Below are 1074427 nucleotides of genomic sequence, written 5' to 3'. Positions count from 1 at the left end.
TTTGCTCAAATATCAATAGCTTCAATTTGAGTTTTCTGTTATTTTAAATGTAAATAGTTTTAACCGATACACCCAATAATACTTATGTCTGAGTGTGAATGGACTAATTAACCTGTCAGCTTCCCATTCTACATTTAGGAGTTTATGAAGCTAAAACTGAAAGTTGCTAACTTCCAGGGATAAAATCTAGTGGTGGCTCCTCTGAGAAAAATGTCTTGGTTGAACCCAAGGGAAGGGGCCTAGTCTACAGTGGAGGAAAATAAGGATCCAAACAGCTTGTATGTAATCCCTTCCTTGGCACCACTTCACATTACCATTGCATCCCCATTAAGCTTACTTCTTCAGATGATTTTAGCACCTAAGCCAGTTAGAATTAAGATGCAGTGTTTATACCAGTTATGGTTTTTACTTGCCAAGAATAGTACCCACTCTAGTTAATTCAAGATATATATGTACATAAAAATTTCTAGAGTCCTGATTTTTGCAACTATTCACAAAACTGTAGTTACTACTTATGACTTCCTGTCTTCCCGTATCCGTTACATATTCCTTTTATTTTATGACAGTACCTCAACTAGTTGGGGCCCTTTATCCAGTACTGTGACCCTGGATAAATCTACACTGCTGAATAAGACATATTCACTAGTTATGATATATATATATTACTCACTATGCTGTTGGCCCATATTTATTTGGACTGACTCGAAGTGGGATGGGATAAAATTTAGGGTCCTGTTCTTTCTCTGTGAGCTTGGAACTGTCACACTACTTTTCTGTATGGAAAGAAGCGGTGACTGCCTCAGTGTTGTAATGCTTAGTTTAATGCATTTTATTCTTAGGAAAAACAACGGGAACACGCACAAAATACATTGAATACCCCGGTTCAGTAATACTCGCCTATGAGCTACCTCTTGCCTATTGCCACTAGGTGACAGTCTTTGCAAATATTTTATCTGACATGACGATCTTTCTGTTACAGACATTAAATTCTGTTGGTAGATATGGTTACTATTCTAGTTTCAGGCAGAAGATAAGCCAAATGCACATATTTATTAGCACCTATACTCTCAGTCTTTTGAGATCATAGTTATTCCTCATCTGGATCATTCTTCTCCTCCTACTTAGTTTACTCCATGCTATAGAGTGAATTGTGTCCCCTACAAGTTCATATGTTGAAGTCCTAACCCTCAGTATGACTGTATTTGGAGATAGGGTCTTTAGGAGGTAATTATGATGAAATGAGGTCCTAGGGGTGGGGCCCTAATCCCATAGAATTGGTGTTCTCTTATGAGGAGAGGAAGAGAAAGAGATGTCTCTTTCACTCTCTTTGTACCACAGAAAAAGGGCCATGTGAGAGAAGCATCTGCAGGCCAAGAAGAGAGCCCTCACTGGGAAATGAGTGGGCCAGCACCTTGATCTTGGACTTCCTAGCCTCCAGAACTGTGACAAATAAATTCTCTGTTGTTTAAGTATTTCATTATTGCAACCCAAGCAGACTAAGAAACACCATCTCATCCTTTTCACTAGAGAAGCCCTATGACTAATAGTTAAGAATACAATACATGTTCTAGACTCAGCATCTGGGTTTAACTGCAGGCTCTGTTACTTCCTCTGGTTGCCTTTAACAAACTATTTAGCCTCTCTAAGCCTCAGTTTCCTGGAGTACAAAATGGGATAATCAGAGTATCTAATTCAGTAGTTTGTTGTATGGTTTAAGTGAGCTAATACTTTTTAAACCTTTAGCATAATGTCAGTAAATAGTAGCTGTTATTATTAAGAGCATTGTCTCAGCTCAAATGTCACTCCATCTGGGACCCCTTTTCTGAATCCTTAGCCTAGGGCATGTCCTCTGTGTACAGTCATATCAACTTGTGCTTATCCTTTGGAACAATTATAATAGTTTGTGGAAATTTGTATAATTTATGTCTGCTTCCCTCACTAAAACTTAAGCTCTTTAGGATGGAAAAGGCCAATGTGTGTTTTGCTCACTGTGGTTTCTCCCAGCAAGTGCTTGGGACATGCTAGATGCTAAAGTCAAGTTTGACGAATGAATGAAAAATGCAGTTCATTGATTTAAATGGGGAATCTATAAACTCTCTTTGAAACATCAAAGTCAAGTAACTTGTAAAAAAAATACTATTCTTAATCCTCAATGAAAAATGCTAAAAATTTATTAATCAGTTTACATGAAACAAATTACATGTCACAGAGACAGTACACTGAATAAATAGTTTGGGGTACTTGATACCCTCTGAGATTTTTATTGCTTCATTCACCTGTGATTATTTGTGTCCCTCATTTGAACCAATATTTCTTCATTCAGAATTTATGTATTGATATAATTTCTGTAATTCAAGCATTTTAAATTGTACCAGGGAACTTGGTATATAAAATAACCCTATTGGAGAGGCCTGCAAAGCGAAGACTCCTTGGCTAAAGTAAATGTTCACTTTTGTATAAATACAAACTTCATGTATTAAGTTATCTTAAAGGAAGAGCCACCCTCGATGAGCTTAAAGTTTTAAAACTCATGTTTTCCTAATATATTTTATTATGTCTTGGACAGGTTTATCTGTTTCCTGCACAACAAATCTGGCACATAGTCATCCTATTAATTTTCCAAAAATAGAAAATATTAAAAAGAGTGGACATTTCCAGTAATCCTTAAAGTCCTTTGATTATGTAATAATCAGCTATGTAAGAACACTCAAAAGCACAGTAATAAGAAATGTTAGTTATGTGTATTTAAAAGATAATTTTATGTTTTCAAAGTTCTCTCAAAATATGAGACATGAGAAAGTGTTTTGCAGGCTTTATATACCTTCTGCAGACAGTAAAATCTCCCTTTTTTCCTATCATGGTGATAAAACTTTAGGCAGCTCTGATATTAGATGTGATCCTTTCTTTGTTTTAATCATTGTTTTACCATTTACTTGCCTCTTATTATCAGGCAAGATGCTCAGACTCTGGCTTCATCACAAGTGAACCCCATCTACTCCCCCATGATGCACTGCATGCTGGCAGTATTTGGCTACTTTTGATAAATTGGTTAGTCTTGTGAAATACTTCCCTAAGCTCGAGTTCTGGAACTCATCAGGTGTCCTCTCTGACAGTCATGTCTTCCCTTGGCTCTCAGATTACCCCACCAGCTGGGGTAAGGCCCATATCCTCCCACAAAGCATGCTTCTTTGGAATTCAGGTCTGTTGGCTTTTGGCACTAAAAAGCAATGCTCTTGCACTTTCTGTCAGATCAGGGCTGAATAATCTCTTGGGGGTGAGTAACCTTTTAAATGTTGGAAGACTAACAGTTTCAGGGATCAGTGTGAGCTTAGCAATTTGTAAGAAAGATCAGAGGAATACATGTCCCTTTTGACCATATTTGAATATAGCAAGACCCAGATTATTTCTTTTTCCTTTTTGCAAATTAGTCTGGAGGTTGGCATCACACTCTTCCCTCCATGCCAATCCATCAGTTTGTACCTAGAGCAAATCTTTATGTACAGAAGAAGTATGGCTTCTGAATCACACTGGCACTTAATCATTATTATTATATATGACTGAAGCCAGGGAGTTACGAAAGGGTCTTGGGCGACTGTCCTCCTTCCACCTATAAAACTCCTGGCAAAGGGATTAACAGGCATCCTATAAACAGGCAGAGTTAAGCTCTTGAAAACAGCATACTATTCGTAGGGTTTAAATCTCCCAGCCAACATGGGAAAAAAAGGTTGAAAAAAATAACATCTAATTTATTCTTAAATATGGTTGGAAGGCTTGATTTCATTCCTACTCCCACAAAAGTAATTAGTACTGCTTCCATCCTAAGATATAGAGGTATATAAGTTTCAAAGAGTGGTCTCCAAACTTTGTTGTACATTAAAACAACTGAGAAGCTTTTATAACTCCTTATGCCTAGTCTGTACCCAACACTAATGGAATTGAAATGCCTAGGAGTGTGTTGGGCATCAGTGGGTTTTGAAGATCCCCAGGGAGAATGCAACATGCGGTAAAGTTTGGGAACCTGGGTTAAAACAGTCACACTCCCTGCCACACTTCAGCTTTTCTCCATTGCTTCTTTAGCTCAATCTTTCTCAATCTGACTCTCATTAGAATCACAAGACATCTTAAAATATTCCACTCTGATCCATTTGGTCTAGGGCAGGGTGTAAACATGAGAACTGTTTAGCTGTTCTCCCAGTGACTAATGTACAGCCATGGTGGAGAATCACTGGGCTAGCTGATCATATAAAAAGGTAGGATAAGGTGGGTCCTTTAGCCTTTTTCTTGCAGTTAAGAGCTTTCTGCATTTACAAATTCCTATTCACTAGCTTTGTTGAATGAATATTCTTCTTCAATTCACCAGGCTCTAAAGTCCAACCATTTTCCTGAATCCGTTGGTAGTAGATTACCCGATAAAATACAGGATAGACAGTTAAATTTTATTTCAGCTGAACAGTGAATAATTTTTTAGTACAAGTATGTTCATGTGGTATTTGGGATGTATAATAAAAAAGATTTACTGTCTTCTGAAATTCTAATTTAACTGGTGTCCTGTATTTTTATTTGCTACATCTAGCAGTGTTAATTGGTGGGAGAGCATGGCGAATTCTTGGAAAAATTAGCAGCTGAATTTGGGGAGAGTTCCATCATTTTAATCTTCAAGGTTTATGGCCTTTTAGCTCTTATCCCTTCTAGTTGAAGAAGTGGTAGATAAAAAGGCATGAGCAATTTGGGAATTAAAAACTATTTAAGATCCCCCACTGAGCCAGGAAGACCCACATTTCCCTTTTACTTAGAGTGTCTTGGGTGTTCAGCAGGGGAGGAATATAGGAGTGGTGGGGTGTTATTGTGCAACAAGATAGAATATAGAAAGAGGTGAGGACCTGAATATTGAGTATATGCTTTGGTTGAAGGAACTTAGTTCTTCACTCTCAAAAGGATTGCCATTTTGAGCCTTTTCTATGACTTTCAAGTACTTCAGACTTGCTTTTTTCTTTTTCTTTCTCTTTTTTCTTTTTGCATCTTATTTCTTTTTAATCTACCTGAATATCAGATGCTTGCTGCTTTGGCTGGAGGTGAGATAGTTTCCTGGTGAAACTCTTCTCATAGCTTACTGAGTCTGAACTGATGGAAAGTTCAGAAGTCCCTGGCAATCTTGCAAGAACCCCGTAATCTCAAGAGGCTTCCCAAGCAGTCTGGATGCCTTTCAGTGTCATCCTCTAGGACCTTTCACCACTAGCTGATTTCTGAAATTTCCTTCCTCCCCACCATCCCCCAATAGGCCTTGAACTGTAAATAAAAGTCATGGGTGGGTGTATTTCTTGGCCAGTAGCAGGCTCTACACGAAGTGAGGAGTGAGATTTCATGAGAATTCCCAGAAAGCAGGTGTTATAATGACTTTACCAAATTTGAGCCTGACATTTTGATGAACAACTCTTGAGCACCCCTCATAATTTCCTCCGTGGAGGAGATAGGCCAACAAGTAATATGTCAAATCCTCCTTTGCCAGTCCAAGTTTACTAATGGAAGGAGGTGAAACAGGTGAAGCACATTAACTTTTAACCTGTTAACAATGATTTTTTTCACTAAGCATTTGATGTTTAAAAGGGAAATGCATGCTGGCAGAAAGGAGACAAAAGACAAAGGGTGATAGGAAGGGGCTGAAAGCTGGCCTTCATCATGGAAATATATTTGCAAGCCAGCTGGGCCCACTTTGTGCAGATGTTTTATAGGAATGAGAGGGAGGGGCAAGTGTTCTAATGTTAGACACATCAGCAAAGCAGTGGAATATTTCTTTGCATAATGCCCCTTTCTTGTGGTTGGAGGTAAGGGAGGGGGTGGGGTTCAGAGGCTTTGGGATAATTTTATTGTTCAAATTGAATTCAAGTAAATTGCATGCATTGATGATAAGACTTTTTCCCAAGTATATTTAAAAGAGATTAATTTACATTTTAGGATACTAACTCTGTTAAACTAAAAAGCTGAAAACCAAAGAGCTGATGTCCAATCATCATCGCTATTTTATTCATAGGTGAGAAAACACATAGCTGTTTGGAGGAAATACTTGCAAAATGGATCTCCTTAGGTTTAAATATTGAGCATCTTTTAGGGCAATGCAGAGGAAGCTCTCTCTTCCCCAGATGGTTGGCTTGGTCTTCACTTTTTGCCTGAATGCTCCAGTAGCATGTCTATACAGCATGCATTCCAGAATATGGAGGGAGTCCATTTTTCTATATAAGCTGGAGGTTTGCAAATTGGTGGCCCACAGTTGTACTGTTTGGCCCACACAGTTCAGGGGAAAAAAACCCCAAAAACAAAAAGCAACTTTGAGCCAAAATTAGAAACTTGGAAATTTACACACACACACACACACACACACACACACACACACACACACACACACACACACATCTGGATTGCTAGCTTTTCTTGAAAAATCAGAAGATTTGGCTATGCTATGCTCACATTCCTCCTACCAACAATCTGGTGGGTCTTTGTCTTTTTCTGGGCACACATTTTCCAATTCTCCACAGCTCCTGTCACTCTAGCATTGGGTTTATTCATTCAGTGAAATGGGACAGATACAAGGAGACGTTTATACTACCTGTTTGTACGGTTCCTATAGGCATTTGAGTTTGCCATCCATGATATGAGGCAAGACTAGATGATACCGTTGCTCCAGTGTCCTCCAAGCTTATTCTCTGATTCTTCTCTTTTCTACAAATGGAGTTCTTAATATTGTTACAGATTAACCGATACTTTGCTTGAGGAAAGAACTTGACTGTACTGCAGTTTTTGTTTTTGTTTTTTAACATCTTTATTGGAGTATAATTGCTTTACAATGGTGTGTTAGATTCTGCTGTATAACAAAGTGATTTATCTATATGTATACATATACCCCTCCCTCTTGCGTCTCCCTCCCACCCTCCCTATCCCATCCCTCTAAGTGGTCACAAAGCACCGAGCTGATCTCCCTGTGCTATGCGGCAGCTTCCCACTAGCTATCTAATTTACATTTGGTAGTGTATATATGTCCATGCTACTCTCTCACTTCGTCCCAGCTTACCCTTCCCCCTCCCTGTGTCCTCAAGTCCATTCTCTACATCTGCGTCTTTATTCCTGTCCTGCCCCTAGGTTCATCAGAACTATTTTTTTCTTTTAGATTCCATATATATGTGTTAGCATACGGTATTTCTTTTTCTCTTTCTGACTTACTTCACTCTGTAGGACAGACTCTAGGTCCATCCACCTCACTACAAATAACACTTTCGTTTCTTTTTATGGCTGAGTAGTATTCCATTGTATATATGTGCCACATCTTCTTTATCCATTCATCTGTTGATGGACAGGTTGCTTACATGTCCTGGCTATTGTAAATAGTGCTGCAATGACCATTGTGGTACATGAATCTTTTTGAATTATGGTTTTCTCAGCGTATATGCCCAGTACTGGGATTGCTGGGTCATATGGTAGTTCAATTTTTAGTTTTTTAAGAAACCTCCATACTGTTCTCCATAGTGGCTGTATCAATTTACATTCCCACCAACAGTGCAAGAGGGTTCCCTTTTCTCCACACTCTCTCCAGCATTTATTGTCTGTAGACCTTTTGATGGTGGCCATTCTGACTGGTGTGAGGTGATATCTCATTGTAATTTTGATTTGCATTTCTCTAATGATTAGTGATGTTGAGCATCCTTTCATGTATTTGTTGGCAATCTGTATATCTTCTCTGGAGAAAAGTCTATTTAGGTCTTCTGCCCATTTTTGGATTGGGTTGTTTGTTTTGTTGATATTGAGCTGCATGAGCTGTTTGTATATTTTGGAGATTAATCCTTTGTCCATTGTTTCATTTGCAAACATTTTCTCCCATTCTGAGGGTTGTCTTTTCGTCTTGTTTATGGTTTCCTTTGCTGTGCAAGAGCTTTTAAGTTTCATTAGATCCCACTTGTTTATTTTTGTTTTTATTTCCATTTCTCTAGGAGGTGGGTCAAAAAGGATCTTGCTGTGATTTATGTCAAAGAGTGTTCTTTCTATGTTTTCCTCTAAGAGTTTGATAGTGTCTGGCCTTACATTTAGGTCTTTAATCCATTTTGAGTTTATTTTTGTGTATGGTGTTAGGGAGTGTTCTAATTTCATTCTTCTCCATGTAGCTGTCCAGTTTTCCTAGCACCACTTATTGAACAGGCTATCTTTTCTCCATTGTATATTCTTACCTCCTTTATCAAAGATAACGTGACCATATGTGCGTGAGTTTATCTCTGGGCTTTCTCTCCAGTTCCATTGAGCTGCATTTCTGTTTTTGTGCCAGTACCATACTGTCTTGATTACTGTAGCTTTGTAGTATAGTCTGAAGTCAGGGAGCCTGATTCCTCCAGCTCTGTTTTTCTTTCTCAAGATTTCTTTGGCTATTTGGGGTCTTCTGTGTTCCCATACAAATTGTGAAATTTTTTTTCTACTTCTGTGAAAAATGCCATTGGTAGTTTGATAGGGGTTGCAATGAATCTGTAGATTGCTTTGGGTTGTAGAGTCATTTTCACAATATTGATTCTTCCAATCCAAGAACATGGTATATCTCTCCATCTGTTTCTATCATCTTTAATTTCTTTCATCAGTGTCTTATAGTTTTCTGAGTACAGATCTTTTGTCTCCATAGGTAGATTTATTCCTAGGTATTTTATTCTTTTTGTTGCAGTGGTAAATCGCAGTGTTTCCTTAATTTCTCTTTCAGATTTTTCATCATTAGTGTGTAGGAATGCAAGAGATTTCTGTGCATTCATTTTGTATCCTGCTACTTTACCAAATTCATTGATTAGCTCTAGCAGTTTTCTGGTAGCATCTTTAGGATTCGCTATGTATAGTATCATGTCATCTGAAACAGTGACAACTTTACTTCTTCTTTTATGATTTGGATTCCTTTTATTTCTTTTTCTTCTCTGATTGCTGTGGCTAACACTTCCAAAACTATGTAGAATAATAGTGGTGAGAGCAGGCAACCTTGTCTTGTTCCTGATCTTAGTGGGAATGGTTTCAGTTTTTCACTATTGAGAATGATGTTGGCTGTGGGATTGTCATATATGGCCTTTATTATGTTGAAGTAAGTTCCCTCTGTGCCTACTTTCTGGAGGGTTTTTATCATAAATGGATGTTGAATTTTGTTGAAAGCTTTTTCTGCATCTATTGAGATGAGCATATGTTTTTTATTCTTCAAATTGTTAGTATGGTGTATCACATTGATTGACTTTTGTATATTGAAGGATCCTTGCATTCCTGGGATTAAGCCCACTCGATCATGGTTTATGATCCATTTAATGTGCTTCTGGATTCTGTTTGCTAGTATTTTGTTGAGGAATTTCTCAACTATGTTCATCAGTGATATTGGCCTGTAGTTTTCTTTTTTTGTGACATCTTTGTCTGGTTTTGTTATCAGGGTGATAGTGGCCTCATAGAATGAATTTGGGAGTATTTCGTCTTCTCTATTTTGGAAGAGTTTGAGAGGGATAGGTGTTAGCTCTTCTCTAAATGTTTAATAGAATTTGCCTGTGAAGCCATCTGGTTCTGAGCTCTTGTTTGTAGGAAGATTTTCAACACAGTTTCGATTTCAATGCTTGTGATAGACTGTTTATATTGTTTGTTTCTTCCTGGTTCAGTCTCAGAAGGTTGTGCTTTTCTAAGAATTTGTACATTTTTTCCAGGTTGTACATTTTATTGGCATATATTGCTTGTAGTAGTCTCTCATAATCCTTTGTATTTCTGCAGTGTCAGTTGTTACTTCTCCTTTTTCATTTCTGATTCTGTTGATATGAGACTTCTCCCTTTTGTTCTTGATGAGTCTGGCTAATTGTCTATCAATTTTGTTTTTCTTCTCAAAGAACCAGCTTTTAGTTTACTGATCTTTGCTCTCATTTCCTTCATTTATTTTTCATTTATTTCTGATCTTTATGATTTCTTTCCTTCTGCTAACTTTCGGGTTTTTTTGTTCTTTCTCTAATTGCATTAGGTGTACAATTAGGTTGTTTATTTGAGATTTTTCTTGTTTGTTGAGGTAGGATTGTATTGCTATAAACTTCCCTCTTAGAACTGTTTTTGCTGCATCCCATAGGTTTTGGGCTGTTGTGTTTTCATTGTCATTTGTTTATAGGTATTTTTTGATTTCCTCTTTGATTTCTTCAGTGATCTCCTGGTTATTAAGTAGTGTATTGTTTAGCCTCCAAGTGTTTGTATTTTTTACAGTTTTTTTTCCTGTAACTGAGATCTAGTCTTATAGTGCTGTGGTCAGAAATGATACTTGACACGACTTCAATTTTCTTAAATTTACCAAAGCTTGATTTGTGACCCAAGATGTGATCTATCCTGGAGAGTGTTCCATGAGCATTTGAAGAGAAAGTGTACTCTGCTGTTTTTGGATGAAATGTCCTATAAATATCAATTAAATTCATCTTGTTTAATGTGTCATTTAAAGCTTGTTTTGCCTTATTTATTTTCATTTTGGTTGATCTGTCCATTGGTGAAAGTGGGGTGTTAAAGTTCCCTACTGTGATTGTGTTACTGTCAGTTTCCTCTTTTATGGCTGTTTGCATTTGCCTTATGTATTGAGGTGCTCCTATGTTGAGTGCATAAATATTTACAATTGTTATATCTTCTTCTTGGATTGATCCCTTGATCATTATGTAGTGTCCTTCTTTGTCTCTTGTAATAGTCTTTGCTTTAAAGTCTATTTTGTCTGATATGAGAATTGCTACTCCAGCTTCTTTTGACTTCCATTTGCATGGAATATCTTTCTCCATCTCCTCACTTTCAGTCTCTAGGTCTGAGGCTTTCAGTGTCTGAGACTTTTAGTCTCTCACTTTCAGTGTCTCTAAGCCTGAAGTGGGTCTCTTGTAGACAGCATATATATGGGTCTTGTTTTTGTATCCATTCAGCCAGTCTTTGTCTTCTGGTTGGAGCATTTAATCCATTTACATTTAAGGTAATTATCGATATGTATGTTCCTATTACCATTTCCTTAATTGTTTTGTGTTTGTTATTGTAGGTCTTTTCCTTCTCTTGTGTTTCCTGCCTAGAGAAGTTCCTTTAGCATTTGTTGTAAAGCTGGTTTGGTGGTGCTAAATTATCTTAACTTTTGCTTGTCTGTAAAGGTTTTACTTTCTCCATCAAATCTGAATGAGATCCTTGCTGGGTAGAGTCTTCTTGGTTGTAGGATTTTCCCTTTTATCACTTTAAATATGTCCTGCCATTCCCTTTTGGCTTGCAGAGTTTCTGCTGAAAGATCAGCTGTGAAGCTTATGGAGATTCCCTTGTATGTTATTTGTTGCTTTCCCCTTACTGCTTTTAATATTTTTTCTTTGTATTTAATTTTTGATAGTTTGATTAATATGTGCCTTGGCATGTTTCTCCTTGGATTTATCCTGTATGAGACTCTGCGCTTCCTGGACTTGATTGACTATTTCCTCTCCCATATTAGGGAAGTTTTCAACTATAATCCCTTCAAATATTTTCTCAGTCCCTTTCTTTTTCTCTTCTTCTTCTGGGACCCCTATAATTCAAATGTTGGTGAGTTTAATGTTTTCCTAGAGGTCTCTAAGACTGTCCTCCATTCTTTTTTCTTTATTCTGCTCTGTGGTAGTTATTTCCACTATTTTACCTTCCAGGTCACTTATCTGTTCTTCTGCCTCAGTTATTCTGCTATTGATTCCTTGTAGAGAATTTTTTATTTCATTTATTGTGTTGTTTATCATTGTTTGTTTGCTCTTCAGTCCTTCCAGGTCCTTGTTAAACGTTTCTTGTATTTTCTCCATTCTATTTCCAAGATTTTGGATCATCTTTACTATCATTACTCTGAATTCTTTTTCAGGTAGACTGCCTATTTCCTCTTCATTTGTTTGGTCTGGTGGGTTTTTACCTTGCTCCTTCATCTGCTGCATATTTCTCTGTCTTCTCATTTTGCTTAACTTACTGTTTTGGGGGTCTCCTTTTTGCAGGCTGCACATTCATAGTTTGCATTGTTTTTGGTGCCTGCCTCCAGTGGGTAACGGTTGTTCCATGGGTTGTGTAGGCTTCCTGGTGGAGGGGACTGGTGCCTGTGTTCTGGTGGATGAGGCTGGATCTTGTCTTTCTGGTGGGCAGGACCGCATATGGTGGTGTGTTTTGGGGTGTCTGTGAACTTATTATGATTTTAGTCAGCCTCTGTGCCAATGGGTGGGCTTGTGTTCCTGTCTTGCTGGTTGTTTGGCATGGGGTGTCCAGCCCTGGAACTTGCTGGTCGTTGAGTGGAGCTGAGTCTTAGGGTTGAAATGGAGATCTCTGGGGGAGCCTTGCCATTTGATATTATGAGGGACCAGGAGGTCTCTGGTGGACCAGTGTCCTAAACTTGGCTCTCCTGCTTCAGAGGCTCAGGCCTGATGCCTGGCCAGAGCACCAAGACCGTTTTAGCCACACAGGTCTCAGCGGACATTTTCCTGGAGTCTTCCTGTCTGAAGTGTTCAGAAGGGCTACTGAAGGAGGCTGGGGTGGCAGGATGCTGGGGCAGCTTCCTCTGCTCAGGTATTCCTCCAACAAGGCTGCTGCCAACCACCATGCCTTTCTACTCTGTGTTTCTCCAAATATGAGATCACCCAGCTGAGAGGAAAAAAGGCTGTACTGCAGTTTTAAACGTCATTTCTGCCCTATCTCAATTTAGTCTTCTTAGAGTGTGAATGAATTTGTGACTAACAGAATAACTCTTAAGTTGACTTTCTTCTTTGGCTGTGTTTTCACTGATGGAGCATTAAAGTGATCATCTGGTTGAACTCATCTATGAATAGAAAACAGAAAGTAGTAATTTGCCTATCAGAGGTGGTTGCTTGCACAAGTCAGATCTAGCAAAGAAATGCTCAACTGTTGATTCTGATCACCTAATTCAGAAAACTTTAATGCAAGAAAGGACTTTAGGGATAAAATTCAACCCCTTCATTTTACAGATAAAAAACTGAACTTGAGGACTTCCCTGGTGGCGCAGTGGTTGAGAGTCCACCTGCCGATGCAGGGGACACGGGTTCGTGCCCCGGTCCGGGAAGATCCCACATGCCGCGGAGCGGCTGGGCCCGTGAGCCATGGCCACTGAGCCTGCGCGTCCGAAGACTGTGCTCCGCAATGGGAGAGGCTGCAACAGTGAGAGGCCCACGTACCACAAAAAAAAAAAAAAACAAACAAAAAAAACTGAACTTGAGAGAGGTTAAGCAACCTTTTCTTTTTTGGGGGGGAGGGTGAGCCTCTGTTTCTTCTCAAGAGTTTTGAATCACCCCTTCCCACTCCCCTCTACCCACTCCCTGGTGCATTTGAGACTAACATCTGTTAACATCTGATCCCCAGAGTGTGGGTGGTAGTGAAGAGAAGCACTCCTTTTTGTCCTGTGCACCTCTTTCTTGCTTTTTCATTTAGCTAAGACCTAGCTAGAATTCTTGATGAGACAAATCTGCTATGAGCCTTTTTCTCAAAGAGCCCCTTTTGTGCACTAGGCGCTCACTGTCTTCTATTTAGGGAAGAAGAGTAAAGTTGTCCCTTATATCAACAATACAAAATCTCAGCTGGGTAATTACAGGAAATACTCGGAGTTTTCAAGTAGAGTTACCACAGGTTTGGCTTAAAGCAACCTATTCTTAATCACACTATATTCTGGCAGAGCTGAGACCCAAACCCATTTCTTTTGATTTTAATCAAGGCCAGTGTTATTTATATTATCCTTAATTGACTCTAAAATTATATAGATAGTTTCAGGTTTATTTCTCAATTTTCATTGTTGCTTACTGTTTACTGCAGTAAGCATTATTTACAACAAAAATTATAAGAACATTGCCGTAACTATATATTTATAAAGATCAGAATCATGTATGATGCAATGATAACTCATTTCACAGGTACTTATCTTAAAAATATGAAGATAACCTTTAATAATGAAAAATTTATAATTCATATTTTAATTAAAAGGCTTCCAAACAACAGGAAATGCTACCAGTCGTTGTCTTTGCATGACTTTAGGTGGTTTCTCCCATTTCTTTTCTTCCTTATCTGTGTTCCAAATTTTCCATACTGAATCTGTATTACTTTTATAATTGTTAGAATTTTTAAACAGTTATATAAAAGTAACAAAAGCAAATCCACTCTGATAAAGACGTGAAGCATTTATGTGAAATTAAAATGTTCTCACACCTCATTCATTCCTATGAGTGGAATGTAAAGACCGTTTCCTGTGACTCAAATACGTACCCAAAGAGAAAGGATTTGACACTTTCCCACAGTGAAAGAAAAATGTCTGGTGGCCGTGATTGCAAGGGACGTGCTGAAGACTGCGACCTAGGGCGCGTTACGGGCTGATTAACACCGACGTTAAAATTAAAAATCCAGCAGTTCCAGCTCCTTCATTATGATCCCCTCACAGTATCTGACTAATCGACTTAGGCCAGTCTTCTGGGATGGACTTTTATTTTCTCAGAAATTATGAAAGCTGAGAAGAATTTGAATTTTGATTTACCTTTGTCTAGTGTTAGGCAACTTAAAGGAAAGCACCCGACCCCTCTCCCAAAGGCTACTGCAACAGCTGCGTGGTTACCAGGGGAAGAGTTTACTTGGAAGGAGAGAGGATGTACTTCTTTATAAGTAATCTGTTTTTACTACTCCTGTTTCTGGGAAACCTGATACATACAATGCACCTATGAGTATTGGAGGTCAAGTTCCGACTGTGTTTTCATTAAATATTTGACAGTGTTATGTGTTACTGTAATTGATTGAGTTTGCGACCTGGGTGATTAAGGGGCCTATCTGTAAGGAGCTTGCCTCTCTGTCTCTCTTCTCTGCCCTCCTCTCTATTTTGAAAATATTAAGTTTTAAAATATGGTTCACTCTACTTTCTCATGCCCCTTAATCTCAGTATTTCGATTTCTTAGGAAGGTGAAGAAGCATCAGAGAACATTGCATAGCTCAGTGTCGATGAATCAATCAATTAATGCCCTCAGTCCTTTAATGTCCTTTCTGCAAAGCTGGGGTGCTTGGGGGAATACTGTTGACAAGTAGATCCAATGTTTTGTGTCTGTGAGTCAAGCACTATTTTATTTACTTTCCCTTCATTTTGGAAGGGACACAAGCCCATTTACAGAAAGATATTTTAGGACCGCAGAGAAACAATTTTAATTCTGAATCTCAATAAAATATTCCATAAACTTTTTGTATCAGCAGTTCACTCTTAGAGGGACCACTCTCTTTTTAAAATTGTGTTATGTTTCTAGATAAGTCATGACCTCTTTTAACTTCTAAATCAGCATGAAAACACACACACACACACACACACACACACACACACACACACACACACACACACACACACACACACACACACACACCCTACCTCTCCTTAATCTGCATCTGTATACTTTCCTGTTACAGCTGGTATGTGGCACTCCTGCTGCTGATGGAGTTGGAAGATCCCTTCAGGCAAGGCCCAGTGACATTTTACATGGCAGTAGGTATGAAATGCCCTCCCTCCTGTTTCCCCACTAAGTATTTTGGTAAATTATACTTTCTCACTTCCTCAGAGCCGGGAGTAATAAACCATGGCTTCAGGCTGAGTAGCTGAGGCTCTGACACACAGACAGGGGAGTGCTTAAAAGTGACAAAGAGCACCTCAGTTTAGAAGGAAGGGTAATTCAAAAATCCCAGGCTGCTCCATGCACTTCTCAGGTCATTCCTGGAAACAAACTTTCATAGTCAAAATCCCCCTCACTCACAAGTCTTTTTGCTTCTCACCCTGTGATGGTGCAGGTGTAAACTAAAGGACATTTACAGGTGAGGATGTTGGTGAAGAAAATTCCAAAGGGGAACTTTACCACAAGTTTTGGCTTCTTTTAAAAGTCTTTAAAAATAACTTTTCTAATAGTCGTTGGTTTAAAATGCCAGTTAAGTGGCGAATGAGTAGACTTTTCCTCTTTATAGTTTAAAGCACTTAAGGTGCATTATATTTCTTAGTAGAAGATATAGAAAACCCAGTGGGAAATAGGTTGTGCAATTGAGTCATATCCCTGATTGAGTATGGGGTATTAATTGTCAATACAATGTGCAAATTTAGGAGGACAGGCAATGGACTGAAAGAACATGACGAGGGAAGCACCCAGCTCCAAAAGTCCCAGCCTGCCACCGTAGAATGGGTAAGTCCTGCCACTGGAGAAAGGCAAACCTTGATTGTAATCTCAGCTTTACTTCTTCGTTAGGGAGTGGTCTAAGAGTGGAGGCTTTGGAGCCACACTTCATGGATCCATATTCTGCTTTCTCTGCTTATTCTGTGACACTGGGCGACCTCTTGGTGTTTCTCATCTCAGAATGGAGATAATAGTACCACCTGGTGCATAGTGTTTGCTGATTAAGGGGGTATGATATGCAATGTGATTGGACAGGTGCTGCCATGTTGTATGTCTTTAATAAATATTAGCCATCATTGCTAAATGTGTCACCTTTGCAAAGGCCAGTCATGTGACTGGTCCCTATCTCAATGTTCCCATATATGAGTGAAGAAGAGAATTATTATAAGGATTAATTGAGAGCATGTGTTTTGTTAATTTAATTTTAACCTTTTTAATTTGAAAAATTTTAAACACACACAAAAATAGAGACTATTGTGACTTCAGTTTCCAGTTGCAAATGTAAGGAGCTTAGAAGTCACACTCTATCCTAACAACAAGTAAAAAGCTGAACAAACTGAAAAATTAGCAGCTCTTCTTGGATCTGTAAAAAGAGGGTAAGCCATAGGACAAACTGTTGCCTCCAAGATTGGAGAGACAAACAGGTGAATGCATGGAGGCACAGCTTTTTGGAGCAGAGACTCACAAGCAAGTCTGTAACTGATGAATTGCTGGAGGCTCAGTGTGGACAAGTCTGAGAGTTAAAAACTCCCAGGGGACCCAGGAATGGGGGGCGGGAACCAAAATATTTTGAGATTTATCGCCAGGAGCTCAACCAGGTTCCCATAGTAAATATCAGAGAAAAATCCCCTCATGCTTCCAGTGGCAGGGGAGAGAGGAACCATTTTGAAATATGCCAGAGCACTGTTCTTCTTTAACAAGGCCTGCCCTCAGGAGAAACTAGTTAACCAAAGCCTAACCAGCACCTAACCTGCTGAGATATTATCAGAGCCTAACTAACCTGGATGAGAAATACTCAACTCCAGCCTACTCTGGCCACTTTGTCCCACCCAAGTGGGGAGAAAAAAATGCAGAAACATTTGTCAAGTTTACAGTGCAGAGACATAAGCTCACTAAAAGACTGAAACGTGATCATAGGACTATAGTGCATTTCCCCTCCCCTCACACCTCACCACCATATTACAAAAGGCCTATTTACAGCAGTATCTTTTACCTGGTATATCATGTCTGGCTGTCAGGAAAAAATTACAAGGCATACTAAAAGTAAAAGAAACAAAAAACAGACCTAACAATTTGAAGAGACAGAGCAAGCATCAGAATCAGACATGGTAGGGATGTTGGAATTATCAGACTGGGACTTGAAAACAGCTATCATTAATATGCTAAGTTTCATGGATAAAGTAGATGGCATGCAAGAACAGATGGCCAATGTAAACAGAGAGATGGAAATCCAAAGAAAGAAACAAAAAGAAATTTAAACTAGTGAAAGTACAGTGGACCCTTGAACAATATGGGTTTGAACTGTGAGGATTCACTTATACATGGAATCTTTTAAATACATATATGCTACAGTACTACATGATCTGAGGTTGGTTGAATCCAGGGATGTGGAACTGTGGATATAGAAGGCCGACTGTAAAGTTTTACACAGATTTTCGACTGCACTAGGGGTGGGTGCCCCAAGTCCCGCATTGTTCAAGCATCAACTGTAGCCCCACATGCCCATCATCTAGTTTTTTTTTTAATGTTTTTAAAATTTTTATTTTATTTATTTATTTTTGGCTTTGTTGGGTCTTCGTTGCTGCACGCAGGCTTTCTCTAGTTGCGGCGAGCAGGGGGTACTCTTCGTTGTGGTGCGTGGGCTTCTCATTGCGATGGCTTCTCTTGTTGCAGAGCACAGGCTCTAGGCACATGGGCTTCAGTAGTTGTGGCTCGTCGGCCCTAGAGTACAGGCTCAGTAGTTGTGGCACGTGGGCTTAGTTGCTCCGCGACGTGTGGGATCTTCCTGGACCAGGGATCAAACCTGTGTCCCCTGTGTTGACAGGCAGATTCTTATCCACTGCACCACTAGGGAAGCCCCATCATCAAGTTTTAACAATGATTATTTTTTGTTTCAACTATTGCCCCATCAATTTTTTCTAAGACTTTTTGACAAATTACAGACATCATATTTTAACCGTAAGTTCTTCAGTATGCAGGTGCAGTAGATTGTTTGCAAGATGGGTGGGTGTAATAATTCTGTGTGCAACCTCTTTGTAAGGTGACATTATGGCTCCTCCCATTAGGAGGTGGAGCCTGTTCCTGGTTTTGTGACATCCCTTGACTAATGAATGTGGCAAAAGTGATGTTTTGTGGGATTCCAAACCCACACCTTGTAATTCCTAGATAAAAGAATTGTTCAGATGAGCCCAGTCCAAGTTGCTGACCTTATAAAATTTTAAGTAAATAACACCACTAAGTTTGGGGTGGTTTATTATGCAGCTATAGATACCTAACACAATGACATGTTTTTTAAATTGCCTAACACAGGTCTTCATACATAACAAACATTGATTTTACCATCCTGATCAGGAGACTGAACTTACAAGGCATGAAACATTTTATAACTCTGAGGAAGAATGTCAGTGTGTTAGGGTCAGTGTGGAGATAGTATTTCATGATATTCATTCGAACTCTGAGCCTTCTGTGGCTGAACTGGATATTCCAGCTTAAGATCCAAGGAATGTTGATCCTTGATCCAAGCTTTATTGGTTCATGGTCTCTTTTGAGAATCTGATAGAACTTTTCCATAGAAAAAAAATGTGTGGGTACACAGCACCCCCCTGCTACACACACACACGCACACACGCACACACACACACACACACACACACACACACACACACACACACACAAATAAAAGTTTGTTTACATCAGTCAACGTATGGATACAGTTGAGAAACTCTGACCTTGGGTGAGCAGAGCCAATCCCCGGGCTGCATAGTTAACTCTGACTGCCAAAGAATCTGTGTATGACTATTTGCCAGGTATTTGTTTCCATTGCTATTGCTGTTGCAGCTACTGATGAATGAGGAGGAACTGTTGGTATGGGTTTCTGGATAGATTTCAGGTTTAGAGTATGAAAACTTCTTGACCAGTGCTTGGTTTAACCAGATTTGTTTCAAAGCCTTTCTAAGCTTTAAGCACATTCTTCCTACTCCCAGGCCAGACCTTCCTTTAGCCTGAGCTCTGTCAGACAGAATGTTCTAGAACTTGACAGCTCCTCAGCAGAAACTCAGCAGCTGCCCTTTAGCATGCTGTTGGCACTGTACAATGTGCCGGATGCTTCCAAATGACTTGGCTGTGTTTGTAAGAATCCCCTAGGGAGGGCTTTTAAAAGATTCAGCTATTCAGTCTTTATCTTTAGAGACTTTCATCATTAGTATGGAAATTGAACTCCAGAATCAAGTCTCTCAGCTCTCCAAATGATGCTGAGGCAAGTGGCCCTAGGAAAGGGTTTTGAAAAAGCTGCCTTAAGTGACTTACATTCCCTCTAAAGATGTACAACAGGAACACTTACTAAAACAGTAGAGTTTCATCCTTTGTCTCTGGCAATTTGGGACAAATCAAAATATAATCAAAATTTTAAAAATTATCCAATAGAGGAACTTCCCTGGTGGTGCAGTGGATAGGACTCTGTGCTCCCGATGCAGGGGACCTGGGTTCGATCCCTGGTCAGGGAACTCGATCCCACATGCATGCTGCAACTAAGAGTTTGCATGCCACAACTAAGGAGCCTGTGAGCCACAGCTAAGGAGCCCGCCTGCTGCAACTAAGACCCAGCACAACCAAATAAGTAAGTATTTTTTAAAAATAATCCAATAGATAATTTAATAACTCATTCTCATTCAAAATAATTTTCCTCCTGTTTTTGTTCCCCATCTTTTCACTATGTCCCTTTTTATAGGTTTTTCTGAGATACACATCTCACAAAGGCTGAAAATTTCTTCTGACTAGATATTTCTTTCAAACTGAGAAAATTTGGTAGCATTCATTGAGAATGTAAAAAGAAATGTTTGGAGAATCATCAGACTCAATTTCTTCACTGGAGTCTTTAATTTAAAGAGCATATAGGCCAACCAACACCTGCAACAAAAAATCAGTTAAGCCTTGAAGGATACAATCAAGTAATTCATTAAACAAACAAACAAAAGGAACATGAATGGTTAAAAATATTTTTGAGTTTTAAACTTTTTTACTGATCAAAGAAATACAAATTTAAAGAGTGATGAAATTTTTCCCTGACCAGTTTGGCAAAAATTAATATTCAGCATTGGAAATGGTATGGAAAAACAGGCAGTTTTGTGCACAGAAAACAGGTACTCCTACATGGCCTGGAACAAGTTTTCTGAAGGGCAGCTTGGAAATTAGTGTCAAAATTTTAAATGTGGATACCATTTGGCCCAGCAGTTACATTTGATGGAATGTACCCTTAGAAAATTATTGGACATGTGTCCAAAGATGTATTTCAAGGATATTAATGGATGGGCCATTTATAAAATCAAATATTTTAAAACAACATATCTACCAATTCAGGATGATGAAATTAGTTGACACATTTCCATACATTAAAAACAACTGACATTTACTGAGCACTTACTATTTGCCTAATGCTGTGCTAAGTTCATTATAGGCATTAACTAATTTAATTTTCACAACAATCCTCTGTGTAGATAGTATTATTGTCTCATTTTAAAGATGAGGAAAGTGAGGCACAAAGAGTTCGAGTTACTTGCATGAGGTTATGCATTGGGTAAGTGGTAGAGTTGGGGGTGACACCCAGGCAGTCTGGCCTGAGTCTGTACTCTTAACCCCTACATGTGGAAAGTAACACAACAACTATGTGGAAAGAAGACAAGGATATATTCAGTAGAGGAAAGTAGATTTCAGAAGAAGCTGGCATAGTAACAGAAAGAATGGAGTGAGGAAGGAAGAATATAGGTAGAATGCTTAGAAAAAAATTTGAAAGGGCGTATACCAAATTTATTATATCAGGAGTCACTTTTAAGTGACTTTCACTTTCTTTTTTATAATGCCTTACAATCTGAGATTCCTGTTCAATTAGCTTGTATTTCCTTTACAGTTAGAAAAGGCAGGTTTAAAAAATTGACCAACTTTTAGCCATAATCTGTTTTGATAAATGTTGAGGCATTCCTGTTTGACTCAAATGGTATTGGTTTTCCCGGCTAATGTTTTCTACAAGGCAGCCCCTTCCTAAATTTCAATTATTCAATAGTTTAATGTTTGTTCCATATCTATATTTTAGTGGAACCCTTGTTATTACTATCCTGGGAGCTGTAATTAAGGAGATATGTAGGGAAATGAAGGTGTTATATTAAAATAATTATAATAGACACGGGCACTTGGCTGGCCCAAAAGCCGTCAAAGGGGTCTCCACCCTGCAGGCTGGAGATGCTGGATACTCACTTTTGCAGACACCTTTGCACCTAGAGTTGGCCGTGTGACACACGAGACCAATGGGGCTGGCTGCTGCATGAGCTTCTATCAAAAGCTTTGTTTTTCTGGTAGAAAGATCCAACCTAACTGGCACTGCTCCCCTGTCTCCCGAGCTGTTCAACTAGTTGTGAGGGTCTGTTTTTTGCAGTTGTAGCAGCCATTTTGTGAACTTGAGGATACAAGTGAGGGAAAGATCAAGAGAGAGTCTTACTGTAACAGATGGTGCTGGTGAACCAAACCCAGTGGAAGCCTACCTCCAGACCTCTTGCTTTGTGGGAAAAAGAACACCTTATTTGTTTAAGCCACTGTTGACTCTTGTTTTAGTTGCACCAAGCATATTCCCAATGGACACAGTGCTCAGAATGCTCAGGTATTATTCTTTCTTGCATTAAAAAATGTTTTCTATCTTACCTTGCATAAAAATATTTTTGAATCATTTTAGTGGAATCCTAAAAGATGAAAATTAGAACTAAAATTAGAACCTACTTAGAATTAGAGATCATCTGGTTAAATTTCTTCTTTTTACATACAGAAAAATAATATTTGGGGAGGGTAAATGATTAGCATAAGGTTATGTGACTAGTGGTTAATTTTTAAAATCGTTTTTAGAACTTTGCATGGTGACACTTTCTGATGGCTGTTTCTGTTGACTGTTAAGTCATAAGTCATAAGGTATATGAAGTACAAGATGATAGACTGTGACCATCCTACAGCATCTCAATAGATAAACTGCCTGACAAGAACTATGTCTGCTTTTTGCCCTGAGCTTGGGAACTGCTGGCTGATGAATTCACAGAAGATATGAATGGAAGAATGCTTGCCTGGTGTGTTAGTAGCTGTTCTTCATCATAGGCACTTAAATAGTCATTTTGTTGGATGATTTTGGTCACTGATAGAGGCTGAGATGTGCAAGCCTATGGCAGCCAGCACAGCAATGAACTCATTATTTTTGTCTGAAAGGTCAGCACAGCCTCTGCTGGAACATCTTTTTGGGATTTCTGTATCACTCACAGCTAATGGGTCTGGACTTGCCACTTGTATTTCCAAAGTGGATTCCAGTGGTATAATATCATTTTAGAGTGAAGCTTAAAAAGGAAGAAGGGGGACCCTGAGGTCATAATATAGAAGCCTACCCGCAAGATGTTTATTCTAATAAATGCATTTGAATGTGTACCAAGGAGATCTTTTCCTCCTGGCCAAGCCATAAAATGACCCTAAAAAATCAGAAGACAGAGCTGTATCCTAAACACTTGTGAGTCAGCTCTCAGCCAAAAGTCACCTCCAGTGGAACATTCCCCAATCCCTCAATCTGAGGCAGACCCACAGCCTCTCTAAGGTATCTCACTCCATTTTAGTTTCTTCTAGGCACTTATCACCATCTGACCATTATTTTGTTTATTTTGTTCCTTGTTTGATGTCTCTCTCCCCTTTCTATTTTTTTTTTCACATCTTTATTGGAGTATAATTGCTTTACAATGTTGTGTTAGTTTCTGCTGTACAACAAAGTGAATCAGCTATAGGTATGCATATATCCCCCTATCCCCTCCCTTTTGCATCTCCCTCCCACCCTCCCTATCCCACCCCTCTAGGTGGTCACAGAGCACCAAGCTGATCTCCTTGTGCTATGCAGCAGCTTCCACTAGCCATCCATTTTACATTTGGTAGTGTACCAAATTTGGTACACTACACTGACCACTGACTACACTCTCACTTCGTCCCAGCTTCCCCTTCCGCCCTGTGTCCTCAAATCCGTTCTCTACATCTGTGTCTTTATTCCTGCCCTGCCACTAGGTTCATCAGTACCGCTTTTAAAATTTCCATATATATGCATTAGCATACAGTATTTGTTTTTCTCTTTCTGACTTACTTCACCTTGTATGACAGACTCTAGGTTCAACCACCTCACTGCGAATAACTCAATTTCATTCCTTTTTATGGCTGAGTAATATTCCATTGTATATATGTGCCACATCTTCTTTATCCATTCGTCTGTTGATAGGCATTTAGGTTGCTCTCTCCCCTTTCTAACTAGCATGTTAGATTAGAGGCAGCAGGACTCAATCTGTCTTGTTCACCATGGCATACTCAGCAAAGATGCCAGGTTCCAGAGTAGGAGTTCGATAAATATTTGTGGAATGAATGATGCTCTGACTACTCTGGCTGCTTAGTCAAGTCAATAAATTGTCTTTTACGGGTGAGATGGAAGATGATTCTCTCTTTTCAGTTTTGGTGATGGTATTGATTTATGTGTTAGCCAAGCACTTGTGCACCTCAGTCCAAAGAGTCAATGTAAATATGTGGAAAGAAATAATTGGAGCAATTAGAACTAGCACGTGCCTTAGTCACAATAAAATGCATATTTGTGTGTGTGTGTGTGTGTACACATATAGGTCAGGTTTATATAACTTGGTTTTGCCTGAGTGGCCAATGCTCTGGGTTAGAGAGGAAAAGATAAAATTTTTTAAATTGTGCCAGAATTATACAGATATTTTCACATTTCACTACCTAATATCTTATACAGATATTTTCACAACCTTCAACTGATCCTGTGCTCTAGGCATACAGACACATTGTTCTGAGACCCCAATATAAAAAGCATTGAAACCAGACCAGCACTAACCTTGCTCAGAAAACCTGCAGGGAGCTTGATTGAAAGGAAACCTAGGCATCTGCAAGCACTACATAACAAGAGCAAGAGCTTGACACTGTGCCTAAGAAAGAAGAGCCTGTAGAGAGCCCTGACGCGCCCCACCCACCCTCGGGATGGAAAGTGTGTGGGATGTGGTGTAGCAAGGGTATTATTCAGCTCCGAAGAGCAGCTGAGCTGCCAGCAGACTGAGATTTCAGAGTAAGATGAATGTTAATTGCAGATGTCAAGATCAGAGTTTGCTTTTTCTGCAAATTCCATGGGGTCTCTAAGCAACTTGATCTTTGAATTCCCAAGGTACTAAAATCCGCAGTGAAGAGATTATTATCTTAATGTCGCAAGAATCCCCACCTTGAGTGCTGCCAAGTAAAAATCTAGCTTAATGACACAGACTACAAGGACTATTTCTGGGTTTTTTTTTTAGAGGGCTGACATTTAAAACACAATTTAAGTTGATAATTGTAACTATAAACTTCCAAAATTCGATGAGTATACAAAGTGCCTTGCCTGAGCTTAGAGAAACAACTGTGATCACTAAAATCGGATTTTGATTTTAGAAAGCTTTTCCACATGCTACTTTTAAAAAGTATTTGTCACTTTAAAAGTGTTTGTCATTTTAACAGAGAAGCACTTCCCCGAAGAGGAATTGGCTGCTGGAAGGCAAAAAGCCGAGTCCTCATATTTTATATTCATAAATGTGAAGTCACCTTCTGTTCTCTTCTTGCCCCAGTCCATTAATACTGATTGCAGAGGATCCTTGGGAACAGAAACCAGATTAAATGACCAGTGTCCAAGGTTTGGAATAAGTCAGGAACATCCAGGCGGTATCTGTTTGTTATGCTGCTGTTGTGGGTGTATAGAATCTCAGGCCACGGAAACACAGGTGTAGAAGAAATGTAACACTGCTTTTTTTTTTAAGCACTGACCCTCATCTCAATGTTAAGTCCCCATTAAACTGAGTGACATAAAACATAAAATTAGTCATTTGTGGGTAAACTCAGTTTTTCCAGGTTTAAAATCAGTAAGTTAAGACTTTCTTTCTCCATCTTCTTCTTGGAGTGGCAGATAGCATTTGGCATCAGGGAGATGAGCCCACTGCTGCTGATTTACAGATCCCTCTGAAGCACTAGAAATGATGCAAAGCTTAGCTGCTGTGCTCTGCCTTAGGTAACATAGCTGTCTTAAGCCCTCTTGGCCCTCAACACTCCACACAGCCCTCTTTACCTTATTCCTCCAAGCAAGTCTACTACCTCCCAGGAATCCAGGTGGGAAGTGGGGTAGAAGTTCCCTATGTTATCACATCTGAGCATTTTATCATTTTCCCTTTCGCAATGAACACCCCTTTGCTGACAGCCCCTGATCAGCATCTCACTATTTTGCTCTGCTTTCTGATTCCATCTCTCTTCTCCCATCTCAAAAAGCATGTTAATTTTGAAAACCTCAACCTTCGGGAAAGTTGTAAGACTAATATTATGAATATCTGTGCACATTTTATCTAGACACATCAACGGTTACCTTTTTGTCTCATTTTGCTTTATCTCTCTCTCTCTCTCTCCACACACACACACACACACTCTCTCTCTCTCTCTCTCTCTCTCTCTCTCTCTCTCTCTCTCTCTCTCTCTCTCACACACACACACACACACACACACACACACACACACACACTGTTTTCCCCTGAATCATTGAAGAGTTAGTTGCCTACATGATACCATTTAACCCTGAATTACCATGTATCTCCCAAGAACAGGCATTGTTCTACTTTACCACATTTGGAAATTTGATATTGACACAATGCTTTTACTTATGTTTCTAATACACATCTATATCCCCAAATTTCCAGTCATCACAGCAGTGTCTTTTATAGATGTTTTTCCCTCTCTAATTCAGGATCCAATTCAGTATCACTAACTGCATTTAGTCATCATGGATCTTTACTCTCCTTTGATTGAGAATATCAGCTCAGAGAATTGTTATCTCATTTGAGTACATGGAGAGAGAGGAGGTGAAAGTAGGGAGGGGAAATTTCACTTTGCTCTTTAGGCATAGACCTTGGTTTCGTTTTGTTTTGTTTTTTAACATCTTTATTGGAGTATAATTGCTTTACAATGGCGTGTTAGTTTCTGCTTTAATAACAAAGTGAATAAGCTATACATATACCTATATCCCCATACCTCTTCCCTCTTGTGTCTCCCTCCCTCCTACCCTCCCTATAGACCTTGGTTTTTAAAGTTCAAAAGTCAAGAGATCAATTCTTTTGTCACTGTTTGCATCTTTGCTCATGTATGCCTATCCTGTGGGCAGTCAATGCCAGCAAAGGAAGGCTGGAGGAGGATAAACCATGCTAGTTAATATTACACTTCACATTATTATCCTGCCTCAGCGTTATTACAGAAAAATGGATTTTTGTCTCCCATTAAAGTGCATTTTTTCCTTGAGAATTTCTGATAGTGCCCCAGTGTCATCTTGTTCTCCCTTATGGAACTCAGTCTTAGAGGATGATGTTCCTCCCTCTCACCTCTCTATCTCTCTCTCTCTTTCACTCTGTCTCCCCTGATTCCTTTCTACTGTTGTATTATTGCAGTTGATGTCATAGAGCAAATATTTCGGAGGGTCATTTTGGACACTGACTAAATTTTGAAGGACAATCATGTGGATCAGATATGAAATCGGTGATGTTGCAGATGAACATTCGCAGGACCCTGTAACAAAGTGAATTACTTTCACACAGGCTTCCTGAATAGCTAAAAGCATCAGTAGCAGCCTCAAGTTCAGTGTAGCAGGTTAAGACTGTCTTTGCATTCTGATAGTCTCTGAAACTGTCTTTTGGAGGATGAGCTCAGTTTATTCATTAGAGCTGATAACTCGTGAACTTTAAATCAGTTGCAGATTTTCAACATGACAACCTTGCTACTTCTGAGAGGTTGACATCATAAAGCCAACAACTTTATGACAGTGAACTCAGGGCCTTTTGTGCTGTTCTAGGCAGTATTTTATTTGACATCAGGGAGATGTTGTATAAATACTTCACTGATGGAAACACAGAAGAGTAGTTATTCTTGTTCAAATAATAGCGTAAACAGTTGAGCTCAGGTTCTGGGATTTACTCAACTAACCCTCAAAACATGCTTTGCTGCTGCTGGGATGTGCAGGAAAAAGAAAAAGAAAAGAATCTTTCTTTGAAAGATAAGTCACAGACTGGGAAAAAAGTTCACTATGCATCTACAATATATGATAAAGGAATTGTATCAGAATATGTAAAGAACTCATACTTCAATAATAAGGCAAACAATCCAATTTAAAATGGGCAAAAGATGCAGACACTTTGGCTAATAAGCAGACAAAAAGGTGCTCAATAACATCAGTCGTTAGTGAAATGTAAACCATAATGAGATACCACTTCACAACCACTAGAATGAATAAAGTTAAAAAGACCGCTAATACCAAGTATTAACAAACCAAATGTCCATAAACATGCAAATACATTAGTATGTCTGTATAACAGGATACTACTCAGAAAAACAGTAAAAAGTAATGAGGTAACAACATGGATAAATCTCAAAATAGTTATACTGAGTGAAAAAAGACAGGCAGAGAAGCGTGTACATATTGTATGATTCCTTTCATATAAAATTTTAGAAAATGCAAAGTTACCTGTAGAGACAGAAAGCATAACAGTAGATGCCTGAAGATGGGGCTGTATGTGGGGTCGTGGACTACACAGGGACATGAAGGACCTTTGGGGATGAGGCATGTGTTCAGTATCTTGACTGTGGTGATGGTTTCACAGTTTTATAGATATGTCAAAACTCATCAAATTGTACACATTAAATATGTGCAGTTTATTGTATGTCACTTATACCTCAATAAAACTGGTTTATAAAAAAAGCACAGATTGGGAGAAAATATTTGCAATATGTAAAACTAAAAAAGGACTAATATCCAAAATATTAAAAATAAAAAAGTTTTCACAGATCAATAAGGGGGGAAAAAAGGCAACCCAATAGGAAAATGGGCAAATATCTCTAATGGGTTATATATATCTGAGCACAGTAGCACAAAAGTAATAAGGCAGGATGAAAGTAAATGGTTTTACAATATTCTAACATCCTTGAGTTTCTTGGGATGTGGCAAAAGTACTCATTTATATTAGATTTAAATACAGTAAGAATGAATATTGTAATTTTCAGGAAAACCACTGTAACATAAAAATATATGACTGACAAGATAATAGAAAAGGGAAATGTAATAAATACCTTTTTTTTATGCTTCCCAGCCCAAAAGGTCTGAGTTTAAATCTTTCCTATCCTTTCCTATCCTGGTTCACTGTTCAAAAAGGACCAATTTGTGGATTGTTCAGATTTCTTACTTTTTGGTTTTTCTTTTTTCTAGTTTGGGCTAAGAATTTTGTGTGTATGTGTATATAACATTTGTTTTTTATTTTTTGCTGCTGCTGTTTATTACTATTGCTGTTTCTGTTGTTATTACTATGACCAATTATTTGCCCTATGCTAGAGGGAAAATAACGAAGGAAAATTTAATCTGCTACTTACCCAAAGCCCATGTAAAATACTTAGCTGAGGAGTTTGAAACTCATAATTTAAATGCATGATGCATGTTTTCTGTAGTTTTATCTGTGTTGTCACAGCATCCTTTTCAAGTAGATAACTGAGAGTTGCTGTATTTTGCTTTCAAATTTGTTACAGGGACAAAGATAGATTCCCATCCCACTTAGATGCTTTAGCTGCTTAATGCAGGCTCCTGCCCTTTAGCCCCATGCTCATTAGTTTACCTAGTCCTTTTCCTTCTCAGGCAGGCCTGGGGAATGCCAGAGAGTCAGGTGAGAGATTTAAGTTTGTAGACTTAAATCTACAGTATCTCCACAAAGTAAATTATTACTGTTTTATCAAGTTAATATTTATATATATTTATTCACATATTTGCTTTTGCTATTTATTACTTCCTGGATCTCTGGTGCTTCAATCTGGGATCATTTTCCTTCCACTTGAATAACTTACTTTATTATTTCTTTTATGATGAGTCTGCTGCTGACAAATTCCCTCAATATTTGTTTATATGAAAATGTCTTTATTTTGCCTTCATTTTTAAAGAATGTTTTTTGTTGGGCATTGAATTATATATTAAGTTATTTTCTTTCAGTGTTTTCCAGGTATACTTCCATTGTCTACTGACTTCCATCATTTATATTGTCAGCATCATTTTTGTCTCCTTTGTTACTAATGCATCTTTTTTCTTTATCTACTTTTCTCTTCTTTTTATTTTGAAAAAATTCAAAACAATAGAAAACTTGAAAAAAATAATACAGTGAAACCTATATTTTACCAATAAAGACCAATTTTTAGCATTTTCCACATTTATCTTCTCTCTCTGCCCATATATTTAGAGAGAGAGAGAGAGATAAAACACACACAACACTCATACACACACATATGTATGGGTATGGCTGTGTGTTAGATCTTTAGGAATATACTGCAGATGACTCCATTGTTAAAGTTTGGATTTGTAGGTTGGGTTTCCTGGAAAGCTGACTCTGAGTACCCTGAGACAGAATTTGTTATATGGGGTGCTTATTATAGGGTTCCCTTGTAATCAAGACCTGTGAAAGAGAGGGGAAAGAGGCAGAAGTAGGAAGAATGATGGCCTGAAACACACTATTTTGCCAATACTGGATGTGCAAATCAAAACTTTTTAAGGCTAGGGAAGGAGTCCCTAGCCTTAACTCTGGGGAAGGAGTCTTTATTTTCCAAGTGTCCCTTGCCTTACAGTTACAGAGTTGCTTAGGGAAGCAAAAATTATCGTAGAATTAAAATATTCAATGTAATATTCAGTAATGAGCTGACCATTTATAATATTTGTCTTCACTCAAAAATCTATTCCTCTTGGTACCTAATGAAACTTAAAAGCTTTTGCACAGCAAAGGAAACCATAAACAAGATGAAAAGATAACTCTCAAAATGGGAGAAAATATTTGCAAATGAATCAACAGACAAAGGATTAATCTCCAAAATATACAAACAACTCATGCAGCTCAATATCAGAAAAACAACCCAATCCAAAAGTGGGCAGAAGACCTAAACAGATATTTCTCCAGAGAAGACATACAGATGGCCAAAAGGCACATGAAAATGTGCTCAACATCACTGATCATTAGAGAAATGCAAATCAAAACTACCATGAGGTATCACCTCACACCAGTGAGAATGGGCATCATCAGAAAATCTAGAAACAGTAAATGCTGGAGAGGGTGTGGAGAAAAGGGAACCTCTTGTACTGTTGGTGGGAATGTAAATTGATACAGCCACTATGGAGAACAGTATGGAGGTTCCTTTAAAAACTAAAAATAGAATTACCATATGACCCAGCAATCCCAGTACTGGGCATATACGCTGAGAAAACCATAATTCAAAAAGACTCATGCACCCCAATGTTCATTGCAGCACTATTTCCAATAGCCAGGTCATGCAAGCAACCTAAATGTCCATTGACAGACGAATGGATAAAGATATGGTACATATATACAATGGAATATTACTCAGCCATAAAAAGGAATGAAATTGGGTCATTTGTAGAGACGTGGATGGACCTAGAGATTGTCATACAGATTGAAGTAAGTCAGAAAGAAAAACAAATATTGTATATTAACACATATTTGTGGAATCTAGAAAAATGGTACAGATGAATCAGTTTGCGAGACAGAAATAGAGACACAGATGTAGAGAACAAACATATGGACACCAAGGAGGGAAAGGGGATTGGAATGAACTGGGAGATTGGGATTAACATATATACACTAATATGTGTAAAATAGATAACTAATGAGAACCTGCTGTGTAGCACAAGGAAGTCTACTTCACTTCGCTGTACAGTAGAAACTAACACAACATTGTAAAACAATTATACCCCAATTAAAAAAAAAATTAAATTAAAAAAATCTGTTCCTCTTAAAAGAAGAATCTGTGTATCCTAATGCATTTTACCAACTGCTCTGTCAGTTTCTTTGGATTGAGAGATTCTAATGCTGGGCAGGAATCCTAATATGGGTCTCCACTCAGGGTCTCATGAGACTGAAATTACAGTATTAGCTGAGGCCATGATCTCATCTGAGGCCTGGAGTCTTCTTTCAAACTCACTCATTGGCAGGATTGTTTCTTGTGATTATAGGACTATTATCTGCATTTATATAATCCCTATAGGATAATTCCTACTTTCTTGCTCATTGTCAGCAGAAACAGGTCTCAGCTCCTAGAGGGTACCCTCAGGTACTGCCCGCTCCTTAGGCAGTTCACAAGTGGCTGTTTGCTTCTTCAAGGCCAACAGGAGAATCTCACTCCAGTCTGCTATGACAGAGTCTCATATAACATAACATAATTACAGGAGTGACTATCCCACCATTGTTACAGTCCCAGCAGGCAGGAATCTTAGGGTCTGAGAATTCTGTCTACCTCAGCACGGTTTAATGACATTGATGAAAATGACGTTTGGAGAATTGCTTGATTCCCAGATCATTGATAAATGAGTAGACCTGTTAACAAATGAAAACAAAACAGACAAAAATGGTAGTATTTCAAGAGGGAATGATTTGGCTATCAGGGAATTAAGAGATGTCCTTGGAAAAAGTTGTTAAATACCCTAGATATTTTTACCAAAAAAAAAAAAAAAAACCAGCTCAGATAATCAGCCTTGAAATAAAGGGTATTATATTAGACTCCTAAAATTTGTTAGAGAAATTTTGTGTCTCTAAACATAATGAGAAGTGATTCATTCTTTGTCCTAATAATTAGAAGGTAGTTATTACTTACATTTTGTAAGTTATAAAAATAAAAATGAAGGCAATTTCATTTAAAAATTTTAATTTTGTAAGGTAAATCCCTAATCACATTTATCCCTCACTATTTACTATGAAATATTATTCCCCATTTTTAGTTGATTTACTTTATGTGGCCTTCTTCTGGGCTCAATTTCCCTTGGATAATGAAGGCCTGCACTTGAAAAATGCATCACGGTTGGGGAGATGATGAAGTTCGGTGTATGACCTTAAGGGTGTTATGCTAAGTGAAATAAATCAGAAGGAGAAATACAAATACCATATAATTTCACTCATAAGTGGAATCTAAAAAATACCATTGCCATCTAATGGTTAGCTATCACTCAAAGATGCTATGCATTTAAGAGGACTAAACTATAATTTTTAATATCTACAGATATTAGCTCAGCTAGTTAGACTGCCTGTGAAACTATTCATTGAGCCATGGTCTTAGTTATGTCCAGGGATGATATTCAGAATTATTTACAAACAAGGAGGCATGGGTGCTGACCAGTCAGAATGAATGTCTTCCATAGATGACTGGTAGGGCCATACTGGGGCATTTCAAGCAAATAATACAACCCTGTTTTGGATATTTCATTTCATTCTGGGTCAGTTGTCATACTGCATTTCTAACCCAGCTTACTTTATAAATGATTATGCTGATATCACACTAGCCAAAGGAAGAGGATGAATTCCTCTCAAACTATTTGAGAGTGTAAAGCTTAGTACTCAAGCATTTTAAAAGACTCATGAAAACTCCCCCTTTCTCTCCCCTCACAAATCTCTCTCTCTCTCTCTCTCTCTTTTATTTATTTTATTTTATTTTATATTTTTTGGTCAGGACAACATTCCCAAAGGGAAGAGTGAATAGCTAGGAAGAGGGTGGGACTTTTGTTCAGTCTGCATTCTGGAAGACTATACTTGGGATACATTAGACTTAAACTCCAGATGTTAAAAATCAATGGTTTAAATCAATCAAATTATTATTATTTTTTTCTTTAAAATGGGGGTGGAGAGAGAAAGAAGTCTATACTGTGTAGTCCAAGACACTGGCTTTGTATAGTACCGGCTGCTAAGAAGCAGGCCCTTTGACTTTGAGGATGTTGTCAATGTAATGTAAGACTAAGGCCAGGCCTAAGGATTATACAATTAATGGCCCTAAAAGTGAATGCGTCCTTCAGTTTTTTGCACTAGCCACCTACTTGTCTTATTCTAGTCTGTCCTTGTGCTAGAGCAGTTCCCTTTTCCTTGGAAGTTCAGATTGCTAAAACACTGCGAACATTCACTTGTTCAAAATTGTTTTCACTATTCTTGTTGCTCCTTTACTTGTCTACTTATTATATTTTCAAAAGTATATATATTTAGAAGTACATAAGTATTACATAAATTTGTGTTTTTAAAACAACTCCTCAAGTGCAGAATTCAGAGGAAGAAAGTGAAGATCTCCTTTCAGGTCCTTTTTTTTTTTTTTAACATGCTTTAGAAATTCTCTTTATTATTTTTAGTGATATACAGTTTCAAAATATGATTAAACATTTACATGTCAGAGAATTCAAAATGACATTTCATTGCCTAGTCATATCTCAAGCACCATATTTCTCATAAACTTTAATATATATGTAAAACATTTAATATATTTATATGTACACATTTACAGTAGCTGGGGGAATCCTTCATTTTTATTTTTATTTATTTTTTAAATTTTTATTGGAGTATAGTTACTTTACAGTGTTGTGTTAGTTTCTGCTGTACAGCAAAGTGGATCAGCTATACGTATACACATATCCCCTCGTTTTTTGGATTTCCTTCCCACTTAGGTCACCACAGAGCATTGAGTCTAGTTCCCTGTGCTATACAGTAGGTTCTCATTAGTTATCTATTTTATTCATTGTATCAATAGTGTATATATATCAATCCATACAATCTGATTCCTTCTCTAGAGATAGTTGTTATCGTCTGGTCCTTTCATGCTTTCTTCTATGCATTTATATACACACAGATGTGCATTTGCCTGTATACACTAAAAAGTTAATAGAATCATCCTTTACATATTGTTCTGTAACCTTTTTTTTTCATCTCACAGTGTACTTTGCAGAGTTTTCTATGGCAGGAGCTAAAGCTGGATTCTATTCTTTTATTTTTATTTTTTTGTCTATTATATTTTATTATATAAATCTCAAGTGTACAATATTACAGCTCAACATACAGAGTGATCACCACACAAGTCTGGTTACCATAGATCACCATACAGTTGACCGCTTTCACCCATTTCACCCACCCCCTATCCCTCTTCCCCTCTGGTAACCACTAATCTGTTCTCTGTATCTATGAGTTTGTTTTTATTTTATTTTGTTTATTGCTTGGTTTTGTTGTTGTTGAGATATTTTTTAGATTCCACATATGAGTGAAATTATATGGTATTTGTATTTCTCCTTCTGACTTATTTCACTTAGCATGATACCCTTAAGGTCTATTCATCTTGTCACAGATAGCAGGGTTTTATTCATTTTATAGCTGGGTAGTATTCCACTATGTATGTATACTACATTTTCTTTATCCATTTATCCATTGATGGATACTTAGGTTGTTTCCATATCTTGGCTATTGTAAGTAATGCTGCAATGAACATAGGAGTGCATATATCTTTTCGACTTGGCATTTTTGTGTTCTTTGGGTAAATGCCAAGAAGTGGAATAGCTAGGTCATATGGTAGCGCTAGTCTTGATTTTTTGAGGAATCTCCATACTGTTTTCCACAGTGGCTGCACCAATTTACAGTCCCACTAACAGTGTTAGGAGGGTTCCCTTTTCTCCATATCCTTTCCAACATTTGTTATTCCTTATCTTTTCAATAATAGCCATTCTAACAGGTATAAGGTGATAGCTTATTGAGGTTTTGATTTGCTTTTCCCTGATAGTTAATGATGTTGGACATCTTTTCATGTGCCTGTTGGCTATCTGTATGTCTTCTTTGGAAAAATGTTTATTCAGATCCTCTGCCCAGTTTTGAATTGTTGTTTTATTTTTTTGTTGCTGTTGTTGAGTTGTATAAGTTTTTTCTATATTTGGGGTATTAACCCCTTATTGGATATGTGACATGCAAATATCTTCCTCCCATTCAATAGGTTGCCTTTTCATTTTGATGATGGTTTCCTTTATTGTGCAGAAGTCTTTTAGTTTGTAGTAGTCCTGTTTGTTTATTTTTGCTTTTGTTTCCCTTGCCTATGGAGTTAGATCCACAAAAACATCACTAAGGCCGATGTCAGTGAGATTATCACTTTTTTAAAGAATTTTATTGCTTTTGGTCTTACATTCAAGTCTTTAATCCATTTTGAGTTAATTTTTTGTATCATGTGAGATTGTGCTCTAGTTTCATTCTTTTGTATGCGGCTGTCCAGTTTTCCTATCACCACTTATTGAAGAGGCTGTCCTTGCTATCCATTGTATGTTTTTTGCTCCTTTGTCATAGATTAATTGTCCTTATATGTGTGGGTTTATTTCTGGGGTCTCAATTTTGTTCCATTGATCTGTGTTTGTTTTTATATCAGTACCATAGCTTTTTGATTACTATAGCTTTGTAATATAATTTGAAATCAGGGTATGTGATACCTCCAGCTTTGTTCTTTTTGATCCTATTATTTTTAAATACTACATAATCATGTGTTAAAAATAAGAATCAGACTAACATGAATTGAGTACGTGCTGTGTGCCAGATAATGTTCTGGCTCTTTAGAGTGGTATCACACTTAATTCTTACAATAGCCCTACAAAGATGGAAATTTTCATCTTCTTTTTACCATTGGGGGATACTGAGTCACCGAGAAGCTAAGCAATTTGGCCAAGGTCACATAGTTGGTAGGCAGTGGAGCTATGAACCCAAGTACTCTGGTTCTGGAGACCATGTTCCAATCATTACACTTTGCTCCTAGTATAAATATATCATACTTTGATGAAAAATCAGAAAGTGAAATTAAGGAAACACTCCCATTTACCATTGCAACAAAAAGAATAAAATACCCAGGAATAAACCTACCTAAGGAGACAAAAAACTTGTATGCAGAAAACTATAAGACACTGATGAAATAAATTAAAGATGATACAAATAGATGAAGAAATATACCGTGTTCTTGGATTGGAAGGATCAACATTGTGAAAATGACTGTACTACCCAAAGCAATCTACAGATTCAATGCAGTCTTCATCAAACTACCACTGGCATTTTTCACAGAACTAGAACAAAAAAATTCACAATTTGTACAGAAACATAAAAGACCCCGAGTAGCCAAAGCAATCTTGAGAAAGAAAAACAGAGCTGGAGGAATCAGGCTCCCAGACTTCAGACTATACTACAAAGCTAAAGTAATCAAGACAGTATGGTACTGGCACAAAAACAGAAATATAGATCAATGGAACAGGATAGAAAGCCCAAAGATAAACCCACATACATATGGTCACCTTATTTTTGATAAAGGAGGCAAGAATATACAATGGAGAAAAGACAGCCTCTTCAATAAGTGGTGCTGGGAAAACTGGACAGCTACTTGGAAAAGAATGAAATTGGAATACTCCCTAACACCATACACAAAAATAAACTCAAAATGGATTAAAGACTTAAATGTAAGGCCAGAAACTATCAAACTCTTAGAGGAAAACATAGGCAGAACACTCTATGACATAAATCACAGCAAGATCCTTTTTGACCTACCTCTTAGAGAAATGGAAATAAAAACAAAAATAAACAAATGGGACCTAATGAAACTTAAAAGCTTTTGCACAGCAAAGGAAACCATAAACAAGACCAAAAGACAACCCTCAGAATGGGAGAATATATTTGCAAATGAAGCAACCGACAAAGGATTAATCTCCAAAATTTACAAGCAGGTCATGCAGCTCAGTATCAAAAAAACAAACAACCCAATCCAAAAATGTGCAGAAGACCTAAATAGACATTTCTCCAAAGAAGATATACAGATTGCCAACAAACACATGAAAGAATGCTCAACATCATTAATCATTAGAGAAATGCAAATCAAAACTACAATGAGATATCATCTTACACCAGTCAGACTGGCCATCATCAAAAAAATCTAGAAACAATAAATGCTGGAGAGGGTGTGGAGAAAAGGGAACTCTCTTGCACTGTTGATAGGAATGTAAATTGATATAGCCACTATGGAGAACAGTATGGAGGTTCCTTAAAAAACTTAAAATAGAACTACCATACAACCCAGCAATCCTACTATTGGACATATACCCTGAGAAAACCATAATTCAAAAAGAGTCTTGTACCACAATGTTCACTGCAGCTCTATTTACAATAGCCAGGACATGGAAGCAACCTAAGTGTCCATTGACAGATGAATGGATAAAGAAGATGTGGCACATATATACAATGGAATATTACTCAGCCATAAAAAGAAATGAAATTGAGTTATTTGTAGTGAGGTGGATGGACCTGTAGTGAGGTAGATGGTCTGTCCTACAGAGTGAAGTAAGTCCGAAAGAGAAAAACAAATACCGTATGCTAACACATATATATGGAATCTAAAACAACAAATACATAAATAAAAATGGTCATGAAGGACCTAGGGGCAAGACGGGAATAAAGACGCAGACCTACTAGAGAATGGACTTGAGACACGGGGAGGGGGAAGGGTAAACTGGGACAAAGTGAGAAAGTGGCATGGACATATATACACTACCAAATGTAAAACTGATAGCTAGTGGGAAGCAGCCGCATAGCACAGGGAGATCAGCTAGGTGCTCTGTGAACACCTAGAGTGGTGGGAATGGGAGTGTGGGAGGGAGGGAGTTGCAAGAGGGAAGAGATGTGGAGATATAGGTATATGTATAGCTGATTCACTTTGTTATAAAGCAGATACTAACACACCATTGTAAAGCAATTATACTCCAATAAAGATGTTTAAAAAATTAAATAAATAAATATATCATACTTTGTTATGATTAACATTGCCCTACTCATGGACATTTAGGATGCTCCAATATTAGATTAGTATAAATGATATTGCATTCAAAAATCCCTGTTTAGATGTCTTTGTGTCCCCGTGCAAATGTATCTGTATCATAGAGCCCTAAAGTTATACTCTCTGGGTCAAAAGCCATGCACGTTATAAAGTATGATAGTTCAGGTAAGAAGAGACCACTGTATTTGGTTAATTATTGACCCTGATCGTGATCAAATTCAGAGCAAGATATGACAGGGAAGTCTGCAGGATTTGAGAAATGTCTGAGCTCTCAAGCCCAGTTTATCCTTTTATACCATGATCTCATCCTTCGCTTCACAAACCCTCCAAAACTCCTCCTCTTATCTGTCTCAAGGAGAAGTTGCATAGTCCTCATCTGCCTCAAATTCCAGTTTAGTTCATTTGCGTTTGACTTGTCTCATAATGATGCAGTCAGCATGCAGAGGAGGTCCAATTGCCTAGGGGACTGTAAGTGGAGATCAGAGTTCCATGTCATTGGGATCTCCTCAGGTCTTTTTTTGTTGTTTTGGACTCTAACAGTGCTCTTGGTTATGCATATTCTTATGGTCACAAAAATATAAACATCTTCTCTGCCTTTTTAAATTTAAAGGTCTCATCAGCCTATATTCTTTTTTTTCTCTAAATATTCTAATTCACCTTTTACTTTTCTTTACTAATCTTGTTATCTTTCTCACCTCCACTATAGCACATTCACTTTCTGAACAATATTGATCACTCAATACAGATGTCATTTGTTCAAGGTCACATGTTTATGTTAAGTGTCTCATTTAGACGGGTACCTTAACTGGGTCCAGAGAGCTGGAATTTCTAAGTAGTCAGGTATCTTTGCCTTGATTTACTGGAAATGCAAGCAAGGGTTCACTTCTGAGTACCCTTGAGCATAGAGTGAGCAGAGGATATGATACAGAGAGTATAGGATCGTATTTAATATGAACCCTTCTTTCTCTTGGGAACTACGTGAGAGGTCCACACACAGATAAGCAAAGAAGGACATTTTTATAAGGGCTCTACTCTGATTATTTTCAGAGAAGACAGTATTTGAGCTTATAGGTTGTGTTTTTTGGTAGAATTGTATGCTGCTTTCCTGACAGGTACTCTTTCTGCTTATACCTCAACACAATCTGTGCTCTATTAGGCTTTTAATAAATAGTAGATTTTGCATTTTATTCCTTGTACCTCAGGTAAACTGATGGTAGAAAGTCTAAATATTGTGTTTAAGAGAATTCAGTTAGAAGCCTCCCTTTTTTTATGTATGCTCTACAACTCCCTCAGTCAGATACACACTTCTTTAAAAATTTTATTTCTCAATTGCCCGTTTATGTAATGACCTTTCTCATTCTCTGTGAAGGCAGGCATTAATACAAAAGTCTTATCTCTGAGTTAAAGTCAATTCCTGAAAGATAACTTTGACCTCTTTCCAGATTCTTGTGAGACTCTCCCTTGAAATTCTTCCCCATCCATGTGAGCTGGGGGACCAAGAGGGCAAGTCTTTCCCCCTTAAGGGGGAGTCTGCTAGTGAGCTGTTTAGTAAAGTGAGCTGCAGTCAAACGTGAGCCTCGGTGGAGATGGAGCTAATGGAATTGAGGGGTCTCCTGAAAACAGTGCCTTCTGTTATCACCAGATCTGCCAAAGCAGAATAAGCCACAAAAGCATTTCGAGTTCTGGAGCATTTCCCAGATTTACTCCATCTCACGTGGTCTTTTTTTTTTTTTTTTTTTTTGGTAGGAGAATGCCCAAGGTTAAATAAACAAACACAGAGGCAGACTTGCTGTGGACAATAAACTAGAGAGGATAATTGAACATTTTTCCATTTATTGATTATTAGATTTGAGATGTGCAATCTGTTTCCTATTAAAATCTAATGATCTAGAAAACATTTTTTGAAAAAAAAAACACTAAACACTAATAAATAAGTTTCTGTCTTCATTGAAATATCTACCTTATACTATCTTAGCCAAGCAGCCACTGTTAGGCCAGATTAATTGAAAAAGGTGAATTATGTACATCCCCTAGTTTCCTATTTAAGTTTCAGACTTGGTCCTTTTTCTCTGATAATTAAAACATTATCATTAAGAGGCTGGACTTGAAATTGTTTCCATCTGATTGCTGAGAGCTCCCATTTTCCACAGGAATGAGAAAGTATCCCGATAAAAGGTAAGATCATGATTATCATCATCCTCTTTGTCATCATGACAGTGCTTTCTTCCTGAGAAAAAGACCATTTTGAGGTTGTAAGCATCTATGAATTTTCATAGCTCTGCCTTTCAGTTTCCATATATATATTTTTTAAATGCATGGGAGTTTCCGTAGGAGAGGTTAACTCTACTTATCCTTTTGATGTGATAGGTAAGCTGACTTTGTGGGAACAGATTTCTTTTATACTCCATAGTCATAAAAATATCATATCCCCATTTCTCTGTGGGATATGATCACATAGAAGGAAGCCACAACAAATCTCTTACCATATAGACATTATGAGCTATACTAATCACATTCATGACTCACTATTAGTATCCTGCTGCCCCGTCAAGCTCAATCAAAGAGATGTCAGAATAATTCTAACTACAGCTACCACTGAGATTTCCTTTGAACTCACGGTTGCATATTTATGAGTAAATACATTGTTTTTGTTGTGTTGCCTCTGGAAAATATTATTAAATAGGGAAGGAGCTTGTGTAGGCCAAATTCCTTCAAGCAGGAGAACATATTCAATGACTGTGAATTCTGAATTGGTAGTATATTTCAGGCTAAAATCCATCTAAACAGAGATGAAAAGATTTCTATTCCCATTTTTATGATGGAGTTATTGAAAGAGGAGAAGTTAAAGCATATATGGAGGCTCTACTTTTTTTTTTTTTAGATTGTCTATGCTAGAATGAGATTGACTTCCCAAGCCACAAATAAAAGTCACCTTCAGTTTCCTGCAGCATGTCACTGAGAATGAAGCACCATTCTGATCTTGAGGCAGCTCAGTTGCTGCCCTGACATTTTGTTGATCCCAGGCTCCCTAAAGCAACTGCTGGCTGGGACTCCTCCTTGAGTAGCCTAATCCCCTGGGCCCACAACTGAAGAGCCTTCCCAGCTCTAAATATTGCCTCTGCCTGGAACCCTGTTCAGACAATCTTTACTGCCCTCCTGGATACCTGTAGATGTTAATTCAACCTGGATCTAGGCTGAGTTTTCCATACCCTTTGGAGCCCCAAATATTGAACTTCTTGCCTTGGGAATCAGGTCTAGAACTGCTCAATGTTTAATACCCCCGGTCCCAGTCCTTTTTGTTCCCAGTTTCCTTCTCAGCCCATCAGCTCTGGCCTTTAGCAGATAGCACCAGAATTGTGACAGGCATGTGCTCAGGAAAGGAAAATTGCAAACAAACTTGAATCTGTGGTCTCAACAACTAGGTAGGCAAATCTACTTCTAAAATCTATCAAAATAAATCTAAGGGTTTTAAGTTTCATTTTCTGTTTACAGTTTTATATATTTTATATATTATGCACCTTTCTATTTACATTGATAATTGAGAACTGATTAGATTTCCAGATGCATTATAGTATGTGATTAAATTATAAGCCACTGGGTGTCACTCTTAAACTGTGCAAATGTGGCTGCAGAAGAGAGTTTTTCAAAAGTGAATTGAACATGGAGAGTTAGAGATCTCACCAGGGATAGAAACCATTTGAACTGTTTGCATAGGTACATTTACAGTGTCAGTGAACGACGGCAGAGTTTGCCCTTAGGTTCCTGTATATTTTCTCTAGACTTATTTTTCAGTGGCAGTTAAACGGGACTGATTATTGGAGAAAATCCCCTCAGCACTAAAAGGACAAAAAGACGTTCATGTATCCATTCAATATGTACATTAATCATACGCTAAAAGTAAGATATTGGGCTAATGAACTATGGGATTACAAGAAAAGGTGAATTTGCATCATGCATACATTTAACTTATTGGAATGCAACTGTGATAAAAGAAAATTCTTCCTGTTACTCCACTCAATGAATTTGTGCCTCAGATTAATTTTTCCGACTGCCTATCAACCTTAAGCCCAGGCTTTTACCTTCTGCTCTGAGACACTGGGGCTGGGACTATGCAAACTGCATTCTCCAGACTTCTTTGCTGGCTGGCTTCTGGTTAGGTTCTGCTGACTGGAGGCATTGGCAGGAGATTAGAAGTTGATAAGAAAGCGGGAGGAATATTCTTGTTTTCAATTCTAGTCAGCTTCCCTTCATTGGTAGCATTCATGTAGGACTCCAGCCTCCAGCTTATCTCAGCATATCTAGCATCAGTTCTACTGCGGCCCCTTCCAGAGGTGCCAGTAGCAACTGTGCCATACTTCCTCTTAGAACTCCTATCAGAGGCCGAATAGCAATCATGTGTTGTCCCCATCAGAGGTCCCAGCACCAGCTGAGCAGTGACACCTTGGGGGTCTGAGCATCTGTTCTGTGGAGACACTCCCTGCAAGCTCTCAGGTTCTGGCAACACCATTTCTGCTCTTTTACACCTCCAGCGCAAAGAGTGGTAGCTGCTTTGCAAGCTACTAATACCAGGGTTACCTTAGCAACCTTTCCCCCTCTTTCTGCCTTCTGATCCTCTGTAACTGATCCCCTGTATTAAATCATCTCTCTCTGAAACACCTAGCATGGCTTCTGTTTTCCTAATAGGGTCCAGACTACAGTGACCATGAGATGAGAGACATGAATGTTCTCTTTCTTCATTATCAGATTTTGTGTGCTTCTCCTGGTTGAGAAATCTTGTAACACTGAATGAGAGTCTAGTGTTTATATTTCTCAAATAATATGGGTCCTAATTACAAGCCAACTGGTGGTCAACCAACAAACAGTAGAATGTAAGGTTTCATACAAATAAAGGATGTAGTGATACACTCCAAAACCAGAGGAAACTTGGCCATGTTGTACTTAATGAAAAATGATCTCCAAGTTGCCCTTTTCTAAGAGATTTCCAAGGATGGTTTGACTATATAGTATTTTTGCCTTTCATGTTGACTTTAAAACCAGAACCTTTCATAACACGTGTCTCCATAGTTGAGTAGGACAGCTGTTCTTGCCTTAAGGAGCTTACAAACTAGTAGAAGAAATAGGCATGTAAAAACAGAGAAAACCATAATTTGAAAAGATACATGCACCCCAGTGTTCACTGCAGCACTATATACAATAGCCAGGACATGGAAGCATGGCCAACAACAGAGGAATGGATAAAGAAGATTTGGTACACATATACAATGGAATATTACTCAACCATAAAAAAGAACAGAATAATGCCATTTGCAGCAACATGGATGGACCTAGAGATTGTCATACTGAGTGAAGTAAGTCAGACAGAAAGGCAAGTATCATATGATGTCGCTTATATGTGGAATCTAAAAAAAAGAGGGTACAAATGAACTTATCCACAAAACAGAAATAGAGTTACAGATGTGGAAAACAAACTTATGGTTACCAGGGGATAAAGCGGTGCACGGGAAGGATAAATTGGGAGATTGGGATTGCCATATACACACTACTGCATATAAAATAGATAACTAATAAAGACCTATTGTACAGCACAGGGAACTCTACTTAATACTCTGTAATGGCCCATGTGGGAAAAGAATCTTAAAAAGAGTGGATATATGTGTATGGATAACTGAATCACTTTGCTATACACCTGAAACTAATACAACATTGTAAATCAACTATACTCCAATAAAAATCTTAAAAAGAGACAATACATGGCAATGTTTGATAGAAGGACATGCCCATTTGTCACCTGTTAGACTTCATGAAATAGGTTGGAAGAGTAGAGGGAGAACGGGGAACATGATGCACAGATTCTTCTAGAGATTTCATTCACTCCCTTGCTTAGAGCAGGAAATTATTATGGTTATTGTTATTACTATTTCAGTTTTAAAGACCTATTGGAAGAAGATGCTTACCCTGTCATGGAGTTTTGCTTAGTATATTACCTTTTCTTTTCCTGATATATTTCAGTGCTCTTTTATTTTACTTTTCTCAGCGACAGTGGAGGACATCTGATTCCTTCTTCAAGGCCCCTCAGTTATACACTTTTTAAAGGTTTAATAGACCACTGTTAATTCTTTGTTTTATGCCATTAGAGTTTCTTTTTCAGTTTGTTTCTCTGATTTTTTTTTTCCCTAGAAAACACGTGATTATATTTCCTGGTTCCCATTTCTATCAGCCCCCATCCTTCGTGTCTCACTTCTGGAGCTGATGAAATAATCATTGCCCTTTCAGCACAGAATACCAGGTTTAGAAAGACAAGAAAAGAAATCTTCCAGCTATAGTGCTGGGACCATCAGTCCATGGGAGCTTTTGAACCTCAATACGTTTCATCCTCTTACCAGGTCATTTATCTTTGAAAGTGGTGACATACTAGGGTGAAAGATGACCTAATGATGAGGGACATCTTCACAAGTTATCATTTGAAGAAGTGGTTTTTGAAGAATAAGGAGGAGATGTGGGAGGGGGATTAGCAGTGAACTCTTTTCTTCAACTACTAAATCTTTTGGGATTCAGCACTTTTTCAAAATATATTTGCCTAAAAGTCTTTAGGAATTTGTTTAAAGGAGAGGAGCAAGAGGAAAAGAGAGGGGTTTGAAGCTGAAAAGAGAATATTTGTTGCTTTTTTTCCCTCACATTATGAGTTTATTTGAACAGTTTTTGTCTTGCCAAGTGACTTAGTTTGAGGGATTTTTCCCTAGTTTTGAATAATGATGGGAGTGTAGTACAAATTTTCCCTGAAAATGCCCCTCCTATTTCTTTGAACTATATCAAAGCACACACCATGCATAATTCTGTGCATTTATTTCCTCTTTTTATGGCAACTCATTCCAGATGAATGTGACAACCTGAGACGTACTAATACAATGGAAGTAATAAACTTATTTAAAATGGGTTTTACTTTACCTTAAAACAAAATATCTGTGTAACTATAACTTCCTGAGTAGAATGTAAAGCTTTTTACAAACGAAGGCCCTAATGAGATACTGATATGTTTTGAATATTGGTCCATGAGATTGTTAAAAGAGCTTGGCAACCTTACAACATTACGTTATAGACAGACTTCTGCATGGAGTAATACAATTCATATACACCTTAATGGGAACCTCCTGGCTCTGACTCACAGCAAGAAATGAAGCCAAACACTCCAGTCTGTAGTACTTGTTCAAGTTCCTGGATTTAAATCTGGAGTCATACTTTGTATTTATTTTCTGAAGTGAAGGATATCAGAGTGGCCAGGATTCCAGGTAGGAAATACTAATGGATAGTTAGGAGGCACTTACCTTTCAAAAAAATCAATGTCAAATATTTTCAGAACGTTAAGCCAGAATAGACTTTATTTTCAAAAAGAAAAGACATAGGCAAGAGCCCACAGAGAGAAAGCGAGTGGAGGAATTTAGCTTTATCTAGAAGTCACCCAAACAGGATATGTGAAGAGGAATAAAGCTAGGTTCCAGATAGGAAAAAATAATTAATGGAGCTAAATCTTAGCCTAAAAGAATTTCAAACTTGCAGTCAATTAAATAAAAATGTCAAACCAACTGTTATTATCATTTGTGTTAGACAACTGGTCGATTGACTTGTCATTTTGCTATCTTATGAAATGAAATTGGGAATAAGTATAATGTTAGTCATATCTGTGTAACGTGATTAAATTGCTTCAGGACAATCAAATTAATGTGTTTTACTGCCCCCACAACTGATTGTGTTAAAAGTAATTTGATCCACAGTGATGAAGCAAAATTCAGGTTTTGAGATGGACCTCCATGGTTGGTTCAACTAAGGTTATTTTAGTTGTGAAAACACAGCCTCAGTCTCTGTGAGGTAAGCAATACAGGTGGTTGGGGCAATTCTCCAAGTACTCTAATTCAGAGAAAACATTGGCTTTTCTGGAAGTTACCTGGCTCATTTGACATGTATTTTGCTTGAACTAGTTCAATAATTTTTCCAAACGTCTACTTTGCTTTTGCCAGAGAGAGACAACCCTGCAATGTCTATAAACAAAATATAAGCTAGAGATGGAGGATTTTCTTTGCTATAGGGCTTAAATAGGGTTATTCTGAGCTGCAGTCTCATCTAAAATTAGGAAAAAGATTGTTGAACTAGGTCTATGTTGCACTGGAAGTGTGCGGAATGAAATAACAGAGATCTGTAGATGTTCTAGGTTAGAAACCAGAATGCCACAACACTTAGCTTTACAGTTACACTTACAGATACAGGTTTCTCAACACCAGTGTTTTTCAAAATATTTATTAATCATTCTTTCCAATACTCAGGATTCTGCTAACTGAGAAAAAGTCGATATTGTATAGAGAAGGATATCTGTAAGCTTATAGTAGGAAATTACAAACTTACATGCCAGGACAAGATGGCTAAGTTAAATGCCTGAGCGTGAGATGGTATTGAGCGGCAGGGACTGTGGCAAATTGGAGCATTCATGCCCCATCTAAAAAGGTGGCATCCATTCCTCAGCTTCAGCCAGTGCATACAATGTGCAGTATGGTCCCAGTCTTGCCAGACCTTCCATTTTTCAACAAAAGTCAGAAACCTGGATCTTTATATGAAATTTCCCCATGTTTATATATTGGCAACCTCTTGGAGTTTGTGGGACCCAATTAATAACACCCCCTCTCTTCTCTTGAATTCACTGCCAGTTGAGAAATGACACAGGAGTAAGACAGCCAGAGATCAAGATGTCAACATTATTACTGATAAAGTTGATGGAAGAACAAGGCTAAAATCTGTAATCAAATGTATTTTCTAATTACCACTCTCCTCAGAAGAAAACTTGGGTATGCAGAACTGCCTTGTCAGGGGAGAAAGGGTGAAAAAAAGAGGGATGATAGTGCTCTCAGATAGTTAATAGAGTAACTCTACCCAATTAAGAAATGAGGACCAATGACCGTCAGGCCAAACCTCCTACCCATCAGGGAGAGAGCTCAGAGACAACTAGAGTGGAAGTCCCCCCTGCTGCCACTGTCACACACACATGAAAATATAAGGTAGAAGGCCAGGGAATGGAAGTTCCGCCATGGTAACAATTCGTTCATTTTCGAAAATTCTGTGCAAGGCAAACATAACTAGACTCAGCCCACAGATACCCAATTTGCAACCTCTGGTTTGTACTTACTCTGTTTTTAAATTTGTCAGTTAGTTGCAATTTTTAGGACTAAAATTTTGCAGTAATATTACTGTAGGCATAAATACTAAAAATAAAATTTTCTTCACTTTTACGGAAATGCGGCGTATCAGAATACTTTTTGATGGTTTTATGCAATAATTTAATACTTGTGTCTTCTTCCATAGACCAGATTTTTCCAAAAATGTGTGTCGGGAAATAGATTTCAGTTGATGTCCAGCCCTGTACTCTTTATTTATGTAACCCCACAAAGAAAGCCAGGATTCAAGGTTCACAGTCCCAGTTCTGACTTCACGTTTCTCTCCCACTTCCGCTTTAATTTCATATCTACTAAGACTGTTACCTACCTTCCAATTTCTGTCCTTGACTCACCCTTCCTTCTATTTTAACATCTGAAGTCATTTTCCTGGTGACTGTTTTGACTTCCCCATGATTCTGGTTCCTCCTCCCCTGCCCATTTCCAGCCATGCTCCCTCGAGGTGCTTTGAGTAAACACTCCACTAGTTCCAACACCAGAGATCCCCGACACCGTGTGGTTCTCCCATTACGCTTGCTCCAGACCCTTCAACAGGAAATAGCATTCATAGTTTTTCCATTCTTGGTGGTTCTGGAAATGTTTATTAAATAAATTTTGAAATGAGTGGACCATTGGCTGGGGCAACAATATTTGTCATAACAGGTTCACTCTTGTTATAATGGTTTGGCATTGTAAATGGGTATTTTATTGAGCAGAGAAAGAAAACAAAGTCATCCTTGTTGGAAATATCTTTAAGAAAAGATATTTCCTAATTGTGACCAAGTCTCAAGAAGTGTTTTTAAAATCTAGCCTCCATTTTTGTAAAATTCCTTTCTTAGAGTCATAACTGACTTTTAAAAGTCTTCAATTTCATTGTAGTGGTGGTCTGGGCATTTTGGATATGTAGACCTAATTTACTGCTTACCCTTTGGTGTGTTTTTGATTATTCAAGAGCTGCTTTTTTAGGCAAATGACACCCACATATCAAAAGATGACCCTTTCTTTGCATACTATTCCTGGAATTTCCTCATCTGGAGCTTTTTCCCACTAGTGTTCAAGGGAGATCTAGAGGGTCAGAGTGCTTTGAAGGGGGTGCTAAACAGGATGCTGGAATCCATGCCTGGTGTTGTCCTTTTTTGTTCTAAGATGACCCTGTTGGATAGATTTGCTATCTATGTGTGAGGGCATGGGGAAAAATCTTAACTCTGGCGTCGCAGTCTGTTCAACTGTGGGTCTTGAACTTCTCTGCCAGCACAACCAGGCAGGGAAGTTAATCTCCACCAAGGCAGGTGAATGTCCAGAAGACTTGGCCCTGCCAGCCATGAGCTATGCGTGAGTCAGGCTGGAAGCCATAGGTTCTAACTGGGGTGAACCCTAGGCATGCAGCATCTACCAAATCTCGGTTACCAAATGACTTCCATTTATTAAGTACCTACTATGGTTTTGTAACTGTACTACATGTTTTTCATATATTCTCTCAATTTAATCCTTGACACATCCATGAGATAGGGACCCTCACAGATGAAGAAACTCGGGCTCAGTATGGTTAAAGACATACACAAGGTCACACAGCTGGTTAGTAGCAGAGCTAGGATTGTAATCTGGGTATCTGATCCAGTGCCCGTCAAACACTGCCCATTGGTCTGAACCTACAATTTTGCTTTTACCTAGGCATTCTGTTCAGCATTCTAGTTTTCCATGTGGCAGGGAACCATGGCATTCACCTAGCTTTTAATAAACTCTCCCCAGGTGGATTTAGTGCTGCCATCTATGGGGTGTCCCTGAATATATCTTTGCCCTGAACTCTTAGAGACTGTCTTAGTTTGCTAGGATTGTCATAACAAAATACCACAGACGGGGTGGCTTAAACAACAGAAATTTATATTTTCCACAGTTCTGGAGTCTAGAAGGCCAAGATCAAGGTGTTGCAGGTTTGGTTTCTTCTGAGGCCTCTCTCCTTGGCTTGCAGATGGCTGTCTTCTTGCTGTGTTCTCTCACATGGTCCTTTTTCTCTGTGTGCATGTCCTTGGTGTCTCTCTGTGTGTCCTAATCTCCTCTTCTAATTAGGACACTCATCAAATTGGATTCAAGCCCACTCTACCAGCTTCATTTTAACTTAATTACCATTTTAAAGGTCCTGTCTCCAAATGCAGGCACTTTCTGAAGTACTGGGGGTTAGGGCTTCAACGTAGGAATTTGGAAGGTGACACAATTCAGCCCATAACAGGGATTGAGAGCCTGCTGTCCATGAACTGATTACTGAGGTCCTCAGTAGTATATCTGACTTCTCTTGGCTCTCACCCCTGGGCCTGCTGGAACACACAGCCATAGGAAGGGACCCCTTAGAATGTGAAGCCAACTAGAAATTGAAACCTTAGTTTTTGTACCCCATTGCCCCATATCCTGATTTCTGCCCCTTCCCTGCTGGTCACAGGGAGAGAGAGAGAGAGAGAGACACCTCAAAACACCTGTTGCTGGGCCCATGACTGAAAAGACTGATGCTTAAGGCCATTCTCTTAACATGGAAATTGTTCTGTGGGCTCCAGTTATATTGCAGATTAAATAAATAAATATATATATATGTTTATTTGAGGCTCTTCATATTTACCTTAAGGCCACTTTTTGATCTTTACACCGTAAAATACCCTGATCTCTCAAGCAGACACCTTTATAGATGATGAGCATTGAAAGTATGTTTTGGGAGATCCTAGCAGTAGAATGTAGCAGTTATACACACAAGCTCTGGGTTCAGATTGCCCGGGTTAGTATTTGAGCCCCATCTTACTACTAAGTGACCTTGGGCAGGTTTCTTGACCTCTTTATGTCACATTTTCCATATGTAAAGGGGCAAAAATAATAACACCTACTTAATGGATTTGTTAGAATTAAATGAGTTAAACATATAATGAAGTTATAATGTCTGGCCTATAGTATGTAATCAAACATTTTAGATCTAATTTTTATTATTAGTGTGTGGGTTTATAGAATTATCTTTATCCTTTAGTGTTATTTTATCCTGGGTAATTTTTATGAAATGCACATATGTGTATCATTTATGGCATTTTTTTAAAGTCTACAAAAGATAAAAATTCAACCCAAACTGGCTTACACATGGAAAAGAATTTATTGGCTCTTGTAAATCAAGTAATTCAAAGACATACCAGCCTCAGATATGACTTGATCCAGGGCTCAAATGATGTCTCCCGAATTTACTTTTTCTCTGTACATTTCTCAGTTATGTTGCCTTAATGTTGTCTCCATTCTTGGTGGCTTCCTTCTCATGCTTGAAAAATAACTGTCATCAGCTCTTGGAACTGCGTGCTTCTACATTGAAATCCAGTGAAAAAGAGTGAGCATCTTTATCCTAGCATTTCCAAAAATCATTCTGGGGTCCACTCTGATGGGACTGTATCAGCCCATTTGCTCATCTTTGATTGGATTATTGGTACCATCAGGATGCAGGACTTTGGCCAGGTCTGGGTCATTCATCCCATTCTTGAGTTAAATGTAGAGTCAACTCCACTAGAAGTACATGGATTGAAGGTGGGGAAATTAGGATATAGCTACCAGAAGAAAGATAAAAAGATGACAGACAGCAAAATAATAGATGTTAATAGCATGAATACTTTTAAATTTGGAGGACTTTGAGTGTAACTATGGGGACTCTAGTACAGACCACAATTCAGTGCAAACTCATTATGTTGGATGACTAATTATGTCTAGCATTATATAAAAGACCACACTAATGCAATTGAGATAAAGGATCTACTAAATGAGCCAAGTAGACATATGTTAACATACACAATGTTGGGGTATGAAAAATTTCCTTTCACATTTTGGTTTCTAAGAATGGAGAAGAGCTCTTTGACTCCTCTTTTTCATGATAGCCACTTTCCTCCACCTGCAAAAAGGGGCCACTTTGGGCAGAGTCACTACGTGATTTAAAAGTTCATCTCTTCTCCTTTGGGGTGGTATATTGTCTTGGTCCTGCTACACTGGCTGGAAGAAAGTCCAGACATCTCTCTTTGGATGCTTCTTTACCACTAGATCCCAAGAATTCCCAGTTCAGGCATACGTACTGAAGACTTTGTAGAGATAAGCACTCACATTTGTCGGGCTTTGTTGAGACAGAATAGCCTTTCTACTTGGCTACTAGTCCATTTAAACCTGCCTCACATGGCTACAGGAGCTCTCTATGGATTTGAGCCCAGCGTGCTTGAATTCTGCTTTGGTGTTTGAGGGTCAAATCCCCTGTATTTTGCCTCCTTTGTTTAATATCTCCCTTGGAAACATTATAAAAGAAGTAGTGGTGTACCCAAGGCAAGAATTCAAGTAGTGCTAGGGCCCCTGACTAAAATGCCATCATAATATCTTTACACCACCACTTAATTGCACCTAATTATACATTGCAAACAAAACTTTTGATAACATTTAGATATAATATCATTGCCTCTAAACTCCAGAATTAAAGTTCCAAAGAATGAATAAAAGGGAAATCAAAGGCTCACTATATTGCTCACTCACTTGAAGAATATAGATCAGTAGTCTGAGCTGGGCTGTCAAAACCCCTTGTTAAGAACAAAGGAATCTGGCTCAGAGAACCAAACTTGAGTAAAACATCTTAATGGAACCAACTGTTTACTAATATGATTTCCACGGGAGGAATCTGGCCCTAACTCAAAATTTTTTTTAAAATACAAACTAATCTACTAAGGGGATTTGTTTTCTTAACCCAAAGCCTGAAAATCATTTCTGTGAATTACACCACTGTATACAGGGTGACTGTTGTGCATTCTCCCTTGTTAGGAGAAAGAATGGAAAATATCAAATCTTGTCAAATGAAGCAAAGGAAAAAAATTAGTCTTTCATTTGTAGGAGAGAAAATAACACTCTAGAGATTCAAGTGCCTGCTTTGTATTACTACACAGTCTCTAATTGAGCCCTCCTTCAAAAATCCAACTTCACAACTTATGTCTTAGAAGTTCCCTCTAATTTAAAGTACTCAACAATTTAGCAGCTGAGAATGTCCCCTTCTGAGCTGGAAGGACTAACGATCAAAAAGAAATATGTGAGATATAGAGATATTTAACTTCTCTCATGCGAGTTCAGTGATTTAGAGGGATTGATATGCCAGTTTTTCCTTATTTTAATGACCTTTCCCGCATGTGGCCTCCCCGATTCCCGTAATAACACTTTGTTTATACAGATAATTTTCTCTCCAGCAGGAGCTCTTACATGCTTTAATAACCTTTTCTCATAAATCAACTCAGAACACTGTGAAGTTTGATGAGGTACAGGGGCTAGGAAGGGTTCTCTCAAGCCTGCCAACTGAGTCTCTGATTGCTCCACTGCCCCCTCCTGCATCTCCAAGTGGGCTGATGTTGGTGTAGGGACCTGGGGGCAGGGCTTGATTGGGCTGGAAGGTCACCCCATAGTAGCCGAGGAGTGAGTGCCAACTCTGGGAGAAACAAGAGTGTTTGAGAAGGTCCCATGCGAAGAAACCAAAATCTGAATTTTTATCCAGATGGAGTAAGACTTGGGTCAGAGATTCTTGTGTTGGGCTTTGGTTATCTCTTAGGAATGCCATACATTTTATTGACCCAAGCCTCCATTTAGAAATGAAAAAATATCTCCACTGGATGATTGAAGTGAAGTAGCCTGAGACGGAAACGGCTCAAATTGGCATAGATACAAAAGAAAAAATAATGGATGATATTATTGAGATTACCCAAAGAAGGGCTTCAGGAACAGTCTGATCCAGGTTATCAAATGATATTAAGCAGCTCTTTCTTTTTCTAATCTCCTGGCTTTGGTTCCCACTAGACATTCTCAGCCAAGGTTTTTACACATAGTGAGAAAAATGGCATTTAGTAAGCTCCTAATCTTATCTTAATAACTTCGGATCCAAAGGAAGAGAGAGAACTCCTTTCTCTTGGTATGTCTGTATCAAACTTCAAGGAGTATACTGACACTGGGATTGACAATCCCAACAGAAACACATGGAATGTGTATGTGGATGGGTTTTCCTAAAGAGTCAGAGAAGGGAAATACAAAAATCTGCTAGATTGACCCATCCCTGTCAGCTCTACACTTCTCTTTCTTATAACCTGCCCCCCCCCATACATATACACACATGCATGTATGCACACACAAGCACACACACAGAATGTTGTTACCGGCCTGGCTAAAATATTCTGAAAGGACACTTCATATAGTAAAAATAAAAATACATAAATATGGCATAACCAACATATTACACTTCGTGAAGGTTTCATTGTAATACAACAAACAATTACCAAATGCCACCACTTACCTTGTCTTTTTTATTTCACAACACTTATTTTTTTCTAACATCTTTTTTAGAGTATAATTGCTTTACATTGTTGTGTTAGTTGCTGCTGTATAACAAAGTGAATCAGCTATACGTATACATATATCACCATATCCCCTCCCACTTGCGTCTCCCTCCCACCCTCCCTATCCCATCCCTCTAAGTGGTCACAAAGCACCGAGCTGATCTCCCTGTGCTATGCAGCAGCTTCCCACTAGCTATCTAATTTACATTTGGTAGTGTATATATGTCCATGCTACTCTCTCACTTCGTTCCAGCTTACCCTTCCCCCTCCCTGTGTCCTCAAGTCCATTCTCTACATCTGCGTCTTTATTCCTGTCCTGCCCCTAGGTTCATCAGAACTACTTTTTCTTTTAGATTCCATATATATGTGTTAGCATACAGTATTTGTTTTACTCTTTCTGACTGACTTCACTCTGTATGACAGTCTCTAGGTCCATCCACCTCACTACAAATAACTCAATATCATTTCTTTTTATGGCTGAGTAATATTCCATGTATATATGTGCCACATCTTCTTTATCCACTCATCTGTCGATGGAAACTTAGGTTGCTTCCATGTCCCAGCTATTGTAAATAGAGCTACAATGAACATTGTGGTACGTGACTCTTTTTGAATTATGGTTTTCTCAGGGTATATGCCCAGTAGTGGGATTGCTCTGTCATATGGTAGTTCTATTTTTTAGTTTTTTAAGGGCCCTCCATACTGTTCTCCATAGTGGCTGTATCAATTTACATTCCCACCGACAGTGCAAGAGGGTTCCCTTTTCTCCACACCCTCTCCAGCATTTATTGTTTGTAGACCTTTTGATGATGCCCATTCTGACCGGTGTGAGGTGATACCTCATTGTAGTTTTGATTTGCATTTCTCTAATGATTAGTGATGTTGAGCATCCTTTCACGTGTTTGTTGGCAATCTTTATATCTTCTTTGGAGAAATGTCTATTTAGGTCTTCTGCCCATTGTTCGATTGGGTTTTTGTTTTATTGATATTGAGCTGCATGAGCTGCTTGTAAATTTTGGAGATTAATCCTTTGTCAGTTGCTTCGTTGGCAAATATTTTCTCCCGTTCTGAGGGTTGTCTTTTGGTCTTGTTTATAGTTTCCTTTGCTGTGCAAAAGCTTTTAAGTTTCATTACATCCCATTTGTTTATTTTTTTTTTTTAATTTCCATTTCTCTAGGAGGTGGGTCAAAAAAGATCTTGCTGTGATTTATGTCATAGAGTGTTCTGCCTATGTTTTCCTCTAAGAGTTTGATAGTGTCTGGCCTTACATTTAAGTCTTTAATCCATTTTGAGTTTATTTCTGTGTATGGTGTTAGGGAGTGTTCTAATTTCATTCTTTTACATGTTGCTGTCCAGTTTTCCCAGCACCACTTATTGAAGAGACTGTCTTTTCTCCATTGTATATCCTTGCCTCCTTCTTCATAGACTAGTTGACCTTAGGTACATGGGCTTATCTCTGTATTTTCTATCCTGTTCCATTGATCTATATTTCTGTTTTTGTGCCAGTACCACACTGTCTTGATTACTGTAGCCTTGTAGTATAGTCTGAAGTCAGGGAGCCAGATTCCTCCAGCTCTGTTTTTCTTTTTCAAGATTGCTTTGGCTATTCAGGGTCTTTTGTGTTTCCATACAGATTGTGAAAAAATTTTTTTTCTATTTCTGTGAAAAATGCCAGTGGTAGTTTGATAGGGATTGCACTGAATCTGTAGATTGCTTTGGGTAGTGTAGTCATTTTCACAATGTTGATTCTTCCAAACCAAGAACATGGTACATCTCTCCATCTATTTGTATCATCTTTAATTTATTTCATCAGTGTGTTATAGTTTTCTGCATACAGGTCTTTTGTCTCCTTAGGTAAGTTTATTCCTAGATATTTTATTCTTTTGTTGCAATGGTAAATGGGTGTGTTTTCTTAAATTCACCCTCAGATATTTCATCAGCGTATAAGAATGCCAGAGATTTCTGTACATTAATTTTGTATCCTGCTACTTTACCAAATTCATTGATTAGATCTAGTAGTTTTCTGGTAGCATCTTCAGGATTCTCTATGTATAGTATCATGTCATATGCACACAGTGACAACTTTACTTCTTCTTTTCCAATTTGGATTCCTTTTATTCCTTTTTCTTCTCTGATTGCTGTGGCTAAAACTTTCAAAACTATGTTGAATAATAGTGGTGAGAGTGGGCAACCTTGTCTTGTTCCTGATCCTAGTGGAAATGGTTTCAGTTTTTCACCCTTGAGGACGATGTTGGCTGTGGGTTTGCTATATGTGACCTTTATTATGTTGAGGAAAGTTCCCTCTACACCTACTTTCTGGAGGGTTTTTATCATAAATGGGTGTTGAATTTTGTCAGAAGCTTTCTCTGCATCTATTGAGATGATCATATGGTTTTTCTCCTTCCATTTGTTAATATGGTGTATCACAGTGATTGATTTCCATATATTGAAGAATCCTTGCATTCCTGGGATACACCCCACTTGATCATGGTATATGATCCTTTTAATGTGCTGTTGGATTCTGTTTGCTAGTACTTTGTTGAGGATTTTTGCATCTATGTTCATCAGTGATATTAGCCTGTAGATTTCTTTCTTTGTGACATCTTTGTCTGGTTTTGGTATCAGGGTGATGGTGGCCTCATAGAATGAGTTTGGGAGTGTTCCTCCCTCTGCTATATTTTGGAAGGGTTTGAGAAGGATCGGTGTTAGCTATCCTTGATAGAATTCGCCTGTGAAGCCATCTGGTCCTGGGCTTCTGTTTGTTGGAAGATTTTTAATCACAGTTTCAATTTCAGTTCTTGTGATTGGTCTGTTCATATTTTCTATTTCTTCCTGGTTCAGTCTCGGCAGCTTGTGCATTTCTAAGAATTTGTCCATTTCTTCCATGTTGTCCATTTTAGTGCCATATAGTTACTTGTAATAATCTCTCATGCTTCTTTGTATTTCTTCAGTGTCAGTTGTTACTTCTTCTTTTTCATTTCTAATTCTATTTTTTGAGTCTTCTCCTTTTTTTCTTGATGTGTCTGGCTAATTATTTATCAATTTTGTTTATCTTCTCAAAGAACCAGCTTTTAGTTTTATTGATCTTTGCTATCGTTTCCTTCATTTCTTTTTCATTTATTTCTGATCTCATCTTTATGATTTCTTTCCTTCTGCTAACTGGCGTTTTTTTGTTCTTCTTTCTCTAATTGCTTTAGGTATAAGGTTAGGTTGTTTATTGAGATGTTTCTTGTTTCTTAAGGTAGGATTGTATTGCTATAAACTTCCCTTTTAGAACTGCTTTTGCTGCATCCCAAAGGTTTTGGGTCACAGTGTTTTCATTGTTGTTTGTTTCTAGGTATTTTTTGATTTCTTCTTTGATTTCTTCAGTGATCTCCTGATTATTAAGTAGTGTGTTGTTTAGCCTCCATGCGTTTGTATTTTTTACAGATTTTTTTTCTGTAATTGATATCTAGTCTCATAGCATTGTGATCAGAAATGATACTTGACATATTTTCAATTTTCTTAAATTTACCAAAGCTTGATTTGTGACCCAAGACATGATCTATCCTGGAGAATGTTCCATGAGCACTTGAGAAGAATGTGTATTCTGTTGTTTTTGATGGAATGTCCTATAAATATCAATTAAGTCCATCTTGTGTAATGTATCATTTAAAGCTTGTGTTTCCTTATTTATTTTCATTTTAGATGATCTGTCCATTGGTGAAAGTGGGGTGTTAAAGTCCCCTACTATGATTGTGTTCCTGTCAATTTCCCCTTTTATTTCCCCTTGCCTTATGTATTGAGGTGCTCCTATGTTATGTTGGATGCATAAATATTTACAATTGTTATATCTTCTTCTTGGATTGATCCCTTGATCATTATGTAGTGTCCTTCTTTGTCTCTTGTAATAGTGGTTTTTTAAAAAAATCTATTTTGTCTGATATGAGAATTGCTACTCCAGCTTTCTTTTGATTTCCATTTACATGGAATATCTTTTTCCATCCCCTCACTTTCAGTCTGTATGTGTCCCTAGGTCTGAAGTGGGTCTCTTGTGGACAGCATATATACCAGTCTTGTTTTTGTATCCATTCAGCCAGTCTGTGTCTTCTGGTTGGAGCATTTAATCCATTTACATTTAAGGTAATTATTGATATGTATGTTCCTATTACTATTTTCTTAATTGTTTTGGGTTTGTTATTGTAGGTCTTTTCCTTCTCTTGTGTTTCCTGCCTAGAGAAGTGCTTTTAGCATTTGTTGTAAAGCTGGTTTGGTGGTGCTGAATTCTCTTAGGTTTTGCTTGTCTGTAAAGGTTTTAATTTCTCCATCAAATCTGAATGAGATCCTTGCTGGGTAGAGTAATATTGGTTGTAGGTTTTTCTCCTTCATCACTTTAAATATGTCTTGCCACTCCCTTCTGGCTTGCAGAGTTTCTGCTGAAAGATCAGTTGTTAACCTCATGGGGATTTCCTGTGTGTTATTTGTTGTTTTTCCCATGCTGCTTTTAATCTTTTAATGTTTTTTCCTTCTATTTAATTTTTGATAGTTTGATTAATATGTGTCCTGGCGTGTTTCTCCTTGGTTTTATACTGTATGGGACTCTCTGTGCTTCCTGGACTTGATTAACTATTTCCTTTCCCATATTAGGGAAGTTTTCAACTATAATCTCTTCAAATATTTTCTCAGTCCCTTTCTTTTTCTCTTCTTCTTCTGGGACCCCTATAATTTGAATGTTGGTGCGTTTAATGTTGTCCCAGAGGTCTCTGAGACTGTCCTCAATTCTTTTTTCTTTATTCTGTTCTGTGGTAATTATTTCCTCTATTTTATCTTCCCAGTCACTTATCCATTCTTCTGCCTCAGTTTTTCTGCTATTGATTCCTTCTAGAGAATTTTTAATTTCATTTATTGTGATGTTCATCATTGTTTGTTTGCTCTTTAGTTCTTCTAGGCCCTTGTTAAACGTTTTTTGTATTTTCTCCATTCTATTTCCAAGATTCTGGATCATCTTTACTATTATTACTCTGAATTCTTTTTCAGGTAGACTGCTTATTTCCTCTTCATTTGTTTGGTCTGGTGGGTTTTTACCTTGCTCCTTCATCTGCTGCATATTTCTCTGTCTTCTTAGTTTACTTAACTTACTGTTTTTGGGGTCTCCTTTTCACAGGCTGCAGGTTCATAGTTCCTGTTGTTTTTGGTGTCTGCCCCCAGTGGGTGAGGTTGGTTCCCTGGGTTGTGTAGGCCTCCTGGTTAAGGGGACTGGTGCCTGTGTTCTGGTGGATGAGGCTGGATCTTGTCTTTCTGGTGAGCAGTACCACATCCGGTGGTGTGTTTTGTGGTATCTGTGAACTTAGTATGATTTTAGGCAGCTTCTTTGCTAATGGGTCGTGTTGTATTCCTGTCTTGCTAGTTGTTTGGCATGGGGTGTCCAGCACTGGAACTTGCTGGTCGTTGAGTGGAGCTGGGTGTTAGCGTTGAGACAGAGATCTCTGGGAGAGTTCTCGCTGATTGATATTACGTGGGGCCAGGAGGTCTCTGGTGGAGCAATGTCCTGAACTCGGCTCTCCCCCCTCAGAGGCTCATGCCTGAACCCTGGCCAGAGCACCAAGACCCTGTCAGCCACATGGCCAAGAACACTTCATTCATATCCCAGGTCTCTCCCATGGAATCCTCGCAGAATACCACTGGACACACAGCCTGAAGCCTCAGACATCCTTGCCAGCCACGAGCTGGGCAATATCCTCCCCACAACACTATTTTACCTAACAAAAATATGTACCAGATGCTATTCTGAATATTTTACAAATATTAACTAACTTAATCCTTATAAGAACCTTTGAGGTGCATACTATTGTTTATCCAATTTTAGGGACTTCCAGATTGGTAAACTGAGGCAGAGTGACTGAGGCATTTATACAAAGGTAGTAGGAGTCACAGGCAAGGTTTGAATCCAGGTTAGTCTGGAAAAGATTCCTTGGGAAAGAATCTAAATATATTAAATGCACTATTGCCTGCTTATTAGCCTTTGTCCTATTGAAGCTATTCCATTAATGTCTGCTATGTCCTTTTCTTGAACAAGAATTCAAGCAGGCACCTGTCTTATGTTCTCCATTGCTGAGCAATCTCCTCACTTAGTACATATAGCAGAGTTGGCATTGCTCTTGCCCCAGACAGACCACAGATATACCATACAAAGAATCTGACACATAGTGGACTTTCAATATGGGTTTACTTATTCTACCTTTTCTCTAGTTTTGTTTCAGCTAATATTTACTTGGCTATTTTCTTTTTTTTTTCATTTTTCAGTTTTATTCTTGGTAAATGAGATCATTGTATCCCATCCTGAATTTTGGGATGAATCAGGAATAGTTTTGTATCCATGATCCATGGTATCAATGACTACTTATTCAGACAGATAATCCAGCAATTGAAGTCTCGTTCCAGTCCTGGAGTCCTACCAACCCCCAACCCTACCACAAAAGACTAAACCATACTGGGTTGAATACGATTCCCCCCAAAATTGATATCTACCTGGACTCTCAGAATGTGACCTTCTTTGAAAATAGGGTCTTTGCCAATGTAATTAGTTAAGATGAGTTCATACTGGATTAGAGGGGGCCCTAAATCCATGTCCTTATAAGGGACATGTCCTTATAAATCCATGTCCTTATAAGGGAGCCTCACATGGAGGAAAGACGGCCATGTGAAAACAGAGGAAGAATTTGGAGTGATGCAGATACAACCAAAAAAATACACCAAGAATTGCCAGCAACTACCAGAAACTAGAAGAGACAAGGAAGGGTTCTTCTCCAGAGCGCCCACATGCTCAGCACCCCCCATTATCAACATCCTCCCCAGAGGAGTACATTTGTTATGTTGATGAACCTACATTGACACATCATTATCACCCAAAGTCCATAGTTTACATTAGGGTTCACTCTCAGTGTTGTATATTCTGTGGGTTTGGACCATTGCATAATGACATGTATCCACCTTTATAGTGTCATACAGAATACTTTCACTATCCTAAACATCCTCTATACTCCATTTATTCATCCCTCTACCCTGTCTCCACCTCTTGCCGCTGATGTTTCACTGTCTTCATAGTTTCGCCTTTTCCAATATGTCATATAATTGGAATCAAGGGTATGCAGCCTTTTCAGATTGGCTTCTTTCACTTAGTAACATGCATTTAAGTTTCCTCCATGTCTTTTCATGGCTTGATATCTCATTTCTTTTTATCCCTGAATAATATTACATTGTCTGAATGTACCACAGTTTATGTATCCATTCCCCAACTAAGGGACATCTTGGTTGCTTCCAAGTTTGGGCAATTATGAATAAATCTGCTATAAACATCTGTGTGCAAGTTTTCATGTGGACATAAGTTTTCAACTTCTTTGGGCAAATACCAAGGAGTTCCAAAGGCATATTTTTTAACATGAGGAGATATCCGGGGGCTGGCTGTTCCTGTTGGTTAATTCCATGGTTCAAGGCTATGGCATCTTAACTGGCCCACAGGCATTTTCTACCCACTTGGTGAACTGGTGATGTGAGCCATCGTGGCCATGGAATGGCAACAATTCCAGAGGTCACATGAAGAGATGAGGATATGTAATGAGGAAAAGTAAGATGATTCCTCCAGCATACCTTTTATTAGGGAGTAAAACCTTCATAGAATCCCAACAGATTCCCCTTAGGTCTTATGGGCCAGAATTAGGGTACACAAAAACGCTTTAGCTGGGAGAGAGGTTGAAAGTGAGCACCTAATATTTGTAGCCTCTCACAGCAAGAGCAGTCACTACCAGCTACCTTCACCTGACAAGCCTTCTCCAATCTGAGCCTCAGTTTCCTCATCTGTTTCCTCCCTGTTAAGTGGGGATAGTAACAAGTATTCCTGCAGGAGTTTTGCAACAACTAAATGAGGTAGGAGGTAAAAGATGCTCAGCATGGTGTGAGGCACTTACTGAACATTCTGTAAAAGCAGACTTACCCTCCTGTTACCTGGCTGCTTGTTCAGGGGGACTGCCTACTCTACACAACCAGGAAGCTGCTCTTGGTTGACTGAGATGTATCTAAGTCAGAGCTCCAAACTCCTGCTCTAGCTCATGAATGATCCATTTACATGGCCCCTTTTGGGGAGCACTGTCACTTATGGTATATTATTTAGTCACAAAGCCTCTGTGAGGAAGCCATTTTCACCTTTTTCCAAATGTGGGAATTGAAGCACTGAGAAGGAAAGATTTGCGATCCCTGCCTCCAAAGAGTTTATCAAGATGGCTTTTCAGTCCAGAGCTGTGGGAACCATTCCTCCTTTTAGAATGAATCTACAGATCTTGCCAGGAATAATGTAGACACCCATTCTGTGGTAACAAGGCTTCCTGCTCAAGTCTCATCCAGTGAATTTTTCTTGAATATTCCTGGAAGAAATGTTTCTGCAGACAGTTGCAAATGTATTCATCTACAGCCTAAGGACATCATATTTCTATCCCTGCATTTTGATTTTGATATCTATTCCTGAGCCTTTTTCATCCACACAAAGGACCAGCTTTGAATCCCTTTTGCTTCTGCTTAATGCACTAGCATATTGGAAGCATGGAGGAGAAAATGAGGCTGCTGGATCTGAGGCAATGAGTAATGCAGGATGTGTGCTGAGGTACAGCCCAGGGCAGGCCCCGGGACAGGCTTCTCAGCTTGTTTCTAGGGCCATCTGGGCATGTTTGTGCTACAGCCTGGTGGCGTGTTGGGAGAATTTCTCTTCTGAAGAACTAGGGATAGCAGCCTTCTCTTTCTTTTATTTTACCTTATGTGTGATTCATATATCCCTCTTGGAATGGGCTGTTCACATACTTCTTTACCGTAGTGTATCAGAATACAAAGAATATTCCTATTGGTTAAGTGAGAGGTAAATTACCAATTTGCCTTGGCTTCAAAACATCCCTCTGAATTTTTCAGTTCTCTAAGGCACTAGTTTCCTCTCCCTCCCTTTCCCATGATAGTGTAGCCTTGCCTTTTGGGAAATATTGTCTTTCCCTCTTAACCATAGAGACTGTTGTAATGCAGTGTTTCTCAAACCTGAGTAAAGATATTAACATCTTGAAAAACTTATTAGATGCAGTCTCTCTGTGTGTGTTTGTGGGTGCGTGTGTATGCACACATGTGTGATGAGTTAGAAGGTAGGTAACTATCTTCTTCTCTAGGACAATGAGAATCTCTCATTTATCTGCAAAAAGCTGAAGTCCTTAGAGTGTGAGCAGAAGCATTCTCTTGCCATTTTTTTATGGAGCCGCCCATGTGCCTCTCTGCAGTTAGTGCGCAAAAGACTGCTACACGTCTCTGGCTATGCTTGGAAGGGGACAGAGAGGCTAGAGGTGGAGGGGCCCAAGTTTGTGCAAAGCTTCCCATGTCTGCTCTGTGGAACTTGGAGCCCAGCCAGCTGCCTGTAGAATCTGCAGGAAGTGTTATCAAGAAGGTAGCTATTGACAAGTGAAGATCAAACTGGTATTAAGGGTAGTAATTGGTATTCCCCTTGTACATGGCATGGTGGGGTTATCTGGTGAGCTGTCAGGCCCCTCCTTTCATTTGATGAAAATGCAAACAATGTCACACAAGAAGTCAAATCAAGAAGGGCTCTCAAAGCATTTTGAGAAACAGTGGAGACAAAACAACAAATAAAAACAAAGCATTTCCTTTTCAGATAACCATATGAAAACTGCTGGAAAAGCAGGAAACATCCTGACTAGGAATAAAGATTTTCCTCAGGACTGGGTCCTGGTCCCTACCCTGATACTCATCCAAAAATCATGGGCAGGTCACTTAACCTCACTTAACAGAGTTAACTGTTTTGGTGGAATCACAGGATTGACTGCAGGGACATGTTGCTATGTGTGCTGGGGCAAGCTGGGATTGGGGAAGGGTGGGAGCGAGCTTTGTAGTTTGTTTTGCAAGTTGGAAGATCTTTTCTACTCTAACACTTGATACATTTGCACACGTATGTATCTCTGTGTTGCATTTTAACCACAGCGTAGTTACTCCAAAGAAGCAGCTGATTTTGGAATACTGGGCTTATGTGGCTCATTTTAAAGAATCTGAAAAGAATTATTCTTCTTTACAAAATAATCATTTGTGGGGGAAGGTCAAACCTCAAATTTCTCTCAGTTCTTCTTCCAAGGAAGAGACCCTTCAAAGATGAACATGATTTCAAAATTTCTATACTTCTAAATAGGTGCCAAAAATTTAATCTAATCATTTCTCAGACTCAACAAACATGGTTCTCTGCACAGGAGATAAACTTTGATGCTCAGTAGATGGAGATGGGGTGGGGTTGGGAGAGGGTGGTGATCAGGGCTCTGAAACCTATAAGCTCTGCATTTCCCCTCAATCTGCCTCTGCCATCACTTCTCCCACCCGCTCCAACCTATGACAAATGAATGCTGCGACTTTGCTATGAAATTATGTTGACATCAACCCCATTGACTTCTAAGAGTTAGAAATTAGCATTTAAAAAATGTTTAACCTGGGCTTCCCTGGTGGCGCAGTGGTTGAGAGTCTGCCTGCCAATGCAGGGGACACGGATTTGTGCCCCGGTCCGGGAAGATCCCACGTGCCGCGGAGCGGCTGGGCCCGTGAGCCATGGCCGCTGAGCCTGCGCGTCCGGAGCCTGTGCTCCACAATGGGAGAGGCCACAACAGTGAGAGGCCCGCGTACCACAAAAGACAAACAAACAAACAAACAAAAATGTTTAACCTAAATATGTGATACAATCACAAAAGCCATACTTTAACCTAGAACTAATCCAAATTGCTTTGCTATTAATGACACAGATAAAACCACTTTTTCATGTCTGTTCCGACAGCAAATAATACGTTGCCTAGTTCAGAAATAGAGTGTATGAATAATCCCCAAGATCAAAAATACTTCACCTCCAGTATTTGCTGTTATGAGCAATGCTACTGTGAACATTCTTACATGTGTCTTCTGGTGCAAGTGTGCAAGAGAGAGGAATTGGCTTAGAGAGGAATTGCTGGGAAGTAGTACATGCATTTGTTCAATCTTATAAAATAGTGTCCAATTGTTTTCCAAAGTGCTTATAATAATTTACACTACTACTAACAGTTCAGGTTGCTCCAAATCCTCACTGATATTTGGTATTATCAGACCAATCAGTCTTTGTCAAACACCCATCTACCTGTTGAAGCAATAATATGGTGAAATAAGTCACAAAAGATGACATCAGGTATACATTTATATAAAGTTCATTTAAAAAGACAAAATGAAACAATATATTGTTTAGGAACACATGCAGAAAACATTTTTTTATAGAGTGAATGATCAGTGAATGATCTAAAACTCATAATGGCTACTTTAGGGAGTGGCGGGAAGGTGGGGGATAGGATTGGACTGGAGTACGTGGGTGTTGGTAATGTTCTAGCTTTACTTTTATGCTTTGTAACTTACATATGTTTTATATATATTCTTTTGTTTATAATCACTATTTCATAATAATATAAAAATTGAAAAGACTTTCCCCCCATCTGGAGTTGGGACACCGGAAATGACTCAGAGGTTTAACAATGCAACTAAGAAAAGGTTCAGAGGCAGAAAATGAAGGAGCAGAGAAACAGCACTGAAAAGACATGTGAGACAACTCACATTGGACATTAGCACTTCTGAATTTGAGTCTTGACTCTGCCACTTATTGAGCGTGTGGCTTTGGGAAAGTGATTTAACCACTCAGTATTCCTTTCTCCCTCTCTGTAAAATAGGGCTAATGAAGAACATGCATTTCTTAAGTTGCTGGAAGGACCAAATGAGAGAAAATGCAAGTGAACCCCTTCCTCTAGAGCCGAAACCTTTCAATATTTTAGTATTTGTTTTCATAGAAACTCTTGTTGGAGCTTGGAGCTTTAGAGAAAAGGATGAGTAAATTTGCATTTGGAGCTTAAGCACATTTAGAAGGGAAGCATTTGAAATTCTTTTTCCCAGACACCCAAAAGCATTGAAATCCATCCAGATGGGTTGGAGTTGGTCTTTGCCAAGTTCCTGGGGCAGGAATGCATCATTATACCCTGAAATAAAAGCATTCTGGTGGTACATTGAGATGGCACCAGTGGGAGGTTTGTCAGAAGGGTCTGTGAGGTGACACACACATCTTGGTGTCAGGCCACAGTTCTAGAACACGGATGGTGGGCATGAGTCTAAATAGGCCAGAATTAGACCACCACTATTACCTTGTGTCAGTGATTTGCAACAGCTGCCATTGCAGCAAAGCAACCAGGAGACTCAGCCCCGGCCACATTTCTTCACACTGCTGGCATTCCCTTGAATGTTGACCTGGGCCCTGGGTTGACCTGGGCCCTGGGTTTGGTGTGCACAGCAGCAACAAGTAGGGCCTGGAGACATTCCCAAGTCTGTGGCCCTTTTGAGGTACCTTTGTTCTACTTGCTTAATTTTTAAAAAGGAACAAAGTATTATAAATGAATTGACCTTAACTTCTTTCTGCTTACCCATTCCAGCCCACTTTTTTCTTGTTCTTCCTACCCCTTAGAGGCAACTAATATCACGGTTTTAGGGGCATCTTCCTCCTGTATGTTTTGATACCTTTACCATACTTGATATATCTATAGACAATATATAGGTTGTGTTCTTTGTTTTTTTAATCAACATAAATGGAATCATTAGAATGGCTAGGACTCCAATGGGTAGTCTTCTAGTTCCACAGACATCTGTGGTGAACAGGTATTACTTTGGCAGTGGCTGGGAGACCCCAGTCTCAATGTGAGTTCTCAGGTGAGACTGAGCAGGTCTGAATCTTAGAGCATGCATGGTGAGCAAGCACCCCTGGATTTGTCCTTCTCTGATATAGCAAAGGAAAGGAAACCTGTGTGAGGAAAGACAGAGTTCCCCTGCCAAGCTTGGTCATGGGAGGTCTGAGTGTTTGCTGTACTTTGGACTCTGACTGAATGGGGAGAAATCATTATTCAGAACCCAACCTGTAAAACCAGACACTCCAATTAAAAGTATGTTCACACTGATTACCTCTGAAGAATCTGCAGTATGTAGGCTGCCATCAGTTGAAAATGGGTTCTGCTTTGTGATCTGCCAGCAGGGAACATACCTGTGTCTTCACCTTGCTTAGATCTCATGGGATGGAAGAGGAACTCTTTTTTTTTTTTTTTTTTTTTTTGCGGTACGCGGGCCTCTCACTGTTGTGGCCTCTCCCGTTGCCGAGCGCAGGCTCAGCGGCCATGGCTCACCGGCCCAGCTGCTCCGTGGCACGCGGGATCTTCCCGGACCAGGGCACGAACCCGTGTCCCCTGCATCGGCAGGCGGACTCTCAACCACTGCGCCACCAGGGAAGCCCCGAGGAACTCTTTTTGGATGCTCACCAGATAATCCAGGACCTAAAGTGATGGGTTTAAGTCTTCTAATTTCATTTAGAGTTTTGGGGAGGTTCATTTAAATTATGTTTACATAATTTTAATCAGATAATATAACAAACACCCTTATTCCTACAGTAAAATATTAATAATTGCCAACATTTGTTCTACATGCTTCATTTTTTAAAAAGGAACACAATATTATAAATGGTTTAAGTTCTTTTTGCTTACCCATTCTAGCCCACTTTTTTCTTGTTCTTCCTACCCCTTAGAGGCAACTAATATCACAGTTTTGGTGGCATCTTCCTCCTTTATGTTTTGATACCTTTATCATACTTGATATATCTATAGACAATATATAGGCTGTGTTCTTTGTTTTTTAATCAACATAAATTGCATCATCTGTACATATTTTTCTGAAATTTCCTTTCACACGTTTTATTTTTGAGATCTATCTATGTGGATGCATATAGAGCTAGATAATGCAGTACCATTGTGGCATAATAGGAATTCCACCATATAAATATTCCATAATACAACTATACAATGTTTTATTTATCTGTTCTTCTACCAGTGGATATTTAGATTTTTTTAAATATTCACAATTATAAACAAGGCTGTAATGAACATCCTCTTAAAGGATATTCTTAGCATGTTTTACCAGCTAGACCTTCCTACTTTACAGGAGTACATGGGTCATTGTAGCATTAACATTAAAATCAAGGGCAACCAGCTGCTTCTGTGATCACACTGTGGTTTGTTGGGGCCAGTTTGTTTTGTTTTGCAAAAGGCAATTGTTAAAATTTCATGAATTTTGTGAGGCAGTTGTTCAAAAACATTCATTATGAAAAATAAAATTCTATAAATTTATAATAAAATAAAATTATGTTTTAAGATAATACTCAAAACTCATCACTTCCTAATTATTTTACACCTTATAATTATCAATGCTCTTGAGATTATCTATGTATATTATTTCTGTGTGGTGGAACTACTGTAAGGGTGCGTGACTGTACATCTCCTCTCAACTCTGCACTGTATTGTTAGCTTGAAATCAGCCACAGAAGGCATATTTGCACTACAGAAATCAGCAATGCTACAAAATCAAAGCGTGATTTATTGTTTTGTTGACTATACAGGCTAAGAGTTGGCAAACTCTTTGTATAAAGACCCAGATAGTAAATATTTCAGGCTTTGTTACTGTTGCTTCTCTTCTTCCTCCTCCTTTTTCTCCTCCTCCTTTACTTCCTCTTTATTTTCTTCCTCCTCTTCCCCCTCCTCCTACCTTCTTCGTTATGGCCCTTTAAAAATGGGGGGAAAAAAAGAAAGAGTTAATGAGCTTTACAAAAATAGGAGCCCGTGAGCTGTAGTTTGCTAATCCCTGGTCTAGTTGTAAGAAAGTGATAGGGAAAATGTTAATAATGCAGATTTAACTTAAGAGTGTATTGTGTATTTAGTTCTTTTTACGTTGTGAATAGCAGAAGAAAATTGATGAAATATTTTTCCAGTGTTTGAAAACTATTATCTGAGTTAACAAAGAAGTTACTCACGTCCTTTACAGACAAATGAAGTTTTGACATATTTCTCATTATTTATTTCACTTTCATCTTACTCATTAATGTAAGTGAAAATATCAACCAACATTCATCAGGGACTACACCTGGAAATCTAGATGTTAAAGATTCATCAGCACCACTGGATCACACCCATTAAATTATGAAGAAAAGAAGCACTCATTCATCTAATTCAGACAACTTATTACACTTAATTACCTCTTCTCTCTTACACATGTACATATACCCACCCTACTCATATAGTTAACACACTTCTTCTTTCTTATGTATTGCCTTCCAATTTTTCACTTAAAATTATTTAAATTACTGGTATTATTAATATGATGAATATTGTCATCACTACTTTACATTCTGACTCCCTGCCAGTCTGTGAACTACTCAAGGGCAGGGACCCTGTTGCAGTTATTCTCTCCGTGCCTCAGAGTTCTCGTCTGAGAAGTAAGCTTAGTAATAATAACTACCACCTAGGGTTGCTATAAGGATTAAACAAGATAATATAGTGAAGCACCTGAAGTGGTGCTTGTCCTACCATAAGCATTTAATAACTGTTAGCTATGATAACCATAGTTCCTATTGGTGTTAGTTTTATCCTCATCATCCACAATACCATGGCAGCTTCAAATCCCAGAACACTTCCTAGCCCATGGCAGGCACACTGCAAATGTAAAATTCATGAATGTGACCTCTTTTTAGCAATCAAAAAAAAAAAAAAAAATCAGACTATTTAATTTGCTTCTAATGTATCTAGGACAAGATGCTGGATGATGTGTAATATTACACATCTTAATATTAAGATGTGTAAAACATAAACATAATTCCTTTCTTTAAAGAGTTAACAATCTAATCGGGAAGACTGACCACCCCAAACAGTACGGGGAAAGTGCCAGTAGAATGGAACAGGCTCTGAGTGCCAGAGGAGTAAGAGGGCAGGGAATCCATTATTTTCTGCGATGATCAGGCAAGTCTTAGGGGTGAGGTGGGTCATGGGCTGAGCTGTTTCTGAGGGGCAAAATTTCCTTTTTATGGGCTATCTAATACCACAAATTAATGTAGATCCTTAAAAAAGAATATCTCTGCCTCTTTTTCTTTTTAATCATCCTCTTCTTTCTATGAAATGTCCTCAGTCTCTCTCTTGTGTCTCTAAAAAAACATTTCACATCTGGAACACTAAAAGCAAACTCTTCTGTATGAACAGCTCTGTGCATCCTTGCAGACAATGGACGGTTTCCATACCTAAAAGCATTTGCAAATTCCTAACAACCAAAAACAGTATTCCCACAGCCCATGAATTGCTGCAGCAAAACCACTGCAGGAATATTCCACTTTTGTGTTAAAATTCTCAGTATCTGACAGGGACATCTGCTGCGAGAGGGCCTGACCTCCATCTTTTTTTTTTTTTTTTTTAAACATCTTTTTTGGAATATAATTGCTTTACAATGGTGTGTTAGTTTCTGTTGTATAATAAAGTGAATCAGCTATACGTATACATATATCCCCATATCTCATCCCTCTTGCGTCTCCCTCCCACCGTCCCTATTCCACCCATCTAGGTGCTGACCTCCATCTTGATGGGGCTCACCCATAAAGCCATCCTATGGGTGAGCCAGGCTCCCTCAGAAATGACCTCACCTGGCTCCACAGGTCTTTTCTCTCCATGTCTATTGTGATGTTTCTGATTACTAGGTGCTATAGGGCTCTTATTACAAACTTAGAAAGAGTTTGAAGAGGAAGCATGATTCCAAGAGTGGTCTTGCAACATTTGTTAGCCTGCCAAAAAAGGCTACATGTTCGACCGGTTGTGATTCCGGTACTGCAAAGTCGAGCTGGTCTCATGCAGTATCTTTCTTTCTCTTTTCCTATTGGGTTTTCTGAGGGGGTAATTAAATTCACTCTTCTGACCTCTGAGTTCTAAGCCTTTCGAGAAATAGTTATCCAAGTTATATAGGGCTCAAACTATCCATATCATAATTGACAAAGTTGTAAAAAAAATGTGACTTGACAGTGCCTAGTGAGTGTTCTATTTTTTACCCCCAAGTCTTTACCTTGGGATGAACTTGGAGAAAGTGGATCTGACCAGCAGACACTCCTCCAGCCAGCCATGTGGATGGATATGGCCATCCTCACATCCTGCTGAGGTCAGAGGACTGAAAAGGAGGCATGAAGAATGGACCCAGGTGAACAGGGATTTCAAATCACTACCCTGCCCAATAGCTATTGGTAAACACTTGATGCCAGAGTCTAATCGCCTCATCAAGCAGATAAATCACTCCTCCTCACAGGGGAGAACCAGAAAGAAGTAGAGAGGAGGGTAGAAGTCTCCCACTTTTCCCCCACATCCAGTACTTCTGAGAAGGGAATATTCCTATTTGGGGGGCAAGATTTTGGGGAGAGGAAAAGATGGCTTCACTGTATGACACACAGAGAGGAACACCTCACTTACCAAACAAACTGCTGACCAATCACTATGGAGCTCCATATAGTGGCAAATTGTCAGTGGCTTAGCAGAAAGGTCTCTCCTCTTCCCTCCCCTCTCCTCCTATTCTCCCTCCCCTTTTTCTTTTCTTTTCTCTTTCCTTTCCTTGCTTTATCCATTTTCCCCTTTCATTTTTCCTTTCTATTTTTCTTTCAAGAAGTATTTATTGAGTGCTTAGTGTATGCTGGTGATAGAATGATGAACAAGACCAATATAACCCTCACTTTCAAGGAACTTACATTCCAGTGGGCAAGGCTGTTAAAAATATAAGTACCTAAGCAAATAGTAATTATGAGTCATGGTAAATGATATGAAGGAATCAAATAAATATCTGAGATAGAGAATAATGGGAGGTATTTAGGCATTTATTAGATTGCTTATTAGGTCTCTGTGGGAAGGTCTCCTTGGAGACATGCATTTAAACTGAGTCCTGAGGGTAAGAAGTCAGATATGAGAAGGGAGTGGAAAGCATGGGATAAAAGGGTGGTGAAGACCTTTTCCTAGGCTACTTATAGGTTTGGTTTTTTGTGGAGGCCAGAGAAAGCAGCCTGCACCAAAGAGCTGGTCTGTTGGTTTCCTCTCTGTAGTTGGTAGTGGCTTCCTGGAGTGTTGTGTTGGAAAGGATTTTGAGGTTCTTAAGGGCTCAGTAGTAAAGAGGACCATGGAAAATTGGTTGTATCTATCATGGGAGTAGGAGGGGCTCCAGGGCCATATTTATTCTTCCTATTATAGAGGGTTTTTCCAGTGGTCTGATGTCTAAGAGGTGACCTGGGACGACTATGGGATGATGTACTTCCCCATTACTTCCCTTAAAACCAACTTTTCCATTCCAAGCCTTTCACAGCAGAAGATTCAATAACTCATTCAGAAACCATGTAGCCAATGAGCTGCAGGGTTGAAGGTACCTGACCCCACCTTAATTTATTTTTTCAAAATTATTCTGTAGCTCTCCCATGTGTCACTTGCAGCAGTTGAACAAACTCCTGGAGAGAAGAAAGATGAGGAGTGGACCCCCCCAATCCTGTTTTCCCATTTTAGAACTTTCTTGTGACCCTCCCATACAGAAAGTTAGATGGATGGTTTCTGTGAGGCTGGAGAGATACAGAGAATTGATTTGGAATTGCAGGAACTACTATCTCTTAAATGGGATTTGCCTCATTCAGTAAATACCCATAAAACCTCAACTCACATGGAATACATGCAAACCCACACACTCAACAAGCCATTTGGATTTGTGTTTCCCAGAGTGTGATATGCCTACCAATGGTAGGACATGAGAAAATGTTAGGTGGTGCAAGGACTTTTTAATCTTAATAATAGTTTTAATGTGTATTTGAAAAACATTGATTTATTATTTATATAAGAGATCAAATTACCTCTTACAATAAATCTATTTTGGTAAGCCGAGTTGATTTTTAAATATTAAGGGGGTAATTGTATAGATGGTATGTGAATATAGCAAAGGTCTTATGATGTTACATACACAAGTAGGTGAAATTTGGGAAACACCAATTTAGAGTTTGTCATAGGTTCAGCTGTGTTCCCTTCAAATTCATATGTTGAAGTCTTAATGCCTCATACCTCAGAGTGTAACCCTATTTGGAGATAGGGTCTTTTATTAAGCGTGGGTCCTAACCCAGTATGACTGATGTCTTTACAAAATGGAAACATTTGGACACAGAGACAGACATGCATGGAGGGAAGACCATGTGAAGAGACATAGAAGACAGCCATCTACTAACAAGGAGGGAGGCCTAAAACAGATCCTTCTCTCACAGCCCTCAGAAAGAACCAGCCCTACCCAGATAACACCTTGATTTTGAACTTCTCTAGCCTCCAGATCTATGAGATAATAAATTTCTATTGTTTAGGCCATCCAGTTTATGGTACTTTGTTACAGTAGCCCTCGCAAAGTAATACAGAATTTATTTTAATATGCTTGAAACTAATTGCCTCCTGGATAATGTTGACATCTTAGAAATATAGGCTTCTAAAGGGTGGGAGCCTTTAAGTGCCTGTAATGCCCACTGGCAGATGCAGAAGATGGATTAATAAATTCTGTTTTCACAGACTTTAAGTGTGAGGAAAAGGCAAGATATTTATCAATATTCAAGTCATCTAGTGGAAATAGCACTGGTCTTAGAGTCCAAAGACCTAGACTCAAGTTCTTATTCTGCCACAGACTGAGGGACTTTGAACAAGTTCCTTCACTAGTGGGATCCTGTGGTCCTCATTCAGTTTTTCCATTTTCTCACTTCAAGACTCCATGTTTAGAAATTATATGTCTCTAAGAGTTCCAAAATGTCAGTCATCTCCACAGCTGGAGAAAGGGAGAGTCAGGGCAGGGCTCATGGGACATGTGAAGCAGTTTGACTAGCTGTCTGGACAGACAACCTCAATGTTTAAACTTGACTGAACATCTGTTAATCATCTAAGATGCTCCTGATGCTATGCCAGGCTGCAGGTAGTCACCTGGGGCCTGACCACCAAAGACGCTGTGATCGTGGCAACTCAGGGGCTATAAGACAGTGAATTAGTGAATGGTAAAGAATCTATCTATAGTCTACCTAGAATCTAGATCCTAAATGATACTGGGAATTTGATTAGGGTACTAGCTCTGTTCTACCATGAATAAAGCTCAATTTTCCTTCTAATTGGCAGGATTCCAGATCCAAAAACCCTCATCACCAACTGTTTAGTCTGGCTATAAGAAAGTGGTTAAATTTTCTTCTCAAAAAGTAAGTTATCTAAATTGGAAAAAGCATCTCTTCTTTTAGTTTTTACTCAAGTAGAGGCCCCTTCTCCAGCCACTCCCGACCAAGTAAGGGCACTTATTCTGACATTGAAGCTTGTCTCCTAGTATGTGGTTGTTCTCTCTCCCTTGAATTTTGGAGAACTTGGAGTGAAAATAAGAAGGGAATTTGAAGATCAATCCAATGAAGTGAAATTAATCAATCAAATCATATCAGTCAAATAAAGGCAGTGTGTAGCATGCTGTCCTGTTGGCCCTGTCTTGGGGAACAAGACTCAGACAAAGACTTCAGCTGGGCTGGTTTAGGTTACCTTCCATCTTCCTATACAGTGATGGTTCCTGAAGCAGCAGGGGAAAACTGAATCTTTAGATGGGAAATACATTGCTCACCCTCAGCAATGTATTTAGCTGGCTTCAAATGAGAGGGAAGGTGCTCTGGGGAGGATGAAGAGGGTACTAACGCTGTTCTTCCAGTCCCTTCTCCAATACCACAATGTCAACAACAACAATAAATATTTTCTGAGACTGTGTTAGGCTTTGGGGATCTACCAATTAGCAAATGCAGCCATGGCCCCTACCCTCTTGGAACCTACCATCTAGTGGGACAGGAGGGGAGCCTGATGTTTTCAGAGCACTAGATATGCTAGTACTTTACATGGATTATCTCATTAAATACTCCCAACAACCCTCTTGTTGCTATTATGATATTTGTTCCGCTTGTTGGAAACCTGAGGGTGTAAACGGTTTAGCTTTGTCTACAGTCATGTGTCTTAGACGTGGTGATGGTGGCATTTGATTTCAGTCACTCAGGTGGAAGACAGTCCACCTATCCATCCCGTTCCCCCATTTCCAAATGCAGCCCCATAAACAAAGTTATAGATCTTACCTCCAGCCTGTCTACATGTGCATTGGCACCCTGGGAACCAGAACACATCCCTGGCTGGGCTTTGGCTTACTCACCCATATCTCACTCTCCCCTTAGACCCTGGAGTTCAGTTCGGCATTCTTATTTTTAACTCAGCTCTGTTTCTCCCAAAGCTTAATTGCAGAATGTTACTTCAGTTCTGCAATCCATTTTGCTTCCATCTCTCTTCTGACCCCTTCATTCCTTCATTCTCATAGTAACAAACAGTTTGATGAGGAGGTTGTACCTGATCCTGGGCTGGTATTTCTTCCAGATTTTGGTTCTGTATTTGAGGTTTGGGGATGCCAATTATCCTTGTTTTTTTTTTTTTTTTAACCAGTGGCAAACAGAAGGAACTTGAGGAAGATCAAATTCCAGGATCAGCTTATAAACCCCCAAATTGGGGCTGCTGGAACTCTGTACTGGAATATACAGGTTGATCTTGATGTTATAACAGAGCACCACACTCCTTCCTCTTCCCCATACCCCAAGTTTAAACTCTAGGGTCTGCACAGCTGATGTTTAGCCAGCCAGTTACCTGGAGGGCTGTAGATGGTAACTGGCAAGACAGAGCACTGAGGAGGGAGCTGCGTCTCTAGGTTTTCCCTTGGAGGCAGAGCCACAGCCTGACCTGACATGCTTTCTGCCTGAGAGGGAGCACGAAGTGCAGCTCAGCCCACTTGCTGGCAGGTGGGCTGCAGTGAGAGTGGGTGGAGCCTGTTTTCTACCTTTGTAGCAGAGTGTCTCCATGCACGAGATACAGGACATGACCTTCCCGGGAATTCACTGGACAGGGAGGTGGTGACCACATTAGTGGGTGGAGAGATGAGAAGAATTGTTGGTGGGAGTCCCTCCTTTTCTGAAAGAATGAAGGTAAGAGGAATAAGCACTTCCTTCAGACGTCTGACACATGATCTCTCCAGGTAGTAGACTACAGAAGTCTTCTTTATGGGTAGAAATAAGAGCCAGAGAAACACTTAGTGCTGGAAGAGGCAAACTCTTTCATGTTGCAGATGAGAAAACTGAGAACCTCGGTGACTTGCCCAAGGGTACACATCTGCTCAGGAACCCAGAAGTCCTGACTCCCAACCCAGTGCCCCTCTGTTCATTGTTCATTGATTCAGGCTGGAATTCGGAGGCTTCTCCCTGAGAATATCCACAAACCGGCAAACAGTTTTCAGCTCGCTCGCAATAGTGTCATATAATAGCTGAGGTCTCTTTGTTCAAGAGCTTTGATCAAGTGTCCTTAGGCAGTACATGGCTTATCCCATTCCGGATTCAATCGGCTTTGTCTGTTAACTGTCACCCTCTTGCCAGCAGCATCTGTTCTACACCAGGAACCTTGAGGGCAAGCTCGGAAAATCAGTCATTCTAGTAGGTGCCCTGTCACTCTACATCAGATGGGACCAGGGAGAGATGTTTCATAAACCATTTCCTTATCCTCACCCCCTTTGGGAATTTTTATTTGAATTTCTACTTATTACACAAATAATAATATAGGAACTCTAAGGAAAAGATGGTTCTTTCATCCACAGAGGAACACGGGCGGAGCACAGGCTTTGGTGTGAGAGGGTTGTATACAAATTCTAGGTCTGCCACTCTATCGACTTGACGCTAAACAACTGACTTAATAACTCTTTTTTTTAACATCTTTATTGGAGTATAATTGCTTTACAATGGTGTGTTATAGTTTCTGCTTTACAACAAAGTGAATCAGTTATACATATGTTCCCATATCTCTTCCCTCCTGTGTCTCCCTCCCTCCCACCCTCCCTATCCCACCCATCTAGGTGGTCACAAACCACCGAGGTGATCTCCCTGTGCCATGCGGCTGCTTCCCACCAGCTATCCACCCTACGTTTGGTAGTGTATATATGCCCATGCCACTCTCTCACTTGGTCACAGCTTACCCTTCCCCATCCCCATATCCTCAAGTCCATGCTCTAGTAGGTCTGTGTTTTATTCCTGTCCTACCCCTAGTCTCTTCATGACATTTTTTTTCTTAGATTCCATATATATGTGTTAGCATACGGTATGTGTTTTTCTTCTTCTGATTTACTTCATGCTGTATGACAGACTCTAGGTCCATCCACCTCATTACAAATAATTCAGTTTCATTTCTTTTTATGGCTGAGTAATATTCCATTGTATATATGTGCCACATCTTCTTTATCCATTCATCTGTTGATGGACACTTAGGTTGCTTCCATGTCCTGGCTATTGTAAATAGAGCTGCAATGAACATTTTGGTACATGATTCTTTTTGAATTATGGTTTTTTCAGGGTATATGCCCAGTAGTGGGATTGCTGGGTCGTATGGTAGTTCTATTTGTAGTTTTTTTGGGAACCTCCATATTGTTCTCCATAGTGGCTGTATCAATTTACATACCCACCAGCAGTGAAAGAGGGTTCCCTTTTCTCCACACCCTCTCCAGCATTTATTGTTTCTAGATTTTTTGATGATGGCCATTCTGACCGGTGTGAGATGATATCTCTTTGTAGTTTTGATTTGCATTTCTCTAATGATTAATGATGTTGAGCATTCTTTTATGTGTTTGTTGGCAATCTGTATATCTTCTTTGGAGAAATGTCTATTTAGGTCTTCTGCCCATTTTTGGATTGGGTTGGTTTTTTGTTGTTGTTATTGAGCTGCATGAGTTGCTTATAAATTTTGTCAGTTGCTTTATTTGCAACTATTTTCTCCCATTCTGAGGGTTGTCTTTTGGTCTTGTTTATGGTATCCTTTGCTGTGCAAAAGCTTTTAAGTTTCATTAGGTCCCATTTGTTTATTTTTGTTTTTATTTCCATTTCTCTAGGAGATGTGTCAAAAAGGATCTTGCTGTGATTTATGTCATAGAGTATTCTGCCTATGTTTTCCTCTAAGAGTTTGATAGTGTCTGGCCTTACATTTAGGTCTTTAACCCATTTTGAGTTTATTTTTGTGTATGGTGTTAGGGAGTGTTCTAATTTCATACTTTTACATGTGCCTATCCAGTTTTCCCAGCACCACTTATTGAAGAGGCTGTCTTTTCTCCACTATATATTCTTGCCTCCTTTATCAAAGATAAGGTGACCATATGTGTGTGGGTTTATCTCTGGGCTTTCTTTCCTGTTCCATTGATCTATATTTCTGTTCTTGTGCCAGTACCACACTGTCTTGATTACTGTAGCCTTGTAGTATAGACTGAAGTCAGGGAGCCTGATTCCTCCAGCTCCACTTTTCGTTCTCAACATTGCTTTGGATATTTGGGATCTTTTGTGTTTCCATTTTTTGTTCTAGTTCTGTAAAAAATGCCAGTGGTAATTTGATAGGGATTGCATTGAATCTGTAGTTGCTTTGGGTAGTAGAGTCATTTTCACAATGTTGATTCTTCCAATCCAAGAACATGGTATATCTCTCCATCTATTTGTATCATCTTTAATTTCTTTCATCAGTGTCTTATAGTTTTCTGCATACAAGTCTTTTGTCTCCTTAGGTAGGTTTATTCCTAGATATTTTATTCTTTTTGTTGCAATGGTAAATGGGAGTGTTTTCTTAATTGTACTCTCAGATTTTTCATCATTAGTGTATAAGAATGCCAGAGATTTCTGTGCATTAATTTTGTATCCTGCTACTTTTCCAAATTCATTGATTAGCTCTAGTAGTTTTCTGGTAGCATCCTTAGGATTCTTTATGTATAGTATCATGTCATCTGCAAACAGTGACAGCTTTACTTCTTCTTTTCTGATTTGGATTCCTTTTATTTCTTTTTTTTCTCTGACTGCTGTGGCTAGAACGTCCAAAACTATGTTGAATAAGAGTGGTGAGAGTGGGCAACCTTGTCTTGTTCCTGATCTTAGTGGAAATGGTTTCAGTTTTTCACCATTGAGAACAATGCTGGCTGTGGGTTTGTCATATATGGCCTTTATTATGTTGAGGAAAGTTCCCTCTATGCCTACTTTCTTCAGGGTTTTTATTATAAATGGGTGTTGAAGTTTGTCAAAAGCTTTCTCTGCATCTATTGAGATGATCATATGGTTTTTCTCCTTCAGTTTGTTGATATGGTGTATCACGTTGATTGATTTGCGTATATTGAAGAATCCTTGCATTCCTGGAATAAACCCCACTTGATCATGCTGTATGATCTTTTTAATGTGCTGTTGGATTCTGTTTGCTAGTATTCTGTTGAGGATTTTTGCATCTATGTTCATCAGTGATATTGGCCTGTAGTTTTCTTTCTTTGTGACGTCTTTGTCTGGTTTTGGTATCAGGGTGATGGTGGCCTCATAGAATGAGTTTCGGAGTGTTCCTCCCTCTGCTATCTTTTGGAAGACTTTGAGAAGGATAGGTGTTAGCTCTTCTCTAAATGTTTGATAGAATTCGCCTGTGAAGCCATCTGGTCCTGGGCTTTTGTTTATTGGAAGATTTTTAATCACAGTTTCAATTTCAGTGCTTGTGATTGGTCTGTTCATATTTTCTCTTTCTTCCTGGTTCAGTTTCGGCAGGTTGTGCATTTCTAGGAATTTGTCCATTTCTTGCAGATTGTCCACTTTATTGGCATACAGTTGCTTGTAGTAATCTGTAATAATCTTTTGTATTTCTGCAGTGTCAGTTGTTACATCTCCTTTTTCATTTCTAATTCTATTGATTTGAGTCTTCTCCCTTTTTTTCTTGATGAGTCTGGCTAATGGTTTATCAATTTTATTTATCTTCTCAAAGAACCAGCTTTTACTTTTATTGATCTTTGCTATTGTTTCCTTCATTTCTTTTTCATTTATTTCTGATCTGATCTTTATGATTTCTTTCCTTCTGCTAAATTTGGGGGTTTTTTGTTCTTCTTTCTCTAATTGCTTTAGGTGCAAAGTTAGGTTGTTTATTCGAGATGTTTCCTGTTTCTTAAGGTATGATTGTTTTGCTATAAACTTCCCTCTTAGAACTGCTTTTGCTGTATCCCATAGGTTTTGGGTCATCATGTCTCCATTTTCATTTGTTTCCAAGTATTTTTTGATTTCCTCTTTGATTTCTTCAGTGATCACTTCGTTATTAAGTAGTATATTGTTTAGCCTCCATGTGTTTGTATTTTTTACAGATCTTTTCCTGTAATTGATATCTAGTCTTATAGCATTGTAGTCGGAAAAGATACTTGATACAATTTCAGTTTTCTTAAATTTGCCAAGGCTAGATTTGTGACCCAGTGTATGATCTATCCTGGAAAATGTTCCATGAGCACTTGAGAAAAATGTGTATTCTTTTGTTTTGCGGTGGAATGTCCTATAAATTTCAATTAAGTCCATCTTGTGTAATGTATCATTTAAAGCTTGTGTTTCCTTATTTATTTTTATTTTGGATGATCTGTCCATTGGTGAAAGTGGGGTGTTAAACTCCCCTACTATGATTGTGTTACTGTCAATTTCCCCTTTTATGGCTGTTAGTATTTGCCTTATATATTGAGGTGCTCCTGTGTTGGGTGCGTAAATATTTACAATTGTTATATCTTCTTCATGGATCAATCCCTTGATCATTATGTAGTGTCCTTCTTTGTCTCTTATAATGGTTTTTATTTTAAAGTCTATTTTGTCTGATATGAGAATTGCTACTCTAGCTTTTTTCTGATTTCCATTTGCATGGAATATCTTTTTCCATCCCATCACTTTCAGTCTGTATGTGTCTGTAGGTCTGAAGTGGGTCTCTTGTAGACAGCATATATATGGGTCTTGTTTTTGTGTCCATTCAGCCAGTCTGTTTCTTTTGGTGGGAGCATTTAATCCATTTACATTTAAGGTAATTATCGATATGTATGTTCCTATTACCATTTACTTAATTGTTTCGGGTTGTTCTTTTAGGTCTTTTCCTTCTCTTGTGTTTCTTGCCTAGAGAAGTTCCTTTAGCATTTGTTGTAAAGCTGGTTTGGTGGTGCTGAACTCTCTCAGCTTTTGCTTGTCTGTAAAGGTTTTCATTTCTCCGTCAAATGTGAATGAGATCCTTGCTGGGTAGAGTAATCTTGGTTGTAGGTTTTTTTCCTTCATCACTTTAAATATGTCCTGCCACTCTCTTCTGGCTTGAACGGTTTCTGCTGAAAGATCAGATGTTAACCTTATGGGGATTCCCTTGTGTGTTATTTGTTGTTTTTCCCTTGCTGCTTTTAATATGTTTTCTTTGTATTTAATTTATGACAGTTTGATTATTATGTGTCTTGGCATGTTTTTCCTTTGGTTTATCCTGTATGGGACTCTCTGTGCTTCCTGGACTTGATTGACTATTTCCTTTCCTATATTAGGGAAGTTTTCAACTATAATCTCTTGAAATATTTTCTCAGTCTCTTTCTTTTTCTCTGCTTCTTCTGGGACCCCTATAATTCGAATGTTGGTGCGTTTAATGTTGTCCCAGAGGTCTCTGAGACTGTCCTCAGTTCTTTTCATTCTTTTTTCTTTATTCTGTTCTGCAGTAGTTATTTCCACTATTTTATCTTCCAGGTCACTTATTCGTCCTTCTGCCTCAGTTATTCTGCTATTGATCCCATCTAGAGTATTTTTCATTTCATTTATTGTGTTGCTCATCATTGCTTGCTTCCTCTTTATTTCTTCTACGTCCTTGTTAACTGTTTCTTGCAATTTGTCTATTCTATTTCCAAGATTTTGAATCATCTTTACTATCATTATTCTGAATTCTTTTTCAGGTAGACTGCCTATTTCCTCTTCATTTGTTAGGTCTGGTGTGTTTTTATCTTGCTCCTTCATGTGCTGTGTGTTTTTCTGTCTTCTCATTTTGCTTATCTTACTGTGTTTGGGGTCTCCTTTTGCAGGCTGCAGGTTCGTAGTTCCTGTTGTTTTTGGTGGCTGTCCCCAGTGGCTAAGGTTGGTTCAGTGGGTTGAGTAGGTTTCCTGGTTGGGGGGACTGGTGCCTCTGTTCTGGTGGATGAGGCTGGATCTTGTCTTTCTGGTGGGCAGGTCCACGTCTGGTGGTGTGTTTGGTGATGTTGGTAGCCTTATTATGATTTTAGGCAGCCTCTCTGCTAATGGATGGGGCTGTAGACCTGTCTTGCTCTTTGTTGGGCATAGGGTGTCCAGCACTGTTCGTTGCTGGTCCTTGAGTGAAGCTTGGTCTTGGTGTTGAGATGGAGATCTCTGGGAAATTTTCGCCGTTTGATAGTGCGTGGAGCTGGGAGTTCTCTTGTGGACCAGTGTCCTGAGGTTGGTTCTCCCACCTCAGAGACACAGCCCTGATGCCTGGCTGGAGTGCCAAGGGCCTTTAATCCACACGGCTCAAAATAAAAGGGAGAAAAAATATAAAGGAAAGAAAGGAAGGAAGGAAGGAAAGAAGGAGGGAGGGAGGGAGGGAAGTAAGGAAGAAAGAAAGGAAGGGAGAAAGGAAGAAGGGAAGAAATGAAGGAAGGAAGCAAGGAAGGAAGGAGGAGAGGAAGAAAAGGAGGAAGGTAGAGAGGAAGGAAGGGAGGAAGAAAGGGAGGGAGGAAGGAAGGGAGGAAGGAAGGGAGGACGGAAGGAAGAAAGGAAGGACGGAGGGAAGAAAGGAAGGAAGAAAGGAAGAAAGAAAGGGAGAAGACAAAATAAAGTAGGAGAAAATACAGTTATTAAAATAAAAAATAATTATTAAGAAGAAAAATTTCTATTAAAAAAAAAAAGGGTCAGTCTAACCCTAGGACAAATGGTGCAAGCAAAGCTATACGGACAGAATCTCACACAGCAGCACACACATACACACTCACATAAAGAAAAAAGGGGAAAATAATAGTGTATCTTGCTCCCCAAGTCCACCTCCTCAACTTGGGATATTTCGCTGTCTATTCAGGTTTTCCACAGATGCAGGGCACTTCAAGTTGATTGTGGAGCTTTAATCCGCTGCTTCTGAGGTTGCTGGGAAAGACTTCCCCCTCTCCTCTTTGTTCGCACAGCTCCTGGGGTTCAGCTTTGGACTTGGCCCCGCCTCTGCATGTAGGTTGTCCGAGGGCATCTGCCCTTCGCTCAGACCGGACGGGGTTAAAGGAGCAGCTGATTCGAGGGCTCTGGCACAGGCCAGGGGGAGGGAGGGGCACGGATGCGGGGCGAGCCTGCGACATCAGAGGCCGGCGTGACGCTGCACCTGCCTGAGGCACGCCACGCGTTCTCCTGGGGAAGCTGTCCCTGGATCCCGGGACCCCGGCAGTGGCGGGCTGCATGGGTTCCCACAAGGGGTGGTGTGGAGAGTGACCTGTGCTCGCACACAGGCCTGTTGGTGGCGGCAGCAGCAACACTAGCATCCCACACCCGTCTCTGCTGTCCATGTCGACAGCCGTGGCTCGCACCCGTTTCTGGAGCTCCTTTACGTGGTGCCCTTAATCCCCTCTCCTCGCGCCCCAGGAAGCAAAGAGGCAAGAAAAAGTCTCCTGTCTCTTCAGCAGCTCCGCACCCGTTTCTGGAGCTCCTTCACGCGGTGCGCTTAATCCCCTCTCCTCTCGCACCAGGAGACAAAGAGGCAAGAAAAAGTCTCTTGTCTCTTCGGCAGCTCTGCGCCCGTTTCTGGAGCTCCTTTAAGCGGCGCGCTTAAACCCCTCTCCTCGTGCACCAGGAAGCAAAGAGGGAAGAAAAGGTCTCTTGCCTCTTTGGCAGCTCCAGACTTCAACTGGACTCCCTCCTGGCCAGCCGTGGTGCACTAACCCCTTCAGGCTGTTTTCACTCTGCCAACTCCAGACCTTTCCCTGGGACTGAAGCCCGAGCTTTAGCTCCCAGCCACGCCCGGCCCGGCGGGTGAGCAGACAAGCCTCTCAGGCTGGTGAGTGCCGGTCGGCACCGATCCTCTGCGGGAATCTCTCCGCTTTGCCCTCCGCACCCTGTTGCTGCGCTCTCCTCCATGGCTCCGGATCTTCCCCCTCCACCACCCGCAGTCTCAGCCCGCGAAGGAGCTTCTAGTGTGTGGGAATCTTTCCTCCTTCACGGCTCCCTCCCACTGGTGCAGGTCCCGTCCCTATTCTTTGTCTCTGTATGTTCTTTTTTCTTTTGCCCTACCCAGGTACGTGGGGAGTTTCTTGCCTTTTGAGAGGTCTGAGGTCTTCTGCCAGCATTCGGTGGGTGTTCTATAGGAGAAGTTCCACGTGTAGATGTATTTCTGAGGTATCTGTGAGGAGGAATGTGATCTCCACGTCTTACTGTTCCGCCATCTTCTCACCTCTCTCTCTGCATCTATTGAGATGATCATATGGTTTTTCTCCTTCAGTTTGTTGATATGGTGTATCATGTTGATTGATTTGCATATATTGAAGAATCCTTGCATTCCTGAAGTAAACCCCACTTGATCACGGTGTATGATCCTTTTAATGTGCTGTTGGATTCTGTTTGCTAGTATTTTGTTGAGGATTTTTGCATCTATGTTCATCAGTGATATTGGCCTGTAGTTTTCTTTCTTTGTGACGTCTTTGTCTGGTTTTGGTATCAGGGTGATGGTGGCCTCATAGAATGAGTTTGGGAGTGTTCCTCCCTCTGCTATTTTTTGGAAGAGTTTGAGAAGGATAGGTGTTAGCTCTTCTCTAAATGTTTGATAGAATTCTCCTGTGAAGCCATCTGGTTCTGAGCTCTTGTTTGTTGGAAGATTTTTAATCACAGTTTCAACTTAAATGCTTGTGATAGACTGTTTATATTGTCTTTTTCCTCCTGGTTCAACCTTTTTCAACCTTCTCGGAAGGTTGTGCTTTTCTAAGAATTTGTCTGTTTTTTCCAGGTTGTACATTTTATTGGCATATATTGCTTGTAGTCTCTCATAATCCTTTGTATTTCTGCAGTGTCGATTGTTACTTCTCCTTTTTCATTTCTGATTCTGTTGATTTGAGACTTCTCCCTTTTGTTCTTGATGAGTCTGGCTAATCATCCTTCAATTTTGTTTATCTTCTCAAAGAACCAGCTTTTAGTTTACTGATCTTTGTTATCATTTCCTTCATTTCTTTTTCTTTTATTTCTGATCTCATCTTTATGATTTCTTTCCTTCTGCTAACTTTGGGGTTTTTTTGTTCTTCTTTAATTGCTTTAGGTGTAAGTTTAGGTTGTTTATTTGAGATTTTTCTTGTTTGTTGAGGTAGGATTGTATTGCTATAAACTTCCCTCTTAGAACTGCTTTTGCTGCATCCCATAGGTTTTGGGTCATCGTGTCTCCATTGTCACTTGTTTCTAAGTATTTTTTGATTTCCTCTTTGATTTCTTCAGTGATCACTTTGTTGACTTAATAACTCTTAACCACAGTTTCCCCATGTATAAGTGGGACTAATAAAAGCTTCCCGTGTGTGTGTCTGTGTGTATGTTTGTGTGTATTAAAAGAATAATGTATATAAGGTCCCACATATATAAGTTTAATAAGTTTTAATTCTCTCCCACTCTACTTCCTCAGTATAACGATTTTTAATTTGTTGTGCTTCTTTCAAGTTCTTGTCCAAATGCAGGTATATGTTCACATAGTGTAGATGTACTTTTGCTTTATACATTTTTTTAGCTACCATTATACCATCATCTGTCTTTCTCTGCTACTGTTAGTTTGGATCACATGAAAGTGCTGATATTCAACTATTTTGAGCTAGATAGAGCAATTTCATGTATCCCATGTAATACAGAGTTTTCAGAATCATCATTGTAATAGAATGAATAATTTTCTATTGAGTTGATATACCATGATTTATATAAGGACTCCCCATTGTTGACCATTTTTATTGTTTCTTATTTTTTTCCTATTAAAAAGCTTTATAATAAAAATCTTCATGTATATAGATTATTTTCCTTTTTTGAATTATTTTCTTGGGATAAATTTCCAGAGGTAGCTCCAATTTTATTTTGAGTCCCAATGAACTGTATCAATTTTGCCCATATTTGTCACTTCTGTGATCTGTTCCTTAGGTGTGGCTAGGATTGAAATGTGTTGGCAGAACCAACTCAGAAAACAATGAGAATTCTAGAAACCAGCACCTGGTATTTGTCAGGGCTGAGGAAGAGGGGCAAAGAACAATGATACAGCAGGAATTCTTCTCTGGAGGCCTGGTCAATCTCAGCAAGAAATAAAAAAACAAAAAAATTTCATTCATTGTGAGCTGTCAAGGAAGTCAGAAAAAAAAATGCACAAAAAGGAGAACTTTGGAAGCCACTTCAATGTCCATCAGTAGGAGGATGAATAAGTAACATGTAACATGGTTCTTTGATGAACTATCATAAGCAATTTAAAATGAACTAAATCTGTGTATAGCTGTATGAAAATTCTCAAAAAAGAGTTAATGAAGAAAAGCAAAGTATAGTACTGTATAGTATACTATTTATGTCAACTTTAAAATCATGCATGACCGTGCTTTGCATTTTTATGGATACTAACATATGCATTTAAAATTATTAAAAACAGGTGGGAGGGGCAGAGTCAGGATGGCAGTGTGGGAAGATGTGGACTTCACGTATCCCCACAACTAGGACGCCTGACCAATGCTGGTGGGGGACCTTGACGCCCGAGGAGGTGGGAGGAACCCCCAAGTGACTGGATAGGACGTTGGGGGATTGAGGTGTGGGGAGAAGTGGAAGCCAGACAGGACCAGCGCCACTGAGGGGAGACTGGGAGCAGGGAGAGGTTCTTATGCCTGGAGGGACCCTCAGGGTCTTGGATCAGGGGGGAGCTTGCCTAGCATTTCCCCTGCCCAGTCAGCCAGGGAAGCCTGCCTGGCTCTCCTGCTGGGTCTTACGCCCTCAAAGGCTCCCTCCAGCCCGCATAGGTCCTGGAGGTGTAGGACGGAAGCCAGGGAAGAATAGGAGGGGCAGGCAGGAGGGGCTGTCCAGGACCGGAGGAGCAGGGGAGGAGCAGAGGGCATTTGCCCCACCCACTCGGGCCCACAAAGCCTGCTGGGCTCCCAGGCCTGCTCCCCTGCCCTCTGAGATCAGAGGCATGTCTGGGCCCCTTCTGTTGAGTTGAGCCTAAGCCCCACCACCCAACCCGCCAGGGCCTTTTCCAGCCCTGTGGGTCCTAAGCATAGGTCCTGCCCACTGCCTAACCCCCACCCCTGCTTAAGCCCCAGCCACCACAGCCAAGGCCTTTTCCACCTTTTTTTTTTTTTTTTTTTTTTTTTTTTACTATTGTGGTTCTGTTTTACCTTCCAGCTATTGTTTCATCTATATTGTTATTTTTATATTCTTTTTAGCATACCTGTTAGTTTCCTAGTCTAATTTTATTTTTTACTCTTTGTTATTGTTCTGCTCCTTTTTTTCTTTTTTTTTTTTCTTTTTTGCCACCCCATGTGGCTTGCAGGATCTTGGTTCAAGAGCTGGGGGTCAGGCCAAAGTTCCTGTAGTGGGAGCTCCAAGTCCAAACCACTGGATTAACAGAGAACCTCAGACCCCAGGGAATATTCACTGGAGTGAGGTCTTCTGGAGGCCCTCAACTCGGCACCAAGACCCAGCTCTACCCAACAGCCTACAAGGTCCAGTGTTGGAAGCCTCTGGCCGAACAACCAGTAAGACAAAAACACAGTCCCACCCATCAAAAAAAAAAAAAAAAGCCAAAAAATATGTCACACATGAAGAAGCAAGGTAAAAACCTACAAGACCAAATAAATGAAGAGTAAAGAGGCAATCTACCTGAAAAAGAATTCAGAGTAATGATAGTAAAGATGATCCAGAATCTTGGAAATAGAATGGAGGCACAGACTGAGGAAATACAAGAAATGTTTAACAAAGATCTAGAAGAACTAAAGAACAAACAAAGAGATGAACAACACAATAACTGAAATGAAAAATACACTAGAAGGAATCAATAACAGAATAACTGAGGCAGAAGAACTAATAAGTGACCTGGAAGACAGAATGGTGGAAATAACTGCCAATGAGCAGAATAAAGAAAAAAGAATGAAAAGAATTGAAGACAATCTCAGAGACCTCTGGGACAACACTAAATGCACCAACATTTGAATTATAGGGGTCCCAGAAGATGGAGAGAAAAAGAAAGGGTCTGAGAAAATATTTGAAGAGATTATAGTTGAAAACTTCCTAACATGGGAAAGGAAATAGTCACCCAAGTCCAGGAAGCACAGAGAGTCCCATAGAGGATAAACCCTAGGAGAAACACACCAAGACACATATTAATCAAACTAACAAAAATTAAATTCAAAGAAAAAATATTGAAAGCAGCAAGGGAAAAGCAAAAAATAATGTACAAAGGAATCCCCATAAGATTATCAGCTGATTTTTCAGCAGAAACTCTGCAGGCCAGCAAGGATCTCATTCAGATTCGATGGAGAAATCAAAAGCTTTTCAGACAAGCAAAAGCTAAGAGAATTCAGTGCCACGAAACCAGCTTTACAACAAATGCTAAAGGCACTCTAGGCGGGAAACACAAGAGAAGAGAAAGACCCACAAAAACAAACCCAAAACAATTAAGAAAATGTTAATAGGAACATACATATTAATAATAAACTTGAATGTAAATGGGTTAAATGCCCCAACCAAAAGACACAGACTGGTTGAATGGATACAAAAACAAGATCCATATATATGCTGTCTAAAAGAGACCCACTTCAGACCTAGGGACACATACAGACTGAAAGTGAATGGATGGAAAAAAATATTCCATGCAAATAGAAATCAAAAAAAAGCTGGAAATCTCTGGTATTCCTATACACTAACAATGAAAAATCAGAAAGAGAAATTAAGGAAACAATCCCATTTACCATTGCAACAAAAAGAATAAAATACCTAGGAATGAACCTACCTAAAGAGGGGAAAAACTTGTAGTCAGAAAACTATAAAACACTGATGAAAGAAATCAAAGATGCCATAAACAGGTGGAGAAATAGACCATGTTCTTGGATTGGAATAATCAGTATTGTGAAAATGACTGTACTGCCCAAAGCAATCTACAGATTCATTGCAATCCCTTTCAAACTACCAATGGCATTCTTCACAGAATTAGAAGAAAAAAATTCACATTTTGTATGGAAACACAAAAGACCCCAAATTGCCAAAGCAATCTTGAGAAAGACAAATGGAGCTGGAGGAATCAGGCTCCCGGACTTCAAACTATACTACAGAGCTACAGTAATCAAGACAGTATGGTACTGGCACAAAAACAGAAATATAGATCAGTGGTACAGGATAGAAAACCCAGAGATAAACCCATGCACATAGGGTCATCTAATTTATGACAAAGGAGACAAGAACATATAATGGAGAAAAGACAGCCTCTTCATTAAGTGGTGCTGGGAAAACTGGACAGCTACATGTAAAAGAATGAAATTAGGACACTCCCTAACACCATACACAAAAATAAACTCCACATGGATTAAAGAACTAAATATAAGACTGGACACTATAAAACTCTTAGAGGAAAACATAGGAAAAACACTCTGTGACATAAACCACAGTAAGATCTTTTTTGATCCACCTCCTAGAGTAAAGAAAATAAAAACAAAAATAAACAAATGGGACCTAATGAAACTTAAAAGCTTTTGCACAGCAAAGGAAACCATAAATAAGATGAAAAGACAACTCAGAATGGGAGAAAATATTTGCAAATGAAACAACAGACAAAGGATTCATCTCCAAAATATACAGACAGCTCATGGAGCTCAATATAAAAAAAACAAACAACCCAATTAAAAACAGGTGGAAGACCTAAATAAACATTTCACCAAAGAGGACATACAGATGGCCAAGAGACACATGAAAAGATGCTCAACATCACTAATTATTAGAGAAATGCAAATCAAAACTACAATGAGGTATCACCTCACACCAGTCAGAATGGCCATCATCAAAAAATCTATAAAACAATAAATGCTGGAGAGAATGTGGAGAAAAGGGAACCCTCTTGCAATGTTGGTGGGGATGTAAATTGGTACAGCCACTATGGAGAAGAGTATGGAGGTTCCTTAAAAAACTAAAAATAGAACTTCCATACGACCCAGCAATCCCACTACTGGGCATATACCCTGAGAAAACCATAATTCAAAAAGAGACCTGTACCACAATGTTCATTGCAGCTCTATTTACAATAGCCAGGACATGGAAACAACCTAAGTGTCCACTGACAGGTGAATGGATAAAGATGTGGCACATATATACAATGGAATGTTACTCAGCCATAAAGAGAAATGAAATTGAGTTATTTGTAGTGAGGTGGATGGACCTAGAGTCTGTCATACAGAGTAAAGTAAGTCAGAAAGAGAAAAACAGGGCGTCCCTGGTGACACAGTGGTTGAGAGTCTGTCTGCCGATGCAGGGGACACGGGTTCATGCCCCAGTCCGGGAAGATCCCACATGCCACAGAGTGGCTGGCCCGTGAGCCATGGCCGCTGAGCCTGCGCATAAGGAGCCTGTGCTCCGCCACGGGAGAGGCCACAACAGTGAGAGGCCCGTGTACCACAAAAAAAAAAAAAAAGAGAGAGAGAAAAACAAATACCATATGCTAATGCACATATATGGCATCTAAAGAAAATGGTACTGATGAACTTAGTGCCAGGGCAGGAATAAATACGAAGACATAGAGAATGGACTTGAGAACAAGGGGGTGGGTAGGGGAAGCTGGGGCAAAGTGAGAGTAGCATCGACATACATACACTACCGAATGTAAAATAGTTGGCTGGTGGGAATCAGCAGCATAGCACAGGGAGATCAGCTCTGTGCTTTGTGACGACCTAGAGGGATGGGATAGCGAGGGTGGGAGGGAAGCTCAAGAGGGAGGGGATATGGGGATATATGTATGCATATGACTGATTCAGTTTGTTGTACCACAGAAACTAACACAGCATTGTGAAGCAGTTATACTCCAATAAAGATGTATAAAAAATAAAATAGAAATGAACTGGAAAGATGCACATTAAAATCATGACTTTGACTATGGAAAGTAGCAAAAGAGACAAATTTGAGTTATACCTATAATTTTTTTTAATTAAAAAAAACAGAAGAAAATATAGCAAAAAATTAACAATAGTGAATTCTGGGAAGGGGACACCTAAATGTTTGTTTCATTATTCTTGGTTCTTTTCTGTATTTGTTAAATTTCTCATATCATCACCATCATTATCATAATAACTAAAGATGTAAATATGAGAAGTGGTAGTGTCAGGGGTGATGGATTGGGGGAAGGGCCACCCAAGTGAAAACCCTCAGCTCTTCAAGGTGGTCGTGAATCAGCAGATTAGTTCAGACTGTCTCCTTGCTACCCTTTGCTAAGTCAGTTTTCCTCACGCTAGGACAAGCTCTACCTTGTTGTTGGCTTTGTGACATTTCCAAGTGTTTGGTCACCTGGTGTTTCCGGGAAAGGCTGAAACTTCAAGGCTGTCCTGTCAGTTTGGGCTAGAATGGATCCAATGAAAGCTGAATCTCCAGAGAGGCCCTTCACTTGAGATTGTAGAAAATGTCTTGTGGAACAGTTACTTATTTAATTCCAGAGCAAGTGCTGATGATTTGGACACTGAATTGTTGTGGTCCAGTAAATAAACAGTTTTGGATTGTTTCTTTCTGATAAGTGGAACAAGAAACTGCAAGGAAGAGAGGAGTTATAAAGGACTAGATTTTTGATCTACAAATGAACATGCTTAAAGTCAGGTCAGGCATGTAGGGCATAATAGCCAGAGAACAGAATAATCCCAGGCAGAGCTGAGTGTCAAGCACAGAGACTGAAATGAGGTCAACAGTTCATGCTGTCATGTTACCTAACACAGTGGTGAATACTGTGGTGGTATACCACCAGAGTCTACCTTTAGGACCAAGCCAAGGAGTGTTGGCTCCTGACAGCTCACAGCTGCATCCCTCTCCAGGAATTGCCAAGAACTGTTTCTTTGCTCAAAGTTATTACCCTTCCCCAAGTCCCGTACACATTCAAAGAATGGTCTAAGTGAATGTACAAAGACCTGGCCCCTTTGCTTCAACTGGGATAATTTAAGCCATCCCAGTTCCAGAGCTCTCCATGAAATTGACCGAAGATTCTCTTACAGATACAGCACAGTTCAAACTCTTACTTCTTCCTCTGCCCAATCCTCATCCTTTGCCCCTTGTTCCTCATACCCCAGAGGTGTTAATCCCAAGAGTAGTAACTTCCTGAGTACAAATCTCAGGGTCGCAAAACAACAACAATAAAAACCTCAGCATCTCATGGTTTATTTTCCAGGGAACCTTATCTATAACCTACCGACCTTGAAATCTACCTTTTTTCATATGCTTTACTTGTCTTCATTTGGATAGTTCAATAAATTAGTCTTGTAAATTGACCTTTCTGATTCCTGTCATCCCTAGTAGTTAATCAACTACTGTGCTTGCAAGAAGAGTCAGATGTAAGTCCTGATCTGGAGGAACTTACTGTCCAGGTTGAAAACTAAGATCTCAATTTAAAAGTTAGCTAACCTCTCTCCAGTTGAAATAACAATATAAAATTCTAGCCGAAGGAATACTACAAATTTTCTTGCTTGGTGAATGGAACACGTGTTCTGTGAGCACAAGAGAGAGAAAATGTGGTGGTTAAGGAAGTTAGTGAAGGCAATGGAAAGTTAGCAAAAAATTTAACAGAATTAGAAAATTGACAAAGAACCAGAAAGTTCACAGATAAATTATACACAAATATAATAATTATTAGATGGTTAAGGAGAGAATGGAAGTAAATTTATATTGGAGTTTAGATTGATAGAAGCATGAGAGAAAGGCCTAGCTAGAAGAATTGTGAGAAAAAGAAGGGGAAAAGTATACAGTTGACCCTTGAACAACTCTGGGCTTAGGGGCAATGGCCCTCTCTGTGCAGTCAGAAATCTGCATATAACTTATAGTTGGCCTTCTGTATATGCAGTTCCTCTGTATCCACAGTTCTGCATTCTTGGATTCAACCAACCTCGGATTGTGTAGTACTGTTGAAAAAATCCAAATATTGAGTGGACCCACGCAGTTCAGACTATACTGGGAGATGACTAGGCTGGAAGACACAACCAAACGCAATTTAGAGTCAGATTGTGAAGAGTGTTGAGAATCAGGCTAAGAAGCTTGGTTTTACCTTGAAAACAATGGGTTGGAGTTGAGGTTGAGGTGGACACTGAGGCTTAGGAAAAGGGTAGAGACAAGAAGGCAGTAGTGTCGAAAGCAAGTTGAGCTCATGTGGATTGTGTAAGCTCTGCTGGAAAGGAAAAACTCAGAGGCAGCCTGAGGCTTGTGCAGAGTTCTACCTTTAAGCTATAAGGCAGAGAATAAGGATGATGGCAAGCCCACTTCCTGGACTAATCACTGAAAAATAATACAGATGTTCAGTGCAGCTTATGTCACAGTAGTTCCCACCTCTCTGATTTTGATGCTGTTCCCTTAGTAACCTCCTTCTCCATCTGCTTGTCCATATCCTGCTGGTTCAACATGGCCCAGGGTAAGTCATGCCTCCTCCATGAAATCTTGTCTGGCCCCTTCAGTCCACAGTGACCTCTCATTTCTTTGAACTACTACCATCTTTCACACCAAACTATTTCATTATTTGTTCTAAATTTAGCCTAAGTTAGCACTATCTTACAAGTTACTGTTGAAGCTTATAATAATTATATCTACACAAGTACTAGGAACCAACTGTGTACCACTGTGTTATCTGATTTCCTGATTCTTAAGTAGTTGGTGGATTTCTCTTTTTCGCCATCATCCCTACAATGTTATTTTCATCTACCTTTTCCTCTTCTGATTAAAGACCAGTGTTTAGCACTATAATAGTGATAATTAAAATTCATTACTATATGCCAAATGCTATTCTAAGTGTTTTGCATTTATAATTCTCTAACCCTCACAGCAATCCTGAGAGGTAAGTCTTGTCAATATCCCCATTTTACTGATAGGGAAATTGAGGCACAAGAGGTTGAATAACTTGCTCAGATTTACACAGCTAGTGAGCAGGAGAGTCACAGAGTTCTAAACTAGGCAACCTGACTCTACTACCCACCCACTTAATCTGTACCATATTCAGTAAGGAACCCAAAGAAGGGGTTGGTCAATGTATGAGTGAATGAAGAGTGGACTGGGCAAATGATATGCTCAGGTCTCATAATACAGTCAGAGATAGGTCCTTAGGGAAGTTATTCTCTGACTATTTCCAAGGGAAGAAACTTTGCTAGTGATCTCAGGTATTCCCAAAGTGAATTTAATGTGTGTATAGGATGTTACTGACCTCTGAGGTTCTGCCCAATTCTTAAACATTAAGAGACTGTAAAACCCTCTTTCACGGGCTTCCCTGGTGGCACAGTGGTTAAGAATCCGCCTGCCAATGCAGGGGACACGGGTTCGAGACCTGGTCTGGGAAGATCCCACATGCCGCAGAGCAACTAAGCCCGTGCACCACAACTACTGAGCCTGCGCTCTAGAGCCCGCGAGCCACAACTACTGAGCCCACATGCCACAACTACTGAAGCCCATGTGCCTAGAGCCCGTGCTCCACAAGAGAAGCCACCACAATGAGAAGCCCGCGCACTGCAACGAAGACCCAATGCAGCCAAAAGTTAATTAATTATTTAATTAAAAACCCTCTTTCACAAAGTGTATTAAGACTTTAGGAATTTCTACAAAGCATGTTTGATTGACTTAGAGGTATACTTAAAATAAAGGCGCTGAACAAGTCACAAACCCTTTTAAGTATAGTTCATCTTAATCTGTAGCTTCAAATGCTCATATACCTCTCCAGATATCAGATAGACCTGCAGGGTTTGGGATTCCTCTGGGGTTCAGTTAACTGAAAAAGACTGAAGAAAATGCACAGCCAGGCGTGTTTATCATCAACACTCATCATTGTTTCCCACTTTCCTCTTCCTTATCAGAAGTCAAAGGCAGCAGGAAAGATATGTGGCTATCAGGGTTATCACTTGTTGCCAGGTGAAAAAGCACAGCTGAGTTAGCTTTAGCATGATGGCTCCTCTGTTGAAATTCAGGATCTCTTATCTTTGCTTCCACTTCTCCTGTCTAGACACTTGACAATGATTTGCAGGAAATTGAGGCACTTACCCTAGTGAGAAGTCAGGGCTAAAACATTTCTAAATATAGTGTGTGTATGTGTGTGTGTGTGTGTGTGTGTGTAATGAAAGTTAATGTTAATTCAAAAGGAAAACATCAGTGTTTTTTTCTGTCTCTGGGAATGGGATTAGCTGACCGTTACTTAGGCAGAGCTGTGTGACTTTACACATTTTAGTTTTCTGGGCTGGTAAGCTTGTCCTATTATGTAGGGCACAAAACACCAGCCTTTCTTCTCTGACACAAGGAAATTGGAGAATATAAGATTCTTGTATTCAACATTTTCTTTTATTTGCTTTTTATTTTGTTTTTCTTATAAATATAGGATAATAATTTTATTCTCTCAACAGCTAGTATTAGAACTTTTTATAATGAAACATTGGCTGTTGTTGAGAAAATGCACTGATAAATTTACTTCAGAGTCTCAGGGCCTTGGTATTATCATCTAGCATCCAGGTTTTTCTAGGGGGAGAGACGATTTTGCTGCTAAATAGGGGAGAGGGAATTTGGGATGTGGCTTTCCTGGGGGCATCCAGAGTGGGTGAACCTTTATCGTGAATGCTGTTAGGGAAGCAAAAGAGAGATGACTTCCAAAGTTATCAATTCTAGTAAAAAAGTGAGGGAGAATAAAAAGGGCTAAAGACAAGTTTTAAGACATTCTCTGCAGAATAATTAAGGTTAACCACTTCCCACCTCACCCCTCATCTCTCCCATGAAATCTTCTAATTTCTTTGGGGGAAGAGGAGGTAAGTTGTATGTCCACATTGGTGACCAAAATGTTTTCATGGATTCAAGAGTCAGAGCTTAGGAGGAAAGACATTGTCTGGATCACATTTTAGGGCTATTTAAATTATTAATTTTTGCACAACACTCCCAACTGGCTGAGGAGTTGATCTGATTCAGTTAAGATAGCTAACTCAGTCAAAAGGCTATTACTCAACATTATCTTTCATTGTACAATATATTTAGGAGGAAAGAATTAAGGAAGAGCCAGCCATTTGTAAAAAGCCAACTACATATGGTAAATTCCGTATAAGCTTTTATCTTCTACAGATTGGTAGGTGTGTTAGTTTGCTAGGGCTGCCATGACAAATACCATAAACTGAATGGCTTAAACAATAGAAATTTATTTTCTCACAGTTCTGTAGGCTAGTCCAATATCAAGGTGTCAGCAAGGGTGATTTCATTCTGAGGTTTCTCTCCTTGGCTTGTAGATGGATGCCTTCTCCCTCTTCTTCACAAGGTCTTTTCTCAATCAGTGCTTCTGTATTCCAATCTCCTCTTCAATCTCCTCCAACCCTGTTGGATTAGAGCCCACTCATATGGCCTCATTTTATCTTAATTACCTCTTTAAGGGCCTATTTCTAGATACAGTCGCATTCTGAGGTACTGGGGGTTAGGGCTTGAACATATGAATTTTGAGGGGATACAGTTCAGCCAACAGTAAGGCTCCTGCAGTTTGGAGAAATTCCTACACACATGCACACACATTTACCCACATACCCCCTATCTCTGAAGATGCACATGTTTTTAGCTGCTACACAAAAACACACATGCATCTTAGTGAAATTTGAGGGAGTTCTGCCATTGCTGGAGGCATGGTGGTAGGGATATGCAGTAAATTCTACCTAATACAGCATTATGTTGCCCACCAGGAATGTTTCCTGCCCTGCAGCACTCTTTACAATCACACTGGTGCTTCTTTCCCCACGTCGGTAAACTCCAAATGGTTTTACTTTAAGTCATGCTGTACTTGTGAAACTCAGACCTTGACTTTGTCTCCTGAAAGAGCCAATGCTTTTTAGTTTGTGAACACTCAGATCCTGGCTTTCTTTAGCACTTCTACAATTGCTCAAGCAGAACACTTCTTCTAGTATTTACCAAGGAACGGTAGCTCTAAATATCTCCAGTGTGCCCACCTTTTTTGAGAAACCCATCAGCTTTGAATGTGTCTAAGGATGTTCCCTATCCAGCTGGGGATGAAGAAGTTAGCTATAGGGTCAGAGTCCAGCTTTCATTCAGGTGTCACCTCCCTTGGTGGCCATGTGCTTGAAGAAATGGGGGTGCCTCCACTCCAGAGGAGCTTGTGTGAGTCATGATTTGTTTAAGATAATTGTGATAATTTCTATTCCTCTTCAGTGATTAGTTTGAGCATGGAACCTTGGAGAAAGTCTGCTCAGTGGCTTCTGGGAAGAAGAGTATATGGGAGACAACACCCTTCTTTATTACTGGTTGTCATTTTGTTCACTTTGATATTTGGCATTGTTGCAGCTATCTCATGTCCATGAAGTGTCTTTATCTATCTCAATACACTGGTATCTTATCTTATAGAAGTGTTGAGATAATCAACTGAGTTGAAATGCTTGTAAAACATTTAGAACTGTCTAGAACATGATAGGCATTCAACAAGTATTATTATTATAAATGTGAGGAACATATTATCCGCCATGCTGAAGATAGCAGAGCCCCTACTATGATGATATTGCTGAGATGCTGAACTACTCTAACCCTAACTCTGCTACCTACCACTGGGCATCTTATTTTGTGAGATAGTCCGTACCCTCCTTATTATTGAGGATACTTTTAGTTGGGACTTAGGTTACTTGCAACAAAAATCATCCTTACTGAATACAGATCAATACACTCTTCTGAGTGGAGGCATGGCACGCAGTGCCAGAAGCTTCTATTGTTTCCATTGCTACTAAATGTGCTTGGGAAATTAGTCATTTGTTAAAGGGTTAACTATGCTTCATAATCAAAGGCAATACTTTTCATCTTCCAAGTTATTCATGTCAGGTACTCAGGGATTTCAAAAGCAATAGACCTTGTATTTCTTGGAGGCAGTAATATTGTAATGAAAAGGGCTTAGAATTTGTAGTTTCAAATACTTGAGCTTGAAAGTAACCAATGTGCCACTTACTGGTTCTGTGACCCTGGGCAATTTGCTTAATATGTATGTGTTTGAGTTTTTTTTATCTGTAGGGTGGAAATAAATAATCTTCATGTCCCATGGTTACAGAGAGTAGTGAATAAAATTACACATGCAGTAATAATGCTGAAGTTTTTCTCTGTGCCACCATGCACTGTGTTAAAACATAGACATGTTTTCTCCCATTCATGAATCTGTGTAAAACTGTATTTAACAATTCATCAAAGCAGAGTGTCATTTTACTCACATATTTAAACTACCCTGAATGAAGATCTTGACATTAGGGCTCTTGAGCATTGGAGTGATACTAGTTATGTATGAGCCTCTTCATAGTTTTTGCCATTTGTGAAACATTTGAAAATGGACATTTGATTTTCAATAATGTGCTGAGAGAAATGATGAAAATTCCCTGTGACTTGACACAAAAGCCTTAAAATGTTCTCTCTCATTTCACTTTGTCAGAAAAGCACTTACTTGATTTCAGTGTCCTTGAGAATATTCCCAACCAAAATGCTATGGATCAGAACAATTTGCATTGAATAGAGCCCTAAACAGGCTAAAGGAATGCTTGCCAAACACAACTCATCTGGGAAAAATGTGTGTCAAGTCAGGCTCTCTGTTGGATACCCAAATAACTGGTGTGTTCTGCATTCAGATGAAGTGAGTGAAGATGTTTCCATTATGTTGGTCATTATTCCTCAAGATACTTATAAAAAGAGTGCTGATTTCATGTTCTTCTCTTTAGGCAGAGAACAGTATGCTTCTTTTATATGCTCATAATGATGTTTACTTTTTATGACTTAATTGCCAGAAATCCCAGAGTTAAAATTTTGTGTTTAATAGCAGTACATAGCTTTAGGCAAGGGTTCTGGTCAAATTATATTCCCCTTCTCCACCATTATAAGGTTCTTGATCCAGTGTCTTTCTTAAAATGGTCAGCATATACTTTATAGTATGGTAGGTTCAAATCTTCTTCTGGAAGTAAATATCTGTTCATTGATTTAGTCACACAACAATGCAACAGATATTTATGGGTGTTCATTACATACTAGGCACTGTGCTATTTGCAGAGAAATCAGAGGCAAATAAGACCCTTTGCCTCTGTTCCCATGATTCTCATAACCCACTGGGAATGATAGATATTAAATAATTTTACCGGTGATTTTTTAAAATTACTAAAATGGAGAATAAATGGTCCTATGAGAACATGAAATGGAAAGTGCAGGAATACATGGTCCTCACATGCATATTCTGTAAAAAAGGCTTCTTAACACTCCATGAATCTGAGTTGCAGATATCACAGGCTTTTTGGCTGATCTGTATAGACAGGCTGAAGGAGATGCTTTAGACATAAAGAATTGGGTCTTTATTATTATTTGTCATTAAAAAAATCCATCCATATTTAGCTCATGATTATCATCAACAAATATAATCTTCAAAATCCCAAAGCCATAATATATACTCTGAAAGAATTTACTTGGCATACATTTTCTCAACATCTGGGTTCTGTTGTCATTATCACTTTTCCCTCTATCTCTGCTGATAACAGAGAGTGAACTGTAAGTTCCCAGAGGAGGGTTCTACTTCTTTCTGCATTGTTTTGCAACATCTAATGCACCCAGTATGCAAGCCTGTTTTAAATAGACATTTTGATTATTTTATTTTGAGATAATTTTTCTTGGCCACTACATCTTTGGAAACTTGGTGGGCAGAATTCACAGCCAAGTGTGTATATTGACAGATGCATATGGAAAGTGTCCAAGAATTTAGAAATGTAAAATATCAGAGTTGGAAGGACTGAAGACATTATCAAGGCCTACTTATTTCCACATTTGTAGATGGATGGGGAAACTGTGACCAGATAGCAGAAGTGATATACTTAAGTGATATATCTCTCAAGATACTTCTTATATATCTTATTCATGGTAGGTTCATCATCACTTGTGATAATTTTTACTCTAATTGCTAAATTGACAAAGGGGCAGCTGAGAGTGGGGAAATGCAATGAGGGGCAAAGGCATTCGAATAATATTAGGCTATCTAAGAAAGTTGCATTTGACTGCAATATTTAACTTCTTTTAAGAGTAGTTTCTTTCTTGTATCCATATATAAATCAGCATGCAATAGATTGAGTACAAATGTGAAAACTGGAGGTTTGTACCAGGAAATATGTATCTAGGAAAAGCCCAAGAAATCACTTTATTCATGTTTTGGTTTCATCTGGATACACATGGTTAGAGCACAATTTATGTGGAGAAAATAAAATGTGACATTGTTCATTTTGAGGAAGGATGTGCCCTCCAAATCCAAGGCAGTGAACTGATTATTTCTTTTTCAAACAAAACGTATTTAGTCCAACTGAGGAAACTGCTATTTCTCCCTACCCTTTCTAAAATTGTTGTTTAAATGTAACCTAATGGGAAATTTTATTGTTTTGCATGAAGAACTTCTGTGGCCTTTTCGCTAACAGGAAGTCAATGTCATGAAGTGTTTGCATCTTTCAGAACCTGCTCTAAAACAACTTAAGCTTCTGAAGCACGGTGGCTCTCTAAGATGTCCTTACAGGTAGTTTTGTTATTTTTTAGTTGCAAGGAAAAAATATAGGCCACCATGATAGGAAATTTGCTCCAGGCTGTTTGTTTTGATAGAAGTTTTAGAGCAATGATTCTCAATGCTGGCTGAATATTTGAATAATGTGGGGAGCCTTAAAAATAATAGAAGTTTACAGGCATTCTGATTTATTTAGTCATGAGTAGGGTTAGAATTACAGTGCACATCTTGTGCATGTCTTAGCTTCTCTTAATCTCCTCCAACTTTCTGAAGGCTCTTGCCTCTCTGACCATGTTCCACTACTTTATCTTTGCTAGACCCTTGCTGAACACCCCTCTACCCCCACCACCTCCATCTCTTCAACTCCCACCTCCCCTGCCCTGGATGGAGCTCAAGCTAAAACCCCAACAGGCAAGAATCTCATGACCCACATGCTGAGCTCCAGCTATTCCAAGTCTTCTCTCTTTTTATGTAGATATGGATAAAATGCCATACCTCAGGGCATAGGATATGATTTCTTGAGAGTAGCCATGGGCTGGATGATGCAGGGCATGATGCAGGAGAGGCAGCTCACCATGAGGAAAATCTTGGCTAATGAGAAATCAGAGACAGGAGGGATCTGGGTTCCTGCTCTTTCTCTCTTTTGTGGACTGCTCTGAGGTGTGGCTGCTCCTTACATATCTGGAGAAGTCCTGTTGAGTAATTGCTCTTTCTGGTCAGTACTTTTTGTGAAGTGTGGGCATCAAAGAAATACTGCATAACATTACTTTGCATCTCTTTGCCCACTTTTCTTATCTCTTCACCTTCACTGTCCTGTGCTTGCATCACCCAAATAAAGTGTCAGCATTTTAATCCTTGCATCAGGCTCTGCTTCCTACAGAGCCTGAGTTGAGACAATTTTTTTTTAAATTCCCCAAGTAATTCTACCACATAGCCAGAATTGAAAAACACTTCCTCTGAGAAAGACCTGAACTCTCCTCTCTTCAAGAGATTATGTACAAAGGAATATAGTTTTTCTTAATGTTCCTTTTTATTAAATTTCAAAACAAGTGTAGAATAAAATTTAAAACTCTTTGCCATCCCTTTTTCTCACTATTCCCTACCCACTCTCTTTCTCAGAGTCCCAGCATTAATACTGTAAACAGTTTGATGTGCTGCCTTGTAGAAGGGTATTTCACATATAGACAGAGTTCCAAGGTTCTTTTATTTTTTGCATGAACATGATCATCTATCCGTATTGTAATCGTTTTTGTCATTTAACAGTATCTCTCAGAGATTGTCATAATACAAAGAAATTCTTTATTCTTTTGAGTTGTGGTATAGTATTTCTTTTTTTAAAATTTTTATTTTATTTTATTTTTTTATTTTAGACTGCATTCGGTCTTCGTTGCTGTGCATGGGCTTTCTTTAGTTGCAGTGAGCGAGGGCTACTCTTCATCACAGTGTGTGAGCTTCTCATTGTGGTGGCTTCTCTTGTTGCAGAGCACAGGCTCTAGGTACACAGGCTTCAGTAGATGTGGCTCGTGGGCTTCAGTAGTTGTGGCTCATGGGCTCTAGAGCACAGGCTCAGTAGTTGTGGCTCACAGGCTTAGTTTATCTGCGGCATGTGGGATCTTCCCAGACCAGGGCTCAAACCTGTGTCCCCTGCATTGACAGGCGGATTCTTAAACACTGAGCCACCAGAGAAACCTGTGGTATAGTATTTTATAATGTGGGTATATGGAATAATTTTCCCTTACCCTTACTAATAAGAATTAAGATTATCTGTAACTTTTTGACATTAAAAAATAATGCTGAATTGAGCATCCTTGAATGTATATCTTTGTGCACATGTGAATGTAATTCTCAAGAACAGATAACTAGAACTGGAATTGCTGGGTTGAAAAGCATAGTTACAGTAAATTTTGATAGATGCTTCCAAAATGCCTGTTAAAAATTTCTACCAAGAATATATGAGAATTACTGTTTTTTCATACTTTTGTCAACACTGGCTATTATCAGTTTTAAAAAAATTGTTAATTTAGGCAGTTAATGATATCCCATGTTTGTATTAATTTATTAAATATCATGTTTTAATCTTTATTTTAAGCCTGTTTTGGCCTTCCTTCCCCAGTTTGGAGATTTTTATTAAATTTTATTAGAACAGAATGTGAGTAAAGTGTGGTTGCTGAGAAGTTGGACTGTTCTTTACAACAATAGTCTTCTAAGGCAAGTCTAATTACTTCACACTGTCTGTAACATTGGGTCTTGGAATTTGGAGGGCTGAGCCATCCCAGCCTCCTGTCTGAGAGGAACCAGACCTGGGCACCAGACAAGATGATTGAAAAGGCTTTCTATTATTTGGGTTGCTGGAACAGGGCTTCACACTTGCCTGGCCTACTCTCCAAATCCCCTGTTAAGTTTAACTCCACACAGCCAGTTCGAACAGAGGCAGAGCTTGCTGAGAACTTCCCCAAAGGCAGAAAAACATGCCAGGGAGTCTGCATCCAGAGAAGCTGTGCCAAGATTTCCCTGGCAAACAAGCTTTAGGCAAAGCCGAAGTTGGTTTGCCAATGCAAAATAGCTTGGCTTCTCAGTATGATTGGACCATGGTTGTAACATGGATAGGGAATGTGTGGTGAACATGAGGCTATGACCAGATGTGGGCTGCAGACCCCAAACTAGTCCTGTATCTTTACTTTTTGTATAGATAACCAATAATTTTGTTCATTATCTTTCTCTAGGGGGAAAAAGAGTCATGGTCCCTATTATTGAGATGCCCCTATTGTGATAAAGAGGCATGCTCCTTGTTCTTAAAATCTCCCAAAGCTACTGAGAAAATAGGTGTTGTTATGTCTAGTTGAAATTTATAATATGATTGACAAGATGAAACATCTTCACATAAAGTGACTCAAGAACACTTAAAAAAGCAATGTATAATGAATTTGGTATAAGTACTTTAGCACAGAAGGGAGCAATATAAGTAGTTAATTTGGACACAGTTTTAAGAGGCAATCTTTAGCATTTTGGAGCCTAGAAAGTTGGCTTCCTTCCATTCTTTCCACTTAATTTTCCATGCTTGCTTATCCCTGGTATCTACTTCACAGTGACAAGAGATGGAAAGTCAGCTAATACCCCAGACTGGCTCTGCTTCCCAATCCATTGTTTCAGAGAGAAGGACCAGGTCCCGTTCAGCATGATAGCTTTTAGCTTAGACTATTTATCTTCCCTGCCTCTGACAGATCCCCTTATCTGTAGGATTCAATTTAATTCAGCCTCTTTATTGAGAAGCTCTTTAGTGTCAAGGAGCTATATGATGAATGCTACAGGGAGATTTAAATACTAGTTGATAAGAGCACATCAGAGGGGTTATTTATTTTGTATATGTTGAGTTCATGCAACTTATGGGACATCTAGAAAAAGATAACCAGTAAGCCATTGGGTAGATAGATCTAGAAATTAAGAGAATGGACTGAGATGATGACGGTAAATATGGGATTCAGCAACATGTGGTTTACTTGAAACTTTGGGATGAGATCCCCCAGAGAGAGAAGGATGAGGGTGAAGAACAATTGTATGGAAAATATCCAGTTTTAAAGAGAGAATAGCAGCAAAGCTAGTGAAAAACCAAGGAAGCACAACCTTATCAAAATGTTACAATCAGGGACTTCCATGTTTACTTAATGTAGAGTAAAAGTGACCAGATTCACCCTTCCACCTGAAAAAAAACCATCACCAACAACAAAACAGAAAAATATTATAAAACAACAGTTTTCAAGATATTGGACATAAAGCAGAAAAAAACAGTGATGCACATGGGATAGGAATAAATGAGGTAAGCCCTAAAATTGCCCCAGCTACTGCCCTGAGAGAATTTCTAGGTTGTAGCACAGAAGCAACACTGCCAGTGTCTGGGACTCTGTGAGTTGAAGAGATGAAGTAGAGAGTCTGGGGAGACCAAGGTAGCTAGGGTTCACAGGAAAGAACACTGGAATGAGAGAACTGCACAGAAGGAGAACTTCAGAAATCTGAAGATGGTGCTCCTCAAATATTCAGCTGAGTGCTGATTAGTGCATGCATGTGAGAAGACTATCCAAAACCAAGGAAAGAATCACCTGAAATTAATAAAGGAACACTCCCTAAGACATATATATGGGGCAAGGATTAATGCTTCTTCTTGCCAGCTAGAGTGGAAGAATTTTAATATCTTAATTGGATATCAGGAAGAATACTTGAAAGGGTTCTACTTTAGTAGCATGGTAAAATTAACTCTAGAGTAAATTCACCTAACAAAACTTACAGCCAAGACCAAAGGATCAAACTCTCTTCAAGTAACTTAACATGTCACAGAACAAAGCTCAAGAATATTTATAGAAATACAAAAATATCCAATGGCCAACAATGTAAGATATACAACATCTTATATTCAACCAAAATAACCAGCTAATCAGTTGAAACTGTTTCAGAAATAAAAAAGATGATAACAGTAGTAGACAAAGATATTAAAACACTGTTATAACTCTATTCCATATACTCAAAAATCTAGAGGGAAGATTGAAAATATGAATTAGTCATGAAAGATGTAAAAACAGAGCCAACTCAAACTTTTAGAGATGAAAACTATAGTGTTTGAGATGAAAATACAATGAATGGGATTAATACCAGATTAGATATTGCAAAAGAAAATACTGGTGAACTTGACTACATAGAAATGATCCAAAATGAAACACAACAAAGAATTTTAAAAATATGTATATATCAGTGAGTTGTAGGAAAAATACAAGCAGCCTAACATACATGTAGTTTAAGTCCCTAAGAGAGGTGGAGAGAACATTTTATATATATATATATATATTTTTTTAATTTATTTTATTTTAATTAATTTATTTTTTGGCTGCGTTGGGTCTTCGTTGATGTGTGCAGGATTTCTCTAGTTGTTGTGAGTGGGGGCTACGCTTCATTGCAGTGAGCAGGCTTCTCATTGCGGTGGCTTCTCTTGTTGCAGAGCACAGGCTCTAGGCACACGGGCTTCAGCAGTTATGGCTTGAGGGCTCTGGAGCGCAGGCTCAGTAGTTGTGGCACACAGGCTTAGTTGCTCTGCGGCATGTGGGATCTTCCTGGACCAGGTCTCAAACCCATGTCCCCTGCATTGGCAGGTGGATTCTTAACCACTGCACCACCAGGGAAGCCCCAACATTTTTTAAAAGAATTACAAATTTTTCCAATTTTGATTAAAATTTTCCAATTTTGATAAAAACTACAAACCCACAGATCACAAACCTTAATTAACCCCAAGCACAAAAAATTCAGAAAACTGCATTATGACACTTCATAATGAAATTGCTCAAAACTAATGATAAAATACCAAAAGTAGATAGAGAAACAAAAGCACATTACATACAAAGAAACAAAGATATGGATGACAGCAGATTTCTCATTAGAAGCAATTCAATCATGAAGGCAGTGGAACAACATCTCTAAGTACTGAGAGAAAAAAAAAAACTATAAAGACAGAATTGTATACCCAGTGAAAATATCTTTCAAACTAAAGATGAAATAAAGGCATTTTCATATATACAAAAACTGAGTGAACTCATCACCAGAATATTTGCACCACAAAAAAAGTTAAATTAATGTTGAAATCCTTTACACAGAATGAAAATGATTCTAGATGGAAATTTCTACACAAAGGCATGAAGAGCACCAGATATAGTAACTATATGGGTGCATGTATACAATTTTTCTTATTAAGTAAATGTTTCTAAAAGAAAGTTGATTGCTTAAACAATAATAATATTAATGTAGTCTGGGCTTTATTTCATAGGTATAGGTAAAATGCATGACAAAAATAGAAAAAAGCCTGAAAGGACAGAAATGAAGTATAGTATTATAAGCTCTTACACATAAAGTGTTATATCATCACTTGAAGCAAGAGTTTAATAATTTGCACTGTATATTATAAACCTAAAGCAACCAATAAAATAAAAAAGAGTTATAGCTAATAAGCCAATCAAGAAGATAAAATGAAATCATAAAAATAACTAATGCAAAACAGCACAGAAAAAGAGGTAAAAGAGAATGACAAGAAAAGGAGACATATAAAATAAGTAGCAAGCTGATAGACTTAAGCCTAAACATATCAAAAATCACATTAAATGTAAATAGTCTAAACACCCCCTTTAAAAGTCAGAGATTTTCAGGTTCAATAAAAAACAACTACATGTTGTCTACAAAAAACACAGTTTAAATATAAAGACAAAAATAGATTAAAGGTTAAAGGTTGGGAAAGATATATTATGCTGACTCTAATCAAAAGCTACTTGAGGGCTTCCCTGGTGGCGCGGTGGTTGAGAGTCTGCCTGCCGATGCAGGGGACATGGGTTCGAGCCCCGCTCCGGGAAGATCCCGCATGACACGGAGCAGTTGGGCCCGTGAGCCATGGCCGCTGAGCCTGTGCATCCGGAGCCTATGCTCCGCAATGGGAGAGGCCACAACAGTGAGAGGCCCGTGTACCGCAAAAGATTAAAAAAAGCTACTTGAGTGAGTATATTCATCTCAGGCAAAGTAGCATTCAGAGAAAACAGTTTTACCAGAGATAAAAAGGTTATTTTATGGTGATAAAGGGTCCAATTTACTTCAAGGACATAACAATCCTAAATAAATAAAGCCCCTAATAACAGAACTTTAAAATACATGAAGAAAAACTGATAGAACTACAAAGAGAAATAGAAAAAAAATTATGCTGAGAGAAATAACTCCATCTCAGTGATTGGTAGAACAAGCAGAGAGAAAGCCGAAGAGTATGTAGTAGACTTGGACAATCCTATTAACAAACTTATCCTGACATTTTAAAAACACTCCACCCAACAACAGTAAAATGCACATGCTTTTCAAGTGTACACAGAACATTTATCAAGATAAACCATATTCTAAGCCATAAAACAAGTTTCAGTAAATTTAACAGGATTAAAGTCATGCAAAGTATGTTCTCTGACCACAGTGAAATTAAATTAGAAATCAATCATGGAAAGATGTATAGAAAATCCCCAAATATTTAGAAACTAAATAATACTCTTCTAAAAAACCTCTGAGACAAAGAAGAAATAAAAAGAGAAATTAGAAAGTATTTTGAACTGTATGAAAATAAAAACACACCATATCAGCATTTGTGGAATGTTGCTAGAGAGGTACTTAGGAGAAATACTATAGCAAGAGATGACTGTTGTAGAAAAGAAAAAAAGGTCTCAAATCAATGCATTCATCTTCCTCCATAAGAAACTTGAGAAAGAAGAGCAAATTAAAACCAAACTCAGTATAGAAAGGAAATAATAAAGGCTAAAGCATAAATCAATGAGATATAAAACAAACAAACAGAGAAAATCAATGAAATAAAAGCTGGTTCTTTGAGATCATTAAAATTGATCAAGTGTATCCAAACTGCTGAGGAAAAAAGAGAGAACACACACATTACCAAAATAAGGAACCACTGGGGTAATATCACTACAGATTCTACAGATATTAAAAGAATAATAAGGGAGATGTTATGAACAACTTTATCCTATAAATTGAACAACTTAGATATATTGCATGAATTTTCTTGAAAGCTACAACTACCAAAGCTCATTCAAGAAGAAATAGATAGGCTGAATACCTTAAGTCTCTTTAAGAAATTGAATTTATAATTAAAAATCTTTCCACAAAGAAGCCATCAGACTCAGATGGTTTCACTGGTGAATTCCACCTAACATTTGAGGAAGAAATAATACCAATTCTACATAAACTCTTCAAGAAAAATGAATAGGAGGAAATACGTTCCTACTGATTCTTCGGTGTCAGCATTACCTTGATCCCAAAGTAAGACATTATAAGAAAAGAAAGCTACTACTGGATAAATTTGATTTCATCAACATTATAAAACTTCTGCTTTTTGAAAGATACTGCTAAGAGAATGAAACGACAAGGCACAGATTGGTAGAAAATATTTGCAAAGCATATGTTTGATGAACTACATGTATTCAGAATTTATAAAGAGCTCTAATAACTCAATTAGAAGAAAACAATCAACGCAATTACAAAATGGGTAAAGATTTGAAATGACATGTCATCAAAGAAGGTACTCAATTTGCAAGTAAGCACATGAAAATATGCTCAATATTATTAGTAATTAAAGAAATGCAAATTAAACCCATAATTATATACCATTAAATACTTATTAGAAAGACTGAAATTAATAAGGGTGACTACTGAGTGCTGGTGAGGATGTGGAGGAACTGGAACTCTCACACACTCTTGTTGGGTTTGTAAAATGTTACAGTCACTTCAGAAAAACATGGGGTATGTTGTTAAAACTTTAAACATGCACCTAGCATATTATCCAGTCACACAATTCTTAGGTTTTTACCAAAGAGAAAAGGAAGTATATGCCCATTTAAAGTTTTGTACATGAATGTTCATAGCAGATTTATTTGTAATAGCCCCAAACTGGAAATAACCCAAAAGTTCATCAACAGGTGAATGGATAAACAAATTGTGATATATACATGCAATGGAATACTACTTAGAAATAAATGGGAATAAACTATTGATGCCAGCAACAATGTGGATATATTTCAGAGTAATTATGCTGAGTAAAAGAAGCCAAACCAAATCTAAAGTAACTTGTATGTTTCCATTTATATATTATTCCTGAAAATGCAAACTAATCTGTAATAATGGAAAGCAGATCAATGGTTACTGGGGGTGGGGGTGAGATCAGGAGGGCAAGAAAGCAGGATTGCAGTGGAACATGAAGAAATATTTGGGGGTGATAGATACACTTTGTTTTTTTCTTTTTTTTTTTTGTGGTATGCGGGCCTCTCACTGTTGTGGCCTCTCCCGTTGCGGAGCACAAGCTCCGGATGCACAGGATCAGCAGCCATGGTTCACGGGCCCAGCCGCTCCACGGGGCATGAACCCGTGTCCCCTGCATCAGCAGGTGGACTCTCGACCACTGTGCCACCAGGGAAGCCCTACACTTACTCTTTTGATTGAGGTGAGAGTTTCATGGGTGAAAACTTATCAGATTGTAAGTGTATACTTTATTAATTATGTTTAGTTTGTTGTACATCAATTAAACCTCAATAAAGCAGTTTTTAAAAAATCCTCTAATCACTTTCTTTATTGTCATAGATGAAATTCATGTCCCAGGTGTAATATTGAATGAAGAAACCATTAAGGGGCATTACAATTCTATGTGCTTGTTCTCTCACCACTGCCACAAACCAAAATACCCAAGTTATCTTTACTGTAATGTCTGAAATATCTTCAAGGGGTAAGAAAGCCAGTGCACCAACCTAGATAAGGCTTACAGTATCCAGGGATAATTTGTGATTCCCCATCAGATCTGCTACATGGGGTGTGCCTCCTTTCTGTGTGTGGTGGAGGTAACTTGAGTATAAAATAGTGAGCAAGGTGAGGCATCGATTCCCAGCCTGCCTCCAGCTGGCTGCCATGAAAACCTGGAACATCTGCGTGTGCTCCTGGAAACTCCATCTAGGGCAAAGCCAGGCAGCTGGGCATGCTCAGTAGCTGGGGGAGGTTTGCGTGGAGAGTTGAAAGCTTTGACTTAGCCTTCCACCCCCTCCTGCTGACCCCCTCCCTTGCCCCTACCCTGCCCATAGTAGTTGCCCGGCATGCTCCCAGTGAGATGTGGAACATGGCACTCCGAGCGATGTAGCAGCCAAGGAGGAGAAGTGGGTGAGGCACAGCCGCTGCACTGACAGCCAGCAACCAGACCATTACAAAGCTTTGAGCTAACTGAAAGAAAGAGTGCTTACAACCCACGGAACCAACCTTAGCTACTGGGGGCAGACTCAAAAAACAGCGGAATTATGAATGTGCAGCCTGCGGAAAGGAGATCCCAAACACAGTAAGTTAAGCAAAATGAGAAGACAGAGAAATATGCAGCACATGAAGCAGCAAGGTAGAAAGCCACCAGACCAAACAAATGAAGAGGAAACAGGCAGTCTACCTGAAAAAGAATTCAGAGTAATGATAGTAAAGATGATCCAAAATCTTGGAACTAGACTGGAGACAATACAAGAAATGTTTAACAAGGACCTAGAAGAACAAAAGAGCAAACAAACCACGATAACACCATCTATTGTGAACACCACAATAAATGAAATGAAAAATTCTGTAGAAGGAATCAAGAGCAGAATAACTGAGGCAGAAGAACGGATAAGTGACCTGGAAGATAAAATAGTGGAAATAACTACTGCAGAGCAGAATAAAGAAAAAAGAATGAAAAGAATTGAGGACCGTCTCAGAGACCTCTGGGACAACATTAAATTCACCAACATTCGAATTATAATGGTCCCAGAAGAAGAAGAGAAACAGAAAGGGACTGAGAAAATATTTGAAGAGATTATGTTTTAAACGTCCCTAATATGGGAAAGGAAATAGTCAATCAAGTCCAGGAAGTGCAGAGAGTCCCATAAAGGATAAATCCAAGGACACACGCCAAGGCACATATTAATCAAACTATCAAAATTTAAATACAAAGAAAAATATATTAAAAGCAGCAAGGGAAAAGCAACAAATAACATACAAGGGAATCCCCATAAGGTTAACATCTGATCTTTCAGCAGAAACTCTGCAAGCCAGAAGGGAGTGGCAGGACATATTTAAAGTGATTAAAGGGAAAAACCTAAACCAAGATTACTCTACCCAGCAAGGACCTCATTCAGATTTGACAGAGAAATTAAAACCTTTACAGACAAGCAAAAGCTAAGAGAATTCAGCACCACCAAACCAGCTTTACAACAAATGCTAAAGGAACTTCTCTAGGCAGGAAACACAAGAGAAGGAAAAGACCTACAATAACAAACCCAAAACAATTAAGAAAATAGTAATAGGAACATACTTATCGATAACTATCTTAAATGTAAGTGGATGAAATGCTCCAACCAAAAGACATAGACTAGCTGAATGGATACAAAAACAAGACCCATATATATGCTGTCTACAAGAGACCCACTTCAGACCTACAGACACATACAGACTGAAAGTGAGGGGATGGAAAAAGATATTCCATGCAAATGGAAATCAAAAGAAAGCTGGCGTAGCAATTCTCATATCAGACAAAATGGACTTCAAAATAAAGACTATTACAAGAGACAAAGAAGGACACTACATAATGATCAAGGGATGAATCCATGAGGAAGATATAACATTTGTAAATATTTATGCACCAAACATAGGAGCACCTCAATACATAAGGCAAATGCTAACAGCCATAAAAGGGGAAATTGACAGTAAGACAATCATAGCAGGGGACTTTTAACACCCGACTTTCACCAATGGACAGATCATCCAAAATGAAAATAAATAAGGAAACACAAGCTTTAAATGATACATTAAACAAGATGGACTTAATTGATATTTATAGGATATTCCATCCAAAAACAACAGAATACACTTTCTTCTCATGTGCTCATGGAACATTTTCCAGGATAGATCATATCTTGGGTCACAAATCAAGCCTTGGTAAATTTAAGAAAATTGAAATCAAATCAAGTATTTTTTCCAACCACAACACTATAAGACTAGATATCAATTACAGGAAAAAATCTGTAAAAAATGCAAACACAAGGATGTTAAACAATACACTACTAAATAACCAAGAAATCACTGAAGAAATAAAAAAATACCTAGAAACAAATGACAATGAAAACAGGACAACCTAAAACTTATGGGATGCAGCAAAAGCAGTTCCAATAGGGAAGTTTATAACAATACAATCCTACCTCAACAAACAAGAAAAATCTCAAATAAACAACCTAACCTTACACTTAGAGCAATTAGGGAAAGAAGAACAAAAAACGCCCAAAGCTAGCAGGTGGAAAGAAATCATAAAGATCAGATCAGAAATAAATGAAAAAGAAATGAAAGAAACAATAGCAAACACAATAAAACTAAAAGATGGTTCTTTGAGAAGATAAACAAAATTAATAAACCTTTAGCCAGACTCATCAAGAAAAAAAGGAAGAAGATTCAAATCAGTAGAATTAGAAATGAAAAAGGAGAAGTAACAACTGACACTGCAGAAATACAAAGGATCCTTAGAGATTACTACAAGCAACTGTATGCCAATAAAATGGACAAGCTGGAAGAAATGGACAAATTCTTAGAAAAGCACAACCTTCTGAGACTGAACCAGGAAAAAATAGAAAATATAAACAGACCAATCACAAGCACTGAAATTGATACTGATTAAAAATCTTCCAACAAACAAAAGCCCAGGACCAGATGGCTTCACAGGTGAATTCTATGAAACATTTAGAGAAGAGCTAATGCCTATCCTCAAACTCTTCCAAAATATAGCAGAAGAAGGAGCACTTCCAAACTCATTCTACGAGGCCACCATCACCCTGATACCAAAACCAGACAAAGATGTCACAAAGAAAGAATACTACAGGCCAATATCACTGATGAACATAGATGCAAAAATCCTCAACAGAATACTAACAGACAGAATCCAACAGCACATTAAAAGGGTCATACACCATGATCAAGTGGGGTTTATCCCAGGCATGCAAGGATTCTTCAGTATACGAAAATCTATCAATGTGATACACCATATTAACAAATTGAAGGAGAAAAAGCATATAATCATCTCAATAACTACAGAAAAAGCTTTTGACAAAATTCAACACTGATTTATGATAAAACCCTCCAGAAAGTAGGCATAGAGGGAACTTACCTCAACATAATAAAGGCCATATATGGCAAACCCACAGCCAACATTATTCTCAATGGTGAAAAACTGAAACCATTTCCTCTAAGATCAGGAACAAGACAAGGTTGTCCACTCTCACCACTCTTATTCAACATAGTTTTGGAAGTTTAACCGCAGCAATCAGAGAAGAAAAAGAAATAAAATGAATCCAAATCAGAAAAGAAGTAAAGCTGTCACTGTTTGCAGATGACATGATACCATACATAGAGAATCCTAAAGATGCTACCAGAAAACTACTAGAGCTAATCAAGGAATTTGGTAAAGTTGCAGGATACAAAATTAATACACAGAAATCTCTTGCATTCCTATATGCTAATGATGAAAAATCTGAAAGTGAAATTAAGGAAACACTCCCATTTACCATTGCAACAAAAAGATTAAAATACCTAGGAATAAACCTACCTAAGGAGACAAAAGACCTGTTTGCAAAAACTATAAGACACTGATGAAAGAAATTAAAGATGATAAAAACAGTTGGAGAAATATACCATGTTCTTGGATTGGAAGAATCAATATTGTGAAAATGACTGTACTACCCAAAGCAATTTATGATTCAATGCAATCCCTATCAAACTACCAATGACATTTTTTACAGAACTAGAACAAAAAAATCTTAAAATTTGTATGGAGACACCAAAGACTCCAAATAGCCAAAGCAGTCTTGAGGGAAAAAAACGAAGCTGGAGGAATCAGACTCCCTGACTTCAGACTGTACTACAAAGCTATAGTAATCAAGACAGTATGGTACTGGCACAAAAACAGAAATATAGATCAATGGAACAGGATAGAAAGCCCACCTTTAAGATGGTCACCTTATCTTTGATAAAGGAGGCAAGAATATACAATGGAGAAAAGACAGTCTGTTCAATAAGTAGTGCTGGGAAAACTGGACAGCTACTTGGAAAAGAATGAAATTAGAACACTCCCTAACACCATACACAAAAATAAACTCAAAATGGATTAAAGACCTAAATGTAAGGCCAGACACTATCAAACTCTTAGAGGAAAACATAGGCAGAACACTCTATGACATAAATCACAGCAAGATCCTTTTTGACCCATCTCCTAGAGAAATGGAAATAAAAACAAAAATAAACAAATGGGACCTAATGAAACTTAAAAGCTTTTGCACAGCTAAGGATACCATAAACAAGACGAAAAGACAACCCTCAGAATGGGAGAAAATATTTGTTTGCAAATGAAGCAAATGACAAAGGATTCGTCTCCAAAATGTACAAGCAGCTCATGCAGCTCAATATCAAAAAAAGAAGCAACCCAATCCAAAAATAGGCAGATGACCTAAATAGACATTTCTCCAAGGAAGATATACAGATTGCAAACAAACATGTGAAAGGATGCTCAACATCACTAATCATTAGAGAAATGCAAATGAAAACTACAATGAGGTATCACCTCACACCAGTCAGAATGGCCATCATCAAAAACTCTACAAACAATAAATGCTGGAGAGGGTGTGGAGAAATGGGAACCCTCTTGCACTGTTGGTGGGAATGTAAATTGATACAGCCACTATGAAGAACAGTATGGAGGTTCCTTATAACACTAAAAATAGAACTACCATATGACAGAGCAATCCCACTACTGGGCATATGCCCTGAGAAAACCATAATTCAAAAAGAGTCATGTACCACAATGTTCATTGCAGCTCTATTTACAATAGCCAGGACATGGAAGCAACCTAAGTGTCCATCGACAGATGAGTGGATAAAGAAGATGTGGCACATAGATACAATGAAATATTACTCAGCCATAAAAAGAAATGAAATTGAGTTATTTGTAATGAGGTGGATGGACCTAGAGTCTGTCATACAGAGTGAAGTAAGTCAGAAAGAGAAAAACAAATACCATCTGCTAACACATATATATGGAATCTTTAAAAAAAAAAAAGGTTCTGAAGAACTTAGGGACAGGACAGGAATAAAGACGCAGACGTAGAGAATGGACTTGAGGGCACAGGGACGGGGAAGGGTAAGATGGGACGAAGTAAGGGAGTGGCATGGGCATATATACACTACCAAATGTAAAATACTTAGCTAGTGGGAAGGAAGCAGCCACATAGCACAGGGAGATCAGCTTGGTGCTTTGTGACCACCTAGAGGGGTGGGATGGGGTTTGTGGGAGGGAGATTCAAGAGGGAGGAGATATGGGGATATATATATATGTATAGCTGATTCACTTTATTATAAAGCAGAAACTAACACACCATTGTAAAGCAATTATACTCCAGTAAAGATTAAAAAAAAAAAATAGGTTCCCAACTTTGCCATTAACTAGCTGTGTGACATCAGACAAATCACTTTCCCTCCCTGTTCTTTATTCAGTTTTAAAATAAAGTTCTAGAGTGCTCTGTCTGGCTCCAAGGTTAGGTTTTTAACATGCCCTACCATCATACAGAGATTTTTTGATACTGTTTCCAACATGTGGAGGACTAATTTCATCAGTTATCTTTCTATAACATGATTCAACATTTAGGTGGACTAACTGCTTGCTATAGCCACCTCCTGGAGCCTTGCAGTGAACATTAGCAAGGGCTCTTGGGTGTCCTGCAGAGAAAAAACTGAATTTAATTTTGTTTTTGCTCTGTCTTCCTATGTTTTGACCACAGAATGATATGTTTAACTGAACACCTGATAAATAGCTCATGATTTGGGGAGTATTGATGTCACAGATTGTCTTCTAAAGAGCAAGAATTAATGGGGGGAAGGTGCTCTTAGAGAAGTGCTGTACTAACCCTCTGAGACCCGGAAATGGAGAAGTTGAAAGGGATGTGCATGAGAGTGACCAAGGATGTGGAAAGGAGCAGCTGGAGGGTGATGAAAATGAGTAGTAATTCGGAGTGGGCTGAAGGGGAAGGAGGGGCAAGTGACTTCCTTTGGAATGTATATTCTTAGACCCTCAGAGTTGCCTCCATACTCTCCCTACCATCCCCAGCTCCTTGTGGAGCCACTGCAAAGTAGGTTTCTGCACATCCATCAGTCTGCATATTCTGCTTGGCTTTGGATGTCTCTAATTGGATTATTAGCAGTTGGGAGTCTTTCTATTGACTTGGCTTAGTATCTCCTACTGTGTACAGAAGAAGGAGGTTTGATGGGAGAGTTTCAGTAGGTACAAAGTTCCTCCGAGGCTGGACCTCCCCATTCAGGGCCCAGTTTTATGATATTTGAGGGAGTTCAGGTCATTTCAATCATTTTTAGTAGCAAAACTAGCTTTGTTGTTTTTTTCTGTACATAAATTTACAAATACTTAAAAAGATAAGATACTACATAAATATTTGAAGAAAAAAGTAAAGAGAACTGACTTTTACTGCCTGTGATAACCACTGTCAATTTGATAACCACCTACCATTTGTCATTTTATATATAAATATATATATGCATCCACAGTTGCATAAATGGGATCATAATTTGTTGTAGGCAGTGCCCTCAAAGATATCCACATCCTAATCTCCAGAACCTGTGAAGATGTTACATTACATGGCAAATGGGAATGAAAATAGCAGGTGTATCTAAGGTTGTTAATCAGCTGACCTTAAAATAGGAAGATTATTTTGGATTATTCAGATGGGCCCAACATAGTTACAGGGGTCCTTCAGTGTGGACAGTGGGGGCAGAAGAGTCAGTGTGTCAAAGTGATGTGATGTGAGAAAGACTCCACCAAGTCATTGCTGACTTTGGAGATGGAGAAAGGGGCCACCAGCCAAGGAATGTGGGTGGCCCCTAAAGACTGGAAAAGCATGTAAAACTAATGCATGCTGTAAATACTGTTATTATGAAAGATACTTCCCCCCCTAAGTTTCTCAACCCTCCTTTCCTTGTCTCTACATCCCCATCACACAAAACAGTTTTAATGACATGATATGTGTTGGGTTGGCCAAAAGCTTCGTTGGTTTTTTTCTGTAAGACGGCTCTAGTAGCTCTTAGTTGTCTTTAACTTCATTTGAAACAATTTTGTTAGATTGTATATGACAGCTGTCAAGTCAGTGTGCTTTTGAAAAAGAGACATCAAAATTGGTGAATTTTTGTATAGCCATTTTAATATTGAAGATGGAAGAAAAAAAGCAAGATTTTTGACATATTATGCTTTATTATTTCACGAAAAGTTAAAATGCAACTGAAATGCAAAAAAAGCTGTGTGCAGTGTATGGAGAAGGTGCTGTGACTGATCGAACGTGTCAAAAGTGGTTTGCGAAGTTTCATGCTAGAGATTTCTCGCTGGACGATGCTCCATGGTTGCGTAGACCAGTTGAAGTTGATAGAGATCAAATTGAGACACTAATTGAGAACAATCAACATTATACCACGTGGGACATAGCCGACATACTCAAAATATCCAAATCAAGTGCTGAAAATCATTTGCACCAGCTTGGTTATGTGAATCGCTTTGATGTTTGGGTTCCACATAAGTTAAGCAAATAAAATCTTCTTGACCGTATTTCCACATGTGATTCTCTATGTAAATGTAATGAAAACGTTCCGTTTTTAAAACAAATTGTAACGGGCAATGAAAATTGGATACTGTACAATAATATGGAACGGAAGAGATAGTGGGGCAAGTGAAATGAACCACCACCAGCCACACCAAATAAAGGTCTTCATCCAAAGAAGGTGATGTTGTGTATATGGTGTGATTGGAAGGGAGTCCTCTATTATGAGCTCCTCCGGAAAACCAAATGATTAATTCCAACAAATATTCCCAATTAGACCAACTGAAAGCAGCACTCCACGAAAATTAGTCCTGGCTGTTGTCTTTTCTGTCCCTTCCTGCTGGACGAGTCCTAGTCCTCCCCCTGGCATAAGACTGGATGGCATTTTGAGTCAAGCTGTCTCTTGGAAGCTGAAGCTATTATGAGAGGCTGGGTAGGGAGGGTGGGACAACTGGCATTCAGCTGAGTGGGAAGATGAGGAACAGCTTGCCAGCTGCTCAAGAGAGTGTTTGCAAAGTATGTGAAAGATAAAAGAAAAATCGTGAAAAGAGTGTGTGTGTATGTGTGTTTGTGTAACTGAGTGTGTCCATATAACATTCAGTTTATTTATTTATTTTAATTTACTTATTTATTTTTGGCTGCATTGGGTCTTCGTTGCCACGTGCGAGCTTTCTCTAGTTGTGGCGAGCGGGAGCTACTCTTCGTTGTGGTGCGCGGGCTTCTCATTGTGGTGGCTTCTCTTGTTGCAGAGCACTGGCTCTAGGCACGTGGGCTTCAGTAGTTGTGGCACACGAACTCAGTAGTTGCGGTTCATGGACTGTAGAGCTCAGGCTCAGTAGTTGTAACACATGGGCTTAGTTGCTCCGTGGCATGTGGGGTCTTCCAGACCAGGGCTTGAACCTGTGTCCCCTGCATTGGCAGGCGGATTCTTAACCACAGCGCCACCAGGGAAGCCACAGTTTATTTATTTAAAATGCTTTGTTCTTTAACAGCCAGACTCTTCTGTCTTCTTAATGTTTCTAGAACCCATGCTCTCTTCCTTGAGATATCCTCCTATACAAGTCTAGAGAAGAGACTAAAGGCCTGGGAGCCCCAAACCTTCCACAGATGATGGGTGGCCTCTCTCTCTCTGAGGCCTCCATCATGCCATTTAAAACCTGTCAATGCTTACAGTACCTCTGTGTCCATGACGTATCCTTGCCTCTTTCTCATTTATGCACCTCAGGTGGGTAATTTAAGCTGTTTTGTAGGTAGGTCCCAGTGACTTGCTCATTTCAGGTTTACTTCAGCTACCAGTCCTAATGATGAAACAGATACTGCTTATGAGCCCCTATTATGTGTGTAGACTGTGGAGTCAGACACCTTGACTTCAAATACTGGTCCTTCTAGCTGCTAACTTGGAGGTGTCTCTTAAATGCTTTGGGTTTCAGATTTCTCACCTGGAGAATGGAGCTAAAAAGTAGTACCCAATACCATAGAGATTTTCAGAGCAGTCGGTGTAGATAATAAATGGAAAGGGTGTAAAATGGCACCTAACACGCAGCAAACACTCAACAAATGTTAGCTATTGATACTAATCCTCATAACCTTCTTGAGAAGGGTATATTATCTGCATTTTAGAAATGAGGAAACAGTTTCAGGGAACAAAATAATAACTGGCTCTGGATCACACAGATTCTGAGGAATGGAGCCAGAACTCATACTCTTCCCTTCAAATGGCAAAGCTACATCATGTTAAAGGGACACCTCCTTACGAAGTTCATGAGCATTTGGGAAGGCAAATTCCTGCCTATAGACTGAGCAAATTATGTAATGCCTCAGAAGCTGTTTCCTCATCTGTGTGAAGTGAATAATACTATTCTTGCATAACAATTATTATGATGGTTAAATGAGATAACGCTGTGGAAGTAGTAAATATTCATTTTTTTTTTTTTAGCCTCCTTTCTTACTTTTAACTGGAAGCAGAACACAACAGGATGGAAAAGGCTGTGCTGTCACACCCACTGTATATGACCTTGTCAATCGCTGAATGTTATTGGGATCCCATTTCCTCATTTTAAAATGTAGGCAATGATGTGTCATTTGATGTCCTCACATGATTATTGTTAAGGACACATGAAAGATGAAGGAAAAAATAAAATCAAGATGAATAACATGCTTATAAAAACCCAGGGATTTTTACTGATGTCAGACCCAACTTGATTGCTCTTCTTGGGTACTTTCCTGCTTGTTAGTAGCAAGGCATCATGGAGGGCTAAACTTGGCATCTACATGCCAGTTCAAAACTTAGCTCTAGGACCTTGGCAAGTCACATCTCTTTTCTGGACTTACATTTCCTTCTCTGTGAAACTGGAACCATTACCCCTGCCCTGCCTACCAAAAGATTTGTCATGAAAATCAGGTGAAATCATGGATGTGAAAGAGTTTTACAAACTGTGTGATGTCATGTAAACTGTCCAGTACCCAGAACAGGGAGTCATCCTATGCATTTATGTTATATGAACTAGAAAGCCTCTGGTTTTCCTTCTTACCCTGAGAACTTTACAAACCCTGCCCCATTCCCTGCTCTCTTAGTTTCTCCATCACTTCTATCCCCAGCTTCAAGATAGCACACCATTCCGCTAGCTTTGTTTGTCTTGATTGGATGGCCAAAGGCAAGTTGACTGGTGACATTGAGACTGACCTGGTGACTGGTGGTTTCAGACTGTTAGATGCTCAGCCAGGGACAGTCAGAGGTGAACAAAGCAAGGAAAGCTTGGGATAACGGCGGCCTGATTCCAAGGCTGAGGGATAGGGATTTCTGTCCAGAAATTATAGTCAAAATATTTAACAACCTGTAGACAGGAAAATCGGGCCATGCCACCTTGGTAATGGAGCAGGTCCCAAGAGCCCCCTGCAGTATCAGGTGATACCCTTGGGTTGCTGGGTGGTGTGGAGGTCTTGGTCACAGGAAGTGTGGTGGTGGAGCACGCAGGAGACTGGGAGCAATGGATATTAACCAAGCAGTTTGCAAGTCTTTCAGTATTTTCAGTGTAATATAACTATTTCAGTGCTGCCTTAGCTGAGACTATAAGCTTCTTCCCCAGGTATAACAAACATGAACCTTATATTTAGAATCTCTAAAGAGTTGGGCAGTGTGTCTGGAGCTGCTTCCTCCTTTTCCTCCTCCTTCACTTTTTGCCCTCTCCCCTCCCTATTCATCTCCATCTCCTCCTCTACCTCTCTCCCTCCTCCCCTTCTTCATAGCTACTTTTAACACAATATGAAAGAAAAACCAAAACATATGGAAAAAAGATGAATGCATTCCTACACATTTGGAATCCTGGTCAGATTTTGGCCCTCTCCCTTCTCAGTCATTATATTAAACCTTAAAAAAAAAACAAAACTGTTTATAATTCAGCCACAGGGTTAAGTAAACAATTGATTCAAACAGGAACAAGACCCCTCCTTTTCTCCCCCAGCCTTCCTCTTAGGGCAAGACTTGAAGGTTTTCTTTCTAGAAAGGGATTTGTAGCTGCCACAAAGAATAATGGGGGACCCAAAGAGATGATTAATTAGGTCTGGTGTCCAGACCAGGATGCAATAAAGAACATTCCTGGAAAAAATTCAAACATTTTTACATGAAAAAAGTTGAATTTAAACTATTTTTGTAACACAAGCTGTTTGTTGTTGTTGTTTTTCCCAAGATGAGAGTATCTGATTTGAGATTTAAAAGGCCACCCAAAGAAATTCCAGGGAGTGTGGCACCTGGACCAGTCTGTTTGAATCCCTGCTCTACCACTTACTAGCTGTGTGAACTTGGCAAATAACTTAATCCCTGCTCCTCAGTTTTCTCATGTGAAAAATGTGAAAGAGGAAAGAGTTCCTATGTCCAGGCTGGTGTGAAGGTTAAATGAGATCATTCACTAGCATGCTTAGAGCATTGGATTAACATGTAGTAATTGCTCAATAAATATTTGTATTAGTCAAGGTTCTCCAGGGAAATAAAACAAAAAGGGTGTGTGTGTGTGTGTGTGTGTGTGTGTGTGTGTGTGTGTGTGTGTGTGTGGTGAGAGAGAGAGAGATATTATGGAGGCTGAGAAGTCCCATGATCTGCCATCTACAAGCTGGAGACCCAGAAAACCAGTAGTGTAATTCCAGTCTGTGTCTGAAGCCCTAAGAACCAGGGGAGCTGATGGTGTAAATCCTAGTCCAAGGACAGGAGAAGACTACCGTCCCAGCTATTACACGGTGTCACTTCCACTGCATTGCACGCATCAAATTAGCCATAAAGTCTTGCCCAATTTCAAGGGGAGGGAAAATAGATTCCACTTCTTCTTCTTCTTTTTTTTTTTTTTTTTTTTTTTTGTGGTACATGGGCCTCTCACTGTTGTGGCCTCTCCTGTTGTGGAGCACAGGCTCCGGACGCACAGGCTCAGCGGCCATGGCTCACGGGCCCAGCCGCTCCGTGGCATGTGGGATCTTCCCGGACCGGGGCACGAACCCGTGTCCCCTGCATCGGCAGGTGGACTCTCAACCACTGCGCCACCAGGGAAGCCCTAGATTCCACCTCTTAGTGGGGAGTGACAAAGTTCTGGAAGAGCATGTGAGACCTGAGATATTGCTGTAGCCATTTTTTTGAAGTCATGACCTTCTATGGTTTATAAACTCTTAAGTTCCCAGCAAGGGAGAGACCATCACATGCTTGCAACTTCCAGATTAACTGCTAATTGAAGTGGCTCTGGGGCCTCTTGAGTTAATACTCTGAATGTAGCCCTGTCCTTTTAAGGTTTCTCCCAATTGTTTTTCTCTGGCAAGAAAGTTAAGACCTACAGCAGAGAATCCTTTCACATGTTCCCTGTCTTACTTCAGGCTACAAACCTTCCACAATAAATTCTGCCCTTAAAAGTTAAAAGATTCAACTAAGCACATCTTCTGCCTTTTTTATTAAAGTGTATTGATTCCCCCCCCCCCTTCACTCCCAACTTTTGGATCCCAAGGTCCTGCCAAGTTGATGACATGGAGCAACATGTTTCCTTAGGACTTCTTACAGGAAAGCAGATCAGACTGGGGACCTGAATTAGTATCCCAAGTAAGAAAAGCAGTTGACCTTCTTGTAAGGAACATTCATCTCTACCCATTTATGGGCTTAGGTCTCTACTCAGAGACATTCCACATAAATATTTTAACCTGGTGATGGTGATGACATGTTCTATTTTTCTCTTCCACAAGAGTAAAAGGTTCTGTCGTAGGGGTCAGTTGATGTATGTTACTGTCTTTGGTACTCAAACTGCTAAAGATTGGGAACTAAAATTATTTTGTAGTAGATTTGAATGAGATATTTCACTCTTTCTTTCCTGTTCTTAAATTAGCTTCCTCTAGTTTCACTCCATCTGCAGAGAAGTCAGGAAATTTTAATGTAGTCATGACTGTGGTGGTGGTGGCAGGTCTTGGGGGTGAGTTGGGATGAGGAGGATACTTTCCTCTTCTCAGGGTTGTACATCTTGTCTAGAATGTTGGGTTGTGGCTTCCTGTGTTCAGTCCATTGTTATTGCCATTGATATGCTCACTATCCAGGCTGAAGGATCAACAATTACCCAAGGGAAGCTCTTCTTCCCAAGACAGGAGCAGGAGTATAAGAGCAAGTTGAGTGGAAACCCAAGAGGCCTCTTAAGGCCTTAGATCAGAGATTTGCACTGTCCTGTCCCTTTTACAGAATTCTTTTATTCAAGCAATTCTCATTTCCAAGCCCAGATTCAAGGGCAGGGAGGTGTACTTTTCCTGCAGAGAGGCATGGCATGGGTGTGAATGTAGAAAGGGGTGAATAACAGAGGCCAACAATTCAGTCAATCACAGTTCCCCTTCCCTTTTTTTTTTTTTCTGCCTGTAATTTATTTGTTGAAGAAACCAAATAATTTGTCCTGTGGAATTTCCCACATTCTGGATTTTTCTGATTGCATACCCATAGTAGCATTTGACATGTCTCTGTTCTTTGCATTTCCTTAAATTGGTAGTTAGATCTGGACGCTTGATCTGATGTAACATTTTACAAGGATCCTTTATAGGTAGTGATGTGTACTTTTATCAGGACGAACAAACATCCCTCTGTCTCTCTTTTTGTGTTGTTAGTGGCCACCATTGATCATTGCCTGGATTCATTATTTAGGTAGGGATTTGCCAAAGGATTTATTTATTTCTTTCTTCATTTATTACTGGGAATCCTTCTACAAAGAAGAACTTTCCTTCATCAACTGTTTGTTATCTGAGGTACAGATCCTACAGGAAATCAGGCTAACTGCTTGATTCTTTCCTTTATTTACCTTTATTTTCCTTTATTTATTTATTTATTTATTATTTATTCTTTTCCTTTATTTTCCTTTATTCTTTCCTTTATTTATTTATTTCCTTTATTTATTCTTTCCTTTATTTATTTATTTATTTATTTATTTATTTACCAGTTTTCAGAGTATATTGTGTTTTCCCAGCAAGCTCCAAAGATGACATTGAGTATTGTTTCTAGTGTCTTACAAACTCATGGAATTTAATATATTTGAAGCATTTAGTTCCTTGGTATAGTATTATTCATGTCAAGCCTCATATTGCCCCATTTTAGCCAAGAGAAGCCTCTTGGAGCTGATTCTTGGCCTTCTGATTTGCTCTGACAGTGTCCTTGCTTCCAGGTGTGATAAGACTGTTGTTATTCTGTAGGTTCCCAAGTTACTCAGCTGCATTTGGGTGCTGAATTGAAGATGGGCATCAGGCTGTTTGGAATAGTGCTTATGCTAGTCTATTAAGAGGAAGGCAGAGGGACTGAATGAGGAAATGGGCGTTTGATGGCTAAGACTGTGTTTGTTGACTAGGCTCCAAGAAAGTGGGCGGTCCATACTGAGAGTAGTTTGGGGATTTCAGGACTCTGACATTCCTGTTTACCCCTTTGTTGGTCTGATTCCCCACAGATCTATGACCCAGCGTTCTCTAGGAGCCTTTGGCCAGGCCATTAAATTCATGTAACAGTAACTAATGAGCATAATGGATTCATCTCAGGACAAGGCTTTCTCTGAACAACAAAACATAGCCTTTGGGACCCGGGGCACAGCTTCATTTTGTAGCTGTCTGCCTGCTTGTTCAGATAACCATTTACAGATCAGCCCCTCAGTCTTGGGTTTTGAACAGCTGGTAGCAATTTTCCTACACTAAATGACTGCTAATTATCCTATACACCACACTTAATTCATGCCTTGTTGGCTGAGTTGTGAGTTCACCTACTCATTGTAATTACTCCTTATCCTCATCCTTTTTTACCACCCCCTTCTCTCTTATCCCACTTTGCATTTCCAACACCACAATACAGAGAGGTAGATCCAGCTGAGCAGAAGTTTCATAGTACTAGCAAGTTTCAGTTGATCAGGCAATGAACTCTGGTTCTCTGCAGCAGACAGAGAAAATGCTGAGAAATGAAAGCTCCAAGGAGGAATTGTCATCCCAGCATCATATTGAGCTAGAAAGCATCACAACCAGGAGGCTGACACCCTGAGATCCATTAGTGCTTTCACGGTCAGGCCATCCATGTGCCTTTGATTATATCATTTAATTTAATATCTCAGTCTCAGTTTTTTTCATCTTTAGAATGGGGATAGTAGTTCTTTCCCTGGCCACCTCACAGGCTAAAGTGGAATATGTATATTAGTGGTATTGACCTATTAAGTATTAAAGCTGACAGTTTAGGTTTCGTGAAGTATTACTGCATCCTCACAGTAAATGGTAAGGGGAAGAAACTCTTCCAGGCATGTGAATAATAATCTGTAATTTTAGAGACTTTTCCCACACATTATCCTACTGAGTCCTCATAACGAATGTTGAGATGGATTAGACAACTGGAATTATCCCCGTTATGGGTTGAATTATGTGCCTCCAAAAGATATGTTGAAGTCCTAGCCCACAGCACCTCAGAGTATGAACTTCTTTGGAAATAGGGCTGTTGCAGATGTCATTAGTTAAGGTGATCTCATACTGTAGTGGGTGGATCCTTAATCCAACGTGACTGCTGTCCTTATAAGAAGAGGAAGAAGAAGCACACAGGGAGAACGCCTTGTGACAACACAGTCAGAGACTGGAGTGATGCAGCTACGGGCCAAGGAATACCAAGGACTGACAGCCACCACCAGAAGCTAGGAAGAGGCAGGGAAGAATTTTCCCCTACAGACTTCAGATGGAAAATGGACCTGCTATCGTTCTGATATTGGATTTCTATCCTCCAGAGTTGAGAGAGAATAAATTTCTGTTGTTTTGAGCCACCTGGTTTGTGATACATTCTTATGGAAGCCTTAGGAAACTACTACAAGCCCCATATTTCTGACCAGTATGCTGAGATTCAAAAAAAAATCTAAGCAGCATATATTTGCCAAGTGCCTACTAAGCACCAGGTAGTCTTTTAGATCCTGGTTGTATAGCTCTAAACCAAACAAAGTTAAAATTATGCTCTAGGGTGCATAGCTTGTTAAAGACAAATACTGTGATGAGACTCAGGTTTCCCGGCTTCCAGATAAGCATTTCTGTTTTGGTTTATTTCAATTACATCCTCCTAAGTAAAGAGTGACTCTAATACTGGCAATGCTTATACTGCCCGTGAATGTGCTTGGATTTTTTTCCCTATTCTCTAGGGAGCTCAGGAGCTTACCTCTTTACTAGCAAACTTACATTATACTTCCTAAAGACACATTACATGTACTATTATAATCCTCTCTAGCCCTGAGGATGCTTTTTTCCCTTGGCCCTGAATTTGGAATAAAATAATCTGATGCAAGAATAGCTGTTTATGATAGAGTACTTCTGCAGAGAGGAGGGAAAGGGGAATTCCAGATTGCCACAACATTTCTAGTTGAGGAATTGGGTTTTTAAAATGCTGTGAAGGGTTGAGAGTCACTGGTTAAGGGACTTGTGCAGAAAAGTTGCTCTGGAGCACCTGAACTCATTCCTCCATGTATAGGGAAAAACAGAAGAGGGTAGAGTGGGCCTGACTATAGCCCTGCCATGGAAAGAACAAATTCAGCTCCTCAGCTCCCTGGTGATGGGGCTAAGGGACTTGGTGCTTTCACCACTTAAGGGAAAGAAAAGGTAAAATAAGTGTGTACAGGAACGTTACTCCATAAATAAAACCAACCACGGCAATAGCCTTGAAAGACTTATTTCAAGACCTCATTTCCCTCCCACCTTGACATTTTAATGGGGTCAGCAGCTTGAGCTTCATTGTAATGGAAACCAGAAGACAATCTCCAAAAGTGAAAGGCTACAGTGGAGGCTGGGTAGACTTTGTGTCTAAATGTGTCAGCTCTGTCCTCAGCAAATGGCAATGTTGCCTGACAGGCAATTAGTGCTGTTCCTAATTGCTTCCATCAAACCTGGCTGTTTGAAATACCTAGAGCCCCATACTAAGCCACGCCTCAGCCAACACTGTTTTCTTGGCTTTGGTTAATGCTTTATTTTTGGCATGCTGGTTTCTGTCTGGCAATCAAGTTCATTCTGACCTGTTAAACTTTCTGAAGACCCTCTCTGATCAAAGCCAGGAGACAACTAGGTTCTGTCTTAAGTGGAAGGCTGGCAAAGCGGACTATCTCCTGTTCAACTTGTCAGTTCAAGGGGAGAAGATGAAAGCTCTAGTTAGGACTCTGCCCACAGCTATACAGTCCATGGTAGACCTGCCTGACAGTGGCATTTTCTTGAACATGTAGAAATGAATATCTGTGTGGGGAGCTCTGAGCACCCATGAGAAAGGATGAATAGGCTTACATTTTAAAGTAAGTTCTGATAGCTTGCTATATAGGAAGCATAATTTTTTCTTAATCTAAAATGTTTCCAACATGATTAAATTAGAATTCTTGATATTTCCGTCCACCAGTATCCCCAGCTCAGTAAAGGCTACAACAACACAGAGAACTAGGAGTCATTTTTTGGGTTTTCCATGTTCCTCATTCCTCTATTACTTTTCCTTATCCCCTTTTCCTTTCTTCATCACACTCCTGGACATATAGCTGGAGAAAACTCTAATTCAAAAATATATATATATATTATATATATGTGTGTGTGTGTATATATATATATATATATATATATATATATGAATCACTTTGCTGTACACCTGAAGCTAACACAACTTTGTACATCAACTATGCTTCAATAAAAAATAAAAAGAGTGGATTTCATTGTGTGTGAATATGCCACAATAAACCTGAATTTTTTTAAAATGTCCAAAAAAATGTAAAAAATGCTCCAATCTTAGTGATTGTCTGTATTTGGCTGATGCAGACCTCTGGTCTTTGTGAACAGCTATATGCCTAGGGAATTTGTTTAGAACAGTCAATGGCAATTGTTTAACCTCACAGATGCCTGTGGTGGCAATATCAGTTGAAGCTAACAAGGGACTGACAGCCAAAAATCTTTAAAGACAAAATTGTGGAATGAGCTGTCCATAGGGGAATTTTAAAAGCTATGACAGGGACTTCCCTCGTGGCACGGTGGTTAAGAGTCCGCCTGCCAATGCAGGGGACATGGGTTCGATCCCTGGTCCAGGAAGATCCCACATGCCACGGAGCAACTAAGCCCATGTGCCACCACAGCTACTGAGCCTGTGCTCTAGAGCCTGCGAGCCACAATATGGAGCCCGTGTGCCACACTGCTGAAGGCCACATGCCTAGAGCCTGTGCTCCGCAACAAGAGAAGCCACCACAATGAGAAGCCTATGCACCACAACGAAGAGTAGCCGCTGCTCGCCACAACTAGAGAAAGCCTGCAGGTAGCAATGAAATCCCAATGCAGCCAATAAATCAATAAATCAATTTATTTAAAAAAAAAGCTATGACATATTCCTGGGAATCTAGAAGGCCATGCATATGTGAAGGGCAGTACACATGCCCAGGAAAGACATGAGAAGACCCTAATCACACATCTGTCTGACCCTGATGATCTGCACAATTAGTATGTGAAGGCTAAGGCAGAGTTGTCAACTGCCTGTTGGAGTGTTGACAGAATGCCCCAACAAACACATAGAACCTCTGGTGAAGGCTGAGAGACATATTATTTCAAGGCATTTAAGGAAATCTCTGTCCAATCATTAGCTGAACACTAAGGTAACCAAGTAGAGACTTCAGTGGTCCCACACAATAAAGAATACAGACTTCACAGAATTAATTCCGAAATGTCACTAAGTGAACAGCAACAATGAGAAACCCTGGGAGGAGAGTAGTATCTGATTTCCAGAGTTGTTACATATCTTATTTTAAGTGTTCAGTTTTCCACAAAATTATAATATATGCAAAGAAACAGAAAAGTACAGCTCATATACAAGAAAAAAAGAAGTCAATACAAACTGTCCCTGAGGAATCTCAGACATTGGGCTTACTGGATAAATACCTTAAAGCAGCTACTCTAAAAAGTTCAAAGAAATAAAAGGAGCTGTGTAAAAAGTAAAGTATAAAAATGATATTTCCAAAATAAAGAATATCCATATAGAGGCAGAAATTAATTTTAAAAATAAAAATTCTGGAGTTGAAAAATAAAATAACTTAAATGAAAAATTCACTAGAGGAGCTCAAGAGCATATTTCAGCCAGCAAAAGAAGGAATCAGCAAGCTTGAAGATACATCAATTGAGGTTAACTATTTTGAGGAACAGAAAGGAAAAAGAATGAAGAAAAATGAACAGAGCCTCAGAATCTTGTATCAAACCTACCAATATACAGGAGAAAGAAAAAGGGGAAGAAAGAATATTTGAATAAACAATAGCCAAAATCTCAAATTTGGTGAAAACCATTAATCTACATATTCAAGATGCTCAACGAATCCAAGTAGGGAAACCTCAAAGAGATATACACCTAAATATAGCGTAGTGAAACTGTTGAAAGACAAAATCTTGAAAGTAGCAAGAGAAAAACAACCAATCATGTTCTAGGGATCTTTAGTAATAATGAAAACTGATTTCTCTTCAGAATTTGGAGGCCAGAAAGCAGTGAGATGACATATTCAAAGTGCCAAAACAAAGACTATCTATTAGGAATTCTATAACCAGAAAATTATCCTTCAGTAACAAAGGAGAAATTAAATAATTCTCAGAAAAATAAAAACAGAATTTATTACTAGCAGACCTGCCCTACAATAAATACTAAAGGAAGTCCTTCAGGCTGAAATAAAAGCACACTAGACAGTAAACCGAATTCACAAGATTTAGAGAGGTCCAGTAATGGTAACTACATAGTTACCATTTACATAGATAAATATTATATAAAAGAAAATATAAATATATTTTTGTTTGTAACTCTTTTTTTCTATTATCTGATTTCAAAAACACTGCATAAAGCAATAATTATAAAACTATTGATGTGCTTATAATGTGTAAACATGTAATTTGTATGGCAATAATAGCATGAAGAAGGGGAAAGGAATTTTATTTATTTGAGCAGTTTTTTTCATATACTATTGAAAATAAGTTGGTATTCATCTGAACTAAATGGTTTTAAGTTAAGATGCCAGGGCAGGGCTTCCCTGGTGGTGCAGTGGTTGAGAATCTGCCTGCCAGTGCAGGGGACACAGGTTTGAACCCTGGTCTGGGAAGATCCCACATGCTGTGGAGCAGCTGGGCCCGTGAGCCACAACTACTGAGCCTGCGCTCCGCAACAAGAGAGGCTGCGATAGTGAGAGACCCGCACACCGCGATGAAGAGTGGCCCCCGCTCGCCGCAACTAGAGAAAGCCCACGCACAGAAACAGACCCCAAACAGCCAAAAATAAATAAATAAATTAATCAATCAATCAATTAATTAATTTTCTTAAAAAGATGCCAGGGCAACCACTAAGACTAACTTAAAAAAATTAAGGATGAAATCAGCCGCCCGGTGAAGATGCCACTGGACCTGTCGGAGGAGCACAAGGAGCACCTGGCCTTCCTGCCCCAAGTGGACAGCACGGTGGTCTCTGAGTTGGGGCGAATCGTGGTGGAGTTCCCGAGGTGAGGTTAGAACCCCAAGATCTACGAAGGCTCTGTGAGAAAGCTCAGCATGAGTAGTGACCCTGTCCAACATGGTGTGGAAGAATTAATATACCTCCTCACTGAAAGTTCAAAGCTTATGGTTTCTGAACTGGATTTCCAAGACTGTTTTTGTTCTGGGATTCTCTGAAGAATTGAACAAACTGTTGCTTCAGCTTTATCTGGACAACAGAAAGGAGATTAGAACTATCCTGAGTGAATCAACACCAGACCTCCCCAGTTACCACAGCCCTTGAATGGCGACTAGATGTACAGCTTGCAAGCAGAAGCCTCAGGCAACAGATTAAACCAACAATGACTATAAAGCTATACCTTTATAGAATGGAGATCATAACACCCAAGTTATGCAGACACACCCAGCCTCCCTGCTCCATTTGGTTCAGCAATTGGAGCAAGCCTTGAAGGAGATAAAAACAGACCAGCATAGGAGAGCTGTGCGCAATATAAAGTAGTCCCAGTTTTAAGGTTTTCTTCCCTTTGAATCGCTTGTGAATTGATGATATGTAGCAGTTACTTTTCAAAATTCTTTTGATAGTGATAAATACATAGAGATTCATAAAATTTCTTTTCCTGTGTCAAGAAATTGAGGTCATGATAAAAGGCTAAGTAAAGTTCCTTTCCTGGTGCTAAATATCTTCAGCTTCTTGACAATTAAGATGTATTTTGGGGATTCCCTGGTATCCAGTGGTTAGGACTCAGCACTTTCACTGCGATGGCTGGGGTTCAGTCCCTGGTTGGGGAACTAAGATCCTGCAAGCCTCGCAGCATGGCCAAAAAAAAATTAAAAAGATGTATTTTCTATTTTAAATGTGTAAATAGGATTGAATCAACTGGAAGTGAATATGTACTGTTCAAATCCTCTGTATATATAAATGACTGTCCTTTTTTAGATACTTCTTTTGACTACTTGACTTTATTATTTTCCTTCTTATTGACCTAAATTTGAAAATAAAATTCACAATGTAATACTATTACTATTCTGAATATTTCTAGACAGCTTATTGTTTTTGACCTTTAAAGGCACCACATGATGTTAATAGCCACAGAATAGTTGGAAGTGAATGTTAATTTTTTTTAGTGCTATATCATTTAGGCAGTTCATACATTTTTCTTTGCATGTGAATATAATAAGTACTTACTATGTTGCTTAAGTTTAAGTTGCCATGGCTAATAAATAGTACACAAATTTGTGTGAAAATATTGCATTTTATCAAGGACTGCCTTTTTTCCTGTTAACCAAAGCATCTGAGAGATACACAGTAGAAATTCCCTGGCGGTCCAGTGGTTAGGACTTGGCACTTTCACTGGCAGGGCTCAGGCTCAATCCCTGGTTGGGGAACTATGATCCCACAAGCTGCGCAACGCAGCTAAAAAAGAAGAAAAGTGGCACACTGTTATTTATATTTATAAACAATGGAGGCAGGCATAATGTAATCAATTCTTAATTATCTAGTTTATAAATCATTATTTTAATAATTTTGTTTGAATAAAGTACAAAGAGGGCAAAGAGAGACCATTCCAAATAAATATCCCTTCTTCCTTATAAAGTTGAAAAAATATATATATATATACAAATATATATTGTAGTTTCTCAAACGTCAGTTTGGGCTATTGATTTAAGATCTTTTTTTTTTTTTTTTTTTTTTTTTGTGTGTGTGTGGTACGCGGGCCTCTCACTGTTGTGGCCTCTCCTGTTGCAGAGCACCGGCTCTGGACACACAGGCTCAGTGGCCATGGCTCTCGGACCCAGCCGCTCCACGGCATGTGGGATCTTCCCGGACCGGGGCACGAACTCGTGTCCCCTGCATTGGCAGGTGGATTCTCAACCACTGCGCCACCAGGGAAGCCCCCTAAGATCTTTTTTAATATAAGGAGTTACAGGTAAAATTTCTATCTAAGTACTGCTTTCACTTCATCCTGTAAATTTTGGGATGCTGTGTTTTCATTTTCATTAATCTCATAGTCGTGTGTGTGTGTGTGTGTGTATGTCAAAGGAATTAAAATGGTATACTAGCAAATATCTATTTTACACAAAAGAAGGAAATAACAGAGGACTAGAGGAACGAAAAAGATATAAAATGTATAGAAAACAAATAGCAAAATGAACTAAACACTCTAATCAAGAGGCAGAGATTGGCAAATGGATTTTATAAAACATTGTCCAACTGTATTCTGTCTAAAAGAGACATACTTAGCTTCAAATACATAAATAGATTGAAAAAAATGATATAAAAAGAGATACCATGCAAAGAATAACCAAAGATAACTGGGGATGGGGATGGGGGGGACGACTATCCTAAAATGAGACAAAATAGGCTTTAAGACAAGAAATGTCATAGAAACAGAGAAGGAGATATTTTAATGACAAAGGTGTCAATCCATAAGGGAAAAGACATAAAAATTACAAACATATCACCTAACAACAGAGCTGAAAATACATGACGCAAAAACTGACAGAAGTGGAAAGAGAAATAGACACTTGAACAATAATAATTGGAGATTTCAATACCCTACATTCAATAATAGCTAGAACAACCATATAGAAAATCAAAGGAAATAGAAGATTTGAATAACACTATAAGCCAACTACACACTTAACATATTTATAGAACACTCAACAGCTGTGGAACAGACATTCTTCTAAAGCACACATGAAGCATCCTCTAGGATAAACCATACTTTAAGCCACAAAACAAGCCAAAAAAATGTTAGAAGAGGGCTTCCCTGGTGGCGCAGTGTTTGAGAGTCCGCCTGCCAATGCAGGGGACACGGGTTCGTGCCCCGGTCCGGGAAGATCCCACGTGCCGCGGAGCAGCTGGGCCCGTGAGCCATGGCTGCTGAGCCTGTGCATCCAGAGCCTGTGCTCCGCAACGGGAGAGGCCCACATACCGAAAAAAAAAAAAAAATAAATAAAAAATTAGAAGGCTTTAAAACATACAAAGTATGTTCTCAAACCATGATAGATTGAAATTAATAACAGAAGGAAATTTGGGGAATTAACAAATATGTGGAAATTATACAACATGCTCTTAAAATAGACAATGGGTCAGAGAAGAAATCGCAAGAGAAAAAAAAAGACTGAGATTAATGAAAATGAAAACAGCATTCTAAAACTTATGGGATAAAGCAAAAGTAGTGCTTAGATAGAAATTTTACAATTTCTTATATTAAAAAAGATCTTAAATCAATAGCCTAAACTGCCACTTTGAGAAACTACAAAAATACAGCAAACTAAACCCAAAGCTAGCAGAAGGAAGAAAATAATTCAGATGAGTGTGGAAGGTAGTGAAAAAAACATTAGAAAACAATAGAAAAAAACTACATGAAACCATAAGTTGATTCTTTGAAAAATCAATAAAGTTGACAAACTTTTAGCCAGACTCAACAAGAAAAACAAAAGAAGGACTCAGATTACTCAACTCAGGAGAGAAAGAGAGGATATCACTACTGAACTTACAGAAATAAAAAGTATTATAAGGGAATAGTATGAACTATTGTATGCTAACAAAATGGATAACACAGGAAAAATGGACAAATTCCTAGAAAGACACAAACTACCAAAACTGACTCAAGAAGAAATAGACAATCTGAACAGACCTATAATAAGTAAATAGAATGAATTAGTAATAAAAATAAAAACTCTCACAAAGAGAAACCCAGGCCCAGATGGCTTCACTATTGAAATCTACCAGATGTCTAAAAAAGAATACTAATCCTTTGCAAACTCTTAGAAAAAAATAGAACAAGAGGGAACACTGCCTAATATATTCTATGAAACCAGTATTACTCTGATACCAAAACCAGACAAAGGCATCACAAGAAAACCACAGACCAATATCCCTTATGAATATAAATGCAAAAATCCTTAACAAAATACTAGCAAGCTGAATCTAAGCAACATATTTAAAGGATTATACAACCATGACCAAGTGAGACTTGTCCCAAGAATGCAAATACAAAATTGAATCAACATAGTAAAGTCAGTCAATGTAATACATCATATTAAGGGAATAAATAACAAAAAACATATGGTAATACTATTGACTCCAAAAAGCCATTGACAAAATACTATATACCCTTTTATGATAAAAATACCTAACAAAGTAGCAATCAAAGGTAATTTCTTCAACTTGATAAAGGACATCTGTAAAATACACACTTCTAAATCATACCTAATAGTGAGAGACTTAAAACTTTACCCCTAAGGTAGTGCACAAGAGAAATATGCCCACTCTTTCCACTTCTATTCAACACTGTTATAGGAATTCTAGCCAAGGCAATTAGGAAAAAAAAAAAAAAAAAGACACACATACTACAGAACTAGTAAATGAGTTCAGCAAGGTTGTAGGTATGAGATCAGTATATGAAAATCAATTGTATTTCTATACACTGATGAACAATCCAAAATGAAATGTTTAAAATTCCATTTCCAATAGCATCAAAAAGAATAAAATAGTTAACAAAAGACATGCAAAACATATATACTGAAAAGCACAAAACATTGTCGAAAGAAATTGAAGAAGACATAAATAAAAGGGAAATCATCCTATTTTCTTGGTTTGCAAGACTTAAACGTGGCAGTACTCCCCAAATTAATCTTCAGATTCAACACTATTTCTATCAAAATTTCGGTTGGCTTCCTTTCAGAAATTGAAAAGCCGAGCCTAAAATTCTTGTGGAAGTATAAGAGAACCAGGATAAGCAAAATTATCTTGAAAAAGAAGAACAAAGTGGGAGACGCACACTTCTCAATTTCAAAACTTACTACAAATCTATAGTAATCTAGACCATGTGGTACTGGCATAAGATTGACATATAGGTAATGGAACAGAATTGAGAATCCAAAAATAAACTCTCACGTTTATCGTCAACTGATTTTTGATAATGGTGCCAAGACCATTCAATGGGAAAAGAATAATCTTTTCAACAAATGGTGTTGGGGCAACTAGATAACTTTATGCAAAAGATGAAGTAGGACCTTTTTCTCACACAACATACAAAAATTAATTCAAGTGGATCATAGGCCTAAATGTAAGAGCTAAAACAATAAAACTCTTACAAGAAAATACAGGAGTAAATCTTTGTGACCTTAGGTTAGACAAAGCCTTACTAGATATAACACCAAAAGCACAAGGGACAAAAGAAAAAATAGGACTTCATCAAAATTAAAAACTTCTGTGCTTCGAAGAATACCATCAAGAAAGTGAAAAGACAACTTCCAGAATGAAGAGAAATATTTGCAAATTATATATCCAATAAAAGATTTGTATCTAGAAAATACAAAGAACTCTTCCAACTCAAAAATAAAAAGACAGATAACCCAATTAAAAATGGGCAAGGGCTTCCCTGGTGGCGCAGTGGTTTGAGAGTTCGCCTGCCGATGCAGGAGACACGGGTTCGTGCCCCGGTCTGGGAAGATCCCACATGCCGCGGAGCGGCTGGGCCCGTGAGCCATGGCCGCTGAGCCTGTGCGTCCGGAGCCTGTGCTCCACAACAGTGAGAGGCCTGCATGCCGCAAAAAATAATAATAAATAAATAAATAAAATAAAATAATAAAAATGGGCAAAAAGTTTGAATGGGCATGTTTTTCAAAGGAGATGTAAAAATGTCCAAGAAGTACTTGGAAAGATCCTCAAATCATTAGTCATTATGAAAATGCAAATCAGAATCACGAGATATTCCTCTCTTCCACTCAGATGGCTAAAAAAAAGACAAACTGACAGATGTTGTCAAGGACGTGGAGGTGAACCATATATTGCTGGTGGGATTGTAAAATTGTTTAGTCATTTTGGAAAAATGGTCCAGCAATTCCTTGAAAAGTTAAGCATAGAGTTACCACAGGACTCAATAATTCCATTCTGAGTCATATGCCCAAGAGAAATGACAATAATGTCCACACAAAAACTTTTATATAAAGGTTTATAGTAGCACTTTTCATAATAGACAAAGAGTGAAAACAACCCAAGTGTCCATCAACAGATGAATGTAGTAGTATATCCATAGAATGCAGTATTCAGCCATAAAAAGAAACAAAGTACCGATACATGCTAAAACATGAATGAACACTGAAAACTTTATCCTAAGTGAAAGAAACCAGACACAAAAGGCCACATATTATATGTTTTCATTTATGTGAAATATATAGGCAAATCCACAGAGAAGGTAGATCAGTAGTTGCCAGGGTCTGGGGGTAAGAGAGAATGGGGAGTGGGGTTTCTTTTTGAGGTAATGAAAATATTCTAAAATTAGATAGTGGTGATGGCTGCACAACTCTGTGAACACACTGAAAACTACTAAACAGTACACTTTAAAAAGGATGAATTTTATAGTACATGGATTATATCTCAATAAAGCTATTAGTTTTTAAATGTAAATTGAGTAATTCCAATCTATTTTCTTTTTTAAAAAAATAAATTTATTTATTAATTTTATTTTTGGCTGCATTGGGTCTTCTCTGCTGTGCACGGGCTTTCTCTAGTTGCAGCGATTGGGGGCTACTCTTCGTCTCCATGCGCGGGCTTCTCATTGCGGGGGCTTCTCTTGTTGCGGAGCATGGGCTGTAGGCACGCGGGCTTCAGTTGTTGTGGCTCGTGGGCTCTGGAGCCCAGGCTCAGTAGTTGTGGCACACGGGCTTAGTTGCTCCACGGCATGTGGGATCTTCCCGGACCAGGGCTCGAACCCTGCACTGGCAGGCGGATTCTTAACCACTGTGCTACCAGGGAAGTCCCCAGATCTATTTCGTAAGCTATTCAACACCTTCTTCTCATTCTTAAAGTCCAAAACTTGCCCATGGTCTACACTGTCCTGCCCATGCTTCTGAGCTGTCTTGTTCCACCTGTCCCTCTCAGTGTGCTCCAGTCACCCTGACCTGCAATCTGTTATTTGAACACATCTAGCTCTTTTCTATTGCAGAGTCCTGGCATTTGCTCTTTCTTCTGCCTGGAATGCCCTTCCCTGTTTTGCTCATGGCTTTCTCCACCTCATTCTTTCTCTGTCTAAAAGTAATTGTTTCCCATTCTGTACTCTTTATCATATAATGTTGTTTATTTTCTTTATACACTTATAATCCCAAATTGAGATTATCTTATTTATCTATGTATTTATTTGTATATTTGTTTATTGACACCTCAGGCACATCCCCCTAGCATTAGGATATAGCTTTTTCAGGGAGTACCTTTTCTGGCTTGTTCTTCACATATCTCTAATTTTGAGGGAAAAAATGTTTGTCCAGTAGTTGGTGCTCAGTATGTTTCTTGAACAAATGAATACATTCTCAATTATAATGACAGGTCTGACTCCAAACTTCTCACAAACAGTACATTCGACACAAGGGCCCTCTAAAAGGCAGACTTCAGAAATGGTTCCTGAGCAATCAGATGGGCAGTCATGCTTTTCTTCTTAGTGGGATCCGGGAACTCAGAGGTTCTGGCCTCTTGTCTTGATTAGGCATTTCATCCATTGAGCCCTACATTCAGATACTCTTTCAGACAGTACGAATACAAAGGTGTGGAGGCTGCCCTTGAGGAGCTCACGTTCTAGGGAAGGGAACAGACCCAAACAATTGTAAAATAATGCAATAAATGCTACTAGAATGTCACAGGGTGCTAGGGAAATACGGAGTTGAAGGGGTTGATTTTTGGTCGTAGGAAGATGGTGTTAGGGGAAGACTTCACTGAAAAGGTTGAATCTGTGTTTGGCTCCACTGAGATAAGGGCTCTAGACCAGTGATTTTCAAACTGCAGATGGAGGTGGGATGGTAGGGAAGGTGATTTTGCCCCACAGGGCATATTTGGCAATATCTAGAGACATTTTTATTGTCACAACTGGAGGCAGGGAGAGATACTATTGGCATCTAGCAGGCAGAGACTAGGGATGCTGCTATACATCCTACAATGCACAGGGCAGCCCCAACAAAGAATTATCTTGCCCAAAATGCCAATAGTGCTGAGGGCAAGAAACCCTCATTAAGACGATAGTTATCAATTGCTGCTAAAACTGTTAGGTGAGAGGCTGATAGGTAATTTTAGAATGGATGGATCAGGCTGACTACACCGATCATTCTTACCACAAAAAAAGAGAGATAACCAGTCTTTCTTTGTACCCCCTTGTAGTATATGAAATATTCTCACTGAAAGATCAAATCTGAACCTGACCAAGCCTCTAGAGCAGCACTGGCTATGTGAACTATGTAAGCGACTTATGTAATTAAAATTTTTCTAGTTGCCACATTAATAAATAAAAAGGAATAGGTAGAAATTAATTTAATAATATATTTTATTCAGCCCCAATATAAACAAGGTGCTGTTATTTCAACATATAATCAATATAAACATAATTAATGAAATATTTTACTTTTTTGTACTGTTTTGGGAATCTGGTGTGTATTTTACACTTACAGAACATCTCCATTCAGACTAACCACATTTCAGGTGCTCAACAGGCACGTGGCGAGTGGCTGCTGTTTTGGACAGAGCAGCGGTAGAGTTACACACCAATTTGTAGGACAACTGGAGAACAGAGGACTATGTTACACACAGCCCAAGGATGCAACCACAAAAGGTCCAGAATACGGGAAACTCTTTAGGACAATGATCTGGTTTCTATCACTAAAAAGAGTTGCAAGAAAAAGGCAAGGGGAAGTTGGGTGGGGGGAAGTGTTATTGATTTAAAATGACTTATGAAATATACCAATCAGATGGATTATGTGGATCTTGTTTGGATCCTGATTTGAACAAAATGACTGTAAAAAAATATGTTTTGAACACTAGCCATTTTACTATATTTAAAGAATTATTAATTTTGTTTAAGTGTGATACTGGTATTGTGATTATAGTATTGTGGTTATACTAAAAATCAGACTATTGTGATTATAGTCGAAATCAGACTCCTTTTAAAGGCACATAGTGAAATATTTACAGATAAAATAAAACAATGTCTGTGACTTGCCTTACAATAATCCACTGGGGAGGAAGCAATGGGTGTGAGCATAGAAGAAACAAGGTTGGCCGTGAGTTGATAATTCTTGAAAGTGGGTGATGGGTGCATGAGTGGTCACTATACCATTCTCTTTACTTATGTAAATATTTTTTTTAAAATAAAGATTTAAGTAATGATTTTTAAAATGAGCTTGGTTTTGGCAAATATTGCCTGTGGATACGTTTTGCTCTGCTGGGTCCATGGCATGCATGTGCCTCTGCCACTTGATAGGGCTTTCCAGAGGGGATGCCTGTCTTCTCCCCTGTTCTTCTACAGCCACCACCTATGGGTGGCACTTTCCAGGAGAGTTGGTGGTTGTGTTACTTATTCTCATTTAGGAATCCTATGTTTTTCAGAAATAAGGCATTCTGGAGATTTTGTATATTCTACCATTGAGATAAGAGCAGCAATTGAAAGTTGGCATAAATGTTTATGTCAGGAACAAAAATAAAAGGTAGAAACAGAGAGAGAATGCTTATATCCCTAACCTTCTGAGACACCATTCCCCTGTTGGACACAGGAGTGGGTTTTTTCCCCTAAAAATTTTACCCATAGGGTATGATTTTAGGTGGTACAAAAGTCAGAACTCTTCAACTTTAAAATATAATTATTTTATCTGTAATAAAATAAAAAATGAGCACATCAAATTGATAATTTTATGAATGTTATCGATTGGGGCAGGAGGAAAAAGTATAAAACAGTAAGTCAGCTTAAACAAAAATATTAAGTAGAAAATAGTAAAGATGGGACACGGATATGGCATGAGCTCCAAAGATGACTCACAAATTGGTGAATTTTGGGAAATGCTGGAAATAGAGATTTTCTTCTCCTAAAAAAAAAAAAAAAGACATATGGAGAGACAAGCACATAAAACATCTCAGGCTGAGAGATCATTTTAATCAAGTGATTTTCATTATGAGTGACATATTAATTAATATTAATCTCTCTGTCTTGTGCCAAGACATATTTTCCCATATCCTATGTCTCCTAGGGCACATATCTGGTGGGAAAATATAATGAGAGAAAGGATGGTGGCTTTTGTTTTAGGGACTACATGTGTTAGGTAAAAAATTCTGAGTCGTGGGGAGAGACCTGTACTATATGACAGACACTCAGCCAGTCCCTTTACTCTTCTTGCCTCACCATCATTCCCAGGCCCCTACATGACCTGGTCCCTGCTCCTCCCCAACTTCACCTCGTAAGCTTCCGTTTCATGGGCAGCTTTCTGTTCTCTAGCATGCGAAACTTGTTCTCTCCCAGAGCCTGTGCACCCCCACTGCCTGCCTTCCCAAAGATCTTTGCTTGGCCAGTTTCTTGTCACTTAATCTCAGCTCCACTATTGCCTCCTCTCCAGCTCTGCCTGTTGAAAGAACCACTTCTCCAATCACTCTTTATCACATTATCCTATTTTTGTCTTCTTCATAGAAACTAAGACTCCCTGAAATTATGCTCTTTGTTTGCTTGCTCCATAAAAGAGGAGGCTTGTCTGTTTTGTTCTCAATATTTCCCCATCGAGTTGAATAGTGCCTGGCATGTGGAAGGAGCTTGGCAAATATTTGTTGAATGAATACATGAATTAGATAAGCTGGGTTTTGGACTAGATCATCTCTGAGGGTCTCCTTCCAGCTATGAAGTACTATGATTTTCAGGATCCATCACAAAAGCATTTGTCTTTCCAATGGAGAGCTTTTCTCCACAAATCGGCCAAGATGGGATTTCCCAGGGCTTAACTGAAATGGTGAGTAAGCAAGCCGAGTGAAACAGATGCCTTTCGGGTGCCGACATATCTTCCTCTGAGTTTAACAACAAAGCAAAAAGCAATCATCATAATCAGTAAGAAGGTGGATGAGACAGTAACTAGGTCTTTTGCCAAATTGCCTTTGTGGATGTCAGAGCCAGCTTCTCTGAAAACAGCCCTTTATTTAAAACATTACTCCAAGCAGAGCTTGCCCCCCACGCCACCCCTTTTTCTCTTACTTGGACTCTCCTATTTGTCACATATGTGTTCAGTTGCTCTCTTAACATCAGTTTGGGTAACCCTGATGCCAGGGAGATATGAGAGTGAGCCATTAGGTGTGTGAAGGTCTGATGAAAGTAACATTAACACATCACCATTTGCCTTGGCAGGAGCTCGGGCCAAGAGCAGAAGTCCTCTTGATGTGTCAAATCATAGATAAACACAAGTTTGAAAAACATTTGTGATATAACTGCAAATAAATGCTGGTAACTGGCAGGGTGCTCCATTTACAAATAGTTCCTGTCAACCAAACAGTCAGAGGATAAACTTGAATGCAACTGACTTCCCAAACATTTGAAAGCCCTTTACTAGCAAGGTTCTGAGGCTGCAAGTATAAAACAGAATAATAATTAAGGCTTAAAATGCCATCCAGCCAACAGCTAAGCTGCACAGGGCTATGCCTTGAGATCTGGGGTTTATCATGATGACTCAGCGTCTGATTCCTTGGGCCCCATCCATCTTTTGAAGTCTCTCTGAGTTGTCCACACCCCTGCTTTTGGTTTGGGTTGGCTTGTCCTCTTCAGGTCCCCAGTCTGAGAAGCATGACCGTGGGAACTGACTGGAACAGTTGATACTTAAGAAGAAGGGGTGGTGCATTTCTTCCCTAGTAGGGAGCTTCAGGCCTTGATAAAGCAGCTGTGTCATGCAGGGGCAAAGTCAACAGAGACACTTGCCTGTGTGTGAGGCTGTTTGGTGATGGTGGTAATGGTAGGAGGAGAAATGGGGTATACCTCCTTCTGCTTATTGGTCACTGTGAGCTTTCATCCATCCATCCATCTATCCATGAGTTAAGAAATATGCATTGAGTTCTTCTGACGTGCCAAGAACTGTACTAGACACCAGAGTACATTGGTAAGACAAACTTTGGTGCTGGTCTCTGATCTCTATGATACAGGAAAGCTCTGAAAAGGGCAGCCGGAGGTTTGAGTTCAGGTCTGCATTGACACACTCTGTTGTGTGCTCTCTCGGGAGCTTCCAATCCACCGCTTGATCAGGCAGTAAATGGATGAATCAGGCAGAGCTGGGACCACGTCACTCTGGAAATTTCATGCCCCACGCACAGTGGATGGTGAGCCCCAGCTCTGGTGAAGCGTTGTTCTGCTGGAAGACAGCACAGTTTTTCAGATTTTCAAGACCAGCAGGAAATCCTGACCTTTAAGATGCAAAATCCCCCCATTTAAAATACTAGTGACTTGGTGTTATAAAACATTGGTCAGGGCAAAATTAAACAAAATCCAGTTTGCAGCCTCTTAGGGAGTGTCCTTCTCAGTTTGTTCATCAGTAAGAGAGAAGTCCTAAATCGGTGGAATCTGATGGTCTATGTGGTGACTTACAGGCTGCTGTTGGAGCAGGAGGGAGGCTGTCCTGGCAGGGTGCTGGTCCCCACCCAATTCCAGCCAGTGGAGTGCTGTTTCTGCTGGCATTCCCAGATGTCATTTGAGTTTTCCTTTTCCCCTTAGATCCAGGTTAAATTGCCTAAAATCCACCAATTCCAAGGTACAAGCCCTGCCCAAGCTTCGGTGAGTTCCTGGAAGTGGGGGCCTCCTCTATCTCCCAGGCTGCTGCATCACCCCTTGAAATTGTACTGTGCCCAGTTGTGGAATTTGACTCTTTCTTTGAATTCCATCAGAAGCTAACTCAATCACCCTAAATATTTATAGACTTTACAGAAGACATTTTTGGTAGGGGTGTGGGCAGGGTTCGGGAAACAGAAAAAGGTTTATTTTGCAAAAACGCAAATTAATTTCATATGGAAGAGCAGACATTATTATTTTTAAGATGCCATTTCACCTATTCCCTGCCTGCTCATGTTTGCTAGTTGTAGCATCTGGGTAAATTACCTAGCCTTTCTGTGCTTCAGTTTCTCATATTTAAAATGAGGACTATAGTGATATCTACTCACAGGATTGATTTGAGGGTGAAATGAGTTAATATAACTAAAACAATTACAACAGGGCCAGGTACGATAGATAGATAGATAGATAGATAGATAGATAGATAGATAGATAGATAGATAGATAGATAGATAGATGATAGATAGATAGAGGGAGAGAAAAGGAAGAAAGGAAGGAAGGGAGGGAGGGAGGGAGGAAGGAAAGAAGGAGAAGGGAAGGGATAGATAGATAGATAGATGATAGATAGAGGGAGAGAAAAGGAAGAAAGGAAGGAAAGGAGGGAGGGAGGAAGGAAGGAAGGAAGGAGAAGGGAAGGGAAGGGAAGGAAGGAAGAAAGGGAAAGAAAATTAAGCTATTATTATTTTAATTTCTGGTTCCTCTCACTCCCTTCTCCATTGTTTTTGCTCCTCACTTACCTTTCCTCCTCCCATTCAGGAACAGAAACAAAAACTTGCACATGACCCTCCTCTGTTCTCAACCGGAATAGGTTGTCTTCTTTCTCCTCTGAGGTCCTGGCTCCTGCTGATGTCATATCCCAAGTATGTTAACCAAGTTGTTTTCCAAACAATAATAGTTTCTTCCCTAATAGGGATTAGGATGTCAAATGTCAAGACAATATTTTCTCAACTTGTTATGTTTATATATACACACAAAGGGTTCCATAGCTTATAAACAAGTATTAAAAATACTGGCCAGGTCTTCAGGGTGTTTTCAGCCTCTTAAATTCTGTGATTCTGGGGAAATAAAGTTTCTTGGCAGTGTGAGATGCCTTAGTCCATGTCTTCTAGTGATAGATCAGGGGAGAGTACATATTGGGGCACCCAGCCTAGCCAGGTCTCCTCCAGGCACATTCCCATGAGCTTGGAGATACTGTTGGCCCTTTTCTAAAGAATCAAGGGGGCTGAAGTGCCAGAAGACTAGAACCTAGCACAATATTCAGATAACATGCTTTTCCCCTCAAAGAAAATCATTTTATCCCATAGCTCTCAGAATATTTCTAGCCTCTTCACCCCACCCCATCTCAGGAAAATTCAGTCATACAGATGATATAGATGATATAGATACTTTCTCTCAATGAAGAGAAAGTATTATTATAGAGTTTCTCGATCTTACTTTATGTATTAGTGTTGGCTTATAGCTACACAAGAAATTTAAAAATCCCCAAAGGTCATTGTCTTCTCATTCTCCAATAAAGCCAGTTATCATATGTGTGTGTGTGTGTGTGTGTGTGTGTGTGTGTGTATGCTTTATAATTTTTCAAAAATTTATTTATTTATTTATTTATTTATTTATTTTTGGCTGCATTGGGTCTTTGTTGCTGTGCGCGGGCTTTCTCTAGTTGCAGCGAGCAGGGGCTACTCTTTGTTATGGTCACGGGCTTCTCATTGCACTGGCTTTTCTTATTGCAGAGCACGAGCTCTAGGCGCGCAGGCTTCAGTAGTTGTGGCACTCGGGCTCTAGAGCCCAGGCTCAGTAGTTGTGTCACGCGGGTTTAGTTGCTCCGCGGCATGTGGGATCTTCCTGGACCAGGGCTCCAACCCATGTCCCCTGCATTGGCAGGCTGAGTCTTAACCACTGTGCCACCAGGGAAGCCTCTGTATGCTTTATGATTTTTATGAACCATATTTCTGTTAGAATATTCATAGAAAATAACACTGAAAATAAAAACCTCCAAATTCTATCTTGGTTTCAAATCTGCCTGATGAGTCCTTCTCTCCTTGCCACTCTGGCCTAGATAAGAGACTGAGAGTCTGATTTTTAAGCTATTGGTTGCTGTCCTTGGCAATTGTCAGAGTGAGGAGTTGATTTTGGAAGCATTATAATAGAAATGGTCTATTGTAGGTTCAGGAAATAGATACTGACAACATTAGAGGAACAGGAAAGGCGTGTTCTACAATCCATTTCATACAGGTGTGTCATGGAAAGAACATAACCGACTTGGCTTTGAGTTTCAACTCTGACACTCACTGGCTTTGTGATCTTGGTCAAATAAAATTAACCTGTCTGAGCCTAGATTCTTCTTCTGTAATATGGAGTGATAGCATGGGGGCACTGAGCTACAGATGTGACTAGAAATGGCAACCTGGCCACATTTATACCCACAACCTAGCAAGAACATCTAGAATACCAGTTATGGATGTAGACTGCTTAACCTACAGTAAGTTTCAAATACATTTAAAATCCCTTCATCTCTTTCCCATTTATTTGGGTGACAGAGCCCATATATCTTGTTTAGAACTAATCATTTTTGCTTTGATGATTGAATTTTATTCAGGAGTTCATAGAATTTAATAGTTGAAAGAGACTTTAAATGATCAGGTTACCCAACTCTTCCAGTGGGATTAAAGAAGCTTGTAGATTCAATCAGTATAAAATAAACCATTTAAGGAAAAAAGAAAACTGACACATCTGATTCAAAAGGAGTTGATGTCTTCAGGCACCTGATCGGGGCTAATTATAATACTTGGGTAATACATCTTTGGCACGAGCTTCCTGGCAGTGAAGGCAAAGTGGAAACATGTTGGGTTACTTACTTTTGGTTTTGTGACAATGGAAAGCATACACATTTTTTCTGTGCAAACTTTTTCCTGGAACCAAACTTAGACATTTATCACATGAATCATTGTATAAAGGACACTGTGGGACAGAATGGACAGTACATCCCTCCATGGGTTCTTACAAAATGTCTAGTTTTTCATCTGAATGTTCTAATCTTGAACATTTATGAAGTAAACATTGCATAGTAACTAGGAACCCCCTTTCCGATACACTGAGAGAGTCTGAAATAAACCAAAAAAGGAATCACTTATGCTGCCCTCCTCACCACTAATCTCTGGAGAAAAATTTTGGAGGCAGTTATATTCAGATATTATCTAAAGGCATTCATCATCATCATCATTATCATTTAACTACATTTTGTCAAGCACAAGTACATTTCATAAGTGTAAGCACGTTAATTAAGACTTAGTAAGATTAAATAACTCTTCCGAGCTCACACAGATCATCCTGGTTTCTAACTACATTTGATTGATTGTGTTTCCTCAAAGCACTGGGTTGAGGAGGATTCTGAGGCCACATTGGATAACAGTAGGAACAAGTGCCATAACCAGTTCATGATGTTTGTGTGTGATAGGGCAGTGAAACTCACCAGCCATGCATTTGCCATCATCGTGGGATTACATTTACCTGCTAGCAAAGCAAATTTCATGACAGTAATTAGCAGATAAATGTGTTGCCTGTAATTCCTCTACACTTGTTAATGGAAACATCCCAGGATGACTATTTTTCATTACACACCACTTGGAACTTCAGGATTCCCAGCAGCTGATATATGCACGCAAGAACAAAACCAACCAAGTGAAAATCCCAATCTCACCCACCCCCCTAACGAACCCAAGACTATAATGCAAATTAGAGTTTTTAATATGAATTAAATGTCTACATAAGTCAATTTACAAATACATTAACTGTTTTAAAATCTTACTTGTAGCTAATGACTGGGTTTTGTTGTTGTTATATTTAACTAAGTAATATAATCGACTCAGAGTTACAAATTTTGAGGCTGTCTGTGTGACACTTTGGATGATTCAGCAATTGCAGACTGTATGAAGCGTAGTGAGTCTGTATCCTGAAGGGCTGTGGTCCCTCAAGATTAAACCTTTATTCCAAGGATGTATGAGACAGTGGATCGCCTCAAGGTGGGCTGCTGCTGCTTTTGCCTGCCCAGCCTCTCTGCGTCTGGTAATAGAAGCATCTCTTCCTCCATCTCAGAGCATGAGGTTCTGGTAGAGCTGACTCCACCTCCTGGGGTAGGCATGTATTCACGCTGGCACCACGTTCCCCCAACTAGTGATTGATGCAGAGGTAGGTACACGTTACCAAGTCAGACCAATTAAGCCCCACTTAGGACTTTGACAGGAGCAAGAAGGTAAAGACACTCACTGTCATTGAGTTGCTAGGCTAGTAGAATAAACGCCAATAGCTGTAGGTGGACATACTCCCTGAGAATTAATCTAGCCCCCAAGAAAGTACTAGTGGTGAATGGAGAAAGAGGGATTCAAAGCTTTGAGTTTGTTCACAGAGTTGTGCATCCATCACCACAGTCAATTTTAGAACATTTTTATTACCTAGAAAAGACATCCCACTCCCCTTATAGCCATCATCCGGAACCCTTTCATGTGCTTCCCCCACAGGCCTAGGCAACCACTAGTATACTTTTTCTCTCTGTCCATATTTGCCTATTCTGGACATTTCGTATCAATGGAATCACACAGTATGTGGTCCTTAGGTCTCCTTTAATTAACCTTCATAGCTCCCTTTACTTCTTACAGCCCTTATTAGCATTAAAAAATTTAATATGTGTAATCATTTGTTTAATGTCTGTCTCTCAAGGCATGTACTTCATGTATTTTATTCACCCTTGTACCCTCAGTATCTACCCTAATGTCTGTGCGCCACAGAATAGACAAAATAATATTTACTCAATGAATGGATGGATTGATGAATGGATGGCTGAGTGAATAAATTAGATACATACCCTGCTGTCACCATCAAAATACATTCAGAAATACTAGTCTACTTAACACAGTGAAAGAAGTTGATCTGGTTAACTTCAATACCAGTTCCCCATGTTGGGAAGAAAGAGAAACAAATACCAACCTATTTAGCAAGAGAGAGTGTGGTTACACATGCAGATGTGTAATATTTGTAAATGAGAAGTGGATTGTTTATGTCTAGGAGTGGAGAAGGGAGAGATTTGGTAAGCTGGAGCTAAGTTAAACTAAACTATTTATTACGCTAACTAAGCCACAGCGTGGCCACTGCCAACTGATCACAACTGCTGTTCCTTTTTATTTTCTTAAAGGCCTCAGTCTCTGCAAGATATGCTCTGAGTAATAGGAATGAAAGTCCTAATGCTCAGAATTTGCTCATGACATCCTTGACCGTTTAGGGCCTTATTCCATGAGTGTTTAGGTCTGGTTGTTTGCTGTCTGTGCCTGAACCACACAGGGAAAGAATGGGATCTGAGAGAAGTCAGACTCATGCCTTGTCACTTGGGCAAGCAGCTTGTGGAGTGGGAAACACATGTCCCCGCTTGGATGGCTTCTGTACTCTGGGACTTGGAAAAGCTGTTGCTGAAAACACTGAACAAAATAAACTACAGAAGATAGAAGGAATGCAGGAAAAGTCATGAAAAAACAAATTAGTGATTCATAAAGATTATAGTCTAATGGCTACAAGATTTTCCTGGCTTTGATTTGGACTTTTTCAAGAAACCAGTGGCAGTAGAGGCTCCCTTGGTGGTTGGACATGAGAGGGGATTTTCTAGAAATAATGAGTTTCTGTTTGGGTTTTTTGTTTTATTTTTAATAAAGCAAATATTGTTTTTATTCCCTTACTTCTCCACTGAAGAAATAAAATCTTTAAGTAATCCCAGCTTCCGGATTCCGACGGCATAAAGAATACACACAAACAGATTATTTCAGAGATGGGGCCTTTTTTTTGTCATTCATGAGCATTTCAAAAATTACATAAGGGTTGGCTAATGCAAAATGTGGCATCAGCTAGTGCAGAGAGATGTGTGTGTGTGTGTGTGTGTGTATTTTTTTGCTTCCTCTCTCATGCCTAGCAAATGCTTGATTAGAAATGCAGTGAGATTAATTTATTGAATGAATGTCTCTATCTGTGATGATTCACAAGATTATAATTGATTTTTTTAAAAAAGATCCAAGTTTCAAACAACGAACTAACCAGGGCTACTTTGGATAAATTCTGACCAGTAGGATATTTAATAATATATTGTTTGGAGTATGTACTCCAAGAATTACTATACAAAGGTCAATGTCCAGCTCAACTTTGCCCAGCAAAGGGACATACACACACCTATCTAATGTGATAAATAGAAGGAGCTTTGCAGTGTTTCACTTCACCTGCCTGTCCCCCAACCAAATATTTCCCACTTGTTTAACTTTTGCTGTTAAATTCACCATTCATTCCTCATTTCTCTAGATAATTCAGTACCTTCTAAATTCTTCTGATGGTAAAAATCACCTGGGATGCCTGTTAAAATCACAGATTCTAGGTCCCACCAATGGAAACAGACTCTTAAGACGAATCTCTCTTTTTAATAAATGCCCTAGGTGATTCTATTTTTTTGTGAGGTTCTTATTAGTTATCCATTTTATACATATTAGTGTACATTTGTCAATCCCAATCTCCCAGTTCATCACACCACCCCCCCCCACCACTTTCCCCCCTTGATGTCCACACGTTTGTTCTCTATGTCGGTGTCTCAGTTTCTGCCCTACAAACTGGTTCATCTGTACCATTTTTCTAGTTTCCACATATGTACATTACTATACAATATTGTTTTTCTCTTTCTGACTTACTTCACTATGTATGACAGTCTCTAGATCCATCCACCTCTCTACAAATGACCCAATTTCATTCCTTTTTATGGCTGAGTAATATTCCATTGTATATATGTACCACATCTTCTTTATCCAGTCATCTGTCGATGGGCATTTAGGTTGCTTCCATGACCTGGCTATTGTAAATAGGGCTGCAGTGAACATTGGGGTGCATGTGTCTTTTTGAACTATGGCTTTCTCTGGGTATATGCCCAGTAGTGGGATTGCTGGGTCATATGGTAATTCTATTCTTATGTTTTTAGGAACCTCCATACTATTCTCCATAGTGGCTGTATCAATTTATATTCCCACCAGCAGTGCAAGAGGGCTCCCTTTTCTCCACACCCTCTCCAGCATTTGTTGTTTGTAAATTTTCTAATGATGCCCATTCTAACTGGTGTAAGGTGATACCTCATTGTAGTTTTGATTTGCATTTCTCTAATAATTAGTGATGTTGAGCAGCTTTTCATGTGCTTCTTGGTCATCTGTATGTCTTCTTTGGAGAAATGTCTGTTTAGGTCTTCTGCCCATTTTTGGATTGGGTTGTTTGTTTTTTTAATATTGAGCTTCATGAGCTGTTTATATATTTTGGAGATTAATCCTTTGTGCATTGATTTGTTTGCAAATATTTTCTCCCATTCTGAGGGTGGTCTTTTCATCTTGTTTGTAGTTCCCTTTGCTTTGCAAAAGCTTTTAAGTTTCATTAGGTCCCATTCGTTTATTTTTGTTTTATTTCCTTTACTTTAGGAGGTGGATCAAAAAAGATCTTGCTGTGATTTATGTCAAAGAGTGTTCTTCCTATGTTGTCCTCTAAGAGTTTTATAGTGTCCAGTCTTACATTTAGGTCTCTAATCCATTTTGAGTTTATTTTTGTGTATAGTGTTATGGAGTGTTCTAATTTCATTCTTTTACATGTAGCTGTCCAGTTTTCCCAGCACTACTTATGGAAGAGACTGTCTTTTCTCCATTGTATATTCTTGCCTCCTTTGTCATAGATTAGTTGACGATAGGTACGTGGGTTTATCTTTGGGCTTTCTATCCTGTTCCATTGATCTATATTTCTGTTTTTGTGCCAGTACCATACTGTCTTGATTACTGTAGCTTTGTAGTACAGTCTGAAGTCAGGGAGTCTGATTCCTCCAGCTCTGTTTTTTTCCCTCAAGACTACTTTGGCTATTCGGGGTCTTTGGTGTCTGCATACAAATTTTAAGATTTTTTGTTCTAGTTCTGTGAAAACTGCCATTGGTAATTTGATAGGGTTTGCATTGAATCTGTAGATTGTTTTAGGTGGTATAGTCATTTTCACAATATTGATTCTTCCTTTCCAAGAACATGGTATATCTCTCCATCTGTTTGTATCATTAATTTCTTTCATCAGTGTCTTATAGTCTTCTGCATACAGGTCTTTTGTCTCCGTGCATAGGTTTATTCCTAGATATTTTATTCTTTTTGTTGCAGTGGTAAACGGGAGTGATTCCTTAATTTCTCTTTCAGATTTTTTATCATTACTGTATAGGAATGCAAGAGATTTCTGTGCATTAATTTTGTGTCCTGCAACTTTACCAAATTCATTGATAAGCTCTAGTAGTTTTCTGGTGGCATCTTTAGGATTTTCTATGTAAAGTATCATGTCATCTGCAAACAGCGACAGTTTTACTTCTTTTCCAATTTGTGTTCCTTTTATTTCTTTTTCTTCTCTGATTGCCATGGCTAGGACTTCCAAAACTATGTTGAATGATAGTGGCAAGAGTGCACATCTTTGTCTTGTTCCTGATCTTAGAGGAAATGCTTTCAGTTTTTCACCATTGAGAATGATGTTTGCTCTGGGTTTTGTCATATATGGCCTTTATTATGTTGAGGTAGGTTCCCTCTATGCCCACTTTTTGGAGAGTTTTTTCATAAATGGGCATTGAATTTCTCAAAATCTTTTTCTGCATCTATTGAGATGATCATATGGTTTTTTTTCTTCAGTTTGCTAACATGGTGTATCACATTGATTGATTTGTGTATATTGGAGAATCCTTGCATCCCTGGGATAAATCTCACTTGATCATGGTGTATGATCCTTTTAATGTGTTGTTGGATTCTGTTTGCTAGTATTTTGCTGAGGATTTTTGCATCTATATTAATCAGTGATGTAGGTCTGTAATTTTCTTTTTTTGTAGTATCTTTGTCTGGTTTTGGTATCAGGGTGATGGTGGCATCATAGAATGAGTTTGAGAGTGTTCCTTCCTCTGCAATTTTTTGGAAGAGTTTGAGAAGGATGGGTGTTAGCTCTTCTCTAAATGTTTGATAGAATTCACCTGTGAAGCCATCTGGTCCTGGGCTTTTTTTGGTGGAAGATTTTTTAATCCCAGTTTCAATTTCATTACTTGTGATTGGTCTGTTCATATTTTCTATTTCTTCCTGGTTCAGTCTTGGAAGGTTATACCTTTCTAAGAATTTGTCCATTTCTTCCAGGTTGTCCCATTTTATTGGCATAGAGTTGCTTGTAGTAGTCTCTTAGGACGCTTTGTATTTCTGCGGTGTCTGTTGTAACTTCTCCTTTTTCATTTCTAATTGTATGGTTTGAGTCCTCTCCTTCTTTTCTTGATGAGTCTGACTAATGGTTTATCAATTTTGTTTATCTTCTCAAAGAAACAGCTTTTAGTTTTACTGATCTTTGCTATTGTTTTCTTTGTTTCTATTTCATTTATTTCTTATCTGATCTTTATGATTTCTTTCCTTCTACTAACTTTGGGTTTGTTTGTTCTTCTTCCTCTAGTTCCTTTAGGTGTAAGGTTAGATTGTTTATTTGAGATTTTTCTTGTTTCTTGAGGTAGGCTTGTATTGCTATAAACTTCCCTCTTAGAACTGCTTTTGCTGCATCCCATAGGTTTTGGATCATTGTGTTTTTGTTGTCATTTGCCTCTAGGTATTTTTTGATTTCCTCTTTGATTCCTTCAGTGATCTCTTGATTATTTAGTAACATATTTTTTAGCCTCCATGTGTTTGTGTTTTTTACATTTTTTTCCCCTGTAATTGATTTCTATTCTCATAGTGTTGTGGTCAGAAAAGATGCTTGGTATGATTTCAACTTTCTTAAATTTACTGAGGCTTGATTTGTGACCCAACGTGTGATCTATCCTGGAGAATGTTCCATGCACACTTGAGAAGAAAGTGTAATCTGCTTGTTTTGGATGGAATGTCCTATAATGTCAATTAAATCCATCTGGTCTATTGTGTCACTTAAAGCTTGTGTTTTCTTATTAATTTTCTGTTTGGATGATCTATCCATTGGTGTAAGTGAGGTGTTACAAGTCCCCCACTATTATTGTGTTACTGTCGATTTCCTCTTTTATAGCTGCTAGCAGTTGCCTTATGTATTGAAGTGCTCCTGTGTTGGGTGCATATATATTTATAATTGTTATATCTTCTTCTTGGATTGATCCCTTAATCATTATGTAGTGTCCTTGTCTCTTGTAACATTCTTTATTTTAAAGTCTATTTTATCTGATATGAGTATTGCTGCTCCAGCTTTCTTTTGATTTCCATTGCATGGAATATCTTTTTCCATCCCCTCCCTTTCAGTCTATATGTGTCCCTAGGTCTGAAGTGTGTCTCTTCTAGATATTGCATATATGGGTCTTCTTTTTGTAGCCATTCAATGAGTCTGTGTCTTTTGGTTGGAGCATTTAATCCATTCATGATTAAGGTAATTATCGATATATATATTCCTATTACCATTTTCTTAATTGTCATGGGTTTGTTTTTGTAGGTCCTTTTCTTCTCTTGTGTCTCCCACTTAGAGAAGTTCCTTTAGCATTTGTTGTAGAGCAGTTCAGTGGTGCAGAATTCTCTTAGCTTTTGCTTGTCTGTAAAGCTTTTGATTTCTCCGTCGAATCTGAATGATATCCTTGATGGGTAGGGAATCTTGGTTGTAGGTTCTTCCCTTTCATCACTTTAAATATGTCATGCCACTCCCTTCTGACTTGTAGAGTTTCTGCTGAGAAATCATCTGTTAACCTTATGGGAGTTCCCTTGTATGTTATTTGTCATTTTTCCCTTGTTGCTTTCAATAATTTTTCTTTGTCTTTAATTTTTGCCAATTTGATTACTATGTGTCTCGGTGTGTTTCTCCTTGGGTTTATCCTGCCTGGGACTCTCTGCACTTCCTGGACTTGGGTGGCTATTTCCTTTCCCATGTTAGGGAAGTTTTCGACTATAATCTCTTCAAATATTTTCTCAGGTCCTTTCTCTCGTCTTCTCCTGGGACCCCTACAATGTGAATGTTGTTGCATTTAATGATGTCCCAGAGGTCTCTTAGGCTGTCTTCATTTCTTTTCATTCTTTTTTCTTTATTCCATTCCGCAGTAGTGAATTCCACCATTTTGTCCTCCAGGTCACTTATCCCTTCTTCTGCCTCAGTTATTCTGCTATTGATTCTTTCTAGTGTATTTTTCATTTCAGTTACTGTATTGTTCATCTCTGTTTGTTTGTTCTTTAATTCTTCTAGGTGTTTGTTCTTTAATTCTTCTAGGTCTTTGTTAAACATTTCTTGCATCTTCTCAACCTTTGCCTCCATTCTTTTTCTGAGGTCCTGGATCATCTTCACTATCGTTATTCTGAATTCTTTTTCTGGAAGGTTGCCTATCTCCACTTCATTTAGTTGTTTTTCGGGGGTTTTATCTCATTCCTTCATCTGGTAAATAACCCTCTGCGTTTTTATCTTGTCTATCTTTCTGTGAATATGGTTTTTGTTCCACAGGCTTCAAGATTGTAGTTCTTCTTGCTTCTGCTGTCTGCCCTCTCAGTATATTCTTAATATGTTATGCATGTAGGCAGTACTGTTCCTCAGTACAAGTACTGCTGTTAGGAGTCATTGCAGGAAACTTCTTTAATCAATAAGGGTCTGCTAGTGTTTGAGGGTTTCCTACAGAGGCGGGGGTGGCTGTGTCTCACTGCAGGGACAAGGACACTGGCAGCAGAAGTTCTGGGAGGTACTCCTTGCCATGAGCCCTCCCAGAATCCACCTTTAGCTCCACCAAAGAGCTGGGTAGGCTCCAGTTCTGCCATAGGTGATTGCTATGGTCAGAGAAATTTAGGAAAAATGGGGCTAATGATAATTTTTCAGTTTCACGTTATGATAATAAAGCACTTTCATGAAACTCTTTCATGAGATCCTCATCATGAGTGTGTGACAAAAATATTATTATTCCCATTTTACATAAAAGGAAACTGAGCCTCTAAAAGGTAAAGTAGACTGATTAAGGTCATTTGGGGCAAGATCTTGACTTCAGACCATGTGGCTTTTAATCCAGGTCCTCCCCACCAAGACCAACTGCCTTCTAGGAGCTGGTAGTAATGATAATGGCATTGGTACCAAGACAGTCTTGTTTGAACAAAAAAAGGACAGAAGGGAATTATGTAGGGGCTCTGAGAGCACCCAAATCTCCTTGAAGAAAGAGAAATCCTTTAATAGTTGAGGATGAGAGAAGAGAGTAGGTGAATAAAGTCATGGAAATGTGAGTATCAGTCTATTGTTGATTAATGAGAAGCTATTGTAAATAGCTAGAGCCTAAGAGTTTTGTAAAGTCTCTTCCACAGGACATGGTTCTGCAAGATACTCCATGGAAAGTGAAACAGGAGGGAGGGGGGCAGGGCACAACTTTTAAAAGAATGACATAGCCATAGGACATGACATGAACTAATTAGAATGCAATAGGTCCAAGATGGTGGACAAGTCAACTTCCACTACACCTTGAGCTTCAGTATACGCTCATTGTAACACATCAGCAAGCTAAATGACATACCCACAGGTGCCAAGACAGTTCCAAGGCCAACCATAAAAGTCAAAAAGTGGACAGTGGCCCAATTTCTGGAAATCCCCTTCCCTTCCCCAAAATAGCTGGAATACTCCTCCCACTCAGCCTATGAAATTACCCACTCCTATAAAAACTGACAACCCTATACCCTGGTGCCACTGTTGCCTTCTAAGATGGCCCACACTCTGTCTGTGGAGTGTTTATCTCTAAATAAATCCACTTCTTACCTATCACTTTGTCTCTCACTGAATTCTTTCTGTGATGAGACATTAAGAACCTGAGCTTCATTAAGTCCTGAGACCAGGTGTGTGATCTCAGTTAAAAGACCATGGGTTCAAGTCCCAATCTGGGTTTTGGCTTGGTTTGAGTCCTAGTGCGTGGGTTCAAGTCCCAATCTGAGTTACGTGGTTTCAAAAGGGAGTTCTTTACTCAAATAAATTTGGAAAATGTGGTGAACTTTACTCTGGTGAATAGATTCCCAAAGCACATCTGTATGTTAAAGTCTCTGAGAAGTTCTGATGCAAAGAAATTTAATTAAAACTTTAAACATGCAATAGCCAAACTTATTTGACCATGGAATTCTCCCCCCATTTTTCTATAAACATCTGTCTGAACACATTTTGGAAAACGCTGGCCTAAGACATAGATTTAGAGTTGAGACTATATCCATCGGGGTGTTTAATACTGCAGTTACACCCAAATAAGAGATTCTGTTCTTTTTCTTTTTTCTTCCTTTCTTTGTTTTTTTTTTTTTCTCTATTGTGTCTTTGTTTATTCTAGAGAGAGAAAAATAGACAGACAGATACTACCCATAAAATAAGCAACTGAGTATTCCTTGCACTGAAGTTTGTTGATTCTCTCTTGTTACTAACACAAAGCAAGTGTGTGGCAAGAGAACCAAGCCGGAGATGAGCAAGCCCTGGAATGTGGAAACCCGGTCTGCCTGGAGGCCCTGGCCCTTTCCAGGCATCTGGATTGGAGGCCCAGCTTGTCTTCTTTTCTGCCCTTGCTAATCTGCCTTTCTGGAGATGAGACACTCTAAAGATGTTGCCTCACTGACATGCTTCCTGCTCTTGTGTGTTTAACCAGGTTGATTCAGAGGGACTCTTCATTCCAGGGCCATCTTGGGCCCCACGACTATCCAAAACAAGGTCCAGGTGACCTCCAGTCAGAGAGAATAGCAGCAGAAGCATAACTAGGCAGGCTCGCCAACCCCATCAGTCTTCCCAAGACGAACACCACTCTGGCAAGAATGGGAATGCTATCTGCTTATGGTTATGATTCTGTTTGTTGGGGCCTGATGGCACCCAGAGGTGCCTCCTCAGTTTGAATGGGTAGTTGGGTGGAGATGGGTGTGGTATACAATAGTCCAGATGGTTGGATGAGACTCAAAAAGAGGGTGTGGGGTTAGGGAGGAATGATCTTCCTTCTTTGTTCTTTTTTTTAACTTAGTCTTTGAGCAAGGAGATAACTTATTTCAGTTGCTTTTGTTTATCTGCTTCAGAGGGGATTGATTTCTCAATAGTGTGAATTTTGCTTTATTGTTCAAATGGGCCCTGACCTTGACCAGTCCTAGGTCTGACACAGCAAAGTGACAATTGGAGGAGGGTGGGGTGAAGAAGTTTTGTTTGGAAGGACAGTGTTTAAAATGAATTTGTATGCATTCTCAAAGAAAGGTTTATCACCATCTCAATGCCTCCAGTGGTTTGCTGATGAATATTTAATGACCAGCTCTCCAAAAATTATTAAGGTGTGCATATGTATGTGTATATACACATAGAAATTTGTTATACATTTTACTGATATAAAGGATGTGTAACATAAAACTTATAAATAGTAATGTTATACAATATTCTTTATTATCAATTTCATATACCAATTGATTCTCACAGGATTGTTTCATTGATTTTTATCAAACTGTCTTACCCATAGCCAACCTATGGTTACAATGACAAACAAGTTTAGCTCCAACATGAATATTTGTTGATATTTTTGTTTATTTTAACATGTAAGATGAAAGCGAAACAATGAAGATACGTGTCTAGGGTTGCCAGATTTAACAAATAAAAATACGGAAGGCTCAGTTAAATTTGAATTTTAGATAAACAAATACAATTTTAGTATAAGTATGTTCTGAACAATATTTCAGATATACTTATGCTAAAAATATTCTTGTTGATTTGAAATTCATATTTAACTGGGCATCCTGTATTTTGTCTAGCATTGAAAAACTTCACTTGTTCTTCAGTGACATGAGCGATTTCTTTGCTGAATCACATACTAGGTTTTGAATACTAGAAGGCTGTTTCCTCAATTTTTTGTGCTGTTCGCTATGTAGCAGTTGTAAACATCACAATTTCATTTTATCATCATGAATGACATTTCTGCCATCATTTTCTTCAGTCTAGAAAATCAACAAAACAATAAACCAAGCCCTGATTTGTAGCATTTGCTAATTTCTGTATTGTCTAAACTCCCACCATAGCCAGTTTCAACCTGCCAACTTGACATCACTGAATAAAAAATTGGGAAGAGATATACAGGAACACACAGTGTAGCATTTCCATGATACAGAAACAATAGTCACAAACAACCTCAAAAGCATAAATAAGAGCACCATTTAGTAAAATAATTAGGAAGTAATGACTTTTGAGTGTTATTACCTTTGTTTTTAATGTAGTTTATGTAGTGGTAAGTTGATAAAAGCTTTGTTTAACCTGGCTCATAAAAGTCCTGACAATATAACAACTGGCTCTTGCAAGCTGGTAACACCACTTCCAGCACATTATTGAAACTGTCAATATCATCCTACATCCAGCTTATTTTATTTATTTACAAAATCTGCTTGACTCCCAGAAGTGTTTGAGTTTGTGACCTTTGTTACGTTGTTGGGGAGATTTGAAAGGAAAAAAATGATGCAGCCCTTCTCTAGGGAGCTGTAAGCTGCTCAAAGGGAGTAATGAACATTTATTGAGCATCTTCTCTATTTGAGACACTGCTCTCTTCTACAGATTTAAAATTACAACTTTATAAGACCCTATGCTATATGAAAGCCAGAAAAGTAGAGGGCATGTGCACTCTAAACATAAAAATGTCACTAACGTTGTAAGGCAGAAAGTTAAGAGATGAAATCAGAATTCCTACCATGGTTGCAATATTGTTGATTATCTATACCCATAATTAAGGATTGGAAGGGATTGTGTATAAATAATTGCTCCTTTAGGGCAGTGGTCTTAAGGGGTGATGCATTTTCTTCTATATTGTCCTTTGATGTTTTTGTGAAGATTTTCTGGAAGATAAGCACTAAAGTCTACAATTCAGACAACAAATGCATTAAATTCATCAAAGGGGCTTTCCTCTGTGCTGGGACAGCTTTTATGGCACACGTGGAGCATAAGCTAGGCCTTGAAGAATGGGAGGGATTTAGATAAGTAGGGAAAGCATTCCAGGCAGGGCAAATGGCATAAGTAAAGGGTTAGAGATAGGTATTTTGAAGGAACAATAAATAAAATAGTCTGGCTGGAGAAAGTTCATTCGGATTTATATGTATATGTGAAAACTGTATAAAACCGGGCCCTGCAAAGTCTACTCTTGGCATGGAATCAAATTTGAAGAACTAATAGTTGGAAAAATTGAAACTAATTTAAATCTTTACTACAGCTTCTTAAGAAAACACAAAAGCTGGAGGACTTCTGCCCGTCATCACCAATTTTTCCCTCCTCTTAAGTTCCCATCTCTTCTGGTAAATTACTTCTCCACTCCACTGATTACCTCAATCTTCCCATTGAGTCTCAGGACAGGGTTGGGTGGCAACCAAAATTTTCCTTAGCAGTGGGGGAGGGGAATAGGCTATGTACTAATGCAAAGGCATATTTTGTCTGACACATCTAACAATAATATGGCTATAAAGCTATATATAACAATTGCATCAGTAAGTAATTTCTCTACACTTCTTTTTTTCCAACTCTGCAATATTAAATTGTGTTCATTTCTTGATTTCTGTGTGTGTTCTCTCTTATGCTAGGTCTTTGTGCTTGATTGTCTATCTTCATATAATATTTATTCCCTCTATCTTTTACCTTTTCAATTTTTGTTAATCCTGAAGGATTCAGTTGAGAAGTAACTTTACCCAGAAGCCTTCCTTGAGCACACAAACTGGGTTAGTCGCATCTCCCCCCATGAACCCATAGTACTGGGTCCTTCCTCCTGTTTTAACACTTATTACTACATTATCTTATAATGACCTGACTTACCTGTCTTGTCCCCACTGGACTGGGAAAAATTTGAAGACAAGCTCTAGATCTTATTTGGTGTGTGGTACATACATTTATATATCTGTATTTGTATATATATGTTTACATGTTTATATATGTATATGTTTTATATATGATTTTATATATAATATTATATTGATAAATATATTTCTTATGTGTGTATATTCATACATATTTATTTAGTTATTGTTCTCCTTTTATTTGTTTTGGATAAATTAATCCATTTACTGACAACTTCTATGTGACAGGTACTGTATTAAGCAATTTGCAAACGTATCTCTTTTCCTGCTTTGACCAACCATATAAAGTAGGAGTTACCTTTAATTCTCAAATGAGAAATCTAGGACTCAAGGAGGTGTAATGGTTGCCCAAGGACATACCACCAGGAAATGGCAGCAACGAAATTTGAACCCAAGGCTGTGTGTGTGACATAGGCCCATGTGTACGCCAAGGCATAAAAAAATCCATTAGGGAGTCTGCTTTCAGTGGGGTGAGTGGAGAGGACGTGTCACCGGACAGGAAGGTGGAGACCATTTGGGACTGTCAGCCAGGCCCTTGGTTGGCCATAGGGAGAGGAGTCTGTGCCAGCTAACTGCTGCTGATTGAAATAAATAGTGAGAAGAGGAGAGTGGAGAACGGATACAAGCACACATTCGTCACCTGTAGTTAAGGAACTCTTGTTTATAGACTCCTTTGCTTCCTTATAAGACATTTGATTATAAACAGCATTTCTTTTCAGTAATGATCTCCTGCCCTCCTTCAAAGGACCATGAATGAACCTGTGTGGTGGTCCTCCTAGGTGACAAGCACATGTTCTCTTTTGAAACTTAAAACAATCATATAAAGTTGTATGAGTTTCCTGTAGCTGCTGTAACAAAGTACCACAAATGTAGTGGGTTAAAAAAACACAAATTTATCTTTATGTCTGTAGGTCAGAAGTCCAACAGGGTCTCAGGGGACTGAAATCAAGAGGTCGATAGGGATGCACTCCTTTCTGGAGGCTCTAGGGGAGAATCTGCTGCATTGTCTTTTCTGCTTTCTAGTGACAGCCTACATTCCTTGGTTTATAAAGCCCCTACTGCACCTTCAAAGCCAACAATAGTGGTTCAAGTCCTCATGCTGCTATCTTTGGCATACTTCCATTGCTACACTGTCTCAGACAACAGCCAAGAAAATTTCTCTGCTTTTAAGGATTCATATGATTAGACTGACCGTCCTCCTCCAAGAACCCCCCCACCCCCACCCCCACCGATAACGCAGGATAATCTCTTCCTCTCAAGGTCTTTAACCTTAATCACATCTGCAAAGTCCCTTTTGTCACGTAAGGTAACATATTCACAGGTTCTGGGGACTGAAGCATTGGACATATTTGGGGGCCATTAAAATGCTCACCACAGTATACACAAGTAACCTCATTCTACAGACGAGGAAACTAAGACTCAGAGAAGTGAAGTGACTTTCCCAAGTCTCACATCTGGTAAGTGAAATCTCTGGGATTTAGACTTGGGTCTCTGACTCAGAAGTGCTCATTCTTTCTGGGACAGCAAGCTGCCTTCTCAAACATTTTTGTGCTGGTCATAAAACTGGGCAGCAGTGTTGGATAGGTGGCAATTTGTAGAATGGAATGAATGGATGCCTTTCTAACTTGGAGCTGGGAAGCATCCTTGAATTATGAGAAAATAGAGACCCCTTAATGATCAAAAGGGTACTGTTGCATTTTATCCCAGGTGTCTTTTTATATTATCCCAGCACAAGTTACACTGGATGTAATCACTACCACACATTAGATGGTGGGTTAGGGCACATGTATTAGTCTACTTGGGCTGCCATAACAAGATGCCACAGACTGGGGGGCATAAACATCAGATTTACTTTCTCCTATTTCTGGAGGCTTGATGTCTCAGATCAAGGTGTTGCCAGGACTGGTTTCTGGCGAGGACTCTCTTCATGGCTTGTAGATGGCTTCCTTCTTGCTATGTCCTCAAGTGGCCATTCCTCTGTGTGTGGAGAGGGAGAGCATGCTCTAGTGTCTCTTCCTCTTCTTATAAGGACACCAGTCCTATCGGATTAGGGTTCCATCCTTATGACCTCATTTAAACTTATTACCTCATTAATAGCCCTCTTTTCAAATACAGTCACACTGGGGTTAGGGCTTCAATATATAAATTTGGGGGGATGACACAATACAGTCTATAACAGCACATAAGAGGTGCTCAGTAAATATTAGCTAAATGAATGATTGAATTAATTTATGAATGAATTCCTTTTGTTGGACAAATATTATATACCAGATATTTACTAGAACTTCAACACGTGTTGTTCTTTTTTTAAAAATTATTGCCCACGTTTATTATTTATTTATTTTTAACATCTTTATTGGAGGATAATTGCTTTACAATGGTGTGTTAGTTTCTACTTTATAACAAAGTGAATCAGCTATACATATACATATATCCCCATATCTCCTCCCTCTTGCGTCTCCCTCCCACCCTCCCTATCCCACCCCTCTAGGTGGTCACAAAGCACTGAGCTGATCTTCCTGTGCTATGCAACTGCTTCCCACTAGCTATCTGTTTTACATTTGGTAGTGTGTATATGTCCATGCCACTCTCTTACTTCGTCCCAGCTTACCCTTCCCCCTCCCCGTGTCCTCAAGTCCATTCTCTATGTCTGCATCTTTATTCCTGTTCTGCCCCTAGGTTCTTCAGAACCTTTTTATTTTTTAGATTCCGTATATATGTGTTAGCAGACAGTATTTATTTTTCTCTTTCTGACTTCACTCTGTATAACAGTCTCTAAGTCCATCCACCTCACTAACAAATTACTCAATTTTGTTTCTTTTTATGGCTGAGTAATATTCCATTGTATATATGTGCCACATCTTCTTTATCCATTCATCTGTCAATGGACACTTAGGTTGCTTCCATGTCCTGGCTATTGTAAATAGGGCTGCAATGAATATTGTGGTACATGACTCTTTTTGAATTATGGTTTTCTCAGGTTATATGCCCAGTAGTGGGATTGCTGGGTCGTATGTTAGTTCTGTTTTTAGTTTTTTAAGGACCTTGCATACTGTTCTCCATAGTGGCTGTAACAATTCACATTCCCACCAACAGTGCAAAAGGTTTCTCTTTTCTCCACACCCTCTCTAGCATTTATTGTTTCTAGATTTTTTGATGACGGCCATTCTGACCAGTGTGAGGTGATACCTCACTGTAGTTTTGATTTGCATTTCTCTAATGACTAGTGATGTTGAGCATCCTTTCATGTGTTTGTTGGCAATCTGTATATCTTCTTTGTGTGTTTTTCTTTTAATCCTTAGAACAATTCTGTGGTATAAGTATTATTATCTGCTTCTCTAGACCTTGGTATGTTGATCTGTAATCCAAGATAGTCTCTTAGTTTCCTTTCAACTTTAAGAGTCTGTGATCCTATTAATGGCCTGCTGTGGGCCATTCAAGGCCATTGTCTTCTGACACCTCAGACCAGAGGTCATTACTGTCAAGAGTCTTGGCTTCTATTAATCAAGGCTTGTAGGTTATTTCCCTTAATCCTGTGTGTAGATAAGCCTTCTGTGAGAGGTATAATAATAGTCTCTGTGTCAGTGTTTTCATTGGTTTAGAGGTCAGTAGAAGGGCTGGGAATATTCCCCTGGATCACATTACCTAAAGAGCTTGTGATGGAGCAGGCCTCTTTGAGCAGAGAAGAGCACCATATGTGCCCCTACAGAGCACCAGCCCCCTCAAGTGCTTGCTCTGCATTGACTCCATCTATTATGTTCCAGATGCCAAGACTATAGAGATTACCTTTAAGATGTTTCTGTTCCAGCCAGGTAGACATACATGTAAGTCAGCAAGTGCAATCCAGTATGCCAAATGCTATATTAAATTGAAGGGCGGGCTTCCCTGGTGGCTCAGTGGTTGAGAGTCCGCCTGCCGATGCAGGGGACATGGGTTCATGCCCCGGTCCGGGAAGATCCCACATGCCGCAGAGTGGCTAGGCCCGTGAGCCATGGCCGCTGAGACTGCGCGTCCGGAGTCTGTGCTCCGCAACGGGAGAGGCCACAACAGGGAGAGGCCCGTGTACAGCAAAAAATATATAAAAATAAAAAATAAAAAAATAAAATAAAAATAAATTGAAGGGCAAGGGCTATAAGAGTAAAAAAAAAGGGGACATCTAAATGGTGGGAGAGTGGGAGGCTTCCTAGGGATGAGTATGCAAAGATGAGAAGTATTCAGCCAAGGAAAGAAAGTAGAAGAAGGAAGAAAGGGTGCTTGAATTATAGCTGTGCCATTCCTGTGCATGTACATTCATAACAAGAAATATGTATCAAGGTTCTTCAAAATGCATATAACTCTTTATCCAATAATTCCACTCCTAAGAATTTATCCTAAGGAAGTTACCAGACATGCACATAAAGATATATGTGCACAGATGTTCATTGCTGCATGATTTATAATAATAAAAGAATTAGAAATAACCTAAACGTTTATAGTGAATTGGATAAATGAATCCATATGATGATATAATGTAACCATTAAAAGCCATATTTAATGAGGGGAAAGAGCTCAAACTGTATCAAGTGGGGAAAAAGTAGTTTAAAATATGATCCCAATATTGTTAAAATTGTATATAGAATAGTACAAAATGCATATCAGTTATATAAGTTCTGCATGAAGAAAAAGATTGGAATGAAATACATCAAAATGGTCACTGGATAGTAGAAATATTGATTAAAATTTTTTTCTTTTTGTTTGTATTCTTCCAAATTTCTATAGAAGCATTCATTATGCTTATAATTTTAGTGCCAATTTAACCCCTCAAAATGGCAAAGTGTCATTTTTGCCACTCACACATCCTTTAGCACCCTGTCAGTGCTATATTCTCCTTGTGCTGGGGCCTGCATTTCTGTGTCTGTCTCTACCAGAGTCAGTGCACCTGTCTACAAGAGAACCAGGAGTACAAGTTACACGATGACATTTCAATTTCAATGCCCTAAGTTTTCTTCTTCTGTGTCCTTTCTCACCCTCTTCTCTGTCCCTTTTCTGCAGCAGGGTCCCATTCTGCCTAAGTGCCCCTCCTGATCAAACCCTACTCCTAGGGAATAAAATACGTACATTTATTGAGCACTATGTGCCAGGCACTGTTTTGACCATTTTACAGGGATTGACCTGATTAAACCCCACAACACTCTATGAGGTAGATATTACTGTAACTTCCATTTACTGATGGGAACACTGAGGCCCTTCAAGGGAAGTTCAAGAACAGGCCAAGTTCACATAATTAGTAAGTGCTGCAGCCTGGATTTGAGTGCAAGCAGTCTCTGTAAACACGACAGACTCCCAAAGAAAAGTTGAAACATAACCAGGAGCAGAACGTTTCCCAGAAAGATGTGCATTTTAGCAGAAGACCACATTCTCAGCTGGCTTAGGACAATGCAATGGGACTGGGGTGGAGAAGTTAAAGTTTAGGGGGTGTTGGGCCTCCCATTCCAATAAGATTCTCAGGGTTTTCTATAGACCTGTTGACATGTGGATCTTATGTTCCTGTTTCTTTGAAGTTTACTCTGGGCAAAAAGCCCTGGGAACAGTGAAGAATAAAGGGGGCTCCTGCATGGAGTGGAGGGGGTGTGCCTGTAGAAAGGGCAAAGAGAGCTGTGTTCCATGTTTCTGCGATTTCAGGAACCCGCTTTATTGTTTTAACTCATGTCAGGAGGGTAAAACAAAATCTGTAAATGGTTATATGCAGAAAAAAGTTAGCTTGCAAAAGGGCTTGGCTAGAGCTTTTAGCAGGCTGAGAACCCTGGATGGACAGGTTCCCGTGTGAACAGTTCTGAAGGGGTCCCTCAGTGAGCCAAACCCTTTCCACTGGGGTCAGCGTGGGCTGCAGAGGCAGAGGCGTGGGCCTGATGGTGAAGGTAGCTCTCTGACATGCATAAGCTGAGGTTTCAGGGAGCTCCAGCTCATTGGTATTCACCAGGTTGGCCCAGTCCAAGGTGACCTTTTGCGTTTGTGCCAGTGTGTTCCATCCGGCCCAAAGTGCTTGGTGGTTTATGCAGCCTTCCAAGGGAATTCTTTGGCCTGCCTGAAAAGGAAATCAATTGTTAGAGGCCCAGGCTTCCGACCAGGAGATTTCTTTTAAGCTTTAATATAGGTAGACTAAAGACGAGCTAATAGCTGCAGTAATATTAATAATACCCAGTTCACATTCACATGTATTCACCCAGGGGCGAAAAGAAGCATTTTAAAGCCTACATGGAGGTGCTCGGCCTTTTGTCTTTGTCACAGGGACACACTGCTTTATCAAGTATCTTGGTTTCCTCTCCATGTTTGCTCTGCACCTTGAGTCAGTAGGACAAGATGAGTATGACCCAGAAGCCTCGTCCTGTTCCTGACAGAAGGCATGAGTCATCCACTGTAGTACAGAGGCCACAAACCCATTCTAACAATTTTCAAAGGGGGAAACAAAAGGATGATTCTAGTGAATACTTATGGACCTATTTTCCCACCTATGACTAGAAAAAAGGCAGTTAGGTTGAGGAAAAAGGAGGGAGACCCAACCGTGTGCGACTGATGAATACAGCAGACTCCATTCACCAGCAGATCCAAATGACAGCTAAGAGCACCCACTTACCTTCGTCACTGACAGCCAGTGGGGATGACCAACCATCAGCCAGATGGTCCCTAATAATCAAGTAATGGTTGTGTGGGCTTAAGACTGTGCTCAGCCCCCAACCAACCACCCCATGCAGACAGCCCTCATTTAAGTTCTCATGCATCCTTGAATGGCCTCTGCATTCCCAGAGGCCATGGACTGGCATGAGAGGGAAGCTTCTGCATCTCACCAAGGTGGAACTAGATATAACCAAACCAAGAACTCTTTTTTTTCCAGTTTTATTGAGAAATAATGGATATACATCACTGTGTAAGTTTAAGGTATACAGCATGATGGTTTGGTTACATATATTATGAAATCATTACAACAATAGGTTTAGTTAACATCTATCATCTCAACAATAGAAAGAAAAGAAAAAATTTCTCCTTGTGATAACTCTTAGGATCTACTTTCTTCCTACAGCTTTCCTATATATATCATTTAGTAATGTTAACTATAGTCATCATGTTGTACATTACATCCCTAGTACTTATTTATCTTATAACTGGAAGTTTCTCCCTTTTGACCACCTTCCTCCTCCCCCACCCCCCATTCCACCACTTACAAGCCTGATCTCTTTTTCTATAACTTTGGTAGGTTTTTTTTTATTCTGCATGTAAGTGAGATCATACAGTATTTGTCTTTCTCTGTCTGACTTATTTCACTTAGTATGATATCTTCAAGGTCCATCCATGTTGTCACAAATGGTAGGATTTCCTCACTTCTTATGCCTGAATAATATTCCATTGTATATGTATATACCACAACTTCTGTACCATTCACCCATTGATGTATACCTAGATTGTTTCCATGTCTTGGCTATTATAAATAATGCTGCTGTGAACATGGAGGTGCATATATCTTTCTAAGTTTGTGTTTTTGTTTCCTTTGGATATATTCCCCAAAGTAGAATTGTTGGATATTATGGTAGCTCTATTTTTAATTTTTTGTAGAACTTCCATACTGTTTTCCTCAGTAGCTGCACCAATTTATAATCCCACCAACAGTACAAAAATGTTCTCTTTTCTCCACATCCATGCCAGCATGAGTTATCTCTTATCTTTTTGATGATGGCCATTCTAACAGGCATGAGGTGATATCTAATTGTAGTTTTAATATGCATTTCCCTAATGACTAGTGATCTTGAGCATCTTTTCATGTACCCATTGGCCATTCGTATATCTTCTTTGGAGAAATATCTATTCCAAATTTGGAATTCTTATTGAATTTGGGGCAGAAAAATTCACAGTCAGGTGTGTGTGTGTGTGTGTGTGTGTGTGTGTGTGTGTGTGTGTGTCCCTTCTGTTATCTTTCCTGTCTCAGTTACAAGGAGTAGTTGGAAGAGTTCCAAGCAGGGTATAGAAACCTCAGATTGGGTGCTGACTTACAAGGAACCTTGGGGTAAGTTCTTCCAGCTCCCTCTCTGCGTATCAGCTGCTTCAGGTAAAAATATCAGACCAAGTGATATCTATCAGATCTGAAGTTAAATCACCTGCTATCCCCAATTACTAGCATATAGCCTTGGTCAGACTGACCTTTGCCTCTTTGAAATTCAGTTCCTCATCTATACATTGGAGATTGAAATACTTCAGAGAATAAAATAACACATACAAAAAACAGTCATTTTCAACATTGGCTATGTATTGATATCATCTGGGGAGCTTTAAGAAACACTGATGCCTCGGTCCCACCTCCAAAAATATAATTTAAATGGTCTGCCGTGTTGCTTCCAGGTTATTCTAACGTGCAGTCAAAACTGAGAACACGTAATATAAAAGGGATAGCACTTTTTCTGGCCCCCAAATATGCATTTGATAAGTGGAAGTTCTTAGATAATGCCTTCCCAAGAATGTTCCTCACGGTAGAAACTTCAGGCTAGGTGAAGAGATCTTTGGTTTTTTGTAGCAACTATTTTTTTTCAGGACAAATATAGCCAAATTTGTCCATGGTAGAGGGGCTCAGATGTAATCTTATCTTTTCAAATCCTTTAAAAAATAAGCAACACTTTTTTTCAATGTAGAAAATTTGGAAACCACAGAAAATTATCAAGAATTCCAACAACCATCAAGAAGGCCAACAACCATTAATGATAATGTTCCTTCTAGCTTTTTTTTTTCTGCATCATGCTTGAATTCAACAGTTAACTTAATCAACAGGTATTTGTTACTGTTTATTACATATCTGTGATGTACCAAGCATTGTTTTGGGTGCTAAACTAGTTTATCACAGTGAACAAGATAAACTAGAATATAATTTTGCATTCTACTTTTCCCATTTGACATTTTATTTTGAGTGTATTTTCCCACCATTTAAAATATTCTTCCAAATCCGTGGTTTTTAGAGACAAGATCATAATCGATATCATGTTCATACCATGATATGATTGATGTTGGACATTTAGATTATTTCTTATAACTGTACAGATCTTGAATATGAATTTTAAGATTTTTAAATGCAGAAATTTTAAAACATTATTCCTGCACCTCAGCTGGCTGTCTACTTCTATCTTCTGCTGAAGTAGGGGTAAAATTCAGCCACTTCTACAAAGCATGCTCTCCCCAATATCCACATGGCTCCCTCCCTGTTGCCTTCAGATCTTCACTCAAGTTTCACCTTTGGAGTGAGGCCTCTCTCTGGCACTCCCTATCCATATCTCTGCTTTATTTAACTCCATAGCACTTGTGTCATACTGGATATCTTATTTTTTGAATTTTGATTATTACTGGTGCTTGTCTACTTGAACATAAACTCCACACGAGCAGAGATCGTTTTTCAGTTCTGTTTCCCCGGATTGGAGATTTGCTGCATACGTAGCATTTGTCACAGACCATCCCCAACGGAGATGGGGTGGAGGTACTGGGAGAAGAAGGCCTGTGTGGCAGAAGCCTACAGAGCCATAGTGTCCAAGCTCAGAAGAAGGTAAGAGCAAACTCTTCTACATCTCACCACTCTTGTCCTGGGACATAGAATTAGAAGAAGCCATTCTCCAATGCCTTGCTCTGGGGAGCTGAGAGCTAAATTTTCTCTATCAGCATTGGAGCCTCTCTTCAGAATGTTTGACCCTGAGATTGTCCACAGTGATTGATGCAGCTCAATATCCATGGTTATAAGTAACTCCCAAGAATTAAACAGCCCTGGGCAGATACAAAGGCCTGGGCTCAAGATGTCAGCTGTTTGCAGGAAATGTTCACTATCTGCCAAATAAAGGCCTTTGTATTTTTAGCAGATGGGTCCCTGGGAAGGGTGCAAGATGCCTGTAGCCCGGGTGAAAGGATGACTTGTGTTCCCTGTGCCTGAGTCACGCCTCCTCGGGGGACCCTCTGTTATTCACGCTCAGAATGGCAGACAGATCAATGAAATCCATTCGCAATCCCTAAGCCTTGTTAAGCTATAGCTATGGCTCAACCTAGGACTGAGTCACTGAGTGAAATGGTCTAAGGGCAGAAAAAGGGCAGGGAAGGTAACCAGTAGTTATGATGTGTCTGCCAGAGCCAGGATCTGATTTATTTGTTTATTACTTGTTTGTAAAATATAACTCAAGGTAAATAATATACTCACATGGTTTTAAAAAATCAAATAATGTAAAGGACTTAGAGTTGAAAGTCTCCCTTCCATGGCTATAAATCAGCACTCCAGTCTCCTAGCTTTCACCACCCAAAGGTAACCACTCTTACTAGTTTTTTGTGCATTCTTTTCAGAAATGTGTATGTGTGTGTGTGCATGTTTATACAAATGGCAGTGTTCTATATCTGATTTTCTGCACCTTGCTTTTTTTCTTAATTTATATTAGCAAGTGTTCCATGACAGATCAAATTTATCTTAATTTTTAAGTGTTTCATCATAATCTATTATTTGACTGAACTATAATTCCTTTAACCAACTCCCTATTGATGGAGTTTAGATGTTTTCAATCTCTACTATTACAGAAATTGCCATGGATTATATATGTTAATAATCTTTTTTCCTGATTACTAAGAAATATTTGCTTATCTGTATAGAGAACTAAAGAAATAGAGAAAAACAAAGAGTACAATAACATTCACCTAGAGATAGCCATCATTAATACTTCACTGTGCTTCCTTTGTCTTTCTTCTTTGTACCTTAATTTTATATTAAGTTGTACAGTACAATTTTTTGTCCTTCACTTAACTTTTCCTTGATATGTGCCTGTTCCCATGTCATTAAAACACTCTTCAAAAAGCAACATTTTAAAGCATTAGAGAATTAGCCATCATATGATACTTTGATTTATTTAACCATTACCCTGCTGTTGGATAATCTGGTTATTTGGTTTTTTGTTTATATATACAGTGATTGCATCAACATACACTTTTGTTCATAATCTTTGTCTAAGTTTCTACTTCCTAAGAGAAGGTTACACGAAGAAGAGAGTGAACTTCCTTTTAGAGACTTAATGCACATTTTCACAACTTGCTTTCTAGAGAATCTGTGCTGATTTACACTGCTACCGGGATGCCTGCAAGTGTCCATCTCACGTAACTCTTACCAGTGTTGCGTGGTAGTTACTAGGGTTGCTAACAAATAGGTCCATTCTCCTCCTTCCAGGCATAACGTCAAATTGTACTTCCCTACTGCCTTAAAGTTAGAAGCGGCTGTGTGACTTGCTGTGGTCACTGACATGCAAGTAGAATTGACATGTGTCACTTCCAGATGGATGCTTACAAGGCAGTGAGTGTGAAATCACTGGTTTTTTCCCCTGCCTCTGCAACATTCTGATGGTGGAGGTACAAATACCTGCCTGGGTCTCTGAGAGACGAGATGCGGAGCAAAGCTCCCAGGCAGCCCTCACTGGATATAGCACATGAATGAGAAATAAACCTTTGTTTTTAAAGATGATGGTTTTTATAGGGTTCATCAGGAGAAATAAGCCTTAATGCCCTAAGACATCTGTTGTATGTAATGAACTATCTTGTCTCCTGTACATCTAAACGGTACTAGTTAAGTACCATCCAAGAGAGAACTGAGAAAACTGTCAGAGTAAACCCACCTACCCTTGTTGCTATAGAAATTGTTTCTGGCAACCTAACTCTAAGCCAGTCATCATGTGGTCTTATCTCGTACATAGGAATTGGTTCAAGAATGGGCAAATGACTCAGTTTGGGCTCGTGAAATGTGCTAAGTTTGCTGGGTGCATCTGGAAAAGAGCATTCTTTTCTGACTGAGATACCAGAAGCGAACTCTTCTTTCTTCTAAATACTGTCATGTCTGGCTGTAAGACCCAAGACTGCTGCAGCCTTCCCATGATAGGCCATCATGTGGAAGAAGGCGGGACCCAGAGCCACAGATCTGCTCAGGCCTCACTTGATCACTGCCATACCTTTGGACTTGTTTGGTTACACTAGTGAGCTTTCAGTTACTTGCAGCTTAACATGTGCTAAGTGATATTTTTAAAAACATTGCTTTAGGTGTGGCTTCTCCCAATCACCCCTTTTCCTACTTAACCACCCTCTTCCATCCCAAGGTGGCAATAAGATCAGGGCAGCCTGCTTCTTGCCTCTCCCCTGCCTTCCTCTTCTCTCTTGCTCCATCCTCTTCTGGCAAACCTCCTATTCCAGTGACCTGTATAGAAGAGGAATCTTAAGTAATAGTTTAGACTAACTGTGAATTTAGCTCTGCACACAGCCCAGCCCTTCCCTGGGGAAGCCAGTGTAGATGCCCTAGGCTGTTCCAGAAAATTGCTCTTTGGGTACTTCTTCTTGGTTTACTTGACAAGTTCAGAGTAGTGAGCATTTTCAAGTAGAATACAGAGAGCTCCACTAGAATATTTGCCACTAAAATGCAGAGATTGAGTAAGTGGGCTGATACATACTCAATGGGAAGAAGTAGAGGACAACCGTGTCTTCTTTCAGATATACTGACCCATGCTCTGCTCTTTTCTACCCTTGCTTGGGCCTGGGAGACTGACCTCTATGCACTGCACCACACAGGCCCTCTTGCCTTCTGGCTTCCAGATTGGTTTGGCCAATGGGAGGCAAGGAAATTGAAGAGAGACTATGAGGTACGGGTATTCTTCTGTCCTTCCTCACTGAAGTTCTGGCAAGGCTGGTATTCCTTTAGGACCATAGCTCCTACCAAGTGTCCTTCTTCCACAGGCTTTCAGTGGGATCTGGTAACTCTTTTTATTTCTTTGCTTCTGCAGGCCAGGGGTGGTAATGGCTCCCCAATATTGATATTTCTACTCTGGGTGCTTTGTCAGACCTTATGCATTTTTCCCTAAACCATGTCTATGCTTCCATAAATAGAATAATTAAACTTCTTCAGTTAAAACCTTTGAATGTGCATCTGTTTCCTGTCATGACCCTGACAGTTACAATAATTGACATTTATTGTGCTCTTACTATGTACCAGACATGAGTGCTACACACCTATCATTTATTGCCTAGTGTATCCTTTCCATGGTTTTATTCCTGTTCTACATATGGTGAAATTGAGACTAGAGGAGTTTAAGTAACTGACTTTAAAAAGTAACCCTACAGGGCTTCCCTGGTGGTGCAGTGGTTGAGAGTCTGCCTGCCGATGCAGGGGACACGGGTTCGTGCCCTGGTCCGGGAAGATCCCACATGCCACGGAGCGGCTGGGCCCGTGAGCCATGGCCGCTGAGCCTGCGCGTCCCGAGCCTGTGCTCCACAACGGGAGAGGCCACAACAGTGAGAGGCCCACGTACCGCAAAAAAAAAAAAAAAAAAAAAAAGTAACCCTACAACACTGGTAGTAAATGGTGAAGCTGGTTTGAGACCATGTCATTCTGACTCCAAGTTTTGTAGTTGATCTACTTCATTCCTCAATTGTCACTAATCCCATTGGATGTCAAGAGCAGGAGTCACAAGCAGATGTCTTTCAGATAGAACCTGACAGATGACTTTAGTTTGATTTTTCCAGGTTTGAAAAACTGGAGAATTTCACAGAAATCTAGATTCCTGGCTTCTACTGACAAACCAGATCTGGAAGCAATGAAATTGCATTGTTGTGTGGAAATAATTGTTTGAAATCAAATATCAGCTTCTTCCTTTAGATAGTGTATGAGACCTCTAGTCTCCACAGCCCCCACCCCCTATTGTCTTGCAACTGGATCACTCTGCTCATGTCTGTTACCCATCCAGCTTCTAGAGGAATTGGATTTGTGCACCCTGATCTTGAATCTCAATGTGGTATTATGCTTTAGCCAGACAAAGGATGCCTCACTAGAATGTAAGCTCCTCAAAGGCAGGGACTGTTGTCTTTTTTCTTAAATGTTTCTCTAGGACTTAGAACAGTGTCTAGAGATTTCTAGACTTGCAATAAATATTTGTGAATGAATGAATGATGTCTTTGTGTGGCTTGCTGGTGGCTTGCTGAAAATGTTGGGTGGATCTGCAATCCAGTAGTGGGCTCTCAGTAGCAACAATAGCCAAGAAAATTCCTCTGATTGAGAAATATATGCAGAATCATCTCATACTGAATCTTTTTCCTTGTCTTGTTTCACACTACACAGGTTCCAGCTCTGCCCCCTGCCGAACTTGGGCTTAGCGATAGATGCCCTAAATGTTGCAGACTCCACTTCTCTTACCTTCCATTTCCTACCCACTGGAACATTCTACGCCATTACCCTGAGACCCCTGTGAGTATAAATAAACCCATAAGGTGTCTGGATCAGAGACAATTTTCAATGTCTCTTAGCAGCTCTTTCTTCTCTCCTTCCGTAGTGATATTCTACCATCCAAGATACCTGCTTTACATTCAGCGCTCCAGATGTTTTGGGTGGATTCTTGGCAAAGAAAGGGCGTTTGGGCGTAGATGAAAGGTGTTAGGAATAACTGGGCTTGGAAATCATTGGGCTGCTGCATTAGTGGAGATAGGATTTGTTGGATCCAGAGAAAGGGGTGGAGGAGATCTTGGAGACTTTCTCCTCCTCTACATGGATCCATGTGGAGCCTAGAAGAGGTGAATGTCATCCTCCTGGCTCTGCTGTGACTCCACCATGGGGAGGGGAGTCAGACACATTGGAGCAGTGAATCCACTGAGTGGATCCTCAGTGTGACTTGCACAAAACATTTTCCCTGACCGGAAGTAGGGGTGCTCATTCCTCAGCAACTGCTGGTGGAAGTAAGTTTTGCTGTAATATAATGGAAACTTTCTGTCAATAATCCATAGCCTTGCTTGGGAGGAAGTGAGCCTCCAGTCACTAGAGGTTCTCAGAGCTGCATACTGAGGAATGGAGTCAGAGTTTGCCAGGAGAATAACAGCCCTCCACAGGCACATGCTGCATATCTGTTTTCTCTTTTCATCCTGACCCTGTTTTATAGAGAAGCTGAGGCTCAGAGAGTTTCAATGACTTGCCTAAAGACATAGAAACCCTAAGTAAGGGAGTCAGAATTTGAACCCAGAACTCCAAAATTCCCTGCTCTTGGTGACAGTATTTGCTATAGGGAAGTTGGAAAGGTCCTCTGGGAAGAGAAGCAGTGTGCTCAAGACAATGCTCAGGACAAAGCTGTGAAAGGATAGAACATTGAAGCAAGTAGGGAGATTCAGCTGGAGACCAGACTGCAAATGGCACCAGGGATACCTGTCATGGGGAGAGGGGCCAGCTTTTTATTTTTAGACAACTTTTATTATATTTTTAGAAATGAGAGGAACAAATATAAAAGCTGTTCTTGGGTATTGCAGTAAAGAAGCAGAAAGATTTTAAGATCTAGACAATGAATAAGGAGCTCATGTTCACTTAACATTTTCACCACTTAATCTTTAAATCTTCCCTTGCTCGCCCACACTCTGCAGCCAGGGCCAAAGAGGCCTTGGCTCCTCTTACCCAGAAACTGGAGCCGCTTCTGTGGTGAGCCACAGCTCCCCGGAGCCTGGCCTCTGATGAGGGTTAGTGACGTCATCTATGGCTCATTTCAGATGGAGAATTCCCCGAGGACCTCACCATCAATATGTCTCTTGCCCCGGTCTCCTTCCCATCCAGGAAATATATCCATTCCCTGAGTTTTATGTGCTGCTCTAATAGTTCAGCTTGCCACCAAGCTTGACATCCCTTCTTACTCTCATCTACCCCCTACCTCTCACCCCATTTCATCAAACCCCAGCTCAAGTATGATGAACTTCAGATCATTTCAGCAATTGAAATGCCCAAAGTTGGGACAGTCTTTTTCCATTCGTCCTCTTTGGCTTCTTCAGTAATTGAGGAAGAGAGATGGGGGCTCCATGGTAAACCCTCTCTGCCCACCTCTTTTTAAGGACAGCAGATGCTCTTTTATATGTGTTAGATTTTGAGCTTCTGCGTGTCAAGTATTTTCAAACTGAGACTGAAAGAGTTCAAAACTGACCTCCTTACAGAACATGTCCACAGAGATGGTAGCAGTGCTTGGGAAACTATCTGATTGTACCACATTTCTGCATCTTCATTTCCCTCCTGTTCTTCCTTTTCTGGGCAAAGCTGTATGAGACCCATCTGGCAGGGCAAACGGGAGCCGTAATGTGAGCTCATGGAAGGAGCATGAATAATGGTCACTTCTTGGCCCCACTTTCATTCCTGAAAAGGTGGATGGAGGCGAATTATCATGCGTATCATTATATCAGTATTTTATTTCCTCCCTGCTCCCAGCTACGCTTCCAGCTTTGATCTCTCTGCCTCAGGCACAAGCTGGACAGGTGACTTTCGCGATGCAAATCAAGACCACCTGGCTCTCTGTCCAGGCTTTTACTTCCTACCTAAGGAGGAGGCTGGTAGAGAATGCCGTCACCCTGGTCCCTGATCACCTGCTGCTTCTCTGTAACCTTGGGCAAGGAGTCTGTGGAAGGGCTTCTGTTTTCGGTGTGTAGAAAAGTAGTATGACTCATAGAGATAATCATTAAACTATCTGAATTACAATAATTTACACTATACAGAGCATTAAAGGGGCTAGGGAGGAAAGGGCACCTTGTTGAGGAGATTTTATCTATTTACTTATTTTTACTCAAATATAGGGTTAGTAGCTGAGTTAAAGCAAGACCAAGGGCATTGAGACATAATAGATTGTCCCACCTGTCTTATATTGGTGGCTTCTTTTATTGAATCTGATAAAAGCTATGCACCCTCCCCCATTCCCTAAATGTTTGTATTTTTGATGGCCCCTCTCATACTATCTGCCGTTGATGCTTAGCCATGAGTCTGGGATAGGGAAGAAGGACTTGACATAGAGGAGGTGGGAGGTCTGGAACCACCTTTCCCTAAGGGAAGGGCAGTTTGATCAAGAAGGGAAGGTAAAAGCAATTACCAACCTTTTCAGTCCTGGGGCATGTGGGGAGAAACAGAAACTGAAGGAGGAGAGCAAAGGCAAGACATGAATGTTGCCATCTCTTGATCAAGAATTTGATGATTAATGTTTGGGTGATGGGGATTCAATTCTATCCTACTTCACATTTAAGATTCTGTGAGTAGATCTATTTGCCTTTATTAACTTGAATAAATTTAGGTTAACAAACAAAAATTGCTACATTGTCTTTATATTTCTCATTATATTGAAGAGTTGTGAAAACCTTGTTAGCACAAGTATTTATCCATGGACTAGCTTCTGGAAGTCTCTGTACTAAACTCTCACTAGGTATCTATTTTAGTCTCATTCCAGTTGGATTGTAGTTTGTTTGTTTGCTTAGATTATAAGGAAAACAGATCTCAAGCTGCTTCGGATTAAAAAAAAAATGTTATTTTGGAGATAAATGTGGCTCTGCTGAGGACTAGAAATCTTAGACACCAAATCAGCCCTGGGAGCCAGTACCTCTCTTGGAGACTGTACTTCCCATTTGTCCATCTGTCTTTTCCCTATGGACCTTCTGGTTATCTATTGCTGTACAGTAAACCACTCCCAGACTTAGTGGCTCAAAATGACAATTATCATTATATGTCATAGTTCTGTGAGTTGACCATACTCTTCAATCATATGACAGCTGGAGCTAGAATGACCTAAATGCTCAGCTGGGCTGGACTTCCAAAATGGCTCACTCACATGGGTGGTACTTGATGCTGGCTACTGATACTAGCAGTGCAGTTGAGGCTGTTGACTAGAGTAACTATATGTGGCCTCCCCATGTGCCTGGCATTTCTTTTTTCATGGCATCTGGGTTTTCTAATAACATCTCAAGAGCCAGCATTCCAAGAGACCCAGGTGGAAGCTTCAAGGCTTTAAATGGCCTATCCTTAGAAACCACACTCTGTCACGTCTACCATATTTGACTGGTTGCAGGGTCAGGCTAGATTCAAGGGAAGAAGAGTACAAAAGAGCATGAATACCAAGATGACTGGTTGCCTGAGAGGGCCATATTTAGAGACCAGGTACCATAGGATCATTCATTTGCTTACCCATAGTTTATGCTTCCTCATAACTTTAGTTTGCTTATGATCCATCCTGACTGCTGCTCCTGGCCTCTCTAGAGTTTTTTCCATGACAACCTTTTAAGTTCCTGTCCCCAGTATTACTGGCTTAATCATCCAGTTCACAAATTTCAAATTCTTGATGGAGCACTCTGTCTGGCCTATAGTTTTACTGGACAGCCTACGGATTGCTAGTTCAGCTCCTGTACTATCAGTTAAGTCCAGATTTGGGTGGATCCCAGTGGCACTAAACATAGCAACCCAGGCTTGCCTTCTCATTAGGGTTATGTGTGTGACAGTCACTCTAGAAGACATGACTTGTACAAATTGTTTTTGCCTTGCCTTTTCCCATGGAATTTAATAATTAAGTAGTATCACTATAAAGGGACCAATAATCTGGAGAGGTCAGTTCCAGATCCTTTGTCTTATGTCCGACATCCAGTTTGGAGCTCTTAAATTCTTCCACGTAATTCTATTAGGACAGCCTCTATGAATCTGAGGCATTTAACCTTGACCTTTGTTGTTGTCTATGACTCAGAGAATACACCTGTGTCTTAGCACTTGAAAAGAACATGTGGCCCTCACTAATTCAATGGATAGGTCATTAGATGAAAAAATCAGTAAAGAAAGATTGGCCTTAAATGACACATTACTCCAATGGACTTAATAGATATATATAACATTCCATCCAAAAGCAGCAGAATACACATTCTTCTCAAGTGCACATAGAACATTCTCCAGGATAGATTATATGCTAAGTCACAAAACAAGTCTCAAAAAATTAAGAAGATTGAAATCATGTCAAGCAAGTTTTCCAACCACAGTGACATGGAGCTAGAAAGAAAACTGGAAAAATAACAAATATGTGGAGATTAAACAACATGCTACTGGACAACCAATGGGTCAATGAAGAAATCAAGAGAAATTTTAAAATACCTTGAGACAAATGAAAATGGAAATACAACATACCAGAATCTATAAGATGCAGCAGAAGCAGTTTTAGGAGGGAAGATTATAGACATACTGGCCTACTTCAAGAAACCAGAAAACTCAAATAAACAATCTAACTTTACACCTAAAGGAACTAGAAAAAGGAGAACAAATGAGATCCAAAGGTAGTTGAAGGAAGGAAATTATAAAGATGAGAGTGGAAATAAATGAAGTAGGACTAAAAGACAATAGATCAATGAAACTACTAGCTGGTTCTTTGAAAAGAGAAACAAAATTGATAAACCTTTAACTAGACTCACTAAGAGAAAATAAGAGAGGGCTCAAATAAAAAATGAATGAGGAGAAATTACAACTGATACCAATTAATAAAAAGTATAATAAGAGATTACTATGAACAATTATATACCAACAAATTGGACAGCCTAGAAGAAATGGATAAATTTCTAGAAATGTACAATCTTATAAGACTAAATCAGTGAAGAAATAGAAACTGAATAAATTGATCACTAGTAAGGAGATTGAATCAGTAATTTTTCAAACTCCCAACAAAGAGAAGTCCAGGACCAGATGGCTTCACTGGTGAATTCTACTAAACATTCAAAGATTTAATACCTGTCCTTCTCAAACCATTCCAAATAATTGAAGAGGAGGGAACATTCCCAAACTCATTTTTGTGAGCCCAGCATTACCCTCATACCAAAACCAGACAAGGACACCACACAAAAAGAAAATTGTGGGTCAATATCCCTAATGAACATAGATGCAAAAATCCTCAACAAAATACTAGCAAACTGAATTCAGCAATTAATTAAATGGATCATACACTATGATCAAGTGGGATTTACTCCAGTGATGGAAGGATGGTTCAATATCTGCAAATCAATCAACATGACATACCATGTTAACAAAATGAAGACTATAAATTATATGATCATTTTAATAGATGCGGAAAATTATTTGACAAAATTTAACACCCATTTATGATAAAAATTCTTAATAAAGTGGGAATAGATGGAATGTACCTCAACATAATAAAGGCCATATACTACAAGCCTACAGCTAACGTCACACTCAATGACAAAAAGCTTAAAGCATTTCCCTTAAGATCAGGAATAAAAAATGGATGGCCACTCTCACCACTTTCATTCAACAAAGTACTGGATGTCCTAGTCAGAACAATTAGGCAGGGAAAGGAAATAAAAGACATCCGAATTGGAAAGGAGTAAAACTGTCACAATTTGCAGTTGACATGATTTTATATATAGAAAACCCTAAACACTCCACAAAAAAACTGACAGAACTGATAAAAAATAATTCAGTAAAGTTGCAGGGTAAAAATCAACATATAAAAATCTGTTGTATTTTTTAAACACTAACAATGAGCTATCAGAAAGAGAAATTAAAAAGCCAGTATCATTTACAATTTCATAAAAAAGAACAAAATGCCTAGGTATAAATTTAATGAAGGAGATGAAAAACCTATACACTGAAAATGAAAAGGCATTGATGAAAGAAATTGAAGACCCAAATAAATGGAAAGACATGCAATGCTCATGGATTGGAAGAATTAGTATTGTAAAAGTGTCTGTGCCCAAAGCAATCTACAGGTTCAGTGCTATCTCTATCAGAATTCCAATGGCAATTTTCACAGAAATAGAACAAACAATTCTAAAGTTTGTATGGAACAACAAAAGATCCAGCAAGCAAAGTAGTCCTGGGAAAGAAGAACAAAGCTGGAGGCATCATGTGCCCAGATTGCAAACTATGTTACAAAGTTAGAATAATCAAAACAGTATTGTATTGGCATAAAAACAGACACATAGGTCAATGGAACAGAGTAGAGAGCCCAGAAATAAACCCGCACATATATGGCTAACTAATTTTTAACAAAGGAGGCAAGAATATACAGTGGGAAAAGGACAGTCTCTTCAATAAATGGTATTGGAAAAACTGGTCAGCTATGTGCAAAAGAATGAAACTGGACCACTGTGTTACACCATACACAAAAATTAACTCAGAATGAATTAAAGGCTTGAATGTAAGACCAGAAACTATAAAACTTCTAGAAGAAACCATAATCAGTAAGCTCCTTGATGTCTCACTTGACTGTATTTTTTGGATGTGACTCCAAAAGCAATGGCAACCAAAGATAAAGTAAATGGGACTACCTCAAACTAAAAAGTTTCAAAACAGCAAAGGAAACAATCAACAAAATTTAAAAGTATCCTACAGAATGAGAGAAGATACTTTCAAATCATATATCTGATAAGGGATTAATATACAAAAAATATAAAGAGCACACATAGCTCAATAACAAAAAACCAAATAACACATTTAAGAAATGGGCAGGGACCTGAATAAACATTTTTCCAGAGGAAACATACAGATGGCCACCAGGCATGTGAAAAGATGTTCAACCTCACTAATCATAGGGAAATGAAAATCAAAACCACAATGAGATGTCACCCCACACCTGTCAAAGTGGCTGTTATCAAAAGGACAAGAAATAACAAGTGTTGGCAAGGATGTGGAGAAAAGGGAACCCTTGTACACTGTCAATGGGACTGTAAATTGGTGCAACCACTATGGAAAACAGTACGGAGATTCCTCAAAAAAAATTTTTTTAAAGGAACTACCATATGATTCAGCAATTCCACTTCTGAATCTATTTGAAGAAATTCTAAGTATTTATTGGAAGAAAATGAAAACTCTAATTTGAAAAGAAATATGAACCCCTATGTTCATTGCAGCATTATTTTTAATAACCAAGACATGGGAACAATCTAAGTGTCCATCAATGGATGAATGGATAAAGAAGATGTGTACGTATATACAATGGAATACTACTCAGCCGTAAAAAAGCAATCTTGCCATTTGTGACAACATGGATGGATTTCCAATGTATTATGCTAAGTGAGACAAGTCAGAGAAAGACAGATACCATATGATTTCACTTATATGTGGAATCTAAAAAAATAAAATGAATAAACAAAACAAAGCTCATAGATACAGAGAACAGATTGGTGGTTGCCAGAGGGGAGATGGTTTGGGAGGTGGGCAAAATGGGTGAAGGGAATCAAGAGGTACAAACTTATGTTATAAAATTAACAACTCATTGGGAGGTAATGTGCTGCATGGTAACTACAGTCAATAATATTGTAGTACAAATTTACAAGTTGCTCTCATCACAAGAAGAAAATTCTGTAACTTTGTATGGTGACTTATGGTAACTAGACTCATTGTGATGATCATTTTGCAGCATATACAAATGTTGAATCATTATGTTGTACACCTGAAACCAATGGAATGTTGTATGTCAATCATACTTCAATTTAAAAGAAAAAGAGCATGTGGTCATGAATTCAGAACCCCTCATTTTAGAGATGAGGACATGGAGACTTCAAAGTGTTTTGATTAAAAACAAGTACATAAAGACAGAGACAGATGAAACTCACTTCCCAAGACCCCAAATTCAGCACTCCCCAGTGCGCCATGATGCTTCCCTGGGAGGAAAAGGCAACTCAGAGGCCAGCAAAAGTGAACACACAGAACACAAAAGATAACAGGAGGGGCCATTTTGACACCACCAAGGTGTCAGTGCCATTCAGACAGAAAACACTGCTCACTTTCTCACACTTAGCAACTAGGTTTCTACTCCTTGGTTAGCCACTGGCATTTTCAGGTTCAACTGACTTTCACTCTAAACTGATATGCTGGTTTTGCTCAGCATGAATCTCTACCCATCCAAGTGACCAGCATTGGCTCAGAATCTCCCATTCCCACCCTTGCTTCTCAAAGGGAAAGGGTCAGCATCTTGGCACATCTTTAAAGCCATTTTCATATGCTTCTGTAGGGTCCCTGGGGAGCTTGATAATATTCTGGGCTCAGTGACTTCAGCCCATATAAACTCATGGAGTATTTACTTATATGGGATTTTTCAACCCCACTCTCCAATCTGGGCTGATGAATTAGGCAAAATGCCTTGAATTTATCCTGGGAAAAATGAAATGGATTCTGCAGAGTGGTATTGGTTGAAAAACAGTTCTCTATATGGAAAGTAGAAGAGCGCTGGAGAATCACCATCCTTGAAAGTTTTTAAGATAAAAACAACAATTCTTACAGTTTAGAGACAAATTGGGTGATGGGAGGAGCAAGATTTCTCAGGGTTCTTTCCAGGTGCAGCTCTTAGGAAATAGTATTTTTTTTTTTAACATAGTAAAGAAAAGGAAGATACTATATTTCCCAACTTGGGATTTTTTTTTAGGTCCTTGAGGTAGAGCTGTGACATTAAAGTGGGTCTGCTTCTGGGCCTACTTAGGCAAAATTGTGAATTCAACTAATCTACTCCATCATTGCTTTAGGCACATTTTCACTCCCATTAAGGAAACTCTTTTCTCGCCCTTCAAGTGGAATGCCATCCCTTTACTCTGTTATCAAAACCTGCTAAATGTCAAGTATAACCTAATGTATATTGAGTGCTGTTCATTGTCTAATACAGTAATTAACCTAAGAGAGGGACTTCTCTGGTATTTCCAAAATTATTATTACAGGCAGAAGATCTTCTCTTCCACTTTATTTATACATTGACCCTGGACCTCTTTGTTTAGAATAGTATTGTGGAAATAGCACAGTCTTTGGAGCCAAACAGACCCTGGGTAACCTTGAGCAGTTATTGCTTCTTGAGCCTCAGTTTTCTCCTTCACAAAACAATAACTATTAGAGTAACCTCTGTGAAATTGTCATTTTAGTATCTCTACCTAATATCTCTCAGGGTTGTCATGAGTTTTAAATGAGATAGTGTGTGCAAAGTGTGTAGCACATGGCTGGTCTCAAGTCAGAAGCTCTTCCAGTGTTAGTTCATTCCTCTTGCTTATTTTGTCTATTTCAGTGCCATGACAATGGTATTACATTTTGTTTCTAAAAATGAGAAACAGGCCCCACCCATTTTCCAGGGGAAATCCTTATATCTTTCACTTGTTTGTGGTTCTCATGTTGAAACATCACTCATCTAAGTAACAGAGAGCTACTGAGCTGATAGGGTTTCCTTATATCCAGAACTTTCTTATGGAAACTTCTGCTACCCACCCCCTCCCCCCTTTTTAAAATGTATTTTTCCTCCAGAATATGCTCTGCCCCAGAAACAGGCTATTTCCGCTACGTATGTTCCAGAAATCCCTTGTAATGAACCATCCAAATCTATTTGTCCTGCTGCTACTATAATTGCCTATATCTTATTATAACTTAATATGTAACAGATTTTTTTGGTGAGGCCAGAAGCAACTGAGCATTCACGAAAATGCAGATGCTAAAGGTTGTTGAGGAGCCAGTGAACCCACTAACTGGATAAAGGGGGCGTGGTGTGGGAATTTAACTAAATTGGCATTTGCTCTAGCTGCTGAAAATATTAATCAGAAAATGAATTACACACAAAAAAGTAAAAGACTGGGGGAGGGCGACATCATGAAAAATGCCATTGGTGCCATTCTTTCTGGCACTGATGAGAAAGTGCCTTTTCCACACCTTTTTCCACAAGGTGTGGGTCATCTGTCCAGTGAGCTCTGCCTACAGCTTGTTTGGGCAGAGATCACAAAGAAAGGCGCTTAGAAAGCTGTGAGTTGGGAGGAGGAGTGTGAGATTCTTGATTTGGGGACCAGATGCATCTCTTGGCAGTTCTTGATACAAACATAAAGATAAAATATGTGTCTGAAAAAAAAGAAAGAAGAAAAAAGCCAATTCTCCCCCTTCTAAAGAAACACTCCTCCCAACAAGAGATGAGCTGAACATCTGTATCCATTCAAGCAATAATGCTTAAACAATTGTCAAATTTGAGAGGGGGTGAATGAGGGTTTTGAACCAGGCATTTAAATACATTCCATAACCCAGGAGCCATAAAGAAGGCATTGCCCTCCCTAGGCTTGCAAACAAGAGTGGAGGACGGCAAACACAGACGGGGGCTCTTGCGTTTGGTTTAAGAACTGCTCTCATAGGTTTGTGTAACTGCTTTGAGTGGCCTGGACAGTAGTTCCCCTAGAGACCATTGCCCCATTGCCAGTGGGGACAGCTGGGTCTTGCAGGAAACTCTGGGCTAATGGACTTAGCTGAAGAGCCTGGAAGGCAGAGGAATCTAATTATTTACTCAGAAGGCAAAAGGCCTCGGAGTTTTCTCCTCAGTCTTAGCCATTTGGGTTTTGGCTTCCAGAAGAGCCTTTCTGGTCAATGGGATGCTTCAGTTCAAGGGTAACCTTGCTTCAAGACAACCTATTACATGAAAATGAGAACATACAAATGAGCAACATTCTTGCTATTTTGTACTGGTTGCTTTTTAATTTTTTTTATCAGTTGTGAAAACTCTGATGACCAGTGCTCATCTGTGACAAAATGCGCTGCCCTACACAAGCCACTGCTGAATGGGGCACACTTTTCGATAGCCTGTGATGTCCAGATCTTTGGCCCCCTCCCCTGATCTTTCCTTACCCATGTAGAAAGAAAGCAGAGCCAGGAACTAGGATGAGAGGAGCTGCTTTCCTTGGCTTCTTTCAGTTCACCCACAATAGTCTCTGTTAATTTCCTAGGCCTGCTGTAACAAAGTACCACAGAATGGGTGGCTTAAAACAATAGAAAATTATTGTCTCAAAGTTCTTGAGGCCAAAAGTCCAAAATTAAGCTGTTGACAGGACCATACTCCCTCTGAAGCCTTTGGGGAAAAACCCTTCCTTTCCTCTTCCTAGCTTCTGTTGGTTCCTGGAAGTCCTTGGCATTCCGTGGCTTGCCTCCATCTTTACATGGCCATTTTCCCTCTGTGTTTTTCTCTGTGTCTCTGTGCTACTCTCCTTTCTCTTATAAAGATACCAATCACTGGACTAGGGACCACCCTAATCCAGTATGACCTCATCTTAACTTGATTACATCTGCAAAACTATTTCCAACTAAGGTTACATTCACAGGTACTGGGAGTTGAGACTTAAGCATATCTCTTTGGGGGACACAATTCAACCTACCACAGTCTTTATTGAAAGAAATGGTATTATTAGGTATATTGTTTCCATTTGCGTTCATATACCATATCAACCTGGATTTTAAACAATGTCCATGACAGAAGCAAAAATTGAATGTTTGAGCTCTAATTTGTGTCCTGCTGGTGAATGTATATTCCTAACTTGACCACACTTGTACCAAAATAAATTACATGCAAAATAACACCATAAATTAAAATGTATCATATAATTTTTCAACATTTAAAAGAGTTCAAAATATCTATTTAAAAGTCAGCACACTACTGCCAACTGTTTCTTAATTCATTGTGAGATTATAGCTTTCTTACATTTTGCTGTTCAAATGTACCTCCTATTATGAAGTAATGATGATTCTAAATGGTGTTTATTTTAAAGTTTTAAATCATATCCTAACTTGGCACACTAAAATGTTGACAATCCTGTCAATACCTAAATATTCTAGGCCATTCCAAAAGTATGGGAATCATTGTAATAGGAGATGCCTATTTTCATTCCTTGTGCCTAAAGGGTTTCCTTTATGAAAATAATCTCTTATATAGAGGCCATCACTAGTTCTATAAAATTTGGGGTTTTCTTGTTATTGTTGTTGTCCATAAAATTTACTATTCATCTAGGGATGGGGTGGGAATTTGGAGATAAACCCAGGACTGACCACAGTGAATCAGAAATTGAAGATCTTTAAAATGTGGTTGACAATATATATGGAAAGTTAATTCTGGTTTACAAAAATTCTCACATTCCTGGCTTTTCAGAGGCCCATCTTCTATATCAAACACACTGTGTCATTTTCAAATTGTGGTGCTGATGCCTGAAGGCATGGCAGTGATTCAGTATCTGTCTGCAAAAACCCAAGTGCTACAAGGTCCAGCTAAGTGATTGGAGCATCTCTCCCTATTGGTCATGAGTTTGGAAGGCCCAGCTTTGCCATAGTCTTAAGTGGTTCAAGAAATTAGCAGGTCACACATAAGATAGCAGAGTGAATCATTAGTTGAAAACATGGATTTCTAGATATTTTTATGTGAGAAACTAGTTCAGACATACACATTTCAGAAGCAGGAACAGCTTCTCATAATGTGAAGGAAGCAAGCATTAGACCTGGTAATTAGGCAAGATTGACTCTGGATATCATCACTTAACCTTATCAAAGCTCTTCAGAGCTCTCAAGAGAAGTTGATTAATTATTGATAGTCATGATATGAGGAAATCCCACTGGATTATGGTTACTTAGTGACAGAAATCAAAGCTGAGGAATGACTTAATAAAGTCTGTCCTAGGACCTGTAGAGAGGAAATGGATTCCCATTGCCTTGGGGGGACAACTGGAAGAACTTCCTGTCAGGAACTTGGAGGAGGAGTTTTCAAGTGCAATTGTGATGTCATTTCCTCAGAGATCTTTTGGGTACAGATGAAGTGACACATGTCTGAGATGGGTAGACAAGTTCTCCCCTGAAGGAGCAGGGGAGTATCTTCAAGCTGTATCCTATTGTAATGGCAGGCTCAAAGTTCCTCTTTCTGTCTTCTTCCCTGGTCCCCATTATGTGTTTCTGTGAGTACAAGGAATGAGGACTTGTCTCTCTCACCAGGATTCTCTCTCTCAAGCTGTGTTCACAGACAGAGTAGGAACACTTATGTGTAGATATATCCTTCCTCGCCTGTACACAACCCAGAGTCACTTTTAACTTTGGTGAATGATCCTTTCTAGAATAGCTTATTCTTAAATGGAGTAGGCTTGTTTGGGGCATCCAAAACTGAGGAAAGGCCCTTGTATGGAGAAGGGAATTTCACTCCTCTCCTTTCACAACTCTGCTTAAGTCCAGAGGGGAAGAAACTATCTATCTCCCAGTCTCCACATACATACTATATCCTTCCCAAGGCAGTGCTGCTAACTCGATTGGTTGAACAAAGAACATTCACTGGGCCACCTACTAGTGGGTGAGTTACTGTATCAGGTCCCAGGTATGGTCTTCCTTCTGTTTCTGCCTCCTTATGCTACTCTCAGAGGGTTTTGCTCTCTTTAGGCAGGCTGGTCATCCCCGGCTACACAGATTGTGGGATTGATACATTCAGGGTCTGCTGTGCCGACCTAGCCATATCTATTAAAGGAGGAAGTAGACTAAGCCACATTTTCTGGCATCGTTTACCAGATTTGTCCCAAATCAAAGGAGAGAAAGGGAATGGAAAATGAGAAGTAGGTAGCTTGGGAGTACTTCCCGACACTCCACCCACAGCTTTGCAATTAGTTCCTTTGTAAATAAATCCTCCTCAGTGAGTGTGCCCCTGGGGCCCTGACTGATGGAATAACCCTTGTATAAAAGTCAGTGTTAGAAGAAGACTGATTTTTGTACATTATATTACTGATTACTTTTCAAAGGAGATCTGCCTTGAAAGTTGACTTTTCTTGTATTAGAAGCTCCAGAATTCCTCACATTTCTCCCAGTCATCTCCCTTGGATTATTGAATGATGGACACGTTAGTTCCTTGAGTGGGAATGTTGGTATTCTAGAGAAGCCATTCTTCAGTCTCCCCGCTTAACTTTGGGAGCACTTGGGAAATAGATACAGCGGGCATAGAGGAATCAAAATTTCAACTGTATTGCCTATTGAGAATGGGCTTCCCCCTTTCTACCTAAAATTAGATTTATGTGTCCACCCACATGCAAGGAGGCCAAGCCCCATTCAGATGAGTCTACCTTCCCAGGACTTCAGGAGGAGCAGTGAATGCTCATATGCTCTGTGGGCAGGTCCCAGAGAGTCAACCCAGCAGAGGCCTAGCCCTACAAGTTCTGTTCTGTTCATCTCACAAGTCAATCCATTCCTTCCTCCTTGGCAATGTGTAGAGAGGGACCTAAAAGGAAGGGAAGCTGTTGTCTTTCAAATATTTTGGAAAAGGGAGAAGTTTCTATTTTATGGAAAAGGGGAAGATTTACAGAGAGGATTTCTTCTACACAGAAACAATCTTCTAGAATCAAAACCTTTATCCAGGTTGACTGTAGATTGGCAATTGTGTGACTTTTCTGGTGTTTTTAAATGAAAGCTTTCTCCCCAGTCCAGTCCCCATATGGTGGGGGAGAGAAGGAGGACATATCCTGCCCTGGATTGCTGTCACATTCCTATTCCTTGGACATTTCTTGAATAAATCTAGTAGTATTATCTCTCACTAAGAATGAGTGAATGAATGAAGTCCTCTTTAATTCAACAAACTTTATTGAGGCACAGGGTTATTAAGCAACTTGTCCAAGGTAACACGGTAAATAGCAGAGCTGGGATTTGAACTCAAGCAGTTTGACTAATGGCCTGAGCTGCTGATTGATACAAACATACTATAATAGAGGTAAGCAAGGGTAACCCTGGTATGCAGAGGAAGCATTCCCAACCAAGGCCATGGAGGTTCATGAGATTCTTTCATGGGAACTCAGGGGTCATAACCTGTTTCTACGGTCTTTGGAGTCAGCAGGAGAAGGTTGCCATGGAGAGCAGAACTTTCCATCATCTCAGTGCAAGGTCCAGGGAAGTTGGAGTCTTCTCTGAGACCCACTTGGCCTTGTCTTCACTCCCTTCCCTTCTGGAGATGGGCCCAGGGACAGAGCCAGAGGAAGCAAGCTCTTCTACCTTCAAAACATCCCCAGGGGCTAAGTCAATGTCCCTCTGTTACGAGTCCATAAAGGGATCCTCTTTTTTTGTCAGCCTTTGTCACAAAGAATGAGTTCATAAGTGATTCTAGCTGCTTCCTGCCTAATGACAAATTTGTGGGCGTCTCCCTGCTGCAGTCAAGTGTGGGCTTTGTCCGATTAGGTCAGCTCATACACTTGTAAGAGCACTCTGAAGAGTCTCCCATTGTTCCAAGATGCTTTGGAAATGTGTTGGGAATCCTATGAGGAATTTCATTCAAATTCCCCCATGGATGGTAGGGTAAATGCTCTCAGTGCTGATACCCACAAAGTGACAGATGTGGTAAGCATCTTTGTTAGATCTCTGTTGGCTCCCAGCTCAGCTTCCTGGCATCCCTGCAGGCCAAGGCTGTTGATTATCTCCAGGACACACTTTCTGTTCTCACACTTTCCCTTAACACTGAGGTGAAAAGAGTAAGATTCAAAGTCTGGGAGCGCAGGACTTGCGCCGTCTTGTCTCTACTTATATTGACTGTGGGACCTTGTAAAACAACCCATAGGATTGGTGGCAGCGTCAGTCAATGAGCTAAGGCAGGCTTTCCTCAGTTTACCCATATTGTTGGCTCCCATTAAGCAATAGCTACTATTATCACTCTTGTTGTTATGGTTATTAACAAGAAAGGGTGTGTAAATATCCTGAATTGAAGAGACAGCTTTATTTTCTGGAATTCACTGAAGTCTGCCTTCCCCACTCTCATTCCTTCGTGGCTGTAAGACAAGCATATATGTTACCAGGCTACTGGGGGCCCAGGTAGAAATGGGTGCTTTTGGTGTCAGCTCTATATCCCCCCAATATTGTTGTTTTTTTTTTTTTATTCGGAGTTTAGTAAGTCATTTTCGGTGCTATTTCTAATTATTTTCAAAAGCTAAAGAAGATCCCTGTCTGATTTGTAGAGCAGTTCAGCTGCCACTGATGTGACCACTTGAGGTCTAGTTTGCTAGGACTGCATAATCTTATCTCTGTTCACTCTATTCATGCCCAGCGTGACTTTACACACCTGTCTTTGGTTCATTTCTACAAGGAAGAATTGCTTCACAAGTACAGATCCCCATTTGCAGAGCCATTCACACGTCTCTCTTCTAACATCTTTGGTGTCCTATGAGAAGCAGAAAAGAAAGACCCTTCAAGTTGGGTTACCTCTATTTTCAGCTAGAATGCTGACATCCTGAAGGACAGTGTAACCTAGTGGCCAAATGTATGCTTCACTATCCAGGTTTTCTCAAACACCAGCAGTATGAATTCTCCAACCACAGGCCCTTATCTGTAAATGGGAATGATAATAATAATTTCTACTTTGTAAGATTTTTATAGGATTTAAAGGAAGCAATTAACAGTAAAGAGCTTGGTGCAGCACCTAACTCTTAGTAATCCTCAGTAAGTGGAATATTAGTATTAGGCTTAACAATTGGAATTGGGATTAGAATTAGGATAAATATTATTATTAGTACTCCATGTCTTTGCATATTCCATGCCTCTGTCTGATTGGCCCTTCCCCTGTCTTCTTTGTAGCTACTAAATCATTCTTCAAAATCCAGTTCAAATACCATCTCTTCTAGGATACCTCCCCTAGTCTCCCAAGTAGAATGTATCCATCCTCCTAGCATCTTTTAATCTTTCTCCACTGTAATACTGATCCCTCTAAATGGCATTCGTGTATTAATGTGGCTGTCTCTCCTGCTAGGCTGCTTCCTGAGAGTGGGCACTGGTTCTGGGTCCCGTCTGCACCAACTATCAGTTCTGCAGAACCTGACAGAGCTGGCCCTTCTTAAATGCTCTATAATTTGAAAAGAACTGCAGAGGCTGTTTTAAGAGACGAGCAGACCCAGACGTGCCCAGGGGTCTGATGACTAAAAGTAATTCAGGATGTAATCCTCCAACCCACCTGCACTGTGCGACTTCCGGACAGTGTTTCTTTTCACAGGAGCTAGGCCAACTGTGCTCAGTTCGGGGCACATTGAGGAAGCTTCTGAAAATGACACCACGTCTTTGTCTGCCCAGAAAGACAGGAACTAGTGAGTGATTCTGGCTTGTCATGCTGTCAGATGCAGTGAAGACACTGCGACACGTGACAGGCAGTGTGGAAAGGAGGCATGTCCCTTTTAAGTCGTTGGCATTGCTTTATTTATTTACTTTATAGGAAGGAGAATTGAGTGCTTCATGCCAGCCCTGCTTCTACCCTTTTATTCATGAAGGGCTCCGTTCTTCTTGGTATTTATTGCTATGAGTCACTTCTCTGTGCACCAGATGGAAGATGCAGAAGCTTCTGGCTCCTGTGAAGAAACGTGGTTTAGGGTGGGAGATCAGGCTGAGAGTGGGGAGGGGGAAGGAAGCTGGGCTGGGGACATGTAGATTTGTTTTCAGATTGCATTAAGCTCCCAGTCTCTTCCCTCTAGTCCCACAAGGTTTGATCAGTTCTCTAGAGATAGTTGCTCTCATGTGTTTTCCCTCTTGCTCTTTGAGCCCATCTGCACGTTTGTAGGAGAAACTTGATTCCTACGGGCTCATTCATTAAACTCATTACGCTGTTTTTTAATGAGAACAATTTTGTAACTGGGAATCCTTCAAAATTTACTCCTGGCAGCTGTGATTTCCTGTTTGTGAACTTGGGCACTCAGGTCTGAGATGGTGGTTCTTCAGGCCTCTTGTTCCAAAACTGTGATCTACCTTCATTCCAGAGAGGGTCAGAGAGGCAGTGTCTCCCGAATACCAGAGGCAGCACTGGCACCATATCTGTCCTTCTAGTTAGGATGACCACATCCATCTAGGCCTGGAGGCTTTCAGAACCCCAAAAGCCATGGTCTTTTGGAGTTAGTACAGGTTATGTCACTTCCATGAAGTGTGTTCCAGTAGTTGGGCTGGACATTATCTCTTCCTTGGTTTGATTCTCTTTCTACCTCCTTATGTCACTGTTTTTATTTTATTTTATTTTATTTTATTTTATTACAGATATAACTGATGTCCTTTACTATAGGATGACTAACTTGTAGATAGTGCTTGAGAGCCCAAGTTTTGGGGTCAAGGACACCAGGGATGTCTTGAGTTGATAGGCATCCCACCTTGGAAAGCTCAAAATCTCTGCACCTTGATTTCCTATCTTCACTTAAAACCTCTTTTAAAACTGAGTGTTTGTGAAGCAGCCAGAGAATATGTATAAACCATAAATATACAGTTTAATGAATTTTTATAAAGTGGATGCCCCCAGGTCATACTGATCAGGGCACAATATAGAACTTTATCAGGACCTTAGAAGTCCTCTCTGTGCCCTTTTCTCATAACACTTTATTCCTCTCACCTAAATATAACTACAATTATATGGTGATATAGTGATTAATCATATGAGATAACTTCTTTGCATTTCTTTAGATTTACCATGTAAATACCATGTAAATATCCTGGTTTGAATGTTGTTAAAATGGAAATCTGTAGTATGTATTCTTTTCTGCATGAGCTCTTTTCCTCAGTATTATGTTTGTGTGATTCAGTCACCTTGTTATACTTAGCTGTAGTTCACTCATGTTTATTATTGTCTAATATTCCATGGTGTGAATATACTACAGTTTATATAGCCATTCTACTTGTGATGGACATTTGGATTATTCCCAGTTTGGGGCCATGACTGCATTGCTTCTATTAATCTTCTTATCCATGTCTTGTGGAGCATATATGCATGCATCACAGAATTGCTGGATCACAGGCATGCATTATCTTCAAATTTAGTGGATAATACAAAGTGTTTCCAAAGTGTTCCAATTTATATTTTCCATCACTTTCCATCTTCACCAGCACTTGATATTGTCCATCTTTTTAGTTTTAGCCATTTGGCTAGGTGTGTGATAATATTTTATCTTGGTTTTAATTTGCCTTTTCTTGATTATTGATAGGTTGTATACCTTTCCATATGTTTATGGACTATTTGGATTTTTCTCTTTTGCAAAGGACCTGTTAGAGTCTCCTTTATTTTCCTTTTCTTTTTTACTTTTCTTTCCTTGCCTGTTTTTCTGCTGGGTTGCCTGTCTTATTTTTATCCATTTATGAGAATTTTTTGTATGTCCTGGGTATAAGCCCTTTGCGAGTTATATGTTTTGCTAATATCTATTCACACTCTGTGTGGAAATACCTTTTCATTTGCTTAATGGTACATTTTAAGGAAATGAAGTCCTTAGTATTAATGTGGTCAAATTTATCAACCTAGTGCTTTTTATGTCACATTTAAGAATTTTTATCTCAAACCAGTTATAAAGATAATCTCCTCTATTATAATCTAAAATATTATTGTTTGCTTTTCATATTTAGGTCTATAATCCACATAGAATTGATTTTTTTGTTTATGGTGTTGAGTCAAATTCATTTTTCCCCATATGCATACCTAATTATCCCAGCAATATTTATTGAAAAGGCCATCCTTTCCCTACTTCTCTGCAATGACATTTTTAGCATAAATCAAATGTCCATTTATTGTATAGATCTGCTTCTTTATGAGTCATCAGCCTATTTGTCTAACTTGGTACTATTACACATTGCCTTAATTACTGTAACTTTATAATAAATCTTAATATCCAATCGAGCAAGTCTTTCCACCTGACTTTCCTTCTTTAATTTGTCTTTGCTATTCTTGTACATTTGCATTTCTATTTATATTTTTAAATCATATTGAAAAATTCCATAGAAGAGATTTTGGGAATTTTTAAGGCAAAAATCAATCTGGAGAGAATTGAACACTTTTGTGATAATGAGTGTCCTAATTCACGGTCAATATATCTCCATCTATTTTGTACTTAAAATTTTTTTTAAATTACATTTTGTTGTATTCTATGAGGAGGTTTTGCAGATTATGTTGGATTCATTCCTAGGAATTTGATTTTTTGACCCTATTATAAAATACATAAAATTTATTTTCCAACTGCCACTTGAATTTAGAAATGCAATTTGTTTTTATATATCAATCTTGTTCATTTTACTTTGCTTAGTCATTTCATTTAGATTATTCCTATGTTTACCACTTTAATTGTTCCTTGTTTCTTCCTGCACCTCATTTTTCTTCTGTCTGAGGAGCATTCTTTAGTATTTTCCGTAGTGCAGATCCACTGGCAGCAAATTCTATCAGTTTTTCTTGGTCTGAAAATGACTGTATTTAATATTCATTTTTTTCCAGTTTGTTTGAATCAGGACCCTAATAAAGTCTATACATGGTAATTACTTAATAAGATTTTAAATTATTATAAACTGTAGTTTTCTCTCCATCTCTTCTTTTTTCTTACAACTTATTTTTTGAAGCTATCATCATTTGTCCATAAACTTAGCTTTGCTGATAACATCTCTGGAGTGTCACTTAACATGTTCCTCTCTCCCTGTATTTTCACAAATTGGTAGTTAAGGGACTTATTAGTCATTAAATTGCAGGTTCAATTATTTGGCAAGATTATTCAGACATGGTATTGAGTCCTTTCATCAGGAGGCACATAATATCTGTTTGCTTCTTTTTTTTCTGATGGCAAAAGTTATTGGTCAACTCTAATCATATTAAGTCAATAAAACATATTACCTCAGACGACTTATTTCGGTTGTCTGAAGCCTCTCATCTAGTACTTTCTTTGAAAAGTACTAATGATAATAATATTCTTACGTGTTCATGGTTTGTTTGTGTTTTTATCCTTGAAAGATAGTTTGACTGAATAAATAATCAACTCACAGTCCCCTCCATGGGAATTTTATATATGTTACAGCATTGTCTTCTAGCATAAAGTATAGCTATTGCTAAGTCAGATGATGATAATAATTTTTTTCTTTGTAAGTAACTTGGTAATTTTGTCTGGATATCCAAAGGAATTTTTCTATTTCTGTAAAGTTCTATTGTTTTTCTAGAATATATTTGGTATTGGTTGTTCTGATTTGATTTATTAAGCTGAGCAGTATGCCCTTTCAATATGTACTTTGATGTCTTCTTTTTTTTTCAGTTTCCACAAAGTTTTCTTGAATTATAGTTAAACATTTTCTTCCTATTGCTCTGATTTACTATTTTTAAAGAAATTATGACTATACATTCATGGAATTTTGCCTATTTTCTCTCAAATAATGTTAGTCTTTTCATTTCAGTTTTACTTTTATTTTTTCTCCTTTTCACCTTCTAGTTTTCTTAAGGCATTATTTATTTTGTTTACTTTTGTGTTCCTTTTAGTTTAATCTTCATTTCTGAAATTCATTTGCCTTCCTTTTCTTTCTCATTCTTTCCTAAATTCCATCACTTCATTTCTGAGTTTTAAAATTTCTGTTGTATGCTATTCTTTTATATATTTGTTGATTTTCTTAAAAGCTTCTAGCTTCATTTGATGTATTTTAGGTTACAATCTTTATCTGTGCACGTGTCTTTCTGGTGTAACTTCAGCTCCTGGGGGGATGTTATTCTGCTCTTCATTTTCTTTTTTTCTCAACATAACTTCAAATGGTTAATGTTCAAGGTTCTTTTTGGTTTCTTTTATTTACATGTGAAATTAATGTTTCTGAACTTTTAGGAAGGAAGGTGAATAGTTTTTCTAGCTTTACTCCTCCTTCCTTGTTTTTGTAAAGTGTTAAAGAAAAATAGGGCCTTGTATTTTATGAGACCTCCTGACTCTTGCCCCTTCTCCACATTTATCTGGCTTTTTTTCCCCCTACTGATTCTATCCTACTCAATTTAAATTCTGTTTCCAACCATTACACTCCATTGTGGGTTTTCATCCTGGAAGGAAACTTGAGCTTGTTAGTTTTGAGAATGTGTAGGGTCCTGGCTGCTCCAGTCATTCAAATGTTACCACAGATCCTTTGCCCTCAATTATAAATTGTAATATGAAAAATTCCTCTCAATTTGAACTCCCCAGTCTCACATGTTTTAGAGAATAACCATCGAGGATTTTGTGGTTCTCATTTTAGGAGAATCAAATGCCCTGTTGTTTCCCTCTGCTCTTTCTCACATACTTGCTGACGTCACATGTGCCTAGTAGCTCTTCATCTGAATCATTTATGTTTGGGTAGGTGGGGATACTTTAATCTCTATTTTTGTTGTAGATACTGTTTTTTGTCTCTTAGTTTTTCAAACTTAGTTACTCTGTGTATTTTTTATGGGGTGAATCAAGAGTCTGTAAAACAACCATTTCCACCACAACAGCTGTCTTCCTAGAATTCCTGTCTCAGTTTTATTCTTGAAGAATATTTTTGTTGGATATAATTTCTATGATGACAATTGCTTACTTAAAGCAAATAAAAGGCTGCCATTCCACTCTCTGCTGGCTTCCACTGTTGCTATTGAACGTCATCTGTCACTCTTATTATTACTCCTTTGAAGGTTATTTGTGTTTTCCTTTGGCTACTTTATAGAATGCTTCCTTTTTAAAATTTTCAATATAATTTCAATATGATGTGTTTAGGTGTGGATTTATTTTTATATTATGCTTGGAATTTTTTAGGTTATCCCAAATCTGTGGATCAGTATTTTCATCAATTTTGGACCATTCTCAGCCATTATCTCTTTTTTCCTATTTTTTCTTTTCTTCTTCCAATTCCTCTCCAGGAGGAATGTTAGACTTCCTTGTTATGTCCTCTACTCTGTTTTGTATACATTTTTCTCCCCATGATATTTTCTGAATAGTTTCTTCTGTCCTTTCTTTCAGTTTACCTATCCTCTCTTCAACTCTCTTAATAAGCTATTGAATCCAACCAGCTGGTACCTTTTTAAATTCTAGAATTTCTAATTATTTTCTAAATCCTCAAAGTTAGCTTTAATACTTTCCAGTTCTTTGCTGAAAATATTAAGTTCAACTTTTCTATTTATGAAAATAGTAAGCTAATTGTTTTCACAGTCTGTGCTTAGAATTTCCACTATTTGGAGCACTTGTGGTCTAAGTTGTTTATAATGATTTTCTTTTATGTTGTCTTGTCTTCTCTTGTCCTGGTTACTGTTGACTGTGTGCTGGCTACTGTATGTGAAAATAAATTTGCAAAAATAATGTGATGACTATCATGCTATTATCTTTCTCCAGAGAAGATTCTCATTTCCTTTTTGCAGGTGTCTGGGGTTACTAGCAACATAGGATCATCTGAATCTAATTTTAGGGGTTGAAATTTTTCTGGGCCACCCAGATGAATTAAAACTATTCCATGTGAATGTGATTTCATCATTATTTCTGGGGTCTAGTCCTTCCAGGTTCTGGTCCTTAGTGTAGCGTGTTTTCTTAGGACCCCTAAGTTTGGCAAGCCAATTGAATTTCAATTTTTGTCTGCCTAAACCTGTATAATGCTGTAAAAAGTGCTGCTTAGCTTTTCATCCACTTCTGCTGCATTAGTAAATGTCCTCTGGGCTAAAGGGGAACCAAATGCAGGCTCACTTTTCTGAATATCTGTTTTCTCTCAGATTTTTGCCTAGTAATTCCACTCTAACTTGATTGTTGTGTGATGCTTTTAGGGGAAGATGCTTTACATATTTCTTCTAGAATTTTAAAATTTGTCCTCATCAGGAAGATCAGTCTGAACTACCTAATCCAGCATTACCCAAGACTTTATTGTTTCACCTATAGCATCCATAAACACTGATCATATGGTATTGTTGTGAGACCCAGATGATATATGAATATATTATTTAGCAAAATATATAAAATCAATTAAAATAGCTATTATTTTTATTATGTTATTGGTAAGGACTATGTCTTACTAATTGTTACACCTGTACAGCAACTATTGAATCTCTCTGTAGGGAGGGGAAATAATCATATAATTCACATGCCATTGAGAACTTCAAGGTATGTAAAGGAAAAGAAAATATTTTTCCAGTCAAGGCTTATCTCTGTGGCTAAGATAATCAGAAGAGGGTGGGCAGAAATCGTTAAAAGAATGATTAGAACCCATTCCTGCTTCTTAAACGGTTCAAGCAATTATCCATTGATTATGGAAAGGATATCGGTTAGTACTTTTTATCTTGTTTGTGGTTTATCTTCCGTATCTTGCTGGAAAATGAGCCCCATTGGCTTTTCTAGTCTTTACCCACTTAATATTCTTTAAGATTATGTGGTCTGTAGGAGAGGCAACACAGCGCATTAATTTCTTAAAAGATGGAATGAACAAAAGTTCATGAAGCCTGTGGGGTAATTTAATTTCCTCCTCTGATATCTTTTTGCTGAGAGTTCACTATTGGCAGGAGTGACTGTAAAGTTTACTGACACTTGAAATGAAATGATATGAGTTTGAAGATTCAGTTTCCTGTCCTCCCATATCCCATGGCTCTAATGACTTTTGTTTTCCTGTTCAAGAGAAATAAAGGGCACCAAGCTCCCTTCACTGCTCATCTTGCCCCACTCTATGTGAGACCAAGGCATTCAGAAAGTAGCAGATCTGTGTTCCACTTTCAGATCCACTAGTGAAAGCTGTGCAATGACTGTAATAAAATTGTTATTATAACCACTGACATGAATTACTAAAGCACTTTGCATGTTTTAACTCACTGTGATCATCACAAGAACTCTAAGCATTGAATATTATTACTACACTCATGAAGCATGGATGAAAGGAGAGTTTAATTAATCATCCATAGTCATATATTGAGTAAGTTCTTACTAACCTTTCTGACTTTGTATTTTTCACATGTAATTAGCCTTGTTGGTTTGATTGGGTAAGGGAATTAATATAACATGCCTGGCATATGGTAGGCACTCAATATTGTTAGTTGCTTATATAGGCAGACACATTTCCTAGAACTGTAGAATCCACTGAATTGTTTTTTCCTTGGATGGATTATCTTGATCATTATTGTATCTCAATACCTAACACAGTGCCAGGTACAGTATTGGCGCCCAATAAGTATTGTTAAAATGTAAGTATGCAAATCTTAGAGTTAAAAAAGGATTTTAGAAGTCACCTAATTCAACCTGACTCATTAAAGGAATCCTTTTTTAGGGAACCTCCAAAGAGGGAAGGCAACTAATTCACCATTTTAACAAGGCCATCCTCTCTATTGTTGAAAAAGTCTTATTCTTAGGAATTTTTTCCTTTATATTAAGGCAAATGATCTATAAATTTAGGGTATTGACTCTGATTCTGCCATCTGGAAGTGCATGGAATACCTTTGTTTTTGTTTTTGTCTTATTTTGCTTGAGTCCTCCTTCAGATATTGCACTACAGCTCAGAGATCCACTTGGTACCTTCCATTTCAAGCCAGATATGCCTAGTAACTTCCATCATCCCTCATATAAACCAGATGTCAATTCAGGACAGTCTGTCCTTTGAGATTTAAATAAAATTGGCTAGAGCCTCCCATCCCACATCCTGTGGGAAATCTGAGGCCCAACCCAAGGTTTCTGTGAATTCCTAGGGATTTATTTTCTTAAGGTGACCTCTGGCTTTGAGTTCTTAATTCCACAGAACTCTGTCTCATTTATGTTTCTTTGCCTTGGATTTCCTCAATTCTGTACCTGACCATGATCTTGACATGAATTCATCCTCTTGAACCCCTAAACTACACACATGTAACATTTGGGTGCATGACAGAGTTTATTGATGGTGATAATAGAGGCAATTTCCCCTGCCGAACATAATCAATTTGCAAATAAATATTTGACAATATATTTCTTCAAATCTCTTATCCATTATGCCACCAGGAATTTATTATTTGCCCCCCTCTTCCTTGAACTGTGTCTTCTAGTATATTGCCGTTGCTCCCTCTCCTCATTACTTTCCCCACTTCTGACTCTTTTTTTCTAACAATATTCAAATTCCTGCACATTACTTATACAGAGCTCTCTCCTTCCAAGTTATGCCCATAGGTTCTTATCTGCCACACCAAAGCTATTTATCAAAAAATGTTTCTAAACAACAAAATTATCTTCCCAAAAGGGTCCCTGCTACATACTTATGACACAATTTCAACTCTTCTTCTGTCTCCTAGATATCCTCATTAAACAAGCTTTACTTGTTAATATCTCTCCTGGAATAGAGCTCCCCGATGGAACATGATGAGGTCTGAGAAAATAGCTTTAGTAATGTAAAAACTGTATCTGATAGAATTTCAGAATGTTGTCTAGTAGGGCCTGCATGTAATATAAATGCCAGACGTGAATAACATGGTGTCTGTTATTTCTTCTCCCTCAAGGTGTTTCAGCCAGCTAAAGATTTAATTTACATATGTTTGCACCAGTAGAATCCTTAGCCATTACTCCAGCAAATATTCTGCACCAGGGATGGGATGTAGACACCCTGGCACATGACTCCTATTCTGAATGATGAACATGTTTTTTTTAATATGCATGTACCTTGGGACAGTTCTATTAAATGCCGCATGCGTACTTTTTAATCTACATTTGATTGCTTATGGATGTCAGGATGTGATTTGGACTTTTTAAAGCATAAGAAAGCAATCAGAGTGATCCAGAGTGATAATAACAACTTGGGAAAGCCCCGATTTGGGTCCACCAGTCATTATTTCTGTAGACAGTTTAGGAGTTCCCTAGAATGCTAAGTTGAAGTTGCATTCATAATTGATGTCTTGAAGGGCAGAGGAACCTGGGATTCTTTCAGTTATAATAGTGTCTGTTTCCTAAGTACTTACTTTGGGCCAGGTACTATGCTAAATGCATTGTATCTATTATCTCATTTCCTCCTCCCTAAAACCCTAGACTATAGGTAACTTTATTCTCCCCATTTTATTGATGAGGAAACTAAGGTATAGAGAGACAAAGCAGTGTGCTCAAGGAGGCACAGCTAAGGAGCAGGAGAGTGAGTTCCCAACTCAGTTTGGCTGGAAAGCCAGTGTCTATAACCACTACACCGACCTCCAACCCCTCCTACACAGAGAAGCTGGAGAAAAGAGAACAGCTGGAATATTCCTGTTTCTTTTTTTTTTTTTTTTTTTTTTTTTTTTTTGCCAGGTGCCTCAACAGCCTCCTTTTCAGTCTCTAACATACCATTATTGGCAAATCTAAACCAGGTGGCTGGTCAATTTTTTTTAAAGGGATCCTAGAGAAATTGCTTCTTTTTCCTTTGTGGGAGCCAGAGCTGCACAAGAAGTAATGGGAGAGTTCACTAAATTTTAAAGAAGAGAGAGGCAATGGCTCAGACGGGGCATGAAGAGGTTACCAGGGAGATGCAGGGGTTGACAGCTATCAGAGATGAACTGGCCCCATCATGGTCTCTGTAGAAATGTCAGTCCCTTTCAGAGAGGATTATTTTGCAACTGGATTAAAGTGTCTCAGGAGATGAACCTCATTAAATAGAACCAATGAGTTGAAAGCGTGTAATTAAACTAAACCATTTTTGTTCTTCTTAATGCCTTAAATACCTATTTATGTGGAAGCCTGAACATGATATAGCTTCCTCAGGCAAAAGATAGTGGGAGCCATGGAGTTACAGTAGTAAGAATTCTCTGGACGATTAAGAGCCTTCATATTTCCTCAAAGGCTGAGCTTGCCTTCCAGAAATTTCTACTCCTACTTCACAGAAAACAGACACACACAGAGTCTAGAATATCAGAATCAGAGACACTTCTTAGGTCACCTACTTCATTGATTCACTTGATTGATTGATGGATTCATCCAACATTTATTAAGTGCCTACTGTGTATCAGGCACTAGGAATGTGGGAGTGAATAAGGCATATTCCTGGCCTCAAGGAATCTACACTCTAGTAGGAAACACAGCAAGCTTCTTTTAGTGTTCTGCAGAGATCCATTCTGGGTCCCTTTTCTTTCCTTTTGTTTCCACTGTATAGTCTCACCTAGGTGAGCTTGGCCGTTCTCATAAATTCACACCATTTCTATGAAGGTGATTCTCAAAAATACATCACCTGACCAGTTCTCTTTTTGGAGTTTCACACCCTTATACCTAACTATCTGTGTGTTTTCTCAACTTAAATGAAACATGAATCTCAAAATTCATATGACCGTAACTTAACTTTCAATTGTCCTCCAAAATCCTTCTCCAGCCTCTCCCATCTTGGTAGTAAGTGGACCCATATTCCACCCAGAAGCCCATATGAGAAGAAACCTGGGAGTCACAGAAAGCTCCCCATTCCTCTTACCTCCCATGTCCGATGAATCCATAAGCCAGATCCCTGCTACTTTCAAAACTCATCTCAGACGATGTCTCTACACTCTTCTTCCACTTCCTTACTCTGAACATCCATCATCTTTCACAGAAACTACTACAATAGCCTCCTAACTAATCCCCTTGCTTCCATTCTTATCCATCCCCAACCTATTCTTCATACAGCAGCCAGAGTGGTCTTCTTAAAGTATAAATGGGACTGTCCATATTCAGCATAAATTAGCATAATGGTTACAATGTTCTACAAGGCTTCTCAGTTGTAGTCATTGCCTACCTCCAACCTCTTCCTAGAAATCTCATCTCCTACAGGTCTGGTTTGGCTTGATATTAGGTTGAAGTGGGGTAGAATATGCAAGAAATTCTGAAGCCCTTATAATAATAGCTACCAAGTGCCCAGCCCTGTACTAAATGGTTTACTTAGAGAATTTATAATCCCAAACATACTCTCCTGCAAGAGAGGCATTAATATACCCATTTTACAGATGAAGAGATCTAGATGCAGCCTGGGCTCCAAGAAGTTTTAAAAGGTACCTCAAGTGATTCTAACTTGCAGTCAGGATTGAGAAACTGTAATAGTTTGGTTGGAAGGAGGCCACCTTGTTCAAGCTGAGATGATCCTCTTGGACTGTTTCTCCCTTCATAAGTCCACTGGCCAGGCAGGTAACCTCAGCACCTGGTTGACTGGAGTCTGATGGGGAGCCCATGTTGCTCCCCGGATGGTGTTCTTGGACAAGAGAGTACATTGAGAGGCGAACATGATAAAGAGGGTTTCTAGAGGCTGTTTGGTTACATAGGATCATGTGAACGACAGTTTCAGATCTCCTCCAAAAATTCATTTCATGCTGAGCAGCCTCTAAGGAAATGTAATCCACATCTCTCTTCATGAAATCCTGAGGCAATTTCTTTTCAAGAAGGAGATGAATTGTTCCTGAAGGCTGAATATCCATCCATCTCTAGGGGCTTCAGTGGCAGCAACTTTGCAAGCCTGCTTAAGTTCTTCAGGGAGTTTGGGGATAGGATGAGATGTTAAAGATAGGGGTTGCCTGGGGGAAGGACATATTAATAAGTTCTCTGGCTTTCCTCTATGAAAAAAGGAAACCTTTCCTTTCCTCAACTGAACTGCCCCTTGTGCAGACTTCAGATGATCCTTCAGCAGGTTAAACTGGCAGTTAAAACATACTACTTTTCATTAAAAAAATAAGAATAGTAGTCAGTGTTTACAGTCTGCTAGTCTTAGTCTGTAGTGTAAAGATTACCTTGACAATGGGTACCTTCCTCCTCCTTATCATCATCACATCATCACTGAGTACTGTTACCAACATCAAAATAATTTACTCTCTTCATAATGGTAGAGCTATATGATTAGGAGCCTGAACTCTGGAGCTTGATTCTCTGGCTCCTAAGAGTCTGCCCCTTATTGATGGAATACTTTAGGCAAGTTAATTTGCCTCAATTTCTTTATCTATGAAATGGGCACCTTAATTCATCTCACTCTAATTTGTTTTTTAACATCTTTATTGGAGTATCATTGCTTTACAATGGTGTGTTAGTTGCTGCTGTATAACAAAGTGAATTAGCTATACATATACATATATCCCCATATCCCCTCCCTCTTGCATCTCCCTCCCACCCTCCCTATCCCACCCCTCTAGGTGGACACAAAGCACCGAGCTGATCTCCCCATGGGATACAGCTGCTTCCCACTAGCTATCTATTTTACATTTGGTAGTGTATATATGTCCATGCCACTCTCACTTCATCCCAGCTTCCCCTTCCCCTTCCCCATGTCCTCAAGCCCATTCTCTACGTCTGCATGTTTATTCCTGTCCTGCCTCTAGGTTCATCAGAACCTTTTTTTTTTTTTAGATTCCATATATATGTGTTAGAATATGGTATTTGTTTTTCTCTTTCTGACTTACTTCACTCTGTATGACAGACTCTAGGTCCATCCACCTCACTACAAATAACTCAATTTTGTTTCTTTTAATGGCTGAGTAATATTCCATTGTATATATGTGCCACATCTTCTTTATCCATTCATCTGTTGATGGACACTTAGGTTACTTCCATGTCCTGGCTATTGTAAATAGTGCTGCAATGAATATTGTGGTACATGACTCTTTTTGAATTATGGTTTTCCCAGGGTATATGCACAGTAGTGGGATTGCTGGGTCGTATGGTAGTTCTATTTTTAGTTTTTTAAGGAACCTCCATAGTGTTCTCCATAATGACTGTATCAATCTACATTCCCACCAACAGTGCAAAAGGTTTCCCTTTTCTCCACACCCTCTCCAGCATTTATTGTTTGTAGCTTTTTGATGATGGCTATTGTGACTGGTGTGAGGTGATACCTCATTGTAGTTTTGATTTGCATTTCTCTAATGATTAATGATGTTGAGCATTCTTTCATGTGTTTGTTGGCAATCTGTATATCTTCTTTGGAGAAATGTCTATTTAGGTCTTCTGCCCATTGTTGATTGGGTTGTTTGTTTTTTTGATATTGCATCTCACTCTAATTTATTGGGATTTAAATAATAATATGTGTGAATTACATTAGTTCCCAACACTTAGTAAATATTGTATATCTGTTTTAAAGTATCATAAAATACAGCCCAAAACCAAGGAGATTAACTGCCAGCTTGTCAAACTCCCATGAGGAGTACAGGAGAATGTTCAGTCTTTGAGTTTGGTGGTATTTCCCATCTTATACACATCCTATTATGAGGTAGAGAGTAGAGAAGACTTCTCTGTGCTATTCTTTCCATCTTTCAGCTCATTGAGGCCTGGGGTACTAGCTATAGGGTCATGGGGCTCTCCCTGTAGCAACCCCCAGTGTCAGCAGAGACACCTCACGTCCCTTCTTGGATGCTTCATCTCTCTGCTCTCACACTTTCTTAATCCTTTCAGATCCTTTGTTTTCACCATACTCCACTCCTTACCCCCGACCAAGGCACTACCTAATCATTTGCTCAGACCAGCACAATTTATCATTTATCCACCTCTCTTGCTTCCAACACTGCTTAAAGGTAGGAGGTTAGATCTTGAGAATAGTGGTGGGAAGGCAAGAAGATGCCCTCATTGTGGTTTGGCCACAGATTGAGTCTCTTAATGATAATCAGACCTTTCATTCTATCAATATTAAATCCTTAACTGCTGTCTTTTATTATTTGGTATGGTGCTAAAAGTCCTTCTCTATCATTTATTTTCTTGGCTTATTATGTGCCAGCTTCCATGGTAGTATATTTGTCTCACTACAAAATTATAAGTAATAACTGCTATTTGTGGAGCACTATACCATGTGCCATATACTATCTATATTGACACTGTGTATACTAAGATCCCTCAAAAGTAGACAGGTGTTATTATTACAGTTTAGAGTCAAAGACATTAAGGATAGAGGGATTCCTTCCTCCATGTGATGCTGCTTTTCAAGACATTAAAAGGTGAGTCACTTCAAGAACCACAGGCACCAAAATGATTAAAGACTGCTTTAACCACATTTTTACCTCTATTCTTTGAAATACCACAGTGAAGCATTTATTATCTTTCCCATTTTGCAAATAGGGAAACCAAATTTCAGAGGATTTAAAGGGCATGCCCTAGGTAACACAGCTACTACAAAGTTAGGACCAAAAACCAAGGTTCCTGACTTGAATCCCACATCCTGCCCACAATTCCAGTCGTTGTCATTACTTGGTGGCTTTCCTTAGTACAAAATAGGAGTCTGGCCTGCGTAGGTGATCATCATATATCTGTTGAATGGATGAATGAAAAAGTGAAGGCTGTCTTTAGTCCTTTCTGCATCTCTTTTCTGTGTACCCTCTAGATGGCTAATCTTGGTTGATACTCAGGAATTTCCTATCCTGAAGCCCCCAGGCAGTTTCCTGTTCCCCAAGTCCATAAGAACATAGCCATCTTTTATCCCATTATTTCTAGGTTATTAAGAACATAACTTATAAAAACAGTTAACATTTATTAAGTATGTACTATGCATTAGGTACTTAATTATCATATTAAATACTTATAGCAAAATTAAGGGTTTAGGATTATTATCTCTATTTACATATGAAAAAAACAAGACCTTAAAAATGACATAATTTACAGAACTAGAAAGTGTGTGATCTGGTATTCTATCCCAGATTTATCTGACTCCTAAAGTTGAAGGTCATACTTGCTGAACTCTCCTGCCTCCATGCAGTGCTGGCAATGACTGCCAAGAGTTTGTTTTTCTACCCATCCCTCCCAAGTGACACTAGCATTTTAATAAGGTCTTTCAATACTTCAGCCCAACAGTTCTCAAAGTGAAGTCCATGGGCCTCTGGGGTCCCTAAGAGCCTTTCATCAGGTCTGCAAAGTCAAACTATGTTCATAATAATACTAAGATGTTATCTGCCATTGTCACAGAGTTAATATTTGCATTGATGGTGCAAAAGCAACTGTGGATGTAACTGCTGGCCCTTTAGAACAAATTGAGGCAGTGATGCCCATTGTCATTGCCTTCTTCAATACCACACACTCACAGGAAAAACAAAAAGGAAGTTTTTTAAAGAATATTTATGATGGGGACTTCCCTGGTGGCATAGTGGTTAAGAATCCACCTGACAATGAAGGGGACACAGGTTCGAGCCCTGGTCTAGGAAGATCCCACATGCCACGGAGCAACTAAGCCCATGCGCCACAACTACTGAGCCTGCACTCTAGAGCCTTCGAGCCACAACTGCTGAGCCCACGTGCCACAACTACTGAGCCCGCGCACCACAACTGCTGAAGACTGTGCTCCTAGAGCCCATGCTCTGCAACAAGAGAAGCCACTGCAATGAGAAGCCTGCACACTGCAACGAAGAATAGCCCCTGCTCGCCGCAACTAGAGAAAGCCCCTGCACAGCAATGAAGACCCAACGCAGCCAAAAATAAATAAATAAATTTTTTTAAAAAGAAAAATTTTTTTAAAAATAATATTTTGATGAAGCAGTAAGTATTGTTACTTTATTAAAATCTCAGCTGTTGAGTACACGTATTTGTAGTATTTTCTGTGACAAAATTGGAAGCACCCATAAAACACTTTTGCTGCATACCAAATTCTCAAGTAAAAGCACTCCTGTGATTGTTTGAGCTGTGAACTGAACTAGCCACTTTTTCCATGGAACACCATTTTTTCTTGAAAAAATGACTGAGAGACAAACTGGTTATTCAGACTTGAGTATTTGGCAGCCATTTTCTCAAAACTGAGCAAAGTGAGTCTGTCACTTCAAGGGAAACAACTGACAGTGCCCGATGTCAATGATAAAATTTGAGCTTTCAAGTGAAAATTAGAATTCTGAAAAATTTTGATTTGCCACCATGGGCTTGACAGGTTCCCAATACTTCAAGATTTTTCTGATAAGAGCAGTGGAGATATTAATAGATGTGGGAATTTTTTTATATTGTCTAATGAAATGTATTAACATTTGGAAGATCTGTATAACTCAGTGAATCAATGCTTTCTAAATGATTAATGTATGATATTACAAAACCATGCATGGGTAAAAGATGTAGTCAAAGTGCAGGACAGAACAGTGGATTTTAATGTAAGAGTATGAAAGGTTCATTGATATGGAGTTAGGTTCTACACTGAAACTAACCTGTTTTGGTGTGGTAATAAAGGAATCATGGGCTTCCCTGGTGGCGCAGTGGTTGAGAGTCCGCCTGCTGATGCAGGGGACACGGGTTCGTGCCCCGGTCCGGGAAGATCCCACATGCCGCAGGGTGGCTGGACCCGTGAGCCATGGCTGCTGAGCCTGAGCGTCCGGAGCCTGTGCTCTGCAATGGGAGAGGCCACGACAGTGAGAGGCCCGCATACCGCAAAAAAAAAAAAAAAAAAAAACAGCAATCACTATAGTCATCTAAAAGGGCTGTTGAAATACTCCTCTCTTTCCTAATTACATACTGTGTGAGGTGGGATTTTCTTCATAACCTTCAACCCAAACAACATATCACAACAGATTGAAAGCAGAAGCAGATCTTAGAATACAGCTGCCTTCTATTAAGCCAGACATTAAAGAGATTTTCAAAAATGTAAAGCAGTGACATTCTTCTCACAAAATATTTTTGTTTTGGAAAATATTTTTTAAAGAAAACACTTGCATTGACATATAATAGTTTATTGTTATTTTAAATGAATTACGTTCATGAATTAATTAATTATTTTAAAAATTTCTCAGTTAATTTCAAATATGATAAATTTGGAAAGGTATAAATCACATAAGCAAAAGTTCTTTGGGACCCTAAATTATTTTTAAGAGTGTAAATGGGACTTGAGACCAAAATGTTTGAGAACCTCTGCTTTAACCCAGGGGTGTTTCTGATAAACTAGTGGGGTAGTCATTGAACAAGAGGACTTTTTATCTTCCCTCCAAAAACCGAGTGGATAATCTATGCATGTTCTTCTGAGAACATTTCGTCCCAGGGAACCCCCAGTGAAGACTTGGGTTACATACTCTCCCTACAATACCATTTCACAGCACCAGTTAAAACTGTGCTCAGACATAAGCTCAGTGTGGCATGCATTCAATTCAGATTTTTTCGTGGATCATGACCTTTAAACTATAGGAGTTGGCAAGGGAAGGGAATTTCTACAAAGTACCACTGGGAGGGTATCTTTCACCCCCAAAGTGAATCTTAGTCCGAGAACACTTCTTGGCTGGATCTGAGAGTCTGTATTCAATTAATCACCTCTTCAGACACTTGAGTGGACAGCCCTTGAGGCAGGAAGGGAGAGGCCTGGGAGGCAGAGCAGAATAAACATCTTAATCCAAATCAAGACTAAGGCCAGCTGTCCAGGCCGTTCTTGTGGCCACAGCTCCCAGGGCTGCTGCCCACGGCTGCCCCTACTTTATTCCGCTGCCCCCTTGAAGGTGCCTCCTTCTCTCTCCTTCCCACGCAAGCAGCCAGTCCAGTGCATGAATTTGTGGGTTGGACTCTAATTACTAGCTATGCTTGGAAGCCCTCCTCTCTCTAATTCAGCCTTGACACAAATAGCTAGAAAGTTCACTTGCAAAGCCACAACTCCCACAGCAATGCACTGAGGGGTCCCCTTCCTGAGAGCAGACTTCTATTCCATTCAAATCAACATCTACTTACCAGCACCTATTTGGTGTTTAGCACACCCCGTGAAGAATTCATCTGAAAAACAAATTTGGTACAATCATAAAGGCTTGGATTATCCAGGCATCTCAGTCTACAGGTCTACCCTCACACAGGGACCACCAGCCTCTCCTTGGACCACTTCATTAATGAAGAGCTGACTGCCTCTTGAAGCATTTGCGGAGAGCTTTCGTTGGTAGAAAATTCTTTGGACTTCTCTGAGAGAGGCAGCATAGCACAGTGGTTAGGGTTAGGGTTAGGTTCTAATCCCATCTCTGTCACTTATGATCTTGAGCAAGTTACTTTATCTATGCCTCAGTTTCCTTATCTGTAACAAGGCAATAACAATAACCATTGCAAACCATTATTTTATGAAAATAAATTGTGCTTGTAAAATGTATTGCCCAGGTCCCAGCACAAAATAAGTGCTTATTAAGCCAGTTCCACCATGTCGTCACCTTTGGTCTTTAGTAAATTTGGTATCTTCAGGTTCTCTTGTAACTGAAGTAATACCTACAACATAGAGTTGTGAGGATGCATCCCTGCTTAAGAACGTACTAGTTTTAGGACCTTGGGCAAGTTATTTGCATTTTTCTAAACTTGAATTTTTTAAATCTGTAAAATAAAGGTAGTAGTGCTTGCTACTTAAAGGGCTTTTGTGAGAAATAAAGTATATAAGATACATTTTAGCTCTGTGCTCGGTAAATGGTACACTTCATTATCATTCACTTCCATTCATTTGCCTTCAGAGATGTCTGCCTTTCAAGGTCTTTGGCTCACTTTTTGGATCTATACAAAGTCAAATCTTTCTTCCATTTATATTCTTCATTATAATGTCTCCCATAGGTTTTCTTTCCCCTAGTGTAAACAGACTTTCCCAGTATCTCCAAAGCATTTTTTGAATAAGGTTTTGAACACCTTTCAACATCCTTGGAATGTTTTCCAACTTGCCTTCCGTTTGTCAAGGTTTTTTTCAAAATATGATGTTCAAATTTAAATGTGCAACTCCACGTGCAAGTTGACCATCCCAAAACACTTTGAAACCATCATCTTCATTGTTTATGATAAGTTCCTTTGAATGCAGCAAAAAATTAAGTGGTAGACTGGCCATATTGTTGATTCATACCAAGCTTGTAATCAACTTAAATCAGGAAGTTGTTTTCACATTTGCTGCTGTTAAACCATGTTTCTCCAGTTCCATACTGATGAAGTTTAATTTTTTGATTATAAATATTGAAGTTTAATTTTTTGATTATAAATATAGGATTTTTTCTTGATCTCTGGTAAAATTGGTCTTATTATTTTGACCTATTCCTTTTATCTATTTCAATAAATTTCAATTTATATATCCAGCATATTAACTGCTTGTTACAGTAATTACAGATTTAATCAGAATGCCCTTTATTTATTTAAGTTAATTAAATTGTTGAAGAGAATAGGTCAAATCAGAGCTCTGTGAGGTAAAAAGCAGCCCACCCCCATCCAGGTAGATTTTGATCAACATTATGGAGGTCTGTCAATCAAATGTCTGTAAACTCTCCACACTGTAATGCCATCTAGCTCATAGTTTTTTTGCCATTTCACATAGTCTGTGCCTGCAAAATGAGGAAATTAGAAGGTTATCTCACTCCCCATGCCATATAGGAGAACGAGTATAGCAAAGAAGAGGGATCAAACCTTTGTCTTTAACATACTTGTTGGGTGTCTCATAGAAAATTACTTAAACCTACTTTCGATTCTCTCATATGCAAAAAAGACGACACTAATATGTTCCTCAGTGTTTACTGAGAGAATTAAGAATGGCGATAATTGGAATAAATTCTCCATAAAATGCAGATATTGTTGTATTTCACTAACTGGACTGGGACACAGATTGCCTTTTATTCTTGTACATATTTAAAGATACTATACAGATGAAGAAAGAAGGCTCAGAGAAGTAGCACCAAGATTCAAACTAGTATCTGCCTTGCTAGAAAATCCATCATCTTTCCACAATGCCATGGTACTTCACCGAGATAACATGTGAAAGGTGCTTTGTATTATAAAACCCTGGGTTGATATGAATTGTTATTATGATTTAGTTTACCAGTTAGAAATTCTACTGGAAAAAAAATAGGTTCATTTGGCATAATTTGTCCTCAGGGAACTCAAGTGGCTTCCAGGTGACTATAAATTCACCTTTTTATGTATACAGTACTCACAAATCACCCTTAAACTTTTCTTTTTGCTAGTTTCTTAAATTTTAGGGACAGTAGGTTCTTAAATTCTAGAATCATCCCTTCATTCTTAAAAAAAGCAAAACATTTATCCTCCTCCAGGTTTCTGGCACTTCTCCCATTGAGAAGCATGTCATGATTTTTGTTAGGCTTTTTTGCCTACATAATGCTACATGAAACTGAAAGAAAGTAGACAATAGGTAACATATTACACAAAATGTAGTCAGATATTAAAATGAATGACAGACATAGAGAAATGTCCTAAGTGGTCAAGAAGTGATTAGTGTGGGCTGCAGGTAATCAGCAAAAGCCCCCTGGTAAGGATGTAACCCTAAACTCCAATAGACTGGTCCTTGATTTTGGAATTCTCCATAATCAAGCAAGGGGACATTCACTGTGCTCCTTGGAGATTCCAAGACTCTGTTCTCACTCTCCTTTGCCTTCCTGGTCTTCTTCTGTCTGCACTGGTACCCAGCAGCAGTGCTGACTCTCAGAGCTGTCTGGTTCATGCCTGTTGGGCTTTGGTCCATGAACTGAAATGCACTGAGCTAATCTATCCAAGGAGCCTGTGGGGACTCCTATGGCGACTGAGGTTCAGAGGCATAGTCATTGCCCAGAATGTCTGATAAATGGAGCTGCAACAAGCCAAGGCACTTTTGCCTAAAGACTTAACTACAGGTTTTCAATTTATTTATATTACAAATGTATACTGAACACTTAACTCTGTGCTGGAGATGAAAAGTCAAGCTAAACATGTACCCTAGGATGTTTCTCACAGAAGGTGAAAAGTCAACTTCTTAGCTGAGTTTTGAGGAGCCACTAGCTATTAGGTGGATGAAAAGGGTGAAAGGACACCAGATAGTGGAAACAGCTGAGGGAAAGCAAGCAGAGACGCATGAAATAACTTGTCAAATTTGGGAAACTGCAAATGCTTCTGGATGACTAGACAATACATTGACTGTGAGGGAGTGATGGGGACAAAGCTGGAGAAGTGGCCAGGAGCCAGATGGTGACAAACTTTGTTGCTGAGACATGGAGTTTGAACTCTTTACCCCAAAAGCTACAGTGGCCTATTGAAGGAATTTAATCGCAGAGGGAAATGATTATAACTGTGTTTTAGAAAGATGGCTCTTATGAGAGGTGTGGAAGATAAATGGGGAAAAAAACATCTGAAACCCAGAGAGCCCAGTTAGGAGGCTAAGGCAGTAATCAAGGTTAGAAGCAATGGATAGTGACTAAAGCAGTGCCCATTAGTGGGGACAAATGCAAATGATATTAAAGGAGGCTGAATTAGAGTCCTTGGTGACTAGATGAATGAGATGGAAAGAAAGGGATTTAGTACAGGGAAGAGTCTAGGGAAATTCACACATTCTTTATATGCTTCACTGCATTCATTATGGTTCCTTTCATGGAGGTAGGGCAAGCTTGGGGGGTAAGATGAAGAGTTCAATCTTTGACATGTTAAGATTTGGGATTTCTAAGGGGATATTTTAGTTGGTAGATTTATATGAGTCTGAAGTTCATTTGATGGAAGGGAGGAGAGGGAGATTCATCAATGTATAAAAATGGTGGTTTGAAGTCATGGGTAGACATGGGAGGAGGAGATACCAATAGCCAATATTTTGGAATATACACCCATACACTTCTCTAAGAACCCTCCTTCACCTGACCCACAGGTGGACATGTTTGTACTGTGTGAATTTGCCATACTGTCCTAATGGTCATAGCTAATTGGCCCAAACTGGACTAATCAGAAGATATCAGCCAGGCAATCTGACATTGAAACATCCTTGCACAGTAGCTCTGTAAATTGTTTGGCTGTAGAAATGTCAAGTTGAGGCCATCTGTGAAAAACCCACAGTTAATATGATACTTAGTTGTGAAAGGATCAGTGCTTTCCCATAAGACTAAGAACAAGGGCAGAATGTCTGCTTTTGTCACTTCGATTCAAATTGTACTAGAAGTTCTAGCTAGCACGATTAGGCAAGAAAATTAAAAGATATTTAAACTGTAAAGGAAGAAATAAAACTATCACTATTTGCAGATGATAAGATCGTCTGTATAGAAAATCCTACAGGATTCACTAAAAACCTATTAGAATAATAAACAAGTTCAGTAAGGGTGTAGGATGCATGATCAATATATAAAAATCAATTGTATTTCTACACACTAGCAATGAACAATCTGAAAATTAAATCAAGAAAACAATTCCATTTATATTAGCATCAAAAAGAATAAAATACTTAAGAATTTAACCAAAATATAAAACTTACAGCCTGAAAACTATACAACATTGATGAAAGAAATTAAAGACTCAGATAAATGGAAAGAGATACCATGTTCATGAATCAGAAGGTTTACTTAATAATTGTTGATAGCAATATGCCCCAAATTGAATGACAGATTCAATGCAATCACTATTAAAATCCCAGTTTTCATCTTTTCAGAAATTGACAAGCTGATTCTAAAATTCATATGGAAGTGCAAGAGAATAAGAATAGCCAGAACAATCTTGAAAAAGAGCAATGTTAGTGGACTCACACTTTCTCATTAAAAAACTTAGTACAAAGCTACATTAATCAAGATACTGAGGTACCAGAATAAGGACAGAGATATAACTCAGTGGAATAGAATTGAGAGTCACAGGATAAAACTTACATTTATGGTCAATTGATTTTCAGCAAGGACTTTGGAATTTAGATCATAAAGAAAAATCTTTACCTCCTGATTCCACTATACAAAACTGACTGAAAGAACTGAGCAGCTTCTGTTTTTGTTTTTGTTTCTTTGGACAGGGAGGGTGGTGGGGAATGTGAGGGTAAGATGAAGCTGAAGGGGGCCAGCTGGACCCACTTAATTTTCACAGCTTTAATATAGCCCATTCTAGAAAAGACTTAAAGTCTTGCCCACATGTAAAACAGTCCATGAAAATTAGAACACACAGTAATAAGGGAAAGAGGAAAGAAGACACTAATTACAACTACAATGATGATGGCAATAGCCAAAATTTATATAATATTTACTAAATGCCGGGCATATTTCTAAATGTTTTTAAATTTATTAATTCATTTAGTACTCAAAAAACACAAAAATCATAAGTATCATTATTATTCTCATTATACAGATGAGAAAACTGAAGTACCAAGAGTTTATATAAACCTAAAATCAGAGAGTTAGAAGTGTTAAGACAGAGATTCTTAATGCTGATTGCACTTAGGAATCATCTCAAGCGGGCTTCCCTGGTGGCGCAGTGGTTGAGAGTCCGCCTGCCGATGCAGGGGACACCGGTTCGTGCCCCAGTCCGGGAAGATCCCACATGCCGCGGAGCAGCTGGGCCCATGAGCCATGGCCGCTGAGCCTGTGCGTCCGGAGCCTGTGCTCCACAACGGGAGAGGCCGTAACAGTGAGAGGCCCGTGTACCGCAGAAAAAAAAAAAAAAAAAAAAAAAAACCCTAAACAAAGAATCATCTCAAGGGTTTGTACAACATTCAGTGCTCAGCCCATACCTCAGACCAATTAAATCAGACTCTACAGTGGGTTTTTTAATTTCCCCAGGTGATTCCAATGTTCAGCCAAGGATAAGAACCATTATATTAGGGTGCAATTCTTAGTGACCATGGTAAGAGGCCTGCTCACCTAATCATACAGCATCTTCTGAGTTTGAAGACAGTGATTTTCAGAAGGAAGTCTCAAGAAGAATCACATGAGAACTTACAAATGAAAATTCACAGGCCCAGGTCCAGACCTTGGATCAGACAGAAACTCTTGGATGGGACCCAGCCATCTGTGTTTTAACCACCCTACAAGATAATTCGGATGCTTGCATGAGTTTGAGAACACTAATACAAAGATTAGGACATGTTTCTCTTCTTCCCTTGTACCATGGCTTAGGAATATGGAGGTCTGGATTTAGTGCAAAGCTTTGCAAATATTTATCCACTGGCAAGTATTTGTGCCCGTGAAATACTCAGATTCTTCATTTGTTAAGTGAGGGAAAAGAACAGAAAATCTCTAAGATGTCTTCTAACGTTAAATCCCTGCATTTTCATAATTATTTCCTAATTTTCAGAACTGATTCAAGTTCTGTCATGGAAGAAGATTTTCTGAAACCATAAACAAAGACATTCTAATTTCCACACATGAGAAGTCAATATAGCAAAGTGATTAAAAACATGGACTCCTGGTTGTATCTACGTTTGATTCCCATAAATCGATACAGCCACTCTGGACAACAGTATGGATGATCCTTAAAAAACTTAAAAATAGAACTACCATATGACCCAGCATCCCACTACTGGACATATACCTTGAGAAAAGCATACTTTTTTTTTAACATCTTTATTGGAGTATAATTGCTTTAAAATGGTGTGTTAGTTTCTGCTTTATAACAAAGTGAATCAGCAATACATATACATATATCCCCATATCTCTTCCCTCTTGCGTCTCCCTCCCTCCCACCCTCCCTATCCCACTCCTCTAGGTGGTCACAAAGCACTGAGCTGATTTCTCTGTGCTATGTGGCTGCTTCCCACTAGCTATCTATTTTACATTTGGTAATGTATATAAGTCCATGCCACTCTCTCACTTCATCCCAGCTTACCCTTCCCCCTCCCAATGGCCTCAAGTCCATTCTCTACATCTGCGTCTTTATTCCTGTCCTGCCGCTAGGTTCTTCATAATCTTTTTTTTTTTTTCTGGATTCCATATATATGTGTTAGCGTATGGTATTTGTTGTTCTCTTTCTGACTTACTTCACTCTGTGTGACAGACTCTAGGTCCATCCACCTCACTACAAATAACTCAATTTTCTTTCTTTTAATGGCTGAGTAATATTCCATTGTATATATGTGTCACATCTTCTTTATCCATTCATCTGTCGATGGACAATTAGGTTGCTTCCATATCCTGGCTATTGTAAATAGTGCTGCAATGAACATTGTGGTACATGAATCTTTTTGAATTATGGTTTCCTCAGGGTATATGACCAGTAGTGGGATTGCTGGATTGTATGGTAGTTCTGCTTTTAGTGTTTTAAGGAACCCCCATACTGTTCTTCATAATGACTGTATCAATCCACATTCCCACCAACAGTGCAAGAGGGTTCCCATTTCTCCACACCCTCTTCAGCATTTATTGTTTGTAGATTTTTTGATGATGGCTATTGTGACTGGTGTGAGGTGATACTTCATTGTAGTTTTGATTTGCATTTCTCTAATGATTAGTGATGTTGAGCATCTTTTCATATGTTTGTTGGCACTCTGTATATCTCCTTTGGAGAAATGTCTATTTAGATCTTCTGCTCATTTATGCATTGAGGTTTCTGTTTTTTTGATTTTGAGCTGCATGAACTGTTTGTATATTTTGGAGAGTAATCCTTTGTCAGTTGCTTCATTTTCAAATATTTTCTCCCATTCTGAGGGTTGCCTTTTCATCTTGTTTATGTTTTCCTTTGCTGTGCCAAAGCTTCTAAGTTTCATTAGGTCCCATTTGTTTATTTTTGTTTTTATTTCCATTTCTCTAGGAGGTGGTTCAAAAAGGAGCTTGCTGTGATTTATGTCATAGAGTGTTCTACCTATGTTTTCCTCTAAGACTTTGATAGTGTCTGCCTTACATGTAGGTCTCTAACCCATTTTGAGTTTATTTTTGTGTATGGTGTTAGGGAGTGTTCTAATTTCATACTTTTACATATACCTGTTCAGTTTTCGCAGCACCACTTATTGAAGAGCCTGTCTTTTCTCCACTGTATATTCTTGCCTCCTTTATCAAAGTTAAGGTGACCATATGTGTGTGGGTTTATCTCTGGGCTTTCTATCCTATTCCATTGATCTATATTTCTGTTTTTGTGCCAGTACCATACTGTCTTGATTACTGTAGCTTTGTAGTATAGTCTGAAGTCCAGCAGCCTGATTCCTCCAGCTCCGTTTTTCTTTCTCAAGATTGCTTTGACTATTCAGGGTCTTTTGTGTTTCCATACAAATTGTGAAATTTTTTGTTCTAGTTCTGTGAAAAACGTCATTGGTAGTTTGCTAGGGGTTGCATTGAATCTGTAGATTGCTTTGGGTAATATAATCATTTTCACAATGTTGATTCTTACAATCCAAGAACATGGTATATCTCTCCATCTGTTAGTATCATCTTTAATTTCTTTCACCAGTGTCTTATAGTTTTCTGCATACAAGTCTTTTGTCTCCGTAGGTAGGTTTATTCCTAGATATTTTATTCTTTTTGTTGCAATGGTAAATGGGAGTGTTTCCTTAATTTCTCTTTCAGAGTTTTCCTCATTAGTGTATAGGAATGCAAGAGATTTCTGTGCATTAATTTTGTATCCTGCAACTTTACCAAATTCATTGACTAGCTCTAGTAGTTTTCTGTAGAATCCTTAGGATTCTCAATGTATAGTATCATGTCATCTGCAAACAGTGACAGCTTTGCTTCTTCTTTTCTGATTTGGATTCCTTTTATTTCTTTTTCATCTCTTACTGCTGTGGCTAAAACTTCCAAAACTATGTTGAATAATAGTGGTGAGAGTGGACAACCTTGTCTTGTTCGTGATCTTAGAGGAAATGGTTTCAGTTTTTCACATTGGGAACGATGTTGGCTGTGGATTTCCCATATATGGCCTTTATTATGTTGAGGTAAGTTCCCTCTGCCTACTTTCTGGAGGGTTTTTTTTAATCATAAATGGGTGTTGAATTTTGTTGAAAGCTTTTTCTCCTTCTATTGAGATGATCATATGGTTTTTCTCCTTCAATCTGTTAATATGGTGTATCACAGTGATTGATTTGCATATATTGAAGAATCCTTGCATTCCTGGAATAAACCCCACTAGATCATGGTGTATGATCCTTTTAATGTGCTGCTAGATTCTGTTTGCTAGTATTTTGTTGAGGATTTTTGCATCTGTTTCATCACTGATATTGGCCTGTAGTTTTCTTTCTCTGTGACATGTTCATCTGGTTTTGGTATCAGGGTGATGGTGGCCTGGTAGAATGAGTTTGGGAGTTTTCCTCCCTCTGCTATATTTTGGAAAAGTTTGAGAAGGATAGGTGTTAGCTCTTCTCTAAATGTTTGATAGAATTCGCCTGTGAAGCCATCTGGTCCCGTGCTTTTGTTTGTTGGAAGATTTTTAATCACAGTCTCAATTTAGTGCTTGTGACTGGTTGGTTTATATTTTCTATTTCATCCTGGTTCAGTCTCGGAAGGCTGTGCTTATCTAAGAATTTGTCCATTTCTTCCAGCTTATGCATTTTATTGACATATAGTTGCTTGTAATAATCTCTCATGATCCTTTGTATTTCTGCAGTGTCAGTTGCTACTTTTCCTTTTTCATTTCTAATTCTATTGATTTGAGTCTTCTCCCTTTTTTTCATGATGAATCTGGCTAATGGTTTATCAATTTTATTTATCTTCTCAAAGAACCAGCTTTTAGTTTCATTGATCTTTGCTACTGTTTCCTTCCTTTCTTTTTCATTTAATTCTGATTTGATCTTTATGATTTCTTTCCTTCTGCTAACTCTGGGTTTTTTGTTTTTTTTTTTTTTTCTTTCTCTAATTGCTTTAGGTGTAAGGTTAGGTTGTTTATTTGAGATTTTTCTTGTTTGTTGAGGTAGGATTGTATTGCTATAAACTTCCCTTTTAGAACTGCTTTTGCTGCATCCCATAGGTTTTGGGCCATTGTGTTTTCATTGTCATTTGTTTCTAGGTACTTTTTGATTTCCTCTTTGATTTCTTCAGTGATCTCTTGATTATTTAGTAGTGTATTATTTAGCCTCCTTGTGTTTGTATTGTTTACAGATTTTTTTCCTGTAATTGATATCTAGTCTTATAGCGTTGTGGTCGGAAAAGATACTTGATACAATTTCAATTTTCTTAAATTTACCAAGGCTTGATTTGTGACCCAAGATATGATCTATCCTGGAAAATGTTCCATGAGCACTTGAGAAGAAAGTGTATTCTGTTGTTTTTGGATGGAATATCCTCTAAATATCAATTAAGTCCATCTTGTGTAATGTATCATTTAAAGCTTATGTTTCCTTATTTATTTTCATTTTGGATGATCTGTCCATTGATGAAAGTGGGGTGGTAAAGTCTCCTACTAGGATTGTGTTACTGTCGATTTCCCCTTTTATGGGTGTTAGCATTTGCCTTAAGTATTGAGGTGCTCCTATGTTGGATGCATAAATATTTACAATTGTTATATCTTCTTCTTGGATTGATCCCTTGATCATTATGTAGTGGCCTTCTTTGTCTCTTGTAATAGTCTTTATTTTAAAGTCTATTTTATGTGATATGAGAATTGCTACTCCAGCTTTGTTTGATTTCCATTTGCATGGAATGTCTTTTTCCATCCCCTCACTTTCAGGCTGTATGTGTCCCTAGGTCTGAAGTGGGTCTCTTGTAGACAGCATATGTACAGGTCTTGTTTTTGTATTCATTCAGCCAGTCTATGTCTTTTTGTTGGAGCATATAATCCATTTACATTTAAGTTAATTATCAATATATATGTTCCTATTACCATTTCCTTAATTGTTTTGTGTTTGTTATTGTAGGTCTTTTCCTTCTCTTGTGTTTCCTGCCTAGAAAAGTTCCTTTAGCATTTGTTGTAAAGCTGGTTTGGTGATGCTGAATTCTCTTAGCTTTTGCTTGTCTGTAAAGGTTTTAATCTCTCGATCGAATCTGAATGAGATCCTTGCTGAGTAGAGTCATCTTGGTTGTAGGTTTTTCCCTTTCATCACTTTAAATATGTCCTGCCACTCCCTTCTGGCTTGCAGAGTTTCCACTGAAAGATCAGCTGTTAACCTTACGTGGATTCTCTTGTATGTTATTTGTTGTTTTTCCCTTGTTGCTTTTAATAATTTTTCTTTGTGTTTAATTTTTGATAGTTTGATTATTATGTGTCTTGGCATGTTTCTTTTGGATTTATGCTGTATGGGACTCTCTATGTTTCCTGGACTTTACTGACTATTTCCTTTCCCATATTAGGGAAGTTTTCAACTATGATCTCTTCAAATATTTTCTCAGTCCCTTTCTTTTTCTCTTCTTATTCTGGGACCCCTATAATTCAAATGTTGGTGTGTTTAATGTTGTCCCAGAGGTCTCTGAGACTGTCCTCAATTCTTTTCATTCTTTTTTCTTTATTCTGCTCTGTGGTAGTTATTTCCACTATTTTATCTTCCAGGTCACTTATCTGTTCTTCTGCCTCAGTTATTCTATTGATTCCTTCTAGAGAATTTTAAATTTCATTTATTGTGTTCATCATTGTTGGTTTGCTCTTCAGTTCTTCTAGGTCCTTTTTAAACGTTTCTTGTATTTTCTCTGTTGTATTTCTAAGATTTTGGGTCATCTTTACTATCATCACTCTGAATTCTTTTTCAGGTAAACTGCGTATTTCCTCTTCATTTTTTTGATCTGGTGGGTTTTTATCTTGCCCCTTCATCTGTTGTGTGCTTCTCTGTCTTCTCATTTTGCTTAACTTACTGTGTTTGGGGTCTCCTTTTCCCAGGCTGCAGGCTCGTAGTTCCCATTGTTTTTGGTGTCTGCCCCCAGTGGCTAAGGTTGGTTCAGTGGGTTGTGTAGGCTTCCTGTTGGCAGGGACTGGTGCCTGTATTCTGGTGAATGAGGCTGGATTTTGTCTTTCTGGTGGGCAGGACCACTTCCGGTGGTGTGTTATGGGGTGTCTGTGACCTTATTATGATTTTAGGAAGCCTCTCTGCTAATGGGTTGGATTGTGTTCCTGCCTTGCTAGTTGTTTGGCACAGGGTGTCCAGCACTGCAGCTTGCTGGTTGTTGAGTGGAGCTGGGTCGTAGTGTTGAGATGGAGATCTCTGGGACAGCTTTCACTATTTGATATTACATGGAGCTGGGAGGTCTCTGGTGGACCAATGTCCTGAACTCAGCTCTCCCACTTCAGAGGCACAGGCCTAACACCCGGCCAGAGCACGAAGACCTTGTCAGCCACATGGCTCAGAAGAAAAGGGAGAAAAGATGAAAGAAAGACACAAAAAAAATGAAAGAAAACAGAAAAAAAGGAAAGAAAAGAAAGCTATTAAAATAAAAAATTTTTAAAGTTATTAAAAATTAAAAAATTTAAAAGTAATAAAAAGAAAGAAGAGCACAACCAAACCAAGAAACAAATCCACCAATGATAACAAGCGCTAAAAACTATACTAAAAAACAAAGCAAAACAAAACAACAATGGACAGACAGAACCCTAGGACAAATGGTGAAAGCAAAGCTCTAAAGACAAAATCACACAAAGAAGCATACACATACACACTCACAAAAAGAGAAAAAGAAAAAAAAAAAAAATATATATATATATAAAGGAGGAGAGCAACCAAATCAATAAACAAATCTACCAATGATAAAAAAAACTCTAATTACTAAACTAAGATAAACATAAAGCCAGAAACAAATTAGATGTAGGAAGCAAACCCCAAGTCTCCAGTTGCTCTCAAAGTCCACCGCCTCAATTTTGGGATGATTCGTTGTCTATTCAGGTATTCCAGAGATTCAGGGTACATCAAGTTGATTGTGGAGATTTAATCTGCTGCTCCTGAGGCTGCTGGGAGAAATTTCCCTTTCTCTTCTTTGTTGGCACAGCTCCTGGGGTTCAGCTTTGGATTTGGCCCTGCTTCTGCATTTAGGTCACCTGAGGGTATCTGTTCTTCGCTCAGACAGGACAGGATTAAAATAGCAGCTGATTAGGGGGCTCTGGCTCACTCAAGCTGGGGGGAGGGAGCAATACGGTATGCGGGGCGAGCCTGCGACGGCAGAGGCCAACATGAAGTTGCAACAGCCGGAGGCACGCTGTGTGTTCTCCCAGGGAAGCTGTCCCTGGATCACAGGACCCTGTCTGAGGTGGGCTGCACAGGGTCCTGGGAGGGGAGGTGTGGATAGTGGCCTATGCTTGCACACAGGCTTCTTGGTGGCTGCAGCAGCACCTTTAGCATTTCACGCCCGTCTCTGGTGTCTGTGCTGATAGCTGCGGCTCGCACCCATCTTGAGCTCGTTTAGGTGGTGCTCTGAATCCCCTCTCCTTGCGCACCCTGAAACAATGGTCTCTTGCCTCTTAGGCAGTTCCAGACTTTTTCCCGGACTGCCTCCTGGCTAGCTGTGGCGCACTAGCCCCTTCAGGCTGTGTTCACGCCGCCAGTCCTCTCCCTGGGATCTAAGCTCCCAAGCCCGAGCCTCAGCTCCCAGCCCCTGCCCGCCCCTGCGGGTGAGCTGACAAGCCTCTCAGGCTGGTGAGTGCTGGTCGGCACTGATCCTCTGTGTGGGAATCTCTCTGCTTTGCCCTCCACACTCTTGTTGCTGTGCTCTCCTCCGTGGCTCTGAAGCTACCTGCCTGCCACTCCCCGTCTCCACCAGTGAAGGGGCTTCCTAGTGTGTGGAAACTTTTCCTCCTTCACAGCTCCCTCCCACAGGTGCTGGTCCTGTCCCTATTCTTTTGTCTCTGTTTTTTCTTTTTTCTTTTGCCCTACCGAGGTAGGTGGGGAGTTTCTTGCCTTTGGGGAAGTCTGAGGTCTTCTGCCAGTGTTCAGTAGGTGTTCTGTAGGAGTTGTTCCATATGTAGATGTGTTTCTGATGTATCTGTGGGGAGGAAAGTGATCTCCACATCTTACTCCTCCACTATCTTGAAGGTCTCTTGAGAAGACCATAATTTGAAAAGAGTCATGTACCACAATGTTCATTGCAGCACTATTTACAACAGCCAGGACATGGAAGCAACCTCAGTGTCCTTTGACCGATGAATGGATAAAGAAGATGTGGCACATATATACAATGGAATATTACTCAGCCATAAAAAGAAACAAAATTGAGTTATTTGTTGTGAGGTAGATGGACCTAGAGTCTGTCTTACAGAGTGAAGTAAGTCAGAAAGAGAAAAACAAATACCATATGCTAACACATATATATGGACTCTAAAAAAAAAAAAAATGGTCTGATGAACCTAGGGGCAGGACAGGAATAGAGATGCAGACGTAGAGAATGGACTTGAGGACACGGGGGAAGGGAGAAGGGTAAGCTGGGATGAAGTGAGAAAGTAGCATTGATGTATATACACTACTAAATGTAAAATAGATAGCTTGTGGGAAGTAGCTGCATACCAAAGGGAGATCAGCTCAGTGCTTTGTGTCTACCTAGAGGCGTGAGATAGGGAGGGTGGGAGTGAGGTGCAAGAGGGAGGGGTTATGGGTATATATGTATACATATAGATGATTCACTTTGTTATATAGCAGAAGCTAACACAACATTGTGAAGCAATTATATTCCAATAAAGATGTTAAAAATTTTTTTTTAAATAAGTTTGATTCCCACTTCTGTCTCTTCCTATCTGATCTTAGAAGAGTATTTTTAATCTATGTGGGCCTCAGTCTTCATTATAAAATTGGACTTATATTCATACCTACTTGATCGGCTTATAGGGAGGTTTAAAAAACATGCTTATAAAACAGAACATCAACTCAGGCACACAGTGAGCTCTCAAGAAATGAAAGCTCTAATAATAATTAGTAGTAGTATTCTTCTACACTGGATATTGCATGAAATTTGAATTTCAGTCTTGCCCCCATTTCCAGGCACACCTCAAGGGCAGGTATGAAAAGAGAAAGCTTGGGAAATTAGGAGAGAAAATGGCTATAGAGGACAAGGGGCTGTGAGTAAAGGTCACATAAAAGGAATGAAGTCCTAGCATCACTACATCTTAAAGCAGGTAGAGACAGGGACCTTAACTTCTAGGTCAACCCTCCATCCCTGTGGAGGTGGGGAAAGGGGCCAGGTTGGGGCAGAGTCTTGGCCTTGGGCCAGCAATTTATTAAACATTAATGGATGGGGTCCTGTGAATGCTTGGAACTGGGGTTAGCCACCCCCCCAGAGGGCTTCAACTTTCAGACAGACTGTCCTCTGTTGATTCAGAGGGGAAAGAAATGCCAATGTAGGAGGGCAGATTTTGGATGAAGGAAGCCTGACTTCTCAGCCATCAAAACCAAATGTTATATGTCCTCTCAGTTCACCAGGATGGCTCCTGAAAGTAATGTCTCTTGCACACTGTCAAGTGTTTCACCCACAGGAAATTTATATGTCAGATACTGACAAAATTCATCACCTCTGCTACAAAATTCCTCATCCCTTTCCTGTGCCAAATACTAATTTTTAAAACACACATGAGATGAAGGCAAAGGAGAGAGGAGGATGCAGAATGGAATTAAGGTTGAGAAAATAATACTTGCAGGGCTGCAGGGAGCCTGGAGTATTCTTGGTTACGAGAAAGCAGAATGGGGTGCTGGTACCTGAGGCCAGAGGCACGAGAAGGAATTGTCAGGTGTGGAAAGCAGATGTGGGAGAGTGTTGAGAACAAGTTTTACTCTCTTAATTTCATGTATTGCTGCCCCCCTCGTCTGTGATCATCTTCTACTCTCTCAGAAGCAGAGGAGGATGGGAAGTGAAAGATACTACATCACGGGAGTAATACAATTCTGTAGTAGTTTTCTGGGGCTGCAGAAACAGCCCCAGAAAATCCAAAATCCAAAATCAAGGTGTTGGCAGGGTTGGTACCTTCCAAGGGCTGAGGGAGAATTGGTTCCGTGTTTTTCCTAGCTTCTTGGCAGCCTCAGGCATTCCTTGGCTTGGAGAAGATGTTCCCCCTGTGTCTTTCCATCACTTCCCTCTGCACATGTCTGTCTCCATGTCCAAATATTCTCTTTTCATAAAGACTCAGCCATATTGGATTAGGGCCCACCCTAATGACCTCATCTTAACTTGATCCCCTGCAAAGAGCCTATTTCCAAATAAGGTCACATCCACAGATACTGGAGGTTAGGACTTTATCTTTGCAGGGGACCACATTTCAATCCAAAACACAGTCCATGCTTTGCTCCCATATCTGGTTAACATGGGACCTACAGAAAGTTTCCTTGGTCACTAGGCATCTCGAGCCTTCAGTTTTCTGTCTCTAATCAGGGCTGTGTGGCTTCTAGGCACATTCCCTACTGCCTTTCACCTGGGGAAGTGTAGGGGGTCCTATAGCTCACTGGCAGGCCCTCTTTCCAGCAGAGGAAAGCCTCAAAGTCCCTTGCAGAAAGAAGATGTGGATCTGGGAGGAACCTCAGGGATCACATAGTCATTTTACAGAGGAGTGTACTGGGACCCAAAAAGTCATTCTTGTTCAGGTGCATGGCAGAACCAGTTGCAGACTTAGTTTCTCATTTGAAGTCTGGCACTCTCCCCACTCTACTTATGACCAACTCAGTATTGGATTAGGCATTATAAGAGAGTCAAAGGAAGTATAATATTTCATAAAGTTAAAGATGTACATTATTTCACGTTTTAAATCTTCAGAATAGAGATGCTGTTTTTAATTACTGGCATGTTTTCTCTTTTTTAGTGGAATGCAGTGGTGAACATACATCTTTTTGGTGTCTTAAATTCAATAAAATATGGTTTAAGAAATGGCCCCATCCTTCCAGGTATCTCCGCTCTAGCTGGGGAGATGATATTTTATTACTTGATGTTACAATAAGCAGTATAAGACCGAATATAATTGACAAGTTCACACTAACAGCTTTGGCTATAGAAAAAATAAAATTGAATTGACTGAAAATTCAAAACTCACCATGTCCCTACCACTCCTTTTCTAAACCCTTCCAATGGCTTTCTCTAGCTTTTAGGATAAAGGCAAAATTCCTTTCACGGGGCCCAAGGCTTAGCATGTCCTAAGTTTCCATCCTCACCTTGCACCACACTGCTTCACTCTCTCCCCAGTGGTCCTTTTATTCCATCATATTGCCAAGCCCCTTCCTAGCACTGGAATTTCCCCCATGCTGTTTCCTCTTCCTGGAGTGCCTTCCTTCCATTTTTCAACAAGGTAACTCTTACTCCCTCCTCTGATTTCCTTAAAGGGTCACTTCTTTGGAGAAACCTTCCCTAATTTCCTTATCAGGTCAAATTGGTTCCTTATATGCCCTCAGAACAACAAGTATATTTCCCTGTAGCCCATGCCATAGACACAGAAATTTATACATTTGTTTCATCATTTGAGTAATACCAGTTTTCCCCATTAAACTTGAAGCTCCTCAAAGATGGATTCTTGTCTGTTTTTCTCATGATTGTATCCCAGGACCTAGCATAGATCCTGATACAAAGATGATGCTAATAAATATTTGTTGATGGATGAATGAATGAATGATGAATCTGTACATGTTTATAGAAAATGTATTTAATGGTGACTGTATGACTTGACCTTCATCTTGAAAACTGGCAGGCAGTAAGCTTAGAGAATAGCACAGTCGTTGGGTCACACAAACATAAAGTAAAATCCCAGTTCTACCTTCAATGGAATTATTGAGATCATTAAATTAAATAATATATAAAGCACTTGTGCAGTGTCTGGAATTGTAGATAACAATAAATCGTAGCCATTATTGTTAGTATTTATGCTCATCTCTAGTGGGCTGTTTGGGGTAAGGGTCATGCCAGATTCAGTATTTTTGTACATTCTCAATGCCGTCTACTTGCCATGTGTCCATAAATGTCCATTGACTGAATGCACTAATTAAGGTTAAAGAAATGTTTCTGAGGGCAAGTACAGGTATGATTGAGTTTGCTTGGTACCCAGATCCACATCTAAATAATAACTGTAAAAGTTGCCTCCACGTTTTTCAAGAAATTGTCTATGAACGGTAGGGAATTATTCAGAACGTTAGGGAACGTTAATCTTCCTCTCAGTGCAGATGTTCCTCATGCAGCATCTGTGATTCAGCAGCATTTTCAGGTTTGTCACCAGTCCATGGCTTTGAGGGGGAATGGAATCCCTAAAACAAGTCATGGAGAGAGGGGCTCATCAATGCCACTGGCTTGCGAGTTTCCTCTGTTGTCCCCAGAGCTGTTTACAAGTTCTTGGTTCCTAGCTACTTCATCTGGCTTTCATTTTCGATTACAATTATCATAATATAGAAAGTTTGACACGTGTTTAAGAATCAATCTCTTTTCTTTCATTATGTCTAGGTTTTGGTGAGTCTTTTAAATCTGTGAAACGCAGCATTTTTTTCAGCATAAAACATTTTAATCTATTTTTACCTTTGATCATTGCTTCTAGTTCCCTTCTATAACACTACTCGTCTGTTTATTGGGTGTCTGTTCTGTTATCTCTAATTCTCCTATTATGTGTTTATAGCTTTGATCTTTTTTTTAATTAACTTTTTATTTTGAGCTCATCGTAGGTCCAGATACATTGTAGCCTCCTTGTAAGAAATAATACAGACATATCCCATGTATTTTTTATTCAGTTTTCTTCCACAGTAATATCTTACAAAAATATAGTATAGTGTCATAAACAGGATATTGACATTTATACATCACCAGTCTTATTCAGATTTCCCCAGATTTACTTGTACTCATTTGTGTGTGTGTGTGTGTATGTACTTAATTTTATGCTGATTTATTACATGTGTTGGTTTATTTTCCACCATCACAGTCAAAACACAAAACAGGTCCATCATGACAAAGATCCCTCATGTTGCCCTTCCTGCCCCACTTCTTTCTTTGTTCTTTTTTCTCTGCATTAATTTTACATTTGTCTACCACATTACTGATTTGATTTTCTGTAATATTAATCCTGTCCTGTACTGCCTCCAGTATAAATGGTAATTCAACAGTCATACTTTGTTTCCTCAAAATCCATTTAAAAAAATCTTACCCATATCTCTTGCTTTGTTATTCTCTTTTCTCCTTGTAGCTGTTTTCACATGCACAGAAAATTGTGTAGGAGCCTAGAGAATCATCTAATCCAGGGAGGCAAATTCTTGGCCAATATGTTGACACACCTTCTCTCCATTGGCAGACAGTGCTGGTCAAATACTGCTAATGGATTGCAGTACTCCAGGCAAAACCAATGAATCAATTGGATATGCCCTACAAAAACAAATCTGTTCGCCATTTCCCAATCCTTCATTTTACAGATAGAAAAACCAAGGACAAATAGAAGTCTGTATCAAATTGTACAGGTAGGTTAGTGGTAGAATTGGGAATAGATCCATGTCTAAAAACAATGAAAGGAAAACCAATGTCATTTGCATTCTCATAGTTCCAAGTCTTTTCTTGGTCTCAGGGGTGTTTTGCATCTGTGCTGGATGTTTGGTACTTTGAGAAGGAAAAGACCTTTTGGAAAGATCTGCTGATAAGCTATTTTTCAAAAGAATTCTCTGCCTGAAGATTCTCCTGCCTAAAGTAGAGAGGAGAAGGAAAGACAGAGGATCCCACCTCTCAAGCATTATTTATGTTATTTGAGACTCTTCCCTCCGCATTTCTCTTCAGCTAGTCAAATAATGCTTTAAAAGCAAGTAGGATTCAGTCTGGCTGTATGTGACTAAAAATACAAAATAGCACTTTTAAGAATGGATAATGGAGGACAATTTGCAATCTCAAACACAAAGCACGCTACTGTGTATTGTAGACCTCACTTCAGAAGAGAGGCAGTGTTACCTAGTAGTTAGGGCCATAGATGCTGGGTCTAGCTTCTGAAGCTTATATCCAGCACTTATTAGTTGGGTCACCTTGAGCAAGTTACTTAACCTATTTGTGCCTTAGCTTCTTCATCTGTAAAATGGGGTTTATAACATAAGTACCTACTTTATAGCACTGTAGTAAAAATTAAATAAGTCAACGCATACAGAGTACTTGGAAGGAAGGGTTCCGGCATATGGCAAGTGATATATAGGTGTGTGCAATGGTCATTTCCACCATGTCCGGACATAATGTACATACTTATCTTATGAAGTAGATACTATTTTTCCCAGGAAGGAAGCAAAAACTCAGGAAGTTACATAACAAAAACAAATAAGTACTAATTTTGAATAGAAAAGGGAAGGCTAATATTTCCAGCCTGGGTACATCACGGAATGCTTCTTGTAAGAGCAGGCAGACGAATACAGATGGAGGGAAGGAAAGCATTAAAACATAAATAGATGGAAGAAAGAGCCAAGCATGCCATAACCTGGGTGTCAGATTTCCTGAGGGAAGATACCAGATGCACAAGACCTAGACCAGCAATGCCATTCCATTCCTTACCCATTTTTTGGGCATCAGTTAAATACAAACCGTGATGTAATTATGATGAGAAACAATAAGACAATAAAAATATATAATCCGAGCCTCAAATGTGAAGACCATGAATCTTCTAGCAGAGAAGTGGGAGGTGGAGATTTGTCATCTTCGTGCCCTTTCATTGTATTATTTTCTAAAAAATTCCTGAGCCTTGAGCAGGTGAAATTTTCCAGAGATAATATTTTGAGGTCCATTCCTCTGTTGCTGAAAATGTCATCAGAGCTTGTCCTCTCAGTGATAGCTTCAGAATAGGGGTTGCAAACTCAAATGTCCAGAGGGGCCAAAAAGGTACAGTAAACCAACGAAGCCTTCTGAGTACGACAGCAGAGGCTCCAGAATGTAAATGTTAGGGTGGGGACCATCGAAACCTGAGGAGCACACAACCCATATACAGGGCACCCACTCTTCACTTGTAGTGGGTTATTGCAGATCTTTCAAATCATTGAGAGAATCCAGAAATCCAGAATTTAATGTGAAATCTCCTTATTTTTTCATATTTCATCAAATATTATAAACAAAACTAGGTATACCAAACAAAACATGTTTGAGTGTCATTTTTGGCTCTTGGCAACCAGCTGGATCTCAAGAATGACAAACAGTGGGTGCCGTTGTCTTTCCAGCTCTCTGAAAACACCCAAAGTTCCTGCTTCAAACCCCCTACCCCCCACGTACCCTGCTCTATCCCTTCACTTCCACTGGCTCCCAGACAACAAACGGGACAATATGAACCTCGAGTCTCACTGCCAAGGTATTGCTGCTGAGGTTTTCAAGTTTCAAGTCCCTGGTTTGGAGTGAGTCATCTCAAATTCAATTAGTGGAGAGTTCCTCTGAGCTCTGCCACGATTGGCAGAGGGGAAATGACTCAGACAGTGGAGCATGCAGTGCCTAATGGGTCCAGCATGTGAGGGCTTTTGAGATTGCTGGGTATGGCGCTCATGGTGCCCAAGGGGAGCACAGAGGAGGGCTAGAGGTTGCAACACGTGCTCAGCTAAATTCACTGCTGGCTCTTTTGGACTAAAATCAATTTGAGATGTTTGCATCTGACCTCAAACATAAAGTAGGCCTGGCACCTTAAAGAGATGTGTTATTACAGGCTCTGGACTCCTTCCCCAGCCTGTTTCCTTCTGCCTCCTCAAACTGTGCACTTTGCACTCTGGCATCGCCAAACGCTCTGCAGTGCCTTCAACCCCCATTCTTGCCTCTGTGCCTTTGTTTCCCTGGAATGCCTTTTGCCTTTATGTGCCTCTTGCACACACCTAGTTGTGCCTTAAAACCCAAATCAGACATCATTTATTTGGGGAAATTACCACGAATCCTCCTCCTTTGGAGTTAACCCCTTGCTTTTTCTTTGTACATCTATAACTTGAACTTACTGGGGCTGGGGCACTTTTCATACTGTATGAAAGCTATTAGCTTATCTACCTGTCTGCCTGATTAAGGGGAGGTCCTTGAAGTCAGGAATTTATAATATTCCTTGTTATATTTGACAGTGCCTTGTACATGGACAGGCAATCAGTAGGGTTTACAGAACTGTATTGAATTGAAATATCACACATTTCTGAAGTGACCACAACATGACCTACCTCAATCCTACGGACCAGACCTAAAGCATCATTAACCCAGGCTCTGCCACCTGAGGCCTTCTGAGTTCTCTGTGGGCCTGAGTGGAGGGGTTAGGGCAGGAAAAGCAGGAACACACAGATAATCGAAAAGTCAATGATTTCATTCTAGCACTGTTATTCCCTCAAATTCAGTAAACGTTCATTGAGTAAATACTCTGCTAGGCACTTGGGATATAGCAATCAGTAAGAGGAACTTGTTCCCTGCTATTCTAAAGCTTATATTGTATGTGGTAGGGGAGGAGAAATAAATTAGTAAATATAAACAAGAGAATACCAGGTAATGTGAAGCACAGTGAAGAAAATCACACAGGATGATGTAACAGAGATGGATGAGGTGGGTGGGATTTCAGATAGAGTGGCAGGATTGGTCCTTCTAGGAAAGGAGTATTTACGCTGAGTCCTAAATGATGAGGAGTCAGCAACGATAAGATATGAGGAAGGAAACAGCATTCCCATGGAGGAAACAATGACTGGAAATGCTCAGAGCTAGGAAAGAACTTGGTGTGTTCCAGAAAGAAAGAAGTCCAGAGTGGCTGGAGCAGAAAGGGCAAGAAATAAAACGTAAGATACAGTCAGGCGCCAGACCATTAAGGGCCTTGTAAGACCACTATAAGGAATCTGATTTTTGTTTTTCATGTGATGGGAAACCAATAGAGGAATTTATCCAACTTTCATGCTGTGACTTTCCTCCAGCTGAGATGGATTGTCCCATAGAAAAGGGGGAGAAATTATAGAATGGAGTAACTGAGGCTGAGATTGAACACTAGATGGCCCTTCGTTTAAGAACCCAACTTCAGATGGAAAGGCCTTTTATTAGTAGTATTGAGGTCAAGGCCTTGGTAGTACTATTAGGATCTCATAGACTCAATGAGGTGCAGTATTGTTGAAAATATTAAACAAACTCAATGAGAAATGTCCTTCCTGATGAATAAAGTAATTGTTGTGGTACTACATACCTCTTTTGCCTATACAATCTAGTAGAACATTGCTTCTCAAATCTTAACATGCATGCAGAACACCTGCAGATCATGTTAAAATGCAGGTTCTGATTTGGTAGATTTGGGTTGCTGCATTTCCAATACTCTCCCAGGTAACATGGAAGCATCATGTAGTCAAGTCATGTAGCCTAAAGGCTACGTTTTGAGAAGCCAGAACTAAGGCCCCTGTGAGCAGGATGCAGCCAAGATCCCTCAGCTGCCTTCAGCTCACCTGTTCAGATTCAATCCCCTTGATTCCAGAGCTGGAGTGACCTCGTATAAAGAGAGATATAAGATAAAAGGGGACCAGGAACAATGTGACACCCTACCGAGGCTCATGGAACCCTGAATTAAGCAGATAGATCATGTCAATCAAAGTTCTATATATGTTGAGTGGTCACTCCAGACGCCCCCCTGAGGCCACCAGAGCTGTTTGTTCCAGAATCTTTTGGAAGACGGAAGGCAATCTGATATCAAACCCGAGCACTGAGCACCCAGGGCTGGCCAGTGGGGCAAGCTGACCCTGAGAGAATGGCACTCCATTTCTGTCTCTTAGAAACACCAGGCTTCCCTAGCCTGCTTCTTTAAGGAAGGCTCTCTCTTTGCATTGCTTCAAAGTCTTGCACAGGATATTAGCCACTTCCTTCTCTGTAATTCATCCTTCCACTTTGCCATCTGGAATATTTCTCTTTTACAAGTGCCTAAATTGTTACAGTTTGAGGCAGTTGAATCCTAAATTTGCCATTTGGAATAATTTATTGTTTTTAATGCTTTCTTCCCCAAATTCAGATTCTGTGGTTTGAAACAGACTCCAGCCAGGATTTCTCCTTCCTAGTTGGACATCTGGTGGTCTGCCTTTTCCAGGTCTTCTCTGGGTTTATTTTTCAGCCTTCCCTGAGTGACTATCAGAGAGCTTCTTCAGATCTCTACGCCCACCGCATTGCTTAGTTTTCCCCATCACATCACTGTCCTGAATACCTTGGTAGGATCCCATATGGTGGGAACTAAGACAGAGTTCGCAGGGACTAGTAGGCTGTGATTTCAATTGCAACACAAAGGCCTTGCTGTCCCGAAAACATCTTCCTACTAATACCCCAAATCCTACCTTTAAAAACCCTTTGGGGTGCTCGCTTCGGCAGCACATATACTAAAAACCCTTTGGGTTACTGGTCACATCAACAATAGAGGTGGAAGTAAGCACAGGTAAACAATGAAATAGGGGGAAGGGGCCTCTCAATTGTTTAGCATGTACTGTGTGTCACACCCTAAACTGAGAGAGTAGGTTATATCCTCCCTACTCTACAGATGAAGAAACCAAGACACAGAATATCTTTCTCAAGGTATCCTGAGTAATAGAGTAGTGTGGTCAAGACTTGAACAAGATCTGACTCAAAGCCCATGTGCTTGTCATTATTTGATACTATCAGTTTAGTACTGGAATGGTAGATGAGGAATAGGACACCAGATGGAGGATGAAAACCAGGTTCTGGGGGTATTCAAGGGTGGGATAATTGAGCACAATGAAGCCAGGAGGCAGAATGGGCACAGAATTTCCAGAACAGGGAACCAGCTACTAGACAGAAGCTCTGCATTAAATTCACCTTGGCATTAATGCAAGATTTTATGAGCTTATTTATGGCAAGAGCCCACTTCCCATTTGGCTACCTTGAAGCTTGCAAGTAAAAGTGAATGGCAATAAACTGCTTTATGGAAATTCTGAGTAGGAGTGAGGCAAGATTAGTTCACCCCTGGAACCTCATCCATGATTCTCTTTGAAGAGGTGCTTTTAGGTAACAATACCCTTGTGGTTCTCAATGCGTGGGAGCTGTGGAATAGTTAGTCTACTTGGGCGCCATCCAAGACCAACTGAGTTGGGTTTCTAGCTGTGGGGCCCTGGCATCTATGCTCCCTGAAGCTATCCAGGGCTGATGAGCAGCCAGGGTTGAAACCATGGCCCCAGGATATATGAGCTTACTATTTTTCCTTGCCCTGAGAAGGAGGACAGAGCTATTGAAAAAACCCTGCACAATTCTAGATGGCAGAGGAAGTGGGAAAAGATTTCTGGTGCTGAAGTTTGGAAAACTGAATTTTTCTCATTTGGAAGGAGAAAAAGACAAGTTTTAGCTATTTCACAGTTTTGCCAAAGGACCCAGAGATTCCCTTTAGCCCATGTTTTGGTGAATCTAACTTCCAGTGTCTAACCTTCATGGAGTCAAGGTCAGGATTGACGTTGGTAGTATCTGACACCCACTTTATTTTTTAAAAAAAAATTTTAATTTTTTTAGTTGGAGTATAGTTGATTTATAATGTTGTGTTAGTTTCTACTGTACCACCAAGCGAATCAGCCATACATACATATATATATCCACTCTCTTCTACACTCCATTCCCATATCGGTCATTACAGAGCACCAAATAGAGTTCCCTGTGCTATACAGTAGGTTCTTATTAGTTATCTTTTATATATAGTAGTGTGTGTATGTCAATCGCGATATCTCAGTTTATCCCCCCATTCTCCTTTGTAACCATAAGTTTGTTTTCTACATCTGTGACTCAATTTCTGTTTTGTAAATAGGTTCACTTGTACCATTTTTTTAGATTCACATATAAGTGATATCATATGATATTTGTCTTTGTCTGACTTACTTCACCCAGTATGACAACCTCTAAGTCCATCCATGTTACTGCAAATGGAATTATTTCATTCTTTTTTATGGTTGAGTAATATTCCAGTGTATATATGTACCACAACTTCTTTATCCATTCCTCCATTGATAGGCATTTAGATTGCTTCCATGTCCTAACTATTTTAAGTAGTGCTGCAATGAACATTGGGGTGCATGTATCCTTTCAAATGTGATTTTCTCCAGATACATGCCCAGGAGTGGGATTGCTGGATCATATGGTAGATCTATTTTTAGTTTTTTAAGGAATCTCCATACTGTTCTCCATAGTGGCTGTACCAATTTACATTCCCACCAACAGTATAGGAGGTTCCCTTTTCTCCACACCCTCTCCAGCATTTATTGTTTGTAGACTTTTTGATGATGGCCATTCTAACTGGTGTGAGGTGCTACCTCATTGTAGTTTTGATTTGCATTTATCTAATAATTAGTGATGTTGAACATCTTTTCATGTGCCTCTTGGCCATCTGTATGTCTTCTTTGAGAAATGACTATTAAGATCTTCAGCCCATTTTTTGATTGGGTTATTTGTTTTTTTTGTATTGAGTTGCATGAGCTGTTTGTATATTTTGGAGATTAATCCATTGTTGGTTGCTTCATTTGCAAATATTCTCTCCCATTCTATGGGTTTTCTTTTCGTTTTGTTGATGGTTTCCTTTACTGTGCAAAAGCTTTTAAGTTTAATTAGGTCCTGTTTGTTTACTTTTGTTTTTATTTTCATTACTCTCAGAAGTGGATCAAAAAAGATCTTGCTGTGATTTATGTCAGAGATGTTCTGCCTATGTTTTCCTCCAAGCGTTTTATAGTATCTGGTCTTACATTTAGGTCTTTAATCCATTTTGAGTTTATTTTTGTGTATGGTGTTAGAGAATGTTCTGATTTCATTCTTTTACATGTAGCTGTCCAGTTTTCCCAGCACCACTTATTGAAGAGACTGTCTTTTCTCCATTGTATATTCTTGCCCCCTTTGTCATAAATTAGGTGACCATAGGTGCATGGGTTTATCTCTGGACTTTCTATCCTGTTCAATTGATTTATATTTCTGTTTTTGTGCCTGTACCGTACTGTTTTGATGACAGTAGCTTTGCAGTATAGTCTGAAGTCAGGGAACCTGATTCCTCCAGGTCCGTTTTTCTTTCTCAAGATTGCCTTGGCTATTAGGTTTCTTTTGTGTTTCTATACAAATTGTAAAATGTTTTGTTCTAATTCTGTGAAAAACGCTACTGGTAATTTGATAGGGATTGCATTGAGTCTGTAGATTACTTTGGGTAGTATAGTCATTTTCACAATATTGATTCTTCCAATCCAAGAACATGTTATATCTCTCCACCTATTTGCGTCATCTATGATTTCTTTCATCAGTATCTTATAGTTTTCTGAGTACAGGTCTTTTGCCTCCTTAGGTAGGTTTATTCCTAGGTATTTTATTCTTTTTGATGTGATGGTAAATGGGATTGTTTCCTTAATTTCTCTTTCTGATCTTTTGTTGTTAGTGTATAGGAATGCAAGAGATTTCTGCTTACACCCACCTTAAAAGCTCAGTTTTAAAACTCACTGCACCACTGGGTCTGCTATTTGTCTGAAGTACTGGCAACCAGGGAAAATGGTGCTTTGTTGATTTTAGACCCAGGGAATCTAAAAGATAGGGTGGTTATTTGTCCTTACTAAGGTGGCTTACTAAGTCATTGGGGAGCCAGAGCTAGGTTTCTGTCCTGCCAGAGCTGTCTTCTTTAACTGGAGCAGCATTTAAGATGCTTCTAGAATGTTATGAGAAATATAGTCATCCCTATATAAAATTAACAACAGGGGATGTTGAAGGGGGACAGTCTGTGTGCCCACCTCAATCTATCCTCATAATGGCTGCCAGAGGATCCATAGGGCATCATGGTTACTGTTCCAACTTTTTAGCAAGTATCTCTCTTCCTGGAATTGCTGCTTGACCCTAGGAAAATGAACTATGTTCTACTGAATCAGAAATAAACTGTAAAAGATGATGGAAACTTCAGAGAAAGATGATTGCAGCTAGCATTTACCCTTTCCTGACTTGTCATGGGTCTATTTCTTGGGATTTATTACAACTCAGAAGAGAAGAAATGGACTAGACCTGCTATATCTAAATAAGCTCTTTGCCTAGGAGAAGGTATGGCCATGAGACAAAACATAAAAGCCCCATAGAGCTGCACTAGGCTTTTAGAAGGACACTGGGCAGGAAATGAAAATATCTTTCCCATCTCACATGAGTATACCTAATTGGTAGGATATAATCCAAAAGTAGAACCCTAGCTGCAAGGAAGTCTGAGAAGTATAGTTTTTGTTCCCAACCTTTCTAAATAGAAGGATATTAAAAGGAGGTTTAGGGAACCAAAGTATTGACCACAACAAGAATTTTCCAATTTTTATACCATAGAATAGCAAGATGTAGCTAGATTTTGGTTTGGTTTTGTTTTGTTTTTAAGAGATTTTGTTCTCAAATGAATTTGAATCATGTTGGCAAAACAAAGTTAAACATGATTCTTCCCTGCATTATATCTCAGAGTTGTTAATATCCAAACATGCACCCCAGTTCTTCATATTTTGAGGACCATGAATTGGGTAAACACTTATCTAAGTGCATTTTGCAGATGAAGAAATTGGGGTCCAGAGAGATTAAATAAGATGCCTAATGTTGAATAGCCCGTAATTAGCAAAGTCTGAACCCAGAATCCATGCCACTTGAATAGTTGGGAGTGTTCTTTCTGCTAAGAGGGAATGAAAGGTGGGTAATGGAGGCAGGTAAGCAAGAGAGTAGAAAGATGAAACTGATGGGAAGGTGAGAAGGGCTAGAAATGCAGAGGAGGGCTATGCATCTATGTCTCCCCCAGTTATTGAGAGTAGAAAATACAAAAACACTCTTCATGTATCTTGACCCAGAGACAGAATGAATTCATTAAAGAGCTTGAAACCCTGAACCCACATCTCAATCCCTTTCCACATGTGCCTGGAATATGTCGGTTCTTTGGCCTCGAGGAAAAACTGGTTCTGTGGAACATGCCTTCTTTATAAATAGAACCAGAGTCCAGTGGTTTCTAAATAGTCAGGAGACAGTCTGTCTTCTGGTGTCAGCTATTTATTTGTATTTCCGTTTCATAAAATGCATCTTCTCTGGTTCTAGGCTTTGCCCCATTAGACGGCTGCCCCCACACATGTTGCACAGATTCCTCGGCCTCTTGACTCAAACCCCCGGGAGTGGGGACAGTGGGCACTTTGCCCTCTGGCCCCTGCCAAGGTTGGCACTGTGGCAAGGATGTTTATGTTTGTTGAGGAGTTAGAAGGACTTTGGACTTTGATAATAATTCCTCCTTTCGATGGTGCATGTAGGGGCAAGAGGAAAAAGAAAAATACCTTTCTCAGCTGCTATGTCTCAGTGGCCACATCACTTTCTCTCAACCAACCTGCATACTTGTTAATTCTTTTCAACAGAATTTTTGGTGTGTCCATTCTTTCTGGTTTAGGTAATTCTTGTCACTCATCCAAAATGCAGAAAGAAAAAAGTAATTCTGAAGTGACACTTTAGGCTAAACATACCAAGCCTTTATGGAAAGCCTGCTGGGCAATCTGGTTGACATTATGGGTGTGGATTCTCTATGTCCACTCCTGCCTTTCTTTCTTTCACACACAGTCTCTGCTTCAGGTAACAGATGCAAATTTCAATCAGCAATCATCAAGGCTGAAAAGGGCTTAAGCGTCCCCAGTAATATAGCATTTCCTTTTCTGATAGACTTACCTTGATTTTTACATGAACCATGTTGGAAATGGGGAACTCAGTACTTTTTGGAGCAACTCATACTATAGATAGCTGTTTATCTCTATTAGTCAAGCCATGTTTGGTTGCAACTAATAGAAAAACCGACTCAAACTGGCTTAAACCCCACCTCATCACCCCCCCAAAAAAGGTAATTTAATGATCACCCAAAGAACAGATAAGGAATAGACCCATTTATTACTATTGCTGGATCCAGGAGCTAAAACAATATCATCAGGACCCAACTTCTCTCTCTCCACCTCTCAGTACTTCTTCTTCTATGCAGCTTCACCCTCTGGCAGATTTCTCTCAACCAAGATGCCCCCAGATTCCAGAGACTGACATCCTCACGGCTCCAGGTCAGCAGAGAGATTCTATCTTCTCACTGCTCAACCAAGTCCTAAGATGAGTCTCACTGGCCCAAGTTTAACCATGTCCACACTCCTGAACCATTCACTGGCCAGAACCTGTTCATTAACTAATTGCCAAGGCCTGGTTCATGGGTACATTTCTGGAGCAAGGAATAAGATGCTATTACCAGAATGAAGGGCAATAGATGCTGATCAGGACAAAATACTCTCAGTTACTTTCTGTTTATTCATCTTCATTTATTCATTCATTCATTTTGCAGAGTCATACTGGGGACTTGTTGTGAGCTAGAAACTAGGGATAAAATCCTGGAAAACTTCAAGTTGATGCAACCCGGGAGTCATCAATCCTATGCTGAATTCCTTCACTGCCACCCCCTCGGCAGAGTTAGGTACCCCTCCTGACGCTCCTGCTCTTCTCAGTAAGTACCCTGACTACACCACACACAATTCAGGGCTATACTGATGTCTCCTCCTCTTCTGCCCTAATTTTTTTTGAGCTCCTGTGGGACAGGTATTGTGTCTTACTAATCTTGGCCTCCCCAGATACCAACAGCAGGCACAGACAAAGCACTCAAAAGCCTTTGTTGAATAAATATATGAGTGATAAGTTATTTATTTATTTAGTGAATTAACACACATGTTCCTAGTCCTCGGGGATTTTGCAAACTATCAGGGGGAAATAAATCCATAAGTAACTAATTGGAATACAAAGTGATTCATGGGACAACAGCCATATGAGCAAAGGACTGGGAAGCACAATGGAAGGTGATTTGTAACAGAATTTTGTTTGTTTGTTTGTTTTCCCGTACGCGGGCCTCTCACTGTTGTGGCCTCTCCCATTGCGGAGCGCGGGCTCCGGACGCGCGGGCTCAGTGGCCGTGGCTCACGGGCCCAGCCACTCCGCGGCACGTGGGATCTTCCCAGACCGGGGCGCGAACCCGCGTCCCCTGCATCGGCAGGCGGACTCTCAACCGCTGCGCCACCGGGGAAGCCCTGTAACAGAATTATTGAAATTGAAATGATTGTTCCTCCTGTAGACTTTTTCCCAGCAGGTATTTTTCATGTCTACTTCCATCTTGGCATCTTCTGCTTTCAGGACCAGGAGTAACACATTTGTGACCTTGAGACTGCACACAGGCCACATGCAGCAGGGAGTCTTCTCCAACCCCAACAATTGGTGAGCACTTTCTTGCTTCAGGTGCAGAAGAGGGTAGTTGACCAGTGAATCAAAGAAGCATCCGTTGGAGCAGGAAGACTTGGATCTACCTAATGGAGCTGAAAAAGGTCTACACAAATAGCACCTAGTCTTTCTCAAAACCCCAAGGTCAAATAGAAGATGACCTGCTCCTCCCCATTTCCTGACTTATATTTCAGGCAGTTTCTTGTTGTGTTTTTGCTTTATTTTTACATTAAAGTAACTTCGAGGATTTATATTGATCTGATTTTACATGGAAATAAATGGGAATAGAAAGAAAAGTTTTCCAGCGCAATTTCTCTGACTTTCTGCCCCTTCACCTCCCATCAACACCCTGGTCAGACTGAGACGTGGACATGTCAGGTGAGTAATTTGGGGCCTTTTAACACTACTATTCTTTACATGTCTATTCAACATTTAGTAGGAATGGAAAAATAATAAAAATTAAATGCTTTTTTAATGTTGAAAATAAAGATTTATATTCCATGTACATATTGCATGTGATTTTCTGAACTAGACAGTTTCTTGAGAGGCATATTAAACCCTTTAAATGAAGACATTCTAATAAATCATCTCCGGGAAAGACCACATGCAGCATCGTGAATTTTTCAGTTTCAGAATTTCAACAGGCTGGGTTTTTACAGGGAACTCTCAGGGGGCCAGTCTCAAAGTTAGTGGTGAGGCCTCATATATACCATGTAAATTGTACATACTTGCCGCAAAAATATCAACAGAGATAGGCTGGCAGCAGTACCCAGTGTTTAATTGCAACCAAACTAATTTACGTCTCGCCAGCTTTGTCAGCAATCATGTGTGGAGACCTGAGTTAACTAGCTCCCTACTGTAGTTTTATTGCGGTGACATTTCAGTGTCGCCTATTGATTGGTGCTCTGGACAGCTGCCTAGTGGCTCACCCATTAATCTGGCCTGTGTCATCCTCAGCCTGGGCTATGGAATGGACTCAGCCTGCAGTACCACATTATGTCTATGAAATGCCCTCCGGAGAGCCTGAGGGCTGTCTGGCCAGGGGAAGACCAGGGAGAGGGGAGTGTTGGGGAGGTGGATGAGCGGTGCTGTGCTGGTCACGCACACGAGGGTGAAGGGCCGCTGTGGCGGGAAGGCACCGCGTTTTCTCCGATCTGAGAGGAAAATCTTCAGAGCAGAGAAGGAAGGGAGGGGTGGTGGTTTTCAACCAGGGGAAGCTTTGCCATTCCCCCAGCCCCACCCCCAGAACAGCTGGCAATGTCTAGAGACAGTTTCGGTTGTCACAACCTGGGAGGGGGTGTGGGTGAGTGCTACTGGCATCTGGTGGGTGGCGGCTGGAGATGCTGCTAAACATCCCGTAATGCACAGAACAGACCCCACAACGGAGAATTATCTAGTCCAAAATGTCCATAGTGCCGAAGTTGAGAAACCTCATTAGAGCCAGACTTAAATCTAGTCTTGGGTGAGAGTAACGTATGGGTTGCTTTTTTTTTCCTTTCTAGGATGAAGGCTTTCCGGCAAGGTCCCCGTTGTGCTCTCCTTCACCCTCGGTCTGCATCCCTCTCGTGTGAGTCCTGCAGCTCCCGGAGTCTGTTCCACACCCTCACTCCATGTTGGTGGAGGACCAGCATGGCCATAAGCTGGGTGGGAATGGAAGGCAGAGAGCTGTGATCCAAGACTCTCCCCATCTTCCCTGGCTGGGTGTCTCACTTGTACACTGAGGCATTCACAGGCAGGGAAACCCCTACAGACTAAGAGGGAGGCTGGGCTCAAGAAATGGTGGGACCAGATTTTGGCAGAGGAGGGAAAGCTTCCAGGAAAGGGACTCCTCATTAACTGCTGCGTGGGAGAGGGAATGCTTGTGTGCCTATGTTCCATTTGTCTAAATATTGTTTCCATGAGGCCAGAGACCTTACCCTTTGTTCGGCCTATCCATAAATGCATAACAAACCACCCCTAAATTAAGTGGCCTCAAGCAATTTATTAGTATCTCTCATAGTTCTTCAGTTGCCTGGGCTCATCCGGGTGCTTCTCACTTGGACTTCTCACACGTGGTTATAGTCAGATGGTGGCTGGGGCTACGGTCATCTGAAGCCTTGACTGGCCTTGATGTCCAAGACAGCTCACTCACCTGGGTTGATTTATTTCTGGCTCTCTGCTTATAGCTCAGCTGTGGCTGCACCTGGAGCATGTACGCCTGGCCTCTCCACATGGCTTGGACTTCTTAAAGCATGGCAGTGGGCTCCTCAGAGGGAGCATCTGAAGAGAAAGCTACAAAGCCTATTGTGATACAGCTGCAGAAACTCCAGATTTCAGTTGGTTAAAGCAAATGCACTGAGGCCAGCCCAGATTCAAGGTGAGGGACATTGCGTGACTCCTCTTGATGTGAAGAGTAGTGTGTCTCTCTCTACACACAGAGAGAACAGGACTGAAGGTTTCTGTCTTTGACTGTTTACCACTCCCTACTCTTTGATGCCTTGAACTCTACCTCCCAACCCCAATACTCCACACAAGAGAGCCTGGCAGAATGCTATGCCAAGTGGGTGAGAGGCAGTAGGGGGTAATGGTTAAGACCCTAGATGCTTAGGGGTGGGGAGACCTGCGTTTGAATCTGGGCTTTTCCATTTACCAGCTGTGGATCTTGGGCAAGCTGTTTAATCTGTGTGAGGCTCGGTTGGCTCATTTATAAAAAATGATTTTATACACACGCACACATACACACACACACATACACACACACGCTTCCACGTGTGGTTGTGGGACTTAAATGTTGCCCAGCATAGAGTAAGAATTCAATAATTGTTCACTCTTAGAAATAAAGGTGAAAAGAAGCCATGCTTTGCTTCTCCAGAACCCCTTGTTTATCCTGATCCAGCCATAGAGGTGAGCTGAGCTCTACAGCTCTACAGTGCCGCTGATGTTCAGGTCTCCCCAGCAAGAAGATCATGGAGCCAAGAAACTACAGTCAGGAAGGTAAAGTCAAAGTTCTGGGAGTGGGTATTGCCACAGTGACCCTTGGGCACCTTCGAGAAGAAAGGAATTTGTCCTGGAGAACAAAAGTGAAGGGTGAGGGTCTGATCCAGGCAGAGAGTGTTGACAGAGGCAGTGCGGTGGAGGGGCTGGGGGAAAACTCTGCCTCTGGCTTAGATTCCTTCTATTTTCTGAGCCTCAATTACCTCACAGCAATGGATGGATGTGATCTGAAGACTGCAGAGTTCCTGCTAGTCTTGGCCAAGCCCTTCCATGTTAGGAATCTCTAAATGTGTCCACTCCTCCCCATCAACTCGGTTACCACTCTGGCTTAGGCTACTGTTATTATTTATGGATGCCTCTTTACAGGTGCCCTCGCTCTTAATTTTTGCCCATTGGTCCTCTACAGAGCAATCAGAAATCTGTTTTGTAACAAAAATATGATCATGTCACTCACACGCTAAAAGCCTGCAGGACTGGTTATTCTCCATTTTTCCCTCTCTCTGCTTTTTTATACCTGGTTGTGAGGGGAGGCTGATCTCAATGGATTTCTTTGGCTTTCTGTCTTCTGTGGGCATGCAGCCAATGAAGGATCCAGTAGGAGACTGGAGGGCAAGAGGCAGGAGCATTTGAAGTATGTCTTCCTACCGGAGTGCTACAGTTCTCTTGTTGTCTGTGACTTTCCATGACCACAGCTCCTGCAGGGCGGCTCTCCTTCCCCGCTCCAGCTCTCACTGTTTCCTCCCTTGCCTCTTCAAGCCTAGAAATGATCATGGCTTCTCCATGTTGCTTTGCTTGGCTGCCTCAACATCCTTCCATGGTTCCTTTAACTCCACCCACACCCATTTAAATAATTCCTTCTGTAAGTTATCCCCAATATTTCACTTAAGTATGGTTCAAGGAAACCAGCAGTTTCCTCCTGAGACCCCAATAGCTGTAGCTTCCAGTGGCTTCCTGTGAGTCTCAGGATAGAGCACAAGCTCCTCTTCACACGGCCCTGAAAGCCCTGCTAGATTTGAACCCCGTTCGCCTCTCAGTCCCACTGTGCTGTTTGTCTCCCTCTCTGCATCCAGTGCCCAGGCTTTAACTCAGTTCTTACAATGCTCATCCCACCTGTAGCCTTTGAATGTGCCTTTATGTCTTCTTGGAAATCTCGTCCTAATGCCCCCTCTTCCCTTGCAGAGTTAACTCCACTTTACCTTCAGCTCAAATGCTGCTTTCTTAGGAAAATTGCCATGAATCATTAGATTAGGCATTTTGTTAGTTCTTTAAATTTCCTTCATACCTGGGATCACAGTTTATGCAATAATTTGATCAGCCTGTCTCCCCTACTAGACTATAAGAGTCAGGGGATCGAACTCATAGACACAGAAAGTAGAAAAGTGGTTGCCAGGGGTTGGTGGAGGAAATAGAGTTGGTAAAAGGGTACAAACTTTTAGCTATAAGATAAATAAGGCCTGCAGAGCTAATGTATAATGTGACAATAGTTGATAACACCATATTGTATCATTTGAAATTTGCTAAGAGAGTAGAACTCCCTCTCCAAAAAGATGGGGGATAAATGTGTGAGGTGATGGATGTGTTAATTTAATTAATTAATTAGTTAAATCCCCCCCCATAGGGGGAATCCTTTCACAAGGTATATGTATATCAAATCATCACATTGTAGATTTTAAATATCTTACAGTTTTATTTGTTCATTTTACCTCAGTAAAGCTAGGGGAGGGGGAAAGAGGCAGGGGAGCAGGTACCATGTCAATTTTGGTTCACCTGTATATACTCAGTATGCCCTCAGTGGTGCCCTAGTACATTGCAGATCCTCCATAAAGCATTTTTGAATCAGTGCATATAATCCAAAATCCCAAATCTTTTTGCTGGAGGTTAGGAAAAATGGGTTGGTATTTCCAAGGTCATTTTAAGAAATTAGAGGCTGTAATAAGGGTTTGGGTCACCAGATTTCATACAACTGAAATTGCCCCTCTGCACCTTCAATTCCTTTTGGATATTTTTAGAAACCCTGTGCCCAAACAAGGAAAATGTATACCCACCCCCAATACTACCACATGTGTGGTATGCCACAGAGCAGAAAAACAATCAGAAATGTACTTGATGAAGGAGAAAACAGCTGAACGTGAGTCTTGGAGAGGCTAGCCCAACAGCTGTTTGCATTAAAAATGATTGCTTTATATTTATGGCAGACAGGCAACAATAAGCAGTTTATCTCCTATAATCTAACACAAATGACTTGAGAAAATATTCCTAATAGATAGTTCAGCTGAGTGTCCCATGGTGTTAGGAAACCCAGCAGGGAACACTCAGAATTGGCCTTCGTTGATCTGACAAATGTTCACTGACTGCCTGCATGTTAAAGCATTTCTCTGCACAATTTTATATTCCTCCACTTAAGGAGATGCTGCAAAAGATTCACCAGACTCTGAGTACAGACCCCACCAGATACACAGCCCCCAAAGTTCCCACTGGCTTCTTAGAAACAAAGCCCTCCTCCCTGGGCTGCCAGGGAAAATGAAGCGTGACCTTGTAAAATATCAGTTTCTGGCTTTTTTTCCCTCTAATTGTGGGGATGTTATCATGGCAGTAGAAAAATATCGTTTTCCACACTCTATTTTGGAAAACGATATCCATCTGTGGGAATGCTGAGCAGGCATGATTGCTGTGGCCAGGCATGGTATCAGGCTGACAGGCTTGGCAAGAGTTTGGTTTCTGTTAGGGGTCAACTGCAAGAAAGGAAGTAGGTTCTAGGGGAATTCGTGTTCTCCGTGCCCTTTCCTCTGGCCCTGTTTCCAATGCCTGGGGCCTTCTTGCTGCTCAGTGATGCCCACTTGAGCCTGGAACACCATTTTAGTTTCCTTTATTGTTCACATGTATCCCTAACTAGACTGCATGCTTCTCAAGATCAAGTCTGTGCCTCAGACCTCTTTTGTCTCTCCTGGACCCCATTAGGACAATTCTTTCTAGTAGAAAGCATCTACTTCCTGCTAGAAAGTAGTAGTTTCTTCAACTAGAAAGAACACCACCTCCCACCCGACCACAGGTAATGTCACATGTCACTACTTTCACCAGTCCCCCCAACCCGTGTTAAATTGGTCTGACGTTTGCCCCCATCTCTCTTTCCCCTTAATAGTTAAGAACTTAAGATCCACCATCAGCGAATTAGGGGCCAGCGTTTCTGGCTCTCTCACAGTGGTGTGACCTTTGGGGAGTTATTTAACCTCTCAGAGCCTCAGTTTTCCTATCTGCAGAACATGGGTATCAATGATACCTACTTTGCAGGGATGTGGTAAAGACTGAGCATGATGTGTGTAAATGCATTCATGTTTGCACAGTGCCTGAATATAGTCAGCACTCAATCAGTGTCAGCTTCTTGTAACATTTGAATGTTTGTGTCCCCTCAGAATTCATATGTTGAAATCCTAATGCCCAATGTGTGGTATTAGGAGGTGGGGCCTTTGTGAGGACCTTATCACGGATGGGATTAATGCTACTGTAAAAGAGGTTTCACAGAGTTCCCTTGCCCTATTCACCATGTGAGGACACAGCAAGAAAGTGACAGCTATGAACCAGGAAGAGGGCCCTGACCAGGACGTAACCATGCTGGTGCCTTGAACTTGGATGTCCAAGTCTCTAGAACTGTGAGAGAAAATTTCTGTTTATACGCTACACAGTCTGTGGTACTTTGTTACAGCAGCAGAATGGATTTAGACCTTTTCTTCCTTCTCCCCACTTCCTCCTTCTTCTTCTTTTTATGAAGGTGACGTCATCTTGGTTTACAAATACTCATAGAATGTAAAAAATGTAGATGCTTTCTACTAGAAAGGATAGTCCTAATGAGGTTTAAGAGAGACAGAGAGGTAGGTCTGAGACATGGACCTAATCTTGAGGAACATGCAGTCCAGTTAATGATAAATGTGTCCAATTGAAGAACCAACAATAAAAGACAGTAAGCTCTAAGGTCAAGCTCCATGGGCTTGGGAAATCTTATCTGAGAATCAGGGCCTTCAAGCTCTCAGAAAAGTTAGCAGGAAAAGGATAAGTATGCTGAATTGGAAAATGACTTGACATCAGTAAAGATCTTCAGGTAAGAAATAGAATAGCAAGTGCAAAGGACAACAAACAGACCATATGTCTGAAGCATCCCGTATATGTTTGGAGAGTAATGGAACATATGGCTAGAAGAAACCTTTGCTCCAGGAGCCATAGCCCCATGGGTGTTTTTACACATGAACTAGGGTCTCTTCAAAGTCACAGGGTAAACATATCTCTTCCTAGAGCTTCAACATACTTGAAAACTAAATTTCAAATGCATCATTTGTTCATTAAAATAAATCCAGATAAAATGTGGAGTAGACTGAAAAATTCACACGAAAACTTGTGATAAGGAATGAGAATTTGCGTTTTAGTAGGCTGCTTAGAGCTGTGATGCAGACATTATGGAAAACCTTCCGTTAGAGCACTTGGTGGCCAAAGTTTGAGATTCACAACTAAACTAGAGAAGTGTTCCTGGTGATAGAAATTGCATGGGACCAGGAAGGTCAGAAGCAAAGAAAATGGTTAAATGTTAGATACCAAATCCCTTTTTCTAATTTTGTCTATAGAGAGAATGAGTTTTCAAGAGAAGGCAGCCTTGCACAGCTAAGGCTCTCCAACTCTCTTTAAATAACAACCAAGAGATAGCTCATATGTGGTGTGGCTCTAATACAAATTGTTCCCCTGCTTGTGTGATGCTCTCTCAAAATTACATGTTACACGTTGTGATAGAAACCTTGTGCAATGGTTCTGATAGCTTATAAGTTTTTCATGTCAGATAAAAAGCTTCCTATCCAGTGATCCTGACTCTTAGCACCATTTCTAGTCTGTGGAAGGCTTGTAGGAAGTCTTTCCCTGGCTGCTGGTGAGTCGTTGCCCAAATTATGATTTTCGTTAGGCCTCCAGCCTTTTAAGCTCTCACTCTGGTGGCATCAGGTGAAATGGCTCCAGGAGTCTAGGGTGACCAGTGTACTCTGGGTCCTACTGACAGCCAGGACTCCCGCAGACACAGTCGGTGAGAAAAATCAATTCAGCTTCAGGAGCAGTGTCTACATGGGTCCCAGGGAACATGGAAATGTCACCTACTCATATGGTGTCCACGACACACTGCAGGAAGGTGGAAAAGCATGAACAAGACATGTTAGCATACAGACCCCAGAAATCTCAACCAAGTAGGGTTTTCTTAGGACTCTAAGGAAGGTTTCCAAGCCACAGACTGGAAGAAAACACTTACAATTCACAGAGCTGACAAAGGATTATATCCAGAAAATATAAAACTTCCTCATAAATCAATAGAGGAAAGACGAAATCACAGTAGAAAAATGAATACTTCACAGAAGAAACCTGAAAAGCCAATAATTGTGAAAAAAAGGTCAACCTCACGATAATCTTGTAACTGCAAATTAAAACTGCAATGAGATAACGTTTTACATCTATCATATGGAAAAAAATTAAAAGATCTAGCAAAACCAAGTTTTGACTTAGATATTGAAAAGCCAACATCATGTTTACTATCAGAATGCTTATGACTATAAATTGGCATAACCATTTAGGAGAGTAATTTATCAATACTTAATAAAGTTAAAGATATCCAAATCCTATGGCCCGATAATTCCATAACAGGTATATAGCCCAAATACACTTCCATGAAAATGTACAAAGAATATTCATGCAGCAATAATTTATAAATAGGGAAGAATTGGAAACAACCTGAATTATTTTCATAATAGAAAAATGGAAAACTGTTGAGTTTTTGAGGTTTTGTTTAAAGTGGAATACTGCACAACAATTAAAATGAATGAACTTGATCTTTACGTTTACTGAGAAACAACAAGTTGCAGTGAATAACCACAATATGATGCCATTACTATAAATTTTAAACCACAGGTCAATACTATAGACTATTTTTAGACACACAGTAAAAGGGAAGGATACAAGACATCTTCAGAATACCAGTTACCTCTGGGGAAGAGAGTTGGGAAATGAGATTGGGAAGGGAACAAGAAAGGCTTTAACTGAATGTTCTGTGGCTCAGAGCAGTCAGCAATTTCCCATGAGAGGTAAAATCCCCAAGCCTTTGCTTGGGTGAGTGTGAATCTAAATTTACACTACTTTCATGACGTAAAAGTCTCCAACTGAGAAGCTGATGTTTAAAAAAAGCAGTCCTGGACTGATGAATCCCCTGCAGCACTTGGCAGAAATGCTTTCATGACTTGGGGCACACATGACTGACTACCACATTCATAAATCCCTACTGCTGATCAGCTCACAAACAACAATTATAAAATACACGAGGAAGTAGTCCATCATGAAGGAGAGTCAGCAGACACCACTAACTGGAGAATGAGGCTTCCAAGGACTGGATATTATAGAACATTCCTAAGGAAGCTAAATAATAAGAAGCTCCCATTCCCATTGAAGTGGGCCCTCACAACATCTACACAGTGCCATTTCAGACCAATGACTGATGGCCATCTCCCTTTCCCCCCTGAATGGATGTGTTTACTGAAATTATCCTGCTGGTATTCTACCGTTGTGTTGGAAAAGGGGAAGATATTTATCCTTTTGGTTCACAGGCCTCAAGACAAAGAGGAACCATGTCTGGACCTGATGGGGTTTGAACTGGATGAAATGACCAAGTGGGCCTTTGAGTTGCTTCCCTTGGGGAAGGGGAGGGCTTGAATATGTTCTACAACTGGGAATAAGGGAGAAAAATAATATATGGTGATTAAAAAGCAGAGACATTTACTGCTTACCAAATATTCATATGCTCCCTTACAATTTCCAGGCCACTTGCAGTTAGGCAGGACCAATGGACTATGTCTAGGCAATGGACTCTAAGTGGAAGTGACACAGGTCACACCTGGACTGAAGCATGCAAGAAAAGGCATGAAATCTCCTGCTCTTTCTTTTCCTTCCTCAGTGACAGTGGCAGCCGCATCTTGAGATAGTTTAGCCACTAGATGGAAACAGCTGGATTGCTAGATCACTGCTTGGAAGGCAGCTGCAGACTTTGCATGAGAGAAAAAAGCTTTATATGTTAAGCCAAAACTCATGTTGTGTGTGACATTTATACACAAATAGACACACACACACAGCTCATTGCAAAGAAGATCTCATACAAAAATCAAAACTACACAGGGAAGCAATCCACTATGAGGGGAATGGCAGACATAACCCAGGAATTATTGACCCAAAAGTTTGAAATAATGGAACTGTATGATAGAGCCAATATTAAAAAGTACATTTTGAATATTTGAAGTTCCATTTACAGAAATATAGGGTGCCATTTGGGAAACTTAAAAAAAAACTATTTAAAAAGAAATGAGCAGGTCTTTTAAAAATGAGAAGCATTGCATTTCAAATTGAAAAATCAATAAAAGACACACACACCTCACACATATTTACTCATTTAATGACAAAGGTGAAACTGAAATGCAGTGGGAAGTGAAGTGTTTTTTTCAACAAATTAATCTTTTATCAATTGGATATCCATATGAGAAAACTGAATTTTGATTTATACCTCACATTATAGAAAAATTCCAGATGTATTATAAATATAAATATGAAAATATAGTTTCTAAATGAAAACTGAAAACATTGAAAAATATTTTTAGGCAAAGATTTCTTAAATAGAATAACCATAAAATACTAACAATAGAAGACATTTGGACTATGTTAGAATTAAGAATTTATGTTTGTCAAAAGACACCACTATGAAAGTGAAAAGGCAAGCCATAGAGTGGGAAAACATATTTACAGTATGTATACCTGACAAAGGATTGCTATCCATAATATCTGAGGAACTCTTACAGATTAACAATAAAGACATGAACCCAATAGAAAGATAGGCAAAAGACACAAGTAAGCACTTCAGAAAAGAAGCTATCCAAAAGCCAGTTAGAACTGAAAAAGATGCTCAACATTAATTAGCCATTAGGGAAATACAAATTGAAACTTAAGTGAAATACCAATACAATGCCACCAAAATGAATAAAATGAAAAAACAATGTGGCAATGATATCAAGCAACTAGAACTTTCCTCCACTGCTGTGGGAGTGTAAATTAATAACCACTTTGAAAAACTTATATAGTAAAATAAAACTGGACATATGCATACCCTAAGTGGTAGGCAAAATATGGCTCCCCAAAGACGTCCATGTCCTAATCTCAAGAACTTGTAAATATGTTATGTTACGGGGCAAAGAGGAATTAAATTTGTAGATGGAATTAAGGTTACAAATCACCTGACCTTAAAATAGGGAGATTATCTGGGTGCACCCACTGTAATCACAAGGGTCCTTAAAATTGGAAGAGGAAATCATAAGAGAGAACCAGATGAAAGAGTGAGAAGGATTTGGATCAAAGTTACTGGAGGAAGGCACTTGAGCCAAAGGAAGCAGGTGGCCTCTAGAAACTAGAAAAGGCAAGGAAATGGATTATCTCCCAGAACCTCCAGAAAGAAAGGCAGCCCTGCCAATCTGTCAGTGAGATTCATGTTGGATTTCTGACATACAGAACTGTAAGTTATTAAATTTCTATTGTCTTAAGCCACTAAGTTTGTGGCAGTTTGTCGCAGCATCAAGAGAAAACGAATCTATCCTATGACTCAGCAATCCTACTGCTAGATATATATCCAACAGAAAGGCAGAGATATGTACAAGAATGTTCATACCGTCTTATTCATATTGTCTCAACTAGGAAATTACCCACATGTACGTAAATAGATCATGTGTAATGTCTTAATACAACGGGATACTAAACCACAGTTTTTGTGGGGTTTTTTTGCCACACCACACAGCATGTGGGATCTTAGTTCCCTGACCAGGGATGGAAACCGTGTCCCCTGCAGTGGCAGCACAGAGTCTTAACCACTGGACCACCAGGGAAGTCCTAAACCACAATGATAAATGAATGCTACACACAACAATATGATGGGTCTCACAAACATAATGTTGAGTAAAAGAAGCCAAAAGATTTCAGATTGAAAATTCCATCTATAGTAAGTTCAAGATTAGTAAAACTAATCTACTATGGTGTTAGAATCAGAATTGTGGTTTTGCCTTGGCAGGGGATCCGGTGACTGAGAAGCGATGCAAAGGGGGTCTACGGGGTGCTGGCAATACTTAATTTCTTGATCTGGGTGGCGGTTTCACAGTGTGTTTGGTTTGTGAAAATTATTTGAGTTGACATTTATGATTTATGCACATTTGTATGTGTATGCTATATTACAATAAATCATTTAACTTTAGAAGGCAGTGGATTGGTTAAAAACCAGATCAGACACAACTGAGGTGAGAATTGAAAATTGGGAAGAAAACCTGAAGAAATTTTCCAGAATGCCACTAGAGGATAATAAGATGAAAAACATAAAAAAGAATGTGAGAATGAGGAGGGTCAAATTTATCTATAATAGATGCTACATAAAGAGAGAGTATAGAGAAGAGGAGATGAAACATTCAAAGAGATAATGCTAAAAATTGTCCAGACCTAATAAAAGATATTACTCCTCAGATTTAGAAAGCAGGATAAATAAAAATGAAAATAAATACATCTCTTGATATAGTGCAGTTAAGCTAAAAAATACTGTTATCATAACAACAATAAAGGATAAAAGGCAGTGGAATAATAATTTCAAAGTGCTGAAGAAGAAACAGAAGTCAGCCTAGATTTTTCTTTTTTACTTAGGTATATGAAGTATGGTTTACATCAGGCAAAATTCTCTTTTTACTCTATGGTTCTATGAGATTTGACAAATGTATACAGTCATGCAATCTCTACTATGGTCAAGATATAGAATGGTTCCATCACACAAAAAATTCCCTCATGCCCCATTATGGGCAAGCCTGCTCCCACCCCAGTCCATGGCAACCACTGATCTGCTTTCTGTCCCTATGTTTTTTATTTTCCAGAATATCATATAAATGGAATCATAGAGAATGTAGCCTTTTCAAACAGACTAACTTCGCTCAGTATAATGTATTTGAGATTCATCAAAGCTGTTGTATGTATCTATAGTTCATTTATTATTGCTGAGTAGTATTCCATTGAATAAATGCAATACAATTAATTTTCCTAACCACCAGTAGAAGGGCATTTGGGTTGTTTTCAGTGTTTGGCATTTATGAATAAAGTTGCTGCAAACATCTGCATACAAAGTTTTGTGTGAACAGATCCTTTCATTTCTTTGAGGTAAATACCTAGGAATGGGACTGCTGGATCACATATGGCAAGTGTATATTTAACTGTATGAGGAAATTAATGGTTTTCTAAAGTGGCTGTACTATTTTGCATTAATACTAGCAACATGTGAGAGTTCTAGTTGCTCCACACCCTCACCAGCACTTTGTAATATCCCTTTTCTTCCCTTCTAATCTGTGTGTAATGATATTTTGTTGCCATTTTAATTTGTATCCTTTCATGTGCTTATTTTCCATTGATGTACTTCTTTGGTTAAAAGTTTAAATCTTTGCCCTTTTAGTTGGGATTTTGGCCTTCTATTTTAATTGTTTTAACTGTAATTTGAAGAACAGAAATTTTTATTTAAGTGAAACTAATTTATGATTTTTTCTTTTATACATGGTGTGCTTGGTGTCATACCTAAGAAATATTTGCCTAATCTGAGATCAAAAACTTTTTTCATATGTTTTCTTCTAGGAGTGCATATCCTAAAGGTTTGCATTTAGGTCTATATGCATTTTGAATTCATTGTTGTCTCTGGTACAAGTTATGGGCTCAGGGTTTTTGGTTTTGATTTTTTTATATAGGTTATCCAAAATTATTCCACTGCAGTGTGTTGAAAAGACCATCTTTCTGTATTGCATTGCCTTCACACCTTTGCTGAAACCAACTGACTAACTGTGTATGGATCTATTTCTGGACACTATTCTATACCATTGATCTATGTGTCTATTTTTTCACCACATTGTCTTAATTACTATAGCTTACTATTACTATAGTAATAATTACTATAGCTTATTACTAAGTTTTGAAATCAGGTAGTATATGTTCTCCAACTTTGTAGTTATTTTTTGAAATTTTTTTGACTATTTTAGTTTCTTTGCCTTTACATATAAATTTTAGATGCAACTTGTCAATTTCTATGAGAATGTGGTTGAAATTATGTTAAGTCTATATGTCAGTTTTGGGAAGGATTGCTATCTTTGAATAGTGCATCTATCAATGTATAACTCTAATGTATCCATTTATTTTAAGTCTTAAAATTGTTTTTGCAATATTTTGTTGTTCTAGCATACAGATATTGCACAGATTTTGTTAGATGTATACTATTTATTTCATGCTTTTTGGTGATATTGTAAATTACACTATTATTTAAAATTCCATTTTTTTCATTGCTAGTATATAGAAAGATAATAGATTTTTAGATCCTTTATCCTGCTACATGTTACTGCTAGTAGATTTTTGGAGATTCTTTGAGATTTTGTATACAAAAATCATGTTATCTGTGAATATAGACAGTTTTATTTCTTTTTTTTAATGTGAAAGCTGTTTTTCTTGCTTTATTTCACTGGCTAGAACCTCTAATAGGATGTTAAATAGGAGTCATGAGAGTGAATAGCCTCACTTTATTCTTGAGAAAGCATTCATTCTTTTAGTAATAATACATTTTAAAAACTACAACTAACATCGTATTTTTTGGCAAAAGACAAATATTAGCAGTATAAACCAGCATCTCAGCATCTATTGGGTATACTATGTAAATGGCACCACACTAAGCCCTTTGCCTGTATCACAGAATTTAATTTTTTTACAACAGCCTTATGTTACAGATACTACCAGTATCCTTTTTTTAATGGGTAAGGAAAATGAAACTCCTTTTCATTAAGTAACTTTCTCTAGGTCACACAGCTAGCAAATGGAAAGACTGGGTCTCTAATCCAAGTCTGATTGATTCTGAAGCCACGCTATGAGGGACGACCCTGCTTGCTTCCCTGAGTTCAAGGCTCTTCTCACTAAGGTTAAGCACAGTCGCATGGGTTTAAAATGTTTTCAGTCTCTCATTCTAGTCACCATAAGATATTTTATTGCTTACACCCACTCCATGGACAACCTTCTCACATAACTATGTTCAGAGATTAATGGACAATATTGGTGTAATAAGCTCTTTCCTGTGTACATGATATACCTTCAAGGATCTACCTTCAAGAATCACAAAGCCTAAACCCAGAGTTAAAAATGTGAAGATGTTTCCCCAAGGCACATTTGGGAAGAGAGCAGAGGTTTCTAAGAGTCCTTTGAAATACATGTCTATTATCTTTTTAAAGATTTATTTCAATAAGTGGTTTCCTTCAAGCATATGAGTAACTTATATTAGCACAGGCTTAGTGGAAAAGCTTGTGTTTTGGAATCAGACAGACCCACTTCTATAACCTACCTTGTGAACTTAGGCAATTTGCTTATCAGTTCACTCATTCAATGACACTGTTTTGAACACTTCCTACATGCCATGCTGTCTTCTTAGCCCTGGGTTACATAACTAATCAAAATAAAGGGCCCTCTCTTCAGGAAGCTCACATTCTAGCACAGGAGATAGTCAATAACTTATAAACATGAAAAGCAAATGACTTATATGGTACAAAAATACGTAAGTGCTCAGCAAAAAAGGAAAAATAGAGCAGGGTAAGGATGAGTCAGGAGAACATGTTGGAGGCGGAGGTAGAGATTGCTGTATTAAGTAACATGGTCAGTGCAGGACTCATTGATTAGTCAGATATGAGCAAAGCCTTGAAGGAGATGAGAGGGTGAGGCAAGTGGATATCTAAGGGAAGTTTGCTCCAGGCTGAGGGAAAATCTGGAGACAGGTAAGGCAGAAGGGTGCCTAGCATAGTCAATGAACAGAAAGGAAGCCAGTGGGGCTGCAGTGGGGTGAACGAAGTGGGGGAATGATAAGGAAGGAGGTCATGGATGTCATGGGGGGGGGTGTCAGACCATGTAGAGCTTAAGACATTGGAAGGACTTTGGCTTTGAGTGGAATGAGGAGTCACTGGAATGTTGTAGGCAGCAACGATCAGAAACAGCCCAATTAAGGGACTAGTGCAGTAGTCACAGAAAAATGGCACTATGGCTTGGAGAAGGGCTGTGGAGTGGTGAGACGTGGCCAGAATCTGAACGTATTTTGAACATGGAACTAACAGGATTTGCTGACGTATTGGATGTGGGAGCTAAAAGGGAAAGGAGCCAGGGATGATTCCAGAGTTTGGGGGCTGAGAGACTGGAAGGATGCAGTCTCCATCTGCTGAGATGGGGAAGGAGGCAAACAGAAAGTTTTTAGGGGAAAGACTAGGAATTCAGTTTTGAATTTTCTAAGTTTGAGGTTTCCATTAAACATCCAAGGGGAACTGTTAGATAGGCAGTCAGATGTACACATCTGGAGTCTGGCATAAAGATATAAATTTAAGAGCCATCGGTGTACAGATGGTGTTTAACATCTTGAAATCAGACGAGATCACTGAAGAATTAGCAAAGATAAAGAAGGGAAGAGATTCAAATACTGAGTCCTGAAGCATTTAAACATGGAGGGATTGGAGAGAAGAGGAATAAGCAGAGGACACCGAAGCAGTTTATTCAGCAAGGGAAGAAGAAAAGCAACAGAGTGTAGGGGAAGACAGTATTAAGAGAGAGTGAGCAACTGTGTGAAATAGGTCAAGACAAGGGCTTAGAAGCGACCATTGATTCAGCAACACGTGGAGCTAATTGTTGACCTTGGCAAGGGGCTTTTAGTGGAGTGATGGAGGAGGAGCCCTGGTGGCTGCCTACAGAGAAAACTTTTGTTCAAGCTGGAGCACAGTTGGCGATGGATGCTGAAGTGAAGTCAAGAAGAATTTTCTTCTCTTTTTTAATGGAAGAGAATACAGCACATTTTTATGCTGAAGGGAAAGACCAGAAGATAAGTTTAATTACATAGAAAAGAGAGGAAAGATTGCTAGAATGATCATGGAAGAGAAGGGAATGGGATCTGGTGTACAGGTGGAAGGGCTTAGCTTTAGATGGGAACATGGATAGTTCACACATAGGTAAGAAGGCAAAGAAAAGTCTATGGATGGAAACTGTAGAAGGTGGCTAGCTGTGGTGATAGGATCTAGAGAAGTAGACGAGCTCTTGTGATTGCTTCAGTTTTCTCAGTGATGTAGTAGCCAAGTTCAGAGACAGAGACTAGGGGAGAAGTGGAGGGGGAAAAGGCGAAGGAAGAAAGGGAGTGGGAGAGAGAGAAGAAGAGAGGCTCTTTTGGTGGCTTGAGGAGAAAGAGGATGTGGAAGTCACATATATCTTTGAGCCTCAGTTATATTGGGGACAAGAATTTATAAATTGCACAGATTTTGTGAGGGTCGGCAATAATGTATCAAAAGCCAATGTTCAAAATCTCCTAGTTGCCATCATCAGGCCTACACATCAGCTTGTGTATCTGCTTCTCTCTCAGGCTCTCAATTCTCTAACAATAAGCATCATGTGGTACTTTTTTCTTTGTATGCTGCCTAGAAAAGTATGAACTCAATTCAATATCTTAATTTTTTAATCATAAGAAATTAGAACCAAAAATTACAAATAGAGAAAGGAAATAAATCACTCATCATGCTACCAGTTCTCCTTGGTGTTTTACTTTTTCATGCTGACTTTTATTCCAATCTCAGAGTTAGGTATCACATATACAGCCAATATTATATATTGTTGTTTTTCATTTAACATTATGTATTAAGCATTTTCCATAATGTTAATCTTCAAAACCATCATTTCAATGGGTGCATATTTTTTCATGTGTCCATTCATATAAATGAACGTATTATATTTTACACAATTTTAATTGGATGTTTAAATTGCTTCAAATATGTTATTAAAATTTACTGTTATGAATGTCTTTGGGTGTATTTGAGCATAATTGGTGCATTCATAATAAAGCTATCTACCATTTAATGACTGATTACCAGTTATGGAGCTCTGTGCTAGTGATTTTTCATACATCTCATTTGATGATCTTAACGGCAGAAAAAGTAATTTTTATATTTATATACTTTAGTATATATAAAAGTTTTAAAATTATATAAAAACAACACTCTTGAGCTGACTCATCATCCTTGCTAGATGTTAATATATAGCCATATTTGTTTCAGAATTTTCTAAAGAAATAAAATATCACAGATAGAGTTGAAGCTCCTTATCCCATTGCCTTCCCTTCTTCCCCATAGACTAATATCCAGAAGGTAATATTTACATAGCTATTGATTTCCTAATTAATTTGTTCACATGAATTTTTCCATGAGGAACATATGACATTTGAATTGCAGTATTGACTTTGCTTGTTTCAAGTTTTATGTAAATGACATAATACTTCATATATTTTTGAGCTTCATTTTCCACTTGTGTTTTAAAAGTATATTTATGTTGATATGTAATGATTTCGTTGATTTAAATAGCTGCATATTTTCCACTGTATATATAATCTCTATTTATTATCCACTATTTTTTTTTTTTTTTTGCGGTACGCGGACCTCTCACTGTTGTGGCCTCTCCCGTTGCGGGGCACAGGCTACGGACGCGCAGGCTCAGCGGCCATGGCTCACGGGCCCAGCCGCTCCGCAGCATGTGGGATCTTCCCAGACCGGGTCACGAACCCGCGTCCCCTGCATCAGCAGGCGGACGCTCAACCACTGCGCCACCAGGGAAGCCCTATTATCCACTATTTTGGTAGACACTTAGGGTTTCCCAATAATTTGCACTTCCAAGCAATGCTCTAATTAGCATCTTTTCCCATGTATGCCCTTAGATTTGGAATTGCTGTGTTCTTTAGCACGTGTATCTAGATGTGAAATTAATTAGTCTAGAATGGTGTTTGGGAATCTGTATAGTTTAAAGGCTCCCCAGGGCTTTTGGTGTGTAGCTGGGGCTGAGAACTGCTGCTCTAGATTTTATCCTTTTCACGTACAGTTAAATTATCACCCACCTCTTCACTTTATAAATGTTGAACTAGATGTGTAAAATCCTGATTCCTGAGCGTGCTGCCTTGGTGTTCTAGGGCTGAGAGATCTCAAGAGCGGCTGTGGATATCTATGGATATGGTATCTGAGAAGAGAGATCTCAAGGTAGACTGGTCACTAGATGACACCTTTGCAATTCATTTGCCACTTCTGTCTATGCTTTTACCTGTGGAAGGGAAGAATCAAAACACAAGACAAACAAGCTCAGCTAGGACTGGGAAGGCAAATGATTCTTAACTTACCTATCAGTGGTAATCAGTTGCTGAAAGCTGCCTCAGCAGAACAATGAGAATGATTGTAAAGCCACCCAAGGCCACTGTGGTGACGATTGCTATGACTGATTAGTGATGTCTGCCATGGGTTGGCTATAAGTAAGTGGTCAAACAGGCGAGGTGCATGATTACCAACCAGGATTTGCCTATCAGCAGTCATCCAGGAAAAGCAGCTGTCTGGTGAGTAACCCTGTTATAATTAAAGAGAAGATCTAAAGGTTGTCAGTGGCTTGATTAAGAGGAAAATTTTGCCAAGTATTTCTTTTTGAGGTCTCATTTCTTTCACTCTTTTCAAAAATTTGACCTAGGGGCTTCCCTGGTGGCTCAGTGGTTAAGAATCCGCCTGCCGATGCAGGGGACACGGGTTCGAGCCCTGGTCTGGGAGGATCCCACATGCCGCGGAGCAACTAGGCCCTTGAGCCATAACTACTGAGCCTGCGCGTCTGGAGCTTGTGCTCCGCAACAGGAGAGGCCGCGATAGTGAGAGGCCCGCGCACCGCAATGAAGAGCGGCCCCGGCTTGCCACAACTAGAGAAAGCCCTCGCACAGAAACGAAGATCCAACACAACCAAAAGTAAAGTAAAATAAATAAATAAATAAATAAAAGAAATGCATTTCCATTTTTTTTTAAAAAAAGAAGCTTCAAGCTTCATGTTTAAAAAAAATTTTTTTTGACCTAAATTAATTCCTGTGCCAATATGTCCTGGCTGATAGGCAAGGTGAGCTCTTGAGCCTTGTCAGCCAGGGAAAGAATGTGGGTTTTGGAGTCAGACCTGTGCTGGAGCCCAGATGTGCCATTCATAGGCTATATGGCCAGGGCAAAGCCATTGAGATGCTCTGTGCCTCGATTCCTCATTGTAAAATGGGGACCATACCTGTGTCACTGAGAGATGTGAGGATTAGTTGTAAGTATTTAGCACTGACCTGGGCCCAATTGCTAATTAATGGTAATGTTGCTACATTATTATTATTATTGTTGTTATGATTATTATTAAAAAGCAAAATAATGATAATGGTGGTGCAGTCTGCAGACAGGTCTGGTTTAGAAAATTCAGCTCTAAAAAAAAAAAAAACATTCAGCTCTAGGTAGGTTTAGAGAATTTGTCCCCAATTGAAATAAAAGACTAGAAATTGGTTTCCGTACGGTTGACTACATCAGGACAGTGGAGGAGAAAGTTTGTGAAGGCCGTAGACACTAAGGGTGAGCAACGAGAATTACTGCTGGAGTTGTAATAGGAGGTAAACACAGGCTGAGTTCTGGGGCCAAGTGAAGGAATAACCCCACTTCCACAAGAAACAAAAGGGAAGAAACCCAAAATGGATCCAGTTACTCTGGATGTAATTATGTCAGCTATGAAAATACATTTACAATTCCCACTGCTCTATGTCAGAACCCTGAACCCCCCTAGGCTCTGAGAAATAACTAGCAACATTTTTGAGAATTCTTCCCATTGCAAACTGAGAAAAGAGGACAGGGTGTGAATTCGAAAAGCAAATTGTCCTCATCAAGGTCTGGAGTCTGGAGTGTATGCTTGGAACCTGAAAAAATGGACTCTTTCTGCCTCTTTTATTAAATGTCATATACTTTAAGTATTGCACAAGTGATCAGTACATATGGAGCATGATAATAGATGCTCGTCATGAATGTATTTTGCCTTTGTTTACCAGTGATATAAAATGGCAAATGATAATCAAAGGAATGACTTAGAAATCAGGGCCAGAAGAATATTTCCATGGAAAAGGATCATTTTTAAGGAAAAAAATAACAGTGGCCATAATTTTATAGATGAAGAAACTGAGGCATAAGCGAAATTTGGGGGAGGGTGTCAGATTTTTTGAGATATTTATAGATGATAAAATTTTACCTAAGAGTGTAGTATGAAGAGCTTTGAAAAATGTATATAGTTTTGTAACCAAAACCATAATTAAGATGTAGAACATTTCCATCACTGCAAAAAGTTTCCTTGTGTCTTTCTGTAGTCAGTTATCTTCCCCCACAGCCAGTCCCTAGAAACCAATGATCAATCTGGTTTTGGATCTGCTTTCTGACATTTTATATAAAATGTCACATAAGTGTAATTATATGTAGAGTATATAGGTTTTGTAACTTCTTTCACTAATATAATGCTTCTAAAATTCATCCATTTTGTTGCCTGTATCAATGCTTTATTTTATTACTAAGTTGTATTCCATTACATTAATATACCACAAATTGGTTATCCATTCAAGCAGTTGATAAACTTCTGAGTTGCTTCTATTTTTTGATTATCATAAATAAAGCTTCTATAAACATCTGTAAACAGGTTTTTGTAGACATAGGTTTTTACTTTTCTTGGTTAAACTACCAAGAGTGGGGTTTATGGGTCACGTAGTAAGTGAATGTGTAGCATTACTAGAAACTGCCAAAGACCTGACCATTTAACCTTCCCATCACTGATGTGTACGAGGCCTCCAGGTTCCCCACATTCTCAATGGCACTTTTTAATTTTAGTCATTCTAATGAGTGTGTAGTGGTTTCTCACTATGATTTTAATTTGCAGTTTTCCTGATGACTAATGATGTTTAGTTTCTTTTCACATGTTTATTGCCATCTATATGTCTTCTTTGGTAAAGCGTCTATTCAAGCTTTTACCTGTTTTTTTATTAGTTTCCTTGTCTTAGTGAATTTTGAGAGATTTTTTTTTTTTAATTCTGGGCACAAAGCCATTATCAGATATATGTCACTTGTCTTTAATTTTCTTAACAATATCTTTCAAAGAACAGATGCTTTGAATTTTGATTTAGTTCAACTTATCATTTTTTTCTCTTATGGTCTGTGCTTTCTGTGACTTATCTGAGAAATCTTTGCCTAACTCAAGATCAAAAAGATTTTCTCCTACATCTTCTAGAAGTTTTTACACATGTAACACTGACATTTAGATACAGACTATTTCAAGTTAATTTTGTATATGGCGCAGAAAAAAGGTCAAGGTTATTTACTTATTTAGCATATAAATGGCCAATTGTTCCAGCACCCATTGCTGAAAAGATTATCTTTTATCCATTGACTTACCCTGGCACTTTGGCTGAAAATCAATAACCATATATATGTGGGTCTGTTTCTGAACTCTTGATTCTATTCCCTTGATCTATGTCTCTCTTTTAGTCAATACCACACAGTCTTGATTACTGTATCTTTATAGTAAGTCTTCAAACGGGTAATGCGAATCCTCCAACTTTGCTATTCTTATTCAAAATTACCTATTTTGGTGATTTTAGTTCCTTTGCTTTTCTATATAAATTTTAGAATTTCCCTGTCAATTTCTACCTCCAAAAATCATGCTGGGATTTTTATTGGGATTGCACTGAATGTATAAATCAATTGGAGGTGAATTGACATCTTAATAGTCAATTTTCCAACCTATGAGCACAGTTATATCTATCCATTTATAAGGCCCTCTTGGTTTCTTTCATCAACATTTTGTTATTGTGAGCATTTACGTCTTTTGCCTCTAAGCATTTCATATTTTTAATGATATTGTAAATGGTACTGTTTTTGTTATTTCGATTTCCAGTTATTCTTTTCCAGTATCTAAGAAAACAATTGATTTTCATATATTGACCATATATCCTGCAACCATATTAAACACACTTATTGGTAGATTATTTGGGAGTGCCTATCTAGACAGTCATGTTGTCTATGAATAGAGGTTTATTTTTTCCTTTCAAGTCTCCATGCCTTTTTTACTTTTTCTCATATAATTAATTGGCTAGGACCTCCAGTGTGGTGTTGAAATGAGCAGTGAGATCAAATATCATTGCCTAGTTCATAATTTTAAGAGAAAGCATTTATTCTTTTATCATTCTCTCTATGTATAAAGATATTAGCTGTTAAGATTTTTGTAGATGTCCTTCAACAGGTTGAGGATGTTTCCTTTTTCCCCTAGTTTCTTGAGAATTTTTTTCATGAATAGACGTGAAATTTTGTCCAGTGCGTTTTCTGCATCTGTCAGATGATCATCTGCTCTTTCTTTTTTACTGTTACTTTAGTAAATGACATCGCTTAATCTTCAAGTGTTGAACTAACTTTCCATATTTGGGATAGACTCCTCTTGGTCATGATGTATTATCCTTTCTGTTTATTATGGAATTTCATTTTCTAATATTTTGTTAAAGCTTTTTGAGTTAATTTTTATGAGGGAAATTGGTATATAATTTTTATTTTTTTTAATAATGTCTTTGGCTTTGGTACTGGGGTAATTCTGATCTCATTAATGGTTGGAAAGTGTTCTCGCCTTTTCTGTTTTCTGGAAGAGTTTGTGTAGAATTGGTCATACTTGCCAGTGAAATCATCTAAACTGGACTCTTTTTGTGGGAAAGTTTTTAAACTATGAATTTAATTTTTTAGTAGATGTAGGGTTAGTTAGGTTATTTATTTTTTCTTGAGTGAGCTTTTGTAGTTTTTGTCTTCCAAGGAATTTGTCCATTCCATCTAAGTTATCAAAAGTTTGGCATAAAGCTTCCCATAATATTATTTTATTATACTTTTCATGATAGTTGGCTTTATAGGGGTAAATTAAATAGGGTGTCCCCTATTTAATTCTCAATATTGATCATTTATGTCTTCTCTCTTTCTTTCATTATTATTCTGGCTAGAATTTTTTTAATTTATTTATCTTTTCAAAGAAGCAATATTGATTTCATTGCTTTTCTCTATTGCATTCCTGTTTCAGTTTTAGTAATTTCTATTCTTCAGTATTTCCTTCCTTCTGTTTACTTTGGATTTGAAATGCTCTTTTTTATCTAATTTATTAAGGTGGAAGCTTAGGTTATTGTTTTCAACCTTCCTTCCCTTCTAATATGTGTGTTTAATGCCAAAATGTCCCCTATGAACACTGCTTTAGCTTCATTCCATAAATGTTTATATGTTTTATTATATTTTCATTCAGTTAAAGTATTTTCTAATTTCTCTTGTGATTTCTTCTTTGACACGATCTACTTAGAAGAGTGATGTTTAGTTCTCAAATTTTTTGATGATTTTTCACATATCCTTCTGTCTTTGATTTTTAGTTTAATTCTATTGTGACCAAGAATATTTTTATATCATTTGAATCCTTTTAAAATTATTGAACCTTGCTTTATGGTCCAGACTGTGATTTATCTTGGTGAATGTTCCAAGTTGAAAATAATGTGTATTCTGCTATTGTTGTGTGGAGAATTCTCTAAACATCAATTAAACTTATTTGGTTGCTAGTGTTTTTCAAGACTCTTATACACATATCCTTAAGTAACTTCTCAGATAGGAGTCTGCTTGTTTTATTTTTAGCACAACTGAGATAGGAGTGTTAATACTTACAACTATAGTTATGGATTGGTCTATTTCTTCTTTTAGTTCTACTAGTTTCCATTTTTATGTATTTTGAAACTCTGTTGTTAGGTGCATCCACATTTAGGATTGTTATGTCCTTTGATGAATTGACCCATTTTTCAAGATAAAATTTTGCCTCTTTATCCAGGGAAATAATGATTAGATTAAAATCTACTTTATCTGATATTAGTATAGGCACTCTAACTTTCTTTGATCAGTATATTCATGCTGTATTCTTTTCAATTCTTTTAACTTTAACCTCCTTGTGTCTTTATATTTAAAGTGGATTTCCTGTAGACAGCGTCCAGTTGGGTCTTACATTTTTTAATCCAATCTGACAAATCTCTGGCTTTAATTGGATTGTTTAGACCATTTATATGTAAAGTAGTTACTGCTATATGGGATTAAATCTACCAAGTTGGTATTTGTTCTCTATTTGTCCCATCTCTTCGTTCTTTGCTTTTTTCCTATTTTCTTACCTTATTTTAGATGCAGTGGGAATTGTTTTTTATTTCATTTTATTTCCCCTATTGGCTTTTAGCTCTATGTCTTTGTTTTACTTCTTGATGGTTTCCCTAGGGTTTAAAACATGTATTTTTAATTTATCTTAGTCTATCTTCAAGTAATATGATACCACTCTACCTATAACCTTTGAACAGTATACTTTTATTATCTTCCTCCTGTCCTTTGTGCTATTATTTTCATATACTTTATTTCTACATATGTTATAAACCCCTTGGTACATTGTTATTATTTTACTTTAAGCAATTTTCTTTTTTAGCTGCTTTATTGAGGCATAATTTACATACAATAAAAATCACCCATTTTAAATCCAGTTTGAAGAGTTTCAATAAATTTATAGTCGTGTACTTATTACCACAATCCAGCCTTAGAACACTTCCTTCACCTCAAGAATTCCCTGTTAGCCATCAATTCCCGCAGCCCAGCCCACCCCACCCCCAGCCTCAGGAAACCACTGGTCTGCTTTCTGTATCTATGGTTTTTGTTTTCCTTATATTTAATGTAAATGGAATCATACAATATGTAGTCTTGTCTTTGTATCTTGCTTCCTACACTTAACATGTTTTTGAATTTTGTATACATCATTGCTTATATCAGGAGATTGTTTGAATTTATTTTAATTGATTAGTAGGATTCCATTGTATGGATTTATTATTTTTAGTTTTTTATCCAATCATCAGTTGATAGACATATAGATGGTTTCAATTTTTGGTGGTTATGAATAATACTGCTATACAGGTTTTTCTGTAGACACATGTTTTCCTTTTTCTTTGGTAGGCATTTAGGAGTAAAATTACTCAGTCATATGATAAGTATATGTTTAATTTTTAAGAAGCTGCCAAACTGTTTTCCAAAGCAGTTGTAGCATTTTTACTCCTACTATCAATGAATTGGGGTCCCAGTTTCTCCAAATCCTCATCAATGCTTAGTAATTTCACTCCTTTTGATATTGGCCATTCTAGTGGCTGTATAGTGGTAGCTTGTGATTTTAATTTGCATTTCTTTATGACTAATGATTTTTAGCATCTTTCGATGTGTCTACTTGTTATTTGTATCTCTTTCTACATTTTGAGGAAATGTATCTTAAGGTCTTTTGCTTAGTTTTAATTTGGCTGTTTGTCTTTTAATTATGAAGTTGTAAGACTTAAAATAATCCTAGATGCAAGACCTTTTGCTGGATCTTACCTGCTGTTAATCCCTTCCAGTGCATTTTCATTTTAGATATTGTATTTTACAGCTCTGAAAGTTCTATTTGATTCTTTCTATATCTTCCATTTTTCCCTGCCTCCTAAATATATCAAGTATGTTTATAAGAGCTATTTTAACATTATCATCTGTTAATTATATCATCTCTACCATTTCTGGGTCTGTTTCTATTGATTTTACTTTTTTCTCTTTTATAAATCATATTTTCAGGCTTCTTTGTGTTCCTGGTGACTTTTTATCTAATGGCAGTCTTTATGAAATTTACATTGTTGGGTGCTCATGTTGTATATGTTTTTTTAAGAGTATGGAACTTTGTTCTATCTCACAATTAAGTTATATGGAAATAGTTGAATCCTTTTGAGATTTGTTTTTAAGCTTTTCTTAGGTACACCCACTTTGTAGCGCCTTTGGCTCTACTACAAACGCAATAATACTCTTCTGAGGTTTCTACCCAATGGCCTATGTATTATGAGGGACTTTCAGTATGGCTGGTGGAAACCCTTAATTTCCAGTCCTGTGTGAACTCTGGAAATTAGGGTCATTCTACTGCTCTCTGGTGGTTCTTTCCCCAGCCTCATGTAGTTTTCTTTCACAAATACTCAGCCAGAGACTCAGAGGAACCTCTCTGTAGGTTTTAGAATCTGGAACTCTCTTTTGTTCAGCTCCCACTTTTCAGGTATGCAGTCTCACAACTCTAGACTCATTGGCGTCTCCAATCTCTGTCTCTTCAACTTAGAGAGAATGCTGTGCTTCAACCTGGAAATTACCTCTAGGCTGTAAGAGCAAAATTTTACAGCTCACTTCATTTCTTTCTTATTTCAGGGAGCACAGTCATGTACTTTTTATTTTCCAAAGTTTAAAATCCATCTTTTTCATACATCGTGTCCAGTTTTCTATGTGTTTAAGAAGGGAAGGGAAATCCAGTTCCTGGTACTGCATCGTAGCCAGAAACTTTAGATGAGAAGAAGGACATGATCTTACATATATTTTAACATTTTGAGGCTGATGGGCTAAAAGTAGATTGTAGAAAGTAGAGAGTGATAGAGGCAAGGAATTAGGAGGCTATTACCATAATCCAGGCCAGAAGTGACAATCACTTGCAGTAACAGTAGACATGAAACAAAAATAGTAGAATTCTGGACTTGAAGAAAAAATAAACAGGATTTGCTGATTGTTTGGATGTTGAATATAAAAGGAAGACAGAAGTGAAGGATGAATTTTGGCTTAAGTAACCAGAAGAATGGGGAGGTCAGTTTCAGTAGAACCGTTGGGAAGAAATTCTGAAAGGGGTGGATTGAAGAAAGAATGGTAAAAGAGGATTCCGACACAATGAAGATAGATAGCTCTCTCAAGGAGTTTAGACAATCACATGCCATCTCTCAAGGGACTCACAATCTAGTTGGGGAAGAATGGAGAAGTATAAAGAGATACTTACATTAGTGTAAGGTGTGCAATAATAGATTTCTACAGCCACAGATCAAATGAAGAAATCTCTAATATAGTGAGGTGTTTAAAAAGGAAGTATGAAATGTTTCACAGAGGTGGTGATGCTTGAGCTGCATGGTGAAGGACTAGGAAAATTCCCCCAGAGGGAGGAGGTGGGCAAGGGCATTGCAGAAAGAGGGAAGAGCATGGGATACTGTGACAGATGGCAAACACCTCAACACATTCAGGAAACGTTAATTCTCCATGGCTCAGCCTAAGGTGGAAATGGGGATTTGTGAAGAAATGAAGCAAGAGTTTCATGAAGAAATGAAGCAAAATGTTAGCTGATAAAGACCCTTCTTTACCATGTATACACTTTGGACTTTATTCTGTAAGTAATGGAAATGCTTCTAAGCTCTGGAATGTGACTGGAGGAATTGAACAGGAAAGCCGATTAAAGGGCCTGGGTAAGAAGCTATTGAGGCTGAACAAAGCCAAGGAGATGGAGCATTGGTGGGTAGGATCTCACAAAGTTTAAAGTTGAGAAATCAAGAGGTCTTGGCGAGCTGATGAATGGAGAGGGTTAAGAGTTAGAAAAGGGAGGAGTTAAAGATGGCATTTAGGTTTTTGGCCTGGCCATCTGAGGAGATGGTGATGCCATTAGCTAAACTTGGGAAAATAGAAATTTGTACAATAAAATATTTTACATGCCCTCCTCAGGACTGAATATTCACTCTGTGAGGTGGTGGTACCAAGGGTAGGTTAGAAGGGCTTTAATCTCCTACCCTGATGGTCCTTATCAAGTCCCCTCCCACCTACCAGCTGCATCGAAAATCTTGAAAGCTGTAGGAAAATATCATGCTGCCTATATAAGATAGCTTTAATACAATTCCCTTAACTAGTTTGCTTTTTATCAGCCCCCATATACAAATACCTCTGGAACTGCAATAGATTCTATGTCAAGTCAGATTAATCCAAAAGTTTCGGCTTCTCTTCATATCATTTACAAATGATAGGGGTAATACCACTCATTGCTGTACCTTGCACAGACGGGGGTCAATGTGATGGTGAGGGAGAAATAATTCTGACCTTCCCAGAACAGGTGTCCCTCATGCTCTAGGATCTAGCCATAGTGCCCTTCTTTACGTTCCTCTAACTGGTCAAGCCATATTGTAGGGCCTTTACACGTGCTATTTTGTCTCTTGGAATATGACCCACCCCACTCCATACCTTATTATATCCTAGCTAGATTCTTCTTTTCTTTTGAGTCTCCTTCCCTAACCACTTTTTGGAAACTTTGTTAGCCTCAATTGGTCTTTATCATATCACCCTATTAATTCCCTTCCAACACCTTGTAATTTGTAATTATCTATTTCCTTATTTAATTGATTGTTTTGCATCTGTTGCCTATACAAAAGTTTATGAGAGTGGCGATCATGTTTACTTTGTCTTCACTATAACATGTATAATATTACCTGTACCTAGAAAGAACTCCATAAAGATATGTTAAGTGAATAAGAAATAAAGAGCAGATAATGAAGATTATTATTAAAAAGCATTTCATCAATGAACCAATAGGAGAAAGTATTATTTTAGGATGGGAAGAAGTCCCTGTTGTCTCTGAAATCATAACACACAGGTAGTAGCTTTCCCTAAGATTGGTCCTGTGTGATTGCACAAACATAATTGCCGAGATTGCACTGATGTATCAGCCTGGGTAATTAATGTTAATGGATATAATAAACAACCCCAAAATCTCAGTGGGGGTTTAGGTTTTTCTCATGTTACAGACTGTTTGACCACTGCCTTCTATGTTATAATTCAGGCATTCCAGTGTCTTTTTGTGGCTCTACTACTCTCTTAGTGACACTTTGGGATCCTTCACTGGATCCCCTCTATTTATCCAGCCAACAGTCAAAGAGGGAAGTCTTGCCTGGTTATGTAAGAGATTTCAAAGACCAAGTCTGGAAGTGGTATGCATCACTTCTGCACACACTCTGTTGGTCAGAATGAGGCACATGCCCCCCATGTAACTGCAAAGGAAGCTGGGAAATGTAGTTTTCCTGTGTGCCCAGGAAAAGAAACTGGATCTGTGAGCATGGAGCCAGCCTCTGCTACAACAGGGGACTTCAACTGGTTACCATGAGGATTATAGAGTTAATGTATGCAAAATACTCAGAATAGTACCCAGCACATCAGGGACATCCATAATTCCAGGGAAATTGCGAGAGGAGTTTCTCTGAGTTTGCACTAATTACTGCTTGCTAAACAAGGCTGATACTCTAAAAGTTTCTGTCAAAACCAACAGCTGGCTGGAGGGTTTTGTGAGCCCCAGTGCCCAAGGAAGCCAGCCGAAGATGCAGATGCCACCACCAAGTCTGTGTGGCACATCCTCGTGCTTTGTTTAATTTGGTTCCCTGGGTGGGAGAAGTTTTATAAGCAGGTGTTCTGGTTAATTAGGTGATTAATACTCCTCAAATTAGAGAGCCATTTCCCCAGTGACAGTTCTTGTTTTGCTCAAATATGAGACAAATCTTCATTGTATAGTTTGGAGAGGCACGTGATTGCATTCACCTGTCTGCCAGGCCTCTCAGGTCATCACTCTGGCTGACCCCGCATCTGGCTGAGTCACCATCTAGATGGACCAGTTTAGGGAAACAACAGCTCCCCAGATCATCTGGCCTCCTCTCAGGCCAGGGCAAAGTTGATCTGGTGGTACATTAATGGTTCCCTTCTGGGAATTTCAATCTGTATCATCTCTCAAGGTCAGAGTCATCGTCTCTACACAGAGCCCTCCAACTTCCACGGCAAGGTGACCAAGCCACCTCCAAGGGCAAATCAGGCATCAAAGCTCTTTCTCTCAAATTCACTCTCAGATCAATAGAAATCTGCCCCCAAATTCTCATATACCACATTCCCAAAGCCCTCTCCCTAAACCCATACACCATTCATTCTATTCCTGCCTCCTTGCCTTTGCTTCCCTCAATGCAAAGACCCTTTTCCCTCCCATTGATTTCATCAAATCTATGCATCCTTCAAAAGCCAAATGGTATTCCTCAGCCCTTCTAATTCAGCTTGAAGTGATTTCTTCCACTGTAGAATTTTCATAGCAATTACTATATGACCCACGTCAATTAGCATTTAATTATATGCCATGTCTTTTCTCTTCTTTCATGTATCCTAATTTTGTCTTCCTAATTGGATTGTTGGCAGCTGTGGGCTGTGTTTTCTCCTGGGCATATATGAAAGTCCCAATAAATGGTTGTTTGATTGCTTCAGTTAAGCTAGATGCCACTTACACTTCTGGAAAATGGTTCAAATCCATTCCATTGTAGCAGCTTGAGCCACACAGCTGAAAATATGACCAGTCACTCATGTTCCTCACATGTCCCAGCTTTATAATCACAGAGGGACTGGATGTCTTTCTCCAGTTCCAGTTAGAAAAATCCTAGGGAAGACTCTGATTTGCTCATTTAGGTCATGTGCTGAACCCCAAAAAAATCAGTCTTGAGGGAAATAAGATTATATAAGAACAAGAAAGTTCTGAACCACAATCACAATGGTTGGAATAAAGAGTGACAGTTGTCCACGACAGGTGTACCTGGATTTTTGAAGGTTCTGTTTCTTTATCTTCTCCAAGATAGATTATTTTAAAATTAGATCTTCATTCATCAAATATTTATCTAGTCAGAGTGGATCCTGCTCCTTGGGGAGGCTCAATAGATTAACTATCAGTAAACCTTTATTGTTCATTCTTTCTCAGAGGAGACACAAAGAAGACTTTGCATTGAAAAACATGGTCTGATTGATGGTACCTTTCCCTCAAACCTGTTCTCCAGAAAGGACCTAAAATTCACATACATGCGTTGTTCTCTCTCCCAGGAGCATTTAATAGGGATCACAGTCTTAATCTCAAATTGGAGTTTTCATCGTCTCTCCTTCCCCTCCCTTTTCAACTACTCCTTAGAGATGTGCTTTACTGGCTCAGTGAGTAGTGTGTTAGTTTCAGGGTCCCTGGTTGGAAATGGATGACACAACTCAAAGGAGTAATTGAAGCAAGTTTAATAAGGGGACTATTTAGAAAGATGAGGCAAAGGTTAAGGAATCAACAAGGGATGGGGACTGCCAGGTTTAGCATAACAGGAAGCTGTTCTTACTCCTACCCCCAAAGAGGCAAAGGGATGGGACTAGGAATTGGAGGACAGGTCTAGAGGACATGAATTACGACCTTCAGTCGAGGAAGGCAGCCACTGCCAAACTGAAGCCCTTGTGGAGGAAGCCCTGGCCTCCCTTCTCCAGCTCTGGGATATTCTGCTAGTTCCCCACATGACCAGACCCAAGGAAGTGCAGGTGATACAGTCTGTTAAGGTCAGCCTCCTTGGGAATAGAGCCTGGTGACAGTAGGCAGAGAGTGATCTGGGCAATCCATTAGAGAATGACCAGCATAAATGCTAAGTTTCAGTGGGGTAGGAGAAAACATATCATAATGAGAGAGAATGTATATAGTTAGCAAAAAACCCTCCCAGAAATTCTGAAAGAATGTAACCTCTTTCTCCTCCAAAGATCAAGCAATGTTGATCAAAGTAAAACTACAACAAGAGACTATCAAATATGCTAGCTGATTGGGAAGATCATTCATTCATGCATTTGTTCATTTATTCATTCATCAAATGTCAAAGATTTATTTGTACCTCTAGGCATCAAGCATGCAAAAATGGATTAGATGTCTCTGAATGTTTGAAAAATTTTGTAATAAAGTGTTGTAACAAATGGATTATATATGGTGACTGCCCTAGAGAATCTAATAGTCTGGCCCAGCATGTTTTCCTAGAGAAATTGACAGCTAAACTGGCTCTGGGGGAGCCAGATAGGAAAGAACAGGAAAGGATGTTACAGGAGGGATGTTGAGTGGGTGTGGGAGAGTGGTGGGAGATGAGGTGGCAATGACAGAATCTATTTCAAAGTTCAAGACTGCACTGTCAGATCTGCATTTTAGAAAGGTCCCTTGATCGTCAGAGCAAAAGATGGATTGGTAGAGCAAAACAAACAAAGTTAGAGAATTAACGTGGGGACCAATGTGAACAACGGCCATGTATGAAAACAGGATCTGAACAATGGCCGGAGGACCAAAGATGAAGAGGGGACATATTCAGAAGGTAATCATGGGGAAGAATTAACAGGACTCAGGAACTGAATGGCTGTGGTGTGAAGCAGAGGAAAGATGCTTCAGTGCTGTTTTGCCTCCCCTTACTTTTCTTAGCTAATAGCTCCCCGATTTTCCTTTGAGAGCACCACTCCTACCTGCCCTGCTGAGTGTAGTTTGCAAAGAACTGTCACCCATGGGGTCTTGTCTTTTCTGGCCAAGAGGGTGATCATGTGATGTAAGCAGGCCAAGCAGTCTTTTCCTCCTAGGTACCTGGAAATCTTAGGCTTGGCACCTAGTTCCTGCCCTGGTTCTTGTCTTTCTTGAAACCTCCCTCTTCATTTTTTTCCTTAAATTTTTTGTGCCACCCAAAAGCCTGCTTAAAAAGTCATATATATTTTTTAAACTTCAATTAGTTAGTTATTGCTGCAACCAGAAAACCTCAAGTGATTACAGCGGCCATGTGAATGGTGGTGCCTTACACCGAGAGACAAAAAACAGGTAAAGTCTGAGGTGGCTCTTCCTGGGGGAGTGGGTGGGTAGTTTGCTTCTGAGACGTCTATGGAAAAGTAAAGGGAACATTTTTCTTTAATTTGGAAAAAAATCCAAAAATCCCAGGAGACTTGTGTAGAACTCTGAAACTCATACCACAGCGTATAAAAGCCATCTCTGGAACTTAGACATAAAAAGGCCTACCCAATAGCCTGACCTCATAAGGACTTAGACTTCTCTAGGGAGAGTAATTCTTCCATGGGGAGGCCGACACATTCTGTAGATTCCTTGGAATCAGTGAAGGGCGGGCAGTGAATGGAGCTCCATTCTAGGCATGGGGAGCCCTGGGTTCTGGCTCTGGCTCTCTCATTGATCAGCTGACTGTGACTTTGCACCAGTGCCCTCCCCTCTCTGAGACTTAGTTTCCATGTTATTAAATACAAGGGTTGAATTTTATTGGGGGTTCTTCAAAAATCCCAAGAGTATTAAGTTTACACGTAAAAGGGCCAGCGATACTGGGAAACTGAATTAAACAAACTTTAAGCCACTTTCTTTATTTTAGGACTCTTAAATACACTTATCTGTGATGCAGTCACCAGGAGAGGTGAAAGTGAACAGCATTTCTTACTCTATTTTTGCCCAAGGAAGCTTTTCCCCACCCCATGAAGAAACATTGGAACTAGTCATCATCAGAAGACACTTGCAGAGATGCTGGATTAGGTGATGTCTAAGGTTGTTCCAGCCCAAACACTCCATGATTCTGGGCTTCCAGTGTCCTGTGCACCTCCTGTTTCTTCCATTTGCTCCTTCCTTGGGTCGATTGACTCTGGGCTCTGTTCTAAGGTGGCTCTCCCAGGGAAAAGCAAACTTGAATGCCTGTGAAGTCACTTAAAGATCTAGTCAGGTTCATGAATCCCCCTCCCAGCATCTTAAATGGAAAACAACCCACATCACCCCAACACACACACACATACACACACATATACTGTGCTTACAGCCCAGACCCAGGCCCAGCCTGAAGGGATTGCAAAACATGCTGTAGTGTGCATTTGGGAAAACAAAGAAAACCCTACTCCTTTCTGCCCCAGACAGCCTGAGACGCTTGTGTGCCCTTGGGCCTCTGCCCAGTTCTCTCATCTGCCTCAGTCCTGGTACTAAATTGGTTCAAGGTTTGGAGGAAAGCTTCAGAGGCAAGGATGTTTAGAGTTCTTAAATGCTGAAGTCACCCCTAGACCCTCTATGACCACCAGAGGGCGATGACAATAGCATCTGTACTGAAAGCTGCTCCCAAGAATAACAGCAGTAAATTGCACCTAATGTGTTTATGAATAATGGAGGGGCTGAAGTGTGTGCATGTGTGTGTACGTACAGTTGGGTGCCTGCAGCTAAAACTTTGAAGATCTGCTAAGTACAATAAAATAAAATCTGCACCTCTACTATATATTCACAGGATGTGGTCCAAGCAGTTCAAAGTTCCCTTGAAGGAAAATGAAGTAGAAGGAATCAGAATAGCATTTATGTGAAAGAAAAGGGAAGAACTCTCAGGAGTGTAGTTGTTGACGACACGGGGTGTGTGAGTGTGTGTGTGAGCGTGCATGTGCACATGTGTTATATGTGATCGAGTGTGAATGTATATGAGTGTGTAAGCATGTTTGTGTACAAGTGGGTATGTGTGATGGTGTGTGTGTGTGTGTGTACAGGGCTCATTCAGATTTTTCCAGTGTGAGCAGACCTCAAGGACGTCTGGGCAATACTTCCTCCAGTTCCTGCCCTCTCCCTCCAAACAAACAAACAGAATCATTCCTACAAGTATTTATGGACCCTCTAACACACGCCCCTCCCCACAGCATCTGGAAAAGCTCAGACCTGGCCAATTTTGAGCGGCCACTGGAAGGGGAAGGCATTGGGGGCAGAAGGATGCCTTGCATGCAAATGACTCTTTTGAAAAAAACACTTTCTCTTCTTTGATGCTCCGAACAGCCCAGTGAGGTGGGCCCAGACAGGGCTGTGGCCTCCTTGTTTTGAGGAAATCAAAGCTCAGTGGTGACACGATTGACCCAGAGTCACCTTGTCAGAAGGCAGAAGCTCAAGGACTAGGAACATGGCATCGTCAATCCAGGGGTCCAAGGCCCTGCCATCCCTACTTTTAGAGCACAGCAGGCATTGGGGTTGGGCAAAGAAGGACAGGCCTATGGGTAGGGTTTACCAGCAGCGACCTGAACCACTCAGATGACCATTTTCTGTGACATTTGTGACCGCGGAGTGCAGTAATGTCAATAGAGTAAGTCCTTCGGGAAGAAGTGGATCTTGGCCAAGATGAGGTAGGATCTTTGTAGATGAGGTAGCTTGATGGGCTTTGATGGGCTGTGAAGTGAAACATGGGTGAATGAGAGGGCCGCAGTTTGGGGTCCCTCGAGGCTGTGACCAGGCAAGTCACTTCACTTCTCTGAACTTTGAGTTTTTATCTTTAAGGTCGGGGTACTCAAATGCCCCCTTGCGGGACGGTGCTGGGACAGAAGGAGAGAATACTGAGTGGCATGCCCAGCTCAGGGCCACCAGCCTGATCAGTCCTTGGCTCCCGAGAGTGAGTAAGCCTCAATTCTGGGGCCCTGCTGGCCGAGCTCCCTCCTCCGCTGCCTCCTCCCTTCGAGCTCTCGGTTGCTCCAGCAAAGTTCCCAACTTAGTCGACATGACGCGCGGCGCAGCCAATGGGAGGCGGAGCTGGCGTTTTTGGGGGGCGGGAGGGGTGGGCCCCACGTCTCCGGTGTCTGCCCGGCTCAGTGAATGGAGAGAGCGAGCGCCGGCCAGCTCACCCGGTCGCCCCGTGCCTCAGCCGCCGCCACCGCCGCCGCGCTCCCGAGCCCAGCCCCAAGCCGAACCTCCCGGGGCGCCGTGCCTCACTGCGCTCACCCCAGGTCCCCAACCCGGCCCGCGCCCCGGGCCGCGGGCCAGCGGGGCCAGGGGGCGCTCGGCACCTGGGCACTCCGAGCGATGCGCAGCGGGGCAGCGTCGGCCCCGCCGATGGAGCTGCTGCTGCCGCCGCCGCCGCCCGGCGCGCCCCGCTCCGCCCGCGCCCCGTGCGCCTGAGCGCCGAGCTCGCTCCTCCTCCGCGCCAACTCAGCCGCCCGCTCCCCAGGCCGGCCGTGCTCCCAGCGCACCTCCGTGGGCTCCACGCGTCTTGCCCCGCCGAGGCAACCTCCTCCGGGCGCGGGCCCCTGCACACTATGGCCCCCGGGCGGACGGAGGAAGGCGCCGCGGTGCGCGCCCGCCTGGTGCTGGCCTTCGCGCTGGCGAGTGTTCTGAGCGGCCCCCCCGCTGCCGCCTGCCCCACCAAGTGTACCTGCTCCGCCGCCAGCGTGGACTGCCACGGGCTGGGCCTCCGGGCGGTTCCCCGGGGCATCCCCCGCAACGCCGAGCGCCTGTGAGTACCCCCGCCCCGCCCTGCCTCACCCGGGCCACCCACCTGGGTCCCACAGAGGGGGCCCCCCGGCTCCAGATCCTTCCTTCTCCTTGGCCGCGCTAGTTGCAGTCTCTGCCTTCACCCTCTCCTGCATCGGATCCTTCAGTCTCTGAGCTGGGGGTCTGTGGCTTTGGGCAGGTCTGGGGAGAGAGGTCTCGAGGACCCCTGTGATGAGCAAAGAGCAGTGTCTCTCCAGGGGTGAGGGTTCCAGACGCAGGGCCAGCTGACAGTTTCCAAGGAGAATGCTGGCAGGAGGCAAGGAGAGATGACACTGCAGACAGAGAGGTCTTAGGGTGAGGGTAAGGGGTCCGCGCTCATTAAAGAGGGGGCGAAGCAGAAAGCTGAATGGTGATGGGGAGTCAGGGCACGGAGACAGGAGAGAAGGCCTGAGAGACTGTGACCGGCTTGGAGATCAGAATGGGCCAGCCGCTCTCTGGCTGCCCTTGCGAGGAAAGTTGAGAGTGTGTCTGAAGGTCTAACTTCTGAGGAACCGAACCAATTCAGAGTGGGTGCTTTCAAAACCCGCCCTGCCTGGAGTGCGGCCTCGGAGATGCCAAGTTGCAGCCCCGGTGAATTTTTTATGGCTCGGTTATAAATGCCTCCCCAAACGGGCCTGAGAATGGAAATGCTGACAGCCCTTTAAATGAGACCCAGCGTTATAATCTTACAAACCGCACTCAGCCTCGGATCCTGGGCTTGGCAGCAAGAGGAGAGGCGCTTGGAGAGTGGGGTGGATTGACCCTCGTTTTAACCCCAATTGTGCAACCAAATATTTACTTTTCATATGTCAACGTTTTGGAAACATTTATCATTTTGATCCTCGGACCAATTTCAAAACTTGGACTCTGGGGTGGGCTCTTCCTAGCCTGCAGTTGGGGAGTGGGGAAGGAGGGAGACATGGTAGAGGGGGTTGGAACTGGACTGGGAACACAGCCCAGAAGTGGGTGAGGGTTTGCTCTAGCTGGTAGATTTCGGCATGCCTTGCTCTCCCGCTGCCACCTTCTGCACATGTCTTAGAGTAGGTGCACGGGTTTTCAAGATTCTGCCTTCTTGACTTTAGTCTGGAGGAGAGTGGGCCAGACACTAAGATGTATTGTCCTAGAGTGTGTTATTCCTGTTAATCACCTCCTGTCACTCCACTTCTCTTCCGCTTACTTTTTATGTGTCCCTGAGCGGAGACTCAGTAGAACTGCCTTCCTTTTTCCTGGAGCTTTCTTTTAGCTCAAGACATTTTTTTTCAAGTGCTGTGATTATTCTACGGGGTTGAACCAAACAATTCTTGAGGGTTAGAGGTGAACCTTCATGAATATGAGTAGAAAACGAGGCTCGGAAATGTGAAATGACTTGTCTAAGGTCACACAGCAAGGTGATGGCAATAAAAGGGCAGAATCCATGTTTCTACAGCTTAACTCAGACATTATACTCTACCATGCCAGTGAAAAACTGGTTTTAGTGGTATTTTTGGAAACCTGTAACTTATAAGCTAAATTCCCCTCCCTCCTCAACACCAGGGCCAGCCACATGAGTTAGTGAAATAATAACTGTAGCTAATGTTTAATGAATGCTTTCTGTGCCTCAGTTTGTTTACATGTGTTATCTTATTGAATCTCTACAATGATCATTAGTTACAAAGGTAATGCTTATTATTCCACTTTACAGTTAAGCCTTTTTGTCATTTGTTCAAGGTCATGTAGTAGCTAGTTAAGTGTTTGAACTCGAGCACGTCTGGCTCCTAAGTCCATGCCCCCTACCATGCTGCTGGACATCCTTGGAACAAGGTTGGTTCATCTTGGGCCAAGATCTATAAGTAGACAGTCCTGGGAGGGTTCTCCGTGGGCTGGAGTCTTAAAGTAGGCAGCAGTTGCTGCTGCTTCAGGTACACCCTGCAAACATTTGACTTGCCTTGACATTAGCTCTCCTTTTGGGGTCTTGAGTCTACTTCTCTTTGATATTCAAAATCATGTTGCATGTTTGAGACAGCAAGGAGAGTGGGCCCCTCTCCTTCTAGCATGTAGGAGGTCTTCAAAAGCTGCAGGCACAGCATTGCAGCCAGCATGCCACCGTGCTGCCTCTCCCAGGAGACCCAGGCAGCTGGGGGCTGCCCATCTGCTCTATAATTGAAGAGACTGGGTAGACACTGGAGTCCTGGGCGTTCCCATGGGCCCCCTGCTGTCATGGCCACCGGCAGGCATTGGTGAAGTAGGAGGTGCTTTGGAATATCTGAGTCTCCTCTGCCTTGGTTCCGGTCACTGATGTCTCTTTGGTTGGGGTGCGTTGGGGTGATGCGGCTGGCTTCTCATTCTAGTCTCTTCCCTCCCCAGGAGAGGGGGCAGCCTTTACAAGCAGGCTGGGTCAGGGTTACTGCAGGGATTAGGTGCAGCCTCCCAAGAGCCCCAAACTCCTTCATCACCCCACACCCTGTCTCAGTCAGCTCACCTGTAACATTTCAGTTTTGCAAACTCTTGTGGGGCGGTGGCATTTCTGAGCTATGCTAAGGATTTCTTTAGGGAGGAATTTTTTCATTCATTCCTCCCTTCATTCATTCAACAAACATGACTTGAGCGTCCACTGCATTCCAGTAACTGTATATAAAATCATGGCATATACAGAAGAAAACCAGCAATCCAACCTAAAGAATGTAAGCAAACGACGGAAGAAGGAACTTTCCTTTAGTGAGCCTTTAAACTTCTCAGGGCTCATTTTTTTCACGTGGCTGAGTTTTGTCAGCACTGCCATTGGATGCTCGGCACCTTCCTAAGATCCATTTTCTGATCTCAAATGTTTATGTTGTGTTTTATAACAAAGAGGAAACATTTTCTCCCTTCTCTGTTCCTGCTGTTCTGTCTCCCAAAGAGGCTTTTATGAAGAGGTGTGTGTGTGGGGGGAGGGATTGTTGCTCTGGTAGTGTTGACTTCTGAGGCCTTGTCCACCCGTGGCACGCCATTAAAGCAAACGTCCATGAGGATAATGTGGTCACCATTTGGACTTTGCTTCAGGCCTGGAATGGCCTGTTAAATTGTTCATAATTAAGCTGGTATCAGAGCTAGGGGTCTGTGTTCTAGCATATTCTCCATAATGTCAGCACATCACACAGAGAAACTCTCTGTTGTTTATCAACTACCGACAATTTTTTTTTTTCCCTCAATGGGGAGGTGACACCCACAAGAAAGCTAAATAAACGCAGAGGAGAATTCAGTGTAATTTATTATCCATGGAGCAAAGATAGAGGATGAGGGGAGAGGAAGTGAATGGTGGTGCCTGAAACAAAACATTTACCATGGAGCACAGAGTAAACAGATGTTGCATTTACCCTTCTGAGTACAAAAGGAGCCCACAGATGTAATTCTTCTCCAACCACAATCTCGGCCTGGAAAAAGAGGAGACAGATGAAAATGAACTCTCACGCAGGGCCCCTTTGCCTCGTCCTGCCTAAAGGCAGGCAGAGGCCTACTTCTCACCCGCAGCGAGGTGGTGGCCTGAACAGTGGGGTGGGGCAAGAGTGGACATCTTTGGTTTTTCACTTGGCTCTGGAACATGCTGGAGACTGCTGTATTTAAATAAACATTTCCTGTTTGCGAAGGAATACGGGCTAAAGGCTGAAACGTGAGAATGTGGTAACTTAATTTTCTCCATCACTCCAGATGACAGCAAGCTTTGCCGGTGGTTGGGTCCAATAAAAACCAACACCGTGTCATAGGCTTTCCCTTACTTGACCACAGAGGTCCTGAGGTCAAGTGGGAGACTTTCCAAGATGCTCAACAGCCAAGCCCTGCATCCTGGTACTCCCAGCCCTCGGGGCTAGCTCAGAGGACCAGGGGCAAGCTGGTGGATCATGGGGCCTCTCTTGACCAACCATGGGGATGTGGCCTTTCCCGGAAGCAGTGTTCTCCTGCCGAGCCTACTGGCCTGGACGTGAGCAGCTGAACATATCCACCTCCAGTGTGCTGTGCAACACTGAATAGATTGCTTTACCTCTCTGGGCCTCATTTTCCTAAAAGTAGAATTCTAGTATAGTCTGTGGTTTTTTTGTGTATAGTCTGTAGTTCACTGGTGAACTGTCAGGGGCCTCTTCCCCATAGCATAGAACAGCGCCTGGCACATAGTACGTTTTCAACAAGTATGTGTTGAATAAATTAATGATGAATCTCAAAAGTACAAGTCTTTCTTTAGTTCTTACAAGTGAAAGCTGGGCAGTTATAGATCTGCATTTTTTTATGTATGGCTAAGGGCCACTTATTAGTAACCTATTATATGAGTTATTAAGGGTTTCTAAAATTTGTTTTTCATGAACTAAAATTACTGCCTTACTAGAGTTACCAAGGACTCATAATGAGTGATCCAGTCTGGAGTCTGGTTGCCAGACGTTGCTTAGCAACCTTGCAAAACTCCTACTGTGCACATGCCCATGAAAAGAGCTAGAAATCCTGAACACTTAAACCATAGGACTTTCTAATCAGGAGCTCATCAGTATTATCCTGCACTCTCTGTGGTTTTGTTTGTTTGTTTGTTTGTTTGTTTTCTGCGGTACGCGGGCCTCTCACCGGCTGCGGCCCCTCCCACCACGGAGCACAGGCTCTGGACGCACAGGCCCACCGGCCACAGCCCACGGGCCCAGCCGCTCCGCGGGCACGTGGTATCCTCCCAGACCGGGACACGAACTCGTGTCCCCTGCATCGGCAGGCAGACTCTCAACCACTGCGCCACCAGGGAAGCCCTCTCTGTGGTTTTTGATTGCTGCTCTGCTTGTATTAATCGATGTATTTGTAGGTTCACTATTAAGTTTTGCTTTTGCCATGAGCTGGGCCTTGTTTATTTTGGCATTTTTGCCACTTTGTTATTTTGTTTCTCCCCAGTTCTGTTCGTTGTCACTGAGTGCTTTCTCCCCTGGAAAGTGAGAACAGTGGGTCCGAGAGCTGTGGGATCTTTTGCACTGAGTGGGTCGTGCAAGAAGGTTTCAGAAAGCCCCATGCCTTCTGGTTCAGGCCTGGGCTCTGGAGATAAGACAGCTCTGGTTTAAATTCTGGCTCTGTTACATCTTTGCTGTTGCACCTGGGGCGAGTCACTCCACTCCTCTGGGCTGCGGTCTGTTTAATCCCTTTGTACCATATTTCCATGCCTGTAATAGGGGGATGATAATTGCACTGGCCCTGCGGAAATGCTGTGAATGTGGCCCGAGGCAAGCCATGTGATGCACTCAGCACAATGCCGGGTTCCTTGCTTTTCCACCTACCATTGGTTACTTGTAAAGGGCGGAGAGTAAATGGTCCTCTGGGGGGCGATTACATGAAATAATGCACAGGAAGTGCTTAACACAGTACCTGGCACATAGGCTTCCACAAACTCTTAATGATAGTGACCACAGCTGTTACTTCCACTTCTTCATCTCGGGCCCCATCCAGCTGGAAGTTTGGAGATGCCCACTTGACGTGTGCCTGTCGAGGCAAGTTCCTTGCCTGCACGTAGGCTCTGCCCAGTCTCCCTGTGCCTGGTTGCCTCCCTCTCCTCCCCAGCTAAGCCCAGGTTGGCCCAGGTTCCATAAAACGGGGATTACGGTTGAAGTGGTTTATATCTTTTCCATGGGCATGCTGCTTTGTGGTATATTTAAATATGGAATGCATTTTATTTATTTATTTTGGGGGGTCAGATTTTCATGGGGAATTTTTGGCCCTGACATTTTTTTTTTTTCAATGCTCATTCCTTCCGTCTTTCCCTAAATACCTCCTTTTACTGATTTCCCGTGTCTGCCTCTGTTACTGCTTTTACTTGAAACAGCTGTATTTACTAGCATGCTCCACCCTCATTATGTAAGGTGGTCTTAACCCTTTTTAGAACTGCTGGAAAAACAAAAAAAAAAAATTACAAGGTATGGTTTTTCCTGAGAGGTTTTCTGAACCACCACTCATTCTGGATACAGTAGATCAGAGGGTGCCCTGCTGTGGTTTCTGGTGTTGCATTTTCAAGGCTCTCCATTGTTTGCGATTCTCCAGCCTTAAATTTAAATCCATCTTACTCAGGTGGGAAGAACTCATAATAGGAATCCTCTGCTTGGAGACCTAGATTGTTATTTTGTAACTACTGCCAGTGCTGGTCTGCCAAAGGCTATGCTTTCCTTCTCACTCTCTGTGGTCTTCGTTGGTCTGTTGCTAGCACCATGTTTGATACAGCCATTCTCTGGGAAACACTGTCACCAGTGTGTGATTAAAAATGCTCAATTTACCGTTTAACTAGCTGGGTGACCTCAGTTTCCTCATTTATAAAATGGAAATAATAATAATACCCCTTCATAGGATGCTATGAGTATTGAATATATAGACTACCTGAATCATAAATATTCCTATCATTTTGATTACCATAATTCTTGCTGGCTGTAGTCTTCCTTCCATAGCATGCTCAAGATAAAACCTGATTTGGAAAAATACTGATTTTCAAGGTTGAAGGGGGTGGTCCTCTTGTCCAAGTTCCAACCATGTACAAGGTTGATCTTCCACCAGCACGATTTTGGAGAAAGTGGTCATTCTCTTTGGTTTGATTACATTTCGTGGTGAGGCACTCAGTTCTTCCTAGGGCAATTTATTCCATTTTTAAGAGCAGTTCTAAGAAGAAATTTTTCTTCGTTTGGGGGTTGAACTTATCTCCCATTACTTGTTATTACATAGAGCAAGCAGAATCCTTTTCCCAAATGATAGGATTTCAAATGTCTTATTGCTCTTGCATTTCTCACCACCCACTTACCCAAGTCTTCTCTTTTCTTCCATAAACTTTTATAATCACCTCAACTATTCTGTGCTGTTAGACTTTGAGACAAGCACTCTCCCCATTCCTAGTTATGTTCCTCTAAATAGATTCCAATTCTCTTTGCCTTTTATTAGTTCGGATGAGACCTTCCACTGTCTTGTTATCTTACCTGCATGCTAAAGGGACCTCTTCACTTTGGACAGCCACCGCCCCTGCCTTGGCTCATTTTGACCCAGCTGTTCACTGCATCCCCGGTGTCTCCCCAACCCTCCCTGCTGTTGATCCTGTTTTCCCCCCATCCCAGATTTGTGCACTTGACCTTTTGGCATCTAAGTGCAACACTTTGCATTTATCCTAATTAAATTTTGGCAAATAGTTTCATTTCATCAGCTTTTCAGGAACATTTCTATTTTGATTTTCCCTTCTAGCATAATAACCACTCCTCTCCTCATTTCCTCTGCAGTTTTAGTGAGCTTGCCCTACAGATCTTTTTCCAGGTTGTCAGTATAATCAACAAGAGTTCTCTCTGCTTTTTTCCAAGTCTTTCCGTGGTCTGGGGTGTGGATTACATAAATACATTGTCCTGGTCTTTCCTGCTGGGGTAGATTAAAATGTTGAGGTCTTATTAGCCTGTAGCATCTTCTTTCCCTGGGGTTCTGTTCATATTTTGTCTGGAATGATTCCCTATTAATGTTTAATTCCCCTGTTTGTTGAATTTTCTCTAAACTCTTGGTTTCTTGTAGCCTTTTCCTTCATGACTTTTGCTTCATCCTTGTTCTGTCAGGCTGGTGCCAGAAGCCCCATCAGCATGGGATGTGGGGTGGGGTGTGTGTGTGTGTGTGTGTGTGTGTTGATGTGTATATGTGTGTTATTCTCTCCTGTAAAATATTTTAGCCTGAAAAATTGGGCCCTTCTTTCAGCAGCATGGCTCAGCTGAGAAGCCCGAGTTTCTCAAAGTGATTTCCTTTGCCATCTGGGGCGCCCACGGGCACAGTGCTCATTTACTTGACTAGTGCTTGGAATGAATGTGATGGAGGATGAAGCAGAGAGGGCTGAGGCACTCCCGACATCTTTGTAAATAATAACAACCACAATCACCACCACCATGACAGCTCCCATTTATGGAGCCCTTCTTTGCTCCTGACGCTTTTCTCACCCTTTATATGCATGGACTCAATCTTCGGACAATCATGGGAGACAGGAACTCATTGTGTCCCCATTTTACAGATAAGGAAACAAAGTCAGAGAGGTGAAGTAACTTCCTCAGGTGGGAGAAGTGGAGCCAGGGTTTATCCAGGCAGGCTGGTCTCTGGTCTGTGCTCCAACCACTGGTCATTGCATTCCTCCCCCAGGTTAAGTCAGCCTCCCTTACCTGTCTTCTAAACCCAATTCTCAAAGAACAACCAGAAGAAAAAAAAACAGCAATGATATCCAGTCGAATCAGGGAGAACGTTCTCTGTTTGATGGAAGGCATCCCAAGAGAGGTGCCAAGGCTATGTTCTGGACACCTGGCAAAGGAGCCATCCTGTCCAGCTTGGGGAAGTAGGTGACATTCGAATTGGAGCTTGAGGGTGAATAGGGTTCCCATGGGTAGAAGTGGAAACGTGGTTTCGATTCGCAGAAGTTCACGGTTGCATGGAACCTAAGAGGGCCTGAGCCCCATTTAAAATGACAGGAGCTGCGCTTAAGGCAGTTTTATCTAACAGGGGAGTTTAGGGCTGAATTCAGTCTTAGGAAGAATATCACCATAGTTATGTGGCTAATTCTTATGATTTTTTTATTTTGGATTTGAGGGGATCAACTCTCCAAGAACAGTTCTGATGAGTCTTCTTGACCAATATATTCCCCCACGAGTATCTGCCTAGCTTTTGCCAGGGATCGCCTTCCTTTTCAGTCAGTTGTACTACTTGCCTTCTTTCAGCCATGACCTCCGGGCTCCTGCCACCCTGAAATCGGGTCCTGCTGGTGCAGGATGCATATCAGATGCATCCTGGCTGGACTAAATGTGACTTCACTTTTCACGGTCTTATCACTGCTTGTGTGGGCTCAGACTTCTCTTCTCTTGTCCAAAAATGCCAGTCTGAGTTCCTGACCCCTGATTCATTCTGCGCTTCGGCAGCAGTGTGCATTCTCATTCCTGAAAGTCTGCCAGCACGTTTAACCACCCACCTTGACTCCCTCTTGAGTTTTTCAGCCTCCCTAGTTACTCTCTGCTACCTAGCATACCCACTCTTTGCTCCCCTGCCCTCTCAATTAGTGTATAGCCTGGCTCGGGTCTGTCTGCATAGTGTGTCCATGGTTCTCTTCTAATCTGAGGTTTATGGGCTTGACCATGGACTTGTGCATCTTGTGTGTATCCCTCCTGGAGCCTGAGCGGCTCCTGGCCCCTGCCTTGACCCTTCCAGATTGGCTTCTTGCCCGATCCTGCCTTCTGTGTAGCTCTCCATTGCCTAGTACTGAATTTGGACTTTGACCATCTAAGCTTTAATTCCTGAGATTGGATTTTCGTAGGATCTTTGTAGCCTGGACCTTCATTGGAGACTGGAGACTCCCAATCCATGGCTGTGTCCGGAAAACAACTTCAGACTTCATCTTCATGGCCACCTGAAGCCTTTTATGATGGCCAGGGTGGTGTGTAGAGGTCCTCTGGGGCTGGACCCTGTGAGTGATGAATTACATACACCATGCTCTTAAACTCCCTGCAGCCCAAGCAGAGAATAGAGCAGATTCTTCTGTGATCGAAAAGCTCAGCAATGATTTCATTGGAGAGCTGTCCTGCTCAGAAATGTGTTACAAAAGTTTCTGGACCATCTATCACTTTCCTGATATTCTTTTTCTCCTCTGCATCTGCCAAGCTCTAGAACGTAGGTAGAAAGTGTTTTATACATTGGGTTTCGAAGGGGTCTGGATGGGAAACCAGTGGAGAGTACGGTGTGATATAACCTTTAATGAGGAAAAAGACCTAAGTGGAATCCTGGTTTCCATCCATTTTTTTTTAACTGCAGGAATTTATAGGAGTATCTTTCTGAATCTTAATCATCTCATCTGTAACCTTTAGAATGGTGGGAATAACACTTCTCTCACAGATCTGATGCAAGGTTTAACTGAGATCAGATGTCTGCAAATGTCTCCTAAATCTAGTGCCGTGGGAATACCTTACTGATTCCACCCACAATATCTAAATCCTGCATCTGAAAGATGATCAGGGTTCATCTTAGAATCTTATATTTACAGGTGAGGAAACTCAGCGGACTCAAAGGCCTTGCTCAGCGTCACCCATGTTTTTGAACTTTTACCGGGGTTTTCCTTTTCATTTATCAAGATGCATCTTTTACAAACGCACACATAGCCTCACACCAGTGTCGGCAATACAAATGGGTGGAGTTGAGAGGACTTTTTGCCTTAGTAATTAATAAGTGGCAGTTTCCAAGAACGTAGAACCAGGGGCTTCCCTGGTGGCACAGTGGTTAAGAATCTGCCTGCCAGTGCAGGGGACACGGGTTCGAGCCCTGGTCTGGGAGGATCCCACGTGCCGCGGAGCAACTAAGCCTGCGTGCCACAGCTACTGAAGCCCGCACGCCTAGAGCCCGTGCTCCGCAACAAGAGAAGCCACCGCAGTGAGAAGCCCACACACCACAACGAAGAGTAGCCCCCGCTAGCTGCAACTAGAGAAAGCCCGCACGCAGCAACGAAGACCCAATGCAGCTAAAAATAAATAAATAAAATAAATTTATTGAAAAAAAAAAGAAAGTAGAACCAAATAAGGGGCTCTGTGAAGGATGCAGTCATTTAAAAGAGCTATTTGTTGAGTGCCTACAATGATGACTAAGGCAAGTGAAATGTCCTCATCACTGGAACAGCTCAAAATAATGTGGAAATCAATCTGGGCCATCCTTTCCCACCAAGTGACTGACAAGACGAAGGCCACCACGCTAGGTTCAGAGAGGACATTTATGGGGTGTTGGGGGAAATGAAGGATGGGACACCAAGCCCTCAGGAACCGCTGATGAAAGCAAGCCCCACTCATCCCTTTTAGTGGGTATAAACATGTAGAAAAACTCACACATCATAAAAAAAAAAAAAAAAAAAAAACAGTACAAGTAGAATAAAAAAAAAAAACTCATGGGGAAAATATTAATCTGAGAACAATTGTATCCGAGAAAGAATTCCAGTATGCCTCCGCAGCTAGCTGGCAAACAGCACAAGTTCTGCATTTTATTAGAGTCCTAACTGCGTAGAACACTGACCTTATTTGAGAAGCATTTCATAAACACTGACGCACAGCGCAGCAGTATTTGAGGCCATGAAGAGATACAGGGCCTCCTTTGGGAGGCCAGCTTCCCCTTCTGGGCTATTCCAGCTGTAACCAGACCACTGGACATTGTTTCCCTGTGGTGCTCATTCACTCATTCTTCTCTCTTAGGTTTAACAAAGCAGGTAGGAGATTTCCCAGGGGAAAATGAGGGAGGGGGCTTTGGACGGAAATTGGCTCTTTGGGCAGGTTTGCCTAGGCGTAGGGAAGGTGATAGGAAAGACTCAGCTTTGAGGGGAAGGGTCTGAGAACTTTCATTTGGCCCAGTTTCTTTTTGGAGATCTCGTCTTGTGCCTGGAGATGTGTGCTGTGCATGTGTGTAGGAGGGTGGCTCCTGGGTGGCATTCACCTGATCCTCCGGAAGGGAAAACCTGGGGCTCGCAGTAGCCCTAAGAAATGCATGCACTATATCTCCTCCTGCTAGAAGTTGGCACCTTTCTTTCCATCTGCTGCCAGCTTACAAGTCCTGAATTTCTGCCATGGAACTCGGTTCTGTCCCTCCCTCTCTCGTTTCCTTCCCTAGCCGAGAGGGTTTCAGGCTTTTGCAGTATCTCTGGAGATCATCTGGTCTACCCACTCCCCACTGCTCTCAACCCACCTGGACAGAGAAATGTCTTAGAGCTGTGGTTGGTGGGGGCCTCAGCTTTGTGGCAAGAGCTGCCCTCATGAGAAGTTTGTCCTGCTTTCATTTCAGCCTTGATCACAGCATTTGGGCCTCGATAACGATCACTCAGAGCCGTAGGAGGCCTCTGCCAATCAGGGAAACTAGGGAGACGCAAGAGGGACCAAATCTAGTACAAACAGTAAGGAATAATGTGAAACCAAAGGAGAGGCACCAAATGGGTGACTTGGGATTTCAGAGCCTATCCTGAGGGCTCCAAGCACCAAGGTAGCTTGATTACAGTCTAGAAAGGGAAAATCTCAGATCAAAAAGACAGCTGGGAAACAGGACTAGAGCAGAAATCCAAAATGGGAAGGCCAGTCACTTCATGGGAGTTTTTAACAGACTCTAGTGCCCCGCCTTCTAATTACTTCATACCACAAGATGGTAACCAATCTGCTCTGTTTACTCTGTTTAGGCGTACCTTTTAATACTTTCTGAAACATTTCCCATAAGCTTCTTCCTGCCACGTGCCCTCTTCGTGTGCTCTAGAAATTTTGCAAAGACCTAAATCTCCTCTGGGTTCTTTCCCGACTGGAGCTGCATGCTGATTCGAGCCATATTCAGCCAGGAAGCTCTCTTTCCGTTTTTAAAACAAGAAACATCTCCTTCTGAGAAGACTGCACTACAGTTTTCTTTGTGTTGCTAACGAACAAAGAGGCCCCACTGCAAAACAGCATTTCATGAGCCGAGTGGGGCTGAGGGCACCTCTTGCCAAATGTGACTGTGTGTAGTTGTGTGGGCGTGTGGCGGGGAAATGGCTTTGTCAAGAGGAGGGCCGAGGGAGGCAGCTCTGGGGAATTTTTAGTAACTGCAGCATGGTATAGTAGAAAGAATGTTTGCCTGGGAATTTGGAGACCTGGCTGTACCTCTGACATACCGTGTGACCTTGGACAAGTCACTTGACCTCTCTGGGCCTCAGTTTCCTCGTCTTATAAGGGGATGAAGGGAGTAGACTGGACAATCTCCAAGGATCATGTTAGCCCTATGCATCTTTACTTCTAGGGGCTGGGATTTGGGGTTTAGACTGGAGCCAATATCCAACCAACCCAAGGGACATTCTAGAGGCAGCAGAGAGGCCAGGACAGCTGCTTCAGGGAGTGGCTGGTCCTTGATTAAGGCTCAAATAATTAGCTCAGTTCCACAGTAAGCCTTCTGAAATTAAGAAAGAAAAAGATGTTTAGTTTCAAAAATAGCATGTTTCTTAAGACTGATTGGATTTGGGCTTTGTAGACTTTCTGCAAAGACAGAATTTCCCTTCCTCTGTAGCAGAGCAAGTTTACAGTATTGATGCTGGAATTAGTGTGATTTGGGCTTGAATACCATCACTAGCTAAGCAATCCTGGGCATGTTCTTTAACAATCACCTGCTTCCTTGGGCTGCTGGAGGATCAAATGAGGTGATACATGTCAAGCTTAGAGGACAGTGCCTGGCATTAAATATCCACTCAAAAAGCCATTATTCTGATTACCTATTACTGATTAACAAACCACCCCAAAACTTAGTGTTGTAAAGCAATGGCCATTTTATTATGCTACATGATGCTTTGGGTCAGGGTTTAAGACATGGTTCAGTAGGGTGGCTTTTGTCTGCTCCCAGATGTATGATATGAGGCATCATCTAGAAAATGAGAATGACTGCAGGAGACTTGAATGGGTGGCTACTAGAATCATCTGCAGGCTGTTCACTCATATGTCTGGCAGCCAGGTGGTTTGACTCGAAGGCTGGGCTCCATTGGGGGTGTTGACCAGAGTGCCCACATGTGACCTCTCTATGTGGTTTGAGCTTCCTTGAAGCATGGCAGCCTGAGAGTGACCTAACATCTTACATGGAGGCTCAGAGCTCTAAGAATGGTTGTGTCAGTATACAACCCAGAAGTTGCCTGCCTTTTTATGAACTGGTCTTAGAAGTAACATAGTATTCCTTCTGCTGTATTCTATTGCTCTAAGCAACACAAGCTAGCCCAGGTTAAAGTGTAGGAACCACTTCTCCAAGGAAGAAATCCCAAAGAATTTGTGGCCATGTTTAAAAGACTCTACAGCCATGTAATTATCATGGTTATTTTCTATACTGTGTAACTAATCTCCTAACTAGATTAAAAGCTTCTTGAGGGCAGGAGCTATGTTCCTCTATGGGCTTTGTACAATGCTTGTGAAAATCAAACTAAGTCAACACATTTTAAAAAATCAAATTGAATTAGATAGGCAGGAGGTTTGCTGGAAAGTCCCTAAGCTTTAAAGCCAGAGAGATTTGGATTTAAAAAAATCTGTATTCAAAATGTGTCCTTTGGCAAGTTTCTTGTCTTTCTAGACTCAGTTTCCTCATCTAAAAACAATGGAGACAGTAATACCTATTTCAAGGATTGTTGCAAGAATTAGCAAAATGCCCAACACATGGTTGAGGCTCATGAACATTGTGAGGCATCCTGGAGTCGTGCAAGCACACAGATGCTCAAGCTGACGGATCTGGTTTCAGATCCATCGCTTATTGTCATGTGTCAACAGACCAGTCCTTTCATTGTTTGGAGTCTTAGGAGCCTCGTCTATAAAATGGGTGTAGTATAATAGTAAGTACCTTTTCGGGTTATTGTGAAGTTAAGTAATGTGTCATCTAAAGCTACTAGCTCAGTCCCTGACTCTTAGTAGGGACTTAATACATAGTACCTGGGGCTTCCCTGGTGGTGCAGTGGTTGAGAGTCCGCCTGACAATGCAGGGGACACGGGTTCGTGCCCCGGTCCGGGAAGATCCCACATGCCGCGGAGCAGCTGGGCCTGTGAGCCATGGCCACTGAGCCTGCGCATCCGGAGCCTGTGCTCCGCAACGGGAGAGGCCACAGCGGTGAGAGGCCCGCGTACCGCCAAAAAAAAAAAAGTACATAGTACCTGTATGAGTAACCACAGTTAACAATTATAGCTCTCTTGTTTGTGTATTGATTCATCCATGAATGTATGCATTGAACAATTAAATATTTAATTGTAATTATATATTTAATTACACAGTAGCCTCATTTTTCAAGTCCCTGCATACTAGGGTCTGTAGATGCCTAGATCTGGGAAGAAAGCTCACAGGATAGAGAACTGGCCCTTTGTCAAGGAGCCAGCTTGGGAGAGCGCTCTGTTTGAACACATCTGCAATTGAACTGTAATGGCCCCTGTTCACTTTTGACCCCAGAGCGCCCTCGGCTTCGTTGATTTCTTTTTTCCTTTGGGACTATCCTCTTCCTCACTGCTGTGTAACTACAGGCAAACATGCTAACTCTTACCTGTGTCTGTTTTTGTTTTTGCTTTTTTTGAAAAGTGTTGTTTTCCTGGTTCAAAGTTGACAAAGCTCTACCAGCCTTGTCTGTGTGGTGCCAGGCCAGGACACCAGGTCTCATTTTTCCAGGTAGTTTCTGGGACCTGAGCTCTGTTAGGAGCTTCTCCTTTTCTTCCCTAAGATCTCCTAAAATCCTTAAAAAAAGAAAGTCTAGATAATCTGATAAAATCAATTGACCGTGTTCTTAGAAAAATGCACAAACTCACAATATTTTGCAAATGATTTGGAGGCCATTCTTGGCCACTTTTCCGATGGCAACTTTCTTCTGAATGACCCTATCTGTTTCAATGATTTTGATTACAGGGGCTTCCGGGTTTTTGCTGAGCTCTGCTTGAAGTTCATAGTGTACCTGTGAGACTGTCTTACGTCTTCTTGCTTACTTGCATAAGTCTCTCCATTCCCTCCGTCATAGTAGACGTGTTGTGGCTGCCCAGGATTCAGTCTTGCTTCCTAGAGGAATATTATCTTTTGCACTCACAGGATACAGTCTGGTGGATTTGCAATCAGGGACCTTGCCTTCTCCTAGTCAAGGGATGAGCTCATGACCCAAGTCAGGTCTGTCTGGTGCTTCCTCCCTGGAACTGGAATCTGAACCAGAGGGACAAGGAGATTGGACACGGTGGCTTGCCAGATCATCTAAGTGCTTGTGCAGGGACCAGACATGCCTGCTTTCCTTTTTCCCAGACCTGTTTTTAAGATTCCCATTGAATCCAGAAGATGCTGATCGCCTTCTAGTGAATTCCCTTTTGCTCAAGTTCACAAACTTACAACCAAATAACTCTCACTGAGAAAGCCACAGAGAGCAAACTTCTGGGAGAAAGTGGCATAATGAGAAAGGTCATGCCTGGCATTTGGAGAAAGGCAGACCCTGGTCTGAATCACAGTTTTATCATTTACCAGCTGGGTGCCCTTAGGTAGGTTCACTTTGCTCTTAGGATGTCAGCATCATTGTAAAATAATGATAATGAGTCCTGAAATCCTGATTCTCAAACTTGGTTGCATGTTGGAATTACCTGGGGAGATTTTAAAATTACTGATGCTTGGGTCCCATCCCCAGTGATTCTGATTTAATGATTTTGAGGTGCTTCCCAGACGTTGTGATTTTGTAAAGCTCCCAGGTATTTCTGATGTGCAGCAGTATGTGAGAAAACTGACCTAAAGAAAAGTTCCCAATTATAGAGAATATTAAATAAGTTATATAAAACACTTAGCATTATGTAGGAATTGATAAAAGTCACTCTCCTTTCCCTTCCCCTCTTAAGGTGAACTAGAATTGCTTGCTTTTGCTTCTAGCACAGTTTTCTTTGTTTGGAGTAGTCATAGCAATGCATGACAACCACGGTGTAATAACCCAGATTATTTTTACCATTTGAGGTGAAGGCCGATTGTAAATGTAGCTGGAATTATAGAATACACAAAAATGTGATTACTTTTACATCCATAAAATAACTAGGGCGAGTTCAACAATGCTTTGTGAGAACATTCTATGGAATAACTGCTTTAATGGGTAGACAGAATTGATTTATAATTACTATGACAACAGTAAAATGGAGTGATGTCTTCCCGAGGGACCTGGACCAGCACCCAAGAGGATCCTCTCCCAGGTCTGCCCTGCAACCTGCTGAGTGACCTTGCCTCAAGCAGCTTCTCTCTCAAGTTCTCAGTTTCCCCAGATCCTACTTTCCAATTGGTGCAGCTTCAGCAGTATCTTTGAAGGAAATATGTTGATGTGACAGTTGTTAAGACAATGATGAAAAAGTTCTATAGGAAGCACAGTGAAAGCAGGGCTTTGAGACTCTTAGAGGAGATAATTATCTGTATATCTGCTCGTTTTCCCAACTGCCATCCCTCTTTCCCTGTACCCCATAGCCTTTCCTGTATCTTGCCATGTAGGAACCTATCCACACCTCTGTCTTAATAAAGTCTTTTCTGCAAAGGAGATGCAAAGGGAAACTTCCGCCTGCACAGGGTTTTTCTCCCTCAGTACTATTGACATTTTCAGCGGGATGTTTTATTGTCGTTGTGGGCTGTCCTACTCATTTTACGATATTTAGCAGCATCCCTGACCCCTAGCCACTAGATTCCAGTAGCACCCTTCCCTAGTCTGACAACCAAAAAAAACGTCTCCAGACATTGCCAGATGTCCCCTGGGGGACAGAATCACCTCTGGTTGAGAACCACTGTCCTACCTAATCTCAGTGAAGTGCATTTCAATTAATAAAGCAGCATCAATATGTATGCACAATGGTTAACCTCTGTATTACCCTCAGGGATTTTCTCAGACGTCCATGAGCCTTATGTCCATTGCCACCGATGGGGGTTCTGAGTTACAAAGAAGTTAACTGCAATAATAATAATAACAACCACGGCTACCATTTGTCGAGTGTTTATTATGTGTTATGTGCATAGCTAAGTGCTTGATATATTATTACATCGTCTCAATTAATACTTACATTGAGAGAATTTGCAAACTGGTGGCCAGTGGGCCAAAACCAACCCTCCAAAGTGTTGTGCTTGGCTCACATGGTATTGACTCACATATTGGTGCTTTATTGTTTTTTGCTTTTTTTAGTGTCAGTTTCTTGCCAACATTTTAAGATTCGTGAATTCATATAAAACTCCATTTCTAGCTTCTTTTTTAAAAAATTGGAAATTTTGGCAACACGGGTTCAGCTTGGCTCTATGGCAGTGGTTGACTAGTGTTTAGATGAGGCATGTCTCCATTTCACCACAGTCCCCACCACTCCCTGTTGTGACTCCAACCCTGAGACTGTGTGTCAGCTGCCATTTGTCATAATGTTATTTTTCTTTTGCCCAGCCCAACTTCCCTCATTGATATCAGCTGCCAGGCTCCTCTAGGCTGTCGCATTCGTGGCTCTTTCCTTACACTACACCACACTGTGTGGCATATATTACCATTCTCATTTTAAAGGTGGGAAAACTGAGGCTCAACCAAAAGAAAGCTCTTGTCCAAATTCATACAACAAATAAGCAGAAGAGCTGAGAGTGGAATCTAAGCCTTCCTATCTCGCCAGCATCGCCCTGCCTGGAATCACAAAGTAGCCACCGCTAGAGTCTCCCTGCATCCTGGGATGCTCCAGCCGGATCTTCTGCATCTTAGGGTTTCCTTTGGAGAACCAAATCTCAGTGTCCTTTTGATCACCAGGAAACCCACATGTCACTGGGACGGGAAGAGTGTCCTCTGAGTGTAGCTCTCAAGCTGCGTTTTTCCTGCGTCTGTGCCACTCTTTGGTCTGCGTCCAAAAGCTGCTCACACACTCCCACGTAGCTGTGGGACCAGCTGGTGTGTGTGCTTCTGCCTGAGACGAGGCTGCTTGCCTGTGGGGAGGATGTGATTGCTTTAGGAAATTAAGTGGGAGTGATTAATTAGGAAATGTACTGAGGACTCTGGAAAGAAATAGCAGAAAAGGAAAAAAAAATTGGAACCCTAAATACAGAAAGCTTCTAGCCACATGGCTAAGGAGACTGCATTCAGTGGAACTGAAAACATTTGATAGTGGTTTGTTTGTTTGTGTGTCTTTGCTGCGGTTGCTTTGATATACAAGGATGCTGGGAAGAACCATAACATCAGCTGATCCAACCTCTCCTTTCACCGAATGGCAAATGAAGGCTCAGAGAGACTACCAGGAGAAGCTAACAGCTTAGAAAGAACAGGGCTTGGGACTCAGAAAGACCTGCGTTTGAATTGCTGATGCGTTCTTGCAGGATGTGTAAACCCGCGCAAGTCTCTGTGCAATCAAGGTAGCATTGACTATTGCCAAGGGCTGTAGCAAGGCATCAGTGAACAAAAGCAGGCACAATGACGGCTGATCGGTACTGTGTGCCAGGCACCGTTCTAGCGCATGGCCTGTGTTCTCTTACTTTTATACAAGAGTCCTGTGGAGTTGGTACTATTATTAGCTCATGGTGTAGATGAAGAACAAAGGCACTGAGGGGATACATCATTTATTCGATGTCCCAAAGCTAGTAAGTGGTAGAGCCAAGCATCCAGTGTAGTCCGAGTCAGGAATCCACGTTCGCAACCATTAAGCACTCTGCCTCTGATGCATATGATGTAATGTATAGATACCATTATATAACCAGTAAACAATATAAGACATTTATGTATGCTATAACTTATATAATAAATTAATTAAATTATATGCTAAAGTAATGACTGTATACATAATTTATATATAAAATGTATTCTACTAGGTTGAACCCTATGGAATTGTCATTTTTGTTGGTAGGAAAGGTTGACAGTAGTAATCTCACAGAATTCATCCTCATATGTGCTATACCAGTCACAGAAATTTCTCCTTCTCTCACCTTCTTCAGCAAGTTCCTAACTCTGAACCTCAGTCTCCTCCTCCACAAAATGGGGCTAATCTCCTTCACAAGTGGTGCTGCTATACCGTGTCAGTCAGACAATGTGTGTGGAAAGCATCTAGCATAGTGCTCAATAAGTAAGATCCATTGTTACTACCTAATTACAGCCGTGGCCCCCCACACACCTGTAGGGTCCTGCTCTTTAGTACTCTCCTTCTTCCACACCCAGCGGCTTGGCTTTTAGCTTGCAGATCTTCATATGCAATAAAAATTTCAGGTTGGGGGCTTCCCTGGTGGCGCAGTGGTTGAGAGTCTGCCTGCTGATGCAGGGGACCCGTGTCCCGGTCCGGGAAGATCCCACATGCCGTGGAGCGGCTGGGCCCGTGAGTCATGGCCGCTGAGCCTGCGCATCCGGAGCCTGTGCTCCACAACGGAAGAGGCCACAACAGTGAGAAGCCCGCGTACCGCCAAAAAAAAAAAAAAAAAAAATTTCAGGTTATAGGTGAAGTATTGGGCCCAGGAGCTGTATTTTTATTCCACAGGACTTTGATATTTTCAGTATGCTTCAGTCAAATACAAAGCTTCCTGTGAGGCCAGGCTGAACACTGTTGCCTTCATGCACGTAAGAACTAAGGGGCTGGGGCTTCCCTGGTGGCGCAGTGGTTGAGGGTCCACCTGCCGATGCAGGGGCCAAGGGTTCGTGCCCCGGTCCGGGAGGATCCCACATGTCGTGGAGCGGCTGGGCCCGTGAGCCATGGCCGCTGAGCCTGCGCGTCCGGAGCCTGTGCTCCGCAACGGGAGAGGCCACAGCAGTGAGAGGCCCGCGTACCGCAAAAAAAAAAAAAAAGAATTAAAGAATTAAGGGGCTGCCAGCATGAAATACAACCCTGCCCAGCCTCATAGCTCATTCCTTCTGTGTTGGCTCTCAGGTCCTCATGGGACAGCCCCTCTTGCTGTTCTTCCTGAATTTTCGGCTTGTCAGTCAACCTTCTCTTTGGAAACTCTACCCAACTCCAGTCCAATACAATGAAAGTTCCTTCTGACCTCGTAAGGTTCTAGGTCTTTGCAGAAGAGCTGTGGTGATGGCCCTGCTCTCTCCCCAAACCCCTTGCCAAGATGAGCTTGGAGAGATTGGTGGACCAAGCAGAGAAGAAACAAGGCTGAATTCCTCATCTTCAATCCTGGCAGTGCCTCTGGATGGGTGGTATTAGCAGTCCTTCCAGTCAGTCTGGAAAATCATTAGGAGACTACGTCTGCCCTCATCCTGGAGGGAGCACCTTCTGTTTCCCCAGGGATCTTGGGGATCAGAGGAAGTGCCTGAGGGGGTGGGGTTGTTTGGGTTTGTGCACTAATACTGGAGCTTCATAGTAATAATAAAAGCTGACTTTGAGACCTCACGTTGCGGCAGGCACTGTGCAAAGTGTTTCTTACTGTTTTATTTAATCCTTACAAGAATAAGATTAGGTCTGAATTGAGGCACAGAGGATAGTTTGCCATGTTGATACATATGCCAGTGGTAGAGCCATAATTCAGGCCAGTCTGAACCATAGCTTTGATTTCTTAACCACCCCGCTCTATAGCTTAGAGTCTTGTTACTTTTGAGTTTCCACCAAGTGGGCTCCCCTGATTCTAAAGCAGCAGGTTTTACTAATTCCTAGACGTGGGAAAAAATTGCAGAAAGATGGTGTTGATGGTCCCTGAATTAAAGCTCTGAGATACTTGTGGTCTCAATTGCTGCCTGGGTCTCCTTGTGGAGCTGGACTTCCTTGTGCCAGTTCCAAATTCCATCAAAGGAAGAGTTGTACAGGTTCAAGGGAGTGAACACAGTACTATTGCTAGGAGAGCCCATTCATTCATTCACTCATTCATTCAACAAAGCTGTGCTGAGTGCACCCATGTGCGCCTGTGAAGTTCCGGTGAACAAACCGTTTCTTATCTCGCCAGATTTCTCTTGCAAAAAACAACTGACTATGATGGTTATAATCGAAACAATAAAACCAAAGCCAAGAACTCAGAAATTAAGTATTGGCAAGGATGTGGAGAAATGAGAATGCAATGTAAAATGGTGCACCCTCTGTGTAAAGCGGTACGGTGATTCCTCAAAAAGTTAAGCACAGAGCTGCCATATGATCTAGCAATTCCACTTACTTTTGAGGAAGTTTATACTCAAAAAGAAGTGAAAGCAGGGACTCAAACAGGTACTTGTATGTCAGTATTGCAGCATTATTCACAATAGCCAAAAGGTGGAAATAACCCAAGTGTCCATCAACAGATGAGATATGTACATACAATGGAATGTTATTCAGCCTTAAAAAGGAATGGAGTTCTGATACATGCTACGACCAGGGTGAGCCTTGAAAACATTGTGTTAAGCAAAATAAGTCAGACATGAAAGGACAAATATCATGTGATTCCACTTATGTGAAATGTCCAGAATAGGCAAACTTATAGAGACAGAAAGTAGATTAGAGGTTATTAGAGGCTAGTGGGAGTGGAGAATAGGGAGTTAGTGCTTAGTGGGTACAGAATGTCTGTTTGGGTTGACGAAAAAATTTGGAAATAATGGTGATGATGGTTGTGCAACATTGTAAGTGTACTTAGTGCCACTGGACTATGTACTTAACAATGGTTAAAATGGTAAATTTCGTATATATTTTACTGCAATTTAATGAAAATAATCTCATCACAAGAGGAAAGAAAAAGTCTGCTTTGTAAAGGAGTAACATCTTATAGAAATCCCTTTCTTAGTCCCCTCAGCACCCAGGGCATTATGCCTTACATAGGGCCTGACATATAGTAGATGCATATGTCTTTTTTTGCTGAACCAAACTGGGAACAGACTAATTCCATTTGTAGTCAGAAATGGCAGTGAGGCTGTTGAGTGTAAATTTTACTGCCATGGCAACTGTGGAACACCAAGATGATACATACGAAAATGCAGCGGTATTTTTGGCGGGTGGGGTCAGCTGAAGGTAACATGGCCCATTGCAGGTAAAATGTAAGGTTTGAAGGAGCGTGAATTGTTAGTAATTGTTATAAAAATTCAGAATCCCAACCAGGCTGTGTCCTCTTTGTTGTGGTTGAGAGCATCCAGGCAGCTCTTTGGACCAAAGGGGGTAAGAGGATGAAGTTGGTATTGGACTCCAGGAATCTTTGCTAGAAGCTCTCAAGGAATGACAGTAGGCGAACCATACTTCTCTCCATTCGTTCATGGCACAGTTTGAATACTCAGGAAGAGCCTTTGTGGGTCTAAGGATCTCCTTGACCCTTAGCAGAGTCACAGCTGGTATCTGGGGGAAGAAGAAAGAAGACCATAATTTGACATTTAAGGAAATAAACCTGGGAGGAGATAAAAGGGATTTGTCTTCCTGTGTTGTTTCATAGGCTGGAAGGATTCTTTTAGAAGGAAATGGTTTCTAAAAGCTGCTGTGAATTGTGTGTTGCGGTCAGTTGTTCTCCCTTGTGTTCAGGCTTAGGTAACCATTTTTGGATTGGGAAGGAAAGTCTTTGCCTCCCCTCCCCTCTAACACCCCTCCCCCCCACCAACACACACAGATACACAGACATGCAGTATACAAACAATCATTGTTAGCAAGCCGGGAGTGGTCTTAGAATCCAAGAGCCTGATGTCCTGCAGGGTCCACCATCCTGTCCTCAGCCCACCTATGACTTCCCTCTTCCAGACTCAGAGTTCTGAGCCCTGTCCCCTTCTGATGTGTTGTATGACACAGTGGCACCCTGAAAGAGCCTAGCCCTCTGACACTGCCACTGGGTGAATCCCATTTGGAAAGGTCTTTAGGCAGCCTCTGGGCGAAGTCTGGGGATGATTTCATGGTAATACAAAGTCCATGGAGTTTGGAATTAGGGCTAAATTGAATCCTGGCTTTGATACATGATAGTCGTATAACTTTGATAAGTCACTAAACTTCAGTTTCCTCATCTGCAAAATGGGCACAGTGATACCTATGGCCCAGGGTTCATGTGTACAGCTTCTGTACATGAGAAGCACCTGCACACTACCCGCAAGTAGGCAGCTGCCCAATCCTTGGCAGTTATTGCTGTTATGAGGAAACCTACAGCCATTTTGTGTCATTTGGATCTGGCAGTAGAGTGTACAACTGTTGGTCCGCTTGACAAATCCCAGGCAGCCATAATTTAGCAGAGGTCACGGCAGCACCCAGCTGTGTGCCATGATACAAAGAGCTAATGTTTAGAGGTCAGTCGCTGTATTTAAAGCACCAAGCTGGGCTTCCCTGGTGGCGCAGTGGTTGAGAATCCGCCTGCCGATGCAGGGGACACGGGTTCGTGCCCCGGTCCGGGAAGATCCCACATGCCGCTGAGCGGCTGGGCCCGTGAGCCATGGCCGCTGAGCCTGGGCGTCTGGAGCCTGTGCTCCGCAATGGGAGAGGCCACAACAGTGAGAGGCCCGTAAAAAAATAAAATAAAAATAAAGCACCAAGCTGCTTTATACACATTATCATGTTCCATTCTCACCCCAACTCTGTAATGTTGGTACTATTATTATACCCATTTTTTGAAGAGAAAACTGAGGTTTACTGAGGTTAAATGACTCACCCAAGACCACTCAACCAGTAAGTACTTGAACCCAGACATCTGACTCCAGAGCCCAAGTGCATAACCAACACACAAGCTGCTGGGGCACAGAAGCCTTCCTTGGGGTCACTTTGGAAGGTGAGCCAGGGAGATGCTGGTCTCAAGGTCTGCCATGTGTTCTGACCACTCACTTGTCCTATCTTGAACATCTCCCCATTTGCCCATTGAATGGAGTCCCCATTCTTTGTTGCTTTTCCAAGCTTGCCAAACTCAGTCCCCATCAATCATGCATTAATTAGTTCATTCTTTCATTTATTCCATCAGCATTCATTTTGCTGACCAGCTCCTTTGTATCATGACTGCTGGTGCTGGAGATCCTTTACTGAGTACTTACTAGGCCCCAGGCACTGTCCTGGTGACTTTCACACATTGTCCAATGTCATCTTCATGCAACTCTATATGGTAGACCTTGTTACCACTTGCTGCTTATTACTGCTTCACAGTTGATGAAACAAAGGCCCTAAGGAGGTTAAAGTTGTTGCTTAAGGTTTCCAGATTATGTCAGAGCCAGGATTCAAATCCTTCAAGGCCTTCATCAGCTCTAGACCCAAAAAGATGTCTTTCCTTTTCCTACTCCTATAGCATTAATTAGTCTTCTAGTTGAACAGGCATCAGAATCACCTGGAGGGCTTGTTAAAACACAGATTGATGGGCCTCGCCTCCGGAGCTTCTGATTCAGTAGGTTGGGATGAAGCCCGAGAATGTGCGTTTCTAACAAGTCCCCAGATGACGCTGATGTTCCTAGTTGGGGGACCCCACTTTGGGAACCACTGCTCTAGTCCAGATTCTTTCAGGACAGGGATCCTGTCTTTGTTTTTCCTCTAGCATTACACAGTGCCTGGTACAAAGTCACTGCTTGGTATGTATTTGTTATTTTGAATTGTTCACTCGCACTTTCATTTTTCCTTTATATACCATGTTGTGTTTTTTTTTTTCTAAATGTGCAGGTTCTTAGGCTTTGCCATTTAGGATTTAAATGCCCAGGGATCAGGAATTTCACCTTATACTTTTTAGCACCTTTCGCAGAACCTTGCACACACCGGGTGTTTGGTAAATGTTGGCTGGTTGGTTGGTAATTCAGAGACCAACCTCATTAAGACCCAAATTGCAAGCCAATTGAACTCTGGGAGTGTAACTCTTGAAACAATCTCTAGATCCCTAGAAGAGGGCCTAGTATATTGTTGGTGCTTAGTAGTGTTTGTTGAATGAATATCACCAGTCTCTGTGGCTTTGTGGCCAATAGCCTGAGGGTCTGCCTGCTACCTTGAGCTCAGTTCCAGCTTGGGAGCTCAGCCTCAAAGCATAGGTTGGTGGATGGAATTTTCCAGGGCTTTCAGTTCACCTACAGCAATGATTCTAAACCCTAGCTGCACACTGGAATCTGGGGTGCTTTAAAATAATATGTATGCCTGATACCTACCGCTAGAGATTCTGATTTCATTGCTCTGAAGCGTGGCCTGGGAAGCAAGACTTGTAACGCTCCCCCAGGTGATTCTAATATGCAGCCATTGTTGGGAACCCTGACCTAGAGCACTTGGCTGCCTGGCTTTCTCTGGGGCATTACAGAGGGCTATGCATGTACCTGCTTATGGGTGCACATGTGTGTAGAGAAGGGTGAGGCCAGACATTCCTTATTGAGTGGTGCAGAGTGGGCATCTCTGACTCTAGGATGAGGGTGCAGAGATTGGAAATCAAGCCTTGGTTTTGTAAAAGCTTGGCGAGGCCAGGAGGGTCCTTGAGGGCATCGAGCATGCCTGCTTCCCTTTCCTGGGGCCGCCTTTGGCTGACTGCTGGTCGCCATGTTCCTTGGCCAAGGGGGCTCTGTTTCAAGGCTGAGGGCAGGAGGTGGTGGGCTGAATGCAGGTGGTATGGCTATTGGAAGGCCCTTTTGTTCCCTCGGTTCAGAAGGGGCCGTCCTCCCCGGGGCTGAGGTGGGGGGCTTAGCGTTTGGCATTGTGTGCATTGCGCTGAGTTTATTCTTGGGTTTCTTGGTGGAAATGCACACGGCTACTTGAGCCCCACGCGCTGGCTGAGAGCAATGGGAAAGGTCATGCCTGGGCCCCAACCCCAGCAGGTTGCTTGACTCAGCACAATCCTGGTGTAATTAGGCATGACAAGAAGGAAAAGGGGAAAGGGCTGGTGCTTATTGGCGTGCACTCAGCCCGCGTCCCCAGGGACCAGGGGATTCAGAAGTGCCAGCTGTTCTCAATTTTATTGGAGCCAAGGTTTGGCTCACCTACAGCCATCTCCATCAGTTTGTCCCTGAGCCGCTGGGGTACGCTTCGGTAGCCCGGCAGGATCAAGTCTCCCGGAATGATGGTTGGGTGAGTAATTCTCATTCCCTTTCCTTCCTTTTTCTCTCCTCACGTGGTCTCAGAAGCTGTGTGTTGGAGACGCCATCACATCACTACATTCAAATCACCCGCTGTTGTTTGAGAGGTAGACTTGAGTAATCCGGAGTTTTTACACTAGGTAGGAAAGCATTTAGTCGTTATGGGGTCTGGAAGCAAATCCAATGACCTCCTTGGGCCAGGGAGATTATATAAATGGGTAAGTTGGGCTGCCTGTGAAGCCACAGGGAGTGATGGGGGCTAATACGGGCCGTAAGTGAACTGGAGAGCTCATGCCCAACCAAAAGTCATTTTTAATTTTAATTTATTTTTATTTTTTAACATCTTTATTGGAGTATAATTGTTTTACAGTGGTATGTTAGTTGCTGCTGTATAACAAAGAGAATCAGCTATACGTATACATATATCCCCATGTCTCTTCCCTCCTGCGTCTCCCTCCCTCCCACCCTCCCTATCTCACCCCTCTAGGTGGTCACAAAGCACCGAGCTGATCTCCCTGTGTTATGCGGCAGCTTCCCACTAGCTACCTATTTTACATTTGGTAGTGTATATATGTCCATGCCACTCTCTCACTTCGTCCCAGCTTACCCTTCCCCCCTCCATGTCCTCAAGTCCATTCGCTACATCTGCATCAAAAGGGCGTTTTTGTTTTGTTTTGTTTTGTTTTGTTTTGTTTTGTGGTACGCGGGCCTCTCACTGCTGTGGCCTCTCCCGTTGCAGAGCGCAGGCTCCAAACGCGCAGGCCGAGAGGCCATGGCTCACGGGCCCAGCCGCTCCGTGGCACGTGGGATCTTCCTGGACCGGGGCACGAACCCGTGTCTCCTGCATCGGCAGGTGGACTCCCAACCACTGCGCCACCAGGGAAGCCCCAAAAGGGCGTTTTTAAAAAACTCTCACTGCCAAGCAAACAGAACAGGGTCTGTACAATGGGACTTAGAGGTGGGCAGCCAGTGTCACACCTTCTTCTAGCCACTTACGGTGTGAACACTCAGCTGAAGGGCCCCAGGTTCCCTCATGTCTGTGTGAGGATCTGGAAACCCAAAGCCCAGGATGGACTCATGATTCTGGAGATGTTCTCTTCTGGAGCTGGCTTCATCTGCAGAGGCTGCTTAAGGAGCCCATGCTGACTGAGCATCTGGGGAAGCCTGCAGAATGCAACTAGCCAAGTCGGGAACTGACCTGGGCCAGTGGGTTAGTGTGGAGGCTTCTGAAGAGGCTTCAGATGGGACCAGGGAAGAAACTGCGGTGACTCTGCCCTCTAAGTATGACTGGAAGGCTCATCTGTCCCTTTAGGAACAGGAGGAGCAAGACACAGAGCGGGGGGTTCCTGATTGCTCTCGTCTGTGCTTCCTCCAGCTTAGACAGAGAATGTTGACTTGGAGAGCTTGGTGGGCTTCTGCCCTGTTTCCCACCCAGTTTCCTTCTGGTTTCCCTCTGTCCTCCCCTGCCTGCTTTCACCAACACTGTGCTCATTTGCCCACCACCAGACTCAGACCCAGATCCCCGAGGGGGCGGCCCTGGAAGCTTTGCCTGTGGTCTCAGCTTCCCGAGCTGTACCTCGTGTGCCATAAAATCTATGGAAAGGTCGCTATAGATCGAAAGGCCTGTATCAGGCTCAGAGATCTTTCTTACAAGAGACTGACGAAGAAACACAGACCTGAGCTCATGGAATTAGAGGGGCAAATCCTTTTCTCTGGGGTCTGAAGCCCTCCATAACTTCCAAGCCTTTCTCGCTTCTTATGTAGTGCTGGTTTTAGCTTCCTTATCCAGATATATGGGACTCTCCCATTGTTGTTTTCTTCTTATTTGTCCATCCATGTACTTGTGTTTTCCACGGAGAGTGGGTTGCAGTGAGAGGGTTCCTGCAAAGTCCCTTGCCTCCCTTCTTAGAATAGTCTACCCCCTTGAAGCACCTCATGTACCGACACCATGGCCCCAAGCCACGTCACAGTGAACAAACCACAGACTGAAATTGCAGCCGTTCAGGAGAGAGGAGTCTTTAATTTGGGCTTAAAATAGCCCATAGCCCGAGAGTTTGAGGGATGAGAAGCAAGGTGTCATAGCAGGAATGGGTGTTGGGGACCCGCCCCAGGATGACTGAGCAGGGGCTGTGGGCTGGGAGAAAGACAGGCATAGAGGTTGGGAGTCTGGGCTGGAGGCCCCTGCAGCTCATTTGACGTTGTCTTCTTGGGCGTCTTTCATAATGGAAGAGTGAACGATGTGGCAGTGAAAATACATGGGACCTGCCTACTCCGTCTGGAATGGAGTATTTTCTCCCCCTCTTTCTCAAAACTCTGTGCAGGCATCGTTATAATATTCGCTATAATCGGGACCACCATGTTGCTGAACTCTTGGGTCACTGTGCACATTATATGTTCCAGGGGTGCCATTCTAACTGTATAGTCTTGAACAACTCCCCCTGGAGTTGTGTAAGACATGGAACTGGTAATAATAAGAGCAAAGAGATATTGAGCACCTCTGGGCTAGACATTGTTCTAGCCTCTTGACATGAATAAACTTGCTTAATTCTCAACACAACCCAAGGAGGAGGACACTGTGATTAGCTCCATTCTACAGACAAGGAAGTGGAGGCGCCGACAGTTTAAGTTACTTCTCCAGAGTCATGTTGCTATAGGTCAGTGTACCAAGTACAGAGTAAGTGTCACTGCCCACACTTAACCATTAACCATTATGCATCACCTTCCGTGTTAATAGTTTGTGGTTTTTATTCTTGTTCTTGTGATTACTGTCTGTCTGAGTTTGGGCTGCTATCATAAAATACCACAGACTGGGTGGCTTAAACAACATTGATGTCTCATAGTTGTGGAGGCTAGAAATCCAAGATCAAAGTGCCAGCGTGGTGAGGGCTCTCTTCCTGGCTTGCAGATGGACACCTTCTCTCTCTGTCCTCCCATAGTGGAGAGAGTGCTCTGGTGTCTCTTCCTTTTCTTCTTTTTTTTTTTTGGCTGTGTAGGGTCTTCGTTGCTGTGCCAGGGCTTTCTCTAGTTGTGGCGAGGGGGGACTACTCTTCATTGCGGTGCGCGGGTTTTCATTGCAGTGGCTTCTCTTGTTGAGGAGCACAGACTCTAGGTGCACGGGCTTCAGTAGTTGTGGCTCACGGGCTTAGTTGCTCCATGGCACATGGGATCTTCCCAGCCAAGGGATCGAACCTGCATCCCCTGCACTGGCAGGCGGTTTCTTAACCCCTGTGCCACCAGGGAAGTCCCTCTTCCTCTCCTTCTAAGGGCACTAATCCCATCATGGGGCTCCACCTGTGTGACCTCATCTAAACCTATTTACCTCCCAAACGCCCCACCTCCAAATACCATCACACTGGGGGCTAGGGCTTCAACATATGAATTTTTTTTTTGAGAGGCAAAAACATTCAATCATAACACTGCCACTTCCTTGTTTTCGACCCTACTGGACTATATAAGTTCCTAGATCAGAGGTCAGCAAACATTTTCTGTAAAGGACCACATAGTAAATATTTAGGCTCTGGGGACCATACAGTCCCAGATGCAACTATACTCAACTGCCCGTATAGTGCGAGAACAGCCATAGACCATCTATAAACAGATGAGCAGGCTGTGTTCCAGGAAAACTATATTTATGGGTTCTGAAATTTGAATTTCATATAATTTTTATGTCATGAAATATTATTTTTCTGATTTTTTTCAACTACTTAAAAATATAAAAGCCATTCTTAGCTCATGGGCCGTAACAAAAACAGGTTGAAGGCTCCATTTGGCCTGTGGGACATCCGTCCTAGAGGGCAGGGACGTGGAGGGTTACGGATTGATTTTAGCCTGTGCCTCCCCAGGATCTCTCTCAGTCCTGACTCTGTCTCCATACGCAAATAATGATTGAATGAATTACTCCATAGTAAGCTCTCCCAGGTACGCTCGATGACTCAGGGATACTGCTGATTTTCAGAGCATGAGTGAAAAGTTTCTGAAAGCAAGGGATGGAAATGCAGTCATTGTCACAATGGCCAAGAAGAGGGCAGGAGCCTCTGTTCATCGATGTTTGTAGGAGAGTGAAGAGAATTTTTTTTCTACATAAAGTGGAGGGATTTATTCTTTGCAAAGAGACCTAAAGAGCATGGTGTGTAATAGGAAACAGATTTTCCCCGAAGATAAATGGAATGTCCCCACCTCCCAAACTGAGAAGAGGATTGTTTCCTCTTTACAAAGGAAACAAATTAGATTCTCAAGGGAATAATCAGAGAAGTTTTTAAAATTGTCATAATAATAAGCAAGATATGGTTTCATGAATGATGAAAGGGAGGTTTGCCTTCCTTGGGTCTGGATGTGCAGGACTGGTTGGAGGACCAGATCGGCCCTTCTCAATCCCTGCCTAATGCCTGCCCGTTGGCATTTTATCAGCACCAGATGGGGGTGAGTGGCTCCTGCCCGCATGGGCGTTGGTGGGCCCATCCGGGGCCCAGTGTCTCACTCATTCCCCTTCCTTTCCAGCTCCTCTTCAGCATGCTACTAAAGTAGGTCCTCTCTCCGCAGTCAAGCTTGCAATGGCTGCAGTTCATTCTGGCCCATGGGAGAGGGCATTACGGTTGGGAGACTTCCCTCAGCAAAGGCATGGTGCTTGGAATGAGCCTGGTGGGTGAGGGGGACCTTCCTGGATGGATTGGCTATTTGGGCTACACTTCCAGGCAGCCAGCTACAAGGCTGAGGCCTCTCATCTTGGTGGAGGTAGAGAACCTTGATGGATTGAGGGACCATGTGCCATGTATCTGGATGAAAGTCAAATCAGCTTTGTGTTTGGCCAAATGCTGCTGGGTACGGATGCTGAGAGTTGGTATACATCTAAGATTGGCTGGGAGAGGGGGGAAACTGCGTCCATTTGATCTGAAAGCCTTAACTCCTCAGTTATTTGCTGGGTTCTGGAGTCGTGGACAGGACTCCCATCCAGCCCTTGCTCTCCAGTTGCTTGTAATAAAGTAGACAGATTCTGTTCCTTCAATTCCCTGAGAGATACAGGAACAAGGAACCCCCAACAATCCAGCTCTGTCCTCCAGTCTTGTTACACTGTAGATAATACTTAGAAGACGTTAACTGAGGGCAAGTTACTTAGCCTCCCAGGACCTGTTTCCTGTGAAATGGGGTTAATGATAGTATCTACCTCATAGGATTGCTGTGAGGACTCAAAGGAGATGAGTAGTGCCTGATACATGGTGAGATCTCAGTGCACGGTAAAACTGTATTATTGTTGTTGTTACTTTCTAGCAAAAATAATTTCCTACATTTGCACAACTCGTTTTTAATTTATAAAGTCCTCTCTCTTACAGTACCTCATTTAATTGTCTCAAAAGCCCTCTGAGGTTCAGCAAGTGCTATTAACCCATTTTGCAGATGAGAAGACTGGCTTTGCCCAAACTTCCCAATGTGGAGCTACATTATGGAACCAGGTTGTGAGCCCCGGAGCTGCAGCTCCTGGTCTGGTTGTCCTCAGTGACTGTGTGTCATTCTGCCTTCTCGCAGGGGTCTGGGGCCGTGTCAGCCCTGTGGGTGGTGCTCGGGTAGGGAACAAGTGTTCTCTGTTCTTAAGGAGCTGAGAGTCTAGTAGAAATTTGAAGAGCCCCGTCTAGGAAGTAGAGAGTCCACCTACAAGTGGAAGCCACTTTTGCTGTCTCCAGCAAGAGAGGGTAGGCCAGAAATCCACTGACCAGGAGTCTCATACGGCGCCATCAGATGACACCCAGAATTTTCTTGTGCTGAACCTGCAAAGACCTGTTTCTGATTTCCTGCGTGTCACTCAGCGAATCCCCTCCATGTGTGAAATGAGCAACGGAGCCAACTCTCTGGTGGATCACGTTAGGTCCAGGTTGCATCACAATCCCCCTCCCCCCCGCCACCACTCCTCCTTCACAACAGACCTTAACATTATTCCATGATTACTTCGCGTCATCCTTCCCAAATGTGCATCAAATTAAAGAGTTATTAGGGCATGGCAGGACATGTTTATGGGGAAGAGTTTCCTTTAAAGTCACAGCTCGGCCTGAACTCACTTTATTAGTGTTTATCCAAAGTATGTAGTCTGTTCCAGTGCAATCCATGTTTATATTCGTGGAGCAATCACTGCATTCCTTGGGCTGCTCCTTCCTGTTTTCTTAAAGCGATTACTGAACCTATATTAAAAGTGAATCGTGTGTGTATTCCGTAGCCGGTCGGGCTTGGAGACGTGCATCGTTCAGAGAATGACACTTAACCACGACGCGTCCTGCAAATAACATAGACTTTGAAGTGGTCAGTGGCCCAAGTGGACGAGAAGGGGGGGCTCCTTCAGAGCAAAACCGTGGTGGGCAGCCAGGCCCCCTTGTGAGCGCTTCCTTTGTCTTCCACCTCTGTCGTGGGTATTTTGTGGCTGTAGCGAGTATGAACATTCTGTTGGTTTGCTCAGGATACTCCCAGCTTTTTTCCATTATCTTGATATTATTGTTAATGGCGTCCCCTTTGATTCACAAAAGCATTCGCGTTTGTATGATAAACTATATGGTCACTCTGGCTCTAACTGGTGTCCACCTTCACTGCTATGGGTGAAATATGGACATCCACTTTGGATCTCAAGATGCTTTATGGAAGGATGATGCGTCTGGGTGGACTAGGAAAATCAGGGGAAGACCAGGTGCCTCTTCTAGGTTAGTTAAACACGAAGGTCCCCCCCCCGCCCCGCCCTTTCTACATCTTACCTGTGCTCACATTTTACATGCATAATAATCATCAAATTGATGGTCATGGTTACTTACTGAGTACTTACTATGTCACCAGCCCTGTGGTAGAATCACTTTAGCATCTCATTTAATCCTAGGAGCGGGGTACTACTGGTATTATATCCATTTTACAGATGAGGCAACAGAAGCTTAGGGGTGGGTTAAGTAGCTAACCTGAAATCACATTGCTCTCTGGTAAGGTTTGAGCCCAGACTGTTTGATTCCAGGGCCTGATTTCTTAAGCATTAGGCTCTGGAGCAGGGATCTCAAACTCACATGCCGGTAGGGAACGGGCAGGCGACATTAGGTGAGGGAAGCCGATGAATGGGACTGATGAATCCCAGAGCAAAATGGGCTGTTTGTTGCCTCTTAGCTCCAGTTTCCGGTGGCCGTGAAGGCCTAGGGTTCTCACATCACCTGATGTGGGGGAGATAAACCAGAATTGCAGATCTGTATGAAATGCTCCCAAACTGGCAGTTGAGTTACAAATGTTAAAGTCATGCCGAGGACCAGACTAAACATCTCTGTGGGCCAGAATTGGCCCATGGGCTATCCATTTGCAACTTCTACTCTACTGTCTCCAGCAAAGAGCTGGATATGCCCCAGGTGTGCCTCTTCCTGCTGGGGGATGAAGCTGAACAGAGCAAGGCAGGGGTCTCCTGCTGCAAGGAGAGGAAGAGTGGAGCCTCCTTCCCACAGGCCCTCACTTCCACCGAATCCTCCACCGCATACGAGCATCCAGGCTGCCCCCTCTGTCTGGCCCGCTCTCCTCCCTGCAGGTAGCTGTCTGCACGGCGCTGGCTGCAAACTTTTGCAGGTGTAAAATTATATATGCAAGAGTGTTGCCAAGCCAGACATTTAGCCCAGGGAGGCTTAGTTCCCAAACAACTGAGGTAGTGTGAAGCTAGTTTTTTTAAATCGAATTCAGTCCTTTCTCTCCCGACTGCCTGTCTGTGTTTTCAAACTTGTATGTGGTTATGTAACTGATGAGAATGAAGTATAAAAGTCACAGAATAATTGAATGATACCTCCTGTTGTGCTAGTCGGGAGAGGTAAGGCAGGAGGTAAGAACTCTGATGGCTGATCCGCGGGGACACACTACTGTCTGTGACCTGGTGGGATGGTAATTTGACAGTTCTTGAACACATACTGTTTTCTCTCTTCCATCGGGGAAGATGCATGGATGACATTAGGTCCCTTGGGGCTGGGAGAGGAAGCAAAGAAAGAAAGACACCCATTAGGACAGGGCAGTCTGAGCAGCTCCTGAGAACTGTCCTTGGACTCTTCAAGGAATGTTTTCCTTTGGCCAGATTTCCAGAGTCTTGAATGGCTTTAGTTCTGCTGGTCACTTTAGCTATGCGGAGAGTCTAATTTCAACTGAACCACTTTTTTCAGTGTTTCTTTTTTTCCAGAGGGAAGAGGGGGTGTATTAGAAATACAGAATTACTGTACTAATACTAATACTAATGAGCAAAATGTGAAATGGTTAAAAAACAAAACAAAACTCTTCACCCCAGGATCCAAAGAAAACTAGCGTACATTTCTCTGAGCGTCTCCAAGGGGCCTCATTTCACTCAAGGTGTCTTGGGGGGAAGGTGGGGGGAGTAGAGTCTGTGGTCTTGGCTCCCAGGGAGCTTCATGCTCCTTTGGGAGAGGAGGCAAACACACAGGAAACAGGCAGCAACATACGAGGTGGAAGGAAATGTGACGAAAGATCAGAATGAATTGTGCAGAGGCTAAGTGATGCAGAAGTTCAGGGCAGGGACAGATCAGCGCAGGATGGAAAGGCTGGGAGCCCTGCAGAGAGCAGGGGTGGGAGGCTTCACCAAGCCTGGGATGAGGGTGTATTGGTTTCCTGGAGCTGCTGTAACAAAACGCCACAGACTGGGTGGCTTCAAACGACAGAAATATATTCTGTCACAGTTGTGCAGGCGAAAGTCTGAAATTGAGGAATTGGTAGGGCTGTGCTTGCTCTGAAGTCTGTAGTGGGAGTCCTTCCTTGCCTCTTCCCAGCTTCGGGGGGTGGCTGGCGATCCTTGGTGGTCCTTGGCTTGCAGCTGCATCACTCCAGTCTCTGCCTCTGTCATCACATGTCTTCTCTGTGTGTCTCTGTCTCTTCATCTTCTAAGGACTCCAGTCATATTGGACTAGGGCCCACCCTAATGGCCTCTTATAACATGATTACATCAGCAAAGACCCTATTTCCAAATAAAATCATGTTCACAAGTACCGGGAGTTAGGACTTCAACGTATCTTTTGGGGGAACACAGTTCAACCCATAACAGAACAGTACGATTTGGATGAGGGGAGAACGTTGAGGGCTTTCGGGGCCAGCAAATAGCAGGGACATAGGTGTTGATGGAGTGCCTAGTACAGTTCCTGATCTGATGAGTGCTCAGTAAATGTCTATGGACTGAAAGAAGTAAGAATTAACAAACTTATGGTTGCCAGGGGTGAAAGCAGGGCGGGGTGGGGGCTGGGGGTGGGAGGGGGAGGGATAAATTGGGAGATTGAAATTGATGTATACACACCACTGTATATAAGATAGATAGCTAATAAGGACCTACTGTAGAGCACAGGGAACTCTACTTAATACTCTGTAATGGCCTATATGGCAAAAGAATCTAAAAAAGAGTGGATATATGTATACGAACTGATTCATTTTGCTGTACAGCAGAAACTAACACAACATTGTAAATCAACTATACTCCAATAAAAGTTAAAAAACAAAGGAAAAGAATTAAACGAGGCAGGCCAAAAACAGCCATGAGAGACCCACCTGCTGCTGTGCTCTTGCACTGGGAGAGAAGCTGGCATTTGGGGGAGATTAATCTGGTTGTAGGGAGCAGGTTTGATGTCAGGGAAAGAGGCTGAGGGTGGTTAAGTCATTTCGCCGCTTGAGCCCCGCTGTGGTTCTGATTGGTGAAGACCTGAAGTCTGCCCCGTGAGTGTTCCACGGTCTGGGTGCGACCTGCCTCCATATCCCGTGTGGGGCCGTTCCAATCCAGTCACTTGGACCTCCTTTCTGTTGCTTAGGCCCTTCAAGTGCTTTCTCTATTCAGAAAGTTTTTGTGTTTCTGTTCCTCCACTTGGAAATGTCTGCCTTCAGCCTGTCCCCTCATCTGGCTCCTCCTTTTTGTTTGAGTCTTGGACCAAATCTCTCGCACTAACAGAGGCCCCTCCTGGCCACCTTTGCTAACGCTCCTGCTTCTTCCCACCCCACCTTTCTTCTCGTCACCTCACCCTGGCATGATTTCCTGGTTATTTCCTTGTGGCCTGTAGTTCTGCCGTCTATGTGTGGTTGCCTGTGTCCCGCTGTATTAGCTTTCGCTGACTGCTCAACAGTCTTACCACAAACTTGGCAGCTTTAAACAACTCCCATTTATTACCCCACAGTGAGCTGGGGGCCTCTGCTTCACGGTCTCAAAAAGCGGTAATTCAGCTGTTGCTTGGGGCTGTCGTCTCACCTGAAGGCTCAGCTGGGGATGGATCCACTTCCAAACTCTTGAGGTTCTTGGCAGAAGTCAGCCCCTGGCAGCCCGTTAGAACTGGGGGCTTCAGGTTCTTGTGGGTTGTCCTCAGGTTCTCCTTGGCTGTGTGGAGGCTGCCCTCAGTTCCTTGCCTGATTGGCCTTCCTGACATGCTCACTTCATCACAGGTAGCAAGGGAAAGGGTCCCCTAGCAAGGCAGGCACTCCAGTCATAAGTAATGGAACCACAGCGGTGACCTCCTGTCCCCTTGGTGGTATTACGTCAGCGGGAAGCAAGCCATCAGGTCCTGCCCACGCTCAAGGAGAGGGGATTACACAAAGGTGCTAACACCAGGGAGTAGGGATCTGGAGGCTGCCCGAGAAGTTGTGTGCCACACTCTCCAAGAGAATAAAAGTGACAAGAGGGGCCATGGCGGGAATCACAGAGTTCCTGAAAGGAATCTTTGGGGTGTTGTGCAATACCCTAGCCACAAGCACGGTGCCAGGTTCAGAGTAGGTGTTTAATAAAGGCATGCTGTAGGAAGAAAGGAAGGATGCAAGGGAAGGAGGGCGGGGGAGGGAGGAAGTAACGAAGGAAGGAGGGAGAGAAGGGATGTCCCGCTTTCCCCTGCAACATGCCAAAAGTCACAGCTCAACAGATCTGCTTGTGGTTATCCTGAGGCAATGCCTCCGGGTTTTTATACATGCTGTATCTTTTATTGAAATCCTTTTTGCTCCCCCTCACATATTCCCATGCCAACCAACCTGGCTATGACCAAGTCATTCTTGAGGTCTCAATTAAAATGTTACTTTTTCCGAGAAGCCTCTCCTGACCCTGAAAACCAGATAACTCAGTACTCCTTCCTCTGTACTCTCCCATAAGCTTTTTCTTTTTTCATCGGAGTATAATTGCTTTACAATGATGTGTTAGTTTCTGCTGTACAACGAAGTGAATCGGCTGTACGTATACATATATCCCCTCCCTCTTAGAACTCCTTCCCATCATTCCCGCCCCCCGCACCCCCCGATCCTGCCCATCTAGGTCAGCACAGAGCACCGAGCTGAGCTCCCTGTGCTATACCACAGGTTCCCACTAGCTATCGGTTTTACACATGGGTAGTGTATTTATGTCAAACCTAATCTCCCAATTCATCCCACCCTCTCCTACCTGTCCTGTGTTTGTTTATACCTCTGGCACAGTCTAGAGCAGGAGTCTGCACACTATAGCCTCCAGGCCAAATCCAACCTTCGTCCTGTTTTGTAAATAAAGTTTTGTTGCAGCATGGCCACACCCATTAGATTGTGTATTGTCTGTGGCCACTTTCATGCTAGGAAGCAAAGTCAAATGTTGCAATAGAAAATATGGCCAGCAGAATCTAACTTATTATCTGGCCCTTTAAAGAAAATGTTTATGAGCCCCTAGTGTAGGATGCTTACCACAGTCTGTGGTATTTGACCCTTTATTTATTTCTTCCTCACTAAATTCTTGAGTTCCTTAAGGACACAGACGTCGCCAGTTTACCCCTGGTTCCCAGCATTTGGTCCAGGACCTGAAACTTAATGGTCAAGGTATGTTTGTTGAATGAATGAATGAGTGAGTGATGAATCTGTCAGAAATAGAAAACAGGTGGAAAAACTCAAATTAGGGTTATTTGAGGAGGGTCAATTTACAAGGGGCTATTTCAGAGGTGTGGATGTGGCTCAGGGAACCAGGACTCAGTCTTCTCAGGACTAAAGGAGATGGAGCTGTTACCATCCCTAAACCAGAAGAGAGGAGAGGAGGCCAAGTGTTCTGGGGCAGGAAGCGGTCAGTCATGAGGAGGAGCCGTGACCTTTGGTGGCAACACTGGCTAACCTGGGTGACCTCTCAGGGTGGCAACCAGGAGAGTGAATGCCCTTCCTCCCTCTTCTCCCTTCCTCCCAGCTCCTGCTCAACTCAAAGAGAAGAACAGGGCCCAGGAGCCAGCCTTGCAATGTGGTCCATTCAGGTCAGCCTCCCAGCGTGGAGAAAGGTGAATAACTGCAACTGAGGCCACAGCCCCCTTGCCAACTTCTTCTGGTTTGGTTGGAACCTCTTCTTCGCTGGTGATAAACAAGGGGTTAGGCTAGGCAAGAGACATCTTAATTCGGGCCCCTCCTACCCTTTCCCGAGCCGGATTCCCCAAATCGGGCGATGCGATCTTGATGTGAGTGCATCATACCCTCTGAAGGCTTGTTCGGGAGCTTGCTGCCCTCCCCCTCCTCAGACCCGCCACTTCTCTGTGACCCCTGCGCGGCCCCTGCTGTCACCCCCTCCCCATCACTTCCTTCCCATCCGCTCCAGGGGGTCTTCTCTCTGAGTTCCTTCTGTGACGTCTCTCTCAGATCTCTGACTGCCCACTCCCCACCGACTGTAGACCACATCTCTTTAACATTTAATTTTGCATGTTCTTACATCGTTCTCTAAGTATCTCATAAATCTTAGTCCATCTCCTCAACTAGACTGCAAGCTCTCTGACAGTAAGAACCAAGCCATAATTTTTAAGCCCACTTGGCCTGGGCCCCCAAATATGAGAATTGTAGATCTCAAAATGGTCAGGACTTTATGGGTCATGAATCCAGCCTCCTATCTGTCGCAAGGGCCCCCTAGGCATCCTGCCCAACATGAGTCAACTACTAATCTCCGCTTGTATACCCCTGCATGAGGGACTGCTGTGTTGTAGGGCAGCCCTTACAAGTTCACCATATGTTGAGACCTTATCTTCTTTCCTGAAACCCAGAAGGCAGCGCTCTGTATACACTGGTCATACAGAGGGCAGGTGGTCTTAAAGTCTGATCCGAACTGATGGTGTATTCTCTAACTCTGTATGTTTCACCATCACAGATAAACATCTTCTGTGAAGCCAGTGCTAATCTATCCGCTGCATCCTCTCCCTACCAGTTGTTGGCTGTGGGTGAAAATTAACCACTCCAAATGCTGTTTAGAAAGCACTTCCTCACATACTTTACCTCATCGCAATGAGCCTCATAGCAATCCCATAGATCTGGTATTTTTGGTCATACTTCATAAAAGTTTCATCAACAATACCAACAACTGGGGCTCAATAAAGTTAAGTGACTTTCTCAAAGTCACATAGCTAAGAAGTGAGAAAGTAGAGACTCAAATCCACATCTTCTGAGTTTATAGTTGAAGCCCTTTTCTCCAACCCCATGCTGCCTCATTGCGGGTTGTTTTTTGCTCCTCGCGCCTCCTGAATGTGCCACGGCCAAAAAAAATTTTGCACGGATGCCACATAATGAATCAAAAGAAGGATAAATATACACGTGCCAAGATAAGGACAGTGATCTGCCCTAGAACATTTTTGTTTCATTTTTTCCAATGTTGTTCTGAATTGCACTTCCTCCCCACCCCACCAAAGGTGTCAAACAGATGTGGAAATACCGCAGAGCTCCAAGTCACAGCATTGGTTTATGATTCACTGATTGGGATGGGGAAAAATAATGCAGGAGTTTACCATGGTGAAGCCTGTTTATGAAAGCAGTGTGGTAGATGATGAGGAACATGGTAGAAACCAGACATGGGCAAAAACAGCAAGAAAGCACTTTCCCCTGGAGGTTGCAGACGGGCTCGGCGCTTGTACGGGCCCAGATCTCACAAGGGAGATGGGATAAAAAATGCATCAACTTGGCTGGAGTGGGGAGCAGCAAAGCCACTAGGAGTATCCCTACCACATGATAGCAAATTCTATTCTGTTCTGTTCTATGCTATTTATTTATTCATTCATTTTTCTGGCAGTCATTGGTTACCCTGATGTAGTAGAATATGCTTAGACCCTAGCTGGAGATGGGCAGCATGATGTGATGGTTAAAAACATGACCTCTGCATTCAAAGAGCTTGGGTTCAAATCCCAGCCTTGCCACTTACTGCTTGTATGACCTCGTGGCAGTTTGACTTACCGATAAAATCTTCTAAGCTAGGGTGCTTCCTCATGTGAAAAATGGGATAATCTAGGTACCTACTGCATATGATTGGTGACCAGATTAGAGAGAATAAACATAAAGTTTTTGGTACAGTGCCTGGTGCATAGTTTGGACCCAGCAAATATCAGCTCTTTTTAAGGCTGATCTTCAGTATTTTCTATCTGTTGAAGGAAGGTAGTAATACTTACCTTTCAGAACTATTGCAAAGAGAAGGAAAAGAAAAAGGTTAGAAAGCTCCTGACTCAAAGATACTGCATTCATCAATGTAGAGTGCTATAACAAATAGTCTCCAAATTTCAGTGACTTAAGAGTTATTTCTGGAACATGTCTGAGGCTAATATGGGTAAATGGGGAGACAGGGGAGGAAGACCTCTGTTGCATGCAGTCATTCAAGGACTCAGGCTCTTTCTGTCTTCCATCCTTGGAGTCCTCCACTGGATCTATTGAATCTAGCCCAAGATGAGGGAGAAGAAAGAATATGTAGGATTGGGCAGGAAGTTTTATGGAACAGGCCTGAAGGTGGCATATATTACTTGTGCTCATGTAATAATGATGAAAACTCAGTCACGTGGTTGCACCTCCCTGCAAGGGAAGCTGGGAAATGTGGTCTATCTCTGTGTACTGGACAGAAGGAAAATGGTGCGGTGGACAACTTGCCAGTCTCTGCCCCAGTGTTCAATGCATGGCAACCATATTTTGTGAATACTAATATAATACCATGGTGATTCCCATGGCATCCTAAGCCCCACTTAGAGGGATGGGCAACCCTAATCCTGCAGTCTCTTCTTCTCAGAGCCTGAGAGAAGGGCCGGTTCTCACCTCATCCCCACAGTGACATGTGCCCCTCTGAGCCATCCTTGGCCCCTCTGAGTCATTGTTGGCCATAATGACAGGACTGAGGGTCTCCAGAGTGGCAGGCAAGCCTCAGAAAGGACGTGCCATTGAGAGTCATATGAATGGAGTTCCATTGTTAATGGTAAATTGACTATTCAGACATTAAATATTTCTCTTTCATCTCTCTATTGTTGCAAAACGAATCACTCCAAAACTTAACGGCTTAAAGATACGCACTTGCTTTAGTATTGTCTCTCATGGTTTCTGTGGGCAGGAAGTCAAGAGTGGTTCAGCTGGGTGATCTGGCTCAGAATTTCTCATAAGTCACAGTCAGATGGTAGCTGGGGCTGGAATCTCAAAGGCGTCTGCACTCATACACCTGACCTCTAGGCTGTGAAGACTCAAACAGCCAGGACTGGACCAGATAGGGCTCCTCAGGTCTCTCCCTCTCTCCCTCTCTCCCTCTCTCCCTCTCTCCTTCTCTCCTCCTTTCTCCCTCTCTCCCTCTCTCCCTCTCTCCCTCTCTCCCTCTCCCTCTCTCCCTCTCTCCCTCTCCCTACTATTGGGGACTTCAGGTCTTCTGACCTCACATGGCAGCTCAGGGTTCCAGTACAAGTGCTCTGAGAAGCAGCCAGGCAGTCACTTATTGCCTCTTCTAATCTAGCCTCTGAAGTTCTTCAGCATCGCTTTAGCCAGAATCCTGTTTGTCCAAGCAGTCACAAAGGCCTGCTCAGGCTCAACGGAAAGGGGCAGAGACTCCACCTCTTGAGGACAGGTGTGTCAAAGAAACTGTTTGTAGACATGTTTTATTGATGAAACGGCCCCATTTCCCCACCCTACCCCCGATCTAGACGCTGTAATGGCTTTCCCGTCTAGCATCACCCCAGATGGGATCATTTGTGCCCGAGGATGGTTCAGAACTCATACTGGGCTAAAGTAGACTGATTTCTTCAAAGGACAGAGCTGAAGGCTGAGAAATCTGGCTAAGGAGCCTGGCCTGGGATGATGGGTCTGGGGAAGGGATGGACACATGAGGTGGTGCAACCTCTTCTCAGTGTCAGTTTCCTTAGTTCCCATTTTCAGCCAAGCAGGTTGGCAATCCAGGCTCTGTCCTCACCAAACCAAGGCCTGCAAGCAGGAGAGGGTTATGTAAAGCATGGAAGCTCAGAGAACTTAAGTCAGTTACTCAAATTCACACAGCTAGGCGTGGGGAGCGGGACAGAGATTTGAACCCTGACCTGTGTCACCCAAAACCCATATATTCCCTGGCCTCCCTGGCAGTGTGCGCGTTGGGCAGGGGAGGCGGTGGGGTTTGGGGCAGACAGACAACAGAGCTCTCTCCCTACCCTCTCTCTGTAGCCAGATACCAGGGAAACAGGTGTCCTAGACACCCTGCACTGGAGAGGCTGCAGCACTCTTAGCTCTGGCACTCAACTAATTATGGTAACGGTAGCTGCCATGATTACTCAACGAGTGCCTGATAAGCACTGTGTATGCGTCATCATCTCATTTAACCCTCGTAAAAACTCTTGAGGTCAAGATTGTCACCGTCATTTAGAGGGTGTTGGAGAAACTGAGATTTGGAGATGAAGCGAACTGCCCCTAAGTCACTCAGTAGGTGGCAGGGCAGGCATTCAAACTCATGGCTGCTTCCCTCTGAAGCTCAGCCTCCCAGACACTGACACTGTGCCTGAGACAACCCCGCGGTCCCCACCTGAACCCATGCCTCCAAGTCCTCGGCATTTCAGCGGCACACTTTGTGCCCCTTCATAAATAAATATTAATCGAAAATATCAGTGCCGCAGCCGCTAACGCAAGCGGCTGAGTTGCCACGCTGTGTCCTGGTGATTAAACCCTTAGTTGCATTGTCATATTTTCAGTTGTCAGGGTCCCCAAACATCCGTCCCAGTTGAGATGGGGGCTAAGAAGGAACTCGGGGTGATGATGAGCACACACAGATTCCTGTCTGTGTGCTGGTGTCCACTCCTTGCGTGAACAGCTTTCATTATTTCCCTGTGTGAGTCTTGCTCTCCTTTACCAGCCCTCAGCTTAGTCTGAGAAGTCTAAATGCTGCCTCTCTCCATCACAGGCTGGTTAAGAAACAACTTTGATTGTTACTGTATTTTTAAAAATTTTTTTTAATTTTTGGGGAGTTTGGGATTTACATATTCACACTACTGTATTTATTTATTTTTTTAACATCTTTTTTGGAGTGTAATTGCTTTACAATGGTGTGTTAGTTTCTGCTGTATAACAAAGTGAATCAGCTATACATATACATATATCCCCTACTGTATTTAAAATAGATAACCAACAAGGACCTACTGTATAGCACAAGGAACTCTGCTCGATATTCTGTAATAACCTAAATGATTGTTACTTTAGATAGAGGAAAACTGGATGAGGAAGGGAGGTGGTTCCCCGGGGAGGGGGCTCCAGGACTCACTTGATTTTTATTTCAGTATGACTTGAAATCAAGAGAGTAATCCCTCCTCCAGTTTGATTTTTCTTTATACAGAGTGCTAGAATCTGAAAATTGTTTCCCTTTTCATTGTCTGCAACTTGAGAACTCACAGGTCTTTCTGAGGCATAATAACAGGATGGCAACTTTAGGACCTGAGTAGGAGAACCAAAGAAGTAGTGAACGTATGGATGGGGATCCGTCATTGGGAAAATGGCCTTTTACTACCTCAATGTTCTGGCAGGAAGCAAAGTTAAACTCCAACTAGGCCAAAACCTTGAAAAGTTTTCTGATAAAGAAGACATGGTAAATAGGAATTAATTGTTCAGCCTCCATTATTAAAAACTATAACATATTATTCATGGTCCTTTTTTTTTTTTTTTTTTGGTGGTACGAGGGCTTCTCACTGCTGTGGCCTTTCCTGTTGGGAGCACAGGCTCCGGACGCGCAGGCTCAGCGGCCATGGCTCACGGGCCCAGCCGCTCCGCAGCATGTGGGATCTTTCCGGACCGGGGCACGAACCTGTGTCTCCTGCATCGGCAGGTGGACTCTCAACAACTGCGCCACCAGGGAAGCCCCATGGTCCTTTTTAAAAACATTTTTTTTTTGTATCCCGTCTTCGTAGATAGCTTTAGTGAACACAGTATTTATACGATTGTTCACAAGTTCTTTCTTGACTTTGGTTTTCTACCATCCAAGGTGCCTCCTCCTGTACACCAACGCTACCATAATGCTTTGAGCTCTTCCGTGGCAAATTCTTCTCTTTGGGGCCATTTTCAGGAGCTTCAGCCTACAAATTGGGGCAGGAGTAATCCATGAAGCTGTCTTTACCTGTTGTATGAGATTACTCTTGCCAGGCACGTGTTCTACTATGTTGGGCTATGGAGTTAAATGAGATATGGTCTTTGCCCTCAGAGGGTTTGCAGATTAGCTGGAAAATAGACAAATACCTAGGTGGGTACCAAAGTCAGTCAAGATTCCTTTGGTTTCAGGTGATAGAAAATTCAGCTCAAACTGATTTAGGACAAAATATAAGGGAGATGGGATAGATTGGCTCACATAATCTCAAAATACAGAGGTTTCTAGCATCAGGCATGGGTGGATCCAGCTACTTATAGCATAGCACCAGAACCAGTCTCTTTTCATCTCCTGACTCTGGGAATTCTCTCTTCATGGTAGCTAGATAGCTTCTGGCAACTCCAGTGGAGTGAAAGCTATTGGGAATTTGAGTCATGTATGTACTCCTGAAACAATTACTGTGGTCACAGGGAGTGAAGATGCTTATAAGCCTGGCCTAGATCAGGTGCCCATCTCCAGAGTTGGGGAGAGGGGTCAGCCCCACTTGTATGATATGATCCAAGAGTTGGGGGAGGGGGGCTCCCAAAGAAAAATTTATTATCTGAAGAAGGGGCAAGAGAAGCCAGGCAGCTAAACACACCAGGGCTCTACTGTGTACGTAGTGGCTAGCTTATTCCATACAGTGTCCTTCGGGTTGGTTGGGCATGCTCTAGGGAATATCAGTAATCATTGGAATTGCCTTCTCCTTAACAAGCAATGTCCCTCCAGCTTAAGCCAGTCTGGGTTAAATAGACCATAAGTGTAACCTGCAAAACTCTGACCCAAATTTGTTCTCCATTGCAGTGACCTGGACAGAAATAACATCACCAGAATCACCAAGACCGATTTCTCTGGACTCAAGAACCTCCGAGTCTTGTAAGTAACGCGTGGCTCTCCAATGCATTTTCACTCTCAGCTCTTCAACCTTGTGAAAATGTCCCATTGCCCTGACATCACACCTCCAAGCACTGGACAACAAGAATTCGCCCTTCTGCAGCAGAAAGCCCTTCATTAGTACATCTAGGTTTCCTTCCCCAGCTGTCTCATTCTGTGTCTCCATGCTGTAGGCTGGGTTAGACCAATGGAAGAAGTCAGTTCCAGTGACAGGGAACACAGAAGGTTATACACAGATAAATCAACATGCCCAGCTTCTAGGATGACAGCAGGGTCAGGTTGACTAACCATGCTTCCCTTCCATAGAGATGATAATTTCTCCCCCAGCCTGTGAATTAAAAGAGCAATCAGGACAAAAGTTATTTATCTTGTTGCTTAATGGAGAGGAGGGGAGGAAGGAGGGAGACAGTCAGACAGGGTCAGAGCCCTTGCTGAACACTTGCAGCTGTGCAGACAGGTAGCAAAATTTGAGAGGGGCATTGGTGCAGTAGGGGAGCAAGAAATATCAGGTTTCATTGCTAAATATTAAACAATTTCATCCATCCCTAAATCTGAGCGATAAGAAGCTACCCAAATTCTTGTCCACAGACGAGTCTCAGACATTCAGAGGTACAAGAGAGGAGGAATTGGACCCTCTTTCCTTTACTCAGAAGGTGATTTTGACCCATAAATGTGGCTCCAGACCTGGAGTACAGCCTCGGCAATCTGGCTACTGCCTTGGTGTTTGTCGTGTCCTGGAATCTTGGCTGGCAGGTTTTTACTAGAAGTAGCAGCTAAAGTCTTGGTATCTAAAGCCACCTCCTTCTTTTTACTCATAGCCTGTTATAATACAGTGAGTTGTATTCTGGGGACTGGAAATATTAGGTTCTGGTCCTGACTTAGAATTAACTGCCCATGTGACCTTGTACCCTGTTGTACTCCTTTGGGCCTTACTTTTCTCATCTGTAAAATAGGGAATGAGTAGTATATTAGTTTTCTAGGGCTACTGTAACTTTGTACCACAGACTGGGGGGCTTAGACAACAGAAATTTATCATGTCACATTCCCAAAGTCCAAAATCAAGGTGTTGGCAGGGGAAGGATCTGGTCCAGTCCTCTATTCTAGCTTCTGGTGGCCTCGGGGATTTCTTGGCTTTAAGAAAGCTGTCTCTGGGTCTCTCTGCATTGTCTTCCTTCTACGCGTGTCTGTCTCTGTGTCCAAATTTTCCCTTTTTATAAGGACACCAGTCATATTGGATTAGGATCCATCCTAATGGCCTCATTTAAACTTGATTACTTAGTAAAGACCCTGTCTCCAAATAAAGTCACTTTTTGTTATATTGGGAGTTAGGGCTTCAATATATGAATTTGGGGGGGCATGCAGTTTGACCCATAACAAGTATTTAGAAGTCCTTCTAACCCTAATAGTTACACATGCAATGCTTTATGATTTTGACACTTTCACAAACAATGTGTTTATTCTCACTGAAACCTGTGGAACATTACTTGTGTCTCATTGTTTTCCTGATTGAGAAGTAGATGGTCATGATGATGGCGATAACTGATGTATATATGGTACCTTCCACAGACCAAGCTCTGTTATACAGCTGTTAACCCTTATCTGCCCAGAGGAAACAGGCACAGATAGGTTAAGTGGTCCCAACTCCACATAGCAGGGAACTGAAGGAGGAGGACTCAGAAGCCAGAATGTGTGCTTTCTAACCTCAATGCAGTGCCCCTGTTCATTTGTGTTATAGGAAGTTTAGAAAACCAGGAAGGTGATAGTCTAGGAATTTTGTAAGTGCAGCGTGATATGCAAGTGGCTGACCGGAGTTTCCCTGAGCAACAGGGTGTGGGACTGCTAGGATCTGAGTGCAGGGCCTCCAGCTAGCACATGCTCTCCCCTCGATGTGGTCTCTGGTCTTTGGCCAGTGCACCCCGCCTCCCACCATCCCTGGAGGGAAGACCCTACCCTCTGCCAAGTCTTTCTTTTGCCCCAAGCAGTCATGCGTCTGTCAAATGACTGGCAGCTCCGACAAGTGTGTGTGGATCAGAATGGAGATTGGGATAAAGGTGGGGGATTTTCATGGCTCACTTTTACGGTGATTTTTATTAAAGAGTTATAGGCAGGGGCTTCCCTGGTGGCGCAGTGGTTGAGAGTCCGCCTGCCGATGCAGGGGACACGGGTTCGTGCCCCGGTCCGGGAAGATCCCACGTGCCGCAGAGCGGCTGGGCCCGTGAGCCATGGCCGCTGAGCCTGCGCTTCCGGAGCCTGTGCTCCACAACGGGAGAGGCCACAGCAGTGAGAGGCCCACGTACTGTAAAAAGAAAAAAAAAAAAAAAAAAAGGAAAAAGATATAGGCAGTAAACTGATTCCAGGTCACTTACCAACTTAAAGAACCAACACTTAACTTCTCTATTTTTTTCCATTTTTTCCCCCAAGAATCTGTGAGAAATTTCCTTTCATACAAGTCAGAAATTTCACCTAATGCTTCATTTTTCTAACAAAGTCAAAAACAACCCTTTGATTTTCTTACCATTATATCAGAAAGACTAATAAAAATTCCAATTTCCATATCTGCTCTCTGCAAACAGAAAGTTTAAAATAATCACAGAAGATCATATTAATATCCTCTGGATGGTCTACAACATTCCTTTGACTAGGGTTTATCTTTTCAGTTAATTGGTACATTCTTCTTATTTTGATAAGCAGTGCTGAAACCCTCCCCCTCCCCTCACTTCATAGACTCTATTAATATACTGTGTTTCATGATCTTCCTTAGCAACTCAAAGACAATCCCATTCAAGTGGCCCTTTATTAGTGTGAAAGAATTTGCTACGTGGGGTAGCCGAAATGCTTTCTAACTGACACCAATAAAATATCCAGACATTTAAACCACATTTTCCCTCAGTCTGTTCTTTTTAGCTGAGTAACCTAGACAACTATCTTTTTGAAAAGCTTTCATCACACCTCGGCGTATTCCCTGTATCTGTTTCTTATTTACAATTTATAGTGAAACCAGAAAAGACTCAGTCATCTTGAATAACTTGAGCCTGCCACCCATTTCCATGCAGAACTGTTAATACGGTGCAGGTGAATGGGCGAAAGCAAATAAAATGGAGATTGGGGAACTTCGGCTTCATCCAGAGGTTTTCCCCAAAGAAAGTACATTCAGGGGGAAGATATAAGAATTGCTTATATCAATTTTTTCTTCCAAGGGGCAGGAATAGGAAAAGGTCTCTTCTGGTGGTATCAATTATATTCCCTTTCTTAGCAGTCTGTTGCAAGAACTCTTGCAAGTATGCCCACAATGTGGGAACCAGCTTTATCCCAAATGGGGTTAATAAAAGAGTTAAACTCCACCCCAGCCATCATCACATGGGGGCAATTTCCGATTCTGATCCAGTGTTAAAAGTAAAAAAATAATAATGCCGAAAGAACTGAAAATGAGCACAGTCTGTGTCCCTCTAACTCAGAACAGATTCAAGCCGTAGTCAGCCCTTCTGGGTGTCCAGCCCCTCCTGGATCCCCGGGTCTCCTGCATCTGCTCAGTAAAATGAGAGTGGTAGCGATGGTTTTAGCACAAACTCCTGAATTGCATCGCAGCCTAGAAGTCTGGATGGGAAGTTCACAGCTCATTCACCTCTGAGCCTCAGGGACCAGCGGGAGGGAGTGGTTACCTGAGTCCAGCAAAGGAAGGACTGCCTGTTAGCACCTGGGGTCTTAGGTGGAGGAATGCAGTCCACCTGCAGTGACTTGGCAGGGAGGGAGCTGGGAATAAATCCCACCCTCTCATCTCCTGCTGGTGACTCCCTTTGGCTGAACCCAATAGGAAACCAGAGTCAAGGAAGCTTCTTGGTGAAGCCGGTAAAAGTTAGCCTCCCAGGGCTTGACCAAAGAGGAGGAGGGGCAGGTATCAACCATCCCTTCTACTCCCCTTTCTGAAAGAAGCTGGTAGTGTTAGATTAGTTAGGACAGAACTAAGAGATTCCTCGTGGGAGGTTGGAGTTAGACTCCTTCAGAAACCCTGAGGGAATGTGACACTAAGCCACCCTAGTGTTGCTCCTTGTAACAATTGGGAAGTAATGACAGCAAGCTCTGCGATGGATTGATTGATAGGAAAAACCCAGCTGAACAAACCCCCAGTCACAAATATTGAACTGGTTCCCTGTTTAGCAAGATGTGCTAGTGTGAGTCTACTAGCATTCCAAGGCCCTCCTTGCCATATGGCAGGATGGAAAAAGGAAGAAAAGGGAAGGAAAAGAATATTTATTAAGCCTCTGATTGTACTCCAGATCCTGGGCTAGATAATTTATATACTTTATTCCACTTTTATTCTTACAAGGACTTATGAAATGTTTTATTTGTGCTGTTTTACAGATGAGGAAACTGAGTCTCTGAGAGGTTGGCTAGATAGTTCAGAAGCACACCATGAGCTAGTAAGAAATCAGAAAAGGGATTCTCAACCAAATTTGATAGGCACACCAGATTGCGAGTTAGGTCCACCCTCACTAGCTGTGTGACTTCATACAAATAATTTCTCCTTGGGCAAGTCTCTTAACCTCTGTTCCTGGGAGCCCATGTATGTTTTTTTTTTTTTTTTGTGGTACGCGGGCCTCTCACTGTTGTGGCCTCTCCCGTTGCGGAGCACAGGCTCCGGACGCGCAGGCTCAGCGGCCATGGCTCACGGGCCCAGCCGCTCCGCGGCATGTGGGGTCTTCCCAGACCGGGGCACGAACCCGTGTCCCCTGCATCGGCAGGCAGACTCTCAACCACTGCGCCACCAGGGAAGCCCCCCATGTATGTTAAGTGAGGAGCCTATATGAGACCAGCCTACAGGGACCAGAAGGAACATAAATGTGTGAATCAGAGTGGATGAGGACTCTGGCCTCATCCAATGTTGTTGATATTTGGAAATATGAGAGCTGATTTTGGAGTTTCTTCTGTGGGGTGTGCATGTGTGTATAATATCCCGATTTTTTAAAATGTTTGCAACAAATTCTCAAAAATATAAGATATCGTTGAGCCCATACAAGATACCCCCATCGCTCTGATAGTCAGAAACCTCATGTGTCCTGGACTAGCCTTTCCCTTGATGTAAAATCAGTATGTGCTGTGGTCCAGCGTCCTCTTTAGTGTTTTATTCATTCACTAAGTCTATGAAGTGGCTGCTGTGCGGGGCACCTGTGTTAGGGCTGGGACTGTGACGACAGACAGAAGACCTTACCCTCTTGGTCCTTGGGCACAGTGGGGAAGATGAACTTGAAACTAAACACAAGGGCCTGAGTGTTAAGCCTAAGAAGTGCAGGAGGTTATGAGATATCTCAGAGGTGGAGGGCTGACATGCAAGGAGTCACTCTGAAGTGAAGGCCAAGCTTCCTCAAGGCTACTCTTCCTTCCTCTGCTTTTCCATCAGGTGCCTCGGGGCGCCTGTCCTCCCGCCTGATCCAGAGGAACCCACAGCCATTCTAAACTCCACCTACCGAAGAAACATCCTTCAGTCACAGCTGCATCCTGGCTAAGTCCCATTCAGCCACCAGGGTCAGCCCTGGATGGAAACTATGCAGCCTCACTCCTTCTCTTTCCTACTGTTCAGCTAATCCATTTTAAGCTGCCATTTTTTTTTTTGTTTTTCAAACTTAGGGAAACAAATGTTTCATTGTCTGCTCAATTCTTAGGATATGCCACATGCATGAATCAAACTTGTAATCGTCTGCTTGGAGGACTTCGGAGGTCAGCAGAGCCTGTGGCTAGGAGGACTTAGCTTTTGTGCCAATCACCTTCACGTTGGGAGCAGCCAGGCCCTGGGCTTGTGGAGTTTCCGGCACAGGCAGGCACCCAACAGTAGCTTCAGCCTTTCTACGAGGTGACCCAGAGACAGAGTGAGCCGAGAAGGCCCTTTTCAATGAAGTATTTTTGAATCCTTGGAGGAGGGAGCTCCGAGGGAAGAGATGCTGAATATATGTGTGGTTTTTATAAGAAGCAGCTTTTACCTCTTCTTTTTCTGTGCAACATCCTGCAGTGCTTGGGAGGGTATTTGCTGAGAACATTCTTAAAATAGAGGCTTGGAAACCAATCTGTCAGGTAGAAGTATGCAGGCGGTGAAACCCTGGTTACCGTGACACCAAGCTGGGATGTGAATTGTCTTGTCCCCCCAGACTGATCCTGGCTGAGGGGGCCCATCCGAGGGTCGAGGGAGGGGACTGAGTGACCATGCCTGCACGGCCTGCAGCCTAGTACAAGGATCCTTGAGGCCCGCTTGTCCTTGACCATTGCTGCCTTTGTGGTTCCAGGCATCTGGAAGACAACCAGGTCAGTGTCATCGAGAGAGGCGCCTTCCAGGATCTGAAGCAGCTGGAGCGATTGTAAGTACAGCACAACCTCCTTTCTTGAAGAGCCTTATTTGTTTGTAAATTGGCTTCGTTGTGGCCTTGCTAAGAAAAAAAAAAAAGGTTCCAATGTTTAATAAAATGTTTGCTATTATATTTAAAGCACATTAGATGCATGCTAAAGAGACACTGAAACCCATTTAAACATATTTTCTTTAAAAGATGCTAGAATTGGCATCTGGGGCTTTTTTTCTGCTTCCCAGCCTTGAGCTCTGTCTTGGTAGCTGTACGCGGGGCTTGTTCCTGCCCAAGCCTCAGCCTTCCCTTCTGTGGGGCAAGAAGGACCTCAGTTAGCTATCCCTGTCATGGAAACTAGCATCAGAAACTCCCTATTCCTATACATGGGTAGCAGGCTCCGTCCTCAGGCCTTCTCCTCTGGGCCCCCTCTGCCCCATTCTCATGGGAGAAGAAGGACAGGCGGGTAGGCGAGGCCTTCGGTGTGCCTGTATCTTCTCTGAGTGAGCATCAGCCTGTGTCAGGAAGCCCACATATTTCCATGAGAGAATGCATTGCCAGTGGTTTAAAAATAGGCCACTGTTCTGACTCTGACAGAGGGAGAGAGCAAAAGGGGTGGGGATGGGAGATGGATGGAGCCTCCATTCGTTTTGTTGATTAATGCTTTTGCAGAAAACTCTCGGGTCACTGTGATGAGGAAGGCTGCTCAGATAGTTAAGTGGGCAGCTTCCCCTTTCCTCGGTTAATCACATCTGGCAGCTCATAACATCTGGATATTTGCTTTCTGCCCTTTGAGAGGGGATTGTCCCTGAGAGCACTTAGTCATGCTGGTGGGCGGCTCTTTCCATGCTTCCTTCTGTATCCTGGTTGACCTGATATGTCAGCCTCCTTCTCCTGCATTCGGGGGACAGGCCTACACCAGCTCTCTGCTCCTCCAGCTTAAGGATCTTCCCATTTTTACCTGTCCTGTTTCCAAATCTCATCTACAGAGATAGGCTTGGGTGAGGTCTAGGACTCTCCACCAACTTGTGAGCTTTGTAATCTGCCATCTTTTCCCTTGGAGTCATCCCATCTGGGGCAACCTGAGAAGGGGAAGGGATATTACCCAGCAAAATCCTTTACTCTCCGCTCTGTGTTGTGAACTGTCTCATTCATTGCTCTCCTTCTGGGTCAAAGGTCAGCATATGTTCTGTTGTTGGTCTGAAAAGATGACTTTAATTTCTTATAAGGGAAAATAGATAAAAATAATGAATGTTGCCTCTGTCTATACTTTTAAGTTTCTTAAAATGTTAACTCTTCTCCTTATTTAGACCCAGGGAAAAAAAATAAAAGTACTTGTTGACCCTGCTTCCTTTGTATGAAATACTCAACATTTACGTGGAAGAATAAATACAAAATCCTTTGTGAGAAGGCCACTTCTTGCTTAGTCTTCTGATTAGAAGTATAAATAAATTCCCAATTCATTAATTTCATGGTTGTTGGGAAATAACTAATTGAGTACCTTGGACATGCTGGGAACTATGCCAGTATATTATATGCTATCTGTTATGTCATCCCCACAAAATTCCTGTGAGGTGTGATTACCCTCATTTTGCAGATGAAGAAACAGAGGCTGAGGGAGATGAAGCCAAAGAATTGTCAGTGGGGGGAGCCAAGATTCAAAGCCACATCTGTCTGACATCAAAGCCCACATCCTTTCGTATTTCTCTGCTGCAAGCATTAGATGAAGTGTGATCTTTAGCAATGGCCCTGCAAATAGCCTCTCACATACCCATTGAACTCCAGGGAATATCAGTGGAATAGTCTAGCAAAAGGCGCTTTTCTCTGGCTTGGTCAACATGGCTGAAATACCTTGCACGTCTGAGGGACTGAGAGATTATACTTGTCGGGTAAACCTGGCTGTTTCTCTGCTTTGGTGTATTAAGAGGGTAATGCTAGCTGCTGTACTAGATAAACCCTCAAATCTCATAGCTTAACAGGGTGGAAGTTTACTTCTTATTCATATAAAACCCAATAAGGGCATTCCTGGTTGCTGGACCTCTCTCCTCCAAGGGGAGACTTCGGGACATGGGCCCCTTCCACTCCTCGGCTCTGCCGTCTTTAAATCTTGGCTTCCAAGGTACCAGTGTTTGTCGGCATCAAGCTAGTGGAAGGGAAAACAGCAGGAAGGATTGTACATGGGAGGTTTTCATGGGAAAGACCTGGAAGGACTACATGTTACTTCTACCGTTACATGCCTTGGGGTGGAACTCAGTCATGTGGCCACAGTAAACTGCAGGGGAGGCTAGGAAAGTAGTCGAGCTATATGCTCTGGAAGTAGAGGAAGCAGGCTTAGTGAACAGCTAGCCAGTTTCTGACTTACATTGCAAGTGAGCTGAGAAGTATTTAGGAAGAAGAATGGAAGCATAGGTAGCTGGACTAGTATGTACAGCTGGACAGGCTCTCTCATGTAAGGCCTTTCAGTGTCGGTGTGTGTGATGTGATCCTGACTAGTGTTTATCTGGTTTTGGTTATCCAGTCTGCTCTCAGACAGAGGACTATAGACGGGGAAAATACAATGTATTTGCTATTAACAATGGAAGAGGTAGAGGACTGATTGTGCCATCACCCCTGGCTCTCACTACTGGCTTACTTTACCTGTGTCTCTATATTTGGTAGTAAATTAATCTGATTGATCATACTCTGAAAGAGGCTGGAAATCGTATCATTTCTGTAATGTTTATTTTCATTTGGAATGGTCATTACAGGTGTAATCTCTTGAGGCTTACAGGGAAAAGGGAGAGAATCCTGTCCTTCAGGTCTCTACTCAGGAATTCTCTATTCCTCCGTGAAAGGACCTCTACTCCAGGCTGAGTAAGGTGCCCCTTTCCTCATGACAACACATGGTGGTCCATATCATAGCACTTATGCCATATTTTAATTCCCTGTTTGCCTGATTGTCTCTCCACAGAACTATGAGTATTTGGAGATGAGCAATTATGTTCCATTTAACTGTTAATCTCTAAGTCTTGCACAAAGCATGATAGTAAGCACTTGTAGAATATTTATCAAATACTTAGGTTTTTGTTCTATACCAGTGGTTCTGAACTGGGACCAGTTTTCCCCACCAGAGGACCGTTGGCAATGTCTGGAGACATTTTTCGTTGTCAAAACTGTATGATGTTAATAGCACGTATTGAGTAGAAGTCAGGAATGTGTCTAAACATCCTACAATGTACAGAACAGCTCCTACAACAAAGAATTACCCAGTCCAAAATATCAGTAGTGTCGAGGTTGAGAAACTCTGCTCTTTCCCTGTTATGTGTCAGATGCCATCTTAGTCACAACATAGGCCATCTCATTTAATCCATGTAACATTATGAAGTTAGAATGATCATGTCCCTGATGTGACAAAATATAAATTTCAAAGCATTGGCTAAATATGCCTACTCTAAATCTAATTTACCTCGAGCTCACTTCTGATTTCCAGGAAGTGAACAGGATAGAGGAGCAAGATAAATAAAACCAGGAGGAAACAAGCGAATCCTGTAGCTGGGACATTCTGCAAGATAACTGCCTTGGTCTCTTTAAAAAGTCAGTGTTACGAAGGAGGTGGGACTTGACTGTTCTATATTGAAAGAAGCTTAGGATAGAAACAGTAGCACAAAACTTGGAAAGGTCAATGGAGTTTGTGTTTGAAGATCTTTGAATTATGCAGAAAGTGATAATAGTGCTAATGTTTATTGCCTTGTTAAATCAAAGATTCTTTTTGTAATCTGTAAGATAGCTTTTGAAAAGAATAGTTAAAAAAAATATAACCTAATAGAGGGAGAAATGACATAGAATGATACCAAAAAATGTTATTAATTCAAATAAGGGAACATAGAATAAAATGAGACAAAGAAAACAAATAGTAAGATGATGTATTTAAATAAAAATATATCCTAATTATTTTGTATGAAAATGATTAATACTTTAATTAAAAGACAGATTGCCAGGGTGGATTAAAAAATAAAAAATAATTATGTGATTCTTTCAAAAGATGAACATTAAGCGTAAGGAGAGGGAAAAGCTGAAAGTAAAAGGATAGAAAATGATACCATGAAAACACTAACCAATAGAAGGTTGGTGTGGTTGTATTAACACAGATAAAAGACTTCAAAACAAGAAACATTAATGGAGATAAAGAGGGATATTTCATAATGATAAAGGAGTAAATATACCAGGAAGGTACAGCAAATCTATGTTTGTATGTACTATTATGTATAGTATGTATGTATGTATGTATTATGTGTGTATGTGTTATGTGTAGTATATATTAAAAACATTCTGAAAATACAGAAAACAAATATTGAACAGAACTAAATGGATAAATAGACAAGTTCATACTCGTTTAAAATATGGTTCTTATAGTTGATGAACAAGCAGACAAAATTGTTAGTAACAATATAGAATATTTTAATGACAGTGTTTGCAAACCTGACCTAAGTGAAACAAAGAGAACGATGCAACCAACAAGTGTAGAATAAACATTCTTTTCAAGTGCATACAGAACTTTTATCAAATACTGATCTAGAAATCAGGTCTCAACAAATATCAAAGGATTAAAATCATAAGGAGTATTTTCTCTGATCACAGTAGAAATACAGAAATCAACAAAAAGCAGTAAGTGGAAATTTTCAAAATATTTGGAAATTGATATTCTTCTAAATAACCTTTGAATCAAAGAACATTTCACTGTCGAAATTGGAAGATACATTTTTCAGAATGTTAATAAACACACAATATATCACAAAGTGTGGATTGCAGTCAAAGCCATGCCCACAGGAAAATGTATAGACTTTAAGAATATTATTTGATTTATGTAGAATATATATTTAAAATGAAGTAAGGCTAAAATCTTTATTAAAATACCCATCATAAGAAGCTAGAGAAAGAATAACAAAGTAGAAGAGAGAAAACCAATAATACCAGAAGTATGTGAAATAGAAAAACTCTAAAAAACCAAACTTTCATTCTTGAAAAAATTATAAAAACCAGCAGGACTTATTAGTAAACTAAAAAGAAAGAAGACTAAATTACTGACATAAAGGGTAAAAGGGGGGACATAACTATGGATTTTACAAAGATTAAAATGATAGTAAGAGCAGATTTTGAAGAACTTTATTTCAATGATTTTAGAGATTAAGTGAAATTAAAAACTGAAACAAGGAGTAGAAAGTATGTATACTCCTAAATCTAATTAAACCTTTAATTAAAATATTTCACTAAGAACTTTCTAAGCTCAGATGGCTTTGCCAGTAAATTGCACCAAAGTTTTAAGAAATAAATAGTATCAATTTACCATAAACTCATTCTATTTAAAAAAAAGACTTTTGTCATTTGGATAGCATAACCTTTATAGCAAAACCCAACAAGGCATTTCAAGAGAAAATATCAACCAACATATTTCATGAATATTTATATGAATTTCCTAACAAAATATTAGCAAAGTCACTTTGGCAATACCTGAAAAGGATATATTACAACCAAATTTGGCTTATTCAAGGAAGGCAAGGTTGGTTAAACATTTGAAAATCTCCCCTCTCAAATAAAAACATGCTGAACAACTAGGATAGCAAAACCAAAGAAACACAGCATCTACAATAAAGCTAGTTGACAGAGTATCCCAGTAAATGCCTGCCTCCCGAGTATAAGTGGATGGGGGGTGAAGGGGGTGCAGCTGATGGTTATAAGACTGTTGCATTGTCTCATCTGTGTGGAAGAAAGCAGAGGGAAGTCCTTGAGAACAGGAGATTGATAAAATTACCAACACATACTCACTGGAAAACACAGTGGTCAAACTGAGAAAAGCCGCCAAATCAGAAGGGAGTTTGATTACATCTAGTTCATGGTGAGAACAAAGGAATCATGATGTGTTAATGACTGATAGTACTTGGAGTATTCTGGGTCCTATAAATTCTTCAAACTAACAAAAACAAGGCTCTTTTCCAAAGAAAGGCCTAACGTTGATAAGAAAATTTGGGGACTAGTCAATCAGAACAGGTACAGTAGTAGAAATGAAAAGAAACCTTCTCGATGAAAGTGCTAGAAATCACCAGAAGAGGCAGATCTTAGAAAATACAAGGCCATGTTTTTAATTAGTTTAACAACAACAAACAACCCCAAGAATGAGCTCTCTAGACTCTTAAAGCTAAAAAAGCTATCACTTCCCACCCCTACCTCATAAGACTAAAGGAAATTTCTTTCATTTAAGAAATAAACAACCGAGACTTCCCTGGTGGCGCAGCGGTTAAGAATCCGCCTGCCAATGCAGGGGACACGGGTTCGAGCCCTGGTCTGGGAAGATCCCACATGCCGCGGAGCAACAGAGCCCCTGCGCCACAACTACTGAAGCCCGCACATCTAGAGCCTGTGCTCCGCAACAAGAGAAGCCGCTGCAATGAGAAACCCGTGCACCACATAGAAGAGTAGCCCCTGCTCGCTGCAACTAGAGAAAGCCCACGCGCAGCAATGAGGACCGAACACAGCCTAAAATAAATAAATTTATTTTTTTAAAAAAGAAAAGAAATAAGCAACCGAGAGGATTATGATTGAAGCTCATACAAAAATTTTTATAAGAAAAATGAAGAATAAGAAACATAATAATCTCCATAGAAGTAATGAAAACATGTAAGAAAGAGGTACACACAAAACAGATGAAAACTATAATAGATGGTTCAAAACTAGCTACACAAATTTAAGACTTTATAAACTCTAAAAGAACAACATAAATCTGAATTTTAAAAACTCAGAAATTAGATGATTAGAGAAGAGTAGGATTTGAAAGGAAGGGCAGAGGACTCAAACGATTTAGAAATAAAAGAATTCATTTCAAAGTAAGTACTGCCAATACTGAAGAAGAGCAAACTTGGAAGAATTACACTATCCAATTTCAAGACTTACTATAAAGCTACAGTAATCAAGACAGTATGGTACTTATGAAATATTTATATTAGACATATACATTAATGGAACAGAATACATAGCCTAGAAATAGACCCATTCGAAAATAGTCAGCTGATTTTTGACAAAGGAGCAAAGACAACTCAATGGAGAAAGAATAGTCTTTTCAACAAATGGTGCTGGGACAATTGGATGATTATATACAGAACACTGAACCTACACAAACCTTACATCTTATGCAACATTTAATTCAAAATGGATCATACTGAATGGATAAAGAAGATGTGGCACATATATACAATGGAATATTACTCAGCCATAAAAAGAAATGAAACTGAGTTATTTGTAATGAGGTGGATAGACCTGGAGTCTGTCATACAGAGTGAAGTAAGTCAGAAGGAGAAAAACAAATATCATATGCTAACACGTATATATGGAATCTAAGAAAAAAAATATGTCATGAAGAGACTAGGGGTGGGACGGGAATAAAACACAGACCTACTAGAGCATGGACTTGAGGATATGGGGAGGGAGAAGGGTAAGCTGTGACGAAGTGAGAGAGTGGCATGGACATATATACACTGCCAAATGTAAAATAGATAGCTAGTGGGAAGCAGCTGCATAGCACAGGGAGATCAGCTCGGTGTTTTGTGACCACCTAGAGGGGTGGGATAGGGAGAGTGGGAGGGAGGGAGACCCAAGAGGGAAGACATATGGGAACATATGTATATATATAACTGATTCACTTTGTTGTAAAGCAGAAACTAACACACCATTGTAAAACAGTTATACTCCAATAAAGATGTTTAAAAAAAAAAAGGATCGGGCTTCCCTGGTGGCGCAGTGGTTGAGAATCCGCCTGCCGATGCAGGAGACACGGGTTCGTGCCCTGGTCCGGGAAGATCCCACATGCCGCGGAGCAACTAAGCCCGTGAGCCATGGCCGCTAGGCCTGCGCGTCCGGAGCCTGTGCTACGCAACGGGAGAGGCCACAACAGTGAGAGGCCCGCATACCGCAAAAAAAAAAAAAAAGGATCATAGACCTAAATGTAAAACTCTGAAACGCCTAGAAGAAGACATAAGAGAAAAAATCTACATGACTTGGGTTTGAGGATGAGTTTTTGATATAAAAAGCATGATCCATGTAAAAAAAAAAAGTTGATCAATTGAACTATTTTTTTTTGAACTTTTTTAAAATTAAAAATTTCTGCTCTGCAAAGGTCACTGTTAGGAAAATGAAGAGACAAGTCACAGACTGGAAGAAAATTTTTGCAAAACATATATCTGGTAAAGGACTTGTATAAAGAATATACAAAGAACTTTCAAAACACAGCATTCAGAAAACAAACATTCCTACCCACAAAAAAGAAAGAAATGAGCAAAAGATTTGAAGAGGCACAACACCAAAGAAGATATACAGTTGGCAGATAAGCATATAAGGACATCCTGAACATCATTTTCCATTAGGGTAATGCAAATTAGGCAACAGTAAGGTACAGTAAGGCACATCTACTAGAATGGCTACAGTATTAAAAACTGACAATACTAATTGCTGTTCAGGAGGTAGAGTAACTGGAACTCTCAGTTATTGCTGATGGTAATGCAAAATGGTACAGCCACTTTGGAGGACAGTTTAGCAGTTTCTTACAAAGCGAAACATAATTGTATCTTATAATCCAGATCAGTGGTTGCTAGGGGTTTAGGGAAGAGGAGGGGATGGAGGGTCAAATAGGTGAAGCATGGGAGAGGGGGTCGCTGAGAATGGTGAAGCTATACTGTGTGATATTGAAATGGTGATGCACAACATATGCATTGATCAAACCCATAAAATTTGACAGCACAATGAGTGAACCTTAATGCATGCAAATTAAAAATATCATTTAGGAAATTGGAGGATCCCACGATGGAATGCACGATGTGATGAATGTGTGAATCAACCTCACTGAAGGTGATGGGGAAAAAGGTGCTGACCAAAGTAGACTTGAAATGACTGGAGTCTATGAGACTAAAGTCAAAAGGAATAGCACATAAGAACTGTACTCTGGTTGACAGAGTTGTTTCCCACAGAGGTATGGGTTAACAATTCTGAAATCACTACACATGTATATTGGAATTCAACACTGGAAAGACAAGCAGTGTTGTCACAGACTAGCAATGGGGAAAGCTATAATGACCCATGTGGTAATGGATTAGAGTTAGACACCAGTATGAACAAATGTTTAACCTAATATAGATACTTTCACTTAATACAGGTGGACATATACATAGAAATATTTATTGATATGTGAATATACATAGGTTTTTATACAAGCAAATATTTTCTTGCGCTGTTAGTGAGAGGGCCTAGAAGCAACCCAGATTTGGGCTTCTAATCAGTTCTTCAATAAAAAGAAACTAAGATGTCTTGGAAAAATGGGATGATTCTAGAATGGGGGCATGAGATAAATTGTGCCAGAAAGGAAGTGCTCAAAACAACAACAACACTACAATTATAGGGAAATGTCAAAAGGCCATAGGAGCCAACTGAAAGAGCTCCTAATGGCCAAAGCTGAAACAATTTGAGCAACAAAATAAATGAGTATCAGATTACAACCAAAGTATAAAACAAATATCCATGAGTTCATATTAATATAAATAAATGATTGAATAAATAAATAAATAAATGGGGACAGGAGAAATCACCCATCCAGAAGAATTCTAAGGAATTTATATAGATTTTCTGCCCTCAAGAAGGTAGAGCATAACTCTTCACTCCTTATGTGTGGGCTTTGCATAGTGACCGCCTTCAAAAGAGTATGAGAAAGGGAGGGTGGGGAATAGTAACTTTATAGTGGAGAAATATGACACACACTCCCTCAGCCAGCTGATCAAGGTCTATATCAGAAGTGATAAGTCATGTCGATAGTATGTATCTTTGATATGATGTAGTGAACATAGCAGTTCCCATCTGGGATCTTCATCTCAAAAACCTATCACCCCAGTCTAATGAGAAAAACATCAGACAAATCTCAATCAGGGCTGTTTCTAAAAAACATGTGAATAGTCCTCAATACTATCAAGGTCATCAAAAGCAAGACAAGTCAGAAACGGTCACGGTCAAAAAGAGCATAAGGAGATGTGACAACTAAATGTAGTGAGGCATCCTGGATTGTATCCTAAAACAGAAAAAAGTCATAGGTAAAAATTAATGGACTCTTAATGAAGTATTAAGTTTCATTATAACAGTGTATCAATATTAGTTCATTATGGCAAATGTACTATATTAATGTAAGATGTCAAGAATAGGGGAAATTGGGCATGAGGTATATGAGATCACTCTGTACTATCTTCCCAACTTTTATGTAAATCTAAATTAATATAAAACATTAGGTTTTAAAAAGTGGACTGTGCCAAACTCTGCTTGAATTACAGATTCAAGAGCAAAATAAATGCTATTGGTTTACAGCAAAAACGCATTCATGCATACTCACCTAGATGGAACTCAAGAACAGATAAATGTAATGGATAATGCTTTAAGAGAAATGGATTATAGAGATGTGGATGGTCCTAGAGACTGTCATACAGCATGAACTAAGTCAGAAAGAGAAAAACAAATGTCATATATTAACGCATATTTGTGGAAACTAGAAAAATGGTACAGATGAACTTGTTTGCAAGGCAGAAATAGAGACATAGATGTAGAGAACAAACATATGGACACCAAGGGGGGAAAGCGGGGGGTTGGGGGTGGGATGAACTGGGAGACTGGGATTGTCATATATACACTAATATGTATAAAATATATAACTAATGAGAACCTGTTGTATAGCACAGGGAACTCCACTTCACTGTATAGTAGAAACTAACACAAAGTTGTAAAACAACTGTACCCCAATTAAAGAAAAAAAGAGAAATGGAAAATGGAAAGGAGTATTTTTAGTATTTTTTTAAAATCAGTAAGAAACGAATAGGGAAGTAAAAAGGATTTAAGAGAAAGTGGTAGATATGGAAGTCAGTCAAAGAAGTTCTAATATACTTATAATATGAATCTCTGAGGAAGAAAACTAAAGCAGTGGAACAAAACTAATAGTAATGAAAATCTTTTGAAATAAAAGATGATTTGAAGGTACATACTGAAAGGACAACTGAACGCCTGGAAAAATAGACCAGGTTCAAAACTAAATATTCTAATAAAAGCATTTTGTATTTGAAAGAGAAAAAAAATCCTTACGCATTCAATGGATTAGACACTTACAATGGAAAAGAAGATCAGATTGCTAGCATATTTTTGACACCAAAGCCAGAATACAATTGAATAATTTTTTAAGGAAATAAATTGTGAAGCAGAGATTTTATAAAATGTGAACCAGAGCCCTACATATATTCAAAAGTAATGACTACAGAAAAACTATTATGAGCATTCAGGAACTCAGACATCATGGTTTTCATGGATCCCTTCTTAAGGAATCTCCCAGAGAACACGTTTCATACAACTGGAGAGGTATTGGCATTAAGGACAGATATGATCTGCACTTCCCAAACACCTGGAAGTTAGGTGGAGTCTTGTGACTGAATCTTGGACTTCCATGGAATGAGATTGGAAGTGCTGTGTTCTCCATGGTCCTCCATCCTTGCTCTCTTTCCCCATGGTGGCTAAATCGACAGGACTCTAAGAACTTAAAGGGTGTAGAGACACAAAGTGAAAGGATTCTAAGCCCCTGCTGACGTGCATGTGGCTCTGACATGAACAAGAAATAAATTTCTATTATTTCAAAAATAACAATGTATTTCATCCCATTAACAGAATAGATGAGAAGTCATTTCATCTCCATAGATGTAGAAAAAAATATCTAATGAAATTCAACACTAATTCATGATTTTAAAGTATTTAAAATGCTAAGAATAAAATGGAACTTTTTTACTAAAAAACCTAAATCATAACATTGTTAATGGTGAAATATTTAAAACATTCCTCTTGAGAGACACCTGTCATGACTCCCATTCAACATTGTATTGGAAATCCTGGTCCTGGCCATGATTTAAAAAAAAAAAAAAGAAGAAGAAGAAGAAGGAAGGATGGAAGAAAAGAGAAAGAACAGGTATAAGGATTAGAGTGGAAGAAACATCAATGTCCATATTTGCAGATGACATGATTAAATACATGGAAAATGCAAAATAATCTACAGATGAACTCTCAGGATTCCTAAGTGAATTCCTCAGGTCACTGGACACAATGTACCAAAAAAAAATCAGTAACTTCTATATACTAACAAATAATCAGGAAATTTTAAAAAATGATGTGTGTTAACAGCATCGAAAAACATCAACTGCCCAGGAATAAATCTAATGAAAGATGTGCGAGGCCTTAACACAGAAAACAGCAAACATCACTGGAAAAATGAAAGCTGACTCAAATATATAGAGCAATACATTATGTTCATGGATTGGAAAACTCAGTATCTCAGGGATGTCAGTTCTCTCCCAATTGATATACAGATTCAGGGCAGTCCTAATGCTAACAGGTTGTTGTGGAAATTGTGAAAATGATTCTAAAGTTTGTATGGAAATGCAGTTGGCCAAGAAGAGTCAAGACAGATTGAAGACCCAGGTAACAGAAGGACACTTGATTTGTAACAAAGATGACACTGTGAAACAGCTTGGAATGGATGATCTGCCTAATAAATTGTGATAGAATAATTGGATATGGAAAATGAATTGTCTTGCCCCCTGGCTCATACCATTCACAAAATCAGTTTCAGATGAATTGTAGATTTACACATGAAAGATGAAGTAATAACACTTCTAGAATATAACATAGAATATCTTCATGGCTTTGCGGTAGTTGGTATTTCTTAAGCAGGATACAGAAGGCATTAACTTTACCGGAAAAAAAATAGGTAACTTGGACTACATTAAAATAAATAACTTTTGTTCATCAAAATACATCACTAATTGAGTGAAAAAGCATGCCAGAGTGGCCAAAGATATTGGCAGTGCATGTAACTGACAAAGAGCTTATATTGAGAATATATAAAGAACTTCTGCAAATCAATAAGAAAAAGAAAAATGACCCAGTAGAAAAATGGTTAAGAGTTTCCAACTGGTACTTCAAAAAAAAGAGGATGTCCAAACGGCCAGTGGTCATATGAAAAGATGCTCAGTGTGTCATCAGTCTTCAGAGAAACGTAAAACCACAATGACATACACCGCACACTCATCAGAAAAGCATAAGAAAACTCACATGTGTTGATGATGATGTGAAACAAACTACATTCATCATATACTGCTGTGGGACTCATTGATACAGTTACTCCAGAAAACTCTTCAGCAGTGTCAACTAGAGCAGAGCATACACATACCCCATGACCCAGCAATCCCACTCCTGGATTTACATCCCACAAAAGACATACACAATAATATTCATGGAAGCACTATTTGTAATAGCCCCAAACTGGAAACAAACCAAATGCTCACCAGCATGAGAAAAAAATCAACTGTGGTATATTCATAGCATGGAGAATGGAAACAACACATAAAAACTACTGCTACATGTGACACCATGAGAAATCTCAGAAACAGAATGAGCAACAAAAGTAGGACATAAAAGAGTAGAAATTACATGATTCCATTTATATGATCTTCAAGACAGGCCAAAGCAATCTGTGGTATTAAAAGTCAGGATAGGGCTTCCCTGGTGGCGCAGTGGTTGAGAATCCGCCTGCCGATGCAGGGGACACGGGTTCGTGCCCCGGCCCGGGAAGATCCCACATGCCGCGGAGCGGCTGGGCCCGTGAGCCATGGACGCTGAGCCTGCGCGTCCGGAGCCTGCGCTCCGCAACGGGAGAGACCACAACAGTGAGAGGCCCGCGTACCACCAAAAAAAAAAAAAAAAAAAGTCAGGATAGTATTTATCTTTGGAGGATTGTAAACGGAAGGGGACTTAGGTTTCTGAGGTGTATCATCCTCTGTTTCTAGATCTGGGTAGAGGTTTTGTGGATCTGTTCATTGGGTGAAAATGCTTCAAGCCATACAATTTTGATTTGTGCATTTTTTTGTATATGCGTTACACTAAAAAAATTATTTATTTTAAAAAGAGATTTTAGAGACAGATGTGTGAGAAACAACTTCACTACATGGCTCTTAATTGAAGCCTGGTTTGAAGAAATGAATGTATAAAATAAATTCTGGGGAGAAATGGAGAAATCTGAAAGTGGACTGGGTATCAGATGTTGTTAGGGAATTATTAATTTTGCCAAGTATGACAATGGTACTCTAGTTAAAGAAGAGAATCTCCTTAATTTTGGGGAGGGATGTATGCTGAAGTATTTAGGGATCCAGTGTCCTGATGTTGATAATTTACTTTAAAATGGTTCCGTAAAGAAAACAAACAAACAAAGAAAACCAAATAGAGCAAAATGAAAACAATTGTTGAATTTAAATGGTGCTCATATGAACGTTCAAATTACACTTTTCCTTTTCTGTGTTTTTGAACGTTTTATTGATAAAGAAAATTTCTAATGCATTTTTTTAAATGATCATATCCTTTTCACAGAGGACAAAAAACTGAAGCTCAGAAAGTTAAAGTAACTTGCCATGCTGAGATTTGAATCCAGGACTATCCTGAATTTAAGAGTTAGGAAAAGAAACCATGACCGTCACAAGCTGGAAGGAGATTGAGATATTGTATTATTCAATTTCCTCATTTTGCAGCCAAGAAAACAGGCTAGAGAACAATTTGACTTCCATGAAATGTTAATGCAGCATGCAGTGTTTGAAGTGTTGAGTTGCCTTGGTATTAGCTTGGTTTTTCCAAAGAGCAGAACACAATGGTATCCTTAGCTCTAACCCAGAGTTCACACTTACAATTTAGTTAGATATGAAGTAAATAATTAGGTTATATGATATATTTAAATGCATACGTATAGCAAATATATATGTGTGTGTGTGTATTTAAATTGCTGCAAGAGTTATTTTGTTCCTGGTAGATAGAGCCTTGCTTGTCCCACCATCATTAACATGTGTTATGTCCCTTAAGTTTATCATTTACAGGCCATATACCCTCCAACAGCCCATGAATGTGGCTTTTTCTTCATTCGGCCTCATTTATATCAACATCAAAGCCTGAGCATGGTTATTAACTCAGAATTATGGACAGGGTTTTCTTTGTGAAATGTATCGCCTACGGTGTCAGCACTTAATTTACTCTAAGTCCTTGAAAAAAAAAAAAAAAAACCCCAGTGTCTGTGAGGGTATAAGCTGCCAACACCAGAAAGACCACTGTTGACAGATTTTTGATTGGTTTACATTATTATTCCTTATTCAAAACAAAAGAAAACAAAAAAATCTTCTGTCTTGGAATATTTTCTCCATTGGTTCCTTAAGAATTACAAGGCAGACTGAAGGGAAGCTATAAAACTAAGGAAGTTTTAGATAGGACTTCCCTGGTGGCGCAGCGGTGAAGAATCCGCCTGCCAATGCAGGGGACACGGGTTCGAGCCCTGGTCCGGGAAGATCCCACATGCCGCAGAGCAACTAAGCCGGTGCACCATAGCTACTGAGCCTGCGCTCTAGAGCCCGTGCTCTGCAGCAAGAAAAGCCACTGCAATGAGAAGCCCGTGCATAACAGCGAAGAGTAGCCCCAGCTCGCTACAACCAAAGAAAGCCCATGCAGCAGCAACAAAGACCCAACGCAGCCAAAAATAAAATTAATTAATTAATTTTTTTAAATTACTTTAAAAAATACCCCCCAAATGAAGGAAGTATTAGGGGGAAAAAAAGGCTGGAGAAGATTTTCAAGGCCATCAGAAGGCCCAGTCAGGACTGTCAGCCTTCAGTTGTCAGCCAGCCCTGCTTGATTCCCTCCACCAAGCTCACTTTTCTCTGCTTGTATTTTTTTTTTTTTTTTTTTTTTTTTTTTTGCGGTATGCGGGCCTCTCACTGTTGTGGCCTCTCCCGTTGCGGAGCACAGGCTCCAGACACGCAGGCCTAGCGGCCATGGCTCACGGGCTTAGTTGCTCCGCGGCATGTGGGATCTTCCCGGACCAGGGCACGAACCCGTGTCTCCTGCATCGGCAGGCGGATTCTCAACCACTGCGCCACCAGGGAAGCCCTCTCTGCTTGTATTAAAAGGTCTAAGGCAGAAGAGGTTGTTGGAAGAGTTAGGCCTAAACACTTCAAACTGCCATATAGTGGAAGATGGGGCTAGCTCCGTGGAGCACAAAACTCAGGAATATAGGGTTGGTGGTGGCGGAAATTTAAGTAGCTACATAGGAAGAAAGTATAGCAGAGCAGTAAGGAAGCTGAGCTCTGGCCTGCTGGCTCACATTTATACACTGTTTGACACTGGACAAATTAATGAACCTCTTTGAGCCTTAGATGCCTCATTTATAAAACATCTGTGTATTTGCCTCATAGGGCTGTTGACAAAAACTAAATAGCATGCACTCAAAGAATTTAGGATCGTATCTGGCTTGTCATAAGTGCTCATAAGCATTTCACTTCAGTCTCTTAAGCAGGACTTAAAAAAAAAAAAAACGACTGTTTATGTGGTCCTGGGGAATCTCTAAGACAGAGATTTTCATGCTTCCTTTCAGCAACTTCTTCCCCCACCCACCCCACTGCAGCCCACCCACCTCCAGAGGGGGCCTGCCCTCAAGGAGCTTACAGTCCACTAGCAAGGCAAGCGTGTAAACTTGTATCTTTTCAACATGGCGAATATTGAAGTTTCAAGAGTACAGAGGAAGTGACTGCCTCTCCTGGGGAGCTCAGGGAAAGCTTTACCCAGGAGGCATCATTTGAACCGAGTCTTGAAGATCAAATAGGAGTATAAATCATGACCACCAGTTTAGCAAAGAATGATGCATATGGGGTCATTCAGGATGCATTATCTGCTCTCTGCATTTTCCACAGGCCTTTCGATCTGCTAATTTAGTTAGAGTGAATCTGTGGTGGACACTTCACCTAATGATTACAAGATGAAGAGCATGGACCCTAGAGTTAGGATAGACCTGGCTTTGAACCTGTAGCCATCTTCTCATTTCACTTACCAGCTATGAGGCCTTGGGAAAGTTTCTTAAGAGCTCCAAGTACCATCTGTTAAGTAGAGAGAATCATTGTTGAGTAGAGTTGCCTTTTAAACAAAGGCTTGGGCTTCCCTGGTGGCACAGTGGTTGAGAGTCTGCCTGCCGATGCAGGGGACGCGGGTTCGTGCCCCGGTCTGGGAGGATCCCACGTGCCACGGAGCGGCTGGGCCCGTGAGCCATGGCCGCTGAGCCTGCGCGTCCGGAGCCTGTGCCCCGCAACGGGAGAGGCCGCAGCAGTGAGAGGCCCGCGTACCACAAACAAACAAATAAACAAAGGCTTGTTTTTGAAGTTGGCATGAAAGGTAAAAATGGAAAATATTCAAAATTATTAACAGTTGTCTCTCTCATAAACAAGACGTGTAGGGACCATTTTGTACCGAGAAGTACCATTGACCTCTGGAATCCCCACCAACGAAAATGCTGACCATGAGCAGCCCATGAGGACTGAGAAGTTGCGGGGAGAGCAGGTGCACATCTCTCACCCGAGGTCATTTGGAGGCGCATGTTCATTGAGAATGGCTGCTAGGAGGACCCTCTGCACCGTATATTTTTCACCTTATTCTTCTTTAATTTTTTCTGAGTGCCTGCACTTTGGTTCAGTCACAGGTTAACTGCATACATGGCGTGACTCAATTAACCCACTTCACCAGAGTGTCATCAGATTATCTATGTGTGAAGTGTTTCACACAGTGATTGGCACAGTTGTCACAGTATCTTCAGCCATCTCCTGGACCATCCTTCTCCTCACCATCATCATAAGCCAAGAGTGACGAATTAGGAAGGAGAGCAATTTCTTTGACCAAGTGAACGAAATGACTGCATTTTCACTCACTGGCTCTTTTCCATCCTGAGGTCATACACCCCAAGTCAAAAACATACCAAATCTCCTTCCTGTCCTTGTTCTGTCATCACAAGTTGTTGAAGCATGTTTTTTCATCTGAAAAACGAGCTTAATGGTATTTTCTGTCTGATAGGAGTGAGGGCTTGTCAGAAAGTGTGTATCTGCTAAAGCACTCTAAAAAGGCAAACAGTCAAAACAATGCTAATTATCATCTTTTTTTCTATAATACTGTCCTTGTGGGGGTACAGCCACATCACCAGTTTAGAATTGTGCCCAGTTCTTCCCCTGAATGCCTTAAAAATCAAAAGAACCAATACTTTAGTTTCGTTTGTTGTATTCTCTTTCTTTACATCCATATTGTTCGGCTAGAATTTTTTTTTTTTAAATCTGAAGGATCAATTTTCTCATTTCGAAGTGTAACAAGGAGAATTGCTCTAAGCCTGGGAATATGTTAGCCAAGTTTTGAATCTCAAAATGCTAACGTCTCCCTCTGTCTTTCTCTCTTTGTTTGTGTGTGCGTGCACGCGCGTGCATGTGTGTGTGTGTGTGTGTGTGTGTGTGTGTGTGTGTGTGTGTGTGTGTGTGTGGCTTTTCCAAGATGTGGAGGTTTTGAATAAAAATGGTAATTGACCTTTAACGAGAGAGCTGAGAGAATGGCTTCTGTATATTATATGGCTGTGAGCTGGATTTTAAATGTTTGATTAAGTTATTAGAATGTTTTTGCTTTGGCATAATGTACTATAAATTTACAATTGCTGGCCAAAGCAGTTAGTCAGTGGAGAAGAATAAATTGTTTTGAGAGGTTCTTCAAAACCTGGATTTTATTCTCTTGGAAAGACAGGGTTTTAAATAAATCATGTAACACAAGTGAGAACTTCCATCCTTTTCTTTTCTTTTCACTGTACACGGGCCTGTCACTGCGGTGGCCTCTCCCGTTGCGGAGCACGGGCTCCGGACACACAGGCTCAGCGGCCATGGGTCACAGGCCCAGCCACTCCGGGGCATGTGGGATCTTCCCGGACCGGGGCACGAACCCGTGTCCCCTGCATCGGCAGGCGGACTCTCAACCACTGAGCCACCAGGGAAGCCCTCCTTTTCTTTTCTTTTTAAATTTATGTTTTGAGTGTGCTAGTTTACTTTTAGTGGCCCAAAGACCAAACAGCACAAAACAGGCACACATTAAATATATGTTGTTAAAGAATTTATCTATGAGATGTGAGTATTGTAAGGAGATTGATACCCTAAACAAATATATTTAAAAAAAAAAAAATTGTCCCAGGACACCTTTGCTTTACGGTGCTTCGAATGGTTAGAGATCCTCGTCAGCTGCACCCATGTCATTCCTTAGAGAGTTTCTGTTTGGCAGTCCTTACTCCCTGTCACCCAGTGGTTTCGCTCCCTGACAGCTTTTTTGTTTTCAGAGCATGTTCTCCTGGTCCTGTCATTTAGGAAATCTCTCTTAAATGGCCACTCCCCTCTCTTGGGGGCTCTCCCTGCCTCTTGGCCTCAGACCCTCTCCCTGAGATTCTTCCAGCTGTTTCCTCAAAGCCCCACTGCCTCCTCTCAGCACAGCTAGGCTCTTCTCCCAGGAGCACCTAAATAAATAAAATGTAATTAAATGTATAGGATTGGTTCTTGTACTGCTGTATTTATCTGTGTACACACCAGAGAACTTTCTACTGTACAGTGTACAAATATACCATCCATACTTGATTAAGTAGGGCAATTGTGGTCATTTCTGGGAAAGTATACCATCAGATTCTTCATTGGGAACCTGGGCATGTACTATGACATTGTTTCTATGGGATCAAATGAGACAACGTTGGAACTGCAGCCCTTTGCAGAAGATTGTAGAGTGCTACCCAAGTTGTACTGCTAAAATGACAATTTTCGATTTTTGTTGGAGATGAGTGATTAGGCTGTGTCCTCAGGCTACCTCGCTGGGAATTGCGGGGTTCTCCACTGGCCAGCTGTGCAGCCTTACGCAAGTGCCTGAACCTCTCATCTGTAAAAGAGGGTAATAGAGTTACCTACCTGCGTTGTTGAGAGGATTAAACGAAATAATGCGTGTCTTGTGTCAAAACAAAGTAAGTGCTTAATACATGTGAACTGTTAATTACATCATCATCATTATGATCAGATTGAAGTGACATACTTTAGTTATAGAATCTCTTGGAAGAATGGAAGCAAGTGTACACACGAGGATGGATGGTTCGGCTCTTCCCTCATGCACGAGTGCTCACATATATGCGTGTGTCTCGTGTGTGCTGATGCCTATCCAGAGACAGCCACCCCCATCTCCTACGCCTGACACTCCAGCTCCCCGGTGGTCTCCATGCCTCCCATTTACCTGTGATCTTGCAGACCTGCTATTGCCCGGGTCCCACCCTTTCCTAAGCTGGTCCCCACTTCCTACAGGGTGGAGGCTGTAGTGACAGGACTAAGGATGCAGAGCCCAGGGATGTGAGGAGTTCAGATAACGTCCCTGCCACTCCTCCGGTCTTAGTATCCAGCTCATGTTAAAGTGCCCCTTCCAGCCTTCACTTTGTATGATAACAGAGAGAATTTAGGCTTGGATCTTAGCGAAAAATGAAGATGAATCTTGCTTGAAGCTTTGAGTATCCCAAGACCCACAACTATTACCACCTCTATAGGTTGTGACAAAGTGAGAAAAGGGACCGAGGAGAATGACTGGCCTTAACCTCGCCTGTAGAATAATGGATAGTACTAACGTTTATTAAACACCTACTCAGGCAGACACAGTGCTTGGGGCTTTCCAGATATTGTCTGCATCCTCTGAGCTAGCCTGCGGGGCAGGGGTTATTGTCAGCATTTTACAGATGAGGACACAGAATCTCAAGGAAGGTGAATCACTTGCTTTCCATCCCACAGAGCAGGGACTGGTGCATGAACCAAAGCTTAAACCAAAGCAAGTGCTCCAGGTCTCCATGGGTTTTGGGTTTTGTACTGGGGACTGAGTAGGTGAGAAGCAGTGATAAGGCTGCTTCCTTTTCCGTCCCATGTAGGGGGGAAAGGGTAGGAAGAAGATGGAGGCCGAGGAGGAGTCCATCCTGCCTCCTAAAGGCATATCTAGGTGGCTGATTGTCTCCCGCACAGCCCACCATTCAGCTTCTCTCTCTAGTCCCCCCCGCATCCCCCAAGAGCTCTGGGGTTTGCCCAGCTCTGTACCTCTGGAGCTCCCGTCGCCCAGCTAGAAGTGGTTAGCAGGTGCGGGTGGGGATTCCACATGCACACCGCTGTACCGGGGGGGTGGCGGGGACTGCAAGGGGCAATGCAGAGCAGTGAGGGGCGTGGGCAGGCGCTGCCTCTAACTGTGGCTTCTCTCTTCTCCCCTTGTCTCCATCCCCACTGCCACTGAACTCACCCATGCCATCAGCATCTCTTGCTTGAAGGAACACAGACCTCTGGTCTTACCTGTCTATCTCCACTCAGGCCCCAGGGAAAGTGTTCACAGTGGATCAAGCTCGAGTGAGCTTCTCAAATACAGACCCTGCTTAAAATCCTTCCTTGGCTTCCTTTGACTCTTCAAATCAACTTCGGTTTCCCCATCGCGACCCTCAGGGCTGTGGGGTCTGGCCCCCCTCCCCCGCTCCCTTGCTCCTCCTCCTCTCCCCTCCTCACCTAGTAACCACCGTTCACCTTTCAGCTCCCAGCAGCGAGGTCACTTACTCAGAGAGGCCTTCTGTGCCCCTCCAGGTTGTTAAATTCCTCTCCTACACATTCTTACAGGGTTCTGACCCTTTGCTCATGTCTGTCCGTATTTATGATTTTGTTAGCGATGCTGGGTTGGTGTTGCCTCCCTCATTAGACGGAAAGCACGTGTTTGCACTCAGCGTCGCTGGCACCTGACATCGTGCCTGGGCAGAGCCTGTGCTGGGTAACATCGGTCGTGTGAGTGAGCGGTGTGACTTCTGTGCTTTGGAAACCCGGGTCGGATGCTGATAGAGGTGTGGCCAGACTGAGGCTCCTGTGGTTACCCCAGCCGTTTCCCTTCCACCTCCAGCTGGATAGGCTCTGCTGGGCCCTCCTCCACCCCACCCGCAGTGAGAATGACAGACCTCTAGAACTTCCTGTATTTACCTGTTACAGTCTTTCCCATGTGAGTCCATACACTTATCCCAGTGAGGAGCCTGCTTGTGAAGCACCTCTTCTAGAACTGCCTTCGCCTCTCCCCTGGCAGTGATGGAAAACCCTGCACGTAGTAGGTATTCTGGGAACATTTGTTGAATGCTCAGCAGCATGTTACTTTGAATATTCATTCTTCTTAGCAGGAATTTTTAAAATTGAGATTCGATTTATGTGAAATAAAATATATGCATTCTGAGTGTTATATTACTTGTTAGAGTAATTGTGCATCTCATTAAAAAAAAATAGAGCCATGTGAAGTAATTATAGTACATCGGTAAGCTGGACAATTTCCTATCTTAGTAATTTTTTATATACTATCTAATTTCTATAGTGATATCCCATTATGCATCTTGCATTCATATATTTCCTTAATTTTTTTTTTTTTTTTTTTGGCCGTGCCGTGCAGCACGCAGGATCTTAGTTCCCCGACCAGGGATTGAACCCGTGCCCCCTACAGTGGAAGCGCAGAGTCCTAACCACTGGACCGCCAGGGAATCCCCGTACATTTCCCTATTTAATGTTTACTGTTGTAACCCTACGGAGTAATTATTATTATCCTCCCATTTTACCAGGGAGAAAACTGGGGTCCAGAGAGATTAAGTGATTTAACCAAGGTCTCAGTGCTATGAGAAGTAGAGGCAAGATTAGAAAGCAGCTCTCTTGGGCTTCCCTGGTGGCGCAGTGGTTGGGAGTCTGCCTGCCGATGCGGGGGACACGGGTTCGTGCCCCGGTCCGGGAGGATCCCACATGCCGCAGAGCGGCTGGGCCCGTGAGCCGTGGCCGCTGAGCCTGAGCGTCCGGAGCCTGTGCTCCGCAACGGGAGAGGCCACAACAGTGAGGCCCGCATACCACAAAAAAAAAAAAAAAAAAAAAAAAAAAAGAAAGAAAGCAGCTCTCATTGGCTCCAAAGTGGCTATCTCGCCATTGCCTGCTCCTGTGCATCTTTTTAAATCCTTAGTAACAGCAAGACGCCCACTTGTTCTGTGTACCTGGTAAACAGGCTCTGGAGGTAGCGCCAAAGGTGGAGGACCCATCTCTTAGCCTTCCCTGTTCTCTGCAGCCTCCCCCTTCCCTCCTAAATATCCCTGCAGATGGCCTGGGAGACACATACGCAGGCATTGCTACAGAAACGAATCTCTGAGTCAGCCCTGGAAAAAAAAGAAATCTCTTTGTTGGTTTTATTTTTCTTGGTTGATTTATTTGACAAGGACCCGTTCTGTACATCATTTTGGAATTTCAGAATCTTTTTTTATCTCCAAAGTTCTCTCTTAAAAAGCTGAAGAAGAAATAAAAGAGAGGCTATGTATGCTACTCCCTGTGCAATGCTTTCTAAACCCTGAACTCTGCCTTTTTACTTTAGTTTCTGACCCTGAGATCACACAAGTTGCAGAATAGGGGCTGAGCAGAGCTAAATCCCATCAGGTAGGAGTACGATTTGCACTAATCCCTAAAGACACGTCTTCATCACGTTGTTTGACTTGGCAGGACACCTACGTTGCTAAACCCCACAGAGGAAGAGCACAGGAATTATTCACTCTCCAATGGGGTTTCTCTGCTGAGATTAGGTGTTACAACCAGCCAGTGAAGAGAAATGTTCCCAGCTCTGGCTGGCTGCAGATTCAATTACTGTTGGGTTCTTTACCTGGAGGTCCAAGAGGCTCCACTCCGAGGCCTTCAGCAGAGATTCCAGGCCAGGGTTCCTGGGGTCACCGTGTCGGCAGCAAGTCCATTTACCAGAAGCATCCCTCATCCTGGCACATGGCATGTTAGATGCAGTCAAAAGAGGCACCAGGCTTCCCTGGGAACTTTCTCCACTTTAACATGTGTTTCAGCTATGGGAAAAGCACAGGCGGGGGGGGGGGGGGGGGGGGAAGAAAACCTCAGGCTGAATTTACAGTTGCCTTTAATAACCCATGCAACTAAATTTATTAGGTCACCATGCCCCTTTGAACTGTGGTATGGAATTTTCCATGCGCAGTTAGTCCTGTTTCTCCGGTGAGAAGGAGACCTTCCCATGCAGGTTTGCTGGTGTCTTTGTTGAGTGAACACCCATGCCTTGGCCGTTTTGGTTAAGAACCAGCTTTGATAAAGAGTAGGCTGGGGGAGGGCTTTCCTGGTGGCGCAGTGGTTGAGAGTCCGCCTGCCAATGCAGTGGACGTGGGTTCGTGCCCCGGTCCGGGAGGATCCCACATGCCACAGAGCAGCTGGGCCCGTGAGCCATGGCCGCTGAGCCTGCACGTCCAGAGCCTGTGCTCCGCAACGGGAGAGGCCACAACAGTGAGAGGCCTGCGTACCACAAAAAAAAAAAAGAGTACAGTAGGCTGGGGGATTTCACCATGGCCCTTGATGCTTATAGATGGCTGAAGCACTGACATCCACCCATGTGGATTGCCATGCATATACCAGCTCTACATGAGGAGCCTGAATCTGCAGACATTCTTCCTCCTAGAGACACTTAAAGTTCTGCATCATTGTTTGCAAGCTTCACTTTTCTGAGTGCTTTCTCTTTTTGCTAAGAATAACTTATGGCATAACTTTGTCAGTTTCCTTAGACCCTTCTAATTGAACCAAGAAGTTCAGGGCTAAGATGTTTTCTTCAGTAGCTTCCAGGTCTCAGGGCCTAGGAATCAGGGAAATAATTTGATTCTGGAATGTTTTCTTTTTCAACACAATCCTGACAAGTTTGGTTAAATGGCACCTGAGATCAATTCAAATCAGCAAATTGATATTGAGCACTTATTGTGTGCAGGAGTCCTTGCTAGGAATGGTGGAAAATAAGAGTTCAAGACACAGTGGAGTCTCTTGACTTCTGAGTGATTATTTTCCTTCCAAGAGTACCAAGGTATGACAGTCATAACATTTTAATTTTCATGGATTTTTTGTGATGTATATTAGGTAAATAGCTCTTCAAATGCATGTCCTTATGGGTATTTTTGCTTAGAATGAGAACGAAGCAGGCAGTTAAGTAAAATTAAAAAGGTGAGTTAACTTACAGAAATATATTAATTAAATAATAATAGAGATCATACCTAGAAATGGTAACAAGGTGGTATGTGGATGATTAGAATCTCAAAAGCCAATATCCTAGATGGACTTAAACACACATCCCTAAGGAAGCAAGTCAGTTTATTATTCAGGGAGGTAAGCCAAGGGCCTTTGAGTGTTTGACAATACCTGGTCATTAGCGCGCAGCTGAGCCGTGATGGACTTTTAATGAAACTGCTGTCACACACGTCCTTGTGTACTTCCCACTGTCCATACAATGCTAACATTGAGATGGAGACCACTCCCCGCAACCTTGACAATCTGGATGTGGAGGAGTTTGGGTGGGAAAAAATAAGCTCCCTGTTAGACTTTGCACGTCCCACTCTGCATTGGCGTTGAGAGGGGGATGGATGCTGGGGACCTGGCAAAAGGCAGACACAGCACCAAGAGCTGATGGCTAGATGTCAGAGGAGGGAGGGACAGAGGAAAAGGATGTCTTGAGGCATGGGGGCTGCTGTTCTGATGGACTACTGACAGCCCATCCCTTGCCACAGAAGCAGCAAAGAAACCCAACCCATGTGCCCTCTGAGGAGCTTTAAAAAAAACCCGTTCAGATGTGTAAGACTGTTGAATGCAGGGAATAGACTAACATCTTCTTGGCATCTCTGCGGTGACTAATGTGTGGGCTCCCTGATTTTGCTCTGAACTAAGTGGTCTTTATGTTGCAGTTCTGGCAGCCCCGAACAGTGATACACTGTGTCCACGATTCCCCCAGTTTAATGACAGCCTATTGAATGGGAAGAAGTAGTGCGTAAACAAAGCAGCCCAGCCGGAGGGGAAGCATTTGTGTTCTGAGCCACGTGTGCTCTGAGTCAGTCATGCGATTTTCTTCAGTCGTCGAGAGCCGGGATTGTGAACCCTGATAGTACGTAGGTTCACTTTACACTTGCAGTTCCAAAGAGCTCCCGTTTGATTTCACAAGGAAATCACAGAAGCATCTTTGCCTGATAGAGAAAGTGAGTTCTTGTGTCCTGATCCCTTGCAGTGACTGGAGTGGGGCCGCCTGGGTTTGGGATATCAGGAGTCGGCACAAGACATCACACTCTAAGGAAAAGCCTGAGGGCATTTCTTGGGCAAAGTCCTTGGTCCCAGGAAACCAGATCTGTTGATTAATAGAAAGACTGGGAGCAGAGCGGGAAGTAGAGGCCTGGTGCAGGGTCAGATGCCAGAAGGGCTGGTATAGAAGAAAGCAGCTGTGGGTGACAGGATTGAGTTGGATGTGCAGGGTGCTGGCTCTTCCTCATTGTCGACACTGCTTTGTGCTTTGGGGGAAAAGTTTGGTTTGAAGAACGAGTTTCGAGAATGACCATATTTTTCTCACCAAAGCCATGTTTTATTGTTATAATTGACTATTGTTGAAATTGAAAGTGGCAGGGACTACATAGTCATTGTACAGAATTATTAAGGATTAAAAGTCAGTAAAATGTGTGTCACTGCTTTACCTGATTTCCTGGTTCCCCTTCCCAAATGTAGCCATTGTCTTGTTTCTTTTATTTTTTTTTTCTTTTCTGCCGTACGCGGGCCTCTCACTGTTGTGGCCTCTCCCGTTGCGGAGCACAGGCTCCGGAGGCGCAGGCTCAGCGGCCATGGCTCACGGGCCCAGCCGCTCCGCGGCATGTGGGATCTTCCCGGCCCGGGTCACGAACCCGCGTCCCCTGCATTGACAGGCGGACTCTCAACCACTGCGCCACCAGGGGAGCCCTGTCTTCTTTCTTTTATATGCTTCCAGACATTATACTTATACAAATTTATAAAAGTGTGTGTGTGTGTGTGTGTGTGTGTGTGGAGAGAGAGAGAGAGAGAGAGAGAGAGAGAGAGAGAGAGAGAGAGAGAGAGGGAGAGAGAGGGAGAGAGAGAGAGAGAGAGAGAGAGAGGGAGGGAAAGAGAGAGACCTCATACACCAGTCAGGGCTTTATCCATAGATGGAGAAGATAATTCTTTATTTGGTGTGGTTGAAGGAAGCCAGAAGGTCCCATAGCCAAAAAATCATCCCCAAGCCTGCCATAGATCCAAGATCATTTTTTAACCATTTGAAAGTTATTCTTTTTTTTTTTTTTTTTTTTTTTCGGTATGCGGGCCCCTCACTGCTGTGGCCTCTCCCGTTGCGGAGCACAGGCTCCAGACGCGCAGGCTCAGCGGCCATGGCTCACGGGCCCAGCCGCTCCGCGGCACGTGGGATCCTCCCGGACCGGGGCACGAACCCGTGTCCCCTGCATCGGCAGGCGGACTCTCAAACACTGCGCCACCAGGGAAGCCCAGAAAGTTATTCTTTAGATTAAAAAAAAAAAAAACTATTACGATTATTTTTAGTGCAGTTCTAGGTTCAAAGCAAAATTGAGGGGAAAGTATAGAGATTTTCCCGTATGCTCTCTGCCCCCAGGTATGTGTAGCCTCCCCCATTATCAACATCCCCATAGAGCCGTGTGGGCTCCCAAGGACAGGACCAGGGCTGAATGAGAAAGCCATGAGGCAACAGGAGCCAAGGGCTAGAGCGATGCCAAGTCTGAGGAGGGGAGCCAGAAGACTATGGAAGCTCTAGGGTCCAGGACAGGAGCCTGGGCTCATTCTGATTGGCTGTCTGGTGTGCGAGCGAGCAGATGGTGGTCCAAGAGGCAGGCACGGAGCAGAGATCACAGCCTCCGTGTTTGCCTCTTTGTCTGTCTCAGTGCTCACAGAGATAGCGGGTCTCTGCAACTAGAGACTTCTTGACAACTCGAGGTCTCAAAAGGCTAGAGAGCAACAGAGGAAGAGCCACTCAGTGAATGCTCACCTATAATTGTGTACCTTTGTGACAGATGCCTGTCTCTGTGCTGCTTCTGTGATAAGCTGCTTCTGTGATTCCACATTTGAATCTCCTTGTTGCAGAAGTGTCCCAGAAAGTATCACCACTTGCTTGTAGCTGAGGCGAGTAAGATGAAAAGCCCTCTCCCGGGCGGGGTCTGGAATCCATCCCTCCCAAGGTGGGGCAGCCCCTTGACGCATGCCTCAGGCAGCCTACCCTTGCCACCTCTGGGCAGTACAGATAGCTCCCAGCCATGCAGGATGGACAGACAGCAGGAGAGCAAATGCCCAGTTAAGGCACAGATGAGGGGAGAGGCCCATTCTGCACCCCAAGGGGAATCCTAGTTCTGCCACTTACTAATGGTGTGTTAAGTTATATAACAAGTAACTGAAGTTCTCCAAGCCTCAGTATTTTGGTTTGGGGTTTTTAAATTTTTTTTTGAAGTATAGTTGATGTACAATGTTGTGTCAGTCTCTGCTGTACAGCAAAGTGACTCAGTTATACATGTATATACATTATTTTTTAAATATTTTATTCCATTATGGTTTATCCCAGGAGATAGGATACAGTTCCCTGTGTTATACAGAAGAACCTCATTGTTTATCCATTCCAAATGTAATAGTTTGCATCTATCAACCTGAGCCTCAGTTTTATCACCTGTAAAATGAGATTAATAATGGTCTGTACCTTATAGGGTTATATCCAGGTTTTAATTAATAAAACCTATAAAGCTTTTAGCACACTGCTGGTAAACACTCCAGAAAGGTTAGGTAGTGTTGCTCTGTTCTTCTGGAACCTTATATTCTGTGTCTGTTGTCAGCTTGTGGTCTGGGCTGGACTGGGTCAGTCCAACCTGTGGTCTTTCTGTTCCTTTTGGCCATAAACCCCTGTTGGGCAGGGCTTGAGGTTGACCTGATTCCCATCTGCCTGTGTCCTCGGGGAATGTGTCTTCCAGTGGCCCTAGTGTGTTTGCTGATCTAATCAGGAGAGGAATTCAGGGCCCATTCCTATGTTTATGTTGGCTCTGGGCCTAGTCTTGTCTATCTTGACATTCAAGAAGATGGGCCTGATCTGGTTCAAGTACTCTGCAGGGTGGAGCCTCCCCAGCACTTGAAGTGATAAATAAATGCATCTGGGGAGGGTGGCTGGGTTGCTGGTAGGTTCATATTAGCTTTACCAATTCAGTCCTTGGAGAACATCTTGTTATCTAAAGAGTGGCCAACTGCACCATCATTCTGCCTCCTGTCTTGGGCACCGAGGTTGTTTTTTTTCATATTTAGTTATTTATGTATTTATTATTTATTTGGTTGTGTCAGGTCTTAGTTGTGGCAGGCAGGCTCCTTAGTTGTGGCTCACAGGCTCCTTATTTGCAGCTCTCTGACTTCTTAGTTGCGGCACACAGGCTCCTTAGTTGCGGCATGTAAACTCTTAGTAGCGGCATGCATGTGGGATCTAGTTCCTGGATCAGGGATCGAACCTGGGCCCCCTGCATTGGGAGCGCGGAGTCTTAACCACTGCGCCACCAGGGAAATCCCTAGGGCACTGAGTTTTTAATGACTGCTGCTGTCATTAATTGGGCACTTACAAGTTATAAGCTCTGTGCTAACCACTTCCATATGCATATTCTTCGGTCAGCCTCAGAACCACTCGACGAGTCAGCTTGATTGTTTTCCCTTTGCCTAGATGAGGACATGGAGGCTTGGGGATGTTAAATCACTTGCCTTAAGGTCACAGATCTAGTAAGTGCAGAACCAGAACTTAGGCCGTCTGCCTGCAGAGCTCTAAGCGTGCAGACCTTAGTGTTCTCACAAGTCACTGGAGATGTGGCTGACAGGCAGAGGCGGGTTCCACAGATCTGGGGCCTGGCCTGAGATGCTGCATTTCTCACAAGCTCCCAGGTGATGCTGATGCTGCTTTGAGTGACATGGCATCAAACCAGGAGTCCACACAGCTTGATGTGTTGTCTTGTTTGTTTTGCTGGGCCTAAGGGTTGACCTCATGCACCGTTGCCTGGCAGCTGTTGGCTCACCACTCATGGCAAAGGTGGTGTCCACGTGGGGCTCTCAGCAAGTGAGGCGCTAAGCCCTGTGAGGCTTTGGGGGATATACGTGATGAGGCAGTTGTCCCGCTCTTAGAAATTAAGCAGGATAGCTCCTCTCCCTTCTGTCTTAAATCCGTCCTACTTGACTGAGAGAGAGGGCGCCTCTGCACCCCTGGATGTGTCTATTTTCCTAGTCTCTGCTGGGTTCCTGGGTCTGGGGTCCAAGGGAAGTCACCTGAACCTCTGTTTTGAACCCAAACCTCTTTATCTTCCTGTGCTCCCCGTCTCTGATCATGGTCTCATTTAGCCTTTCATTCTCCCCAGGATAAATCCTTTCAGGAGTCTTTGATTCCTTCTTTAGCCCCAGCTTTCCTCTGGCTGTCAAGTCCCAAACTGATGCAACCTGTGTAATACTGCTGACATCTGTGCCTTCCAAAACTGAGGGAAAGGGACAAGGCCCTGGTCACCTCTTCATAACATAAGTAAGCCATTATTTATTTGATAGCTGACATGTGGAAGTAAATTATTTTTTGGACTGCGCCCTGTGGCTTGTGTGATCTTAGTTCCCTGACCCGGGATCGATCCCACGCCCTCGGCAGTGAAAGTGCAGAGTCCTAACCGCTGGACCGCCAGGGAATCCCCGATAGCCGATATGTGAACTATCTACTTCATTAAGCTCTTACCACTATCCAGTGAAGGTGCTATTATTATTGCTGTTAGTCTGATAATGTGTACAAGCATTAAGAGACTCACTCCAGGTCACCCAGAAAGTAAGTTTGGCTCTAGGACTGAACTCAGAAAGTCTGACTTAACACTCTCACTCCTAACCCTTTTGCAATACTGCAGTACTGCGACGCTCTCCTTTTTCTCCATCTCCGCTACAGCAAGAGGCATCACCGTCAAACACATTTGATCATTTATTCATTCGACAACTACCTATTAGGCCTCTAGTGTGTTCCAGCAGTGAAGTGAAGTGCTGGTAATACAGTGGAGAGTGAGATAGCCATATTCCCTACGTGTATGGAGCATCATGTCAGTAATCACACAATTGCTACTTGTTAGCCACGTGACTTTTATCAGGTTATTTAACCCCTATGACTCATTTGAACCTCAGTTTTCACAGCTATAAACAGGGATCATTATGGTACCTACCCCATAGGGATGCTGCAAATATCAAATGGGGTCATGTATGCAGCACTTAGCCCTGGCAGATAGTAGATGGAAAATAATCTTACCTGAAATTGCATATGAATTGAATCCAGGTTCCTCAGCATGCCATTCCAAGACCTTCATTCCAAACACCCATGAATCATTGCTGTGCCCCAGGCATGACACGCTTCTGCTGATTCCATGACCCTATTCGATTGCTATTTTTTTTTAACATTTTTATTGGAGGATAACTGTTTTACAATGGTGTGTTAGTTTCTGCTTTACAACAAAGTGAATCAGTTATACATATACATATGTTCCCATATCTCTTCCCTCTTGAGTCTCCTTCCCTCCCACCTCCCTATCCCGCCCCTCTAGGTGGTCACAAAGCACTGAGCTGATCTCCGTGTGCCATGCAACTGCTTTCCACTAGCTATCCACCCTACATTTGGTAGTGTATATATGTCCATGCCACTCTCACTTCGTCACAGCTTATCCTTCCCCCTCCCCATATCCTCAAGTCCTTGCTCTAGTAGGTCTGTGTTTTATTCCCGTCCTACCCCTAGTCTCTTCATGACATTTTTTTTTCTTAGATTCCATATATATGTGTTAGCATACGGTATGTGTTTTTCTACTTCTGACTTACTTCACTCTGTATGACAGACTCCAGGTCCATCCACCTCACTACAAATAACTCAATTTCATTTCTTTTTATGGCTGAGTAATATTCCATTGTATATATGTGCCACATCTTCTTTATCCATTCATCTGTTGATGGACACTTAGGTTGCTTCCACGTCCTGGCTATTGTAAATAGTGCTGCAGTGAACATTTGGGTACATGACTCTTTTTGAATTATGGTTTCCTCAGGGTATATGCCCAGTAGTGGGATTGCTGGGTCGTATGGTAGTTCTATTTGTAGTTTTTTAAGGAACCTCCATACTGTTCTCCATAGTGGCTGTATCAATTTACATTCCCACCAGCAGTGAAAGTGTTCTCTTTTCTCCACACCCTCTCCAGCATTTATTGTTTCTAGAGTTTTTGATGATGGCCAATCTGACCGGTGTGAGATGATATCTCATTGTACTTTTGATTTGCATTTCTCTAATGATTAGTGATGTTGAGCCTCCTTTCATGTGTTTGTTGGCAATCTGTATATCTTCTTTGGAGAAATGTCTATTTAGATCTTCTGCCCATTTTTGGATTCAGTTGTTTTTTTGTTATTGAGCTGCATGAGTTGCTTATAAATTTTGGAGATTAATCCTTTGTCAGTTGCTTCATTTGCAACTATTTTCTCCCATTCTGAGGGTTGTCTTTTGGTCTTGTTTATGGTGTCCTTTGCTGTGCCAAAGCTTTTAAGTTTCATTAGGTCCCATTTGTTTATTTTTGCTTTTATTTCCATTTCTCTAGGAGGTGGGTCAAAAAGGATCTTGCTATGATTTATGTCATAGAGTGTTCTGCCTATGTTTTCCTCTAAGACTTTGATAGTGTCTGCCTTACATGTAGGTCTCTAACCCATTTTGAGTTTATTTTTGTGTATGGTGTTAGGGAGTGTTCTAATTTCATACTTTTACATATACCTGTTCAGTTTTCCCAGCACCACTTGTCTTTTCTCCATTGTATATTCTTGCCTCCTTTATCAAAGTTAAGGTGACTTTATGTGTGTGGGTTTATCTCTGGGCTTTCTATTCTGTTCCATTGATCTGTATTTCTGTTTTTGTGCCAGTACCATACTGTCTTGATTACTGTAGCTTTGTAGTATAGTCTGAAGTCAGGGAGCCTGATTCCTCCAGCTCCATTTTTCGTTCTCAAGATTGCTTTGGCTATTCGGGGTCTTTTGTGTTTCCATACAAATAGTGAAATTTTTTGTTCTAGTTTTGTAAAAAATGCCAGTGGTAGTTTGATAGGGATAGCATTGAATCTGTAGATTGCTTTGGGTAGTAGAGTCATTTTCACATTGTTGATTCTTCCAATCCAAGAACATGGTATATCTCTCCATCTATTTGTATCATCTTTAATTTCTTTCATCAGTGACTTATAATTTTCTGCATACACGTCTTTTGTCTCCTTAGGTAGGTTTATTCCTAGATATTTTATTCTTTTTGTTGCAGTGGTAAATGGGAGTGTTTTCTTAATTTCACTCTCAGATTTTTCATCATTAGTGTATAACAATGCCAGAGATTTCTGTGTATTAATTTTGTACTTTACCAAATTCATTGATTAGCTCTAATAGTTTTCTGGTAGCATCCTTAGGATTCTCTATGTATAGTATCATGTCATCTGCAAACAGTGACAGCTTTACTTCTTCTTTTCTGATTTGGATTCCTTTTATTTCTTTTTCTTCTCTGATTGCTGTGGCTAGAACTTCCAAAACTATGTTGAATAAGAGTGGTGAGAGTGGGCAACCTTGTCTGGTTCCTGATCTTAGTGGAAATGGTTTTAGTTTTTCACCATTGAGGATGATGTTGGCTGTGGGTTTGTCATATATGGCCTTTCTTATGTTGAGGAAAGTTCCCTCTATGCCTACTTTCTGGAGGGTTTTTATCATAAATGGGTGTTGAATTTTGTCAGAAGCTTTCTCTGCATCTATTGAGATGATCATATGGTTTTTCTCCTTCAGTTTGTTGATATGGTGTATCACGTTGATTGCTCTGCATATATTGAAGGATCCTTGCATTCCTGGAATAAGCCCCACTTGATCATGGTGTATGATCCTTTTAATGTGCTGTTGGATTCTGTTTGCTAGTATTTTGTTGAGGATTTTTGCATCTATGTTCATCAGTGATATTGGCCTGTAGTTTTCTTTCTTTGTGACGTCTTTGTCTGGTTTTGGTATCAGGGTGATGGTGGCCTCATAGAATGAGTTTGGGAGTATTCCTCCCTCTGCTATCTTTTGGAAGACTTTGAGAAGGATAGGTGTTAGCTCTTCTCTAAATGTTTGACAGAATTCTCCTGTGAAGCCATCTGGCCCTGGGCTTTTGTTTGTTGGAAGATTTTAAATCACAGTTTCAATTTCAGTGCTTGTGATTGGTCTGTTCATATTTTCTATTTCATCCTGATTCAGTCTCGGCAGGTTGTGCATTTCTAAGAATTTGTCCATTTCTTGCAGGTTGTCCATTTTATTGGCATACAGTTGCTTGTAGTAATCTCTAATAACCTTTTGTATTTCTGCAGTGTCAGTTGTTACGTCTCCTTTTTCATTTCTAAGTCTATTGATTTGAGTCTTCTCCCTTTTTTTCTTGATGAGTCTGGCTAATGGTTTATCAATTTTGTTTATCTTGTCAAAGAACCAGCTTTTAGTTTTATTGATCTTTGCTGTTGTTTCCTTCATTTCTTTTTCATTTATTTCTGATCTGATCTTTATGATTTCTTTCGTTCTGCTAAATGTGGGTTTTTTTTTGTTGTTGTTGTTCTTTCTCTAATTGCTTTAGGTGCAAAGTTAGGTTGTTTATTCGAGATGTTTCCTGTTTCTTAAGGTAGGATTGTATTTCTATAAACTTCCCTCTTAGAACTGCTTTTGCTGCATCTCATAGGTTTTGGGTTGTCGTGTCTCCATTGTCATTTGTTTCTAAGTATTTTTTGATTTCCTCTTTGATTTATTCAGTGATCACTTTGTTATTAAGTAGTGTATTGTTTAGCCTCCATGTGTTTGTATTTTTTACAGATCTTTTTCTGTAATTGATATCTAGTCTCTTAGCGTTGTGGTCAGAAAAGATACTTGATACGATTTCTATTTTCTTAAATTTACCAAGGCTAGATTTGTGACCCAAGATATGATCTATCCTGGAGAATGTTTCATGAGCACTTGAGAAAACTGTATATTCTGTTGTTTTTGGATGGAATGTCCTATAAATATCAGTTAAGTCCATCTTATTTAATGTATCGTTTAGAACTTGTGTTTCCTTATTTATTTTCATTTTGGATGATCTGTCCATTGGTGAAAGTGGGGTGTTAAAGTCCCCTGCTCTTATTCTGTTACTGTCGATTTCCCCTTTTATGGCTGTTAGTATTTGCCTTATGTATTGAGGTGCTCCTGTGTTGGGTGCATAAATATTTAGAATTGTTATATCTTCTTCATGGATCGATCCCTTGATCATTATGTAGTGTCCTTCTTTTTCTCTTGTAATACTTTTTATTTTAAAGTCTATTTTGTCTGATATGAGAATTGCTACTCCAGCTTTCTTCTGATTTCCATTTGCATGGAATATCTTTTTCCATCCCCTCACTTTCAGTCTGTAAGTGTCCCTAGGTCTGAAGTGGGTCTCTTGTAGACAGCATATATACGGGTCTTATTTTTGTATCCATTCAGCCAGTCTGTGTCTTTTGGTGGGAGCATTTAATCCATTTACATTTAAGGTAATTATCGATATGTATGTTCCTATTACCATTTAGTTAATTGTTTTGTGTTTGTTCTTGTAGGTCTTTTCCTTCTCTTGTGTTTCTTGCCTAGAGAAGTTCCTTTAGCATTTGTTGTAAAGGTGGTTTGGTGGTGCTGAGCTCTCTCAGCTTTTGCTTGTCTGTAAAGGTTTTAATTTCTCCGTCAAATGTGAATGAGATCCTTGCTGGGTAGAGTAATCTTGGTTGTAGGTTTTTTTCCTTCATCACTTTAAATATGTCCTGCCACTCCCTTCTGGCTTGCACAGTTTCTGCTGAAAGATCAGATGTTAACCTTATGGGGATTCCCTTGTGTGTTATTTGTTGTTTTTCCCTTGCTGCTTTTAATATGTTTTCTTTGTATTTAATTTTTGACAGTTTGATTAATATGTATCTTGGCGTGTTTCTCCTTGGATTTATCCTGTATGGGACTCTCTGTGCTTCCTGGACTTGATTGACTATTTCCTCTCCTATATTAGTGAAGTTTTCAACTATAATCTCTTCAAATATTTTCTCAGTCCCTTTCTTTTTCTCTTCTTCTTCTGGGGCCCCTATAATTCGAATGTTGGTGCATTTAATGTTGTTCCAGAGGTCTCTGAGACTGTCCTCAGTTCTTTTCATTCTTTTTTCTTCTGCTCTGCAGTAGTTATTTCCACTATTTTATCTTCCAGTTCACTTATCCGTTCTTCTGCCTCAGTTATTCTGCTATTGATCCGATCTAGAGTATTTTTAATTTCATTTATTGTGTTGCTTATCATTGCTTGCTTCCTCTTTATTTCTTCTTGGTCATTGTTAAATGTTTCTTGCAATTTGTCTATTCTATTTCCAAGATTTGGATCATCTTTACTATCATCATTCTGAATTCTTTTTCAGGTAGACTGCTTATTTCCTCTTCATTTGTTAGGTCTGGTGTGTTTTTATCTTGCTCCTTCATCTGCTGTGTATTTTTCTGTCTTCTCATTTTGCTTATCTTACTGTGTTTGGGGTCTCCTTTTTGCAGGCTGCAGGTTCGTAGTTCCTGTTGTTTTTGGTGACTGTTTCCAGTGGCTAAGGTTGTTTCAGTGGGTTGAGTAGGTTTCCTGGTTGAGGGGACTAGTGCCTGTGTTCTGGTGGATGAGGCTGGATCTTGTCTTTCTGATGGGCAGGTCCACGTCTGGTAGTGTGTTTTGGGTTGTCGGTAGCCTTATGATTTTAGGCAGCCTCTCTGCTGATGGATGGGGCTGTAGTCCTGTCTTGCTCTTTGTTGGGCATAGGGTGTCCAGCACTGTTTGTTGCTGGTCCTTGAGTGAAGCTGGGTCTTGGTGTTGAGATGGAGATCTCTGGGAGATTTTTGCCATTTGATATTGCGTGGAGCTGGGAGGTCTCTTGTGGACCAGTGTCCTGAAGTTGTTCTCCCACCTCAGAGACACAGCCCTGATGCCTGGCTGGAGTACCAAGAGCCTTTAATCCACCCGGTTCAGAATAAAAGGGAGAAAAAATAGAAAGGAAAGGAAGAAAGGAAGGAAGGAAGAAAGGGAGAAAGGAAGAAATAAAGAAGATAAAATAAAGTAGGATAAAATAAAGTTATTAAAATAAAAAAATAATTATTAAGAAGAAAAATTTTATTAAAAACCAAAAAAAAAACCGGTTCGGTCAGAACCCTAGGACAAATGGTGAAAGCAAAGCTATACAGACAAAATCTCACACAGCAGCACACACATACACACTCACAAAAAGAGAAAAACGGGAAAATAATTATATATCTTGCTCCCAAAGTTCATCTCCTCAACTTGGGATGATTTGCTGTTTATTCAGGTATTCCACAGATGTAGGGCACTTCAAGTTGACTGTGCAGCTTTAATCCGCTGCTTCTCAGGCTGCTGGGAGAGACCTCCCACTCTCCTCTTTGTTCACACAGCTCCTGGGGTTCAGCTTTGGACTTGGCCCCGCCTCTGCGCGTAGGTCGTCTGAGGGCGTCTGCTCTTCGCTCAGACAGGACGGGGTTAAAGGAGCAGCTGATTCGGGGGCTCTGGCTCAGGCCGGAGGGAGGGTGGGGCATGGATGCGGGGCGAGCCTGCGACGACAGAGGCCGGCGTGACGCTGCACCGGCCCGAGGCGCACTGCGTGTTTTCCGGGGGAAGCTGTCCCTGGATCACCGGGCTCTGGCAGTGGCGGGCTGCACAGGCTCCCGGGAGGGGAGGTGTGGAGAGTGACCTGTGCTTGCACACAGGCCTCTTGGTGGCGGCAGCAGCAGCCCTAGTGTCGCACGCCCGTCTCTGGTGTCCACGCCAACAGCCGACAGCTGCAGCTCGCGCCCGTTTCTGGAGCTCCTTTACGCGGCGCGCTTATTCCCCTCTCCTCTCGCACCAGGAGACAAAGAAGCAAGAAAAAGTCTCTAGTCTCTTCGGCAGCTCCGCGCCCATCTCTGGAGCTCCTTTAAGCAGCGCATTTAAACCCCTCTCCTCGTGCACCAGGAAGCAAAGAGGGAAGAAAAAGTGTCTTGCCTCTTCGGCAGGTCCAGACTTTTTCCCGGACTCCCTCCCAGCTAGCTGTTGCGCACTAGCCCCCTTCAGGCAGTGTTCACGCCGCCCACCCCAGTCCTCTCCCTGGGATCTGACCAAAGCCCGAGCCTCAGCTCCCAGCCCCCGCACTTCCCGGCAGGTGAGCAGACAAGCCTCTTGGGCTGGTGAGTGCCGGTCGGCACCGATCCTCTGCGGGAATCTCTCCGCTTTGCCCTCCACACCCCTGTTGCTGTGCTCTCTTCCGTGGCTCTGAAGCTTCCCCCCTCTGCCACCGGCAGTCTCCGCCCATGAAGGGGCTTCTAGTGTGTGGGAATTTTTCCTCCTTCACAGCTGCCTTCCACTAGTGCAGGTCCCATCCCTATTCTTTTGTCTCTGTTTATTCTTTTTTCTTTTGCCCTACCCTGGTACGTGGGGTGTTTCTTGCCTTTTGAGAGGTCTGAGGTCTTCTCCCAGTGTTCAGTGGGTGTTCTATAGGAGCAGTTCCATGTGTAGATGTATTTCTGATGTATCTGTTAGGAGGAAGGTGATCTCTGCGTCTTACTCTTCCGCCATCTTCTCTCCCCTCTCGAGTGCTATTTTCTTTTGCTGTTTATAACACCCTGTCTCTTCTCCACTGTCAAACTCCTACCCACTCTTCCAAGACCAACACACAAGTTGCCCTTTCCACTAAGCCTTCACCAGTCTCACCTGTAAGAGCAGCTTTCAGTTCCACAGTACCCTTGTCCTCTGCGCTCCCACGTAGCACTGTATCATGCTGCCTTGTGTTCTAGTTTAGAAGCCCGTCTCCTTTGCTCAGTCATAAGGTTCCTCACTCCTTCAGCAAACACTTCATGAGTGCTCACTCTCTGATAGGCACTGTGCTCCCTATGCGATGTGCAAGGGAGGTAATAGCTGTCATGGGGCCTGCTTTCACAGAGCATTCCGTCTAACACAGCACTGTCCAACAGAACATTCTGCAGTCACGGAGATGTTCCATTTCTGTGGTGTCCAGCATGGTAGCCATTAGCCACTATTACCGTATGTTAATGCTACCGAGCCCTTAACATGTCACTAATGTAGCTGAGCAACTGAATTTTTTTTTTAATTGAAGTATATTTGGTTTACAGTGTTGTGTTAGTTTCAGGTGTGCAGCACAGTGATTCAGTTTTATATATATATATGTGTGTGTGTATATATATATATATATGACTATATATAAATATTCTTTTTCAGAATATATGTATACTTTTTCAGATTCTTTTCCCTTATGGGTTATTATACAATATTGAGTATAGTCCCTGTGCTATACAGAAGGTCCTTGTTGGTTATCTATTTTATATATAGTAGTGTGTATCAGTTAATCTCAAACTCCTAATATAACCTAATTTATCCCTCCCCTCCTTTACCCTTTTGGTAACCGTAAGTTTGTTTTCTGTGTCTGTGGGTCTGTTTCTATTTTATAAATAAGTTCATTTGTATCTTTTTTAAAAATTCCTGAATTTTAAATTTTGCTTAATTTTAATTAATTTTAATGTAAATAGCCACATGTGGCTAGTGGACACTGCATTACACAGTGCAGGTAGTAGAAGAGAGCTGTTAATCAAAATCACCAAAAAATCAATGGAAAACTGCAGTTGTAATAAGTACTGGCATGTAGGAGTACATGGTTGCATAAAGGCGTAGTGGGGGGATCTGACCTAGCCTGGTGGTGCTGGTGGTCAGCGAAGGCTTTCCTGACATAGTCATGATTGAGCAAAATCTGAAGCTACTCAAAAGAATGTAGGCAGCATGAAGGGCACACATGCAGATGAGCAAGCTGCATGTGCAAATGGTCTGTGGTAGAAAAGAGCATGGCCTATGGGAAGATCTCTGAGAGTCCAGGAGCAAACACCATTCTTCCCTCTTCCTTGAAATCTCCAAAGCACTTAGCACCATGTTCTGCACATGGTAGGCACTGAATTAAACTTCGGGTTTGGATGTGTGATGTCAACGCCTCAGTTCCTATGCAACCTCACCCATTTCTTCCTCAGAAATGCCCCAGCTGGGACTTCCCTGGTGGCGCAGTGGTTAAGAGTCCACTTGCCAATGCAGGGGGCATGGGTTCGATCCCTGGTCCGGGAAGACCCCATATGCTATGGAACAGCTGGGCCCATGTGCTACAACTACTGAGCCTGTGCTCCAGAGCCCACGAGCCACAACTACTGAGCCCGCATGCCACAACTACTGAAGGCTGTGCACCTAGAGCCCATGCTCTACAACAAAGAGAAGCCACCGCAATAGGAAGCCCACACACCGCAATGAAGAGTAGCCCCCGAGTAGCCCCCGCTCGCCACAACTAGAGAAAGCCAGTGCGCAGCAACGAAGGCCCAGTGCAGCCATAAATGAATAAATAAATAAATATTTTTTTTAAAAAAAGAAAAGAAATACTCCAGCGGGAGAGCCAGGAAACAGGGCTCCCGTTCCATCTCTGCTCTGGAGGTTCCAGTCAGTAAGGGCCCTTGTCTTTTTGTCTCAAGAACCTTCTTTACCATATATATGGCTGGTAACCTCCCATCTCTCAGTATTGTAGGAAATACTCTTGTTGTACTTTGGAAGAGATGTGGCTGTAGGTATAGGGACTGGAATCCCAGTAGAATCTGTGTATTTTGTCATTTGTTCTTTCATTCAACAAACACTTGTGAGTACCTACTAAAAGCAGATACTCTGCTAGGTGTCGAGGATGCAGTAAAGTACAAAAGAGATAATGCCCCTGACCTCACGGAACCTGTATTGTGGTGGGGACCCCCAGGTACCCCAGGCTGTAGCAGCCAGGGCCACCAGCTCTTCGTGGAACCTGCAGTGTTTGAGGCAATGTGTCATGTTCTCCTGGATCACTGCACAACTCAAATATAATCCCCAAACCCAGTCATCCTACACTGCGGTCCCAAATGCCTCGGCCATGGGGTTGAGCCCTGAGATTGCCAAGCACTTTGGCTATGGACTACTGGGAACTTCATGTAATTTGTTATATATTCTCCCCAGGAACTCTGCCCTGCGTCCATGTGGGGAGTGTGTGAAATCCTCAGACTCATCATCTTTTAAGAAGAAGAAACAAATAACTCCTTGTTTACACCCCAGCTTTCGGTCCCAATACCAAGTCCTTATTCACACCCTTGGCTCATGAAAGAGCTTAAACAAAGTTTAGTTCCCCAAGTCTGGGGGAAGGGTGGAAAGTCTAATTTTTTTTTTAACCTACTTGAGGTCTTGTCCAAACGAGTTGTCACCAAAAAATGAAAGCCAGATGTTTTTTTAGTGAGAAATAAATATGTGGCCAAGCTGCAGATTGAACCTGAGGTCTCCCTGGATGATTTCCACGTGTGTCGGTAGCTGGACTCCCAGGTATCAGCGGCTCACATTCTTTCTCTTGTCTCAGCCGAGGTGCAGCGCGCACAGATGGCTAATGAGCAATTAACATCTGAGCTGCACATCCCGCCACGGAGACACCCATCGCCTCATAAGTCAGATTCAAACCAGAGCTGTGAGCTGCCGGTGGGGGCTGCTGAGTTCAGGGTAAAAGGCAGAGACCCATGTCTGGAAAAGGGGGGAAAAAGACAAATTCAGACTGAAAGTGCTCCTTCCTCCAGCTTCTCCACGAGGGATCTGCTTTTGTTGGGAGCCCTTAAATCCTCACGGGGAACATACTTCAGATAACCATCGAGGAATTACAGATGAAATCAGGGCCAGCCGCGGAGCAAAGAGCTGCCCTTTGGGGTTTAACATTACATCGTGTTCTTCCCCAAGTCTGATTCAATGGTGAGCTTTTCAGCCGAAGAAAATGTTTTCGGTAATTGGCCGAATCTCCATAGGAAGACCACTGAGCTTGCTACTGCTTCTATCAGAGCATTGCTCATCACTTGGATTCTTCTCACACTTTTCAAGTTCTAGATACAATCCGTTGTGCATTGGCCTTTGAAACATGTCATGCTGGTATTAGAACTTCCTTGGAGGGCAGAAAAAAGGTGAGAGAGGGAAAAAGTGATAGAATGGAGCTCAAAGGGTCAGTGGGGCCCAGAGCAGAGACGAACCCTTAGGAAATAGGGAAGCAGCATCAGACTGTAGATGGTGAGTGAGGGAATTAGAGGTTCAGGCAAGCAGGTGATCAGAATTAGGGATGTCCAACCCCAGGCTGGGTGCATGGCACATGGGCAGAGCCAGCCAAAGAGATACCTGGATTCAGGTGAACCACAAACACTCAGGCCAACCAAGGGGCTAGATTACAGGTACCGAGAGAGGGTCTCTAGGGAAAGAGGGGTCTGCCAAAGGCAAGACAGGGCCCCATCTTTGAGGAACCTCTCTGAGGTTTCCTCCTATGTAAATTGAAGGTAATAGTTCATAGCTTATAGGGTTATTTTGAGGATAAAATAGATTAATCATTATAAAGTGTTTAAATGACTGGCACTCAATACATTTGGTTATTATTTCCAGGCAAGAGTTTAGACATGAGGGAACCAGAAAAGACAGTCCTAAAACATGAGTATAAACATGAGTATAGGGGCTTCCCTGGTGGCGCAGTGGTTGAGAATCCGCCTGCCGATGCAGGAGACACGGGTTCGTGCCCTGGTCCGGGAAGATCCCACATGCCGCGGAGCAACTAAGCCCGTGAGCCATGGCCGCCAGGCCTGTGCTCCGCAACGGGAGAGGCCACAACAGTGAGAGAGGCCTGCGTACCGCAAAAAAAAAAAAAAAAAAAAAACATGAGTATATTACTGGATATAAGTTTTTCAAACTAGTTTAGCTTGTCCTTTGAAATGTACTATTTATTCATTCACTTTCTTTTTTTTCTTAGTTATTTTTTAAACTTTTAAAAACATCTTTATTGGAGTATAATTGCTTTACAATGGTGTATTAGTTTCTGCTTTACAACAAAGCGAATCAGTTATACATATACATATGTTCCCATATCTCTTGCTTCTTGCGTCTCCCTCCCTCCCACCCTCCCTATCCCACCCCTCTAGGTGGTCACAAAGCACTGAGCTCACTTTCATTCAACCGTTCCTTCTTCAGTCAAGAAATATTTGAGCGCTTCTGATGTGTAAGGCACCATTCTAGGCCCAGGGATACAGTGACAACTTAGAGTAGAGGTTGGCAAACTGTGGCCCCATGGGCCAAATCTGGCTCAATGCCTGTTTTTGTAAATAAAGCTTTATTGGAGCACAGTCATGCCCATTCATTTGTGTATTGTTTATGGCTGCTTTCATGCTATAGCGGTAGAATTGAGTAGCTGTGACAGGCAGCATAGAGTCTGCAAAGCCCAAAGTAATTATCATCTGGCTCTTTATAGAAAACATTTGCTGAGCCTGATCTAGAGAGACCTTTCAGCGGGTCCTCAACTCTCTTGAAAGAGGCAAGTCAATAGGAAATTGCAATATAATAAAATAATTTCAGGGGATCATGTATGTAGAAAAGAGGGTCAGACAGCCTTCGTAGAAGAGATGCCCTCTCAGCTGAGACCTGAAGGCTGAATAGGAGTTAATGAAGTAGAGGAGAAGGGAAGATTGTTCCAGATAGAGGGAACAACATTAGCAAAGGCTCAGAGGTAAGAGAGAGCAGGGTATGTTCAGGAGCCAAACAAAATTCATCCTGACTGGAGGGACAAAGGAGAGGTGACATAGAGCTTCACAGGTAGGAGGAAGTTTTGATGATTTTCTGAGGGCAGTAGAGAGCTATTAAAGAATTGTCAGCAGGGAAAGAACATAATTAGCCTTGTATTATAGGGAGCTCAGTCCACCTGGAATATGGATGCTGGATTTAAGAGCTGAGTGGAGGGTGAGGATCAAGACTGGGGTCAAGAAAGGCCAGTGGGGAGCCCATTTCAGTAATTCAGGGGCGAGCATGGTAGCCTGAACTATGGGGTAGCAGTGGAGTTAGGAGAAGAGAGCAGTTTGCAGACGTATTTAAGAGGCAGTGCTAACAGCACAATAGCGATTGATTGCACATGGCGAGTGTCAAGTGAAGAGGAGGAAAGCATGGAAGAGGGTCACTCCCTGAGAAGGGGACCACATGGGCAAGAGCAAGTTTGGGTTGGAGGGAGATGACCGTGTCCATGTTGGACATGCCTGTGGGACGCCCATGGGGGGATAAGTTTCACAGTTCAGTTTCTACTCTTCCCTTTTTTGGCCCAAGATTGATTTTATAGCAGACCCTATTCACCCCCATCTGTACGCACCTGATGGTCAGTGCACCCCAGGGGTGTCCAGCCACACCCCTGTGCCTCCCTCTCCTTCCCCAAGTGACACGCTTCTACTGCCCCCGTGCCAGGAAATTAACACTCGCCAGCAGCATCCCTCAACTACTAACCGAATCGGTCTGTGAACACCCAACTCCCTCGCTTTCCTCCCGGGATGATTCTGAGGGTGTGTTTTGCACTGTCCCCCACAGCTGCCCCACAGGACTGAGCTCCAGATGTCCCCCCACCCCCACCCCACGTAGCCTCCTAAATAAACCTCTCATAGTGGAACCCTTCTTTCAAAGTCCGCTTCCGGGGCAAGCCAACTAAGACAACGATGAGACGTTTATTTAACCAAACATTATTGGACGCCTGTTGTATACCAGGCATTGAGATGAGCCAGAGGCCCTCAGGCCCTGGGTCTCACCCTCTCTCTTCCGCCTCCTCCTCACCATGGAAACTTTCAGCCCGTTTCACCTCCTTTCTAGCCTACACCTCAATTCCAGAGTCACCATCAGGACTCAGTTCTCATCACAGCCCTTTCCAGCTTAAAAACCCACAATGGCTTTTCTCATGACCAAAAAGCAAGCTTCAAGCTCCCTAAATGGCCCTTGTGGAGCCCTTGACCAAGCCAGAGCAGTGCTCCCAGCAGACTTGGCTGCGATTCCTTCTCCTCCCTGTGTATACTGGGACCCAGCCTTCCCAGAGCACTGGGATGGGCATACGCCGGGGTGAAGAGCATGGGCTTTGGAGCCAGAAGCCTGGCTCTGCTAGCCAGTGTCAATGCCAGTGTGACCTTGGGCGGGCTATTTCACCACCCTGTGCCTTAGTTACCACATCTGTGAATGGCATATCAGTGCCTCCTCTGCAGAGCCACTGTGAGGATTAGATGAGATAATGCATAGAAAGCACATAGAACAGTGGCTGGGCACGCCATCAGGGCTAGAATTATCGGCAGTTTTGGAGAGCACACAGCAGCTGCCTGTGTTGTGCCCTGCTTGGATAATATCCCCCGTTTGGTCCATTTAAGAAACCCCTTCAAGACCCCACTCAAGTATTAACTTCTCAGTGCAGTTTTCCCTTACCAGCAATTCACGCCCAACCTAAGAAATAATTGCCCTCCATTTTTCAGTTCCATGATACTTTACATCTATTTTTTGTACTAACACTGTATTATGGTTCACTGAGCGTGTGTGTGTGTGTGTGTGTGTGTGTGTGTGTGTGTGTGTGTGTGTGTGTGTGGAGTCTTTTCAGAGCATCCCGTGCCATTCATTCCACTGCTTTAAGACAGGAGCCGAAGATGTTAGCCACTTGGATATCCGAAGGAAGTGTTTTCTAGGAAGAAGAAAGCAAGAAAAGGCTCAAGGGAGGGTGTACCCTGATGTGGCCCACGAGTAGCAGGGAGGCCATGTGGCTGGAGCACAGTGAGCACGTGGGAGAGTGGAAGGAGGTCGAGGCTGAGGGGTAAAGGGGGGGAGGTGGACAGACCATGTGTGGATGGTGGCCCATCACAAGGACATTCACTTTCGCTCTGAGTGATATGGGAGCCACTGGAGGGTTTGAGCAAAGGAATGCCTTGATTAATGAGGGTTTTGGAAGGATCGCTCTAGCTGCTAGTGGAGTATAGGGTGTCGGGGAGCCGGGGTAGAACCAGAAGACTGGTTGGGAGACTACTGCAAATCTGAATGCACTTCCTCCTCCTCTGTATTTGTCAGTTTTCCCTTCTGTCCTACCAGCCCTAGCATCTCAGTGGCTTGCCAAAAATAAACATTTATTCTCCTCACTGATGGGTCATGGTTTGGCCAGCTTTGGCTGATTGCAGCCGAGCTCAGCTGAGCTCAGCAGGGCTTGGATTCGGGCTGCAAATGGGGTCCAGGGTCTTTCCTGTGACTTCGCATTCTCCTTGGCTTAGTGGCTCCCACAGGCATATTTTTCTCATGGCAGATGGAAGAAGAGATGAGGTCCAGCCAGGTCACAGAAGCACATTTAAAGCCTCTGCTCACATCACACCCACCAACCTTCTGTTGGCCAAATCAGTGTACATGGCCAAGCCCGACGTCAGGGGGGCAAAGGAAGTATATACACTGCCCACTTGAATGGGAGATCCTGCGAAGACACACGGCCAAAGCCTGGGATGCATGATTCTATAGTGCAGCGGGAGAGAAGAAATTAGAAACAAGAAACCAATGTACCACATCCTCTCTATTGCAATTACCCTCATCCAGTGTCTGCAAGTGTTGCCTGTTATCTTTCTATTTCTTTCATCCATTCCTAACTCTGGTCCCCTTCGACTCACATACTGCCTCACACAATGGTCTCCTTCATAGAATCTCCCCGCCATCAACTCTTGTTTCTCCCTGACAGTGCATCCTGCATGCTTCCACCTGAGTTTTCCTCCTACAGTGTTTCTTTCTTCACACTGATCCTGCTCGAGAAGCTTCAGTGACCAGCCGTTTAGCAACACAGGGTTCCTCAAGTGCCAGTCATTTCTGTAGCCTCTTCATAGTTTTGGTCAATCTGTAAAACACCTGTATTTTTTTTAAAGATTTTTTTTTTTTTTTAATGTGGACCATTTTAAAAGTCTTTATTGAATTTGGTACAATATTGCTTCTTTTTTTTTTTTTTTTTTGCGGTATGTGGGCCTCTCACTGTTGTGGCCTCTCCCGTTGTGGAGCACAGGCTCCGGACGCGCAGGCTCAGCGGCCATGGCTCACGGGCTCAGTTGCTCCGCGGCATGTGGGATCTTCCCGGACCAGGGCACGAACCCGTGTCTCCTGCATCAGCAGGCGGATTCTCAACCACTGAGCCACCAGGGAAGCCCTGCTTCTGTTTTATGTTTTGGTTTTTTGGTGGCAAGGCATGTGGGATGTTAGCTCCCCAACCAGGGATCAAACCTGCACCCCCTGCATTGGAAGGTGAAGTCTTAACCACCAGACTACCAGGGACATCTCCACCTGTATTATTATTCTTTAATATTTTCTTTCATTTAACTTTAAGTCAACTTACTGTTTTTTTCTTAGCCTCATCTTAAATCATAGTGACCACGAGAAAACTACATTTTTCTAAAAACATCAAAATACATTGTGATTAAAAGACACCTGCTTGTGCATTTACCCTCTGAAGTCACTAGAGGTATGGTGATCGCTTTCAGGAACCCACTTGCCTCCTACACAGCTTCATCCCATCTGTCCTGTCTAACCTTCACTCTCATCTTTGCATATTTCTGTTGCTGGGGTCATCATGGTCTCTTCCTTGTCTGTGCACCTGTCGCGGAAGAGTGTTAGCCCTTAGCCTTGGTCAGACTGCCCTCGGAGCCTGGAAGACCCTAGCTCTTTCTCTCTGCCTGTCTATCCTTCAAGATTCGTGCCTCTTCCATGAACCCCCTCCCCCCCCAGTTAGCTGACTCTCACTTCCTGCTTTGCTTACAGTCTAGGCCCATCACCCAGAGTCCCAGCTCAAGCTTTTCTCATCGTTTCACGCGTGTACTGATCTCACCCGCTTGGCTCACAAGTGCCCCAAGCCTCGCATGGCTTGTGCCAGCCCAGTCTCTTTCCATCCAGCCCTCAGGGATTCTTCATCCTGCACTCTGCATATTGAAACAGGTGCTGTTTCCGTGGTGCCCCATCGCAGTCTTTGACTGTGTCCTCTCGGCCCTTTCTCTGTCTTTCATCCCCTGGTTCATTCCTCCTTCTCTTTCTTTTTTTTTTTTTTTTGTGGTATGCGGGCCTCTCACTGTTGTGGCCTCTCCCGTTGCGGGGCACAGGCTCCGGATGCGCAGGCTCAGTGGCCATGGCTCACGGGCCCAGCCGCTCCGCGGCATGTGGGATCCTCCCGGACCGGGGCACGAACCCGTATCCCCTGCATCGCCAGGCGGATTCTCAACCACTGCGCCACCAGGGAAGCCCCCTCCTTCTCTTTCGAGATGCTAATCAAATATTGCCCCCTCTGTGAAGCCACAAAGTCTCCTCCCACAACTTGCTGTATGTCCTTCTCTCTCAGCGTATGTCACATGTGCCCGTGGTCACCAGTGCACTTATCTCCCTTCCCCACTAGCCTGACTGTAAGCTCCTACAGGAGTGGATCTGTGTCCCAGAGCATGACATAGACTAGGCACTTAGTAAACATTGAATTTCTCAATCAATTTGAATTTGAATTAAAGTGACTTGAACTTTGCTGTTTCAACGGGACTGGGCATTCTTTGAAGGCAGAGATCTTGCCTTCTCTCTTTTTCCTCCCTCATGTTGCTTGCCCCAGGTAGGCAAACAGTAGGTGCTTATTAAGACTGCAGCAAGATGAGTTTCGTAGGAAACACAGGAGGTGGCTATGGTTGACAATGAAAATTGGCGCCAATTAAGATAGCTTAGCAATTCTAAGCTCTTTTAGGCCTAAGCTGATTTTGAACACCAAATTCATCATGATTTTGATAACTGAAGGCAAATGGGGCCGTGTTGGAGCCCTTTGCCTTTGCTCGTGATTGAAAGGAAAGATGCAATTCATATTAGGTACCTAGTCCTGTCTATTCTGTATCAGCTGTGCATCTGGAGATGGTGTTAAATTCTTTTCAGGATGAAACTGGTATTGTGTGTGTGTGCATGTGTGTGTGCGTGTGTGTGTGTAAAACAGAGAAAAAGATAGCTAGTAGTCCAGATGCCAACACACCTGGAATCTATTTGTGAGGATCACTGGTTCAGTCCACAGCTTGGACCTTTCATTTATTTCTCACTAAGTGAACATCTGGGATTCAGTTTGAGACACCAATGAGTTTGGATGGGATCTCAAAGCCGTGGTTGAGTTGAGGGACTGCTCGCCCGAGGTGGGAGTGAAAGAGGTGAGCAGGGACTCTTAAGCTATTCTGCAGACTTCAGTTCAAATGCAATAGCCAGAGCATTGAGAAACCCTTCCCAGGCTGGAAAAGCATTAAAAAAAAAAAAGCGGGGATGGGGTGGGGGGAGGATAACCAAAGGAGATTCAGTCAGATCAAAGCAATAATGTGATCTGGAAAGTGCCCCCTTTCTCCTTTTACCCTGTTCCCTCTCCACCCCATAGTGCTAAAAATGTCCAGGTATCTTCCTTTGCTAGGAAAAAAAAAAGAAGAAAAAAAAAATTGGACCTTGACCGGAAAGGAAATGCTATGAGAAAGTAAAATTCTAATTAGTTATAGATGAGAATTGGTCACAGATAATTACTTGACATTCCTTGGCTCATGCCTGGGAGGGCTTAAAAGATCTTTTTTTTTGTTGCTAGGTATGTAGACATATATCTAGATAACTAGATAAACACAGAGAGAAGCTCACCATCATTAACAGATCTTGCAGAGCGCAAGTGTTTAGAACAGAAATGAAAGGGAAATTTGTCATTCACAAGCCAGGAATGTTTGAACCGTTCACTGTCAGTCCTCTTTTTTCTGTTCTTTCTTTCCTTTTTTTTTTTTTTTTTTTTTTTACTTCGAACTTTATAAAAGTTCAATGGGTTCAAACAGGATCAGTTTAAACAGTACCCTTCCAGAAAATTTGTGCTGAGTTGCACCTGCCCTTGGTGACATCTACCGACCAGAGTATTTCTCCTTCAATTTGCATCTGTCATGGAGACCCAGATGAAGGGCCTAGAATAATCCAGAGAGAACATGGAAAATCTATGGTGAGCTGTGCTCATGCCATCCTATTTAGAACCAGCTTTGCTGCATTGTTTTGAGGATTTTTAGGGTGGAGGGGAAATCCCATAGCTACCTAAAGTATTTTTCTCTTAATTCCTAGTAGAAATGACTCAACATTAACTCAAGGCTGCTCAAGGCATGCTTAATGTCTTGGAGGAGCATGTTTTTAGAGAACAACACTAACTTCTAAGGAATTCTCAATCCTCCTTCCCTACCCAACACAGCTCTCCCATATTTATTCCCAGGCAGCACAAACAAGAGAGAGTTAGCCTTTGGGGGCCTTCTGCCTTTTTTTTTTTTTTTTTAGCACCTTTGTTTTACTAATATAGAAACCTTACTCTGATGCCCCACCTGGTGTAGGGCCCCTTACCCTTACTCTGGCTTCACTTGGTTCTGAAACTGCCCTTGCTTGCCCCTCACCCCACTGTACAATTCAGATGGCGTAGGCCTCGGCCTCCTTATTCTCAGGACCCTCTTTCAAGCACTGTGGCAAAAGTGTTTAATTTATGCTATTGTGATTGCAGCCCTCCTGTTACCTGGTTGCAACACTCTGGAAGGTCTCTAACAGGCTACTCAGGTTTTAATAACCAGAAGTGAAGTGGCCAGTACAGGGGTGTTGCAGCAGTTGCATAGCAACTTTTTTTTTTTTAAACATCTTTATTGGAGTATAATTGCTTTACAATGGTGTGTTAGTTTCTGCTTTACAACAAAGTGAATCAGTTAGACATATACATATGTCCCCATATCTCTTCCCTCTTGCATCTCCCTCCCTGCCACCCTCCCTATCCCACCCCTCTAGGTGGTCACAAAGCACCGCTGATTTCCCTGTGCTATGTGGCTGCTTCCCACTAGCTATATCTATTTTACGTTTGGTAGTGTATATATGTCCACGCCACTCTCTCACTTTGTCACAGTTTACCATAGCAACTTTATAGTACTTTAAGTTTTCCACCAATTTGACCATCTTCATCTCCTTTGCTCCTCAGTAATTCCGTGAAGTAGGTATCACTCACTCATTCATTCATCCATTCAACCAACCAACTAAACAACTAGCAAATATTTATTGAGCACCTCTTAGTTGCTAGAAACTATTCTAAGCTCTGAGTTGCAGTGAAAAAAAGAGACAAAGACCCTCTTCTGGGGGTACTTCATCTTAGAATGGATATTCTACTTGAGATCATTATTCCCATTTTCACATGAAGAAACCAAGAAAAAGAGAGAGGTTAAACCTAAAGGACACAGAGCTTATTTAGAGCTGGATTTAGAATCTAAGTATCCTAACCAGCTTCCAGAATAAGAGTAGAATAAGGATCTTAGGACTCATCTCATCCAACCAACTGATTCTGCTGATACAGAAAACCAAGCCGCAGAGAGGGGCTGTGGTTCACACAGTCACACAGCTTTGGGGGGCAGAGCTAGGACCATAGCCCAGCTTCCCAAGTCCCAGCCCTGGGGCCCTGTCCATGAGTGCATGGACCCTGCAGTGGCCTAAGATCCACTGGATCTGCCACCTTGTCACTGTCACTCTGTCTTAGTCCATTCAGTCTGCTATAACAAAGCACCACAGACCGGGTAGCTTATTAGCAACAGAGATTTGTTTCTTACAGTTCTGGAGGCTGGAAGGCTGAGATCGTGGTCATGCTCTGGTTCTTCCGGGTTGCAGATTGCCAACATCTTGCTGTGTCCTCACATGGTAGAAGGGGCAAGGGATCTCTCTGGAGCCTCTTTTATAAATGCACTAATCCCATTCATGAAGCCTCTGCCCTCATATCCTAATCAGCTCTCCAAGGCCTCACCTCCTAATGCCATCATCTTGGGGGTTAGGATCTCAGCATATGAATCTGGGCGAGAGGAGGACACCAGCACTGAGACCATAATGACCTCCCTTACTTCCTTAACCAACAGATCTCATGACTCATCTTCCTAAGTACTGTAAGCACATTCTCTCAACTGCCTTGCCCAGTCTTGCCTTCCACAGACTCTTAGTACTAGACCTGCCATACACTGTCCCCTAACCTCCGCCTTCTCTGTTCTTGCCACAGATGATCTGTCTTTGGCCCTGTCAAAGGCCACTGCCATCACTTGTGCACTGGAATCTCCTCTGTCACCTATTCAGGAGTCTCACCCTAAACATTTTCTCCTCATCCCCTGCATCATTGATTTACCAGATCAGTCTCATCAGCATAGGAGCATGTTGCAATTTGCCTCATCCTAAAAAATAAAAACAAAACCTTTCTTCACCCCATTTACCCTGCTGTCAACCCATTTTCTGATCCCCTGTATAGCGAAGTCCCTCCAAATTACTATTCTCCCTTGACTTTTGTCTTCCCACTCTTTCTTGAATCTCTCCAGTTAATAGCTGATGCCTAACTCTGTACCAAGCTGTTCTTTCTAAGTCACCATGTTGCTCAGTTTTGTGTTGTCCTCATCTTTCTCTACCTCTTGGCTGCATTTGCCCAACCAGTCCCTCCCTCCCCTTCTCCCTCCTTGGAACCCCATTTTCACTTGGCTTCTGCAATTCCACCTTCTTTTGCTTCTCCTCCTACCACACTCTACCATTTCCTCCTCTCTCTGGTCTCTAATGGATGGTGCAGCCCAGGATTCAGTCCTAAATCCTCTTCCCTTCTTTTCTTCATTTCTCATCGTGACTGTGGTTCCTGTATTTAAATACCATCTACATCTCCATTTTGGTCTTATCCCTGAAGCCCAGATTTGCATATCCAATCGTCTATTGGGTATCTCCACATGGATATTTATGGGCATATCAAATTTAACATGTCCAATTTGACCCCTCGCCAAACGTGCTCCGCCCACAGTCTTCCTCCAGCTCAGGTAACAACAGATCCACACTTTCAGATGCACACGCCAAAACCTCAGCATCATCCTTCATTCTCCTCTCTCACGCTTTACCTCCAATCCATCAGCAAATCCAGTCTGCTCCACCTTCAAAATATTTTCATCTTCACACCTCTGCAGCTACCACCTTGGTAGCAGGGAAAAGAGTTCCCAGAGAAGGGAGGAGCATGTGCAGAAACCCTGAGGAAGGACTGGGGTATCTCTGAAGGAATAATGGCAGGATTCTTGAGTCTGGGGAGTCGCCTGCCCTATTGGTACCGTTATGAAATAGGGTTGAAGCAATCGCTATGGGGATCTGAGTTTTGGCCACTGCCAAGCAGTCTGGCTGTCTGGAATGGATCTGGCCAGCTCTAAGGGATGTACATGATTCTGTTAATTGCACGTGTGTTACGTCTGCAATGTATGTTGTGTGTGTGTCTGTGTGTGTGTGTTCATATGCGTGCGTAAGTATGCATTTTTTTTCCCACTCCAGACCTCTTTTCCTGGACTCTGAGCCATCAGTGTACTAATGTAGTTCCATGTCCAATCTGCTGGGGGATCCCCAGAAACCCCTGCTCATGACTTTAGTCCTAGATGAAGCAGCCTTTTGGTTCACAGACCTTTGGGGTTCCTTGTGTTGTTCTAGGCAAACATGACTTAGGCTTTATGGGTTGGTCACCACGGAACAAGATGACCCTCTGAGCCCTTGGCTCCTTCTCTGCAGAGCCAGGACTCCTGCCCTTCTTCCCCCCACCCTCTTTTCTTCTCCTGAAATCAGGGTCTTCTGGAGACAGGGATATTTGGGCACATGGCAGCAGCTGGGACAGGGGTCAAAGGCAAGGCGGGCTCAGGCCACCGATGTGCTCTGCTTTATCCCTAACAACCGTGTAATTGGAGGAAAATTGGCCCAATGTGAGGTGCCGGAAAGTTCAAAAAGGGTCGTTTCAGGGCCTTTGTGCCTGTTTTCTTTTCATGCTAGAGTGTTGAGTTGGAGCCCAGTAAGATCCTGGGCAAGCTCCAGAGCCCTCTAGAACTGGACAGGTATCTCGGGACAGAGTCACCTACCAGGGCAGGCAGGGGCTGAAAATGCCCTTGGGGAACATCTGAATAAACAGACCTTTTAGGTCTGAGAGGGGAAGAAGGATAAATGCTGTTAAGAGATGGCTCAGGATTCCTGCCCCCTGGCCTGGGGGCAGTGATTTCCTGGGACCCTCAGAGCCTTCTTCTGAAACCAGAGGGGCAGGATCATTAAACAGTCTTTGGACAGTAAGGCCAAGGAAGCACAGGGTCAGTTTCCTAGTCTGCTTTGACTCAGTTTCTCCAGCTATAAAATGAATAAATACTCTTATTACTGGCCTCCCTCTTAGGATTGTTGGGAGGCCTCCTGGTCAACCAAGCACCAAAGAGTTAAGGAAGCAGAATGGTGAAGCGGTTCAAAGTTCAGGTTTTGGTGTCAAAGAGACTTCTGTCCAAACCTTATTTATCAGCTGCCTGACTTTAGACAGGTTTCGTAACCTCTCTGAGCCTCAGTTTCCTTGTGTAACATAATGACATTAGCAACGTTGCTTTCAGGATGAGATGAGATAATGCATATAAAGCACCTCCCACGGCAGTTAGCCCACTGTAAGTGCCTTGCATTGATAGAAAAAAAGGAAGAAAGAACAACAAGATCAAAGAGATCATTATTATTGCTTTGATTCTAAAGCGAGTTGGTTATTACGATAGTTCTCGCCAAATAGTCAAGTGTCCCTGTAGATTTCCGAGCTTCCTTTGCAGTTAGGTTTGGCCATGTGACTAGTTCTGGCCAGTAGACTGAGAGTAGATATGATATGAGTCATTGTGAGGTCAAGGAAATTAAGAGCTGGTGTGGCTCCTCCCCCCCTCTCATCCCCAACACACTGACCTTGGGGGCCACATGTTCTCTATGGCAGCGCTCTCCAACCTTGCTGGCACCAGGGACCGGTTTCATGGAAGATAGTTTTTCCATGGACGTGGGGGAGGGGGGAGGATGGTTCGGACGGTAATGTGAGCGATGGGGAGCGACAGATGAAGCTTCGCTGGCTCACCTGCCGCTCACCTCCTGCTGTGCGGCCTGGTTCCTAACAGGCTGTTGGACTGGTACTGGTCCAGGGCCAGGGGTTGGGGACCCTTGAGCAACTATGGCATCTTAGAGATGGAGCCAAGCCTTTATGTGAGTGTGGAGTCTGTGTCCACTGTGTTAACCCAGTGAGATTTTGGAGTTCCTTTGTTACTGCTAATAGCCTTGCTGGCCGATACAGTCATCTATGAAGGAGAAATACATCTCCCCTATTCCTGACCCCCTGGGGCATCTAGGGATAATGATAATGATAATAACAGTGGCTGTAACAGCTACCATTTATTGAGCCTTTGAGAAATACTGCAAAGCCCATCACAGATGTTAAACTATTCAGGTATCTCACGAGGTTCATGTTTTGCTATTACATAATAATTGTGTTCCTAAAGTAAACTTTATTTTTTTAAAGGGTTCTCTTAAAAGCTTCAGTGAGGAAAAAATCTTCTTAGGGCAAGAGTTTTAGACTATGACAACAAAGTTATTTCTCTTACAGAAATGTCAAAAGTAAAGGGTTTTCATTGCTATTAGGACATTCTGAAGTTATAAACTACAAATAACAGATTTTCAAAACCGACATACGCCAACCTAAAGGTCATTGAGCAAATGCTGAATTCCATGGAAGACAAGATTCAGGTCATCTTGCTTCCAGACCATCAAAATAAACTGTGACTTGGTCCAGAAGTGGTAGTAAAAAGGAAGCCCCATTAGATCTCAATAAAGTCGCTACCCTCCCCTGCCCCTGCAAAAACAAAACAAAACAAAAAACCCTAAAAATACATTATAAAAAAAAAAGAAAAGGAAATCCCAATGGCAAAGAACAGCCAGTCACCCACTAAAGTGGCCCGTGGGTGTTGAAGCTGGAGGCCAATAGGCTTTCCTCTGATACACGCAGGGATCCTTTCTGATCATGACAGTGGTGTGAAACAACAACCAGCACAAATTGAGTTCCTTGCTGAACTAATCAGGTTACATCCAATTTGCATTATGAAAATTTGCATAGCAGGAAAAAGCCTGAATCTGATTTGTCTGGCAGATGAGGAAACCAAGAAAATATGAGGCCATCAGTGGCTACAGTGAGCAACTACGGAAACAACCCCTATTCAAGGTTCTCTGCTTTTTTGACTCTGCTCAACTCAGAGTTCCCCTGATGTATAGTGACATCTGCATATCCTCATGAATGAGGGTCCCACCTCTGAGCTGGGATTCGAGGCCTCTGAGTTTGGTTCTGCCCTTCTCTTGGCGTCTGCCAGGACGTCTTAGGCCTGTCCATCCCTCCACTTGGGGAAGGCCTGGAGCTTCCGCTCTGAATAGCAAAGCCACTTTGGTCCTTGTTGGGGTTTCTGAAAATACCAGTAGACCTGGAAGGTGTCTAGGCTGCCTAGGAAAGTGCCTGGAGAAGGGGATTCACTTGATTTCATTACTAGAGCAAACAGTCCTGGTGGCCTTTGGGAATTAGCACATTTTGACTTCCTCCCTCCCTCAGGCCTTCGCTGGCCAGCTGAACATTCCACACCTCCCTGAGAAAGGGGAAGCACTTTGAGTGGGTGCTGGGGCCTGTTGCTGACTAAGCGTGCCTCCTTCCGGCCTGGAGGAGGGGATGAACTGGCCCCATCCTTTCTTGCCTTGCTGCCCAGTAGGTCAGTAGTGAGGCAGGTGAGTCTGGAAGCCGAGTCTTCAAGAAGATTTTGGAGGATGCAGACAGATTCAAGCAACTGGGCCCTCTGGGAGCTCTGTTCACCTGCAAACAGGATGGCTCCCCTCACCCAGCGGAGGAAGGCTATTGCTTTTTCAGGCTATTGCTCCCCTAATTGGCCATTCCCACCTTATGATTTACTCATGAAATTCAACAGGCCCTTACTGAAGGCCCCCTTGCATGCCTGGGGCTGTGTCAGCTCACAATGGGTCACTGAGTAGATATTAGACCTATTTCCCACTCTCAAGGACCTTCAGAACTTAACGGAAAGACGAGACCCACACGTGTGAGGTAATAAATCACAACAGTCTGTAATGAGGGCTAAATTAAATACCATCATTATCCATGGTAGTTAAGAGCCCAGGTTTGGCATTAGGTCTCTGGGTTCAAATCCCACCACCATCATTTTGGTTGAGTTTGATTTTGGGCAAATGCCTTAACCTTCTTAGACCTCTGTTTCCTTATTATAGGTTGACCAAGGGTACTAGCCTCAAACACTTCTGTGGGGAATTAAATGAGCTGGCACATGTGAAGCGCCTTGTACAGTGCCTGACTCATGGTCTTAGGGTTATTACCAGCTACTGCTACTAGTTGTCAAAATATATTTGAGGCACCCCAGTAGTTTAGAAATCCTGAATCTAAACACACTTCCTTCTGCATAATGGTCCTCTCGTCTCTACGATTTCTTTCAGCACTGATTGGTCATTTTGACTGATCAGCTTCCCAAGCTGGAGCCCCTGGGGCCTTCATATACATTTAATCACAAAACCCTGTTGATTAGACCTCACGTCTATGTCCTCCACTCCAATATGACTCTTACCCTTAACTGGGTCCTCACACAGCCACACTGATTACTCAGGAGCCCTCTTAACTGCTCACCTTGCTTTTGATTTCACCCTCTTCCAAACAAGCCTTACTACTACTCAAGAGAACTTGTTAAAATCCAAAACAGATGATCATTTCCTTGCTCAGACTCTTTCTGTGGTTCCCCCTGACTCTCAGTAAACAGCCAAGCCCAAATCCTTGATCATGACCCACAAGGGCCCTCATTGATATGACCCCTGCCTAGCTCTAGAGCTTCATCGCTTGTGTTTCTCAAGTCACCTCCAAGTCCCAACAATGCAGCCCTGTACCCCAAATTCTCCTCAGTCTCCTGGTCCTCCATGACGATGCACATACACCTCTCAAAGTCTAGAACCCTTTGTCCCTATCTCCTGAAGAGTCAAAATTATGCTTACAAAAACAAAAACCCTCCAAACCACTTTGTTTGGAAAGCCTTCCTTTCCCAGGTCTGGGTTAGCTGCCCCTCCTCTGTGCTCCCACAGCAGCTTTGCTTACAAGATCATGCTGCAGATTTTTGTTTTCGTGTCTATCTCCTTCACTAGCATGTGACCTTCTTCATCTACATCTTATTCATACAGGTGCAGGAAGGGACTGTATATTATTCATCTCTGTATGTTCATATTGAAAAATGACTAGGAAGGTGGATGGATAAATGGACAAACGGGTAGATGGATGGATAGGTGAATGGTTGGATAGAATAGTGGATAGATGGATGGAAGGACGGATGGACAGACAAATGGGTAGAGGGTGGATTTATGAATGGATAATGGATAAATGAAGGAATTCGATAAAGTGGCAAAAACCTCTAATTAGGTCTTGCGGCCATCAGTGGTACTGCAGAGACAAGGCTCTCTTTCTTGGAGCTTCACAGTTCAGGCCGAAAAGCAGAATGACCTTGCAACTAGCAGCCAGTGGGTTTTTTTGACCTGGATGCTCCCTGTTGTTCCAGCAGGAAGGCTGTGAGAAGGAATGTTGATCCTAGAGGGAGAGAGGACACCCAGGTGGGCTTTATCCCATCATTGACCCAGCCTATAGCCTTTCAGCCGACCTCCTCAGGTCTGCCCTCATACGGGTCCCATTCAGTCCTTTTCTTCATCCAGGCATCATGGATTTATTTCCAGCTTGAACTATGGCAGATTTCTGCCTCTGATTCCAGGGTGACAGAGCAGCAGATGGCCTGAGCACGGAGGATGCCTTGACCAATAGCCGCTGCGTGCAGCCCAGCGCTTACCCGCTCCTCTGTCGGGAAAACAGCACGTTTCACTCTGTTCATTCTCCTGTTCAGGAGCTGCTCTTAGAGCAGCCACATGAGAAGTTCACCTTATGCAGCTTGGAGCCTTTCTCAGCTCTTCGAGGAAGACCTTTCAGGCCGACTTGGTTCGCTAAATAAACACAAATAAGTCCTGGAATGGAATGAACTAGAAATGAAATGTCGTGTCGAGCTCCTCTTGATACAAAGAACCAGCATGCGGCCCACCCAAGCCAAAGTGGAAAGACCCTGAGGCTTTTGGGAGAAGACCCCAGCTCAGCCACCCTGGAATCCTCATTCAGGGTTTATGAAGCAGCAGGCAGCACACAACTGACTAAATTTGGTTGTGTTTTTATTTTTGTCCAGCCACAAATACCGGCAAAGAACTGAAAACGATTCCTTCCCTTCCTGGAGCCTCGGAGCCAAGCTGGTTTTATTTTTAGCTTCAACCCTGGTTTTGAGCTTTTAGGACACTCAATACCCTCCCCACTGCGGGCAGCGGTGGGCCGATTTCAGGACTTTTGCGTAAACTGGAGCATTGGTTGTCTGAGTGTAACTCTCACCAGGCTTTGTGCAGCTGTGGCAATAGAGGGTGGTTCCAGACAGACCCACCTAGAGACCCACTTCTACTCTTGGGGACTCCAAGAGCATCCTTTTCAGGGAGGGAAATGTACTCAGGGTGGATGGTTGTCTGGGCTGGGGCAGCGGAGTTGGCAACCCTGGATGAAAGGAAGCAGAGGCAAAAAGAAGACTAGGGAGGGGAGAAAAGAAGGGGAAGGCAGCTGTCACAGACTGAAAGCCTTCGAGGAACACAGTAGTTCAGAACCAGGCTCTGGAGGCAGACCGCCTGGGTCTACATCCTGCCTCCGCCACTTCCTGTCACAGTGGCCTTGCAGAATGGGCTCAACGGCTCCAGGGGTCGCTGTCTTCATCTGTGAGATGCGGGTAATTATGACACCAGCCTCTGAGCTGCGCTGCCTGAGATCCTATCCCTGTAGCACGCGGCATAATGTCTGACACGCATTTGTGCCGCAGCTCATTTCAGGTATTATTGCCATGCTCTCATTGCAGTGCTAGACACTTACACATACAGTGTGTCATTAAAACTTACTGTAGGGCTTCCCTGGTGGCGCAGTGGTTGAGAGTCCGCCTGCCGATGCAGGGGACACGGGTTCGTGCCCCGGTCCGGGAGGATCCCGCATGCCGCGGGGGGGGCTGGGCCCGTGAGCCGTGGCCGCTGAGCCTGCGCGTCTGGAGCCTGTGCTCCGCAACGGGAGAGGCCACAACAGTGAGAGGCCCGCGTACTGAAGAAAAAAAAAAAAAACTTACTGTAACTCACTGAATAGGGTTATTAGGCAGATGGAAAACGGAGGCTCAAGGAGCTAGGTAACTTCCCCGAGGTCCCATGGCGAGAGCATGATAGAGCCAGACCTGAACCCAGCGTGACCAACCCCAGAGTCATAGCACCACTCCTTCTCTGGGACCAGTGCTTCCCCGTGTTAGAAGGGGGCTTATCACTGGCTCTATGAGAACTGCTCTAGACAAGGAGCTAGGCTCTCCCTCCCCATCCTCTCCTCTGGGCTCCCCCCTTTCTTCCCACTTTGGTGACAGGAGCACACAAAGAGCAGATACTGGGAGTGATCAGAAGACCACTGGTCAAATCCATAGAGACAGAAGATAGAATGGTGGCTGCCAGGGACGAGGAGAGAGGCCCTGGGGTGGTGGTGGTTAATGGGTAGAGCGTTTCAGATTTGCAAGATGAAAAAAGCTCTGGACATCTGCCGCACAGCAGTGAGAATATGCTTAACACTACAGAACTGGACACTTAAAAATGGTGAAGATGGTCAATTTCATGTTAGGGCTTTCCTTTTAACCACAATTAAACACACGGAAACAAAACAGAACAAGCACGGGCAATCAGGTTGCCGTCTCGGTGGGGCAGAGAATTTGAGCTCATCTTGTCCAACTTGCCAGCCTTTTCTCAGGCTTCCTTCCAGTCAGGAGTGTCACCAACAGCTCCGCTGGTCCACCCCTGCCCCACACCACGTGAGCCCCTTCAGGGCTGAGCTGCACACTTGTGCCCTTTCAGACTTCCTTCTAGTCCCCTGTCCCTCTGAAGTTTCTGTCCTTCAACCTGGAACAAAAAGGGGAAAATAGCAATCACCCCGACCCCCAGGGGATCATGTCTGCATGATGCGGTGGAGGAAGTGTGGGCTTTGGGGCAGACGCTGGGAAGAAGCTCACCTTTTCTTCTCTTCAGTTCGCTTAGCTCTAAGATGGGATAATACATTTTTGCCATGTAGCCAGCTATGCACAGTTTAAGTGGAGAAGTTCAGCCGGGCTATAAACGGCTCTTCTGCACGAGGAGATTCTGGAGAGTGAGATTCTGAGGATTCTGGGGACAGGAGATTTGGGGACACTGGTTTGGGCTTCCCTGATTAGGCTGCGTAAAGATGCTTGGACAGAGAGGCCTGGGAATGAGCACCGGGCAGGCTCTCCCTCTTGGCCTCACACCCCCGGGAGAGCAGGCTTCACGGGGACCACAGCAACTTACGGTCCCTTGGAAACTCAGATGGCCTTCTTTTCTGTGGGCATCAGCATGGACCGTTCTCAGGAGAGAGTCTGGCTCTGTTGCCACCACCCAACGTGGGACACCTCTCCTGGGCTGAGTTTTACCTCCGGGTCCACACACCTAGACGGTGATCCCTGACCCAGGGCCGACTTTGCCATTAGGCACAGCAGGGACAGCACCCAGGGCCGACAGGACTTTTTAGGGACCCATGAAAATGGTTTAATTTCTTTTAAAATTAGAGGAAAGGAATGAGTGTTCAGGTCAAAGTAACTGTTATATAATATTAATACATGTGTTTTTATACCAACACAGTTATAAAATACAATATTTAATTTTTTTTAAATAGGGGAGGGGGCCCACAAAAGCAAAAATGCCCAGGGCCCATGGCAGTCATAACGCAGCCCAGCTCTGGTCTGAAAAGCCAGGCTGTCAGGGATTCCATTTGGCCCTTTAACCCCTGGTGATCTGTCGCACCCTCTTCTCTGTTCCTAGAAGGACTGCTATCTGTCCCACCGCTCCTCACCACTGAGGATCTGGAATATTCTCTCTGGTATTTGGTTTATTTTTAGGGACCCATTTCACATGCCCATTCCATCACTTGGCAATAGCTAGCTACCACAGGCACATGTTGAGAAAAGTTCAAAAGCCTGCCTGAGGTTCGTGGGAAAGAATGTCATCATCAGTTAGTGATGCCTCTCCGAGGCTGGTGAAGGGGGGGTGTGGCAGCAAGCATGTTGTGTTCCTGCTTCCCACTGACCTTTGCCTTCTTATCCCCAACTTGACTCCCAGCTCCGCGAGTTAAGAGTATGCCTTACACGTGCTGAGCATCCCACGTTGAAAGATCGAGAAGCCTCTTAATACCTGTTGATCGATTGACCACAGGGGTGTCTGTAAATACTCCTGATCCCGTTTCATGTCCCCTTGACATCTTTTCATTCTTTTTTTCCCCCTTCAGGCGCCTGAACAAGAATAAACTCCAGGTCCTCCCGGAACTGCTTTTCCAGAGCAACCCGAAGCTCACCAGACTGTGAGTAGAATGGAGTTGTGTTCCCTACCTGGTGTCTTGCCCGGCTTTGCTGACGCCGAGGATGCGGTTGCCTTAGCGTGGGGAGCCCTGAGCCGTGTGGACCTTGGCAGCGAGTCCGCGCACGTGGGCGCTTGGAGCCAGGCTTCCGCGTGCTGGGTCCTCACACTCCCCTCCAGCCCGCCTTTCGTGCGCCCGTCCTTCCCAGATCATCCGCTTAAGTGGCCGGTGAGGGCTGTGGACCTGTGGTAGTGCATCTCTCCTTTGCACGGAGGGAGGAAGCTCTTCCTTTTAACCTGGGTCTGAATTAACCTCAGGGAAATGCCCTGAGGGTAGGCTTGGAGGTGAATTGATTCACACAAGACTGCCAGTGGTCTGGGAGGAGGGCAGTGGTTTGGCTGAAGCATTTCAACCTCACCTCCTTGCTGGCTAGAAGGATTCCTGCCCTTTGCCTGCTTCCTACCGCTGCCAGTCCAGGAACCCTGGGTCTGGAGATCTGTGATTTTGTGGGAAAAGAAAGAAACACTTTGAATTTTGCTTTGTCTTCAGAATGGTCCAGGGTATGATGGGGGGTGGGGGGAGACTTGCAGATTCTCTGTGTATTTATTCAGCGTGAGAGTCTGGATAGTGAAGAGCTGGAGATGCACGTCGCGATGGAGATTGTGATTCGTAGATTGGGGTTATTAGGCAAGTGCTAATTACTGACAGTGAACAACTCCATGACTCTGAACCTGAAAGTCCTAACGGCAGTAACTAGTGCACATTATCGGGTGGATTGGTTGCCCAAGGCTTGACTTTCTGGCTGGAGCCACAAGTGTCCGAATGCTTAGCAGTCAGGCAGTGAGATTTACGGCCTGGCTGGGAGGACTCTAACCTTACCAGGGAGGCTGCAAAGTGGTAGCCACCCTTCTTATTTCCAATGGCTGTGTTTAATACCTCCGTGTGCAGTCCGCCGATGCATGTAGATAAATTGGGAAATATGAAAGGCATGTTTGCATGTGCACTTAACAATGAGTTCTGAATTAGGAATCTGTGTCTGTCTCTGTACACACACACAGAGCCTATATACATAAATATACTTTCAAGGGCACTTGGCTGCAACAAGAACGGACTGGGGTGGGCTGGGGTTTCAAGGGTACCGCGGCCTTGCTTGCCTTCTCTGGGACACACCTGTACTTTGTCACGGTCTCCTCTTGCTGGAACTCCCTTTCTCCCGCTCAGTCCACCGGCCTGACTGTGCTGAATGAGGGAAAGAGCACGCCCTTCCACTCTTCTGCTCTGAATCCACCCTGATGGACGCGAGGGTGCATGAGGTGCTGTTGCTAGGCTGAATGAGCAACAGCAAGTGGGCAGACGGGGAAACCATTCTGGTTTTTAACTTCCTCTTCCCTGTACAGTTCTTTCCTTAAATGCTCACCTAATAGCCATCTCTCCACCCAGCATTACCTTGTGCTTTTCAACCTGCTTTTAACTCAATCACTCAGACTGTATGCTGTTCATCTGGAATCTCAGCGTCACTTTCAAGGCAAGTAAAAGGTGCCTATGGGACTGGGGCTGCCGGGCAGCTTTGAGCGGGTAGGTCTGAGAGTTCCAGTTGCTGCAGGAGGTCAGGGGGGCTGATTATTGCTCCCCAGGGCCATCAGGGGAGGCCCATTTTAGGCAGGGCTGGTCTTGATCCAGGCAGAGGAAGAGTTTCAGGCCGTGATAACAGGTCTCTGCCATGCCAGGCCCAGGCAGGTAGCACAGGGGCATGGGAAAGTCCAGTGTCCTAAAGGCCACTTTCTAACTGAAAGAGGTCGGGAGAGCCACTTTCTCTTCTGTGCCTAAATGTCTTCATCAGTAAATGGGAGATGCCCCATCTTCCCTTCTACCCACTTCACCAAGGAGCTGTACGTATCCGATGAGATTATGGTGGGCACGCATAGCTATTGTTACTCCTACAATTCCCATCTTCACAACTTGTTTCTAATCTCCTTTCACTGGGAGACATGAAGAAACCAGGAGCTGCCGTGGGCCCTGAGATCTGTTACACGGGGCTTTTGCCCTCAAGCCAGAGAGCTGCAGCTGGGAAGGCAGGCAGGACGTTTGGCTCATTTTGGTTTCTGTCCCTCTCCAGGTCCCCAGCCAGGCCCAATGTGACACATAGGCACTCAGGAATGGGTGGATGAATAAATGAATGATACAGGCCTCAGGGTATGAACCATGTTCTGAGGGAACTTTGAATCTTTTATCCACCATTCCTTCATTCACTCATTCGTTCGTTCGTTCATTCATTCATTCAATAAGCTTTTCGCAGGTGCTTGTTCCAGCCTGGCCTCTGTGCTGGGTGTTAAACTGCAGATGTGAAGGTTGCCCAGTTCTCTATGTGCCCCATCATGACACATTCTGAATGGCTGTCAAAGAGCTGAGAGCTAAATACATACTTTTTTTCATTGAAGCAGCTCTGTTAACCCAGGTTTGGGCTATAATCAGCAATCCCTTTTTCTCTCTGGGCTTGACCTTTGATTTTTCTTAATGACCCTATTTTGTCTTTGTCTTATTTTGTCAGCCACTCCAGGGCCTTTTTGGAAGTAAGCAGGGTGCAAATTAGAAATCAATAAATGTGCAATCATGAGTGTATATACATATGCCACTGGCTCTGTTTTAAAAGAGCACTACATCTCAATAGACGCAGTGAGCCGTTTTCCAGGGGATGCTGAATGGGGCTCCTGGGTGGCTGTCTCCTCCACAGTCGACCCGGCCACGTGGTTTAAACAGCAATTCTGACGCACCTTTTCTTATTAGATCTATAGACAAAGACTGCTTAATATTCAATGATTATCTGCAAAATACCTTTTGGAAAGGCTATGGTCATATAATAAGACATGTAGTGATGGGAAAGGGAAACAATATTTATTGAGAAGCTATTATATATATATGATTATAATATTATCACTAGCTAGTAAGTGGCACAGATGTGACAAATTAGTTTAACTCAGAGGGGAAATATGTTAGTTAATGTGCATGGGAAGGCCATTGGTAGTTATGGTTGGCTTTAAGAACAGCTGGATCCAGGGGCATGGTGGTGTCATCGGGACTTCATCTCACTCCCTCCAGCCCTAGAAAGAGTGCACAGGATGGCAGGCAAAAGCAGAAGACTCTGAGGGCAGTAACCTAGCAACCAGGGTGGAGAGGGTGTCCTCGACAACAGTCCTGCAGAAAAGAACTGAGGGTCAATTGCTTACCTTGGTCGCACGTCCAGCTCTGAGCAGATGCTGTTGCTGGTGAGATGGTGTCCTCTGATTGACCAAGTTTGGGCCATGCATCCATCACAATTGTTTGCAGATGAGGGTGTGCAGGGCCTGGGAATGGGTTTCCCAACGGGAAGAGTAATTCTGTTATCAGAGGACAGGGGAAGACATACTAGACTTGAACACAGCAGACATCTACAAGTTTATTGAGCATCTAGTCTGTTCGGTTCCCTGTGCTTTCATTGAATGGTTTGGATCCTCACTATGACACTTCAAGATAATAACAATAGCAAACACATTGAGTGTCGGGTGCTCTTCTGAGCACTTTACATAGAACTTGTTTGATACTCCTAATGATGCTATGGGGTAGGCACTATGAGTACTATTCTGTAGATGTGGAACCGAGGCTCAAAGAGGTCAGAGAACTTGCCCAGCATCATACAGTTACTCAGTGACAGAACCAGGAATCAAATGTGGGTAATCTGACTCCGAAGCCTGTGCTTTTTTTCTACTACAATGAACTCCCTGCCTCAGTACTCCCATTTTACAGATGAGGAAACTAAGGCCCAGAGTTTAAATTACTTGTCCGTATATCCCGCATTTCTAAGCAGCAGCACTGGGCACTCTGCTTCAGTACTCAGATTTAGCCTTCACACCAATCCTGCAAAGAGAATCATTGTTAAATCTACTTCTACCTCTGCTCGCCACAACTAGAGAAAGCCCTTGCGCAGCAGCGAAGACCCAACGCAGCCAAAAATAAATAAATGAAATAAGTAAGTCTATTAAAAGAAAAAAAATCTACTTCTAAAGCTTAGAAGTGTTATCTGACTTACCCATAGTTGTATAGCCAGGACACAACAGAATGGGGAAAGAAATGCTTGTGTGTTGCTGCAAAGTACCTCTGTTTTCTACCGTGCCACACTGCTATGCCAACTATTGTGGAGAGCTGAAGTCATGCTACAAAGGATTGGTGATAGACCTGTCATACATCCAAGTGCTTCTGTCAGGCCTTGGCTGGTTACCCCGCCCCACCCCCTTAGATGCAGCACCATCTGATTCATTGGTGCATGTGTATAGTAGTGATGTATCTACCCTCTTACTTCTGTCCTTTAGCGCATAGAGCACGAGCCATAGAATCCTAGAGCTCAGAAGTGCCCTGAGGCTTAGGTAATACCACTGTGGTCTGTAAAACACCCAGCAAGGGCCTGCTTTGGGCACTCAATAAATATTAGCTCACTCCAGTCCTGATGTATATTATAAGATTTTCAAGGGTCAGGGCTGTACTTCAGCTCTTTCTAGGTTTCCAATCACTCTTGACTGAGCACAGGAGATGGCGGTGAAGTGAAAAGGTTAAGGGACTGCCAGTTACTTGCTGTGAGACCATGGGCGCATTATTTACCCTCTCTGGGTCTCAGGTTCTTCATCAGTAAAGTAGACAATAATAGAACCACCTTCTCCAGGTTGTTGTGAGGTAAATGGAAATAGCCCAGGGACAACCTTTAGCATTGACTATAGCCCATAGTAAAGTGCTCAGTGTGAGATGGCTATGGTTAACTTTTGCTGGATGACTGATAGGAATGGTGCATATGCTGGGGCTTTGGCATCTCTGGTGTAAACATTTCAGCACCTCTCAAACGAGTTCAGCCTCCAAAATAAATGAGGGTTGAGGGAGCACTGCACCGGGAGTAGCAAGATCCTGATCGTCAAACTGGCTCTGCCACCCGCAAGCTGTGTGACCTTAGGCATGTTACTTCGTCTCTCTGGGCCTCATCTAGAGAGGTTGGGATGAAGCATGGTCTGTTACATGGTCTGTAAGTTATTAATTTCTCCTTTTCGGCCTCTCCTTCAGGCTGTCTCTTTTACGTACACATGGGGGAAGGAGGGAAGGATTTCTGGTGATTTGGAAGTTAAGTGGTTAATGTTGCCAGAAATTCCTTAGAAGAAGCAAAAGACAAGATGAAAACAGTAATTAAAAGCTGTCTGCCTTGCACCAGATTAGGGAGCTTTGAAGGGGGTGAGAGGCACACAGTGGTTCACAACTGTTGTTTTTAAAAATTTGACTTTGCCGTGTGAGGGTGAGCAGACCGCTGCGGTCCTTCTGGTCCACGTCTCCTGGATTCATGTCCAAAGAGTCCGTTACATATTTGGTAGTGGTTTAAAGCCTGTTGCTGAAGAAGCAGTTGTGCTAGCAGCAGGACGGAGGCCCCCAATTATTCTTCACACAGTCTTACGAGGTATTTGGCAGATTTAAAACGTGCCACTGGGGTTAAACCGCTGTCACTCACTTGGGTCAGTGGAGTTGCAAGAGACTTGGGAAGTTAATCCCAGGGCAGCTGAAAACAACATGAAATGTGACCAGCCAACTTAGCCCCAAGTCACTGGGCCTGGCTACTTCCCTCCCAAAGAGTTGTGAGACCTCAGTTTCCAAGGAACTTCCTTGCAATGAGTGGGCCATCCCCTGAACTCTCATTTCTGCTAGCTTGTACCTCTCCTTCGTATTTACCATTTTCTGCCCTTATCACCCAGCCATGTGTATCCATGCCCTGTATCCCCAAAGAAGCCAGAAGCTGCATTCAGCAAGGTGATCTAATGTTTCTTTGAGGTAACCCAATATTAGAGCAAAGAGCAGGGACTTTGGAACTGTCCAGACCTGGATTTGGATCCTACCCTCTGGTGACTGACCCTGGGCAAGTGACCTCAACTTTCTCAGTCTCTGGTTGGTTAGCAATACAATAGGGATAATCATCATAGTTCCTGTCGTAGTTTGCTGGGGCTGTGATAAAGAAGTACCTCAGACCGGACGGCTTAAACAACAGAAATTTGTTTCCTCACAGTCTGCGGCCTGGAAGTTTCAGGTCAAGGTTCTGGCAGGATTGATTTCCTGAGGGCTGTCTCCTTGTCTTGCAGGTGGTGGTCTTCTTGTTGCCTCTTGACACGTTTGTCCTTCTCTTCACGCTCACCTCTGGTGTCCTGTCCTCTTCTCATAAGGACACCAGTCATGTTGGCTTAGGCCCCACCCTAGTGGCCACATTTAACTTAGTCACCTCTTTCAAGACCCAATCTCCAACTACAATTACATTCTGAAGGACTGGGGGCAAGGGCTTCAACTTACGAATGAACACATTAGCACATAATAGTTCCCAAGCGTGCATTGCATATTTACTGTGGGTCAAGTGCTCTGCGAACTGCTTTTAGATAGATTCTCTTCCTCAATCTCAGGCTTGGGAGGTTAGATACTACATTAGCCCCATTTTACAGATAAACACACCGAGTCCTGGAGATTTAGACAGCTTGCCCAAGGTCAGAGAGCCAGTCACTGAGAGAGCTAAACTTCAAACCCGGGCTTGCCTGACTACAGAGCCCACATCCTTACCACAATTTCCATACTTATGAGAAGTCAGTAACTAAAGGGCCAGCACCGCCTCGTAGAAGCTCAGTTAGTGCTCTAGTTCCTTTATCTCTTGGAAGCCCTGAATGAGACCAGATCTTTTGAATGATTGGAACCCTGTACCTCTAGGTCGTACCTTCTGCTACTTGGAGCTCCTTTTTTTTTTTTTTTGAGTTACGCGGGCCTCTCACCGCTGTGACCTCTCCCGTTGTGGAGCACAGGCTCCGGACGCGCAGGCTCAGCGGCCATGGCTCACGGGCCCAGCCGCTCCGCGGCATGTGGGATCTTCCCGGACCGGGGCACGAACCCGCGTCCCCTGCATCGGCAGGCGTACTCTCAACCACTGCGCCGCCAGGGAAGCCCTTGGAGCTCCTTTTGTAGCCACCTTAGTCTTCCAATTCTGCACTAACTTTTATTTATTTTTAAAGTCTTTATTTAATTTGTTACAGTATTGCTTCTGTTTTTTTTTTTCCTTTTAAATGTATTTATTTATTTTTGGCTGTGTTGGGTCTTCATTGCTGTGCGCGGGCTTTCTCTGGTTGCTGCGAGCGGGGGCTACTCTTCATTGCAGTGTACGGGCTTCTCATTGTGGTGGCTTCTCTTGTTGCGGAGCACAGGCTCTTGGCATGTGGGCTTCATTAGTTGTGGCTCGCCGGCTCTAGCGCGCAGGCTCAGTAGTTGTGGCGCACGGGCTTAGTCGCTCCGTGGCACGTGGGATCTTCCCGGACCAGCGATCGAACCCGTGTCCACTGCATCGGCAGGCGGACTCTCAACCACTGCGCCACCAGGGAAGCCCCTGCACTAACTTTTAAAACATAACTACTTGCAATATGTGTCTCCATAAAACTCTGTATTGATGTGAGACGATGCTATGAAAGTGAAAAATCAGTGGAGAAAACAAAAACCGTACTATTCAGTGTTCCAGCTGAGTTGTCATCTGATGTGGTGAAATGATCATAGGACCATGGGAAAACCAATGCATCAGGACGATGGGGGCTTCAGAGACTACCTGCCTGCTTGCCTGCCTGGAGCTGGATCCCAGAGACCTGTCCCCACCTCTGGTCTGGGCTGGAGCAGCCTTCAGAGGCCAGGGGACGGATGGTGAGGCCAGCCTCACCATCGCAGACGTGGGGTCGCTTATTCCAGGGGCACGGCTGCCTAAAGCTCATGGAAAAAGTCCCTGCAAACTGGAGCTCCATTTCCTTCTCCAACATTTCCCCAGTCACCAAGCACTGCGGTGAGGCCAGCCTTCCGTATGCTTTATGGCAGGCTTCATCACCTGCATGCTTCATCATGTGCTTGAAGATGGGTTTAGCTTTAATCTGTGTGTGGACAGATAATGGATTACAGCGGGTGCCCTGTCACTCTTGGGGTTTCTGTTTTGTGTGAGTTGCACTCTCTGTAGTACCTGAAGCCGGAGCGAAGAAAGAAGGCAGGCAGGGAAGGTTTCTGTGCTTCTCTTCTCCACTGAGCCTTTATCCAGCTGAGCACAGAAGCCTGTTGCCGTATTCACGGAGTTGATTATAAGGCTAATACTTTGAATTGCCATATGGACTCATACTATAGCATTTCAGAGCTAGGAATAAAAGTTATCTGGGCCAGTGTTTTTCAACCTTTACTGTGCATCTGAACACCTGGGAATCTGGTTAAAATGTGGACTCTGGTTCTGCAGGTCTGGGGTGGGACCTAAGAGTCTGCATTTCTGCAGGACCACACTTTGCAGAGCAAGGATCCAGACTACAGTGGTTCTCAGACTCAGCATACAGAAAAACGAATCCCTTGAGGTTCTAATTAAAATGCTGATTCCCAGACTATGTCCCCAAGAACTCTAGTTTCATTAGATCTGGAATGGACGTAGGGATTTGACTCTGTAAGTAGGTACCCTAGGTGATTTTGGTGTATGTCACCCATGGGGCATATTTTGGGAAACACTGATCTAGTACAACCCCTGTTATTTTATAGATTTGGGATCAGAGGAGGAACCAAACATTTCATGAGCACCTACTGTGTGCTGCACACCTTATGCATTTGCCATCTTCTATGGTCCTCCTTCAAGGTAGGTATGTTTATGCCCATTACACAGATGATGAAACTGAGGGTTGAGGAGCTTTACCTAACTCACCAGGAGTAAACCCAGGTCTTTCTGACCCCCAATTCTGTATATTTTTCTGCTTTATAATGTGCTGCTTGTGCTGAAATACAACTTGAAAAAGAAGGTTGGGCAGACGGGAGAATAAGAGAAAAATCATGGACCTCTATAGCTTTCAAGGTTCAGTATTTGTACTTTTATGCTCATATGAGTGTATATGAACATGTGCTCATATCTGAGATCTAGGATATTAAGATTTGAAACATTAAAAGAGAAAAATTTATAGACTTAAATGCATGTTTGCAAGTAGACTTTTCTAAGTTCCCTACAATTTATGAAAGGTAGAGTGAGGTTTTACATCTTCAAATTCTTTAGCCCTTTGGGCCAGCAGCAGAATTTTCTAAAGTGATCAGGCAGTACTTGTACTTGAGAACATTCTGCCAGCTTGGAAAGTTTTTATTTTTTTTTTAAGAAAGAAAGAAAACCAAGCTGTGACTTTACAATGCTTTGGAATTACAGAATATGCTTGTAATTTTTACAATTCTACACAGACTTCTTTGCCACATCTGGTTGATATTACTGGCAGGGATATATGGGGGAATAAACCATGGGCTGGAATGTGAAACATCCCACAAAATGAGTTTCTTATAGGTTGCTGTATAAAACATTTGGAGTCTCCCTCTCTTTGGAAGGGTGGCTTAAGTGATTTCATGGATTTAGTATTTTCTTTGGTTTGAAGGTAAAGGTTTTTGCTGGTCTCTTTGGTGGGGATTCCAAGACGGTTTTCCGAGGACGTATGGAAAGGGTTAACGTTGGAGAGTCAGGCCACACGGATCAGGGTGGAAAAAGCCACGCTTGCAGGAAGTCAGACCAACGTTTGGTGAAAAACACTGGACACTGGTGATGATGGTGAAGCCCGGGTGCCAACTGAATTGCTACAGAAGAAGGAAAAATGTAGGGAGAAAGGGTTATATGTGTAAGGGCTTCAGGAGACCTCCTGAATCTTAGCTCAGCTGGTTCATGAAACAGCTGATGGCAAGAAGAACTCAAGTCCTTGCAAAGCCAAAAGCCTTGGTACATCTGTGCATTCTGTGTCCCAGATATGAAAACAGTGAGTTGGGAAAATGGAAAAATAAAACACACACCCAGGCTGGTACCTGGCATGTGGTCAATCCCCTACTGGGGACATTCTTGCCCAATTCCCAGGTGGAGAACTGTGTGACCAGGGGCAGTTCAAGCATCCGTTGAACACCTGCTGCGTGTGTGTGTGTCACTGCCATATGCTGGTTATTGGGATGCTGAGTCCAGAACGCAGACGTATCTAATCTCAGCCCAGAGGGTGTGAGTGTGGGCTTCTCGCCACCTGGCTCCTTCTCACACTTCCTTGTCCGGGACCCACCTGCAGAGCTGGAACCTTTCTGCAGAAGAGCATGTGCTGTTCTCAGCACCCTGTGGCACGCGGTGGAGTTGGCCAGCCTCGGCCGGGCCGTGCGGACATCACCAAGGGTGCTCAGGTAGAGACCGTGCTGTCCGTTGGCAACAGAGTCCTTTGCTGAAGATGAGAACCAGAGGCCAGCCTTCACCCACACCCTGGGGATCCGCATTCTCCTTATCTGGAGTTAGAAACTGTCAGGGGAATTGAAAATGTCAGGGAAATGCCACACTGCACGTAGGAAAATATCAGCCTTTTGAGGTGGGCAGACCCCAAACGCACATTCTTCAATTGCCTGAATGATGCTACTGTACCCGCATCTCATAATCTTGAAATATTTGTTCTTGAATCACATTCAGCATCAACAGAAACCTTTCTAAAGGGCCTAATCATCTCTCATTTTCAGCCAACATTTGGGAATCTCTCCAGGGGACAAAGAGCATTTTAATTCGATGTCCTAAATTCTAGCATAATTTCAAATCACACACGTACACAAAAGTCTGTAACTTTGGCTTTCTTCTGGCTGTCCTGTGGGCTCAGTATCCTGGATTCTGAGCGTTACTTTCCATTTGTAAGGTTTGCAGTCCATTTACGAAGTCCTGGAGACTGAAGCTTGTAATGAACGTGTTGACACGGTATTAACAACAGCAAAACTATGATAACACAATCCTGTCCAAACCAAATAGAAATGGAGAAGTTTAAGTAAATTTCACGCTCCTTGCCTGAATGTGGTGTGCTGGGCCTGAGTTTTTGATTCATGGTTTAGAAGAATATTTTAATGTTTTATTCATTATGTTCCTTTCTCCCCATCATTCCTTCTCTAATTCTCCTCACCCTGCTTATGGTGATGTAGCCTGCTTGGAAGTCTGGACCTCTCTTGATTGGTGCTGCCTGTTGTGTAGCCAAAAATCCTCCCCGTGGTTGGCTAAGTGGAGTATTCAGCTATGGAACTGATAGTTTGGCCTCTCATTGGCATGTCTAGGGCTCTGGACTCAAATTTCTCATCAGTGAGTCAGCTTTTGATTGAAATATACACAGAGTCATGCCAACTTTTCTCCCAGTGAAAAGCGTCTTGACTTTGGGAGGTCAGAATGCTCTGTCTAGGGGAGAAAACTGCATTTCCAAGAGGGTGAAAGGGTAGCTGAGGACTGATCCCCTCCGTGTCAATATCATTGAATTTGGGATTTAGGAAACTCTAAGCCATAGATCAAGATGCTCAGAGAGACCTAACTTTAATGATTTTTTAAAAAATGAAAATCAGTGGTAGCAATATAGAAAGTAAGCCTGAATCACCAATGTTATTAATATCACGGCTCCAATCATCTCCTTCCTGTGTCTCCACATCTCCTCCTCTATTCCGCCTTTTGTTTCAAAAGCATGTGCACATACACATAACATACCGCACACAAACACATAAAGCCTTCTCTCTACATGAGAATCCCAGACAGATAAATGAAGATCCCTTCCAGGCTGTGGAATGAAAGCACAGATATAATTTCACTTTAGTGCAAGATACTGACTTTTAAATTAGCTTAAATTATTGAGCAACACTGTGAGGAGATATCAGAGGTCAGAAAAGTGGCAGCGGTGGTGGAACAGGAGACACTTTGTCTCCTTGGCTCATATAATTGGTGTTTTTGGTGCACAGAGGTGGTAGTGGCAGCTCTGTGTCAGAGACAGTAAATTATTAGTGTAAATGTTTTCTGGTCTGAAGAGAGAGCTCCTCTTTTCCCTGGAAGAGATGTGCATGGGTCAGGCTTCTACCCAAGACCTGAAGAGACTTTCATTCCATTTTACAACACAAAACAGAGCTTTGTCGACTACCAGCTCCCAAGGGCTCGGCCACTGAGCAAAATTATCTTAGGAAATAATTGTTATGGTTTCCACTGCTAATGGCGCTCTCTGCAGATCCTCTTGCCCTGTGCATGGCACTTCCTTTATTTAAGTGCGAGTGAAGGATGGGAGATCATTAGGCCTAATGAGGCCGGAAAAGCAGCAGCAGGGAAAGACCAGTTGCCCAGGGAGTACCCTACTGCCAGTTTTTCCCCACATGGAGAGTCACTGATAGGAGTGGTGAGGCGACTGCACAGAGTTTGTCACCATGCATTATCAGTTGTCTACCACCTGCCGCCATCACCCTGGTACATGCCACCATCCTTTCTCCATGAGAAGACTGCAAGGACCTCCCCACTAAATCTTCCTGCTTCTACTCATGTTCGTTCATTATCCGTCATCCATCCAGCAGCCGCCATGTTTGTTTTGAGACAAATCAGATCTCCTCGTTCTCCCAGTTAAACCTCCCAGTGACTTCACATGGTCCTAAGAATAAACCCAAGCTCCCACGTTATACAGTCTGGCCCCACCATTCTTCCTAGTGCCATCCTAGGCCACGCTGCCCACATTCACCATGCTGCAGCCTCCTGGGCCTTCTTTCTGATGCTCCAACACTCCCATCCCTTTCTCGACTTGTGGCCTTGGCCTTGCTGTTCCTTCTCCCGGTACACGCTGACCCCAGATGTTGGCATGGCCAGGTCCTTCCTGAAATTCAGGTCCTGGCTCAAACATCACTCCCTCAGAGAGCCTTTCCTGATCACCCTACCTACAGTAACATCCCTTCCTTCTCAGTCACTGTCTATAACGTGACCCAGCTTTATTTTCTTCATAGCACTTATCACTACCCGAGATTCTTTTGCTCATTTATTTGTTTACTTTCTGCTCACGCATCCCCCCAGGAGATTTTAAGCTTCCTGAGAGCAGGGATTTTGTCTATCTTATTGACTCTATAATTGTCTACCACTGTATCTAGCACATAGTGGGTACTTGGTAAGTATTCTATAAAAGAGTAAATGAGGGAAAGAACTTGGTCTCTCCACAATCCGCTTTTTACTCTCAATATATGGTCAAAGGCAGCTTCTGCTTTAAACCAGCACTTTCTCCTCATTGCCCTGAAAAGGCCCCAAATGATATTTAATAGGACGTGTGTGCATATATGCACACACAGTCATACACACGTGCACGCACACTCAACAAGCACACACACAAGAGTGAAGATAAAACTAACACATTGGACTTCTTCCTGCGGTTTCTAGCCTCTAGTTATTTCACTCTTTTTTTTTTTTTTTTTTTTTTTTTTGCGGTATGCGGGCCTCTCACTGTTGTGGCCTCTCCCGTTGCGGAGCACAGGCTCCGGACGCGCAGGCCCAGCGGCCATGGCTCACGGGCTTAGTTGCTCCGCGGCACGTGGGATCTTCCCGGACCGGGGCACGAACCCGTGTCTCCTGCATCGGCAGGCGGATTCTCAACCACTGCGCCACCAGGGAAACCCTATTTCACTCTTTGCAAGACAAATTACTTGGGTTTAAAAAGTAGAAGGACCCTGCCCTGGGGTCCTGAGAGGGCCTTCATGGAATGAGCCCATCCACACACAGGTGGGCCACGCAGCATGGAGGTGAGCTGACTTCAAGGGCTACTGGGGTGGGATTTCAAACTCCCACCAAAGAGAGAGAAACAGCCCATGCTGGGGTCCTCCACTAGCAGATGTGAGCCAGTGTCTGAGACTGAGTTAGGAAGGGAATGTTATTTTTTGACACTTTTTTCAAAGACCTGGGAATAATATTCTGTGATACAATGAAATGAAAAGATAAACTGTGTTTGTTTCATCTCCAGGCCTCATTGATTGTTTTACTTCTAATGGGCATTGAAAGGAGTTGTCTGGCTATTGGAAGGCTCAGCTCAGTGAAGGCTTTCCAAAAAAGAGACCTGTGGGGACTCAAACAAAAACCAAATCTTAGTCTGGAAAAAAAAAAAAAAAAAAAAAAAGAATAGATTACACTAATTTACTGGGCATTGACCTAAACCTCCAAATTATTTTTTTTCTTGATCTGCGATCTAAACCAGAGGTTTTTTGAAAGACATCTGGTGAATTAGTCCAAACCTGAAGTCAACCATGTCTTCTAAAATAATTGAACCAGAACCACACTGGAACATCAAAATATTAATGTTTCCAAATGGACTCTCTCTGGGTCTCTGGCCGGCGTAGCTATAGCACCAACCTACTGTTTGTTCCTCTTCTCCCCCTCCCAGCCCTCTTCCCCTACCTGTCACTTCTCCTTTCTGCAAACCTGGCATCAATCAGCAATGGGTGATCACTGCTGCTGCCCTGGGAATGCAGACCTTCGAGACTCGCTTTACTGCTGCTGTGATCAGGAGAGATGCTACTGTTCAGAGTGGCTTGACCCACTCACCACCTTTAATTCCATGTCATGAGGAAAAGAGAAGGGGTCTTTTCATTAGATGAGTGGGAGAAAGGGAAGATAGGGTGGAGAGAAAGGAAGAAACCCTAGAATAAGGAAGAGAGGGAGGGAGAAAAAAAGAACAACAATCACCGAAAAGTAAACATGGAACAGAGATGGTAAAGATACAGTGAAGGAGCGAGCAAAGAAAGAAAATAAGAATCTTTGGGGGAAAATGTATCTTAGGGTTTATTTTCATCTTTTTCTGGTTCTTCCTGAGGCAGCTGGAAGAATTTCTGATCACACATGTGCCTCTCCATTCTGTACCAAGCTCTGTGTCAACTCTTGTCTCTACAGCAACCCCTCAGGAGGCAAGAACATCATCTTCATAGAATCCCAGAGCTTTTAGAATTTCTAGAACTATGCCTTTCTTTCACAGTTGGACCCAAAAATACGTTCTTACCTTTGCCATGATTTCTCAGTAAGTGGCAAAGAAGAAAAACCATGGAAGAAAGATCACTAGCTTACAAGGGATTAAGGGTTGGTGTTTCCAGGGGTCAGGCTGCCTGGGGTAGCGGTTTCTCTTTTAAGAAAAAGGATATTCTTTTGAAAGAGGTGATATTGGTGATGGATTTGCTCATCCAAGTAAGGATGAGCAATTCTTACCTGTGAAAGTGTTGTTGCGAGTTCTGTGTGGTTATTGTCATGACATACTTGAGGAAGGGGATTGAAGGAACCCACCTCACTTGAGAGCCATTCCTCGAAAAGAATCAACAAAATAGGCAACCGAAAGGAAGGCGTAGAGGCCGACCCCTAAGGTTTCCATCCTGCTGTTGGAGGAATGGCGGTACCATCAGAGGGAAGTGAAGAGGAAGTCTTCTTGGAATGTGGTGATGGGGACTGCTTCCCAGAGCTTGCAGCCCTCCCAGGGACAGCCAGCCTGGTGCATCTGAATTTCCATCTCCTAGGAATTTCAGAAGTTAAAAAGGCCAGAGTCAACTTGGTATCAACTTCAGCAACATTTTTTTTTTCCCCCGTTTCAGGTAGTTACCTCTCTGAGGACACATCTTTATAAGGAGCCTGTTCATTGAAGAAAAAAGACCCCAGCCTGTTACCTATAACCCCGCAGCCACTGAGGAACTGACCGGGTTTTCCTAGTGGGCAGGGTCACAGCACCCTGCTTACCTGTCATAGATAACCATTTACCTGCAGCTAATTAGCCAGACTTCAGCACAGAGTCCCCACTTGCTATGCTAATGATGGCGGCCCTCCCCTCCCAAGAAGTGCTGATTTCCCAGCTCAGCATGAGGGGCTTCAATAACCTCTCTTTCCAGTGATATAATTTGATTCCTCCGTAGGAGGCTGCTCTGGTCCTAGCTCACTTAGCACTAAATCTCTCGCTAGATACTCTCATTACTTAATCTTTTCAGGCCCCAGACCAGCCCGGGCCTCTTATTTATCTATCTGGGGTCCTGTTTACTTCCCTGTTGTAAATTACTTCTGGCTCCTGGCAGTCTGATCGCTGCAGTGATAGACTAATAGCTCCGAGCTACCGCATTTGCCTTGTGTGATGAAGCAAATAATATGCTTAACTTATGGGAGAGAAGTCGCCCCCTGTTTATTTCAGGGGGGGGAAATATCACTCAGGGGAAAGAGCCAAATCATTTACCTAATGGCTGCTGGTGTAATTACGGACAGGATTATGTGAAACAAATTGCCATGCCCATAAATCTAAACCTCCAGTGTCTCAAAGGCAGAGAGGGAATTTGGGCAGCTGGCATGGGCTCTGACTCTCTGACAGGTGGGTTTCTGAGAGGGTGCTGGCAGAAAGAGGATGTTGGCATGCTGGTTTGCTTGGCAAGGAAGATGCTGTTCTCCAGCCCCAAACTCTAAACAGCTAAGGCCAGGGTGGGCAAACCACAGCCTGCAGGCCCATCCAGCCCACTGCCACCTGCTATTGTAAATAAAGTTTTATTGGAACAGAGCCACAGCCACTCATTTTCATACTGTCTGTGGCCCTAATGTGTGCTATAGTGGCAGAGGGGCCTAGTTCTTGGCAGAGACTCTGTGGCCCCCCCAAAGCCAAAAATATTTATAGTGTGGCCTTTACAGAAAAAGTTTGCTAATCCTTGCTTTGCCAGAAGAACTTCCAGACAAATATTGTATACGGAGATGGAGAGATTAATTTGGATCACTCCCCTTAACTTTCTTTTTTCAAACAATTCAATCCCATTGGATGGCAACTAGGATAGTCATCACTCGCTCTTCAGTGCTTCTGCCTCTCCTCATGTGGCTTCTCTCAACAATTGTGTGGCTTAGTAGGGATTATGAACCCATTTGACAGAAGAGAAAACTGAGACTCTGAAAAGTGAAGTGTTTTGCCCAAGGTCATTCAGTAAGGAATTCGCAGAACCGGGATTCAGACCTTGCCTGTCTAGCTCCAAATTCTGTCTTCTTTCAGCTAAGCCTCATTGCCTCCCAACAAAAAAGAAGGATGAAGGCATTGGCAGTGGGGGAGGATTTATCTCGGCCTTGCCTCGCTCTGCAGAAGGGCTGTTGAAAGGGAACACGTGAGCAGCCAAGTCACAAGACACACCAAAGCTCAAGGAGAAGTGAGGTGGTCTTGTTTCCTTCCATCCACACTCACTGTGGGGTGGCTGGCAGAGCAGAACCAAGACTGCTTTATCATGTCGGGAAAAACATAACAATTGTTTGTCAGGCAGCGAGAAAAAAACAAAGAGAAGAAGCCCTGGGTGATAGAAAGCTTATTTCACGGCCTGTGTTGCCTGTGCAATGCTGACTGCCAGAGAGAGAGCATGGTCCATATGTCCTCCTCATGGGGGAGGTGGACGCCACCAGCTCTGCTGCAGCCAGGGTAGAAGAAGAGCCTTGGCTCTTGTACCTTCTGGGAGAAGTTCTTTCCGCTTTGGGGCAGCCTGGAGCCAGACCCAGATGCCCTGCACTTCTGCAATGGGTGTGGGAAAAGCGGTTATGTCCAAAGGCCTGCAGGCATTACCAGTGTGCCTGGTGCAGCTGTAGAAATCTCAGGTTGAAAACAGGAGCAAAAGTACCTCTTGCAAAATAGTTTTTGGCCTCTGAATCTAAAAAGGCAAGAGGGTATAGTGGAAATAATAGTAAATAACACAGCCATGTCACAGCAGCTATCATCTGTTAAGTGTTTACAAAGCATCAGGCATTGTTCTAAACCTTATCATCTTCATGATCTCATTTAATCTTCATAATCATCTTGTGAGGTGGGTCTAACTATTCCCTTTTATTGAAGAGGAAATGGAGCTCAGCGATGATAAATAATTTGCTCAAGCTAATGTGTCATTGGTGGAGCTGAGAACCCAATCTGTCTGACCGTGTACTAGGGGTGGGAGGTAGGGGAACCACAGGCGTGGCCAAATGATCGTAGACCAGCTCTGCCAGGCGGGCACATGATTTGTCTTTTCTGAGCCTCAGAGTCCAAAGTTTGAAGGGATATGACAGCCAGGGTTGTGAAGACAATCAAAGGTGATGGTGTATTTTCAGCGTAAACCTATTGTCTGACTCATAGTAAGAGCTCAGTGGGCCCCTCCCCATTTTCTTCTCTCTTTCCATGGCAATAAGACACCAAACCCAAGCTTTTCTATCACTACCATCATTGTCTACGATGTCCTGCTGAGCTCTGCAGGGAGTGGGCTACACAGACCCAACCTCTCCCTTTGAGGCATTTTCTGTCTAAGATGGTATATATTATATTTATCCATGTATCAGTGGATGTACATTAATGGACCATGCGGCCAGGGAGAGAGGACATCCCACCAAATGGGAATGGAGCAAAAGGCATTTGCATCACATGCATGCCAAGGGGAGTTGCATTTTGGAGGAAAACTTTTTTGCAATTCATTCATCTTTGCTGAGCTTCTACTCTGGGGAATAGAAAGCAGAGAGAGATTTGGAAATATGCAGGTGGGACAGGTAAGGGCCAGCTGTCACTTCTCTTTTGATCAAGCTGTAAAGGTTCTTGGTTCAGTCTCCTCCTCTCCTGGAGTTGGCATGGATTGTGATGTACTGATGAGTTGGCCTTCTGTAGAAGGCTTTGAAACACAGAAAATTAATGTTGTTTGGTGTTGTACTATGTTCTGGGCAAGTTCTTTCTCCAGCATCTTTATTTTTTTCCTTCCAACCCTGTGAGGTGGGTATTAGTCATCTCCATTTGCATTGAGGGAAAGGGTTTTAAGAACTTATGGTCTCAGAGTTAAGAAGAGATGGAAGCAAGATCAGAACCCACTTCTTTCCAATTCTGGAGCTCATGATACACTACACATCAAATGATCTGTCGTCATACTGTGAGGAGGAGATATTCTCTTCCCTTCTTCCTGATGACATCCCAACTGTCTCCAAAGACTTCTAGAAATGATTCCAGGGACTGTGTGTGGCTTCTTGGGGTCTGACCACTTCCACCCTAGAGGCACCTGGCTTTTTAGGACTCTCAAGATTACCACTGACAGAAATGTGAAGCAAAGTAGAATAAGGAAAAACAAACAAGTGTCAATGCTGAGAACACAAAGCCACGATGTAGGGTTGGTGTTAAAGGTCACCAGGACCCAGACCCGAAGCCCACTTGGTGTCTGCCACGCTCTAAATGTCATCTCATATCTCTCTGCCTGGTAGCTTCGTCCCTCATGTCCCCTTGTGATGCCCTGGCAGACTGGCACCATATGCTTACAGCTTTGTGACCAGAGAGCAAAGAGTCTTCCCTGGTGTTCATCCCAGAAGATTCTCAGGGCAGGACTCCCATTAGGCCTAGCTAGAGACATGTGCCCTTCCCTGGACCAATCATTGTGGCCAGAGGCTAGGGCCTATGATTTGCTCAGTCTGGGCCACATACTGGAAAAGAGCGGGATGGGTTCTAGGCATCCAGAGACTAGAGCCAATATGCCTCAGCCAGGAGAAGCTCTGATTACAAGGCATGCCGAAGATCGCAGCCAGCCTTCTGTCCAGAATGGTAGGCTGCTTCAAGACAACAGTCATGCCTAGAATGCCTTGCAGTTTCATAGTTTCATTCCCGGGTCCTCCCTAACATAGGGAAAACTTCTCTGCAGCTATTCCCAGAAAGATCCAAGGGAGCTAAAAAAAAAAAAAAAAAAAGCTTGAGGAGACATCAAGGCTGCTGTAGGATGAGTGAGCATTTGAATTCATAGGCTGAGAAAATAATGTGGAAAAGGGATGCAAAGTCAGGACAGCCATGCCTTTGTTTCCAGATCTAAGAGGCAGCATCCTTGAAGCTTGGCAGGACTTTAGGAGAACAAAGGAGACTTTATGGAATTCTGGATTTCACCTCTGCCTCCCTCTCTGGCTCTTACTCCTGCCATGTCTTTGTTCACTCCTTTCAATCCTGCTGTAGCTAGCCTTTAGCAGTTCAGAAATTCACCATGATTTGTTTTCTCTGCATCTTTATGCCTTCTTATTCATACCTGGAAGGCATTTCTCACATCCTATTGTCTAAGTAAATTTCACTTTTTAAAACTCATCTCTCATCTCTCCTCCTCCAGGAAGCCCTCCCTGATGATGCTAGTCTTATTTATTAGAAAGACTGCCTCTGGGTCCTGCCATTTGAGCATCAACCATGCCAACTCTGAGGCTGATATTTTGTCTGCCTTTCCCACCACACTATGAGCTACTTGTGAGTGGGGAATTATATTTCTATTTTTTATTAGCAGGGTTTAGTACAGTGCTAAACTATTTTTTTAATGGAAAAACTGAATAAATGGTGTCTTAACTCAGGCTGCTATAACAAAATCCAATAGATCAGTGTCTTAAATGATAGACATTTATTTCTCACAGTTCTGGAAGCTAGGAAGAATGAGATCAAGGTGTCAGCATGGTTGGGTTCTGGTGAGAACTCTTCCTGGCTTGCAGAAGGCCATCTTCATGAGGTGTCCTTACATGGGAAGAGAGATAGAGAGAGAAATCGGGGGAGAACAGGAGAGAGGGAGAGATGGAGAGAGAGAGAGTGCTTTCTGTTCTCTTCTTACGAGGGCAGGGCACTAATCCCAACTCGAGGACCACCCACCATGACCTCATCTAAACCTAATTACCTCCCAAAGGCCCCACCTCCAACCAAATACCATTACATTGGAGATTAGGACTTCAACATATGAATTTTGAGGGGGACACAGACATTAAGTCCATAGCAAATGGGAAGTAGGGCCAGAGAGCAGCTATTGATTTTATGGAACTCATACCTCAGAGGTATTTGAGGTAGAGGATCTGAACATCAGCTTCAAATCTAGATGAACATTTCCCAAATGTGTGCCATCTTAATATATGTTCAGAAAAAAGTATCCTCATCATATATGTCTGGGAAATATTGTGCTAAAGGAAATATGGAAAGATTTTTGATTGTAGGACTGCTCAGAACCTTTACAGTGTTAATATGCATTGGAAATTTCCAAGAGGTGAAAATTAGTACACAGGTAGTTCCCAAAATATTTTTTGACTATGGAATCTGTGTTCATGGCACATTTGGTGGGACCTGGGTTTTATAGGACTGGTGTTGAGAAAATGTGAGGTTAGGACTTTGTAAAAATTAGGTTAATTCATAGGTGAAAGGGCCATAAAAGGACTCTGAAAGAACTATCTGAGAGTAATTCAGTGTTTCCCCTGGGAACCTTTTAATCAAAATGGATCAAAGATTGGTCAGTCCAGGTTCATGATTCTGAAGCCCCATTTAATTGTAGTCTCAACTTGGCCCTTGAGAGCCTTCTTATTATTGGTCCTGATGCAGTGGCAGGGTCCCTCTCTGGGCACTTCCTCCCGCTGAGGTCAAGAAGCATTTCAGAGGCTTTCTGAAAATCCCACCTCTTTCTCAAAGCTTTCCCTGATCTGCTAAAGGAAAGGTGGCATTTCCCCTCCATGCCTACCCTGTCTGCACTTGCTGGTCCTCTCCCTCTCTCTCCTCGCCCACCACCTTCAACACTTCCCCTTTGACTCTATCTGTGGGTGATTCCTTTGGCCCCAAGAGCAGAGAATAGCTGCAGGCCACTTAGGCATTCTGGGTGGGTTGTTGGGATCCAGATCCCTGCCTGAATCCAACATCCCCACCCAACCCCACCACTTTCCCTCCAGGGGTGGGCTGAATTCTTCCCAGCTGAGTCTGATGAGATGGATGCCTACAGATATTCAGCAGTTTCTTCAGAGCAATGAATATGCATGCCTTCACTTGGTGGGCTGCATTCCAGCCTGGGGACAGGGACCTTTCTCCATTCTGCCTCTCTGTTCCTCAGGACTGTGGCCTGACCCTTGTACCTCCTGTGAGGACCCCATCACAGGAGGGGGTACAGGATCAGGACCCCATCATCATCTGAGGACCCTCTTAGAAAATCTCTTTTCTGAGGCTTCAGATCAAGGGAGTGCTACGCCAGCCTCAGGGCTGCTGCCACCCCTGGCATCTTGGTGTTGGACACCTGCAGAAGCCCACAGGCACCAAGAAAACCTGCAACTCACACTCATGCTTTCCCCTGCCCTTACACCCACACGCTTCTTTGACCCCTTCCTACCTCCCTGCTTTTGCTCATGCCCATTTCCCCTGTCTGGGATGCCCTGCCTTCTCTTCCAAGACCTTTCCAAATCTAGAGACAGTGGCTTAAGAGTGAGTTCTAAGGTAGAAGATTATCGCGAACGTTAAAAGAAGCAATCTTTTATAAAGCATTTAGCACACGGCCTGATGTCCAGTAAATGTCAGTTGCTTTTATCTAGTCCTTAAGCCTCAAATCCTCCCCATTCAGGGAAGACTCCGTGGCAGCCTCGGCCCACGTCAGTCTCCCCAGTTCCTCAGCACGACCATCAGAACCACATGGAGGAGACGGTTAGTGATATTTTGGGCATTGTTCTGAGGACTGCTCTTCATCTCTGGTGTTATTGAACAGGACACTTTCTCTGTTTCTGCCTCTTTCTCTCAACCGCATGGTTGATGATCATGTTGTCTGCTGGGGTATGTGGCACAGAGTAGCTGGTTGATTTACTCATTTGGTTAATCGAGCCACCTGATTGGCTAAAAAAAAAAAAAAAACCTCAAGGATTTGGAAAAATCACCCTCATTCTTCCCTTGCAACCACTCTTTCATTTAAAGGGACTGCAAAATGGCACCCCCACAGGTTGACTCCTGCCCACAGATGTATTGTGTTTGGCCTGCATAATTTGAAAAAAAATGAGTTGCCTATAATTAAAAATTGGGAGATTTCATATTAAGTATCCAGATTACTTATTCCTGACCCCGGAGTGGGAGCTCTGGCAGCTGCACTGGGCCCCGATTCCCACATAGTAAGTCTTCAGAGCGGAGTTTGGGTGCCCTTTTCAAGGAGCACGCTTTCTCCAATGTGCAGAAATTCCCATCACTCTCACTGCCCCATGTTGGCCCTGCTCAATTATTTTCATAAACTTTGCAGTCTTATATTTGGGGACCAGACCTTCTTCATTGCCCAGCAGCAGTCACAGAAGAGGTGACTGAGGCCCACAAGGCCAGGGCCACCGATTGGTCGGTGATGGTGGAGACCATCGAGGGGGGCTGGCCATCAGGCTGCTTCTTCACGCCCCTGGATGGAGAGTGGGCCCCCAGCAGGGCTCCTTTTCCCTTTGTTGGGCTTGGAAATTGTTGAAGGCTCTACTGGACCTTTATCTGATGGTTTCCACATCCCTTTCGCCCCTGAGAGGTGGGCAGAGCAGACATCATGATCTCCATCCGTAGAATAGGATGCCCAGCAAAGTGGAGGTCCTCAGATGCTCTTCTTGGGGGTGGGGAGGCATCATGAGCCTTTCAAGCGCAGGTGTCCTGGTAGTCTGTGGACTTTCACATCACGTCTGCCACCTCCGGTCCACAAGGCCAAATCCTGTCATGTGGGTGCGGTCAGGGAGCACAGAGAGAATCCCAGCTCGGCAGCCCTCCAGGAAGCCCTTGGCCTGCGTGTACGTTCCCTCTCTGAGGAAGGGCACGCCTGAGCTGCCTGCCCCACATCACAGGCTTCCTTCCATCCAGGAGGAGGGCTGGACTCAGTCTCCAGGGCTAGTCCATGCGGCCTCCAGTGTCACACGGTCAGGATAGGCCTTGAAGCTCCTCTGCCTGGTGGGGCTTTGCAAATAGGGGGTTTAGAGAAACGGCTAGGTCTGTTTTTAATCAAAACGGTTACTTCATTTCATCCCAGCATCCCTTGGTCAGGGCCCTGTTTTTGTGGTGACACGGCTTCTCTCTCAAGTTTTAGGTGCCTCTGTCTCCGCATCTTAGTGCTGCTGTTGCTAGCAAGTATTGGGGGAGTGCTAATGACCGCCCGAACCGGCCAGCAGTTCTCTGACAGGGAGCAATTTGTGGTAGGGAGAGACTTCCATTGCCAGGGATGCCCTCTCTAATTTTCTGCATCGTGAAACCTTCTTCCATTCTCTCTCATTTGACCTCTCTAGGCTCCCCGCGCTCAGGACCTTCTCATGGAAAGGTTTGGGAGAAGCCAGCTAATTTATTTTCCCGAGTTATGTCATTGAAAACTGACTCCGTTATTTCTTCCAGGAAAATGCGTGTTTTCATATGCTTCGTGTGTAGACATCCCATAAAATGATATATTAATCTGGAAGGGCCCTTTGAGATCTCCTAGCTTAGCCATGGCAAATTGATTACATCTTGAATGCCAACCGTGATTAGATAAACGGTGCCCCCAGGGTAATATGTTGAAAAGGATTCTGAGGCCCATCCAAGCTCAGGAAGGCGCCCTGGGATATATGATGCTCCGTTGGCATGGACCCAGGACAGCGACCGGCAGGACATTTCCTAGGTACAGCTACCCCTGATGAAGTTCATGCTCTCCACTTTACAGGCGAGGAAACTGTGCCCGGAAACCAGAGGCAACTAGGGTTCTGCTAGCCCTTACAACAGTCCTGAGTCGGAAAAGGAGCCCCGCTCTGAGCTGACAGTGCTGCAGAGTCACGGGATTTGGGATGAATCTTAAGTGAATGACTTGTAAGAGGGTCCCCCAATGCCATGGTGGAGCAGGGGCGGCGTAGAGCTGCACGGCCGCCTGACCCTCTGTCCCAGCAAGGTCTCTGGCCAGTGGCCACATCCCAGGGTCCAGGGAGCTTCTATGCAATTTGCCTCCCGTTTCTATTTCCCATTATTCCTCCTGAGGATGAAGGCAGGTCAGACACTGGCCATCGGCTGTTAGGAGCATCCGTATAGGTGCTTCCATCCTTAAAGGCTAGAAGGGGAGTCTGTATAACTGAGTGGTTTGAGACTAAGAGCCAGACAGACCTGGGTTTGAATCCTGACTTTGCCACTTTGGGCTCCTTGCCCAAGTTCCTTTCTTTGCCAGAGTTTCACTTTTGTTTTCTTTCGTGTGGAAGTAATGATACTAACACCTACTTCGTAGAGCTGTGGTAAAAATTAAATGAGATGATGCCTGTAAAGCTTCCAGCACAGTGCACAGCATTTAATTAACACTGTCTCAGCAAATGTTTGCTATTTTTACCATCTGCCTCCGTGGAGCACATTTTCCCCTGTCAAAAGTCTCCAAGGCAGAGAATTTACCAGATTATCGAGCAGTCCCAGGGCTCTGAGACTCTGCAGTCTTAGAACAATAGAAAACAAGATGGTCACATACTTATACTTTTCTAAAAAGTTATTTTTCACCTAATTAAAAATGATTTAGGTGAACAGTTTTGGAAATAAGTACTAAGGCACAAGTTTCGTAAGACACGTAGCCTCCTCTCTGGAAACTGTTTTCATTACTGTGAGGTTGTAGAAGGGGGCTGACCCGTGCTCAGAATGAGTGGCCCAGGAGGATGTGAGGGATTTGGATTCTGTTGACCTACGAGACGGAAGTGCTTGGAAAGATGGCAAGGGGCTCCCACGGGATATTCCCTCATTACTGCCCGTCTTCATTGCCAGAAACCTCAACAGAACATTAAAGTTCAGACCCTCATCGTGGAGAGGTTAGGAAGTTCTCAGGTAGTGTTCCAAGAGAGCTGTGTGTTCTCCCCCTCCCCACCCCACCCAGGCCAGAGCACTTTCCAGAGTCCAGCCAACCTCTGCCCCTCCCCCCATCACTCATCTCCCCTTAGTGCTGCCCAAGGGTAGGTGACGTCCCGGATGCTAGGCCACAGGTGGGATGAGGAGAAGGACCAGTGCCAGCAGCTGGCCTGCCTGGATCTGAATCCCCTGCTACTGACCTCAGGCAGATTATTTAACCTCTTAGGGTCTCAACTTTGTCACCTGTGAAATGGGCATGCTGAGAGTACCTAATTCACAGGATTGCTGTGGGCATGAAATGAGTTAATGCATGTAAGTGTGTAGAACAGAACCTGGAACCAAGTAAGCATTCCCTTCGTGTTGGCCTGTATCATTGTTCTTGACACAAGGGGGTCGGGGGAAAGGGAGGTAGGAAAGTCACTTTGGAGAAGACTGCAGATTCTCTAAGTGATTTGGAGACATACACAGACTTTCCTGGATAGGAAGTGTCATTTTTCTCATTTCTACCATTCCTGAGTTTCTCTCACCTGAACTTTCAGTGCTGGTTGTTGAAATAAAGCGGAAACTGGAAAAGATGAGACCTGTAGCATCAGGGAAGGAGATATTGGGCTGGGGGTTAGAGGGAGGCATAGAAATAACATTTATGGAGCACCTAGCATGTTTCCAGCCCTTGGTTTAGTGTTTACTGCCAGCAGGGGTGAACTGACTTGACCAAGATCCCACAGCTACGTTGTAATAAGGTCTCACTGGGCTTCAGACTGAGCTGTGTGTGGCTCTAGGACCCAGGCTAGTTCTGCCACCTTATATCCCTGCCCTGTTGCTCAAGAAGATCTCCTGCCAACAATAATACTGCTATCGTGTACCTTGATGTGTCCACTGCTAAATGAAGCATCTGAGCATGAATACACTGAGTGAATCATTTACCAGGCAGCAGTTTTCTCATTAAGAACATGTGTCAGCAAATGAGTCTGTATCTCAGCATGAACAAGTCCTTTGGGGGAGTCATTGGTCTCCATGGAAAAGCAAGCTAGACACAAAAGCAGTGACCCCAGAAGAGGAGGAGAAGGAGGAGGAAGAGGATAAAAAATGGTAGTGTTAGTGCAGACGCAAAGCTTAGATCAAAAGGTGAAAGAATATAGAGCGTGGTTTCTGGAGTCCAAACCTGGCTTTGATCTTTACTATGTGACCTTGGGCAAATTACTTAACCCCCCTGTGCCTCAGTTTCTTTATCTGTGAGACAGGCATGATGACGCTAATACCACCGACCTCAAGAAAACAAACTTATGGTTACCAAAGGGGAGAAAGGGAAGAGATAAATTAGGGGTATGGAATTAACAAATACATACTACTATATATAAAATAGATAAACAACAAGGTCCTACTGTATAGCACTATATTCAATACCTTGTAATAATCTATAATAGAAAAGAATCTGAAAAAGAATATATATGTATTTGTATATATTATTTACAAATATATATATATTTCATTAGGTTGACAAATGTCCATTGAACACCCACTCTGAGCTAGACACTCAGTCTCTGTTCTGTTCCAGGTGCTGGGGAGGTAGCTGGGAATGAAACAGAGCAAAATGTGAGCCCTCAGGGGGCTCATATTCTAGTGAGGGATGCACAAGATAAACAAGTTTAACAAATAAAACAACTGGTCCGCTGGATAATGATACATGCTAAGGAGAACAATTACACAGCCAAGATGCCTGCGGGTGGCAAGGTGAATGTTAAATAAGGTGGCCAGAGGAGCCCTTGCTGGGAAGGTGACATTGGAGTAGTGACTGGAAGAAGGTGAGAGAGAGCCATGTGGATGTCTGGGGGAAGAGCACCAGTGATTGAGTGAATGAATGAGTGAATGGATGGGGTTGTGTGGATGAAATGTAATCTTAACATGCGTAAAGCACTTAGAGTAGTGCCTCACACATAGTGTGTGCTCAATAAATGTCAGCTATTTTTATATTTAGCAGACGAAGCAGTGAAGCTGCTGCCACACCCCCTATTTGTGGCTTTCGGAAACGCCGTTTTCAAGGTGTGCAAGGAGGAAGGCCACAGAACTTCCTCTGATCTGGTGGCAGACACTGTGCAATAGGACCTCTCTGGACTCAAACTAAGACTCATCGCACATACGTGAATCATAATAATGTTCCCTTGTACGTGTAGCCCTTTGGAGGTTTTTCATGCTTTTACATATTTTGCATTACTTATTCCTTCCAACAGCCCTGTGGGGTAGGTAAGGCAGGTGCTCCCGGCTGCCCGTCTAGCTTAGAAAGGGTAAAGGGATCTAGTGTTTCTTGAGCAGTTACTATGTGCCAGGTGTTCTGCAATTGCTTTTTTTTTTTTTTTTTTTTTTTTTTGCGGTACGCGGGCCTCTCACCGCCGCGGCCTCTCCCTTTGCGGAGCACAGGCTCCGGACGCGCAGGCCCAGCGGCCATGGCTCACGGGCCCAGCCGCTCCGCGGCACGTGGGATCCTCCCGGACCGGGGCACGAACCCGCGTCCCCTGCATCGGCAGGCGGGCTCCCAACCACTGCGCCACCAGGGAAGCCCTCTGCAATTGCTTTGCATTGGCATGTTGCCTCCCGTCATCGTCCCTCAGGCCCAGGAGGACGTTAGTTGTCACTACCGTTAGAGGTGGGAAAACCACGGTGCAGCTGGCTCTGTGACTGGCCCTGAGAGGCACAACAGGGAGTGCCCTGTGGGACTGACCCCTAGGTGTCCTGTGGTGCAGCATCATTGAGGCTTGCCTGACCCCCACCTTGGTCCGCGTGTGAGGGCTTGGGGGTGCCAGTTTGGGGTGACCAAGCGTGCATGAGAAACCAGGGGACAGGGTCTGTGGTCGGCTTGCAGTTAAGCGAAGTAGAAAGCAACCCGGTGCGACAGGCACAGATCTGCTAATCCTGATCGTAGGAATGCCAGGGATAAAAGTGGCCTTGGGCTCAGAGAACAATAGCTCCACATACCAGCAGGAAAGGGCACGGTCACTGCCCCCAACCCAGACAACTGCTCTTGATCTAGCAGAGCCAGGGCCTGGAGGGTCTGCCTGGGTACAGCCCAGGAAAAGGCTAACTCGCAAGAGATGAGAGCACAGCCCAGAGAAAAAAGGGGAAAATGCAGAAGCCAGGTTTGCCCCCAGTGGCATACACTTTGGGGTGAGTAATGTAGCAGACAATCAGTCCCTTCACCATCCCACCCAGAGTGGAAGCACACCCTGAAGCCACAGAGGTCGTTTGTACTAAAACAATCAAGCAGAAGGGAACCACAGACTCTGCTGTTTCTTCGGGAAAAGATTCTGCGGTGCTGAGCCCCCACCCCCAGCTTCTAGAGTGGGACCTTGGGAAGCAAATTTTTCTCCAAGGGAAGTCCATGAGCAGGAAATATTTCAGATCACATTTTCCCTCCCATTGACTTGTGTTTACTGGTCTTGGTGGGGAGTCTGAGGGTGGTACTTAGAGGGCCTTCGAGGGAAATTCTAAAACAATAGACTAGACTTTCAAAAATGTGGTCCTGTTGAGATATCTTGGGTTGCCTTACCCTGGCTTTGAAAAGGAGGAGCCAAAACATCTTGATTTGCTAAAATCCTCCCGGAACATAAATCACTGGGCTGAGAGGGTTGGAGGGTGTTGGGTGCTGTCCGAGCTCATCCTGAGATGGGCCCAGTGCCTATCTCCCATGGTCTTTCGGTTACACTCTGCTCTCCGCCCCCGAGCTGCTCTCACTGGGCCCACAAGCCCCACCTCTGCCCAGGCCCCAGAGGAACTAACTGGGCACAAGTCTGAGGAGTTTGCCTCAGGGAGTTTGATAGGGAAACTAGCCTGCAAGTCACAAGATTGGGAGGGGATAGGAGTGAATATGCCACCCATCCTTCTGTGGTCCAGGAGATCGTTCCTGGACATCTTTAGTATTTCCATGTATGCCCCAGGCAGAGGTGAAATGAAGCTTCCAGACTTTTTGCCACTGCTCTGAGCTAATAGCCCACGCTGCCTGTCTAATCACTTTTATGAAGGCTTAGGCCTCCAGAATAGCGAGGAAATGTAGAAGAATCGGAATTTCCATTTTTTTCAGTTACTTTTCTCAGCATGTAAGTTATATTTTAGATGTTCCTCCAGAGAATGTTCAGATTAAAAGGAGCAGCCATAGGGATATCCGCAGACCTCTTCCTAAACCCCTGGTGATTAAACAAGGCCTGGCTCGGAAAGCCTGTGTCTGGGGCCGTGATACCCTGGGATCTTGAGTACAATTTGGGTTTCCTGTGTTTGAGTCTGCACACTCAAGGTGAAAGTCATGCAAGTAAGAGTGATTTGGCCTACTGACTCTTGGCCTGGTATGCCTTTTAATTTCCCTTTTTAATAATCAATGACACCATTTCCTTCTTTTCCCTTGTGTTCGTCTGTGAGATTTTCACCCTGCCTGAAATCAAGCTCAAGTCCCCGTTCTCTGTAAGTCTTCCTCCCTCAGTGCCATCCCCCCGCCACACCTTACCTTTCTGTCATGATTTGGCAATGAAACACGTATCATCTGGTGACAGATCTTAACGACCCCAGCCATTTAGTAACTGAGCCGTGTAGTATGTGCCAGGCACCATACAAGACGGTTGCCTTAATTTCATTTCATCCTTTGAGCAGCCCCACGAGGAGGGTAGGGAAGCCGGACACAGCAAAGTCACGTGACTTCATTGAAGTCCCAGCTCGTGAGAATGGAGGCCAGGATTTGCACCCTGCTCTGTTTGACTGCCCGCAACCTCTGAATGCTGATGCTTTTGACTCCTAGTGTGGTCTATGCTATTGGCTAACTTCGTGCACATGTTTCTCTGAGCTTGGTAATTAGGGGAGTATCTGCAGGCAGGAAGCTCACATTTCTTTGTGTCCTCATGGCATCTAGCACAACACTTTGCACAGAGAAGACCTGTGTTTTCGTGTGTTGTTTAAGAGGTGTGTACAGCTTGTGTTCCCTTTGTACCAATTACCAGGTGATGGAAAACAAGGGAGACCCTGCTCCTGCTGTGAGGGGAACGTGGTGATGGTGCATCTTAACCTTCTGGTATCATGCCCTCCCGGAGGACTGGTTGGAGCATCTTTGGACCCACCCCTAGAGATCCTGAGTCAGGAGGAGGTCTGGGTGGGACCCGATAATTTGCATTTCTACCAAACTCCTAGGTGGTCTGGGACCTTGCTTCTAAGAACCACTGTCATAACAAGAAGTACAACCCAAGTTCAAGTCCTAGCTCTGCCACTTACTGTCTGACCACAGGCAAGTTTCTACAACTCTGTGACATCCAATGGAGTTTTCTCTAAAGAGAGGATAATAACCTCATCAAGCTGTTATGAAAATGAATATCACATATACGTGTAGTATTTCTTTACTAAAAGCAGACATGACTCTTCCTATCCTTTACAAATGTGCATTCATTTAATACCCATGACAAGCCTAGGATGTGGCCCTCATTTTCTTCATTGTCCAGAGAGGTGACTGAGGCCCAGAGACTTGCCCAAGGTCCCCTAGCTACTAAGTCTGAGGAGCTGGGCTGTAACCCCGCCAGCCTGGCTCCAGAATCCATGCACTCAGTGCTACGCAGTGTACAGTACCTGCCCTGTGGTTGGCAGACATTCCTTCCCGTTCCCAGGTAGGCTAAGACTGAGCCCTCCAAAAGGGCAGAGAGACTGGTTTTATGATTTGTAGGCATATTAACCAGAAATGACAAAGAAAAGACAACTGTTTTATGACCACAGCTTGAAAATCACACACTTGACCTCCCTCCTTGATATCAGTTTGGTCAGTCGGGAGTGGCTGTTTCTCTTTAAACTTCCCTGGCACCGAGGTTTATCATTGCTCAAGGGAGTGGGGGGTGCTTGAAAGAAGCCTTATGGGCTGAAGGAGTGTAGGAGGTGGGTTGCGGGTCAGTAATAAAAGTGGAGAGAGGTTTACAGCTCCCCCGCTGAGGGCCTCAGGAGTCTGGCCAGTGGGCGGGTGCACAGGCGCGGCCTAAGGAAGGGGCAGTGATGGACAGGGTGGGAGGGGAGCAAATAGTTTCAGCCTGGCTGGGTAACTGAAGCCGAGAGGGCAAGGAGTGGGAGAATTCCAGCTATGTCATGGGAAATGGCTATGGCCAGGGCTCTGATTAGCAGCCGACCACAAATCCCCTGGGACCCAGCCAGGGGTCAGGAGACTGGGGCACTGATGGGATGCCAAATCGTTGCTGTATTTTATTGTCAAAGAAGAAGGAGGCGATTTTGACTGTTATCCCTGGATGTGAGTGCTGGCACTACCAGGAGCCGAGAGCTGGGTGGGGACGTGGGAGTGAGAGGGAAGCTAGAAAAATCCACTTTTCATTCCAGGGAACATAGAGGAAAGACTAAGCCATGCTGCTGGGGCTTGGCATGATCTCAAAGCATTTTTGGCCACCATCTCTGAAGCATTTCTGCCCTTTCTTCTCCTCTCTGCAAGGTGAGACATCAGAGTCTCTATTGCCATGTTAGAGACATAAAAGGGAAAATCTGAGCAGAATCCTCAAAGTGTAGATGGGATGGAACAGTGGGGCTTCTGGGAGAACTGACTTCACCGGTGAACCCCTGTAGTCTGCTTGTTTGACATCTTAGGCTTGGAGCTGAGCAATGAGATATGGAAAAATCAACTTTCAGAGTAAATGAACTCAGTGCCATAATGGGGATCCCTGGAGGAACTAGGTTTGTGTCACTTGATTCATTCCCCTGACTTATCTCAAGGCCTGGCACCATTAAGCCCTTAAAAGTGTTTGTTGAATGAATGAGGGCTGATTGATTAATAGATTGATTACGTCCAAGAGGATAATGGATTCAAAAAGAATCTCAGTCAGCATTTCAGAAATGCCTGATGAATACAAGCTTTCTCTGAGCTCATCATGGTTTTGTGTGATTATGGAAGGAAGCCTTTCAGCCAAGCCTCTTTTGGGGGGAGGAGGTTTCACAGTACACTCTTGAGGTTAACAGTGCAAGCCCTAGAGTTAGACTAAACAAGTTTGCACTGGGCAGATGAGATGTGTGACCTTGGGCAAGTTGCTTAACTTCTCTGAGGAGTAGTTTAATCAGCATTATAAAATAAGGGAAAGAGTAAGTAGTACCTTCCTCTAAAGTTCATTAGAATAATCTTTGTGAAGGGCTTGGCACAGTGTTAGACCCATACTAGCTCTCAGTAAGTATAACTCTTTGGTATCGGTGAGGATTATGTTCAGCTGCAAGGAATAGAAAACCATGCAGTAACAGGGTTTAAACAGAGTAGAGATTTCTTTTTCTCTAAACTAAGAATCCACGGAGGGGAAGTCCAGAGTTGGCACAGCAGCTCTGCTCTAACAAGTATTCAGAGAGCCAGTTGCTCTAGCTTTTTCGTCCATTATCCCTATGTTGTGGCCTTTCCCTAATAGTCTTAAGTTGGTGTGGCAGCCATAGCATACATTTTCCAAGAAGCAGAATGGAGGAAAACCCAAGAAGGCAAAGGGACATGTGACAGCTGCCTTTTAAGAAAAGTAGCCACATAACAATTTTTCACACATCACATTAGCATATAGTTGAATCATGCTTCTTTAAAAAATCCATAAATCTCTGTCTTTTAATTGGTATATTTAGACCATTTACATTTAGTGTAATTATTGGTATGTTAAGTCTGCCATTTTATGGTTTTTTTTCTGTTTGTTCTGGGTTTTGTTTCTGTTTTCTTTTTCCCTGAGTCTTCCTGTGGGTTACACAATCATTTTAAAAGAATTCCATTTTGATTCATTTATAGTGTTTTTCAAATGTCTCTTTAGGATGGCATTTTTAGTAGTTACTCTAGGTATTATGTTATATGTACTTCCCACATTCTTCTCACTGGTTTTGACAATTTACCAGTTTGAGTGAAGTATATAAACCTTAACTCCATTTATATCCCTTTACTCTCCACAATTTAAAATATAATTGTCTTAAATATTTCCTCTCTGTACATTAAGAACCACACCAGGCAGTATTATAATTTTTGCTTCAACCACAAGCATAATTTAGAAAACTGAAGAGAAGGAAATAAATTTACTCATATTTTTACCTTCCCCATTTTTCTTTCTCTTTTCTGATGTTGATTTCTATTTAGAGAATTTCTTTTAGCCAATTTTTAGGCTACTGATGACAAATTCTCTTTGTTGTCTCTCATCTGAAAATGTTTTGATTTTCCCTTCATTCTGAAAGATGTTTTTGCTGTATAGAATTTGGGGTCAATAGTGCTTTTTTTTTTCAGCCCTTGAAAAAATTTATTCCATTTCCTTTTGGACTTCATGGTTTCTGATGAGAAATCTGCTGTCATTTGAATTGTTTTTCCCTATAGGTAAGGTGGTGTTTCTTGCTCACTGCTTTCAAGGTTTTTTTGTTTGTTCGTTTTGTTTTGTTTTTAGTTTTCAGAATTTTGACTGTGATGCGCAGGTTTCTTTGGGTTTATCCTGTTTGAGTCTGCTCACCTTCTTGAATCTGTGGGTTTATGTCTTTTTCCAAATTTGGGATGTTTTCAGCTGTTATTTCCTCAAGTACAGCCCTGTTGTCTTTTCTTCTTTGGGGTCTCCCAATGACACAAATGTTAGATCTCTGAGGCACTGTCCATTTCTTTTCAGTGTATTTTCTCTCTGTTGTTCAGATTAAGTCATTTCTACTGGCCTATCCTCAAGCTTACTTAGTCTTTCCTCTGTTCATTCCATTCTGCTGTGGAGACTACCCATTGAGTTTTAAATTTTTTTTTTTTTTTTTTTTTTTTTTTGTGGTACGCAGGCCTCTCACCGTTGTGGCCTCTCCTGTTGCGGAGCACAGGCTCCGGACGCGCAGGCTCAGCGGCCATGGCTCAAGGGCCTAGCTGCTCCGCGGCATGTGGGATCTTCCCAGACCGGGGCACGAACCCGTGTCCCCTGCATCGGCAGGCGGACTCTCAACCACTGCGCCACCAAGGAAGCCCTTAAAATTTTGATTATTGTATTTTTCAGTTCTGAAATTTCCATTAGCTTCTTCTTTCATCTTCAATCTCTTTGCTGAGACTTTCTAGGTTTGCATTTGTACCAAGCATATTCTTTATTGCTCATAGAAGCATTTTTATGATGGCTGCTTGAAAAATCCACATCAGTGTTGGCACCTTTTGATTGTCATTTCAAATTTAAGTTGTGGCTTTCCTTGTTCATGGTACAACAGGTAGTTTTTCTATTGAAACTGAACATTTGGGGTATTATGTAATGGAACTCTGGATCTTGTTTAAGACTTCTGGGCTTCCCTGGTGGTGCAGTGGTTGAGAGTCCACCTGTGGATGCGGGGGACCCGGGTTCGTGCCCTGGTCCGGGAAGATCCCACATGCCGCAGAGCAGCTGGGCCCATGAGCCATGGCTGCTGAGCCTGCGCATCCGGAGCCTGTGCTCCGCAAAGGGAGAGGCCACAATGGGGAGAGGCCTGCGTACCAAAAAAAAAAAAGACTTCTGTTTTATCTGGCTCCTGACCATACTGTGACAGTGGAAGGGGGTAACATTGCCTTGTTACTGCCAGAGGGGGTGGAAGTCCTGATTCGTTATTGATACCTGGGGGAGAGGGCTCCTTGTTATGGCTGGATAGAAGTGGGAATTCCACTCCCCCAGGCCTCTGTTGATACCACCTGGCTGGGAGAGCAGGAGTAACTTGTTACTGCTCCCCACATGGCTTCACCAACACCACAGGGGGGTAAAGTTGGCCTCATTATCTCTGGGCAGTGGTGAAAGTGCAGACCTTCCCTAGGACTTCCCTGACACCACCCCAGTGGTCAGCATTAGGAAGAGCCATCTTGTTACCCGTCATCAGGTGAGTCTAGAAGACCAGGCCCCCCACGTGATCTCCACTGACATTGTGGAGAGGGATTTCATTACCATTCAGCAGAGATAACTTGGCCTTCTCTGATACTACCTCAGCAAGGAGTTGGGGTGCCTTGTCAGGCTGATGTGGGCAGAAGTCTAGGTTCCTCACTCAGCCAGTGCTGGTGGAGACGAAGACACAGACGTGGCTAGAGTAGAGCAGTAATTGTCTAGAAGTTTTCTGCTTGCTAGGCTGCCTCTTTTCTACTCCTTTGACTAGGGTAGCAGACTTTTTTGGTCTGTGCCCATTGATATCTTGGGGTTGCTGGCTTTACCAGTACCAGGTTTGGGATAGGGGAGGTCAAAAGAAAACCCAAGGAACTCACCATCATGTCATTCCTTGGGTTCCAGATCCCTAGCCAGACTGCCTTTCTTCTCCCCACCTTTTAGAGTCTCCTGATATTTGTTTCGTATTACATTGAGGGCTTTCATTTGAACTCAGTGGTAGAAATAAGGAAAACGATCTACTCCACCTTCCCAGAAGTGGAAGTCCACTAAGATGGCTTTTTAAGCATCTCATCAGGGACCTCAGTCGTTCTGGCAACACCGATCTGAGCCAGTTGACATGAGCCATGGTTTCTTCATTTATAAATCCACCTCTAAATCCCCTAGCGATCATTCTTAAAGATTTTGCCTGGTGCCCATTAGAAAAGTGATGGAAGATGCTTTCCACTGAACTCATAATGGAAAGCTGCCCTCAAGGAGAGGAAACAGCCCAGGGCAGAACAGAGAAGGCGTACAGTTGGGCCTTTCCACCTCCACAGCCTGGGGATGCCCCTCCTCCTGCTGATCCCAGGACCAGGCTGCTGGGACAGGAAGACTGTTGACAGGCTGAGCAGGACACTTGTCAGAGAAGCCTTTGGGGGTGGGAATCAATCAGGGTGTCCTCAGTTCAGGTCTTAAGGGCCATTAAATGAGATGTCGCCTGGTCTGTGTGTGTGTGCATACATACACGTGTGCTTTATGGCTGTCTGCAGGACAGCTGTCTTAGAGGAAACCATGGTTTCAAAGTGTTCCCTTTACCGTCATGTTGATTACTCACTCTTTGCGAGGAGGGAATGAGCTGGGATGAGAGTCATTGTTTCTCTCTTTAGCAGTCAGAAGAATGAACTGGGCAGCTTATAATAATAAGCCTGCCATTTCCCAGAGTGTTTCCTGAAGCTTCTATAGGCTAGTAAATTTTAAAGTGCTGTGGCCAAAAACATTTGAGAAATTCTAGGTTAAAATAACTGAAATACATTTCTTTCTTGTGGGACTTCTAAGAACATTTAATGTGCTGACGTACATTGTAAAATCTGCAGTGTTTCCCACATTTACCCAGTCATGGATCCATTTTATGATGGAGCATTGCTGGAGACTGGTGTCCTGGGGAGACATCTTATGAGAAGTGCTGCTTTAGACAAGGTTCAGCATTTCACAACTTTGAAGAGAAAATGGTCCTTCTAACCAAGGTGCACAAGCAAACTTTCTCCCTATCTGTGCCCACCTCTGTGCCTTCAAAAAAGGCAGCCCCGGGCTTCCCTGGTGGCACAGTGGTTGAGAGTCCGCCTGCCGAGGCAGGGGACATGGGTTCGTGCCCCGGTCCGGGAAGATCCCACATGCCGCGGAGCGGCTGGGCCCGTGAGCCATGGCCGCTGAGCCTGTGTGTCCGGAGCCTGTGCTCCGCAACGGGAGAGGCCACAACAGTGAGAGGCCCACATACTACCAAAAAAAAAAAAAAAAAAGGCAGCCCCAACTTGCATCTGTCACTTGGGGAATTGGGGAGTGATATCTTAGTCAGATCCATGTCCCCTGTAAACCCTTATTTAAAGGAAAGGAAAAGTCCCAAGACTCTGCCTTAGGTTTCTTCCAAAGAGTCAGGTCCCGCAGGTTACACAGTGGTGCAGGCTCATTCCTCTGCTGTGCAGACCAAGGTTTATATTCTCTTCTTACCTTCTCTCAGTTGTAGCCCTGTATCCACATTAGAATTCAGATCTCTGCTCATTTAGGGACCATTTGCTCCTGTGATTTGATTTTACCTAGGACAAAAGGTTTATACTTTTAGCGGCTTGTGGGGCATTGGGGTTTTCAATAAATTATTTCAGATCCAAATTGTTCGTGATGTGGCATCATGTAAATGTGACTTGAGCCAGGAGTACGGCTCTGATGCTATCAGTTGCAGACGCCGAGGTGTTGACAGTGCTTGGAACAGTCTCGCTTTGTCTGAGTAGGAATGCAACCTCCGAAAGCTGACCTCGTTGATAGGGAAGACTCGAGCACATTGTCCTTTTGTCGAGGCAAATATGTGGATGTGCTTTGTAAACTGGTCCTTATCTGACTCACAGACACAGGGCTGATCAGCTCAAACACCAGCCGCTGACACTAGGCTACTAAAAACTGCAGCTGCTTGTTTTAGTTACTTTAACCAGGTCTTGGTGAAGCTGGTAGGTCAAACGTTTTTAGTTTCTCAACCTGTTTGATTCTTAGAGCTGATCCTCTGTTAAGGTTTCTAAGTAAAGCATTCTTTCGGCCGTGAGATATGGCCAAAAGATGGCTTGGTGTGGGATTGCTTTGAAGGTTAATTTGGAAAAGCCTTGATGAGCTTACATGTTCAAAAGGAACGTTTCCACAAATCATGCTCATTTTCTCTAATCCTCATTTTCATTTTGCTCCAGATTTCAAGATAAATTTTAGAATTCCTGAATGTCAACACCACATAATTAACACAATACTGTTTTTTTAAAATAAATTTATTTATCTTATTTATTTTTGGCTCTGTTGGGTCTTTGTTGCTGCACGCGGGCTTTATCTAGTTGCAGCAAGCAGGGGCTACTCTTCCTTGCAGTGCGTGGGCTTCTCATTTTGGTGGCTTCTCTTGCTGTGGAGCACGGGCTCCAGGTGCGTGGGCTTCAGCAGTTGTGGCACATGGGCTCAGTAGTTGTGGCTTGCGGGCTCTAGAGTGCAGGCTTAGTAGTTGTGGTGCACAGGCTTAGTTGCTCCGCGGCATGTGGGATCTTCCCAGATCAGGGCTTGAACCTGTGTCTCCTGCATTGGCAGGTGGATTTTTAACCGCTGTGCCACCAGGGAAGCCCGCTACTGTTTATTTTGCACTTAAAAGTTACCCAGCACCATGCTATCCTTTATAACCACTATCAGTTTTAACTCCCTCGACAACTCTATAAGGCTATCTTGACTTGACAGTGAGGAAAGTAAAGCACAGGGTGACTGAGGAACACGTTCAAGGTTGCCCAGCCAGCGATGCTCTGGAGCTGGGATTTGAAGCCAGCAGTCTACCCCTGGAGGCTGTGCGTTCTCTCTCACCTGGACGTGACCTCACTCCCAGCAGTGAGATGAGACAGGCAGGCAGGGGCTGGACCTAGCACCCTAGGACTCTGCAGAAGGGGCAGAGTTGGGCTCAGCTGAGCTGGAGGTGATGGCAGGAGGCAGACCCTAGGAAGTGGAGAGTATGGCCGTGTAGGTAACGTAGGTAATGCCAAAGAGCTGTCGGCATGGGGAGGTAATTAGGAGTGATGGGAACAGAACTCAGTGATGGAGAATCAGGAGTCAGTGTTCCCCAGGGATCTGGAAAGGCTGGCAGCATCGGGGGCCCTTGTCAAGGTTTCAGCTGGGTGGGTAGAGTTTAGAGGTAACACCTGCAAGTGAAGAGACTCTGGTGCAACATAGTTCACCTTGATAGGCTCAGGCCAAAGGAAAACGTCTGGAACAAATAACCAGAAGCAGAGTCCAAGGTGGAGACCAAAGGCAAAAGGTGAGCTAAAAGGCCAGGTTTAGAGCCAGAGTCAATGCTGTGTTGATGATGGGGCAGAGATCCCAAGATCCTCTCTGCCCACGTGATAATTAACTCCTAGTATTGATTCAGGACCAGCCCCCAGGCAGAGTGCAAGCAGGCTGTGCCAGACACAGAGCCTGTCCTGGAGCCAAGGAGAAAACCCAGGCCTGGGCGTTTCCAAAAAAATTTTTTAAAAATGCCAAGTATCTGAATGTTGTCTGACAGTCTGTTAGTGGAGATAGGAAAACAGCAGGGGGGTTGCAATACCACCTAGCCACTCGCTCAAATGAAACACTGTCTCTGCCACAGTTTACAGGATACAGTATCTGTTGAGAGAATGGGCCTTCTGCAAAGGGACCTGTAAACTGCCCAATATAATTTCCATTGCTTTGTGAAGTCTGGAAGCTGGATGTAAGGTTTTTGGACTTCAGGGGTCGTTCAGGGAGAGGAAAATCGTTGTTTGTCCATTTGCCAAAGACTGGAAACGTGCTCTGAGTCACAGTGGGGTCAGGGGGTCCTCCTCTCTTCTGGGCCCATGTGGAGCAAGGGGTGCGCCATGGACTTGAATTGAAGCAACTTGTCAGTCTTCAGCTGTAAGTTCAGGAACCCAGCCCACATGAGGAAAAAATGATGTCTTATCCACACACACGCCATAGGAGTTGTGAACTGGATTAAAATCAGAGCAGCGAAGGCTGTGGGACCTCAGAGCCTTCTGAAGATATTTTTAGAATGCTTTTAACCTGAAAAAGGGAAAGTGCCACCTTTATGGAGTCCATGAGCTGTGAGTGGCTCATAGCTAAAGCAGGCTAATACCTAATTGGGGGAAGCACCCTAGCTGCTCCCTGGGGTTAGAGGAGGAGTCCCTGTTGTTAAGGTCTGGGACTGTGACATGCAGGGAATGGCTGTAATCACAGCACAACCCCCTCCACCCGTTTAGCCTGGGACTGGGACACTGACAGTATCAGGGTAGGAGATCATTACTCCCTGTGTTTGTGAATGTGGTTTACAAAACACATGGACAGAGTTGATGTCACTGGCAGCACTGGATCCACTGGTCAAGCCTAGTGCCTCCCTAGTCTTCTGATGAGGATCTCGAGGTTCATGTCCTATGTCCTCACAGCTCGGCAGGAGACCCTCAGCCCCTACACTCAGCACGTGAGGCCAAAAAGTGATGTCTAGTCAAAATGACCCTGAAAAATAACACAAATCACCCCCAACCCCAAGAGCTGTGTCCACCCAGTTTACCCTCCAACGTTGGGGAAGAGATCAGTTGCTTGAGTGGAGTGCCAGCTGAAGTAGCTGACTTGCGTTTTGAGGACACGTTTTATGAAAAAGGAGAGCTTCTTAGTTCTCAGCCTGCTGAGATGCACACCCAGGAGCGTGGAGGAGCTGAGACACCTGACGGAGCGGCAGGTTTGAGTCTCCCCTTCCACGCTCCCGCCTCCGGGGGCATTGCCCTCTGAGCGGTGGGACAGGTAGCTGTTTCAGCTGTTGACTTCCCCTCTCTTCTTCTTCTTTGAAACAAATGCACATACTTGAATTTGCCCAATTGACATGAACGTGCGCTGGAAATGTGCTGTAGGTTACAGAGCAGGCATTCCAGCCAAGGCCCCCGACTTCAAACCTGGGCCTCTTTATACCTCCATCCCAGGGCCTTCCACAGTCTGATGTTACTGTTGTGTGCTGACATTTCAGTAATGACGATGGCGACGACAAGTATTGAGGTCTCACCTCGCGCTAAGTGTTGTATATGTTTTTATCTTCTTTGCTCTTCCAGCAACACCCTGAGAGAGGCTCTGATTATCCGCATTTTGTAGAAAGGAGAACCAAGGCACAGAAAGATTGAACATGGTCACTAAGCTTGAAAGCACCAGGGGTGGGTTTTGAACCCAGACCTGGGCAGCTCCCAAGTCCATACCCTTAACCACCTTGCTCTTTGGCCTCTTTCTCATCTTCTTCCTGACCACGTGCCCACAAGCCCTTTGGAGGTATCAGGATCAGATGTGAGTACCTTACCCTGGGCTCTCTGGCTTGCTCTTAATTGGGACCTGCAAGAAGTTAGTAGCAAATGACCTTGTCATCTGACTAAATAAAGTTCCTGAGAAGTATGACACTGATGCCAAGTGAAATCCGGGCCAGCCCCCCTTCTGCCCGTGCTAAAAACATTCCTCAGATACAGCACGCTCTATTCTCTGTAGAGGAAGCTCATTTGGGTCCTGACAGGAGGGCTGTCCCAGCATTCATTTTCCTCCCACCAAAGCTGTTATTCCAGACTGACTTTTAAAGCGAGATAGCTCTTTGGAGTGAGTGCTGCACCTTCAGTGGAACTGGGCCTTTAGAACCGGGCCCCATAATGCAGTGGAGGGAGCTCAGGGAAGTCTCAGAAATGAGGGCAGGAGGTTTGATCCCAATAAAGGGAGAAGCAGGGCCATGCACAGCGGAGGGAACACACTCCCAGGCAGGGAAGGCTGCAAATTGTGGATTTAATGAAATGGCCACCTACTGTGCTGAGAGGGCTGGCCGTGGGCAGGCCAGGAGCCTCTGGCTTAATGGGAAGCAGCGGGTGGGGGAGTGGGGAACGGGGGGGGGGGGGATTGCTGATTCCGTTAAAAACATTGATCCCGGTGTCTCTTACACTTAGCTTTTCTCCCTCACGCCCTGCCCTATTCCTGGCCTGCCACCTGCCTCCCAAGTCCCAAGTTCTGTTGCTGGGGTTTCTTCTACTGCTGGACCCCTCACATCCAGAAGTCCAGCTGCAAAATGCTTACGGGTCCTCTCTCTAGGGGGAAATAAAGGTTTGAGTTTTGCTTTCTCCAAACTACTGGGGACTCGATTTCAGTAGATGTTTCCAGCATCTCTGGCATGAGTTCAAATTGTTGATTCCCAAAGCCACGTACAAAGGGAGTCCTTCAAGAATGACAGGTAATTTACAGAGTGATATCTGGAAGCTGCTCTACATCCCTATGTCCTTTGGAGATGGGTAGCTAGGACCACTCTTATTCAGATGGGAACTCTTGTTCAAGGTCTTGTTCAGGGTCACATTGCTTTAGTAATGCCCAAGAGCAGAAGCCAGGTTATCTGATTCCCAGGCCGGACCTCTCACCTTCTATATCCTGGTACCTCCTTAAGACAAAGAGGTGACAGTGTACTCCACCCCAAATCCTTACATCCCTATGTGACGTGACATAGGTGTGTGTAGGTGAGAAAAAGTGTGTGTATGAGAGAGAGAGAGAATGAGGGGTGTGTGTGTGTGTACATGTATGTGTGTTCATCAAGTGGATGGGAAATTGTTCCTTGATCCCAGCCTGGAACAGAGACCATTTTTCTTTCCTTATTTAGACCACTGTTTAGACCCAAATGTCATCTGCTAGTCCCTGAGACCCTGCACAGCCTCACAGCTTTATCTTACTTTATATTTAACCTCATTAGCCATTTGCAGGCTTGCCTGGGCCAGATCATAGGGGCAGGCACACAAGGCAAGGGGCCCTGATGTTTATCTCAGCTGTGGAGTGTCTGGTGTAGTGAGTAACTTCGAGAGCTTGAATATAACAGGATATGAGGGGAGAAATCAGAAAAGCCCATACTAATTTGCAGAAGACTTTAAAAAACAGAAACCAATTATTTGTTTATTTGTTGCTTGTATAAGGAATATTTGCAATATCTAATTGCAAATCAAAATGTAATGGAGAAGAGCCTGGTTTTGGTGTCTTAAGTGCTAGGGTTGGAATTCCACTCACTGGCTGCGGGATTCTGGGTAAGTTTCTTTCTCTCTCAGAGCCTCAATTTTGTCATCTGTAAAACAGGAATGTAAAACAAGGATGAAATGAGATGCTCAGTTAAAGTACTTGGCACTGTCCCTGGCATACAGAAAAGTCAACTAAAGTAGGGAGTCCTGTCCAGCATGCCGTGGCCGTCCAGTGCCTGGTGGTATTCCTGTGCCTACAGCTCAGATTCCTATTGAAGTGGGATCATCTGACCTTGATGATTCCTGACTCAGGAGGAAAGAATCTGTCGGAATTTAATTGTTAAAGGAGTACCCCAAGACCTTCCTAGTTTGGTATACCATTGCATAACCAGATTTTTAAGATCGTCTTACATTATTTGTGCCCCTGGTCTTTCAAGTTGTGCAGTATCAGACAATTTGCCCCACTTCACTTTTATGGGCACAAGCAAAAATAGTTAAAATAGTAGCCCCTTTCAGGTCCCAGTTTCTTGGATTCCCTGGGCTTGTGCTGATAGCCACTAGAGGGTGCACCAGAGGTCTCTGGAGTCTGGGTCTTCTACTGATCGACTGAAAAGCCAAAAGTCAATCGTTGTAGAAACCCTCATTAGGGAAAAGCCAGACTGCAGTGCAGATGATGGGAACAGAATTTTGGAGCTGGAATTAATAAAGGAGTCTTACCACATGATGAAAAAAAAGCCTGTGTTGTGTTCCTTTGTGAGGTTAGGCTATCTTTTTCTAACAAGAGCGTTTACAATGATTTTACCCCCAAACAATCATTGAGTACAAAATGCCCTTCTCTAAGCAATCAAATAAAATGTGTTAGTATCATTTCCTCTTAATTTGTCATGCAATTAGCGTGTGATTGGAATTTCCCAGGCTATGTTTCTTCTGTTTTAGGAGGCTAGGTGGCTGGTGGTTGTGAACTTCAGAGTCAGAGAGATCTGGCTTCAAATCCCAGCTTCCTCCACCTACCAGCTGTTTTAGCTTTTGGCAGATCGTGTAACCTCTCTGACCCTCAGTTTTCTCCTCTATAAAATGGGAATGCTGATATTCCTTCAAAGGACTTCTGTGAATAGTAGATATGCAGTGAGTACAGTGTCTGGGATTATAGTAGCTTTTCAATAAATGGCAGATATTATGATTATTTTGATTTTTTCAATGCCACTGTCAGTCACAAACATCATTGATCTACCTTGGAGAGCAACTTAGGACTTCCAGGATGTAATTAAACGTGTCAGTTCCACTCCATCACGATTTAAACTTGATCCATCCTGTTTCCTTGTTAAGCGTTTATTAGACTATTTAATAAATAAGTATTTTATATAGGATGCCTGTGCCAAGTCACAATTAGTGACGATTTGTATACAATGCATAACAGAGGTCGGGAACTGTTTATGCAAGATGACAGCAGCCACCGAACCACATGCAAAGAAAATACTATGCCTTCTCGGCCATTCCTAACAATTCAACTCAAGGTGTTGCATTTAATTACTCTCTAGAAGGTTTAAACTCAGACTTATTAAGAGCATTGTTTTGTGAAGGCAAACAAACAGCTCTGCTAGCGGTAGGCAGCAAACATGTTTATTCCAAATAGTTAATTAAATTGTGTCAGTTCCTGCCCTGGAGCTTTCAAGCTATTCTGTTTTTCTACCCATGTGGACATTTTGTCATCGTTCATTTTTATTTCCTCTCCGGCCTTTTAAAAAGAGAAGCCGAGCAGCAGCCCAAGCATGTGTGTAGTTGGAACATTTTGCAGAGTTAAATTGGTTAAATACGGGCCCGGCGCTGGCTGCTGGGGCCGCCTCCATTTTTCAAAACCCACTGGGGTTTTCCAGCAACATCAAAACGTACCTGAATGATCCCGACCCTGAACGTGAGCAGCAATAGTGGACCAGAGCTTAGAAGGCTCTAGAAGTCCCTGGACCTTGGAGCTGCGTGGAAGCAGCAATGGAGACCAGACAATGGGTGCAAGGAGATCTGATGGTTGGCTTCCAAAGCTGCGGACCCAAATCTCTTCTTGTTTCACTGTGACCTACAGAAATAGACAGGGATGTATCAGCTTAGGATCTTTCTCCAGAAGTACAGGGGCTTCCTTTTGGCTTCAGGAATGCAGGGTGCCAGCCCTGTGGGGGGCAGGGAGGACATGGAGGGAGGCAGAGGGAAAGGTGCACAGCTCTGCTTGCCCGGGCTGCAGTGGGTGGTGACTCAGTGTCAGGAAGACTTCAGTGCATAGACACCCAAGGCCCAGGGACACTACACGTGGCACAGGCTGGACTAGACACCATCCATGAAGAAGCAGGCTCCACGTCTCTCCATACTCCCACCCTGGCACCCCCAAAGGCGCCAGGTTAGAAAGTACAAAGGTTAGAAAGAAAGGTGCAGAGGGCAGGTTCTCTCAAACGTGTCTGTCCACACATAGATACATACTTGCACACGAGCATCAGACATGGTTCCATCCCCAAGGAACTATAATCCAGTGTGACAGATAATGCCAATGGCCATGGACTGAGCACTGACTCTGAGCCAGGCACCAGGTTCAGTGGTTCCCCTGTGTTAACTGCAAACAACTCTCTGAGGTAGGCACAGTCATTATCCCCATTTTCCAGACAAGGAAACTGAGGCACAAAGAAGCTAAGCAGCTTGCCTAAGTTCCCAGAGCTAGTAAGTGGCAGCTCAGGGATTCTGCTGCACAAAAAGATAATGTTCTAGTAGCATGCATTAAAAAAACAAGTTAAGGGCTTCCCTGGTGGTGCAGTGGTTGCGAGTCCACCTGCCGATCCAGGGGACACGGGTTCGTGCCCTGGTCCGGGAGGATCCCACATGCCACGGAGCAGCTGGGCCCATGAGCCATGGCCGCTGAGCCTGCGTGTCCGGAGCCTGTGCTCCGCAACGGGAGAGGCCACAACAGTGAGAGGCCCGCGTACCGCAAAAACAAACAAACAAACAAACAAACAAAGAACAACAACAAAAAAGTTTTAAAATCAGTAAACAAAATACATATATATTTATGTGTATCAATACATATATTTATATCTAAATACCAGCTTGGCAGATTTATGTGAAATTTGAATAAAACTCAGGACTATTAGCTGTTTCAAGGAGGAAGAAGTCTCCATGAGCTGGGTCTTTGGCAAAGGTGGCGTAAGACGGGGGTGCACTACTTGGGTTTGGAAGAACTTACAAATGTGGAGACGAGCTGGAAGAGCATCCCTCTCGGAGGAAGTTGTGCAGGTGTCTGGGGAGACAGGAGGAGCTGGGGTGATCTGAGATGGGTGGCAGAGGAGGGTATGTGAAGGGCAGGAGTATGGCTGGGGCCAGCTGGCTCGTGGAGGGCCTTGAACGTCAAGCCACTGTCACCAAACCAGGGGAAATGAAATGATGAAAGCCCTGCGGTTGGTGGAAGCCTGATGGGCGCCAGGCTCCCTCAGGGCCGTAGATCCCCTTGTCCTAAAGATGGAAGCTGCCATTAGCTGGCAGGCCCGTGGGCCAACCACTGTGTCATTGTTATTTTACAGTGCCACCAGCCTGTGCTTGAGAGGGAATTCACGTTTTGCGGTTGGGAGCAAATGCCTGGGTTTGTGTTCTGGTTGTGCCATTTCGCTGTGTGCCTTTGGAAAAGTGACTCAGTCTCTCTGTGCCTGAGTCTTTTCTGTGCTGTAGAATGGAGGTGCGGTACATGCTGGTGCAGCTGTTGTACGAATCAAAGTGGCTGGCATGCAGGAGGTCCTCAGTTAAGTGTTAGCTGGTACTGTTTCTGTTTTTATCATTCTCATCTTCAGCTTGGAGACCCGAGCACTATTCCACAGCCCAGAGGACGCCAGGGGCAGACCATCTAAGAGTATGCAGGTTTATCCCTGTCTCTCTGCTTCTCAGCTGTCTAATCAAGGGCATTAATTCTGCTAAAGGGTGACAGGGAGCCCAACCAATGTGACCTGGCCTCTTGGCTATGAAGCACTTTGTGGCTGCCTTACTACAAGGCTAATAACGCACATGTGCTTCCTTTTACATGGAGAGACGCCCCGAGTGGAGGTCCTCAGGCTCTGCCTGCAGCTGTGGGCTTCTCCAGCACCTGCACATTCCTACCTTAGGAGCAGTATGGCAGGGGAGAGGCCGGCATGCAGTGCCATGGCTTTCCTGGGAAGGCCACTTATCCTCAGCGGACCTTAGTGGGCATTGAGCAATGATAAAATTTATTTCCTCTTGAGTGCAGAAGACAGGAAGCTCCAAATTGGACTCTAATTAACTCTGAAGGAACAATGGGTTTCTCCAGAGCCTGGCAGTTCCAGTCGGGTCTAGGGAGGTGTCACACAGCCTTGGAAAATAATTACCACCGTAATGATGACGCCTCCAAAGTCGGGCTTCTGACAATACACCTCGAACAAAATGTGTGTTTCTCCTTCCTCATAAGGTTCGCTGCCCTTAATTGCTACCCTGCTTCATTAAGGGGCAATTAATTTGGTGACTGGGTTTTAAAAGGAGGTAATTATAAGTCGAGGACAAAAGCCGTGGTTAAACATAATCAGCTGGATGTAAAAGGTGCTCCCTGGCAGATTCAGGAGGAGAGAGGGAAGGAGCTTGTGTTCCAGGCAGGCGACCTTTTCTTTCTTGGTTTTCTCTTTTCCCAGTTCACAACTGCTCTTACAGGGTCGGGTGTGTGATGAGCCCATCTTTTTCTGCCCAGGTTACAAGACTTGGCATCTCATGGGTCTTTGCTTTTGAGGTCTTGGCCAGTGGACCTTCTCCTGCCATTGAAGTCAGCCAGAACGCCAGGGCCAAGCTCAGTTGGCAGGGGCCCTTGGGTGATGGGCGTGGCTTCCCAAAGAGACCAGACCCCCCCCTCCACTGTTCAGATTTTACATGTTAGGGGCACTTTTAATTCCAGTGTCATCCTGGACACACATTCATTCGTTCACTCATCTTCTATCAAACGTTTGTTGAGAGCATTCTAGACACTGCGCTAGACTCTTGGGATGCAATGGTGAGCACAGGCATGTCCCATGCCTTCAGGAGTTTATAGTCAGATGGACCAGCTGGATGTTAGTGAAACAAAAACCCAAATACATCATGAGAAGCACTGAAACATGCCATGCAAGAAAAGGGTGCTATGGGACCATAAACTGGGGGCATGAAAGTGGTCAGGGAAGAGGACCCCAAGAAATGGACTTTGACCTGAGATCAGAAACAGAGGAACTCAGGTTAGCAGCCCATGTAGGAGGGAGGGAGTATCTTGGTCCCAGCAGGAGCAGGTATGAGGGCTCTGAGCCAAAGGCAAGGGAGACACCTTTAAAGAACAGAAAATAGAGAATTCCCTGGCTGTCCAGCAGTTAGGACTCTGTGCTTTCACTGCCAAGGGCCCGGGTTCAATCCCTGGTAGGGGAACTAAGATCCTAACAGCCATGCAATACAGCCAAAAAAAAAAAAAAAACCAAAAACAAAAATAGAAAATACAGTCAGTGGACTAGAACACAGAGGTGCATGTCACACGTAACAGACAGAGGCTGCCCAGGATGGACCTCAGTTTTCCCATACAAAAAACCAACAAAAGCCCTTAGCAAGCTGTAAACTCTCAGTAAATAGTAACAATAACAACATTATTATTACTGAATGGCTCAGTACAATGTCTGACAGCTAGTAGGTGCTCTGTAAATGATGTAGTTACTAAGAGTAGTATTGATAAGGATGCTTTAGGGTAAAGAGGCACAGACACAACTTACACAAAAATGAGGACTTACTAGCTTTTAGGTTGCATCCCCTTTTCCTCTCTGTATCTTTCTGCATTTCAGCTTCATTTTCCCTGTGACAAATGGGCTTTCTTCTTATCTTTTTCTTCTTTTCCCAAGACTTTATTACAAAGATTTCCCATATACCCCTTCCCCTACACACGCCTAGCTCCCCCCAGGATCAACATTCCCCACCGGAGCCGGGCATTTGTTAAAAGCGATGAAACTACATTGACACGTCACAATCACTCAAAGCCCGTAGTTTAGATTACACCACTCTCGGTGGTGCATATTCTATGGGTTTGGACAAACACACAATGACATGCGTCTATCATTGTAGTATCATACAGAGTATTTTCACTGTAGGTGGGCTTTCTTCATATAGCAGAAAGATGGTCTCTAGAAGCTCCAAAGACCTGGAAAGGGATGATCAACCTGGAAAGGGATGTCCTCTCCCAGCTCCAACTTGCACGGCTCCCAAAGCGGACTCTCATTGGCTCTGCTTGCCACACACGCCCATCGTATGGACTAACGACAGCAGCCCAGGATCTGACCTGGGGTGACTGGCGGCCCCCCACCGTATGGTTGAGGGCTGGGAGTCGGGACGTGGGAGCAGGTTCTCCCAGAGAGGGTGGGGTAGTTTAGCAGAGACACCCCCTTATTAGGGCCCATGCCCAGAGTGTAGCACAGGCTCGAGTCCGGGGTGCTCTTTATCACATGAGGATTAGCGCTCTGTCATTTGACTCAGGACCTAGACATTTCATGAGTCCCGGTTTACACTCAGTCTTGGAGCTAATGAACTGCTTTGCCATTTCTCTCTGTCTCTGGGCTGAATCCAGTGGGCAGTGACCCAACGCCCAAGTGATTTGTGCGCCTGAAGGAGGAGAGGAGAGACTGATTATGGATCAGCAATTACTCTGCCCATGCCTGGCAGGGCCTCATCTTTATTTATAGCTGGCTGAGCCTCCCAGAGCCTAGTTTTTGCCCTTGAGTGACTAGTACACTGCAGTTTTAGTTCATAAAACACTGTTTGTTTATAATCCTTAACAGATTCCATTTTATTAAAAGAGAAGTCTCCGTCCAGAGTATAAATAAAGTTAACTGGTTAAGTTTTAGTTTACATTCACAGTGAATATGCAATGGATGGGCACACACCACAGAATTATGCACACTCATGACCTGACTTTATTAAAAACATGGTTAAAAGTCTCTGTGGTCCAGACAAAACCTTTTCCAAGGGAAAGAGCGTTGGGGTGGAGGAGTTTAAGATTTTTAACTCAGCTTTGTGGTGGTGGATTGTTCTTTTTTTAAAGTTTCTTTTTGTTTTTGTTTGTTTATTTGACATTATAGCAGGCATAATGTCTTTGGGTACAGTTCTGTGATTGAGGGGATGGAATTGAAGTAGACCTAGGTCTGTTTCTGTTTGAGAGAATATGTGTGTGTGTGTGTGTGTGTGAGAGAGAGAGAGAGAGAGAGAGACAGAGACAGAGAGACAGAAAGAGACAGAGAGACAGAAAGAGACAGACAATGTGCAACTCAAGGGAATAGTGAAGGCTTCTTGGAGTAGGTGGCACTGAGCTGAGTCTTTAAGGATGGGTCAGATTCTGAGCAATTCAAGAGCAAACAGGAAGGAAAAAACATGAGTCAAATTCATGGCGAGGGCTTCCCTGGTGGCGCGGTGGTTGGGAGTCCGCCTGCCGATGCAGGGGTCGCGGGTTCGTGCCCCAGTCCGGGAAGATCCCACATGCCGCGGAGCGGCTGGGCCCGTGAGCCATGGCCGCTGAGCCTGCGCGTCCGGAGCCTGTGCTCCACGACGGAGAGGCCACAACAATGAGAGGCCCGCGTACTGAAAAAAAAAAAAAAAAAAAAAAAAAAAAAAAGTTCATGGTGAAGGGGAAAAATTGGTGTTGCAAGAGGATCAGTTTGCAGAAGGCATGAAGATGACACAAGGGAGATTAGACAGATTCAAGGACTGGATGCCGCTGGAGGACGGTGGCCTGGTGCAAAGAGTTTTATACTTGACTTAGAAGGCAGTGGGGAACCACTGAGTTTTTGCCTCAGGGAGAAGCATGGTTCACCTTGCCTTTTATATGATTCTTCCAGCTAGTGCCACCCCTCAGAAATGATCTCTCCTCTTTTAACCAGCATCTTCCCTGAACCCTGGAAGCACAGCCCCCATCTCTCTCCTGATTTCCCTCACCCTTCTTCCCTTCCTTCTGGTCGCTGCGGGTCCAGGTGGAGGTGGTCTCTGTGTGAAGGTTTGCTCTTGGAAGGAAGGAAGGGGGAACTTCAGGGTCTCTGTGGAATGAATGGGCTCTGAATTTCTTACCAAAGACCTTCTAGTGCTTCAGGCGTTTCTAAGTAAACTTTGGTGCCTAGTGGATGGAACAGTTCTTCAGGGTCTTCCTCTAGCAGCCTTGCAAAGGGGAAGAGAAGTCCAGGAGTGAAGGCAGAGTTTTTCACGGCAGTAAAACTCCAGGAGATGCCAGGGATGTCCTTCCTGCAGCCTTCCTCCCTCCCTCCCTTTCTTCCTTTCTTCCTTTCTTCCAATGAATGTATTTATTAAGCTCCTATTATGTACTTGGCATTTTGCATGGAGTGGCCCACTTTCTCCTTGGAGAGACCCAGAAGGGTTTCTTGGGGGAAAAAAAGATCGCAGCCTGAAGCATCGTCACTATCCTTATACATATAGAAAGGTGTGGCAAGTGACAGGCATGTTTGTTGAGACTCCCCCTCTGCCCATGGCCAACGACACAAACAGATCACAAAACACTATTTCATAGAGCCTGGAAGATGCTTCAGAATCATTCTTGACACAGTGCTCCAGGCAGCAACTTCCAGTGAGCAAGAGCGGGCTCCTAGGTCAGCTTGGTGCTCTGTGACCACCTAGAGGCGTGGGATAGGGAGGGTAGGAGGGAGGGAGACGCAAGAGGGAGGGGATATGGGGATATATGTATACGTAGAGCTGATTCACTTTGTTATACAGCAGAAACTAACGCACCATTGCAAAGCAATTGTACTCCAATAAAGATGTTAAAAAAAAAAAAGACTGGGCTCCTAGGATTTTTCCTGCATGTCTGACGTCCTTAGTGAATACCAGCTGGGCATGCCCGACTTTCTTCCCACGTGATTGTCTGGCATGCCCAGAGGCGCCTGCACACTCCACCCCATCTGCTTCGCCCTCTCCTCATCTCTCCACCCGCCCAGCCCTTCCCATGCTCACTCAAAGGTGAGAAGACACACTGGCCACCACTGGAAACTGGCGGTGGTGTTTGGCGGTGGTGGGGCGGCAGGGGTTACATGAGTTACATGCTGCAGGAGTTGGAAGCCTGGGTCCTATTCCGGGCTTGTCATTTGCTGGCTGGGACCTCGGGCAGACCTACCTGCCTGGGTCTTGGTCTTCTCATCATTGAAACAAGAGTTTGGGTGAAGTCATATCCCTTCTGGCTCTGGCATTTTGGGATCCAACTCATGAACGATTTCCCTTTTAAATCTAAGAAACGAAGTTCCAGTTTGACCTTTAATGGTGGAGGAAATAACAAGGGAAGGAGGTAAAACAGGTTTCTGGGTTTTGTTACTGCATGTATATCAATATAAATAAGAGCCCTGTGATCCGTAACCAAGCAGAACTCCACACGGGGTCTCCACGCAGACCTTCGGCAACATTATCACATCTCTCAAGCTCCTTGTTTCCTGATGCCTGCTCCTGGCCTAATCTGCACATCCCTGAAGCCTGCAGGAGGAGGTGATGGCAGTCCCCAGAGGGAGCCCTTTCTGAACAGACTGTGGCTCCATCTCCAGCCTGCCTGTGCCGCCTTCCCATCAACGGTGGGGGACTGCTCTCAGCATCTCCTGGTCTCTTGCCCCCAGCCAGCCCTGGCTCAAGGGCCCTGTGGGGAGGTGGCAGTGGGCCAGCTGCCCCCTCCCTGCTGAGTCATGCTCGCTGCGCTCACAGTGTTTGAGCTGTGGTTAATAGATCAATATTTGCTCGGGAGGGTGTTTGGCACAGAGCAGGTCCCCTGGCACAGAGCAGGACGCCAGCAGATAGATGGCCTCTCTCGCAAGACTCTTCCTTGTTTTGGCAGGGATGGTGGGGGTGGTGCCTGGCCGCTGACGAGAGGCAGGGGAGAAGGAGCCCCGCTTTTCCCATGAGCGCTTCAGTCTCATAACTTGACTCCGTATGGTGTTGTCAGTGCCTCACACGGTTCCCGTCCCTCTCTGTTTCCCGACATATTTCACTCACCTCCCCCTCTGCTAGAATTCTGGTCCTTATACCCACATTTCTTTCCACCACTGGACTCGAAGCCCCTGGGGCTCAGGCTGCGCTCAGAGGAGTGGAGCTTAGAAGCTGAGAGTGTAGGCCCGGAATCGGGCCGCCTGGGCTGAATCCTGCGCGCTTGCTGGTGAAACGCACACCTGGGCGAGCTCCACATCTCTCACGGTCTCAGATATCCCTCTGGGAAGTGAAGAGGAGGAGGATGGAAGAGCTGTAAGGGTTAGAAAAGCAGTTAGCGAAACACCTTGTGCATAGTGAGTGTTCCCCAAACTCGGACCTTGTTAATCATTGTTTTTCAGTCAATATCTGGTGATTCTTGGATTCTTCGTCCTGCCCTCAGCTTCTTGAGGACAGGGATTGAACCTTCTATTTCTTCTGCGGTTCTTCTGTCTCTCTTCTAACAGTGCCATGCTGGGTACACAGGAAAGGTCCTACAACTTTGGGGTTGTAATCGAAGTGCCCTACGTCAAAGGCAGGAGCATCCAGGGAGTAACCACAAACACCAGGCACAAAACTTGTGCCTGGACAGGGCTATCCAGTGAAAACTGAGAGGGGAACCTTCTGTCTGTGATCTCTCCGGGAGGCGGATTTAAAGAAGACTCAGGCCTGATGGCTAGGGCACGTATTCCCTCCAGGAAGGGCTAGGACAGTGGGGGCGAGATGTAGGCAGCGGTTCTCAACTGTATCAATGGAACAATGAGAAGTTTGCTGCTTGTCACGCGACTGATGCTTCCAAACGGTTACTTTAAAAATTAGAACAGGGACTTCCCTGGTGGCGCAGTGGTTAAGAACCCACCTGCCAATACAGGGGACCAGGCCTGATCCGTGGTCCGGGAAGATCCCACATGCCACGGAGCAACTAAGCCCGTGCGCCGCAGCTACTGAGCAGGCGCTCTAGAGCCCGCAAGCCACAACTACTGAGCCTGCACGCCACAGCAACTGAAACCTACGTGCCTAGAGCCTGTACACCGCAACGCAGAGTAGCCCCCGCTCGCTGCAACTAGAGAAAGCCCGCAGGCAGCAACAAAGACCCAACACAGCCAAAAATAAATAAATAAATTTATTTTTTAAAAAATTAGAACAATTTCCCCCGTAACTATGTTACTTTAGGTCATTTCCATTCTGAAGCACTTTAGGGACTGTGTAATAGCTGGGATACCAGGCATTTGGCATACCCCTGCGTGTGTCCTTGCGAGTGTGTCGTGCACAAGGGCATTAGATAGGAAATGTGGTGCCACAGCGAGGGGAAGAGGCCACTCCTGCAGTTCCACGGGACAAGACTAAGTCACAGGGCCAGGGGTCAGGAAAGCGCAGCCACAATATGGGAACTTATTATGTGCCAGGCTCTGACCTAAGCATTTTACGTGCATGATCTCATTTAATCTTTGCAGCAATTTGGTAAGGCAGGTGTCTTGGGTCACGACGCTCCAGAGGAGGAAATCCTGAGCTAGGGATTCTTTTGCAAGTGATTTGATGAGGATGTGCTCAAGGAGAGAACTTTGAAGCAGGATGGGATGGGGGGCAAGCCAAGCAAAGCTGTGGCTGCAGGAAGCATCCAGCCTCAGCCTGATCCCACGGGCAGTGCTGGCATGTGAATGGCATCCGAGGCCTCCTCTCACTTGAGGCAAGGGGGCTGTCTTCTCATGTCAGTCATGAGCTGTAGCTCACTCCTCCCAGAGAGGGTGGGACATAACTTCCCCTGCATTTCTGGGGGAGCCACTCCCAAATTCCAAGGACAGCTTGGAGCTAATAGCAGCCGAGGCTTACAGCCGCTGGGGGACAGGAAAGAGAAACAGGGTGGGGCCCAAACAGCATTTGCTACTGTAGGTATAATTAATAGGCCCATTTTCCAGATGAGGAAACTGAGGCCTAGAGTATTTATGTAATTGGCCCCCAGCTCTGTGGGGGCAGGATTTAAACCCAGGCATCTATCTCCAGAGTCTGTGGTCTTGCATGACTTAAACTCTCTTCCCTGATAACTCATGTGTCCCAATCAAGGGCCAGGTAGGAACCAGTAAACCAGACAGAGGTGAGACATGGGCTCAGGAGGCCTGGAGAGAAGGTTAGAGGTCATGAGAGGAGCCCAAGGGGCAACACCAGACTTTAGGCCCCTGTAGTGTGACCAACTCATCCTGCTTTGCCTAAGACTCTCCCAGTTTGGGCACTGAAAGTCCCACATCCTGGGAAACCCCTCAGTCCCAGGCAAATCGGGACAGCTGGTCAGCGTAGCCTCCTGGATGGGAACAAGGTAAGGATGTGAGGGGCTTTATTTATGGTGCCATGGGGTGCCAGTGAGGCAGTTTAAAGGCAATCAGAGCTGTCATTCCCCAGGGCTCCTGCTTCAGCTAGGGGCTGATTAGGGCACGGGGGTGAGGGCGTGAGGGGGAGTAAGCCAGGAAAAGGAGGGTATCCCAGCCAGGAGCTGAGCAGAGAGGGTGGTCTGAGATCCAGGGTGGGCTAATGAGAGGAGAGACTTGGCTGGATCAGAGAAGGGGAGGGGAGTAAGTTACCAGTCCCCTGAGGCCTCCTCTGGGAGCTTGCCAGAAATAGATACCCCTCTCCTGTCTCCTGTTTTGAAGCAGGCTGTTTTGCAATGTGTGTGTGTGTGTGTGTGTGTGTGTGTGTGAGAGAGAGAGAGAGAGAGAGAGAAGAGCAAGCGAGCGCAAGGGAGAAAGAGGGAAGGAGGATGCACATTTGAATTAATCCAATGAGTAAGTGTCGTCCTGTTAAGTTCCTATCCATCGGTGGGACTGGGTGAGGTGAAATAGGCTTATGTACTTTTGAAAGGCCCAATCATCTGAGTCTGAGTTATCTGCAGACTTGACAAGAGAAGCTCTCAGGAAGCCAGGAGCCACGAAACTCATGAATAATCATGGCCTTTGGTGAAGCTTTCTGGGTAACAGGCAAATGGGTGTTTGGGATCTGAGGTGCAACAGCCTAAAAGCAAAAGCGAGTCCTGGGTCCCCAGGATTGAGTGTTAGGCTGTAATGTCTCAACTCTCATATATATGTATGTAATCCCTGTAATATAGGTATATAAATGCATATGTAGGTACGTATATATGTACACATGTATGCCTGTGTATATAAACATACATATACATGCATGCATGGGCATATACACATGCTCACAACCCACACACCTCCTTCTAACCAGAAAAATACCCTGGCCCATTCTCCAGATGGGAAACCGCAGCCAAAGCCCAGACTCGGGGGTAAGGCTTATTTTTAGGAGTTGAAATGAGGGGCCAAGGGTCACCAAGTTTAACCTCCAAAATGGTCAGATTAGCGATCCGCCCCCATCCACAGCATTGTTGACACATGGTCCAGTCGCACCCATGGTTGGACTGCCGCTTCCTGCCACCTCAGGAGTAAAGGTGGTCATGTGATCATCCAGGGCCATAGGACAGTTAGAGCAAAGTTCTAGCCACCACTCCTCCAGTCTGGCCAGAGCAGAGGAGCAGAGGGTAGACGGGGCTCGGTGGTGTGGGTTCTGGAGGGGATGCTGGGAAAAGCAGCAAGCCCCTGCAAGAGGTGATGCCCACTGACCCCTTTTGTTTAGAAGTGTTTCAGTTCACCACTGCTATTTCCATCTCCTATTTCATGCTGTTTTCTCTAACATTTCCTATCAGGGTAGACGCCTGAGCGGTCTGCCACATTGGGGAAATGCTCTGGGGAAAGGATTCCCCTCCCCAGGACTGGGTTCTGACTGTGACGTCCAGCTCAGCTCCTCCCCAAGTGGTAGGAAAATGGAGAATCAACTTTATTTCTCGTTCTCCTTGTCTGGCCTTCTGGCCCATTTCCTTTTGTTCGGGAGACTTTCCTGAGAGGAGCAGGGTTGAGAAAGGCATTTGTTTTTCCCTGTTGGGGACACAGAAGACCGCACTGGTGAGGTGGTCAAAGGCAGGACTGACCGGGCCATGCTTTCCCATGGACTAAGGCCGTTGCCTCGAGTCTCTTCACAGCCACCGGCAGCAAAGAGAGCTTCTGTCTCATTTAGAAAGACCCTCCCAGCCCACCTGAGGTGAAGGCCAAGGCTGGGAGCCCGTGTAGGGATCTCAGAGCTTGTTTAGTCCAGCCCTTTCCCAGCTTCCAGTGCTTTGAAGACTCTGATATTTCTTGTCTGTGCCCCACAGGAAGAGCTATGTATAGTCTGTACCATGACCCAGTAAACAAATGCATGTAAACATGCATTTAAACATATAAACATGGGAAGAAGTGTGCCGTGAAACAAAACTTTCCTTCTGGAGTCACTGGTGGTGAGGGCAAGTATTGTTTCTATGTTTCTGGTGGTTTCTACGCTATTTCTTGTTTTGAAAGTATCAGGGCTAACCGTAGTTGACAATTGGTCTCATGCTGCCAGGAACAGATAACCACACACAGGTTGAAAGAACACTGATGTAGCCCACACCCTCATTTTGCAGAGGAGAAGACAGGCACACAGTGGAAGGGACATGACTTACCCAGGATCACACATCATCTGGATAGATTTATTGAACAGCTACTATGTGCGATGAACTGCCCGAAGCACTCGTGGTATTGTGGAGAGCAAAACTGATGTGATCCCTGCCCTCCAGAGGCTTAGAGCCTCATGGGGGAGGTAGACTTGAAGCAAAAACACAGAGCAGTGTATAAAATTATAGTACAAAATGGGATCAGTGCTATGGGGGAAGCAAGCCAAGAGCTCCAGGGGAGACCAGCTGGAGGGGCTGGGAGGGCCAGGGTCTACTTTTTACAGGGTGGACAGAAGAGGTCTCCCTGAAGATGCCAAATTTAAGAGAATTAGGGAATTCTGGAGGGATGGGAGAGGGGGAGGGCAGGAGATGGCAGAGTGGAGGACGTGTGTTTTGAGCAAAGGGAGAGGCAAGTATGAAGACCTTGGGTCAAAGAAGAATTGAACTTGAACTAAAAGAAAGCCAGTGTAGCTGGAACACAGTGATGGGGAGAGAGAGGCCCGAGATGTTCATAAAGAGACACAGGAGCTCACTCCTAAAGGCGGACTTTATTCTAAGTGGGAGCCACTGAAAGACCTTAAAGCAGGTTTGTGACATGATCAGATGTATGGCTTTCAAATATCCCCTGGGCTACTCTGTGGAGAAGAGATCGGAGGGGGCAAGTGTGGAAGAGAAAGATGAGTGGGTTTTTGTCTACAGAGTCTCCACAGGGGAGCCAAAGGCTCTGCTTTTGCAGTAGCCCAGAGCTTTGCACACTCAGAAAGACTGCGTCATTAATGAAACATTTGCATCTTAGGAAATGATAAAACAGGCTGCTTCATGTAAAAATTAAGTAACTCAATTTGTTTTAACAGCTTGTGCTCTAGTACAGCAATGTGTTTGGCATATAGACGGGACTCCATCTGAACGGTAATTATGCCACGGTAATTATTTTACTGCATTGTGTACATCTGACATTTAATTACGGGAAAGTGTGTGAGGGTAGATTTTCTTCCTCTCTCTGCCTGCCTGACAGGTAGTTTTGTTTCCCGTACCTCTTTTCCACCTACATTGTCTTTATGCCAACTTGTCATCTGCGACGAAATCGTGTTTCCATGACAGCTTAGCTCAGCCATGTTGCCAGCAACTTGCAGACAATCACCAAAATAAACAGTTGACACAGATGTCATTCTCACACTCCCGTTCTGCCTCTCCCTCCCCCTCGATCTAGCTCCTACTATAGAGATTGTATGGGGTTTTTTTCCTCCCACTTTGAGAAAGGAAAGTGATCCCTGTCAACCTTGAGCATCCTTTGATATGTTGGCACGTCTCTTGGTGGCTTCTCTGGTGACCTCTGCCCTTCTCCTTGGAGACGGCTGGCGAGCTGACTCCCTTGGTCCCGTGTATAGATGACGCAGCTCAGCAGCTGTGGGTGGTAGACAAACAGGCTCCAACTTTACCTTCACGGGAGGGTGGGGAAAGTGGGCTCACCACTCAAGATTCCAAGGCTGTGGACCAAGGCTGCGGTGTGTTCTTTGGAGGGTGCCATTGACAAGGTCATCAGAGCCGGGTCAGGCCGAGTGCCTGGCCAAGCCTGCAGAGATGGGCCTGAGGGCTGGGGGCTGGGGAAGAGCAGAAATGCAAAATCTCTGCTGCGATAAGGGGAGGAAAAGGAAGACGAGAGGCATATGAGCACCTCCTGCTGGTCTGTCATCTTGACTGGTGTGTCTGTAATGGCCTCTCCGTGAACAGGAGAGGGCTGTCTGTGTCACTCTGCTGGAGGGACGTAGTTGAAAAGAGAAAAGAAGTTGTGAGAGCAGAACAAGAAAGAAAGGAATGGCTTGAAAATGAAAGCAACCAGAACACCAAAAGGGATTTTTTGAAAATGTGCCTTTTGACAAGACTCTGTATCTCAGCATATAGCAAAGGCACATGGAAACACACACAACAACCCTGCTACGGGTATAAAGTTAACGTCCCAGGGGATTAGAGATCACGGGAGCCCTCCCAACGCTAGAGCAGGAACCATTCCTCCCTCTGTGTCCATTATATTTCTTTGTATACCTGGGATCAGCCAAGAAATTTGGTGCACCTTAGGGAAATAAAGGTTAGACCTAAAGCCCCTTGGCTTGGTACAGAATGTACTCTTTCAGGAGAACTGGTTGCTGCTCAGTTCAAGCAGTCTTTGATTTGGATCTTTCCAGCTTCCCTTTTGCTATTTCGGACCCAGAGCTGCAAACCCTCTGGCCAGGAATTTGCATAAGTCAGCGCTCCCTGGGAGTGCTAGGCGAGCTTCTGTTAGCTCACAAGATGATTATTGGTGGCACAGGGACCAATATATAGTTTTTTACTTTAATAGCTATGTATTCATTTTAGTGTGCATTAAAATATGTATAAGCTGCACATCAAACCAGTGTTTTAATGGATATAATAAAGTTTCTTGTATAAATATAGGTTTGGCATGCCTTCTTTTTTTCTCTCTCCCAGGCTTTTTTACTCACTTTACATATGTGCTTAAAACTTTCTCCTTTTAGGCACCCCATCCTCAATAACCCCATCTCCCCTCTTTAACCCTCTTTGTCCTGCTTCTTCATTTCTGGTCCTCCCCTGTTTCCTCTTCCTTTATCTTTCCTCTTCCTGTTATCATCCACAGGCATTCCTTAGAGCTGGGCATGTGGGGGACATCAATCAGGAACGTACATGTTCAGCTGTGGTGACAGAAAAGTCCTGCTGTGGCTTAAAGAAATGGGGGCTTTTGAGTTCTGAAGGAGGCAGAATAGAGCTGATGCAGCTGTTCTGGATGACGTCAAAGTCCCGGGCTCCTTCTCTCTCGTCCTGGGCCTCTATCCTTCCATCTACACAGAAGTGATGCCCTCCTTCCCTATAGACTATGTTCTGTATTTAGGAAGTGAAACCCTTTCACTCACATCACGTTGGCCAGAACTGTTTCCCGTAGGTGTACCTGGCTGCAAGGGGAGTGGAGAAAGAGCATGTTTTACCTGTATAGTCTCAACAGTAGAGGAAGGCAAGGGAGGACTGGAATATGGATGGTTTGGGGGTAACTAAGCCAGAACCAGCCAAGGGGAAGGACAGTAAGAAGTGTAGACAGTGATCTCTGTCATCGTGTTCTCCGAGGTGAGAAAGTAGGTATTAAAAGTGAACCTTATTTTTAAAAAAAAAAGTGTACCTTATAATTTTATGTAAGTTGATATATTACTATAAACTTGTAGAATTGGAAAAGAATTTAGAGATCATTTGGGCCTGGTCCATATTTTAACAGATGAAGAAACTAAGTCTGAGATGAAGGGGATTCTTCAAGCCTCAGCCAGAAAAAAAACCCCTTCTCAGCAGACCCTACTAGTCCAGTGGTTCACCTTTGGAGTAAGCATCAGAATCACCAGCAGGGCCTTTTAGAATGCCTATTGCTGGGCCCCATCCCCAGAGGTCAGGATTCAGTAGGTCTGAGGTGGGGGGGGTCTGAGAATTTGCATTTTTACCAAGTTCCCAGGTGATGTGGACGCTGCTGGTCCAGGAACCCCACTTTGAGAAGCACTCTGCCAACCAATTGCAAGCATGCAATTTACAACCAGTAGTCCCATGACAGACTTTCCTAAATTATGCTATTTTAATCTGCGCTTCCTTGTGCGTTCTTTAGCAACCAAATAGCGTAGTCGCAGACAATGAATGTGACTAACGGGCCAGCTAACCTCAATCTTGGAATTGTCAGTGGTCACGTTTTTTGGGAGGCAGTCTCTTTGCTCCTATGACTTGGCCGTGCCTCAAAAAGGATGAACAGTGGCCCGTCCTCAGTCATTCTGCCCTTTCCCTGAGATGACCACTACCACACACTTAGTGAACCTTTCTGGTCTGTGTTTCTCCATTTTTTTCACCATGTAAATCAGTAGTATCTATGAACTGAACATGGCAACCTTTTGTATATTTTCAAACGTTTTACGTAAGTAGTATCATCCCATATATATTGTTCTGTAACTTACATTTTTTTGTTCAACAATATGTTGAACTCTAGTCCTGGTGATACATCTCAGTCTAATTTATTTATTTTAACTGCTTCATGGTGTTCTGTTTTCATATAACATAATGCATTTGTCTTTCCCCTGTGTTTCAAGTTATTTTCAATAGGATGAATGAGCTTTGATCTTGCTATGAATACCAATAGTATATTGAAGTGGGATGCCATTTTGAATTCTTTTCATACATTCACTCATATAACACATATTTGTCAGGTAGCTACTTTCTGCTAGGCACTGTTTTAGGCACCAGGGATTTAGCAGGGAATGAACTCCCTTCCTCCCTCATGATGCTTACTTCCAATGATACTTGCTACAAGTCTCTCAAACAGGTGCTGTTATTCACATTTTACAGATGAGGAAACTGAAATTCTCTGAATTTAAGTGACTCATCCTGGTTCCCATTGAAAAGAGCAGGGAGTTTTGAATCAAATCATCTCATTCCAATTCCAAAATGCTAATTTCACTGGAATTTCTGGTGAGTCTAATATCAGTGAGACTAATAACAGTTACCATTCCTCATCTTAATCTTCTTTGGAGGCCTTGATTCTTTTAAAAATAAAGTTTTTAATTTTTGAATAATTTTAGATTTACAGAAAAGTTTCAAAGATAGTACAGAGAATATCTATACACCCCTAATCCAGTTTCCCTCATTATTAACATATTACCATGGTATGCTTGTCAAAACTAAGAAACTGACATTTGTCTGTTACTGTTAATCAAACTCCAAACTTTATTTGGACGTCACCAGTTTTCCCATTAATGTCCTTCCTGTTCCAAGATCCTATCCAGGGCACCACATTGCATTAAGTCATCATCTCAAGTTTCCTCTGATACAACAGCTTCTCAATCTTTCCTTGTTTTTCATGACCTTGACCATCAGTGTACTGAGGCCTTGATTTAGTGTAGTTTATCACAAATGTCCAAATGAGGTGGTATCAAGGATTTAGAGAGCCGTAACCAACTCACCTGAGAGGGTTTGAGGCATCCTAGCAGCGGAGTAAAGTTGTCATTTCAGCACATCAGAAAGGGACATCTTTTTTTTTTTTTTTTTTAACATCTTTATTTGAGTATAACTGTTTTACAATAGTGTGTTAGTTTCTCCTTTACAACAAAGTGAATCAGTTATACAGATACATATGTTCCCATATCTCTTCCCTCTTGCGTCACCCTCCCTCCCACCCTCCCCATCCCACCCCTCTAGGTGGTCACAAAGCACAGAGGTGATCTCCCTGTGCTATGCGGCAGCTTCCCACTAGCTATCTAATTTACATTTCAAAAAGAGTCATGTACCAAAATGTTTATTGCAGCTCTATTTACGATAGCCAGGACATGGAAGCCACCTAAGTGTCCATCAACAGATGAATGGATAAAGAAGATGTGGCACATATATACAATGGAATATTACTCAGCCATAAAAAGAAATGAAACTGAGTTATTTGTAATGAGGTGGATAGACCTGGAGTCTGTCATACAGAGTGAAGTAAGTCAGAAGGAGAAAAACAAAAACAGAAAGAAAGGGACATCTTTTTGACAATACTGCCTGGGTGCTGTCCTGGTGCAGGGACACTGGGAAACAGTGGAGTGACACATTTTCTTGAGGCTGGAAGGGCCAAATGCTTGCTGAGTATGGCAGCTGATAGATTTTGGTGACCAAGCAGCTTATTGAGGAATTATAACCTCCTACCCACCAATGTCCAATTCCAATTCCAATTCCAAGTGTCTTGTGACGACAATGTGATGCTGTTCCATTTCCCTCAGTGCTGCCTTTTCCTGTGAATATCTGTGTCTCTCAAATGTCAGTCCTTATTTCTGATGGCTCCAAATGAAAGCCCTTCTTCAGTGACAAAGGGATAAGAGTGAGCTTCCTGTGCCCGGATTCTGTAATGCAGTCACAAGAGAGAATTTAATAATTACATTTGCCACACCTACTGTCCGTGCTGGCTAGCAACATGGAGGTAACAGGGAACTCTTTGAAGCAATATCCAAATTATTATCTTTATATATATTTTTATATATTAATATAAGATATTATTATCTTTATCTATTATAACTATTATCCAAAGTTATTAGGCTGCAGAATGGAAGAGCCAAAACAGGGTCAATTCTTAGAGGCAGATGCTTTCTTAGAAGGTCAATGTTCGGGATACTTTTTGTTTTAAAATTAAATCTTGTTTTATATATTTATTTAAAATTTACTTTATTTTAAAATATATTTAAAGTATACATACATAAAATTATGTTTACTTTCATCCCCCATTATAAAATAAATGATAAATGTTCACTGTAAAAATTTTAGAAATTTTTCAGAAAATAGCACCTAAAAATAATTTATTCATCCTCCACTTCCCAAAGATAATTATTGTTGATATTTTACCTGTCTCCTACATATTTATGCTTTTTGCCTCAGAACATGTTATATATACTTTATAATATTTTTATACAATCCCATCATAATAAGCATTCTACCTGTTTCTTTTAAGTAACTAGCAAATAAATATCTAATAATTTCTTATCTAAGTAATCTTTATTTCACATAATCATTCTATGATACATTTGGTTAATTTTCACGCGGAGAGAAGTATTTTTTAAAGTAGGGCTTTCCTCCCCTTATATATTAGATTATTTCTATAAAATAGAATCCTGGAAGTGGAGTTATTGAGTTATTATAAACATTTTTTAAGTTTTTGATACATTTTGGGGTAGGAGCGACCCCATCTTATTAGAGCTCTGTAGAAACCAAGTAATATTGCTGTATGTCCTAACTGTGTCCTATGTCACTGCTTGCTCTCTGGACTTAAACTTTGACTTAGCCAGGACAACTCAAGTCCTGATGCATTCATTCATTCATTCATCATTCATTTATTCATTCACTCACTGATATAAGTCTAGATGTCACTCATTCTACCAGGTGCTGAGGAGAAGATGCTAAACAAAACTAGAGCTCCTGTTCTCATGTCCAAAACAGCATCTGGCTCAGGAAGACCCTGATTTGGCTGAGAAAAAAGTTAGATAGACCCTTTTTGAAAGCATCTCTTTCAGCACAGGATTGATGGTTTAATGCTGACTCTTTACTTCCTGTTTTGTTTTTCTAACTAAGCTCTTCTGATTCTAGAGAAAGATGGCCTCTCCACATCCGATTTGAGAGACATTTGATTTGAGCCCAGGAGACAAAACTACAGCATTTTCTCTGTGCATGGGCAAACCATCTTGGTTAGAAGGCTGATGTTCATAGGCCTTGCTGCTACTGCCTTCTTTTTAATAATTGAAATGCACTTTGAAGACTTCTGACAATGGAAAGTGCAGTCTGGAGGGTTTCTCCAATGATTTTAAGGACGGTGCCTGTTTTACTATCCTCTGCATTGGAAAGTAAAGCCCCTGATTTTATGACTCTACCCTCCTGATCCTCTTCATTGGTCATCTTAACCTCATACACAGGGTTTTCGTTAGGCTTTTTCCTTTTTTTAATTTTTTTGATGATGACTGGGTGTAAGAGGTACCAACTTAAAATGGCCTCCCAGTAGGATTGGAGGAACAAATGTCCGTCTCTCAGCAGCTTGTGACTGAGGCCAACAGGAGTAACTCACAGCTAGCTCGGATGATGGAGCCACAGTCAGTTGTCTGGGGAACGTTTTGTCTAAATCACTTGAATCACTGAAGCCAGTACAGACTTTTCATTGTAATTATGTGGATCATGAAGTCCTGTGCCTCTCAGTGGGTCTCAGTAAAGTGACTGATGGATCACGGGGTCGTGTGGTTAAGTTGAGGAGAAAAATCTGGGCAAGGAAGGGCAAGGCTTGAGGCAGTCGCCATCTGTGGCCGACCTCCAGCAAATGCTGTGTCCTTCTGTCACCTGAAGACTCTGTCTCATCAGGGCCTGCCTCCCCGGCCTCGTTAGAGGAAAGATGCAGACACACTGGCAGCTTCATGCATCTCCAGCTTTGCCCCTTGCCGCCTGGTACCTAGAGTGGTTGATATCACTGTGTCAAGAGAGCAGAGCCTGTGTCTGTGAGCAGAGCTGCCATGGAGAGCTTGTGCTCCACATAAACCGTGATGTCATTGGTGAGGGTCAGCCTGGCCCAGGCTCTGTTCCTCATGATATCACCATTCAAGTCCCTTGGCTCTGAATCTCAGTTGTTTCTCTTATGTTAACTTTTTGTTGTTGTTAACTGGTAATAAGAGAGGAAAGAGGCCCTGAAGATTATTGAATACTTTAGCAATGTCATGGTGTTCCCCGGATGAGGTCTTGCATCTTGCATCTCTCTCCCTCCCTCCCTCCCTCTCCACCTCCCTCTTCTTGTGTCCTTCCTCCACTCTCCTGACTCTGTCTCTTTTATCTGTATACATTTGCTTTTTAATTTTTCAGAGTACCTGTCACTTCAGAACCTAAATAGGATGTCCAAGGTGAATGATTTTTTACATAAAAATGTATCACAGGATCTTCCATGAGAAGATATTCCTATAAGGTGCTTTGAGGTCAAACAGTGTGCATTGGAGTGCTGGAATCTAGCATGGCCTCTGGTACCAGTCTCCCCCTGGTAAATGTAGTGTCTCCCGGTGTAATTTCTCTCTGTGGGTCCCCATGCAAACATGTGGTCATGAGATGAGCTCAAAGGCAAGCTCACCAAAATGAAGTCCCCGAGGGTTCTGGGGACTCTGGGCCCCCAGCTGATGTGCTCTTCCAACAGCCAGGCTAGAAGCCTATTTCATCTCTTAGCAAACTGGTTTCATCTCTACCTGAGGAAAGATAAAGAACTTTGCTCAGGAAATGTGAGCCTTGGTTCCCAGGCCTTGTTCCTCTCAAGCTGATGGACAGGTATGGAAGGAATGCATTTGTTGGCAGGAATTCGATGGTGCCCGGGGAACAAATGGAAGTCACGTTCTTACCCGTCCTCTCTCTGCTTTGGGGGAAAAAAACCATGGTGGAGGGGGCCGCTCTGCAGGGAGAGGGGTGCAGAACAAGCGATCTCAGTTTCTGCAAGCTGCTGCTTGTCAATGGATTCCAACAATGGCATCTGACTCGGTGAGCACGGAAGCCAGGAAAATGGTGGAGGCGAAGTGACCAGTGGGAGGCAAGGGAAGCCTTCACTACAAGTCAGGAGCAAGCTTGCCCTGGATATATTCTCCCAAAGAAGGGCATTGCCCAGTCCACACTGTTAGTCAGACACAGCTCCATCCTCATTGTGATGCTTGGTGTTCCTTTTGCTTCTGTTTCTAGCCAGAAGGCTTTTCATGGCAAGCAGGTGGCTAAGACAGGAATTAAGAGAACTAGTTAATCTGAAGTTCCGACCACAGGATGGGCCAAATGCATTACAGTTCAAGAGAATGCCGCATTGCTGTTGTAAGTGATACCAGGGATATATCTTATCTCACTTGCAAAGATGGGCAGAATATAACAGGCAAAAACCAAAAGGCCATAAACAGTATGCAGAGTACATGTCCATGTTGGTATTCTTTAGATATATGCATTTGAAAAAGGAGAGTGGAAAGGAATACACCAAAGATTTAAATAGTCATCATTTCTCAGGGTATTGCTACTGGTACTTATTTTTCTTTTGAGGTTTTCCTGTTTTCCAAACGTTTTTCTTTCCTCTGATGAGTCACAATCACTCTAGTTCTAGCAATTTCTACTATGTTCATATTCCATATCTACAATTATACTTTCCTCTAGGGTTGCTCTGTACAATGGGATAGATTGTGCATTGCACCAGCACTGGTTTAGAAGGGGTGAGTGGTGTCAGAAATCCATCTCTTGAACTACTTGCAAAACCATCCCTGGGCTGTGCTTTCCCAAAGGAAAGGGAGCCTTTTTCTGTAATTTATCTGCCCGGAAGAGGTGTCCTTTTTGAGTTCGTACAGTGACGGATTTTCTTGTAGCAACTCTGCTTCTGTGTGTGTGTGTGTGTGTGTGTGTGTGTGTGTGTGTGTGTGTGTGTGCTTGTGTGCATTGTTAATCATTTTAGCCATCTCATATAACTACCATATTGTATGATAAAAGGGAATTCTTTCCCAGTCTAATTGTAACAGGATTCTTTATACTCAGGTTCAGATTTTAGAAATGGCTTTCTATAAGGGTAGGTGTTCAAGGGTTATTCAGAAGGACCAGTTTCTTTGGGCCTTGCTATTATCCACCTATGTGCTTAAATTCATATTTCCTGGGATGAGAATGGGTTGGGAGAGGAGCAAGAATATTTGACTTTGAAATGTCAGTAATAGACACTGACATTGAAAGACCCAAGTAACCCTCGGATGCCAATAGGTTGCAGGTAGCCCTCGTTGTTCTAGGAGGTGGTGATGGTGTCACCAGTGACCTAAAATAAAGGGACACCATGACCATGTGGCTATGCTCTAGGGTGGAAGATGGTCAAATTCTTTCATCCTCCTTTCAATCGACATCTCTTTGTATGGTATGGTCTCACCTTTGTTACATACAGTAGCGTGAGATATCCAATAGGCATGAAATACTGGAACCAAATAGTTCTTTCCTCGAGTCAGAGGAAAGCTGGAATGAGCCAGGAGGATGCTGGGTACCAGAGCCCAAGGCTTTGATAATGCACATGCAAAAAGGCAGGCATGTTCCAGAACTAGCTTCCCTGACCCCAGAGACTGGGGCAGTCTTGTTTTAATTTCAGGGTTGGCATATTGACAGTTTTATGAGCCACCAAACAGTCCTTCCAAGTTCCCCTCCTGAGAGCGTGGTCTGAGACCTTGCCTTGTGCAGTCTAAGTGTGTAATGACATCTGACTGTGCTCCCACTGATCCTGTGACCGCCTTTACTTTGGGTTCTAGCTCAGAGCACCCTCCTATCTGGAAACACCTAAACATAGGCCTTAGTGAGGTGGAATTGAGCAGCAGCATTATCTGCAGGGCAGTCTGGGGCCGAGCTGGTCAGCTCCACACTCTCAGCTCAGTGAAAAGCAACAAGAAGTCACCTCAGCATTTTGGGGGATGGTAAAAGGAGTTACCATTTGGTAAGCAGAGAGAGTGTCCCCGGGCGGCTTATGAGCAGCCCCTCGAATTCTCTGAGAAGTCAGTAGAATTGGAGTATCAGGTGGTGACTTAGGGGAGAGGGAAAAGCACTGAACTAGGAATCTGAGCAGCTCCTGGATAACCTCAGGAACATCATTGTCCTTGATATGACCAGTCCGTCACTAGGGGCCCTTGCTGCTGTAAAACCCCACGGTTTGTGAACAGAACCACCAGCTAAGGATGCCTGAAAGAAAAATCACTCACAAGGAAAAGCCTTCCGATCAGAAAGAAGTGTTTATTGTTTTTCCCCTCTCTCCTTCTCTTTGCAGAATAAATGTCTCTAATATTTATAGACAGTGGGGTTTTTTTTTAATATTAATGATGAGGTTGTGTTCACCTCACAGAATAACCTCCAAAGGTAAATACAGAGCACCGAGGAACATTGAGATGAGTGATCCCGTGAACACTGGCAAACTATGAACGCCAAGCTCTTTCAGTTCTGAAGGTTGGACACGGACAGGATAGGACAGCTTTAGTGTCAGTCAGCAGTTGGTGTAGCCAGGCCATCGGGGGTCGTGGGAGAGTCAGGTTCGAGGCACAGACACACCAGACACATGTCTGCAAGGGTGGGGGGGTGGGGGGGGTATGTTTTTGCATTACTGCTGTCGATGAGTCTAAAGTTATATAGAGTATGCCACTCTAGAACTTGGACTTAATCTTGCTCTCTCAAATGAAATCAAGTAGAGATTAAGTCAGTTTCCAGCTGTCATCAGAAAGGTGTAGGTTTTAGAATGCCTGAAGTTAATTCTGAGCCACTGTGGTTAAGAGATGTGGCTCCAGTGAAGAGTCTTCAAGAACACGCCTTTAGAGTTTGACAGATCTGGATTACAGTCCTGGCTCTACCACTTAGTAGCTGTAAATTTGGGCAAGTTAATACCTCTCTAACTTCAGCTTCCTTATTGCAATATGGGGGGAAATAACAGTATGTTGCATATAGTGAGGAGTTATGAGAAGTAAGAGATCTCATGGTAAATTCCCAAGAAATGGAACCTAGAATTATGAGAGAAGATCCTATATCAGTCCTGAGACCAAAACACTAGGGTCAAACCCAGCAGCACTAAAACAGGCAGAGGGGACTAGCTTGATGCTGGGTTGTGAGTGGTAGGTCAGAGGCAGGTAAACTGAGACCATAGTGGAAAAAGACCAGTGGGAAGCTAAGCACAGGTAGATGCAGCTCTGGGGGTGGGCACAGAGCAGGTATGCGTGCAAGGTAGGAAAAGTCTTGGATCACGTGTATGAGTTTCTTACTGCTGCTGTAACAAATTATTATAACTGTAGTGGCATAAAGCAACACAGATTTATCCTCTGACGGTTCTGGAGGACAGTAGTCTGAAATGGATTTCACTGGGCCGAAAAGAAGGCATTGTAGGGCCATACTCCTTCTGGAGGCTCTAGGGGAGAACCCATTTCCTTGCTCTTTCCATGCTCTAGAGGCTGCCTGCAACCCTTGGCTCATGGCACCTTCCTCCATGTTCAAAGCAGCAGCATAGTATTTAAATCTCACTCTCTGTTTCTGTCGTCACATTGCCTTCTCTCTCCTCCTGGGTCCGGGTGGAACCCTGGTGAGTGGTACTAGATAGAAATCACTTACCTCCCACAGGATTTCTCCAAAGCACGTGTTCCCAGAGCAACTATATGAAGAAGATGGACAAGGCTAGAAAATTATGTCCCTGTTGCTTCTCCGTCTTATGTCTTAACGCCATTATCCCCAAGCTGAGCACTCTTGACTTTATTATATCTGTGATCAGTTACGTTTCTTGAAAGATCAAATTAAGTCTAATTTTAAATGGGAAGAAAGGTAAGACTCTCTTTACCTTCCTACTTAAAAAGATATCCTTCTTGGTTCTGTTCTGTTCCTGCACATGCAGTAGGGTTTTAAATAGCCAGATCCAAGGCTGGATTTGGAAGCTGAGAAGTGGTGCAAATATGAAGAGTTTTATGGTGAAAATGGATTTTATTGGCCTCCCATCAGTTAGCTGATTTTTTTTTCTTTAAATACTATGAGAAACAAATGTTTTGATAAGGTTGTCTTTGGTGTGGTTTCAAGAATTTACATAATTAAGAGCTATTTTTACTTGGCAATGCTGCAAGAAAACCAAGTCAGATGAACAAGAAAATTACTTAATTAGCAACTCAGGTGAGTGCCCACTCTTGAGAAAGTGGATGTTAAGATTGGAAGGGGGCTTCCCTGGTGGCGCAGTCGTTGAGAGTCCGCCTGCCAATGCAGGGGACGCGGGTTCGTGCCCTGGTCCGTGAAGATCCCACGTGCAGCTGGGCCCGTGAGCCGTGGCCGCTGAGCCTGCGCGTCCAGAGCCTGTGCTCCGCAACGGGAGAGGCCACAACAGTAGAGCCCCAAGTACTGCAAAAAGAAAAAAAAAAAAAAAAAAAAAAGATCGGAAGGAGGACAGGAGACCCGCACAGGCAGCACACCCCGGGTGTCAGCCAAAGACAAATCCCCCCATCCCTTTCCTGCTGCCCCTGCATGAGTATTGCTGACTGTACACCTGAAATGGGATTTGAATGGGCTCCGACTGCTGCTGCTGCCCACCTGTTGGAGAGAACATCAATGTCAAGGAAAAATGATCGTGTCTTTGGTTCCCTCCAGTTCTCGTGAAATAAACATCACCTGGTAACTCCTTTGAGATTGATTAGTCACTATTTCATTCCCATGGGTCCTCCCAGCTGGGTTAATAATTATTCTAAACAATGGCAGCATTAATCAGCATGATAACAGTTTCTAGTCATTAACAGCATAACCAGATTTTATGCCAATTGCAGGACCCTTTATCAAACCATCATGAAGACTGGAAAAACATTCTATGGTGGATGCTATTTCCTAAGAGAGCCACATGTGCTCATAGGGAAAATGTTCCTATGTGAGATTCAGTCTGGATAGTTTCCAAGGGTCATCTGCAAGGCAAGGCAAGGGTGAACAAGGCTGAGGTGGTGCAATTCAAGACCTTTGCTCTGAGTCCGTCAGTGTCTTTGACATCCATATATATTGGCTTTGACGCTTTAAATAACTACATAGGCATTCCAAGTATCATGGTTTTGGATCTGGACAGACTTGGGTTCAAATATGAGCTTCAGTACTAACTGGTCATGGGAGCTCGGGAAATTTTAACAGAGGAGTAAATACAATAATCTATGCAGAATCGTTTAACATGGTGCCTGGTACAGAGTAAATGCTCATAAACGATAGTTTAAAACCTGAGACCACTGAAATTGCTTTGAAAAATTCATAAATCCCCAGTCTGTTTTCTGGGACTTTAGCACCATGGAGTATATTCTGAGAGGCAGAAACAATCCAAAAAATGTCATAAATGCTGTCAGGTGAAAAGGTGGCTAGTGTTCCCTACTCTCAGAGTGAGTCACTATCAGAGTAGCAGGTTTGCACATAAACAGGTTTCTTCAGGTGCCAAATGACACACCTACCCCTTTTAGCAACTGTTAAGTTTCATATCCTAGTGATGGCCAAGGTCCTAAGCCCCCCAGACCTATATATTGTTCAGATTCCTGGGTCATCTCTTCTCTAGAGATCCAGAGCAGACCACTTGGGAGACCACATCTTATACCTTTAACTTAAAGCATAGATGGAACCCTGCTCCTTGACCCTTTTCTGCTGGGTTGACAGCCTGATTTGGCCTGGTTAGGATTTCAAGAAGTGCAGGACAAAACCACTAATTGCAAATTTTCTTTCTGCTTCTTGATCTCACCCAGTCTCTCAAAGCCTATTTCAAAGGTTCAGGGAACCCTCAAAGACTGAAGGGGAGCATTCAAGCCAGAGGCCACTCGAGGCACTGTCACAGGAGAGGCAAACTCAAAAACCCATGCATGGGGCTTCCCTGGTGGCACAGTGGTTGAGAATCCGCCTGCCGATGCAGGGGACACGGGTTCGTGCCCCGGTCCGGGAAGATCCCACATGCCACGGAGTTGCTGGGCCCGTGAGCCATGGCCGCTGAGCCTGCGTGTCCGGAGCCTATGCTCCACAACGGGAGAGGCCACAACAGTGAGAGGGCCGCGTACCGCAAAAAAAAAAACAAAAACCATGCATGGTCTGAGTGCCATCTGTCAAACGCTCATTCCCCCAGCCCACAAATGTCTTCCTTTAAGACTTTACTGAATGTATCACACAAACTAATACAAATTATTTGGGAAATGAACTCTCTGTTATACACATATATTGGAAAGGTACACATTTCAAAAATATTAAAGTGGAAAGCATACACTGTAGAATCAAAGACCTACAACATCATTCTGGGCCCATACCAGAGCATCTTTTCTTTGTTATGCCAACTCATACTTAGAAGACACGCTGGAATGTTTTCAAGTGCCATTTCAAGGGCCAAGAAAGAGAGGCCAGAGCTTTCAAATCTGTGTTAGATCTATTTCTGAATTCACTGGCAATATTCAGAGCTCACCTTGCATAGGAGAACGAGAGAATTCTCTTGAGAATAGAGATCTTTGGGTGCCATGGAATAGCATTCATCAGACATCTCCAGGGAATGGGAACCCTTACCTTGGCTGCGAGTTGGGTAAAAGTTTCTAAACAAACAGAATCCTGGCTCACACCACCCATCAGTGCCTAGAAGTCCTCCGTTCCTCCTTCCCACATCAAATTCGAGGTGAAGTTCGGGTTGGCAGCAGCTTGGCTCTGCCATCATGTCTAAATTTTACTGCTTCTGGCCCGAATTTGCTTTTCCTGGCAGACTTGAGCCAAGTCCCAATGAAACATATCCATGGCTTTCAAAATGATGGGCAAAATAGGGCTGGCAAGACATGTGGGGGTAGAGGAGGGAGGGGTGTGGGGGAGAAAAGGGAGAGTAATTGCTGTGAATAGCCCAGTGATGGGGATCTATATCCAGGAAGTAATTTCACGAGATCTCTGCTCTCCCACTTCCGGTTTGGCTCTCCCAGCGCTGGGCACCGAGCCGCAGTTTTATAGACTGTAAGTCCATTGTGAAGTTCTGTATCCTGGCAGTTTGTAGTGTTTATCTTTATGGGTGACCCAGGACCATGCAGGCACACACGTGTTTGTCCATGCCTTCCCCTGCACGACAGTCCCTCCCAGCCTTTCACGGAAGCCATGCTCCTCCAGGACCCAGGGAAGCCTCTGATTGGCTGAGTGTCTCTGGCTGAGGGTCCCCCAACCCATCCCAGATGTTGTGGGCATGAAGGAAGCCTTGAGGATGCATCCCCCCCCCCGAAGAGTTATGTACATCTAAAGGGCTGCGAGGACTTTGAGGCCAACCCAGGGAAACCTCAACCAATCAGTGACCCCTTGCTTTTTTATTAGATTCCCTATAAACAGCTAGGCCGTGATTGCCGTGGGAATGGGAGGACAGGAGGCCGTTTCATGCTTGAGGACTCTTCTCCAGCGCGGGTGCCAAGCAGTTGGAGCCTCTTCTCATAATCTAGGCTTGATTAGCCTGGCTCTCCCTCCGACCTCAACCTTTTGTTGAGGGGAAGAACTATTTGTGGCCAAAAGAAATGTAATTAACACAGAGAGTAAGTACATGAACTAGCCTCTTATCAGTGATGATAATAGGCCCGGTTACCTGTATTTTTCCAGTCAGCCATCATGTTCTGTCAGCATGGCCTTTATAATTCCCCCTCCATTCCGTTCTCATGTCTCAGGCTTCTAGCCTTTCCCTCCTCACATCCATCCTGAACGACACAATGGCGTTGTTCATCCTGAAGCGATATCTTGGCACCTGGCCCCTACACATTCAATAGCTCCCTATTTCCCCAGAGTAAAGTCCTAACTTTATATCTGACATCCAGATCCCTACACAGCCTGGTCTCAAGTCTCAACCCATCTTATGGCCGCATGTCCCACACTAATCCTGTGGAAACCAGACCCGAGAGCCCTTGGCCCCTGAGACATATCCCTGCTCAGAATGACCTCCCTTGACTGTACTGCCCTGCAATGATGCTCCATGCAAATCCTCATCCGTCACAGAGCATCCCTGATAGCCCCAACCCCAGGTTTGTCTGTCTGTCTCTCTGTCTCTCTACTCTTTTAGCACCTGCAGGCTGGGAGCTTATTTCTCACCACTTTATAGGACCCCTGCCCTAAGTGTGGAGACTGCTTTCTGCAGAGACCAATGTGCCTGCTGTGCTGGGTGGACCTTGTCCAGAGTGGAGGTGGGCACTGGACCGAGTCAGGAGGGTTGAGGCTTGAGTCCCACCGTAGTGTGCGATCCTGGGCAAGTTCATTTTTCTCTCTGGTCCGGTGTCCTCATTTGCAAAGTGGGAAGTGACAACTCATTTGACAGAAATAGCTGTAATGATTAAATTCAATATTCTGGATTAGGCACTTGGCATGGTACTGAATGCACTATTATTATTATTATTCTCATAATCATTAAATAAGCATGTACTGATGAACAGAGTTCTGGTGGTGAAATCCAGGGCCTTTCTGTAGGAGTGAACATTTGGCTCAGTCTGTGTGTGGAACCCCTGGTCTGCTTCTGTAAATCTGAGTAAGTCTCTCAGTTTCCTCCTGTGTAAATAGGGGAGATCAGGAGTACTCACCTCCCAGGGTTGTAAGAATTAAGTATGATGATGGATGTAAAATGCCTGCCCTTCAGAAAGGCTCAGTAGATGAGAAACCCCTGGGATTCAGAGGATCACAGTGGGAAAAGGTCAGGAATTCTGGCCCTTGTCATGCCTCAGGCTTGCCTTGTTGGGCCTGTTTCCCTGGTCCCCACCTTGAGTCTAGTTGGGGTGGGAGAGAGAAGCTTCCTTTGGGCTCTGACTTTACGTAAGTCTGTTCTTCTGCCCCACCCCTACCCTTTGTCCGTTCAGTCCAGACCAGAGCTGGGGCAGCTTTGGGATTTGGAGACAGTTTTGTGTTCCTAACTTAGGAAAGTGGGGCCCGTCAAGTGGCTGAGGTGGATGGATCACCTGTTTGGCCCCAGGCAGCTCCTCAGACCCAGCAAATGCCTCCCCGTGAACACCCCTAGAAATACACACCCTGGGCTGTGCGATCCAACACACATAGATTAGCACCCCTCCTCCCCAGCCCTGCCCCCTCCATTTCATCAGCTTGATCCTAGGGTGGATAGTGTTTCTCTAACTGCCTAATTGGGAGAATTTAGCTGGAAAATTGCCATCACGTTCTCTTTTAAAGGGTGCCAGCAGCTGGAGGCTGCCAGCTGTAAAGTCAGTGGGTAATCCCAGTTTTGCTGCCATGGATCCAGGGAGCACCCTTCTTTCCTCAGCCTACTTACCGACTGGTTAGAGCAGACCACTGGCTTTCAGAGAAAAGAACATCAGAGAGCAGGACAGAGGTGGCCAAGGACACTGCTGCAAGCACTGATGCGTTTCCCTTCTTTCCCGCATGCCCCATTGGGAATGAACTGCAATGAACTGGAATGTCCACCTGGGCACCTTGGCCTTGATGTGCAGTGGTTAGCTCCATGGATTTCCACCATGACAAGCATGAGTCTAGACTGGGTCTGGGGGTTGTCTGGGAAAAGGAAAATGTAATTGCCAAGCCTTATTCCTAAGTTTGAAAGAGAGACAGTGCAGAGCAGTGTTTTGGAGTGTGGACCCTGGGGCCAGACTCCTTGCTTAGGTTCAAATCTAGGCTCTGCTGCTTGCTGGGCATGTTACCAAATCTCCGTATTTTTCATCTGTAAAACATGGATGATAATACTAGCACCTGTCTCTGCTCCACCCATGGAGGGACCTAGGCTGGTGGTGGCTCTGCCATCTTTCACACGTGGCACCCAGGATCTTCCTTCAAGGTGGATGTCTGTCCCACAGAAAGGGAGATGCATGAAGGGTTGGGTGGGGGAGGTTTTGATGGGCCAGGCTTAGAAGGGGGATGTCACATTCCATGCTCTAGAATGCAGTCCTGTGGGCCCAGCCTAAGTGGGCTGGGGTAGGTAGTTAGCTGGTGCTTAAGAGCTTAAATGATGTTGCACTGCCACCCAGCCTCTGCCACACAGAGAAGCCTTCTTAGTAACAGCAGGTATTTATTGAGTACTTGCCAGGTGTCAGGTGCTGATCTAAGTGCTTTGCATGTATTAACTTAATGACTCAAAATGACATGATGATACTAAGTGTATATTATGTATCAGTGAGAGTCTTGGGAGGAACCCAATGGAACCCTCAAAGGGACAGTTAAAGAGAGTTGAAGGATATCTGCATACTCATATTCATTGTAGCATTTTCCACAATAGCCAAAAGGTAGAAGCCACCCAAACGTCTATCAACAGATGCATGGATACCAAAATGTGTTATATACATACAATAGAGTATTACTCACCTTTTTTTTTTTTTTTTTCGTGGTACGCGGGCCTCTCACTGTTGTGGCCTCTCCCTTTGCGGAGCACAGGCTCCGGGTCCACGGCTCACGGGCCTAGCCGCTCTGGGGCATCTTCCCAGACCGGGGCATGAACCCATGTCCCCTGCATCGGCAGGCGGACTCTCAACCACTGCGCCACCAGGGAAGCCCTCTCATCTTTTAAAAGGAAGGAAATTCTGACACATGCAACAACATAGATTAACCTTAAGGATAAACCTTAAGGATAATTACGCTAAATAAACCAGTCACAAAAAGACAAATACTGTATGATTCCACTTACATGAGGTACCTTGAGTAGAAAATTTAGAGACAGAAAGTAGAGGGGTGGTCGCCAGGGACTGGAGGGCAGGGGAATACTTGTTTAATGGGTGTAGAGTTTCAGTTTTACAAGATGAAAAGAGTTCTGGAGATGGGTGGTGGTGATAGTTGCACAACAGTGCGACCATATTTAAGGCCACTCATCTGTACACTTAAAAATGGTTAAAATGGTAAATTTTATGTTATGTGAATTTGACCACAATTAAAAATAATTTTTAAAGAGGGTTTAAGGAAAGGGATATTTACAAAGATTTAGATGGGTTATAAATGCCAATGAGCAATGAGGTTCAGCACAGAAGAAGTAGCAACCACAGGAAGCTAATCCACCCACAGGCCTGAGGGGTGAGTGAAAGCAGCAGTGACCAGAACGACGTGAGAGCAGTAGCCATGGGGAAAGGGCCACCCAACAGGAGCTGTGGCTTTAGGTATAGGAACTCAGCACTGCCAAACCAGAGCCCAGCAGATGGGAGCCAGGGGATAAGTACCCTGACCTCTGTCCTGATGCCCATGATTCCCTTGGCCACACCAGCTGGAATCGGAGGGCCAGGGAAGCTGATGATGTCCTCCATTGCGTTAGCCTCCCCAGGGCTCAGAGAAAGGCAGAGGGTTGGGTGGGTCGACCAGAAAAGATTCGGCACAGCTACCATTGCTCCCACTCTACAGATGAGAACACTGAGGTAAAGTAGCTCACACAAGTAGTGAATGCAAAGCAGGCTTTGAACCCCAGAGTCTCCTGAGGGAGAGGACAGAAACTAAAATGTGATGCAGGTCAACAGTGTGCCCAGCCCTGTGCTTTCTCTTCCTCAAATGAGTGAGGAAACAGAGACTCAGAGAACTTAATTCAGTAACTAGCCCAAGGTCAGGCAGCTAATAAGGAGCAAATCCAGGATTTCAGACTCCAAAGCCGGGCTCTTTCCACCAACTGCAGGGACCTTCAGCCAGGCAGTCACTCACTGTCACCACCATTATCTCTGGCATCAGGACGCGGTCACTGAGCAAGGGCTGCATTGTGTCTTGTGTCTGGACAAAGGGAGCTACTGTGCACAGACCCCGTGCCTCTCCCACCCCCACTGAGCCTTCAGGCCAAGGCACCAACTTTATAACAAGCCACACTAAGCACAGACACAAAACGCCATCCGCCCCCGGGAGCAGACCCCAGGATGCTAGAGCTGAAAGGGACGTTCGAAAGCATCTGTCGACCCCCTCATTTTTCCTGGGCCAGAATGACCCACTAGTCCAGTGTGAATTCGGCTCAACAGTTCAGCATTCGCGGAGCACCTCGCTGGTGTCCAGTCTGAACTAGACATGGCGGAGACCCAAGACGCAGACTTGGTATGTCACATGCCATCCCCTTCTTTTCATCTGCACCACCATCACCTAGACCCAGAGTCCAAAACATGACCCGGCCTGCTGCCTGTTTTAGGAAATCAGGTGTTACACAGTCAGGCCCATTTGCTTACCTGCTGCCTGTGGGCTGCTTTCACATTATAACAGCTAGGTTGAGTAGTTTCTATAGGGACAGTTAGGCCCTAAAGACCAGAATGTTTACTACCTGGCCCTTTGCAGAAAAAGCATGCCGACTCCTGACCTAAAGCAAGGGTCTTAGTTTGCTGGGACTGCCCTAAACAAAGTCCCACAAATTGGGTGGCTTAAAATAACAGAAATCTATTGTTTCACAGCTGGAGGCCAGAAATCCAAGATGACAGGGTCACAGGGCTGGTTCCTTCTGCGGGTTGGGAGGGAGAACTCTTCCCGGCCTCTCCCCTAGCTTCTGGTAGCCTCACACATTCCTTGGCTTGTAGACGGTGTTCTCCCTGTGTCTTCATGTCGTCTTCCCTCTGTGTGTGTCTTTCTCTATGTTCACATTTTCTCTTTGGGGCCGTTGTACTGGATTTGGGCCCATCCTCATGACCTCATCTTTTTTTTTTTTTTTTTTTTTTTGCGGTATGTGGGCCTCTCACTGTTGTGGCCTCTCCCGTTGCGGAGCACAGGCTCCGGATGCACAGGCTCAGCGGCCATGGCTCACGGGCTTAGTTGCTCCGCGGCATGTGGGATCTTCCCGGACCGGGGCACGAACCTGTGTCTCCTGCATCGGCAGGCAGATTCTCAACCACTGCGCCACCAGGGAAGCCCCATGACCTCATCTTAACTTGATCGTCTGCAAAGATCCCGTTTCCAAATAAGGTCACATTCACAGGTACTGGGGGTTAGGATTTGGATGGTGGGGCACACAGTTCAGCCCATAACACCAAGCAACATGATTTCTCACCTGGACTGTACAATAGCTTCCTACCTGGTTTCCTCACAGCCATTTTTGCACGGTACCCCACCCCATCCTCAAACCCCTACCCTACACCGACTGTCCACATCTCAGATGAATCATTTCAGTTTACATCAGATTATGTCACTGTTGTGTTTGAAACCCTCCGATGCACAACCAGTGGGTCAAGGCTGGACTCTAACATAGTGTGCAATGTGCTGCGGGGTCTGCCCCGGGGACCTTACTGCTTCCTTGTACCCCACGCGCCTTCGCCCTGTCTCTGCTGCAGCCTCACTGGTCTTCCTTCAGTTGTTCAAACTTGCTGAGCATCCTTCCCCTACAGGACCTTTATATAAACTGTCCCTCCGCTTAAGCCATTCTTCATCTCACCTCTGCCTGTCTGACTCTTATTTGTGCTTCATAGAGCCTCCTAAGCGTACCTTTCTCAGGAATCCTTCCCTGACCTCATTCACTAAGTCACATCACCCGTTATTGGCTTTACAGCACCATCCTGGTGCTTATCCAAAACCTTACTGCTCTGGGAGAGTGTGTGATTCTGGGATTGATGTCTCTCTGTCATTAGATCAGATACTCCATGAGATAAGAACATGATCCCTTTGCTGCTGCTGTTGTTTGCCTCTGTATCCTGGCAGCGAGCTCACTGCCTGGCCCCCTGTGAGCTCTGCCAGAGGTAAGGAGAAGCGAGGAAAGAGAATGGAAAGACAGACAGGGCCTCTCCCCTTGAGGGGCTCAGTGAGTGAAATCAATGTGCAAATATAAAAAACAATATAGTGCCAAGCGTGTTATTATAGAGCACACATCCATGCTTTGTAGCGGCACAGATGAGAGACTCCTGAGGTGAGAGCAGAGTGAGAATCGGGAAGGCTTCCTGGAGGAAGTGGTGCCGAAACTTAGTCTCATGAGAGTCCCTTAGTCCCACCTTTCCAGATAGAGAAACAGCGTAATTAAGTCCTGGTAGCTGTATTGCTTTTCTATTCTTGTGTAGCAAATTACTACACACTTACTGATTCAAAACAGCACTTGCTGTCTCACAGTTTATGGGGTCAGCAGTCTGGGCAGAGCTCAGCTGGGGCCTCTTCTCAGCATCTCACAGGGCTGCAGTCAAGCTGTTGGTTGGACTGCATTTTCATCTGGAGGCCTGACTGGGCAAGAGTCCGCTTCCAAGCTCTTGCCGGTTGTTGGCAAAATTCATTTTTTTGGTGACTGTATGACTGAAGGTCCTGCTTTTTGCTGGCTGTTGGCTAGAGGCCACCCCCGTGTCCTAGAGTCCTCCGGCGGTTCCTCCCATGGGGGCCTTCTCAACGTGTGTGACTTCACACCAGTGAGGAGAACCTCTCTCCAGTCCACTGAGATGGAGTCTTGTGTAACTGAATGTAATCACAGGGGTGCAACCCATCACTTTTGCTCTATAACATACAGTAAGCAAGGGAGGGAATCCTGCCTGCTTGGCTCTATGATTTAACTGAATCAAGGGATGACACTCCATCGCCTCTTTCTTGTCCTGTTGGATAGAAGCAAGTCACAGGTCCCACCCTCCAGAGGAGGAGATCACACAGACATGGAGCCCAGTTGTTGGAGAATCATCAGGGGTCACTCCAGCGTTTGTCTACCACAGACCCCCGAAGAAGTATCATGTGAGGATGCAAACCATCCCCTCTCTCACTCAGAGCACTCACTCTCTGCCAGGCACCATTCTTGGTGCTGGGAACACAGCAGAGGACAAGACAGACCAGCCATCTTCCTGGAGCTTCTGCACTCAGAGCAGCTGGAGAGTGGACCGTGAGAGGGGAGGCGGCTTTCCCTGGGGTGGTCTTTGGGCATCTTCCCTCTGACAGCCTGCCATGTAGAGGGCCTTCCTTCTCAAAAGCTTCTCCATCCTTGGGAATTCCCTGTGGTCCAGTGGTTAGGACTCAGTGCTTTCACTGCTGAGGGCCCAGGTTCGATCCCTGGTTGGTGAACTAAGATCCCACAAGCTGAGTGGCTCTGCCAAAAAAAAAAAAAAGAAGCTCCTCCATCTCCCCAGAGCATTAGGCAGGATCATTGGCCAGCCATGGGTTTAGCCATCCCTCGGACCTCAGGGGTTACGATGCCCCCATCATCCCCAGCAGCTGAAGCTGCCATTTCTCACTCTTACAATAACTGAGTCAAGCCCTCCACGGCCTTATGCCCTCCTTCTGCCTCTACCACTTCCACCCCATCTCCTTCCCTAACCTCGAGAACCATCTCTCTGAAGAATCCCTCCGGACTTCAGACCAGTGGTAGGATGCCTCCGTTTGGTCTGTGGTGCAGTTGGTCCTCGGAGCGTGCTGTACCAGCTGCCTCTGCGTCTGCCAAAAATCTGTTCTCACGTGTAGCGATGCCAGCATCCAAGTGTCAGGGTGGGGACTTGGATCCAGGTCGCCTGACCAGGAGGCCACCCTTCTCTTCCAGAGCACTTTCCTGTCTGGATGGAAAGCCCCAGTCCTTGCCTTCCATCCGGAGAACTTTTGACCTTTCACTTATTCCACAAGTGTTCGTTGAGTGCCTGCTCGGTGCCAGACCCTGTACTGGGTGCCCTGGGATGAAAACACCCTTGGTGAGCTTACGGTCTAGTGGGGGAGACAGGTGTGGACTGAACACACATAAGCGGAGATGGCATGTGATTCCGTCTGTAATCAATGTCAAGAGTGAGCGGAACACGGTGATAGGAGAGCCCATGGGGGCAGCATCTGAGCTGGTGGGCGAGGTCAGGGAAGGCACCCCTGCTTCGAGGTTTCTTGAGCTGAAATCAGGAGGACGAAGAAGTTAGTCAAGCCAAGGCATGAGAAGCAGCAGTTAGAACAGTAATCCAGGCAGAGGGTGTAATGTGGGCAAAGGTCCTGAAGTGGGAGAAAGTTTGGAGGAACTCACAAGGCGAGTTGGGTTGGAGAGCAGAGAGCCAGGTAGTTGTTTGTGCTCAGTCTGAAGTCAGACAGCCAGACCCAAATAGAGGGGGTGCAAAGGCCCCGAGCCCTCCTCATTCCCAGGCTCTCTGTGATCCCCACACGCCAGGCCTCGCATTCTTCATTCCGAAGAGCGCGGCCATGCCCGTTCCCTGGGGCTCTCACCCCTTGGGAGAGGTTATCGCCATGCAGAGATCCAGCCAATCCTCTTACCACGTTCGAGGCACACAGCTTAGAATAATAACATTTTTTCCAAGCCTTCAGAAGTGTCAGACCCCCATCTACTTGGAATGAGAGACCAGTGTCTCAGCTCTGAGCACCCTGGAAGTATGCAGGCCACAGCTCTTAGGAAATTAAAGGCAACAAGTGCATGTGGGTTTGTAAAGGGGGAGAGGGAAGCTTGATTTTCTACCCTGTTTGCCCCCTGCTCCCACCCCAACGTCTTTGGGTTTGGAAGTAAAATCTTGGGCTGGGGTGGGTGGGCTGTGACGGCAGGGTTGATCTCTGAAAGAAGAGAACGGGAGACAGACTCCCTCACCTTCTCCACTAGCTGCAAGGAGCATTTGGGCCGTCGTCAGGAGGCAAGGGCTGTGCGCCCTGCTTAACACTCCTTAGGAGCAAACTAAGGCCTGGCTGAAGTGGCTGCAAGGACGCCCAGCGGAGGGTGGGCAGCCCTGGATGAGGAGGCCCACAGGTGCTGCCTTCTCTGATACTCTTGGCAGCATCTCACCTGCTCCCGCAGTTCACCTCAAGATGCCCGTGACCTTGGAAGGCCCAGAGAAGCTGGGTTTGGCTAAAGGTTCTGGAGACTGCTAGGTGCAGGGCACTACCGTCTCCCCAGCTCTCTCTTTGGAGGGTTTATCTGCAAAAGCTGAAGGACTTCTGCTTCTTTTGAAGTTCTGTACAGGGGTGGGTATATTTTGACATAAGTGTTTTGACACCGGGTCATTTTGACATGACCTAGAAATCAGGCCAGCAGATTGTGAGCGCATGTCGTGATACCTTAGCTGCTGCAGAAAGGTAGGGAGGGGGTGACAGGACATGCGCAGGAGCATCGGGGTTGGGGGAAGCTCAGGGCTGAGACAAAGAATGAGGAGGTCAGAGATAGTAAAGAATCAGGGATAAGATGCTGGTTGCACTCAATCCCGGCAGTATGTAAAACAGTGTTTTGAGTGTTGATACAACAATTGTGACATTGCAGTGACTGCCAAGATGGTCATATCAGAAAGACCCACTTTGCATTGGTGATGCTGAGGAAGGGTCCATTTGACAGAAATCTTCATGGAGTTCCCCCATCCCTCCTCCCCTTTCACACCCTTGGCCTAGACCCTCAGCATCCCATCACTTGTGATATTGCAGCAGTCCCAGCACTGGTCATTCTGTGGTCTGCCCTCCATGTTGTAGCCGGAGGGATTTTTTTCTGAAACACATCTGTTTAAAAGAGGATCCTTGGGGAAGGGCAAGCTGGGACGAAGTGAGAGAGTGGCATGGACGTATATACACTACCAAATGTAAAATAGATAGCTAGTGGGAAGCAGCCACATAGCACAGGGAGATCAGCTCTGTGCTTTGTGACCACCTAGAGGGGTGGGATAGGGCCGGTGGGAGGGAGACGCAAGAGGGAAGGGATATGAGGATATATGTATACATATAGCCGATTCACTTTGTTGTAAAGCAGAAACTAACGCACCATTGTAAAGCAATTATACTCCAATAAAGACGTTTAAAATAAATAGATAAATAAATAAAAATAAATAAAAGAGGATCCTTGGCTTCTGCACCCTGTTACAAACCCAAGGCCACTGGCCCTCATTTTGGAATCCTGTTCTTTCTACCTCCCTCTGCTCTGGAGCATGCTAGTTGATCCAAGAATAGCCTTTGATGGCATTTTCTGGTGGATGAGTCTTATCTTCCGCAGCCTGAGCCCCCTGAGGCTGCCTTCTGCCTCTGGGAGGTGTCCCCAAACTTCAGTAACAGCGTGCCTTTGTGGGAGGTCAGGAGAAGAGTTTTCTCAACACAGTTGAGTACGGCCCTCTTGCATTACTTTGCCTGAAATCGCTTTTCCATGAGGACCAAGATGGGGCGAGAAGTTGTTCCTTGGGTATTTCCTTGGTTTAAAAGGAAAAAGAAAAAGCCTTCTCAATCTGTGTGATCATGTACATACACGTGCACGAGAATCGTTAATGTTTCTTTACAGAGAGGTTAAATTTATGTGCAGTTTAACCAAACGATGTGTCTCCAGAGGGGAGAAAACCACCCCCCACCCCCATTAAATAGTATTTGTAATGCATGGAAAAAGAAAAGAAACCTTGAACTCCACGAGCGTGAGAAAACAAAGGGGAAATCGAAATTGTGGATCTGCCAGAAACCTGCCACTCAAAGAGCCCACAGATCACAGGGAAACAAAGAGAAATGGAAAGATTCGGTATTAAAAATCCATTCTTCCCTGAAACTGTGCCAGCATCTATAAAACAATTACTTGTGATCATACTTGAGGCTTTTTGGAGACACTAATTCTTCTCTTGACATTAAAAAGTCTTGTGCATGTTGCTTTCAAAATGTTGTACCCGGTCAAGAAGGGCACACATTGGAAGCACAGACGCAGAGTACTGGGCTGACTTCTGTGATTTTCTTCCCTTTCTCCCCTGGGAGTTTTCCTTGGAGCTGCTGATTTTTGACCACCGCACCGAGGTGGGCTGTCCTTGTCGGGCTCCCAGATGGCTCCTGGTTGCCAGGAGACCAGGCAAAGGGGGAAGTGGATGGTTCCCTGAAGTGCCCCTGCCAAAATATGAGAAAAACTCACTGGGGCTCCTGACCAGGAGAAGGTGATACGTATCCGAGCGTGGCCCAGGGTGGAATGAATGTGCGCATTCAGTGACTGCTGCGAAAGCGGCCCACGGGTCCATGCATCCGTGTGAAGTTGCGTTCAATGGGCCTTCGATTTAAGGTTAAATAGGGCCCTTGTGAAATCGGGTGGTTAGTTTTAAAGCCTTTTCATTTTGACAGGTGAAAACCTCATCAGAATCACCCTAGGCGAGATGTCAGGAAAAATATACCAGAGGAAATTAGGCCATTTGATGGAGCTGAGCATGTGCTGCCTCTTCCCGGGCGTTTCTGCACAGACTTATTTATTCCTCGTGCATCTTTGAGGGGTGGAGCCCAGGGAAGGAGAGGCGAGAAGAAAAATAGGTGAATTAAGTGAAAAGCATGTTGTGGACCAGTTTAATCAGGGCTAATATATCAGGCCCCGTATTGTTTTTGGAACTGGATTCGGGAGTAATAGGATCCATGACAAGTTGTAGCCAGCCCTGCTAACGAGTGACTGTGGCAGTTCACAGACCAATCTTGAGAAAGCCAAACACAGAGCACCAAGTGGCAGGTCCACTCTGGTGGGAGGGGTGGGACGCACGGCCAGCTTACTGTGTCCTGTGTCCCGCTGACCTTCCTGCCGTGAGAGACACAGGCTGGGAGCCGAGGCTTCTGGGTGGTGTGGCCTGCTCCATGCCTGTGTAGGCCTGCCCCTGCCAGGAGGGGGGGACATGGGTGGGAGTGGGCTGCCAGGTCATCCTTGCAGAAAGCTCCCGTAGTGCAGGCTGGAAGTGATTCCATCCAAGCCTAGAAAAGGGGCCGACCCTCTCATCTCCCAGTCACAGCATGGGGGCTCCGGGGAAGGGGCTTTGAGGTGTGTAATTTAATCCCTGCATTTTTTCAAATGGAAGAGGAGTGGCCCAGAATGGGAAAGTGGGTCTCACTCTCCATATATGCTCCTGGCCCTGGCCCGGGGAAAACTCAGGATACTGGCAGCCACTTGCTTTCAGAACTTGCCAAGCAGAGTTGACCTTCCTTGTGCTGGGGACCACAGGGTTGCATGTCCTCAGGTTGGTTTTCCTCATAGTCTCTGCAGATCACCTGAGCCAGGGCTACAGTTCCAGGGCCATTGCTGGGAGGAAGGGGCCACACCTCCACCTCCAATAGAACAGGTTTAGTTTGTTTTACATAACGTGCTGGGAAAAAAAATTCTACTCGAGTTCAAATGCGGCCTTCTCTATTTAGGAGCTGTGTGACTTTAAATATATTATCCAACCTTCTGTTTGCCCCCCAGTTTCTACCTCTGTGAAAGGGCAAGAAGGATAATAGTACTTATTTCTAATAAATTAGATTTACAGGATTGCTATGGAGATTCAATGAGTTAATGTATACAAAAGCACTATGAATAGGACCTGGACATAATAATCACACAGAAATGTTACTGCTGCTATTTATTTATCATGGTCATTATCATGTTAGAGTGGTGGAGAAGATTCAGTTTGAAGAAAAAGGGGGGTTTTCTGAGGGATAAAGTATGTTTGAAAGTCACTGATTTGGAACAGAAGTGGCCTGTTATGGTTAATTTTATTTATCAACTTGACTGGGCTATGAGGTGCTCAGATGTTTGGTCAGACATTACTCTGGGTGTTTCTGTGAGGGTGTTTTAGGATGAGAATAACATTTAAATCAGTAGACTGAGTGAAGCAGATTACCCTTCCTAATGTGATGAGCCTCATCCAATCAACTGAAGGCTTGAATAGGACAAAAAGGCTGACCCCACCCCGAGTAAGAGAGAATTTTCTTTCCTGATGCCCTTCTAACTGGGATATTGGCTCTTCCTGAGTCTGTAGTGGTCTACTGGCCTTTAAGTGGGACATCAGCTCTGCAAATTCTGGACTTGGCAGCCTCCATATAATAAATCTCTCTTTATATATATGTATGTATGTATGTTATATATGTTTAATTTACACACACACACACAATTGGTTCTATTTCTCTGGAGAACCCAATGTATGACCTATGGGCCAAATTTGGCTCTCAGCAGTATGTGTTCATCTGTGAAGGCATGTGTGTATGTATGTATGATTGTCTACATGTTTCCATGTTAAAAATAACCCAAATATCCAGGTTCTTTGAAAAATAAGCAGTAGTTTAAAATTGGCTGGAGGTGATTTAAACTGTCCCCATCAGACAGACAGGGCATGTGATCCCTCGTTCTCACCTCCCACCCAGATACACATAGTCCCTTTTATATCCAGCTCCACATAGTCCATGGAGAAAATTTTTGAGGGATACTGGGAGAGTTGGCTGCCCTTCAGAATACAGGATTCATTGGGAGTAGCACGTGCAAAGGCCCTGAGGTAAGGGAAGCAGAATTAGATTTAGAGAACAGTTTGCCATAGCTGGAGCATATGATGACACTCAGGTTGAGGCCAGAGAGGTAAGGAGAGGCAGGATCATCAGGATCAATTTTCTTGAAAATGATTCAAGACCCTTGAGGGGTTTTTAGCAAAGAAATGACAGAAGTATTTCCATTTTAGGAGGATCACTCAGCTGTATTGTGGAGAATGAAAGGTGTAGGCAAGGTGACCAGGGAGGTCTCTGTGGCAGATGTCTGGAAGTCTAAGATTTCCATTCTAGTAGTTAAAGCTTGGATTCCTACCATACTGTGTATGTACGGGATAAGAATTCAATCTCTTATCACACTTCAATGTGAATGAGTTCAGAGACCTTCCCCAAGAGCAAGTTTCTGTGATACTAGAACATTGGAAACAAGGTTCACCTGCCTCACGATTTTGCCCAGGTCCTATCCTGTGAAGAGAGACCATTCAAGAGCTCAGTAACATTTACTGATCTTGGGTGGGACATTTATTGGCTCTTTTTCTGGACTAAACATTGTACAGCGAACCCAAGGTCTCATTGCCCCCTGATGCTCTTGTTCGTGCTTTCTTCTTGGAAGGTGAAAACTAGTTTTTCATTGCTCCCTAAGACTGATAAAGTGAAAACAGTAATTTCAGACATCCATGGGACTTGGGATGAGAGTGAATGCTGGATACTAACTTTTCCTCTGTCAAAACAAACAGAAATCAGAACCAGTTAGCCAGGATGAGGCGCTAAGAGAAGGGTTTTCATTGTCAACTTTCACTCTGGCTCCCATGCTGGGCTATTTGTTTTGAAAACAGGAGGACATTTGGAGAGGCAGCAACTAGCATTTTCTTGCCTGCCGGCTTTGTTGATAAATGGAATTTCCTTGTATCAGCTTGTCATCTGTCAGTGACCATGGAGAAGGCTGATGAGTCAGCCTAATTCTAAACCTGGAGGCATCCCTGGCCCATTGGTGAGGACGGAGGCACCTGGAATTAGCCACAGGAGCACTGGAAAATGGAATGACTCAGTGTCTGCTCCAGCCTTTCCCTCCACCACGGGCTCAGGAATGGAAGCTCTGAATCAAATGGTCACGATGCAGGTGATAGATCGCGATTTTGGTGTCTTTGTTTCCCTCCTCTCCCCACCCTCAGTGTCTGAAGGAATGACCCAGCATCTAAAGGGACCTCACACATCATTTGTTGAACTACCATTATTCTCCTCTGCCCACGAGAGATCATGGCCTCACCTTCCTGACTCTCTTACACCGTGGAGCACCTTACCTGCTTTCCTGTACAAAGCGCTTTCTTCCCAGTCTTTGTGCCCACAGCAGCCCTGTGAGGTGGAATCATATCAAGCAGAGGCAGCAGATTTGTGACACCTTCACCGGGCTGTGGGGAGCAGGCCCCGAGCTTTCGTGCTGCTAGGAGGAGCAGACATCTGAGATCTGACCTCAGAGCCCTGTGCTCTGGCCTTCTCCTGCCTGCCCAGGTGTGAGACCCTCCCACCCCCTGGAATGTGGCTGTGCTGGAGATGTAATCAGCAGAATTCCTCTGACTTCTCAAGAAATGCCCCTCTGGGAGGGAGAAATACAAACAGGTTAGGAAAATGTGACTCCTGCTTCTTGGGCCTGAACAATTGCCCCACTGTAGTGACCCCGTGCAGCAAAGTAAAAGTCTAGGATTTCCAATGACATCTTTGTCAGAAGCCATCCACACGTAACTCTCATATCGTGTGGTGCATTTGTAGGTGGGTATGTCAACTTCATCCACTTTCGTGGCTGTGCTCGTTTTCTGAGCTGTTTTGTGTCTACCAAGTTGTATGCCATGTCTCCCCTTCTGGAGTGATCAGAGCTGTAAATCTCTAGAACTAGAGCCATGTGATGTGTGGAAAAATAGATGGTGAATCCACTGATAGACGGAATCCTCCCTGCCTACCAGCATTTATTCAGATCTGGTTTACTGTCATAAAAATAGTCTCCGCTGAGTCTCTGGGCTTAGGGGAAAAAAAGCTCCTGCATCTGCTATGAATGGATTCACACTCAGGCCAAAAATGTGCTGCAGATTGTGCCTGCTTATTGACTGCATTGTGTAGGGTGTGTGTGCGCGCCCATGGGCACATGGACGTGGTTTGGGCAGGGGGTGCCCCAGTTAAAGAAGATGAAGTTCTTTCTGTAGAAGGAAAGATACTTGGTCACTTGGCTCCTTGGGAAGGGAAGTTCTTTCCGGAGTAACTTGTGACCCATTAATGAACCCCAAGTCGTGAAACACCAAGGGTGAGAAGAAAACAGCTCTCCAAAATAAATAAAACCACGCTGGGCCCAGTGATAACCATCAGGAAGGTATGGGCAGCCGGCCCAGACTGAGTTTTCCTTTGCTCTGGGCATCCCTCTGACAGGTTTCCCCCAAACTGAGAGTAAGCATTTGTCAAGTATATTAAATTTTTTTTTAAAGGAAGAAAACATTTTGCATGGCTCCCGGTTCAGGCCCCTTGGGAGTTTCCCACTTATGTTTTTAACAGCTCAGTCCTTGGCAGGGCTTGGCTTTCCAGTTGGCATGAAACAGAGTGGAAAATGCACTTGATCCTCTGAGTCGTGCCTGGGGATCTGGGTTTAGAGCTAACAAAGGGCAGATGAAATAAGGAGGAGGAGCATTGGGGGACCTCTGGGGGCTCCAGAGCAAGCTGTAAAACCCCAGGGTCAACTGGCAGCATGCCTGTTAATGCCACCTCCCCTGACCACTTCCCCCGAGAACCCCTGATGGACAGCCTGCCCAGGACTGCTAAGATCACATCCTCCCAAAACCAGTCTTCCTGTAGCATCAACATCTCCCCGGTCGTCTGCCCCTGATAGTCTTAATAGGTCCCCAAACTGTCCCTAAGCGATGAAAGCATATTCGGTAAATACAGTGTTAAAAGGGTATATGCATTTAACAAGGCAATTCTTTTTTCCCTTCTCTCACCCTTCCTTCCTTCCTTCCTTTTCTGCCTCCTTCCTTCCTTCCCTTCCTTTTTCTCCCTTCTCCCCTCCCCTCGCTCCCTCCCTTCCTTCCTCCTACCCACCCATCCATTTATCCATCCATCCTCCTTTCATATTAGCGGGTGAAGCACAAGCCAGCTTTATTGACACTCCACAAACTTACTGGACCAAGTAGGGAAGATAAGTGAGGATCTCCATTCAAAGAAAAAAGTTAAGAGTTACAGAGTCTCAGCCCTGTAGGCAGGGTGTGGTACACACTGCTGGGAGGGCATTGGACAGATGTCCAGCCACATTGGGTCCTAACATAAGGAATCTTAACCTAAGGCTCATGGATGGCACTCAGGAGCTCTCTGAAATGACCTGACGTTGGAGGCCAAAAGAATGTACATATTCCTAGGAAAATGGTCCACCAAAACCATCAGATTCCTAGTTGTCAGAACCACCTGGGACTTAAATTACCAATTAGCTGTTTTGACTTGTCCTCCCTCTACATCTTCTCCCTTTAAGAGTAGGAAGATATAGTGGTTTAGTAGTTAAAAACATGAGCTCTGGAGTCATGCCGCTTGAATAGGAAGGCCAGCTCTAACCGTTACCAGCTTTGTGACCTTAAAGAGTTAGTAGTTAATATTACTGAGCTTGGATTAAATGAGATAATCCAGGCAAAGCATGCAGCAATGGGCATAGCACATCCAAGAGGCTCAATTAATGTTAGTAACTGTTGGCGCGTCGGTGTGGTAGCCTAGAAACACCCCTAAAATACCACCAATGTTATGTGCTCTAAACCAAAGGACAGCAAACTATGCACGTGGGCCAAATCTGGCTGGTTTTGTAACTAAAGTTTTATTAGGACATGGCCACAGCTATTCATTTATGTATTGTCTGTGACCTCTTTCAAACCACAAGTGCAGAGTTGAGTATTGTGATGAGGACCGTATGGCTTGCAAAGCCTAAAATATTTACTTCTGGCCCTTTACAAAAAAGCCGTTGCTACCCACTGCTCTAAACAATTAGAAAACAATAAATAATATATAATCTACCCTAGAGAAACACACAAGTGCTCAAGCAGGCATAGACAAAGATGTTTGTAACATCGTTATTTTACTCTCAAATAGCTGGAAACAATCTGAATGTCAATCAGAAGAGAAATGCTGTACTCACACTATGGCAGATAAAAAGAATGCGTTCTGTCTTTATTGAGTAATGTGGAAAAATCTCCAGTAGGGATTGTTGAGCGAAAAAAAGCAAAGATGTTACCATTTGTGTAAAACATGCAAAACGTACTGTATGTTTTCTACCAGTTCATATATAAATATACAAATGCATGGAAACGACTCTGGAAAAATATGCAACACACATATAATTGTACTTACTTTTGAGGAGGAATAGAGCTTGCAGGTTTTTGTCAATAGAGACTTCAGGCCCATCTGTAATGCTTCTACATTATGGCCAGGAGAATTCATTCATGTGTTTCTTGTTTAATTAAGATTGATTGAAAAAGCATTGTATATAAACTGTAAGACACATGGGCAGAACATTGAGGGATGGGTGTGATTCCAGTAGTGGAATGATGGGGGAAGAACACGATGCCAGGCAAGAGGGACCACAGAGCAAAACAGTGGGGGCTGGAAAGGCACCGCTGTCACTGGGCTGTGGCAACAGTGACTGATGTGGCCCCGTGAAAGTCAGGAGAAGGTGAGGGTGGCAGAAGGGAAACAGACAATTAGCACAGGGGGGCAATGCCATTTATCACAGTAGATGTCATAAAGGGGAATTAAAGTGTTACACCTGATGCCACAGCGGGCCCCTCCTGAGAGAGGGAGCAGGTGGGAAGGTCATGCCTACTTACAAGGAGGCTGGACAGAGCCCTGGGATCCATCTGGCCTGTCAGACTAGGAGGTAGCAGTTGCTCTTCTCAATTCGTCCCCCCTTTTAATGTTTTAATTTCTTCAGACTATGTTCTAGCAGGAGGGGACCAGAGAATGTGTTCTATTTCTCAGGGCTTCATAAAACTTGACTGGGCAGGGCTTCCCTGGTGGTGCAGTGGTTGAGAGTCCGCCTGCCGATGCAGGGGACACGGGTTCGTGCCCCGGTCCGGGAGGATCCCACATGCCGCGGAGCGGGTGGGCCCGTGAGCCATGGCCGCTGAGCCTGCGCGTCCGGAGCCTGTGCTCCGCAACGGGGGAGGCCACAACAGTGAGAGGCCCGCGTACCGCAAAAAAATAAATAAATAAATAAATAAAATTTAAAAAACTGACTGGGCAATTGGATTTGGTTGTTAACATTAGGATTTTTTTTAAATGCCTGTTCTGAAACAGTTGCAAAGAATGTGCACCTGCCAGTCAGATGTGGTTTGGGGCCAGATGACTCTGCATTCATAGTGTTAACATTAGGAAATGCACCCAGCTGGAGAAGAATTTAAATGAGCTTCCTAGGATGAGCAGTAGTTACACAATAGACAAGAAGAAACTGAGTAGGTGGCCAGATTTATGGCTCTTGTTTAAGACAAGGGTGTGCCCTGGCTAGGAGTGCTGGGCGGAAACAGGAAGTAGGGCAGGGAAATAAAGTTTCAAAGCCACAGAGATGATCCTTAGACTTCATCTCTGGGATTAGGGATTAGGGCAGCAGTCATTCCTTGCTGGCTGCCTCCACCCTGTGGTGGTCCCTGTGGTGTTAGATGGAACCAGTGGGTGATTCCCAGGCAAGGGTCAGTGAGCAAGCTGCTTTTGTAAAGAATCAGATCGTCAATATTTTAGGATTTTAGGATTTGTGGTCTTTGTCCCAGTTCTGCCGTTGTGACCACAAAGCAGTCACAGGTGGTACATAGAAGAATGAGGATGGTTGTATTCTAATAAAGCTTTATTTATAAAGACAGCGTCAAGCTAGATTTGTCCCATGAGCCACAGTTTGCTAACCTCTGTTCTAAAGCAAAGATTCTACACCTTGGGGTGTTGACCCTGTTCTTTCCCCAGATTTGCAGTATGCTGGGAGCTGGTTGAGGACAGCGGCTTTGAATTCTGGCCCAAAGCCTTTATTAGATCTGTGACTGGAAAAAGGGTGTTACCTCTTGAGGCTTAGTGTCCGCATCTTATAAAAACAGGAATAATGCCCACCTCATTGGGCTCTTTTGACTATTGTTAGATTAATGAATGGAGGAAGGTTAGCGTAGTCGTTAAGAATATAGAATGCAGATTTCCTGGACTCCAGTCATGGCTCCAGCATTTATTAGCTGTGTGATCTTGGCCCAGGTTCTTTATATTTCTATTCTTCAGTTTCATCATCTGTAAAATGGGATTCATAAGGATACCTACTTCATAGTATGTTAGGACTGTGATGTGAGTTGACAGATAGGAGGAGCTTAGAGTAGGTCTGGGAAAATAGTACTACTGGTAGTAAGCGCTAGTCATTGCTTCTATTATAAGCACTTTGTTTTAAATAGTAATAGATTTTCACCAGCCTTAAAAATTAATAAATGAAAGCTAATTTAAGGCTATCCTCAGGATAAGGTCTCCCTTATTCACTTGCACTGCAGTTTTTAATTTTTCTTTTGAGAGGAGGAGAAACAAATGAAGCATCAGCTTTTAATCAACTGCCTGTCTTATATCTGGCACAGCCCATGGGGAAGCAACTAAATTCTACTAATAATATGTTAATTGTAAAAGAAGAAAAAACATGAGTTACTCTACTGTAAGGCTTTAATTCTCATAAACTGGGGAAGTAGGGAGGGTGGGAGGCGAGTGCCTCCAGTGAAATCTGAGAATAGTTAACTGAATGAGCCACTGGACCCACACAGCACAATCTAGCCCTGGGCCAGTCAGCCTCTACTCCTCACCCCATCCAGCCTGAGCCATAGGTTCAAGTGGACAGGTGACTCGAGTTTACCCAGGATTTTGCTGGACCTTCTGGGAAAGTAAGTCTTTTTTTTTTTTTTTTTTTCCTACTGGCCTTGCTAAGCTGGTAGGATACAAGCCTGGAAGAGCCAGAGACCATTACCTGAGCAGAACCTGCCCAAGAATGAGGCCAGGAAAGAGGAAAGCAAGAGAGACATTCTTGACATTACTTACCTCACCAGATCCAGCTGTACCTGGATCCTCTTCACCCCCATACATCACAGTTATAAATAAATCCCCATTGTTCTTAAACCAGTTTCTGTTACTTGTACTTCAAAGAGGCCTGACAAATATATCCAACCTATTATGCCGTGACAGAAAATAAAAATTTGAAAATCATTTTCCAGGACTCTGTTCTGGATCAAACAGGGCGCGCTTTTCTCACTTCCTCCAACCACTTAGAAATAAACCACTAGGACTTCCCTGGTGGCGCAATGGTTAAGGATCCACCTGCCAATGCTGGGGACAGGGGTTCGAGCCCTGGTCCGGGAAGATCCCACATGCCGCAGAGCACCTAGGCCCGTGAGCCACAACTACTGAGCCTGTGCTCTAGAGCCTGCAAGCCACAGCTACTGAGCCCACGTGCCACAACTACTGAGCCTGTGTGCCTAGAGCCCCTGCTCCACAACAAAGAGTAGCCCCCGCTCACCACAACTAGAGAAAGCCCATGCACAGCAATGAAGACCCAACGCAGCCAAAAGTAAAATAAATTTAATTAATTAATTAATTTTTAAAAAAAGAAGAAGAAACCAGTAGACACTCTGAATCAGGCCAGATTAATAGTACTAAGGAACAGAAGTCAACACTGGCTAAAGTAAACAGCAGATTGATTTAGAGAAAATAAATCAGGGGAATCTCAGCATTGCAAGAGGTCTGAAGAACTGGGGCTCAGGACGGAGCAGGGAGCAAGAGAAGTTGATGCACCAGCACCACAAAGAGCTGGATTGAGAAAAGGCTACTGCCACTGCAATAGTGGATGCTGTCCTGGATGCAGACAGCCTTGTCCTGGCACTGCTGCCCCCAAAATGGAGTGTGCTACCTCCCCTGCAAGAATTCTATGTGCTGACTGACACTGCTTCTTCATGAAAAGTTCGGAGTCAAAAATCCCAGGCAGGTGCATCTGATTGGCTCAGCCTATGTCACATGCCTGCATCCAGCTGCAAAGGAGGCTGGGAAAGTGATCTGGCCGTTTTGACTTCTTGGGTGGGAGGCGGACTGCACCTCCCCCTGAGACTTTGGGCAGCAGAAAACAGTGGAATGGAATGGAGTAGAGTAAAATGGAGTAGAGTAGAAGTAAGTGAAACAAAATGGCAGATGTCCACTACGGTCCATCTTCCCTTTCCTAGAAATGCAGCCACCCTGCATGGGCACCTGCTCATCATCCTTGGCCCTTAGCAACTGCCACAGCTTACCTCCTGTCCTTTGTGGGTCAACCAGAACCCTCGACCTGAGCAACCCTGCCTACCTCTGAGTCACTTCCCTGGGCCACTCGGTGATTTCCCTGGGACACATCACCTCCCTGGGCAGGAAGTCCTTCATCTGTCTCAGGCTACCTGTGAGCACAATCTAAAGCCACCCACAGCACTGAGCGATGACTAATTATCAGGCCGGTCCAGCCTCCCCGCAAGGCTTTGCACATGTCTGCTCTGCCCTGTGGGCAGAAGGCGAGTTGGGCAGGGAGCAGCGCCAAGGAGGCCACAGGACCCATCAAGCCTGCCCCCCTTGTCCTTTCCCTGTTGTCTCCCTGGAAACTAATCCCATCCCTCTTGATGACTGCACAGCGAGGCGGCTTGCTCCAGTGATTGTCAAGGTAGCTTATCCCCTCGTTAATTAACTACTCAGAAAAACGCTGTACGACACTGTGCTGTTTGGCTTCCAGCTTGTCAACACAGGGGACTCTGGTGGAACTTTGCCCTGGCCCAGGGCTGTGAGCTGGATGACTCAGAGAAAAGCTGCATGGAAGAGGAGCGTTCTTCCCCCGTGGCTCACCGGCACTTTCAGGGACCATGGGTTGGATAGGTAGGAAGAGTGGGACCACAGCTGCCATTGGGAGTCTGTTTCCTGCCACCTGAAGCAGAGAGTATTCCTTGCAGGGCCTTGGGAGGTGGGAGCTGGATTACAGGCTAGAGAGACCTGCAGTGTAGAGTCTGGCGAAGTTGCTAGCAATATTAGAATGAGCCAAACCTCTTGGTTTGGGCAATAGTGTCCTAAATAAGAGATCAAAGATCCGATGTGGCTTCAACCTGAGCTTAATTCCATAATATGTACTTGGCATCCATCATATGCCAGTCACTGTACAGAGAACTGGAGAAATAACCACTCAAGACATAGTCCTTTCCTCAAGGAGGTCAGTCTAGTAGGACAGATAAGACAGTGGAATAGGCCACTTCAGTGCAAAGGGACAGTGGGCCGTGGGGGTAAGCAGGGGATGCTGTTATGGGAACACAATCAAGGGGCACTGTGTTAGTTTCCTGTAGCTGCTATAACAAATAAAATGTAGCTTAAAACAGTAGAAATGTATTCTCTCATAGTCCTGGAGGCCTGAAGTCTGAAATCAAGGTGTTGGTAGGACTGCACTCCCTCTGGAGGCTCCAGGAGAGAATTTGTTCCATGTCTCTCCAGCTTCTGTTGGCTACCTGCATTCCTTGGCTTGCAGCTGATTCATTTCCATCTCTGCCCCCATCTTGTCTTCACATCACCTTGTCTTCATATCACCTTGTCTTCTGTATGTCTGTCTTCTTCTACCTCTCTTATAAGGATACTTATGATGGCTTTTAGGGTCCATCTAGAACATCCAGGATAAGCTCCTCCTCTTAAGATCCTTAACTTAATCACATCTTTTGAAACATAAGGTAAGGTTGTCATATAAGGTAATATTCAGAGGTTCTGGGGATTAGGAAATGAGTATATTTGGCGGGGGGCATTTTTTCAGCTGACCAAGCCCCCTAATCCAGCCTAGGATGGGAGCAAGAAAGAGTTCCTAGAGGAATTAAGGACCACTGGTCTTAGGACTGTTTGCATTTGGACCCATTTCCCTCCCTGCTCTGCTCTGTGTCTCAGGGGGGCCAAGCCCTGACGGCTGTGGTTCCCATGCTCCTGTGTCAACTGGCCTCCATCTGAATCCTACCAAGGAGAGTCATTCATGGGAGATGTGCGAGCAGCAGACTGGGAAGGAGAATCGGGGTAATTTCTTCTTCTTTGCCTCCTTTTTTGTGTAACAGCTTCTCTGGTAGTGTCTGTGTATCCTTGGCAGTTGCATCTCCTACCAGTTGGGTCCCTGAGCTCTGGTAACATCACCTGCTCCCTTTGTACCTCCAGCCTAGGCTTGAGAACAGCTTCCACTGTTGCTATGGGATAGCTCAGCATCCACTGTTGGGCTCTCAGCTCCTCTGTCACCTGCACAGCCAAGTGCCCTGCATTAAATTCCCTCTGTAGGAAGTACTTAAAGTGTTTTCAGTTTTCTTGGTAGGCCCCTGACCAATACCAAGTCCAAGCTGAGATTTAAAGGACGACTGACTACTCTAGAATGAGGACCTTTGTGCCAAGAGCTACAGTGGTGAGCCAGCTGGCCAGATACTGCCTCTTTGAAACCCTCAGTTGAATGGAAAAGATAGACACTAATCAACGCACCATCCAAATAATGATTATGAACAACGGTCAATGTATGAAGTGGAAGTAAGAGAGCTTTAGAAAAATACAGCGATGGGGCATCCAGTCCAGGATGGAGGGTTATGAGGGCTCCCTGTGGAGTGACGTTTGAACTAAGATCTGAGAGTGGCGTTAGGAGGTGACCCAGCTGAGACATGCCAGAGAGCGGGAGAGGCATATGCACACGTCCTGATGCAGGAGGGAGCTCTCGGGGGCCTGAAAGAAGATCAGTGTGACTAGAGCACCAACAGCCCGAGTAAAACGCTTCACCAGGAGGGCAGAAAGGAAAGACAGAAGGTGGATCCATGCAGGGCCTTGTGGGATTTGGGTTCAGGAAAAGGAGTTAATGGTCTTGTGTCCTTGGGGCAGAAGGGAATATAGTCTGGGCTGGCAGCTACCTAAGGTAGGTCTTAGCTGAGCCACAGGAGGTCAGGGACACATGCCACCCCACTCCCCGAATCTAGCTGTGGGGTTTGAGCAGCCATATTTCTTCCCAAGTAACGAGGTAGCACATACTGGACGCAGAGGCCGTGGGAAACAACCTCAAGATTCAGACGCCGGGAAGAAGTCTTTAGAACTTTCCAGCTACAGAGGGGCCTGTCACCTCCCCAGAAGCCCTTGAACTCAATGATGGATAGCCAGAGTGAAGGATGGAAAAGATTCTGGCTGTGCCTGAGAAGGGATCCTAAGGTTCCTTAGCACTTACGTGCAGGCCGGGAGTCCGGGGCTGGCCATCTGAGAATCCTAGGCATGTTTCCTTAAAACACAGTTTCCGGGCTTCCCTGGTGGCGCAGTGGTTGAGAGTCCGCCTGCCGATGCAGGAGACACGGGTTCGTGCCCCGGTCCGGGAAGATCCCACATGCCGCGGAGCAACTGAGCCCGTGAGCCATGGCCGCTGAGCCTGCGCGTCCGGAGCCTGTGCTCCGCAACAGGAGAGGCCACAACAGTGAGAGGCCCGCATACCACAAAAAAAAACAAACAAACAAAAAAAAAAAAACACAGTTTCCTTGGCCCTACCTCTGGGGATTTAGTTTCAGTATTTCTGAGAAAGGGCCTGGCATCTACAGTATTCAAAGCTCCCCGGAGATTTTTATGCACAGCCAGGTTTAGCAGCCAGTGCTTACACTCTGATCCTTACAGGGACCCCTTGTTTGTGGTGCGATTCTCTCTGCCTCCCTCACTCCTGAGCTGCTTGCAGATTCCTGCTTCAGAAATGCTGGGTTGACGCTGTGATCCTCTTGGGGTTGGCTGTTCCAGTGCCCATTGCTCTGGGTGTTGTTATTGTTGCTGTGGTGACAGCAAAGGACAGCTATTTTAAGAAAAAACATTGACAGGGAAATAGGGGGCAACGTTGATCTCAGCATTTTGCAAACTCCCTGCTGGACCCTTTGTAGCACACGTTGTGTCTTCAGAAACTTCTGAAGCGCTCTGTAGCTCCTGGTTAAGATGAGAACAACTTAGGAGGAAGAACAGGCTTCTCTCACTCATCAGTAGCAGAAAGCCGCCCCCCCCCACACACATACACACACACATGCGCGCGTGCACACACACACACGCACAGTAGGAGATTTGGTTGCTTAGTTCCCACCTTATCTAAAGCCGTTGTCCTTTGTTAGAGAATCTGGGGAGTATCTGCCTTGAAAACAGCAGTGGGGACCATCTACAGATGTAGAGAGGCCTGGATGTTGGCATCTGAGGACACTCCTGCCCTCTTGCTTTTGTTTGTCCCACCTTCCTGGAAGCCAGGGATGCCCCCCACCCCTCCTTGTAAGTGGCCTGGAAAGCCAGGATGGATGGTAGGAGAATAAAAAGAATGCGGGAGAAACTGGGGAGATGCAAACACACTTTTAGAACTTGAATAGTGGCTCTGGATTCTTGAATTCTGATCCTAGCTCTTTGCCCTCCTGCGAGTCATTTCTGCTTTGTTTATGTGTAAAATGGGGTGGCTGACCTATGCCTGTGTAACCTCTAAGCTCTCTAAAAATAAAAGGTGTCTGTGCTCCTTGGCCTTGGTCATTCTCTCAAGAGAATAAAAATCCATTATACAGGATTCTCGTGCTTCTGAAGGACACCTCCTGGCTAAGAGTGGAAACACGGTGGGTTTTAGAGGAGGGTTGGAGTTTTTGCTGAGGTAAGTGACTATACCTCAAAGCAAGGCCTCTGACAAGTGATTTCGGGGGCACCCATGGAATTCAGGTTGGTGCCGATGCTGACTCCCTGGGCTTCGGGCTGGTGCTCTGTGGCTGGGTCAGCTGGAGATCAAAGATGCCAACACTGGACCAACTTTGAAAGAACAGGGGCGAGATGGTGCTGCTTGGCAGTGCCCATGTCATGAGTGCCTGCGGCCTGAACGTGCTCTCTATCCAGCCGAGAAAATCACAGAAGAAATTTTTATGAACTCACAGACCTTTCATTATTCCAGAAACCAGGGAGAGGACGGATCAGCATTAGGGCTGGGGAAAGCATTGCATCCCACTGGCTGGTCTCTTTAACGCTGTGATCAGTCTTGCTGAGCTGGGCAGGCAGTGTTGGTTTGGGTGTTGACACCAGACAGTGGTGATTCACAGCAGTAACGTCCTGCTCGTTTCCGTTTCATTAATTTTCATTAAGGCTTAAACAGCCATGCATGTGGCCTGGATTTGGGGAATTTAGGTGTATCTGGAAAATTAAAAGTCCTTTCAGTTTTGCAGGTTATCTCTGAGAAAGACCAGAGAGAAAAACTCTTTCCCCCTCCGACCCCCGCTCTTTTACTGCTGTGTTAGTTGAAGTGATTTCAGTGGGATTAATTGACTGTCGGAATGATTTGCATTTTATTGCCTAGATCTGCTCATTGGGTCAGAAGATGTCATAAAAGCAGAAGCCCAAGGTTGTAGACAACCTCAGAGACAGCAGGCCGCTCCACAAGGAAATTGGACTGGCCGTTCTCATTATATATAACTCAGTGGTGTAATAAGCCACATATGTTTCCAGCTGACCTGCTCTGGCTCTAAGAGTCAGGTTTTGTGTTTTTCCAGGACCCAGGGAAGCAAGTAAGCCTGAGAAGAAGGAGAGGTGCAGAATTTAAGAAAGCAAGCAACCTGGGATCTAGATAAGTTTGGACTTGGATGGCAACCCAGTAAGAATTTTCTCTGAAGCCTGGGTAGAAATCTATTCTACCTATCAGTGCTGTTGAACTTGTAAAAAGTTTATAGCTGTTAAGTCCTTGTTGTCTATAGAGGAGATTATATGCTCCTGCTGGGAAAAGCAGGTAACAGGAATGGGTGAATTTGGTCAGGTGGCCAGTGGAGGGAACTGGGCCACTCTGGCCCGTAGGGAGCCTTTGTGTGAATTAGGAAAAGGGGCCCCTTCCTCCCCACGGAAGCCAACTGGGCCCGCTTTGATTCCAGACACACAGCCCACCCATCCAAATGCAGTGACCCACCCACCTGAAAGGGGCTCACTCAAGGCAACGTTTGTCAGGCAAGAGTGTGGACCCAGCTGGCTAACACCTTCTGATTTTCGTTTTTAAAGGAAACTGGAAATCGAATTTTTGTGTGTGAAATATCTTGATTTTAAAATGTCAGCCAGGGACTTCCCTGGAGGTCTAGTGGTTAAGACTTCGCCCGCCGATGCAGGGGATGTGGATTTGATGCAGGGGATGTGGGTTTGATCCCTGGTCGGGGAGCTAAGATCCCACATGCCTCCTGGCCAAAACACCAAAACATAAAGCAGAAGCAACACTGTAACAGATTCAATAAAGACTTTAAAAATGGTCCACATCAAAAAAAAAAAAAAAATCTTAAAAAAAAATAAAAATAAAAATGTAAGGCACATTTTTTGCTTCTCCTACATAGTGTTAGAGTGAAGCAACAAGGCATAGGTGAGGGATGGATTGGGCTCCAAGTTTGCGGACTCTGATAATATATTGTAGATGAGTTACTCATATACCACCTCTGCTCCTATACACACACACGCACGCGCGCACATGCGTGCGTGCACGTGCAAAACAAAACACTTGAGGGTCTCGAATTCTTCTCTTTTGATTCTTATACCAAAATGGGCACACTTTTGAAAAGAACAAATGCCAGGCTTGAGCACATTGAGACTGGTAATGGAGAGACTGTTCTCCAAGAGAAGAGAGTAAAATCCCAAGGAGATGCAGGAAGAGATGGGGTTTATTCAGTGAGTCAAGCAGAGTTAACAAGAGGGACAGTTCTGCTCCAGGTGGATATTTTCTGTAGCCTATAATGAGTTTCCCCTTTTTAATTGCCAGGCAGACTAGAAGGATTCCAGGTCTCCCCCTGGGCCCTTAAAAATTGGGAAGGGGAAGGAGGAAATCCTGGCGGGTGGCTGGCACACCAGCTCCCTGGTGGACAGAGCTCTGAGCAATGCTGTGTGCTTCCCATAGGCCTGCGAGGGCGGACTCCAGCCCTGACAGTGTTTGGTCCTCCCCGCTGAGCCCAGATTGAGTACATAGAGATGGCTAATTAAACTCTGGACTGACAAACAGGCTGGAGAGGCTCCCCTTTGAAGAGCAGATCACAGGGACAATTTCCTGTTTGCCAGTTTGCAACCCCAGATCTCATCAGTTTGGGATTGTGTTGAGTTTAACTAAGGCATGTTGATGGCATTTAACACTTTTGCTGAAAGTTCTAATCATGGATTGGTGGGTGATCTCTTTTCGCCCCCTGCATTTCATCTTCAGGTGTGTGTGCTTTGGGGGCAGGGGGTGGGTGTTAGTTAGATCGGTCAAGCTTTCAGGGTCCAGTAAACCCAGAGACTCTCTTCATATGAATCTGTTCTCTTAAAGGAACAGATATGTGTCTTTCTGCCCGTAAATGGATATATTCCCACGTGTGTCCAGATTGCCATATGCATTTGATAGGTAAATGTAAATACACATAATATAAATGGAGGTAGAATCTACAACGAAGTTAGTTTGGTTTGGGGCATTTGTGTGTTCCGTTCCCCCTCTGAGGTGACTAGGTGGTTCCCAAATAGCATCGAAAGACAGTGCGTGCAAGGGAATCCAATTCCGGTTTTGGATAAGTTAGGTCACATATGGTAGTCATTCAATAAAGATCAGATTATCTGATTCTGCAATCACTTCATGTTCTTTGGAGCTGTAAGAGAAATGGATGAGTTCAAATTGTGGATTTGCCCTGCTTTGAACTGCCGGGAGCACATTTATCAATGACCTGTGAATGGTGTTACTGAAGCTAGGAAGGAGCAGGGATAAACTTAGCCAAAAGGAGTAGGAACCTGCATACAGTTGCTGATGAAGTTACCAGACTGAGGCAAATGAGAACCCGTGGGTCTTACAGGAAAAAAAGTGTTAAGTAACATCATTTCTATCATTTCTTCACTTTTCTCCAGGGTTCCAGGATATTCTGAATCAATGAAATGGCAAATTGTGGTGCAGACTCTTAGCCCTGGTGCAGTCATTTCTCCATTCTTCACGTGATTTTGTCTCACACACACACACACATACACACACACACACTCACACACACACACACACACACACAGACTTTTCTAAAACCCTGGGCACTGGGGTCAGAAAAGCAGAATACAGACCATCAACAGACATATCCAACCCTGAGTACACAGTGTGATAGAGGAGGCTTGCGTATTGTTGGTTTTTTTTTTTTAAATAAGTTGTCTTGTTCTCTTTTGGAAATAGGTGAGGCATACAGTATTTTTAAAATATCATCATTATCCTAACACGATCTGTGGCCAAAAGTTCAAACTACAAGTTCCGGAGCATAATATACAAGCCCTGTGTCTCAGTGTCTGTGCGCTTCCTTGTGAGGATAGGGGAAAATAGAAAAAGAGCTAGAAAAGTTTGAGAGTTTTCAACCTAACCATAGAAAGCAGTGGTTGGTTTAGTGTAGACTTCAACTCATGGACCAGTTCGCTGGAAAGACCACAGGCTGTAGAGTTCCAGCAAAGGACACTTACTGTGTTACTTTGTGCAAATCCTGATGCCTCTCTGAGCGATGCCTTCCTCATCTGCAAAATGTGTTAAGAATAAGGACCTTACAGAGGGTTGTTCACATTAGAAGAGAAATCGAATATACGTTACCTTGTATAATACTCATTAAGTGTGTTACAGTGTGGGGAGCTCTGGAGTCAGACTGACCTGGGTTCTAATGTTGGCTCTACAACTCTCCAGCTGTGTGGCCTTGGGCAAATCACTTGGCCCCTCTGAGCTTCTGTTTTCTCAGCTGAAAATCTGTGCTGAGTACGTGTGTTATTATGAGGAGTGAGACAGTGTCCATAAAAGAGCCCAGTGCAGGGTCTGGCCTAGAATGAATTTTTGGTAAATTTGGAGTGTTCTTAGCTGCTTTGAATATAATTCCTTCCCATGTCCACCACTGCTGCCCCTCCACTAGCTATGTGCTGAGTGGAAGAGCTTCTAGTGGCTTCTGGGACATTCCCAGAGCAGATCTCTCAGTTCTGCATGCCCCTCTCCTCAGAGGCCCTGATGGGAGAGAGTTCTGAAGCCTCCAGTCGCTCCAAAACATGCCATAAAAACCCCAGGAGGAAAGAGCCCATTAGCACCTGCACATTTGGGGACCCGTGTCAACAAAATAGCCTGGAGCTTCCTGCCGAAACCCGAGGGCATGGCAGGTTTACTGAGGCCCTTCATTAAGATGAATTATGAATCCATGGGTCTCTCTGGCTCAATTTGGCCCAGGCTGGGAGGCGGAGGCCCAGCAGGCCCCCTGCCTGCACAGCATAAAACCCTCTTCCTCTCCTCCCCTCCCAGACTCCTTTCCACCCAGCCCGTGCACCCCCTGCCCTTGTTTAATGAAAGAGAAAGGCATGGACCCCTCCAGGGAGTCCCCAGAGCTAGAGGTAGAGTGCAACCTGAGAAAATTATTTTCTTATAAGTGGCAGGCACCTGGCTGACCAGGCCTGGCCCGGCCCTCGGTGACTTGTGCAGAGCCCTCTCCCGTCCTCCCCCACTTCTCCAGGCCTTTTCCAAGTCCACACAGCCAGGAGGGAAGGGAGCACAGAGCTAGCTGTGCATTCGTTCCTATCCTAAGCCACAGGTCAGAGGTTATCCTGTCAGCTCCTCCAGGGTGCCTGGCTTTTGATGTTTTTGTTTTCTTTTTTTCTTTAAAGCCACGAAATATGATAAATTGTTGTTCCGAGAAGACAAGCGCAAGTGCTTTCTAGAGCAGCGGTTCTTAAACGTTCATGGGCTTGCGCATCGCCCAGCAATCTGGGCATAGCAGGGAAAGCTGAAAGCACCACGGTGACATTTGAGGACAGCCAGCTGGGGACTCTGAGGGCTCATCTACAGCACGATGGATGGTGGTTAGACACTACAAAGGTCTCCTTGCCTGACTGCAGAGTTGGCTGTGTGGTGGAGTGGCCCATGGGTTGGGGAAGGGGGAAGTTTATGAAAAACAGCCTCCCCAGAGGTGTTTCACCAAAATAAAGAGGCAACTAACATTCACTGAGTGCCTACCATGGGCTTCAGAGCTTTCGCCGGGGAGTAATAACAGATGTGCCTGTACAGGTCTGGGAACCAGACAGCCTGGGATCAAATCCTAGCTCCATCACCTACTGACGAGATGTTGGGCAAGTTGTGTCCTGTCTCCCAGCACCGGGCTCCTTACCTTTACCATGGGCGTGATGATACTACCTACCCCACAGAATGATTTCACTGTGGGTTAAATGAGATACTATATGTAAAAGCACTTGAGCACAGTGTTTGGCATATAAATGATCAACAAATATTCGGTTCTCTCATCATCCTCATCCTCAATATCATCAGCATTTTCTCATGGGGCCCAGAAGCTGGGCATCCCGTCTCTGACCCTGTTGTCTCCACCCGGTCAGTGGGAGTCTTCCTTTCTGTTGAAAGAATTGAAATTCTCTCTGCCAGAGACCCGGGATGAGAAGTAAAGCTTCTTTGTTTAGCAAGAGGCTGTGAAATCTGAAAACAAAACAGCTGAAAGGAGGCAGGTGCATAGTGACACGCCCCACCCTTTCATTCTCTCATTTACACAACCACCTGGGCAAACCCTGGCCTGAAAGCCTTGGGCCCCTTGAAGTATGTTCGCTCCCAGATGGAAAAAAGGAATTCATCAGTGAGTCATTGCCTTGGGATACAGTGGGATGAGCGCCAAGCATCTGCTTTTCTGTCTCTCTCCCCACCTCTGTCTCTCTTGCTCTCTCGCTCTGTCTTTTTTTTTTTTTTTCTTTCCTGTTTAAGGAGTTAAAGATGAAGGCTGATTCTGGGAAGCTATGATTTTTCTCATATCCCCCAGAATTCTGTGCCATTAGAAAACTTGAAATCTGGGGTCAAAAAGAAGGACTCTGGGTTTGAACTGTGACACTGAGGAGGCTGATTAATTTTTCCAATCCTCAATTTCTTTATCTTTTGAAAAAAATGATAATGGGAGTATCTACTAGACAGTAAGTGACTTGAGGTCAGGGACTGTGTCCTTTTTGAAACTTATTTCACTCTGAGTGTCTAGTGTGATATTTGCCACCCTGTTAGTGTTCAGTAAGTATTTGAATGAATGCAAGCCACTTGCCTACTGAGTTGTTGAAATTGTTTACTGAGATAAGGTGTGTGAAAGCCATTAGCTCAGTTATGTCCATTGTATGCTTATGTTTTCTTTTCTCATTTTAGACGTGCTCCTTAGAGAAAGAGGAAGGATAAAGAAAGGAAAGTGATGGGAAGGGGATGCTGGAGAATAAGTATAGAAGGAAAGGGAGAGATGGTGGAAAGGAAGAGCTCTGGATTTGCAGGAGGCCGGCCTTGTCTTACACCCTAGGTCTGAGATTTCCACTTGGCTGTATGCTCTGAGTCTAGGTTCCTTGTCTGTAAGATAGGAATGAAAACATTCATTTACTGGTGGTGTGTCTCCAAGGAGACATACATTCATGAAAGTAGGCAGCCCCCAGAGTTCCTGGTGTGCCTTGGGTACAAAATGGCATGAAATCTGAAGGTGGAGAGGAAAAGAGAAGCAAAGAAACTAGAAAGAAGCGGAACGTGAAGCAGGGGTAGCAAAAGGAGGGAAAAGGAGGAGTTTGGAGTTTCTGTCTTAAAATCTAGTCCTTTCCTGCTGTGTCTGGCCAGTAAGGGTTGGACTCAGGCCTGAGAAGTCATTGCACTTGGACATCACCTTAATGCTAAACCTTCTCTTTCGTAACCTGATATGACTCAGGTGAAGCAGTGGGTGGTTGGGATCCAGAGAGAGTGATGTATGCATGGGATACATTCCCTGGGGGCAAAGCGAAGCACAGTGAACGTGGGACCCCAGACCACATCCCTAGAAAGTAAAATGATGTTTCCCGGATTCTGCAACTTACAGGCAGCTGTCTTGATCCTGTGTGAGTTGGAGGCTGCCGTTGTCAGTTGGCCTAGCCAGCCAGGCAGCACACTGGCCGTGTGTCCAAAGAGACACAGTGTGAAAAAAGTATTCCTCGAAATATTGCTATTTTTAAAAATAAGATTTAGGGCTTCCCTGGTGGCGCAGTGGTTGAGAGTCCACCTGCCGATGAAGGGGACATGGGTTCGTGCCCCAGACCAGGAGGATCCCATGTGCTGCGGGGTGGCTGGGCCCGTGAGCCATGGCCTCTGAGCCTGCGCGTCCGGAGCCTGTGCTCCGCAACGGGAGAGGCCACAGCAGGGAGAGGCCCGCATACCGCCAAAAAAAAAAAAAAAAAAAAAAATTTAATATTTTTATAATGCCATTTTCTTTTCTAGTAGTTAAGGAAGTTGTGGGCATTCATTCTGAAAATTTGGGAAAACGTAGAAAAGAATACTGTTAAGCCCATCAGGAGATAATCCACCCTTGACTTTTTGATGTATATACCTGCACATGCCTTTCTTTTTGATGAGGGTGGTGTAAAATTGGAGTATTTTTTAATTATTTTCTAAGTACTTAGATAGTTTTCCCAAGACCCATCAGTTCAATTTATTTCATTGACTGTATATCAGATCCTGTACTCAGTGAAGTGAACTAGATTCTATTTCTGATTAGCTTTTCTCAAGTCCCTGAAATCAAAAAGAATATTCTTGGGAAATGTAAATGCTATATTCTACAATCTATTCTTGAATATCCAAAGACTGGAATTTCCAAGGATTGAGTTCTACTATGTCCCTTCTCCTAGCCTCACGAGACAAATTTCTTCTGCCCTCTCTCCCCTCTTAGAGGAGTATGAAAGCAGGAAAAACCTGATTTTTGACTGTTTCTTTCCTGGATGTGTTCTATGAAAAGAGGTTTTAGCAAGCTGGAGAGAGAGGTGCGGAGAGAGGGTAAATGAGGAAGAAAAGGAGGTAGGAGAAAGAGAGAGATGGTAAAGACAGTGGAAGCAGGAGGGCAGAGAAATGAGAGGGACTCATGGCAGTGCTTTCCTGCAGTGTGGGACCTGCAGTATCGTTCGTTTGCTAATATTCATTGATGCCCACCAAAGGCCAGCCCTGGGGTAATAATCACAGCCCCCTGAGCAAACCCTGGCTGTAATATATGGTCTCTTTGATCTCTCTTAAGTCTAAAAAGGACCCTCAATCCCCTTGGCCTTTGAATAGCACTCTTCATATACTAATGGAGAAACTCAATTTATCTTCCGTCCTGTAATCCCCTTTCAACTCCTTACAGCCAGGGTCAGACCATCCCAGCACCAAGGCCAGCACCAGGCCTGTCCTCTCCTGAATGAGACCTCCCCTGAGGGTCTTGCCCTTGTTGGTGGGCCTCCTGCAGAGGTGGGCTCTCTCCCAGAGCTAAATGGGACTCAGCTTTGGTAAGGAGCCTTCCTGGGGTACCTCTTACCACACGGCAGGTGCACAAAGAGGGGGTGGAGCTATCACCCCACCTCAAGATCCTGATACCTTTCTCCTCACTCCTCTGGTGGGATTTGTTGAATTAAAGCCCCCAGAGACAGATTAGATAGATAGATCAATTGATCGATCCATAGAGAGGAAGGGAGGGAAGGATGCATCTTGTAGTAGCAGACTGATTGATTGACTCATCCATTCATTCAAGAAATGTTTATTGAAAAAAGAAGATAAATCTGTGAGTGATGGAGGCATTAATTAACTAGATGGGGGGAATCTTTTTACAATGTATATGTGCATCAAATCACAATTACACCTTAAATATCTGACAGTTTTATTTGTCTATACCTCGATAAAGTTGACAAAATAAAGTAATTCATTTAGAAAAAATATGGTTATGGAATACCTACTCCAATTATGCATGATGGCCCTGAGAAAACTCAGGTAAACCAAACAGACAATTCCTTGGTCCCACTGAGGCTTCGGAGACTACAACCATACAGACAGACTGAAAGTAAAACAGAAACATCAAGTTCTAATAGGTACTATGCAGAGAACAAACTTGGAGGAGGTGGTTAGGAGTGGGGAGAACCCTGTTTAGGAGGGTGTGCTGGTCAGAGAAGGCCTCCAAGGTGAAAGGAAGGTGGTGACATTCAAACTAAGTTCTAATTTCGTGCTTCTCACACTTTCACCCGGACAGGATCCCCTGGGGAATCTTAAAAATGCAGATTCCAATGCAGAAGGGCTGAGTGGGGCTGAGACTCTGCATTTCTGACAGCCCCCCAGGGGATGCTAACATCATGCTTTGATGTGAGCTGGACCACATTTTGAGTAGCCTGGTTCTAAATGCCAATGAGGGAAGAGCCTGCCCCACCTAGGAGGGTGCTTTAGACCTTGTGGAATGAGAGCACCCCAGGCAAGGAAATAGCAGTGGAACAGCAGGCAAGCACCTAGCTTGGCCTGTTAGGAGCATCAAAAGCAGACGGGCATGGCTGGAGAAAGTACCAGATGAGATCCCAGAGAGAGTCAGGAAAGAGCAGATCATGTAGGGCTTTGCATGAAAGGCAGTGGAAACTGAAAAGAATACTGCCATGAATAGTTTTTCCCTTGATGGTTCTGTCTGTACACAGGAAACCGAGTCTTTCCTGTGCTTCCGTCTAGAATGTTTCTGGGCATGAACCAAGCTCAGTCAACCTATCACAAATTGTTGTGGGAGTCTGCAAAGAAAGCTTTCATAGAGCCCACCCTAGCATAGCTAGAATTTAAGCAAACACTTTCCTCGCTCTGGAGTTGTAGAAGGGAGAAATTCTTAACAAAATGCCTTCAACCCCCAAAATTTGAGGACTCGGCTTTTATGATTTCCCAGGATTTAGACACACATATACCAGCAGCCCCCAAAGCAGACCAACAAGAGAAAGTGCCAGGCCCTCACTCACTCCCGATGCAGAAGACTTTACTTCCCAAGTATGCACTTATTGTAGTTGGTTCAAGAAAAATAAACATAAAAATCTGGCATCAACAGATTCCCTCCTTCCTCCCTTTCCTACCGGACTCGCAATTACTTTAGACTTTCTCTTGGGCAGAGAAAAGACGACTAAAATGTCAAACCCAACCATCATCCCAAAGTTGACTGGTCCAAAATTAGAACAGAGAGGAGACCATCCATCACTCCCAGGTGATGAATCATGACCCGGTCATAAGCGGAGCCTCTCTGTGATGTATTGTGTTTATATCTGACTCTCCGGACAGGTGGCCTTCGGCGGTGAGTGGTGAGTTTCCTGCATTATAAACCTACTCCACGTGTGAGAACAGCTCAACCTGCAGAGCTCACAGCCTAATTAATCCAATCATGGGATGGTGATTAAGAGGTCAACAGTGACATGTCCAGAGAGCACCCTCTGTCCTCCAGGAACGAGCTTGTCCCAGGGCTCCAAACCCCACAGGTGGCTCTGGATTCAAGTAGCTCTGGGGGCCTGACCTACTCTGGAGCCTTGCTCCGTTGTTTATAGCAAGGCTGACCAAGGCAAACGGCCACAGTTTGGTCCCTGTAGTAGAAGTTTCAGCCTCACTGCAGAGAACACTTCATGGTATAGATTCTCCCCCTTTAAGAAGGCTCACCCCAGGTCCAAACACAAAGGAGCCAGAGTTTGGAGCCCCAAGCATGAGGACTTGAATTCTGGATTCCATACTTAAGCCTGCTCCTTAGGAGGTGGTCAAAGGAAAGAGTGATTCTTGAGACCTTTGTTACTTACCTCTCTGACCTTCTGCTTCTTCCACTGTAAAATTGGACTGCTGATAGTATACTTACTTCACAGGCTATGTTTTAGAAGTAAATGAGCTATTATATGAAAAACTTCGGGACAGTGTCTGGAATGTGGAAATACTCACAAATATTATGGAAATATTATTATTATTTGTGTCATTCCTGGTTTCAAGCTACAAAATCAGACTTAGCTGATTTGAGCAGAAGAGGACTGCGTTAAAAATTATATTGGGGGGCTTCCCTGGTGGCGCAATGGTTGAGAGTCCACCTGCCGATGCAGGGGACACGGGTTCGTGACCCAGTCAGGGAAGATCCCACATGCCGCGGAGCGGCTGGGCCCGTGAGCCATGGCCGCTGAGCCTGCGCGTCCGGAGCCTGTGCTCCGCAACGGGAGAGGCCACAGCAGTGAGAGGCCCGCATACCGCAAAAAAAATTAAATAAAATGATATTGGGTGCTCTACAGACTTGCTCAGAGAGATGGAAAATGAGACCTGGAGACCACCTACCCAGGAATAACACCCCAAATCACCCGGGAGACTTGCCCTTGAGGGCGACACTGCTACCCCCACTGAGCTCCGGAGATGGTATGGTGCACACCACTGCCCTCTCCAGCCACCACTGCCCCAGAACCCCATCTTGCTCAGCCTCTGCAGAGGATTCCTCCAAATCCCCACTTATTTGAGGAACCCACTCCTCATTCACCTGTGGATCTGCTCTGATTGGTAGAGTCTCAGTGGCCTGTAGCTGTCCTTCCTGCAAGGGCATCTAGGAAGCAAGCATCTGGCATTGTCTGGTTTTACTGTAGAAACGGGCTTTGCCTCCCACCAAGACTCAAAATTCAGAGAATTCCCTAGATATTGGAAGAAGGATGGGGTATGTGTAGGATTGGGCTTGTGCATGGTGGTGACTGTCATGTATACAATCCCCACCCCCTTTTAGTGTGCTGGTGCTTCTGGAAGTACAGGAGAATCAGGGGATTGAGCTCTTCCCACCCCCAAGGAGAAACAAAGTGACAGGGGGAGGGGAGGGAACAGCAAAAGAAAAGGAGTATTAAAATAAAAGCCTAACAATGGGATATGAAATGTCAGGTCTGAAGGATAACTTTCCAGTGCTTTCCATGCTCCCTGCACTGCATGAGCATTTACCAGTAAATATTAAATGAATGCACTGTGACTACCAGATGAGTCCTCTGGCCACCTGAAGTCACAGGCGTGTTCGACGTAGGCTGGGGTCTGCTATGGAAGCTGGCAAGGTTTTAGCAAGTGACGGGCGCCCTTTACTGGAACAGTTAAGGCTGCTGTGAGTGCAGCGAGTGCAGGGCTGCTCAGCAAGGGGAAGGGTGTTGGAGGCTGAGCGTGGCCAGAGGCGGCAGAAAGAATGTCCCGATATTCAGACCAGGGCTGGGCACAAGGTTGCCCGGGAGACTACTCTGGCCAGTGACCCAGCTGTGTAGATGATCTGGTGTGAGTTCTCTCTTCCCTGGGTAGGCCCCGCTGCTCTGGACTGACCTCTGCCCAGCTGGAATCTAGAAACATCCCTAACCCTCTCCGTGGGTGGCTATGTCAGGATGATAAAGCCTCTCCAGACAGGCTAGACCCAGCATAGTGGCTCCATTTGATCCATCTGAGACTGTTTAGCCTTGCATAATAAGTCACATCTTCATTTGTACTCACCTTTCATCACAGTCCGTTTGGAGCTGGAGGGACCTGATATGAATAATGGAAGAGATGATATTATACAGAGACATACTTGCCTTAAGTCATTTGCTCTTCTCAAGGGCCAGCAGATATTTACCAACCTCGTTTGATAGATGAGGGAGGCATGTGGGGTTCAGGAAGCTTCTGTGACTTCTCCAAGGTCACACAGAAGCAAGAAGAGGGCCGATCTCAGGTCTCCTGTCTCCCGGTGCGGGACCAGTGCAATTGTCTCTCTCCTTGTCTGGAGACACGTCAGTGTAGGAGGAGGGAGGGCGCAGTGCTTGACAGCCCTGGGGCTGGACTTAGCCTGCCTAGGTTGCTGTAAGGATTAAGGGGGATGATGCATGTAAAACACTTAGCACAGGGTCAGTCAAATGACAGCTCTCAGTCATGTTCTTATTTTTCATGTTTATCATTATTCTCTGGCGCATATCTGGACCCATCACCCCACCCCCAGCACTGCCAAAAGTCCCCGCTGTCTTGATACAGTACTTTCACGTGGGGGCCATCTTCCTCTCCCCCTCACTGGTTTCTGGAATCTGGGGGTAGTAGCAATTCTCATACCTGTTAATAAAGAACTCTTTGGGGGATCAAAACTGAGCTATTGTTCTAGTCCCAACTCAAGCCAACTCCGGCCCAAGAAACATCAAAGGGAGCTTCTGTTACCTTCTAGTGTTTCCTCATGACATTCCGAGAGCCTTGCACCTGTCACCCCCCCGCCCTTCCGCCCCTAACCATCACAACCCCTTCCCTCTCCTCCGCCTGCCCTGTCCCACTCTCCCAACAGCTCACACAAGGAATTGAGAAGGCAGGGCTGGCTCTTTCCTGAACAAGAGGCCAAGTCAGTCATGGTGGTAACTCAAGAACACAAGGCCTTCATGCTGGCAAGAGACAGGGTGGGCGGAGTTTCAATTCCAGTCGCAATCCTGGATCCTACCCCCGGCAATGACTCCCCATCAAAGGGCTACCACAGAAGCTCCCCCAATGTGCAGGCTTGTGTTGTTGGGGGAAAGTGGAGAACACAGAATGTTCTAAAGGGATGCAGCTTCATGAGGGGGCCTTCGAGCTAGAGAAAACTTCCAGAGAGTGGGAAAAGTCCTCTTCAGATACTCTTTCCTGGTGTGGTCCTTGTCACTCTGTGTGTCCCCCACTGCAGCACTCGGTGTTTTATGGACTCCCTTTCCCTTGAAGCCTCTTTCTCCTTCCTTATTTTACACAAAATAAGAGTTGAATTAAACTCTGGGTTTCTCCTGCTGCTACTTAGATTGGGCAGAAATGATTTCATCTGTTGCTTCTGCTTATAAAGAAGAAGGAAGACAAGCACATTCCCTGGTTTCGTGTCAGCGACATGGGCCCCCAGCAGGGACTAAAACTAAACCAGCACCTTCCGCGTGATTCAGTGTAACAAAGGCTTTTGGATCGTGGTGGCAACACGTCAAGAACTCCCCATGAGCCACCACCGGTGATGAGCACAGTCTCAAGGCCCTTTTTGTATTAGCCTCATAATTACCTTCCCTGTAAGGTGATTTCCCTTCCAAGCTGCATTTTACGGATGAGGAAACTGAGCCTTAAGGAGATGAAGGAGCTTGCCCAAGGAATCCTGAAGACAGGATTCAAACCCAGCAGGCTGGCTCCCGAGCCCAAGTACCCAACTGCTACACATGCTTCATTTTACGGAAGAGAGTTGATGGTGATGAAGGTGGCTCAGCAGTGTGGGAGTCTAGGTTTGTAAGGTCAGTGAGAAAGTGAGAGCATCAGGCCTTTTGGGGAGGAAAAGGTAGAGAGAAAGTCTGGGCACATGCTGCTAGACATAGCACGATGGCATTCAGGCGGTGGGTTTGGGAACTCAAGTGATGAATCTGGCCTTTGCATCTTTAAATACCTTAGAAGGTCAGATTAGCACAGAAACCCTGAGGCTGAACCAAACACTTGGTCCTCCCAGTTGGCAAACATTAGCTGGTTGAAATACTTCCTGATGGAAATACTGATAACACACTGACAAAAGTTCAGGCTTGTTTCTAAAGGTCATCTCAATCGGAGGAGCAATTAGCTCAGGTTTGCCTTTTGCTTTTCCCTGGTGAGCGTTTTAGCCGAAACCTCAAATTTTCATCCTCTTTGCAACATATGGTCAGTGACAGGAGGCAACCTCAGATTAGACTCCATACAGAATGTGCGGCGATCGAAAATTTCTCTTCATCTGGGCCAGCAGCGGGGTTAGACATTCATACGGGGGAGTGAGGGGGCATAGCAACAGGCAGCAGGCTCTTCAAGAGCAAATCTCTTCAATCCATTACATGGATCACTCCCCTGGGATGCTCCCTGAGCCCCAGGAACATCCACTTACCTCCCAGACACACCATCTGAATATACCACAAGCCCCCAAATATTACCCTGTTGAAGCTCCCTGAAGCCCCCTCTCGCGTCTGTGTCACCTTCTGCCGGAACCCTGGGAATCTGAACCAACCTTTCCTCTTACTCAGCATGTGATAGGACTGTCTGCCTCTGTAAGATCTCTTTTATCTTCCCTTCCTTTTCCGTCCCCACTGCCCTCATGCACATCCCCAAACCTTTGGCCTGGCCTGTCTGCATCCCACTTTCCTGTGCCTCCTCCATACCTGGGTGGAACGACCTTTCTAGAACGTCCACATGACCTTGACTTCATCATGCTCAAAAATCTTTCAGAATTCCCCACTGCTCTCGGCATACAGCCCATACTCTTCTGTGGACTGGACTGGTTCCTGCCAGTTTCTCTATCCTCATGTGTGACACATCCTCCTCCACGCTCCTTTTTTTTTTTCCATTTTTTTTCCATTTCACTCTGTCTCTCTGTCCGTATGCCTCCCCACACCTCCCCTGCACCTCCCCCGCCCCTCTTTCTCCTCTGACCAAACCCCAAATGGGCCGTATTCTCGTACACATTTGCATGTTATATTGCCTCTAGCTGTAATAATCTCACTACACGTAGAGTATGCTGAGCCCGCGATGGAAGTTAGACGTCTTTCTCCCAGGCTTTCAAGCCTTCTGGGACCGTTCCTACAGGTCTGCGTTCCTCAGGGACCACAAGCACGGGCCCTGTTTCTCCGGTGAATTGCAGAGGATTTGGTACGTGGTAAAAGCTGAAAGCCGTCAGTGGAACAAATGGAGACTGAATGAGCCTTCCACGCCACCGCTCATCTGGTCCTAAAGCGACTCATTGCAGATCTCCTGCCTGTGCCCCCTGGGGCCTTCCGGGGCACTTCCTCTTCACACCCCTCCCCTGCCAGCCACGTGTCCCTCCTCTGCCCCTCCTTACATGGGGGCATCTGGAAGATAGTCCCTGGCCGTGATGGCCAGTCTCTCACTCTGAGGATTTCCATGCCTCTTTTTTTTTTTTTAATTTTTATTTTATATTGGAGGATAGTTGATTTACAATGTTGTGTCAGTTTCAGGTGTATGGCAGAGTGATTCAGTTTTACATATACATATCTCCACTCTTTCTCAGATTCTCTTCTCATAGAGCTTATTACAGAGTATTGAGTAGAGTTCCCTGTGCGATATACAGTAGGTCCTTGTTGTGTATGCCTCTCGATATGTGCCTCTTCTGTCCATTGGGGATGGTAGTTGGGGTGAGGGTTATGGAGACGATTTGCATAAAGCATGTAGCCTATATCTCACCAGTCGGCAAAGGGTGGCTGCCACTCTGGTTATTTCCCATCGTGCGTTCTACTCCATGGCAGCAGATTTTCTGCCTATCCACTTATTTCTCATGTATGTTGTAGAGCCTAAAAACAAACCCAGCAAACTTATTAATCAACAGTGAACTGCCTCTGAGCTGCTGCTATTTCAGAAGTTAGTCTTTTCCTATGAGATCGTACGAAAACGATTCTGCGCTCTTCTTTCGAGGCTTTTCTTGTGTAGATGTTTAAGAGGAGTTTCCCCATAATAAGTAGAGTAAAAGCACTATGGCGAAGCTTCTCCAACTGGGTGGGCCGTGTGTGCATTCTGCATACAGGCACACGCCCAGGTGTGCTCTGCCATCAAGTCTCCTCACTTGCCTGTCTCATCCAACATGCAAGTATTTGGACCTCGTTGCTTTAGGCCTTTGAAGAGTGGCTGCTGCTGAACAAGGGGCGTCATAAGATGCATTAGACGCCCAGGAGCATCATGTGGGGAAGACCTGTGAAACTCGCCAGGATGCTGCCTCTCTAAGGTTATTGTTGGGGACATTCACCGAAGACATTCCTTTCAGCCTTTGGTTGCCAGGAAGGACTCTATTTCTGTAGAATGTTTGCTATGCCTTAAACGTTTGTATCTCTTTGCTTTGGCCACTAGGAAACTCAGAGTATAACTTCCATTTAGTTCACCTTAAACAAGTCCCTCTGGTGAGATCAATGTCATCTTCTGACTTTACCCCAGCTTTCATCTTAGTGGCCTACCTTATTTTTCTTTTACTTTAGTCTCTTTACCTCAGCACCAACTCAGTGCCTGACCCATAGTAAAGAATTTTTAACTGCAGTCTTGTTCCCAGACTCTATTACCAACAGACTGCCCTTCATACTTTTTTCTATAGAAATATATATGTTTGTGTGTGTGTGTATATATATATGTGTGACTTTTGGGGAAAATGGCAAAATGTAAGTGAAGAAACATTATTAACATTTCTTTCTCTTTCTCTCTCTTTTTTCCTCCTTTATTTTCTCTCTTCTTAAAACCTAGCGAGAGTTCCTTTAAAGCAGAATTTATTGTACTTTTATAGCTGAACAGGGAATAGTCCTTACCAGCTCTGCTGGTGGAAAATTTCCAAGCTGCACAGTTCACTAGTTTATATTACCTAACAGAGAGATAAATAAGCCATGATTCTTCTTAAGGACTGGCTTTTAATTAGATTTTTAATGGATCCTCTTTTACTTTCCCAGGCATAAGTACTGCTGTATTAGTTCATTATTGTGATTAAAAGCAGCTAATAATGATCATAACTAAATAATTTTCCTCAAGTGTTCCAGCCCAGTTCGATGCCCTGCGTGTTAGCGGTACTGTAGCTGGCCTCTCTCTTTTTCTCTGCAGTGCGCAACAGAACTGCTGTTTTGTGTTGGAGGCCGGGAAGCCTGCAGACATAGGAAAGCTCTGAGGACAGAGGGTGCTGTCTCTCAGAGCTCGTGTCTTTGGGTTGTATGGAGAGCTGCTCGCAGCGCCCTCCACGGCATTCCCCTGATAAGAGAGGCTTCTGGCAACTAACCCAATTAACCCAATTGGAATGTTTCCCTGGGTATGTTTCAATCTCTAGCTGGGATGTAAGTTGGGAAGCCCAACTAGCTGGGGGTGTGTGAGCTTGCAAATGGCGGACTCAAAGACTCATCCATGTTGGCCACTAGGTGGAGAATTAAAACCTGCCAGCTCTTTCTCCTTAGAGGTGCAGAGGAGAATGAATTGTCCCTGTATAGGATGGAGGGAGCCCCATTGCCTATGTGGAGTAATTAGTCTTCACTCTTCACCCTTTAAAAAAAAATATGTATTTTATAAACAAAGATGTGGTTACTGTGGAAATTTTTGAAAATGCCTCAGAGGAACAGAATAACAGCCATCATTTGTTTTACTATTAATATTGCATGTTTGTTCTTCTTGTCTTTTTCTAGGCATATATTTATCTCTACTTTCTTTTTTTCAAAAATGGCATCATGTTGTTGCCTTAGCAATATATCATGAACATTTTCCCATGTCATGAAACCATCTTCTACCAAATCATTTTTTAAGGTCCACAAAGTATGTCATTACATAGATGTGCCATTATTTATTAATCTATGCCAACTGTTGGACGTTTGAATTATTTTCAAGGCTTATATTATTAAAAGCAACCCTGCAATTAATATCCCACTTTTAGAAATATATTTGACTACATCCTTGGGCAAAAGTTTTAGATGCTGGTCAAAGGGAGTAGAGAATTTTAATGCTTTTGTTAATGTTCTCCAACACTGGGAATTATCATTTAAAAAAAATATTTTCTAAAAATCTTTATTATTTATTTATTTGGCTGTGTCGGGTCTTAGTTGTGGCACGTGAGCTCTTCGTTGAGGCGCGTAGGCTTCTTTCCAGTTGTGGCGTGTGGATTTTATCTTCTCTGGTTGTGGTGTGCCGGCTCTAGAGCGTGTGAGCTCTGTAGTTTGCAGCACAAGGGCTTAGTTGCCCCGCGGCATGGGGGATGTGAGTTCCTCGAGCAGGGATCAAACCCACATCCCCTGCATTGGAAGGTGGATTCTTTACCACTGGACCACCCCCTGGTGGGAATAATCAGTCCCGGGAATTATCATTTTTATGATTAGTATTCTTTTCTAGGTTTCAAGGCACAGAGAAAGGTAGTTGATTTAATTTGAGCTTTTTTTTTTTTTTTTTTTTTCCCCCGTACAAGTCAGGTTGAATGTTTTTTCATGCACGTTTTGGTCATTTGAGTTTATTTTGTGAATTACCTCTTCTTGTCCTTTGTGCATTTTGCGTTGTGATGTTAATATTGGTGTGATTTATCTTTTGAGGGGCTCAGAGTCTCCTACATTACCAAAAAAAGTCACTGACTGGCTGTCTTGCTGCATGCTAAAGGGGAAGATAGCATGAACTCTGGGTTTGGAATTGGGGAAAGTATAATGGTACCCCTGCATCCAAGTCTAGCAAAGTATACCTAACAAATTCCAGACTACCCAAAGATATTTTAAAATGTATTGCCAGTTCTGGTGTTATCTGCGTCATTCTAGTTAGACCGTGTTTTAGTCCTGGCTCTGCCATTTACTAGCTTTGTGAACTTAGGCGAGGTTGCCTCACCTCTCTGAACCTTAGTCTCCTCATCTGTCAAATGAGATAGTGACCCCCATCTCACAGGGCTTTTCTCTAGGAGAAAATGCGATAAAGGTTATAAAACACAGTGCTTGGCACAAAGATGGCGCCAATGAGAGATGCCATTATTATCATTATTATCATTTAAGAGACTGTGCAGTGTCCAATTTTCTGCTGCAGCATGTCACTTTTGAGTAGCCCTGATGTAACCCTTGGGACCTCCCTCAACCTCTCTCCTTCACTCTTTGCTGAGGGGATGAGCAAGGAGGGGTGCATGCTATGTTAGAAAGTCTTCCAGCTCCCATGGGATGGGCGCTCTTGGGGATTTGCAGATATCCCACATCCATCCTGGCCCACAGTGCCATGGGAATAGAAGTGCTCCCAGGACCCAAGGACACCTTGGGGAGGATGACTTGGCCTCCACGTGCCCCAGCAATGAGTGGGATGCCTGATGTGGTCAGGTCAAAGGTCAAGACAAAGGTCAAGTCAAAAAGAAGATTGCTTTGGTTGTCAGGCTTCTCGAATTCATTCCCAAGGGACACAGGCTTAGAACTTCTGGGGACACCAGACATCAGCTCAACTCTACAGGCACTTCAGAGGGGCCACCCAAGTGGAGGGAAAAACCGAAGACCCCAGCATGAACCTTGGATCCTGCTCTGTTTGATGGCTTTTGCATTATCCATTTGGGACAGAGTAGGGAGAATTTCTTCTGTCGTTTTTGATTCCAGTATCCTGTATGGCACACCATAGAGAGTAACTGCTATAAAGGTGGGTGCTGAATGTTGTCTGGTAGTCGGAGAGATGATGTGACTGCCTTTGAAGCTAGTTTGACAGAGGCATTAATCTTACTTCTTATAAACACCTGAGACTCTCTAAGGACCCTCTTGGAGCACTTTGGGTAGAATCTACAGGTCCAGCTTTGAACACTTCCATCAGTATTACATATGACTGTCTAACCATGTGAATTTTACTCCTCTGGGCTTCCATTTCTTCAAGAACAATAGTAATAATTTTCACGCCTTCCTCAAAGGGAAGCTTTCGAGGATAAAATTAAATAGTAGAAGTGAAAGCTCAAAGCTCATACGGTCAAGGTGAGTAATTTAGACTGGGTTTTAGTTTCAAAACTGCCAGGGAAAAGCCCTCTGGAGCCTTTATTCTCCGTCTTTAAAATGAAAAGGTTGAACTGGGTCTCTTATAGCTGTAACATTCTGGGAGTCTGTAATCACCGGCACATCCCTAGAATATAGACAGTGTGTTTAGGGCTGAGTCACTGTTGTTGGTTTTCCTTTTGTTTTGGGTTTTTTTTTTTGCGGTACGCCGGCCTCTCACTGTTGTGGCCTCTCCCGTTGCGGGGCACAGGCTCCGGACGCGCAGGCTCAGCGGCCATGGCTCACGGACCCAGCCGCCCCGCAACATGTGGGATATTCCCGGACTGGGGCACGAACCCGTGTCCCCTGCATCGGCAGGCGGACTCTCAACCACTGCGCCACCAGGGAAGCCCTGAGTCACTGTTGAAGGAAATCCAGCTTCACAGGACAGAAGATGTGCAGAGAGGGGAGAGACTGCCCTTTCTTGTAGCTGCAGTCAGGCACAGGCAGCAGTAACACTCAGCATACAGGCGGCGTTACATTAAAAGTACATTAAATTTGGCAGCAAAAGACCTGGGTTCGAATCTTGTTTTGTCATTTTCTAGCTCTGTAATTGAAAATGGCCTATTTCACCTCTCTAGCCTCAGGTTCCATCTGTTTTTTGTTTTGTTTTTTTAAAAAAAGGCTAATACATTTTCTGGCTCTTGTGAGTGGCAAATAAGATCATGTACCTAAAAATACTTGCATGTTATAGGACCTCACACACAGCAGGCATGCACTAATGTGACCACCATTGCTATTATTGGACTAAAACAGAGAAGGCAAATTCCTGTTTCAGCCACCCAAAGCATCGAGGGACAGTGAACCAAGAAATGTTGGAGCAGGCAAAGATTGTTTGTTCTATCCCCTGTCTCCCCTTCCCACCTCAGTTAGGGTCCTTCCAGGAAGTCACAGGTGAATCATAAGAGTTAAGTTTGCCTTTTCATAATCCAAGAATGTGCATCTATGTATCTGTTTAAAGAAGAACAACAGAATCCATTTTCCCGGCACCAAGCAGAATGGAAAGGTGTTCATTTGTAATGGGCTGGTTTCGTGCCTTAAACCTTTCCCTTCTGAAAATAATTTACCCTGCTAATTACACATTAACCAGCTACTTCCAGTACAGATTAAAGGATGGCTTTTTCAAATCATTTCATAAATTAAAAGCAGTCCTCCCCGATACATGATTTCATGGATAAATACTGCATTTGTGTTGTCAGAATTTATGTTGAGAAGAAATGGAGGAAACGTATCCTTAAAGAAATATTTTGCAGCAGTTGTTAACACCTTTCTCTCCTTCTGCTTTGCTGCTTCTAGTACCATAATATAAATGTGCAAGCTGTTAGCGTGAGATGAACATTCTGAGCTTCAGGGGCCACCTGCCTGCGTGGCTGACTTGTTATTTAAATTCCCTTTGCATTTCACAGATTTAAATACTGCCAGGGCCCTGGTTTATGGTGTCCACATCACACACATAAAACTTTCACTCGGATTGCCCTCTTTCTCATGCACGGGAGGAAGTCAGTTGTGGCTGCAGGTGGAGTGGATTGGAGAACTAGTCATCACCAGCAGGGTGTAAAGACCAAGAGAGAGCATCCAGCAACCAATGGGAATGTGGCAGTGTTTGGGAGCCTCGGTTCTGACAAGTCTGTCCCTTCTCCTTTGTCAGCCACAAAAGAATTAAGAGAACGTGGGAGGATTGAAGGAGCAGAGACATCTAGGAGAAGAAAAGCTGAGGGGTATCATCTGTTCCTGGTAGAAGGGAAATTTGCAAACCCCCCCTCCCCTTCCAGAGATGGAGCTGATGGGATGCAGAGGAACAATCCTCTAAGAGGAGATTGAATAAAATGACCTTGGAGAATACAGAACTGACTGTTGAGGTCCCACATCTGGCTCCATGGCAAGACGTGGCCCTTTGTGTACAGCTGGAGCTGGGGCTTGGTTGGCATTTAGGATTCCAAACTATCCCCCTCTGGGTCTCTGCAGCTGCCAATGTGCTAATTTGCCCAAGTGTCATATTTAAGCTTGGCAGACAGTCCAACAGGTGCATTTTAAAGCAGTTCAGACAAGTAAAGTTTCCATTTCAAAATGTAAGCAACATCTTAGCAAAAGCTTGATTTTGAAGAGTTTCTCTCTCTCACACACACACAAACTCTCTCTCTCTCTCTCTCCCCCTCTCTCTCTGTCTCATTCATAGTTAAAAATCTTTCTCCTCCCTGGCTATGTTGAGAACTTCTCCACATGGGTAAGGCAGGGAGGGAACATTAATAGGAAGATGAGGATAACAAGAACCTTATTATTCTTAACCGTGTGCCAGGGGATTCGCGGGTGACAAAACCTCACTGACAGGGTCTCTGCTCTCATGGGATTTACTTTGTCTTGGGGAAAGACAGACCATAAGAGCCAAACACAAGAGTACGTGAAATAATTTCAAAACATGTAAAATAATCGTTAAAAAACACAATAGGGTGATATACTAGTGACTGGTAGCAGAGGCAAGAGGAAGGGGCTTGGCGAGTTCAAGGGACAGAAAGGAGGCGAGTGTGGCCAGAGCACAGTGGGTGGAAAAGCGGGGTGGAAGCGGGTAAAACCAGAGACAGAGGCAGAGGCCAGATAGTTTAGGGCCAAGCTGGGGACTCGAAGCTGGTAAATTTTGTCTGTACCGTGAAGGAAGGAAAAGGATTAAACAGATATCAAAGTCTATTCCTAGACATCTGTATAGACTCAGTGGGCAATGCTCCTGAAGTATTACTGAGCACTGAGTAAATGGGTGGGTTTCTCTTTCAGCAATAAAGATTCTACCTAGAAAGATGACTGGTGCACGTCTGTCAAATGACCTGTCTGGAGCTTTTCCTGGGGTGACCTAGATTCAAGCTTCCCCATCGTACAGGGAAAGACTCAGTCTCTCCAGAGAGTGGAGGATGTGGATGGGGAATGATTCTGTCATCATGACACTGGTCTTCAGCTGGAGGGGAGGGGGGTTGTTTCTCAGAACAGAAGTCATGACCTTAGATGAATGATGCTCCAGCATTTTCCCAGGAAGGGCTGGTAGCATCTCGTTGATGCTTGCTTTAAAGTCTTCCTAATCCAAGTGCTCGTGGCTCCTTGTGCTACATTGTCAAATATGACAGAAACACAGCCAGCCTTGTCCTTCTCAGCTCGGGGCTGGGGCTCAGGTGAGCTCTGTAATATGGTCAAGTGGAGACAGGATGGGGCATCGAATGCAGTATAGGAGCGTCTTGTCCATCAGACCTCACCTTGCATGGTTAACAGGATGCTGTCTGCAGTCAGGAGGACGGGTGGGCAGTAGGGAGCCAAGTGGAGGGAGGTGGGCTTCTAAGAGGAATGGCGTTTATAGTTTGGGGTGAGGGAGGGGAGAATTATGCAGAAGAAATATACAGCTGAGGGTCAAGCAGACTCAGGTTCTAGTCCAGTGTGTGTCATCCATCAACATCCAGTCGCGTGCACAACATATGGGAACCATCACTTCAGCGCTTTTCTCTCCCAACCCCCAACTTGGACCAGACTGCTAAGAGAACTCCTCCAAACACCACCGAGGGCACACACACCTCTGCACCCTTGTAAAGGGGCATTCTCCTCCCTGGGCTGAGTTGAAAAAAATCCCTCTAAGTCATCCAGGAAGGAAACACGAATGGGAAAATGGCAAGAATGGCTTCTATTTATTGAATGTTTATCCAAAACGCCAGGCCAGTGAATGACTTCACGGGATACTCACAGCCGCCCAGTGAGGTGGCTTCTATTACCATCCCCAGTTTGCAAGTGAGGAGACTGGGGTGTAGAGAGGTGGTGAGGTTGCACAGGACACAGTGGCGGAGGGGACTTGGGACCTCAGTCCCCACCCCCACAGTCCTTGGGGCACCACTGCGGTTCCTGCTTAGGGCTAACGGGCGGTTCCTCATAAGCAATCAAGGGGAGGAGGGTCTGTGATTTTCCCAGTGGCACTTGGACAGCCCTGGAGTTTCTAATCCAGGCCCCAGGTTGTGGTCGGTGCCTCGCGAAACCTGATGAGCACTGTCTCATCCTGTTGTCCAAGGTTCTTCTCTGCCTGCAGCTGTGATTCTGGACAACCTCAGGCTGGAATCTTGCAGATGAGCTGGAGAGGAAGCCGCATCATTTGGTGCAGTAGAGAGCAGGAATCCAGAGTATAGGACTGCAGAGTCCTGATCCAGACTCCTAGCTGGTGATGCTCACGCTACAGCTGCACCCAAGGTGGTGGTGACATAAGGCAACACACAGAACTAGAGAAGCCATGTCCCTGTGGGGCTGGGCACGTCCTCCGAGGGACAGAAGCCAGCCAAATGCGAGTCTGTCTTCCGTCAAAGGGAAGCTTCTACTTGTTGGGCCCTGTGGTAATGTGAGGCTCATATACTCAGGTCTTTTCATTTTTTTAAGTCAAGGCAGAAATTTAGATTATTTTTTATTTTTTTATTTTTTTGCGGTACGCGGGCCTCTCACTGCTGTGGCCTCTCCCGTTGCGGAGCACAGGCTCCGGACACGCAGGCTCAGCAGCCGTGGCTCACGGGCCCAGCCGCTCCGCGGCACGTGGGATCCTCCCGGACTGGGGCACGAGCCCATGTCCCCTGTATCGGCAGGCAGACTCTTAACCACTGCGCCGCCAGGGAAGCCCAGAAATTTAGATTTTTAAAGGTAAAATCTCCCATCTTTAAAATGTTGGCAACTAATTTTTAAGAAGTGTTTTTAATGTTGTGCTGGGCATGCTAAGTACGTCTGTGAGCTGAAGGAAGCCCAGGGGCCACTAGTTTGAGACTTCCACAGTACAGTAATGGATCAGAGCAAGGGCTTTGGGACAGCCAGCACTGGGTTCAAACCCCTGCTCTTCTGCTTCCTGACAGTGCAATTTACTAAATGACTTGACATCCTGATAAAATGGGGATCCTAATGCCACCTTGCAGATTTGCTACAGTGGTAAATAAGTAATGCTTTTGAAATGCCTGGTACAGGGCCTGGCAGGCAATAAATGCTTTAAAAATGTTGCTATTATTATCCTTATGTCGTGTAGGTGTGAAGGGTGAGCTGCTTTACTTCGCTCGTACGAAGAGGGGAAGGTGCCTTAGGTGTCCTTCATAGAATCTCTGTAGTCTAGAGCTGAAGAAATTGCTGCTTTCTGTCTGCCAGGAGAATTCTGACAGTGACTTCCTTACCAAGAAGGTCAAAGGATGCCATGAGCTTGAGATCTATTCCTTCAGCACCCCCTCCAGGACAAAAGCAAGTGTTCTTGGAGCCCGTGCTTTAAAATAAACCCTCTTGTTCGGGTTTATCCTCAGTTCTCTTGGCAAACTCTTCAGCACCTGTGTTCCTCACTTTGCAACATCCTCACTATGTTTGGTCCTGTGCAGTGGTGGCTTCCTGGTGTGGAATATTCTGGAAGCTCTTCTTGTACACCTTCTGGAGCAGCAGAAAATCCTTTCCCTGGGGAGATGCACTTTCCAAACCTGAGGCCGTCTTAGCTTCCCTCTGGTGTCAGCCTACTACTGTCTGAATCTCAGAAGAGGAGTGAGAATGAGTGGAGGGCATCCTCGTCGAGGGGAGGTATAGCCAGAGTAGGAAACGGAACAGAATTAGAAATGAATGCAATCCAGAGAAAACCAAATTGCCCTACAGTCTATCCCAGTACAGTGAAGGGTTCAGACAGAAGCACAGACCAGCACCCAAAAGGAAGGCCCCATGATCTTAAAACAACTTCTCAAAAATGACAGCACAAGATTCCACTCATAACACACAACAAAAGTTCCCTGAACTCTCTCCGAACCTCACGTGTCAGGCAGCTGCCCCCCGCCCCCCACTTCCCACCTTTTGCCCCAATTATTCTTCCAAATGTATCTTGAGCTGCTCCTGCCTCCTTGACCTGCTCTCTTACCTCTCAGATTTAGTTTCTTCCTAACTCTGTCTTTCTCATGCAAATCAGGTTCACCTTCCCGGCTGCCCCGGGTCTGTGCCTCTCCCCAGAACTCCAGGCAGCAAAAGCAAGCAGGCAACAAAGACTCTGCATTGGAATGCCAGTGGAGAGAAAGGCTGTGAATACACAGGCATCTGTATTTTGCCCCATCACTTTAATCTAGAGGGTGTCACAGGCTCTGGAGCCCTTTTGACAGGCAGATTATTTGAGAAGCAGGCTGAGGAGTAGACCTGGCATGTGAGAACAAGGCAGTCCCTACATCTGCTGGTAACGCTCATCTCATTTGACCCTGAAGGAAATCCCATTCTTTGTACCTTATGGAATAGGGCTGATCTTTTCATTCACTACACAGTAGGGCAACAACCAGGGTAACATTATTTTCTGTAGTCAATCTCATCTTGATCTCAAGCCCCCATTCTGCTGAAAGGGGAGGGGAAAGTTCCTCAACCTTTCCAATGAAAAGGAAAACCATCTCTTTTTGCTAAAGTAGTCTCTTTTGGGCGCAGAGAGAAACTTAACATACCTCTCATGGCAGGGGTGGAGGGAAGATCCTTAAATCCATCCGCCGGCGCCATCCCTCCTGGTCATCTGACAGCTACCACTGATGGCTATGGCTGATGAAACATGTGGTCTCTTCTGTCAGCATGGTGGGGCATCATGATGACCACGCCCCACCCTCTGAACCTGGGCTTCACCTGCCTTCTGCAGCTTCTTTGTGTCTTCAACATGTTTTCCTTCTAGCCCCTGGCTTACTCCTCCTTCTGCTTCTTCTAAGGGATTCTATCACCCCCACATGATAACCTCATGATGGACCCACCAGATTCCTACTCTTCACCACCTTCCACATCCCCCCCCCCCAATCCAGGGGCTCATGGGCACTTTTCAGACTCTGGTGTTTCACCCTCAGGGTTCTATTTCTCAGTTCTCTCTGCCTAAGCCCGCCATACCACCATTTTCAGGCTTCCCAAGCTGCCCCATCCCCATGCCAGAGCACTTGGCAAGGCGGTCTCCTCCCAGGAAAGGGAAGAGAGAGAAAAGGACCCCCTGTACTCACCCTCTTCACAGTCTGTCTGGGGTTACACTCCTTGACCCATCCTTCCAGACATCAGCTCAGGGTTACGGGGTAATGACATCTTTTCCCACCACATCCCCAAGTCTTATCCCCTCTGAATTTCTCCCATATTGTCCAAGAGAGCATTCTTTTCCTTTCCTGATTGAAGGGAACTCACCACTATGCCATTATCTTCCTTCTCACCTTCCCCAGGTCACAAGTGGTAGCTTCCCTTTTTTGTTCCTGGAATACCAAACCTCAATATGGCCTTCATGGTATATTGGATGTAATGAGAGGATCTTACCAAAAAGAGGGAAGTGTATCAGGAGATATTTTAAAATATTAACATTATTAATAATATTAATATCATTTCACTTACAACATTCTTGCTCTTATCATTATGGGGACAGGTAAAGTAGACAGGATTTTTCTGTTTTACAGCTGAGAAAACTGAGGCTCAGATAGGTGAAGAGACCCATCAAGGTCACACAGCTTATGGGTGTTTTGACTCTGGGTTGAGCGCTTCTTCTGGGCAGCGTCCTGCCTCACCTGCTAGGGTACCCTTCCCCTCGTCGGGCCTGTGAAGACAGCCACAGGGTACCCTCAGCTCTGCCAATCTGCTCCCCTGTCCCTTAGAGTGATTATAAAGTAGAAACCATGAAATCAACAGCTGCAAGAACGGCAGGAATTCTGCCTCAAATAGACACAAATCCTGGAAGCTGGCAGTTAATGCTGAAGTCACTGTGAGCTTCATTTTATCTTTTTTTTTTTTTAAAGATTTCCTGCTATGAATATCTGGGAGGTGGCCAACGATCCGTTGTAAGCACTAAATAATTTGTAAGTCAGACCTCTCTATTGATGGCAATGTGGTGTCGAACTCACTCAATAGCCCACATTGAGAAGACAAATCAGTCACCCCTGAGCCTCTCCAAAGGTGTTTCAGGAAGGCAGCACATGGATATGTAAGTGTGTATAAACATATGTATTTAATGGAGTGCAGAAGAAACAAAAACTGGGTTAATAATCGAGGAATCTTTTGGCCTCTACCCTTCTCCTTGCTGGGAAACCTGCCCATCCCAGAATCCACAAGGCCCCTGAATCCAGGAGGCTCCCCCTCTTCATCCACTGGGCTTAGGAGAAAACAAGGCCCCTGCTTTCATAGCAAAGGCTCCAGGACCTACTCATGCCCCTTTCTGTGCAATACTCCTACCTGAGGAGAAAAGATGGGACACGACCATTGCATTGCCTCCTGCAGGCCCCCTTCAGCTCCCACCTGGACTTCTGTGAAAGCTACCTAACCAGCCTCCTTGACTCCACACTGCCCTCTACATCCATACCCAAGGAGAAGCCAAAGTGGTCTTCTGAGAACCGAGGTCAGATCATGTCCTGCCTCTACTCAAGCCCACCTCCACTCGTGGCCCATTGTATCTCCAGTAAAATCCCCATCTCATACCGTTGTCCATAACGCCCTAGAGTTTTGACCACTACCTACTTCTCTGACTTCTTCCCATACTTTGGCCCAGTGTTGTTTCTAAGCTGCAGCCTCTTCTGGCCTTCTTGCTCTTACTAGAGCAGGTCATGCTCTCCCTGCCTCTGGGCCTTTGCTCAGTCTCCACCTGCATGTCCAGCTTTTGACTTAGCACATCATTCAAGTCTAATCTCAAATGTCAGCTCGTCCGAAACAGATGGTATTACCCTGTTTTATTTCTTTTAGCATATATCTCTATCTGAAATGTACTTATTTATTCAATTATTATCCATCTCCCTACAATGAAAGGTTCCAGAGAGCAAGGACTTCATCTCTCTTGTGCATCCCTAGTACCTAGTGTTACTTGTTCTATGGTTGGTCTCCCATGAAACTTGACTGACAGGACTGATTCCTCCCCCCCACCACCATCCTGATGGTTTCCTTTACCAGTTGAGAAATGACCATATTGAAATTTACAAGAGATTCATTCATTTTTAAAATTCATCGGTTCAACAGACATGCAGTAACTCCCAACTGTTTGCCAGCCTGTATGCCAGGCATTGGGGCCACAAGGCGGGCTCTGACCTCAGAGAACTCAGGATCTAGAAAACTCCATGATACTTGTTCACCATGATAAGAAATATAACAAAGGTATGTGTCACGTACTCAGAAAATGAACCCCTAGGTTAGGGGCTTCAAAGAAGGGATTTCAAAAGGAGATAAACCTTGAGCTGTAACTTGAAGGATGTATAGGAGTTAGGCAAACAAGGGGTTGCAGTATTCTAAACAGAGAAAAAGCACATATCAAGAGGCCCAGGGGAGCCTGGAAGACATCCCTCCATATGGAATAAAGGATTCCCACAAAGGAGAAGATGGAACTAGAGTGAGGATAAGGGCTAGATTACGAAGGACCTTTATAATATTAAGGAGTTTGGACTTTATCTTTAAACAACTATAAACTTTTAAGAAGATCACATTGGCCCCAGTGAAGAGGATGTGTCAGAGGAAGAAAATACTGGTCTTAAAAGACCCTATGGGCCTGGACTAGGGGAGTGTCATAATTTCCTAAGGCTGCTGTAACAAATTACCACAGACTGGGTGGCTTAAAACAGAATTTGACCCTCTTACAGTGCTGGAGGACAGAAATCCAAAATCAAGGTGTGGGGAGGTCGAGGAGCCTTCCTTGTATCTTTCCAGTTCTGGTAGCCCCGGTGTTCCTTGGCTTGTGGCAGCACCACTTCAATCTCTGCCTCTGTCTTTACATTGGCATCTTCTCCTTGTGTGTTCCTGTCCTCTTATGCTGTTTTCCTTCTCTTCTGAGAACATCAGTCATGTTGGACTAAGGCCTACGCTAATACTTCATCTTGAGTATACCTGCAAAGACCCCACTTTGAAATAGGGACACATTTACAGGCCCTGAGTTATCTTAGTCCTTTCAGGCTGCTATAACAAAATACCATAAACTGGGTGGCTTATAAACAACAGAACTTTATTTCTCACAGTTCTGGAGGCTGGGAAGTCCAAGATCAAAGTGCTGGCAGATTCAGTATCTGGTGAGAACCCTCTTCCAGGTTGCAGACTGCTGACTTCTCCTTGTATCCTCACATGGAAGAAAGAGGGCTGCAGAGCTCTGTGGGGTCCCTTTATAAGAGCACTAATCCATTCATGAGGGCTCTACCCTCTGGGCCTGTGTACCTCCCAAAGGCCCCAACTCCTAATACCATCACATTTGGCATTAGGTTCCAAAATATGAATTTTAGAGGGACACAAATATTCAATCCATAGCACAGGAGTTTTGATTTCAATATATCTGTGGGGAGCACATAATTCAACCCATAATAGAGAGTGAATAGAAACAAGGGGAAAAATTCCAGAGTTAAATGAAAGTGGATTCAGTAAGTCTTAGAAGTTAACCAGATGTGCAAGTTGGAAGGAGAGGGGGTAATCTAGAGAGAGTTCCATGTTTGGGGTTTATGCAATCAGTGGAGGGTGGAGCCATTCATTAAAATATAGAATATATTATACACGATTCCTTTTCCTCATCTTCAAATACGTAGCCTATCATCCAAAGCCATCTCAGTAGCCTAAGGAGCTCCCCTAGAGAGAAAGAAATGACCAAGAAGGCAACTGCATGAGTAAAGCAAGAGGGAATATTACCTTGCTCAAAATTCATACCAGAAGCCAAAATGGAAATCAAGTTACTAAATTCAGTTGACTTCTTAAAAACTAGAGCCACAGACACAACCTGAGTTTTCCTTGTGGAGGAAGAGGAAGGAAACCTGCTTTCCCCAGCCAAATCTATTGACCCTTCATTCATTCGGGAGCCAGGTTGAAATCAATAGTGTCTTGTTTGGTTGGAAAAAAACTTAGAAAAGGGAAGCCAACTCTAGCCACAGAGCTTATTTCAGAAGATCATTCACATGCACAGGAAACAGCAGACTCTACAGGTAGAGCACCCTCTGCGTTGGCCCCAAGAATTCAGGACCTTGTTCTGACATGGTCCATCCGGCGCCTGTGGCCGAGCCTCTTTGATGTGCAGACCAAACACGACCCACTTTCCCATGGGCATCGGTGCCTTTCAGCATGTTTACCTGGAGGCCATGGCTCTCTGCAACATCCGCTTATGCTTTGAAACAGAGTGGGGCGGAGGTGGGTGGAGGATCCCCTTGAAAAGGCCGATTGAATTTGTAAGCACCAGACAGAGGCGATGATACACTATTTCAGCAGTGGTCTGGGAGGAAGCTTGGGTTATGCAGAGTGAAATCTACCTTCCTTCTTCTCAAAACCCACTTCAACCTTGGAAGACCTCAACCACGTGATAGCTTATTGGGGCTGAGACATTGCCAGGTCAAGGCCAAAAAGAATGTGACCTACCACATTTTGCAGATCGTTGACAGATGGGCTTACATGGCCCTCACCCTCCGTGTTCTTTTGGATGTGTACCCTCTCTTAGTTCTTCTGACAGTTGGGAAGTCTTGTATGGCTTTGCTGGCCTTGACAAACTTTCGCCTAAGGCTGGGAAACCACCTCTACTCCTAAGCTGACCCGGCTAATTGACCCTGAGGAAGTAAATTATGTAGAGAGAAGAGCCATCTATGACTCTTGCCACATATATCTCTGAAGTATAGGAGACACAAAGAGTGACCACAGTCTTCATATATATCCGTTATGGCCTCTTGACCTCTGAGCAATAATAAATAGTATGTTCGCAGGCTGTCCTGAAGAAATGAACACGTTTTGTGAGAACATCTGGCATTCATTGACTCAGGAAAAGGAAGAAAAAAACCTCACAAGCCCTAGGACAGAATTTCATTTTCTTTTCATGTTGCCATGTGGGTGAAGGAGCCCCTCTCTGTCTTTAAGCAAGTGTGTGTGCGTGCATGCATGTGTGTGTGTGTGTGTGTGTGTGTGTGTGTGTGTGTGTGTGTTTAGGGGGAGTGAGCGGGTGCTAGTGGTGGTATGTGAACTCTCTTTCAAGTTTTAAAGGAAGCATAAAAATGCACATGCATTTCTGTGAAGAAGTTCTCTGGTTGCGGGGCATCTTTTTGAAGGGGGCTGGGGATGTCCGGTTACTGTAACATGCTGTCAATATGTCTTCTTTCCTTCTGCTTCCGTGAAGTTTTCTCTGTGCTGCCCTCTGGGAAGACCTGGCTCACAGATTATGGATTCTGTAGGTTGCTTAGGGGACACCAGGGTGTGCAAGCTTGACAAAGACAAGAGCCCAGAGGACTACTGTGTATGCTCACTCTCTCTCTCCTTCTCTCCCTTTCTCCCTCCCCATACCTCCACCCCAGTTCTCTAGAACAACCTGGCTCATAAGCTCAAAACCAAGAGACCGCTCCTTGGAGTGCTGTGAAAGTTCACTGCCGAACGGTGGGTGGATTTTCCTCTTTCCCACAGGATGAGCCTATGCCTTTCCTCCCTCTACACAAAAGTGGGCCTCTCTTTAATCAGTGACTTTAAATCAGAATAGGTCTTAGGTAGCCAAAGTTGCTTAAAATGTTAGCAAAAAAGTGGGATCACTTTTAATTTTTAAAGGGGACTCCAATTCTACCCTTTATGACTTGCTTAATTATCCTGGGCTCCTGAACAGCTGTCTATTGATTCCAATTAACCTGATTGACATCTCGTCTGGAAGGTAAAAGCTAATCAGCTACAGGATCCCACACTGAGAATTCATTTCCTTCTTGGAGTCACTCCTGGGCAGGAGGAAACTTAAATAGAGAACTGAGATTCAGCACCAAGGGCTCTGATTTACACTTTTATATACAGCCCCACAGTGTCTTGTAGAAGGGGAAAAAGGCTAGAAAAAAATGTTTTAATAGAAATTTATTTTTAAATCAAACTAAAGTTAATTCTGTTGGCTTGCATTTTTCTTCCTTTCTATTTTTCATGAATCTAAATTGCTCCCTTGAATGTTTGATTTCCTTTTCCTTTCCTGTTCTAAAGGACCCACAAAGTCTCTTCTTGATTAGTTCTGACAAGTTCAAAAGTTGACATGAACTTTCTGGTACAGCCAACTTTGAATTTTCCATATTTTTTTTCCCAGTGATTTGGATGCAGATTTTGATGGCTTTCTTGTGGTATTTTCAGATTTGTTTTTTAAAAGTCAATAAGAGAGATGTTATGTCAGATAGAAAACCAGCCTCCATAAAGAGAACGGAGGGCTGGAATGATCCTGACCCTAAAAATGAAACATAAAAGAAATAAAACCAACAAATTCATTCAACACATATTTCTATTATGTGTCAGATACATGGAAACTGCTAGAAGGGGTGGATGTGATCTGTGATACCTATGGCATCCCCTTTTCTCCATACGTATTCCTCCCAGTGAGAAAGGAAATCTAAGTATTACAGTTGTCAGCAAGCTCCATATGAACACCGTTATGTAGTTGAAAAAAAAGTGCTATTATAGGCTGCTCAGTATCCAGTTCAAAGGGGGCAGTGGTTAGGCAAATCCTAACATTAATTGGCATTTTATTTGACTATAAATTTCATTAGGGCAGAGACAGTGTTGGTCTGGCTGATCACATTCTGATAGCCTAGCACAGACCTTGGCATGTCACAGATACTGAATGGATATCTATTGAATGAATGAATTATCTGGGCACAGACCCAATGATTTCAAAGAAACATGGGCCAACTTTGTGCTTGGAAAGCTGGTCACAGACAATAATTATTGGAAAGATGGGTGGATGGATGGATAGATGGATGGATGGATGCACTGGATAAAGGGAGATAAGAGGAAATGAGATGAGATTTTGTTTTGGACAAACAGAGAATAACTGATAATGAGCAAATAAGGCACAATGTTCACTTTCAGGAAAGAGCTTTGGGTATTTGTACGTAAGGAGATATAACTAAGTGTTGAATAATTCTTCTTTAGTTAGGTTTGGACAATAAGTGAGAAGAATGGTGAAGGAGCCCTTGACATCAAGCAGTATGGTCTAGCAAATCCAGGGTCTGCTGATGTGTTTATTCCACTAAAGGCAGCAAAGGGCTGCCTGGAGAATATGCTCTTCCACTCACACACCTCTTCTTTTATCTCTTCTGGAGCCATGTCATTTACAGAAAGGAGGAATGGGGAGAAAAGGAGACAGCCAAGAAGGCATAAAGGGCTCAGCTATGCCAAGAAACCAGTGTCCACTCCTGATGTTGCAAGGCTGCCAACCTCCCTCCCAACGAGATCAGATGCTCGTGGCAGCATTTCTTGACCAAAATGGAGCCAAAGACAACAAATAAAAACAGTACCACAAACCTACCCTGGGACCTCCTGACACACTCTTGTTTTGTTTCTCTTTCACCCACTTCTGAATGTAGGTTTTCATCTAACAGATTGAAGTGTGTTGCCTATCATTTGTCAACCCCAAATGCCAGTTTCTATTTCTTAATGTCACTTCTTCTTACCACTACAATAAATCTCTGGACAATGAAGAACTTCCCAGCTTCCCTGCAGGGAGTCTGGAGCCCTAGACTGGACTTCCTGGGGGGAAATGAGTACTTCTGATACTTCCTTTCATGACCATTTGAAAGATTACAATCTCTCTACACTTTGGATTATCCTCTTTGCTTCTCCACTTCTGTTGCTCGTTGGTTTTTCTTGCTTACATAGCTTTCGTGAGGGGCGGAGGAGGCGTTGCTAGCATAGGAGACCAAAAGTCGAACAAAGCAATACCTTTGTAAATACAGTAATGCAATAAATATGTATATTGATCCTTGCTGACCTGCTCTGGTCATCTTAGGACCTAAGAATCCCTAAGAGCTCTTATTTTTGGAGGAGTCCTACACTCCCACCATAGCAGACATAGTAAATTATACATATATCACACATTAAATAGCATAAATTTGCAGAACAATATAATTGTTCTGTTGCTAGTTGGTTTTTCTTGCTTACATAGCTTTTGTGAGGGGCAGAGGAGGCGTTACTAGCATAGGAGACCAAAAGTCGAACAAAGCAATACCTTTGTAAATACAGTAATGCAATAAATATGTATATTGATCCTTGCTGACCTGCTCTGGTCATCTTAGGACCTAAGAATCCCTAAGAGCTCTTATTTTTGGAAATTATATAATTTATATAATTTATAATTTTGCATCTTATCATTTTGGTTTTATACTTTTATATATGGGGGCTAGTATATTTTCCAACTCCAAACATTTTTGTATACCCTGAGAAAGCAGGGTGTTCATATACCCTGAATATATATAGATATTGACTAACATAGGAAATGGCTTCTCTTGCCATAGCAATTCCAGCGGCCCCCTTGCTGGCTGTTGGCTTTCATAGGAGCATTGCCTGACTATCCTCTCTGTTCGGTCAAGCTGGATTTTCATTATGCATTCATCTGTTGATGGACACTTAGGTATATATATTCAATGGAATACTACTATTCAGCCATAAAAAAGAATGAAATTTTGCCATCTGCGGCAACATGGATGGGCATTATGCTAAGTGAAATAAGTCAGACAGAGAAAGACAAATGCTGTATGATATCACTTATATGTGGAATCTAAAACATAACAGACTAGTGAATACAACAAAAAAGAAGCAGACCCGGCCTTCCCTGGTGGTTGAGAGTCCGCCTGCTGATGCAGGGGACACGAGTTCATGCCCCAGTCCGGGAAGATCCCACATGCCATGGAGCGGCTGGGCCTGTGCATCCGGAGCCTGTGCTCCGCAACGGGAGAGGCCACAACAGTGAGAGGCCCGCGTACCACATAAAAAAAAAAAAAAAAGCAGACTCACAGATATAGAGAACAACTAAGTGGTTAGCAGCGGGGAGAGGGAAGGGGGTGTTGGGTAGTATCGGGGTGGAGGAGTAAGAGGTATGAACTATTAGGTATAAAATAAGCTACATGGATAATATTGTACAACACAGGGAATAGAGCCTATATATATATATATATATATATATTTGTGTGTGTGTGTGTGTGTGTGTGGTACGCGGGCCTCTCACTGTTGTGGCATCTCCCGTTGCGGACGGAGCACAGGCTCCAGACGCGCAGGCTCAGCGGCCATGGCTCACGGGCCCAGCTGCTCCACGGCATGTGGGATCTTCCCGGACCGGGGCACGAACCCGTGTCCCCTGCATGGGCAGGCGGACTCTCAACCACTGCGCCACCAGGGAAGCCCGAGCCAATATTTTATAATGATTATAAATGGAGTGTAACCTTTAAACATTTTGAATCACTGTATTGTACACCTGTAACTTAGATAATATTGTACAGCAACTATACTTCAATTTTATTTTATTTTATTTTATTTTTTATTTTTATTTTTTTTATACTTCAATTTTAAAACAGCTGGATTTTCAGTCAACCACTAAAGGTCAAGCACTCTGCTTGTCAGGGTGTCACTCAGTTTCCAAGGGCCCCAGGCTCTGGCCTCTTCTTTGCTCAGTTGTATCTGACACTCCACATTTCAAGAACAGTATCTTGACTAAGTGGGGCATTTTTCCAAGCAGCTGAGCCACTGGGACAAGGGACCTGGGTTCCCTTTTCCAGACTGTGATTCCTTGCAGAAGAATCTCATGCCACCTGCAGAGATGAGATAGAAGTGATAACTTTAACCACTTAATTATTATTATCTGAAGCAAAAATATTGTGGGGGGAGCTTCCTTGGTGGCACAGTGGTTAAGAATCCACCTGCCAATGCAGGGGACATGGGTTTGAGCCCTGGTCCAAGAGGATCCCACATGCTGTGGAGCAACTAAGCCATGCACCACAACTACTGAGCCTTCATTCTAGAGCCCATGAGCCACAACTACTGAAGCCTGCACGCCTAGAGCCCATGCTCTGCAACAAGAGAAGCCACCACAATGGAAAACCCGCGCACCGCAACAAAGAGTAGACCCCACTCATCGCAACTAGAGAAAGCCCGCATGCAGCAACGAAGACCCAACACAGCCAAAAATAAATAAAATAAAAATAAATTTTAAAAAATATCGTGGAATTTAATGTGTATTACTATACTGGAACTTGGATCTTACCTTGCTTTTTATACTCAAAGCTGAAAAGTACAAGCAATGTTGAATCCTTGGCAGCAACACTGGATGAAACCTGTAGGCAAACTAAATAACCCTTGCTGTGAATGACCATATCTAAGACGATGCTAAAATTCTGATAAGTATGGTTTAAGAAAATCTGTCTCCTTTTTTAATTGTCACATCTCATCTCTCACCCCAACCAGACCACCAGCTTCACCAGGGCAGAGATTGTCTTATAGTTTGAGGAGCTGTATTCAGTAAAAATCACTAAGGACCATAAGAAATAATCATTTAAAATCAATCGTTCAGGGCTTCCCTGGTGGCGCAGTGGTTGAGAGTCCGCCTGCCGATGCAGGGGACACGGGTTCGTGCCCCGGTCCGGGAGGATCCCACATGCCGCGGAGCGGCTGGGCCCGTGAGCCGTGGCCGCTGAGCCTGCGCGTCCGGAGCCTGTGCTCTGCAACGGGAGAGGCCACAACAGTGAGAGGCCCGCGTACTGCAAAAAAAGAAAAAAAAAAAATCAATCATTCAATGCTTACCCAGTCCCTGGTTCTGTTATCAGAATGTTTTATACCTTATCCTGCTGGTCAAACATTTAGGCAAGTCTTTGTCGAAGAGCTGCTGATTCCCTGCTTAAGAAGGAGGAAACGGGGAGATTGGGATGGACATATATACACTAATATGTATAAAACAGATAACTAATGAGAACCTGCTGAATAGCACAAGGAACTTCACTGTACAGTGAACACAACACAACATTGTAAAACAACTATACCCCATTAAAAAATTTTTTTTTTGAAGGAGGAAACTGAGGCTTTGAGAGGTTAAGTCCGAGACCACCATGGACAGAGTGTGAATATTCACACATTTGTCTGCTGCAAAGTCTGTGTGTTGAGGGGCGTTCAAGGAAACTGAATGAGTTTGGGGGACAGTATATGGATCTTGAAAGAAGCGATGGAGCAGAATTTGACCTTTTCTTCCCTTTCGTTTCCTTCTTTCCTTTCTTCCTGCCTCGTCCTTTCTTCTTCCACAAACATTTACTAGACACTGCTAAGTTGACTGTAACCTGATCCTGCTCTCAAGTCACTCATCACCTGGAAGAGGGTACAAGAACGCAGTGCATCCTTGTGGAACAATGGGCTGAGGACCGTTGCAGGCTATGTCCTGGTTTGCCATAGCCAGGGACAAGAGCAGCCAGGGAAGTGAGTGCAGCAAGTATCCTAACGCAAAAAGAGACAGCCTTGTGTGTGAGGAACCAAAAACCTGAAAGCATATGGCATATTCAGAGGGTGACAAAGTAATCAGGGGAATTTGGTCAGACCGAATGGATTGAAGGAATCATCATGGAAAATGGTGGTCATGGGGCTAAATGGAAAGGTGATGAGATCCATGCCCAGAAGACCTTTGGGGCTGTGGAAGGCAAAGACTCCCATAAAGATGGGCGGAAGGGCCTATGTTAGGACAGAAGTTAGCAGAGATGGGGGACAGGTTGGATTTAAAAGACATTTCAATTGTAAAATCCACAGGGCTTGGGGACAGATTTGAAAAGGGGGAGAGTGGGAATGGGGGTGTTGTTTACCAGGATGAGGATAAAGAGGTGGCTGGAGGAGGTAGTTGGGAGTCAGTTTGGGACGTGTTGAGTTTGAGATGCCTACAGGACACATCCAAGTGGAGAGAGAGATTTTTTTCAGCTATGCGTTGTTGTGGTTCCCCACCCCCTGCTCCCAGACTACAGATATAACTTGAATCCTCCTTAAAGGAGTGAAGTTGCCAGTAAAAATAATGTCGGAATTAGTGTGTCTTGACTGTGGCCGGAGTAAACCCCCTGTGGCAAAGCCCAGAATATAGAAAGCAAATGGTGTTTTTGGCAGGCTGGGACAGGCACCCAGCTGCTAAGTAGGGGGTTTAGCCTGGAGATGGGGCCGGGAGCAGAGGAGTGCTGGGGGAGGATGGGGGAAAGGGGGGCAGGAGAATTATCTCTGAGAAGAAATCACTTTTGTTTTTAATTTTACACACATGGGGCTCATAATACTTGCAAGAACAGGGCTTAGCAATGGAGAAAGATGGAGAGATAAGCGTGAGCCTCCCTTCATGAGAGGCTGGGGGGCACTGTTGCTTTCTGCTGAACAGATTCCGGTGCTCAAAAGAATGTACTTTGGGTGAAGGGCAAGGAGAAAGTGATTCCCAAGCCTTCCATGGCTTTCTTCATGCTTTCCTAAACGTGCAGTCCACCTTTAAACTCTGATCTGCCTGAGTATACCCATGAGATTGTGGATCTGGAGGAGTTTCAAATATGCAGAATATTGTTGCTCTCTCTTGTGCCTTATTTTTTACTTACTTACCTACTTACTTTGAAAGCAATGTCAAAGCGAACCCGTACCCTCTGCAGCATATCTGATTCTGGGAGCCTCACCTCCCTTCTTGTATTAATTTAGGAATGTTTCATTTCTGCAAAAGTGGTGCTGTGATCTTTGCTTTTCTATGCATGCCTTTCATCTGGCGCTCACAATGTGCTGTACAGATGTTCCCCTGCGAGACCCTGGTACCCCCTAATTTGCTTTGAGATCCCCGGCAAGTCCCTCTCGGCAATACCACCCCTTTACCTGCAGCTAAGCAACACAAGATACCTTGGGGGCAGGGTCTCCTTCCACACACTGCCTTCTACTTCTTTGCCCATCAAACCCTTCTCATACTGTGCCTTCTCTGTTCAGTCTGTGTAACTCCCACTCATCAATTCATTTCCATTGGTTGATTCAGTTTGTCTATATTGACTGAATACACTGAAGACTGTACTTGTATCACCAGGGATACAGCAGTGAGCAAAGCACAGTCAATAGACATACAGATGGCCAAGAAGCACATGAAAAGCTGTTCAACATCACTAACTATTAGAGAAATGCAAATCAAAACTACAGTGAAGTATCACCTCACACCAGTTAGAATGGGCATCATCAGAAAATCTACAAAGAGCAAATGCTGGAGAGGTTGTGGAGAAAAGGGAACCCTCTTGCATTGTTTGTGGGAATGTAAATTGATACAGCCACTATGGAGAACAGTATGGAGTTTCCTTAAAAAACTAAAACTGGAACTACCATATGACCCAGCAATCCCACTACTGGGCATATACCAGAGAAAACCATAATTCAAAAGGACACATGCACCCCAATCCCAATGTTCATTACAGCACTGTTTACAATAGCCAGGTCATGGAAGCAACCTAAATGCCCACCGACAGATGAATGGATCAAGAAGATGTGGTACATATATACAATGGAATATTACTCAGCCATAAAAGGGAACGAAATTGGGTCATTTGTAGAGACGTGGATGGATCTAGAGACTGTCATACAGAGTGAAGTAAGTCAGAAAGAGAAAAACAAATATATATTAACGCATCTATGTGGAACCTAGAAAAATGGTACAGATGAACCGGTTTGCAAGGCAGAAATAGAGACACAGATGTAGAGAACAAACATGGACAACAAGGGGGGAAAGTGGCGGGGGGCGGTGGTGGTGGTGTGCTGAATTGGGAGATTGGGATTGACATATATACACTAATATGTATAAAATAGATTACGAATAAGAACCTGCTGTATAAAAAATAAATACATAAAATTCAAAAAAACCTCAGTCAGTCCCTGCCTCTAGGGCCTCACGATATAATCGGGGAGGTGGCAGAAAAGCGAGCATGAACTTACAGTCTGCTATGGTAGATGCCAAGATGGGGGTAAGCGCTAGGTGCCATGGTAACACAGAAGATGGGCCCCCCTTACTCACTTTGGTGAGGCAGTGTGCTTCTTATAGGAAGTAAGAGTGAGCTTGCTATGGTTTAGATCCTGAATCAACTATTTACAAGCTCTATTACTTTGGGCAAGTCACTTAACACCTCTGTGACTTTAAAACGTGATACTGGGCTTCCCTGGTGGCGCAGTGGTTGAGAGTCCGCCTGCCGATGCAGGGGACACGGGTTCGTGCCCCGGGCCGGGAAGATCCCACGTGCCGCGGAGCAGCTGGGCCCGTGAGCCATGGCCGCTGAGCCTGCGCGTCCGGAGCCTGTGCTCCGCAACGGGAGAGGCCACAACAGTGAGAGGCCCGCGTACCGCAAAAAACCAAAAAACCAACAAACAAAACAAACGTGATACTGAATTAAGACTCTAGTAAAGTAGCTAGCACGGAATAAATGCTCAAAGAGCACATATTCATTCATTCACTCCTCCATTCAGTAAACACCTATCAAATACCACCATGTGACAGGCAGTGTTTTCGGAGGTGTGTAGAGGTATGCTCGGGTCTTAGAACCTCAGTAATTCTAGGAAGTAACTGACTTCATCTCAGCCCTTTTTCTTCTGCACGGACTACATTTGGGGAGAATCTTAGAAGTAGTATTAATAGTTCTCTTTTGCTGCCTGTCGGAACAGCAACCAAGCGGATTTCCTACGGGCGAGGGAAAGCCCGGGCAGTGAGGAAGTAGCGCTGTAGCTGCGCCCCGCTTGCACTTTGCAGGTGATCATCTCACCAGCCGCTCCAGGCTGCCTCCCATTGGCCCAGCTTGACAGGAGTCACCCTCTCCCACCACCAATTTCCTCCCCACCCCCGTCTCAAATTTAGGTCCACTCGGCACGGATGAGGCACATCGGAATGCATTGTCATCCTCTGTTGCTGTCAGAAATAGTCTAAAAACCAAATTGGGTGCCTTAAATTTTTACAGGCGTCCACTGCTGCTGAATACTTGAAATTCTTAGAAATAAAATGCACTGCTCCCAGAAGCTTTTCCTTAGGGAGAACCTGGCCATCTCCATTCACGTGTCCAGCCGCAGCTGTTTCACACAGAGTGAAGAGGATACTGTAAACCGCTGACGCAGCTAAACGTTAGCATGACCCAGCGTCTCTGGGGCCACCTTGCCTCAGAGCAACTCTGCATTGTGGTGGAGTCCTCCCCATGCCGTGACGGACAGGGGCTGCTTCTCCGGAGAAGATAAGCTTGCACTGTAGGGAGCTAAGGAAGTTATGCTTGCTGCTGTGGTTGACGCTCCCAAAATGCAGCAATAAGTAGTCTCCTTCCAGAACACAGAGCTAGACTCTTCAGCCCCACTGAAATGAAAAACTGTACAGCATCACTGTTTTGAGCTATTCTCTTTCCAACAGATGCCTTTCCCTTTCTTTCTTTCCTTCTTTCCTCCTTTCTTTCTCTCCCTCTTTCTTTCTTTCCCTTTCTTTCTTTCCTTCTTTCTTTCTTTCTTCCTTCCTTCCTTCCTTTCTCTCTCTCTTTCCTTTCTTTCTTTTTTCTTTTCTTTCTTTCTTTCTTTCTTTCTTTCTTTCTTTCTTTCTTTCTTTCTTTCTTTCTTTCTTTCTCTCTTTCTTTCTTTCTTTCTTTCTTTCTCTCTCTCTCTCTCTCTCTTTCTTTTGATTCAAATAATGTAATATTCATCATCTTAAAGTATACAATTCAGTTGTAGGTATATTCAGTATGTTGTGCAGCCATCACAAGAATCTAATTCCAGGGCATATCCATCATCCCAAAAAGAAATCCACCACCCATTAGCAGTCTCTTCCGCTATTCCCCTCCCCACAGCCCTGGTAAACCACTAATTTATTTTTTGTCCCTATGGATTTGCCTTTTCTGGGCATTTTATATAAATGGAATCATGCAGTAGTTGACCTTTTACATCTGACTTCTGTCACCTAACATGTTTCAAGGTTCATTCGTGCTGTAGCATTTAACAGTACCGCATTCCTTTTCTATGGCTGAATAATATTCCACTGTATGGATCCACCACGTTTTGTTTATCCATTCGTCAGTTGATGGGCATTTGGTTGTTTCTACCTTTTGGCTACTGTGAATAAGGCTGCTATGAACATTCGTGTATAAGGTATTGTGTGGATGTATGTTTTCAGTTGTCGTGGGTATATACCTAGGAGTGGGATTACTAGGTCATATGGTAATTCTGTGTTTAACTTTCTGAGGAACTGCCAAAGTGTTTTCCACAGTAGCTCTGTCATTTATACCCATACCAATAATGTATGAGGGTTCCAGTTTCTCCACATCCTTGCTAACACTTGTTATGGAGATATATATTTATATGGAGATATATATATATATATCTCCATTCTAATGTCTACTGGGTGTGAAATGGTGCCATTTCTTATGTGTATTAATTTGATCACGCTAGGCTTTTTCCACTTCTCTCTGCCCATTGCTCCTATTAGCATAGTTTCCTCCTAGGTAGGATCGAGAATTCTTCCTAAAACTCTGAAAGAAAGATGATGGACAGTTTTTAGTATCTTGTGTGTCTCACAGTTATAGCATTCTTACTGTTAACCTGACCTGAATCTACCCTATCCCAATCTTGAGCTCCCAATTCATGTGCCTTCCAAAGGTCAAGATCCCTCTTACTCCTGTTCATTGCTAATTATAAGGCCTGAATTTCACTAAGACAGAGATAGCTAATCCCTCTTAAACCAGCCGCCCTTCCAGCCCAGGCAGCTGGAAGGAGGAGGGAAGGAGCTCCTGGCTTTCATATGCAGTCTCTTGCTTCTCTTGATTTCTAAACCAAGGGGCTAATGAAATATACAATGAACTTTGGTTTGGAAGAAATTAAAAGCAAGGCATAGTCACATCCAGGCTTACTCTTCAAGAATTTGTGGCCCCTTGAAAATAGCTGGAGTAAAGTATCTTCGAAAGAGATTCGACGTGCATGTTATCAAAACTATACTAAACCAACTTAAGGGAACAAAGTATTTTCGTCTATTTTAGTGGTGTGTTGGAATTACGACCTATAAATAGTTCTTCTTGTTAAAGTAAGTCCTGAAGGATCTCCAGCAAAGGTTGAAATTACCAACTCATGGGGTGTACTTGTGGGTAATCTGTGCCTATTTTGTAGTTCAGACTTTTCCAGCAAATTCAAACTGTCACGTGTCTCAACCAGCCCAAATTAATGAGGCTTTAGAGTCTGACCATTGAGTCTGGCTCTGAAGGAGACTAGAACAGTGGGGTGCAAAGCAAAACAGACTTTGGTTTGAGCTCCACCTCTGCTCTGGCTATACGACCTCTGGCAAGTCATTTTTCTCTAGTATAAAATGAGGTTCTGATATGTAGGTTACAGGGCTGTTTTGAGAAGTAAATGAGATTGCTTATGTAAAATGTCAGCACAGGGACAGTCACAGAAATAGCAGGCATTCAATAAAGGGAAGCCCTTAGTAGTAGTACAATAGACATATCTTTCTTTACATAACAGGCATGTCCAGAAATGGTGCAAGTAAACACCATTTTATTTTTGTTTTGTGGACAATGAAAAATATTAACTAGATCAGGGAACCGATTCTTAAGGAACCCCATGGTGAGTCCTCTTTTGTAAATGGATGAATCACTTCTAGTTTTATCTGGTTTATATACATTTTATTTTTAGATAGTAGGATTTCTGCAAATGGGACACACCTGTCCACAAGCTTAAGCCCCCATCTCCTGCCTCTGCTTGAAAAATGTTACAGTTTCTCAGGTTGGCAAATGCTGGTGTGGCAAACAAACAACACCTTCCCTTGATGTGACTGGACTGTGTGTGCAAGCCTGGGGTCCCTGGACTGAAGGAGGTACTGGTTCCCGGGAGAAAAAGATTAGTGAAAAAAAGATGTCAGTAATCTTGTTTTCCTTCGTGCTTTCAAAGGAAATCTCACAAAAACCTTTACTTTAAAATGAAAACAAAAGTGCTCCAACCATAACAAGGATCTCAATTATAACCCTGGGAGAGCAGATGGGCACTGGATTTGATAGAGGGAACCTTTTTAGCACATCTGTCTTTGATAACTTCTAATGCAGAGAGTGGGGCCTTTGAAATTAATCGGTCACTCCAGTGTTTTTAATAATGCAACCGAGAACTTTTTGTTATGTAGAAAAGTCCTTACTGGTGCTGACTTTGAGGACTGAATTAATTTTTCATGAGTTCATAGTGCTTCAGGCTACCTTTCCAGCCTCTCCTAGTTTCTGAGGATTTTTTAATGCGTAGGGTGATTTGTTTTAAGCGTCTCCATATGAAGGTATTTGAGGAGCTGTATTTTCTCCTTGGTCATTGACTGGAAGAGTGATTCCGGAGAGTTTGAAAATTATTCAGTAGAGGCCCTTTGAGCTGGCCTGTCCCACTTTGCTACTGAGTATTCTTCCTTCCACGTCCATTTTCCTTGCTATGCCCTGTGTACCAACAATATATACATAGTCACTGAACCAAGAAGGCAAGTAGGAGAAGCAAGCTTCCCTCTTGGAGAGAAGTGCCTTCTTTAGCTCTGCAAGCTTTGAATGAGGAATGAGATCCATAGCTTATTTTTTTCCTCTTCATTTCGGGCATGGGTCTGGGGGCTCTCGACTGGCCTACTTGCATTCCTAAGAGGATCTACCTTCATAAGTCTGCTTGCTGGAAGTGAGGGTCTTGTCTGATAGAAGTAGAAAGTACTGACTTCACTGTTAGCCTGTCTTAGAGAGCAAACTCAGCCTCCTCGTTTTCTGAAGCATCTCCCAAATACTCTAATCCACAGATTGTCCTCATCCTCTGAACTCCTGTGGCAGCTGTACAGTCTGCGACATTGGGTATAGCATTTAATCATCCATAGCCATTCGTCAAGTTACATATATTTGCGGCAAGAAAAAAACAGAAGGTACCTCTTAGCGTGCCTTTTTGTTTGTTTGTTTGTTTGTTGTTTTAGGCCTCACCAGGCGGCACGTGGGATCTTAGTTTCCTCGACCAGGGATCGAACGTGTGCCCCTGCAGTGGAAGCATGGAGTCTTAACCACTGGACGGGCAGGGAAGTCCTAACCTGCCTTTCTTTCCCAACATTTTTTGAATGTGTTATGTTTCACCAGATTGTAAGTGCAAGAGTTGAAGAGTGTCTTGACATTTACTTTTATAGGGAGGGAGGGAGGGGAGGAGGAAGGGCCGATATTGTTGTTCTGTAGTTTAGAAGACTTTGTCTAAGTACTGAGGCCACTACAGATGGAAGGGATAAGAAGAAAAGCTCTGAAAAGCCTTCTCCTTAGTCTAAGATAGATGCCACGCCTGTGTGTTCCCAAGGAATCTGGTACTTGGCTCCGTCCAGCACTGTCCACACTCAATTGTGTCCACTTGGGTGCATGTCTATCACCCCCACTCTACCGTGTTCCCTGAGAACAAAGAACTTGTTCTGTGTCTGTATCTTGTTTACAGATCTATGCCCAGTGCTTTGCACACAACCTATACACAACTCAGCCAATGTTGAATGAATGATTGGGTGAAAGAGCTGTGTAAATGAGTTGGGGCTTCTTCTCAAAAGAAATGATACTGGAAAATAGTATGTGCATATCCAAGATATTCAGAATTGATTCAGAGAATGATACTGTACTTGTGTAATTCCATTTGGGCATATTGCAACCAGGAATCATGGGAAGAGTGACAAATATGAAATATTGGTCCAGTAAAGAAGTTCTGGGGCAGCTGAATGTTTTGCAACCTTCTTTGCATTGTATCGACAGTATACCTATTAATCACCACCTCCATCAGTTTATCAGCCTCACGATAAGGCATGGAACATCATTTGCAGAGGTGGGGAGTAAGAGAAAGGAGCTGGCTGCAAGGCACATTCTTGTACTTTGAGGGTAGCTAGTCCACAAGGGTCTAATGCCTATTGGTGGGATTCTTCAGGTCACAATGTATGCACAAGACTTCTTTTTTCTCTTTATTAAGGGATAATTGATTGAGGTCAGAAGTTTTGAAGAGTCCTGGGAGATTTTTAACCCAGTGCCATCATGCAAAGCTTACTACATCAATAAGACAGTTCCATGGGAGATGAAGGAGTAATTGAGATGCCTCACCAGCTGGAATCCAGATGAAGATACATTTGGAAGCTTAATCACAATCATGTTCTACACTAAATATTCATCCGTCTGTCTCCCAAAGAGGACAGGAAATTAAGTTGTCAAGGGCAGCGGGGATGAGGTTTAGCTGAAAGAAGAAACCCACACCTCAGCCTTAATCTCTAAATATGCAAGGCTGTCTTAGGTGGTTGAAGCAAAAGCATCTGCTTTCCAGTTTTATTTCCTGAGAAATATTTGAGCTGTTTATACACAATTTATCAGCTCTACAGTTACCAAAATGGACAGTTAAGATAGCTCAGTCTCCTCACTGTGGGATAAATACAGATGAGCAATGCCATCTCAATAGAAAAATGCTTTATTGAGCCAATATGGAAGCGTATTAAAGTTGTGTAAACATGCAGGAGGGAGCAGGGGAATTCCTAAACAGAGCTGATGGCCTGTGATTGTACATATGCCTTGAGGTGCTGTGTCCTGAAAGTTGAACTACACCCTGGATATAGTCAGTAAGCATTACGTTACATGTTGTGGGTTTTCTTTCTTTTTTCTTGTTTTCTTTTTAATTTCCAGGTTAAACTTTTCTGGTGCCTTCAAGGCGTCTAAATTTCATTTCAAAGGGTGGTTTGAAAAATGTATGTTGCTGCCATAAATTAGATGATAGGTTCCTTTCAATTTCTGGCCCAACAGTGCGAATCAAACATTGGCTTTTTTAAAAAGGGACAGTGTGAAGTTGTGTCTTATCATGTGAGGAGGCTGCATTAGACAGGGTGTCTTTGCCTACAAGTAACAGAACCATCCCCACTGGAATTCGTTTCATAAGGGAATGTGGTGGCTCACGTGATAAGCCTTTAGGTGGGGATACCCCAGATGCAGGATGTTAGGGCTCCTCCTCTGCTTCTCAGTGGTTCTCCTGGTGCTCTGCCTTCCTCAGAGGGTTGACACCACCCTCTAATTGGGTCATAGGTGGCTGTTGGATGTCTCAGCCTTCATATCTTGATGCTTCAATCTCCAGCAGAAGAAGGGGTCTAGGCCTTTCTCTTGGGAAGAAGTAAATTTCCTAGAAGCTCAACAGTAGACTTGCTCTCACTTGAAACCTGCCTACACCAGCCCATCGATGCTAATTTTAAAGTCCTCTTTGCTTGGAGGTGGTGGTAGGAACACATCCATCCTCTTGGTACCCTCTGTGATATGACCAAGACATAGATACTCATGACATCACTGCATTCACATGGTGCAGTAGAAAGAACACAGACTGTGGAGTCAGACAGTCCTGCATTTGAATCCCATCTTCATCTCAGAAGAGCTGTGTGACCTTGGTGGATCACTTACCCTCAGTGAGCTTCACTGCCCCTTGGGTGAAATATAAGTATGCAGCATCCACAGAGAACTTAGGAGAATGAAAGCATGGATCACGGACACAGGGGAGGCATTGCTCAGTCACAATTCTCTTTCCATGCGTGCCTTTTCGTCGAGGGGGTCTTCCACTTACGCTTTCCTTTTCCTAGGTCTAGGCCTCCATTTTATAATTCTATCTTCTAGTACATGTATGGTGTAAAGGATAATTTAATTGAATGTATTTGCATATGGCTATGTTTGGCATGATCGTACCATATATACGTATGTAGATAATATATGTATACATGTTATATATACATATGCATCTATATTTAATCAACAGTTACATATTGAGGAGATATATCCTAGGTTCCACCTTGTTCCAGGCATTCCAGTGTTCTGGTTTAGTGCTACTCAAAGTCTGGTCCACAGATGGGTACCAACTGGCAAACTGGGTTGCTGGTCTGGGACAGGATGAGTACAGAAAGGAAGCATAAGCATTGACACATTTACGGTAATTTGACACTGCTGAGAACTCCATGCCCATGCTTATTTTTCTAATACTTCGTTTTTTATTGTATTCTGCAAAAGTTTGGGTGTGTGATAGATTGCAAAAACAAATAAACAAAAAACTAGCCCTTCACAGAATCATTGAAGAAGCTTGCTAGAACAGACACATACTGAGCTACTTTTTGCCTTCCGGGTGCTAAGGTTTATTTGAAGTAAGAAGAGACGATCGCACACAGTTGTTAAACAAGAGTGCAAACACAATAGTGAAGAATCATGTCATAAGGCAGTCATCAATGACCCAGGGCCATATTAGTGACTGGGATAACACGTGCCACCGAAGTCCGCAAGAGGACGAGGTCACGGTACGGCAGCGGTGGGAAAACCCTTCCCTGAGCAGGTAGATTTGTTGTGACTTCTCTGCATCCCGGGCCTCCTGTCAGGGTCTCTGCTCTGTCCCTTCTCACTCGGCGGCCCGACAGGTTAACCTCCCGGTGAGCGAGGGCCTGCCAACGAAGCCGGACGGAGTTATGTGTCAGGCAGCAGCGCGCACGCACTAAATAGCCCGCTCCATTATCCTCGACGGGGCTTTGATAAAACACGTCAGATTACACGGGACGTCATGTCACGTGTCAAATCGGTGTTAGGGCTCCGTCCTGACACTTTAATTAGTACGGGCAGAGGGAAAGGGTGTATTATTTTTCTGTTTCAAGGCAAAGACCCTAACACCCACTGAGAACTGTTTGGTTATGCCCAAGCCTGCATGCGGCCTTCTCTCCTTTCACAAACACAGCCGGTACCCCCAGGGTGACAGCCATAATGTCAGCTCATGAAAAGAGCCGTAGCTGGGAGGTATAAACCTCACTAGATTCTTGTCCACCGGGAACAACGTGTGTGAGGGAGCTGCACCCCCCAGGTGGCCTCATCTTCAGCGACATAAATGCTCATCAGTTACTGACTTTGCAGTTTTCTTAGTCTTAAAACGTGACTACTGATGCTTTTATGCATCTCGTAGGAATATTAGTTGTTGAAATGAGATCACGCCTGTGGCGCTGCTCAGATGCTGCGAATGATGCTGAAGGGGTAGGCGGGCTAGAGGGGAGGGGGAGGAGATGCTATTAGAGACCTTGGCTATTAGGAACCCTTGGCCAATTAGCAGCAGCTTACCGCACAGCTGGAAACACCTCAAAACACCTTGCTTTGCTTGTGCCACCACAAGCAGGTGTAACTGTCAGGGTGCAGGGATATATTCCAACCAGAAAAGCACCTAGACACGACCTAGCCCTTCACCATTTGTGAACATGGCCCTGACTAATGAGAAACCCGCGCTTTGCTCTCTGCTCCCGGAAGAAGGTCGCCCGACTTACTACTGAGTGAAATCTCTGCACGTCAATAAGCCGCATTCATTTTGACATCTAGACTCCTATGTAATTAAGACTTCAGGTCTGGCGCTTGGTTTATCAGTGTGTGTCAATTCTCATTTACATAAGACTGCAGTTTTTCCCACATCTCTGCACAGACACCGGCAAAAAAAAAAAAAAATACTATTAACAATGAAAGTGCTGAGGATAGAGTTACACAGCCCATCGTGTCTCTAATCCCCACTTAACATTTCCCTTAAAAAGAACATTGCCCTATTTGGGAGTTAAACGCTGTGCGTTTAGATGTTCATTATAGAGGGAAAGGGGAAGTAGATTTTCCACTGCTTTATTTTGAGCCTGAGAAACATCCGATTTCATGCCCCTTATTCAACGGTGAAGCGGACTCTGCTACATAATGGAAGGGAGTTTTCTTCATCTCTCTTTTGGAAAACAACAGGTTCTTCTCACCTCCCTGTGGTTGTATGCTAAAAACCGAGGCTGGACTCAACGATCCTGTAGGTGTGCTAATCCAGTCTTGTTTATTCAGACTGAAGGCTGTTGGGTGTAACCGGATCCTACAAAAGAGCAAAGTGACTTCTGGGGCCATCCTCCCCTCCCTCCCGAGGCTTTCTCCCCGTCAAGGAGCAGTGGGGACCCGATACTTCGGATGTCTCTTTTTCTTCCAACATTAATGGCTACAAGGCAGAAACATTTATTTTTGCAACTCAGATGAGAAAAGCCATGTCCAAGAGAAGTTAGGGGACTTTCACAAGACCACACATGTAGTTGGTTATATGACCCGAGAAATAATGCAGTCTCTACAGGTCTTCATTTTCACATCGAAAAAATGTGCTCATCTGTAAAGTTAGGGATGGGGAAAGAAGTCTAATAAAAAGGCACAGAAAAAAGAGATCCTGGAGTTTATATAAGCACTAAAGTATGTGCTTCAAGTAGGAAGCCAAGAAAGGATGGAAACTTGGGGTTGCTTTCAAGGAGCCTCCCATTCCAGCTCAACCACTTACTACGTGTGACCTTGGGCGAGTTACTATACCTCTCTGGACCTCAGATGCCTCATCTCAGAAATAGATCATTACAGTGCCCCCTCTACAGTGTTGCTATGAAGGTTAAAAGAAATAATTCTTATAAAGCATTTAGAAGAGTAACTGACATAAAGTTAGCCCTCAGTTAATGTTGCCTATGTATTATTAGTAATAACACCACTGCTATTATTATTTATCCAGATGGCTATCCCCTTCTGAATAAGACTGACTCCACCACTGCCAAGTTCTCCCCGTATGGTCTCTCCTCAATGTCTATCCAATCCTAGGAGGCCTAGGCAGTCCTGGAAAGCATCCAAGAGTCTAGGTCAATGGTTCTCAACCTGGGTTCATATAACAGTCATCCTGGGGAACTCTGAGGCTTGAATCCCATGCCTGTAGATGTTGATTTAATTAATCTGCAGTCCGGCTGGGCATCAAAAATTTTTTAAGTTCTCCAATGTGATTTTAATGTTAAGAACCACTAGGCTAGTGGAAGACCTCATTAATTTTGATATTGAAAAAGCTTCCTGAAATATGAATGGTATAAACTGTTGTTTCCTAAGTATAGCATTTACTGGAGGTATTACATGAGATCCTGTTAGACAGCTTAGACTAGTTGTATGGTAACAGCCCTACAACTCTTTTAGTGCATATTAGGAAAAAGTATAACTAGCATTATCAACCTGTGATTTCACAGGTAATATTCTTTAGGTTGAATTTTCTTTTAAACACAAAGTAGAGAGGAATGTGTATCAATTCAAATTAAATATCAAGTTAATATTTATACATTGATGGTAAAAAATGTGACTTTGCTATGTAGATGACTAAAGGGAAATGTATGAAACAAATGTGATTAAAACTATAATTCTGAGTCAGTGTGATACTTCGAAAGAATAAAATTATTTTACTCAGTAATTGTACAATTTTCAGCCTTTGAAAAAATAGATGTATGAAATACGGTGAAACTTTTAACTAATCTAAGAACAGAAAATTCTTAATTTCTAGTAATTTACTTTCAGGACACAGTCCAAGATAAAGATGTTATTCCATATTTACTAAGAACAATAATTATAATTACTTTGTATATATTGACATGGTGAATGATAACGACATCCTGCATTTTAACGCTTTGCCATTTACAAAGCACTTGCACTTACATTACTTAATTGGGTTTCTTAATAACTTGCTGAGGTTGGATTATTAGCCCCTTGTCACAGATGCTGAAAATGAGGCCCCGAGGGAGTGGTTAAATAGCCTGTCCCACCTTCCACAGCTAAGTCGTGGTGGTGCAGGATTGGAATCTCATCATCTCCACCCAGGGTAGAACTTTTACTTTTTTAACTCCTATTGCTCTTCTAAGTCTAGTCAGTCCATGCTGCCTGCTTTCTCTTCCACATTAAATTATAAAATCCCTCAAGGGTACCTCTGACTGTGTGACGGTGGATTTCCTTTCTGATAACTTGCTCTGCACTCAAGAGCGTTCCGTGTTACTTCCAGGACTAGAAATCAGGCCAGTTTGGTCACATATAAAGGAAAAGCACTTTATAATAACCTCCTCCTCAGGTCTCTTCACTTCTACTCTTGACCAACCCCAATTTTTTTCCTTCTCCAGGCAGTAGCCAAAAAAATCATCCGTGAAAACATGTTGACCCATCATGACACTCTGTACTTAAAACCCGGCAATGGGGCTTCCCTGGTGGTGCAGTGGTTGAGAGTCCGCCTGCCGATGCAGGGGACGCGGGTTCGTGCCCCGGTCCGGGAAGATTCCACATGCCGTGGAGCGGCTGGGCCCGTGAGCCATGGCCGCTGAGCCGGCGCGTCCGGAGCCTGTGTTCCGCAACGGGAGAGCCCACAACAGTGAGGGAGGCCTGCGTACCGCAAAAAAAAAAAAGTCCCTGCAATGGCTGATGCTTTGCTTTACATCAATTCCAAACCCCACTCCCCCGAGCCCCCTCTCCCATCTCCTGCCACTCTGGTCCTGCTCACAGGGTGCCAGCCAGCCTCGTCTCCTCGTGATTCCTCAAACAGGCCACACGCTGTCCCTTCATGTCTAGACGACCGTGTTCCACACCACAGCAATGTCCTCCCTCTCCCTCTCTACTCTGCTGAAAACCTAGCTTCAGCGTTATCTCAAGGAGTGGAATTTCTTATCTCCTAATGGGATGAGATCCCCTTGTCCCTCTCTCCTGCAGCAGACAGATCTTTCCTTCACAGCTCTTATTATGACTTGGAATTATTTATTGGTGTGAAGCTACATGAGGGCAGAGGTGGAATCATCCCATATTCTTCTACTCTTCTAGTCTCAGCATAGAAGTTACTGCATAGTAGCTGCTCGATAAGTATTGTTGAATTAACAAGCAGAATATGAAAAGACACAGGGGTAGCTTACCCTCCCTGAGGACAGGGTGAGTTTTTACTGCCTACACGGAGAGGAAGCCAGGAGTATGAAGTGCTTGCAAGAACTTCAAGGCTGATCAGGACCACCTGCCACTGTATGATCCTGAAGCTACTGTCTACACCTGACAACTACTATACTGGATACTCTAAGCAGGAAATGAGGAACTGCCGGTGGCTTCCAAGCTACTATTTAAGGGAGCAAACATTGTAAGTTAAACTGTGAGTACCATACCCAAAGCCCTGCTGGTCCTATCTCTCCATCGTTCCCCCAGAAGTTCCTGAGGCAGCGTATAGGAATGCTAGGGCTCTCAGGAACACAATTTTAAAACTACAAATCTAGTAGATAAATACAGCACCAGAAATTGGGAATCAGTATTGTGTTCCCAAGGATGCCACTTTCTACTTCTGAGCCTAGTAAGTTGCTTTTATTGGCCAAACTTCATTTTCCTTTCCATTAAAATAGGTGTAATATTCCTCATCCTACTTAATTCGTTGGACTGTTTTGTAGACAGAATAAGATAAAATGGCCACATTTTGAACAGGTAGAAGCACTTTATGTTATTATTTGAGCCCAGGTTACACAGATATGATATCTTCTCCTTAAGGGCTTTTAAATGAAGGAAGATGCCCTGATTTTCATAGATAGAAAGACATTCCAAAGACAAACACAGTGAAAGAACCAGTGCATTATTCATTAGCTTTATGGATATAGGTGGGTGGTCAGAAAGAGACAGTGTTCTATAGCAGGAAGATCTTGTGTCTACAGATCAGGAGACCGGCGTTTGAACCTACCTTGTCATCCAGTTACTAGCTGTGGGAGTTTGATAGATCACATAACCCTTGGAAACCTCAGTGCCCCCCCCCCATCTGTAAATTGCAGGGAGTGGGCGTGGGTGGGGAAGTGGGGAATGATAATGACATTATGGTAGTTTGGAGGATCAAATGGAACAGCCACTTAGAAAGGCCTTTGGAAACTGCCAAGTACCTTAGCAAAGGCATTAATATTATCCAGGCACTTGCCTAATTTAGCCAAGGGGCAGTCAAGGAGTTGTCAGGGAGGGCTGCCCAAAATAGCAAGGAACTATCAAGGCTGACTTGAATAATGGAGGGGACCCGGCCGGTCTCGGAGAGGGCTTACTTCCAAGGGGCTGGCAAGACCAAAATGACAGTGGGTTGTTCCCCCCTTTCCAGGAGCTGAAGTGGCTTCAGAAAGCTCCGGATTACAAGGCTGAGGACACTGTCCAGGTGGGCAGAACGTGTTAAAAGGATCCCAAGTACACTCAAGGATGTTTGTTTTTGATTAGAAGATAAGGATTAACTGGATTAATGGAGGCTCATGGCTGGAGAATGTGCAGACGTTAATTGCCCCTAAATTACAGTGGATTCCATTGGAATTGTGTATTTTCCTCCAAAAGCCTAACAACTGCCCCTCCTTCCCTGCCTCCCTCCCTCCCATACAATGTTAAATGAACAGTGTCAGTGTAACAGAGATGAAAGGCCTTGAAATTGATTTTCCACTCTCCTCCAAGATCTCTTGTTTGCAAAACACAAGAGAAACTAGGTTACTAAACTAGTTCCAATTTATCTGGTACCAAGAAAAAAAATAAAGTATTCCAGGGACTCAGATTTCTGGAAGGCTTTTGCAAGCCCTCTTTCCTTGCTCGGTTTCTCTATCTAACAACTGAAACGAGTGGTTCTCAAAGTTGAATGTGCTTCAGAATCACTGGAGACCCTGTGCAAACACATCCCTGGGTACCACCCTGCGTCTGATTCACTAGGTCTAAGGAGAGTCCCCCAAGCTTGCATTTCTGACAAGTTTCTCAGTAACACTGATGGTGGTGGGACTTCTGAGACATGCTTTGAGGACCACAGAATTAGGGAAATATTAAAGTATTTTAAAGAATCTGGTCAAAGAAAAGACAACAATGCAAATCTCAAAGTGCTAGGGCTGAGTCTCCTTGGAAAAGGAGTTGCAGTCACTCAGTAGTGAAAAATTATTTATTTCCTACGCCAAATATGCATATATTCTCTTGGATTTTATAAAGCTTATGGATGCATGATGGATGAACGTGCTTCGCTGTGGCACAGGAAATGCAAGAGAGTTAGGCACTGGGACAAGCTCTTTCTGGTGGCCCTGACCCATTCCTTCTTCCATCTGCTTTGCACACCTTCCTCTTCTGGTGATAACTAGTCAAGTTGTCTTTTGGCAACTCCAGAGACATCACACCTTCAGACCCCTGACCCCTCCCTCTGTCTTGAGGCCACCAGTATGTATCCCAATCCTATTCCACATTTATGTACAGATCACTCCTTTTGTGCAAGGCTGGATAAGACCTGGGCTACTTTTGCTAATGTTTCCAGAACTTTGCAAAGCACTGCACAGTGAATCCTCAGATTTGGGATTTTAGCTCTGGCCTTGCATCTGGATTACCACGTGACCATGGAGAAATCCCTTTAAACCCCTAGGCAGGATTTTATTCATCAGTGAAAGGAGGGGGTTAGTCTAGTGAGATTAGTGGCTCTTCCTCTTTAGGGAAGAGCCCCTGGCAGGTATGACCCTGAGTTAAGAATGGATCCTATTCTAGGTGATATTTCAAGTTCCTTGAGCTCTGAGGTCCCAGGATTCTACAATATTTTTTTCTAAGTCCCAAGAACCAAACGTTAGGGAAAAGGCCCACGGTGTATTCTAGGCTTTTATGCATCAGAGGTGGTCCCCAAACTTAGAATTTAAAGGAGATGTGGTGTCCAGACCTCAGGAGAGCAAGCCACTTCTGTCCTTTGTGTCTGTCGGAAAAATGAATGCTTTCTTATCATCGTTTCTAGCAAGAGGCAGCCTACTTTCAAGGCAAGGGGAAGTAGCCCATCTCAGCTTGGGCAGGTCAGTAATGTGACGAGATAAAGGGCAGTTTCTTAATGAAAACCACTCTGCCTCCTGCCAGCGAAGGAGTTTTCTTAGTGCATTTCAAGTCCGCTAACACCTCTTCCCAGATCAATGGCTTTTCATAAATGCACCAGGAGATCTTTGAACCGCTAATGCTTCAGGGGCTGTTTAGGTTTGGAGTCAAACTGTTTAATATAACTCTCCTCCAAGTCTGGCTCTATTGAAAGGTCTCAGGAAACAAGGCGGAGGGATGTATAAAAAGCAGAACCGCCATGGCCAACTGACATCCCCCCCACCTTGGCCTCTTGTTTATACAAGCAAATTGGACCAGGCTGATTACTTTCAGGAGGGGAAAGGAGGAATGAAATGACATATGGGTCAGGGGGGAGAGTTGAGTGAAAAGGAATCAGATTCAAGGTACCTTTTGATTGGAGTGGTACAAATCATTCGCTTAGGAGGGGAGGATGCCATTGATTGGCTTCATCAACAGATTAAGGCACCAACAGATTCAGCGCTATAAGAAAAACTGCCTCGTGCCAGGAAGTGTGGGCCAGACTTCCCACGTTCCTGGGAAAATGAGCGCCGTTTAATTGAAACACTTGTTTAAACACTAAAAGCTAAAAGAAGGATGTTTTTCAGAAGGCAGATGACTGGGCCCATCCAAAAGATGTTATAGCAAAGGGCAGTGTTCCTTCTACCCAAAGCTGTTCCCACAGTAGCTTTCCCATGGAGCTCTTGGTAAAAATGATAATGAAGTCATAATGATAGTCGGCCTTCCCTGAATGTCCCTCCTGCAGGTACGGTCTTATGTCTTTACTTCGTCTAAACCTCCCAGCTGTCCTCTAAAGTGGAGCCTCTACTATTATTAACCCCACTTTCAGGTGGGGTAATTGGACCTCAAGGCAGATCAGCACCTTGACCCGTGTCACATCCACTCGGATGGGGACCTTCTAACCACCAAACTATGTCTGTCTCCCGAGTGAATATGATCCACCATCATCTAACGTTGAATTCACTCATCCACAGCGGATGGACTCCGGTGGCCCCTGATACTTGCTTGTCTCTACAAAGATGCAGCAAACACTCCTGCACTTACAACTTGGTGCTTCTTTCAGTCCCCTTCTTGACCCTGCTTCTTGAAAACTTCATACTTGCTTGGATTACAGTTCTCCTAGAAATGGCAAAGCATATATGTTAACTGTTTCAGGATGCCTCCAAGACTTACAGGATTCAGTCAAAAGTGCCCATTCCTGGATCTGTCCATCAGGATATTCTAGACCTCTCCCCTGTGGGCACTCTCTCCCTGAAATCACCACAACATGGGTCTTGGAGCCACTTCTGTAAATGTTCCATCTATGAAATTGCTGTGGATAGCCAATAAACCTGGGGTCAAAGGTTAATGAATGCCAACAAGAGCACGGGGAGAGGAGGCAGGCTGGGGATTTGGAAGTTGGGGGCATGAGCCTCTCCCCTTTGAAGTTCATGGGCTCGAGTGCATCCTGGGGAATCACAGGTGGCTGTAGCTATGCTGGGACCAGGAGGGTGTAAAGGTGGAGCTGGGGGAAAGTTAGGAGTGGTAGTGAATTAATACAAAGTGTGGGCCCCAGGAGCCCTATTTATTATTTTTCATCAGTCAAATGAAGGCAATTTTTAGATTTAGATTTTTTTTTTTGATGAGCTGTCACCATGGTGATGGAATTGGAAATTCTTTTTCTGACAACATTGCTGTTAAACCATTTGTTGAATTTTTTGCATACCATGACTCTGTGAGGCCCCGAGAGCTGTGTGCTTCCCTCTCTATGAAGAAGAGAGTTGATCTCACCATCTCTTGGATTCTTTTACCGTGGAGAGGTAGGTCCAGGTTTCCCGTATGCCTGGTCTCTACCCAGTATGGAACGAGGCTCCTGGATTCCCCACAATCCCCCCTGCAAAAGGAACTCATAAGAAAACAAGACCAAAAAAAAAAAAAGAAAGAAAGAAGAGTGAAGAACGTACCATCTGTTCCAAGGATATGGCTTTGAGTCTCTCTGCCTCCTGTCTAGACCCAGCTGGTTTGGTCTCTTGCCCATCACATCTACAGAATCCACCCCAGGGCAGAGATGTTGGAGGAGACATGCAGTAAGTGTGACCTTCTGGAATGAGCCGGGGACTCAGGAGTCCAAGTTGCTGCTTCCATAACTGGGCTGGAGCCAATTCTTAATTCACCCCTTTCCTTCCTTGAGTGATCATTTAAGATTCCAGATGGATTCAAGTTACTTTTTAAAAAATTCCCTCTGTTAACTCTCCACCTGATTCCAGAACCGTATCCAGAGAAGTCCCTTCTAAATCTCCTCCTCCGATTGTAGCCCAGCAGAAGAGACTGGATTGCATTCTGAAACTTCCAACACTTTGCCCTGACTCACATTTCCCTTCACATCTGTTCTTTAAAAAAGTACCAGCCTCAATAATGAAGAACAGAACAGCGTCCTGATGAGAAGTAATCAAATTTCACAAATTGTCTTCGAATTTGGTGAGGTTTGGCAGTGTTTGGAGACGTCAGGACTCCCCGTGTCGTCCTCTAATCCTGTGGCCAGGCGAGGAGGCCGTACACTTAGGTAGGAGTTGCTTGAGGCTGAAACCTGTGCTTTGGGTTTAGGTCTTTTCTTTGTCTCTGTCTTGTCTCTTCCCCCTCCCCACCCCCCGATTACCCTGCCACTCTTTAAAGACAAGCAGGGGGTGGTTTATTCTGGGCTGTTACCAGTTTGCTTCTGGAGGATGTGGTGCATGTGACAGCTTGGGCAAGGCACGGAGTCCAGGCTGTTTGTGTCACACTCCGATCCCACCGACAGACACTGCTGCTGGCCTCCCCGTCCAAATCCGATGACACGTATGTTCGCCCAAGTGTGTGCTGTTGCTCTGGAAACTGAAGCAGCAACATGATCTAGAGAAGGATCATGGCCTACTCAGCCTGAAAACTCTCACAGCCGTTCTGGCAACTTCCGGCAGGAAAAGTGCCTCTGTTCCCCGCTGCCCAGCGAGGGGTTTGGACTGATAGCTTTCTCTCCCCAATGGAAAAGTTTGCCTCTTGCAATTAGAGCATACGTGTCTGTCCACATCTCACACTGGGGGCAAGTGTAGTTAATTGGGAGAGCACTCAAATTCTGGACTCGCAGCCGAATCCCAGCCCTGATGCTTACTAGAAAAGGCATACAGACAGCACTCTATAAATACAGGCTGTTATCATATCCCCCTTGAATGCTCCCCCACTTCCTCGGGGTGGACTGGCCATCCCGGCGTCTCCCGGTTCTGCCTTCACAGCCAGTGCCTTGCTCATAGCTTACCAGCTGGGTGACTGTTCATGTTATCATCTTCCTGGTCCTCCTGTTGGGTATTCATAAAAGGAGAGTTATTATGCCTACCTCAAAGCTGGGTTTTGAGGATAAATAAACTAGCGTGCATGAGGTCCACAGCTCAAGACGTACCCAACGTGACCTGCTGGCAGAATCAAATCCCCCAACTTCAGGATATAAATGTTTCCACGGGGAGAGAAAACAATTTTTTCCCTTTCCCTGGGTTCAGTCCTTCACCCCTTTCTGAAGATGCACCTGCCCGTATGATACCTGCTCCCATCTTGTCTGAAGAGATGGTTAAAGCACAGGTAGAAAACCCAACTTCTGACCCATCTATTCACATACACACCCCGCTAAACATTATAAGCGCTGTGGGCACCTTTCAAGCAAGGCCTTCAGTGTGACAGGGGGAGCCCAAGCGTTTAGGGTAAAGGAGAAGGGAAGGTGAGGATTACTGAAGACAATAGTGAGAGCTGGTAGGTGGAGGTGTGGAGAACAGAGGACAGACGGTAGAAAGAGGAGAGGAATGAGAAGGGTTGTTGGGGGGGGGTAGAGATTGAGAGAGAGAGAGAGAGAGAGAGAGAGATTGAGAGAGAGAGAGAGATTGAGAGATTGAGAGAGTTCGAGATCTCCCAGTGAGCTTAGACTAGGGTCTAAGTTTTGGGGGAAAGTTTATTATAGCCTCTTCTCAATGCCAACCACCTGGAACTCAGAGGTCTAGAGCTGCCTCTAAAGCAGATGATAAGGGCCTTTGAAAATCTTTAGTCTTATAAGCATTCTTCTTTAAATGAAAAATTCCATGCCCCCCATTTTAAAAATAGGGTCCTAAAAGAACACAACCCATTTTTTTTAAACAAAGAACAAACCAGGGCTTCCCTGGTGGCGCAGTGGTTGAGAATCCGCCTGCCGATGCAGGAGACACGGGTTCGTGCCCTGGTCCGGGGGGATCCCACATGCCGCGGAGCGGCTAAGCCCGTGAGCCGTGGCCGCTGGGCCTGCGCGTCCGGAGCCTGTGCTCCGCAACGGGAGAGGCCACAGCAGTGAGAGGCCCGCGTACCGCAAAAAAAAAAAAAAAAAAAAAAAAAAAAAAAAAAAAAGAACAAACCATCTTTCACAGTAACGGAGGAAACGAAAGTTTCCATGGGGAGGTGCTCACTGTCTGGACACCAGCACAAGGGCCTCAGGGAAGCGCTCACACCAGGTCCTGGCCCTCAGGGCCTCCTTCAGCGTGTTTGCATGATACACAGCTCTCTGCATCTGGACGTTTGTGCAAGTCCTCACCAAAAGAGGGGCATCCAGAGTGATAAAAATGTGGCAATCAATAACTTGATTAAGAAATTATTCAGGAACACGCAGAGGGAGAGCGTGCATGGATAATGCAAGTTAGAGCTTCGATTTCCTTAGGCGCCTTCGTACATGCAGAGAACATCATTTTAGAGTGGGTGTCACTAGAAGTGCAGACAAAACAGCGCTTTTACCGAGAAGGCGACACACTTTTGCTTACTACCTGTTCACCATTTGCTCATTTCCTTGCGGAACATAGCAGGGCTTTAAGCTTGGATGGGGTGTGCCCTCTTTTGGTGCGTTTCTGTGTTTTAGCTTAGAGCACACACTCTGTTGTTTACTTGGTATCGTGGCTCTCGCTTCCTTCAGGAGGGGTGTCTGGACACACGCTGGAGAATTCTGTCATCTCTACACCCAGCATTTCATCTAAAACAGTGAGGGGCCTGAAACCACTTCCCGCATCTGCCTGTTGCTCCAAATCCCATTATATCCAATAGGATGCTTTCAGGTACAGGAAACAGAGATCACTGACTCACTAATTTCTCAACCTTGCATTGTTTCCCGGGGCACAAAAGGCAAACATAAATACATAGTAGGTATAAACTCAGTCTGCAAACATCAGTATATATACCAATTTCTCACTCATGTACATGTCCCACTTTCCACAGAAACTAAATCTCAGGTACTCTGGGTCCCTCTGTCCCCTTGCTCAGGTCTGTGTCCAAGTTCCAGGGTGTTTAATTGGTGCCCAGCACAAGAGAGGAGGTGATGGGCGTCTAGTTCGTGGAGCTGAAGTCTCTCCACCTTGCATCCAATGAGACAACCCCTTCCCACTCCACTTGCTTCCTCCCTGTAATTCTCCAGGACACAGGAATTTATTCTACTTCCCTGCTACTCAGAGGCTCTGGGAAACTCTTGAAGGATGTCTTTCAAGCAAGGCTGCTTATGCCACCATGAATCTATTACTTATCTAGTGCTCCTGCATAGGACAGATCCAAGGGAATCCTGAGAGGCCTTGCCACCTCCCATGGCTCCACCTGGTAGAGGGGTGGGTGTCTGCTCAGACCTCAGCTTCTGTCATCCCCTTCAACCCACCCATTTCCAGTCCTGGTACTTGGCATAGAGAAGACAAGAAAGGGGTCTCTTACCAGGTGCTTGTCTGTGTCTCGACTCTCTTCAGCATCCTTTTACTATTTTCCCCAGCTGGAGAAATGTTTGGAAAATGGAGGTTACTAATTCTGAGTAACCAAGTATACCCTGAGTACACATAGGGTTTAGATTGGCACTGTCCAAAAGAACTTTCTGTGACGGTACAAAGGTTCATTTTGGAAGCCACAGCTACATGTGACTGATATGACCAGTGAAATGAATACTGAATTTAATTGACTTAAATTCAAGTAACCACCTGTGGCTAGTGGTCACCGTGCTGGACAGCACAGGTCTAGATTTTTCAAACTTATGAAAGAATTCATGTCTTTGTTCTCTATGTTGTGCTGGGATCTTTCATCCCTAAGGCAAGGGTGGAATAAGTCCTGTCTACTTCTGTACAAGAAGTTACTCATGTCTTGGAGGGTGCAGCGTGGAATACATCAGTTATCACATCAAAACACTATCCCACCATCAATAAATAAAAAGTTGTGTTATACTAGTTGAATCAGTGGGCAGTCTAGAATCTGCCTATTGCCTATCCCTTAAACATCGCAGAAGACAGCAAGGGTCCTCTGAAGGATAACAGGGGTTCTTGCAACTTGCTTTGGAAACCACTGAGCTAGTTATACTGAAAATCCAGTCTGGTTCTGACGTTCTAAGATGTAGACATATAAACGAGGGAGTCGTGGCTTGGAAGGGGTGGTGACTTGCCTGAAGCTACACAGCTCATTTTTACAGGAAAGGTCTGAGAGCCGGGTCTGCCACACCTTATTCAAAACTCTTTTTCCTACACTTCATATCTTTCTATAGGATTCTGACCTTGAGGCTAGACTGTTCCATCTCCCCTGGAAATAATTATTTCCTGGAGAGAGGGACATGTCTCCTCTGGCACTGTCTATGGTAGGGCATCTACCAGTCATCAATGGGGAGGATCAGCTAGCTCATCATACTGGTGTCGTAGGATGGGAGTAGACACCTTGGACAAAACTGGTTCCCATAGCCACTCCCCTCTCTGCCTCTCCTCCATCCTTCTCTTTCTCTTGTACACAAGGAGCAGTGCTTCACTTCCCATCCATGCTTTTGGAGAAGACTAAGGCATTCTGAATAAGGAAAACAACTCACTCCTTAACTCTCTCCAACTTTTAGCCTGGGAAAGGAGGCTCTGAGTTTAAGTTAGACTGGACTGCTGCCACAGATGAATTTAATATAATGCATAGTGACTCAAACCGACTGAGGTTTATTTCTCTGTCATATGCAGCTCAAAATGGCTTTTTCTGATGAGCGAGTGGCTTGCCTCCAGGTGATGACTAAGAGACCCAAACTCTCTTATGAGGCTCTGCCACATTTAGCAGGAGGCATCCTACGTTCAAGTCTAGGTTTGTCTGCAGCATGGAGGATCAATTCCAGGAGATTTTAGAGGCCAGGCCAGGCTCAGAGTTTCCTCTCACATCTCCTTACCAGAATGTAGTCACATGACCATGCCTAGCTGCAAGGGAGGCTGGGAAATGTAGTCAAGATGTGTGTCCAGGAAGACAAGGAAATGTGTTGAACAGCTGCCGCATTTGGCAAACTTTTTCTACAAAAGTAAATATTTTAGGCTTTACAGGCCATACTGTCTCTGTTGCAAATATTCACCTCTGCCATTGCAATATACAAGTAGCCATAAACAATATGTAAACAAAATGGTATGACTGTGTTCCAATAAAACTTTACTACAAAAATAGGCAGTGGGCCAGCCAACCTCTGTTCTAGACCAGGGAAAACACTTGTTTCCAAGTAAAACACAGAACAGGAACATCTTAAACTATTTTCAAAGAACTGGAAAACAGCATGTGTGTTCTCTCTGAGTGCTGGCGACAGCAAAAGAAAATGGATTAAGACGATATAAAAGGAATGGGATGACTTATTTAATCTTTTTATAAAAGAGAAATGTTTTCAGCCGTGCTTTGAAGGAAAGGAGTGATAGCTATGAAGAGGAAGTTTCTTAAAAATGTAGATATCAGGATTCTACCCTCAGTATCTTTGGGGTGGGTCCAAGGAATCTGCATTGTCAACATGCTTCCCCAGCTGGTTTTAAGCAAGTGGTTGGTGATCACAGTTTGCTAAATACCACTAAGCCATTTGTTTTTCTGACTCTCATGGATATAACCAGCTATGAGCCTTCAGAGTACGTAGAAAATAAGATGCACTGATCTAGGTAAGCCCAAGTTTTCTTTTTCCTTCAAGGAAGTTATCAGAATGAAAGATAATGGGAGTGATCTGATAGGTCTTTCTAAATTTTTTTAAGTGTGCTAACTTGAGACTCTTTTTAGTAATCACTTGTGTTTGGCACAATTGGATAAGGAGCAAGGAGCAGAGTCAAGCCTTCCAGCCAGACCATGACTGACTGGCAGGCCATCTAGCTTCCTCTGGGCATCCCATCACTTGCTTCCCTCCTCTGAAAAATGGTAGCCCCCAGATCTGAGAGGGGACGGTGTTTGTGCTGGGGAAAGAGATTCGCAGTTGTGGGGAATGAGGTGACACAGCTGGACAATGCTGGTTCCTAATGCCCTGTCATTTCTCTTCCCCTCCCCATGATGTAGCTCAAAATTCTGTGCATCCATTATCCCTGGCCACCAGCTTCCCCTCCTGTCACCCAGCAGCCCAGAGTGTGCAGAGGCAAATCGGCTTGGGAGAGTCAGGCATGGCTAGGTGTCAATGCCAGGTGCTGCTGGGCACCCCAAGAGGGAGAGGTAAAGATGCACCTTGAGAGAGTCACCTTGCAAGTGCCCAGGGAAGGGAGTCCCATATGCCAGCCCGCATGTTCATGTTCCAAAGGGGAAGTAGAAGGAAAAAGAAGCCTATCTTCCAGCCCCCTGCTCTCCCCCAGAATTAGCCTATTGCCCACCGTCCGAATGGGTGGGGATGTTTTCTATTCCCTTAGTGAGAGGACTGCAAAGCATTGAAGAGTGAAGAGCAAATCAATACATGTGTTTCTGCAGTTCACCACCCAACTCAGAGATAAGAGGGGGAAAAAGAGAAATTACTCTAAGATTTCTTTCTCTAGGAGAGGATGGCAGTCCTATACTCAGATCTGATATCTGGGCATCAGGATTTGCCCTGAAATTTCTCCTGATCTCTCCTAGATGAGTCCTGGCAGCCCCTTCTCAGCTGTCTGTCAGCAGACAAGAGTGGCCGGAGCCTAACCCTGTGCCTCAGCTCAGCAGCTTGGCAGTGCCCAGGGCTCAGGATGGTGCTCTAGCAGAAGAGCAACCCACTTCCCTGGAGAAGGCAGCTTTATTTTTATTTTAGTAGACCCCATTTTCCTTTTGCTTTGATCCTCAATGGGTCCAGATTGCTTCTCTGACTTCTCCTCACAGAAGCAAGTAAACGGAAATAAAACTTTGGAGCTGCTTAAAGGTACTAAGCTATTCCTTAGGTTTTTCTCTTCTTTTCTTTTCTTTTTCTTATAGACAAAATTCCTTTAGGACTTCCTCATAGGCCCAATTATCCATGCCAATATGCCACCCTTCCTAGAGTCCCTGCTGTAGCGCACACCTTTGAGGTCAACCACTTCTACAGGAGTTTGGCCCCGTGGGTGTACAGAGGCTCTTGGGAAGCATTCAGCTGACTGCACAAGGTGTGCAATTTGGCCTGTCCTTTCCAGCCCTGCTGCAAACAAGGGCTGCCATGAGTGTTATGTATATTCCCCAAGCTGCCAAGGTGGTTGCTTTCCTTCCTTTAAAAGCTTCCTTTGGGGCTTCCCTGGTGGCACAGTGGTTGAGAGTCCGCCTGCCGATGCGGGGGACACGGGTTCGTGCCCCGGTCCGGGAAGATCCCACATGCTGCAGAGCGGCTGGGCCCGTGAGCCACGGCCGCTGAGCCTGCGCGTCCGGAGCCTGCGCTCCGCAACGGGAGAGGCCACAGCAGTGAGAGGCCCGCGTACCGCAAAAAAAAAAAAAAAAAAAAAAAAAAAAGCTTCCTTTGGTGAGAGCCTCCAGCGTTCCCAGTTCTGTGTCTTTCCAGCCTTACTCTATGCCATTGGTCTTCTTGGCTCTTCCAACTTTTCTGTGTTGGGGACCCCCTGTGCCTGATGTGAGCTGAATCATTAGGAAAGAGCAGAAAGGAATGTACCAGAAGAGTTCAGAATGGGAGCTGGGCAAGGAGGAATCACAGCCGATGCAGGAAGCGGCCTGATCCACCACAAAGTAAAGACCGTAGGCATCTCTAACTCTAATTAAGACCTGACTGTATATGCCACAAATATGCACAACCTTTCCAAGGCAGAATTATTTGAAGTGCAGATCCACGGTGATGTTTAAAGGTAGGTTGCAGGACAAGCCACACAGAAGGTGCCAAGTTTACTGGAACATATAAAGCAGTTGCCATCGAGCAAAATTGAGTTTAGCAGTGATAGTTTACATCACAAGGGCCAACAAGAGAATGGTGACAGACGGAGCTGGTTCAACCTCGGACAGGTCACTTACGCTGTCAAGGCATATTTGGGAAAAGGATGCTAATGTCAATAAATAACGTTTATGGAGCTTTTACTAAGTTCCTAACATTGCATTATGTGCTTTATGTAACTTTTAATTGAAAAGTCACACCAAATTCTGTGAAGTGTGTACTGTTATTTGTACCATTTCACAGATGAAAAACTTGAGGTACAGAGAAGGATAGAATCTGAGTGACTGTTAACATGCTCTTAACACTGTGCTAACATCCATCTCCTGTTTTATGAGGACTGAATAAGATGTGTATGAGGAGCTTATTAGCACAATTCATAGCAGACAGTACTCAGTAAATGATAATCACATGCATTATATATGTTTAAATAAATGGATTCGTCCCAAATGAGGTAATTTCTCAATTTATAGAAATAGATGTGCTTAATAAAGAATACTGTTAATTACGTTTTGCTAAACTCCCACATTACTGTGCCCACTGCTAGGAAAACTTTCTGGATCCATAAAATTCACTCCTCCTATAATCAGTATGATACCTTAGTTGCTGGCATTTCACCCATTAGCTCCGTCCTGATTTCTGCAGTAGAAATGTTGCATTTCTGTGTGCACTTGTTTCTGTATTAGATCAAACTTCTTGGTGCAGTGGCTGTGTTTATTGCGCTGCACCCCCAGGACTCAATCAGGAGGCCCTTGCTTGCTGACTAGCTGGTTTTTCTTATTCATTGCTCAACGGGAGACTTGGGGATTTGTTTTAGAGCCTCAGAACTCAATAGTTGAATCACAATCTTGGGATATCAGCTACTCCAAACCTTGTCAATACAATTGCTGATTTGCTGGCTTCTGTGGTTGGCTGTTTGGTGGCCACTGGCCCTTGTAAGGCAGATGAAAGGGACTTGGCCAAGACAGAAGAAAGAAGGAAAGCGGAAGATGAGATGGGAAAAGCAAAGGAAAGAGAAAGAAAAAAGTGTAGAGAGAGTAATGCTTGTCATCGAAGTGTGGAATTTTTTTAAATTTTTATTTTATATTAGAGCATAGTTGATTAACAATGTTATGTTAGTTTCAGGTGTACAGCGAAGTGATTCAGTTATACATATACATGTATCTATTCTTTTTCAAGTTCTTTTCCCATTTAGGTTATTATTGAATATTGAGCAGAGTTCCCAGTGCTATACAATAGGTCCTTGTTGGTTATCTAGAAGTATAGAATTTTTATTTTTTTAATGATTTTTTTTGGCCATGCCACATGGCACGTGGGATCTTAGTTCCCTGCCCAGGGATCGAACCCATGCCTCCTGCGTTAGGGAGCGCGGAGTCTTAACCACTGGACCACCAAGGGAGTCCCTAAAAGTGTAGAATTTTTGGTTTTTTTATTTTTTTTTTGCGGTACGCGGGCCTCTCACTGCTGTGGCCTCTCCCGTTGCGGAGCACAGGCTCCAGACGTGCAGGCTCAGCGGCCATGGCTCACAGGCCAAGTCGCTCCGCAGCATGTGGGATCTTCCCAGACCGGGGCACGAACCCGTGTCCCCTGCATCGGCAGGCGGACTCTCAACCACTGCGCCACCAGGGAAGCCCAAAAGTGTAGAATTTTTAAACTGGAAGATTCTTAGAGAGTATCTATCCAGTATCTTAATTTCATCAATAACCTTGGAAAGTTCCAGAGAGGTTTTTGTAACAGAGTTACACAGCTAGGGATTGTGTATTATTTTTGGACAATCGCAGCAATAACTTTGCTTCTGCCTGTCTATGCATGGGGCATGCATGCATATTACCAAACTCTGGCTTTTGGAACCCCATTAATAACTGGCTCCTAGAACTCAGAAATCCAGAGTCCCTTTACAGAGGTCTATACAGCATTAAACACATACCTGTAGGAGCTCTCCTGCTGATTCAGGGTCACCAGAAACACACCCTGCAACTGCCCTTGCAGGAGCATTCTGTCCTAAACATAAGCACAGCTACCTTGGAGGGGATGGGCAGCAAAAGTTACCATGACAAGGGTATGGTGCTGGGGGTGGGTAGAGCTGCTCATGTTTTGCTCTTTAGTAACATAGAAAAAATCCACGCTGGGCCAAATAAAGCAACTTGTCGAGGATGTTGCTTTGTTTTCGTTCTTACTGGTTTGCAGTTTATTTATTATTATTATTTTTATTTTTAAATTTATTTATTTATTTATTTATGGCTGTGTTGGGTCTTAGTTTCTGGGCAAGGGCTTTCTCTAGTTGCGGCGAGTGGGGGCCACTCTTCATCACGGTGCGCGGGCCTATCACTATCGCGGCCTCTCTTGTTGCGGAGCACAGGCTCCAGACGCGCAGCCTCAGTAGTTGTGGCTCACGGGCCCAGTTGCTCCGTGGTATGTGGAATCTTCCCAGACCAGGGCTCGAACCCATGTCCCCTGCATTGGCAGGCAGACTCTCAACCACTGCGCCACCAGGGAAGCCCTGCAGTTTATTTTTGAACGGATGTGTAGCCCTCATCAATGGCCAGGTTTTGCTTTTGGCCCTCCTGTAAGTTTTGTTCTGCCATCGCAGCCTCTGAGGTTGCTTCTTAATCCTCCAGCAAACACAGCTACCCCTTCTCTGCCCAACTTATCTTCCTCCCCTGTATCCCTGTGAATGGAGATCACTGTTTCCCAGCCCAGAGGAACAAAGGCCATCAGTTGTGTCCATGGGAGGGAAGCTAGCTGGACTTAAGTCTAGGCTTGTCCTTTTTTATCTGTCTTATGCTTCAGTTGGAGGACAGCCCTGACTTTTCCTGTTCTCTCTCCTCTGCCCCATCTCACCATCCTCTCTCCCCTCATCAGGGGAGAGGTTTCTTGGCTTGCATCAGATTTATACTGACCTTCCACTCCATGTACTTAGGTATCCGCACCACTGTCAGTTTTGTTTCAGAAAATTCACTAGATATAGCGAGAGAGAGAAAATACGTATAATGTATAGTGGCGGGTGATACTTCAGATAAGATGATCTTGAATTGCTCAGTCCTTGTGTATGATGTCATAAAGAGTGTGGTCAGTCCAAGAGTGTGTCATAAAGCTTTGGGACATCAAGAGTAAAAGAACGTAACTGTCCTTTCTTCCTTCACAGAGCATTCTCTATACCCCAAGCCCCATTGGCAGGCAGGAATTTTTGTGTGGCATTTGATAAATCTTTTACTCTTTTCCTTTATCTACTCAAGGCAAAAACCAGCACATGCTGGGCTTATAGCATGAACAAGACAGGCAGGGTTTCTCTTCTGGTGGAGCTGACAGTCTAGGGGCAGCAGCAAAAGCAAATAAGCAAATACAGAAATGAGATGCTTTGAGGTAAGAGGCGTGAGAAAATAGGAAAGGAAAATGTGCAGGAGAGATAAGAGGTGTGTGACTATATTTGGACGTTTGGAAGGAGCTTCAGGCAGAGACCTGAATACGCAGGAGCCAGCCTTCCTCAAAAAATATTTGTCCACCAAGGAGCTGCCTCTGGCCCCGGCTGCCCTGGGCTGCCTATTTAGCCCGGGCTTAATTCCAAGTGAGTCTTCACCTCAGAACGGGTGGAGGTGAGAGGTCAAGCAGCTGCTGAAAGTGGAGTAACCCAATCTTGGGGACGAGTCAGCCCTTAATAAGAGTCCAGGTAGTCCTTTGAAAGATGAAACCTGTGGCCAGGTCTCCCAGAGCCAGGAGATCAAGTTTCAGTTTTAATCAGGAAACCAAAGAGATGCCCCTGCCTGTATCCCATCTTGCTAAATTTCAGCTTCTCCAGGAAGAGGGTTTCCTGTCTCAGCTCCTGGGGGCCGCGGTGTGCTTACCTCTTGCAGATACCTGCTGCGCCTGATGATGCTGAATGAGGAAGCTGAGTTGCATAGGCTTATGAAGTGGCAGGATGGAAACAGAGGCCCTAGATGTTGTGTGCGAGCGTGTGATGAAAATCGTGTGGGTGGTGAGGACCGGTTGCCGGGACTGTGAGAGTTCAGGTTTGTGGGCTGCAGCTCTGATTAGGACATCATAGAAGGATGAGACCACTTTTTTTTTTTTTTTTTTTTTTTTTTTTTTTTTGCGGTATGCGGGCCTCTCACTGTTGTGGCCTCTCCCGTTGCGGAGCACAGGCTCCGGACGCGCAGGCCTAGCGGCCATGGCTCACGGGCTTAGTTGCTCCGCGGCACGTGGGATCTTCCCGGACCAGGGCACGAACCCGTATCTCCTGCATCGGCAGGCGGATTCTCAACCACTGCGCCACCAGGGAAGCCCCGAGACCACTTTTGAGTCCAGAAGCATGAATACCTTTTTCCCTCTGCTTAGTTCCCACGCACCTGGCAAAATTTCTGTTAAACACAAGGCGAGACAATGTGACGGGAAGGTACACGGTGCCCATGAAATACCCCTGTTCATAGCTCCCATTTTTGGCACTTGCTGTGTGCTAGACACTGGGTTGTGCGGTTGACATGTATCATTTGGTCTAACCCTCTTAACATGTTATACAGTAAGTCATAGTACTATTCCCATCTTATGGATGCAGAGAGTGAGACTCAACGAGGTTAAGGACCATGCCCAAGGTCATGCAGAGAGTAGGCAATGGCCAGGATGTATCCCAGGTCTGACTTAAGAGTACGTACTCTTCACAATGTCGCTTCACGGCCACTTTGTACAGGTGCCAGACCTGCCAGAATAGGACCGATGGGAAGAGGTGACCTGTGTTCCTAAAGGCATCTTCTGAAGTGATTGCTAAAGATGTTTGATATGGGCAACTTTCCAGAATTAGCTCAGTTGCTAGCCGTTGAATGGACGAATAAGTGGGATCGGAGGTGGAGGTGGGAAGCAGGGAGAGGGAGAGACATGGGTGGAGAATGATTTCCAAGACTGGGTCTTTTCTTTATTTGACTCTAGTAAATTTTAACAAGGCCCCTAATGAAATCCCAGTGCTTAGCAGAGCCTCCGCATTTACAAGTCACTGGCCCGAAGTGGAGGAAGGGAACCTGAGCCCCTGGCGCTGAGTTCAGTCCTGAGCCAGGCCGGTGAGAAGGAGCTCTGTGTAGGACACACCTGCCCAGATATAGCAACAGAGTCCTGACATGGACACATCACTGGCCCCAGCTCCTTAGACGACATAACTCCGGGTCAGGGGCTGCCAGTCAATGAGACCCTTGAAAGAAATACTCAGATGAAGTTATCACAGGTCTGCTGAGCTTTGCATCATTTTGCTTTGGAAACATTACAAAGCAGACGTTTGTAAGGAGTGTTTTGGTGATCATCAAAATCCTTTTCTCATTTCCCAGTCTAGAAGATGCCCTTTCTCACACAGCAAAAATGGCTTCCACCCACAATGAAGAGTTACTGTTGTTTGCATTAACTATTTAGTGGGGACGATAAATAATATTTATAACATATCGAAGTACAAAGGATTAAAAATGACAATAAAACTGGTTCCTATCTTCCAACACTTTAAAAAACTAAAAAGAAAGAAAGAAAAAAATTCCCCTGTCCTTGAAGTCCCCTCTGTAGAGTGAAAAATGAAATGTTTATCAAAGTGGGTGGTGAAGGCTTCCCCAGAATCCTATTCTTTATTTCCTACAACATACTAACTAAAAAAAAAAAAAAAAAAAAAAAGCACCAGCTTGTGAAATGGCAAAAACAGCTGCAGTCCATTTGCTGATAACAGCACCAGGTAACTTTTCAAGTCTGGTTGTACTTTTTCCCTTCCCTTTGGCCTGCTGTCCATAAGTAAAGATTTTAGGATGTGTAAAAACCTGAGCTCTGACGGAGGGGTCCCTCCCCCCGGCAGTGGCTGTCTTGAGTGTGCTGGACAGTGCATGCCTCAGCCTCATCTCCTCTGGGGTCTCCAAAGCATCCCCCAAAGTCTGGCCCCGTTCTTTGCACAGCTCTCTTCTCTCTAAATCACCATCCACACCATCCTCACTGAGCAGCAGTGGAGTCAGGCTATCTTTTTGGTAGGTGAGTGTTCCCTGGTCTGGGAGATAAGAACCAAAGGGCTCACAGGTGGACCTATCATGAGTCTCATCATCCTGGAACCCATAGCCAGTGGAGACTTGACCGTGGTCACCTTACCTAGTAAAGACACTTCCTAGTTCTGGTTCTTTTGCCAGCCAGAGAGGGGTCATCTGGAATCAGGCACCCCTGAAACTCCAGGCTTCACGAAAGCTTGTGAGAGGCATTTGGGAACTGAATTCAGTGGTGTCATCTCTGCAGTGCCAGAGCTGGGGCCAGGCTGGGACTCTGTGCTGGCTCTGGAGCAGAGAAGCCTGGGAGCTGGGGCAGGATTTCCTTACAGCTTTGGTCCACATGGACTTAGCGTCTTCAGCAGGCTCAGCTTCCCTAAGCCTCGTGTCTGTTTCTGAAAATAATAAGACCCGCATTTCTCATCTCACCAGGTTATTGGGAGAATCAAACGATACAGTAAATGTGAAGGAGCTCCATAAACTGTAAAGCACTCCAAAAATAAAAGGTATTGTGTTCGAACAGGTGTGACTCTCAGTCCACAAACTCAGTTCTGCAAACCCTGGTATGAATTTTCATCCACATCGTTTTTGTCACCTTAATTTTAACGTCAAACCCAAGCTAGAATTGCCAAGATTAGCAAATAAAAATATAGGAGCCCCCCCCCCACTCCAGTACAGGGCCTCCTGTAGGGTGTCTGGCAAGCTTACCACTATCCCTCCAGGCCACCAGGAAACCATGGTAGGAATTGTTTGGGATCCACCCTCTCTAGGGACTTGTGCAGCATCAAAGAAAGGCAGAAACCAAGCAAGTTACCTTTGGGATGCGTCTTATTCCCTCCTTAGGGCTAGCAGCTCACTGTGGTCACATGGGCAACGTGAGAATTTTTTTTTTTTTCTTTTTTTTTTTACAGGATCACCGTTGGTCCTGTGTTAACCTAGACATACCCCACAGCCATTGCTTGTTGGGGTCTTCCTAGGCAGGAATCCTGAGGTTAAGTCTTCTTTGCCTGGGCACCCAGCAATCCTAACCTCAGTGTCAGTGTCTCTTCTCTTTCTCTCCTCTCTTTCACTCTCAGTCTCATATTCACCCTACCTTGCCCCCAGCCCGGGGATATTTCTTTCTATTCTGGGTGAAAGCCCCTCTCGACCTTGGCTTTCTCCAGTTTGCCTTGCTTCTTCCTCCAAATCCTCTTTTGCCTTCTCCTCTATAAACCCTACTGGATCAACCCCGAGCCTCAGCTTTTGGAATATCGAAGTCAGGGAGTCTTGCAGTCAACCTCTCCTTTCTCTCTGGAATGTACCGTTTCTCGGGGAATGAAGACAGGGCTGATTGGCTACTTGCTTGCGGGGAGAAGAGAGGAAAGGAGATAACGGATGAAAAATTAAACACAAATTAATCATTCAAAATATGTTCCAGCCATAATTAAAATGGTGCGCATTTAACACGTATTTAATTACACCCTATAGCATGGCATTTCTTTGCTGGTCTTTTCCTGCCCTACACTTAGCATTTGGGGAAGGGTAAGCGCCATGCTTTTTCATGTCTGCTATCTGACCTGAAGTAAGTGCTCAGTGAATGTTTGTTGAACTTGTTTTGGTGGCTTATAGCTGCTTAGTGTGATCTGGGGTGTGGCATCAGCTGCAGGACTATCCCCATCTGGATCCTAGGCACCTTTCTGGAAAGTTGGCTGCCCTGTGGGTTACTGTTGGCTTGTTCTTCATTGGCATGGGCTGAGTGGGCTAGAGGAGCCAGGCACAGAGAAGTGACATGGAAAGGAGCCGGTGGATACCCAGAATGCACCTTTTTGGCAAGGAGAGAGGAAAGTGTGTGACATTTGGCATCATTTCCAACTAACGATATCTTTCCGGGAGCTTGCAGAGTTTGTCAGCTGACTTAACCAAGTTATGATCACCCAGAGACACAGCTACATGGGGTCTGGAAAGTGAATTAGCAGGCTGAGGGGCTCTGGAGTTAGTGGGGAGTACATGCCGTGGAATGCAAGTTTCAAGGGCGGAAGACAGTGTTCAGTTTTGATACCTTTGGAGGATCTTTCACACTTGCTTTGTGTTCCAAGGCAATCCCTCTCTCTCCTCCTCTACCTTTCCTGATTTCTTCTGAAAAGAGCAGTAAAGTTTGTTTGTATTGAAATGTTACCTGGGCTGCAGAAAGGTCGAGCTGCCTTTGCTCAAATCCTGGCTCAACCACTTAACCAGTATTGTGAACCAGTCAGGTCATCTCGGAACTTCAGCTTCCTCGTCAGTGAAACGCAAATAATAACAGCACGTATGTAAGTTCACCGCCACATGGTGCAAGGGTCACGGGAGAAAACGCGTGGACGTGCTAGCTGCAGCACCTGGTGTATGGTAAGGGTGTGGTGAAAGTTTGCTGTTACTGTGTTTGGAGTCATCCATCTGTGAGGCAAAGGAAGGGCAGGAAGATTTCCCAATTTAAAAGGGGATGATGAGACCTAAAGAGACCAAGTGGCTGGTCCAGACTTACAAGGGAAGTCAGTAGCTGAGCTGGGAGCCCTTCCTCAGTGAAGGCGTGGACCTGGCCAGGACCACTAGCTCAGTGGGTTTCTCTGGCTCCTTCCAAATGCCAGCCAGCTCTGGCTGTTATGACAGCCTCTTCCCAAGCCTCCATGTTCCTCTGTCTGGCCAGAGAAACCGGGCCCCGTTCCCTGCGTGCTCTTCCTTCTCTGGGCTTCTTCCAGTCTCACAGCACCACAGCATAGATCAAGTGCTGACCCTACGATGAGTCACCCCATGTGCCTTGTTTTATAGGAGTCTAGAGATCCCTTTCTCCACAGGACCCAGAGTTTTTTTCTAACTCACATCCTGCCAGGGATGATTTCTTTCCATCACAAAGAATTGATGTTGTTTTCGCGTTTTAATCTCTATCTTTCCTTATATCGGCTTTACCCAGGAGAAGGAGAAAGTTATCATCACTTCACCAAGAGCCATCTAGAGCCCAACATCGTAGTGGGATGACTGCTCTCTACTCTGTAATCCCGAGGGAAAGTGGTCAGTTCTCCTGGAGTGGGGTCTCATGAAGCCCAGCACTAGAACCTCAGGCTGGCTGTACTGCAAGGAAGTCACCCTGTTTGGGTCCCATTAAGGCAACAGGGAAAAAAGGAAGGTGAGGAGGGAAGATTAATGTCCAAACTAACACCCAAGGATGACTTCCTTGGCTCTAAGTGTTCCAGCAAGAGAATCCATGGGGAACCCAAGAGCTCTAAAAGCAAAATGTGTGTGTGTGTGTGTGTGTGTGCGTGCACGCGTGTGCACACACACACACCCTTGTGTACAACTTAACTGCATTGGGAAGAGGCCATCTTGAGCTCCTATAAATCTTGGAAAGACAAACTATTGAAAGGAGCTTTCTGCCTTGAGAAAGTCAGGATAAAATTGTAGCAGAGCAAGTCGGTACATATTCAGTTAGGCAGACAGGCTGCAGTGTATGTAGACAGCCACACAGACTGTGAACCCCAAAATACACACTTTCAAGTGCACACACACATGCACAGGTAAAATGTAAATAAATACATTTACCCGCCTATCCAGAAACTCCGAGACCCTCTCTACCTAATCTCATTTTTAAAGTCTGTTGTTTTGGGATCAAAGAACATGTAGAATGAGGTTGGGGCCAGAGGGGTAACTTAATGTCCTTCCCCTTCATCTTTATGATTGTGGGGGGGGGTCCCCCGAAATTGCCAGTGAGTTTGCCTCCTCATGCTCTGCCAGGGAATGACAGCTGAGAAGGCCAAGGACGTGGGCTTTATCTTCTACTCAAAGGGTGCTTGGGTGGGAGGCACTCCGAGTCCCCTGGTAGAGCAATCTGTCATTCGGGGACGTTTGGGCAGGAAAAAGACAAGTGGAGGTGAAGAGCTAGGATTGCTCTCATTGGGTTTTCAAATCCTATTTCTAATAGTAAACCCCAAGCTATCATCAGCTCTTCGTGCTCAGAGAGTTGGAAGTGCGTGCATGCGTGTGTGCATGTGTGTGAGAAACGGAGGGAGAGAGAGGTTGGCGGAGGAGGGGGAGTCTTTAAATTTTAATTGGTCTGCAATGAAAGATTTAACTGTTTAAAAAACAAAACCCTCTTAGTCCCAGACCATGACTTATGTGCTAGCGTAAGAGGCTGGGGGCTAGTGAAGAGAGGGTCGCAGGGCAGATTCCTAACAGATCCTGTGGCAAAGTGTGCTGTAAGGGGTAGGGGAACCAGCCCCCTGGATGGTCGAATACAATGCAGATCTACTAAACCCTCTAGCTGTTGGCCCACCTCTTAGATGGGGAAGGTAATCTTTGCTCTCCTTATTTTTTAATCAGATTTCTACAGATTGTTCATTTTTATACAACTTTTAAATGTTACTTTCCATTTACAGTTACTACAAAATATTGGCTGTGTTCCCCGTGTTGTACAATACATCCTTGAACCTACCTTACACTCAATAGTTTGTACCTCCCACTCCTCCACCCCTATATTGCCCCCCGCCACACACACTGGTAACCACTAGTTTCTTCTCTATATCTGTGAGTCTTTTGCTTTCCTTATTTTTATGATGATCCTGTAAATGAAATAGATGATTGGAGCATGCAGAGTTGGTTTAAAGTTAAGCATATACCCTGCTTCAGAAGATGACCTGGCTGGTGGATGGTTATGCTGTAAGGCCCTGACATACAGTGACATAGTAGATGCCTGGGGAATCAGACATTGCCATTGGGAAGGACGATTGTTTTCTCGGCTGTCTTCTCCCTCCACTTAGATGATGGCCCTAATCTCATGATCTGGGCCTGGGCCTGCTTTGTTCACCATGACATTCCCGGGGCCTAGCACAGTACCTGGTATTGAGTAGATGTCAGCAAATACCTGTTGAATTTCCTATGGGCATTTTGGGGAAAGTCGCTATGGCCCTGGACACTTCTGTGTCCTGACATTTGGTTGCAAAACTAACCTTTAGTGATAGCTCAGGCTGCCTTTGAGGCAGTCTGCACTGTGTTTGCCGAGGCTGTGTTACAGCCAAGTGGAGGAGGGGACTATACTTTCCAGGACAAGGACTGTGTCTATCCTGCTAGCCTGCATCTACCACGCTAGGAAAATACCTGGAACGTGGTAGGTACAATATTTGTTGAATGAGTAAACGAATGAAAGAATGTTACAGCTGTGTGTTTTCCCATATCCTGATTGTCCAGCTGAAGAATGAAACTGGGTATGTACTTACTGGTACTATCCCGAGTGCCATTTGCAAAGCCATTCTAAATGACATTGGGTTGAGTTGAACTTAATGCCTTTGTTCTCTTTCAACCCTGGCCCAGGTCATCAGGGAAGATATTGGTGATGTTGGTGACGGATGATGATGCTTTTACCATAAGTTGAGAGCTACTGTGTACTGGAAACTCTCCTATCCATTTTACATGCATCATCTCATTGAAGCCTCATAGCCATCATAGAATGAGGTTACTCGATTTCTCTGGCTATCACAGAAACTGAAGCCCAGAGGGGTTAACCCACATATCCAAAGCCACACAGTTAGGAAGGCATGGAGTCATATTTTAATTCAGGCCCATTGTCAGACTCCAAAGCCCCTTCTCTTACCTTCATGTCATGCTGAGTAATATCAGACCCAACGTTGGAGGAAGGCCCAGAGGGGTCAGTAAAAGCAGCCAGAGAAAAACAAATTGTAGGGAGTCTATTATGGTTGATCTTAAAAGCCTCGTGTGACCTTGTGTGTTCTCCAGAGGACGTTCCGAAAGCCGGTGATTTACCATGGCTCCCTGGCTGGGGGAAGATCTCCAGGCAGCCAGTTTTCCAGCCCTGTGCCTCAGGGCTCCAAACCGAACCCAGTAGGGACCCCAAAGCCACAGCCCCATCGACTCTTACTTCTCTTAGATGAACAGAAGATCAGCCCCTCCGATTTTGTGTTTTTGTTCCAGGCGGGTCATGGGCTTCTAGCCAAAAATCCTTTCAATTAATGGGCAAGGAGCAGTACCCATGAAGAAAATTAGAACCAGATAAGAAGAGAAGGGCCCTCATGCTCAGAGCAGAGGAAGGGAATGATTCTTGGATTATGCTGATGATTTACCAATGTTTTCCTAACGTGAGAATCAGTCAGCAGGGGCCTGGGTTTTTTATGAGGGAGGAACCTCTTCCAGACAGCTCTCTCCCCAGCAGTCCCAATAAATCCCGGCAGCCCCACTTCCAGGGCGAGCGTCACCCTCTCCAGAGTCACGGTGTCAAAGCCTGTTTAGCTGTTCCTTACTTATCGGCCACAACCTCAACATTAGTTCATGCTTGGAATATGAAGCCATTTCATATTTAGTCTTGTTTTATCTGGCAAGGAGCCTTCCAGAAAAACAGGAGTCCCCTGCTGGTGCTGTTCGGCTCTTATATCTTTATAGTCTCTCGAATTGATTTGACAGAGCAATCACAGGCCATGGGTGAGACCAAACGCTTCTCTCAGCAACGGGCTGGGGGACCCAGCGGGACTGCACATCCCACCGCCCTGGAGCTGGTCCAGCCGTGTCCGCGTTAACCCGAGGGGGCGAGTGCTGGCCCTCGCCCACTCTGACCCATGCAGACGGGTGCCCCAGAAGGAGTTTCCTTGTGGCAGTTGTCTGCTGGGAGCCTCAGACGAGAGCAAGGGTGTCTGGCGAGCCGTTATCAGTGGCTTTCGCCACAAAACGTTCTAGAAGCTGAGGGGTCAGACACCCCCAGAAGGTGTTGCAGGCTCTTGGAAGGACTTCTCCAAAGCCACAGTGAGCTTTGGGAAGATCTGCCAGGTAACCTGGCCTGCTGGGAAGCTAAGGTTCACATTCTACCAGGCCCAGATAAGTGGAGAGGGTTTTAACCCAAGGGGACAGTGACAACTTGAAATGATATACAGAATCGTGTGTGTGCAAACGTACACTCAGTTTTCTGGGAAGGGGGTCTGTAGGTTTTAGTAGGTAAGCAAAGGGGCCTATGACCTCAGTAAGCTTAAGAACCCATGAACTAAGGCAGCTTTCTCCAAAGTATACATGCCCCACTGGTGGTTTGAGGTGATTTTAAAGTACAGCTCACACAAACTTCTTATTGTACTAACCATATACTGGTTTTCATGTGGGTTAAAAAATACATATATATGTATAACTAATATATCAAGTTTATGATTCACAAATATTACAGATCAAGGTGAGGCTAAAACAGATTATGTAAGTAAACATAAGGATCAAGTGGATGAGGATAAAAGAAGTAAATAAATAGTAGTACAAGTTCTGTGCTTCTGTGGCAGAATTCACTGATGTGAATAGGGGACTATTTGTATCAAGGAAGAAAAACATGGGAGAATCCAGCCCTCCTTACCTCTTATCCCAACAATTGAGATGTTTCTAAATTAGAGCCCCTGATTCTTGTCTCTTCCACCAGTCACCGGCACACCATTGTCGTTCTAACACCCAGTCGGATCATGAGACTCTCCTTCTCTAGAACACATGATGGGTCCCTATGGCCACCACATTTTCTCCAAACTCCTCTAACTGGGTTTTCAAGCCCAGCCATCTAGCTGATGGTACCCTCACTATTTCCTACTTTGGAAACTCTTCTCCTGCCAGACCATTCTTTTCACCGGCCGCCCAGCTCCCACATTCCATGTTCATTTCTCCCTCGTTGCTTTTGCTGGTATAATTACTTCCACATCCTGTGCGGCTCATTCCTCTCTGGAGCCCCTGGCCCTACAAATCTGTTGTTGGCAGTTCCCACCGGTGTCTCCCTTCTCTGGACTATTGCTGCCTTGCAAGTCTGCCTGTCAGAAAAAAAAGGGGACTTCGGGTTAATTACCACTTCATTTGGCACCAGTAAGCCTGGACACAGAGAGGAGCTGGAGCCGGGGGTCTAAAACTTCCCTCTGGCTTGTTGAAGTTGTTGACGAAAGAGGATAAGTTTGGGATTAATCATTGAAAAACAAGTGAGATAAACTCTTGGTTTCCAGAGATAGTAACTCCTTGGTCCTCCTCCCAGCTTAGGTTATCAAAACCAAGAATTGTTCATTTTTCACAGTTTATGAGGTTTATCTTTGGCCTGTCGGGAGATGCTGACAGAGAAATGAAATTGGTCTGCTTCTAGTCTATTTCACTTTCTCATTCCCACTCTCATAACAAGTTGAAATGCTCCACTGTAAACACTTGAGGAGAAAAAAAAAAATAGAGATATAAGCAGCAAATTGCACTGCCTCGTATAGTTATTTTGCATTTTTATCTTAACCTTGTATTGTTAAGGCCAAATTTGAAAGAGGTGGTAGGGGACACGCTCCCTTTATTTCAAGCAGAAGGTGAATTTTTAATGACTTAGTAGGGGAGGGTGATTGAAAATTAATAAAGAGGGCTAGTTTGAGAACTTCTTATTTTCTCAGGATTAGGCAGAGAAGAGGCAGGGTTGAAAAACTAATGACGGAGAGGCACTAGATGTGAGGAACTGTGAAGTTCTGGCTGAGATGTTTTCATTTCATTCCCATCAGACATTCATTAAAACATAGCAAAGCATTTATAGTGAAATGAGTTGGAGAAAGACAAATACTACATGATAGCGCTTATATCTAGAATCTAAAAAATTATACAAATGAATCTATATACAAACAGACTCACAGACAGAAAAGAAACTTGTGGTTATCAAGGGGAGGGGGGCTGCAAATTAAGAGTATGAGATTAACAAAGTACTGTACATAAAATAGATATAAGCAACAGGATTGACTGTGTACCATGAGGAATTATATTCCATATCTTGTAATAAACTATATTGGAATATAATCTGCAAAAAAAAAAAACCTGAGCCACTATGCTGTACACCTGAAAATAACACAATATTGTAAATCAACTACACTTCAATAAAAAAAAATAGCAAAGCCTTTAGAAAAAGGTGAGTAATTTGAAATGTGAAAGGTATGACATCCTTGCAGAAAAGCATTTTTTTCAGCAGAATGGGATTATCTCTGTGCCTCTGACATAGCACAGCTTTGCTAATAAGTAAGATGACAAAGGAACAGATTTCTTAGAGGGACCTTGCTCGGTCAGTACAGAATTCACTAAAAAAAGGTTCCTGAAACAAATGACAGATTAGCGGGAAACGTTATTTAAGAAAAGCTGTCGTACTAAAAGTGAAAAGTAGTTGCTCAGAATTGTTATTATTGAACAGTCAGTCAATGGGTATTTATCAGAGGCTTACAGTATGCAGGAGGTTGTTATAACCGGCAGGCGTGTATCTCTCTTTCTGTGGCTGTGTTTGTATTAAGATAATTTCTGGCCATTCTTTACTGCAGTTCGACTCTATATTATATGAATCACCTCATGCTGCGACTTGTAACACCATCACATTTCTGTTACTAGTTCTTACGTAAAGGTTTGTTGTTGTGGTTCTTGTTTTTAAGTTGTTGAATATTGTCTGTGATCCCTTTATTGTTTTTCTCTTGGTATAATTCTGAATTGTAGACTTAAGCATTAATGCAGTTGAAAGAACTTTCTGGCTCTGGAAAAGGTCATGTTAGTCACTTACAATTTTTTGTGTTCTTAAATAATTTTTTTAAAGCAAGTCACAAGCATGTTTCAGAATTTCCAGCCTTGCCCCAGCTGGCCCATGGAGTGGTGGTGTAGCGCCGTGGCAAGAGGCCGGGGCTCTGCAGGCAGAGCATCTGGACTGGACTTTGGGGTCCTCCACTTACACTGTCTGTGTCACCTTTGGCTTCTGCCTGAGCATCTTGTGTCTCAGTTTCCTCATACGTAGAACTGATGTGAATAATATTACATGTACACTATAGCGGTGCTGTAGGAGTTGATGGGTTAATACATTGATTAATGCAATAATTAATTGTATTAATAACAATCAGTGGATTCATACATGCCTGGCCCATTCTTGGCTCTCTCCCTGTATGTTGACTGTTGCTATTCCTACCTGCTAGGAAGCATTCAGCGTTACCATTATTTTCCCATGTAGCAATCTGGAAATAGCGTATCACTTCTTAATAATGATCACAGCATTTATTGAGCACCAAGTTTTGCAAATGATGGGGAATGCTTTAGCCCTCCCCCCTCACTCCTCCTATGTCCAAAGAGGGGCGGGAGCATCCAGGCCCCGAGAAGAAACATCATGAAGGGCTTCAGGCTGTCTGCACACCCCTTCACTCACTTCTCCCTACTCCGGGCCCCAGGCTACAAGGTCTCTGAGCTCAAGAGCAGCAGTGAGCTCCGCAGGTCCCCTTTTATATAAATCTCCCAGCTCACAAGTGGGCATCAGCTCCGTGCCTGCCCCTGGGGTTTGTGGGGACTGTCCCTCCTGTACCCTCTGTTCACACCCCTGGGTTTGACAGCACGAGGCAGTGATTCAGATTAAACATGCCTCCTCCATGTACCCCACCCTCCTGCCACCCCCTGCTGGAGGCATCCTCCAAAGTTCTGGGAGACGACACTTAGGAAGTCCAGGGGTTGGGGGCAGCCACACACCTGAGTCATGTCCTTTATTAAAGGAGCTTTATCAGCCATAAAGCCAACATTCTGGTCTCCATCTGCTTGATTTCATTGGTCGGGAACTTGGAAGGGAGGGGGTTGTGATTAGTTTCCAGGAAGCACCCCTAAAATACCCACACCAGGCTCTGCATAGCTGTGTTGTTTCCCTTGATCTGACAACCCTATGAGATAGGGCTTATTATTCCTGTATATCAGATCAGAGAAACAGGCTAAGAGAGATGAAACCAGCAACATGAGATGAACAGCCTGCTGAGTGAGGACCTGGGATTCAAACCCAGATTTGTCAGACTCCAGAGCTTGGGGTCTTGAGCCCCTCACCAGAGGTTCTCAGACTTGGGAGTCCACCCAGCATCCCCCAGGGGACTCACTGAAACACACCACCTCCCAGAGTTTCTGATTCAGTGGATCTCAGGTGGGGTCCAAAAATTTGCATTTCTAACAAGTTCCCAGGTGATGCAGATGCTGCCGGTTCAGGGACCTCGCTGTGCTCTGTGCTCGGTCTCTTAACCGTCCGCTGGCATTTCTTAGTTCCAAGCTGCAGAGTTCACTACTACATGAAGTGGTATAAAATTTTGGTGCAAAACATTAGAACTAGGAAAGGAAGCTGATTTGAATTATTAACTAAGGTATCTGTGATCTTGCACAGAAGATGGATCATTTTGAAGGCATTTTGGAGGTTGTTGTACTTTCTAAAGCTAAAATGAATCAAGGAAAGGATGCAGGGATGTGTCACTTTAAAGCATGACAGAGCGTTTTATTCTTAAAATACATTTTCTGGTGACATTTCATTCTAGAGACAATTTGGATGACTTTCTGTCTTGGAACTCTGTGAAACTGGAACCATCCCTTGTCCCAAGTGATTCGTAGAATTTATTACTGACAGCTTCCACCTGGTTTTGAATATGAACGAGACAGAGAGAGAGAGGGAGGACAGAGAATGAATGGACATGAAGAAATCGGTTCCAAATTCAGGAAAGGGTGATTAGATGAAGGATAGAGCCCCTGGTCTCTTCTAGGTGCCAAAAAATAAGGCCAAACAGGGGCTATAGGTGGGTGTGAAATTCCGTGGACAAATTCAGGGGTGCCGAAATATCATTCTCACGAACCTGATTTTGACCCTTAAGTCCCCGTCTTACCATGCTGGTTGGGAACTCCACGTCAGTCCCTCCCTGGATCTTCTTCCTTTCCCTCAGCATCCCTCCCAGCAGAGTTAGGAGTTTGAAAGGTGCCCAGAAACACATGGTGGCGGGCAACCACATTGCCTCTGCCTACTGAGGTCCCTTGGAATGCAGCAGCTCAGCTTTTCCTGAGCTTTGCTGGGAAGGGGAATTTTTGGCAAGGCTTCTAGACAAGCCACACAGCTGTGACTCCTGGGGTCTTTCCCCTCCCTGAGGCACAGTAGGGAGCAAGGCCCCTCCCAAATCTTTGGGCCCCAGGCATAGCTTCCTCTCTTGAACGGTGTGTTCCCTTCCCCAACCCTCTGAGCCCTCCAGAGGCGCTGAGCACAGCTTTTCCCAGATCACGATGTGAACTCTCAGGGGACCAGCTCCCAGGCCCTGTGTCCTAGAGAGTGAGTGCAGGTGTCACTCTTAGGGAAGGGGCTGGCAGGTGTCAGATCCCTAGTGTATGGGGCAGAAAGCTGAGTTCCACTGGGATAGAAAGAGGGAATGCCAGGAGATTGAGGGATCTTCCTCAGTGAGACAGTTAATCCCTCCCTCCCGCTGTGATTTCTTGAGGGGCCTCTAACCTTGCCCCACAGCTGTGAAGATGACCTGCTCATCCAGCAGAACTGTATGTAGCAGTCACCTGCCGGTCCTGGAATGGGTAAAAGGTTCCTAACCTTGACCAGACCATGAGCCAGATCCTGCTGGACATTGGCTCATCCCCAGCTCAGCCCGCCCACCTCATGAGGCAGGTCCAAGTCTCACTGCCTTCTGCATCCCAGTGGATGCCATAAAAACACAGGTGGCTGGGGCCCCTCTCTATCAGGAGCCCTACTTCCTGTCACCTTTGCCTGAGGATTGGTTGGACTGGCTGGATGCCAAATCACTGCCCAGCCCAGAGTGACATGACCACGTATGAAGGGCCATTGAAAAATCGGCTACTCTAACCTGCGTCAGGTAAACTCCTACAAGCCAAGAGTTGAGGGTCAGAGTGGACAGAGTTCCTCATGAGTTTCTGAATTCACCATTTTTAAGAAGTCAGACAGTAGCACCATGAAGGAGTTTGACCTTGTTACCGAAGGCGCCAAATATCAGTATGTCCAAGCAAGCCCAGGGTCATTGGAAGGCGCTGATGATTTCTCTTGCGTAAGTTTTAAGTACGTAGGGAAGAAGATTTCATTGGTGTTCATTAAAAATGAAAACTCCAATCCAACCTCTTCCCATCCCCCATCCACTTAAAATGGAAGCATTTGATGTCACCCCCTTCTGAAATGGGAAGGGATATTTGTGGCTCAGATGCCCCGTGTTGACTTCAGCCCAGGGTAGATCGTGTGTGTCCGGGGAGGAGGGGGGCGGGAGGGGCATTCTGCTTGCAGACCCAATGTCTCTGTGTTGATTCCTCCACCTGAAAAGCAAAGGCCTCCCTGGAATGGAAGAGCTGCCCCAGAACAGAAGTCTATTCCCTCCTTCTCCCTTCCCAGCTACCCAGCCACACTGAGCTGCTGCGAGCTCTGTGTGCTCCTGCTTTGTGCCTGGTGCTGCACTAAGTGCCTTTATGTACATTGATGATCTTGGCGGTCACCAGTCGAATGTATGGGGGAGGCAGGGTAGTGAGGGTGCTTTTGGTTGGTCAAGAGGAGCCAGAAGGGATATCCTTGCTGGAGGAATTGGATTCAATAGAATTCTTTCTCTGAGAAATGAACCGTAGTTCTCCAGCTCTGTGTGGGAACAGAGGCCCAGATAGCCAATGTGTTTTGGTCTTCCTATCTGGAAGCTGGTCTGTGTGCAGAGTTGGCAGGTGCCAGCTTGATGCTGGTTTGCCAGGTAAGCAATTATGCCACAGAGAGGGACAGGAGGTGGCGAGGGGCAAGAGAAGCCGCCATTGAAGACCACAGGTTCCCAATCCATTGGCACCGTTTCCATCTGACTAATGAGAACCATGTATTTTGCAAATGTGTCAAGTGTGTCCTCTTGGGCGAAGAGCCTTCTTGACACTTATAATTCTCAATTTTCTGACAGTAGATTAACCAGGGTTTTTTTTTTTTTTTTTTGTCCTTCCTTATCCCCTAATACTATTCAAATCATTGCCTTTCATCACTTAATCATTGCGTACCCAGAGAAGAGAGACTAAGTTTAGTGTTAGTTTGTACAAACCATGACTAAGGTATCACAATTAGGAATGGGAGATGTAATTAATTGATAGGAGAATAAGTGACTTTTGGAGTCTCTGTTCTGTTGGGTGATCCAAGTGGCTAACTTTCCCAGTCCTGTCCACACCGCCCCCCTTTTTAGCCCAGCCCTAAAGAGCTCCTTTGCGAACACTTTTCTGCTGTGTGCACTGGAAAGCTCTGTGTGACCTTACCATGTCAGTTTGTTTGGCTGCACTGTGAACACCCCAAGGTGTAGCGTGCATGCTGCAGTTGAGGGGCGTGCATAAAAGATGGGGCTCTTAGGTAATGTGGGGCGCGGCAAAGCGTTGCCGCAAAGCAGGATAGAAAAAGCTGAATCATCCATCCTGTAGCCAGTGCGCATGCGTTGGAATATGCTAACAAGGTTTCGGAGCAGTAACCAGTCCGAAGGTGACGCGTGGCTATGCCTCCGATATGAACCAGTCAGAGACTTGCACAGTACCCCGAATCTTATATAGGCAGCTGCCGTTTAGGCTGCGGCGTCTTCCTTCCATCTTTCTATAACCAAGCTGTACTCCAATAAAGTGTGATACGAGAAGAATCTAGCGTGTGGTGACTGTTATTCTGCTGGTCAGACGCAGCTCGCCATAAGGTAACATTCATTTGAATCGTTCCTCTCTCTCCTACCAACTATATGATCTTGGGCAGGACACCAGTTCCTCTGTGCCTCAGTTCCCTCGTGTAAAAATGGGGCGAATAATAGCTCCTAACTTCCTACGTTTGTTATAAGCATTAAATAAGACATGTGCAAAGTAGAAAGCCTGACACGTGAAGAAGCTTAATGGCATTAAATATTATTATCGTGTTTGTCACCATTTTGACCAGGAGCTGGAGGGGCTGTTAATTTTGGAGGCGAGGTGGGATTTGTATGGATGTATAAATAAATAATCTGGTTGGGAGTGGGAGGAGACGGAGGCAGACAGATAACTGAATCCTGGGATGGTGCCTTTCCATCTTATAGGGTACGAGCAAGTTCCACATATGAAAGTGTGGAAAGTAAAGGTGGGAGACGATATAAAAGTTAGGGCTCTTTTTCTGGAGGGATCTGATCTGGAAGACGCCTTTTGATTTGTTATATGCCCCAGAAAGTCCTGAAGAGGGTTTTAACCAGCATCACATCTCTCCCAGCACCGAGGGTTCCACTTGCCCCGTTCGTTCCTCAGCGTCACGAATCTTACAGGTCGTGGGGTTCTGGAGCCTTCCCACTCCAGCGCCTCTGGGACAAGGGTGTCTGCAGTCATTCTGGTAAAGTGCTTTTCTGCTCCTTCGCCTCTTCCCAAAGCCACACAGTAGCCCATGAGGGGCAGTCAGAAGCGGAACTCCAGCCTCTGATTTCTCCTCCACGTCCCGCAGGTGCCCTTCAATCCTAGCTGATTCTAAAAACCCTCCATCAGCTGCTTCTAGAAACTTGCATTCTATAAATTTCATTTTGCTTTCTTTCTTTTTTTTTTTTTTTTATATTATAACACGACGTCAAGAGGAATCCGAGGGCTTTGCCAGAATGGAAAGAGGGAGGACAATTTGATCATGTTCTTACGTGGCTTTGGAGTTGGTGCAGCCTGGAAGACAGGCAGTGCCCAGGAGCAAGGTGGTGGCTTTCCGTGCCAGGCATCACTTTTTCTTGCTTTTATTTTCTGACTTTCATCATTTAGTCAGGATTTTCTTTTTTCCCCTGGGTTACTTAGAAACGATGTGAGAAAACAAAAACCTTTTGTCATCAGTCATGGTGAGGAGGTGGAAAAGTACGTAGTCACCAAAAATGGAAAGTACTTCTGTGATGAAAGCACATACAGAGCAGGTCATGAGGGCATCTCAAGAGGATGGAGAGGAGATCGCCCACCAGGGGGATTTTGTTACCTGACCTTTCACCTCGTGCTGCGTCGTTCTCCACATCTCTGTGATGGGTCCCTGTCAGCACTGCCTGCTTCAGAAGGGTTGCGGGAGGAGTCTCTGATTTTTCGGCTTTTGCAAGGGTAGGATCCTCACCTGCGGGCGCCACGCGTAAATGCAGACTAACGCATCCAGCTCCTCCCCGACCCCAGGAGCCTGGACCAGAGCACGGAGCCCTGAGTCCCGCATGGTCCCATCTGCCTGTCGGCAGCCCCCTGAAGACCTGGCTGTTCTGCACTTGGCAGACGTCTCAGGTTTCCTCACTCCCGTAGGAGATGGAGAGGAAATGTGTATTTTCACTCGGAGAAGGAAGATAAATCTCTAAATGTCAGACCTGAGGCTTAGCGTGAGCACAGAAGGACTGTTTTCATCAGGGGCCCGACAGACCCGCGTGGGTTTCCCCGCCCCCAGACAACCATCTACTGAAGCCCCAGCGGCTGACCCTCCACGAGAGGCTCAGGGGGAAATCCTGCACCTTGTCACCCTTTCCAATCAAGAGAACTCTTTGAAGCTCACGCCGAGCTCTGGTGGTCATTGTTCTGCCTGGCGAGAGCCTTAGCTAATAATACCCACTGGCATTTTCTAGTACAAGGAGGGCACTGTATCAAACCCCAAGAAATGGAAATGCTAATGACACTGGGCTCTGAAACTGCAGCTCTTCTATGTTCAGTAATCCCGGGAGGCAGGCAGCCACTAGAAAATAGGCTCCAAGGAGTATGCAGTCCTAGAGGGCAGTGTTTCTCAAACTGCATCCCTCGGAACCCTGAGGTTCCATAGACTACATCAGGGACTGAGGGCAGGGGTCAGGGATCCGGAGGAAAAGGGCAGGGGAACGGGAAGCCCAGTGGCCAAGGCTCCAGGCCTTCTGCCTCCATTCCGGAACTTCCGTTTTCATCTGTTCTTTATGCTGTGGTTCTGCATACTGCTTCATTGACAGAAGGTTCCACTGCTTTTTAAAAAAGAGCTTGAAGACCACTGACCGCTTTAGAGGTTCTATCCACAGGATTCAAGCTATAATTATATCCACAGGAAAAAATAAATAAAAACCCATTTACAAATCCAGCTTAATTAGCCTTTGCAAAAAGTGAAAGCAAACCTTCAGCAGAATTCTACAGGATTCTGACCCAGCAGAATTCTTTTTTCCCTTTTGGATGTAGTTGAGGGTCCTCGAGTCTGTCGTCGAGCCCCCTGCTGCTAGCTCATAAGGTCACCTCGCACCGTGTGGAACTAACTCCCATGGAGTCTGGCTGGAAAGGGAGCAAACTCAAAAAATCTTTGCTAGACCCTCCTAAAGCGCCTGAAGAAAACGCAGGGGGTCATTCACTTTTCTGCAAGGGGCAATTTCTCCACCACCGAACGGTGGCCCAGCGGAGGGAGGCAGGGAGGGGGCAAGTCCAGAGGCAAAAGCCATGGCTTTGGGCCAAAAGGTAAAATGCACGTTTCCAGGAAAATTAGAGAAATTTGCCCGAGGCAGGTCCTACTTGCACACTGAGTTCTTATATGGTCGCTTTTATATTGTTGTTTGCTTTGCTTTTAAATAAAAAAGGAGTGTCTGCCAGCCAGGGGCCTCTCAGGCCCTGAAAGGGGTGCACAAGGGCGTGGTCCCCACCCCTGTTCCCAGGCTCCTGGGTCAGAAGCAGCTGGGAATTGCAAAGGCCGAGTCAAGAGGGAAGTATGGGGGTAGAGGCAGCAGGAGTCTGGGCTGGGTTTGTACGGGGAATGTACAGGCAGGGGCGGCCTTTCTCCTCTCAGGTTTCCAGGACAGGCTCTTGTAAATATCTGCCTGCTTCAGAGACTGAAGAGGATCTTCGTAGAGTCCCAGGCAAAATCAGGAGAGGAGGGCAAGCCTTTTCCTGGTTCTCTGGACAGACCACCATGGCACAGTGTATCCCATGAGCTGGCTGCAGGTTTGCTGCTGGACCAGAAAGCGAAGGTGGACAGCCATGGTTTATGACAACTATAACCCAGCCTCGGCGTCTAGGGCTGCTGTGTCCGTCCTGAGCCTGGGGCTGCAGGCCCTCTGTTCCCTTCACTGCCAGGCAGGTAGGGAGGGCCAGGCTGTGCATGTGCTGCTGAGAGCAGGATTCCAGGATTCTTCAGATCCTAGCCCTACCACTTTTTCCTTTTGAACCCCCTGAGCCTCAGTTTCTTCAGCTCTAAAATGGGGGATCTGAATAGCACGTGCTTTATAAGTCTTTCGGGAGGATGAGAGGAGATTCAGCTCAGTCCTTGGCACATAGTAACCACTCACATAAATATCCACCATCATTAGTTCACTCATTTGGGAAGCGAGCACGTTAATCTAGTGTTTAATAAAGGCACATGGTTTGCAGTAAAAAAGATACGGGTTCCAGCCTCAGCTGTGCCAGTTGCTGGCTGTGTGATTTTTGATAGATTCCTTGACCTCTCTGAGCTTCACTGTCCCCAGAATAAACATAATAATGCCCATCTCACAAGGCAACGGTGGCCAATGGAAGATGATAATGCACGTAAGTGCTTAGCACAGGGCTTGGCATTTATTAGCAAATAGTCAATAAATGAGACACTTATTAGTGCCAACTCTCACATCTAGCATTCTCCAAGGAGAACTTAAGGGTTTGTTTTCCTGAAGCCTCCTCAGAGTGTGTTCTCCAGACGGAACCAGTGGTCAGCTGACAGACAAAAGCAGTGATCCACCCGAGAGGGACCCTGTCCCCGGGTCCCCTAGACTCCCCTTTTGGAGCCATGCTTTTCTGGCTTTGGGCTGGGACAGGGACATCATTGTTTTCAACTTGTTGGGTCTCATCAAATGTAATAAAGATCATGTTCTTAAGGCTGCCAGGTGATGGTGGAAGGTAGGGGGAGATAGAAGACTAGATAGAAAAGGGAAAGGGAAGAGACAGGATTTCACAGGATCTGTATCATTGAAGACAAAATGAAACAAAAATGTCTAACATGAAAACAAAAGCTTTCCTTGACCGTTTTGGAGCTGGGACTGGAGTTTCTTGCCCTGTCCCACCCTCCCTGGTCCCCTCTTGCTCTCTCCTTTGTTGACTGGCGGTGGGGCGGGCAAGAGAGGAGATCGTGGAAGAGGAGGTGCTCGTGACCGAGTTGCCCACAAGGCCACAGCTGCCAGGGCAGAAGACAGACATCCTGCCGGCCCATCTCTGCTCGCTGGGACTGTGGTCAGTTCCCTGGTCCAGCCCATCTCCTCCACATCTTTAGGGGAAGGTGCTTAGGGATCCACGGCTAGGTCTGCTTAAGGGAGCTCAGGACAGTATTCTGAAGCCGCATACAGGGGGGGAGATGATGGCTTTGCATTAGGTTGTATCTGCCTCTTCCATTCTTGCAGGGATTGGTTACAGCTCAGACTTCCCTAGCTCTTCTAGGGTTCCGCTAGCTCACCATAGAACTTTCAGAATTATATTATATTCGATGCAGAGAGGTTAGCTGTGACTTGTCCCCTCAGCCTTCCCCAGGTTGGGCTGTCCTTTTTATTGACCCTGGGGAGGGAGACAAGTGTGGCAAATCCCACAGGAGATTTGCTAGAAGGCTCTCTACTGTGTTCTTAGCAGATTCCTTTCAAGTGGCTAAATCTGAGTTTGCAGTTCATCTTCTATTTTGTAGGAGAATTGCTTGGGTTTGTTCCTTCCTCATGTAGATGCTTTCATTTCCTGCAAACTTTGTTTTGGAAAACCAATTTCTGAAAGGTTTTGTTACTAATAAGAATTTTATTTTGTGAGAATCATTTCTTAAAGATATAAGTATACTTACCGTATTCAATCATGAATGGATTTGCCTGCTCTTCATGGCTATGTAAAAGAGGCATTCTTTCTATCGTGTTTTGCAAAGCTTTCCTGCATTCAGCTTAGCTTTCTAATGAAAAAACTTGAGTTCGGTGGTGTGTCTCTGAGGCAAATCAATTTAGTGCCGGGGCTGAGGCGGTAGAGATGTTAACGTGGAGAGTGGGAGTTTGCCTCAGCAGGATTTGTTAATGAAAATCCAGAAAATTTGGCTTTCTGAAGTGAACAAGGAGGGCAAACGGCTGGCACGGCTGAGATGGGCCATGCCAAATAGACTCCAGGAGAAAGCTGGTGCATTCTTTTCTCTGGAGGTGAAATCCAGAAAGGCATTCACGACTCAATTCTTGCCCTGCTGGCCCCCGGGTAGGAATCTCCTAGTTAATCCTCCTCCAGCCTACCAAAGCAAGGTCTGTGAGGGCTGCCATCCAGGTTAAGTTTAAAACCCTCCCCTTCCCATCATATAGAACATATGTGTGTTGAGGGACACGTTAATTACACCCTTAAGCACCAGGGGTGAAGTTTGCTTTGAGTTAGAGCTTCTAGTCTCCCTGGGTGCGTCCTGTCCTAGGTTACTATTTTCCAGAAGCTATTCTGAGTGGCCAGGAAGCCAGACACCCCCTCCTTCTGTATCCTGTGGCTCCGAGTAGACGGGAAGCCCATGGAAAGAGCTGTGGATGAGACCCAAGGTTCTGGATCATTCCGTGCCAGTCAAGTCATGGGACCTGGGCAACCCCATTCCATCCTCTCCACCCTCCCCCTCCTTAGGAAACCGAATGTTGTCCGTGATCCCTTCCAAATATACAATTACAGAATTCTAGGACTTTGGCAAATTGTATACCCATGTCATTAAGAGAAAAAGGAAAACCAGGTCGTGGAGTTAGAGGAGCTATGTGGCAGAGAGAGGCCCTGGAGTGACCAACCGTCCCACTTTGCCTGGGACTGAAACACCTCCCAGGACACGGGATTTTCTGTTTTAAAACCAGGGAAGTTCTGGACAAAACAGTGAACGTAGGTGCACTTACGGTGCGCTACATCAGCCTCCCTGACACCGTAAAATAGATGTGGGATAGGGGAAGCCCAGCCTAGAGGGTATTTCTAAGCCCAGCGGGCTTTCTGATGGAGTCTGCAGAGAGAACGAGGGCGTAGGTGCCAACCTCGTTCCCTAAAAGGTAACACCCTCAAGTTTGGTTGATATGTTTGTTTGCTGTGCCACTTCGGACTGCTGTGCACCGATATTAAACTCACAGAAAATTTAAGCAGAAGCTTGTGAGGATTTTCAGTCCACTCTTGCCCCCTCCATCACCAAAAGGGAAAAAGAAAAGTCGTCTCTATTCCGTAAGAAATCATTTCGTCCTCTCCCAGTATTCTGAGTATAGAAGCTTCCTCTATAATGGATAGGCTGCCACCTTGCGGCCAAAAGAGGGAATGTAGGAGACTGCAGGTAACCACAGAGAAGGAAATGCCTCTGGGTTCAGATCAGTTCAGCTCCTACCCGTTAAGAGGCAGCAAACTAAACGCTGTGCAGCTAAGACTATAATTAGATTAACACGGGGAGAACTTGCTGATTCCACGTGATAGACGAAGATGCTTAGCACTTTGCAGGCAGTATCTCCTAAACTGTTCCCAGCAGCCCTGAGAGGTAGGTATTGTTATTGTTCTCATTTACAGATGAGGACACTGAGACTGAGAGGTTGTCACTTTTTTAAGGTGACAAAACAAAAAGCTAGAGTTTGAAACCAGGATAGCTTGGCCCTAAAGCTCATGGCCTTGACCACTTGTCTGTCCTGGAGGTAAGATGAACGTAAAATGGGTCATCCTGAATATATGGGAGAAACTCCCTTGATGGATATAAAGAATGAATACAAGTCACAGAATGGCTCTGATGTCAAATACAGTGGAATCCAGGGTGGAGGGGAAGAGAGAACTAGAGTTGTCAGGATTAAAGATTAAGGAAGGGGGCTTCCCTGGTGGCGCAGTGGTTGAGAGTCCGCCTGCCAATGCAGGGGACACGGGTTCGTGCCCCGGTCCGGGAAGATCCCACATGCCGCGGAGCAGCTGGGCCCGTGAGCCATGGCCGCTGAGCCTGTGCTTCCGGAGCCTGCGCTCTGTAACGGGAGAGGCCACAACAGTGTGAGGCCCGCGTACCGGAAAAATAAATAAATAAATAAATAAAGATTAAGGAGGAAGACATGATATGAAGCACTCTGTGAAAAGGTAGGAATCAAGAACTTCCCTGGTGGCGCAGTGGGGAAGGCTCTGCGCTCCCAATGCAGAGGGTCCGGGTTCGATCCCTGGTCAGGGAACTAGATCCCACACGCGTGCTGCAGCTAAGAATTTGCATGCCTCAACTAAGGAGCCTGCCTACTGCAGCTAAGATCCAGCGCAGCCAAATAAATAAATAAACAAACTTTTTAAAAAGAAAGGTATCAGATAAACAGAACAAGCTACAGCTTAGTGACCATGAAATGATGTGCTGACAGAGTCCATGCTCAATAAACATTATTCAGTAGCTTCTATTAACAATGTTTACTATTGTTAGTTAGACCTAAGCTAAGGGTCTTCCATATCTCACTAATTTGCAAGAGCCCTGTGAGATCTGTATTATTACGAGCCTCACTTTATAGGTGAGGAAACTGAGCCTTAGAGAGGTTGTTACTAACCCAGAGTCATACGGATAATAAGTGAGAGTCAGGTTCTTCTGACTCAAAGCCTGTGCTAACTCTCGACATGTTTGCTGGTGGAAGCAAACAGAACTGGCATGGACGTGGAGGGCAACACTCACGCATGTCTGGAAGAGTCAAGGTCACACAAGTGATAAAGGAGGGTTTGTGCAGGGGAGAGATGGGTGAGGGTGCTGGGAACTGAGACAGAGGGCTGAATGCCAAAGTTCTGGATGGTGAATATGTTGAAAGCCCTCTCCCTCCAGCTACCAATGTGGGCCGAGAGCTGCCTTTGTACTACAGGGGGAGAGGAGGACCATATCGCTGGAGAGAAAAGGACCCCACCATCCAAGTATTGATGACCCCTTACCCACACCCCCAGGAAATGCAGCAGGATGACTCCTTCATGGATCCATTGGCCTTGGGCAAGTTCATTCACCTCTCCTGACCTCAGCCGCAATTCTCTATTGTATGAGGATCACCACTGCTGCTGTACCTCATGGGATTTACCTAAATAGCATCTCGCACTGTAGGAGGGGAAGTGGTGAGAATAAAATGTAAGAAGAGAAGTGAACGACCTGAGCTCTATGATGTATTCTGATTTCCTAAACTGAACGTAGATGCTTCATGGGGAATATTCGGTGTCAGCATCTTGTACAAAGAGCATGAAGGAGTGATTTCTTCCTGAGGTTGGACAGCTCATTTTTAACAACTTTACTGAATTGGCTAGGTGTCTTTCAGTTACAAAGTTTTAGGAAAAGCCAGTCTAAGTTTATTAAAAAAAAAAAAAAAAAAAAAAAGATGACTGCCTCATGGATCTGAAAAGACCAGGAGTAGGACACCCTACAAGATAGTTTGATTGGGGGTTCAGATGCAGCCACCACACTGTTTCTCTCTCTCTCTCTCTCTCTCTCTCTCTCTCTCTTTCTCTCTCTCTCTCTCTCTCTCTTTTTCTGTCTTTCTCTCTCTTGCTCACTTTCCCTTTGCCCTAATTTTCTCTGCATTGTAGACAAGTACTCCCGTCACTGTGGCAAGATGGCCACCACAGCTCAGGACCTCACATCCCTCAGGTTCAACTTGAGCAGAGAATAATACCCGCCTTTGCCTTTGTTCCAGCCTTCCTGCCAACACACCCCCTCCCATTGGTTCCAGCTGGGTCAGGGGATGGAGAAATGAGCAGCTCTGATTGGATCAGCCCAGGGCCACGCTCTGCCCACCCAAGCACAGGAACTAAAATGTGAGGAGGACTGGCTCTGCCAACAAAAAGGAGGACCATTGAAATAAAAAACAGGGAAAGAAATGCCAGGGAGATAAACCATCCATCAACAGATACCCTGCCACCATTGTCTTGCCCTTCAGTTTGGGATACAGACTCCCCCTACAGAGCCCAAACTGCTATTTTGTTCTTCTAACGACAGCAAAGTGGAGATTGCTGAAGCCTAATCTCTTTCTACTTCCTAAGACCTTGCAGAATCCAGGGGGAAAATTGGGCAGTATAACCTTGGAGCCCAGAATGGCCTATTCCTGGCCCAGCTCAGATGGCAGCTCTCGAGGGAATTGGGTCGTGACTCCGGAGCTGGTTGTTAAGAGAGTGCAAGTGAATTCAGGCTGCAGTTGAGCTCCTGGCCCAGGAATTGAACTCCTCCTGCAGGGTACGGGCCCCCGGGGGCTGCAGGTGCAATATTGAAAATCCCTGGTCTTAAGGACATCTCATCTGGTAGGGAAGGCACTTGAGGTTGTCAAGTCACTGTCATTCTATGAAACCTAAACCTGAAAGTTTTAGATGAGTCCTTTATGGTTTCTTGCTGCTTTCGTCTTAGCAATTCTCTTCTGTGTGCGATGTTTCTGCATCATTATTTCTTTTTTAAATTATTTGTTTATTTTTGGCTGCCTTGGGTCTTCGTTGCTGCGCGCGGGCTTTCTCTAGTTGCAGTGAGCGGGGGCTACTCTTCGTTGCTGTGCACTGGCTTCTTACTGTGGTGGCTTCTCTTATTGCAGAGCACGGGGTCTAGGCGCGCAGACTTCAGTAGTTGTGGCACGTGGGCTCAGTAGTTGTGTCTTACGGGCTTCATTGCTCCGCGACATGTGGGATCTTCCCAGACCGGGGCTTGAACCCGTGTCCCCTGCATTGGCAGGCGGATTCTTAACCACTGTGCCACCAGGGAAGTCCCTGGATCACTATTTCTTAAAGTTTATTATTAAAATCATCTAGGTGCTTGAAAGTGCAGAACTGGTCCTATTGGAGACCTCGTGGTTCAGAATGGGGGGTGATGGTCAGGGGAACAGCAAGCGTCCTGTTTGACAAGCCCCCTCCCTGGGTGGCTAAGTCTACAGAGGTTTGAGATGTTCTTCTGTTCTATACAAATTTCCCCTGTAACTTCATATCTTATCAACACTTAACTGAAAATCAGCGTCATCTTCCAGTTGCTTTCCTTGGAATTCTAGAAGTGGTCCATGAAGGAATAGAAAACATTATAAATGGGGCCCCTACTCTTGGAAAAGCAGGGCAAGCAAGAGGTTTGCAGAGTTACCCTGACATTTTCCCAGCAAGAGGTCATGTGGCCCCATGCAGTCACACCTGGCTATTTCCCAGGGACTGCAAAGAGTGTTCTCCTGTTGCCGGCCTTTTACAAACAGCGGGGCCACCCTAACTTCTGATGATCAGAGGCCATCATGGTTAAAAGAAAAAGCCAGCTGAGAGAGGGAATTGACAGGAAGCACACCAGGTGACTTGATTGAATTTGGGCAATTCAGATGGGGTAGCTGGCTCTCATTTAGGAAATTCAGATTGAATAACCAGTTCCGTTGTTAAAGACGGCAATGCAATTTGAAGGGTTCTGCATCAGACCCTGACAACCCAGCCAGTCCCGGCACTGGGTTCTTGCCCCACTGTGTTCACCAGCATTTTAGAGTCACTTGGTATTTGTCTCTTTCCCTCCTACCTTGGGATTGCTATTATTATTTTTAATTATTACTATTATTATTTTTTAACTTTTTGCTACTCAGGTTCAAAGTCAAGTGAAATACTGATTTGTCCCAAGTGCATTTTCTAATGTTTTGCCCTCCTTTGATCCATTATTTTTCCTATCAATTTCTCTTCTTTTCTTTTCCTTTCCTTTTCCTTTCTTCCTTGGTCTCCTTTTAATATGGCAATAAGCTCCTAAAGTAGTTTTGATCCAAGACTCAAATTTGGATATTTTGGTTCTTTTGAGACAGGAAAAATTTTCTTTCTCTGTCCATATGATGCACCTCAAAACACCTTTTGGAAATAGCTTAGACCCTCTTAAACAATTAAATGGCTATCACAGCTAATATTTACTATGTGCCAAGCGCTGTTCTAAGTACTTTGTAATTTAATTTTTTACAGTAACTCTAGGAGTCATGTCCCCCATTTCACAGATGAGGAAACTGAGGCATAGAGAAGTTACGTGATTTCCCTCAGGGCCCACAGCTGAGAGGTGATGGAGCAGGGAATAGCTTTCAGGCCTCTGCCTTTCCCCACCATCCTGTGCCACCTCCTCAAAAGAAAGTTAGCCTCAGAGAAATAAGGCAACATCAAAGCCCCACTCAGGATCTGCAATATTTCTGATGAACAGGATATTTACTCCCATCCTAGGGGAAGGGATTGTAGGGCTTAGGCAGAGAAAACCTTAGCACTAGCCTACTGTTGATTTATGTGAAAAGATAAATTGGCACCAGACAGGGAAATCCCTGGCTTTAGGTAATCTTGAGTTTACCTGGGGGATAAGGCTTGTAAGATCCCTACAAAGCAAGGGGCATTTTATTGCACAGGGAGTGATGTTTTGATCGCTGAGTTTTCTGGGGCCGGTAGATATCAGGAAGTCTGACTTAGCCTTTTGATGTTCAAATCCATCTCAAATGCAGATGGAAATGTCGCATGAGACGGGGTCATCAATTCACCCAAGTCTCCAGGACAGCAGTATGACCAGTTCTCACCTTGCAGTTCGGATTATTCTGTGGCTTTGATAGCATGGCTAAAAATGCATGACTATTCTTTCTTAGAGGAAGCTGAGCAAGGAAGTCAAAGCTACAGGCAATATCTTATCCTCCTCTCCCCCATTTTTATATAAATTTTCTTGTAGCAGAGGTTGTTTCAAATAAAAATTTAATATTGCTGAGCACAATTATGCAAACCAGAAAGTTTGAGTGAAATTGCAAAAAGGCAGGGTGCAGCGGGGGTAATGACTGTGTTTGAGAAAAGGATATTAGGAACCAGGAGTCCCTCAGCACAAAATAAGGAGATTACGCTCCAGAATTCTCAGCCCATTGACCTTCCCATTGGCTTCGTCCAAAGAGATTCTTAGGAGGCCCTGATGATCCTTCAAAGTGCCACCCAGCTGGAGTTCCACTCGAAGACAAAGCTGTACCCCAAGTGCCAGCTCTATTTAACTCTTGATTTTGTCCATTAAGCAAAAACGCTAAGAGGACTGAGCCCATGCCTCCCTGATGCTTCTCAAGCTATCTGTGGAGCTGGACTGTTTTCTTTTAAAAAGAAAATCTCCAATCTATAGACTAATGCATTTGTAAAATATAATGAAAATGACTCACTAGAAAAATGAAATGAAAAAGACGTGGAAAATAGAGGCCCAAATATGTAATTATGCAACAGGCATAGAATGACATTTGAAAAAAGTATAATCAGAATACACATAATAAGAAAAAGGAAAAATAATTACAACACTGTGCACGTTGGTTATGGAAAGGGTGTGTATAGGTAATTAGCATCATGTACTAGAATGTGGCAATGCCAAATTGTTCTAAGAGTTTCTAGGTAACTTACTGTTAGCTTCTGTGTTTATGTCTTCAGAGACCAGTAATCAAAAGTTCATGGACTGGCAGTGAGCCCCTGAAAGTTTATGGGACTCCAGTCTTGGCTCCAACCTTCAGTGCCCTTAAATATCCAAGGTCCTAGAAGCTTCTTGAGAAACCAGATGCCTTTGATACAGCAATCCAGGGCTCTGGGAATAATGTGGTCGAAGTGATTCAAACCATTTATCAAAGGAAAGTGAGAGCAGATGATGATGTATCTTTAGAATTCAGGCATGGAGTTATTGATCAAAGAAGAAATTAAGACTTATAGTCATTATAGTAAAGGGCGGGAGGGGGAGGGGCAGCAGTGCCTGGGGTGTGGCGGGTAACCCGTTCATCTTGATCTGTAATAATTAAAGTCAGGGATAGTTGGCGGGGAACTGGACCAGATGATTAGGCCTGCTCTCGGCTGCTGGCCCTGCCACCTGAGGCTTTACTTAGTTTAGTTTAGGGGTTTTTTTGGTTTTTTTTGCGGTACGCAGGCCTCTCACTGTGGTGGCCTCTCCCGTTGCGGAGCACAGGCTCCGGACGCGCAGGCCCAGCGGCCGTGGCTCACGGGCCCAGCCGCTCCGCGGCATGTGGGATCTTCCCGGACCGGGGCACGAACCCGTGTCCCCTGCATCGGCAGGCAGGCTCCCAACCACTGCGCCACCAGGGAAGCCCTAGTTTAGTTTAGTTTTGTTTGATGGGCATGAGGGAGCGTATGGAACAGCCACTATATGTACTGGCACTACTGTTCTTGTGGAGGGAATAATCCTCCCACCTCCTTTCCTGATGCCTCCAAGCCTCATCACAGTTCTTTGTCTTTTCCACCCTGTCTCTATTCAGATCTGAACCCCACCTCCCTCAGATCTCCTCACTTACCAAGATCTGACCTGTTGCATAGTCAAATCTCCCACAATGTGCCCAGTACACATTGAGGAATCAACCAATGTGATTCATATTGTATACATTACATACATATTGATAAACAAAAGCAACCTTGCTCATGTATAATATCGTCATCACACATTGAACAAAATCATATACTGAGACAGCTTCTAAAAATAGTGCCCTGCACACGATTGTTGAAAATGGTTTTTAATGCTTTTTTTCTTATTTAAAAAACAGTATGTTTGGGAGTAAAGTGCAAATTAGCAAGAAGAAGAAATCCTTCTAAGTCAGTGCTTTTCTGGAACTCAATCATTCTTTTCCATAGCATCGAAGTATTGCACTGTGTGGCTATATGAAAATGGATCTATCCATTACCATGTCATTAAATAGTCTTCTAGTCTAGTGATTCAATGACTACATCATGTTCTATTGTATGGATACAATACTTTATTTAATCAATACCGTATTTTGCTCCCCAATTTCTGCTGTTATCAATAGCGTTACTGAACACCCTTGTAAATATATCTTGTCTGCCTTCATGATTATTTTCTTAGGTGAAGTCCATAGCCTGGTAAGCTCTGGATCAAAGGGCATGGAAAATTCTGGGGCCTTCCTCAAGCCTTGTCATATTGGCCAAGTCAATATGAAGAGATATGACCTTGGACTGTGGAGAAGGATAGGCCTTGGTCCTAATTTGCACTCTACTGGGTGACCTTTGTTAAGGACTGACACTCTCTGAGCTTCGGTCGCCTCCATATAGCAGAGGGAGGAAAGTAAAAGCGTTGACTTCACAGGACTGTCTTGAAGCTCAGCTAAAATCATGGGTTTCAAGCCCTGAGCACAGTTCCTAGGAGGCAGCCGTCCCCTTGGACAGATGACGTCTGAGCGAGCACACGCTTTTAACTCTGTCTGCCACCTCCATCAGCTGTCACACAAGTCTCATACCTGGACATGGCTCCACAGTACAATTTATGCCAGGGAGACGTGTCGGGGCCGGAATTTCAGAGGCACACAGGACTGGTCTTAGCTCTTCTGCAATGCGAATAGAATCCCCTGTGAACAAATGGATACTAGATAGAAAGAGTTTGGGTTCTTCTGAGCTTTGCGTCCCATTCTCTAGAAGTTCGGGGACTCAGAGTTGTGTGTTTTTGCTTCCTTGATGAACAAGATGGCAGTGTCAAGCTCTGACACCCGGGAGCTGAGGGAAGTCCCTTTCTTCCCAGTTCGCTCTCTTTGAGAGAAAGAGAGGGAGAAATGATGCTCACTGATCCCCAGCAAAAGGACATGCACCTCCCCAACAGGTTTCAATATGTTCGGTTGAAACCTACAAAGGTTAAAATTGGCCAGGCTCCCCGGGGGAGGTGAGCCCTATGCAGTTGGCTTTGTTTGGGAACCTAAGTCCTGCACCTGCCCTTGCTTTGCAGCAGAAACATTTGTATGTTTGGTTTTTCCAGAAGGGGTAAATCACACAAACAGAGCACCTCGGGAATCCTTCAGGGAGTCCAGCTCTGCTCCGGCCCCACTCCTGTTAAACACATGCCCCATTCTCCGGGCTGTGGAGAACACTGCACACACCAGCCTTGTCCAAAGAGCTTTCTCTGGAAAACTCATTCTTGGAGAGAACTTTCTTTGTGCAGTAGTTCAGTCTTTTAGACTAAACAGACGATGAGAAAATAGTGAAGCCTAGGAAAAAAAAAAAAAAAAAAAGAGTTCCTTTTGGTAAATAGAGGAGGGAAGGCGTTGCTTTGGGTTTGAGATCCTGCACCTCTCTGATTCATATTCTCCGGGTCAACAGGGGCACCCAAGCCAAGAACGATATTGAGAAACAGACCCTCGTTTTCACTGTGTCCTGTTTTCTCATCGCTTGGATGGTGCAGTGAGCCTGTCTGGCCTCCAAGTGCACATCTTGTGCTCTCCGGGTCCCAACACAGGCCTGCGATATTTGGCCTGCAAAGCAGCATTCGTTTAAAATCAAAGCTTTGAAGGTTGGTCTGGTTTGAGAACAATCCATCCGGGAGCATGGGATTGCTTGGCATGTGGGCCCCTCGGGGCTGCGTGGAAAGACAGGAGCCTAGTTTCCCCGGGATAAGCCTCCCAAAGCGATATTGAAGAATCGTCTCCTGGTTGATGGGCCTGGCTCGGAAACCAAAGCCAGGACAGTTTCCCCCGTCCTCCATCCCTGTCCTGCCTCCAGTTGGGCTGGTCTGTGGTGCACACATCCTGTTTTTATTAGGAGGTGCATTTTGCTTCCAGCCCCTTCTGCCCGGCACCCCACCCCCACCCCCACCCCCCGAGATGAGTCCCAGTTCCATTAACGTGCTGATGGAGCTCCGGGCAGATGACAGCATCCGCCCAAGGTTGAGCTTCCAACCGAGGAGGGAGGGAATCTTGGACCAGCAATTTCGGGAGACAGTTAAAAGATTAGATAGTAAATTTACTTAACAGAGACTAATCACCTGGGACTGGGTTTCATATCCTGTTTTGAAATAATGTATTTTCTTTTGTGCTCTGGTCTGAATCTGTCATCCCTTCTCTAATAATGAGAGGCAGCGGATTTTTAATCTTTGACCCTCTTCCATATAATCTAATCATGGTGGTTTTCTGATCCTCTTCTCCTTATTTGGTGAAGTTCAGGAAAGAGAAAGAACTCATTTCTCTAGCATGGCTGGCCATGCTCTGGTTCTTGTGAGGGGCTGGGCTGACCGGCAAAATCAGACCCTGCCCGCTGCAGGTCCTGTGCTCTTCAAATGGGGGAGGGAGGGAGGAAGAAGAAAAGAAAAGGAAAGGAAGGCCAAAGGCTCTCGTGTCTGAATCAGATGAATGAAGGTTGGCAATTGGGACAGTTGGGAACCACAATAAAACAGTGGTGACATCTGTTTCATACCAAGACCACCTCGAGAGCTCTGAGTCACAAACTGGGAGCAGCCTTAGGTGAGGCCTCCTTCCACTGTCTTCTGGGTGTAATCGAGTTAGGAACGAGACCCAGGTAATCCTCCGATTGTCTGCAAATGGAAACTTCTCTGCATTCAGCATCCTCCCTTTCCCTTTCAAGCTGGGAGGTCCTGGGGTGTCTCTCCTTCCTCTCTGGGTTTGACTCATAAGCAGTGCTTGACCCCAGGCAACCCACACTGAGGTCTTCCCTTCAGGTGGGGTTGCCAGGTGCGGTGGGAGTGTCTCTCCAGCTCCCCTAACTTTGGGAGTTGCCCCCACAGGAATCCTGAAGGCTGGAAGGTTGGGTTCAGTTTGAACGAGAAAGTGAACAGAGGAATGCTTTTACCTCCCATCTGCCCATCCTTCCCCATTTGTGAGATTGTTGCTTAATTGTGCGAGAAGCATAGACAAGACCTCCAGCATCTTCCTCTTCCCATCTCTCAGGGCTCAGTGACACTCCAGATAAAGCCAGGTCCTTTGGCTGCCTAGCTAGAGTTCTCTGGTTGAAAGCAACAAAACATAAGCAAATCTAGTTAATTTAAGAGGGATTTTGGAAAACATATGGGGTGGGACATCTCGAATCAAAGAGAAGGTTGAAAAACAGGGCTTACAAAGACAGGCACTGAGCATCTTCAGAGGGTCCTGAGAGCAGCGATCGCTCAGCAGTTGTACCCAGGCACCACTGCACATGAAAGGAGGTCAACTACATTCAGTTTTTTGGTCCCTTTGCCTATATATAATTCAAATGCCATGGAAGGAGAATCTCATTGGCTCAGCTTGGGCCATTCATTTGGCCATGAAACAGTAGGGCATCTTGATTAACTGTCCTACCAGATTGTATGCAGGGAAAGGCGATTCCTCAGCAGGTAATAGGTCGGTGTGCTGTTATCCAAAGAGGAAGGTGATGGTAGACAGCCAAAAGGCAACAAATTTCAGCCAAACAGTCACAGTTCTCTGCCTCTCTAGGACCTGACCTTGCTAGGTGGGTCTTGCTATGACAGTGCACAGGCTTTTGCAAGAGGCTGGTGATGCTTTCTTCTCTTGCCTCCTTCCCTTCACGGTACCACCGTCACCACACCCACCCATCCTCCTGTCAGTCTCAGAACAGACAGAGTCCTAAAACTCAACCTTTGGAGTTGAAGTTACTTTACTTCCTTGGAATTTCCAAGGTTCCCCTCTTGTCTTCATTAACTTCCCTCCTGGGCCTCTCTGTGGCCCATTCAGATCCCTGCCACCACTCAAGATCCCTGTCCCACACCCTCCCCCAAATTCACAGCTGAGGTAAATAATTCATAGGCAAAATAAACACTCAGCCCCATCCCCAGATCTGCATAATTACCTCCCTGGTGTGCATTGGCTTCGTCCTCCTGGGAAATGTGAGAAGGGAAACAGGTCCTTTTAGCCTGTGAATAGTGCTTTATTATTTTGATGCATGAATGCGGAAGGAATAAGAGACAAAGTAAAGTTAATAATACAATGCGGTGTAGATAATTCATCACTTAAATCAATAGGAACTGCAGGTCACTGAGCTGGAACTGGTGTTACTGTGATCCAAACATGGAATTAATAATTGAAACTACACTGATCTGTCTTCCCGGAATGGGAAGACAGACAACCCCAGGGATGATACATACAGCACAGGAGGAATGAGGCAATGGAGATAGACAGATGATTCATTTAATTCCTCCAGCTGTCACATACAGTAAATATGAAAATCTGCTTTCTATCTGGAATCAACCTCATTTGGGAGCGATGTTAGCTGAACTATATCCTCAGCTGTGTGTTTATTTTTTCTATTTATTGCTGGAATTTCAAATGATTGGTTAGCGTGGAATGCCGCATTTTCTGAGGTTGAAAAGGCTCTCTAGCAACATCTAGGCAGTGATAGGTACAGCATATGGGGCCCCATTCATTACCTCCTCTTCACCCACCTGGGAATTCTGGGTCCTCAATTTCCCAGGAAGTTTGGTTCTGCAGCCACGTGGGAGACAATAGAATCAGTGACCTGCAGCTACAGAAGAGTCAAGAAGAAGTTTGAGCAAGTTACATATTCTCTCTGAGCCTCAGTTTCCCTCCCTGTAAGAGGAGACAATGATAGCACCTGCCTCGTGAGGCACTGAGGACCGAATGAGATGTGAATGAAGGGCGCTTAGAGCCATCGCTGGCACCTGGTACCCACAATGTTTGACATTGTTCTCGGTGGTGTTCATGGGGTTACGAAGCCAGGGTAAGGCTGAAGTTGGTGGTTCACAGAGAGAGATTTATTGCTACTAAAATAAAAATCAACCCTAGATGTTTTGGCTCTCGCAGAAGTAGAATCAATTGTAGAAGTTTATATCTGTCCTGTTGCCTTCTTCTTGTGGGAATGAGAATGAATGTGTCCACCCATAGGTCTGGACACATTGCAAAAGTAGGACCTCCCCTTGGAGGTGGGGATTCAGCTGAGTTAAATCATCCTGAATGATGAAATGGGAGCAAGCGGGGCGGGGACACAGGTTTCTAGAGGACTCTTTCGAGAGAGGGAAACAAAAGAGAGAATCCAGGGAAGAACGCAGTAAGTGGAGCCTTGCAGAAAGGTGGCTGAATTTTTTAAAGAACAGAGATGCTTAAAATTCTTTTTTTTTTTTTTTTTTTGTGGTATGCGGGCCTCTCACTGTTGTGGCCTCTCCTGTTGCGGGGCACAGGCTCCGGACGCGCAGGCTCAGCGGCCATGGCTCACGGGCCCAGCCGCTCCGCGGCATGTGGGATCTTCCCAGACCGGGGCACAAACCCGTGTCCCCTGCATCGGCAGGCGGACTCTCAACCACTGCACCACCAGGGAAGCCCTTAAAATTCATTTTTAAACCTCCCTCTATCTCCACAGCCTTCAAATCAGTCTGCATCATATACAAATGCTGTGTGTGTGTGTCTCCGTGTGTGTGTGTCTGTGTGCGTGGGTGGATGGATGTGATGTCCATAAATGATGGAAAAGAGGCTGGGTTTCCTGGCTGGGGTGACGTGGTACGTGACAGGAGCAGCACATGTGAGATCAGCCAGATGATCCATAAACTGATCCATTTTAGCAGAAGTAGGACTTCAAACCAGAACTCACTGGGAAGAGCCTAGTCTTGGCCCCCACCCCAGGCACTGGAGAGACTGGGTGGACACAGGGCTTCCCTGGCAAGTGAGGCATACCTTGCACCCACTTCCTTTGCTCCTCCTCCTCCTCCTGTGTAGGCCTGGCTGGACAGCATCTGCCAGGTATGCTGAAGTCCTCTGTCTAGGAAGTCCCATCCTACATGTACCTGCATTTCTGATCAATGTAGGGTCTGTTAGTTCCTTGTAGTGACTTTTCTACCTATCCAGAGCACCAGTCTGAGGACACCGTGGGGATGTGTGGCCAACCCTGGGAAAGAGAGTGGTCCTCCACTAGACCAGCCCCCTGATGCCAAGAGGGAAGACTCAGAAAGTGAGCAGGATTTCTACAGGGGACACCCTCCCTTTTCCCCCATACTCAGAGGAGAGGCTAGAGGTGTGTTAGCAGGTGGAAGGTCAGAGCCACCTCCTCTGGGGAGTTCCTGAAGCCCCTGCAGCAGCTGGGATCAGATTCATGTGAGCTGGGCAGCTGGAGTACCTTGGTAGAGGAGAGATTGGTTTGGCCAAGCCTTAGTCTGCCAGGCCCAGGGCCCAGGATAGAGAGTAAGTGGGTGACAGCCCCTCCCTAAGGATAGAGTTAACTGAACAACTTTTTTTTTTCTTTTTTAAATAAAGACCAAGTTGTTTTGTTTTTAATTTTTATTTTATGGCTATGTTGGGTCTTCATTTCTGTGCAAGGGCTTTCTCCAGTTGCGGCAAGCGGGGGCCACTCTTCATCGCGATGCGCGGGCCTCTCACTATCGCGGCCTCTCTTGTTGCCGAGCACAGGCTCCGGTCACGCAGGCTCAGTGGCCATGGCTCACGGGCCTAGTTGCTCCGCGGCATGTGAGATCTTCCCAGACCAGGGCTCGAACCCGTGTCCCCTGCATCGGCAGGCGGATTCTCAACCACTGCCCCACCAGGGAAGCCCTGAACAACTATTTTTAAAGAGCCACCTCTCCTCTTCTCTCCAGTTGATTCCAGAGGCCAACAGGCTCTTTAAGTGGAACTATTTTGGAGAGAAATACAATACAGTACATTGAATGCAAGCATTTGGTTCTAAAGTCAGCAGTACAATCACATGTACCTGTAAAAATCCCTTAAATCACTCATAAATCTCCAGAAAGTGGTCCCTTCAAAACTCAAAAGCCAAAAAGGGAACTTACTTTTTTAAATTTTGTTTTCTTTTGGGATCCAGCCTTCCCTGGAGTAGTTGAGGCCAAGATCTAGTCTGAACTGGAAAGACCCCAATCCTTTGGGGTCAGCAAAGGATTTTTCTCTTTTCATCAAGCAATATGGTTCTGTTTCATAAGGCAGATGTGCTTAGTGATGTGACTTCAGTAAATAATATCAAGAATGGAGAAAGCAGTGAAATGAGAAGCAAAAGACCTCAGATTGGGTCTAGCTCCACTACAAACTAGTTGTTTGACCTTGAACAAGACACTTGACCTCTCTGGATAATAATTTTCCAAACTTTAGAACAAACTCGGTGAAAATATTTAGATAGGTAAGTAGGTGAATAAATAGATTCCAGCTTTTACAAAAATGTATATTTAAAGTGTTCCAAACTAGAAGAGAATGAGATACTTTTATAATTACAGTTTCACAATTATCTGTACTTTTCATGAAAGCCCTGTGAACTAGAGATCTAACCTTTCCTCTTTGATATTATTGAATTGGATTACAAACAGCCAGAATTTATATACAAAGTGTTGAATATATCCCATTTTAGAACTGAAATCAGCTAATATTTGTGATGTCCTCCTTGTGAACCAAGAAGAATCCTTCTTGTTCTAGATGCTATGTATGTTGGAGATACAGAAGCTAAATTAGAGGCAAGTCTTGGTTGACTATTTGGTACCCTAGGGAGACAGCTTTGGTGGGATGGTACCATCTTGCAGAACTTGGAGGCCTTACTATTTAGGACTTTTAAAATTTACACTTTTAGGGAATTTACTTCTCAGAGGCTGAATTTACTCAAATAGACCATGAGGCTGTTGGACTAAATTTGTGGTCTTCACACATGTTGATGAGGTTCTCTGCACATGCCCCAGAGGCCCTTTCGGAGTGGGGAAGGGAGAAAGGAGGTGAGGAAATTCCTAGCTGTCAAGACTCCAGGTTCCCCTGGGCCCCTGCTTGCGAGGATACAGCTCTACTTTTATGTGATTTTTATATTAAGGGTTTCATGTCAGATTTCATTTATTTATTTATTTATTTATTTATTTATTTATTTATTTTTATTTCTTTTAATTTTTATTTATTTATTTATTTTTATTTATTTTAATTTTTATTTATTTATTTATTTTTTGCGGTACATGGGCCTCTCACCGTCGTGGCCTCTCCCGTTGCGGAGCACAGGCTCCAGACACGCAGGTTCAGCCCAGCCGCTCCACAGCATGTGGGATCCTCCCGGACCAGGATATGAACCCATGTCCCCTGCATGAGCAGGCGGATGCTCAACCACTGCGCCACCAGGGAAGCCCCCCAGATTTCATTTAAATAAAGGGTCCGTGGTAAGCAAAAAAAAGAAAGAAAAGAGACAGATGATCTTTAAAGTCTGAGGTCTGCCATGTCTAAGTTTTTGTGATGTTTATAGAGAAACAGACAAAAATCTGAGTTTATGAGTCCTGGGCAGATGAGTCCTAAGCAGAACACCCAGCCCTCTGCTAGTTTCCAAGAAGGAGTGTAGATTCCTTTCCATCCTCCAACTGACCTAAGGGCCAGGAAACCAATATATAGTTGATTCTCATTACTCACAATAGTTATAGACTACAAAGTCTCCTCGAACACTGATTTAGTGAATACTGAATCGTTTGCCCCTAGGGGAAGTATGTACACACACACACACACACACACACACACACACACACACACACACCCCTCACATAAATCATCATCTTAATTCCTAGAAACAATTCATGCTGGTAGATTCTGTTTTCTCTAATTTATAAAAGGGAAAACAAAGTTCAGAAGTATTAAGTGGATTGCCTGAGGCCACCCCACTAAACAGATGCCAAGGTAGGGATTAAATCCCATACTAGCCTGAGAGCGGATCTTCTTGCACTGCACAGCTCTGCCCCCAGACTCTCCACCTCCGGCCACATCTGTGAGACCTGAGACAAGAAGGCAGAGAATGGCCTTGTTTGACCTTACCTGGGCATGTGTACATTGGGCAACTCAGAATTTTTGCCTCTCTGCACATGTCCATAAATGACCTTGAAAGCAAGGTGAGGATTGATTTTGTGGTTACAAAGAAATTTTCGCAAGTAGGAGAATTTGCAAAGATGGAATCTGCAAATAATGAAGATCAGCTATCCATGTAATGTCAGTCATTTGCATTCTAGTCAAAACTAGGTATATTATTCATTTTAGTATGCTGTGGTTCATGTGCACAGGACATTTTATGTATCCATTTGCCTTTCATGGTAACCTATTAGTCATGTGATCTGGGTGGGACCCCTTGAACAAGTCAGAATTTTCCCATTTTTACTAATGAAAAACTAAAGCGGAAAATGAATGTGTTGTAAGAAGAAAATGTAATTATACGTAACAGTTCCCTCCTTCTCTGCCCGCTTACTTTTCTCTGCTCCACCATTCCCTGCTGCCTTCCCTGAATCCTACTCTCCAAAGGAAAGTCCTGTTTTTACCAACCTAGTTCCTATTTTTCTTGTGATGTGAAATCTGGAGAATGAGTGGAGAGACAGGACCTGAGAGGCAGTAACGTGGCGGGATTGACTGAGGGATGGGGTGTGTTGCAAGTAAGAGTATGCAAAACACCCCCGAGGGAGGTACATAACACATGGAGATCAGGAGAGAGGGTGTCTGAAAGGTCTTCCTCCAGATAAGTATAATTTTAGAGATTCAAATAAATGTTAGAATTCCCATTTAACCATCTGTGGTTGCCCAACTACTTCTTTACATATAACTCTATGTAGAAACTGGGCCACTAGGACCATAGTTTTATCAGGGTTATGGGACAAACCTAGAGTCTGTATCTATTGATGCATACATTTATTTTTGTAGTCTTTGTAGCAATATTTTTCTATATTGGAGTCATTAGAGAACAGGTAGGTGGCTTTGGATGCAAAGTACAAAGGCAAATATAATTTCTTTTCTGGAAGAATGAGTATAAAATTGTGGGCAGGCGAGTGGTGTCTTAGTGTCACAGGGCATGTAACCCTTTGGAAGAAAAATGTTTCAGGATCTGTCTATGTCTTTCACGTTTGGTTCTCCTAAGAAGAGAAACAAACCTGGTTGCTATCTAGGAGTTTCTCTTTCCTCTTATGTTATTTAGATTCTATAAGCCTCAAGTTCCTCATCTGTAAAGTAGGGATAAAAACATACCTATCTCAAGCCAGTCCTATGAGGATTCAATGAGATAAACTTAGCATAGTTCCTAACACCAACTAACAACACAATATATATTCTTTGTTATGATAATGGTTATTAACATCCTAACAGTACGAAAATTTAATCAAAGAGAAGTTTTTAAAAGATATTTCTAAAGAGAAATGAAAACACATGTCCACACAAAGCCTTGTACATAGATATTTATAGCAGCATTATCCATAATAGCCAAAAAATGGAAACACTCCAAATGCTCATAAAGGACAGATGGATAAACACAATATGGTATATCCATACAATGAAATATTATTCATCCATAAAATGTAATGAAGTACTGATACATTCTACCACATGGATGAATCTTGAAAACATTATGCTAAGTGAGGGAAGCCAGTCATTGAATATTATGTGTTACATAATTCAATTCATATGAAAATCCAGAATGGGGAAATCTATAGAGGAAAAAAATGTAGACTAGTGGCTGTTTAGGGCAGGGGGGAGGACGGAGATGGGGGCATGGGATGACAGCTAAAGCATATGGGGTTTATTTTTGAGGCGATAAAAACTGTATAAATTGACTATAGTGACGGTTGCACATATTCGTAAGTATATTAAAAACTATTGAATTGTATGCTTTAAATGGATGAATTGTAAGGTATTTGAGTTATGTATCAATAATGCTATTTAACAGCATTAGAAAACTGTAGTTATATTCATGACAGGCACGGAAACAGGACAGAAGGAACCTGTCTGTGTCCCTTCATTCCTTCGGGCTCTGCAAGGACAATATCCAGAATCTATGTTCGGCTGAAGCTTAGCATCCTTAAGTTGGAAAGAATTTCAAAGGTCATCTAAGGAAAATATGCCCCAGTCAACTGCCAGGATTTCGGCTCAGCCAGACACTTCTTAATCTCTGCTTTTACCAGGAAATTACACCTAGAGAGGAGAAGAGAACTTAAAAATCCATGTGGGGAATATTTGTGATACGGCTTGGGGGGAAGGAAGGACTTGAGAAAGAATGCATCTGACCCCATGGATGGGAGGAGAGAGCTGCCTGACGACAGCTGCCCCGACGTGTGGGTGAGATGTTGCATATGCTTCTCACACCCAGGGCACAAGCAAACCCCAAGCAAAAGTAGGCAGACACAGGTATGAGTCTAGAGCAGACAGCGAAGGGAAGAGAGAGAAAGGGAATCAGCAGTCTGGAAACCTTCATTGCGAGTACATACCACACTGGGTGCTTCACAAAGGTCCTCTCGCTTAGGCTCTATCACATTTCTAAAGGCAGGTGTTATTATACCACTTTTACAAATAAGGAAACTGCAGCTCAGAGAGGTGATGTTCCTTTCCAGAAGGCACTTAATTAACAAGCAGGGAAACTGAGATCCAAGAGTAAGACCTTCACCAACATTGCCCTAAAGCAGACCTGGGAGAAAGGGTCCACCATAATCCACCCAGTTGCTCTAGTCAGAAACCTAGGAGTCATTCTTCATGCTCTGATTTCTCCCCCCACTTTCCCCTCAACCGGTCCATCCAGCAAGGCAGGTTGGATCAAGGTCCTCACCTGGTCCCTCAAGGTCATGCATGCCCTGGCTCCTCCTTCCCTGCCCAACTCATCCTAGGCCATTCTCTGCCCCTTGCTCACCCCTCTCCCAATCCACCGGGAGAACAACTGTGGTTTCCTCTGCCAGGTCTTCTCACCTTCTCGTACTTCGGGATCCTTCTCGTGCTTCAGGTCTCAGCTCAGGAGTCACCACCTCTTCAGAGAGACTTCCTGGCAGCCCGTCTAATATGGCCTTCTCCAAATACTTTCTTCCCCATCACCATGATTATTTCCTATGTAACACTTGTCTTAATCTGCAGTTTATTTATACGTAGTCATATTTGTTTGCTATGTCCCTAACTATAAGTCCAGGAGGGCAGGGATTCAATTCTCTCATTCCCTGAGATAGTCCTGGAACCCAGGACAGTGTCTTGCCCTTGGAAGATGCTCAGGAGAGGGAGCAAGGAAGGGAAGGTGGAAGGGGGCTGTCTGGGGGTACCCCACAGGGCAAAGAAGAACTTCAGAACAGACATTTCTAGGGAACAGAGGGCTCTGGGATGCCCTGGTTTTCTGCTCACTTGCTGTGAGCATCCGAACACCTTTCCCATGCCTTCATTTCTACAGATATTTACTGAACACTTTTTATTAAAAATAAAATCCACTTCTCAGTGATTGCAGACAGATATCCTGGGTAGCGGGAAATGTGGATGCTGAAGTTGGAATTTGACCGTGAGATGCAATTTTAAAGTCTATGGTCCTAGGTTAGGGGTGGGAAGGGGCAGGATTGTCAAGGAAAAGAAAAAACTCCAATCTATTTTAGTTTCCTTTAACTACAGCCACGTAGGCAGGGCCATGGAGGAAATGACTATCTGGTCCCTGCAATGCAATGCAACCACCTGGCCAGCTTGTCCTCACAGGCTAGACTCGCCCAATCTTACTGGCGTCTAAGGCAGACGTAGAGTGTGAGGACCCTGTGTCCAAGGCAACTGCTCTGTGATCGCAGGTGATTCACACATGGCAATAATGAAGTTGCTGATGATCAGAGCAAGGGTCACCATATAGTGAATAGGCCAGTTCTGACTGAGCACCTTTCCTCGCTTTATCTCCGTCAGTCCCCACAGGATTTCCATACAAACATAATCTCCACGAGAACAGGAAACTTGCCTTTCTAATCATTGACTCACTCAGCATCTAGAGTAGTGTCTGGCCTGTAGAAGATGTTTAGTAATTCTTGGGTGAATGAATAAAGGAGGTGGGTCCTGTAATGATCCACTGGCATGCAAGCCCTTTTAATGTAAGGGGCTTGTTTGGCGTGATTCACCAGAACAGATGTGATGCCAAGAAAATGCCTGGCCAAAATAAGTACTCAAGAGATATTTGCTGAATAAACGGGTCCCCATTTTGCAGATGAGGAAACTGAGACCTGGAGAGGTGATGTAACCTTCCCAAAGTCACATAGCCAGGAAGTGATGAAGTGGTGACAATTGGCTTTTAATTATTATTCAAAAGAAAAAAGGGTACTGCTGGTTTAGGGGTGGGAGTAAAAAACTGCGTAGAAGATAACAGGTGAGGGTATGAGAGTTTGAGATAACCCACATAAAACGCTTTAAGTTGCTATAACTTCCTTTCTGTAAGCAGTGTAATTTGTAGATGGAAGTCAGCTTAACACTGGACTCTGCAAAGATTCTGCTTCTGGATTTTCTTACACAGTCCGGTTCAGAAGAGTTTGGTTTTGTTTGGGGTATTTTTTTTTTTTTTTTTTTTTTTTTTTTAGTCTTACTTTTCAACAGAAGGATGGTGAGGAAGAAATAAGGTGTTAACTAATCTTCCATCATGGTGAGAAATGTTGTTTCGAGGACCCCAAAGAGAACCTGAGCTAAGCACTCCTTTCCTCATCCCCAGGAGCTGGGGCTGCTACGGGGAAGGAAAGCAAGTTCGTGGAAACTGCACCTGTCACAGACACATTCAGGGAGACTCCTTCCCGTTTATCAAGCTGTCAACTCCTAACGTGTCAGAAAACCTTCTAGATGTGTTTGAGTCTATCAGCCAGATGGAGCAGGGCAGCCCCACCGGCTGCTTTTCTTGAGGATAGCTGGATGGCTGTACTCAGGACGACCTGAGAGAAGGGGAGGCTTCTCTTCCTGCTGCTGTTTCCCTGAACGGGAGGAAAACAAAACAAACCGACAAAGCCCTCTGCTGGGGGTGATGGAGAAGCCAACTCCCCAGCCTACGGCCGGCTGGGTTAGCTGTGTCTATTATTGTCCAGTTAAACGCTGGCACCTGGGAAGTCAGTGGCCCAAGGTATAACACATCAACCGAGGAAAAAATTAAAGACAAAACCCTCTGTATAATTTATTCATCACAACCTAAAGCTGACTTCCTGCTTGCCTGTATTCAGGTTGAGCTCATTTAACTGCTTCCACTGTGTCCGTTGAAAGAGAAAACAGAAGAATCAGCTCAGGGGAGTAAGATAAACCCAAACAGAAAACTGCAACAACAGTTCTTTCACTTTATTCCGCAAATGTCTTTGTTTTCTCAACTGGTTGAGAAGAAGATGGCTCCGCATCCCGATGATTAATGATGGTGATGACGGTGATAATGATGATGATGATGATTTCAAGTTTAATGTCTCTTAAAAAGAAAATGTGCTCTGGATTTTTTTCTGAATCAAAGTTCTCTAGACCAGGAAAGCAAAGCCCCAATTACAGATTCCAGCTAGGTTGTCTTTGGCTTCTAAAAACATCAGAGCACAGTAGACATTGTTGTCTTCATTTTATAGATGAAGATCAGAGAGGTAGAGTGACTCGTCCAAGGTCACACAGCTAGAAAGTCAGAGCTAAGACAAATCTAAAGCCAGCTGAGTCATAGCCTCTAAATTTCCTGAGTTTCATGTAGGAGATCATGGTCAGTAGGGCAAAGACCTACAGAGGTATGTAGCCAAGACACTATGAAGTAGGAGACCGATGTGGTAAACACAGAAGTTACTCTAACTTCAGGAGAGTAGTTTGGGTTGACAGGTGAGGTGGGAGCTGCATGGCTATTGCTGAGCAAGTCGAGGTTTGTATCCTATCTCCCCAGTGAGATTTTATGCTCCTTGAAGATAAGTTCTTCAAAAGAGTATACAGTTAGGTCTGCAGAAAATTTTCCTTTGTAGTGCACCCAGCAGAGCCAAACACAAAGATATCTTCCAAAGTTTCCAAGGATGCTGTTGACAATGCTGGCAGTGAAGGCTGGTGTCTGCCAGGGTGATGACAGGGATGGGAGCCTGCTGCTGTCCAAGCATGGAGACTGGAGCTCCCAGCCCAGCCATATTTGGAAAGAGACAAGTTTGAAATTCCAGGATAACAGAGAGAGGCAAAGAAGAAGATTTACACGTTGTGTAGGGAGACACAAGAAGAGTAACGGCGGAGCAAGGGCATGGGGGTGAAACAGAGTGGGAAAGCTTGCTGATAATGATGGTGACGAGCCTTCGCCTCAGCTCTGCTGACCTGGGCAAGCAGAGGAGGAGATAGGCTGTGAGAGAAGGAATGCCATATTTAACAGGCAGGGAGAGATAAATAATTCTTTATCTTTATGTTCAGAGAAGAGGGTGGCTAGGAATCTCCAAAACCCACTCTCTTTCCAAGGCTCAGGGAGTGCAGTGAGGAAGGAATTTGAACACCTGCCAGAGCAGGTGAGCAAGGCTTGGGAAGCGAATCCAGTGCCAGCACAGAGATGCTAGCAGGAGGTGCGAGAGTGAGAGTGCAGACCTCATATTTTCCACCAGCTTGGCCACGGGAGGAAGCAAAGTGGGAAACCAGTGCGTTATCCTTCCTGCCGAGGAAGGCCGACCACATCAAATATCACAGCAGTAGACCTATGAAAAAGACGGGTGCAAGTAAGGTCGCAAAAATCCCCTCAAAGGTTTGAGGTTGGGAGTGCCAGAGGAATGCGAGGATTTTTTTTTTTTTTTTAGTTATTACACAAGTGTTATATATTCACTGTAGAAAAATTGCAGAGAAGCCAAAAAAATAAAAATAATTTACACATAATCACTATGAACATTTGGGTGCAATTTTCCCCCAGACCTTCTTCTCCCTCACACACACATACACACACACATTTATATTTATAGCATTAAATTACACGCTGCATACTCTTAGGAAACCCCCCTTTTCACTTAAAAATGTGTGCAAAGTATTTGCCTACATTTATGAATAACATCCTCCTTTTAAATGGCCGTTGGTCTTCCATTGTAGTGACAGGCCCTGACATCCAGCTCCTACAGTTGGGAAGTTTAGGTGGCTTCCAGCGTTTTCCCTCATCAAAAGTGCTCCAGTGAACAGCCCTGTACATGTAATTTTTTTGTACCTTTCTCAGATGATTTCCTTACAAGCAGACTTGCTAAATAAAAGGTTATGCATACATTAAGAGCCGTGTAGATATATTGCCAAATTACCCAACTGAAAGGCATTACCCGTTTATATTCCTTCCAGAAGTGTGAGCATCTCCACATCCTCACGTTCACAGAGTATCATCATTAAGAAAAGAAGATAACGCTGTTAGAATTGGAGTCTTAAAAGAACACCACGACCTAACTCCTCCCGGAACCCCCCATGGCACTCTTCAGGCAGAACAGGTTTAGTCACTGGGGACATTTGGAGCCCCCTGAGGTGGATTTCGGGAAATCAAAGGACATGTAAACAAATGCATTTAATGTCTGGGCAGTGGCAGTGACTGGGAGGTTCTCTCCTTGTCAGTCTTCATATGTAGAATCAAGAGCTAGCTTCTGTGATCGGAACTGACACTTTAAAGAAGAGTGCACACGGGTAACAGGCTCATGGTGATACAGGCAGAGGAAGCAGCACGCCGACTTCTCTCTGCCTTCTTCCTGCCTCCTACTTCCTAATGATGCCAGGCAAGGTCCCCGAGTGTTGTCTTTCTCTTCTAAAAATCACCCTGGCTTTAAAATAAGGAAATCCACTGAACACCTCAGTCTCTTCCAGGCAAAAAAAAATGAACTTCATCTGGGTCCCATTTGAGAAGAGCAGGCATATAAAAGTCTGACAGCAATGGTGCAGAGAAGATGGAGAGCTCACCTGGGGAGACTTACAAGTGTTTCACATTCAAAGCACGTGTCTCTCCTGCTAATCAGATAACCGTAGCATTTAGTTCTTACGTCTGGCACAAAACTCTTGCTTTTATGTTTCCTATTTGTTCCCAGAGGGTAATAAAATTCACAGTTGTATCTCCTAATCAGTATAACATCTCTTCAGGCATTTCTGCACATTACGAGCACCTAGGCTCAGGCCTGCTTCTGATAAGGGAACCACATGCTCTTGCTTATTTGTCCGTGTTGAGATCCTCAGTTCTGAGACCTCACCATTGAGTAACTTAGAAGGCAGATCTTGTTTCCCCAGCTAAACAGGGTGAGGGCAGACAGAGTGAGAGAGCCGAGCTGAGCTCACCGTTGGGAAGGGAGACACATTACAGGACCTTCCAATTGGGATGATTGAGCTATTTACCTAGAAATGAGAAGTGCCAACTCGGAATCAACTGGAAGGTTTGTCCTCAGAAAGACAGTGAACTATTAGGTGGCATGGCTGATAAGTGACAGAGGAGAATCCTGACTGTGCTCAGAGTAGCCGTGTTGTATCCATTTGCAACATTGGTGTGTCGAAGTGCTCTTGCCACGAAGCTCATTTGGGGTCACCAACACGGGATCCATAGGGACCACGCTTGAATAGGCAGAACGCATCATATTTTCCTGAACTGACTTAGTATCGGTCAAAATGCAATGCAAGTCACAATTATATATTTGGGGACAGTCTAGAATGGACAAAGTAATTTAGTGTTTTATAGCTATCTCAAGTTCATGTTCAGGAGTCAAAAGAGAGACTCCCTATCTGTCTTTGCTTCTTAGCTATTACGGTCTCAGACTTCATCTTCCTGCTTCCGCTTTACTTAAAGTGGTGTCACATCTTCCTTGTTAAAATGAGCATATTTTCACACCTCATTAATGTGTTACTTATCTCCTAAATGTTAGGAGAATGAGCTTATGTCTTAATTTTGTTCTTGCCATTTTATCTCTAATAGATATTTACCATCTTAAGATTTTTCCCTTTCGCAAAACTCTAAACGGAGGAAATCACCATTTCTCTTCTTTGAGAGTGATCCATTGGGGGTTCAATTGTTCTGAAAACAAAAGGTGAGGCACCTGGACTGGGGCGGGATAAGCGCGATGCCCAGGGCACGCCATTTAAGGAGGCGACCACTCTGGGGGACGTGTAAGTGTAGGGTCGGCCCCTGGAAATGAGCGGTCTCATTGAATAGTGTTCTGGTGCCTTCACCAGCCTCACCCTAGTCCTGGCTCTGGGCCCAGTTGTGATCTTCAGGCTTTTTTTGGACCCATCAATGATACCTAGCTTTTAGAGGCTTCTCCACTAGGAACTTATTAAGGGACGTGTACTTTGTGGTGTGTGGGTGATGAAGAGCAGACGTGTCTTACGATACAGAGGTCCCTCTTCGCTGATCCCCCGGTGGCTCAGCTCCTAACAACACAGATTGACTGCTATTTCTAAGGTGTCCATCCTAGTTTATGTTACATCTTTGCCTCCGTTATATTTGGGCCAAAAGATATGAAACGAATACTACTAGGTGACCAGAACTCTGAAAGTTTGACTGTGTTGAACTGAATGATGTTACATTTTTTTCAGCTTTTGCTTTATTTATAAACAGTCAAGTTCACTCAATTCACCTGGCTTTTTACTTTTTGTTGGGTTTGAAAAATGAGATGAGTTCATTTTGGGCACGATGCATTCAGCAGTCTCCTAACATCGCATCATAGGTACGTGAAACTGTGCTCCAGGCTTTCGGGAAGTGCATGTAAATGTCTGCCTCTTTTATCTTTCATGGTAGTAATTTATCAAGGAAACTTACTTCCAGCAGTCTAGCTATTAAACTCTCCCTTACATAAACCCGCATTGGATATCTCTGATCAGATTACAGTACTCAAAGTATTCCATCCCTCAGCCCAGTGAAATTGTTCCTGATATTTTCCCATGACTGGATGACTTTAAAAATCTTGGTTGTGCTTACAAAAGTGTTTTCCCAAATGCTTTATTAAATTAAGATTTACACAAATGCTCACTTTTTATCAGCAGAAAGTCTATGTGTACTTGGAGAAAAACCAAGCTAATGAATATTTTTTACCTTTTCTCCAGCCCCTTGCATTTTTCTCCATTCAGGTTGCCCACCTCCAGTTTGCTAATGAGGGACAGCACTCAGTGGCCTCATAAATCAGAATTGTTAATATTTATCGCTTTGTTGGTCTTTTAAAATCCAGTTTGAGGGGTTTTTTTTTTTTCCTCTCTCTCTCTCTCTCTCAAAACTTTACCTTTTCTTTTTTAAGGACACTATGTTATGGAACGAAAGTTATCTTCTCCTGGTTTTCAACTCCAAACTAAGTACAAGCAGAAACAAGATTCTGAGGTTTAAAGATACAGGTCATCTCTCGTCACTGACTCAGCAAATCTCAGCCTAACATTTGCAAGGGTCTTTCAACAAATACTTATCCAGTGCCAAATACGGGCCAAACTCTGGGCTAGCATGGGGGGATGAACTGTTTAAAAAGACAAGGTTTTTTTAGTCTCTGCCCTCGTGGAGTTTGCCGTCTAATACAGAGGTCACTAAACTTTTCCTGTAATGGGCCAGAGAGTAAACATTTTAGGCTTGGAAAGCCATATGGTCTTTTTCTTCTTTTCTTTTGGAGTCGAGTTGATTTACAATGTTGTGTTAGTTTCAGGTGTACAGCACAGTGATTCAGTTATACATATATCTATTCTTTTTCAGATTCTTTTCCCATATAGATTATTACAGATTATTGACTAGAGTTCCCTGTGCTATCAATAGGTCCTTGTTGATTATCTATTTTACATATAGCAGTGTGTATCTGTTAATCCCAGCCTCCTAATTTATCCCTCCCCACCCTATTCCCCTTTGGTGACCATAGGTTTGTTTCCTAAGCCGGTGAGTCTGTTTCTGTTTTGTAAATAAGTCCATTTTGCTGTGTCACATGGTCTCTGGCACAGCAAGTCAACTCTGCCCTCTGCCATGTGTGGCAAAAGCTGCCTTGGGCAGTCTGTGAAGAGAGCGTGAGTGACCATATCCCAATATAATTTTTAAAATATTTATTTATTTGTTTGTTTATGTATTTATTTATTTGGTTGCTCTAAGTCTAGTTGTGGCAGGCGGGCTCCTTAGTTGTGGCTCCAGGGCTCCTTAGTTGCGGCATGTGAACTCTTAAGTTGCGGCATATGTGTGGGATCTAGTCCCCTGACCAGGCATCAAACCTGGGCCCCCTGCATTGGGAGTGTGGAATCTTATCCACTGCACCACCAGGGAAGTCCCCCAGTATAATTTTCTTTACAAAAACAGGCAGTGGGTCAGATTGGGCCCACAGGCCATAGTTTGCCTACCCCTAGCCGGATGAAAGAAAGAAGTGAAAACAAGTAGGAACTACATATAATAACTACCCTATGTGATCATTGCCATAGAAGAAGCAGGGTGCTGAGATAGAAGTGACGGGGACTTCCTTTGGATGGGGCAGTCTCGGGGGGAAGGTGGCTTGGTAGAGGTGTCATTTAAGCTGGGTCCTGAGAGAGGTGAGGGATCAGCCATGTGAGGTGGAGGGTTTGAGGCAGTGAGAACTGCAGTTCAGAGGAGGGAAAGTGCTTGGTGAGTCTGAGGAGCTGAAAGGCCATTGGGGCACCTTTCATCCCTCCCAGCTGTCTTCGTGCCTGAAGTAGGGTATCCTGTGAAACATGGGGCATCTGTTGGTGCACCCCAGAATCTGGCCATGAAAGCAGCGGCTCAGGCTGCCCTGGGGGCCTCCCTGGGTCTCCCAGTGTGTGGATAACTGCCCCTCCTCTAGGAACCCAGGGAAGATGGGGGCAGAGGGGCTCACTTTTTCTTTTTCTTTTTTTCCCTTCTACTTCTTAAGGGAGAACCTTTCACCAGTACATGGAAAACAAAGCTTGCTTGGAATGTGTCAGGCTAAGCAAAAACACATGGTCTGGATATATTCTCCTAAAATAGAGCGAGAGAAAGGCGGGAAATAGAGCAGGCTCCCATAAATCATCATTTGTCCAGGGAAAAGGTTTCTGACAGATATGCAGGGTACTGGTGCGTGCGTGTGTGTGTGTGTGTGTGTGTGTGTGTGTGTGTGTGTGTGTGTGCGCGTTGTTTGATTTCCAAGGCAGAATTTCATCATCTGGTCCTATCTGAAGAGCAGAATGCTTGTGCTTTCTACATCTGGAAGCCATGTCTCCAGCATGGCCAGCCACTAGAGAGATGTCCCTAACCCCGAAGGGTATTGAAATTCCCCACAGGTACTGAAACTGGGCAGAGATCCCCGGTCAGGGCAGAAGTTGAGCAGGTGGAAACTAGGGGTTCTAGAGCATTGGAATCCATAGCTCTGCCCAGGAAGAATGCTGGTCACCGCAGTCCTGGGCACTGGAGGTCGCAGCAAAATCACAGGCTGTTGTGGCCTCGTCATACCTTCCTGGCCCCACCCACTCACCCCATCCCTGCGCCATGCAATACCCAGAGCCATCTTTTCTCTCCATCTTTCTGTCTCTCTCTCTCCATCTTTCTCTCTCTCATATGCGCACGTGCGCGCGTGCACACACACACACACACACACACACTCATACATACATACCCACATACGTATACCTTATATGGTACCCTATGGAACGCAGTACAAAATATCCCTATAGTTAGGCCTTTGACTTTTCTCTAAGAATCATCTTGCATTTTTCTCCAGCATCACTGAACCAGTTATCAATTCCACCATCCCATCCTGCCTCCTTCCGCTATAGAACCTTTGTCCATGCTGTTCCCTGTGCATGGAGAGTTCTATTTCCTGATACCTCTTCACTTTGTTTTCAGCTCAAACACCCGGCTTCCTAGTTAAACCCATTTTCTCTTCTCTAAATGCCTACAACACCCTTTGTTTCTCTTTCAAAGCACTTATTACTCCTATAGTTTTCTATTGCCTTGTATTATTTGATTACTGTCGATTAACCTTTGATTAATCTTGGCCCTCACTCTCCACCCCCGCTGCCTCATCTGTCCTGGGGCAGGAAACAGGGCCGGGTCTGTATATAGCTTTTGTACTGATTCTATTTTTGTTTTGTTCTGTTTGTTCATCTTTGTACTGAAACAGTGTCTAGTACGTGGTTGAAACTAAATGCAGTACTTTTTTAATGAATGAGTGACTCTGGGGGCTATTTCCTCTTGCAGTGGACACCTGAGTAATCTTTCCCCTCTGCCAGGGCTTTTATGCAATCAAAGATGCATTGGTCCCTGACAGGGTATTTTAACAGTGAAAGGGGAAGGGGGTGGGGTGGGGGAGGGTGATGACAGTTCTTTCTGGGATGAAGATTTTCTGAGGAAAATATGTAATAGATTAGCCATTGACTCCCCCTTATACAGGTGAGAAACTAAAGGTTTTCAAGGTTAAAGGCTCATTAGATTACCGTCCATCTTTACGGCCCAAATTGTGAGTTCTTAGGACAGATTCTTACCATAAGCCATACTGCCTGCCCTCCGTCTCAGTCCAGCATCTTTCCTGAGTGCAGTGCCCTTTTTTTTCTTAAAGCAAGGTTAACTTCCGGAAACGAATAAAGCTCCAGCACCTTTTCCCCTTCCCTCTTGGATTCCTCCTCTCCAGTCTCATTGTTCACCCCCAAACCAGGTCCAGTGCCCCTTTCCACTCCAGGGGTACCCAGCATCTTCTAGAGGATTTTCCTTTGCCCACCTTTCCTGACCTAATATCATTGTAGAAACTTACCTGTTCTATATTCACGATACATGGATTGGTAATTTCGCTGACTCCACTGTCAAACCATCGCGTTGTGTTCAAGCCTTTTTCTGCAGTTCAGCTCAGTAAACACCCATATTCAAACCAGGACCTCCCGGAACTGCTCAGCGGTCGGAACCTGGGATGCTGTTACAAACCAGTGTGGGAGCTTTTTACCAACTTGTGTTATTAGTTCAGCCCTGTCCTCAGCAGGAATGTCCTCAGCAGCCCTGTCCTCAGCAGAAACTAGATTTCACCTTTAACACAGGGATCTCTCCCAGCCGTGCATATGTTAAAGGCTGCCTCTGCTCATCAAAACTGAATTGAGGGCTTCCCTGGTGGCGCAGTGGTTGAGAGTCCGCCTGCCGATGCGGGGGACGCGGGTTCGTGCCCCGGTCCGGGAGGATCCCACGTGCCGCGGAGCGGCTGGGCCCGTGAGCCGTGGCCGCTGAGCCTGCGCGTCTGGCGCCTGTGCTCTGCAACGGGAGAGGCCACGACAGTGAGAGGCCCGCGTACCACAAAAATAAATAAATAAATAAATAAAAACTGAATTGACTTGATTTCTCCATCACTTTCCATCTATACGTGGACTGAAAGTTAACTCTTGAGCGGGGAATTGATCCCGTCCAAGTGGACAGTAAGTCATTCAACTTCGTTCCACGTCCGGCTTGCCAGCATGTGGACAGCGTGAAATTCCCTGGGCTTTCTCCTTGGCCATTCGGAGCTAACTCTTCCTACCTGACCTGCGACTGTGGAATAAGTCCCAGGTTCCTGGGCCTTGACTTCCCCGTTTGTAAAATGATTCTGACTCAACGCTTTTGCCTTTTGTGTGCTTCTGAGCACCTACATGTTCTTTCATTTAATTGAGGAGAGGAGGGCATTAATTCATGCCCCCTAATTTGACTTACTGTCCGGTACCTGGGAAGCATGGCTAAAATGAGCCTGGTGTCAGACAGTCGGGGGTGATGGGGAGCATGGTGAATTGGAGAGCAGGTACCCAACAAGGGGGACAGCAGGATCTAGTGAACAGTGAGACTGTCTCTCTGACATCAATCCTGCTCTTCCCCCACTGGGTAGCAGCCACGTGCTTAGGATGGGACCCACCCCCAAGACACATGCTATGCCCCAGACTGGTATAAACTAATCAGAAGGATCCTGTACACCTTGCTGTCATAATCGTTTCAGGTCATCCAGGTTTAAGCCAACCCGAGGAATGGTATTCCCAAAGCCAAGGTGGCCCAATCAGCCCAAAGCTCAGGGGTCTTTGCTGGAAAATGTGAGACACACAAAGCCTGGTTCCCTCTCACTTCTATAGAATGTAGTTGTAAAGTCTAGAACCGTAACTACCATTTTGCCCCCATGAGGGAAGCCAGCCTTATGAGGAGGCTAATATCTTAGAAGGAAGAAAGGAGAAGCAGAAAGAAACAGGGTCCTTGATGACCTTATTAGGCTCTAAATTTAACCAACCTTACCCTCTAATCTCCCTCTGGCTTTTCAGGTATTTGGCTTGGGTTTTCCTTTTCTTCTATTATAACAAGATTCTTACCCAATTCAACTCTATCCAGTATTTACCATGTGGGAATGCAGGCCCACACTTTTCAGATGTTCCTTTTTTTCCCTAAGAAAATCTGGATATTTGGGGTTTTAGCTTACATTTTATTATTAAAGTACCATTTGGACCAAACAAAACATCTCTTTGAGCTTCCAGTTCCTATCTCCCAGTGCTCTAGGGGTCTGACTTTATTAGTATTCTCTGGTTCCATGACTACAAATCCTTGCTAAACGCTCAGGTATTTTCCTTCCAGTAGTCATAACCTGGCTTTGTATCGTTGGCTCTCTCTTAAAATCTTAGCATTATCTGGGACGCTGAAGAAACAGCCACCACTTCCTGACATTGAGCTAGTGAGTGTCTGAATGACTCAAGGGCTTTGAAGCCTCACAAGGTTCACGCAGGATGGGAAATTAGGAAAAAAAAAAAAATCTAAGGGTATCATACCTACCTTCTCATTGCTGTCCTCTTTATCACCACCTCCAGCGGGCCGGAGAGAGATCACCTACTCCCAGATCCCCAAGACCACTGCTGCATCTCCTGGCTCTCTTCTGGGCTCTGTTTCTTCCACTGAGTCATAGACCATTAAAATTGAGAGGTACTTTACTGATCTTCTGCTCAAGCCTCCTCATTTTACCGATGGTCCAAGACAGGGGAGAAACTTACTAATTTAGTAAACGTGCCAAGCTTAAAATCCACAACTTCTGATACTCATTCAGTTTCATGTTATTTACATTGTACTATGTGGTGACTATTTTCTCCCAAACCAAACCATCCAAGCCTAAGAAGGTATCTTTGAGCAAGACTGGTTTAAGTTTGGACTCACGTGACACACAGTCACAGATTGTTCTGTAGTCAGATAGTCCTGAATTTGAGTCCCAGCTCTGCCATTTAAATCTGCATGATTTGGGGCAATTTACTTAATCTCTCTGAGCCTCAGTTTTCCCCAAGGAAGAATGAAGTTGTACCTCCCTTGTTGTTATGACAATTAAAGAAACCAATCATGTAAAACATTTCACACAGTATCTGGCAAATAAGTGGGCATTTAACAAATGTATTTAACCTTTTTCTTTTCAGAATTCTAGGGAGGAGGTATTGCTCTTTAACTCTCACCTGCTGGATTTTATTCACACATCTATTTGTGTCTGCATTATAAACCAGAGGTTCACTGAGCATTAGTACATGCCATGTACTTGCTGGGCACCGTACGTGCAGTGGTGAATAAGTAAGACGTGGCTCCTGCTCTCCTAGAGTTTCTAATCCAGCAGGGAAGACACTCATTTTTTTTTAAAATTGAAGTGTAGTTGATTTACAATGCCTTGTTAGTTTCAAGTGTATACAGCACAGTGATTCAGTTAAACATATATATGAAAATACATATGTATGTATTCTTTTTCAAATTCTTTTCCCTTATAGGTTATTACAAAATATTGAATAGAGTTCCCTGTGCTATACAGTAGGTCCTTGTTTACCTATTTTATATATAGTGGTGTGTATCTGCTAATCCCAAACTCCTAATTTATCCCTCACCCCCACCGCTTCCCCCTTTGGTAAAGTTTGTTTTCTGTGTCTGTAGGTCTATTTCTGTTTTGTAAAGAAGTTCATCTTATCTTTTTCTCAGAGTCCACATATAAGCGATATCATATGATATTTGTCTTGCTCTGGGAAGGCATACATTTAAACAAGAGCATAGAAGATACGCAGCAGAGTTCCTGACTCTGTCTAGAGCCATCGGCCATGTTAGGGGAACAGTATAATATGTGGCTAAAATGAAGAGCTTGGGGATCTGATTGCCTGGGATTGAGTCCTGGCTCTGCCTTCTACCCATGTGTCACTGTAGGCAAGTTATTTAACCTCTCTGTGCCTTAGTTCCCTCACCTCTAAAATGAGGATAAGAATAATTCCTGTCTCATAGGACGGTTGCAAGGGTGCAAGCGTACATCACAGCGCAAGGCACAGGCAGAGTGCTCAGTAAACGTTCTTTGTCGTTACCATCTGGAGTGACATGTTCCCACTAAGGCCAGATGTCTTCATTTTGCTGGGGACCACAGCCAGGGTCCTTCATGTCTGAGCTGAACACAGGAGAAGCAGCTCCAGGCTGACTCCCAGGCACAGGGCTGACGGAGCTGAGGCCTGGGAGCTGCGGAAGAACTAAGCAGCCAAGTCCTCAAGGCTCTGAATCCCTCAGTGCACATCACTAGGACGGGTTCCTGGTCCCTACACCTCAGGATTCGTTCCAGAGAGATCACTTGCTCCAGACAGCCAGGGCGGGGCCTCTCCAGGGGTGTCCTCTCCCGGGGTGTCTGTCATAATTGAAACAAACGTGATTGTTTGTTTCTTCTTCCACTTACAAACACTTTATCCCACAAAGTCACAGATGATGTAGAATAGTGGCCTCTCCAGGGTGGTTTTCATGTGTGGGGGGACTTGCTTACATGGGTTTGGCCTGCAGTCATACTAACTAACACAGAGCCTCTTTCCCCTGAGGGGCTCCACCTGGCTTTCAATGCCTGTCAGAAGCTGGGATGTTATTCTTAAGTGAGACTTCAGCTTCTCCAGGATGTAGGCCAACGCCTTCATTTACTGATGGTTAAACTGAGGTCCAGGGTCAGATATAACCTGCGTGAGGTCACTAGCAAGCTAGTGCACGAGCCAGGATTAGAACTTAGGCCTCCAGATTCTCAGACAGGTACTATTTCTACTTTGCCATCGGGCCAGGAAGGCTTCACGCCCGTGCACGTGGTGTGGCTGCCTGCAGAGTGTGTGTTACCCCAGAGCAGCAGATCGCTGCCCCTGCTCTTTTGCTGACATGGAAATAACCCACATGTTCGTTGGCTGGTCCCTCTCGCTTCTTGAGCAACTTAAGATCAGACTCAGCAGGAGTCACATACCTAAACCTGAAATCTTAGCCACAAACGCAGACATTCCCACAGGATTTATTGGAAGGGGTAAAGGAGCAGGAAAGAAGCTTTCATCACATGTTACAAAACAAAATTTAGACAGACTCATCATTAGCGAGTTCTTCCTTGCTGGTGCCGTGTTTGTTCTCATCTCCCCCCCTCACCTCGACACACAGCCTCTATAATCACCACTCTTACGCTGAATCCTTCAGCAGTGGCCCAAAGCTTAGTGTTCTTTCTGGGCCCAACAGAGTTTGGGAACTTGGTCCAATGGTGATGTTTTCCAAGCTTGTCCCTTGTATGCTCACCTGGCCACGTGATCGGTACTGGAGTGTGTCTGCCAGGGTACAGTTGGGGCCACAGATTTTGAACTCATGTTCAAATGCATCTCCTATCTCTCGGGGCGTACAACAGCCTGACCCCCAGAAGGGGCTGAATAAACTGCTTCAACCTGAACTAGTAAACAGACTTGAGGCTGTGGGCAGGGAGGGGAGGGGGAGAGGCAGGAGAGCAGGAAGCAGTTTAGTCCCAACGATTAGTATTCACGACTTAGAGAAAGCAGCCACCCGGAGTCCCTCTTGCGGGAGCCTCCAGGGAGCAGTGCTGTCTAACCTGCAAAAATAGAAAAATAATTTTCTTTTCAAAAACACCACACTACCCAATTGATTTGCTAATGGGTTCTGGCAGCCTTTGTATTAGTCTGAAAAGCCATTCAGACCACCACTGACAATGTCAAACTTATAAATTGCTCTTGTTAAAACCTGCACATCAAAATTAAATAGGAAACACCTGGTGAGCTGGGCCCCCCCCCCACCGTGGGGAAGGCCAGGAGTGCCACTAGGTGGCCGGAGAAGTGTGGCCCGGCAACAGGCCTTCCCCCAGGACAACCAGAGATATTCTGAAGTCTTTGGAGGCAGAGATGGAGGGTGAGAGCAGAAACCGGAAGGACTTCAGGTCAGATCTGACGCGTAGGTGCATGTGCTTTTTTTTCCAATGTTTTAAGCATAATCTTTAATATTCATTTTTCATCTATTTGCACGTGCTTTATTTGTAAAGTTGTTGCCATTAGAAATCCAGAGTCTTTGTTTTGCTTGAAAATCAGAAGATCTGGCCACCCTGGCCCATATTCTTTCCCGGCAACAATCAGCTAGAAGAGCTGCCCCCTGGAAGCAAGCCCTAACTCTCCATCTTACCAAACAATGGCTTTACACGTGGCCACGTCACTCTTCTTCCTGACCTTCCTGGCCCCCGCTGGTATGTGGGTTTGAACTCCCTGAGTTCTTAGGCTTTGGAGACATGGAACCTTGGCTTCAAATGACCTTGGAAAGGTCGTATCCTGCCTGCAAACCTTGCGTTTGTCATCTGTAAATTGGAGATGACATACCCTGATAGTAGTATGTCAATTAACTGATAGAATCATTATCTCTGGGAACCTACTTTGCAGAGTGTTAACCAACTTAAAACTGTGAGACAGGCAACCTTGAAGGCATTAGAAAGGAATATCCTTCCTTTCGTCTCAAGGAGCTTCCTACCATTTTTGCTCCCCAAACCCCAAACACAACTAAGCCACTGTTTCTTTTTCCTTTGTTCTATAAATTTATTTATTTATTTATTTTTGGCTGCGTTGGGTCTTCGTTGCTGCGTGCGGGCTTTCTCTAGTTGCAGTGAGCAAGGGCTGCTCTTCGTTGCAGCGCACGGGCTTCTCATTGCGGTGGCTTCTCTTGTTGCGGAGCATGGGCTCTAGGCATGCAGGCTTCAGTAGTTGCAGCACATGGGCTCAGTAGTTGTGGCTCGTGGGCTCTAGAGCTCAGGCTCAGGAGCTGTGGCACACGGGCTTAGTTGCTCCGCGGCATGTGGGATTTTCCTGGACCAGGGCTCGAACCCATGTCCCCTGCATTGGCAGGCGGATTCTTAACCACTGTGCCACCAGGGAAGTCCCTAAGCCACTGTTTCTAATAAATAAAAATAACCAGCATTCATGGAGAGCCTTGTGTGCCAGCTTCACTTCTCTCTTTTTTTCTTTTTTTTTTTTTGCGGTACGCGGGCCTCTCACTGTTGTGGCCTCTCCCGTTGCGGAGCACAGGCTCCGGACGCGCAGGCTCAGCGGCCGTGGCTCACGGGCCCAGCTGCTCCGCGGCATGTGGGATCTTCCAGGACTGGGGCACGAACCCGTGTCCCCTGCATCGGCCGGCGGACTCTCAACCACTGCGCCACCAGGGAAGCCCCAGCTTCACTTCTCTTATTTAGTGTCCGTCATCTGTGCTGCTTCCAGCCCGGCAAAGTCAGGATTATTCTTCCTAGTTTATGGGTGAGCAGTTAAGGCCCAGGGGGTTGAATACCCTGCCCGAGGTTAACTCCTTTGGAGAAGCAATCGCCAAAGCTTTCTACCACCCTCTTGCCTCCTTCCTTCCTTCCATCCTATGCTCTATCATCTAGAATAAGACCATTTTCAGCGAATTGTTGGGCTCTGGAGTGACACCTGTTTCCCTGGAGCAGAAATGACACCTTTGAAGTAAAATTTTCTCAGCTCCCAGCTCCACAGGCAGAGCCTATTTGGGGGCCCATTATGGCTACATTTTAGAAGCCGTCAACTCGGATGCTTAAATATAGCGTTTCTTTGGTTCTCAGCTGGCGGCAGCAGAGAAAACATTTTGAAGGGCAAATAAATATTTATGTAGGAGGGCTGTTTGTGCACAGTGAATGTTTGATTCTGTTGCCCCAATTCCCCGGGCTGAGAGTCAATTAGGGGACCCAGAAGAGAATGTGGGAGGGAATATGCATACAGCACCTACGTCGCTTCCGCGGGGTTATATCAAGCATCTACTATGTGCAGGGACTGGGCCCTGCATCGCTGATAACAGGCTGTGCTTGCGTGTACCTGGAGACCTGCTTAGTGCTTTGCACTAATTATCTCATTTAACTACCGCAGCTCTTCCAGTGGCAGATGAGAACAGGCCGAGTTTGTTTCTGAGTGGGCGTGCGTAGACATGGGCCGGGAAAACAGAGAATATTCTCACTTCGTTTTCCCCCTTTTTCCCACTAAACTGTAGGCTCCTTGAGGAGTAGCTGGGGTGATTAATAATTGCTGAGATGCTGTTGGGCCCTTCCTAGGGGGCAGCCCCTCTGCTAAGCACTTGCTATTTCTTTGAATCCTCACAATGATGCTCATGACCTGGGTATAAATAATTCCTCAGAAACACAAGCTTTATGAATGAATGAATAAAAGCTGTACCAATCTGCTAACAGCCATGGCTGTGGGAAGAGAAACATCCATTTGGGTGAGACCTAAATCTCTATGCAGAAGATGTCAGAGCAAAGAAATCCTCCAATTGGATGAGCTTCTTAAGAAGGAAATAATGTTTTCTGTGGGATTTGCCTCCCCATTCACTTTGCTGACTCTCACTTTTTTTCTTCTTCTTCTTATCCTTTTTCTTGTCTTTTCTTCCTGCTCTGTAATATTTCCTTCATCCCTTTGGTGTCATTTTTTTTTCTACCCTTTTAGCCATTTTTTCTGCCTCCCCCTCCTCCCTCTCTCCTTCTTCTTTCTCCCCTTCCTTCTCCTTCTCCTCCTCTGGCGGCCCTCTCTTCCTGCTCCTCTTGTCCCTCCTCCTCCTCCTCATCTTCCTCCTGCTCCCCACAGAGTGGGCCCTCAGGCCTTCAAGATCGTTTGTGGGAACTTCTCGGGGTGGGGTGGGGGTGACGGAGCCGGAGCCGGGGTGGGGGGGTGGGGGGAGGAATGCAGCAACGTGGGGGAAGTAATACCAAATGTGACATCGGTGCCAACAATCAGCCTGGAATGTAAACGCGTGCTGAACTCCAGTAATAAAGCTCTTACAGCTGGAGGGCTGGGAATGCCAGGAGGGGGAATGAGACCTTGCCTCTTAACCAGACTTGGGTCAAAATCTGGTCTTTGCATCTATTTATGCCTCCAACGTCCTTTCTTGCTTTTTCAAATAAAAATATTACAAAATACTTTATTTATTTTTATTTTATTATTTTATTTTATTTATATTTATTTTATAAGTAAAATATTACGGGAAGCCCCGTGATTCATGGCCTCATTTATAACCCACAGAACTTGGGAATTTGGAGGGAATATTTCTCATTAAATCTATTTCCCAACTCTTTGGAGCTGCCTCCTACTTCCCCGGGAAACAACAGGAAATTCAAGATAGGTTTGAGCAGTGGGGCAAGGCGGAGCTCGCGGTGTTGAGTCTGGAAGACAGGGACGAGGGGGGGCAGCGAAGAGGGACCTTCCAGCCGGGTTTGTCGGGGCTGTGCCCTGTATTTCCCAGGTCTGGAACAGCCTTGTGCGTCTATGAACTTAAGTCGTGGATCTCTTTTCTCTTGGCTCTGCGTCTCGCTTCGGTGGAGGTGTCTCTTCATGAGATGGTTTTGTAGGGGTAGACAGAGTGACAGATCAGGCCAAACCAGGGGTCAGCCCACTGGTCAGCAGGACCCCCTTATCATCAAGAGGGCTCGCTTCTCTAAGGAGTAAGCCAAGAGCTCATTTCTTGCACTTTCCCATCGAATGGTGCAGCTCCTTCCCATTGCCTGAAATGATATTTTTCTTAATAAGCATCGTTCACATCTAGGAATCGCTGCTTCCTTTAACCAGTGTTGACAGTAAGTCACTCTGCCTTAAATACTATGCCAAGTGTGTGTGTAAGTCTTTCACAAGAACTTTTGCACTCTGACCATTGCAAACAAACAGAGTGGTGCTATTCTCCTGCCGAATATTGTCAGTAAGAAAACCCTCACTCCCCTCTCCCACACCAAAAGCTTCTCTACCCTGGGGCTGATTTTCCTCCTGGTGTCTGCCATCTTCCTAGATAGGGATGGAACCTGACTTTTCTCATATTTCCCCTTGCTGCCACCCATGATTTAGATGTGCCCTAGTCTAAACCTCTGGGATGTGGTGTAACTAATTGAAATTAGAAAAAAAATGAACAGGCTTGGTGTTTTTATATGTATATATTGAGTTATGAAGGGTAAGAGTCAACGTATGGAATTCAGCTCTGTGGGCTGAGCAGTGAGAGTCAAATACATCATTTAATATTGGGTGATGTCACCTGCCATTCTGGTCAACGCATGCCCCGGTGAACCTGAGACAGAAAACACGAATCGACGTCTCTCTCCCACTCCACATCCTTATACGGTAGTTTTGAGACAGATATTTTTTGTAAAATAGGTCCTTCCCTCTATTATATTATATAATGGAGGGTGACAAACTCTGGCCTGGGAAATTGGCCCAAGGACCAATTGCCTGTTGGTCCTACTGCCTGTTGTTAATAAAATTTTATTAAGGCACAGCCATGCTCATTTATTTGTATGGCTGTGGCTGCTTTCTTGCTACAACAGCAGAATCCGGTAGTTGTGACAGAGTTTGTAGGACCCACTAAGCCTAAAATACTGACCATCTGGGCCTTTAAGAAAAAGTTTTCCTGTCCTGCTTTATATATTAACATGTATATATTACTATACAGAACTGTATACTCAAAGCCATCCAATGCAGTGTTTTATGGGTGATTTAAGGAATTTTCAAGGGCAATTTTAACTAGCTGTAAATTTGCCTTACACGCTGACTTCTTTACCTAACTCTAGCAAAGATTCCCCTCCATTTTGGCACTTTGCTTTTGATTTTTTTTTTTTTAACCCAGTCTGGTCAGCTGTTTTTGGCCTCATGTGTATATAGTCATGGCACATGATTTTGGAGGATTCTCAAAGGAAGCCTTCTCCGGAGGATGTGCTGGCTATAACAAGAGCAAGAACATCCCTGTGATGTGTTCCAGGGGCTGGAGTTTCATGGAACCACATGTGGGTGACATACTACAGATATGAGCCTTCATCGGTAACCCCATTGCTTTTTATTTCCCATGGTGTGGTTCCTCTTGGAATGTCCGTCAAGATGCTGAACGGTCCCCATGACTGCCTGGACTTTCTGCGGCCTCTGCTCTGTGGATACATTATTGGGAGGGAAGCATAGCTTACACAAACCCAGTCAGGTTTGTTCCAGGTTAAAAGCAGAGCTGCAGGGCATCCCTGGTGGCGCAGTGGTTGAGAGTCCTCCTGCCGATGCAGGGGTCACGGGTTCGTACCCCGGTCCGGGAAGATCCCACGTGCCGCGGAGTGGCTGGGCCCGTGAGCCATGGCCGCTGAGCCTGCGCATCCGGAGCCTGTGCTCTGCAGCAGGGGAGGCCACGACAGTGAGAGACGCGCATACCGCAAAAAAAAAAAAAAAGCAGAGCTGCAGAGCCTCGGAAGTCCTGCAGGTGAGGAGAATCTCACAGGTCAGCCTGTCCAGGGGCTCCCTCCCAATCCTGATCATCAGAGTCCCCAAACACGCTTATGAAAAGTATAGATGCTCAGGTCCTGCTCCAGGAAGTTCTGATCCTGGAGATGTGGGGTGGGTTGTAGGCATCTGAAGAACAGCCAGATGTGGGAGCTGCTGATCTAGTCCACACCCCTCCCTTGAGAGCTCCGGAAGATGAATTTGAAACTGATCCAGTGGATGACCAGCTAGGAATTCTGTGGGCCTTGATGATCTGTCCTCACCAACAGCTTCCAAACCTATGTTAGCAGAGCCCTGGGATTTTCACACAATGCCTTTGAGGAGAGAATGACAGCCAGGGGGTGGTCCAAATAGCTGAGCTCTGGCCTTGTCCATGTTCAGTCAGACTCGTCCCTTTTGTTTGTTGTATGTGTTAGGCTCAGGCTAGATTTTGTTTCTAAAGCAAGAACAGGCAAGAAAAAATACCTGCTCATGGAAAAAGGAAGCTCTTATCCCTGCATCTTGCAGCAAATCAAGCCACTGAAACTTACTTTCCAGATTCTCCTTTTCTTAAAAATCTCCAGAGAGGGGGACTCCGCCACCTAAACCTAGGAAGTGTCACCCAGTCTTCACGATCATTTCTCTCAGGAGCTGAGAGAAAGCTGCTACCTGCAGCCGTGTGTCCTTCCGCAGCTCCCACGGGCTCGGGCTCTGAACTCTATCTGCACCTAAATCCTGCCTGCTCAAAACTGAGCTCCTTCCCTCTCTGATTCTCCCCGCTACACCCAGAAAACGACAGCTCACCTCAGCTGCTCCAGCGCCTCCTATAGTCACGACTACACGTCAAATAGTGCTTGAGAACCTGTGCCCAGCACTGTGTACGGCCCTAGACAAGGCAGGTGTGATGCTCAGGTGGACCGTCCAGTCGAGGGAGAGGAAGCAGGCAGCTGGGCCCTTGTGCTTTCCCTCCTGCCTTTCTCCCAGGATGATGCAAGCTACCTTTCAGGCTCCTCTCCCATTGCCCAGGCCTGGGACCTTCACCCTGCCCCTGGCCCTGAATGTGGGGCACATACTTGGAGAAGGATTCCACCAAACCCGACAAAGTATACAGAGGAGCTGGCCCCAGTGGTAACACCAGTAGCGCTGAAGCTTCACTCAGCCTGGGCAGGTGGTGGCAGGGAGGCAGTGCACAAAGGACCAGGGCTCATCATACCAGTCTGGGTTCCCTTTTTTGCTGCCTCTTTGGGCCTCAGTCTTGCACGGCATCTCTGCCCTGCCACCTCCTGGCCAAAGCAGGTGGCGAGCAGGGGACTGTGAGTAAAGACCCAGCACCCAGGCTGCAGGTGGCAGCTCTCTCCCCAGCTCCTGAGGGATCCAGGGTGCATCCCGAGTGCACTCTGCAGAGACAACACCCACAGGCCGTGGGCCATTATGGGCAGACACCAGCCCAAACACTCCCAGAGGCAAAGATCTGTTTTTTCTCTTGTTGCATTTCTCTTGTAACCTTTCCATTTGTATCGCCCCTGGTGTCTGTTTAGATGTTTAAATGCTTGCATATTTCTCTTTCTCTGCCTCTGTCTGTGTGTGTGTGTGTGTGTGTGTGTGTATACGAGCACACATGTGTGTTTAGAGTCTCATTCTCTATGTGTAGTGACTGTTTCTTGCTTCCATAGACAACCTTTACTCTTCTTAGTGCAGATCAAGCCAAACGGAACAGCACAATGAATATGAATGATAAAATGATAGAGGTATAATAGTAATAATAAGACATCCAGCACATTTGCCATTTGCTTGTGAAAACTTTTCTTTGAGGGAAGTACTGAGTTCATTTTTAGTTCCAGAAACTTCTCTGTCCTCAGGTGGTGCTGATAAAAAGACTTCCTGAATGGAGATGTGTTTGAGGGGTGGGGGAAGCTGACATGTATCCGACTAGGTCAAGTTAAAGACGCCTTCCCTAAACGCTGGAGTCATTGAGCAAAGGCTAGGGATGAGGTGGGAATGAGAGGGTGAGGGCCAGGCTGGGGGGGAGGGCATGTAATCAGTGTAGAAGGACCCCAGGCAAGCTGCAGGGGCGGCGGAGGGGATTGCTGACCCACAAGCCCCAGATGCCCAGCTCCTGATGAGTCAGGGTCTGTGTGCTTGTAAGTCAGCCCAAAACCTGTGGAAGAAGCTGGGGCCAGGTAGTTCCTGCCATCACCCAGCCTCTCCCCTGGATGTCACTGTTGTGCTGTGTGAGCAACGCTGGGGAGGACTTGTGGGACCATGAAAAACCCTCCCTGGAAGTGGCTGCCTCTTGGCGGAGGCCTGGTAGGAAAAGGCAGGACCAGACCTCTGTGCAGGTATTGGGGGGAATGCTCAGTGTCCCCAAGCCAACAATGCTGCCCCACAATAGCGGCTTTGGTGACACCAAGGCCCTCTGGTCCCGCCAGGCCTGGAGCAGGACTGATTCTCTAGTGCAAAGAGGCTGGGGTAGCTAAGAGAACTGGGCTCAGCCGAGCCCCCCCCCTTCCTCGTGGATCTCAGGCCCTCAGGCAGAGCTCGCAAGTCAGAAGGGGTGGGAGAGGGTTCCAGGCCAGAGTGTGTGGTGGTGAAACCCAAACTCCAGCCTCCCTCTAAACAGCTGGGTGAATTTGGGGAAGTTGTCTCACGTCTCAGAGCCTCTGTTTCATCACCTACCTTAGATGGGACTCCTTACAGCTCTGTAATAATTAAATGAGCAGAGCGTACAGAAAACTTAATATATACAGTGCAGCTATTATTACAACGAGAAATTTAGAAAGAGTGTGCAAAGGACTTTCCAAGGCCGTAGCCTGGGAGGAAAAGCATGTCTCTAATCCAATCATGAACATAAATACTAGTGCAGAGATTAGAACAAATCGAGAGTGATTTGGCCCAGACTTAACAGAACCAATGCCCTTTTTTTTCTTCACTTGGTTTGAGCTTCCTAAGTCGCTGGCTGCCGCTTTACCGAGCCACATGTGCATGTGTTTCGATCCCTGTGTTGGGAGGAAGCACCCGAGTTTAGCCCTAAAGCAGTCGGGATTTTTTTGTTTTTCCTATCTCAGTGTTGATAGATTTGGAATAGCTGAAAGCAGACCTAGAACATGTTAGAAGGAAAGCGTGTGGACTGGGCTCCAAGCAGGGAGAGGAGAGGCACAGACCCTCAGAGGGAGGCCAGAATTTGTCAACCTCTCCCTTTTGCCCCAGTAGTGAATACCAGTCCGGAAGCCTTTGATCTCCTTTTGGTCTCCTTCCCTGGAATGAGATTTCACAATTGCAAATTATGAAGACGACTCCCTGATATGAGTCAGTGTGGTGTGGCTCGGAGCCGTGTGAGCTAGTTTCACCACAGTCTCGTTCCCTTTACGTGAGTGCCGTTTTTACCAGGTTTCCGTTCACTTTGCACAAGTTAAGCATCAGTGTTGCAGATCTGCTGAGCTGGAGAGAGGTACCACCTTGGGGACCTCTTCTTCCCTCCTTCCTCCTCCTTTCCTCTCGCATCACAGGTCCTTCCCAGTTAGCGGTCTGACACGCTCATCTCTATTTCATCAGCATCCTTTAGATGACGGGAGGTACAGATCCTTCTAAGTCTTGAAATAGGCTTATTAAAGTGGGCCTGACAGTCTCAACTCAGGGGAAGTTTGGGATACACAGGAGAGGCCCATTTGATATGAAAGAGTCATCAAGTCCCCATACTAAATAGCTTGGGGAGGCCAAGCCTAGACTTGCTAACGACTTTGACCCACAGACGTTCAAGGAACAAACTGGAAAGGCACCCTTTTAGTGTGATTGTGCATTTGAATTTTCTGTTTTCAGGGAACACCTTGGCATCTTAATTCCATAATCGCCGACTCAACCCGCACTTCCTCTTTCAGCGTGTTTTGGGACTAGTGCCCCCAAAGAGGCGCTGTGTCTTTATGTCTAAGGGCACTGGGGAGAACAGAGGCAAGCCTGGTGTGCATCGATGGTGGGAAAGGTAAAGAGGAAAATGAGGCAGGACGCAGTGCCCGAGCAGCTGCAAAATGGTTCAAAACCATTTTCTCAACTGGGTTAATTGTTCTTCCCCGTGGTGCAGAGACACCTACGCCTTTCAAAGTCTGCGTTTCTTTATTGCAAGGAGTAGCCTATTAAGAGAGACAGATTGTCTACCCAGAGCAGCTGACTCTCCACCACTCTTGCCTTTCCCTCCATCCCAGTTTCCTCCTGCGAACACCCCGGCCCCCAGGACAGAGCTCATCTGACGCTCTCCCCCTCAGCATTAGCTTTACCACTGGGAAAATGGTTGTCAGTGCTAGGAGGAGGGGCTGGGCACACCCAAACCAGCTCTGCTTGAAGAGTAGGAATAATTACAAAATCTCAGGCCGTTATCCAATTACGTTGACACGTGGCCATCCTAGGGAGTTCTAACTGGATTAAGTTCATTATAAAAAGATTAGTCCGAGGATGGGGACTGTGCATAACAAAGTGAACCTTCAGAATGTGCACTGCTGGGCCACCAAGGACTTTGGGGGTAAAACTGAGTGAATGGCTTTGTTTATGGAATTACTGCTTAGGGATTCGCCAAGGAGTTTTGCTCAGATAGAGTTTGTGGCTTAAAGCCACTGTCAGCAGTTTCCTGTTTGTTTTCCTTTTTTCAACACTGTTCTTTAGTGCCATTGTAGTCGTTGTCAAAACACTCATCCAAGATGTTTGTCGCTAATGTTCTGTGTGAGCACGGAGGTGAGATTATTGATCAGAGTGGAGCTGAGACTCACAGAGCTCATATATTATTCATAAACTCTGTGTATATGTACACATAGAGAGAGAGTGTGTGCCCATATAATACCTTGCATTTGAATAATGTTTCATAGCTTTACAGAGCACTTCCACATTTGTCATTTGGCCCACACAGCAGCGCTTTGGGATAAATTGGCATTATTATAATGATTTTACAGATAATCAAACTGAGACTCAAAGAGGTTAATCTGTGGTCACCCAGCTGGATGGTCCCAGAACTGAGGTTACCACTAACAGTTGCTATTCCTAGCCTAGCATTCTACAAACACATGTGAACTCAGTTTATATACGTATTTTAAGCACAAAGTATGTGTTCAGCTCATGGCAGTTGAATATTTGGATTAACCAAGTTGGTTGGGAGCAGTTTTCTTCCTCTGTTTGCCATGAGAATTAGATGTCAGTTTTGAACAACTAATTTAGTTGCTAAATACTTTCTTCTTCCTGAGCTCAGGAAAATTTTGCACACAGAACACATCATGGAACTGTTCTTTGGGGGCTACCCCAAACCCTTCTTCTGGTGTATTCACTAGAGTCTGTCCTCTTTTAGGACAGACTAGAATAAGCGCCCGAGTCCCTTCTGAAGTTCCTGGAATTAGAGACATGGATAGTAACATCAGTGGACAGATGTAAATTACCAATCGATATCTTATGATTTGACTTAATGACGGTTTGGGGGGCCCCAAACTCCTCTGGGTGAACTGGTAAGAATTAAAACTCTATGTAGGTAAATCTGAGCTCCTGACGTCTGTTAGGGTCAGCAGTGCCTCCACTTCCTCCTCCTAAGCCCATTGCAGACATTGCTAATGGACCCTCACACACTTCTCTACTTAGCCTGGGCTTGGACTTCCAACACATCTCAAAACTGACCTCCGAGCAGCCACCACCAAGAGTCAAGCATTGACTAGCAAGATGGCATCTCTTTATCCTTCTGATCCTAGACTTTGGTGACCCCGCAAAACTCCAGAGGCTTTGAGAGGCACAACCAGACCAACCAGTTGGTCCCTTTATGTCTGATAACATCTTATGGCCTCATTTGGTGATCAGCAATTCAAGACACGGAAGGTCAAGGAGAATGTGGAATGATCAAAAAAGCTTTAGATTTAGAAAGTGACTATATTCATAGCATAGTTACAGTAAAGATTAGGGAAGAATCCAACTTTCCAAAAAAGAAAGGTTTGTGCATAAGCAGAAATCTAGATGGCTGCAGACCAACGATTCTATATACCCCCGCTTCCCCCCAAAAAGAAATACACACAGATACAATGTGCTATACAAATGTTTATTCCCTAAAGCACATCTAGCTTACAGACCAAGGTTAAAAACAAGCAAATAAACAAAACCAATATAAACTGTTGAAGTATAGTCAGGATTCTCATTTGCAAGTAGTAGAACCCAAATTAAAAATGACTTTAAAAAAAAAAAGAAAGAAAGAAAGAAAGAAAAGGAAACTTCTTGGCACAAAAAACTAAAAATTCAAGGGCTTCAGGCAAGATTGGACCTAGCCGTCCAATAATGTCATTGGGACTTTTTCTACATGGTGGCTCCCAGTACTTCTATACTTATCACTCCCGCATGGAGTTTGGCAGAAAAAAAAAAAAAAAAAAGAGCTCTTTTGTCCCCCCAATATATCCTGTGAAAGTTCTGAAGCTTATTCTGGCATGGTCATGTGCCCATCCCTGAACCAATCACTGCTTCTTCTAGGGGATGCACTATTGACATTGGCCACCCTGAGTCATGTGGTCTCTCTGGAGACTAGCCCTGCCCCACTCCCCCTTCCACACATCAACTACTTACATTGAAAATGATGCAGATATGGTGGATTGGAGGGAAAGTTGACCACCTCTCAAATAACTGCTTGCTATATACCAGACCCAGTGCTAGATACTAAAAGGAGACATTACAAATAGGTTTAAAACGTAACAATTTGCCGATTCTTTCTATATAAATAAACCTGTTAGACCCTGACAAACATCACAAGATAAATATTTTTAGTCTTACAGATGAGGACAGTTATGTTCAGAGGAGTTCTGTAACATACTTGAGTAGACCTGGCACTTGACCTTCAATTTACCCAACTGCAAATTCTGTGCCCTATGATCCCTGAGTCTGGATAGGTGAAAATATTACCATGAAAAATTGGAATTCTTCACTCATTTACCCGAAAGAGGCAAGTCAGAAACTGGATTTCCATTTCTCCACTTTGGGACAAACCTTGAGCCCCAAAGTTATGATAAGGAGAACCGTATCCCCAACTGGGCATCAGTACTCAGGTACCATGTTAGAAACAATACCTGCTGTAGTTTATTGAGCACTTACTACATGCCAGGCACCATGTAAGCACTTTGCAAAGAATATCCCATTTAGTACTAGAAACAACCATGTGGAACAGCACTTCTCATTCCCGTTAGGCAGCTGAGAAAAGCAAGTCTCAGAAGGATGAAATGACCTAACATAGGTAGTATGTGGAGCCAGAGTTTGAACCCAGGTCTCATGCGACTCTGCTATTCTTCCTACCTAGAGATGAATGGGCCTGATGTCTTCAATTTCAGTCACTAACTGAATTCATTAGAAAACAGGGCAGAGATAGGAGATGAGAAAAAATCCCCAACTTTGTGAGAGGCCAGAAAAAGTGGAAGGAAATTAGATTGTAGACAAATTCCTGGTGCTTCAAAAGGCCTCAAACCAAAATAATGAGAAACAAATAAGCAGACAAACTACAGGCTAAAACAAGAATATCATCTTTCAGAGATTTCCAAAAGTTAAGATTGACTAGGTTTTAACTGTCCAAACCCTGTGGGCTAGTTTGCTGTCATAGGAGAGTGTTGGGTTTCATTTGTTCCTGTAACTCACTCAGGAATGACAACAGTCCTTGGGGGATCCTGAGTGGTTCCATCTGGAGACGGGGCAGACCAGCCAGAGCTTCACTGAAACACAGGACCCACGTTCCTTCTCCCAGCCCCATCTTTTGCCACGCCTGCTTGCTGCAAACCCACATTTTCACATCGTTTATACTTTCCAAGGAACACGTCTCACAACAACACATGGCAGCTTTCAATTTATTAGGCTTATTAGCAAATAAAACTGTCCGGAAAAGCCCAGATTTGATAGCTGGAAGATTCATTTCAGGATTGATTTAATGCAACCTGACTAGTAGTTTATTTCCCATCTCCAGGTTGGGACTAAATCAGCTTCGTACTGTTGATACCCTTAGTAGGATGGTTGGTGTTTGCAAAATAGGCCAGGCTGTAAAAGAATCTGAAGACTCTAGTTGCTTCCATTTTTTTTTTAAAACAGAGATGATAAAAAGTACTTCATAGGGTGCTTCCCTGGTGGCGCAGTGGTTGAGAATCCGCCTGCCGATGCAGGGGACACGGGTTCGTGCCCCGGTCCGGGAGGATCCCACATGCCGCGGAGCGGCTGGGCCCGTGAGCCATGGCCGCTGGGCCTGCGCGTCCGGAGCCTGTGCTCTGCAACGGGAGAGGCCACAGCAGTGAGAGGCCCGCGTACCGCAAAAAAAAAAAAAAAAAAAAAAAAAGTACTTTATAATTTTATGTGTCTAGGAGGGTCTGGGTTCTTTTTTTCCCCCTTCTTTGCTATCAGTGATGTTTTTTGAATACAAATAGCGGTAAATACATTCAAGGATGTGGTTCTTCTTAACAGTTGATTTGCAGCATTGGGAAATCACCTATGTTCTCGGGAATCACCACTCTGCACAAAGGACTGGTGACATCTGACATTCAAGATGACAAACCTATGGAAGCACCATCCAGAAGCATTCCATCATTTAAGTCTTCTTGCTCTTTAGCCCTGGGCAGCCATCATACTTTTTCAAGACGAAGACTTGAGCAGAACAAGCCTGTTATTACCAAACCAGCCAGTGGCACTCACCAAGGGCTATTAGCCTCCGTTAGCATGTATCACCCGCATCTAATTTGACAGTCGTCCTTTACTGCCTGACAGTCTAACTCAGCTTTTATCCTGTCCTTGCCCCACTGCATTACCATCTGCTGAGAGTGCGGCCCCAGAGTTAGTCCAATCCAGTTTAAATTCCCTCTCTGCCACCGACTCCTCGGGTAACCACGGCTGTTTAACTTAACCCCAAATCTTGAATGTGCTCGTTTGCAAAACAGGGATAAACATAGGATAATACAGTTAAGTAAAGCAGGAAAACACCGCTAACAGAGTGCCAAGCACAAGGAAAGTGCTTAATAAATGGCAAGTGTTATTATTATGATTAATATAGGGACAGTAATAATGCTAACAGCATAAAACGTGGTCTTAAATGTTACTTTTGGTTTTGTATACCAGAGTGCCTTGCATAAGTGTAGATACTGGCATATCCCATTTTATTGCACTTCGAAGATACTGCGTTTTTTACAAATTGAAGGTTTGTGGTAACCCTGCACTGAGCAAGTCTATGGGCGCCATTTTTCCAACAACATTTGCTCACTCAGTGTCTCTGTGTCACATTTTGGTAATTCTCGAGATGTTTCAAACCCTCCACCGGCAAAAAGATTACGATGCCCTGAGGGCTCAGGTGGTGGTTAGCATTTTTCAGTAATAAAGTATTTTTGATTAAGGTATGTACATTGTTTTTTTAGACATAATGCTATTACATACTTAGTAGACTGCAGGGTAGTGTAAACATAACTTTTATATGCACTGGGAAACCAAAAAGTGTGTGTGAGTTGCTTTATTGCAATATTCACTTTATTGCAAAGGTCTGGAACTGAACCCACAATTTCCCCGAGGTATGCCTGTAACGTGCATCCGTGAAAACTCTTGATTATAGAACATTTATTTTTAAAGATCAATTTCACTGCATTTTAAAATTATAAATATCCTAAAGTGAAATAGTGACCAATAGAGAGGCTTAGGACAGCTTGCTTTACAGAAGAAGACTGCTTAAAGCTGTCTGATGTACTTTGTGAATGCTTGGTTTTTCTGCGACTAAGTCTCCATTGTGTCCTCAGTGGTATATTGTTTCACCAAGCCTTTCTGCATAGAATATACTTAGATCATCTTAAGCCCTTCTGAATTAGCAAAAATTCCAAATTTCTGAAGTGTGAGAATCCACAAGTTTCACTGTTTTCCTGGGGTGCTCACTAGACGGCAGTTCTAGCTGAAATTCCTAAGCCAGGTATACATTCGTGTTCTTCCCTGTTATCTATTTTAATATAGCAATCTGGGGGACAGATGATGCTGACTTCCCATGGTGAAATGTGCCCAAGCACAGGGTGTCACCTGAAGACCCCTCTCATCAATCCCAGTCCTCACCTGCAGCTGGCTTGTTGCCCAGGTGCCTCTACCTGCCCTACTGCTGATTTGTCTGCCTTGGGTTCTCCTTTATTTCCTGTCCCTTGCCTCCTTCCCCCCAGGTGCGCTATTCCTGTGTGTCTACAGGGTTTCATACACCCAGTGAGAACGTTCATGTCATTGTCCCACAGTGGATCCGGAGGTGTAGCATGTCTTCCGTTTTAAACAAGTAGCTCTGTCTTCCACCTTGGGGTAGATTGTTTTCTGCTCCAATTATTATGTAGAGAAAGGGATAAAGCAGAATAAAGAGAGGAGATTAAAAATCAAATCTTAGTGTCTAAATGCCCTGAAAAGGGGTTCTTATAAATTACAGTACTCATATATCGAGCTTTATTCCAGAACACGACAATATCAACATTAGCAGCAGTACAATCATGCCGCCATGAATTTGTCACTTACGAGGTACCAGGCGACCTGCTGAGCACTTTATATGCATTTCTCACCATTTCCTGTTAAATGCCCCTTTCTCTCATACACTAATGTATTAGAATCCAACATTCTCTATAAAAGTTAGGTGCTAAAATCCATTCTTGCTGACAGTTAAATGCCGACAGAAAAACGTAGATGCTTTTTTGCCTAGTATCAGGCAGAATACACCTCACGTACTCTCATCATGGATAGAACCGCAGCAAATTGTATGAATTTAGAAGTTCACCCTTCCTGCAAGTAGTTTGCTCCAACACGCCAGGACAAGGACTTGATTGCCATACTCTGAGGAGGAAAATGTGCTAAATATACAGACCTACTGTGTCTCTGACGTGGTTGGAACCCCGTAGGATTATGTCCTTGTGGTATACTTGCGTTCTGGAAGTCAGAATTACCATCTAAGGTGTTTCTGTTCAGGAGACTTAGTGTGAATCTGATGGTTCGCTTCAGGAAAACACACTGATGATTATAACTGCCATCAGTTAACAGAGTCTTATATACCTGCCACTGGGTTGGACATCAAAGTTTATTCTTTTCTTAAAACGTATTTTACTGAAGTAGAGTTGATTTACAATGTTGTGTTTATTTCTGCTGTACAGCAGTGACTCAGTTGTACATATATGTATTCTTTTTCATATTCTTTTCCATTATGGTTTATTACAGGATACTGAATATAGTTCCCTGTGCTATACAGTAGGAATTTGTTGTATATCCATTCCATATGTAATAGTTTCCACCTGCTAATCCCAAACTCCCAATCCTTCCCTCCCCCACTCTCTCTCCCCCTTGGCAACCACAGGTCTGTTCTCTATGTCTGTTGAGTCTGTTTGTGTTTCGTAGATAACTTCATTTCTATCATATTTTAGATTCCACATATAAGTGATATCATATGGTATTTGTCTTTTTCTGACTGACTTATTTCACTCAGTATGATAATCTCTAGATCCGTCCATGTTGCTGCAAATGGCATTATTTCATTCTTTTTTATGGCTGAGTAGTACTCCATTATATATATATATATATATATATATATATATATATATATGGCTATGAACATAGGGGTGCATGTATCTTTTTGAATTATTGTTTTGCCCAGAAAGATTCCCAGTGGACACCAAAGTTTATTCTAATCCTTAAAAAAAAAAAAGTAGCTGTTAATATTCCTATTATTCGAAAAAGAAAACATGAGGTACCTGACTCACCCAAGGTCGTACAGCTAGTGAGTCATCCTAGAGCAGTAGCCTGGGATCCTCACCCATGTCTGTATCTTCCTCCCCAATCCCAGTTGCCTCCAGTGTCCCAGGCTCAGAGAAAGCCAGAACCTCCCATCCAGCCACACAAGGTTGATGGCATCTTGGATACCACACCCCCCTTACCCCGACCCCATATCTCATCAGTCTAGTTGAGTATCTCTACAACATATAATCGATCCACTTCATCTTTTCCTACTGCTACCATCCAAGGCCAGGCTGCCACCTCCTTTTGCCTGGACTTCTACCTCCTAAATATCTCCTCCTGCACTCTTGTCCCTGTCTAACTCATCCTCCACGGAATTGGTGTCTTTCTTCCAAAATGCACCTCTGATCCCCTCGCTCTCCTGCTTAAAGCACTGTAATGGTTTCCCCCATTCTCTTAGGGCAGAAATGAAAGTCCTTCCACGTGGCCTGCTTGATTTCACCCCAGTGTCACCACACTTATCCCCATGGCCCCTGTGCTTCAGGCTCACTAGCCTTCTCCCTGTCCCTCCAATATGTGGACCCCTTCCTACCCCATAGCCCCATGGGAGTTTCTCCCTTGACTCCACCTGGTCGAGTCGTACTCATTCTTCAACCCCAACCCGGATGTCCCTTCCTCCAGGAAGCCTTCTCTGACTGTGCCCTTGCTCCCATATACACCTCTGTGTGCAATAAGCTCACTTCCACAGCACTAAACCCGGTCATAATTACAGAGCTACTTGTGTAGTTTTTTCACTTCCAGGTACCTCCACCAAACTGGAAGCTCCAGAAGAGCAGGATTACATTGAAATCTTCACCACTGTAGCCCCAGTTACTAGCATGGGATGAGAACATTGTAGGTGCTCAATAAATATGTGTTGATTGACTAAATGGCAGAATGATTTCAAAGCCCATTTCCCTTTATTGAACACCGTGCTGCACCCATTGAGGATCCTAGCCTTGGAGCTGGGCATTATAGGTAGTCCTGGGACAAGGAAAACTGTGTGTTTGTTATTCCAGTATGATCTAAGCTGCTCATAGGATTAACTTCTTCCCTTCTGGTGGACATTCATTCTTCCTGGGTGGATGCTATGGCTTGGGAGGTCTCTGCAAAGACCACTTGCTTTGAGTGTGAAGGCTGTGGTCCAGGAGGCGCATGTGAATGAGCTGGCCCCATCTTTGGTCTTGGTCTGATGGTTGTTGATTTCCCATCTACAAGTAATGGGATCCAAGTACCTTAGTGCCAGGGGGCAGCTTTCTTTAGAATCTCCTTTTTCCAATTGACTTATTTCCCATCCATGTAGGTCCTCCCTAGGCTAAGCATGCCTAATTGTGTAGGGGAGACTAATTGTAACTATGGGATTCCAGAGCCTTTATTTGCTAGGCCAGGTTCGTTTCATTGTTTGAAATTTGCTTTCAGTCTGATGCATTTTATTAGCTGCCAGACACATACAAACAGATTTGTTTCTTTAATGTTTGCCATCTTGGAAAGAATATTCTTTAAACAAAAATCAGACGTAAATACAAAGGATGCTTCTCAAAGAAACCACACCACAGGGTCTGTGAGTACTATGATGGGATTTCTCTGAATCTCTCCAGGGCCCTAGGAGCTCAGAACAAAATGTCATGATTTGTGCTGAAGCTCTCTTTCCCTACTCCTCATCATAGCCCTACATCCCTGTGTATTTATGAAAACACCATGAAAGCCGAAACACACTCAGACTTCCCTTTCAACCGGAGTTAGCCGCATGGGTAGACCCACCAGGCTTTGTCATTTTAAAAGGTCATTTAAAAAGATCATTTCGTCAGTACGGCCCTGGGACAAAAAGATGGTCAATCAACAAATACTTCTTCAGCTGCTGCGGGAGAATTAAAACAAAGGAGTGAACAGGCGCACCAAAACAACAGAGTAGAGGCTGCACCCCTGACTTTGAGGAAGAGGCTGTCTTGTGGTGGAGATACGAGGGAATCCAGAGCTAACCAGGATAAGAGCAGATCATCGCTACAGGCTTCCTGGAGCAGGGTTGGCCAGAGAGGCCCTGAAGGCACAGCGTGGTTCTCCCATTTCTGGACCCGGCAGGAGATGGCCTGCATCTGAATGCCGACTTCACCATATTCTAACAGGTCACCTCGGACAAGTTAGCTATCCTCTCTGAGTCTCGACTTCTCATCTGCAAAATGGGGGCAAGATTGATCTTCACAAAGTTATTATTCTTTTCTGTTGTTTGGCATTTAAAGAAATATGAGGTAATGTATATAATGTATTTGGCATAGCTCATGGCCCACAATAAGGGCTTAAGAATAATTAGCCATTATTTATTGCTGTTGTTTTAGTTCCCAAAATAGGCTCTCTTGCCTCCAGATCTTTGCACAGGCTCTCTGCCCTCCTCAACCACACTGGCCTCGTCTCAAAGGCTGACTTTGCTCTTCTCTCAGGACTGAACTTGAACGTCAGTGCTAGCGGGAAGCCTCCCTCCCCTTGTTCTGGATGCTCCCCGCAGCCTCCTGCTTCCCCATGACTGTGATGTGGGATCAGCCCGTCTCTCCCACCAGCCTGACATCTCCTGAAGGCACACATTGTCACACTGACCTCTGTTTCCCCCCCAACAATAGGTCCAATAATTATTAGTTGAATGCATGAGTGCATGAATGAGCTATTTCTCTCCTGTAGTTTTACTCCGTGCAGAGAAAATGTGAATCGGGAGGAGATCATTTAAAGGCGGCTTAAGCAGAATCCCAACCAGCAGGAAGGGGAAGCAGGCTTGGGTGGCTCGGACTCGTCAGTCTGCTCTCTCTCCTGTCTCTCCCTTCAAGCAGGAGCTTCCAGTATCATTTCCAGTAATTATTTCTCCGGGGAGCTCTCGCAGGTGATGAGCACTGTGCCATCTGCCAGGTGGCCTTGGCCACGTTAGCAAGTGGATCTCTTTAGAGGATAACAGAGCTGAAGGCCCGGTGAGCTTCTGGGAGGCACATCGGACCCCTCCCCACCCAGGAGTCCTGCGGTTCCCAGCTTTGGCAGCACTCTAGAGCCACTGCTGCCTGAGAGGGCAGAATGCAAACTCCTCGTCAGAAAGCGGGGGGGGGGGGGGGGGGGGGGGTGAGGCAAGCCACACAGCGCAGCACTGTGCTCAATAAACATTGGTTGAATAATAAATGAAGGATGAATTCCTCCTTGCCTCTCTCCACCCTGCACATGCCATTCAGCCCATCCTGGCCCAGTGCATCCTCTAGAAACATCTCTCTCATGTCACTCTTCTGTTGAAACATGTTGCTTCCCTCCCATTGCTTATTCAGTATAATCCCAGCTCTCCCACTGGTCCTTTTCTGACCTCCAGGGCCTGGCTGCAGATTATCCTTGTCATTTTCTCTCTGACAGTTTAGCCACATGAATGCTTTGGAGCCAGAGGCCCTGGACCCAAGTCCTAGCTCCAGAACTCACTAATGATGCTCTCTAGGGGCAGGGGCACAGCTCTTCAAAGCCTCAATTTCCTCATCCCTAAAAAGGCAATCACGCTTCTTGCCTCCTCGGGGAATTGCAAGAATTAGCAGAGAGGCTGCTCAGAAACACTTAGCAGACTGGAAATTCCTTTGTAATGTGCTAGTGATGATCAGATACCTTCCACTTCAGCCCAGTTGCTCTATTTGACACACCTGCCCATCTTTGCCTTGAGTCTTTGCTGAAGCTGCTGTCTCTCCTATCCGTAAGGTTCTCTTTATCCACTGGCAGTGAATGTTGTCACCTCTATACGCTGGCAGTTCTCCCACTTTGCCTGGTATGCTTGGTGGCATTATTCTTGCGGAAGGCTCTGTTGTAGTGTCAGCTTCCGAAGATAAGGATAGCAACTTATAATAACAGCTGCTAGTGATTGAGCTCTTGCTGTGGACCAGACTCCCACATAAGGCTATGCATGTTGCACAGTGTTCAACTCTAGGGGGCGCTACCTAGATTGTAGTCTATGCTGCTGAATGAAGTCTTTACACATGTAGAGCTGGTTTAGCCGTGCGTGACCTCACTGAATTCTCACAGTAGCCCTAGGAGGCAGGCTTCTCCATTTTACAGATACAGAAACAGACCCAGAGGGTACGAATTGGCCCAAGTCACACAGCTAGATATGGAGGAGCTGGGATCTGACCGCAGTGCTGTTTCCCGCCAAGTTTGCTGGTGACTCAGCATGCTGCCTCATGGGGTTTCCCTGGGCAACTCCTTGCCCACATCATGCATGTTGATTGATTAACAGATAAGTATACACTAGGGCTTTGCTATCTGCAAGGAATCTTGCCAACCAAAAAAAAAAAAGCAGCAGGAACTACTGCTGTTTCTGTCTCCTTATATGTCGGGGCCCAGGAAGAGAGACACCTACAGAGAAGAAACTCATACATATGTGTCTTTTTCTCCTCGTCCCCTTTCTCTCCTTCTTATCTGGTCCAGAAGAAGAATAACTTGCAAATTTGTGATGTCTTCCACCAAAAAGAAAAGTGTCAGGAATGGGGTAGGGAGTTGGGATTGGAGGTTCGATTGGGAGAAATGGTCCCAAAGGGTCCGGGCCACCTGCCGGGGAACTCCTGGCATATGGCAGCCAGGCTTCTCTGCAGCAGGCATCCTCCCCTCTCTTCACCAGCCTGTGATCCTCAGCGATAACATGTGGTCTTGATTCCATCATATTTGAAATCACCACCATCCCACCAGGATCATTGCAATGGCTACAGGCCTGGCAGATGGGCAGGGTTCACCCCCCTGCAGGTCAGTGGCTCAGATTAGAAGTATCAAGGAACATTTTAAAGTCTGGCTCCAGTGCTTGGGTACATGGTGAAAACATCTCCAGGAAGCAATTAAAGCAGGTGATGGGAGGGGAATCTCCAGGAGTCATCTCAGACCAGCGTGTCCTGGGCAGTTCTCCCTGTGCACAAGTGTGTGCTAACAGACAGCTGTGCCACAAACTTGCCGACCACAAATCTTCATTCTGCTTTATTCGCCTGCACTCACTCAGCGCAATGTCAGGGCAGAACTACTGAAGCCAGGAGGCTGGTCCTGTGGCCGTGAGATCCCTGACCATCCACTGCCACCACCCTACCCAGCCTAGGACACACCCCTTATTATAGGCTCTCAGATACACCGTGCCTTTCCTTCTCAGAGAGAACTTTTATCAGAACTCTGAATTTGTGACTTGACATTTATGTGGAGGGGCAGAAGGGGGGAAAGGTCTCTCTTCCATTTCAATCTTAGGCTCAGCGATGCCAGGGACCATGTCTTTATTTTCCTCACCCCTGCATCCTCAGATCCTAACACAGTGTCTGACATATAATAGAGGTACAATAGTATTTGCAGGATGGATGCATGGATGGAAGCATGGGTGGAAGCATGGATAGATGCATGGATGCATGCATGGATATAAAGTGAATCAGCCAGTCAATCAATTAATCATGTGTTATTTCAAATCCTCCATCTGATTTTTTTTTTTCTCTGAAAAGGAAAGTATCGGGTAAGAGGCAGTCTAAACTCCATACATAACATAAGGAAAGGCAAAATAAAATTAAGTGTGGTCTTTCTCTTTTGGGGGAAGCTTTTCAGCTGCTACTCTGACTTGCCCTGGGGAGTTTGATCCATGTTTGTGTTTCTTTCCTGCCAAATCATGGGCACCGCCAATGAGACAATTAGTGAGGGTCTCCCAGGCTTTCCCTGCCAGGGGCATGGAGGTCTTTGGGCCCAGGCTGGCCGACAGCCGTCAGGGCAGGAGACGGTATTTGCAGGGACGGGCAGCAGCATTGTCGGCCCATGAGATTCCAGGAGGCTTTGCAGGCTCCTTGTGGATTTGCAGCATTTATCCTCTGAAATAAGATGTTATATCTTCCATGGGCCCAAAAGCCCACCAGTTATTGCCCAGGAGGCACATTGCTCGTGGTGTGTGGCACCGTGGAACAGGACAAGGGACAGTGCTAGGCGGATCAGGCCTCCAGGGGACTCCTGGTTTGCGAATTTCCAGAACTGGAGCTCAGCTTCTCATGTGGACTGAGCTGCAGGTGTCAGCTGCTGATGCCCTCCAGGGTTCTGCTTCTAGACCTGAGGGGGAAGAGGGCAGTGCCCCAAACTTCCTTGTTGATCACAGCAACAGCAGTTACAGGGATGAGGGTTGTACTTACTGAGAAGTGACAGAGTGCCTATTGGAAACCAGCTTGCCTGGCCTCGGAGCCCCAAACAATAACGTGTTCAGCCTCCAGGGGTGTCTGCCCATTTTATTGTTTGGTGAAACCTACACCTATTTCCCTGGCAGGGCTGTGTAGGGAAAATTTAAAAGGGTTTCCTTTCTTCCACACTGATGGCCCTTCATGCAGTAGATGGTTCTCCCCACGTCTCAGCCACCTTTTCTTTGGGCAAAGATGCAGCCATGGGTTCTCAAAGCTGAGAGGGGGCTCGTAAATTCCCAGTCCCTGCCCCTGCAGGTGCTGGTTCATCTGGGGGATGCCCAGGAATCTGTACATCACTTCTCCCCAGCGATGCAGGTGGGCCACTTGCCCTACCTGTGTGACACTGACTAGGACCTCATTTCTGTCTCATGAGACTGACTGGTGCTGCAGGTCCCTGGCTTTACCATGTCTCCTCCACACCTGCCTTCCTAAGTGTAGACACTGAGCAAAGGCGGGTGTGGTCCCCAGGGAGGAATAAACCCACGGAATAAAGCCTGGCTGTGAGGAGGCAGCCTTCTCCCCCCTGCCATGGAGGCCAGCCTCGGCCACTTCCCAGTGGTCCATATTCTACAGCAGCTTCTTTCCATGACAGCCCAGGAGGCAGAGTAAACTATTGGACAGTCTCCGCAGCTATTTCACCTCCCCATAGGAGCCAGACTTTGTCTCTTCATGCACAAATGGACTTCTCAGATAGACTTCAGATAAATAACCTGCCAGTCAATAGAGATAGCTATCCCTCCAGGGTAACTGGGGAAAGTTTTAATCCCGGGAAGCCTCATTTCCAGTTGTACAGAATCTCCCCTCTCTCTGCTCTTCTCTGACCCTCATTCATCCTGGTTCCAGAGTGTGCCTGGCTTTGACCCTGCTTCTGCCACTGTTTAGTTGCCAGCACAGCTTTGGATAGGTTGGCTAACCCCTGTAGGCCTCAGTTTCCTCACCTGTAAAATGGAGGTCATGATAGCACCTACTCAGAGGACTGTCATGATGATTAAATGATTTAAGTCACATAACATGTTTAACACAGCATTTGGCACAAGGTAAGCCCTCCATAAATGTTAGCTCTTCCCCTGATAACAACCGCAACAATAGTAACCATGCTTAATATTATTATTACAGGACATTGGGTGGGGTGGGGAAGCACATGCTGGTATAACCTTGAGTGAGTGACCTAATCTCTATTAGCCTTGGGTTCCACATCTATGAAATGGGCACAATAAGAGTACCTAACTCACAGGGTCTTTGTTAGCTTTGAATAAGTTCTTAGAACAGTGCCTGGAAATAGTAAACACTCACCAAGTATTAGCTATTATATTATCGTTATTACTATCCAGTACTTTTAATGAATAATTTATTATTATTTATTACTGGGTCCAGGCCAATGACATATAACCTACTGGAAAAAGTCTTATCCTAAGAGTCAAAAATGTGTGCCATTGACCAGCCCAGTGACTTTGGGCAGAGGTACTCAGATGAGCTCAGCCTGGGTTCCTCTCTCTGCCCATAAAATATTACCCATTTCCCAGCTTCCATCAAGAGGTATTATGGGGCTTCCCTGGTGGCGCAGTGGTTAAGAGTCCACCTGCCAGTGCACGGGACACGGGTTCGTGCCCCGCTCCAGGATGATGCCGCATGCCACGGAGCGGCTGGGCCCGTGAGCCACAGCTACTGAGCTTGCGCGTCTGGAGCCTGTGCTCTGCAACGGGAGAGGCCGCGACAGTGAGAGGCCCGCGCACCGCCACGAAGAGTGGCCCCCGCTCGCCGCAACTGGAGAAAGCCCACGCACAGAAACGAAGACACAACGCAGCCAAAAATAAAATAAATAAATAAATAAAATTTAAAAGTAAGATTTGTTTTTTAAAAAAAGAGATATTATGAAGAGAAAATGGGAAAATAGGTGTGAAAGTGCTTTGGCTCTAAAAGTTCTATTTTAAGTAAAGTAGCACCTAAAATATTACTTAGATTCACTCCTGACTCTTTAAATGTTAAAAAAAATAAATAAAGAAGAAGAAGAAATCCTCCAAAGGAGAATGTAGAATGTCAAACAGAAGAGATCTTTAAATTATGTTTGGCATTTCCTCCTCTAGAAAGACTTGAGCATGCACAAGGGGCAATAAATGTCCCCGTGGGCCAGGTTTCTACGCAGGGGAAAGAAAGGTGGGCAGAGGTGATAGACACAGCATACTCTGGTGCCTGCTTTCCTGGCCTTGGCCCAAATCTAGTCTTTTCCAGAGATCCTGGAGGGACAGCAGAGTGGCATGGAATCAAGGTGCTCATTCTTTAAACCAGTGTTTTCCAAAGAATGATAACATTATTGAGGGGTACATGAAAAAAAAAAGTCTTAATTTATTATTACGCATTTAATTTAATGTGCAATAGAGAAAATACATGAGCACAGTAAACTCTTGATTTTACTGGTATGACTGTTTTTCCTCTTTAAATAATTTTTTAAATGTGAGCCAACTTAATGGGAAGTGTAAGTAAATATGACAGAAATCTTCAAGGTGAAAAAAATGACAAAAGTTTGGAAAATGCCACATTAAACAAACCTTTACTGAGCACCTGCTATTTGCCAAGCATTCTGCGGGGTGCTGGGAACGTCGTGATTAATAATGTATGATTCCCTGGCTTGAAGCTCTCCATCCGGTATGAGAAATAGCCCATCCACGCTAACGGTAACACGATGTGATAGGTGATGAGTTAGCAGCTGAAGAAAGTTCAGACCAAAGCAGATAAAGGAGGGATCCGTTCTGCTGGGATGACTAGGACAGGCGTCGGAGAGGAATGACGCTTGACCACGGACTGATGGTGATGCCTCCAGCACCCAGTTAGTAGTAGGCACCCAACACTGCAGTGAACAATGTCCCTAATGTCATGGAGCTGACATTATTGTAGGCAAGAGAGGCTGACTCCTAATGGTCAAGGAGGTATGTGATGCCCATGCAAGTTCTGACAAGCGCCCTGAAGGAAAGAAGCTAGGAAATGAGGATGGGGCCCTTCTATGTGGAGCAATCAGAGAAGGTCTCTCTGAAGAGTGAAGTTGAAACATACTGGTAAGAAGCCACCGGCCATGGGAATGGTGGCACAAGAGCGTTCCAAGCAGAGGGAAGGGTGTGCACTAAGCCTCTGAGGCAGGAAAGAGCTTGGGTGTTCCAGGAACTGAAAGAAGGCCTATGTGACTGTAGAACAGTGTGCAAGTGGGAAAGTGGTCCATGGGCAAAATAGCAAAGGGCCTTGATTCTAAACTCAGAATTAAGAGTTGGCCTTGATTCTAAACTCAGAATTAAGAGTTGGCCTTGATTCTAAACTCAGGATTAAGAGTTGACTTTGATTCTAAACTCAGGATTAAGAGTTGACTTTGATTCTAAACTCAGGGAGAAGTCAAGAGAGTAAGTAAGGGGTTGTCTGGCAAACATTTTGACACTCCAGGTCCAGGGAACAGTTTGAGCAAAGGCCCAGAGATATGGAAGGGTGTGATGAGCTTCCAGAATGGCCAGTATAGTTCATCGCAGCAAGATGCAGGGGGCGAAGCTAGAACAGCAGGTTGGAACCCATTGGTCTAAGGCATTGAATGCCACACCAGGTGCCTTGGACTTCGTATCTTTTTTTAAAAATTATGGTACAAGACACATAAGATAAAACTGACCATCTTAACCATTTTTAAGTGTACGGTTCAATAGTGTTGAGTATATCTTCAGAACTCTTTTCATCTTACAAACTGAAACTCTATGTCCATTAGATAATAGCTCTCCCTATGCCTCCACCACGCCCAAACCCTAGCAACCACTCTGCTTTCTGTGTCTGTGAGTTTGACTACCCTAATGCCTCACGTCAGTGGAATCATACAGTGTTTGTCCTTTTGTATTTGGCTTATTTCACTTAGTATTGGTCTGGCCAAAAAGTTCGTTCGGGTTTTTGGTAAGGTGTTACGGAAAACCCGAACGAACTTTTTGGCCAACCCAATATAATGTCCTCAAGGTTCATCCATGTTGTAGCGTGTGTCAGAACATCCTTCCTTCTTTTTTTTTTTTTTGTAAATAAATTTTTTTTTCACTTATCTTATTTTTGGCTGCGTTTGGTCTTTGTTGCTGTGTGCGGGCTTTTCTCTAGCTGTGGTTCATTTGGTAGTGTATGTATGTCCATGCCACTCTCTCACTTCGGCCCAGCTTACCCTTCCCCCTCCCCACATCCTCAAGTCCATTCTCTATGTCTGCATCTTTATTCCTGTCCTGCCTCTAGGTTCTTCATAACCTTTTTTTTTAAATTCCATATATATGTGTTAGCATATGGTATTTGCTTTTCTCTTTTTGACTTACTTCACTCTGTATGACAGACTCTAAGTCCATCCACCTCACTACAAATAACTCAATTTCGTTTCTTTTTATGGCTGAGTAATATTCCATTGTATATATGTGCCACATCTTCTTTATCCATTCATCTGTCGATGGACACTTAGGTTGCTTCCATGTCCTGGCTATTGTAAATAGAGCTGCAGTGAACATTTTGGTACGTGACTCTTTTTGAATTAAGCTTTTCTCAGGGTATATGCCCAGTAGTGGGATTGCTGGGTTGTATGGTAGGTAATTCCCTTTTTAACTTTTGGAGGCACCACCATCTTGTTTTCCACAGCAGCTACACCATTTTCTATTCCCACCAACAGTGCACAAGGGTTTCAATTTCTCCATATCCTCACCAACACTTATTATTAGGAAATAATAAATTTTTTAGTAGTAGCCATCCTAAAGTGTATAATGGCATATCTCATTGTGGTTTTGAGTTTCATTTCCCTAATGATTATAGGATGCTGAGCATCTTTTCATGTGCCTATTAGCCATCTATATATCTTTTCTGGAGTAACGTCTATTCATGTCCATTGCTCAGCTTTTTGTTTTTTTGAGTTTTTTGGCTGCGTTTGGTCTTTGTTGCTGCTCATGGGCTTTCTCTAGTTGTGGTGAGCGGGGGCTATTCTTTGTTGTGGTGCACGGACTTCTCATTGCGGTAGCTTCTCTTGTTGCAGAGCACGGGCTCTAGGCGTGCAGGCTTCAGTAGTTGCAGCACACAGGCTCAGTAGTAGCGGTGCATGGGCTCTAGGGCACACGGGTGCCAGTAGTTGTGGCGCGTGGGCTCAGTAACTGTGGCACACAGGCTTAGTTGTTCTGCGGCATGTGGGATCTTCCTGGACCGGGGATCGAACCCATGTCCCCTACATTGGTAGGCAGATTCTTAACCACTGCGCCACCAGGGAAGTCCCCATTGCTCATTTTTAAATTGGGTTGTTTTGTTGTTGTTGCTGAATGGACTTTATCTTTTAAACAATGACAAGCTAAAAGATTATTCAGCAGGGTATTATCTGAGTTAGATATAGATTATAGAAATACAGGTCTGGTAGCAAGAAAGACGAATCAAAGGGTAGAAACTCGAAGCTGGGTTTCCAGGGAGCTGGCTTTGTGATGATCCAGTTGAGATATGGCAGGAGCTGAAACCAAGGCAGTGGTGACGACTAACTAACTTCATAGCTAATTACATCTCCTCACTCCTAGAAAACTGCAGTCCCCCAAACCAGAGACTTATGTTCCCTCCTAGAGAAATGAGCTTCTTCTGAGGAACTCGTATCCACCCTTCTCCTCCACTTGGGCAGATGGAGTTAGACTTCTGGCTCTTTGGGAACTATAGCTTGTAGTTTTATGATGATCCTGAATTCTGAGTCTCTGCTCCTGGAGAAAAACACTGTTGCCATTGAGTGCATTAGGGAATGAAACACATCCTGTGCAAATCACTTTCTGAATGGTGAGTTGCTGGAAAAGCTGGTAGAGATTCCAGATTCTACCCATTCCGTTCACGGGCTAACCCTTGTCAGCTGACTTTGAATCCATTTCCCAGCAGCTAGCTGAGCTCTAAAATGTGTCATTTTGGCAGTAAGAGGACCAACACCTCGCTTGGTCACTGCCTTTGAATATAACAAATGACATTTTCTTTCCCTGTATTAGAAAAAGTAATGGAGCTTAGAGGTGGCAAACCTGGACTTGACTTTGGGACTGAACACGTCACCCTTGGACCCTTGGTTTCTGCTTCTATAGAATCAGGGAAGCAGCCCCCCCCCCATTTTTTTCTCTGACTGTAGACAGAGACTACAGTCTGCCTTACTCAGCATCCACCCCAGCACCTTCCCTGTGTACGTCCCTATCCTGCAGAGATGGGAAAGCTAAAAATGACCATTCCCAGACTCTCCCGCAGCTGGGGCTCTAGGGGTGATTTAATATCTTCCAACTGATGTGTTTGTACAAGACTGGAATCCAGAATGGAGTTAGGCAGGAAGAGAGGAGGCCTGCCAGGGATCCACCTTGCTGGTGTGGCTCTGGCAGGTAGGGCATGGCTATGGAGCCAGTGTCTCTGGATGTAGTTTCCAAATCCCCACATGGCAGCTAAGAGGGTCTGATTCTGGAAGCAGCAATAGGGGCAGTTATGTCCTGGTTCCACAGCTTGTGCATAGAAGTAGCTCCCTTGGCTGTGGTCAGTTCTGCAGTATTATTGCTGCAATCTACCCCCAAGGCACACCCTGGATACTTCCCCTCCGGCACACCCAACAAGTTTGTAAGCATCTAATCCCATTTGCCATGAGATTGATAGTTGCTTACAAAACTGTTGGTCTTCCTGCTTAAACTCTCTAGAAGTGCCTCCTATCACCTGCAACCAGTGCCAGACCAGTTTACAGGTTTAGGAGGATAACACAAAATAACAAGCAATGTTCCTAGCACCATTCCTGGCTCCTAGAAGATGCTCAATAAAAACTGGTTGACCCTGAATCTGAAATTCAGGCTGATCTTCACCTTGGTGGAGGAGGCCACTGCTTTCCTCTGTGATAGGATCTCAGGGATGCAAAGAAGGGGTTTTCTACCTTTTTCCCTCCACTCTGCTGAGTCATCCCACCTGCTCATTGATCTCTGGAAGGTTTTGAAAAAGGGAAAAGACTTTCTCACTTAGAAATTAGGCTCAGAACTAAAATGTTCCTGCATTGATCATATGGCTTGAGTTGAAATGAGGTGCAGTGGTTGATTTGGGCTCCTCTCCTAAAAGGAGGGTTTAAAGAGGAAGGATTGATAGAGATGGAGGGTACTAGACTCCAGTCCACAGGAGGGAGAGAAGCAGGACACAGGAAAAGGAAGCCAGACGAAGACCAGAGCTGGAAGTGCCCTCAGTGTAAAAGGCCTGTCTCTCAGAAGCACATGGAATCAGGATGCTCCATGGGCCATGCCAGCACTTTACCACGGAGCTCCATTTCTGTGGCCCTGTGAGCAGCTGGAAATTGGCCAGAATGACTGAAGTACCAAGAGCAAAGGGGTCAGTGGTACAAAGAGAGACTGGAGAAGTAGGTGGGGGTTAGATTGTGCAGGGCCTCATGGACCATGTTAAGGACTCTAGTCTAATCCAGTGGTTGGCAGACTTTTTCTGTAAAGGGCCGGAGTGTCTCTGTTATAGCTACTCCACTCTGATACTGTGGCATAAAAGCAGCCAAGGACAATGCATAAATGAACGTGCATGGCTGTACTCCAGTAAACTTTATTTAGGCAGCAGGCTGGATTCGGCCCACAGGCCGTAGTTTGCTGATGGTGGGCCTAGTCTGAGGACGCTGAGAAGCCTTAAAAGATATTTAGGAATGGGGTTACCTAATTATATTCATGTTTATCAAAGAGCCTTTTGACTTCCAGGTGGAGAGTTGATTGGAGAGAGCAGAGAGAGCTGAGCAGCCCAGGAAGAGGGGATGGTGGCTTAGGCCAGTGGAGACAGAGAAGTGGATCGTGCAGATGTTTGGAAGTAAAAATAATAGAACTTGGTGATTAGATGGATATACAAATGAACTTACTTACAAAACATAAACAGACTCACCAGACAAAGAAAACAGCCTTATGGTTACCAAAGGACACAGTGGGGAGGGGGAGGGATAAACTAGGAGTTTGGGACTATCAGATACACACTACTGTACATAAAATGTATAAACCATGAGGACCTACTGTACAGCACAGGGAACTATATTCAATGTCCTGTAATAACCTATAATAGGAAAGAATCTGAAAAAGAATAGATATAATATATATGTATAACTGAATCACTTTGCTGTATACCTGAAACTAACACAGCATTGTAATCAACTACACTTCAATTTAAAAAAAAAATAATTAAGGAGAGGGAAACATCAAGACTGAAACCCAGCTACCATATGACCCAGCAATCCCACTACTGGGCATATACCCAAAGAAAACCATCATTCAGAAAGACACATGCACCCCAGTGTTCATTGCAGCCCTATTTACAATAGCCAGGTCATGGAAGCCACCTAAATGTCCATCGACAGATGAATGGATAAAGAAGATGTGGTACATATATACAATGGAATATTACTCAGTCATCAAAAGGAACGAAACTGGGTCATTTGTAGAGACGTGGATGGACCTAGAGACTGTCATACAGAGTGAAGGAAGTCAGAAAGAGAAAAGCAAATATCATATATTAATGCATATATGTGGAATCTAGAAAAATGGTACAGCTGAACCGGTTTGCAAGGCAGAAATAGAGACACAGATGTAGAGAACAAATGTATGGACACCAAGGCGGGAAAGCAGGGGGTTGGGGGGTAGGATGAACTGGGAGACTGGGATCTACATATATACACTAACATGTATAAAATGGATGACTGATAAGAACCTGCTGTATAGCACAGGGAGCTCCACTCTACAGTAGAAACTAACACAACATTGTAAAACAACTATACCCCAATTAAAAAAAAAAAGAATAAAAGAATTTTTTAAAAGACTGATACCCAGGTCTCTGGCTTATAGAATGTTCTGGGGGTCATTTTGCTCACCCTTCTTTTTCTCTTCCATCTAATGATGTGTTAAAGCAAACCATTTCTTCAAAACATTCTCAGTACAGGCATCTCTCTTCCATTCATGGATTCACTCTCACTGTCCCAGTCGTGAAGACTCCAGGCTGGAATCATCCTTGATTTCTTTTTTCCTATGAGTCCTGCTCTCATCTAATTAAGTACCTGATCTGTCAACTCAGCTACTCAATGCCTTTTAAATACAAATATCCTCGCCTTCCACATCTGCTTCATTCCTAGTTCAAATAGAGAGACTTTTTTGATACATTCAAGTGGTAAGGGTATCTTAAAATATTTATCTGAATCAATTCAGTTCCTAAGTTAGGATAGCAATAGTTCCCTTATCAAGCAGCATCCTCAGTTTCTTAATCATTCTCAGTGGCCCCTCCAGTCCAGCCCAGTCTCAGGCCCAGACTCCTTACCAGCATCCCCTGTAATCAGTTTATGTATCACTGCCTGATCAACCTTCATGAAGCACTTCTTTAGTAAGGCTGCCTAAAAACCTCTGATGGGTGCCCACTGCCTCCAGACTAAAGCTCATGGCCTTAACCTGGCCTTCCAACATCTGCATTTACAGCCCAGCCCCTCTCTGTGACCGTGGTGTCTCTGTCTTTCCCTTCAGGACCCCTTGGTCTTGGTTAATCCCTTCATCCTCCTCAAATGCACCATGCACACTACCACCTCTGCAGACTTGTTTTCCAATTTTATTGACGTACAGTTGATATACAATTGTTAGTTTCTTCAGTACAGCAAAGTGATTCAGTTATACATATGTATTCTTTTTAATATTCTTTTCCATTATGGTTTATCACAGGATATTGAATATAGTTCCCCATGCTATACAGTAGGACCTTGTTGTTTATCCATCCTGTATATAATAGTTTGTATCAGCTAACCCCAAACTCCCAATCCATCCCTCGCTCACCCCTCCTCCCCCTTGGCAACCACAAGTCTGTTCTCTATGTCTTGTGTGTGTGTGTGTGTGTGTGTGTGGTACGTGGGCCTCTCACTGCTGTGGCCTCTCCCATTGCGGAGCACAGGCTCCGGACGCGCAGGCTCCGGACGCGCAGGCTCAGCGGCCATGGCTCTCGGGCCCAGCTGCTCCGCGGCATGTGGGATCTTCCCGGACCGGGGCACGAACCCACATCCCCTGCATCGGCAGGCAGATTCTCAACCACTGCGCCACCAGGGAAGCCCCTGTTCTCTATGTCTTTGAGTCTGTTTCTGTTTCATAGATGTGTTCATTTGTGTCGTATTTTAGATTCCACATGTAAGTGATTTCATATGGTATTTGTCTTTCTCTGTCTGACTTACTTCACTTTGTATGTTAATCTCTAGGCCCATCCATGTTGCTGCAAATGGCATTATTTCATTCTTTTCTATGGTTGAGTAATATTCCATTGTATATATGTACCACATCTTTATCCATTCATCTGTCGATGGACATTTAGGTTGTTTCCGTGTCTTGGCTATTGTAAATAGTGCTGCTATGAACGTGGAAGTGCATGTATCTTTTCAAATTGTAGTTTTGTCTGGGTATATGCCCAGGATTGGGATTCCTGGATCAAGTGGCAACTCTATTTTAAGCTTTTTGAGGAACCTCCATACTGTTCTTGATAGTGGCCACACCAGTTTACATTCCCACCAACAGTATAGGAGGGCTCCCTTTTCTCCACCCCTCTCCAGCATTTGTTATTTGTAGACTTTTAATCATGGCCATTCTGACCAGTATGAGGTGATACTTCATTGGAGTTTTGATTTGCATTTCTCTAATAATTAGCAATGATGAGCATCTTTTCATGTACCTATTGGCCATCTGTATGTCTTCTTTGGAGAAATGTGTATTTAGGTCTTCTCTGCAGATTTTTATTCATGTTGGTTCCCACCCTCCTCCTACTGTGTTCTGTATTGGATTGATCTTGTTTGCAAAGAAGAAGACCTCAGTTTGAAACCTTGCACTTGACTTAGTAACACTGCAGAGTGGAGCCAGTTACTTAACTTCTCAGAGTCTCAGTTTGCTCATCTGTGAAATGGGATTCATTTCATTAACCTTGCAGGGTTAGTATGAGTATTAAAAGAGAAAACTCACATCATGGATTTAGAAAGTGGCAAGTGTTCAGTAAATATTGCCTCCCATCCCCCACACTCCCTAAGAATGGTTTAAATAATTTAGCAAGCATTTATGAATAAAGCTTCAAATAGTGTCTGGCACATAGTAGGCACTCGGTAAAAGTTGACTGTTTTTTTCTTATTTAATTTGAGGAAGTATTAGGCAGAAATTATAAACAAACAGTTTTTCTTCTGCTTGTCATTTCATTATTATGATAATCAGATTTGGGACTGAAGATCAAGAATGCCACGTGGGTGAGGCAGGTCGGCAGCTTGAAGCTGGGACAGGACGGGAGGAGATGCAGCCAGGGGCAGGAGGAAAGCACTAATGTGTGCATTTCCCAAAATCAACTTCACCTAATTTTTAATTTTGCTAATGGTTAGTCTTTATGTGAGATGTCATGCTGAAATAACTCTTTTAATAAAGGGGAACTAATGCACTCATTTTCTTCCCTCCCTTCCTCTACATCAGCAAGGACTTGGTGCAGTGGTGTGTATCACCCTTTTATTTTAATTAAGCATATAGCTGTGAGAGGCTTGTAAAAATGTTGCCAACAGAGAAAGGCTTTAACGGATGTGAACTTGAGGTTGGCTTGTCCGTATGTCTTTACTACATAAAATGGCCCTCTTCGTCTTGCACGTGAGGTGAATGGATGAGCCCCGGTGCACGTGACTCTGAGTGAAGGTATTAAGGGCAGTTTGGAACATGAAGAGTTGGGATTGTGAGAGTTTTCCAGAAGATTACAGAGAAGAACAAGAAAAAGAAAAGCTGTTTTTCTGTGCAAGATCAAGTGCAGAGAAAAACACCCTCTTAGATAGAGGTTCCCTATCGTTTTTCCTTTCACAAGTCAGGTGACAGATGCTGTCCAAATACACAGATTATAAGAAATAAAAATTTAGAATTTTAAATCAGAGACCTGGGTTTCAAACTCAAGCAATCTGACCCTAGAGCTTCTGCATTCAGCCATTACGCTAAGTCACTCCCCCACTGAAGGAGCGTGACAATGTGCCGTGATGGTGAGATTGCAGTTATTTCAAAGTCTGTAAATGAATGAATGAGAGATGCGTGTGGGTATTTATGCAATGGCTTATATCTAATGTATCAGTGAGCACAACATGAAAGACTTAGTGGGTGGTGTTTGCAATTCCTGTTTTGTTGTTGTTGTTGTTTCAGTGATTGGGAGAGACTCCATTTAAATAAGCCGAGAAAGGAGAGAGAGAGGGACAGAAACAGACAGAGAAACTGACTTAAACAAAAAAGGATTTAAAGAGAAGGGACTTCACGGACGCTCAGAGAAGTAAGCTTGAACTAGAAGATGGAGAGGGAAGGCAGCAGTTTTGGAATCATTGCGGAAGCTCCCTGAATGTCGATACGTACACTCGATTCACAAGGGTTGGAGAGATGCATTAAAACTGAATAAGGAAGTTGGTGAGATGTAGCCCCACGGCGGGCATCTGTATTCTCTCCGTGCAGCCCTGATGGTCTCACTGGTGAATAATTCATTCTGAGATTATCCTCCCTGCCTCTAGTTAAGTTGTCGCTCTTGCCCTCCAAAGATTTGGCCCCGTGCATGAAGCTGTTGTGATTCTGTAAGACTGAGGCATCCTGAAGAGGGGAAGTTAGCACCCCAGTGAAGTTCATAGATTCAGGGTCTCTCGACAGACCCTGGGGGAAGGGGGGATGGAGGGCTGGCAGGAAGGGGCCAAGGGCTCCAACTGGCTGAAATCTTTGACTTCCAAATATAAACCAAATTAATCAAATAAGTATGCATATTTTCTCCCAAAGGCAGGGCTGACCTCCTTATTCTGTAGGCTTTTATTGTCCTCTTCTAGAATTCTGCCCAAAAGGAACCAGGTTGCCAAAAGTCCTTTATCGTCCAGAATCAAGGTCAGTGTTACAGAGAGTTTGCTGTTGGGGACACTCGAGGTGCTAGAGATCCCTGCTGGAAAAAAAATGACAGTCACTTCCATGTAGTAGAAGCCAAACCCCATTTGATTTTAACCCCTCAGAATTACTTACTCTGTGCTGATCGTTGACACTGACTGTCTTCAAAGCAAGGTCTTTCAATAGAAGAAAGAGTATTGAATCATATCAAATTGAGTGTAAGTCACCAAAATGCGGCATGGAAGAAGGTTTTTGCTTGTATGTTCCCATTTTTTATCAGTGAGGAAGTAACCTTAAATAATAAATATGCAGAATCCAAAATATAATCTATTATTATTATTATTACTATTATTAGGGTTGACAAATTAAACCACCTGGTGGTATTTAATCTGGGAAAGTCTAAAGTGTGACTCAATTTATCTTTATAAGGGGCTTTTTTGTTTTTAATTATAAAAATAAGTGTTCTTTTTTAAAAAAAAAATCACATTTTTTTAAAGCAGAGGGTCTTTTTAAAACAATTGTTGTTTTATTTTATTTTATTGTTGTTTTTTTTTTGGCCACACCTCACAGCATGTGGGATGTTAGTTCCCTGACCAGGGATGGAACCCTTGCTCCTTGCAGTGGAAGTGCGGCTTCCCAACCACTGGACCGCCGGGAAAGTCAAAATCACATATTACCTAATCTTACAATATAAAAGTCCCTATCCTCTCCTGACTTCCTCTTTACAGAGGTAACCATTATTAAAAGCTTGGATGTCTTTCCAGAATGTTTCTATGCATGATCAAATGGAATCAGTCTGCATATGGTTTTGAAGTTTGCTATCTCATCTAACAATATATCATGACTATGTTTCCATGTCAGGACATGACTCTTTTTCGACAAACTGCATGGTGTTCTGTTGTCTGGATGCACTATAATTTAGTTTAACAGTAGCCAGGTAAGCACTGATAGAGACTTAAATTGTTTCTGGTGTTGATAAGGTAATGCTGCAGTAAACATCCTTGTGCATATATCTTTGCACATTACTCTAAGTTATCTATAGGAGAAACCTCTAGGAGTAGAATGGCTGGGCAGAGGGTATAAGCATTTTCTGTTTGGGTAGGTGTGGCTAAGTGGCCCTCGGGAGGGTATTTTGATTTCTGTTTTGAGAAGGGTGTTTATGTGTCTGCAGAACATTTTTAAGAAAAAAATGAATTGGCACATATTAAAGCCAGATGTCTTTGAACTGGACCGAAAGTCGAGCTTTGTCATCTGTGTGTAACCTTGAATGCAGCACTGAGGTTGTGACGTCTCCTTTTCTAAAGAGCTTTAGGAAGAGCCATCCCTGGTCCAGGCCCCGATGTGCACTCCACATTGATGCTTAGGGAGGCTGTAGCCACGTGTTCGACCTCGGATCCAAACCGCTGAGAGCTGAATTCTTCCACCCGATCATAATTAATGGCAAGTGCAAGGAAGTGGTTGGAAACGTAAATTGGGTTCACAGACCTTTTATAAAATATCTTCTAAAAACTCTCACCTTAGTGCAGCCGTTGACAACATGGCTGAGGCCTTCAGTGACAACTGATATACGAACTTCCTTTACCAAAGTATTACTAGCCCTAGGGAGCCTTTAAATTTCATTTTCTTTTTCTTTTGCCCAAGTCAGGACATCAGGCAGAAATGCATATATATGTAAGATGAATACAGTGCACAGGTGAGATTTCTCCTGCCATGAGTCTTTCCACACCTTGAATTTTGGTCTCTCAATCCGTCTTTAAATGCGGCTTCATTTTTCTTCCCTGTCATTACCTGATTTCATCTGAAAATCTCACCATGTGGTTCTCTTTTCCCTTAATTCATTAGATTTGGCATTGCTGTTTATTATATCAACGTGACATCTGTCTAATATAACATCTTTGAAGCACCAGGATATTTTAAAAAAGAGAGAGAGGATTTAACTCTTCAGGACTAACTGAAGACTGTTTAAATTAATAGAGGTGACTTTAGCCCTTTGTAGATCTTCCTTCGGATAGAAATATATTTGTAACCAAAACGATAATCCATATTCCCTCATTCCTCAGCACAGATGAATGCAAAGAGACTTGGGGGAAGCCTCAGCTATTTATTCACAGATTGTTTAAAGTCAGGGTTAGTCTGCCTTGGGAGAGATTGTAATGGCTTGATAAAGCTAACTCTTTCAGCCTGGGGAATAAAAGAATTACACGATAGCCCTGCAAAGGCTTCCTTGGCTTCTCCAAAGAGGAATTAGATTTGAATACACCAAAACCTTCCATAGTGGAGGGTATGCTTCTAGAGATAAGATGGACATAAAAGCAATGCCGAACTTTTCTTTTTTGCTGGGGAACAGGAGACATTACAACAGACTTCAGGCTTTAGAGAGAAGGCTGGCAGAGAGCCACAAGGGCATGGTAGAAGGGCTCTGGCCATCTTTCTTCAATACAGACAGAATCTTATAAAAAATTGTCATTCCTGTCTGCAGCAAGATGTGCCTTGTTTAGAGTTCTGGCTGGGATTCTTCAGCATGGAGTATCAATACAAAACAAATATAGGGCTTTGACTGTGATTTATGTCAGGAGACCAGCTCTTGCCTCTCCTGTAGTGCCACATGCAGATTCAGAAGTAGGCGAGGAAACAAGCTGATGTATGCAGCCAAGGCACAACATCCCACAGAGCTGAGCAGGAGGGATTGGGAGCTGCTAAAACCTGGCTCGTAAGCCTCGTGGTGTGATAACACTGTTGACTCTGGCCCTGGAACCTAAGCTCACTGCACCATTGACCTTAGATAAGGTGTTGATGTCAGATTCTTCTAGAGTCTCTCAGGCCCTCAACTTGATGATTATTATGCAGGGATGCACGTGGTTGTCTGTTCCTAGTTACTCATCATCCCACCGGAGGGATAGAAAAACTCCTGTTTAGCGATCCCTTCACTTATTTCCATCTCCTTTGTACCTCTGAAGCCGAACATATTAGTCATGTTGTACGATGAGGATTGCAAAGGTATTCCCAGCTGTTCAGAAGGAGAAGGGGAGAAATGACAGGCGGAGAAGCCACTATCAATTATATAAAGCACCACGGGTGAGATGAGCAGCATTTTGGTGTTGTCAGCAATCTAGCCAGACCCCAGTCAATCTCCTGAATGAGGCTTCCCCAGTGGAGCTGAGAGAAAAGTTGCCTGGAGAAAGAGAGAGGCGGGGGCGGGGGCGGGTGGGGGAGGGGGGAGGAGACGGAAAGGAAAAAAAACTCCCTACGACTGAGAAATACACTATTTCTAAAACTGGCAATCCTTCATGATGAGTTAAGTGGAAGCGAGGTATGATCTAAATCAATAGAATTGATAATGTTTTCATCTTGAAAGGTTAACTGTGTTTTTCACACTCCCCTATCTCCCAAGCAACTTGGCTTTTAAGAAAAAAGAAGAAAAAAAATCCTCTGGGCAAGGAGCCTCAGATACACTTAATTTAGGGCTGGTATTTATGACTGGTCACTGACCTTGAAATTCCATTAGCGCTAATGAAGGACAGGGCTGGATGCATCCCGCCTGGAGTCTGGGAAGTGACGCTGGGTGCCTGGAGGGCCCCTCTCCTCTGGCTCCAGCTCAGCTGGGCCAAGACTTCCCCGGGCCCCGCTGCCTGAGCCACAGCTCTGTGGAGCAGGCCTCGGCAGGCAGCCTCCCCTGGCTGTAGGTTCTCCTAGGTTTTCCCTGCAGAGGAGAGGAGAAAAGCCCTGTTCAAGTCTGAGTTCCTTGCTTGCTGTATATGCTTCTTCTTTCTCAGAACAGTGGAATTCAAAGGCAGAGATGCAACTGGCATCCTAAAATTTCTCATCTGGAAGAGACCGTAAAGGTCACTTAAATTGAGATTCCCCTGTATACCCACCACCTAGATTTAAGTTATGGATATTTTGCTATTTGTGAGTTCCCATTATTGTTTTGCCCATGTATTTTAAAGTAAATTGTAGACATCATGACGCTTTACACCGAAATATTTCAGTATACCTCACTAGAAAGTAAAAATATGTTCTTATAAAATTATAGCACTGTTATCACCCCTAAGAAAGTGAATACTTCCTCAATATCATTCGATATCTAGTCCAAATTACATCTCCCAATTCCCCCCAAAATATTTTTCAACAATTGGTTTGTTCAAACTACAGACCAAACACAGTTCGTGCATCACATTTAGTTGTTATGCCTCTTTCAGTCTAGATAGAACTGTGCTGTTCTCTGCCGTAGCCTCTGGCCACATGTGGCCAATGAGCATTTGGAATGTGGCTGGTCCGAATTCAGATGTACTGTATGTGTGAAATACACACCGGATTTCGAAGACAGTACCAGAAAAAGAATGTAAAATATCTCATTAACAACTTTATGTTGATTATATGTTGAAATTATAGTATTTTGGTTATGATTGGGCATAATAAAATTTATTATTAAATATGTCTAATGTGTTTCTTTTTACTTTTTAATGCAGCTACTAGAACTGTAAAGTTACATTTGTGGCCAGCATTTGGGGCTCATATATTTCCACTGGATGGTGCTGGTCTAAAACATTACTCTCTGCTTTTAATCTGGAAGCTTCCTCTTTTTTTGTCCTTATGCCAGTGACTTGTGGAAGAAACCAGATCCTGAAGCGTGCCCCACTTTCTGGATTCTTCTGATGGCTTCTCCAGGCTGTAGTTTAACATATTCCTCTATCCCCCATATTTCTAGCCACTGGTTAATTAGGCTTGCTTAGATTCAGGTTTAAATTTTTTGATAAGAATATGAGTGACATTGTATCTCAGGATGCACTTAACATCGTTTAACTGTTCTCATGCTGAGACTGATCCATGGGTTTAGATGGTTACAGTCCGACTCCTCTTTTGTAAAGTTGTTTTTCTACCCTTATCACCAGTGACCATCTGTGACTACTAATTTGGCACCCTGAGTCAACTTACAACTTAATGACTTTAGCATTCATTGGTGACTGTTGCCTGGATCAGTTACTTAATTGGAGGTTTTGCAAAATGACTTTTATCTACCATTCTATTTATATCTATTAGTTAGAATTCATATGTAAAGAAAAGCTCAGAAACCTGGACCATTTGGTTACCCTGAGATACAGTTCCTACCCTGAGATGTCTCCTACAGAGATACTTGTACCTACAGACAAGTTCCTACAGTTCCTACTGACAAATGTTTGATTCTTTAACTACCAGTTTTCAGAATAGAGTTGTATAGTGGTGACAAGTGAATTTTCCTTTTTTTTTTTAACTTTCTCTTTTTGAGTATATTTGTGAACTCATGGATTTTTAATATTAAATATCAAATATAATTTTTAAGTTTTTTAATCAGTTTCTAGCATTTAAAAATCTAGAAAAAGAAATCTAGAAAGGTTGCATAAAATCTGTTATTTTTGGATTCCCATGGGACACTGGGGGATATAGCAACAGTGGGTCATACGTTCATCCCCCGAGTCCTCTGGCGTGGATTTTGGCTCAGTCCTTAGACGGGCATGTGCTCCCTGGCTGGTGACCATCTACACCAGCCACTGAGTTAAGTTCGCTGCCTCATCCCCGTTTATTGAGGTTGTGACCCCAAGCCTACCTTATATCATAAATAAGGACATTAAAGTACAGAGAGGAGGGCTTCCCTGGTGGCGCAGTGGTTGGGAATCCGCCTGACGATGCAGTGGGCGCGGGTTCGTGCCCCGGTCTGGGAGGATCCCACATGCCGCGGAGCGGCTGGACCCGTGAGCCATGGCCCCTGGGCCTGCGCGTCCGGAGCCTGTGCTCCGCAACGGGAGGGGCCACAACAGTGAGAGGCCCGCGTACCACAAAAAAAAAAAAAAAAAAGTACAGAGAGGATAAGGGACTGGCTGAGGGTGAAAAAGCAAAGGGAGGGGGAGAGTTGGGGCTTGAAGCCACGTTTCCTGCCTCCCAGGAGGACCGTCATGCTCATCCTCAGCTGCCAAGAGGTTCTTTCCAGAAAGAGTAAGTAACAGGACAGCAGCTAGTGGAAGGTGCACATTCAATACGTGCTCTGCATTTTCTATGTGCAGATGACAGCTTAATACTGCTGCCACTGGATCTCTGACCATGATTAAATTTTTCCCAAACCCTGGGCGGATTCTGATGCTGCCCATGGCAATAGCTCTAGTTCAGGGCTCTCCTTGGGGACTCTGACCTACAGAGTCAATGTGAACTACTCAAAATAAATAGGATTAGTGCAGCCTCTTTGGAGGCCCCCTTGGGCAATATTTATCAAAATTTTAAGTGTGTCGATCCTTTTAGACCCAGCAATTGCACTGCAAGGAATTTCTCTAACAGATATATTCACAAAATATTTCAAAATATATATATCTTGAAGTTCACTCTCCCCACAGAACACTGGAACCAATATTCAACAAGGGACCAGTTAATAGTTCATAGTACATCCATCTATAAAGGAATTAGTATGTGGTCATTTAAAAGTTAGCTAGGGCTGCGTGTGCAAGGATGGGAAAGGTACACTTAAGTTTAAAAGGTACCATTAAGTTAAAAAAAGAAAAACGTAGAACAGTGTGTATGTTATTTTCTCATTTGTGCCTGTTTTAAATAATATGGATAAATGCCAGTATGTATATAAAATTTTTCAAGAAGGATACACAAGAAAATATTTTTTAGAGGAAGAGACTAGAGGTCAGAGTGAGGGGAAAAGATACTGCTTTTACTTATTTTATATCTTTATTTTTTTTAATCATGGACATGCATTAATTTGTTAAATACTAAGTTTATAAGCAAATTTGAGTGTTCAAATAAAACAGCTGGGTTAGGGGAAAGCTAATGGTGCAGGTTTAAAAATCTGGTCTTTTGGTCACTGAACAAATGGGCAGTAGTGCTTCTCGGATCAACAGCAACCAACTGCATTCCTGTGCATATGTACCGAGCTCTGGAGGTGCTTGCTGGGCACTGAGCAGGGTACAGTGGGGTGGGGACACGCAAGTGGTAAGGAGCTTGCTCCCTTTAGGGAGAAAAGGCCAGTAGACCTCACATGACTCCGATAGTAGCAGCCAGTCTGGAATTAAATGCTGATCTTGGCTTCTAGGCTCTGGGTGCTTCAGAATACAGAAGAGAATCTCCTATCCGAAGACAGTCAGGGGTGGAATCTCTAAGCCAAATCAAGTGTAATAGATACATAGAGGCACATTTGTGAAATGTGTAAAATATATTGTAGAGATGTTGTGAGGATTAAAGGGTATAATGTACGTTCAGTGATGAGTCTGTTCATCATACACACCGAGACTTTCCTGGCTCTGGGGTATGTATGGGAAGAGACAGAGAAATCACAAGAGAGGAAGGGTAGAGGCAGCACATGGTAAAGAGAGCTGACTTCAAAGTCAGATGGTCTGGCTCCAATACTTCACTCTCCTGCTTCCTAGCTGTGTGACACAAGACCTCTTGGATCCTTGGTTTTCTTGTCTGTTAAATAGGGAGAAGGTGAAAAAACTGGTGCATACTAAGTGCTTGATAAATGGTAATGATTGTTGCGTGAATGCAAGTCAACTCAAAAAGCTGGTCCAGCACAGCCAGCATCGTGCAGTCTGGCAGTTTTAAAACGTTGTTATATCAAATCCTCTCGGAGACTTCTAAGTGAGACGAGAAGTAAGACATAGTAAGAAAAAGGTTTCTCTAAAAAGTGATGCATCTCAAACTTGAACCTGAATTTGCTACATACTCTAAACGGCCAGCCTTCCCCACTATAATCCTGACATCAAATACACCACCTAATGTAAACCTCCTTTATTCTGAAATCAGGGGCTGGAATTAGTTAGAGAGGTGGCCTGACAATGGTTAAACGATGGCCACTTCTTATTGCTGTTGATAGAATGCATGTATATGTTTTCATTATGCTAACAAGACTTACGTGTGGTGAGACTGTTTTACAAAACAATTCCTAAGCCATGCATTTAATATAGATTTTTCAAAACTCCATTTTTAATCAGAGACTCTTCATTAAAAGCATACTCATGGGGAGCTAATGATAAGTGAGAGAAAATAAGTTTAAATCCACAATGCAGCTGTTCTCCCACATGCACTGGTTATACCAGCATTTGGAGACTGTAAAGAAAAGGGTGAAACTAATAGGATATAGCCACAGCTCAGATACTCCATAAATTATTCAAAAGTATGCACTGCAGTCTAACATACATATATCTGTTGCAGACATAATTACTCTTCACAAGTGTTTTTAATAATCATTTGGTATTGAATTACATGCATTATTTGTCTTGGGAAGTCAGGCTGATTTGAGAGACAGGGCCAGAGAGAAGAGGCAGGCTTTCGTCAAACCCATGGAGAAACCGCTTGGTTTTAAACACAGCTTTTTCTGCTTTCGCTCTTTTACCCGGTGCAAAATATCAGGCCGCACTCTCCATTTCCCAGAGTCTAGGAGTTTCATTGGTGTTTTCTTTACAAAATAGGGCTGAGGTCTGTGACTTCTCCTGGTCTCATAGGTAGGGCTCCAGGTGCCCTTCTGAAGGATACAAAGCATAAACTGTTTTGAAAGAGGTTCTATTCTCAGAGGTCATTTTGATCGAGTATAAAGACGCACTTGTTATCACCATCTAACTTTGCAAGCGTCGTGTGATGGTTTAATCCATCCGTTATGCATGACCAGACATGCATGTATGTGTGTAAATGTGTCACCATATGAATGTGCATAGGTGATTATATAAACGTGTATGTATGTATATCTATGGGTAAAATATTTCTTTAAACAACTGGAGTAAGCTAATGGAATGGAACTTCCGCTCATTTCCCTCTTTTAGTCTAGAGGCTGATTTTTCTATGATGGCAGAGGGTAAGTTACAGTGAACCTTTAGTATCATTACCATGTAAGTAAATAGACTTCCTCTGCATAGCTAGACTGGACCAGCCAAAGAGCTAAATACTCTTATGTGATCCACCATCAAGGGGAGAAAAAATTATTTTAAGAAGCTTGTTTTCAGCCCAGATGGTTTGGTTCTGCACAAAATCATTTGATTATTTGCTTCTCTCAGCTTTGAAATCATGTACCTATCTGTGCATGTTTAGCAAGAAAGGGAATGCTGCACATTTGTGACAAATTAAGTTAATGGGTTTAAAGCAGATCGTGCAAAGGGGAAGGCAGGGCTTCTTTGGGGAAAGGCTGGAAAGTACAACCGAGTCTAGGTAGACAGATCCAGAGTCTCGACCCAGGGGACCACAAGCATCAGTCCCTTAGAATGTGCTCAAACCCAGACCAGAAACCCGGTTTTAATGCCAGGAGGAGCTGAGTTAGGGCAAGCGCCACAGTGGAGGAAAAAGCAGAAGGCATGGTTTTGTTCTTTGTGTCTCTTACTGTTTATAGCGCCTAAATAAATCTTCAGACCATATTCTCAAAACTCTAGGCCAGGGATTACAGCACAAAGGCCTTCAAGTAAAGTAATTGAGTGAAACGGGCAGGTGTAATAAAATTATTTCTCTACGATCAGAAAAACAACAATGCAAACCCTATGACAAGACAAATGGCAGTGGACACAGGGACCTCAAGGTTAGGAGACAACGGGGACTTCCATGGACGATGCTGAATTCGAAATAAAAATTGCCTGCCCCTTCCACAGAGGGCAGCTGCTGCTGAGCTTTATGCAGTGAGAGAGAGGGCCTAAATGGGTGGCTATTCGGAGTTTTCAAGAGTAGCCCCAAATCCAGATGTTTATATAAATGTCCCAATTTTAAAATGTTGGCTGAGATTTTTTTTTAGAGGACATGCAAGCCAAATGAAACACTAGTTTGCAACAGCTGCTGTAGGCACAGGGAGAATCCACAAGAAGTAAAACTGTGCCCTAAATATTGGTCCTCTGTGGGAGGACAGCCTCCAGGAGTGACCCTTGTTATCTTAGGTGCTCTCTATTCACATAAGCACATGGGCATGATGGATGTGTGACCAGAGGACAGAAGTCTGTGTGTATGACACGAGTTTGCGTAGAAAAGCCCTTGAGTGTATTGGGAGAAAAGGCAAGAAGACAGGGTGGGTACCCTGATGTGGTTTCCATGTCACCTTCGTATCTGTAAGGGAGGTTGAAAGTCAAGGTGGGGGTTAGGTAGGTGTTACTAGCATTGCTGGGGAGTCTCTTACACAGAAATGACTGCCATTCCTCCATAGGTCTTACATGGGAAGCATTTTTATTTTGAAAGAGTGGTTGAAAACATTTATCATTCTTAATATATGCTCTAGGGTAATCATGGTTAGAAAAACTGCAGTGAACTTTATTATCTGGTCTGCTTTTTTATACTATTTCAGGATAAGGATCTATAATGAGCCATGTTTGTTGGCCTTCAGAATTTCATTTTTTTAGTGCATGTCCTTGCTGCGTTTCCTTGCACAGTTTGTTACCCTGATTACAGGTGTCCTAAAATCCCTTGTCATACGAGGAAGAAGTCCCTGGAGCCGCCTTAGGAATGATCCATCCACAGTGCTCTGCCCCCTCTCACTTCAGCAGTGCGGTCGTGGGAGGTCTGGGAACTGGTGGCATTGTTCATTCAGGCCCTTCGGCATCTCTTGTCCTCCTACACCACTTATGCTTCTTGACATCAGGCTTCGTTCCCACAGAGTGACATCAGCTCTGCTGGAAACCTGCCCTCCGTCTCTGCAGACCAAGCCGTGGACCGCATGTTCTTCAGGCAGATTTGAGGAGAGATCGGGCAAGGGTGTGAGAAGGTCAGGAGGACCGAGGGGACTGGTCCACCACTGATGGGATGACTGACATGGTCGCTCTCCCTTCCAGAATGTTTGCAAGGAGTAAAATGTGACCACTTAAAAAGATGAGTGTACAAAAGGCAGTAGCACGGGAAAATGCTAAATATAATGTGGAATTACATTTTAATCTATTTGAAGATAGGCAGTATATTTAAATGGCTCAAAATTCAAATGATACAGATGATGACAAGTCTCCCTCTGTCTCTCACCCCGTGCATGCATAGCCCCCCAGGTTGCGATGTGATGTTAAGTGAAAAAAGAAGAGTATAAAGCTAAGCCTCTCCTCCATCTCTCTCTCGATATGTATATTTATTTATATATTCATTTACATATATATGTATACACACACACACACACACACACACAGACACATACACACAGATGGATCCATAGAAGACAGGCTGAAAGAAATAAGCAGAATGTTTACAGAGGTTATTTCAAATACGAGGATTTTAGGTAATTGCTTCTACCTTCCTATATTTTCTAAAAAGTCTTTATGTGTATTGCTCTTAGAAAATAATACATAAATTTCCTTATTTTTTTTAAGTATAATACTATCATTAAAGTCACTGGAGCAAAAGTGGCCATGACCAATCATCAAAGAGAAGAAAAGTCACTCATTTTCTCAGCCCCCAGCTCAGTGTTGATGATACTTCATCTGCTGGCATGCTACCTTCCTGGCCTTTTCTTTGCATTTACATGATCATTTTTTAATACAGTTGAATAACTTGCCTTTTGATTAACAAAGTATTCAAGATGTCTTTTCTATTCCCTATATAGTAAAAAAAAAAAAAAAGGAAAGGAAAAGTTTGAAAAGTAACTTTCAAAAGAGGAATGTTGCATCTGTGTGCATACAGGTGTTGAAGAAAATAAGAAAGAAAGGTCTTCCAACTGGGAGGCTGTAGATAAATTTACATCCTGATAAATCAGCCACACAGATGAGGAGAAAGGACAGCAGGCAGTTATGCTCCCATGATCTGCCTTTTAGTGTGAGGTACTAGGGCCGAGGCCACCCTGCCTAGCTGACCTGCATCTGTGCTTCTGCATGGACACATAAGCTTGGTGATGCAAAGGGCCTGGCATCAGCCACTTGGAGGACAGAGACTAAACTACCTGGTGAGGAAGGGCAGTACAAAGGAGCTCTTGAAAGTGTAATCACTCCCTTCAATTTTAACTTTCAAGTAGACACATATAACCTATGAATACTTGTTATAAAAATCTTTTAAAATACAGAAATATCAAGAGTTATAAAGTATGTATGTTGGGCCATATATTCTTCTATTCCTCTATTTTTATTGAAAAAAAAGATGTGGACAATTCCCCCTTTACCCTCTTCCCAATCCTACACCTCGCTGTAGAGATAACCACTGTTAATGATTTGGGATCTAGACAAAACTTTCCTGATGCACTTTTATCCAGATTCATAACCACGCACAAACACATAATGAATGCGTGCTTTTTAAAATTTCAATTAAACTTAAACTATCAGGGTTTTTTTTTAATCCCCTGGGCTCTAAATCTCACTTATTCTAAGCTCTTTACCAGAACAATAATGTTTCCCACATATGAATCACCAAATGCTAAATGTGCTCTTCTCAGCAAATGCAATTCATTGGAGAATAACTCCCAATAAATTGCCTGTGATGTTTCTTTATTGCTGGAGACAATGGGCAACGAAGGGTTGTACCAACCGGTCATTAGTTTTAATGTGGTCTGGCCGTTTTAATCCTTTCTGTATTTTTAAGTATAACGGAATGGTATGCTGTGTTAAGATTGTTTTCCCATTCTTTCCTTTCTTGAACTTTAAAATATAGGGGTGGGGCTTCCCTGGTGGCACAGTGGTTGAGTCCACCTGCCAATGCAAGGGACATGGGTTCGAGCCCTGGTCTGGGAAGATCCCACGTGCCACGGAGCAGTTAAGCCTGTGCGCCACAACTACTGAGCCTGTGCTCTAGAGTCTGCGAGCCATAACTACTGAGCCCGCACGCCTAGAGCCCATGCTCTGCAACAAGAGAAGCCACTGCAATGAGAAACCCGTACACCACAATGAAGAGTAGCCCCTGCTCGCCGCAACTAGAGGGAGCCTGTGCGCAGCAACGGAGACCCAACGCAGCAAAAAATAAATACATTTATTTTTTAAATAAATTAAATATAAGGGTAAGGTGGGGAGAGGAATATGATCTTTTCCTTATGAGAAAACACACTATTTCTGCTTTCTGAGGTATGTGGGGCAGAAATTAGGACTTGCTGATAATTTGAGTTCTGTGCTTGCTGTTTCTAGCACTCTAGCTAAGTCCTTATAGGACCCTTGTATTTCTTTTTCTTCTTTTTTTTTTGGCCCAGCTGCTCAGCTTGCAGGATCTTAGTTCCCCAACCAGGGATTGAACCCGGGCCACGGCAGTGAAAGCGCCGAGCCCTAACCAATGGACCGCCAGGGAATCCCCCAGGACACTTGTATTTCTTTAGCTCTCTCCCCCTCTTAATGCTTTGCTCAGTGCCTCAACCAAGGACTTACCCAGAAACCAATCTCCATGCCCAAATTTATGCTACATGACGTGGGACATCAGGCAAAATCTTGTAGAAAGAGACTACCTCTTCAACTTCTTTTGTACCCCCAGCACCTCATTAATGCCAAAGCTTTAGCATTACCCCAATAAATGAAATATAGTAAAATAAAATACTATTTCAATAATTGACAGAATAATACAATACAGAATGATTGACAATATTAAACCAGGAAGCTATATCTTCTTTCCAAGGTCAAAAAGTCTAGACATGATCTCTGTGCGCATGGGTACCTACCTGAGTGTGTCCTTCTTTCTAACTGGGTGATATCGGAGAGGGGTGGGGGGAAGATGGGCAGGATGGGCGTGATGAACCAGGCTCCTTCGAGGGAATGTTGTGCTTTGGCAAGGGCAGGAGAAGGTTCTGGAGTCAGGACAGACACGTGCAATCCCAGCTCCTCTTTGCTGTGTGCCCTTGGGCAAGTTGCCTAGTGTTTGAACTGTGGTGATCTTATATGTAAAATCAGAACAACCGTACCTGCCTCGTCATCGTTTTCAGAGTTGGAGTGAGCACATAGTAGGTGTTCATCAAATGTTTATTTTGTCTAAGTATGAGTGCAAACTTAAGCCATGACTCCTAGTATTTCATGGCGCCCAACAGATGCATTCCTGTCAACGAGCAGGGTCTAGAAGTCCCTATTTTTTTTAAAGAAGGTTGTCAGATTATAACCCTAAGGAGCCCCAGAATTATCTAGAACTTCTGTGCCTGCCCAGGGCACCCTTGTGCTGCCAAAACTATGGCACAGAGGAACTGCCCTTGCCCAGAGACCAGTGGCGTGATCCCTTTTGTTATGGGTTCCTCTAATTATGCACACGTGTCTGTCAGAATGTATTATCTCCATTGTAATTCACCCTCCTGCCATTATGCCTGCCCCCAAAACTGGAATTAGCATTTTGCAGTGATGTCTGGGAGTTATTTTCTGTGTTCTGATAGGAAAGAGAAATTGAAACCTTTGCAAAAATGCTTAGAAGAATACTAGCACCGTGTTAAGTGCTAGTTAAGTATGTGCAAGGTATTATTATCATTGTTATTATAATTATTATTTCTAAAGTAAAGTTTTCTGGATTAGCCCCCGCAGAAGAGGTAAAAGTCAGAACTTAAAATTCTGTAACTTTCTCTCTGAGGGGAGCTCTGATTCACAGCTGTAAATACACAGAGACTGATGATCAGGAATGGAGAATTCAGCTATTTGGGGTTTTTTTTCTCACTGGTCACCTTCTCACTAGTCTTCTACCCCATGCAAACTGAGCAGGAAAGGCCACGAGGGAAATGAAGTGTGGTTTTTCTTACGTAGAATGTGTGATCCCACGTTAGTTACTAGGAGGCAAGTTCAGAAGAAGTAAAACTGAGTCTTCACTGAGGATAGTTCCCCCTGATCTGAACATTTCTAAGCTTCTGGAAATGGAGTGAGAGGCAGTAGAATATTAAAGGTAGGTGTTTTGGGGTCCTCTCTGCTGAGTGCCTCAGACAAGGCATTGACCCTTGGGACACTTCTTCCTCCTGAGTAAATTGAGGGGGTTGGTAGTATTCAAAATGTGTCAAAGTGCCCTGGGTTACTGGGGGTACAACCGCACTGGGCTCCCATGTCAACCCACCACTTCAGTCAGAGAAGCTCCAGTGAGATCTATTTTGTGCAACGGGGTACTGTTGACTGAAAAAAAAAATGCACAATGTGAGAGTTGCGAGTTAAGTTTTATTTGGGGCAAAATGAGGACTGTAGCCTGAGAGACAGCATTTCAGATAGCTCTGAGAAACTGCCCTGAAGAGGTAGGGGAGAAGGTCAGCATACATGTGATTTGGGTGAAGGGGGAGTACATGCAATCAAGCACATTTTTTAAAATGTTTATTTGGCTGCACCGAGTCTTCGTTGTGGCACGTGAGATCTTTAGTTGGGCCATGCAGGCTCTTAGTTGTGGCATGTGGGATCTAGTTTCCTGGCCAGGGATTGAACCCGGGCCCCCTGCATTGGGAGCACAGAGTCTTAACCACTGGACCACCAGGGAAGTCCCAAGAACATAGTTTTTATAGAAGGTTTTTGCCAGTCTTGTGACGGTTACTGCTAGTTACAAGGAGCAGATGTCACCATGAAGGATCTTAGTGCTTTTCTAGATATGAGGAGATACAAGAATTGGGCTCATAAAATCGGCTCCTGAAAATATCTAACTATCTGAAGACCTGTTCTGCCAGTCTTTCCCAGTGCACCTCATCTCTGCTCTCCACCCTGAATTCCTTTCAGGGAGTGTTGAAAGTCAGCAGCTGCAGCAGCTCATGATTTAATCCTTGTAGAGGTAGATGGCAAGTGCCAATTTGTAGGTACTATGGAGACACCCCTTCAACAAAACAATTCTGCATTTAAATAATAATTTAAAACCCACTGAACTAGATGCTGGGAGGAAGCACCATGACTGATGTGTATGGAGAGTAGGAAGGGATAGCTAGTGTAGAGTTGGGGGGTCAGGGGTGAGGACAGAGAGGTGAGGAGAGGTGAGTGGGGACCTTGAGAAGGGCCAGTAGGAGGGCAGGGTGCTCCAGCCATGCATGCACAGCAGTGCGGCCAGGCCTGAATGCACTTTAACTCTCGAGTCTTTCATTCCATGCCCCCAAGTGCACTCTTTTTGCCTGGGCAGCTAGAACAAAGAGCGAGGGATTCAGGGGTTCTGCCCTGGCTTTCTGTGACATTGGGATTAAGGTCCTCTGACCTGGAGAATGGGACGTAGCTCCCTCTGGTAATGAAACGCTGAGGTGTGGATAGGTTTATAACTCATCCCCCAAATACCAAAACAAGTAAAGCCCTGATCGGGAGAACATACTGAAGCAAGAGCCCAGGGTTTCCAGGGGTGTCTGTTTCACACCCGCAGGGAGCCCAGCTGCTTCTGAGTTCTTTGTCTGTTCTTCTCCTGCCCCACTTCGTGTGCATGGAGACTCAGGGCTTATTCCTCACTGTGGAGAATGGAATGGGGAAGAAGCATATGGTGAGAGAGTGACAGCCTGTGGCTTTTTAAATGAAAATTTACATGTAAATGTGAATTAGTTAAAATATCAGTTATTTTTTAATTGGCTTTCCAAATCAGCATAAGGAAGGCCTATTCCTGGTGGTCTGCTTGTTTCGTTGTGAGGTTCTCATCAACATTCAATGAACTGTCCTCTCCCCTAATTAAAAGCCTAAGTGGCTCTCCTTGTCCTTGGATCATGTCCAAACTGGATCCCATCCCCTCCTGCTTCCCAACAAGCCCCCCCTCAGCCACTACCCTCTCCCTGCCCCATTGGAGCCACGCTCACCTTGGTCTGCTTCTCAAATCACGCATGCCCTGTGCTTACCATCTCAGCATCCTCACCACACGTTCCCTTTCCCAGCATGCTCTACGCCAGTGGGTCTCAAACCCACTGGGTATTAGCGTCATCTGGAGGGCTGGGGTTTTGTTTTTCATTTTTTTTAAAATTTGGCTGCACCAGGTCTTAGTTGTGGCACATGGGATCTTCCTGCAGCATGTGGGATCTTTTATTAATAGTTGTGGCATGCGGGCTCTTAGTTGCAGCATGCGGGATCTAGTTTCCTGACTAGGGATTGAACGCAGACCCCCTGCATTGAAAGCATGGAGTCTTAACCACTGGACCACCGGGGAAGTCCCAGAAGGGCTTTAAAACACAGGTAGCTGAAATGCAATGCCTTGGCTTTGTTTAAATCTTGACTACAAACAATAAGGACTGTTAATTTTGTGAGGTGTAATAATTGCTAGATGGTTAAATTAAAAGTTCTTATTGGTTAGAATTGCATACTGAAATATATTTATATGTATATAAATAAAATGACATGATGTCTGAGATTTGCTTTTAAAATACTCCAGAAGAAATAAAAAACAACGTGTGGGGGAAGGAGAGGGGCAGGGATAGATGAAACAAAATTAGCAAAATATTGATCATTGTTGAAGTTGATGTTTATTATACTATTCTCTCTACTTTCATGTATGTTTTAAAATTTCCACTAAAATTAAAAAACAAAACAAAACAATTATTTCCCTGGGGAGAAAACTCCATGGGTGGCTGTTCCCCACCCACTGAAGTTCTAACTTCGAACGTCTAGGATGGCATCCAAGCATCTGCATTTCTAACAGGTTCCCAGGTGATACTGGTCCAGAGACTGTACTTTGAGAACCATTGCACCGACCTCCAACCACAAACCTCTCCCCCTGCATTATTCCTCCTCATCCTTCGTGTCTCCATTTGAGCTTCATTACTCTGGCTGTCTCGTATGGGTTGAGCTCTCTTATTATACATGTTCCTACCATACAAGCATCTTGTATTTCTTCATAGTGTCTAAATTATAAGTGCTCATCTGAACAATGATTTGCTTATATTTGTCTTCCTATAAGTCTATAAGCTGCATGAACAGAGAGCTAGTTCACCTCCCTCTTCCCGTGTGCCTAGCACCATGTCTAGCATATAGTAAGTGCTCAATAAATGTCTGTTGGATGGATAGATGGATCTGGAAAGACTACCCATTTTAAATGCAAGCAGAGCATCAGGAAAGCAGTTCACATGTCGCAGAGAGAGCAAAGGAGGAGGGCACCTGTGCAGGTAGCTGGATCAGCCAGGGTGCTCCCTGGTAACCAGGCAAATGACAGCTACAGCACCCAGACCTCCATCCTGTCCTGCCCTATTGATATTTTACAGAAACAACCCACGAGGAGGACAGGGGCCTTGTCCACAGAGTCAGGGTCCTGTGTTCTTTCCCCAAACTGTGTGACTTTGGACAAATCCTTTCTCGTTGGAGGGGGGGGCCTCAGTTTTGCCATCTGTAAACCAAGAAGATTGGATCTTTGGGCTCCAAAATTTGTTAAGAATCATAGGTTCTGAGCAAAGATGCTTTATTCTGAATAGAATCCAATAATGGTCCCGGTATTTCGTTCTTTCCCCTTATCTCAGCCAGATCATGTCAGCGAAGCGAATCAGAATGGGAGGACTGACCTGGTTCTTGCTTCCCTCTGGAGCCTCTGTTTGGTGTCATTCTTCCCCAGAAATTGGGAGGGTTTGGCTCTGAAAGGCTGAGAGGCCACAGACACAGTCCTCAAAGGCCAGAGCCTCAGGGGGAATCATCGAGCACAAAGCCCAAGGGGAGCCCACCTCCTGCCTCTGGTCGCCCTGCTTTAGGGCAACGTTCAACCCGTGGCCTGGCTGAGATCTCAGGACTGGAGTATTTAACCAAGACTTGAAGTACACTTGTGCATTTCAGACAAGTGCCCCCAAATCATGTGTATTCTTTCTCTTTCATTTTCTTTTTTGCATTCGCAGTGTTAGATAATAACCTTGAACCGACATGGCAATACTTGCAGCTTCGCTCATTCTGTCTGTGACTTATTGGGAGGAATCCATGACAGGAGTGCAAACTTCTCCAACCATTTCTTCTTCCTTTTTTGTGTTTGTTTGTACGTATCTAGAAGATCTTCTCTCGGTTTTCTATCCTTAGGGAAATAGGTCATGGTTAGAAATAAATGAAGAAATGACTTAGAAAAGCTCAGAGAGAAAAAGAGTATAAGGAGAAAGGAGGGAGAATCTTTACTTTCTTTGCCACATAAGTTAAAGAGAATAGGCTTTTACATAAAAGATTAAGAATACTTTTACCTGAGTGTTTTGATGTTATAGTAATAGCCTTCTCACGTCATAAGGCCTTTTAACCTTATTCCCTGTTTGGGGTTTTGTTCGTCAAGGCAGAGAGTGTGTTTTCTTTTCTGTGGGTGCAGCCAGGGAGCTTCAGTTATAGATTATTAAAAAGTAAGCTCCAAAGGGCCAGAAGAAAGTGAGGGACGTTCGCAGGTTCAATGATCTGAGGCTTAGAAAAGTTGATAAAATGGATTAGAATTGAAGGATAAAAAAGACTTCCAGAAACCCAATCCATTCTAAGGTCCATTACTTTATATATATTCTCCAAAATTACATGAATAAAGAGGAAAGAAAGGAGGGAAGAAAAAAACTGGCTTCGGTTCAGAATGTCAATTATGTCTTTTTTAAATCCCCTTTTTACAATGTATTTGACATTTTGAACAGTAGCCAAAAAAGCTATTATAACTATAAAACATACTCACTGGTATAAATCTCGTTCAGCGATTTAATTAAGGTATTGACATGCCTAATTGATACATGTAAGCCAAGACCATTTTCATATCTCATTTCCATATGCTTTCTGCTTTAAGAGAAGTAAGGAGTTGGATCTTAAAAAAAATAAAAAGACTCCCTCCATAAAAATGCTGTAGATTCATCTGCGCCTGACATCCCAGGGGACCACTTCCTGCCACTTTCCCTGATTCAGAGCCAGCTCCTCCTCTAAGTGGCGTTGCTCAGAGGGGAGGTGATGTATACCCAGCTCGAATGCCTGTCAGGCCCTCTTATGATCAATAGGAGAATATTTATATTAATAAAGCACCAAGTTAATTAAATAAAATGGTCCTCTGGGTAAACTTAAGATACTAGAGGATGGGCAGGGATCGATATATTCTGCCATTTGAACATTAAGTATGTGCCTTGAAATTTTATGGAGCTTTTAAAAACTCGCTTTGTAATGTAAAAACTTTGAAACCTCTACAAGTTTTCTCTGCCAAAGCCCTGTGTCTGGCTTCCAGAGCTGAGGGAGACAGGAAGCACTGGACCCGCTAGAGATGGGAGCTTAGGAGAAGCCCTGGCAGCCCCTCCCCTGGTCTGGGTAGCTCCCCTCCTTGGGGGAGGAGGGTTTGTCCCGGAGGACAAGGCTGGGATGGGAGATGGAGCCGTGAACTCAGGGAAGGGTCCAGACAGGGGGGATGACAACTCCTTGCCCTAGAGCAGCCTCCCACATTGGATGCGAGAGAGGCCTCGGACCCCCTCCCATTCTTGGTCTCCTGGTTGTGGGAAAGCCCAAACCCTGGGGTCTTTCGGAGAGGAGCCTTTCTTCCGGCCTCACAAACCCCTGCTGGCCTCCGCCTGATCCCTTTCCTCTTGCTTTTCTCATCTCTTGTTCTCTCAGCCCGTCTCCTTTATGTGTGTGCGAACCTGTCTCCATCCTGTTTCTCTTTATCTCATGCCCATGCAGCGCTCTTTCTCTGTGTGTCTCTGCCTTTCACGGTCTCTTCTGTGCAGTGACTATCTCTGGGCATGTGGGTTTCTCTCTGGCTTTCTTTTTTCTTTCGTTTTCTCTAGTTTTATTCTGTCTCACGGTGTCAGTCTCTTTCTCCCTGCCTCCCTCTTGGTTTTCATCTCTCTGCCTGCCAGTCTTTCTCTCTCTCTCCTCTCTCTCTCTCTCTCCGTGTCTCTCTCTCTTCCCTGTGTCTCTCTTTCGTATCGTGTCTATCTGTCTCTCCATCCATCTATCTATCCATCTCTATCCCTCTCTGCTTGCATTCTCCTGCCCACCAGCCATTGACTTCAAAGGAGATCTCTCATTCATGGAGGTAGAACCCATGATAACCTTCACACCAGCATAACAGAGCCTGCCTCTCTGGTTCCACCCCCTTGATCCTTGAGCAACCGCCTTCACTCTGGGATAGGAAAACTGTCTTGCCTCGAGCCTCCGGCTCCATCTGCACAGGTGGCCTTCATTTCCTAAGAGGTGACGTCATACTTGCTGTCTCAAGTCGTCCTCTCCCAGGGACTGTGTCTTCTCACTTACTCAGCTTTGACCTGCAGCACCTAACTCCCTGGGTACATTGTGATCACCGTATTAATGGTGACCCTTCATTGAAATGTAAGCCCCAGGACAGTTTTCACAGGATGGTGAAGAGTCTCTTCTCAGGAGACTAACCACAGCCGGGAATTTGCTTTAGTAGCAAAGTCAACGGGCCTTCCCACCTTGACTGAACTCAGCCTTTCCCCTGAAGGGTGTTTCCTGCACGGCTCTGGACCCCTTGGAAGCTCGCTCAAGTCCCCAGCTTCCTTTGGAAGGCAGAGGACGACTTTGGCTTGTTCTGAGTCCGTGCAGAGGCAGCCGGATCAACAGTCTGCTCTCAGCCCAGAACTGTGTTGTGTAGAGGCCAGTTCCCAGTCTGAACCCTGCCTGGGCTGTGATCTTAGCCTCTCCTCCCTGCTGTACCACCAGCTGCCTTCTGGCTCTCCTTCTTCTTCTTCCTCTTGATGGAAATCTCCTGCCCAGTTCTCCTCTGCAGAGCAGTGACTGCACAGCCAACCATGTCCAGCCAGCTTCCTAGGGGGGTTACAGAGAGCTGTGTGGCTTTCACCTATGTTCCTCTCTCTGCTGCCGCACCCTCTCCACCCTCGGGAGAGCCTGGGAGATTCCAAGAGATTGAGTCTCTCTGCAGGACCTTTGAAACACAGCTTTGAGTGGAACACAACTATTGCTTCCTTTGATATTAAGCTTGACCTTGAGTTGCTGTTTTACAGTTTTAGAGTTCCTGTGTAATATTTTATGGGACAAAGGAGGCAGGGATTTTCTTGTCTTCAACTCAGAGTGTTTGCAGACTCGAACAGATGCAAGCAGTACTCATAATAATTAGTATTTATTAAGTGCTTATGATGAGCCATGGCAACAAGCAAAGAGCTCTGAACTCATTAGGCATTTTATAATAATTCCCTGACACTTCACTGTCCCCATTTTACAGATGAGGAGACTGAGGCTCAGACAGGGTAATTACTCATGCAAAGTCACTCAGCTAGCAAGAGGCAAAGCTGGAGTTCACACCAAGGTCTTCCAGGCTTCTGAGCCATGTTTTTGATACTGTGCCTCACTGCCTCCTGGGACCTTGACCATATGCAGGACTTCTGGGCTCAGGTATGAAAGGAAAGGAGTTGAGTTGCCAGGAAGAGTGTAGCTCAGGCTGCAATCAATGCAGAGTCTCAGAGAGGCCAGGGAGGTGTTTCCCCTTTCTTCCCTCTCCCTCCCCCACCTCTTACCGTGGAGGTCCTGTCCTCTTTGCCTGGGACAGGGGAGTTTATTGTATCTGGCATGAGACTAGTGACGGCAGTCTCACATTCGTCAATAATTAATGTCATCTTTGTGGTTTGCTGGGTTCTCCCAGCGCTCACATCCCTTGTCTGGTGCCTTTCAAGCTAAATGGCCAGAAGCAGGCCTGGGATTAAAAAATTAGTGTTAACTTCAAACTTGGTGTAAATCTACTGAACTGCATCTATTTTTACATAAATAAGCCAGAGAACAGCATCTATTCTCCTTTCATCAATACCAGGACAGCCACAGGTGTGAGTTATTAGCAATAACTGTAATTGCTTTGCGTAGAATAGTAAATAGAGCAAGGGTCATGATGAGAAATGTCCTTCTGTAGTATTAACATAGCCTAATGCCTTAAGCTGCTATATACTTCATCCCATCCAACACTGGGCTTCCAGAAGCTGGCTTTGCAACTCAGAGCACTGAGCTCTTGCTGAATTGCTTTTCTGCTTCCGTAGAAGATAATCTTGAGCCTTTCTGAAACCGCATTGATTTTATTGGCAGGTGGCCCCTGGGGTAGCATCTCACCTTCACCATAAAGATTTCACTTGTTTGATGGGGTTCTGAAAAGTTCCAAGAAAGAACAGGCATATACAAGCCACATTTCCTTGAGGCTGCAGCCCTGCATTCCCAATTCCAGCCCCTGGACAGCTGCAGCCCAAAGCAGAGCCTGCTCCTCTGCCCCTGCCGCCTCCCAGGTTTTCAAGAAAACGGGATGGATCGCAGAAGAGTAACCCCAGTGCTGTATCCCCTTAAGTGTGGAAGGGAGGAGTTGTTCAGTCCACAAGACGTTAGTCTTAGCGTCAGGCACGTACACGGCATCCAGAGGAATGTGCAAAGAACTCTTTCCTCATCATCAAGTTGAACATTTCAGGTTACAAGGGGTGGACATTGGAAAGTGGCTTCAACTGCTCCCAAACTACGGTCGCGGCTTGTTCTGGGCTGCCTCTCTCCTTCCCACCTCCGCTTCCTCCTCTCCCACCCCCTGCCTTGACTTCTGCTAATCTTCAGGTTCCTTGAGGGCTTCCAGATCTTTTAGACAGTTCCGCGGTGAGGAGACTGATCACGGAGCAGGTTATCACAAAGATCATCAAAACTTTCTCACCGCCAGTCATCCCCTTTTGACATCTCCTGCAGCCTGAGGCTCAAAGTGTCTCCTTCGGCAGCCAGAGTTTCATTATCTTATGTTATCCTAGTCTCCACGAACACCAGAGATCAGAAGCGGGGAGATGAAACATTGTCAGGCACACACACAGCCCCTTTCTGGGTCGAATCCACTTTCCAAATCTGTTGCACCCTCTCAGGCCAGGTTTCATCTCTGTCCCCCAAAACCTAATTATTCATCTGTTTAGCCTACCTTCCCAGTATAATTGCTCATTCCCACGCTTCAGCTCAGCTCACTAAATGCTTCTCAGTTGGAGAATTTATCTGTGGCTCCTTAGAATGCAAGCCTTTTCTAGTGGTGTTACTTCACACACATGATACTCCATTTGGCAGGTGGAGGTGGAAAGGTACAACAAGAGGCCAGAGCTCTTTCTAATCTAAATGGACAAACTGGACTTGGAAAAGAAAAATCCTCATAGCTTGAGATTTATTCTCTATCATCCTTGAACCAGGCAACGGCGTGAAATCATTTCAACTATTTTTTATGCATTCAACGAGTATTTTTAAATACTCGTTGAATACATCAGGTCTTGTGCTTAGCAAAAGTCCCTGACCACATGAAGCTGATGATTTAGTGGGGGAGGGAGGGGACAGTGGGAAAGACCATGTGACCTGACCAGCTCCACCTCTGGGCAGCATGCAGGTCAGCAGCAACAAGCAATCTTTCCAGATCCAAACTCACTTTACCTGTGTGCAGGCCCCTCATTTGCTTTGGTAAAGGCAGGTTAAACAGTGCCCCGGGATGGAGTTAAAAAGACCACCCTGGAGGATGATGTGCCATCTCCTTGGAGCTTCCTTTGTCTGGCAAAGTTTAGAAGACGTGGAAAGGGGATTGTGTCCATTACAGATGCACTCCCTCCTTATGCCAACAGAAATGGGCCCAAGCGGTAACTGAAAAGACACATTTGGAATCCACAAGAAAATCACGTGTAGAAAGCACGCTAGCTACCCTCTTCATTTTTGCTAATTATTGCACAAGCAGATCTTCACCTATGGGATGCTGTGCCTCAGAACTTCAGCTGTCAGGACACCTTCTGGGAGGCAAATGAGGGTACTCAGGTCAGCAATTAATCACGAAGCAGGCCAAGTGCACACGCTTCATTTCAGAACAATTCCATAAATGTTTCCCCCCCCCCACCCACTCACTCGCAAGGTTTCATCTAATTGCAAAAGGCTTTGGGGCATGGGAATGTTTTTGTGAAGAAGAGCGGACTCAATTTGTGCCATCTCTCTAAAGAAGACAAGAACGCTTCTCCAATTAATCAGCAAATGCTTGGCTCCAGCGTTCGGCCAAAGGATCGATTTACATAAAGCTACTTCTCGAGATGAATCTGCCTCTCCCTCGACTCCTCCCTCATGCCCCTCGTCCAGCCAGCATTAGACATGCTACTGGATTTCAGATTGACAGTGTCAGCTACGACAATCAAATTAGGGATGAAAGCCTCAGAGGGTTGCCAAGAGAGAGGGACGGAGGGGAAGGAGGGGTTGGGAACAGTATGTCAGCCAGGGAGGAGGATGGATTGCACAGAAATGGGCTCCCTTTCCCAAACTCCATTGGGCAGACACACAGCTTCAGACAAAGGAAAATAAGAAAACACCAATCTCCATCTTTTTGAACCGAGTGGACCACTCCTCCCACCCCAACCAAGATTGACAAATCAAAACAAAACATCTCAATGGTGGGGCGGGGGGTTGGCAGGGGTCTGTCTCAGGTACTTGATTAGATCCTTACGATCAGATGATTTTCAGCACCAGATTTCTGCACATGACATAAGGATACCTGAATCACAGTTTTACTCCCTGAAGGGTACGTTGGTGATGAACGCACAGACTCAAGTCAGATGCCAGTAGTTGGAATCCTGGTGATGTTTTCTGGACCATTTAGTGACACAGGGAAGTCAGGACCAGAATAGAAGGCACAATTGGGCTGATAATTAGAATTCCCCAATCCTGTCTAATGTAACTGATTTGTCACTAAATTGTGATAATCCCAGAGATTAGTATACTGTTGAGAAGCTAAGCCTCTGTACCACTAGCTGGAGATGATCAGTCAATTATATATAATGCTATTTCATGAACACAAAGAGCCTTAGTTGGAGCTGCATATGATAATTAAATGCAAAAAGCTTCTATTTGGACTGGAAGTATTGGTTATATCCTGTCAGCCCTAGAAGGGTGATGGTTTGGAAAGGCTCAGATTAATTCCTATGGCTAGAAGGAGATTCTTTGCTCCCAGGAGGGATGGCTGAATGACTGGACTATTTCAATTCATGACTTGCCTCCCCGAATCCAGAAGTTTCTATCTTGACTGGCTCCCTTCCACATTTCCTGTTGGTAACCCAAACCCACCCGCCTTGCCCCCGCCACCAAGCAGTGCTCCGCTGGGCTCCTTTAGATAGGCTCCAACATCTAAAACTCTTTCCCTCTCTCTCGGCAATGAGTGGACACATAGCTACAGCATCCAGCTCCTAGCCTTACCCTAGAACTGCACTGTGTAATACAATAGGCATCAGCCGCATGTGGCCATAGAGCACCTAGAGGATGGCTGGCTCGAATTGAGATGTACGTAAAATACACACCAGATTCTGAAGACCTGGTATGAAAAAAGAATTGTGATATATCTCACTAATATATTTTCATATTGATTTCATATTGAAATGATTATATCTTGGGTATGTCAGGTTAAGTTAAATACTTTATTATAATATTCATCTCAACTGTTTCTTTTTATTGTTTTTAATGCAGCTGAGAGAAACATTTTAATTGCATCAGTAGCTCATATGATACTTCCATGGGACAGCACTGTTCTAGAATTAGTGGGTCTTCCCTGGAGGGGTGCTGGCCTCCACACCCTTCAGCCCTTGAAGTGTTTTGTTGGCCAGCACAGAGGGTTATTTGGTTTTGAATTGGGGGAAATTAATTTAAATGGGCCCTGCATTCCCCTAGCTCACCCCCTCACTATTATTATTGTCCACATTCAGCCTGCTTTACTCATTTGCTTTAACCTGCGAAACCCTAATACATATGAGTCTGTGGTCTCTGGAACGACTGCCCAGTAAGGGTGCCCACACTACTAACTACTCAGAGAGTAAACCAATAACCCTCACTCCAGTTGCAGCCTTTTGTAGCAGCTCGTAGCCCTCAGCCCCTCAGAGGATCCTTAAATTCCACTGTGCTTGAACACCAGGCCTTCATATGCAGTCACGGCTCTAGATCTGCCGCTCAGCCTGGCTGTGTCGCTCGGCTCACTACCTGCCCTCCAGTGATTTCTCCCCTAGATTGCAGCCCTCCTAGAAAACTGTAGGAAATCACTTGTCTGTGAGGCCCCACCAGGAATGTCCTCATCTCAATCAAGCAGAGTCTCACCTGCGCGTTTGGGAGGGACGAAGTGCTTGGTTTGCCTCTGCCATATCTCTGGGATCCCAGGGAGGGGTGTAACCACCCATGAACTCTTAGTTCTTCCTAGGTCAGCCTCCAAACTGGGCCCCCGAGTGGCTTTCTAAAGTACAGATTAGATGTTGTCACTCTGCCTGTCTTGGCCTCCCCCTGTAAGGAGACCCTATCCATCTATCATCTATCTATCTATCTATCTATCTATTTATCTATCTACCTACCTACCTATCCATCCATCCATCCATCCATCCATCCACCCATCCACCTACCTACCCAACCATCTATCTATCTATCTATCTATCCATCTATCATCTATCTATCTATCTATCTACCTACCTACCTATCCATCCATCCATCCATCCATCCACCTACCTACCCAACCATCTATCTATCTATCTATCTATCTATCTACATACCTATCTATCCCATGGGCATTTCGCCTGACACCAGCAGGGTCACACCTGAGACACAGGAGGCCTTTGCATCTTGGACCCAAGCAGATTAGATACATAAAGAAGTAGGATGCTATGTTTGTTAACCTCATGCTAATGAAATGAAGATAGTGATGTGCATTTATATCCTGCATTCAAATATAGAAAGCACTTGCTTGTCCATTATCTATAATGCTTATCCTAATATCACAGAAATACAAGTTGAGGCTTAGAGAATTGTATTAATGCTCGTAAAGACACGCAGCTAGAACATGAACTTAACACCTAATCACATACACTAATCATTCTACCCATGTTCTCAAACTTGCCCAAAGTGTCCAGAACTCATTCCCAAGGTTTCTGATTCAGTAGGTCTGGGATGGGTCCGAGGAATCGACATTAAAATTTTTTTATTATGGAAAATTTCACTCTTGTGTAAAAGTCAAGCACAGATTATAAATGTATCACCTTTATACCCATCACTCAGCTCTAATAAGTATCAACTCATGGCCAATCTTGTTTCACCTATACTTCTACCCAGTTCTCCCTCTTCTCCCCTCTTCTCCCAGACATCATCATTTCATCCTTAATTGTTTCAGTATGTATCTCTCAAAGATAAAGACATAAATGAAAAGAACAATAATAACATAGCAAATACATCAAAACACAACACCATGATCATATCTAAATTATTTTAAAAACCAGGGATCTGTATTTTTTTCAAAGCATCATCAGTAAATTCTGATCAGGTAGATGGTGAGCCCCACTGAGAACAGCTGCCCCGTGCCATACCGACTCTTAATAACATTTTCAAACTGTCCTGATTTTTATCAAACTGTCCACTTTAAAAGATAAATCCATGGACTTCCCTGGTGGCACAGTGGTTAAGAATCTGCCTGCCAATGCAGGGGACACGGGTTCGAGCCCTGGCCCAGGAAGATCCCACATGCCGCAGAGCGACTAAGCCCGTGTGTCACAACTACTGAGCCTGTGCTCTAGAGCCCACACGCCACAACTACTGAAGCCTGTGCACCATAACTACTGAAGGCTGCACGCCCAGAGCCTGTGCTCCGCAACATGAGAAGCCACCGCAGTGAGAAGCCTGCGCTCTGCAACAAAGAGTAAGCCCCGCTCACCGCAACTAGAGAAAACCCACGCGCAGCAACAAAGACCCAATGCAGCCATAGATAGATACATAGATACATAGATAGATAGATAGATAAAATCCAAAGTACTTGATGAAACAAATCTGCATCTCTGCAAGTCCCAGTGATTCAGATTGGCATCTTTCCCTTTCCCTGCCTCCTAAAAACCAAAAAACATTTTGGACCTCAAGTAAAACAAAACTGTGAATTATTTTCCTTGGTGGTTAGGAACAGTCTTGCAGTGTGAATTTAGATACAGGCTTCCTTCTTGTTGAAAAGGAAAAGAGTGAAACTGCAGCCCTTATTTTTTAAGGTGTCTAGATGTTTATGTTCATATAAAAAGGAGTTTGTTCATTTGTATCTGGGGTCAATGAAATGCAAGTTCCAGGAGGACAGAAACTTGGTTCTGTTCACTTCTGTGTCTCAGTAGTGTAGCACGTAGTAGGTGCTCAATTCATTTTTTTGTTGAGTGAAGTAAGAATCTGAACTGGCATTTAATCCACCAATATTAAACACCTGAGCGCTCTGACTAGGACTTTTCTAATAAGCTTATCAAAGAAGGCACAGTGGAAGGAGCTCTTATTGAAATGTTTCATTCAGTAACTTTTTCATATCAAGGGAGCAGGCAGTGTCAACTCTTGCTGCAGTGAAATATTAGAAACCCAGCTAGAGCAGTGGGAAATCATTGTTTTCGTCCCCCATTGATACTTTGAGTCACTGGGTCTCTGAGATAGGTGGCATTTCTTGCAGGAAATGATTCAGGCACTCCACTGTAATCTCCCTCAGACAGAGGATGCTATTAACTGGACACTCAGCTGGAGGTACCAGGGCTTCCTAGCTGGGACATATGTTTGGGGCTCATTTGGTTTTGACAGTGACCCAACTGCAAACATATAATCTTGCTTATTAAGATAAATTGCCTGCACAAGAGATTTACCTTTTAAGATAAATCCTCCCCGAAGCTCACATTGTAAAATCCCCAGGGAATAATTTTTCCTGCATATCTGTCCCTCCTGCTGTATAAAATAAGGTAAGCAAAACAATATCTTTCTCTTTGGTTCCTAGAGCAGAGTGATGTGTCATAGTTACCATATTTGAGGAGTTGGGGGTAGGGGAGCAAGGTTCATCTTTGTATAGGATGGTAGCATTGAGAGTCCAAGAAATTTTAGATTCATAGATTATCCATCAGAAATGAAATGAGTTTGGATTGATACCTACTGCACCAATGGGCAGTTTCTTCCTACTAGGCAGTGAGTGACTAGGAAAGTAATTTTAATATATACTCAGGTCAAAGAGAATCAGAATCGCAATTCACTGCCCTGATCCCAAATCCAATAAAGGATTCTAAATATAAATGCTTTTAGATCATCCCCTCTTTTAGTTTGGCTAATCAAGAGTTGATGGATTTTTTCTTTTTAATGTTACTGAAAAGGCACTTGATTGGTCTTAGTGCAAAGAGTTAGGGGAGGTAGATAAAGAAGGTACCAGATTGGTTTGCTCTAGTTTTCTTTGCTCAATTGCTTCCCACCCCCTACCATGCATGGCCTCTTGATCCTTGATCCTGGATATGTCATCTTTCAGGGGTGATTTTTTAAAATCTTCTGAGATTAAAGATTTTTTTTTAATCTTTCCTGATTTAGGAAAACTGACCTTGAAGCCTTCTTATGAAATGCTTTGGTTTGGATCCCTTGGGTTCCCTTTGCTGACATTGGCCCCCATCTCCTGATTCTTTGGACTTTGCTGCTGAAAGTCATGGCTGGGAACTTCTTCAGCAACCTGTCCTTGAGTTGCTAGTGTCACTTCATCCAGCCTTATGGAGAACAGGCAGAACCAGGGAATTTGCATTTCTCCCGGGTAGTCTTACCAAGGACCCTCTGATGCTGGGCTACAAAGACGCAGATCCCTTGGTTAGAGACAGGAGCTCCCAGGGTTTGGGGCTAAGACCAGCACTTTACCTTATTGTCCTTTATTTCCTTCTCCATCCTATTTCCTCCATCCCTTACTTGCCTCCCTCAGGAGTACTTTGTGAATCCATCACTTGGCCAAGCATCTGCATCTGAGTGAGCCCAACCTAAGACAGAACTTTACTCCTGAATCAAGCTCTCCTGTTTTATCCAAAAGAATCTAGAGTCAAATACGGATATTCGTATCTAGATGATAGATGAGAGGAAGTTCAACCTCCCTCAGACTTTATGGAAAGAATATTAGCAATGTTTATATGTTCTATTCTTTGCAGAGTTGTAGGCATATGTCCTGAGGATAGTGAAAAGGGACATTTTCAGCGCTGCAAATCCAGGGCTAAATGGAGGGAAAGTCCAAGAAATACATGCAGCCTTTCACTGAGTGCCTCCAGGGTTCCAGGTTCTGTGCAAAGTATACGCATACCAATTCATTTCAGCCTCAGTATTAATCTGCAAGAGATCAGTAAAATTAATAGCGTCACTGTAAAGATGGTGAACCTGAGTCATAGAGCGTTTCACCAGTTTGTGTGATCATACAGCTAATAAGTGGCTCTATCCACTTCCCACACAAGAATTCCCCAATTCTTGAGGAGCTTCCAAGCCCCATTCTGTACTTTCGGAATAATTCGACATGGACCTCTAGGAGCCATAAACTGCCATTTCACACAGACGGGACTTTCTGGTAGCATGAAGGTGACCGAGACAAACACATTGTCCCCGCCAGAGCAAAGAGGAGAGCATTTTCCTGCTTCTTGCCTTGCCTGGTAAACATGGGGAGGTAGGGGTGGGGTGAAGGTGGGGACTGTCATTCACTGTTGCTCTGAGAACAAAGCATGTCTGACATTGCAGGGAGAGCCCCGGGAAGCATTTCAAAAGCTCCACTGGAACTAGACAACCTTTCAATCCATTTATCAAAGCGTCTGCAGTCCCTGTTTCAAGGTAGATGAAGCAATAATAAATTTGCGAAGAAAGTTAATCTGTGTCCGAAGCATTTTAGTAAATTAAAAAGGGGGGGATGTTGGCTGGAAGGGGGATATATTGGTTCTTGCCAACTCCTATTTGACTTACTGTCTCCTTAATAAGTCCTCTCTGGTCTGGTGTTTTTGGATGGAATAATCAGCCGGTTAATCATTTTCCAGAAGCAGGAAAATGCACTTTAGCTAATGCAGTTCGCCATTCTTTCAGAATCCTAATTATTTTAAAAGGCATCCCAATCGGGAACCCCACTTCCCAACCAAGAAAGCCTTTCCCACCAGCCGTCTTCCTTTATTTCCCCAGAAAATCCCAGCTCACCATTCTTTCTCTCACCCTACTCCAACCTCATCCCATTCATCTAAGGTTTAAAAAAAAAAAAAGCAAGTTCCCTTTCCCTGGTCACGTTTGAGCATTTTCCCGGAAGCAGGAGGAGGAAGGCACTTAACACCCAACAAGCAATTTGCCAAAACTAGGTTCGTGGGCGCTACGGATAGATCTTGTTATTTTTATTTAAGTGTCAGCGGAAAATGGTGGCTCTTGTCTCTCTCAAGGATAGTACTTAACAATAGCTCCATGCTCTGGCATCACGCTGAGATAAGCACACTATTAGGAATCCGCACAAAGGCCCCGGGATAATTGTGAAGGGACAGTTACCGAAAATGAAGCACCCAGCCCCAAACCCTCCTCCACGCCCCATCAGTAACACCATTAAAGCTGTCAGTTTGTCAGCCCACTGGAGGTATTTATGAAATCAATATACAATCCTGCAGATGGATGGCAGCGGTATTGTTAGCCAGAGAAGAGAGGCTCAATGGAAAATAAAATTAATAAAATTTACAAGCAGATTGTCACAGGGAACTGATAAATTCCCTACAATCTACTGTTTTGCTCAGTTGCGGCAGGAGGAAAGCCATGGCAGGGAGACGGAAAGAGCTGTACTTTAAACGAGGCTCCTGAAAGTAGGAGCAAGACTGGGTATATTTACGGCGAGAAAATAGTGAAGGGAAACCCAAGTGGCCGTCCCATCCAAGTGCAGGATTTTGTCTGTGTGACCGCTTTCGTGGGAGATCGCCTAGCAACTCCGTCAGATTTTTCTGCTTAAATACGGCTGTCCTTTCTTCGTCCCGCTGTACTGCAAACCAGAACCCTCATACAATTGTTATTCTTTCAGTATACCGGGGTGGCTTAAACTCAAAGGGGTAATGCATGATTGGGATATGTACCCCTTCATCTGGCTTCCAAGTGTTTTTAGAGCTGATCGTTGTAAACCTGTCTCCTGTTTCCTCCACCTGACCCTGATTTTGATCATTAGCCGTTTGCCAAAAGTGTGGCCTGAGCTGTTTCCCAGAGCGGCCAAAACTAGCAGCCGAGCCTGGGAGGCTAGCGGGCAGGGGCTTGCTGTCCCGGAGACCAGCCTTCACTCGGCAGAAAAGACTGGGCCCATTGTGGCTGCTGGAGCCTTGGGTATAGCCCAGATGCCTGGTGGAAATTGCATTAGTCAGATGACAGGACCTGGGCCCCCTTCTCTTGGAGGCTGATGGAGAGCAGAGGAGTGGCCTTGGTGACACTGCCTGACCTCTACTGTCATCGTGGGCTTTGTTCAGCGCCCCGACTCCAGGCTGGAGCCCTGCTCATTGAATCAGGCCCAGCCAGGGGAGCCTGCAATGGGGCTCACTGTGCATCTGAATTTACTTATATCAGTCGCAGGCAGAGGAAACTGGATTTGAGATGGGGAGCACAGTGTTATTCAGCCCCAGAATTTCCCTCTGTATTCATCCCTGCACCCTACCCCAACCCTGAGCCTTGCCTTGGTATCGAACAGTGGCCCCAGACAGTCCCCACGTGTCTTGAGTTGTGGCCCGCCGCTCAGAGTGTGTCCGCGGAGCTCAGACGATGAGAGCAGAAAAATGGACTCCTCTCCTCTGCTTCCTATGCTTCCTCCTGCTCCCTGGCAAAATGGTGATTTAGAGGGCCCAGGTTTTAGTGGAGGATGGTCGTCTGACCTCTCTTTCCAAATATATTTGGAGTCATCTATAGGTTTTGATTAGGTGCCCATGGAAAATCAGTGTGGGAGTGTCCATCCGTCTCTAGGACAACACGGCAATTTAAGACGTGTTTACCCTGTGACCCAGCACATTCTCCTTATAGGACTTTACACCAAGGAAGTAGCTGTACAAGTGTCCTCAAAATGTGTGGGCAGGAAAATTCATCCTGGTGTTTCCTTAAATGGCAAGTAAATAAATACCTAGCAAGGTGGGATCATATAGCCATCAATAGAACTGGATGATACACAGCCATTAAAAATGTTGACATACACGTACTGATAATGACAGGAACAGATGTTCTCAATATAGTATGCGAAAAAAAGAGGTTAAAACGGACTACATACTATGAGATCAGATTGGTAAAATTTATATATATATTACTTCTAATTGGTAACAGTGGTCGTGTCTGGGTAGGTAATTTTTTACCTTAATATCTGAAGGTTTTTGTGTTCTTTTCAAAACAATGGAGATATATATGATTGATACACATATATATGCTTGATTACTCACTAAGACCCCAAGCAAGCTTGGGGTATGAGTGAAAACAAGTGCATGTGTTTGGTCCAGCAAAAAATAAAACCCGAAAACAAAATGAAAAAAAAAGATGCATGGGTCTTAGGAAAGGATATTGAGGCTTTGGGGATTCTTAAAGGGGACCCTGGTACAAGACTTGGGTTTGAGCCAGTTTCAGGACCTGCCTGACACTTTGTCCCTTCCCCTCCCTGCTCAGAGCAACATGTTAGCATTGCTAAATGCGACACGAGGTGCAGTGGGACCCCCATTTGGGGTGGGTTTGTGGAAATGCAATTTGAATTCATCGTGCCTGTCACTAACACAATCCACGTGGCCCCCAGGGGTCTCTCTGGGTCTCTAGAAAAGCAGAGAGGGTCACCCCCCATCAGAAAGTCAGGATGGCCAGGCTCCATTCCAATCTCAGATGACAAAAGCAGAGAGAGTCCCTGAGAAGATGGGAGATTGAGTAATGTTGACCCTGCGGTGGGGGAGGGATGCTGTGCGGAGGCGAGGCGGAGGAAGGGGTCATCTCTGGGAGGTGGCAGAACAGGAGAATTGGGTGTAGTGTGTGTGCAACAAATAACCCAGCACTTGGCTCGTGGCCTGGAGGTGTGAGACCACCCACAAAGCCCGCCCTGGAGGCGAGCCGCTGGCCTGGTAACCATTTCAGCAAGGCCATCGCTAGCAGAACAATGTGAAGGCTTGTAGCAGCCTGGGGCCTGAGACTAAACAGTCCCCCAAACACTCCTGACCGCAGAGGCAGCCTCCAGAGGGGTTTTGTTATCATAATGAGATGCAGATAAAGCCGGGCCTGGGTCCTTAATGCCTGTGCCTCTTCTCTTCTTGTTTAGAGATCTGAGCGAAAACCAGATCCTGGGGATCCCGAGGAAGGCATTCCGAGGCATCGCAGACGTGAAGAACCTGTAAGTGATGTTTTTGTTGCTTCGCTGCAGATGTGGTTCTCCGGCCAGAGCAGGGGTGAGGGACACGGGACAGGGAGGTGGTATCCCCGTGCCTTGTGCCTTCAGTTCAGGCGCCTTTGAGACAGATTGAGGGGTGTGCTTAAGTGGTTTCCAGGGAACACACGTCGAACACCACGGCAGCTCCAGGGAGTCTTGTTCTTCTCTGGAGATTTGTCCCCATGTATGAACATAGAGTCCCAGACCTGAGTCACAGCCTGGCTGCACTCTGTGGGCCTGGGGCTCAACTCAGCTTTTCCCAAGGTCATTACCTTCTATAAAATAGGGGTGATAGCCTGGTGGGGTATTGATGCAAACGAGAAAATGTTTTTAATGCTTAGTGCCTCATACATAGTAAGTGTTCTGTAAATGGGAGACAAAGACGCTGAAGATAATGATGGTGAAGATCTCACTGTTAGTAATAGGATCTTATGAGGGAGCGTCAGGACTTGTGTCCCAGGATCATGGGGAGACATAGCCAGATCTACTGCACTAGGTGCTTGGGGGTTTTCTTAATTTTTATTTTGAAATAATTATTGATTCACAGGAAGTTTCAAAAATAGTAAGACTAGTCTGTGTACGCTTTTACCCAGTTTTCTCCCAGTGGTAACACCCTGTATAACTCTCATATAATATTAAGCCAGAAAATTGACATGAGTGCAATCCACAGACCTTATTCTTCAGATGTCCCAGTTTTACACGCACTCATTTGTGTCCGTGTGCACACATGTGCGCATGTGCAATTCTGTGTCATTTTATCACGTGCAGATTCCGTTGCTCATTACTGCAACTGATGCAGAACTGTTCCATCACCACGCTTTTGAACTTGCCAAATAACCTTTTGTTATTTCCTACCTGGCCCCCACTGTCTGCTGCTTATCATGACTCCCGGGCCCTTCCCTTCACGAGGAGTGTGCCTCCTGAATTTTCTATCCACACCACTGTGCCCGTGTGTTTGGAGAGGGGTACAGAGGAGGCATTTCTGCCCACTGATCTCCTCCACAGGCTTGCCTCCAACTTGAGAAGTCTTGAAGGAGGTTTTTTTGAAAACTGCTTTAGCTCTTAGCTTTCCCTGTAAGTACTGCAGAGATTTTGGTGTGCTGGGAAGCTGATGTTGGCTTCCTGATACAAGCTATGTGCCTCCCCTTTGCTGAGAACCGAGCAGAAAGCTTTAGGTGTTTTACATGCAAAGCACACCAGAGGGCTGAGGCATCTGGGGTGGAGGGAGCAGGGAACAGAGAGCACTTTGCAAGGGGCTCCAGACAGCAGGCTACCCACTGCTTCATCTGGGAGCATTTGCCCAGAAGCAGGAGCAGGCCAGGAGGAGCAGACAAGGCTGCAGAAAATGTGACTCGGGATCCTGCACATAAAGCAAAACTAAGAGGTTGTGTTGATTAGCATCTCAGAAAGGCAAGATGAGAGGGGAACTTACAGATCCAATAAAACCCCACAGATCAGCAGTGAGAAAATTGAGGACCAGAGAAGGGCAGTGACTAATTTAAAGTCAACCAGCTTCTTGATGGTTGAGCCCTAAATGAACATCTTACATACATAAAGTGGTATATCTATCCTATCTCATGGCTCTAATTTTAAATGGGCCAGTTAATTAAAAAAATATATATTGTGGTGATAGATAAGCAGGGTTGTGTAATTACGAGGTGCATTTTTTTTTTTTTTTTGCGGTACGCGGGCCTCTCACGGTTGTGGCCTCTCCCGTTGCACAGCACAGGCTCCGGACGCGCAGGCTCAGCGGCCATGGCTCACGGGCCCAGCCGCTCCGCGGCATGTGGGATCTTCCCTGACCGGGGCACAAACTCGTGTCCCCTGCATCGGCAGGCGGACTCTCAACCACTGTGCCACCGGGGAAGCCCCCCAACTACATTTTTGATTCTCAAGAAAGTGACTCAGTCTCACAGTGGTCCTCAATAGTTGCTGGGGTTTGGGGGGTTAATTGTTGTTGTTTTCCTGTACTGTCTCTAACTTCACAAAGGCCTCAGGAGTTAAAAGTGTTAAGAGTCCGCACACTCAAGAACTACGGACAGGCGCTCCTTCTCCACCTGGATGTGTGTCCTAAACAGCAAGGATCTAGTGGGACAGGGGAGGAGAGTAAACGCACTGCTTAAAGGATGAATTCACCAACAAAAAGAAAGGGGTTGATTACTTTATACTTCTAATCATTTCAGTCAGCATACTCTGGGGGGCCAGAACTTCTAAGACCCAGAAGTGTAATTCTCAAGTGACTTACGGTATAACTGGGGGCAAGAAACGTGCATACGAGAGGAAGTTTAGTGATTTAACAGTCCGCAGCAAAATGGTCCAGTGAGTGGCCAGGCGTTATGAAGGACTGTCAGAGCTCAGAGAAGAACAATAGCTTTAGGCAGTGTCGCCAAAAGGGTGACCATCTGATAAATCTGTGTCTGGTTCCCAGCTGTTCTGCATACTGAGTCTGTGACCTCGGGTACAGTACTTGACCCTTCTGAGCCTAGATTTCTCCCACAGGGAGAGGAGGATAAGAATTGTACCCAACCTCTTAGCGGTTTTGTGAAGGTGAATGAAATGATGTGTATGAATGACTCAGTACTGTGCTTGGCATGTGGAAGGTGCTTAGAAAGTTCTGGCTACTAGTACTGCTGTCTTCCTTTGTTGTTGTTATAATTGTAAAGAGTTTCGCGGAGCCCAGAATGATGATTGGAATTTGCCGAGTGAACAGGCAAATAGTGTGTGCAGAGCGGGGAGGCAAACCTATCTATACAAGGTGTGTTTTAAGGGCCCTACGCCGAGCCGTCTCATGGGAGTGGGGGGATTATGAGGCGGAGTAATAGGTGATCAGGTCAGAAAGAGAGGTGGGGGCCAGGTGGTGGCAAGCCTCGCCTGCAAGGAGTATGGACTTTAGAGGTAGGTACTGAGAAGGTGGCTAGCTTCCGATCTGGGAAAGGTCATGATGAAAACACTGATTCTGGAAGAGGAACCTAGGACACAGGAGAAGGTGGAAGAAGGAGGGGGGCGGTGGGAGAGGAGGCTGTGGTCCAATGTGAGGGATCAGGGCTCTCAGTCAGGAATGAAAGGAGGAGCCCCCAGTAAGACACCAGTGGGGACCAAGGCAAGAGAAGTGGCAATCCACGAGTTACTAGAGGCCACGGAAAGGAAGAGGAAAATGATAAGTTCCGTATTTAGATGACACAGAGAGTGATGGCAAATTCTCATAGTCATTCATCCATGCAGCCCTCAAAATGTTTTTTTGAGCTCCTACTAAATGCCAGTTCTGGGGGTAAATGCAGGAAGTAAGATATGTATCTGTGAGCTCTGCCTTCTTGGAGCTCCCACTCCACAGAGGTTGAAAGATCAGGGGAAGAACCAGGCTGGAAGATGATGAGTTGAGTGTAAAGGAGTGTCACGTCTTCCACAGGCAGTGTGGACTGAGCGTCTTCTATGCGTTGGTGAATTTGACATCCTGTCCTGTTTCTACTGGTTATGTGACTTTGGTCTGTGACCACAGCTACATCTCTGGTTTGACTAAGAGGGAGTGAAATTAAATAATCTTGTGGCCTTAAGAGAAAATGAAGTGTGTGTAATTGGAGGTATAGGACCCAAGCTGAGGAGCAAGTTCAAGAAGGGAGGCATCTGGGGAAAGGTTGATGACTGAAGTTGTGCATTTAAATATGCGTCAGTACATGTAAAATACGAGACGCTTTGCAGAACTTAAGTTTGTATAAAACCTGTTAAGGAAACTCCCTCCTCCGACCAGACGTCAATTACCCACTTGTAGAGATTGTCTCTTTTGTGAGTGATGAGTAGTGAATTTTAAACCTCAGGAATGTACATCCCTGTCATCGATCTGTTTATAAACCACCTGCCAGCCCTCAAACCGTCTCCATCACCTTGTGTGAGCTCAGGGAATATAACACTCTTCTACTAGTTACTTAAGTAAAATAGGAGAAGATGATAAATTACTGGAATGTCAGGCTACAAATGACAACTGGGCCTATTCATGATACCATATGCTTCATTAAGAGGAGAAAATCAGGGTTTGGCTATTTGTTGTTTATAATTTTGTAGGTTTTTTTTTTTGTTTTTATTTGTTTTTTTGTTTTTTTGCGGTACACAGGCCTCTCACTGCTGTGGCCTCTCCCGTTGTGGAGCACAGGCTCTGGACGCCCAGGCTCAGTGGCCATGGCTCACGGGCCCAGCCGCTCCGCGGCATGTGGGATCCTCCTGGACCGGGGCACGAACCCGCGTCCCCTGCGTCAGCAGGCGGACTCCCAACCACTGCGCCACCAGGGAAGCCCAATAATTTTGTAGTTTTGATATGGATTTTCTTTGCTTGTCCTGACAGGCCCCCTCAAGAAGGAAGAGACTGTGTTACCCCATTTTCCAGATGACAAAATTGAGTTTTGATCAGTGTGTATAATCTAGTAAAAGTCAGCAGACACCATTGGGCCTAGGCCTCCGCACTTAGCCTGCCCTTTGTAAGCCACCCAACCGTCTTCTGGACTCAATCCATAGACATTGCTATCTACCCAGAGCGCTCCCTACTGAGCCATGCCAGCAACAGGAAAAAGGAAAGAGTAACCAAGGAGGCTGCTGGCAGTTGGAGGTGGAGGCCTCATTCACAGAGGCAAGTAGGCAAGCATACAGCTGTTGTCAGAGGCAAGAGAAAGGACCCAGGGGGGTGTTTGAACCTTGTAGGAATGAGGAGACACAGGTGTAATACCGGTGCTGGAGGGATTTGGCGCCCTGCCCCTACCCAGGCAGCGGAAGGAAGCCCCTAATTGCTTCCTGCTTCTCCAGAGAAAAGAGAAAGTAATTAGCTGGGGATACCACACTCTGCAATTACTAAAAGCTGGTTTTATGGGCTGATCCTGCTCTGCTGCCTGTCTGGGAGGGGGACAGGTGCTATATTTAAAGGGAGATGAGATGGATAGATTGATCTGGAGAAAGAGGCAATCAGGTAGACTGACCAGTAGATAGACCAACACTTGACATGCCGGTATTCCCTGCCTACCATATGCAAATGCCGTGCTAGGGATTGGGGAAGACACAGTGAGAAAAAGAAGGGGAGAGAGAGAAAAGAGAGAGAGAGAGAGAATTGTAAGACATAGAGATAGGGGGAAAATGAATTGGACAAAAAGAGAGATGACAAGCCACAATCCAACAAAGCATAATAAGAAAAAGACAAAACCAGTATAGATTGTTTTTTTAAAAAAATGCCCCCTTGCTCTTTCTCAGCAGTTACGTTTTCCTCTGTTTTTTCAGTTTCTATTTGCGAGGACTCCGTAGGACATGCATTCCAGAAGGGAAAATCAATAACCCCTGTCTCTGCCAGCTAGCAAAATTTGGAACTGACGGTTTCAAAACAAAGCTGGGCAGGCGGCCTTTGTGTTTCCTAGTTAGTCTGAGTTGCTGCACTGCCCTCCTGCTTCCTGAGATTAATGAGGGCTGTCTCAGCCCCGTGAGCAGGCGGTAATCTTGTGTGTGTTTGGGCGGGGAGGCGGGAGGGACGGGAAGTGCCCACGGGTTGGTGGCATCTCTGTCTGCTCATCTCAGCAGCCGTTCACTCCATCACTGCACCTGCAACAGAGTTCACGCTCCTGGTCGTGCCCTGCAAGACTCTACACGGTCTGGGTCCCCTCTCACTCATCTTGTGCTTCTCATGCTCCATTCCATCCCTGGACACCCCAAGCTCCTTCCTGCCTCCGGGCCTTTGCACTTGCTCCTCCCTTTGCATGGGATGCTAAGCCCTCGGACCTCCGCACAGTCGGCTCCTTCAAATCGTTCAGGTCTCATCCCAAACATCACCTCCTCAGAGTGGCCTTCCTTGACCCATCTAAAGCAGCTCTTCAGCCCTCACTACTATCCCACTACCCAGTTATATTTATTCAGAGCACTTATCACCCTATGAAATGATCTTGTTCATCGATTTGTCACCCTGTCTCTGGATGTCACACAGAATGAACATGTGTACACAAGGACCCTGTCTTTCTTGATCACTGTGGAATCCCCAGTGCCCAAATGGCTCATGGCAGAGAATAAGGTGGACTAAGAACAAATCCAATGAATGTATTTGTTCTTTCATTCCTCAAGTATTTGTGGTTGGCCTATTACATACGAGAAATCATGCATAATTGTTAAAATGCTTAATATGAAAACGATATTATAAAAAGAATAAGACACCATTCTTGCACTTGGAGAACTCACAGTGTGGTGAGGGGGCAGACTAGTAAATCAGTGGTTGCAGGACAGGGGCCAGGATTCCATTGGCGGTAGGGACAAAGACGTGGGAAAGCCCAGAGAGACAGGCCTAATTCTGGCTTCACTCAGGAAATGACATGAGTTGGGTCTTGAAGGATGAGTAGGAGTTCACCCAGGGGAAGGGCATTCCAGGCAGAAGGAACAGCATATGAAAAATCACCAACCTATGCAAAGGGACAGAGATATGTGAAAGAGTTGAGGGGCTTGTCAGAGATTCGTGGCTGGAGCACAGTGAGCAAGAGGAACAGTGAAGAGAGTTGAGGTTAATGAGACAGGAGGTGGAAGATGGGGGAATGATGGTCAGGGAGGACCTTGAATGCCTGATCCATATGGCAATGGCAAGGGGGATCCAACGAAAAGGTTTTAGTAGGGGAGTGGCGTGATCAGATTTTCATTGCAGAAAGACGGCTCCAGCATCAGTGGGGAGGGTGAATCGCTGAGAAGCAGAGACTGGAGTCAGGGTGGCCAGCAAGGAGACTTGTGCAGTTGGTGAAAGCTTATAGTCCTGAATCAAGCAGGGCAAAGTGGACCTAAAGAGGCAGCGGCAAACTACAGAAACCCACGGGAGAAAGCCAGCGGGCCCTGGCAGCCGACCGGACAGGTGAACTGAGTGCTTGTTCACCAGGGCTTAGCGGGGTGGAGTTGGAGGACGAGAGTTGTGCCTGCCTCTCCTGATGGAGGCGATGCTGCGTCTTGGAAGGGGGATTTGGGAAAATCTGCTCGCAGGAGGCCAGTGGATGCTGACGCGTCACCGTCCCGAGGTACAGGTTTTCTAGCCTCTCCTTTGCATTCCTGACTGCGAGTGTCGGGTTCAGAGGTGCTACTGGAGGAAGTTGGACGGCACCCCAGTTTGCTAAGTGCTACCCAAATAAGCTGTCTAAAGAAAGGGATTGCAGCAGCCTGCCTGGCTGCCTGCCCCTTCCTCCCTCCCTTCCCCGCCCCTCCCTTCCTCCCCTCCTTCCTTCTTTCTTTCCACTCCCCCATTTTTCCATTCTTCCTTCCACAAACCATCATTGAGCCCTTACGCTCGCCAGGCCCAAAGCAAATCCTGCAAAGAAAAAGTTGAACAAGCACAGTCCCTGCTTCTCGTCACAGAGGGAGGCCAACAGATACACAAAGAGTGTATATAATATGATAAATACTCCCCTAGAGCACTCTTCTCTCTCTGCCCCCATGGCCACCAATGTAAGTGCTCAATAAATACCAGTTGATTTATTAAAGTAAATCCTCTGAAATGAGAACAATAATAAAAGAAACGGGTAAATTAGACTCCATCAGTCTGGAAAAAGATATGATACAGCGTTGTCCAAAGGCAGGATGATGGTGGTGGTAATCGCCCCTTCCCAGAAGTTGCGCCTAGAATTGGAAGCTGTATAGGCAACACGCAGAATTCCTTCCAGGCCAAGATGACACCGTTTTATAGATTGTGTTAGAGGTCCTCTGTTGGGCTTTGGATATTTCTCATTAACACCCCACCCTAAGTTCTAACTGCCTTCTTTCTGAGTCATCTGTCCCCTCCAACAGCCTGCAAGCTATGCAGAGGGAGAAGGTGAGTCTGTCTTCCTCAATGTTTTATTCGGAAGAGTTAGTTTTATGCCTGGTTCATAGTAGGTGCTCAATAAGCAATGAGTTAAGTGGGTGACTTTCAGAACAAATAGACTCCAGCATTTAGAGGACGGCTAAAACCCTGAGTGAAAGAGCATGATGACATCTCAGAGCAAAGAAGAATAAAAGCAAAGCTGCAAAAACCAGCCCAGAGAAACCTTTCTGTTTTTTCAGGATAATGGAGACCATTATTCTGGCTCCAGCACTAAAATTTGTTATCTGGGACATTTTTATTTGTAGGCAAAATTCTTTTTTAAATTCATCACAGATATTTAACCCCTCTGAGCACTAAATGCACAGCAAACAAGGGGTTTACAACAAGCATGTAAACTAGAATCACATCTTTCCTGTGTCCTGGCAAGAAGGCACAGTGATTCTGGGCCCCTCTGAGTTAGGTTTAGCAGTCCTATGAGACATACACTGTTTTTGTTTTTGTTTTATAAATTTATTTATTTTATTTATTTATTTTTGGCCGTGTTGGGTCTTCGTTGCTACACGCAGGCTTTCTCTAGTTGTGGTGCGCAGGGGCTACTCTTCGTTGCGGTGCACAGGCTTCTCATTGCGGTGGCTTCTCTTGTTGCAGAGCACAGACTCTAGGCGCACAGGCTTCAGTAATTGCAGCACGCAGGCTCAGTAGTTGTGGCTCGCGGGCTTTAGAGCGCAGGCTCAGTAGTTGTGGTGCATGGGCTTAGTTGCTCCATGGCATGTGGTATCTTCCTTGACCAGGGCTCGAACCCATGTCCCCTGCATCGGCAGGTGGATTCTTAACCACTGCACCACCAGGGAAGTCCCGAGACATACACTGTTGATTTGAGCTTTTGCCTGGAGATTTGTAGATCCAAAGAGAAAAGAAAAGGTCTTAAGAAGAGGGGGGATGGTTGTCACAGTAGAGATCATACTTTGAAACTCTAGTAGCTATTGCTGTTCTGATTCTTTGTCTCATCGGAGTCAATGTAATAGAGTGATTAAAAGTATGAGTTTTGGAGTCAGACTTGATATTTGCCTTTAATTCCAGATTTGCTGCTATGACTTATGTGACTTTAAGCAAGTGACTTACCCTTCTGAGCCTCAGTCTCCCAGTCTATATAATGGAAAAAGTACTAGTGAGAAGTAAAATAGGGAAACTGTGTGTCTTAACATATGTGCATAATACTACTTTAGTTTGCCCAAAGCCTTCATTGGTATTATCTTGTTTAACTAATGCAGCAGCCCTACCAGATCATTAGGGAAAAGTTTATTAGCCTCTAGGTATAGATGGGGAAGTTGAGGCTCAAAGAAATTCAGGAACTCTCTATCAAGGCAACAGAGCTAGTCAGTGGCAAGGCTAGGACAAGTCTGGAGTCTCGGTTAGTGCTTTTCTGAGTGGTTAGCTGGGAAAAGCTCTGAGATTTGACAAGCACAGAGTGATGGCTTGTGGGAAACAGCAGGTACAGATCAGTGGGGAACACTGGGAGAGCATTTGTGGTTTCCAGCACCAGCCAAGATCCCAGGCAGAAGCATGCTGTGATGGTCATTATTGGGACAGTATTTCTGAGAAGCCATCGAAGTTGTCTGAAAGTGTGAGTTCTTTTTTTCTTTTTTTAATTAATAGGCTTTATTTTTAAGAGCAGTTTTATTAGGTTTATGCAAGAATTGAGTGGAAAGTGCAGAGTTGCCATGTACCTCCTGTCCACACGCCCCCACACACAGTTTCTCCTATCATTAACACCTTGCATTAGTACGGTACATCAGTTGCAATTGCTGAACCAATACTGATGCATTTTAACTAAGATCCGGAGTTTACCTGAGGGCTCACTCTGTGGGTTTGGACAAATGTATAATGACTGGTATCCTCCATGGTAGTAACATACAGAAGAGTTCACTGCCCTGAAAGCCCCCTGTGCTCCACCCAACCATCCCTCCCTCTCTTCTGTGAAGCCCTGAAGTATGAGCTTTTAAATGTACAGGTAAACCCCTTCGTCTTTCACAGCCCTTCACAAAAGCTTACTCAACAGTGTGAGTCTTCCTTTTTTCTTCTTTGAGAGAGGGTAAGGGACACCCTGCAAGTTTAAGTGCCATAGAGCAAATCAGCAAGAAAGCCAGGACCAGGTAGGTCTCATAGCCTGAGGAAAACGTATAGCAATTTCTTCTCCTTCAGAGAAGAGCTATGATTCAAAGAACCTACCCAGGCCTGGGGTTATGTATAAACTGAATTAACTCTGAGGATGTTTAGATGATGGTTAAGTATTCAGGTTCCTGAGTCAGGCTTCCTGGAGTCAACAAACCCTGACTTTTACCACCTAACCTAACCTGATCTTAAGCAATTACATAACTCTTTCTTAGCCTCAGTTTCCCCATACGTTAAGTGGAAACAATGTTACTCCCATCAAGGTGTTGTTATGAAGATTACAAATAACTTAATATTGCTGCCTTTATTCCATCTCTGAGAGTTAATTTGCCTCAGATTGTCATATCTAATGGACTAAATCTTCCCTTCCTAGACAAATACATACCCCCAAAACAAAACTTATATTTATGATGTTCTGCTCCAAAGTTACCCCAACTCTGAAAATTTTAACTTCATCACACCTTCTCTTCTTTCATCCAGTGGGGCTTCCCTGTTCTGGTTTATGGCTTGTAATGGACCAGGGACAAAACAGCTCAGATAAAAGGAAGGTGTACCTTCCTCACCCTGTTCCCTCCTCCAGTCCCCATCAAGACTCAGAAAGTACCGAAGAGCCCAGGAATTCTGGGTTTGGTCACAGCTCTACTATTAACTGCTGCCTATTTGAGATAGGCTGATTGATCCCCCAAAGATGTGCACATCCTATTCTCCGGAATATGTGATCACGCATCCTACATGGCAAAAAGGACTTTGCAGATATGATTAAATTCAGGATCTTGAGATGCATAGATTATCCTGGATTATTCCGGTGCACCCAACGTAATCAGAAGGGTCTTTACAAAAAAGAAGACATGCGCTGGCAGCGGAGGGAGAAAAGACCATGTGATGCAGGGAATGGGGACCCACCTATCCTGGAGGATGCAAGGAAGCAGATTCTCCCCCAGAGCCCCCTGAAGGAACGCAGCCCTGCTTACGCCTCAGCATTAGCCCAGTGAAACTGATCTAGAACGTCTGACCTCCAGAATGCTAAGAAAATACATTCGTGTTGTTTGTTGTAGACCACTAAATTGGGGGTAATTTGTTCTGGCAGCAACAGGAAACCCATACTAACACTGCCCTCAGGCTGTCACTTAACCTCTTGGTCTCCTTTCCCGAGTCTGTTAAAATAAGTCATTGACACATTATGATCAGTGGATTTCAATGTGCATACTGAGAAGCTCTAGTAGGCCAAGAGCCCACAAATAAAAAGTAGCTTTTCAATAATGGTAATGTTTTAAATTGTCTCTTTTAGACATTAAGGTTCAACATGAGATTTTGTGTAATAAAGAGTATTATGTTAAAAAAATAAAAGGCTTAAAAAAATCACTGGACCTAGATAGACAATCATTCAGGTTGATTCATATTCTTTAATGTGATGATTCTTTGAGACCCCCGTACATCAGAGAGGAACGAAGCTTTGTCACTGAGACAAAACTCAGGAGCAGAGTCAAGAAGCCAGGGCCTGGTGAGGGACCACAGGAAAGAGAGATCAGAATGACACCAGATCTTGGTGCCTGGAATTTGGATATCAGGTTGAGGTCTGGGCTAGGCTCACCTTCAGAGAAAGGAAAAGGGGGAGTTGGATGTTGACTGAGAGAGATTTTCTGGAATGAGGCTGAGGGCCTCTGGAATCTTTCCAACATCCTTGGGACTGGTTAGGGATCTCTGCGGCAGGTCTGAGTTCACCCAGCTTTCCTGTACCATCTTGGCTTTCTGCTTCCTGAACCAGATCTACTGCTTTGCATCTCACGGAAATGGCTGGTTTGGGAAAGGGAGTTCTTACAGACTCAGGGGGGTGGACTCGGTCAGCCACAGTGCTCAAAAATTATTTGCTAGGCAATAAGTGGTGCTGGGAAAACTGGACAGCTACATGTAACAGAATGAAATTAGAACACTTCCTAACACCATACACAAAAATAAACTCAAAAAGGATTAAAGACCTAAATGTAAGGCCAGACACTATAAAACTCTCAGAAGAAAACATAGGAAGAACACACTCTTTGACATAAATCACAGCAAGATCCTTTTTGACCCACCTCCTAGAGAAATGGAACTAAAAACAAAAATAAAGAAATGGACCTAATGAAACTTAAAACTTTTTGCACAGCAAAGGAAACCATAAACAAGATGAAAAGACAACCCTCAGAATGGGAGGAAATATTTTCAAATGAAGAAACTGAAAAAGGATTAATCTCCAAAATATACAAGCAGCTCATGCAGCTCAATTTCAAAAAAACAAACAACCCAATCCAAAAATGGGCAGAAGATCTAAATAGACATTTCTCCAAAGAAGATATACAGATTGCCAACAAACACATGAAAGGGTGCTCAACATCATTAATCATTAGAGAAATGCAAATCAAAACTACAATGAGGTATCACCTCACACCGGTCAGAATGGCCATCATCAAAAGGTCTACAGATAATAAATGCTGGAGAGGGTGCGGAGAAAAGGGAACCCTCCTATACTGTTGGTGGGAATGTAAACTGGTACACCACTATGGAGAACAGTATGGAGGTTCCTTAAAAAACTAAAAATAGGGCTTCCCTGGTGGCGCAGTGGTTAAGAATCCGCCTGCCAATGCAGGAGACAGGGGTTTGAGCCCTGGTCTGGGAAGATCCCACATGCCCCGGAGCAACTAAGCCCGTGCACCACAACTACTGAGCCTGCACTCTAGAGCCCGCGAGCCACAACTACTGAGCACATGTGCTACAACTACTGAGCCCATGTGCCACAACTACTGAAGCCCACGCACCTAGAGCCCACGTTCAGCAACAAGAGAAGCCACTGTAATGAGAAGCCTGTGCACCTCAACGAAGAGCAGCCTCCGCTCACCACAAATGGAGAAAGCCAGTGCACGGTAATGATGACCCAACACAGCCAAAAAAAAAAAAAAAAATAGAACTACCATACGACCCGGCAATCCCAGAGCATATAACCAGAGAAAACCATAACTCACAAAGAGTCATGTACCACGGTGTTCATTGCAGCTCTATTTACAATAGCCAGGACATGGAAGCAACCTAAGTGTCCATCGACAGATGAATGGATAAAGAAGATGTGGCACATATATGCAATGGAATATTACTCAGCCATAAAAAGAAATGAAATTGAGTTATTTGTAGTGAGGTGGACGGACCTAGAGTCTGTCATACAGAGTGAAGTAAGTCAGAAAGAGAAAAACAAAATACTCTATACTAACACATATATATGGAATCTAAAAAGAAAAAATGGTTCTGATGAACCTAAGGGCAGGACAGGAATAAAGATGCAAACATAGAGAATGGACTTGAGGACACGGGGACGGGGAAGGGTAAGCTGGGACGAAGTGAGAGAGTGGCATGGACATACATACACTACCAAATGTAAAATAGATAGCTAGTGGGAAGCAACTGCATCACACGGGGAGATCAGCTCAGTGCTTTGTGACCACCTAGAGGGGTTGGGATAGGGAGGGTTAGAGGGAGACGCAAGAGGGAGGGGATATGGGGATATGTGTATATGTATAACTGATTCACTGTTATACAGCAGAAACTAACACAACATTGTAAAGCAATTATACTCCAATAAAGATGTTTTTAAAAAAATTATTTGCTGGGTAAATAGAGAAGCCGTTTGTGCAGGGTGCAGGATGGTGGTGTTCAGAGCCTGAAATAGCCTTGACACTGCTGGTGGTGGGTGCGGTCCTTTGTAGGAGCTGGTGTTTCAGAGCACCCTGTTGTCCTGAAACTGACAAATCCATATGCACTGGCACCTGCCATGCCTGAGTAAAGCACTTGGTTGTCTGCCACAAGCGTTCAGCTCTGTAAATGGACAGTGTGTTACATACAATGTGTCCATTTAAAACCCCAGCTATTATTTGCCATTGTGAACACCCTCCTTTAAAAGCTCTTTCTATTACCAGTCCCCAGGCACAATGTACAAACCTAAATTACTTGTAAATGCGGATGATCAGTTCTCAGGTACTGGGCCTGCCAGGAGAACTACCTAGCCAAACAAATAAGTACCCAGTGAATAAGGCTTGGTTTACATGGTGCATAGTCCAGGAGCTGTTCTGAAATTTTATAGCTAATTAGCATTTGATTATGGAAGTTTGCACTTCTTTTTTTGCTCTTAGAGGCAATACCATTTCTTGGGCACAGGGGTATGGAGTATTGGTTCTGAGATCCCTCTAAAGCCCATATTACCCGAAACAGTATCTACCTCCCAACCTCCACCCCCAGAATAAACAGAGGTTCTCTAAAGAAAGGAGTAGTAGCCTCACACACTCATTCTTCTTGGCAGGTAATAAGTTTTTATAGAGCCCTGACCATGTATCAGCCACTGTCACTCATTTCTACCTATTATGTCATTTCATCCTCATCACAACCTTATGATTACTGTCACTAGTTTACAGATGATAAACCTGAGGTATGGAGAAGTGCTTTACCCACAGTCACGTGCTAATGATAAGTGGCCGAGCTGGGATTTGAATCCAGGGGGTTTAAATCTAGAACCTGTAACCACTATACAATACTGCCTAAGCTTAGAAAAGCATTTCATGAAAATCAAAAACCGTGAACCAAATCCCACTCCCAGATAGGTTTTATTTCCTCTTTGTACATTTTGCTTGAAAAATCTGGATTTCCAGCTTCTCTGGAAAAATCATACAATGCTCAGTCCTGCCTGGCAACGACAGACTGGAGCTGAATTGCAGCTTCCCTCTTAGATATGGCGTGTGCTCTCCTGTCCCTAACCCCACACGTCTTTCCACCTTCACGGATGCAAAAAGAGATTATCTCGCAGTTGTGCTATTGGCCTGTAGGGTTGGAAGAGAAGGGAGGGTTTGGGGGTTGATTTGGTGGTCTTGGGGATTTTCTCCGATCCAGTATGTTGAAGATAAGCCCTTCAATAAGGGATTATAAACTTGTATCCCATGAGTTGACAAATGACAGTTGGACTCAGCCCGAGTGCTGCGTAAAGAGTAGCAGGAGGTGGTGGGAACTCACTGACTGGAGACCGTGGCCTCCATCTAAGCCTCACTGCTGGTTGGCTCCGCCGGATGCATACGCGCCCAGGTTTAACAATGGTTTTTCATTTTTCTGAAAGAAGCAAAAATTTAGATTTCTATGTGAAATCATCTGATTTTGAAATGTTGGAATCTAACGCAAAGTCTTTTTAAACGCTGGGCGTCCCCACCGTTCAGGGCAGATCACACCATCCGTGCGCCACATTCAGCCACAAGCTGAAGGTGCCTCCCCCTCCCTGGCTGAGCCTGCCACAGGATAAGAAGTGAGCAAAAGGTTCCGGTAGTTTGTCCCGAAGCCCCACGTTTCAATAACCTGATCCTTGCTAATGGGTCGGCAGGTCGTGGTGCCGTAATTTCTTAAACCAGTTCAAATCCATCTGTCTCCAAGAGCCCTGAAAGAGTGACTCTAGTGGTGACAATTAAGACGGCTGGAGAGGACAAATTGGGGGGCATAAACTCCTAAAACCCGTATCATGTGGATCATGGCTAACTGCGCTAAGCAGACTACTGACTCTGAACTTGAACTTCCCCTTCAACCACATCCCATAGTGTTTTGAGGCCAGATACTCTGCCAGGAAGTAGGTTTGCTGCATCAGGGTATGGCCCCAGCCCATTCCTGAAGTGGATGCCTTTGCTCTGCTTCTTTCAAAGTCACATCCCAGCGGTCATTTTCACTGAAGCATCCCAAAGCCTCCACATCCCCTGGGACTGGCTCATTCTTTAGCCTGAGTCGCCGTTATTTATTTAGATAGACTGTTTACTCAATTCATGCACATCTATCTCTGTCCCCCCAACGTCGCCCGCACTATCTCAACCCTGTCATTGATAGCCAGTTCTTTGAGACATGACCAGAGCTCGCAAATCCTATAGTCCCCTTCCTTCCTTTATCCCTGACCCACCCTAGAATGTCTCTCCTTTTGTTTTTTTAAAGTAATAATTGTAAAATAATAATTATACTGTTTCATTATAGCCATGTTCCATGTTTCCAAATGTGTTTTGAAAACCACCTGCTTCTAAATCTCCTGGACCTTATTAAGAATGCAGATTCCGGGGCTTCCCTGGTGGCGCAGTGGTTGAGAGTCCGCCTGCCGATGCAGGGGATACGGGTTCGTGCCCTGGTCCGGGAGGATCCCACATGCCGCGGAGCGGCTGGGCCCGTGAGCCATGGCCGCTGAGCCTGCGCGTCCGGAGCCTGTGCTCCGCAACGGGAGAGGCCACAGCGGTGAGAGGCCCGCGTACCACAAAAAAAAAAAAAAAAAAAAAAAAAAAAAAAAAAAAGAATGCAGATTCCTGAGCCCTGTTAATGACTGAAGGAATCATAATTTTGGGTCAAGACCCAGGAATCTAAATTTTTAATCCACTCCTTCAGCTGATTCTATAATGTTTGAGAGCCACTGACATGCTGAATAAGGGTTTAGCACCAAAGTGAGAGAAATCTGGGTTTGAGTCCCAGCCCTCCCTGCTGGTCTTGAGCAAGTGGCTGACTTCTCAAGCTTGTTTTTTGTTTTCTTTTGTTTTCCATGGAGACTAAAGGTAGTACCTAAATCAGACAATGTTTATAAAGCAGTTAGCATTGACACAGAGCGAGCACTTTAAATGTTGATTATTATTATTTCATTTAATTGTTATAACAACCCAATGGGGTTAGTGAGATTATCCCTCTTTTAAAGATGAAGAAGTGTACACTCAGGAAGGTTAGGTAGTTTGTCAAGATCACACAGCAGAGCTGAAATCTGAAGCTATGTTAATCTGACTCAAACTGTTAACTATTCTTAAAACAGTAGTGGGAAATCCATCCAGAATTAAAATGAGGGTTAAAAGCCTGGAGGATTAAAGGTCGGGGTGGGGGGGACCTACCCACACATGCTAGGCAGGTGTCTGTTGTGATGTTGGACTTTCCCTTTGTGCCTTTGGGGGTGAGAGGGGCGGCGGTTGTGACTAGCATTGACTCCCTTTGTGCCTAACACCCCAGCCTTTGTCGCTCTTAATTTGTCAACCCCTTGGAAGGCTGTCAGTGGAGGAGGTCCCCTGTCCCGAGGGTGCATTGGAGGGTGAGTTGCAGAACTTGGGAGGGCCCCCTCTGGAGCAAAGCCAGAGAACAAAGCCTCCCTTTCAGTTCCTTTGAGGCTTTTGTTTCCCCAAATAGTGGAGGGTGGAGGACCTCTGGTTTTCTTTGGAGCATTTTTGGGTTTCTCCCTGTGAGTGCCCTACCAGCTGTGGATGAATCTGGTGCAGCTTTCCGTTTCTGCTGACTGCACTGTGCTGTGAAACACGACCCCGGCAGGGCAGTGAGAGGGTTGCCATCTGCCTGAGGCCAGTTTAGTCCATGCACCCTGTAGGGAGAAAGAGAAAGGCATCTTAAACAAGGAACGTTGAAATTCATAGTGCTTCCTCAAACTTGGTTACTCTACCAGGATGATTTTCTACCTAAGGCTTCAGTGGGCGGGATGGTGAAGCGGACCACTGTTTCTGTTTGAGATGAGAAATTAAACTAGTAAAGAATCTAGCCAATATGTCATCAAGACTTTTTAAAATCAAATTACCGAGCCATATATGTCCCCATTTAATGAAAAAAATAAAATGGGAGGTACATTTAAAAGTGTGATTATAGTTTTATATACGTATATATTTGCACTGGAAATAAAGTCCGAAGGACATAAACCAAGATGCTATTTTATCAAGGTGTAATCTACCTACCATAAAATGCACCCGTTTTAGGCTGCCATCAAAAAGAACACAAATAGCAAATGTTGGCGAGGATGTGGAGAAAAGGGAACCCCTGTACATTGTTGGTGGAAATTGTAAATTGGTGCAGCCATTGTGGAAAACAGTATGGAGGTTTCCCAAAAAGCTAAAAATAGAACTACCATATGACCCAGCAATGCCACTCCTGGGTATATATCCAAAAAAAAAACCAAAAAGACTAATTGGAAAAGATATATACACCCCAGTGTTCATAGCAGCATTATTTACAATTGCCAAGATATGGAAACAACCTAAGTTTCCATCAACAGATGAATGGATAAAGAAGATGTGGTGTGTGTATATATACAACGGAATACTACTTGGCCGTAAAAAATGAAAATGTGCCGTTTGCAGCAACATGGATGGATTTGGAGGGCATTATGCTAAAGGAAATAACTCAAAGAAAAACAAATACTGTATATCACTTATATGTGAAATCTAAAAAATACAACAAACTAGTAAATATAACAAAAAAGAAGGAGACTCACAGATAGAGAACAAACTAGTGGTTACCAGTGGGGAGATCAGAGGGAGGAGCAAAACAGAGGTGGAGGAGTGGAAAGTACAAACTATTGGATGTAAAATAGGCTCAATATGCAACACGAGGAATATAGCCAATCTTTTGTAATAACTGTAAATGGAAAGTAACCTATAAAATGTGTATAAAAATTTTAATATGTAGATCAACTATGCTTCAATTTTAAAAAATACTAACAAAAAATGAACCCATTTTGACTCTACAGTTCAGTGCATTTTTACAAGTACATCATAATGTCATCACCACTCAGAATGTGCTTTATATCTCTGCAGAGTCAATCCCCTCTCCCCAACCTCAACCCTCAGCAACCAGCAGTCGGCTTTCTGTCACTCTGTGTAGTTTTCTCCCTACAACTAGTTCATATAAATGGACTCATACAGTATGTTGTCTTGTGTATCCAGCTTCTTTCACTCAGCATAATATTTTGAAATTCATCTTATGTATTGTCTATCAGTTTTGATTGCTGAGTAATACTCCACTGTATGGATATATGATAATACGTTTATCCATTCTGCTGTTGATGGGCACTTGAATTGTTTCCAAGTTTTGGTTATTGTGAATAAAGCTGCATGGACCTTCACTTATGTTTTCATTTCTCTTGAGTAAATACCTGAGTGGTTTTATTTTCTTAACTTTGCCTGTTTTTTTAATATTTCTACAATGAACATACATTACTTAAAAACATCAACAACAAATACCAGAGTAGGAAAAACCTGCCCTATGTCCCATTGTTTTAGAAAGCTCACGTAAGGTAGGAAAGAAAGCCTTAATCAATATATTTTAGCCACAGCCGTCTTGATGCCAGGACCATGCATCCAGCTTCTTCCCATGAAATTTAGGTGTGATTAGAGAGAGTTCTTTTCTTGAGTGCTTGCTAGGAGTTCATAGGACACTGAATTGGCAAAGGTGTGGGGCAGTATTTTACACTAACGGTGAGAGTGTCCCTTGGTATAACCCTCTTAAGTAGCAGTCTGGCAGCAGCTATTAAAATAAAAAACACACATACTCCTCAATCCATCCATTTAACTTTTATGAATTTATTTTAAAATGTAAACTTATACAAGTCTCCAAAAGATGTATAGGGCAGCATCATTTGTAGAGAAAATGTCTTGGGAGCCACCTAAAAGCCTATCAGCAGGACACTAGTTAAATGGATCATGGTATGTCATTCACTGCACTATTACAGTTAAGAGCAATGAGACTGATTTTTTTTTAATTTACTTAATTATTCCTTTATTAATTGGCCAAAACTTTTAGTGCTTACTGAAGGGCCAGACAAAATGATGGGAGCTGTCACATGAGAGAATCACAGTTTGTATTTATTGCACAAAATATTTTAATTTTTAATATTTAAACAGCTTAATTGTCTAATCAGCTAGGATCCTTCCAGCTGAAGAGAATTGAAAGCAGAGTTCAAACTGGCTTAAACAACAATGGCATTTATTGGTTCACACATCTGGAAGTCCAGAGGTGGGGCAAGCTTCAGGGTTGATTTAACCTAATGTTTCCAGTGCTCTTTCTTTGTGATTCTCTAGACCAACACACTTCAGTGGAACTTTCTGCAATAATAGAAATGTTCTGTATTAGCACAAAATAATGGGAGCCACTAGCCACATATGGCTATTGAGCACTTAAAGAGTGCTACTGTAATTTAGGAAATGAATTTTTAATTTTTTTATTGAAGTATAGTTTATTTACAATGTTTCAGGTAAACAGCAAAGTGATTCAGTTTTATGTGTGTATGTGTGTGTGTATGTATGTATATATATATATATATATATATATATACACACATACATACACACACACACACACAAAATACACACACATATATTCTTTTTCAGATTCTTTTCCATTATAGGTTATTACAAGATATTGAACTGCAAAGATCCTAACAGAGACTGCACACTTAGACATTAGTTCACTCTAGTTCGTCTGTGTTACTAATAAAATCCAGTATAGTAACAGAAAAAAAAATATTGAATATAGTTCCCTATGCTATAAGTAGGTCCTGGTTGTTTATCTACTTTATATATAGTAGTGTGTATCTGTTAATCCCAAACTCCTAATTTATCCCTCCCCTTTGGTGACCATAGGTTTGTTTTCTATGTCTGTGAGTCTACTTCTGTTTTGTAAATAAGTTCATTTATGTCATTTTTTAAGATTCTACATATAAGTGATATCATATGGTATTTGTCTTTGACTTACTTCACTTAGTATGATAATCTCTAGGTCCACCTGCGTTGCTGCAAATGGCGTTATTTCATTCTTTTCTATGGCTGAGTAATATTCCACTGTGTATATAGATAGATAGATATAGATATAGATATATACATATACCACATCTTTATCCATTCATCTCTTGGAGACTGATCTTTATAGATGATACAGAACAGCATCCAAAGCTGATAAATGAGAACCCCAAAGGCAGGAAGGTCAGTGCAATTTTTTACCATTTGTGCTTTTAAGACAGTATGCTTTTATTTGTTCTCATAGGCTTTTAGATATGTGAAATATCTGTGGACAAATTTATAGAAAATTCTAAAAATAGTTGCTGCTGGGGAAGCAAAGTGCAGAACTGGAGGGACGGGGCAGGGGAGGGTGTTGTTTTTAACTTTGGACTCTGAGGCTCTCTGAACTTTCCTTTATCATGTGCATATATTACATATTTTAAATTTCTCTGTGAGTTAAAGAAATCCATCTGATCTCAGCCCAAAGAATGGGGGCACTCCTGTTTCACTTGATTCTCTGGGACGAGATACCAGAGAGTGCTTTTCCAAACAAGAACTCACAAGCCTCTAGAGCCAGCCAAGCCCCAGGCTGCCTGTCTCTGTCACCCCTGACCCTCCTCAACTGGAAACTGTGATGATTACCATTTGCATAAGTGCAACCACATTGACCCGTGGTCCTGGCTGCCAGATTTGAATAAGGGGAATTATTTGTATTCCACGGGCATCTCTGATTGTGGCCTTGACCAGCTCTGAGATATCTTTCAACAACGAATCACCAGCAGCCAACCCCATGACCTTTGGAAAATGAATTTGCCTGCCGTTGGGCTGGCCTCAGTTCTCTTGCCCGAGTAAAATGTCAATTAGATCACTGGCTAAATATCGCTTTTGTCTACTTAAGCACATTCAGCTCACAAACCTGCAAATGTTTGCTTGAGTCTTTCTAAAATAAGACTCCACACCCAAATTCACAGTGTGTTCTGTGTGGTCACTGAAAGCAACCAATGCATCGATTCATTGGGAAGATACAAATATTGAGTCATTATTCAGTTGTCAAGCAAATCAGACTTTGTGGTGCTGTGAACAGACTGCATTTAATTTGGGTCTCATACCATGGGCGTTTCATGCATGGCATTCTTTTCCTTCATTCCCAGTGCACATTGTTACCCAAGCCAGACAATGAAGAAGATAAAACCCAGCTTTCTCTTCAATGAACTTTAGGAGTTATAGACAAGGCAGAAATGAATGCAGAGGAGAGTGTGGCTGGGTGCTGGTGATTCAGCCCAGAATAATAGAGTAAGAGGACCCCACCAGGCAGTAAAACCCCAATTAACTGTAATCAGTTTCTGGAGTTTTCTGCACTCAAAACTGAAAACATTTCACAGGGGTTTTCCGAAGATTCCCTTAAGCAGACTCTCCTTGCCGCCCTTCCCTTTAACCTGCCTTTACTGCCCATGCCTTGTTTTAAATATCCCAAGGGGTTCCTTTCGTCCTGTGTCAGCCTTACTCAGCTACAGGGAAAACACGTAGACCACAAAGCCAAGATTCTAAACTTGGACTCTACTTTAGCAGTGGTCCTGTATTGTTTTCCCTCAAAAGAGAAGGTCCATCTCTCCTAGTTACATCTCCTGTAGCCCGTTAAGTGATGCTCTCTCTGCAGCTCCAGCTGCTACTGTTTAAAAAAAAAAGGCTCCCAAGCTAAGGCTTCCTGCTTTGAATTTTGAGGGGCTTTCTTATTGTGTGTCCCAGAGGTTGAATGGTTTGAATCAAACCTTCCCGGAGCCTCTTTACATGTCTTGGGCCATTTTAAAGTGAGGTCTGGCATTCAACTTTCTTTGGGGTCCATTGTGAACCTGCTTCCCAGATCCGCACCTTTCTGGCAATTAAGATGGTCCTTGTGCAGTTTGGGAAAGCTGCTGTCAACCAGTATAATCGAGCTGTGGATGTGCACATCTTCTCGGCTGGATTGTTCGTCACAGGGGACGAGGCATCTCGGTAGACTGTCAATCCAAGACCGTTTTCTGGAATCAGCTCCTTAATTCAATTAGATTTCCCAAAGGGAATTCCTTTCTTTGCCCATTTTACTACGGAGACAAGTGAGAGCTGTGCTTTTATACTGAGTGGTTTGGCCAGCGTTGCGGTTCCTGTACTGCAGCCTGCCTCGCTGCCTGTTGAACAGAGGACTTAGAATTCAGGTCACTCTACTTAGAGTCATAGACTTATCAAGCTAGAGAGGACTTGAAGAAAAAAATACAGTCCACACTTCTCTTTTTAAAAATGTGGTGATTAAACTTGTCCAGGATCATTCAGACAGTGGGCAGGAGTTGTGACCTAAACCTGGGTCCCTTTGTCCTATGTCCAGGGTGTAATTTATAAAGGTGACTGAGCGATAACACAGGGAGGTGAATGCCATTAAAAGAAAAGTTCATCATTCCTCAGAGTTCTAGAAATGCGAGGCACACCATACCATGCAGGACCACAAAGGGAAGCACCAGGGTCAGGAGACAGAAGCAAGAGGGAAGGAAGGTGTAGACCACAGCCTGTATTGCAGTTTCCTTGGGAAAGACAAGGCAGGGCTCGGGGAACAGCTTGGGACTGGCCAGTGTGAATAATTCCAATGGGCCTTGGGGGACAGAGGCTGTTTGTAGTGGCCTGGTACCTGGATCTGGGGTGATGTAGGGAGGGAAAATATTTGCTCCATGTGTGAGAGTTAGGTAAAGGAGATGCTTGGGGGTAGAGACTCAGGATTGGTTTGTTTGTGTATGAAAGATGGGCTCACTGATAAATTGCTTACTATCTCAAGGAATTAACTAGCTCTAGGAGTGGCAGTCTCTCCTTAGTCAGCAAGTCCCCCTAAGACGTCAAGCCATCAAGAAATGAGGAAAATTTAAAAACGTGAATATACCCCTAAATCGCTGGGATTCCTCAATTCCTACTTATTACCTTCCCCGACCATCTCCTCACCATACTTGAAGCCCCAAACGGATTGAAAGAATCAAGCATCTCTCAATTCTAGTGGCATTTCAGAGTTGACAATACAATATAATCATCATTTACTGTCTTATTTTTTTCACTGGCATATCGTATGTCACTCTTCCTGCTCCAAATACTGTGACCTGAGGTGTTCTTGATCAAGTCCTGAGTATACTGCCAAATGCTATCTTAGGATTTTAAGTAACTCTTCCTCTCTCTAATCCTCACTTTCCTCTTCTGTTAAAAATGATGGACTTGGACCTGATGATCTCTGAGATTGCTCCCAATACTGAGATTCTATGACTCTACAGTTATAATCACCCAGACGGCTGGAATCTCCTTCATCAGCACTGAAGGCCATAATAGGGGATATTGCTCATGATCTGAAAGTAAACGGTGGTGCTCTAAAGTTAGGTGGATGGATAGGTAGGTGGGTACATAATGTTTCCCAAGAAATCTCAGTGTTACCGTTTACAATCAGGGCTCAGAAAGAAAGTCCAAGGATGATAGCTCATTAGGACTGGAAGACTGGACATCCCACCCCCTTTCTCCCCAACCTCAACCTGTCCCCACTCCTGAATGAAACAAAAAGGTCATCTTCTCCTACACACACACACACACACACACACACACACACACACACACAAACACACCGCTAGATTCTTTTCTAAAATATGTGGGTTGCATAAAGTAGCAAATGCCGTCAGATCTCAAGTTTTGCAAATACAGAGACAGCATTTTCAGTCTCATTGAAGAGTAGTTGTCAGAAATATGCCATTCATTCAGAGTCTCTAAGTGCTCTGCCAAGCTTTAACTTGATTAAAATTGAAAACCACATCACTTGAAAACCAAACACGATATCAAAATCTCCTTACTCAGTGCCCTTACATTCTGAAGCCTGGGCTTATGGATTATCCTCCATTAATTTATGCCATCTTTGTGCCATACATTAATTTTGAATATATTTGTTGAAAATTTCCTGTAGCTTGAATTTATGGTTGTCAAAGGGGCTTTTATCTTGAAAAAAAAATGGTACTGGTTTTAATTACAATTCTAAATAGCTTCATAACCATCGTGAACCCTGGATTTACATCATCTTTATGACAGCCACACAATTCCCGCTTTATTGATTTTGTCATTTGCTTCATTACAGTTAATGCAAACCTTTTGTACAGACACAGTTCTAGTACCGCACTCTTCTTGGAGGGGTTCATATAGAACATCATGACCGAAACAGACACCATCCCTCCACCCCCTGTTTCCCCTGCAATGCTGACCGAAGGAAAAATCAGGACAGGAAATAGTTCCAAAGTGGCTATCCATCACAGACAAAGGAAATGTTAGCTCTGACTATCCAACCCTTTCCTCTGATCGGATGGGTTCAACGTTTCCGTTTTCAAATCCTGAGAGATGGCTTCGCTCATTGTGGCAGGATCACTGGGTTTATCCCACCCCAAGCTTCATTTGCCGTCTGTTTACAGAAGGCTTGTTCATGGCAGCGGTCACCCCATTCCACAATTCCCACGTGAATCCTGAACCCCCTGCATCCAGTCTGGCCGGGGGCAAAGGAACCAGAGTGCACTGGGATGTAAATGTGCTGTGTCCTCTGCTGAGGATGTGGGTGTCCAGGAAAGGATGTGAAGAACCTAGGATGGGAAATTGAAACCTTGGGTGGTGAATTCAAAAAGGAATTTCCTAAGGAAAAAAAAGAATTAGAGAACTTGGGGAAGCATAAGAAGACACACGGTCATGCATTTGTACCCGTCAGGCTCAGGCCTCCGAAGACCAGCAACAGCTGAGGAAGCTTCTAGAGCTCTGGGTGCCCAATGAGTGAGGGAGGCTGCTTTGGGGATTTTGTGCACAGAGGCCAGCACACTCCATAGCTGAAGTTTAAATGGCTGAGAAAAATAGGACTTTGACGTGGAAATATGCATTTCCCCCTTCAGGTCCAACTTCCAAGGATTGTGAGGGAACTAACATTTAGCTGGGATGTAAAAATAGGGTGAACTTGCCAGAAAAAGCAGTGCCAGTCCCAAGATCATTTCTGGGGGTGAGGATTCCCATTTTTTATGTACTTTAGTGGCAAATCTTGGGAAAATCCTGGAAGACTGATTCTCTGCCCTGGCACCTCCCAGCAGCTTCTTGGTAAATCACTCAACTTGAGGGTATCACCCGGGATGGCTTTCTCCCCTTCTGCCTTCAGAGGCTGTGTTCCCCATTTTTTCAGACCCCCATTAGATGTGGGATATCCATTTTTACAGTGGTATTGCTTTCTGATACCACTGTAAAAAATATTCAGTGCTTTTCAAAAGTCACCTCTGATATGTATAGCTAATTCACTTTGTTATAAAGCAGAAACTAACACACCATTGTAAAGCAATTATACTCCAATAAAGATGTTAACCAAAAAAAAAAAAAAAATGTCATCTCTGTGACTAATGGGAGGAAAGACTGTTTCTGAGACATGCTGTTTCTGACCAGGTAAAGAGGACATTTCAAGGAGGTGAGGTAGAAGGAGCTGCAACAGCCTAACCCCTTTTTTCTAACCCATAAGCATCCAGAAGCTTGAGAGAGCTGGACTTGTCCTATCTACCGCATGCTCCATGAGTCTCCACCCCATAAGCACTTGTGAGGACATCTGAGCTTGGTGGGTTCCTGTGGAGCAGTTTGGCAGGAGTAATACCACATTTCATTCATACTTGTATTTTTTTCCAGCCTACTGTTCAGACCTCCAATGCTTGGATGTTTCCTGTCTTAACTGTTCCAGACAAGAGGAAACTCATATTTACATTCTCAACATACTGCATTAAAATAAAATCTCACTCCTTGGATAGTACCTTGTAACAACAAAATGAGGAAATCTTCATATGAGGATTCAGGGTCTGGAGTAATATTTTGCAGGCCTGAATGTCTGCTCAGGAGAGATGCATAGAAATTATCTATTTCACCCCTTTGTCTGACTGATAGGGAAATTTTAGCCCATAGAAGTTAGACCATGACCCAGCAAGGTCAAAGATCCTTGTCATCTGCTTCCTGAGCAAATTGTTTTTATTTTCCCCACTAAACCACAGAATCTTAGATAAAACTCTACTACTGGCAAATGAGAAAAAGAGAATCTCTGTTTTTCTTTTTCCCCTAGTGTAGTGTTTCTTATCCTCAATTCTTATTTCTTTTTCTGGAATCAGGAGAGAAATTAGAAACCTCCTTCAGGCTGGATATGGCTAGCTTAAATAGCAGTAGCCACAACAGAAAGCCAGAAACAATAGCTCCAGACGTGGAAGCTTATTGGTTAAATTGGCCCTCACCTAAGTACCCAGGTGGGAACCATCTCAGAGGGGCCTCTCTGGCTTCCAGCCCTTTCTCTCCTTTCTTTTTCTGTTCTCTTCTTTCTGATCCAACTTTTTTGGATTTATTCAGCTCAGTGAGACCATTGTGGCTGCCCCAGAGTCCTGTGGGAATTTGGAGCCAAGCAGTCAGGGAAATGACTCACCATTTTCACCTGGCCTCCATCCTCATCTCCTCCCCTGAAACCTTGCCTGGGGGCTCCCATAGCCCACCCATACCGGGGGCCTGGGCAGGGAAGGATTTCTGGTCAGAGATGCTTCTCTTGCTGCTATGAGGGTAAACCAAGGCCTCCTTTCCAGCCTTCTCAGAGAGGGAAGCCAAAGAACCAATCCGAGGACAGGCAAAAAGAAAATGAGGAACTCAGCTGCTGAAATGCAAACACAATCTACTGAGTTACCTGTGTTGGGTACCAATGGAGAGGAGGGAGCAATGGTATAGAAAATACAAAATAGTGGCTAATCCCCCAACATTTTATATTTGCCTTAGGAATCGAGCAGGTGATTTTGCCCCCTTCCATCAAGTTTACCATCCTCATTCTTTTGCTTCAACCAATTTTTTTTTCCCGAAGTGTAAAGTGACTGGTAGTGTCCCCAAAGCCAGCTAGGAGAAAGAGTTTTAAAATTTGCTATAAATTCCCGCATCCCCCTTGTTTCTCTCCATCATTCTCATTGGTCTTCAAATGCCGAGACATTTTTTCCCACACCAGACCGAACTGGGTTTACTGCCCGATTGTGCCTAGTATAAGTTCTGTCCTAGGTTTCCCTGCCTTTCTCTGTGATGTTGTCACAGGAAAATTACTCTCACAATGTGATACTCTCATAAAGCTCCTCTTTATAAATTTTTTTAAGATAAAATTCACATAACATAGAACTCACCATTTTTAAGTGTGCAATTCAGTGGCATTTAGTACATTCACAGTGTTGTTCAACCATCATTCTGATCTAAAACATTTTCATCCCCCCAAAAGGAAACCCTATACCCATTAAGCAGCCACTCCCCATTCTCCCCCTCACCCCCAGTCCCCAACAACTGTTAATGTGTTTTCTGTTTCTATAGATTACCTGTTCTGGATATTTCACATAAATGGAATCATACAATATGTGCCCTTTCTTGTCTGGCCCTTTTACTTAGCATAATGTTTTCAAGGTTCATCCATGTTGTAGCATGTTTCAGGATTTTGTTCCTTTTGTATGACTGAATAATACTCCATTGTATGGATATACCACATTTTGTTTATCCGTTCATTCATTGGCTGACATTTGGGTTGTTTCTGCCTTTGGCTATTGTGAATAGAGCTATGAACATTCGTGTACAAGTTTTTGTTTGAACGCCTGTTTTCAGTTCTTTTAAGTATATCCTTAGGGAGTAGAATTGCTGAGTCATCGGGTAATTCTGTGTTTAACTTTTTGAGAAACCATCAAACTGTCATTCAGAGTGGCTGCACCATTTTACATTCCCTCCGGCCACGTAGGAGGGTCCCAATTTCTCCATGTCCTTGCCAGCACTTGCTCTCCATCTTTTTGAGCATAGCCGTCCTAGTGGGTGTAAAGCAATACCTCACTGTGACCCCCTTGGGTTTTGTACCAAGCACTTCCTATGTGCCAGGTGCTGTGAGGCAGGTGCAGTCATGAGCAAGACAGATCCTGCCCCTGCTCTCCTGTTGCCAGTGAGTCCAGACATCCATTATTCATTACAAGTCACAGCAAAGAAAAAGAAGCTGGCCTTTTCCTAGAGTATTTCAGTTCTGTGCATTAGCTGAATTGAATATAGTTATCAGCACTGCCCATGTTGCTGAGTTTTGATGCCCCTTTTTTCAGCAGTTAATTACAGGAAGACCTTGATATCCCCTTACACTGAGCTTACAAGACACATTTTAATTGGCTTCTGCTGCCACAAAGATACCTTTGAGTGACACCTCGCTAATGGCCACTGACCCCGTACATCTGAGTACATGACCTGGTGAGGGCTACCCAGTTGTTCAGGACCCACGGCTTGTACCCCTTTAGAAGACAAGCCTATGTGACACTAGGGAAGGCCAGGCCCAGGAAAGACTGATTAAAATCTGTGCAATTTGCCACTTGCCTGGAGCAGAGAGAGCCATTTCCCTGGATGTGCCTCACCCCTGCCCAAGAAGCACTAAGCTGTCCCAGCCTGGTCAGGAGACTGCCCACCAGTCTCCATAGGTGACCTGGAATTGTAGCATCTCCTTAGGGTGTAGATCCCTTCCCATTATCCCCAGAAACTAGATAAAATCAGCCTGGTTTCTCCAATGATCCTAAAAGTCAAGTGGCCTAGGGCACCCAGGGAATCTAATTCAGAGACACACAGGGGAGGTGAAGGGACCTATTGACTGCACTGCCCTCACCTCCCATCTTCTGGGTCAGAATGCTTGCAGGCCAATGACAGCAACTGGGTCCCCGTGACATATGCCAAGACCAAACCTTGACTTTTCTCACCAGCCTCTTTCTATCCGAATATGAATGAGTTACGTCTACACAGTCATTTTATAGGCTCCCCATCCTTGCACTTGGAAAGTCAGGGAGAGGTGGGATAGCATGGAGGGTGAGACCTAAGTTTCCCGGATCAGGAAGACAGGTGTGAACCTGACTCTCCGATCTATTAGCTGAGTTGCCTTGAAGATGCTACATAACCTCTCTGAACCTTGGTTTCCTCCTGTGTTTACAGCTAGTCCTACTGCTGTGAAATAAGTGCTTTAATGGAAGGATGACCAAAGGGTCAGGAGGTTTTGGAGAGGGTGGTTCATTTTGCCTGAGTTTGCAGGGGAAGGTTTCATAGAGGATGTGGCCTCTGAGGAGGGCCTTGTTGGAGGGGAAGGGATTGCCCAAACGGAGGAGGGGGAAAGGACCAGCAAAAGTGAGTACGTGGTACTCTTCCATGGTGCCTAGCGAGGGTGAACAATACCATGCTAAGGAGTCTGGGCCATTTACAGAGAAGCAGCATCACCTGCAGTCATTATGGGTGTAGAGAGATCTGGGTCCAAAGCCGAGCTTAGAGATGAAACTCTTGATGTCTCACTTGCCTTTTCTGTAAAATAGGGGTGGTGTTATTGTGAGACCCAACTGAGAGAAGATATTGAAGATGCTCAGCTCAATACTTAATGCCTACTAAACGTGAGTAGGTACTACGTGCAGTGATTATTGTGGTTGTGTTGTTGTAACAGTTACAGCGTAAGGCCGCAGGGAGTCGTTCAAGGTTTGTGTACAGATTAAGGAATGTTAAGATGAAGAAATCATACACCATAGATGATGGTGTGGCATTTGATTAGTTTAGGTGCTCAATACATTACTTGATTGGTTATTAATTGCAAATGGCCACGAAGAAATGGGGTTAAATTTTGTAATTACCCTTCGTAGTGGCTCACGCCTACGGGAGTTGTAGATATGGGCCTGTATTGACATCATTGTCCTGGTAAGAGAAAAATTTGTATTGTCTTCCGTACAGGGTTTTGATGACTTCTTGTCTTTCAATCTCATATCAGCTGGAGAAGTGCAAAAAGCACGTGAGTCTGAACTGCTGCCCTCAGTCCAGAAAGAATATATTGAATATCTCAATAATAGATTCTTTGGTCTGGGATGGAGGAAGAAGGGATAAAAGGATAGACTCAAATCACAGCAGGATCTGAGTAAGATGAGCAGGAACTTTCTCTTAAAAATCTCATAAGAAATTGACCTCAGGCCCCATAACTTGAGAGCTGAAAGAGCCCTTTGAGATTATGTAAGACGAATTCTTATATTTAATATTATTTATTTCAAAGCAAAGAAAATTAAGCAAGGCCACAAAGACATTTTCAGAGTGCATACATTTCATAACTTTCGTACTCAAAACTTCCTTTCGGGGTAAATGTTATTATCTCCATTTTACAGACAAAGAAACTGAGACTTGGGGGCATGGATGGTGCATAGTCTGTTCAGGCTGCTGTAGCAAAATACCGTAAACTGGGTGGCTTACAAACAACAGAAGTGTGTTTCTCACAGTTCTGGAGGCTAGGACATCTAAGATCAAGGTGCCGGCAGATTCTGTGTGTGCTGAGGGCCTGCCTCCTAAACAGCCATCTTTTTGCTATGATGGAAGGGGCAAGGGAGCCCTTTTTTTAGGGCCTCTTTTATAAGGACATTAATCCCATTCATGAGGTTTCTGTCTTCATGACCTACTCATTTTGGGCGATAGGCTTCAACATATGAATTTGGGGAAGATACAGACATTCAGCCTGTAATAGTCTGCCCTTGATCCCCTCCAAATTCATGTCCTTCTCATGTTGCTAAATACGTTCATTCCATCCCAATAGACGCACACTCGGTCCAGCCTCAACTTAAAAGTCTCAAGTCCAAAGTCTCATCTAAATATCACCTAAATCAGATATGGGTGGGACTCGAGCTATGATTCATTCTGAGACAAAAGCTGTGAACCTGTGAAATCAAATATATATGTGCTTCCAAAACACAATGGTGGGACAGGTATAGGCCAGATGGTCCCATTCCAAAAGAAAGAAATAGGACAGAAGAAAGGAGTGGCAAGTCCCAAGCAAGCCCAGAACCTTAAGACTCCAGAATAATCTTTGACCCCATGTTCTGCCCTCCAGGCCCACTGGGGCAGATGTGAATCACATCAGTCACATGGCCAGAAATTTACAGGAGCCCTCATCTTCCATTTTATAAAAAAATTTTGGCAAATGTTGAGAGTTGGAAATGTGACTAAATTCAAGGAAGTCTTAAATTTCTACATGAGAGATCCATGGGATTTTTTTTAAAGGGAAACAAAGATCTTTCAAGGTCTTAGGAGGCTGTCCCTGCCCTCCTGTGATGCAGGTTCACTGTTTGGGAGAGACCCTTTTTTTTTTTTTTTTTTTTTTTTTAAATGCCCAGTAGTGGGATTGCTGGGTCATATGGTAATTCTATTTTTAGTTCTTTTTTTTTTTTTAACATCTTTATTGGAGTATAACTGTTTTACAATGGTGTGTTAATTTCTGCTTTACAACAAAGTGAAGCAGTTATACATATACATATGTTCCCATATCTCTTCCCTCTTGCATCTCCCTCCCTCCCATCCTCCCTATCCCACCCCTCTAGGTGGTCACAGAGCACCGAGCTGATTGGGAGAAACCCTTGATTTCAGACCAGAGTGGTGCTGCTTACCATCCCATATTTGAATGAAAACCAGTGTCCCACCTGGGCTCCGATGCCTGCAGCCACTTCAGTATCGGAAAAAATACTCTTCTCCGGCTGTGCTTATGGGTCATATTCTCACAGCTGGAATAATTTACCCCTAGAGTCCAAAGGAAAAATTTTCCAAAATGCCCATGAGGGTGAAAAAATGTTAAAACTCCCTACAGTTAGTGCTGGTTGATTTAAAAAGAAGTAAAACACAGAGATATGGGAAATAACTTTCAGGCTTGTTAACAAAAGCACATTTCGTCTTTCCAGTTTCTCACTCCCTCTCCCCTCTGCCAGGGAGGAACCCCAGATGGTTATCACTCAAGGGTGTAACTAGGGAAACCACAAACCGACCCCCCATCGCTATGGAGACAGCCTTTTATTTGTTTGGCCTCTGAGTATTCATGACATCAGCAAGGATGCCTCTTACAAAGAAATTTTAATTCCCAATGAGGAAGGTTAAGAATCACATGAGAACATTTCAGCCACTTTGAAGGCCCCCACCAGTCCAGTTGCATGTGTGTTTGTAAAGCGACAGCCCATTTTACAGGAGCTTCAGAGAGGAGCTTTTTAGAGATGATATAACTGAAAGCCAAGTTTGTGAATCAACAGACATTTTAAGGTGTAGGGACATTGGTGAAGGGATGATGTGCTGAGAATAAATGTTTCCAACATGGAGAGTTACACACTAAGGTGCAAAACCATCAGGTTTACCTGGCACGGAAGAGTTTCCCAGGATTGGTCTCAGAAGTTTCAGTGCTAAAACAGGGGAAGTTCTGGGCCAACCTTGGCAAGTTGGACATCCTAGCTGTAAAGTCCTTTGGTCCTCATATCAGGTTGACACAAGAAAGGCTGGATTTGAGGCATGCCTCAAAACATGAGAGTACATTTTGCAAACAATAACCAAACTTCCTCGGTCCCTTGGTCTAAAAGTTGCTGAGAAAAGAAATTCTCTCATTGTGAATATGGGGTATCTTCATTTGATTTGCTTTCTGTTTGCTTGGTTTTTGTTGTTGTTGTTTTATCTAGAAAAGGCAGAAATTTGTTTCTGAAATTTGTCCAGAATAAATGAGAGCTCAGCTTCTTCCCAACAACAACTGTCCTTCCTGCTGAATTAATTTGCAGGGATTTCTAACACCCCCACACACACACACATTTTTCTGCACAAATTCATTTGCCAAATCCCCGACAAACCGGAAACTATGTAAACACAGAAGTGGAGTTATTGATATTTCCCAGTGATGTGTAAAACACGCCTTTATTCTCCAAGGTCTGGCGTGCCGCTTTGGTGCTAATCCATCATCTGTGTTTGCATTATTGCAGAGCTGGCTTTCAGGAGCATCTACTGGAGTGGATGCAGTTATTCTCCTGCTGAGAAGTTGCATATGTCAAACAGCAGTATGATATATACTAAATAAAAGGTATTATGCTGGCCATGTGGCAAAGTATGTGTAACGATGCTTGGTAAAACAGATCCATGCTTCAATTTTTACCTAAGCTCTAGGCAGGATGTTCTGATCAGAGACCTTAGTTAACCTAAGACTCTGTCCTTTGCAAAGTAGATTTGGTTGGTTGAAGTTTGGGAATGCTAACAATCACTTATCTAAATATGTCTGTAAGTATAACTGACGCCGGCATGTTAAATTTCAGAGGTCAATATCATTTTCTTTACCTATCTTATAATATGCGTTTTCATTTACATGCATACAATAGGGAGATAGTACATGTAATTATTATGTAGGAAAAACAGGCATAAAGTTGTCAGTTCTATAGACAAGAATCTTTGTGGATACATAAATAATTCATGGATCAGTAAACATATCTATATGCAGTTATTCTTAGGTCTGGTGGGCAAGTGTACAAAATGTGCAAAATAATAGATTCACCTCTTTTTGCTCATTTGAGATGTTGTTTTAATGTGGAATTACAGTAGCTCCTTAATGATAAGAGATAGTGACAATTCATTAGCAGACTGCGGCTTGGATCAAGTGTTTCATTTGCCTACAAAGTGTGACCAGTACTCAGTTATATGAAGTGTATGCATTTCTTTTGAACAGGATTTTTTTTCCTTTTGCCAGTTAAAATAACCTTGAGCTTTATTTTGTTTCTTTTGAAGAACACAGCCATCAGAAGACAACTGCTTCTGTAATTTGTTCTTCAGTAATGATTTTTTTAGAATGTTAAACTGTCATACAAAGCAACCTTCAGAAACGTTACTAGATTTCTTGTTTTCTTCTTAAAGGACAGTTGGCTAACAGGAAGAAATGGAATAGCAGGTCAAGGCTACTTCATGTTTTGTCTTCTGGCTTGTTTTAAGAAAGCAGGTTCTTTTTTTCCCAGGTTTTTTTTTTTTTTTCCATAGTTGCAACATTCTATTTCTCCCCGGTGTAGAAAAAGAAATACACTTCGAATATGTTTATGTTGGAACATATCTATTTCATCAAAAACAAATTCAAATTAGTTTAGTTTTTAGAATTCTCTTATACCTTTTAAGATAACTGAGATAAAAACCACAGGTGGTAACCTTCCAAATATTTTCAAAGAATTTCTCACACTTCATTCGATACCCCGGTACCTAATCAGTGTGAACATCTAATAATACTCAGTTGCTCCTATAAGTTCATTAATTGTTGGATTCCGAGACCATAGACTTGCTTTGAATTTCTAGTAAGGCTTCCCTTGTAAATTTCATGCAGAAGCCCTTCCACTTACTTTGCGCATTTCGTGTAGATCGTTTTCCTCAGAAATTAGCAAACTGCTTAACTCCAAAGGGTGCTGAACTTTAGCTACTTCTCCCATTTAGCATTAGGAGGACTGCAGCTAGAGTCGCTGCAGTCCTATAGCAAAACACTGCAGCTGAATTTTGGGCCCAGAGTGACAGTGCCCTGAGGCTAGGTTTACCGATCCGTGGGCTGAGATGCGTGGGACGCACAGAACATCAGGATAAGAGGTGAACATCTGGGTAGGTGTACCCTGGTACGTAGACCTTGCATCTAGATAGCTAGTTGGGAATTCTTCTTTTCTTCTAGCTCTCCAAAGCCTATTTCTGGAGCTTTCTATTTTCGAGGTATTCCTCACGGAATCTCAAATGCATCTCTGAAATCGTGAAATTTTCTTTCTTCCCTTGTTGTGCGGTGGTGGTTGGGAGATAGATAGATGCCTCTTGATACTGTAATCAGTTTTTTTTTTTTTAACCCTTTTTAAGGATTTAGATGTGCTTCTTTTCATTTTTGAACTGCAAAAATATTTCAATCCTGCTTCAATGATGAAATTTGAAATTGTGATGGAAAGAGATGAATTGTGATAATATTATGCTTACAAATGGGAATTCTTACAAAAGCACTATCTCCCTGTCCGCTGTTTGTGGAGATTATTTTAAGTCCTCACTCACGCTGACTTTGCTTTCTGACTTGTTTATATTCTCAGAGTATAAAAATACAGTAGTCGGAAAGCTCCTCTCGGGGAGTCTGCATTTAGTTCTTGTTGGAGGATTCCTTTCTAAATGGACTCTGGTATCCTTTTAGCACTCACATTGTTTGCCGAAATCTGAGCTGCCCAGGGAAATTAGAGCAGTTAATTTGATATCATGAATGTTTAGAGACTTCTCTCCTGATTCACAGGCAGGAGAGTGTAAATCACATTGAGTATTCTGTATAAAGTAAGAGGACAATAAAAGTCGCCTCCAAAAAATAAACAGCCAACCTTTCCTCCATCCACTGCCTTCCTGCCTCTCACCTTCCCTCTGTGCCCATGGAAATCTCCCTTTCTTCCAAGCGACCTTCCCAAATGCTGGCTAGCAGAGATCTGTGTGGTAGAAAGGCGGCCCCCCAGGTGCTCGTGAAGGGAATGCTCCGTCATTATTGTTAGTGCTGGGGCCATAGGGCCACAGCCAGGACAGCGTTGCTTGTGGCTTAGAGCTTTCTTCCATATATTTTGAGCCCAGCCCTGTCACACTTGCACTAGAAGGACTCATTCTGCAGCCATACGTGACCAGCTGTGAAAGTCCCTGGCACTAGGCAAGGCACGGGGGTAGGTTATTTCACGTGGCAAGAAGAAAAGATTCAGTAGCAGTATAAAACACACTTCTTATGGCCAAGGAAAAATAGAGCTACCAGGCACTTTCAGATGGCTGGGTTCTTAGCGCTCCCGTTTCCGAAAGTTCCTTTTTGCACCTGCCTCCTGCGTAACGGTGTGTGGAGTGGCAATGGGCTTTTTTGATTTGTTTTTAAGAGGATCTTTGCATGAGTCTTTTCAAAGGCGCAATATCGACCTTTGACTTGAGAGCTTAGAGCATAGCCGGCAGCCTCCATCCACCCCCGGAAGCAAACTGCTAAGTCAAATGCTTTGGCCTTAGCTCTGGAAGGTTCTCTGTGTGCCTATTTCACTTCTCTCCCAACACCCACAAAAAGATGCTGGGTTTGCTTTTATTTCACCTCCCCTCTCCTGTGCTTCAGGACTAACTTGTGTGTGTCTGAGATGTAATTCTGAAAGAAAACGAAAACTTGTCGGACCCCAGTGTGTAGTTACTTTTGTTTTAGGGACCTGGATTATTTGCAGGAAATATCAGAATTGATTGCAGACAATTAATGAGCATTTCACGAACAATCTGATGATGCTCAGTGCCATGGAGATGTAATAGCTGGGAAGTGAAGTATCTCGAGTTTTCGTTTCCTGACAGGACCCTCGCAGGCCTTTACCCCTGTAGACTTCTGTAATAAATGGTACATCTTGGGAAGGACTCTGACCACCAAGGCAGGGTTACCGTTTATCTGTGGCTCGAATGAAAGGAGACAATCTTGGTTATAATAAATGTCTTCTAGAAAAGCACACTTCAGCATATTGATACATTTCATGTGTTCCAAAATACTCCATAAAATACATCCACAGATGATACTTATATTAAAGCTTGGTTTTCCCCATTATTCGTGAAGAACTAGGTGTCAACTTGTGCCACCCCCTGGAACTATTTAAACATCACGTAATTGATAACGTACTGGAGATCTCTGCTTTTAGCCTGAAAATGAGCAGGTCCTCTCAGAGACTCTGTCCCCACTGCTCTGTATCCTGAGTAGCAGGACCCTGATGGGAGACTGACTAGTGGATTTTTAAAAATCTTTTGCACATCTCCTTCCCCCCCTTCACCCTTTTAAATTTCTTTCTACCACTTCACTTTTTCTCTTCTTTCTATGAGTTTCTTCTCCCCTGAAAGTTACATACTTTTCATGTAAAAGTCTGTACATGTAGAGTATCCTGTTTGGTTTCTGGTGCACTCATAAAGAAAAGGAATAGGAAACGCTTCACAAATCCAGCAAATAAATAATATTCTAATAGCCAGGACCTCTCTAAAATGTCTGCACAAAAGCAGGTGCACCACAAACTGCCATCTCTACACACTACCCCACACTTCCCAATTGGATGATTTAGGTACTTTTCTACTTAGGCGGATGGTACCATTTTTGCCGAATTCAGCATGTTCAATGAACAATTTCTTGGAGCCAAAAGCCAGCTCCACTGCATTTCTGCTTGGTAAGGTTTGGTGGCCTTGGTGTGGATCAAGGGTTGTTGATTCATTGGCACTTGAACGATGATAAATCTAGAAGTTGGGCGGTGGTAGCAGGCTGCCTTAACAGAACCTTTGCAGGGAATCAGTGGCCCCAACGCTTACAGGAGCTCTACAGAAAGGCCACTCAGTAAACTCTCGTTAAGGGGAAGAATTCAGGGTAGCAGGAACTACTCTGAGATCCCGTGTGATTTGGCGTCAGCAAGGACTTTGAACGCTAGATGTAGAATTTGTCAACCTACGGAGTGCTTCTGCTTCTTGAGATACCCATTTCCTGCTTCTTCTGTAATCCTAAACACCTAGTGCGTTATATCGGGAGCGTCTTTTGAGATGATTCCATTCCGCGTGAGACCGCGGCGGAGCCCATCTGCTGCGATGCACTCCATCACTCTGATTCTATGTGTTTCATTCCTGCGTATTTATGCAATCCTGCATCTATATATTTTTTTCAGTGATAATAGGATTTTAATTGTAATTCCACCTTCCCTTCAGCAGAATATAAAATGCTCCAAGAGGGCTACCAGAGGCAGCTTTGACGTATCTTCTGCAGAGAGTTGTCTTGGAATAGATCTGCACAAGTTTCAAGTGAAAAATTCCAGCATCAGGAGAACCCTCCAACTGAGAGGGGCTGATTTTATCTGAGACAGAAGAAAGAAAAAGGAGTCTAGGAGGGAGTTTTTCAACACAGTCACACTTCTTTTTCTTTTTTTTTCTTTTTTTTTCTTTTTTTTATCAGAGTATAATCGCTTTACAATATTTTTTTCCAGTCACACTTTTCTCCTGGCCTCCAGCATAACTTATATATTGTGTGTGTTCTGCACACAAAATATAAGACAGCCAGGTGATAATAACCATTTTCTATATAACATCCTTTTTTAAAAGTTACATCATATATATATATAATAGATGATATTTAAGTTGGGGTGTGGTCATGGTAAATCTTCTGACTTACACGTCAGGCATTTGAGATAGTGGAATCTATTTGTTATCCTTCAACTAGAATAACCTCAGTCCCCAGCTGGAATGTATATTAGTCGAGGTATCTTTTTAAAAGACATGATTTCCGTGCTCATAAGATGGAAAGGGACATAAGAAAAAAAAAAAGTCCTGAAATAGGTGCATTTAATTCTCCCCAATTTAAATTTAAGTGGTATATCTTTAAGGCAATAATGATAGTCCTTTTTTCCCGCATCCGGAACGCTTCCATCAATGAATTTCTTTAATGTTGATGATGCTTGGTGCAGTTTGAGGGAATCTGTATTTAGTCAGAAAATACTTCAATAGAATGACCTACCAGATGGGCCCCGTAACAAAGCATGGAGGCATCAAACCACCACAGACATTTGGTGCTTAGAATAATAAAAAGACTATAAAATTAGATTAGTTGAGTCTAATTTGGAATTGGTATATTCCCCATGCACCCTCGCTGCTCTTGGGCAGATAAAGCCTTGAGATTTAGCACTGTGTCAGAGCAGAAGACCGCAACTTCCAGTAAAAGAGAGACAGGGAGGGAGAGAGGGGGGGGAAAAAAAGCATTCTGGGAGGTCATGGAGGGCAGAGCAGTGACCTCCAATGATTTACAGGCCTTTAGCTTAATGAAATTGTTTCAGTGACATGACGGTAAGAGCTCGTAATGGATTGGATGCCCTAATGTAATGAAATTACTCCCTTCTGCCTAAAAAAAAAAAAAAAAAAAAAAAAAAATGCGCAATTAATATTTACTGAGACCTGACAGCCTTTGGTGCGCTCGTCTGTGTAGTTCCCTCAGACAGTCAGAGAGAAGAGACAGCAGCGTGGCAGACAGGCTGGCTCTGCACGAGCTCCTGGCGGGGACGAGCAGAGCCGGCGAGGGTGGAGGGGCAGGCGCTCGGGGGACCAGGGACACCCGGCCCAGACTGCCCAGCTCCTCAGAACGGCCCCCACTCAGCCTTCATGCTCTTCCCTTGCTTTTCCACAGGCAACTAGACAACAACCGCATCAGCTGCATTGAAGATGGAGCCTTCCGAGCGCTGCGTGATCTAGAGATCCTGTGAGTTGATTTTGCGATCGCTGCCTTGTGTGCGTGTGCGTGCGTGTGTGTGTGTGTGTGTGTGCGGTGAGGAGGAGAGAGGGGGAGTGTTTGTGCCCGGGGGGGTCCGTGTGGATGCATTTCTGTGTCTTCTGCTGCAGTGCTGTTAAAATTGGGAACCGGGAGATCCCTCCGGCTCACCTTGGCCAAAGTGTTTGCAGGCAGCAAAGTGGGATTTCTCTCCTCCCACAAACTGGGGTTACTGCTAATTAAGTCTCAGTTGAGTCCTTTCTCCCCCGATGCTCCCACGGTATTTGTTGCTGGGTGAAACAGATGGGCTGGAGTAGACAGACCCCCAGTGCCTGCGGGAGCCATCAGGGAGCGTCTGAGTGTGGGCTTACTTATGGAGAGGCAGGTTACAGGTCTGGGAGATGAGAAAGGGGTAGCACCAGGGGGTCGGCTGGAACTACCCAGAATCAGAAAGGGACTTTAGCACAGGACCAGGGGGAATGCCAAACAGCCTGGTAAAGTCCAGTCATTGCTGTTGCACTTGTGATCACATCTCAGGATTAAATCCAAACTTTAAGCAGTAACCTTAAAGTGACAAGGGCTGGTGGGGAGGATGAGAGGAGGTGGACCCCTCCCCAGAAGACCACCCTGCATACCTTGTCTAGGAAAAATGTGTAGCTGCCCTTCTGTGTTCTGGGTTTTCAGATGGGTCCAGCTAAGGACACCTGATTTCCAGGGGGAAAGTCGGCTAGGAGGCATCCTGGGGTCATTCAAACTAAAATCGAATTGTGTAAGTAAACATTTTGATGGTTCTCCCACGTGCCCCAACTACACTTCCAGCTGTCCCTGATTTGGGGAAACCTGGAGAGGAAGGCAATACAGCCTAGCAGAACTTGCTTCGGGAGACGTGCAGTTCAGTCCCGACTCAGCCCCTTAGTTAGCTGTGTGACCTTGGGCAAGTCCCTTCTGTGCTTGGACCCTCAGCCTCTCATTTGAAAAATGAAGGGGACGGTTGCTTTATCTTGGGGGTGACTTCCCCTTTCCAAGTTCTGTAACTGCTTGCTTCTAAAAATAATTCTGATGCTACAGTTCTAGCCAGAATGATAAGCATAGGATGTGTTGAGCAACCCCCCCGAAAATCAAATAAATAAATAAATTACATAGTCACCAGGTTATATATCTCTGACTTCCAGAAGAATGAATAAGTGTCAAACAAATGAAAGACGAAGTACATTAAAATGTCCCTTTGTCCATAAGGGAAGGTCCTCCTTCCACCATCCTTTTCACCTGGCCCCGCCGACTGTAGCAGTGGGTTGGAGACATCCTCTGCACGTTGTGTGAGAAGAAAGTAATTCCAAGAGGAATCACGGGAAAGCAAAGAGGATGCTGATGCTGCAAGCTGCTGGAGGTTGGATGAAAACCTAGAATTCCCGGTACAGACAAGGCAGGACCCACAGCCAGAGAGGTCAGGTTGTCATTCTTAAGATGGATGGTCTGTCCTCACCCAAACTCTGACCCCGGAACCGGCACCAAATGTGTGTCTGCTAGGGAGAGGATGCCAGCCCAAATTTAGTAACCCAGGACTCCTCTTAGTAAGAGGCTGGAGCTGAGAAGGGTAGGCTCGATTTTCCCTGCCTGCAAAAAAAAAGCCTCTGTAGAAAGGGCTGCTAGGAGCATATCACCTTCTTCTTGAGAAGGATGAGAAAATTCCCTGGGAAGAGACCAGGAAATGGAAGTCACCAGCTGCCACAAAACAGCTGCGACCACCTGACAGCCCACATGTTAGTTCTCTCAACTCAGAGTGGTGTCATCTCACCTCACCAGGAAGGCTGTTTTCGGGGAGAGGGAAGGGCTGTACAGTCAGACACGCCTGCGTGTGGAATCTCGAATGTGGTGGCACTTTGGCCAAGCTACTCCACCTCTCTGAGTCTGTTTCTTTAAGAGGAGACGCCCTGTATACTACATAGGAGGGGATCTCTAAATGATGTCCCCTCCACTTCCCTAACTTTCTCCCCACCATGCCCTCATCTCCATCAGACTCCTGTCCAGGACAGAATTGGATTGCCCCTCTCTACTCTGATATTTGCTATCAAAATATATATTTATATTTTATGCAGATACACCAGGTCTCTCAAACTTGAAGCTTAAAAACCCAGGATGGAAAAGAAAAAAAAAAAAAGTTCTTTCCTCATCATTATAAAGAGCCCCCAGGATCTGATTAGTCTATCTTCTCAATTCCAAACAAAGCTAGATCAATAGCTTTGTTTTAAAGACACTCTCGGGGCTTCCCTGGTGGCGCAGTGGTTGAGAGGCCGCCTGCCATGCAGGGGACACGGGTTCGCGCCCCGGTCCGGGAAGATCCCACATGCCGCGGAGCGGCTGGGCCCGTGAGCCATGGCCACTGGGCCTGAGTGTCCGGAGCCTGCGCTCGGCAGCGGGAGAGGCCACAACAGTGAGAGGCCCGCGTACCACAAAAAATAATAATAATAATAAAGCCACTCTCATTTGGCTTCACATGGCTAAGCACTTAAAATTAATCGTAATCAGGTATTCCATGGGTTTTTAATTCACAGCTTTGGAACCATCCGTCTTCATGGTGAGCCATTCTGAAATTGGCCGGAGCTGACATCTCCATTTAAAGAACCTCCCCGCCCTAACCCCAGACCTTCCAAATCTCATCTACACATTGACATTTTATAATACTTCTCTGTAATCACAACTTAGACACCATAAAGAAACTTGACAATGAAATAATAAATAGGAACTAAGTGAGGGCATCATACATTAACTTAATAAATTCTTCGGAGAGAGAGACAGAGACGGGGGGCAGGAGGGAATTCAAAACACTCTGTCCTCACAAAGGTCATCTCTAAGTATCTCAAGCCTTTAAAGTCTGCAAGTCAAGAAGACAAACTATAGTATTTCAGGTGTGTTTTCTCTCTGACACTAGGCAGCATGAAGTGCAAAGTAAGGAAAGACTCCTGATTACCTCATGGAAAGCTCTCTCAAAATTAACTTAAGTTTAGGGACAAAAACTACTAGTGAAAATATTTCACATGGGATCACCCTGTTATTCCATCCTTTCTGTGGATGGAAATGCTATAAAACCTCTTTCTATCCCGTCTGAGGTTGGTTGCATTGAACCTAGGGGGTGAGTCTGGGCGGGAACCCCTAGCAGTAGGAGCTGTGCAACGTTGAGAAGCGCTGTGAAATCTGCCCACCTCAACCTCATTTTTGACTCATGCCCAATGGTAGATGTCCAGCACAGAGTATGGTAGACAAAGGAAGAGAGCCACCACCCTCCCCTTTTCAGGTAGCCAGAAAAGGGAGTGAGAAGGAAAGCATAGTACGGGCGAAGCAAGTGATAATGGCTGGCATTTGTTGTGCAGTTACTAGTACCCGACACCAAGAGCAGTACTTCTACATCGTTATCTCTTTGCATCTTCACAACCCCTCCATGAAACTGTTAGTGTCACCCTCCTTTTACAGAGAGATACCCATTTCCGAGAAGCCAATAACGGCTTAACTAGCCAGCCGCAGAACCTGTGTAATTAACCCTTCTACCAAGCTGCCTTTCTGATCTGTGTTGCTAAGGCTCTCGTGATGTTGGCTGCCCTGAAGCATGGCCGACGTGTGCTGCAGGGTGGTGTGAACTGGCCCCAAGAGCTGGTCTAGGCAAGCTATCAGTGACTCGTGGTCCTGCCGAGGAGAACGCCAGAGCCTCCCACAGCTTGTAAAATTGTTATTCCCTTTACCCAGGGATGGCTCCCCACAAAGTTGAAGGTAAATCAGACTCACAGGGGAAAGAAAATCATCCTGCTTTTTTTTTTTTTTTTTCTGTATGCGGGCCTCTCACTGCTGTGGCCTCTCCCGTTGCGGAGCACAGGCTCCGGACGCGCAGGCCCAGCGGCCATGGCTCACGGGCTTAGTTGCTCCGCGGCATGTGGGATCTTCCCGGACCAGGGCACGAACCCGTGACCCCTGCATCGGCAGGCGGATTCTCAACCACTGCGCCACCAGGGAAGCCCCATCCTGCTTTTTCACTGACTTACATTCTAGTCCCAACGATGACTTATTCTCACTTCTGGATGTCACCAGTTGATTTTGGTACTCCACGGTGCTCCGTTCTCCAGACCTCCCGAAAATACAGCCCCAACTTTTCTGTATGGAGCTTAAGGTTCTTCATTGAGGGACCTCGCTTTCTGTGAGTCAGACGCCCTTCTGTTACACAAATCATGGACCATTCATTTCTGCTTGATCTGTACATTTGGCGGTTCGCGTACTAGGTTTTCTCTGAGTAAGGCGTGTTTAAACCACGGTCAAATATGCCAAGACTGCATTTCCCTGGCTGGTCAGGAATCATTTGTGGAGGGACCCTGAGCCCTGGGTTTCTAGCCCCCGCCAGCTAGGTAGAGGACAGCCAGGCATGTCACCAGTTTTACCAGGCTCCTCTCTCCCCGACATGCCATCTTGGGTCGGAAAAATGTTCAATGGAAAAAAAAATTAAGGGTAGGGACAAATGAAACAAAAATGAGACAACCTAGTTAATAAATTAATTTTGTTTCAACAGTATTGCAGAAGAGAAGAGAAGAGATTCTCAGACATTGTCTCCTGACTACTTGTAGCAAATCAGAAGTTCAGTAGATATGCTGCCAAAAACGCTAGGCTAAAGATGTCAGGAACACATCCTGAAAGCGCCTTCCGTGAGTGGTCTGCCCTTGATAAATCACTAGTACTGGCCAAATTTCACATAGATGCGAAAGGTCTGCAGATAACCCACGAGTGCTGTTTTGAAAGCCTCACTCCCATTTATGTCACTTACCAATTTCGGAAGTTCAGTGACATCATCATAGGCTGGTTCTGGAAGGACCTTTAGCTGTGTCTCCAGGATGACCTCTTATTGTTGAGATAAGGCACAGAGAGGTTGAGAGCAGGGTCGGGCCTAGAGTGGGGCCCGCCTCCTAACATTTTGTACCCAGGGCCACCGCACTTCCCTCACCCTAGCCCTAGCCCCGGCTAGGAGACTAGACAAGGGCGACAGCAAGTTAGCCGTAGCAAAGGACTAGAACCTGGGTCTCCGGACCCCTGATCCCATGTTCTTTGCCCACGGTGGGCACCTGCAGGCAGTTAGGCTGTTTAGAAGAAATCCCCCGGTAAGACTGGGGATCCTAAGCACAGTTGTCCTTTCAAACCTCATCATTAAATGTTTTATATTATTTAGCAGGTTGGGGGAGTGCAAACTTTAGTCCCGTGTTGCAAATTGATGCTACTTTCTGTAAAAGTCCAGAATCCCGTGGAGTGTTTTCTACCATTTTAAACTAGCATTTCATGTTGCAAATTGATGCTATTTTCTGTAAAAGTCCAGAATTCCAGCTTTGGACTTTGGTGAACCAGAAACATTGGCAACCCTGAGCTGCATTTCTGCGTTGCAACGGTCAGCTGTGACTGAAAAGCATATACCCTCCGTAGATGGGGTATGTAGACTCCACTTTCCCGCCAACCTTCCCCCATCTCAGTTACCTGCCAGCCCACGCAGCCCCTGCTTTAATCCAGCCGAGAAGCAAGGATGCACTGTGTGCCACCATAGTGCCAGATACCAGGGACAGTAAAGCTTTAAATGAGCAGGTCCTCTGGCAGATCAAACTCTGAAGGCGAGAGCTTACCAGAATTGTTGAATAGACAAGCACAGACAGAGCTAACTGATGGGGAGTCGAAGACCCCCCACACTGGGCAGGGGTACCTCAGAAGCCATCAGGTGCCCATGAGACATGATGTCTCATGTCTCATCTTCTGGGAAGTTCTTCTTGGGAGCTGAGCTTGCCTCCAAATTCCCTTTGATTCTAAAACAATTGTAATTGGGTTTATTCACATGATGAGAAGCAAGAGACAAATACCTCCCACCCTGTTTCTTGCTCCCTGGACCCCAGCATCAGCCTGGGTAATGAGCTCCCTTTCAGTCCACGTTTAGAGAAAAGAGAGTCGAGTCAAATTCCCAGTGATGGGAATTAACCAGACTTGTAGCATAGTTCTACTTGAACCACCTCTGGGCAAGTATGACGTGGCCTGACCCTGAGCCCTACTTGGAGATACAGAAAGTGAATGTAAAAGAAAGTCCATTTTTTTTTTTTTTTTTTTTTTGCGGTATGCGGGCCTCTCACTGTTGTGGCCTCTCCCGTTGCGGAGCACAGGCTCCGGACGCCCGGACGCGCAGGCCCAGCGGCCATGGCTCACGGGCTTAGTTGCTCCGCGGCATGTGGGATCCTCCCGGACCAGGGCACGAACCCGTGTCTCCTGCATCGGCAGGCGGATTCTCAACCACTGCGCCACCAGGGAAGCCCTTGAAAGTCCATTTTTGATATAAGAAGGCAGTGAAAAGAAATTGACACCAGTCCTGGTACCCAGGTCAGGGTGTACTCACTCTCCTAGCACAGGGCGGTAGTCCCAGCTGCAGGGTGCTGGATACTGGGTGTGGGGACATTTATAGACATGGTTGGTCCAGTTCAGAAAACCCAGCGCTTAATGCAAGTAGTGGCATGTCCTGTACTTCAAATGACCTTCCTCTGGGTATGGAACCAGATGCCCTGATTAACAAATAATAATAATCTGTTGATATATAATGCAATGATATCATACCAATTATTAGTATAGTTATTATAAATATTATAATTATTGTTACAGCCTCCATGTTTTAGCATCTTCTGTCTTCCAGGCCTTGTGATAAGATATCAGAAGGCAGCATTTTACATAACCCCATTCTACACCCTTACGAGGTAGATCCTGGTAATTTCCTCATTTTACTAGTGAGGAGACTGAAGCTTAGAGAAGTTGAATAACTTGCCCAGGGTGACACGGATAAGTGCAAGAAGGGGATTGCTCTTCCAGTATCAAATCCCCTGCACTTAACTGCTCTGCTAACAACAACAACAACAAAAATTAAAATAAAATAGTACATCCTAGAGAAACAATTATATGCATTAGTGAGATTATTCACTGTAGTAAATGCCCAGAATAATTCAGGAATCACAGACTTTCTTTTTGAAAAGTTGCCCCTAGGGTGCTCAGATCGAAACCTATGATGTCAGCTTAGTCAGCATCACATCCCGTTCCATGAGACTGCCCCAGACATGGCAGGAGGCAAAGGCTGAGCTGCTGGAGGTTACAGTCCTCCCTTGGCACTGGTTGCCAAACCAGCTGCACCAAATTGAATGGTTTGGGGTTCATTTCCTTGAAAAAGAGAAACATTCATACCAATTCTTAGGCTAGTCATGGGGATTAAAGGAGATACCTCAGTCGTATGTCTAACAGATGCCCCATCAGGACGCTCATAAAAATCAAAGTCAGAGAATACGCCTATACTGTTCACTGCCTTGCAGAAACCTGGCACATAGTAGGTGGTCAGTTAAAGTTCATGGAACCAAAATTTTTTTTTTTTAACATCTTTATTGGAGTATAATTGTTTTACAATAGTGTGTTAGTTTTTCCTTTACAACAAACTGAATCAGTTATACATATACATATGTTCCCATATCTCTTCCCTCTTGCATCACCCTCTCTCCCACCCTCCCTATCCCACCCCTCTAGGTGGTCACAAAGCACAGAGGTGATCTCCCTGTGCTCTGCTGCAGCTTCATGGAACCAAATTGAGTTGAAATTACCAGTCAGCTCTCTGCATCCTCTGGCGCCGTGTCCTGCGGATCCCAGATCCCCGCGGATCAGTCCGCTGTTGGTTAAATCCGGGATGCGGCACCCATGGATGCAGAGGGTCGGTTGTTAATTAACTGAATTTGAAGCTTACCCCACCCCGGTCTCTAGATTGATTCTCTGTTTTGACGTGACCCTGAACAGAACTAAGATTGCGGTTGTCCCAGAATTATTTTAGATGTTGAACAATGTAGTATTTTACTGAAACATTTCTCACATTACCTTTGGTTTTTTATCCCGTTAGCTAAGTGGTGATTTTTTTTTTCTTTTTTCTTGTTCTTTTTAATATTGAACAAAATTATAGCCACAATGAAATTTGGTGTTTTCTAACAGTGGCAAGATTCATTTTCATTTATTTACAAAATGTTTCACCTGGGTTTCTCTGGGCGATGCCAACATTTTATTTGTTTCAACAGCCTTCCAAATGAGGGTGTTTAATCCTGACATAGCTTTGAATATAGAACTGTCATTGCTTAATGAAAGTCTTAAAATATCTCCAGAATATAATTTTTGGGGTACTGTGCTGCAAATTGTGATTTGTTGAGGCAATTAGGATTAAAACTGTACTTAGTTAACTTCCATTCAACCCTCAAAGTACTAGGAAGGGAACTGCGTTTCCCATAAATGCACACCCCTCCTCCATAGTCACCCAGACTGGGAGCTGGATCATAGTCAAGCTCTTAAAATGACAAACTTGGGCTTCCCTGGTGGCGCGGTGGTTGGGAGTCCGCCTGCCGGTGCAGGGGGTGCAGGTTTGTGCCCCGGTCCGGGGGCGTCCCACGTGCCGCAGAGCGGCTGGGCCCGTGGGCCGTGGCCGCTGAGCCTGCGCGTCCGGAGCCTGTGCTCCGCAACGGGAGAGGCCACAACAGTGAGAGGCCCGCGTACCGCAAAAAAAAAAAAAAAAAAGACAAACTTTGTTTTGAGAACATCAGCTTAAGGAAAAAGTGAACATTTCTTTGAAATGTAAAATAATCTTTTCCATTTAAATAAGCAGCCCTTTAACAGTCCAGGTAACTAGAAATCTGGGGGGTTCTAGTGGTTTCCATTTTATTTCATTTTCCTGTTCACTAAAGGCTAGTTTAGTTTCTGAATTGAAAATGTATTGCTCTTCATCCCTGAACTGAGAGGATATGGTGAAGATCATTGAATCGTTCTTCACCAACAGAGGGTCTTGAGTCAGTAAGCCTCCTGCTGTCAGCATCTCCTGTGAGCAGCACTTAGGTGGAATCAGGTAACAGTCTTGCTGTCCCCAAGGGCCGTACGTAGACTACAGCCACTAGGTCTCTGGGCTGAAATTCTGGCCTGACAAACTAGGTTTGAGGGGCAGGCTTTTGGTTTGCTTTGTCCCACCTAAAACAAAGTGGAAAAATACCTTTGCATCTTTGACAAAAAAGATTCCAGAGGGTTTTCTCTCAGGAGCACGTGGCCGGTGAGGAAATACCTCAGAGCTGCCAAATGCATTCGGGGGTCAGTTCACTCCCCAAACAGAGCTTCTATGCTGATTTGAAAAGGCGCTCCTATGCCAGTGGTCAGACACTACCCTTTCTCCATGCCCCACCTGCCAACAGTGGCTTTGGTGACCAGTGTTTTGTTTTGTTTTGTTTTAACATCTTTATTGGAGTATAACTGTTTTACAATAGTGTGTTAGTTTTTCCTTTACAACAAAGTGAATCAGTTATACATATACATATGTTCCCATATCTCTTCCCTCTTGTATCACCCTCTCTCCCACCCTCCCTATCCCACGGTGACCAGTGTTTTTGAGCACCTTTTGTATCTCACCCCTTATCAGCTCTTGAATGCCCTTCAAACCTGCCTATGACTAAAGCTGCCACTTCCACCCAGGGTGTGGAATATTGGATGGCTTGGCTTATCTATGGCCGAGAGTCCATTACTCTACAGAACGGGGTCCTGAAAGCCAAGATCCTAGGAAATAGATCCCTCCTGTCACTTGGCTTTATGGAGGGGAGGAGAGCATGGGGAAGACATAGAGACACAGAGCTGGGGAGAGTCAGAGCATCGTTTTTACCTTTCCCTGAGCTTTCACGTCCTATCTCTGAAGGCGCACACGAGTAAGGGATGGTGAGGAGGAGGGATGAAGGGAATGATGGTTCTGTTTCTCCAAGGCCATGTTTGCACTCACTGTAGAAAAGCTGTAGAGAGCCCATTCTCTTTTGAGGACCCCAGCTATCAGCTCTGTTTTATCCATTGATTGAATGAAACCTGCCAATGTGAGGTTTCTTTCTGTTTTTCAATTGTTTGGTCTTTCCAATGTTTAAAAAAAATTAGAATTCGTACCCAACACTTAACTCCTGGGTAATTTTATAGAAAAGTATATGATTTCAACCTCCCTTGAATATTTAGAAGCTGTGGCAACCCTGGGTTGACATGTGGCTATGATGCTCCAAGCAGCGTTGTCCACTAAAGCAGCCGTCCCCAACCTTTTGGGCACCAGGGACCGGTTTCGTGGAAGACAATTTTTCCACGCAGGGGAGTAGGGGGTGAGCAGGGGATGGTTCAGGCCGTAATGCGAGCGATGGGGAGCTGCAGATGAGGCTTCCCTCGCTTGTCTGCCGCCACTCACCTCCTGCTGTGCGGCCCGGTTCCTAACAGGCTGAGGCTGGGTACCATTCCGCAGCCCGGGGGTTGGGGACCCCTGCACTGAAGGACTCTCTGTGATGAAGGAAACGTTTCATATCTGAGCTGTCCGATATGATAGCCACAAGCCACACGTGACTCTTGAGCATGTGAAAAGTGGCTAGTGCAACTAAGAAACTAAATGTTTAGCTTTATTTAATTTTACTTGATATGAATTTAAATTGCCACACGTAGCTTGTGGCTGCCTTATCGGATAGTGCAGGTTTAGAGCTGAGGGGCAAGGACTGCATTTGGACAGGGCATGCCCTCTGCAAATCTCCATAGCTCCCACCAGGCCCGCTCTCCTGCCTGCCCTGCTCCAAACCCCCTGGAGCCATTTCACATCCATTAATAAGCACAGTGTTTAAACGGTATATTTTCTGAAGCTAGATACTTTGAAATACCTGCCACTCCCCTCACCGCCCCCCCGACTCTGCCCTTTCTCTCTCTTAATTTAAACATCTGGATCTTATACCCCCAAAAGACCTCTTTTCACTGAAGCCCAGGAGTGGGCTTATTAAAACCGTCTCCCATCAAAGCAAAACCCTCTCTGAGTGAATTAGTTTCTGGATCCCAATTATCCACTTCTCAGCTCTGCAAATGACTTCCACAAAGTCAACTAGGTAGGAAAATCGCTCCCATTGTCAAGACCCATCCCTTCTCCATACATAAGCGGAAGCGGAAGATGTGGCAGGCACTTAGGGAAGCAAGCCCATTAACCCTGCAGAAGCTGAGCCTGGTGTCTGCATAAAGAGAGAAAGAGAAAGAGCTGACCCGCGCAACTATTTTCAAATGCTGCACAGGGGGTGCTGGTTGCAGCTTTCAGAGTTTGGTCAGATGTCCTGTCTTTATGCAGACCTGGATAGATGAGGGCATCCACAATCCCTTCCACCGCCTTTTGGAAAACGATTCCCATTTCCAGAAATGCCATTTTAGAGCCACCATCAGCCCAAGTGAAATTGGAGAGTGGAACTGCAGGCTCCAGGGGAAGACCCTGGAGGTCAACTGGACCCACCACTTCATTTGAAGAGAAAGAAACTCCCCAGAAATGTGAAGTGACTTGCCCACAGCTATAGGAAAATTTCACGGAAGAACCAGGCCAAAAAATGGGTCTATTGACTGCTATCTAATGCTGTATACTGCCATCTAACCTTTCCCTCTATTAGCAGGAAGGAAACAAAAATTAGTGGAGCCAGCCTCTATGTCCTATCCATCTCACCATCCCTTAATCTCCAGCATTTTACCAGAGGGAACATTTTACCTTCAACATGGGGAACACACCCTCCCTTTCTAGAGCCTTCCAGTCCTGCAGTCACTGCTTGAAGGATGGCAGTCTGGGAAGAGATCAAATTCCGCATCATTGATCCCAGCTAGTAGGGGTGACCCAAGGCCCTATGAGTAAGCACCAGGGACCCCATCTCTGAGCCTAAATAGCCCGAAGTGTAAACTATACCCAGTTCCCTGAGAGAGTCCTTCCCTTACAAACATCAGCAGGTAAAAACAAGTTCCCTCTGACATCTCAGCCCAAGAGCAGAGCCTCCTCCCTGCACCCTGTACAGTTTTCTCTGCTAACAGCTCTGAAGTGGCTAAGTTCCAAACCGTCCACGAGAAACAACTTATGTGTTTAGCCACAGAGCTGATGAGTAGCGAACAGAAACCAGACAAGAGCGCACAGGCCTGGCGGAACACAGTTTCACCCTATAAACAGACACTTCTTCAGGGCTCTTTGTCCCCGAGTAATGATGGTGGGGGGAGAAGCATTGAATATCAATTTTCAACCGTCTAAAGGCAGTTGGTTTGAATAGTAGGTTCCTGGAGCGTGCCTTAGCCAGAGCCTGCCCCTCAGGAGATGCAGTATGGGAAGAAGGCTTTAACCACACAGCACCACAATGCCATTAAAATACTTTGATGATTTATTTATTTATATAGCCCATATGTGCTATATAGATGTTAAATATATATATATATTTGATTCAGATTGCCAAAGTAATCCGTTTGGTTCAGAGACTGAAAACTGGCTTCTGCAAGCCAAATCCAGCCCCTGGGTACGTTTCCTTTGTGACTTGAGCTCCTTAAGGCGATGTAGTCACCAATATGGAGGAACAAGGAGATTTCACATAAAAATTCTAGATGTCTGGCTTTCTCTTTAACAAAAGGAGAAAACTGACGCCACTGCACCCATATTCCAGCGTAGCAGCAGACCTTTGAAACGAGAAGCAATGGTCCCGAGTAGTAGAGTTGTGTTTACACACAGTTCCGTTGCTCAGATATCAAGCCTCGCTCCTGTTGGCAATTGACTTTGTACTTCCGGATCAGCCCAGAAGGCTGTTTAGAGTGGAAATTTATTTTTTATCGAAAGATGCCAAAAGCATGACCCTTCGCATTTGGAAACTCACCCGTTCCTTCGGTAAATATTTATTATGTCATCCTTTGTGCCAAACACAGAGCTAGGTCCTGCCTACACAGCAGGGGATAAAACAGATGTGCTGTCTTCTGCCTCTTAGTGTACACGTTTGTGGGTATTTAAGAACTTTCCCCTTCTTCCTCTCTTCCTGGCTCAAAGGCAGCTGAGGTGGAATTGTCTGTTTCTCTCCCTCTCAATTACAAACTCACCTGTCCAGTTATGTAAGTTGGAGGTCATTCTTTCACCCCCAGCAGACATCTTGCACACTGGAAAGTGCCTGGTTTCTAAATAATATAGTAGACAAGATCGATTGTCCAGGCTCCCAGTTTACAGAGGAAGAAATAGAATTAGGAGACTGAGGCCATCTCATTCATGTTGTCGTTTAAGGTACATTTTACAATTCAGTTGGTCATTGGGAGGCAGTTGAATCATACTGCATCACCACTAGGCAGTATCTGTAATGATCTCAGTAAATGAGTAAGGCGTTCTTCAGAATCCAGGAACCAAAGACACTGGAGCATCACGAATACTTATACCGCAAGCATCTGACTGAGCAATGGTGGGATTTGAAGATTCATCTTTCTCTTTTGCCCTTCCACTTTTTACATTTATTTTGCAGGCATCTTTTTTTTTTTTTTTTTTTTTTTAACACTGAGGCTCCGCTGGGTGGATGGAGATGAGTTTCTGCCTGTCATAATATGAATGTATAATGAAGGCAGAACCAAAGACAAGCCCTTTTGTTAAGGAATCCATATCATCAGAGGCCCCAATTGGCAGCTGATTGTTTTTATTTATTTCTGTAGGTTTTACATGACACCTGGAGACCATTTAAAATGTTACTTGGCGGTGAGAGCTCTGTGTTTAAAAATAACGCTCACCCAGTGCCAAATCACTTTAGAGTCGGGTACAAATATTGAGACAAAAACCCCAGCTGTTATTGCTTTGGCTGCTAATTTGAGGTGTCAAATGAGAGCCCGACTGCTATACGTCAGTGAATAAGGCCCCTTGTGAGGTCATTATGTTTTCTAACAGTTGAGAGTAATGGACTAATCAGTGCAGCATCAGTTGTTTTCATTATATGCCCACACAATGGTTATGAGCTTTAATTTAAACGGTCTTCAGGGAGATGAAGGGACTCAGTATTAGGCAGCACCCAGGATAGTCCAGGAGAGCAGGTACTGTAAGGGAGATGGCTTCCCCCCCCTCCTCTCTCTTCTCTCTCCCTCCATCTTTCATTCCTCCTGCCACATCTGCCCTCAGAGACTCATTGTCTGCTCCAAACAGGCAAAAGATGAGCTTTTCTCAAGGAGCAGATCTGGACTCTTGGTTCTTCATGGTGTTCTGAAAAATCCCAATCCAACAGTCAGGGCAGCTTTTGGCAACACAGACTCGTCGGCCAAGCCTGGACCTTGGGAGACGTTGAGCCATGATTGCCCTCTCTTCTCTGTAGCCTCTACTACTGTCCTCCTGTCCGTGCTAAGCTTTCTCTGTTCTTGGGACCAGAGGAGCGTCGGGTGATACTGTTGCTTTGAGCAGCCTTGACAGCGAGGCAAACACCTGTGTCCCTGCCACATTGAAGCCAGGCAGGGCTGAGTCTACCACTAGCACATATGATTCACCTCCACCTCTGGACGGCAGGGAAGTTGGACGGCCGATGTCTGCCGAAGGCAATCCTGTAAGAGGCAGCTTTGTGTAATGATAAGCGATATAGGATCTGGTGTGACACTTTCCTGGATTTGAATATTGGCTGCACAACTCTACTGTTATGTGATCGGGGCAGAGTTCATTGATCTTTCCAGGGTCCAAAGTGGAAATGACAAGAGTATCTCAGGATTGTTGGAAGAGTTAAATGAGATAATGCATGTAATTAGCAAAAACATGATCAGTAGCATCAGTATTGTTGTTATAATCATGGGCATCTTTATTGGAAGATCTTGGCAAGCTCACCTCAAAGCAGTATCCTTTACTACTCCACCTCATTCGAGGAAAGCAGAGAGCTCATGGGAGAACCTATAACATCAGTTTAGGTTTCTCGAAGGACACATTATTGTACATTATTCTTCCTGATTTCTGGAAGAAATCAGAGCTTCCAGCCAAATCAGAACAGTGCATAGCTGGGTGAGAAAGGCAAGTTCAGCTTTGATAGGAGGGAAACAATCAGGGAACTTCATCCAAAAATGACTGAGTCAGTGCAGTTGGGGAGAGACCCTGGGCTGGGAGAGAGGCTTGGGGATGCCTCTCTCAACCTCAGTAGGCCCAGTGGCATTCAGTGTGTGCTCTCCCAGGGCCAAGTCCACAGAGATGCCACCTACACACATTGTAATGGGCTGAGCTAGCCAGCAGCTTTCACATTCCCAGGATCCAGGAGTATGTGGAAGGGCCTGGTCATCAGCAGTAGGTACCATGGTTGATTCCTGGTACCATGATGGCTGTCAATCAACACCCACCAAGCAAGACCAGGACAAGCCAGTTCTGCTTTGACACAGCAATGGGGAGAGGCAGAAGTGAGCCCTGCCAGACCTTCCCTTTGAGGTCTGCATGCTACCAGAACCCCTCTGTACTTTCATGCCCCCATAGCAGCCATTTAGGTATTTCCCACAGGGTCCAGCCACAGTGTTTGCACTCATCTGCTCTTTAGGAAATGATTCTGCCTACTTTGGTTGTGCCTGGTCCTGTGAATTCAATGTAGGCCCTGTGGGAGGTGGTTATATCTCCTGAGTTTAGAGTGCTGGCCACTGGGCTCCCACATTTGTAAGTACAAGTCAGGGAATCTCTAGACTCACTTTAAAAAGACATCCTGTTGCCATGGCCATGGCTGCTGATGACCCACCAAGAGTCTCCTTCCTGGTGACCCTTAAAGAAGGAACCACCTTATTTATCTAGACTTAAGAAGATGTCAACCTGCCTTGAGACAGGAGATAAATGGGCCAAGCTACCAAGACGGTCTATCTGACCCAAGGAGTCTGGATCCCCACCTGTGTGGAGGGGAAGAAGAGGGGTTCCAAGAGCACCCCCAGGAAGCTTGGCACTCTGGGAGACTGCAGTGGCACTTACTGTGGATGTCTGGTTTTGCAATTATGTGATACATGCTCACAGATAATATTGCTGCATTAGAGCCAATTACATAGTGTTATGGACACACAACACGCAGATTACACCCAGAGCCAGGAAAGCACAGCTTGACAAAGCAATGGCCTAATCGGAGGAGATGGAGGGAAATGTCAGCCTTATTAAGGTTGCCAGTGTGGCGTGGCTGCAGCTGGACTTAGCTCCTCCAGATCAAAGATGGTTATCTTGAGTGATGCAAGGGAGAGCCACACTTTAGCCCTCAGCAGAGATCAGTGGGGAGCCAGGGGCAGAAATCAAGTCGGACCTCTCTCAGAGTGATCACAGCCACCTCCATGGAGGACTGCGTACTACTTAAGAACTTGGGCCTCTCCCTAAACAGGAAGAGACCCAACTCCCTTGTGCTCTCCACACAAGAGAACTTCGGTCTCAGGGGCACCCATATGCTGCCCTCCACATTCAGATCAAGGCTCTGTCCTTAGCCTTTTCCCTAGTTCAGTGGTTTTCCAACTTGAGCTTGCATAAGAATCCTCTCATTCATAGAAACACACAAAACTGGGCCTACACCAGAGCTGCTGATTCAGTAGGTTGGCCTGATGCATATACTGAAAGTATGCATCTTTAACAAGTCCACAGGTGATGTTGCAGATCTGGGGACCACACCTGGAGAACCACTGTCCACGTTCATTCCCTGCCCACCCTAGGGTGGGTTCTCCTGCCCTGTCTATTGAACAGGGCCTTCTGCTAGGCTCTCATTCCATCACAGCATTACAGGTTCCAGGAGCAGTGGTACCCAGCTTCCCAGGTGGGAGCATGGGATGGGAATAAGAAGTGTGGATTCTAGGGTGAGATTGACTGGTTTTAAATCCCAGCCCTACCACTTGCCACTGGTGCCTTCCTGCCAATGTTTTACAGTCTTTAAGTTTTGAAAGTCGTTGACCTAATCCCCTCTCCTTACCAAGCAGTTATGTGACTCGCCCAGCATATCACAGCTAATCATTGGCAAAGACAGGACCGGAACTGCCCAGTGCTAGAGCAGCCAGCGGGCAGCAAACATGGTTTATAAAAAGCCAGTTAGTAAATATTTCAAGCTTTGAGGCCATATGGTCTCTTTTGCAACTACTCAGCTGCTGTAATGTGAAAGCAGCCATAGACAGTGCATAAACAAATGGGTAAAACTGTATTTACAAAAACAGGCTGCGTTGGATGGGCTTTAGCCTGTACGCAATAGTTTGCCAACCCCTGGAACAGACGGGTATGTGTACCACTGCTTCATACATACATTGCGACTAGGAGCCCTTGTCTTGCCTGGGTGCCCCAGTATTTCGCTGAGGAACACAGGAAAACACAAACTTGGTCCGGGTACCAGTGTTCAATTACGTGCACTAAAGGAGCAATAGTAAGTGCACTAATCCCCTAGTGCCCTGGAAAAAACGTTTAATGCCCCCTTTCTAGTGCTCACAAGCAAGAGAGAGTGGGATCCACTGGTAGAAGTAGCATTGTCCAAACAGATGATTTTAATATGGAAAACAATCCCTTTTCATTAGACATTAATGCTCCAATTATGACAAAATAGAAAAGAGACTAAACAGAATACAGGTTAGTCTCAATAGAAATATAGTATATATAATGGGGTAAGTAGAGGCTTTATAAGAGAGAAATGGGAGGTAGATGGACTGTCTTTTAAATGCCATGGGGTATCCTTCTCAAACTCTTGCAAAAAACTGCAGAGGAAGGAACACTCCCAAACTCATTCTACAAGGCCACCATCACTCTGATACCAAAAGCAGATAAAGATACTACAAAAAAAGAAAATTACAGACCAGTATCACTGATGAATATAGATGCAAAAATCCTCAACAAAATACAAGCAAACAGAATCCAACAACACATTAAAAGGATCATACACCATGATCAAGTGGGATTTGTCCCAGGGATGCAAGGATTCTTCAATATATGCAAATCAATCAATGTGATATACCACATTAACAAATTGAAGAAGAAAAAACATATGATCATCTCAATAGATGTAGAAAAAGCTTTTGACAAAATTCAACACCCACTTATGATAAAAACTCTCCAGGAGGTGGGCATTGAGGGAACTTAACTCAACATAATAAAGGCCATATATGACAAACCCACAACAAACATCATTCTCAATGGTGAAAAACTGAAAGCATTTCCTCTAAGATCAGGAATAAGACAAGGATGTCCACTCTCGCCACTATTATTCAACATAGTTTTGGAAGTCCTAACCATAGCAATCAGAAGAAAAAGAAATAAAAGGAATCCAAATTGGAAAAGAAGTAAAACTGTCACTGTTTGCAGATGACATGATACTATACATAGAGAATCCTAAAGATGTCACCAGAAAACTACTAGAGCAAATCAATGAATTTGATAAAGCTGCAGGATATAAAACTAATGTACAGAAATCTCTTGCATTCCTATACACTAACAACGATTAAGGAAAAAATCCCATTCACTGTTGCAACAAAAAGAGTAAGAGTAAAATACCTAGGAATAAACCTACCTAAGGAGGCAAAAACCTGTATGCAGAAAACTATAAGACACTGATGAAAGAAATTAAAGATGATACAAATAGATGGAGAGATATACCATGTTCTTGGATTGGAATAATCAATATTGTGAAAATGACTGTACTACCCAAAGCAATCTACAGATTCAGGGCAATCACTATCAAATTATCAATGGCATTTTTTTATAGAACTAGAACGAAAAATCTTAAAATTTGTATGGAGACACAAAAGACCCCGAATAGCCAAAGCAATCTTGAGAAAGAAAAAAGGACCTGGAGAAATCAGACTCCCTGACTTCAGACTACAGTACAAAGCTACAGTAATCAAGACAATATGGTACTGGCACAAAAACAGGAATACAGATCAATGGAACAGGATAGAAAGCCCAGAGATAAACCCACACACCTATGGTCAACTAATCTATGACAAAGGAGGTAAGGATATACAATGGAGGAAAGACAGTCTCTTCAATAAGTGGTGCTGGGAAAACTGGACAGCTACATGTAAAAGAATGAAATTAGAACACTTCCTACCACCATACAAAAATAAACTCAAAGTGGATTAAAGACCTAAATGTAAGACTGAACACTATAAAACTCTTAGAGGAAAACATAGGAAGAACACTCTTTGACATAAATCACAGCAAGATCTTTTTTGACTGACCTCCTAGAGTAATGAAAATAAAAACAAAAATAAACAGATGGGACCTAATGGAACTTAAAAGCTTTTGCACAGCAGAGGAAACTATAAACAAAGGGAAAAGACAGCCCTCAGAGTGGGAGAAAATATTTGCAAATGAATCAACGGACAAAAGATTAATCTCCAAAATATATAAACAGCTCATGCAGCTCAATATCAAAAAAACAAACAACCCAATCAAAAAATGAGCAGAAGACCTAAATAGACATTTCTCCAAAGAAGACATACAGATAGCCAAGACGCAAGTGAAAAGCTGCTCAATATCACTAATTATCAGAGAAACGCAAATCAAAACTACAATGAGGTATCACCTCACACCAGTTAGAATGGCCATCATCAAAAAATCTACAAACAACAAATGCTGGAGAGGGTGTGGAGAAAAGGGAACCCTCTTGCACTGTTGGTGGGAATGTAAATTGATACAGCCACTATGGAGAACAATATGGAGGTTCCTTAAAAAACTAAAAATAGAACTACCATATAACCCAGGAATCCCACTATTGGACATATACCCAGAGAAAACCATAATTCAAAAAGAGTCATGTACCACAATGTTCACTGCAGCACTATTTACAATAGCCAGGACATGGAAGCAACCTGAGTGTCCATCAACAGACAAAGTGATAAAGAAGATGTGATACATATACACAATGGAATACTACTCAGCCATAGAAAGGAGTGAAATTGGGTCATTTGCAGAGACTGGGACAGACCTAGAGCCTGTCATACAGAGTGAAGTAAGTCATAAAGGGAAAAACAAATATTGTATATTAACGTATATATGTGGAATCTAGAAAAATGGTACTGATGAACCAGTGTGCAAGGCAGAAATAGAGACACAGATGTAGAAAACAAATACATGGGTACCAAGGGGGGAAAGCAGGGGGTTGGGGGTGGGGTGAGTTGGGAGATTAGGGTTGACATATATTCACTAATATGTATAAAACAGATAACTAATAAGAACGTGCTGTACAGCACAGGGAACTCCACTTCACTTTGCTGCACAGTAGAAACTAACACAACATGGTAAAACAACTATACCCCAATTTAAAAAATAACTAAATAAATAAATCTGATGGGGGGAAATTGCATTATTTCTAGTTCATACTGAAATGCCCATTCATTATCTTGTCATGGTACAAAAAGGGGAGGCCAGGACAGTCTTGAAGTTTCATAGAATTAATGTGACCCTGAACTTGAGCTTGAAACCTGACGGAAAATGCTGAGTTGAGATCACTTACTTGGAGAAAAGCTTCCAACTGGGGCGACTTGGGGTAAAGCATATCTTCTCAATAGGAACAGGGCAGTGAGATTAAAGCTAGATTCTAGAACTAGCAAAACTCTTCCAGGAAATGGAAGTAATAAATAAGGTGAGGTTGATGATGAGGTCACCATAGGTTAGGCTTGGGCAATCATCTAATGGGGGTGGAGGTGAGTCATCGTCAGATCAAACCATTTATTTTTTCTGTTGATGAATTTTCAAGAAAGTTTCTAGAACAAGAGGCAATGGGAGGCTTGGTCAGTTATTTTCGGCTTTGGGTTCCTGAGTGGAAATGACAGAGAATATCTTTGCTGGCGTAACAAACTTGCCCTGAAAACAGGAGGCGGTGATAAAGTTGGGAGAAACTGTGAAAAGAAAGAGTAGCGAGTCCTGAATCCTCTAGAAGCACATTGCTACCCTGGGTAGGTCTCTTACGTCTTATAGCCTCAAATTGCTCATCTGTAAGATGGGGATAATAATTTCAACCTCAGAGTGCTTCAAGTAGCAAATAAGATGAATGTGAAAGTATACTGTAAACCATGAAGGACCAAACAAACACAAGCTACAATAATAATAGCTAATAACTACCGATCACTGCCTATGAGCCAGGCAGTGTGCTAACAAGTGTGCTTTCCGTGCCCTGTTTCAAGGGCGTGATGGTCAGCTGGATAATGTCCCCCCCAAAGATGTTCATGTCCTCATCCCAGGAACTTATGAATCGTACCTTATGTGGCAAAAGGAACTTGGCATATATGACTAAAAATCCTGAGATGGAGAGGTTATCCTGGTTTATCCAGTCAGGCTCTAAGTGTCATCACACAGGTCCTCTTAAGAGGGAGGCAGGACATCAGAGTGAACAGTGGGAGATGTGACAACAGAAGCAAGAGGTTGGAGTGATACAAGAAGGGGCCATGAGCCAAGGAATATGGTGGCCTCTACAAGCCGCAAAAGACAAGGAAATGGGGCTTCCCTGGTGGCGCAGTGCTTGAGAGTCCGCCTGCTGATGAGGGGGACGCGGGTTCGTGCCCCGGTCCGGGAGGATACCACGTGCCGCGGGGCGGCTGGGCCCGTGAGCCATGGCCGCTGAGCCTCCGCGTCCGGAGCCTGTGCTCCGCAAAGGGAAAGGCCACAACAGTGAGAGGCCCGCGTACATAAAAAAAAAAAAAAAAAAGACAAGGAAATGAATTCTCCTCTTGAGGCCCCCAGAAGAAATAGTCCTGTGAACCCATTTTAGACTTCTGACCTCCAGACTGTATGAGAATAAGTTTACATTGCTTTTTTTTTTTTTTTTTTTTTTTTTTTTTTTTTGCGGTACGCAGGCCTCTCACCATTGTGGAGCACAGGCTCCGGACGTGCAGGCTCAGCGGCCATGGCTCACGGGCCCAGCCGCTCCGCGGCATGTGGGATCTTCCTGGACCAGGGCACGAACCCACGTCCCCTGCATCGGCAGGCAGACTCTCAATCACTGCGCCACCAGGGAAGCCCAGTTTACATTGCTTTAAACCACAGAATATGTGGTAATGTGTTACAGCAGCCTTAGACAACTAAGGCAGGTGTCCTTTCTGGAGTCAGGCTTGTGTGGATTCAAGTCCTGGTACCACCACTTGCTTCATCCATGACATGGAGGTGATAGAAAGGTGCCTGCCTCATCGGGTGGTTATAAGAAATGAGATGATAAGTAGGACCCTCAGCCCAGTGCCTGCCTGGCATAAAATAAGCTCGCAGTTAATGTTGGCAATTATTAGTACCATCTCATTTAATCACCAGGAAAGCTCTGTGAGATCAATGCTGCTATTTGCCCCATGTTACAGAGGAGGAAACTTAATAAGATTATGAAAACTAACTCATGGTTGCACGGGCTGCAAGTGGCAGAGGCGGAATCAAAACCAGGTTGTTGGGCTTCCCTGGTGGCGCAGTGGTTGAGAGTCCGCCTGCCGATGCAGGGGACACGGGTTCGTGCCCCGGTCCGGGAGGATCCCACATGCTGCGGAGCGGCTGGGCCCGTGAGCCATGGCCGCTGAGCCTGCGCGTCTGGAGCCTGTGCTTCGCAACGGGAGAGGCCACAACAGTGAGAGGCCCGCATATCACACACACACCAAAAAAAAAAAAAAAAAAAACAAAAACCAGGTTGTTGCCTTTGAGGCCATGCTCACCCACTCTGCTCTTCTGCATCAGGGTTATGACAGTGACATCTCCATCAAATGCCAGCTGCTTAGGCTGGGACACAAGAATCAGATAGAGCAGAGTGCTCCCTGCATGGGCAAAAGCCGCCAAGATTGGAAATCAAATAAATCTGTGTTTATTAGGGAAAAAGAAACTGTAGCTGCCATGGAGATCAGCATCCAAGAGGTTAGCAACCCTCTGACGTCCCTGGGCTGGGCAGCCCCACACAGCAAATCACGAAGGTCTGAATACTGTGTTTAGTCACTTTGGTTCTGGAATAATTGCTATTATCGTAAATGTTTTATAGCCCTCATTACGGCTCACATTTAAATATCAGTGTAGTTCATACATTAATAAGTCATCGCTGCCGGACGACTGCCGGATGCAGTTACAATCCAAGCCCGGCATAGAACTGCACTGTATATTCAGCTCAATTAGGGCTGGCTGTGAACTCAGCCTGATGTTGACTTGCTGGGTGTGTTTGGAAGGAATCCTCTTTTCTGCAAAGGCTTCTTTGCTCTTTGCTTTTGAGAGATAAGGAGGACACTCAGATTTTTGTCTGGTAGTGAGTCAACGACCCTAACTAGGTATCCCCCAGGTGTGGAGCCTAGAACTCTGGGATGGATAGAAGCAGAAATGAAGGCATTGTTTCTGCCCTGGAGGCATTCCTAATCCTCTGGAGAGGGGGTGGGATGCGGAGCATGGCCCTCGCTCCTCGGAAACTCCCTACCAAGGCAGGAGAGCCCGGACCAATGGCAAGGACAGATTCTTCCGCCCTGTCTGATGACATGCTCTGAACACTTCCCGGGTGGATGGAGATAGGATGGATTCTCTCTCTCTCTCTCACACACACACACACACACACACACACACACACTTATAGAAAAGATAAGCCACATGAAACAAAATAGCTATGTAGGTTCAACTTCATAAAATGTCAAGTGTCTGAATTGGTGCATTGGTAAATTTCCAGAATGGGCAGAAGTAGGGAGTATAAATTTGGTTTGTTCCTCTTTATCATACTATGTGCCTAAAATAATGCCAGACATAGGGTAGGTGCAGAAGAAATATGGGGGGAGGGAGGAAAAAGTATTAGATTCTGTGCCTCTGTGTAAATAGATTTCCTCCTGGCCTTTTTGGCCAAAGGCCTTGAGGAATAGCCTGGGGTGAGGGGTATGTGGTCCCTGGAATCCTGCTGTGACGAGGTGTCCCCAGGGGAGAAAGCATCTGTGCAGGGCCCCTTGGGTGGGGTGGGGTGTGTATGGGGGCCACTGTGTGCCAGACAAAGCTCTGTTTATATTCCCTTGGGGGTTGGGGTTGTGTGAGGGGAAAGGGAATGAACAGGACAGGACTAGATTCTCTCCACCAACATCAGTTAAATGGTCGCCTCAATTACTGAGCACATACCGTCTGCTAAGCCTTTTAGCAGCCTGTGAGGTAGGTACCATTGCCTACTTCCTTCTGCCAGTGAAGAAGCTGTGGTTAAGAGATGTTCATCATTGGCCTGAGACCACACAACTGGGGTATATAAGACTCAATCTGAACCATGTATGGACCAGGCCTTGGGACTGTCGTAATGCATAAGAGAGAAAATGTTAGAGGGCGTTTTAAGAGGAAGATAATGTGTTTACCGAGAGCCAGGGGCAAAAGAAGTCTGTTTAACCAGTGAAGGCTTCCAAAGAAAGGCTCCTTCCTGGGCCAGTGGGACCCCGTGGGAGGGTAAGAGGAGGGGGTGGATGAGAAGAGGGTATCTGACGTGGCCTTGGAGGGGCACAGGAGAGGAAAGAGCACAGGAGCAAGTGGCCATCTCGGAGGAGCGTACCATGGGTTGTATCCAACTCCTGCTCTTTGGGATGCAGAGTGAGGCAGGTGTGGGTCAGAGAGCTGAGAACTAGGTCCAAGTCTTGCCGCGAACGGTTGCCTCTGTCTACGTAGTCACTGAAACAACCGACCCAGACAGGCCCTTCTGCTACATCACATTTCCACCTCTGCACATGGTTTCCTCGGCTGCCATGCTTTCCCTGGGCCCCTGTAATAGGTCCTTCTAGAAGCGTAAGCCCAAGGCTGTACTTACCTACAGGCTGATTTCATTCTGGCCCATTTATGGGGCTCACATCCCTCTCTTCCCTTTTCCCTGTACAAAGACACCAGTCAGTGTCAGTGCTGCACTGGGGAAGTCCCCATCCATGGTCCTGGGGAGGCACAAGCAAGTAGAGACTTAATCCCTGTCCTCACAGAGCTCACAGAGTCACTTCAGACAGGATGTGCTTAAAGAGCCAGAAGGTGGCTGGAAAATACTCATAAAATAACCTATCCACATAGCATCCTGTATGAGGCAGTATGTATAATAGGCAGAGCAAGGAGTTTGGAGCAAAAGCTAGTGCTGGGTTCAAATCCCATGTCCACAGCTTAACAGCTGTGAGTCCTTGGAAAAGTAGTTTTACTTCTCTGAAGCTCAGCTTCTGGGAAGCTGAGCTTTAACACAAGGATAAATCCTCCCCTGTAGGATTGTGTGCAACTAAGCAAGGTGTTTTGTATCCATTTCCTTCTCTCTAAAATGAGGACAAGAATATGTAACTGGCATTGTAGTCGTGGGAATCAGCAACGTTGTAATGAAGCAGTCAGGACACAGTAGGATTTCAGGAAGCAACCTTATTGCTCCAGGTAGGTAAGTAAGTACTGAGAGGGCAGCAGAGGAAAGGAGGGATCCACTTGTAAAAGGAATCAGGGATTCTCTTATCATCTGGGGACCCGTCCACTTGTCTCCAGCTGCTGCACCAACTGACCCATGGCTGTAGGTTGATGGTCCCTCTTTGGAGTCACATGCATCCCTTCCCCACCTTCCATAAGCATCCTGGTACCCGCCACCCTGCTGCCCTGTTGACCTGTTTCTCCTCTCTCTCCGCAGCACCCTCAATAACAACAACATTAGCCGCATCCTGGTCACCAGCTTCAACCACATGCCGAAGATTCGAACCTTGTGAGTAAAGGTCCCCTGTTTCCTCCCCCACCTGCTCCCCACCTTATGCAGCTTCAGAGTAGCACTCTCAGCTACTTGTAACACCTCACCCTTGGGGCTTCCCTGGTGGTGCAGTGGTTGAGAGTCCACCTGCCGATGCAGGGGACGCGGGTTCGTGCCCCGGTCCGGGAGGATCCCACATGCCGCGGAGCGGCTGGGCCCGCAGATGTGGGGAAGGGTCACGGAGCCATCCATGGATCTGAACCACCATCCTGCTTCAGGCCAACTCAATTCACCCCGGGAATCTTCCTGGACTGGGGAGATCTTCTTTGTGTTTTCCACCTGGATGGAAAAGTTTATTAGTGTTACACTGTCACAGAACTTTTAGAACAAGGATGTGATGATTCATCATTTGTTTAGTTCATGTCCTGTACCACTGGCAGTTCTATCCTACTGCCAAAGGCTACAGTTGTTTCCCGCTCTGGGAACGGTGGAGGAGGGGGAGTCTCAGCTCCTCCTTCACCCCATCCTCCCACCTGCCACACACCACACTTTCCTGCTTCCTGGATGATATTCTGGTATCAGAATGCAGTAACTCCATTGTTTATCTTTAATGTGTTGGGTGGGCTCAAGCCTTCCAGAACGTGTACTCAGGAAGCAAATCTCCCCATGGCGCCCCATACCGAGAGCAGTTCTAGTGCCTTTGTTACCTGAGAAATTCTCCTCTCTCAGCCAGAAATCCTTTTTCAGTTCCTCTGCAAATGTACTCTGCTGGCCTTTCCAAAGAGGTTCATACTTGATGTTTTTCTTGTGTGGGTGGAGCCTCAGTGGAGTTTATATCACAGCAGTAGGGGAGAGTCAGCCCCCAAGAGTAAAGTGCCTGGCACATAGTAGACAATAAATGGTATTTATAGTTATATTATTATTATCATCATCATCATACTATTTATCCAGAAATCTGGATTAAAGATACCAAGCAACCAGCTTATCTACGGCCCCTGAACAACACTGCATCCAAGCAGATGTGAAAATCCTTAGAGCAGTGGTTCCCAAAGTGGGGGTCCCTAGACCAGTAGTGTCAGCATCACCTGGAACTTGTTGAAAAGCAAAATTGCAGGTCCCACCTCAGACCCATGGAATCAGAATCTCTGGGGTGGGCCCAGCCATCTGTTTTTAACAAGCCCTCCAGGAGATCTCAATACTCATAAGGTTTGAGGCCCCTGCATTAGTGAGAAAGTGACCTTATCTCAGGTAAGAATGAAGCAAAGATCAATAAAGCAATTGATGAGGAGATGATACAGAGAACCCTCAGAAGGACACAGAGTTGGGGTTCAGACAGACCTGAGGTTAAATACGAGCTCCGCCACTTAACTCTGGGCAAGTTGCTTCACCTCTCTGTTCTTCATAGGTAGTGAATTCATAAGTGCTTGCCTCAAAGTTATGGTGGGAATGACATGTACTAGCATGTGAAGTGCCTGGTCATGGTGTCCACGCCACAAATACTACTTCTTGTATAGAAGGAGGATCCAAGCTCAGCTTCCATCCCTGTGCCCATTTCTTCCTCTGATCCCTCATGGGGTAGCAGAATTCAGCCAAGAAAATCTATCTTCTTCCTTTCCTTTCAAAAGAGGATGGTGGGACTTCCCAGGCAGTCCAGTGGTTAAAACTCCACACTCCCAATGCAGGGGGCACGGGTTCAATCCCAGGTCTGGGAACTAAGATCCCACATCCTACATGCTGCATGGTGTGGCCTAGATAGATAGATAGATAGATAGATAGATAGATAGATAGATGATAGATAGATAGATAGATAGATAGATTGATTGATTAAAGGGAATGGTGCAGGAGAAATCACTGGGTCCTCAGGGTGCTGGGCCCGCATCTCCCCAGGCAAGTGGGTTGAATTGAAGAAATACGGCTCTCACCTGCACAACCAGCAGTCCAGCTCCTGTGGGCTGCTGCTTTGTGATTTCTACCTCCCCTCCTGTTATTTTCCATTGAAAAGCATCAATAAGAGAGCAGGGAGGGGTCCACGGGAGGCAGGGAAGATGGTGAGGTCTGGGTCTTTGTTGGCGTGTTGTAAGGGTGGGGGAAGAGGGCAGGAGAGTTTTTTTCTCCTTGTTTCTGCTGTCATACTTTGCTGTGGTCCTGAGCACTCATCTGATGAGTTCAGATCAATCCATCAATCTCGTCTGTTCTCTTTGCTCCCTGCCTGCTGCCATTTTCTCTTTAGTTTAATTTCAGAGATGGCTCTGTAGAGAACTCCCCAGAGACTTGAGCTGACTAATCCCCCTTCACTGTAATTAAAGTGTGGTGGTGAGGGGGGAGCGCTGGTGGTGGAGAAAGGGGGAAGAGGAGAGAGGAAGGAAGTCGTAAATGGGATTTCTAAAGGAAAGCTTTTATATTGAATTCAGAAAGCCACATTTTATAGAAAATGAACGCTGACCCTCTCTAAAAGGATTTGCTGGAAATTTAATTTAGCATCTGTGGCTAAAAGGCACCTTTTACAAATTGGCATTTGTATTCATTCACCTTATCTTCTGTAAAAGTGGTTTCGCCAACATGAAATATGGTGTTTCTGTCTGCAAAAGACCACAGAACAACTGACAGGAACCACCTAGCCGCCTTGATGCTTTGGTGGCTAAGAAATGACAGCCTTGTACAGGCAGGGGGCCTTGGGTTGGGCAGAGCCTGAAGTCTGGAGCTAGTCTCCTCACAGTAAGCATAATAAGAGCAAACGTTTCTTCGGTAGTTTACAGTGTCCCAGGCCTTGTGCTTAGCATTTTCCATGAATCATTTCAATCCTCACAATGGCCCAAGCAAGGAGGCACCATTAATATCCCCATTTTATAGATGACAACACTGAGGCCCAGGATGACTGCTGCCCAAGGTCAAAGTCAAAAAGCACAGAGCCTATGTCAGATTCTGGCACTATGACATCAGAACCTGAGCTTGCCCCGTTCAATAGGAACAGAAGCAGAAGAGCATCAGGTGAGCTGAGGAAGGGGAGACCGGAGCTTCCACATGGCTGAAAGGCCACTGGAGGCCACCCTCCCTGTGTCATTGCCATCACAAAAGTTATTGAAAGTAATTAAGATAATGTCTCTTCTCACTCAAGAAAACTAGAAATACTCTTGGCAGTGTCTGGGCTCAAGTTTCAAGATCATCAAGATTCTTTTTCTTTTTTAACATTCATATTTGGGATAACATTCCTCAATTTGATCTACGGAACATGATGTAAAAGGCAGCTTGAAAGACTCTGCCCAGCTCAACTCTCCAGCCCTTCTGCTGGGTAAAATTCCAAGAGGGGGAGATCTGAGCCTGTCCACTGTCCTGGGCTTTTGACAAGAGCCTTCACGTGGCTTCAAAAGCAGTTTGGGTCACCTCTTCTCCATGGTCCTACTTACGAGAGGAGAAATTCCTACAGAAATGGACAAAGGGATAAGGGCCATCTGTAGCGAGGTTAAAAAAGGAGGTAGCTTGGGGCTGGCCAGTGGGGATTAAGGAACAACCAACCTAATATAATCTTCCAAAGGGGAAACTGCTAACATTTTGATTATCCCAGAAATTAATCAGCTCGGTAAGGATCTGACTTACCTAAACCTCATTTTTGTTGTTCCATTGATCTCTTACCTCTGCTTGGAACTGATGGGAATTTGTTTGCATTCATCCGCCTTGTTTCCTTAGCTTCCATACCTCAGTGCCGAAGAGGGCAACTGCCTTTCCTAATCAAAGCCAAACTCATTAAAAGGCACACAAAAAAAACTCTGGCACCTCAACCTGTGCGCGCCACTGCAGCCTTCCTCTGCTCTGCCTTGTCACTAAGAACTGACCCACTGTCACTTTTTTCCTAGACAGCCTTTATACCTGGTGGTCAGTCCGATATTATGGGATCCGGGACCCCCACCCTGAGTCTGCCAAGGTCCCTGGTGGCCCTGGCCTGCCCAAGGTTTGCACCCGTGCAGGGCCAGGGAGACTCTGCTGGCAGGCAGCGCAGATGAGCTACACTTGGCCAATGTTTAGCAATGTTGACCTTACACTAAGTGGAGTGCGGTCAAGAGCCCTTCAGCTGTCTCCATTTCAGACATGGATGTAGCCTGAGCCACTGCTTCGGTCTGCCATTCAGTGTTAACTGGCATGACACAGAGTACTTGAAAGTCCCAAGATATTGCTGGCTGATGAGCAGGTGCAGGATGGGGCAGTTGAAATTTGCATCAGAAAGCCAAGTATATGATAAGCTGTCGTGACTAAAACTCACCTCCCGCCACTGCTAATGATCTAAGTTTGTAGGGACTGTGGAAGTTGGAAACCCCTGATGCAGAAACCTTGGGGAAGAACCCTTAGGAGCCCCTGGGTATCCTTAGGTTGCCCTCCAGACAGTGGAAAGGAAATTCAGCTTAACCAGATGAGGCTCCCCTCAGATGTGGAACCTGAAGATCCCTCTCAGGAATCTTATTCGCTCCAGGGTGAGAAGCTGATCTGGAACCACAGCCACTAGAGGGAGAAAGCCCACGAGTCCCGAAGATGGATAAAAAGCCTCTTCAGAGGCACCGAACCAGTCAGAATAGCAAATACACCAGGTGGACTTGAACCTGGGAAGGCTATGAAGGGCACTCTGGAGAAAGTGCTGTGGATCACAAGAGTCTGTAAACACCTTATTTAAATAGGAGGATGAAGAGAAGGTGCATCCTTCAGAAAGCACCCTTCTCTCTGTGCCCTGCTTCCCCTGGCTAGTGCACACAGCGGTATTGGTTTTAGGCTCACCAGCATAACACACAGGGCGTCTATTAAAGGGACACTTAGAGAGAAAAGGAAGGAAGGAGAGAAAAGACAACAGCAGATCTCGGCCACAGTTCACCACAGACTGGAGCGTGGAGATTAAGAAGCTGTTGTAAAGCATCTGTAACCAGGGCTAGCTAAGGTACGGAAAGCTACACCTGAGTCATGCTTTTGGGAGTTTGACCTGAATCAGGATCATCGCTGTAATAATGTCACCCTCCCTCTTCTATGTGTTGAGCCTTTCCTGAGTGGGAAAGAAAAGGGTGGAATTACTCTTAAAAAGTGGGAATTGCTCAGAAGCCTGGAGGCCTCCGTTGGATGTGGCCGGCACGAGAAGATGACTGTCATGTGTGGCTTGGCAATAACAGGGTTGAGGCTCCCGTGGTGATTCCACGGTGCAGAGGGCAGTGCTCCCCTGGGCTCCCGAGGACGGTCACACTGGGCAAAGGGCACGGAGGTTCAGCCCACTCTATTCAGGCAGTGGCACCCTCCCCGCTTCCTGCTGTGACGGCATCTTCCCCTCTGTCCCTCCCTCTCCCAGGCGCCTCCACTCCAACCACCTGTACTGCGACTGCCACCTGGCCTGGCTCTCGGATTGGCTGCGACAGCGGCGGACCATTGGCCAGTTCACTCTCTGCATGGCTCCTGTGCACCTGAGGGGCTTCAACGTGGCGGACGTGCAGAAGAAGGAGTACGTGTGTCCAGGTGAGGTGACCCCACCACTCCCCTCCCCTCCCCTCCTGTCCTGGGACTCGCCCACCTGTGAGCTCTCCTTAACATCACCTTGGCCTTGAACACACACCCCAGCCCAGAGCTCGGTGTGGAGCCTCGCAGGTTGCCCCAGCACTCGCCAGTCACTTAAAGAACTCTAAGGTGCCTCCAGGTGTTCCAGAAAAGAAGCTCTTGCCGTCTGATAAAGGAAAATGCTCAAGGAACTCACGAATCACTTCCTGTTAAGCCTCAGAGTCCATTAGGTACTTTAGCATTGGCCAAACCCGTTCCTATCGCCCATTTGCTCCTAGAAATTGAGAGTCAGGCTGAGAGAGGCTATGGGGTCAGCCCGCTTGGCTGGAAATCTTAGCTCTGTCCCTTAATGGTGTGTGACTTTGGTAAGTTACCGCATGTCTGCAAAATAGAAAACAATCGTAGTCCATAACTCCAGGGATGCGTGGGAGGATTAAATGAAATAATGCATATAGAGCACTTAGCATAATACACAGCACTTGGTAAGAGCTAATGAGTGGAGCTTAACTATTATAGTTTAGTGGGCCCACAAAATGCTGAGCAAACATGAGAGTTTGATCTGTGGGTAATCAAACTGTAATAGGAGCACAGGTGCCCATGTAGTACAGAAAACAGAGCTGTGTTTGCACATGACTGAAGGCAGCTCATCTCAACAGGATGGGAGGTGGCTGATTGACCTGAGAAAAGCTTCCCAGAGGATGTCGCCTTTGCCTTGGGTCCTCAATGTTGTTTGCTTGTTTGTTTTTACTTTTCATTTTTCCATTGCCCAATCCCATCCATTCTTCCCTTTTCTGGTGGCAAGGAAGTAAGCTAATCTCTTGATTTCCTCAAAAAAAAAAAAAAAAAAAGAGTATTCAGTTGAGGAGTTCCCCAAAGATGTATTCCTGAGATCCAGGAACTCAGTCCTGGAATTGGGACCCAGTGGCTTCTAAAGGCTGATCTTGGGGCTCTGGTGTGTAGGAAGGCAAAAGGTCAATGAGGAGCTTAGCATGGGTGGGGACTGCACTTTTCACCTTTTTTCACCGCTGCCCACTTTCAGTATGGAAGGTTTATTGAGCCCACTATGCGCTGTGGGACCCCCATGTGGCCAGAAGTGCAGACTTGTCCTCTTCTGCTCTTAGGCTGCATTTGCCATATACAGGAATTTTCCTTGAATTCGACTTTATCTCCCTGATCTGCTGCTTTCTCCTGTCATGTTACAACTTTATCAAGTCATTTAATACCCAAAAACATTTTAACATGTTTCAGAGCAGTACCTCAACAATTTGCTATAGACGCCCACTTAGAAATCACTTTCCATCAAACACATAATAAAACCGTTTATCACACAGACACCCAACTCAAATATAGTGACTGTAATTACAGTAATTATTAGGCAAAGGGTACAATATCGGCATAAGTGCCAGTGAAAGAAATAATTATAGACTGCTGGAGTCATCCAAAAGCTATTGAGAAAAACTAATTAGGGAGGAGGTTACAACACATCATTATGGGTGGGTACCAAGTTTAAAGCCGCGCACCAACACGAATACCAACACGAAGGTGCTTCGTCATGAAAGCACCTTCCCATCAAGGGAGTGCCGAGACATTGCTTACCCAGCAGCAGTCAGGACTCCAAACCCAGGGCCGGAAGGCTGATCCTGTAACTTCTTCATACGAGGCCAGGTGTCTTTTAAGGACATGAGAATTTAATCCACAGACTGCAGACATGAAAATGCTATTAATCTCCACCCTCTCACTAGTAGTATGAATTTAGGGGAGTAACATATTAGGGCCCCTAGGCGTGGGGGATTTTTTAGATGCTTTTCCCAGGCTCTCAAGGCTTCAAAATAGGATGCTGTGCAGGGCAACTTTCTGAAAAGTAAGTCAGATACAATGGCAGGGAAAACCGGTGAATTGAACATCTGTAACGAATGAACAACCGCCCTCATTAGTGGGGTTCAGGAGGAGCACCCCCTCCCAAAAGTACTACATCTTTCATGATTTGTTCAAGGTAGGTGGTGAGACTGGGATAAAAGGATGCCAGAGGAAGCACTCTGGAGCAAGATTCAGCCTGTGCATCCACAGGCGGTCAAAGAAATGGGCTATTTTCATGTACCGACCAAGCCCCTTACTGTGAGATGCAGCCCACCTCTGAGGGTGCAGGCCCTGCCCCACCGCTGAGCCCAGCGAGGCATCCGAATGAGGCAGTTTGGGACAGACCTGATGGCCATTGTTTAAAGCTGCAAAGCCACCAGGCTCCCTCCTCATCCAAGCTATTCCTCCCATAACCCGCAGGAGGAGGACTTCAGTCAAGAAAGGAGGAGCATGAACATCCCTTAAAAAATAGAAGTCGTCCGCTCAGGAGGAAGAAAGGCATGGGGCATCGATCAAACCATCCCTATGTGTATTCATCACCAGTGGCCCCTGTTGAGGCAGCCTTAGAAAAACTTCCCTGTGCCCCTACACGGTATCGAAAAATTCACCCAACGCATGACTCCAGAGACAGGAAGGAGCTTTATCTCTCTCAGCCTGTGAGGGCCCTGCCTGCCCAAGTCCCTGATATCTGCCTCTGAATTAAATCCGGCTGTCTGGAGCCCAGCCTCTTCTCCCCAGAAGTCCGGCTACTGGTTCCTTATCACCGCCGCCAACCCAGAAATTTGCTAGTAGTGCACTCCGGCAAAATTCATCCCCTCTGTCAACGGTCCCCTTCAATTGAAGGTGTTTATTTTCCTCTCCTGGGGAGACAGCTGGGCACTTTTCACCAGAGTGGGAGACTCTTATTTTATTTATTATAACAGTTTTCTATGATATGCAACAGGACTGCTTGGTTTCCTTTAGCTCTTGCTGAAAGGATTTCTCTGTTAATTTTCCTTGTTTTAAGAGGAAGTTAGGGCCCTAGGACTAGAAGGGTCCCCCAGTGGACTTTATGAGTTCATACAGCAGATTGGAGAAAAGGTTATGCTTTGGCCATGATTAGGCTCACATGAGTTGCAAGTTGAATTATTTTTTCCATCCTTAGCTAAAGGGCTTATTTTGGAGTTTAAACTCTAGGATTTGTCCTCCACGTGTCAATTTTCTGATCCCTTAATCTGAGAACGTTTCTACCAGTTACAATTTGTAATTCAAGGGTAGTAGCTAAATATTTGACCTCTTGAGTCAGTTATCTCTTAACTTTGAATATCTTTGAACCCATTGGTTTGTCCACCCATTTCACATGTATCTGTCCTTTGCCTTTGAATGTGAGCTATATTTTCATGAAGATTAATCTTGTCTTCTAGTAATAAGGGACCATGTCTTACATTTTTTTCCAGTGCCCCAATATCTAGAATAGTGCTGGATCCTAAGAGCCTCTCAACAAACTCTTCCTCAGTTATTATTAAAAATGAAGTAGGTGTATCTCCTTGGAAACAAGAAACTTTCCCCTTCTACTTTTTTTTTTTTTAATTTGAGACTAGTTACTAGGTATAAAGTTAATTAAGGTGAGCCATGACTAGCCACCCATTTCCTTAGGAGGTTTTAATTAAAACACCATAATTGGACATTGCAAGAATGAGATTATTAGGTTTATTTAGCCATTCTCCAAATTATCATGCCTCTGGTATTTAAATCACGTTCATTTATATTCTCATCATAATTGCTCGAGTCCCATTGTCATTGCAGTCTGTTGTTGGCTTTTGAAAGACCAGAGGCCAACAGGGATGCTTAATTTGAATACTGGAATTAATTTATTTCCACGCGCTCATGAGGCCAGTCGATTTTCCAACTCTCCACACTCTACTGGGTGAGGTTCTCTTTAAAGACAGAAAGAAAGAAACAATGGCTCTAACGCAAGAGTGTCTAGCCATCTCCAGGGTAGCTGACACAATACATGTCTCACCCCTGAGCCTCCTTTCCTGCCTTCTGAGATTCCAAGGCTTTGATGGTTTTCCACTTCATGGCAATAGAGAGGCACGGTGAGTGTCTTTTTGGCAGAGGAGGTGGTAGAAGAGCCCTTCTATTATGGGAATAATAATAATGGATCTACGACAGGGGTTTTATGAGGATCAAGTGAGGTGATATATACAAAGCACTCAATGCAGTGCATAGGAAACATCCTATAAACGTTAGCTACTAGTATGAGCATGATGGTCATTATTAGATTGGCCACGACTTTGGCCACAACTGTGTCCACGTGCAGGTACACTCCTCTCTCAGGGCTTCTGTTTCCCCACCATCTCCACGGCCCTCTCTGGGTCTGGAGTTCGGTGACCTCTGCCCCACTCATCTGGGCAGACAAGTTAGGGCCTTTGGCTTTCAGCGTGATGATCATTCCCATTTGCCAATGAGCAGAAAAACAAAGATGGGGTCAGAGCTGGGCAGGAGTCATATCCCTGGTCACCGCTCCATCTTTCTTCTTTCTCAGAACCGGAGGGAGAATTGTACAGTCAGCAGAGAGAGGATAATCTGTACAATGTCCATGCCGGTGACCACAGGCACTTGCCCTGTGAGAGGTCTAGCTGGGAACGCGTTCCTGCCCTCTCGCTCGTTGACAGCCCCCTGGGCTGGGAAGCAGCTCCCTTGATGACCAGTAAGAGCAGGAAGGGCCAGCATCTCCGTTCCCCCCGAGCTCTGCTCTGCCTTCCCTCCAGACATCAGGCCACAGTCCAGGGAGTCTTAGGAGACATCTGAAGGGAGGCCGGGCATCTCAGCTTCCTCCTTGTTTGGCACAGAGGTGGCTTTGGCTCCAGATTGAAATTCCAGAGCTGCAGTGATTAAGGAAAGGTGAGATGGGCCCCCAGAAGAGAGACAGGTACTCGGCCCACATCCCCATCTCCCTACTCTGATCAGGACATCCTTCCACCCCAGGGCAGTAGCATTTTAGCACTGGGACTGGAAGAGTTCCGAGGGCAGAGAACCTGGGCACTTATTTTTAAATGAAGAAAGGAAGAACAAGTCCACACGCACTCCTAAGTTTATAAGAGAACGTCTTAGAAAGTACATGACAGGGGGTCTGCCTGCTAGTTCATCAATACGCTCTGATTTAAGGCCCTTGCTGTGCCAGGGAGAAGAGGCAGTGGTACCAGTCGGCAGGCTCCCTCGAGAACCATGAGGATGCATAGGCCCCCTGAGAACACATCATACAACAGGGACACACACATGCATGCAAGCAGGCACACACCTAGAGAGACCCTTTCCATCAAGGAGACACAGAGACTCCTTCTACCCCAATATAAAAACTCTGCTCCCATTCCCCTCTTCTTCCTAGCTTGTAGTCATAGAATTTGCTGGGTAGAAAGGTAGGTGTTTCCTCTCTTTGTCCCCCTTGGAAATCTACTATCTCCTGCATCACTCTCTTTAGCCTCAATGTGTGTGGACAGGAAAGGCTGGGAGGGATGGATTTGCTGACAAAGGTCAACAGAGGACCTAGGGCACCTGACCTGCGCAGGTGAGCTAGGCTCAGAGGGGGCCTCAGGGGACTAGACAGATGGCCTTTGCTGTGATAGAAAGAGCTGAGCTTCAGGCATGAGAGTCCTGTCTATGCATTTCGACTCCGTTTCCCCACTCTGAGGCTGATGCTATGGACCAGTGCCCAGGGCACTCAGAACTCAGGGAGCCTCCCCTCACGGTCCTTCCAGAAGAATCGTTCACCTCTGTAGCTTGGTGGCATTCAGTCTCCATGTCTCTAAGGCTTCTGGGGCAATTCCATTCATGTATTCATCCTCTCACTCACCCAAGGTGTGTTTATTGAGTGTTTTGTGTCAGGCCCTCTTTTAGGCACTGAGGATATAATGGTGAATAAGACAGAAAAGGTCACTGACCTTGTAGAACTTACATGCTAGTCTCACTCTGTCCAGAGACAGAAAGCAAAGAGGAAGGACTCCCACCACACAGGACTCAGAGACCCAGAGGGAAATAGGCTTGGTCCCTCCAGCATTGATTAAGGGGGGATGTTTCCAGGGAAAGCAAAATCATCTTTCAACCCCGGCTTAAACCTGAAGTGTTTTGTTTCAGCAAGAGAGTAGCATCCTTGCCATGTGTGAATAACTAGCTGGGGAGCTGCGAGCCCGGGATGCTGACAGAGACTATAATTACCGTTGTTTCTCTCCGCGTAATAAAAGGTGTCATTAGTGACCTGGTTAAGGAAGCTTTTCAAATCCTTTATGGCCTTGACAACATCCTTTGCAGTGTAGCACACACTTTCTTCCAAATCAGAGCCACCCTGTGAAAGACACAGCTCGTTCCCAGAGGGGCTCAAGGCTGCAGCCTGGGTCTGGTTTAAACAGAATTCATTTCAGCACAGAAGTCAGAAGGGGTACCTTTGAAGAAACTCCATTTCAGAACTTGGGGTACCTTTGAAGAAACTCCATTTCAGAACTTTCTGTTGCCCATGTGAGCCCTAAAACATAATGCCTTTCTTCCACTCTTTTCTGACACACCCCACTAAGTAATATTTTGACAGATCAAAAGAGGGATGTGGCCATTGGATACCCTGTGCCTCAGTGGATGGAAAGGCAATGCTCAGGCTCAGGGCTCCATGGAGCCCCTGATGCTTCCCATCCAGGAAGGTGTGGGGTGTGGCATGTGTCCCTGGCTGGTCAGGCACCGGAGCCCCTTGATATGCAGGGCCAGGCATGGCAGTTCTCTTTGGGGAGCACCATCTACACTTTAAAAGCCCTGACACCTGCAGTCCTGGCGCTCCCAGCCTCCTTGCGGGGATGCAGGTGAGGGGACGCGAGCCCTACCCACTGTAGGTCCTCTTTGCCAACTGCAAAGAGATGCAGCAGAGGAGGGAAAGCTTTTAGGTGTCTTCTGATCCTTCTGTTTCCATTTTTCTGAAGAACAGTAGTCGATCTCCAGACCCAGAAAGGACTTCAGAGTCATGCAGTCCAAACTTCACCAAGATGGCAGCAGAAAAACTCAGGGCCGGGGGGTACTGTGACTTGCCTGAGGTCTTGTAGACAATTCGTGGCAGAGCCAGACCCAGTATGAATAATAACAACAACAGGACTTCCCTGGTGGTCCAGTGGTTAAGGCTCCATGCTTCCGCCACGGGGGGCAAGGGTTCTATCCCTGGTCTGGGAAGTTCTGTGTTCCGCATGGTGCAGCCAAAAAATAATGATAATAATAAGAACAACAAAAGCAATAACAAATAACACGACTAAGCGCTAACTCTGTGCCATGCCCTCTTCTAAATATTGATATTTTACATGCATTAATTTCCTTTGCCTTAGCAATAAAGCCATGCTATGAAGTAAGTATTGCTGTTTCCCCCATTTTACAGGTGTGGAAAACTGAGGCACGGGGACATAAGGATGATAGGATAGAACCAGGGTTCAAACTGAGCCAGTGGGACTCCAGAGCCCACACTCTTGGCCACAACAGTCTCATTCCTGATCTGAGGTTCTTATAGGCTGGCTTTCTGGGGTTGTCATTTTCTCAGAAATGTAAAGACTTTCCCAGTTTGGAACAAAGCCAGCACCACCTCTCTCTCTAAGAGAATGTTCCACTTGGGGCTTTTAATGTAAGTTGTCATCTCTCTGGCATTTTCCATGGTCTCTGTTAGATCCACTAGTGTGACACTGGAGAGTTTGAAGTCCTTGGACCCTAGATAAGAATATTTGCTCAAATATTCCACTTAAGAGGATGTTTTTAAATTGTGTGTGTGTGTGTGTGTGTGTGTGTGTGTGTGTGTGTGTGTGTGTGTGTGTGTATGTTTGTGTGAAAGTGAGGCCAAGGGAAGTAAGAACCTTTGGTCACTGGGTTGCACTTTGTGGCAAAGTAAATGTTCCAAATTAAGCCATAGGCATCAATTTGAGTCTTGCAGAAGGACCACCCCCAAGTATAGGGACTGTTGAACATGGAGAGGGGAGCCTCTGCTTTAAGGCTCACTCACTGTCCAAACGAGGACTTGCCCCAGGCCCGGTCAGTCCTCTGATTCTACCACTGTAGCTAGACTCACTCTGGCTTCCCAGCCTCAGCCTCTCCAGTGAACAGGAGCCAAACCAAAATCATCTTTGCCTACAGATATTTTCCATGTTTCACGTTTAATCTCTCTCCAAGAGCCCACAGCCAGCCGGTCCATGTCTGAGCAGTGAGGATGTTTGCAGAGTTAGTCTGAATTTGGTCTCAGCCCATGGCCCTTTGCTCAGGGAGGTGGATCTGGAAAGACATTGAAATCATCCCTGCTGGCTAGATCCCCAGGTATGGGATAAGGTCCTGAGAAGGCCATTGGGTTGAGTTTACCTTTTGGACCACAGTGTCCACGTTTGAAAGACTAACCACAGGTTTGCGATTCTTACCTCACTTTGAAGAAACAGTCATAGCGTGAAAACTTATACAGTGTCTTTAAAATGTTTAAATTTACTTCTGTTAGCAATTTGCTGTGACCACCAGAGAAAGTGATTAAGATTCTTATGACCCTTTGAATCTTGAGTTAGTTTGCTAATATGTTTATCTTCACTTGGCTTTCTAAATAAGCTCCTTCCTTGACATTTTCTTGGGTTTTTTTACCACTTTGTGATAAATTCACACAGGTTCTCACCTCAAACAAAACTAAGGCTCCAAAATATGTAGTAACTTATTCACTTTTTTTCTAATGAGATAAGTTTTATTTGCATGTTCTTTGGACATAAAAGCTGTTTGAAAAGGCCTTGGATGTCGCTGTTGATGGCTCTGTTGACACTTGGACAACATCAGTGCCCCAAATGAGGAAATTCTGTCACCTTTTCTCTTCCCACTTGGTTTTGATAGTGACTTCCAGCCACTTGAGAAAGAAACGAAGGTGTGTCTACATGCGGTATCCAAGCCCCAGATAAAAGCCCAAAACCCTGGAATGTCATTCAGACATTGGACTCCCCAAAAAAGTAGTCCCAGTGTATGCTCTTTGCATTCCAGTGGCATATTTTCATGTGTGATTGATTCTGAGAGCAACGCTGTCTCTGAAAGGCTAAGGATGAGGGGATGACAGAGCAAGTGGAACAATCTAGAAATGGTCAGGTCAAGGGTAGACTCTCTCCTCTTGGCTGAATGTTTAGCCAGCGGCAGCTGTGTCTCCCAGCTGAGGGCCGATGTTAGCTGGTGATGATTTTTCAGGTAGCTGATCAGGTAACGCTGCCTCCTTGGGAAGCTGGTTAAGAGACACAGAAGCCCAGGTGGCTGCTGACACTGACATGAATTGACCATTGTGTTCTGATCCCACAGGCCCGCACTCGGAGCCTCCATCCTGCAATGCCAACTCCATCTCCTGCCCTTCAGCCTGCACTTGCAGTAATAACATCGTGGACTGTCGAGGGAAGGGCTTGATGGAGATCCCCGCCAACTTGCCAGAGGGCATCGTTGAAATGTAAGTGCCTGTCTGCCGCCCTCTGTCCCTGGCGAGCTCGCTTCTTGGTCTCAGCTAGTCCCCCACAGGCTGGCGGCATGCTGGGCTGTTAGAGCTGACTGTTGAAAGCACTCAGCAATCTCTTTGCTCTCTTTCCAGGCTTTCCCAGGTATGATAGCTCAGGGGTCAAGAACGTAGATTCTAGAGCACAGTCAGCAAATGACAGCCCATGGGCCAAGTATGTCCACCACCTATTTTTGTAAATAAAGTTTTATTGGAACACAGCCACACCCATTCATTTATGTATTACCTATGGCTGTTCTTATAGGGCATTATTGAGTAGTTGTGACAAAGGAACTTACAGCCCACCAAGCCTAATATATCTTCTGTCTGGCCCTTTGCAGTAAAGGTTGGCCAGTCCCTGCCCTAGAGTCACCCTGGGATTATATCCTGGCTCTACCATGTACTAGCTGTTTGTGACTGTGGGCAAAATAATTGCTCTCCCCGTCTCTAGTATTCTCATTTATAGTAATGGGATAATTATAGTATTACTCAACGGGTCATTGTGAAAACTAAATGAAATACCACATGTAAAGCACTTAATATAGCCCTTGACACAAGGGCAAGCCTTCTGTAAAATGGTGATGGAGGAGGAAAGTATACGAATAATGAACTGATTTCACAGCTACTATTACTGAGCAAGAGACTGAGCTCTTAATCATTTCAAGTCAGATTATTGTCATCTAGATTAGACCTTTAGGTAATGAGACAAGATTGTGTGTCTGTGTGTGTGCACAGGTATCCAAAACTCCAGTAAAATTTGTTTGTCCATGTAGCTTAATCTCTTGTCCACTCTTCTCTCATATGTTAGAAAATGGCCAGTGTCTCATTCTGGATTGAGTAGAGGGTCAGTGAACATTGACCTGAAGATCACTCTTTACATGACAATAACTGTTTTCATTTCTACCTTCATCTTTAGATGGCTTTATTAAACACATGCTTAGATGGAACCCCCCCAACTAGAAACATCATTAGATAAAATCCCTCCAAATAAAAGATATTATATACATTTCCCTCACCTCTCTGCTGCATCATCTCCTCTCCCTACTCTCCCTCTCCCTCCCTCTCCTCTCCTCCCTCCTCTTCCCTTTTCCCCTCCTCCCCCTCCTCTTTCTCTTATGCATGCCCTTCTGTTCCCAATGCATTCCAATAGATGACCCATTGACCCTTTCATTCATTCATGCATTCATTCAACAAACATCTGTTGTGAGCCCACTGTGGTCCAATCATTGTTCTGTGCTTAGGGAGCAGCAGTGAACAAAATAGACCAAATTTCTGCCTTTATGGTACTTGCATTCTAGTTGAGGGAAGAGTGCAACAAACAATAAACAGAACAAAGCGAAATAGATATTATGTTAGAAGATGGTAGGGTCTGTGGAGAACAATAAAGAAGTGAGTGAGAGAAAAAGTAAGTGGATATCTGGAGGAGAGTATTGCAAATAGAGGGGACAGCATGCACAAAGGCCCTGAGGTAGGACTGTGCCTCGTATACCAGAAGGCCAGTGTGGCTGGAGTGGAGTAAACACAAGGAAGAGTGTCAGGGGATGAGGTCAGAGGGGTAATGAGGAGCCAGATCATTTTAATGACTTTGGTTTCACCCTGATTGAGATGAGAAGAAACATATAACTTACAAAAGGGGAGGGGAGCCTTCGTTTCTTCTTTCTTCAGTTGCTTTGCCAGCTTTTCTCTGATTCCCTTTCAAACGTTCTTCCCCGGACCCAGTGGACACAACCCATGCCTCCACACACTTCCTGCAGGCAGGAGCGAGTCAACCACGTGTGTTTTTTTGGCCCTGACATCCACACCTTCTGTACCTTCTTCCACCTTCACTCAGCCGTCAGTCTTCTTTTAGCAAAAACCAACAGTGCATTCCCTTTGTGTTTTACCGTGACTCGCCTTCACTCCTTGTGGTCCATTGCTCTAGCCTTGGAGAGCCCTTCCATCTCGGGACTTCACTTAGACCTCACACCTGTCCCGCCCATCCCCACCCCCTGCCCTTTGTCCCCCATTTCCCCCTACGCCTGTCCCTCCTCTCTGCCTTTTCTGTACTGTTCCCCCCCTCTCTTTTTCTCCCTCCCTTTCTCCACACCCACTTCTTTCCCTCTCTGCACCCACGGTCTTCCCACCTTCCTACCCAGCCCGGTCTCTTTCTCCACCCAGTTAACCCTGTGCTCCTTGTCACAAGAGCCATCCCCTCCATCCATGCCAGGGTAGGACTCCGGGCCTCCCAACAAGGGTGTCAAGGAAGAATTCCTGCCAACATTCATCTCATTTCAGATTCCCATAGCACCTTGCTTTCTTTCTCTGCCCCACCTTGTTCCTTTCCCCTTCCATCTGCGAGTTTTTATCTTTTCTCTTTGGCAACCACAGACCTTCCGCTGACCAGGTCCCAAACCACAGCCGTCCCCACCCCAGCCCTGATTCAGGAGCTCGGGCCTGCCCGCCCTCCTCTCCCACTCCACATCCCTATACCTCCAGCCTGGGCCTCACGGGCACACAGCTCAGGTGTCTGGGGGAGAGAAATTATAGACGTCCCCACTGGAGATGCGACCCATGGAGGCCAGACCATACCTGGGCCGTTGGGCTCACACCTGGACATTGAATTTTAAAAGGAACGTTGACAAGATAGGCTAGTTATTTCTTTTTTTTTTTTTTTTTTTTTTTTTTTTGCGGTACGCGGGCCTCTCACTGTCGTGGCCTCGCCTGTTGCGGAGCACAGGCTCCGGACGCGCAGGCTCAGCGGCCATGGCTCACGGGCCCAGCCGCTGCGCGGCATGTGGGTTCTTCCCAGACTGAGGCACGAACCCGTGTCCCCTGCATTGGCAGGCGGACTCCCAACCACTGCGCCACCAGGGAAGCCCTAGTCTAGTTAATTCTGAAAAGCTGTCTGATTATTACTGTTTTCCTTACATGAGGTCAGGTAAGAATAACAAGAACAATGTGATATTTTTTAATTGAGCAAAAATATTCCATTTCAAGAAGTGTCCTTTATTTTAAATTTCTAGACTTCCTTACTCTGTTATCATTGTTGTTAAAAATACTCTTCATTTTATAAAATGATAGCCACTGAAGGATGAGTATGTGTGTGTGTAATATAAATATGTTTAATCATATGTGTCATTATTATATAATTATAAGTCTATATATAAATGTTATTTATAACAGACACACAGAGATTGCCTTAATTGACAAAATAAGAGGTCTGTAACCACCTAGCCTATGAAATCTAGAAGTCTGGGAATGGCCAACCTAGCTAGAGTACTTCTAAAAATAAGCAGCCACAAACAACAAGCACAGTCTTAAGAGTATAGACCGTGAATTCAGGCAGACCCGCATTTTAGCTCTGCCCTGCCTTTTAGCCATTGGCAAATAACATTTCTGAGTCTTGGTTTACTCAACTGAAAAATTCAGAGGCTAGTGGTACCGTCTTAATGGTTTATGTGAAAGTGAAATGAATATATGCTATCAGATTCTTAGTATTGGGTCTGGCACATAGGATATATACTATGTTAGCAACGAATGGTATTACTTTACTACAACTGCGGCTACTACTACCACCACTTTTATATTAGGCATGGTGAGAAAGGTTGGAAACCACATCACAGGAGCTGAAGCTACCTGAGTAAGATCCTCCATAAAGCTCCGTCAGTTCTTTGAAGATTATGGTTGAGAGAACAGGTTCAAGAATTAGGCTAGCCACTTGCATTGTGAATTGAGCCTGGCAGTAGCTCATCTTCATGCAAATGTATGTAGACATGGAAATACGGCTGCCCCTGCTGACCGGGCACACACGACCCACCAGACAGATTGCCTAGAACTTCTCTTGCTGTGCTTGCCTAATTCTCCTCTGTGATCAAATAAAGCTGAGACATTAAAGCAGACGAGGCAAGATTCTCTGGTTAGACACAGGGAGAGGTGACATGTAAGAGAGACCTTTGCAGAGGAAACCTGTTTGTTCCTTAAGGCCATGAAGCCCGTGCCTGGGGACCTGTGTGTTGGCCTAGAAGTCTTTTGAGCAGTTAAAATTCATCCTCTTATCAACGAGAGAAGACCAGCAGGTGGAGGAGGTTGAAAGATGAGAAAGAGGGAGCAGAGAGTAGAAACTGTAGCATGCACCCCAAGATGCACAGGAAGTATCCGAATTATCATCCCAAAGACATGTGAACGTGACTTCTCTTTTTACCATCAGGAATTCCACCTCGGGCTTCCCTGGTGGCGCAGTGGTTGAGAGTCCGCCTGCTGATGCAGGGGACACGGGTTCGTGCCTCGGTCTGGGAAGAACCCACATGCCGCGGAGCGGCTGGGCCCGTGAGCCATGGCCGCTGAGCCTGCGCGTCCAGAGCCTGCGCTCCGCAACGGGAGAAACCACAGCAGTGAGAGGCCCGCATACCGAAAAAAAAAAAAAAAAAAAAAAAAGAATTCCGCCTCATGTCCATAGCCACCTATATAACCCAGATTTCTCCTTCTCCTTAGGGTCACTTTGCACCACATTCGGTTCTCTGTTCCCTATATGTGCAATCCTTAGCTGGTAGTAATGCTCTTAAACCTTGTGAGGGGTTCTGCACTCCCCAATATTCAGGGGAAGGAAAGTCTATCTCTCATAGAAAGCAATCTGGCTGACTCTTTTAGATTTTTTTCAAAGCCAAAGCAGCTCAGAAGTGTGCACTGGTCTCCCCGAATAGCAGAGCCAATTCCTCTAAAAACAGCTTTCTTCCAGAGCATCCACAGTGAGACAGTTCACTGCAGATTTTCCTCAAAACTGAGCTCCCACCAACAGCACTGTTCTTGCTGCTCCCTGCCATTTCTCTGAACCCGCTCCAGCCTCCAGCGGGGATAGATTCTGGGAAGAGCCAGAGGCCCACACGTTCTTCTGTTCTGTGGTCTTCGTTCCCCCCTCCTGGCCTCAGGGCTCGAGAGGGGCCATCTGTACCTAGAACCTCATCTTCATCTCTGTCCCATCTTCTTCCATTTTTGCTCTAAACCTCCACTTTGTGTCATCCCGAGTCTCATGCCCTTGGCTATAACAGGTAAATTTAGTTGCCAGAGAAAGGTTGTGGATGGACTTAGACGTCAAATCATAAATCAAAAGCATCTAGGGGAAAAGGTAGCCCCATTTTCCACCTAGCCTCACCTCAACCCCCTTGTTTATCTGGGGTGGGGAGATAAACAATGGTTTATCTGCTAAACAAAACAAATATGCCCCCATGATACTGGTCACCAGGGACATTTTTAAAAGGAGAGAGAAGTTTAAAAAAAAAGTAATCAGCAGAGCAAAAGGGCTGGAGGGCTCTGGAAATCATCAACATCCGGGATTCTTTTCCTTTTTTAAAAAAAATTGAAGTATAGTTATTTACTATGTTGTGCCAGTGTCTGCTATACAGCAAAGTGACTCAGTTTTACACATATATACATTCTTTTTTTATATTCTTTTCCATTATGGTTTATCCCAGGATATTGAATATAGTTCCCTGTGCTACACATTAGGACCTTGTTGTTTATCCATTCTAAATGTAATAGTTTGCATTTACCGACCCCAGATTCCCAGTCCGTCCCTCTCCCTCCCCGACCTCTCCCTTGGTAACCACAAGTCCATTCTGTATGTCTGTGAGTCTGTTCCTGTTTGTAGCTAGGTTCATTTGTGCCATATTTTAGATTCCACATGTAAGTGATATCATATGGTATTTGTCTTTCTCTTTCTGACTTATTTCACTTAGTGTGATCATCTCTAGTTGCAGCCACGTTGCTGCAAATGGCATTATTTTGTTCTTTTTTTGTGACTGAGTAGTATTCCATTGTATATAAGTATCACATCTTCTTCTGAGGACACCAGGTTTCTGGGTGGCTGCCATGTGGAAGGAGGGGGGATGGGGTGGGTTGGGGGCAGGTGGGATAAAGGTGAAGCTGATCAGGCAGCAGAATAATTAAGAATAGAGCCTTGCGGGCTTCCCTGGTGGCGCAGTGGTTGAGATTCTGCCTGCTGCTGCAGGGGACGTGGGTTCGTGTCCCGGTCCGGGAGGATCCCACATGCTGCGGAGCGGCTGGGCCCGTGAGCCACGGCCGCTGAGCCTGCGTGTCCGAAGCCTGTGCTCCGCAACGGGAGAGGCCACAACAGTGAGAGGCCCGCATACCACACACACAAAAAAAAAGAGCCTTGGGGTAGATAGTTCTGGGTTTGGATCCCAGTTCTGCCTCTTTGGGTACCTTTCTTAACATCTCATGTTTCACTTAGTTCCCATCTTTGCAAAATGGAGCTCATCGTCCCTACTAGAGATTCTCCATGAAGATTAAATAATATAACATAATTGTATAGAAAATTAGCACAATGTTTGAAAGCTACTAATTGGAATCTAAAAGGAAAAAGCTTATGCACATGTCACATATGTGACATGATAGAATGTTTTAGTCTCAAGTTCTCATTTTTTTCTAAGTTGATGACAAAGATTTCTCTGTTGGAGGCATCTGAGAATATGCATATAATAAGAAGAGCAAATCTGGCTCTGTGTCTGCACCTTTGTTTTCTATAGGCAATGCCAGGTACTCTGCAAAGCTGGTTAGGAATGACTCATGTCACATATGCCCACATGCCTCATCTCTGTTGTTATTATATTAGTGATACTACTTGCTTTGTAGTGTTGTTGAAGGAATAAAATGAGCCAGTGTGTGAAGAGCACAGCGTCTGATATATAAAAAGCCCTCGATAAATGGTAGATGTCCACCATTATTGCAACCAATATTCTAATCCAGCTCCAGAAACTCTTTTATCAGGTGACTTGCTGCCATGGCCCTGCACTAGCTATGCCCCTGCCATTCCCTCTGGCATCACGTTGACTTATGTATTGCTAGAAATATATTGTGTTCAGTCGCATGTTTGCAAGTGACAGATCATTAAGGAAGCACTGAGGAACTAGGGCAAATCAATACAGAACACAAATGGCTGAAATCCCCATCAGATGTTCGCATTATTTCTACCAGCGCCAGAAGATGCTCAGATGTTTGATTTGTATGTTTGTTTTTATGCTAGTTCTATTAAATCAGTTTGCAGCCTGAAGAATGTTTGCCAAAGAAAGACACATGTGCCAGTTAAGAGAGACCAAAGACAGCCGCTGGCTTCAGACACATCCCTAAATGTGACAGTTTTTGCTGATGCTAATGCTGCTTTTTGTCCTTCACACTGAATTTTTGTCACTGTGAGTATGGATCTTTGCATGCTTGTTCCAAGCTGTGTAAGACCCACCAGAGGCTGCCTGCTGTGTAGAGCCTGTGTGTGTGCCCACACACGTGCGTGTGCACACACACCCCAGACTTCCTCCCTTGACCCAGGGGCAATTTTCCTGAGGATGAGCGGGCAATGACTCAAGGAATGGAGGTGCCTCAGCAGCAAACGGTATTCAGCAAAGCTCAGTAACTGAGAGTGCAGGCTTTCCAATTGGATGAACTTGAGTTTGAGTCCTGGCTGTAGCTCTTCCTGGCTTTGTGAATATGGACAAGTGACTTAACATCTCTGAGCCTCAGTGTTCTCATGTTTATAGTGGGAGTAGTGATAACAAACAGGACCTGCCTCAGAGAGGTGTCAATACTAAGTTAGGTGTACGGTGCAAAGCTCTTAGTCTGATGCCTGACTTACAAGTACACGCTGATACATAGTAGCTCTTACTGTTATTATCCTCACCCTTGCCTTACCTTTACATCTGAAGTACACTGACAAACTCTAATGCCCCCTGGGGCAAGGCTAACCCACATCATGTCCTGGCCTTGGCACCCTGTAAGGAGTTGGATGTCCAGCGGGTACCCACAGCAGCATAAGAGGCAGAGAGACTGCAGAAATAAAGACCATCCCCAGAGTGTGCAAGGGTAAAGAGTACGGGATACACAGCAACGTCCCTGCCAGGGTTAACAGGCTAAGATGGGAATTCTTTGTTCTTTGTTCAAAGCCACACCTTTGCACTCTATTTGCATATTTTATACATCTCTTGATATATATATGTGTGTGTGTGTATATATATACACACACATGCATCTATATTCCATCTTCCCTCAACTCCTACAGCCTTTTTACAATATACTTACTTCTGCAGAGACTGCATGATGTCTCAGAATGAGTACTGGGGTCTTCACTCCTTAAACTTTTCTGGGACTTTGGGAAAGCTATTTTAGTATATAGACTTCACTTTCTGTTTTCAAAAAATAGAGAAGGCAGTGCATCCAATGGACGGAAAAAGAAAAATGCCAGTTATTAGCTCTGTCGCTTATTAGCTCTGTCACTTCGGATAGGCTCTTTGATCCATGTAGGTTTTACTTTCCTCGTCCACAAAGTAGGGCCAACACAGCTTGCCTCCGAAGTGTAAGGATTCAAAGAGATAATAGACATAAACCAACTCGATTCCATAAAGGACAACTCTTCTTCTTATGTTAGCAATAAAATCTGGTTCTGTCTGGGCTTCCCTGGTGGCGCAGTGGTTGGGAGTCCGTCTGCCGATGCAGGAGACATGGGTTCGTGCCCTGGTCTGGGAGGATCCCACATGCCGCGGAGCGGCTGGGCCCGTGAGCCATGGCCGCTGGGCCTGCGCGTCCGGAGCCTGTGCTCTGCAACGGGAGAGGCCGCAACAGTGAGAGGCCCGCGTACCGCAAAAAAAAAAAAAAAAAAAAAAAAAATCTGGTTCTGTGATGGACCGTCTTGGGCTGTTCTCTCTCACCAGATTATTAAACTCCTTGGCGATAGGTATCACATCCTACTCACTGATTCATCCTTCCCTTAGCTCTTGCACCCATTACTAAAGTGGACACTATTCATTATGAACTGCACAGTCAGCCAGCTGACCTGACTTGCCTGGGCTCTTGGCCTACAGCTGGGAGCCGTGGATCCTCTTGCAGAAACTGAGGGGATTGCCATCGTTACAGACAGTGGCTCTCTCCAGAGGCATCCTCCAGCCGCAATCCCCCTGCCAAAATGGCAGGTGAATCCCAGGATTCCCGGAGAGCATTTGCCACCCGACTGGCAGCCCCAGAGGTTCACGGAGCTGCTGCCTTGGCGGAGAAGTCCCTGAACTCTGCTCAGCTGGAAAATGAGAATGTCCTTGGAACTTCTCAATCAAGGCAGCCTGCCCGGGTCTGCTGCCTCTGTGGGTAGCTATATCCAGGAGCCCGCAGCCTCTGCGACCTTGTGGCATGCTTTTTTGGCTCACTACGGGCCCACCAGGCCGCTGTCCAGCCAGCCTATGCCCACGTGCTCGACAGACACACTCCCCGGCCCCTCCGGCCCCAAAGAGGCTCTCTTAATAGACCGTGGCAGCCTCATTTGTAGACTCGATTCATCTGGCAGCCAAGAATGATCTGTCCTGATGCTCCCTCTCTCTCCTCTCACCCGCCCTTCCTCGTTCTCCCCTCCTCACCCCCTTCCTTCGGCCTGGAGAGTGATTTGTCTGTGTTATGGGTAGGCCTGACAAACCATTCCACATTAGCAGCTGAGATGTTGTTTGAAATGGGAAAATTGCTGGCAAACTGCTCCATTAGTGGTTCCAGTAACAAATACTCTCTTTCCCCCAATGAAGATGAGATTGCAGAGGCACAAATTAATACAACTGTCTCCCCTCTTTTGCAGCAGGGATTACTCTTCAAGATGAATGGGTTCATCCCAGCCAAAAGTGTGCATCCTCTAGATGTAGCCTCCAAGGGAGCCAGTTCCTCCCATCTCTTCCTTCTGCTTCCCCCAGCCCTCCTCCCCTTCCACACAAACATACACACCACACACACCACACACCACACACACCACACACACCACACACACCACACACACCACACACACCACACACACCACACCACACACACACACAAACACACACACCACACACCACACACACCACACACACACACACCACACACCACACACACACACACACACACCACACACACCACACACCACACACACCACACACACCACACACACACCACACACCACACACACACACACACCACACACACCACACACACCACACACACCACACCACACACACACAAACACACACACCACACACCACACACACCACACCACACACACACACACACAAACACACACACCACACACACCACACACCACACACACCACACACACACACACACCACACACCACACACACACACACACCACACACACCACACACCACACACACCACACACACACACACACACACCACACACACACACACCCCCCACACACACACACACCACACACACCACACACCACACACACCACACACACCACACACACACACCACACACACCACACACACCACACACACACACACCACACACACACCACACACACCATACACACACACACCACACACATATACACACACCACACACATATACACACACCACACACACACACACACACACCACACACACACTTTTTTGTGTCTTCCCAGCAGAGGGTTTGGGGATCATCCACACCAAATGAGGAGGTGATGAAAAGATCCACACCTCGGAGGGACGGGAGATGTGGACCAGGCCGTCATTCGTCACCTCTAATAGCGGGCCCCGCCTTCCGCTCATGCTTGTTTCCCACCACACGTGTTCTTGGTGACGGGAAGTTATTTGATAGATGAAAGAATGAAGAATGAAAAGGCTTGCTCGCTCCCCATGCGCCTTCTCTTCCAAAGACGCTCTGGGCCCTGGGCCTGCGGCATCTCTTGTTCTTTCCAGAGTAATAGGAGAGGGAGCAATTCAGCAAAGTCCGTAAGGCCATAAAGCTACAGATTGTAGCACCAACCCAGGGGAGTGATCCATTCGGGGCTCCTGGGGCCCTCAGGATATCAGGGAGCCAGTGTGATGAATGTCAGCCTGGGAGCCTAAAGACTTGAAGGCTATTTCTTCATCATATTAGAACAGCCAATTGGAAAAACCCAGAAACAAATACTGAATCATTAGGTTGTACACCTGAAACTGAAGTTATATGTCAATTATACCTCCATTAAAAAAAGAAAAGCCCAGAAATGCAGTCTCTGCCTGTACTGCACCCCAGCAGCAGGATGGTGGAGGTTTTAACTGAATGGTGACGTGCTTCCGGAACAGATAGGCACTGCTATCTGTCCATCTCTCTTTACTCTTCCTTCTCTTTATCCCTCTGACTTTTTCAGCGTTCTGGTTACTTCCTACAACATTTTCTGAAGATGACAACTGCCTCCCAAAGACAACTTATCATAAGCAAGAACCAAATATCCTCAAGGAGAAGTCATCTTTTCTAGCTTTCTCCCAGGGGTATCAGACCCTGAGCTGGCTGCTCCACACACCAGAACACGAGTCTCTGGCTTTTGGACGGTGTTTACCGAGTCTCCCTCATCTAAGAATGTATGCCATGTGATGGAAGAGACCATCCTGTCCTCAAGGCCCCCGACAACCATTTGTTGATGGGTGGATGGTTAATCGACTCTTTTCTGCTCTGTTTCTCAGACGCCTGGAACAGAACTCCATCAAATCCATCCCTGCTGGAGCCTTCACCCAGTACAAGAAACTGAAGCGAATGTGAGTCTCCCCTGGAGAGAAATGGGCCCAGATGTTTTCAGTTTGGGGGGTACTATGCGTAGTGGGCAGCCTGCCCAGATGAGAGGCTGCATCACAATCCTCAGGAGAGTGCAGTGTCAGACCTGGAATGTCTCCCAAGACGGGGAGGTAAGACCAGATGGGGCGGTGTATGGGTTTAGGCACCTCAGATCTAAGGGTGATCCAACTAGGGTGAAGTAAATTATCTGGGTGGGAGGTGGGGCTGTGTCAGCCTAAAACAATCCCATGTCACCATTTGATTGTCCCCTGGTTTGGGGGATGTGGACCTCAAGTAGGAGCTTCAGTAGAGATGTGGCCGTTTCCCTATATCATTCCACAGCACCGTCTCCAACATCCCTACCTACCCATGCACACATGCATCTAACAAATTCTTAGCCGATGTCCACCAGGAACAAAGAACTGTGCTGGGATCTATGGGTAGAGGGTGAACTAAAACGAAGTCTCGTCTGATGGAGCTTGCGTATTCGAGTGGGAGGGCACAGAAATAAAACCAAGTAAATGTCAGAACCTGACCAGTGCTAGAAAGTAAAACAAAAAAAGAAGGGAAGGGGCTAGAGATTGATGGAGGGGTGGTCTCTAGATGGGTTGACCCATGAAGGCCTCCGTGTGCAAGCGACCTGAATGAAGGAATGGAGTGAGTCTAGAGGAGTTCTCAGGAGCATGCATGGATAGTTTGCAGAATAGTGAGGAGGAACGGAGTGAATGAAGAGAAGGTGGTGGGGGTTGTGCTGGAGACGTAGATAAGGGCCAGCTCCCGTGGGCTCTTTAGACCACGGTAAGGACTTTCTAATCTTTCTAAGTGAGATAAGAAGCCTTGGAACCTCCCTTTTGCCCACAATGATCCCCAGCATAGCCATTACCACCATATCCAATACCACGCCATCACTACAGCCTATCAGTACCTGCTGACACCGACACTGCAGTGTACCTTCCCTACTCCACTGACAGCATCTGAGCCTCCTGGCCCCCATCCCTGCCATCGTGGTAACATCATCAGCACCAGCCCTCCCCATCACATGACCACCCTGAGTACTGCTCTGTGCGTCACTCAGAGCGGGGCGCTCTGAAGGGAGGCTAGTAGGATTCAGAAAGAAGCCAGCCATTGCCATCACAGATATTAAGAGCCTAGGAGGGAGGCTCCTGTCCCTTTTCCAGGCTAAGAAATCATTTATTATAGCCCAGTCATCACAGTGATGCTTTCATTGCACTTGCCTACTCTCTCTGGCCCTCCACACAGAGAAGAGAGAGAGGGCAGGTAGAAACTGCATGGACTTGGGCTTGTTGCCTTCCACCGCAGGCTGATTCATCGGTTTCCCTTGAGTAGGAGGGCCTGCATTAAAGAGGTTAAGTGTCTGCTTGCTCCTTTTACGTTAAAAATAAACATCCCCGCGAAACAGTGGCATTGGTACACTTTACCCTCAGATCTTAGGAAGCCAACTTCCCATCTCCCTGGAAATCCAAACCAAACAAGATTTTTCTCCTGGTACAGTTCCAGAAGTAGAAACCAACATAATGCACCAGCTCTAAGCACGTACTCCTTCCCTCCCTTTGGCAGCATTCCTGCTGGAGGAGCTGTATAAATATAGGCCTTAATATTTAAACCTTGGGCCATTAATCTCCTGGTCTCCCTGCTTCTCCAGCTCACTCTCCATATGCCCCCCAATTCATTTTTAAAGCCCAGCTTGATTATGCAGCCAGATAGTAATTTCAGTGAAAAATGACAAGTTCAGTCACTGCCCCAACCTATATCTCTTACATGATTTAAGTGACTGCTCTAATTTTTTGTGAAGTCCAGGTAATTTAGAGTGTGACTATGTTTTACTGTCCTTTCTCCATCCCTTTGGAGTTGCCATGATCTGTGCATTCACAATTCATAAGATCTTCTCCGTCATGACCTGGGAAGTAAATTTCATTTTTGATCGCTTCTGATGCTATTGATATTTACTATGATGCCTTCCCCCCCAGCCCCCGCACAAGGGGATGGCAGGAGGAAAGAGAGACCACTTAAAATTTTTTCTGACTAACAGAACTTCAGAAACCCAGACTGAAGTGCAAGGGCTTTGGAGAAGTAGGATCCCTGGTGAAAATGGAATTTAAAACCCTAAGGGCGAACTCCTCCTAGGTATATGTGACCAGTTTACCTCTTAATATCTCACAGAAAAAAGTTTTCCCTCCGCTGTGAGTGAACTGCATCCTCTTCTTATCTCCAATGACAAAAAGAAAAAAGAATTTCCTTGATAGAATGGCTTGATTGAATGTTGAATGGCTTTGTCCCTGAAGAAGATGAATTTCTAGCGGTCAGCTTAGTGTAAAAAAAGTACTTCCAGGTGAAAGCTAGTACCAAGATAGAGACGCCGTCTGCAGGGAGGGTAGCAGACGTTAGAGAGGATGCCCCAGTCTTACAGGGTTGGTTAACCGAGAGCGCCGACACTTGAAGGCCAAACCTTCAAAGGTGTTGAGCTCTTTCCCTCCCACGTTCTAAGGTAGAGCAATATTCCACAAGTTCCGCCAATTCCTAGTGTCTCACGCTCATAATCCCCGCTTGACCCTCGTTGGCACTGGAATTTACCACCTCTCTTCTGAACTGTCTGCAAAGGCCACTTCTTCTCCCCCATCCAGTTTATCAAGCCCCAGGGGACTGGGGTAGGTTTGAGACTGACCAGATTCTGAAATACTAAAGTATGACTCAGAAACCACCTGCCTGGGAATCATCTGGAGATTTGTTACATAGGCAGATTTTTAACCCCCAGTTCTCCAGAGGGCCAAATCAGACCCTCTGTGAGTGCTTTTTTTTTTTTGTTACACGGGCCTCTCACTGTTGTGGCCTCTCCCGTTGCGGAGCGCAGGCTCTGGACGCGCAGGCTCAGCGGCCATGGCTCACGGGCCCAGCCGCTCCGCGGCATGTGGTATCCTCCCAGACCAGGGCACGAACCCGTGTCCCCTGCCTCGGCAGGCGGACTCTCAACCACTGCGCCACGAGGGAGGCCCTGTGGGTGCATATAAATAAACACCCTAGTGAGGTTTGAGAACCACTGGTCATCGAGGGCGACCCAAACACCAGGAGTCAGCTCTGGGACCACCTGATGTGGACTGGGAGGGGTCAAGCTTGGAGATGGGTGGGCATTGAAGCCTTCCCCAGTCTACCTTCCTGTCCAGGGCCACCACCTTCTGCACCCATCACGGTGAAATGGAAAGGAGACTGGAGATGCCAGCTCTGTACCCACATCACTGTGTCCAGTCACTTGTGGCTACAGGTCCTTTACCTGTGGCTGCCGTTTCCTTCCTGCAGAATGAAGAACTAAGATGAAGTGACCACCAGGGTCAGTTCCCAGCTAAACTATCACTTCTCCAGTTTCCGCTCCCCAGCATCTCCAAATCACAAGACATGTCGCCTTGTCCTTAGAGACGGGTGCATCCAGAAGTCTAGCTCTGAACTAAAAACGCATCTGCCCTGACAAGGCTAAAGCAGAGGGCTTTCCCACTGGTCACAGAACCTCCGCTGACACGGTAGAGGGCCAAGGACCTTGAAGGGACATCCCATTAAAAATGTCAGGAAAAAAAAAAAACCCCCAAAAAAAAACAAGTGAGGCTTTCTCACTAGTCTGATCTGAGCACCGACCCTGCACGCTTGCCTGAAATGCCTTGCTAGGCAGCCAGGCTGAGGGCAAGCGAGATTAGGATAATCCAGAGCATTTGCTTGTTAAGACCCTTATACCAAAACAGAGCTCTGAAGAAAAGGCCAGTGTAAGCTGACTAGTTTGTGAGCACAATCTGTGGATTTGTTAGAGGCGATCTCGCCTGCTAAAGGGATAAGCTCAACAGCTGTGCCTAAGGAACCTTAACCTGTGGAGTATCTTTCAAGTCGCACGCAGGTCTTGGAAACAAGGAGGGAAGGGAGCAGAGGACTAGGCGAAGGTTGTTGGGCAGCCCGTTTGAAGGATAGCAGGAGGAGGAGAGAAACAGACAGAAGGACTGAGCTTAAGAGGCTGTGGGGATGGGGCATCTGGTCTCGCTGGAGGCAATTGCTAAGGAATCTGCTTAGATGTTCTTGCTTCTCAATATTCCCTTCCCTCCTCCTTGTTGACCCTCCAAGACCCCAGCTCTTCCCCTTCTCCACAAAAGCAAAGACCCATTGATTTATTTTGGTAAAGAAAAGGAACCAGAGAGGTTCATTGTAGCTGGAAATTGGAGCATCTCCCCTTCCAGGGACAGGAGCCCCGAGGCTGTCCCTGAGCTAATAACTCCTAAGAGGAGTCTCCCTCCTCAGGAAAGTGTTGTTAGCGAGACAGGCGCTCAGAAGACCGTGGGCTGCTGCGGAGTGAGCAGCCTCCGGGCCAGGGAGATTCCTCTGTGCCAACGAGGCCAGGTGAGCTGCCTTCTAACACACAGCATCCTTCTCGCTCACATTATCCCAAAGCCCTGATCCTCATTGCCCTGGGCTTGCTCCCGTCCGAGGAGGACTGCCAGCGACAGGCCCACATCTCAAAGCCATCCCATGAGAATCTCATGATGTCTTTACATCACCCGGCCTGGAAGATGCACTGAACCAGACAGAGACTTAAGTCACTGCTCAAAACCTCCATTCAGGTCAGGAAGGAAAAGTCACTGGGGAGGTGAAATGACTCAGGACTTCTGGGGAGAAAAGTAAGCATTTGCCAAGGCATGAGGCAAGAAAGGGAGACTTACAGGAACCTTGGGCTGTGTTTGGGCAAGGCGAGCTTCTGCTCTGTTTATGCTATAATTGCTTGGTTATGAGACCTACGGTGAGGCCCTAATCTAACTGTCTTCCATTTCCCACCTGCATAGTGAAGGCTCACGCGTGCATAGCCCCATGTCAAGGTCAAGGTGCCATGAGTGAGCATTCTTTGAAAGCCAAGAAGAGTGGTACTAATATAGTGCATTTTATCCTGCGGCAGTTGAACTGAGTGATCCTTAAGCCCCTGCTCGCACACTATGAATAAATAAATTGATTAAGTGATGAATTCATCCTCACCGTTCTGCATACCTGAAATGCTCGGTCCACACTTTAGGAAATGGCCATGGCACACCTTTGAGCTATGTTCTCAGGGTCTCTGGTTAATTTTTCAGAGACATCAGCAAGAATCAGATCTCGGACATCGCTCCAGATGCCTTCCAGGGTCTGAAATCGCTCACATCGCTGTAAGTGGGGAACAAAGCGCGTAGGGTGTGGGTGGAAGCATGGGTGAGGGGGGGGGCTCCATATTCTTCAGGGGGTGTTTATCAAGGTTTTATGTTCCCTTACACACTTGTGGCAACCTAGTAAAAGAAATAAATATTTCTTCAGGGGAAATTGATCTGGGGGAATATTTCTACAACCCCACATGCATTCTTTTTATTGATTAAGTGCCCCGCAGCCTTCCTGGTTATTGGCTTCCAGTTCAAATGCATCTTCTCCTCTAACCGCACTCCCATCCCACATGCCTAGGCAGTGCTGGCCGGGGAGGTGGAGGGAGAGAGTCGTAATGTATGATTATTACCATGTGCCCGTTTTACCCGTGCATGTGACCTTGTCAAGGAAGGAGCTCATTTTCTTCCTCTGATTTGAAGCCTTTTTCTCCAGACCAACGTCATGGCTATTGTCCTGAGAAAGCATCAACCCCATCCTATAAGCCTTTCTTTTCTTGGATTTTTAAACCCGAAAGCAGCCTAGTGGATGGAAGCAAAGCTCTGCCCACCAGGGGCTCAGAGGCAGCCCTCAGGGGCAGAGGGAAGTACAGAGCTGTTCTGCCAGTGACTCGCCCTGTGGCACAGGGACCGTCACGTGAGTCTTCTGTGCGCGTTCCCTCACAGGCAAAATGGGGACGATGACACCTTTCCTGCCTGACACACATGCATGATTACAGTCACAACCATACTTGGCGGTACTTACTGAGCACCTACTGTGTACCTGGTACTATTCTAGGAGACTGGCAAGTTTCATCCTCACCATGACCTGAAATATAGGATCTATCCTCTTCTGTCTTTAATGGTTGGAGAAATTGGGTGATCTAAGCTCCACACAGACAGAGGTTTTTATTTCTTTTGATCCTGGCTGAATCTCTGGCACCTCAAACAGTACCTGGCATGTAGTTTTCGTGCCAAAAAAAAAAAAAAAATGTGTTGAATAAATAAATGTAACTTATCCAAAGTCCACAGTAACAAGCGAGAGAGTCAGGATTTAGACCCATGTTATGTTGCCCTCCTGAGATAACATAAAAAGTATAAGATACAGCAAAGGTATCATCAGTTTATATTTTTTGTATTATTTGGTGACCTGCCCACCCGGGCAAGAGGCAAGCTGTCCATGCTTTGTCTCTCTGTGCAACCAGTTTGTTTAATGGATGAGTGGGCAGGTAATAAGACACACATTCTTCCCCCAACTGGCCTTATCCCACTGGGAAGGGGCTGAAGACAGGGAAGTCTCTTGATTCAGTTGTTGCCTGCTGCTGGTGGAGTAAAGTAGTTTCATTTACGGGGTAGAACATCTGGCTGGGATATCAAAGACAGGATTGTGTGTGAGATTAGTGTCTGCTTATTGTGCTGAAGATCACAGAGGAGAAGGGAGAGTGGCCATCTGCCACCGCGATCCTATCCCTGTCCCCATCCTCCTGTTCCCCCTTGTCTGCTGTCCCCCTGCTGGGATCTGGGAACAGTCTGAGGACAGTGAGACGCTTCCTGTCTTGCAGGAAAAGAAATTCAAAATCTGGTTGCCAAACAGGAAATTGGCATGCCACTGGCCAATTCTGAAATATATCAGGGCATTGTTTAAGTGAAGTGCCTCTCACCCCCAATGCATGCATTTAGCCATTCAGTAGATGCCTACTGTGTACTGAGTAGCCTTATAGGCACTGAGAATGTGGCAGTGAACTGGACAGACAAGACCCTTGGCCTCATGGAGCTTTGAATACCAACACACCCAATCCAAAGTCAGGAATGGCCAACATAAAGGGCAGGAAAGTCTTTACCCCAGACCTGTTCATTCTTTTCTTTTTTTTTTTTTTTTAAATTTATTTATTTTTAGCTGCGCTGCATCTTCGTTGCTGCACGCGGGCTTTCTCTAGTTGTGGTGCGTGGGCTTCTCATTGCGGTGGCCTCCCTTGTTGTGGAGCACAGGCTCTAGGCGCACGGGCTTCAGTAGTTGTGTCACGTGGGCTCAGTAGTTGTGGCTCGCAGGCTCTAGAGTGCAGGCTCAGTAGTTGTGGTGCACGGGCTTAGTTGCTCCGCGGCATGTGGGATCTTCCCGGACCAGGGCTGGAACCCATGTCCCCTGCATTGGCAGGCGGATACTTAACCATTGTGCCACCAGGAAAGCCCAGAGCTGTTCATTCTTTCAACAGATATTTATTGTGTTAGATCCTATTCAGATTTCTTCAACTCTAGGGACCCAGCCATGAACAAGCCACATGATGTCACCACACACAGAACCTATATTCAAGGGGGCCGGTGCGGGAGGCACAGAAAATGTTTTAAATAAATAAATGTATAAGTAATATAACATGACATAATGAAAAGGGATGAAGAAATAAAAATAGAGTGACAGGTGGTAGAAAATGTTGACTAAGATATTCAAGAGAAGCTTCCCAAGGACGAGGTGTTTGAGCCCAGATCTAAAAGGTGGGAAGGAAAGTCAAGGAAAGATCTGGGCATAAAGCCAGACGGGTCTACACCCAGGTTCCCAGAGGTGGACCCACAGCCCACATCAGCCTGCCTGAGAGTGGTTTTGACCCACTGAGGCTTAGAGACACCCCATACGGACACATGATTTGAGGAACCCTTCCCCCCCACCAGCCCCGTTGTCCCTCCGGCTTCTGCTACGCGGGAGGTTATAACATCCGCGAACAGACAGTGACACGACTGCATTTGGCACAGTGAACAGTGAGACATTAATAATATGAATTACAAATGCAAGCCTGAGCCATCGTGCTGACTTTTATTTAGCCATTAGTGTGTTGAAACATTCATGAAACACCCGCAGGCTGAGCGAGAGCTCACTCTTCACTCCTGGTGGTGTCTGGAAAATGGGGAGTTGGGTTTATCCCTCCCATTGACTGTTTCCTCATCCTAATATTTGGCCTCCTCAATGACACATCACAGCCTGGATTTGCAATCTGAGTGGGTATCGAATCCTGCGTTCATTCCAGGCACTCCAGGGCTCGAGGAATTTTTTTTTTTTTAATTCTTCTTAGCTAAGTTCCCTCCATCTCGGAGGAGGCTGGACCCAAGAGACAGCAAAGTCTGTGCCATGGATGAGAGCAGAGAGAGGCCAGCAGTGTCCTCGGGGGAGGCAGACCCAGTACACTTCTTCCCCAAGCCTCACAGGTCACCAGAGACCAGCCCTTGAATAGGACACCCAGTGTGAGGGACTCTGTAGGCTGGAAGGGAGAAGGGTAAAAGAATTCTGAGTTCCTTGGCTCCTGGAGCTCAGAGGATAGGAAAAAAGGCTGTAATGTAGAAGCTGCTGGTACCACGGTAACAATTCCTTACTCCCTAGTTTTTCCTAAGAGCCAGTTCTTGACTCAGCAGTTCCTGAGCCATCTGGATAGGACCCCAGATACCCAAAGCCCTGTCTAGATGGATGATTAACGGACTCAGCTCAGGAATTCCTAGGATGCAACAGGATATTAAAAGGAAACGTTCTATAGGCTGGGCTCTGCCTGATCGATACCCATTGAAGACAAGAAAACACAGGGCCGGCCAGCTTCCCACACATCTTATTTATTGCTGGGGTGTGAGTCATACTTGCAGCTCTGGGAGACACCACAAAGGGATGCGTCTTCCTATTGTGGATGATTTATTGAGCTGGGCTGCCCAGGAGTAGAACAGGATGGAGCCCATTTCTCCTCGCCTCCCGGACAGCCTGCCCCTCCAGCCCCCAGTGGCACTAGCCCACTGTCTCACTGGTGAGGAGAAGTGAGGCAGGCTGGGGAAGCCAGTGCTCTGAGATGCCCCCCAGAGTGGGCCACGCTGGTGACCTCCTACTTGAAGGAGTTCCAGTGGCCTCTCATCCACAGTGACCACTGTCCTCTCTGCTCTTTTCCAGGGTGCTTTATGGGAACAAGATCACCGAGATTGCCAAGGGATTGTTTGACGGGCTGGTGTCCCTACAGCTGCTGTGAGTAGGAACGTTGTCACTAATCGTGTGTCTCTGGAACTATTTGCAGGCTCTTTCCTGCAAACTTTGAGCCATGCTGTGTAGAGTTCTTCTTTTGACTTTAAGCCCATTAAAAGGAAGAAAAAAATTTTTTTTTTGAGCTGTCCACCCCGTACCTCCATCACCTCTTCTCCGTGGAAGGAGAGCCAGGGAGTTGGCAGAGGAAGGCTAAGGTCAATGTAAACGAGCTAGATGATACAGCTCGGGAGCCTGGCCCACTAACCTCAGGCTTGGGGGGCTAGAAATTAAGCCAGAGGTGAATCCTACAAAGGGAAACATGGGGCAGGGGTGTGCTCAGAACTTAGGGAACTAAAATAGTCATACACCGTATTCCAATACGAAAGCTGAAACAGAGCTGCGGGAGACATGAGACCTTGAAGAAGGGTAGGGGTGGGGCAGTGAAATAATTAGAGAAGAGCATGATCAGTCACCGGTGTGACTCTATCTGGGTAAGATATGGCTGAGATGGGAAGCGTTTATTTAATTTAAAGGAAGATTTGTTGCCTCAAATTTTAGGCTCTGGGATTATTTATTTGCATTTATTTCACTGTGGTCATTTGAGCTTAAATGTTTGAAGAAGATAAATGAACTCTGATGTGGAGAGGCCAGGAAAGGAATTCAGCTCATCCTGTATTTTAAGATTTTATGATTGGGGGAGAATTATCTCTGGTTTGTGATCAGGTAGCCATAGTATCTACACGCATGTACTATGGGTGTGGGGGTTGTGTGTGTGTGTGTGCTTGCGTGTGTGCACATACATGTCCATGTCTGCTCAGGGACCGTCACGATTCCTATTGGTATTAGGAATTGATCTTGAGTATCCTGTGAGCAATGGAAGATACCAAATTTCAGAGAGGTAAATGACTTGCCCTCAGTCACACAGCAAAATAGGTGTGGAAGCCAGAGTAGAGCTTATGTGGTCCTGTGGCTCAGAAGCCTCCCAGACCTCTGAATAGCACAAGATGTATGTTCCCAGAGGCGTGCATCTGAGTACAGATGAATGTGTGTGCATGTGTGTGTGTGTGTGTATGTGTGTGTGCATGCACATTTATATGTGTGCCATTCATTGTAAAATCACCTCCAAGTTACAGGCAGGAAGGAAGGGGCCTGGGGCCTCCCTGCTCCCATGGGCAGTTAAGTGAAGCTCCATTATGAGCTTGCATACAAGGTAGCGAAGTTATGGCTCCGGATGGGTGGGTGGCCAGGAGCAATGGTGAATAGAAGAAGGTTGGCAACTCATCTTACACAGTGACATCCAAAGAAAAAGGAAGTGAGACTTTTCCTTTAGGCTTTTCTTCTCACATCTTTACTCCCTCCTCTTCCCATGTCCTGTAAGACTCAGCCCTGGACAGAGTCTCCTAAGACAATATAAGAATGTGAATCATGTCCGGATGAGAAGCCCAGCTAGCTTCCAGGCAGCACATCCATCACAGCAATAGTCAAGTTTGTTTCAATGAAGCCGAAAGCAAGAGAAAGAAAATTCTGTTCTTTTTCTCTGCATCCCACCCATGCAGCCCTTCACACCTCTGTCTCCGTGTCTATCTCACTCTCCGTGTCTCTGTGTACCTACCTACTAGTGTTCAAAGGTTGCAGCCCTTGGTGGGCCTTTGTGGCTCTTTGTTAGAATGACGTGCCAGGGCTCTGCAGGGAGCTGGGGGGTGGTTCACAGATGGTATTCTTTGCTTGTAGCAAAGAAACTGTAAGTTATAACTGCCACTATAAGGCCAGTTAACTGTAGCTATTAATCCCTTCCAAGAAGAGTAACAATAGCATGGCCTAGAGTTAGATTTGGAGGTGGTGTGTTTCACTGGGCTGGGGTGAATATTCTTTTACAGTCTGCGTTTTGACCACAGAAAGCTCTGTGCCCTTGCATGCATAAAGGAGAAACGTAGCATGCATCAAAGTGCCTAGCACAGTGCAGGGCATGTAGCAGAGATTCCATAAATGCATGTTTTTTAAAAAAGGAAATGTATCCCAACTCCAAGCTGACAGCACTCGTGAGATGACTGGAGCTAACGGGACTTTGCATGGACCAGGAAGGCAGCTCTGGTTGAGTATCACCATTTTGAGCAGAGGAAGTTGAGTAGCTGGGAGTAACGACAGAGCGTCCCCCCACCTTCTCTCGAGACCGAGAGTTGACACAACTCAGGCCACCTCACTTTCCAGAAAGAACCAGCAACTGTAGCCGTCATTGGGCTTTGACCTGCTGTTGAGCAGTTGGAAAGCAGGTCCTGATTAGATCTAATTTAGCGTTCAGCCCGCGGTAGATTGGATTTCTCCTTGTTAGACTGGAGACACTCCGATAAGAAGGCTCTGATTAGAATACCCTGCTAGTCTGGGAAATTTCCTGTCCTTTGACTCGAAGACTTTTTGCAAGAGGTTTGTGTTTTGTTCTCTCTCCGTCTCCCACGTTATGGGTGCATCACAAAGTCAAGCTGTCTCTGCCACCCAAAATGATCTTGGATGTTTCCTTTCTGGCGCTTGTCATGATGCTACCAGGAGTAAAGCAGGTGCATTGTAGTTGGTTGTCCTGCCCGCCCATCTCCCCTTTCCCTGTTTCTCTAAACTTTTCAGCTATTCCGCCACACTTGCCCAGCCTGTCTGTACGCAGCCCTCCTGGGTCATTCTCTTGCCCTCTTTATTCGGGCAGATGGCCAATGCTGATAGGAGAATGTCTCGGTCTTCAGAGTTTCTCAGAGGCTGCTGCAAATGGGTCTCCATGGACAAGCTTCAGCAGTCCTGGGAAGGACCCCCAAACCCCTATCCTCTTGGTGCCAGCCTCACAAGAGTCACCTCCTTTAGTTGGACTTCCAAAATCTTCAGGGCTTCCAGGACAGCCTCTCACCAGCTGGTATGGAAACCTGTCCCACGTACCCCGGGACAAATACTACTGCTCTTTTGCTGATACGTTTCTGTGATAAGTTGTCTCAGTGTAGTTAGAAGGTTAGGAAGCTCTTTCTTATACTAAACCTCAGTAACGGCTTCTGGGAAACTCAGTAAAGGCTATTCTCATATTCTTCAAGTGTTTGAAAATAGCCAGTATGTCTCCCTGTAATTAATCCTAAACAGGTTCAGTTCCTGCAGACTTTCATTGTATAAACACACATTTGTTATTAGTAACAACCCTTATGATCTTTGGGGCATGCAAGGGAGTCTGTCAGTTTCCTTCCTTAAAACGGGCTACTGGGACACAAGTCAGGTGCCCAGTAGGGCAAGAAGTGTGTTTAGAGACTCCCTTCTAAACTGCAGAGAACTGAAATTTCCCACGTAGAGACATCTCAGAATCCGAGGTTAGGACCAGACATGCCACTGGGCATGCGCGCCCAGCTCTGATCACCCGAGAAGTGACCTGTCCTCTTCTCCCGGGCTCCATCCATGCCCTTCCTCACCAGAAACAGGGTGAAAGCTTAGCTATTCGCCGTTCCCCTGCCCACCCTGGCTCCTGGGTTTCTAGGATGTGAGTGGAGATGATGATCCTGAGTGTGCAGCCAGCCAGAGTGCCCCCAGATATGTCACTTTGCAGCTCAGGGGTTAGCCCTCCCCAAGGCAAGGAAAGCAAGCAGTGAGCGTGTCTCCGGAGCCATCACTTTCCCCTCTGACGGGCAGCAGTAAGCGGCGCCGTTACAGCCCCCCCGGGGGGGTCAGCACACGCAGTTAGTGCTCATTGATTGCACGGCATGCACAGAAGAGGGTTCAAGTGGGGCAGGCAGTCATTTGAGGTGGACGCTTTCGTGTAAATGCTGGCTCCGGTCGATGTTAAACCTGCTCCAGGAGGTCTTAACCAAACCAGACTGTCTTAGGGCTGGAATAAGTTAAAGACAGCCCGGCACCTGTTGTTTGATTTTCTTGGAAGGCAGACAAGACCACCGGAGCATCTTGGAGTTTTCCAAGCAACGTGCCAGTTACAGGGCAGTGAGCAAAACTCCACTCCCTATAGCTCACTTTCCCTCACCAGCTGTTTTGCAAGTACAACTACTGCTGCTGATGGTAACAGCTACCATTTATTGAATACTTAATATGTCCCGGAACCTGTGCTAAGCAATTTCATATACATCATCTCATCTAACCTTTACACCCATGCTAAGAGAAAGGTATTGTTCAGAGGCCCATTTTATAGATGTAGAAACTGAGCAACTGACAGGTTAAGTAACTTGGCCATTGTCTCTCAGCATGTAAGTGATGGAGCGTTGGAACCCAAGCAGTCTGAATCTGGAGTCCACACCAGAGATATCTGCTTCTGACCCAGTCATGGGCCAATCTGCAGAGCTAGTTTTGTGATACACGAAACAAGAATTCCTCACTGGCTCAAGCCAAGGAGGGAGGACTATGGAACTGATGCTTTATCAGCTCCTCTTGTTAAGCCTCAGTCTAAATCACAGACCCCTGTCTCCCATGGAACTTCCTCTGTTTGACTGTCCTCAGCCCACTAAAGTTCGAGCTGAGCCCTGTAAGAGGGCAATCAAGAAGCTGCTTGTTCTTAAAGACTGGGTTGAGATGAGATGATGAGAATTCTCCCCAGCAGAAGAAGCAGACTTCCTTTGTGATGCATTTTTGAGGGAGGAATTCTTCCCTTTCTTGTGTACCTGGAGCTTCCTAAGGAAAGCTCTTGAGGGGACTTAAATTCTGGAAGCATTCCATGCTTTGGTCATTGAGTGAATGGTTTCTCCCTCTTAAAGGACTGATTAGTAACCAGGTAGCAGTCAGATAGGCAAGTTCTACCCTAGTAGCTGTTGGGGAGGGAAGGGGCAAGCCAGGTCACACTAGGCGAGGCCCTTGATCTCCTGAGAGCAGGTGATGGCTTCTTCATCCGGTCTCTCAGAAGCTCTGCTTCCCTCTGATTACCTTAGGAGGTCCCCGTTGCTTGCACCCTCTTCCTCGTGCCCTCCTATATCTGTGGATTCAAAGGAGGTCCTATTTTTCAGTGTTGCTGCACTTCAGTTTGAGTCACCATGACAACCCACAGCCCGTGACCAGCAGTGCAGTCATTATCAGGAGAGAACAAAGCGTCATCATTGCCCCCAGGGACTTGGAGGGCTCCTCTTGTTTCTTTGTGTGAGTGTTTAGCATGGTGTGGCCCAGAGCACCCATTCACAGGCTTAGAGAAGATTCTGGGCAGGGTCAGAAGTCCTTGACCTCGTGGCACCAGATGTCACCAGGTTCTTCCCCATGTCCAGCCTCAGGAGGTTGCCCAAAGGTCAAAATAAATCCCCCATATTTCATATGGGAAAGATAATAGCATGTTTGTCCTAAGGCAAGAGTGTGGTCCTTATTACAGTTAGTAGATAAAGAATTTCAGGGTGGCAGAGGGTTAATTCTAAAGAAATTTTTTTAAAAGAGAAAGACACAATAATGAGAGGGGTTAACTCTAAATCCTGCAGCTTAATCAGGGGTCCAGAATGGCTCCCCTAATTGGCATCCTCACTAATAATTAATGCCAGTGCTTAATAGTGGGAAATACTTGCAGGGATACACAGAGAACTTTTTTTGATAACAGAGAGCCTTTGTAACCCATTCTTGAAAAATGATTCCCCTACAGGAGGAGCCAGAGAAAGGGTTATGCCATGGGGTTGTTGGTACATCCTTCCCCTCCTATGGATGCATCTGAGCGTTTACGAAACAGAAACTGACCCCCCCTCCCCTCCCACCAGTGTCACTTTAAGAAAAGGAGGCTCCATGAAGTCCCCGCTTGGCGCCTGGCGGGAGCCTGGGCCCATCTTCCTATCCCGCGGTCTTTCCCGGAAGGGCTTCACTTATTCTCCAGGAGGGGGCTGCTGCACTCTTTCTTGACACATTTTCTGAGAAGACCTTGTACTCCAGGTTTGGAATATGCTTTTGGTGTTTGCAGACAAACACGGTATAAGTAGGAGGAGTAGCCTTAAACCGCTGTCTTCCGCAGACACGTGGGCAGGTGTGGAGAGTATAAATATCACCCAAATGAGAGCTCGGGGCCACTGAATCAATATGTGAACCACTGGTGTTACCTAGGTGATTTTGATGCAATTTATCATTAAGCCTGATTCCAGATGTTTGTGTTTTCCAAACTGTGGCAAAGGCTGTGAGCTCAGGGGAATCTTCTTGGAGGAGGAGATGTGGGCAAGGGCAGTAGCTAAAAATGGGGCCTCAGTGATCCTCTGCCCCTGTAGCCAAGACGGGAGCCAGTAAAGAGTAAGAACAGCTGCTACAAAGTGAACCCCAACCATGTGGCCTCTATAGGGAGACTGGGTGCGGGGGTCCTTTTCACAGGTCAGGGTGGACCTCACTTCCCTCCTGTGGCCCATCTCCCCTTATTACCTGGACCCTGAGTGAATGAGGCTGCAAGCTGCTACGGGCGACGAGAGCACCTGGGACTTTTCTGGCCGGGCCGGGCCCGGTCCCCCAGCAGAACTGGAAGCAGAAGAGCCCTCCTTAGCCCAGACTGAGGACTCGTGCTGTTCGTTCCCCCTCCCCTCGCCCCAAGCTCCAGCTCTGAGGCTCCCAATGGCTTCTGTTTCCTGCCTTGCTCTTTCTGAAGGCAACAGCTCCTGGAAAGGATTATCTCTCCGCTGCATCGTTAGGTTGGTTAGTCAATGGGCTGAGCGCGCTAATACCTCTTGACATGGAACATATGTGGAAGCTGAAAGGGCTCGTGAAGGGGAGGGCGGGAAGAGTGCCTCGTAGAGCTAACACTTAGACATAAGTTTAGAAGGTGATATATGTGTACTCGTACTCTCCGTAATTTCCGCTGGTGGGAGCGTGGCTCTTTGCTTTCGTCTTATTGTAGAATCATCACTAAGTTAATGGGAGTGGCTACAAAAACCTACTTCTACCTCCTTCCACAAGCTTCCGGCGCTTCCCACGTCCCTTCACAGGCATAGGCGTGGGAGCAAAGGCTTTTATTTTTTGCGGTACGCGGGCCTCTCACCGTTGTGGCCTCTCCCGTTGCGGAGCACAGGCTCCGGACGCGCAGGCTCAGCGGCCATGGCTCACGGGCCCAGCTGCTCCACGGCATGTGGGATCTTCCCGGACCCCGGACCGGGGCACGAACCCGTGTCCCCTGCATCCGCAGGCAGACTCTCAACCACTGCGCCACCAGGGAAGCCCGGAGCAAAGTCTTTTGAAGTAAGTTAGCATGGATCCAAATCTCAACCTACCACTTACTAGTTGTGCAACTTTGGTCAGAAGTACTCGAGCTTTTTGAGTCCCGGGGGTCTCATCGTCTGTCAGATGGAGATTCCATAAGTTAATATTTGTAAGGAGCTGCGCGAGTGCCTGGCCACACATAGTGCTTATTACCCGTTAGGTCATGTGGTCCCAGCTGTTCAACCTGGCCTGACCATCTCAGCCCCACCCCCGCCCCACTACCATCTCTTTTTTGTTTATATGACCTCCACGTTTCCTTTGGGAGGTGGGTCTGGGAGCGGGTGGCCCCGCAAGATGGTTGGATCTGCTTCTGGGGAAATATTGATGAACACAGTACATCTCCAACCCCTCCCCCCTCGCTGGATCCAATAACAGATCAAGCTGAGATCTAGTTGGGGGCATCAAAGTTTGGAGTTTGAGTAGCAGGCAGCCTCTTGAATGAGGCGAGCTGGAGCGTCCCATCTTGCATAAGGGATACTGTTGTCTCTGCTTCATCGCTGTCCCCTGGTCTGCCTTGAGTGAGAATTCAGAGTGAGGGGAATACAGAGCCAATCATACCAGCTCCTAAATCAGCATTTAGTCAATGATGCGTGAAGGTTGACATCCTGCTTTGCACAGGTGCAGGCCTCTCAGCGAAGAGCCTGCCATTGTGCCAGTGGCAGTTTAGTGAGCGTTTCAAAGAGCAATCCAGTCGCAGCAGCTTGGTGCCGGCTTCTCCCTAAGAGTCAGCAGGACTCCTGATGCCTGTACACAGCCAAGAGGCAAGCAGTCTTCCGGACCCAACCAGACGTCCACCTGAAGTGTGCCCAGGTGCATTCCGAAGCTAGCAAAAACAGCCACCCGCCCAGAAACAGGCAACACCCTCCACCAGGCACAGGAAGGAGAAGATGAATTTTACATGGTGGATGAGAGAGGAACTTTGGAGTCAGACAGGCTGGAAGTTCACGGGGCAGCCTTGGGTAAATCCATCACCACTCTGACCCTCAGTTTCCTCATCAGCAAAGTGAGGACAATCATAGTGCTGCTGTGAGGGTGAAAGAAAATACTGCGTGGAAAGTGCTTTGGAAAACCTTTGGCGCAGGGCTGCACACAGAGCTGGGGCCTCTGGAGAGGATGCTGCATTATTATTAATTCACCCAGCAGTTACACCACAGCTCCTCAAAGGGGAATGAACTGGGACAGATCAAGCAGCCTTGATGGAGAAAGAGGCAGAATCAATCCCTCCAGTGAAAGAGGGAGAAGGCCTATGTTCAGAACTTCTTACAGAATGGCTGAACCCCATTTCAAATAGTTGTTTACACTTTGTTTGCTCCATCATAGGGTGGTTTTTCTTTATTTTTATTTTTTAGGGTGTTTTTTAAATTAATTTTTATTGGACTATGGTTGCTTTACAATGTTGTGTTAGCCTCTGCTGCACAACAAAATAAATCAGCCATACGCATACAGATATCCCCTCCCTTTTGGACTTCCCTCCCCTTGAGGTTACTATAGTGCATTAGGTAGAGTTCCCTGTGCTATACAGTATCTTCCCATCAGTTGTCTATTTTATACATGGTAACAATAATGTATATGTGTCAGTTCCAGTCTCCCAATTCCTCCCACCCCACCCCTTTCCCCCTTGGTATCCATACATTTGTTCTCTACCTCTGTGTCTCTATTTCTGCTTTGCAAACAAGATCATCTATACCATTTTTCTAGATTCCACATATATGCGTTATTATACAATATTTGCTTTTCTCTTTCTGACTTACTTCACTCTGTATAACACTCTCTAGGTCCATCCACTTCTCTACAAATGATTAGGATGTTGTTTGTTTGTTTGTTTAATTCCCCTGCAACTCTTGTCCATGTACCAGAGAGCTCAGAGATCCTTTCATGGAAGCCAGACCCAGTTGAGTAGCTGCCAACCTTTCTCCCAAAGGATAGAGGACAGAACGACAGGCTGTTAGATGTTGCCTGTGCTGGAGATCAGTGAGGCTGTCCTCGGCATCTAAATCTGGATAAGCAGCTTAATTTTATCTCCCCCTGCACCGATGCATCTTGCCTTAGGGAGCCAGGCATCCTGGGAGAGAATAAGTGATGGGGAGACTCTGCCCTTTTGTGTTTCCTTTTGCTCCTGCTTATGCACTATCTTTGCCTCAAAATTGTGCCAGCCTGGGTTGTTTTGATGCCTTACATCTTTGCGATAACATCTCATGCTGAGAGATCTAGGAGCAATAGGGAACAAGAAAGTGGACAGAAAAAGAAGCCTCGATAGTTCTGATGGGTGAGGAGGGTTGCCAGAGTGGCCTGCAGTTTAGATGCCCTTTCAAGGCAGATCGGAGTTGCACTCCTCTCTCCCCATAGCCATCCACCTTATCCAGTGTCTGGCATTCCCCAGAACCAGGTACAGCAATTGGGCTCATGAATCTACACTAGAGTCTCAAATCTAAATGCCTCCTCAGGCAAGGTCAGTAGAATAAGCTTGTGAAGGGCACACAATAGGGAATAGTGAGTACTGTGGCAAACAGAGCATATGTCTTATCTAAAGGGGGCAGCCACCCCATGGCTGCCTCCAGTGGGCCCAGTGTTACTAGAGCTTCTGATTTTTTTCAAGAGAAAAATAGAAATAGGATGTGAGTGAGAGAGAGAAATGTCCCAATTTTTTTATTGAAGTATAGTTGATTTACAGTGTTGTGTTAGCTTCTGATGTACAGCAAACTGATTCAGTTATACATATATATGTATGTATATTCTTTTTCAATTCTTTTCCATTATATATAGTAGTTTGTATCTGCTAATCCCAAACTCCTAATTTATCTCTCCCCACCCCCCTTTCCCCTTTGGTAACCATAGTTTGTTTTCTATGTCTGTGAGTGTGTTTCTGTCTCGTAAATAAGTTCATTTGTATCATATTTTAGACTCCACATGTAAGTGATACCATATCTTTATCTTTGTCTGTCTGACTTACTTCACTTGGTATGATAATCTCTAGGTGCATCCATATTGCTGCAAATGGCATTATTTCATTCTTTTTATAGCTGAGTAATATTACATTTTATATATATTATATATATATTTATAGCTGAGTAATATTACATTTTATACACATATACATTATATATATTTTTATATAATATATACTTTATATATATTACACTATATATATACATTTTACATATATATTACTCAGCTTTTTATAGCTAAGTAATATTACATTTTATATATATGTGTGTATATATGTATGTGTGTATGTATATATGTATGTATAAAAACATACCACATCTTCTTTATCCATCCATCTGTTGATGGATACTTAGGTTGTTTCCATGTCTTAGCTGTTGTAAATAGTGCTGCTATGAATATTGGGGTGCATGTATCTTTACGGATTAGCGTTTTCTCCAGATATATGCCCAGGAGTGGATCATATGGTGACTCTTTTTTTAGTTTTTTTAAGGAACCCTCCATACTGTTCTCCATAGTGGCTACACCAATTTACATTCCCACCAACAGTGTAGGAGGGCTCCCTTTTCTCTGCACCCTCTCCAGCATTTGTTATTTGTAGACTTTTTAATGATGGCCATTCTGACTGATGTGAGGTGATACCTCATTATAGTTTTTTCCTGGTTTTTAATACACTGGGAGGGCTGAATGAACAGAGTTGCATGTGGGATGTTGCAGTATGCTGCAGGGAAGATTCTATCCTCAGGTCATGAGATTGGCATTTCTGACCTGGTCTCTTTACTGATAATTCTATATTTCCTAGCAAGATGATGCCCTCAAAAGGCCCTGAACATCAAGCTTTGGAACAAATCATCTACCGCATACTTTATTTTTCTTTTTAAACAAGAGAACCAAAAAATGTGTGTGTGTGAAGGGTTCATTCCTGACCCGTGGGGACTTAGCCCTGTTGGATCCTCTTGCTCTTCTCCCTATTTCTCTGCTCCATAGCATCCTCCTTGGAATACCCCCCAAATAGAGTGATTTTGACTAAAATTTAATATACAAAGCACAGTAAATTCTTGGGGGAAATTGCTGCAAAGGGGATAGACAGATGAGTGGGGTAGATAAGGCATTCATAAAGAAGAAACTAAACCCTCCAGAGACCTAGAGTACCATAACTGCATCCAGCATGCTCCTTGGAAACGTGTGACCTTGAACAAGCCCACCAAACTCTCAGCCTCAGTTTCCTCAACTGTAACGTGCAAGGCTGGCTCTGCCCATCTGCCCAGGTTACTGTGAGAACAAAAGGATGTCAGGAAAGCACGCTGGAAAACATGAAAAGTATTCTAGCAATGTGAGCTTTTGTTGCCACTGGGAGGCAGGAGGACATCTGTGTGAACCCTTGGGACCCTGACGGTTATTAGCCAGATTAAACGTCAGTTCTTCTTCCTCTTGTCACTGCCACAGCTGCCTGCCTCACAGGATGGGCCTGCAGCAAGGGAGTGGGGGCAGGGATGACAGAGCTCCCACGGCAGCCCCTGGACCCTGGCATCAAGAGCCTCCAGAGGCAAGCCAGCCATGATGCATCCCATGGGTCCCTCCCCATGAGGGAAGCTCTGAGCCAGCATTGAAAAGAGAAAATTTTTAAATTCCAGCTTTTTGCTGGTTTGTTTAGTAACCCCCTCACTTTCATTCAAGAGTGGGTGAGCAATGATTTTACATGAGGTTCAAGGGCACAGCTAGTCAGTCTAGGATCATAAAGGACATTCGTAGGACCCAAAGTGCTTGCCTTGCCAGCCCCATTCTGGAAAACACTTCTACAACCCTAATGGCATCACCTAGGATGGACCAGCATTTCACCAGAAAGGCAGCTTCCTTTTATGCTTGTTATTTTTTTTTTTGGGGGGGGGGGTTGGTTTTGGTTGGCCGGGGCAGGTCTGAAGAACTAAAACCATGGCAGAACGGGGTCCCTCATGGATAGGAAGGCTGACCCTGGGGGATCGGTGTCACCTTAGAGGAGCGTGACCCCCTGGATTTGCATATGGAGTTGAGTGTATTTCTTTTTTTTTTTTTTGCGGTATGCGGGCCTCTCACTGCTGTGGCCTCTCCCATTGCGGAGCACAGGCTCCGGACGCGCAGGCCCAGCGGCCATGGCTCACGGGGGGGAGCGGCATGTGGGATCCTCCCGGACCGGGGCACGAACCCGTATCCCCTGCATCGGCAGGCGGACTCTCAACCACTGCGCCACCAGGGAAGCCCGAGTGTATTTCTTAATAAATGCTTGTGCTAAGCACTGGGATTAAAGGGAGGAATAAAATAATGTCATTTGTGCCATCATAGAACTTACCGTCTTGGGTGGGAGGCAAATGATAAACAAGAAAACAAACAAATATCCTCTAACCACAAATTGAGAGAAGTGCTACGAAGGAAATAAATAGGGGGCTATGAGAGACAATGGTAGGGGTTGTACTGGAGATGAGGGGGTCAGGGCAGGCCTCTCTGAGGAGCTGACATTTGGACTCAGGTACAGAGGAGGAGAAGGAATCACCTTATGAAAGGGGTAAAGAGCGTGTTCAGAACATGCGAGGTGTATTTGCGGAATCACACAGGACTCCATCCGTGTGTGTGTGTGTGTTTCTGTGTGTGTGTGAGAGAGAAAGGATGTGTGTGTGTATGCACACATGCCTACCCACGGCTGTATTTTTTCTGGGACAATGACCTATAACTTTCATCAGATTTCCAATGGGATCAGTGATCCAAAAGAACTCTAAGGAATTTTCTGAATCAAAACTACCTTTAGTCAATCAGCTAAAGCCTCAAAATAATTGTGCCAAATGATTTGTGTGTGTGTGTGTGTGTGTGTGTGTGTGTGTGTGTGTTTGTGTCCTGGAAGCTCTGCATGCTAAAGCAGAAAGTGGAGCACACGGGGTGCCATTTCGGGTCTCCCTCCAAGAGCATGGGTGCAGGGGAAGTCTCCAAGTGATCGGTGCGCCACACAGCGTCCGTGGTTTCCGGGTGCATGAGTGCCCGGACGTGTTCGGTGGCCGCAGGCATGCAAGTGCCTCTCTTTCTCTGCTGAGGGCGGGACCCCCTGCCGTAAGGAGAGCACTGGGAAGCCCGCAGGCGCGGCCCTTGCTCCGCAGGTCATCACAAGGATTAGTGAGTCACCAGCCTCTCTCCTGCCTGCAGGCTCCTCAATGCCAACAAAATCAACTGCCTGCGGGTGAACACGTTTCAGGACCTGCAGAACCTCAACCTGCTCTCCCTATACGACAACAAGCTTCAGACCATCAGCAAGGGGCTCTTTGCCCCTCTGCAGGCCATCCAGACGCTGTGAGTATGCCACCTCGAGTGCCAGCGCATGCCCAGGCAGCCAGCAACCCCAAACACGTAGTCGCAGAGAACATTCAAAATGAAGGCGAAGGGAGCACGTCCAGGAGGAGTCCTGGAGCCTGCAGCGAGAACGGAATATTAATAATAGCACTAGCCTGGGACTTCCCTGGCAGTCCAGTGGTTAAGAATGTGTGCTTTCAATGCAGGGGGCGTGGGGTTGATCCCTGGTCAGGGAACTACCATTTCCACATGCTGCATGGCTTGCCCAAGAAAAAACATTTTTTAAAAAAATCATAATAGCGCTAGCTCGCCTGTACTAAGCACTCAACACCGTGCTCGGCACCCCACGGGGTGATTTCCCGGTATCCAAACAGTTAAGCCTCACAACAACCGTAGGAGGTAGGTGCTTTTGTGATCCCCCATTTCTATGTGAGGAAACCAGAGGCCCAGAGAAGTTAAGTAACTTATTCAAGGTTGCACAACTAGTAAGAAGCAGGATTTGAAACCAGGCCGAGTGGCTGCTCACCTGCTCTTTTAACCACCGTGGCCACTGTATTCTGAGCAGGCTCCATCTCTGCTGATAACCCATTCCTGCCCACCAACACCCGCAAAACCAAGCCTCTGGTACAGGCACACTGTACCAGAATACGGGAGTATTTCACCACCCTCGTTAGGGAGCAGTTCCTCCCTCCCAAGCGCTGCAGACGTTCATAAATAGTTCCATTACATAGGTGACACCTGAGTACAGATCTCAGCCCGTGTTTTTGATGGCCCACCCCTAAGCTGAGACCCTAGCTCCAGCTCCAGGCCTGACCATGAACCTGGGGGCTTCTGGAGCCCTTCTGAGTCATCTGGCACTTACTGCCCCTGTAGCCAGAGACGGGAGCCAATAAAGGGTAAGAGCAGCTGCTACACATTGAACCCCGACCACGTGCTGAGCACCGAGTGTGGTGCTTTGGATAGTTTTCTCACTGAGCCAGGGGAAGCCAGGCCCATGGCGCTGTTGCCCTTGTGATGCTGAGGATGGTAAGAACAAAACCCGCTACTATAAATGGAACACCCACCCTGTGCCCGACACCATGCCAGCTGCTTTATGTACCGGGTGTTCCCGAGCTTGGAGAAATAAAATTCAGTCTGCTCTCGGCATAAACCCTAACTAAGCCTGCAACTTTCATTGCCCTTCAGAACTGGCGTGGGTGAGATTGGAGACGATCAGGGGGTGGGTCCTGACCCAGGTGGGGAGAGAGAGGAAGGCTGATTCCCCAGGCAGGATGCCGGCTGCGCCCGGGACTGTCTTTTGCAGACAGCAGACCTCAGGCCCCCTCTCCGGGTCTTAACTGAGAGCAGCTCCCACCTCCCCCGAGGCCTCCTGGGGCGATGAGGGAGGGAGCCTGGCACCAGAGCCTGGCACCAGGCAGGGTGGTGGCGGAACGCGGCACCAGGGGTCCCATCTGATTAACTCCCGTCCCTCTCGCAGCCACTTAGCCCAAAACCCGTTTGTGTGCGACTGCCACTTGAAGTGGCTGGCCGACTACCTCCAGGACAACCCCATCGAGACCAGCGGGGCCCGCTGCAGCAGCCCGCGCCGGCTGGCCAACAAGCGCTTCAGCCAGATCAAGAGCAAGAAGTTCCGCTGTTCAGGTAATCAGGTTATGGGGCAGGGCCCCACCTTCCGACTCAGAGTACAGCAGCCCCGGAGAGGCCAGTAATCCAATCTGGAGGACAGCGCGCGCTGTAATGGCTCCTGGGGACCATCTTTGCAAATTAAATTGGGAAAATTCAGTTAGCCCTGCAGAAAACCAATTAGCTTATGGATTTAAAATAAAACACACACACACACACACACACACACACACACAATAAAAGCACTGTGGGGAGGAAGGGGGGGGTGATGATTTGGGGAGAGACAGAACCCAGGCAGCAGCACATCTCCCGACCTAGGGGGAAACGAGGGGATGAGGCAGCCTGTACACATGCGATCTTTAGAGGCCATGATTTATTTATTTTGTATTGTGTTAGTTTCCAAATCACACTCCCCAAGTGGCAGATAGAGAAATAAATATACCCCAGGCCAGGCTGCAGGAAGCATGGAGACTTGGGGGCCTCCTCTCCCCTTTTATGGCCACCTTCGGTACAGCCCTCGGACCACAGTGTATTCTAGGTTTCACAGATGTTTTTGCTCTCTCCTCCACCCCAGATGGGTGCTTTCTGATCATGGAGGGAACGGCAAAGAGTGTTGCTCAGAAAGAAAGCAAAGCCTTGCTCTCTAGTTCCCAGGCTCTCTCCAGAAACCTTCCTCCCTATCGCACCCAGAAATGAAACGGGGAGGGGCTGGTGGTGAACGGCAGGGGAATTCTCAGCTCATCTTGGAAGGAGAAGTTGCTCTCCTTGACCCAAGAGCTGGAGGAACAGGCAGTTACAAATGACTGTCATTTGTGTTGTCTGCTACTGGAAAAAAAAATCACCAAGCCGCTTTGTGCTCCCAGTGGTGAGACGTTGATAGTATGATGTGGTGAGATGGGGTGAAGCCAACCCCCACCATCTGTGTGTCAGCAGGAACTGTTCTTCTCTCCCTGCCGGGAGCATCTTGTGTAGGGTGGGTTTTCCTGGGGAGAAGGCTAGTGTCGGCCCTAGTCGCCGGGAGAAGACCAGCAGGCAGACCTCCACTTCTTCCACGTTGTTCTTCAGTCCATGCCTCCAGAATGATCAGCCTGAGCTGTTTTATTTTTTTCAACAGAAGCAAATACCTTGAGAGGGCTTGGAGGGACCCCAGGGACTTTGCGGCAGTCTGACACATTGATCTCAATTTGCCTTCCCCAGAATAACGATGTCACTTACAAGAGCAGTTCCTTCCCGCTGAGGAGCACTGTGCTCAGGGCTTCTAGTTTGACCCGGGCTTTCCAGTAGTCCTGTGAGATCAGCAGGAGAGGTCCCCTTGCTGCCTCAGAGGAAGCTGAGGGCTCCGAGGTGAGGGGGCACCCCGTGGTCACAGCAAGCAAACGGTAAAGGCAGGCTCAGACCCCCCCCTCCCCCCCGCCAAGGTCTGGCTCACTCCTCAACACCACGCAGCATGTAGGAGAGAAGGGCCATTTGGGAAGGAGGCCCGGCTGCTGGGATGACTTCCTTCCCCAGCCTCATGGCCCCGCCCCCAACCTCAGGCCCTGAACTCTTTCCTTAAGTTCCTTCTTGGGGCCGCAGCATCTCAGGGAGGAAAAATGCTCTCCCAGCCCAGAGCTGTGCCCTGAGGCGCAACCGACTTGTCCCCGGGCCCTTTCCTCATGACTTACACCTCTGGTTCTCTCTGCCCCCTCTCTTCCTACCCATGTCTGGCTGGGGCTGAGTTAATTACCTCTAACAGCAGTCGTGCCCAAGAAGAGGGGTGATAGGAGGCCGAGGAGGGCAGGGTGCCATCTGCCAACCCTGATCCCTCAGTCTAGAGGCGGGGGGGTGGGTGGTCCCATCATGATCTGGAGATCCTGATTGATGCCAAGACCCTGGGGCATAGGGCGGGGATGGAATCAGCCAGTGCCTCGGAATGATTGTAGGCTGGGTTTGGGGATGGGGTGCAGACAGAACTAAGTAGGAGAGAGAGGAAAACAGTCAGTAGACCTAGAAACAGTAGAGCTTAGTTCTAGCTCTAGATCTGCCACTACCTACCTATGTTTGCATTGGAGGAACCCTGGCTTCTTTTCCTATGTGGGGTAGGAATGATTGGAAATTTTAAAAAGACACACATAGGGAAAAGAGACAGGGTTTTTGGATTGACCCTGTCTAAAAAATTCTTTATACATCAATACTAACCAGAAAGATTATTCCTATAAAGGTAGGGAAAGAGCTGTGATGATTCTAACATGTAATATTCTATATGCTCTTATTTTATGTAGCTACGGACAAGAGAGGTCAAGAGAGCTAGCTACTGGTGCACTCCAAAGACCTTGTCTTTGAGAGGCACTGAGGCCCAGACCTGCTTAGCATTGGGGGATGCAGAAGCCATAGGTCTAAAGCTCTGTGTTTCCAGGAAGCTCAAGAAGAAAGAAGGAGGGGCAGGTGACACGTACTGGATTTGACAGATAAGAAGTCTGCGTTTTACTTTCCCCTAAAAGCACTCCCATTGCAAAGACAGCTGATGTAATTAGGAGCCAATTTGAGGGCTGCTCTTGCAACGCATAAAGCCCCTCCTTAGGCTGGGCAGCTGGCTTCCCAGCTGCACTGTGTCTGCCTCTATCAGCTGTATCCGCTGCCCTGGGCAGCAAGATCGGGTTAGAGGTGAATGCTGCCGGCTGGGGTAATCTGACCATCAGATTAAGGCCTCCTCAAAAGGCACCATCTGGCTGCCTGAGACCCCAAGCCCATCCTCGGGGGAGCACTTGATGGTTGGAAAATGCTGTCTGCCTTCCGTCATGCTTCCCCCACTTTGTCTGTGGAGATCCAGTTGGCAGGAGGAAACTGGTGGTGAAAAGTACAGAGTGGTGTACTCCCTGTCCTCATCCGTACAAAGATGGCAAAGAGCAAGACACCTCTCAGGGAATCACAAAACTTTAGAGTCCCCAGAGATTACCCAGTCCATGCTAGAGAGGAAGAAGATGAGGCTCACACAGCAGCAAGTCTTATCTAAGATTATAGAGTGGTATTTTCAGGACAAGATTTGTAACCCAGGACTTCTGATATACTGAGAAGACTCTTGATAACTTTCTCCTGGGCCCCTCCATTTCTTTCTGTTGAAGGAAACCAAAGAGAAGGAGGGGAATTTTAAAGCTTGGGGACAGGGGCATGAAAGGGATGCATTTTCCCTGCTCTGGTGCTGAGGACCTGATCAAACTTGAATACGAAATCCCCAAACCAGAGTGTTTGCAGAGCCCTGCCTGTCTGGAGGGGCTCAAAGCAGAGTTGAGTCTAAATTACAGTGGCCAGCTCTAGTCGATGGGATGGGAGGGCTTAGCCAGAGGTGGAGCCAGATCCGGAGCTGTGGAGTGACTTGGACTAACCAGACATTCATCACAGAGATAACCTATACACGTCAACATGCTGCCGCCATCTTGTCCTAAAAACACACTGTGCAGGAACGGTGACCCCATCGGTCCTGTCAGAGGGCAGGGCCGTGAGGCTCCCAGTCTGGTCTCTTCAAGATGCCCTGACTCTGGTCTCTTCAAGATGCACACATCTCCTCTTCACGGCTTGGGTGGAAATTCATAAAAAAGGCCGCTGATCTTTTGCAGATAAGGGTGTAAGGGCTGGGCACCCTCCCTGGGTCCATGGCATCAAGAACAACTGGTTGTTGGTCTCCCCAGCCCACTCCATGATTTACAGTCATGGCGGAAGTCAGGAAGCACCCTAGAATCTGGTATCCTCCACTTTCTTTCTTTTTCGTAGTTTGAAAGAGGATCCTTGTCATGATCATTGTGACTCTGGATTTCTCAGTCCCAAACCCAGGGCCCCGGGGCTTCCCCGACTTTCTCCCTGCTAGGAACATGTATTTTCTCTCAATGTCACACCCCTTCTCTACTATACCTTGATTGATCTGTGATGAACATCTATCATCCAGGGGTTTCTGGGGGCCTTGAAGGATACTGAGGAGACATCAGAGGGACTTTTTCTAAAGAAGAGCATTGCAGCTTTGCTAGACCCCTAGGAACCGTGACCTGTCTCTTGACTGAAGGTGCCGGGGGAACAGCCTGTCATGGAACCACTCTGCTATGGGATGGGCCCTAGGCAGCAGAGAATGCAGAAGATGGCTTCTGCTAAGTTCGACGTCTTGGCACATCTAACGGTGTGATCGAGTGGGGTTCAGAGGCTCAGTTCAGGCCTGCGAAACGATCCCACACATTTGTGGTCACAATTCCCCTTGGGAAGGATCTGTTCTGCCCTGATACTCCTGAGTAGGGATGTCCAGTGGCCTCCCACCCGTTCTTCTCCCTTCCTCCTGTGTCTCCCCCGGGGGCGGGTTGTGAAGGGCGGTAGGGCTCCTGTCTCCGGACGTGTTCCTGTGGAACCCCGCTCTCGGTACTAATCACGCTCAGTGGGGGCCTGCTCCGGCTTCCGCTTCTCCACGCTGCTTCCTCTGAGCGCTCCTGTCCTCTCTCTGACGCTGCTTCCTGACCTTGACTCTGACCAGTCGCCGCGGGGCTTTCCTTTGTGCTTGATCTAACCATGTGGTGGAACGATGGAAACGGAACATGGTTCTGTCAAGCACCGCGGAAAGCACCGCGCTCTCCTGCAGCATGGCCCGCCACCGCTGGACACCTCTTCTCTGCTCTGGAGCACCGCAGCCCACCACCCGCCAGACCCGCCTCTCTCGGTCCAGCCTCACGAAGGGTGGGGGCGGGGTGGGAGTCTCGAAGGATTCACAGAGCACCTCCACCTCCAGGTAGCAGATCTGGGCTGAAATAGGGATGGGGAAGCATACGGGGGACGAGCTGAGATCTGCATCCACATCTCTATCCCAAATGGAGTCGCCATCCCCCAAATCTAGTCTGGATGCCAGCCAAGTGGTAAAGTAGCTAGGTCTGAGCTCAGACACCACTGTTTTTCTTCTCGAAGAGAACACGTATACCCAAGGCGTACACCCTTTGTTTCCTGGAAGAGTCCCAGCCCAAGGTCATTTTCCCACGGGGCAGTTAACGCAAAGCTCATACTGCTGGTACCCACCCTCCACCTACCGTCTTTATTGGAAGCATTAGGACTTAACGTGAGCATGAGAATGATGAAACTGCCATGAGTCTGAGACACTGGATGTAACCTGAGGCTCCTTCTGGAACTGACCCCCTCTCCTCACGAGTACTTTGGTCCCCATGCAGCCTAAAGTCCAAGCTGTTTCCTTGACCTTCCAGGCACAGTTAACATGAGGCGAAAGTTCTGGGCTCCTCACTGCTGCTAGTTCAGTGCCATGTGGGGTCTGTGCGGAAGCCTACTGCCTCTGATAATAAAGAGAGGGGCATCTTGGCACCTCCCGTGCTGCTTATTTCTTGATAAATCCTAGACCCAGCATAACCGGAAGATTGTGTTGCTGGTTCATTCCGTGGAGTGTGTGTCCTGTCCCATGGGAGAGAGGGCCCTGGCTTGAGCCAGGAGCTGGGCTCTGGGCTTCCATGGCGATGTGTGACTCTCACTGTCTCCTCTCTCTCAGGTTACCCCTCAGAGCCAGGGCCCCAGCCATTGCTGAGGAATGGAGAGTCCTATTTACCTCTCTGAATTCTTTTCTCATGTGCTTACTCTAGACCGGCTGCTGAACTATTTTACATCATTACCTTGTTTAATTTTCACAACAACCCTAAAAGTCCCATTTTGCAGATGAGAACATTGAGGCTCAGAGAGGCCAACTAACTTGCCCAGGGTCATTGGACTCCAGCATGGCTGCTCTTTACAACTGTAATCCTCAGCTTTCCCAGCTGTGGGCAGGCCCATGGCCTTGAGTTATAAAATCAAAAAGGCCTTGACTTGACCTGATAGGGAGTTTAAAAAAATGACACTCCCTTTCAAACTTCCTTCTGTTAATAGAAAATGACTTGAGCAAGAAAGAGAGCAAGCATCCCTGTTTACATGGCTCCTCCTCTCCAGCATGAATATACCAAGACCCATTTGGTACAGAACAAGTCCTCGGGCCTGGAGAAATTTCCTTTCCCTCTGAACAGAGAGGGTGTTCTGAGTTCCTCGGCACTGCCGCCACCATGCCAGGGCCGGGCCTTCGGGAGTGGGTCCACAGGATGCCCTTGCACAGGTGCCTCCCTGGTCCTCCAGCAGCTGGCTGTGACCAGGCAGTGACCAGCTGCAGGCCATGGCCATTTCCCTCTGCTTCCAGGCAGATAGCTGCATTCACGTTAGACTCTTTGACAGGGAGAACTTACTAGGACAGCTGTCTGCCCAACCAATCTCCAAACTCCTGGTAAACAGTTGGTATTTGCCAGCCAACTGGCGTCTGGTCCCCTGGCCTTTGCCGACGAGTGGATAACTGTGTACCTAGCAATGTTCTCTTGATTCCATTCATGACCTATAACCTTTGCTTGTCCTTTCAAGCTGAAGAGCCCCGGCAGGCCTCCTACTCCCCCCAGTTCCTCTTTCTGCTCCTTTCCTCCTCCTTTCATCCCACCCACCTTAGGGGGATTGGAGGTAGAAGAGGAGAACTCTGGACACGTGCGTTGGCAGGTCCTTGGTGCTCTGATAACCGTGCATCTGTGACTTCCATTAAACAAACTGGTTGCCCAGAGGATGATGCAAAATGCAGACTGCTAGTGACAGCAGCCATCCTGGGCCCAGCGCTGGCCTCTGCAGCCAAGTCCATCCAAAGGATGGGAGCTTTGGCTCCCCACCTGCCCCAACCCCGTGACCATCCAAACGTTACATACCTCCTCTCCTGGGAAGTGGCGGCAGGGCAGGGTTTCATAATAAAACCGCATTGCTGTGGATTTCCACTCCCCTGGTCTATTGAAGTTTCTCTGTGCTCACGTCCCAAGTGTCGTCGTTCTGAGCTGCCCACCAAGGGGGAGGAGGGCTAAGGGGGCAGGAGCAGGGGAGACGCCAGGTGACCTCAGCTCTCCCAAGACCCATTTCAGCCGGCGTCTAGTTTTATGGCCATTGTTCAAATCCTCCGAGATCTCTCCTGTCTGAACTCTCCCCTAAAGAGAAGAAACAACGGCCTATTTCAGTTACTCCTCTCCTACTAAGTTTTTCTGGCAGTGACAAAGATGCATTGAGATTGAAATTGACTTTTAAAGCTCTGGAAAAGTTAAAAATACTTTTGGGTAGTTATGAACATTAGGCATAACAAATGGCTCCGAGAAACCCTGAGTGGTTTGGGTAATGAAATATGAAGTGATGGAGGTGGCATTTCAGGATGGCTCCGACTGGGGAACGCACTCTTTCAGTTTTGTACGTACGCCGTCATTAACATTTCTGGCTCCCACTCGTATAAAATACCACACTCCGACCCCCTCGTTATTACAAACCAGGGCAATAACAAAAACAGCAGGGGAAAAAATGTTGGAAAGAACACATTAGTCCGTCGAATCTAATTGCAAAATCATTTCATTAAAATGGGTCAGCGGCTCCATTGCACAGGTCGGCCAGTTATAATCTAAGTATACTACAGAGAGCGATTCCTGCTAACCACACACGCTCTCACCTTGATTGAAACGAAAACGCATTTAATCGGCGGCTGTCCCCAGCAGCAGCCCAGCCGGTGCACGTCTTCAGGCTCATCATGTTAGCGAGCAAACTGTGCTCCCTCCTGTCTTTCTGGCTTTGATCACTCGGGGTTCCTCCGCTCTGCAAGGATCCCATCCTAGACACCTTCTCGAGGAAAAATACGTGCATATGTACGAAAAGCCGCTTCACACCATCACCGTGGGGAACCGCCGTGGGGAATAAGAGAGGGTTGTCATCTAGCAGGGTTTGCGCGATGAAATTGATCCAGGGCTCAGCACGCTGACGCATCGGCGGGTGGGGGTCCGGAAACAGCCCAGCTCAGAGTTATTCAGTGGGCCGGATGCTGACAAGCCAAGGGCAAGAAATTTGCATAATGCATTGGATCAGGGAGCCGCCCCAAAAACCTGGGGTACCTGCTTGGATTTTGCTCGCACAAGCCTGCGGGTAGAAAGTGGGATGAAGGAGGGGAATGGAGAAGGAGCAAAGAGGGAAAGAGACAGGTCCAGGCCTTGACCTTCTGTTTTAGGTGGATAATGTCACTTCAGAATCAGAGACCCACCAAGTCCGTCCCCAATCAGGCATTACCATGGGGAGAAAACGTGAGGAGTGAGAAACCAAGAGGGCAGTGGAGACATCTGCTTCCTGTCTCCCTGCAGCCCACTTGCAGGAAAATGCCATTCAATTCACCTCCACCAACTTGACTTTATGATCATTCCTAGGTCTGGGATTAAGGTTTTGTCCAAAAGCACATCTGCAGTAAAGCAAAGTATTAGTCACATGGGCCCTGGCAGCAGCGTGCCTGGGTTCGTTTCTCTGCCACGTCCTGAGTGACCTGCCTCAGGTCACTGAGGCCTCAGTTTCCTCATCGATAACATGGAGTCATAATAGCCTCAGAGTGTTGTGAAGATTTAATGGGCTCACCCATTTGAAGTTCAAAGAATAGTGCCCTGCTCCTGACCCATGCTCAGTACACATCAGCTATCATCACTCACTACGCTGATGTTTTAACGGCTTCTGACATGCCAAATGTTCCACTAGGCGCTCAAAACAAATAGAATCACAAACATCTGTACAACTCTTGACCCTTTTCCAGAGGCTCTCCACCGCCTTGATCTTCCTCAAATCTTCACAGCCCCTGTGAGATAGGGGCAATTATGTGATTCCCGTTTTACATGTGGTGAGATTGAGGCTAGAAGTGGCAAAGCCTGGACAAATCCACACTTTCTATTGCTAAAACCTATTTAGCAAATGCTATTGCTAAATCTCTGTACTGCAGATGCCCCGTTCTGCTCCTAATACACATAAGATGGCCAAGGTCCACCTCAACTAGCCAGGCAAACAAATGACATTCACGTTCTCTGAAACACTGCAGAAATATGCACGTATGGAACCATTTATGTGCTAAGGACACCCCATTTACGCACTGGACAAATGTGAGCCAAGCTCTTGTGCCTGGCATTGTGCTGACGAACCGCTGAAGGTGAAAATAAAAGAGACCCAACCCCCATCAACTGGCTCGTGTCTGATAGAACCAGAGCTTCCCTTTTATTTCGAGCAAGATTTGTGGTCTCACAGAGGTTCGCCCAGGTGCCAGGGGATCATTTCTGATCATTAAAGCAGCTCCCCAGGGCATCTCTCAAGACAGCACATCGTTGGCCCTGTTACCATTACTGTGTATGTAACCTCCAGAAAAATTCCACTTCAAAAATTAATCTTAGCTCCAACTACTTTTAGCTCATTGGAACTGGCTTTTCACTGTAGTTCAACAGAGCTTCCTCTCAAAGGCAGCACGTACATCTAACCCTCACAAGAGTTGTACTTGTCTTTACAGTGTTTTACATTTGAATTCATCACCAGTACTTTTTTAAAAAGAATTATCAGGCAACCCTGAGCTAAATTCCCAAACGTTAAGGCGGTGGGCTTCAATTCCCCAGGACCCCAACTCTCACGATTGCTTCCCAGTAATGAAACCAGGTGTCAAGGGTATTGATTGCCGTGTGCTGGGCCCCCTTTATCATTTCATTACCTGCTTTGTCCCTGAAGACAACTGAGTTTATGACCCTCTTCCCTGACCTCATTCCCACCCCTGGCATAGCTCCCATCAAAACCCCATCAAAATCTCTTCATTTGGATTCTCATGAATATTTAGAGGGTCCATGGATCATGGGCATCGTGGACTAAGTACCCCCCGTAAATCGTAGACCAAATTCTGTACAGGGACCTCAAAAAGGTCCATGACCCACAGAAGCTTAAGAGCCCACGGAGCTTGTGGCATTAGATGGAAAGTGATGAATGACAAAGACCAAAGGGAGAGCAAGCAACCTGGAGGCTGGGGGGGTGGGTGGGGAAGGCAGAGCAAGGTGGCCAAAAAATGAGGGCAATGCTGCTTCTGTCACTGCGCCATCCCCCCGCCCCGTGTCTCCCCACCTCCAGTGCCCACAACCTCGGCCCATGCCGGACCGGCTGCCACTGACGCCCCCTCTTTGGCGCCCCCCCAGGCTCGGAGGATTACCGCAGCAGGTTCAGCAGCGAGTGCTTCATGGACCTCGTGTGCCCGGACAGGTGCCGCTGCGAGGGCACCATCGTGGACTGCTCCAACCAGAAGCTGGCCCGTGTCCCAAGCCACCTCCCCGAATACGTCACTGACCTGTGAGTGCTGCCCAGGCAGGAGCCCCTGCCGTCCCCACGCCCAGTCTCCCTGAGCCAGCCAGGGTGGGTGTGGGCTCCTAGAGGTGGCCCCCTCCCAGCTCAGTCACCTGGGTGCTCCTTGGTGTCCCCTGCGTCCCGGGATGAGGGCAGACTCCCCCAAGCATCCGCGGGGGACAGCTTGCTCACAAATAAAGACAGCTCATTCATTCTATTGATACAAAGATTTTCCAGACATCCGCTGCGAGCCAGGCACTGTGCCAGGCCCACCCTTTTCCATGGTGAACAAAGCAGACCGCCCCTCCTAGCCCTTAGGAAGCTTACAACATAACCGGATAGATGGATAGCGCATAAATGACTGTCCTAAAGTGAAAAAAACAGCTAGAAAGATCAGGTATATCTGAGCCTCTGGTTATCCATGCTAATAAAGAGGCGTGTTGGTTTATCCAGAAGTGGCAGAGCTCAAAGTTACAGCATGGTGGGGTGAAGGAAGGATCTGGGCCTGACTCCTGTCGTCTCCAGTCTTCCTGAGGTTGGGCAAGTTGCTTCTCAGGTCTGAGCATCAGATTCTGAGCTATAGAATGGAGTGTTGATACCTACCTTCTAGGGGGGTTACAAAGATTAGGTAAGAGGATGCAAGCACAGACTTTATCTTGGATCCTGACATGGACTAAGCCCTGCATAAATGATGGTGGTCTTTATTATTTATTATTATTATTATTATTATCTTTGACTTTCTCCTGCTGTCCCTGAGCTTATATGAATGTTGGGCGTGGAGTCCCTGAGATGCCCTTAGCAGAGGGATGTGGTCAGGAAAGACCTGAGTGGCTTGGAGAGTTGGAAGAACCTGGGGAAACCTCCCTGGGGGTTTAAGTGGTCACTGGTACCCCTACAAAATGAAGGCAAATCATTGGCACTTGATTGTTAAGTGCTGAGCGTTCAAAAAGTTGAATACGCCTTCAGCAGAGGGTCTTCCTCTCCTTTCTGGCCCCTTCTCACACCCCTCCTTTTGCTGCTAGGCCTCCCATGCTGATGGGGTACACGGAGGGTTTCTGTGATGCTATTGACCTGGACTGAGTGAGGTCCAGGTGGCAATTCAGCTGAAGCCACGGGGGGATGGGGGACCAGTGGAGGAGGTGTCCCATCCACAGCTAACCCACCGCCTCATCTGCTTGCTTCCCATGTAGCCGACTGAACGACAATGAGATATCTGTGCTAGAGGCCACTGGTATCTTCAAGAAGTTGCCCAACCTGCGGAAAATGTAAGTCAGTCTCAGGCATTTGGCAGAGACCGGAGCAGAACGCCAGGGCACGGCTGGCTCCCTCTGTCTCCGCTCCAGCCCCTCTCAGTCTCCTCCTGACCCCTGCTCTGGGCACGTCCTGGGAAGCCAGACACTAAGGCAGGGCCATGCAGAGGCAGAGCATGCCTTTTGCACCATCCCTGACCCTCAACCCATCCTTGCTCACCCACATCCTCCACGCCACACCCAAAGTCTACCCCAGTGGGTCGTTGGAGGGACTCAGGTGAGGACCAACGGGACATGGGGACCTAGGGTGCACATCCCTTAGTCATGTTTATGAGGTAACAGTCAGAAGGTCTGTTTTTAGATGGACCCTAAAGGCCTCCCGTGGTTGAGACACACTGGAGCGGAGACGCCACAGCTGCCTCACCTCCTGCATCTGTAAGCCCACTGGTGCACAGCTGGCCTTGCTTCCCCCTCCCCTTCCCTTCCCAGGTGTGCCAGCAGAGGTACCAGCATGGACAGGGGGCTCTTTGCCATCTAATTCCCTTCTCCTTGACCCTGCTTCCCACTCGCACCCCATCTTCCACATGTCCCGGCCCCAGAGTTTGAGTCTGCCTCTGGAACAAAGGAAAACGGTCAAGCCTCATTATTCGTAGACCCTGTATTTGCTGATTCGCTTACTCACTAACATTTATTTGTAATCTCAGAATCAATACGCGCAGTGCTTTCATGGTCATTCATATACATAGACAGGGCAGCAAAAAATTTGAGTCCCCCTACACGCACGTCCCCAGCTGAAATCGAACAAGGCCACGTTCTGATTTCTTGATTCGGCTCCCAGACTGTAACCGAGTGGCCAATCCACAATATATTTAGTGCCACATTTCTTTTTCTGCATGTTTGTGCTTTTGTGGGTGATTTCACTGTTTAAAATGGCCCCCTAGCATAGCACTGGAGGGCTGTCTAGTGATCCTAAGCATAGGAAGGCTGTGATGTACCTTACAGAGAAAATATGTGTTACATAAGCTTTGTTCAGGCAAGAGTTATGGTGCTCTTGGCTGTGAATGCAATGTAAATAAATCAACACTATATATTCAATAAGATGTCTTTAAACAGAAACATGCATCAAACAAGGTTAGGTATTGATCGGTTAATGAAAATGGTGACCAGAGGCTCCCCTAGGAGCAGTGGTTCAGCATTCACTAATTCATCTTGCCCAGTGACTTTGTAGAGCTTAACCACGATGAATAATGAGAATTAATTGTAACCCTTATTTTATTTTGCTCTCCACTCTTCCACCCATCGGTCCCTTTGCAGGCAAGAAGGAGAGAGACCTTCCCCTGCCCTGGGCAGCATCTGGATCACATCAGTGCTATTCAGGATTTCTCTCTCACTCCCTGCCCACAGTTGCCACCTTGGCCATGGCCTCAAGGACAACTCTATAACTGGGAGCAGTGGAGAGCACTGTAACTGAGGGGGCAGCAGAGAGAGGACACACGTGGGTCCTGGTGAGGTTCATGGCTGTCCGAGTGGTCAAGCCCACCTCTAGCTTCAGGAACCCAGCACAGACATCACCCATCACCTGCCAGGAGATGTCCTTTTAAATTCAACCCCCGAAAATGCATACTTTTTTTAACCTCAGAACAAATTTACATGCACATGGAGATAAGGCATGTATTAAAACAAGTAAAGCTGGCCAAGTGCATATTTGCACAGTAAACAGGATCAAGTAGTCTTTGCTTCCGTGAAGAAATATGCGCTCTCCCGTTTTAGGTGAAACTCAAACACTCTGAGTCTTTCATCTTCCTAGTTTTGACAGGGACCTGAGTATGAAGAACTGTTTCTGTACCCCAACAAAAACAACAGCACAAATGCAATGGCAAGTCGCGGCCAACTCCCAGCCTCAGCATCCAAGCCACAAAAGGGAGTGGTGCAGACTGTGGCAAAATGCAGGCCGAGTCCTCACCAAAAAGGGCAGATGTCACTAAGTTCCTCCCAGCATCTGCCGTGCTGGAAGGAAGGTCAGAGCTGCCAAATATTCCCTTCACGGGAGCAGCCGGAAATCCAGGTATGGCGGAAGAACAGGCAGGCCGGCATTTGTTCTGAGTTCAGCTCTGTCCCCCCCGCCTGCTGTGTGACCCTAGGAATGCCCTTAGCCTTTCTGGGCCTTTCATAATAGAAACAAGTCCACCTTCCTTGTAAGGTATTATGAGGATCAGAAGTAAGTATATGAGACAAGGGGAAAGACATGGCCTCTGTCCGTGGGACTGCGGTGAGAAGATGCTGGAAGACAGAAAGAGGACATCTGGGTCAAGTGACCCAGAGCAGATGGCTATACATGTAAAACAGGAGTGACAAACTCAGATGCTTTCGGGACCCCCTGTGGAAAGGGAATGGGTGCAAGGCAGCAATAATAATAATGGCGACTAACAGTTACTAAACACTTTACTCTGTGTGCCAGACTCTGCTGATATTTAAGCAATGACCCCTCACCAAGAAAAACAAAACGGCTTTGAGATTACTTCATTTGACAAACGAGGAAGCTGAAACACAGAAAGTAACCTGTCCAAGTTTAAAAATCAAGCCAGGTTCCCTGGTGGCGCCGTGGTTGAGAGTCCGCCTGCCGATGCAGGGGACGCGGGTTCGTGCCCCGGTCCGGGAAGATCCCACGTGCCGCGGAGCGGCTGGGCCCGCGAGCCATGGCCGCTGAGCCTGCGCATCTGGAGCCTGTGCTCCGCAACGGGAGAGGCCACAGCAGTGAGAGGCCCGCGTACGGCAAAAAAAAAAAAAAAAAAAATCAAGCCAGGAGTGGTGACAGTGCAGAGTAGCTGGGGAGCGCACACACGATCTGAAGGCTGTCAACGCATGTGTGTGCCTAAATCCACATACATATAGTGCCAGCCAACCAAGCACATGTCCCAATAGAGCAGATCTGGTCCCACTGACCACCAGCTGCAACCACTTATTTAAAATAACTTGATGGTGACTCTCTTTAAGTAAACAGTCCTTCTTTGCTAGGACCCATCACCACCCCGACACTCCCATGAGGTGATGGGTCAGCTGGAATTCTGCCCATCAGAGTGGTTAAAGCCAGCTGTGCCTGTGACTGAGGCTACTTAGCCTCCTCAGGGACCGTGGAGCGAGGGCCCTAAGGTTACAGTCTGGACGGCAGCGCCCCGGCAGGGCACGGAGGCAGAGGAGAGTGGACACACAGCCAGGAGTTTGGACTCTGCGGTGCCTTTCCAAACTGTTCTGAACCTCTGTGCCCTTTCCTGTCATGTGGGAATAATGAGATTTCACAAGTATCACTAAGGGATGCAAAAAAAGGTGTGAGCTGTTTCCCGCAGAGGTTATTAGGCCTGTGGTAACTCAAGGTAGCTTTCCAAGTGACCTCCCAGTCAGAGTGGGGTCACGGCCTCTCTCCGGCAAACTTTCAGGTCACTTCTTACACTGAAGGAGCATCTCAAGCAGAAGCTGAAACCTAGCACCCCTCTAGCCAAAATCAAATCCCATGGGTGGATTTGGGGGTGGTGGTTGTGTTTTTCGGGGTTTTTTTTTTTTACCACCTTTATTGGAGTATAATTGCTTTACAATGGTGTGTTGGTTTCTGCTGTATAACAAAGTGAATCAGTTATACGTATACACATGTTCCCATATCTCTTCCCTCTGCGTCTCTCTCCCTCCCACCCTCCCTATCCCACCCCTCTAGGTGGTCACAAAGCACGGAGCTGATCTCCCTGTGCTATGCGGCTGCTTCCCACTAGCTATCTATTTTACGTTTGGTAGTGTATATATGTCCATGCTACTCTCTCACTTCGTCCCAACTTACCCTTCCCCCTCCTCGTGTCCTCAAGTCCATTCTCTATGTCTGCGTCTTTATTCCTGTCCTGCCCCTAGGTTCTTCAGAACCTTTTTTTTTTTTTTTTTTAGATTCCATATATATGTGTTAGCATACGGTATTTGTTTTTCTCTTTCTGACTTACTTCACTCTGTATGACAGATTCTAGGTCCATGATGGTTGTGTTTTTAATAAGAAGTAGTTGCCCTCTTTTAAAAATCAGGAGTTTCTACAGAAAAATAAATGTGGATTTCTAGCACCTTTGGGAAAATCAGAGGATCTTGCAAAACTGAGCCCATGTTCCCAAACGGCTCCAGTTGAGTTGAGCCGAGGAACGGCTGCCCCCTAGCTGGGGCACGTGCTTTCCTGATCACTGCCGTCCCCACTGGGCTGGCTTCCAATTTTAGGTCACCTGCCTGGACCGTGTGGACGTTTGAGCTTGTAACCCCAGCTCGAAGTAGAATTTCCACCTCAGGGGGCCGGAGAGGTCCATAAGGAGGCAGACAGGACCTCCCCGACCTGGCAGGGCGCCAGCATGCTGCTCAATCATGACCCAGTATCCTCGGCTTCCAGAAAACTCCGCTTAGCTCTCTCCCAACTGTATTTCCATTGAGGACTGGACTTTTAAACAGGGTTACAGATGCTTCTCTGTTGCCAGAGTTTATGGGCTGTCCTACAAACCTGAAGAGACAGAGACCTAGAAGAAGTCCAGGCTCGCCTCTTCAGACTCAGGCTTTCCAGAGATGAATCCCCCAGCCTCCAGGGGCCTTGGTGTTTCTTGGGAAGAATGAGAACAGGTTCTGAAAGGTACACCCAGCAGTTTGCCGAGGCAGCGTGGCCAGGCGCTGGGTTTGTCCTGCCGTGGACCACTCTGAACCAGCCCTGGCCTGGGGTGGGAGTTTCTGAGGCTGGGTCCTTTCAGGGGTGAGATGCCCATCCTCATGGCTGGGACTTGGACTCCTGGAGTCAAAGCCATGATGAAGCAGTAATCCTTCAGGTGGGTCTGCAGAGACAAAAATGGAGAGAGGCTCAGTGCCCTTAGTTTTGCGTTTGGAGGTTTCCTGGGGTCTGGGGCATCTTCAGGAAGATACTGCTCTGAGAATAAGATGGAGCTCTTACAAAACCCTGAGGCACTGGTTTTGTGTCTGGACCGCTTGCCCCAAGCTGCCCTCTCTCTTTGTCCTCCAGCCCAAGCTGCCTGCGGTCTTGTGTGGTGCTTTGATGGATGGAGAGAGATCAGCAGCCTGGTCTTCTGGAAAATTCTATCCCCTTTTTTCACTCTCCTTATGTTTTCCATTCTCCCAGCCCGAGGAAATCCAGTTCGCAAACCTTACAGTAATGTGATGTTACTTCTGCTCGTTTAAAGAAAAAGATGTCCGCAAATGGGAACCTCCCCCTTCCTAGCTGCTGTAATTCATCTTCATTGCCCACCCCATGTACTTCAGTTCCCCAAGAAGCCTAACTCTCTTACGCTGGAGGAGAAGCTCCAGCATTTGGATGAGTTATAGCCGCTGGGAAAGTCTTTCTCTCTCCTCCCATGTCGAACTTGGGGGTAATTTGCAGTCTCCCCTGTGTATTACCTTCATTTCCGAGTTATCGTGGACCAGGGCTACCAGGAATTTATAAGAAGACCGGCTGAGTCGCAGGAGAGTCAGGCAGGGAGCAGAAATCCAGTGTGAGAATCTCCCAGCTCTGTCAGATCTCAGGGGAGGGATTCTGAGGAGTATTTGCACCTGTTTTCTCAGCAGGACGGAAGGAGGGAGGCAAGGAAGGCCATGACCAGGAACACAGAGGGAGCAGACAATGCGAGGGTGGGAACTGTTTCCTCCACACCTGCCCACAGGTGTGGGCATTGCCACCCCCGCAGGACCAGTCCCTATTTGGGAAGAGGGCAGGCAGGCAACACTGTATCGAGCCCTTGGGTGCCCAGTTGAACTTTACTTGCTCTGAACCATCCCTATAGGAGGCTTCACCGCCAGGGGTGCGTGAGTCAGCCCACAGCTCCACAAGGAGGGCACTTGAGAGAAGCAGTAGTACCAGGGACTCGCGGAGTGCTATGTCCCTTTCAGTGCTCTGTGACCAGGAGCAGTGGCCTCCCCTCCCTGGGCCTCAGTATGTCCAGCAGTACAATGGGCCAGCTGGTCCGTCTCTCCTGAGCCCTCAGTTCTAACAAGCTCAGGGAGCTCAGCCAGTTAGCAGCTGTGTCTCCACCTACGGGTCTCCTGTTCACAGAACAAGGCCCCCCCAGGATGTTAGCTGGGGAAGCTGGATTCTTCCCTCAGCTTTTGTAATTCCGTCACTTTCTGCTCCAGCCAGCCAGCTGGGGCTACCTTTCAGGCCTGAACATTTGGGTGGTCTGTGGAGACCCCCTGCCGCCCGCAGCACCTATAGTTCTGCAGGACGTGCTTGCTGCTCAGTTCTCCCACGCAGCCTGCCGTGTGGTGGCTGGGCGTCGGAGGGAAGAGCCCGCTCTCGGAGCTCGAGGGCAGTATTGGAAATGGCAGCACTGAGACTTGATAGGACCGAGCCCACTTAGGAAGACACAGTGTCCCAAACCCTGAATTCTGCAGAGCAGTAATAGAAGGGATGGGCATCCACATCGTCAAAGGAACATTCACTTGGGAAAAGTGGTTCACTGGAGGCTTTTCTATGTGCCCGAAAGCATGGTCTCCGATCCCAGCGCTATCAGCTGTGTGACTGTGGGTAAGTTACTTAGTCTCTCTGAACCTCAGTCACCTCATCCGTAAAACAGGACAATGATAAAAATAATGCCCATCTGATGGGCGTTGTTTGGAGGATCTGATGTGATTCTGTTGGTCAAACCCCTCACGTGGTGCCTAGTACATAATAAGTGCACAAACTGTAGTAACTAGAAAGGGTCCATTTATATCAGGGATCTCAAGTGGTGAAAGAGCCGAAGGTTCTACAAATGCCTTACCCCGTAGGGAGAAGGCTTGTTTTATATTTTCCTCCTGCTCTCCTCTTGAGAATCGCTACTTAGTGAGAGTATCTGTGGAAGAGAGAAAATAAGTTTGAGAACCATTTGAAATCTGCTAGTCACCAGGGCATTGAAAAGACAATTGTACTGAAAGACTTCAAATGCTGCACAGTCTGTTTGACACGGGTAGCCCACCCATCCACACCCCATGGGGGGCTGGGTTCCCTGCTTCCTGAGGCACAGGTGCTGAAGACCAAACATCGGGAAGCCCAAGGTGGAGCCTCCACCAGCCAGTCCTCGGGCCAGGGGGCGCTTTAGAGTCCCCAGCTGGCTGCAGGGCCAGCCATTCCCTCCCTGCATCCTGACCTGTTCTGTCCCCTCCTTCCAGAAACTTGAGTAACAATAAGATCAAGGAGGTGAGAGAGGGTGCCTTTGATGGAGCGGCCAGCCTGCAGGAGCTGATGCTGACAGGGAACCAGCTGGAAACAGTGCATGGGCGCATGTTCCGTGGCCTCAGCGGCCTCAAGACCTTGTGAGTTCCCAGGGCCTGGGCCGAGGCCAGAGGGAGGGAGATGGGAGAGCAAGCATCAGAGGGGCTGTGAGGGCTGGCGGGCAGCAGACTAGGCCCGGGCGCTGTCCTGGCCTGCTGAATCCTGGAGCCGGAGAGACATTAGACATTTCCCAGCCCTGGATGCGAAAGAACTTAGCATGCTAAGCGCCCCCCAACATACATACACACACACACACACACACACACACACACACACACTAAAAGACACTAGCCCTAATGTATACACATGTATAGATTCATACCAGAAACAGGCACACACTCACACATGTACACAAACATAGGCATTACACATGTACATGAAAATGGCATATAGACACACATACAACATGTGGATAAACACATAAACAAGCATGTTCATATAAGCACACACACATACAACACACAAGCTGATGTCCACAGCCACATCTTGATTCTTCCCTCTCCTCCCCAAAATCTACACACATACACTAACCACCATACAATATACATATGTACACATACACATGCATGACACCTGCTTCTACTGTACATACAGCATCTGCAGCCAAGAATGTGCATACACATTTACAGGTAGCCCCAGTGGGGACCCAGGCCCAGCTATCACAGGACAAACCTCAGCAATGTGACTGGTCTGAGCTTGGATTTGGCAAAAGCATCCCACTACACACACACACACACACACACACACACACACACACACACACACACACACCAGTGGGGCACAGTCATAGGAGGGAAAGGATGACACCTGCGCTTGCTCACCCCACCCCTCTCCCTGCAGGATGCTGAGGAGTAACCTGATCAGCTGTGTGAGCAATGACACCTTTGCTGGCCTGAGTTCAGTGAGGCTGCTGTCCCTCTACGACAATCGGATCACCACCATCACCCCCGGAGCCTTCACCACGCTTGTCTCCCTGTCCACCATGTAAGTCCCCCTGGCCCAATGGCACACTCATTCAGGGCTCCTCTCCTGAAGACCTCTCCTCTCACAACACCCTACTATATTTGGCCCAAGGTCATCTATCCATCTGTCAACTTAAACACTTGGCAGGCTCCCTCCATGTGCCAGGCACCATTTGCTACCGAGGATTCACAGACGTGGGCCCTCCTTCCTGGAGCTCACAGCATAGCGAGTTGCCACAGAAGGGAGGTCCACCGTGATATGAAAGCCTAACATAGGCTTTGTCGAGGAACACTGGAGCTATGCTCTGGAAGGTGAGTGGGAGTTGGTTTGTTTGAGAAAGCAGGAAGTGTATTTCTTTCAGCGGGAAGAGCATGTGCAAAGGCCCTGTGCTAGGTTGAAGCAGAGCAGATATGCAGGACTGAGCAACGTCCAATGTGGTCATAGTACAGAGTGGGCAAGGCTGGAGTGGAGACCAGGGCCAGGCTGCAGGACTGCCGTGGGCCATTTTGGTCTTTATCCAAAACACATCAGGAAGCCACAGAAGGTTTTAAGCAGGTCAGTGACATGATGTGACAGGGGGTTTTAAAATGATGTCACTGACTGCTTAAATGTGTATCAGAACCAGTTAGAATCTAGCTTTCTGGACGAATTTTTCTGCCCACAGTATTCACTGTATTGGTAAGGGAGGCCGTTTAGAATAATGGTGAAAGCTTTGGGCTCTAGAGCCAAATTTTCTGGGTCCATATCCTAGCTTTACCTCTTGTTAGCTGTGTGCCTTGGAAGAGTTACTTCATCTCTCTGTGCTTTAATTGTCCCTTCTCATAATCCACCTCATAAGATTGTTATGAGGACTGAATTTGTTAATATTAGTAAAATGCACAGCAGGGGCCTGAGATATAAAAAGTACTCAGCACGTGTTAGCTTTTATGGTTTCTCATAGTATTTCCATGTGGCTCTGTTACCTTTAGTTGGTGGTTCATTTTTCCCTCCCTTCCCTTCTCCAAAGACCCTTTGGAAGACAGAAGAGAAAGGCTATTGCTGCATCTCCTGTTGCTTCCCGTGGTCATGCTCCCATACAGCCACCCCACTGGCAATAAAAGCCAAAGATACAGAATGTCCTAAAGGCCCCATGCCGTCCAGTCCCTCAGAACCTCCTTGCATTCCAGCCCCACTGGCCTCACTGTTCTGTGCACACCCCAGGCCCACTTCCACCTTAGAACTTTGCACTGGCTGTTCCCGCTACCTGGAAAGCCCTCCCCCTGGCTCCCTCCCCTCCTTCTATTATTTGCTCAAATGTCAGTTGCCTCAGCCCCATTCCACCCCTCTGCCATCACCCCCAGTTCTTCCAGCCTTGCTCTTCTAATTTTTTCCATAGCACTGACCATTTCCTAACGTACTATACTTTTTGTTGTTAATTACACACTGTCTGCCTCCCATCAGCTGGAGCATACGTTCCAGAATGATGAAGGATGGGGATATATGACTGTTTTGTTCACGCCTCTATCCTCAGTGCCTACACCTGAGCCTGGCACTAAGCCTGGCCCATTATATAATGGTTGAATAAATGGATGAGTTGAATGAATGAGTGACATGAAGATAGAGGACAGTGGGTTAGGAACTAGCACAGGTGAGTTGGTTTATCTCAGCCCACTTCTCACCCCTCCTGGACGCCTCTGCACTGGGAATCCAAAGACACGAAAGATGCCAAGAGGGCTAGAGTCACAAAGCATGAAGGGAACCAGCTCTGACCGGGGAAGGAACTTGCCCACCTTCTCACAGCTACTGACTGTCAGAGCCAGAATCAACCCCAGGAAGGACTGACTCCCAAGCCCTTAATTGCCATGTCAAACCGCAGCCCCTCAAGGGCTCTCCAGCCCTCGTCTGTAACCTCCCTAAGTTTTACATTCCTCATTTGTGAGGTGAGAATACTGTCCCCTCCTTCCTAGGGTTGCTGTGACAAGTCTGAATGAGAAAATGGATTTATAAAGCGCTCAGCCCAGTTCCTGTCCTCTAGAAAACCCTCAGAAAGTGATAGCTGCCCTCATCCCTCCATCTGTCCCATCACTGCATCTGCCAGATTCGTATAAAGTGCCTATGGCGATATTAGTTCCTGGAGACACAGAGCAGGACAGACAGACCTGGTCCCTCCCCTCCAGGAATTGAGAGTCCAAGGAGGGAGGCGTTACTAGCTCGGATGGATGCTGTGGAGGAAATGGAGGGGAATGAGCGGGGAGAACGGGACAGGGCAGAACTTTTCATTTCCCTTGAAATGCGGGGCTTCTTTGAGGAGGGGTCATTTAAGCTGAGGGCTGAAGGAAGAGGAGGGGCCAGCCAGGCACACCGTAGAGAAATTCATCCCCGGCCGGAGAAGCAGCACGCATGAAGGCTCTAAGTGTAAGAAAATCTCTGCGGAGGAATTGAGGCAGTTCACACAGCTGGAGCTCATCAAACAAAGGAGAGCATGGTGGCGACTGTGTCCATCCGCGGAGGTCTGCAATGAGACCCTTGCAAAGACCGCCTCCGGGTTTTAGAAGAGAGTCTGCCTTCCTTTTCCCAGACCTTCTGCCTCCTTCGTCCTTTCTCCTTCCCCTGAACCGGAAGCAGACCTGCCTGGAGAGCCAGGCCCTGGGCTTGCAGACCTGGATCCCAGGACCAGCTCCCGCGGGACAAGGGTAGAGGCTAACCATTCAGAGAGGGCCCTTCTCTCCTCCCAGAAACCTCCTGTCCAACCCCTTCAACTGCAACTGCCACCTGGCCTGGCTCGGCAAGTGGTTGAGGAAGAGGCGAATCGTAAGTGGGAACCCCCGGTGCCAGAAGCCCTTCTTCCTCAAGGAGATTCCCATCCAGGATGTGGCCATCCAGGACTTCACCTGTGAAGGTAAGAAGGCTGGGGGCGGGGCAGGGGAGCAACACCCGGGAAGACAAGGAAGCTACAAGAGAAAAGAGGTGCGGGCAGGCGGTAACTGCAGGTCAGGACCCCCCGAGATCTGATTCTCCTCTGCCCACAGCATGCAGCCTGAGCTCTGAAGGGCTCTGCAGGCCTGCTTCTAGCCCATATGGCTCTGTCGTGCAAATTAAGAACAGGTGTCTCTTTCTAAAGACATTTGACTTCCATCAGTCAGAAATCTGTCATAATATTACTGCTTTTGTTAAAACGAGATAATTTACAGCCATCTGTGCAGGCACTGTTGTACCAAATATCTTAATCTGCTGTATCCACAGTGAGGTTGGCGCCCATTAGATGGTGGGGCACCCTTGTGCAGTACGCTACCTACACAACTGTACATGGGCACCCTGGGCTGAAGTTTTCCTGCCTGCATCATCATGAGGCTGAGAGTATGTGCTCATGAGAAACAGACTTCAAGATGAGCTTCTGGGAAATTTCTGTCACTGGCTAGGCAGTATGAACACCTGAAGATTGAAGGCTTTGAGTGTCAGGATTCCAGAGGGCATATTTGTTTGCATAAATTCAAGGCAGCACAGTTTTTACTTGGTCAACATTAGGTTTATCTAGAGACAGATGAACTGGTTTGTAGATTAACTGAGGTTAAGGTATAATGGGGGATGGGGACACATTGACCACGCCAGAGGGATTGTATAGTGGAAGGCGTGGAGAGAGAGGGAGGAGAAGGAAGGGAGTAGATAGGGCCCTGCCCCTACCCTGACCACTTCTGCAATCAATTTGGCTTATCCAGATCTGGTTAACAGTAACCTCTTCCATATCTAACACCTGTTTAATCAAGTTTTTAGCGTCTTTGTTTTACGTTAAATGTGGTAGAAGATGGGCAGCCCTATTCCCCAACCCAGGTGCATCTTCTTTCCCTTCCAACCACGGATAAGACCAGCAAGCTCCTCATTCCTAGTTCTGGCTCGAAGCGGAGGGCTTCCCTTTCCTGCAGGCAGCGGGGTCGGGGAATGGGCCTCGCTCACCTGCGCCATGCTCACTCCCCGGCTCTCCACAGGCAACGATGAGAGCAGCTGCCAGCTGGGGCCGCGCTGCCCCGAGCATTGCACCTGCATGGAGACGGTGGTGCGATGCAGCAACAAGGGGCTCCGCACCCTCCCCAAAGGCATCCCCAAGGACGTGACGGAGCTGTAAGTACCCCCCCCCACCGCTGACACCCCGTAATCCCGCCACTACGGGCATCTGTCACACTCCACCCCTGCCAGCAAGACAGCCTGGGGATGCCCTACCTGAATGGGTCCCAGCAAGGTGGTGTCAGAGCCTCAGCAGGGGGCAGGCAGCAGCTTGCACACGGGGACAGGAAGCTCCCCTCCGCAAGCCTCTGCCTGGCAGGTGACGAGTATCCAGAATACAACTGGGAGGGCTGTTGTCTCGTTTTCTCTATCACCCCCAGTCCCCTGCTCTGCACCCTGCTTTCTAGATTCCCCCATAGTCCCTCAGTCTGACACCAGAAACAGCACAGGGATAATTGTCACAACGTGGGCCCACAGGCACTATGGCTTGCCAGGCACTTCTGCAAATATGATCCTGTTCTACCTTAAAAACACCCATTTAACAGATGAGATCTTAGTTCTGGGTTCTGCTCACTCACCACCCAGGAGCCTTCTTATTCCATAGCCCAAGCTCCTGACACTAACTGCTCAGGGGTTCCTCCTGCCCCAGAAGCTCCCAGTTAAATGAAAGAGAGGCCCTTCTCTTCCTGAAGGGCTCTTACTATTTTGGACAAAAACGTTATTTCTGCCCCCGGGGAAGCTCAAAGAGTCCCACAGGCAGGGAGGCCTCTCGAGAATGTCCCAGGAGCAGCGCAGCTGCATCTGGGTGAGCACCACACCCTGGCCCAGGCATGCAAACCACGTTCAGTCTCCCATTCATTCACTCGACACATATTTGTTGGGTGCCACTTGCGTGAGGCACCCTGCTAACACTGGAGAGACAGTGGTACACAAAACAGCCATGACCCCTCCACGCGTGGGCTCCTGGTTTAGTGGGGGAGGTTGACATTCACTCGATCGTCTCAGAGGCACATGTGACACGACAGCCGCGAAAAGCGCTACAAAGAAGAGGAATCGAGGTTGCTATGACATCCGAAAGTCGGGAGATTTGACTTCGATGTGAAGATTGGAGAAAGCTGCTCTGGGGAGGGCGGCGGGGGTGGAGCTGGAATCTAAAGGGCAAGGAGTGGATGAGGGGGAGGGAGGGAGGCTGCCGGAGCTGAGGCCGTGTGCTGGGATGGGGCAGAGCCAGGAGAGGGCCCGGCCGGGGCACGCCACCGCCCACCTCTCACTCTGGCCCTCTCTGCGCCGACCCCATGCACACCCCCTCCTCTGGGCCAGCTTAGCACACGCCCTCTGGCTCTGCCGGTGCCTCATGGGTTGGAAGCTGACCACGCTCTGGTCTAGAATGGCTGAGAGATTCCTGGGTGTGTGTTGCAGCTCCCGGCGTCTCCTGACGCTCAGCGAGGCTGTAACGAGGGCTGCCAGCCCAAGGGAAAGAAGGAAAAGTCGGGACAGTCACTAAAAAGTCTGTGTCGGCCCTGGGTTTGGGCTGGGGCCGTGCCCTCAGATGTGCCTGGGCAGCAGCGTGGCGAGCTCCACGCCCTTTCCCGGCTGGGCTGGGCTTGCGGTGGGGGCTGCAGGAAATGACCCAGGTACATGCCTCCTTCCCGGGGTAATTGAGTGCCAAGGGTCACGTGTCAAAGAGAAGAAAATGCCATGAAAACAGGCCCTCAGACGCTTTTCCCCCAAAGCTCACGAAACACAGATTGAAACGACGAAGATAATTGGCCATAATTACAAGGTAAACTTCAGAGCTTTGGGAGGAGACCTGCTTTCCTGCTTTGGAAGTGATGGTGCTTCCCTGTGCCAGACGTGGGTTCCAGAGCTCACCAAGGAGGGCAGTCCTCAGCCCTGTTCGCAGACCGTCTCCTGGAGGGGAGAGGGAGGGAGTATCTGGGGAGGGCAGAGAGGGAGGCAAGAAAAGAGACTCCAGAGAAAGGGAAAGCTGGCAGGCCCAGAAAACGGGGGCTTGGAGGTCGCTTGTTCAGGGACACTGGCTGAGCCCAGATTCAGTGTTTCCAACACTGGCTTTCCAGCTCCCTTGACATCGTTAGTTATCTCGGGCAGAGCCGCCAACTTACAGAACAAAATTAAGTTTAATTCACTAAGAAGGGGTGGGGAGATGTATGTGTGTGTATGTATATGTATGAATGTATCTGCACATGTAAACAGATGAAATGCAAGCTCAGAGAGGTTAACTAGGTACATATGTGTATATATATTCGAACTGTATTGAATAATTCAAAGGTATTAGAGCCAGGCACCGCTCCAAGGCTTTCCACAGAAAGTCCCATCTAATCTTCATAATCACTCCAAGGTGGTGATTATCATCAACCTCATTTTACAGACGAGGAAACAGAAGCTCAGAGAGGGTAATTAATTTGCCCAAGGCCACACAGCTATTAGCTAGTGGAGCCTGAATATGAGGCTCAGCTGCCTGACTCCGGAGTTGCCTGGGGATCACCCCAGGCCTCCAGTCGGACTCCTGGCTTGGAGTTGGGGCTCCTGGAAGGTGGCTGCCCTCCTCCTCCTTCACCTCTCAGTAGGTCAAAGAAGTCTTTGTGTGGCCCTGTCAGCAGCACAAAGCTCGAAACAGAAATGGGGAACAATCCATTCAACGCTCAGTGTGGATTTTCATGCGAGGCAGCCGTGTCCTTGTCTGCTGCTTGCGCTGGGGCTGAAACAGAGCATTTAAATGCAGATCGACGCAAAGGTTGAGCTGCTCGAAATGCTCTAGTAGTTCTAAGGCTGGCAGGGCAAGAGTGCAGTCTTCTGAAAGGGTCCCTCTGGGGCCTGGGATACAGGCTAGAGGCAACGTTGGAGTTCAGAGTGTTCATGAAGGGCTTCCTACAAAGAGCGCTTTCCCACACAACCGCGTGTGCATTTCTGAAGTGAAACCTTTTGATTCCGCATCTTCTGAGCCTCGATGCCAGCTCGCCAGGGACATTCTGCACGTAAAACAGCTCCCTCGCAGGTCCCACTTGGCTCCGCAGTGCCAAATGCAACAGCACCTGGGGAGTTCTGGGGTCTTCATCACACAGACGATGTTTCCTGAGCATCTACTGTTGCCCGCTCGTGTACAAGGATGCTCTAGTGAGCAAAACAGACATGGTTCTGCCCCCATCATCACAAATTCACGCAAAGGATGTCCCCAGGGGGTGTGGGGGATGGTATCAGGGAAGCGATGCTCAAGCGGAGGCCTGAGCGTCTATGTGAGGTAACTAGACAGGGAGGGAGAAGAGGGACCAGCGGGCGCAAAGACCTGCCCCCGCACCAAGCGGAACGTGGGGCGTTCGAGGAGGGGTAAGGTCGGTGGAGGTGGAACCAGAGGGCAAGGGAGAGTTTGCTGTAAGGTGAACCAGAGAGGCAGGCAGGGAGTGCAAGGGTTAATTTCATGTGTCAACTCAGCCACGCTGTGGTGCCCAGTTGTTTGGGCAAACATGAGCTAGATGTTGCCATGAATCATACTTTGTAGATGCGTCAACATCTACAGTCAGCTGGCTTTTGAAGTAAAGGAGATCACCCTTTCTAATGTGGAGGTGGGCCTCATAAAATCCGTTCAAGACCTTAAGAACAAAAAACTGAGGTTTCCTGGAAAAGAGGGAGTTCTGCCTCCTGACCGTAACATAAAAATCCTGCTTGCATTTCAAGTCTGCCTGCCTGACCTTCGTTAGAATAAATTCTCTCTTCATCTCTCTCTCTCTCTTTCTCCATATGTGTGTGTATTAATATATGTGTATATGTAATATATTTGTATTTCCTGTTGGTCTGTTTCTCTGGAGAATCCTGACTGGCACAGGACAGACCACAGAAGGCTTTGCAGGATTTGAGCAAGAGCTGGTAGCCCTCCTCCAACAAGCAGTGGAAGACAGGGAAGGATTTTAAGCAGGGAGAGAGGCCGATATAATCAGCATAGTCCTAACCAGAGCCAAGCTAGAGCCCAGGGAGACTGGCATGGTAGGCTCCAGAGGCTCCAGAATCATCTGTGTCATGTGGCCCAATCTCCAGGGTCCTGAACCTCCCTGTGTCAGGTGAGGATGCTGTCAGCCTCCCTGAATCCCAATGGTCATTTGTGCATTTATTCAACCGTTTAGCAAGTGCATGCATTTGTGGAGCACGGCCTGCCCTGCAGATGGAGCTAGGCCAGGCCAAGGGCACTCCTTGACACCACGGTAGGTTTTTGTCTTTTTAATCCAAGGTCCTGTGAACAGCCTTTCACCACATTCATTCATTCATTCATTCAACAAATATTTGAGGCCCTATCATGAGCTGAGCTGAGCATACTATGCTCTGGGATACAGCAGGAAACAAAACTGGCAAAACACCCTGCTTCGTGCAGCTTACATTCTAGTGAGGGTTAGCAAATCAGTTACAGAGTAGAGCATGTCCTCTTGGGCTGAGACGGCCGAAAGTGAAAATAAGAGACACAAAGTGGAGAGGTGAAACAGCCTAGGGCTGACTTCTCGGGCTCTGGAGTCCAACAGATCTGCGTTTAGATCCCAGCTCCTGAGCTTACTGCTTATACCTCTCTGCGCCTCAGTGTTCTTGCCAACAAAATGGACAAATATACCCAGCAAAATACACCCCCCCCCCCAACGCCAGAGGATTAAAGGAGATAACAGACCAGAGTATTTCTCTCAAAGCACTGGCATGTACACCTCAGCTAATGCCGGTGAATTTTGTCTTGATTTTGTTATTGTCCTTGTCATTGTGCTGTCTGTGAGGTTGTTATGAAATGATCACCCCAGTAAGACCAGTTACCATCCATCATCATATATAGAGCTATTGACTGTATTCCTTATGCTGTACATTTCCTCCCCGTGACTTATTTTATAGCTGGAAATGTGTATCTCCTAATCCCCTTCACCTATTTCATCCGTCCCCTGGCCCCCTCCTCTCTGGCAACCACCAGTTCTCTGTATCTGGGAGTCTGTTTCTGCTTTATTTTGGTTTTTAGATTCCACATTTAAGTGAAATCATAACAGTATTTGGCTTTCTCTGACTTATTTTACTTACAAAATACCTTCTAGGTCCATCCATGTTGCTGCAAATGACAGAATTTCATTCTTTTTATGGTTGAGTAGTATTCCATTGTATATATACCACATCTGCCTTATCCATTCATCTGCTGATGGACACTTAGGTTGCTTCTATGGCTTGGCTGTTGTAAAGAAGACTTCTATGAACGTTGGGGTACAAGTATCTTTTTCTTTTTCATGTTTATGTATTTTATTTATTTTTGGCTGTGTTGGGTCTTCGTTGCTGCGTGCAGGCTTTCTCTAGTTGCAGCGAGTGGGGGCTACTCTTTGTTGTAGTGTGTGGGCTTCTCATTACTGTGGCTTCTCTTGTAGCGGAGCATGGGCTCTAGGCACGAAGGCTTTAGTAGCTATGGTGCGTGGACTCAGTAGTTGTGGCTTGCGGGCTCTTGAGCGCAGGCTCAGTAGTTGTGGCGCACGGGCTTAGCTGCTCCGCGGCATGTGGGATCTTCCTGGACCAGGGCTCGAACCTGTGTCCCCTGCATTAGCAGGTGGATTCTTAACCACTGCGCCACCAGGGAAGCCCGGGGTGTACATGTATCTTTTCAAATTAGTGTGTTCGTTTTCTTTAGATAAATTCCCAGAAGTGGAATTACTGGATGTAGTTCAATTTTTCGTTTTTTGAGGAAACTTCATACTGTTTTCCATAGTGACTGCACCATTTTACATTCCCAGCAGTGCATGAGGGCTCCCTTTTCTCCACATCCTTGCTGACACTTGTTGTTTCTTGCCTTTCTGACAATAGCCCTTCTGACAGGTGAATGAACTGACCACAGTGTGATCTGCCCCACCTCCCGCTGTCCTCCATTCACCCCCCAGACTGTGGCCTCCCCAGCCTTTCCTTCAAGTTCAGGGCCCTCCCCAGGCTGCAGTCTCCTATGCTGCATCTCCTCCTTGGCTGCATCTTTCTGCGGGAAGCTTTGGGCATTGTCTATCACTACACCTTGTTCCTTTCCTTCAAAGCACACATTGCAATTTGTAATTTATATTACTTTATGTGTGTGTCCCTTCTCTCCCCTCCCTCCCCCTCTCCTTCTCTCACTCTCTCCTTCCCTTCTCCCTCCCACACACACATTAGATTTTTAAATGCCAGAAAGTAGGCACCACCCCTATCTTATCCACCAGTATATATGGTACCTGGCACATTGCAGTTGCCCAATAAATATTTCTGCCTGAATAAATGCCTACATCAGTGAATACATTTCTCTTAGCTCCTCTGCCTGAAGGCATAATCTAAACACGTGTGCGCAGCTGAATTTTAAGTCAGACGATCAAGGCAGAAATGGGGTCTGGTTCATCTTTGTATCTCCCCCAGCATCTAGCATAGTTCTTAGAGCAATAGATATACAACAAAGATTGAGGACCAAAGGGACGTTAATCCAACATGCCATGGCAACCAGAGACCGTGTGGGGTCCTGCCCAATGTTCTGTGCCACGAGGATCCCTCAGGGCCAGCCAAGGGAATAAAGTCACTTGGCCTTAATTTAAGGTAATGCCCAATGCCTTACCTTTAAGGTAAGGTAAGGACAAGTTGTCCTTAAAGCTAAGCCCGGTTTGGTCCTTGACACACTTACCCATATCCTATTTTAACCCATTTCATCCCATTTAGTCATTTTGTGCTGGGTCTACTGGATGCCAGGCAGTGTGCTAGCACCTCATTACTCAAAATGTGGCCTGTAGACCATGAATGAGCTCCACTATCTCCCAAGAGCCTATCAAGAATGCAGACTCTCCAACCTGATGGCAGACCTACTGGATCAGAATCTGCTTTTTAGCAAGATCCCAGGTGATTCATATGTACATTACAGTTTAAGAAGCCCTGAGCTAGAAACGGGTAGACCTAGGGTCTGCCTTTGTGGAGCCTAAGGCAGGCACGGCACCAACAAACAGCAGCAGCCGGATGTTGACTCTTAATGGGAGAGGAAGCTATGAGAGCTTTATATCAAGGGAGACTCACCCAGGAGAGGAGAGCAGACCTTATAAGCCACCTCAAAGATTTTGCTATCTTGTTCTTAGAGCAAAAGGAAGCCCAGGGAAAGGGGTCTACAGCAAGGGTGGGGATAAATGAATCAGCCCATGTCCCCTCTTGAGGGTGGTCATAACCTTTGTAATTCATCATCAAAACACGACTTCCTTCTCTGTCTTCAACCACGCTCGGGTGTCTGATGAACAGGTTGGCACAGGACCCCGCAGTCCAGGCAGGTCGACGCTCAGGCTTTGCCCATTCAGGAGGGGTCTCCTTCTGTTGGTGCGGCCTCATTCTGAACCCCGTCCCCTCCTGCGTGTGGTCCTCCTGCTGGGGACTCTAGCACAGGGCTCCAGGAACATGCCCTGTCTCCTCAGTTTCCAGATGCATCTCAGAGATACTCAACACGGAATGAGGGGTTCTTAATGACTCAGCTCTCCACACACTCCGGTAGCTAAATAGAGGCCATTTGGAACTGTGATAAAACTGCAGTCAGAGAGACCTGGCTGGGCTCAAGTCCTAACTCAGCCACTTGCTGTGTGACCTTGGGCAAGCGTTTTAACATCTCTGAACTTCTGTTTTCTCAACTGTGAATCCCTGCCATGTAAGGGTATGGTGCAGGCCAGGTACAAAGTGGGTGCCTTATTCAACAAATAATTTATTGAACACCTACTGTGTGCCACTCTGTACACAGTCTTAGGGGGCTCCAACCCTGGGCAGTTTTAGGCAAGAGCCCTGCCATCATGGAGCTTAGCAGCCCAGTGGGGAAAAGTGTCATTAGTTGAGCAATCACACAAATACATATTAGATGACAAATGTAGTATATGCTTTGAAGTGGGGGAAAAAAGAGCCCTGAGAGAGCAAAACAGGGACCCAATCCAGCCTGGGAAGTCAGGAGAGGCATCTTGAGATAACGGCAATGTGCCCGGTGTCTCTTTGCCCGACGTGACTCTGCACCTCTCTTTCAGGTACCTGGAAGGAAACCACTTAACAGCCGTGCCCAAGGAGCTGCCCACCCTCCGACACCTGACACTCATGTAAGGAGCCAAGTGTTGGTGGGATATTTCATTTTCTGTCCTTAGGGAGCGCAGGAAACTGATGCAGAGGGTGGGTAGGGCGGCGCTGCAGGCTTTGGGGCATTGCTGCACTTTTCCCCCTGGGTGGAGCAGCAAGAAACAGCTGGGAAGGATGGGCTGGCCGGATGTGCCAGGTCTTACCCAGTGAGGACTTCATGCAGAAGTACCCAGATCCTGGCCTCATTGGCCACCTGTGGCACCTTCCTCCTTGGCTTGGAGCCTCTGACCTTCTGGTCTCCCAATTAAATTCCCGAGATCCCTCAGTTTCTTGCAAGCTGTGGCTGCACTTAGGTTTGCCAAAAGCATAAATTTGGCATTTCTTCTTCCTCCTTCTTAAGTTACTCAGAAAATGTTCTAAGGAGCTGGTTCAAATTGAGGTTCTTTCAGGTGGGAGCAGGTGGCTCCAAGTCGGCCAAAACCCAGGAAAACCTCTGAATGAGGGGCAGGGCTGCTGGGCAATTATATATCACGGTAGTTTGGGGGTTGTTTTAAATACTGATGCTCAAGCCTGCCTTACACCAATTAAATCGGAATATCTGGGCATGAAACCTAGGCCTCGGAGAACTAAAGCTCCCCAGATGATGCTAATGTACAGCTGATGTTGAAAACCACTGCTCTGGATATTTATCCTCGGGGAGAAGCTGGAGCTTGCAGTTGGCAAAGGACCACACTCCCACCAACCTCATTCCCCCAAGAGAGAATCTGATAAGATGGAATAAATGAATACTGGAAGAGAGGGATGGTGGAGGGGCTGTGAGGAGAAGAATTGATCAGGGGGAAAAAAGCACTACAACAAGGAGAAATTGTTACCTTATGTGTTATGTTTTGCTGGTAGAATAAAATCGATGGATAGACACCATTGAGGGTTTGAATAGCTGAATAAATAGATGAATGAATGAATGACAATTGGTGGAATGACTGCATAAATCCTCAGTGAAAAAATGAACATTTGGACTAACGGGTGGATAGGTGAATAGATGAATGGATGGACAGATGGGCCAACAGATGGACAGATGGGTGGCAGATGGATGGATGGGCTGAGGGACATAAGGGGAGGATGAGTGGATGGGTGGATGGATGGGCAGACAGATGGAGGGGTGGACAGATGGATGTATATATAGATGAATGGGCAGATGGGTGAATAGACAGATGGGCGGATGGGTGGATGAATGGGCAGATAGGCAGATAGGTGGATGGACAGACAGACCACTGGATGGATGGATGGGTGGATGAATGAATGGGCAGATGGGTGGATGGATAGATGCATTGATGGACAGATGGGTGGATGGGTGGGTAGACGGATGGATGGAAGGATGGATGGGTGGATGGGTGGATGGGAAGATAAGTGGATGGACAAATGGATGGGTAGATGGATAGATGAACAGGCAGATGGGTGGACAGACAGGTGGATGGATGGATAGCAGGCATGCATGCATGTGTGAAACTTGGGAATGACCCCCTTTGGATGCAACTAACAGTACAATGTGAGCCTTCTGCTTACTTTTCCTAGTGACCTGAGCAACAACAGCATTGGCACGCTGACCAACTACACCTTCAGTAACATGTCTCACCTCTCCACCCTGTGAGTACAGTGAGCTGCTGTGATTAACATGGGCCTGATGCTAAGTGCATCCTTCCTCTGTCTCCTCAGGCTTACATGCTCCACTCTAGTGATCCTCGGAGCTGTGGCTGACCCAGCACAGGGCAGACCTTAATCATCAGAAGGAAAACAGAGTGGGTCAGAACTCCACTGTCTGGGCGGTTAGAGAGGAGTTGGCACCTAATGACTTCTGAAAAAGTTCCTCTTCAGAATACCTTCTGTGATTTGTGGACTTTCTCTCCCAGTGAGGGTTTCCCTACACAATGGTATTTTGCTCAGACCCATTTATTTCCCATTAGCTCTGTACACTGTGAGCGCTCACCATCTGACAATAGACGGAGGTGATGGCAAAGCTGGTTACGGAGCCGGCCTGCTAAGGAACATATGAGGAAACTGGGAAATGAAGCCAGTGAGCTTCCTGGAGTGATGGGGAATGTTTCTCTTTCCCCTTATCCCTAGGACGCTTTCTGTCAGTCTATTAAAATTGGGAGGGTAAAGAAACCATTTGCTTTGACTGGTCCAGTGTGGACAATGCAAGCATCAGTAGCTAAGAATAGGAAGAGCTAACAGAGCCTGTGTGTCCTCTTCCACAGGATCCTGAGCTACAACCGGCTACGATGCATCCCCATCCACTCCTTCGATGGGCTGCGGTCCCTCCGAGTGCTGTAAGTACCCCAGTGCGCCGACTTCAACTTATACCTCGCTGAGTAACAGCAGGCAGGACTGAGCACTCCTGTTCCCTGCTCTTCCTTGCTCAGAGCCCACCCTGCCCGCCATGCGTCCCTCCCCCACCCAACACTCTTAATTTGCTCAATGGGGCGGAGAGAGCTCATGCTTAAGAGTCAGTCATTCCCTGTTCCAGCTCACTTCCTCTGTGGAACCGGGCACAGATCACTGACTCCTCTGAGCTCCTACTTCTTTACGTGCAAAATGGGATCCATAGCACATCCCTCGCGAGGATTAGGATCTGCAATTCTATGCAATTATATTCTGCACCCTAGCAGAGCACACTGTGCAGCACTAGGCCGCTCTTCTGGTGATCGTTACATCACAGTTGGTCCCTCTGGCTTCAGAAGGGCGACGTTAACACTGTGAACCTCTGCAAGGAAACCAAGCTCATGCAGCGGAGAGCCCAAGCTGGAAGCCAGCGGCCAGGGCCAGCGCACACACATAGCCATCCGTTCGCAACTGAGTCGACTCATAAAGTATCTTTAAAGTTTTAATGAGTTGCCAACATTTAAATATCAGGAGGTTTCTCATATAAATCCTGATTTCTACACTCTCTTGGAAAATGGAGAGACCTGGCCTCCCAGGGCTCCCCTCCGCATTCCTGCAGGGCTGAGCCGTCCCGCCCCTTTGAACAGAGTTCTGCAGTCTGCAGCCTCCACATCACCCACCCACCTCTTGTCACCTTATGATACCTGCCTGGCCCTGGCCTGCACAAGGGTAGTGGACAGCCAACTGAGGCAAATGAGCTCTGAGCAAAGGCAAGATAGCCATGGAGTCCCGTGCTCTCCAGGCATGGCTCTGCCCCTCCCTAGCTGTGTGTCCTCTCATCATGAAATCAGATAACGATGGTAATGGCCTCACAGGGTCTTATGAGGATTAAATGAGATACTGTACGTAAAGCACTTAGAGCACAGGTCTGGCCCGTGGTAAACACTTTATATTCATTTGTTATGACTCTTCTCACATGAGCACTTGCAAGAGCAGGAATGGCACCTCACTGCCACCCCAACCCTGGGCCCATTGTCACCTGATATTTCTGCCTGCCCACCTTGCACCTATTTTGTTGGCAAGGGAGGACCCTTGGAATGATATTCCCATGAGAACAGAGATGCCAGACACTCTGCCCCCAAACCTATCAACTTCTTTCCCTTCTGGCCCATTATGACTATAATAGTGAAAACCATATTTTATGGGGCTTTTCATGGTCGTTGCCTCATAGTGCTGTGCGGTTGAGAGGGTTATGCCCATTTTAAAGATGGGAAAACTGACACCCAGATTGGTGAAGTCGCTGGCCCAAGATTCAGCAGTCAGGAGGTTGCAGAATCCAGCCTCCTGACTCACAGCCCCCGGGATCCTTCCCAGGACCCAGTCACGGTCGGCAAACAGCACCCAACGAGCAGGGCCATTTCGGAGCCTCCAGGCTGATGTGATTTATTGAGGCCCACAAAACACCAGTGTCAGCGACAACTCCCGCCACAAGTCATCTGTGCTGTTATTAAAAATCAATTCTGTGGGGCGCAAAGAAGTACCCGTGCTGACAGTGTGCAATCTGTTACTGTCACTTATTTATTATCTATCTTCTCTGGGGAGCTCGAGAATGGAAACATCAGCAGAACACTTTCCCTGTTTTCGAGTTGAACACAACGGGAGATGGGCTCATCTCATTGGCTGGGGCTGGACCTGCTGCCCCCCCCCGCCACCATCCCCCCTCAATCCCAATCTATTGTCCCCCATCCCAGTCTTCCAGTTCTGGGCACAGCTTGGCTGCCAGGGGGTGTGACCTGCCATTTCAGTGGGATCCGTGTGCCTATGTTCATAATTAGAGTAGTTTTAGTTGGGACAGCTCAACATGTGGAAGGGAGAAAGAGAACGTTTGCCTGTCCATCTGTCTGTCTACCAGGGTGGTGGGGTGCACATCACCCCCCTGTCCAGGATTTCCTCCTTCCTCAGCACCTCTTTGGTGTCACTCCAGAACCAGTGCTGTCATTAGTTCACCAGGAGTCCACATAAAACATCCAACACACTTGTGCTTGCTTCTTGAATTCAGAATGAGTAGGCTTTTTGCACCATCATTTTAGAATCATGGGCTCTCATAGATAAAAGAGGATCTTAGAGGCCCTCATTCCAACTATCTACCTCAGCGGGGAGCAACCATTTTCTGCATAAGGGCCAAGGCAGGAAAAATTAAAATGTTTATGGGCTGCATTTCTTTTATGATATTTGTATCCTTTCTCCCAGTAATTGCACATCTAGGAATTTTTACAAAAGGGTATCCAAAAAGAGAGAAGGGTTCTCTGCATTAAGATCTTGGTTGAACTGTTATTTTTAACCTAAATTTTAAATATTACCCAGAAGGCCACAGTGGGGAAATATTTAAGTAAAGCATGATGCAACCAGTCGATGAAGTGCAATTATTAAAAGAGGAAAACGGGCTTCCCTGGTGGCGCAGTGGTTGCGAGTCCGCCTGCCGATGCAGAGGACGCGGGTTCGTGCCCCGGTCCGGGAGGATCCCACATGCCGCGGAGCGGCTGGGCCCTTGAGCCATGGCCGCTGAGCCTGCACATCCGGAGCCTGTGCTCCACAACAGTGAGGCCCGCGAACCGCAAAAAAAAAAAAAAAAAAAAAAGAGGAAAATGAATAGCAGAGTGGGAACCTGTTTACCACATTGCATTATGTGGAAAAATAAGCCTAATTTGTATATTACAATTATAACTGTATATATGTACAGTTGTATCATATATGCAAATTAGGTTTGTTTTTCCACATAACACTATGTGAAACAGGTTTCCACACTGCTATCTAGTAACTGTAACCGTATCAATTATAACATTGATAACCATGAAGAAGGACTACAAGGGAACATGGACAAATAAATGAAAAACACCGTTGCTAGCTAACAGGTAATATCAAATCATTTCTGTAATAAATGAAGACAAAGTTAAAGATGAATGAAGGCAGTAACATTTATAATTTGGGAGGTTGGGAAGCAAAACAGGATTTTGGAAATCAGAAATTGCAGTACCTGTAACTGCATGTGGTCATTCATATATTGTTTTCTCATTTCTAACGGGTTTCATTAATTTGATTAGAATTTCAGAAATAACCAGAGACCCAGGGATGCTGGCAGTTTGGGGTGAGGAAGGAGGATGAGCAGCAAGGTTCAGCCGTAGACAAAGGCCAAAAAGCATTCTGGAAAGCAGCAAGACAGACCTGACATTTAGGAAGGAGAGAGAGAAGGAGGGGGAGGGGTGGGGTGGGGGAGTGGATATGAATACATTTCAGAGACAGCATATTGGTTAAGGAGCTTCGAGAACAAAACTTTGTGTGAAAATATGCTTCTCCTACCTCACTCCTAATCTAAAAATAGCCGGAAGAGAACATCCTCCTGGACATTCTAGTCCTTTCTCGGGGATCTGTGTGTTCCCTGATCTTTGCCCCACACGGAGCCACATGCCTTGTATGCGTGTGGTCCCCTGTCACGCCCCGGGCCCAGCTGCAGGAGGGCCACCTGGAATCAGTTAGCGCCAGGGCTGTGTCCGCGTGTGCTTGTGAGGGAACGAGCAGGATGTGTTCCCTGAAATAAGACTTGTTGCTTGCTGTTTATGCACATGCGGCGATTCACCCTGCTCAGCTGGTTGCATGGACCCTCCCTACAACATCTCTGCAAAGGGCTCCATTTGCCCTTTTGCTAGATTACCTTCAGAGACTAAGAGCTCGCTCGCTTCCCAGACAACCCCATTCCATTTTTGACCAGCTGTTGAACATCAGGCAATTCTGGTGAGCCAAAAGGTGACTCCTTGTGGTCCTGGTGTGGCCCTTCTGTGCCACCAAAAATAGAAGTTTAACTATGAATTTTAGAAGTGGGGAGTGAATCTCAGAAACCCTGTCCAGACCACTCATTTATAAGACAAGGAGGCAGATTCAGGAAGGTTTAATGACTTGCTCATTATTCACTTCTTCATCCTTTCCTGAATGCCCACTGTGAGCTAAATGCTATGCTAAATACCGCGGCGGGTGGGGCACAAATAGTGAATGTAGCACAGTTCCTGCTTTCAGAGGGCACACAGTCTAGAACAGGAAATAGACAAACAACTACAGTACAGACAACTTAATGCAGAGAATCTTTCTCTCTTTTTGGTTACCCTTTCGTAAAAATTCCTAGATGTGCAATTACTGGGAGAGAGGATACAAATATCCTACAAGAAATGCAGCCCATAAACATTTTAATTTTTCCTGCCTTGGTCCTATGGCTCTGTGAAAGAGCCATAGGAATACAAGTGAGAGGCATGGAAGCCAGTACTGGCCATCAAAAAGACTTTCTGAGAGATAGTTATCACTGCTGACATTTGTTAAACCTTGACTATGCACTGCACACTGGGCTAAATGCTTTACTTACATTGTCATGTCCACTCTTCCCATCAATTCTATGAAGGATATACCACCATTATCCCCATTTCCCAGATGAGGAAACAGAGGCTTGGCAAAATTGAGGAGCTTTCCCAAAGTGACACAACGAGGAGAGAGTAAAGATGGGATTTGAACCCAAGACTGTTTACTCTCAGAATCACTGCTCTTAACTTCTCCCAAGGCTGAGTCTGGGATGCCAGAGGGAGTTACCCAAATAGGGATGGGAGTGGAGATCATTCTAGGCAGAGAAAATATAAATGCACTGGACAGAAGCCTGGAAGTCAGGCAGGGCATGTGCATGGGGGTGGGGGCGTGGGATGTACAGGAAGCTCCAGGTGTGGCTGCAATGTGGCTTCTGGGTGTGGAAGCAGGAGATGCTGTTGACTAGTCGTAAGGTGGGAGCAGACCAAGGCTGGAACCCATGTCTCCTGGCTTCTAGCCCAGTGTTCTTTCCACCACCTTCCATCCTGCTCTGTCGTAGGTTATCATCTATCTTTTTTTTTTTTTTTTAAAGAGCTACTACCCAGACATCACTGTATCTTTTTTTTTTTTAAGATGTTGGGGGTAGGAGTTTATTTATTTATTTATGGCTGTGTTGGGTCTTCGTCTCTGTGCGAGGGCTTTTCTCTAGTTGTGGCGAGCGGGGGCCACTCTTCATCGCGGTGCGCGGGCCTCTCATTATCGCGGCCTGTCTTGTTGCGGAGCACAGGCTCCAGACGCGCAGGCTCAGTAGTTGTGGCTCACGGGCCTAGTCGCTCCGCGGCATGTGGGATCTTCCCGGACCAGGGCTCGAACCCGTGTCCCCTGCGTTAGCAGGCAGACTCTCAACCACTGCGCCACCAGGGAAGCCCCCATCTATTTTTATTGCCTCTCATTTCAGACATTTCTTGAAGACTGGGGGGGGACATGACCTTTTAAAAACTGGAGTGTTTTTTTCCTTGCCCAGAGAAGCCTGGGATGAGAATTAATGAGTGGGGTGGCATGAAAGACATGGGCCGAAAGGTGATGGACACAGGGCAGCTCTGCCAAAGTTCAGTGTGTCTCCTGGAATCCTCCACGGGGCTCCTTTGGGATGATAGGCTGCATACCTTCACGCTTCTACTCTAAGCGGGTAACGCCTTGAGAGGAATGGCCCCAATTATGTCCAAGAACATAGAGGGGGGGAAGGAGTCATGACGATGCTTGCAATAATCGTGGCTGACCTGAGTGAGGGCTTACCGTGTGCTGGCCCTGCATTGCATCCTGCACCAGCTGAACCACTTGCATTGTATCTTTAAATCCTAGCTTAGGGAGCAGTATATTAGATCCCTTCCTGACTAAAGGAAAAGAAAATCAGTTCAAACCACCTTAGGCAGAAAAAAGAGAATTTATCGATGCAGGTAACTGAAAAATGCAGTAGTAGGTGTTAGATTCTATGGCTGGATGCAGGTACTCCAGTGGCACTGTCAGAAATGCATCTCTTTCTGCCTCTCAAAATGAAACTGCCTCTGTCCTAGTAGTTCCAAGGGAAGCCCCAGAAATATCTCTCAGTGGCCTACTTAGGTCACATACTCAACCTCAAACCAATCACTGTGACTCCGATTGGGCAGACCTGGTCCATAGCTCTGCCCGTGAGGCCAGACCACTTGGACTCAGAAGTGGGGAGGGGTGATTCCCTATGGAAGAGGGAGGAACTGTTACAGAGAAGAGGAGAATGATGTTGATCAACCCATACCCCCCAAAAGGTATCTACTATAAGTAGATACTAAGAATTCCTCTATTTTATTTATTTATTTATTTTGTGGTACGTGGGCCTCTCATTGTTGTGGCCCCTCCCGTTGCGGAGCACAGGCTCCGGACGCGCAGGCTCAGCGGCCATGACTCACGGGCTTAGTTACTCCGCGGCATGTGGGATCTTCCCGGACCGGGGCACGAACCCGTGTCCCCTGCATCGGCAGGCGGGCTGTCAACCACTGCGCCACCAGGGAAGCCCTAAGAATTCCTCTATTTTAGAGATGAGAAAACTGAGGCACAGAAATAATGTCAGTTGTTTCAGGTCACACAGTGATTATCAGAATAGGGGTTTGAACCCAGGCTGTCTGACTCCAGACCTTAAACTCCAGGTCACCTGGGAGTGGCCTGTGTTGCTCAAAAGAGAGTTCACCCACCCCATCCCACGTTTAGGATGAGGATAGTTCCCGTCATCTATCATACAAGCCGTGAGCACTTAGAGATTCGGAGACCCAGATTCAGGCAACCTAGAACTGACAGGGGATGGTTATGCCCTCCAGTTGCTTCTCACGGTGTCCTCTTCTGCATCCTGAAATTCCCTAGTCTGCCTTAACACCTCCGAAGAGTGAGGAGGGAAAAAAGAGTCCCGGATGCTTGAAGATGAGTCATTCCCAGTTCAGAGTTGCTTGCCTGCACCAGCTCCCTGTGAGGTGTAAGGGAGAACGAGAGGGAAAGGGGGGGTGCTTAGTGCTTCCTGGGAGGGCACATTCGTGCCACTCCCCTGGCATCCTTTGGAGGGTGGTTGGACATGCAAGAATCCTTCTTCGGGGGCCAAACCAGGAGCCAGAACCTGCAATGTAGGCAGATTTCTTTAGCATTGTCCCAGTAAATTACAGCCCCATTACTCTGCAGTTTATCGAGACCTCAGCGGATCAGCTCATAATAAATGGGAGTGTGACTTGCAGGAGTCACAGTACCAGAGCTGCCTTTGGGTCATTTGGTGTTTTTAAATTAGGGCTTTGTGCCTCTCCAGGGGCCGGAGCCACATTCAGAAATGATGAGCAGCGGGGCTGGGTGCGTTCGCCAAACAGCAAGCAGCCGGGAAGTCATCCAAGTTAATAGCAGGCGGGAGCCGGTGTGATTCATAAATAACCACATGGATTAGAGACTAAATGATACTGATAAAAGTGTGAGGAAGTGCTTCTAGCCCCTTCTTACTCAGGTGGTGAGAAGCTTCTTCCACGAACACTCTTTAGAGGACTGGGTACCCTCATCCTGCTGTCCTGCCTGCCTAAGCTTCAAGGAAAGCTTTCACCCTGCCATTCAGGGAGACCAGGGATCTGGGGTGGGGGTGGGGGGCTGGCGCGTGGGTGTTAGAAATGCAGAACCTCAGGCCTCACCCCAGACCCACTGAATCAGAATCTCTGGGAATGGGCCTCAGAAATCTGCATGTGTATTAGACCTGATGCTCAAGTCAGCTTGAGAGGCTCTGCTCATTATTAAGTGTAATTAAGCTCACATCTATATTTCAGCTGAAGACCCAGGGCAAGCTAACATCAGCTAAAAGGAAAACAGAAGAGCAGATTCATAAGTTACTATCTTGTTTACACTTTCACAGTCAACGTTAATCACCCCCTTTGTTTAACTAGGGCTCCCTTCACAGCCCAGGGGACGGTGCCCAGCAGCCACTAAGGAAACCTTTGAGTTTCTACGTATGTCACTCCTTGCATTTCACGGGCCAGCCCCAAAGTGAGTCAGCACTTTAGGGATTTTTTTATATGCACTGGATGACTAATCCTTCCATGGAAGGTATAACCCATGAACTGTGGATTTGCTCATGTTGTTACTTGAGCAGCGGAGCCATGTTCCTTCCATTTTTTTTCAAAAACCTGTTCTCCAGGCACTTATTGAAAGGTCAGTATGTGCCACCACCCTGCAAGTGAGCATAGTTCCCAGCTATTACACCGCAGGGTGGAGAGAGGCGTGATTGAAGCCAAGCAGGTTGCCTGGCCCCTCGGACACACTGTCAGATAATGCACTCAGGTGCACACAAGAACAACACCCACATATGTGTGTGGGTAATGCCACACCCTTTCCCAGAAAGATGTGTCCAGCTCCAGGGAGTCTCCCCAGGAGCTAGCTGAGTGCCCCCTTCCCTTTGTCTTCTGAGCTGGGATTGATGGCATTCCTCAGTCTCCCTAAAATCTCTCTGGGTGAATATGAAGGGAACCAGTTTCTTGATCTGTACCAGGCACTGTTCTAGACATTTTACAAATATTAATAAGGTTAACCATTTAGTACTTAGAAAATGCCAGGCTCTACGTGGACTAATGCACCCACAACCGAAGGTACCTTCTGCGGCAAATCTTTTTACTTTCTCTCATTCCCATTTTATGATAGGAAACCAAGGCACAGAGAGGGTAAGTAATTTTCCCCATAGTCACACAGCTGGTAAGTGACAGAGTCAGGGTTTGAATGCAAGCAGCCCAGCTCCAGAACTTCTAGTCTCCACCATAGTTCTTCACATTATCTCTGAAACCCCGTGCCTTCACTAGATTGCTCTCTGTTTCCATGTTTCAGGTGCAAAAATGGAGGCCAGGAAAAGGAAAGTAACTCACCCAGTGTTCCAAAGCGGAAAGGGACTGATTTCTGATTCCATCCCAAGTCCGCCTGATTCATCTTTGTCTTTCCCTAACCCTCTACTCCCGACATCCCTGCTGCTGATCTGGGCACGGAAACGTCCGTGCACGTGACATGAAGGAGACATCCCCTCCTGCTGCTGGCAGTGGGGCTCTGCATGCTCAGAGGCAGGACTGGGCCAGCCTGGGACGCCAAGAGAGTGTACTGAGTTCAGAGCTGTTACTGGGGGGTTAACCTTCTGACCTGTGCTTCTGCTTCAGAACCCTCCATGGCAACGACATCTCCAGCGTTCCCGAAGGCTCCTTCGATGACCTGACCTCCCTTTCCCATCTGTAAGTAGCCCTGTTTCTCCCCCACATGCATCTCCTCAAAAAAAAAGATTATAATGCCAGAGATAATACTATCAGTGTTACCACCTCAGTATGGTTCTTTCCATATGAATAGAGTGTGTTTTATTTACAAAAATGTACCCACATTGTGCACATTGTGTGTTCTCTGCTTCGGATGCCTTCACAGACAATCAATTATGTAAACAATGTAAATATTTAATAAGAACAAACATAAAACTCTTACTATGTGCTCAACACTTTAGATGAATTATCTCATATATTTCTTACAGCAGTAAGGCATTTTTATCTTCTTATTAGACATGATGAAACTGAAGTTAAGAAAGGCTGAAGAACTGGTCCAAGGGTTGCACAGCTAGTAGGTGGCCGAGACCTGGTTCAAATCCAGGTTTGCCCTGACGCCAAAGCACATATTCTTTCTACACTCGGCATCAGGTAGCCCCCTCCCATTTTACACAGGGGAGACTGAGGCCCATAAATATTAGGTATTACATACCTCTGCCAGTGAAAATACTTGCGTTTGTATACCTGCTGTCTGTATATTTAATTATTTTTGTATTGTGCACATATACAACACTGATATGTATGCATATTATAAAACATTCAAAAAATAGAAATGTTAAAGGCTATGGTTAAAAATCAGCAGAAGTTTTCGTATTTTCTGCCTCAAACAGCACTTTGGAGGTGTCTGCACTGGATGATACCATTTCCCTCCCCTGCACTTGTAAGCTGAGCGGTGCCTGGGAGGAGAACCTTCCTTCTACGCTCTTATGCTCTGTGGCCAACCCGACATAAGACAGATTAACAGGAGAAAAGCATACAAATGTATTTAATATTTTTATGTGTATGTGGGAGTCTTCAAAAAGAGAATGAAAACCCAAAGAAGCCATTGGACCCCAAAGCTTATATACCATTTTTACACAAAGAATGATGAAGCGTGGGGCTCTGACATGACAGAGGAGCTTGGACTAGGGGCGGTAAATCATGGGACCGGCACTAGGAAATCACGCAGAAACTGATGGAAAATCAGCATGATTTTAGTAGGTTTGTTTGTACAGATCCATTTTGGTATCAACTCCCTTCTCTTCCTGGCCCGGGAAGGGTACCTTTCTCATAGGAAATATGACCTGCTTTTAGCTAGAAACAGCATCTGCTGTTTCTCAAGTGCCTTCAGCTCAAAATAGCCAAATAGACAAAGCAGCATATTTGGGGGTGGCATGTTCTGAGCTCCTTCCGTGGTCTGAAGCTGCTTCCTAGGTTGCTGGGTATCAAAAGCTTCTCTGCAGAGTACATCCTCCAGTGCAACCTTTAGTGGGGCAAGAGAGCCAGATAATCAGTGGCCAGAGGTCCAGGAAGCCTCCTGGAGGGGCTGAGATTGGGGGTGAGTTGAGGATGAAATCTTACCAGGGTAGGTGAGAGCAAAGCCTTAGGGATGGGAGGGGCTTGGGTGGGGTTGCAACATCTGCAGGGATTGGAGGTACAGTCTGGAGTTACTGACTTCCCCCCAGTGAAGTCTCTGCTGGTCCTCCTGTCAGACGCCCCCAGTCTAGCCAGATTCTGAAAATTCTGCTTTTCCAGAGGACCAAGACTACGGGGCCTATGGGCCAAGCTGGGCGGGGGAGCCTGACTTCCTGCTCTGCCTCGTAGGGCACTGGGAACCAACCCACTCCACTGCGATTGCAGCCTGCGTTGGCTGTCGGAGTGGGTGAAGGCTGGATACAAGGAGCCTGGCATTGCCCGCTGCAGCAGCCCCGAGCCCATGGCTGACCGACTCCTTCTCACCACGCCCACCCACCGCTTCCAGTGCAAAGGTAGGTGCTGACTCACCCCTCCCCCCCTCCCTGCCCCCTGCAGGGTCTGCTGTGTCCCCAGCAGCCTGTCAGAGCTAGGCATCTCAACAGGTGTCACTTCTAAAGCCGCTGCCCTGTTCTTCCATTGGCCACACAAAGACTCAGATGCTGAAGCTGATGTGGACCTACATCTGAGGGTCCACTTGTCATTCGCTCCCCTAAGTCCCCTAAGTCTGCTGCCATTTCTACATATTGTTGCATAGTTGAGAAAATCTTTAACCTTCATTTTTTACCCAACGATCGTAGAGCATAAGCATTTTCCCGTTTTACTACAGCACATTTGGGGCACATGAGATTTTGATTTGACTGCATGATTATTATGATAACAAACTACTACTGGGTTCTTATTATCTGACAGGCATTATGTTAAGCACTTTTTCATGTATTATTTAATTCTCACTTTCCATGGAGTCATTTATTTAATTCCCCAGCACCTCTGTGGGGTCTACTTTAGTAGTAGTCTTCTAAAAATGAGAAAACCGAGGCTTACTGAGGTTAGATGACTTCTCAAAATCACACAGTTAAGAGGATGCCAGGTCTTTCCGATTCCAGAGCGCATGATCTCAACCACCAAGCTGTAACACTCCATCATAACTTCTTTAACCAGTTCCTGGTTTGTTTGTTTTTTTTCTTGCTGTACGCGGGCCTCTCACCGTCGTGGCCTCTTCCGTTGCGGAGCACAGGCTCCGGACGCGCAGGCTCAGCAGCCATGGCTCACGGGCCCAGCCGCTCCGCGGCATGTGGGATCCTCCCGGACCGGGGCACAAACCCATGTCCCCCACATAGGCAGGTGGACTCTCAACCACTGCGCCACCAAGGAAGCCCCAGTTCCTGGTTTTGAACTTTCAGAGTATTTCCATTTTTTTTCTTACCACGGCTGCATACATGTCTTTCTCTATTTAAAATTATGTCCTTAAATAAGATTCAGAGAACAGAAATTACTGAGCCAAAGTATATGGTCATTACTAAGGTTTTCACACTTAATGCCAAATTGATTTCCAGAAAGGGTTGTAACCAATTTTCACTCCCAGTAGCATCATTTGAGTGCATTTTTCATCAGACCCTTGCATTATTTCATCTCATTTTGTAATCATTGCTAATTCAATAGGTAAAATAGTATATCCCCTCATATTTTGTTTTTGATTATTGGGGGAACTGTTTTTTTCCCCAAAATTTACTTTCCGTTTGTACTACACATCTGCTTGTTAATGTCCTTTGCTCATCTCCTAAGGCCTCAATGTTTATTGTGATTTACAGATATACTTTACCTCTAAAACTTCATTGTGTCCCTGGAACACAGTCTCCCTGGAACAGACCATGTCTCTGTTCTTCGGTGAAGCCAGAGCTGAGCCAGCTGGCATCGGTTCTCAATCAGCTCGTTCTCTTCACCCCACCCACAAATGGTCAGACTCACCCTGCCGTCAATCTCAACCCAGTCTCCAAACTGATGACTGTTATCCTGGGATCATGTAAAGTCCTGACATGAAATAGGGCCTGATTATCCAGGGCTTTGTCAACACTGGCTGCAGCGAAAAGCTGCATTACAAAGCTCTGTGTAGGGACGTGGCCTCCCTCCCTCCAGCCCTGAGGGCCGAGGAGAGCAGGACACAGTTGAAACTGTAATCCCTCATCAGCATCGTTGCTGTGTCTTCCGGACCCATTTCTTACTTCTTCCTGCCGACTCAAGGGGTTCTACAAGGAGAACTTCCTATGGGATGTGTGCCTTTGGCTCAGGCACTGTGCCCTCCTTAGCCCTGCACAGACTATTCCATGAGGAGGGGTGTTTGGGGAAGGGAAAATGGGAGGTACAAATGGAGCCTGGGCCCAGAGCTCCCCAAACATAAAGAGATACACAAGGGGTTTCTAATTATGGTGCATTGTTTGCAGATTAGCACCAAAATCAGATCAGGCTAATTACAATAATTGATTTGACTGAGAAGTGCTTCTGAATGATGTCCCGCTGTGATTTTTTCCTCTCTGGATGATGGCTGAATTAATGGGACTCTAGCTGGACCGGATGTGCTAGCTGCGGAGGGCCAGCTGCCCTCTGGACAGAGATGGGAGGGGCTGGTAGCTGACTGAGGAAGGGGCCGGAGCAGAGGGGGAGGGAGGTGTGACAGTGCGCCTACTTGGGGACCTGCCACCAACACTCTGGTTTTGCTGTCCAGGACCAGTGGACATCAACATTGTGGCCAAGTGCAATGCCTGCCTTTCCAGCCCGTGCAAGAACAATGGGACATGTAGCCAGGATCCCGTGGAGCAGTACCGATGCGCCTGCCCCTACGGCTACAAGGTATGACAGGAGGCCCCGCCCCCTACCATCCATGGCCCAGGGAGGGGCACTGTTCACTGCTGACCCTCCCTTCTCCAAGGACAGTGGATAAGTCCACTTTACAGGTCACTCAAAAACAGCATTTGCCAGCAACTCTCCTGTTCTCCCCAGCACTGCTGGGGCTGGCTGCCCAGCCGTATCACATTCACACCCATCATAGAGGGACCCCATAGAGTCTTGACAGTGATGCAGTGAGATAAGGAGGAAATGTAATATTTGTATTTTCTTTCTTGAACATGGGGAAATTAAATCTCAGAGACTTAAAGTACCTCCAAGTAGAGGCATCCATTGAACCCACCACACTGACCTCCCTCCAGGGTGATTCCCAGGTCCTCCCCCCACCTCCCTTCCCTGCCCGCAGGACAGCCAGCCCTGGAAGCACTGGTTCCAGCTTGAGGAGGATACAGGGATGGAGGATTAAAAGGCCAGCCTTCACTGTTGACAGGCTCAGATCAGCCAACAAGGGCTGGGATAGAGATTCCAGTGCTCCTGTCCTCCCTAGAAATCCAGGCTAATTCCAGAATAACCCTTCCCTCCTTTCTTCTCACCCAGCAGCATCTAGAACACATTATCCTGCCTCCATATTAACATCTATAAAGTATGGATGATGTGCCAAGCACTGTGCTTGGCATTTTAGTCATCTTTTCCCCTGTGAGGATGGACTTATTGATTCCCATTTTACAGATGTGGAAACTGAGCCTCAGACTGTTGAAAGGGCTTGACTCACTGGCCCAAGCTTGTAAGCGGTAGGGTTGGGTTAAGACCCAGAGCTACATGATTCCAAAGCCCCCCCCCCCACTTGCGCCTGGAGGTTTCCTGAATAGCTGAACCCCTCACTACACCTCACTGGGGTCAGCAAAGCCGTGACTGGGGCCTCTTCCCCAGGACACTCCCGGCTTCCCAGATTCCAGCCATCCCAGGGCACCCATCTGAAGGCACTAGGCACGTCGAGAATTTCAAGACAGTCCCCAGCCTGTCTGATGCACCCACCTGGTACAAGCTGAGCAGGAGGGAGCTGGCATCGCCAGGTGTCCTGTCCCCAGGGGGATTTATGTGTATAGTGACAAGCTTGAGGGGCAGACTGCCGCTGGGGAACAGGGCTCCCTGGTGGCTTTCTCAGCTGTAGCTGTGCTTCCAATAGACAGTGTCAGAGTGCCACCTATGGGCCTGAGCCTGAGACAGGAGAGCCAAAGGCTTCCTATGAGGCCAGTCGGACAGCCTCCCTGCCCCAGGCAGCCAACCCCAGGCCTCACACCCACAGGAGTCCAAGACCCACGCCCCTGCACACACACACGTACGCACACACACACGTGTGTACAAACACACATACATATTGTAGAGGAAGACTAGAAATTAAGCAGACATGCTCAAACGCCTGGATCCTCAAACTCCCTTGTATTAATTCAGTGGGGAAAACTCAAGGCTGTGGATTTACACAGAGCAGCAGGTGTGGATCCTGGCTTTGTCATTCCCTAGCTGGGTGGTGACGGCCAGTGGCTGCGCCTCAGGCCTCCCATCTGCACGCTAGGACCTGCCACACAGCCTTGCTGTGAGAATCAAGTGTACGGTAACACATGCAGCGCACCTAGGACAGTACCAAACATTCAGTAAGTGCTCAGCAGCTGTCATATGGATGCCTTTTAACTTTACCGTCTATGCCGGTCCCTAATACCAGGGTGTGGAATGGGCCATCAGGAACAGGTGGCATGTTGCTGGTATCCTGTAAAGGAAGCTAGAAGCCCCAGCCACAACCTTTACAAACACACACACCCTCACACACACTGGGGAGGGGATTGTGGGGGATAGCCGAGGAGCATCCCCAATCTAGTGGATTTGAGCAAAATGAGGCTGAAGAGAGGTGAACTGAACTAATTGACCAGGCGTTGACAACAGTGATTTTTTTTTTCTCACGAACATGTAAGTGACAGAAATCCCCACCTCCAGGCCCAATTACCACATGATCAAGGGCTAGGCTCTGCCTCCTGGATTTCAGTGCTCTGTGGCATAAGGGGCTGGAGGAGACACCTCCCCCTCCCCCATCCCCAGGGGAGGAATCCCCCTGGAGTCCCTGGTACTTGAGAGTCCCCAGAGCAGAGAGGCCGGCCCAGGCAGGGGCTCTGGAGTCCCTGCCTTGACCTGCTCAGGGTTCGCCAGTCCCGCGATCCATGGCCCATTCATCACACACACACACACACGTACACACGCACATACGCACACGTGCGCACACGCGTGAACTACTTAGCAACAACCAAAGACCTGACAGCGTATTTTCATTACCCACATTCAGCTCTATCTTGTAGCTCCATGCTCACCATGGTCATTATCTGCATAGCTCTTAATTATGGAGCTACCATTGCCTGCCAGGTGCCTTATATGAGCGTGATTTCTAATCATTCCTTAACTCTGTGGGGTAGGCATCATTATTCCCATTTTACAGATGACGAAAAGTCTCAGAAAGAGCTAGTAATTTCCTCAAGGCCTGTAGCAGCAGCCGGACTAGCATGTGCATTCAGACCGGCCTAACTGCAGAGCCCGTGTTTTGAGAGGGGCAGAATAAGTGCCCAGCATAGCATCGCGGTTCCCAGCGCTGGCTTTGGACTGGATGTCGGGTTCAGCTGTGCCTGTTCCTGTTCCACTTACTGCTGTGCGATCGTGGGTACAGCACCTCACTTTCTGAGTCTGCCCTCCCTCTCTGTAGGAATGCGGGTGATAACCACCATACCGATCTTGCAGGGGTGTTACGAACATTATATGCAATATAAAACTTAGCGTGAGGCCTGGAACAGAAAATGTGCTCCATAAATGAGAGAATGAGCCTCACAGTTTCCATCGACACGTGGACTTTCTGAAAGGGATCCCACGTTGCTCTGGTTTAGGATACAACCAGACCCCAACCCGAACTGCATTCTCCATGTCCCCTCCGAGAAACCTCTGACGGGCCCTTTACTTGTGATGGAGGCTTGAAGAGGAAGCAGACAGAGGCGGGCCTGCCTTCAGATTGCTGGAGACAGGGCCCGGGGCTCGGCGTGGAGACAGTGAGAAGGCGGCAGTACTCGGCAGAGCCCAGTCCTGCTCCTCACAGGCCTGGCGGCGGCGGAGCAGAGAAGAGGATTTTCTCAGGCAGATGGCGAGCAGGTGGTGTGGCTGTGGAAGGGCTCCCGCGATCACCCCCGCCTGGCACGGCGCCCACGCCGAGCCCACAGCCCAGCCGAACGCAGCAGATGCCTCCCTGCCGCCACCAGACCCCACAGGTCCTCCCGAGGACCGCCGGCCAAGACCTGGGTGCAGCACTGGTCCACGGGACCCAAAACTCTCTCTCACAGGAGATCTCAGTCTGGCCTAACATCAGGATCACCTGCAGAACTTGAGAGTAAATGCCAACACCTGGGCCCACGTCCAGACCAATCAAAGATGACTCTCTGCGGGGCTGTCACTTTATAGGGCCAAGGTCTGTGCACCACACTTCAGCCGTAGTCCACCCTACAAGTTGTGGATTACCGTTAAGCCTCAGTGAGGCTAGTAATAATATCATCTACTGCTATTTACAGAATGCCTACTATGTGCTAGATGTGTTATGTAATATTAAGCACTTCCTTATTGAAAGGTCTAGTTTAATTCTGGTAAGAGCTCTATGAGGTAGGCTTGTAGAAGTTAAAAGGCTTATTATACAAGATCAAGGTCAGCCAACCAGGAAGAGGTGAAGTTGGAATATGAAACCAGGTCTTCCTGGCTCCAAAGCCGCTGCTCTCGGCCTACAGGTTAGGATGGCGAGAAGCGGGTGAAGTCTGGGAAGTACTGAAGCTGGGGCCCAAACTCCCGAGTTCAGCATTCCTCCCCTCCTCACTGCGCAGTGACCAAAGGCAAGGGCTCCCTCGGGCTTTCTCTGGGTCACACAGCAGGCTTGTCCCAGGGAGGGCCTCCATCTCCCTGACCACATCCCAAAGGAAGCTGGGAACCCACAGAGGCCTCTTCATCATGGCAGCCACAGAAAGCCTCCCTAACCACACGCTTCTCTCTCTTCTGCCCCTCAGGGCAAAGACTGCACTATGCCCATCAACACCTGCCTCCAGAACCCCTGTCTGCACGGAGGCACCTGCCACCTGAGCGAGAGCCACAACGATGGGTTCAGGTAACAGCTCACCTTCTGGCCTTCCCTCCTCTCAGTCTTCACGGTCAGGCTCTTGGGCGGGCTGAAGGAGCACAGCCGTGTGCCTCCTGTGTGTGCCCACACTCTGCCCGGCCCTTTATGTGAATGACTCCAAGGCTCTTCATTCCCTATAAGGCAGCTAGTACTATCCCTCTCGTATAGATAAGGAAGTCGAGGCACCAAAGGGATAAATCGTTTGTCCGCAGTTGCACAGTAAGCGTTGGCGCAGGAATCTGAATTCAGGCAGTCCGTCTCCAGAGCCAGGAGGTCTCCAAGGGAAGCCACAGTTGCTGGCTAAAGTCAGAGTGGGATGGGATAATGGCTCAAAGACCTGCCAGCCTGGTAATTCCACCACTCTTTTCTGTGTTATAAAAAACAATAATAATAGGTGACATTGATTACATGCTCATTATGTGCCAGGCAGTGACTCTAAGCCTCATTTAAATCCTCACAAGGACCCTATCCGGCACAGGTAGGTACTATCCCCATTTAACAGATGAGGAAACTGAGGCACAGAATTGATTGGCTCTAGGTCCCATATCCTGACACTCATTCCTGAGTCTCCAAACCTTACCTCTTTCCTCCCTGGCATTAAGAGCTCAGGAAGAAAAGGGGCAGAAGGCACTTAAGGTTCTTCTCATCCCTGTCCTTGGAGTGGGCCTTCTGCAGCTCTGCCAAACCTCAGGCCCCTCCCTGCTTCCCACCCTCCCAGCTGTGTGCACATGTCCAGTTTCCCGGGCCCTACCCTGGCAAAGCAGACCAGTGGCAGTTGGCCCGTTTGGCACCCCCAGTGAGCCAGTGGGTCAGGCGGCAAAGGAGGGGCATCTGGTGGCAAGCTGTGTGCGGAGGTCTTAACGCTCAGGTTGCAAACAATTAATTATCAAAAGCCCTCTGACCAGGGTTGCTGCGTGTTCTGCGAAAGACATCAGGTTCTGGGTTCTCCCCAGGGAACCCAGCCGCCCATGTGTCCATCTGCCAAGCCAGCCCCATCAGAATCAACTCTTAAAATGTTGAAATGTAAGGCAGAGTTCGTTTTCCTGCCTGGAGCAGGCCAAACAACCACACTCTCACCCACTGAGAGCCCCGGGGGTTGGGGGGAGAAACCACCCAGAAATCTCACGGTGGTGGCCACCTGGCCTCAGCCAGGAATCACGCCTCCAGGACTGAAAGCCTGGCCCTGCCCCTCTGTCCCCTGTGCCCCCTCACCGCCACCCCCGAGCCCAGGGACCCACCTCCGCAGGGGACAGGAGCGCCCCCTGCGGGCAACTGTGTTGCTCCCCTCTCTGCAGGCGTTGTTGAGGATTTCAAAGGAACTGGAAGTATTTTTAGGACTCAATTTTCAAGGAAAACGGCCCAGACCCACAGGATTAGGAAAATGGGGTGGAGGGTGCAGGCAATGCGGCCCACATCCCTGGGATGGTATAGCTCGTGTGGGCTTCTCAAGCAGCAGGAAAGCACTGCCCCTCAGGGCAGCACCTGGTAGGCTGGCAAAGGGAGAGCCACCTGTTCGGACGGAGGCTTTGCTCCCTTGTCCCTCCTTTGTCTGTTTCCTAGAGCTTCCATAACAAAGTACCGCAGGCTGGGGGGCTTGGAACCAAAGAATGGATTCTCACAGCTCTGGAAGTCAGAAGCCCAGAGTGAAGGTGTCAGCAGGGCCATGCTCCCTCTGAAACTTGCAAGGGAGGATTCTTCCGCGCCCCTTCCTAGCTTCTGATGGCTGCTGGCAGTTTCTGGCCCCTTCCTAGCTTCTGATGGCTGCTGGCAGTTTCTGGCCCCTTCCTAGCTTCTGATGGCTGCTGGCAGTTTCTGGCATTTCTTGGCCTGCAGAGGCATCAGTCCAATGTCTACCTTCAGCTGCACACGGCCTTCTCCCTTGTGTCTGTCTCCACATGGCCATCTTCTTATAAGGACACTGGTCATATAGGAGTAGGCGCCCACCCCACTCCAGTGAATGTGGTCTTCAGTTAACAAATGACAGCTGCAGTGACTCTGTTTCCCAATTAGGTCACATTCTCAGGTACTGGGGGGGGGGGGTTTAAGATGTCAACATATCTCTTCGAGGGGACGCATTCAATCCATGACACCTCTTACTGGTCAGAATTCTGGAAGCATCACCTACCTCTTCATACAGATGCTTCTCCAGTCTTGACACATTGTCTCTCTGCTCAAAAGAGAGCTGTCCCTCCAGCGAACACATTGCTCTTGAGATATCCTTGTTAGCTCCACACCCTCACCGCCCCACCTCCCACAAGGTTTCCAGGAGGACAGAAAAAAACTTTAGCCTCTTTCCCACCCTCTGTCCAGTCCATGAGCAACCCCTACTCCCCTGACCGGTCACTCTCACCCCACGTTTATGCACTCCTAAGGCTCCGGGGAGAGTCAGAGTAACTCATTTGAGGAAAATAGGCAAAATGTGGCTTAAGATCTTTGGAAAACTACCCACTCTCTGGCTCTGAAGAAATGGCCTTTTTCATGAATGGCCAGGGTCCCTAAGAGGAAAAAAAAAAAGGACTTAGAGTCATTTTACTCCAGCTCAAGAGCTCAGACCCAAGGACCCTTCCCCCAGCCTTTTGTAGAAACTGTGACCCAGTTTTCAGGTCATAGAGGGAAGGAGGTTAATTAGGATTCTAGGACCACAAAAATCCACTTCCTATTAGTTTAGTTTCATTGTTTAGCTAAACGCCCAAGTCAGAGCAGTCTCTGAAATGGAGAGAGGCCTGGAATTCCAGGTCTGAGGCTGGAACACACATTCGTGGATGGGGTGTATGTCCCTGGTCCCTGACGTGGGGGGATGGGCCACAGAATGAGTGAGATTGCCTGCAGCGCTTCTTTAATCAAACACTCCGCTCCCACCTGCATCCTCCTAGCGCCCCCTCACCCCTTGTCAGCTGCCCAGAACTGACTTCATCAGTTCTGACTTATTTTGCATGCCTAATCCTGGGGATGTGGCCAAGGTCAGGAGGTGGGTGGGTGGGGGTGAGGTTTTGATCCAAGCGGTTTAACACTCCAGAGACAGGTTAAGGAAGTGCATCATACTGATCTATGGTGTTTTAAGCCAGGTTCACCAGAAAGTGTTGGCAGGAGAGGGGCCATCCCACCCTTCCCTCAGCCCCCAGAAGCTGGAGGGGGGTCAGAAGTAGCAGGAATACCTGACAGGGAGAAATGGCATCCCTGAGGATAAGGTTAAGTGGGTGGGTAGTTGTACCTAGAACTAAATCTAGCTAACATGTTCTGAACATTTTCGCTGTGCTGTGTACCCTTCTAAGTGTTTTACTCGTATAATCTCATTTAATGCCTGCAGCCACCCTGGGGGGTAGATAGTAGCACCAGTCAACAGATGAGGAAACTGAGACGCAGAATTTAACTCCCAGGAAACCTGGTTGCAGAGCCTGAGCTATGTCCTACTCCTGCTCCAGATAAAAAGGCTGCCCTTGAGTAGAAAATCACCAAAAGGGCAGGGTTCGTTTTGCTCTTCTCTCCTTGTCTACAAAAGAGACTACCCAAAGGCTGCTTAGGAGACAGCTGGAGGAATTTAAGCTCTACCCAGGAAACCACATCCAGCTGGGGTAGCGGTGAAGGAGGCACGGCCGATGGGAATTGCCCCCAGGCGAGGTAGCCATCCAGGGCCAGGGGAGATGGGAGTACTGCCCGGAGACAGGGGGCTAGATGAGATGCCTTCTTAGGCTCCTGAAGGTCTTCCTGCTCAGGACCCCAAGACCTCCTGGGTCCACCGTGCTGCCCAGGACTTCCATCCAGAGGAGAAACCTGACTGATTCTATCTCCCACCTTCCCCTCTGTCGCTCCAACCCACCCCTCTCCCTGACCCCTGGCTCCCCTCTTCGCACCCACAAAACATCTCCAAAGCTGCTCCTGTCCCCTGGGCTTCGAGGGGCAGCGGTGTGAGATCAACCCAGATGACTGTGAGGACAATGACTGTGAGAACAACGCCACCTGTGTGGACGGGATCAACAACTATGTGTGTGTGTGCCCGCCAAACTACACAGGTGAGCCCCCGACACCCGGGCGCGCGTTGGTGTGTGTGGGCTGTGGCTTGTCGTGCGTTACAAGAGTACCGCTTTCTTAGCTCCTTCCAAAGACTCCACCTCCTGTCCCCCTCTGGACAAAGTTTTGAATCCCCCAAACCTGGTACTGTGTCATGAGGGGCTTCCCAGAGGCCCTCTCTCTTCTAGCTTGTCCACCCTCTGCCACCCCACCCCCACCCCACCACCCTGCAAATCACTAGCTCCTCCCCACTTTGAACAGGTCTCCAGGGCCCCTTCAGCTGTCTGTTCATTTGGTTCATGTTCACCCCCTCCTTCGGGAACCCTGGAGCCCCTGTGGTGTTTGAAGCCAGCACAGAGGCACTTGCATCGTGGTCTTGGTCCGTTCGGGTCTGAACTGACGGCGGGCAAATGGGCAGGGGTGGAGGGGGCTGAGGAAACACGCATTAAGGCGGTTTCCCGCCTGTGTCTGCCGTGGACCGGGGTGCAGTTCTGGTTTGTGGTACTTTGTTCCTGAGAATGGGACGTAGTGGTTTTGTCTGTGCCAGAAAACGCCAAAAAGTGTCCCCCACCGAGACCGCACCTCTCTGGGTGTTTCCAGCAGAGGAGGGGAGGCTTAGAAGGCACACAGTGCTCTCTGTGGTCTTGAGAGACCGGGGCAAAACGAGGATGGGGTGGGGGTCAGTTTATCCTCACCGCAACAGAGAAGAGACGCCGGGGCTGTGCCTGTCATGCTTTTACTCCCCGGCCATCCTCAGGACCGTCCTCTGCCCTGTCCCCTGGGAGCCGCGGCCCAGGCTGCCTTCTCCTGCCCACGCCTGCCCTCTGAATGAACCTCCCTGGCTGGAAGTTTGTTTCTTCTAGATCCCTCTCCACCTGGCTTGTGTTGGGGGTTGGTGTGGAATGTGAGGAAGCTGCAAAGCTCAGAAACGCATCTGCCAGGAACCTCCCCCCTGCCCTCCTATCTTACCTCCCACATTCCCAAAACACACTTTCAGGTGATGTATTTCAGGGCTTATATCCCTGGGTATTTATGGCTTGTTAGGCATTTTCTGACACTGTGAATTTCAAAGGGGATGTATCCAGAGGCCAGAACTTCACATTCTTTCCATATTTTCTTCTCTGAGAAAAATCCAAGGGGCTTACTTATCTGTAACAGGTGGACTGTGCTGCTAAGCGCTGTCCCCTCCTCCAGGAAGCCTCTGGGTTTCCACTGAGTTCTCCTGTCATCGCGCTGACGGCTCTGTGTTGTAATTAATTGCCTGCTTATTTGTAGATACAGCCCCCGCACTAGCCATGGCGGGGGAGGGGGGGACAGGGCCAGGTCACGGTTGTGTCCCCAGCACGGTGCTGCCACACAGGAGGTGCTCCACAAATGTGTGTGGAAGGAAAAGCAAATAAGCATAGCCCAAGGTCAGGGGTGGTTTCAGCTGCCGCCGCCCCTAAATAATCAAGTGAAATAGCCAAATGGTGGTGCAGTGACCGTGCCCGGGTGAGGTCCTGCAATCTTCCCATGGTCACTGCCAGGGAAATCGAGGCTGAGGCACAGGAGAAAGGAGACGCCAAAAGAGCAAATGCAGGGCTCCTGATACCTGTGACCTCCTGGCCAGGGGCTGGATGAACCTGACTTCTAGCCAGGGCATCCCCCCCGTACCCTCCCTGATGCCTGGGTTCTCTACCTGCCCCACCAGGTGAGCTGTGCGACGAGGTGATTGACCACTGCGTGCCCGAGATGAACCTCTGTCAGCATGAGGCAAAGTGCGTCTCCCTGGACAGAGGATTCAGGTGAGGCTCGTTCATGCCCAGAACCGGGTCCCAAGGACTCGGCTCCAGCAGTCTGGGTTTGAGGCAGAGACTCTGGGGTTCCCTCCATATTCTCTCTCTCTCTCTCTCTCTCTCTCTCTCTCTCTCTCTCTCTCTCTCTCTCTCTCTCTCTCTCTCTGGGTTTGAGGCAGAGACTCTGGGGTTCCCTCCATATTCTCTCTCTCTCTCTCTCTCTCTCTCTCTCTCTCTCTCGTTTCTTACCATGTTCTTTTCTGTATCTCTGACCAGTCATGGTCTAATTCTCTTAGACTCTCTCTCTCTACCTTTCTGAGCCTCTGTCTCTGTCCTCTCTATTCCCTCTCTCTCAGGCCCCAGACCCTCAGTGTGCTGAAGGCAGTGGGTAGCACAGGAGGTTTTCAATTCCCTCCCTCCAAGGCCCTTGCCATTGACCTGGGGGAGGAAAAGTTGACACAAAACAAAGGTTAAGAAAAGAAGCAATTCCTAGGGCCCTAGATTCTGGCTCTGAGTGCTGCTGGGGTTCTGAGGAGGGGCGGGGAGGAACCTTCTGGAGCAGAGAGGGACGCCCCCCACCCTAGGAGGTGGGATGTGAAGTGACCACCAAAGAATGGGTGGAATTGGGACGCGCTGCGAGAAGGAGGGAGCCCCACAGGTGGGAGAAGAGTCTAGAGTAGGTGAGGGTGAGAGGAGGCCGTGAGCACCTCTTCTTGTGTTTTCTTTTTCTTTCTGGATATCCCAAGCCTAGAGCTTACCACCAGGGAAAACGCAAGAAGAGTGTAGGCCCTCTGGCTTCAGAGGGAGCGAAGGAACCTGCGGTCCTTTGGCGCATGCACCGTGCTTCAAGTCTGCCTTACCTGCTCCTGTCCCCTCGGAGATGTGCCGGGTGGGCTTTCACATAATCGAGTTCCCTGAGCTTGAGTAAGAGCGAGGGATGCCTTCCCCGCACCCTGCTTTTCCCACTCCAGGATTTGACTTCAGATCAGGGCTGCTCTTTAACTGAAGGAAGAGCAAAGGGGTAGGAAGAGATGCTTAAAACACGAACTTGAACCCAAAGCTGAGCCAGCTGGACTGACAAGAAAAGTGCTTTGGGTGTACCTCAGAAGGGGCAGTGATGGTGACTGGGCATCTGAGCTATGAAGAGTGGGGGGTAGAATATCTGTAGATGGAAAGGAGATCAGTGGCATTCCAGGCTGAGTGGACGGCAAGCTCAGAGGACGCTGGCTGGGATGAGCAATAGTGAGCTTGGAGACTGGTCAGAAGTGGTCCAGGGTACAGGTCTGGGAATGGGGTGCTAGAGACTTAGGACCAGAGATCACGATTCTCTACTGCTTGTCCCTGGAAACTCTCTCTACTGTAAGCAAGACCCCTTGAGTTCAAGGACAATACAGAATATAGAAACCAGTCTCGCTTTCAAAATCTTGAGATAATATTGATACATTTATGCACAATGTCTCTTAGAATCTTGAAGAGGCCTACAGGCCAACTCAATAATGTTGGTTTTTTTTTTTTTCTTTTTGAGATGCATTTAAATGAAAAGTCCCTTCTCCCAGTGCAACGTTTTATAATGTTATCGCCCTCCCCTGCCATCACCATAACAACTCACATCCCAAGGCAGGCAACAGGGGCATTAACAAAAGAGATGTGCAGTCAGTGCAACCTCTGCCCAAGTTTGAAGATGTTTATCCTTGGGGATTTCCTTGTATGCTGTTCTGATGAGGCCTCAACTCAACAGAACAGACAGTACTCTATCAGTATCTGTGACATGAACACTGAAGTAATAATATACCGAAGCCCTGAAAATAATAATGAACACTGCCCATACACACTGAAAATCATAACAGAAACAAAGATGGCAGTGGCTAGCATGCACTGGACACTCCCTCTGGGTCAGGCACTGTGCATTATCTCACTTAACACTCAACAATCTTAGGATGTAGAAACTGTTACCCACCTCCTGTGTGGGGCTGAGGTTCAGTGAGGTGAAGCAAGCAGCCGACACACTGCACAGAAAGGGAGGCGAGTCAGTCCAGGCCTGACTGATTCCTTGGCTAAATCCAGAGGCTCCCGAAGTCACTCCTCCTTGTCCAGAATCAGTAGGTCGAATGCATATCAAAATTGCATAACCCTTACGCTTTAGAAAAAAAGATAAAGGCAAAACATTTGAGGACAACAAGGAATGCAGGTGCTTGTCTTTGGCCGATGAAGAAATGTTGTAGAGATCCTTGCTACTGGAGGTGAGCTTCCTGAACCAGCAGTATCAGCATCCCATGGGAGCTTGTTGGGAATGCTAATTCCCAGGCCCCACCCAGACTCCCTGAAGCAGAAGCTGCACTTTAACAAGACCCCTGGGTGTTTCGTTTAGGAAGCACGGGTGTGGAGAGGGCTGTAGCACTGGGAGAAAAGAAGGATGAGAACACATCTTCCTCGAGACTTCCACTGCTTCATCTGCGAGGGCGCATGGCTTCCCTAATTCCTCATAAAGACCTGCTCAGTAGCCTCGAATTCCACGCTCATCAGGCTGGGTTTTCCCCTGTAAGTAGTGAGCGGCTATTATTGCCTTGGAGAGGCTTATACAGCTTGAGTTGCTCTGCAGGTACTTCTTAGAATTCAGGAGACACAAACGCAGATGCCTGCTGGGGCCAGGTTGAACCCTAGCAGAGGCCTGGCCTATGATATATTGAGCATGTGCCCCCAAAAGGCATCCCCGAGCTGTTCCTTTAAAAGACTAGGAAGGGGCTTCCCTGGTGGCGCAGTGGTTAGGAGTCCGCCTGCCGATGCAGGGGACGCGGGTTCGTGTCCCGGTCCGGGAAGATCCCACATGCCGCGGAGCGGCTGGGCCCTTGAGCCATGGCTGCTGAGCCTGCGCATCCAGAGCCTGTGCTCCACAACGGGAGAGGCCACAACAGTGAGAGGCCCGCGTACAGAAAAAAAAAAAAAAAGACTAGGAAGGAATGGGGGCTAAGATGTGAAAGTTTTGCACCTTCTGGTGCAGCAATAGGCCACATATTTCAAGTTTACCCATCAAATAAGCAAAGGTAAATAGGTCAGATCTTAGCAGATTTCACAGCTTTTGGACCGCAGGTCCAGTAAATCCTCAGATTCTAGAACTAGCCCCCCTCCAGGGACACCCCACCCCCTGAGTATCTTACCTAGCCATGGATCCACAGCATACGCACCATGTTCTGGCAGCCCCAGCACTGCCAGGATCTACTTGTGATTCCAGCCCAGTTCCAGCCATCCTAAAGGGGGTGGAGTGAGGAGAGGGCGGAGTAAGGACTATCCCTTTGTCCTGATGCTTCCCCAGTCAGGCTCCTGCGTCACATAAGTATTCCAAGGTCTCACTTCCCTCCCCACCTGGCCACCCGTACCACACCTTCCCCTGCCCGTACTACCTTCCTCCTCTGACTTGGATAGGCTGTGGTTATCCAGCAGAATTCAGCCAATGAGCCCAGAGAGGTGTGCAGGCTCCAGGCCCTGCCGGAGGTAGAGGAGCCGGGAAGCATTCGTGTTCACACGTGCCTGTGTGCTGAAGCCAATGTAAGGTGGTACCCTTGGTCTCTTCCTTGCTGGGACTTCGGCACATTGTCACCCCAGACAGAGGAGCCCAGAGGTGCGTGTCTCAGGCCCATGTTTAGGGAGACCCGCCGCAGCAGCCGTCTCTGGCCGGGTTGAAACCTGGGCCAGCGAGGACGGGGACGTGATGGAGCTGCTGACACCATGCTCCTCAGGGAGGGGTGGGTCGGCCTGTAGGGCCTGGGTTGGGCCAGTAGCTCCCATCCTCTCCCCTGGAGACCAGGAGGCTTTTATCAAGGGCAAAGGGATTCACCTTCTTATATCAGCCCGAATGCTTGGGAAAAAATGAACAAACAATAGAATAGAACCAAAGGGAGTGCCAACAGCATCGTTTCTAAATCATCCTTATCAGCACCTTCTACATATCACACTGACTGTTTACTCAGTGTGGATCTAGTGCCCTGCACAGAGTGTATCACTTAATTTTTTAAACCACCGTAAGAGGTGAAGTTATTGATTATCAGTCACACTGAAAAGTGAAGAAACTGAAACAGAGAGGCAGTGAGTGGCAGATACACGAGAACAGGGTCTGACACACGTAAGTGTAAACGAAGTATCACTCACACACATAAGTGTTACACGGTGGGGGGGCCTCAGGGAAGTCAGGCCAGCTCTCCTGGAGCCCTGGTTTCCTCCTGGTATTGGAGGGGGACTGACCCTCCTTCACAGGGTGCTGGGAGGCCTTAGCAAGGCACTCTGTGAAAGGTGCTTAGCCCAGTGCCTGGCACAAAGGCAGGCTAAGCTGAATATCGGTTCTATGTAGACAGTGGTAGATCCAAGCCAAAACCTGTGTGACCGCAGCCCTGCACTCCTCAGCCGGCTCCTGACAAGATGCCCCACATAAAGCAGGCAGACATCGGCTTGCAGTGACCAGAGGCTGTGGACAGCCCATGAGACCCACTGCAGGCCAGGCTTTGGGGAGCCCGCAAGAGCTGCGGGGACTTGGCTACGTGGGTAGACAGAGGAGAGGCTGCCTAGAAGCCGGCCAGGCCGTAGAATAGCCTCGCTCCTCTGTGTTCCAGGTGCGAATGCCTCCCTGGCTACAGCGGGAAGCTCTGCGAGGTGGACAGTGATGACTGCGCAGCCCACAGGTGCCGCCATGGGGCCCAGTGTGTGGATGCGGTCAACAGCTACACGTGCATCTGCCCCCAGGGCTTCAGGTATGGTCAAGGGGCCAGATGGCAGGGGGCAGCGGGCGGGGAGCCGGTGGGCCCAGGCAGCCAGGGTGGAGACCCAGACAGCCCTAGCCCTAGGTCTCTGTGGTGCCTTTATTCCCCCAAACCTTCTTCAGCCCTTGCAAGTGCCAGAGCAGACCATGTTCACCCCATGTTGTAGATGGATAAAAAGAGGTACCCAAGGCAACCATGTAGAATTCGGACTTAGGGTCCAGCTCATATTATGTCAAACTTCGGCATGATTCCATCTAACAAACGATGCTACCATTTTGGAGCCCAGCTTGCAGGGTGTGGGTAGCCACATGGCCACGCTGGCAGGAGTCTTCTTTCTAGGCTGCAGAACAAAAACAGTATCGTGCCCTAATGGCAGGAAAATGGAGGTGAATGGGAGGGTTTGGGGGTCAGTCATTGGAATCAGTGAAGCCAGGAGAGAAAGGGGAGACTGGAGGCCCTGGCCAGGTGGTCAGATGTCTGTGGAGTACGTGGAAGGGGTACGAGGGTGCCCGCTCTCGCTCCCACACTGACTGGAAGGGAAGGGCCCAGGACAGTCTGGAGGGGAGGCACTCCCTCCAGACACTGACCCCCCACTGAAGTGGGGGAGGGTATAGAGGTATAGATCTAACTGTGCAGCCAAGCCTTGGTCATAGACTCTGAGAAGGAACCATGAGTTCTCAAGGCAGTTGGTTCCAAAGCCTGATTGAGACCATCTGCATGCGAGGCTTGTGAAAATATAAGTTCCAGAGCCCCACCCCAGAGCTACGAAATTAGAATATGGGGTGGGAAGAAGGAGCTGGAAACCCACACTTTAAAAAAAAATGTTTTAAATTGTGGTAAAATGCACGTAACACAAAATTTACCGTCTTAAGCATTTTTAAATGTACAGTAAGTACGTTCATATTGCCGTGCAAACATCACCACCATCCATCTCCAGAACTTTTTTTTTTTTTGGCTGTGTTGGGTCTTCGTTGCTGCACGCGGGTTTTCTCTAGTTGCTGCAAGTGGGGGCTACTATTTTTTTTTCTTTTTTTAACATCTTTATTGGAGTATAATTGCTTTACAGTGTTGTGCTAGTTTCTGCTGTATAACAAAGGGAATCAGCTCTATGTTTACATATGTCCCCATATCTCTTCCCTCTTGCGTCTCCCTCCCTCCCACCCTATCCCACACCTCTAGGTGGTCACAAAGCACCAAGCTGACCTTCCTGTGCTATGTGGCTGCTTCCCACTAGCTATCCACCTTACGTTTGGTAGTGTATGTATGTCCACGCCACTCTCTCACTTTGGGCCAGCTTACCCTTCCCCACCCACATCAAGTCCATTCTCTATGTCTGCACTTTATTCCTGTCCTGCCCCTAGGTTCATCAGTACCTTTTTGTTTTTTAGATTCCATATATATGTGTTAGCATACGGTATTGGTTTTTCTCTTTCTGACTTTACTTCACTCTGTATGACAGACTCTAGGTCCATCCACCTCACTACAAATAACTCAATTTCATTTCTTTTTATGGCTGAGTAATATTCCATTGTATATATGTGTACCATCTTCTTTATCCATTCATCTGTTGATGGACACTTAGGTTGCTTCCATATCCTGGCTATTGTAAGTAGTGCAGCAATGAACATTATGGTACATGACTTGTTTTGAATTATGGTTTTCTTAGGGTACCTGCCCAGTAGTGGGATTGCTGGGTCATATGGTAGTTCTATTTTTAGTTTTTTAAGGAACCTCCTCCATACTATTCTCCATAGTGACTGTATCAATTTACATTCCCACCAACGATGCAAGTGGGTTCCCTTTTCTCCACACCCTCTCCAGCATTTATCATTTGTAGATTTTTTGATGATGGCCATTCTGACTGGTGGGAGGTGATACCTCATTGTAGTTTTGATTTGCATTTCTCTAATGATTAGTGATGTTGAACATCCTTTCATGTGGTTGTTGCCAATCTGTATATCTTCTTTGGAGAAATGTCTATTTAGGTCTTCTGCCCATTTTTAGACTGGGCTGTTTGTTTTTTTGATATTGAGCTGCACGAGCTGCTTGTATATTTTGGAGATTAATCCTTTGTCAGTTTCTTCATTTGCAAATATTTTATCCCATTCTGAGTGTTGTCTTTTCATCTTGTTTATGGTTTCATTTGCTATGCAAAAGTTTTAAGTTTCATTACGTCCCATGTGTTTATTTTTGTTTTTATTTCCATTTCTCTAGGACGTGGGTCAAAAATGATCTTGCTGTGATTCATGTCATAGAGTGTTCTGCCTATGTTTTCCTCTAAGAGTTTATATTACAGTGTCTCCCCTTACATTTAGGTCTTTAATCCATTTTGAGTTTATTTTTTTATACAGTGTTAGGGAGTGTTCTAATTTCACTCTTTTACATGTAGCTGTCCAGTTTTCCCAGCACTACTTATTGAAGAGGCAGTCTTTTCTCCATTGTATATTCTTGCCTCCTTTATCAAAGACAACGTGACTGTATGTGCGTGGGTTTATCTCTGGGCTTTCTATCCTGTTCCATTGATCTATATTTCTGGTTTTGTGCCAGTACCATACTGTCTTCATTACTGTGGCTTTGTAGTATAGTCTGAAGTCAGGGAGCCAGAGTCCTCCAGCTCCATTTTTCTTTCTCAAGATTGCTTTGGCTATTCGGAGTCTTTTGTGTTTCCATACAAATTGTGAAATGTTTTGTTCTAGTTCTGTGAAAAATGCTGTTGGTAATTTGATAGGGATAGCATTGAATCTGTAGATTGCTTTGGGTAGCATAGTCATTTTCACAATGTTGACTCTTCCAATCAAGAACATGGTATATCTCTCCATCTGTTTGTATCGTCTCTAATTTCTTTTATCAGTGTCTTATAGTTTTTTGCATACAGGTCTTTTGTCTCCTTATGTAGGTTTATTCCTAGGTATTTTATTCTTTTTGTTGCAGTGGTAAATGGGAATGTTTCCTTAATTTCTCTTTCAGTTTTTTCATCATTAGTGTATAGAAATGCCAGAGATTTCTGTGCATTAATTTTGTATCCTGCTACTTTACCAAATTCATTGATTAGCTCTAGTAGTTTTCTGGTAGCATCTTTAGGATTCTCTATGTATAGCATCATGTCATCTGCAAACAGTGGCAGCTTTACTTCTTCTTTTCTGATTTGGATTCCTTTTATTTCTTTTTCTTCTCCAATTGCTGGGGCTAAAAATTCCAAAACTATGTTGAATAATAGCAGTGAGAGTGGTCAGCCTTGTCTTGTTCCTGATCTTAGTGGAAATGGTTTCAGTTTTGCACCATTGAGGACGATGTTGGCTGTGGGTTTGTCATATATGGCCTTTATTATGTTGAGGAAAGTTCCCTCTATGCCTACTTTCTGGAGGGTTTTTATCATAAATGGGTGTTGAATTTTGTCCAAAGCTTTCTCTGAATCTATTGAGATGATCATATGGTTTTTCTCCTTCAATTTATTAATATGGTGTATCACGTTGATTGATTTGTGTATATTGAAGAATCCTTGCATTTCTGGGATAAACCCCACTTGATCATGGTGTATGATCCTTTTAATGTGTTGTTGGATTCTGTTTGCTAGTATTTTGTTGAGGATTTTTACATCTATGTTCATCAGTGATACTGGCCTATAGTTTTCTTTCTTTGTGACATCTTTTTTTTTTACAGTATCTTTGTCTGGTTTTGGTATCAGGGTGATGGTGGCCTTGTAGAATGAGTTTGGGAGTGTTCCTCCCTCTGCTATCTTTTGGAAGAGTTTGAGAAGGATAGGTGTTAGCTCTTCTCTAAATGTTTGATAGAATTCTCCTGTGAAATCATCTGATCCTGGGCTTTTGTTTGCTGGCAGATTTTTAATCACAGTTTCAATTTCAGTGCTTGTGATTGGTCTGTTTATATTTTCTATTTCTTTCTGGTTCAGTCTTGGAAGGTTATGCTTTCCTAAGAATTTGTCCATTTCTTCCAGGTTGTCCACTTTATTGGCATATAGTTGCTTGTAGTAATCTCTCATGATCCTTCATACTTCTGCAGTGTCAGTTGTTACTTCTTTTTCTTTTCTAATTCTGTTAATTTGAGTCTTCTCCCTTTTTTCTTGATGAGTCTGGCTAATAGTTTATTGATTTTGTTTATCTTCTCAAAGAACCAGCTTTTAGTTTTATTGATCTTTGCTATTGTTTCCTTCATTTCTTTTTCATTTATGTCTTTTTTTAAAATAAATTTATTTATTTTATTTATTTATTTTTGGCTGCATTGGGTCGTTGTGGTGCTCAGGCTTCTCACTGCGGTGGCTTCTCTTGTTGCAGAGCACAGGCTTTAGGCATGCGGGCTTCAGTAGTTGTGGCACACAGGCTCAGTAGTTGTGGCTCATGGGCTCTAGAGCGCAGGCTGAGTAGCTGCGGCGCACAGGCTTAGTTGGTCTGCGGCATGTGGGATCTTCCTGGACCAGGGATCAAACCCGTGTCCCCTGCATTGGCAGGCAGATTCTCAACCTCTGCACCACCAGGGAAGCCCTTTTTCATTTATTTCTGATCTGATCTTTATGATTTCTTCCCTTCTGCCAATTTTGGGGGTTTTTTGTTCTTCTTTCTCTAATTGCTTTAGGTTTAAGTTTAGGTTGTTTATTTGACATTTTTTCTTGTTTCTTGAGGTAGGCTTGTATTGCTATAAACTTCCCTCTTAGAATTGCTTTCGCTGCATCCCATAGGTTTTGGGTCATCGTATTTTCACTGTCATTTGTTTCTAGGTATTTTTGGATTTCCTCTTTGATTTCTTCACTGATCTCTTCTTGGTTATTTAGTAGCATATTGTTTAGCCTCTATGTGTCTGTATTTTTTTTTTTTACAGTTTTTTTCCTGTAATTGATATCTAGTTTCATAGCGTAGTGATTGGAAAAGATGCCTGACAAATTTCAATTTTCTTAAATTTACCAAGGCTTGATTTGTGACCCAAGATATGATCTATCCTGGAGAATGTTCCACGAGCACTTGAGAAGAAAGTGTATTCTGTTTTTTGAATGGAATGTCCTATAAATATCAATTAAATCCATCTTATCTAATGTGTCATTTAAAGCTTGTGTTTCTTTATTTATTTTCATTATCGATGATCTGTTCATTGGTGAAAGTAGGGTGTTAAAGTCCCCTACTATGATTGTGTTACTGTTAATTTCTCCTTTTATGGCTGTTAACATTTGCCTTACGTATTGATGTGCTCCTATGTTGGGTGCGTATTTACAATTGTTATATCTTCTTCTTGGATCAATCCCTTGATCATTATGTAGTGTCCTTCTTTGTCTCTTGTAATAGTCTTTGTTTTAAAGTCTATTTTGTCTGATATGAGTATTGCTACTCCATCTTTCTTTTGATTTCCATTTGCATGGAATATTTTTTCCATCCCCTCACTTTCAGTCTGTATGTGTCCCTAGATATGAAGTGGGTCTCTTGTAGACAGCATATATACAGGTCTTATTCTTCTATCCATTCAGCCAGTCTATGTCTTTTGGTGGGAGCATTTAATCCATTTACATTTAAGGTAGTTATCGATATGTATGTTCCTATTACCATTTTCTTAATTGTTTTGGGTTTGTTTTTGTAGGTCTTTTCCTTCTCTTGTGTTTCCTGCCCAGAGTAGTTCCTTTAGCATTTGTTGTAAAGCTGGTTTGGTGGTGCTGAATTCTCTTAATAGGGGCTACTCTTTGTTGCGGTGCATGGGCTTCTCATTGTGGTGGCTTCTCTTTTTGCAGAGCATGGGCTCTAGGCATGCAGGCTCCAGTAGTTGCAGCACACAGGCTGAGTAGTTGCAGCACATGGGATCTAGGGCACACGGGCTTCAGTAGTTGCGGCACATGGGCTCAGTAGTTGTGGCTTGCAGGCTCTAGAGCGCAGGCTCAGTAGTTGTGGTGCATGGCCTCAGTTGCTGCGTGGCATGTGGGATCTTCCTGAACCAGCTATTGAACCCATGTCCCCTGCATTGGCAGGCAGATTCTTATCCACTGAGCCACCAGGGAAGCCCTCCAGAACTCCTTTTATCTAGCAAACTGAAACTCTGTACCCAATTAAACAACATTTTTCTGTTCCCCCTCCCCTGGCCCCAGCAGCCACCATTCTTTTTTTATTTATTGGCCGCACCACGTGGCATGTGGGATCTTAGTTCCCTGGCCAGGGATTGAACCCACACCCCCTGCATTGGAAGCATGGAGTCTTAACCTCTGGACCACCAGCGAAGTTCCCCAGCAGCCACCATTCTACTTTCTGTTTCCATGAGTTTAACCACTCTGGGTACTTCATATGAGTGGAATCAGACAGCATTTGTCTTTTTCTATCTGATTCTTTGGTGTCGTATAATCTCCTCAAGGTCCATCCATACTGTAGCATGTGTCAGAATGCCCTTTTCAAGGCTGAGTGTTATTCCCTTGTGTACCCCGTTTTGCTTATCCACTGATCCATGGCTGGATGAGAATCTGCACTTTCAACAAATTCATCGCAGGCAATTCTGATGACACTGAAATTGAGAACCTGTGCTCTAGTCTGACCCCATTATTTTAAAAAAGGGAAATCTGGGGCTTAGAGAAGGATCCAGGCCTTGCCCCAGTCACTAGCAGGGCTGGAACTAGTCTCAGTTCCCTCTCATGCCATGGTCTCTGCTAGTGGCTCTTTGGCCTAAATAAGTTGATGTCTCCTCTCACCATTCCCCATGTTCCCTCCCCCCATCCTCCTCTCCTCCCTCCCAGCGGGCTCTACTGCGAGCACCCCCCGCCCATGGTCCTGCTACAGACAAGCCCCTGCGACCAGTACGAGTGCCAGAACGGGGCCCAGTGCATCGTGGTGCAGCAGGAGCCCACCTGCCGCTGCCCCCCGGGCTTCGCCGGCCCAAGGTGCGAGAAGCTCATCACCGTCAACTTCGTGGGCAAGGACTCCTACGTGGAACTGGCCTCCGCCAAGGTCCGGCCCCAGGCCAACATCTCCCTGCAGGTGCGCCCCACCCACCCAGCCCTTGGAAGGACCCTAACATGCCCCCAAGCTCTGACTGTTCCGAGAACAGCTGGGATGCCCCAGATCGCAGCAGTCCTGCCCCCTTCCCTACACAGCATAAGGGACAACACTCAGCTTGGGGGGACTGGGACCAGCTCTGTCCAGAGGGTTCTATAGACAGCTCCTGACCAGCTCTCACTGCAAAGAGCAGCCCCCACTCCAGCCTCATTCATTCTTTTCTCTAGGAAATATTCATTTAACTATTACATGCCAGACACCGTGCACTGGGGATTCAGTGGTGGACAAGACAGGCGAAGCCCCTTGCCCAGGGCAGGATGACAAGAAAAGGGACAATGACAGCCCTGGGTGTTGTGGGAGCACATGGGCGGGGCAGTGATACCAGCCTGCTGGGAAGAATCAGGGAAGGCTCCCCAGAGGCTGAGATCTGAAGGATGAGTAGGAATTTGCCTGGAGAAGGGCAGAAGGGTGAGGGGCTGATGGTGCAGGATGAAGGGGGGTGGTGCATTCGAGCCTCAGAGATCAGCATGTGCAAAGGCCCAGAGGCACAAGGGAGCAGGGCATTTTTCAGGGAACAGGAAACCATTCAGTATGAACCAAATTCTTTTCCAACTAACTTCTGTAGAGTTCCTTACCTATGGACCTGAGTAGTTCTTCCAGACTACATTTCTGGGTGACCTCAATGCTGTTGGGGAGCAGCGGGAGAGGGAAGGGGTATGATAAAGAGCAGGCCCCTGCCTGTAGGCTCGGTGGGCAGGGGGGACCCCAGAGCCCCAGCTAGAGGGTGCAGGCCAGTTAGTGGCTCTGCCACATAGCATTAGCTAAGGCCCTTTCTTCCTTCTGGTTATGGCCACACTAGCCTAGGTTTAAGCTTAGGGGAAAATATTCATTCAACAAAGATCCACTGGGCATCCACCCCTGCCAGGTACCATTCGAGGCACTGGGGCTGCAGAGATGTATGCAAGTTCACCCGGCCTCACCTCATGGAGCCTTCAGTCCAGCGGACAGGCCTCTGAGTTGGGGGTTAACCCCAGGCGCACACAAGAAAGAAGCTCTGGTTGCCATCACTGCGCTCGCCCCTGGTCCCCTCATCAGCCTCCTGCCTTCATCCCTCAGTCCCAGCCACCCAGGGACGCAAGTGTTACCTCCCAATAACCAGAGCAGCACCCAGTGCCCCGGACAGCCCAGTGTCCTATCAGACCTCCTGCTCACCGTCAGCTTCATGGGCAAGGACTCCTACATGGACCTGGCCTCCGCCAAGTCTGGCCCCAGGCCAACATCAGCTGCTCCTGGGCTAGGCAGTGGGGGCCAAGAGACTGGTCAGAGAGCCCCACCCCTGGTGCCCTGTGCCTGGCAAACAGACGCCCCCAGGGCAGCAGCTTTGAAACCAGTGCTTCTCAGCCTGGCAACACTTTAGAATCTCCGGGGACACTTCGTTTCCTTGCCTGGGTCTGGCCTCTAGAGATCTGTATGCAAGTGGTTTGAGGTGAAGCCCAGACACTGTGTTTTAAAAGATTCCCTAGGTGACACTTAACACAGTGCCTGGTTCATAGTAAACACAGAATTAAGTAGTAACGGGTAGCATTTTGTTTATAATTGTTATTATACTTTATACAGAGAGACCAAGGTCCCAAGAGGCTAGATCAGAGCTCAGGGCTCCAGACATTTTTATATATGTGTATACACACACACACATATACACGTACATAAAAACAGAGCAGCACGTAAAGGGGACTCCAGAAATATTGTTGAATTGCTCAATCAGCATTTGCTGGAGCATTAAGTATAGGTCTTCCTTATGGAAATGAACAGACTAGATGAAGGAGGAAATGACATGAATTCAGATCCAGGGTTCGTTCAGAAGAGCCCACCTGGAAGAGGGCTCTGTGAGGCGGGGACGGGAGAGGTGGGGACTCAGGGGAGCCCTGACCCTCATGACTCCCTCCAGGTGGCCACGGACAAGGACAACGGCATCCTTCTCTACAAGGGAGACAATGACCCCCTGGCACTGGAGCTGTACCAGGGCCATGTGAGGCTCGTCTACGACAGCCTGAGCTCCCCGCCGACCACCGTGTACAGGTGAGGACCAAAGTCCCGCCCCCATTGCACAAGCCCCCTCGCATCTTCGCGCCTGCTTCCAGCACTAGGACAAGATGCCAGGACGGCTTTGGTGCCGCCTCTCCCTGCCCCCCGCACACACACACTTTCCGCTGGCACTGAGTGGCGGGTGGGAGCGAGAGAGGCGGTCTCGGAGGAAGAGGCAGGAGTGGAAGGGAGGAAGGCAGACCCCGTGGGGAGATGACGTCTTATTACCGCAAGATAGATGGCCCCCTGGCTACTGGGCCGGAGCCTGTGCTCCAATGGGGATGAGGCTGCTTAACGAGATGCCCTTTTCAAAACGTCGTCGTAATCTTGTATTAGTTGAAGAAAGAAAACAGGGGGAGATGAGCATGGAACTCAAGGGGAAGAAATTCCAGAGCACAGAGGGAGCAGGACTCCTCAAGTGACTTTCAAACTGTTCTAAAGGGCAGTTTTTCCTAAACTTCAGTCTTTCCAACCATCACCCTGATTTTTACATTATCAGTATGTCAGCTGGGCTGTTACCTAACACGCTACCTTACGTCGGCTTTAAATCTGTTCACTTTTTAAAATTAGCTTCAGCTTGAGTAATATCATCTGTGAAATCACAGCTCTGCTAGTTCAACATGTTCGAATTTTCTCCTACTTCTCAGTAAAATGAATTCTAAACTATTAACATTTGAAAATTATTTTAGTTATAAATATTTTTATAATACTTATAAAAGTAGCTCCTCGAGTGAGAAATGTTTGTCTGTGTTACACTTAAAATCACATAGAACTTCCCATGGAAGGAGAGCCATTACTTGGGGAAAACATAGGATGTGAGACAGATCCACATCCAGAGGCCAGCCCTTCCCCTCTGGAAGCGAGAGCACATTTGATCAGGGTGAGTGAAGGGCAGCATTTTTTTCCCAATAACTAAATCCCTTCTTCAATCAAAACTTTACATGGAACTCCATCATATTAAACGCACAGAAGCAAAGCTGCCCTGCAGAGCTGGGGCGAGCAAAGTTTCCTCCTTTACACGAAGGCCCCCAGTACGCCTCCAACAAACCCAGTTGAAAACCAGTGGTGCAAGCCAGTGGTTCTCGAGGTGAAGCCCCAGAGCAGCAGCAGCAAGAGCAGCCAGGAACTTGTTAGAAAAATGCACATCTTCAGACCCCACCCCAGACCTACCGACTGAAGCTCTGGGGTCGGGCTCAGCCACGGGTTTCACGGAGCCTCTAGGTGATTCTGAGAAGTGCTAGCTTATCCACGAAGGCTTCCTGCAGAAGGAGCCATTTGCAAGGGATCTTGAAGAATTGGTGTGATCAGGGAGAGCAGTGGGCCGGCAGGCTGGGAGAACAGCAGCAACAAGCCTGAGGGACAATGAAAAGGCAGCGACCAAAGCAGAAGGTTCACGACAGAGGATGGCTGGAAGGAAGACCGGCCAGGTTAGGACAGCAGGTCCCATGGATGTCCCGGGAGCCGCAGAGTTCCCTGGAGCCAGGGCCTCCTAACATCTCTGTTCCTGGGGCTGCTGGTCATGGGTAAAGTGCAGGGGAGAGAGAGCCGGGGGCAGGGCCAGGGCAGCCCTACATAAAGCCTGGGGCGTCAGACACATCTGGTCTTGGCCAAGTTACTCCACCTCTTGCCTCCGTGTTCTCCCCGGTGTGCTGTGCATGACAGCACCATGTCCCTCCAGGGGTGTTCCTGGGGGCTGAGGGTTGAAAAAGCACTTGGCAAGTTGAGCCTGTACGTGGGCAGGTGAAGGACAGCAGGTGACAGCCAGACAGACTCTGGAGCAGCTGGGCTCTGTCCAGAGCTTGGGGACCTTCCCTGCCCTTCCCACACTGATGTTAGCTGTTGGTTTGGTAGAGAGGTGTGTTGTTGGTAGGAAATGTTGGAACGCTCTGCTGTTGTCTTAATCGGGGTGGGAGGAATGAATCAGGAACCCGGAGAATTGCCATCTCCAGCCCTTGTCAGGGAGTCAGGTGAGAGTTAGCCGGTGGCCCTGGGGAGACCCCCGGCCCCTTCTCTTACCCATGGGAGGAACCAAGTAAAGGATGTCTCTGCCAGGATCCTCATGCCAAGGCTGATGACAGATATTTAGTGCCCTTCAGCCCCAAATCCTAAGGGCCCAAGTCTCTAAGAATCTCATATTAAAAATGGTTTTGCAGGAACTTCCCTGGTGGGTCAGTGGTTAAGATTCCGAGCTTCTGATGCAGAGGGCGGGTTTGATCCCTGATCGGGGAACTAAGATACCATGTGCCATGCAGCGCAGCCAAAAAAAAAAAAAGGTTTTACATACAAATACTTTTCTCTAGGCAGCCCTGCTTTTGCCCCAACACTGCACGCTTTCACTCACCTCAGAAACGTCTCTCAGGCGTTGTTACTGAATCAGGGCCAAGTGCTTGCCGCTCAAAAATCAATACGAGAGAGAGAGAGGCAAATGTTGGTAGAAAGGAAAGTTGCTTTTTTAATCAGAATGCTGGCAATGTGGGGAGATGGTGGACTCAGTGTCCCCGAAAAACCACATCTGAAGATTCCACTTGGCCGTGAAAGTTTTCAACGGGAAAAACAGAAGCAGTCTCAGTTAATCATTGAGACGGGGGGTCACAGCCATCACCATCTCCTACTATGTGCAGACTTGTCGACTTCTTGTGATTTTTCTTTAGATACTATCTTGCTTACCCAGTTTGTTTGTGAGATTACTGAAGGCGAAGCTAGGGAAGAGATCTGGTCATCTGTTAATTACTTATTCATTTCTACTTCTTTGATCTATGGAAAGAACCAACAGATTAGGCAAAGTATTATGCGATCAAAAGATCTGAAAGGGGCTTCCCTGGTGGCACAGTGGTTGAGAGTCCGCCTGCCGATGCAGGGGACGTGGGTTCGTGCCCCGGTCTGGGAAGATCCCACGTGCCGCGGAGCGGCTGGGCCCGTGAGCCATGGCCGCTGAGCCTGCGCGTCCGGAGCCTGTGCTTTGCAATGGGAGAGGCCACAACAGTGAGAGGCCCACGTACTGCAAAAAAAAAAAAAAAAAAAAAAAAAGATCTGAAAGGTGTGCTAGGGCTGGAGACAAGTAGAGCATGGGGGTGCAAGTTTAAGGTTAGTGACAAGACAAAGGGGGCCTCCTGCAGAGAGCTCTTTCCTGCCAGAAGCTGCTTACAGCACATCGTGTGGGTCCTGGGCTGGGTGTAGGAGCCACAGCGTTCAGGAAAACACGATCCAGGGAGGAAAGCAGACATGTAAATAAGCAACTGTTGCCTAAGCAGGATAAAATAGGTCTCACAGGAGACGCCAGTGCATGCTGTGGGCACAGTGAAGCAGCAGCAGATGGCTGGTTCTGCTTAGAGGACCAGGAAAGGCTCCCTGGAGGAAGAGGTGATGTTTGAGCTGAGACGTGAGCTATGGCTCATGAGCATTTCCGCAGGCTCTGGGGAAGGTGAGACTCCACTGGTATGCAAGGGAGCCATGCCGGGGTTAACAGAGGGCACAGGCCCAGCTGACCAGCAGCTGATGGGACCAGGAGGCCATCCCAGCCTCAAAATGAGATCTCCTCCTCAGTCACAGCAGCGAGCTCTGGCCTCCAAAGCCTCAGAGCCAGGGAGGCAAACCAAGGCTGGTCTACTCAGGGGAGGTGGCAGCCTGCAGACTTCTGCCCACTGCGGCCCCCAGCAGGGATGTACAGGCCTGGGGCAGCTGGGTTCCGTGCTCTCCTTCCTGGGGGTGCCCAGTGGGAGTCACAGGTGGTGAGGTTCTATTCCAGACCCCAGGGAAATACACAAAAACCTACCCAAGCCCTACCTGCCCCAGAATGGGGATAGACTGCACTGTCCGTCACTTCCAAGATTTGAGGAGCAAACTCCCCTGCCTGCAAGGCCCAAGGGGCTGAGTGAGCTGACAGACTTGGGGGAAATTAGGCCCAATAGGGAGTGGTGGGGACTGTGGTAGCCTGGAGGGTATGGCTCTAGCAGAGGCAGCTGTGTGGGAAAGCGGATTCTCAAAAGCAGCTAGAAATTCAGGGTTTCTATGTAAAATGCTTCAGGGTTTAAATGTTGGCCATTTAAAAACACCCCAGGAGACCTCTCTTTGGCAAGCAGTGCATGCTCCCTTTGTCTTAATTACCACAAACCCATCCATTGCCAGGTCTGTTTCTCATCCACAAGCCCCGGACATGCGTCATCACTCCTGTTTTAGAGATGAGAAACTTGATGCTCAGATGCATCCTTGGCACAGAGACCAGGAAGTGGCAGAGCTGAGATTTAGATCCAGGCCAGGCTCCCACCAGAACCCGCTCTCCCACATGCTGGGGCATGAAAGGCGGGGCCTAGAGAGGGAGTATGGCCCTGCTCCGATGGTCCAGGAGTCCGGGCTTGCTGCGCTGCCATCTGAGGTCTCAGGCTGCTGCCCGCCCGGAATCCTGGGAACTCTTTGTGAGGCTCTGTCGCCACCTAGTGGTCACACCTCAGCATCCAGGTGAGCACGCCTAGTGCATCGAGGAATGACCATTCGTCCCAAGGTGGTGTGGGGTCCTGTGCCTCGGGAGCTTGGATTTGAGTCCTGCTTCTCGCGAGCCCCACTTTAAGACTTGAGACTAGACACAGTCTCTGAGCCTTAGGTCTCATTTCTAAAACGGAGAAACAAAATGGTACAGCCCACCTGGGGGTTGTTAGGGTTAAATGAGAGAATGCAAGTACCCAGCCTAGTTCAGCTCTCAACACATATCTCCTCCCCCGGCCCCCAACAATTGTCATTAAAAGCAGAGGAGAACTCTATGGGCCACCCTCGGCCAACATAACGTTCTCATTGCCAGGCCCAGACGGGCCGCCCAGCCTGGCCCTGGCACCGCCAAAGCTTCCAACCTCGCACTCGGTGCTGGTTCGTCGAGCTTAGAGGATAACAGTGCAGACTGTCGGAGCCCCTCTCTCCCCTGAAGCCCTTGAGTATCTTTCCAGGCGACTAATTCCTGGGCCTTGGAACCACAGTAGGATCATCTCTTTTAGAGTTCAGAGCAGGTTGGTTTTGAGTTCGTTTTCCTTTTCCCGGTTTTGTTTCTCTTTTGTAGCAGCAAAGCCATTTTTCCCATCCCTACTTCAAAGGCCAAGATTTAAAAATATAAATAAATAAATAAAAGTAGAAATGGAACCATGGTGATTCGCAAGGTGGTGAGAAATCAGAACCTTCCTCACTACCCACACCAAACCTCCAGGGACCCCATTTGAAAACCGCCACCAGCTTTAGGCATTATTTCCAGGAGACCCTGGTTAAGATACGCCAGGAAGAAGGTGACCTATTAACCCACAAGCACCTACTGGCACAGACAAGGTTATGGGAAGTTTCCATTTGGAATCAATCCTTAATTTTTTTAATTGAGATATAGTTGATGCATAACATTATACTGGTTTCAGGTGTACAACGATTCGATATTTGTATATATGGTGAAATGATCACCACAGCAAGTCTAATTAACATCCATCACCATATACAGTTATAATTTTTTTTCTTGTGAGGAGAACTTTTAAGATCTACCGTCTTAGCAACTTTCAAATATACAATATTATTAACTGTAGTCACCATGCCGTATGTAACACCCCCAGGACTTATTTATCTTATAGCTGGAAGTTTCTACCTTTTGACCCACTTCACCCATTTCACCTACCCCCCACCCCTGGCAACAACCAGTCTTTCCTCTGAATCTACAAGCTCAGGTTTTTTCATTTTGTTTTGTTTTACAATAGATTCCACATACAAGTTAGGTCATATAGTATTTGCTGTTCTCTCTCTCTGACTTATTTACTTAGCATAATGCCCTCAAGGTCCATTCATGTTGTCACAAATGGTAAGATTTGCTTCTTTTTTATGGCTGAATAGTATTCCATTGTACATACATATAAACCACATTGTCCTTATCTATTCTTCCATTGATGGACACTTAGGTTGCTTCCATATCTTGGCTATTGTAAGTAATGTTACAATGGACGTGGAGGTGCAGATATTTAGTGAGTGTTTTTGTTTCCTTCAGATAAATACCCAGAAGTGGAACTGCTGGATCATATGGTAGTTTTAAGTTTTTGAGGAACCTTTATACTGTTTTCCATAGTGGCTGCACCAACTTACATTTCCTCTAATAGTGCACAAGAGTTCCTTTTTCTCCACATCCTCATGAACATTTGTTATCTCTTCTCCTTTTTTTTTTTTTTTTTTTTTTTTTGTGGCACTCGGGCCTCTCTGTTGTGGCCTCTCCCGTTGCGGAGCACAGGCTCCAGACACGCAGGCTCAGCGGCCATGGCTCACGGGCCCAGCCGCTCCATGGCATGTGGGATCTTCCCGGACCGGGGCACGAACCCGTGTCCCCTGCATCGGCAGGCGGACTCTCAACCACTGCGCCACCAGGGAAGCCCTCTTCTCCTTTTGATAGTAGCCATTCTAACAGGTGTGAGGTGATGTCTCATTGTGGTTGTGACGTACACTTCCCTGACACTTAGTGATGCTGAGCACCTTTTCGTGTACCTGTTGGACATCTCTATGAATTCTTTGGGAAAATGTTTATTCAAATTTTCTGCCCATTATTTAATCAGTTTGTTTGGGTTTTTGCTGTTGAGATGTATGAGTTCTTTATATATTTTGGATATTAATCCCTTCTCAGATATATGATTTGCAGATACTTTCTGCCATTTACTAGGTTGCCTTTTCATTTTGTTGATGATTTCCTTTGCTGCCCAGAAGGTTTTCAGTGTGGTTTAGTCCCACTTATTTTGTTTCTTGTGCTTTTTGGTGTCAAATCCAAAAAATCATCACCAAGACAATGTCAAGGAGCATACCACCTATGTTTTCTTCTAGGAGTTTTATGGTTTCAGGTCTTATGTTCAAGTCCTTAATCCATTTTGAGTTAATTTTTTGAAATGGTGTTAAGATAGTGGTACAGTTTCGTACTTTTGTATGTGGCTGCCCACTTTTCTCAGCACCATTTGTTGAAGAGACTGTCCTTTCCGCTTTTTATTGTAAAAATATATTTTTTTATTTTTTATTGGCTCCTTTGTTGTAAATTAATTGACTGCATATGCATGAGTTAATTTCTGGACTCTCTATTCAGTTCCATTGACCTATGTGTCGGATTTTATGCCAGTAACACACTATTTTGATTACTATAGTTTTGTAATATATATAGTTTGAAATCAGGGAGAGTGATTCCTCCATCTTTTTCTTTCTCAAGATTGCTTTGGCTATTCAGAGTCTTTTATGATTTCATACAAATTTTAGGATTGTTCTATTCCTGTGAAAAATGCCATTGGACTTTTGATAGGGATTGCACTTAATTTGTAGACTGCTTTGGGTAGTATGAACATTTTAACACTACTGATTCTTTCAATCCATGAGCACTGAACATCTTTCCATTTTATTTTTGTCTCCTTCGCTTTCTTTCATCAATATCTTAACAGTTTTAACTGTACAGGTTTTATACCTCCTCAGTTAATTTTTTCTAGGTATTTTATTCTTTTTGATGTGATTGTAAATGGGATTGTTAACTTAATTTCTGTTTCTGATAGTTCACTACTAGTGTATAGAAATGCAACTGACTTTTTTTTGCTTTTTTTTAATTGAAGTATTGTTGATTTACAGTGTTGTGTTAGTTTCCGGTGTACAGCAAAGTGATTCAGTTATGTGTGTGTATATGTGTGTGTATATGTGTGTGTGTCTGTGTATATATATATTCTTTTACAGATTCTTTTTCCAGATAGGTTATTATAAAATATTAAGTATACTTCCATGTGCTATACACTAGATCCTTGTTGTTTATCTATTTTATATCTAGTAGTGTGTATATATTACTCCCAAATTCCTTATTTATCCCTCCCCTGCACCTTTCCCTTTTGGTAAACATAAGTTTGTTTTCTATGCCTGTGAGTCCATTTCTGTTTTGTAAATAAGTTCATTTGTGTCATTTTTTTTAGATTCCACATATAAATGATAGCATATAATATTTGTCTTTCCCACTTTGACATACTTCACTTACAGTGATAATCTCCAGGTCCATCCATGTGGCTGCAATTGGGATTACTTCATTCTTTTTTTTTAACATCTTGATTGGAGTGTAATTGCTTTACAATGGTGTGTTAGTTTCTGCTTTACAACAAAGTGAATCAGTTATACATATACATATGTTCCCATGTCTCTTCTCTCTTGCATCACCCTCCATGTGCCACCCCTCTAGGTGGTCACAAACCACCTAGCTGATCTCCCTGTGCCATGCAGCTGCTTCCCACTAGCTATCCACCCTACGTTTGGTAGTGTACATATGTCCATGACACTCTCTCACTTTGTCACAGTTTACCCCTCCCCCTCCCCATATCCTCAAGTCCATGCTCTACTAGGTCTGCGTTATATTCACATTCTACGCCTAGGCTCTTCATGACATTTTTTTTTCTTAGATTCCATATATATGTGTTAGCATACAGTATTTGTTTTTCTCCTTCTGACTTACTTCACTCTGTATGACAGACTCCAGGTCCATCCACCTCACTTCAAATAACTCAATTTCGTTTCTTTTTATGGCTGAGTAATATTCCATTGTATATATGTGCCACATCTTCTTTATCCATTCATCTGTTGATGGACACTTACGTTGCTTCCATGTCCTGCCTATCATAAATAGAGCTGCAATGAACATTGTGGTACATGACTCTTTTTGAATTATGGTTTTCTCAGGGTATATGCCCAGTAGTGGGATTGCTGGGTCATACGGTAGTTCTATTTGTAGTTTTTTAAGGAACCTCCATACTGTTCTCCATAGTGGTTGTATCAATTTATATTCCCACCAACAGTGCAAGAGGGTTCCCTTTTTTCCACACCCTCTCCAGCATTTATTGTTTCTAGAGTTTTTGATGATGGCCATTCTGACCGGTGTGAGATGACATCTCATTGTAGTTTTGATTTGTATTTCTCTAATGATTAATGATGTTGAGCATTCTTTCATGTGTTTGTTAGCAATCTGTATATCTTCTTTGGAGGAATGTCTATTTAGGTCTTCTGCCCATTTTGGGATTGGGTTATTTGTTTTTTTGTTATTGAGCTGCATGAGTTGCTTATAAATTCTGGAGATTAATCCTTTGTCAATTGCTTCATTTGCAACTATTTTCTCTCATTCTGAGGGTTGTCTTTTGGTCTTGTTTATGGTATCCTTTGCTGTGCAAAAGCTTTTAAGTTTCATTAGGTCCCATTTGTTTATTTTTGTTTTTATTTCCATTTCTCTAGGAAGTGGGTCAAAAAGGATCTTGCTGTGATTTGTGTCATAGAGTGTTCTGCCTATGTTTTCCTCTAAGAGTTTGATGCTGTCTGGCCTCACATTTAGGTCTTTAACCCATTTTGAGTTTATATTTGTGTGTGGTGTTAGGGAGTGTTCTAATCTCATACTTTTACATGTACCTGTCCAGTTCTCCCAGCACCACTTATTGCAGAGGCTGTCTTTTCTCCATTGTATATCCTTCCCTCCTTTACCAAAGATAAGGTGAACATATGTGTGTGGGTTTATCTCTGGGCTTTCTATCCTGTTCCATTGATCTATATTTCTGTTTTTGTCCCAGTACCATACTATCTTGATTACAGCAGCTTTGTAGTATAGTCTGAAGGCAGGGAGCCTGATTCCTCCAGCTCCATTTTTCATTCTCAAGATTGCTTTGGCTATTCGGGGTCTTTTGTGTTTCCATACAAATTGTGAAATTTTTTATTCTAGTTCTGTAAAAAATGCCAGTGGTAGTTTGATAGGGATTGCACTGAATCAGTAGATTGCTTTGGGTAGTAGAGTCATTTTCACAATGTTAATTCTTTCAATCCAAGAACATGGTATATCTCTCCATCTATTTGTACCATTTTTAATTTCTTTCATCATTGTCTTATAATTTTCTGCATACACGTCTTTTGTCTCCTTAGGTAGGTTTATTCCTAGATGTTTTATTCTTTTTGTTGCAGTAGTAAATGGGAGTGTTTTCTTAATTTCACTCTCAGATTTTTCATCATTAGTGTATAAAAATGGCAGGGATTTCTATGCATTAATTTTGTATCCTGATACTTTACCAAATTCATTGATTAGCTCTAGTAGTTTTCTGGTAGCATCTTTAGGATTCTCTATGTATAGTATTATGTCATCTGCAAACAGTGACAGCTTTACTGCTTTTTTGATTTGAATTCCTTTTATTTCTTTTTCTTCTCAGATTGCTGTGGCTAGAACTTCCAAAATTATGTTGAATAAGAGTGGTGAGAGTGGGCAACCTTGTCTTGTTCCTGATCTTAGTGGAAAAGGTTTCAGTTTTTCACCATTGAGGATGATGTTGGCTGTGGGTTTGTCATATATGGCCTTTAATATGTTGAAGAAAGTTCCCTCTATGCCTGCTTTCTGCAGGGTTTTTATCATAAATGGGTTTTGAATTTTGTCAAAAGCTTTCTCTGCATCTATTGAGATGATCATATGGTTTTTCTCCTTCAGTTTGTTGATATGGTGTATCACACATTGATTAATTTGCATATATTGAAGAATCCTTGCATTCCTGGAATAAACCCCACTTGATCATGGTGTATGATCCTTTTAATGTGCTGTTGGATTCTGTTTGCTAGTATTTTGTTGAGGATTTTTGCATCTATGTTCATCAGTGATATTGGCCTGTAGTTTTCTTTCTTTGTGACGTCTTTGTCTGGTTTTGGTATCAGGGTGATGTTGGCCTCATAGAATGAGTTTGGGAGTGTTCCTCCCTCTGCTATCTTTTGGAAGAGTTTGAGAAGGATAGGTGTTAGCTCTTCTCTAAATGTTTGATAGAATTCGCCTGTGAAGCCATCTGGTCCTGGGCTTTTGTTTGTTGGAAGATTTTTAATCACAGTTTCAATTTCAGTGCTTGTCATTGGTCTGTTCATATTTTCTGTTTCTTTCTGGTTCAGTCTCGGCAGGTTGTGCTCTTCTAAGAATCTGTCCATTTCTTCCAGGTTGTCCATTTTATTGGCATAGAGTTGCTTGTAGTAATCTCTCGTGATCCTTTGTATTTCTTCAGTGTCAGTTGTTGCTTCTCCTTTTTCATTTCTAATTCTATTGATTTGAGTCTTTCCCTTTTTTTCTTGATGAGTCTGGTTAATGGTTTATCAATTTGGTTTATCTTCTCAAAGAACCAGCTTTTAGTTTTATTGATCTTTGCTATCATTTCCTTCATTTCTTTTTCATTTATTTCTGATCTGATCTTTATGATATCTTTCTGTCGGCTAAATTTGGGGGGGGTTGTTCTTCTTTCTCTAATTGCTTTAGGTGCAAGGTTAGGTTGTTTATTCGAGATGCTTCCTGTTTCTTAAGGTAGGATTGTATTGCTATAAACTTCCCTCTTAGAACTGCTTTCGCTGCATCCCATAGGTTTTGGGTCATCATGTTTTCACTGTCATTTGTTTCTAGGTATTTTCTGATTTCCTCTTTGATTTCTTCAGTGATCACTTCATTGTTAACTAGTGTATTGTTTAGCCTCCATGTGTTTGTATTTTTTACAGATCTTTTCCTGTAATTGATATCTAGTCTCATAGCATTGTGGTTGGAAAGGATACTTGATACGATTTCAATTTTCTTAAATTTACCAAGGCTAGATTTGTGACCCAAGATATGATCTATCCTGGAGAATGTTCCATGAGCATTTGAGAAAAATGTGTATTCTGTTGTTTTTGGATGGAATGTCCTATAAATATCAATTAAGTCCATCTTGTTTAATGTATCATTTAAAACTTGTGTTTCCTTATTTATTTTCGTTTTGCATGATCTGTCCATTGGCGAAAGTGAGGTGTTACTGTCGATTTCCCCTTTTATGGCTGTTAGTATTTGCCTTATGTATTGAGGTACTCCTATGTTGGGTGCATAAATGTTTACAATTATTATATCTTCTTCATGGATCAATCCCTTGATCATTATGTAGTGTCCTTCTTTGTCTCTTGCAGTAGTCTTTATTTTAAAGTCTATTTTGTCTGATATGAGAATTGTTACTCCAGCTTTCTTCTGATATCAATTTGCATGGAATATCTTTTTCCTTCCCCTCACTTTCAGTCTGTATGTGTCCCGAGGTCTGAAGTGGGTCTCTTATAGACAGCATATATACAGGTCTTGTTTTTGTATCCATTCAGCCAGTCTGTCTTTTGGTGGGAGCATTTAATCCATTTACATTTAAGGTAATTATCTATATGTATGTTACTGTTACCATTTACTTAATTGTTTCGGGTTTGTTTTTGTAGGTCTTTTCCTTCTCTTGTGTTTCTTGCGTAGAAAAGTTCCTTTAGCATTTGTTGTAAAGCTGGTTTGGTGGTGCTGAACTCTCTCAGCTTTTGCTTGTCTGTAAATGTTTTAATTTCTCCATCAAATCTGAATGAGATCCTTGCTGGGTAGAGTAATCTTGGTTGGAGGTTTTTCCCTTTCATCACTTTAAATATGTCCTGATACTCCCTTCTGAATTGCAGAGTTTCTGCTGAAAGGTCAGCTGTTAACCTTATGGGGATTCCCTTGTGTGTTATTTGTTGTTTTTCCCTTGCTGCTTTTAATGTTTTCTTTGTATTTAGTTTTTGATAGTTTGATTAATATGTGTCTTGGTGTGTTTCTCCTTGGATTTATCCTGTATGGGACTCTCTGTGCTTCCTGGACTTGAATAACTATTTCCTTTCCTGTATTAGGGTAATTTTCAAGTATAATCTCTTCAAATATTTTCTCAGTCCCTTTCTTTTTCTCTTCTTTTTCTGGGACCCCTATAATTCGAATGTTGGTGCGTTTAATGCTGTCCCAGAGGTCTCTGAGACTGTCCCTCAGTTCTTTTCATTCTTTTTTCTTTATTCTGCTCTGCAGTAGTTATTTCCACTATTTTATCTTCCAGGTCACTTATTCCTTCTTCTGCCTCAGTTATTCTGCAATTGATCCCATCTAGAGTATTTTTCATTTCATTTATTGTGTTGCTCATCATTGCTTGCTTCCTCTTTAGTTCTTCTAGGTCATTGTTAAATGTTTTTTGCATTTTCTCTATTCTATTTCCATGATTTTATATCATCTTTACTACCATTATTCTGAATTCTTTTTCAGGTAGACTGCCTATTTCCTCTTCATTTGTTAGGTCTGGTGTGTTTTTATCTTGCTCCTTCATCTGCTGTGTGTTTTTCTGTCTTCTCATTTTGCTTATCTTACTGTGTTTGGGGCCTCCTTTTTGCAGGCTGCACGTTCGTAGTTCCTGTTGTTTTTGGTTTCTGTCCCCAGTGACTAAGGTTGGTTCAGTGGGTTGAGTAGGTTTCCTGGTTGGGGAGAACTAGTGCCTGTGTTCTGGGGGATGAGGCTGAATCTTGTCTTTCTGGTGGGCAGGTCCACGTCTGGTGGTGTGTTTTGGGGTGTCTGTGGCCTTATTACAATTTTAGGCAGCCTCTCTGCTAATGGATGGGGCTGTGTTCCTGTCTTGCTATTTGTTTGGCATAGGGTGTCCAGCACTGTAGCTTGCTGGTCGTTGAGTGAAGCTGGGTCTTGGTGTTGAGATGGAGATCTCTGGGAGATTTTCGCCGCTTGATATTACATGGAGCTGGGAGGTCTCTTGTGGACCAGTGTCCTGAAGTTGCTTTTCCCACCTCAGAGGCACAGCTCTGATGCCTAGCTGGAGCACCAAGAGCCTTTCATCCACACGGGTCAGAATAAAAGGGAGAAAAAATAGAAAGAAAGAAAGAAAGAGAGAGGGGGGAGGAAGAAAGAGGATAAAATAGAGTACAATAAAATAAAATAAAGTTATTAAAATATAATTATTAAGAAGAAAAATTTTTTTAAGTAAAAAAAAATAATGGGATGGTCTGAACCCTAGGACAAATGGTGAAAGCAAAGCTATACAGACAAAATCTCACACAGAAGCACACACATACACACTTACAAAAAGACAAAAAGGGGAAAATAATAATATATCTTGCTCCCAAAGTCCACCTCCTCAATTTGGGATGATTCGTTGTCTATTCAGGTATTCCACAGATGCAGGGTACATCAAGTTGATTGTGGAGCTTTAATCCGATGCTTCTGAGGCTGCTGGGAGGGATTTCCCTTTCTCTTCTTTGTTCGCACAGCTCCCAGGGTTCAGCTTTGGGTTTGGCCCCGCCTCTGTGTATAGGTCACCGGAGGGCATCTGTTCTTCGCTCAGACAGGACGGGGTTAAAGGAGCAGCTGATTCAGGGACTCTGGCTCATTCAGGCCGGGCGGAGGGCAGGGCACAGAGTTCAGGGCAAGCCTGCGGCGGCAGAGGCCAGCATGACATTGCACCAGCCTGGGGTGCACCGTGCATTCTCCCAAGGAAGTTGTCCCTGGATCCCGGGACCCTGGTAGTGTCAGGCTGCACAGCCTCCTGGGAGGGGAGGTGTGGAGAGTGACCTGTGCTCGCACACAGGCTTCTTGGTGGCAGCAGCAGCAGTCTTAGAGTCTCATGCCCATCTCTGGTGTCCACGCTGATAGCCGAGGCTCGCGCCCGTTTCTGGAGCTCCTTTAAGCGGCGTGCTTAATCCCCTCTCCTCGCGCACCAGGAAGCAAAGAGGGAAGAAAAAGTCTCTTGCCTCTTCGGCAGCTCCAGACTTTTTCCCAGACTCCCTCCAGGCTAACCGTGGTGCACTAACCCCTTCAGGCTGTGTTCACGCTGCTAGTCCTCTCCAAGCCTTAGCTCCCAGCCCCCACCTGCCCCAGCGGGTGAGCAGACAAGTCTCTCGGGCTGGTGAGTGCCGGCTGGCACCGATCCTCTGTGCGAAAATCTCTTCACTTTGCCCTCCGCACCCCTGTGGCTGTGCTCTCCTCTGTGGCTCTGAAGCTTCCCCCCCTGCCACCTGCAGTCTCCACCCGCAAAGGGGCTTCTAGTGTGTGGAAACCTTTCCTCCTTCACAGCTCCCTCCCACTGGTGCAGGTCCCATCCCTATTCTTTTGTTTCTGTTTCTTCTTTTTTCTTTTGCCCTACCCAGGTACGTGGGGAGTTTCTTGCCTTTTGGGAGGTCTGAGGTCTTCTGCCAGCATTCAGTGGGTGTTCTAAAGGAGCAGTTCCACGTGTAGATGTATTTCTGATATAACTGTGGGGAGGAAGGTGATCTCCATGTCTTACTCTTCGCCATCTTCTCTCCTCCTCTTTCATTCTTTTTTATGGCTGAGTAGTATTCCATTGTATATATGTACCACATCTTTATCCATTCATCTGCTGATGGACATTTAGGTTGCTTCCATGTCTTGGCTATTGTGAATTGCACTGCAATGAACACTGGGGCTGCAGTGAACATGTATCATTTTGAGTTATGGTTTTCTCCGGATATATACCCAGGAGTGGGATTGCAGGATCATATGGTAGTTCTATTTTTAGTTTTTTAAGGAACCTCCAAACTGTTCTCCATAGTGGCTGTACCAAGTTACATACCTACCAACAGTATAGACCCTCTCCAGCATTTATTATTTGTGGACTTTTTGATGATGGCCATTCTGACTGGTGTGAGGTGATACTTCATCATAGTTTTGATTTGCATTTCTCTAATAATTAGCAACATTGAGCATCTTTTCATGTGCCTTTCGGCCATCTGTATGTCTTCTTTGGAGAAATGTGTATTTAGATCTTCTGCCCATTTTTTGGTTGGGTTATTTGTATTTTTGATATTGAACTGTATGAACTGTTTGTGTATTTTTGAGATTAATCCCTTGTCAGTTGCATCGTATGCAAATATTTTCTCCCATTCTGTGGGTTGTCTTTTTATTTTGTTTATGGCTTCCTTTGCTGTGCAAAAGCTTTTAAGTTTAATTAGGTCTCATTTGTTTATTTTTGGTTTTATTTTCATTACTGTAGGGAGAGCTCCAAAAAGATATTGCTGTTATTTATGTCAGAGCGTCCTGCCTATGTTTTCCTCTAGGAGTTTTATAGTATCCAGTCTTACATTTCAGTCTTTAAGCCATTTAGAGTTTATTTTTGTGTATGGTGCTAGAGAATGTTCTAATTTCATTTCTTTACAAGTGGCTCCAGTTTTCCCAGCACCACTTTCTTAAGAGACCGTCTTTTCTCCACTATATATTCTTGCCTCTTTTATTGTAGATGAATTGACCATAGGTATGTGGGTTTATCTCTGAGCTTTCTATCATGTTCCACCGATCTATAAGTCTGTCTTTGTGCCGGTAGAATACTGTTTTGATGACGGTAGCTTTGTAGTATAGTCTGAAGTCAGGGAGACTGATTCCTCCAGCTCCATGTTTCGGTCTCAAGATTGCTTTGGCTATTCGGGGTCTTTTGTGTTTCCATACAAATTGTGAAATTTTTTGTTCTAGTTCTGTAAAAAATGCCATTGGTAATTTGATAGGGATTGCATTGAATCTGTAGATTGCTTTGGGTAGTATAGTCATTTTCAAAACGTTGATTATTCCAATCCAAGAACATGGTATATGTTCTTGGTATATTTTCTCTCCATCTGTTTGTGTCATCTCTGATTTCTTCCATCAACATCTTATAGTTTTTGGAGTACAGGTCTTTTGTCTCCTTAGGTAGGTTTATTCCTAGGTATTTTATTCTTTTTAATGTGATGGTAAATGGGATTGTTCGCTTAATTTCTCTTTATGATCTTTTGTTGTTAGTGTATAGAAATGCCACAGACTCCTGTGTATTCATTTTGTATCCTACAACTTTACTGAATTCACTGATGAGCTCTAGTAGACTTCTGGTAGCATCTTTAGGATTTTCTATGTATAGTATCATGTCATCTGTAAACAGTGACAGTTTTACTTCTTTTCCAATTTCGATCCCTTTTATTTCTTTTTCTTCTCTGATTGCTGTGGCTATCTATGTTGAATAAAATTGGTGAAAGGGATGTCACTGGAGGTGCAGTGGTTAGCACGCCACACTTCCACTGCAGGGGATGTGGGTTCATTCCCTGGTCAGCGAACTAAGATCCTGCATGTCATGCTTCGTGGCCAAAAAAAAAAAAAAAGAAAAAAAAAGTGGTGAGAGTGGACATCCTTGTCTTGTTCCTGATCTTAGAAGAAATGCTTTCAGCTTTTCAGCATTGAGTCTGATGTTAGCTGTGGGTTTGTCACGTATGGCCTTTATTATGTTGAGGCCCCCTATAGGTTCCCTCTATGCCCATTTTCTAGAGTTTTTATTATAAATAGGTGCTAATTTTTTTCATAAGCTTTCTCTGTATCTTCTGAGATGATCATATGGTTTTTATTCTTCAGTTTGTTAATGTGGTGTATCACACTGATCGATTTGCAGATACTGAAAACTCCTTGTACCCCTGGGATAAATGCCACTTGATCATGGTGGGATTTATCCCACCATGTACCATGGTGTATGATACTTTCAATGTATTGTTGGATTCAGTTTGCTGTTATTTTGTTGAAGATTTTTGCATCTATGTTCATCAGTGATACTGGTCTGTAATTTTCTTTTCTTGTGGTATATTTGTCTGGTTTGGGTATCAGGGTGATGGTGGCCTCATGGAATGAGGTTGGAAGTGTTCTTTCCTCTGCAATATTTTGGAATAGTTTCAAAAGGATAGGTGTTAACTCTTCTCTAAATGTTTTGTAGGATTTGCCTGTGAAACCGTCTTGACTTGGGCTTTTGTTTGTTGGGGGTTTTTAAATCACAGATTCAATTTCAGTACTTGTAATTGGTCTGTTCATATTTTCTGTATCTTCCAGGTTCAATCTTGGGAGATTGTACCTTTCTAAGAATATCTACATTTCTTCCAGATTGTCCATTTTATTGGCATATAGTTGCCTGCAGTAGTCTCTTATGGTGCTTTGTATTTTTGTCGTGTCACTTGTAACTTTTTTCATTTTTGATTTTTTAAAATATAAATTTATTTAATTTGTTTTTGGTTGCGTTGGGTCTTTGTTGCTGCTCGTGGGCTTTCTCTAGTTGTGGTGAGCAGGGGCTACTCTTCATTGCAGCACGTGGGCTTCTCACTGCAGTGTCTTCTCGTTGCAGAGCATGGGCTCTAGGTGCATAGGCTTCAATAGTTGTGGCAGGCAGGCTCAGTAGTTGTGGTGCACGGGCTTAGTTGCTCTGCAGCATGTGGGATCTTCTTAGACCAGGGCTCAAACCTATATCCCGTTCGTTGGCAGGTGGATTCTTTTTTTTTTTTTTTTTAATTTATTTATTTTTGGCTGCATTGGGTCTTCATTGTTGTGTATGGGCTTTCTCTAGTTGCGGCGAGCAGGGGGCCTACTCTTTGTTGCGGTGCACGGGCTTCTCATTGCAGTAGCTTCTCTTGTTGCAGAGCACAGGATCTAAGCGCGTGGGCTTCAGTAGTTGTGGCACGTGGGCTCAGTAATTGTGGCACACAGGCTTAGTTGTTCCACAGCATGTGGGATCTTCCTGGGCCAGGGCTCGAACCCATGTCCCTTTGGCCCGTGGATTCTTAACCACTGCGCCACCAGGGACACCTGGCATGCGGATTCTTAACCACTGCACCACCTGGGAAGCCCCCATTTCTGAGTTTATTGATTTCGGCCCTCTCCCTTTTTTTCTTCATGTGTCTTGCTAAAGGTTTATCAATTTTGTTTTTCTTTTCAAAGAACCAGCTTTTAGTTTCCTTGATCTTTTCTATTGTTTTCTTATTGTCTGTTTCATTTATTTTCTCCTCTGATCTTTGATTTCTTTCCTTCTACTAACTTTGGTTTTGTTTGTTCTTTCTCTAGTTGCTTTAGGTGTAAGGTTAGGTTGTTTGAGATATTTCCTGTTTCCTGAGGTAAGCCTGTATCACTATAGAACTGCATTCCATAGGTTTGTTGCATTCCATAGGTTTGGAATCATCATGCTTTTCTTTTCTGTTGTCTCTAGGTATTTTTTGATTTATTCAGTGATCCATTTTTTTAAATAGATCTTTATTGGAGTATAATTGCTTCACAATACTTTGTTAGCTTCTGTGTACACCAAAGTGAAACAGCCATATGCATACATATGTACCCATATCCCCTCCCTCTTGAGTCTCCCTCTCATCCTCCCTTTCCCACCCCTCTAGGTCGTCACAAAGCACTGAGCTGATCTCCCTGTGCTATGCTGCTGCTTCCCACTAGTTAACTATTTTACATTCAGTAGTATATATATGTCGATGCTACTCTCACTTCCCCCTCCTACCCATTTCCTCAAGTCCATTCTCTATGTCTACATCTTTATTCCTGCCCTAAGTTCATCAGTACTTTTTTTTTTAGATTCCATATATATGCATTAGCTTACAGTATTTTTCTCTTTCTGACTTACTTCACTCTGTATGACAGACTTTAGGTCCATCCACCTCCCTACAAGTAACTCAATTTCGTAACTTTTTATGACTGAGTAATATTCCATTATATATATGTGCCACATCTTCTTGATCCATTCATCTGTCAATGGACATTTAGGTTGCTTCCATGTCCTGGCTATTGTAAAGTGCTGCAATGTACATTGTGGTACATGACTCTTTTTGAATTATGGTTTTCTCAGGATATATGCCCAGCAGTGGGATTACTGGGTCATATGGTAGTTCTATTTTTAGTTTTTTAAAAGGAACCTCCATACTGTATTCCATAATGGTTGTATCAATTTATATTCCCACCAACAGTGCAGGAGTGTGCCCTTTTCACCACACCCTTTCCAGCATTTATTGTTTGTAGATATTTTGAAAATGGCCATTCTGACCAGAAGTGATACTTTATTGTAGTTTCCATTTGCATTTCTCTAATAACTAGTGATGTTGAACATCTCGCGCCACTTGGCCATCTGTATGTCTTCCTTGCTGAAATCTCTCTCTAGGTCTTCAGTCCATTTTTTAACTAGATTATTTGTTTTTTTGAAATTGAGCTCCATGAGTTGTTTGTATATTGTGCAGATTAATCCTTTTTCTGTTGTTTCATTTGCAAATAGTTTCTCCCATTCTGAGGGTTCTCTTTTTGTCTTGCTTATGGTTTCCTTTGCTGTGCAAAAGCTTTTAAGTTTAATTAAGTCACATTTGGGTTTTTTTGTTTGTTTTTATTTCTGTTACTCTAGAAGGTGGGTCAAAAAAGATCTTGCCGTGGTTTATGTCAAAGTGTATTCTTCCTATGTTTTCCTCTAAGAGTTTTATAGTGTCTGGTCTTACATTTAGGTCTTCAATCCATTTTGAGTTTATTTTTGTGTATGATGTTAGGGAGTGTTCTTGTTTCACTCTTTTACATGTAGCTGTCCAGTTTTCCCAGCACCACTTACAGAAGAGGCTGTCTTTTCTCCATTGTATGTTCTTGCCTCCTTTGTCATAAATTAGGTGACCATATGTACATGGGTTTATCTCTGGGCATTCTATCCTGTACCATTGATCTGTATTTCTGATTTTGTGCCAGTACCATACTGTCTTGATTACTTTAGCTTTGTGGTATAGTTTGAAGTCAGGGAGCCTGATTCCTCCAACTCTGTTTTTCTTTCTCAGGATTACTTTGGCTATTCAGGGTTTGTTGTGTTTCCATACGAATTGTGAAATTTTTTGTTGTAATTCTGTGAAGAGTGCCATTGGTAGTTTGATAGGGATTGCACTGAATCTGTAGATTGCTTTGGGGAGTATAGTCATTTTCACAGTACTGCTTCTTCCAATCCAAGAACATGGTATATTTCTCCATCTGTTGATGTCATCTTTGATTTCTTTCTTCAGTGTTTTACAGTTTTCTGAGTACAAGTCTTTCACCTCCTTAGGCAGGTTTATTCTTAGGTATTTTATTCTTTTTGTTGCGATGGTAAATGGGAGTGTTTCCTTAATTTCTCTTTCTGGTTTTTCGTTGTTGGTGTATAGGAATGCCAGAGATTTCTGTGCATTAATTTTGTATCCTGCAATCTTAGCAAATTCATTGATTAATTCTAGTAGTTTTCTGGTGGCATCTTTAGGTTTCTCTATGTATAGTATCATGTCATCTGCAAACAATGAGAGTTTTACTTCTTTTCCAATTGTATTCCTTTTCTTTCTTTTTCTTCTCTGATTGCCATGGCTAGGACTTCCAAAACTATGTTGAATAAGAGTGGTGAGAGTGGACATCCTTGTCTTGTTCCTGATCTTAGAGGGAAATGCTTTCAGTTTTTCACCATTGAGTATGATGCTTGCTGTGGGTTTGTCATATATGGCCTTTATTATGTTGAGTAGGTTCCCTCTATGCCCACTTTTGGAGGGTTTTTATCATAAATGGGTGTTGAATTTTGTCAAAAGCTTTTTCTGCATCTATTGAGATGATCATATGGTTTTTCTTCTTCGATTTGTTAATATTGTGTATCATTGATTGATTTGTGTATATTGAAGAATCCTTGCATCCCTGGGATAAATCCCACTTGATCATGGTGTATGATCCTTTTAATGTGTTGTTGGATTCTGTTTGCTAGTATTTTGTTAAGGATTTTTGCATCTCTGTTCATCAGTGATATTGGTCTATAATTGTCTTTTTTGGTGATATCTTTTTCTGGCTTTGGTATCACAGTTATGGTGGCTTCGCAGAATGAATTTGGGAGCGTTTCTCCCTCCACAATTTTTTCTAAGAGTTTGAGAAGGATCAGTGTTACCTCTACTCTAAATGATAGTATTTGCCTGTGAAGCCATCTGGCTCAAGACGTTTGTTTGTTGGAAGATTTTTAATTACGGTTTCAACTTCATTACTTGTGATAGGTCTGTTTATATTTTCTAATTCTTCCTGGTTCAGTCCTGGAAAATTGCACCTTTGCAAGAATTTGTCCATTTCTTCATGGTTGTCCATTATATTGGCATATAGTTGTTTGTAGTACTCTTATAATCCTTTGTATTTCTGCAGTGTAAGTTGTAATTTCTCCTTTTTCATTTCTAATTTTATTGATTTGCATCCTCTCCCTTTTTTTCTTGATGAGTCTGGCTAAGGGTTTATCAATTTTCTTTATCTTCTCATACAACCAGCTTTTAGTTTTATTGATCTTTGCTATTGTTCTTTGTTTCTATTTCATTTATTTCTGCTCTGATCCTTATTATTTCTTTCCTTCTACTGAGTCTGGGTTTCCTTTGTTCTTCTTTCTCTAATTGTTTTAAGTGTAGGGTTAGATTATTTGAGATGTTTCTTGTTTCTTGAGGTGAGATTGAATGAGATTGAATTGCTCTAAACTTCCCTCTTAGAACTGCTTTTGCTGAGTGCCATAGGTCTTGGGTTGTCGTGTTTTCATTGTCATTTGTTTCTACGTATTTTTTAATTCCTCCTTTGATTTCTTCAGTGATCTTTTGGTTATTTAGTAGTGCACTGTTTATCCTCCATGTATTTTGTGTTTTCCAGTTTTTTTCCTGTAATTGATTTCCAATCTCATAGTGTTGTGGTCAGAAAAGATGCTTGAAACAATTTCAATTTTCTTAAATTTTCCGAGGCTTGATTTGTGACCCAAGATGTGATCTATCCTGGAGAATGTTCCGTGTGCACTTGAGAAGAAAGTGTATTCTGCCACTTTTGGGTGGAATGTTCTATAAATATCAATTAAATCTATCTGGTCTGTTGTGTCATTTAAAGCTTGTGTTTCCTTATTTATTTTCTGTCTGGATCATCTGTCCATTGGTGTAAGTGAGGTGTTAACGTCCCCCACTATAATTGTGTTTCTATTGATTTCCCCTTTTATAGCTCTTAGCATTTGCCTTATGTATTGAGGTGCTCCTGTGTTGGGTGCATAAACACTTATAATTGTTATTTCTTCTTCTTGGATTGATCCTTTGATCATTATGTAGTATCCTTCTTTGTCTCTTGTAAGAGTCTTTATTTTAAAGTCTATTTTATCTGATACAAGTATTGCTACTCCAGGTTTCTTTTGATTTCCATTTGCATGGAATATCTTTTTCCATCCCTTCACTTTCAATCTGTATGTGTCCCTAAGTCTGAAGTGGGTCTCTTGTAGACAGCATATACATGGGTCTTGTTTTTGTATCCATTCAGCCAGTCTGTGTCTTTAGGTTAGGGCATTTAATCCATTCATATGCAAGGTTATTATTGATATGTATGTTCCTATTACCATTTTCTTCAATTGTTTGGGGTTTGTTTTTGTGGGTGTTTTTCTTCTCTTGTGTTTCCTGCCTAGAGGAGTTTCCTTAGCATTTGTTGTAAAGCTGGTTTGGCGGCGCTGAATTCTTTTAGCTTTTGCTTGTCTGAAAAGCTTTTGATTTTTCCATCAAATCTGAATGAGATCCTGGCTGGGTAGAGTAATCTTGGTTGTGTAGGTTTTTCTTTTTCATCACTTTAAGTATATCCTACCACTCCCTTCTGGCCTGCAGAGTTTCTGCTGAAAAATCAGCTGATAACCTTATGGGGATTCCTTTGTATGTTATTTTTTGTTTTTCCCTTGCTGCTTTTAATATTTTTTCTTTGAATTTAATTTTTGTTAGTTGGATTAATGTGTGTCTTGGTGTGTTTTTCCTAGGGTTTATCCTGTATGGGACTCTCTGTGCTTCTTGGACCTAGGTGACTATTTCCTTTCCCATGTTAGGGAAGTTTTCAACTATAATCTCTTCAAATATTTTCTCAGACCCTTTCTTTTTCTCTTCTTCTTTTGGGATCCCTGTATTCAAATGTTGGTGCATTTAGTGTTGTCCCAGAAGTCTCTGAGACTGTCTTCAATTCTTTTCATTCTTTTTTCTTTATTCTGCTCCTTGGCAGTTATTTCCACCATTCTGTCCTCCAGCTCACTTATTAGTTCTTCTACCTGTGTTTCCTTATTGCTTTTCTGTCTGGATCATCTGTCCATTGGTTTAAGAGGGGTAATGCAACTGATTTTTATATAAATTTTGTATCTAGCAACTTTACTGAATTTGTTAGTTCCAACAGTTTTCTAGTGGAAACTCTAGGTTTTTCTATATATAACATCATGTCATCTGCAAATAGTGACAGTTCTACTTCTTACTTTCTGATGTGTATGCCTTTTTTTTTTTCTTTCCTAATTGCTCAGGCTGGGACTTCCAATACTTTGTTGAATATAAATGGCAAGAGAGATGGGCATCCTTGTCTTGTTTGTGATTTTAAAAGAAAAGCTTTGTTTTCACCACTGAATATAATGTTAGCTGTGGGCTTGTTATATATGGCCTTTATTTGGTTGAGTTTGTTCTATACCTATACTGTTAAGAGTTTTCATCATAAATGGATGTTGAATTTTGTTAAATGCTTTTTCTGCATTTATTGAGATGATCACATGATTTTGATCACTTTGTTAATTTGGTGTATCACACTGAATTTGTGATTTTGAGCCACTCTTGCATCCCTGGAATACACCCCAATTAATCATGGTATATGACCTTTTTAATGTATTATTGAATTAGGTTTCCTATATTTCATTAAGAATGTTCGCATCTATGTTCGTCAGGGATATTGGCCTGTAATTTTCTTTTCTTGTGGCATTCTTGTCTGGTTTTAGTATCAGGATGATGCTGACCTTGTAAAATGAGTTTGGAAGTGTTCCTTCCTATTTTTTGTAAGAGTTTGAGAAGGATTGTTATTAAGCCTGCCTTAAATGTTTCATAGAATTCACCAGTGAACCTATCCAGTCTTAGGCTTCTGTTTGTTGGGAGGTTTTTGACAGCTGACTCCATACCCTTAGAGGCATACCTCATTTTACTGCACCTTGCTATATTGTGCTTCACAGATACTGTATTATTTACAAACTGAAGGTTTGTGGCAACTCTGTGTCAAGTCTTTTGGTGCCATCTTTCCAACAGCATTTGCTCACTTCATGTCTGTGTGTCATGTTTTGGTAACTCTCATAATATTTCAACCTTTTTCACTATTACAGTATTTATTATGGTGATCAGTGATCTTTGATGTTATTATTGCAAAAAGATTATGCCTCCCTGAAGGCTCAGGTGACAGCATTTTTAGCAATAAAGTATTTTTAAGTTAAGATATGTACATTGTTTTTTAGACAAAATGCTATTGCACCCTTTAAATAGAGTAGTACACTGTAGTATAAACATAACTTTTATGTGCACTGGGAAACCAGAAAATTCATGTGACTTGCTTCACCAGGTGGTCTGGAACCGAACCCACAGTATCTCCAAGGTATGCCTGTATATATATGGAGATAAATAAGATAGATGAAATGAATTATAAAGCAAATGGAACTCACTGGAGAATCTATAGGTGTAACAGGTAATAGGAGTGCTCTGTACTGTTTTTATTTTTGTGATTTATGTTGTTTGAAATTATTTCCAAATAAAAGAACAAAATGCAAGGAACACTAGTCAAGTTCACAGCCCAGTGCAGGCTGTGGAAGGCACTCAGCAAACCCTCTGTCTCTCCTGCTTCTCTCCTGCCCAGCGTGGAGACTGTGAATGACGGGCAGTTTCACAGTGTGGAGCTGGTGATGCTAAACCAGACCCTGAACCTGGTGGTGGACAAAGGAGCCCCCAAAAGCCTGGGAAAGCTCCAGAAGCAGCCAACAGTGAGCATCAACAGCCCCCTCTACCTTGGAGGTAAAGCCCCATCCCCTCCCACCCCAAATACCTCCACCTCCCACCTACCCCCTGTGCTCGGGCACCCATCCCCAGGCCAACTGGTGGGGCTTGCCGCTCTCATCTCGGCACCCACTGCCAAAGCTAATCAAGTTAGGCTTCCTGGAGGAAGTGACAACCAAGCTGCTCCCTAAAGTGTGAATAGTTAGCCAGATCATGGGGAGGAGAAGAGGAAAGGAAAGAGAGCAGGGTTCCTTCTGAGAAACTACAAGTTTTTTAGGGATGATGGTGGAAGGTGAAGATGGAATGGGGAGGGAGGAGGTGGAGACAGGGGCCAGCCCCTTCAGATACAGGGGCTTCCCTCTGCTCTGCCACCCCCTCAGATGCTGTGAGTCTCAGCTGATGTATGTAGAGGAGAATGTTTGCTATTAAGGTCATTCAAAGGCCAAAGAGAGAAGGAGCCACCAGTCTGGCAGAGCATGGGCCTGAAACCCAGACTTGGGCCAGTAGTTCTCAAAGGGTTATGTGCAAAAAAAAAAAAAAGGCAGCAGAGCAGCTTGTTCAACACAGAGATTCCCAGGACTTCTCCCAAGGAGTCCACCTCCGAGGGCTGGAATGCAGGCAAGCAGGGTGGGCAGGGAAGTGTCTTCAGGTCGCTGTCCTGGCGTCCCTCCCGCAGGCATCCCCACCTCCACAGGCCTCTCGGCCTTGCGCCAGGGCGTGGACCGGCCGCTGGGCGGCTTCCACGGCTGCATCCACGAGGTGCGCATCAACAACGAGCTGCAGGACTTCAAGGCCCTCCCACCACAGGCCCTGGGTGTCTCGCCGGGCTGCAAGTCCTGCAGCGTGTGCAGACACGGCCTGTGTCGTGCCGTGGAGAAGGACAGCGTGGTGTGCGAGTGCCACCCAGGCTGGACTGGCCCGCTGTGTGACCAGGAGGCCCGCGACCCCTGCCTCAGTCACAGGTCAGTGTCCCTCCCCCTCTGCCCTGCCCAGGAAGTGAGCACTGATGGAAGCCGGAGGGACTGCAGTCAGGCTGTATTAGAAGGTCAGGAGCTTAACACATCCAAACAGCAGGTCTGCTCAGAGGAGATATCAGTGTGCCAGAGCCTAGCTGAAAAACACTTGTCAAGTGGCCTTCAGAAGTCAAAAGGGGCACCCGTGCTCATGCACCTTGGCAAGTGGGTGCATTTCGGCCCGACTCGACACCCCACTCAGTGGTACCCTATGAGGGCACCAGGGGTGTATAACCACGCACAGCCGAATCATTTTGTGGCTCTGGCATTCATTATGCATCAAAATATTTACTGAGGGCTTACTGTGTGTCAGGCCTTGTGCTAAAAATAGGAGACCCAGCATCCTCAGTGTTCAGAAATCTGAATCAGCCAAAAACCATGTGTAGTAATTTGCTTGGCTGAACAAGCTGAGACATGATGTTGTGGATGAGGAGTGAAGGATAGCTATAAAGGGGTTGAGTTTCCTGGGTAGCTCCGGAGTGTGTGCGTGAGTGTGTGTGTGTATGAGTTTGACTCTGTAACGAATATGTCTACAATGAACCCTGCCTCTGAATGTCATCCCAGTACAGAGAATGCTGCAGCACAATTAAGAATCCAGGCTTTGGCATCAGTTTCTCCATCTATGAGATGTGGATAAGACTATCTACTGCACAGGACAGCAGAGGAGAGGGGATTGTAGAAAATAAGACTGATGCTAGGTGTAAAGCACTTACCCCAGTGCTGGCACAGGGCACAGCTGGTGGTAGCTGGTGGTGGTGGTAGACATAGTAGTAATCATGTTATCAATTAAGATGGCAGAAGGTTCTGACATCTGTGTGTAAAACAGCCAGCCTCATCAAGCTCACAGCTGTCAGTGTCATTGGGAGTGCTCACAGCCTCCAGCTGACTAATGCTCAGCCACTGGGCTGGTGGAGGGTGGACCATGGGATGGAGAAGGCCTAAGGTCCCACAGCTCCGGGTCCCCCGGTCCGGGCTGGAGTAGACAAAGGAAGCCTCCAGCTGCACTGACTACCTGGTTCCCCTCTCATTCTTGCCTCTGCCCACAGCTGCAACCAGGGGATATGCGTGGCAACTGGGACCTCATATGTGTGCAAGTGTGCCGAGGGCTACAGAGGGGCCTTGTGTGACCACAAGAATGACTCTGCCAACGCCTGCTCAGCCTTCAAGTGTCACCACGGGCAATGCCACATCTCAGATCAAGGGGAGCCCTACTGCCTGTGCCAGCCCGGCTTTAGTGGGGAACACTGCGAACAAGGTGGGTCCGCTGTGTGCATGGGGGGGTGGGGGGATGGTCCCCGGGAAGGATGCGGGGGTCAGACTTGGACTCCACATTCAGATGGCCTAAGTTCCAGTTCTGGCCGAGCCACTTAGAGTCTGCATGACCTTCATTAAGTTACTATCTGAGCCTCAAACTCCGTCATGTTGACGGAGTGGGGGGCAACACTATAACTTCCTGTATCAGTTATCCATTGCTGCGTAACAAATTAGCCCCAACACAGAGCAGTTCAAAATCACACTAAACATGCTCCATCCCACACGGTTCCTGTGGGTCAAGCATTCAGAAATGGCTTAGCTGGATAGTTCCAGCTGGGGTCTCTGGAGGTTGCAAACTGCCACGACTGTGTGAGCAGTCTGCGTTGTTCTTTCTCTCCTCTCCCCTCCCCTCCTTTTCTAATTGCCGGCCCTGGAGCTGCCAGAGTGGCCCTCTGACCAGCACCACTGACTCACCTGGGCGCTTATTAGAAACATAGACGCTCAGGCCCAGCCCAGACCTTCTGAATCAGAACCGGCTTTAACAAGAGCCCTTGATGGTTCTTAGTCACATTAACATTTCAAATGTTGCTCTGCAGTCTCCTCCCAAGCCTCATGCCATTATTGGGTCAACAAAAAACAGTTCCTTAGTCTGATCCCATTTCAAAAACATCAAATCACTTACCTCTCTCAGTGACCCCTTTCGTGTATTAATTTGGAGGTAAGTGCAAAAAAGGAAAATTGAAATTAAATTATATTCCAGCTGAAATGGTTCTGTCCCACCTTGGACGTTTTGAGAAGTCTTCGTCTTCCTTCCTGCCACCAGCATTCTCGGCAGGCCGCCTCCTGTCACTAGAGGACTCTCTCATATTTTACACCTTGTTGAAATACCATTCTTAACCAATTCTGTTAGATAATGTATTCTGAAATAATGTCAGATCTAACAGAAAAATTGCCAGAACAATATAAACAGTGTTCCCATTCCCTTCAACTGGACAGCCCAACTGTTAACATGCTGCTGAATGTGCATTGTCCCTGCCCCGCATATCACACACGCCTATTATCATTAGTCTTCTTTTGATCCTGTTAACAATCACATAATTTTTTAAAACAATATCAAGCTTAACAAAATTCACATTACATCACATTAACCACCTAAAGCTTTAAACTGCATAAAGCCCTTTTGCATTCACAATCTCTGTGATGCTCATAACAGCCCATGAAAAAGCAGGAAGAACCAGGACGTGTGTCGCCATTTTCCAGACAAGGAAACCGAGGCTCAGGGATCCAAGGCTGTGTGGCCAAGGATCCTAGTCCTGAATCCATTACTCTCTCTCTCAGTGCCTTGCTCCAGATGCTTTCCCAATGTACTGAGGACAGTAGTGGGGTCAAGGTGAAGAGTTGGGTCAGAGACCAGAGGATTAAGCAGATCCAGGGGTCCCCTCCCCTCACTTCTACAACTTGTGGACAAGCTCACACACGCACCACCACCCCCGCCCCCAGACTCTTTGGCTCACTGACTACTGTTCCTCTTTCAGATCTCAACTCCAGCATCACTTCCCAGAGACAATCCCTGGCCCCTGGGCTAGTCAGGCTCCTTTGCCATGTATTCTGTATAAACACATCCCATTTCTTTGTGGCATGCACCTCAGTTTATCATTACAAATGTATTTATTTAAATGACACTGTAATTAGTGTCTAGACTCTATACCAGCGGAGACAGGCTACTGAGAGTGGTGGGGACTGGGGCAAACTGGAGATCTGCCCCGTCTAAAGCCCGCGGCTTCAGCCCGTCATTGCCACGCAGGGATGCAGACTCAGCTTAGCCAGAACCCCTGGTTTTCAAAGAAACCAGATATCCCAATGTTTAGATGCAATCTCCTGGCATTGTGGGTTTTTTTTTTTTTTTAATGTTGGCATTTAATTTGGTTTCTAAGCATCTGTGGCACAAGCAACATAGGTCTGGGATGGGATTTAGCCCTCAGCCTCCCAATCTGCCACATCTAGTTTGATCTAAGTTCCCTGAAGGAAGAGACCGAGCCTGCTCTTGTCACCCTGCTGTCTTCGGGGCTTAGTGTTAAACCTGGTATAGAGGCTGGCACGGAAGGGCACTTAGTATTTGTGGAAGCGTGAGATGGGTTATGGGAGGGCGGGCAGGGAGACGGACGGATGAGTGAATGAGTAAGTACGCACGGGCTTCAGCCCACGAGTGTCTCGGAGCATCCTACCCTGGACAGCCATGTCCGGCCCCAATGCCCTGCCCTTACCTCTTCCGCCCTCTGCAGACACTCCATGCCTGGGGGGGGTAGTCCGAGAGGTGATCCGCCGCCAGAAGGGTTACGCCTCGTGTGCCACGGCCTCCAAGGTGCCCGTAATGGAATGTCATGGGGGCTGCGGTCCCCAGTGCTGCCAGCCCACCCGCAGCAAGCGGCGGAAATACGTGTTCCAGTGCACAGACGGCTCCTCGTTCGTGGAAGAGGTGGAGAGACACTTAGAGTGCGGCTGCCGCCCGTGTTCCTAAGGCCTCCGCAGCCCTTCCGCCTGCCGGACTCCAGCCGGGTGGGTGGGGATGGCCACGTGGGACCCCCCGCGAGATTCGCAGTGAAGGAGTAGAAGCTGGAGAGGAAGCAAAAGAAGAGAATATTAAGTATATTGTAAAATAAACAAAAAATAGAACTTATTTTTATTATGGAAAGTGACTATTTTCATCTCTTATTATATAAATATATCACACCATCTGAGTATATGTACCATATAGTGAGTTATTTTTACCGAACTTTTTGTTCTGTGTTGTGTATTTGTCGTGTTTTTATAAACAGCTGTTAAAAGTTTTAAGAAAAAAGGCTAATAAAAATGTTTTAAAACGAAAGGAGGAGCATAAGGAAGTGATAGACTGTCTGAGAAGGAAGGAGGAGGTTATACGTCTAGGAAACACTGTCGTCGTTAGGTCGGCAGAAACTAGAACCTGCTTACTGAGCTCAGGAAACAGAACGAGAAGAGGAAAAGAGCGGAGGAAAAGGTTTTTCTTTGTTTCTTCCGATTTTTAATGACTTTTCCTTCCCTACAAGCACCCAGCTTTTCAGTCCTGGTTGCCAAAGCCCAGGATACCCAGTTCTTCCAGGAAAAGCTGCTGAGCACTGGCCTCCGACTCTCCCTGGGACCCAAAGCATTGGCTGCCGCCCGTGTGCCCCGGGGGCCCCTGCAGGGTCTGAGCCCACTGCAAACCCCCTCCCCATCCTGGCTGCCCTTGATTCCATTACAGGACTGTCTGAACTCCACCACAGGCTTCATCTGAGCCTGTTTTGCCAAATCTGAAAACAGCTGCCCTTCTCCTGCCCCTCCAGGGACGCAGGGGTCACCCATCTCCTCAAGCCCCAGCACTGGCCCTTCCACTGGAAGTTCTGAACCGATCTCCTCCCTCGACCAACCTCATACTGGGAGGCGACACCAGGAGAGCAGGCAGCCAGGGCTATTGGGAATGAGGAAGGCTGGAGCCGAGCCTGCCCACAGCTCTGTAGCAGCCCAACTCACTGCCAAGTTCTGGGAGACTCCTGCCATAGGGTAGCCAAGCCTCTGACACCTAAACCTCCAGGCTTCCGTCACGATGACAAAGACCCCTTGCCCGTCTGTACCACTTTTCCGTGCATATCCACACGGCACCTTATTCTATCCATGCGACCCCTGCCCCCGGTGAAAGGAAGCAATATAACCCCATTTCATAGATAAGGAAACTGAGGCTTCGCTCCAGCCCTGTAACTCTCCTTACACCACATCTCTGATAAGTGAACGAGCCAAGCCTAGAGCCTAGACTCAAAACTCTAGATTCCTTCTCCAGAACAGCATAAACACGAGATGCAGGCAGTTTAAGTTCATCAGAGAACCCCTACCAGAAAAAGAAATTTTTTTTTTTCTGCTATTTTTCCTGCTCTCATTCTGCCTCGTTCATTCCTCGTTCTACCTCCTTGGTATCCAGAAAGATTCTAGACTGGGGGACTTACGTATCAGGGGACGTGAGCCAGGGCAGCCTGTCTAGCCCAGACTCCACTCCAGGAACTGCCAGCCCTCCTGAAGGGGACTTGCCCCTGCCTCTTCCCCACCCTCGTCTGCCCCTCTCCACCCCAGTCAGTCTAGGGCAGATGGTCCAGGGGCTCAGCAGCTCACACCGACCCCTGTCTCACACCCATTGCTCCCTCCCCCAGGAGCCTCCCCTGCAGAAGAGTCAGGGAGGAAAGTGTAGGGCCCAGTGGACCATCCAGCTCTGAGCATCCCCAGAGGAGCCCAGTGGTTCTCTGAGGACTGATGGCGAGCCAAAGGCTCAAAGAATCAAGAAGGGAGAAAGAAAAGAAGACGGAGGAACAAAAGGCAAGTGGCAGATAGGAAGGCAAGGAGGGAGGGAGGGAGGGACGGAGGGAGAAGAGAGAGAAGGAGAGAAGGAAGGAAGGAGGGAAGGAAGGAAGGAGGGAAGGAAGGAAAAGAGGGAAGGAAGGGGGAAGGAGAGAGAAACAACAAAAAGAAGAGAGGGATGAGAGAGAGGAATAAGATAAAGGAATTTAAAATATATATATATTATATGTAATATACATCATGTTCCAGGTACTTACTGTACCTTATGATGACTGTTTCAAATATTAATCGCTGATTGACTTAGTACTTACTACATTATATATTAGGTACCATTCTAATTTATATATATTAATATATAACATATAGTCACTTAATTTTCAAAACAACCCTGTAGTAAAGACATTGCTAACCCATTTTACAGCTCAGTAAACTGAGGCATGGAGAAGTTAACGTGCACAAGAGCAGATGCCTAATAAATTACAGAGCCGGGATCTGGGCCCACCTTGTCTAACTCCAGGACTTGCTCCTCATGGGAAGGAAAAAGGTCCTGCCTCTAAGGATCCTACAGTCTGAGGCAGAAACAATCATGGAAATAGACAATTGTTTTATTATATGGAAGTAGCTGTCCAGAGTAAGGAATTTCCTATCTTGGGTCTTCAAAGATGAATAGGAGTTTGCCTGGGCACAGGAAAGGGAGTTGAACTTTCCATGAATGCCCTATTAAAAAGCAGGGGAATATGAAAAGATCTGGCATGTTTGGGGAGCCGTCAGAGGTCTGGGGTGGCAGGAGTGTGGATGCACAGTGGGGAGCAGGGATAAATGGGGTAGACATGAAGCAGGGGTTCGACCACAAAGAGCCGTGTGTGCCAGGCTAGACCACAGGGCCCCAGAAGGGGTTTTTGAGCGGCGGAATAGCAGAACAAGCTCTGAAGAGAACGGGTGGCAAAATAGAGAAAGGCCTGGAAGAACAGATAGGGCTTGGCCACCCAAAATGGCCTTGGGGCTTCCCTGGTTGCTGACTTCAGTTTGTTGAGGCTAGACAATGCTGATTTCCAGATGGGTCACAAAGTATTTGTGGTAGCTCAGAAGCTCACCCCTGGAAGGGGTGTCCTGGGATCTGCCCAATACCCCTCCCACCCCCCAGGCCCTGCCAGCCCTCCTCACACAAGCAGGTGGTCCTGAGCCTTATTCTACCACCAGCACACCTAGCTAGCTCTCCCCATGCAGCCACCCAGCACAAAGCCCACTCAGCCTGCCTTTTTTTTTTTTTTTGCGGTACACGGGCCTCTCACTGCTGTGACCTCTCCCGTTGTGGAGCACAGGCTCCGGACGCACACGCTCAGCGGCCATGGCTCACGGGCCCAGCCGCTCCGCAGCATGTGGGATCTTCCCAGACCAGGACACGAACCCGTGTCCCCTGCATCGGCAGGCGGATTCTCAAACACAGTGCCACCAGGGAAGCCCCAGCCTGCCATCTTGAAAGCCCCACCCAGGGTCCCTGACTTTCTGGGAGGACTCACCAAGCTGACAGCTTTCCCTCTGCCTCCCGAAAGAATCTGAGACCTTTCTGTGCCTATCACCCCTGGGCCCAACCCCGAATCCAGCCACAGTTAGCCAAGACAGCCAAAGGACAGGGTTCTTTCTCTCAGTGTGGCTTGGGGTGATTTTGAGCTTTCCCCTCAATTTTGGTAGCCCTGAATTTATGAAATGCCAAACTCAGAACAATTAAGAAAATCCTCCCCAAAATGAAGTTTCTCTAACAACTGGAGATGAAAACTCTCTTGAGCAGCCAAATTCTAGAAACAGAAAGTCCCATGGGACAGAAAGAGTTCAGTTGGTTAACTTGCACACGTAATGGTTCAATGCCTGTGTGTGAGGATGTGCACGTGTGCAGAAGAAGGGGCTCAGGCTGTGTCCCCCCCACCGAGCAGGGCTCAGGGAAAGGGGAAGGGAGTGTCTCTCTTGACTCAACCAAGGGACCCAAAAATGGTTAGTGAGATAATGTATTTAAAAGCTCTTTGTAAAAAAGTGTAAACTAAAAACCTTAAATGTAAGATGTTACTGTTACTATTGTTGTTGCTATTATTGACATGCCCAAAGGCCCTTTGTACAAGATGGCTTTGCCTTTTCAATTTCATAGAAAAGAACCTGAGTCTGACACTTCAGAAAGAGGGCAGAGAGGAGGACAAGGACGAAAGAGGCACGGAAAGGGAGGGAGATCTCCTAGGGCCAGGGAAAGAGGAGAAAATCCCCCAGGATGACCCTCAGGAACCCAGGAGTGGCCAGGATGGGGAATGAGCTAACCTTGCCCTTCACCGGATACAAAGCTATCAGCAGGCTGAACCCTTAGGCCGAGCAGCCACGCAGTGCCTTTGCTGGGAGAAGCAGCCCCTAGTGTAAATGGATCTGCCCCTCAAAGGCCCACAGGCTCCCAGATATCAGAGTGGGAGGAACCCAAGAGGGGTCCCTGGTGGCTGGGAACACTGAGAGTCAGAGGAATGGCGTGTCTAGACCAGAGACTAAGGTCATCCAGGAAATGAACACCAGGGGCAGGAAGAGACCCAGGTACCTACCCAGGCCAAAGTTCTTCCTGCGACTCCACAGGGGGCATCCAGGCAGAGTGAAGCCTGAGACAGGCCCTCCAATACCTTCTTGGTGGCCAGGAAAGTATCCTTCACCTTGACCCACCACCGTGTCCTGGTGCACTCAGATGGCCGGCCGGGAAGCGGGGGCACTATCTGCTTTGGTGACACTTATCCATGTTTCCCAGTCTGGGTTAGACAGTGCCAAAGGAAACACTTGGGGAAAGTTGATGAGAGATGCCAGCTAGCAAGGCCAGCAAAGACAGAATGGGGCATTTGGCAAAGCTTATTTCTCTAACTCAAAAAATTTCTAAGGGGAAAAATTTTAAGATATTTTTTAAAACAATGTAATAGCGTCACTTCCCCAGTATGGGATAAATAATGTGTTTCGGTTTTTTTTTTTCCAACAGACTGTCATATGCTAATATCATTAAATGGATGAGTCACAGAAGAGCTATCAGATGCTCTGTGAATACCATAACCTCAGCACTGCTCTGTGTTGTGTGCTTTATTTTTACTCCTGACCTTCACCCTCCCTGGAGCCAAGGTTACTGCATTCGTGGGGTGTGGGCAAGTCTGGTGTGGAGTAAGTGAAAAAAAAATTGGTTTCTTGCACCATGAAGTGGGAAAAATGGATCCAGAGTTCCCCAGAGACATGGGAGAGAAGCTCCAACGCATGGCTTAAGGTCTGCAGGGCACGTGATATGTACGGTCACAGACAGGGGGCCAAGGGTCACAGGTGGGGGAAGCCACTCCAACACAGAGCACACTTATTAAGATGTGAAGGAAGACTCCTCCTAGGAACTCCAATGCCTAAGTAAACCCCCTCCTTTTGTCACTTTTTTCACAAGCATTTACTGAAGATCTACTGTGTATGTGCCAGGTTTTGATCTAGGCACTGAGGACTACGAAGATGACCCAGACAAAGTCCTTGTTCTCCTGGAGCTTAATTTTTAACTGAGTGTCAATCAGCAAACAATCAAAGAAAACATCAGATGATATAAAAAAGTAGAGGGCTTCCCTGGTGGCGCAGTGGTTGAGAGTCCGCCTGCTGATGCAGGGGACGCGGGTTCGTGCCCCGGTCCGGGAAGATCCCACATGCCGCGGAGCGGCTGGGCCCGTGAGCCATGGCCGCTGAGCCTGCGCGTCCGGAGCCTGTGCTCCGCAATGGGAGAGGCCACAACAGTGAGAGGCCCGCGTACCGCAAAAAAAAAAGAATCTGCCTGCCAGTGCAGGAGACATGGGTTCGAGCTCTGGTCCAGGAAGATCCCACATGCCGCGGAGCGGCTGGGCCCGTGAGCCATGGCCACTGAGCCTGCGCGTCTGGAGCCTGTGCTCCACAACGGGAGAGGCCACAACAGTGAGAGGCCTGTGTACCAAAAAAAAGTAGAGATGACCTGACACATTAGCTGGTGGCTACTTTACACAGTGAAGTCGAGGAAGGCCTCTCTGAAGAATTTAGACATGGGGTGGAGTGAAGAAGAAACAGAAGAAGGAGGAAGCCTGACCCTGCAGCACTCAGTAGCTATCTGCTCTCACCCGGGTGGCACCGAGGGAGGTGGGTAGCCCAAGCTTCTTAGGAGGCCAGAGGTGATGCCAAGAGCAAGACAGCACTATGAGAGGACTAGTGAGTGAGGGGAGGCAGGCGGAGCTCACCCCTCAGCTTCCGAGCCCTGGGGCATCCTTGGGAGCCCATGGCCATTCCGAATGAGGAATGCCAAGGGTTCAAAGGCCACTACCAGCTAGCTGAAGGTCACCTTCACTTCCCTGGCAGATGACAGTTTATCTCCCCTGTGAAGAATCCCACTGGAAGCAAGACACTGGTAGGCAGCAGATGCATTAAGTGTTGGAAAAGGACCCAGGCCTGTACTTCTTACCCTGGTATTTCCTGAGCAAGACAGGGCCACACAGGCTGGGTGCCCTGAGCCCCCATCAAGATGCCCTTGACATTGGCTTCCTACATTTCAGTGTAAAAGAACCTGAAATGGGGGGTGGGGGCTGGGGGTGGTTAGGTTTTGGGCAGCACGTGCTATGTCACACAGCCTGGGTGTCCCCGGCCAGGAACCCAGCATGGAAGATGGCCTCCATCTTCCATGCTTAGACCAAGGAGCCCCTCCTCCCAGGTTTGGGACCTATGGGTCTATCGATCATCTCTCTCAAGTTCCCTTTTGTGTCAGTCCACTGCAAAGTTTCTCAACTGGGAGAGACTTTGCCCCCACCCCTACCCCAGGAGACATCTGGCGACGTCTGGAGACATTTTTGATTGTATGACCAGGGCAGAGGGTGCTACTGGCATCGAGTGGATGGAGGCCGGGGATGCTGCTCAACCTCCTGCAATGTACAAAACAGCCTCCACAGCGGAGAATTATCCTGCCCAATGCACAGCCATCCTAAGACAGAAACCCTGGCTTGGATTAATCGGATCCTTCATTGAACAGTCGGCTGGAATCATGTTCAAAGGAAGATGGATGTAGAGGTACTAAATGGGCAGAAACTGTGGCCCGCTCAAGGGAGGATGGTCCCTTTGTGGGAACACATGGCAGGCGGATGGTCTCTACTAGTATTTAGAACACCATTGTTGATGGGAAACTGGGACTGAGACATTTCCAGCAATGGGATGCCGCTGTCACTCTTTGTCCTTACTATGTAGTCACTGCAAAAGGATTCAGAGCCATGGATTATGAACTTAATATGCTTAGGCGACACACACAAAAAACAGTGGGGCAGGGGACATTCATCTTTGGATCTCTATTGTCAGAGAAATAAAGAACGGATTGGTAAAAAGGTTAAGCTTCTATTTCCTGGAACTCTCCCCTTCATCTAGGCCCCAGCAAAAGGAGCATAGAAGGTTATCAAATCGAGACATGAGAACTGAGGATTTGTCTGTGGTCTGTCAAAGGTGAATGAAAAAAGTATGAGTCGAAGTCACAAGCAGCCCAGCTTCAAGATATGATGAGGGTGCTGGAACAACTCTCAATAATGATGCCATGATTACCTGGTCGGCAGCGTACCCTGTAAAGCGCTGCAGGGACAGGAGCGCTCCAGAGCAGGACTCTGTAAATAGATTCTGTAAATGTCCCTGTTTGCCAGCTCCTGCAGGAGGTAGGGGGTGAGGCAAGCCTTGAGGCTTGAGAGCAGGGAGGATCGAAGTGGGCAGGCCTCCCTCTCCAGCTCCCCCTGCCCTGGAGATCACCACATCCTCTCCTCCAGCATGGCTGCTTGACTTTGGCAACCTCACCAGGAACTTCAGTTTCCCCATCTAGAAAACAGGATGACAATACTTGACACACTCAAGGCTCTGGAGATTACAAGTGGCAAAAAGCAATTCAAACTAAAGCCACAAAGTATATAGTCTCAAGTCGTTGGAAAAGCTGAGACAGTTCTTACTGCATCAGGCAGGGGTGTTTGCTCCCTAGAGATCATACAGTGTCATAAGGGCTTGGGGTCTCCTGTGCACACCTGTCTTTCTTCTGCGTCGGCTGCATTCTCGGGAAGAGAGAGATGAGGAGATGGCAAAGTGACTCCCAGCCACAGCAGACTGAAAGCAGTACGTACTACTAATTTCAAGCCCAGGAGAAAAAAAGAGCTTCTCTTTTCCAGTAATTCCAAGAGACATCCCAGAAGAGTCACTGGCTCTTACTGGCCTGACTTGAGGCAAATGTCCATCACTGAACCAAACATTATAGTCAAGAGAATAAGATGGGTTGATTGGCCAAGCCAGTACCACATGACCACCTCTGGAGCCAGAAACAGGTAGGAGAGACTGCAAACAGGTGTTTCTCCAAGGAAAAAGGGGAATAGATGCTGGGTGGGCAAAATGACATAATAAATACAACAGGCAGTTATTTAGAAAAGTTGATAAGTTCCAATTCAAGATGGCAACATATGAGGATCCTGAACTCACCCTCCTCCCATAGACACACCAAATCTACAGCTACATACAGAACAATTTCCTCTGAAAGAAACCCAAAAAGTAACTAAGAGAAAAAAACACACACAAAAAACACACTGAAGGGAGTTCCCTGGTGGCACAGTGGTTAAGAATCCACCTGCCAATGCAGGTTCGAGCCCTGTTCCTGGAAGATCCTACATGTCGCAGAGCAACTAAGCCCATGAGCCACAACTACTGAGCCTGTGCTCTAGAGCCCACAAGCCACAACTACTGAGTCTGCGAGCTACAACTACCGAGCCCAGAGGCCACAACTACTGAAGCCCGCATGCCTAGAGCCCGTGCTCCGCAACAAAAGAAGCCACCACAATGAGAAGCCCGCACACCACAACGAAGAGTAGCCCCCGCTGGCCACAACTAGAGAAAGCCCGTTTGCAGCAACAAAGAGCCAATGCAGCCAAAAATACATACATACATAAATAAACAAATAATTTTTTTTAAAAAAAACACACTGAAATGAGTCAGAGAGGTTAAAAGACAATCTCGTCATGAATCCCACTCCGCCATGTGGTGACCCACGATCAGGAGGGAACTTACAACCCTGAGCTTCTCCATGAAGAGCAAAGGGTTTGAACCCCACCTCTGGCATCCCAACTTTGAAGACCTGCACCTGACACAGAAGCCCCCAAAATCTCTCTCTTTGTGTCCACAAGACCAACAAGGCTATGGTAAACTGAGAAAGTTCACAGTATAGAGGCAGCAGAGTGAAAAGTGCCCAGTCTTTCTGTGAAAGAGGCCTATTTGCTTATTAAAATATAACAGCTTCAGCCTGAGGGGCAAGCATCTAAATTAACATACCCCTAGGGGCCCTACTGGAATACTCTCCAAAAACAGAGCCATATTTGCACTCTCCCTCTGCCTCACTCGAGGTTGCTGGCATGTCCTAGAAAGGAACTTGTGTGCTCAGCTGGCACCCTGATTTTTGCCACTGCCATCCAGGGAACAGAACACCCCTTTATCACCTGGCTCCGGAGGCCAGCAGGGCTTGCGTTTGTGGGTCCTACAGGACTGAAACGAACAGAGAAAGAGTTCTTAACCAGCTATACCCTAGGCCAAAAGCACAAGGCAACAGACTGAGGTACCCAGTCGTTCTGGGAAAAGTTCCTCTGAGTTTATCTTCATAGATGTAGACTGAGGGGCAGGCTTCTGATTGAACACACATATAAGGACCAACTGTAATCCATCCTCTCCAGAACTCTTGGAGGACAGGTGCTATCTTTGTGCTCCCCCTCTGCTGTCCTCCCAGCATCTCCCAAAAAGGAGCTTGTACACACATCTGGTGCACCAGTTTACATCTGGTGCCCTGGTTATGGGGGCTGCCGCCCAGAGGACATCCCTTAATTTCTTTTTTTTTTTTTTTGATTTAACATTTGTATTGGAGTATAACTGCTTTACACTGTTGTGTGAGTTGCTGCTGAATAACAAAGTGAATCAGCTACACATATACATATATCCCCATATCCCCTCCCTCTTGCATCTCCCTCCCACCTTCCCTATCCCACCCCTCTAGGTGGTCACAAAGCACCGAGCTGATCTCCCTGTGCTATGCGGCTGCTTCCCACTAGCTATCTATTTTACATTTGGTAGTGTATATATGTCCATGCCACTCTCTCACTTCGTCCCAGCTTACCCTTCCCCCTCCCCGTGTCCTCAAGTCCATTCTCTACGTCTGTGTCTTTATTCCTGTCCTGCCCCTAGGTTCTTCAGAAACTTTTTTTTTTCTAAGAGTCCATATATATGTGTTAGCATACAGTATTTGTTTTTCTCTTTCTGACTTGGTTCTGGTGGCCAGCAGGGCTTATATTCATGGGTCCTATAGGACTATCACAAAAACAGAAAGTCTTTTCAGGCTATCCTGACCCCAGGGCACAGCACAGAGATAGCAGACTGAAACACACCTCCAGCCTTTCTGTGAAAGAGGCCTATTAGCTTATCTTCATAGCCATAAACTGAGAGGCAGTCTTCTATTTCAACAAGCATCAAGGGGCTGACTACAACCCTCTCCAAAGACCCAGGAGACCTGGCAGGTACCATCTTCACACTCTCCCTATGCTCCACCCCAGGTCATTGGTGTCTCCAAGGAAGGAGTTAGCATACTCCTGGTACCCCAGCTTTTGTGGCTGTCACCAAGAGAAAACATCCCTTGACAGCCCAGCTCTACTGGCAAGCCGGGCTTGTGTGCATGGATTCAACATTATGGTATCTTCCAGTCTTTCCCTGAAAGAGGTATATTAGCATACTTTAAAAGCTGCTGCCTGAGGGTCTGGCTTCCAATCAGCCTGAATCCAGGTGCTAACTACAATCCTTCCCTTTCTGACGCTGAACAACTGGAAGCCACAAAAAAATACATAGTTCTCTCTTGCAGGGTTGTAGGGATTAGATGAGATTATGTAAGCAAAGCACCTGTCACAAACTGGGCATTAAATGATTGTAGTCTACTGTATGTCAGGTGTATAGCTAATACCACCTTTAGTTTTATTTATGCTTTAATTGATCCTCAGTGTGAAAAAGAATTGCCATGTAGATTATCAGCAGCTTATACACTGTGAATCAACTGGGTCAATTAGATCTTTACAGCAATGAGCCTTAGAACTGAAAAATCAGGAATCCACAGACTGAGACTGGTCTATAGACATGCTTTGTTTGACTTGAGACAACATTTAAAATTTGGAAAAACCACATTAAAAAAAAAAAAAAAAAAAAGGCGGTCAGAGATTGGCCAAGATGGCAGAATACAAAGACCCTGAGCTCACCTCCTCTCAGAAGCGCACCAAAATCACAATTATTTGCAGAACCTAACAGAAAAGAACTTCTACAACTAAAGACATAAAGAAGGAACCACAACGAGACAGGTAGGAGGGGCAGACTCACAGTATAATCAAGTCCTATACCCACTGGTGGGTGACCCACAAACTGGAGAATAATTATATTGCACAGCCTCTCCCACAGGAGTGAGTTTTAAGACCCATGTTGGGCTCCCCAGCCTGGGGGTCCTGTACTAGGAAGACAAACTAAGAGAGCATTTGGCTTTGAAAGACAGCAGGGCTCCGGGAGTCCCAACAGGACTGGGGGTAACAGAGACTTCACTCTTAAAGGGCATGCACAAAATCTCACACACACGGGACTCAGGGCAAAAGCAATAATTTGATAGGAGCCTGGACCAGACCTACCTGCCGCTCTTGGAGAATCTCCCAGAGAGGCAGGGAGTGGCTGTGGCTCAGTCTGGGGACATAGACACTGGTGGCAGCCATACTTGGGAGCTCCTTCTACCTCATGGACACTGGTGTGTGTGGGCAACATTATAGAGTCCTCCCCTTAGCTCATGAACGCCAAACCTGGCCCCACCCAAGTCTGTAGGCGCCAGTGCTGGGACAACTCAAGCCAAACAACTAACTGTATCGCCACCCATCAGCAACAGGCTACCTAAAGACTTCCTGAATCCATAGTCACCTCTAGACATGGCCCTACCCACTAGAGGACCAAGACTCAGCTCTACCCACCAGTGGCCAGGCCCCAGACCTGCCCTACAAGAAGCCTGCACCCACCAGGGGCAGACACCTGACACAAGAAAACCACAAGCCCACAGCCTGCAGATCCAGCCTGCCCATATCAGGACAGACCCTGCCCTGGGACCAGCTGGCCCTCAGCCCTGCCCACTGGCAGGTCAACACAAGCTTTGGGACACCCCAGACCCCATACCCAACTGTGTCAGGACACCCACCCCAACAGTGATCTGATACAAGTTCTGGGATCCCTGAGCCCTGAAGTCAGACTCCAGGACACAGCTCTGCCTGCCAATAGTTCAGCACTAACCCCAGGATAGGGCTTCACCCACCAGTGAGTGGGAAACAGCCCTGGAGTCTTCTGAACCTTGACTCCATCCAGCAGGTAGCCAGCACTAGCCCCTGGGCCCCTGGGGTTCTGCAGACAGCCACCTTGTGATCAGACACTACTAACCAGCAGCCAGCAGCCTCTGCACAAGGCAGGACCTAGCATCCAACCAGGCTGGGGCCAACCAAGACTAAGAGATCACACACATAGGCAGCCCACCACAACAGAAGGACCCACAAAGACCTCATGGGGGAACCCTTCTAGCATATAACTTTGGTGATGAGAGGGGAGTGCACTGCTGGGATGCATAGGATATCTCCTACAAAAGACCACTTCTACAAGGTTGGAAAACATAACTAAGCTACCAGATACATAAAAATACAGATAGCAACTTAGACAAAATGAGGTGGCACAGTAACATGTTCCAGATGATAGAACAATATAAAACCCCAGGAGAAGAATAAAGTAAAATAGAGATAGGGAATCTACCCCAGAAAGAGTTCAGGGTAATGATCACAAAGATGATAAAAGAGATCAGGAGAAGAATGAATGCACATAGCAAGAAGTCAGAAGTTTTTAACAAATATTTAGAAAATATAGTATAGCTTTGCTTTCACAATTTGTCCTAGGGTTAGACCGACCTGTTTTTCTGTTTTTTTTTAATAGAAAATTTTCTTCTTAATAATTATTTTTTATTTTAATAACTATACTTTATCCTACTTTATTTTGTCTTCTCCCTTTCTTTCTTCCTTTCTTCCTTCCCTCCTTCCCTCCTTTCTTTCCTTCCTCAATTCTTTCCTCCCTTCCTCTCTTCCTCTCTTCATTCCTCCCTTCCTTCCTTTCTTGCTTTCTTCCTTCCTTCCTTCCTTCCTTCCTTCCTTCCTTCCTTCCCTCCCTCCCTCCTTCCTTCCTTCCCTCCCTCCTTCCTTCCTTTTTTCCTTCCTTCCTTTTCTTTCCTTTCTATTTTTTCTCCCTTTTATTTTGAGCCGTGTGGATTAAAGGTTGGTGGCGCGCCAGCCAGGAACCAGGGCTGTGTCTCTGAGGTGGAAGAACCAACCTCAAGACACTAGTCCACAAGAGACCTCCCAGCTCCACACAATATCAAATGGCAAAAATCTCCCAGAGATCTCCATCTCAACACCAGGACCCAGCTTCACTCAAGGACCAGCAACGAACAGTGCTGGACACCCTATTCCCAATAAAGAGCAAGACAGGTCTACAGCCCCATCCATTAGCAGAGAGGCTGCCTAAAATCATAATAAGGCTACCAACATCCCCAAACACACCACCAGACGTGGACCTGCCCACCAGAAAGACAAGATCCAGCCTCATCCACCAGAACAGAGGCACTAGACCCCCAACCAGGGAACCTACTCAACCCACTGAACCAACCTTAGCCACTGGGGACAGCCACCAAAAACAACGGGAACTACGAACCTGCAGCCTGCAAAAAGGAGACCCCAAACACAGTAAGATAAACAAAATGAGAAGACAGAAAAACATACAGCAGATGAAGAAGCAAGATAAAAACACACCAGACCTAACAAATGAAGAGGAAATAGGCAGTCTACCTGAAAAAGAATTCAGAATAATGGTAGTAAAGATGATATAAAATCATGGAAATGGAATAGAGAAAATGCAAAAAACATTTAACAACGATCTAGAAGAACTACAGAGGAAGCAAGCAATGATGAGCAACACAATAAATGAAATGAAAAATGCTCTAGATGGGATCAACTGCAGAATAACTGAGGCAGAAGAACGGACAAGTGACCTGGAAGATAAAATAGTGGAAATAACTACTGCAGAGCAGAAGAAAGAAAAAAGAATGAAAAGAACTGAGGACAGTCTCAGAGATCTCTGGGACAACATTAAACGCACCAACATTCGAATTATAGGGGTCCCAGAAGAAGAAGAGAAAAAGAAAGGGACTGAGAAAATATTTGAAGAGATTATAGTTAAAAACTTCCCTAATATAGGAAAGGAAATAGTCAAGCAAGTCCAGGAAGCACAGAGAGTCCCATACAGGATAAACCCAAGGATAAACACGCCAAGACATATAATAATCAAACTGTCAAAAATTAAATACAAAGAAAACATATTAAAAGCAGCAAGGGAAAAACAACAAATAACACACAAGGGAATCCCCATAAGGTTAACAGCTGATCTTTCAGCAGAAACTCTACAAGCCAGAAGGGAGTGGCAGGACATATTTAAAGTGATGAAGGAAAAAAACCTACAACCAAGATTACTCTAGCCAGCAAGGATCTCATTCAGATTGGATGGAGAAATTAAAACCTTTACAGACAAGCAAAAGCTCAGAGAGTTCAGCACCACCAAACCAGCTCTACAACAAATGCTAAAGGAACTTCTCTAGGCAAGAAACACAAGAGAAGGAAAAGACCTACAAGAACAACCCAAAACAATTACGTAAATGGTAATAGGAACATACATATTGATAATTACCTTAAATGTAAATGGATTAAATGCTCCCACCAAAACACACAGACTGGCTCAATGGATACAAAAACAAGACCCATATATATGCTGTCTACAAGAGACCCACTTCAAACCTAGGGACACATACAGACTGAAAGTAAGGGGAAGGAAAAAGATATTCCATGCAAATGGAAATCAGAAGAAAGCTGGAGTAGCAATTCTCATATCAGACAAAATAGACTTTAAAATAAAAACTATTACAAGAGACAAAGAAGGACACTACATAATGATCAAGGGATTGATCCATGAAGAAGATATAACAATCGTAAATATTTATGCACCCAACATAGGAGCACCTCAATAGATAAGGCAAATACTAACAGCCTTATAAGGGGAAATCGACAGTAACACAATCATAATAGGGGACGTTAACACCCCACTTTCACCAATGGACAGATCATCCAAAATGAAAATAAATAAGGAAACATAAGCTTTAAATGATACATTAAACAAGATGGACTTAATTGATATTTATAGGACATTCCATCCAAAAACAACAGAATACACATTTTTCTCAAGTGCTCATGGAACATTCTCCAGGATAGATCATATATTGGGTCACAAATCTAGCCTTGGCAAATTTAAGAAAATTGAAATCATATCAAGTATCTTTTCCGACCACAATGCTATGAGACTAGATATCAATTAAAGGAAGATATCTGAAAAAAATACAAACACATGGAGGCTAAACAATACACTACTTAATAACGAAGTAATCACTGAAGAAATCAAAGAGAAAATCAAAAAACACTTAGTACCAAATGACAATGGAGACACAACGACCCAAAACCTATGGGATACAGCAAAAGCAGTTCTAAGAGGCAAGTTTATAGCAATACAATCATACCTTAAGAAACAGGAAACATCTCGAATAAACAACCTAACTTTGCACTTAAAGCAATTAGAGAAGAAAGAACAAATAAACCCCAAATTTAGCAGAAGGAAAGAAATCATAAAGATCAGATCAGAAATAAATGAAAAAGAAGTGAAGGAAACAATGGCAAAGATCAATAAAACTAAAAGCTGGTTCTTTGAGAAGATAAATAAAATTGATAAACCATTAGCCAGACTCATCAAGAATAAAAGGGAGAAGGCTCAAATCAATAGAATTAGAAATGAAAAAGGAGATGTAACAACTGACACTGCAGAAATACAAAAGATTATTAGAAATTACTACAAGCAACTGTATGGCAATAAAATGGACAACCTGGAAGAAATGGAAAAATTTTAGAAATGCACAACCTGCCGAGACTGAACCAGGAAGAAAGAGAAAATATGAACAGACCAACCACAAGCAATGAAATTGAAACTGTGATTAAAAATCTTCCAACAAACAAATGCCCAGGACCAGATGGCTTCACAGGCGAATTCTGTCAAACATTTAGAGAAGAGCTAACACCTATCCTTCTCAAACTCTTCCAAAAGATAGCAGAGGGAGGAACACTCCCAAAATCATTCTATGAGGCCAACATCACCCTGATACCAAAACCAGACAAAGACGTCACAAAGAAAGAAAACTACAGGCCAATATCACTGATGAACATAGATGCAAAAATCCTCAACAAAATACTAGCAAACAGAATCTAACAGCACATTAAAAGGATCATACACCATGATCAAGTGGGGTTTATTCCAGGAATGCAAGGATTCTTCAATATATGCAAATCAATCAACGTGATACACCATATCAACAATCTGAAGGACAAAAACCATATGATCATCTCAATAGATGCAGAGAAAGCTTTTGACAAAATTCAACACCCATTTATGATAAAAACCGTACAGAAAGTAGGCATACAGGGAACTTTCCTCAACATAATAAAGGCCATATATGACAAACCCACAGCTAGCATCGTTCTCAATGGTGAAAAACTGAAACCATTTCCACTAAGATCAGGAACAAGACAAGGTTGCCCACTCTCACCACTCTTATTCAACATAGTTTTGGAAGTTCTAGCCACAGCAATCAGAGAAGAAAAAGAAATAAAAGGAATCCAAATAGGAAAAGAAGAAGCAAAGCTGTCACTGTTTGCAGATGACATGATACTATACATAGAGAATCCTAAGGATGCTACCAGAAAACTACTAGAGCTAATCAATGAATTTGGTAAAGTTGCAGGATACAAAATTAATGCACAGAAATCTCTTGCATTCTCATACACTAATGATGAAAAATCTGAGAGGGAAATTAAGAAAACACTCCCATTTACCATTGCAACAAAAAGAATAAAATAGCTAGGAATAAACTTACCTAAGGAGACAAAAGACTTGTATGCAGAAAACTATAAGACACTGATGAAAGAAATTAAAGATGATACAAATAGGTGGAGAAATATACCATGTTCTTGGATTGGAAGAATCAACATTGTCAAAATGACTCTACTACCCAAAGCAATCTACAGATTCAATGCAATCCCTATCAAATTACCACTGGCATTTTTTACAGAACTAGAACAAAAAATTTCACAATTTGTATGGAAACACAAAAGACCCTGAATAGCCAAAGCAATCTTGAGAACGAAAAATGGAGCTGGAGGAATCAGGCTCCCTGACTTCAGACTATACTACAAGGCTACAGTAATCAAGACAGTATGGTACTGGCACCAAAACAGAAATATAGATCAGTGGAACAGGATAGAAAGCCCAGAGGTAAACCCACACACATATGGTCACCTTATCTTTGGTAAAGGAGGGAAGGATATACAGTGGAGAAAAGACAGCCTCTGCAATAAGTGGTGCTGGGAAAACTGGACAGCTACATATAAAAGTATGAAATTAGAACACTCCCTAACACCACACACAAAAATAAACTCAAAATGGGTTAAAGACCTAAATGTAAGGCCAGGCACTATCAAACTCTTAGAGGAAAACATAGGCAGAACACTCTATGACATAAATCACAGCAAGATCCTTTTTGACCCATCTCCTAGAGAAATGGAAATAAAAACAAAAATAAACACATGGGACGTAATGAAACTTAAAACTTTTGCACAGCAAAGGAAACCATAAACAAGACCAAAAGACAACCCTCAGAATGGGAGAAAATATTTGCAAATGAAGCAACTGACAAAGGATTAATCTCCAAAATTTATAAGCAACTCATGCAGCTCAATAACAAAAAAACAAACAACCCAATCCAAAAATGGGCAGAAGACCTAAATAGACATTTCTCCAAAGAAGATATACAAATTGCCAACAAAAACATGAAAGAATGCTCAACATCATTAATCATTAGAGAAATGCAAATCAAAACTACAATGAGATATCATCTCACACCGGTCCAATTGGCCATCATCAAGAACTCTAGAAACAATAAATGCTGGAGAGGGTGTGGAGAAAAGGGAACCCTCTTGCACTGCTGGTGGGAATGTAAATTGATACAGCCACTATGGAGAACAGTATGGAGGTTCCTTAAAAAACTACAAATAGAACTACCATACGACCCAGCAATCCCACTACTGGGCATATACCCTGAGAAAACCACAATTCAAAAAGAGTTATGTACCAAAATGTTCATTTACGATAGCCAGGAGATGGAAGCAACCTAAGTGTCCATCGACAGATGAATGGATAAAGAAGATGTGGCACATATATACAATGGAATATTACTCAGCCATAAAAAGAAATGAAACTGAGTTATTTGTAATGAGGTGGATGGACCTGGAGTCTGTCATACAGAGTGAAATAAGTCAGAAGGAGAAAAACAAATACCGTATGCTAACACATATATATTGACTCTAAGGGGAAAAAAATGTCATGAAGAGATTAGTGGTAGGACAGGAATAAAACACAGACTTACTAGAGCATGGACTTGAGGATATGGGGAGGGGGAAGGGTAAGCTGTAACAAAGTGAGAGAGTGGCAGGGACATATATACACTATCAAATGTAAATTAGATAGCTAGTGGGAAGCTGCCGCATAGCACAGGGAGATCACTTCTGTGCTTTGTGACCACCTAGAGGGGTGGGATAGGGAAGGTGGTAGAGAGGGTGTTGCAAGAGCGAAGAGATATGGGAACATATGTATATGTATAACTGATTCACTTTGTTGTAAAGGAAAAACTAACACACTATTGTAAAACAGTTATACTCCAATAAAGATGTTTTTTAAAAAAAAGATTTAGAAAATATAAAGAACAACCAAACAGAGATTAAGACTACAATAACTGAAATGAAAGATATGCTAGAAGGAAGCAACAGTAGACTAAATGATACAAAGGAACAATCAGTGAGCTGGAAGACAGAGTAGTGGAAATCATTACCAGTGAACAGAAAAAAACAAAAACAAATGAGGACAGTTTAAAAGACCTCTGGGACAACATCAAGCACACTAGAATGTGCATTATAGGGGTCCCAGAAGAAGAAGAGAGAGAAAGGGGCAGAAAAAATATTTGAAGACATAATAGCTGAAAAATTCCCTAACCTGGGAGAGGAAAGAGTCACCCAAGTCCAGGAAGCACAGAGAGTCCCATATAGGATTAACACAAAGAGGAACACACCAAGATACATTGTAATTAAAATGACAAAAATTAAAGGTAAAGAGAAAATATTAAAAGCATCAAGGGAATGGAGAAATAACATACAAGAGAACTCCCATAAAGGTATCAGCTGATTTTTTTCCCTGCCAACCAAAAGGGAATGGCACGATATATTCAAAGTGATGAAAGGGAAACACAACCAAGAATACTCTACCCAGCAAGGGTCTCATTCAGATTTGATGGTGAGCTCAAAAGCTTTACACACAAGCAAAAGCTAAAAGAGTTCAGCACCATCAAGCCATCTTTACAACAAATGTTAAAGAAACTTCTCTACGTGAAAAATAAGAGGCCGTAACTAAAAAACAAGAAAATTATTAAATAAAAAAGCTCACCAGTAAAGGAGAACATACAGTAAAGGCTGGAAAACATCCACACACAAAGCTAGTAGAAAGGTTAAAAGACAAAAGTAGTAAAATCATCTATATCCACAATGAGCAGTTAAGGGATACACAAAATAATTAGATGCAAAATATAATAACAGAAACAGTAATCATGAAGGGAGGAGAGTACAAATACAGGATTTTTAAAATGCATTTGAAATTAAGAGATCAGTAACTTAAAACAATTACATATATATACATATTGCTATATAAAAACCTCATGGTAACCACAAACCAAAAATCTGTAATAGATAAACACACACACACACACACACACACACACACACAGAAATCCAAACATAACACTAAAGATAGTTATCAAACCAGAATAGAAGAGAACAAAAAGAAGAGGAAAAAATACTACAAAAACCACCACCAAACAATTCACAAAATGGCAATAAGAACATACATATCAATAATTACCTTAAATATAAATAGACTAAAACTCCAATCAAAAGACAGAGTGGCTGAATGGATACAAATTAAGACCCATATATATCCTGCCTATAAGAGACTCACTTAAGATCTAAAGACACACACAGACTAAAAGAGAGGGGGACAGAAAAAGGTATTCCATGCAAATGGAAATCAAAAGAAATCCAGAGTAGCAATACTTATATCAGACAATACAATAAAGACTGTTACAAGATGGGACCTCCCTGGTGGTCCAGTGGTTAAGACTCAATGCTTCCAATGCAGTGGGCATGGGTTCGATCCCTGGTCGGAGAACTAAGATCCCATGTGCCACACGGTGCGACCAAAATAAAATAAAAATAAAAATAAATAAAAAAGAAAGCTAGAGTAGCAATACTTATATCAGACAAAATAGGCATCACAATAAAGACTGTTACAAGAGACAAAAAAGGACACTACATAATGATCAAGGGATCAATCCAAGAATATATAAAAATTGTAAACATATATGCACCCAACATAGGGGCACCTAAATACATAAGGCAAATGTTAACAGACATAAAAGGAGAAATTGACAATAATACAATAATAATAGGGAACTTTAACACCGCATTTACATCAATGGACAAATCATCCAGACAGAAAACCAATAAGGAAACAATTAATTTGAAACATACATTAGACTCAGATGAAATTAATTAACATATACCGAGCATTTCATCCAAAAGCAGCAGAATACAGTCTTTTCAAGTGCACATGGAACATTCTTCAGGGTAGACAACATGCAAGGCCACAAAAGAAGCCTCAGTAAATTTAAGAAAACTGAAATCATATCAAGCATCTTTTCCAACCACAATACTATGAAACTAGAAATCAACAATAAGAAAAACAACTGCAAGAAACACAAACAAGTGGAGGTTAAACACTATGCTACCAAACAACCAATAAATCACTGAAGAAATCAACAAGGAAATTTTAAAATACCTAGAAAAAATGAAAATAGAAACAGGATGATCCAAAATCATCCTGGGGGATGCAACAAAAGCAGTTCAAAGAGGGAAGTTTATAGCGATACAAGTTTACCTCAGGAAACAAGGAAAATATCAAATAAAAAATCTAACCTTACACCTAAAGCAACTAGAAAAAGAAGAACAAACAAAACCCAAAGTTAGTAGAAAGAAAGAAATCATAAAGATCAGACCAGAAGTAAATTAAGTAGAGGCTAAAAACATTACAAAATATCAATGAAGCTAAAAGCTGTTTTTTTGGAAAAAATAAACAAAGTTTTTAAATCTTTAGCCCGACTCATCAAGAAAAAAGGGAGAGGGTCCAAATCAATAAAATCAGAAATGAAAAAGGAGAAATTACAACCATCACCACAGAAATACAAAGCATCATAAGTAACTACTATGAACAACTATATGACAATAAAATGGAAAACATAAGAAATACAGAAATTCTTAGAAAAGTACAATATCCCAAGGCTGAACCAGGAAGAAACAGAAAATATGAACAGACCAATTCCCAATAATAGAATTGAATCAGTAATTTCAAACTTCAAAACAAACAGCAGTCCAGGACCAGATGGCTTCACAGGAGAATTCTACCAAACACTTAAAAAAGATTAACACCTAACCTTTTCAAACTATTCCAAAATATTTCAGAGGCAGGAATACTTCCAAACTCATTCTATGAGGCCGGCATCATTTTAATACCAAAACCAGACAAAGATATCACTGAAAAAGAAAATTATAGGCCAATTTCACTGATGAACATAGATGCAAAAATCCTCAACAAAATACTAACAAACAGAATCCAACAATACATTAAAAGGATCATACAGCTTGATCAAGTGGGATTCATCTCAGGGTTGCAAGGGTTTTTCAGTATCTACAAATCAATGTGATATACCACATTAACAAATCATAGAATAAAAACCATATGATCGGGGCTTCCCTGGTGGCGCAGTGGTTGAGAATCCGTCTGCCAATGCAGGGGACACGGGTTCGTGCCCCGGTCCGGGAAGATCCCGTTCGTGCCCCGGTCTGGGAAGATCCCACATGCCGTGCAGCGGCTGGGCCCGTGAGCCATGGCAACTGAGCCTGTGCTCCGCAACGGGAGAGGCCACAATAGTGAGAGGCCCGCATACCACAAAAAAAAAAAAAAAAAAAAAAAAAACCATATGATCAGGGTTTCCCTGGTGGTGCAGTGGTTGAGAGTCTGCCTGCCAATGCAGGGGACACGGGTTCATGCCCCAGTCCGGGAAGATCCCACATGCCGCGGAGTGGCTGGGCCCATGAGCCATGGCTGCTAAGCCTGTGCGTCCAGAACCTGTGCTCCGCAACGGGTGAGGCCACAACAGTGAGAGGCCCGTGTACCACACACAAAAAAAAACAACAGAAAACAAAAACCATATGATCAGCCCAACAGATGCAGAAAAAGCTTTTGACAAAATTCAACATCGATTTATAATAAAAAAAAACTCTCCAGAAGGTGGGTATAGAGGTAACATACCTCAGCATAATAAAGGCCATATGCAAAAAACCCACAGCTAACATAATACTCTATGGTGAAAAGCTAAAAGCATTTCCTCTAAGATCAGGAACAAAGCAAGGATGTCCACTATCGCCACTTTTATTCAACATACTATTGGAAGCCTAGCCACAGCAATCAGACAAGAAAAAGAAATAAAAGGAATCCGAATTGCAAAGGAGGAAGTAAAACTGTCACTGTTTGTAGATAATATGATACTATACATAGAAAATCCTAAAGACACTACCAGAAAAATACTAGAGCTCATCAATGAATTTGGTAAAGTGAGAGGACACAAAATTAATATACAGATATAACTTGCACTTCTAAACACTAACAACAAACTAGCAGAAAGAGAAATTAAGGATACAATCCCATTTACTATCACAACAAAAAGACAACATTACCTAGGAATAAACCTACCTAAGGAGGTAAAAGACCTCTACTCAGAAAACTGTAAGACAATGATGAAAGAAACTGAAGACAACACAGAGAAAGATATACTGTGTTCTTGGATTGGAAGAATAAATATTGTTTAAATTACCATACTACCCAAGGCAATCTACAGATTCAATGCAGTCCCTATCAAAATACCTGTGGCATTTTTTACAGAACTAGAACATATAATTTTAAAATTTGTATAGAAACACAAAGGATCCCAAATGGCCAAAACAATCTTGAGAAAAAAAGAACAGAGCTGGGGAAATCACACTCCCTAACTTCAGATTATACTCCAAAGCTACAGTCATCAAAACAGTATGGTACTGGCACAAAAACAGACACATAGATCAATGTAACAGAATACGGAACGCAGAAATAAACCCATGCACTTATGGTCAATTAATCTATGACAAAGGAGGCAAGAATACATAACTGAGAAAAGACAGTCTCTTCAGTAAGTAGTGCTTGGAAAACTGGACAGCTACATGTAAAAGAATGAAAGTAGAACATACTGTAACACCATATTAAAAAAAAAACTCAAAATGGATTAAAGACCTAAATGTAAGACTGGATACTATGTAACTCCTAAAGGAAAACAAAGGCAGAACACTGCTTGACATAAATCATAGTAATTTTTTTTGGATCTGTCTCCTAAAACAAAGGAAATAAAAGCAGAAACAAACAAATGGGACCTAATTAAAACTTTAAAGCTTTTGCACAGAATAGGAGACTATCAATAAAATTAAAAGACAACTTGCTGAATGGGAGAAAATATTTGCAAATAATATGACTAATAAGGCGTTAATATACAACATGTGTAAACAGCTCATACAACTCAAAATTTTAAAAATAAACACTGAAAAAAAACTGATTAAAAAATAGGCAGAAGAACTGAATAGACATTTTTCCAAAGAGGGAACAAAGGTGGCCAACAGGCACAAGAAAAGATGTACAACATCACTTATCATCAGGGAAGTGATAATCAAAACCACAATGGGGGGCCTCCCTGGTGGCACAGTGGTTAAGAATCCGCCTGCCAATGCAGGGGACACTGGTTTGAGCCCTGGTCCAGGAAGATCCCACATGCATGGAGCAACTAAGCCCATGTGCCACAACTACTGAGCCTGCACTCTAGAGCCCACGAGCCACAACTACTGAAGCCTGTGCACCTAGAGCCCGTGCTCCGCAACAAGAGAAGCCAACGCACAGCAATGAACAGTAGCCCCCACCCACTGCAACTAGAGAAAGCCTGTGCACAGCAATAAAGACCCAATGCAGCCAAAAGTAAAATAAATAAATTTATTTTTTAAAAAAACCACAATGGGATATCACCTCACACCTGTTAGAATGGCTATAATCAAAAAGAACACAAATAACAAATATTGGTGAGGATGTGGAGAAAAGAGAACCCTCCTACACTGTTGGTGGCAATGTAAATTGGTGCAGCCACTATGGAAAACGGTATGGAAGTTCCTCAAAAACTAAAAATAAAACGACCATATGATCCAGCAATTCCATTCCTGGTATATATCCAAACAAAAAACAAACCAAAAAAAACCCCACTAATTCAAAAAGGTACACATAAACCAATATTCAGAACAGCATTGCTTACACTTGCCAAGATATGGAAGCAACTAACTGTCCAGCAACAGATGAATGGATAAAGATGATGTGGTATACACACACACACACACACACACACACACACACACAATGGAATACGACTCAGCCACAAAAAAGGAAATGTTGCTATTTGCAATAACACAGATGGACTTGGAAGGTATTACACTAAGTGAAATAAGCCAGACAGAGAAAGACAAATACAGTATGCTATCACTTTGTGGAATCTAAAAATACAACAAACTATTCAGTATAACAAAAAAGAAGCAGACTCACAGTTGTAGAGAACAAACTAGTGGTTACCAGCAGGGAGATGAAAGGGGGAAGGGGCAACATAAGGGTAGGGGATTAAGAGGTACAAACTATTATGTATAAAATATTCTGCAAGGATATACTGTACTACATGGGGAAAATAGCCAATATTTATAATAGCTATAAATGGAGTATAACCTTTAAAATTGTGAATCACTATATTATATACCTGTAACTTATATAATATTGCATATCAACTATACTTACCACTTTTTTAAAAAGTGGTAAGGCTGCTTGGACAACAAAGAGATAGGCCAAGATTGAACAATAAGGCTCATCTCCTAAATGAGGTCACTACTTCAAGACAGGGAGAGGTGACTTTTTTATCTAACACTAGAAACAAATGTAGAAGTCAAGGAAAATGAAGAAACAGAGGAATATGTTCCAAATGAAAGAACAAGCTAATATCTCAGAAAAAACCTTAATGAAATGTAGATAAGTGATTTATCTGATGAAAGAGTTCAAAATAATGGTTATAAAGATGTTCACTAAGGGACTTCCCCGGTGGTCCAATGATTAAGACCACGCTTCCACCGTAGGGCCAGTGGTGGGGGGAGGGAAGGGTTTGATCCCTGGTTGGGGAACTAATATTTGGCATGCTGTGCAGCACAGAGAAAAAAAAAAAAAAAATGTTCACTCAGCTCAAAATAAAAATGTATGAACGGGGGGGCAAGAGAAGACGGCGGAAGAGTAAGACCCGGAGATCACCTTCCTCCTCACAGATACATCAGAAATACATCTACACGTGGAACTGCTCCTATAGAACACCCACTGAACTCTGGTAGAAGACCTCAGACCTCCCAAAAGGCAAGAAACACCCCACGTACCTGGGTAGGGCAAAAGAAACAAGAATATACAAAGACAAAAGAATAGGGACGGGACCTGCACCAGTGGGAGGGAGCTGTGAAGGAGGAAAGGTTTCCACACACTAGAAGCCGCTTCGCGGGCGGAGACTGCGGGTGGCGGAGGGGGGAAGCTTTGGAGCCGCGGAGGAGAGCGCAGCAACAGGGGTGCGGAGAGCAAAGAGGAGAGATTCCCACAGAGGATTGGTGCTGACTGGCACTCACCAGCCCGAGAGGCTTGTCTGCTCACCCACCGGGGCGGGCGGGAGCTGGGAGCTGAGCCTTGGATCCCTGGGACAGGTCTGGAGTTGGCAGAGTGAAAACAGCCTGAAGGGGTTAGTGCACCACGGCTAGCCCGGGACGGGGAAGGAGTCTGGTTGAAGTCTGGAGCTGCCTAAGAGGCAAGAGACTTTTTCTGGCCTCTTTGTTTCCTGGTGCGAGAGGAAAGGGGATTAAGCGCACCACATAAAGGAGCTTCACTAACGGCTGTCAGCGCAGACATCAGAGACGGGTGTGGGACGCTAAGGTTGCTGCTGCCACCACCAAGAGGTCTGTGTGTGAGCACAGGTCACTCTCCACACTGCCCCTCCCGGGAGCCCGTGCAGCCCACCACTGCCGGGGTCGCGGGATCCAGGGACAGCTTCCCCAGGAGAACGCACGGCTCGCCTCGGGCCGGTGCAGCATCACGCCGGCCTCTGACATTGCGGACTCGCCCCGCCCCCGTGCCCCTCCCTCCCCCTGGCCTGAGTGAGCCAGAGACCACGAATCAGCTGCTCCTTTAACCCCGTCCTGTCTGAGCGAAGGGCAGACGCCCTCAGACGACCTACACGCAGAGGCGGGGCCAAGGCCAAAGCTGAACCCCAGGAGCTGTGCAAACAAAGAGAGGGGGAGGTCTCTGCCAGCAGCCTCAGAAGCAGCGGGTTAAAGCTCCACAGTCAACTTGAAGTGCCCTGCATCTGTGGAAAACCTGAATAGACAGCGAAATATCCCGAGTTGAGGAGGTGGACTTTGGGAGCAAGATATACTATTATTTTCAACTTTTTTCTTTTTGTGAGTGTGTATGTGTGTGCTGCTATGTGAGATTTTGTCTGTATAGCTTTGTTTTCACCATTTGTCCTAGGATTAGACCGACACGGGGTTTTTTTGGTTTTTTTTTCTTTAATAGAAATTTTTCTTCTTAATAATTATTTTTTATTTTAATAACTGTATTTTACCCTACTTTATTTTGTCTTCTCGCTTTCTTTCTTCCTTTCTTCCCTCCTTTATTTCCTACTTCCCTCCTTCCTTATTCCCTCCTTCCTTCCTCCCTTCTTTTCTTCCTCCCTCCCTTCCTTTCTTCCTTCCTTCCCTCCCTCCCTCCTTCATTCCTTCCTTCCTTTTCTTTCCTTTCTATTTTTTTCTCCCTTTTATTTTGAGCCGTGTGGATTAAAGGCTCTTGGCACTCCAGCCAGGAACCAGGGCTGTGTCTCTGAGGTAGGAGGACCAACCTCAAGACACTGGTCCACAAGAGACCTCCCAGCTCCACACAATATCAAACGGTGAAAATCTCCCAGAGATCTCCATCTCAACACCAAGACCCAGCTTCACACAAGGACCAGCAACGAACAGTGCTGGACACCCTATCCCCAACAAAGAGCAAGACAGGTCTACAGCCCCATCCATTAGCAGAGAGGCTGCCTAAAATCATAAGGTTACCAACATCCCCAAACACACCACCAGACATGGACCTGCTCACCAGAAAGACAAGATCCAGCCTCATCCGCCAGAACAGAGGCACTAGTCCCCCCAACCAGGGAACCTACTCAACCCACTGAACCAACCTTAGCCCCTGGGGACAGCCACCAAAAACAACAGGAACTACGAACCTGCAGCCTGCAAAAAGGAGACCCCAAACACAGTAAGATAAGCAAAATGAGAAGACAGAAAAACACACAGCAGATGAAGGAGCAAGATAAAAACACACCAGACCTAACAAATTAAGAGGAAATAAGTAGTCTACCTGAAAAAGAATTCAGAATGATGATAGTAAAGATGATTCAAAATCTTGGAAATAGAATAGACAAATTGCAAGAGACAGTTAACAAGGACCTAGAAGAAATAAACAGGAAGCAAGCAACGATGAGCAACACAATAAATGAAATGAAAAATACTCTAGATGGGATCAATAGCAGAATAACTGAGGCAGAAGGACGGATAAGTGACCTGGAAGATAAAATAGTGGAAATAACTACTGCAGAGCAGAAGAAAGAAAAAAGAATGAAAAGAACTAAGGACAGTCTCAGAGACCTCTGGGACAACATTAAACACACCAACATTCGAATTATAGGGGTCCGAGAAAAAGAAAGGGACTGAGAAAATATTTGAAGAGATTATAGTTGAAAACTTCCCTAATATAGGAAAGGAAATAGTCAATCAAGTCCAGGAAGCACAGAGAGTCCCATACAGGATAAACCCAAAGAGAAACACGTCAAGACACATAATAATCAAACTGTCAAAAATTAAATACAAAGAAAACATATTAAAAGCAGCAAGGGAAAAACAACAAATAACACACAAGGGAATCCCCATAAGGTTAACATCTGATCTTTCAGCAGAAACCCTACAAGCCAGAAGGGAGTGGCAGGACATATTTAAAGTGATGAAGGAAAAAAACCTACAACCAAGATTACTCTAGCCAGCAAGGATCTCATTCAGATTGGATGGAGAAATTAAAACCTTTACAGACAAGCAAAAGCTGAGAGAGTTCAGCACCACCAAGCCAGCTCTACAACAAATGCTAAAGGAACTTCTCTAGGCAAGAAACACAAGAGAAGGAAAAGACCTACAAGAACAACCCAAAACAATTAAGTAAATGGTAATAGGAACATACATATCGATAATTACCTTAAATGTAAATGGATTAAATGCTCCCACCAAAACACACAGACTGGCTGAATGGATACAAAAACAAGACCCATATATATGCTGTCTACAAGAGACCCACTTCAAACCTAGGGACACTTACAGACTGAAAGTGAGGGGAAGGAAAAAGATATTCCATGCAAATGGAAATCAGAAGAAAGCTGGAGTAGCAATTCTCATATCAGACAAAATAGACTTTAAAATAAAAACTATTACAAGAGACAAAGAAGGACACTACATAATGATCAAGGGATTGATCCATGAAGAAGATATAACAATTGTAAATATTTATGCACCCAACACAGGAGCACCTCAATACATAAGGCAAATACTAACAGCCTTAAAAGGGGAAATCGACAGTAACACAATCATAGTAGGGGACTTTAACACCCCACTTTCACCAATGGACAGATCATCCAAAATGAAAATAAATAAGGAAATCACAAGCTTTAAATGATACATTATACAAGATGGATTTACTTGATATTTATAGGACATTCCATCCAAAAACAACAGAATACATATTTTTCTCAAGTGCTCATGGAACATTCTCCAGGATAGATCATATATTGGGTCACAAATCTAGCCTTGGCAAATTTAAGAAAATTGAAATCGTATCAAGTATCTTTTCTGACCACAACGCTATGAGACTAGATATCAATTACAGGAAGATTTCTGTAAAAAATACAAACACATGGAAGCTAAACAATACACTACTTAATAACGAAGTGATCACTGAAGAAATCAAAGAGGAAATCAAAAAGTACTTAGAAACAAATGACAATGGAGACACGACGACCCAAAACCTATGGGATACAGCAAAAGCAGTTCTAAGAGGCAAGTTTATAGCAATACAATCATACCATAAGAAACAGGAAACATCTCGAATAAACAACCTAACTTTGCACTTAAAGCAATTAGAGAAGGAAGAACAAAAAAAACCCCAAATTTAGCAGAAGGAAAGAAATCATAAAGATCAGATCAGAAATAAATGAAAAAGAAGTGAAGGAAACAATAGCAAAGATCAATAAAACTAAAAGCTGGTTCTTTGAGAAGATAAATAAAATTGATAAACCATTAGCCAGATTCATCAAGAATAAAAGGGAGAAGACTCAAATCAATAGAATTAGAAATGAAAAAGGAGACGTAACAACTGACACTGCAGAAATACAAAAGATTATTAGAGATTACTACAAGCAACTGTATGGCAATAAAATGGACAACCTGGAAGAAGTGGAAAAATTCTTAGAAATGCACAACCTGCCGAGACTGAACCAGGAAGAAAGAGAAAATATGAACAGACCAATCACAAGCACTGAAATTGAAACTGTGATTAAAAATCTTCCAACAAACAAAAGCCCAGGACCAGATGGCTTCACAGGCGAATTCTGTCAAACATTTAGAGAAGAGCTAACACCTATCCTTCTCAAACTCTTCCAAAAGATAGCAGAGGGAGGAACACTCACAAACTCATTCTATGAGGCCAACATCACCCTGATACCAAAACCAGACAAAGACGTCACAAAGAAAGAAAATTACAGACCAATATCACTGATGAACATAGATGCAAAAATCCTCAACAAAATACTAGCAAACAGAATCCAACAGCACATTAAAAGGATCATACACCATGATCAAGTGGGGTTTATTCCAGGAATGCAAGGATTCTTCAATATACGCAAATCAATCAACGTGATACACCATATCAACAAACTGAAAGAGAAAAACCATATGATCATCTCAATAGATGCAGAGAAAGCTTTTGACAAAATTCAACACCCATTTATGATAAAAACCCTGCAAAAAGTAGGCATACAGGGAACTTTCCTCAACATAATTAAGGCCGTATATGACAAATCCACAGCCAACCTCATCCTCAATGGCGAAAAACTGAAACCATTTCCACTAAGATCAGGAACAAGACAAGGTTGCCCACTCTCACCACTCTTATTCAACATAGTTTTGGAAGTTTTACCCACAGCAATCAGAGGAGAAAAGGAAATAAAAGGAATCCAAATAGGACAAGAAGAAGTAAAGCTGTCACTGTTTGCAGATGACATGATACTTACTATACATAGAGAATCCTAAAGATGCTACCAGAAAACTACTAGAGCTAATCAATGAATTTGGTAAAGTTGCAGGATACAAAATTAATGCACAGAAATCTCTGCCATTCCTATACACTAATGATGAAAAATCTGAAAATGAAATTAAGAAAACACTCTCATTTACCACTGCAACAAAAAAAAAATAAAATACCAAGGAATAAACCTACCTAAGGAGACAAAAGACCTGTATGCAGAAAATTATAAGACACTGGTGAACGAAATTAAAGATGATACAAGTAGATGGAGAGATACACCGTGATCTTGGATTGGAAGAAGCAACATTGTCAAAATGACTCTACTACCCAAAGCCATCTACAGATTCAAGGCAATCCCTGTCAAATTACCACTGGCATTTTTCACAGAACTAGAACAAAAAATTTCAAAATTTATATGGAAACACAAAAGACCCGAATAGCCAAAGCAATCTTGAGAATGAAAAACAGAGCTGGAGGAATCAGGCTCCCTGACTTCAGACTCTACTACAAGGCTACAGTAATCAAGACAGTATGGTACTGGCACAAAAACAGAAATATAGATCAATAGAACAGGCTAGAAAGCCCAGAAATAAACCCACGCACATATGTTCACCTTATCTTTGATAAAGGAGGCAGGAATGTACAGTGGAGAAAGGACAGCCTCTTCAATAAGTGGTGCTGGGAAAACTGGACAGGTACATGTAAAAGTATGAGATTAGAACACTCCCTAACACCACACACAAAAATAAGCTCAATATGGGTTAAAGACCTAAATGTAAGGCCAGAAACTAACAAACTCCTAGAGGAAAACACAGGCAGAACATTCTATGACATAAATCACAGAAAGATCCTTTTTGACCCACCTCCTAGAGAAATGGAAATAAAAACAAAAATAAACAAATGGGACCTAATGAATCTTAAAAGCTTTTGCACAGCAAAGGAAACCATAAACAAGACCAAAAGACAATCCTCAGAATCGGAGAAAATAGTTGCAAATGAAGCAACTAACAAAGGATTAATCTCCAAAATTTACAAACTCATTCAGCTCAATAACAAAAGAAAAAACAACCCAATCCAAAAATGGGCAGAAGACCTAAATAGACATTTCTCCAAAGAAGATACACAGATTGCCAACAAACACATGAAAGAATGCTCAACATCATTAATCATTAGAGAAATGCAAATCAAAACGACAATGAGATATCATCTCACACCGGTCAGAATGGCCATCATCAAAAAAACCTAGAGACGGCTTAAAGATGGCGGAAGAGTAAGACGCGGAGATCTCCTTCCTCCTCACAGAGACATCAGAAATACATCTACACGTGGAACTGCTCCTATAGAACACCGACTGAACTCTGGTGGAAGACCTCAGACCTCCCAAAAGGCAAGACATTCCCCACATACCTGAGTAGGGCAAAAGAAAAAAGAATAAACAGAGACAAAGAATAGGGACGGGACCTACACCAGTGGGAGGGAGCCGTGAAGGAGGAAAGGATACCACACACTAGAAGCCCCTTCGCAGGAGGAGACTGCGGGTGGCAGAGGGGGAAGATCCGGAGCCGCGGAGGACAGCTCAGCCACAGGGTGCGGAGGGCAAAGCGGAGAGATTCCCGCAGAGGGTTGGTGCCGACCGGCACTCACCAGCCCAAGAGGCTTGTCTGGTCCCCCACCGGAGCGGGCGGGGCCGGGAGCTGAGGCTGGGGCTTCAGTGGGATCCCAGGGAAAGGTCTGGAGTTGGCAGAGTGAAAACAGCCTGAAGGTGTAGTGCGCCACGGCTGGCTGGGAGGGAGTCCGGTTGAATTCTGGAGCTGCCGAAGAGGCAAGAGACCTTTTCTTCCCTCTTTGCTTCCTGGGCGCGAGGAGAGGGGATTAAGCACGCCACTTAAAGGAGCCCCAGAAATGGGGCGCGGAGCCGCCGAAGAGACAAGAGACTTTTTCTTGCCTCTTTGCTTCCTCGGGCGCAAGGAGAGGGGATTAAGAGTACCACGTAAAGGCGCTCCAGAAACGGGCGCGAGCCGCGGCTGTTGGCACGGACAGTAGAGACAGGTGTGGGACGCTAAGGTTGCTGCTGCCACCACCAAGAGGCCTGTGTGTGAGCACAGGTCACTCTCCACACTGGCCCTCCCGGGAGCCTGTGCAGCCCGCCACTGCCAGGGTCCCGGGATTCAAGGACAGCTTCCCCGGGAGAACGCGCGGCACACCTTCGGCCTGTGCAGCGTTGCGTCGGCGGACTCGCCCGACACCCGTGCCACTCCCTGCCCCCAGCCTGAGTGAGCCGGAGGCCCCAAATCAACTGCTCCTTTAACACCGTCCTGTCTGAGTGAAGGGCAGACGCCCTCGGACGACCTCCATGCAGAGGCGGGGCCAAGTCCAAAGCTGAACCCCAGGAGCTGTGCGAACAAAGAGGAGAAGGGGAGGTCTCTCCCAGCAGCGTCAGAAGCGGCGGATTAAAGCTCCACAATCAACTTGAAATGCCCTGCATCTGTGGAAAACCTGAATAGACAACGAATCATCCCAAGTTGAGGAGGTGGACTTTGGGAGCAAGATATACTATTATTTCCCCCTTTTTTTTCTTTTTGTGAGTGTGTATGTGTGTGCTGTTGTGTGAGATTTTGTCTATATAGCTTTCCTTTCGCCATTTGTCCTAGAGTTAGACCGACCCATTTTTCTGTTTTTTTTAATAGAAATTTTTCTTAATACTTATTTTTTATTTTAATAACTATACTTTATCCTACTTTATTTTGTCTTCCCCCTTTCTTTCTTCCTTTCTTCCCTCCTTCTCTCCTTTCTTCCTTCCCCCTTCCTTCCTCCCTTCCTTCCTCTCTTCCTTCCTCACTTTCTTCCTCTCCACCTTACTTCCTTCCTTTCTTGCTTTCTTCCTTCCTTCATTTCTCCCTTCCTTTCTTCCTTCCTTCCCTCCCTCCCTCCTTCATTCCTTCCTTCCTTTTCTTTCCTTTCTATTTTTTTCTCCCTTTTATTTTGAGCCGTGTGGATTAAAGGCTCTTGGCACTCCAGCCAGGAACCAGGGCTGTGTCTCTGAGGTAGGAGGACCAACCTCAAGACACTGGTCCACAAGAGACCTCCCAGCTCCACACAATATCAAACGGTGAAAATCTCCCAGAGATCTCCATCTCAACACCAAGACCCAGCTTCACACAAGGACCAGCAACGAACAGTACTGGACACCCTATCCCCAACAAAGAGCAAGACAGGTCTACAGCCCCATCCATTAGCAGAGAGGCTGCCTAAAATCATAAGGTTACCAACATCCCCAAACACACCACCAGACATGGACCAGCCCACCAGAAAGACAAGATCCAGCCTCATCCACCACAACAGAGGCACTAGTCCCCCCAACCAGGGAACCTACTCAACCCACTGAACCAACCTTAGCCACTGGGGACAGCCACCAAAAACAGAGGGAACTACGAACCTGCAGCCTGCAAAAAGGAGACCCCAAACACAGTAAGATAAGCAAAATGAGAAGACAGAAAAACACACAGCAGATGAAGGAGCAAGATAAAAACACAACACACCTAACAAATGAAGAGGAAATAGGCAGTCTACCTGAAAAAGAATTCAGAATAATGATAGTAAAGATGATTCAAAATCTTGGAAATAGAATAGACAAATTGCAAGAGACAGTTAACAAGGACCTAGAAGAAATAAAGAGGAAGCAAGCAACAATGAGCAACACAATAAATGAAATGAAAAATACTCTAGATGGGATCAATAGCAGAATAACTGAGGCAGAAGGACGGATAAGTGACCTGGAAGATAAAATAGTGGAAATAACTACTGCAGAGCAGAAGAAAGAAAAAAGAATGAAAAGAACTAAGGACAGTCTCAGAGACCTCTGGGACAACATTAAACACACCAACATTCGAATTATAGGGGTCCGAGAAAAAGAAAGGGACTGAGAAAATATTTGAAGAGATTATAGTTGAAAACTTCCCTAATATAGGAAAGGAAATGGTCAATCAAGTCCAGGAAGCACAGAGAGTCCCATACAGGATAAACCCAAAGAGAAACACGTCAAGACACATAATAATCAAACTGTCAAAAATTAAATACAAAGAAAACATATTAAAAGCAGCAAGGGAAAAACAACAAATAACACACAAGGGAATCCCCATAAGGTTAACATCTGATCTTTCAGCAGAAACCCTACAAGCCAGAAGGGAGTGGCAGGACATATTTAAAGTGATGAAGGAAAAAAACCTACAACCAAGATTACTCTAGCCAGCAAGGATCTCATTCAGATTGGATGGAGAAATTAAAACCTTTACAGACAAGCAAAAGCTGAGAGAGTTCAGCACCACCAAGCCAGCTCTACAACAAATGCTAAAGGAACTTCTCTAGGCAAGAAACACAAGAGAAGGAAAAGACCTACAAGAACAACCCAAAACAATTAAGTAAATGGTAATAGGAACATACATATCGATAATTACCTTAAATGTAAATGGATTAAATGCTCCCACCAAAACACACAGACTGGCTGAATGGATACAAAAACAAGACCCATATATATGCTGTCTACAAGAGACCCACTTCAAACCTAGGGACACTTACAGACTGAAAGTGAGGGGAAGGAAAAAGATATTCCATGCAAATGGAAATCAGAAGAAAGCTGGAGTAGCAATTCTCATATCAGACAAAATAGACTTTAAAATAAAAACTATTACAAGAGACAAAGAAGGACACTACATAATGATCAAGGGATTGATCCATGAAGAAGATATAACAATTGTAAATATTTATGCACCCAACACAGGAGCACCTCAATACATAAGGCAAATACTAACAGCCTTAAAAGGGGAAATCGACAGTAACACAATCATAGTAGGGGACTTTAACACCCCACTTTCACCAATGGACAGATCATCCAAAATGAAAATAAATAAGGAAATCACAAGCTTTAAATGATACATTATACAAGATGGATTTACTTGATATTTATAGGACATTCCATCCAAAAACAACAGAATACATATTTTTCTCAAGTGCTCATGGAACATTCTCCAGGATAGATCATATATTGGGTCACAAATCTAGCCTTGGCAAATTTAAGAAAATTGAAATCGTATCAAGTATCTTTTCTGACCACAACGCTATGAGACTAGATATCAATTACAGGAAGATTTCTGTAAAAAATACAAACACATGGAAGCTAAACAATACACTACTTAATAACGAAGTGATCACTGAAGAAATCAAAGAGGAAATCAAAAAGTACTTAGAAACAAATGACAATGGAGACACGACGACCCAAAACCTATGGGATACAGCAAAAGCAGTTCTAAGAGGCAAGTTTATAGCAATACAATCATACCATAAGAAACAGGAAACATCTCGAATAAACAACCTAACTTTGCACTTAAAGCAATTAGAGAAGGAAGAACAAAAAAAACCCCAAATTTAGCAGAAGGAAAGAAATCATAAAGATCAGATCAGAAATAAATGAAAAAGAAGTGAAGGAAACAATAGCAAAGATCAATAAAACTAAAAGCTGGTTCTTTGAGAAGATAAATAAAATTGATAAACCATTAGCCAGATTCATCAAGAATAAAAGGGAGAAGACTCAAATCAATAGAATTAGAAATGAAAAAGGAGACGTAACAACTGACACTGCAGAAATACAAAAGATTATTAGAGATTACTACAAGCAACTGTATGGCAATAAAATGGACAACCTGGAAGAAGTGGAAAAATTCTTAGAAATGCACAACCTGCCGAGACTGAACCAGGAAGAAAGAGAAAATATGAACAGACCAATCACAAGCACTGAAATTGAAACTGTGATTAAAAATCTTCCAACAAACAAAAGCCCAGGACCAGATGGCTTCACAGGCGAATTCTGTCAAACATTTAGAGAAGAGCTAACACCTATCCTTCTCAAACTCTTCCAAAAGATAGCAGAGGGAGGAACACTCACAAACTCATTCTATGAGGCCAACATCACCCTGATACCAAAACCAGACAAAGACGTCACAAAGAAAGAAAACTACAGGCCAATATCACTGATGAACATAGATGCAAAAATCCTCAACAAAATACTAGCAAACAGAATCTAACAGCACATTAAAAGGATCATACACCAATGATCAAGTGGGGTTTATTCCAGGAATGCAAGGATTCTTCAATATACACAAATCAATCAACGTGATACACCATATCAACAAACTGAAAGAGAAAAACCATATGACCATCTCAATAGACGCAGAGAAAGCTTTTGACAAAATTCAACACCCATTTATGATAAAAACCTGCAGAAAGTAGGCATACAGGGAACTTTCCTCAACATAATAAAGGCCATATACGACAAACCCACAGCTAGCGTCGTTCTCAATGGTGAAAAACTGAAACCATTTCCACTAAGATCAGGAACAAGACAAGGTTGCCCACTCTCACCACTCTTATTCAACATAGTTTTGGAAGTTCTAGCCACAGCAATCAGAGAAGACAAACAAATAAAAGGAATCCAAATAGGAAAAGAAGAAGTAAAGCTGTCACTGTTTGCAGATGACATGATACTTACTATACATAGAGAATCCTACGGATGCTACCAGAAAACTACTAGAGCTAATCAATGAATTTGGTAAAGTTGCAGGATACAAAATTAATGCACAGAAATCTCTTGCATTCTCATACACTAATGATGAAAAATCTGAGAGTGAAATTAAGAAAACACTCCCATTTACCATTGCAACAAAAAGAATAAAATATCTAGGAATAAACCTACCTAAGGAGACAAAAGACTTGTATGCAGAAAACTATAAGACACTGATGATAGAAATTAAAGATGATACAAATACGTGGAGAAATATACCATGTTCTTGGATTGGAAGAAGCAACATTGTCAAAATGACTCTACTACCCAAAGCAATCTACAGATTCAATGCTATCCCTATCAAATTACCACTGGCATCTTTTACAGAACTAGAACAAAAAATTTCACAATTTGTATGGAAACACAAAAGACCCCGAATAGCCAAAGCAACCTTGAGAACGAAAAATGGAGCTGGAGGAATCAGGCTCCCTGACTTCAGACTATACTACAAGGCTACAGTAATCAAGACAGTATGGTACTGGCACAAAAACAGAAATATAGATCAATGGAACAGGATAGAAAGCCCAGAGATAAACCCACACACATATGGTCACCTTATCTTTGATAAAGGAGGGAAGGATATACAGTGGGGAAAAGACAGCCTCTTCAATAAGTGGTGCTGGGAAAACTGGACAGCTACATATAAAAGTATGAAATTAGAACACTCCCTAACACCACACACAAAAATAAACTCAAAATGGGTTAAAGACCTAAATGTAAGGCCAGGCACTATCAAACTCTTAGAGGAAAACATAGGCAGAACACTCTACGACATAAATCACAGCAACATCCTTTTTGACCCATCTCATAGAGAAATGGAAATAAAAACAAAAATAAACAAATGGGACCTAATGAAACTTCAAAGCTTTTGCACAGCAAAGGAAACCATAAACAAGACCAAAAGACAACCCTCAGAATGGGAGAAAATATTTGCAAATGAAGCAACTGACAAAGGATTAATCTCCAAAATTTATAAGCAACTCATGCAACTCAATAACAAAAAAACAAACAACCCAATCCAAAAATGGGCAGAAGAACTAAATAGACATTTCTCCAAAGAAGATATACAGATTGCTAACAAACACATGAAAGAATGCTCAACATCATTAATCATTAGAGAAATGCAAATCAAAACTACAATGAGATATCATCTCACACCGGTCAGATTGGCCATCATCAAAAACTCTAGAAACAATAAATGCTGGAGAGGGTGTGGAGAAAAGGGAAACCCCTTGCACTGCTGGTGGGAATGTAAATTGATACAGCCACTATGGAGAACAGTATGGAGCTTCCTTAAAAAACTACAAATAGAACTACCATACGACCCAGCAATCCCACTACTGGGCATATACCCTGAGAAAACCATAATTCAAAAAGAGTCATGTACCAAAATATTCATTGCAGCTCTATTTACAATAGCCAGGAGATGGAAGCAACCTAAGTGTCCATCATTGGATGAATGGATAAAGAAGATGTGGCACATATATACAATGGAATATTACTCAGCCATAGAAAGAAATGAAATTGAGTTATTTGTAGTGAGGTGGATGGACCTAGAGTCTGACATACAGAGTGGAGTAAGTCAGAAAAAGAAAGACAAATACCATATGCTAACACATATATATGGAATCTAAGAAAAAAATGTCATGAAGAACATAGGGGTAAGACGGGAAAAAAGACACAGACCTACTAGAGAATGGACTTGAGAATATGGGGAGGGGGAAGGGTAAGCTGTGACAAAGTGAGAGAGTGCCATGGACAAATATACACTACCAAACATAAAATAGCTGGTGGGAAGCAGCCGCATAGCACAGGGTGATCAGCTCGGTGCTTTGTGACCACCTAGAGGCGTGGGATAGGGAGGGTGGCAGGGAGGGAGATGCAAGAGGGAAGAGATATGGGAACATATGTATATGTATAACTGATTCACTTTGTTATAAAGCAGAAACTAACATACCATTGTAAAGCAAGTATACTCCAATAAAGATGTTAAAAGAAAAAGAAATGTTAAAGGGGCTTCAGTGAAAACTTACAGGTGCTAATTAGTAACAGCAAAACATATGAAAGTATGAATCTCACTGGTAAATATATAGTAAAATTTACAATAAGCTAATGTAAAGGTGGCGAGTTAATCACTTCTAAAGCTAACATGAAGGTTAAAAGACAAAATAATAAAAATAGCCATAACTACAATAATTTGTTAATGGATATATAAGATAAAAAGATACAGATTGTGACATTAAAAGCAAAACCTGAGGGGACAGTTAAAATATACAGCTTTAGAATATATTTGAACTTAAGTTGTTATCAACTTTAAATGGATTGTTATAGATATGAGTTGTTTTATGTAAGCCTCATGGTAATCACAAAGCAGACACCTATGGTAGACACACAAAAGATAAAGAACTGTAAGCATAATACTACAGAAAATCATCAGTTAACAAAGGAAGACAGCAAGAGAAGAATGGAACAAATGAACTACAAAAGAGCCAGAAAACAATTAACAAAATAGTAATAAGAACATATATATCAAGAATTATTTTAAATGTAAATAGACTCAATTCTCTGATCAAATACAGTGGCTGAATTGATTTTTTTTTTTAAGACACATCTATATCCTGCCTACAGGAAACTCACTTCAGATGTGAGGACACACAAAAACTAAAAATGCAGGGATGAAAAAACTTATTCTAAGCAAATGAAAACCAAAAGAAACCTGGGGTAGCTACACTTATATCACACGAATTAGACTATAAGACAACGACTGTAATAATATACAAAGAAGGTCATTATATAATGATAAAGGGGTATACCCAACAAAAAGATAACATTTGTAAATATTTCTGCACCCAACATGGGAGCAACTAAATATATAAAGTCAATATTCACAGACCTAAAGGGAGAAATAGACAGCAGTACAATAATAGTAGGAGACTTTAATACCTGCCTTTCTTCAATAGATAGATCATCCAAAGAGAAAATCAAAAAGAAAACACTGGGCTTTCCTGGTGGCACAGTGGTTGAGAGTCCGCCTGCCAATGCAGGGGACGTGGGTTCGTGCCCTGGTCCGGGAAGATCCCACATGCCATGGAGCGGCTAGGCCCGTGAGCCATGGCCACTGAGCCTGCACGTCTGGAGCCTGTGCTCCACAACGGGAGAGGCCACAGCAGTGAGAAGCCCGCATACCGCAAAAAAAAAAAAAAACACCACTGACCTTAAATGACATGTTAACCAGATTTACAGACATATACAGAACATTCCAACCAAAAGCAACAAAATCACATTCTACTCAAGTGTACGTGAAACATTCTCCAGGACAGATCATAGATTAGGCCACAAAACAAGTTTTAATATATTTAAGAAGGCTAAAATCATATCAAGTTTTTTTTCCAACCACAATGGTATGAAATTAGAAATCAATTACAAGAAGAAAACTGGAAAATTCACAAATATGTGGATATTAAACAATATGCTACTGAACAACCAAGGAGTGAAAGAAGAAATCAAAAGAGAAATCAAAATATACCTTGAAACAAATAAAATTGGAAATACAGCATACCAAAACTTATGGGATGCAGCAAAAGCAGTTCTAAGAGGGAAGTTCAGAGAAATAATTGCCTACATTAAGAAACAAGAAATATCTCAAATAAACAACCTAACTTAACAACTAAAGGAACAACAAAAATAAGAATAAATGAAGCCCAAAGTTACTGGAAGGAAATAAAGATCAGAGTGGAAATAAATGAAATAGAGACTAAAAACACAACATAAAAGATGAAACAGCTGTTTTTTTTGAAAAAAATAAACAAGATAGACAAACCTTTAGTTAGAGTCACTAAGATAGACAAACCTTTAGTTAGAGTCTAACTAGAGTTTAGTCAGAAAAAAGAGGACTCAAATAAAACCAGATATGAACAAGGATATATTACAACTGATACCACAGAAATGCAAAGGATAATAAGAAACATCTATCAACAATTATATGCCACATGGGACAACTTAGAAGAAATGAATAAATTCCTAGACACATACAACCTATCAAGACTGAATCATGAAGAAAGAGAAAATCTAAACAGACAAAGTAATAGTAAGGAGATTGAATCAGTAATCAAAAACCTCCCAACAAACAAAAGTCCAGGACCAGATGGTCTCACTAGTGAATTCTACCAAACAGTTAAAGAATTACTACCAATCCTTCTCTAATTCTTTCAAAAAATAGAAGAGAATGGAACACTTACAAATTCATTTTACCAGGCCAGCATTACCCTGATGCTGTAGTGTAGTCAGTGTAGTCAAGAACACCACAAGAAAATAAAAAGCCAATATCTCTGATGAACATGGATGCACAAATCCTCAACAAAATATTAGGAAAACAAACTCATCAGTACATGAGAAGGATCGTACAGGAGAATGTCATCACCAAGATGGTGACCTAAGTTGTTCTTGACTTTGCTCCCCATCACGTGAAGAACAGCTCTGCATGGACAACACTCCACTGCGAAAATCCTAGAACGTGGCAGGTGAGACTGAAGCATCCCCCTGCACCACAGACACCAAGACAGACTGCTTTAGAAGAGTAAGAGAAGCAATTACACACTGACCACGTTTGCCCTTCCCCCAGGCCACCACTGAACCACACTGAGAGATCTCCCCAGAGCCTACAGTTCCTTCAGTGGAAAAAGGGAACCCAGGGTGGAAGTCCAGCTGTCCCAGCATTGTGGGCCACTTCTTGGGAACCCCATTTTGGTCTCACACCACAGGAATTGCAGGGGCATTTGCAGGGCTTAACCACTGGGAATCTGTTTATGATGGAGAAGGGGGAGAGAGTTTCAACAACCAACACTCAGATCTTGCCAGACCCAGTTCCTGCCTACAATGCCCCAACAGTAGTCCTAACCAGCACCTTTGCTATTTGTAGAACCAGGAACAGGGTGCAGTCTGACCGGGGAATTGATCAGGGCACACAGTTCTGCCTGACTTGGGACCTCAAATGAAGAACCTTGCCTGCACTGACACTTTGTCTGCCAACACCTCAGCCCCCATAGGCAGGGGAGCTGTCACAGCCCCATCCACTGCTGAGTATAGCTCCCAGCCTGCCCACCCAAACAGCTTTGCCAGAGGCTTCCCTGGTGGTGCAGGGGTTGGGAGTCCGCCTGCCGATGCAGGGGACGCGGGTTCGTGCCCCGGTCTGGGAAGATCCCACATGCCGCGGAGCGGCTGGGCCTGTGATCCATGGCCACTGAGCCTGCACGTCCAGAGCCTGTGCTCCACAGCGGGAGAGGCCACAGCAGTGAGAGGCCCGCGTACTGCCAAAAAAAAAAAAAAGGCTTTGCCAGAACACCTGGAATCTGTGCAGCCCAGCAATGCTCAAGGGAACTTGGGTGCATAGCAGAATGAATCAAGAAAAAAAAGTCTTGTTGGGCTTGGAGCCAACTGCTCTGCCTGGGCCAGGTAGGGAGGTAATTCATAGCCCCACTCAGGGCTGAATATAGCTCCCAGCCCCTCTCAACCACAAAGCCTAATCATAAGCCTATAAGCTACATAGCCTGTAAACATGGGAGCATAGAGTACAGTAATCAGAGCTGATCTTCTGCAGGGCCAGGGCCAAGGTGGAGTGTTCCCTGCTCCACTCAGGCAGGGGAACTAATTCATAGCCCCACCCACTGCTCAGTGTAGCTCCTGATCGCTCCTGACCACAAAGCCTGATCTGGAAATCCTGGGAGGCTACCTGGAGATGGCTCTCCAGTCCTGCCCATGAAGGGGAGCCAACTTACAGCAGTGTTCACAGCTGAGTGAAGTTTCCAGCCCCACCTGACGAGAAAGCCTGGTCAGAACACCTGGAAAGCTGTACAGTCCTGCAATACTCAGAGAGTCCAAGAGGCAGAGCTAACAGTCTTCAAAGCAAAGGCAATGGCCCTGTTAGTCCAGAGAACTCGGGGCACTGATCAAAATGAGCCAAGACCACAAACAGCCTTTCCAGCCTTGGAGCAGATTCTCCCACAGCACCTGGGCAGGAAAACTAATTTTAGCCCCACCTCTTGCTTACTACAGGCGTCAGCCCACCCAAACAGGGAACCTAACCAGAGCAGACAGGAAGCTACATAGCCTATCCAACAGCCCTGCATAAGTGGCTTAAACAGAGAGCCTGTGCCTTTCCCCATCTATAGAGGAAAAGTAGTAGCACTGCCTGACCAGAGAATCCAGTACACAGTCTTGCCTGGTTTGGGTCCTCAAGTGACAAGCTATGCAGCCCCTGGGGCCCATCCTACTTCCCCGCAAAAGCAGAGAAGCTAATTCATTGTGCCACCAACTTCTGAGTATATTACTCAGTCCTGACCTTCTGGTAAGCCTGACCAGCGAACCCAGGCAACCACAGAGTCCATCCTAGACCCTTGCCTAGGCAGGGGATCAATCCAGCAGTCTCATCCAACTCCTCCCAGCCAGCAGTACCCTGCACTCCAGCCTCAGAGCTTGGACAGTGGCCTTGCCTCAAAACAAACACTCGTATAAAGTCCCACCTGCCCAAGGATGTTACCAGTAGACATGTCCAGAAACCCACAGTGAGGTGACTTGTGAATAACTGTCTCTGCCAAATGAACCTGTAAAGTCTGGAGGAGGAAACTGTTTACTCAAATATGCAGATACCAATGTAAGGAATCAAGTATCATGAAACAAATGGTAAACATGACACCATCAAAGGAAATTTATAAAGCTCCAATAACTGACCCTAAAGAAATGGAGATGTATGAGCTGTCAGACAAAGAATTCAGAACAGGCCTCTTAAAGAAGTTTAGACAAGAAGTAAACTACAAGAATAGACAACTAGGGACTTCCCGGGTGGTGCAGTGGTTAAGAATCTGCCTGCCAATGCAGGGGACACAGGTTCAATCCCTGGTCCAGGGATTCCCACATGCCTCAGATCAACTAAGCCTGTGTGCCACAACTACTGAGCCTGCACACTGCAACTACTGAAGCCTAGAGCCTGTGCTCCGCACCAAGAGAAGCTACCACAAGGAAAAGCCCACGCACCACAAAGAAGAGTAGCTCCCGCTCGCCACAACTAGAGAAAGCCCGTGTACAGCAATGAAGACCCAACGCAGCCAAAAAATTAATTAATTAATTTTTTTAAAAAAACTAATAGCTAAAAGGAGAAATAAACATCAGTACAATAGTTGGGGACTTTAAGACCTCACTCTCAATAATAGAAAAATCATCCAGATAGCGAATTAATAAGGAAAGAGCAGATTTGAATACTATAGACCACATGCACCTAACAGAACAAATGCAGAACATTCTATCCAACAACAGCAGAATCCACATTTATTTTTCAAGCACACATGAAACATTTTCTAGGAGAGACCATATACTAGGCCACAGAACAAGTCTAAGCAAATTCAAGAAGATTGAAATCAGACTTCCCTGGTGGCGCAGTGCTTGAGAATCCACCTGCCAATGCAGGGGACACGGGTTCGAGCCCTGATCCGGGAAGATCCCACATGCCATGGAGCAGCTAAGCCTTGCGCCACAACTGAGCCTGCGCTCTAGAGCCCGCGAGCCACAACTACTGAGCCTGTGTGCCACAACTACTGAAGCTCATGCACCTAAAGCCTGTGCTACTCAACGAGAGAAGCCACTGCAATGAGAAGCCTGTGCACCACAACAAAGAGTAGCCCCCACTCGCCGCAATTAGAGAAAGCCCAAGCACAGCAACGAAGACCCAGTGCAGCCAAAAATAAAAAATATAAATAAATATTTTTTTTAAAAAAAGAAGAAAACTGAAATCACACCAAGTATCTTCTCTGACCACAATAGTATGAAACTAGAAATCAGTAACAGAAAGCAAACTGGAAATACATGAAAATTAAATAATGCTCTCCTGAACAACCAATGTATCAAAGAAGAAATTAAAGGGAAAATTAAAAAGTTATCTTGAGATTAAAAAATGAAAACAAAATATACCAAAACTTATGACATACAGCAAAAGCAGTTCTAAGAGAGAATTTCATAGTAGTAAATGCCTACCTTAGAAACAAGAAAGATCTCAAATAACTTAATTCCATACACTGAGAAACAAGAAAAAGAACTGAACATGAAGTTAGCAGAAGGAAATCATAAATAATAAATAAGGAAATAATAAGATTAGAACAGAAATAAATCAAATAGACAACAGGAAAGTAATTAAAAAGACTGACAAAACTAAGAGGTGGTTCTTTGAAATGATAAAACAGAGAATCCTTTAACTAGACTAACCAAATAAAAAGAAAAAGGATCCACATCATCAAAATTAAAAATAAAAAAGGAGACATTATAACTGATAACACAGAAATACAAAGGATCATAAGAGGCTCCTCTGAACAACTAAATGCCAATAAATTGAACAACCTAGAACAAATATAAAAGTTCTTAAAGCACACAATCTACCAGGACTGAATCATAAAGAAATAGAAAATCTGGGGATTCCCTGATGGTCCATTGGTTAGGACTCCATCCTTTCACTGACGAGAGCTCGGGTTCAATCCCTGGTTGGGGAACTAGAATCCCACAAGCCATGCAGCTGCCAAAAAAAAAAGCAAGAAATAAAAAATGAAATAGAAAAATAGAAAAATCTGAACAGACCAATTACTAGTAAGGATATTTAATTAGTAATCAAAAATTTCCCAAAAAGAAAAGCCCAGGGCCAGGAAGAAAAATTCACTGGTGAATTTTACTAAACATTTCAAGAAGAACGTAGGCCAATTATGTTCAAAGTCTTTAAAACAAAAAATCGAAGAGGATGGCACACTCACAAACTTATTTTATGAGGCAAATATTACTCTGATACCAAAGCCAGAAAATGACACTACCAGAATAGAAAACAACAGACCAATATTCCTGATGAATATAGATATAAAAATTCTCCACAGGGAATAATAGCAATTATCTTGTAATAACTTTTAATGGAGTGTAATCTAAAAAAATACTGAATCACTATGCTGTACACTTGAAACTAATATTGTAAATCAACTATATGTAAATATAAATAAATAAATTAATTAAATATTCTCAATAAAATACTAGCAAACCAAATTCAGCAGCACATTGAAAGAATTATTTGGAAATTCCCTGACAGTTCAGTGGTTAGGACTCCATGCTTTCACTACCAAGGGCCCGGGTTCAGTCCCTGGTTGGGGAACTAAGATCCCAAAAGCTGTGCGGCACGGCCAAAATTAAATAAATAAATAAAAGAATTATTCACCATGATCAGGTGGAATTTATCCCTCGGCAACAAAAACTGGTTTAAGGGCTTCCCTGGTGGCGCAGTGGTTGGGAGTCCACTTGCCGATGCAGGGGACGCAGGTTCATGCCCCAGTCCAGGAAGATCCCACATGCTGCGGAGCGGCTAGGCCCGTGAGCCATGGCTGCTGAGCCTGCACATCCAGAGCCTGAAAATGGTTTAACATATACAAATCAATCATTGTGATACATCACAATATAATGAAAAATAAGAATCATATGATGATCTCAGTAACACAGAAAAAGCATTTGACAAAATTCGGTATCTGTTTATAACAAATTAAGAATTGAAGGAATATACCACAACATACTAAAGGCAACATATGACAAGCCCACAGCTAATATAATGGTGGAAAATTGAAACCTTTTCCTCTAAGATCAGGAACAAAAGAAGAGTGCCCACACTGACCACTCCTATTCAGCATAGTACAGGAAATTCTAGCCAGAGCAATTAAGTAAGAAATAAATGAAACGTAACAGAATTGGAAAGTCAGAAGTAAAATTGTCTCTATTTGCAGATAACATTATTTTATAAACAGAAAATCCTAAAGACTCGAAACAAAAAACTGTTGAATCTAATCAATAAATTCAAAGTTGACAAATTAATGCACAAAATCAGGATTTCCATACACTAAAAAAAATTATCTGAAAAAGAACTAAAAAAATGATCCCATTTATAATAGCAACAGTAATAAAATATGGTACAAACTTAACAAAGGAGGTAAAAGATCTGTGTTCTGAAAACTATAGGACATGATGAAAGAAATCCATGACAACACAAATAAGTGGAAAAGTATCCTGTGTTCAAGGATTGGAAGAATTAATTTTGTTAAAATGTTCATACTAACAGCCATCCAAAGACTCAATGCAATCTCTATCAAGATTCCAATGGCAATTTTTTTTTTTACAGAAATAGAGAAACAAAAATCCTAAAATTACAAAAGACCCCAAATAGCAAAATAAATCCTGAGAAAGAACAAAGCAGGAGGCATCACATTTCCCGATTTTAAACTACGCTATAAAGCTATAGTAATCAAAACAGTACAGTACTGGCTTTAAAACAGACACATAGACCAATGGAACAGAATTGAAAACCCAGAAATAAACCCATGCATATACAGTCAACTAATATTTGAGAAGGAAGCCATGAATTCTCAATGGAGAAAAGACAGTCTCTTCAAAAAATGGTGCTAGGAAAACTGGATATTCACATATAAAAAAATTAAACTAGACACCTATCTTACAACGCTTATAAAAATTAACTCTAAATAGATTAGAGACTTAAGTGTAACACCTGAAACCACAAAACTCCTAGAAGAAAACATAGGAAAAAAATTCCTTGATGTGGATCTTGGCAATAATTTTTTGGACATGACAGCTAAAGCACAAGCAACAAAAACAAACAAGTGAGATTACATCAAATTTTAAAGTCTCTGCACAGCAAAAGGAATGATTGACAAACTGAAAAGACAACCTATGGAATGTGAAAAAATACTTGCAAACTGTATATATTGATAAGGGGTTTAAATAAAAATATATAAATACCTCACACAACTCAATAGCTCCAACTCAAATAATCCAATTTTTTTAAATGGACAAACCTGAAAAGACATTTTTCCAAATAAGACATACGACTGGCTAACAGATATATGAGGATATGTTCAAAATCACTACGAAAATACACATCAAAACTGGAATGAGATATCACATCACACCTGTTAGGATGGCTAATATCTACAAAACAAGAGATAGCAAATGCTCTCATGGATGTGGAGAAAAGGGATCCATTGTGCACTGTTGGTATACAGCCACTACTGAACACAGTATGGAGTTTCTTCAAAAACAAAAATAAAACAACAATATGATCCAGCAATTCCACTTCTGGAAATATATCTGAAGGAAAAAAAAACACTATGTTGAAGACACATCTGCACCCCCATGTTCATTGCAGCATTATTTATAATAGTCAAGACAGGGAAACAACCTAAGTGTTCACCAATGGATGAATGGATAAAGACACTGTGGTATATATATGTGTGTATACAATGGCATATTACTCAGCCCTAAAAAGGAGGAAATCCTGGGGTTTCCCTGGTGGTGCAGAGGTTAAGAATCCGCCTGCCAATGCAGGGGACAAAGGTTCGAGCTCTGGTCCAGGAAGATCCCACATGCTGCAGAGCAACTAAGCCCATGAGCCACAACTACTGAGCCTGAGCTCTACAGTCCGTGAGCCTCAACTACTGAGGCCCACATGCCTAAAGCCCGTGCTCCAGAACAAAGAGAAGCCACTGCATTGAGAAGCCTGCGCACCGCAACGAAAAGTAGCCCCCACTCACCGCAACTAGAGAAAGCCAGAGCGCAGCAACAAAGACCCAACTCAGCCAAAAATTAATTAAGTAAGTAAGTAATTAAAGGAGGAAATCTTGGCATATGCAACAACATGGATGAAATTTGAGGGCATTATGCTAAGTGAAGTAATTCAGACAAAGACAAATACAGTATGATCTCACCATACATGGAATCTTAATACAAAAACAAACTAAAAACCCAACACAAATCTCATAGAAAAGATATTAGATTTGTAGTTACTAGAGGCAGGGGTTTGGGAGGAGGGAGAAATGGAGAAATGTGGTCAAAAGGCACAAGTGTCCCGTTACAGGATAAATAAGTACTGGAAATGTAATGTACAACTTGATGCCTATAGTTAACACTGTTGTGTGGTATTTGTGAAAGTTGTAAAGAGAGTAAATCCTAAGGGTTCTCATCACAAGGAAAAAGATTTTTTAATTTTTGTTTTTTTGTTTCTATATGAGATGATAGATGTTAACTAAACTTATGGTAATAATCAGTACACAATATATGTAAGTCAAATCATTATGCTGTACACCCTAACTTATACAATGCTATATGTCAATTATATCTCAAAAAAAGGGATCATACATAATGATGAAGTTATAATTATCTCAGGGATGCAAGGATGGTTCAACATCCTCACATCAGTCAATGTGATACTCCACATAAACAAAATGAATGATAAAAATCATATGATCATCTCAATAGATGCAGAAAAAGCATGTGACAAAATTTAACTTTTTTTTTTTTTGGCCATGCCATGTGGCTTGCAGGATCTTAGTTCCCTGACCAGGAATTGAACCCAGGCACACAGCAGTGAAAGTGCCAAGTCCTAACCACTGGACTGCCAGGGAATTCCTGACAAAATTTAACTTTCATTTATATTAAAACTCTCAATAAAGTGAGTATAGAGGGAACATAACAACATAATAAAGGCCATATACAACAAACCCACAGCTAACATCACACTCAATTTTGAAAAGATAAAAGTTTTTCCTCCAAGATCAGGAATAAGACAAAGATGCCCTGTCTCGGCATTTTTATTCAACATAGTATTGGAAGTCTTAGCCAGAGCAATAGACAAGAAATTGAAGTAAAAGGCATCCAAACTGGGAAGGAAAAATTAAAAACTGTCACTATTTCAGATGGGATTTTATACATAGAAAACCCTAAAGACTCTACCACACAAAAAGCTGTTAGAACTAATCAATGAATTAGTAAAATCACAGGATACAAAATTAACGTACAAAAATCAGAAACACAACAGAAAGCTGTGTTTCTATACAATAATGAACTATCAGCAAGAGAAACTAAGGAAATTATCTTTTATAATTTCATCAAAAAATAAAATACCTCGGAATAAATTTAACCAAGGAAGTGAAAGACATATACACTGAAAACTATGAGACAGTGATGAAAGAAACTGAAGATATACATAAATGGAAAGATATTCAGTTCTCATGGATTGTAAGAGTTAATATTGTTAAAATATCCATAATACCCAAGGCAATGTACTGATTCAATGCAATCCCTATCACAATTCTAATGGCATTTTTCAAGGAAACAGAAGAAACAACAATCCTAAAATTTGTAGGGAATCACAAAAGACCCCAAATAGCTAAAGCAATCTTAAGAAAGAAGAACAAAGCTGGATGCATTATATTTTATTTCAAACTGTATTACAAATCTATAGTAATCAAAACTATGGTATTGGCATAAAAACAGACACACAGATGAGTGAAACAGGGACATATATACACTACCAAATGTAAATTATATAGCTAGCGGGAAGCTGCCGCATAGCACAGGGAGATCACCTCTGTGCTTTGTGACCACCTAGAGGGGTGGGATGGGAGGGTGATGCAAGAGGGAAGAGATATGGGAACATATGTATATGTATAACTGATTCACTTTGTTGTAAAGGAAAAACTAACACACTATTGTAAAACAGTTATACTCCAATAAAGATGTTTAAAAAAAAAAAAGAATTGAGAGCCCAGAGATAAACCCACACATATATGGTCAAGTAATTGACAACAAAGGAGTCAAGGATACAAAATGGGGAAAGGACAATCTCTTCAATAAGTGAGTTGAAAAAACTAGATAAACTACATGCAAAAGAATGAAACTGGATCATTATCTTACACCACACACAAAGATTAACTCAAAGTGTATTAAAGACTTGAACATTAAGACCTGAAACCATAAAACTCCTAGAAGAAAACATAGTGGGTAAGTTCCTTGACATCAATCTTGGTGATGATTTTTTTTTTTTTGGATATGACACAAAAAACAAAGGTAACAAAAGCAAAAATAAACAAGTGGGACTATATCAAATTAAAAAGCCTCATCACAGGGACTTCCCTGGTGTGCAGTGGTTAAGAATCTTCCTGCCAATGCAGGGGACACGGTTTCGAGCCCTGGTCCAGGAAGATCCCACATGCCACGGAGCAACTAAGCCCATGCACCACAAATACTGAGCCTATGCTCTAGCCCATGAGCCACAACTACTGAAGCCCACGTGCCACAATTACTGAGCTCACACGCCCTAGAGCCCATACTCTGCAACAAGAGAAGCCACCACAATGGGAAGTCCACGCACTTCAAAGAAGAGTAGCCCCACTCGCCGCAACTAGAGAAAGCCCATACACAGCCACACAGACTCAACGCAGTGAAAAATAAATAACATTTTAAAAATAAATAAATAAATAAAAAGCCTCATCACAGCAAAGGAAACCATCAACAAAATGAAAAAGCAACCTACTGAATGTGAAAAAAAATTTGCAAATCATTTATCTCATATGGAATTAATAACTAAAATATATAAATAACTCATACAATTCAATAGCAAAAACACAAACACTGATTTTAAAATGGGCAGAACACTACGGAGAACGGTACAGAGATTACTTAAAAAACTAAAAATAGAGTTATTATATGATCCAGCAATCCCAATCCTGGGCATATATCCGGAAAAGACAAAAACTCTAATTTGAAAAGATATGTGCACCCCAATGTTCATAGCAGCACTATATACAACAGCCAAGACGTAGAAGCAACCTAAATGCCCATCAACAGACAAATGAATAAAGATGTGGTATATATATACAATGAAATAATAGTCATAAAAAAGAATGAAATAATGCCATTTGCAGCAACACGGATGGACCTAGAGATTACCATACTAAGTGAAGTCAGAGAAAGACAAATATGCTATGATATCACTTATATGTGGTGATATATATAAGTGAAAAACAAATGATACAAATGAACTTACAGGGCTTCCCTGGTGGCACAGTGGTTAAGAATCTGCCTGCCAATGCAGGGGACATGGGTTCGAGTCCTCGTCCGGGAAGATCCCACATGCCACAGAGCAACTAAGCCCATGTGCCACAACTACTAAGCCTGCACTCTAGAGCCCGCGAGCCACAACTACTTAGCCTGCATGCTGCAACTACTGAAGCCTGTGCACCTAGAGCCTATGCTCCCCAACAAGAGAAGCCACCACAATGAGAAGCCTGCACACCACAATGAAGAGCAGTTGCTCGTCACAACTAGAGAAAGCCCACGTGAAGCAAAAACGACCCAATGAAGCCAAAAATAAAATAAATTTATTTTTTTTTAATGAACTTACATACAAAACAAATAGATCCACAGACATAAAAAACAAGCTTATGGTTACCAAAGGGGAAATGGGGGGAGGGATAAATTAGGAGTTTGGGATTAACATAAACACACCATTATAGATAAACGATAAGGGCCTACTGTATACCACAGGGAACTATACTCATTGGTTTGTAATAACCTATAAGGGGAAAGAATCTGAAAAAAAAAAAAAATATATATATATATATATAAAACTGAATCACTTTGCTGTACACCAGAAACTAACACATTATAAAGAAACTATACTTCCAAAAAAAAAATGAAGGAAAATTTGGAGCTACATAATCAAACCTGGCTCCTTATTGCACACCGTGAAGCTTTCCTGCTTTCATGCACTTGTCTTTCACTTGAACGGTTTCCTTTTTCCTCTTACCAAGTCTAAATTAAATCACATCCTTATCTGAAGGCCCAATTCGTAAGCCAGTTCCTCTTTGAACTCTCCCTTAGTTGCCTCAGTAAAAAGTGAGGTTTCAAAACGAAAAGACAACCTACAGACTAGGAGAAAATATTTGCAAATGATGCAATCAACAAGTGCTTAATTTCCAAAATACACAAACAGCTCATACAAATCAATATCAAAAAAACAAACAACCCAATTAAAAATGGATACAAGACCTAAACAGACATTGCTCCAAAGAAGATACACAGATGGCCAATAGGCACATGAAAAGATGCTCAACATCGCTAATTATTAGAGAAATGTAAATCAAAACTACAATGAGGTATCATCTCACATGGTCAAAATGTGTGGCCAACATCAAGTAGTCTACAAACAATAAATGCTGAAGAGGTGTGGAGAAAAGGGAACCCTCCTACACTGTTATTAGGAATGTAAATTGGTGCAGCCACTATGGAGAACAGTATGGAGGGTCCTTAATAAACTAAAAATAGAGCTACCATATGATCCAGCAATCCCACTCCTGGGCATATATCTGGAAGAGATGAAAACTCTAATTCGAAAAGATACACACACTCCAATGTTCATTGCAGTACTATTTACAATAGCCAAGACATAGAAGCAACCTAAGTGTCCGTGGACAGATAAATAAATAAAGATGTGGTATATAAACACAATGGAACACTCAGCCATAAAAAAGAATGAAATAATGCCATTACAGCAACATGGATGGACCTAGAGATTATCATACTAAGTGAAGTAAGTCAGAGCGAAAGACAAATATATATCACTTACATGTGGAAACTAAAATAACGATACGGCTTCCATTGAGGCGCAGTTGTTAAGAATCCGCCTGCCAATGCAGGTGACACAGGTTTGAGCCCTGGTCCAGGAAGATCCTACATGCCACGAAGCAACTAAGCCTGTGCACCACAACTACTGAGCCTGAGCTCTAGAGCCCACAGGCCACAGCTACTGAGCCCACGTGCTGCAACTACTGAAGCCTGCATGCCTAGAGCCCGAGCTCCACAACAAGAGAAGCCACCGCAATGAGAAGCCCACGCACCACAACCAAGAGTAGCCCCTGCTCGCCACAACTAGAGAAAGCCTGCGCACAGCAACGAAGACCCAACACAGCCAAAGATAAATAAATAAAATAAATTGAAAAATAAAGGGCTTCCCTGGTGGCGCAGTGGTTGAGAGTCCGCCTGCCGATGCAGGGGACACGGGTTCGTGCCCCGCTCCGGGAAGATCTCATGTGCCGCAGAGTGGCTGGGCCCATGAGCCATGGCCGCTGAGCCTGTGCATCAGGAGCCTGTGCTCCGCAACGGGAGAGGCCACAACAGTGAGAGGCCCGTGTACCGCAAAAAAAAAAAAAAAAAAAAAAAAAATTAAAAATTAAAAAATATAAATAAATAAAATAACGATACAAATGAACATATTTAAAAAACAGAAACAGACTCACAGACATAGAAAACAATCACAGTCACCAAAGTGAAAAGTGGCAGAGGGATAAGTTGGGAGTTTGGGATTAACATAAACACACTACTATATATAAAATAGATCAACAAGGACCTACTGCATAGCACAGGGAACTGTATTCAGTATCTTATAATAACCTACAGTTGGAAAAGAATCTGAAAAAGAATATACATATGTATAACTGAATCACTTTGCTATGCATCTGAAACATTATAAATCAACCACACTTCAATAAAGAATTTTTTTAATTAAAAATAAAACTACACAGGGATGAAACACATAGCATGGGGAATATAGTCAATTATATTGTAATAGCTTTGTATAGTGACACGTAGTAACTAGACACATCATGATGGTCACCTTGGGTCTTTTTTTGTTTTTGATTTTTTTAGAGGTTTGGAAACGTGTGTGTGTGTGTGTGTGTGTGTGTGTGTGTGTGTGTGTGTGTGTGTGTGTGGTACACGGGCCTCTCACTGTTGAGGCCTCTCCCAATGCGGAGCACAGGCTCCACACGCGCAGGCCCAGCAGCCATGGCTCACGGGCCCAGCCACTCCGTGGCATGTGGGATCTTCCCAGCCCGGGGCACGAACCCGTGTCCCCTGCATCGGCAGGCGGACTCTCAACCACTGAGCCACCAGGGAAGCCCTGGAAACTTTTTTTTTAATTAATTAATTATTTTTTGGCCGCGTTGGGTCTTCGTTGCTACGCATGGGCTCTCTCTAGTTGCGGCGAGCGGGGGGCCATTCTTCATTGCAGTGCACAGGCTTCCCATTGCAGTGGCTTCTCTTGTTGTGGAGCATGGGCTTCAGTAGTTGTGGCACCTGGGCTCAGTAGTTGTGGCTCACGGGCTTAGTTACTCTGCAACATGTGGGATCTTCCCAGACCAAGGATCGAACCCATGTCCCCTGCATTGGTAGGCGGATTCTTAACCACTGTGCCACCAGGGAAGTCCCACGATGGTCATTTTGTAATGTACAGGAATATTGAATCACTGTGTTATACACCGGAAACTAACATAGTGTTGTAGGTCAGTTATACAATACTTCAATTTTTTTTTTAATGGAAACGCTGGGAAGAAATGCATCAAAATGCTAATGGTGGTTATCTCTGAGGGATTGTAACTGTTATTTTTCTCTTTTGCATTTGTGTATTTCTAGTTGTCTTCAGTGAACATGTAGTACTTTTAAAATTAAAAAGAAAACAAACAAACAAAAAAATAACTATATGATCCAACAATTCTACTTCTGGGTACTGGAAGGAAACAAAAATACTACTTCAAAAAGATGTATGCACCCCCAAGTTCACTGCAGCATTATTTATAACAGCCAAGACATGGATGCAACCTAAGTATCTTTTTTTTTTTTTCAGCCATTCAGTAAGGCTTGAGGGATCTTAGTTCAGGGACTGAACCAGGCCCTGGCAATGAAAGCATGGAGTCCTAACCACTGGACCACCAAGGAATTCTCCCTAAGTATCCACTGATGGAAGAAAGGATAAAGAAAATGTGGTGTATACCTACAATGGAATATTATTTAGCTATAAAAGAGAAATCTTACCATTTTCAACGACAAAGATAGAATTTGAGGGCATTATGCTAAGTCAGTCAGAGAGAGACAAAAACAGTATGATCTCTTATATGTGGAAACTTTTAAGAAAAGAACAAAAAGAAACTAAATTAATAGATCCAGAGAACAAATTGGTGGGTGCCAGAGGCAGAGTGGTATGGCCAAAATTACTGAAGGGAGTCAAAAGGTAAAAACTCCCAGTTTTAAAATAATTAAGTCCCAGGGATATAATGTACAGAATGGTGACTATAGGACTGTATTATATATCTGAAATTGAAATTAATAATACTGTCTTGTGTATATAAAAGCTAGTAAGAGAGTAAATCTTAAATGTAGTCCTCACAAGAAAAATGTGTAACTATGTGTGGCGACAGGTTGTTAACTCGACTTACTGTGGTGATCACTTCACAATATCTACAAATATTAAACCATAACCTTGTACACCTGAAACTTGTTATATGTCAATTATATCTCAATTTAAAAATATGACACAATATGGATATGATAAGGCTAAGAATCCACTTTGTGGAGTCCAGCACACCAAGTAAATATAGGTGATAAATGCAGATGCCAATATTTGGCAGCTAAAAAAAAATAACACCAAGTTTTTGTGTTTTTTTTTATTTTGTTTTTAAAGTGAACGGTGTTTTTTTAAAAATTAATTTTAGGGCTTCCCTGGTGGCGCAGTGGTTGGGAGTCCGCCTGCCGATGCAGGGGACACGGGTTCGTGCCCCGGTCCGGGAAGATCCCACGTGCTGCGGAGCGGCTGGGCCCGTGAGCCATGGCCGCTGAGCCTGCGCGTCCGGAGCCTGTGCTCCGCAACGGGAGAGGCCACAACAGTGAGAGGCCCGCGTACCACAAAAAAAAAAAAAAAAAAAAAAAATTAATTTTATTTTTGGCTGCACTGGGTCTTCAGCCAGTGCAGCTAAATGCAAATCAAAACTACAATGAGGTATCACCTCACACCAGTTATTATGGGCATCATCAGAAAATCTACAAACAACAAATTCTGGAGAGGGTGTGGAGAAAAGGGAACCCTCTTGCACTGTTGGTGGGAATGTAAATTGATACAGCCACTATGGAGAACAGTATGGAGGTTCCTTAAAAAACCAAAAACAGAATTAGCATATGACCCAGCAATCCCACTACTGGGCATATACCCAGAGAAAACCATAATTCAAAAAGACACATGCACCCCAGTGTTCACTGCAGCATTGTTTACAATAGCCAGGTAATGGAAGCAACCTAAATGCCCATCGACAGATGAATGGATAAAGAAGATGTGGTACATATATACAATGGAATATTACTCAGCCATAAAAAGGAACGAAATTGGGTCATTTGTAGAGATGTGGATGCCATCTAGAGACTGTCATACAGAGTGAAGTAAGTCAGAAAGAGAAAAACAAATATCGTATATTAACGCATATATGTGGAACCTAGAAAATGGTACAGATGCACTGGTTTTGCAGGGCAGAAACTGAGACACAGAGGTAGAGAAAAAGCGTATGGACACCAAGGGGGGAAAGCGGTGTGGGGCAGGGGTGGGTGGGTGATGAATTGGGAGATTGGGATTGACATGTATACACTGATGTGTATAAAATAGATGACTAATAAGAGCCTGCTGTATACAAAATAAATAAAATAAAATTTAAAACTTAAAACAAAAAGAACAGTGTTTGGAGAAGTGGAAGATTTCCTAGTCACAGGTGAGAACGGTGAATTCACAAAACGAGGTGAAAAAACTGAACTTCATTGGGCACGTACTCTTTAACACACATCTATACACAACAAAGCAATGCTGCCAGAAGCTTCTGTTCTCCCCATTTAACCAATGAGTGAGAAAAGACTTGAATCCCACAGATAGGAAATGGCAGAGGGGTAATTGGAACCAGGTTAGACTAAGAACAACAGGCCCATGTCCTTTCCACCATCACACCATGATTTGCACAAGCCCTTGGCAAGTCTCTTGTTGGATGCCTTCCCACATACAGGGCTGTCTTGTGCAAGATACCAGGGCTCCTGGGATTAAGGAAAGCTGACGAGCTAATTCATTGGAAGACTGAAACCAGACCTTTTGTAAGCACTAGAATAAAGCTGATGCAACTATTCAGGGAAATAATGGGAACAGTATTTTTTTTTAATAGAGTAGCTGCTGTGTGCCAGAGGTTTTGCACATTTATCCCCAACTGTCTCCAAAATTCTGCAAGTACGGATTATTATTTCCATATTATAGATGAAGCACCTGAATCTTAGAGAAGTGATGTCATTACTCAGGGTCCCACAGCTAGTAAACTGCAGAGCTAGGATTCAAACCCAGGTCTGCTAAATCTAAAATTATACATTTTTCCACCCCACTATACTACCCTACCTTTGGCCTCAAAAACAATCTCTATTTTCCAAGGGTAGAAGGAGGGACTGCAACAGGTGTTGTAAAGATAGGAGAAGGTGGTGAGTCCATGGAAGCTGACACCTGAGTCTCATGGGCAGACCTCGGGCAGGATCATGAAGGTGTAGCTGGTAAGGCTGGTCGTTCCCCAAAGGGCCTTTAGTCCATCCATCATATATATCCTCCGTGGACTCAGAACTTTCCAGCTGATAGGGGCCACTGTAATATTATCACCAATATCCTCTACCTGCTCCCGCGCTAGAGAGAAAAGCACATGAACTGGGGTCCTAGGGCTGTCACTAACTTGCTAGGTCACTTGGGTAAATATGTCATCTCTCCAAGCATCTGCACCAAAAAACAAAAAGGAATGGGCTGATAAAATCCACTTGCAGGGCTTCCCTGGTGGCGCAGTGGTTGAGAATCCGCCTGCCGATGCAGGAGACACGGGTTCGTGCCCCGGTCCGGGAAGATCCCACGTGCCGCGGAGCGGCTGGGCCCGTGAGCCATGGCCGCTAGGCCTGTGCGTCCGGAGCCTGTGCTCCGCAACGGGAGAGGCCACAGCAGTGAGAGGCCCGCGTACCGCAAAAAAAAAAAAAAAAAAAAAAAAAATCCACTTGCAACAGAGAAAAGTTACCTTAAAAGGTTAAAAGGTCCTGAATTAACCCGATTTCCAATGGGGGCAGTGGGGGAGAGGGCAGGTACCTTCCCCACATGCCACCAAGCAATTCTCAGACACTAGTTGGGTGTCCTACAATTTCACTCAGTCCTGACACTATCTACCCAGAGATAGCATCAGATTCCGCAGGATAAAGGCTCAGTCCTTCAGGACTGCTCCCCCGACAATTCCAGAAGCCAACTGCAAGTTAAGGTTGTTACATATACTTCTGATTTGGAGGTTATAACCCCACCTTGGGTTCAAGTAATTTGCTAGAGTGGCTCACAGAACTCAGGATACATTTTACTTGCTAGAGTACCAGTTTATTACGAAAAGATAAAACTCAGGAACAGCCAGAAGAAACAGATGCCTAGGGCAAGCTATGGGGAAAGGGGGCGGAGCTTCTATGCTCTCCGAGCTCAACAACCAGGAATCTCTCTGAACCTAGTCTTTTTGGGTTTCGTTACAGAAGTGTAACTGATTAAGTCATTGGCCATTGGCAACTGAACTCAATCACTTTGTTAAAACTATAAACTTCGGGTTTCCCTGGTGGTGTAATGGTTCAGAGTCCGCCTGCCGATGCAGGGGACACGGGTTCGTGCCCTGGTCCGGGAAGATCCCACATGCCGCGGAGCGGCTGGACCCGTGAGCCTGCGCGTCCGGAGCCTGTGCTCCGCAACGGGAGAGGCCACAGCAGTGAGAGGCCCGCGTACCAAAAAAAAAAAAAGAAAAAAGAAAAAACAACTATAAACTTCATGAAGATATGGATTAATCCCAGAGACAGTATCTAATCTGTAGTAGGTTCCTGGGGTCATTATAACAAAGTACCATAAACTGGTTTAAAACAACAGAAATCGGGCTTCCCTGGTGGCGCAGTGGTTGAGAATCTGCCTGCCGATGCAGGGGACACGGGTTCGTGCCCTGGTCCGGGAAGATCCCACATGCCGCAGAGCGGCTGGGCCCGTGAGCCATGGCCGCTGAGCCTGCGCGTCCGGAGCCTGTGCTCCGCAACGGGAGAGGCCACAACAGTGAGAGGCCCACGTACCACAAAAAAAAAAAAAAAAAAAAAAAAAAAGAATAAATAAATAAAACAGAAATCTATTCTCACACCATTCAGGCGGCCAGAAGCACAAAGTCAACGCGTCAGGAAAATTGATTCCTACTGGAGGCCGTGAGAAAGAAACTCCCTGCCTCTCTCCTAGCTTCTGGTGTTTGCTGGCAATCCTTGGTATTCCGTAGCTTGTAGACGTTATGACTCCAATCTCGGCCTACCTCATCTTCACATGACCTTCTTCCCTGTGTGTCTGTGTCCTTTTCTGTCTAAGGACACTCTCCTTGGATTTAGGGTCCATCTTTATCCGGTAGGATTTCATCTCAATTGTAAAACAAAAAATGTTGCCCCCCATTCTAGTTCTACAAGGATTAAGTTGCAACCCACAGCAGTTGCCCACCAACAGTGCGGCGTAGGGGAATTCAGGATGCAGGAAAACAGGAAGCATTCTGTGCTTTGGATATGCAGGCCCTAGATAGTTAAGATGCATATCTAAGGAAAAAATTTCAATGACCCCAGATTCTTGCATCTTCCCAAACACTTCAGAAGAGCACTAAAATCATTAATTTGAGACGTCTGTTCTTTGTGATGAGCATTAATCTTTTTACTACAAGTTTTTCCCAATAAATAAGTCATATATATTTTGGTTCTTCCCTTACCTCTTTGGAGCAGTTTCTCAGAGCTACCTGAGAGGCTATCTCCTGGGCTATAGTCCTCAGTAAGGTCCGAATAAAACTGAAACTCACTCTCTTACATTGTGTATTTTTCTTGGTGATGCACAATCTTTACCTTAATTAAACCTGCAAAGACCACAATTCCAAATAAGGTCACGTTCTGAGGTTCTGGGTGGATGTGAACTTTGGGGGGACACTGTTCAACCCACTACATAATCTAATGTCTTCAAGTACAGCTGAGGAAGCTGAGGCTTTACAAAGGGAAATGCCTTACCCAAGGTCGTACAGTTTTGCGGATAATCGATAATAGAAGGAGGAGAGACACGGGCACTGTGTGACTTTCAGAGACCATACAGTAGTGGGCAGACCTTTACGGATCAAGACAAATCAGCCCATCCTGCATGAAGAAAACCCAGAGGGAGTCTGCCCAAAGCATGTTCTGCAATTCCAACCCATATTTCTCCTTCCCAGGGAACATAAGAAGGTGGGCATTTTGCACCACAAAAAAATCACTGAAGCCCGACAGAGAAACCAGAGAGCCAGCAGTGCGTCATTTGCCAGTTCTTTAACCAAACACACAGAGAGTTAGAAGCCACCACCTCTGATCTCCTCCCCGTACAATTTCCTTCACTTACAGTTTGAAGATCCTGGCGGTATATTAATCAGAGAAGTACCAGACCTGGTCCACAAGTTTATGATGTACGTTTCTACTGCGTCTGCGCGGCGTCCCTGGGTCTCCTGGCCAGGTGTAGCCACTTGGAATTAAGGAGCAACTTGAACCTGGAGCTGTTTCCCCATGCTTTTCTGCTTGATTATGCATATGACTTTGAAAATCCAGCCACACCACTGTCTCCATCGGGCTGCATTCTTTTCAAAACTCAACCCTCCTTCATGGGCACAGAGCATCTGTTTCAAGTCAGAAGACAGGGCAAGGCTGTCTCCCACATGACGGTGGCTCAGAAGCCCCAGCCGTGGTACTGAAAACCTAGTGGCCTGAGATAATTGGCCTCCAAACCAAATTCAGCTGCTGAGACCTGATCAGAAACTGCTGGGCTTCTTTTTCCCTAAACTGATCTAATTCCTACCCACAAGCCCTCTGACCTTCCTTCCTTTCTTGGAAATGCCTGGACGACTGCTTGGGTGGGCCCCAAAGCCTTGGGGAGAAGAGATAGGACTGAAAGGTACAAACGGGATGAGGAAAAAAGCCAGACACAAAAAGTCACATATTGTATAAGTCCATTTATATAAAGTGTGCAGAATTGGTACATCCATAGAGACAGAAAACAGATTGGTGGTTGCCAAGGTCTTGGGGGAAGAGGATTGAGGAGAGGCTACTTAATAGTTAACGAGTTCCTTTTGAGGCTGATGAAAATGTTTTGGAACCAGATAGAAGTGATGGGTGCACAACAGTGTGAATGCACTAAAGGAGCTGAAGTGTATACTTCGAAGTAGTTAATTTTATGTTGTGTGAATTTCACCTCAATTTCTAAAAAAAAAAAAAAATTCTAAAAGGGAAGGAAAAAAGAGGGGGAGGGGGATGAAGAAGGAAGCCCTGCAGCTGAAGTGGCGCTTTCACAAAAGCCAGCGTCAAGGACAGCAGGGACCCAGTCTAAATTAACCCCTCCCTTTCCAGAGGGAAGCCTCAGGCTACACGCCTGTGGCATTTTCCCAAGGAGCTTCAGCTGAGAAATTGCACCTCTGCACCTGCTGGTTATCCCCTAAAGCTAGAAAGTTCTCCTCTCTAATGGTCAGCTCAATCATAGGTTCTTTCCTCTGATAATGTTTTTAAAGAGAGAGGGCCTACCTATTTTAGGGGCTTAAAATGAAATAAAGTGGAATTAAGCGCAGTGGGGGGAAAAATCGTTTTAATTTAGGATTCTCAGCTTACTTATTCAGAAGTGCTAAAAATGTGCGTTGCCTTTTCTAAGTTGAACTGAATCTGTGTTTTGAGCCCCCACCCTGCTGCAAAGCAAAAACTTAATCTCATTCAGTTCAGCCTCTGCCGCTTTCTCCAGGATCACACCTAAGTTCTATGTGAATGTGAATTCTATGCGAAGGTGTCTGCCCCTTGCTGTCCTCGTGTATTCCCGTGAGCTGCTGAGATGTCCCGATACTCATCTGGATCTCTGGGCGTGTCTTGTCTACTTTTGCCTCATCTATCCAGGAGGTCTTCTCCAGGTCTGCAGGTTCTCTATGCCACCTCTTTGCTCCCAGACGGATGTCTGGGGACCCTTGGTGGCCCCTATGCCATGCTGGGACCATCAGAAATGAGGGGGAGCTAAGGCTGTTCACCCACTTGCTTGCTACCCTTAGACACGTGGAAAAGTCATTCTCATGCGCTCCCACCACACAGGGCTGACTCAGACCCAGTATGCCGCAGCTGTTTCTACTCTACTCCTTTCATGCCATGTTATGGCACAGGCTATCTCTGGGAACGTGCCCAGGTTCTGCCGACAGATTAGACACAGGTCTCCTCTACTCTGGGATTCGCCAAACCTATATGCAGTCTCTAAAGTGGGATTCAAATCCACATCTGATTTGAAAACACAAGTACTTCTTCCTAAACAACACTACCTCGTTGCATTTAAATGGGCACCCTAGAAAGACATCAATGTTTTGACTACAGTTTGGGTGAGGAGACTTTCAGGTAGAAAAACTGAGATATTCCTACAGAAGAGCCTCAAGAGCAGTGTTAATGGGGTGCAGAAACAGAAACCTACGAACAGAAGGGTGTCAGTGTGCCCTGCGCACTCTGCACTCCCATCCCTCACTTCTCCAGGGTTCCCTATAGGAAACCCCTGAGAAGAAATTAATTTGGAAAAGTCAAAAAAAAAAAAAAATACCACAGGAGTCTATACAAAAATGAATATCTGAAAATTCCAGGCAATGAACAAACCTTGAAAACATATACTAAGTGAAAAGAAACCAAACACAAAAAGCCACATATTGTATGATTCCATTTATACGAAATGTCCAGTATAGGCAAATCCAGAAAGTAGACTGATGGTTGGCAGGGGCTGGGAGGAAGGGGGAATGGGGAGTGACTAAATATTTAATGGGTATGGGGTTTCCTTTGGGGGTGATGAAAATGTTCTGGAATTAGACAGTGATGATGGTTGTACAACATCGTGAATGTACTAGAAGTTACAGAATTATACAATTTAAAATGGTTAAAATGGGAATTTTCTGTTATATGAATTTTACCTCAATATAAAAAAAATATTCCAGGGACTTCCCTGGTGGCGCAGTGGTTAAGGACCCGCCTGCCAATGCAGGGGACACGGGTTTGAGCCCTGGTCCAGGAAGATCCCACATGCTGCGGAGCAACTAAGCCCGTGAGCCACAACTACTGAGCCCGCATGCTGCAACTACTGAAGCCCACACACCTAGAGCCCGTGCTCCGCAACAAGAGAAGCCACCACAATGAGAAGCCCGCGCAGTGCAACGAAGAGTATCCCCCGCTCACCGCAACTAGAGAAGGCCGAAGCACAGCAATGAAAACCCAATGCAGCCAAAATTAAATAAATAAATGAATAAATAAATTAAATAAAAAATTACTTGAAAAAAAATTAAGTCAGGGGACTTCCCTGGCGGTCCAGTGGTTAAGACTCTGTGCTTCCACTGCAGGGGGCACGGGTTAATCCCTGGTCAGGGAACTAAGATTCCACATGCCACATGGTGCAGCCAAAAAAAAAAAAATTAAGCCAAACATAAACCCCCAAACTGAAAAATACAATATTTGAAATTAAAAATTCACTAGATAGGATAACAGCATACTGGATATTCTGAAAGTATAAGTGAAAGTGAGGGCAGGTCAACAGAAATTATCCAAACTGAACCACAGCAGAAAAAAATTTTTTTTAACCTGAACAGAGCATTGATGGGAAAAATTAAGTAGTCTGACATTGGTGTTATTGGAGTCTCAGAAGAAGAGGGAAGAGAAAATTGGTCAGAAAGCAAATATCTGAAGAAATAATGGCTGAAATTTTTGCAAATTCGATAGGAAAAAATTTCAATCTACAATTCAAGAAACTCAGAAAACCCCAAACATGATAAATATCAATACAAAGAAAACCATGCCTGGGCACATCATAATCAAATTATTGATGAGTAAAGATAAGGAGAAAATCTTTAAAATGTCCAGAAAATAAAAGACACAACACATACAGAGGAACAAATATAATCACAGCTTACCACTCATTGGAAACAATGGAGGCCAGAGACAACATCATGACATCTTTAAAATGCTTCAAGAAAAGTAAAGGGGCCACTCCTGCAACATCTGTGAAAAACCTACCCATACATGAAAATTATTTTCTTCAAGCATCTGCTCCCAACAGAGGAAAAGTTCAATGTTTTATCATTGATACAAAGATAGCCCTGAGCTTTTAGTCTAAGTCCCAGCTCTACAAATATACATTAGCTGAGTGCTATTTATCTCTTTGAACCCAAGTTCTCATCTGTAACTGGGGATAATAGTACCTTCACCTTGTAGGGCTGCTGGGGAAACTAAATGAAGTTGTAAATGTGAAGCACTTAGCACAGTACCTAGTAAGTAATGGGCTAGCGACCACAGGGTGAGCGTGAGATAGAGAAGACTCAGACAATGTGGTCCATGTCCTCCAAAGCTCTTTCCAACCAGCTAGGCAACCAAGGTCTATGGCAAGGATACAGGATGTGCTGAGGGATCAAGAGTGCGATTCCAAGCACATCTTTGATACCAGGTGAATGGAACCACATCTGAGGTACCTGAACTGAGAGTGCAGGAAAGGCAGCTCCCTGGATTAAAACTAGAGGCTGTTACTAAAGAAGGGGGGGTAGTGGAGGAGGGAAGGCAAAGAACAAATGTTCACCATGCACTCTAAAGGTGGAGCACAGTTTTTTCCTCAAGGAGCTAATGCATAAGGAAATAGTTTGGAAGGAGACAGAATACAAGGCACTAAGCATTATGATAGAGGGATGGGCAGGTTATAAAGGGGCAAAAAGTGACAGGAGAAAGGGGTGATCAAAGGAGATTTCCTAGAAAAAATAAAATTTGAAATGAATATTCAAGGACAAGTAGGAGTCCACAAACAAAAAAGAAGGAAAAGATCTTTCAGGCAAGTGAAGAGAAGAGACTGGAAGAATGGGTGGGAGACGAGGCAGGAGAGACAGAAAGAAGCAGATCATATGCTGCTTTGTAAGTCATGCTAAGGAATATGACTTTTTCCTCTAATGAGTAGCTTTCAATGTGTCTTTCTTACTAAGAGCCACGGTAATAAAATCATTTCACATGGCAACCTGGACCATATGTATATACATGTATACGTCATTTGTATAGATGTAGACATATGTACATATGAATCTCAAATGTAACTACTTTGGAAAACCATTTGGCAGTTTAAATAGGCATCATACATCTACCCTGTGACCCAGGAATTTTACTCCTGGTAGTATGGCCAAAAGGAATGAGTGGATATGCCCACAAAAAGACATGCCCGGGAATATTCACAGGAGCTTTGTTCCTAATAGCCAAACACTGGAAACAGCCTAAATGTCCATCAACAGGAGAATTGGATAATTAAACTGCAGTATATTCATACAATGGAATACAATGATGAAAATGGACACACTACAGCTACATGTGACTTCATGAATGTGTCTCAGACATCACATTGAGCTAAAGAAGCCAAACCCCAAAACAGTATATATTCTTTGATGTCATTTAGTTCAAGAATAGGCAGAACTAATTGAAGATTATAGCAGTCAGAATGGTGATTATCTTTCAGGGAGCAGAGGTGGATGTGGGGTGTCATAACTACTCCAGTTATGACAGGGAAGGAGCAGGAAGGAGCTTTCTCAGGTGCTAGACATGTTTTATATCTAGATCTGGGTTAGTGGCTAAATGAGAATATGAATATATAAAAATTCATCAAGCCACACACTTGAGACCCTGCACTTTACTTGAATAAATGTTATACCTCAATGCAAAGTTGTTAAAAATTATGCCACACTATCCTAAATACATGTCAAATATGTGGAGCTCAAATTCCCACTTAGAATATACACTTACATTTATAACAATCTGAAATAAACTGTCTCACAAAATAATCCATGTGATTGAGGCTGACATTTAGTCTATTCGATTTTTTTTTTTTTTAATGTTGGCTGACTATCACTCACTACACTGATTTCATGGCCCACTAAAGGTTGTAACCCATTATTTGAAAATCTCAGTGCTAGACAATAGGGATCCACTGAGGGTTTCAAGAGGAGTGACCTGAACAGGCTAGGGTTTCAGAAAGCTCCCTCTGAGGCAACGTGGAAGATGGATTCAATGAAACTGGAGCTGGGAGATCAGGTGAGGAGGCCATTAGGTCTGGGCAGGGTCGGGTCCCTAGAAGAGGGTCTTGAGCCAGGTCTTTCTTTCAGATTGTGGGTTTTTATCTATGCTCTGCATTGATCTGACCCTGCATCACACCTGGCCCCTGGTGCCTGACGCGGAGTCCATCGCACCCATCCTACAGGTGGATGGCACTCCCTGTTGGGAGTGGCTGGCTAAGAGAAAGCATGCCCATCCTTTCCACCACCATCGTTGCAGTGTTACAAGGACATGGGGCAGAAACCTTCCCTCCCTCTCTTCCCAACAAGCAGTGGTTGCTCCATCAATATGATTAGAGACAGGGGTCTAGGTCAAAGCTGACAAGGAGGGCTTCCCTGGTGGCGCAGTGGTTGAGAGTCTGCCTGCCGATGCAGGGGACATGGGTTCTTGCCCCGGTCCGGGAGGATCCCACATGCCGCGGAGCAGCTGGGCCCGTGAGCCATGGCCGCTGAGTCTGCGCGTCCGGAGCCTGTGCTCCGCAACGAGAGAGGCCACAACAGTGAGAGGCCCACGTACTGCAAAAAAAAAAAAAAAAAAAAAGCTGACAAGGAAAGAAAGCAGTTGTATGTCCCTGTTCTTTCCCAGACATCAAACAAGCCATTTCATGTGTGTTACCTCAGTTCATTCCTACAACAACCCTTTAGAATAGGTATGATCATCCCCAAGGATGAAGAAAAGTGAGGCTCCAAGTGGGGAAGTGACACTACACATCCACAGCCCTGAAGCTGCTAAGTGATAAAGCCAGGCTTAGAATCCAAATCTGCTGATACAAGGTCCAAACTATTAGGCTAATGTGAGTGCATCCCATCTTGATTTGAAATGCTGGCCTGATTCATGACATGTGCTAATGCCCATGGGCTCTGTGAAATCTTCCAGGGAGGGTGGAGAAACCCTAAGCAGTCTGCCCCGTGGGCGCACTGGGATTTCATGCTCTTTGTTTGAACTGTAGTAACTTATGACTTTTCTCACTTTTTAAAAATTAATTAACTTATTAATTTATTTTTGGCTGCCTTGGGTCTTCATTGCTGGGTCTTCGTTGCTGTGCGTGGGCTTTCTCTAGTTGCGGCATTTGGGTGCTACTTTTTGTTGTGGTGCATGGGCTTCTCATTGCAGTGGCTTCTCTTGTTTCGGAGCTCAGGCTCTAGGCACACAGGTTTCAGTAGTTGTGGCACAGGGGCTCAGTAGTTGTGGCTCGCAGGCTCTAGAACTCAGGCTCAGTAGTTGTGGTGCACGGGCTTAGTTGCTCCACGGCATGTGGGATCTTCCCGGACCAGGGATCAAACCCGTGTCCCCTGCATTGGCAGGTGGATTCTTAACCAGGGCGCCACCAGGGAAGTCCCTTTTTCTCACTTCTTTAATCTTTGTTTCAGCTCTGCCAGGGGTTCTGATTGTCACAGACCTCACAGCTCCAGGACCCAGCACTGGGCAACTTTGGCAATTGGTCCATGACCTCATCTCTCTAGCCAGGGATAACAGGCTAGGGAACTGGTGATGAATGGCAGGTATTCTGGAGGCTCCAGGAGAGTGGAGGTCAGGAAAGGCCATGTCCCTGGATACCAGGCCCAGCCTGGCCTAAGAACCATCCCTATATTTCTACACAAGTGTCACAAGATGAGGAGAAACTGCTGAAATGCCTTGTCTCTGAGGCACCATGTTTCCTTTTAGTCACCGCCAGAGACGTCTGGGGGCAGAAGAGGATTCTAGTGGGAAGTCTGGAGGCCATGCCCAGCTGGAGCTCTCAGAAGGAGAAACTGAGGCTGATGAGTATCTCCCAGAAGCTCTCATCGTGGTGCCCACTGAGGAGGAACTTCCAGATCACACGCAAGCACGTGTGCCCACGTGAACACACACACCCACACATGTCAGCCAGCCCCATCCCTGCTGTCTCCGTTCTGTGCCCTGAGAGGCCTATTCCTTTGGGCTTCCTTGCCAGCTGGCTTGGCGCGCACCCATGGTACTCTTGCCTCCTCAGGCGACCTCTAGCCAACCTCTTGCCTCTGGTTTTAGGAAGGAAGAGGCATCTGTTCCAGATTGACCCCTGAACTTTGGGAGACACTTGTCACATTCTCAGTGGTTCTCAGGGAGCGCCCTCACTTCATTCAAGGTGTGTGTGGGCACAGGGGGAGAAGATACACAGCTCCTCTCAAGGAAATTCCTACTCTTGGTCGCTCTCCCTCCACAACCTACCTGCCTCTTTTATACTCTTAAAGTAGCAAAGGGACCAGGTTTTTTGATCCCCATGTAGCATGTCCTGCACAGCTGGTCTATCACCTCCCTTAGATATTAAGGGCTTTGTTGGCTGCACCCCACAGGCCTGCAAGGCCTGCACTTGCCCAGCTTCAAGACTGAAGAAAGCCCTGGAGTCAGCAACAGAATCATCAATGGTTTAATGGATGTGAGAGCTTACACGTCTGAAGCAAGGTCCTGGAGCGACATGCCACCACGTGTAGTGGACGGTGAGCAGGACACGGTGGTAAATCTTCTCTGGGGGAGGCGGGGGGGGGTGGTGGTGGTGGAGATTACCAGTTAGAGGGGGATTGACATCTGGTAGGCTCATCAGTTTCCAGGGAAACCAGCAGAGGGGCACGCCCCTCATTGCCCCTTTGATAAGAACAATCACCAGCTGGGAGTACGTAGGAAGGTCAGTCATGTGCATGTGCAGTAGGATGTAGGTGAAGCAGGCACTGGTCGGGCATGGGATGTACAGAGAGCAAGAGAGGAGCCATCCTGAGTGGCCCGACCATACAGGCTCTTAACACATTTTGCTCTCAGCTCTTTGGGCACTTCCGAACAAGAGAACCTGAGTGTTAGAAAATCAAGGCTGCCTGGGAGTGCGGTGCAGGGCAAGACAGAGGCAAGAGATTAAGAGGTACTAACTACTGTGTAGAAAAGAAGTAAACTACAAGGATATATTGTACAGCACAGGGAATACAGCCAATATTGTATAACAACTTTAAATAGAGTATAATCTATAAAAATTTTGAGTCACTATGCTGTACACCTGAAATCAATATACTACTGTAAATCAACTACACACGATGCTGAAAGCTCAGCTTCTCTGTACACGGGTGCTGAAACCGAGTGGGGCCTGGGCACAGAGGCTTCCTTTTATCCCCCATTTCTTGTAGGCAAGACTCCAGCCTCCATGACCTTCCCTGAGTTCCAAAGGAATGCAAAGAGGCCGAGCTTTCAGTAGCAGTTCTGAATCAAATCTCGGAGGCAGAGTTCTGGGTGAAGAAGAAAAGGATAGCTTTATTGGTTTTCCAGGCAAAAGGGGACACAGTGGGCTCCCGCCCTCGAAAACTATGTGTCCCAACCCGGGAGGATTTGGTGAGGAATTGATGGTTCAAAGGTGGGGTCTCTGACAAGATTAGGGTGTCTGCAGGGCCTCGTGGTCGCATCTCCTAATCTTGATGAGCTTCTTTGGTCCCTTTAATCTCGCCTCAGGTGGTTTCTCGGTTGCTCCTCCCTTGATTAGCAACTGTTTGAATCTGCCCTTTGGAACTCAGGGAAGGTCATGGAGGATGGAGTCTTGCCTACAAGAAATGGGGGACAAAAGAGCCTACATGCCCAGGAGCCCTACAGGTCCCCACTCAGTCTCATACCTCAATAAAAAGAAAAAATACATATAAAAACAAATTAATTTTTTAAATGCCATACACCCTCCTCCTTCCCTCCTTCTTCCTTCCTTCCTTCCTCTGTTTTTTGCACATCTGCATATAGTGGATAAATTCCAATACTATATGTATATGTGCATGCACACACACATACACATACATACACACACACACACACACACACACACACACACCCCCTTCCCATACACACACAAATACAACAAGTAGCTAAAAACAGAGTCTAAGAGACCTAGGTGGTGGAGGTGTTATCTCCACAAGTATCATCTGGGCCCCAAATACCCTGTCACACATCAATGACCCCTGTGCCTGGGTCTCCCCAAAGGTCATCACTAGGTCTGAGCTTGTGTCATTGAGTCCTTCCAACATCTGAGCCAATAATCAGGCCAAAATAGATGTTTTTGACGAATGCCTTTCCTGTCCGCAATGCACTGTTCACAGTTCACAAAGCCCCTCTACAACCCTCGCTCTATCTCACTCTTGTGCAGAGCTCTGTGAGAAGAGAATATTATCTGTCTCCGGGAAAGATGAAGATGCTCATTTCAAGCCTATTGAAGTTCTGAAACAGGAGGGAAGGGGGCAGGGCACAACCTTTAAAAGAATGACATACGAGTTGAGGATACAACATAAATGGTTAGAACCAACTTGGTCCAAGATGGCGGAAGATCTGACTTCCAGTAGACCTTGAGCCTCATTATACGCTCATTGTAACATATTAGTATAAGCCAAATGACACACCCATAGGCATCATGACAGTTCCCAGGCCAACCATATAAGGCCAAAAAGTGGGCAGTGGCTCTGTTCCTGGAAATTCCCACCCCTTCCCTAAAATAGTTGAAATAATCCTCCCACTCTTTAGCCTGTGAAATTACCCATCCCATAAAAACTAACCATCCCATATTTCAGGGCCTCTGGCCTTCTGAGATAACCCACACTCTGTCTGCGGACTGTGTTTCTCCCAAAGCCAGTCTCATCTTTTGAGATGGACTGTACTCTGTCTATGGAATGTGTATCTCTCTAAATAAATCCACTCTTTACCTATCACTTTGCCTATCACTGAATTCCTTCTGCACTGAGATATAAAGAACCTGAGCTTCATTAAGTCCTGAGACCAGGTGTGCAATTCCAATTAAAAGACAGTGGGTTTGGGGGCTTCCCTGGTGGCGCAGTGGTTAAGAATCTGCCTGCCAATGCAAGGGACACAGGTTCGAGCCCTGGCCCGGGAAGATCCCACATGTATGGAGCAGCTAAGCCTGTGCACCACAACCACTGAGCCTGAGCTCTAGAGCCCGTGAGCCACAACTACTGAGCCCATGCGCCACAACTACTGAAGCCTGCACGCCTAGAGCCCGTGCTCTGCAACAAGACAAGCCACCCAATGAGAATCCCGCACACCGCAACAAAGAGTAGTCCCCTCTCGCCGAAACTAGAAAAAGCCCACGCAGAGCAACAAAGACCTAACACAGCCAAAAATAAAAAAAAACAATTTAAAAAAGACAGTGGGTTCAAGTGCCAATCGGGGTTTTGGCTGGGTTCGAGTCCCAGCCCATGGGTTCAAGTCCCAATCTGAGTTGTGCAGTTTCAGTTCCTTTTTGTTTTGTTTTTTTTTTTGGATTTATTTACTTATTATTTAATATTGGCTGCATTGGGTCTTCATTGCTGTGCACAGGCTTCCTCTAGTTGCGGTGAGCAGGGTCTACTCTTCGTTGTGGTGCACGGGCTTCTCATTCTGGTGGCTTCTCTTGTTGCGGAGCTCGGGTTCTAGGCGTGTGGGCTTCAGTAGGTGTGGCATGCGGGGCTACAACTACTACAACTTCAGTAGTTGTAGTTCGTGGGCTCTAGAGCACAGGCTCAGTAGTTGTGGCGCACGGGCTTAGCTGCTCTGTGGCACGTGGGATCTTCCTGGACCAGGGCTCGAACCCGGGTCCCCTGCATCGACAGGCGGATTCTTAACCACTGTGCCACTAGGGAAGCCCGTAGTTTCAGTTCTTAAGGAACCAAACTAAATACAGTGGAAGAAACCCTGTTTACTTTCATTCCCCCTCCCCATTTTCCCCCACTGCAAACTTAACTACACCAATACCTCTCCTCCCCTCCTGCAACACTGGGAAAACATCCAAGGCCTGCCTGGGCTCTGGGCCCCATCCTTCTTCTCAGAAGTCCCATTTACCATTTATTTCCTCCCTCCTCAAGTAGCTTCAATCTCTCTCTCTCTTTCTCTCTTCTGGACCTTCCTAGTCACCTAAGGTTCATTTCTAGCATGGTAGAAATTTAGGCTTATAGAAGAAAATTAGAAACAGGAAATGGATGAAGGAGAAGAGCAAAGGAAGGAAGGGGAGAAAAAGATGGGAGAGATGGAACTGGCTATTTGCCTGTAAGAAACAAACGCACTTGCAAGTCTTCTGACTTGACACTTCCACCCACTATTGCCTTATTGCTTTCCTTTTCTTCACAGCCAAACATTTTTGGGGAAAGGTCTGTATATGTCTTTACTTCTTCACCTCCTGTTTATTTCTCAACCAGCTACAATGTGGCTTCCGTCCCTTCCTCTCCACTAAAACTGATTTAAATTCACCAGGGAGCATCAAGGTGCAAAATCCAATAGACTGAAAAAAAAAAAAAAGGTTTCTCCTGAGCACATGGTCTGAGGATGACACTTCCTCCCATGTTCCTTGAGACTCTTCTTTTCCCTGTCCTTCTTTTCCCTACCTTTTCCTGACGTATACCCTCCCACTCCATCTCCTTTGCTTTTTTTCCCCATTAACCCTTAAATGCCAGGGCTACGTCCTAAGCCTCCTTCATCCCTTGCACTCTTCACTCCCACGCGGATATGACATTCAAATCCACAATTCTAACCACCAGTATCAGCTCCCCACTGCTGACTACCCAACCCATGTCATAACAACAACAGTAATAAATATTTATTAACAGATAACAAGCAGCAGGTACCATCATCAGTCGTAGCTCTTGGATAAGCAAACTTAAGTAACTAGGCGGAGGTCACACGGTTACTGAGAGGCAGTTTTTCAAGTCCACTCATGACCACTTCTGGTTTCCAGCAAGATGAGAAACTAACAAGGGCTGCTAGCTCCCTCTCTCCAAATCAACCCTGAAGAACACATGAAGGTGAGAGGGGGGTTGATGAATCTGATAGTAGCCTAGGAAATAAGATGACAGTCAAGTGCCAAACAGGTGACAGATTCTGAAGGGGATCTTAGAGCCACTCTTTTCATGTGCTTCCAAGGGGCTGGGGGCGGGATTGCCTGCCAGTCAGCGCTTTGGGGCTGAACAGCAGGAGTAGGGCACTGGCTAGGCTGGGGAACAGGGAACAGCGGGTACACACAGATGGCCTGGCTCTGGGCACTCCTCCTTGCCCCATAGCCTGAGGCCCCCAGGCCTCCGGGGCCTAAGGATTGATCATTTAACCCCCGTGACACCACCCCGTTACCCCAATCTCAGCACTACTGACCTGTGTGGGCCAGGTAATTCTTTGTTATGGGAAGGCTGTCTTATGCACTGTAGCATGTTTAGCAACATCCTCAGTCTCAACCCACTAGACACCAGTAGCAGTCCTCTCTTCCTGCCCCAACAAGTTGTGATAACCAAAAAATATTTCCAGACATTGCCAAATATCTCCAGGGAGGTAACATCACCTTCTCTTAGCACTGCTGTATAGTGCTGTATAGCACTGCTCCGTATGAGCATATCAAAGTTTATTTATCTCTTCTACTGTTGAAGGACATTTAGGTTGTTTCCAATTGGGGGCCTCAAAGAATAATAATACCACAAAGGGAAACAATATTTTCAACAGTTTTAAAGGAAAAGAACATCAAACCCAGAATTTTCATCTATATAAAAAGTCTCAGTTTTATCACTCGAAGATCGCCTTTGAAAATAGTTTATAGGTAATATTCCAGCAAGACGAGAAACAAATCCATAGGAAAGCTGTACGCCATATGTGAAATAAAGGGGAGTAAAGAGCACAGCAAAGATACCGTCATCTAAAATAGGACAAACAACTTCCACTTCTGGGTAGGATGTAGGTTGAAACAGGCCAACGCTGTCACTAACAGCAACTATTAAGACCAGACAAATTGCAAAAAAGTCACATTCTAAAGGTGTCAAAGGGCTGTGGCACTCATGAGGACTGGATGGGCTAAAAATCTCAGGGAGGGCAGACTAGTTTAGAAGAGACCTGTCAGATAGGCAGCTGGTATATTCCACTGGGAGCATTTGCCAAATCTGGCCATGGTTTGAGGACTAGGGACTTGGCCCAGGCAAATAGCTACTGTGAGGGGAAAGGGCAACCACAAAAGCTTTCTGCTATTGCTTAGGGCTGGAATGACAAAATCAGAACAAGGAGCCTCAGACACATCTGATTTTCCTGAGTATGCATTTGCTGACTCCAAAGGCTAGGGGTGCGGGAGGATAAAGGAGCTAGGCTAAAATGTCTTGAAAGTCAAATAAAATCTGAGGCATATGCTAGGTCATAAAACAATTCTGAATAAAGGTAACAGGATTAAAATCATACAAAGTGTGTTTTCCAACCACAATGGAATTAAATTAGAAATCAGTAACAGAAAGAAATCTGAAAATTCCTCAAAAAAAAAAAAAAAAAGGAAATTCCCTGGCAGTCCAGTGGTTAGGACTGCCAGGGGCCCAGGTTTGATCCCTGGTCAGGGAACAAAGATCCCTCAAGCCGTGTAGTGCAGCCAAAAAGAAAGAAAGAAAATTCCTCAAATATTTCAAAATTAAACAACATATCTCCAAATAACCCACGGGTCAAAGAAGAAATCACAAGAGAATTAGCAAACATCTTGAGCTGACATAACAGATCAAAATTCCTGGGATGTAGCTAAAATAATGCTGAGTCTGAAATGCACACCTTTAAATACCTATATCAGAAAAGAAGAAAGACCTCAACTTTCTACTTAACTTTCTAGACTAACTTTCTACCTTAATAAACTAGAAAGAGATGAAAAACACAATAGAAAAATGTATCAAAGATCTCTTTGCAAAAGAGGATAACCAAATGTCTGAGAAACATATGAAAGGCCCTCAGCTTTGCTAGTCATTAGAAAATGCAAATGAAATCCACAATGTGATACAAACCCATCAGAACCAAAATGGCTAAAATAAAAAAGATGGAAAAATAACATGTATGGGTGATAAAGTAGAGCAATTAGAACTCTCTTACATTGGTGATGGGGTGTAAACTAGCATGCCTACTTTGGAGATCTGTTTAGCCTTATTGACTAAAGCTGACATACTAAACAGGAATGCCTACCTATGCTCACCAAAAGCCATGCCCTAGAATGGTTATGACAGCTCTCTTCAAAATCGCAAACAAAACAAGAAACTGGAAATTTACCCAAATGCTCATCAAAACTAAAATCAATAAATAAAATGCAGTATGCCATATCATGAAATACTATACAAGATACTACATGACAATGAACAAAACTACAGTGACATACAACCACACAAATGAATCTGCAAAAAGGTTGAGCATAAGTAGATACAACAAAAACAAAACCACATACTGCATGACTCTTTGCATATAAAGTACAAAAATTGTCAGGACGTATACATTTTTTTAGCAGTCAGAATTGTGGTTTCCCTCAGTGAGGGTATAGGTAGTGACTGGAAATAGGAATAAGGGAAGTTTCTTGAGTGTTAGTAATGTTCTGGTTTTTATTGTGCTAGTTACACTAGTGTATCTATTTTCTGAAAATCCATTAAGCTATACCCTTATTATATGTTTGTGTTTCTATATGCATATAATACTTCAATTAAAGTTTTCCAAAAATCATGTAGCAAGTGACTGAGACAGGATTCACACACACTAAGACACACTAAGACACTAGACACACTAAGTCTCTGTTTTTTTTTTTTTTTTTTTTTTTTTTTTGCGGTATGCGGGCCTCTCACTGTTGTGGCCTCTCCCGTTGCGGAGCACAGGCTCCGGACGCGCAGGCCTAGCGGCCATGGCTCACGGGCTTAGTTGTTCCGCGGCATGTGGGATCTTCCCGGACCGGGGCACGAACCCGTGTCTCCTGCATCGGCAGGCGGATTCTCAACCACTGCGCCACCAGGGAAGCCCCACACTAAGTCTCTTAGTCAGACTTAAGAGATTGAATCCTAAATCTTAAATTTAGAATCAGGGTTACATCATTCTCTGCAATAGTTGAGGGGAAAAAAATTAAGTATATCCCTGTACTAGTCAGGATTCTCCAGAGAAACAGAACAATAGGATGTGTATATACATACATACATATATATATATATATATATATATATATATATATATCCTTCATCAGTTCTAAGATACACATTTTGTGTGTGCCATGAATTGAGGGGTGACGTCCTGCAGATAAGCCTATGTCCATGCATCCAATTCCCATTGGAGCTTAAATTCATCACGATCTTACTGAAGTTTTATATATATATATATATATATACGGCGAGAGAGAGGGAGAGGGAGAGAGAGAGAGAGAGAGGCGGGGGGGCAGTTTTTTAGAAATTGGCTCATGCAATTCTGGGGGCTGGCAAGTTGGAACTCTGCAGGGCAGGCCCGCAGGCTGCAGACTCAGGAAGGAGCTGAGTTGCAGCTGAAGTCTGAAGGCCCTCTTGAGAAGGAATTCCTTCTTCTTCAAGGGACCACTTACCTTATTCTCTGAAGGCCTTCAACTGACTGGATGAGGTCCACCCACATTACGCGGTGTAATCTGCTTTACTCAAAGCCAACTGATTTAAATGTTAGTCTCATGTTTTTAAAAAAGCCTTCACAGCGGCTTCCTTGGTGGCGCAGTGGTTAAGAATCTGCCTGCCAATGCAGGGGACACAGGTTCGAACCCTGGTATGGGAAGATCCCACGTGCTGTGGAACAGCTAAGCCCATGTGCCACAACTACTGAGCCCGGGCGCCAAGAGAAGCCACCGCAATGTGAAGCCCGTGCACCACAATGAAGAGTAGCCCCTGCTCGCCGCAACTAGAGAAAGCCCACACGCAGCAATGAAGACCCAACACAGCCAAGGAAAAAAAATGTTAAAAAAAGAAAATACCAAGTGTTGACAAGGCTATGAGAAAACACCAACCAAGCCTCTTGCACTGCTGATGCGAGAAAAAGCCAGAACAGCTAAACTGGAGAGCAATCTGGCAGAACTTCCATCCTTCATCAGTTCTAAGATACACATTTTGTGTGTGCCATGAACTGAGGGGTGATGTCCTGCAGATAAGCCTATGTCCATGCATCCAATTCCCACTGGAGCTTAAATTCATCACGATCGGAGGGGGAAGCTCCGAAGCCGCAGGGGACAGCTCAGCCAAAGGGTGCGGAGGGCAAAGCGGAGAGATTCCCGCAGAGGATCGGTGCCGACCGGCACTCACCAGCCCAAGAGGCTTGTCTGCTCCCCCGCCGGAGCGGGCGGGGGCCGGAGTCGGATCCCAGGGAAAGGTCTGGAGTTGGCAGAGTGAAAACAGCCTGAAGGTGTAGTGCGCCACGGCTGGCTAGGAGGGAGTCCGGTTGAAGTCTGGAGCTGCCGAAGAGGCAAGAGACCTTTTCTTCCCTCTTTGCTTCCTGGGCGCGAGGAGAGGGGATTACGCACGCCGCTTAAAGGAGCCCCAGAAACGGGCGTGGAACCGCCGAAAAGACAAGAGACTTTTTCTTGCCTCTTTGCTTCCTCGGGCGCCAGGAGAGGGGGATTAAGAGCACGGCGTAAAGGAGCTCCAGAAACGGGCGCGAGCCGCGGCTGTCGGCATGGACAGTAGAGACAGGTGTGGGATGCTAAGGTTGCTGCTGCTGCCACCAAGAGGCCTGTGTGTGAGCCCAGGTCACTCTCCACACCGGCCCTCCTGGGAGCCCGTGCAGCCTGCCACTGCCGGGGTCCCGGGATTCAGGGACAGCTTCCCCGGGAGAACGCGCGGCGCGCCTTGGGCCTGTGCAGCGTCACGTCGGCCTCTGACGTCGCGGACTCGCCCCGCCCCCGTGCCACTCCCTCCCCCCAGCCTGAGCGAGCTGGAGCCCCCGAATCAACTGCTCCTTTAACACCGTCCTGTCTGAGCGAAGGGCAGACACCCTCGGACGACTTACACGCAGAGGCGGGGCCAAGTCCAAAGCTGAACCCCAGGAGCTGTGCGAACAAAGAGGAGAGGGGGAGGTCTCTCCCAGCAGCGTCAGAAGCAGCGGATTAAAGCTCCACAATCAACTTTAAGTGCCCTGCATCTGTGGAAAACCTGAATAGACAACGAATCATCCCAACTTGAGGAGGTGGACTTTGGGAGTAAGATATACCATTATTTCCCCCTTTTTTTCTTTTTGTGAGTGTATATGTGTGTGCTGCTGTGTGAGATTTTGTCTGTATAGCTTTGCTTTCACCATTTGTCCTAGGGTTAGACTAACTCGTTTTTCTGTTTTTTTTTTTTTAATAGAAATTTTTCTTCTCAATAATTATTTTTTATTTTAATAACTATACTTTATCCTACTTTATTTTGTCTTCTCCCTTTCTTTCTTCCTTTCTTCCTTCCTTTCTTCCCTCCTTCCCTCCTTTCTTCCTTCCTTCCCCCCTTCTTTCCTCCCTTCCTTCCTCTCTTCCTTCCTCACTTTCTTCCTCTCCACCTGCCTTCCTTCCTTTCTTGCTTCCTTCCTTCCTTCCTCCCTTCCTTTCTTCCTCCCTTCCTTCCCTCCCTTCCTCCTTCCTTCCTTCCTTTTCTTTCCTTTCTATTTTTTCTCCCTTTTATTTTGAGCCATGTGGATTAAAGGCTCTTGGCGCCCCACCCAGGCACCAGGGCTGTGTCTCTGAGGTGGGAGAACCCACCTCAAGACACCAGTCCACAGAGACCTCCCAGCTCCACGCAATATCAAACGGCGAAAATCTCCCAGAGATCTCCATCTCAACACCAAGACCCAGCTTCACTCAAGGACCAGCAACGAACAGTGCTGGACACCCTTTCCCCAACAAAGAGCAAGACAGGTCTACAGCCCCATCCACGAGCAGAGAGGCTGCCTAAAATCATAATAAGGCTACCAACATCGCCAAACACACCACCAGACATGGACCTGCTCACCAGAAAGACAAGATCCAGCCTCATCCGCCAGAACAGAGGCACTAGTCCCCCCAACCAGGGAACCTACTCAACCCACTGAACCAACCTTAGCCCCTGGGGACAGCCACCAAAAACAACAGGAACTACGAACCTGCAGCCTGCAAAAAGGAGACCCCAAACACAGTAAGATAAGCAAAATGAGAAGACAGAAAAACACACAGCAGATGAAGGAGCAAGATAAAAACACACCAGACCTCACAAATGAAGAGGAAATAAGTAGTCTACCTGAAAAAGAATTCAGAATGATGATAGTAAAGATGATTCAAAATCTTGGAAATAGAATAGACAAATTGCAAGAGACAGTTAACAAGGACCTAGAAGAAATAAACAGGAAGCAAGCAACGATGAGCAACACAATAAATGAAATGAAAAATACTCTAGATGGGATCAATAGCAGAATAACTGAGGCAGAAGGACGGATAAGTGACCTGGAAGATAAAATAGTGGAAATAACTACTGCAGAGCAGAAGAAAGAAAAAAGAATGAAAAGAACTAAGGACAGTCTCAGAGACCTCTGGGACAACATTAAACACACCAACATTCGAATTATAGGGGTCCCAGAAGAAGCAGAGAAAAAGAAAGGGACTGAGAAAATATTTGAAGAGATTATAGTTGAAAACTTCCCTAATATAGGAAAGGAAATAGTCAATCAAGTCCAGGAAGCACAGAGAGTCCCATACAGGATAAACCCAAAGAGAAACATGCCAAGACACATAATAATCAAACTGTCAAAAATTAAATACAAAGAAAACATATGAAAAGCATCAAGGGAAAAACAACAAATAACACACAAGGGAATCCCCATAAGGTTAACATCTGATCTTTCAGCAGAAACCCTACAAGCCAGAAGGGAGTGGCAGGACATATTTAAAGTGATGAAGGAAAAAAACCTACAACCAAGATTACTCTAGCCAGCAAGGATCTCATTCAGATTTGATGGAGAAATTAAAACCTTTACAGACAAGCAAAAGCTCAGAGAGTTCAGCACCACCAAACCAGCTCTACAACAAATGCTAAAGGAACTTCTCTAGGCAAGAAACACAAGAGAAGGAAAAGACCTACAAGAACAACCCAAAACAATTAAGTAAATGGTAATAGGAACATACATATCGATAATTACCTTAAATATAAATGGATAAAATGCTCCCACCAAAAGACACAGACTGGCTGAATGGATACAAAAACAAGACTCATATATATGCTGGCTACAAGAGACCCACTTCAGACCTCGGGACACATACAGACTGAAAGTGAGGGAAAGGAAAAAGATATCCCATGCAAATGGAAATCAGAAGAAAGCTGGAGTAGCAATTCTCATATCAGAAAAAATAGACTTTAAAATAAAAACCATTACAAGAGACAAAGAAGGACACTACATAATGATCAAGGGATTGATCCATGAAGAAGATATAACAATTGTAAATATTTATGCACCCAACACAGGAGCACCTCAATACATAAGGCAAATACTAACAGCCTTAAAAGGGGAAATCGACAGTAACACAATCATAGTAGGGGACTTTAACACCCCACTTTCACCAATGGACAGATCATCCAAAATGAAAATAAATAAGGAAACATAAGCTTTAAATGATACATTACACAAGATGGACTTAATTGATATTTATAGGACATTCCATCCAAAAACAACAGAATACACATTTTACTCAAGTGCTCATGGAACATTCTCCAGGATCGATCATATATTGGGTCACAAATCTAGCCTTGGCAAATTTAAGAAAATTGAAATCGTATCAAGTATCTTTTCCGACCACAATGCTATGAGACTAGATATCAATTACAGGAAAAGATCGGTAAAAAATACAAACACATGGAGGCTAAACAATACACTACTTAATAATGAAGTGATCACTGAAGAAATCAAAGAGGAAATCAAAAAATACTTAGAAACAAATGACAATGGAGACACGAAGACCCAAAACCTATGGGATACAGCAAAAGCAGTTCTAAGAGGCAAGTTTATAGCAATACAATCATACCTTAAGAAACAGGAAACATCTCGAATAAACAACCTAACCTTGCACCTAAAGCAATTAGAGAAAGAAGAACAACCCCCCCCCCCAAATTTAGCCGACAGAAAGATATCATAAAGATCAGATCAGAAATAAATGAAAAAGAAATGAAGGAAACGATAGCAAAGATCAATAAAACTAAAAGCTGGTTCTTTGAGAAGATAAATAAAATTGATAAACCATTAGCCAGCCTCATCAAGAAAAAAAGGGAAAGACTCAAATCAATAGAATTAGAAATGAAAAAGGAGAAGCAACAACTGACACTGAAGAAATACAAAGATCATGAGAGATTACTACAAGCAACTCTATGCCAATAAAATGGACAACCTGGAAGAAATGGACAAATACTTAGAAAATCACAACTGCCGAGACTGAACCAGAAAGAAATAGAAAATATGAACAGACTAATGACAAGCACTGAAATTGAAACTGTGATTAAAAATCTTCCAACAAACAAAAGCCCAGGACCAGATGGCTTCACAGGCAAATTCTATCAAACATTTAGAGAAGAGCTAACACCTATCCTTCTCAAACTCTTCCAAAAGATAGCAGAGGGAGGAACACTCCCAAACTCATTCTATGAGGCCAACATCACCCTGATACCAAAACCAGACAAAGACGTCACAAAGAAAGAAAACTACAGGCCAATATCACTGATGAACATAGATGCAAAAATCCTCAACAAAATACTAGCAAACAGAATCCAACAGCACATTAAAAGGATCATACACCATGATCAAGTGGGGTTTATTCCAGGAATGCAAGGATTCTTCAATATACGCAAATCAATCAACATGATACACCATATCAACAATCTGAAGGAGAAAAACCATATAATCATCTCAATAGATGCAGAGAAAGCTTTTGACAAAATTCAACACCCATTTATGGTAAAAACCCTGCAGAAAGTAGGCACAGAGGGAACTTTCCTCAACATAATAAAGGCCATATATGACAAACTCACAGCCAGCATCGTTCTCAATGGTGAAAAACTGAAACCATTTCCACTAAGGTCAGGAGTAAGACAAGGTTGCCCACTCTCACCACTCTTATTCAACATAGTTTTGGAAGTTCTAGCCACAGCAATCAGAGAAGAAAAAGAAATAAAAGGAATCCAAATAGGACAAGAAGAAGTAAAGCTGTCACTGTTTGCAGATGACATGATACTATACATAGAGAATCCTAAGGATGCTACCAGAAAACTACTAGAACTAATCAATGAATTTGGTAAAGTAGCAGGATACAAAATTAATGCACAGAAATCTCTGGCATTCTTATACACTAATGATGAAAAATCTGAGAGTGAAATTAAGAAAACACTCCCATTTACCATTGCAACAAAAAGAATAAAATATCTAGGAATAAACCTACCTAAGGAGACAAAAGACTTGTATACAGAAAACTATAAGACACTGATGAAAGAAATTAAAGATGATACAAATAGGTGGATAAATATACCATGTTCTTGGATTGGAAGAATCAACATTGTGAAAATGACTCTACTACCCAAAGCAATCTACAGATTCAATGCTATCCCTATCAAATTACCACTGGCATTTTTTACAGAACTAGAACAAAACATTTCACAATTTGTATGGAAACACAAAAAAACCCCGAATAGCCAAAGCAATCTTGAGAACGAAAAATGGAGCTGGAGGAATCAGGCTCCCTGACTTCAGACTCTACTACAAGGCTACAGTAATCAAGACAGTATGGTACTGGCACAAAAACAGAAATATAGATCAATGGAACAGGATAGAAAGCCCAGAGATAAACCCACACACATATGGTCACCTTATCTTTGATAAAGGACGGAAGGATATACAATGGAGAAAAGACAGCCTCTTCAATAAGTGGTGCTGGGAAAACTGGACAGCTACATGTAAAAGTATGAAATTAGAACACTCCCTAACACCACACACAAAAATAAACTCAAAATGGGTTAAAGACCTAAATGTAAGGCCAGACACTATCAAACTCTTAGAGGAAAACATAGGCGGAACACTCTATGACATAAATCACAGCAAGATCCTTTTTGACCCATCTCCTAGAGAAATGGAAATAAAAACAAAAATAAACAAATGGGACCTAATGAAACTTCAAAGCTTTTGCACAGCAAAGGAAACCATAAACAAGACCAAAAGACAACCCTCAGAATGGGAGAAAATATTTGCAAATGAAGCAACTGACAAAGGATTAATATCCAAAATTTATAAGCAACTCAATAACAAAAAAACAAAAACCCAATCCAAAAATGGACAGAAGATATAAATAGACATTTCTCCAAAGAAGATATACAGATTGCTAACAAACACATGAAAGAATGCTCAACATCATTAATCATTAGAGAAATGCAAATCAAAACTACAATGAGATATCATCTCACACCGGTCAGATTGGCCATCATCAAAAACTCTAGAAACAATAAATGCTGGAGAGGGTGTGGAGAAAAGGGAACCCTCTTGCACTGCTGGTGGGAATGTAAATTGATACAGCCACTATGGAGAACAGTATAGAGGTTCCTTAAAAAGCTACAAATAGAACTACCATACGACCCAGCAATCCCACTACTGGGCATATACCCTGAGAAAACCATAATTCAGAAAGACTCATGTACCAAAATGTTCATTGCAGCTCTATTTACGATAGCCAGGACATGGAAGCAACCTAAGTGTCCATCAACAGATGAATGGATAAAGAAGATGTGGCACATATATACAATGGAATATTACTCAGCCATAAAAAGAAATGAAAATGAGTTATTTATAATGAGGTGGATAGACCTGGAGTCTGTCATACAGAGTGAAGTAACTCAGAAGGAGAAAAACAAATACCGTATGCTAACACATATATATGGACTCTAAGGGGAAAAAAAATGTCATGAAGAGATTAGTGGTAGGACGGGAATAAAACAGACCTACTAGAGCATGGACTTGAGGATATGGGGAGGGGGAAGGTTAAGCTGTGACGAAGTGAGAGAGTGCCAGGGACATATATACACTACCAAATGTAAATCAGATAGCTAGTGGGAAGCAGCCACATAGCACAGGGAGATCAGCTCGGTGCTTTGTGACCACCTAGAGGGGTGGGATAGGGAGGGTGGGAGGGAGATGTAAGAAGGAGGGGATATGGGGATATATGTATATGTATAACTGATTCACTTCGTTGTAAAGGAAAAACTAACACACTATTGTAAAACAGTTATACTCCAATAAAGATGTTTTTAAAAAAATAAATAAATAAAAAATAAATTCATCACGATCTTACTGAAGTCATCGTCTTGCCCTACCACTCAGTCCACCCCTACTCTGTTTCTTCTAGTGAAGTCCCTACCAGGTTTATGGTATCACCATCTACTCAGTCACCTAAGAAGGTAACTTGAAAGTCAACTTGTACTCTTCCCACTCCCTCCCTGTCACGTCTCAGTGGGTTACCAGAGACAATACTATTAACATGTTTTTCTAAGCGACTTTAACTTTTTTTCTCAACTTTGAGATCTTACTATTATAGACATAATTTTGTGTCTAGTTTATTAACCAGAGGAAACAAGCATTTCTCCAATCATTAAAAATAAATCATATAAGCAATATGAAAGATTGCTTCAAAATTACTCCCTTTAGAGGAGAATTTAATTTTAGCTGCTAGGTAAACACCTTTTTATACAAGTGTAAGGGATTCAGGGGACAAGAGAATGATATAGATGAGATGAGATTGGCCATGTGTTGATAATTCTTGAAGCTAAAGGATGGATTCATGGGAACTTATTAACACTACTCCTTCTACCTTTGTATTTGTTTGAAATTTTCCATAATAAAAAAGTTTTTTAAAAAGTGTAAAGGATTCAATATTTCTCAGAGAAGGCCTCTCAGGGCATTTCCTCAGAGTGCTGACTATTGGGAAGGTCATGTGATGTCAGGGGTACTGCTTACCATCTGGGATTACCAGTGTGCCTCTTACCAGTCACGACTTAGGAAGTTTCCTTTCTGAAATTCAACTTTCTCTACCTCCCTCATAGGGTTATTAAGAGGATTAAAAAGAGCCAGACCCCTACAAAAAAAGAAGCAATTCCATTTATGCAAAACACTAGAAAATGCAAACTACTCTGAAGTGACAGCCATCAGTGGTTGCCTGGAGAGGGTAGAGGCAGGGAAGGGTAAGACAATGGGATTACCAAGGGACATAAAGAAACTTTTGGGGGCTGATAGACATGCTGTCTATCTTATGGTGATGGTTTCAGGTGCAAATACTTACATTAAAATTTTTCTAATTGTACACACACAAAAAAAGATTAAAAGAAATATGTGTCAAGCACTTAGCACCACACCTAGGAAAGAGTAAGTGCTCCATGAATACTAGCCTCCATCATCATCCTCCCTTTCATCATCATGGTAATTAAGCATTAAGAGAAGCAGACACTCCTAAAGACTTGGTTATATCTCCTGATGTTAAAATGGCATCTCAGAGCTTGTGGTCTTGGCTTATTTGATCCTGCATATTTCTGTTCCAATTAATCCCTAACTGCTTCTTGAAATGCAGGAGTATTTTGCCTCCTAAAGTGAGCATTTAATTAATGTTCTCACACATTCTGCGTCCTACCTTCTTACCCTTGAGAAACTTTAAAAATCTAGGATTTTCCTGGTGGCACAGTGGTTAAGAATCTGCCTGCCAATGCAGGGGACATGGGTTCAAGCCCTGGTCCGGGAAGATCTCACATGCCACGGAGCAACTAAGCCCGTGCACCACAACTACTGAGCCTGCACTCTAGAGCCCGCAAGCCACAACTACTGAAGCCCGCACGCCTAGAGCCCTGCAACAAGAGAAGCCACCCAATGGGAAGCCCACGTACCGCAGCGAAGAGTAGCCCCCACTCACCACAACTAGAGAAAGCCCATGTGCAGCAGCGAAGACCCAACACAGCCAAAAATAAATAAATAAATAAATAAATATTAATAAAAATCTAATCGCCAACTTTGGCCTCAAGTCACATGTGAGAAAATAACAGTGTGGGCTAACTACTATGTTGTAAAATGAGAAGAAGAAAGAGAACTGCATTAGCTGAGTACCAACTGTGAGCCATAATCTGGGCTAGATGCTTTTTTCACCGAAATTCTGCAATGTAGGCACATTTCTCCTTGTTGGCAGATGAGGAAACCTTGGCTCAGGGAGGGGAAGTGAGTTGCCCACAGTCACACAGCAAGGAAGTGAGAGTCAGAAATGGAAGTGAATTCTCTCAGACTTCAAAGCCCTGGCTTCTTCTACTCTATCATGCTGCCTCCAGAACACCCACTGCCCAGAAAAGTTCAGATAATGCTTCACTGTCAATAACAGTATTTACTAAGCCATCACTAGAGGTCCCGTGCTAAATCTGTTCCCTGCATTATCTCACTTAATCCTCATATCAACCCTATGAAGTGGATACAGGTGCCATCCCCATTTAACAGAAGAGGAAACTGAGTCTCAGAGAAGTCAAGCCCCAAGCTCAAGGTCATGCTGCTGTGAAGTGTCATGGTTGTGAAACAGGAGGTAAGGGGACAGGGCACAACTTTAAAAGAATGACACAGCCATAGGACATGACAAAAACTGGTGAGAACTAACTAGATCAAAGATGGCGGAAGATTTGACTTCCAGTGGACCTTGAGCCTCATTATATGCTTATTGTAACATATTAGCATAAGCTAAGTGACACAACCACCAGTGCCATGACAGTTTTGAGGCCGACCATCAGAGATCAAAAAGTGGGCAGTAGGGCTTCCCTGGTGGCGCAGTGGTTGAGAGTCCGCCTGCCAATGCAGGGGACATGGGTTCGTGCCCCGGTCCGGGAAGATCCCACATGCCGCGGAGCGGTGGGGCCCGTGAGCCATGGCCGCTGAGCCTGTGCGTCTGGAGCCTGTGCTCCGCAACGGGAGAGGCCACAACAGTGAGAGGCCCGCGTACCACAAAAAAAATAAATAAATAAAAAGTGGGCAGTGGCCCAACTCCTGGAAATTTCTGTCCCTTTCCCAAAATAGCTGGAACAATCCTCCCCCTCATTAGCCTATGAAATTACCCAGCCCATTAAAAACTAACCATGAGGGCTTCCCTGGTGGCGCAGTGGTTGAGAATCCGCCTGCCGATGCAGGAAACACGGGTTCGTGCCCTGGTCCGGGAAGATCCCACATGCCGCGGAGCAACTAAGCCCGTGAGCCATGGCCGCTAGGCCTGCGCGTCCGGAGCCTGTGCTCCGCAACGGGAGAGGCCACAACAGTGAGAGGCCCGCATAACGCAAAAAAAAAAAAAAAAAAAAAAAAAAAAACAACTAACCATGACATATTTCGGTGCCTCTCGCCTTCTGAGATGGCCCCCACTCCGTCTGTGGTGTGTGTTTCTCTCTAAATAAATCCACTTCCTACCTACCACTTTGTCTCTCACTGAATTCTTTCTGCCATGAGACATCAAGAACCTGAGCTTCATTAAGTCCTGAGACCAGGTGTGTGATCTCAGTTAAAAGACCATGGGTTCAAGTCCCAATCTTGGTTTTGGTTCTGTTTGAGTCCCGGTGCGTGGGTTCAAGTCCCAATCCGAGTTACATGATTTCAGTTGGGATTCTAACCCAGGTCTGCCCTATTCCAAAGCGCAGGCACTAAACCTCACCCTCCTCCCTCCTGTCACCCCTGCCTCTCGCATCCACTGGACACATCTGGTTGAAAAAAAAAGAAAATATGTTCCTATATCCCAAGTTCTTCAGGTTTCATATCGATTCTTTCACTCAGTCCATAATTAGTGAACCTGTAGTGAACATTCCAGTAATCAAGGGGAGACAAAGACGAAGGCCTGTGCAACACAATCCCTGTGGTGGCCAACATTATCCAACTACAGGATCCCAGAAGGCAAACCTGGCTGCACAGCTGCATTTTCTAGGCCTCCTCATTATCCCCATGCCAATGACACACATTACAATGAATTAAAATGTCTTCAAGCCTGAAATCATTTTCTAGAGAAACTGGGCCAAAGGCCAGACCTCTTCTTTGAGCTTCTCTCCCCTGAGCTTAGGATCTGCTTTCCCTCTGAGACAGGTTTCTGAGAAGGAGGACAGAATAACACAGTCTGTGCTCCCTGCTAGGAGAGGAGGACAATGACTGACTAGTACGGGGATTTAACAGGCATGTTGCCTTGCCTCAAGGTGGGGAGAGCTCTGTGATCCCATGTGGGCTGCAGAGCACCCCAGGGAGATCTGGCTGAAGCAGATGCCCACTGAGACGACATTCTTGCTGGGCTTTTCACCAGCCTTGTCTGGCTTCCTCATTCCCTTTCATATTCGCTCCCTCAAAAAATTGCTTGAAGGGACTTCCCTGGTGGTGCAGTGGTTAAGAATCCGCCTGCCGATGCAGGGGACACAGGTTCCAGCCCTGGCCCAGGAAGATCCCACATGCCGCGGAGCAACTAAGCCTGTTTGCCACGACTACTGAGCCTGCATGCCACAACTACTGAAGCCCGCGTGCCTAGAGCCTGTGCTCCGCAACAAGGGAAGCCACCACAATGAGAAGCCCACAGACCACAACAAACAGTAGTCCCTGTTCACTGCAACTAGAGAAAGCCTGTGTGCAGCAACGGAGACCCAACGCAGCCAAAAACAAAAATAAATAAATAAATAAATTTATTAAAAGAAAAAAAAATTGCTTGAACAATGAACGCCATCTCAGCTTCTGCTTCTAGTGAAACCAATACAAAACAGTTGGTACCAGAAGCGGTCCTAGGAAACAACCCACGTGCCGCTTTCATACGATTGCTGTGATTTTCACCTTCGGTGAACAGGATGAAGTAAAGTTGGAGGGGGTGTGATGATACAGTATCTCTAGCATCTGAGGTCTGGGGGAAGTGGTCACCAAACAGACCTCTGAATCAGGTGGGTCTTGCTCAGCACCGTTGATTTGTTAAGGAGAGAAAATGACAGACTCATTGATCAACAATTTCAGAGGGCCTGAGTGGCAGCATTTAAAGAGACTCACATCTCCAGCAGCTGGAGGGCACACAGAGCAGGTGCAGGACTGAATTGCAAAAGTGGCAGAACTTCAAAGGCGGCCAGTTCTTGGCTAGGTGCATCCCTTTACACCAAAGACAAAGCCCCAGAAGAGAGAAAGAGGATCCTGATTCTTGGGAGGGGCTATCTGAAGGAATAAACTCAGATACTCCTGAACCCTCTGGGCCTGCAGACGAGTCCCTGTTCCCTTGCTGGAAGACAGAGCCCCACTGCCACCATACCTTGCTGGAAAATGAAGCAGGTGCTTTACAAAGCAACGCGTGCCCTCCTGGGGATTTGCCCCACCTCCTTTCCTGGCCACCAGACTGATAACCAGGGAACAATCTTAGCATGGACCAAGTCAGGAAATGCCTGCTGAGGAAAGAAAGGGATTATATATCAGACCTGGCCAACATACACAAGCCCAAACTGGCCTGTGGAAGATTCCGAGGGTGATGGATGAAGGTGTGTGTGGCGGGGGTGAGATATAAACTGGGCAAGTAGAGTTTGTTGATGTGGAGGGATCCTCTCCAGTGATATAGGATTTAACACCCTGGCAAGGGCCCCAGAGGATGGTTCCAATATGCTGATGGGACAGTACTTGAAAAATTCGAAAAAGCAATGATCCAAACTGAACAATGTAGAGATGCCAGAACTGCCACTGCAAACTGGAGGGAAGGACAGAAAGGCTCAGAGGAGTGGGCATGCTAGAACGTGCCTACTGTATAAGACAGGAAAACCCACAAGCTGCCCATGTTCCTTGGGAAGGCCTGGAGAACTCTCCATTTAGCATGGAGATAAGAAAAGTGTTGGTGAGGGAGCAATAGTATCACAAGAAGCTCAACAGTGGCTGTTAACAGAACTGGGCTCCATAGAAGAACTTGGAGAATAAAATTCCAAAGTAGCAAACACCGACAGAAGCACTCAACCCTAAGAAACAAGATGCTGCAATTACCATAAAGGGCAACAAGGTCAGAATAGCAGCCAGGGTGCTTGACCTGCAGGGATGCAGGCAGATGGCTCATCAAACATAGAAATCATGGGGACAAAGTAGGACAGCCAGCTAGGTTTTGCTTAATATACCCAATCAAAAGACATCAAGAATGGATGAGCAAAAGAATGAGGTCAGAGACATTCATGGGCATAGGATCAAGGCAGTCACACTGGGTCCAGTGCTCAGGAGGGCCCTGTGCTTGGGGTTTAATGCTCTGTGCTTGCCATCTTGAAATTCTTTTTTTTTTTTTTGGCCACACCGCATAGCTTGCGGTATCTTAGTTCCCCCAAAAGAGATAAAACCCATGCCCTCGGCAGTGAAAGCACAGAGTCGTAACCACTGGACCACCAGGGAATTCCCATCATCTTGAAATTCTTAATTGCACTTGCCATCTTGAGATTCTTAATTTTTCTTTGAATCTGCTTTGTAAAGGAAGTCCTATGTAAGTTAAGAGAGATGCACAGGGACTTGGAGCCTTGGCTCAGAGGCAGTGCCACCTCCCACTGCCTCCTCACCTCCTTTACCCCCTGACACCCCACATTCTGCGCAGCCTCTCCCTCCCTGCCCCATCCAGTGACTGCTGCGGCCCTCCACTCCTGGCAGCGGCCTGAGAGCAGGCACAGGGAAAGGTGGGGACAGGCACACAGGCTTCCCGGGGCAGGGCTTGGGGGCAGCCGTCCCTGCCCTGGGCACACTCAGCTGGCACTGGGCAAGAACAAGCCTCTCACCTACTCCCAATGCAGGTACCTAGACATCCCAGCACAGAGGTTGCTGAACCCTTAGGATTTCCTTCCACTGAGGGTTGGAGCAGGTGGCCTGTGAGAAGGGAAGATTCCCAGCACAACTTCCCCAGCCAGAACACGGCACGTCAGGTGCTCAGCTCATCCTTATGCCTCACGCACCCTCCTTCCAGCCTTCCTGAGTCTGGCTTGTGTTCGTCTCTTCTGACTAACTGGAGGTACCTTCTGGGGATGAGCCATAAAAAAACAAATTGTGTCATTTTGGTGATTCCACATCCAAGTTAAACACTCTGATATTTGCATTTAAATTGGCATTGCACAAGATAAAGAGGAATGGTAAAATTTATTAAACTTAAATTTTACATTTTCCTTTACTTAGAACTACATTAAATACCAGATTAAAAAAAAACATGGCCGGTTAAGAGAGAGATTGTGGAAGAAAGGAAAAGGTTTTTGTTTGTTTGTTTGTTTGTTTGTTAAAGCATCAATTTTATTTAATATATTTATTTTTTGGTTGCATTGGGTCTTCGTTGCTGCACACAGGCTTTCTGTAGTTGTGGTGAGCGTGGGCTACTCTTCATTGTGGTGCGCGGGCTTCTCACTGCGGTGGCTTCTCTTGTTGCAGAGCACAGGCCCTAGGCACGTGGGCTTCAGTAGTTGTGGCACCCAGGGTCAGTAGTTGTGGCACACGGGCTTAGTTGCTCTGTGGCATGTGGGATCTTCCCAGACCAGGGATTGAACCCGTGTCCCCTGCATTGGCAGGCAGATTCTCAACCACTGTGCCACCAGGGAAGTCCCAGGAAAAGGTTTTATAAGTTAGTATCTTCAACAGCACTTTTCCCTTTTTGTTTTGAACGAAGGGCCCCCCATTTTCATTTTGCTCTGGATCCCACAAATTCCATAACTGGCCCTGCTCACTCTCCTTTTCCTGAGAGCACTGACTCCAATAAATCACTTGAACAATGTCCCTATTCCTGTCCCAGACTTGGCTTCTAGGACCCTGACATAAGACACATGCAACTTATCCAGGAAAGAAAAAACTAGAATTCTCCCCCCCCCAAAAAAAAACACAGAAGCAGCAAGAGACAAGGCATTCATTGTTTCCTGTGGCCAGAGCAGAATCCAGTCTCTGCAACTATCACACCTTCTCCTCGCATCTCACCCTGAGCTCCTCTCTGAAATGGCGTCAGCAGGGTGATCGCTGAGGTTCTCTGATAATAACAGCTACTGTTTACTGAGCACAATCCACGTGTCAGACAGGTGCTTCCCAGGCCTTATGGTCAATCCACAGGTCAACCCTAAGCAGCAGGTAACAGGATCCCCATGTTACAGACAGGACATAGCCTCATGGGGTGAAGCCCAAGGTCACTCATCCAGCAAGTGACAGACCCAGGGTTAGGCTCCAGGGCTTCTGCTTTTCATCACCAGGCTACCCAGCTTCTGCTGCCCTGGTGCTAACACTGGAGCCAGAGGGGTGCAAAAGACATGGTCCTTACAAGGGCACACCTTTTTTTCTTTTTTTTTCTCCTTAAAATTTTCTTTTATTGTTTTCTTCTGCTTACAAAAGTAACATAGGATTATTATAAAAATAAAGATAGAACACAAACACTGCAAGTTCCTATTTACACGTATTCCAGGCTGAACGATATTTCCAAACATTCTGCATTCAATCAGAAACTCCCAAAATAGAGATGGAACTCAAATTCAGTCCAAATCTGTTCCCCACCCCCGCCAAACCCGCTTAGCATTACTGGCAGGGTCAGTCCAGCCTCCTGGAATCAGACAGCTCTAGTGATAAGGCTCTCACTTCTATACTAGGAATTTCCAACTTTATTTCTCCAGTGAATTGGAAATCATGTCCTCACCATCTGTTCCTCCATAACCACCTCTCTTTGGTCTACTTCCACCCTGAGAACACACCTAACCAGACGAGATAAGACAAGCAGCCCAGAGACAGCCCCTCCAGATGGGGACGAACACTGCTGGTCTCCCTAAGAGCTTCTGCTAGGGCATGGCTTCCAGACCCCCTCACATCCTGGGTGTCTCTTCCACTCACTCCAGCCCAACAAAGTCAGATCCATGACTCAGGACTCTCTTGATTCCAAGTGTCAAAAACCCAAGTCAACCTGATTTAAGAAAAAAAAAAAAAAAATGGAGACACTGGATTTATTGGCTCAAGTACCTGAAAATCCAAGCCTGACATGGGAGGAACTCAAATGACATTATGAGCATGGGGGTCTCCCGTCACATTGGCTCCACTCTGCAGTAAGCTCTCTCCAGAGGGTTGAGGCAGGAGCAGGCTTACATCCCCAGAGCTTACCATCTCTGGGGGAAAAGAAGGCCAATAAAAGCATCAAAATTGAGACCTGCTGGCCCAGGTTTGGATCATATTGTCATCCTTGAACCAACCACTGTGGTCAGAGGAATGAGACATGTTGATTGCCAGGCCTGCCTACACACCTACCAGGACCTGGAAGAGGGACTGAGACCAGGAGAAGGTTAGTTTCTCAAAGGAAAAAGAAACTCAAGTTACTTTTACAAGAAATGAGAATAGATGTTGGCCAGGCAAAACCCACAGATGCCTTCCAAACACTCACAGCCAAAAGCATGGTACTACGCAGTCCCATGTGGTCTGACAAGCCCAATGACGGTGAGACTCTAAGTCTTTCTGTCCTATCCAAAGGAGGAAGATGGTTTCTGGGGTTCCAATGAGAGCTGGGTATGACTTGGGTTCAAGTTTAAACTTTTCCTTTTTATCTCTTCTTACTTCTTCCTTCCCCAACCCACTGACACTGACCCAGACTCCATCCTGTTGAAACCAGAGGCAAAGAGAAAGGAGACACATGGTATGCCAAGGGACCTGATTCCATTGACCTCCCAGAACCTTGGAGAACTGCCAGTCCCAAAGACTCTCCTTTCAGGAGAAAAGGAATTGTGGACTAATAGAATTATTTCGAGGTGCTCAGGGAAACTGATGGAGAAGGATCTGTTTCCAAGCAATCAGTTTATACCACTCACTTTATATAATACAGATGCTTCTGTGCAGGTTAGTAACCTTTAAAAAAAAATCAAGTTTGCATTTAAATGCACTGTGAAAAAGATACTATAATAAAAACTAGCTACCATTTATTAAGTATCCTCTATTTGCAGGAATATTTTAAAACTCTATGAAGTACATATTATCCCCATTTTACAGATAAGAAAACTGAGTCTCAGAACCTACCCAAGCTTCCAAGGGCAATAAGTGACAGAGCAAGGATTTGAACCCAGGTCTGTCTGCCTCCAAAGCCCCCATTGTGTTTTCAATCACACACTCTAAAGGAAAGGAATCCCATGGCAATGCTTTTTATAACATTCTTGATAATACCTCAGAATATCAATCTTGTATATGCAAATTTTTATATCCAAATTTGTTTACAGTGAAGTGTACCTGTGGGTTATGCTGATGGTCACCAGGAATAATCAGTATTGAATTCTTTTCAACACTGAGGCTACGGCCAAACATGACTTTGTTCATCCCCTTGAACATGCTCTGTGCTCCACTGAGCCTTCCACGTACAGTGTAACACGTGGTCAAGAGCATCAGCTATGGTGTGAGACTGCAAGGCCCAGCTCCAACCAGCTGAATTGACCCTGAAAAAGTAGCTCATCCATTTAGGACCTTAGTTGTCCCTTCCATAAAATCAATGCAACAATAGGACCTATGTCATGGGATTTTTATGACGATCAAACTAAATCATCTAAGCAAAACTCTTAGCACCATACCTGGTATATAGTAAGTATACCATAAATGTTCCTAGCAGACTGTAAGCAACTTGAAGGCCAGAGTGTGTGTGTGCTTTTCTTGACCACTGCAACCCTAGAACCTAGTTCAAGACCTTGCACATTATAGACACTCAATAAACATTTGTTGAGTGAATACCTTATTAAAGCTAGCTCACTTAATCCTGAACAAATAACAGACAAGAAACACAATTCTTTTAAATCTAAAATCATTTAGGTAGTGCTAAGTTCTAGGAAGAAAAACAAAGAGAAGGACAGAAAGTGACAGGGAAAAGGGGGGAAGATATGTCATAGATAGCCAAGAGCTAAATCAAGGTAGGGACAAAGCCAATGGAGGAGTTGTTATGGACTAAATGTTTGCATCCCCCCAAAATCCAGATTGAAGCCCTAACCCCTAGTGTGGCTGTATTTGGAAATAAGGCCACTAGGGAAGCAACAAAGGTGAAATGAGATCATAAGGATGGGGCTCTGATCCAATAGGATTAGTGTCCTTGTAAGAAGAAACACCAGAGAGCTTGCTCTCCCTGCCCCTCTGCACACGCACTTGGAGGAAAGCCCATGTGAGCACACAGTGAGATGGGGGCCACCTACAAACCCAGAGAAGAGGCCTCAGAATGAAACCTACCTTGTCAGCAGCTTAACCTTGGACTTCTCAGTCTCCAGACTTGTGAGACATAAGTTTGTGTTTAAGCTACCCAGACTGTGGTATTTTATGATGGCTCGAGCTAAAATAGAGCATGTTCTAGGAAAAGGGAACATTAAATGCAAAGGCCCTGAAGGAAAACAACAAGGTCCTACAGTATAGCACAGGGAACTATATTCAATATCCTGAGATAAACCATAATGGAAAAGAATATAAAAAAGAATGTATAGGCACTTCCCTGGTGGTCCAGTGGCTAATACTCCATGCTCCCAATGTGGGGGGTGGGGGGGCTCAGGTTCAAACCCTGGTCAGGGAACTGGATCCCACATGCCTCAATGAAGAGCCTGCATGCCACAACTAAGACTGGGTGCAGCCAAATAAATAAATAAATACTTTAAAAAAGAATGTATATATGTGTATAACTGAGTTAGTCTGCTGTACAACAGAAATTAATACATTATAAATCTACTGTGTTCAATAAAAAAAGAAATTTAAAAATAAATAGATAAAAAACAAAGACCTACTACTGTATAGCACAGAAACCTATACTCAATATTTTGTAATAACCTATACAGGAAAAGAATCATATATATATTCATATTTATTATATATATATGCTTTGCTGTATATGGCCTTTATTATGTTGAGGTAGGCTCCCTCCATGCCCACTTTCTGGAGAGTTTTTATCATAAATGGGTGTTGAATTTTGTCAAAAGCTTTTTCTGCATCTATTGAGATGATCATATGGTTTTTTTCTTCTATTTGTTAATATGGTGTATCACATTGATTGATTTGCGTATATTGAAGAATCCTTGCATCCCTGGGATAAATCCCACGTGATCATGGTGTATGATCCTTTTAATATGCTGTTGGATTCTGTTTGCTGGTACTTGGTTGAGGATTTTTGCATCTATATTCATCAGTGATATTGGTCTGTAATTTTCTTTTTTATAGTATCTTTGTCTGGTATTAGTATCAGGGTGATGGCGGCCTCATAGAATGAGTTTTGGAGTGTTCCTTCCTCTGCAGTTTTTTGGAAGAGTTTGAGAAGGATGGGTGTTAGCTCTTCTCTAAATGTTTGATAGAATTCACCTGTGAAGCCATCTGGGCCTGGACTTTTGTTTGTTGGAAGATTTTAAATCACAGTTTCAATTTCATTAATTGTGATTGGTCTGTTCATATTTTCTATTTCTTCCTGGTTCAGTCTTGGAAGGTTATACCTTTCTAAGCATTTGTCCATTCCTTCCAGGTTGTCCATTTTATTGGCATAGAGTTGCTTGTAGGAGTCTCTTAGGATGCTTTGTATTTCTGCAGTGTCTGTTGTAACTTCTCCTTTTTCATTCCAAATTTTATTGATTTGAGTCCTCTCCTGTTTTTTCTTGAGTCTGGCTAAAGGTTTATCAATTTTGTTGATCTTCTCAAAGAACCAGCTTTTAGTTTTATTGATCTTCGCTACTGTATTCTTTGTTCTATTTCATTTCTTTCTTCTCCGATGTTTATAATTTCTTTCCTTCTACTAACTTTGGGTTTTGTTTGTTCTTCCTTCTCTAGTTCCTTTTGGTGTAAGGTTAGATTGTTTGAGATTTTTCTTGTTTCTTGAGGTAGGCTTGTATTGCTATAAACTTCCCTCTTAGAACTCCTTTTGCTGCATCCCATAGGTTTTGGGTCATTGTGTTTTCGTTGTAATTTGTCTCTAGGTATTTTTTTATTTCCTCTTTGATTTCTGCAGTGATCTCTTGGTTATTTAATAATGTGTTGTTTAGCCTCCCTTTGTTTGTGTATTTTACGTTTTTTTTCCCTGTAATTGATTTCTAATCTCATAGTGTTGTGGTCAAAAAAGATGCTTGATATGATATCAATTTTCTTAAATTTACTGAGGCTTCATTTGTGACCCAAGATGTGATCTATCCTGGAGAATGTTCCATGTGCACTTGAGAAGAAAGTGTAATCTGATGGTTTTGGATGGAATGTCCTATAAATATCAATTAAATCTATCTGGTCTATTGTGTCATTTAAAGCTCTGTTTCCTTATTAATTTTCTCTTTGGATGGTCTGTCCATTGGTGTAAGTGAGGTGTTAAAGTCTCCCACTGTTATTGTGTTACTGTCAATTTCCTCTTTTATAGCTGTTAGCAGTTGCCTTATGTATTGAGGTGTTCCTATGTTGGGTGCATATATAATTATAATTATTATATCTTCTCCTTGGATTGATCCCTTGATCATTATGTAGTGTCCTTCCTTGTCTCTTGTAACATTCTTTATTTTAAAGTCTATTTTATCTGATATGAGTATTGCTATTCCAGCTTTCTTTTGATTTCCACTTGCATGGAATATCTTTTTCCATCCCCTCACTTTCAGTCTGTATGTGTCCCTAGGTCTGAAATGGGTCTCTGTAGACAGCATATATATGGGTCTTGTTTTTGTATCCATTCAGCAAGCCTGTGTCTTTTGGTTGGAGCATTTAATCCATTCACATTTAAGGTAATTATTGATATGTATGTTCCTATTACCATTTTCTTAATTGTTATGGGTTTGTTTTTGTAGGTCCTTTTCTTCTCTTGTGTTTCCATTTAGATAAGTTCCTTTAGCATTGGTTGTAGAGCTGGTTTGGTGGTGCTGAATTCTCTTAGCTTTTGCTTGTCTGTAAAGCTTTTGATTTCTCCATCAAATCTGAATGAGATCCTTGCCGGGTAGAGTAATCTTGGTTGTAGGTTCTTCCCTTTCATCACTTTAAATATATCATGCCACTCCCTTCTGAATTGTAGAATTTCTGCTGAGAAATCAGCTGTTAACCTTATGGGAGTTCCCTTGTATGTTGTCATTTTTCCCTTGCTGCTTTCAATAATTTTTCTTTGTCTTTAATTTTTGTCAATTTGATTATTATGTGTCTAGGCATGTTTCTCTTGGGTTTATCCTGCCTGGGACTCTCTGCGCTTCCTGGACTTGGGTGGCTCTTTCCTTTCCCATATTAGGGAAATTTTCGACTATAATCTCTGCAAATATTTTCTCTGGTCCTTTCTCTCTCTCATCTCCTTTTTGGGACCCCTATAATGCGAATGTTGTGGCATTTAATGTTGTCCCAGAGGCCTCTTAGGCCGTCTTCATTTCTTTTCATTCTTTTTTCTTTATTCTGTTCCGTGGCAGTGAATTCTACCATTCTGTCTTCCAGGTCACTTATCTGTTTTTCTGCCTCAGTTATTCTGCTATTGATTCCTTCTAGTGTATTTTTCATTTCAGTTATTGTATTGTTTATCTCTGTTTGTTCTTTAATTCTTCTAGGTCTTTATTAAACATTTCTTGTATCTTCTCGATCTTCACCTCCATTCTTTTTCAGAGGTCCTGGATCATCTTCACTATCATTATTCTGAATTCTTTTTCTGGAAGGTTGCCTATCTCCACTTCATTCAGTTGTTTTTCTGGTGTTTTATCTTGTTCCTTCATGTAGTACAAAGTCCTCTGCCTTTTCATTTTGTTTATCTTTCTGTGAATGTGGTTTTCCTTCCACAGGCTGCAGAATTATAGTTCTTCTTGCTTCTGCTGTCTGCCCTCTGGTAATGAGGTTATCTAAGAGGCTTGTGCAAGCTTCCTGATGGGAGGGACTGGTGGTGGGCAGAGCTCAGTAAAACTTTAATCCCCTTGTCTGCTGATGAGTGGGGCTGGGTTCCCTCCCTGTTGGTTGTTTGGCCTGAGGTGACCCAGCAATGGAGCGTACCGGCTCTTTGGTGGGGCTAATGGCGGACTCTGGGAGGGCTCACGCCAAGGAGTACTTCCCAGAACTTCTGCTGCCAGTGTCCTTGTCCCCACAATGAGCCACAGCCACACCCCACCTCTGCAGGAGACCCTCCAACACTAGCAGGTAGGTCCGGCTCAGTCTTCTATGGGGTCACCGCACCTTACCCAGGGTCCCGATGCACACACTACTTTGTGTGTGCCCTCCAAGAGTGGAGTCTCTGTTTCCCCCAGTCCTGTTGAAGTCCTGCAATCAAATCCCTCTAGTCTTCAAAGTCTGATTCTCTAGGAATTCCTCCTCCCATTGCCGGACCCCCAGGTTGGGAAACCTGACGTGGGCCTCAGAAGCTTTACTCCAGTGGGTGGACTTCTGTGGTATAAGTGTTCTCCAGTGTGTGAGTCACCCACCCAGCAGTTATGGGATTTGATTTGATTGTGATTGCGCCCCTTTTACCGTCTCACTGTGGCTTCTCCTTTGTCTTTGGATGTGGGGTATTTTTTTTTGGTGAGTTCCAGTGTCTTCCTGTCAATGATTGTTCAGCAGTTCGTTGTGATTCACGTGCTCTCACAAGAGGGAGTGAGCACATGTCCTTCTACTCCACCATCTTGAACCAATCTCTCACTTTGCTGTACACCTGAAACTAATACAACCTTGTAAATCAATTATATTCTCTATTTCAATTAAAAACAAAAAAAAAGGCCTTGTAGGCGCTTGGTAGTCAAGGAACAGCAGAAGGCTGGTAAATGAGCAAGAGAGAAAGTAGTAAGACAGGACTTCCCTGGTGGCACAGTGGTTAAGAATCTGCCTGCCAATGCAGGGGACACAGGTTCGATGCCTGGTCCGGGAAGATCCCACGTGATGCAGGGCAACTAAGCCCATGCACCACAGCTACTGAGCCTGCATGCTACAGCCTCAGAGCCACAACTACTGAGCCCATGCGCCGCAACTACTGAAGCTTGTGCGCTCTAGGGCCTGCATGCTGCAACTACTAAGCCCACTTGCTGCGACTACTGAAGTCTGCGCGCCTAGAGTCCATGCTCTGTGACAAGAGAAGCCACCGCAATGAGAATCTCGCACACCACAACGAAGAGTAGCCCCCGCTCACCACAACTAGAGAAAGCTCGCGTGCAGCAATGAAGACCCAATGCAGCCAAAAACAAAAAAGTAGTAAGACAGAGGATCAGAGAGCCAGGCCCATCCTGCCCCACAGGCTCTGACAGCAGAGGGCCAGGAGAAAGCCACTACCCCAGATGAAATAATTATCATCATACCATAATATTTAACAAGGACAAGTGATTCTTTCTCAAACTTACATAAAGTATAAACAAAGGCCTTTTCGGAAAACTAAGACATTTTTATAGTTCTATGGATAAATCATATTCTTGCCATGCAAATTCAGTTTCTACACTAATCAGACTGCTATGCCCATGACCCACTGTGATACTGTTGAGCAACCAGTGGAAATAGAATCCCTTCCTCACCCTCAGACAACGCCAATGCCAACGCCAAATGTGTTCCAACTATGACTCACCAAAGCCATGACCCTCAACCCAAGCTGGGGCCTACATGAAAGGTACTAGGGAAAGGTTCTGATTTCTCTGCACTATCAGATCTGGTCAAGACTGTTGTTCTTCACACCAGGGTAGATCAGCAGACCTAGTTAACGCTGAAATCACTGGAGGTAATTAAACAGGCAGGACTGGGCTTGGCCTCAGAGAGGAAGGAAGGAGGGGGCTATGCAGATTTTCCTTTCTTCAGTGTCAACATTACACAATTGGCATTGGTACCCACTTCCTCCTGATGCCATTTAGTTTGGGAGGCAAAAACCCAGGGGAAAGGAGTCAGATGGATTGGGAAGTCAGAGGCAGAGGTCAATGTTGGGGTCTGTAGTTTTATGCAAAAATGTCTGCTTTTTATCTAAAGTGGGGATTTGCAACTGGGATCGATTTTGCCCACCCCTACCCGCCTGGGGCCCTTTTGGCAACATGTGGAAACACTGTCCTCGGGCCATGTCATCCCTTCAAAGGTTGTGCCCTGCCTCCTTCCCTCCTGTTTCAAAATCAAGTCAAAATGGAAGTTTATGGTGAGAATGCAAAGGTATTATGGAAACAAAGCCCAGACAGAACATACGGGCTTAGAAAGCCACCAGGAATCAGAGTGCCCAGTGCTCTCTGTCATCTCTACCTCTGTTTTCTCTCCCAACAGATGACTTTCTTCTTAACCGTCTTGCATATGGTCTAGTAATATACTACGCTCAGCCCCACTTTGACTCTAAAAGTCCCCGTGTCTCTGACTTGGCTGACCTTAGTTAACTGGCTTCCTCTGTCAATAACCCAGTGATAATTCCCAGAGGAGGGATTAGATGGGTGTAGCCTGGACCATTCTTCAAGATGATTCTGGCCACAGCCAGATGACTGCAACTTTATGAGAGACTCTGACTGAGAACTGGCTAAATGAGCCTTGTCAAGCCTGAGGACCATGAGCAAAAGGGGACCCTTGTGGATGAGAGAAATGAAACAAACTCTGAAAGAATGACATAGCCCAAGGATATGATATAAACTGATTAGAACCAAATGGGTGCAAGATGGCGGACAAGTCAACTTCCACTAGACCTTGAGCCTCAGTATACACTCACATCAGCAAGCTAAATGACACACCCACAGGCGCCATGACAGTTGCAAGACCAACCATAAGGATCAAAAAGTGGGCGGTGGCCCAATTCCTGGAAATCCCTGCCCCTTCCCAAAATAGCTGGAATGCTCCTCCCACTCATTAGCCTATAAAATTACCCACCACTATAAAAACTGACAACCCCATACCCTGGTGCCTTTCTCACCTTCTGAGGTGGCCCACACTCTGTCTGTGGCGTGTGTTTCTCCCAAGGCCGCTCTCGCCTTCTGAGATGGCCCATACTCTGTCTGTGGAGTATGTTTCTCTCTAAATAAATCCACTTCTTACCTATCACTTTGTCTCTCACTGGATTCTTTCTACGATGAGACATCAAGAACCTGAGCTTCATTAAGTCCTGAAAGCAGGTGTGTGATCTCAGTTGGAAGACTGTGGGTTTTGGCCGGGTTCAAGTCCTGGCTGTGTGGGTTCAGGTCCCAATCTGAGGTGCACGGTTTCAGAAAGTTTGGTGACACTGTTGTCTGCTGTAATGCCAAAAAGTAGGAACCATACCTCATTATCATGATGATCTGACCAACCTGCCTTTAGTAAAATGCAAAGAAGAGAGAGAAGCTAAAAAGAGGAACTTTTTTGGTTTTCAAGCAGAACATAGAGGTTATGTAAAATCTGGTGTTTTCTGGGTTTGAAAATAAAACTACTTCTCACTCCCAGCTTCTCCAGAGGGCAAACTATTCTCAAATTAAAATGGCTTTCCAGCAAAGGATGAGCATTGCATCTTTTGCTAAGAGCTCAGAGAGGGCTTCTCTGGTGGTGCAGTGGTTGGGGGTCCACCTGCCAATGCAGGGGACACGGGTTCGAGCCCTGGTCCAGGAGGATCTCACATGCCATGGAGCAGCAAAGCCCGCATGCCACAACTGCTGAGACCCGCCCACCTGGAGCCCATGCTCCACAGCGGGAAATGCCACTGCAGTGAGAGGCCCGTGCACCGCAACGAAGAGTAGCCCCTGCTCGCCGCCGCAACTGGAGAAAGCTCGCATGCAGTGGCGAAGACCCGATGCAGCCAAAAATTGAAAAATAAATTAATTAATTAATTTTTTTAAAAAAGGGCTCAGAGAGGTTTAAGAAGGTACCTCATTAACCATTCCAAACAGACAAAATCCTTCTAAAGAGCTTAAGTGTGTGCCTTCCTATCTCCATAAACAACAGGATTTCTAAGATTCTTAAGGGCACTGTCCCACAGTGGTCTGAAAAGGCATCCAAGGTAGAAAAGGACTTACAGGAGCCAAAAAGATTTGTGTCATGGTTTTTTCCCCCATGCAAGGAACTCCAGTAAAAATCATAAAAATCCTCAAAGTTTTTTAGAATCAGCTTGAACGAAAAGAGGAGATACATAACAATCTGATAGATACATAGCTTTGAGTTCTGTAGGAACTAAGGCCCCCCACCCAGATGGAGGATGGTAACTGCCTGCTAAGACCTCAGGCTGGTCAGAACCTCAGGAATGATGACATTGACCTTTCCTGACCCTCGTGACTTCAACTCAAGCTTGAGCTCGGTCAGCCTTTGCCCCAATTCTAGGCTGAATTCTCTGCTCAAGCCCCTTCGTGAATATGTATATACCCTTAGCTTAAAACTTCCCCAGTTGGGCTTCCCTGGTGGCGCAGTGGTTGGGAGTCCGCCTGCTGATGCAGGGGGCACGGGTTCATGCCCCGGTCCGGGAGGATCCCACGTGCTGCGGAGCGGCTGGGCCCGTGAGCCGTGGCCGCTGGGCCTGCGCGTCCGGGGCCTGTGCTCTGCAACGGGAGGGGCCGCAGCAGTGAGAGGCCCGCGTACCACAAAAAAAAAAAAAAAAAAAAAAACTTCCCCAGTTTTGCTTTGGGGAAGATCCCAGGTGTTCTCCTTGCTTACTACCAGAAATAAATCCTTCCTTCTCCCACTCTCTGACTTGGTTGTATCATTTGGCTTCGACATCCACCAAGAGGTAAACCCAGTTTGCGGGTAACAGGCAGAGCTGCAGAGAAACACTGAATAGAACTGGACCCTAATCAAGGAACCCACAATACATTTACTGCAGCATTCAGATGCCTAGCCCACAGGTGGATGTTAGGTATGGAAGACAGATAAGTTATCTTTTTACTTCACAGATACTCAGATCAAGACTCATTCCTGGGCCTTCCTGGTGGTGCAGTGGTTAAGAATACACCTGCCAATGCAGAGGACACAGGTTCAAGCCCTGGTCTGGGAAGATCCCACATGCCACAGAGCAACTAAGCCCATGTGCCGCAACTACTGAGCCTGCATGCCACAACTACTGAAGCCCGTGCGCCTAGAGCTTGTGCTCCGCAACAAGAGGAGCCACTGCAATGAGAAGCCTGTGCACTGCAACAAAGAGTAGCCCCTGCTTGCCACAACTAGAGAAAGCCCACGTGCAGCAGCAAAGACACAATGCAGCCAAAAATAAATAAATAATTAATTAATTTTTAAACATTCATTAAAAAAACATAAGACTCATTCTTGAAGAGCTGTAACTAAGAAACCACACTCAAGGCACCTCGAGTCATACCTGGAAATGATACCAAAGACAAGATCCTGGACTTCAGGCCTGAACCTGACGGCGTGAGAAGTTCGGGAGCATCTCGCGATGGAACAAGTTCATCTTGCTGAAAGAGGAAAAGAAATAATTTGTGGTCGGAAGCAGACTGTGACAGTTTTTAAATATGGCCTCCAAATTCTTTGACATTCATGGAATGTCTCCTTCCCCTCAATCTTGGCTTGATCGGTAGAAAATAGCAGAAGTGGCCCTGTGCCCATTTCTGGCCCAGGCCTTTAGAAATGAGCAGCTTCTACTTCCTTCCGTTTCCTTTTGGATCCCACCTATCACACTTTGAGGGAGCCCAGGCCACAGGGAGAGACCAAGTGTATGTGTTCCAGCAGATACTCCCAGGGAGATCCCAGTCAGCCTCAGGGGCCAGACCTGAGGGCAAGAAAAGCTTTAAGATGACTCCAGCCCTAGCTGATATCCGACCACAACCAGATGACAGACACTGAGAGAGACACAACTAGCTGAGCCCAGTCAGGTACCAGAACCCCGTGAGGTAATAATTAAATGAATGTTTTGAAGCCACTACATTTTGGAGTGATTTGTTACACAGCAATCGATAACCAGAACAAATACTTTCAGTAGTTTACATAATCTCAAATTGTTTGAATGTGTGACAATGAGCATAAATAACTTTAAAAATTATAAGGAGTCACTAAAATAAAAAAATAAATTAAAATTTACTATTAAAATGACACAAGGCTTTGGAATCAGCAAGAACTATGTTCAAATCCTGGTCGGCATCCGATGAGTTGTATGACCTTAGATAAGTTACCTAGCCTCTCTGATTCCCAGTTCCTTTCTCATTAAAATAGAGTTAGTTAAGAACACCTATCATATAAGGTTGTTGTGAGGTTTAAAATCAGAGAATAAACGTAAATCCCTTAGCCTAGTGCCCAGTCGTTGCTCAATAAACAGCTCTCATCACTGCTGCCAACATGATGGCTAGCAAGGTCTCTGGTGATGAACAGCCCACCTCTCATATAAGAGCACTAAGAGTTATTTTAAGCAGGCTGACCAAGTGCCAGTTTGTCTTTTGTAACACTGGCTGGATGGCTGTGGAAATACGCATTCCAAATAGGGCTTAGGCATTTGTTTGGTTCCAGATAGAAATCACTCTAGTACAGTTGCTGTTGGAAATAGGCTCACCTAGACTTGCGCATCAGTGGGTATGAAGGCAAACAGGTGAGAGGAGAACAAGATAAAGGAGACAGACTTCTATACCATGGACAAGACCAGTGCTGTACACAAGCAGTCAGTTTCTGAAGAGTGGATGGAAGATCTAGTTTGATTTTATGTTAGTCAATTCAGCTAGTTGAATGTTAATTAAAAACTGACTTTCACAAAGACCTAAAGTTCATGCCACAGAACATCCAAAGCAAGAGGCGGCGAGGCTCATGACATAAGGAAGCTTGCGATCCGGTTAAGGATGTTAATTCAGTCATTCTTACATTTCTTCACTCATTCCACTACCAGAATGTCTTCCCCTAGCTGGTCTCTTTGCCTCTAGTCCCACCTAACTTCTATCTTTACCACAGCCCAAGTAAACTTTATAAAATGTGGTTCTAATCCTGACACTCTCAGGCTTTTAAATCTTTGGGGGGGTCCCTGTTGTTCTTTGAACAAAGTCCAAACTCTTTAACATGGTTCAGAAAAAAATCTTTATGGTCTGGGTTAAAACCCTCCAATGGTATCACATTGCTTCTAGAATGGAATCCAAACAATTCCCTGTGTCCTACTAAGCCTTGCATGAACTGGATCCTCTCTGACCTCACCTCTCCCCATGCTTTACCTCCCCTCCCTCATTCCACTCCAGACACGCTGGCCATCTTCTTGTTTCCCCCAGCACGTCTCAGAGCCTTTGCACTTGCTCTCGCCTCTGCTGAGAGCACTCTTTCTTGAGTACTTTGCACAGCTGATTCCTTCTTAAACCTCCCTAACCAACCAATCTGTTACACACACACCAAAGAGTCAGTTGACTTTCTTAACAGAACTTATCATAAGCTGTAATTATCTCAATTCTTTAACTGTAGGCCCCATGAAAGCAGGAATCCTATCAGCCAGGGTCACTGCAATAGCCTCAACCCACAGAACAGTGCCTAGTATACGGTGTGTGCTCAAAATTTGTTTTGAATGAATGACTCTCCATTTTCCAGACTTGGAATCCAAAGCTCAGACAGCTTAGGAGACTCGCTTAAGCAGCGGAGCTGAGACTGACCGATATTGAAGTCCATGCTCTAGACCAGTGCTGCTCAAAGCAGCTGGTCAGAGAACTACCTGTTACTGGTCCAAGCCTAAGTCAGTGATGGATTGCACCCAAACAGGGAGGAATACAATGCTACTTTCACTGAGCATATCTTGCTACGACAAAAACAGCAGCTGAACTGCACACAGTGTGCCTAGTGATGTCTTACATTGTGGCAAGCTCCCTATCGAATTGGGAGCTAATCACAAACAGGTGGTGTTGGCACTCACCTGTGCCCCACACTTAGATTAGCATTAGTCTAGCGACCACACCGTACTCCTTACTCTTCTTCATGCCTTAGCCAATGACTTCCTATGAAGCACCTGCTTTTTTCCTGGCCCCCTTCTTCCTCTCATCCGTGGGCTGTTGCACAGGAAGTGTCTGATAATTTGTATTGCAGATGAAGAGAATACTGAGAAGGGTTTTTGCTTTTTTTTTTTTTTTTTTTTTTTTTTTTTGCGGTACGCGGGCCTCTCACTGCTGTGGCCTCTCCCGTTGCAGAGCACAGGCTCCGGACGCACAGGCTCAGCGGCCATGGCCCACTGGCCCAGACGCTCTGCGGCATGTGGGATCTTCCCAGACCGGGGCACGAATCCGCGTCCCCTGCATCGGCAGGCGGACTCCCAACCACTGTGCCACCAGGGAAGCCTTTTTTTTTTTTAATGCAGTTTTTCAAAGCCAGCAAACAAACCTATTTTTTTTTATTATTATTCACCAGTTTTGGAATTTTCATGAGGCTCCAAGCTCCAGAAAGCTATTCTTGCTGGCTAGTTGGCTAAGCTCTCAGTCAGAGTCCTGATTTCCAAAGCAGTACTGTGCAAACTATTTTTATTATACACACTGGCCTCACAGCCTAAGGCAGTGACAGCCTTAAAAATCCTGTGATGCCGGGGCCTGTCCTTATGTGCTCTTAATCTCTTATTATACTGGTGCAGAGCTCCCTAACCAGAATCTGCCCCCATTCTCCATCACCATGGGCTTTCTATCAGTGCTTTCACTTCTAACCTCACCAAGTAGCCCCCTTAAACACATACACGCACGCACACACACACACACACACACACACACACACACAAATACCCCATGCAAAGATAGCATAGTAAGAGATTTGCTCAGTCATTCAAATATTCAATGAGCGCTTTCTCTGTGTCAGGAACTGTGCTAAGAGTTAAGGATTAAAAAACACAGTCCTTGTCCTCTGGGATCTTTCTGAGCTGAGTCAGGAAGTCAGACGAAATATGACGCAAACAGTGTCATGATGAATGCTACGAACAAAAGTCCTAAAGTTTTCTAAGATGTCAAACAGGCATCCTAATCTAGTCTGCTTGCATATGCTAGTGAGAACAGAAGAGACGTTTAAATGGCGGCTTGAATATGAGCATGAATGCTTTGTCTCTGCAGGAGGAGTCACCACTAAAGCTGTCATGGCCAGCGACTGTATCAAGCACTTTAGATGCAGGAAGTCATTTCATCTTCACAAAGGCTGAAGGCATGGGAGCCATTTTTATCCTCATTTTACAAATGAGGAAACCAAGACACAGAGAGGGAAAATTACCACTCCAAAGCTTCACAATCAATCAGAGATCAGGACGTAGTTCTGCTGGATTGTGATGTCTAGCTTTTAACCATTGCACTCTGCTCTAATTTGGTCAAAACCCTGATTAATAAATACACTTGCATAGGCGTCCCAGGGCCAGGAAGAGGTCCATCTATAATTAGAGCTGTCCCTGATTAAACTTGGTGTTAGGAAATACACAATGGCTCCCGGGTGCTACGCTCTTCAGTGTTACACCCATAAAGTACAATGATTCACTCCAACTAAATTGCCTTTGTTGTCAATAATTATTGGTTCTGGAAGTTTCTAGAAGGATGAGTTTCCAGGTTGCATCTGAAGGACTTGAACCCAAACTCATCCAATTTAATCATCTGTGAGCCAACTTCCTGGATCAGACCCCATGCTAGACTTGCGTATACCAAGCAGAACAAGTCACAACCCTAGCCCTCAAAGAGTTCATCTGGTATTGAAGGAGACAGGTGAGTAAATGGACCGCTATGTTATGATGCAATGAGTGGTAAACAGAGAAGCATGTACAGGGACCAGAAGTAGCACAGAGGAAAGAAGTCTTCCCAGAGGAGGGGATTTCTGAGTTGGGTTTTAAAGTATAAATAGGCTTTCAATGGGAACTCAAGAAGAGAGGCTTACACATGCATAAGAGGTAACAGCAACGGGCAGTAGCATGTACTCAGTTTACCATAAGCAGTTTTGTCTCATCAGAGCATATAATGAAGGGTGCAGAGAGGCAAGAGATACAGCTAAAGTGGTTCCCAGCATCCAATCACGATGGGTCTTATGTCCTAGGATGGGATTTTGTCCTGAAGACAATACTGAGGGAGAGGCATGGTTCTAAGCCCTGGAAATGATACCATCTGGTCTGCTTTTGAGAAAACTCACTCTGGCATCAGTAAGGAGGGCAGATGGGATAAAGTCAGCCAAGAGGCAGGAAGGACCTTTAAGAGTATAAATGGGAGATGCAGAGGCCGGTGCTCAGGCGAGAGCAGTGAGGTTAGACAGGAAGGAAGAGATGCGAGGATAACAGCAAGAGGACCGGGTGACTGGCTGGATGTGGGTTGTGAGGGGGCGAGAGGAGTCCAGGATGACTCCCAACTTTCTGTGTTGGGCGAGTAGGTGGGTGCTGATACCATGAGCTGAGGCAGGGCCTTTAGGAAAGTGAGCGGGCAAGAGAAGATGACGAGCTCCTATCTGGACTTGCTGTGGTTACTGAGCCAGGAGGTGGGCATCAGCGGGCAGAGCAGAGCTCCAGAGAGAGGCTCTTTTCTGTTCCCCTAGGGAAATACCTGAGAGGACTCATTCCTGGGTAGGGCAGGAGTATGTGACACCCAAGCTGTGGGTGCCTCTAAAATGCAAACCGTCAACTACTGAAACAAGCTGACTCCTATAACAAAGCATGCATTGTGTCCCACATCTGAGGAGAGGATGGTCCTACATCAGGGGTCCCCAACCCCTGGGCCAAGGACCAGTACAGGTCCGAGGCCTGTTAGGAACTGGAGGTGAGAGGCGGCTGAGTGAACAAAGCTTCATCTGCCACCTGGACCATCCCCCTCCCCTCCCTGTGTGGAAAAACTGTCTTCCATGAAACCGGTCCCTGGTGCCAACAAGGTTGGGGAGTGCTGCCCTAGAGGATCGGTAGGGCCAAGGCAGAACCCTTGATTTCCCACTTATTCCCCAATGCCCCCCTTCTTTGTAAGTGGCACTACCATACACGCACCCTACAGCTCAAGCCCAAACCCTATAACTTACCCTTCAAGCCTCCCGTTCCCTCCCCCACATCCACTTCATCTAACTCATCTTCAACCACCACTCTATCTCAAACACCCCATCACTCGTGATCCCTCATCCTGCGTTATCTTCATAGGCATTTATGTTATCTAAATACACTACCTAATTTATACTACCGAATATAATACTCTACGTCGGTCTACTTGCTTGCTGACTATGTCCCCATTGGAATATGAGCTCCAAGAGGATGGGGGCTTTGTCTTGTTCTGCATCATATCCCTCAACCCTACAACAGTGCCTGGTGCACTGTAGGAGCTCCATAAGCGTTTCTTAAATGAAGTCTCAATCTGAGCACTTCTCTCTCTCTCTGCTGCCACCACATGGATTCAAGCCCTCACACAGCTCCCGGAGAGCTCCCACCACACACTTGGCAACGAATTGCATGTGGGCCAGGAGCCCAAGGTGACTAGTCTTGACAAGTCCTGGTACCTCTCCAATCCACCCATTTTTCACGAAGCAGCTGGAGGAGCCCTCTAAGATCAGAGGTCATGTCACTCCCCTGCTTAAAATCTTCCAGTGGTCCTCAAGGCCCAGCATGCCCACCTCTGCAACTCCACCTCCGATCACTTTACTCCTTGCTCTCTACTCCCCATGCTCTGCTTCTGTCCCTCCACCCAGCTGACCTTCAGTACCAGCCACACCTCTGTCTTCCCCAGCAATCTCCAGGGATCTCCGCTCATACCCTGCCTCCTCAGAGAAGCCTTCTCTGACCATCCAAACTGAAGTGCAGCCCTCCTCCTCTCCTGCAATCCCAGGCACCCTCCAGCACATCAACCTGGTTACTTCCTTCACATCACTTATCACAGCCTATTCTCGTTTACTGATTTGTTGACTTGATTATTGCTTCTCTCTTTTTTACCTCTCTCTCCCCCGGCATGTATTCCAGTGTCCAGAACATAGTCAAGGCTCAATTATTATTTGTTGGACAGAACTGTGTTTCCACTAGCATGACGGTGATGGTGGTGATGATGATAATGATGATGCCAATGACGCTCATACTAATGATGCTCCCCACGGTGAGATGCTGGTTTGATTCTGTGGATTCAAGGACTGACTGGAGCATGTTCTTGACCATCTAGTTAGAGACAGAACCCATTGTTACAAGCTTGGTCTGGGCTTTGAAGCTAGAATGTGTGTGTGTGTGTGTGTGTGTGTGTGTGTGTGTGTGTGTGTGTTTCCTTCATACCAGGAGACCTCATAGTCATCATTAGGTACAATCTACCACCTATCTCCATGGAGACCCACTCAGTAAAAGCAAAATGAGCATGTGTCAGGTCTCCTCTGTCACTTTGCAAGATGGGGCAGATTACCTGTGTTTGGTAGGCAATAAATATTGAGACAGGAAGTGCTCAGATCAAGAAATTCTCTTGGACCCTTTAGATGTTCTTTGCAGCTCCTGCACTCACTCTGCCAGGAAGGATTCTGAGGACATGCTAGGGAAGAGAGAAAATGCAGTTAACCAGACAGTGCTGGAGGGAGGGATTAGGGGTGATAGCCAACAGGGGCTGCAGAAGAAAGATTCTGGCCAGAAACTGAAGCATGATGACCTGTCAGTTTCAGTAACACTGGGGAAAACTTGAACCCATCTCCTATTGCTCCTAAAAAAGAGACATATGTTAATGAACCTCAATTCAGAGATGGAAGAAATCTCAAACAATTGCTTCATTTTACAGATGTGTAACTTGAACCCAGAGCAGAGAAAGGACTTTCCGAGGGTCATACAGAAATTCCATGACTGATCTAAGGCTAGGATTCTATTTGAAGGTCAGTGTTTTTCTCGCATATGACATCACAGGTGTAAGCCTAACACTGAAACTAAATTAAACGAAGTTATCCATGTATGGCCACAGCAACTAGCAAAAGCCTGTGTCCAAAACTTAGCCAAGGGAATTCCCTGGCGTGGCGGTGCGGTGGTTAGGACTCCACGCTTTCACTGCTATGGGCCCAGGTTCGATCCCTGGTCAGGGAACTAAGATCCCACAAGCCTTGCCCCGTGGCCAAAAAAACAAAAACAAAAAACCTACCCAAATTCCTATGGCTCTCATTTCCAGCTCACTTTCCTCTTGGTTCATGGCCAGCCTATTACAAGGCACAGGTATCACCTTCCCTTTGACTTCCAAGCAGATGCTACCAAATGAGGCAGGAAACAACTGAAAGGTATCTGTTGGTAGACAACAGGGTTGCACACGAGACTTAAGTAGTGGGTGAATGATATGAGCCATGTCAATCAGAAGTCATGGCTCTCACTCTAAAAAAATGTGGGAAAACAGGACCATTCAAGAATATCCAGTGTTCTGTGTGGGATGGAATGACTTGGGGAAAAAAAGAGGAAAAGGTTAAGTCTACCACTCAGGGTTCTAAGTTATCAGGTCACATATCTGGGAGCTCAGAAGAATGTTTCTATAAAAAATATAAATAAAAATATATTTCTAAATAACAAATGTGGAAACTGAGATCAAAATAACAAAAGATAAGGAACCACAAAGCACCAATCAGACCTCGGGTCCAATCCTAAATAATTACCTTGGACAAACAGTCTAGATACTTAATCTTTCTCCCTTATCTTTACAGTAAGGATAACGATGGCAATAAAAACAGTCATCACTTACTGATCACTATCTCTACTATGACAGGCCACGAGGTAAGTACTGTATATGCCTTCTTTCAACTCAATCTTCATCTTAATCCCAAGAGATGTAGGTATCGTCATTCCCAATGAAAATCAGAGAGATGAAGTAATTTGCCCAAATTTATAACCAACTCGCAGAACCAAGATGTAAATTCAAGTTTAAGCTCTTAATCATTATATTTCAATCATTATATTTCAAGCTAGCACTTGTATTGTGCTAGCTCTTTGTTCATGCTCCCTAAATGATCGTTTGTGTCCCTTCCGGTTCTTATTCACAATCTTTGTCATATCCTCCACAAAGAAGGTGCAATAAGGCTCAATCCTCCGTTGCCAACTCTCAAACCATCTATGGCCAAAGTCACTAAATTCCTGGTCAGCTAACTGGGGGAGGGGCGGCCAGGAGAAGAGCTCCCAGGGCTGTTCCTTCCCATTCCAGCTAGAGAACTCAGAACCTAGCAGGCACAGGGAAAGGAGCGAGAAGTGTAGCACCTAATTTTCTTTTCTGGGGATCAATTTCCCCTTTGGAAGGACGGAGCTGGGCTACAGGGCCCTTGAGGGGACCAAGGAACCGCGGCAAAGGGCATGTGTTCCGCAAGTGACTTAACTTCTCAGTTCCTGTCCCATCTTCAAAATGAGTGATAGATAATAATTGCACGCACTTCACAAAGTTATTTAATTAAATCAAATAATTCCCCAAAAGAGCTCAGCAGAGTGCCTGGGACATGGTAAGCATTCAATAAATGTTACCTATTATTGCTATTGCCATTACTATCATCATCATTCCAACTCCAGCATTCGCGGTGTCTCTATTAAGCCAGGGGATTCCTTCGTGAATGACTTTAATTTACAAATGCATTCACTGGTCTGTCTAAAGAGCGGCTCTAGAGCCCTGTATTTAACGCTTTCCGTGGCACACTGACCAGGTTTTCTGCCTCCAAAGGAAGTCTGCAACTTGCAGAACTGCCAGGATAATACCAGCAAAGACTTCCCTTCCCCTTCTCTCTCGGCGTCGGTGCGAGGATTCAGCTCTAGGGTTCGGGAGCCCGCCCACATCAGCCACCATTGGTAGCCCCGTCGCTGGCGTGATTAAGGCCCCGCCCCCTTCTCTCTGGGGCCACTCTGAGGCCATCTCCGGAAGCGGAGGGGCCTCGGAGAGGGTCCGCGATGCATCCTGGGTCTTGTAGTCCATCTGTAGGGCTGCAGCCTGAGAGCTGGGCCTCGCGACCCGGGGAACTACAATTCCCAGCAGCCGGGCGGAGAGCGGAGAGAGGGGGCACTCGCGTCACGTGGGCGCTGGGCCTGGGCGGGCTGCCTCTCAGTGCGGCGGCGGCGGCGGCGGCGGCTCGGGGGACCGGGGCCTTTTGTTTGGAGCGGCGGCGGGGGGGCCCCGGAGCGGCGAGGCCGGCGGCCTTCCCCTGCTCGCTAGGTCCCGGCCGCCCCTCGCGGGGGTGGGGGGGGCCGCCCCCTGGGCCGAGGCCTCGTCTCAGGCGCCCCCGCCCCGCCCTTGGCCCGCCCCGCCCGGCCCGAGGGGAGGAACCGGCCAGGCCTCCCCGCGCGGCCCAGCTACCTCCGGAGTCGCCGCCGCAACCTTCTGCGCGTCGTACCCGAGGCTGCCTCTCGCCCCTCAGGCCGACGCCATGAAGATCAAGGATGCCAAGAAACCCTGTAAGATGGGGGCTTGGGCCCGTCGGGTTGGGAGAGCAAGTTGGGCCACGTCGGGAAGCCCCTTGTGGTGGCCTGGTTCGAAGCTGGTCGCTCCCCGCCGTCTCCCAGCACGGGATGGGGGCGGAGGGACCTTTGCAGCACCCGGTTCGAGGCTCCCTCCCCATCCCCCTACGCTCGGTTGACGAACGCTTGCTGCCCCCTAGCCTTTCCTCCTCGAGAGCTGGGAGGAGCAAGGGGGAATTTTTGTTCTGGGGTTTGGCAGGGAAGACCAGAGTTACCAGCTTCTTCTGAAGTCAAGTTGAAAATAGGTGGTCACAGATGCCAAAGTTGCGCGGGGACATTTACCACCCTTTTTTTTTTTTTTTTTTTTTTTGTAATTTTTAAAAACTGAATTCTAAGCTTTCTGCTTGTGTCCTTGAAATCCCGGTGGGTTCCTGGGAGTTGTCTCTGTTATAATTAGAGCTTTTAAACACACGGCAAGTAACCTACCGGTGGGTAAGTGCCGGTAGGTTTGGAATAACAACTAGTTCATGTTTGTTTTTGAAAAAACAGAGATAAAAAGATCAAAGTCATCCGTATTCCCACTCCTCAGAGCTAACCACTATTAGTATTTTGGTGACTACCCGTAGAGATTTTTCTACGATTATATATAGCCTATACTTAAAACAAAACAAAACAAAAAACCACCAAAATTTTCCATACTTAAAGAGAGTAGATCAACTTTTATTTGCTTCCTTTTATTTTTAGCCTTTTTAAAACCTTTTAGTCCTGTGAATGGCTTATTTAATCACTCGCCGTTGTGATTGTCATACTTGAAGTTCATTCTTCCAGAGCGACTAGGAATGCGGGATGCATGCTTCTGTCTTAGAATTGTATTGGTGTTTTGCCATTTTGCAGTGTTGTGTGATCCTCCCAACGGTTCTAGGAAATCTCTTGCTATAGAACGAGAGCACTGATACTGTCTTTTCCCGCCCGTCCGATCTTGAAAACCTCCACGGAGAGGCAACGTACCAAAGCACTCCAAAAACTGTTAATTGTTATTTAAATGTGAGATAATTTGGTTCTCATTTTACTGCTGAGGAAAACTGAACTTACTGAGCCCCAGAGTAACTTTTCCAAGGCTGCACCAACCAACTCTGCTAACTGAGTGAACTCAGGACCCTAAGTCACCTGACTAATAGTCCTGTGTTCTTTCTTTTGCACCTGTAGGGCGTAGCCTAAATACTTAGAGAAGCACAAACCTTTCTGATCTGGTAGTTTTATCTGCCAGTTAAAACATTTTTTTAAACATTGATTTTTTTTAAAATAAAAAACAATAGCTAAAGAGTTCTCGTTCAGGAGTCTATGAAATAGTGATGTGAAGTCTTTTTTTTTTTTTTTTTTTTTTTTTTTTTTTTTTTGTGGTACGCGGGCCTCTCACTGTTGTGGCCTCTCCCGTTGCGGAGCACAGGCTCCGGACGTGCAGGCTCAGCGGCCATGGCTCATGGGCCCAGCCGCTCCGCGGCATGTGGGATCTTCCCGGACTGGGGCACGATCCCGTGTCCCCTGCATCAGCAGGCGGACTCTCAACCACTGCGCCACCAGGGAAGTCCAGTGATGTGAAGTCTTAAAATGAGAGAGTAATACAGAAATACTACTATTTTACTTTACATTTGCTGAATTAAATGAATCTTGAACAGATGCAGTAATGTAGAACAGTTGGACATCTTCCCTCAACACGTAGGTTTTCTCTGCTTGTGTTAGAATTTCCATTTAGTAAAATGAGTTTAACTATGACAAGCTCATATTCTGACCCTTATGGTATTATTTTATTTTTGCCATGACAGCGATTTGATTACTTAGATTTGAGCAAACTTATAATCAGGTGTGAATACCATATCTAGCAAAGATGACAATTAAGAGTTTATAAAATAAACTTTAGGTTGAGAAATAAAAGGACACCTATTTTTTAGAAGTAATTTGTTTATTAATATATTGTGGTACATTGTGAGACCGTTAATGTTAAAATAGAGTTATGCTGAAAAACCAGTCAATTAATATGATTTAGAAGTCTGAAATAACATTTTCAGTTTCCTATATGTAAAAGATGACTTTACTGTCTACTCAGCTCTTTACAGTAAAAATAAAGAACGTCTTGTTCTTTTGTGTGTGAGAAAGAAAGTATTTCAACTATGAACTGTCATGGAAATATAGATATATAACTGGGAAGTATTTCTGATGTTTCACACCACTCAGTTTAGCTAAAGACACTTGTTTTTGAGTTCTTGCGTAGGATTTCTTTTTTTTTATAATCATAAATTTAGTGAGCACTTTGTATGTAAAGCACTATCTTTACATGCACTGCGTCATTTAATCCTTAGAGCTGCACTAGTAACTAAAAACTGTATCTCATACTAGTTAAGTGACTTTGGCTTCACACATTTTCTTACAGTTACTCACCCAAGTGTTAGAAAACATTGCTTTTTGATACATCGCTAGTAGATACCAGACTATAAACCAAATGCCTGTATTTAACCAGAAAATAAGAAAAGGAATCGGTTTCACCCTCTAAATTGTATAAGTAAAAGATGAGCATTTGAAATTATGTGTTGGGCTTCCCTGGTGGTGCAGTGGTTGGGAGTCTGACTGCCGATGCAGGGGACACGGGTCCGTGCCAGGGTCCGGGAAGATCCCACATGCCGCGGAGCGGCTGGGCCTGTGAGCCATGGCCGCTGAGCCTGCGCTCCGCAACGGGGGAGGCCACAACAGTGAGAGGCCTGCGTACAGCAAAAAAAAAAAAAAAAAAACCTTCTTGAAATTATGTGTTAATTCAACTCCAGGGGAAAAATGAAGTCAAACATTAATCTAATGAAAAAGTTTTTGCTAGAACCAAAACAGTGGCAATGTTTGCATTACCTTTACTTGTGTTTTTCACGCTACTTTAATAGTAAAAATCTAAACAGTGGTGTTCCTGTGTACCTCAACTGACATGAATTTTTAAGGTAAGGGTCAGCCTCTGTTTTGCTTACTTGTAGAGCATGTAACGTGATTAACAAGGTGAAAATAAAAGATTTTTTTAATATACGTATATATATATTTTCATTTGGTGCAGTGTAGGTTTGGGTGCCTGCTTTGCTAACCCAAGCAGTAAGGTATGTGAAGTTTTTGTCAAGACCAGAGAGAAGTATGTAGCATATGTGTGCATATGTGTGCCGTTTGCTTCTATGTAACTTGATTGGCCTGTTTGTAAATTGAGTCATTACTTAAGAATGATCACTTCCAGTGGATAATAAGGTGCATTTGGAGGTGATAGTTTCTAACATTCTCTTAGATGTAACTAATTTACCAAAGGGGGGAGAAGTCTTCTGAAGCTCTTCTGAGGAATTATAATACTGAAGGTGTGAGTATGGTTTATTTTCTTAGTCTGTTTTAAAACAACATTTTTATTCGGAATGATTATTGGGAAGAGTGAAATGTCTTTTATTTGGGAACTTGAACCGTATCTGGAATTGACCATTGCACATGCTCATTTTAGAATTTTGTTCCTTAAAATAATCCACCAATGTTTCTGAATATTTTCAGCATTTGGTTTCTCTTTCTGCTCAAGAAGAATTAAATCCTAGTTTGGCATAGGATCTCGTTGGGCTAAAATCTGCATGGGACCAATAGCAATTAAATAGCTCCTTAAAGCTTCTCAGGTAGCTCTTACCAACACTTAACAAGACACCAGACTTTTATAATGAAGTTTGTTAGAAATTAACAGTCTGTCCTTGGGGCTAAAAAGGTGATCAGGCATGTGGGTTTCTTCTTTTGCATACCTAATCTACCTGGTAGGAAAGATAATTTCTTGGTAGCACTCTGCTTATGCTGGTTCTGGATATTTTTGTTACTTATGGGGAACTAATGGCAGTTCTCTTAGGCTCAGGTGAGAAATAGCATAGGAGCTACTATTTTTTTGGAAGGCCACGTAAACAGATCATGGGAGATTCTAGGAAATGCTCAAAGTCTGTAGAAGGTAATGTTTATTTGCCATCATCAAAGTACTTATTTATATTTATGGAAGGTATGTTTTCTTTAGATGTATTTTGGTTCATTTTTTTCACCTTGACAGTGTAGAGTTTTATTCTCAGAAGAATGAGAAATGTTGAGGCTGTATGCAAGAAGTAGGATGCTTACGCACTGGTGACCTACTTTTAACCTGTCTCTTGGCCAGAAGCAACAAAGCTATAGATTTAGCTATTTGCCTGATTTCTTTGGAAAGTGGTACTTTTCTTACCTCATGGAAGTATTAGTGGGCCTCTGGTTGTACTTAAAAACTTTGTACTTTTATCAAAAATCAATAACGTTTGAGATTTGTGCCCCCTCCCCTTCTCATTTTAGTTAGTGACAAAATAACAAGCATAAGTATTTGCTTTAATGCACTGGAAATTAGATCACGTGCTAAATGAAAGGAGTGGATCATAATTAAGAATATGTGTCTTCTGTGTTCTTGTTGCCTCCCCCATACTTTTTGAATGGTGATTATTTCTCTGGCATAAGGAAATGAATTCCAGAACTCTGCCGAGTTGAAAGGATCTCAAGGATCTCTATGCAAAAGAAGGGACCTATAATATTCTAGTTTGGATATTAAGGTAACCGAGACGTTCATGGTCTGCAATATAGCATCTCCAGTTACTCTTCCTTTAAGAGCAGTTTTAAGAGCAGATACCCCTAAGAGAACAGACATAGACCTATCTAACAGGCTAGATGTGAGGTGAGTCTTGAATGGCCTCTCGTTCATTTTGAAAGTGTGTTACTGGGAATTCCCTTGCAGCCCCCGGTTTCACTCCCAGGGCACAGGGCGCTAGTTCAGGGAACTAAGATCCCACAAGCCATGGGGCATGGCCAAAAAATATATATATCAATAAAAGTGTTTTACTTATTTAAGATGGCCTCCATTGCTAGCTACCCAACAAAATTGAGAAAATTTAGTTTCTTCAGCATCTTAGTTGTTTATACAAATCTATAGGTGACAAAAGCATGGAGCCTGTATAGAGAAACGTATAGAATCTTTTCTCGTTGAATCATATGTTCCTGGTTTCTAATGGTACACACATATCAAATAAGTAAAATATGAATATATAAGAAACAAAGTAGAATTTTAGAGGGAACTAAATTTCCTTGACAACTTATACATAATAAACTGTTAAATACATGTTGTTAGGCATTTCGTAATCTGTGTATCTATAGTATTAAATTATTTTTGAGTCTCTATCATAATGATTAAGATCCCAGAGAATAGAAACAGTTTCCTTAAGGAAACTAAGATTTGAGAGGTTAATTAATGGCTTTTCCAATGTCATATAGCCCAGTTAGTGAGAGAGCACCAAGTCCCAAACCCAGTTGATGCTACCTCCCCAAATGTGCCTGTTTCGAAGTAGATTTACCTTCAGCGTTATCAACAGCTAATTTTATTAACTAGATGCACTAAAGAAGCCTAGTAAATTTAATGAGCAAAGAAAAGAAGTTCTTTTTAAGGAGGTACTTTTCCCTTGGGTTGCTTGAAGTGATTATAGGCCAATTTTATTACATTAAAATCTTAGAAACATTTTCAAGATGTAGGTGATGACCTATTATTAAAACCAAATTGGTCCAAATTTTTCCTAATCTCCTGGGGCACATGATAAATAAATGAAAAGGAATGCCTACCAGACCAGGAATTAAAAGGCCCTGGTCCAGCCCCAGGCATGCTGAGTTATGGGTTTTTAGAAAATACACAGAGTAACACTTTGAAGGGAAAAGGGTGGGTTTCATATAGATTTGTCTTACCTCAAAAGTATTATTGACTGAATGCATGATTCAGGGTAAATGAAGCTTGTGGCTAATTAACTAGGTCCTAATTTGCATTTCTAAAATAAGGATATATATTTTTATTTATTTGTTTTTTATCCATAGCTTTCCCTTGGTTTGGCATGGACATCGGGGGAACTCTGGTAAAGCTCTCATATTTTGAACCTATCGATATCACAGCAGAGGAAGAACAAGAAGAAGTTGAGAGCTTAAAAAGTATCCGGAAATATTTGACTTCTAATGTAGCCTATGGATCCACTGGTATTCGTGATGTACACCTTGAACTGAAAGATTTAACACTTTTTGGCCGGAGAGGGAACTTGCACTTTATCAGATTTCCAACCCAGGACCTGCCTACTTTTATCCAAATGGGAAGAGATAAAAACTTCTCAACATTACACACGGTGCTATGTGCTACAGGAGGTGGTGCTTACAAGTTTGAAAAAGATTTTCGCACAGTAGGTATTTCACTCACAGGCAAAAATCGATACCCATTCTCTTCAGTTTTTAGAGTATGAGTCTCGTTTTCTGTCTGGTATGTTTCTTAGACTAGTTCCCCCTGCGGATACAGGGGAAGTATGTATTCATGACTTACTTTTGATTGGAGCATTTAAACACCTTTATACAATGAGTAAAAACTGGCCAGAGTTGGGCCTGTCGTACATAATATGGGGTAAAACCTGCTAAGTTTAGGAACTGCTACAAAGCTACAGTAAAAGCAGACTTCAGTGAATTTGGCAGTGTGCAAAGCCAGATATAAATGGGGCTTGAAATATTTTCACTATTATTATCCTGTGTTTGCTTGTTTTTTTGAGTATTATCCAGTCATCTCTCCTAAGGCTACCATCTTCCCAAACCCCAACTGAAACCTGTATCTTTTGATTAATAGACACCTGAATGAAAGTCCCTATTAGCCCTTTTTTCTTGGATTTTATACCATCAACCCTACCATGTTTCCATCTTGAAGGGGGTCATTTGGATGTGGCAGGTGGATTATGAAAGCGTCGATTTCTGTGCTAGTAGGGGTTTGCCAAGTGTCCAGTCCTTGCCATTAGAATAAAGATTAAAAAGTTTATACTTGGGTTTACTGAAATTTGTTTTTCTTGAAAATATGCATGTGGACCATTTAGTTTCTCAGATTCACATAAGAAAATCTAGAACATAAGCAATCACTTTATGGCTCACAGAAGTGAATACCTTGTAATTTGGGGTAGTTTTTATTAAAAATTTTTATGATGAGTAATACTGATTTGTATTCAGTTTATTGAGTAATCTGACCATAAATTCAAAACCAGTTTTTTTGGATGCGTGATATTTAATGTTTGCCAAAAGCAGTGTCCTTGAAGCCAGCTCTCACCTGGCCATTGTTTGGAGACAATGGTATTCAAATTACAGAGTTCTAAGTTTTTTTTAAGAAGTATTGATATTTTCTAGTGATGAAGTTTTATAATATTTTTGTTGGTGCTCAATCATGTATTAAGCTAATATTTGAACATCTAGTTTGTGTTAGGTATTGTGCTAGGCACTGAGAAGTTAGCTAGGAATAAGACACAGACTTAGCTCTCAGGGAGTGCGGTATCCTAGACCACACATTTAAGTGAACTGTAAGTTCAGTGCATTATAATTAAGAAGGACAATGCATTATAATTAATACTATGCTATGAAAAGAGATGCCATGGGAACACAAGGGGAAGTGATACCTAATAAGTCCTTAGAGAATTGAAAAGCTTATATCTAAGCTGAGATCTTTTATAGTAAATATTTTATAATATACTCTTTACTAACCTGAAATGAATTTAATAATTTCACATTAGTACCCAGACTGTAATATAAAGATAGGAAATTAAGGTACTTATATATCAGTAGGTAGATTCTCTGGTATGATCACACAAGAGGGCATAATGAAGTAGTCAGATTTAGATGCTTGTATGTACATAGATTGAACTTAATTTCTAAAGCCACAAATGCTAGATTGATAAGGTATGTTTTATTGGATAATCAAATACCATAGTGGTATTGCTGTTGTGACATAACTTTCGAAGATGCTAAACAACACAAGGTAAAGCTCCAAACAGTAAAAAGTACACCTCCTCAGTTTATATTGTGGTTGCGTTCCTAGCAAATTTAGTATGTATTAAAACCATGTAAAGAATACCTTGTGTCAGGCTTCCCTGGTGGCGCAGTGGTTGAGAGTCCGCCTCCCGATGCAGGGGACGTGGGTTCGTGCCTCGGTCCGGGAAGATCCCACATGCCACGGAGCGGCTGGGCCCGTGAGCCATGGCCGCTGAGCCTGCGAGTCCGGAGCCTGTGCTCCGCAGCGGGAGAGGCCGCAACAGTGAGAGGCCCGTGTACCACAAAAAAAAAAGAATACCTTGTGTCTATACACATAGGTAAAATGCTTTGTGTTTACATAGGCTCAGATAGTTATAAACGAATTTTCCTACTGCTGCCTACAAAAATGTCTGTCATAATGTTCAAAGGTAATGCAGGAAAGGGTTAACTTTTTTTTTTGCACAACTGCCCCACCCATTGTGGATGTCTGGCACCCCAAGTCCCTGCCCAGTAAATGTTAGTTTGATTCTCCCCTCCTCCCTATCTTTGTGAAAACTAAAAAGTCCCCACAGATTTCCAAAACTCCTCTAGAAGTAATACCACCACCACTGAGAACCACAGGACTAAATGAAGTCCCTAAGATTTTGACACAAAAGAAAACAAGTGAAAGCGTGTGGGTTGTAAATGATTTCGAAGTTTTGTAAAGTGCATGGAAATTTTATGGTATAGTCGAGTCAAGTATTTTGAATGCTTTCCTTTGTTCACTTTGTAAAACTCGCTTTGGTGTTTTTTTACAGATTGGAAACCTCCACCTGCACAAACTGGATGAACTTGACTGCCTTGTAAAGGGCTTGCTGTATATAGATTCTGTCAGTTTCAATGGACAAGCAGAGTGCTATTATTTTGCTAATGCCTCAGAACCTGAGAGATGCCAAAAGATGCCTTTCAACCTGGATGATCCCTATCCACTTCTGGTAGTAAACATTGGTTCGGGAGTCAGTATTTTAGCAGTCCATTCCAAAGACAACTATAAACGAGTAACTGGGACAAGGTAGTAACCTTTTTGTTCTTAAGGCAGCATTCATATTGTTTTCTACACAGAAATTGTGAAATCTATAAATGCTAGCTTCATTAGAAAACTAATGTGTATCGTGCAACAGCTAAAAATGTAGATGTGTAAGTATAAGTTAAATTTGGTTAGCATCATTTGGCATCAAAATTTCCATAATGAAAAGAGTGAATTTTTATCTGGAATGATTCCAATAACATTTTTATTTTCCAAAGCATTTTTCTCATTTTTATATAGATATATTTAAGCCTAAAGCTTGAAACATTCTTATTTGATTCACATTTAAGTGGAGTATTTGGCAACGTTGTAATTAATTCATATAGGATGAATTTAACATGAACTCTCTAATACCTGAAATATGAATGGGAAATGAGATTTTAAATTTTTCCTTATGATTTCAATATGTACTTTACCAATTTTTTAAGGAAGCTGGAGGCTCCTATTTATTTAATTGAGGAAGAAAGATTTTAGGATGCTTTAAATTAGATTGATTTGTGAAAAAAACTCTGGCCACGCTGTGCAGCATGTGGGATCTTAGTTCCCAAACCAGGGATCAGACCTGTGCTCCCTGTGTTGGGAGCACAGACTCTTAACCATTGGACTGCCAGGGAAGTCCCGAAAGAAACTCATTTTAATTTTAATGTAGTACTCCTATTTGAATAATACTTAAATTTAATTAGTATTTTATTTCTGTGGTGGCTGAAAGTCTACCTCTGTTGTAACTCTATGCTAAAGAATTACAGGGAAGTACTACCTACTTCAATCAATTCAAAAAGACAGAAATTCAGTCTGTTAACTAAATTCCAACAGTGATTCAGGAATAGAACCTGTTAGAAATTTAGGTGAGACTAGGGAGCAAAGGTTTTGATTTTAGGGGCTAGAGTGGCATAATTTCATTTTGTGAGCATATCCAAAAGAATAATAGAACCAAGTTAATTTCTGTCTTTAACATGATGACCAGCCTGACATAAATGTCCTCACTGTATTTATATCGGAGTCATGTAAATGTTAATGTATCACATTAAGTTGATTTCAGCCTTGTCAGGCTAAGTAAATAGGCCTTTCACAAAATTATTTCCTGGAAACCATTTAGAGTTACAATTTTTCTCCTTTTAATTTGTATGGTATTTTAGCACTCCTTTTTCATGCACACAAAAACATTTATTTTTAGCAATTACAAAGTGTAAGGTATCAGGTGAAGATACTAGAAGATATAAAAGGTCTTCTGTGTCATGTTGTTTACATGACAACATTTTTTTCCTTTGGTTTATTCCTTGACAAATTTGGTTTTGCTATGCGTTTTTCTTAAGGTTTAGCAATATCTATCCATGTGTTTATTGAATAAATGAGTGCTCCATCCTTTTACTTTGGAGAAAGAATACAGTGTGTAAATGCAACTTACCAAGTTTCTTTATTTTCTTTAGCCTTGGAGGGGGTACCTTTCTTGGTTTATGTAGTTTATTGACTGGCTGTGAAAGTTTTGAAGAGGCTCTTGAAATGGCATCCAAAGGTGACAGCACCCAAGCTGACAAGCTGGTCCGTGATATTTACGGAGGAGATTATGAAAGATTTGGTCTGCCTGGTTGGGCTGTAGCATCTAGGTAAGTTTAACATTTACATTATAATTAAAGTTGCTTTTTTTGTTTTTAGAAAGCAGTGTATCAGGAAGTTGTAAGGGGCTTCCTCTTACCCAGTTTAGTTCTAAGTTTTGAACATTGATGTCGTTTTAAAATTAAATATACATCAAGAAGTCTCCCCTGAATGTACTATAGGAAACTGATTTTATTAGTTATTGAGTATCCTTCCAGTGTTTCTCTATGCAAATACAAATAAATATCCTTATCCTCCCCTTACAGAAGGTAACTTTTAGAAGGTAACATTTGTATACCATTATATGGTATACTGTATACAGTCGGGTCTCCTTATCCATGGTTCCACATCTACAGAGTCAAGCATCCTCGGATCGAAAATATTTGGAAAAATAATAATTCCAGAAAGTTGCAAAAAGCAAAACTTGAATTTGCTGCACACAGGCAACTATTTACATAGTATTTACATTGTATTAAGTGTTATTAAGTAATCTGGAGAAGATTTAAAGTATATACATAGGTTATATGCAAATACTACACCATTTTATACAAGGGACCTGAGCATCTAGAGATTTTGGTGTCCAAGGAACATCCTGGAACTAATCCCCCATGGATAAGAGGGAGGGGACTGTATAGTCTACAACAGCAGTATATCCTAGTCTGTTTGCCTGCCCCCCTCCCTCTCTCTCTCTTTTTCCCCTCTTCTTCCCTCATCCTTTCCCTCTTTCACTCCTTACCCTATGTCTTCTTTTTCCTTCCTTTCCTCCCTCTCTCCCTCCTTCCTTTCTCCCCCGCACTTTTTTTTAAATTAACAGCTTCATGGTATTTCATTGTATGAATGTATCATAGTTTGATAGATGTTTGGGTGTTCCCAGTATTTTCCTATGTGCAGTTCATTGGGTCAGTAAGTAACCTTGTACGTGTATACCTTATTTTATACATGTGTAGATTTATCTGTAGGCTGTATTCTCAAAATATATGAAGTGTTGTTATCAACAGATTTGATTTTGTTTGGTTTTCATTTCTCTGCAGTTTTGGGAATATGATTTATAAGGAGAAGCGAGAATCTGTTAGTAAAGAAGATCTAGCAAGAGCTACATTAGTTACTATCACCAATAACATTGGTTCTGTGGCACGAATGTGTGCTGTTAATGAGGTAAAAAAAATTTTTATTATATGAAAAATGTAAGTTGGAGTTTTATGTACATGTAGCAGGCTTCTTCGTATTCCTTAAGGAGGCCTCATAGGATCGAGATCTCTTAATCCATTAAATCCGAAGATTCATTAATATATATGTTACCTATCCAATTGTGATACTACCTTTAAAGAAAGTAGCAGATAATTCAAATCGGAAATAGGACAAAGACATAATTTACATTTCATATTTATCCGGAAACCTTTTCAGAAATATACAACCTAAATATCTTGAAGTTGTAAAACAAAAATTCTATCTAAACGATAAGACGTTTTGAGGTAACTTATTATTGAAAGTGGGTGGGGTTTTTTTTCCTGCTAGTGTTACCTTTGATTAGTGAAGTACTTGGAAGTTTTCTTACTGCCCTCGGCTTCTTTACAGTGCTGCCTTGTTGCATATGGATCAAGCAGCATTGTACAGGGCTATGAAGGCACTGAGACCGTTCTTCACATGAAATTTGAATGATGTATACTTACAAAAACCATGTACTGCTAGATTTACCTCATAATTGGGTTATTTTTATTTGAAGAAGACTGTATATACAGTTTTGCCTTTGTGTAATAGAGGTATTTGCCCATTTAATTTTTATAAATATCAAATACTTTATAAATGTGTTGGGAATTTTACTTTTTAAAGGAATTCTTCATTTGTTCACTCATTCGTTTATTCATTGAGTAAATATTTACAGAGTACCATGTGCCAGGTATTGTTCTGAGCACTTGAGATAAATTAGTGAAGAAAACGAACATCCCTGACTTTGTGCAGCTTACAGCCATTGTAGTGATGTAGTCAAGTAAATTATTCCGTATTAGGTGGTAAATGCTATTTTTCAAAAAGAGAAAATTAAACAAGATAAAGAGAATTGAGAGTAGACCAGAGAGTGGCAGAGGACAAATTACTGAGCAACTGGGTAGTTAAAGGAAGGCTTTGTTGAAAATGTGACTCTTAGGCAAATATTTGATGGAGGTGAGAGAATCATGGGTGCAGATATTTGGGGAAAGGGAGGCTCCAGCAGAGAGAACAACTGTGCAAAGACTCGAATTAATCCTCTGAATTACTCTAAATTCAAAATTAGAATACTGTCTTTTAAGTTTCTCAGTAACAGTGTAGTAAGTTAGTTGAGGGAGCCACTAGCAGGCATTTTAACCTAGGTTTGGGAAATATTTCACTTTGAGGGGGGGCAGACAGTAATCTGGGATCTTTTTTGTTATCCCTGTAGGTCCAGATTTTCACTGGCCAATTGACCTAACAGTAATTAAAGCCATAGTTTACACTATTCAAACTCTGTGCAAAAATGTGTACTCAGAAGTACTTATATTATTGTGAGAGTAGAAATAGGTTTTTTGGAGATTCAAAACAAATATTAGTTCCTCCATCTGGAAGCCCTAGAGGTTGGGTGGGCATGCCAGTATCCCAGTCAGTTTTGCTCTCCAGTGCTATAGATAAAGTCCACAGTTTCTGTGTCATTACTGAGCATAAACTGCAACAGGCTGACCAAGTTTACAGCTTGTTTTTAATCCTAAACACGTTTAAAATACTTTTCCTTGGTTAGTCTCCTTTTATCTCATCAGTAATATTTCTCCAGATTACTTTCTTTGCTAAATGTATTACTTATTGGCCATTTTCAAAAACAAGTCTATCTATAATCATTTAACTAGGGTCTTTCCAGAACTTTTCTTTTTAAATTAGACGTCATTTTTTAAGGCAGTTGTAGGTTCACAGCAAAATTGAGTGGAAGGTACAGAGTTCACTGACCCCCCCAGATGCACAGCCTCCTCTACTGTCAATATCCAGCACCGGTTTGGTACATTTCTTAAAATCGATGAGCCTACATTGACACATCATCACTCAGAGTCCATAGTTTACATTTGGGATCACTCTTACTGTTCATTCTATGGGTTTTGACAAGTATAGTGACATGTCCTAAACTAATTTTTAAATATTCAGGATTATGAAAGCATATACCAGGAATATAGTAGGCACTAAAAGTAGTAGTTATTTATATTTGTAAGTAGAGATCTCATAAACTGTATTGTATTGTAAAATCTACTTGATAATTCTTTTTTCAAGTCATTTTCTTTGTTCTTTTCTTTTAGAAAATAAACAGAGTTGTCTTTGTTGGAAACTTTTTACGTGTCAATACTCTCTCGATGAAACTTTTGGCATATGCACTGGATTATTGGTCAAAAGGTCAACTGAAAGCATTATTTCTAGAGCATGAGGTATGATATGAAAATAAAGTTTTGTGAATTTTAATAGCATGCTTTTAAATGCAGTTTCGTATATTGTTCTTTGCCCGGTACTTTATAAGTGAAGTATAAAACTGCGATTTACATAAATTGTGTATTGATTCCCTCACTTCAGTTTGAGTTAGGGGCTGGGCGTTTTTGTAACCTGGCAGACATTGCATTAAGATGAGAATCTCACAGTTCTTCTGAAAAATAGAGAGCAGTATCAGGTCTGTGAGCTCATTAAATACTGGGGCTGCTTGTGTACTTAGTGGGTTTAAATTGTTCTCTTTTGTTTCTTTTGTTTGTTTGTTTATTTTGTTTTTTATTGTTTTTTGGCAGTGCCTCACATGGGATATTAGTAGTAGCTCCCCAACCAGGGGTCGAACCCGGGCCCTTGTCAATGAGAGCGCAGAGTCCTAACCACTGGACTGCTAGGGAATTCCCTTTCTTTTTTTTTCCTCCCCTGAGAGAACAAATGTTAAATATGAACAATAAAAATATATATGATTTAGCAATGAAAACCTCCTTAATCCTCCCACCACAGCCTCACCCCCACCTCCAGTGGTAACCACTGTTAACATTTCGGAGTTTATTCTTGGAGATTATTTTTTTTCCTGTTCGATCATAATATCCAGTTAAATTCTGATCAGAGCAAGTATCAGTTCACAAAATGTTTTGGATTAAGTAAACTTACCTTGAATTATTTTGTTTGTGGTCAAGTGAATATTAAGCATTTTAATAATACAGATTCTGAGTATTCGTTCAGCTCTTATGAGCTTCCATGTGTTACTGTCACTGCTCTCACTGTAGAGGTCAGAACGTGTACTCTTGTGTAGCCCCACCTGGCGTGTCCTCTGCTGTGGGGAATGGCAGGCAGAGCCAAAGGAATTTTCTTCAGGAAAGGGGAGGGGAGCCAGAATTGCAACAATAGTCCTAGAAGCTTTAGTGTCTAACAGCCACTCTTTATTAAAAAATATGTATTTCAAAGGTATATATATTATAATTAACTAGAAAATGCTTAGCTTCAATTATAATACAAAAACATATACATATATATGTATTGGGTTGGCCAGAAAGTTTGTTCAGGTTTTTCTGCAACATCTTAAGGAAAAACCTGAACAAACTTATTGGTCAACCCAATATTTGTAATGTATGAAGAATATATACTACCACAAAACTTGATTGATTGTTTCAAGTAGACTGTTGATTGAAATACTGAGCAATTAAACATGGAATTCAATTACTAAAAAGAAAAAAAGTTGTATATATTGAGAATACAGTTTAAAAAAAAATTTTTTTTACAATAACTGACGACACAAATTGGTAGCTTTCTGAATCGATGTTCTTAAATGGATTATTCACAAGTATGTGTTCTTAATAGTGGTTAATATTACATGTTTATTTAGAAGCTGCAGTACATTAATAATTGCTTTTAAATTATGCAGGGATATTTTGGAGCAGTTGGTGCACTTCTTGGGCTGCCAAATTTCAGCTAAAGCATCGGGTTTCTCTCTGTTAATAAATGTCATTCAAGAGGAACTGAAAACCAGAGGTCTTATTACTGCATTATTTGTCACTGGGAACCAAAGGATGAAAGAGTAGCACTATTCCTGTTGATTTTTAAGTGTCAGAATGGTAAGCTGCTATATGTTGCCATATTAAAAAGAGAGCTCCAGTAATGTGAAGTATTTCTAAGTGAAATGCTGTCCCTTCTGTATATAGCCAGTGTTAAATCCTTAAATGCAATACAGCCTCTGATTAATGAGCTTCCTCTGAAAAAGATTTTCTATTTATTTTATTTTATGTAGCCAACATTACAGTACTGTATGTTCAAACATGAATCTTAAAGTCTCAGAAATGTTTATCTCGTGAAAAGAATTGAGTCTCAATATTTGTTACAAGTCTGTTCTATGTGTGTTTTGGTTACTAGTAAGTGGACAGTAACATACCCTATATCGAAACTTACTGAAATGGCAATCAAAGATGATCATTTTTATATGATTTTAGAAATGTTAAAGCAATATTAATTATTCATTACTGTTGTTTTCCAAACATATCTTCTCCCAAAAAGTATGTTTATGTGCTCTTTCCCCAGAAGTATAACCTTTTTCAAATGCCATAATTTAATTGAAATACTATTGTTAAACATTAGCTTGAATTTTAAAATGAATCCTAGAAAATGCACATAATTGGTGATACTGCATTTTTTTGTATTTTGAGTTTATCAGATACTACCTTTTTTTTTTTTTTTTTTTTTTTTTTTTTTTTTTTTTTTTTTTGCGGTATATGGGCCTCTCACTGTTGTGGCCTCTCCCACTGTGGAGCACAGGCTCCGGACGTGCAGGCTCAGCGGCCATGGCTCACGGGCCCAGCCGCTCCACGGCACGTGGGATCTTCCCAGACCGGGGCACGAACCCGTGTCCCCTGCATCAGCAGGCGGACTCTCAACCACTGCGCCACCAGCGAAGCCTGATAGTACCTTTTAAAATGTTTTTTAATTGGAGGCTTAATTACTTATTTGAAAGTCCGTTCAGTGAGGTCCCAGGACTATTTGAATGGAGTATGGTTTATGTGTATTGGTAGGGTTCTATGCTTTTCTCTCTATACCACATTTACCTTAGGCCCAAAGTTAGCCATTTCTGTTTAATTAGGTCTGAACCATCAAAGCTAAAGACTGTCTTCTACTGTGAACAGCAACAAAATCATGTGTTCTAAACGGATGTTATGGAAATTTAAAAGACGAGTTGTTTTGAAACTGGGAATCTGAGGCAGTATTGCAGAATTATAAAAGGATCAATGTTTCGTACATTCTGGTAATAAAAGCATTATAGTTCCAAAATTTGTAAATCCTTTTGCCTTGGAATTTATTCTATATTTTGAAGTCATTTTTTATAATGTTATAGATTTTTTTCAGACTTTCACTTTGGCAGTAACATTTTAGAGGTCCAATAGTTCAGCAAAGTTTTTTGAGACTGTTACTTATGGTTTAGGAAGTTGAAAGACTTGGGGAAAATTGGGAAAAACTGTTCACCTCCTTAAATTACAGTAAATCTGGATGTACTTTGAAGAGCTTAAAACTTTTATATTACAGGAAGAAAGAGGTATTATGCTGTCTTTTTACAAGACAGTTTTGCTCCATAGAGAGGAATTTTCAATTCAATCTCAAGAGGTGGTGCTTGATAAAGATATTTCTCTCTGTAGTTTTCAAATTTTGTGCTCAAATACTTAAAATTCAGTTTTCTTTCTCTATAGACATGAACATATGAATAATAGGAGTAATGTTCAGAGGGAAAAGCATGTGAAGGTAATTTTTAGAATGGAGAATATTTAGAACTTTGAATTCATGTCAGTCAGTGGTCATTTTGAAAACCTACAATGTTTAAACGTTTTCTTACTAAATGTTTCCATTTTCGTGACTAGATATTTCAGCCAAAAGCTATCTTTTTTTTTTTTTTTTTTGCGGTATGCGGGCCTCTCACTGTTCGGAGCACAGGTTCCGGACGCACAGGCTCAGCGGCCATGGCTCACGGGCCCAGCTGCTCCGCCGCACGTGGGATCTTCCTGGACCGGGGCACGAACCTGTGTCCCCTGCGTCAGCAGGTGGACTCTCAACCACTGCGCCACGAGGGAAGCCCCAAAAGCTATCTTTTTAATTTATTTTAGACTTGATCTTAGCCCGAAGGCCAAGAAGCGATTTTTAAATTTAATTTAGAATTGCATGATTGGGTATCTGTATAAGAAGGTTTTGCTTTTAAATGATAACTTCAAGTTTTATACCTTTGGCAAACTGTACGTTAGCAGTTATAGGTTTGGGGCTGTCGTCAAGAAGGAAATGGAATGGTAAAAGTATATACAAGTTAATTTGATCAATACTTTGGTTAATTTGGGACTATGATTCATACTTTTTGTCTTTTGAAACTGAAGTTACCTGCTAAAATGCGTATAAAGTGAGCAACTATCTCACCACTGTGAGAAAAGCTCTTGGCTTTTCTCTTGTACAATCTAGAATTGCTGGAGTAATTCTAATAAGTATTTCTAATAAGAACACAGAATTGTGATGAAGGCTGTCAAGATTCTAGTTTTTTATTATGACCCCAAGAAAATGCTTGTTTAATAAGCATAGAGTGGTAAATAGGTTTGGTTCTAATCCCAATCAACTTAATGCCTCAAAGCTCTTATGTTCTTGAACAGTGCTAATAGAAATAAATGTGAGCAACATGTAATTTTGCGTTTTCTAGCAGACATATTTTAAAAGTAAACAGGTGAAATTCATTTAAATTATATATTTCTATTTAACCCAGTATATCTGTGTTATTATTTCAACATGTAATCATCATAAAAAGTTATATAGGGGTTTTTTTGGGTTGGGGGATTGTTGCTACTTAGTCTTCAAAATCAGTATGTATTTTACACTTACAGCACAACTCAATTTAGACTAACCACATTTCAGGTTCTCAGTAGCCACGTTTGGGTAGTGGTTACTGTATTAGTGTAGTTTCTAGAACTAGCTCTTAAAAATGAACACTATCATGTATTCATTAAAACGTAAATTTGAATCTGGACTTTTTAAAGAATGTGAGAGAGGGAACACGTGAGAACATTATTTTTTAAATACGTGAAGAGGGATAAGAAATACCTCATTTGGCCTAGTTTATTATATTCAGACAAGCTGTATTGACCTTTCCAAAAAGCATCTTACATTGCATCCTGCCATCTCATTATAGTAGGTATTGTTTTTCTAATGATACTAATTAAGTTGCCCAAAACATATCCTGAGCATCCTCATCAGTCTTCAAAATGTATATTTCCTTCACTGCAGTAAATTTGATGATTCCAAAGACTTAACCCCACACACACACCTTAGCTAATTGAACTTTGAGAAGCCAATTCTAAAGGACTAAAAAGAAACCCTTTTAATTCTTCATTGAGTTCTGTACACACAAGGAGACTCTTGTTTATAACTTGTGGATTTAATTTTCATTTTTAAAAAGAACATTTTCAAACGCAAGGATCACTATCAGTTTGCTTGGGCGCTTGGTAAAGAACACAAGGTGTAGAACTTTCCACCACCATTACCACCATCTGTACCCCCAGAAGACTGTCTTTTAACCAGAGAGACTTTGAGAACTAATGGTCTTCAGTTCTACACCCTGACTTCTCCAAAGACAAAGTACTAGTGGACTTCCTTGCCTATTGACAAGGGCATTCCTTGCTCGGCTACTCTAGTTTAAATAGGTGGACTCTTAGTTTAGGTAAAGTTAGTTCTATTGCCAGTAATATATGTGGCGTCTTGACAGTCCTTCTAGAGGTTCAGATTGTTTGCCAAATATGAGACTGTGAAGATTCCTGAGTTTTTTACCTTTGCGTGCAGATGTGATTGTTGTATTCTCAGTACCAGTTCCTGAAAGTCCACTTCTGTAAGAAAAATGAGGCAGCTCAAAGGGAAAAGGTTTTCCTCTATGTCCAGCGGTACTCTTGCCTTCTAAGAGCAGTCCATCTTGCCTTGAATCAAGGCATGTTGCCTTGTTTTCTAAGGTTGAATTTTTGGGTGGAAAGCTTAGCAAGGCAGTGGTTTCCAAATGTCCTTTATAACCACTCTGCTTGTTATATGCAAAATGTTTCATATTTTAATATTTTGTTTATTCTCTATTGAGCACTTTATGCTTTTTAGTCTGTTGCGTTTGAGAATGTAGTTTAGAAACTTTTTCTCTTCTAAAGCCATGTAAAAACTGGATGATCACCAGAAAAATGAGTATGTGTTATTTTGCATTTAACTTACTGTTTTGTGGTATGTATAAACAAAATATTAGAAACATACTGCATTTTTGTAATAATACTCTTTGACCTTATTTAACAGGATGATTTGCCATGAAATGTCAATGATGTCTTATTTTCCCAATAAGTTTGTTTATTTTAGGATGTTCTATTCTGATAGAGAAGGAATTCAGCCAACTTTGTTTCTGTCATCAGATAATCTCAAAAAGTAATGTGCTTTATCTATATTACTGCCTGTTTTCAATATTTGAGACCGTAGCTTTATATTTCTACTGAGCCTAGTAACTGATGAGCAAAGACCCCAAAAAGTGAGTATTTTTCTTCCTTTGAGGTATTTTAATAGCCTATTGAAAATAAGGGTTCCAGGAAAAGCAGACTGTCCCAAAAGACAGTTAGTTGCTCCATTCATGGCAGCATTTGAAGTGACGAAAAGAATTTGTTCAGATATGTGGCACCATGTTTTAGAGTTCATTTTATTCGTGTTGATATATGTTGAGAGGTACTAGCTTTTGGATACTCACCATAGAATGGTATTAGTTATTCTCTCATAATGTTTTGTTATTGCCTGTAATGGCCAAGTAGTAGATATACCTTAAAGTAATATCAAGGGTGTGTGTGTGTGTGTGTGTGTGTGTGTGTGTGTGTGTGTATGTGCTTTAATCTGTAAAACTATCTGGAATTTTTATTGTGCTATAACTTCAAAATTATATGGGCATTATTATAACTTTTCCGTTGTACAAAAAGAAACATACCACTAAATTTATGGATGTTTGAATGTTAGATATATTTGGGATTTTTTTAATAGACTTTTCTTTAAGCTGTTTCTTATTTCTGATCATTGCGAGTTGGGATAAACCCCTCCTAGAATTATTGCCTTTGTCAAACACAATTCATAGTGGGATTTATAAAACACAATTTTAATGATCTCTAAGTGAGTTGAAATATCATGGATTGTAAGTCATCTACATCAAGTATGATAAAGACCTAAAATACCTTTATCCATAGGATTGCCTGAGAATAATCAGATTGTACATGTGTCTGATATTTCCTGCTGAATAAATGTAGCAGTGAGTTGATGTTGGGACTTCAGGTACTACAGTTGGTACTGAATTATGTATTTGAGAGGAAATCAGTTTTCTTTTTTCCTTAAGAAAAAAACCAAAATCTTTACATTCTGGCTCTTTTTGTAGTCAAAAGGCTATTTTTCTTTTTAGATTTTCAGTCTAAAAATTTGCTGTAGCGGCCAGTAATTTTGTGTTTAAAAGAACTAATGAGGAATGTATTTTTCAAAGGAGTGAATAAAGTTAAAATCCAAGGTTTTGAATTGTATAAATATGCAACTAAATTTCAAGTCTAAGATAGTGCTGATTTTTTTTTTCTATTTCTCAACATCTTTCATACATTGCAGTACCTACAGTTCCAGTAGCTTTCAAAGAAAACATCTCAGTTTTGTATAATTGGTAAAATATACATAAATAATGCAGATAGTTTGAGATTATTTTAGCTTCATGTTGTGTCTCTAAATCATACGGATCTCATACCTAGCACAGTTGATAGTTGTCACGAGTATTAAGCCATTTTGAAATCTGCCACTTTTTTCCTGAGGTGCCCTTTTTAGTTTACATTTAGAAACAAAAGATAACTTTATAAATCTAACATTAATATTCTGGTCTCCTTGTCCTAAATACGATTAATGGAACATGGATGTAAGGTTAAGATGGTTTTATCGTTTTTTTAATACATTGTGTGCTTTGACTTTTTATTTGAACTACAGTGAAACTTTTGACTTTTTATTTGAACTACAGTGAAACTTTTGACTTTTTAACTGAAATTGAGTGGCATTTGTCTAAATTGTGCCCAGTTACAGATCAAATCATACCTAGAAGATGTTTGTGTTAATTTTACTTATACAAGCCATTTCCGTTTAAGTTGCCTTATTCTATCTATTGCATTGTTCTTGCCAAGTCTGAGCTCTGTCATGTTGGAATTATTCTAACACTGAATCTGTGATGTAAAAATGTATGATGTGCTACAAATTTTATTCATAATAAACTAAGTTATAGCCTATTATAACCCATAAAACATTTCTTGTAAATTGTCTAATTTATTTTTTCATTTATGTACAGTTTCTTATGTAAATTTTAAAAATACTTGGTGGTCTGTTCTATAAACATTCCTGTTCTCTTTTCCTTAAGGCTTATTTGCATGAAAGAAACTTGGGTTTTGCTTGTTTGTATTATATAGCCACTAAGCCAAATTCAGTACTCTCTACCTTTTCTGTAGTTTTAACTTTTTCTAGTTTTGTTCATATTCTAAATGTTAAAATCATGATTTTTATTTCCTACTTTGCAAATAAATACTCTTAAGTTGTTTACTGTGTTTTCTTTTTATTGTTTAAATATTGTATTCCCACATTTCCACTTCAAATAAATATAAGGTTTTAATTGAATCAACTATAGTAGAATGTATACAGAGAAAGGACTTCATAAGTCTTGCTCACCTCTGTATTCCCAGTACTTGTCACAGAGAAGGCATTCAGTAAAAAATACTTACTGAGTGAATTAATTGTAGAGGAAGTGTCTAGTTATCTATCTAGTCTCCCTTTATAAGATGTAATTGAAGTTTTTCCCCACTTTCCTCTCCCCAGCCTTAGAAAGCACAAATGTTAGTTTAGCAGAGATGCAATGCAAACCTTCCTGAAATTTAAGCCTTATGTTTATTAACTTGTGAAAAGCTTTGCTTTTCCTTCAACCGAGGCCATGGTGTCCTATGCCAGAAGTGGATGTTGACAGCAGAGTGGCCCTTAGATGCACTCCCAGCAGAGATGCCAGAACGTGTGCAGTACTTTCTTACCACAGTTTGTTAAGGGTTATGTCACACACGCTTTTCTCTAAACCAAAACTTCATTTCTTTGCTTTTAATAGACCATGTCTGTTAGCGTTGTTCTTGTAAAAGCTTCAATGGTGTTCCGTAATATGTGAGGAATTAAGTTGGAAAATTGCCTTCTGAGTTTTCAAACTGATTGTCTAGACTCCAGGCATATAGGAATGGTTGAAAACATGAAGACGACCAGGTAACTTGTGAAGGTACATATCCTTTGTTTTTAAAAAAAATTTTCAGTAGGATGAAAAAAGTGTGAGACAGTGATTAAGGGAAAACTTACGAGTTTGGTGTGGAAATATTAATTTGAGCTATACTTTAGCTCTCCAAGTGCATTGCAAGCGATTGGAAATAAGCTATTGAAGAGCAAAAGTACAGTTGACCTTTGAGCTACATGGGTTGAACTGTGCGGGTCCACATACACTCAGATTTTTTTCTGTAGTAAATAACTGCAGTACTACATGATCTGAGATTGGTTGAATCCGCAGGTGCAGAGGAACCGAACCGGATGCAGAGGGCCAACTCTTAAGTTATACGTGGATTTTCAACTGTGTGGAGGATCAGGCCCCCCAAACTCCACAGGTTGTTCAGGGGTCAACTGTAGTTGAAGCCTACATGTGTAGTTTAAGTGCTTCATTCAAAATAAATTTATAGTTAGCTAATGGAAAGCAGCCATGTAGCACAGGGAGATCAGCTCGGGGCTTTGTGACCACCTAGAGGGGTGGGATAGGGAGGGTGGGAGGGAGACGCAAGAGGGAGGGGATATGGGCATATGTGTATACATATGGCTGAGTCACTGCTGTACAACAGAAACTAACAGTATTGTGAAGCAATTATACTCCAAAAATCTATTTTAATAAATAATAATAAAAATAAATTTATTCCAGGAGGGAAAGAAAAGTGCTTATATTGACTTCTTTACACAGAGCTGGTGTATACATTTTGAAAGGAAGACGTCTCTTTTCTGTTGACATGTTCCTCAGTGGAGTGTATTGTGTATTGAACAAATATTGTTAATGTTTCTGTACCTGAAGTCTTGATCTCTTATGCAAAAAGCTTTATAAACTATTTTAAGATATTCCTATGCTTCTGATTTTGAGAGTTTTTAAGTTTCATTTTTGTTTCTGTTTTCTAAAATAAACTTGGAAAACCTGACTCCTCATCTCTGGGATTGTACCTCCTTCTTTACATAAAAAATTGGTATTTAGTGTTGCTTTTCCCAGAGGTCCACAATACACCGGTACACTTACTTACATTTAGGTAAATAAGTGCACATCTCCAGCCAGGGCTATAAAAGTGACCTTTATAGTATCTAGAAACAGTAACAAAAATTATCAAAACCATGAAGGCATGTTCTTTTGGACTGAAGAGCCCAATTTGCTCATTTTTCTCTAGCTAGAGTTTGGAGTCTGCTACCCCCAATTTCTTTGGTGGGGGAAAATCCAACTTTTATCATATATTAAACATGCCATTCAGGAAATTCAAGGCCCTGAACTTGAAAAAGTTAAGTGAATATGTGTTACGTAGGTTTTGGGTTTTGTTTTGGTTTGGTTTTAGGTATATTTTAACAATTTGAATAAAGAATCCCGATACCTTGTGTTTTCAGATTTCCTAGAACACCTCTTCCGGTTTTCAGGACATCTGTTTAATGCCTCAAAAAAAAAAAAAGATTTCAGTGAATTTGTAACTGCTACCACTGATTTTTGTTTACTTTTGGTTTTGGACCTGTTTATTTTTTGTAATCAACTTTATTGAGGTATGGTTTTAAGTACAATAATATTTAATGGTATATTTAAGTAAATATGTTTATACACCCAGGTAACCACCCTTTCAAGATATTTCCATCATTCCAAAAAGTTCCTTTGATCTCCGCCCTAGGCTGTCCCTTCCCAGCCCCATCCCCTGTCAACCAGTGATCTGCTTTCTGTCACTAGATTCAATTTATTTTGTCTACAGTTGTTATTGTAAGTGGGCTCATAACAGTAGATACCCTTTTTTTCATTTCCTAGTCCTCCATCCCTCCCAGCTTTAAGGCTTTCTAGAGCTACTACAGGCATACCTCAGAGATATTTTGTTCTGGGCTTGTTCCAGGCCACTGCAATAAAGCGAGTTACGTGAGTTGTTTTTTCGTTTGTTTGTTTTTTGCGGTACGCTGACCTCTTACCGCTGTGGCCTCTCCCGTTGCAGAGCACAGGCTCCGGACGCGCAGGCTCAGCGGCCATGGCTCACGGGCCCAGCCGCTCCGCAGCATGTGGGATCTTCCCGGACCGGGGCACGAACCCATGTCCCCTGCATCGGCAGGCGGACTCCCAACCACTGCGCCACCAGGGAAGCCCTACGTGAGTTTGTTTTGTTTTCCCAGTGCATGTAAGAGTTAGGTTTATACCATGCTGTAGTCTATTAAGTGTGCGATATCATTATGTCAAAAAATGTACATACCTTCATTTTAAAATATTTCTGAAAAATGCTAACCATCATGATCTGAGCCTTCAGGGAGTCGTAATCTTGCTGGTGGAAGGTTTGCCTCCATGTTGATGGCTGCTGACTGATCAGGGTGGTGGTTCCTGAAGGTTGGGGTGGCTGTGGAAATTTCTTAAAATTAGATGACAGTGAAGTTTACTGCATTGAGTCTGCCTTTCACAGTGATTTCTTTGTAGCGTCAGTGCTGTTTGGTAGCACTTTACCCACAGTGGAACTTCTTTTGAAATTGGAGTCAGTCCTCTCAAACCATGCCAGTGCTTTATCAACTAAGTAATATTCTAAATGCTTTGTTGATTGAATAATCTTCACCAGGTGTAGATTCCATCTCAAGAAACCACTCTCCTCATCCGTAAGAAGCAACTCCCCATCCATTAATATTTTATCATGAGATTGCAGCAATTCAGTCACATCTTCAGGCTCCACTTCTAATTCTAGTTCTCTTGCTATTTTCCACCACATCTGCAGTTACTTCCTTCACTGAAATCTGAACCCCTCAAAGTCATACATAAAGATGGGAATCAACTTCCTCCAAACTCCTGTTGATGTTGATATTTTGACCTCTTCCCATGAATCACAAATGTACCTAGTGGCATCTAGAATGGTGGACACAATAGCCACTCACACTTCTGCCAACATATCCTATTCGCTTTCCTCACTCTGATTATGAAATTTATAGTTCAACCAATTCTAGACATTTAAGAAAACTAAATTACTGACATTCTGTTTTTTCCTGGGTTCCTTTCCATAATACTGCTTTTGTCTGACATTTTCCCAGTGCTGTGAATAAAGGAAGTCTATCCTGAATCTTAGACATATCATAATAAAGCTGGGAAAAAAATTTTAATTAAAAAAAAAAAAAAAAAAACCTCTTAGTCTAAGAGCAAACTTCCGAATAGAGATGTCCTAGGATCTTTCACATACCAAGAGCCAAGTTTGGGCATCAAGAATCCAAGAAAGTAGACTAAGTTTGCCAATTAAAGGAGATTGTCTGATTTGGTTGAAAAGGAAAACAACACCTATATCCTTTTTGTAATAGATGTTAAAGTAAAAGGACCTGGACAGTTTGAAATCAGAAGGGTAAAAAAAGATCAGGCAAACACTAACCAAAAGAAAACTTATGTAGCTATATTAAGACAAGCAAAATAAACTTGAAAAGTCATCATTAGGAATGGGGTCATTATGTAATCATAAAGTGAACCAAGAAGACATCACTGTTTAAAATATATATGCAAGGGGCTTCCCTGGTGGCGCAGCGGTTGAGAGTCCACCTGCTGATGCAGGGGTCGTGGGTTCGTGCCCCGGTCTGGGAGGATCCCACATGCCGCGGAGCGGCTGGGCCCGTGAGCCATGGCTGCTGAGCCTGTGCGTCTGGAGCCTGTGCTCCACAACAGGAGAAGCCACAGCAGTGAGAGGCCCGCGTACCGCAAAATAATAATAATAATAATAATAATAATAAATTTTTAAAGTGTATATATATATATGCAAGTAATAAAATAGCTAAATAAATATAAAATCTACAAGTGATGAAACTTTAAGCCATGGAATTATCACAGTGAGAGATTTCAACACCTCACTCAAGTATTGATAGTTCAAGCAAACAAAATCAGCAAAATAGGTTTGAACACCATAAGCTTGACCTAATGGACGTACATTGAATTCTGCATCCAGCAATGAGAGGGTGCACATTGTTCTCAAGCACACATGGAGTATGTACAAAAATTGATCACGTACAAGATCATAGAATAAGTCAATAAATTTCAAAAAATAAGGCCACATTCTCAAAGCATAACAATTAAGTTACATGGCAATGACGTAAAAATCTATTTGCTGGGGCTTCCCTGGTGGCGCAGTGGTTGGGAGTCCTCCTGCCGATGCAGGGGACACGGGTTCGTGCCCCGGTCTGGGAGGATCCCACATGCCGCGGAGCGGCTGGGCCCGTGAGCCATGGCCGCTGAGCCTGAGCGTCTGGAGCCTGTGCTCCACAACGGGAGAGGCCACAACAGTGAGGCCCGCATACCACAAAAAAAAAAAAAAAAATCTATTTGCTGGACTTCCCTGGTGGTCCAGTGGTTAAGACAGTGCTGCCAATGCAGGGGCCCTGGGTTTGACCCCTGATCAGGGAACTAAGGTCCCACAAGCCACGTGGCATGGCCAAAAAAAGGAAAAAAAATAATTATTTGCTAATGGCTTGGGAGGCAGTGTAGAGTAGTGATTTAAAAAGCAAGTATTCTGGGGCTTCCCTGGTGGCGCAGTGGTTGAGAATCCGCCTGCCGATGCAGGAGACACGGGTTCGTGCCCTGGTCCGGGAAGATCCCACATGCCGCGGAGCAACTAAGCCCGTGAGCCATGGCCGCTAGGCCTGCGCGTCTGGAGCCTGTGCTCCGCAACGGGAGAGGCCACAACAGTGAGAGGCCCGCATACCGCAAAAAAAAATAAAATAAAAAATAAAAAAAATAAAAAATAAAAATAAAAAATAAAAAGCAAGTATTCTGGAGCATGGTTTCAAATTCTGCTCTTAGTCACTAGGCATATGATCTCAGGCAAATTTCCTTCCTTCCTTCCTTCCTCCCCCCCCCCTCCCTTCCTCCCTCCCCTCCTCCCTCTCCTGCTTGGCATGTAGGATCTTAGTTCCCCAACCAGGGATCGAATCTGTGCCCCCTGCAGTGTAAGTACAGATCCCTAATCACTGGACTGCAAGGGAAGTCCCTGAGGAAAATTTCTTACCCCACACGTGATGATCTTCTTGTGTTCATTAATGTTGTTGAGCAGAGATCTTTATTCCACCTTTCCAACACAGTAGGATTGTACTTCCAGGCTCCTTCGTGGTTGAAAAGGTTCATATGACTGGTTCTGGCCAACTAGTGAGTGAGTTGTGGTTGGAACTACCATGTCATGGCTAGAGCACTTAATCACCTGAGACTTTCCGGAGCCATCTTTTCCCTCTTGACAGCCAGCAGCATTCAAGATGGTGGCTACTCTGTTAGCCTGGATCCCTAAATGACTAAAATTAACAGAGGCCCCTCTCCCTCAACCACCCACAAAATAATGAAGTTAGTATAGTGTGAGGAAGAAAACACTGTTCATCTAGGCACAGACTTTGGGAGTTTGTTACCACCGCCTAACCCATCTGATGTACCCATCCCAACTGATACAGACGTTGGTACCAGCAATGGATGCTGCTGAAGAATAGAAACCTAAATAATGAGGCCCTGGATTAGGGACTGGTAGCAGGTGGCAAAAAAACCTGCCATCAGAGGATGGAAGGATGGCGATTCATGTTATGGAGAAGTGAAACTTCAGTCACCGGACAATTTGGAAGGTAGGTCACGTGCCAGTGGATGTGTGGCCTTAGGAGAAGTAGGAAAGTCGTGTTAGTAGCATGTACTGGAGGCTGTTTCCATTTGACGATTTATATACGAAACACAAGGGGGGGCTTCCCTGGTGGCGCAGGGAATGTCCGCCTGCCAATGCAGGGGACACAGGTTCCAGCCCTGGCCCGGGAAGATCCTACATGCCGCGGAGCAACTAAGCCCGTGCGCCACAACTACTGAGCCTGTGCTCTAGAGCCCGCGAGCCACAAATACCGAAGCCCGGGTGCCTAGAGCCCGTTCTCCGCAACAAAGAGTAGCCCCTGCTCGCCGTAACTAGAAAAGGCCCACACGCAGCAATGAAGACCCAATGCAGCCAATAAATAAATTTTAAAAAGGAGAAAACGAGCTCTCTAAAAAAAAAAAAAAAATCATGTGTTACTGATTTCTCAGGCCTGACCACAGGCAATTAGGAAGGCTTCAGACGGCACAGCTGGGTGGGACTAGGGGAAGCTGCCCTCCTCACACCAGGACCTGGGGCACAGCCGGCGCTCTTCGGTTTCTGAAGGGGCTTGCGGTCAAGGACTCGGGGCCCTCGGCAGGTAAATTTACATTCCTACCCGTCACCTTCATTCCACAGGTTGGTTTGTGTGTGTGTGTTTGGCTGTGTGCGGCATGCAGGATCGTAGTTCCCCAGCCAGGGAAACCCGTGCCCCCTGCGGGGGAAGCACGGAGTCTTACCACTGGACCGCCAGGGAAGTCCTCCATAGGTTTTGCTCTGAGGCCCTCTGCCTCCTTGTGGGGGAGGGGAGAACCTTGAAGACGTTTCCACCCCCAGCCTTCCCCATTCGTCCCCTCACCAGCAGCCTCAGGGTCCGTAAAATGTTGGAGCCTTTTTTTCAAGGGTGCCTTCAGCAGGAAGACATCCCCAAGGAGCCCTGATCCCCCGACCCTTGGCTGGGGCGCCTTTCCATGTGAGAGTATGGAACAGGGGAGTTGGCGCTTTCTCCAGTTTTAGCCTTTTGCTTATTCCATCACAGGAAATGATCAAAGACTGAACTCTCATTTTTGGCTCCTTGCCTCTTGAGCTCCTCCCACACCTGGCAGCTCGGCTCTCTCTCCCAGCTCAGCTGAGCTCCTCACGAACAAGATCCGTAGGCAGCGCTCGACCAGGGAGCTGAGAGGCAAGAATACCAGTAACTGTCTCCAGTCACAGACTTCAACCCTCCTTCTCTTAGGAATCTCAGGGGGAATCCTGGGCTGTCCGGAGACTCTGCAGAAAAGCTCAGCTCTCATCTTCCAGTTATTCAAAGTACTGTCCTAAATCTGCCTTTCCCAAACAACAGCGAGAGTGGTGTGGGGTTTTAAATAGTGGTGTCAGCCCTGGATGCACATTAGAATCACCTGGGGGGCTTCACGAAAACACCGATGCCAGGCCTTCCCCCTAGAGCGTCTGGTTTTAATTTCACTGATTTAGAGAATGAATACGTACAATTCTGCTCCAGGACACCCCAGATCTTCCATTCTCCAGCTCCATCACACCTTGGGTGACTCCTGTCACTTTCCCGAGCCTCAGCTTCCTCATCTGTGATATCAGGGAGGATAACACTTGCCTCCCAGGGGGTGTTAGGGAAATTAAGTGAAACAAGGTGTCTGGAGGCACCTGGAACATACTACGTGCACGGTAAATGTTGTCTCCCTCAGAACGTGAATCGAGAGGAATTTCCTGTGAGCCCAAGAGCCAGGAAGACTACTTTGAAGAGTTAGACTGGCTTCCTCAAGGAGGAACACTGAGATTTGGTTGAGTGAACGGGCCAAGGGGCCACTCTCAGACCTGGTCAGCCAGGGCCCCTGCCCTGGGCCCCGCACTTACAGGGCTGCACTCTGGCCTTCCTCTGCCTGCACCTTGCCCCACGGGGCAAGGAGTCCATACGGGCCTAGGGCCGTGCCCCCAGGAGCCCCACGCCACCACCTTCTAGATCCTGCACTGGGCACCGGGCGCCCAGCCTGAACAGCCCAAGTCCGCTTCCATCAATCTTCCTCAGGCCAGTCCTCCCAAGAAGGGACCACGCTCCCAGTTTACAACTCCAGTCCCAAGGGGCTTAAAGGAGGCTGGTTGAAGAGCAGGGGGTCGGATCTTGGATTTGGGGGCTGGGAGTCTACAGACATGCGTGTGAGCCCCTTCAGGAGGTGGGGCAGAACCAGGGGTGGAAAGAGAAAGGGGCAGGGCGCTGGCCCGGGGTCTCACGTGCTCTCTCGCTCCAGGCCACACAGACATTTCCGGCAGCTCTGACACCGGTGTGCATTTTATAGCAAATGTTAACCTGAACATTTATGTTTCAGTATCTTCTGCTATGTTTGTTCCCGTTCGTAATTTAAAAACAACCCTTTTTGCAATCAAATAAATGCTTATTCTATGCCTGGGACATCATAAGTGCTTGACAAATACGAGTGTTGCAGAGTCCAAACATACTCACAGCGGCTCCGATGTGGTTAAAGCATCTTGCTTGGTAGCAGGACTGCAGCTGTGAGGGAGATTGCCAGTTGAAAAGAAGTTGGTTTCTTCCGGTTTAAAACAGTCCCTTTTGTTTTCCCTCCCCATATCCCAAGGGACATCACGGTGAGGGTAGGTGGTAGGTGGGGTCTGTGTGTTCTTTCTGCTGGTTCCTGTTGACTCTCTTTGAGTCAGGGTCCATCTCACCCTGTCTTTGAGCATCAGCCTCCAGCCTCACTGTACCTGCTTGGCTGGGCTCAACCGTGGCTCTTGTCAGGCTGCTGATTCTCTGAAACTCAGCAGCAAATTCCACCCAGCTGAGCCAATTCCCAGGTTCAACCAATCCTCTTAGAAGCTCAACTAAGTTCCCTCCCCATCACTCCTCACCCCACCCACCGCCCGCTCCAACCCACGGCCTCTATGTTAACTGTTAATTCTCGGGTATTTTACACTAACAATAAGGAAAGTTGGGAGAAAGGGATAACACTCAGCTTTGTGCGGGAACTTCAGTTGCACATTGCTTTCCCCAGTCACTTTCCAAAAGCCAGCAAGATGGGCGTTTTAGCTGAAAGTTCCCTCCCATCCAGCCCTAGTGTTATGGGCTGAATCATATTCCCCCAAATCGAAATGTTGAAGCTCTAACTCTCAAATGTGACTGTATTTAGAGATAGGGCCTCTAAGGAGGTAATTAAGGTTCCAGGAGGTCATTAGGGTGGGGCTGTAATTTGAGAGGGCTGGAGTGCTTCTAAGAAGAGGAAGAAACCAGGTCTCTCTCTCCTCCCCTCTCTCTCTCTCTCTCAGTCTCTCTCTCTCTCCTTGTGCACACAGAGAAAAGGCCATGTGTGGACCCAGGGAGAAGGCAGCCATTGACAAGCCAAGGAGAGAGGCTTCACCAGAAACCAACCCTGCTGGTACCTTGACCCTGGACTTCCAGGCTCCAGGACTGTGAGAAGGTAAATGTCTATTGCCTAAGGCATGCAGACTGTGGCATTTTGTTAGGGTAGCCACAGCAGTCTAAGACCCCTAGGGACCCCAATTTAATGCCTCTGGGAACCCAAGCAGGTCAGGTGCCTGGCGTCACTGCTAGGTATGTCCTGAACCTCACTGCCCACTGGAATTACAGTCCCATACTTCCCCCACCTCCTCCCCATCCTCCAAAACCAGGTTTCAGCTTCCCTCCTATATTCCCTTAGTCCTTACTCCTGTGTTTCTCCTGGGACTTACCGTGTTGTTCCATTGGCCCAGGAACCCATCTACAGCTCAGAGACATTCTTTAGGAGGTTTTTTTCATGCCATGTCTCCATTGATGTTCCCACTTCAAGCAGCTTCAAACGTGGACTATAAATTTTCTCTGTGTGTATGTGGGAATGCTCACACCAAGGAAAGAGGCCAAGTTTCCCCTGCCATGTCCCAGATCTGGAGGGACAGACACCTTGTAAGGAGGCTCCAAGAGCTCCTTATTGAGACTGAGCTGCCTCTGAGGAAGGACTAGGACGCTTTAAGATTCCAAAAGGAATCATCCTGTTTCCTGGGAGTCCATTCCCAGCCTCAGGGTTTCATCCCAGCAATGAATCAATTAGCCTAGGACTGGAGAGAGGGCTTTTCAAAGTAAGGGAGCCAGCAAAGACCTCAGTGGAAAGGCCATAGGTTTTGGAGTCAGACTCCTGTGGGTTTGGTTTCTGGCTGTGACGCTTACTGGGGGATCTTAAGCAAGTCACGTCATCTCTCTGAACTGCAGTTTCCTCCTCTGTTAAATAGGCATAATGACCCTCGCTTTGCAGGGTTTTAATGAAGACCTCACATTGTTTGTGGAAATGCCTGGTTCAGGGTTTTGCAGACATTTACTCCGTTCGCCCTCTTCTTCCTGAGTCAGTCTGGCCAGCAAATCTGAACTGTAGCTCTCCCCCTGCATTGTATGGAATAGCTTTTGTGTGTGCGTTGTGGGGAGGGGAGGGGAGGAGTAGAAGGGGTGGCTGCCCTTTAGAAATATGATTTATCTTCTTTTTTTTTTTTTTTTTTTTTTTCAGCAAATCATTTTGTGTGTGTGTGTGTGTGGTACGCGGGCCTCTCACTGCTGTGGCCTCTCCCGTTGCGGAGCACAGGCTCCGGACGCGCAGGCTCAGCGGCCATGGCTCTCGGGCCCAGCCGCTCCACGGCCTGTGGGATCTTCCCGGACCGGGGCACGAACCCGTGTTCATGCAATGGGGATTTCTTGAGCGGATGAGTGAATGAATAAATGAAAGGCCTTTTTAAGTCTTGGTTTTGGAACATTGCCAGCTCTCCTGGGACCGTTCACTCTCCTGCTCCCTTTGGGCTGCTTTTGAGAGCCAGAATTGAATGGACTGAGATTCAGGGCCTGCAGGAAATGCCCTTCAGAGACAGATACTTTCTGGGAGTCATTTTTCCGGTTATTTCTGAGACACTTGGTGATGCCGCTTTGGGTGTGTTATGCCTTGTGGTGGGAATACTTTTTGAGGTGGACTCACATCCTACCTCCCTGCCTTGTTTTGTGATTTTGAAATCTAAGAAAAGGGTGCCACAGGGAGGTGGAGAAAGGACACAGAGACGCCAGAGGGCCCTGCTCTGTGTGTGTCTCCTTGTGTTAGGACTTGTGGTCTGTTCGGCGTGGGTCATGTCGGGGGGAGGTAAGATCCCATTCGTGTACAGCAAATAGCAGTGAATTTAGAGGCACGAAGACTGGCAGTTAAGTTCTACCTCCTTACTGGCTGTGCAACCAGTTTACCTTCAGAAGCTCTGTGGCTTCCCCTGTAAAAGGGTAATGGCAGCAAAGCCATCTTGGGGCTGGTGTGCTGCTTACACATACTAGGGAATGCAAAAGGGCTTCCTTGACGAGTAAAGTACTAAATATATATTATGGTTAGGACTCTGACTTGGAGTCAGACAGATTGGGTGCGTTAGACTATACTACTGTCCATCAATATCCAATGCTACTCCCTGGAGTCAGGCTTGGTCACGTGACACGGTCAGTGTGTAAGAAGTGTCCCCTCAGTTTCAAAGGGGGTTTTATAAGCTCATTATTTTTCCCAGCTCTCTTCCCCTGCCCCTGTGGCGAGTGAAGAGGGGCCCCGAAGAGTCGGGACCCTGAGTGATTGGAGTAAGCATGGTCCCCATGATGTACCCCTATCACCTGTTATCTTGGCTATTTTATTTTTTTTATTTTATTTTATTTTTGTTTTTTTTGCGGTACGCGGGCCTCTCACTGTTGTGGCTTCTCCCGTTGCGGAGCACAGGCTCCGGACGCGCAGACTCAGCGGCCATGGCTCACGGGCCCAGCCGCTCCGCGGCATGTGGGATCTTCCCGGACCGGGGCACGAACCCGTGTCCCCTGCATCGGCAGGCGGACTCTCAACCACTGCGCCCCCAGGGAAGCCCTTGGCTATTTTAGAGTTTGGGGGATTTGGAGATTTGGGGATAACTGAGTCTGGCCTCACTGATACACCTGGGTACTGTTTCTTTATGCCATTTAATAGAAAAGTGGTGCACAAAGAAAACACACATATAGTAACACCGAACACAGCACAGTCTTAGGCATTATCTCAGGGACAGCCCGAGCTGGGTTGCTACTTGTTGGCGCTCTTGGGAAGGGGCCGATAGACCCCGACAACCACAGCGTGGTCCCTCTCATAGGGCTCCAGGGTCAGCTGCTCTTGAGGCTTCAAATTCTCCTGCTGCAACTTCCTCACCTCAGAAGCAAACACCGCCTCTGCCGAGGCGGTGGAGTCGATGCAATTGGCCTTGATGGAAATGAGGAAGTGGCCCCCATTGCGCAGGAAGGTGTGGGCATTCAGAGCCACGATGCGGGACTGGTCTGGCTGGGCCACATCGGCAAAGATCACGTCCACCATCCCGATGAGCATGCGGTACTTGAGGGGGTGCCGGGCGTCTTCGAGGACTGGGATGATGTTGGTTCTCTTCTTGGCCACGTTGACCAGATCGCGGCCGGCGCGGTGGGAGAACTCGACCGCGTAGACTAGGCCATCAGGGCCGATGATGTCGGAGACGTGGGAGACGGTGGTCCCCGAGGCGGCCCCGAGGTACAGCACTTTGGACTTGGGCTTGATGTGAATCTGGTCGACCCCGCCCAGTATGGCCGCGGCCAGCTTGGAGCGGAAGGGGTTCCACGTGCGATACTCCTGTTTCACGCCGCCCTCGGTCACCGTGACCCGCCGCTCGCCGTACACCGACTGGCCGGGCACCATGTTCAGTGTGACCAGAGCGTCCTCCGCCCCGCGGTAGATGAAGACCCCCTCGTGCCGGTGCGGTTCCACGGATACCGTGGTGACGCCCTTCCTGCGGCGGTTCTTGCTCTTGGCCACGCCACGCCGCTGCCCGCCGCCTCCGCGGTCCCTGCCGTCTCCGCCACCGCGCCCCCGGCCCCTGCCGCCTCCGAAGCCGCGCGTCCGCGCTCCGAAGCCGCCCTTGCCCCCCGGGCCGCCGCCATCGCCTCCTGCTCCTTTGCCCCCGCCTCCTCCTCCGCCTCCTCGCCCCCCGCCCCAGCAGCCGCCCCCGCGGCCGCCGGACACCCCACCGCGCGCGCTCACCGCCGACTTCATGGCGCGCCCCGGGCGCCCGGGGAGGGGGCGGGGAGGGGGGCTGGCGGCGGTTGTCAGGGGTTACCGGTGGCTCGGAGTGGTTGTCAGGGACCGCCGGTACCTGGGGGCGGTTGTCAGGGTCGCTGGTGGCTCCGGGGCGGTGGGCCTGACGCTGGACGAAGCTTAGCGGCAGCGGTTGCCTGCCGGGTGGGCCGCGGTGGGCGGCAGGGGCGAGGTGGGCGGCGGTGGGGACCAACTCTACCGCAGTCCCCGCATCCCTGGAGCCGCCCTTTGACGCAGCGACGGGCGTGATTGCATCACACCCGCTATGGCGACCCTGCAGCCCCAGAAGCCCCCACTTCCCGGCACGCGCGCAGACGCAGCCTGCTCCCTTCCCTCTTCCCCATCTTCTGCTTCCTCAGGGACCCCTGGCAGTTCTTCTTGGCAGGAGAGGGGGAGGCAAACATCGGCTTCAGTACTTGCTGCGCCACTCGCTTGCTGTGTGGTCTCAGAAAGCTTACCTGACCTTCTCCGAGGGTCTTGTCTGAACTTGGGCAAGTTTCTTGACCTGTGTCTCATTATTCCATCTGAAAAGAGAACATTACCACAAAGGTTTGTTTTAAAGCACCACATACACTTGCCCAGCCATGGTGCATGCTAAGTGCTCTGTAAGCATTAGCTTTTTTCTTTATGTTTTTTACTTACTTAATTGATTGATTGATTGATTGATTGATTTTGGCTTGAAGGATCTCAGTTTCCCTGCCAGGGATTGAACCCAGGTCACGGCAGTGAAAGTGCCCAATTCTAACCGCTAGACCACCAGGGAACTCCCTGTTTCGTTTTTTTAATGTATTTCTTTTGGTCAATCTTTAATTGAAATGTATTGCTGATAGCTCTTTTGCCACCTCAAAGTGGCTCTGACCCTCTTTTACAAGGTTGGTGGAAATGCACCTTGGTACAGATATTCTATCAAACCCTTAAACAACGTACCTATACTTCCACTGAGTTATTCCACTTTGAAATTTTTATCCTAAAGGGATGATCCCAGCAAGAAATAATGGTAATTAGAAGAGTGAAGGTAGTGATGGTAGTAGTGGTGATGATCATCATTGCCATGAAAGTGTTGGCCAAGGTGAGATGAAGTAGCCTAATCTAAGAGCTATCTAGAAGATAGAATCCGCAAGACTTTCCTCTAGGTTGGACATAGGAAGTCAAAAAGAGGAAAATTCCAAGCCAGGGATTTCCAAAGGTTAGTGACTCCCCTGATGTGGTTAACAGCCTGCAAGCTTCAGCCCTGGTTGCTCTCTATTTAGCTCTGCTCTTTTCCATCAACTGTGCTAAATCCTAGAACCTGTTCTGGGAATATGGAGCAGCAAGAAAATATTGATTCTTCAGTTTGAATGGGGACACATACACCAGAGCACTAAATCCTATAACACACATCAGCAAGAGCCAAAATCTCATGTTTATCATTGAATTCTAGTCTATGTTTCAAAAACCTGCTCTTTCAATATGCAGCATCTTCCTGAGCATAAAGAAAGAATCATTGGACTTCCCTGGTGGCACAGTGGTTAAGAATCTGCCTGCCACTGCAGGGGACACGGGTTCGAGCCCTGGTCTGGGAAGATCCCACGTTACCATGAAACAACAAGGCTTGTGCGCCACAACTGCTGAGCTTGCGCTGTAGAGCCCATGAGCCACACCTACTGAGCCGGGGTGCCACAACTACTGAAGCCCACACACCTAGAGCCCATGCTCTGCATCAAGAGAAGCCACCGCAATGAGAAGCCTGCGCACCGCAAAGAAGAGTAGCCCCCACTCACCGCAACTAGAGAAAGCCTGTGCGCATCAATGAAGACCCAACGCAGCCAAAAGTAAATAAATAAAATAAAATAAATTTATTTTTTAAAAAAATCATTAGGCAGAACCATGGACAGCAAAACAGGTGTCAACGCAGAGGCTTGCTCATTTTGTCAGAACCACGGACAGCAACACCAACGGGGGCGGTTAAGCTACTGGCGCTTGCTTTGGGTTCAACCAGGAGCAACACAAGATGGTGTAAGCAATCGGTGGACCTCTCTCTACTAGTGGGACTAAGTGCCTGGTCCAGAGAGGGACAAAATGTAACCGAATATTAGGGCAAATGTCAGGCAGAGCCCACACAGCAAAGCTTTCATTCCATCCTGGACCAGGAGTCTTTCTGTCTCAAATTCATGGACAGCGACACCAGGTCTGGTTTTCCCTTCTGGCCAAAATGCCTCCTTAGTGTGGGCCAGAAGCCTATGTGTTGGAATGTTGACAAGGGGTCAGAGAGTGCACGTATGGTTCCTGAGGTGTATGGTCCACATTAAACACTCTCCTTGGAGGTTTCTACTCTCGTTATAAGGGGCGCTTCTCCAAATTGATGAGCTATGCTTGGTGCCTTGGTTTGGATTTCCCCCAAATCAGACTCTGTAATGGTTAATTTTGTGTGTCAACTAGACTGGACCATAGGATGCCCAGATATTTGGTTAAATGTTATCCTGAGTATTGTGTGAGGATATTTTGGGATAAAATTAACATATAAACTAGAAGACTGAGTAAAGCAGATTGCCCTCTATAATGTGGGTGGGCCTCATCCATTCAGCTGAAGTCCTGAATATAACAAAACGCTGACCTTCCCCTGAGTAATAGAGAATTCTCCTGCCCGATAGCCATTGCACTGGCATATTGACTCTTCCTGGGCCTGTAGCAGCCTGCCTGCTTTTGGCCTTGAACTGCAACATTTGCTCTGCAGATTTTAGACTTGCCAGCCTCCATAATCACATGGGCCATTTCCTTCTAATCTTTCTATATAGATACATAGATATAGATGTGGATGTAGATATAGATATGTAGCTATAGATGTGGAGCTATAGATATGGATATAGAGAAATAGATGGATCTGTCTATCCTACTGGTTCTGTTTCTCCGGAGAAACCTGATTAATACAGACCCTGATACAAGGACTTGGGTCCAGGTGATCCCAGGAAGCACATGTGGGTGTGGGGAAAATGAGACAGGGAAGGTAGAAAGGCTAAGAAACAGTGCATTAATGAGCAGATTAGCACAGTGCATGATTAGGGCTCAATTTTTCTTTTTTAAAATTTATTTGGTTGCACAGAGTGTTACTTGCAACAGGCGGGCTCCTTAGTTGCGGCACATGGGCTCTTTAGTTGTGGCTTGCAGTCTCCTTAGTTGTGGCATGCAAAACCTTAGTTGTGGCATGCATACTCTTAGTTGCGGCATGCATGTGGGATCTTGTTCCCTGACCAGGGATCGAACCTGGGCCCGCCTGCACTGGGAGCACGGAGTCTTATCCACTGTGCCACCAGGGAAGTCCCAGGGCTCAATTGTTCTGATTACTCTCTGAGAAACTGTAGAGGGCATCTCAGAATTGTTCCATTGCAGGCTGGCAGGCTGGGGCAGTAATCCACCATTCTCCCTTCCCCAGCTGTCAGGAATTGTTTCTGGAACATTTTTTCTTCTTCTTCAAATGTTTATTTATTTATTTTTGGCTGTGTTGGGTCTTCGTTGCTGCGTGCGAGCTTTCTCTAGTTGCGGCGAGCGGGGGCTACTCTTCATTGCAGTACACGGGCTTCTCACTGCGGTGGCTTCTCTTGTTGTGGAGCACGGCCTCTAGGTGCGTGGGCTTCTGTAGTTGTGGCACGTGGGCTCAGTAGTTGTGGCTCATGGGCTCTACAGCGCAGGCTCAGTAGTTGTGGTGCACGGGCTTAGTTGCTCTTCCTGGACCAGGGATTGAACCCGTGTCCCCTACATTGGCAGGTGGATTCTTAACCACTGCGCCACCAGGGAAGCCCTGTTTCTGGAACATTAACTGTCTTATCCTTTGAGTTGCTCCTGTGTGTGGCTCAGCAAGTTCCCCTGATGCTTCAGACAGCCCTCAGGCAGAGAAGCAGGCACTTGGAATGGGGAGCTGCAATCACCCTAGAAGCTCTTTACCACAGCTGCAGGTGAACTCAGAGGTGAGTCTAGGGGATATTAGACAGGGCATCAATGGTGCCTGCTTTAGTTGGCCACTACATCTCAAATACAGCCCGAACTTTGTTGTGCAAACAGAACTTGGAAAAAGTACATGACTCATAAGGCTTATTACATCAGGAAATAAAGTCATACTATAAATGTACTAATACTACCTGTATTACAGGTAGTATTTAACTTTAACTTCGCAGGACAAAACTCTCATCAATAAGCATTAATATTTTCCCCTCTGTTGCACAGTATCATGGAGGTCTGCAGTTACATTTGAAGAGCTTATTCCTTTTTAAAATTTTATTCAGGGTACTAAAGCCCAATCCTCCACAATGAACCCTCTCCACTATGCCACCAGGCTACTGAAGGAGATCAGAATCCAACAGCAAGAGATCCGCCAAACTTTACTTTAAATAGTTTAGATAATTCTGTTTGCCACTCTATGTATAAGTCATAGAGGGCACACCTACTGACACATTTTGATCTTTTTCTTATCACTTTCTGTTATGTTGTCATTAATTCTCCTTCACCACGATACCAGTATCTCTGAGGCCCTTGTTCACAGCCTCTGTTTTAAATGGAAAACAGTGGCCTTTCCAGTGCACTTGCTGCCCATTTCAGAACTGATACTCTCAAGCAATTCATGCCTTCCCACCTGATTCCATTAAATGGACTCCATTGGGAGGGATGGCTAGTGATTACAAATTCTAAACATAATGAGCAATATCTTCATGAATTTAGAATTGTTCTGCAGGAGTAATTACTGTAAACTAGCAGTAGGAATGTGCCACCTTGCCGGGGGTGCCTATTTCCCCAGGTTTTGGTGGCCCGCCCTACGCACTAGATTTCATACCAGGGCTTGAAGCAGCCTCCGCCACACTCTAGCAGTGACAGTTTCTCCAGATATCTTCCCACCCCTGCCCTTAGTGGCCCATCCGTTTCTTCACATCACTGATGTCATTTGCAATACTCTGCTAAGGCTTCCAACATCGCTCTCCCTCCAGGTCCGCAAACCAAAGGTGGCTCTCTCAGGCTTTTTCCCACTGCCTCATTGCTGTTGACAGCTTTGGAATCATTACAAACCAAGTTTTCACATCTTGTTTCTGATCAGAGGCAACCTTTCCCAGCATGACGTTTGATGACTCCCACAGAGACCTTTTCTGTCTCCCACCTTTGATTCCTACCTTGCATAGCCATTTGCTACAGGCTCTCTGTTGGGATGCTCTAGCCTGGAAGCACCCATCACCAACGAGACTTTCAGTCCAGTGGAACATGTTCCCCCTCTCCTGTGCACGACCCCAGAATGCAACCAAGGCAGGGACTCAGGCCAAGTATTGGCATCATAAAGAGATTGAGGTGTCAAAAAAACCGTCTGCCATTCAAACTTTCATCTGGGGCCACTTACAACATTAAAATCTGTCTCATTTTCAAAGATTCTTTAGCAGGGTGTCTCATCTGCTCAAGAAGTTTCTGAAAGGGATAAGTTGGCATTGTGATCCAGACACTTCTGTCTGACAGCCAATAAGAACAACTATGGTCGCTTCAATTTTTGCTTACAGTTGACTTATTATTCCAAAATGTATGCCCTCACATGATGTTCATAATTATATCTGTGACTGGGCTTCAGTAGTAACATGGAGTACATCAGTCCTACCCATAGACTTCCCAAGATATATGAGAAACTTTTCTCTGTTTCTCTCATATACCATTCCAGAAAACTGCCTAAGGAGTGACTAGTCATGATTTAGGTAAAACCAGCTGGAAGGCGGTGCAACCTCATTCCCAGTCTAATTAGCATTTAAACGTTCACTCCTGAAGAGGCTTCCCCAACCTGTTTTCTATCGGCTGTGGTCTACTTCCAAAGGTGACTCCAGGGATTTGCATCTCTACCCCTAGTGACAGCCACAGTTGTATTTGGTCAAGATGGACTGGGCTATGAGGCAGTAACATATTACAACCCTCAAATCTCAATGGATTAATACAACTACGTTTCCCACTTGCTTACATTTAATGTCCATTGAAGATCTGTGGGAGGTTCGCTCCACATAGACACTGCACGGCTCACACACCAACATCTTGTGCGTGTAACATGAGAAACAAGAGGGCTCCCATTGTTGTCATGCAGGAAGAAAGGGCATGGAGAACTCCCTTTCCTTTTCCTCTGTTGTGGCCTAGGGTTTGACACAGTCATTTCTACTCACAACCCATTGGCCAGGACTAGTCACATGCCCTGTCTAACTGAAAGGCAGCTGGGAAATGTGGGTGGAATCATCGGTGAACAGTAAATGTTTTTGTCACAGGTATCTACTGCATAATGTCAGTCTGGCACACCTGGATCAGTATACCTACATAAACATCACAGACAAAATTTACTGTTCAGCGTGCATATATTTCAATTTATTCCTCAAGACAAAACGTAATACCTTTTTACTAACACACGACTAAAACCCAGAGTAATAATCAGTTCTGAATCACATGTCTAATATGGCATGTTAAGTGAAAAACAGAACCGTCTCTCCTTTTCTAATATCTGGGCCTTGGAGAATAGTTCAAGTCCCTTAATTGGGATTCCACTGACGTTTGCCCATTACCTCACTGGGTTTGGCGCTTCTTCTCTGGGGTGGCTCAGACTCTCACTCCATTTCCCCCTGTAGAATTAGTGACTGACGCTTAGTAAATCCTCAAAAAGCTTAGATGGCTGCATCCGTCAGGGTCCTCCAGAGAAACAGAAATTTATTTCTCACAGTTCTGGAGGACGGAAGTTCAAGATCAGGAGGCTAGCATGGTCGACGGTCGGTTTCTGGTGATAGCTGTCCCTTTCTGGCCTGTAGATGGCCACCTTCTCACTGTGACCTCACCTGGCAGGGAGAGAAAGTAACATCTCTGGCATCTCTCTCTCTTTTTTAAAAAAAATTGTTTTATTGAAGTATAGTTAATTTACAATGTTGTGTTAATTTCTGCTATACAGCAAAGTGATTCAGTTATACACACATATATATTCTTTTCCACTATGGTTTATCAGAGGATATTGAATATAGTTCCCTGTGCTATACAGTAGGAGCTTGTTGTTTATCCATTCTATACATAATAGTTTGCATCTGTTAATCCCAAACTCCCAATCCTTCTCTTCCCCCTCCCCCCTCCCCCTTGGCAACCACAAGTCTGTTCTCTATGTCTGTGAATCTGTTTCTGTTTAATAGTTAGGTTCATTTGTGTCGTATTTTAGATTCCACATATAAGTGATATCTTATGGTATTTGTCATCCTTTTTCTGACTTCCTTCACTTAGTATGATAATCTCTAGGTCCATCCATGTTGCTGCAAATGGCAGTATTTCATTCTTCTTTATGGCTGAATAGTATTCCATTATATATATACCACATCTTCTTTATCCAGTCATCTGTTGGTGGACATTTAGCTTGTTTCCATGTCTTGGTTATTGTAAATAGTGTTTCAATGAACATTGGGATACATGTATCTTTTCGAATTATAATTTTGTCCAGATAGATGCCTAGGAGTGGGATTGCTGGATCATATGGCAACCAGGAGTTCCTTTTTAATGGCTGAATAATATTCCAGTGTGTGTGTGTGTGTGTGTGTGTGTGTGTGTGTGTGTGTGTGTGTATAATAACTTCTTTATCCATTCATCCATTGATGAACACTTAGGTTGTTTCCATGTCTTTGCTAATGTAAATAATGCTCTGATGAATATGGATGTGCAGATATCTCTTCAAGGCGTTACCAAACCAAACTTGGGTCTATTCGCCTGCAGCAAAGCCAATCTACTGACACGGGGTTTGGGTGAAGAAAAGTACAACATTCATTGCAGGGTGACAAACAAGGGGAACAAGCAGCTAATGCTCAGAAAACCTGAACTCCCTGATGGCTTTTAGGAAATGGCTTTTTCTTTCTTTTTCTTTCTTCCTTCCTTTCCTTTCTTTCTTCTTTCTCTTTCTTTCCCTATCTTTCTCTCTCTCTCTTTCCCTTTCTTTCTCTCTCTTTCTTTCTTTCTTTCCCACATCACACAGCATGTGGGATCTTAGATCCCTCACCAGGGATTGAACTCGTGCCCACTGCAATGCAAGCACAGAGTCTTAACCACTGGACTGCCAGGGAAGTCCCTAGAGAAGGGTTTTAAAAGACAAAGTGAGGGAAAGGGTTGTGGAATATGTGATCAGCTCACACACAATTTTCTTATTGGTGGGTGGTGAGGCAACCAGATGAGGTCACAGAGGTCAGCATTATCAATCTTCATGCTCCAGCTCATCTGGGGGCTACATGCTAGTGGTCAGCATGCAGTCAGTTTCTTCCATCTTGTGGGGGTTTTAATATCTGAAAAACAACTCAAAGATCTGGATCAGGATATTATCTATAGCCTCTGAGGAGGAATTAAAGGTCATTGACTTTGTTTTATGGTTAAACTATTATTATTTTGTCTTGCTTGATTGCTTTCCTTTGTTTCTGTATTTCTGATTATATTTGCTCTTTGGAAGGCCTAGGAGGCTAAAGTTTTTTTTTTTTAAATAAGAGATGGAGGACATAGGTTGGGTGTATTTCCCCAGGAAGACCCTGTAGGGTCCTGATCAGTTTCAAAGATAGCGATTTCATTTTCTTCAGGTATATATCCAAAAGTAGAACTGTTGGACCATATAGTTGTTCTATTTTTAATTTTTTGAGGAATTGCCATACTGTTTTCCATAGTGGCTTCACCAATTTACATTCCCATCAACGGTGAGCAAGAGTTCCCTCTTTTCCACATATTCACCAGCACTTAGCTCTTGTCTTTTTGGTAATAGCTATTCTAACAGGTGTGACGTGATATCTCATTTTAGTTTTTTTTTTGTGTGGTACGTGGGCCTCTCACTGTTGTGGCCTCTCCCGTTGCGGAGCACAGGCTCCAGACGTGCAGGTTCAGCAGCCATGGCTCACGGGCCCAGCCGCTCCGCGGCATGTGGGATCTTCCCGGACCGGGGCACGAACCCGTGTCCCCTGCATCGGCAGGCGGACTCTCAACCACTGCGCCACCAGGGAAGCCCTCATTTTAGTTTTGAAATGCATTTTCCTGATGATTAGTCATGTTGTGCACCTTTTCAGGTACCTGTTGGCCATGTGAATATCTTTTGGAAAAATGTCTATTCATCTATTCTGATCCTTTGACCATTAAAAAAATATATATATATATATATATATATATATTTATTTGGTTGCACTGGGTCTTAGTTGTGGCAGGCATGCTCCTTAGTTGCAGCTCCTGGGCTCCTTAGTTGTGGTTCTCCAGCTCCTTGGTTGTGGCATGCAAACTCTTAGTTGTGGCATGCAAACTCTTAGTTGCAGCATGCACGTGGGATCTAGTTCCCTGACTAGGGATCGAACCCAGGCCCCCTGCATTGGGAGTGTGGAGTCTTAACCACTGCACCACCAGGGAAGTCCCTGCCCATTTTTTAACTGGATTATTTGGGGGGAATTTTTTTTTTTGGCTGTTGAGTTGTATGAGTTCCCTATATATTTTGGATATCAACCCCCTATCAGAAATGTAGTTTAAAAATATTTTCTGCCATTACATAGGTTGCCTTTTCATATTGTTGATTGCTTCTTGACTATACACAAATTTTTCAGTTTGATATAGTCTCACTTGTTTATTTTCACTTTTGTTGCTTGTGCTTTTGGTGTCATATCTAAAAAAAAAATCATTGCCAAGCCCAACGTCAAGGAGCTTTTCCCCTATGTTTTCTTCTAGTTTTATGGTTTCTGATCTTACTTTTAAGTCTTTAATCCACTTTGAGTTAATTTTTGTAAATTACATAAGATAGGGGTCCAATTTCATTCTTTTGCCTGTGAATATCCAGCTTTCCCAGCACTCTTTATTGAGAGACTATCTTTTCCCTGTTGATTATACTTATCTCCTTTAGGTTAAAGATAAAAAATAATCTTAACTGTTAAAACATTGGTATGTTTAAATGCAAGCTCCTGTCTCCTCATAGTACCTTAATTGAACTCATTCAGTTCCCTTGATCACAATATGAAATTGCTTTAGCCAAAAATATTCAAGTTCGCTAAGTATGCTATTTAAAAACACAGTGCCTTTAATATTTCCTTTATACTTCCTAGTAAGGCTGAGCCCTTTTCACTGAAGTACCTTCTTTTTCTTCAACGACACAGAGACTCAGAATATGTAAGCGTTCTCAGCTTCCAGGTTCCTGCACATCTTGGTGTGCTACTCAGAGCTCTGTGCCCTGCAAAGAAAGAGCAGCTGGCATCCCTCTCAGTCCACCAGGTGCAGGGCCATGGGAACAGATCTTAAAGCCATGGGGATCGGTGATGCACCTGGGATGGGTACAAAGACTGGCCTGAAATCTGGGTGGGCTAGAAGGAAAAGACAGGAATCTGCAAAGTACTAGAGGAGAAAGAGGAGAGGAAGAGAGAGAAAGTAGACAAGGAAAAACATGCACTTCAAGGCAAACAGACATGAGTCCCAGTCCTGGCTTTGAATTGTTATGTCTTCTGAATAGCTGTGTCTTCATTGGAATAATCAGGTTGTTGGAAGGATTATAGAGTCTTACAATAGGGGCTCAGTAATGAGTAGTTCTTATCAAAGTTATTATGCCAGAGCAGGTGCAGGGGGGCTTATGATGTTGGCAGAGTGCCTTTGCTGCTAGATATTGGCACATCTTTATTAAACTATACTTGCAACCCCTTAAAAAGCTATTAGGTATTAACTAAGCAAGAACATAGGGAGAAAGAGTTTCCTTCTTCTCCACCTAATCCCTACTCTTATTTTGGTCTCCTAGATTGGCACCTCAGGCTTCCTATGATTTTTTGCTGTCAGCCAGGCAAACCCAGTGACAGGCACTTGAACATCAGGCCAAAAGAGCTGATGTTTGGAAAGAACAATTTTTCCAAAAAGGAGGATAAAGGGTAAAGATGTAGTTTCACCAGCTCTTGCTGATTCAGCCCCTGATCTTAGAGTTCTTCACAAAAGAAACTGAGTTGTTTATTATCAGGCATTATGCATTATTTTTCTGAAGTCGGTTTCTAAAATATTCCTAGAGGAAGAAAACTTCCTTCTATATTCCTGGTACTGAGCTGATTGTTTCGTTTCCTATAATCCTCACAGTAATCGTAGGAAATGGGTATTTTTAGTTCCGTTGAACAGATGGGGAAGCTAATGATTGGAGAGAGGAAGTAACTTTTCTAAGCCAAGTTAAACAGCTTGTAAGTGGTAATTAACATTTGTTAAGTGTCTACCCAGAGCCATCTCAATGATTATTATAATCAGTAGTAGTAGTAGTAATAGCAATGGCAGTGACAACCGCTTTTGAACCCTGTATATATTAACCGTATATATATTATAGTTATTAGTTTATATATATATATATTTGTGTCTGGTTCAGGAGGACAAATAAGAACATATATACATATTATCATTTATATATTACATATAATACAAATGTAAATGAGAATATGATAAATTCAGTCCAAATACTCATCCTCACAGCTGGCAGGCAAGGTTAAGGCGAAGAGGGTAAATAACTCTTCCAGAGCCAAACAGCAGGGAAGTAAGTGGTTCAGCCAGGAAAATCCCGGCCCATATTCTGTGAATTCCTTCAGAACCAGGACGTATACTTCTCTTGTGTTTTAACACAGAGTTAGGGTGCAGTGATTTCAGGCTAATTAATTTTCTCAGTACTAAGCTAGTGTTGCCAAACCTGTCAAACTCAACATCCAGTGTTGACGAGGATTTAGGACATGGAGTTTTCATGCATTGATGCTGGGACTGTGACGTGCTTCCCTCCCTCTCAAGCCATTTGTTAACTGTGCTAAAGCCTTTACCAGGCGTGTACCTTCTGACTCCACAATTCCACCTCTTGGTGTTTACTAGAAGGAGAATGATCATGGATCTGTGCCGAGATTTATACCCAAGAGTCTTCACTGCAGTATCACCTAAAAAAGCATAAGTTAAGAAATAAGCTCTGTGTTCAACAATACAAGATTGATATAAATTGTAGTATATCCATAAAATGGAATATAATTTGCTACTAAAACTGATTTTTTTAAAACTGTTTCTAATATTCTCCAATTACCTTTTATTTTTTAAAATTTTATTTATTTTACTGTTGTTTGCTATGGGTCTTAGTTGCAGCAGATGCTCTCCTAGTCACACCTCGTGGGCACCTTAGTTGCGGCTCGCCAGCTCCTTAGTTGTGTCACGTGGGCTCCTTAGTTGTGGCTCGCAGCCTCCTTAGTTGTGGCATGTGAACTCTTAGTTGCGGCATGCATGTGGGATCTAGTTCCCTGACCAGGGATTGAACCCAGGCCCCCTGCATTGGGAGCACAGAGTCTTAACCACTGTGCCACCAGGGGAGTCCTAAAACTAATGTTTTGAAAGAATATGCAAAGCCATTGACCAATGCCCATATTAACTGAAAAAAAATCTAGTTAAAATATGACCCTTTCCCATTATATATGTAAACACGTTTATGTTTGTACACAAAAGGAACAAAACACTACAGTATTTATAAATGGGCATTTGGATTATTTGTAACTTTTGCTTTATTTTTCTTGTTAATTCAGTTTCTGAAGTTAGTTCTGTGGTGGGAGTTCCCTGGTGGTCCAGTGGTTAAGACTCTATGCTTTCACTGCAGGAGGCACAGGGTTGGTCCCTGGTTGGGGAAGTAGGATCCTGCAAGCCATGTCACGTGGCCAAATAAGTAAATAAATAAAGTCAGTTCTGTGGCAAGGGGGAAAAACATTATTTTTAAAAAGAATAACTGTAATTTTGGCTCTGAATCTAATTTTGATTAAAACCATTTGGATATCCATAGGAATGAAGGGAATGTGAGGAGGATAATAACAGAAAATTAATTTACATTCCAGCTTCAAAAATATAGGTTCCATTTTTTCTCTGATACACTGTCTAGGGGAGAGAGGCCTAGTCAGGAAACACCAAATTGGGTTCAAATAGGATGTAATATTCAGTCTCTGTTTTTCCAATTAAAAGCCAACTAACTATTTATTTGGAAAAAAAAAAAAAGACACTCTCAAAAGTTGGAAATTTCTTGAATGGTTGACTCCAACTCTCTACTGAGTGTGCCCTTAATATTTGGCAAATACTCTATTCAAAACAAACGAAGGAGATTATGCTGGTCTAGGGATTCAAGGAGGTCAAGGTGAGCAAAGAGCTCTCATACAGTTCCTCAAAAAAAAAGACTATTTTTAAGAGCAGTTTTAGGTTCACAACAAATTTGAGCAGGAAGTACAGAGTTCCCATATACCCTGAGCCCCCCACCCCACAGACTCCCCCAGTATAGATGTCCCACACCAGTGCTGCATTGTTCCTATGATGAACCTTCATTGACACGTCATCATCACCCAAAGTCCATAGTTTCTATCTGGTCTCACTCTTGGTGTTATACCCTCTTATGGGTTTTCACAAACAATTTATTTCTATTGTGGGACTAAATTTATTAAAGTTAGTTTCATAATTACAGTTAGAGCTCACTGGGAAAGGTAGAAACAATGCTGAAAGGGCCAGTTGGGAAGGAAAGGACCAATGGATCAGTGCCTCCCTTCAAAAGGTAGCAATCCTAACCAAACAAGGGTCTCCTAGAGGGTGGTCTAGGACAAGCCCCTCTGTACCCAGTCTGCAAAGGGCACTCACAAAGAATTTCTGGACTCCTGTCTCAGTCAGACACCAACACAGGAGACTTGGCCTGACACTCCTTGTAGCATGGTAGCCTCTCAGTCCACTGAGGTCCCTATTGCCCATCTAACCTCTATGTTCAGTGAAGAATTCCCTGGTGTGGGGTCTGCCCTTCCCCTTCCCTTGCAGAATACAGGGAGAAATGCTGGATGGCCTTTTTAATACCCCAAACCTCCCTCCCTTGACAAACTAGAAGCAACTCAAATTTTCTGATAATTATAAAAATGTTTGTCTGTGGTAACCTTTGGCTCCCTACTAGTTTAGCTGTATGAAATTTGTCCCATATATCCCCCTTCAAGCCTCTAGTTTCTGTGGATGCATCTGTCCCATTTCATACCACCACACTGGAGGCTCTTAGCTCCTTTCTTTTTCAGTTTTTATTTTTTTTATTTATTTATTTGGCTGCATTGGATCTTCGTTGCTGGCTTTCTCTGTTTGCAGCGAGTGGGTGCTACTCTTTGTTGCAGTGCATAGGCTCTCATTGTGGTGGCTTCTCTTGTTGTGGAGCACAGGCTCTAGGCACATGGGCTTCAGTAGTTGTGGCATGCAGGCTCAGTAGTTGTGGCTCACGGGCTCTAGAGCACAGGCTCAGTAGTTGTGGTGCATGGGCTTAGTTGCTCTGCGGCATGTGGGATCTTCCAGGACCAGGGATCGAACCCGTGTCCTCTGCATTGGCAGGTGGATTGTTAACCACTGTGCCACCAGGGAAGTCTTGCTCCTTTCTAAAGTGAAAAATTCTTCTTGTTCTGACCTATTCTGAAGAAAAGTAGGTTGGAGAGTCCTTGAACTGCACCCTAGACTTCATGATTAGAGCCTGAGACCTTTGAAAATAATGCAACTCACTAACTTTATTCATATCTAAACTGTTTCTTAAAAACATTCCTATAATGAGTGAGCCTGAATACTGTGAGATATAATTGAGGCTTCTCACCCTGGGGCTTCCTGGTACCTTTACCCATGCCATGCCCCCCTTTTACCCCCATTTTAGCTGGGGGCTCCTTGATGTCTGAGGTACTGTGTTATCCTGGGCCTAGAAGGAAGCTTGGTACGGGGGGTAGGTGATCTGTTGATGTTTGTTGGCTATGCTTGAGCAGACTCAGCCAAAGCAGAGAAATGAGGCAAAATCACTTCCATTAAACTACCTTTCACTAAGGAGGGGGCTACAATTTGCAAGTTCATCTGCAGCAGCTCTGAGCTGTCAGGGTGTAGAAGAGCATTCAGAAATAAAGAACCCAAGGCTTTGTAAGCATGGGCCCTTTGTCCAAGGTACACAGCAGAGCTGGAAACAGACCAGTTTCTTGGCTCCTGGTAACTTCTCTGGCCTCTTTAGAGGTGTGTCACTCTACCTCAGAGATGGACACATCCTTCCCTGGTTCAGCTGGATTGTGAACCCTCAGGTGCAAGCCAGGAAGTCTGACAGGACTCTGAGTAAGAGCTTGTTGCCCACAAAGCCCATGGACAGACAAGACTAGGTAGGTGTGGTAGGTGAAAAATGTTCCTAAAAAATATCAGATCCTAATTCCTCGAACCTGTAAATGTTACCTTATATGGGTAAAGAGTCTCTGCATATACACTTAAGGATCTTGATATGAAGAGATTATCCTGAATTATTTGGGTGGACCCTGAAGGCAATCACATGTAACTTCATAGACAGAAGGGTATTTCACAAAAGAGAAAGTGATGTGATCACTGGGGCAGATATTGGAATGATGTGGCCAAGTCAAGCAATGTTGTCAGCCATTGGAAGCTGGAAGAGGCAATAATACCTTGATTTTGTCCCAGTGATACTGATTTTGGACTTCTGGCCTCCAGAATTGTGAAAGAATAAAGTTCTATTATTTCAAGCCACCAAGTTAGTGGAAATTTGTTATAAGAGCAGTAGCAAACTAACACTAAACAACACAAAAGGAATGATTTCCCCATAAAGCAGAAACTATGAGCTGGTCACCCAGCAGCATTCCCAATCCCCCACCCCCCTTTTTTTTTTGGCCACACCGTGCAGCTTGTGGGATCTTAGTTCACACCAAGTCCTAGCCACTGGACCACCCCTGCTCCATTTCCCTTTTTTAAAGTAGTGTAGGGACTTCCCTGGTGGTGCAGTGGTTAAGAATCTGCCTGCCACTGCAGGGGACACAGGTTCGATCCCTGGTCCAGGAAGATCCCACATGCCGTGGAGCAACTAAGCCCGTGTGCCACAACTACTGAAGCCCACGTGCCTAGAGCCCATGTTCTGCAACAAAGAGAAGCCACCACAATGAGAAGCCCACGCACCACAATGAAGAGTAGCCCCCACTCGCTGCAACTAGAGAAAGCCCGCACGCAGTGACGAAGACCCAATGCAGCCAAAAACAAAAATAAAATAAAATAAAATAAATAAAATACAGTGGTGTATATGTCTGGGAAATATAGGGCTGCATGGGCTCATTGGAGATAATATAGTATTTAAAGACATTTCAGGGGCTTCCCTGG

At 43.9% G+C, this 1074427-nt stretch overlaps 3 protein-coding genes and 1 pseudogene across 6 annotated transcripts; 3 read left to right on the top strand and 1 right to left on the bottom strand.

Annotated features, from left to right (window-relative positions):
- The first annotated feature begins 130204 nt into the window (after window positions 1–130204).
- LOC131756201 (COMM domain-containing protein 2 pseudogene) lies at window positions 130205–130802 on the top strand (annotated as a pseudogene).
- Window positions 130803–276655: 145853 nt separating this feature from the next.
- Window positions 276656–908030, top strand: SLIT3 (slit guidance ligand 3). The gene is made up of 36 exons (XM_059063071.2): window positions 276656–277301; window positions 322753–322824; window positions 329115–329186; window positions 391111–391182; window positions 690868–690939; window positions 730499–730570; window positions 755938–756009; window positions 761309–761472; window positions 770674–770815; window positions 782302–782373; window positions 787501–787572; window positions 791453–791524; window positions 804794–804937; window positions 806415–806578; window positions 816574–816724; window positions 817909–817983; window positions 825130–825273; window positions 826073–826216; window positions 828910–829073; window positions 830158–830290; window positions 838186–838254; window positions 839804–839875; window positions 840487–840558; window positions 849640–849711; window positions 851374–851537; window positions 853745–853869; window positions 857940–858037; window positions 861920–862059; window positions 863748–863841; window positions 868434–868571; window positions 875296–875536; window positions 877503–877633; window positions 902886–903040; window positions 903699–903984; window positions 905082–905290; window positions 907572–908030. The coding sequence occupies exons 1-36, from the start codon at window positions 277105–277107 to the stop codon at window positions 907805–907807; spliced, it is 4572 nt and encodes a 1523-aa protein (XP_058919054.1). The 5' UTR covers window positions 276656–277104; the 3' UTR covers window positions 907808–908030.
- A 114448-nt stretch (window positions 908031–1022478) lies between these two features.
- Window positions 1022479–1041058, top strand: PANK3 (pantothenate kinase 3). 4 transcript variants are annotated; one of them, XM_059063079.2, is made up of 7 exons: window positions 1022479–1022813; window positions 1028727–1029079; window positions 1031471–1031724; window positions 1033167–1033343; window positions 1034364–1034487; window positions 1036623–1036748; window positions 1038203–1041058. In XM_059063079.2, exons 1-7 carry the CDS (start codon window positions 1022786–1022788, stop codon window positions 1038251–1038253), a joined length of 1113 nt encoding a protein of 370 aa, XP_058919062.1. In that variant the 5' UTR covers window positions 1022479–1022785; the 3' UTR covers window positions 1038254–1041058. The 4 variants fall into 4 exon arrangements, with proteins under 4 accessions (XP_058919062.1, XP_066888395.1, XP_066888396.1 ...); XM_067032294.1 differs by lacking the exon at window positions 1022479–1022813 and adding an exon at window positions 1025741–1025794; XM_067032295.1 differs by lacking the exon at window positions 1022479–1022813 and adding an exon at window positions 1026134–1026192.
- Window positions 1041059–1057160: 16102 nt separating this feature from the next.
- FBLL1 (fibrillarin like 1) lies at window positions 1057161–1058777 on the bottom strand. Its single transcript, XM_059063080.2, has one exon. It carries the CDS (start codon window positions 1058267–1058269, stop codon window positions 1057277–1057279), a length of 993 nt encoding a protein of 330 aa, XP_058919063.1. The 5' UTR covers window positions 1058270–1058777; the 3' UTR covers window positions 1057161–1057276.
- Window positions 1058778–1074427: the final 15650 nt, after the last annotated feature.

This window comes from Kogia breviceps, chromosome 4, assembly GCF_026419965.1.
Source record: "Kogia breviceps isolate mKogBre1 chromosome 4, mKogBre1 haplotype 1, whole genome shotgun sequence".
Classification (NCBI taxonomy): domain Eukaryota; kingdom Metazoa; phylum Chordata; class Mammalia; order Artiodactyla; family Physeteridae; genus Kogia; species Kogia breviceps.
Note: the sequence above shows the minus strand (reverse complement) of the source record. Positions and strands in the feature narration are given on the sequence as shown.

Excerpts from the sequence above, each read along its gene's own strand:
- FBLL1 (XM_059063080.2), bottom strand. The coding sequence starts at position 1,058,269 with ATGAAGTCGGCGGTGAGCGCGCGCGGTGGGGTGTCCGGCGGCCGCGGG.
- PANK3 (XM_059063079.2), top strand. The coding sequence starts at position 1,022,786 with ATGAAGATCAAGGATGCCAAGAAACCCT. Across the intron at positions 1,022,814-1,028,726 it reads CAAGGATGCCAAGAAACCCT|CTTTCCCTTGGTTTGGCATG; the intron begins GTAAGATGGGGG and ends TTTTATCCATAG. Across the intron at positions 1,034,488-1,036,622 it reads GAATGTGTGCTGTTAATGAG|AAAATAAACAGAGTTGTCTT; the intron begins GTAAAAAAAATT and ends CTTTTCTTTTAG.
- SLIT3 (XM_059063071.2), top strand. The coding sequence starts at position 277,105 with ATGGCCCCCGGGCGGACGGAGGAAGGCGCCGCGGTGCGCGCCCGCCTG. Across the intron at positions 903,985-905,081 it reads GACCCCTGCCTCAGTCACAG|CTGCAACCAGGGGATATGCG; the intron begins GTCAGTGTCCCT and ends CTCTGCCCACAG. Across the intron at positions 905,291-907,571 it reads TGGGGAACACTGCGAACAAG|ACACTCCATGCCTGGGGGGG; the intron begins GTGGGTCCGCTG and ends CGCCCTCTGCAG.